The 1,029,303-nt window shown below is 38.4% G+C and overlaps 1 protein-coding gene and 3 long non-coding RNA genes across 5 annotated transcripts; 2 read left to right on the top strand and 2 right to left on the bottom strand.

The window, feature by feature from the left end:
- Positions 1 to 338,134: 338,134 nt before the first annotated feature.
- Positions 338,135 to 974,975, bottom strand: PLXNA4 (plexin A4). Of its 2 annotated transcripts, XM_003771610.3 has the most exons (32): positions 974,192 to 974,975; positions 888,597 to 889,865; positions 858,818 to 859,000; positions 582,438 to 582,569; positions 503,628 to 503,728; positions 479,990 to 480,113; positions 479,017 to 479,170; positions 477,025 to 477,124; positions 476,244 to 476,358; positions 456,889 to 457,089; positions 446,690 to 446,786; positions 445,368 to 445,558; positions 440,106 to 440,257; positions 438,648 to 438,765; positions 431,106 to 431,242; positions 429,101 to 429,268; positions 424,750 to 424,843; positions 424,142 to 424,381; positions 423,049 to 423,195; positions 421,906 to 422,140; positions 415,177 to 415,319; positions 404,301 to 404,569; positions 400,527 to 400,593; positions 399,267 to 399,413; positions 394,241 to 394,400; positions 371,153 to 371,256; positions 369,306 to 369,405; positions 367,511 to 367,701; positions 366,176 to 366,345; positions 359,297 to 359,509; positions 347,371 to 347,521; positions 338,135 to 342,846 (listed from the first exon to the last, which is right to left on the bottom strand). In XM_003771610.3, the coding sequence occupies exons 2-32, from the start codon at positions 889,779 to 889,781 to the stop codon at positions 342,751 to 342,753; spliced, it is 5,685 nt and encodes a 1,894-aa protein (XP_003771658.1). In that variant the 5' UTR covers positions 889,782 to 889,865; positions 974,192 to 974,975; the 3' UTR covers positions 338,135 to 342,750. The 2 variants fall into 2 exon arrangements, with proteins under 2 accessions (XP_003771658.1, XP_031794932.1); XM_031939072.1 differs by lacking the exons at positions 338,135 to 342,846; positions 347,371 to 347,521 and adding an exon at positions 356,755 to 357,024.
- LOC116419385 lies at positions 664,089 to 684,343 on the top strand. The gene is made up of 3 exons (XR_004229679.1): positions 664,089 to 664,313; positions 673,339 to 673,536; positions 683,518 to 684,343. It is a non-coding gene; the product is annotated as an uncharacterized LOC116419385 (long non-coding RNA).
- Positions 768,580 to 775,780, bottom strand: LOC116419386. The gene is made up of 3 exons (XR_004229681.1): positions 775,029 to 775,780; positions 769,188 to 769,311; positions 768,580 to 768,781 (listed from the first exon to the last, which is right to left on the bottom strand). It is a non-coding gene; the product is annotated as an uncharacterized LOC116419386 (long non-coding RNA).
- LOC116419387 lies at positions 954,423 to 957,011 on the top strand. Its single transcript, XR_004229682.1, has 3 exons — positions 954,423 to 954,521; positions 956,171 to 956,229; positions 956,954 to 957,011. It is a non-coding gene; the product is annotated as an uncharacterized LOC116419387 (long non-coding RNA).
- Positions 974,976 to 1,029,303: the final 54,328 nt, after the last annotated feature.

Here is a 1,029,303-nt window from a genome sequence, read left to right on the forward strand (position 1 = left end):
TCACGTAGAAGTTGAACAAGTACTTGTCTGTTGTATTACTGTGAGTATTCTTTTTTGGATCTGGGTTGATCTAGATGGCTGTGAGGTCCCTTTCAACTCTAAGAGTCTGTAATTCTGTGAAGTGTTTGAAGGACTGTCCTGTAGAGGAATTGTCACTTTAGTAATATCCACAGGATGGAAGTGAGTCTGACCCTGGAACACTGAAGCAGAGTGTAAGAGTTTGATGATCTAGAACCCTTTGAAGCTAGAGAGGAAAAAGAGATTGACTAGACAACAAGAGATCTGGGACAAGGACCAGAAGTCTACTGTGTGATGTCAATCTTAGGGCACTCAATTTTAATCTTGAGAGGGGGCAGTGGTATGTTGGGCTCTTCAGGAGTGAGCTAAATTACCTTGGAGGCCAATTCCCTTCCATGTTCCAGAAGATGCCAGCCTGACAGGTAGGTATGCCCTTTTGGTGTTACCTTCTACCTTGCTGCCATCTTATCTCTTCCTCTCTGGAAAGCATAGATATCCTCTATAGCAATAATTAAGGCCCTAACAAAGACAAAGAGCAGAATTTTTTTTGAATTGCAGGTGAAAAACACATCTCAGATAAAGGTCTGCTTTCACCAACTGAGAACCCATAATCTATCTTCCTAGAGAGCTGAAAAGAGGTAAGAATTATGTGGGAGAGATTTGGAGAGGGGAGACAGCCGAGGAATGGATGGTCCTAAACTTGTGATGGAAGAAAAGCATGTGAGTTTAATAGAGATTCTCAAGTGTGGCCTTAATCCATGAAGGGCTCGGAGGTTGGGCTGTAACGTTACCAGGACAGCTTCTGACAAAAGCCTGGCAGGATTGATGTGCCATGAAACTAAGACAGAAACAGCTTTAGCTGCTTCTGAGAGGTTAATGAAGGCAGAGAATGGTCTAAGAGTCACAGCCTAGAACTGAGAGCCTAAAGCACTAATTCTGACCAATGCTTAAGCCATCTTGTGACCTACTGGGTACCCCTGGGGTAAGCCTCCCCAACTCCCTTAACCAATTTAACCCTAATAAGGTTGACTATCTGATCTGATTGGCTCACTCAAGCCTTCTCCACGTGTGGCTCTCAGCCATTTCTTTTAGGAAGTCCTCTGCCTGAGCTGGGTTGGGTTTAGCCAGCATTCACTGGAGTGTGCCATGGAGCTCTTCCTGCCATGATGGAAGTGGATGAATGTTTTGAATGTATGTAAGCTCATGATCAGGTCAAGTGAAGATTAAAGTTTTATATTTCAAAATCAGCAGACTTCAAGTGAACTGAGAATTAATACAATAGACAAGAAAGGCAGCAAGTCAGTACTCCTTAATGAAACAGGCAAGTTAAGGGAGAGAGCTTTGTAACTGGAAACTCAGTTTGGTGGAATGATAGATAAATATGGGCCAGGTAGGGACTAGAGAAACAAAGAGGCTGAGTCAAGGTGAAAGCCAATAGTTGAATCAAATGTTCTCCTTCCCCTCCTCCCCTCAACTCTACTTTGGGTTGGCTCAGAATCTCCTAAGCACATCTGCTTTGGGACTAGTCTGTGGTCCATCCTTGCCACAGTGGGGTACAGGACTCTCTGAATCCTCTCCCAGAGCTTTAGTATCCTCTTCCTTGGAACAGACTTCCTATTAGGTTGAAGAAGGAGGTGGTCTGGAAACCAGATTGGTGACTATTTTGACGGGGATTTTCTTGAGTCTTCAGGGCTGTCAATGTCTAATTCTGGGAACCGGCTTAGGAGATTGCTTATAGTAGTGATTTTGCATGGGCTCCTGTCAGAGGCAGAAAGGGTTCAAAAAATCTTGCATGTTGGAATTGAAAATATCTTTCCATTAATTTTTGCTGCTATTCATTTTGGAGATCTTTGTAGTGATGGATTGTATATAAAGAAAATATCAACAGCCCATTTCTAGTGGACCTTGTCCTTTGACTCATTCTGCCCCCTCCACCCTGCCCTGAGATCTGTGATGGGTTTATATTTGGATGATTATTAAGTTGTTTATTCTACATCACACAACTAGTAAGTTATAGAGCTTGGACTAGAACTCAAGGTCTCCTGACTTCTAGTGCAATGATCATTCTAATTTCTTTGCTTTCTCCCTTCCTTTTCCCTTTCTCTTCTTCCTTTTCTCACTCATATATTCTCTCTCTTTCTCTCATTCTGTTTCTCTCTCAATCTCTGTCTCTCTTTGTTTCCTCTCTCTTCAGCTGTCAATCTCTTTCTCTCTGTCTCTTTATCTCTCTGTCTCTGTCTCTCTCATTCTCTATTTTGTTTCTCAATCTCTGTCTCTGTCTCTGTCTCTGACACACACACACACACACACACACACACACACACACAAGTCCCATGGCACCTCAGGCTAAGATCAGGCTTTGTTTCCCTAGAGAGGGTCCAGGCAATGAAGCCATAATGAGTTTGCAGTGCTATCTGTCTCTGGGTCCCCTGAGAGAGGAGCAGGGAGGGGCAGAATGAAGCTGTCATTACTATGTGACCAGAGAAGGTTTGTAGCATAACACACAATAACCTTCCCCCAAGCTGCTAGCATTTGGGGTTTAATTGTGTTTTGTTAATCAGGAAAACAATTAATTTGGCTGATGTCTTGTTGGTAGGGTGTTTTTTTTTCCCTTTTAAATACAAGCGATGCTGCTAAAATGATCCTGTCTGATGCCTCTAGATTCAATTTCGTTCCTCCCTGAGGCAAGGAAATTTCTTTCCACACCAGCTCCAACAAAACAGAGACATCAAGGCTGGGCTTTCATTTTATTCTTAGGAAAGGGCTTGTTTCTGAAACTTGCACATATCCATTCAAAATACTGTCTGAGCCTGGGCTACCTGTAAATCCTCATGCTAATACTATGGCTGAAATAAGGTAGAATTGGACTCGTCTTATACCCTCATGAAGTATACAATTTAGCTGGAAAGATGAACCATATGAACAAATGTGTCTAAGAAAAGGTAGCCTATGAAAAGGCTATGAAAAGAAACATCAATTACTTCTAGGAAGGAGGATCACAGAAGACTCCATGGAGTAGATCACATTTGGCCAGAGCTTTGAAGAAACTAGACAAATAGAGCAGAGTATGTTGGTGGAGGGAATGGAAATAACAAAGATTTGGAAGGAGAAAATTATGAAGCATGTTCCATGAACACTTAGGTTAATATATTTAGTTCACTGTACTGGGCCAACTGGGATACACAATGGATAGGGTGTTGAGCCTGGAGTCAGAAAAATTCATCTTTCTCAGTTCAAATCCAGCCTCGGACTTTGACTAGCTCTGGAATCCTGGGCAAGTCACTTAATCCTGTTTGCCTCAATTTCCTCATCTGTAAAAGAAGCTGGAGAAGGAACAGGCAAACCACTCCAGTATCTTTGCCAAGAAAACGAAAAATGGGGTTATAAAGAGATATGCTTGAAATGACTGAACAACAATAAAAATATACATGAAGGGAGAGAGAAAAGTATATTGGGGCCACACTGTAGAGGACCTTGAATGCAAGATGAAAGAATTTGAGTCTGCTGAATACTTAAAATGCACATTGTGGCTATGGTTTTAGTTTCCCTCTTACTTTTAGGGAATTGAGTTGCAATTCCTTCCATCGTGGGGAATGCGGGGCAGAGACACATCAGGAATCAGAGGGTATGCATTTAGAGCTGGAAGAGATCTTAGAGGTTATTTTATAACTCTTTTACTTAATGAGGCAACTGAGTCCCAGAGCTTAAGTGATTTTTACAAGGTCACTCACATGATAAACAATAGAATCAAGGTTTGAACCTAGATCTTTTAACTCTAGATCCAGTGTGCTTTCTATCCTAGCACAGTGCCCACAGCAGCAGAGCCAGAAATGAAAATAGGTTATTCTAAGGAGCTCCCCAGCCCCTTTGGGCACCATAGATGAATGATTTCTATGGCATTTAACATATGATTCCTTTTCCAAAAATTTAATTTATCATGAAAAGTTGTATGAATTCATGGAAACAGCTTGGGAATTAGAATCAGAAACCCAAATCTCCATGTTTCAAGTCACAGATTAATGTGTTGCTTTGGTTTACACTTAGCCCCCCTGGGTCTTTGTTACCATAGCTCTTCAATGAAGTAAGTTGGGCAATGCTCTCACAGGTTCTTTCCAGCTTGAAAATTCTGTTACAATGGTATATATTGGACTTTTATTCATATAACCAACATTTATTGGTCTCTTGCTGTGTGCTGTGTGAAATATGGAGTATAAGATAAGGTTCCTGTCCAAGAGGAGCTTATAATCTAATAAGATTGAATCATTCTTTTCCCTCTTTTAATTTAATATAAAAAGTCTGTGATCTAGATGCTCCCAATACCACCAGTCTAACAGGACCTCTGGTATTAATGATTAGAACAATAAGCCTTCAACTAAGTAGTTTTTTTTTCCTTACAAGGCAGACTTAATGTGGGTGAAATTACAGTTATTAAACTGAGTTGAAAATTCCCTTTTTAGTAAAGAGTTATTAAAGGTTGAGTTCTGTGTTCTGTTTTTAAGCTCCCCTTGTAAACTCTTTGTGAGAAAATAAATCCCTGAACTTGTAAGAGGACCTAAACATCATAGCCATCTGTTTATGAAAGATCAGAGAATTTTCTTCTATTTGGGCTCTCTCTGCCACCTAGAAGAAGGGATGAAAAGAAGAAACTGAGGTCCACAAAAAAGAAATAAATAGTCTCATTGACAACAAAAACTGATCATTCAGGCAGAAATCAAAAACTGTGAGAAGGAATGACAGCACTGAGAGTGGAAAAGGTATTTAGTCTTCCTGCTTCAACTTTCCATTAATTCATCTTGTACTAAATTGCCAAAGCTGTCTTCCTAAAGTACAGGTTTGTCTCCATATTCTCCTACTTGGTAAGCTTAAGTGAATTCCTATTTATTTTTAATTGCTGTTCAGTTGTGTCAGTCATGTCCAACTCTTTGTGATCTCCTTTTGGGATTTTCTTGGCAAGGATATTATAGTGATTTGCTATTTCCTTCTCAGTTCATTTTACATATGAGGAAACTGAGGCAAACAGGCTTAAATGACTTGTTCAGGGTCATACAAAAGTGTCTAAAAACAGATTGAATTCAGGAAGATGAATCTTTCTGACTTAACACCCAGTGCTCTATCTACTGAGCTATCTAGTAATGATCTTATCAGGACTATATATTAAATCTTCTCTTTACCTTTAAAAACCCTCCCACAGTCTATCCATTTCCTTCCTTTCTAATCTTCTTAAAATTTACTCCCTTCCCTCAATCCTATGATCTTTTGACACTAATCTTCTCATTGTTCCTTGTACACAACACTTGCATCTTTCTAAGACTTTTCAATAGTTGTCCTCCATGCCTGGAGGAGGTTTTTAAAAATTGCCTCTTGGTTTCTCTGGCTTCTTTTAAAATTCAGCTGGTCACTTTCACTACTGTCCCCTTTCCATCCTCACCTTCCCTCTTCCATTTTCTTTGAACATGTCTTGTATTTACATAATTTTTTGCATGTTGTCTTCCTCATTAGAATGTGAGCTCATTGATGACCAGGACAGGATTTGGCTTTTTTTGAATTCCCAATGCTCAGCACAGTTCCAGCCACAAAATAAATACCTAATAAATGGCATTTACTTTGTTGATTTATTGACTTTTGAGGTCCCATTGCCAGAGAAAATTCAGAGACTTTGTGCATATTGTAGAAGCTGGGAGCTATAGTGATTCTTTTAAAGCCTCCTCTACCTACTTGTTTTTATATTTTACTGGAGCTTAGAAACAGGACTAGAATGTGAACCAGGATGGACAAAATTCTCTGCAAGACATCCTAGACTTGTTTGGGCTGATGTCAAATTCTTAGTCTAAGGTTCCTCATTAGCCACATTATCCCATTTAGTCATATTAAAAGATGAATTCCTCATCTTTTATAGAAATCCAGATGTTGGTGGAACTATGTTTCCTGATGGCTATCACATCCACATGATTTCAGAGGGTACTAGCACAAGGGCATCCATGTGGCGTAGCAGATATTGTGGCTTGGGACCAACTAATGACCGTTAACTTCATCTCCCCAAATAAAGAGTAAGAAAGAAAACCAAATGTGCTTAAGTTCCCTTTGTCAGCTAGGTGATCCAGTGGATAGAATGCTGGGGCTGGAATCAAGAATTCCTGAGTTCAGCCATAGACACTAGTTAGCTGTGTGACCCCAGGTAAATAACTTAATCTCTATCTGCCTCAGTTTTTTTAGTCGTAAAATGGGGATAATAATGGCACGTACTTTCCATGGTTGTTGTGAGAATCAAACAGGGTAATATCTGTAAAACACTTCCACAATTCCTGGCACATGCAAACATTTAATAAATGTTTGTTTCCTTCCTTTCTTCTGTCATGGGATTCTTTTGAATTTAGCAACATAAATGAAGTCATTAAGTAAATCCTTCTTTCTATGAATGACATATGTTCCATTTGGAAAATGGGTATAATTCATGTGTGCATCGAATGTTCATGTTGGAAGATCATCTCATTAGAGATGAGGGTCAGAGAAAGGAAATTCTTTACATTAGACCATGAAGCATCTTGGAGAAAAGTTAAGTCTAGGAACAATGGATCACAGACTGATTGGTAGCTGTTATGTATTCTTTTTGGAAAACAGGGAATCATGCTGTTTCTTAGTTTGACTGCCTTCTTCTAACAAAATAATAACAGGGCAGCTAGCTATGAGTAGTCAAAGGTGAACTGAGTGAGACAGTGGCAGAAAAATATCTAAGTTATACAACTTAAAGTTTTATAACAAGGAAGTGGTTCTTTCCTAAGAATGTCCCATATGGTTATTCTATATTTATTGTCTGCTTAATGAACCCTAGAGAACTCAAACCCTGTTCTACTTATCCCTACTATCTTAGACAGAATCGCAGTCATCCCCAGTGGAAAGATCTAAATGAATATGCCTTATTCTGCATCCCTCTCTACTGAGAAAGGAAGGCATGTTTTCTCATTAGTCCTCAATGATCTTTTGTTAAATTCTAAAGCTTTTAAATACATTATATTTTATTTTAGTCATTTTTTTTTCTGTGTAATCATGGCATTGAAGGGTTCACAAAGTGCTTTTCTCATAGTGGTGTGTGAGTTTTATTTTAGCATCCAGATTTACAAATGAAGAAAGAGGCTGGAAGAGGTAAAGTGACTTGCCCATGAGCGCACAGCAAGCCAGGACTTGAACATAGGCCTACGGATGTTAAATCCATTGTTCTTTCCACTGGGACACTCTGGTTTTTCCTTCAAGTTTCTCTGTAAATGACCTTTACACATCTTGATCTCAATTCTCTGATTATCTCAAAAGATTTTAAGAAATAATCCAAGACATGGGTATGAAAAAATTACATAATCCCAAACACCAAACATTTTGTATAGGCTTTATTTTAAACTTTGTAATGCAGGATATTGTGGGAACTTCCCAGTCTGAGTTCCATGACCTTTGGGAAAAAAAAATATTTTCCCAAAACTCAACATGCTCAGTTTTTTCACCTCTACCGTAAGTGTATGATCCAACATTTCTCTCCCTGCTCTGTCCCAAAAAATACATTTTTTTTTAAAGGTTTACATTTAATTATTGTTTTACCTCATGGGTATATCAACTGAGGGTTGAGAAGTAGCTCAGAAGAATGCTGAGTAGCAGGAAGAATTAATGTTTTGCTGTGGATAATCCACAAAATTGATTTACATTTCTATTCTAAAAGCTAATTGTTTGCTTAATAGAGCTTCTGCCTTAATTATGGCTATTAGTAAATGAAACTGCTTTGGAATTCACAAGTGTGCCAGAATTTCACAAGTCTGATGTTAGACTCAAGAGTTTCCATTGGCCAATCCCTTCAAGACTGTGGTATAGTGGAAAGATTGCTGCTTTAGGAGTTAGCAGACATGGATTCAAATCCCAGGTCTAGCTCATATTGCATGTGTAATCAAGGTACTTTGATAGGTACTCTACAGGTCTCAGTTTCCTCATCTCTAAAATGAGGAAGTGGGTTTCTAACGTTACTTCTAGCTCTAAATCCTATTATCATATGTTGAAACTTCTGTTCTATGCCTAAACATTTATTTAAATTTTTGTTTCTATTAGCTTTAGGAATAAAAGTGGCAATAATGATTCCTTCCCACAGATTTTAACAGCACTCAGAATACACTGGAACTAGGGAAATTTTTGTCTTTCTCTCTCCTGCCCCTGCAATTAAGCACTCTACTCATACCTGTCCTCCCCAAATTATCTTCTTATCCCCCCAATACAAAAGTATCATTCCTTTCTTGGCAGGTTTCAGCTAGGAAAAAAAGAATTAAAATATCATTAAGGTGTGAATGATTGAAAGTTTCAATTCTCTATTCCCCACCTTTTTATATAATGATAGCTAGCATTTATATAACACTTTTAAGACTTGTAAAGTATTACATATATGTTGACTCAGTTAATCCCCACAATAACTCAGTGAAATAAAGGCTATTATTGCCACTATTTTACAGATGAGGAAACTGAGTCTGAGAAAAGTTAAGTCATTTATTTAGTCACACATCTAGGAATTATCTGAAACAGGATTTGAATTTAGGTCTTACTGACAGCAAGTCCAGGATTCTTTTCAATGGGAATTTAGCTATTTACTCTGGGGCATGCTACTTAACATCCAAATTCAATTCAAATCAAATGATCACAGACAAACATTTATTAAGCAGATACTAAGTGATAGTTATTATGCTGTGTTGATGATACAAAGGTAAAGATGAAACAATTGTTATCCCCAAGGAATTTACACTTTATAAGGGGAAATAACATGTATATAAGTGAATGTATAGAATACATGTAACATTAATACAAAGTAGTTTTAGGAGGGAAGATGATAGGACATGGTGGTAAGGTGATGAATCAGGCAAGGCTTCATGGAGAAGGTACCATCTGAGCTCAGTGTTAAAGGGAAGAAGAGATCGCAAGAGGTAGAGGTGAGGAGGGATACACAATTTGAGCATGGTAGAAATGGGATTCAAATGCAGTTCCTTGGACTCCAAATCCAGCTCTCTTCCCTTTGCATCATGCTCCATCAGGAAATGTCTAGGTCAGTGATAATTAGCCAGTGATGTGAGGAAAAAAAGTCTCTTTCATTCCAAAGCAGAGTATGAAGGGATACTTCAGCAGAGATAAGGAAGTAGGTAAAATATAAACTGTTTCTCTAAGGCAAAGAAATGGTTTTATTTTTGGCTGTAGTGATGTGGTAGGGGTGATGGGTTTGAGTTACTTTGTTGGATATAGACTCTGACCTGAATGGGACTAAGATGAGAGTGTGGGATAGTGACTGGGGGGAGGGGGGGAGGGATGGATCAATTAATCGATCAATCAACAAATATTTATTAGTCTCCCTTGTAGCAGACACAGTGTTAGGAACTCAGGATACAGATACAATAAATGATTCAATCCCTTCTCTAAGAAGTTGATATTTTAAAGGGAGGGAAGAAAGTTGGAATAAGTCAATAAAAGAACAATTCTAAAACCTGCATTTAAACACTAAAATAATAAAAATAGTATTTCCATATACTCAAAAAGTAAAAAGACATGCATTCATGCACCATTATTACATCTTATTCTTTTTATAAATTCACTATACAGTTTTCAAAGCTGTCCAGCTTGTATGTCTCCTTTTGAACTTGATTTTTTCTCCTTTTCTGTGCATTTTATTTCAAATGTTTCAGTAACCTTCTTTTCTTTATTTCTTTTTTTTGGAACAATATTATTGTTCTTCCTCCCACCCCATTCTCTCTCCCAGGAAGTTAAGGAGGGGAAAAGAGTTCTGCAGAATGGTGACCTAGAATGGGAGTCCAGGCACCTTGACAGTGTCACCTGAGGGCCAAGGGGAAAGAGTGGCTCCAATGTTAAGCACTTCCATCTGGAGTTCTTTGAGCTGAGTTTTAACTGAAGATTTGAAAACTGCCTAGAGATGTTTACTAGCTTGATGTACCAGCAAACAGTTAAATGCATTAGGGTTTCCTGGTATAATGTGAATTTTTTGTAGGGAAGGCTCATGTGGCTGGCACTGCAAGAGAACGTGCTCTGAGCACTAGCAAGGAACATAAGAGCAGGTGCAGCTCTCCAGAGGGGACATTTGTTGTCAGGTCCTGGAGTCAGCCATTGAGGAGTGGCGTGGCAAGGGCTCAGGGTGCTGGGAGTCAGTGAGGAAATAGGATGAGGGTTAGTGAGGAAATGGGGCTGCAAAAAGATGGTCTAACAGTCAACACTTATTAAATGCCTACTGTGTGTCCACCATTATACTGAGGACTGGGTTTACAAAGAAAGGTAAAAAACAATCCCTGCTCTCAAGGAGCTCATGGTTTAAAGGGGGGAGCAACATGCAAATATCTACTTACAAATAGGCTATATACAGGATCAATTGGAAAGGCTCCAGAATTAAAGGGGATCAGGAGATGTTTTCTGTAGGTCGTGGGGATTGAAAGATGGGAAATAAGGATTTGGAGATGGTGATGAAGATGAAGAAGACTAGCATTCAGGTATCAGGCACAGCCCGTAAAACACCCAGCCTCAAGAGCTAGTTTCATTGTCAGACCATAAAGTTTCTAAATTGGAGCCAAAAGAAATTTAAAAACCTCCAGTATGGCGATGGGGCAGAGAAGACCCAGACAGCTTGGTCAAGGTATCAAGCAGCAGAAGCAGTATTTGAATCCAGTCCTTTAACTTTATACTCATCCCTCTTTTCACAATACCAAATGTGAAACATTTGGACTTGGGTGGGGGGAGATAATAAGATAATAGGTTATTAGGGGGACAATTAAATGCTAGGAAGCTCTATGGACAGTGATGATAAGGGGCTCAGAGAAGCTCAGGAACTTTGGGGTCAGTGGAAAAATAGAATGGGGGGCAATGAAAAGACAGAGAGCTAGAACGGGTAGGTACAACTCATTGACTTAGAGAGTTTCTTAAAATACTGAGAACATCTAATAGGAGTCAGAGCTTTCTTGTATCTAAACCAGCTCTTTATTTACTCTCTTAGGGAAAAATGACACCTTTTGGAACCTAAGAACCCCATATTTCACTTGATATCCTTCTTGAGTAGACAACCATTTGGGTTCCAAAGTGGAGGGGAAAGAATTATTTCAGGTAAAGGTTTTCAACAGGTCTGATAGAAATTTAATAATTTATACATGAAGTAATGATTAATTATTCCATGTGAGTACAGAGTGCTCTCACCCCTTGGACATTATCTCAGCGTACCCAGTTTATGGGGTAAGAGGCCAAATACAGGGTGTTGTATTCCAGCAAGACTTTGAATATGTTCCACTCAGTGGTGTGCTCAACTCAATTGGGAAAGATTCTCAAAAAATAAGGGCCATTAGGATACTTTGTGGGCTTGATACCCCTCCTCCTGGGAGGTGTGGTCTTCTTGTGGGGCTGTGACCTTTTTAGGTCACTTCAACAAGACCTACCTGGTAAACCACAGTTTCAGGTAAGCATTGGCAATTTGGAGTTATACCAAGTTGGATTGGGGATATCATTGAGCATGTTTTCCTACTCTTTCCTCTTGGTTAGTTACCTCATGACTGAGAATAGTCTTGACTTAGAACTGCGAGTTGCATATAATTAATAATTAATTATTTAATTAATAATCTCAGTCTCTGTCTCAGTCTCTAAATCTGTCTCTATTTCTTTATTTCTCTGTCTCTGTCTCTGTCTCTCTGTCTCTGTCTTTGTATCTTTGACTCTCTCTCTCTGTCTCTGTCACTCAGTCTCTGTCTCTGTCTCTGTCTCTCTCTTTTTCATTTTTCAGAAACACATGGTAAATAATAAAAAGTGCATTAAGTGCTGTTAAAAGCCCTTGATTTAAATTACTGTTTTTTCCTTATACAATTGAGCAACCTAAAACTTTTTGAGCCTCAGTTTCCTTAGTTATAAAGGAGTAATAAGACTTATATTATGGACTTCCTAAGGTCTTTGTGAGGATCAGAGAACACATGTAATGTCCATGGCAAACCTGAGAATCTGACAAGCTACTAAGAGCTGGCATTTCTAGTGTTTTACAGTTTACAAAGCATTTTACAACTGGAGATTTATAGATTTGAGAAGGAGAATTATAGATTACAGGTAATCTAGTCCAACTTTTTCATTTTACAAAGGTTAAGTGACCAGTCTGGGGACATGTGGGGAACAGAGTGCAGAGCTAGGATTTAGTCTCACGTCTTTGGATCTCCAAATCCAGAGCTCTTTCTACCAAGTCATATGATTTCTTAATCTTCATCCTATTTGGTCCTCAGAAAAAAATCAGATAAATTGTGAAAATATTCTTTTGTCCGTTATGTAGATGAGGAAACTGAGGCACAGAGAAGATAAGGAATTGGCTGATTGAGGGTAATACAGCTGGTAGACAGAAATGGAGGCAGTTAGAACTTAGGTCTTCTGTCTCCAAATCTAGTGATATTTCCATTTTGGCTCAATAAGCAAAAATAAATATTTCTACCTTTTATCCCCATTTAGATCTCCATTATCCTAACCTTACATGCATGGGTTAATGCTAAGCATTTTTTATAACCTCTTCTAGTATGTCTCTGTGTCTGTCTCTGTGTCTGTTTCTGTGTCTGTCTCTGTCTTTGTCTGTCTCCATCTCTCTGTCTCTCTCTCTCTCTGTCTCTTTCTCTGTCTCTGTCTCTCTCTCTCTCTCTCTCTCTCTGTCTCTGTCTATCTCTCTTTCTCTGTCTCTTTCTCTCTCTCTGTCTGTCAGTCATTCATTTTTCAGAAACACATGGTAAGTCGGTCTCTGATTTTATTCTCAGGTTGCCAGGAAGTTCAAGCATCCTACTAATTCATGAAATTCATTTTAACAGGTGGTGCTTAGGGAAGGAAGAAAATACCCTATTAAGCACCTATTATGTGATAAGTACTTTTTGTTATCTCCTTTGATCTTTCTAAAAAAACACCCAAATCCCACTGCATTATACATTTATTTTTCTTAGAAGGTAGCCCTGTGATCAGACCCTTACTGAGGCTGGGCAGAGATAATATATTTATTCTGATTTAATTGATGAATAGGCTTGATGCTGAAATTTGGTAGAAAAGCAGACTTGATCCCTGGGAAAGCTGACCCTGCATGCCCAGATATCTTCAACAATGAAATCCAGGACTTGAACAGAAGGGAATAGGGAAGGAGGTCCACCAGCAACCTGCAGTTCTCAGTCAAGACTGTTCTCAGTCATGAGGTAACTAACCAAGAGGAAAGAGTAGGAAAACATGCTCAGTGATATCCCCAATCCAACTTGGTATAACTCCAAACTGCCAATGCTTGAGTGAAGCATATTCAAAGCCTTGCTAGAATACCGCACCTTGTATTTGGCCTCTTGGCCCATGAACTGGACTCTACAATACACTGAGATAATGTCCAAGGAGTGAGAGAGCACGCTGTACCCACACGGAATCACCATCTCATGGGGAGTCTTTTTCATTATTTTTTTCTCAGTGATTTCTCCAATCATTGTTGGTTACATGTTCTCCTTCCTTCCAAGGGAAGGGTTTTCATTTGCCCTGGGATGTGGTGGAGAGAGCACTAATCATAAGCCTTGGACTCAGACCTCAGAATAGACCCTTCTCATCCTCTTGCAATGTGTCTGCCCTCAGTGAAGAAATTGGACAAGTATGAGATCTTTCTCCCCAGGATCTTGGTCTCTAACAGGTAGAGACAATGGGCCATACCCAGATTGGATGAGTAGCTTCATATAGAAGAATAGATGGCTCGGCTCCATCATGTAGACCCTCAATGACAAGACAGACTCTTCATGACCACAGAGGTATCTTCAGTAACCAGGGCTACCAGGGCCACCAGGGGCTCCATCTCCACAACCGAAGAGGAGAGCTGAGGAGTTTCAGGGCAACAACCCCCAAGTCCTATGTCCAGCTGTAGCCTCCTTTGAGATTCAGAGGTTAAATAATAATAATAGCTAAGATCTATCCATCCATCTATTTATCTATCTATTTCTAATAACTAATATCTATAATGTCCCAGGTACATTATAATTATTATCCCATTTGATCCTCACAATAACACTTAGAGGTAAGTGCTATTATTAAAAATATGGAAATTTAGGCAGAGAGAGAGAGAGAGAGAGAGAGAGAGAGAGAGAGAGAGAGAGAGAGAGAGAGAGAGAGGCTCACACAGCTAGAGAGCATCTAATGTCAAGTTGAACTCAGGTGCTCCTGACTCCAGGTCAAGTACTCTCTCCCTTGCACCACCTAGCTGCCTTTAGTGGAAGGAGAGGGAACTATAGCTTTTCATTTCTCAGACAGTTGAATGAAGACCTGGCAATTGCCTCTGTACAAAAGAGGAGACTGGGGGTCCGATACTAGCTAATAATGTCTCCTCCAGAGATCCCCTTTAATGACAAAGACTGGTCCTGGGATGCAGCAGTTCATGGCCATCCTGCATTACCTCTTATTTTAGGGAGTGATGGAAGATTCATTGTCTCAACTCTCCACCCAATCTCATTTGGAGCCCTGGTCTAAAGGCATGTTACAGAGTTGATGTCAGATGGTGATTAACTGAAGGTAGAATACACAAGAACCAGCTCCAGGCTTGAGTTGGAGAGAAATGAGGACAGAGCTTTTTTCTTAACTTTAATTTCTCATCCCCATAGAAACTATCCCCAAGACTCAGAGTTAGAAACTATCCCCAAGACTCAGAGTTAGAAACTAGAAGCTCATTTATTCTTCTGGGCACCAGAGGGATTTTCCTTCAGTTACAAGAACCAGGGTTGGGGGAAAGAATTTCTGGGTTCTTTTTGTCTTTTAGGTGAGTTCACTGCCTGCTATGCCTGAATTTCCCTACATATAAAACAGGAATAACCAATGTAACCTATTTCTCTTAGATAGAAAAGGCATTTATTAAATCTTTACTGTGTGCTAGGAATACAAATAAAAAAAGTGAGACAATCCTTGTGCTCAAAGAGCTTGTGTTATAATTAGGAGAGACACCATACATGGGAGGGTTCAGCTGCAGAACAGATGGAAAGGCTTAATGGTCCTTAGGGTGCAGTAGCTCTGCAGATGGAAAGACCAAGGGTTAATCCTCTTGGGAAAGGGAAGTCCTGGTGGCATCTGGGGGGATAAGGTTTGGGCATGGGGTTACTGGGAGCAAAGATGGGAGAAGGATTCAATAAGGAGAATGTCCTTTGGAATTGAAAAAGTGAACTAGAATGTGATATACATTGTGGGATATATTGGCAAAGATCCCAACTCTGAAGTCAGGAGATGGCACTTAAATAGGGACCTAAAAGGGTCTCTGCTCTGAGACCACAGAGAGGCACTGTTGCTTCAGAAAACTCTTATGTACATTTTAGCATGCAGGGTGTGGCGCCTCCCCATGGACCCATGGTCAGCCCTTATAAGGGGACTTGCAGCATAAATCATTAATGAGAAGAGAGAAATATTTCCAGCAGTCTTTTTTCCTCCCTTTTTTCAGTCCTTTTTTTTACCCTTCCTCTTTCCTTCTAATTCTTTCCTCCTTCTCTTTTCCTGCCTCTAACTCCATTCCTCTCTCTCATCCTCTAGTCCCTTCCACCTCCCCATCCTTTCACAGCATTTTACAGACCCCTAAGATCTCACTCCTCCTTCGCCAAATCCCTCTCTTGGCAAGGATAACCTTCACCATCTTTTGAGGATCCCTAGGATCCCTAGGTTCAGCATGTCCTTTTAGTAACAGAGGGAAGGAAAATTCCTTCAATGGCTCCTGTGTGTTCCATAATGATCTTTCCCTCCTGTAGAAGTATACCCACCTTCTGTCCCCTTAACTTTTCCAAATAGCCGGTAAGAATACCTGGTGATGACTGTAGTGTTAACTCACATATACACAAAACACCTTTCCTCACAATAGCTCCTTGAGGGAGGTCACGAAAGTCTTAACCATTTTGATTTTCCAGATGTAGAAACTCTTGCTCTAATGGGCTAAGTGAAGTGCTACCTACCAGAATCAGAATTCACATTTAGGTCTGTGCTGAGGCTGGACATTCATTCTTGTGAATCTTCTGACTTCTGCAGGCTCAGGCTCTCTCTCTGGGAGCCCCACTTAAATACTGGGGCAGTGTTTAGAACATGAAAACTCACCTGGTCAGAGTAAGGCACTATTCATCCACACACTGAATCCTCTTCAGACCAGGGCAAAGATGATAGATCTAAGGCACAAAAATGCCAAATGGGAAATATTAAAAGATTGATTTAGTTCAATTAATATTTACTGAGAGGTAGAATGGAGCCAGTGCCAGGGGAGGGTCAGGATACTAGCTAGAATTCACATAGACATTAAGATCTGCAAAATGCTTTACATATGTTAGCTCATTTGGTCCTCATGACAGTGCAAGGGCACTTAAGTTTTAGCAACAGTGGGCCACCTGTGGGCTATGGGTATGGACAGATAGGTGGCAAAGTGCCACTGAGCTCTGCAACTTGGAGACAGGAAAAACCTGAGTTCAAATACTGCTCCAGTATAAATCATGTCACTTCTCTCAGCTTCAGGGTCTTCATCTGTCAAATGGGGATAATAAAAGCCCCTACCTCCCAGACTTGTGATGAGGATGAAATGAGATGACATTTGCACATAAATGATAGCTATTATAAGTGACTTAACCTTTCTGAGCCAGGGATAATTAGTGCCTTGCCAAGTTGATATTCCATGGTTATTCTGAGGCTCCTCAGCAAAGATGATCTATAAACTATAAAGAGGTATACACATATAAGAGATCATCATCATCATCATCATTACCAATAGTTAGAAATAATAGAATAAGAGCATTTATGTAGCTTTTAAAGGTTTATAAAAAAAATTTACAAATATTATTTAATTTGATCTTTACAATACTCCTGGAAGCAGGGACAATTATCCTCATTTTACAGATGAAGAAACTGAGATGTACAGAGAGTAAGTAAGTAAGTTGCCTTGGGTCACATGGCTAGTAAGTATCTGAGGCTGGATTTGAACTCAAGACTTCTTGCTTCCAGATCCAGAGTTCTATCTAGTGTATCACCTAGCTGCTTCTAATTATCCTTTTATTACTATTCTGTGCCCACTATTGTGTTATATGTTATAAGGGATACACATGAAGTCTATAGCATTGTTTTCATAATCTTATTTGAGAGGCAAAATATACCTATGTGAAACAATCAAAGCACAATATAGGGAAGCATGTAATTCGAATACATGAAGGATGATTTAAGAAAAAAAATTGAGATTCCATATAATTTATACCCATATTTCCTTGGACTGGTGCACTTTCATGTCTGTGCCTGCCCTTTTCCATATGGTGAATGGGGAGGATGAATGTCTGACCCTCTATTTTCCAAGAGATCAAGAGACATGGGACAACAAGGAGGGCAGGAGAGTGGAGAACACTGACAGTGTTGGATGGATGTGAGTTTGAGGGAAATTTGAGTCTCTGATAGAGCATAGGGTCAGCTCATGCCATGTGCTAGCTTCTGGACCCACAGGGGCAAAGTACCCACAGGGAGCTGGCCTTCTGGAGCCAGGAATGGCTCTCCGGCTTCCTGTCTCCAGCTCTGGCCAGCCAACTGGCAAGCTGTGTTCTGGCCATGCTGCACGGATGCTGGCAAAGGCAGTTAGGTGAGAGGTGCCCATTCTTTTATGTTGTAATTAGTGGAGGCCACTCATTAATCCAAAATAAGTTTGTCTTTTTGCCTTTGTCCAGAGATGGGCCAAATACATCAGAATAATTCTGGTTGGGCATCTAAAGGCTTATGGAAGTTGGCTTATTGTGGGGAACTGGGGGATCTGTTTTGGGGATCTGAGGAGGTTGAGTGGTTAGACTGGGAGTGGAAAAACTGAGAACAGAGAGCCTTCCCTCATGAAAACCTTGGTCAGAGGTGCCTGAGCATCCAGAGCTCCTTCACTTGGAGAATCATTTTGTTTACACTTATGAGTCTGTATTCTCCCACTAGTACTTGCAATGTAAATAACCCAAAGAGGAAAAGCCCATGGTATTCTCTCATGCAACCTGGTCTGAAAAATAGCCTCACCCTTGTATTTTGTTATGCAAAAATTCCTAAACCTGATATTGGGTAAAAGGATTATGGCTCCAGATCAGCCTTAAGCCCTAAGGACAGGGATCTTCACAAATCAGCTTCTTCACAATCAGGATCTTCACAAATCAGTCCCTTCTACCCTGTTCCTCATTCCCTGAAACCTATATAAATTTTGTGAACTGTTCATTCAAGAAGGCTTGCCTCTTTCACTGAGACTTACTTCCCTGATGGGGAACTCAATAAAACCTTATGTTATAGTTCTATCATTTTTCAGTCATGTCCAACTCTTTGTGGTCCCATTTGGGTTTTTTTTTTTTTTTTTTGGCAAAGTTATTAGACTGCTTTGCTATTTCTTTCTCCAGCTCATTTTGCAGATTAGGAAACCGAGGCAAACTGGGTGAAATGACTTGGTTAGTCACACAGATAGTAAATATTTCAGACCAAATTTAACCTCAGGAAGATGAATCATTCTAACTTTAGGCAAGATGTTCTATCCACTGAGCCACCTAGCTGCCCTTGGTAACTTATAAAAACTCCAGTTCTCAAGTCATCATACAAAAAGTATTTCACAGGGTCAAATGTGGTCCTAGCATAAAGAATGTCATAGGGTCAGGGGATCATAGATTTGTATCTGAAAGGGGTCTAGTCTAACCATCTTATTTTAAGGGTGAAAAAACTGAGCTCCAAAAAAGATCTTTTTGATACTGGGATTTCTTGAATTCTGATGGGGTCTCTCCTAGCCAAAGTCTTCTCTGAATCATTCATAATACATACTATTGCAGGGAGAAAAAAAAAATCCTCTCCTTATTCAACTGTTAGCTACAAAGTTCCTCTTGGAGAACCCACAAATCCCATAATGAATATTTTTCTTTTTTTTGGTACCTTTTCTTTCTTTCTTTTTCTTTTTCTTCTTTAATGGTAATTTTTAAATCAAATGCTTAAGTACAAGATTAATAACTAACTAGTATATTTTATCTGTGGGGTGGAAAAGTCTTGGAGGTTTTAGTGCAGAGTAAATTCAACTTAAATCAACAGAGTGATAAGGCAACCAGAAAAGTTAATGTAATCTTAGGCCATAATAGTAGAAGTAGAGTATCCAGAATGAGGGAGGTGGTAGTCTGACTATACTCCCCTGGTTAGACTCTAGTTGCAATAGTGTGCTCAATATGGAGTACTACATTTTAGGAAAAACATGATAAATGAGAACATCCAGAAAAAGGGGATGGACATGCTGAGGAGATTTAAAGCCAAGCAAATTGAGGATCTGTTGAAGGAACTGGAAATGTTAGACTAGGAAAGGAAAATGAATAAACATTTATTAAACACCAATTACGGGAGACTGTTAGGTTACTGGACCTGCAGTCAGGAAGACCAATCTCAGACACTTACTAGCTGTATGATCCTGGACAAGTCACTTAACCCTGTTTCCCTCAATTTTCCTCATTTGTAAATGAGCTGGAAAAGGAAATCACAAACTACTCCAGCATCTTGGCCAAGAAAACCTCCAAATGGGATCAAGAAGAGTTGGAAATGACTGAAACAACTGAACAACAGCAACAATAAAAGCACCTACTACTGAGAAATTGTGCTAAGTGCTTTACAAATAATACTTCATTTGATCCCCATCAGCACCAGGAAGTAGATTTTATTATGATCTCCATTTTACAGCTGAGGGAAATGGAAGTGGACAGAGATTAAGTGACTTGCTGGGGATCACACAGCTACTAAGTGTCAGAGGCTTGAAATCAGGCCTTCCTAATTCCAAGCTCAGCACTTTATGTGAGGCCCCATTTATCTCAGAATTAAGGTTGTAATCTAGGTAATAGATTACTAGGTAATCTAGGAATACATTAGGCGTATAGGACTAAGAAGTGATCCTAATTCCCATTTACAAAATGACTGTGTCCAACAGGTTGCTACATGAAAGAGATTAGACTTACTTTTCCTTTTGTCACCAGAGAAAAGAATTAAGGATAATGAATGAAAATTACAGAGAAATTAACATAATGAATGAAATTAAGATTTGAGGTTAGTAAGAAAATATTTCTCTTTCCTTTGAGGTCAAAGACAGATGAAATATGGTTGAGAGTAAAATAAAAGATTGAGAATGGATCTTTGATTTTATGTATAAACTTTGGTCTGTATCTTTTTTCCATCAGCCTTCTTCCTATGACACCATTCATCTTCATCCCTTTGGTTCTCAATGGAATTCTTTATTTACCCTCTAAAATTTTTGCCCTAGTCACTTCTCACCTTTGATATTTTTTCAACATCTTTTAAATAGATTTTTAGAGCTCTATGAAAAACTTTGAGAGGTTGGTTTTGTTCATTTTATACTCTTTTTCTTCTTATACCCAAACTCTTTTATTCTTTAAAAATGAATATTTTATTGATTTTTTTTATATCATTACATTTACTAATGTACTCTCTTCCCCTTCCTAAAGAGACATTCCTTATGGTAAAACATAAAAAGAAGAGATTAAAGTTCAGTAAAACTAATCAATATATCAAAAATGTTTATATATATATATATATATATATATATATATATATATATATACTTCCACAGCCATAATCCCTCACTTCTGCAAAGTAGAGAAACAGAACAGAGTAGGTATGAAAAACCAAAAAGCAATTGAGCATGGTAGCATAGTATTTGATAAATCTGAGACCTTCATCTGTTGGGGTAAGACTCATTTAGTTGACAAAAACTGTGGCAAAGGTAAAAAATGGTGTGGAAAAAAATAGAATTAGATTATCTTAATAGGTGCCAAATGAATATAAGACCTTGCCATAAAATATCATAACATAAACAAATTAAGGAGCAGGAAACAAGATACTTTTAACTACTATAGATATGGGGAGATTTTTTTGACCAGAGGCAGAGAGGATCATAGGAGATAAAATGAATGATTCTGATTACAGAAAATTGAAAGACTTTGCATAAATAAGATCAGTGTAATAAAAATTAGAAGAGAAATAATTAATTGGGGAAAATCTTTGTAACAAATGTGTTTAAGAACAATCTAGTTTCCAAAATATACAGAGAACTGATACAAATATAGAAGAATTAGAAACAATTCTTGATAGATAAATGAACAAAGGATATGAAGAAGTAGTTTTCAAAAGATAAAAGCAAGTTGTTAAGTCATATGAAAAAATATTCCTAATCACTACTAATAAGAGAAAAGAAACTCTAAGAAACTCTGAAGTTCTACCTCACATCCATAAATTTTATAAATACAAAAAGGGGAAAATGATAATTGTTGGATGGTTTGTGGGAAAATAGGCATATTATTGCACTTTGGTAGAGTTGTGAAGAGCCCCAACTATTCTAGAAAGTAATTGAGAACTATATCTCTCAAATAACTAAACTGTATATATCCTTTGATCCGATGATACTATTACAATGCTTATATTCCAAAGAGATTAGAGAAAAGAATGTCTGAAATTATTTATAGCAACAATTTTTTGTTGCAGAAAAAAATGGAAATAAAGTGGATACCCATCAATTCAGGAACAGCTAAGCAAATTATGGTATATAAATATAATGGAACACGATTATATTGTAAGAAATAATGAAAGTCGCAGATTCATAGAAATCTGGACTATATATATAAACTGAAGCAAAGTGATGAGGGGAGAAGTAGAACAAATAATACAATGATTAAAATGGTGAAAAAGTAAGAACTATGATTAATGCAATGATCAATCACCACTTCAGAAAACCGGTGAATAGATGTTTCTCACTTTCTGGCATGGAGATCATGGACTAGAATAGAAGTACCCAACATATACCCCAAAGATTGCATGTAGTCCAAAGTACTCCAAAGTGTAGAATGTAGTTCCTATCTGCTTTTAATATGCTGCTGTACTGATAAAAAGAAATAAATAAGCATGTAGTTTTTCAAACTTAAAATATAACTCAGGGGATCCTTATATATAGTTTAGTAGCCCCTGTTTTTATTTGAGTTTGATACCAGTAGACTAGAGCTCTGGGATAAGTTGTAAAGTTTCAAATATGGCCATAGTGTGCATTTATTTCGTATTACTATACTTATTTATTATAGGGAAGAACTTTACTAATGTTGTGTGTGTGTGTGTGTGTGTAGAACTAGGAAGAAGTTCAAGTAGTAATAGTGACGCTAAAAAATAAGAAAACAAAGAAAAGAATACTACTTAATCATTAAAAAAAAACAGAAGAAAAAGCAGAAGGGGATATAAGAAAGAAGAGAGAAGTATTGGAACTACCATGTTAAAAGTGAAATATACAAAACCCTTCCCCAAGCCCAGAAACAGTACATAGAGAAGGTACACAATTTTATATTCAGTTCTCTTTTCTGTTCTTTGAAAAGGAAAAAAAAAAATTGTGTTTATTGATGTTTGTGAAGTTCATAATAATCAAATAGAAAAATTAAATTAGAGAAGTAGAAAAAAAGTTCACCTTCTTGTTTCTCAATCAATCAATAAATATTTATAAAGTACCCTCTGTATGCCAGACATTGCGCCAACTGCTGAGAGTACAAAAAGACACAAAAGACAGTTCTTACCCTTAAGGACTGTATAATCCAATTGGGAAGATAACATATAAACAAATAGACACAAAGTAAACTCTACATAGGACATACAGGAAATAAGGAAGGCATTGAAATTAAGAAGGTTTAGGGCCAAGCTTAGTTATTGCAATCTCATAGCATTCAGTTTTGATTTTTGTTGTTATGTTATCATTCTTATCATTTGCTTTGTAGAAGTCAGTATGATCATCCATGTTCACTATCTATTTCAGTGCTGAACCATGGGCAGAGAATAGGATTTAAAATAAGGAAAAAGAGCTAGCTAAGGCACGCCAAGGTTATTAGATGGGGAGCAGGCAAACATCAGGAATCAGAACATGGAGCTTGCTGGGGATGGGCAAGGGATGGGCAGTCTGGGGCTGAGGTGGACACTGGTAGTGAATATCACAGCCAAGAATTGTTAGGAAGCAGAGATCAAGGACCTGGGCAAAGATCAAGAAACAAAGCATCAGAATCCAGACTAGAAAGACAAGCTACAGTTATGTGATACCAGCAGTGAGAAGGAAGATTGATACTGTGTCAGAAATTGATCCACAGCCTCCCTTGAATACTTTATGTAAAAGGGCAGAAAATCTGCTACATGGTGTAGGTGGGATACAGCTCCCTACTTACTGGCCATGAATGGATATAGCTGTCTATGGAATAGAAGCTTGGAATATCTCTATTTGCAGTGAGGTTCTGTTCTCTAGCTATGACCCACTCGCTCTTGGGAGCTTAGGCAAGGCTGAATCATCATCAAGGATCTTCTATTATGTGATGCTTTTATTCATCTTATTTTGTAATAAAAAACATCAGTGATGTCTCATCCAGCCCACAGTTCTGCCTTCTCTCAGCTGTACCAAGGGATGGTTTTAGAAGTTTATGTTTCATCTCCATGATTTTATTTTTAAAAAGTAGTGTTATCTGGACAGCCAAAGTCTCAGTCACCAGTTTGGGTTGCAAAGACTTAAACACTAAGGTCAAATTCAAGAGTGTGGTCGAGCAGATTGTTTTTGGTCACTGTGAAGCTAAGTACCAGGGCAGATTTTGATTGGGGACATGGAGAGATACAAATAAAGTCTCTGGAGGGGATCATTGGCTTTGCTAATGAGGGCAGTGATCAGGATAAAAAGCAGGGGATAGTCCTTACTCTGTGGGTCTTGAAAGTAGATTGAGAAGCATCAAGGTTCCTAACAGTAGAGTTCAATGAAAACTTCCAGAGTTGGAGCTTGACATGGGAGGCAGAGCAATGGATTCAGTCAGAAGACTTGTATTTGAATAAAGTCCGTGACACTTAATGACCTCTCTTAATTGAGCAAATTATAACCTGAGCTTCAGTTTCTTCAGCTGTAAAATGGTGATATTAAAAACATTATCCATTATCCATTCATAGAGTTGTAGCAAAGAAAGCATTTTATTATCCATAAAGCATTGTATAAATGAGAGTTATTATTAGTGACCAGAAAAGAACCATGATAGGGGTTGCTTTAACAGATTTTTTAGGGATTTTTCTATTTTTAAACTATTCAGACCCATTCTAGCTAGATGACCTCTTTAGATTAAAAAAATTTTATTGATATCTTTTTTCCATCACCTTCATTTCTTGAATGCATTCTTTCTCCATCTCTTTCCCAGTAAGTGATTCATATAAAGAAGAAGAAAAAAGAAAAAGAGAGAGCAAAGTTAATCTACATATTAACCATACTCACAGCACCTACCTCTGCAAATAAGAAGGTATATTTCTTCATCTCTTTTTTAGGTCCAAGTATTAGGTCCAAACTCTATCAAGAGTTATACAGTCCTCAATGTCATTTGGTCTTTCTGAATTCAATTAGCTTTTATTCTTCTCTGATCAGACACTTTTACTGTCTCCAAAGTTATCAGTCAATCTCTTAACTGGCAAATTTAATGGTCTTTAAATTTGATAAATATTGAATAAGCATTTACTCTGAGCCAGTCACTGTGTTAAGTGCTGGGTATTAAAATGAAAAGAAGAAAGATGGCTCCTGCCCTCAAGGAGCTTATAATGTAATGGAGGAAAGCAACATACAAAAGGAAGCTGAAAAGGGAGGATGTATGATGAAGAACCTGGTGCTGGAGCATGATATTCTATGGAGTTGAAAACACTCAGAGTCTTTTATTAATTTACATTTTTCCGGCAGCTCCTATGGATTCAATTATCATATCTATGTATGTGATTCTCAGATATATTTCTGTCCATGACCTCTTTCCTCATCTCCAGTCTTATATCTCCAACTATCTACTGGGAATTTCAAACTGGATATACCCTAGGTAATTTAAACATATCCAAAACGTAACTCAATATTTTTCTCCTTAAAGTCTTTCCCCTTCTGAACTTCCCTCTTATGGTTGAGAATCGTCTATTCCTTCCAGTCACTCAGACTTGAAATCTAGGTATAATTCTCAACTTGCTCATATCCAGTTTGTTGCTAGGTCCTGTCAATTGTATCTTAATACCATCTTTGTATTCACCATTCCCTCTCCTCACATTTTCATCCTAGTGCAGATCTTTATCTCTTTATATCTGGACAACAGCATTTTTGCTGTATTTTTTTTACTCAGTTATGAAAGGGATCATCTTAAAATTTAGTTCTGGCCATGTCAACTCTGTTATCTTTTCTGCTCAGTAAATTAGAGTGATTCCTGACCATTCCCAAGTTTTTGGTCTTCAAAGTCCTTTGTAACTTGGTTCCCATCTCCTATATTTTCAGTATTTAAAAAAAAAAACAAATTAGATTTTATTTTATTTTCATCTTTCCAGTCTTCTTAACACTTTATTCATCTCTATATACATGTCACATTCACTGACATTAGCCTCCTTGATGTTCCATCTTATGTAGTTTTTTCAGTCATGTTTGACTCTTTGTGACCTCATTTGGGGTTCTCTTGGCACAGATACTAGAATGATTTGCCCTTTTCTTCTTCAGCTCATTTTACAGATGTGGAAACTGAGGCAAAAGGATTAAATGACTTGCCTACAGTTGCACAATAAGTATCTGAGATCAGTTTTCAAGTTCAGTAAGTCCTCTTGACTCTGGCCTTTGCCACCTACCTGCCCTTTCATCTCTTTGTATCTGGGGTATTCTCATGTCTGGAATTCATTTTCTTCTCAGCCCCGCTTCCTGGCTTCTTTCAAGTTCCAGCTAAAATCCCATTCCTCTTCAATTCCTATAAATTACTAGTGCCTCCAATTCAGACACTAGTTGATTATCTCTGTCAATAATCTCCAATTTATCCTGTACATATCTTTTATGTACTTTATATAGTTTGCATATTATTTCCTCTAATTAGACTGTATTTTGAGAACAGAGACGATTTTGTTTTGCCTCTCTTTGAATATGAAGTACTTAGCACAGTGCCTGACTCATAGTAGGTACTTTCAAAATGCTTGCTGACTGTCAGAGGTAGCTTTTGTGAATGTATAAAGACATCTGTCCCTGTAAAAGGGAGCTTAGAAGACTCCCAATCTTCTGGTAGAGAGCTTCCAGGCTCCTTGTTATTGTTGTCAACTTTTAAGAGTTAAAGAAGAGTTCCTGTGACCCCTGTATATTACAAGATATCATTTGATTACCTTAATAATTCATTACGGATATAGGCAGCCTAATATAAAGTATATTAGCTGAAGAATCAAGAGATTTGGTTTTTAGTCCAATTCTGCCACTTATAATCTACATGATCTATGATAATTCATTAATTTCATTGGGCCTCATTAGCTGGGTCTCTAAAAGTCCTTTCTAATTCACCCTAAGATTCTGTGATTCTATTATCATTCCTTAGTTTTTATAAATGGGTGAACTTTTTCAACTTTTTCTACACTTTTATTTATCCATGTTATGATCCATGCTATAGTATGTAGTTGTATGGACAACTGTTACCTAACTTTTCAGTACATATATCTTGGACGGCACTAGAAGTGAATGAGTTAGATCAAGAAATAGAAAGATAAAATTTGGCTGCATTGTCTTTTGGAAGCTGATCTGTGCCCATTGGATGAATCTGAAATCCAGTTTTGAGAAATAATCCTATTCTTCTGCTCCAAACAAAGGCACACATTTTAAATCTGAGACCATATCCTCAGCTCAAAGCAATAGAGTTATGGACCCAGTTCTGACAGGTACCCATTGGATGAATCTGAAATCCAGTTCTGAGGTCAATATGACAAAGCTGCCAGACTACTCCTCTATGGTTTCTACCTACTTATTTTAGCTGGAAAATGGCTCAGTCATTACACAATCTGGTGCTTTTTCTAGCTCTTTGTTGGTATAATTGCAAGGGCAATTGTGTTGTATTGTTTCCTCCAAGTTCGCCATCTTTGTCAATTGTCTTCCAGACCCATCTGAACATTGATATATTCCTCTGGTGATTCTATATGACTAAGAGACATGAGACACCTATAGTTTCTGACAAATGACAACGGAGAGGCACATGGGGGAACATAAAAGGGCTATAATAGTTGATAAGAAAAGAATTATGTAAGAGAAGAATGATTACAAAAGGAAGTAGGTAGTCATATATCAAAAGTGAGCAACAACCAGTGGGTAGCATGAGCATTCCATTGGTATTTATTTAAGGTCAAGAGACTTAGAGGAAGGTACGCAGCATTTTAGGTGGATCTCCTCATGGAGGATTTTTGGGAGGACATGGAGAAGAGTTGCAAAGGATGAAAGGACATGAATCTGTTGTGATTTATACTTTTGGAGGGACTACCAGAATTGTCTCTTATCAGCAAGACTTCTGTTTCGGAGAGCCTTCCTTCACTCTTCCTCTCTTGGAAGAAGAATTTATTTTACTTTAGAGATAGCCTTAAGATTCAGGTAACCTGGTGATTGGCAGGTAAGTCTAAGTTACCAGACTCCAATTCCAAACCCATCTCTTCCTGCCAGATTATTGTTCCTTTTTTTTTAAACAACTAAACTTCTAGAAAAAGCTGTCTATACTAATTTATTTTCTGTTTTCACTTTCCATTCACTTCTCAAACCCTTCAATCTGGCTTCCATTCTGATCACTGAGCTGAAATTGTTCTTTCCAAGGTCACCAGTGATCTCTTTATTGCTAAATCCAAAGGACTTTTCTCAGTCTTCATTCTTTCTTGTCACTTTGGAACTTTTGATTAGCCTTTCCTTCAGGATGCTATCTTTTTTTGGGCTTTCATAACTGCTCTGACATAGTTTTTCCTCTATCTGTCTGAATAATCCTTCTTATGGCTAGATAGATTTCCTTTAAAAGAGAATGTTCTCTATCCTGCCTTCTACACCATGGATGTACCTTTGTGTTCTCTCTTGGATCCTCTCCTTTTTTCTCTTTATTCTCTCTACTAGGAAATTCATCAGTTCCTATGGGGTTCAATTATTGTCTCTATGCTGATTCCTCCCAAAGTTACATATCCAAATTTCATGTCTCTCTGGGTACAATTCTCACATCAAAACTATCTTCTATCTTCACTTTGATGTGCCATAGCTTCTCAAGCATGGCAAGTTTAGAAGAAAACTCTATTTCCTCCCTAAACCTATCCCTGTTCCTATCTTCTTTAATTGGTCTGAGGGTACCACTATCCTTCCATTTACCCTGGGTTGCAACAGTGGGGTGTTCCTCAATTCTTCTCATTTGTTCAATCCTTACATCCAATTAAATGTCAAATCTTTTCATTTTTAGTCGACAACATCTCTCACATCTATACACTTGATCAGGTCATTATTTTTTCTCTTCTCCAATATTACATTAGCTTGGTAATTATTTTCCCTGCATCCATACTCTCCTATTTCCTGTACATCTTCCAAACAATTGTCAAAATGATGTTCTTAAAACATAAGTCCCACCATGTAAATTGCTTGTATAAAAGCTCCAGGGGCTCCCTATTGTTTCAGTGATAAAATATACTCTTCTGTTGGCATTTAATGTTCTTTGTAATCTGATTCTGTTGTATGCTTCCATGATGATTACACATTATTCTCCTTTTGGGGTGTAAGATATCTTAAGGGAATACTAGCACCTTTGATATGAAGGCTATTGCGCCCTTTTCAGAACTTCTGACCCACTTTGGTGTCTACCTGTCATCCATGTGCCACGTGTGGTTCCCAGAAGCTGTAGTAGTGGCTCCATCCCTGGGAAAGCATCTTGGCAGATGTGCTCAGTCAGGATAAGGGTAATGGACAGACCTCAAAACCATAGGTGAGTTAGGGTAGGTCTACCCCAAACATGGGAGATTTCCCCTCAGGTTGCATTATTAGATGAGTACAAATTGCTTGAATGGCCTGAGGGCATCTGAAAAAGGCACTGGAGAGAACTTACAGCACTGAAGATGCTAAGGCCATCCACTGCCTCCCGGGATATGACCAATCATCCTGACTTTAGTCCAGCCACTGGTCTTTGATGACTTTGGAAAAGAGAGGGAGGGTGATGACTCTGTGCAACTCTGCCTCACTTAAATCCAACATAAGTCAGAACATCACCTCATGATGTGGTACCCTCACCTCTTCAAAAATAAAGGACAAACAGCATTCTCTTTATGTGTCAATCAGATCCTAACTTACCGTTCCCCATACCTGATATTCCATGTCCCACCTCTGTGGCTTTGTGTGGGATGTTGTCCCTGTACTATTGTTGTTCTTCCCTTCTACTACTTGGAACCCCTGGTTCCCTTCAAGGATCAGCATTAAGAGCCACCTCCTTCAAGGTATCTTTCCTGACACCTCCAAGTATTAATATCTCTTGAAATCATCTGGCTTTTGTTTGGTATATGTATGGTATCATCTTCTTTATGAGCATATTATATTCCTGCTAGTAGAATGTAAGTTCCCTGATGATAAGGACAATTTAATTTTGATCTTTTCAGTTCCAGAGACTAGCACAATGTCATACATACTAGAACTTCATACATATTTATTGATTATAAACTGAGATCACAGCTCCATTGATGAATGGAAGGACCACCTCTTGTGTTAAAGAGTTCCATATTTTTTGAAAGTTTAAAAAATTGCTACCATTACTTCACAACATCTTCTGACCCTCTCTATTTCTATTCTTCCAGCTCATTTTCCACTAGTGTTCCCTGCATCTGTAATGGTACAGTCATTATTTTCACTGGCCTTCCAGTCCATGACACCATTGTCATTCAGCCAATCCTTACCTCGAACATACGTCATTCTTGAAAAGTAGTCAGGTAGCTTCTTCATCTACTCCTGCACCAAGACTGGACCCTATTCTGTCAAACAGTCTCCTGGATCATCTTATTAATCCATACAGTCAGAACTGTAAGGGATCTTTCAGGATACCAAATGCATCCATCCCTCCCTCTAATTTTTATAGAAAAGGAGATTTTTAGAATTTCATGATTCTAAAGGAGAGATTTCTGAGCTTGCACAAAGTCACACAGGTAGTAAGTAGAAAAGCTGGGGCATTAACCTATGTCTCTGGCACTCTTTCTACTAGAGAACTTTGAACACTGAATATTCTCTCCTAGTCTCTAAGCTCTGGATCTATGGGATTACTTCCTATTAATTGTCATTTTCTATTTTTTTTCCAGTGAAAGGATCAAACCTTCTTAATTCAATTCAAATCCTGGGTTCAAATCTTAACTCTGCCATTTGCTAACTGTATGAACTGAGCTCTGTCCTTTCCCTCTCTGCACTTTAGTTTCCCCATAAACAGAGATAATGTTCTCTGTTACTAGGACACAAGGATGTTAGTAGGAAAGGATTCTGTAATCCCCAAAGTGCTATGAAATGTGAGCTCTCTCTCTCTCTCTCTCTCTCTCTCTCTTTCTCTCTCTCCCATACCACTTCAATTCAATTACACAGACATCATTATGCATCCATTATATGCAACTCCCTTTTCCTGCTAGAATATGCCTCTCACATTCACTGTTGCTCAAGAATCAAATCTCTATTCCTAGAAAAATCGCTTGGAATCCTATGTCCACCCCAGCTAAGGGGAAATGAGGTATAGATACACACCTTGCTTCAAGAATACTTGCTGTATCTTTGCTGAAAAGCACAATGAAGTTGATCTTATCACAATTCCCATTTAGATAATGTTTTAAGATTTGCAAAATCTTCGCCTTGTTAAGATGCTTATAACTATCTTGGAATTAGGTTTTATATATATATATATCTTTATTCCCATTTTACAGATGAGAAAACTGGGACTAAGTGATTTTCTCATAATAACACAGCTATCATCTCATAATAAATAGATAGACAGAGATAGATGATAGATGATAGATAAATAGATAGATAGATAGGTAGATAAGTAGATAAATAGAATACTTACTGTTTACTATGTGTCAGGCGTTGTCCTAAGTATTGGTAATACAAATAGAAGCACTGTCCTCAGAGAGCTTATATTTTAATGGGGGAAGAGACAACACATAAAGGGATAGTGGACAGGGGAAGGGAAAGAAAGAGAAGGGTAGCTGAGAAAAGGAGAGGAATCTGCAGGAAGTGTCCTGGAGGACTGCATCCTAGCAAGATAAAGCAAAAAGCTCATCTATCAGTTCTGGGGACCCAAATTTCTAGTGCGATAGAGATAATAGCTAGCATTGATATAAGGTTTGCAAAGTCTTAGAGATTAGGAACATTGGGAGCAGATGACAGGTCAGTAAAGTCAGAGCTGGGAAAACTCCTGGTGCCAAGTCCAACATTTCTAAATTGTGTTTCACATTATGTAGAAAGTTGATTCTAATGGGACAATAGAAATAGTCATAAGCATGTAAAAATGAAGGTAACTAGAGAAAATAATTTTCTTTGATGGTCTGAGAACTGTCCAAAAGTGGAATGACCTGTCTTGAGAGGTGATAGATTCCCCCTTTTCCTTGTCTGTCTTCAAGTAGGCACTGAATCGTGTGTGTGTGTGTGTGTGTGTGTGTGTGTGTATTCATATTCAACTAAATAGTTGCTGAGGACCCTTCCAAATTCTTAAGTGATATTAAATATTTTGAAATGAAGCCAAGTACCCCCCAGGTTATTAAGACAACAGCCAACACTAGATAATTTATAACCCTTCCCCTCACTCCCTTTGGCTATCATCTAGTCATCATGTTGATACAGCTTGGGAGAATCAGAAGTGACCTGGGAATTATGGGATGTGGGCCAATATTGTCCAAAGGCTAGATCAAGTATTATTCACCAATTACCTCCCTTTTCCTTTTATTCAAGGACCTAAAACTTGGGGGAAGGAGCCAGGAACTATCTAAACTTAAGAGCATTTGTAGAACAATTCTACTTGACTCAAAGAAACCACTAAACACCGTTGTCTGTATTATCTCATTTGAACCTTGTATAGGTCCTGCGAAGTAGCCAGGTAAGTGTAATGGCCTCATTTTACAGATGAGGAAACTATCGTATAGTTCAACAATAACAATGACAACAACATCAAATGTACTTGCTGAAGTGCTAGACAGAAGCTGAAGATCAGGCAGAATCATTCCCACTTTTTCACCTCTTGTCCTGGAGCATGTAAAGGGTCAGGGCTGGTTATGGCTCACCAATAGTTATCGCTTTACCAAAGCATCTCTTACATCAGCTTTGTGAACTCTAAAAAGCCTTTATACAGTCATGGACGGCAGTGGCCTGGTGTCAAGAGACCTTGCTTTGAGCCTCTGCTCTAATGGATTTTGAAGAGCAGCATAACAATGGAGGAAAGAAGCTCTGGGATCAAAAAGAGTAGTTGGTTTTGTGGAATAGTCCTTTTACCCTGGGAGTTTATTTTTTTTTAAACTAGATAGTGGAGTAAGAGTAATAATAATAATAATAATAATAACACTTTTATAATATTTTAAAGTTTGCAAAGCAATTTACATATAATATCTCATTTAATCCTTAAATTAAAGTAGGTACTATTATTACCCCATTTTACAGATGAGGGAAGTATGGCAAAGTTAAATAATTTTCCCATAGTCACACAGACAGTATTTTTTTAACTCCAGGTCCAGCAGCATTCTCTCTGCTAAGTCTTCTAGCTACAAGAGGCTCCATCCCCTCTTTTGAAGAATTCTGAAGAAGTGAGCCTTAATATTTTTTTGAAGGCAGTCTGGGTTAAGTGACTTAAACAGGGTCACAGAACTAGTAAGTGTCTGAGGCCAAATTTGAACGGAGATCCTCCTGATTTCAGGACCAGTGTTCTATCCACTGCATCACCTCACTACCTTGAGCCTGAGTATTCTTATCATTTAGAATTATAGATTGTCAGAGTAAGAGGGCTTTTTAGATTTCATCTGGTCCTACCCAATATTTTAACAGCAGTCTGGAAGAATAAGGCATTTTGTCCAAGGTAACAGCCAGCATTTGGCATAAATAGAATTCACAGATCTCCAATGTTCAAATTTAGGGCTTTCCCCATTAAACTAACCCTTAAAGGAGGAGGAAACATTTCTCCTCACTCTCTCTGGATCTTTATGGAAACATCTGTGGCTCTTCTATGAACCTTACTCTAAGTTCCTTGCCTTTCTAGGTCCTAATCAGGGCAGACTGAAAAGGAGAAATATTCAAGCAGTTAATATTGTTTTTCAAGCCATGGGGATTCTGGGGAACAGGCCAGCCAGGCCCCCAAAGCAGACCACAAGACCGTGGCCTTAAGGATCTGGCCAGCCTGTCATGAGCCTGCAGCTCTGGTTGTCCTGGAGTGTAGAAACCAGAATTTCCAGCGTATTTAAAGTGATCATTTTTGCTTTTCGCTCTGGATGTTTGTGGTCTATTTGGCTGTTCTTGCAACAGAGAGGAATTCATAGATGGGTGAACAGGAATACTAATAGCTACCATTTATGTAGCACATCAAGGTTTGCTAAGCACTTTGCATCCCCTTTGAAGCAGGTGCTGTTATTATTTCCAATTTACAGATGGAGAATTTAAGGCTGAGAGCACTTAAGTGACTTGCCCAGTTGCCCAAGGTCACACAGCTAGTGTCTGAAGTTTGATTTAGACTCCAGTCTTCTTAACTCCTATTCCCTTGCTTGATAAAGCAAGTATATAAACTTTGGTTATACAGTGAATACATTGTATAACCAAAGTTACCATATGATACCTACATGCATTTTGCCTTGATCCTATCCTGCCCCTTATCAGCTTTAACTCCTTTTAAACAAGGAAAAAAAACAAAAACAAAACACTGTCCATCTTCTACTTAATGGGGTCAGCAGAAATCCTGCTGGTCAGTTCAGAAGACTCTGTAGAGTTTGTCTATTATAATCCTTTCACTGTAAATATGAAGCAAATAGTAAAAATGAGATAAAAGATAAAATGTTGGGGAAGAGATCATGGACATGGGATGAAGTAGGATGACTTTGTGAGTAGGTAGAGGTGGAGATCACAGAGTAGTCATCATAATAAAAGTAACAATATATAGCCAACATTAATTTATGTCACCATGGCTCTGGAGTCCAGTAGACTTATTCATCCATAGGGGCTATCTGATTCTGAGCAAGTTATTTAACGTAGCAGCTAGATTAAATGAGGCAGTTGGTGGCTCAGTGAATAGTTCTGGAATCTGAAGTTCTGGTTCTGGAGTCAGGAAGATCCAAATTCAAATTTGCTCTCAGACACTAGCCATATGACTCTAAACAAGTCACTTAGTTTCTCTTTGCCTACATTTTCTCAATTATAAGGACAGGATGATGACAGCACCTTCCTCACAGAGTTGTTGAGGGGATCAAATGAGATGATTTTGTAGAGTGCTTTGCACATCAAGTGACACACAGTAGGTGTTTAACAAATACTGTTCCCTTCCCCTTTAACATCTTCATGCTCTAGGCAACTGTTTAAGAATAAATTGTAGGGCAGGTGCCTGCCTATGTGCATTGGAGCGAGGAGGATTCCTCACCAGGAGTTCCCTACATGGATGAAAGAATAGATCCTTTCCCATTCCATCATGACCCACCCCATTTGTACATTTTACTTGACAATGGAAAGAATATGAGACTATGTACTACAAGCCCTTTGTTCAGTACTAGTCACACATACAGCTAGAAAGGTAACATTAGCCAAGTTGATTTTCCTCTTCTATAATATGATACTTGATGGAATATTTGTGAGGATCAAAGGTAATGTTTATGATTAAAAAAAAACTTACAAAGCACTGCTTAAGTGTAAACTACTATCATAACGATTATTTCAGGATGTAGGGAAAATACCAAATATACTTCCTCCAGGGCTTTCAGGTGCATGAAATTCTACCATTAGATATTCATTCCTTTGTGTTAGGAATAGATAGGTTGTTAAAATGCAAATACACTCAAAAGAGGTAACACTTTAAAGGTTGTCAATCACTTATAGCCAAATACCAGTGAAATTATCAGACCCTTTCCAGAGAACATTTTTTGATTAGGGATGAGGGTGAACTCAGCTTGAGAGCATGGGGAGGGAATCTGAAGGGATGCCAGAAAGAAGAAATGGATGATGAGTTCTAGAGGAAGAACATAAAGCTGGTATGAAAGTACAATATAGCAGTGCTGGGGGATTTCACCTATCTGAAAAACTGCTGGGGAGTCATTCTCCCACCCCATTCCTCTATCCCTCCCTTTCTCTCTCCCTCCTTTTCTCTCTTCTTTCATCTCCCTTGATGTCTCTCACTTTCTCTCTGTCCCTCTGTCTCTCTAGCTCTTTCTTTCTCCCTTTCTTTTTCTATGTCTCTCTATCTCTGTCTCTCTCTGTGTCTATTTCTGTCTCTCTTTGTCTCTGTCTCTATCTCTGCTAAAAGCTAAGCCACTGGAAAAAAACATTTTTGATTTGTTAGTGATAATTTAATTTCATTTTTCAAAAGATGGTGGATGCAAAGAAGGCAACTGATATCCTACATGTAATTTAGACCAGGAAAGATGAATTGCTTGTTAAGGTAAAATGATTAGAAACTGGGTAGGAAGTAAGTGCTCCAATTTAAAGTTCATGATGAATAAGGAGAGAAAGCCTGGTCCTTAGACTTGGGAGAACTGATTTCAAAACATTTGGAGAAATGCTAGATAAGAGCCCATAGTTTAAAATTATTCAGGGCCAGTTGACTAAAAAATATCGGAAAGCCCTCATATACACAATTCTTACTATGCAAATAAAAATAATTTTGATGAAGAAGAAAAGGGGAATCTCTATTAGAAAGCCTGATGAGGCTGCCTGGTGGATTCGCTAACCAAGTCAGATATCACATAGACTGGTAACCAAGAAAATAGCCCCTTGACAGGTAGCTGAGAATGAATACAAGAGTACTAAGTCCTATAAGAATAATGTTATCAGGGCTAAATCAATCAATCAATCAATTAACAGACATTGATGAAACACCTACTATGTGCCAAGTACTGTGCCACTCTTTGAGCTTTCACAGAGAAATGTCTTCAAAATGTTTGCAATATTTTGAGGAGATAACATTTAAATAGATTCAAAATGCATATAAAATGAATAAAGGTAATTTAGGTAGGAAGGAGGGTTCTAAAATCTCGGGGGTGGGAATCAAAGGATGTTTTATGGAGGAGGTGGCACTCAGACAATGTATGTTGTCCCTTCATTGGGAAGCAGTCTATTCTAAGTTTGAGGGAGGGACAGCTTATGTAAGGCAAGGAGAAAGGCTGGAGTGTTGTGTGTAAAGAATAGTAATCAGGCCAATTTGGTTGGAACATAGAGTGTCTGGTGGGGAGTAATGGCTAAGTCCGGAAGATGTGCTGGAGCTGGATCATGAAGGGTTTAAAATGCCAAATAGAGTTAACTGAGATTTTTGTTGAATGTAAAAGAAAAAAGAGGCAGCAAAGCAGAGTGGATAGAAGGCTTGCTTCAAAGTCAGGAGGATATGTGTTTAATTTCTGTCTCTGAAAATCCAGTTATATATGTGACCTCTTAGTGCCCCAAATTACCCCATTAAGATGGAAAATTACTGATGAATTGCAGATCTGCGATATGGAAGGAGTTTCCATATAGGGAGTTTTTCAGAAGTGAAATTCCTTAGCACAGTCCCTGGCACAAAGTAGATGCTTAATATATATTTATTGACTGACTAATTGACATATCCCAAGTCCAGATCAAAAAAATGAGGGGTAGTGTTGCAATAAAATAGACAGAGAAGTTACTTGGAGGGCAAGAGAAGATGAGAGAAAGAATGTCCCATTGATTGGGATAAATTCAACAATGATAATGAATTATAAAGATAGGGCAGAATTATTTGGAAAACTATATTAGAAACATCTTTTCTTATTCTTTTTTTCTAATCCTCCTCATCAAATCATTTAAAAAAAAGTCTATGATTTGTACCATACAGAATTTCTTTCTCATCCAATGACATCTTAGCTAGTCAACTTATGCCGATGTAATTTAGTCTTTTGTCTTCTCTTGCTTGAGCTATTGTAGTGGTTTCTCAAGTGATCTCCCAGTTTCCAGTCTCTTTGGACTCTTCTCTATACCACTGACAAGCTAATAATACGAATCTGACAATATCATATATGTGCTAAAAATTTTGAGGGATTCTGGTAATTATGTCACCTAACTATTCTTTTTTTTTAAATTGATTCAATAGGGAAAAACCTAACTTTATAGGCATTCTGCAAAAAGGTATATCTTGGACATGATAAATCATACATGGTTTTTTGATAAATGTGTTCACAAAGATAGTTTAATTCATCAATTCTTTGATGATCACTATAAAGCAAAACAAACTAAGCATATATTTGCTGCTGTAATGAAGGATGCTTAAGATAGGGGTAAAGTGGAAGTCATTTCCAATAGATGGTAAGCATGTTTTGATGATAATATCAAGCTTATTTCATTAAGCCCCAGAAAGTTACAGAGCTACCCCAATCAGGTCTACAATCACTCAATGTCTTAATAATCTACACTAGAGAAAAAACCCCAACAACAGCAAATAAAGAGGAATGCCTCTTGTCTAGGCTAATGGCATTCAGCAAGTTGGGAAGCCCAGTGAGTTAATCCATCAGCTTATAAAATTTGGACAGGCACTTCAGATGAACAATGAGCAGGGCCCAGAAGTGAACAGGAGGAAGAGTAGGCTGGATTGCTCTTTTGGAAACTGTGCAGCAACTTTAAATGTTGCTAAGCTGCACCTGAACACAAAAATCCCATTTTTTCCCTTTCTATTCTTAATACTAGCATTCTGGCAACATTATATGGCTGAGATTTATGGAACAACACAATCTCACGTGAATTAAAGCCCTGTGGGACCCAAAGAGCAAAGGAGAAAAGTATTGTGTATTTCGGTTGGCTGTAGCATACTACCAATGATGACTTAGTATACAAGGACTATATAATTTTGTCCAGGAATGTATGATTGGAAAGGGAAATAGGATGGTCCTATATCAAGAGTGAAGTATAAAAGATGGATAATTAAAGTGCTCCCAGAATTTCTAAGGATTGCCCACAGCATGTTAAAAGGCCTTGAGCAAGTTTCTGGTAATTTGGGTAGATTTCCTATGGGAGATTTGTGAGAAGACATAAATGAGAATCACATAGAATGAGAAAGCATGAGTATTTTTTGATCTGAGGAGCCAACCTGCATTAATGAGATCAAGGGTCGATTGACAAATAATGGTATTCAAGAACTTGTCTCACAAGGTTGTTGTGAAAATTAAATGAGATAATGTATGCAAAGAGTTGAGAATAGAGAGCTGGCTTCAAAGTCAGGAACACCTGAGTTCAAATCTAGACCTGAGATCAAGTGCCATCTCTGACATTGTGTGATCCTGGTCATGTGTCAAGGCAACTCTATATCAGACTCTTAAGTGTACAAGTGTTGGGGTTCAGAGGGACCCCACAATATTAGTGTTCTGGACCAGTGACACAGGTGTCTCAAGAGAATTTGGAGGCTTAGATAATCTCGAAGTCAAGGGAGACTTTTATTATAATTGCCATGCCAATTAAAGTGGGCTAAATTTCAAGGGGGGAAAACAACAAACAGCAAGGAGCAAACAGGTAAATTTATAGGGATCTGGAAATATAGAACAAAGAACAGAGTTTGGCAAATGACATCATGGATTAGGGTTGACTTGATTGGTAGGAAGTTTGGTAATGGGGACTAACAATGACCCCCTTTCTTAAGCTAAAAAGTATTTCTTTTTAGGTCCAGTTGCAAGACAGTAGCTCATACTTTTGGATGACCTGATAGGACATACTTGAAGGAGGGCTTAACAGAATAAAGATATCAGCCCCAATTCCCTTTCTTTCACGAATTTTCCAAAGTTGTACACCACCACTCCTAAAACCTCCATTCCTAAAATGACTACATCATTCCCAAGGCCAGGAGATCTGGGTTTCTTGAAAAGTATAGGGGTTTTTCTACTATTGAAGTTTCCATGATATCATTCCCAAGAGCAGGAGGCCTGGGGATTATTACTACAATATTCCTAAGGGCTACACCATATCACAAGATGATGCTGACCTACATTGGTAGAAGGAGTTTCCTATAGCAATTAATGTCTTTAAAGCATTAAAATACTAAATAAATGCCAGCTAATATGATTATTTTTTGGATTTAATTACTCAGCTCCTATTTTACTTGTATTCTTCCTTCCAAGAGACTGATACTTACATTGGGAAGTATTGAACAAAAACATTAAACAAGGGGCTTGGATGGTACAATTATAGGGTCATAGAACTTAGATCTGGAAAAACATTGTTGTAGATTTTGTTGATTGTTCAATTGTTTCTGACTCTTTGTGACCCCATTTGGTGATTTCTTGGCAAAGATACGAGAGTGGTTTGCAATTTCCTTCTCTAGCTCATTTGATAGACGAGAAAATTGGGGCAAACAGAGTTAAATGTTCAGGGCCATGCAGTCAGTAAGTATCTAATTTGGATCTTTAAGACTTTAGGCCATCCTCTGCCCAAGAAGGGACATGAGGTCCATTCTACAGGAAGCTAAGTGGTGCCATGGTACATAGAGCACTGGGTCTGGAGTCAGGAAGATTCATCTTCCTGAGTTTAAATCCAGCCTCAGATTCTTACTAGCTACATGATCCTGGGCAAGTCACTTAACTCTATTTGTTTCAGTTTCCTCATTTGTAAGAAGAAAATGGCAAACTACTATAATATCTTCGCCAAGAAAATCCCAAATGGGCTCACAAAGAGTTATATACGACTGAAAACAATTGAATAATAATGATAACAAAAACAACAATAAAGGAGTAAAGGATGGTGGAGGAGGAGGGGGAAAGTTTGGATCTAAAATAAGATAACATCAAATTTAAAACCTGAAATATAAAAAAAATAAAATAAAAAAGAAGAGAGCCCTCAATTGCCTTTAATAATGAAAGTCATTCTGCCAGTACAAACCACATCATAATGTATTGGGGAAAAACATGAAATGTCATTTGTGAGCTGCTCCTGGTTATCTTTGAAATGTTATGCATAATTGGAGATATGTCACAGGACTGAAGATAGACAAATGTGCCTCCAATTTTTAAAAGGGGGAGAAGGTAGATTCTGTAAACCATGGACAAATAAGGTTGGCTTTAGCCCATGGTGAAACTTTAGATCATATTATTAAAGGTATGGCTCATAGGCTTTTAGAAAGGGAAAAGGAGATTGCTAAGCGTGAGTCAGCATAGCTTCATTAAGCTATTTCCCCCTTTTTGACAGGATCTTTAGACCAGTAGATCAGAGGAATGGTGTAGACCAGAAGTGTCAACACTTTCTTGTGTGTTCTTGATTAATTGAAATTAAAATGTAATTTGGGGAATATTTTGCAAAATAAATGAAATTGCAATAAACATAAATAATGCTAGATCTTAAAATTAAGTTAATATGTGGTTCACAAGAATACTTATGTATGACTTCCCATTTCTGTCTGAACTTGTTACCACTGATGTAGACATAATGTATCTGGATTTTAATAAGGCATTTGGCAAAGCCTTTCCTGCTATCTTTGTAGAAGAGATAGAGAAATGTGATATAGAAGATAGTATAATTATGTACATTTCAAAATGGATGAAGGATAGGACTCAAAGAGTGATGAGTAATAGATCAAAGTTAGGTAGAAGAAAGCCTGTGGATTGTTTCAGGACTACATCTTTGGTCCTATGCTATTCAAGTTTTTTAAAAAATCAGTGATTGAGGGAAGATATAGATGTCCTCCTTATCAAATTTGCGAATGATATCAAGATGAAAGGGATTCCTTTTGCACTGTGTGACAGAGTTGGAACCTCAGAAAGTCTTGATAAGTTGGAATAATAGACCAAATCTTAGAAGACAAAATTAAATAAGAATAAATGTAAAGTCCTAGGCTGATGTTAAAAATATATACCATAATTATTTCAGAATGGCCTGGAGAGACTTACATGAACTGATGCTGAGTGAAACGAGCAGGACCAGGAGATCATTATATACTTCAACAACAATACTGTATGATGATCAATTCTTATGGACGTGGCTCTCTTCAACAATGAAGATGAATCAAATCAGTTCCAATAAAACCGTAATGAACTGAACCAGCTACACCCAGGGAAAGAACTCTGGGAGATGATTATGAACCATTACATAGAATTCCCAATCCCTCTATTTTTGTCCTCCAGCATTTTTGATTTCCTTCACAGGCTGATTGTACACTATTTCAAAGTCTGATTCTTTTTGTACAGCAAAATAACTGTTTGGACATGTATACATATATTGTATTTAACTTATACTTTAACATATTTAATAAGTATTGGTCAACCTGCCATCTGGGGGAAAGAACAGGGGGAAGAAGGGAAAAAGTTGGAACAAAAGGATTTGCAACTCTCAATGCTGAAAAATTACCCAGGCATATATCTTGTAAATAAAAAGCTATAATAAAAAAAACCATACATAAGTAGAGGAAGGTAAGGAATGGTGAAGCAACAGTATATGAGTCAGCCAAAAAATATGGCAAGAGAAAAACATCTCCAACTGAGGGAAATCATCATAGAAAATTCAGTGTTTTTTTTAGTCTTATTGATAGGTAGCATGGTATGGTAAATAGAGAGCAAGCTTTGAGGCTAGGAGAACTTGGGGTCAAATCCCGCCTCAGATATGTTACTGACTGTTTTCTAAGGCTGTAAGCTGCACAGAAGGTGCTGTGTTCCTTTACCTGGGAGTATATCAATGAAATCATGGGTCTAGTCCTTATTCCTACCCAGACTTAGTACAACAGCGTTTCCTCTCCACTCCCCTTCCAACTGCTAGTGGTAAGATTAGGAACAAACCCATGTGGGTCCATGGTAAGATCAGGACCTAATCAGCTGTGGTTCAAAAGAACACAGCCAAGAAAATTGGCAAGGGATCCAGGATCAGTGTCTCCTTGTTCTGTTTCATGCTCATGTGAGGCAAGGGACAGCTTTAACAAAAACCCAGAGCAAAGGAGAAATTCAGTTCATTTCCAGAAATATTAAGTGCTTTCTATGGACAACTACCAAAATATCGTGTAACTACAATGCTTGGAAGTTTACAATGCCAAAAATGAAAATCCCTACCTTTAAGAAGCTTATATTCTACTAGGTAGGGGGAGAAGGAATGCAATGTGTACACAGAGAAGTATAGACAGATCATACAAAACTACTTCCTAGGAAGATACTAAAGCTAATACAAGTTCATGGAGAATATGTCACATCAAATTAATCATTTCTTTTTCCTGAAAGAATTGCTCTGTTGGTAGTGCAAAAGTAACGCCATAAGTATAGTGTATACATCTGGATTTTAAGAAAGTGGCTGACAGATTATTTCATAATAAATTAGTTATAAAACAGAGAAATATAAGCTGAATGACAAGGTTAAGTAGGTGGGCTTGTGGGTGGCTGAATTTGTAGAGTGTTGATTAATAGTTCAATAGAAATTCAAAGGGAGACTGCTAATAGCACAACATGGCACTCTTCCTTTTTTCCTCTCCTGCCTCACACTGTTCTCAATTACGTGGATGAAGGCATTGAGAGGACGTTTCTCTAATTTGCAGATGACAGAAAGCAAGAAGGGAGAGCTAATATGTTGGATGATAGAATTAGCATCCCTAGAGATCTCAATGAGCTGAAGTGATGGCCAAGATGAATGGGTTGGAATTCAACAGTGACAAATGTAAAGTCCCACACATCATTTCAAAATATCAATTGCATAGGTACAGGATGGGGAAGAACAGCAGCTCATATGACAAGGGTCTAGGGATTTTAGTTAATTGCAACCTCAATAAAAGCCAGCAGAATGATATAGCGGTCAGAAAAGTAATTGTTATATTGCATTATCAGAAATTTAAGGATCAGAAAAATAAATGAGGTAATACTCTGTCTATATTCTATATGGAGTATAGAGAGTTGGGTTCAGTTAGGATTCAACAGTTTAACAAGGATATAACTCATCCAGGCAAGGGTGTCTAGGATGGGGAGAACACTCGAAATCATGTCATACAAGGAGTGGTTGAGAAATATTTGTTTTGAGCAATACGACATAGGAAGACATGCTAGCTGAATTCAAATATTTAAGAGTCTACCAAGTGAAGGACTTAATTTCTTCCATAACTGCTTCAGACAAAAGAAATGGAACCCAAAGGGTAGAAGTCACAGGGAGGGAGATTTTATTTTACTATAAGGTAAAACTTCCCAATAGTTAGAAGTGTCTAACAATATATCAGTCTGCCTGGTAAGGCATTGTTTAGGAGATGACCACTGGATGGGAAAGCTACAGAAGATTCTGCATTAGATGAAAACAAATTGGGCCATACTTTTTTCCTATTAGATTCTTTGATTCTTTATTTTTTGCCAAACAGACAACAAATTAGGAGGCAGCGTATTTTGCTGTAATAGGAAATGATGGAAAACACTCAACTAGGCAGTTACTAAGAACCAATACACGTTCATGGAGAAGAAATCATTTCAATCTAATCATTATTTCTTTTTCTAAAAGAATTACTCTGCTAGTAATGCAAAAGTTATGCCACATGTATAGTATATATATCTGGATTTTTAACTATATGGCTGACAAATTATTTCATGATATATTAGATAGAAAATAGGGAAGTATAATCTGAATGACAGGAAAAAAGCTGGAAAACTTCTTTTACCTCAGAAACATATCAGTGAATTCTCTCTGTTGACTGGCTCCATCCATACAACCTGGGAATTATATTATCTTCAAGAAGACAATCACTCTTCACTCCAAAATAAGGCTTTTAACATCAGGTATAATGATCGTAGAGAAAAATGTCCCAATAGGATTGATCTACTTTAAGCTCTGCAAGGAAATTGTGGTTTTCTTGTTTGAATGAAGGAGATACTCCACAAGGAAAGACTGGTAGGAGATGGCAGAAGAGAAGCACTGTCTTATTTTGGTGCTTTCTTGTGATTCAGAAGGTCACAAAATCTCAGAGTTAGAAAATACTTTATATTTCATCCAGCTCAACCCATATCTGAACAGGAATTCCCTCTATAGCAGCATCTTTTCAAATTCTCAACCACCTTCTGTTTGGAGATCTCTAGTAAAGGGTGACTCTCAGCTAAGTATAGTTTGAAAAGATATCTCTGATTATGGAAGTATTCAAAAAAGTCTATCAGCTTCAGTTTCTGATTCTTTATCTATATGTGTATACATATATATTTGTGTGTAGATAGGTGAAAGGAGAGAGTTAGTACAGCAGACAAAGTGCTTGCTAGCTAGACCTGCAGTCAAGAAGATATGACGTCAAATCTAGCCTTAGACACTTGTTATGTGACCCAGGGAGAAACTTAGCCTCTGTTTGGCATAGTTTCCTCAACTTTTAAATGAGGAATAATAATAGCACCAGGGTTTTTAGGAGGATCAAATGAGATCTTATTGTTGTTCAGTCACATCTGACTCTTCATGACCCCATTTGAGGTTTTCTTGACAAAGATACTAGAGAGATTTGACATTTCCTTCTCTACCTCATTTTACAGGTGAAAAAGTGAAGCAAACAGGGTAAGTTGACTTGGCCAGTTAGAAAGTATCTGAGTTTAGATTTGAATTGAGGTCCTCCTGGCTACAGGATCAGTTCTCTATCCATTGTATCATCTAGCTGCTCCTTCAAATAAGATAGATAGGTATACTAGGAAAGAACCCCATGACATTTAGCATTTTTATCAATGACTTGCCTAAATAGTATTCTCATAAAATTTGCATTGACACCAAGCTGGGAAAGATAGCGAACACAGCAGATGACAGAGTCAGAATCTAGCAAAACCTTAACAGGCTCGAGCAATGGACTGCATCCAAAAAGAATGAAATTCAATGGACTTAAGATGTAAAGTCTTATAGTCAAATTTTAAAAAAAGTCAGCCTCACAGATACAGGATGGAGAGAAATGGTTAGACAGGAATTTATCTGGTATGGATAAACCATTGTCCTTCACATTAAAAAAAATAATTCCCTTTGGTTCTTCCAGATGAATTTTGTTATTTTTTTTCTAGCTCTACAAAATATTTTTGATAGTTTGATTAGTATGGCACTGAATAAGTAAGTTAATTTAAATTGAATAGGCAGGAATTTATTTGAAAATAATCTGGGTGGTTTTAGTGAACTGCAAGTTTAGTACAATCCAGTCCATCAAATTCATGGAGCCTCCAATGCTAATGGGATCTTGGGCTGTGTTAAGAGAGACTTTGCTTCCAGGAATAGAAGGCAATAGAACGTTGACTTAGTTAGTAGATTGCCTATGTCAGATCTCATCTGGAGTATCGGCTTTGTTTCTGGGCACCACAGTTTCAGAAGGACATTGATATGCTGGAAGGCTTTAAGAGGAAGGTAACTTGAACTGTGAAGAGTGTTGAGTCCATGTCAAATCAGGATTCAATGACGAACTTGGAATGATCAACTGGAGCAGAGAAGGCTCAGGAGAAATATCTTCAAGTAGTTGAAGGGCTGTCATGTAAAAGAAAGGTCAGTCTCCATAGGAGGATTGATTGAACATTTGGAAGGACCTCAGAGGCTGTTATAGTCCATCACCCTTATTTCATAGATGAGGAAACTTCAATGGCTTCCCAAGGTTACACAGGGAAGAAATGGAGGAGCTGGGTTGCCAGGATGCTATTTCAGCCCTCCAACTTTAGTGTTCTTTCCATCCAACTGACAAAACAGAGAATTGGCCAATCAAACACTGAAGGAATCAGAAAAGTATCAAAACACACTTATCCTTATGTACATATATATATATATATATACATATATATATATATATATATTATGTATCCTATATAAAAATACCATTATGTGCCACGAATGCAGATGATGAGTATACAAAAACAAAAGTGAGGCAATTCTTATAGTAATGAAGATCACATACTGCTGGATAAACTAGAATGTAGTATACTTTATTTTATTTTTTTATTGATTGAATAATATTTTATTTTTCCTAATTACATGTAAATTCAATTTTTAATATTTGTTTTAAAATTTTTTGAGTTCCAAATTCCCTCCCTTCCTCTCTCCCTTTGCCCCTCCCTGAGATAGCAATTTGTTATAGATTATATATGTGCCATCAAGCAAAACATTTCCATATTAATCATGGTGTGAAAGAAAACACAGATCAAAAAAAAGCCACCACGGAAAAAATAAAGTTAAAAAAAGTATGTTTCAATCTGCATTCAGAATCCATCAGTTTTTTTTCTCTGGATGTGGATAGCATTTGTAGTATACTTTAGAAGGTAAACAGATTGTTCAGACATAATAGGGACATTTTGGATGATAATACATATATTTTCCTCAAATAACCTTATCACTATCCCTGCTTTGGGAAAACATTAACTAGGACAATGGTCCCCAAATTATTGGATCATCCTCACCTCTAATGGTAAGAGCATCCCAATATAAGTATACTTATTTATTTTAAATTATATGCATGTACTGCCATAATAATGCTATGCAAAGTATGAAACATACCCAAAAATTTACAAGAATGAGTTAAGCATGAAATAAATAATGTTAAAATATTTTTATTTCATTATTTTCCTTCCACTGAAAGAACAATATTAGTCAGTCAATAAACATTTACTATGTGCCAGGATATGTGCTAAACACCTGGGGAGACAACGAATAGCCAAAGATGGTCCCTGCTCTTAAGAAGCTCCCAATCTAATGGAAGGGATTGCATTTTTTTAACCCCCCCCCCCACTCCCTGTGTTAGATTGGTCATTTCTCTATTTTGTCAGGCAAATTCAAATTTAATCTTGGTACTTTAATGTCAAACCATATATATATATATATATATATATATATATATATATATATATATATATATATATAATGGGGGAGAAGGAGGACTTGAAAATAATAATTGTTTGCCATTAACTAATTTATCTAGTTAATTTGATTAATGCAGCTAACTGAGTGGGTAAATTTAGAATTGGGGAGGGGACACTTTTTAATCAAAAGATTAAAAATACAGCAATCAAATTAAAGGGCTTAGGTCAGTGATTTTGATAACCATTCAGTAGGAGTCATGTTTCTCTCTGAATAAATATTCACCATTGTTGTTGTTGGATTGTTCCAGTTGTGTCTGACTCTTTATGATCCCATTTGGGATTTTCTTGGCAAAGACACTGAAGTACTTTGCCATTTCCTTCTCCTGCTCATTTTACAAATGAGAAAACTGAGGCAAACGGGGTTAAGTGACTTGCCTGGGATCCCACAGTGACTTAGGCCACATTCAAACTCATGATTCCAAGGCCGGTGCTCCATCCACTGTGCCATCTATCCATCCCAGGCGTTCACCTTACATCATATAAAAGCAATAGACAAAAAGCAGATTGTCTCTCATTTTAGTTAGAAAGTGTTCAAGATAAATCCATTCATCCTCTGTGTTGACATGCAGCATTCCTTAAAGTTATTATTTTGATGGGATGTTTTAGTTGTGCTTTTATAGACATGTGGGGAATAAGAAGGCTAGTTTGGCTGGGCTCTGAATACACAAAAGGGGGTAATGGACAACAATAGGACTGAGTCATGAAGGAGTTTGTGAGTTTGTATTTGGGTTAAGAGTCAGTAGGGAGCCATAGGCTTTTATTGAGTAGGCAATGACACAGTCGGACCTGAACTTAACAAAAATCACTTCTGTGATTTTTCTGTGATTTCCACCTGGAATGAGGAGAGACTTGAGACCAAGCTCCCAATCAGGAGGCCTAGTCCAAGTGATGAGGGCCTGAATTAGGTGATGTGTGTGTCTGTGTGAATGGAGACAGGGGCAGGATGCAGGACACATCTTGGAGACAAGATCTGTAAACTGTTTCAATAGGTGGGGCAGGTAAAAATGAGGTTTGCAGGATATATCAAAGTTGGGAACCTGGATGAGTGGAATGATGGTGAGGACCCGGATGAGAAGAATGATGATGAGGACCCGGATGAGAGGAATAATGGTGAGGACAAAGTAGTGTGGACTGCCTTAGAAAGAGTGGATTCTTTACCACTGGAGATTTTCTGGGAGAAGCCGGAAGGCCCCTTGTTGAACATATTACAGTGGGATTCCATTTGAGTACAGATTGGAGTAAATGGTTTTCTAATTGTCAAATTCTGTGATCTCTGAAATATATTTATAGATAAAATGTGTGTTTATTTATGCATATAGTATGTTCCTGTATACCTAGAGTATGCATATATTTTTATACATACATGTATATTTTATCTACATATAAACACACTACATATGTATATATAATAAAATGTATATTTATATTATTTAATATGTTACATATGTATATCTTTGCAATTTCTACCTTCTGTTCCAAATTCTGAGATTTTGTAAAATAGGTTTAATTCCTCTTCCATGTGACAGAAGAGAAGTCATTCAGATATGAGTTGAAGGTGTGTGTGTGTGTGTGTGTGTGTGTGTGTGTGTTGGGGGCAATGCCATCCAGGGATCCCATTGCCACTTTGGTAGTTCATAGATCCAGACCTGGAAGAGACCTTAGACATTCTTTAGCCCAATCTCATCACTTCACTAATGAGGGAATGGAATCCCAGGATGGCTAGACAATGAGCCCGGTATCACAGAGAACGTAATTGCCAGAAGTGGATATAAATCACAGTCATTTGACTATGTCTAGAGCTCTTTTTCCTCTCAGAATCATTGTTCTCTCCAGAGTTAAGTAAATTTTTGTTTTTTGTTCTAGCGGTTTCTCTCTATCTTTTTCTATCTGGGTTGAGCCAAACTCTAGGCAAGTAGGTGAATTGGTGAAGGGGACAGAGTTTCTGGGGGCCCCTTGCCTACTGGTTTTCCTCATTGTCCAATTTTATAATTTTGTCTCAAGTTTGTCTATCACCATCCCCTTTCTCCCCATCTCCTACACACATTTTGTGGCCTCCTGTCTGGTCTGTCTTCTCTCTTCTTTCTCCCAACAATCCTAACATTTTTAACTTCTGGAAAAATAGAGTCTTGGACAATTAGTATCTCATTCTCTCAGGTTCAGATTTCTAGGTACTTGCTAACCTGATAAAATAATATAGGATAAAGTGTTAATGGTCATCCCTTGGAGACAGTGCCTTAAATACAGGGAAATGAATCACTCTAATGATGGATCCCTGACACATTCTGGTAGTTCGGTGGATGAATGGGGTTTCTCAGAATTCCTCCCAACAAAACACATAGAAAAGAAACAAGCATTTATAAAGCACCTACAATGTGCAAATATTACATCATTTCCTCCTCACAATAATCCTGGATATCCCTGAGGAAAATGAGATATATTAAAAAGAATAACATTGTATATAATGATAGTAGAATAAGTAGGTATGTAGCATATACTATCAAGGAAACAAATTAAATGACTTACTCTGGATCACACAGCTATTAAGTGTCTGAATGTGGATTTGATTTCAGGGCTTGCTTACTCTTGTCCCAATTCTTTATGTATTGTACCACTGTTTTGTGACGGTCCTCTGCTATGAGGGACTCCTTAGTGTTCCACTATTGGCCTTTGCTTTCCACAGCTGGGCTCACAGTACCACCATAATTGTGGCTATCAGTAGACTGGGTCCTAGTCTAAGTACTAAGTTTTTGTCTAAAGGAATAAGGAAGGCATAGGCTTAATTAAGATTAATGACAACCACCCAGCAGCCTCCTACAATACTGGCTTGTGCAGAATCACAGAATCTGTTTCCTGCCTCTATGTCCCTGTGTCTCAGGCAACTCACTTCTTTCTAGGTGACTCAGTTTGCCCATATGTCCCACTGGTGAAAACACCTCTTTCGTGTCTTATAAGGAGATGCCATAAGTTAAGGTTTGACCCATGAAGAGGAGGTGGCCCTAAGGGTGTGTGATAATTCTGTGGCTATTAAATCACTCTTTTTCCCCTGATTTTTCTCTTTCCTGCTGGAATTCCCATTAGTTTCCTTTTGCTTCTCATTCCTCAATATAGTCATTTAGCCAGCTGCTTCTGTTTCCTCAGGAACTCAGAGAGAATGAACTCCCTGGTCATCGATAGCCCCATTTGGGGGAAAGGGCTGCCTAGTGATTGGTACCCCTCCTATGGTTGAGTCTAATCTCCTTAATGGATCCTAATTACCTCTGTCCCCACCCTCTAGGGTCCTTGGATTAGGATGATGGATGAGTCAAATGAAAGAAGGCAGCCACCTGAGGCAAGAAAAAGTTCCCTTGACAAGTAATACAAAGCTGGATTTAGGATCCTGGGACAAAAATCAAGATTCCTGAGGAAGAAAAAGAGCTGATAGATCAGAAGGTGCTCTTTTGTAATATATATACATGCACACACACACACATACACACATACACACACACACATATATAAAACAACATATTATATAGGAGATAGTAACAGCTCCTCAGTTTTTAATTTGATCAAGGTTGGGGATTCTTTATCCAGATCTATATTTTCCTTTGTCAGAGAAGAAGCCATTATTTGGTGCAATGAATAGAAAACTAGGTTTAGATTGTCAAAGCCTTAAGTTTGAATTCCACCTTAGACACTTACTAGCTGTGTGACTTTAAGCAAGTCACATAACTTTAATGATCCTCAATTTCCCCCTTTGTAAAAAAGGGAATAATAATAGCACTTATTTCACAGGATTTTTTCTCAGTCTCAATAAGCATGTAAAATTCTTTTCAAACCTTAGAGTACTCACACAAAGGAGGGAAGAAGAGTCAGAAAACTGAGATGAGTAAGGAAAGCAGTGTATTAAGTGGAGCAAAGTCAAATTAATCTTCCTCAAGTGCAAAACTGACCATGTTCCTTTCCTATGCAAGAAACTCCATTGATTCCTCCATTGTTTCCTTCAGGGTAAATATAACATGTTTGGTATTTAAAGACTTTTATAACACTGCGCTCTTATCCTCTCAGTCTTCTTACAATTTATACCCCCAAACATGCTCTGGCATCCATTGACGCTGACATTTTTGCTCCATCTCTCAGCTCTGGTTATTTTCTCCGGCTGTCCCCCATGCTTGGACACTCCCTCTTCCTCACCTTAAGCTTCCTTGGCTTCCTTTAAACTCTACATTAAAAATCCCACCTCCTACTGGAAGCCTTTCTTGATAGCCCTCCAAAGCTAATGCTTCCTCTCTGTCGATTATTTCCATTTTTTCCTGTATCTATCTCATTTGTAAATGGTTGTTTGCATGTAATCTGCTGCATTATGCCAAAAGCTATTGAGAACAGGGACTGTCTTTTTGCCTTTCTGTGTATTCCCAGTGCTTTTAGTACACACAGTAGGAGCTCAACAAATGTTTATTGGCTGCCTGGCTAATTAACACTATGTGGATAGACAGAAGAAGCCTTTGCTGTAGGGATCGTGTCTTGTGAGATCAGGGAGTCAGGAGGCATGGTGTCTGTGTCCAGAAGCAACAAGGTGGTAAGAGTCAGGCAGGAGAGTGCTGTTCAAAGGCCAGTTTACTATAGTTTGAAATGAGAGATTGTTGGTCAGTCTTTTCAGTTAAGTCTTACTCGTTCTGGCCTTATTTAGGGTTTTCTTGTCAGAGACCCTGGAGTGGTTTTTCCATTTCCTTCTCATTTTACAGATGAGAAAACTGAGGCAAACAGGATTAAGTGATTTACCCAAGGTCACACAATTAGTAAATGGCTGGATTTGAACTCATATCTTCCTAACTTTCAGAGGACGTTTCAAATTCAGTCTTGGTACTCATTGTGTGGATAACTTTGGGCAAGTCACTTAGGATCAATATTTTCATTTGTAAGATGGAGAGGGGTTGGGCTGGCTGGCCCCCGAGGTCCCTCCAGTCCCTGAATCTCACTACCAGATCGATAGCCAGGCCACATCTAGCTTGAAGAGCCCCAGCAGCAGTCAAGATAATTTGGAAGCTGTAAATTCCTTGAAAACAATGACTGTCTCATCTTGACTCAATCAATCAATCAATAAACATTTATTAAGTGTCTACTACATGGTGAGCATTGTGCTAAGCACTAGGACCGTAAAAAGAGGTAAAAGAGATATATATAAGTATATGTCCTAGCCCTCAAAGAACTTTTGCTCCATAACACCAGAAACTCCATTTGCTAATAAAAGGCCACACTGCAAAGACTACATAAAGCAAGTTAATCTCCCTTCAGGTCTGTCTAGGAGAGGGGCATCCTGCCAAGAGGGGTCAAGTATCATATTCAAAGGCAGCAAGATCTGAATTCAGATTTTATCCCTGATACTAGACAACCTCTCTGAGCCTCAGTTTGCTCACCTGTGGATTACAGACAATAATATCCCTAATATCTATCTCATAGAGGGAGATATGGGAGGTTAAAACGAATGAATAAAAAACATGCACATACATATTTGCCTCCCCAGCTCTCAGCACTCAACACAGATTAAGTATTTAATAAATACATCTTTATTCCTGAATGAATGAATTTGTATTTATGTGCACATACACATACATACACACCCTATGTATTTTTAAAAGAGTTTCTGCCCTTAAGAAGTTTACCTTGTAACAAGAGAAGACAACCCTTCTGGGGTGACCATAGAAGAGTGTTTTGTTTTGGGGTGTCCTGAAGAAAGCAAAAACTGGTGGAAATATGCAGAGGGTGAAGTGGTCTGGGGGCCATGGATGGGTGGGATGTGAAACTGGTCTCTAGGAAAGGCTAACCAGGAGACCTGATAAATTAAATACCTGGTTTACACATACTAAGTCACTAGTTACTGAATGGATTATCTTCCCCAGGAATTTAGGAGTCCAGGTTTTAGGTCCAGAGTGGAGAATACTGCTGGAGTAGGGGTGGCAACAGGCTGATGGTGAGGTGATCTAGGTAGGTGGTAGGTTGGATTCATAAATTTATATATATAGAGTGGGAGGTACAGTGGATCAGGAAGACCTGAATTTAAATCCAGCTTTAGACATTTACCAGCTTTGTCATTTAAGTCACTTAAATTTTTTAGCCTCATTTCTTTATCTGTAAAATGAGGCTCATAATAGCATTTACCTCCCAGGGATGTTATAAGGATCAAATTAGAAAATATTTGGAAAGTGCTTTATACAATACCTGGCCCATAATAGGCAATATATAAATGTTAGTCATTATTATGATGATTATTAAATGGGAAAAATTTTGGTTCAATTTAGCAAACCTTCATTAAAGCACATACTATGTGCAAAGGCACTGGCTGGCAGATTGTCCGGGATGTCATATGAAGAATGTCAGAGAATTCAGGGCTTAAAGCAATAGCAGCCAATGTTAATCTGAAAGTTAGCACACTGCCTTTCCCCCCCAGGGAAAACAGGATGGGGCTCATTAGGTTTTGCAGTCACATCTTTGCTCAATGTAAGGGATGGAGAATATGGAGAGAAATACAAATACTCATGCAGATCTACCACTCAGTCTAGCAGGGAAAGGCTAAGAGACCCAAGGTCATATGTATCAGTTAAAAAATGGGATGTAAAATGATGCTCGGTTCAAACCCTTCCTGCTTTAACCCAGAGATTACATGTCCTTCTCTGCTGCCTTGGGCTATTCAGGTAGGCGCTCCCTCAAGAGAGCCCATTTTCTGAAAATGGAAGCAATTGGATCTGAGTTTGGGGCCTTTGTAATTAGATTTTTGGGGGCCCATCCCATTTCTGCTTTGAAGTCAGTTGCCTTCTGTGAGGTCAGGCTCAGTCTGCAGAAGGGCATGTCTCCCCTGAGATGAGAGGGAGAGGGGGAATTTGCTTTCCTGCCTGCCTTTTTAGCTGAGAAGAAATAGCTAAGTGTTATTGATCTGAAGACCCAGGGGGAATATTTGCTAGTAGGGAGCTGGCACAAGCCCATCATTTAGCTAGTATTCATTATTCAGTGATGGAGAGGGAAGCAGAGAAGGGTTGGCAACATGCCCTTTGTGCCCGGCCTTGGCACAAGCTCATCGACCAGAGTCGGAGGACAGGGCTGGAAGGGGAAAGAGAAGGGTCAAGGGCAACCTGTTCTCTTCAGAGGAGAAAGGTTGTCTGGGACGATTGGATTGTTAGAAAGAAAACCGGGGACAGACCTGTACATTTACAGCTTGCCGGATGGCATGACCTTGGCACAGGAACATGGCAGATTAGAATGACTGGAGCACATCCTTGACTCTCTCTTTGACTAAATCCCTCCCCCCTCTCCATACCTCAGTTTCCTAATTATGTTTTTTTGCAAACAATAGGAAATATTTATTTTAAAAAGCTTGCTATTTGGTTTAAATGATTGTTGTTGTTTTTTCTTAATAAACAAAGAACTTCTAAACATGCTAGAATCTAAAAATATACCCCTATTTGGTCGACATTTTCCTGGTAACCCATTACAAACACATAGACATTTGAATAGTTAAATAGATTGATTTTCACAAGTTAGAAAAATCAGAGAATTAATAGCCTTACATGGTCACATGTGCATGGCATGTGGAATACAATATTTTCTACCAATAGGTGACCTTGTAGTCATGTCTTTAAGATGAAAAGCACCTAATTATATTTAAATGGAAAAAGTACCTCTGATCTATTTTTTAAAAAATGAGATGCTCTGATCAGGGTTTGGCAGTGATGGAAAGCCTACCTAATTGCTGAGGATCAGGGCTCAGCAAACATGTCTCTCTAAGCTCTGCCAGCAAGTCACTGGACCATGGGCAAGTCACTTTTTGAGTAGGGTCTCAGCTTCCTTCTCTCTCATATGATGGGGTCTGTGCACTAGCTAATTGCAAAAGTCCATTCCAGCTCAAACAATATCTAATTCTGTGATTTAACTCAATGTGATAAACAGAACCAAGGTGCCATGAATTTGATGGCTACCTTGCTCTGAGTTCTTGCCTGAATTTCTGATTTTCTCCTTGAAAAAATAATTGACTTTCTCTAGCCCTTGATTCCTTTCTTTGTAAAATAAGGGGGTTGGAGTAGTATTATCTGATACCCTCTAGTTCTTCATTCATTCAAAATTGCAGTATTAGCTACAAAGAGCACTTGATGTTGAGTGTTGAGAAGCAGTAAACAAAGGGCCTTCGTGGTTAAGAAAAATTTCCCCTTGTCCCCAATCTCCATATTTCTTTTATGATGCATTTTATGGTTGAATAAAATTAGGGGAATGATCATTATATAACAAAATCATGGAATGATAGATTTAAAGTTGGAAGGCTGGGGCGCGAATTTGGGAATCTAGCTCCTTGCATACACTTTGATCCTAGCAATGTCTCTACTGGGTCTGTATCCCAAAGAGATCATACAGGAGGAAAAGGGACCCCACATATGCAAAAAATGATTGTGGCAACCCTCTTTGCAGTGGCAAGAAACTGGAAACTGAGTGGATGCCCATCAGTTGGAGAATGGCTGACTAAGTTATGGTATATGAATGTTATGGAATATTATTGTTCTATAAGAAACAATCAGCAGGATGATTTTAGAGAAGCCTGGAGAGACTTACATGAACTGATGCTGAGTGAAGTGAGCAGAACCAGGAGATCATTATACCCGGCAACAAGATTATATGATGATCAATTCTGATGGGCATGGCTCTTTTAGGTAATGAGATATTCAGGCCAGTTCCAATGATATAGACATCTGCACCCAGAGAGAGAACTATGGGAACTGAGTGTGCATCAAACATAGTATTTTCACCTTTTTATTGTTGTTTGCTTGCATTTTATTTTCTTTCTCATTTTTTTTCCTTTCTGATCTTATTTTCCTTGTGCAGCAAGATAATTGTGGAAATATGTATAGAAGAATTGTACATGTTTAACATATATTAGATTACTTGCCATTTAAGGGAGGAAGTGGAGGGAAGGGAGGGAAAATTTTGGAACATAAGATTTTTCAAGAGTGAATATTGAAAATTATCTATGTGTATGTTTTGAAAATTAAAAAAAAGTTTATTAATAAAAATAAAAACCAAATCTAGCTTCTTTATTTTACAGATGAGGAAACTGAGGTACAGAGAGGTTAATGGATTTGTACTAGTCACACAACCAGTAAATATCACAGGAAGATTTGGAATCTAGGTCTTCTTGAATCCAAGACCAGTTTCCAAAAATTCTTATGATAAGCAGGTCATCTTTTATGATACCTCTGCAACTGGAGTCAGGAGGCCCTGAGTTCAAATATGTCCTTAGACACTTACTAGTTGTATAATGCTTTTTCCCCTCAATGTTGTCATTTATAAAATGAACTGAAGAAGAAAACAACAAACCACGAAAATCCCAAATGAGGTCATGAAGAATCAGACATGACTGAAAAATGGCTTAACAATAACAATGCATTTGCAAGGGCTCTGTGGTCAGTAGCTACACCTGGGACTGGGATTGTATTGGTCTCTGTGGGTGAGAGGCTAAGATGGAGCTCTGTGGAAATATGTTTTGCCGGGATGTAGGTGTTTGGCAGTGATGGAAAAGCTATGTGAGGTTCAGCAAGCCTGGATTTCAGCTTTGCTCACAGGGCAAATGTAGCTTTGAGCAAATCACTTTTCCTAGTGAGGTCTCAGTTTCCTTATCTCTCATATGTAGGCGACAATTGACTAGATGATCACAAAAGTCTCTAAACACTGTCCAACTTCCATATTTATTGGTTTTAATTCTTGGCGAAACCTCAAAGAGAATTTTAGCAACACAACTTCATCCAGTCTTAGTGGACCCCCCACTCTGCCCTCACTCTACTGGGGGGCACAGAGGAGAAGGGTCCAGTGCACCTAGCAGGAGGTGATCCTCAGAGCAAACAGTGGAATCAATCAGTCTTTCTAGGCCGTTGGTCCCAGATTCCCCTCGTGGCTTGTGTGGTGGTTGGGAATTAAGCAGAAATACTTACCTTCTAGAATTTTGGGGGATGATGTTGGGGCTTCTGAACCCCTAGCATTTTAAAAATTATCAGAAAAATCTTCAGGATGTGCAAGAACTGTTTCTCTCTCATTGTCTCAGCTGGAGACTCTCTGACCTCCAGCAGCTCGGAACTGTTTGCCCCTAGCCCTTGGGCCTCCCTTCCCCTCCTGACACCCAGTTATATTTCTACACATTGCTCGAGGCTCCAATTTTCATCTTGAACCACCAGCTTCTTAAGCCTGATTTTAGGTGATGGACTAATTGGTAATGTCCTCATTACTGACAGCTGTCAGATGTTCAAAGGACCTGACTTGTACTTGAAATGGTTGTGAGGGAGAGGTTGAGGAGGAGAGGAGAGGGAATGCATTTCTAGGGGGAAGTGTGGTCCAACTACCTTTCAGACCCCCTGAGGTCATCTCATTTAATATTCCTTTTGGCTTCTGACAGCTGTCTGTCAAACACCTTGCAAATCTCTCCAGTCAGGTTTTCGACTGGCTCTCCTTTGCTGCTTGAATTCAATTCAATAGACATTTATTAAACCCTTACTGTGTTCAGTGTACACGGTTCAGTGTACTTGATACTAAGTGGATATACAAAGCCAAAGTAAGACCACATGCTCTCGAAGATGTGTGCTGATAAATGTTTAACAACTAGCTCTCAAAATCTAAACAACATGCTTTAACATTTAATCTGCATTATTGTGAACACTTTCTTAAGTCTAAAAATCAACAAAACAATGAATCAAGTATTAATTTGTAGTGTCTGACTGATTTCTGAGACACAAAAATTCACACTGGAAAATTTAACAACAGGTTTTCACAGGACCATAAGAACTAGTTTCAGCAGAGGCTTCTGGTCTTCTGCCTAATGAAACTCAGCCTATTTGGAGATTCTTCAGTGATTGAATACTTGAGGCTCTGCCTTTGTTCACATCCCTCTAATATACCACTCAGTGAAAGCTTCCTAGCCCAATTCCCTATGTCTTCCATCTCTTTTCCTATACAATTTCATAACAAAATGAAATCAGTCAAACATGGAATCAATCAGCTGCCTGCAGGGGAGGAGTTCTGAATATTGAGTGAAAATCCCTTGTTCAAATCATGTCTCTGCTAGTTACTATCCTTGCATCTTTGGGAAGTATATTTAATCTCCATGGGGTTTTATTTCCTCATTTTTAAAATGAGGGTGTTGGATGACCTTGAAGTTTCCTTCATGCATAGGCTCCAAACTCCAAAATAGTATTGCCTCATTGACAGAACAAGCATTTCATAATAATTTATTGATCAATTGTTTTCTTTAAGAGTGATTGAGGGGGCAGGTAGTTAGTGCAGTGGATAGACCACCAGCCCTGAAGTCAGGAGGGCCTGACTTAATACTTCGAACACAGTTACCACAGTAACAGTCAAGTGGCGCTTTACACACCAGGCATAAGGCAATAGGGAGCCCCTGGAGTTTACTGAGAAAGGGGGTGGCAACACTTTTTGACACGACACAACAGAGGAAACATTTGGAAGCCATTTAAGGTTATTTTAAGAACTTATATACTAATATAACTAAATTCTAGTCCTCAAGAAAAAAAAAAAAAAAAAAAAAAAAAGAGTGATTGAAGTATTCTTTAGGCTCCTCCCGTTGAAAATGTTGAAATGGTGGTCTGTTATAAGCATACTTCTCTCATTTAGAGACTGAGGAAAACAGGTACCCTTCTGATCATCCAAGGGACTGATGTAGCACCAAGAGCACAGCACTGTCCAAGAGATGCCCTTCACCCACCCAGCAGAATAGTTGAAGTTTCTGAATTAATACGTCTGTCTGCTGCTCTCCTTTGCTGGGATTCCAATTCTTTCCCTGATGATTCTCATTCTCATTCACGTTAACCCTTTCCCCAAGGGCCCTGCTTTCCTTTGTCTGCTCCCTCTGTGCATCTTTCTGCTTTTTGAATTTGTGGCAGATGGCCCAGTTGAGGTGACCCAGGAAGGTAGAGGAGAAAGCATGAGCTTTATTTAACATGCGGGGAAGCAAGGAGAAGGATTACGTGGATTTAAGATTCAACAAAAGGTGAGGGTTAAATTGACATTTTGATTGACTTACAACAGAAGTTGTTAAAGACAGCTTAACTGCTCCAAGGACAGGCAAGGCTGGGGAGAGGTGTCTGCTATTCAAAGAGTCAGACTCCAAGGCCACTGCTATTCAGCACACACACAAACTCAGATGAGATGAAAGTGTGTCTATGTATGTGTTTAAGAGGCAACTTGGGATAAAGCAGTAGTATCAAACTCAGACTGAAATGGGATCACTAAAGTACACCCAAGAATCTTTTCCAAGGCATTATTGACTTAGAAAATCACACATTATTGTTTTTTTTATTCTATCATAATTTTATTTATTTTGCTAAATTTTTCCAATTAAAATTTTTAATTTTTAACTGAGTATTTTATTTTCCCCCAGTTATAATACACATTTTTAACATTCGTTTTTAAAACTTTGAGTTCCAATATTTCCTATTTACATTTTAATCTGGTTCAAGTCCCTCTGGAGTGTTGTGGACTGAGCCCCTCTGATGTAGAGGATGGAGCACTGGGTTTATATCTTGACTTAGACATTCCCTAGCTCTGTGATTTGGGAAAATTATTTAATTTCTCTGAGCATCTGTTTCCTCATCTATTAGAAAAACGAATTTGGACTTTATAGCCTCTGAGCTGCCTTCTAAATCCATGATCCCCTGTCTCCCTGATAAAATCTAATAATAAACTCCTTAAAGATTTGTTTCATTTATGCCCAGTGCTCAGCACGTAGTAGGTCTTACTAAATGTTCTTTGCTTAATTATCTTACATATCCTTCTGATGCCTCCCGTATTAGTGATTTGGGCCTAAATAGCAGAGGTCCACATAGTTTTCTTCAGTGGAAGGTCTATCCAGAATGCCCTTGGGGGACCAGTGCAAAGCCTGGGCTCACCTAGAGTTTCATGAGGTTCCCGGAGCATTAAGACGACCAGTTTCAAGAAATCATTCCTATTTGTACTTAATTCTTGTGTCAAAGGATTCCTCCTGAAGGTGCCAGATGTGCTATAGATTCTCTTCTTACTTTCTCTATGCAAAGAATTGTTATTTGCTATAGATTCTCTTCTTACTTTCTCTATGCAAATAATTGTTATTTGCTATAGATTCTCTTCTTACTTTCTCTACGCAAATAATTGTTATTTGGATAGTTCTTTAAAGATGGCCAAACACTTTACATTTAATGTAAAGGCATTTAAGCCTTATGATAACCCTGTGAGACAGGTGTCATTGTCCTCATTTTACTTGCCCATGTTTACATAGCTAGTTAAGCATCTGAGATGGGAAGTCAAGTCTTCCTGACTTTAAGTCCAGCCCTCTATCCATGCTTTCCAGGTCATGTAAGAATGTGCATTTACTTCCTCAGTGTATTTAGTAATTCTCTTTTTATAGATACGTAGGCTCATATGGAACTATGCCGAAAGGACTCTCAAACTTTGCATAGGTCTTTGATCCAGCAGTGTCCTTATTGGTTCCATATTCCAAAGAGATCATTAAAAAGAGAAAAGGACCCACAGGTACAAAAATGTTTGCAGCAGCCCTTTTTGTAATGGCAAAGAACTGGAAAGTGAGCAGATGCCCATCAGTTGGGGAATGGCTGAATAAGTTATGGTCTATGAGTGGTATGTAATATTATTGTTTTATAAGAAACGACCAACAGGATGATTTCAGAAAACCCTAGACAGACTTACATGAACAGATGCCAAGTGAAGTGAGTAGAACCGAGAGAACAGTGTATATGGCAACAACAAGATTATGTGCAGATCAATTCTGAGGGACATGTTTCTTTTCAGCAGAGAGGTGATTCAGGCCAGTTCCAATGGTCTTATGATGGACAGAGCCATCTGTACCCAGAGAGAGGACTGTGGGGACTGAGTGTGGATCATGACATAGCATTTTTTTGTTATTGTTGTTTGCTTGCAGTTTGTTTTCTTTTTCATTTTTCCCTTTTTGATCTGAATTTTCTTTTGCAGCATGGTGATTGTGGGAATATGTATAGAACAACAGCACATGTTTAACATATATTGGATTACTGGGGGAGGGGGTGGAGGGAAGAGAGGGAAAATTTGGAAGGCAAGGTTTTGCAAGGGTGAATGTTGAAAATTATCTATACCTATGTTTTGATAATAAAAAAGCTTTAATAAAAGAATTAGGAACCACCCTACCCCAATCAGGGTGTTTATCAATCTCTGCTTTCTGCTGTAGTTCTCACTCCTTACATTTTGTCTCTTTGTTACTAGATGGCATATATTCCCTTTTCCAAAGGACCAGCTCTCTATTTTGGCTACCAGCTAGGAGATAAAGATTTTCTTGTATAGCTATAAAACAATAACAATAAAAATTTAGTCACTCCTTCATTTTTCTTTTTAAAAATTTAATTATATTTCATTTTCAAACAAAGATTCCTCTTCTCTCCTTACCATATACTTTTTGTCTCTTCTATTTGGGAAAGCAAGAAAAAAACATTTTGATTAACATATTTAAAATATATATTTGTATCTATCTATCCATCTATCTATTTTTCTATCTTTCTATCTATGTATCTATCTAACTTAGGCTCTACCCTAAGTCTTTCAACTCTCTATCATGAAATTGGCAGAATGTTTCATCATGATTCCTCTAGAATTATTGGTTATTGTGTTGATAAGAGTTCCAAGTCTTTTATGAGTGTCTTTACAATATTATTTTTATTACATAAATAGTTTTTCTGGTTCTGTTCACCTCATTCTGTATCAGTTTGTATAGCCAAGTCTTTAGAGATAGCTCTGAAACTACCATTTCTTAAAGAATACTGGGACTGCGTTATATCCATATACCATAACTGGCTTAGCCCTTCTTAAATTGATGGAAATTCCTGTTTTCATTTCTTTGCCACCACAAAAAGAACTGCTATAGATATTTTTGCACATATGGATCCTTTGCCTCTTTTTTTGATCTCCTTCCCATTATTCATAATTTTTTGTACAGAATTTCCACAATCCCCATAGATCATTTATTGCTCTCTACAAACGGTTTGTTAGAATTTAAACTTTTAAGCCAAGTTCCAAAATACACCTCCCTACCAGGTTCCCTATTTCCCATATTCTCGCTACTCTCTCAGAGTCACAAACAACTAAAGAGGATGACATTAGTAGTAGAAGGGATGCTTGAGGTTCTCTGGTTCAGGGTTTATTAACCTAATTTGTGTCTTGGATCCCTTTGGAAGCCTGGTGAAGCCTATGGATCCCTTCTCAGAATGATGTCTATTGTTGTTTTTAATAATTGAAGGAAATATTAAATTGCATTTAGAATTTAGTGAAAATAAAGGTGTCATTTTTTTCTCCAACCAAGTTAGTGAACTCCATAAATCTCTTGCAGGTTTATGGACCTAGGTTAAAAAATTTCTTTTCCAAGTTGACCTGTCCACAAACAGGGATCCCTTCTCCAATAGTATAGACAAGGATTCAGCCTCCACCTGAAAATTTTTGCTTGATGGGGAATCTCACCACTTCATGAGGTTGTTCCTTCCATTTTTAGACAATTCTATCTTCTCCCCCCCCCCCCCAATCACGGTCTTTTATATAGTCTTTTTTTCCAAAGAGAAAGCAGAAATGAAGAGAAGAATGAATATTGTTCAGTCATTTCAGTCATGTCCGACTTTTTGTGACCTTATTTGGAATGTTTTTGGCAAAAATACAGGAGTGGTTTGCCATTTCTTTCTCCAATTAATTTTCAGGTTTTGTATTGTTTTGTTGTTGTTCTTGAAGCAAAGAAGTTACGTGATTTGCCCAGAGACATACATCTAGCATCCCTGGATTTGAATTGAGATCCTGACTCGAGCCAGTGATCTATCTAGCTGTTGAAGAGTTCATGGGAAGGGTGCAAAAAGGAGGAAAAAGGAGAATGAAAGAATCAGACTAGGGATCCTGAGAAAAACGCCACATCTACCATTCATCTCAGTGAAATTCTGTCCCTGCTTACTGCCTAGTAGTCTCCTTCCCCTGAGCTGAACCAGAGTCTCTGAGTTTCAGAGAGGGCTAACACCCTGTTTCAAGAAAGGTTCATTTTCCCTGCTGTCCCCTTGCTCCTTCCAGGATTACATCCCTTGCTTCCTTTTTCTGAAAGATGCAGGAGAAAGGGGGCAAGGATGCTCCACTATTTTGGGAAAAGGAAGGAGAAAGAATCCTGGAAGGAGCAATGGGACAGCAGGGTACAATGACCCCTGGGGAGGCTGGGGACAAGATGCCAATGCGCCTTTTGTAACTTAATAGCCCTCCCTTCATGGGCAGAGTTCTAATCACAGAGTTGACTCTGAACCCCAAGCCTTAGGGTGATTTATGGCCTCCTATCATAATCTTTCCCCTTCCTATTAACCTCTCTCTGGTAAGGTCCAAGGCAGATAGGGCCATTTTTATTTTAAAAGGTCTGCTCCTTGAGATTACTCCTAGACATTTATTAGTGGTGCTTTAGCCATCTCCCAAGCCAGTGATATCTTCCTCCCTTTCTATCTTGCAACTTGGTTCTCTTTCCAGCTCCCTCTCTCTCTCCTCCCTCCTCCCTTTCTTCTTCCTCCTTCCCTCCCCACCCCCTGGATCTCAGAAGTTCAATGTCTGTGGCTGAGCAAACAATCCTATGGTTTAGCAAGAGCTTTGAAGGTGCCCTTTGTCTGGGTCCAGAGAGAGATAACGATCTCCCTGCAATCAACAAGCCAGGCTCCTCTGGATACCAAAATAGCAATTGTTGAGTCAATCTACTCTCTCACCCCCACCTCATATCCCCTCTATTTTTCTGTAGTACAACACAAAGAAAGTCCAAGGGTGAATAGGGAAGTCAAAGACCTCAGCCCAGAAATTTGTATGAGGTTGTGCACCTAGGGCAACTTGTTAAGATCTGAGGCCTAAAACTGCTCGGTTCTCTCTCAAGCCACAGTGGGAAAAGTCCTGACTTTGAAGTCAAGATGACCTGGATCAAAATTTTATTTGCCACCTAAGCAGCTAGATGATCCTGAGCAAATCACCATAATGGTGATCCTCAATGGTCCTGAGTCCTTGCTTCCTCTTCAGTGATTGGATTAGCTGACTTTGCCAGCTACCAAACCTGCCATCTCTCTAGAAAATGCCTCCAAATTCCTCTTTTATCCTTACAACAGTGTTAAGTGGTAGGTAAAGGCCCGATATGATGGACCCCATCTAACAGAGGGAAAAACAAAGATTTGTGAGAAGAAATGACTTCCCAAGCACCCAGAAATTGAATGATCAGAGCTAGAAAGAACTGAATGATCCTAGCATAGTGGATAGAATGGTGAACTTGAAATTGCTGTTGTTTGTCCTTAATTTCAAAGAGGACCAAAAACAACAAGGGGTATTGTCTTGACTTGCACATGATTTGGAATTAAATGAGGTAAAATTGCACAAAGTCATCAACCTTATTTTCTCTTGCAGAGTCACTGAAATCTAGCAAGAGATCACAAGTTGGGATGACTAGAGATGGCCTGGGATGCAGCTGATGAACTTCAAGCTCTAAGCTTAGCCAATCGGAATAAATTGTCCTTAGCTGCCCGTTCCACTGGGGAAAGTCTTCACATGCTTGGGGTAAACACCCCTTTAACTTACTGATGGGTCAGGGCCTGCAGTTACCCTCAGTCTGCTCTCTGCCAGGACAGTTTTACCCAGGATGGCCACTGCACACATTATATTTTCTTAGAGCTACAGAAAGCTGGACGATCAATTGAACACCGAAAGTGGACAAACATCTGAAAAGGGTTCTTCAGGTCCTCATGGTGAAGCTGCTTGTCCCTCCTTAACATCCTATACAATCTGTTTGAAGTCACAAAGATGATCAGACTGTGCTTTAAGAGTCTCTGTTTGGCAGCCAAGTAAAGAATGGGCTGCTCAGGGACTGGATATAGGGAGAATAATTAAGAATTTATTACCATAGCTCAGGAGAAAGATGATAAGGACCTGAATTGGATGTTTTTCATTTGAGCAGAGAGTATTGAATAGAAGTGAGAGATGTCATAGACATAAAATGGACACAACTTAGCAATTCTTTAATCAACCGATTAATTAACAAGACTTTACCAAGCATTTAATGGGCATCAGGCAGTAAGTGTAAAAGGAATAATAATGATGATGATCAGGGTGATAATTCATTTGTTTGGTGCTTTATGGTTTATAAGCACTTTTCTCACAATCACTCTGGGGAGGTAGGTAGGGTAGACATTATCCTCATATTAGAAATTAGAAAGTTGAGCCTGGGGGTACACAGTTCATTTGTGTCAGAGCTGGTTCTTCTAACTCCAACTTTAGGAATGTTTCCACCATTTCATATAGATATTCAATATTATTCACAGTATTTTTCATCTTGAGACTAATTGTACTCACTGTGAAATTGGGAGATGGATCTCATCTCTAGACTTACCCACAGAGTAAACTATTTAGGGTGTTCAAAGAAAGATTGGTCTCATATTTCTTTATAGCATTATAGCTTAATACAGTGAGGGTCTGACAAGTAGTCATAACTTAACAAATGATTGAGTCTCTGTCCAAAAGCATGGAAAGAAGGAAATAAAAAGTACCCTGTAGTATGTTCTGGAGTTTACAAGGGGCTAGTGCTGCAAGGGATACCAGATATACACATTGAGCCATGGTGGACATCTTTTCATCTTCCACATGTGGACTTTCTCATCCCTATTGCAGCCCTCAGTTTCCAAGGAACCATAATCCCATCAATATTATCATTGCTACTACAAAAGGCATGACAAACTATTATTATATGACCCCTTTCACAATCCTCATAATTTCCTAGACAAAAATTCCATTTTTTGGCCACCACTTCCTGATATTAGAATGTAGGATCCTTGAGACCAAGGGTTGCATTACTTCTGTAATTCTATTTCGACTTTTAGCACAACTGTCCAGCACATAAAGATACTTAATAATTTGACTGAATCATAAAATCTCAGAGTTGAAAGTGACTGTACAGTACAGGTCATTTCAGCCTCTACAATATCCCTTCCAAACCTGTGATTGATGACCTTGAGTGAAAGGACCAACTTCCTTCTAAGGTAACGTCCCATTTTGGGATAGCTCTAATTCCTAAGATATTTTCCTTATATCACACCTAAATTTTTTCATTGTCACTTCATCCATTGCTCTTGGTTCTATCCTGGGGCGTCAAGAAGAACAAGTATTAGGCTTAGTCCACAAGCCAGCCCTTCAACTTGGACTCAGGAATCAAGTCCTTCCCTACTCTAGAATTCTCATTCTCCAGGGTACGCATCTTCAATGCCTTCAAAGGAACCTCCTATCTTGAGGTCCTTCACCAGCTAAATTGGCCCCTCTGAACAGTTCTAGCTCCTCTGAATAGTCTCTAGCTTATCAATATCTCTTCTAAAATATGTTATTCAGAACCAAAGACAGCATATTCCACTTGCAGAATGAGCCAAACAAATTAGGGCCTGACTTCCCTATTCTGACTCTCCTAATGCAACTCAGTAACGCATTCATTTGATTTGACTGCTGGATCAAACTGAGTTTTGAGTCCCTTAAAACTCTTATGTCTTTTTCAGACAAACTATTGTATGCCTCCTTGAGCATAGACATGTGAAGTTAATTTTTTAGCTTGAGTATAAGATTTTATATTCATCCCTCTTAAATACCATTTTATTCAATTTGGCCTGGCATGATCTTTTTTGAGCCCCAATTCTATCATCCAATGTGTTATCTCACCCTCTGAGCTTGTGTCACTTGAAAATTGGATAAGTATGTCATTTGTGCCTTTGTGCAAGTCATTGATAAAACTATTAAATAGCAGAAGGATTAGATCCTACCTATCCTTTCTCTGAATCCTTTGAAATTTACCTTTACAAGTTCTAAGATGCTTGCCAAAATAAGTCCAGCTTTCCTCTCCTTTCCTGTCAGAAATTCTAAGAAGAAATAGTCATTTCCCATAGGATTTCCATCCTTTTTACTTCTATAGCCAGTTCCCTATCCTTTTTGTGGACAATTGGGTCCAGAATGAAATTTGCCCTAATAAGTTCTTTTACTTCTCCAAGAAAGAAATTATCACATTTAGTAAGCACCTACTATGTGCACAAAACACTGCGGATAACAAAAAGAAGCATAAAATACTTTGTCTACAAGTAGCCTACAATCTAATGGGATGCATTATTGTCAGAGGACCTGCATTCAAACCATGGCTCTGTTTTTTTTACTATGTGACTAAGTCACATAACCTCTCTGAGATTCCTACAATTGCAAGATGCAGGAGCTGTTACTAATCCTTCCAACTTTAAGTCTATAGTCCCCAGTTATTGTAGGACGTCTGCCATTACCCTAATTTGTTCCTATGTCAAATTTGTGTTCTATCTCCTGAACTTTCATCTACTTCATCTTTCTGTCCTGGTGGTTTGTAGTTTATCTGAATGTCAATATCCCTTCTCATTGATTTTCACCCAAATGTTGTTCTTTGCAAGAGGGTATTTTCTTAAGTGGCACTATTCTTTGCCCCCACTCTCCTTTCTTTTACCTACCTTCAGGCCAGCTAAGCTCTTCTCTTCAGTTGTCTAGTGTGACTTTTCCAACACTGTTCCACTTCTACTAGTTCCAGTTAAAGCTTTTGTTGCTTATCAATTTCTAATTTTGAATTAAATGTTTTTAACAATGAATCACATGGAGGAATAAATAGAAGGTGCAGGGGTGTTCTAAAACAAGCTCAAACCAATTTTGAAGAGCTGGTTATTAAAATTTGTCTTAGAAATGATCAAATGATATAAATCAGGATTTACTTAATTGATTACTTTGCTGATTGTCTCTACTTAAGGAAGTAATGGAAAAAATGGTAATAATGCAGATTAAACTTAAAAGTTCCTCTATCCCCACTCTAGTGGTTGTTAAACTGTTCCCAGCACACTATTAGAAAAATATCATCTTTGATAAGGGCTGAGCCCTTGTCTGTGAACTAGAGATCTGTTTGGACAGAGAAATCTCTGTATAATTTGCCAATCTTTAATCCATTCCTCCCCCACTACACAACTTTCAAGACTCAGTTCAGGTCTCACTTCTTCCATGAAACTTTCTCTGGTGACTACGTTTAGAAATGATCTCTTTCTCTTCTGAGCTCCTATTGCTCCCATTGTCTTTACCATCCATTGAAAGCTTATAGGATGTAAAGCTGAAAGAGGTCATATATATCATCTTTTCTCATCTTTTCACTTTATAATTGAGTAAACTAATGGCCAGAGAGATTAAATGATCTACCCAGGAGCACACAGGCCCTCCAATGCCAAATCCATTGCTCATACAATTATAATAAAAGGGTCATTTTGTGCTGCAAGGAACCTTAAAGAACTGTCTAATCATTTTATAGATGTGGAAAGTGAAGACCAGTGAGATAGGTGCTCTCCATTATACTTCACATTTACGTTATTTGTATATTACTTTATACTGTTGTTATTGGTTTCTATTTCATGTTCTTTATTAGGCAGATCTATATTGTAAATTGTTGGAATAATTTTATTGTATATGGTATTATATACTGGTTAGAATATTTATTAACAGCACCTATAATAATTCCTTGAACCAAAGCAGACTCTAAAAGTGTATATTGATTTAATAAATAGATGGATGAATGACTGAGTGAATAAATACGTGCCTGAACAAATGGGTCATTACGGTAGAGAATATCTAAGAAAGAGGGCAGATGTACCCAGAGAGTGAGCTGAACATATATAAAGGTGAATGGATACAGAAAGACAGGAAATGTCTGTACACATGGGAGAATGAGTGTGCATATGTGTCTGTTTGGGTACCTTTTTGGTCATTCTGTGATAAGGGTTATGTGATAGATTGAGATTTTATAGGTTTAATATTCCCTACCAATGCTGGGTGCTTTACATCTGGATAAAAGGAGCTATAAATCTCTCCAGGCAGAATGTGGCTCTGCCCTGCCTTCCTCACCCCCTTTTACTGAGATCTTACTTGGAAATACAGCCAAGCAGCCAATGATGAATCATAGCATCTGTGGAACAGCCCAGATAAGGGACAATTTGCATTTTCATGTGATAATTCGCCACTCTTGGCGTTTTCAAATTACCTTTAGAACCACATTAATTCTGTCACTGTAAACTGCCACTCAGTGCCCGAGTCACCAGGAGAATGGGATTCAAGTGGCAGGTTTGTTCAGTTTTATGGGGTTCTGAAGGGCACCTCTCAGTACAACAGACTGGCAAAATGGAAACTGATTCTACTCCTGGGCTGAGGCAGGTGGGGGGGGGGAGTATCCCTCCCGGAGAATCCCTCTGAGGAAAGTCTTCAGCTCTAAATGAACCATCCCACATTTCCAATAGCCATTTTTTCTGTACAGCTGTGGACTTAGAAACAAATATAAACTCATTCCTTTATGGGATTATAGATCTAGGGTTGTATGGGGCTTTAGAGGTCATCCAGTCCAGTTGCCTGTTCACTCCCCTCAATTTAGGGAATAATTAGATTTTTAAAAAAGCATTTATTAAATGTGCTACCTGCAAGGATATAAATGCGAGCAAACAAGATGGGTTTTTAACCTGAAGAAGCTTATGGAGATTTTATGGAGAACTGAAAAGTAGGAGGTGGGAAGAGGGGTATCTGGTAGGAATAAGGTGACTGGTAAACAGGGAGAGAAGTCAGAGATTAAGTCAAATCAAGCATAAAGACATGGGTGAACCCTCTCCCAAAATTATGGTTTGGGCCCATTCAGTGTCCAATCAGAAGAGCAAGTCTCAGGGAAGAGGTTTCTCCAAGAGTTGAGGAGGCACCTGATGATGAGGTAGAGAAGTCCAGAGAGTAATTAATTTGGGAACTGACATCTGTTTATTGAGGAAACAACTGAAACTTTGGAGGTCAAATTTACACAGGAAATAAGTGGCCCATTTAGGATTTGAAATCAATTCTTCTTTTCTCACAGTTCCATGATCTAGTCTTCCATGTAGCCCTTGTAATTTCTATCTTATGCCAATGAAAGGCAATGTAGTTTCTTGAATGATAACTCAGAACAGTGGAGTGTCAAATTTGACATTGGAAGAATTAAAAATCTTAGCCCTGATGCTTCTCATAATAGCACTGCTAATGGGTAGGAAATATTCACCTTACAGATGAATAAGCTGAGGTTGAAATGATAAATGGCTTGTGCAAACTCATGAACATTCCAGGCAGACTTAGGATTTGAGACCTAATGCCCTAAATCAGTTCCCACTATGTCACATTGATCTTTTTCTCTGACAGTTTCCTTGTACAGTCAGAGTGTAAGAAATATTTTGGATGCTGAAGACCTGGATTCAAAATCCTAGTTCCATCACTTCTACTTGCATGATTTTGGGGAAATCACTTCATCTCTCCAGTTTACTCTTCTGAAAATTAGGTATTTGAGTTAGATGTTTTTTAAGGTTCCTTGTATCTCAATTCATGATTCTCATTTTTTGTTGGGTGCTTTAGTTGGGTTTTTTCTGGGAGGAAGACTTTTCTTAAGGATCTCCTCAAAAGTCTGTATTGAAATCCTTGAACCCTTCAGGAGATAGCATGGCAATTGTCTGACCTGAGCCCATGCTGCTTATCAATAAGCAGAAGAGCTTCAGAAATGCCCAAGTGCGGTTTACAAGAGGTCAGTTAATAACTCAGCTGTGGTAGACTTCATACTAGAAAGTGAATGTCAGCAACGATAACCTCCCTGCTTATGAACGGGACTCACATGACAGGGCAGCCTGGCAAGAGGTGAATGCTTATTTGTAAATTTACTTTAAAGATCTGAATAAAATCCATATATTGATAGATCATTTTAATATATCTTTACCTGTGTAGCAGTGATGTCAAACTTAGAAAGGTAAGGATCCCAGTGAGCCATAGATTAACTTAAAAAAACTACAAATTAATATTATTTCTATTTTATTATATTTTCATTTATTTTGTTAAATATTTGTTCTTACAATTTAAACAGCTCTGGCCTCTCTTAGGAGTGTTGCATATTTGCCTCCTCTGCTGTATAGTCAGGAAGTGCTTCATAAAATCCATCTGGAATCCCTCTTGCTGACATTTAAATCATTCTCTCCAGCAGAAATGGAGAACAGCCTTTTCTCTAACTTAACAAATCCAAAAGCCTTTGTATTCCTTGAAAAATTCATATAATGGCAAAATGCTATCAAATAAGTTAATGGAAAGTCTTTTTTTCCTGAATAAGAAAGATTTTTTTCTTTATCCTAATTTACACTTGTCTGTTTCCTAATGTTCCATTCTATTAACTTTCAATCTTCTCTATCCTCCTCTCACCCTCCTCATTCTAGTTCTAGGTAGGCAAATCAGCCTAGCTGAAAGCAGCAAAGTACCTTGAGGGAGACACAGGAGGCAGCATATAATAGGAGAGTCAAACTCTTACTACCACCTCAGTCACCACCTACCTTGTGATCCCAATGGAAACAGCCAGTGATTATTAAGGGTAGGAACCTCCAGACCACTAATTATATTTCCAGCCTAACTCTCACAGCTATCTTTGAGGGGAGCAACCCTGTGCAATAGGGTCCTATTTTCCACACCCCCCCCCCACTAAACACAGACCAGTTTCCACTAATTGGAATGCCAGTACCTTTAAAATCATTGGTCCTGCAGCTAATATCCATGGAAGCAACCCCTATGAGATGAGATGTTGTCTAGCAATTGCATTTGTAGCGATCTGATTCTTCAGCAACCAAAGTTACTCAAGACCCAGAAAATAATATTCTTTTGACTAACGTCTCTGGAACTGTCAAATGGCTCAAAACCAGAAACATTATTTTATCAGTGGAAACATTAGAGATGATGCATTACGATCTGTTTTGCTGGTGCACCTTGGGACCTCTCCATCTGACTTGCAGTTGAAACATACAATATATGTTGTCTTCCCCAAAGAAAAGGTACTTCTTGAGATCAGAAATGGTCTCTGCTTTTCTGCTTGTATCCACAGCACTTAGAACAGCGTTTTATATATATCAAATGTCAGAAATGTTTTTTCATCTATACCTTCATTTCAGAAATCTGTGGTTTCCCTCACAGAGCCATTATCTCTGAAGGAGAGATATCATGGTGTAGTGGATAAAAGTCTTGCCTTGGATTCTGCTTCTGATGCACAAGGTGCCTGATCAGGGCCAGACTTGAACAGAGCCTCATTTGAGTGATCACTTATTCACAGTTAATGGAGTTCAAATTAATGAGGTGCATCTGTGTTAATATTGAATCTGACTCTTTGATCCATGGGATGGAAACCTATGCAAACCTGGAATAAACTTAAGCATCTTAAAGAATGTAGGTGAAGATGGAAGATGTTGAGAGCCCATTGACAAATATGCATGTTGGAGATGTGACTACAAAATTATGAGACTAATTTGTTTATGCTCTTTGTGTATTGATTTGGAAGGCAATTCAAAAAATATTCAGAACAATGACAACTTTGTTGGGAAAAGTTTGTAGACTCCCCAGTTGGTTATACTTTGAGGGGGGCAATACACCTTTGTTGCCCAGCTCCCTTTGGTGAACTGACATGGAGGAGGTAAGCAGGTTAAGCCACTCTCCTTTACTACTTTTGTCTCCTCATAAATTTCAAAATATAGTACTTGTCCATATCGCCAAAGATGTGGGTAAAAAGATCACAGCTCAAGATAGCAATTCACAATGGATCAAGACAACTTTTTTTTTACCCCACAGAAAATTTATTTTCTGTGAGACTCACAACAAATTACATAATTAATAGGAAAGGAATAGTAATTGGATCCATAACTTCATTGATAAAGGGAATTCCCAGGTGAGAAATTTCCTTCAGATCCTTACCTTCTCTGTACCTTTTAATCTTAGAGCATTACCAAGAATCCTGAGAGTTTAAGGGACTTGTCCAGATAGATAGTTATGTGATAGCACATCTATAAATTCTGATATTGTTTTTTAAATAACCTCATCATTATCTATAATCAGCTTTGTTGCTTTACCTATATAACAGGATTCATCAAAAGCCTCTTTAAATAACAATAGTTCTGACCAAGCCTTTACATATTTATGGATCATTTATAACGATGCATAGAGAGAAATCAAGTTCACAGGATCCTAAATATACCGATGAGGAAACCGACAGACTGAATTGGTAGAGGGATTTTCTTACCTGGGAGATCATAATTAATTCATTCTCAGGTTCACTCCCTATTCCTATTATTACTACACTCCCACAAAGACTAATGTTGTTCTTCATAGTTAGGGATGGAAAATTGTAAGAAATTACTCAATCTTTGTCAGAGAGTAAGTTAGTGTCACAGTCCTAATTGAAACTCAGTCCTTTGATTTTTTTCTTTTTTTTATTTTCTTTCCATTCTAAGTGATTTTTGTGCCAGACTCTTCAAAACCCCATTTGAGGTTTTCTTGGCAAAGGTACTAGAGTAGTTTGCCATTTTCCAGTTCATTTTACAAATGAAGAAACTGAGACCAATAGAGTTAAGTGACTTGCCCAGGATCATATAGCTATTAAATGCCTGAGATTGGATTTGACTTCCTATCGCCAGGCCTGGACATTCTATCCTATTACCACCTAACTGCTTTTCCCCTATACATCTATCCTAAAATGATGAGAATCAAAGAAAGGAATCAAAGGAAGTATAAACCTTAGTTAGCTATGGTTAAGAATAAACAAAGGGATGCTAAAGCTTGCCTCGTTAGTGAAAGCTGATAGTTAAATGTTCATTGGGAGCATGTACACATTAGAAATTAGCAAATGTTACAAATCAAGACTTGATTTATTGTTTTGTTGTTTGCCTAGACTAAAAAGTATTAACAATGCAGATTAAACTTAAAAGTATTTCATGTGTTCATTGTCTCCCTCCACTTCACCATGGTTATTAAATATACTTATCATTACACCATCTGGGAGCACCTAAATCCTTATATATTTCCGTTAAAAGATAATCTGAAATAAAAAGACCCCCCCCTTGCTCCACCCTCCTATTGAAACTACAGTGATTAATGGAAAGAGTCTTTAGTGGATAATCGGAACCCCTAAGCTTCTCTCTGTCTGTCTGCCTCAGTCTCATCTCTTCTCTTTTCTCTCCTTCCTTCCTTCTCTCCCTCTCTCTTTTTCTCCCTCCCTCTCTCTTTCTATCTCTCTCTCTCTCTTTCTCTCTGTCTCTGTCTTTGTCCATCTGTCTCTGTGTCTGTCTCTCTCTCCCTCCCTCCCTCTCTTTCTGTCTGTCTCTGCCTCTCTCTCCCTCCGCCCTCTTTCTCTTTCTCTGTTTATGAATCTGTCTGTCTCTGCTCTGTCTGTCTCTCTCCTTTCTCTCTGTTTCTCTTTGTTTTTCTCTGACTCCATATCTTTCTCTCCCCTTTCTCTATCTCTGTCTCTGTTTGTCTGTCTTTCCCCCTTCTTCACCCCCACTATCTTCATGGAGTGAATATAAACTACTTTGGCCTATCTACTCCATTCTTATAGATCTCCAGGACAGCGAAAGCTATATATTCTTCTCTGCATACTTGTAACTGTAATACTATTCTCTGATTCTGTCCTCTGAAGAGAGGACATCCTTGCTATCAACCTTTCAAGCATTTAAAAATCATAACTGTACATAGAGAGACAGCATACATCATATGCATTTTAAGACATTTTGGTTTTTACTATTTGTTACAATTTTAATATGTGCTTTTATATCCTGTAGCATAACTTCTCTCCAAGGACGGATGAATGTCTGTCTCTTTCTTTTCCTTTCTCCCTCCCTTCCCTCTCTTTCTCTTCCCCTCTCTCTTTCTCATTCTCTCTCATTCTGATTCCTCCCTCCCTCCCCCCTCTCTCCTTTTCCAGTTCTTTGATCCATAAGATAGATGACATCATTTCCCATCCTCTTAGAAATCTCAGATGAGCATTTATTTGATAGCCCCCTACACAGGTAGGGGGAGGAGGAGTGGGTGAATTCCAGGATCTCAGCAACAGGCTTCTGTTTCCTCACAGCATCCCCATGGGCATGAACATATTAACGGTCACCATGGAAACGAGACTCTCCCTTTCTCTTCATGCTGGATACATCTCTGCTTTTGAGCAGCATTCTAGACCGGCCCCTTACTCCATGTCTGCCTCCCCCTAGTGTTTCTATACTTTAACACTAATATAATACTAATAATGGTCTGGGGCCTTGCAACATAAGGAATACTATTTCCTGAAGGCTCCTTTAGCATTATCAATGTACCTTACCAGATAAACAGAAGAGGGAATCTTGAGTTTCTAGGATCATAAATTTAGAACTGCAAGAGATCTCCAGGAGTATCTAATTCAACTCTCTTATTTTACAAATTATAAAATGATTGGTAAGCTTTTACCTTCAATTCCCTGGTCTTGTGTCCACTCTGTCACTAACTGATCATTTCTAAGCTATGATACCTGCCCACTGACTTCCTCCTCCAGTTCCTTTTATGAGAACTTAGGTGCTGGAATTTAATTAGTGAGCACTCACCTTATCTTACATATAGTTCTGATTCTACTATACAATTTTTTGGACCCTCCTGTATGCACCCTCTCAAAGGAAGCAGGGGCTTCCTTTCCAGCTCTCACTCCCTGTGTAAATTATCTTTTCCTATTAGAATGTCAGCTCCTGTTTGTATTGCCAGTGCTTGCAATGTCTGGTGCATTGTTGTTTTTGTTCACTCATTTGAATCGTGTCCAGCTCTTTGTGACCTCATTTGGGGTTTTCTTGGCAAAGACACTTGTGTGATTTGCCATTTCCTTTTCCAGTTCATTTTACAGATGAGGAAACTGTGGGGAAACAGGGTTAAATAATTTGCTTCGGATCATACAGCTAGTAAAGATTTGAGGCCAGATTTGAACTCAGGAAAATGAATCTTCCTGACTCCAGGCCTGGCACTCTATACAGCTGCCACATGGTACATAGTAAGTATTTAACAAATTTTAAAAATCCATTTATTCATAAAATTAATAGAATCTCATTTTTGTAAGTATATCATCAACACTCGGCACAGTGACTGGTGCATCAGTGATGTGTGCTTATTGATTATAGACAGGAGTGTACTGTGTATAAGAGCCAATTGTTAAAATTTCAGTATGAGTATTGACACCTCAAAAATAAAACACATAAGGGATCAATTTATTAGTTTTTTTTAATTTATGGATTTTATTTGATTTTTATGGATTTTAAAAAATGATAGAGAAAATGTTAATAATGCAGATTAAATATAAAAGTGTTGCATGCTTATCTTTTTTCTTTCCAGAAAGCTAGTTGTTAAACATTTAACATTTATCACTGATTACAAAAAAAGAAAGAGCTGCAAAAAAGATAAAATAACTTGCTCAAGATCATGTAATTATTGACAGAGTTGGGATCCAGATTTTAAACTATCCCTTCTTGCTACTATAACGCAAAGAATAGCCAACATACAGGGACAGATGAATAGTATTCTATAGTATAATTCCTCTCTAAGAATAGAATAGCCAACATACAGTGACCCTGTATGAGGTGAGTTCATTATTCAGTCAGTTGAGAACATGTATCAGTACAAATAGGCAAGGTGATGGTGTTAAAATAACATGATCTGGGAGTCAGAAGACTTCCATGATCTAGTATGGGAGCTTGTTGTTATTGAGTACTTTTTAATCATATCCAATTCTGCATGACAAATTTGGGAATTTTCTTGGTATAGAAACTGGAGTGTCTTGCTATTTCCCCCTCCAGCTCATTTTACAGATGAGGAAACTGAGGCAAAAAGGGTTAAGTGGCTTGCCCAGTAATTGAGGTCATTCACTTGAATTCAGGTCCTCTTGATTCCAGGGCCTTCATTCTACCCACTGTACCCTCTAACTGTGGAATAGGATTTTGAGTAAGTGCTTAAACTCTTTGGATTTTAATTTCCTCATCTGCACAATGAAGGATTTGGACAATATGATTCCTTCTCGTTCTAGATTTCTAAATTCATACATTATCCTTTTAATTTGCTCAACAATGATGATGAGAATCCTATATTCTAATTATATAGCACTCAGAACCATAACTAGCAATTTTTGCACCTGGGCCATATGAAGGTTAAAGGGAGGAGTGGGGGAAAAAACTCATCTGGACTGCATCCAGTGGGGTGGGAACAAGGGCACTGGAAAATATTGTACCATGAGCAGCAAAAGGAGAGAGAGCACCTTCAAAGAGGCTGCTGCTCCGACTAAACCATTCCAGAATTTTCCAACCTGGGACAAAGCCCTTTTGTGCCACCATAGTCTCGATTTTTAGGGCAGCTTGTTGACACAGTAAATACCTGCCTTTAGACATTTCCCAGGTGTATGACGCTGAGCAAATCATTTAACTCTTTTTGCCTCAGTTTCCTTATCTGCAAAATGAGCTGGAGAAAGACAAACCCCTCTAGGATCTTTGTCAAGAAAATCCTAAATGGGGACATGAACAGGACTGAAAATAATTGAACAATAACAAGTTTTGATTTTAGAATGATGTTCTGTAACTTCTAGAACATTTTAAAATGGATTCATAAGATTTAGAGAAGGGAGGAATTTTAAAATAATCTCATTAAATCCCCTCAATTTATAGATGAGGAAACTGAGCTGCAGAGAAGTGAAAGGACTTTGCTGAGATTAGTAAAATAAGCAGATGAGCTGGGATTCTAAGGCATATCCTTTGTCCCCAAGTACAGAGTTCTTGTTCCTGCATTATACTGCTTTTCAATCTTCAGCTGCTTTAATATTCATAACAAGCATCTGAAGCAAGAAGAACAAGAGTTTTGTTTAAAAAAATAATAATAGCTAGCATTTCCCAAGCATCTTTTCTAAGCAAGTTACTAGCACTTTGCAAATATAATCTTAGTTGATCCTCACAACAACTGTGAGAGATAGGGGCTGTTATTGTCCCCATTTTATAGTTGAAAAAACTGAAGTAAATGGACTTTAAAAAATGTGCCCAAGGTCATGCAGCTAATAAGTATTTGAGGTTGGATTTGAACTCAGATTTTTCTGATTTCGAGCCTAGAGCTCTATGCACTGTGCTACTGAGCTACCTTGTTATGCTATTAATCCCCATTTTGTTGATGAAACAGACACAGATAAGTTAAGTATGGTACTATGGAAAAAGGATAGATTTAAAATCAGAGAATTTGGATACAAATTCTACTTGCATGTTTGATTTTAGGTAACTTACTACATCTTTCAAGGTCTCAGTTTCTCAATTGTAAAATGAGAGAATTGTTTTACATCACCATCATCATCACTATCATCATCACCATCAACATCAGCATCATCATCATCACCATCACCATCATCATCATCATGATTATCATCATCTAACATTTATATACAGCTTACTATGTGCCAAGCACTGTGCTAAGTGCTTTACAAATATTATCTTATTTGATCCTGTAAGGATCACAATAACTGTAAGGAAGGTGCTATTATAATTCCCATTTGGAGAGAAACTGAGGCAAACAGGGGCTAAGTAGCTTGCCTGTATCAACTTCCAGTGTCCACAAATTACTCCAGGAATAAAAATAATAACAAATCCAATAGGACAATACAGAAGTCATTCAGAAGTTTACAGGCAATGGAATACCCAGTAAGTGTCTGATGCCAGATCTGAATTGTTTTTCCTAAATTTACCAACCAACTCCAAGATTTCTTCTTGCTTTAAATAAAAGATCCTGAGGATCCTAAGCAGCTTTGCATAGCAAGTTGGTGATTCTCAGGGCTAGGACAGAGACAGTCAGGAGGCATGATGGATAAAGCATTTGGGCTGAAGTCAGGAAGATCTGAAAACCAGCTTCAGATCCTCCCTTGCTGTGTGAGACTGGTCAATTCCCTTAACTTCTCTTTGGCTTTCCTCTACTTTAAATAATAATAGCATCCCCCTCACATGGTTGTTGGGAGAACCAAAAGAAATAATATTTGTAAATTGCTTAGTATGATGCCTGGCACATAGTAAGCATTTAATAAATGCTTGTTTTCCTTTCTCTTAGAACCAAGGATTTGTGATTTATTATACAGTACTTCTCCCTCCCACCATGTTTCTGTTTATAAGCTTCATATTGTTACTATGTGATAGAACTAGAACAGCAGTGAGCAGCAATGGATACAAAGTGACCCTAAAGTCAGCAAGACTAGGTTTCAAGTCCTTACTGTGTGTGACACATCCTTCCTCTATGTCCCTAGCCAAGCCACTTAACTTTTAGGTTAAGTTCTAGACTACACTCCAAATTCTAAGGTTTTTTTTTTTTTTAATCAGTGAGTCAAAAATCATTTATTAAAGCAACTTGTTTTTTTTTTTTTTAAATAGCCTTTTATTTACAGGATATATACATGGGTAACTTTACAGCATTAACAATTGCCAAACCTCTTGTTCCAATTTTTCACCTCTTACCCCCCACCCCTCCCTAAATGGCAGGATGACCAGTAGATGTTAAATATATTAAAATATAACTTAGATACACAATAAGTATACATGACAAAACATTATTTTGCTGTACAAAAAGAATCAGACTCTGAATTATTGTACAATTAGCTTGTGAAGGAAATAAAAATGCAGGTGTGCATAAATATAGGGATTGGAATTCAATGTAATGGTTTTTAGTCATCTCCCAGAGTTCTTTTTCTGGGTATAGCTAGTTCAGTTCATTACTGCTCCATTAGAAATGATTTGGTTGATCTCGTTGCTGAGGATGGCCTGATCCATCAGAACTGGTCATCATCTAGTATTGTTGTTGAAGTATATAATGATCTCCTGGTCCTGCTCATTTCACTCAGCATCAGTTCGTGTAAGTCTCTCCAGGCCTTTCTGAAATCATCCTGTTGGTCATTTCTTACAGAACAGTAATATTCCATAATTTTCATATACCACAATTTATTCAGCCATTCTCCAACTGATGGACATCCATTCAGTTTCCAGTTTCTAGCCACTACAAAAAGGGCTGCCACAAACATTCGTGCACATACAGGTCCCTTTCCCTTCTTTATAATCTCTTTGGGATATAAGCCCAGTAGTAACACTGCTGGATCAAAGGGTATGCAGAGTTTGATAACTTTTTGAGCATAGTTCCAAACTACTCTCCAAAATGGTTGGATTCGTTCACAACTCCACCAACAATGAATCAATGTCCCAGTTTTCCCACATCCCCTCCAACAATCATCATTATTTTTCCTGTCATCTTAGCCAATCTGACAGGTGTGTAGTGGTATCTTAGAGTTGTCTTAATTTGCATTTCTCTGATTAATAATGACTTGGAGCATCTTTTCATATGACTAGAAATAGTTTCAATTTCTTCATCTGAGAATTGTCTGTTCATATCCTTTGACCATTTTTCAATTGGAGAATGGCTTGATTTTTTATAAATTAGAGTTAATTCTCTATATATTTTGGAAATGAGGCCTTTATCAGAACCTTTGACTGTAAAAATATTTTCCCAGTTTATTGCTTCCTTCTAATCTTGTCTGCATTAGTTTTGTTTGTACAAAAACTTTTCAGTTTGGTATAATCAAAATTTTCTATTTTGTGATCAGTAATGATCTCTAGTTCTGCTTTGGTCATAAAGACCTTCCCCTTCCACAGGTCTGAGATGTAAACTATCCTATGTTCCTCTAATTTATTAATGATTTCATTCTTTATGCCTAGGTCATGAACCCATTTTGACCTTATCTTGGTGTACAGCATTAAGTATGGATCAATGCCTAGTTTCTGCCATATTAGTTTCCAATTTTCCCAGCAATTTTTATCAAACAGTAAGTTCTTATCCCAAAAGCTGGGATCTTTGGGTTTGTCAAAGACTAGGTTGCTATATTTGTTGACTGTTTTATCCCTTGAACCTAATCTATTCCACTGATCAACTAATCTATTCCTTAGCCAATACCAAATAGTTTTGGTAACTGCTGCTCTATAATATAATTTTAGATCTGGTACAGCTAAGCCACCATCATTTGATTTTTTTTCATTAATTCCTTGAAATTCTTGACCTTTTGTTTTCCATATGAACTTTGTTGTTATTTTTCTAGGTCATTAAAATAGTTTTTGGGAGTCTGATTGGTATAGCGCTAAATAAATAGATTAGTTTAGGTAATATTGTCATCTTTATTATATTTGCTCGCCCTATCCAAGAGCATTTAATATTTTTCCAATTGGTTAGATCAGACTTAATTTGTGTGAAAAGTGGTCTGTAATTTTGCTCATAAAGTTTCTGATTCAAATTCTAAGTTTTTGAGAAGGTATAATTACTCTTAACATTGGCAGAGGGGGTTTTTTATAGCAAAGAAGTCACACTTCTAGAATGAACAAAAGCTGTAAGATCAAGTTCCAGCACCCCCAAGTTGCACCAGAAATAATAATGAATAATAATAATAAATTCAATAAGACAGTGTAGAAGTCATTCAGAAGTTTACAGGCAATTACAGTAGAGGAGACAAACAGCAAAACCATCACAAACAAAAGCAAATGGACCAATAGCTACACAAAGAGACTAGAGATGGACCAGGGATATGTGTCTCCCACGGGTACTATGATTTGAGGACTACTGGGAAGTAGCCTCAGGGTGGTCAGAAAACCATTTGGAACCCAACAAGGGTGTCAAGAACTAGGATGGGCATGGTGGTGCTCAGACTAGACCACTCCAGGGATTTGGCAATTCTAGCATTTTTTTTCTGGGATGACATAGAAGAAGCCTGAAAATCTGGGGCTCTGAATCGGTGGTGGTAGTGAGGTTAAACAATGCAGGGATTCATTCAGGTAATCCAGGAGACATAGGTTGAATTTAAGAAGGATAGGTGAGGAAATATACACAGACATGGAAAAAGAGTTAGGGAGAGCAGGCAGCAGATAAATCTGACTCCTTTTAAAAACAGACAAGGAAGACTGAACACATATGAAGCTCAACAGTGAAACAAGTGGGAAAAAGGGAAATAATGTCAGGGAGGCAATAGTCATAATGAAAACAAATTTTCTGATTTTAAAGGAGAGATAAGAACAGAGTAGGGGGAAAAAAAGAAAACTTGGAATGGACAAAAGTTGCATATGTGGGTAATGAAATGTTTTTGTACTATAAAAAGTGATTATTTCAGAGAATTCTGGGAAATATAAAATAATGCACTGAAGTGAATAGAACCAGGAACATAATTTATACAATGACAACATTGTTGTAAAGAAAAACAACATTGACATACTTAAGAATTCTGATCAAAACAACTATCAGATTAAGTCCCCAGAAGACCGTGAGGAAACATGTTTACCCACTTCTTAAGGAGAGGTGACAGACTCAAGATACAGAAATAGCCCAGATTTTTGGATAGAGCTATTATGTGGATTCATTTTACTTGAATGCAATTGTTACTTTTTTCACTTCTGTTTTCACCTAGGCAGGGTGTAGAAGTGAAGCAAGGTGTGAAGGGTATGGTTAGCAATAGTGATATCAGTAAAAAGAGGACCCTGAAAACATTTTAAAAAAAAAACCTTTTATTTATTTATTTTTATTTTCCCCAATTATGTGTAAAACAATTTTTTCACATTTGTTTATAAAACCTTGAATTCCAGATTCTGTCCCTTCTTCCTACTCCCTCCCAACCCTGCTATTGAGAAGGTAGATGTGAAGTTATACAAAACATTTCCATAGAAGTCATGTTGTAAAAGAAAATATAGATTTCCCTCCAAAAAAACCTTCAAGAAAAATAAAATTTTAAAAAGTATGCTTCAATTTGTATTCAGACACAATCAGTTCTTTCTCAGGATATGGATAGCATTTTTCATCCTAAGTCCTTCAGAATAGTCTTGGATCATTGTATTGCTGAGAATAACAAAGTCATTCACAATTGATCATACCACAACATTGCTATTACTTTATACACAGTACATTTTATTTTGCTTGAATTGATGGAGGACTTTCCAGGTTTTCCTGAGAGTATATTGCTCATCATTTCTTATAGAACAGTAATAATGGTCAGCGGAGCCAAGATGGCAAAGTAAAGGCAGGAACATGTTCAACCTCTTCCCCAAACTGCTCTAAATTCCTTTAAATAATGACTCTAAACAAATTTTAGAGCATCAGAACTCCCCAAAAGATGGAGTAGAACATTTTCCAGCCAAAGGCAACTTAGAAGCTCAGCGGAAAAGCTCCACGACACCAGGGTCAGAGGCCCAACTTCTGAATCAGCAGCAGTACTTGTGGCTTCTAGACCTCTCGGCCCAGAGACCCCAAAGAAGGTCTGTGGAATGAGGGTAGGAGTCCCCAGTACAGCTCTGGCTCTAGTCCTACCCCAGCTGTGGCCCAGACCCTAGTGTCAGTGAGGTGGGACCTCTGAATCAGCAGCAGTGCTGGAGGCTTCTGGACCTCTCAGCCCAAGGACACCAGGGAGGACTTGAAAGGTCAGTGGAGAAGGTTTATAGCAACAGGTGGGAGTCTGGTGTGCAGTCCCACCACAACCCCAGTGAGCAGAGCCCTAACCCGGGCCAGCACACTAGATCTTATAGCTACAGTGGGGCAAGAAAATATCTAACAGCTCCAAAGAAAAAAAGAGTGTTTGTGGTCATATTCCTGGATTTCTGAAAACAGTTGCACAAAACCCCTTGAGCTTGTGCACCTGCACCCTGGAAACAAGAGTCCTACTTTAAGAGTTAAAAGCTGAATAATAGATTAGGAAAATGAGCAGATAACAAAAAAGTTTCTGACTATTTAAAGTTATTATGGTGACAAGGAAGATCAAAACACACACTCAGGAGATGATGAATAAAACTCCTACATCTAAGCCTTTGAGAAAAATAAGAATTAATCTCAGGTCATGGAAGAGCTCAAAAGGGACTTTGAAAATCAAGTAAAAGAGACAGAGAAAAGAAAGAATTGAGAGAAGTGCAAATGGAAACACAAAAAGCTAATGAGGAACAAGAATAGTCCCTTACTATCACATACCACAATTTGTTCAGTTATTCCTCACTTGATAGACATCCCCTCAATTTCTAATTCTTTTCCCTGAGAAAAGAGCTATTACAAATATTTTTTGTAAATATAGGACTTTTTCCTTTTTTAAATCTCTTTTGGAATTGATTTCCAGTTGTGGTATTGTTAGATAAAAGGATATGCATAATCCCATAGCTCTTTGGGCACAATTCATACATCTTGATCATTTATCAACTGGAGAAAGGCACTTATTTTTACAAATTTGACTCTGTTCCCCAGACATTTGAGAAATGAGGCCTTCATGAAAAAAACTTGCTTCAAAATTCTTTTCACACTTACTATTGCTAACTGTATTTCTCTCTGAGTATTCTATTCTTTCTTTCCTTTCACCATATCCCTCCTTAAAAGTGTTTTGCTTCGACCATCCTCTGACTCAGGATGCCCTCTCTTATATCACCCTCCTCCTTCTCAATTACTTTTCCACTCTTATTTTCATAAAAAGATTTTTTAAATACTATTTAATTTTTCCCAATTACATGTAAAGACAATTTTTAACATTCATTTAAATTGTTTTGAGTTCAAAAATTTCTTTCCCTCATCTCCTCTCTCCCTGAAACAAGAAATAATTTGATATAGTTTATACATGTACCATTATGCAAAATGCATTTCTGTATTAGTCACATTGTGAAAGAAGACACAGATCAAAGCAAAAATAAAGTGGAACAAAAGTATGCTTCAATCATTTAGACTCTATCTTCTTTCTCTGGAAGTGGATAGCATTTTTCATCAGGAGTCCTTCAGAATTGTCTTAGATCACTGTATAGCTGAGAATAGCTAAGTTATTCACAACTGATCATCATATAATATTGCTCTTACTCTGTATAATGTTCTTCTGCTTCTGTTCATTTCACTTTGTATTAGTTTGTGTAAGTCTTTCTAGCATCCTGCTCATCATTTCTTATAGCACAGTAATATTCCATCATAATCGTATACTACAACTTGTTCAACCATTCCATAATTGATGGGCATCCTCTCAGTTCTCAATTCTTTGCCACCACAAAAGGAACTGCTTTTTTTTGGGGGGGAAATGAATATTTTTGTCTAAATAGATCCTTTTCTCTCCCCCCCATCTCTTTGGGATAGAGACCTAGTAGTGCTACAGCAGTTATCAAAGGATATGCACAGTTTTATAGCCCTTTGGGCAGAGTCAAGGAAATATTTTAAAAGAATATTTATGAAAAAAAAATAAAAGGAAGTTCAGAAGGAAGGAAGCCCGTGCAGAAAGACAGTTTTGGAAATAATATATGGAATTTATTAGATTTTTAAAAAGCAAGTATTATGAAATGAAGCTTCATGGCACAATATTTTTATGCTCTGCTATACGAATGAAAATGTTAATTTTTGTGGGGGAATATTTTGGGTTTAGAATAAAAATTTAAAAAAGCCTAACACTTAGGGTTCAGGTCCAACCCTAGGATGGAACTGACAGTAATCATTGGTCTAAATGAGAAGCTACAAGTGTTTCTGGTCCTACAGGTCCTTCATTTCCCAGGCACTGAACACATGACTGGGAGCTGGTCTCTTCCATCTTTGTGTTTTATGGTTAGATAAACTCTGAGACACTAAAGCAAAGTTACTAACTAGATGTGACAGGAACAGATTGGTTATGTGGAAGTGATTCGTGCAAATAGGAATGGGGGGGATAAGTTTAATAATAAAAATGTCTAATAAATTTTTACATGCCTCCCTCTTAAAATCTGACTGGGAATATTGAGATGGGAGGGGTGGGTCACTGGAAATGTTTGGTATGGCATCCAAGCATCAAATTCAACAGGCATAATGCAACTTGGGAAATTGAAACATCAAATGTCAAATAAGATCTTGCTGCTCTAATTCTTTATACAGGCCCCTGGGGGATAATGTATCCAATGTGACAATCCAATAAGCTCTTGCATCTTCTCCATATGTTCCTGGAAAGTTCCCTCATCTGATCTTCTAAAAAATTTACTATGTCCTCCTTCCTAATAAATTTAATGGAAGCAATGAAGGCAGATGATATATACGTGCAATTGTACAATCCTACATTAAAATCTTTCTCTAATGTTTCCTTGTAGTATGGAGACAACTATGGAGATCCAGGACAGTGCCAGTGGAGCTCAAGGAGCCCTACCAAGTCAGAAGACCTTCAAGGACTGGTCTGGAAATGGATGTGTCTTTCTGATTTCCTGTCAAAGTCTGGAAAATCTCTTCACCAGAAGACTTGCCAACAAGTAATGATTTTATTTTTCAGATATGGAAAATCATAATGATCACTAATAAAAGTTTGTGGAGGTGGGATTGTGCTCTGCATGAATAGATGGATTATCCAAACCAATGAAATCCTAAATCTTTAATGTTTTGAAATAAGAATATGTATACCTTTATGTGCAAATATTTACACACACACATACAAACACCCCTACCCCCACCCCCACCCCACCCCCATATATATATATATATATATATGTTATCTTCCTTGATGTGAAGTCCCACACTCTATTCATTATACTATAAGGCCTTTCTCAAATAGATGATAATTATAGCTAATATTTATTGTTATATAATTGATAGAGGCCATATAGCATCATATAATGAATTTTATGTACTTGAGAGAGGCCTTGTGGGATAATATAATAATTTTCATCTATTTGAGAGAGACCTTATGGTATAATGAATAAAGACATGAAATCAGAAGTCTTGGGTTTGAATCCTTCATTGGATACTTCATGTGATTGTGGGGACCCTAAGCAAGGCATTTAATCCTTCTCAGTCTCGGTTTTCTTAGTTTTCTTCTGTAAAGTGGACATGATAGTTTTAGTACTTACTTCCTGGAGTAACTGTGAGACTCAAAAGAGAAAAGTTATATAAAGTATTTGGCAAACTTCAAAGTATTATATTTATGTCCGTTTTGATTTTATTTCCTTCAATACTCCAATTACTTGAGATTTTATTGGTGTACCCTCACCAATAAATCTCTCTATACACATACTAAATGGATGATTTCATTTATATGTAGGGTAAAGAAAACTCCTTTATCAATGTAGATTGATGTATTCTCTGCAAAGTCTGAGAGTTTCCTAGAACACTGAGATTAAAAGATTGGCCCAGCATTAACTAGTCAGTGGATGTTGGCAATTGGTGCTGAACTGAGGCATCATGTTTTATAGATGTGTGTAAAAAGGAAGGGAATCTAGAAGAAATCCCTCTTGTTGTTTCCTAAAAGACTGACAGCATATCCCCTCTGCTTTTTTTAATAATTTGTATAATATTTTACATATGTAAATGTGTATATTTATGTGTGTATCTATATAAACATTCCAATTTTTGTCGCTGTACCTTTGCATTGGGTTTCTCTCATGGCTGGAATGTATTCCTTCCTTAATTCTGGCTTTTCAGGATTCAAGCTGAACTCCAACATCAGTTCCTACAAGAAACTTTTTTCCCTACCTACCCCAGCTGCTAGTGTCCCCCTCTCCAAGCCACCTTGTTCTCATTTGTTTATTTTCTGTATATACTTATATATACATGTTATCTTCCTCATTAGAATGTAAGCTGCTTTTGGACAGTGATTATTTCATTTTTGTCTTGTATCCCCATTGTTTAATCCAATGTGCACAGAAAATGCTCAATAGACATTTTGTGGATTGGATGAAACATGTATATACATACATACACACAGACATATACATGCAAACATACATACATGCAGGCATATGGTGAGGTCTGAATCAAAATGACAAAATGATTTTAGAAGGTAAAACTGGAAGGGGTCTTAAAATATCATTAAGCCCACCCTACATCCCTCCTTTCAGAAAATAGGTGATGGGACATCATTGAACCAAAGAAGGTTTGAGGGAGATGGGATTGGAATCCAAGTCTGTGGGTTGGGGAGAAAAGAGAAAGACAGAAAGAGACAGAAACAGAGACAGACAGAAAGACAGGGGCAGAGACACAGAGACAGACAGACATATCTGAATACTTCACCTGCTGAAAACTTTCTCTTCCTTCAAGTATCTCAGAGAACTCATTTTTTCTTCACTGACCTATTGTGAGCTAGACAAGAAAGGAAAGGTTATTTATTCTCCTCTTCTCTGTTAAAAGCAGAGAAACTGAGTTCTTCCCCTTTAAGACAGGACATCCTGGTGTTGAATCCTGGTTTTGCTGTTTACTATCTGTGTGACCTTGGACAGACCATTTACATCCCTGAGTCTCAGCTCATTTGTCCTTTTCAGTTCAAAATTTTATGCTATTTAAGAGCTTCGCAATGAGTAGTAATGGAAGGATACTAGTGATAACTGGGACTTATTTTGTGCTCATCCTACCTTGTAAGGGTTAGACTGTCAGTCCATTTGGAGACAACAAGAGCAATTTCTCCTAGATTGTCTTTCTCTTTACTGGTGATTTCCTTCCTGTGATGGCTAATTTGGGAAGGATCTTAGCCATGGCTATCTCACTCTCAATTTATTCCTGTCTCTGGATCTCCTTTTGTCTGACACATTTTTTTCTTCCCTGTCATGTGCCTTCCTTAGCATGTAAGTTTCTTGAAGCCAGGAACCATCTTACTTGCTTGTAATTGTATCTCCAGTGCTGAGAACTATGACTACCACATAATAAGTTCTTTCTAAATATTTTATCCATCCATTCATCCATCCATCCATCCATCCATCCATCTATCTATCTATTTATCTATCTATCCATCCATCCATCCATCCTGGGTCTTTTGACCAAGGTGGGATTTTGTGCTAGGAACATAGCCATCATATCAACAGTCTTAGGGGAATCATGTCAGTGGGTTAAAAAGACACATTTATAATCTGTTGCAGCCCCTTCTCAGTTCTAGTCCTGTCCCTACTTTTCTGATCTTAGTCCTATTAATGCCACCATTATCCAGTTTAGGTGGTAGTGGGCATTAGGTAGAAGTGAGTATGTTCTTTAATAGGTTTCTTACAAATGTATACAGATATTTTTCATCCTTAAAAATAATCATTTCACAATTTCCTGTAAGATGAACTATGTCCCTTGTCCTTTTTATACTTAGATTTCTGAGGAGACCAAAACTGTCTACATGTTTTTAACTTTATACTCACTTCTCAACTCTCTGTAATTTGGTTTCCATTCCCATAATTCAACTGAAACTACTTTCTCCAGGGACACCAGTGGTGTCTTTAAAGCTAAATACCACATTCGTTTTCTTGATCATCCTTTTTGACCTCTGTGAAAGATTTGATACTATTGAGAATCTCAACTTTTAGGATACTTTCTTTTCAATGGGGAATCCTTTCTTAACAGTTTAACTAATTCTCTGTCTTTTTTTCAAGATCATTCTTTATATCCCATCTGCCACATATGACTGTACCCCGTGTTTTCTCCTGAGCTCTTCTCTTCTTTCTCTACATGTCCTCTCTTTGTGATCTCATTAGCTTCCATGGATTCAACTACCATCTCTCTGCAAGTTATTCCTAATTTTGAACTCCTCTATCTCCTGAGCTCCAGTATTACATCTCTAACTGCCAGCTGGACAGCTCCATCTGGATGTTCCCATAGGCATAGGAACTTAACACTTCCCAAAATGACCTCATTAACCTTCCCTCCCCAACATCCCTATTTTTGTAGATGGCACCACCATTCTGTCAGTCACCCAGCTTCACAGTCTAGGAATCATTCTCAACTTTTCATTCTCACTTAGCCCACATATTTAATCAGTTGTCAAATCACATTGATTCTTTGTCCACAGTGTCTCCCACATCTGTTACTTTCTTCAGATTCCCAAAACATGTGTTCTAGTTTAGACCTTCATCATCCCTCACATGGTCTAGAACAGTCATCTCCTATTTGGCCTTCTTGCATTCAGACTTGTCCAGCTCCAATTCATGGTCTATACAAGCTGCCATTTTAGCATTCTGAAAGCATGTCATTCTTCTGTTCAACAAGTTTTAATAGCTTCCTATTGCCTTCAGGATAGAATACCAACTCCTCTGTTTAGCACTTAAAATCCTCCACAATCTGGCTTCAGGCTATTTCTCCAGATGATTACACAATATCCTCTCTCATGCCATCTATATTCTAACTAACTTGTTGTCTTACTTTTGCTTGTCTTCAATAGCATGGAATAATGTAATAAAAAACTGATTTAGAGTTAGGACACTGGATTCAAACTTCCACTGTGCTTCCTACTCTTTGATCTTAGATTGATCATTTGTTTTAAAACTCTGGATCCCAGCTTCCTCATCTGTAAATTGAGGGTCATGGATGAGTGGCTAACTTCTGAATTCTCTATAATTATATGATCCCATGTCTTTGTACAGTGGGCTGTGTTTCTTACATGTGGAATACTCTTTATTCTCACCTTGAATGGTTGGCATATCCAGGTCCCATCAAGGATGAGCTAAAGCATGACTTCCTAGAAAAGGCATTTTTTTTTAATCTGGTTACTAGGGCTTCCATCTATTACTTTTGGGGATGTATTTTGTATTTATTTATGTTCAGCACTTCCTTACAATAGAATATGAGTTCTTTGAGGGCAGAAACTATTTAATTTTTGCCTTTGTACTTCCAGAACCCAGGGCAATATTTGGTCATTAGGTTTAGGGTTGGGAATAATCCTGTAACTTTATTGATATATAAAGTTTTCAAGTGGGGAAACGCTTTCTAACAATGCAAGTTGACATGTTTATGTTCACTTGTCCCAACAAGTTCCCTAGCACACTAAAAAGTTAAATGACTTGCTCAGTTTCATCCAACCAATATGTGTCAGAATTGAGACTTTAATCTAATTCTTTCTGGTTTCAAGACTTGCTTTTTATAGCACAATGCCTGACATGTAGTAATTGATTAATAGATATTTTGTTGATTCGCATATACATGTGCATGTACACGTGTACACAGATACACATACACACAGGAATCTCAGATAGGGGTATGCTGGAGACTACTACAACTGGCTTCAGAGAGTGATGGCTAAAATTTCAATATGAGCCTTTATAATTTAGAAGTTGCCAAAAACTTACTTGTTGTTGTTGTTGTTGTTGTTGTTATCGAGACTTAAGAAAGTGTTGAAGAAAAGTTAATCATGCAGATTGAACTTAAAAATGTGTCATATAGTACAGTTTTCCAGGAAAGCTACTTGTTGAACTTTTACTAACACACCACTATCTCAGCCAAAATAGTTACTTAAACCATTGTTGAGTTGAATTGAAATGAGTGACCAACCTTCCATAGACACAGAAAAAAATCAAAAAAATCAATTGTACCCAGCTTTGGCTCTGGTCTTCAGTTTCTTTTCTTCTTTGATTTAAATCTGGTATGAATTTAACATATAACTAGTACATGACCCCATTTATTAAATGTTGTTTTCTTCTTTAGTCTGCATATTCCTCTAAGACATGGACTGCTTTTTGTGTTTTTTGCTTTTTCTTTGTATTCTCAAAGGATTGGCCACATAATTAGTGCTAATAAATGTTTGTTGATTGATTGATCAGGTCAGTGGTGGTCAGGGTAAATTCATAGGTTAGGATGACATTAATTCATTCTGTATCTTTCAATCCCATCGGACTCTTGAAAGAGCATGTATCAAACCTGAGGGGATTGGAGTCTGGTCCAGATGATTCAGTACTACAAACCCTTCAACCGTCGGCTGGTGTCCTTGGTCTCCTTTCTCTCCTTCCCCCTCTCCCCGGCAATTGTAGTCTGAGCCTGGACTGTCCCCAAGCACAATGAAGCATTGATGTACAGCCATCCTCTCCTTAGCAGGATTGCCTGGGTGTTGGCACATGAAGACAAAAGTACAGTGGGTACTGTAGTTGCCTTTGGGAAAATGCAGATTATCCCATTCTCAGGCACATTATTGAAGTGCTAATTGTACTTTTTGAATGCAATTTAATGCCAGTTGCAGGAATAACTCTGGTACCAGCTTGGACTTTAGACTTGCAGATGAACAGAAGTGGAAAGAATTGCAAAACAGGGAATAATTTGTACTCTCATAAGTCACTTCAAGGCCAACTCATTTCTACAGTGGATTTCAGAGAAATGCAGTGCATTGCTTGTATGTGTGAATAGCTGCATCTCTGATGCTGTGGGTTCTAGTTAGCTGCTATTGATGAATTTCAGGGCAAATTACTTGTTTTTGCTTTTAAAAAATTTCTTCTTTTAGTCTGAACTTCTTAAAATGACCCGCTCCCTCCCAAACTCATCTACAACAAAAACAAACAACAAAAAAACAATCATTGCCATATTCAAAAATGAGAATTGGATATGAAATTGTGAATACCTATCCTATATTGACAAGTCACTTAAGTTCTTACTGTAGTTCCTCTTTTTTTTGAGGGACAAGACTTATTTTATCCACGTGATCAAAGAGTGCTCTACTAGTGATTTCTAGGAGACCTGAACTTGTATTCAAGGCAGAAGAAAAGGGAAATGACTAAATTCATGACTAAGTTCTTTTGTTAGTAATATCTGGTCTAGGGCAGCTTGGTGACACTGTGGATAGAGATCCAGGCCTGGAGTCAGAAGGACCTGAGTTCAAATTTGCCCTTAGATATTTATTATCTGTGTGAGCCTAATTAGGTCACTTAATTCTGTTCACCTCAGTTTCCTCATTTCCTCATCTGTAAAATGAGCTAGTGAAGGAAATAGTAAATCACTTCAGTATCTTTGCCAAGAAAACCCCATATGGGGTCACAGAGAATTAGGTACAACTGAATAACATCTTCCAGCTTTGCCACCTATATTAGTGGGCTGTTGGTAAATGTTTAACCTTGGCCCTCCCCTGCAAAAAAAAAGTTTGCATGAAACATCTTTAAGCTGAATCTGCAGGATTATTGTTTTTTCTATCACTTAAATCTAGACAATCAACAAAACAATAAAGTCCAGATTTGCAATATTTGCCATTTCTGAAATGTCACTATTTTGAAGTATAACTTTTAACAAGTAATTGGGGAGATATGTATATATGTATATACATGTGTATACACATATATACTATATATAAAGCTATATATACTTATATATATACACACTATGTATGTGTTTTATATATACATACATATATATATGTGTGTGTGTGTGTATAGTTTGCTGCAAAATGCTCCTGATTGACTGGACTCTAAGCAGATCTCAATAGTTACTGCAACTAAATCTGTATCTTTAGAAATTGAAGCTGCTATAGGATTTTCCTGGGCATTCTAATATATCCCTTTCCTTTTAATTTGATCTCTCCCAAGGCTTCCTTCCCATTCCTCTCCTTTGTGAGATCTTCTTATTATTGCTGAATTGATTAATCAATCCTAAAGTTATTGATAAATCAGTTGATTAGTTGAGTACCTATTTCATTCAAGGTTCTGTCATCAAGAAAAGAATGAGACAGTCCTTACTTTCTAAGTACTTCCATTCTATCAAAGGAGATATCCTGTTCCCAAAGCTCAAAGACCATGGAGACTATGTTCCCTCCCTCACCTCTCCTCCCACAAACACCAAAGGGCAAGAGGCTGTCTAACCTGTCCCACAAATACTTGTGAGAACTAGAGAGAAGAGCAGGACCACGAAGCTAAAAGCTACAGGATACAGAATATCTGGTGAATCCTTGCCTCATTTCCCCTCTAGTGGGACTTCAAGCTCTATCTTGGCTCAGAGCCAAGAGGAGAGATATTGTATCCCTGGCAGGCAGAGACCTGTTTATAGTCTAGCTTGGTAGCGATAGCATCATCATCATTTTCCAGGGTCAGATATGTGCAATATTAAAAAAGAAATCATGTGATTTGCTGTCAGCATTTAATGGGTAAGACAAGAGGTCTTATTATTTCTATACATCATGCCCAGCCTGTGACAGGCAGCAGGCTTTCAGGGACAGAGTGAGATTGTGTGTACTTTTCCTCACTTATGGGTGTGTGTGTGTGTGTGTGTGTGTGTGTGTTTATATTTAATTTTCTTCTTGAAGGGAAAGACAGGAACAAAAACCTCTCCCTGAGACTGAGATGTCTCAGGATCCCACAGGGTGGGATTAGAAGCACAGGGTGCTCTATTGTTTGGTCACATACTTTTGCACTTAATGAGCCTAAAGTCTCAAACTAGCTTTGTATGAGAAAATTAAAATGTTATTCTCCCATAAAAGACTGGTCTTTACACCATTAGTTGGTCATTTTGCAAATGAATGCCATTGGTTAAAGAGTGACAAGGTAGGAAGACAAAGTTTCGGGGGGGGGGGGGGGGGGGGGGGAATACAAGGACATGCTCTACAGATACTTATGGTTTGAAATAACATAGAAGTGGGCAGCTAGTGTGCTGCCCTGTTCAGAGCATCAGCCCTGAAATCAGAAGGACCCGAGTTCAAATATGGTCTCAGACACTTTAACACTTCCTAGCTGTGTGACCCTAGGCAAGTTACTTAACCCCAATTGCCTCCGCAAAAAAAAAAAAAAAAAAGAAAAAAAAAAGAAAAGAAAAGAAAAAGAAATAACATGGAAGCACATGATATAGCAGAGAGAGCAGTGAACTGAGTGAGGATAAGGAAGGAAGGAAGGAAGGAAGGAAGGAAGGAAGGAAGGAAGGAAGAAAGGAAGGAAGGAAGGAAGGAAGGAAGGAGCGGAAGGAAGGGAGGGAAGGAAGGGAGGGAAGAAGGGAGGGAGGGAAAGAGGAAGGAAGGGAGGAAGGAAGGAAGGAAAATAAGAAAGAAGGAAGGAAGGGAGGGAGATAGGGAAGAAGAGAAGATAAAGGAAGGAAGGAAAAAAAGAAGAAAGGAAGAAAATAAGTATTTATTAAGTGTCTACTATGAGCCAGATATTTTGCCAAGCATTTTACAAATATTATCCTCATAATAACTCTGGGAGGTAGGCTCATGTTACGGTTGAGGGAAATGAGGCAAACAGGGTAAGTTTGCCCAAAGTCACATATCTTAATATCTGAGGCTAGATTTGAACTAAACTCTTGAGGCTCAGCTGGCTCTCTTCCCACTTTGCCACCTACTCGCCTCAAGGGTCTGGTCTATTTCTGGCTCTTCCACTGACTTACCATATGCTGTCTTTGACAAATTGTTTTCCCTCTAAGGTTTTTTTTGACATTAATATGGAAAGCGATGTGTATGGTGCTCTACTAGTTCAGAAAGGATCAGGCAGATGAATGGTCCTGAGACTCAATCTTAAAAACCAACCAACCAATCAACCAAATCTGCCTAGGGCTGTCCCAGTGGACAAAAGGGGGCCTGGGAGCAAGTGTACTTTATGGAACTTTCCATTTTGACTGACCCTGTCTGGTCTGATGGCATCTTGTCAGATCCAATCTCATCACATCGTTCAGTTCAAAACAATCACCTTTGAAGGAGGATATTGACAAGCAGGAGCTGATCTAGTAGAGAGGGCAACCTGAATGGTGAGGAGGGGATCTTGAAACCATGGCAACAGAGTATTGGCTGAAGGAATTGGGAATGTTTAGTCTGAAAATGAGAAAATTTATCAGGGGACATGATAGCTGTCTTCAAGAATTTGAGGGATTGTCATATAGAAAAGATATTTGGTATATTCTGCTTATCTCAGGGGAAAAAACAACCAACCCAAGATCAAGGAATAGAAGCTATAAGGCAGCAGATCTCAGTTCAATGTGATACCAGTTGCCTAACAATTAGAGCCATTCCACACTAGAATGGATTGCCTTGGAAGCCAATAATTACACATCACTGGAGGTCTTTGAATTGTTGTTGTTTGTCCTTTATCCTTGAAGAAGATTAGTCTTTAAGTAGAGGTTGGATAAATATTATAAATACCTGTTGTATATCTTATTGTAGTTTCCTGTTCAAGCAGGGGCTTGACTAAATGAAATCTGAAATATTTTCCATATTTGAACCCAAGAATTGTCCTCACAACATTTTTAAACAAATGAAATTATGTTAAAAATGAACCCTACCTCTCTTAGAGTGGGGTTTAATATTGTTGGTGCAGTTTTAAAATGAGTTATTCAAAGAGGACAATAGAGGTCACAGAATGGATTAGTAAGGTTGCCTGCGTACTATCCAATATTTTCATCAGTTTCTCTTGAGACAGGTTTTTTTTTTTCATTTTTATTAAGACTTTTTATTTTCAAAATATATGCATGGATAATTTTCAACATTCATCCTTGCATACATAGTCTTGTGTTTCAGAATTTTCCCTCCCTTTCTTCCACCCTCTCCCTTAGATAGTAATTCAATATATGTTAAATATGTGCAATTCGTTTATACATATTTTTACAATGATCATGTTGCACAAGAAATATCAGATCAAAAAGGAAAAAAATGAGAAAGAAAGCAAAACAAAGTGAAAATACGATGTCGTGGTCCACACTCAGTTGCCACAATCTTCTCTCTGGATGAAGATAGTTCTCTCCACCACAAGACTATTGGGACTGGCCTGAATTATCTCACTGTTGAGAAGAGTCATATCCATCACAATTGATCATTGTATAATTTTGTTACCATGTACAATGTTTTCTTTAAAAGTTATTTATTAGTTTTTGACATTTACTTTTATAATATTTTGGTTTCCTTTTTTCTCCTCTTCCTTTAGATCTGCCCAAAGTGGCAGTGAGTCTGCTGTAGATTTTACATGTGCAGTCATATTAAATATATCTCCATATTAGTTATGTTATAAAAGAACAATCAGAACAAAAGGGAAAAATCACAAGAAAGAGAAAAAAAAAACAACAAAAAAGTGAAAATAGTAGGCTTTGATTTGCATTCAGCCTTCATACTTTTTTCTCTGGATGTGGAAAGCATTTTATATCCTGATTCTTTTAGAATTGTCTAAATTATTTTATTGCTGAGAAATCATCTGCATGATGTTGCTGTTACTGTATACAATGTTCTTCTGGTTCTGCTCACTTCACTCAACATGTATCACGTTGTCTTTCCAGGTTTTTTTCTTCAATTCTGCTTGTAGAGACAGGGTTTGAACCTAGCGTCTATGAACTTATAATTTTAAAAATACATTTAGTTTCTTTTATAATAATATATTTTATTTTATGCATTTTAAAACATTATTCTGCAAAGAGATCTATATGTTTCACCAGATTGCTCAAGAGGTCTATGCCACAAAAAAGGCTAAGAGTCTTTGCCTAAATGCAGCAGTATATCTCCCTGGAGAGCATTTCCTAGTGACACTGGGGATATAAAGACAAAAACAAAAACACTCCCTACTTTAAGATACTTCCATTCTATTGGGGGAAGACATTGTGTGTGTGTGTGTGTGTGTGTGTGTATGATACATATGTATAAGTACATATGTACATATAAAAGCATATACAGAATGCAAAGTAATTTTTGGAGAAAGGCAGTAATGTTGGGATGACTGGAAGAGGTTAAAATGGGTCCACTGTTGAGGGTGAGGGTCATGAATATCCTAAATAAAAAGAATTAGAGGCAACCACATGGGAAAGATTCAAGGCAGGCAGGAGGCAATATGATCCTGGTTTACTTATGGATGCCTAGTATGAGAATGTCTAGAAGGACAGCATTTGGTCAGCTGGAAAAAAGAGCAGAAGTTCATCAAAGATGCTATCAAGGGGACATTCCTTTTTTTAAAAAAAATAATTTATTTTAAAATACATTTTTGTTAATGCCTTTTATTTTTATATCATCATAGTTTTCTCTAGTATTCTTTCCCTTTCTCTGTCCCCTCTTCTTCCTGGAGAGCTAATGCTTATAACAAATAGTATTTTTTTAAACAAAAAATAAAGAAAAAGAGTGAAAAAACAGTGCAACTAATTCAGAGATTGAAAAAGTCTGAAAATGTGCAAAATGCAGGCACCTGTGGACCTTCTACATCTGAGGAGTCAGTTTGGAGTGTTCACTTACTGAACTATGTTCTTTATAATTTTGGAACACTCAATTTTGAATTTTTTTTTTGTGTGATCTCTTTTTCCATTCACGTAACTGTAGTCATGTATATTTTCTACTGGCTTACTGCTCTCTGTATCAGTTCATGTAGATCTGCCTATGCTTCTCTATACATGTCACATTCATAATTTGTTGAGCACAATAATATTCCATTATAGGCATGTATCATGATTTGTTTAGTAATTCTTCAATCAAGAGGTATTTATTTGGTTTCCAGTCTTTGCCGTCACAAATGTGTATATGGGGACTTTCTTATCAATGGTAGCTTTGGGATATGGTCTCATAAGGCGGTTTTTAGGCTAAAGTGTGTCAACATTTAAGTTATTTTATTTTCATATGTACAAATCAAGAAAAAAGTCTACCCCTTGGGCAGTCTGGTGAAACATATAGATCTCTTCACAGAATAATGTTTTTAAAATGTTACAGGTTTACTTACATGAGGTAGCTAGGTATCCTCATATGAAGGTTGAAGAAAACAGAAACTCAGAGAGATTAAGTAACTTGAATTATGTCACAGAAGAAGCAAGTAGATGGTACTACTACAATGGACAGAGTGCTGGACCTGAAGTCAAAAGATTCACTCATCTTCTTGAGTTCACACCTAGTCTCAGACACTTATTAGCTGTGTGATCCTGGGCAAGTCACTTAACTCAGTTTGCCTCAGTTTCCTCATTTATAAAATAAGCTAGAGGCAAGCTGTTCTAGTATCTCTGTTAAGAAAACTCCAAAAGAGTCATGCAATGATAGAACACGAAGAGTCAGCAATGATAGAACAATATTATGTCATAGAAATAGTAACAGCATTTGAACAGCATCAGTAACTCCAAGTCCAGTGTTCACCGTACCCTTCTTTGAGAACCAGGTCTTTTAAAAACTATCTGGGTTGTTTCCCTGAATCACCTAACTAGGTACCCGTAGAGCTTTGACTAGAACTCTGGTCTTTTAGTGTTTCATCTAATTTCCACTAAGACAGAAATAATTCCTCATCTGTTCTGGTGATCTTTCCATCATACCATATTTGTTACAATTTTCCCATTTGTACAATAGGATAATAATACCTGCCCTATCTACCTCACAGGAATATTGTGAGAATAAAGTGAGACAATAAATGTGAAAGTACTGTGAATTAGTAAAAAAGGGGTTATGCAAATGATAATTTCCATTACTATGATACTAATACTAATGATAATTCAGAAATGCACAGGTTTGAGTCTTGATTCACCAGGAGACTTTAAGCAAATTACAGGATTTACCTCCTTAACTATCCCATCAGTATTCCTTGTTGTGTTCAACACTGTGCTAAGTGGCCATTTGGTGGTGTAAAGCAGTATTAAGCATTGTGAGACACCTGAAAAGTTAATGAATAGTTCACTAGACAAGGGTTACTGAGAGAACACTCATTCCCTAAGGGCTGTTTTGCAACTAATGTTAGCATTAAACAAATTCAATGGAATAGGATGTTCATAAACAGCCTACTATGTGTAAGGCAGTGTGCCACATTGTGAGATCATCGATGTCCCATTCTTCCTCCCCATTCTATTGCATTAAAACTCCATGGGAAAGAGCCACTCTAACACAATTCAAATTTATTCAGTTCAACAAATATTATTAGTCACTTCCTATATGTATTATACTTGACTGAGTGCTGAGGATAGAAAGAAAAACCCAAACCAACAAAACCAAGTCTGTGCTTTCAGGGAGGTTATAACTTCTTGCTGGGGTGGGGGTGGAGTAGGGAAGGGATGATAAGGAAACAAACTCCTTTTAAGAATGTATTGTTAAAAGAACTCAGAGCCTCCAATATACTGGGCATAGAACCCCACCCTTCTCATAGTGAATTTTTGAGAACACATGGACAAGAATGACATTGGATTGGAAGGTATACAAATGGATTGTTGACAGGAATAACCACATGGATGAGATCACAGATTCTTTATTGTGCTAATTGAGGCAGGTCTTAATTAAACAAATTAGTCTTGAGAATAGAAGTGTAACTAGGAGCACAATTAATGACTATATTAACTGTTCTTTCCTGCTGTGGATATTAACTGGTAATTTGATCCTCAGATATTGGAAATATATCTATGTGTCTGACTAGCTATGGAGACTAGTGTGAATATTAGTGTATTTATCTCTTTTTAAAAATCTGTTTTGGAAGCAATTATTCTCGCTTATTGTTAGTTGTGTCCCCCACCTGCAGTAAGTGCTGACCTAGTAAGGTCAGTATGTCTGTGTGTTGGGGGAATACAGAAGGGGATTTAGGCATTATTAGTTGAAGAATAATCTCTAAGGGATGGAATCAGCTCAGAGATTCTTCCCTGTGTGTCACAGGCAGATAGATACATATAACAAAAATGCCCACGACAGAGAAATGCTGAAGAACAGTGATAGTGGTCCTTCAACAGAAGGACTCTCCTTGACTCTCCTTGTGCCATCTTGCCCAGCTCACTAGTCACTTCTTATCTTCCTATCCACAAAGGCCCTTCCAAATCCTCCCAGATACACCCTGCAACCAGGACAGTTCTCAGGATGGAACTTTTCATTGCTTGACAAAGTTTTATTCCCATCTCCCCCTTCGGCCCCCGTTGCTAAGCAATGGTTGTGTAGGGGGCTACACTAGACCCATGGCGGCTGCATCTCACCGTTCATTCCATCTGCAATTTAAATTCCCTGACAGGCAGGAGCAGCCAAGCTGTTCACTTGAGATTGCAAAAAGTTATATTGAAATACAAGGAATATCCAATGCCTGGAGCCCTTCATAAATTTTGCTTTGATAGTAACGGGGAGAGAGAAGGCAAGAGAGGGGGGAAAAAAGAGAGAGGAAAAAAATGTTGCAATTTAGACGTTTACGGTCCATTTACATTTGATCAATGTGTTGTCTCCTTCACTCTGCCATCCAGTGAACATGCCCCTTTTCTTCTTTCTCTTTCTTCCTTCTATTCTTTCTTTTTCATTCATTTCTTTTACTCTCTCTTTGTATATGACTGTGAGCAGTTTTTCAATTCTAAATGATTATCAGGGGAAGGGGGGCTAGAATAACAGGAGAAAACCACATGAGACACCAGGAAGAACTTCCTGACTACAGGGATTCTTGTTTATTCAAATTCTCCAGGCTTTTTCTCCACCAAGGTGACCCCTTTCGGGATGTTTAGAACTAGATTTCTAAACCATTTCATTCTTAGTTCCAGACCTCTGGTCCTACTGGAACCCTATTAGTCTAAGGAGATGGAGAGCTCTGGCAGCAATTTCTCCTGCATTGGTTAGCTCAGATGTGTGAGACATTGGATTAGTTGCAAAAAAAGAGCTTGTAGAATTTTCCTCTCAGGAGATTTGATTCTATGATTAGTTCTCTCCTTCAATCCATCTCCATTTCCACTTTTTTATTTCTCCCCTTTTAGTCTCAATTTCTTAGAGCTTTTGCTATTCCTTTTGTGTTTTCTTTTTATTCTCCCCATCAAAAGGGTTCGTCAAGTGCCCATTTGCATGAAGGCCTTTCTGGGTGCTGTAAGTTAAACAGATTAGGTCTCTATTCCCTCAGAATAGACAATCTTAAGCACAGAAAAACTAGTGAATACAAATATTGAACAAACACATCATATGATAAAATTGAAAGAGGATCAGTTTGGGTGTTGAGAATTCGGGTTCAAATTCCAGTTTTGTCACTGACTGTATGACAAATCTCTTTACCTTTTTGAGCCTTATTATCATCATATGTAAAATGAAAGGACAGATGATATCCACGTTTACTTCCAGTTCTAAACCCTATGATCATATATATATATTACTTGGATACAGAGCTATCATTTACCCAATCCTTTTATGTGGCAAAAAAGCCAAACAAGAATCTGTATGGTCAGGAAGTTCTTCCTAGTGTCTCATGTGGTTTTCTCCTGCTGTTCTAGCTCCCCCACTCCTTACTCTGGTAGTCATTTAAAACTGAATAACTGTTCACAGTCACACACAAAGAGAGAGTAGAAGAAATGAATGAAAAAGAAAAAAAGAAAGATAGACAAAAGAAAAAAAGGGGGGGCATGTTCACTGGATGGCAAAGTGAAGAAGACAATAAATACATTGATCAATGTTATCTGAAGGCTTTGGAAAGAGTGTTGGACATTCTTTTTTCATTCAAATCTTTGGGAAATCCCTTTCTTTAAATCTTTCTTTCTACAATGAAAATGGCACCTTTCCTACCTGTACCATGACACCATGCAGAACATGGATCTAAGAATTGTGTGATCTAATTCTCAGAAATAGTGTGTTATAGTGGAAAGATGAGTGGCTTTGGAATTAGAGTGGCTAGTGGAATTAAAAGGCCTCAGTTCCAATCTTAGCCCTTTCATTTATTTATGTGTGACTGGCAAATCTCTTCATCTCTTAGAACCTCAGTTTCCTTGTTTAAAAAATAAGTGGGTTAGACCACACAGGATTTAAGGTTCTTTCCATCTTTAAATTCTATGATTTACCAACATAGAATGTTCAAACAGTACTCAAAAGATGTTCCTGTCCTCCAAGCATTTATAATCTTTAAAAAATTCTAGATTAAATTATTTAATAAATTCAAATAATGATAGAAATGTTCTAGTATATTTCATATGGAATGGGATCAAGAATGAACTTCAAGAATTGAATACTCAGATATAAAGGATTGGCAGAAATAATTTCTGATCTATCAATGAAGGTTTTGTGGAGGAAGTGAGATTTTTTTTTTGGTAATTTGAATGATGGAAGAGAGACCTTAGTATGTATATGTTGGGTGAGGAAAGAAGGAGAATTTAAATATAAGGATAAAGACTGTCATTATGGTTAGAAAATTGGCTTCAGAGAAAAAGATAAAGGTTCAAGACCTACTTCAGATAAATAATTACTATGTGACCCTGAGCAAATCACTTAACTTATCAGTAGCCCAGGCAACTCTCCAAGATGACCTGCATTGACTATAGGAAGCTTCCTCATCAAAGGTTCTTACACCTATGAAATCACATATTTCAGGAGGAAAAAAGTGGAGGAAAAAAGGAGGCTTAGAGTTGAGACTGAAATGATTCAGTCATTCTCTAGCATTTATGAAACACCTACTATGTGCCAGGAAGTATACTAAGTGCTGGGGATAACAAAAAAAGGCAAAAAACAAAACAAAACAAAAAAATCTGAAAAAAATTCCCACTCCCTGCTCTCAAGTAGCTCACAGTATAATGCTAATAATTACATACAAACAAGATATACCCAGGATAAATCAAGGGTAATCTCAGAAAGACTGGGAAAGCTTCCTGCAGAAAGTGAGGTTTTAGTTGAAACTAGAAGGAAGCCAGGGAAGCTAAGAGATGAAGATGAAGAGGGAGGGTGCTCTAGGTAAGAAGACACAGCTAGGGAAAATGCTTGAAATCAGGAAATGGATGTGAAGCAACAGAAAGACAGCCAATGTGACTGGAAGAGCCAGGGGGGACTATCTGGAAATAAATTCCTGAAGAAGTTCTGGGGAAGAAAGAGTAGGAAAATGAGGTTAGGACCATTCCTAGCTTCAAAGGCTCAGGCCTGGAACAAACATTAGGTGTAAACTGCCCCACTCCCTAATATTTGTATCTTGTATAGCATATCTTGTATATGTATCTTGGTAGCATGAATTTCAGGAGCAGCCTCAAGGAGAAAAAGAAGAGGAGGAAATGCTGTGGAAGAGCAAAGTACAACCTGTAGGGTATATGTGGAAGGGGATGCTGTTGCCAGACAACCAGCCCTAGGTTCTAGCCTTGGCTACATATGTGTATATATGTACATATAGATGATGTATCAGTGTGAGCCTCAAGCTCTTCTAGGCTCAATTGATCACCTCATCATTACCTGGTGCCTCCTAGAACAGCTCAAGTTTTTTGGAACATGAAACACTACAGGGCTTCCCAAACTTCAAGGGTGGTCTCCCCTGAAAATAAATAAATAAAAGACAAATTTCAGGGCTATTAGCCTGATTAGGTCTATGTTAGGGGAAGCTATGGACCAGGAGAAAGAGTGAAGTAGATTGGGCTTGGCTGCTGAAAGCCTTGAAACAAAGAAAAAAGTCTTATCACTTATCCACAGGGTCATGGAAAACCAATAAAAGGAAGGAAGGGTATTAAAAAACATAAGTGCTATTAGAAACAACTCTCCCCTTTTCTTTCTCCCCAACCCTCTCCCTACCTCCTTTATTCTCTGACTCTCTACCCCTTCCTCCTCTTTCTACTTCTCCTCTCTCTTTCTCTTCCTCTTTCTTTCTTTCTTTTTTGTCTTTCTTTCTTTCTTTCTTTCCTCTCTTCCTCCTCCTCCTCTCTCACTTTGTCTCTCTCTGTCTCTGTCTCTGACTCTCTTGTCCCTGATTCTCTTTGTCTCTCTCTCCTCCCTTCCTCTCCTCCTCTTCCTCCGACTCTCTCTCTCTCTCTCTCTCTCTCTCTCTCTTGTATATTGCCATTATCTCCAAGGATATCTCTCTTTTTTTCTGCCACATCCCCTTTCTTTCTTGCTCTCAATCTTTTTTCCCCCAGCAGGAAGCTCCAGACAATAGTTTGAGAGTCATCTGGCCGTGGCACTAATTTCTGACTTGCTCAAAGGAAATAGATGTTTTTCTCAGGTAAGCTCAAATAAGCTTCTTACCACTGTTTGATCTTTATGCTGTTCATGTGTCTCTTAGTTATAGAGATCTCCAACTTCCCTGCCTGGGTTTGAACCCTAGGACATGACAGTCATGTGTCCAGTGAATGAATGCCGAGCCCTTTGTGGGGTTGCTTTTATCTGTAGAATTCTTAGCCTTTGACAATGGCTCTTTGTCTCCCTCCAGATGAAAACTTTATCCCTTGGGGAGCTTTATACATCTGACTTCATTCATCCTTACTATATTGTTAGGGCACAAAAAGGGTCAGGGATTTTTTTCTCTTCCATTATGTTGATGAAGAAACTGAAGTCTAAAAGAGGAAAGTGACTTTTCCCAGCACCACACAGCAAATTTGGGGTAAAGCTGAGTCGAGGATATTTTTCTCCTAGTTTTTCATTCCAGGGGACAATCTCAGCCGATTTCATTCACAGCAGAGAGATAGCTCCTGAAACATGTGATCCAATGGAAAGTGCAAGGGCTTTGGAAGCAAAAGATCACCTCTTTCACTTACTGTGTTACTCTGAGCTAGTTACTTAAATTCTTTCATCCTCACTTCCCTTAGTTACAAAACGAGGGGTTCAGATTAATAATAGTAGTAGTACTCACAAAACACTGTAGAAATTGTCTCATTTAAACCTCCCAACTGTAAGGTAGGTTCTATTACAATTCCTATTTTATAGATGAGGGAACTGTGGTTGAAAGAGGTTGTCCAAGGTCTTTTCCAAGGTCACCAGCTAGTAAGTGTCTGATGTAGGATTTGAATTCAGGTCTTCCAAGTTTATTTTCTATTCACTGACCACCTAACTGTCCCTAGAGGACTTTCTAGCTCTTAACTTTTATGTTCCTATGATTTAAGATTTTCTATACTTTCCTTTTATAACTTTCCATTTTATAAAAAGAAACCAAAGCAAAACCTCAGCTCTAACTGGGCAGGACAGAGATTTTGCTTAGAGTCAGCAGAGCTCATTAGTGTTTGAATTTCCCATTTCCCTTTCCTGAGGCTGGGGTGGGGGTGGGGTAAGTCTGGGAAGCTCTAGTTCCAAGGGACTTGTCAGATATACCTATTCAGAAGAGGAATTGGGTCACCCTAGCTACCAGTTGCCCTAAGCATCCTTTAGTGGCAGCAGCGAGAAGCTGGTCTATGGGCAGAGGGGGAGAAGGTCTGGGAGAGAGAATGGAAAAATATGGGGAATGATGAAAAAGGTATCTCAGCCCATCTTCTGCCTTTGGGAAATTAGTTAAGATCCAAGCTCTCTCAGGACAGACCCCTTTCCCAGCCCATCCCCCCACTCCATCATCCAGCTCCCTACTCAATTCTCTTGGGAATTAAGTCGATTACAGACATTCCCAAGGAAAAGAAAAACTTCCAGCTTTCCCCCCTCCCTGCTTTCCTCAGTTTTCCTGCAGCCCCTAGACCCAAGCACCAATGGGGATGTTCCTCATCCTGAAGGCATAAAAGGCTGAAGACCTGTGCAAATCCTCCTTCTAACAGCTGAGGGAGCTCCTGACCTCGTTTTCATTATGGAGAAGCCACATGTGCCAGCAGCTCAGGCATCTATCTGCCTCCTTATTCTGCCAAACTACACGCTTGGAACTGGGGAATGGCCCTGGCTGTTGAGGCAAATAAACACTGTGGGCTGTGGAGAAGAGGTACCCAGTGTCTGACTGACTGGGATTCTGCATAATTTTTTTTTTAAATTTCTTCTTCTTTAGCTTTCCTTGAATGTCAGAGAAGGGAATTTGAGAGGGCTCCTCCTAGCTCGAAATTCCACTGCTAATGATTATAGATGTACAGTAAAATGAAATGTTTGACGTCAGGAACCAGGAAGTCAGAATGTCCTTTACCATTCACCATCTGTGTGACCTTGGTCTGAAGGTCTGGAGACTTTAGGGAGTAACATCATCATCTGGGAAGTGAGGGGGTTGAACTCCAGCTCAGAATCTCCAATCCTGCAGTTTCTCATCCCTTGACTCTTGTCACTGATCCTCTACCCAGTAGTGATACAAAGAACATCTCTCACCTGGCTGTGGCCGTTCAGGTAAAACGCTGAATGCTACAAGGGGAAGGGACTGAGTTACTGTTTATTCCCTGCTCCCTCATTTGAGATCTTCTTAGACACCCTCACTTTCTTGCTCCTTCCCTGTTTGTCAGTCCTTAACAAGCAAATGGATGGGCAGCTAAGTGGTATAGTGTATATAGTGTCAGACCTGAATCAGGAAGATCTGAGTTCAAATCTAGACTCGAATATTTACTAGCTGTGTGACCCTGAGAAGATCGCTTAATCCTGTTTGCCTCAGTTTCCTCATCTGTAACATGAACTGGATACTCAAATATCTTTGTCAAGAAGACAGTATCAACATGATCACAAAATGATTGAAAAACAGCAAACATTCTCTGCTGTACTTATATTCTTTTTGCTTATTATGCCCATGAAGGGAAGAATTCTTTGTTTGGTTCACCCACTCAGCTGCACTCCTACCCACATTTCTCATTGCTTCCTGGAGGTGATCCTGGGCTCTCCAAAGTTATGCCAAATGGATTATGAGATCTGGCAGATTTAAGCTTTAAGGCTGAGCCCATCTTAGCAATGGGGCCAGTCTCTTGTCATTTTGAGAGACTCTTTACTAGAAAATTTTTTGGCCACTAGATTCATGTTGTTATTTTAGTTACAGCAATTCATGAAAATGATCTCTGAAGACATAGATGGATGGTTGTACTACTTTGGAAACTACTTTGGAAAAAGAAAGGATGAAGCGAGAATTGGCTAAAATGTACCTGGCGCTTTAAAAATATTTGATTTGATCCTCACAACAACCCTGGGAAGAAGGTGCTATCTATAGTACCATTTTGCAGTTGAGGAAATTAAAGCAAATGATTAAATGACTTGCTCATAGTCACACAGCTAGTAATTATCTGAAGCTGAATTTGAACTCAGACCTTCCTAAGTCCAGGCCCAGTGCTCTTTCTACTAAACTGCTTTGTTGCCTAAAGAAAATTCCCTCTAAAGTTTTATGGAAACTAGAAGGGAGAAATCCCCCTCTTTTCTGCATTTGGATGGACAAACTCACTTACTGTGATCATCAGGTAAAGGAAGCAAGGCCCTGGATAAGATAAAGTGCTTAAAATGCCAAAGGGAGGGGACACACACCTCCAGAAGCTGCTACCCTTTCAGAGATGAGACAGATGTAGAAAGGAATATGCCCTATGATATTATTGTTGGTTCTCTAAATCAGGGCTTCTTAAACTTAGGCATGACTCATTTTTGCCCAAGAAATTTGTATTACCTTGGATATATAGGTATATAAAATAGGTATGAAAATCAGACATTTAGTGATGATAAATCATAATTTCACAACTCCCACATTCAGTTTCATGACCTTGCCTGGAGTTACAAACCACAGTTTAAGAAGCTGGACTCTGAATTATCTATCTGGGACAAATTCAGGATGGCCCTTCCTCAGTTATGATTCTGTATAGGTTTGTTTTTGTTGTCATTCAGTCACTTTCCAGTTGTGTCTGACTCTCCCTGAATCCATTTGGGTTTCTCTTGGCAAAGATCCTGCCAGCTTATTTTTATAGATGAGGAAACTGAGATTTGCCCAGGGTCACACAACTAATGAATGTCTGAGCCCAGATCTGAATTCATAAAGATGAGTCTTCCTGACTCCAGGTCCCACCCCCACCCCTATGTATTCCACCATTTATCCATCCCTTATTGTAGGATATATCCCTTAAGATGTTTAGAAATCTTAAAAAGTGTCATGATTTCAAGGGGGAAATACAATCTTTTTTCCAAGCAAAACAATCTGTATAAGGATGCTACTTTCACAAATATATACTATTACATACACATGTAGAAACACACACATTGGAACATAATACAAATATATGTATATACACATGTATACACATATACATACATGCATATATATATATCTGTGTATAAACACACATATATGATGACCAACATTTATTAATTTGACATTGACATATAGACATGTGCATATCAGTACTTCCAGAGACTAAGTGATATTGACCCTAATGATAAAGATATATGTGCTTAGAGAGGTTTCTGCAAGGAATATTTATAAAATCTTTAGGCAAAATTAGACTTGAATAATTTTGGATGTGCACATGTGAATGGAAAACTGCAAAAATTGCCTGGGCTGATTGTAAACATCACACTCTCTACTTCTAGGCTCTGACACAGTTCCCATAACTTATGGTATATTGTTCAATCTGATTTTCCAACTCAATGAAAACATTCCCAGCTGTTGCTGAATGACTTAATACAGCATGTGCATGATACCCTTTTAAAAGAGGTTCCTGGAAAGTAACTATTTGGATATTGAAATTATTTTCCATTCAATAGATATTTATTAAGACTTATTATATGCACTTTCCCCAAAACTTCAAGGGTTATAAAGACAAATAAGGCAGGGTCCTTGACCTTATGAAGTTAATCATCAAGTTGGGAGATGAGAGACAACCATGTAGATAAATTACGTGACTTTAGGAAAGAGCTGGCATTTAAACTGGGCATAAATGAATGCAGAGAATTGTGACAGAGATGGATGGATAAGGGAGAGTGCATTCTTGATTGAGAATACAGAGTGAGTAAAGTTTTAGAGTTGAATGGTATGTTGGGAAAAGAGAGTAAATCATTTTTTTTAGAGTAGTAGGTTTCAAAGAGCTCATTAAAAGGGGAAAGAACCTACATGTGCAAAAATATTTATAGCAGCTCTTTTTGGTTTGGCAAAGAATTGGAACTTGAGGGATGCCCATCACTTGGAGAATGACTGAACAAGTTGTGACATATATATATATATATATATATATATATGTGTGTGTGTGTGTGTGTGTGTGTGTGTGTAATATATTGTCTGTTTTGGGAATCCAAAAGATTCATTATGGAAAAGGCTATTAACATCCAGAGAAAGAACTAATAGAGTTTGAATGCAGATTGAAGCATGCTATTTTCATTTTTTGGTATTTTTGTGTATTTTTCTTTGTTCTGTTTCTTATTTCAGAACATGACTTATTAGTCATGGAAATATTTCATCTTATTACATATATAAACCTATATCAGATTTCTCTATGCCTTGGGGAGGGGGAAGGGTAAGAAGGCAGAAAAAAATAGAACTCATAATCTTTCAAAAAATGAATGAAAATTATCTTTATGTGTAATTGGCAAAATACTAAAAATGAGGAGGGGGGTAGTATGTATGGTAGTAATGAAATGGAAAACACAATATGGAACAATTATGGAAAGCTTTGAATACATCTAAAATGGGAGTTACTTGATCAATACTGTATTTTTAAAACTTAAAAAAATTTTGAAGTTATGCTTTTAAAGAAATAATCTAGCAATAGTGTGAAGGATGGATGAAGGCAGAAAGAAGCTGAAGCTAGGGAATGAGGTTATGAAGTTATTGCAATAGTCTAGATGAGACATAATGAAGTTTTAAGCTAGGTTTTTAGCTGTGAGAATGGAAAAAAGAGGATGGATGAGATAGATATTTCAGAGGTAAATTTGACAGAACTTGGCAACTTATTGAATTTGGTGGTAGTGATGGGGAAAAAAGAGAAGGAGGAATGACTGATGAAGAAAACTGAGATTTCTAGCCTGGGTGTCTGGGGAAATAGTAGCATTAACAGAAATAGAGAAGTCAGCAGGAACTGGTTTTGAAAGGGAGATAATTAGTTTGATTTTTGGTATGTTGAGCTGGTCATGCTGGGGGGACCATATGAACTACCATATTCAATGATACTTAGGAATAGCTTCTGGAGCTCAAAAAAGTTGTGGTGGTTAAAAGCACAGATTTGAAATTCAGCTGCCTGAGATGATTATTAAAAATTATGAATGGATAAAAATAACAAGGGAGAGAATAAGTATATCTAAGAAACAGAAGAGTGCATGGCCAAAAACCAAACCTTTGGTGTTGCCAGCATTGGATGTGCGGGAGAAAAATGAAGAGGGAATAGAGAAGAAAGGGGACAGAGAATTAAGGGAAAAACTATGGGCATGCAATGCTATGGAAACCAAAACGGGGGAGACAAGATGAAGGGACTTAATGTCAAATTCTGTGGGAGTCAAAGAGGATGCAAAACGATCAATATCAACCAGGTTTGCACTCTCCTATCCACAAGATGAGTTAGACTAGTTTTTTCCTAAAAGGTGCAAAATTATTCCTGGAATTCAATTGGTGGGGATGAGGTCAGTTCTGTCCCAAAGAGAGAATAAGGATTAGGAATAGGTTAAAGGATTGAGTTGTTGATTGTTATTTGTTTGTCCTTCATTTCAAAAAATATTAAAGAGGTACCATTATGAATAACTTAATGACTGAACAACAATAATGGTGACATTTGAGAGAACAGTTCTGGCAGAATGGCAGAGCCTGAAACTAGTAGGAGATGAGAAGTGAATGAAACACAGAGTAGTGGAAGTATAAATGCAGACTATTCTTTCAAGAACTTTGGCAGTGAAAGGAAAGACAAGATGGGAATATTGAGGAGATGGGTTAGAAATGATTGTTAAGATGGAGAACTGAGAATGTTTGTAGTGGAACAAAAGGAAGTCAGAGAATAGGAGAAGACTGAAGTTATATTAGAGAGAGAAAATGATGAATAAAGCAAGATCCTAAAGGAGAATCAAGGCATAAGGACAAAGGGTATTTTTCAAACCTCTGGATTGGAGAAGATAGAGGGGGATGTTGTAGCGTAGCAGAAAACAGTTGAAGAGCTCATGCTAGATGGCTCCCCCAGCACATACAAGAGATAGTATCACTCTCCATTGAGATCTTTTCTCGACAATAAAGAGAGTTGAGAGATTGACTGACTATCCTCTCTTCTGAAAGATTCTCTCCTGCCTTGATTTTTTATAATATTGTGCTTTCCTAGCTCTTTGGGAACTTCTTCCTGGATTTCTCTTCTTTTTTCTCTCTTCTAAATGATGTCATTCCATCCTAGGGAGTTGATTAAACTAGTTAGTTGACTAGAAAAAAAGAGAAGAGGAGGATCCCCTCTTAGGGGATGGGGACAATGAACAATGAAAGTTTTGTTTGTGGAATATAAGATAGGTTAGGGCACTACTACTATGGGGCAGGCACTGGGTGAGGCAGTGAGATGTACTCTCATTTTTTTTTTTTTTTATTTAATAGCCTTTAATTTACAGGATATATATACATGGGTAACTTTACAGCATTAACAATTGCCAAACCTCTTGTTCCAATTTTTCACCTCTTACCCCACCCCCCCACCCCCTCCCCTAAATGGCAGGATGACCAGTAGATGTTAAATATATTAAAATATAACTTAGATACACAATAAGTATACATGACCACAACATTATTTTGCTGTACAAAAAGAATCAGACTCTGAATTATTGGATGTACTCTCATTTTAATGGATTTAAGAGTTACCTGCACCAATTACTCAATCAATATGTATAAATGGTGACAGATTCTGGGCTAGATATTGGACATACAAAAACAAAAATGAAAAAGTTCTGGCCCTCAAAGAGCTTACATTCAATTGGGGAGACAAAATGTAAATAAGTAAGCATGTACAAATTACTATAAGGGATGTGTGTGTGTGTGTGTGTGTGTGTGTGTATGTGTGTCTGTGGTATATAAAACAAAAACAAATAAAAGTAGAAAAGCCTTACAGATTTGAAGAAGAAAAAGTATTTTAAGAAGTGGGAGAAATGTGGGAATGTCTGGAAGACAAGTTCAAAGACACAGAAATAGAGAATGGAACATATGAGGAACACCAAGAAAGCCTGTTGACCCATATCATAGAATGAGGGTGGGGGAAGATGTATAATAAATTTAGAAAGTTAATTTGGGGCTAAGTTATGAAAGCATTTAAAAGCCTTTTGTGTTGTCAACATAGGGTGTACAGAGAAGAATGAAGAGGAATTAGAGAAGAAAGGGATAGAGAATCAGAGAAAATTAGGGGCATGCAATACCCATAGAAATCAGAGGATTTCTCTTAATCCTAAAGTAAATAGGGAGATGTTAGAGTTTATTGAGGAGGAGAGCAACATAGTCAAAACTGTAATAAATTCACTTGAGGGGCTATTTGGAGACCAGATTGGAGAGAGGAGACTCTTGAGGTAGGGAAAAAAATAAGGAGGAGCATAGTAATTCATGATAAGGAGATGAACTAACTTAGTGAGCATGTGAGTAAAAAGGAGATAATTCAGAGAGACATTGTAAAGGTAGAAATGGCATGATTTGGCATTTTTGTCTTTATAAGGTAAGGGAGAAGAGAGATCAGGGAAAATGTCCAGGGGCTAGGAGATGCAGGAAGAGAGAAGATGGAACTCTTGATGAAACATGAGGTGATAGAGGAAAGGGATAGAAAGAGGACATGACACAAATGGATAAAGCCCTGAGTGAGAGTCAGAAAGAGCTGAGTTTGGGTCCCTTCTCATTCCTAGCTGTGAGAGCCTGAATAAGTCAGTTAACTTTTTTGAACTTCAGTTTTCCTTATGTGAAAAGGAGGTGGTGGGATTTGATGGCCTCTGAGATTTTTTTTAATGTTTGAGAGCCATATATGATGGTGTGTATGTGGGGGGAACTTGAGAAAAGACAGCATTTTAAACAGCTTCTGTAGGAAGTGGGATAGATGATCCCATTTGAAAAGAAGAAAGGGATTGTCTTCCTGAAGTGAAGATCCAATAGACAGTAACTAACAAAAATTTGTAGTGGATTCAGGCATCCCTATTGTGACATCTAGTAGAAGTAGTCCAGTCTTGGAATTTGGTAAAGTGTGACCATTAATGGAGGTGATAGGGATCTGAGAGGAAGAGATAATAGAGGGATGACAACTAAACTGGATTTGAAAGGGAGAAAAGTGAGGTTAGAGCAAATGCCTGGGAGATGATTGAGAGAGAGCTGCTTTGGAGAACCTAGAGAGGATGACAAATAGATACAGGAGGGGTGAGGTTTAGGGATGTTATGATCTGGTAATACATCAAATTAGATTAAATGAGATAGTATTTGTAAAATGCTTAGCATGCTCCTTGGCACACAGTAGGCATTTAATAAATGCTAATTTCTTTCCCCCTTCCTTAATACAAGTAATGGCTGAAGTCCTGGATCTTGCATTTTTGTGACTATTTGAAATTCTATTTGATCTCTCTAAGCCTCTGTTTTTTCATTTGTGAAATAGGAATAATCATACTACTACTACCTTACATGGTCATTGTGAAGCTCAAATGAGTTAATGCATATAATACATTTTGTAAACCTTAAAGTACTAGAGAAATACTGGTTATCATTGCTATCCTATGAGATGTAAATAATCTCCCTTTGGAAAAACCTCTTTCCTCCCTAATGTATTTCTCTGGACGTTGAACTTGAAGTTGTACTGATAGACTATTTGAGTCTGGCTAGGAGCTCCAAACCTTTTATAGCTCCATAGGGATCCCATCATCTGAACTAATCTATATTAACCAGATTATGTGAATTGAGATTAACCAGCTGGAGTGGGGGATTCAGGACTCCCCTGTGAGAACCGCTGCTGTAATTAGGTGCAATCTTCCTTTGGCCATCTACACCAGGCTTCCAACCACTTGTCTTATCACTTTATCAATTTGTCTCTGGTGAGTCCCCATCAGGTAGGAGGCAGAAATGATTGATTTCCTTTCCTGGCTTGAGGTAGAGAAAGAATTTGGCCTGTGACTGCAGAAAGTCAGAGACAGCAGGAAGAAAAGAGGCCTGTGCCCCAGCTCCTAGGACTCCTAGGACTCTTTCAGGCTCAGTCTGTCTAGAAATGAGGAAGCCTGGCTGTTCTGTGGCAAATGTAACCACAATCTCATTATCTAATGACAATACCAATATCATCAATAAGAGCAGCCACTGAAATGATCAAAACACTTTTATAACCCACCTTCTCATTTGATTTCCCCTGAAAATCCTCTGAAGTTGTAGGAACAGTTTTATTACAAAGTTGTAGAAACAGCTTAACAAATGAAAAATATAGCGATCCGGGAAGGGGGTGTTACATGACTCAAACATGAGTTCATAGGATCATAGAAATCAGACTGAGAGGGGGGAAGGGACCTTGGAATTCATGTAGACCTACCTCTTCTTTTTGCAGTTGAGGAAGCTGAAGGCTAAAGAAGTAGATGATTTGACCAAGGTCATGCAGCCAGTAAGTGACCGATTGGGGTCCAAACTCATGTCCTGTGACTACAACTTCATTGCTTTTTCTACGCTATCATGAAGGTGGAAGTTGAGCTTGGGGTTTCTAACTCCAAACCCAATGCTCTTATCACTGAGAAAGTATGTTTAAAATTTACTTTGTTTAGGATTGTGCTTTGTTGCTGAGATTCTAACCCATGTCTTCTAATGCTGTAATTCTTTCTTCTCTGCTATAGCAGCTAGGTAGAGTGGTGTTTGAGTGCTGGGCCTGGAGACAGAAGATCTGGGTTCTGATTTGCCCTCAGAAACTTACTAGCTGTGTGACCCTGAACTAATAATCATTTTGCCTGTGTCTGTCTTAGTTTCCTCAACTCTAAAATGGGTATAATAATAGTACCTACCTAGGGTTGTTGTAAAGATCAAATGAAATCATATTTGTAAAGCAGTTACTCTAGTAGTAGGTACTTAATAAATGCTTCCTTTCTTTCTTCTCTGAATACATGAGATCCGCTCCCTTTGTTCATGTTCAATTGTTTTTCAGTTGTGCCTCACTGACCACATTTGAAGTTTTTCTTCTACAGCTCATTTTACAGATGGGGAAACTGAGGCAAACAGTTTTAAATGATCACATAGCTAGTCAGTTTCAGAGGCTGGATTTGAACTCAGAAAGATGAATCTTGCTGACTCTAGGCCTGGGATTCTATCCACTGCACATCTAGCTCTCTTTAGGTAATCTTTAATATCTGGCTCAAAACTCTAACATTAAATTCTAAAGTTAGAAAATGGAAGTCTATGAAATAGGCTAAAAAGTTAGAAGTTTTTTCATCAAGTTTTTACTTCTGTAAAAGCTGAAGAGACAGGTTTCAAGTGTACCCATCATCCTACATGTATTTATTCATTAGCTGATAAAAATAATACCTTACTCTATATAATTCCTTAGAGTTTATTCCCTCTGAGGTTTGCAACTCTCAGATATGCTGAACAATGTTGTTGTGATTTTTTAGATAGGTGAATTGAATCTGGATAAGTGACTTATTCAAGATCACATAGCTACTGGCAGCAATCATCACATCCCTGTTTTACCAAGTGGTGGAGCCCCTACCTAAATCGGAGTCTTCTGCTGTTAAGTACTTGGTGGGGATCTAGGCCAAGACTATTGCAACAAGAGGAATTTAGGTTCAATATTAGAACTAATTTCCCATCTGTCACAGTTATTGGGTTGAAAGGAGGCTGTAAATTCTCTTTTCCTAGCAATCTTTCACTGGATGGAAGTCCATCAATCTGGCCTGGGTTCAGTGCAGGGCATGCCATTTATAGGCAGGAGTGAGATTAGATCAGCTGGGCAGGTACATTTGTTTTCCAAGGTTTATAAACATAGGATTTCACTATTTTGTCCAATTTTCCTTTTGTTTTAAAAATAAGATTTCATCTTTGTTTTTTATATGTATTTGCTATATTTCTCATTGTGTACCTCTTTTTCCTACTCCCAGAGCTCAATTTCCTTTTTGGTTATTTAGTTGTTGTTTTTGTTTGTTTGTTTATTTGTTTGTTTTGTCTTTTTTTTTTATCGCATCCCTATTTGATTTGATTGCAACTCAATTTAGGGTTTTCTTAGCAAAGATAATGAAGGGCTTTGCTATTTTCTTCTCCAGCTCATTTAACAGGTGAGGAAACATGCAAAGTGACTTGCACAGGATCACATTTGAGTTTAGAAAAAAGAAATCTTTTTGACTCTAGGAGAGTCACTGTGTTCACTTTGCCATATAGTAGCTGTACTCTTCCCTTTATAGAGGAGAATTTTTTTTTAAAGATATAGTTTAGCAAAATTGACCAGGCAGTAAAAAAAAAAAAAAAAAAAAAAAAAAAAAATCTGTCATTATATGCAGTGGAAAGGGAATAAGCATTTTATAGAGCTTATTGTATTCCAGGAAATGTGCTGAACACTTTATAAATTTAGCTCATTTGATCCTCACAATTTTGGGAAGCAGGTGCTCTTATTATTTCTATTTTAAAGCTGAGTAAACTGAGGCAAATAAAGGTTACATTGTTTACAGTCATATTGCTGGTAAGTGTGCTAGGCCAAATTTGGACTCAGGGCTTCTGGACTCAACTTCCAATTCCTCCCTTCTTTATCTCCAAAACCTTCCCCCAAATAACCTTTACTCTCAAAGAGTTTAATTTGAACATAGGAGATAACATGTAAATGATAAAACAAAAGTAGGTCCTTCAATATAGGTGATATTTTTATCCAATTTCCTACTTGTTCCAAATTCTGATTTCTTTGGGTCTGGGACAAGAGGATCAGACAATTGCTCTCCTGTGAAGCAGCCCTTTCCACCTTCCCGTGACTGAGCTGACCTCTGGCTTGAACGGCTTTTTTGGCCAGTGCTATCCTCTATTAAGCCTGTCTCCCCTGTTCAGAGCCCTTTCCCTAGTTCAGCTGGTTTCTTGCTTGAGTAAAATTAGAGAAGGGATTGACCTGTTTCTCAGAATCTACAGGGTGACATAAGCCCAAGTTACAACTTCTGTAAGTGGGCGATAAACAGCATCTATTAGAAAAAAAAAAAAAAAATAACATCTCTGAAGGAGATTCAGTCTCCCTGAATCCTTCTCTCCTCTCAAAGAGACAGCTGTCTCCTAGAAGTGGGTGACTCATCTCTCACTAATAGGGCTCATGTTCGGTGAAGGGATCCAAAGCCCCTCTGCCCCCTCCTCAGCTTGTGCTCATGCTACAACACAGTACTGCAGGAGTTTCCAGATAGAAAGATCCCTTCTGTTTGAAGGATGGAGGGAAGAATTGATTTTTGATTCATCTCTTCCCCATATAAAGGTGCTAATTCCAGTCTCCACAGACTGGCTGACACAAGCATAAGGAAAAACTAAAATGGCAAACCATTCCAGTTTCTTTGCCAAGAAAACCCCAAATGGGGTCACCAAGAGTCAGACTTGATTGATACATGAATGAACAACAACAAAGGAACTAACAGTGTGCACACAGGAATCACTATTAAAAAAAAGTAGTCTTTTCTTCCCCTCCCTCTTCTGCAAGGCAGGGGCACAGTGAGGAGGGGTGGTGGGATTTTGCTATTTATTCTTTAGGAATCTTCTAGTTTTTGTGATGCGTAGAGTAGTGAGGTGGCACAGTGGTTACTAGCTATGTGACCCTAAACAAGGCACTTAACCCTATCTGCCTCAGTTTCCTCATCTGTAAAATGAGCTGGAGAAGGAAATGACAAAGTAATTTAATAATTTAGTATTTTTGCCAAGAAAATCCCAAATAGGATTATCAAGAGAGACACGATTGAAATGACTGAACAAGAAGTCCTGATTCTGACACCAGCTGTGAGATTTACTTTCCTTGTGCATTAACACCCTCTCAGGTGCCTCTGGGTCTTAGTTTCCTTACCTATAAATGGAAGTTAGCAATGGTGTTTACCCCCAAGGCATGGTTGTAATAATCCAATGAATGAAGTAGAAGACTTGGATCTGAGTCCTGATTCTTCTGATAGTTGTATGATCTTGGGCAGGTCACTGATTTTGAAGCCTTATTATCATTTGGCTATCTACCCTTACAGATCTGGAGAGTCTTAAATGAAATAATACATGAAAAAATGCTTTTGTTAACCTTAAGATCTTTAAAAATGTCAGCTATTAGTATTAAGTTATTTCTTTTAAGATGGGATGGCTATTTCCCTATTCTTACATCTCTACCTAATTGAAGGGAGTGATTATATTGCATTTTGTTATTATTGTTTAGTCATTTCAGTGCATCATCTCCAAGTCTGGTCTGCTGTAGCCTTAATCCAGCCCACTGACAGTCTCTTTGGATGTTATAGGGCCAGTGATGGACTCAGATCATCCTATTTGCCACCTTAAAAGAAACCAACTCAGCTAATGCTGAGGGATATGTACTTTGTCTCCTCTTGATAGAGGAGTGATGGACTTAGGGCACTAAATTAGTCATATCTTTTTGTACATAATTCTAGAATTCGTTTTGATTGACTATATATACTTATGACAACAGATTTCATTTGCTTTTTGGTGTTCCCTGCACTCACACCCCAGTTTGATTGGGGTGGAAGAAAGAGAAAAAAATTATTAATTAAATAAAATAAAAATTTAAAATATCCAATGTAAAAGAAGCAAAATCTTGAATATTATTATATATTATACCTGGGTATGTGTCATAGTTTCTATCAGCACAATGTAAGCTCCTTGAGGCAAGGATGATGCCATTTTATCTTTGTATTGACAGTACTTGTGCACTTATTAAATGTTTGATGAATAGATGGATGGATGTAGATATTGGGCTTTTTGGTTTTTCTTTGCCAGAATTTTTAACAGAATCAAAGAGATGGAACAACCTGAAGAGAATAAATATATTCTGGTAGACTGTAAGCACTTTGTGGTCAAGGACTGTTTAATATTTGTCTTTGTATTCCTATATTCTAGCAAGTAGGTACTTCACATAACTTCATTGATTGTTTGATTTGTTGCTTATATGGAATCAGATTAGGACTCAAAACTTTTGGGTTTTAGTACTAATTGTGTGACTGTGGGCAAACCTATATGAAATAGATCAGGATCCTGTCTTTGAATGGCCACATCAATCCTGCTCAGTTGAAGAAAAAAATGGAAAAGGATATTTCCTTCAATACCTATTGAAATTGTCAACATATTGTGTTTTGTTTCCATATTTATTCATAGGTTTTCTTTATGTTGCTGTCATATGTAAACACTACTTCCCATGTATCCTACCCTTGTAACAATGTAAAACATTTAAACAAAGCAAATATTTATTATGCCTGACTATGTATGTAGCCTTAAGTGTCCATCGTACTTCTGTACTGAGAGGAGGGAAACATTTTTCATTCTTAGTTTTTTGGATGCAAGTTGGCCATTACTCTAATCTAAATTCTGCGGTTAGTGTTGTTTTCTTTAGGTTACTGTAGTTATCGTGCATATTGCTCCTCTCTCTGGTCTACATTAGTTCTTCCCAGATTTTTCTGGACTTCCTTTTACCAATCTATTAGTACAGTAATATTTCATTGTTTTCATGTATTTCTAAAGATTTTTAGGGTATTTTTAAAGAGCTCTATTAGAGATCCAAATGTGAGCTTACTTTCACTTGTCATATGCCCAAATGATTGGATAATTAATAATAATTAATACCTACCAATTAGGGGGTATTCCTCAAAGATTCTGGCTTAGTTTATTTAGAAAGAGAAAAGAAGCTGAACCAAGTCCTATTGGGAATGGTGTTTGTTTACCCTTCTTTGATGTCAGAACCAAGGCTCCAGAGGAGTTGGAAGGATCAATGGATCCATCTGCATGCAGGCTGCACTAGGTACTTTTCCTATAGTTAGTGCTGGAAGGTGTGAACAGAGTTCCCTAGGGAGTTATAATGTGTCCCAACAAATTCGCAGTATTGAGAAGAGTTGGAAAACAACAGCCTATACATCCTTCCAAGGATCTTAAATCAGGTCAGCACTGTTCCCAGACTATTGTTTGAGCAGATTGCCCTACTACTGGTTTTCCTGTGTGTGCTTGATGGGGAGGAGGAAAGCATAGGGGAGAGGAGACCAAATAGTAAACTCTGCTTTTGAGGAGTTTACAGTCTCTAGCTGAGAACAAACACACACAAGGAAACACCTGAATGCTCTCACTACCCCATGCCAATCAGTGAAAAATAGCAGCTGAGGGTTCTTAACTATTTTGGGGGAGGACTGACAGGTGATGTAAAGGGAAGAAAACCTGTCTTGGAGTCAAGAAGATCTAAAGTGAAATCCAGACTCAGACACTGGCTATCTAACTGAAGGTAAGTTAGTAAGTAAACCTCTCTGTTTGTTTCCTTCTCTATTAAATGGAGGTAACAATAGCACCTACTTCCCAAGTGAGAATTTTGCTTTGAGGATAAAATGAGATAATAAAATAAATGAGATGAAATAAAATATATAAATAAAATAAAATAGAAAAGGCAAGTTAGTAAATAAATAATGAATAAAACATAAATGAATACATTTTAAAAATGAGAAATAAAAATAAATAAGATGAAATTAAAAAGATAATAAGATAAAATGAGACAAGGTTTTGTAAACCCTGAAGTGTTCCATAAATGCTATCCATAATCATCATCACTGTTGTTATTATTTTATGTTGCGAGTCTTTTGGCAGACTGGTGAAGCCTCCCTTCCTTAAAATAATATTTTCAAATGTGTAGGATAAGTTATTTAGGATTAGAAAGGAGATCAATTATATTTAAATAAATACATAGTTTTTCTCATTTATGTTCATGGACCCTCTGCATTCTGTTCATGGATTTCTTAAGTACTATACTATCCCTTATGAGATTAATATCCCGTAGGCTTTGTCAGAGCAGGTTTACTTTTTTGTGGGACTCTTGAAGAAAGTAGATTGGAACTGAGTTACAAAGGAAGAAATTCAATTCAGCTGAAATGTATCAAGTACCTAAATTTGCAAGGGAGAGAAAGGTCAGTTATATTGGGCTAGTTCTGGAAGATCTACCTTCAAGACCTATCTTTTATGTATATTAAGTCAATGGCGTCAAACTCCAATAGAAATGGGGCCATTGAGCCATTAATAAGGATCCCTGATGACCTATATTGACTTAGAAACCCATAAATTAATACTGTTCTACTGTGTTTTTATTTATTTTGTTACATATTTCCCAATTACATTTTAATCTGTATTAGGTCAGGCAACATGTTTGACATTCCTGACCTATGTGGCCACCAGGAAGTTCTACTCTCTAAGATTATAAACTAAGGAGGGTGGAATTAATTGCCACATCTGGAATTCCAAACATTGATGTAATAGATTTGGATTAAAAAAATTCTATCTATCTAATCTCTCTCTCAGGCACCATGTTAGGAACTGTGGATACAAACAAAACAGTCCCTGCCCTCAGTAAGCTTACATTCTGCTGGGAGGATACAACATGCACACAGTTTTAATTATTAGAGGTAACTGGAGACAAAGGACATAGATAACTGTGGCCAAGAGGGAAGGCTTGATAGAGAAGATGAGCCTTGATGTAAAGTAAGGAGGGAGAAGGGTCCAGGCCAGGAACTTAGAGCTGAAGGACACAAGAGCAGAGCTAGGTGAGAGAAGGAGCTTTCTGAATCTAGTCAGATCCTGCCTATCTCCGGCTGTCAGGAACCTCTTCCTTTAGAGCACATTCAGGCAGCACAGTTTTGCATTAATTTAGGGCTAATTGTCAGGTAATGAATTCGATTTGGCTCACCATATTGAAATCCCTTCTGCTCCCAGCTGAACACCAGTAAATCATTTGCATCACAAATCTCCTGTTCTCTGAATGCTCAGCTTGCCCAGGCTGTTGCTCAGTCCTTCTCTCACCACCCCTCCTGTTCTCCAATCTTTGAAAACAGTTGAAAAATCACGTTTCCCTTTGAAAGGGGCACAACGCAGAGGCACAGCAGAGAGAGAGAGCCAGGCTTGCAGAATTGGCTCCAAGTGCTCTAGAAAATCCAATTCAAATTATGCCCTGGACCCCTGTGGCCAAGCTGTTCTTTGGGAACTTTTCCCTTCTCTGTAGTTGGTAAGTGGACTTTTCCTGGACTCTTTTCCAAGTCAATTTCATTTTTGTAGTTTCCTCCACTTTGCTAGGGATTTGTCCCTTTGGACTCCCAGTTTCTGATGTTAGCATCAACGTTCTCAAGGTACCCAGCTCCTTCACTATCTGGTTCAAAGCTCACCTTGTCTGGGATGTGGCAGACCCTTACCCCAAATGACTACTCGGAGATCACTTAAAATAGAAAGCAGAAAGGTCGTTTATTATACCTCTGGAGGATGAGCTGGTCTATCACAAGATAAGGGAAAGAGAAAGCTTGTGGAAGGAGGGCTAAAGAAGTAGTAGAGCTACACAGCTTTTATACAAGAAATTACATCACAAGTAAGAGAACATTGAGAAGGGGAGGGGGAGGCATCTAATTGGTTGTTACTATCTGGAGAGATTGGAATGGAAGGTTTCTGTTTTCCCCAGATCACCTGATTTCTAGGAAACAAAATATCAGGCTTTCAGGCTTTTGAAAATCAAGCAGACAGTGGTAAATATGGACCTGCACATATTTCGTACTTACGCAGGTTATAGGGGAAACACAGAAATAATGAAAACAAAATAGAGGAAAAGAATTCACACATTCCTGTAAGTTCTTCACCTTATCTCTATTCCACACAATCTTCTTTAAGAAGTTTTCTTGGTCTAACTCAGGCCCTTGCCCATTCCTTTTTTCTCTCTTCTTCCTCAAGAGGCTTTGGAATTAGAATTATGGAAATTTAAAAATGGAAGGTACTCTTGCTCTTCATTTCAGTTGTGTCCAGAGCCTTTGTGACCTTAGAGATCACTTAATCCAAGTTCACTGACCTCCCTGTTCTCTTCTCCTCCACCCCTCTACTTGCCACTTCATTAATGTTACAGTGAATAATGTTTCCAGATAGGAAATCAGCTCTTCAGGCTCCTATTGTGACCTTGGGAAATTATTTCACCTCTATATCAGTTTCAAGCAAAAAAAAAAAATAGGGATCTGCCTTCCCCTTTAATATTAGCTTTTGGAGGGCTGATTTGTAAAGTTCTTTGCAAACCTTAGACGTAAATGCTAGATATTATTTTAATCATTACAATACTATTTACATACATCTGAAAATAGCAATATATACATATATATATGTAAGGCATTTTTTTCTTTCTATAGAAGATATATTTGCATTTAAAAATTTGTATATGGATTTTTGAACTTTGAACTCTGCAATAATTCTATTGTTTCCCCAGGAAAACCACAGTGCTGTCTGATCTCTCAGTTCCCTGTCAATCCCAATAGTTCTATGCTCTCTCTGCCATTAGTAACTCCCTTCTTAAATTCATCTTCTGCATCATTGACAAATTGATACTTTTAAAATACAGGTTTAAACAGTTGCTCTTTCACTAAAGTTCAAGAGTCCAGCTTACTCTTTCCAGCCTTGCTGAGCATTACTCTTTTGTGTCACTTCTTTGTTTAGACTTTCCCCCTACCTGAAATGGATTAATGCTTTATCACTTCCATCTCTCAGAATTCCTTGCTTCTTTTAGTGTTTAGTTTAAGTAATATCTTCCCTGAAAGGTGTAGATAGTACAGTGTTGTTGTTGTAATCAGTGGGTAGGGTTCAAATCTCTGCTTTTCTATTTATTAGCTGTTTTAAAAGATAGTTCTCAACTTTTGCAGGGGAAATGTTCCTCAGAAATATGTGTATATAAGAATGTTGGTACATTGGACCTATAAAACATAGGGGGTTGGGTCCCTTCAACCACCCAAAACTGTAATCTTTTACTAGAGATTGCTGAAAATTCTCTTTTCTGCATATATTTCTTTATAACAAAACATTAATTCTGATAATATACATTTTTTTTCTAACACAGTAACTGTGAAATAGCTCATAAAATGCAATACACAAAATAAAATTGGCAACCTACAAAACATTTTTTCTCACTAGTGATTCCCTAGAATTCCGTAACTTTTTGGATAATATCTCAAAGAATGTTGCTTTCAGGCAATATTAATTTTTCAGAACACATGAAATCTAGAGAACCATAAATACTATATAGCAAATAAAATTCTTAAAAACTAAAACTTTTTTTTTTATTCTGAATCTTACTTACCACTCTGTCACATGGTGATGTGAAAGCATTGTACTGTTTACCACTGCTGTAAATTTCCTTGCCTTGGCCACCCTCTGAAAATCAAAGGAGAGAGTGCTGGGATTTTAGTTGCTGCTGTGACAATATATTGAGATTGGTGGGATCCCAATATCACCTCTGACAATGTGCTTCATGGTAGGTAGAAGATTGTGGAGGATACACTAGTTTTAAATAATCCAGCAGTAATATTTGTTTGGTGCATTATTTGAGATCCTTAAGGATCCCAAAATATGGGAATAGCAGAACCAAGTTGATATTTAATCTTGAGGTCTCAAAGGATGATGGGATCCACAGCCTTGATATTTCTGGTTGCCTGGCCTATTAGGCCTAATATGATACCAGTCCTTCTACCCACTTGTACCCATTGCATTTCTTTTTCTTCTTCCTCTTCCTCTTCCTCTTCTTCCATGAATGTGCATGGTTGCCAGACAAAACTGAAATGAGATTCCTAATAAAATTGCTCCAATATTTGAAGTCATAAAACTTAAATATGCAAATGTTGAAGATAGACTGTACTTATCTGAGTCTTTGTTTCTTTGGCAAAATGAGAGAGATATTTCTTGTTTTCTAAGCTAACTTCCAGTTCTAAATCAATGAAATCCTATTCCCTAAAAAGTTATTTGGTATTTTATTAATCTTGGTATACATCTCTATACCAATCCATGATAAAATGTAAGCTGATGACAGCAACTGTTTTGATTTTGTCTTTATAGAAAGTGTTAATAGTGAATAAATCTTTGTGCCATTTTTAGTGACTTCTACCCACTGGCCTGGTTCTACGCCCCCACCCCCATTTTATAAAATATTATACACCAAAGGTGTTCATAAGCTGGAGTTTTGCTAATTGAATCATTTCCTTTTTTGGTTTACATTATAATTTCAGATAGTTTTTATAAGCCCACAATCATTTACTTAGTACTTACAATGTTCTAATTTAGGATGAATTTTGAAATTACTCTCTACCTGACTTCATGAGCCTCGAGACCCTTCAGGAAGGAAGGGATATGTGCAGTATTAGAAAGAAGACTGGATAAAGAGTTGTAGATTAATAGATTTTCAAACTGGAAGGGATCTTAGAGTTCATCTAAGCCAATAACCTCATTTTAAGGAAACTAAAGCAGAGAAAGATTAAGTAACTTGCTCAATATCACATAGGTCATAAGTGACAAAGCAAGACTGAACCCAAGTCTTTTATTCCACATCTAGTGCTCTATCTACTTTGAATCAGTAAATCATCAATCCATCAACAAATCTTTATTGAATACTTACTGTTTATCCCGGACTGTGCTAGGCATGTAATTATGATTAATACAGTAATCCCGACTGGCAAAGAGGCTTACATCCTAACTAAGGAGGCAATAAGAATAGACACAGGATAAATACAAAGTAATTGGGGTGGGGGGGAGAGGTAGAGACACCAGCAATTAGGAAAGGCTTCATGTAGAAAATGATGCTTGAGTTGAAGGTTAAAGGAAGAGATTCTAGCAGGTAGATGCAGGACTATGCTGGTAAATGTTTAAGAATTGAAACTCTGGGAAACACACACATGTAGTCTGCAATATTAGAAATTAACAGAAAAAACCAAGCCCTAATTTGTAATGTTTGCCTAATGTTCACACTGATTTTGGCAATTGGCTCTCTGGTTCCAGCATACAGAGGTGAGAAGAGAACCTCTTCTAGGTGTGGAGGATGTCCAAAGGCAGGGAGATAGAAGATAAAATGTTATGTATGAGAAATAGCGCAAAAGCTAATTTGTCTGGATCACAGAGTTGAGGAGAAGAAGTGACACATAATAAGGCTAAAAAGATAGGTTAGGGCAAGAGTGCAAAGGGCTTGAAAATCTGGACAGAGGAGTTTGTAGTAAATGCTAGGGGTAATAGGAAACCACTGGAGTTTGAGAAAGGGAGGATATGCTTACTACATCTGTGTTTAAAGAAAATTACTTTGGCAGCAGTGTAGAAAATGGACTGAAGCTGGGACAGACACGAAGCAGGCAGAACAAAGTGCCCACTGGGTCACCTACTCAGTAAATTCTGGTGGCTCCCAATTGCCTCCAGGCTTAAATACAAAGCCTGTTCCACTTTCAAAGCCTTTCACCACCTAGTCCTTCTCTCTTTCCAGTCTTTTTACAGCTCACTCTTGCCTTGTAAGATTCAATCCAGAGACCACTGGGCTCCTTGTTAGTCCAGGGATTGTGGCTCAGAGGACTTTCTTTGGTTATCTATTGGTCATTGTCCCTTGCATCTCAGTTTTTGCTTATTAGATTAACAGTTTCTTGAGAGGGGAAGGATAAAGAGGAAGAAACAAGCCTTTATTAATTGCCTAATATGTGCTAGGCTTTTCAAATACTTTTCTAAATTGCATTTCACAGATGAGCAAACTGAGGCAGACAGTGATTAAGCAGTTCATAAGAACTTAGATCTTCCTAATTCCAGGCCCAGAATTCCGTCCACTTTCCACCTAGCTGCCTCTAAAGCTAGGATTGTGCTTTGCATAAAATAGGTACCAACTTTAAGCATTCTTTAAAAGCCCAAATAGAATGAAACTTCCTCCAGAAAAGTTCCTTTGATCTCTTGTTAGTAAATGACCTGTTTTCAGATCTTACTTTTTTTTTTTTTAAATAATTCTTGACTACATGTAGCATCTATGTTATGGTCAATTCTGTGAGAGGATAGATCATGTTTTAATATCTTCTTCAGCTCTAAGAACACAGTGAGTACTTAATATAGTTTGTCATGTTGAATTGGAGCTTTTTTGTTTTATTTTTTCCTTGTTCTCCAAATTTATCTACTTTGTAAATTCAGCTAATTGGATTGTCTGTGTATAGAAAGTGGGATGGAGTAGGGTGAGGTGAGATAGGAAGAGTATGCATCTAAATCATAAGTAGGCACTCTGTCTTGGGAAGTGAAGGCACTGGAGAAAATTAAAGACTGGCAGAAAATTTTATAGACGAAGAAAAATGATTTATCCAGCATAATTCAACTTTTAAGAGTTAATTTTCTTTGTCTGGCTAGGTGGGATGTGTATCCCTTTCATCATTTTCCATCTTGTTAAAATGAGGCTGTTCTCAGCTCCCATATATTTAATCATTATGTCCATGATAATGATTCCCATTTCCATATACAATATTATGCAGAATACTGTGATTTTTAGAGATTCCAGAATGATACACAATCTCAAAAAAGGTTATTTAGAGCAACCTGGAAAATAGTTTTCAAAATTCTTCCAAATTTCCACCAGCCTATGTCAGAGGTTATTTTGTACTAAATCCCCAACTGTGTCTTACTTGGGAAGCTTACTTTCATAGTGTCTTGGTATACTGATTTTCAACTGGGAAGGAAAATACTTTGAAAACATTTTACAAATAGAAATTATTATTCCTTATTAATACTTTATTAAATCTATGAACTCATCAATATGAGTATATCTTTCAATAATCTCATCCCATGCCTTCTAATGCCAAGTCATTCATTCTTCCTCTTTTAAAACCTCCATAGAAAATAATCTTATGCACTCTAGGGCCTTTACAAGGTCTATTTCTTATATATCAGTAAAAAACAAAACAAAACACTATAGAAGGAACACTACCTCTACTCCTTCCTCCTTTTCTCCCCAAATATCACTACAGAAGATAAAGCTTCATTTAAATTGACATCAATTTTATCAGTTTTCTGAGTAAATATTTTCCATACTGGCCAAACTTTGACTTTGGCTAAGACGCAAAAATATCTTTAAAATAGTCAAGCTTGTCTGGAAGAATATCATATCGATTCAAGCAAAGCATGGATGATGATGATGTGTTAGGGATTTGGTTGCAGTGATTTTTGTTCAGGTCTAGTAGTTGGATTAAAATGGTGTCAAACTCACATAGACATGGCAGCCACTAAACTACACTGTATGTAAGGATCCCTGGACTATATATTGACTTAGAAAACCACATAGTACATTTTTTATGTTCTAGTTTATTTTTATTTTGTTTAGAAATTACATTTTAATCTGGTTCTAGCCTTATTTGGGAGTCATGTTTAACACCTCTGGACTAAATAACCTATGAAGTCTTTTCCTTTCAACTCTTGAGATTCTGTATTTCATATTGTTCTCACAGTTACCAGCACTGTGATCTCTCCTATCCTTTGACTATATAATTGAGTCTTGGAAAACTTTTCACTCCAAGAATCTCTCCAACCTGGATGCTCTTCCAGTTTCAAGCCTGAAAAGGTACCTAGAGTTGGTTTGAATGCTGATTTGCTTGAAAAAGCAAATTGACTCCATGGATATAGACCTGAGATGAGAACTTGGTCTTTATTTAGTATTGATCAACACATTCTATAACTTCATTTCAGAAAGGCAGTATGACATGGTAGAAAGACCACTGATCTGAGAGTTAGGATATCTGGATCTGAGATCTCATGCCATTACTGTCCTTTACTAGCAACTATTGTTCAGTTTTTTTTTTTTTTCAATTGTATCAAACTCTCTATGACCCCATTTGGGGTTTTCTTGGTAAAGATACTGGAGTGGTTTGCCAGTTCCTTCTCCTCATCTTATAAGTGAGGAAACTGAGGCAAATGAGGTTAAGTGACTTGCCTAAGGTCATACAACTAGTAAGGATGTCTAAGGCTGGATTCAAATTTGGATCCTCTTGACTCCCGGTCCAGTGCTCTATCTACTCTAGCTGTCTAACTTTGCACATGGGAACTTGATAAATGCTTGTTGAATAGAATAAAATTGAATCTAAAGTATCCCTTCTACTGAGGACAATCAGGATGCTTTATGATTCTCATTATTTTAGGAACCAAAATAAGCAGCCTATCTGAGCACTAGCTTCAATTCTTTGCCAGCTACCAGGGAGCAAAGAGAGTGACTTAAGGAAGATCTTGAGGAGAATTACTTAATTTAGAGCATTGGAAACCCAACAATTATTTGCTTAAAAATAGAATTTGCTGAAACAACTTCAAGCTTCTCATTCTTCTCACTGCATAATAAGGTAATTAGTAATTTGTGTCACTGGTAATTTTTCTACTTCTTCTAATCATCACTGGTGACACGGTTGCCATGTTGGCATTCTACACACATTCATGCTCACACACAAGTGCACAGACATACACAGGTGCCATCTAAACAGTGAAAAAATGGGATGTTGATAATTTTGTTTGTTTTAAAGTAAAGTAATTTGCCCCCTATAATTATATACAAGAAGCTTCATTGGTGGGGTATTGGGTTAGGGACAATAAATTATCAAATTATCAAATGAGAGAGGAATAGATTGAAGCTGTGATTTCATTTGTATTGAGAACTCCCCAGGTAAGGAAATTTCCTGTACCAGCATAGCTTTGTACCTTCTCTGCAGTATATTGTCTTAGTGAATTGCCTAGGACATTTTGAGGCAAAGTAATTGTGAAATACTTGGATCCTTTATTATCCTTTGTGGCCTGATAATTGGGCAAGTCGCTGAGAAATATTCAAGACACAAGTTTTGTGACACACAAAAAAGATGGTGGTGGAAATTCTCTGATTGAATTCATTCAGAGATTTTTAATGCTTATCACTTGGGGTAGAACATAATTTCTATATTCATATAGAATTCTATAAATTCATAATTCTTTGTCCTATTTTTCACATGAATATAAAAACATTTACAACAGGTGATAGACCAATTTATTGTTGTAGATAAAGTAATATGCAAATTGTGGCATTCATTATGAATTATGGGTATGGGGATAGTGTGGACAGTAAATGAAGAATATTAGATAAGTTTTGTATTAGACACTCAGATCCAATACTAATCAATCACTCAATTAGTATTTATTAAACCTCTACTATTTACTGCGCACTGTAGTAGATATTGGGAATATGGAGACAAAATGAAACATTCTTTGCCTTCAGAGAGTTTACATTCTAATGGAACTAACTTGCATTCTAACAACACATATATATTGCATTTTATATGCAAACCATATACAAGATAATCTCAGGTAGATAGTGGTGATAACATTAACCATTGCAAGGACTTTTCTGCCTTATATATAAAGTGGAACTTGAGATAAATCTGGAAGGAAACTAAATATTCTAAGAGCATATGTAAAGAAGGAATGCATTAGATGCTTTGGATATAGCCATGGAGGACATACAGTCTTGCACATAAATATTAATGGCAAGAAGATAGTTTTACTGGACCAGCAAATGAATGGAGCGAAGTAATGTATGATAGTTATGTAACTTTGGAACAGCAACTTAAGGTTTTATAAATTGGTACAGAGTGAAGAAACAGAATCTGGGGGAAAATTTGCATGATGATCACACTAATATATAGGAAGACAATACTGAAATTGTGACTTCAAGGAACTCGGGTCTTCCTGACACCAGTCTGGCACTCTGTTCACTGTGACTTTCTTGGGCTTATGCCAAATTACTGACAAACATCCTCACAACATCCCTAGGAGCTAAGTGCTATCATTATCTCCATTTTACATTTGAGGAAACTGAGACATACAGAGGCTAAGTGACTTGCCAGTTACATATCTAGGAAATGTCCTAGTTGCATTTGAACTCAGGAAGCCAGGAAGACTCCAGGTCAACACACAATTTGCTGTGTCACCAGCTGCATACTCTAGTGTATAGGTGATATTGGAAAATGACAGCCATGTAAAATAAGAAAAGAGGATTGAATAAACATTTTAAAAGGAAAAATAATGCCTTCATCTATCTGAATCTGTTTCCTTATCTTTCAATAGAAATTATAATTCTTGTACTACTTATCTCTCACAAGTTTGTTTCAAGGAGTAGGGCTTTATAAATAGTATATTGATGTCTAAATTCATTCATTCAACAAACATTTATTAAACATCTTGTACATTAGCTACTTTTAGGGGAAACAGGAGCAAAAATTAAATAAAACATTCTTAATTTGCAGTGCACAAATTTGTATTTGGAAATGGATACTTCAATAGAATTATTCCTATGTATTTGAAAATACTTCTTGGGTATGATCCCACTGCTATTTAGCATGGGGAAACTGACTTTTCTGTTTTCTTTTTTCAAAATCAAATTGTATAACTCATTTTAAATTCTTTTGTTTATTTGTTTTTGCTAAGGCAATTGGGGCTAAGTGACTTGCCTAGAATCATACAGCTAGGAAGTGTTAAATGTCTGAAATTAGATTTGAACTCAGGTCCTCCTGACCTCAGGGCTGGTACTCTATCCACTGCGCCACCCAGCTGTCCCTCATTTTAAATTATTTTAACATTTTGGCAGAAAATGATAATTTTTAAATTGAATATTTAACTATAAATAAAGGATTTGACATGATCTGATGATATCTTGGGACTAAGACTGTTCTCAGGGGAACCTAGCACCAATGTGATAATGAAAGTTGATGAGAAAAGAGGTGTGATTTTCAAATACATATTTTTAAAAAATTAATTATTTAATACATGAGTGTTTTTAAACACATGAAGTAAAATACACAGCAGTAGCTAGGAATAATTCTATTGAAGTTCAGTTATGAACATTTTTTTCAAATGCAAATTGTGTACTCCATGGGCTTACCTGTCTGTCAAGGTGAGTTTTATCTGTTCTCTAAAGGACTACTGTTCACTCCTTGTATGTGAAGCAGCTCCTTGGGGAAGCATCCAACCCCAGGGAAAGAGAAATTCACTAAGTAGAAATCCGAGTCCATGCAATGGTTAATTTTCTCATCACTAAGTAGTTTCTTGAGAAACAAGCAGAATTACTCTTCCTGGCTCACCACAGGACCAGCCCAATATCTCCTTTGCAACCTCTGAGCCATGGTGGAATCCCACAGCACATATGCACTAATGACCCAAACTGCTATTTCAGCAGCTGCTCTTACGACTTCTGGACTCGCCAGCCAGAGGGATTCTGACCTGGGAGAGGAACTTCTGCTAGCATAGACTATTCCTTACTGTGCCGCTCACCTCTCCTTCTCGTTCCTGGGAAGTCCATTTTTCCAAAGGTCTCCTTTAATGTATCTGGGTCACACGCACACACCACGTTCCAAATCAGAGAAAGCCGAGTCTTTTTTCCTGTTGCTTTTGGATTGTGTGCATGTGTGTAATGAGCTAGCCTTGCTGCAGCAGCTGATGTCCTCCTACCCCACTGGCCTTGTGCTGACCCTTGGTCACTTAGAGCTTTTCAATATAGCCGTCACCTGCTCCAATACTGGGATCATTCCTCTCCATTCTGGTAATAATAGCTAATATTTTTATAACATCTTATGGTGTGCAAGACTGCAGCCCTGTGAGGTCAGAAGTTCAAGGTTATTAACCCAATTTCACATCTGAGAAAATAGAGACTTTTTGTTATTTACTTTTAAAGGGATTTGGGATTAACCTGGACACAGAGCTCTTAAATTTTATGGTATTAATAATTTTTATCTTTGCAGAGGCTTTTCAATTTTTCCAAGAGCTGCCATGGAGTTGTTGTGGGTTAGTGACTATTGGAGTAAATGGGAGAATATATTTATAATTAGCCTTGGTACATCCTGATATTTCTTTATGCTGATGCAACTTTTTATTTAACATTATTTTGACAATATGCAATAGGACTAGTGAAAATATCACTTGTTTAACAGAGAACCTAGGTTAAAATCCTTCTTCTGATGATTACTACCTGTAGTTTATAGGGCAATTAACCCCCCCAGATTTTCAGTTTCCTCATCTGTAATTCAAAAAAGGTTGCACTAGGTGGTCTCAGGTCCCTTCCAGCTCTAGCTCTAAGAACTTCTGAACCTTCAGAAGCCAGGATCTTATATTTGAAATGAAGGAAGGATGTTCAATGCCCATGGGTCCTAGAATGAGTGGAGAAGCTAGGGCAGTGAAAAGAAGGGTTTCTGGGTCAGAATAAAAGAGAAATTTAGTCTGGGCAGAGAGGTCATGCTGAAATGATATAGAACCTCAGGATCTGGGAACCTGATAGAGGAGGCAATTTTACCATTAAATACTGAACTAGACAACACTATCTAGTGGTAGTTGTGTTAGAAGGACAAGCAGGGCATAGGAAAAAAGGAAAAAAATGCCTTCTGTGGGGCTGCTTTGCCCAATTTATTTAACCTTTCTGGGACCTCATCTACAAATTGTTTAGAGTGATTTCTAAGGTTCTTTCTCTTTCCAACATTTTATGATTCTGTAATTAAGTTCTCCAATTAAAGGGAGATAAAGATGCTAAGATCTTTGACCTGAAGGGAAATAAATTTTTGGTTTATTTAGTTTTTTTTTCCCTTATGTGGGGATATATGGAATAAGAGGGGAGAGGAGAACAGTTCATTCTAATGAATGACTAATCAGGGAGAAAGGTACTGATTTAGGCACTGACGAGCTACATCCATAGTTGAAGATCAGAAAAATATCACAAAGACTAGCACAAAGTAGATTGGTCCCTAATGAATTCAAGTTCTCTCTTCTTTCCCTTTCCCCATTTCTTCCAGTTTTGTCACCATGAACTGTGATCAAATCAACTTTGTAACTGTGTCGAATGAGGTGTGTCAATTTATTTCCCTACAGTTTCACTCATCCCAGCAACTTTCAGACCAAAAGGGCTCTCTCTGGCCACCACTAACCTTATATGAATTGTTTCCACTATTACGATGTGAGATCCTTTAGTGGCCAAGACTGTTTTTGTTTTTATATTTGTATCCCTAGTGTTTAGCATTTAGCAAGTACTTAATAGTAATTAATAAATGCTTTTTCTCCCATTCAATTATTTATTCCTCCCCCTCTCTCTTTTTATTGCTTCATTTTTTCTCTTTTTCCCTCCTCTACTCTTTTCTTCTATCTTCCTGCCTCAGAGAGCTTATATATTAAAGGAAGAAGGGAGAAGACACACACAGCATGTGCATAGATTAGTAAATGCAAGCTAATACTAAATAATTTTAAGAGGGAAAAAACATTAAGAAAAGAAGGATCAGAGAAGGCATCTGAGTTTACTCTTAAAGGTTTCTGGTGATTCTAAGAGGCAGAGAGGATGAAGGAGAGCCTTTTAGCTATGGAAATCCACTGGGCAAAGGCATGAAAATAGAAGGGTGAACAGGGGGAAATGACAGCTTGGATGTAAAGGAGAATAATAGGAAATTAGACAAGAAAGGAAGATGGACTAGGCTTAGTTTGCATTCAGATTTTCTCCAGTATATTCCCCCTTTTTTAGAAATGAGGACACCGAAACAATTTAGTTGATCTAAGTGGTAAGAACCCAACCCAGTGTTCCTTCCATTGGGACATTTGCTTAAACTATACCAGCAAGACAAAAACAGGAAAGTTATATCTGGATCAAAATTCCAGGATCCTATTTGAAGTCAAAATATTTAGTACACACATATAGTAGGATATTAGGGAGCTGATGGCATGGTAAAGAGTCTTTATCACCTCACCATCAGTTTTCACTGTGACTCAGGGAAGCTTGAGTAGGTCCTAGAATAAGGTCTTTATATTCTTCTGATTTCTCCCATGTTCATTCCATATGCTGTGTTTGAGTTTAGCACAGGACTTAGCACGTAGCAGGCACTTAATGTTTTTTTGATTGATTGATCGATCCTCAATATCCAAAGAAATTGGATCGTCTTAATAGGAAGAATATCCAGGAAAACCTTATCCTAGGTTGGAGGCAGGAAGGCTGTATTAATGGGCCACTCAAAAGCACATAAGTAATTTAGGAAAAGGCAAAGATGGGCTTCTAGCAGGGATCTGGGTGTTTCCAAAGTCCTTGTATAGTTATGACCCATTTTACTGTAACCAGAGACTCTGTGAGTCATCAGAACCATAGTTAGCACAAGAGAAGTGGGGCTTTCTCCCTTTGGCAAAGACCATCCTGCAGCTTGCTTTGAGGTCCTCTACTTAGCTCTACTTATATGATGCAAACCCAGGACATACCCTCAACCCTTCCAGGGCCTAGAAGAGGAGGGTTTGGGGTTTTTTGGACTTTCTTTGTATTTCTAGTACTTAATAACTTGCCATGGCAGAGAGAAGCTGGGGATGAACTGGTACAAGATGTCCAAAGGCATTCAAACCAAGTCCCAAAGGAATCCAGGGAGATCAAATGTGGAGATGAGGAGAGAGAACATTTCAGAAGTGGGGCTTACTTGCTAAAAAGCCTTGGAGTCAGGAGTTGGAGCATCATGTGTGAGAAACAGCAAGAAGGCAGGTGGTCCTAGATCATAAAGTATTTAGAAGGGAGTAAAGTTTGAGAAGATGAAGAGAATGGGGCTTTTACTGTCAAATGCTGGAATTTCATTCGATCCTTGAGGTACCAATGTGCCACTAGGAGTTGATTAGGTAAGTGATAGGGACTTGGCAGCAGAGTGGAAGGTGGATTAGAGTGAATCATCAGCATGAGACTCAACTTGATGAGATTTCAGGTCATGGAATCTGAGTCCATGCAACTGAGCCTCAGTCAGACAATCATCTGATGCTGCTTGTATCCTACCAGAAAAGTACCATTGGACATACTCACAAAGCATGGGGAGGTGCCTCTCAGATGCCCTGAATCAAAGTCCATTTTCAATAATCTTCTTAAGTTTATTGAGGAACTTATCAAGTTGGCCATTGACTTTCCTGATCAAATCTACCCTGGTCTTCTCCTCCCTGACCCAGCCTACTCTTCGTGAAATTTTCTCTCTAATGAAATTCTTTGGTCATTTTTTGTAAACAGCCAAATTCTGGAGAGGAGCCCAAAGAGGACAAACCTCATGAATTTTAGTCAGGGTGAGTTACAGTGCATTAGTTAACTCTGGATACAAACCTAGGAGTGGTGATTAAAAACAACAACAACCACCACCACCAAAAAACTCCATTTGTCTTCAGGCTAATTTAGGATTTTTTTTTTTCCTCTAGAGAAAGCAAGCATGAATCTTAGGCAACAAACAGTAATTAGAAATCATGGTTTTTTTCTTCCCCTGCTATTATTTCTTTACAGCTTGCTTTTGGAAATACCAGCCATGAATTGTTAAAGGATGTTCATTATTGTGTAGTGCCAAATATAAGTACTGAAGGAAAGTTGGGGGGGTGGAAATATAATCAGAAATATACAGCTTGTTAATTTGAAAAAAAATTGAAGACACTGACTTATAATTAGAGCATTTGTCTTTTGAAACCTAAAAATTAGAGAGTTGGCTTTTGTATTGGAAACTACAAGGCCTGTGTGTTTCTGACTCCCCCCTTTCTTCTGCTTAGCATAGCTTGGAGTATTTAGAGTTGAGTCTTAAGGTATGCTAGTGGGAAGAAACAGACCATAATTAGGAAGGGTATTAGCTACTTCTTGTATGTCCTGGACTCAGGTTGGCCTGAAGTCATTTTTTTTTTCTTTAAAAATTTTCTTGATGTTTATAGGCCAGTATTTCAAAGACATATAGATGTATATGTAGTGAAGGTTAGTAAATGACCTTATCTGTGTCTCTAGCCTGAACATAAATAAATACTACCCCATTAATTGAAAGGCATCTGAGATAAAAGTTGGCATTTTGAAAAGAATTTTAATAATAATAATGAGGATAAATATTATATAACTAGCATTTATATTAAGGTTGTCAAAGTGCTTTATGCATGCTATTTCATTTGATCTTCACAGCTGAATTGTGAAGCAAATGCTATTATTATGTCCATTTTACAGGGAAGGAAATTGAGGCTTAGAAAGCTTAAATGACACATCTAGACTCATAGACTAACTAGTCAAAATCTGAGGCAAAATTTAAATTCAAATGTTCCTGACTCCTAATTCTCATATGCTGTCCCATTTTACCAAGTAGCAGCTCAACAGAGATTCAGGTCAACTTAACCTAAGATGTCCATCACCCAAACATAAATGGGCATTTCAGTTTCCTGGGATAACTAACCTTATTCCCATTCCCTGTCAGTCTGGGTCTGCCAATAAAACCATTTTGTCTGCCAAGAAGAATTTATAAGAATGTTCTACTGGTTCATCTCTAATTCTACTCAATTCCTCTTCCACAATAAATTTAGCTTCTCCTACTTACATCAAGGGTTTTGGGGTTTCAAGCACAGCTAGCCCTGCCATGTTAGTGAGGTTTGATTTACCAACAGTAAGAAAATAATAGTAATCTAGTAGCATTGTTTCTAGGAAAAATTGCAAAATGGGGAAAGTATGGCTATGAAGGCTAGAGATAACTCCTCCCGGTTCTGTTTACTCCATTTGCCCCTTCCTGAGCTTTTTTTCTACCTGTCCCTTTAGTGTTCAGTGACCCGTAGGTTGCTTACTGACTGTTCCAAATCTTCCACTTGGCTAACTATATAAGATATACCTTCTGTTATACAATTACCTTATATTCGTCTCTCTCTCCAATCCTATTAAAATTCCCATTCCCTCAGAGGAGGGTATCAGGAGTGGTAAAATAAAAGCACTTGATTTAACTAACAATAAATTGAATATCCAGTTCAGTGTTTCTAAAGAGTATTTGAACATTTGGAAATAGTTTTCTTGTACAAAGAATAAACAACTAATAATAGAATTCCATTGGAAAGAATTTTTGGGCAAAGGGCTCTTTCTTATTTTTCTCAAATTATATACCATGAAGAACACCATTTATGCTGATGGTGAATAAAGTCAGACTTGGTTCTTATAAGACCACCAACAGGGGCTCAGCTAGCCTTGCCCAGGTAGCTGGCCTTGCTCAGGTAGTTGGCCTGGATCCCTGTTTCTGACTGCCTCAGTCTGTTATCTTGAATGAGCCCATTCTGTCTGGAATTATGCCCTTGGATTTTTACCTTCTCACTAAATTGGCTAGGACTTGATCTCTACCAATTTGACCACTCATTTTGTTCAAGTCCTATGTCAAACCAATCAAATGGGTGGCTAAGTAGCTCTTGGATCAAAGTTCCATGAGCCTCCTTGGAGATAAAAGATTCAGTCTACATTGCCTGTGGACTGGTGAAATGTTCATACCCTGCACCCATGGTCATCAGTAAGTATCAAAGGTGAGCCCTTGATACCTTGCTCATTTTGACAATTGGCTTCTGGGTGCTTTCCTGGAATTTTAGCCTGCCCTTTGAAAATGTAATAATTTTTTGTTGCTATCTCTTGTTTTTATATAGCCTAGATTTCCCCTATATTTCTTCTCTTTCCCCTCTTTAAGAACCATTCTATATAACAAAGAATTTAAAAAAAACTTAAAAAATATTTTAACTTCATTAAATATTTTATAATATGCATGTACTAATTTTTAACATTCATTTTTTGTTTTAAAAAATTGAGGTTCAAATGCATTCCCTCCTTACTTATTCCCCCACACCTTAAAAAGACAAATAATATGATATGGATAATACATGTAAGGTCACAGAAAACATATTTCCATATTAGCCATGTTGCAAAATATATACACGCAAAATAAAGTTAAAAAAAGTGTGATTTAATCTGCTCTTAGAATTCATCAATTTTCTCTCTGGATATCGATGGCATTTTTCATCATGAGTCCTTTAGAATTGTCTTGGATCATCATATTGCTGAGAATAGTTAAGTAATTCACAATTATTGCTGTTATTGTGTATACTGTTCTGGTTCTGCTTATTTAATTTTTTGTCACTTTATGAAGTTCTAGATTATTCTGAAATTTATCTTAAATACATGCAAATATAGTTTTCAACATTCACCTTTGCAAAACCTTTGTTCCAAATTTTTCTCCTTCCCTTCCTCTTTACCCCCTCTCCTAGCCAGCAAGCAATTTAATACAGGTTAAACATATGCAATTCTTCTAAACATATTTCCATATTCATCATGCTGAGCAAGAAAAATCAGCTCAAAAGGGAAGAAAAAAACACAAGAGAAAAAACAAGAACAACCTGTTTGTAATTTCTTATGGCACAATAGTATTTCATTATAATCCCATACCATTCAGCATACCCCAACTAATGGGCATCCCCTTTAATTTCCACTTTTTTGCCACCACTTTTTTTGTACATTTTTGCACAGCTTTATATGCCTTTGGGCACAGTTCCAAACTTTTCCAGGACGGTAGAATCAGGTTACAACTCCACCAACGGTGTATTAGTGTCCCAATTTTCCACATCCCCTCCACAATTTGTCCTTTTTCTTTTCTGTCATGTTTCTATAACCTAGGCCATGTAAAACAGATATTGACAAACATTTATTATAGTTTCCAAGTGTAGAACTTGATAGGGATGAGGTGGTACCAGTCTTAATTTGCATGTCTCCAATCAATAGTGGTTTAGAGCATTTTTTTCATGTGACTATTGATAGCTCTGATTCTTCTTCTGAATAATGCCTGCCCATATCATTTGGTTATTTATCGATTGGAGAATAGTTCATATTTTTATAAGTTTGGTTCAGTTCCTTATATATTTGAGAAATGAGGCTTTTATTTGGGAACATTTGCTACACATTTTCCCCCAGGGTTCCTATACCAAGAATTTTTTCAAAAAAGTCAGCAAAATTTAATCAACATGTTAAAATGATCTGAAAATATATGTGATATCGCTCATTGATGGTCTCCTGCTCCCTCTACCTCTGTAAAGGAATGGAAGGAGGTTCTTTTTCTTATCTCTTCTTTGGGGCTATGCTTCTCCTTTGTTATTTTTTTTAGCCTAGCCTTCTAGTTCTCTTTTTAAGATGCAATCTTTGTTCTATTAATCATAATCCACTTTTTATAGTCCCAGAACTTTGAGGTAGGTAGGGCTGAAACAGAAATGAGCCAGATGGCTTTTGGTGCCACTTATAGGCAAAAATGACTATTTTTCTGGCTTCTATTCACTAATCTTTGCCATAAAAGATGTGAAGGTGAAGCTTTTGAGATACACAATGGATGAAAAACTGGGAAAGGAGTCATAGGTGTTTTAAATTCTAAAAGCCAGGAGCAATGTATAAAACACCAGAGGTTTAGAAAGTAAAGTAGATAGGTGAGATCTTGTCAGAGAATCAAGATTTTTCAAATCCATGAAGGAGAAAGAGTGATGATATTAAAATTCTTGGCAATTAATGAATGTTTGCATTTAGGTGTTATTTTATTTATATTAAATTTATATTTATATTAGAGTTTTAATTATTTAAAAAGCATCCCATTATACTGAGACAAAAGCTGCATCTTCTGCACAGTGCTCCTACTCCTGTCCTTTTCATTTTTTCATTTTTTTTTATCAAAGCTTTTTATTTACAAAACATATGCATGGCAGCAAATATAATAAAGATGACAATACTATCTGAACTAATCTATTTATTTAGCTCTATACCAATCAGACTACCAAAAAACTATTTTAATGACCTAGAAAAAATAACAACAAAGTTCATATGGAAAAACAAAAAGGTCAAGAATTTCAAGGGAATTAATGAAAAAAAAATCAAATGAAGGTGGCCTAGTTGTACCAGATCTAAAATTATATTATAAAGCAGCAGTTACCAAAATCATCTGGTATTGGCTAAGAAATAGACTAGTTGATCAATGGAATAGGTTAGGTTCAAAGGACAAAACAGCCAATAACTTTAATAATATAGTGTTTGACAAACCCAAAGACCCCAGTTTTTGGGATAACTCACTATTTGACAAAAATTTCTGGGAAAATTGGAAATTAATGTGGCAGAAAACTAGGCATTGACCCACACTTAATACCGTACAGTAAGATAAGGTCAAAATGGGTTCATGACCTAGGTATAAAGAATGAGATTATAAATAAATTGGAAGAGCATAGGATAGTTTACCTCTCAGACCTGTGGAAGAGGAAGGAATTTATGACCAAAGAAGAACTAGAGATCATTACTGATCACAAAATAGAAAATTTTGATTATATCAAATTGAAAAGTTTTTGTACAAACAAAACATATGCATTGACCCTTGCAAAACCTTGTGTTCCAAAATTTCCCCTCTTTCCCCCCATCCCCTACCCTAGATGGCAGACAATCCAATTCATGTTAAATATATTAAAATATAAGAGAACAGAAAAACAAAACAATTTCTTTCAGATGACTACAAAGCCATAATCAAATCAATTCTAATCTACTTGTCAGCAGTTCGGTATAATTGTAGATGAAGAGCCTAGAAAGGAATACTGTGGGTATAGTTACTCTTTTAGGGTGAATTCTTAGCAATTAAATAGTGCTAAAGTTGTTCTGAGGCATTTATTTCACATTATTTTTATAATATGTATATGATAACTAAGTCAGCTGGTAGCACATAGCAATGGATTGAGTTCCAGGTCTGGAATCAAGAAGACCTAAGTTCAAATATGACCTGAAAAACAAACTAGCCATGTGATCCTAGGCAAGTCTTTTAACTTCTTTTGTTGGTTGCAATTTCTTCAACTGTAAAATGGGGATTAAAAATAGCATCTACTTCTCAGGGTTGTTGTAAGAATCAAATGCAATGAAACTTGTAAAGGACTTAGCACAATACTAAGTGTAATAGATGCATAATGAATACAAATTCTAGAATTCCTTGTACCTCTAAATCCTAAAATCATAGAAGAGAAAATGTCATTTAACAAAGAGAAATGATAAAATAGTTTTCTCTCTAATTTTCTTTTTTTCAGTTAAAAATTTTCTTTTACCTTTATTTTCTCTCATTTAGACCTTTGCCTTCTAGCCCTTTCTATTAAGAAGGAAAAAATAAAACTCACATTACAAATATTTTTAGTCAAACAAAACAAATGTCTACATCGGCTACATCCAAAAACATATCCTTTTCTGTATTTTGAATTTATCGGTTTTCTGTCAGGAGGGAGGTAGCATGTCTATTATTGTTCCTCTGGAATCATTGCATTGATCAAAATTCTTAAGTCTTTTGAAGTTATTTGTGTTGAGAATGTATTTTTTTTATTGTGTATATCACTCTCTTGGTTCTGTTCACTGCATAATTTTATATAAATCTTCCCAGATTTCTCTGAAACTGTCCAGTTCATCATTTCTTACAATGCAATAGTATTCTATTACATTTATGGACCATCATGTTTTCAGCCATTCACCACCTGATGGGTACTCCCTTAGTTTCCAGTTCTTTGCAAGCACAAAAAGTCACTATGAATATTTTTATACTTGTGGATTGCCCATGTTTTTCTGTGAATGGCAGAACCTTGGAATTGAGAGAGACCCTTGAGACCAGAAAATGCTTGATTTAAAAGTGTATCATACTAATGGCCAATGCACTCTTTTTCTTGAAAATTTCCATCGATAAGTCACTTCTGGAGGCAATCAGTCCCATTTTGGGGTGGCTCTAATTATTAAGTTATTTTTCCTTATATTAAGGCTCAATTTGTCTCTTTGCCCTTTGAGTCATTGGTCCTTTTCTACTTCAGTATAAGGCAAAATAATTCTAATTCTTTTACAAGCTATCTCTTTAAATTCTTGAAGACAATTATCATACTCCCTGTTTTCCTGCTTCTGCACCCCAAGTCTTCTCTTCACCAGATTAACCATAACAATTCCTTTAATAGATCATTATATAACATGAACTCAAAATTCTTTACTTGCCTGCTTAACCTTAGGATACTCTCCAGCTTCAAACTTCCTGTTTTCACCTGGACTTGTGGTTTCATTGTGTAGGGAGCTCTTGGGACAGGGACTTTCTGTCCCAAGGCAGATCGGCACTTTCTGCTTATTAATATCCTCCTAAAAATGTGTAATGCATAATGAAACATACTCTTTTAGATATTATCTGAATAGGCCAAAGTATGGAGGAATGATCATCTCCTTATTTGGGGGTGGAAGCTATACCTCTTATTGAGCAACAGTGGATAGAGCACCAGGGATTAAGTCATGAGGACTCATCTTCCTAAATCCAAATCCAGCCTCAGACACTTCCTAGCTGTGTGATCCTGGGCAAGACACTTAATCCTGTTTTCCTCAGTTTCCCCATCTGTCAAGTGAGCAGGAGAAGAAAATGGTAAACTATTCCAGTGTCTTTGCCAAGAAAACCCCAAACAGGATCACAAAGAGTTAGATGTGACTGAAAAAATCCCCAGTGAAGTAGTTTTTGAATTTGTCTAAGACTATATTTATCTCTATTAAATTTTTCCCTTATTCCATTTGGCCCATCATTCTACTCTGTCAACATGTTTTTGAGTCCTGACTGGCATCCAATAGATTAGCTCTCCATCCCGGGTTTTTCATTACCTTTTGGGTCTCCTGCAGCTGTGGTTCTTCAGTTGTGCTGTTCTGTGCATGTTGCCATATAATATCACTGGAAGAATATTGGTGTTTAAAGGATGGACTGTCATGGTAAGGAGCAGTATGGGAATATTGAAGGCACTGGACAATTTTCCTATGTGTCACATAGTAGGTGCATGATACATGCCAGTAGAATGAATGGGCACATTGCCATGAGGGTGATACAAAGAGAAGTCCTATAGGAGTTCAGAAAAAGATGGAATTACTTCCAGCTGATACTGCATGCAGAGGGTAGCATTGGATGATTATTTTTCTGCACACTTGGAGTCAAAAATGGTAATAGAGAAAAGAACACCCAAAAGATATGTTTGTGTGTGCACATATGACATAATCTAAATAATTACTAATCAAAACAGATCTTTTCTATCACTAATTGGATAAATTACCATTGTTCTCTGACAGCCAAAAAAACAGCTCTACCAGATGTCATCAAACCTATCCATTTTGTCCTGTAATCTTTAAATAATCTTTTCATAAAGTGCCGTCTGAGGGAAAGACCTAATCCTTCCTTCCCCAGTAGGTGGTGAATTATCTTTCTGATGGCATAAAATAATCCTTTTAGCCAACATGAAACCAACTCTCAGCCTAAATCCTTTCTTCTTTTTCCTCCCCCACAGGTAGCATCATTACAGCTAAGAATAGCATTTAAGAAATAAGCAGAAAGGATGGAAAGGGCTATTCTGAACCCAAAATAGCATTAAGCTGGTTCATGGCTCTCCTAAAATCCCAGCCTTGGCACCTCAATAGCAGGCTGAGGATTTCACTGCTCTCAGTAATGATGTTCCTTCCCCTCCTGGGTCCCCTATTATTATCCTGGAGAAAAGGACCTTTCTCCCTACTGTTGTACCATAATATTGCTCCTTACTTGTATGAGGTGAAAAGACAGTGTGTGTAAGAGATTAGGAGTATCATGGGAAGAAGACAACGACTCTCTTAAAATTCATTTAGAAAATCATCATTACTGTTATCATTAGAACATCACTGTTAATAAACCCTAGGCTCAGTGAGGACTGGTTAGCGTTGTTTAGGTTTGGTTTCTTTTTGGTCACATCCTATAATATTTCTTTAGTTACAAGAAGGATTGGATAAAAGTGTGAATGGCTCATTGCAAAGTCATCTTCCAGGTGAGGAAAAAATAGCTCCCAGTGTGTAGTCTACTGATAGTAGGTCTGAGGTATCATTTCTGTACCTTTGTAGATATGGTCAGAGGGAAATATAGAAAAACAAATGAATTCATAAGTGGGACTCCTAAATACTAAAAGGATTTTCCAACTTCTGCATTCATCCCTTTCCAGTTTATTCATGATTAGTGTCCCTGAAGTCTGCTTATTATAGATTAACGCATTTGAAAATGAACCATGGACTTGAAACTGATGTAATCATAGATATTTACTAGTAAAATTTATATTCCCATTTTATAGATGAGGAAATTGGGACCCAGGAACATTAAACAACTTCTTCAAATTTATACAGGTTATAAATGGCAGAACCGAGTCATTTGATGGTATAATGGATGGAGTGTTATACTTTAGATCAGGAAAACTAGAATTTCTGAGTTTAAATCCAATTTCACTTTCTAGTTTGGGCAAGTCACTTAATCCTATTTGCCTCAGTTTCCTCATCTGTCAAATGAGCTGGAAAAGGAAATGGCAAACTGCTCTAGTATCTTTGCCAAGAAAACCCTAAGTGGGATGATGAAGATGAGCATAAGTAAACATGGCAGAACCAGAATGTGAGTCCAGTGCTCTGTGCCAGCCACTGTAGTAGGCCCTGGAGATATAAAGAGCAAACAAAATTGTTCCTGTCTTTAAAGAGCTTACAATCAACTAGGAGTCAGTGGAGGGAGAACCTCAGCAAGGAGATAACTAGAATACACAAAAAGATTGAGGAGAGAAAGGATGCTCATTTTTGGGCCTGGATCCTCTTGGTCCTTTCTTTGTTTTTCTATATATAAAACCACTCAGGGCAGTCTTCAGTCATGGCAGAGCTGACTGCCTCCTGTCTCTTACCTTATTTGGGCTGTGGCTACATCATATGCTGCCACATGTTCTCACTGTATCTTTTATTTTAACATCAATAATTATAGCTAAGGAAGTTTCTTGGGACGAGCTGTCTCTCTCTTCAGCTCCAAATGGCCCATCATAAAAGTGCGTCTTTATTTCATGTAAAACGGTGCTAACTTTAACTGTGTCTCTGGTGGGAGTAGCAGGAATTCTGCAGCCCACTGACCAATTAGCAAGACTTAAATTTTGGTTAGAGCTCCCAAAAGAGAGAGATTAGAAGAAGCCATCAGGAAAGGAGAGGAACAGGAAGGAGCTGCACAATTAGCAAGGATGGTGAGCCAAGTCATTGGATAATGGGGTTGTAGATTTAGAGCTGGGAGGGACTTTAAAGGATATCAGATTAAACTCCTTTATTTTATGAGTGAATAAAGAGAGGTAACCATGAGGTTACATCAGGGTGATATGGTGAATAGAGTATTGGATTTAAGAATTAGGAAAGCCTGAGACTGAATCTTGCCTCACTCCTCAAATTTATCACACAGTGCCTTGCAAACAATAGGTACGCATTAAATATTTTCAAAACGAAAACCTAATATTTTTACTTTGGAAGAGTAAACCTCTGAGCCATTCTTCTTGTCCATTTTGACAGTGAGGAGAAGCCAACAGATGTCCAGGTCTGAGAGAGAATTCAACTGGAAATATTAAAAAAAAATTAAAAGGACATATAAGTATCTTACTTCACTATTTGAAATTTCTCCTTTTGCCATTGGCCATGTCCCCCTGTGGCTAACGGTTACAGAAATAGAGAGACCCAGCAGGGTTCCCTCAAGAGACAGAGAGTGTCTCAGGTCATTACCCATGGAGATGGCCAGGGAGAGCCCCCGCCTGTCAAATTGGCTGGAACACAGAAATATAAACTCCTGCTGAGTTCTACTGCAGTACCCAGGGGCTTTGGGGACATAGTTAATTAATCAAGACACCAGCGTCAAAATTAAAGTGAAGAGGAGAAAGTCAATTAGTGATTGAGCAGCTAGTGAGGGGACATCTTTTTAATGAGGTTCCCTCCAAGTTAAGTTATTCCTTCTTGCCTCCTCCTTCCCTTTGAATCCTCACTGATCTTTCTAAAGTACTTAGTTCAAGGAGGGAGAGGGAAAAGAGAGAAGGGAACCTCTCTCTCTAATTTTTACATGCACATACTCCTGTGCATACCACTAATATAGAGTCTTTTGCTGTCTGTAATGCGCCAGGGCACCATAAAGCTATTTATCACTACTCCGTATTCTTTTCAATAGGATGTTCATTTCAATTTGCAGTCACCTATTCAGCTTTCCTTCAGCGGGCTTGGCCAGATTCCTGAGAGAATAGATAATGCCAGGAGGGAGAGACACAGACAAGAGAGGAGAAGGATGGAGCTGGTGTCTCTAGGGATGGATCCCTTACCATATCACTCCCCACTGCTCCCTACTTTCATTCTTCCCATTTACCTCTGGAACACAACTGTGAGTTAATATTTCACAGGTGTTCCCAATACGTGTCATGACTAATAAAGGTCTAGCATAGATTAGTGGCAACTGAGCTTTGCAAGCCATTTGGTCCCAGAAGTATAGGTAGGAAATTTAGGTGGGATGATTCCCCAAGCATATATGTGAGGTCCTCTGGCTAGAAGGAGCTTTTAAGGTGAGCACATGTTCTAAGTATTTACTAATTCAGTAAGTAACTCAATTCAATTTATCAATTTGAAGGCATAAAATCTAGCCTCCTCATTTTATAGATAAGGGGACTTGAGGATCACAGAGGGCAAATCATGTGACTATGGTCATTTGACTATGATAGAGCTGAGATTCAAATGATCTGATTCTGAACCCAGACATCCAGTCCCACCCCTTTTCCATTTTTCTTTTTTGTAAAAAAAAAAAAATTAGTTCTTTTCAGTCTTGTCTAATTCTTTCCAAACTCATTTGGGATTTTCTTGACAAATATATTGGTGTGGTTTGTCATTTCCATATCCAGCTCATTTTACAGATGAGGAAACTGAGGCAAACAGAGTTAAATGATTTACCCAGGGTCATACAGCTAGTAAGTGTATGAGGCCACATTTGAACTCAGAAAGATGAGTTTTTCTGGCTCCAGACTTGGCACTCTAACCACTTTTTTCTGATCTTCTCCTATTAAACTATACATGCCTTACGAGTAGAAACTGTCTTGTTTTCTTGTTTTTCTATTCCTTTTACTTAGCACAGTGCCTGGCTCATAGTAAGTGCTTGATTATCCATCCATCTATCCATCCATCCACCCATCCACTCTTCCATCTCTCCCTTTTTTTTCATCTGTTTATCTTCCCTCTCTATCTCAGAATAGCAGCTCCTTTCATTTGTTCCACTATCATTTTAGACCCAAAATTATCATTAAGGCAAATTAATAAAGCATCAGCTGATCTGTTATTGGTAGAAAAAGACCTCTAGCATCTCTGGATAACTGAACTTACCCCTCATCACTGTATCATGCTTTCCTGTCTGGATTGTGACTTCTCTTTCTCACCTCCTTATTTCCTCTTTCTGCCTAGATGGTCTGTAGTATGCTATAATGACCAAATAATTTCTGATTTTACCTCCCTTCATCATCCAAATACTAATCCCTCTGGCTCCTAGGTAAATTGAAGTTCTTAATACATGATCTTATGTTGTCACCTTTTATTTTTTTCAGTTTCTTTTGAACAAGGATATCATGGGTTCTAGTGAATCAAAGATCAGTCATACATATAACGGTCAAATTCACCTCAGCAAAGTAAATAGAGTGCTGGGCCTAGAGTCAGGGAGACATATTTAACCTGATACTTGCTAGCTAGATAAGTCACCACGTGTTTAATTCAGCTTTCTCATATATGAAATGGTAATAATAATAGCATCTATCTCTCAGGATTGTTGTAAGGATAAAATAAAATAATATTTGGAAAGTGTTCTGTCAAACATAAAGCTCTATATAAATGCTAGTTATTATCATTACCCATCTATTTTCTTTCCTATGTATAGATAATTCACTTAAAGCCAAAAAAAATTTGTTAAAAGTCTATCCATATCACTACACTAAGTCTGAGAAAACAAAGATGAAAAGAAAAAGTTCCTGTCCTCAAGGAGCTTGTAATCTAATTTGGGGAAATGAGATGGCAACTTTTATAAACAATTTGTACAACTATTTCTTCTAAAAACCTTATAGGCAAAATACTACAAATATTATCATATCTGTTTTACAATTGAGAAAATTGAGACTTAGGAAGGATAAGTAATTTAGATACTCAGTTTGTTGTTGTTCAGTTGTTTCCAATTCCTCATGACCCCATGGATTATTCATGCCAATATTGTTCTTGGAGCTTTCTTGGCAAAGATGGTTTGCCATTTCCTTTTCTAGCTCATTTTACATATAAGGAAACGGAGGCAAACAGGGTTAAGTCATATAGTTAGGAAGAGTCTGAGGCCAGATTTGAATTCAGGTCTTCCTGGCTCCAGGCTGGCATGCTATCCACTGTGCCAAGGAGGTGAATTTCCTAAGCACCAGATGCATCATCTGTTGAGAGGTAATTCTCTTTGGTATTCTGGCTTGCATAAGGAGGATGTGAGACATTGGGGTGTAAGTCAGAGTTAGAACCAGGGAGATAGACCTTATCAGCCGCTTCCTTTCTTCTTCTCTTTAAATATAAACATAATAATTTCAAGTAGGATGTTATTATTTTATAAAGCAACGTGGGGATTACTTAAATCATTTGTGTCAATAGAGGTCTTTCCTGTTTTCACTCTTTATGGGTGGAAAAAACTTTACCTCATTGATCTTTCAAAGTTAGTGATATCAAAGTTTGTGGATCCACCATGCTGAGGTCTTCAAGAAATCTGAATCCAAGGGAATAGTCTATCAGAAGTGATATTTCTGTAAATTTCTTTTTTTCAGGACTAGATTGGGAGAAAGGGACAAACAATGTTTGATTGTGTTTGATTGGCTGCTGTGATTTTTGCATTTTTTGGAGTTAGTGCATGAGTTGATGTCACATGGGAAATGGGGGTTCAGGGAAACCAGGGCAAGTGGAGTGAGCAAGAATGAAGTCAGAGCAGGAAGTGGGGGCAAGAACTGTGGAGAGGTTGGATCAGGAATGCAGTTAGTCATGACTGAGGCAAAACTGTCTTGGAATTGAGGCTGAGGGATTTGTGGACTTCTTTTGACTGGTGAGTGGCAGGATAGTCACATGTCCTGGTAGCATCTCAAAGGGCCCTTGCTATGAGAGTCTCTCTGTGAGCACTGAGATCTTCAAAAGTTAAAGATACTTTGACATTGAAATACAAAGTTGAGAGAATTATCCTGATGATTCCTTTTATGGAAAGGAGTATATATAGCATCTCTTTTTGCTGGAAATGCACTTTAAGAATAGGATTGTGGATTTAAATCTTTACTGGAGCATAGAAGCCATCAAATGCTACCATCTCTTTTTACATATGAAGACTGAGAAGAAAGGAAGGAAAATTTTTATTTAGTGACCACTACTGGGTGGCATAATAGATAGAGTCATGGGTCTGGAGTCAGAAAGTCTCAATTTCCTGAGTTCAAATCTGTTCTCAAGATACTTACTAGCTGTGTGACTCTATCACTTAACTGTTTGCCTCAGTTTCCTCATCTGTAAAGTGAACTGGAAAGGAAATGGCAAACCATTCCGATATCTTTGCTCAGAAAACCCCAAATGGAGTCATAAAGAATCAGACAGGACTGAAATGATTGAACAAATGTTCCAGGCACTGTGCTAAGTATTTTCCAAATATTATCTCCTTTGTTCCTCAGTTCAATTCTGGGAATTTAGATGCTATTTTTTAATCTCCATTCTATAGTTGAGGAAACTGAGGCAGATAAAAATTTCATCCTGGGTCTGGCAAATTTCACTACATTTAGGAGCTCTCGAGATTTCTTTTACAAAAAGTTTTCTGGATGTCTAAGACTTTGTAAATCAAACAGATACCCATCTGGACTTTAAAAAAAGAGCCAAGCCATCTCCTCTATTATCAAGATCTAGAGATATGTTAAGGTTGAAAATTTGATCTGTGCCACAGGGCTAATCAGGGATCAAGTTTGCTGTCTCTAAAGTCAGAGGAGCAGTGTTTAAAACCCAGATCTTCCCCTGAACACTTGTTATTTGGGATGTGTTTTTTTTTTTTTTTTTGACTTCTCATTTCCATATACTTTGATATGATTGGAGTAGGTTTCGTTAGGCTTAAAGTCCTAGCAGTAGTTCTCATGTCCCCAGGGCTCAGCAAAGGGCTTGACTTGATTGATTAGTTAGATGATCTCTAAGATCTTTCCTAGCTCAATATTGCTTAAATAGTTAGGACTATGACACATCTGCCTAATTTCTAACTCAATGTACTACACAGCTTTTTGAAAGCTAGGAAACAAAACTTCTTTTTAAAAATTATTTATTTAAAACTAGATATAAAATAAGACAAAAACAAAATAGAAAAAGAAAGACAGGAAAAGGAAAGCACAAGAACAAAAACAAAAAAAGTATTGTCATCAGAAGGATTCAAAATATTTAACAATAAATTCCATTTCAAGAAAGCATGTATAATCTTTTCTTCCTTGTAGATTATTTTTTTTCTGCTGCACACTTTTTACTTTATTTTCCCCCTTTCAGCAAAATCTCTTTTTGATGCTATGTGAAAAGGGGAATATTATATTAAAGAGACATATTTGTTCGTTGTTTTGGAAGGTTGATTTTGGAGCCAATGTCCAAGTCTTCCTTTGACACATACTATTTGCATTACCCTGGTCAAATTATTTAAATTCTTATTGGTCTGAGCAACTTTCTTAATAGCAATTCTCAAGCTTTTTAGTCTCAGAAGCCCTTTTAAACTCTTGAAAACTTAATGAATACCCCCAAAAAGCTTTAATCAAAAAGTTTTGATATATATTGGTATCTACTGTATTAAAAATTGAAACAACTTGGTATTTTTATTTATTTTTTCAATAGTATTTTATTTTTCCAAATACATGTAAAGATAGTTTTCAACTTTTGATTTTCATAAGAATTTTTGTTCCAATTTTTTTCTCCCTCTTTCTCTTCTCTTCCCTATCCCAAGACAGCAAGCAATCTAATATTGGTTAAATATGTTTAAGTCTTTTAAACCTAATTCCACACGTTGTGTTGTGCAAGAAAAAATCAGACTAAAAGGGAAAAAAACATGAGAAAAAAAGAAAAAACAAATAAAAAAGTAAAAAAAATACTATGCTTTGATCCACATTGTCTCCATAATTTTCTCTTTGGATGTGACTGACATTTTCCATTCCAAGTCTATTGGAAACTATTTTGAATTGTTAAAAGAGGTAGCAACTTAGTATTATTGTGAAAGAAGTTTTGACCCCATATGGGACCCATCAAAGGATCTTGAGATCCTTAGACTATGAGAGAGCCACTATGACTGTTCTTAGCTTATAGGTTACAGAGGAGTTATGCTGGTTTCATAGATGGAGTTTCCTCATCTGGGAGATCCCTACTCCAGTGAAATCACGGGTCTAGTTCTTATCCTTGTTAAAGAGGAAAAAAGGCATCATTAATGATATTTATTGTAAGTTGTTCCTCATCTTGTTTTCTATGTATGTAGTATTTTGATTGAGTTCTTACATTTATCACAGGTTTTTTTTTTTTTTTTTTAAACAATGTGGTCAATCATTATGTAAGAGTGTGTGTGTGTGTGTGTGTATGTGTGTGTGTGTAGGATGTGACTTGTGGGTTGCATAGAGAGATATGATATAAAGTCTAGTTTACCAGTCAGGGAGTTAGAGGAAGGCAGTGTTTTCACTGTCAGCATGACAGTTTACAATTTTCTAGGACTAGTGGCCTCTCCTGTTCCAAGAAGTTTATCAGGTTAGAATTATTTTATCAGTCATACCTCCAGAATGGTCTAGAGATATGAGTCTAGATTCAGAGGGGGGAATGCTACTTTCCTCATAACTCATAGTGAAAAGTATAGTCCTTAGCTTATACTATATCCCCCCGCCAAATGCTATAAATAAGAAATATTAAATAAACCAATTTATGCAATCAAAATAGCTAATAGAAATTGGAGATGTTCTAGGGATTAGAATATGCCAGAAAATACATAGAACTAAAAGATTTAGGGGAGGTTTTAGCTTGAACTAGGAAAGGTATATCAGTCCCTACAAAGACAGGTCTTCTCTCAGCAGTCTCAGAATTTTAGACCTTGGAGAATGAAAGTCACATATGGGGACAGCTCTTATACATAATGGTAGCTTCGGAGGGGGGCTGCCCTCTGCCACTCAAAGTCTCTCTCCTCTGTCTCCCTGGAGCTCCTTTCTCCCCATGTTTTTCCAAAAATACCTATAAAAACTCAGACAACCAGAACTCATGGCTTCCTTGACCCATATGACACCATACAAAATAGTCCCAGATTTGGGGGGCATTCTATTTACTACAGTAATCTAATTTGTCTTCTATCTGCTTTATTCTGCATAAGCTCTCATTTCCCAGGATTCTCTGAAATAATTTCTTTCATTATTTAGTAGAGCTCAATAATATTACATTATATGCACAGTATAATAATACATTTTTAATAGAAGGGCAATTTTTAATTTTACCCGTAATCTATTTCATATATAAATTGTATTACATACCACCATTAACATTTTTTGAAAATTGCAATATTTTGTTTTTATATTACCCTCTTCTCCAAATAAAACTTTCTCTACTCAAGGAGGGAAAATAGTTCAGCAAAACTAACACATCAATTAATCTGATAATACATCCACTTTTCCATATCCATATCCCCCTCCTTTTATATATATATACACATACATACAAGCCACACTAATATACATATTTAGAGGAGAGAGGTATTTTCTTATTCCTTATTGATGATATGCTTGGTTTCCAACAAGTAATCATTAATGTATGTTCAAGGAAATAGAGATATAAAGACAAAAACAAAATAGTTTCTACTTTCAAGAATTTTACATGTTTTTTGAAAGGCAAGGCAGTGATTATTTATCAAGTACTTACTATATGTCAGGGATTGTGTTAAGCACCATGGCTACAGATACAAGTGTATCTCTCCGTGCATCAAACCAACTAACCAGCCACTGACTGTTTAGAGATTATTGTGGGAAGACAGGATGTCAAAAGGGAGCTGAAAAATGGTATTGGGGGAGAAGGGCTTGGGGACAAAGTCTAGAAAGTCACAAGCATTGTGTTCTAAGATGAGGAAGGGGGAAAACTACCCAGATATAGATAACTCATTATAGTATATGCAAAGTAAATACAAATTAATTTTTGAGGACAAAATTCACAAACAATTGAGGGATATGGGAAAAGGCCTTTTATAGGTAAGTAGGGTATCCAAGGGACTGAAATGAAAGAGAGCATGGTAGGCAAATGGATAATTGTTTTCACTCATCTTTAATCATTGTACATACTGACTAGGAATCCAATTCATTATAATGACAAGAAGAATGGAAATCCAGTCCCTTGTCTAGGGTACAAAGTTCCATTTCTAGCATAGGAGAAAAAACTAGGATACAGAAAGCTAAATTATGTATAGAATGCTAAATTATAGGTACATAGATTATTGTTCATTGAATCCACGTTGACTCAGCTTAACACAAAACCTGGGCTTTTATTGTTTTCACTGAAAGTAAGGAATTTAGCAAAATCTCATGTTCTCCTTGTGGACAAGATGGGGAAAAACAAAGGCTTGATGATAGAGGAGTTAAATAGATTCATAGCTGGTTAATCAGCTAGATTTGAAGAGTGTTGATTAATGGATCAATATCAACTCAGAGGGAGATCTCTCATACTTACAGCAGGGCTCTGTCCTTGGTCCTGTCCTGTTCAACACTTTTATCAATGATTTGGATGATCACATAAAAGATGAACTTATCAAGTTTGTGGATGGCACATATCTAGGCAAGAGAGCCGACAAGGTCAAGGACATGGCTCTGGGATGAGCTTTATTTTTAGATAAGATATGGGGCAGCATAAATTTATAAAATGCTTATGATTTTAAATATAATTGCTTGCACTGACATATTGGCTTAAGTTTTGCAAAATATTTTCTTTGCAACCATTCTATAAAGTGAGTATATGTATTATTATCTCCAGAGTACAGATGAGGAAACTGAGGTTCAGAGAAATTAAATTACTTTCATACATCTATTATAATAGCTTGTATACAGGAGTGGGATACAAACTAGTCTTTTGATTCCAAGATATACAGGGATATTTCCATTCCAAGTGCTTAGGACGATAGGATCATAGCTTTATAGCTATTAAAGGATCCCTTTGAGTGATTCCAATCCTCTTGGTTTACAGATGAGGAAACTTAGGCCTGTAAAGGTTGAAATATTTGCCAATTACACTGGTAATATTGTCTGAAGTAGGATTTTAACTCGGAGCTTCCTGACTCCAGGTTCAGCCTTCTTTTCAGTGGGCCACTTAGAAAACATGGAACAATCACGGGGAATATTTACATAATATCTGGAAGTTTGAAAAGTGCTTTACATATTTTATCTTTTTTGACTTCATAGTACCCCCACTAGAGGCTTTATTAAACTCATTTTACAGATAAAGAAACAGATTTGGAGAGGTCAAGTAATTTGTCCCTGCTAGCAAAAATCGGAGGTGAGACTTGACTCCAGGTCTTCCTGACTCCATGTTGAAGCCTCTAAAATAAGCAGACAATAGAACTTTTGTTATGAACAAATAGACATTGCACATTGTTACATATTGACTAAGAATCCAATCCATTATAATGACAAGAAGAATGGAAATCCTGTCCCTTGTTTTGTGTTCAAAGTTCTATTTCTCGGGAAGGAGGAAAAACTAGGGTGCAAAAAGCTAATTTATTCACAAAGAGTTAAATTATCGGTACTTAAAATAAAGTCTGGACTTGTATTATTTTCTCATGCTAAGTAAAGCATTTAATAAAATCTCTCATCTTTTCTTGTGGGCAAGGTAGGGTAAAGGATTTAGTTATGATAACATTGCCAGCAAATGTCAAAGCTGGGATTTGAACTCAGATCTTCTAACTCAAAGACTTCTTCTCTTGCCAATAATGTCAGATATAAAAGGACTCTGAAATGTGATGTATTGTTTAGCTTTGAGACATTGTTGTATTATCCAAGAGTCCCAAGATGAAAATCCTCTTTTATTCTTCTAGCATGGTTGTAGAATGGTGCAGTGAATATAGTTCCATGCTTGGAATCAGGAAGGCTCACCTCCCTGAGTTCAAATTCAGCTTTAGACATTTACTAGTTTTATGACTGGGCAAGTCCCTTAACACAGTTTGCCTCAGTTTCCCCATCTGTAAAATGAGCTGAAGAAGGAAATGGCAAATCATTTCAGTCCCTTTGCCAAGCAAAGTCTAAATGGGTTCATGGAAAATTGAACATGACTGAAATGACTGAACAACAATAGAGATGATCAGAAGCTAACTTGGGGAGTCCTCTAAAAATAATTGTCTGCATGTAGCCTAGGTGTTTCTGTTACATCTCAGGATCATAATAGGGAGGTGGAAGACAACCCAGAGATCATTGAGTCTAATCCCCTAATTTTACAGATAATGATACTGAGTCTCAGATCAGTTAAGTGATGCCCAAAGTAGTACAGGTGGCAAGCATTAAAGGAGAAATTTGAATTCATTTCTTCTAACTCCAGGCACAGCATTCTTTCCACTTTACTTCTTGGTTATCTTTTTAGTTCCCCTTTGGTTTTTCTCCCTTTTCTTTAATTTCCTTAGAGTCCCTTCCTGCATGCTCCATTCCCTCCTATTGGATTCCATGGGCTCATACAAAATATGGTCATTTTAACACAAATGCTTCTGTTTAAACTGGATTTGAAAGCCATGTTTTAATCTGAGGAATGAACAGGAGTCAGAGAAATGACTGGGTAGTGCCTTCCTCATTAGGCTAATGCATGCTCACTCCTACATTGAGGTGTCAATCCTTCTTTGAAAACCTTCTCAGGATGATATTGGACTCTTTCCAAGATGGAAGTTGGAGTGAGTGGGAAGAACTGATGGTCAGAGTAGTGATGAAAGACTAAATGTTAACTAGTAGAATTAATTCTAATTTCAGATCACAGCCAGCTGACTACAAAGCATGATAGTGTCTCCTTATTGGCTGACCTGAGGGCTTCAATTTAATGTCAATTGACCTTGAAATTCTTTGGAATTTGGAAGGGTGGGGGAGATAGTTTTGTGGTTCTTACTAATTTAGTCAGCCCTAACGCAGCTGAACTGATACCTTGCTCTTGTCAAGTGAACCACCAGACCCTCTCCAAGGGGAGATATATTGTAATAGGAAGAGGACCATATTTAGAATCAGAAGATCTAGGATTCATGTCTGTATGATGGGTATAGAAGTATTATCTACCTCAGCATTATTTGGGAGTGCAAACAATGTAAATGCTTTGGATTTCATCAATGCTTCTCCCTCTAATAATATAAATCATGACTAACCTATTCCTTATTGTCCCATGAGATTCTTATTTCCCATAAATCCTCCACCAGGGTTCACCCTACAGGTTTGGGGCTTCTTTCCTGTTATCTTCAAATTGCATGGGTGCCAAGTCCATCCTGTATCCCTCACTCTGGCTATAAAACTGGGCTACTTCCTCTTCTGGTCGTACATCTTTTGATGTACATCTTTTATGTCACTTCATGGGCATCATTCATCATCTGTAATATGCTGAAACTATTTACGCCCATCATGCATCTCTCTGTTGCCCTTTTATTGACCCACAATTTTGATTCCTCAGAGACTGTGGCACTGCATGATTTGTAGCCATGTTATATCCTGGATGAATGCTATTGTTAAAACGATACTATTTTATTTCAAGAAGGAGCCTAGAGTCATTGGAATCACTGCACAATTTCCCAAAGGCAATAGAGTATTTTCTTATTCAATTCTGGGCCCAATTCTTTGTCCATGTTCAATGGCTACCCAAGATATAGGTACTATCAGTTCAGCTTTATTGCCCACCCATCTAACTGCCTGTTAGGGAGTTATGGTAGGTCTACAAGTAAAGGCCAAATGACCACTAAATTGGGCAACTAGTTTTCTTTATTAGTTTTTTCCTTTGCAATTAGGGCTTTTGAATGTTGTTTTGTTGTTTGTCCTTTGTTCTTAATGAGGACCAATGACATTGTGGTGACTTGGATGTCATTTAGATGACTCTACCACTTTCTGGGGTTTGATTGAATCAGCCATGTCAAATGAACATATGGAGGACCTCAGGGAAGTACCTCTTCAATGTGGATGTTACTCTGTGTATTCTACATGATGGTGAAAAACATCCTTGGTGAGTCTACATTTTGTTTTATGCCTCAATTAATATTAGTAATAATTAGGTGTTTCTAAAAGTGATCTCTCTGTTAGTTGATCAGGGAATCTTAAAAGATTTAAACATTCACATGGAAGACACCTCATTGGAGAAGAGCTAACTCACTTGCTCTGTCAAATCAAATGCTTTTAAAAAATAACCAATCATCAATAAACAACAGGATCTTGTATTTTCTGCATCATTCATGTGATTATGTGATTGTACAAATGAGCTGTGAGTAAGATTCACTTTGAAAGAATGTCTTTAGTGGAGTGCCACAGGGATTTGTGCTTGGCTCTGTGAAGCTTGATAACATGGACAAAAGTGTATCTCGCATGTATATTAAATTTACAGATGACATTGAATGATAGAATCCAAAAAGAGCTTGACAGGCTGAATCTACTAAAATGGACTATAAAAGTAAATGCAAAAGTCTTATACTTAGCTTCAAAAATTAGCTACACAAGTACAAGATGAGGAAAGCATGCTTCAAAAATAAAATCCAAGCATTTATGTAGGCTGTAAGGCAATAAGGTGGAACATTGGGCTTAGAGTCAAGAAGACCCATCTTTAAATCCGGCCTGAGATATTTTCTAGCTATGTGACCTTGGAATAGTCTTCTGTCTGCCTCAATTTCCTCAACTATAAAATGGGGAAAATAATGCACTTCCCTCCCAGAGTTATTGTGAAGATCAAGTGAGAATATTTGTAAAGCACTTAGCACAGTGTGTATTGTATAGCAGGTACTTAATAAATACTTATTTCCTTCCTTTCTATAAGTCAACAATGTGATTTAGTAGTTGCAAAAGTCAATTCAATTTTAGGGTGCAATGGGAGAGGCACAATGTTAAAGAGATGACTTCCGATCCTAGTCAGGACATTTGGAGTATTGTGTTCATTTCTGGGAGCCCCAATCTGGGAAGTACCTTGCTATATTGTAGAAAACAATATTATATATAATACAATTATATTGTAGGAAAACAAGGGTCTAGGAAAGGTTTCAAGATCATATCAGATGTGGATTGCCTTAAGAAACTGGGAATGTTTAGCTTGGAGAAAAGAGACTTGGGAGATGATAGTTGTCCTTTGCTAAAGGAATTAGATTTATTCTTCTTGACTCAAGAGAGCAGAAGTGGGATCAACAAGCATTTATTAAGTCCCTGTTATAGGCCAGGAGCAAAAGTTATAGAGAGAGAGATTTAAGCTCATCAGCAAAGAAACACTTCCTAACTGGGCTGTCCCAATGTAGAGTGAACTCCTTTTGAGGGTGCAAATTTCTCCTCACTGGAGGTCTTCAAGCAAAGGCTAGATGTCCCCTTGCTGAGTGTTATGATGAGTATTATATTCAGGTCTAATGTAGGCTGGCTGGAATCTGGGGTCTTTTCTAACTTTGATTCTGTAGTTTTCTGATTTGATGTGGTCTGCTGTGGAATAATGATTTTTGGAAGCCTTTCTGATTCTTACTATCTCATATTTTCAACAAGAATGCCTTCTATACAGGGTAAATTATTCTTTTAATGATTTTTATAGTGATGGGAAAGTAGGCATATGGATCTGCAGTTATTGACAGCTTTTCAATTGCCTTGAAAAGAAGGATAAACATAATGTCTGTGATTTTTAACAATTGTTTGTTATTTTCCCCTCTTTCAGATATCTTGAGAATTGATCCCCCAGTGCCCTCAAAATTGTGTTGACTCCTGCACAGACAAATGAAAGAAAATAGTTCACATTTATGTAGTTTTTAAAGTTTGGAAAATGCCTTCTTCACAATGTCCTGTAGTAAAATGTCATATATAAACATAAGCTAATGCTGTTGTGAACTTATAGGAATGAGCAAAGTCCCATTAAAGGAATATAGTAGGTGTTGAGCCTGGGGTGTACTGGACTCTCAAGACTATAAATTGGGGTTTGATTTATTGTTTTTCTTTATTAGAAAAGTAATAACTTAGAAAAGTAATGAAGCAAATGTGAATAATACAGATGAAATTTAAAACTGTGTCCTGCAGCTTGTTCAATATTTACCAACACACCTCAATTGCTCCCAGGTTTGTTCTCCTTATACAAGCTTCTTCACCATGTTCTTGGAGTGCCTTGATAGTTCATCAAATCTGAAATTGGAAAATTGCCCTTGAATAGGATCAGAATTCTTTGGTATGAAGGTTTTATCTGGGAAAAGTGGGCAGTTAGCTGATTGGGATTTTGAACACCTCAGTTCCATTCTCAGTTTTGCTAATCTAAAGATGGGCAAGATATTCAGCAGGGCTGTGCCTTGGTTTCCCTGAGGTGATCAAATTAAAGAGGAGGAGCAAAAGTATGTCAACTTCGGAGGAGACAAAAATGACAGATTAAAAATGGGCACTGAGGGGGAAAAGCAAAGAAAGCAAAAAATTAGAGTTGGCGCATGAGGGAAAGAGATTAAAAAGAAAAAAAAAAACCCTAGCAGCTTTGAATTTACACAGCCAGAGTTTTTCTGCTGGGCAAGGGAAGCCTAAGTAATCCAAATTAATTTCTAGTTAAAGGCAGTCACTCAGAGAGCAATCAAACAGGTGACCACAGCTGGCACCAATTTCACTGGGAGATAAAATTCTAGAGCTAAAAATAAGCCATGGCCAAAAGTACTTGTCTTTGAGCTAAAAGAGGTGATGGCTAGGGATGAAATAGGCCTGAACCCAAATCAAGACAGTTTCCATTGTGGGGTGATGGAAAATAGGCAGGAACCTGAGTTTGAATCCTGCATCTGAGATTAACCATTTGCGGCAGTGGTTCTCAAAGTGTGGTCCAAGGAATCCTGGGTACCTCTGAAACTCTTTCAGAGCATCTACAAATTCAGAATTAATTTTTATTTCTAATATAATAAATATTTATAAATATAAATATTACCTTATGTATAAATATCCTTAATAAATAATCCTTAATACATAAATACCTTATGTATAAATAATGTAAAAAAGATATCGAAGACAAAAGTTTGAGGACCACTGATATGTGATCTTGGGCAAGTGGCTACCTGCCCTTCCTCTATAAAGTTGAGAGTAATCTTCAGAGTGAAATATGCAATTTTAAGCATAGGGGTGGCATACACACACCTTTGAAAATCAGCGTTGACCCTATATTCTCATAGGGAAAGTGGCACTCTTTAGGCAGAGTTATCTTAGCTTAGCTCTGCTGTAGATCAGAGAGGAGGTGAGAGGTCCCCAAAATGGGCAAGATATCTGGGAACCAAGGTTGTAAAATATGACAATTTGCAATTACTCTATATCAGGGAATTCTTAGACTTTTTTATATCATGAATCCTGTTGACAGTGTTGGTGTAGCCTATGGAACTCAGAATATTGTTTTTAAATGCATATAATAAATTTTTAGGATTACAATGAATATTAAATACTCTTATCAAAATAAAAATAAAACCAGTTCTAGGTCATGATAAGGAGGTAAAGAATTCTTAATTTATATTGATAAAATAATTGTATTTCCTATGTCTATTATGCTTTGAGATTTATGAAATCCTCTCTTGTTCTAGTCAGATGAATTATTTTACAAAGCAATATTTATTTCAAAGATATAATCACAAATATATAGACTGCCTTCAAATATGGGAGGCTTAAGTGGCTTCCTTCTTACACCTCAGTCTTTGGGGAGAGGGAGGGAATTAAGGCCATAGTTTAACTCAATTCCTATAGAGCACAGTCCCAGTTCCAAGTCCAACACCCTACTGTGTTTGAGCCCTAGGGCTTCCCTGGTGAGCTGGTTGGTCACATCATCCCAATTGGAATCCTTGCTCCAAAGGTACCAAGGCTCACATTCCCAGGTTTGATACAACCTACTGCTAGTATAACTGTACTGCTAGCACAAATGACATAGAAGAACAAGAAATATTCATCTTTTCTCCACCTCCAGGATCATTGATCAGAGATGGGATAAATGAAAGGCAGAGAAGGGAAAGGAAATCCAGAATTTACCAGTTCTGTTCATGGTACCTGTAGGGAAGGGGCATAAACTGTGATCTTCACACCCTGGAGGTAGAAGGAAGGGATATGAACAACAACAACAACAACAAAAAATGTTAGGAAATCTGTTATTTGTCCTTTGTTTTGGAAGAAAATCAGGATTTCAGGGAGGGGATGTTATGACATGCAAGTGAATTGAATTTCAGTGAGGGAGGGGCTTCATTTTCCTCCAGAGCCATCTGGGTCCAATGCCCAGAAATAGATGAGGGCCACTGGAGATGATCCTGGATGAAATGGGAGACCATGGCTTTTTAAGCTAAGGTCTTCTACAAGTGAAAGAAGCCATTCTTTACCTCTGTTGCTACTCAGTCTTAATGAATCTAAGCATGCTCCAAATGCTGGTCCTATAGATGTGTAATGGATCCTTCTGGCAATCTAGTGAAACCTTTCTCAGGATAATGTTCTTAAATACATAAAATTTTTAGGATAAAAAAGGGAACCAATGAAATTGAAATACAGTCATCAAATATTAATAGTAGCAACAACACTCAAGTTCAAAGGTCCCAGATTAGGAACCTTTAATAGACACAATTGAAGTTTGTCAGAGGTGCATACCAAGTTATTCCTGAGACTTATTTCAGGTTTAAAACTCTCAATAGAGTTTTGAGTTCTCCCTATTACCAGTCCCCTTTGTTTTTAAGGCCCCTTTTTCAAAAGGATGTAATTTTTTTTTTTGGGGGGGGGGGGGCGGTACAGCCAAGATGGCGGAGAGCAGACAAAACTCTCTGTAACCTCCTGTAACCTTCTCTCAAACCAATAGCAGATTAAACCTCTAAATTGGGTTTGAAGTCAAAGAATCCACAAAAATTTGGAGTATAACACATTTCTAGAAGTTACCTTGGAAGAACTTCAGAACAGGTCTGTTTCAATTGGGCAGGAGGACAGTCAGCTGAACCCAGACAGTAAGTAGCACAGGGAGACCCAGGCAAGAAGCTGGAGTGGAAAGTCAGAACGTTGTAGCTTCTGCGCACCTAGGAATCTTCTGTGAGCCTCTTAGTCTACTCTGTCTTGGTTGGAAGCAAGTGGTTTGGAAGATTTGCCTTTTGTAAAAGACAAATTGTAAACCACTGAGCCCCAGAAGAATGCCAGATGTAGCTGCCCTTACCCAGCACTGGAAATCAAGCAGCAAAACTGTCCCCAGGACAAATTAAAGCAGTTATGGCTACATTGCATTGAACAGACCTCAAGCCTTAAAAAATAGAATAAAAAATAAAAAAGAACTCTCACCATAGACAGCTTTTATGGAGAGAGAGAAGAATAGACCTCAAATCCCAAGGTTCCTAAGGGCAAAGAAACTCCAAAAGAAGCCTTAAAGAGAGACAAAAGTTGGTTCCCATTTTGCTTTCTTTGAAGATTGTATAAAGGATCTTAAAAGAGAGTTAGAAGAAAAATGGGTAAATGAAATGAGATCATTTCAAGAAGGAATGGAAAAAATGAAAAAAGAATGCAATGAACAAGAAAATTTTATTAGTCAATTGCAAAAGGAGCTAAAAAAGGTAACTGAAGAAAACAATACACTAAAAATTAGAATTGAACAAATGGAAGTGAGTGATTCAATAAGACTTTAAGAATCAGTCAAACTAAAACAAAAAAATGCAAAAGTAGAAGAAAATATGAAATATCTCCCAGGAAAAGCAATTGACCTGGAAAATAGATCTAGGAGAGACAATATAAGGATTATTGGACTTCCCAAAAGCCATGATGAAAAAAAGAATGGATGAATACTGTGTGAATCTTACTCTCATCAGATTTGGCTCTAAGAGAGAATATCAGACATATTTGGTATCATAAAGAAACTTGCCTCACCTTATAAGGAATTAGGAGGGAAAGGGGGAAAAGGAAATGAAAGACTAATAGAAGAGAAAACAGAAGAATTAGGGGAAAGGTGTAAAAAATGGATTCTTTGATAGAGGTGGTCATCAAAAGCAAACTACTAGGGAGGGCCTGGAATCTGATATTCCAAAAAGCAAAGGAACTGGGATTAACCCAAGAATAAGCTATCTAGATAAAATGAGCATTATCTTTCAAGGAAGAAGATGTACATTCAGTGATATAGGTGAATTTCACCTATTTCTAATGAAAAGACTGGAACTGAACAAAAGGATATAATTTTGTAAATATGCGAGATCCTAATTACAGGTGAACCTAGGAGCTTCCATTTGACCACTGGATTATGGTTCTAAAGTTCTGATATTTTCTTTCTCTGCTGACCATGTCCACAGACCTATTTAAAAACTGTTGGTTGACTGGTCTCTTTAATGTGTATCCTTGCTAATGTGTTTCCTGTCTTTGTCTCTTTCCTTTTTCCCATCCCTCTCTCCTTCCCGGTCTTTCCTTCTTTCTTTCTTGATAAAAAAAATTCTGAAATTAATAAGCACCAAAGAAAAACAACCATTTTTGTACACAAATTAGAACAGAATAATACATGAAACTGCAAATCTTTTACTTTCAAGCTGAGTTTTCCTTTTAAGTCCACAGTAGTCAACATGTAACTTTCAAAGCTGTTGTACATAATTGTCTGTGATTCTTTTTGGCTTTTTTTCTGTTCTCTTGAAATTGCTTCAGTAACCCTCTTTTATTTAATTTTCTTTCTTTTTTGGAGCAACTTTATAACTAGTGCTCTTCTCCTTCCTAAGTCCACTTCCCATGTTCAAGTAAAAGAATTTTCCACATTGGGGAAATTTGCATTTTGCTTTATTATTAGTGATCTAGAGCATTTTTCCATATGGTCTTTGGTAGCTTGAAACTCTTTTCTTAAGAGCTGTCTGTTCCTATCATTTGGGCTCTTGGAGAAGCAATATTTCTTTTACAAATCATTTCATCTATACTGCATATCCCCCAACTTCTCAAAAAATACTATTTAAGTCTTTTCAACTCTGGCCCAAGTTTTACTCTTTTCCTGTCCCCAGATTAGCTGATCATTCTTTAACCTTCCCATTTATTCTCTAAACTTCCTTTCTTTAATCACATAACTATTATAACTTTTCCATTTAGCAATCTGTAGTAAACATTTCTGTTTTGAAAGGGAGCCTCTTTTAGTTTCTAGAAAGATTTAAATACCTAAAACTCTGCATAGATACTTTATATTCTTATATCTTAGGTTTCAGTACTTGATGCTTGTGTGTGTGTGTGTGTGTGTGTGTGTGTGTGTGTGTGTGTAAATGTTGGAATTCTAAATCTCTTTAAGGGGAAGGGAATTTTGACCAAAGGTGGCATGTGTTTTGCTGTGAGTTTTGTAACTTCGCTAAGACCGCTTTCCAACCTTGGGGAGTGAGGAGAGTTTAGCTGAATCAAGAAAATAGTAAATGAGTAGTAACTCAGGGAAAACCATGGTACCTACAAAAACAAACACTTTCCAGGCTAAAGTTGACAGTAAATCAGAATACAATTAGTAGAACCCCTTTCCTCAACTCCATATAAGTTTATAGTTAAAGCATGGATTACAATCATGGAAGACTTCTTTCAGAGAAAGGCACTTGAAAATAGGATATTCTTTAAATTGTGGTATATGAATGTTATGGAATATTACTGTTCTGTAAGAAATGACCAACAGGATGATTTCAGAAAGGCCTGAAGAGACTTACATAAACTGATACTAAGTGAAATGAGCAGGAGCAGATGATCATTATATATGTCAACAACGACACTATTATGATGATCAATTCTGATGGACATGGTCTTCTTCAACAATGAGATAAAACAAATCAACTCCGATAGAGCTGTAATGAATTGAACTGGCTACACCCAGTGCAAGAACTCGGGGGAATGACTGTGAACCACTACATACAATTCCCAATCCCTCTATTTCTGTCTACCTGCAGTTTTGATTTCCTTCACAGGTTAATTGTACACTATTTCAGAGTCTCATTCTTTTTGTGCAGCAAAATAATTGTATGGACATGTATACATATATTGTATTTAACTTATACTTTAACATATATAACATATATTGGTCTACCTGCCATCTGGGGGAAGGGGTGGGGGAAAGGAGGGGAAAAATTGGAACAAAAGGTTTTACAACTATCAATGCTAAAAAATTACCCATGCATATATCCTGTAAATAAAAAGCTATAAAAATAGGATATTCTTCATTAATATCCATTTCTGTATCTCTGTTAGGATGCTAGTATGTGTAGGTTTGAGATCTTTTGATTGTGAGCAAAGATATGATACACATTCTTGTCCCTGAGAGCAACATGAGCCAACCATATCTGAATCTGCAAAAATTCAGAGCTCTTGAATAATTCAGTCCACATTGGTAAATACATGGAAGTATCCTTGGGAAATGATGATGATAATAATAATAATGTATTTATTTAGCATCTTAAGGTTTACAAAGCATATTTACAGTAATTTTGTGTGGCTATCATTATTATAGTTTTATAGATGTGGAATCTGAGACTTGGTGAGTTTGTGTTATTTGCTTAAAACAACATAAACATAGGTGTCTAAACTGGATTTTGAATCCAGGGCTCTCATTCCAGATCCAACAATTTATCTTGTATGTCATTATTTGGGTCTTAAATCAGGTCCTTCAGTATAGAAATTAAAAATGGAAATTCCTTAAATTTAAAAATGAGGGAAAGACTTGATATAAGTCACTTCTGTCCATTTTGATTCCTTCATTTGGCAGCAAATGCTTTTCCAAATGAATCATTACATAGGAATTCCTTCATCTATACTAGGTAACAGAAAAGGAAAGCCACACACAAAGCTTTCCTATCCAAAGGAAACTTCTTAAAGATTATTCTTTACAATCAGCTGAAGACAGGAGTGGAATACCGTGGAATATTTTGGAATATTTTTTAAAAATACATTCACAGTTTTCTCATTATGTACATGAAAATTCTTATCACTAACATGTTTTAGAAATAGTGTTCTTTTTGTGGGTGAGACGAGTGTGTAGAATGTTGATTGGTGGGGGTCCAAGTACCATCTGATACTTCTGCCTTAAGATTTATGCTGTAGTATTTTTTAGTTCAATAACTAGTTGAGGGAGAGTGTGAGTAGGACACTGAGATGTTTTTGACTTATTCAAGGTTAGTCAAAAAAAGGGAACCTGGAGGGTCTTATCTATGATGTCAGGTTCTATGGAGCCTTCTGAATTTTATCCATCAGAAATGTTATCATTAGGTAAAGAAGAGAACTTCTTAGTTGGTTTTTAGGGGTAAAAGCAAAGAAGCAAAGGACAATGAATGCTTAGGAGTTATATGCTAATTATCTGGAAAGTGCCACTAGATTGACCTTGTATTATTTTCTCAAGTGAGGAATCAAAAACCTCATAGAGATGCATATTTTCCACTCTTGCTCTACCCTCCCTTTACCCCCAGTCTACATGTAAAATGTGAATTCAGATTTCAGAGGGGAGTAGGAATAACTGTTCAATTTGCAAAATTTCTAGCAAGAGGATAAAGGCCTTACTTAATAATTAGCTAGACATAAATATGTATGGTATGAAGGGGATGCACATATATGATCTGTAACAAGCAGCATTTCATTCATTTACCTTCAGAAACAGGACAGATTGCAAAGCTCTGTGAAACAAAACCATATCCTTAGACATATTATTAATGTGTATATGTGCATGTATTATATGTGTTTATATGACATGTAATACCATGGGAGACACTGAAGTTTAGCTGCTCTTTCTGCAGATCCTTTATGTTCCTTAAGGATTGTGTTGATAGGGATAGTAAGAATAATTGTAATTTGCAAGAATGATGTTACATGATTTGATTTCCTGGTATCATAGAATTTTAGAGTTGAGTGAGTTCTTGGAAGACATCAAATATATGTCCTCATTTCCCTTTGGGAAGAAATGTAGCATTTATGTCTTGTCTCCATCACTTGCACAGTGTCTCAGACATGGTAAGCACTGAATTGCATTACATTTTCTTATAAGGAAATAGACACTCAGAAAGGTCAAGTTTATTATAATTCTCTGTGCTAGTGTCTTCTCCCACCACTACATTGGGAGTTCCATGATGGTGGGGCCGTGTCTTTCCTAAACTTTATCTCTACTTACCACCAAGCATAATGTCTGATATATCATAAACACTTAATAAATTCCTGTTCTGTTGCTCTGTGCCAAGAGATTTGTCCAAGGCTACCCAGAGAGTAAATGGCACACCTGGCATCTGGCTTTGGATGCCAGTTTTTCCAGTTCTTCTGGCATCTATGAAGTGGAGGAGGGGAATGAACTTTTGCAATAATCCTGTTGTGAGTACAAGGTAGATACTGTGGGAATAAAAGAAGATTTTTTTCAGATTGCATGCTGGAATTTTACTTTTTTACCCTGTGTTTACTAGTTAAGCCAACTCAGAAAAGCCCATGTCACAGCATGGTACTTATTTTATATCTTTAACCACAGGAAAAGTTGTTAGCCTGAACTGGATTTGTTATGTTATGTTATTTGACCATTACATGGTCCAAATCCACTTATCCTTACCTAGTGGAACAGACTACCTTGGAAGAATATGATTTCTTTCCGCCCCTGAAGGTTATTAAGAAAAGAGCAGACAACCATCTATCTGGAACAGTTTGTGCAGAAACTTTCTTAGAGGCGATGCATGAACTGGATGATATTTGGAGAGGCCTTTTAGCCTGAGGGTCCTATAAAATCAGTCCACCCCAAAGATTTCCATTAACAGCTCTTGGTAAGCTATTCTCATAGAGTGATTTTGGTGATGAAAATAGGAAGGAAGATCATTGGCACTGCTTGGCCCCCCAGAACAATGGGGATATTGATGATTAGATGGATGGAAAAGATTGACTGTGGTGCCATGTTCTTTCAGCCTTCTGAAGCCCTGCTGTTGGGTTGGCAGGCCAGTACTCCAGCACTGCCATGTTTCCCTCCTACATTGCATTGCTTTGTGAAAAGGCAGCATTTAATCTAGTGGTTGATAGACGCAGAGTAAGCTCCCACAAATAATTGCTTGAGAGGCTTACAGTTTAGGAGGAGAACTTGGAGAGTTTTTCTTATCTTTATCTATGATTGGCAGGACGATGTGGGGCACACGCGAGGGTTATTTTGTAAAGGAGGTGTGTAGGGAAGCAGTGGGCCCACTCCACAAAAATCTGTCTGTCAGAAACTTGAAGAGTAGGATAACGTATCTGATCTTCTTTCCCCTTAACCTTGTCAACTGTCTTCTAGCTCGGAAAGTGCCAGCAGTTGACAACAGAAAGGGAGGATGTTTAAGAAGAATCCTTTTCCTGGCAATAAGGAGCTTGTTGTGAGGGTCAGTGAAATTAATAGTATGGTCTCATGGAGGGTTTCCCAAATTTTTCTTATAATGTACCTGTGGACATCTGGGGGAAAATTAGTCCTTTTATTTCTGCCAGACTCATTCTTCTTTCAAACAGTCAGTTGTTTACTCTTCGATACTTCTTCCCCACACTGGTTACCCTTCCTCTGTCCCGCCCACCCATAATATTCATATCTACCATATCATTTATATTACACCAGCATCATATTTTCTAAAATGTTTCTTTTATTTGGTCTATTGATGTTTTTTATTCTGATATCACATTGATTTTCAAATATAACCCTCTTCTCTCCCTTACCCATTGTGCTTTTCCTTGTAATTAAAATTTAAAAAGAAAAAAAAAAGCAGTTCAATAAAACCAACTTCATGTCAAATGCATGTAAACATTACATTATATGTAGCCTTCCGTTTTTATAGTACCCTATCTCTCCAAAAAAATTGCAGAGAGATACATTTTCTCAAAAAAAATAGTTTTGGCGGGCAGGTTTAATTATATTTGTACAGTGTCAAATGTCTTTTCATCATTTTTTTCTATTCGTATTATTGTAATTATTATGCGTATTGAATGATAGCCTGACATGGCAGATTGCTGGACTTGGAGTCAGAAAAAATTAAGTTTGAATCGGGATTCAGACTATCTAGGTGAGCCTGGATTTAAACTCAAGTTTTTCTAATTTTAGGTTCAATGTTCTATATACTGTGTCACTTAGCTATTCCTTTGCTGTTGTCTAGTCTCTTTTCTTCCAAGTCCAACTTTTTAGGACCCTCTCTGGGGTTCTCTTGAAAAAGATACTGAAGTAGTTTGACATTTCTATTTTCAGCTTCATTTTATAGATGAGGAAACTGAGGTAAATAGGATTAAGTGATTTACCCAAGGTCACATAGCTAGTAAGATGAAGTTCAGTATAAATCCTGAACTCAATAAATGATCAAGGCCCTTCCTTGAAGTTGCCACTTTCTTCACTTTTCTCTTATTCTCTTGGATGGCTTATTTTTTAGGTTCTCGACTCTTATCATTATAGTTTCACAATACTAAATTAAACATTCAAAAAAAAAAAACCAACAAAAGCAAACTAACTAAATAATGTGTTCCTTCTATCAAGGGAAGGTGAGGCTACTGCCTCATAATTCAAAAAGCAAGGGCAGATTATGCTAGTTTCTGTTGACATTCAGCGGAAGAGAAAAGGACTGTTGACATTAGGTAAAGGCCTTCTGGATACCCTCACTGAAGATTCAAGTCTCTCCTCAATTTTTCCCATACTTCTAATGAAGCCAGAACCCATGGATCCAGTACTGGTAATTTCTCATATATTTTTTGTTCTGAAGAAAGACTGGTTTAGCCATTTCACTCCCCTGCTTAATAAATTCAGATGGCTTCCTATTACCTCACTTCCTATTGCACATAGGAACAAATAATAATTCGTTGGGTTGGCATCCTCTCTTGAGAAGAGGTGGGGGCAGCAGTAGATAGAGTACCTGCTTGAAGGCAAGAAGACATGAATTTATGCTGTGTGACCCTGGGTAAATTATTTAACCCTATTTGTCTTATCTGAGAAATCAGTTGGGAAAGGAAATAACAAAACACTCCATTATCTTTGCCAAGAAAGTCTCAAATAGAGTCGCAAAGAATTGAGCATCACTGAAAAATGACTAAACAACAACTGTTTGAGTAAATTATCCTCCCTAGCATACCTATTTTCTCACTAATCTCAGTTTTGCTTGGTCTACTGGCTTGTTCTTCATTGTTGTTGAACACATATATAGCTCTCCCATACTCAGAAAACCCTTCTGTGATCCATTCATCCTTTCTAGCTAATGCCCCCATATATCTCCTCTATAGAGAGAAGAGAATATCAAGGGGGAATGGGTGATTAACAATGTCAAATGAGCTATAGAAGTTAAAAAAAAAAGATTGTGGAAAGGCCACTGAAATTGGCAATTAAGAAATCCCTAGGAACTTTGGAAAGAGCAATTTCAGTTGAATGATGAGGTAAGAAGCCAGACTGCGGAGTGAATAAGAGAAAAAAAGAAGAGGAAGTGGAGGTACCAATTGGTACCTCCTTCTTAAGGTATTTAGATACAAAAGAGAGGAGAATAAAAGACAATTCCTACCAGTGATGGAATAGATCAAATGAGAGTATTTTAAAGATAGAGGAGGCATCGACATGTTAATAGGCAACTGGGAAGAAACCTATTGACAGAGGAAGATTGAAGATTAATGAGAGAATGGAAATAATAGAAGGGGCAATCTGTTGGAGAAGATAGAATGAAATGGGATAATTTGTGCACACAGAGGGAGTTGCTTTGAAAGAGAAGATCTACTTCTTCATGTGAGAGAGGGGGTAAAGAAGAAGATTGTGGGGGAAGGCATTTAAGTGATATGAGATGAGGAGAAGAGGAAAGGAAACTTTCAGCTAATGCCCTCAGATTTTTAGTGAAATATAAGGCAATGTTCTCTGCTGAGAGAAAATGAGAAGGCATGGGAGGTTGAAAGATGCCATGAAAATATTTAGAAAAACTGCTATGATAAATGTAAAAGTAAATCAACTAGGGAGGTATAAAAAGATTGCCATGCTGCAGTGAAGGCTCAGTTGAAATTGTATGACAAATTTTTAGCTGACCCAGTCAGTACAATTTCATGTTTTTTTCCAGCTTCATTCAGTAGTATATCAATAAGAGGGAAAGCAATGGGTGGTGGGAGTGATCCAAGGCTAAGGCTCGGAAGGACACATTTGGCAATAAAACAAGGTGACAAGGGACTTGGAAGAAGAGGACATATTAGAATTAAATTGGTTTGCCAACAGGTAAAAGTAAAAAAAGTGAAATATAGTCAATATAGGGGTGATTGAAAAGGAAATAAATGAGAACTAAAATGATAGAAGTGGATGAAAAGGATGAAGAACAGGATTAGGAGCTTGTAAGATAGGAGAAAGATAGAATTTAAAAGATTATAATCAGATAAAGGAATTTCAACGTTCATGAAACTAGAAGTAGAATTCTTGTGAGTGGCAAAATAAAAGGTGTAACTATCTCCTGTGTATAGCTGAGTTAAAGTGGAGGGAGTAACTCTTGGGAATTGAGTAAATTAATGAATTAGTCATTTAGTATGTTTGAGAATATCATTATATATGTTGAAGTCTCCTAGTATGAAGACAGGAGGTAAAGGGGAAAAGGTTACAAGCCAGATATTGTTGTTATTTATTCCTCATTCTTGAAGAGTCACAATGATATCAGGAGGATGATGTCTTAACTTGCAAATGAATTGGATTGACATGAAACAGAATTGTGCAAAGTTATCGGCCTCTTTCTTTCCTCCAGAGTGATTGAAGTTCAGCAACATAATATAGATTAAGACAATTGGCACTCACACCTGTCAGATTGGCTATGATGACAGGAAAAGATAATGATGAATGTTGGAGGGGATGTGGGAAAACTGATGCATTGTTTGGTGGAGTTGTGAACAAATCCAGTCATTCTGGAGAGCAATTTGGAACTATGCCCCAAAAGCTATCAGACTGTGCATACCCTTTGATACAGTAATGTAACTACCGGGCTTATACCCCAAAGAAATCTTAAAGGAGGGAAAGGGACCTGTATGTGCCAAAATGTTTGTGGCAGCCCTTTTCATAGTGACTAGAAACTGGAAATTGAATGGATGCCCATCAATTGGAGAATGGTTGGGTAAATTGTGGTATATGAATGTTATGGAATATTATTGTTCTGTAAAAAATGACCAGTAGGATGAATACAGAGAGGCTTGAAGAGACTTACAAGAACTTATGCTAAGTGAAATGAGCAGAACCAGGAGATCATTATATACTTCAACAACAATACTATGTGAGGATCAATTCTGATGGAAGTGACTATCTTCAGCAATGAGAAGATCCAATTCAGTTCCAATTGATCAGTGATAAACAGAACCAGCTACACCAAAAAAAGCACACTGGGAAATGAATGTGAACTGCTTGCATTTTTGTTTTTCTTCCCAGGTTATTTTTACCTTTCTAAATCCAATTTTTCTTGTACAACAAGAGAACTGTATAAATACGTATACATATATTGTATTTAAGATATACTTTAACATGTTTAACATGTATGAGACGACTTGCCATCTAGGGGATGGGATGGAGAGAAGGAAGGGAAAAGTTGGAACAGAAGTGTTTGCAAGGGTCAATGTTGGAAAATTATCCATGCATATGTTATGTCAATAAAAAGCTATAAAAAAAGACAATTGGCACTGATCCCATTGAGAAAAAAAGACAAGTTTCTCAAGAGTTACTAGATTAGTTACCAGAATCTTGATTGGGTGATAACTATGATTTGGATTAACTTCAAAGTTGGAAAGATTACTGAGTGATAGTGGAGAAGGTCTGGAAGCCAGGATGGTCTCACTTTCTTATAGTCCTAAATTCTCTCACACTCAATTGGGAGATAGGAATGTCCCAAAGAGTATTCATTTCCTGCCATGACCATTGAGTCCAAGGGAATGAGGGAAAGTGCAACCAAAACTGAAGAGGGTAGCCAGAGAAACTGAGTCATTAGGATGGAACCAGATTTCAGTGAGAACAGAAAAGAGTTTAAATTGAAACCAAGTTTCTTAACTGTGGAGCAGATATTCTAGGTATCATAGTAGAAGGGGGTATAGAATTAGAGTAGGACACTGTAAAGTTAGATGGAGGAAAATGGCATTAAGGGGTAGGGATATAAGGTTTATACAATGCCAAATCATTGGCAGAAGTAGTGTGTGTTGAGGCAAGAAAATGTTAAAATTAAGGAATGAGTTTGGGATATTATCAGGGACTGGAAAAAAGCCCACTGATGAAGGAAACGATTAGATAGTTCAAGGTTCTTTCTCAATGTCCAGCCTTGGGTAGGTGATAATGTTATGTTCTGTGAAGTCCAGAAGGCCCATGTCACAATACGTGGGAACTGGTGAAGGATGCAGTTCAGGAAAGTCCAAACAGATGTCAGAGTTGGTAAACATTTATTAAGCACCTCCTATGTTCTAGGCACTGTGCTAAGCTCTGGGGATAGAAAGAGAAGCATAAAACAGTTCCTGGATTCAAAGAGCTCACAATCTAATGCAACGAGAGTGGAAAGTTAGCCATAGAAATGTGACTAAGGGAGTTGTTTTAATTTTGCATGGGGATGAGTTTTCTTGGACACCAGAAAACAGAGAGGAGGGAGGAATTGCAATTTGAGGTGAGGCTGGTCTGGGAATGATCTCTAGAGCTCTGGAATAGGCTGTGGGAAGAAAAAAAATAGAAGCCAGAGAACCAAAACTTCATTGGGAACTTATGCAAAGCATCCTGGGAAGACTTGTGAATTTGGAGGCCTTAGAAAATAAAGTCTATTTTTAAATTTAAACAAACAAATAAACAACAACAAACAAACAAACAAACAAAGTTTGGAGGCTTGATTCTGGCTTATACAGAGGCAAAGGCAAAGGTCACAGGAAGAAAGGCATCCTCTTACACCATAACCCCCTTCTCATTCCTAAGTCATGCAGATATAGGAATTCACCTGTCTTCTTTCCCTATATTGAGTTTGCTCATTCTATCTTCCTCCATTCTCCTCCAAACAGGGAGCCCCCCTGAGTATAGTACAATATGGATTTCTAAGACTACATCTACATTAAATTTAACAAGCACTAATAAAATTCCTCCACTATACAATGTTCTGTCCGAGGTGCTGACGAAGATATAAAGTTTAGATAAAATAACCCCTATTGTTCCATGATCCCTAGGTACATTCTCACTAAAAAAAAAAATGCAAATAAAATTTGATAATTATATAGATGATCCTTATCTAGTCTTTTAAGGTTTTCATTATGCTTTACATACATTACTCATTGCACAATGCAGAAATGAAAAAACTTGCATGGGAATAGTTCATTATATTTGTGTAAAATATAAGAGGCAGTGTGCCATTGTGGATAGAGACAATATGGTATAGTAAGACTAGCAGACAATCACTGGCTAAAGCATTTTAAATTTCACATCTGATATTCTAAACCCTAGTGTCTTTGGGCAAATCATGTAATCTCCTGGACCTCAGTTTCCTCCTCTATAAAAAAGGTGATTGAACAGGATTGCCTCTGAAATCTCTTACATGCTAGATCTTTGGTCCTATGACCTTCATTGAATGTATTCAACAATACTGTTTGGTGGGTCTATGTGTCTTCTTATTCCTATTTTGTAGATGAAGAAAACTATGATTCGGGGACATAAATGATTTACTTGCCCATGGTCAGACAGCCAAGTGTAATGTACCTAGATCTCCCTCACTTCAAGTCTAACACTCGATTTACTACGCCATGTTTCCTATAGACAGTGTTCTCATCATCTTTAAAAAAATCAAAATAATTCCATCTGGCACACAAACCACTCCTAAAGTTCATAAAACCAATGATTCTTCATTAATAATTCTCATAAAAATACTTTCCTCCTCTGGAGTTTAAAAGTCTTTTATATATGTTCTGTGATTCTAAGTAATGGGAAAATATTGTATTTTATACACTGAAGATCCTGGAGGATGTTGGGGATGGGATGGGAAGGCAGCCCTTCAGTCCCCTCTCTGGGAGCAGCACAAAGAAGGGTCATTTAGATTCTTGTAGCTAAGGGTTAAAAATATTGAGAAACCTCTTCAAAAATCTGTCCCAAGTGATCGAAATGCCCAAGAGAAAACTGGAGAATAATTGCAGATAGCTGAAAAGTCACTGCAGTTCTACAAATACCTTTTAAATGTGATTGGAAGGCATTCTGCAGATATAGCCATGCAATATAAATGCTAAGTGGTGATGATAGATCCCATGGAAATGAACAAGGAGCTCGCTGCCCACCCACCAATTTCAGTTTTTTTTTTTTTAAAGTAAATCATGGATCTCTAGGTCATATCATAAAGCATGGGACTGGAAGCAACTGCTGCTTCTTTGTGTCATTTTAAAGCTGACTAGAATTGGAGAGGATTCATCCCATCTTATTTCATAGGGGCTGAGGTGGTAGAGTAGAAAGGGCACTGGCTTGGAAACAGGATCTTGTATTCAAATCCTTCTTTGAATGTTTATTATTTATGTAATCTTAGCTAAGTCAACTATAAAATAAAGGAACTGGCAGATTACCTCTAAGATCCTTTCCATCTCTAAATGGATGACATGGGAAAATAAGAAATATTCTGATATTTCTTTTGGGGATCTTTAATAAGGTAGTTTGGATCTTCAAGACCCAAAGAATTGTATTATATCCCTTTTCTTTTTGCCCTTTTCACCTAATATTAATTTCCTAGCTCTAACTTTGTCAGCCTGGGAGAGATGAGATGGAAGGGCCTATTTCTTCCTTACCTTCCCAGTAAGCTAATTTTCTGGGAGGAAACCACAGTATACTAGATTCATCGGCAGAAGAACTAAATTCAAATTCTGGATTTTCCAGTTATTGCTTATGTGACCTTGGGCACGACATAATCTTTAACATAAATTGAGGAGTCAAATTAGAAGCTGCCAAAGAATCATTTCAGCTCTGATGTAATATTCATTCAGGTCTTCTCCCCTTCCATTTCATTTAGTCCTCTGTGGGAAACACCCACCTAGGACTAAATGGGATGGCTTACTATCTATATGGTTTGATCTAAGTAAAATCCTATCTGAGGAGAGTTATTTCAGTAAAATGACCACTGTCAAGATTCCTGAAGAAGTCATGTATCCCGAAGATGAACTATCTGTTCCATTTTCCCTTCCTGTAGCTAAGGAGGTCATGAAAGACATTCATCTTCATCCAGCCCAGTCCTAATCTGTCTCCTTAGTGTTTGAAGCTGGTACTGTTCCAGGAGGTCCAGTTAGACAGGGCCAGCCTAAAGGCCATGCTCATAATCCCATGACTAATTCAGGCTTTCCCCTACATTTCCTGGTTGCTACTGGAAGGCTATTCTCAAAAGAATTCAGTCTGAATCCTGGGCTGACACCAGGATGGCAGTATGTAGACCTTTCTAGAGAAAGATGGAGAGCTCAGAATAGCCCAGCCCACCACACACTGGCAGACCTATTACTATGAGAAGAGGCAGACTGTAAAGTATCACCTTAGCACCTGTCAATCATCAGAAAATACCTTTTCTCCCCAGCCTCAATTTTTACCTCCTTAGGTGTTGAGAGATGTCGGTTGTTGATTATATGTCTCTAGCTCAGCATCTGTCTGGGCCTTGTTTGTTTTAGAAACTGCCCTTAATAGAAAACTAAGCACAGAGCTTGGAGCTAGGAAGGATTATTTTAAAATCATTCTGTTCATGAATGGACAGGGACCACCAATGGGGGCAATTGAATAGGGTTGGGAGACTCTTATCTTCCTTGTAATGCTGGACTGAGGAGGAAAATTAGGCAGAGGAAGGAATTTGTGTATTCCCTACCTATTCTACTTAAAGCTTCCTTTCAACACAGGAAACTGTGGGAAATGAACTATTTATTTATTTTCTTTCTTTTTTTTTTAATTAAAGCTTTTTATTTACAAAGTATATGCATGGGTAATTTTTCCAACATAGACCCTTGCAAAACCTTTTGTTCCAAATTTTCCCCTCCTTTCCCCAATCTCCTCCCCTAGTTGGCAGGTGTCCAATACATGTTAATATGCTAAAATACATGTTAAATCCAATATATGTATACATATTTATACAGTTATATTGCTGCACAAGAAAAATTAGATCAAGAAGGAAGAAAAAAACTGAGAAAGAAAACAATCTATATTTTGTAGGTCAATCATATCTAGTTTTTCTATGTTTTGATCTTATTTTTGTAAATGATGTATGATATTTTTCTAGGCCTAATTTCTGCCAGGCTATTTTACAATTTTCCCAGCAATTGTTTACCAAGTAATAAACACTTAACCATCCCAAACTTAAGTCTTTACATTTATCCAACACAAAGTTAAAAGTCATTCACTGTGTAAATTGTATGTCTACTGTGTTCCACTGATCTTTCTATTTCTTAGTTACTACCAGATAGTTTTGATAATTATATACTTTAATTATATGGTGCTGCTAAATCTCCTTTCTTTATATTACTTTCAGTAGTTTCTTTGATATTTTAACCTTTTGTTCTTCCAAATGAATTTAGTTATTTTTTCTAACTCAATAAAATAATTTTTGGTAATTTAATTCTGGTGGCATTGAATACATAAATTAGTTTAGATAAAATTGTCATTTTATTATGGTGATCCTTCCTAGCCCTTAACAATGAATGCTTCTCCAATTATTTAATTTGTATAAAAAGTTTTTTAAAAATAATTTTGTTCACGTATTTACTTTCTGGCTTTGCTTTGGCAGGTATACTACCAAGTACTTTATGCTATCTACAATTATTTTAAATAGGGCATTTTAAAACAATCTCTTCTTTTAGGATTTTGTTTGTAACATATAGGAATAATGATTTATGTGGATTTACTTTATATCCTGACACTTGGTTAAAGTCATTAATTGTATTAGATAACTTTTTAGTTGAATCTTTGGGATTTTCGAATATATTATCATATCATCTGCAAAAGAGGTGTTTTTATTATCTTATTTCTTATTGCCATTCATTCTATTTATTTTTTCTTCTCTTATTGGTATTACTAAGATTTCCAATAAAATATTGACTGATATTGATGACAGTAGGCATCCTTGCTTTACCTCTTATTGGGAAGACTTCTAAAATTATCCCCATTACAAATAATGCTTGCTGATGGTTTTAGGTAATTTTTTTTATCAATTTAAGGGGGGAAATCCACTTATACCTATACTGTCAAGTATTTTTAATAGAAATTTGTGCTGTATTTTACAAAAGCCTTTTCTATACCTATTGATATATGATTATTTGATTACTGATATGATCAATTATGTTATTTATTTTCCTTATGTTAAATCATTCTTGCATTCCTGATAGTTCTTCTTGGTCATAATAGATAAGTTTTGTAATCGATTGTTGTAATCTTTTAGCAAGTATTTTATTTAGGATTTTTGCATCCATATTCATTAATGAAATTGGTCTATAATTTTCTTTCTGTCTTTACTCTTGCTGATTTAGGTATCAGTGTCATACCTGTTTCATAAAAAATTTTAATTTGATATTATTTAAAATAATTTATTTAATATTGTGATTAGTTGGTCTTTAAATGTTTGATAGAGTTTCCTACATGGATGAAATAACAGGCATATCTGCCACCTCACCTTGTTCTTTATTATTAAGTTTCATGTTTTTAAATCTTCAGGACTGCAAAAGAGCCATTACTGTTTGTGCTCTGTCAGAGGAAATCAATTACAATCACTACAGTTCCATGATCCTATGCTCCTTCCATGCCTTAGTAGATAGTTTCATGGGGTTGCTATGGCAAAAAAAAAAAAATGCCACCTGGTGGCAAACTTCTGGTGATGAGCATTTCCAAGTTTAGCTTGGCTAGTTATCAAAAGATAGAATCCAACAATGGTACTGTTTTCCAGGGCTTTGCAGTTTGACAGAAATCTAACAGAGAATGTGCTTTGCTGGGGAGTAATTAAGAACCCAGGTTCATTTCTTTGCCATTTCTCTTCTAAGGGTCCCCAATCAGTTAATCATGGCCATCATTGGCTAATTTTTATCTTATGGTATAGATTGGTGCTATCAAAATCAAATGGAAATGGATCTGTTTCGCTGCATATTGATTTAGAATATTTCCTAATTACATTTTATTCTGTTTGGCATTTGGGATTTTTTGCAAGATGGACAGCCTTTGGGCCTTGAGTTTGACACTTTTGAAGATGATGTAGCATTTAATACTTACCAATAATAATAAAAATTGCTTTTTAAAAATATTTGTAATTAATGGAAGGTGTAAGGGATTATGAAAAATCTGTTCTTTTTAGCATTGGGACAATGGTGGTCAGTACTAGGAGGAAAAAACATGAAAGATTTGATCTTTTGATTAAAGGTTCATCATGATTGTGAAGTATGCCTTGCTTCAAACCATAAATTCATCAGGGAGATACAGGAATCCTTATTTCCACCAGCTCTGACCCAAAAGTAATAGCTAGCTTTTATAGAGTGATTTAAGGATTGCAAAATGCTTTATGAATATTATCTCAAATAATTCATTTGATGTCACAGAAACCCTGAGAAGGAAGTTGTATTATCTCCATTTTCCAGATGAAGAAACTGAGATTGAGAGAGGTGAAATAATTTGTTCAGTCACACACTGTGTAGACGCATTAAAGTGTCTAAGATAGGGTTTGAGCTATTTGCTATCTGTACTCCAAGTACAGAACTCTATCTAGTCATTGTACCATGAGCTAACTAAAATAAATCCTCAGAGAAGATGGCTCCTACAAGTTTAAATGCATCCTACATGAATGTCACTTTTTTTCCTTTGGGACCTGTTTAGCTCCTCATGGCATGAAGATTATTGCTATTTCCTTCCAAGATTCAGGCATTGATGGGAGACCTTGACTTTGCACATCCCTGCATCCCTTAATTCCAATTCATTTGCGTGTCAAGCCATTACCTTACCAATGTAATCTTGAGAACAAAGGACCACCACCACTACTACCCACAATAACAACAACATTATTTGCAGGGGTAATTTCCCTGCCCCATTAATAGAGACAAAACTGGGAATCTTCATAAACTGATAGCCCTTCTCTTTTTTAGGTTGTATATTCTGCTACCAAAATTCCCTGCAGCTTAGTCTTAACAACCACCCAGAGGGGTACTATTTGTTTTGGGGAAGGAGACCTGTGTTCCTTCAGCTGAAAGCTACCTGGCTCCCCAAGAGAAACTTCTCCCTGGGGGCTCCTTCAAAACTCCAGTCCTAATACTTATGAAGCATTAGCACCTTTCCTAGAGCCAGGAGATCAATACGACATAACGTTTCTTGGATTTAAATACTACTTCTCTCCTAGGGCTTCAGAATGCATTACAGGTTCATTGAAAAAAAAATTTTACTGCTATGTGGTGAGTGAGTGATGGAGAATCGAGTAGAAATTCTTTTACTTATCTTTTTTTGGGGGGAGGGGCAGAAAGACTAGTTTTTCCTATCTTATCCAAGCTGAAAGTGACCAGTGTGGAAACTTTGCCTTGCCCTATTTGTGACCTGATGTGGATTTTTCTTCCTCAGCCAATCTGGTAGCCCCTTGCAGCCTAGGGGGCTCAACCATATCGATGCTATTACTGAGAACACAAATAATCCTGCTTACTTCCCTTACTTAATAGCTCCACCAAAAACAGGAATGTTCCTCTATGCCCAGCTCTAGAGAAAGGGTTTACATCCTGTATTTGTATCATTGATAATCTCTTTGATGAAGAGTATGGACTTCATTTCAGAATGCTTCTAAATATATAGAATTAAAAAGGAAGACAACTATGTTGAAATAAAGTTGTGAAAATATTAAAACAAACAGGTTTGTGGGCTGTACCTTAAGAACTGCTGTATCTAGACCAGTGTAGCCACAAGATGAAGTAGACAAGAGCATATGAATTAGCGTTAGGTCCATCTTTTGAAGTTGCCATCTTAACACCTTATTTGGGGAAGGATAAATAATCATACCTCCCAAGAGTCTGAAAGATACTGGAGGGATTACTTTTTCCCCTCTGCCTTTCCTTAGGACTTATGCACAGACATGGATATATAACGATTAAGCTAATTAAAAAGGATCAATTCTCTAGCATTGATTTAGGTACCCACTATGTTTTAGGCAACATGCTAGATCCTGGAAATACAAAAGACAAAAATGAAAGATTAGTCTGTTGGACTGAGAAGCATAAACATACACACATATATACATAATATTTATATACATATCTATGTATTTGCAAGATAAGCAACTAGCAAATGAATAAAAAATAAGCTCAAGGTAATTGAAGAGGAAGGAAAGGCTTTATGTAGTTCTTCAAATTCAAAGGAATTAAATGAAATGGAAGTTAGGAGGGAGTGGTTTGCAAACATAGAGGTAGCTTACAAAAAGAAATACAGATGAGAGATGCAGTACCATGTGTGTGACAAGGTGAGAGGTCAGTTTCTTTGGATTGTAGAGTGAAAAGAAAAGAATATTGCATAATAAAGATGGATATATGAGATGGGGCATGGTTGAGAAGGGTTCAAATGCCAAGCAAGGTTTATGTGCATTCTTAATGACAATGGTGTGTAATCATTGCACATTATCATGAAGGGGGTAGTGCAACCTGGATTTTTTTGAGATAACCTTGTACTTGTGCTGTATATATCTTGTATATTTATGATAATTTACATATTATCTCTTATTTTAGAATATGAGTTCTCTGAGGGCAGAAACCATGCTTTTGGCTTCCTTTTTCTGTCCCCTTTGTTTAGTACAGTGTCTACCAATGCTAAACATTTAATAAATTTTTTTTGATTGACTAATTTGGGAAGGTTGAAGAACATTGTAATCCTTGCCAGAAATAAGAAAGTTTGATAAAGGATTGTTTTGAAGGGGAAAGAAAATGAGTTCTGGTTTACATATATTATATTTGATATATCCAGGGGATACCCAGTTTGGAGTGTTTCATGAAAAGTTGTTGATTTGGGGGCTACAGTTCAGGAGTAAATAGAGGAATAGAACTGGGAGACATTGACATAGAGGTGAAGCAAACATAATCACAGAAGGGAACTTGGTGATTTTATTTGGATTGGGTGCCATCTGAGGTCTATTCCAATTCTTATTTATAACCTTATGATCTTGATTGGTGGCACAGTGAATAGAGTACCAGACCTAGAGTCAGGAAAACTCATCTTCCTGAGTTCAAATCTGACCTCAGATATTTAATAGTTGTGTGACTTAACCCTTAGTTTTATAGTTTATAATTAACTATAAAAGTTAGTTTATAGCTTAAATAGCTATAAAATGAGCTGAAGAAGTAAATGGCAAACTATTCCAGAATCTTTGCCAAGAAAACTCCAAATGGGGTCATAAAGAGTGTCTATAACAACAGAATAATAAAAAATGATCTTGACTATTATATATATATATATTTTTTTTTTTGCCTCAGTGTTGACTATTATATTAATCTCATCATTGGTCTTCCTGATTTCAGTCTCTCCCCTTTCCAAACCGTATTCCACTTAGCTGCATAAATAATTAATAGGTCTCATTGTTTCATTTTTTCACCTTAAAATCATCAGTGATCCCCTATTTCTTTTACAATAAAGTATAGACATTTTAGCTTTGTTCCACTCTCTTTCCACTTTTATTTCATATTGCCATTTTTTGGGAGACCATTGGAGTCAAGTGACTAGCCTCAGGGTCACATAGCTAGGAACATATTGCCATTTTTGAAGATCTTTATTTCAGCTAAGTTGAATTGCTTACTGTTACATAAACTTAACATTTTATCATCTAACTCTATGGATTTCCACAAATCATTCCTGAGTCGCATAATTGGAATGCATGCCTCTCTAATTGGTATTTATTTCCCCAGCACCTAGTACAAAGCCTGGCACATTGTAGATACTTTAATAAATACTTGTTTATTGATTGATCTTGGATTCTATGAACCTAAAGGATTGGCTTAGATTTCACTTCTCTGTAGAGCCTTACCTGATCTCTTTAGTTGGTCATATTCTTTCTTTACTCAAATTCCTTGTATCAACTTTTTCATGTTTAGTTAGTAGCTTTTCATTTAATTATAAGCTTTCTGAGACCAGGGACCATTTCATTTTGGGGTCTGAGTTTCCAGTGTTGAATAATTCTTTGTACTTACTAGGTACTTCATAAATTTAAAATGAATTTTTAAGAGAAAGTTCTTTCAATGATAGGTCTAAGTAGGCTTCCTCTTAACTTCTTCCATCAGTCCTATTTCTATCCTCTGGGCTAACACAGAGCAAGTCTGATATGACAACCATATTCAAATGTTCAAGTCGCGCTGTTCTTTACCTCAGTTTCTTTAACTGTTCCATTTTTCAGACTTTGAGATGATGGAGTATCAAACCTCATCATCCATTATGGTCATTCTTTTGAGAATTTTTTTAGTTTATCAATGCCCTTTAAAAAATGTCCAGAAGTTAACATATTTTGATGCCTTATGTAAGAGTACCATGAGCTTATTATTACACACAAGATAAAAATGATGATTATTTCAATTTAGCCCATCATTTTGTTAATTTTTTCAGCACCAAACAGTCCAATATTGAAATTATTTTTAGACAAAGAATGTAGGTATTTTTTTATGTGAATTGGTGCTAGGGCAATCGTCTAACATCTTTCATTTGTGCATCTTATTTTCTTTTGAATCTAAATTGAGGACTTGACATTGCATCCCTGTGAAACTTAATCTCATTGGTTCTGACCAACTTTTAAAATTCTCCTTGGTACAATTTCTGATAACTAATATACTGATTAACTTCGAGAGATTTGTTCTGTCTACTTTACATTCTTTCCATAGCTTCATCCAAGACAATGATTAAAAAGTGAGGATGAGGAGTAAACCAAGGACTTGATCTTAGTTGTAAGTTATGTTATGGCAGTGAGTGGGAGGGAAGGTGAGGAAAAGGATTCATAGGATGGGAACTTTTCTGGAGAACACTGAGAACTTCAGTCTTGGGGCTTGAGAGTGAAAGAGTGACAGGGAATGAGAATTATTAAGATCTAGGACTTTGGACTTGTTTTTCCACTTGTATGACTGTGTGAAATGGATGATGATGATGATAAAACAAAACACAGTTATTGGGGGAAACAGACACTGATTAAAGAGACTAAGAACTAATAAAGTAAGAGAAAAAAACTAAAGATTTTGTTTGGTCATGTAAAAGTAATACTGATTACAGTCATTTGTGGGAGCTGCTTCCTATTTATGCCTAATTACCATGCAGCACAATAAAGATTACAACTATCATTAAATATATATCAGATTAACTTTATTGCCAGTTTTATTTTATTACAACAATAAATTATACACATATGGTCACTCTTTGTAGTTTGTTGCTCATGCAGCATGACTGCTTGTTCATAACTTGAAAAAATTTCGAGGGAATATTGGTTAATAGGCGCACTGAGTAGAAGATTTTAGTAAGCTAGATGCAGAGGTCTGCACTTTCTTGCAAGTTGTTCCTGGGACATTTGTCATTCTTTCCTTCAGCAACTTCCTTCCTGCACAAATATAAATATTCCTTCTCTCCTCATCCCTTAATTTTTCCCTTATCCCCACTGCACAACAAGGACTTAATGATGCCCAAGCCTGATATATAATAATGATAATAGCTAGCATTTTGGTAACATTTCAAGATTTGCTAAGCATTTTACAAAAAATTATCTTTACAATAATCCTAAGAGATAGGTGCTATTATTATTTCTATTTTACAGATGAGGAAACTGATACAAACAGAGATGAAGGAAATTGTCAAAGAGCAATCAGCTTGTAAGAGAGAGTTAGGATTTGAGTTAGGATCCAGGGTTAGCTACCTATCACTTCCATGCTAACTTGCTGACCACACTCCTCTGGGAACCTAGAAACTAAAGATCATTTAGTCCATTCTCCTCAGTTGACAGATAAGAAAACCAAAAGTTGGGAAGTTGAGGAGGGGGAGACAAAAACTAAATGATTTGCTTTAAGTTCCACACATACTAAAACTATCAGGGCTAGCTTCAAACTTAGTTCCTCTCTCAGTCTAGTTCTTTCTACTCTTATATGTATTTTGTTCTTTTCTTTTCTACTTTAAAAAAAAATTTTTTTTTAAATTATTTGTTTTAATTATACAAGTTCTACCTTCTCACTCTGCTCCTCACCTCCAATTGAGAACACAAGAAAAATAAAATCCATTTCAAACATGCAGAGTCAAAGCAAATTTTCACATTGGTCAAATCCTAAAAAGAAAAAAAATGGCCTCATTCTTCACTTTGAGTCTTTCACTTCTCTGTCGGAAGATGTTTCAGCACTAGTTTTCTGGAATCCTGGTCAGTCATGATTCTAACTAGAGTTCAGGACAATATTTCATCATATTTTAGACCATAACTTATTTATCCATTCTCACCTCTCTTCTTATACTAAATTGCCTCTCTAATACTATTAAATTTCAAATACTTGCTGTGAGGTCCCATGACTTCTCAAGTATTGATCTCTCTCTAACACCTCCCTGGTGTAAAACGCAGCTAGAGTTACCACCATCTAGTCTGAAATATCCCTTTTAATTTTAACCATTGACTAGTGAGGAAAGGCAGGCTATCTTTAACCCCACTTTTCCTTCTCTTCGCATACCTTTGAATCCTCATCTCAAATCCTTTTTTAAGTTTTCTTATGACATAAATGATTTGTAATCTTCTTGCACACACCTTTCTATTTCTTCTCTTTTTTTAAAAGTCTTAATGGCTTGCAATTATTGATTTATATATATATATATATATATATATTTATATATATATATATAAATATAAATTTTAAAGTGTGTGCGCACACACACACACACACACACACTTTAAAATTTACTTTCAATTTCCATAGTTTTTTTTTCTGGATGCATCTTGCATTTTCTGTCCAAAGTCTATTAGGATTGCCTTGGATCACTAAATCATTGAGAAGAGCCAAGTCTTTCATAGTTGATCATCACACATTCTTGCTCTTATGTACAAAGTATTCCTGATTATGCTTGTTTTGCTCATCTTTCCAGGTCTTTCTAAAATCAGCCTGTCCATCACTCTTTATAGGACAATAATAATCTATTACCTTCATATATCACAACTTGTTCAGTCATTCCCCAATTGAGGGGCATCTATTCCTTTTCCAATTCTTTGCTATCACAAAAAGAGCTGCTACAAAAAATTTTGCACCTACCATATTTGTGTCAAAGAAGGAATTTGACAGGACTCCTGCTTTACCTATTTTTCCAATTAGTTTGCATAGTATTGGAATTAATTGTTTTTTTTTAAGTATTTGGTAGAATTCACTTGTAAATCTGTCTGGCCCTGGAGATTTTCTCTTTGGGAGTTCATTGATGACTTGTTTAATTTCTTTTTGTAAAATATGGATATTTAAGTAATTTGTTTCCTCTTCTGTTAATGTGGGCAATTTATATTTTTGTAAATATCCATACATTTTGGTTAGAATGTCAGATTTGCTCTCATATAATTGGGCAAAATAGTTTTTAATTAATTTTAACTTTTTCATTGGTGGTAAGTTTACCCTTTTCATTTTTGATGCTCATGATTAGCTTTTTTCTTTTCTCTTTCTAATCAAATTAACCAAAGGTTTATCTATTTTGTTTATTTTTTTTCATAAAACCAACTCTTAGTTTTCTTAATGATTTCAATAGTTTACTTAGTTTCAATTTTATTAATCTCTCCTTTGAGTTTCAGAATTTCTAATTTTGTATTTAATTGGATTTAAAAATTTTTTTACTAGCTTTTTTAGTTACATACCTAATTCAGTGATCTTCCTCTTTCTCTCTTTTAATCATGTAGTTATTTAGAGATGTAAAATTTCCCTTAAGAACTGCTTTAACTGAGTCCCATAGGTTTTGGTATGTTGTCTCATTTTTGTCATTCTCTTGGATAAAATTATGGATTATTTCTTTGATTTGTTGTTTGACCCAGTCATTCTTTGGAATTAGATTACTTAATTTCCATTTTTAAGTCTATCTTTCCTTGGCTCTTTATTGAATATAATTTTATTGCATTGTGTCCTGAAAAGGAAGCACTTATTATTTCTGCCTTTCTGCATTTGATTGTGAGATTTTTATGTCCTGATACATGGTCAGTATTTTTGTGTAGTGCCATGTACTGTCAAGAAAAGGGAATATTCCTTTCTGTCTCTATTCAATTTTCTCCAGAGTTCTATCATATCTAGTACTTCTAGGATTCTCTTAACTTCCCTAGTTTCTTTCTTGTTTATTTTGTGGTTAGATTTGTGTGATTCTGAGAATCTGAGAAACTGAGAAAGTTGAGGTCCCTTACTAATATAGTTTTGCTGTGTGTTTCTTCATGTAACTGGCTTAATATCTTCTCCAGAAATTTGTATGCTCTACTACTTGGTGCATATACTTCCCTTACTACCTCATTGTTTATGGTATCTTTTATCAAGATATACTTTCCTTCCTTATCTCTTTTAATTAGATCTATTTTTGTTTTTGCTTTATCTGAGATCAGAATTACTACCCCTGCTTTTCTTTCTTTTCTTTTTTTTTTTTTTTTTTTTGCTTCAGCTGAAGCATAATAAATTCTGCTCCAGCTTTTCACCTTTACTCTATATGTGTCTCTCTGTCAAATGTGTTTCTTGTAAACAACATATTGTAGGATTCTGTTTTTTAATTTATTCTTATTCGCTTCTATTTTATGGGAGAGTTCATTCCATTCACAGTCACAAGTTATGATTACCAGCTCTGTATTTCCCTGCATCCTAGCTTCTCCTCTGTATACACTTGTTTTCTCTTTCCATCCTGTTCTTAGAAGTGTTTTTTTAACCCACCCCCACCCACTACCTTATTTTCTATTTCCTCCTTCTCTTATCTCCCTTACATATTTCTGCACTCTCTTCTATTCAGCCCCTTCCTTTTCTTTGTTTTTCCCCCTACTTCTTCATAAGATTAGATAAAATTCTATACCCAACTTAATGATTAAATTATTTCTTCTTTGAGCCAATGAGATCAAGCTTCAGACAATGCTCACATCCTGCCCTCCCTTCTTTCCCTTGATTGTAATAAGATTTTTATGTCTCTTCATGTGATCTAATTTGTCCCATTGCATCTTCCCCTTCCTCTTCTTCCATACAGACCTTTTTTCTACCTCTTAATATCTTTTTCTTTGATATCATTATATCAGAGTCCATTCACAACTACACTTTCTGTCCATGTAATACGCCCCCCTAACTGCCCCAATAACAAGAGTTATAATTTCCCATCTAGTGATGTAAACAGATTAATCTTTAAATAATAAATATTTTACCCAGTTTACCTTCCTATGCTTCTCTTGAGTCCTGTGTTTGAAGATTAAATTTTTTATTAAGTTCTGGTTTTTTTTTTTTTTTATAGAAAATGATTTAAAGTCTCTAATTTTATTAAAGATCCATCACCTCCCTTGAAAGATGAGGCTCAATCTTGTTGGGCAGCTAATTCTTGGTTGTAACCTAACCTTTCCCTTTTGGAATATGGTATTCCATGCCCTCTGATTCATTTTTGTAGAAGCTGCCAGATTTTAGGTAATCCTGTCTATTGCTTCTTGATGTTTGAATTGTTTTTGTCTGGTGTCTTGCAGTATTTTTTCCTTGATATTGTAGTTCTGGAGTTTTGCAACAATGTTCCTTGGAGTTTTCCTTGTAGGATCTCCTTCCAAATAGTCATTCTTTCAATGATTATTTCCCCCTCTGTTTCTAGAATAGCAGGATAGTTTTCCTTGATATCTTGAAGAATGCTATATAGACTCTTATTTTGGTTATAACCTTCAGGTAGACCAATAATTTTTAAATTGTCTTTTCCAGATTGGCTGTTTTTCCCATGAGATACTTTGTTTGCTTATTCTTTTTAGTTTGTCTGACTCTTGATGTTTCAGAGTCATCAGCTTCCATTTGCCCTGGTCTCGTTTTTAACATGTGATTTTCTTCACACTTTTGTATCTTTTTCTATTTGACTAATTCTACTTTTGAAGATATGGACTTTGTTGTTGTTGTTGTTGTTGTTGTTGTTGTTTTGCATTTCATAGATCATATTTTTTAAGGAATTGTCTTTCTAAGCTATTGACTCTCTCTTGTAAATCTCTCATTTCTTTTTTCATATTTTCTTTTACTTATTGTATTTGCCTTTTAAAATCTTTTATGAGCACTTCCAAAAAGCTTCTTAGACTTAAGACCAATTCATATCACTCTTTGAGATTTCCTTTGTGTATATTTTGTCCTTATCTGAGTTGGTGTTTTAGTCTACCCTGTCGCTATAGTAGCTTTCTATCATCAAAGTTCTTTTCTATTTCCTTGATCATTGTTTTCTCTTTTCTTTTGATATTTCTTCTTTCTTTTTTTAAACTTTTAAGGTCAAGCTCTTTTCCTGGGGTAAAGTGGGAGTACTGTCTCAAGCTTCCTGTGCGGCTTTGAGCCTTGGCTTGTGTTTGTAGGGGGTAGCTTTATCTACTCTTTCCAGGAAACATTCTGGTTTCCCAGACTTTGCCTTCTGAGCTGGAATTAGGGACTGCCCTACTGGTTTGTTTCCCTACTGAGCCCAGTTCTCAGTTGCTGATCTGCTGTGATTAAAACCTTCTCATTGGCTTTCCAATGTGACTCTGAGCCAAGTTGAATATTCTTTTCATCAAAGTGAGACTGACCTTTCTTGATGTTTTGCCAGTCTATTTTTTCTTTTTTTCTTCTTTTTTTGCTGAGGCAATTGGGGTTTAGTGATTTGCCCAGGGTCACATAGCTAGGACATGTTAAGTGTCTGAAGTCAAATTTGAACTCAGGTCCTCCTGACTTCAGACTGGTGCTCTATCTACTGCACCAATGAGGTACCCGTTTTCCAGACTATTTTGAGTTGTAAAGTGGTTTCATTTCATCAGACTCTGTTCAGAGGCTTGGTTTCATGTAGTTTTCTTTTCTTTTTTTTAAATAACTTTTTATTGACAGAACCCATGCCAGGCTAATTTTTTTTACAACATTATCCCTTGCACTCACTTCTGTTCTGATTTTCCCACTCCCTCCCTCCACCCCCCTCTCCCAGATGGCAAGTAGTGCTATACATGTTAAATAAGTTACAGTATATCCTAGATACAATATATGTGTGCAGAACCGAACAGTTCTCTTGTTGCACAGGGAGAATTGGATTCAGAAGGTATAAATAACCCTGGAAGGAAAACAAAAATGCAAACAGTTTACATTCATTTCCCAGTGTTCTTTCTTTGGGTGTAGCTGCTTTTGTCCCTCATTGATCAATTGAAACTGAGTTAGATCTTCTCTTTGTTGAAGAAATACACTTCCATCAGAATACATTCTCATACAGTATCATTGTTGAAGTATATAATGATCTCCTAGTTCTGTTACATGTAAGTCTCTCCAAGCCTCTCTGTATTCATCCTGCTGGTCATTTCTTACAGAATAATAATATTCCATAACATTCATATATCATGTAAGTCTCTCCAAGCCTCTCTGTATTCATCCTGCTGGTCATTTCTTACAGAATAATAATATTCCATAACATTCATATACCACAATTTACCCAACCATTCTTCAATTGATGGGCATCCACTCATTTTCCAGTTTCTGGCCACTACAAACAAGGCTGCCACAAACATTTTGGCAATACAGGTCCCTTTCCCTTCTTTAGTATCTCTTTGGGGTATAAGCCCAGTAATAGCACTGCTGGATCAAAGGGTATGCACAGTTTGATAACTTTTTGGGCATAATTCCAGATTGCTCACCAGAATGGTTGGATCCATTCACAACTCCACCAACAAAGCATCAGTGTCCCAGTTTTCCCACATCCCCTCCAACATTCATCATTATTTTTTCCTGTCATCTTAGCCAATCTGACAAGTGTGTAGTGGTATCTCAGAGTTGTCTTAATTTGCATTTCTCTGATTAATAGTGATTTGGAGCACTCTTTCGTATGAGTGAAAATAGTTTCAATTCATGTAGTTTTCTAGGGAAACTGGAAGAGCTGAAGCAGCTTCCTGGCTTTACTCCACCATCTTGGTTCCACCCCTAGAAGTGCTCTAATTGCATATTGTTTATAGTAATGATGCAACACTTAGACTTCTGTATTTGGAGTTCTGTGTTCTCATGGACCCTTCATTAGATGATATATATCATAAGCTTTCCATGTCTTCTAATATAATAGGAGTCTTGAAGACTTCAACTTTCTGAGTTCAAATCTGACTTCAATCACTTAGTAGCTATATGATCCTGGGCAAGTCATTTCACCCTGTTTGCCTCATTTTTCCCATCTATAAAATGAGGTAGAGAAGGAAATTGCAAACTACTCCACTATCTTTGCCAAGAAAACTCCAAATGGGATCATAATGAGTGGTATATGACTGACATGACTGAATAACAATAAATATTTGAATCAATGCAATAAGTGAATCTTCAACAAAATTAACACCCCATCTTGGGGCCAACTTGACCCTGGGTCCTTGAAGGATGTGCCAGTGAAGTAAAAGATTTGGGAACATTTGGGGAGTTCTGGCAAAAGACCATCTTCCTTCTGGGGACCAGCCTCGCTAAGTATAATCAGGTGAGGAATTTTTTGACTGTGGCAAGCCATAAAATGAATAAAAACACAAACCAGACCTTGGTTTTTTTGTAGCTCTTCTTAACAATGGGAAAATGGTAGGGGACTTGAGAAATTACAATTTTAGATCCTCTATAACATTATAAAAATAACTAAGTAATTGGGGATACAAAGGAAAGCAAAAGCAATCCCTGCCCTCAAAGAACTTTCAATCTAATGGAAGAGAAAACAGGCAAACTATGTACAAACTACACACATGCACATACATGAAACATTGTAGGTTATCTTGGAGGGAAAGCATTGAGGAGTAGTTGGAGAAAGGTGCTGCTTCTGCAAGAATTTTAGGATTTTATTTGAAACTTTAAGGAAGCCAGTAGGCAGAGATGAGAAAGGAGAGAATTACTAAAGATATTGTTTGAATTGATTTTAATAGGTATCCAAAGACAACAAAGAATATTATTTCATGGACTATTTGATCATTAAACATTGCAGTCCTCATGAAAGCAGAAACAAAAAGATTGTCACCTAGATAATTTCAGCTTATTTCAGAGGGTATAGAGATAGAGAAATTCTATAAGAAATTGAATAAGTAATGTATTTTGATATTGGCGGGATTAATACAAAGGTGTTTATAAGAGAAGATAAAGAAAAATTTTGGAAAATATGGTTTTTGTCAATAAAATGTGACTTTGTATCAAGAAATAAGATATAAAAGGTCTATAGATCATGTAGAAACTTTATGTTTATATATCATAAATATTTTCTTTAAGGAGAAAGTCAGGAAGTCTTTGACATGGTGAGCATCAAACAATTCAACAAAAAATGACATTTTTACAATCAGATGATCAAACGAGATAATATATGTAAAGTACTTTGAAAACCTTAAATTGTCAGATAAATGTTAGTCATTATTAATAGCATACACACAGGAACAACTTGTTATATATGGAGGAGTCATTTCTAGCTATCTGTGAACAAACTACTGATTTGTTAAAGATGAAAATCAATGCTAAATTAGAAAAGAGAATGAAAATGAAAAGAGATTGCAAGAATGAGCTAATCAGTTTACAAGCATTGATTAAACACTTGCTATGTACAAGACACTGTGCTAAACATAGGAGTGTTTACAAAGACAAAAATAAAATATTGCCCTCAAGGAACTTATATTTTATTACAATATATAAAGAACTATATATGAATAAGATATATGTCTATATAATTACATCCATCTATCTAATAAAATAGAAGTAATCAACAGAAGGAAGATATTAGCATTAAGTGGGGCTGGGAAAGGCTAGGATTTTAGCTGAGACTTGATTGAAGCCAGTGAGTCCAAGAGATGAGGGAGAACATTCTAGGAATGGATGACAACTCGTGGAAATACAGAGTCAGGAAGTGGGATATCCTGTGGGAGGAATAGCAATGAGGTTGGGGTCACTGAGTAAGTGAAGGGGGGGGGGGTAAAGAATAAACATATTGAAAAGGTGGAAAGGGGCCAGGTTGGAAGCCAAAGAAAAAGATTTTCTTTTTGATCTTAAAGTTCTAAGAACAGTTAGAGTTCATAATATAATTGACGTAAAGAAATTACAATGAGGAAGCCAGCATAGTTTAGAAACCACCTTATCCAGATTCTTGCTCTTCTTGTCAAACTGACAGATATGGCAGCCACAGGCAAAGTCAGGTTAGAATATAAACTCATTTGTAAAAGCTTTTGGAAGATGGGGAACATTGATAAGCAGTATTGCTTCATAAAACATCAAGAAATAGTGGAGACAAAAACTAGTTTACTGAAAGCTTGGCATTTTACCCAATTAAGTCAAATCATTCCAAGAACATTTGAGGATGAATGCATAAGGACAATAAAATGAAAAGAAAAAAAAAGGAAAAGATCTGTCAAGATTTCTACAAGATATTTTTCTTTACCAATAACAGCAAAGCCACTGCATTTGGAATCTACCATCACAATCTCCAATATTCTACATGAAAAAAAAAAAATAGAAATAACACTAAAGAAAACAAATATGGGAAGAGCAGCTGGACCCAAATAAATATGCACGGAAGAGGTCTGAGCTGACAGTGTCGTAATTTTGTGAGTGTTGAGGGATGGATTCTTGAGAAATCTGAAAGATGAGAAGGTACAAAACAATTTTTTGGGAAAAAATCACAGATGTTATTACTACTCAAAAAAGGCAATCTAGAATATATCAATCACTTTCAACCCCATGTGCCTACTTTTTCATCTGTCCAAAATCTTTATGAGAATAATTTATATACATATTGAGGGCATCATTGATGAAAATATGGAAAAAGAAACAAGCATGATACTGAAAATTATATTCTACAGCAGGCCATATCTTTACAGTCACACAATTGTCTGAATGGCACAGAGGATATAAGATCCTGCTGTGTTTATGTGACTATAAAAAAAAGGCATATTTTTTGTACAACAAAATAGAGCTTTAAAGATTATTTCAGTAAGGTGTTTCTCGTGTATATGTTAAAACCATAAGAGGTTGCTTAAAATGTACAATAGAGATAAGTTTATTCAATGCTCCTTTGATTATAAATATTAAATAAAACATAAAACTGGGAAAGATATGTTTCCCAAAGGCCTTTGTTGTTGTCATAGAGGACAACCAACAAGTTCAAATGGAGGAGGATTTCCACTGAAAAGCCTCTTAAATGAGATTCAAAATCACTCAAAAGAGTAATCCACACAGGAAAAAGTCAGTAAACATTTACTACACTCTCTACTATGTGCCAGACATTGGGTTATAATAGCACTAGAGATACAAAGAAAGGCAAAGGACAGATCTTGTCCTCCAGGAACTCACAAGCTTGACTGCATATAAACAATGATGTTGCCAACAAGATATAGATTCATGGTAAATAGGAAATAATCAATAAAAGGAAGCCACTGGAATTGAGAGATTGGGAAAAACTGCTTGTAGAAGATGGGATTTAAATCAGCCCCTGAAGGAAACCAGAGAGGGCAGGAGTCAAAAATGAGGAGGGAGAGTGTTCCATGAGTAAGGAAAAGCCTATGAAAATTCTGAAGGTCAGGTGAATGGAGTGTCTTGTTCAGGAATAGCAAGGAGTCCTATGTCCTATGTGGGGAGAAAGATGTGTGAAGACTGAAAAAGTATAGGGGGCAGTTGGGAAGGACTTTGACCTGAATGGACAGAGAATGTCGATTGTCCAGCTTTGACAGATAGTTAGAGGGACAGCCAGCTCATAAAACTGCCCTATCTGTAGTTGTATCTTGACAAACACTGTAAGAAGAGATCAAACTGGGGCCAGAATTGAATAGAAGGAAGAAACCAGGGTCAATTGCATTTTAGAAACTGTATAGCCTTTTCAATGACCTCAAGCTTCTCCCTGAAATAAAAACTCATCTTTTTAACATTGATATCCTTCTAGTGATCCTCTATAGTCATGAATCAATGAATTGTCATCATCTCTAAAGATTTAGAACTGCAGACTATTTAAATAACAACAGTAAGCTGCCTGGTGTGTGTAAATAGACTGCAGCATATGAATCAATGACAAAGGTTGTCCAAAAAGGGGATGTAAAAGAGACCAAGCCATGTTTCTTTATCTTTAAAATTAAAGGGTTGGAATTTAGATGATCTTTAAGTTCAAAAGCTCTAAAGCTTTCTAGTTTTGATCCTTTGTGATTGGGGTAGTTATGTCTGCCTGGAAAAGGAAAACAGACTAATAACATGGTGATGGCAATGGATCCCAGATGGACATCCCATGGGCTGTATTGCTATCCGTGTAATGTCAAAGGCCCCGAGGAATACTGCCAGTTGGATTGAACTCTGGTAGAAGGGTTTACATGAGAGCTTCCTAGCCTGGTGAGGCGTGGATGTCTTGTGATCACACTGTTTTGAAGGGAATATCCACATTAGTGACATCACAGGCCCTTTTAAAATTTTGAAATATGGAGTAACTAAGAGAACTAACACTTTGAGGTGAAGGTGTATTACTCAGAATGTAAATGATGAGATCAGATCCTTTTCTGTTTGATGGGGGCAGTATATCATAAAGCAGGGTTGTATTGGTACCTGAATGAGAAATTGGGGTGGGGGGAGAAGTAAAGGAGGCTGCTGAGGGTGCCAAGAGGAAATGAAAAAAAGTCTAAAGAACTTAGAAATAAGCAGATGACATTTTGCTTTTGACATTTCTATTTAACTTCATCCATAATAAATTTAAGCTGTGTATAAAGGTGTTTCTTTTTTTATATGGCCACCAACAGCAAAAGTCCTACAGGGAACCATCCTTCCAAATGCACAACTGCTTCAAACAATTCCTCGATTCCCAATTATTTTTGTATCTGTAGTAAATCAGGTATCTGCAACTTTTGGAGACTTAAATCTTCCTAGTTGGGAATAAAATCAATCACAAAGCAGGGGACCTTTGAGCCTACATTATGATTGGGGGTGGTGGGAGGTTCTTCTTGAAGCTTGAGTCCTTTTAGGAGATGAGATGATGGAGTTATGTTAAGGTCAGGGCTATGCTGAAGCCAGTTCTTACCAAATCCATTGTCACAGATTCATTGTGAGCGTTTACACTTGAAAATCATCAAAGACTACAGATCAAGGCTTGATTTATTGTTTTGTTGATTACTTAGACTTAAAGTGATGGGAAAATGTTAATAAAGCAGATTAAGTTTAAGAGCGTGGCTGTGTTTTGGGATAAGAATTCACTATTTGACAAAAATTGCTGGGAGAATTGGAAACTAGTATGGCAGAAACTAGGCATTGACCCACACCTTACACTGTGTGTACCAAGGTAAGTTTGAAATGGATTCACGATCTAGACATGAAGAATAATATTATAAACAAATTAGAACATAGGATAGTTTACCTCTCAGATCTGTGGAGGAAGAAGGAATTTGTGATCAGAGAAGAACTAGAGATTATTATTGATCACAAAATAGATAATTTTGATTACATTAAGTTAAAAAGCTTTTGTACAAACAAAATTAATGCAGACAAGATTAGAAGGGAAGCAATAAACTGGGAAAACATTTTTACATCTAAAGATTCTGATAAAGGTCTTATTTCTAAAATATATAGAAAATTGACTCAAATTTATAGTTGGTCTGATAAATGGTCAAAGGATATGAACAGATACTTTTGAGATGAAGAAATTGAAACTATTTGTTGTCATATGAAAAGGTGTTCCAAATCATTATCAATCAGAGAAATGAAAATTGAGACAATTCTGAGTTACCACTGCACACCTCTCAGATTGGCTAAGATGACAGGAAATGTTGGACGGGATGTGGTTAAACTGGGACACTGATACATTGTTGGTAGAACTGTGAATGGATCCAACAATTCTGGAGAGCAATTTGGAACTATGCTCAAAAAGTTATCAAACTATGTATACCCTTTGACCCAACAGTGTTACTACTGGACTTACATTCCAAAGAGATCGTAAAAGAGGGAAAGGGACCCACATGTGCAAAAATGTTTGTGGCAGCCCTTTTTGTAATGGCAAGGAACTGGGAACTAAATGGATGCCCATCAATTGGAGAATGGCTGAATAAGTTATGGTATATGAATGCTATGGAATATTATTGTTCTGTAAGAAATGACAAGAAGGATGATTTCAGAGAGGCATGGAGAGATTTAAATGAACTGATGCTAAGTGAAATGAGCAGAACCAGGAGATCATTATACACAGCAACAACAAGACTATATGAAGATCAATTCTGATGGACATGGGTCTTGTCAACAATGAGCTATTTCAAACCAGTTCCAATTGTTCAGTGATGAAGAGAACTGAGTGTGAGTTGTTATTTACTTACATTTTGTTTTCTTTCCCATTTTTTCTTCTTGATCCAATTTTTCTTTTGCAGCAAGATAACTGTATAAATATGTATACATATATTGGATTTAACATGTATTTTAACATATTTAACATGGATTGGACTAGCTAGGGGAGGTGCTGGAGGGAAGGAGGGATAATTTGGAACAGCAGGCTTTGCAAGGGTCAATATTGAAAAATTATCCATGCATGTGTTTTGTAAATAAAAAGCTTTAATGATTTTTTAAATAGTGTGGCTGTTCTCACATCTTCCCTCCTTTTTTCAAAACACACAGTGCCTAGTACAAAGTAATCACTTATTAAATGTTTATTGATTGACATTCATCAGAATACTTCTGATTAGATTCAAGAGAAGAGTTCCTTTGGGATAGATGGCTTAGGAGTTGAACCAGGTGGAAAGCTTCTTCCAGGTATTTACATATATCTGACCCTTTAAAAATAATTTTAAAATAATAAACTTTAATTATTCATTCAACAAATATGCATTGAAAGCATACATAACATTATACTAGGTATTAATGAGGAATACAAAGATGAATAAAAGCAATTCTTGTCTTGACAGAACTTAGAATCTAGGAGGGGAATAAAACTTATGTGGAAATGGCTACAGCACCATGTAGAAATGAAAGATCTTTAAGAAAGATACAAAGGCTTAGGAATGGGAAACCAAGGTCCCAGCCTCTTCTAGAGCTAGAGTTCTTAACTAGGGACAGATAAATGGTTCATGATTAGATTTTTGGAGATGGGATATTGTGAATTTGAATGGGGGAAACTGCATTTTTATTTTCACTAACCTTTGGTTTCCTTTACAATCCAAAGCACTTTATTTTATACATTTAAAAATATAATTCTGATTAGGGGGTCTATAACTTCTGGTTAACTGCCCCAAACCTCCATAAGAAGGGAAAAAAAAAAGATTAAGAAATTTTCCACCCCCTGCCCCAAACTGCTAATATCATTTCTCTGATTTAAATCCAGTTTTTGAATGAGAAGAAAAAGATAACTATCCACTCTAAAACAGAAATCATTGACAGAACCCAGGGAATGAAGTTTCTGTCACTCATGACAAAAACCAATGTGCTATGTGATAGCTTTTTCTAGGGTCAGACAAAAGGACAGGAACAGCTGGAGGGAGATGGAGGAAAGGTTGAACTGTGGGAGCCCCAAGGAGACAGGAGGGGAGATCACTCAGTGGATTTACCACAGACCTGTTTCTTCACCTCATTGTGTGAAGGAGCATGGGTCTCAGTAGGGATTAATCACTCAGTGTTCCCAATAAATAATGTATAGTCCAGCCTTTAAGGTAAGAAGTGAGGATATTGGGGTGCATACTATTTATTGGTTGGCCTTCAAAAAACCTGTTTCCCCATACCTAACTTTCCTTTCTTTACTGAGTGATCAACCTCAGCTCTCCTTCATGAGGTTGATAAGTATAAATTGATTTGAAATAAAATTTGTTCTTTTTCAGTTTAAAAATCAATATTCAGGTTTTAGACTGAATTTCCCCTAGAATTTTCTTTATTTTTTCTTAGAAAAGACTTTTAAAGCATTATAGAAATTGTGATGAGACAAAAAAACCTCATTTGGGAGAACCTAACAAGTTTACATTCTGAATTTTTTAAGGATCAAGGGATACAGTTATTGTGAGTCTTTCCAAGGTGATCAACAAATGCTGATTTCTGTTTATTTTTGCCAAATTTCTTGGTCATTCAAATTCTATATTATGTAGTTACATAGAACTCTGTTTCTCACCATTAGCCCTTCCAGCTTCCTATTGGATCACTTATATCCTCTCTCCCTTTTATAGATGGAAAAAAAAAAAAGAAGGGACTCGATGACTTTGAAATCACACTACAAACATGTCAAATTGGGCTTAGAATTTAGAAATCTGACTCTTTCCTGATCTTTCTAGGCTCTACTCAAATTTCTTATTCAGTATTGTATCTTAGGCATAGACAATTTTAAATTCTAAATCTTTTATGTTAGCACATTTTTTTAAAAAATTAATTTAAAAAATCACCACTTTTGATAATAACAAATATATTTTATGTTTTCTTCATCGGTCATGGGGTGGTCAGAGGCCTTGGGTTTGAATCCTGGGTCTACTATATCAGATCATTTTATCTCTCTAGTTCTCAGGTGTCTTATGTATACAATTAGATGATTGGATAACTGTGGGAAGTTGATTCTATTTGAAGTCACTGCAACATTTCAATGGCTAATTCTAAAATATGCTAGGTAGTATAGAAGATGAAGGTAATCCTTCCTCTTTAGCCTCCAGATATGCAGGGATTATCTATTTTTTTCTACATTTTTCTGATCTTTAGGCATTAAAGACACAAAGATCTGAGTAAAGTAGAGCTAAGGCCACAATGTCAGTGTTCATACTTCCTGGTAGGACTTTTACAACAATGGTTTGTGATGTTGACTTTTTCTTGTGTTTAGTGTTTTAGTATTTATTCTTTCTGGTTGACTTGTATTTTCAGAGTGATTGTAATACTCAGATGGGTGGCTCAGAGGGAGAATCTGGGACAAACCCATGGCAATAATGAGTGATTAACTTGCTTCTGGCTTCATCTGGGACACTTTTGGAAGAGATGTACAAAAGGAAATTGGGCTTTGTGGGCAATGTAGGGAGAGAAGAATTGTCCTGAGGACCCACACCTGAAAGATCATGTAGCATGTTTTTTTTCCCCCTGCCTTCCCAGTAGGTATGATGGTTCTCAGCAGTTATGCAATGAGATAAGGTAGAGTGAGCTTAGCCAGTTTTTTTTTTTCCCCTCTATCATGGAGTCTGAGATTGCTTTAGAATGCTTGTCTAAAAACACTTTTAGATTTGTCTATTTCTCTTTTCCCCTGAAAGAGCAAAGGGCATAATATGAGGTAATAAGAAGAGTTGAAAATTCAACTTTTTCAGAAGTTGTGATCTATTATTTCAGAAGGTAAGCATTATAGTTTATTTTCATTTAGACCATATGCTGAAAGAGTAAATTCTTTTGTGAGAGGAAGATAAAAATTCAAATATATGGAGAACATAAGATAAAAGGGAATTAGGAGTTATTGAAATTATTCCATATCCTTAGATAGGAATGTAGAATCTAGCACTAGAAGAGAAAGATTGGGGAATGAGTGAATGGAAGAGTATAAAAGCATTTACTAAGCCCTTACTCTGTAAGTATCAGAAGCTGCTAAAGTGTTGGTCATACAAATTAAAAGAGCAAGGAGTTTATGTTCTAACAGAGCACAACAATATGTAAGGGAATTGTGGCCAAGGAGGGCTGTTTTGATCAAGAATGTCACAGGAATAGTGTGTGGAGGCATTAATTGCTATATCCTTATCAGAAATGGAAAGGCTGATTTGATTATTGTTACAAGAGTTGGAAGTGGAAATTGGGTAGGGTGTAGGTGGTGGCTAGGGAGCAGGAGCATAATGGGCAGCAGTTGGACTAAAGACACAAAGAAGATCAGACTAAAGTAGACCTAAGGCCACAATGTCAGTGTTCATACTTTTTGGTAGGACTTTTACAACAATGGTTTTGGTTTTCTTCCATTTCCAATTTCTGATGAAATGAACAATGGTTCAGAAGTCCAGAAATTCAGAGTAGCAGATGAAATGGCAAATTGGATATGGAGATTAGTGTGCAGAATCATGGCTTAAAGATGACTAAGGAAGAGCAAAATGGTGGATCTTTGACAGACTAAAAATAGTGGTCTTACCAGTTAGTAAAATGGGACTCAAGAGGGCAGCTGAAGCGATGAGTTGCAGGTGAAGTCTGAAAAGCAGGAACATGGTTTGAAGCTGGCCAGAGAGATACTAGATTGGCTCAATACTTTCTGGATATGTAATGCTGAAACCAATTGGCTTAGCAGCAATCAGTTATCCTTGTCCCATTCAGCCATTGTTCTGGTTATCTATCTTCTCATTATCCATTCTGCTGCTGTTCCTAAAGGCATTCATGGAAGAAGGAGCCCTCTGATCATTACCGGCATACATTTAGGCAAGTCAATCTTGTGAGCCCAGTTTCCACACTTGAGAATGAGGAGGTTAAAGTAGATGGCCTCTGAAATTTCTTTTTAGCTCCATTTCTTTGATATTTTAGTCTGAGAGCAGCATTTCAGGGATGTAGAAAGCATGTTAAGGAGGGATGAAGAACTGAGCAAAAGTACAATTGATTCTGATTCTTGTGATGGGACCTTAGTATTTCCTACTAGAAAACAAAAGTATTTCCTATGTAGGAAATTATAGCTGCAATAGGGAGTTATCCACAGTAGAAGTTCATTAGAAGATCAAGGGAGTCAGAGTTAGCAACCTCACTAAGGCTTAAAAAGATATGGGCGTGCTCATTTCTAAAATATATAGAGAATCAACTCATTTTTAAGAATACAAGTCATTTTCCAATTGATAAATGGTCAAACATGAACAATTTTCAGATGAAGAAATTAAAACCATTTATAGTCATGAAAAAAATGCTCTAGATTACTATTGATTAGAGAAATGTAAATTAAAAGAATGCTGAGGTACCATTACACACCTCTCTGATTGGCTAAAATGACAGGAAAAGAGAATGACGAATGCTGGAGGGGATGTGGGAAACCTGGGACACTGATATATTGTTGGTAGAACTGTGAATGGATCCAATCATTCTGGAGAGTGATTTGTAACGATGTCCAAAGGCTATCAAACTGTGTGTTCCTTTTAATCTAGCAGTATCTCTACTGGACCTGTATCCTAAAGAGATCATAAAAAAGGGAAAAGGACCCACATGTGCAAAAATGTTTGTAGCAGCTCTTTTTGTAGTGGCAAGGAACTGGAAACTGAGTGGATGCCCATCAGTTGGAGTATGGTTGAATAAATTATGGTATGTGAATGTTATGGAATATTATTGTTCTGTAAGAAAGGATGAGCAGGATGATTTTAGAGAAGCCTGAGGAGTCTTACATGAACTGATACTGAATGAAGTGATTAGAACCAAGAGAATATCGTACACGGCAACAGCAAGATTATATGATGATCAACTCTGATGGACATGGCTTTTTTCAACAATGTGGTGATTCAGACCAATTCCAATAGACTTGTGATAGAGAGAGCCATCTGCACCCAGAGAAAGGACTATGGGGACTGAATATGAATCACAAGATAGTATTTTCACCTTTTTTATTGTTTTCTTTCTCATTTTTTCCCCTTTTCAATCTGATTTTTCTTGTGCAGCATGATGTGTGAAAATAATATAGAGGAATTGCACATGTTTAACATGTATTGAATTGCTTGCTGTCTGGGAGAGAGGGCAGGGGGAAGGGAGGGAGAAAAATTTTGGAATACAAGGTTTTGCAAGGGTGAATGTTGAAGGCTGTCTGCATTTGTTTTGAAGATGAAAAGCTATTATTAAAAAAAAAGATATGGGCATAGTCATTGTGTTGAATTAAGTATTTTGAGGTGGGGGAGAAGCACCTCTGAAAGTAGCTCCAACTTGTTTGGACATCCTGTTTCTTACCTTCTTCCTACACCTTAGATCACACTTTCCTACACCACTTTTTTTTTTTTTTAACCTTATAATCTAATTATGGCTCTTGGGCATGCCTCCTGACTCTGCCCCTGACTGAATGTTACCTCGTGATAACTGAATCTTTTGCCTTGAATAACCCACCCCTTAACTCTGACAATTTCTCTACTGGAATCATCAGCACTGAAGATTACCTCACTCAGACCAAGCTGGCCTGCCAGCATCACAACCTGCTCCATGCAGAGAGGAGCCAGACACAAAATGACCGGACATAAGGCAGAACATCCAGCTTGATTATGCTCTAAAGTGAGCCAGAGTGAAACAGCAAAAACAGGTATCAGCCACAGAAAAAGAAACATGCATGGAGAATTTTGTTTTAGGGAACATGGCCTAGATCCTCTGGCAGAGGCATCCACCCACTCAAGGATAGCCACCTGTTTACTCATCCCTTAGGCCAAGAAAAACACCCACACCAGACAAGATGCCCGGGTCTACCTCCACAAATTTAATTGGTTGGTTGGTTAAACATATTTCCAATAGTTTTTTATTGAAGACTCTTCAGAACCTGACCTTTTCCTATGCTTCTGATACATACTACTTACTTACACGTTCCTTTCCTTACCATGCTCTATTTTATAGCCCCACTGGTCTTACCAGCTGTTCAGAGTAATGAAAGCTTCATCTCCTATCTCTGCAACTTTGTAAGCCATCCCTGTTCCCTCCCCTCCCCTCCCCCCCCCCCATACTTGGGAAGCACTTCTTTCTCACCTCTGTTTTTTTTGGAATCCCTGATTTCCTTCAAGACATGTTTCTAATTGAAGCCTTTATTGTCCCTTCAGTTATTACTACTGTACCCTAAATACTTTATATTCATTATACACACACACATATATATTATATATATAGAGACAGACACACACACACATATATATATATATATATACATATATATATATATATATATATACATACATATATATATATATATATATATATATATATATATGTGACAGACAGACAGACAGACACACACACACCATTTTGGTACACTGCCCAGGTTTCGCAGGCATACAACAATGAGATCAGCACAATGGCTCTGTAGATCTTCAGTTTGGTGGTCAATCTAATACTTTTTCTCTCCCACACTTTCCTCCATAGTCTCCCAAACACTGAGCTAGCTCTGGCAATGTGTTTTAACCTCATTATCAGTGTAAACATCCCCACAAAGTATGTAGCCACATAGCATTGGACAAGTTTCTTCTGCTCTCTAAGTCTCAGTGCCTTTATCATCAAGATGGAAATAATAAAGACAATAACTTTCATCGCCTGTATTATAGAGTTGTTTTGAGGAGAGGATTTGGGAAGCTCTAAAGTGAAAGATGAGGTCCTGTTGTTATTATCATATTAAAGCTCAAGGGATTCCTGAGAAGACATCTTAAAATTCTCTCCAGTGTCAGGATTTTGATTCACCAGATTATACCTGAGATCATACAAATGCAAGTCCGTTTTCCTTCAGTGTTTGTTGGAGATGGGAGGAGACACTTCAGCCTTATAAAGAGTGTATTTGTGCATGTGTGAACACACACACTCATGTGCATTTCTGTGTGTGGAGATGTGAATGTGTCATATGGCATATGTGTATATCAGAGAGAAGTAGAAGTAAACTTTCTTCCAAACTTTCCAGCTGCTATGATTTATCAGGCATTTATATATTTCTGGTTAAAGGAAATTAAAAGCCTTCTATATCTAGAAAATTTGACACAACACACAATGGTGCCATCATGGAAGGAGAACTAGATGAGAATATAGAGTTCTACTATCAGCTTTGTCATAATGTCAATGCAATTTGGGACAAGTAATTTCCTGTCTCTAGGCCTCAGTCTCCCTATATGTAAATCAAGCAGACTGTGCTAAATACCTTCTAAGGTCAATTCCTGCTCATTCAAAGATTCATGGCTATGTATAAGCATAAAGCAAGAGTGATACAATAGCATAGTTCCACTGGGGCTCCCAGCAGGTAGAGGAGTTGGTAGAAAAAACATTTCAAGCAGAAGGGGAAAAAGTCTTCATGCCCCTGCTTTTAATTTTTCTCTTTCCAATCTATCTGCCACGCAGCTGCCAAATGAAAAAAAATATATTTAGTCCATTAATAAAGAACCATTTGATAATAGCTTACTCTGTATCAGATGTTGATGATACATTTACCAATAAGGAAACTCAAGGAACTTACATTCTAACAGAAAAGATGTTACTAAAACACTGGTTCGACCATAATCAAAAATCTTCAGTGGTTCTCTGTTGCCTCAATGATAAATTACAAAATCCTTTGTGTGACATTTAAGGTCCTTTCTTTATAATATGGTTCTTACTTACCTTTGTAGTCATTTTGTATTACTCCTAAACCCTAACCTTAACCCTAATCTAACTCAAACCCTAACTATATACATATATATGTATGTGTATATAAATATATATGTATATATACACACATATACATATATGTACACACACATACACATTAACACACACACATATTATATAATATACACCATCCCCATTCAAAGAAAACAGATCTGCTAGAGATTTCCTGTAAAAAGCATTTAATTTCCTACCTCCAAACCTTTCAACGGTTAGTCTGCCATGTCTGAAATGTACTTATTCATCACCTTTATTGCTTAGAATACTTACTAACCTGTAGAATACTACTTGAGCGCCACCTTCCTCGTGAGACCCTCTACAATTCCTCCTCCTCATCCCCCTTCCGCATTTGTTTTCTTCTTGAAATGAAGTTATATAACTTTATATTTCCTTATCTGTGTATATATGATATTCTCTATTCCCTCCTGTAATGTAAGGCAGGGGAGGGGAGGGGAGTGTCTAGCACAGTGCCTTTGACATGTCAAAGACCTTTGACTTCTATCTTCTCTTAGATTGGATTATCCACAGTTACTCAATTAAGTGGCAGAGACAGAATGTGAATCAAAGTTTTCTTAATTCCAAGTTAAATGGAATCCCAGCTCCAAAGGATCCTGTCTCTAGCTTTGCATTTATAGATACTAATAAAAGTTTAAGTTTATCATAGGCACTTCTGCTAATAATACATGAAATTAATATATAACTGATGGGTGATTTAAAGTAATGGTGTCCATGGCTATTCCTTTCCCTTCTTTTCTTGACCTGCTGACTGCTACATGAGTGAGTTGGGGTGGCCAACACCCTTCCATCTTTTGCCACATTTTATTGCTGTGTTGCATTAGTGGTTGAGAAGAAAACACAGTCTTGTTTATTACCATAGATATAAAATTTTAGTGATAATTAGGTATAAGAATAGTTGATTGTTAGTGATAATTAGGTATGTAGATATTTAACATACTTCGCTAAGACTGGACATGCCCATGTCAGTTTAAGTCACATATTTAGGGTCCTCTTCCTTCTTAGAACAATTTCTAAAAAAAATAAATCTTTCTGGTTTGAAGCAGAATAGTATGATTGAGAGAATATGGGTCTTGGAATCAAAAGATATGAGTTAAACATTTTAGCTTTAACAAGCCCTTCAGAAAATCATTCTGTGTCTGTTTCTCATAAGAAAGAAATGGAGGGAAAAAAATACTTGTGCCACCTATTTCACCGTGCTGTCGTGAGGAAAGTGTGTTTTAAACCTTAAAGTAGTGTAAAATGTGAACTTTATTACTATTCCTGCCCTTGATCTATGGGCACAGTATGTGGCCACTTTGGATTGACTTGACATAGCAATTCTCTGCCTCCAGGGGTTGAAAATGAGGGTTCTGAGGATAGGAAGGGATGGCAGGTAGTATGCAACAGGCTCCTGGATTCTATTCTTGGCAACTAATTCATTCCTTCTGCTGAATGTGAAAGTGTGACCAGCCCCAGGGGCCTCTAAAGCTCAGCTGTAGCCAAATTGCATTCTTGGGAATAAACAATAAGGAAATAACCAGACTGTTTGATGTTCATCATCATGACTCTTATGCCTGGCCAGAGATTGACTGACTGGCCTTGGCATTCATTGTAAAACTGAACATCAGAGAGACTTAAATACTATCAAAGTGTAAGAGAGAGGAAAGAAAGGTGAGAAGAAATAGGGGAGGGGAAAAGGATGACTGGTAGCAGAGGGAAAAAAATGAGAGGGAGTAGAATAAAGAAAGGGAAGAAGTGAGTGAAAGTGGGGGCCAAAATGTGCATGAGGTGAATTGGAAAGAGGAAGGGGGAAGGAAATACTGGGAGGGGAAGAGCTGGGAGAAGACATGGAAGAGTTAGGAGGAAAAAGAGAAAATCTAATGGTGAAAACATAAGTAAAATGAAATGGAAGAAGCTAAATGGAGAAAAGAAGAAACAGAAGATGAAAAGAGAATAAGATATAAGTTGGAAGAGCAGAACTAAAGATCTAAAAATAAAAGCTTAGAGTGGTAAAGAGGGAAATCATGAATGAGAGAAAGGGATATTACATTTCTCTTTATTAAAGATTTACTACTACTTGTTCTTTAAATTCAGCTCTGGAGGAGGTCTGTGAAGCTCAGTATTTTATGAAGGAGAAACCCATGTTTAGAAATAGTCAAGGCTATCCAACAGAATAGTTTTTAATATAACAATCTTATTCAGTTAACACATTGGCTTCTCATAAGTCTTTGATACCACCATATATACATTATTCCAAAACAGGATTTAATATTAATGGAAAGTGTATTCCTTGGCTATAATTCAACAAGATGGTATAGAGGCAGCTGTTCTGTATTTAGTTGGTTAATATTGACACAAGGTATTTGGATAATGTTCACATTATTTGGCTAAAATTCAGAAAAAGATTTTACTTTGAGTCTTCATGAGTTGAATATTAACCAAAGACTTTATCCATGTGTATGTGTATCTATTCATGTATAGATACACACACACACACACATACACACACTCTCAAATGGTTATCATTTCATTAAACTCACTGTTATTTGTGTAGATTTAAAACTTTCACTCTATTTCTTATGTATATATCCTATGTACAAACAAAGCTTCCAGTGAACACCACAATGTGAAAGTTTATTGGAGTTGTTTTTGAGGGTAGGGGGCTTTTCTCTATTCTTGTTTGCTCCCTGCAAGATGAGTAGAGACAAAAGCTCTTGAAATAGAATGGCTTTTTAGATTTTGGAAGCAAATAAACTCAATATTATGCAGAGATAGGAGTCAGTGTCTGCACCTCCCCCCTCGCCCATTCCCCTCTGGCTGCCTTCCCTTATTCCTTATCAATGCAAAGTTCCCTGGCTAGAATTGCAAGTCCTGTTGCTTAGCAGTTCAGCTGCTTCTGCCTATTCCCCTCCTGTCCCCCAGAACACAGGGCCATGTGTTCCCTTGGCCCACACGCTGACAAACAACTTACTACCCAACCTGCCACCAGCCTCGGCACCAGCCAGGGCCACCTGCTCAGTTGCCTGTCCTTCTCTGCCTTCCAGAGGCAAGGGCAAGAGGTGGATGTTCGTGAAGGAAATGAGAGATGAAAAGGTTACCCAACAGAAGTTCAGGGCTCCTTGGGCTAAAACATTTGCCCAAGTACTTTCAAAACTGATCTCTGGACCAAGGGAGACTTTGGGTAGGCAAAGGAGCCAGAATGGCTGAATGGAAAATGGAGAAACAAAGGCAGTGCCATAGATAGCATCTGTACTACTAATTTCAACAGTCAGCCAGTTTTACATGGAGTAGAATGGTGATGATATTTGAGTTCATGGGCCAGAGGACAGACAGAAGCAAAGAATATGGTGGCATGTTGTGTCCCTTAGCATGGTGGGTTTCAAATTATTTCTTCTGTCTTGCCTGTGATGAAGACACGACCAAATAAATTAGTCAATCGGACATCCAATTTTCCTGAACATTGTATGAGGCAGTGAAAAGAGGGGTGAACTCAGAGACACAGGACCATTTACCACCTGTGTGACAGTCATTTGAAGCTTTCTGAACCTCACTTTGCTCCTCTGTAAAATGAAGGGGTTGACATAGATGATGTCTGAGGTTTCTTTCTTCTCTAAATCTATCGTCTTCTAATCTTATGAACAAACACATCCAGGGAATTGTACTCATTTCTGTTGTGCCTCATTTACTTCCCTGAGAAAATATATTAGATAATTAAATACTAAATGAATCCTTAAAATCATAGAATGCCAGAGATGGCAAAGAGAAGAAGAGGTCTTTGTGGTTTAGGATGTGGTTTAGGATCCCCTCACTTAGGGAAGTGAGGCACCACTTTGGGTAGAAGTAATATGAAAATGATCAATGAGATGCATCATAAAGAAATTATCATTAGATGTCATATCCCCAGCAATGTATTGGAGCCAGCTCAAACCAACTCCTGAGAACCAGTTATACATTTTCAGTGTGAGCATTTATAACTTGGAGTTTGGCAAATGCTATAAGCCAGAGATTGAGTTATTACTTTGTTGATTTCTAGGTTTAAGAAAATGATGGAAAAAATAATAGTAATACAGATTAAATTTAAAAGTGTGCATGCAGTTCAGAGATGGTTATTTAAAAAATTTCTAAAACATCCTTGCATAAGCAATGCTAATAATAATATCATTTATGTAGTTTCTTTAAGATTTGCCAAGTGCTTCACAAATATTATTTCATCTTCACAACAACTCTGGCAGGTAGATATTGTTATTAACCACATTTTACAATTGAGGAAACTGAGGCAAGCAGAGATTATGTGATTTTTTTCAACGTCACAAATTGGCAAGCATCTGAGTCCAGATTTGAACTAGGTCTCTGAGCCTCTGTTTGCTCATTTAAATCAGATACGATTAAGCTGCCTCTATAAAGTTTAAAATTTTTTTTAAAGTATTATCACACATAAGCTTTATTCTCATCATTCAGTATCACAGAAGGGATGAATGCTCCATGTCCCCACAGCTGGTAGCTATGGGTCTGAATTATTATCAATGAGATAATATGATTCCATTATTAATGGGATCAGTGTTCCCTTTTCTTGGAGTCAGCATGAAGGGCGATGCTGAGTGAATAGCAGGTTAACCGGCTCCTACTCTAGTTGCCTGACTGGGAAAGTGTAGCCCTTGGTATGCTCATTACTTGCCACCTCCCTCCCAACTTCTAACTGTGGTAGCTGAATTCAGAGCACATCTATTTGGACTAAACACTGGAATGAAGAATAGAGAGGGGCCAACCACGAACCGTAGAAACTGGCTTTATTCTGGATCTCTAATTGCAGGCAGTTGCACAGCTGTCAGCTGGAGCTGAGAACTGGGGAATCATGATCTACAACTGGATACTTTCAATAGATTTGCCTTCTGTGATATTTAATGATGCTGCTGCTGTGGAAGGATATTAGTTAGGCTATCTGCACTTGCCAATAGATCTGGAGTTTACTTTTAAGCAGATCCATAAATAGGAATTTTCGTGCCTGGGGCAAGAACCACAAAGAACATCTGGAACAATAGGCATTTTGTAGGGAAGAAAGGACTCTGACCTGGAAGAGGGAGGAACAGTCTGGTGTTTATCTATTTTCACTAATTATTCTTGTTAACCAGATGCTAAGCTCTGTTGTTTCTATGATGCTTCTATGATAGATTCAGTCCTTCCTATGAAGGACTGAAAATATTGTCTAACAGTCTTGAAATTCACTATCCTGTAGCAGAGTGCTGATTGTCCCACCCTAGTTAGGCTCTATTTTTAAGATTTGACTATACCTCTCTAGGATCTTCCAAAGCTGTGCACACAAATACAGTACACATTTGTATATGTGTGCATGTATATGTGTGTGCATATATGGCTGGATGAAGAGTAGGGTAGGGGAATGTAAGATTAAGTTATAGATAAACTTCACATTAATACAGTGACATAGCTAACACAAGTTAGCTCAGTTTACAGATTGGGAGAAAAAAAGCTTGGAGGCAAGTTTTGAACCCAGACTCCAAGACTAGTATTCTATTATGTCATGGTATATATTATATATGCCAATAAATTTAGTTTCAATTTCTAGCCAGAGACAATAATCTACTTCCCAACTTTTGGGGGTTCATACCTGTGATTTCAAGTTTGATTCTAGAGCTTAGCACAGTACCTAGCACATAGTAGGTACTTAATAAATGCTAGTTATTTGATTGACTTCATGATAAAGGAAAGGTGCCCAGTTAAGGTAAAGAAATTCCCATTATCAATATCGACAAACAACTTTTTTTTACAACATATCACCTTCAACTTGTCTGGAACACTAAGGTTGAGGTACTTGCCCAGAGTGACACAGTCAGTAGGTATCAGAGCAAGGATTTGAACTTATATCAACCCAACTCCCAAGCTAGACCTCTGTCTATTAAGTAACACTGCCCTTAATCCCTAAAAATGACCATGCTCAGATAGGGTTGGGTTTGAAGGTAGACATTTATTTATTATGCATATATTTACATTACATTACATTATATTGTAATATACATTCTTACATTATATACACACAACACACATATGGATGTCTATGATGAGGGCAATATTTGGCATATAGTAGTTTTGATTGGAATGCATAAATTAAAATTTAAAACTTTCCCTTAGGGAAAACCAGACTCTCCATTCCATTCTGGATCTACCACTTAGCACCTACATGACTTTGATTAAGTCTGTATATAACTCCAGCCTCCTCAACTTACAAAATGGGGAATTGGGCTGAATGACTTCTAAGGTTCCTTTTAAGTACAAATCTGGGGAATATCTAGGGCAGCAAGAATGCTGAATGTCTTACAAGGGCGGGGCAGGGGTTTAATTAATTAGGGGAGGGAGAGGAAGAGGGAGAAAAAGGAGGAGAGAGACAGAGAGAGACACATGCACACAGGAACACACCCACAGAGACACAGAGAGAGAAAGACAGAGAGGTGGGGGGAAATTCCTATTTATGGATCTGAGGTGGGGGGAGGGGGGGAGGGAAGGGAGAGGGACAGAGATAGAGACACAGAGAGAGACACACAGACAGAGAGACAGAGACACACAGAGAGAGGCAGAAACAGAGACAGACAGAGAGGCAGAGACAAAGAGACAGAGACATATGGATCACTGAGCTAGGAGACATGGAGAGAGAAAGAAAGAGACAGAGGGAGAGAGACAGACAGACATGAGACAGACAGAGAGAATAAATAGAGAAAACAGAAGAGAGAAAAGGGAGGGAAAGAGAAAGAAGGGAGAAGAGAGAAATGGCAGCTTCTCTATCAAAGCTAGAGTTCAGAGATGGAAGGGAAGGCCCAAAGTCCTACTATCCTTCCAGCTTGTAGGTTGCCCAAGCAGTTTGGCATATCCTGTCTTGACAGATTGCCTGCTGTCTGTGTGACGGTATATATGGGCTTTTTTTTTTTTGGGGGGGGGGAGGGCTGATTTTCCTTCCCCTCCCCCCTTCTTCCTCATCCTTTGTCAAAACGATTCACACCTCTGTAAAACAGATGGGAAGAGAAGAGGAGGGTGGGGGAGGAAAATGGAGACCTTTGGATAAAGCCCTGGCTGGCTAGACCTGGGAGACTACTGACCATGTAACAGTGACCACCTGAGAGGCTCCTGAGCACCTGCCCTGGCCCAGATGTGAGGCTGTATCCTGAGAAGGTATCCTTCCTTGGGGACCAGGGAAGGGCACAGCAACATCTTGTGAGCCCAGTGCCTCCCCATTCACTAAAGCCATGTGCTAACAAGCTGTTGGCAGAGTCTGGGATAAAGGCATTTTGAAAACAAAAACAACAATAATCAAAAAAATTGCAAGCCACTTGTCAGGGCTGTGGCCCCTCAATGCATCTCATTTGCACCTGGGGGCGGAGGAGAGGGGGCTGCCAGCTATTGCCAATGCCCATGTGTCCCACAAATCCAGATTACTGGAGGTTCGTGAGATCTGGCCCAGCTTTCAAAAGGCTAGCGTGTCCTGTGTTGTTTGTGTTTGTTCCTTTCTGTGTATATGCACGCACATGGGGGAATGAGTGTGTGTTTACAAAAGCAGTTTCCATGGTACAATAACAAGACAATTGGGCAGGAAAGCAAGAGTTTTGGATTCTGACTCTGGCTGTGTGACTAACTTGTTCTATGACCTGGAGAAAGTAGTTTACTATCTCAGTTCTAACTCGAACTCCTCATTTATAGCAACAGTGGGGAGACAGCCATGGTTCGAGAGCAATGGGGTTGGGATTAGGAGATTTAAGGGTAAAATTTCCTCTTTTGATTATTCACTGTGTGAGTTAGACTAAATTATTCTAACATCTTCAAATCTGTTCCCCTATCTATAAGATGGGAATGTTAAAGTAGATGATTTTTATGGTTCAGTCATAGATATATAATCCTACGAGCATCAATGATTATAACTGTTCCTTATGTGCCACTTGAAGGTTTCCAAAACTTGACAAAGGTTAACTCATCTGATAACAGAATCAGCCTGTGAGGGAAATACTTTAACTGTAATTATCCTTATATATCTAGGTCCTGATTAATGCAAATAATGAATCCCCTGAAATGGTTGCAGGTATTTGAATTCACACTATTTGGAGTTTGGAGTAAGATATGGTCATTGGTTTCAGGCTAATGGAAATATGCAATATGAATTCAAATAATAAGATCTCTGGAGGGAGATGTCATTGTTCTCACAAAACTATATGGCAGAATAAGGAAACTGAGGTGAGGGCTCATAACATAGATCTATCTGTATCTGAAATGGATCTCAGTGGCCATTGAGTCTTCATAGATGAGGAATCCAAGACCCAGGAAAGTTAAGACTGACACAAAGTCCCATAGATGAGCTTTGCAGATGTGCTTCTGGTCATACAGCTAGCCAGCGTGAGAGTTGGGATTCTCTTTCTGACTCTAAGGATAGCATGCTTTCCTTTATAGCACATTTTTAAAAAAATCTGTAAAATGAGATGCATTTGTATCAAATGCTCTTAGATCTCTCCTTGCTGTGAAATTCTCTTTTTGTTTCTAAGATATTGAGTTCTTAGTCCTCTGTGAAAGCTGTATCTCCCATCTCATCTACTACATTGTTGTTCAGTCATTCAGTACTATCTAACTCTTTGTGACCCCCTTTGGGGGGTTTTCTTGGCAAAGACGCTGGAGTGATTTCTTGAGTTCACTTTACAGATGAGGAAAGTGAGGCAAATAGGGTTAAGTGATCTTTCTTAAGTTCTCACATCTAGTAAATGTGTGAGGCCATATGGCCCAGGGCTTTATCCACTGTGCTACCTAGTTGTCCCAAGACTAAGAACATAGTGCAATAAACTCCTTTTTTATCTGTTAAGAGGTTGTCTTCTGATGCTTTATCCTGGCTTAGAGGGTACTTGAAATTCTCAGAATTTACTGTGGTAGAATATGAGCTCTGGCAGGTCCTCCCAAGAACCTGGAGATCATGTCCATATTTTTTATCTGAGGATCAGCCTAGCTAAGTTCAGAGAAACTGATCATCCACTTCACCCCATGATGACAAATGTTTTGGCCACTGCAACTCTACCGAAGTATGAGGATTTTATTCTCTGTATCTATCGAAGGAGGTCTTACAGCCACAAAATCCTAGATGATTAAACAAAGCTTCTATAAATCTTTTGTTTTTCCATCATCTTCATTTTCAAATCACTCTTCTCCCCTATCCAGAAAGCTCCCTCTTGTAACAAAGAATGATTTACAAGTAGTCCAGCACCAGCTATTTGGAGAATATAAGCAACGTTCTCCACTTCTGAAAATAAGTGGAGACATGTATTTTCTTAGCTCTTTGTTAGGGACAAGCTTGGCCATGGTAATTGCATAGCACCAAAGGATTAAGTATTGAAGAATGACCTCCCCTAGCAAAACTTTAATAAGGGAAAGTTCTTGGTGATATAGATGGTCATCAGTCTTTAGGCCTCTGATGACTCCCACAGGCTGGTGACATTCTACTTTATTAGCTGGCACCAAGCCAAACCAGCCCCCGTGGATCTCATTGCACTAAATGACCTTCAAATTGCATTCTGATCATACCTATCCACTACCAGAGTTTTGACCAGCCTATTTAAGCACTTCCCTGAGAATAAATTTTGGGGGCATGGGGAGATGGAAGGACTACCAGTGGACGCCTATATTTTTTTCCCTCCTAATCCTTCAGAAAACACACATACAAGTTATAAGATCATGGACTTAGAGTAAGAAGTGACTCTACAGATAATTTAATAGAATATCCTTATTGACAAAACAGATGAAGAGTTGAGACTTAGAGACATTCAACATTGAATGATTTATCCAAAGAAGAACAAAGATTCGAATTAAATTGCCTGACTCTAAATCTAGTGCTGTTTCACGTAAAAGACAATAAAAATCCTCTCCTTGCCCATTTTCCTATACTACCGGAGTATTCACTGCATGGGGTGCATGAGCAGTAAGGGTTTTTATCCTGGAATAACAAGTTATTATAGGAACTCTCCCCCTTGCCCCATATTCAGCCAAGTCAGCCATTGCTATGGAATCATTCCTGGGTGGATTCAGTCTTTCCTGATTACTCCAGGATTTCCTATTAAGAATGTGTTACCATTAGCTGAAATGAATGTAAGCTGAGCTCCAAAGGGATACTTCTCAAAAGAACCATAACTGGGCAGGACAACTGGGACTTTATTCAAGAGTACTAAAATTTAGAATATGCTGACAGCACTTATACCTCTTCAGCAGCACAAAAACAATTTAGTCTAGCAGGTAGTTAGCAAGATAATTAGTTAAAGTAGGAGGCTGCCACATGGCCCATTTCTTCTCCTGATAGCCACTCCCCTTACATGTTCTATTTTGGTCTGGCCCCTTTTTCCCTTGGAGTGTTAGCTTTCCAACACTGGCTCCCTGCAGAATTCTGGGGCTTCTAACTTTGGGGCCAGTGGTCTGTGGCATGTCTCCCTTCCCCCCAAATAAATTTATCTCAAAAATTGTTTTAAGGATTTCTTTCTTGCTGCTTGCCTTAAGCATAGATAATGTTGTTAGTGGTGATTAGTTATTTTTCAGTCATATCTGACTATTTGGGGCTTTCTTGGCAAAGATTCTGCAATATCTTTTCTCCAGTTCATTTTATAGATGAGGAAACTGAGGCAAACAGGATTAAATGACCAGGTGATCAGGGTCACCCAACTAGTAGTCTTTTACATCTTCCTGATTTCAGGACCAGGGCTCTATTCACTTCACCACCTAGCTGTGCTACAAATATAATGAAAGTAGCACAAATTGTTAGTTATGGCTTTGCTTCCCAAAATGCTTCTTGAAGAATTTCTCACTTTTTAATTGAGGGAGGGAATTACTTAAGCTAGCTATATGAGCTAGTGGGGAAGGGGAAGGAAGGAGGGAGAGAAAGGGGGAAGTGGGAAACAGTGTTACAGGGGATGACTTTTACCAGAGTATAAGAAACAGAAAAATTCTATCTTTAACTCTCTGACTCATTAAACTCTGCATAGTCTGGGAGTGACCTCAAGCATCTATTCTTGGATAATGGTTCCTAAATGTATTCTAGCTTGGAAAAGATATTCTATTGTGATAACCAGACAATTTAGTTGTTGGAGGGACAGAGTGGTAGAATAACTGTAGAGCCAACTTCAGTTAGGGAAGGCCTGAGTTAAAGTCCATTCTCTGATACCTACTGACTGCATGATTGTGGTCTTGAGATCTCAGCTTCAGGAAATGCTATGAGACTCCTAAGTTGCTGAGTAGTGCAATTTGTTGGTAAAGGGTTTTCTCTCGTTGGGAATTCCTTATAACAAGGAAACCAGAGAAGTAGATGTGCATCTAGGAAATGATCTCTGTGAATCACTATTGTTCATCTCATGATGATTTCCAAATTTTTCCTTGTTGCTTTGAAAGTGCCATTCTTTTGCAAAGACTTGTCAAGGCTTTAAGAACCATCTAAGCCAGGATTCCTTAGCATACTCCTATCTCTACAGGTGGGGGAATCCTTTTGGGTATTGTACTCCAGTTTTAATTGATGAGTTGGAAATGTAAGTACTCATATTTTTATGAAAAAACACTTGTTAAACACATCATATGTCAGTCAATGGGTGCTTATAAAATGCTTACCATGTACCAGGCACTAAATGTTTAGAATATGAATACAAAATTGAAACAATCTTTTTCTCCAGAGAGCTTATATTCTACAAGGGGGAGAGAACACAATCTGTATAAGTTTATTTGCTTCCTAAAAATAGATACAAGTTAAGGGTTCAGAAAACTTCCTAGTTTCTTGAGTAGATATTACACTGTAACCATTTCCCAGTAGAATATAAGTTTCTAGAAAACAGAGACAATCTTTTACCTTTCTTTGTATCCTCAGCATTTAGTATGGTATCCAGAACATAGTAGATGCTTAATACATGCTTGTTGACTGAGGCACAGTGAGCTTTGAAAAAGCAATACTTTCTTTAGAGCTACCTTGATATTTAATTTTATTGGGATTGGAATGGCTTTGAAAAAAAAGAGCTGAACCTTCATCCTGCATTATAGTAATATAAAAACAAAGCAAATTTTCTGCAGTTGAGGATATCCTTCCTTCCCTGGAACCCTAAAATTTCAGTGCCTTATTTATCTGTCAAAATCATCAGAATTTTCCAAAGCTAGAAGGAACGTTAATGATCATCATATGAATTATCCCCTTCACTTTCTCACCAATCAGAAGCTAATTCTCTCAGGAATCTTTGAATAGAATTTGGATTCCATCTCCCAAATAAGCACCACGTTCTGGATTATTTGAGAAGCAAAAAACAAGGATGGGGAGAGGACTGAAAAAGAGGAAAACAAGACTTAGAAGAAAGTTGAAAATTGAAAATGGTCTTTGCATGTATTTGGAAAAATAAAATACTATAAAAAAAGAAAGTGCCAGTCTTTTGCAGCACTGTCTTTTGTCATGTAAAATAGGGATTTCTTATTTTTCTGCTTGACCTCAGATGGCAGATTTAGGAGCAATGGGTAGTGTTTGTCAAAAGAGATTTCTGTAGCTTCTCACTGTTATTCTAATCATTCTGTCCTACTAACATTAAGTAATTGAAAACCAAACGAAGTCTGTTTCTCTCTTCTCTCCTTGAGGATGCCAGCTTTTTGAGTCCAGGATCTATTTACTGTAGGTTCCACATGTCTTCCACAAGTTTTGAGCCTTCAGTAAACAGGGACAAATGGATGGGGTTCAGCACTTTGAAGATGAGAAGCATATTTGAAGTAGCTCCAGCTCTATTTAGCAAAGCACTGGTAACAAATGAAAAGAAGCAAAGATGAGTTTTCCTTGCTACTGACAAACAGCCAACTCAGATGTACCACCTCCTGCAGAAGCCACTGTAATGTATGGAATTTGGAGAGCGTGGTCTCTTGGCTTCTAGAGCTGAAGCCTCCGTTATGCTTATTCTATTTCCCCTTTCCCCATTCAGACAGCTCAGGCTTGGATGTTGCTTTTCAAATGAAAGCAACCCTAGAAGGTCGTTGGGAACAGTGAATTGTGATTACACTGGTACATTTTTAATTTTGTCTCATTACAGCTGCTGTTAAGGCTGCATTATAATAATTGCTTTAGTTCTGCTATGGTATGTTTCAGGCTTCTTTAATGTAGCTGTAATCTGTGTGTGTATATTAAATAAATACAGCCAAAGAGTAGGGGTAGCTTTATTTAGGGAATAGAAATGGAGGTAGAGGGACTATATAGTCAACATGGCAGAAATGTGCCAGTGGGATACCAGAATAACAGTGAGAGTGATTAGAAGCACAAGTTGTTGGCTCTTGAATCTCTAATATATTCAAGTAGAATGATGCAGTGTTTTATCCTTTGGTGTATTTTGTTCAACATTTTAAAATAATTTTTATTTCTTGGGTAAAACATAGATTTTTTTTTAAAAAATGTTTCAGATTTAATGATGCTGGCCCAAAGTTGGGAGAGAGAATTAATATTTTCGATGCCTAGATTTATATCCAAAAATATATCAATAGATTGAAATGGTGGTCCAAAGTTAATAAGATAAAACTTAATCAGCTTAAATGTAAAGTTCTGCACTTGGGTTCAAAAAGTCAATTGATGTTAAAATCAATATAATGGTCATTTTGATCAAGTAGAAGCAGCCAGGCTTAGTTTCTCTATCAACAAAATGGACACTAAAGTTCTTTTCTTGAAGTGTTCAAAACTCTTAGGAAATACACAGATGTCCTAATTCCACTTTGCCCTGGGAGAGTAGTCTCTGGCCAAGTCTTTCTATGGGTTTTTCTGCTTTCCATAATGACAAGGACAAAGAGCATGTTTGTTATTTCCTCCCCCTCACATTCATTTCTTTTCTATTATTCCCAAAATTAATTCAGTACTTTTTGTTGCTCATTAAAGGCAAATTGGCTTTTTGATCTTAAGTGGATACAAACAGGGATGTCTTTAAAGTAGATAATTTAGGATATTCTTATCTTCTTACTACTCCTTTGACCCCTAAGGAGAATGTGTGTGGACTTTAATTAAATATGATGCTGCTGAATCACTCCATCAACCTCTCTTCTCCAAACTCCATTCCTGCTGGTGATTAATTTTTTAGCCTTCCCTTCTGAGCTCTCAACTCTGTTCATGTATAGTCAATAAGATTCATATTAGAGAAGGTGTATATGTTTATATGTGTGTATGTGTGTGGGGGAGTTGATGATAGCTAATTTGAATTACCGATTTGCATTGACGTATAGGACTTCTTACCCCATATAATATTTTAATCTGCATAATGTGAAGGAAGGAAGGATATTTTTGGATATAAATCCAATCATCAAAAATATTAACTCTCTCTTCCAGCTTTGGGCCAGCATCACTAAATTTGATAACTTTAATAAATCTATGTTTTTCTTCAACTGAAAAATGTGGAGGCAGCCAGAGGATATAAGACTTGCACAGGGTGATGCAATTAGTAAGGTTTTGAAGACAAATTTAAACTCGGGTTTTCCCGACTCCATGCTCATCCCTCTATCCGCTGTAGTACTTGGCTGTCTCATCCTCCTGGAGACTTTGTATACCCCTGCAGAAGAGAAATAGGACAAATGTGTAAAAATAACAGACACTCAATTGATCACCAAGCACTTAAATGCCTGCTATTTGCCAATACTGTGTTCCTCACAGGAAATATAAAGACAAAAAGTGAAAAATATCTATTCTCAAGGAACTTATATTCTTTTTTTAAAAAAAGTAATGGCTTTTTACTTTTCCAATTACTTGCAAAAATAGTTTTCAATATTCTCCTTTGTAAATCCTTGTGTTCCAAATTTTTCTCCCTTCCTTCACCTCTCCCCTCTCCCCCCTCCCCTAAGAGCAAACAATCTAGTACACATTAAATATATGCAATTCTTCTAAACATGTTCCCAAATTTGTCTTTCTTTGAAAGCAAAATCAGATTAAAAGGGAAAAAACATGAGAAGAAAATCCAAGCAAACAAACAATAACAAAAAAGGATGAAATTACTATGCTTTGATCCACATTTAATATCTATAGTTCTCTCTCTGGATGGGGATGGAACTTTCTATTACAAGTCTATTGGAATTGCCTTAAATCACCTCATTGTTGAAGAGAGCCAAGTCCATCACAGGTGGTCATCATATAATGTTGTTGTTGCTGTGTACAATGTTTTCTTGGTTCTATTCACTTCCCTTAGCATCAGTTCATGTAAGTCTTTCCAGGCTTTTCTGAAATCAGCCTTCTCATCATTTCTTATAGAACATATTATTCCATTACATTCATATACCATAACTTATTCAGCCATTCCCCAACTTGTAGGCATCCACCTAATTTCCAGTTCCTTTTTACTAAAAAAAAGGGCTGCCACAAACATTTTTGCACATGTGAGTCTCTTTCCCCTTTTTATGATCTTTTTGGGATGCAGACCCAGTAGAGACACTGCTGGATCAAAGGGTATGCACACTTTTATAGTCCTTTGGGCACAATAAGGAACTTACGTTCTGTCTGGGAAGGCAATATTTACATATGTAATATACATATACACATATAGATATGTATATATACACACATTGGTATATATATTCTAAAAAGGCATATAGGCATATGTATATATAATACCAAATAAATACAAAATAATTATATAAAGAATAGTTAAGGTAGGGCAGTAATATTTGAGGAAGGGGATCAATAAATACATGTAACAGAGAGTATAATTTGAGCTGTGTCTTAATAGATTAATTAATAATTAATTAGAAACAAGTGCATTCTAGACATGATGGACTGTTACTGCAAAGGCATGGAAATGAGAGATTGAATGTTATGAAGAAGATGAAAGAAGGCTAGTTTGACTGGATCATAAAATAAAAAAGATTTATATACAATGAATCCAAAAAGAGAGGTTGGGGATCAGGAGGTGAAGTACTTTAAAAACCAAGCAGAAGAATGTATGCTTTATCCTAGAGGCAATAAGAGAACTGGAATTTGAGGAAGCAGCATAGTCAGATCTATATTTAAGAGAAGTCAGGTTTGGTATCTGTGTGAAGTATGGCTTAGGGTGGGGAGAGTTTTGAGGAAGGAAGACAAATTAGGAGTTGATTGAAATAGTTCAAATGAGAGGTGATAAAAGCCTGAATTAAGTGGCAGTTGTAGATTAGAGAGAAAGGGTTGCATGTGAGAAAATATTATGGAAGTAAAATCAGCAAGATTTGACAAGTGATTGGATATATTGGGTGAGGAATAATAAGGAGCTGAAGACAATACTTACATTATGAATCTGTGAATTTGGAAGAATGATGGTATCCTTGAAAGAAATAGAGAAATATAGTTAGTAGTAGTAGTGGTGGTAGTAGTGATAGTTGTTGCTAATATAGTTGTTCAGTCATTTCATTTATGTCTGATTCTTCATGACCGTGTTTGAGGTTTTCTTGGCAAGGATACTGGATTGGTTTGCTATTTACCTCTTCAAGAGAAGTGTAGCAGAAGGTGTAGTTTTTGTTTTGTTGTTTTAGGGAAAGAAGAGTTTTGGTTTGAACACATTGAGTTTGAGATTCCTTTTGACATATAGTTTGAAAAGTACATTTTTAAGCAATAACCTTTGGTGGTTTGGGACTGAAACTTGAGAGAGAAACTTGGTCTGGGTATATAATCTTGGCGTTATTTATACAGAAATGATATTTAATTCCATGGGAGCAGATGAAGTTGCCAAGAGAAGGTAGAATTTTAAAATTAAGCAAGGACTCTGAAAAATGGAATGGATTGCTTTGAGTGGTAGTGAGCTCCTAATTGCTAGAATGGACTAAATTAAGCTGGAATGGTGACTTTAAGGAATGCTGTGAGAACAATGTGGGGTGGACTAAATGTTTTTTGTGGATCTTTTCAAGTCTGAAATTCAATAGATCTAAGTTTTCAGAATATTGCAGTGGAACTTTCTACCTGAGCTCCTTAGCCCTTAGTATGAAAATTCTTTAGACCAAGTACCAAATGTAGTGGTTAGTCACCTTTCTCTCCCAACATACCTGGCTTTAGAGTTGTCCTGGACCCCACACATTTAGATTCTTATTTCTCTGGGATTAGGGAGGTGAACCAATAAACTGAGATGGTGTGTGTGTGTGTGTGGGGGGGGGGGGGTGGGGGGGGGGGGGGGGTCCTTTTCCACTAGTCCATGAAATATTTGTCACAGGATTCCTATGCAACCACTAGTTCACCAAACCTAAGAGAATGCCCACCTCAGGAGGTTGATCTGTAATAATATCTGTTCAAACCTCAGCTTATAATCAGGGAATAGAGGTGATCATCTGGAGCCCTAGAAATGATAATATCCCTTAGGGAGAGATTTAATGTTCCATTACAGAATAAATTCTAATCCTGTCATTACCATCATACCTAGTGGTCAGAAAAGACACCTTGAATTGGTTCATCCTAGCAATTTTCCCTTCTCTGAGTCACATAGTGCCTAAAATACTCCAGATAAATGAATATTTCTCTTATTTCTTTTAAAGTTTCTTTTGCATGATGATTTTAAAGCCTCTTTCACTCTCATGTTCTATGACCTTCCAAGGCAAGAACTTATTCATTGTATTCAATTTAAATCTTATTTGTTGTAATGCAAAGTCTTAGATACTGACCTATCACCCAGGGTCATAATCCCCTTGACAACATTCCTGACAGATGCTCATCCAAATAAGGATTGAATATTTCCAGAGGGGGGTGGGGGGGGAGGAGAGAGTGAGCTCTCATTATTACCCAGGTAGCCTATTACATGATAAGGCAGGATTTTTGTTTTGTTTTGTTTTGTTTTGTTCTCATATAAAACTAAAATCGTTTTGTCATCTGGAGCTATATATTATGAGTCTCATAAACATCTTTCATGATTTAAGCACTATTATTATTTGAAGAAAACTATTACAGCTTCTTTAATTTAAACACAGAAATTAATTCATATATAATAGGATTATAGATTTGAAGCTAAAAGCAGCATTATAGGCCATTGAGGCTTATTCCCCCAATTAAAGAGGAAGAAACTGAGACACAAGAAGTTTTGATTTACCCAGAATTTCAGGGGTAGTGAAAGTCTGAGATAGAGCCAGTTGTTCTATTTTAAGAAATAATTTTCTTCAGTGAGCTTTCGAATCTCCTTTTCCATTTGGCCAATTCAACTTTTTAAGGAGTTTTTTTTATATCAGTGAATTTTTGTTTCTCTTTTTCTATTTGGCCAATTCTGCTTTTAAAAAGCATTTTTCTCCTTATTGACTTTTTGTGCTTCCTTTACTATTTGGCCTAGTCTGTTTTCTAAGGTGTCATTTTCTATATAGTATTTTGTGTGTGTGTCTCCTTTACTAAGCCATTGTCTCATTTTTCATATTTTCTTATATCATTCTCATTTCTCTTTCCAATTTTTCTTCTATCTTTCTTACTTGATTTTCAAAATCCTTTTTGAGCTCTTCCATGGCTTGATATCAGTTCATATTTTTCTTGGATATTTTAGCTGTAAGAACTCTATCATCTTCTACTGTGTATGTGCTGTGATCTTCCTTGTCACTATAGTAATTTTCTATAGTTTCTGTTGTTTGCTTGTTTCCCTAGCCAATTACTTGACATAACTTTATGTTAAAAAAGAACTCTGTTCCACCCTGGGTTGGAGGATGCACTGTCCCAAGCTTCAGGAGTTTTGTGCAGCTGTTTTCAGAGATACTTCTAGGGACCTTTAAGTTTTCAGTTCTTCTGAAGTGATATGATCTAAAGGGAGGCATGTTTTCTAATCTTCTGACCTGTGCTATGATTCGTGAATGACCACAAGAACTTTTTTCTGCCCTGTTACTGTGAGGAGTGATCCTGCTCCTCTGTGGCTGTAAGTTCTGGTGTTCTAGTGCTCTTCCTTACCCTGGGATTGCCTCCCCGGATTGTGTCAGGTCTGAGAATGGTCAAAGCAACAGCTCTGCCTCAGTGCTAGCAAAGAGACCTTTGTAATCTCCTTCTAACCAATTTGACCCCTTCTTTTTACTATCTGCTGCTGCTGATTCAGTGGCTCCCAAGGTCCACTTCTCTTTGCCAGAGACACTGGTATAGCCTATCCTGCTCTACTCTCATCAATAGACCTTTTCTTCTGACTTTCTAAGTTGTCCTAGGCTAGAAAATTTTTTCACTCCATCTTTTTATGTTCTGCTGCTCTAGAATGTTTTTATACTCATCATTTAAAGGTATTTGGAGGACAGTTTGGGCAACTCTCTGCTTTTGCTCCGCCATTTTGGCTCTACCTTGGAGACTGTCTTTATGGCTCTAAGTCCATTTTTCTTGGGGCTTTAAGGATTATTTAATACTTTTCTCATAACTCTGGGAATTACATAATATGAATATTATTGGAAACTACTGCTCAGAAAAATTTACTAATTTGCCTATACACATATGTTTTGGAACTGGGATTTGAATGAAAGGCTTCTGGCTCTGGGACCAACTTTCTATTACATCATGTTGTCCAAAGATAGTCTTACTTCCTTCAATTGATCAGAAGAAAATATTGTTATTAGTAAAAATCACATGAACCAGAGAGTACCCACTCTTGCCTCCTCCTTCCTGTGAATTTTGCAGGCAATTGAGCCACAGCAATAGAAAAATATGTGCCAACAGTGCTCTCTGTTGCCTCTAATAAGTACTACAACAGAAACTGCCACAAGTCTGCCATCCATTCAAGCTAAAACCATGCTGTTCTTTCACCAGCTGGTGTGGTACACTAGGGTTCCCCCTGTTGGAGGTTCTTGCCTCCATCTGTGACTTTGCTTACTCATCTCATTCTAGAGTGACCTCCCAATTCTCCACTATCCTCTCCAGTAGGAACTCTGTATTTTCCTCAGAGAATTCCCTTCAATTAGTTAACAAAAATTCCTATCATGCGACCAGCTGAGTTCTCCCAGAAAAACCAGTGACAGATCTGAGCACCATTTGGTCTAATTAGTTCTGATATTTCACACAACATATTTGTGAGTTTTCTTTGGAGGGATGGGGGAAAAAGGCAAGGGAGAAGACATCTATAAAAAGAACAGCAGGAGGCTTAAGTAAAAGAAAGGGACAGGGATTGGGGTCCATATTTTTTTGTGGAACTGCAATTAGAACATTTGTATAATCTTTGCTGCTCCTAATCTTTATTTACATACATTTGGCTTTTGCCATTTAATAATAATAATAACTAGCATTTATATAGTGCTTACTATGTGCCAGGTGCTTTATATTTACATATAAATATATATTTATATTTATGTATAAGTATATATTCATATATGTATATATTTATATATAAAGCACAAAGTACTTTATAAATATCTCACTTGATCCTCATAATAACCCAAAGTGGTACGTGATAATTATTATCCTCATTTCCTAATTGAGGAAACTTGGGCAAACATGTGAAGTGTCTTGCTCAGGGTCATAGTTGGTAAGTATCAAAGGCTACATTTGAACTCAATTCTTCCTGAGTCTGGGTCCAACACTTCCTCCACTGTGAAGAAGAAGCTATAGCCAACCAGAAAAGCCCACCATTTACCCCATGCCTCTTAATGCACCGTACTCTTAGAAAATATTTTCTAAATTATGATTTAGGGAAGCTCATAGAATCATGGAAAGAAGACAAGATTAGGAATTAATGATTAAATTCCAGATTTATCACTTCATACCTTTACAAGTCTTGTTTTCCTTTGCTACAAAGTGCAGGAGTAGATAAAGTGTACAGCCTCTATGGATCCTGTGACCTTAGTGATCTTGGGCCTCTAAATCACTTAGGATCATAGGTTGGGAGCTGAGAAGGGAATCTATTTTGATTTTTTAATTTTTGTGTGTCATGGGTTCCTAAGCAATCTGGTGAAGCTTGGATCTGAGATAGAATAATATTTTAAAGTTTATATATATATATATATATATATATATATATATATATAACTACTAAGGAAACAATTATATTCAATATACTTATCAACTTGCCTTATTGCTATTATATATCATAGTATAGTATATATTGTCCAAAGATATTCCCAGTTCCTTCAATTGATCAGGAGAAATATTGTTATTAGTAAAAATCCCATCAACCATAGAGTACCAACTCGTCACTTAATTATAGTATAGTATGTAATAATTATGTCATATTGCATTATATTGGTATTATATATTATATTGATATATCAATTATGTTATATTGATATTACATATTAAATATCTTTAATACAGTTAATAAAATCCTTTAAAACAAATTCATGCTAATGTGGAGATATTTTTAATATGATTGTACATGTATACTCCATATCAGATTGCTTGCCATTATGATGAAAGGGAAGGGAAGGGAGGAAAGAAGAAAAAAAATAGAAAACAAAATGTTATAAAAGTAAATGTTGAAAATTATCTTTTAAAAAATTATTCATTCACTCAAAATTCAAAGATTTGAACTTAAGAAATCCTTGATGAGGTGAGGAAAATGAAGCCTTAAGAGGGGTAGTGAGTTGTCCAAGCTTTCTGGGTAGGAAGCTATAGGGCTTTAACTCAGCTCCCTTCACTCTAAATTCAATTTTCTCTCCCCTTTCCTTTCTTCTGGGCTTCAGTTCTCTCATTTGCAAAACAGTAGTGTTAGATTAGATTATCTTTAACATCCTCTCAGCTTCATCTTTACTTTATTCTCCAAAAGGGGTAGCTTTAGTTTTTGCATTTTCCATCTCCAGCACATAGCACGGTGCCAGGCATAGAACAATCAGTTGATAAATGCTTACTGATTGATACAAGTCAGTAACTGTCCAAGAGCATCTTATCTGGGTAACCTGGTCATCTCAGTCTGTGGAAGCTTTTCAGAGGAAGGGAATGTGACTAGAAGGGCAGCTTGGGCTTTGGGGAAATCAAGAATCTTGAGGGTTGATCGCTTCTCCACCCCAACTAGCTCTGTGACCTGAGAGCAAGGTGGTTCCTACTTTGTGCCATTTTCTAATTTGATGGGGAGCAGAGGGGTTAGGGATTGCAAGTTGCGAGATATCTGGCAGAAGTTGAAGTCATCCTTTTATGCTCCTGGGACCTAGCTATCTTTCATTTTGTGGCAGCTCAATAGATGGAATTCTCACTGTTACAGAATTTACAAGTTAGGAATAACCTTTGGTACCTGGAAATTTAACACTTACATTCCTCTGTGATATTTGCTGTCCTTGCTCTGTAACTTGAGGTTATAAATCCAAGTTTCAAAAGTTTTATTCATTAATGAAAACTGAAGCTTGGATATGATATCATCAGGTAGCTTTAGGTGCCTTTATTTCCATGGTTTTAAAGACAACCAGGAATTTCCTGCTGCAAGTTTTAAAAACAACATATGTATAGATCCAGGAATATAAACATGTAGGAATAATAATAACAGTTAACAGCTATATAGTGCTTAATTAATTGTCTAATCTCATAACAACTCTAGGAGACAGATGTTATTATCTTCCCCATTTTACAGTTGAGGAACTAAGGCAAACAGATGAAGCTGGTAAGTTCTGAAGCTAGCTTTGAATGCAGGTCTTGCTACCTCTAGGTTCAGTGCTTGGTCCACTATGCCACCCAACCACCAACATTCAATATTTAGAAATAAATTAAGTTTTAGACTTGTTATGCTTTGTTACTCACGTTGAGTGGAATCAATGGATGGAAGTTTAAGAGGAATAAATTTTAAGGAAAACCTTCCTTAAAAAGTGGTCCCAAAATGGGCTGGTCTGCTTTTTAGGAGCTGAGTGAGCATCCTATCTCTTGAGCTCTTCCATCAGAATCTGGGGAATTTCTCAGTGGGGATATCATTAAAGGATTTCATGGTTCAAGCAGGCATTTTACCAGTTAACCTCGGAGGTCTCCTTTGGCCCCCAAATTCAAATTATATATTATATTGATATATCAATTATGTTATATAGAGCCAAAATAATCAAATTAGTTTTTCAGGGGATAATATTATATATTATTTAACTCCCTGATACTTAATTGCTATCCATTTATTCCAACCCATTTTATACATGGGCATGCCCTTTTCTTATTTGCCCCAAGTCCTGAGTGTACTTGGGGGCATATGCATAGGGCTTTGGGCCCATCTTCACTCCCTTTTCCCTGCCTATCTCATTCACAGGCAGTTTATCCAGCCTGTCTAATCTATTAGAACTAATTAAACAGATGGCCATGATTTGCCTTTCTAAATTTTTAGGAGTTGATGCAGTCATAGAAGATTCAAAGGAATGAAATGTACAACAAAGAAAATGATTACTCTGAGGAAGCAGAGCTGTCAAAACTACTGAAAGGGCAACAGTAGTCATCTTTATTTTTATTTTTTTACTGATAACAAATGATAGATTTATTTTAACAGAAGTCCTTGGAAGGAATAAAGAAACATGCTTTTTTCCTCTTATCAAATGAGTGAGGGTCTGAAGGGCAATAATGAACCTAGAATGTTGTATATATTGTCACTTGTGGTCATTGTGCTTAGTAGGTTTTGCTTGGCTATTTGTCCTTGTTACAAGATGATAGTGGACAGGAACAAGAATTAAGAGTCTACTATGTGCAGCTGTAGAAGAAAGAGGGAAGGGTCTGGAGTCAGGAAGACCTTAGTTAAAATCTGGATTGAGACTATTAACTGTGTGAATCTGGACAAGTGACTTAACCCAGTTTCCTCATCTGTAAAATGACCTGGAGAAGAAAATGGAAAACCATTCCACTTTCTTTGCCAATAGAACCCCAGATGGGTTACAAAGAGTCAAACATGACTAAAAAATGACTGAACACTGTACTAAATACTTTACTTAAGTATTATTTCATTTAATCCTTACAACAAACCTCAGAGGTAGATGCTATTATTGTTCCACTTTTACAGTTGAAGAAATTGAGGCAGTCTGAGATGCAGAGTCACACAAATAGCAAGAGCAGGTCTTCTGAGTCTAGACTAGTACCCACCAAATGTAATTACCAATTGCTTCTCATTTTGGCCAGAAACTAGGAGTGTCTTCCACTCCTAGATACACGTGTTTTGTGTGTGTGTGTGTGTGTTTGGTTAGGTAAAAGAGGTCATTCTTTGCCTCATTTCTTACCTAGTCTTAATCACTGAATGGGTGTTAACCTCAGTCAAACTAAGACCTGGGAAATACCTTAACTTAAAATAGTCTCCCACTACATCCTGGGCCATCTCCAGCCATCTTGATCTATATCTTGCCACTGGATCCAGATGGCTCTGGAGGAGAAAATGAGGCTCGTTCACAGCCCTTCAATTAAATCCAATTTATTTACATGATAACAGCATCACCATCCTGATGTCATGGTCCTATTTAAGAATATTGGACAAATAACCATCACTACCACCACAACAGACTGCTCTTATCATTTCATGGAGAGAAAAGAAGTATATCTCCAGAAATTATTCTGATGTGAAATCATAAAGTACTAATATAATTTCTTTTCGAAAAAGAAAGGGAAAAATGTCTTTCCAGCACTCTAGAGGTAGAAGGTACATAATGCTCTCTTTGACTTCCCAACTTGTCAGTGTCCCTGGGGCAGGATGGAGATACTGTTTCAGCCCCTGTACCTGATCCAAGAAAAATAGATCTGTAGAGAATGAATAAGATCTGTAGTCTTTGAGTCTCCTTTCTCCAAGCACTTCCAATAACCAGTCTTTGGACTCTATTTTCTGATATAGAGGCTAAAAGCTTTTGAGGGAATGAGGTAGAGTCCCAAGTCTCAATTCTTAACTTAGCAAAAAAGGAGCATGACCCATTTAATAACTAGAAGGCTTCCAAGGGAAGGTGGAACCATTGGAGAGAGCCAGAGGCTTTGAGGGCAAGAGCTCTTCAACCTACTCTAGCTACTGTCGGAGCAGCTTCCTTTCCTTACAGCTGTGAGACAGCTTCTGCCTTCTTTTCTCTCTGACCTAGCAGATCATGAACTTCTTTGTTCCTAACTAGTTGTATTGTGTTTCTGACTATCTAGCTTTGGACCAGGTTTGAAGCTGTATCTGTCCTGATTTATATATCCCTTCCTTGATTAAACCTTAGTGCCACTTGTCCTGACCCCTTCACTGGTGAATTCCCCAATGACTTAGACCCTCTGCTTGTCCCAGCTGCACCCAGATCTAGCAGCTTGTTTCTTTGGCTGAGTTCCTGACACCAATGTCTTCCCTGCCATGCAGCAAAAGTAGAAAGAATTATTTTGGCCCTGTTTATAGTTTCTCTACATTTGGGAGCCTGGTTTTCCCCAATCAGATTTCTCTGCCAGTATGTTTCTTCATCTTTAGGAGGATTGGGATAATACTTGGATTTGTGAAGGCAATTTCTAGGTGAGAAAATCCAGTTTACTAACACATTAAGTCTGCTTTTCTGTCTGTCTCTGTTTTCTTCTCCCTCTCTCTTCTTCCCTTTCCCTCCCTTCCTTCCTCTGTCTCTTTGTCTCTCTGTCTTTGTCTCTCTCTCTCTCTCATATTCTCTCTCTTCTCTTTCTCAGGCTCCTTTTCTATTTCCTCTCAAATATCCTTCTCTCTTCATCTGTTTGCCTCTCCCTTTCTCTCTGTCTCCCTCCCCTTCTTTCTGTCTCTCTTTCAAACTTCCTATGTCTCTCCCCTTTTCTTGTCTATCTCTTTCTTGGTACATGCATGTATACATACACATATATACATATACTTATTCTCTCTCTCTCTATATATATATATGTATGTGTACATGTATGTATATACATATATATATATATATATATATATACACAAACACACAACTGGGTTTGTTGTATATGTATGTGTATTTCAAAATAACTGCTTTCTTTGTAATCCTCTATATTTCATTTTATTCATTTAAAAACATTATTCTGAGAAGGGGTCCATAGACATCCCCAGATTGCTAAAGGGGGGCACAATATACCCAAAAGGTTTAAGAATTTTTGTCCTAGAGTATTGCCTCAAACCTTGAGAGTTTAAGTGATTTATTTATCCAAGGTCTGACAGACCATATGTGTATGAGGTGGCATTTGAAGCAGTCATGCTGGTGTTGTGGATAGCTCTTTCTTTACTAAGTGAAGCTGCCTCTTCTCTTAATTATCTCTGCCTGATTTTCTTTTATTTTCATGGGATTATATATTGTGAACTGAAAAGAGACCACCTAGTCCAAACTCATTTTTACAGATAAGGAAACAGAAGCACAGAGAGGTAAGTTATGCAGGGTCAGAGAACTAGTAAATAGAGGTGAGACTCTTGCTTACTCCAAGTCCAATCCCCTATCTACATAGTCTACCTTGTTGCCTTTTATTTTATTGAGTAGCCCCAGTCCTCCTCTCTTCCTAACAGAGGATTGAGGGCGGAAAGGTTCTTAAATATAATCTCATCCAATCTTACCCCTTCCCATTTTACAGATAAGGAAACTAAGGCTTTAAGAGTAGAAGTGCATCTGTGTGACATTTACCTGCAAATTTTACAGTTTGCTTCTAAACCAATTCTATTTTGGGAAATTATTTTTAAAGGTTGTGAATCTTCCCATAGGTAATTTAAACACATCATTTGAACAATGTTTGGAGTGTCTATTTTAATTACATTCACCTCATTCTCATCATGTCTTTAATACCAGATACAAAATTTTTCTTGGTTCCACTGTTATGTGTTAGAAGAAATGAATTTCCTTATGGGTTTACAGTCAACCTGAGTGTGTCCTAGATCGTACAGGTTGTGTTGCCATTCTTTTCTAACATAGCTGGGTTCCTGTGCGTCCTCCCCACTTAAGTCTAGTCTAGAGACTTCAATGTGAAAAGTCTGCAGTGCTCAGAGTTTTTGACAAAAGAAAAAAACAACATACCATCTTGTCTTTGTTCTACATTAGACCTTTTAACTGTTCTGTCAAACACTGAGAGTCTAGCTCATGTTTCACAAAATGATTTAACATTATTGACTCAAGTTTGCAACCTTGAAACTAACATAAACTCTCCCTCTTCCTCATACTCCACTCCTAAATGCAGTCAACTGATAAGTGTTGTGGATTCTGGGCCTAACCCTTTCTCTCTATCCACATAGTGATCATCCCAGTTTAGTCCTTTGCTATCTTTTGCCAGGACTGTTGACATCTCAGGAATGATCCTTTCCTGATCCTCTTGAGTTGTTAGTGATTCCCATACAAAAATTTATTTTACATTTCCATGTAGAACGAGCATGGTCATAAACTCACCCATGGACAGTGTAAGCTGTAGGAATGGCATCTAGCATATTTATATTCCTTTTCTCTTTTCTTCTGCACTGACTTACTTACCCCATCTGTCCTTATGTCATATACTGGGGTTTCTTTAGAGTGGGTGGATTAGATATGATTCCCCCATTACCACACAATTTATACTCTTTCTTAGGACATTAGAAGTAGCCCTGGAATGGACCTGGTTTCAAATTAGCATTGTTTATTGTAACTCCTGATCCTTCACTGATGTGCTTTTCTTTTAGACAAAATTAATCGCATTGACACCATGAACTCTGATTAAAAATTTGCTAAATGATAAGGCAAAGGTAATAATAATCACGCCTCAATAGATGGCAAAATGGGTATAAGCATGAATTTTATTCAAAATAAAGTAAAAGCAGAAAAAATGAGAACATCATAGCCTATTCATATATCTTGGTTACACTATCCCACCAGGGCATGCAGCGTGCCTGAGAGAGAGTGATGTGGGGGAAAAATAGAAACCAAAATTATTTCAAAACATCTTGATGGGCTTAATCCCCTTACTACCTGATGTTTCAATATTAGAAAGTCCCCAACTCCTATCAAAGGAGAGATAAAAGATAAACAGCACAAGGACATGGTAAGGTAAAGAGTCCCATGCTTGACTGTAACAGCTACTTTTTGTCCATGGATAAGAGACTCTGCAATTTTGTCTAAAAGGACTTTTTTCAACTGCAAAAATATTTACCTCCCCTTTTCTCTTGCCTTTGAATAGGGAAAGTTTTCTTATAATAAGTATTTTTAGCTGCATTCCAAATACTCTTTTTTTTTTTATCTCCCTTTGCTGATCCTTTTTTTCCTTTGTCCCTTCTTCTCCAGTGAAATGGTTTTCTTGTCTATTCTAAATTGTAGTAAGATGATGCTGATTGGCTGTATACTCTTAGTGAACCTGAAAAGTTATAAAAAACACATCTGTAGCTTCCCTGAGTGCCTAGGGAAGTTGTGTGGAGTCCACAAATAACGGTACTAGAAAACTAGTTTTAGGGATATTCTAGAACCTTGAGAGTACTAGCCCATCACCTTCAGGGTTCCCCTGTGAGAAGTGGGAGTTGGAAAGAGAAAGCCCAGAGCTGATGCTAACTTTATCAAATTTGTATAATTCATATGATTTGTATTTAGTAATTCATGTATATTTTGTTTCTTCATAATAAATGTAGAGCTTTCTGAGGGCAAGGATTATTCTTTGCATCCCTAGATCTAACACAGTGTCTTGTATTCATTGGGTATTTAATAAATGCTTACTGGATATCCAGAAAGTTATTGAGGCCTTTGAAAAATGTAGCTTTAAAAGATTTTCAGTACTGAATATAAGCTTTTTACATTTTCAAGACCTCCTCCTCCATAATCACAATGAACTACAACCTTCGTTTTATCGTGGAAGTCAATGGAAAAATAGGATACATTTTAAGGAAATTTGCTTTATAGGCAACTTCCTTGAAGCGTGAAGGATACCTGTACAAATATAGAACGCCATCTTTTTTTTGTAGTCTGCATTTCAAGACCCCCTTCTGAGAAGACTTTTATAAACCCTTTTACAAAAGAGAATTTGTTGTTGGTAGGAGCATTTTTTGCAGCTTGAATCAGGGCTCAGGTTTCCTGGATCATGTTAGATGGAGAAATCTTTCTTTTGCTCATGCATATTTGCCATCCTCTGCTAGTGCTAGCTGTTTCTGAAGCCCCCAGGCGGGTATTATGGGACACCATGGGAGACTAAACACCCCTACTCTCACTCCACAGATCCTGACTCTTTGACTTTTTTCCCATTCCATTTTCTTTACCTTTTAGAAAGAATTGAATTTAACAGAACTAGAGTTTATGTACATATCAAACAGTTTGTCTTCATTTAACTCTCCATGAATGCAAATCAGTGTTCTACCCCCTTCCATTCACAGAATCTCAGGATTTAAAGGGAACTCAGAGGTCACTTACTACATTGAATATCTGAACCAAGAATGCCTTCTACTCCCCATCAATGGACCTATTCTTTCACCTGAATATCTCCAGTGGGGAAAGTACTTGCTTCTGAGAAAGTGCATCCATTTTTGGACAGCAAAAAGCACTGGATTTTTTCCTTACAACTAATCTGTATCTGCTCAGCATCTACCCATTACTCCTAATTATACTTTATGGTATCAAGTAGAACATAACTGATTCCTCTTCATCTTTCAGATAATTAGAAATTACAATAATTCTCTCCTTAAGTTTTTCTTCTTTGGGCTAAATGCCCCCAGTTCCTTCAACTAATGTTCATAGGACATGTTATCTTCTTCTCTTGGGATTTTGGTTACCCTACCTAGACTTCCAACTTAGTTAATTCCTTCCTAAAATGTGGCATGCAGAACTGGGCACAGTAATTCATATGTGGTCCTGTCAAGGAAGAAAACAGTTCAACTATCACTTATCTTATTCTGGGCATTAGATCTTCCAATTCAGCTTAAGAAAGAGTTAGCTTTTTTGGGACCACCATTGCTCACTTTTGCTTTATATTGAATTTTCAACCCATTAAAACAAATTTCTAGATTTTTTTTTCATGGGAACCTTTGACTAATTATAACTCCTCTGTCTTGTACTTGTGAAGTTGCTTTTTGGAACCCAGACCCAGAAATAAATCAACCTCATACATTCTATCACATGTCTTTAAAAAATCCTTGTCAAAGAATTTTGTCATTGGAGCTCTGTCCACCTTGTCCTTTGTCTATCTGGCAGCTGTTTCTGGGAGTCCAGATGGTAATCCTCATAGTTCTTCTATGATCTTGACATTGGAATCAATTGGACATTGGATGTCTGCCCCATTCTTTATTGTCATTTTAAATTGCCTATGTGACATCAGTTAAATCCATTTGGTGTCTGGTCACCTAAGGAGATTGTATATTACATAAATGCAAATCTTGTTGCTATAGCTAGGGCAATGAAAGGCAAGCTGAGGATCTGGACCATTTGACTTTTAGAAATTAGAGAATTCTGTGCAGACAAATGGAAAGTCATTACTAAGTCCCTTGTCTAGGTTGCATTTAATTAAAGTTTGACTAATACAGGAATTGTTTTTTTTCCTAGTGAGTTCCAGGGAATATAAGGACCAATATATGGAAGGCATGGAAAAGAATATTTGGGATCGCTATAAGGACAGACCTCTTAATAGAGTTGTCTAATAGTGGAATAGGTTGCCTAAATAGATAGTAGTAGCTCCTCTCTCAGGAGGTCTTCAGACAGAAGCTTCATGATCTTATGATCCAGCAAAGCACACCAATTTTAGATTCATAAACTCTTTCTGTTTCTGGGATTCTCTGATTTTTGTTTTCATCTCTCTAGACTTCAGTTTCTTCATCTATTACGTGAGAGAATTGCATTACAAATTTTATAAAATTCCTTTCTCCTCTAAGAGTCTAAGAGACTGGAAAATGTCACTTGGGTTGGGGGGAACATGCTAGAGAACCCCATCTCATTGAATGGGGCCAGTTAGTTTACCGAAGCTTGACCAAAGACTGTCAGGGTCCTCTCTTTGCTTAGGAGTACAGTGAAAGATAATAGTAGGCAATTAAAATTGAAGCTGACATTTCAGGTGGCAGGCTTTTGCATTCATTATCAGAGGTCTTGATTAATAATGTCTACTCAGATGACTTTCTACATTTCCCTTCTGCTGCATCCTCCCTCCCCCAAATTTTTGAGTTGACATTGGGCAATGTCTGGCCCATCTCCTGTTGGCATTGTAAATTACCTCTATGACATCAGTCACTGACTGATTTCCTGGCTTATTCCTTCATTTGGCACTTCTCTCTTCAGAAGACTGTGGAATGTGTCAATGGAAATCTTGTTGAAGTAGCTAGAGTAAATAAGGACAAGGTCGTGCTTTTCTTCTACCACAGCTGCGACTTATTAAGCTAGGGCATGACCATTTCTCCAAGGGAGGTAGCAAAGGGTTCTGACAGGTAATTGGGGTAGGGACTGATGTACTCCTTAGAGTAAAACAAAACAAAACAAAACAAAAAGTGGAGAGATTCTGGAAGAAGGCCACTAGGCAGAAAGGCAAGCCAAAGTCCCAAAGAGGCAATATTGTGCTACCTTCCTTGGAAATGTTCATGGTCCTTGGTCATGGGGTAGAACATCTAGAAGACAGACAATGAATATAGAATCAAATAATAATAAAATTAAATCTGAAGGGGACCTTAAAGGTTATCGAATTGAAACTCTTAATCTTACAGGTGAGGTCAATCTATTGCCTAAAGCAATACTAAAATAATATTTGGAGTCCAATATAATCTCTTAATGGTGGACTGTAATAGGGAATATCATATCATTTGTAGACTTGAAGCAATCTTAGATGTTATCCAGCAGAATGTAAACTCCTTGAGGGCAGAAACGGTCCCACTTCTGTCTTTGTAGCTTGATTCCTGGCACACAGTTAGCATTTAATAATTTTTTTGATTGATTTATAAATAGATATGGTCTAACCCCCTGTGTAGTGCATGAAGCCACTTCACAATATCCCTGACAGGGGTGATCAAGTTACCTTCTGCTTGAACTCCTCCAGTAAGAGGGAAAATAATTTCCTGTTCCTCTTCTCCCTTGCCCTTCCCCATCCCCAACCACTGTCACTGCTTTCTGGTCATGATGGATTTTTCAGGCCTCATTTAGTGACATAACCATCCCAGTAAAACATACAAATGGCCCAGCCACGGAGCCTAACGTGCAATAAACGGTTTTTCACCTCATATCATTTTTTATGAGAAGAAATTGGCTTGGTGCTTCCCCCTTCAGCCCCCCTTTCCTCAGGCCTCCCCCTTCACAGGTGGACTCTGGAAGGGGGAGCGAATTGGCTCTACTCCTTCATCTGCCCGCCTGTCAGCTCTCTTCCAAGCACCGCTCACTCACCATGGGGTGGGGGGGAGGGCGGTTCAGCTTTGATTAACTGTCCCGTGTGATATTAATTTCCAACGTAAGGCTTGTGCTGTTGTCTTGACTGGAGAGAGAAGGAGGAGGGGAAGAGCAAGACTGCAGGATTCCTGATTAAATTTAGTTATTTATTTATTTGTCTATTTGTTTTCAGAACTAGCTTCCTTGGCAGCAGTAACCCTTTCTCGTCTTCATTAATGCTGCCCATTCCTTCAAAAGATGCTTCGGTATTAGAATTCTGCTTGGTCTCACAGAGCGTAACTGGGTAACTGGGATCATTGGGTAAAAGGTACAGGAAAGCATATTTTAGATCAATATAAGGAAGAACATCCATGACAGTTGTTCAACAAGGGAATAAGCTCTCTTTGAAAATCATAGGATAATAACATTGATATTGGAAAGTACCACAGATGACTGAGGTAGTATGGTACAGTAGAAGAACAGTCTCTGCAGTTAGAAGATCTGGGATAAAAATCTGATCTCTGATGCTTATTGCCCATATGATATTAAACCTTCCTGGGTTCCATTTCTACATCTGTAAAATGAGATAGACTAGATGGTCCTATCCACTTTGAGTCTTTGGTCCTGCAATTCTAGAATAGGTGCTCAAAAGGAAGGTCAATGTCCATGTGAATGGGATGTTGTTGTAGAAAAGATTCATGCTTTATTTGTGGATTAGAATAAATAACTTGTTGACCTTTGCTCTCTATGATTCTCAGCCTACTCAGGTATATTGGCATCTTGAGATCCCAACTATTGTCTTACTAGCTGTCACCTTGCTATATCTTCATTTGCTGCCCTGTGAAATGGAGAAAATTAAATAGGTAGGGAGGATGAGGAAAGTCATACCACCAGGATGATCTGATACTAAAAAGGCCATCCCTTCTGTTCAAACTATCCAAACACTATGCTTAATGTGCCTGTGTGCTTCCCACCACTTCTCAAGATTATCTCCATCTTCTCTTTGCTACTAAAATTCTAGAAAGAGAAAAGCAGTGTAATTTCACTGACTCTACTTCCTTGCTTCCCCCTTCTCTTGTGAACCTCCTGTAATCTGGCTTCTGTTCCCATAACTATTTTGAAACTAGGTCTGTACAATTACTAATAACCATCATGTTGTTAGATCCAATGGCCTTTTCCTTATTTCATCATTGGTTCCCATGATATTGTCCTCTAGGTATTTTCTTTGCCTCTTCCCTAGATTACCATCTTACTCCTCCTACCTGATAAACGTAGGGATTCCCCAAAGCTGTTTTCTTATTCTCTATCTCTCTCTCTATTTTGCTCCAACCTTTCTCTAGAACTCTGGCCTTCTATTTCTGAAAGTCTACAAGATAATTTTATTTAGATGGTTGAATATACATATCAAATTCAATAGCCTAAAACTGAACCCATCATCTTACTTCCCAACAGTTTTCCTCTTAACTTCTTAATTTCTATCAATGGTATTGCAATCTTTCTTGGCCTTTTGACTCTAAATCATTTACTACCACTTAAAGATGATCATTGTGACAAAATTTGTCTTGAAAGAATAAATGAGATAATGTACTTCATTACTTTTGTTCCAAAGATGAGAGTCTGTGAATGTGCTCTCAGACTTGAGTTTTTGTGTTACTTAGCTTTGCTAAACTTAGTTGTTTTAAAACAAAATTAATTTTTTATATTTTTATTTTTTAAAAATAATTATAAATTTTTATTGACAGAACCTGGGTAATTTTTTTTACAACATTATCCCTTGCACTCACTTCTGTTCTGACTTTCCCCCTCCCTCCCTTAACGCCCTCCCCCAGATGGCAAGCAGTCCTATAAATGTTAAATATGTCACAGTATATCCTAAATACAATATATGTGTGCAGAACCGAACAGTTCTCATGTTGCACAGGAACAATTGGATTCAGAAGGTAAAAATAACCCGGGAAGAAAACCAAAAATGCAAACAGTTTACATTCATTTCCCAGTGTTCTTCCTTTGGGTGTAGCTGTTTCTGTCCATCATTGATCAACTGAAACTAAGTTAGATCTTCTCTTTGTCAAAGAAATCCACTTCCATAAGAATACATCCTCATACAGTATCATTGTTGAAGTATATAATGACCTCCTGGTTCTGCTCATTTCACTTAGCATCAGTTCCTGTAAGTCTCTCCAAGCCTCTCTGTATTCATCCTTCTGGTCATTTCTTATAGAACAATATTCCATAACGTTCACATGCCACAATTTATCCAACCATTCTCCAATTGATGGGCATCCATTCATTTTCCAGTTGCTAGCCACTACAGACAGGGCTGCCACAAACATTTTGGCACATACAGGTCCCTTTCCCTTCTTTAGTATCTCTTTGGGGTATAAGCCCAGTAGTAACACTGCTAGATCAAAGGGTATACACAGTTTTATAACTTTTGGGGCATAATTCAAGATTGCTCTCCAGAATGGTTGGATTCATTCACAACTCCACCAACAATGCATCAGTGTTCCAGTTTTCCCACATCCCCTCCAACATTCATCATTATTTTTTCCTGTCATCATAGCCAATCTGACGTGTGTAATGGTATCTCAGAGTTGTCTTAATTTGTATTTCTCTGATCAATAGTGATTTGGAACACTCTTTCATATGAGTGGTAATAGTTTCAATTTCATCATCTGAAAATTGTCTGTTCATATCCTTTGACCATGTATCAATTGAAGAATGGTTTGGTTTCTTATAAATTAGAGTCAATTCTCTATATATTTTGGAAATGAGACCTTTATCAGAACCTTTAACTGTGAAAATGTTTTCTCAGTTTGTTGTTTCCCTTCTAATCTTGTCTGCATTAGTTTTGTTTGTACAAAGGCCTTTTAATTTGATATAATCAAAATTTTCTATTTTGTGATCAATAATGATCTCTAGTTCATCTTTGGTCACAAATTTCTTCCTCCTCCACAAGTCTGAGAGATAAACTAATTTATTTATAATCTCGTTCTTTATGCCTAAATCATGGACCCATTTTGATCTTATCTTGGTATATGGTATTAAGTGTGGGTCCAAGCATCTAAATTCCTAAAGAAGAAGTTAAGAGAGCTGCAAAATTAACATCAAAACTATAATAGTGGGAGATCTCAACCTTGTACTCTCAGAATTAGATAAATCAAACCACAAAATAAATAAGAAAGAAGTTAAAGAGGTAAACAGAACACAAGAAAAGTTAGGTATGATAGATCTTTGGAGAATACTGAATGGAGACGGAAAGGAATACATCTTTTTCTCAGCAGTTCATGCAACCTATACAAAAACTGACCATATATTAGGACACAAAGCAGAGGGACAGAAATAGTAAATGCATTCTTCTCAGATTACAATGCAATAAAAATTACATTCAATAAAAAGCCAGGGGAAAATAGGCCAAAAAGTAATTGGAAACTAAATAATCTCATCCTAAAGAATGATTTGGTGAACAGCAAATCATAGACACAATTAATAATTTCACCCAAGCGAATGACAATAATGAGACATCATACCAAAATGTGTGGGATGCAGTGAAGGCAGTAATAAGGGGAAATTTTATATCTCTAGAGGCTTACTTGCATATAATAGAGAAAAAGAAAATCAATGAATTAGGCTTACAACTAAAAAAGCTAGAAAAAGAGCAAATTAAAAAACCCCCATACACTAAAACTTGAAATTCTAAAAATGAAAGGAGAGATCAATAAAATTGAAAGTAAAAAAAAAAAAACTATTGAATTAATAAATAAAACTGAGAGTTGGTTTTATGAAAAAACCAACAAAATAGATAAACCCTTGGCAACATTGATTAGAAAAAGGAAAGAGGAAAATCAAATTGTTAGTCTTAAGAATGAAAAGGGAGAAATTTTCCCTAATGAAGAGGAAATTAGAATAATAATTAGGAGTTACTTTGCCCAACTTTATGCCAATAAATTTGATAACTTAAATGAAATGAATGAATTCCTTCAAAAATATAAGTTGCCCAGGTTTACAGAGGAGGAAGTAAATTGCCTAAATAGTCCCATTTTAGAAAAAGAAATAGAACAAGCTATTAAGCAACTCCCTAAAAAAAATCCCTAGGACCAGATGGATTTACATGCTAATTCTACCAAACATTTAAAGAACAATTAACTCCAATGCTATATAAACTATTTGAAAAATAGGGAATGAAGGAGTCCTACCAAATTCCTTTTATGACACAGATATGGTACTGGTACTTAAACCAGGCAGAACAAAAACAGAGAAAGAAAATTATAGACCAATCTCCCTAATGAACATTGATGCAAAAATCTTAAATAAAATCTTAGCAAAAAGGTTACAGAAAATTATCTCCAGGATAATATACCATGACCAAGTAGGATTTATACCAGGAATGAAGCACTGGTTCAATATTAGGAAAACTGTTGGCATAATTGACTGTATCAATAACCAAATTAACAAAAACCATATGATCATCTCAATAGATGCAGAAAAAGCATTTTATAAAATCCAATACCCATTCCTATTAAAAACACTAGAGAGTATGGGAATAAAGGGACTTTTCCTTAAAGTAGTCAATAGTATCTATGTAAGACCATCAGTAAGCATCATATGTAATGGTAATAAACTGGAACCATTCCCAGTAAAATCAGGAGTGAAACAAGGTTGCCCACTTTCACCATTACTATTGTATTAGAAATGCTAGCTTTGTCAATAAGAGATGAAAAAGAAATGAAAGGAATTAGAATAGGTAATGAGGAAACCAAATTATCACTCTTTGCAGATGATATGATGGTATACTTAGAGAACCCCAGAGATTCTACTAAAAAGCTATTACAAATAATCCACAACTTTACTAAAGTTGCAGGATCAACATTTTTACACATCACCAACAAAATCCAACAGCAAGAGATACAAAGAGTAATTCCATTTAAAATGACTGTCGATAGCATAAATATTTGGGAATCTATCTGCCACGAGAAAGTCCGGAACTATATGAGCAAAACTACAAAACACTTTCCATACAAATAAAGTCAGATCTAAACAATTGGAAAAATATTAAGTGTTCTTGGAAAGGTTGAGCTAATATAATAAAGATGATAATACCACCTAAACTAATCTATTTATTTAGTGCTATACCAATCTGAGTCCCAAGAAACTATTTTAATGACCTAGAAAAAAACTAAAGATCAAGGCTTTCAAGGGAACTAATGAAAAAAAAAATCAAATGAAGGTGGCCTAGCTGTACCTGATCTAAACGTATATTATAAAGCAGCAGTCACCAAAACCATTTGGTATTGGCTAAGAAATAGACTAGGTGATCAGTGGAATGGGTTAGGTTCACAGGACAAAATAGTCAATGACTATAGCAATCTAGTGTTTGAAAAACCCCAAGACCCCAGCTTCTGGTTATAAGAATTCATTATTTGACAAAAATTGCTGGGAAAATTGAAAATTAGTATGACAGAAACTAGACACTGACCCACACTTAACAATGTATACCAAGATAAGATCAAAATAGGTTCATGATCTAGGCATAAAGAATGAGATTATAAATAAATTAGAAGAATATTGGATTATTTACCTCCCAGACCTGTGGAGGAGGAAGGAATTTGTGACCAAAGAAGAACTAGAGGTTATTATTGATCACAAAATAGAAAATTTTGATTATATTATGTTATGTTAAAAAGCTTTCATACAAATAAAACTAATGCATACAGGATTAGAAGGAAAGCAATAAACTGGAAAAACATTTTTATAGCTAAAGGGTTTGATAAAGGCCTCATCTCCAAAATATATTGAGAATTGACTCTAATTTATAAAAAATCAAGCCATTCTCTAATTGATAAATGGTCAAAGGATATGAACAGACAACTTTTGGATGATGAAAGTAAAACTATTTCTAGTCATATGAAAAAGTGTTCCAAATCATTGTTGATCAGAGAAATGCAAATTAAGACAACTCTGAGATACCACTACACACCTGTCAGATTGGCTAAAATGACAGGAAAAGATAATGATGAATGTTGGAGGGGATGTGGGAAAACTGGAACACTGATGCATTGTTGGTGGAGTTGTGAATGGATCCAACCATTCTGGAGACCAATTTGGAACTATACTCAAAAAGTTATCAAACTGTGCGCACCCTTTGATCCAGCAGTGTTTCTACCAGGCTTATATCCCAAAGAGATCTTAAAAGAAGGGAAAGGGACCCATATGTGCAAAAATGGTTGTGGCAGCCCTTTTTATAGTGGCTAGAAACTGGAAATTGAAGGGATCCCCACCAATTGGAGAATGGTTGAATAAATTGTGGTATATGAATGTTATGAAATATTATTGTTCTGTAAGAAATGACCATCAGGATGAAAACAGAGGCTTGGAGAGACATACATGACCTGATGCTAAGTGAAATGAGCAGAGCCGGGAGATCATTCATTATACACTTCAACAACAATACTAGATGATGATCAGTTCTGATTGATATGGCTCTCTTCAACAATGAGAGGATCCAAATCAGTTCCAATTGATCTGTAATGAACAGAACCAACTACACCCAGAGAAAGAACATTGGGAAATAAGTATGGATCACAATATAACATTTCCACTCTTTCTGTTATCGTTTACTTGCATTTTTGGTTTTTTTTTCCTTCTCAGGTTATTTTTATCTTTCAAAATCTGATATTTCTTGTACAGCAAGATGACTGTATAAATATGCACACATATACTGTATTTAACATATACTTCAACATATTTAACATGTATGGGACTACCTGCCATCTAGGGAAGGGGGTAGAGGGAAGGAGAGGAAAAGTTGAAACAGAAGTTTTTCCAAGGGTCAATGTTGAAAAATTACCCATGCATATGCTTTGTATATAAAAAGCTATAATAAAAAATATATATAAATGCAAAAATAAAACAAAAGAAGAATGGTTTATAAATTAGGAGAGGGAGTAGGGGTCTATTCACAAACAAAGGTGATCTAAAAGACATTAATAAAAATAAACAAGAAAAGAAAATGAAGATGATCATTGCATGAATAGTAATTGAAATGACAGATGAAATGAATTCAGAGGGTGTTTAGTCTTGTATAGAAAGAGATTGGAGTATAGGAAACTGAAAAAAAAAAACATTGAACTTGTACCCCTGCTATGTATTTCAGGGTCAAACCCTGCAGCCTCTTCATGGATTATCATTTTTTGTTTAGTCTTTGGACTCTGTTCTTGATATTGATATTCATTTTTTCTGATGAATTCAAATGTGGCTTCAGACACTAGATGCAAGTCACTTAACCCTGTTTACTTCATTTTCCTCATTTGAAAAATCAACAGAAAAAGCAGTGGCAGGCCACTCCAGTATCTTTACCAAGAGACTCCCAAATACAGTCACAAAGAATTAATTACAACTGAAACAATTGGAAAGCAACAACCAAAGTAGTAAAAGTACAGAATTTCAGAATTGTAAAAGACTTTTAAAAAATGTGCTCTAACTCCAAATGTCACTTCCTATGTTTTGCTCAATGCAATAACACTAATGGACTGACTTTTCACAATATATTGCTTCCCCCAACAACATACGACTTTGGGCATAGATTTTCATTATTTTAATCTAGCTACATCAAGGTTCCTGTCCAGATACCTCTTATGGCAGGCTCTGTCAATGGTTCTTTCAAGCAATGGAGCTGGAAGGACAGTACAGATACACCAGTCATCTTTGACATTCCTTTCTCTCTCATCCTCCATGTCTAATGTGCTGCCAAATATTATTGGTTCCACCTCTGCCATAACTCTTATATCTAAGATATGTGACACAGTGGCCAAAACGATGAGCTTGGTGTTTGGAAGAACTGAATCCAAATTCTGCACCAGCTATTGACTATCTGTGTGAACTTAGGCAAATCATGTTATTTCTCTCTGCTTTCATTTTCTCACCTGTAAATGAAGAGCTTATACTAGATGGCTTTCAAGTACTCTTTTTTGGTTCTCAATCTATTACACAAAATCAGTTATTTTTCTCTATACTCACTGAAACCCCCTCTATTCTAATTTAGATTCTTTTATAACATCAAAAATGCTTTTTCCTTCCTCCAGTTTCTCCGATCTCCAATCTGGTCTTAAAACAATTGTCCAGATAATCTTAATAAGTTACTGATCATGGTCCAAATCTTTAGTGATCCTTGAGTAGTTATGAAATAAAAACTGAACTCCTGATCTTCATGTTTAAGGCCCTCCAAAATATGAATTCTATCTATTGTTGCAGCCTTATCTAATGCTAATTCTTTTTTTTTTTACATTCTCTATGCCATTTAAACTGGAATACCCCTGATACCTGTTCTTGTCCTCTCCTCTCTCATCCCTGTGCCTTTACTAATATTGCTATCTAAAGCTTCTTGTTGAACTACCTCAAGTTCCAATTCAAGTTTTTCCTCTTCTTTGAAGCTTTCCCTCACCCACTCCTAAATTGAAAATCATTTCTCTCTGTCTCTATTTCCCCCTTATCTTCCTCCCTCCCTCCCTTTTCCTGTCTTTTCCTCTCCCCTTCTCTCTCTCTATCTTGCTCTCCTTCTCCCTTATCTCCCCCCTTCCTCCTGCCCACTCTCACTTTCTCTCTTCCCCCATCTCTTTCTCCTTTTCTCTCCCTTCTTTTCTCACGTCTGCCCTCTCTCTTTGTTATGCTCTTTGCCTGAATCTCCCCATTTTACTTACCTTATATCATAACTATTGGTGTACATCTTCATATCACCCTATTAGATTATAATTTCTTTGAAGGGACTTTGTCCTAGCTCTCTGTGTATTCTTGTTTTGTACATATAATAAACACTTGAGCAAACAAATTACATTATTTTATTAATTTTCTGCCTCTGATTTTATGTGACCCTAGGGAAATTAGGTAGCTAATATTTCTGGACTACCCACTTTCAAAATACTTTCCTCACTGGCTTCAGTGACGATAAACTTTCTTAGTTAACCTTCTACCACTCTGACTGCTTCTTTTCAACTTTCTTAGCTAATTACTCATCTTCTACATGGTTCTCTTTCAGCTGTGGATGTCCCCAAGGCTCTGATCTTGAGTTTCTCTCTTTTCTCTGGGCACTTTAACTATAAATGTTTTCAAATAGAAAATTTTTGGTAGGATCCGATTTGGCTATTAGCCCAAAGAGTATGGTCAGTATTATTAAGAAGGTTGATATCAATTTCCTTAATTTCCTAAATTAGGTAATCTCTGAAGTCCCTTCTTATGCTAAAGTTATTCTATAATTCTATTATATATTCTTAAATAAAGACTAAATCTTATTCTCTTGGGCAACTGTTTCTTATCTTCCCCTACTTCCTCCATCTAACAGCGCGGAAGAAAGAAGCATCCATGCTAGTTGCTTCCTGCACAACAGTTGGAGACAAAAATCATCTGCTGTAGTGGAGGATGTGAGATAAAGGTAGTATCGAAGAACAGTGGAAAGTGGGAGCTACTGAGGAAAAATATCTGCTGTGGACAGCCCTACCTTCTCTCTGGATCTCTAGTTTTGCATCTCCATAATGCAGCTGGCCTTACCTCATCTCTACTAATAGGTCCTATCAATATCTCAAACTAAATGTGGCCAAAACCAAGCTCATTATCAATCCCTCCAAATACCTTTCCTGCCTCTCCCCCTCCAGAAAACAAAACTAGTTCTACCATCCTCTTAGATATAAGTGGGTACATAACCCACATATCCTGGACTCTTCCTTCTCCCTCATTTCCTATATCCAATCATTTGTCAAGTGTATCTCTGGCATCTGTCCCCTTCTCTCTCTTTATACTTCTATTAGACTGGCTTAGGCCCATATAACCTTCTTATAATATAAACCATTATAATAACTTTTAAATAGTTCTTCAAGATTCCAGTTACTTCACTCTGTAATCCCTCTTTTATACAGCTGCCAAAATAATCTTTCTAAGTAATGGGTCTGACCATATCACCCCTTTCCTTGAGGATCTTCAGGAGCTTTTTATTGTCTATATAATCAAATAAAAACTCATTAGTTTGACATTTAAGAATTTCAATAGTCTGGCCCCAGCCTATGTTTCCAACCTTATTTCATATTATCCTCTTTTACATACCCTATTTTCCCTGGAATGTGTTTCCTCCCAATTTAGGCTTCTCATCTTCCTTCAAAATTCAATTCAGATGCTATTTCATTTACAAAGCCTTCCCAAATCTACTTTCTCTCATTCCCAGTTATTCTTGTTTTTTCCCCCTTTCAAAATTACCTTGAATTGACATCTATGTTGTAATCTCCTAGTAGAATTTAAGCTTGAAAGTAATCAATGAATCAATAAGCATGTATTAAGCCCATATTATACTCCAAGCACTGTACTAAGACATCAAAGAAGCAAGGACAAAAGCAATTCAGTTTCTTCCCTCAAAGAGCCTATATTTTAATGAAGGAGACAATATTTACTTAAATAGGTAGATATTAGATATATGTAAAACATGTAGTTCTAGCACCTTGTACAATGCTTTGCACCTAGTTAACTGTTGACTTGAAATCTGATGAGGAATTGTCTGCAGACTGGATAAAAAAAGGTAACTGAGCATCAATAAGGACCTACAGTGTGTAGCAAACACAGATTTCTAGTGATAGAGCCAAAGGTCCTGCTCTCCTGATTCTCCAATAAAGTTCAGCAAGCCTAGAATTGGGAGTGACAAGAATGAAGAATGGAGTTTATTTAGGACGGGGAACTAATAAGAATACAGTGAAAGAACATGGAGCAAAGGATCCTAGAGCCTTACCAATGATATCCATTAAAACCCAGAGTATATATGAAATCTGAAGCATGGAAAGACATCGAACCTAAGAGTAAAAGGTCCTCCAAACATTTTGTGTTAGGAAAAGTTAGGGTGAGCAACAGCTTGGCACTGAGAAGAGAGATCTGGGTTCAAATTCCTCCTCTGGCATAGGCTGGCATCTTGACAAGTCAATGAACATCTCGGAGAGAATCCCAGGAAACTAAGATTATGTTACCAAGTAGATACTGTTCTACATTCTTAGAGGGAATTTTCTTACTAGGAGTTCTTCATACCAATGAAATCACAGGTCTTGTCCAAATAGAATCTTTTGGTGTCTTTTTTGCTTTTTCCTCACCTAGCTCAATCAAGAGTTTACATTGTCCTTCCAGCAGCTGCTTCTGCCTGAGACCTGGCCACCACCCTTCCTCTCACCCCAGGTGAAGAAGTCAACAGGCAGATGAGATACAAAGAGGGAAATGACTAAGTCTGTGATTTAGGAGACAAAAAGCATGGCAGTGAAAACAAATCTATTTAGGAGCCTCCAGCAGATTTCAGACACCTTGATTAATCATAACTTGCTACACATTATTTCCCTATAAACAAACTACAACGTTACTCATATAAACAGCTTTATCTTGACAGCTGCAAAATGTCAGGATTTAATGTAGAAGGAGCAGAGATACACCATATGTTAGCACTCCAGGCCTGGAACAAGCTCATTCACAGCACATCGCTTACCCGAAGAGGTGATTATCAAAGAGGGGCTTGGTCCTGGCCTTGTTTTAATTGCCTGCATCCTTTCCAACTTTCCTTTTTTCCTTTGCCTTGGGTTATAATGACTCAATGCAATCAGGGAAGTGCTCACAGGATTGTATGGTAAGTGAGCAAAATCCAAGCCAAAAAGAGAGGATGCATTTTCCTTAAATTAAGACTCCAAGGTGCATTCAGAAAGGGAGACTCATTTGCAAAAATCTTCATATTTAGAAGGAATAAAAAGATCAATTCAGCATAGTCTTTGAACTCTTCATCTCCTGCTCAGGAGGACTGCTATGTCTTTCCTACATAAAAGACCAGATAAATGGAAAGAACTCATCAAATAAATAATCAAGAAACAACTATTTGCCAGAGAAAGTGGTCCGTGGTCTGTCACTTTTAAGGGGAGGGAACCTGTGTTTAATAAGGGACTACTTACTTGAGGACAGTTTTATTCTGATGAGAGGGAAGAAGTGTATCTTTCTCCTTGTACATTATATTCTGTATTGGCAGAGATCATGGAGTGGGGCAGTTTTTCATCATTGACACAATATTCTATTCTAACTTAACTTAAGTAGTTGAATGCATCATAAAAAAGAACTCTACCTTCAAAAAAATGTTCCTTTAGAATATGTGACTTTGAGAGCTGTAACACATTTAGGCTCAGGTTAAGTTCCCTACTCAAAAGGCTGCTAACATCCTTTTAGGCATTTGACTTGCAATGAGATTAAACTGCCACCAGGTGGTGGTAATGATTCAGTCATGTGGTATGAATTTCAAATGACAGGTACTTGCATAAAAATGAATCTGATCAGAACCATGAATTTTCCCTTAATTCTCCTTTTATAAGCCAAAAAAAGCCCACACCTTATTAAAATAGATAATACGGTCCCTTTAAACAAAGAGAGCAGACACTATATTTAAAAGATAATAAGAAGTCTCTATGGTGGACTTACACAAAGATATGAAAGTGGTACATTTTGTAGCTGTCAAGATAAAGCTGTTAATACTAATACATTGTATCTGTAGTATCAGTAGATGTACTCACAGAACCTTACTGATCTCTATTTGTTAAAAAAAAATCATAGTCATGAGCCACTATATATGTTTACTTTTGCTTATCCACCAGATGATACAATTACTTTAGTCAAGACATTTGGTAAGATCACACTCTGCTACTAGGTAGCTAGTGCATAGAGCCCCGGGCTTTCCTCAGAGAGGAAAACTCATCTTTCTGATTTCAAATCTGGCTTCAGACTTGCTAGCTGTGTACCCCTGGACACGCCATTTAACCCTATTTGCCTTCGTTTCCTTATCTGTAAAATGAGCTAGAGAAGGAAATGGCAAACCCTCCAATATCTTTGCCAAAAACTCCACATGGGATCACTAAGAATAGGAGACATCTGTACCTACTGAATAATAACTCTGGCTCTTAGGTTATATCCCTGTGTATCCTTCCTCCATTTCCTATGCTTTTTATTTTTTCTAAACTTTTTGTAATCTAGCTTAAAGTTTCATCATTCAACTAAAGTTGCTCTTTCCAAACTGCCAGTCCTCTTTTAACTGCCGTATCTAATGGCCTTACTTCAAACACCATCCTTTTTTTACCTCTCTGCAATGGTGTATCTCTGCTCTTTCTGTACCACTATCAAGATGCATTCTTCTCTAGTTATTTTATGCTGCTATTCTCCCTTGGTTCTCTTCCTTTTGTTTGACCTCTAATTCTTTTGCCAGATAGTCATTCACGTCATGTCCATTTACTGTGTATATCTTCCAGTAATTTGTTTTGGACCCTTTATTTTTTCTCACTTGGTCATCATCTGCTTTTGTGGATTCAGTTACCAAGCTAATGATTCTGAGCTCCAATCTCACATTACCAACTATCTGTTTAACATTTTGCACTGATGTTCTCTAGACACCTTAGAATTCAGTAAGTCCAAAGCATCATCTTAATCACATCCTCAAATCCATTCTTTTCCAAACTTATCTATAACTGTGGAGGACACCACTATCCTTTTAGTTACCTCAGTTTGCAACCTTGGTATCATCATCCTTGACTCCTTAGTGTTACTAATTTACATTTACAAATATTGTTCAAATCTTGTCATATCATTTTCTCTCTCTCCAGCCTTTTTTATATTTCTCTCTCTCTCTCCTCCCAAATCCACTGCCTTAGTTTAGGCCCTCTTCTCCTGAATTATCTGAGTACCCTTACAATTGGTATTCTTGTCTTGTCTCTTCTTACTCCAAACTTTCCTTCACATATCTACCAAGTGGCTTTCTAATATAATACGTTTGACCATATCTTCCTCCCCATTCCAACCATTTGAAAACTCCAGTGGCTGCTTATAACTTCACGGATCAGTTATAAACTTCTTTGGCATTTAAAGATCTTAGCCGTCTGACTCCTTTCTACTTTCCAGTCTTCTTACACATTGATTCCCATTGTGGACTTTAAAAGGCAGCCACATTGGCCTACTTACTGTATTTTACACACAATATTTTATCTTCCTTCCTCTTGTCTTTGGGAAAACTAGTTCCTATAAAGTGTTCTCTTTCCTTATCTCTGCCTTTTTTGATTGCCAACTTTCTTAAAGATTCAATTGATTCTCACAGCATCTAGGGTTCTTCTGGTTCAACATCATGGACTAGGAATTCAGGAACATTCCAAATTCTTTTTCTTTGGATCAAGAACTAGTTGGAATGCCTGTGATTTGATGGCAAGTCTTCCAACAATCCAGTTTATATAGTAAAATATATAAGTTCAGCTGCCTGGTCAATTTGGATAAGTCTAAAGGTTCTAATCAGATTTCTATATGAAAGCAGAAAAGACCTGGATGTGGGAAGTTTCTTAGAACTTCTATAAGGGATTTCTACAAAGGAGTAATTAACATGACAAGTTTTATTCAATGAACACCTTGTCTATGAATATTATTACTGATATTTTTCAAATATTTTCAGTGAAGACAACATATAAATTATTGGACCACAATGGAAAAAAAGACTCTGTGGAAAGAACAGCTTCTGTAGTAGGTACTTCTTTCCTCCCCTAGATGTCTTCTCTTCTCAGAAGTACTATTCTGTATGTATCTTATATGGGCTCATTAATATTCATTTCATCTTCCCCTGTAACATATAAGCTCCTTGAGGGCAGAAACTATTTTTGCTTTTTCTTTGTATTACCAGAGCTTAGTGTAGTGCAGGAAATAGAGTAAGCAATGTTAATTAATTGACAAACCTAGAGCACACCTTCCCACAAAAACACATAATAGTGGTGGAAAGAGTAGCTGTATGTTGAGAACATGGGTGGAGAAGTACATAAAAGGATCATATGTACTAGAGTGTATTCATGGAGGAAACCCAGAAATAAGGAGCATGTGTGGAAATGTGGAACATCTACAGCCAGGCTGCCAGATAAGTGGTTGCCCTTTTCTTCCACTGTACCTGTTAAGCTTTTGGCTTATTGCTCTTCTGTATCAAGCAGTCTCTACTAGGCTTATGGAGATGATAACGTAGCATCTGTGGGATACTGCCTTCTCTCAAGACAACTCTTCAACATAACTCTACTGGTCCTGTGGCTCCTACTGGCTGCTGCCAGGTGTGACCTCTATTGGGCACTAGGTTATGAAATATCCTTGCTTTCAGTTTCTGGTTTCAGCTAAATTCTTCACATGGGGAGTTTTTTTTTTCTCCCTTATTTGAGGAAGAGTGGGTTCTGTTATCATTCTCCTAACTTAAATCCCAAAGGCTTTTTGCTAAAGCTCTTTTGGAAAAGCAAAACTCTAATACAGTTATTGGAATAAGGAGGAAAAAAACCTCTTAATTATTTTCATGGTGATAGTAAAAGTGGAATCGGAGGGAGGAGAGGTTGTCTATTTATTTGAGTCTTGGATGAAATGTGCACTTCTCCAGAAGCCAAGGCAAGTTGAGACACATTTATTAAGTACCTACTATTTGTCAGATAATGTGCTAAGCACTTAGGATATAAATATAAGCAAAAAAAATTCAATTTCTGCTCTCAAGGAACAATTCTAGAAGACAATACAAAAAGGGAAACTGAAAAGTAGGATGGGGGAGTGGAGAATAAAAGATGGCTTATTCTTCCTCAGTATGAGGGTTCTTGGAAGTACTTCTCTGCAGAGGTGAAGGGAGAAGGTAGCTGAAAAGGATATTCTTTTCTTTTGTAAAGATTGTTTCTACAGATTTGTTTGGTGTAGAAATACTTATAACTTCTTTCCTAACTATAGCGAATGACTGATGTCAGTTCACTAAGGATGATTTTGGCATGGTGTTAGAAAATGAAGAGGTAGAAGAAAAAGATCTAGCATTATTTTTACACTAGTCATCTTAATAAAGCTGATCTCTTTCTTTTCTTACATTTGGAAGGATAGAGGAGGAGAGGGGAGAGGCAGGGATGGGGAGTAAAGGGAAAGAGGGAAATAGGAGAGGAGAGTGGATTTTTTTTATGTTACAACACAATCCTGCAAGACTATCTTTCCATCATTCTATTTTGGTGAGAGTTTATCTTTTTGAAAGAGGAATGAGACAAAGAACCTGGCCTTCTCCATATTCTCTATCCCCTTAGGTTACTTCCTTCCTTCTGTTAGCTAGAGGTTATGTAAACTGAAACTTAAATAGGAAATTAAATTTAAACATTAAACACTTCTTAGTTGGTCCCTTTGCAGAAGCTCTGTTTTAACAAAGCTGGTTCAATAAAAATGCTTTCTTTTACAGGGCTTTTAATTACAAATCCAAACTTGTGCCAAAATGTAATGTCTTTTAAAAGTAGATGGAAACTAGGATTTGAAACATTTTAAAGTGGTTTCACTATGGTCAAAGTCTTAAGTTTATTATAGGCGAAAAAAGATTTTCCCCCTGAACACATCTCTAATGTTTAATGGAAATCAATAAGAAAATAGGATTCAATTAATAGAAACCTGATTTATACACATTTTTCCCTGAGAAACTCTCAAGCCTGTAAATTGAGCTACATATGTAGTCAGATAAATAAAAGGTTTCATCAGAAGTTTATTCTATTACTTTGCCTTCAGAAAGAACTTTGGTTCATTTCACCTAAAAGAATACCAAAATTTCCTTCTATCTCATTTCTTATAGATTAGGTTTCTACAAAGTCTAACTTATCAATGATCCCCCAGTTAGAAATCCTTAGTCTCTCTGTTTCTGTATTTTAAGTACATTTTGTAAGGATTTTTGTCAATTACTTGAAGGTGTTAGTATTACCATTGGAAACAAGAAGCCATACCAGTTGTATTCCGTACAAGGCCCAGTGAAGGTGAAATTTCTTCCATAAAGAACATCTCACACCCTGTAACATCGTTCCCACTGCTAAAATACAATCAGTTTTAAGAAACTCCAAGTAAGCTCAAGTTTCCTAACCTTATTGCAGAGAGGACCAGAATACACATGTAGATATTCTCTTTTTCTTTATAATCGACTGAATTCATCTTCTGGGAGGTATTGGTAGGGGGCTGAGACTATTCATACTTGCTCATAGAATGTTAACTGATTGATTATATGAAAGAAAAAGGAGGTAAAGAAGAATCATGAGGAGGACAGCCAGAATATCTCTAGATCTAAAAGTTGAGAGAATATACTGGAGGGAAGGGCCATCAACAGGGTCAAAACCTTCAGGAAGTTCAAGCAAGAAGATAACTGGAAAAAATCCCTTTGTTTTTGGCGATTAGGAGACTATTAGGGACATTTAGGAAAACTGATTCAATAAAAGAGTGTTAATAGGATGCCAAATTTTCAGATCAAGGTAGTTAAATATTGAGGAAGTGTAATCACCCATGGTAAACAGCTTTAAATAAATGTGTGTGTGTGTGTGTGTGTGTGCGTGTGTGTGTGTATGCATGCACACATATAAATATATTTTGATAGAATGTAAATAATTTAAACATTTTTTTTTAATTTTGAGAAGCAAATTTTCCCTCTTCCCTTCCTAAAGAAGGCAACCAATTTGACATATGTCTTCCATGACTACAAATGCATAGATTTTTCATATTGTGAAAGAAAATACAGACCAGAAACACAAACAAAAAAGAGAAATGGAGAAAGTTAAAAACAGCATGCTTTGATTTGTGTTCAGACTCCATCAATTCATTTTCTAGACATGTATAATAAGTTTCATCATAAATCCTTCAGGATTGTCTTAAATCATTATATGTTTGAGAATAGCAAGGTCATTTATAGTTGATCATCATACAACACAGTATGTTCTTGCATACAATATTCTCCTGGTTCTGTTTGCTTTAAGTTACATCAGGTCATATGAGTCTTTCCAGGTTTTCTGAAAGTGTCCTTGTCATTCTTATAGCAGAGTAGTATTCCATCACAATCATAAGCTACAGTTTATATAGTCACTCCCCATTTAATGAACATTCCCCTCAACTTCCAATTTTTTGTCACAGAAAAAGCTTCTATAAATATTTTTGTATACATAGATCCTTTTCCTTTTTTTTTTTTTTTTTTTTAAATTCTTTGTTATACAGACCTAGTAGTACTGTTGCTGGATTAAAAAGAATGCCCAGTTTTATACCCTTTTGGGAATATTTTCAAATTACTCTCCAAAATACTTGGATCTGTCCACAGCTCCACCAACAGTGTATTAGTGTCCCAATTTTCCCATATCTCATCCAACATTTGTCATTTTCCTTTTGTCATATTAGACAATCTGATAGGTGTGAGGTGGTTCCACAGAGTTATTTTAATTTGCATTCCTCTAATCAGTAGTGATTTAGATCATATTAAAAATATGGCTAGAGATAGCTTTGATTTCTTCATCTGAAAACTGCTTGTTCATTTCCTTTGACCAATTTCCTTTGATCAATTGGGGAATGACTTGTATTATATAACTTTGATTCAATTCTCTATATATTTAAGAAATGACTTCTTTATCAGAGATACTTGCTGTAATTTTTCCCCCTCAGTATTTTGCTTCCCTTCTAATCTTGACTGCTTTGGTTTTATTTATGCAAATCCTTTTAAATTTAGCATAATAGAAATTATCCATTTTACATACCATAATGCTCTTTATCTCTTGTTTGTATATAAATTCTCCCCTTATCCATCGATCTGAAAGATAAATTATTCCATGATTCCCTAATTTTCTTATGTTATCATCTTTTATGTTTAAATCATGTAGCCATTTTGACCTTAACTTAGGATATCATGTGAAATGATGATCTATAACGACTTTCTGCCAAACCGATTTCAAGTTTTCCCAGTAGTTTTTGTCATATAGTGAGTTTTTGTCTCCAAAGATCCAAACACTAGATTACTATGACAATTTATTATATTTATTAGTGTAACTAATTTATTCCATTAATGGTAAATAAATTTTTTTCAAAAAGTTTTGCAGTAAAAATCATGAGAAAGGTGGAAAAATACTTGAATGAGGAGGGAAAACTTTTTTTATTAATAGAACAATGAAAAAATAATATAAGTACCTTAGGAGAAGATAATGGATCTTAAAATCTTCAAACATAATCTTGATGTCTAATTGTCAGTATGTTATAATAGAAATGTTTTTTTTAGGTGTGGGTTGGAATGAGGAGTGTGATGATAAATGTTTAACAATTTAAAAGTTGTCCTTCTTTGAGGCATAAAGAGGTAATACACCTCTTTATGCCTCAAAGAAGGACAAGTTTTAAATTTAATCTGCATAATTAATACTTTTTTTAGTCCCAATAACCAACAAAAGAATCAAGCTCTGATTTGTAATGTTTGCTGATTTCTAATTGAATTTGGTTTTTGCATACATATTATATGCATAGACTAAATGAATACTTAGGTCACTTCTAACTCTGAAATTCTATTACTCTGTTTCTGGAAAGTCAAGGGAATGCTTTTATTAAGAAAACATGCTTCATGAAAGTTTCAATTGTAAGTTTTTCATGGGGATGATGGTTGGATTTCCTTGATAAGATGAAGCCAGAGAAAAGTAAGGGATCAAAGATTCATTAGAAGGAATGATTCTTAGTACTACTCTTTGGAGGGATTTTTTTTTCCCATTTTGCATGTGGGCAAATGTAGATCCTTGAGGAACAGATTGCCTGATGCAATACAATGATCAACCTATATCAAATTACTTTTTTTCAAAGCAAAATAAATGTATTAAAATCATAATAAAATAAACAATAAGGAAAATACACATACAAACACTAGCTACATAAGGGTATATAAAAGTTACTGAACCACTGATAGGAGAGGGAACATGTGCAAAAAGAAATATATTGGGAACATGTATAGCCAAGACAGTCTATATCAAATTTCTTATTGAATTAGGGAGGGTGAAGGTGAAGGAAGGAGAGGTAATTTGGAACTCCAAAATTTTTTAAAATGAATATTAACAGTTGTCTCTAAATGTACCTGGGAAAAATAAGATTTTTACAAACAGTGTTTGCTTCTTTAGTAGGTTTTATACCAATGAAGTAGGGTTAGAAGGTTCCTCAAAAGTATATTATTAGACATATGGGAAACCAGCCTACTCTAATGCGAATTCTTATCAGTGATGACCACCTCCTAATCAGAATAATGGAAAGCAGCTTTCCAAGTCTCTCAGGCACAAAAAAGATGTAGGCATCAGGTCTGGATCACAGAGTCTCTTGAAAAACATGGCAAAATTTCTTTGGATTTCTTGGATTTATATATGAATAGGCAGGTTCTACAGGAACCAGATTGATTCATGCATGTATAATATGAGCAATTTAGGGGAATGACTCCCTGCACTGCAGGAGCAGAGATTTCTGATGTTTTTGAAAGTGTTCTTGAGAAGTTCTATTTGTTCTTTATTAATAACTTGCCTTTTGTAAGTGAGAATAAGTCTCTGAGCCTTAGAGGTCATTGGTTTCTGTAGGCTACTAGGTCAAAGTTAAGAAGGATATCAACAACAAGGATAGACTCAGTTGTCATAATATAGAATCAAATGCTCTGAGCCCAGACTCATGAAAACCAGGTTCTGATCTCTGTTCTTCTATTGCCTTGCTGTACCAAAATGAATTTTAAACAAGCCTTTTCCTCCAGCTCAAATTCAGTTATCTCATTTCTCAAAATTAAGGTCATGGAACTAGGTTCCTTTAGTTAGTACTTTCCTTCTATAAATCATATCCAATTTATTCCACATATATCTTGTCTGTTCATAATTGTCTTTATATTGTCTTCCTGATTAGACTATAAGGTCTTTGAAAACAGAGGCTATCTTTTAACTTTCTTTGGATTTCCAGAACTTAATATTGTGGATACCACACAATAGGAGCTTATTGTCTCACTGACTATTAGTTTGTGATTCCATGAAAAGAATAATTTTTAGCTCTATGGCTCTCACTTTTCCCCCTCCCATCTTTATTGGCACATTTATAATTTCTGTCTAATTTTCATAGCTCTGTCCACTGTTTGCCCTTTTGTGTGGGTGTATGGCTTTAACTTCCAGCACCCTGATTATCAAACGCTGGAGCATCTGTCTGAGTGATGCATCATTAGTCATCTGGCCTTAGTTACTTTCTCCTACTTCCCTTGGCTTCCAGTATTGCTCAGATCTCTTTGTCTCTCCTTTTCATTCTACTGTAAAATGTGATGGGGAAAAGATGGAAAATTTGGCCAATGGGTCAGTCCTGATGTAAGCAAAAAGAACCTTTTCTTTCTAGGTCAGGGATTCTTACCCTTATAATGTCATGACTCCTGTATAAGTCTGGTGAAGTCTATGGACCTCTTCTCAGAATAATGTTTTTAAATGCATAAACTAAAATACATAGAATTACAAAGGAAATTATATTAAAACAGAATTCAGAAATTATATGAGATATGATATATTTTCCCCTTACAAGTCTAGTTTGTCTATGGTCCCCTTAGATACCAGTTTAAGAAGCCCTTTTTCCTAGATCTAAGCCCTAGGACCCCAACAAGAAATAGCATTCCTTCTCACGGATTACTATATTGGTCACTGTCTTTTTCTTTCTGTTTCCTCTGGGGGAATTGACTATGGAAAACAACTAGTTTCCTAGTGGTTTTGGAGTGAAGGAAATGGAAGAAATAGAAAAGTGGTGCTTCTCTGATCTAAAGCAATTTATTGTCATAGATCTGGAACCAATCTCTATGTATGGGTTTTTTGTTGTTGTTTTTCAGATGGCTAGGTTTAGAGTCAGGAAGAACTAAGTTCAGATCTAATCTCAACCACTTACAAGTTGTGTGACTTTGGTCAAGTCACTTAATCTCAGTTTTTTCATCTATAAAATGGATATAATAATATCACTTATTCCCAAGAGTTGTTATAAGGATCAAATGTGATAATACTTATCAAGCACTTAGCAATAATACCTGGCACACAGTAGACACCATATAAGTCTTGTTCTTGATTAGGGAGAATAAATGAGCCATTAGTTCCAGTACTAACCAAATAGATCACTTTGGATTGTAAGAAACTTGGGTGATTATGTGTGAGTGAATTCATGTGTGCATGAAATGTGGGCACTTGGAAACTCTAAAGAAGGATTTGGCTGGGCTGATTTTTTCCCCCATTATTCATATCATTTTTCTCCTTTGTTTGTAGGAATCCTATGCTAATGTCCTGATCTCATGCTTTATTGTAGTGTGCAAAGGAACCTGGGTTCTCAAATGCTGGAACCACAGAGAGTACTAGCTCAGGTTCTACCTAACTAGAAAGACTTAGAATATAGGCTGAAATAATAGAAAATGGGTATCCATTCCAAGAACTAATTGATCAAATTTTGGACAGGCTCATCATCATGAGCTGGATCACTGGAAATTATATATATATATATATATATATATATATATGTATATATATATATACATACATACACACACATACATATATGTGTGTGTATGTGTGTGTGTATGCAGAGCAATTGATAAAGTCTGCCTAGTAAAGCACAGAATCATAAATTCAAAGCTGTAAGAGGCCTCTAATTCCCTCATTTTTCAAGTGAGCAAACTGAGGCATTGGGAGATTAAATAATTAGCCAATGGTTAGCTAATAAGAGTCTGAGATAGAATTTGAGCCTAGATCTCTAAATTCCAATACTCTATCCATTATGTTATATTGCTTCTTTATTGCTGTGATCTATTTTGGTGGAGGAATTACCTACCCTCATCTGTAAAATGAGGTGTCCTTAAAATAGTGGCTGAGACATGGAATCTTAACTAGAAAGTCTGGTGCTCAGGGGAAAATTCATTTGGAGTGGAGGTGGGGATTATAGTTCAAAGTCTTCAGGTTTTACTGTACCATCCCTCTGCCTTTTCTGACTGTGCTTTAGAGAAGTCTATAAACTATCTTGAAGTAGCCTGGCACACTATCTTAATATGCTCCCTCTCCCCAAAAACTTCTATGTATAGACAAGCATTTCGCCTTCCCTGGAGAAGTCTAACCCTTATTCTAAAAAAAAATAAAACTAATTCCCAGCCTGTGCTACTAAAGTGCGACAGTTGCCCCTCTGACCAAAATTACATGCTTTGGAAATGAAACTTTTTTTCCTGGTAGACTTTGAAATTGTCTGTTCCTTATCCTAAAATAGATCCATTGAGAACTTGGAATTTCTCTTCCCTTGCTACCTCTGGACTTCTAGAGAACCATCCAGGAGGAAGAAGTAAGCAACTCTCTGGTAAGCTAAGAATTTGATTAAGCTAGTTATGTCAAGTTGAGTCAACCGACATTTATTAAGTACTTACTGGATGCCAGGCAGTGTCTTAGTTGTTGGGGTTACAAGCAGAAAGAAAGCTCCCTGGCCACAAGGAGCTTACAATTTAATGAGAAAAACTATAATAAAAGGGAGCTAAAAAAAGGTAGGGGGTGGGGAGGAAAGGAAGGAGGGTATGTTGGCAAGCTAGATAATAAAAAAAAAATGATTTATCTGAACTTTCCCTTGTAAAAAGAATTCATAATGGAAAAAAGTAGGACTATAGGGGCACAGACAAAGCAATATGGAATTCCCCCTTCCCCCAGGTGAACATACCTTGGTAGTCCTTCAATAGGAGAAGACTCCTGAGGAGTATATATAGTAAGGGATAATTAATATTTTTATGAGGCTTAGCAGAACACAAACTTCTCTGAAGGCCACTTTTATCTGATCATCTCTTGGCTTATTTTGGTAGTAAAATAGAATAGGGGAAGCTACAATAGTGATATATCCTTACACTACTGCTTATAAATTATATGGTGCTCAAGAAAGCAACTATTTCCTCATATTTTAGGTTGCAAGTGAGTGCTTTTATGTCATCAGAATCCTGCTTAGACTTGCTACCATGTTAATATACCCTGGGACAAAACTGAGATTACCCTGCCTTACTTAAGTCTTAGTTCAAAAAACAAAAAAGTAACTATGAATTACAGAGTCTAGTTTAACGTCATTCCCTTGAAGATTTGTATTTTTAATTTGACAACTTTAGACAACTTTTATTGGGTTCTTTTGAATAAATAGGCAATTGAAAGTTGGCTGTACTAGTGAAGGCCAGCAGGGGTAAGTTGTTTCTACAAGTAGTGGATAATCCTCAAATTATCTGCATTTAGCTTTATAATGATACCCCCCATTCCCTCACCCCATGGTAGCCAGTTTACCTTTCTAACCACCATTTTGATTAGGCGAATGATAAAATTATTTTGAATCCTCTTTAGTGAAAAATGACACAAACTTTTGACATCAATAAAATTTATGGTATTCTTGATAAATTTGCCCAGAGTACTTTCCAAGAAAGTCGCTCACTCTATTTTATATGTCTAATTATTTTTACCTCTACCAGCCATGGGACTAAGGGGACAGGTACTTTTATATATGAACTTTGTGACCAATTTCTTGCCCTATCCTTTTTTATCTATAACCCAATTCCCTATATGAGGTAATAAAATTGTAGAGCTAGAGCTCACACAGACATTTTGAGCACTAAACCTACTTTGCTGTTGACCTATCTTTTTTTTTTAGGTGTAATAACCTCTCAATATCACTTTATTTTTTATTTTCCCCAGTTATATGTAAATTTTTTTGTATTTGTTTTTAAAATTTTGAGTTCTAGATTCTCTCCCTTCCTCCCCCCATCCCCCTGTAAGAAGGCATATGTGAAGTTATGCAAAATAGCTCTATAAGTCAAGTTGTGAAAGAAAACACAGATCTTCCCCCTCCCCCCAAAAAAAACTAATCTCAAAAAATATAAAGTTTTAAAAAAGTATACTTCAATATGAATTAATACACAATCAGTTCTTTCTCTAGATATGGATAATATTTTTCATCATAAGTCCTTTGGAGTAGTTTTGGATCATTGTTATTGCTGAGAATAGCAAAATGATTCACAGCTGATCATCCCACAACATTGCTATTACTCTCTACACAGTATATTTCACCTTGCTTGAGTTCATGGAAGACTTTCCACTGATCTATCTTTTGAGGAATTTGGGGGTACAAACTGGGTACTAATGACAGCAACAACTTCAATTTTATGGAACTTAAAGCATTTTCTTTGTAACAAAACTTAGAGGTAACCAGCATAGTCATTGAATACAGCTTGCCTCATAAATCTAGTTTTGACAGTTCCAACCAGTTTTTCCCAGGGACCAGCAAGCTCATTATTACCCTTGGTCCTTGGAGACAGTTAGTTTATTATAGTTGAGTTCCTCAGTTTCAGTTTGAAACTGCCTTCTCCGTAACATCTGAACTTTGGTCTAGCTGCTTGTTCCCTGAGAATCCACCATATGTATTTTTAATGGATCTCTCTTCCCTAGGCCTTCTTTGCCCAATGCACAGGTCATCTCTGTTCTCTTTCCTCTCATGATTCAATTCCTTCTTCCTTTAGTTTCTTCATGAATACTCAATTTCCCAATGGCTTTTTCTCAGTCCTTGTAGTCCTGGATCACCCTGTAATTATATGGCAAAGTTGATATATTTCTTTCCTCTTGAAATCATCTCTCTTGGATTCTGTGACACTATAATATGATAGTATATTCTTTTGCTATGTCCCTTTTCTGCCTTTTTTTTTTTTTTTTGGTCATTCTCCCATTCTTTCCTAGGTGAATGCTACTTGCTAAATGTGCACATTTCTATATTCTGTCACAAGTCATTTCTTTTGCTTTCTCAGGGGATCACATTTGCCTTCATTTGTTATGTCTATGTAGATGTTTTCTGTTATCTGTACTACTAATCTAAACATTTCTCTTACACTGCAATCCCACCTTTCTCACCAATCTTAGACATTCATTTCCTTTGGTTGTTTGGAACTTACTTCAAATTTGAATTGTTGATTTTTCTTTCAAAATCTTTTTTGGGTTTCAACTCTTTTGGCCACTGTGCTGAGATTTTTATTGCCTCACATGTGTATTTTTAAACTTGCTTCTTAACTGATCTTTCTGTCCTCAAATGTAGAAGATATCTCCTTGGATGGGCTTCATTTTCTAAAATGTTCTGGGACTGAGGTAACAATACTCAGAGAAAAATTCTGTGGATTGTACTTCTCAGAAGACTGTGCATGAACCTACTACATTTCTTTCATTAAGTCCCCTTCTAAAGCCCAAGAATTTTGGGAGATGTCTTTCTGAGCACATCACCTATTCACATCCATCTTGTGGTCCCACCCAAACTATGCTAGAAGAATCCTTTTTTAATGAACTGATGCTGAGTGAAATGAGCAGAACTAGGAGATCATTATACACTTTAACAACAATACTATATGAGGATGTATTCTGATGGAAGTGGATATCTTCGACAAAGAGAAGCTCTAATTCAGTTCCAATTGAGCTATGATGGACAGAATCAGCTACATCCAGAGAAGGAACACTGAAAAATGAATGTGGACTACTTGCATTTTTGTTTTTCTTCCCAGTTTATTTTTACCTTCTGAATCCAATTCTTCCTGTGCAGCAAGAGAACTGTTCAATTCTGCACACATATATTGTATCTAAGATATACTATAACATATTTAACATGTATAAGACTGCCTGCCATCTAGGGGAGGGGGTGGAGGGAGGGAAGGAAGGGAAAAGTTGGAACAGAAGTGAGTGCAAGGGACAATGTTGTAAAAAATTACCCATGCATATGTTCTGTCAATAAAAAGCTATAATTAAAAAAAGAATCATTTTTTAAAAATCCATTTCTTTGCTTATGGTCCTTCTCTTTTAAAAGTTCAATTATTCTTCATGTCTTATTGAAGTTTTGGCCTAGCATTTCAGAGCCCCAATAATCTGATGTTTAGTTATTTTTCCATGTAAATCTCTCATTATTCCTCTAGAGTAGGCAGTGTTGTGTAGTAGAGAAAGGTTCAAGTCAGACTATGATAAAGCTAATAGCATGACCCTGGTCATTAACTCTTATTTTCAGTTGTTATTCAGTCATTTCAGTCATTTGGGAACTTCTTGTGAAAGATACTGGAGTAGTTTGCTATTTCCTTCTCCAGTTCATTTTATAGATGAGGAAACTGGGAAATAGGGTTGAATGACTTGCCTAAGGTCACACAGCTACTAAGTGTCTGAAATTGGATTAGAACTCAGGAAAGTGAGTCTTCCTGATTCCAGGTCCAGCTCGTCAGCTAGTGCTTCCTTATTGTCCCATTAAACTCTGTGCCCCTATGAATTACATATCTGCATTGGTGGAAACAGATTTTACAGTATGGGCCCCAATCCCATTATATAAATATCCACACCTCTTTCTTCTCCCTTGCCAGAATTCCTCCCCAATTCTCTTATGTGAACTTTCAATTCACCATCCTAACTTGCTGTGTTCTTTCTCTCCTTTCCTCCCAATTTCTACCTGTTAAAAACTCTTTCCATCAATGAAGCCTATGTTTAAGCCTTCCCTGGTCTGGTCAGAAAAGTTCCTAGACTGCTCTTAAAGTTCTTAGCACAACCTACATTTTTGTGGTTTTTTTTTTTTTTTTTAAAGTTTCTGACTAGATGAAAGACTGAGAGACCAAGGACCTTGACTTGGCTATCTGCATATTCCCTGCAGTGTCTTGTCTCAAATGTGTGTTCAGTAGATATTGATTGAAAGAAAGAAAAGAAAAGAAAATTCTTCCTCTATCTCCAACTATTTTTCCACACTTCCATTGAAGCTTAGCCCCTTTAGTTTGCCTTCTCCCAATGGAATTCTTTCTCTTTTAAGCAGATTCTTTACTTTCAAACCCTTTCCTCTTTCAACTCATCCCTGTATTGCTTCCTTCATTTTGCATACTTTCTTACCTCTTCCAATCCTATTTTTTTCTATTATTCTATAGCTTGACAATCAATTTCTTCCCTATCATAAAATTAGCATGTCTAAAGCTCATTTGCCATTCTAGGTACAGCCTGTCTATAGAAAAAAAAGGGGGGGGGGCAATCAGGTGATAATTACAGTACATATAAAACTAAAGGGAAAAATACTGTATCATGTCCTGTAAAGAAAAATGTTGTAAACTGGTATGAATGAATGGGGGGAAAAAACCTTATCTATTCAGTGCTTACTATATGCAAAGTAATGAGGATATAAATAGAAAAGGAAGATGCCCCCTTCAGGGATACTTCATAGTCTAATAAATGGGGAAGAAAACACATTTGCAAGTTTTGGTTGCAAGTTGAATAGCAAGATGCTGTGGTATTTAGGGTATAGTGGCAAAATAGCATCTTATTTAATGTTATTTCCATTGATAAAACCATATCCATTTCTGACACTGAATTACTTAACAGTGCTAAAGTCTTTCATTTCTAAGTCTTCAGTAGGGAGGATGCCTGAAATGTTTGGGTGGGGGATGGAGGATAGGGGGAAGAGGTGTCCAGCACAGGCTGAAGCAGTAGCTGGGTCTAATTCATTCCCTCAAGGATGACTTTGGGAGCTGAACTTGAGGCAGGACCAGAGGTTTGGGAGATGTTCAGAGTTCTTTGGCTCAGGATACTATGCTGTCTCCATTGAGATCTGAGAGAAGGTTTGACCAAGGTGGTCCTGGTTACTTGAACTGCCTGATAGATGCTAACTCCTGTTTGTCTTTCAAGGTAACCGACCTCCTCAGCTAGGATTTGTGAAGAAGCTGGTCAATAGCTAGCAGCAATAACGGACCCTTTCTTCATACAGATTATTTCCCTCAATGGAATTGAGCTGAGCTGGAAGCAGAGCTGGTGGTCTGTAGTAAGGTGTTTCTGATAGTCTCCTAGTTGAGATCATGGTCCTGGAGTGTTTCTACTGTGGTCTTTATGGGAGGTGGTGGCAGTGGTTTGACTTCCCTGGCATGTGCCACTTTTTCTCTTTCCCTCAGGGTGACTTCTGCCAGCCATTTGAAGATAGCACAATAAATCCTTATTTCAATACTTTTAAAGACCCATGATTTTAGTGTGGTGCTTAGTCTAGCTACATATCTAGGCTTCATTTTTTATGCCTTAATAGATGGTTTTGCGAGTTCCTGTGGCAGAGGTGCAACTAAGGCAAAATAACTTGAACTTTTCTCACGAGGTGAATTTTGAGGGTGCTAAGAGTACTTACTCAGCTTTTCTGCAGCATAGAAATAAAAGCAAGGATTTGTTAATATAGCAAACTATCAGATAGTGAGCTAGGGGAAGCTCCTTACTCACTCTATGTAGTGACCTTCCTAGGGAGCTCACACATGTCTCAGGGGTATCTGGCTCCCTCCAATTGGCCAGGGTCCCTTACATAGCAACCATAAGTATGCATCTTGCCTCTTACCCCAGGTGTAATTTATGTTATTTCCTCTGGGTGCAAAATTCCTATTTATGACTCTGCTGTGGCCAAAAAGATTTATCATTTTCGACTCAGTTTTGAGGTTGAAGAACCTCTCTGAATTTAGCAAAGTTGATCTTCAAAATGACAGCCTATTTCTCTGTCATACTTGGAACCTTTATAAGACTCTAAAACTTGCCTGATCTTGTTTTCCCGTCATGGCTTTAGGGAAACCAAGGTTACTTTTACGTCATGATAAAGTTTTGGAACTAGATTTTAGAGGAGGAAGTTAAGATTTATTTCTTTATTACTAGATAAATAAGTTGCTCAAGGGATAAGTTCTTTATGAGATTTTAGGAACTAAAAGAGAGAATGATCATTTTTTTAACAGAACAGGGAAGTTGATAAGAGCTATACTTTATTTAGAGATAAAGATGGACTTCAGTGACCCTGTCTTTCTCACAGATATTACTATTATTTCATTTAGCAAATATTTATTGAAAATCCTCAGCCAAAATTTGCACGTAGAGACACTTTTCCCCAACACTTTTTAATTTGGTGTTAACGTTCTTGTTAACATTCTTGGTGAAAAATAAAACTAAGTACTTTGCATTTAAAATAAAAGTATTATTTCAAATGTCTACTGGAGTTATATTCTAATAAGAAAAGTTCTGGATAACTATTAATTGTGAGAGGTCTGTTTCTTCCCTCATAAATTCTTTAGAAGCAAATCTTCATAATTTTAATGATGAAGAAAAGCAACCCCAAATAGACTAGGACCCACCAAAATTTTTCATGAAAATGTCAGAAATGAACCCATCCCAATCTGTTGTCCAAATTTAGGGAACTGAGCAATTTCACCATATCATTGAAATCTCAACTTAGGAACTTGAAACCTTGGAATGACTTTTTCTAATTTGTTTGACTTTCCACTGAATCATTCTTCAGCTTTTTACTGTCATGAATTTTATTAATATTAATGGTTGATCATAAATCAACAATATCATCTTCTGGAACAGACCATGTATATGGGAGGTGGGGTGAGGTGTTGAGAGTGAGTTACTAGCCATCAGAGAAAATGAGAGAATTGATAGGAAAAGAGGAAATTTTTTTTTATTATTGTTTCAATGATATTATTATTTAATTGACTGGGCCTAGTATGGCCTCATTTAACTATTATATTCATAATGATACTGTTTTTCCTCTAGATAACAATGGGGTAGCTCATTACAAAATGATCACAACAACTATCCATAATCCTACAGTTTCAAATTTTAGCTTATTCTTTTTCCATTTGAGTCCCATTTCTTGGACTTGTCTGCTAGACTATTGAGAATTTCTTGTTGAAGGTGTCTTTCTGTTCCGATCCATTTCACACTCAGCTGCCAGAGTGATTTTCCTAGATCTCAATTCTTACCAGGCCATTTCCCTATCTATTAAATTCCAGTGGTTACCTAAAATCTTAGCAGCAAGTACAAACACCTCTGTTTGGCTTTTAAAGCTTTTCATAATCAGATCTAAAACTATCTACCAAGATAGCTAGATAGCACAGGGAATAGAGTGCTAGATTTGGAATCAAAAGGACCTGAGTTCAAATACTGACCCAAGCACTAATATGTTGTGTGATCCTAGTTGAGTTATTCAATCTCTGAATGAGAATGAAATGAAATATATGTAAAGGGCCTTACAAATCTTAAATATTAATGCTAGTATCTTTCCAAACTTAATATGTATTATTCATCTTTCATTCTACAGTCCGACCAAACTGACTTTCTAGTCATTGCTCCCACAAAACACATTTAAAGATAGTTTTGAAATTTTATTTTCATAAGATTTTGTATTCCAAATGTCTTCTTGTTCTCTCCCACACATCCCCTCAACCCAAGACAGCAAGCAATTGGATATGAGTTATACATGTGACAATGCTTTTAAAAATAATTCCATATTTGTCATGTTACTCAAGGAAAATCAGACCAAAAGGGGAAAAATCATAATAAATAAAAAGAAAGAAAATAAACAAAATTAAAAATGCTACGATTCAATCAACATTCAGTTTCCATAGTTCTCTTTTCATATGTAGATGGCATTTTTCATCTATTGGAATTGAACTGGATCACTGCATTGCTGAGAAGAGCTAAGTTTATTATAGTTGATCATCACATAATATTGCTGTTGCTGTTTATAATGCTCTCCTGATTCTGCTCACTTCACTCAGCATCAGATCATGTAAGTCTTTCCAGGCTTTTCTGAAATAAGCCTGCTCATCATTTCTTCAAAAAATAGTATTCCATTACATTTATATGCCATAATTTATTCAATCATTCCCCAATTGATGGGCATCCACTAAGTTTTCAGTTTCTTACTACCACAAAAAAGTTATTATAAACAGTGTTTCACATATGGATTCTTTTCCTTCTTATGATCTCTTTGGGAGACACTACTTTGTAGAGACATTACTGGGTTAGTGTATGCACAGTTTGATAGCCCTTTGGGCATAGTTCCAAATTGCTCTCCACAATGTTTGGATGTGGTATTTTTCTTCTTTAAAATATAATGGTTCTCTGGGAGCAGGTTTCTTGGGGAGGTAGCCCTAGTATCAGTTCAGGTCAATAATCACCCCAAATGCAGCCAGGGATTAAAGTACAGTCTTTTATTGTCTCTTCCAAAATCTTATCTCCTTCACTTGGGGCTTGGCTAGTTTTCTGGAGGCCTTTTCTCTCCTTGGTTTCAAGAGCTCTTGCTGTTAGTCCTTTGCCTCTGCTCCCTTCAGCCTCCAGCCAGCACAAAGGTGGAAGATGGAATGAATCTGTCTTGCCTCCGAGAGAAGGCTTCTGCTGAACTGACTGACGCTCCCCTCTCAATCTTTTCAACTCTGCTGACTGAGCTCAGCTGTTTTTATGCTATCTCAAAGGGTGACTCCTCTGAGAGTGGGATTGTGGGTTTCTGAATACTGACTTGTGAATCTCCCAAAAGTGTGAACTCCAATGAGTACTTAAATACATTAGTGAGCTAGAGAATTTGCTAAGTACCATGCTAAATTAGACAGCTGATGTATCACTTTGTAAGGATTCGCTCTAAGGTATGAACCAATAAACATTGTATCAATTCCATTGAGTTAACACTAGGATTCTAACATCTCCCTTGAGTTATCACCTTGTTTCAAGTTGAGTTAACACTAGGATTCTAACAGTTGGATCATTTTATAACTCCACCAACAATGCATTAGTATCTCAGTTTTTCCACATCCTTTCCAAGATTTTTCATTAACTTTTCCTGTCATCTTAACCAATTAAATAGATGTGAAGTGGTACCTCCACTGTCTTTTTTCTACATTGCCTTCTCATTACATCTCCTCCATGTACTCTTTCCTTATCTTTACCTCTCCCATTTGATTGTTTTGTTCAAAACTCCATTCATTTACCACATCCTACCTGAAGCCTTTTCTGACCCTTTCCTTCCCCATTCTTGCTGCTTAGAGTACACTTCCAGCTATGTTGTCTTTATGTTTATGTATTTTGTAGTGACAATCTATGGTTATTATCTCCCCTGAAAGAAATTGCTGTGGGCCAGCACCTTTTCAATTTTGTCTTTGCATTAACAATATTTCACATGGTGTCTGGCATTTAGTGGGTGCTTAATAAATTCTTATTGATCAATTTGCCATAGAATTTGACTCATATAACATTAGAACACTAATATACCTTAGATATTGTGTCATTCAATCTCTACATTTTATAGATGAGGGAGCCAAGATCCAGATTAATGAGAGGAGTTACTTATTGGTACCCTGTACTATATTATCCTTCCTTGTATTACTTTGAATACAGACTAGTGATGTCTGACCAGGTGATCTAAGGCACTAATTTTTTTTAATGTGAGAATATCTAAAGGCTGGAAGTGAAGTGGTTGTTCATAGACACAATCCTACTGTTTGGAATAGGAACTTTATTAATATTATTATTAATAGTATTAATATTAATATTTCATTATATAATATATAATGTATTCTATTAATATTAATATTTTAATTAATATTATTATTAATATATTATATTATAGGAACTTTATTCCTATTATTACTTAAATTTACTATATTATCTTAAACTTAATCTGTTCTTTTTTCCCCCCAACCTTGGCTAATGAGCTTTTCTAAGCAATCTGATTCCCTCTGGCCTTGAAGACTCATAATATTGTGGACCCCTGATCCACTTAGCCTACTGTAGCTCAAAATTCCAGAGTTCAGGATATATGTTGGAATTACACATATATTCATCACTCTTGATTCTGAGGTGCTATTGACATGATGAAAAACAATTGTTAGTGGTCCCCTTTTCTTTCAAATACCTTTCTATTTTCCCCATCCTTTTCCTTCTCTCACTCCTTTTTCCTTTCTTCCTTGTTGATACCTTGGGTTATCCAGTGATCCAATGACAGTGCTCTGTTCTGCTGGTGTCACTATGTTTGGACCATGGGTTGACTCTATGAAGTCAGAAGCCTAGCATATTAAGCCTCTGACTTATACCTCCAGCAGAATACATAAAAATATAGGAGAGCTTTGGTAGCAGAGTAAAAAGGAAGAATGAAAGAGAGAGTTGACCATTCTTGACAACATTTGCGTCTTGATACTGGCTCTGTGAATGTAGTAATGTTTGGACTTGCTCCACGTCATGGGATGTTTAGAGGAACCCAAAGACAAAGAACCAACATTTAGCGATTTGTTCATCTGTAACCCACTGCACAGACCCCTTTGAGAGTTATCTGTTCCTATCCTGCAGTGCCATCTGCTTTTATGCTCAGGAAACTTGGGAAAAAGATCACAGCTGGTCAGACTTGTTGGCCACAAACCTAGCACTCCTGTTGCTTCCTGTGAACACAGAGTCAGTTTTGGTGTGGACTAAGTGATGCTATGAGAGATGGAGAGGACAATCTTTCTGCCTCAGAAGCAGAAAGATCTGGGAGCCTCTCTTGGTATACTCTGGTCATTGCTATGTTTTCTATTTGAAATGGGATGAAGTAGTAGAATCGCATTCCACTTATAATAATAGAAGCTAGCATGTATGTATATATACATATGTATGTGTATACACACAGGTGTGTGTACATATAAACACATAAATATACATAGATTTATGAAGCATTTTAATGGTTATCTCATTTGATTATCATGACAATCCTGTAAAATAGGTGGTATTAGCAATCCCATTTTACAGATAAATAAACAGAAGCTGAGTTGCTCTAGGCTCACAGAGCTATTAAATATTTAAGAAAGGATTAGACCCTGGTTTTCCTAAATCTGGCCTTCTATCTCCTGAGTTGAAGGCTTTTCCTTTTATCTTAGTACTCCTGAATAGGTGAAAACTGCTCTGTTTGCTTAAACAGTTTGTCTCCTGTTGTTACCCTTTATGGGGAATATGATTGTGAGTTAATGGAATCTTCAATTGGGTGGGCAGCATGGAAAGAGAAATCTCATTCTAGTCCCATTCCTTGACCTATCATTAGTCTGTTTAAACTTGTTTGATATATCAAGTTCTTAATCTGGCAACTGTGAACTAGTTTAAAAAATAAAGGAGTCCATGATACAAAAAAAGTCAGGTACATCAATAGTTTAACCTTATTAAATCTCTTATGATTTCCCTTTCCTGTTTGTTTCTCTTGAATTGTATATTTGAAAAGCAGATTTTCTATTCAGCTCTGATCTTTTTATCAGGAGTTATAGAAAGTCCTCTATTCAATTGAATATTCATTTTTTCTGTGAAGGATTATACACAATTTTGCTTTGTAGAGAATTCTTGATAGTAATCCTCCTTTCTTTGTCCTCAAGAATATTGTATGGCAAGCCCTCAGATCCTTTAATGTAGCAACTGCTAGATCTGTGGTTCCATGATACTTGAATTGTTTTTTCCTAGCTGCTGGCAAGATTGCAATTGACCTGAGAGCTCTGAAATTTAGTTATAATAATCTTGGGAGTTTTCATTTGGGGATCTTTTTCAGGAGGTGATTGTAGATTTTTCAATGATTATTTTATCCTTTGGCTATAGGAAATCAGGGCAATGTTACTTGATACTTTCCTTCATAGACAATGTCTAAGTTCTTTTTTTTGATCATGGTTTTCAGGTAATTCAAAAATTTAAATTCTCTCTCCTGGATTTATTTTCCAAGATAATTGTTTTTCCAATGAGATATTTTACTTTACTTTTTATTTGTCCATTTTTTTGGTTTCATGTTTCTGTTCTTTTTCTTTTTTTTTTTAAATTCTTTTTTTTAAAAATTTATTTAATAGCCTTTTATTTACAGGTTATATGCATAGGTAACTTTACAGCAGTAACAATTGCCAAACCTCTTGTTCCAATTTTTCACCTCTTACCCCCACCCTCCCCAGATGGCAGGATGACCAGTAGATGTTAAATATATTAAAATACAAATTAGATACACAATAAGTATACATGACCAAACCGTTATTTTGCTGTACAAAAAGAATCAGACTCTGAAATATTGTACAATTAGCTTGTGAAGGAAATCCAAAATGCAGGTGGGCATAAATATAGGGATTGGGAGTTCAATGTAATGGTTTTTAGTCATCTCCCAGAGTTCTTTCTCTGGGCATAGCTGGTTCAGTTCATTGCTGCTCCATTGGAAATGATTTGGTTGATCTCATTGCTGAGGATGGCCAGGTCCATCAGAACTGGTCATCATATAGTATTGTTGTTGAAGTATATAATGATCTCCTGGATGTTTCCGTTTCTTGATTTCTCATAAAGTCATTAGTTTCTATTTGCTCAATTCTAATTTCTAAGGCATATTTTTCTTCATTTCTTTTTACAATATCATCTCAATTTGAACAATATTGCTTTTTAAGACAATCTTCTTCTCATTGGCTATTTGTATTTCTTTTACCATTAGGTTTAGTGTGTTTATTAAGGTGTTATTTTCTTCTCTCTGTGTGTGTTCTTTACCAAGTTGTTGACTCATTTTTCATCATTTTACTGTATCACTCTCATTTCTCTTCCCATTTTTCCTCTCTCTTACTTTATTTTCAAAATACTTTTTGAGCTCTTACATGGCCTGAAACCAATTCTTATTTTTTTTTCTTGGAGGCTTTGGATATAGGAGCATTGGCAATATTATATTGAGCATATGACTTTTGAGCCTCCTCGTCACCTCAGCAAGTTTCTATGGTCAGAATTTTTTCTGTGGTTTGCTTGTTTTTCCAGTTTATTTCTTGACTTTTAATTATTTGCTGAAGTAAAGCTTTGCTTCCATGGTAGAAGGTGCATTGTTCCAAGCTTCAGGGGTTTTGTGACATTATTGTCAGATATATTTTAGGGATCTATAAGTTTTCAGTTCTTCCAAGGTTGTGAGACCTAAGGAGAGGTGTGTTAACTACTCTTTTGGTCTATACTACAGTCTCTGAGTGACCACAGCACAATTTTTTACCCTGGAATTGTGAGAAGGATCCCTGATTCACTATGGCTACAAGTTTTGGTATGCTAGTTCTCCTTCTTGCCAAGGGACTGTCATCCAGGATTATGACCTGGACCTGAGTATGGGCAAAGTATTTGAGTCCTACCTCAGTGCAAGCAAAAAAAAAAAAAAAAGCCCTACAAAGGCTTCTTATCAGTTGTTCAACCCTTTTACCATCAGCAGACTGACAACTCTGGAAGCAGTTGCTGCTATTGGTTCTGTGGCTCCTGAAGCTTGCTCCTAGTTTGCTAGGACTGGGTGGCACAGCCTGCACTGGACAGCCATCCCCTCCTATTCAGGTATACCTGATCTTTCCTGCTGACTTCCAAGTTGTCTCTGGCTGGAAAATTATTTCACCCTGTTCTTTTGTGTATTCTGCCACTTCAGGCATTGTTTTATGTCATTATTTAAAGGTGTTCAGAATAATTTTGAGAAGAGCTCAGAGAAATCACTATCTTTTCTTCACCATTTTTTCTGTGCCAAAGTAAATACTGTTGTACAAATAAATTCTTTTCCTGATTAAAAAAAATTCTTTGGGCGCTATTAAACTTAGTATACCTTTTGATGCAGCAATGTCTCTACTGGGCCTATATCCCAAAGAAATCATAAAAAAGGGAAAAAGACCCACGAGTGCAAAAATTTTTGTAGCAGCCCTTTTTGTAGAGTTAAGGAATTGGAAACTGAGTGGATGCCCATCAGCTGAAGAATGGCTGAATAAATTATGGTATAGCAATGTTATGGAATATCATTGTTCTATAAGAAATAATCAGCAGGATGATTTCAGAAAGGCCTGGAGAGACTTACATGAATTGATGCTAAGTGAAGCAAATAGAACCAAGAGAACATTGTACATAACAACAGCAAGATTATATAATGATCAACTGATGGATGTGGGTCTTTTCAATAGTGTGGTGAACCAGTTCCAATGATCTTGTGATGGAGAAAGCCATCTGCACCCAGAGAGAGAATTGTGAGGATTGAGTATAAATCACAACATAGTATTTTTACTTTTTTGTTGTTGTTTGCTTGCACTTTGTTTTCTTTTTATCTGATTTTTCTTGTGCCACATGATAATTGTGGAAATAAGTATATTACACATGTTTAACATATATTGGATTACTTGCTGCCTGGGGAGAAGGTAGGGGCAAAGAAGGGAGAAAAAAAAATTGGAATACAAGGTTTTGCATGGGTGAATATTGAAAACTATCTAGGAATATGTTTTTTTTTTTAATTATAGCTTTTTATATACAAAACACGTGTATGGGTAATTTTTCAACATTAATCCTTGCAAAAACTTCTGTTTCAACTTTTCCCCTCCTTCCCTCCATTCCTTCCCCTAGATGGCAGGTAATCCCATACATATTAAATATGTTAATGTATATGTTAAATACAATATATGTATACATATTTATACAATTATCTTCTTGCACAAGAAAGATCGGATTTAGAAAGAAGGTAAAAATAATCTGAGAATAAAAAACAAAAATGCAAGCAAACTAGGAATATGTTTTGAAAATAAAAAGCTTTTAATATGAAAAGAAATCTTTTTGGCATACAGATCTGGTAATGATATGTTGGATCAAAAGGTATGCAATTTTATAGCCCTTTGGTTTCCAAATTGATTGATTAGATCAATTCACAAATCCACCAACAATGCATTAGTGTCCCAATTTTTCCACATCCCCTCCAACATTTATTATTTTTCTTTTCTTTAATTTTAGCCAATATGATAGGTGTGAGGTGATAGGTATCTCAAAATTGTTTTATTTCCTTCAGCCAACTTATCAATTGGGGAATGATTTGTATTCTTATAAATTTGACTGAGTTCTCTATGTATTTGAAAAAATGAGGCTTTTATTGGGGACACTTCTAAAATCTCCCCACCCCCAACTTTCTTCTTTCCTCCTAACTTTGGTTGCATTGGTTTTGTTAGTGCAAAACACTTTGAATTTCATGTAATCAAAATTATCTGTTTTGTATCTCATAATGCTCTTTATTTTTTCTTTGATCCTAAATTCTTCCCTTATCCATAAATCTGACAGGTAAGCTATCCTGGCTTCCTTAATTTGTTTATAGCACCAACCTTTATGTCTAAATCATATGTCCAATTTTGACCTTATCTTGGTATATGATGTGATATGTTGATCTATAGCTAGTTTCTGCCATACTGTTTTCCAAGCAGTTTTTGTCAGATAGTAAATTCTTGTCCCAAAAGTTCTGATTTATTAAATACTATATCCCTTTGCCATTTACTACTGTGTCTTGTGTACCTAATCTATTTCACTGGTTCACCACTCTATTCTTAGCCTATACCAGATTATTTTGATGAATACCACTCTATGATATGGTTTGAGATCTGATATTATAGCTAAGCTATCTTCCTTTATATTTTTCCCTTGATTCCTTTGATATTCTTGATCTTTTGTTTTTCCCATTGAATTTATTATTATTTTTTCCTAGCTTTAAAAGATAATTTTTGATACTATTATATATATATGCAATATATATATAATATAAAAATAATAGTTTATATTAACTTAAATAAAGTTGTCATTTTTATTTTATTGGCTTAGCCTACTCATGAGCATTTAATGTTTTTTAGTTGTTTAGTTTTTACTTTATTTATGGGAAGCGTGTTTTGTAATTTTGTTATATAGTTCCTGTATTTATTTTGGCAAGTTGACTTTCAAGTATTTTATATTATTAAATATTATTTTAAATGAAATTTCTCTTTTTTATCTCTGCCTGCTGGGCTTTGTTGTGAATATCTAGAAATGCTAATGATTTATTTAGGTTTATTAAGTTACACCAGTTTGTTAGTTGATTTTATAGGTTCCTGTAAGTATACCATTATATAATCTGAAAAGAGTGATAATTTTGTTTCCTTGCCCTTCTAATTCTATTTCTTTCTCTTTTCTTATTGCTATAACTAATGATGCTAACACAAAATTGAATAATAGTGATAATAATGGGCATTCTTGCTTTACCCATGATCTTCTTCTTGGAAGGCTTCTAGTTTATTCTCATTATACCTGGCAGTGGCTTTAGATAGATACTATTTATCAATTTAAAAAAATCAATTTATTACTGTGCCTATGCTTTTATAGGAATGAGTGTTGTATTTTGTCAAAAAATTTTTTTCTGCAGCTGTACAGGTAATCCTATGATTTTTGTTGATTTTATTATTGATGTGGTCCATTATTTTGATAGCTTTCCCAATATTGAACTAGCTCTGCCTTCTTGGTATAAGTCACACCTGGTCATAGTGTAAAATCCTTGTGACATATTACTATAATCTCTTTACTAGCATTTTATTTTAAATATTTTCATTAATATTTATTAGAGAAATTGGTCACTAGTTTTTTCCCTCTAGTTTTGTTCTTCCTGATTTTGGTATCAGGACCATATTTGTGTCATAAGACAAATTTGGTAGGCCTCTATTTTAGCTTTCCCCCTCCCCCCCAGAGAGTTTATATATTATTAGGATTAATTGTTCTTTACATGATTGGTAAAATTCATTTGTGAATCCATCTGGCCCTGGGGATTTTTTCTGAGGAAGTTAATTGATGGCTTGTTCAATTTCTTTTTCTAAGATAGGGTTATTTAAGTATTCTATTTCCTCTGTTAATCTGAGCAATTTATATTTTTGTAAACATTCATCCATTTTGCTTAGAGTGTCAGTTTTATTGGCATATAATTGGGCAAAATAGCTCCTAATAATTGCTTTAGTTTCTTCTTCTTTGGTGGTGAATTCAACATTTTCATTTTTGATCTGGGTAATTTGGTTTCTTCTTTTTTTCTCCCAATCAAATTAACCAATGCTTTATCTATATTATTGGCTTTCCCCCACAAAATCAGATGCTAGTTTATTAGTTCAGTGATTTTATATTCAATTTTATTAATTTCTATATTTAAGTGGGGATTTTTAATTTATTCTTTTTCTAGTTTGTTTTAGTTGCATGCTCAATTCAGTGTGTTGCTGTCTCTCTATTTTACTCATATGCATGTTTAGACATAAAATTTTCCCCAAGTACTACTTTGGCTGCATCCCATCAGTTTGGATATGTTATCTCATTTTTTTTTTCATTTTCTTTAATGAAATTATTTACTGTTTCTGTGAATTGTTCCTTGACCACCTTTTTTTAGAAATGGATTTAGTTTCTCACAGTTTTGAAAAAATGTCCTCTGCTGTTTGTTAAATATCATTTTTATTGAAATGTGATCTGAAAAAATATTCATTTCATATTTCTGCATTTGGTTGTGAGTTCAGTTTTTATGTAAGTGCCATACACCACTAAGAAAAAGGTATATTCCTTTCTATTTTTATTCAGCTCTCTCCAGAGAGTAACATATCTATCTTTTCTAAATTCTGTTGAACTCCTTAACTTTTTTTCTAGTTTATTTTTTGGTTAGAATTAGCTAATTCTCAGAGGAGAAAGTTGAGGCCCTCTACTTGTACAACTTTACTATTTCTTCCTGTAACTCATTTAACTTTAAAAATCTACCATTTGGTGGATAGTTTAGTATTAATATTACTTCATTGTTTATGGTACTTATTAACAAAATATAATTTCCTTTCTTAACTTTGAATTAGATCTGTTTTTGCTTTTGCTTTGTCTCAGACCACAATTGCTATCCCTGCTTTTTTTTTTTTTTAAACTTCAGCTGAGCATAATAGATTCAGTTACCATTATTCTGTATATGTGTGTGTCTTTGCTTCAAAATGTGTTTATTGTAAACAACATATTGGAGGATTCTCATTTTTAATCTATTCTGATATTCACTTCTGTATTATTGGTGAGTTTATCCCATTGATATTAAGTTATGATAGCTACGTACTTCTCTCCATTCTAGTTCGTCTCTCTCTTTCCATCTCTCATCCATACATTTTTGGTTTGTTTTGGATCAAAGTCAACTTATGACCATGCTTTCTAGCTATGTATTCTCCTCCTAGCTGTCCTAACAGGGGAAGTTCTAGATGAGTAAAGCCTATCCCTTCCACAACAAACACTTAGTAAATGCTTTTTGATTTTTTTTTTCTGAGGCAATTGGGGTTAAGTGACTTGCCCAGGGTTACACAGCTAGGAAATATTAAGTGTCTGAGGCCATATTTAAACTCACATCCTCCTGACTTCAGAGCCAGTACTCTATCCACTGTGTCATCTAGTTGAACCCTTTTTGAATTGTTTTGAATAACTATTGTCTTCAGAGACATTTGTTTAATAGATTAGAGGGTTGTTAATGAGAGGAACCCATCATTAGCCATTCCTATTCAATATTTTTATCAGCAACTTTGGTGAATAATAAGAAAAATTGATGAAAGTTTCAATAAATCTAATAGCATTTATTAAGTACCAGTTATGTGCCTGATATTCTTGTAGGCACTAATAACAGAGAAAAGTAGTCTTTGTACCTAAGCAACTTACATTCTAATTAGAGGAAATAGCAACAAGGTCATGTAAGTATACACAAATATATATATGTGTATATATATATATATATATATATATATTCATTTTTCCTCCATTAATCCATGCATTTATTTATTGATTTACTTATTCATTCCTTTGTTTATGAAATCAGGTCTTCCTATTTTGGCCAGGTTGGTTCCCATTACTGATTAGCATGGGAGCTTTGACTTGCTTTATTTCTGAAGTTTGCCCCTTTTTAGTAACTTTGGTAGCTCACTAAATTATTTCTGAAATTAGTGTGTTCACCCAACTACTTTAATCGACTGCAGCTCAGAACTCTCCAACTCAAGTGATTCACTAGTTACAACTTCTTGGTAATAGGGATTACAAGACACCCTAGAGGAGGTGGCATTTTGAATAGAGATAAGGAGAAAGTGGTTGTATTCCATTTATGAAGGACAACTTATGCAAAAGTAGGAAGATGTGAAACAGACCTCATGAGTGAAAACAATAACATGAACAGTTGTATAGAGATTTAGAGTTAGAAGGGGACTCTCAAGTTAATTTGGTCCAGTTCCTTTATTTTACAGATTGGGAAACTGAGAGCCCAGAGATTTCTCAATATCACATGGGCTCTAAGTAGCAGAATCAGGATTCAAATCCAGATGCTGTGATTCCAAATTCTGAGTCTTGTAGTCCAATAAAACACCACCCTCACAACAATGCTGTGAGATACGGAAGGTAAGTACTGTGATCCTTACTTGGCAAATGTTAGAACTTAGAAGGAGAGAAGTGAAGTGATTTGCTTAGGCTCCTCCAGTGATTGGGTGTCAGTGTCAGGACTTTGACTCAAGTCTACTTACTTTTAGTGAGCTTTTTGATTCACTATACTGAAGACAAAGAAAGCAAACTCATCGAATTAGTGGAGAATAAATCCAGAAAAGGCAGCTCAAAGGGCAGATGACAAAATCAGGGCTCAAAAATATCTTGGCAGAATGGAATAATGAGCCAACTTAATAAGAATATGTGTCAAGTCCTTTTTTTAGTTTATTTTTTGGTTAGAATTAGCTAATTCTCAGAGGGGAAAGTTGAGGCCCCTCAAGTCATGTATTTATTGGTCTTCAGGAGAATACCTTACCTTTCTGATTGTCCCAGATAAGCAGAAATGGAAGTGCTGATCACTTAGTGTGTATTACTACATACGAGAGGCATAGCTCTGTACAGTATGTCAGAGTTCATATAGAAAGGCATACAGTATGTGCAGAAAGAAAAGGCAATAGCTGTAGCTATTAGTAGTATATTATAAAGTGGCAACATATATGTAGTATATTATAAAGTGACAATCATTAAAACTATTTGATACTGGCTAAAAATAGAGTGATAGATCAGTGATTAGGTATATAACAGAGTAGTAAATGACTATAGTAATATACAGTTTGATACACCCAAAGATTCCAACTTCTGGGATAAGAACAAACTATTTGGCAAATTTTGCCAACCAACTGCGCAAGTGCAGGATGGGAGAGACTTTCCTTAACTGCACTATGCGCACACACACACACACGCACACACACACACACATTTGAGACTTCAGTAGACTTCAAACTTTACATGAGTCATCACTGTGGCATGGCAACCATAAAAGCTAATGGATTCTATTCTCTGTTAATAGAGCTATAGTGTATAGAACAAGGGAAGCAATTATGCTTGCCATTGGTTACATCCAAAGTATTGTGTTGGATAACACATTTTAAGAATTGGAGCGCATCCAGAGCAAGGCAAACAGGATGGAGAAGGCGCGCTCTCTCTCCTCTCTCCTCTCTCCTTCCCCTCTCCCTCTCCCTCTCCCTCTCTCTCTCTCTCTCTCTCTCTCTCTCTCTCTCTCTCTCTCTCTCTCTCTCTCTCTCTCTCTCTCGCAATTGAAGGAACTGGGGGTGTTTAACTTGGAGAAGGGAAGCCTTATTGGGGGGGGGGCATGTGGTAGCTGTGTTCAGATATCTGAAGGGTTGTCACGTGGACGAGGGATTAGACTTACTGTGGCTCTGGAGGGCAAAACTTGGACCAAAGGTTGGAAGTTACAAGGAAAGAGAATTAGGCTTAATGAAAAAAAGAACTTTCTAACCATTATAGCTGTCAAAAAATGGAATAGGTTTTCTTGTGAGGTAGTGAATTCAGCATAACTACAAGTCCTCCAGCAAAAAGCTGGATGGATAATCACCTGTCACTGATAATGTAAACGGAGTTCTTTGCATGGGGTTACATTAGATGATCTTTAAAGTCTTTTCCCATAATGAGATTTTATCCTGTTACACTCTATCCTATTCTGTGTGACATGGGTATTAGTGTGTTAACTGTTACATTTTACAACTCAGTAAGCCTCTCTACACACAAACAAAATGCTTCTCGCCCACGGGCAAGTGGAGCAATCTTTCTTGGACTTGTTGCCCTATAGCTACTTGAAAATCTGACCCACTTTTGTCTGCTAGCATATTAGCAAGCTTAGTGTACAATTTTGGGTTGCTTCCCCCATCACGTAGTGGTTGTGTGTTCTGGTAATGGAGACTCATTTTAATTTTGGATAGATGTGATGCAAAAAAAATGCAGAGGAAAATGACTTTTGGCCTATTTGAATGATCTCTGCCACTCCAGTGCTCCATTAGCATGGATAATTGAGACTTGGCTCTAGAATTTATTAAGTACCCTGTCAAATACATTGCCATGTCAGAGATGGTCCCTTTCTCTTTAAGAGTTCACAAAATGATAAGATGACATTGATTTGGCTGTGCAAATAGACATGTACAAGGTAACACAGATGATTATACATGGTGCAGAATTAAGAATAATAAATTGCTCAATGCATATTTACAAGATGAGCTAGCTTTGCTATGAGTGGCACCTCAGAATGGGAAGTATCAGAGCTAATTCCTGGAGATCCAGGATGTCTCCTGGGAGGAGAGGCTGGGTAGGGGAGGAAGCCGAGATCCGAATGCCTTGGAAGGAAGGATCTTTCATGCATTGGCTGGTACATTTGAGAAAGCATAGAAGGCACTAGTTTTCTGAGCAAGCTGACTTTGGAGCTGAGGGTTGGACATTTCCTGCTAGGAATGTAAAAGACTGAGGCTCTGAACGTACAGATAGGAAGCAGCACATCCTGATGATTTAATTGGAAATACTTCACTGAACACATAAACCTGAAATATGACAGTCCCTGCTCCCTTAATTGTCAGGCAAGCCAACTCTGGTCGCCAAGAGGACGGGGGACCACCCTCAATCTAGATACTCACCCTTGGCACCATTAATGTCCAAGCAACATGAAATAGTAAAAGAAAGACAAATTGGGAGGTGGAGTGGGGTCACCCATTGTAAGCTCAATAGGCCATTTTATAGACAAGCCTTAAGTATCTGTGGAGAGGAAAACCTGGCTGAGGCTGAGGGGGCCACAAATGGATGATCTGGAAGAGCTAGGCTTGCTTGTCAGTCAAAAAGCATTTATTAAGCAAAGACAGTGTGCTAGGCACTGTGCTAAGTGCTAAGGTACAATGAAGAAGCTCACATTTTAATGGGAGAAACAACATATAAAAATGATGTATCAAAAAATCTGCAGGATAAATTGGAGATGATCCAATATGGTACCAAGGTCCAATGCCTTTACAGTTGAATTGTGACTAGATACTAAGTATCTCTGTCTCTTAGGAGCTGAGGCTGGGCAGTATAACAATGGTATTGGATTGGGTGTCGGTATTCATGCTGGAGATGCTTATAGAGAAGGGATGGCTGTTTGTCAGGAGTGGGAGGGAGGGTACAGAACAGAACTGCAAAGGATTATTTGAGTATAGAAGGGGACAAGTTCTGCCTCTGAGTGTCTCAGAGAGACCACTCTGGGAACGTAGATTAGACATGATGATAGGATTAGGGAGATGATCTTATGTATGTATGGACATGTGGAAATGGTAGAACAGAGACAGAATCAAGAGTAGAAAGTCAGGTATGCCTTATAGAAGAGTGGGGAGAAAGGGTTAGGTACAGTTAGGAATAAGGATTGGACCAGATAAGAATATCCCCTCTACTGATTTAGGCTAGCACCCTTTATGAACCTTAGTCTTAGAAAGCTACTTAGAGCAACTAAGAAGTAACGTGACTTATCCATGGTTATTAGCCAGGAGACATCAGAGGCTTTCTGAATCCGAGGTCTTCTCGATTCACTATATCATGCTGGGAGAGAAAATATAGTAGAAGTGATGGTGATCTCCTTTCCCATTCTTTTCTTGAGGGAACAGAATTTAAAATTAATTGGCCAGTAGTATGATTCTAGTTTCTGATTCTGTGAAAGTAGAGAAGCTGACTTCTAAAACACTTTCATCTAATTTATGTGATTCTTTGACCTGCACCAAGCCCTGGGTCATTACATCATTGGAATGTTCACTATGTCTTTTAACTTCTCTATCTGAAAAATCAAATCTTTTTTTATGACTTGAAGTCGGTTTTTCAGAGTCCTGTGTTGATGCCTGTAAGGTTCTTGAAAGCAATACCACTACTGGAACATAAATGTCAGCAGTTTTAACCAAATTACCAAAACTCCAAGCAGGGTTCTAGTGATTGTGGCTGCTGGGTGAGCACCAGTCAAATTAAGTGTGGATGGTCTCTTCTTTAGAAACTAGATGATGGCTCAAGGCAACTTGTGAAGCAGGCAAAAAAACTATGGAGGGACCTGAGTCCTAGGTGGTTTCCTTTCAATTTGGGTGTGATGGCGGAAGTAGAAAGATGGGGAGAGAATACTAAAAATAATGCAGTTTTAGCCTTTTCTTTAACTACATTAACTTAATTGTTGATATTCTAGCTAGCTATTTATAAATAGCTAGCTATTTATCAATTAAACATATTGGGCATACAGTAAATAGATGAAGTGTTAAGTATTTACTATATGTCAAGCACTATGATGTAGCATGATGATTGGCCTTGGAAGGAGGCAGATTTGGGAACGATCTGGCCTCAGACATTTAATAACTTAGTAATCCTGAATAAGTCCAGTTTTCTCATTTGTAAAGTCCAACATATAGATACTGTGATAGGATCAATATCTACCAGCTCTCTCCAGCTCCCTTAAGAAACAGGTGAGAAAACTAGGACTTGATTGATCTAGGGGTGGGGAAAGGCTCAAGCTGTGTTTCCCTTGGCAACAGCTTCCTGGTCACCAAGGGTCACAAACGGTCCTACCGACTTAGGAGTTGGTTCTCTTTGATTTGCCAGAGGTCTGAAAACCATACAAGTCCCAAACCCTTCCCTGATCAAGAGACATTTTTTCACATGGAGATAAAAGGAAGGGACATGTCTATAGAAGCTAAGTCTCATGGTATCTTGGTAGTATACAGGTAGTATATAGGGTTAAGTAAAACTCCTTTTGTTAGATTTTCAATGACTTAGAGTTATTTCATCCTAACATTTAACTTGAAGTAACAGGATACTGGCATCTGGCTTCTCACTAATAGAAACTATATCATATCTATTGAGCATTCTCACAGTGAATGAAAGTAGGAAACATTAAAAAGTTATATCTCAATAGAAGAGTAGATCAAAAGTTCTCTTTGGACAGGTGAATAAGGAGGAATTGTGTGCTTAAAGGCATACTTGGACAGTTGGTGGTCTTCTCAGTGCTCATACTAAGTGCCAGCAGACTGCCATGAAAATAATTACAGTCTAATCATCAAAAAAGTTAGAGAAATTCTACTCCTCGAGTCCCTCAAAGCTTTTGGCCAAGCACAACATGAGTTCAATTAAATGGATAAAAATTCATATTATTCAGGTTATGATATATGCTTGGATAGAAAACTCATTGATAAAAAGTCATTATTTCATCTGTCTTGGATAGGTCATGAGCTAGATCAAGAACTGAATGAGAGATAAGACTCGAACTCATTTGGAAAAATTCACAGTGCCTTTGCTGTTCCTAAGAGGCTTCCTAATGCAAAAGCTCAATGTTTTTTAATGCTAGAATTCTCTCAGGGATGCCATGTGATCACAAATCATAAAATGTTATGCTCTCAGAAGATTCAAAATTGCAGATAACCAAAGTACAATGGAAAAACACATAATGGGAATGGTAGGTGACAGCCAATTGCTTATGATGCTTTGGACAAGAAAAATGATATGGTTACCAAATGTATATGACCTAAAAAGGAGGAGGGCAGTGACAGGATAGGATAAAGAGAGTGGACAGTTGGAGTTCTGCATTAGTCAGTTTGAAATATTAAAGGAACTAAAGAAATTCTACCTCTTCATTGAGTAGGTGATGTAGGGAAGCTATGATTAGGAAAGTTGATTCTGTAGTGGGAATAAGAGTTAACAGATGTCAGCCTTCAAGACAAATTAAAAGACCTAGAAGATGACTTCCTACACACTAGGTAGATATTCTATTGAGACTAGATGGTATGACTCAGTCAATAATTATGCCAAGAAGAAAGAATATTTTTGGAGGAATGCTGACATTTATGAGATCATAGATGAAATAAGGTACTGAAAGATAGGGATAAGAACGATACAACATGAACAATGAACATTTTATATCTCTGTTCCCACAAAGAACTCTTCACAAGGATAGACATTTTGCTTTCTTATCTTCTTTTTTTATTTAATAGTATTTTGGATTGTTTCTAATTTACATATCAAGATAGTTTTCAACATTCATCTTAATGAAAGTTTGAGCTTCTAATCTTGGTTGCATTGGTTTTATTTTTCCAGAATCTTTTAAAATTAACAATCAAAAATCATCTATTTTGCATTTCACAGATTGTTCCCTACTCCATAGATCTCATAGGTAAACTATTCCTTGCTCTCCTAATTTGCTTATTGTAGATCCCTTTATGTCTAAATCATGTACCCATTTAAACTTTATCTTGTGACAGGGTGTCAGATGTTGGTCTATTCCTAGTTTCTGCCATACTGCCTTCCAGTTTTCCCAGCAATTTGCCAAATAGTTTGTTCTTATCCCAGAAGTTGGAATCTTTGGGTGTATCAAACTGTATATTACTATAGTCATTTACTACTCTGTTATATACCTAATCACTGATCTATCACTCTATTTTTAGCCAGTATCAAATAGTTTTAATGATTGCCACTTTATAATATACTACATATATATTGCCACTTTAAAATATACTACTAATAGCTACAGCTATTGCCTTTTCCTTCTGCACATACTGTATGCCTTTCTATATGAACTCTAACATACTGTACAGAGCTGTGCCTCTTGTATGTAGTAATACACACTAAGTGATCAGCACTTCCATTTCTGCTTATCTGGGACAATCAGAAAGGTAAGGTATTCTCCTGAAGTCCAAACAAGTCTGAGCCTTCACTTCATAATTGGCAAACATAGAAATAGTTAATGCAAGAAAGGCTGTGAGAAAACAGGCATTATGTATTAGTATACATTGTTGGTGGAGTTGTGAATTGGGCCAAATATCCTGGAAAATAATTTGGAATTATCCAAGATAAGTTACTGTTCATATAAATGAATACAAGTCTAAAAAGAAGTTTAGTCCAGTGGTCCTGATTGACTCAACTTACAAGTAAGCAGTCATTTCTACTTTTGCCAGAAACTCTGAGGGCCTTTCCCTCTCAGATACATTCTTTAATTTAGTTGTTTTTCTTTGATGACTAGCTGAAAAAAAGAGATACTTAGCCATTAAGTGATAAAGACTAGGTAGCAATTGAGGCAGAAGTCTGGGTCAAACTGAAATCTATTGAAGATCTTAGCTTAAAAAGATCAAAGTCTCCCACTGCATAGGGGGTATCTCCAGTCCTCCTGATTTATGTCTGGCCACTGGACCCATATGGCTCTGGAGGGAAAGGGAGGCAGATGACTTTACACAGCCTTCCCTCACTTAAATCTAATTTACTTACATGTTATGGCATCATCTCCCTGATAACATGATCCTCTTCAAGAACAAAGGACAAACAATCAGGTGAGGAGCAGAATAGGTTTCAGAAGGTAATGAAACACAACATGCTTTTGGAAGCATGGAGCAACTCCTAGTGTGGAATGTTGGAAATGGTGTTAGAAACTGTTGTGTCCTTGTGTTCTGCTTATGTTTTTCTCTGTTAAAAAGATGTTTCTATAGGAGGGGGGATGTTAAGAAATCTTGATGGTACTTTTTAAAAAGAATCAAAAATTAAAATAAGTATATCAACAGAGATGGCAAGTGAAAATTGGGATCCCAAAGAGACAATGTCTCATTTATTTCTTTTGCATAGATGAACATTTTTCCTCCTACCTTCCATAAATATACCCCAAACTCTGTATTTCTGCTATATCTCAATTGGAATCCTTCTCTAGGCTCAATTTCTCTTTCCTGACCTTGTAGAGAAGGCAGATCTCACAGCTTACTGTAGTTTTTTGCTCTCTGTTTAAGACACAAGATTCATGATATAATACCTGCTTACCCATGGCATTCCTCTATTCATCCTTGATAATCAATTGGTCTCTAATTGCCTCCATTAACATTCTTGTTAACTCCAAATCAGTGGATTTGGATTCTGAACTTGTGGACTTCCCCTCAGCCATCTTTATATCTGTGGTTCCTATCAGAATGATATTTGAGCTTCATATTGTCTAAAATTAAGTTAATTTCAATTGGTCACTTGATAGAGGACAGAGATTTTCTTCCTGCTATCTTCCACAAGTTACTGTGAGTGTTTCACAGTTTAATGGCCAGTGTTTTCCCTCTAATGATTAGCTCTGGAGATATCCCTACGAAGTTTCCAGAGGGAGAAAGAGATAGATAGATAATTGAATGGATGGATGGATGCTGCCATATTAAGCATCTGAACTCATAAGTTTAGAGTTTGAAGAGATGTTAGACATCATCTAGTTCATTTTCCTCACCTTACAAATGAAGGAACTAAAATCTGGAGAGATTTAGGGACTTCCTCAAAGTCACTTAAGTAGGATTACAACCATGATCCTTTGACCTCACAAGCTCAGTAATAATAGGTGATTAAGGCTTATCAACAAACACTTTGCCCTTTAAGGTTTAATCACTTTCCTCTCCCTAACCCTGAAAAAGTAGATGGTACAAATTATTGCTATTCCTATTTCCCAGGATCACACATTTAGTAAATATCAGAACTAGAACTGAAGGTTACTTCTGGCTCCAGGTCTAATGCTCTTCCCAGTATATTATTTAGCCTATATTTGATGATCATCTTTCTTTATAGATGAAAAATAAAAGGGCAGCTGGAGTTACACTGGCTAGTAATCAAGGATTGGAAGTATACCACTGCTGAGAAACGCTCCACCCTCCATCATCACATCTACCACTATTCATTCCCTTTTTTTGCTATACAGGGCGTCACCCAGAACATATGGCAACCTCAGTTTCAGAGATGGAGGACAGTCTTGGGGAAGAAGAAAAATGCCTCATTGCTCCAGAGTTGATGACATTGTCAAAATGTTGTGGAAGACTATTTCTCTGATGCATTTGTGAGTATATCTAACTATATAATCTTGATAAGTTCTCTCCATGTAAGACTGTCAACAAGGCTGATTACTTCCTCTGTTTCTTTCCTTCCTTCCTCTCCTCTTCTCCTTCTCTCCCCTCCCCCAGTTTTGCAGAAACATTTGAGGACAGATTGCCTTGATGAACGCATTTCAGATTTCTGTCTGTTTTCTTTCTTCTGCTTCCTGCTCTATGCTAGCAGGAGGTCTTTTGCTGTAGGCAGGGCAAACCAGTCTTCCTTTGACTAAAGCAGAAATAAAAACACCCGAAAAATTAAACGGTCCTCCTTTGTGCTGCCAGTGCTGCTGGGCAGCAATTTATTAACCTTGATTTCAAGGCCAAGGGGCAGTGAGTGAATGGAGAGTCTTGTGTATGTCAGGAAAAGAAACCAGGACCATGTACTGCTATTCTGTGTTTCAGCGGATCACGGGTCTGGATCCCATGTGTGGCAGGTGCTGCTTGATGCACCTTCGTACAACTAGCTCACAAGTCACAGGGGCCATTCTGGGGGAAGTTCTTCTCTTTATGTTAGTGTTTTTCCTAGTGTTATCAGACTTCTGAGGTTCCTTCCAATACTTCTTTGAATATACTACCTAAACCCTTTCAACTACTTGAAGATCATATTCTCAAGTCAAGCTAAATCAATACAATGAAATCCAATCACTCCTATCTAAACCAAACAAATACACTGTATTCAGTAAATCCCACCCAATGCCATCCAAACTAATATGCTAATTAGCATTGTTTTATATATTTATATATAACAATTTATATATACATATGATTATATATAAAGCTATATATATATAGTTATGTATCTATATTATATATATAGTTATAGTTATATATATGTAGTAACTTATGTATATAATTATATATATTGTTTTAGTTGTGTATATATAGTTACATAAATATATATATATATATATAATATATAGTTTTATATATATGTTAATAACATACTAATCGGCATTGCAGATATGAAGACAAAAAAAGAAAGGGCCTGATGCTCAAGAAAGGTACATACTCTTTGCTGGAGGGGAGTAAGGGTTCACTGACAACTAAGTGGATGAGGAAAAACTTCCTGTAGAAGATTATTCAGAAACCTAGTCTTTTAGGAAATGAAGGTGTCCAGTAATGGGACTGTTAGCAGGCACAATCAGTCAAAGGCTCAACTAGAATTTATTTGGTACCTAAGATGTGCCAGGAACTGTGCTAAAAGCTAAAGTGGTAAAGTAGATAGTTCACGAAACAGTGAATAGTTCTGTTTGGCTGCAAGGGAGAGTGTGTGAACAGGAGCAAGAAGCTTGAAAGGGCAGTAAAGTGGAGCGAGATAGCTTAGGCTTTAAATGTCAAGCAGAGGAGTCTGTATTTTAGCCTACAGGGAACAGGGAGCCAGCACAGTTTCTCAAAAAGGGTAATCACTCATGGGGCTCTTATTTTACATTTGGAATATTCAAAAGTCATCTTCCTTCTCTCTTCTTAGAAATAAGAAAATGCTGCCAAGTAGCCTCTGCACAGCAGGAAGGCTGGCAATCAGATATTTCAAATACCAAAGAGTATGTGGGAAGGAGGCTTTTGTGGGGAAAATGTAGCAATAACTGATTTCTATGATTTGTGAAGCACTTTGTACCTTATCTCTCTTGAGTCCTCCACACAATCAGATGAATTAGAGTGTCCAAACATTATTATGCCAATTTAACAAATGAGGAAACTGAAGGTCAGAGAAACCAGTTCACTTGTCCAAGGTCACACAACTTCTAAGTGGCAGAACGGAGACTCGAACCCAGGTTTTTTGAATATAAATTAAATGCTTTTTGTACTACATTACAGTCAGCCCAAGGCCTATGGGTATAAGCATCCCACTTGAACCCCATATTTGCCTGCTTTTCACACTAAGTATCTGAGCTACTTTAATACCATGACTGCTAAGACAAAACTTCTAGATCTCTGCCCTCTCCACACACAGATACACACATGGCATTTGGATGTGTTTTAATTCTCACTGATGGTTTTTCACCTGGATATGGACAAATCCATTTTTTTTTTCTGTTGACAGATTGAGATGTATTGGATAGAAACTGCAAACAGATTATGAGCTGGACCCAAAACTTCCCACAATGGGGATAACTGGCTAAATTGCCTCTAGAAAATGGTGATGGTGATCTTCTGCTTCTCCCTGCAACATTTTTGTCATCTTGTGTGACTTTGAGATATGTAATAAAGTCTCTAAAGGATGGAAGTTGTGGATTACCCAAAGGGCAATGGAGAGTTACAGGATGCTGTGACAGAATGCAATCTATTTCAAATGAATTACATGGGAGAAACAACATAAGGCATATCATTAGAGAAATTTAGTACCATAAAAAAAGATAAACAATGTAGTGAGAATGTATGAGAATCAGTGGAGAGCTCATGTACTGCAGGGTATTTATCCATCACAAGAGAGCCCAAGTATGTGAGAAGGGCTCCTGATGGAAGGAAATAGGCAGAAGACACACAGGGTGGGGAAGGTCACAGTCTTCATTTTGGAGTTACCAATATTAGTTGAGTACATAGATACATCTAAGTATGGAAAACTACTATCAAAGACAAGTGGGTAGTACTGAGGTTTGAACCCCTGAGTATATTTTATTGTGGTTATTACAGGCTTTTCTTTCAGCTTTGGGTGGAGCTACAAATGAGATTGTTGTTTCATGAGGATAATCTATTTGTAATTCTATATGATTTGGCTCTGTGCCCTGAATTTACTCCTATGTCAGAGATCATGTATTTAGAAATTAAGGGAATTTAGAGGTCATCTATTCTAACCTACTCATTTTTACAGATGAGTAAAGTGAGGTACAGGGAGTTGAAATGATTTGCTCTGGATAATAAGTGTCAAAATTGGGATTATCTCTAACTAATGAGAACATTTGGCTATATCTCAGTGCTACAGAGGCAAAGGTAATAGTTGTGGAAAAAACTTAGCTCCTTGAAATCATATAGAGAATAATCCCACTAGCTAGAACTAGTATAATCAAAATGTAATTGGATTTTAGACTTGTTTATATTTACATTATTGCTAGAATAGGAAAGATGATAAGATAAACAAACCTTGAATCACTAAGTAGTCTGATGACATAGGTGAACATAGAAGGGAAGAAACTCATGGTATTTCAAAAGTCTGGGTTCAAATAGCAAGAAAATGAGTGAGCCATGGAGAGCAGTAGAGTTTGTTTTAGGATTTTTGTTCTGAATTGGGTATAGGTAAAGGACAGTTCAAAGCCCTGACTGGATGATTCCTCCCAGAGTTTCCATTTTAAGAGGACTCCTTAGGCTAGTCATAAGATTATTTCCCACTTAGGCAACACTCAGAACTTGTGCTCAAGTATGGGGTACCTCCTTTCTGAAACTCCTTCCCTCTATGTACTATCTTCCCTCATTTGAATATAAACTCCTTAAATATAGGGAATTTCACAGGGGGAGATAGTGGTCAGAAGTAAAATACTTAAAGAAGAAAGGGGTGTAGAGAGAGAAAGAAACAGAAGCAGGGGAAAATAGGATTGAGAGAAATATATAGTTATCATAACAGTAAATGTGAATTGGAAAAAAAAAAAAAAAACAACAGGAGACACCAGAATGGAATAAAAACCAAAATACTACAATGTACTATTTAAAACAAACACATTTGAAATGCCTCTCCCCCATACTAAAAGTAAGAGGCTAGAGCAGACTCTATTGTGCTTCAGGTGAAGTTAAAGAAAAAAATAGGGTAGCAGTCATGATCTAAGGCAAAGCAATAATAATAATAATAATAATAATAATTAGACTTAAGGAAAGAAACTATATCTTGTTAACAGGTACCATAGACAATGAAATAATATCAGTACTAAACATGCACCAAATAGTATAGCATCAAAAGAGAAAATTATATTAGTTGGGGACCTTCAACTTTCCCCTTTAAGAACTAGAAACAAAAAAAGAAATAAATAGAACTTTTAGAAAAGATAGATATGATAAGTCTCTGGGGGAAATTGAATAGGGATAGAAAGGAATATACAGTTTTTCAGTGATACATGGCATCTACACAAAAACTAATATATTAGTATATAACTTCACAACCACATACAGAAAAGCAGAAATATGAAATCATCTTTTCAGGACATAAAAGCAATAGACATTACAATTAATAAAGGGCAGAGGAAAGATAGATTAAAAAGTGGGTCAAAGAACAAAGAATAACAGCAATGAGACAACACATCCAAATTGATGGAATATACCCAAAGCAATACTTAGAGAGCAGATGAATGAATTGGGCATGCAACTAAAAAAGACAGAAAAAGAACTAATTTAAAATCTCCAATTAAATATCAAATTGGAAATCCCAGAAATCAAATGAGAGATAAATAAATTTTAAAGAAAAACATTGAACTAATAAATACAATTTGATGATGGTTTTTGGGGTGGGGGGGATGACAATAAAATAAACCATTAATTAATTTAAATTAAAAAAGAAAAAAATTAGAGTGGTAGGCCCGTGGAATAGATTAGGCACACAATATATACATAACCATAGAAATTTAGTATTTGATAAACTCAAAGGGTCTAAGCTTTTGAGACAAGAATTCACTATTTTATAAAACCTGCTAGAAAACTGTATGGTAGAAAGTAATTATAGACTAAGATCTCACAATAAATACCAAAATAAAGATCAAAATGGATACATGATTTAGAGAAACCATAAGCAAATTAGGGGAGCATGAAATAATTTATCAGATCTATGTACAGATCTTACTATATAAGAATTTAGGACCAAACAAGATAGAAGACATCACAAAATGTATAATGGTTAATTCTGATTACACTTAAAAGTTTTTGTACCCCAAACCCCAGTACAACCACAATTAAAAGAAAAACAGAAAACTGGGAAACGTTTTTCACAGAAAAGTGTCTCTGATAGAGGCCTCATTTCTCAAATATATAGAGAACTGAGTCAAATTTATGAAAATACAAATCATTCCCCAACAGATAAATAGTTAAAGAATATTAACAGGCACTTTTTGGAACGAGAAGTCAAAACTATAATCATATGAAAAATGTTCTAAATCACTATGAGAGAAATGCAAGATAAAACAACTCCTCAATCTAGCAAATTGGCTAATGTGATAGAACAGAAATGTGCTAAATATTGGAGTGGATGAGAAAAAATTTGGACATTAATGCATGGTTGGTAGAGTTGTGATATGATCCAACTTTTCTGAAGAGCAATTTAGAACTATATGCACTGCACATTTTTGATCCAGTAATACTACTACTAGGTCTGTTATCTGGAAGATATTTTAAAAAGGGGAAGGACCTTATTTGTACAAGAATATTTACAGCAGTATATTTTTTGTGGTGACAAAGAATCGAAAATTGAAGGGATGTTTGTCGATTGAACAGCTGAGCAAATTGTAGTATATGATTCTGATGGAATACTGTTGTGCAATAAGAAATGAATGCAGGATGAATATTGTAGAAATCCGGAAAAGCTTACATGAACTGATGCAAAGTCAAGTGAGCAAAATCAGGAGACTGTTATAAACTAATAACAATATTGAACAATGAACAAGTGTGAATGTCAGTTATTACCTCTACAATGATCCAAAATAATCCCAAAGGACACTTGATGAAAAATGATTTCTACCTCCAGAGAAAGTACTAATGAAATATAGGTACAGACTGGAACATGCTATTTTTCACTTTCTTGATTCAAATTTTCTTCCACAAAATAACTAGGAAAATGTTTTATATGATTTTACAAATATTATTCATATCAGATTGCTTACCATCTCAGGAAAGGGGAGAAAAGAGAGAGGAAGAAAGTAAATTAGTAATTAATTTTTTTAAATGAATATTAAGAATTGTTTTTACATGTAATTGGGAAAAACTAAATTATTACATAAGAAATGAGAATTAATTACACAGAGAGGTTTTTTTTATTAGTATATATACCCCCATTATTTAGCACAGTGCTGTGCACTGAAGTTTACTAACTAAATTTAGGAAAATTATGTGAACATAAACCAGAACTCTTGAACAGGAGGACAGTTTTAGTCTAGGCTGGGGGAAAGGCTGGGTCCCATGCAGTAAGGAACTTATTTAGTGACCTATAGAATTTTAGAGAAGAAGAATTCTAAATCTAAAGGTGGCAGTAAAATGTAGACTAGGAAAGAAAATTGAAGGCAGTAGTAAAAATCTGCTGAATGGTCTCCAAGACCAGCTTTATTTGAAAAATAGGATTAGATTTGTCAGTACTCATTGATAGCATCTTTACATCAAGACTTTCACTAGAATAGACAGACTATGCAAATGTTATTAGATACAGGATCCTGAGGATAAGGATCTAATACATGGGTTCCATCACTGACCTGTAGGTGACAATTGTCAAAATTTATCCTATACGTTGGTAAAACTGACCAGAGAGATTTTCTGATGAGCTCAGCTGTGGTATTATCCTCAATCCTAGTGCATTTTCCTTGATCAGTCATAGTCCACACCTTTCCTTAACTCACCATTCTGCAAATCACGTTATAACTTTGGCCACAAAAAAACAAAAGGGGACCTCAAAAGAATGACTCAATGCTATTCTTTAGCACCAATTCTCAGGGAGTCTGGAGTATTCATCCACCATATCTCTATATGTTACCCTTATGATAGTCCATCTCTGGCTTTGTCTTTAAACATATGGTGCATCCTATCTGGATGGAATACATTCTATTTTCACCTTTTCCTTGAATAAATTCTAGCTTCTCAGTTCAGGTGCTTTTCCTATCCTGCCAATTAATAGTGCTTTCATTTCCTTGAATCCACTCTCTAGGATGTTATAAATGTTTTGCATTTATTCTGTTTTGTCTGGACCTGTGATTTCATTAGCAAAAGAGTACCCTGGAGAGAGGACTCCCTCCTCCTTTTCAGAGTGACCATTATTCCATAAGTTGGAGTCTTAGAGCAGTCTGAGGTGATGAGAGGTTAAGTATTTTACCCTGAGTCACACACTAGTATAAGTTAAAGATAGGATTTCAGTCTAGATCTTTTCTGATTCTCAGGCCAGCCTTCTATCCATGTCTCCCTACCTTGCATTTATGTAGTATTTCAATTCATGGTTATTTTTAAAGATATTTTTAAAAAATTGAACTGAACTAAATTCATAAATAAGATAAAATAGGATAGAGTGGGATTGGATTGGATGGGATATACAGTAGAATAGCAAAGACCAATCAGGGCAGGTACTCCCCTATGCATGTTGTTTATACCTTTCTGTGACTATCTTGTGATCACAGGCTTGGATTTTAGTAACTTCCTTTCACATGACCCATAGAAATCTCCTGGTCTGCCCTTCTCTGTTCTCCCTTTAGGGAACAGACTCCTTCCTAGCTTTTCGCTTCTTCCTAGGAGATGCCCCCATTCTGGGGCCTGGGAACATGTCTTTTTCCAGGGCCTTCTGCATTTTTTGGAAATCTCTCTTTCGGCAAAGAGCCAGCTGTCCATTCTACTGGGGGCAGAATTCTCACCCTTGTCCCATTCACTGATCTGCCTGTTGTAGCCCCGATAATCCATCTACTATACAATCCTCTTTCTCTGCCTTAGAAGAGAAGGGTTCCCTCTCCCTTTTCCATCCTCTAGGGAGGGGTTGCTCTGGGAGACGGGGAAGGGGGGGAGTCAAACAGCCACCAGACAATGGTACTTTTCTGAGCTTGGCGGAGCATGTCTCTTCAATATTTATAAGTAAGAACTCTAATAGAGTGAAGGGAGGGAGTATTAAGCATCAATTTTCTTTTTCTTTTTTTTCCCCCTATTTTTTCTTCCTGGAAATAAGGGGACATTAGAAGAAAAGAAAAGCTATAGATACTGCATGCATCACTCAGCTATTGAGAATGGGGGTAGAGAATGTGGGTTTACTGGGAAGGAGTGACTAAGTCAGAAGGAGGAGGTTATTAGCACAAGGAGGTGTGCTCATTTTAATTCATTCAGGTCTCTCCCCATCCTGACCTTATATTCTCCAGACAGTTGGTAGTATCTTCTAAGCTTCTGCTCTGGTGAGCTAGGGCAGGGACTGAATGGAGATATGCAGAGGAGAGCAAAATGGAAAGTCCTAATAGTTCAAGTCCCAGATGGAGCGTGAGAAGTTTTAATCCTAAATCAGCCATTTGTGTGCTATGTGACTTTTGACAAGTCCCTCACAATTCTTACAGAGCCTCCAAACAGCAAGGAAGTCTCTTTCTGGTTGTATGACCTCCAGAGAGGGCAAAGAGGGTCTCTGTGTTCTAAATGGCACTTGAAATTCTCTGAAGTAGCTGAGTTACTAGAAGCATATTGGGGATTCTTTCTCATCCATATCTATGCAAAGATCCCACTCTACACATCTCACTTCTTTCAGAAAGCCTGTCCTGATGATCCCTGAATCCAATGGCTTCCATCTCTTCCTCTCTCCCTTCCTCCATAAATTATCTGTACAACTCATCGTGTCCTGCCTAATGGTTATTTCTTCTGTTATCTTGAACTATTACTTAAATCAATTATGTAACCTTTCATATTCATATTGTTTTACTCCCAATTAGATTTTAAGCTCTTTGAGAACTAGGACCATCTTTTACATTTCTTTGCATGTTGTACAGTGCCGTCCTTATACAGAATAGATGATCGATAAATAATTTATTGAAACGATTTCTCCTTCCTGCTTTCTCCCTTCTCATGAAGTAATGTGATATTATGAAAGAGGATTGAGCTTTGTTCCCTACTACTGAAGTGAATTTGGGCAAATCACTTCCCTGGGTCTCAGTTTTCTCTTCTGGAAAAAATGAGGGGGTTGAATTAAATCATTAGATGGTTCTTTCTAGTGTTTACTTTGGCAATGCTTATACTCTAAGGTCCCTTTGCTTTCTAATTCTGTGATCCTCTGGCCTAAATGGTAATGATAGTGGTGTGTCATTTGGAGGGGAGATGAATAGAGTTACATCATGTTGTTAAAAATGTTTTGTAGCATCCAACTTTTTGTGATCCTATTTGGGGTTCTCTTGGTAAAGATAGTGGAATAGTGTGCTATTTCCTCATCCAGCCCATTTTACAGATGAGGAAACTGAAGCACAAATATGAAGTAACTGAATAAACAGGCTTTTCACTTCCAAGTTAAATAGAGATGCCTCTATTTAAAATAAGTTCAGAGTCCACATTCCCTAAGAGGGCTACACAGGTCCTTGGTGCATATTTGATGGAGACAAGATTAATAAGATTGCTCTAAAAAGCCCTACTTGGGCTGCCAATCACAAATGGAAGAAATGGACCATCAGGATAAAAATTCAGGAAAAACTTGCACATTTTCCTTGAGTGTTTCAGTAATTCATAGCTGGGCTGGTTAATTGAAGGTTAGCCTTGTATATTCATTCATATTAGCAGGCAGATGGACTGGCACAAACCTTCATATTCTCTCACAAGCATGCAGCTTTCTACATATACACACAAATTTTAGGTCATCAGGACCAGAATGAGGATGAGATGGGAGGGCAATGAGAAATGAGTTTTATGTGTCCTGTGAACCATGACCTTGTGCTCCTTCTATCAGGGACAGATCTCTTGGCCCCCTGCAGATATTGGTGGCTTTTCCAGTGAGCCCACAGCCCAAGAAATTGCTCACACTCTAGTCAAGGGAGGCAGGCCAGTGTTATAAAAAGGTCTAAACTGGGAGTGAGGGAACTACATGACAAGTCTCAGATGAGGCTAGAACACAGGTCTCCCGACTCAGTGATTTTTCATTGTAACCACATTACCCATATCCTTTTTCCCCTTCCATTTCCTTTTTTAAGTAATTTTTTTTCAATTATCAAAATATTCTCCACACTACTGAAAAACAAAGAAAGAGGGAAGAGGGAAATAAAGGGAGGAAAAGAAAGGAAAAAATGAGAGTGAGGAAGGGAAGAGATATAGAGGGAGGGGAAGGGAGAGAGGGAAAATGAGAAGCAGGGAAGTCAGAAGAGAGGGAGATAATAAGGAGAGAAAATGTGAATGAGGGAAGCTAAGGAGAGAAGAAGAAAGAAAAATAACTATAAGATTATAGTTAAATGAAACAAATTCTCATGTTGTCCATGTCCAAAAATGTGATTCTTATTCTACATCATCTCTCTGTCATGATGTGAGCATCATTCTTTTGGAATCATGGTTGGTCATAGACTAGATGATAGCTCTTAAGTTATTAAGAGTTAGTTTTGATACAGCAGAAATTATTTTACTGGTTGTGCTCGCCTCACTCTGTGACTTTTCACAAGTTTTCCTAGCTTTCTCAAACTGTCTCTTTCTCCATTTCTTATAGCACAGCAGTGTTCTGTCTTGTTTACAATGTAGAATTCATTCAGTCATTTCCCAATTGATGGAACCTCTTTAGTTTCTAGTTCTTTGCCACTATAAAAAAGGCTGCTATAAATATTTTTGTAAATAGAGGATATCTTTTTTCTTTTCTTTGAAATATAAACCTAGTAGTGATATTGTTGACTCAAATCACATGCACAGTTTAGTAACTTTTGGGTTTTATTAATTTGGTGAGACTTGGGCTGTTGATGGGGATGAGTATACATGCTGTGTATCTCACAGAGAGGAGGTAAATATCTTGCAAAGGACAGAAGGGGAGAAGGTTCTCATAAAGATCATGTTAGAATAAGAATAGGAGCTACTAAGTGATACCATAGTGCATCAGACCTGGAGTTAGGAAGACTCAATTTCATGAGTTCAAATCTGGCCTCAGATTCTTGCTGTCTGTGTGATCCTGGGCACTTAATCTTGCTTGCTTTATTTTCCAGTCGTGTAAAATGAGCTGGAGAAAGAAAAGGCAAACCAATCAGGTATTGTTGCCAAAAAAAGAAAACAAAACAAAACAAAAAAACAAGCAAACGACCCCAAATGGGGTCACAAAGAGTTGGACATGGTTGAAACAACTGAACAAAGAATAAACACTTGGAAAGCAGGAAACAGAGCTGAATTGCTCTGATTTGGTGTCTACCTTTTACAAAAAATGTCACTGAAAAGCAACAAATTGAAACTCTTCTTTTTCCACATCCTCGGTGATCAATAGACTTGAGAATAGATCCTCATTTCTCAGCATGGTATTGAGATCATGACCTCTATGAAGGAGAGTTCCTTCATCCTAAAGCAAATACAACATCTGGAAAGCATATTTTCTATGCTTCTTAGTCTCTTCCTACCACCCCAACTTTCCTAATTCCTGAAAGATATAACCTATCCCAGAAAAATAGTCTAATATATAAATTCAACTTACCCTCTTAAGATTAACTATCAACAGAAAAATAGTGTGGCAGAAACTAGGCATCGACCAATATTTAACCCCTTAAACCAAGATAAGGTTGAAATGGATTCATGATTTAGACATAAAGGGTGATATAAGCAAATTAGGAGAATAAGAGAGTCTATTTCTCAGATCTATGGAGAAGGAAGGAAGTTATAGCCACCGAAGAACTAGAGAACATTATGAAATGCAAAATGAATAATTTTGATCATTAAATTAAAAAAGCTTCTGTACAAACAAAACCAATGCAGCCAAGATTAGAAGGAAAATAAAAAATTGGAGAAAAAATTACATTCAATGTTTTTGATAAAGACCTCTTTTCTAAACTATATAGAGAATTGACTCAAATTTATAAGTATATGAGCCATTCCCCAATTGATAAGTGGTCAAAGGATATGAACTATTTTTAGATGAAAAAATTAATGTCATTTCTAGACATATGAAAAAAAAGTTCTAAATCGCTATTGATTAGAGAAATGCAAATTAAAACAACACTGAGGTACCACTTCACATTTCTCAAATTGGTTAAGATGACAAGAAAAGATATTGATAAATGTTGGGGATGTGGGAAAATTGGGACACTAGTATATTTTTGGTGGTGGTGTGAACTGATCCATTCTGAAGAGTAATTTGTAACTATGCCCAAAGGACTATCAAACTGTACATACTTTTTGCTCCAGCAGTGTTTCTACTTGGTCTGTCTCTCAAAGAGATCATAAAAAAGGGAAAAGGACACACATGGGCAAAAATATTTGTAGCATCCTTTTTTTGTGGTGGCAAGGAACTGGAAACTGAGTGGATGCTCATTAGTTAAGGAATTGATGGCTAAATAAGTTATGGTATAAGAATGTAATGAAATATTATTGTTCCATAAGAAATGATGAGCAGACTAATTTCAGAAAATACTTATATGAACTGATGCTAAGTTAAGTTAATGGAACCAAGAGAACAACTTACACAGTAATAATGAGATTATGTGCTGATCAATGGTGATGGACTTGACTTTTTTCAGCATTGAGATAATTCAAGGCAATTCCCAAAGACATGTGATGAAAAGAACCAATTGCATGCAGAGAGAGAACTATGGAGACTGAATGTGGATCACAGCATAGTATTTTTTTGTGGTTTGCTTGTTTTTCTTTTCTTCTTTTTCCTTTTTTGATCTGATTTTTTTGTGCAGCATGATAAATGTGGAAATGTGTAAAGAACTGCATATGTTTAACCCATATTGAATTACTTGCTGTCCAGAGAACTGGAGGGAGGGAAGGAGAAAAAATTGCAACACAAGGTTTTGCAAGGGTGAATGTTGAAAATTATCTTTGCATATATTTTGAAAAATAAAATGCTATTATTAAAAAAATAAAATTGATTACCTCTATCTACCTTACTTTAAAATGCCATTGACTAGAAAATCTTCTAGCTATAACCCTCTCTCACAAAAGCGTCCCCAAAACATCTCGAAAGCATAATATTGATTAAAAGTTTTTTCTTTTGAAACAGGGCAGAGTCAAGATGTTGGAGAACAGATGCATATCTATGTGACCTCCTCTGAGCTTCCCTCAAATTACTAGCAGATTAAGCATCTGAACTGGTTTTGGAGTGACAGAACCCACAAATATTTGGAGTACAACAAATTTCCAGAAAAATATATTTTGGAAGAACTTCCAAAAAGGTCTTTTAATCAGCAGAGGGAGAGGTTGTGTAGGCCAGACCACAATGCAGGAAACCTGAAGCAAGGAGCTGGAGTGGGGAACCAAGGTATTGCAGCATCTCTGCACAGGGAGATCTACTGTGAGGGTCTTAGACTACTCTGTCTTGGTTGAAAGCCAGTATTTCAGCAGATTTGCTGTAAGATGCCCAAAGCAAATACAAAAGGCAAATTGTGAATCCCTGAATCCCAGAACAAGGAACTTGGCCACACTTACCCTGCACCAGAAGTCAGTCAGAAACACTGGCCCCAGGACAGACTAACGTGGCCATCATCCCTTTGGCTTAAGAGCAAATCTCAACTCTTTTAAAAAGAAAAAAATAGCATTAATGTAAAAAAGAACTTTGACCATAGACAACTTATTTGGAGAGAAAGAGGGAAGAACACACTTCAAACCCTGAGGTTCCTAAAGGCAAATTAGCTCTAGATGAAGCCTCAAAGGGTGATATGAGTTGGTCCTCATTTTGCAAGGCTTTCTTGGAAGAATTCAAAAAGGATCTCAAAAGAATTAGGAAAAATGGGGAAAGGAGCAAGAGGATGTGGAGAAGGAAAAACAGAAATTATCAGAAGAAACTCCCTTAAAAACAGATATGATAAAATGGGGGAAAGCATTATAATACCCCACAAAATACATTTGATGAAATGGAAAAGGCAAATAACTCCTTACAAAATAGATGTTAAAAAAAAGATGTTGAAAAACAGAATTTGTAACAACTCATTTAAAAATTCAATTGGCCAAATGCAAAAGAATCTAAAAAAGGTAACTGAAAAAAAATAGTTCGCTAAAAATTAGAAATGAACAAATGGGAAAGAATGATTCAATGAGACATCAAGAATCCATCAAACAAAACAAAAAAAAAAGAAAAAAATAGAAGAAAATGGAAAATAATTCATTGGAAAAACATCTGACTGGAAAAATAGACTTAGGAGAGACAAGGAGAGATAAGGATTATTGGACTTCCTGAAAATCATGATGAAAACAGTCTTTTAAACATCTTTCAGGAAATCATCAGGGAAAACTGCCCTGATGTCCTAGAACCAGAAGGTAAAATAGCCATTGAAAAAATTCACTGATAACCTCCTGAAAGAGACCCCCAAAATGAAAACTCCAAGGAATATTGTAGCTAATTTTGAGAATTATCAGAAGAAAAAATATTGCAAGCAGCCCGAAAGAAACAATTCAAATATCAAGGAGCCATAATCAGCTTCCACCTAAAGGACCTGAAATCTGATATTCTGAAAGGCAAAGGACCTTGAATTGCAGCCAAGAATCAACTATCCAATTAAAGTGAGCATTATCTTTCAGGGAAGAAGATGGACATTCAAACAACAAATGAATTTTATTTATTTCTGATGAAAAGACCAGAGCTGAATAAAAAAATTGATCTCCAAACACAGAACTCAAGAGAAGCATAGAAAGGTAAAAAGTAAAGAACTCTTGAGAACTATATCTCTGTTATGGGTATAATTAGAGACTACAGGTATAATTTGACTTTATTGTGATAATATGAAAAAGAAACTAGAGGTGGAAAGGGGATTGTACTGGAAAAAAGAGGAAAATGGAGATAAAATGGGGGAAATTACATCTCATGAAGAGGCAAAGAAGACCTATTATAATTGAGGGAAAAAAGGGAGAGGAGTGAACATTGTTTGAATTTCACTCTGATAAGATTTGGCTCAAAGAGAGAATATCAGACATACTTGGTTTCACACAGAAACTTCTTTCATCTTGTAGGGAAGTGGGAGGGGAAAGGGGAAGGGAAAGGGAAGGCTAATAGAAGGGAAAACAGAAATATTAGGGGAAAGGTATAAGAAAGGGGGAGGGGCTATAAAGGGGGAGGGCTGTTTGAGGGAGGTGATTGGCAGAAGCAAAACAACAAGGAGAAAGGAAAGAGGGAAAGGAAAGAAAAAAGCACGACTTGGGGTAAATAATATAGCAAGAAATACATAATTATTCATTTTAACTGTGAATGTGAATGGGATGAACTCTCCCATAAAACAGAAGCAGATAGAAGGCTGGATTAAAAGTCAGAATTCTACAATACATTATTTACAAGAAACACATTTAAAACAGAGTGATACATACAGAGTAAAGGTAAAAGTCTGGAGCAGAATCTATTATGCTTCAGGTAAAGTTTTAAAAAGCAGGGATAGTGATCCTGATCTCAGATCAAGTGAAAGCAAAAATAGATTTAATTAAAAGAGATAAGGAAGGAAACTATATCTTGCTAAAGAGTACCATATGTCAATACTAAACATAAATGCATCAAATGGCATAACATCCAAATCCCTAGTAGAGAAGTTAAGAGAGCTTCAAGAAGAAATGGACAGCAAAACTATACTAGTGGGGGATTTCAACCTTGCTCTCTCAGAACCAGAAATATCAAACCACAAAATAAATAAGAAAGAAGTTAAAAATGTAAATAGAATTTTAGAAAACTTAGACATGATAGATCTTTGGAGAAAATTCAGTGAGACAGAAAGGAGTATACTTTTTTTCTCGGTGATTCATGGAACCTATACAAAAATTGACCATGTATTAGGACATGAAAACCTCATAATCAAATGCAGAAAGGCAGAAATAATTAAATCATTTTTTTCAGATCATGATGCAATAAAATTACATGCAATAAAAGGCCAAGGGAAAATAGACCAACAAATAATTGTAAACTAAATAATCTAATCCTAAAAAATGAGTGGGTGAAACAACAAATCATAGACACAATCCATAATTTCATCCAAGAGAATGATAATAATGTGCAACATACCAAAATTTGTGGGATGCAGCCAAAGTGGTTATGAGGAGAAATTTATATCTCTAGATGCTTACTTGGATAACATAGAAAAAGAGAAGATCAATGAATGGGGCTTAAAATGAAAAAGCTAAAAAAGAACAAATTAAAACCCCCCAATTAAATAACAAATTTGAAATTCTGAAAATAAAAGGGGAGATTAATAAAATTAAAAGGAAGAAAACTATTGAATTAATAAATAAAACTAAGAATTAATTTTATGAAAAAACCAATCAACTAGATAAACCTGTAGTTAATTTGATTAGAAAAATAAAAGAAAAAAATCAAATTGTTAGTCTCAGAAATGAAAAGGGAAACCTTTCCACTAATGAAGAGGAAATCAGAGCAATAATTAGGAGTTATTTTGCTCCAATTTATATCAATAAATTGGATAATCTAAGTGAAATAGAGGAATACATACAAAAAATATAGATTGCCCAGATTAACAGAAGAGGAAATAAATTACTTAAACAGTACCATTTTAGAAAAAACAATAGAACAAGCTATTAACTTCTTAAGAAAAAAATTTCCAGAGTCAGATGGATTTACATGTGAATTTAAACATTTAAAGAACAATTAATTCCAATATTATGCAAACAGTTTGGAAAAAATAGGGAAAGAAGGAATCCTGCCAAATTCCATTTATGACACAGATATTGTGTTGATTTCTAAGCCAGGTAGAGTGAAAAACAAAAAAAAATTATAGAGCAATTTCCCTAATGAATATTGATGCAAAAATCTTAAATAAAATATTAGCAAAGAGATTACAGAAAGTCATCCCCAGGATAATGTACTATGACCAAGTAGAATTTATACCAGGGATACAGGGCTGGTTCACTATTAGGAAAACTATTAGCATAATTGACTATATCAATAACCAAAATAACAAAAATCATATGATTATCTCAATAGATGCAGAAAAAGCATTTGACAAAGTCTAACATCCATTCCTATTAAAAAAAATGATCAGTAGAATCTATTTAAAACCATCAGCAAGCATCATATGTAATGGAGACAAACTAGAACCATCCCCAGTAAGATCAGAGGTGAAACAAGGTTTCCCACTATCACCACTACCATTTAATATTGTGTTAGAAATATTAGCTTTGGGAATAAAAGAAGAAAAAAGAGATTAAAGGAATTAGAGTAGGTGATGAGGAAACCAAATTATTACTCTTTGCAGATGATGTAATGTATACTTAGAGAACTCTAGAGAATCAACTAAAAAATTACTAGAAATATTTCACAACTTTAGCAAAGTTGCAGGATACAAAATAAATCCACATAAAGAATCAGCATTTTAATATATTATCAACAAAGTCCAGCTGCAAGAGAGACAAAAAGAAATTCCATTGAAAATAATTGTTGATAGTATAAAATACTTCGGAATCTATCTGCCAAAGGAAAGTCAGGAACTATATAAGCAAAACTATTTATGTGGAAAGTGTTTTGTAAAGTCAGAACTAAACAATTGGAAAAATATCAAGTGCTCTTGGATAGGTCGAGCAAATAAATAAAAATGGCAATACTACCTAAACTAATCTATTTATTTAGTGCTATACTAATCAAACTTCCAAGAAACTATTTTGCTGACCTAGAAAAAAAAATTCTTCTGGAAGAACAAAAGGTCAATAATTTCAAGGGAATTAAAAAAAAAAAAAAAAGCAAATTAAGGTGGCCTAGATATACCAGATTTCAAACTATATTACAAAGCAGCGGTCATCAAAATCATTTGGTACTAGCTAAGAAATAGAGAACTTGATCAGTGGCATAGGTTAGACTCACGGGACAAAATAATCAATAATTATAGCAATCTAGTGTTTCACAAACCCAAAGACCCTAGATTTTGGGATAAGAATTTACTATTTGACAAAATCTGCTGGGAAAAATTGGAAACTAGTGTGAAAGAAATTAGGCATTTACCCATACCTAACACCACATGCCAAGATAAAGTAAAATACTTTCATGATTTAGACATAAAGAGTGATACTGTAAGCAAATTAGAATTATATAGGATACTTTACCTCTCTGATCTTTGGAGAAGGAAGGAATTTTTGTCCAAAGAAGACCCGGAACTCATAATTGAACACCAAATGGATAATTGATTTTATTAAGTTAAAAAGTTTTTGTACAAACAAAACTAATGTAAACAAGATTAGAAGGGAAGCAATAAATTGGAGAAAAGACTTTTACATTTAAGGGTTCTGATAAAGGCCTCATTTCTAAAACAGAGAGAGACCCAAATTTATAAGAATTCAAGCCATTCTTCAGTTGATAAATGGCCAAAGGATATGAACATATGATTTTCAGATGAAGAAACTGAAACCATTTCCAATCATATGAAAAGATGCTTTAAATCACTATTAATCAGAGAAATGCAAATTAAGACAACTCTGAGATCCCACTACACACCTGTCAGATTGGCTAAGATGACAGGGAAAAATAATGCAGAATGTTGGAGGGAATGTGGGAAAAATGGGACACTGATATATTGCTGTTGGAATTGTGAATACATCCAGCCATTCTGGAGAGCAATTTGGAACTATGCTCAAAAAGTTATTAAACTGTGCATACCCTTTGATCCAGCAGTGTTTCTACTGGGCTTATATCCCAAAGAGATTTTAAAGAAGGGAAAGAGACCTGTATGTGCAAGAATGTTTGTGGCAGCCCTTTTTGTAGTGGCAAGAAACTGGAAACTTAGTAGATGCCCATCAGTTGGAAAATGGCTGAATAAATTATGGTGTATGAATGTTATGGAATATTATTTTCCTGTAAGAAATGACCAGCAGGACAAGTGAAATGAGCAGAACCAGGAGATCATTATACATGGCAACAATAATATTACACAATGATCAATTCTGATGGATGTGACTCTTTCCAATAATGACATGATTCAGGCCAGTGCCAATGATCTTATGATGAAGAGAGCCATCTACACCCAGAGAGAAAAGACTGTGAGAACTGAATGTGGATCATAAAATAACATTCTTACTCCTTTTGTTATTGTTTACTTGCATTTTGTTTTATTACTCACTTTCTTTCCTTTTTGATCTGACTTTTCTTGTACAGCAAGAGAATTGCATAAATATGTTTACACATATTGGATTTAACATATTTTAACATGTATAACATATATTGGATTGCTTGCCATCTCAGGGAGGTAGTGGGGGGAAGGAGGAGAAAATCTGAAACACAAGGCTATGAAAGGGTCAATGTTGAAAAATTATCCATGCACATTTTTTGAAAATAAAAAGCTTTAAAAATAAATAAAAAGAAAAAAGAAAAGACAAAAGAGAAAACAGAAAAAATTGAAAAATTATCCTTGCATATATTTTGCAAATAAAAAACTTTAATAAAAAAGAATAGAAGAGAAACAAATCATATATTTTTACACTAAAAGGTTGTGATAAATTCTTAACCAAAAGATAAATAAAATTAGAAAACATAAAATAGACAAATTTGTTTATATGAAATTGAAAAGCTTTTGCTTGACATCTTCTTTGATTAATAAAATTAAGACACATAAGATAGCATAAGAAAAAAAAAGTTTTTCTTTTTCAGTAGAAACACTTAGCAAATTTCCTTTGCCCATCACTGGCACTGCCTGAATCTGAGAGATTTGAAATTAAGCATTTTTTACATAGGATAATTTTTATTTTTTTAAATGAGAATAGGAAAGTTTAGATGACAATCTGATAGTAGATACAGATAGGCCAGGAGAGAAGGTATTGTCTCCCCCAGTCCTCACCTTCTCAAGTTCTAGGAAAGTGGAAAGAGAGCCATGGTTATAGAACCCTGAGAATGACTATTCCAGGAGTAGGCAATGCTTCCTCAACATCTACCGTGTCCGTAATAAGCTTTACACTTTCTCTCAATATTGGCCTACCCAATGTAGAAACAGAGCAGAGAACAGAATTTTTCATCCTAGAATTTTGCTCTGGGAAGCAGAATTAGATAATTAATTTGTTTCTTTTTCTGTCCATATGGAACAGTCATTCTCATTTCTCCCTGTCACTAATGTCTCCATTCTTTAATAGCATCTCTCTTAATTTAATTCAACAAACATTTGATGTGCAAAGCACTGGGCAAGTAATTAGCCAAGGGGATGATGGGAGAGTAAGAACACACTGGAAAGTAGGAAGGAAAGCTGAATTGTCCTGCTCTAGGGTCTACCTCTTGCAAAAATGCTCACAGAAAAGTGACAAAAAGAAAGATTCCCTCCCCCCCCATCTTTGGTTGTCAGTAGGCTTGGAAAGAGGTGAAAAAAGAATGTATAATCTCTGCCTACATGAGATTCTCATCCTCTAAATATCTTATATCTAATGTTAATAGGAACAACAAGAAGATACAGAGTTGACTTGGATAATTAAAAAGAATTATTAAACAAATTGCACCAGAATTTCTTGTCCCTTTAAAAATTATTTTATTTTAAGAAATCAAATAAGCATTTCTATAACGCAGAATGGGAAAAAATGCACGACTATAAAATTTGCTACATATAACTTTCTATACCTTTTAAATATATAATAAACTTATGTAACTTTCTTTTTTACCCTTTTTCTTAGTTTTTTTCTTTTTTATTTCTTTTTTTCCTTCCCCCCTTTCTTTTTGTTCTCCTCCTTACCTAGAGAAAGTTATCATTAGATGCATATATGAATTGTCTTTTAATACTCAAAATTAAGAAGTTCTATTCTCCAAATTTGTCTGGCGTATGCCTCTGTAATCTGCCAAGTAAATAGCAAACCTTCTTTTGAATGTTCTACCCACCCACTATTTGCTTCCTAGAATTCATGTCTCAATCCAACCCTCTCCCTCTTGAGGATTTAAGAGGAACTGCATAAGGGACTTGAGATCTAGGGAGGTAAAATGACTAACCCAGCAAGAATTTAGGGTTAAGGTTTTACAGCTAGAAAATTCCTGGGGCAGGAAAGGTAGGACTTGGTGCTGTATCCACTATGCTACTTGCCTGCTTCAAAAAGTAAGGCACCTAACACAAAAATAAATAGCCTGGCCCATGATTGGAAAAGAAGGTTTCAGGACCTCAGACGCCTTTGGTGATTTGCAAACTTTCTACTAACTGCCAATCCACTGGTTAAATAGTACAAGAAGCACAGAAGAAAAGACAGTCCTGTCCAGATCTCTAATACTTATTATTCTGTGATTGTGATCCATTTAATTTCTTTGAATCTAAAATTTCCTTATCTGCAAAATGAAGAGGCAAGACTAGAAATCTCTGAGGTTCTTTTAGCTTTGGATTTGTGATTCTATGTCCCCTCATGCCAATTCCCCCTCACCCCTGGGAGCTCAAGCCTCCACAAGCCCTAATCTGTGGCATTTGTTTCATTTGCTTGTTTTATTTTTTATAGATTTATGTATTCTGCCTTCATATTAATATCTCCCCCCTTCCCTTCCCAATTTCTTCTTTATCCTATCCTGGGCATGATAATAAAAACAATATTGCCATAGTTTCTGGAAACAATGTCTACTCTATGGATACTTTTACCATCCTTATAACTCCCCAGACCAAAACTTCCTTTCTGGTCCCCTCTCCCACAATTAGCATGGAAAAGCATGTTTTAAGGACTTGCTGTGTGTGAAACACTGTGCAAAGATCTATCTGGTGGCACAAATACAAGTAGCAAGGAGGTTCCTGTGCTCAAGGAGCTTATATTCTAAGAGGGGAAGATAATATATCTGGGGGGTAGTGGGCAGAGGGCAGTGCTTTGGTAATATTGTTTTTATTACTTGATACACCCGTCTTCCCAAAGCCTCCAAAGCATTACAGTTTCCATTTAAAGGGTTTTGTTTTTCACCAAGGACACCAAGTAAATTTCCTTTGCCCACCAATGCTACTACTTGAATCTGAAGGGAGCCACTTGCTTTCACAGGATTTATAATTAAACTTTTTTCACTAGTTTTTTGAACTCTAGTGAGAGAGCAGAGATGAGGAGGCAGCTACATGGTATGATGGTTGCTTGGATTTAGGCCCCACCTGGGAAATAGTCCTCCATCAGAAGCTCAGGATCCTGGAAAGGGAATTGGATTGCTGAGTTGAAATGGAGATTGGATGTCAGGGTCATGGCAGGATGAAGATGGCTTTGGAGTATCATCGAGTACAGGGACTGTCTGACTTTTGTGCTTGTATCCTCAGTGCCTAGAAGAGTGCCTGGCACATAAGTGCTTAATTAATACTTTTTCATTCATTCACCCTATTTCCTGAGAGAGCCTCAGATAATAAATGAAACAACATATTACCAGTGAAATAAGAAAAACCATCAGCAATAATTGATCATCTTCAGAAATGGAAGAAAAGGGGGCAAAAAAGAGCCTCATGTTTGATATAATTTCTCTTGGCTTGTCTCATATCTTCCTTTCTTCTTTTTTATCCTTTATTCTCTTTGTCCAGATCTCCATTTTAGCACGTCTGTATTATTGTCATAGGAAGGACACTCCAGGAGGCTGAAATTCACATTTTTTACAGCTCTCTAAACCTTCTTTAGCACATGACAAATACTATTTGACAAGGATATCAAAATTGAGTAACTTCTAGAACTCATGAGGGTGGGACAGAATAAAAAACATGGCAAGAAAACATTAGAAAACAGAAAATGGAGCCAAAGTGTCAAATTGGTGCTTTGGAAGTTCCCATGGAGGGACAATTATTCTCCCCAGTGAAGCAAGACCTAGTCTTCACCCAAGAAGCTCCTGTGGACTTTGCCTTGTCCTCCCTGGCCTGGGGCAGGGGCATGTTTCTGAAGATACCATACTGAAAACAGGGACGTTCTTGGGAAAGTTTAGCTGGGAGCATGAAGTATAATCTCTGCCCAGAGCACTGGAATCAGATTATTTGGGCAACAATTTGATAAAGTAGATGACAATAACTAAGAATGAGGTACCCTGCACTCAGTAATTGGTCATGTTATATGGGTGATATTTCTTTTTTTAAATATCATTTAAATTTTTGAAATTAATTTTTAACATTCATTAAAATTTTTTTGAGTTCCAGATTTTCTCTCTCTTGCCAGTCCCTCCACCATCCCTTGAGAAGGCAAATAATGTAATACTATGGATGCTATTTCCATAATTATTTCTCACAGACTTTCCTTTCTTTCTTTCTTTCCCATTTAGTGACTGCTCTTCCCCTGTGTATTATAATAGCATCCTCACTGGGTTCCCTTCTCTTAGGATTAGGAATTCATAGAATTATTAAGAATTAATAGCTAGAATTAACCTTAGTGATCATCTAGGTCAATAGTCGTCAAATATTTTAGATCCCATGTCACTGTTAATGAGAACATTTTGAATACATGTTCCCAAATACGTGTATTTGATTATTCATTATGCAAGTTCCAGTGTTCTCTGATATTAATGTACATTTTAAAACACACATACACGCAGATTTAACAGAGAGAAACAAAGCTGGAGCCAATAGGGAGCCAGTGGAGTTTATTGAGTGGGGAGCAGTGACATGATCATACTCACACTTTGGAAAAGTCATTTTGGCAGCTGTGTGAAGAAAGATTGGAATAGAGTGAGATTTGAAGCAGTGAGACCAATTAGGAGGCCATTTCAGATGGCCAGGTGAGAGATGATAAGGGCCTAAACTAAGTCAGTGACTTAGAAGGGGACAGACGTGAGAGATGCTGTGGAAGCAGAACCAGCAAGATTTGACACCTGATGTATGAGTGAGAGTGAGGGGTCAAAGATACAGACCTGAATGACAAGAAGAATGATTTTTTGTCTTCGATTGAGTGAGAGAGGTCAATGGGTTAGACTTGAAGGACAAAAAGAATAATTTTTGTCCTTGATTGTTATAAGACAGTATGGGAAAAGGGTGATTTTTAAAAATTTTTTGGTGGGGAGAGAAGATAACATAATGAGAAATGCAATGCTGATTGAAACTCTCCCTATTTGTTTAACTGTTCAACTTGCTGTTCCCACCAAAAAAGAAAAAGTAGGGAAGAGAACCACCATTCTGGAGTGGAAAGCCTGAAGTGTGGTGGATGCAACCAGGTGATCTGGGGTCAGGGTGTGGGTACAATTTGGAAGATAGGAGAATTTTGCTTTTGTAGCTACAGATACAGATATTTGAGTTAATTTGTAGTAGATAGGTATAATGGTTAAAATACAAAGCTTGGAGTCTGGAAGACCTGGTTTGAATCCTTTTTCAAACACTAATACTAGCTGTCACTCTGTTGTGCCTCAGTTTCCTTACCTGTCAAACAAAGGAGTTGGACTAAGTGGCATCTAAGTTCTCTTCAACTTCTAAAATTTATGATTTGTAACTTTTCTGAACATTGACACCCAGAAAAAAAATTGGAAACTTTTGACCACAAGGGGTGGAAGAGGGGAAATGTCCATCCATAATGGTGAAGAAAGGTATGGTCATGTAAAAGGCAAGACCAAAGAATTGAGGAAAGATGCAATCATCTCCCCATTTTCTGAGAGGTTCTTCATGAATCCCTTAGGCTTAAGCCATGACTCCTTGGAACATGAATCTCCACTTTGGAAGTTACTCATTTAGTCCAACTCCTTGACTTTACAGATAAGGAAATGAAATGCTGAAGGAAAGGTCACACTGATAGTGTTAGATTGATGCTGTTTTCATATGTTAAAATATCCCCTCCATCTCTAACCTCAAGGCTTAGCTTAAGTGCAGCTCCTTCCAGGAAACTTTTCTGGATCTCATCTAATTGGTTTCCTTCTTCTCTAAATCACTTAGGGACCTTTGTGGAGATGTTTCTTTGCTTAGCCATAGTCATTGATTGAGCATTGCTTTAGTCAAACAGACTGGTTAAAGATCTTAGCTTAAAAAGACCAAGATCTCTCGTGTATCCAGGTCCATCTCCTGTTGTCCTGATGTAAATCTGGCCAAAGGAGAAGAGGCTAATGGCTTTGCATATTGCTTCCTCACTTAAATTCTACTCACTTGCATTCAGGGAATCACTTTTCTTATGTTCTTTGAGAATGAAGGACAAATAACAACATTTCTTCTATCTATACTTAATTGGGTCTGTCATATGATCTCAATAGATTGTAAGCTTTTTGAGGGAATGGTTGGTGTCATTATCTTTGCTTTACAAATGCTTTGTACATAGTAGACACAATCATATTTTCAGAGTAAAAATAAGGGATTAGAGCAGAATCTATTATACTTTAGCTGGAGGAAAAAAAAAAGCAGAAGTAGCAATCATGATATCAAAGCAAAAGCAAAAAATAGATCTAATTAAAAGAGACAAAGAAGGAAACTACATCCTGCTAAAAGGTACTATAGACAATGGAGTAATATTAACACTAAATATATATGCACCAAATGTTATAACATCCAAATTCTTAAAGGAAAAATTAGATGAATTATAGGAAGAAATAGATAGTAAAACCATACTAGTAGGAGAGCGCAATTTTCTTCTCTCAGAATTAGATGAATTAACAACAACAAAACCAAGAAAGCAGTCAAGAAAATTAAGAGAATTTCAGAAGTTAGTTATATAGACTTTTGGAGAAGATAGAATAGAATATACTTTTTCTTTCTCTGGCACCTCCACAAAATTGCTGTGTATGAGGACATAAAAAACCTCACAATCAAATATTTCTATATTTGACAGAAGTATTAAATGCGTTGTTTCTAGATCATAACCCAATAAAAATTACATTTAATAAAGGGCAGCAGAAAGATATATTAAAAATTAATTGGAAACTAAATAATTTAATCCTAAAAAATAAGTGGGTCAGAAACAACTAATAATTTCATTAAAGAGAATAACAATGAGAAAATATACTCAGGCTTATGAGTGGCAGGCAAAGCAGTATTTAAGAAAAAATTTATATCTCTAAACTCTTACATCAGTAAGAGAGAGAGAGAGAGACAGAGAGAGAGAGAGAGAGAGAGAGAGAACAAACAGATCAATGTTTGTAACTAAAAATACCCTAGAAAAGGGAAAAATAAAAATCTTCAATTAAGCATCAAATCAGAAATTCTGAAAATTAAAGGAGATTAATAAAATTGAAAGAAAATTATTAAACTAATAAAATTAGAAGCTTGTTTTATGGGGGGCTAATAAAATAGGTAAACCGTTAGTTAATGTGAATTGAAAAAAAAAAAAGAAGAAAATCAAATTACCAGCATCAAAAATGAACAGGGTGAATTCACTATCAATGAAATGGAAATTAAAGCAATTATTAGGAAGTATTTTGGCCAGTTATATGCTAATAGAGCTGATAAGTTAAGTGAAATGGATAATAATTACAAAAATTTAAAACTGCCAAGTTTAACAGAAGAGGGAACAGAATACTTAAATAGCCCCATTTTATTTTATTTTATTTTATTATTATAGCTTTTTATTTACAAGTTATATGCATGGTTAATTTTACAGCATTGACAATTGCCAAACCTTTTGTTGCAATTTTTCCCCTCCTTCCCCCACCCCCTCCGCCCAGATGGAAGGTTGACCAATACATGTTAAGTATAAATTAAATACAATATTAGTATACATGTCCAAACAGTTATTTTGCTGTACAAAAAGAATCGAACTTTGATAGTGTACAATTAGCCTGTGAAGGAAATTAAAAATGCAGGTGGACAAAAATAGAGGGATTGGGAATTCTATGTAGTGGTTCATAGTCCTCTCCCAGAGTTCTTTCGCTGGGTGTAGCTGGTTCAATTCATTACGGCTCTATTGGAACTGAGTTGGTTCATCTCATTGCTGGAGAGGGCCATGTCCATCAAAATTGATCATCATATAGTATTGTTGTTGAAGCATATAATGTCTTCTGGTCCTGCTCATTTCACTCAGCATCAGTTCGTGTAAGTCTCTCCAGGCTTTCTGAAATCATCCTGTTGGTCATTTCTTACTGAACAATAATATTCCATAATATTCATATACCACAATTTATTCAGCCATTCTCCAAATGATGGGCATCCACTCAGTTTCCAGTTTCTGGCCACTACAAAGAGGGCTGCCACAAACATTCTTGCACAGACAGGTTTCTTTCCCTTCTTTAAAATCTCTTTGGGATATAAACCCAGTAGAAACAATGCTGGGTCAAAGGGTATGCACAGTTTGATAACTTTTTGAGCATAGTTCCAAATTGCTCTCCAGAATGGCTGGATGTATTCACAATTCCAACAACAATATATCAGTGTCCCAGTTTTCCCACATTCCCTCCAACATTCTGCATTATCTTTCCCTGTCATCTTAGCCAATCTGACAGGTGTGTAGTGGGATCTCAGAGTTGTCTTAATTTGCATTTCTCTGATTAATAATGACTTGAAGCATCTTTTCATATGAATAGCCCCATTTTAGAAAAAGGAACTGAAAAAGCCATCAATAAATTCCCCAAGAAAAAAATCCCCAGGGCCAGATGGATTCACAGATGAATTCTGCCAAACATTTAAAGAACAATTCATTCTAATATGTATAAACTATTAGGAAAAATAGGTAAAGGAGTCTTATCAAATTTCTTTTATGACACAAAAATGGTGCTGATTCCTAAACCAGGAAGAGTGCAAACAGAGAAAGAAAACTATAGACCAATGTCCCTGAGGAATATTGATGGAAAATTTTTAAAGAAAATAGTAGGATTATGCTTATATCCCAAAGAAATGGAAAAGGGACCTGTATGTGCCAAAATGTTTGTGGCAGGTCTCTTTGTAGTGGCAAGAAACTGGAAAATGAATGGATGCCCATCAATTGGAGAATGGTTGGGTAAATTATGGTATATAAATGTTATGAAATAACCAGCAAGATGAATACAGAGAGGCCTGGAAAGATTTACATGAACTGATGCTGAGTGAAATGAGCAGAACCAGGAGATCATTATACACTTCAACAACAACACTGTATGAGGATGTATTCTTTTTTTTTAATTTTTTAAAATTTTAATAGCCTTTATTTACAGGCTATATGTATAGGTAACTTTACAGCTTTGATAATTGCCAAACCTCTTGTTCCAATTTTTCCCCTCCTTCCTCCCACCCTCCCCCCCAGATGGCAGGATGATCAGTAGATGTTAAATATATTAAAATATAAATTGGATACACAATAAGTATACCTGACCAAACCGTTATTTTGCTGTACAAAAATAATCGGACTCTGAAATATTGTACAATTAGCCTGTGAAGGAAATCAAAAATGCAGGTAGGCAAAAATATAGGGATTGGGAATTCAATGTAATGGTACTTAGTCATCTCCCAGAGTTCTTTCGCTGGGCGTAGCTGGTTCAGATCATTACTGCTCCATTGGAACTGATTTGGTTCATCTCATTGGTGAGGATGGCCAGGTCCATCAGAATTGGTCATCATAAAGTGTTGTTGTTGAAGTATATAATGATCTCGTGGCCCTGCTCTTTTCACTCAGCATCAGTTCATGTAAGTCTCTCCAGGCCTTTCTGAAATCATCCTGTTGGTCATTTCTTACTGAACAATAATATTCCATAATATTTATATACCACAATTTATTCAGCCATTCTCCAATTGATGGGCATCCACTCAGTTTCCAGTTTCTGGACACTACAAAGAGGGCTGCCAAAAACATTCGTGCACATACAGATCCCTTTCCCTTCTTTATGATCTCTTTGGGATATAAGCCCAGTAGTAACACTGCTGGATCAAAGAGTATGGACAGTTTGATAACTTTTTGAGCATAGTTCCAAATTGCTCTATGAGGATGTATTCTGATGGAAATGGCTATTTTCGACAAAGAGAAGATCTAACTCAGTTCCAATTGATCAATGATGGACAGAATCAGCTACCCAGAAAAGGAACACTGGGAAATGAGTGTGAACTGTTTGCATTTTTGCTTTTCTTCCCAGGTTATTTTTACCTTCTGAATCCAGTTCTTCCTGTGCAACAAGAGAAATGTTCAATTCTGCACACATATACTGTATTTAAGATATACTATAACATATTTAACATGCATAAGACTGCCTGCCATCTAGGGGAGGGGGTGGAGGGAGGGAAGGGAAAAGTTGGAACAGAAGTGAGTGCAAGGGACAATGTTGTAAAAAATTACCCATGCATATGTTCTGTCAATAAAAAGCTATAATTAAAAAAAAAGAATCATTTTTTAAAAATCCATTTCTTTGCTTATATCTTAGGATATATTATAACATATTTAACATGTATAGGACTGCCTGCTATCTAGGGGAGAGGGTGGAGGGAGGGAAGGGAAAAGTTGGAATAGAAGTGAGTGCAAAGGATAATGTTGTAAAAAATTACCCATGCATATGTACTGTCAAAAGGTATTATAAAGAAGTATTTTTATGATGAAACAAACAAACAAAAAGAAAATAGTAGCAAGGAAATTATAGCAATATGTCAGAAGGATCATATACTATGTCTGAGTGGGATTCATACCAGAAATACAGGGTTGGTTCAACATTAGGGAAGCTATCCACATAATTATCCATATCAATAACAAAAACACCATAAATAATATGTTTATCTTTATGGATGCAGAAAAAAACTTTGTGACAAAATATAGCCTCCATTCCTAGTAAAAAAGACCAGAGAAAATAGGAAGAAATGGAACTTTCCTTAAAATGGTAAGTAGTAACTATCTAAAACCATGAATAAGCATTATCTATAATGAGGATAAGATAGATGACTTCCCCAAGAAGATCCTGAGTAAAGCAAGAATGCCCATTATTACTATTATTATTCAATATTGTGTTAGAAATGTTAGTTATAACACTAAGAGGGAAAAAGATATTGAAAGAATTAAAATAGGCAACAAAGAAACAAAACGATCACTCTTTACATTTATGATGGTATACTTAGAGAATCCTGGAGAATCAACTAAAAACTAGTTTAATTAATTTCACTAATTAATTAAATTTATTATTATATGTAATTACTAATTATTTGGTTAATTTTTAATGTAAATCAAGTTGAAATAATAATAAACAATTTTAGCAATTGCAAGATAAACCCACAGAAAGCATCAGCATTTCTATATATTATAAACAAAGCCCAGCAGTAAGAGATAGAATAAATTTCATTTAAAATAACTATAGAAGATATAAAATACTTGGGAGTCAACCTGGCAAAACAAACTCAGGAAACATATAAACACAACTACAGAACACTTTTTACACAAATAAAGTGAGATCTAAATAACAGGAAAAATAATAATTGGTTAGAGGTTAAGTCAAGTCCATATAATAAAAATGACAATTCTACCTAAATTACTTGTTCAGTTCCATATCAAACTGTCAGAAACTATTTTACAGAGATAGAAAAAAATAAAAAAAATTCATCTGGAAGAACAAAAAGTCAAGAATGTCAAGGGAATCAAGGGGAAAAATGTGAAAGAAGATGGCCCAGCCTTACCAGAGCTCAAATTGTATTATAAAATAGCAATCACCAAAACAGGTTGGTACTAGAGGAAATAGAGTGGTAGACAGGGGAATAGATTAGGTACACAATATATTATAGTAAGTTACCATAATAATCTAGTGTTTCATAAACTCCATATCCCTAGCTTTTGGGCCCCAAACTCACTATTAGATAAAAACTACTCAAAAATCCAAAAAACAGAATGGCAGAAACTAGTTGTAGACTAACTTTTATACCATATACCAAGATAAATGGTTAAAGCATATGAACGGACAGTTTTTGAGATTAAAAAAAAGTCAAATTTATCCAAGTCACTATTGATTAGAGAAATATAAATTAAAATAACTGAATTATTCAGATTGACCAACATAACACAAAAAGAAAATGATAAATAGTGGATAAATAGTGAACAGTTGGAGTTGTGAACTAATCCAACCATTCTGGAGAGCAATTTAGAACTATTCCCAAAGGCAATCAGACCATTTACTCTTTGATCCAATAATATCCTTACTAGATTTATATCCCAAAGAGATGTTAAAAAAAGGGAAAGTATTTGTATAAAATTTTTTGTAACAGCTCTTTTTTGTGGTGGCAAAGAATTGGAAATTGAGGGGATGTCCTTGTCTTGGGGAATGACTAAACAAATTTGGGGTATATGATTGTAATGGCTGCAAGAAATGACTAGCAGGATGATTATTTCAGAAAAACCTGGAAAGACTAGTATGAACTGTTACAAAGTGAAGAGAGTAGAACAGGAGAATATTGCATGCAGAAACAGAAATATTGTATTGTATATCAAGCTTTGCACCAAGATAATTCTAAAAGACTCATAATGAAAACTGCCATCCACATCCAGAAAAAGAACTGATAAAGTCTGAATACACATCAAAGCATACTATTTTTCACTTTCTCTATTTCTTTTGTGTGTTTTTTTTTTTGGTCTCTTCTTTCATATGACTAATATGGAATTATGTTTTATATGACTGCACATATATTGCCTATTTCAAGTTGCTTACTGTCTTAGTGAGACAAACTATGAGGGAAGGAAGGGAAAAAATTGGAATTCAAAATAAAAGAATGTTAAAAATTGCCTCCAAATGTAATTGGGAAAAATAAACTACTACTAAGAATTAATCATCTGTTTCTAGTTCAAGAGCTTGAAGGAATCTTACAGACCATTGAGTTCAATTGCCTCTTCCTACTAACTTTTTACATAAAGATATGAAAGATTATATCTTTATCTTCACTATAATTGGTTTCCTTATAATTCTATATTTTATTTTACTTATTTAAAATGGTTATTTTGGAAAGAGGATAATAGGCTTTATCAAGTTGCCAAAGGGATCTATGACACAGAAAATTCCCATTTTAACCTAACACCTCTACTTTATAACTAAGAAAACAGGCCCAAACATATGACTTGCCTAAAGTCAAAAAAATAGTGGAAGAGATGGTATTCAAAACCAGGCTGAATTTCTCCTAAATGTTTGTTGAATGGAATTAACTTAGAATTCTGCTCAATCATTCAAATGCTTGTTTTATGGGAAGCACTTCGAGGTGCCATTTTATTTTTCTTAGATTTAGGACATAAAAACAGTAAAGGGCTTGTAGTAGACCCCAATGTAGACATAGAGTAGGATGGACATGTACCTTGATGCCTACTGGTATTTATGATGGCAAGTCTCTATAGACCGACTTGTTCTTTGCTCCCATTTCCAGCCAAATACAGTAAGCCATAGGCCACTGGAGAATTTGCAGTTATGCACCCTGTGTATGAATGACTGGCTAGAGAGATCTCTGGGGAATCAAGGTCTCCAGGTCCCTCACTAAGGCTTCTGTTTCTCCCAAGAGTATGTTTTGGGAAGGATATTTGGGCCATTTCTACTCTGGGTCCCACAAAAGTCAGAGGGCTGATATCTGCACTTGACAATTTTCAGTGATATCGAGCAAAACAACCTAATTGTAGTTTCCATAGTTACCAGCCATCACCAAGGAGGACAAGAACAGATCTTAAAGAGAAAACCCAGAGGTATTGAGAAGTCAAAGAGGCAGGGAGGTCGGTACAATATTCCCTTAGAACTGAGTCCTGGGATGGAAGCCAGGCTGGGAGATTGGCCAGTCCCTCCAATATAGCTGTGGTCAGCATGCACCACGTTTAGAGTCTATTTACATTGTTTAGAATCTCAGAGCCAATTTTGAATCCAAGAAAATAAAATTCTCTTTTCAAAAGAAATATTCTTCTATTAGACCAGATGTTTCAATTCTGTATTCTAAAAATGTGGTTGTCGTAGACCCCTTCAGGACACCTCATGAGAACAATTTGATTTCAAAAGTATAGATAGCTACTTTAACATGTCTTGGAGGAAGACTGAGATCCTTTCATAAGAAAGACTTCTAGCTGTTTAGTCAATGGGGATCAGACACTTGTTAACTCTATGACCCTAGAAAAGTCATTTAATGTCTGGGCCTCAGGTTCCTTAATTGGAATTAGTCCCCTTGAGGTCACTTTCCAGCTTGAAATCTAGATCTCTAACTCACTCCAGCACTATCTCCCTGTTGCTAATTCTTTGCTTCAGTGGGACCCTTTGGTACAAAAATTGAGCCCTTTCACATTTCTCCCTCATCCTTAACGTTCCTTTGCCAACAGAGAAAATATGCCAGATATTCTTTCCTTCTAGATCCACTGCTAATACCCTCTTGGGCTGTCTGCTGTCATGGTATAGACTATAAGGGAAGGAAGGGGTATAAGCATTTATATAGCAGTTATTGTGAACCAAGCACTGTTAAATGCTATATAAATATTTTCTCACTTGATCCTCACAACAATCCTAGGAGGCAGATGCTATTATTATCCTGAGAAATAATGAGGATTTTCGAGACACTGAAGTAAACAGGGATTAAATGACTTGTCTGGGGTCTCACAGCTAGTAAGTATCTGAGACTAGATGTCAACTCAGGTCTTCAGGATTCCAGGAGCAGTACTGGAATCCCCAGTGCACCACCCAGATACTTAAAGTACATTCTTAAATTTGCAGAGGATTTTGCATATCTTATCTCATTTCATCCTGGCAAAGATGTGTCAGGTATTTTCAGGGGATCCTGTTAGACTTGGAGCCAGGAAAAGTGTGAATCCCCTCTGGCTTAGACACTTATTAGTCATGTGGCACTAGGGAGGTCATTTAAATTTTCAGCTTTTCCTTCCTGCTGCCTGTGTAATGGAGAAACAATAGCACCTATCTCAATCAATAAACATTTATTAAGCACTTATTATGGCACTGTGCTAAGTGCTGGGGATATGAAAAGAGGCAAAAGATCATAAGCTCCTTGAGGGCAGGGTCTGTAATGGGAGAGGCAACAAATATGAACAAACCAGGTATATGCAGAATATACAGAGCCCTTGGTGAGGGATGTGGAGACAACTTAAATTCCCCAGAGATCTCTCTAGCCAGTCACAAATACACAGGATACATAACTAAGATTCACTTTTCTAATTTATGTGAATAAGTGCAAATCACTTAATATCTTAGCGCCTCTCTTTACAAATCTCTCACTTGTAAAATGGAGATTATATTTGCACAATCTATTTCATAGGTTTGTCATGTACTTTAGATTACTATAGAAATATAAGAACAGTTAGATGGCACAAAGGTTAGAGCTGCTGTTTTGGAGTAAGAAGATCCGAGTTCAAGCCCAGCCTTGTACACTAGCTGTGTAATTCTGGGCAAGTCATTTAAACTCAGGTCACTTCAGTTTCTTCCTCTATAAAAGTGGGGGTGATAATAATAGTACTGATAACCCAGGGTTGTTGTGAGGCTCAAATGAGATAATAACTGTAAAACACTCAGCATATATGCCTGTCATATACTAAGCATTTCATAAATGTTAGATGGTGGAATAAAGGATTGGACTGTCTCCCTGAATTTAAATCTGGCCTTCGACACTGACTAGCTATGTGACCCTGTTTGCCTCAGTTTCCTCATTTGTCAAATGAGTTGGAGAAGGAAATGGCAAATCATTCTCTTACCATGAAAATCCCAAATGGGATCACAAAGATAAAGGTGATTGAAATGATACAACAACAATACTTACAGTATTTGTAGAGGTCTCTTTATATAGTAGAAACCTGAAGAATGTAGGTTGAGTGATTTGCCTGTAAGACAAGGCTAAAATATTGCTACTGCTGCTCAAACGTCCATTCTGAAGCTGAGCTGTTTAGATTGGCAAGAATTTGCTACATCTAGCCAGTCATCCTTGAACCTTGACCATCTTCTTCCTATGGCACTTACAATCATATCTTTCCCCGTGTTCAACAATAATCAAATTGATATTGCCATCATTTCTGAAAAGATTCTTGTGCTAACATCTTTTAAAAACTATAGTATATTGTAGAAATTTTCATTTTATTCTATAAATTAAAAGAAAAATAAATGAAAAATTTATTACAGGAAGGGTATACTGGTATTTACTGGTTGCCACTCCCCTATACATATTATCTCTCTGAGCTATAATATAAGCTTTTTGAGAACAAGTTTGTGATTTGCATTTGAGTCACTGACATGTCACACACAGTGCCTTGTACATAGTACATGCTTAAATAAGTTTTATTTATTAACATGTCTATGTTGGACCTTATTCTGTATCTTACAACCATTCCCAGGAAGTTTCTTCAGAAAATAATCTATTTCTCTGACAAGAATAAAACAATTTATTTTCTTATATATTTTTCTGGAATATGATATGATATGATAATAATAACGAGGAAGGTACTGAATCTAGAGTCAGAAAACTTTAGTAAATTTCCATTCTACCATTTGGTGGCTGTGTGGCCTTGGATTAGTCATTTTGCTTCTTGGTTTTAATTTTATCCTTTGTATATACACTGATAGAGTTTGTCTAGATGATGTCCATCATTCACCCCTCAAGGCTCTAAATAAGATATTGTTATGACCACTATGTAGATGAAGAAGGCAAAGTTTAAGGAAGGTAGCTGGATTACTACCCTAGAACTACAACCAGTCAATGGCAAGGCTGGGTCTTGATGGGTTTCTGAAATCCAAACCCAGCACTCCCTTTTTTTGTTGTTGTTCTAAATTTTACAAAGGAAAAGAGTAAAGAAATGTAGGAACTGTCATTATAAGGCAAGTTGGTGGTGGAAAATGGAACCCAACAGTCCTGGGCTGCAGCCAGGGACATTTGCCACTTAGACGGAGCTGTTCTTCTTCCAGTTCTGAGCACGGGCACCAAAGAAAAAGAATGATGTTTCTTTATGAAAATATTTGGATTATGTGGAATAAAAAGCAGACCTGCCTTAGAATTATAGGCTTATAAATCAGTCTGGGGGTAAAGGGGACGAAGGAGATGGGTAGGGGGAGCTTCAGCTGGGAGTTTACTACCTCACCAGAAGCCCTTGAAGGAATTATGGCCTCATAACTCACTGGATTCTCTTCCTTATTCCTTCCTGCCTAGTTTATCTGAATCTTTACTCAAGGCCCTAAAGAGAGGCCCTCCCAGGATGCTGGGCAGTTGCCTGAGACTGGTCTTTTTTTCCCTACAGAATTCTTTCAGAAGAAAAGAGAAGGAGAAGGCTGTTTGTGACCTGAGCGAGAAGGGAGCAAAAACTTGAGTCCCAGGACTGGCTGGGCTACTGCTCAGAGTTCCTGGGCCAGAGACATCAAAGGTTTTAATCTGGGGCCCACAGAGCCCTCTAAGGTCCATGAATATATTTCAAGGAGTTTGCAAACTTGGATGAAAAAAAATCATCTTTATTTTCACTACAATTGGTTTCCTTTATAATCCTATATATTTGATGAATTTTAAAAGGTTATTCTGGGAAGGGATCTGTGGGCTTTCCTGGCTGTTGAAAGTCCATGATATAAAAAGGTTAAAAATCTCTGATTGAGTCCTACACCCTTCATTTTGCAGATAATGGCATTGAAGCCTGGAGAGGTGAAGTCAGTTGCCTATCATCACTTAGGGAGTAAATTGCTGAGCCTGAATCTAATCCCAGACCCCTTGAGTCTAAATCCATTGATTATTTTAGAGACTGTTTTCCAACTTTGTATGTCCCAGTGACTAAGGAAGGAAATAAGCATTTATTAAGCACCTACTTTGTCAGGCACTATGCTAAATACATTACATCTAGTATTTCATTTGATCCTTACACCAACTTTGGGACATAGGTAATGTTATCATCCCCATTTTATAATTGTAGAAATTGAGACAGAGGTTAAGTGACTTGCCCAGCATCACACAGCAAGTAGGTGTCCGAAGGCATTTCATAAATATATTAAGTCTTGAATTAAATTGAAGATTTAGCATTTATAGAGGAAAGATCACTGGATTGAGAGTCAGGGGACCTGGGTTCAAATCTCAACTCTTCTATCTAATAATTATTTGATCAAATAGATTTGTAATTTGTGAATGTACATAAAAAAATAAAGGTCTTTTTAGATCTCTTCTAGCTATGGATCTAGGGCAGCTAGATTGGAGTCCTTGTCCTTCCTGGAGTCAGGAAGCCCCATCTCCCTGAATTATTATAATTATTTTTGCTGAGGCAATTGGGGTTAAGTGACTTGCCCAGAGTCACAGAGCTAGGAAGTGTTAAGTATCTGAGATCAGATTTGAACTCAGGTCTTTCTGTCTTCAGGACTGGTACATCTCCCTGAGTTTAAATCTAACTTCAGATACTTACTAGCTGTAAGACCTTGAGCAAGTCACTTAATCCTGTTTGACTCAGTTTTCTCATACATAAAATGGGTTGGAGAAGGAATTGGCCAACTACTCCAGTATCTTTGCCAAGAAAACCCCAAATGGGGTCACAAAGTATTGGACATGTCTGAAATAACCAAACAACAATAAGTTATGAATTTATGTTCCTCAAGGAGCTTTCTGACAACTTAGAGCTGAAAATGTAATTTTTGATAGTGTTACTCATTCTTAAAATAACAAAGATACACATTTACATAATACTTTAACATTATCTCACTTGATCTGGGTCTTCAAGCAAAGGCTGCAGAGTACTTATCAGAGATACTGTGGAGGGGACTCAGATTTGAGGTAAGAAATGGACTGGCTGACCTTGGAAGTACCTTCCAGCACTAGCATTTCAGCATTCTGGATAAAGAAATAGCTATTTCTCCCATTGACCTTACTTCATTGACTCAAAAAATGTCCCCATCTGGTTCATTTACAGAAGGAAGAGTGTCTAATCAGGGCCCAACACATCCCAAGTCCAAGGCCCCAAATTCAGCTCCATTTTCCAGAAAAGAAATGTGATTTTTATATCCCTCCATCTAGGAAGATTATGGCCTGGGGATGCAGTGTCTATAAGTTTCTAAAGTGATGCATGGGAGATATGGAGGAAAACAGAACACAAAGTTGGACCTCAAAGGTGGATCTAACACTATTCTATTTTCCTCAGTCTCTGCAAATGTGACTCCCTTTACCACTGGAGTGTCCATAAAGGTCACTAAAGGTAGACATCTAACAATAGGGATTCTAATCACCAATGGGTTCTTTACCAGAGAATTCCCCTCAGGGCTGACCTGCTCGATTCCATTAAATAAAACTTTAGAGGTGAGATTTATGCTGGAGTCAGCTTGGGCTGACTCTTGGAGCTGATGATTAAAATTTCAGTATATCATTTACATCCTGGAAATCATTAAACATGACAAATCGGGGCTTGGCTTATTTTGTAAATTGTCTAGATATTGCAAAATGATAGAGAAAATGTTCATCCTGGAGATTAAATGGTATACTTTTTTTAAATTGAAGAGCTGGTTGTTAAACATTTATCAGCACATGCATGACAAATTTAGGTTCTGTGACTACCATACTGTCTCTCTCTTCAGTATTCAAAAAAGGCACTAATATAGACACTTATTCACTTATTAGGTAATGAGTTTGACTAGATCCATTGGCCTGTAGGAAATTCTGCAAATGTTGTTTATAACCTTCTAAATGTTCTCTATCTTTATCAATGATACCCACCCCTCATATAATCAGGCTCAAAACCTTTCTTCTGTTTTCTTGTACTATCCAAATTCAGAGTATCACCAACTCTGGTGTTTATCTCGGCAATATTTTTTGGATCTATTATTTTCTTCCTTTAAAAATATCTGATTTTAACAAGTACTAAATAAAATGGATATTAAGGGGATTGTATAAAGAACTGCAGGTCTCTACAATGTACAACTTAATTCAACCTGTAGTTTTCAAATTTTTCCTCTTTCTTTTTGGCCTTTCTTCTGCTCCCTTTTGTACAGCCAAAAAAAAAAAAAAAGCCTTAACTTTTTTTTTTCTTTTCTTTCTTCTTTCCTTTCCTTTCTTCCCCTCCATCCTTTCTTGTTCTTGGCTAATTTTTTCCCTATTTTCCCTCATCTACCCCCTCACATAACTGGAAAAAGAAAAGAAAAATAAAAAAAACAGAAAGAAAAATAAAATCATTAAAACAAACAAACAGAGCAGCTAAGTAATATAGTGGATAAAATGCGAGTCTGAAGTCAGGAAGACATCTCCTTGAGTTCAAATCCAATCTCAGACCCTTATTGTGAGCGTCTGGGCAAGTCACTTATGCCTCAGTTTCCTCATCTGTAAAATGAGTCGGAGAAGGAAATGGCAAACCACTCCAATATCTTTGCCAAGAAAATACCAAATGGGGTCACAGAATCAGACATGACTGAAATAATTAAACAACAATAAGAAATATTCTAGCCAAGCAAAACAAATTCTGACGTTAGCTGTGTTTGAAAATGTATTATTACTTTGCATCTTGAGTCCATCACCTCTTTATCAAGGCAGGCAGCCAACAAGCATTTATGAAGGACAAAGTAGGTAAAGGGTTGCCTTTGCTAATTCTCAGAAATAGAATTCCACACTTCCTTTTGAAGCACAGTCTCTGAGAATACAAATTCCCCTCTAAATTTTTCTCCTCCTAAAAGTTTAAGGATAATCTGGAGGGATTGGGGGTCTCTTTGTTATGCAGTTACTGCTCATTTTGCTATACCAATGCTGTACTTTAGGGTTAGCAGCTGATATCAGTTAACCAGATGGAATTAATTAGTTTTTAGTCAAGGGCATAAACTACCCTATTCCCCCAAATTCTGGGACATATCCTCCCACCAGTATAAGCAGATACCAGGCAAAGTGAACTCAAACTTAGAGAGCTCGTGTGGCAAACGGATAAAATCACAATTCTGATTAATTGGAAATCCTTTCTCCCATCATTCAGTCTTCATACATTCATTCCCCTTAGGTGTGGTGTAGGCTCCTTGGAGAATCCTGAAATTGTTTTTTCTCAGTGTCTCTTTTGTTCTTAATTTTTGATGCAGGTGGATGCAGGTGAGAAGTCTAATTTTTCCAACCTTTCAAAAAGTTCACAAGATCATCCTCTGGCCAAGAAGCCAGGAAAGAAGAGATGGATCTGTCTCCTGCACCCCAAGGGATTTCCTCGCAAGGTTTTTTGGCTGGAATCACCTTCACTATTAGTCTGGCTTGCCACTGGAATACCCACTGACCCACGGGGTGTTAGTGAGACTGAGTCTCTTTAGCCAATCCCAATGGACTTCCTGTGAAGTTTTATCTCATTTCACCCATTGGTTTTCCTTTCTTCCAAACTGATCAAGGACTTTTTGTACCTGGTTCAAAGCCTTTGACTAATTGGTTGCTTCTTTGGCTGTGTGCAACTGAAGGTTAAGTAATGTTCAGAAGGGCTGAAGGACTGACTGATTGATTCAGGTGTTTGCCTACCAATCCTTGGCCTTCTCCTTGCTTGGCTCCTGCTCCCCTTGGCTAATATCCCTACTCCCCCCCCATGCTTTCCCGTGTTCTTCCAGTCCTTACACATGCTGCTTGCACTCTATCCTTTTGCCAGGAGTATGATATCAATGGGCTATGGTTTTATAAGTGCTTTATTGTCCTTTTTATTCACACTTGCTCTCTATTAGGCTCATTGTAGCCTTCTCAAGGGCAGGTACTTCTCTCATGTTTTCCACAATGTCTGTTGAACACCTGATGGTTCTGTGAATGTTCAGATTTTGTCTCAATTACACCTGGACTAAGTTAAAGTCACAAACAACATATGTGGAGAATGACAGTATGAAAGATGAAGGGTTCACCGTTGATGAGGATATTCCAGGACATGGAAGGAATAACTACTCATTTATTTAAATGGAAAATAGATGGTTTTGGAATAATTGCCTAATTGCAGGTGGGAGGGAGAACAGAGAGAGACAGAGACAGGAAAAGACAGGGACCGAGAGATGGACAGACAGAGAAGGAGACACAGAGACAGATATACCAGAAAGGGAGAGGTCATGAGGAGAGTGTGAAGGGGGCCGGTTTGCCTCTCTTCTGTCCTCCATCACCTGAGTGAGATGCTGCTCAGACAGAAGGGATGATTTGTAGCTATCTGAGAAGCAGGGTAATGTCATGTCCTGGTCCCACACAGCTGGTGTGGGGCAGAGGTAGGGAAGGGGAGCCATGGCTGGGGGGAAGAATGAATTCTTCCTGTACCTGAGAGAGGCCATCTGGCCTTAATTAGACACAAGCTGGTGACTGGGACTGCTGTCAGAAAGCCAGGATGCAGGTTGAGACTTGGGGGCTAAGGCAAACTATCTCCACTGCTGGAAAAATACTTAGAGTTTCAGAAAAACTGGCCTTCTGAACAGGGGTCTTCTCTGGGAAAAGAGCTGTAAGCTTCTGAAGGAGGCTTAGGGGATCTCTCCTTCCCTGGGACCGGCTGTCTAAAGCTCAGCACCAGTGAAAGGGCCTTAATCAGCAGAGGCTAGTGAATTCACCAAACAGATAAATATGGATGAATTAGAAATCAACACACAGTCTTTCAGCCAGCGACCTCAACAGTGCTGTGAAAAACTCTTCCTTAAAGTGTCCTGGCTGGAATTAGTGGAGTTGGGAACTATTGGCAGAGAGGATTCTAAAGCAATTATTGCTAGTTCATCTTCCCCCACCATACATACTTTTCTCTCTCTTTTCCTCCTCCTTTCTCTTTTCCTACTCCCTTTATTCCTTTTCCCTTCTTCACCTCTTCTTTATAGCATGAGGTACTTGTGTGCAGAATCTGTGAGAATTCTGGGTGAAGGACCCTAACAAATGAACAAAGAGAGTTAAAAGGCACCAGTCCAAAGATGCAGGCACTCTCCAAAAACTGTCACAGCAGTAATAATTTGAGCCTTGGAACCCAATACTTTGCCATATCTGGTGACTGGTCCAGTAGGCAGCTAGTACAATGGCATAGAGCACTGGACCTGGAGTGAGGAAGCTCTGAGTTCAGATTCAGTCTTAGACACTTACTAGGTATATGATTTAGGATAATCATTTAACTTGTGTTCATCTCAATTTCTTCAATTCTAAAATTGGGGAAAATAACCTCCCAGGGTTATTGTGAAGATCAAATGAAATAATAATGACATTATAAATTATTGTAAAACATTGATACCATTTGTAGCACACAAGTACTATATGTTAATTATTGTTATTATTATAGCATTTAGCACAATGCCTGAAATAATGTTATATGTTAGTTATTCTTATTCTTATAGTACTTAGCATCATACCTGGCACATAGCAAGTGCTATGTTAATTATTAGTATTAGTAATAATACTATCATTATAGCACTTAGCACAATGCCTTGCACACATTAAGTACTAAATGTGCCCTTTTCTTTTTTCTTATTATTTTTTTCCTTTTCCTTATTATTATAGCACTTAGCACAGAGTAGTTGCTTAATTAATCAATATATCTTTGTCACATGCCTACTCTAAGCTAAGCACTGGTGATAGGAAAAGAAGCAAAAGACAGTTCCTGCCCTCAAGGTGTTTTCAATCTAAACAAAGATAGACAAAGGAACCTACATAGAGGAGAAATAGGAAATATATTCCTTTCCTCCTTCCTGTAGTTATTAGGAATATTTTTCTGCCATAAAATCTTAATTTATCCATCTGTTAATTGATTTTCTACCTATTGTTACTAATTCTGAACTTTGATGTTGAGCAGAGCAAGTTTAACCTTTTTCTTACATGCCTTTCAAATACCTGCACAACTATTGTGTTTTCCCCTAAGGTTTTCCGTGTCCAGCCTAAACATCCCTTTTTTCTTCAATCAATTCTCATATGGCACCATCTAGATTCACTATAATGCTCGCTATCTCTCTCATTTGTCAATGTCATTCCTACAATAGGACATTCAGAACTAAACACAATACTCAGATATGGTCTGTCCAGGGTTGAGAATAGTGGGACAATCACCTCTCTTGTTCTGGATACGCTGACTCTCTTAATGTTAAATAAGATTGAATTAATGTTCTTGGCTGCCTTAATGAAGGCACAATCTCCTTGGACCTCCAGAACTGTTTCAGATGAAAAGTCTAACAATGGCTCACCAGTCTTATACTTAGGCAGCTGATTCTTTGAATGCTTTAGATTTATTCTCTATTTCATCATCCAATGTTTTAACCCGTTTATGCATTCTTGAATCCCAGCTCAGGTGTCCAACCCATTATCTATCCTGCACTTTTGTCTTCTGAAAATATGAAAATCGTGATATCTCTGGCTTTATCCAAAGCTGGCCCAGATCAGACAAATATATTGATGGGATACATACTAGAAAATTGCTTTAAAAAATACTAATGATTGCTCCGGATCCAGCCATCCAAACAATTGTGACTAGTTCATAACTCTTTATCTTTATTGCAAAAATAGCATGATTTTATCAAATGTTTTCCTAAAATCTCAGTAAATTATAATGTCCTTCTTTCCTTTTTCCCCTTATTCTATTTTCTTCTCTTATCTCCTCACTATTTTAAATCGCAAGATGAACTAGAAGAAATTTGGAGTGTCATCTAATCAAATATTCTCATTTTACAAATAAGGAAATAAAGGCCTAGAGCCATGAATATAATTGACCATAGTTATTTAGCATATGTATTATATATTGAATATTATATATAAAATTATATGAGTATGTATGTGTAGATATACATATCTTTGTGTATTCATATACATATATGTTTGTATGTATATGTATGTACATTTCCCAGTGTTTTGGCTCTCAATTCAACTTTCATTGCATCATTTTCACTTCAGAGGAGAACCTAAGTAAAATTAAGCTGTGACAAAGTTTGTTTTGTCCCCCTACCTTCCCTGTCTTTTCTTTTCTGAAAGAAAGACTTTTCTGAGTCTTTACCACCTTCTTTCCTCATCTCCCCCTATTTCTATTCAAACTCTCCTTTATCATTTCCCTTAAGAAAAGATCTGCTCTTCATTCACATTGAGGTATAAAACTTATACTGATGTAAGATACAAAACTTGATTGATAAAACTTAATGTTTCAACTTTAAGGAATATTTGCAATTTTCCATGACAAGTCTTAAAGGGGCAAATTTCCTAATGATGAAATTTGGAGTATCATTTAGCTAAAAGGCAATTATGTGTGTCTGGGTCTGCCTTTCTAAGTTATACCATATAGGTACTAGAACAGAAGTCCCATTTCCTCTCAGAGAATTTTGATTTCATTAAAAGAAGTATTGTAGAAACAAAACATTGGAGTTTTGAGCATAAAGAGAAAGCCTAATACTTATCTGAGTTTATGAAGCCTCTAGTTTAAGTTATTAGCTATTGACCAATTCTCCAGAACTAAAATGCATGTTAATACACACAATGAGTTATCAGACAAGACTATTTTCATCATGAGCTTGCTTTCGTATTTTGCTATTATTTTCCTCTTTATTTTATTCTGGAACCCTTGATAAAATGCATGTTGTTTAGTCATTCATTCACATATGACTTTTTGTGACTCCATGGATCATAGGATGCCAGGTCATTCTATCTTTTATTAGCTCCCAAAGTTGATCCAAGCAGATGTTCGTTGCTTCCATGACATGATCTATCCATCTTATCCTCTGTTGTTGCCTTTTCCTTTTGTCTTCAATCTTTGCCAACATCAGGGTATTTTCCAATGAGTTCTGTCCTCATTATATATGCGAAACATATATATATATAATATGTATATATACTTATATCTCATTATATATGTTAAATATAAATGCCAAAGCATTTATTTTTATTTTATTATTATTTAATTAAAATTAATAATTTTATTTAATAATTTATTATAAATTATATAATAAAATTATTATTAATGATAAATTTATTATTTATTTTATTTAATTTTCAATTTCAGCATTTTCCTTCAATATTGCTAATAAATCTTTAACTTGCCTTTAAACACATTTTTGTTTAATAAACAGGCTACCACCCTCAGTGTCATCTTCAGAGTAACTCCTTACTTTCAATCACCCCTTCCATATTTAGTAAATTCCCAAATCCTTTCATTTCTACTTTCACCACATCTCTTCCCCATGTTTCCCTTGTTTCTCCTGGCACTGCCACCACCTTGGGCCAAGCCCTTACCATATCCTGCCTGGACTATTGCAACAGCCAATTGATTTCCTTCCCTTCCTCATCTCTTCCCCCTTTTATCTCTACTGAACTGATTAAAAAGGGATTTTTTCTAAAGCACTCTTCTGCAAGTTTCAGTGATTTCCTATTACCCCCAAATCACATCCTCTGTTTGGCTTTGAAAGCCCTTTACAACTTATCCCCTTACTCCCTTTCAAGTTTTCTCTCACCTCACATCTCTGTGTTCTTGATGATCCAGGGATTCTTGCTACGTTTGCTCACCACCTTCCCCTGCATTTGCTCGTTTTTGCCGGCTGCCCTCCATCCCTGGAATGCTCTCTCTCCTCACCTCTGTCTTAGCTTCTCTGGTTTCCCTCCAGTCTTGGCTCAATAATTCTGGAGTAATTTGCCCTCTCGATATATCTTCTGTGTGCATACTAGTTTGTGTGTTATCTACCACAAAGAATGTGAACTCCTAGAGGTACTGAGACTGTTCTGGCCTTTGAAACTCCAGAGAGCTTAGCACAATTCCTGGCACATAGGAATTCCTGGCTCGCAATGTTGTTCTTGATTAATAGGATGAGGACATTTCTTGGATTTACTGGAATTCTTTCCACAAGAGTAGCTAAACACCGAGGCTTTTGTATCTCAGAGAACAATGGGTTGATAAAGGAAGCTTCTTTGAATTGATGTTCAATGTAATAAATACAATATCATAAAAATGTACTCGTAAATGTTCACTAAATTCAATGCTAAGTGATTCCCTTTCTTTTAGTGATGAACTGACTGGTAAATAGAACAGGCGCTGATTTTAGAATTGGAGGACTCAACTGGTTAAGAGTATCTGTGATATGAGCTAGCTTTGTGATTTAGGTAGATCATCTAACTTTTCCTGAGTCTCAGCTTTTTCATGTGTAAAGTAAAGATAATAATACATGCAATGTTAGCTTCATTGGATTGTTGTGAGATATGATATAAATGTAAATTATCACAAAAAAAGAGTTTTTATGAACATGACTTTGGAAAAGGTACTTGACCTTGAAAATGGTCCTACTATGCATTTTTTTTTTAATTTGGAAAATATGCCACATGGATAGCATCAGTCCTCTTTCCTTCCATTCCACTCCTACTCCGACTCCTTTTTTAACCATTACAATCCTGATTCAGGAGCACAAAGGAATATTTTCAATAACAATTTTAATTATTTTTTTAATAAACTTTATTCTATATTACAAATAGGTTTTTTTTTTGTTCTGGACTGCAAAATAGGAATGCCTTATATTTACATACACAGGTATACAATTAATTATAACAAAGGTACAGAAGCTTACCTTTACCAAGTAACAACTGGGCTCCAATTTAAATAGCATAAGTTTACTTTTTTTTAAATTTATTTTTAATCATTTTATCTCACTAGGATAGTTTTTTTTTTCTCTTAAAAAACAAAAACGAAACCCAAACCTCCTTTCTAACAGATTTCATTCACATGTCTTTGAGGCTCATGTTAACACTGTTGTCTAAGGATGTGTTTTTACAAAGGGTCAGTGTTTAAGGTGGAAGCTTTATTGAAACAAATTGGGGCTGGGAGATGATGGGGCAGACATGACCCACCTCCCTACCGAGTCTCTGAGAGTCCCACAGCAAGCATGTGGCTCAGCTTGTTCCTTAAACCACCCATTTGCCTGTTCCTTATCCATGCCATGTACTTATTTCTTCCTTTTCCAGGCTTGGGATTTGAGCTGTGGGAGAATCTATCAGGATGGAATTTTGTTCCAGTTCTCCCATACCCCAGCTCATTTGCTGATGATCTTTACTTAATGACAAGGCCTGGGAGTCCTGTTGGTTGCTATAGCTACCGAGTATCAAAAGAAGGGCTGGTCCAGCTTAAACCCTGATAGAGAAAGGGAGGGCTGGAGTCCAACATTTTATTCCCATCCTGTAGTGTACCCAGCATGTCCAACCACCAGAGTAACCAACGATTAGTCTAGACTCTCTGGTCCCAAGTTCTTGAAGCACAAATCCCACATTCTTCCCTTCCTTCCCCCAACCTCTACTAGTAATGGGGGATGGAGGGCAATGCTTACAAAACTTGAAGTAATTGGTTTCCAAATGGAAACGGATTCTCTGAGGTAAACTAGCTTTTCTTGCTAAAGAACGGAAGGTTTAACAAGCCAACAGACTAACAACAGTAACCAGAGGGAGAAAATAAAAAATATATATTATATCTATGTTTGTGTGCGTATTGAACTGCTGACTGGTCTGTCAATGTGAGCAGCTTTCTGTGTTCCCTTTGTTATTTTTGGTCAGGTAGTCTGTTTTTTTTAAAGTTTCCTTTGCATTGTTCAATAATTTTATTCTTTGCTTTGCCCTCCTGGGGGAAAGACACCCTCAAGATAATAATAATAATAGTAATAACAATAATAATTTTGAGAAACCACATCAACCAATATTGACCAAGATGCCCTTATTCTGGAAAAAGAAATAGATGTATATGGCAGAGGTGTGTTAGGTTAGGCTGAAGCCAGATAACTGATTTTCTATGTGTATCAATTTAGGGTCAACTACTTACTGTGGGACTCAGTTTCTAAGGAGTCGCACCTGCTACCTTCAAAGCTTCAGGGTGTCTTAAAATTTTAATAAAGATTTTACCATAAGAAATCCAAAGTTATCTGGTCTACAGAAGCAAGGCTACTATAAGCAAGGGCTGGTCCTAGAAATGAGACACAAGTCCTAAGGGGATGATCAAATGAGAGTTATTCAATGATGGTCTTCTGTTTCCTGTATTACTCAGTCACAATTCTAGGCTCACTAAACAATTGTTTTTATTTTCTAATGTGATTTTTAAAATGTTTCGATTGGTCATTCACCTGCCTGGAGAAAAGAAAATCTGGGGCAGCAAGACCCAAGAACATTTTTTCAAGCATTTAAAAAATACTCATCTGGAAATGGGATGAAATTAAGAGATCTGTGACTTAGAAATGATGAAATCTAATCCCTCCATTTTGCACATGGTAAAACCGACAGGGCCAGAGGTGATTCAAGCTGTTGAGGATGACATGAGAGCAGAGTCAGAACTCAAAACCAGGACCCAGAGAGCAAACTAAGAGTGATGGATGGAAGTTAAAGAGGCTGGTTTTAGCTTGCTTAGGGAAGATCTTCCCAACAAATAAAGCTCCCCTCAAAGAGAACTGAACTGGGTGACTCAGGAGGAGGTAGTGAGCTCCCCATTACTGGAGGAAGTGGAAGCTGGATGACTACTTGTCAGGGATGGATTGGCCAAAAGATCTGTTGTAGCATCTCCAGCTCTGAGAGTCTGGTTTTCATAAACTTGCCCTGGAAGACAATGACTTCCTTGGTGGCTATGGTCTTACCAGAATCCAAGGCCAGCCCTTCTAAAATGTGACAAACATTTTTTCCAACAATAGCTGGATGTTGGGGGCTTGTTGGTTTCATCTACCACCTGTCCCTGACCTTTCCTGTCTCAACTATTAGCCTTCTAGATGTCCTAGACCTATCTCTTGTCCTAGGGTGAGAGAAAGATGGAAAAGGGTGTGTTGAAAAGCCATAATCTCTTGGATCCAAAGACACATTGTAAGTACCAAGACAATGGGATCCATTCATTCTCTAGGGATTTTCCTGACCATTTTTATTATTTTGGTTCATTTAAAAATGTTTCCCAGCAAAGGCTTCCACCACAACCCCTGAGACGGTCCTCAGCTCTCTAATCCACCTAATTATCATGACCTTCCATGTAAGCTTCCCTTCCTCTTCTTCCTCAGACTTAGATCATGGATAAGAAAGAAAAAAAACTAAACTATTTTGTTCTGAATCAGACCCAAGGTTATCAGTCATCTTCCATCTGATGCAGAAAATGAGAGGATGAGGGTAGTGGGAGCAGGCTATTGTCCTCTGGAAAGGAACTGGACTGAGAGCAAGAGAGGATGACTCAGGACAGACACAAATGAGTTTCCCTATGGCCTGTGTTGGTTAAGAGAATGCCCACAATGAGGAGATCAAAAATTGCTTTTTTGAGGTCAAATGTAGAGGACATTTTTGTTCTTGTGCATGAGCATCTCACAGGGGCTTAGCCCAACTGTGGACCTACTTTGTGAAGCTGAGCAGAACAAGGAGAAATTATTGTGGCTGTAACTCCTGGGACCACAGGCCTGCCTGGACTGGCTTCCAGGCTTATTAGGAGAGAGAGAGAGAGAGAGAGAGAGAGAGAGAGAGAGAGAGAGAGAGAGAGGCAGAGAGAGACATACAGAGACATACAGAGAGAGACAGAGAGACAAAGAGGGGGGGAGAGGGAAGGAGAAGAGAGGAAGGAAGGGGAGAGGGAGGCAGATGGGCAGATCTGATGGAGGGAAGGAAGGTAAGAGACTAGTTCTGTGGGGAAAAGCAGAGACAAGAGCATGCATCCTAGAGATTCCACAAACATCCAAGCAGAAGCTGCCTCTCGTGCATGGGGCTGAAGAAGGAGAGGGACCTTGGAGACATGCATGGCCATGAAGGGGGCAGAGAAGAAGCTGCCAGGCACTGAGCCACGCATGCAGCTGGTCTCAGGCACAGCAGGACATGGCTTCCTCTGGCTCACTTAGAGGAAGTTTGGCATCCAGAGCTGCAGGCAGAGGGGGTGGCCGACCTAAGGGACAGGGAAGGAGTGAGGAGTAAGGGGGGATTCCAGCCAGCATCTCCTTCCCCTGCCTGGGAACAGACTGACTGAAACTGCTCCCCACTCCCGCCTGTAGGAGATTCTTCCTAAATTATTTTCTTTGGCATTGAATCAATTCAGGCCCCTGTATTTCTCCTCATTTCCTTGTTCTAAGCTGTCTCTTTTGGGGGCTGGGACAGTGGCTCCCAACTACCCCCTTGGCTATAGGGTACAGAGAGTGGGCTTTCAGTATAGTCTGGGTGGGTGTTTGGGGATTAATTTTAATCCCAGTCTGGGCACAGGTACATTCCCCCTTTCCCATGTGACTCTAGGAAGGTATACACGAAATCACTTTTGAGGGAAAGGGAAGCAAAGAAACCTTTTTTCCTTTGGGAAGGCCATAGAGACTAACACAAAAGCATGTCAGGTATTTGAACGACCCCCACATGGAGGTCGGGTGCAGATTGAATCTCTGTGGACATCAGCTCTGGTAACCTTTCAGTCCCTGGACAGAAATAGCTAACAGTGGCTCCCTTCCTTCCTTAAGGATTCATCTTTACCTTTATGTTCAATTCCCCCAAAAGGGAAGAGGTGGGAGAGCAGGCAATCACCCCTCAGAGGGACGAGGTCACCCTCTGAACGACCAGAGCTCAAAAGTCATAGGGAGGAAAAGCATAAAGTAGGGACAGGGGGAGGAAAGAATCACAGTTCCTCTGTTCTATGAGCTCTTTGAGAACAGGAACTAAATCTACTGTGTCCTACTGGCCCACAGTAAGTGCTTATTAAATGCTTGTTGATTGATTAGGATAACATTGAAGAAGGGAAGGAGAAGAGATCAACTCTTCCCCCCTATTCTCTGATCAGAGATTTTAGGGTTGAAGTTTCTACCTTATGGTATAGCTATGACCATGAGAGTCAACTCTGAAACAGAGGTTTTCCTAGCCTCCAATAAAGAACCCCTCATAATTCAAGGGGAGAGGATTGCCCCTTCAGTCTAATTTTTCTCTTTCCCCAGTGGCGTAGCCCTAAATGCTGCAAATTTCCATTGACCCTTTGGATGCTTATAAGGAATGTGAGGAAGACCGAGCTTCTCAGCTGAAAAGATGGAATGGGTCCTTTTTATCTCTCACTCTCAGCCTTTTACCTTAGTTTTCTACTATATCACATGAGCACCGAGAATCCAAATGAAACAAATAGAAAGAAAAAGTGACAAAAAACATAAGACGGACTCTGGCCATGGAGATTCCCATGATTCCAGGTCTCAAGGCTGTCTGGACAAAGGGAAAAACTGGATGTTCAGAGGACCAGAAAGAAACAAATAACAACTACAATAATTCTAAAAATTCCTTCTTTACAAATTAAAATACCATCTCCCAAGAGAAATAAGGAGGCTGTGATATGGTGATCTTTTTTTCTCCCTTTTCTTTTTTAAAGACCATATATTTCTCTCAGGCAATTGTAAATTTTTTTCAACAACAAAAATAGGGAGAAAAAATCCTGTACCAGCAAAATATCAATATCAACAATAATAACATTTCTTTAAAAAATAAAAGTTTCAACAGAACCATGACAACAGTATTCTTTGCTGCTTTTTTTTCATTCTAGTTGTGCAAAAAAAAAAATCAAAGCCTATTCACACATACATATTTGCACCCACGCAGACAGTTTCCATTCGGCAAACTTGTGTTAAATAGATCTGTGTCTCCCTCATTTCCTCCCCAACCCCATCATATGTGCAAAAGAATTTCAGTGGCCAGGTTCTTCCTTGACCAGCCCCCTGCTTACTTTGTTCAGCCTGCCTGGTCCTATAAGTTGTTGAGAGGAAAGAGAAGTAACCAGCTAAAAAGTAATTTCTAAGTCTCTCCACCTAGCAATTCATTCACCAAAGCATTTGGTTTTTCTTTTTTTCTCTCTCTTAAAATGAATCTTTTCACATTCTCCTACTTCTGTTTGCCACGTACCTAATATGTCCTTTCTTTTCCTGTCAAATTCTCTGCTGTTCCCAGGATGTCCATTATTTCTTGCTTCCTCACCCTCCCCACCCCAGCCCCCAAACCATCAAAATCTGAAACTTGTCAGGCAACTAAACAGGCTTCTTTTAGGTGGGTGAAGCTTTCCCCATCACCATTTCCTCTCCTCTCCTCTTCCTTCTAACTATGAGTACGTGAATCATTTAGCAAATGTTGAAATAAATGTCCTTAAGTTGCAGGATGAGTTGATTATGAGGTGATCCCTCACAGAAGTCTCAGATACACATACAAGAGCTCCAGACTTGAAGCTCTGTCCCAGCCACACATGCATACACATGCATGTTCATATATAGACACTTTCTAAGATAGCCCCATCCTTCCCTCCAATCTCCCCCAAAGGGCTGGGAAAAGCTATAACTTTCATCCTCTCCCTACTAGACTGTATTAAAAATAAGTAACAAAGGTATTTGATGGTAAGGAGTGTAATAGGGAAGTAGAGCTGACCTCCCCTACCAGCACATCCCCTAGAAGGTGCTTCTCTTCTGCTTCTTTGTCTCCTCAGTGGGCCATCACATGGGGCTCGAGCTGCTTGAAGGGACAACTCGTGTTGGGTGGAGAATTGGACTGGGTGGCTTCTAAGGTCTCTCTTGATTCTAACCTTAATGCTCCATCATGCATTGTGAAGCCCCAATCTGTCTATCTGCCTGCCCGCCTGTCTATCTGTGTGTTTGTTGCCCGCTCAGGATTAAACTTTGGATTTAATCAAGCAAGGATTTGGACAGATGACAGAGTTAGAGTGATTCTTCCTTCAGTTTTGTCCTTAGGCTAAGGTCCACTATTCATCCTTGTTAAGGCCAGCCAGGACTTTGCTTTGGCCATTTTAAGGCTGCTCAGGAGCACCAATCATAGGTGATGTCCAGAAGGGTAATGAGGGAGAGAGTTACAGGTGAGACAGCTTGGATGCTGATGGAACCATGAAGGGGAAAGTGTGTGAGCTGAGTATCAGCCCCAGTAGTGGGGAGCTGCTGAGAAAGTAAAGAAGGCTGTGGAGACTTCCTTTCTTAGAACTGGGGAAAAGCATCTCCCAGACACAATCTGTGTTTCAGAGGGACCCCTGATGAGTGATTATGATGGGGAATAGAAAGACAGTTACTGGAGCAGCAATTGCTTTCTGTCGTTCAGTGTGAGGCCCTGGGAAGAGATGAATCAATGGATTAGACCTGGGGAGATGGTTGCGATTCAATTAAATGGGAAGGTAGATGAAAAATAAGAAATCTTGTTCTAAGACAGGACAATCCCCCTGCCATCCCATCCCACCACTTCTCTTCTCCAATACACTGCATTTTTTGTGCTATTGGAGTCAGATCACAGTTTTTCATGGAACCATTGACTTAAACCTATAAGGGACTATTATAGACCATCTAGTACATCTCCTTCATTTTTCAGATGAGGAAACTGAAGGTCCCACAGGTAGTAAATAGTGAAGAAAGGATTTGAACCCAGGTGTCTTTCCATTGTAACATTTTCTTTCCGAATGACTTTCTCCAGAGAGAAAGAACCAAGAGAGGGGCTTGGTCTCTATAGGGATTAGAGGGAGGGCAGCCTGAGGAATTCCAGCAATAAAGAAGCAGAAGAAGGGGTGAGTTCTCTGGGCGTCTCTTCCTTGAAACCTTGACTTTACCCAGGAAGGCGAGGCTTTCCTTCTCAAGGCCGCTGAGTGAAGGGACCATTGGCTAGAGCTCGAGTTGGATGTCAGGCAAAAGGAGAAAACTGTGTCCTTGTCTTCCCAGCCAACATAATACTGAGTTCCTCTGTCCATTCCCTAGGCCATGGGTCCATCCAAAGAAGGAACTATGGGGAAACAAAAGCAGCACAGAGATGACCCCTGTCCATCTGGAGATATCATCATCCATTCATCATTGAGGGTGGGCTGCAGCTGGAAAAGAGATCTCAGCTCTTGTGTCCTTCTGTCTGCTCCTACTCCATGTTTTTTCTGTCTTGCCAGGATGGCTGGGGACTGGGTGGCTTGGTCCCACCAAGAATGTGGCAGAGCAAAAAAAAAAGGAAAGAGAGAGAGAGAGAGAGAGAGAGAGAGAGAAGAAAAGGAGAGAGAGCGAGAGCGTGAGAGCGAGAGCAAGAGCGAGAGAGAGGGAGAGCGCTGCTCAGGTGATGCTTGTAGCCAGTCGGAACTTGCACTTGGTAAAGATGATGATTTAGTCTGAGGCACGGCTTGGTATGTCCCCCCTCCAAGGGAGTCTCGGAAGGACAGTTCTCAGCTGTCTATGCTCATGAGGGTTATGACTTGTTCTAGTTTGTAGGCTAGTTTCTGCTTCCCACACTGGTCGTCGTGGTCCAGGGGTCCGAGGATCTGCAGAGAAGGGACCAAGGGCACAGATTACCGAAGGCACGCACCTCGGGGTGTGGGCAGGGTGCAGTGCACAGGCTCCCGGCCAGGGTGCAGGTGAGCGCAGGCCGAGGCACGGGAGCTACATGTCCCTGAGTGTGTGTCCGTGTGTACACGCCCATGCGGCGTGTAAGGCTGTGAGCAAACTCCTGCAGGGCCGGTGGGGGGTGAGTTTGCAAAAGGGGGGGGGACACATTCTGGTACATGGAGATGTCAGAATACCATGCAGGTATGTGTGTACACGTGTGGGAACACGGGATGCAAAGGCGGAAGCTCACACTGGGCCACAGAGAGAGTGGGGAGCGGTTCGAGTGTCTGCAGGAGACAGGAACAAACAGTAGGAAACATTATACTAAAATGGTACAAATACACTGGTGAAGGGTGGCATCGGTAGCTTTGGCAACGGACCAGCCCACTTCCCTGGGACCATTTCTGAAGGAAGTTCAGCCATTTCCTGGGATGCCCGCCTTCTGCTTTGTTCCTCTGCTGATAGAAGCTATGGGGAGGAGCCCTCACAGGCCAAATGACTGATAGAGAGGAGCCCTTATAGGCCAAATGACTCTCGGGCACCTCATCTGTGTAATATGGGAAGGATACTTGCACAGTCCCCATGGAGCTCCGTGCCGTAGCAGGCAAGGCACCGGGCTGGGGTCGGGAGAGCCCGAGTTCAGATCCTACCTCAGATGCTCACAAGATGCCTGAATACAGGGGTTACAAATGAGACGTCCAGTCTCGGTGGATCTCTGACGTCCCTTCCAGTTCTAACTCCCTGAGCTAGTCCAAGTTCAGAGGCCCGCTGTGGGCGATCTCAGGTGGTCTGGGGGATACTAGAGCAGTCCCCGAGCCTCCTCAATAAATGCCTCCCTAACTTGTCGGCCTGAGAGTCACAGTCTGAGCTCTGACAGTGCTGCTGCAAAGGGACTGCTCTGGGTGGGGGAGCGGGGCCAGTTTTCTGTGCCACAGGTGGCTCAGCTGATCAGTTCTCTGCCTGAGAGCAGGGGAGGCTGGAAAGAGCCTGAGGCTTCCCCAAAGAACTGAGGCGGGAGAGGTTGTTCCTAGGGGTGGGAAGGGGAAGCCAGAAAGGCTGTGAAGGACAGCGAGGGCTGACGTCATCATCCTGCTGGACGGTTTCCGCCAGGACTCTCTGTTTTTTGTCAAACCTAAGCTTGATCCGTGAGGACGCTGGACCGAGAAACAGTGACCCAGACATCTCCATCACTGTCCCTCAGGATCAACGTTCCTACAATGTCAGAATGAGAGGGAGCTTCGGGCTTGTTCACAAACTGAGCCCCAGAGAGGGATTAACTTGCCCACAGTCTCACTGAAAATGAATATTTTTTGAGTCTTTACTTGACTGGCCATGGGGTCCAGGATGGAACTTGAAAGCTAGAGAAGACAGCATCTATCCCACAACAAATCCTGGTCATCATGTCTAGAAATTTCAAGAATAGAAAAGACTCTTCACAAATGGGAATCCTTGAGAACTGGGAAGGGAAGTGGGAGAAGAAAAATGTATGTGTATGTCATGTTGGACTGTTTTCTGTGGTTTCCTCACAATCACATCTGCAGTGACAATACTATACCCATTTCACAGGTGCAAAAAATAAATAACTTGCCCAAGTTCATACTGTTAGTACGTAGTAGAGCTGAGACTCAATCTGAGATCTTCTGGTTGGAATTCCAGTACTTTTCTCTATACTGGGGGGCCCAATGAAGGGAAATTGAAAATAAGTCAGTTAGTTGGAAGACAGAAAAATAATCAAGAGCTGGAAAGGGGAACAAGCGTAAGATATTTTGGTCTAGTGTCTCTTGTTTTGTAAAACTAATCTGATTCTAATTGGTCACCAATAGGTCCTGGACCAAGCCCCATTTGGTCATTGTTTGGGTTCAGATTGAGTCAGGTTGGATGTAAATAGCAATCATTTCTGCTTTGGCCAGAAACCAAGAGGATCTTCCCTTTCCAGATTCATTTATTTATTCATCTATATTTTTTCTGGACTAGATGAAAAAGGAGATTCTTTGCTTCAATTGCTACTTAGACTTAATTACTGAGTGAGTGCTGCCTTGGTCAAATTGAGACCTGTTGAAGACTTTAGTTTTAAAATGCCAGTTTCCCGCTGCATCCAGAGCCACGTGATTGATCTATATCTGGCCAGGGAACCTAGATGGCTCAGGAGGGGGAAGTGAGGCAGGTGACTTTGCACAACCTCCCTCATTTAAATCTTATTCACTTGCATGTCATGGCGTCCCCTCCCCAAAGTCATGGTCCTCTTCAAGAACAAAGAACAAATAATAACAATCTTCAGTGCCTAGAACAGTGTCTAGCACATAGGTGCTTACAAATGCTTGGCCATCTGAAGTGTCTAAGAAAGGGCAGGTTTTGAAACAAATGGAAATTTAATGGAAAACCTCCTGGCTGACTCCAGCTGATCCAGGGCTCTTCCCCTGGGAAGAGACTAAAAATGAATTTTTTTTTAAATAGGAAGAAATATACTTTCACTTTCTATATCTTTCTCCTCGTGTCCCACTCATTCACTCAGACACTGAGAAGATAATGGGACCCAGGTTAGGGCATAGGGCATTGGACTTGAAGTCAAGAAAACCTGAATTCAAATCCTGTTTTGGACACGTTAGCCATGTAGTCCTGGGCTAGTCATCCTTTTTCAGCCCATCTGTAAAATGGGGATAATAAGAGCACTTGTTTCACATGGTTGTTGGGAGGATCTAGTGAGATAGCAGATGAAAAGCTGTACCTTGCAAACTGTAAAGTACTATATAAGCTTTCATATAATTTACATAAATATAACTATTTCTAAAGCTATTATCATTGGGTTTTAATTTTCATTAGGGTGGCAGATTTATGTTTTCTTTCACAACTTGTATGGAAATGTTTTGCATAATTTCACAAGTTGTTTCTTAATTGTGTGTAGGGATCAGAAAGAGAACCTAGAAGTCAAAAAATTTAAAAACAAATGTAGAAAGATAAAATAAAATAATAAATAAAAACAAAAAAATTTTAAAGTAAAAAAAATAAAGCTCTTATCATTAATTGAGATGGGCTTGATGAAGAAGAGCTAGGTTAGGATTGGGGGGGCAGGGAAAAGTCTCAGCATCTCCTTCACATGGCCACTCACCTGAGTCCCTTCTGTGGACAGTGGAAAGGTTGGAAGTAAAAGACAAGATTCAATGCTCTACCTAATTCTACCGAAGTCTTTGCCTTCTGATTATAGATAAATTAAGAATCATCCTAGCCTCACTGGAGCTATATTAATTGAAATATGATAGGGATTTAGCTATGTCAAGGCTTGTGCATCTGTTGATTTATAAGACTATCTGACCAAGAAAGACGAATGTGAAGTCCATGATGTTTAGATGGGCTGGTGCCCCTGGGAGCCAGAATTATGAAAAAATTTGAGATTCCAGAAAAACTGAGTTTAGGAGATAGTACACAGAATCCTTCTGGGCTGAGGGCCAGGAAAAAGGGGAGATTCGGTCAGTGAAACTTGTGGGCAGAATTCAAGGGAGCTGCCTTGTTGGCGTCCTTGGAACTTAAAAGAGACTAGAATTAACGTGGAATAAGAGTTGGGAGGTGGGAGGGGAAGAGATATTTTGGAGATTAGAAAGAAGGAGTCTGACTTCATTTAGTGCTCAGAAAAACTATGAGGATATGGTTTCCCAGGACTGCCGTTAGAAGTCAAGGAGAATTAGGAAGGACAAGTGGATATGATCATAAAAACCTGATTTATTTGTTAACTGGGGTTGAGCCAAAAATGAGTAATGAGACAGGATTACTGTTCTGGGTATGGTTTGTATCCTGAGATTGCCATATATGGGAGCAAAGACAGATTACATGTGTGCTATGCTTTGGAAAGCACTGAGGGGCATTCTTTAGGGGGTAGCACTTGAGAAATCCTGAATTTTGGGACCATGATATTTGGGGCAGAAACCCCCAAATTTGGGGGGTGATAGAAGCACTTCAGCAGCAGGACTGATTACACGTGTGATTTGAAAGACATTGAGGGGGATTCTTTAGGGGTAGTGCTTGAGAAAGCCTGAATTTAGAGACCATGATATTTGGGGCAGAAACCCCCATATTTTGGGGGTGATAGAAGCACTTAAGCAATGGGACTGATTACAATGGGCTTTGGAAGGCATTGAGGGGGATTCTTTAGGGAGTAGTGCTTGGGAAAGCCTGAATGTTGGGACCATGATATTTGGGGCAGAAACCCCCATATTTTGGGGGTGATAGAAGCACTTAAGCAGTGGGACTGATTACAATGGGCTTTGGAAGGCATTGAAGGGGATTCTTTAGGGAGTAGTGCTTGAGAAAACCTGAATCTTGGGGCCAGGATATTTGGGGCAGAAACCCCCAGATTTCTTGGAGTGGTAGAAGCAGTGACAAGAATCTGTTGGGAGAATATTCTGGTTGGGAGAAGCCTGAGAGGCCATTTACCAGCCCGCTGTCCCCTCTCTGAGGTCCAGACTTACCTCCTCACTGTATTTGCCCACATAGGAGAAGATCTCGGAGAGGGCACTCATTGTGTTGAATTCATTCATGTGCATGCGGGATTGCTCAGCTAAGTAGGCGTTCATGTCCTGGTCACTGATGGCTGGCATCTTCCCGATGTCTGAGTAATATCTGCCAGAATGGGATGTGAGAAGGAGAAAAGGCAAAGTCAAAAATGGAGAAAGACAGTGGGGGGGCCATGGACACGTGATGGAAACCTCTTGGGGCCGGTACTGCTCCTCGACAGCTGCTCACCATGGACACACCCTCAGGTTCTTCCACCTGTCTCTGACTGGGTCATCCCAGAATCTTTGGTGTACCATGGAGGCCCAGGTCTCTATTCACTGGCCGCCATTCTTTTCCAGACTGAACTTCTGACTCAGTTCCACAGGACTTTCTCTACCAACCCTTCCCCTCCTTCTCAGCTCCTCAGCCAGGATTATTTATTTATTTTTATTTTTCTGCTTATATTTGTATTGCCAGCCCTTATATTTTGCCTAAGACAAGAGTCTTTTTTCTTTTGTTAGGCAGCTAGATCAAGTAGGAAATAAGGTAGAACTGGGGAGCCAGGGAGGACGTTCAGAACACCTCTTCCTCTCTTCATTTCTTTTCCCTCCCATCAGCTCTGCAACCAAAATAGTCTCAGTGTCCCGTGGTATATACAGGATACGGAGCCTACAGATGATCTTTTCTAGATGTTAGCTGTGTGCTACACACAAGTCAAAGACTTTCATTAGAGTTGGAAGGGATTTTGGAGATGAGTTTACGTAGGAGGAAACTGAGACCCAGAGGAATGAATGTCACTTGCCCATGGTCACGTAGATGGCAAGTGGTGGAGCTAGGATTTGACTCCAAGTTTTTCAGCCCAGGGTCAGCAGCTATAGAGCTCTCTCCCATTGGTTGCTTCCACCCAGGAACCACAATCTCTCTTTAATATAGCCACTTTTTCCTGATGTCCTCTTCCTTTCCAAGGGATGGAAGGGGAAAGGGTGGGGACGGGGGTAGGAGGCTGGCAAAAGGCAATCAGTCACTGTCACTTGCAGCTGTGCACTGCTGTCAACTGGTTAATTGGATGCCAGCATTTACATTTTTAATTTCTGCAATTTGACATTTTGTGCACCAAAACCCAACTCCCCCCACCTCTGCCAGAGAAAAGCTGCCCAGTTTCCTAATGAGGAGCTATAAGGCTCCAGTGCCCCAAAGACATCCAGTCCCCACTCTTCCACCTGTCCCCCTCCTCTCCAACTCCAAGGACCTCTGGCTTGCCCAGCTCAAGGAGATCAAAGTTAATGATGAACATGGCAGAAAAATGGAAGGAGCTCCTTGGGGAATTATGAACAGAAGTAGGAATCCCTGCTTCCAACCCAGGGATCACACACAGCTGGAGGTAACCATAAAGGCATGATTTATAGGTTATGAATATAGAGCATCTGATCACTATCTTTTAGTGGCTTCAGGGATGAGGAGAAGGGCTGGGCTTGTAATCTTCAGTTAGTTCTCTTCATCGTTTCATTATCAGGAGTATATTGATATTAATTATTGATAATATTATTATTAATACATGATAATAATTATTCCAACTTCCCTGAGGCTATGCCATCAGAATTCTAGCTCTAACAAATATTAGCAGATTGAGGAGGCTTTGAGTATGGACTTGGAATTAACTCTCCCTCCCATCCCTAATAACATCAATATAATTCTAGATTGCCTTTCCCCTTAACAGTGAGATGGAAGAGGAGAGTTCACATTGAGTGTTAAATTCCAGTTCAACTAAGAATTCTCAGGTTATTCTGAACCTCCCAGAGAAGAGGGATCTTACACAATAAATGACCCGGAAAGACTCTTTCTCCCTCAAATTAAAGAAAGAAAACCAATTTCTTTTCTGGGCTTTTCTGTTCTAAACAAGTCCCTGTATTTATGAGATGGAGATGATCTGGTACATAGGACATCTGGGATCACCACCTTACCTTTGCTTACATCTCAATCAAACGCTTAGTACCCTTAAAAGATGAGAATATTGACCTAGAAACTAGGGGGATGCTTGAGATTGTGTATGTAGGGTCCTGGGAGTTCCGTGAATGGATAATGATCTCTGGAGGTCTGGACATACTTCCTTGCTCTTGAATCAGGTGCTAGATCTGTCTCTTTCCCCCCAGCCCTGACCTTGGAGCCATGCAGTAGGAGACTGTGCTTTTCCCTTCTCTTTCCTATCAGTGCCCTGGGGCTGGAAGACAGGCTGACAAGGGGAGCCACTTCAGTGGTACACCAGTTATCAGGCTCAAGTGCTTTGGTGAAATGACAGTTCAATTTACTGCTGGAGAACTCTCATTGAAGGCGAGGACTGGGGAGCTTCACAGCACTGAGATGTGGTTTCCAGGGTTCTGAGACTGAGAACTCATCACTGAAACTAGAACAGGGAGCAAGGATACAGAGAATGATGGAGAGGGGGATACTAAAGATGCCTCCCAGAGCAAGGGGTACAAGTCATGAGCAGACACTGGGGGAGAGAGATAAATCCCCCCAATTGCCTTCCCCCAACACACAACACATTTTACACGTATATGAATATTAGCTCTTCATGACCCCTTTCTTTATAAGGATAGTTAGATGATGTAGCAGAGAGAGTATTGGACCTGGAATCAGGAAGATCTGAATTCAAACTTCCTAGTTTGTGACCCTGGCCAAGTTATTTAAATCTATTTGCCTCAGTTTCCTGATCTGTAAAATGAGTCAGAGAAGGAAATGACAAACCATGCCAGTATATTTTGCCAAGAAAACCCTGAATGGGCTCATGAAGAGTTGCACACAACTAAACAATGACATTCCTCATTTTTTATGATCTAGCATCTAGAGTTTGTAGGGAAATTAATCTATTCAGGTCATTTCTCCCCTTGTTTTTTCAGATGGGGAAACTAAGGCCCAAAGAGAATAAGTGATTTGTCCATTATCACTATCACATCCAAAGCAAAATTTGAATTCATATCATCTGACTCTGATCCTCATGCTGTTTCTATCAATCAATTAATTAATAAACATTTCTTAAGTACCTTTCATGCTGCTTGTTTTCCCCACTTGGAAAGGATCTCCTTGAAAGAAGATACTAAAAAGGATGTATGGTCCTTGATGAGAAAAGATGGCTGGATTTAGAACCAGGAAAGGAACTTGAGAGATCGATTGGTTGATAAACCTGGGATTTAAAGGCAGCTCCCTTCTGCTTGTGTCACTGCTTCCTAAGCCCATTACTACTCTTGTGGCACAATCTACAAGGTCATGGAGCAAATATGGCTCCCTGCGGCCTGATTTGAAGTCCAATCTGTTTAAATCAATCAATCAACTACCAAAAATTTATTCAGAACCTACTATGGGCCAGGTACTTTGTTTGATGCAAGCACAATGATAGAAATTCAAAGAAATGCAAGAAATTTGAAAAAAAACCATTATTTCTTTCTGAAAGAATGAATCCCTGCCCCGAAAGTATTATATTTCTTAGATAATATGATTGATTGATGATGTTTGGCCTTCATTCTTACACATTAGGCCTTATACTACATATCTTTAAAAATCCATTAATTTATCTTTATGTCATAACTGAGGAGCCACAAATTTCCTTCTTTTCTGTTGTATTGAAGAGTAGAATGAGGCACTATGATACATTTTCTTATAAAAAATGAAACAAAAATTATTGGATAGCCTCTCTAATCTATTGTAACAAACCTTATCTATCGTCATGATTAAAATCCCTAATTTTTTTTTAAAAGGAAACTTTTTTATGAGTAGTGGTGGGGTAAAAGAGGTTTGTTCTGTCCCTTATTTAAGAATGTGTTTTTCTCAGGTGGGAAGGGTCTGCATGAGATTATCCATAATCTCTCATATGTCTTCCATTGTTAGTGAGCGAGCCCCCAATGAGGATTTAGAGTTTGGCCTGTTACTTAAGCTATCTGTTCCACATGGCAATAAAATCTATGACCTTGGTCTTCTAGGGGCCGAGGTGAATTTGGGGTGAAAAGACATGGGTTTGAATCTCGGTGCTGCTTTTTTATGACCTTTGTGATCTTCGTAAAGTCTCTTGATTTATTTATTTCTTCATTTGTGAAATGAAGGTTCTGGACAGGTTGATCTTCAAGGTTCATTCCGGCTTTAAATTTGGTGATCTTATGGTTTTTATCATTATCTCACAAATCAAACCTCCCTGGGCAGCAGTTGGATGGATGACTGTAAGGGATGGGAGAGGGGCTGAGTCTCTGGCATCTCTGACCCCAGTTCTGGGGTTCTTGCCTCTCAGGTGCCTCTGCTGGGCCCTGCAGGGCGGAGCTGGTGCAACCTTGATCCTTTGTCCCCTTCCTGCAGCGTGCCCCTTATCTCCCACACCCTCGCCTGCACCACTCGAGCCTGGTAAAGGGACCCCACTGTGAAGCTCTCGTCGCTCTGTGCACAATTGCCTCCTTTTCAGCGCTTGCTGTGGTGGCCTTTGTGCTTGGCTCCTGTACAGAGACAGCTTATTGATTGTGAAGAATGCAATTAAGCCCTGTTAATGAACTTCAAACAAGTGTTCTCAGTCAGCTGGCTATGCAGCTAGGAAGGGAAAGGTCAGACCCAGCCCCTCTACTCCGATTTCCTCCTGTGAGATCCCTGCATGTCAATGAGTTGTTTCCCAGAAAGGCTGCTTCTTGGGGATTTAACTGGATGTATCATGGCCCGAAGAGGGAAGAACGGGATAAGGTGGCAGTCCTTCCCAGATTTCTCCCCACAGACTCTAGGAGACAGGAAGATCAGAGAAGACTGTACTTTTTTGTACAACATAGTGTGGCCTACTTGGATGGTTTTGCTGGGATCTGGACTGTCTTTTTTAACCATTTCTGTACAACACCTGTTTAAACTTTTTTGGGTGTGAGCTCCCCTCCTTTCCCTGATCACTGCCCCTACTCCCACCTCTTAAACTCCCAACATCGGCCTTGGGAAAACAGTGTTGCATGGTGGGAAGAAATCAAAGGATATGAATTTAAATCCCCCCACTGACCCTCACTGTCTATGTAATGTTGGGCAAGTCACAACTTCCCTGGGCTTGCTTTCTCATCCGTAAAATTAGGAGGTGTGAATTTTGGGATTCCTTCAAGTTCTATGGAGAGCTAGAAGAAACTACCAGTCTAATGGAAGATGAGGAAACTGAGGTACAGGTTAAAAGAATCAGTAAGGTTAAGGGGTAGGATTGATCCTAGGTCCTCACCTCTAGGTCTAGAGCTCTTTCCACATGTTCATTCTGGACATTTGTAGACTCTCTAGGGGACGGTTACTGTGAGTCCTTGAGTTTATGGTAACTCTGGGGACTCTTCCTGGGTCCTATTCACTTTCTGTGTGAAGTAGAGAGGAGAACTCCTCTATTAGAGAGTAGGAAATAGGGGTGATACCTGTGTTTTCATTGTGAAAGAAAATTCCTGGGGGAGGAAACTTCCTTCTTCCATGTAAGGTAGCCCTGCAATCTAAAGTCTTGGGGAATTGCCTTAGAACTGAGGGATCAGGTGACTTGTCCAGAGTCACACGCCAGAAGATGTCAAAGGGGGGTCTTGGTTTTCATGGTTCCCAAATCAGCTCCCTATCCACTACCCTAAGCCTGCTTCTCTCTTTCTCTCAAAGCCCCTGTGAAATGAATGAAGTTGGACATGAAGCAACCTGAGCTTTCTCCCTGTAAGGTGGTATTCTCACTGCTTCATGCCTGGGAGACATTAATCTTATAGAGAGAATCCCTGGTTGTTAGAGCTGTAGTGGACCTATGTTTCTGAGTGTTGTTGCTATTGTTTAACTTCAGTATCATGTAACCTTTATAACCCCATTTGGTCTTTTCTTAGCAAAGACCCTGCAATGGTTGGCCATTTCCTTCTCCTGCTCATTTTACAGATGAGGAAATTGAGGCAAACTGGGTTAAGTGATTGTTCTGGGGTCCCCAACTGAGACTGGATTTAACTCGAGTCCTCCTGACCCCAGTGCCAGCACTCCATCCACTATGCCATGTATGTTCCCTCAATTTTATTTTTAGTAGAAGTCAGAGAAAAAAGGCATTGTTTTCAAAGTCAGACTTTACCATGTGGGCTGGTACCTGGGTTGCTAGGTGAGTATTTGCTAGTTAAGACTGGGACAGGGTGGCAGAGATGACCAGACCAAGGAAAATCACCATCAACTTTCTTTGAACTTTTGTTCTTATGCTTGCCTCTCCCCATGGAGTTTGGGATCACATTTATTCTCATCATCTATAGAAAGAGAATTTATGGTACTAAGTGAATCTGGCCGAAGAGTGTTATTGCTATTGTGATAACTTGCTATGAAGAAGACAATATAGTAATGGGGGTAAGGAGCATTGATTTGGGAGTTGGGGTCCCTGACTGCAAATCTCCCTCTGACACCTTGGAAATATCATCTCATCTCCATTTGCTTCAAGTTCTCAAGCTAAAAATGCAAAGGTTGGAATAGATGGCCTCAGAGGTCTCTTCTGGCTCTCTCTCTCTATAATAATTTACAATTACATAGCAATCTCATATTTACATATGCAATCTCAATTAATCTTCTCAGAGAGAAGTGGGTTTTCAGGCATTTAGGGATTTATTTAAGATTTGAAAAGTACCTTACAGATAATGAGATATCATTTGACCCTTATTATAAGCCTGGGAATTTGGCACTAGTATTATCCCCATTTACAAGTGAAGAATCCAATAGTTAATCATTGTCTGAAGCAGTATTTAAACTAAAGTCTTCTTGACCCCAACTTCAATGTTCTATCCATCATAGTACCTAGATGCCTTAAAATCTGTCGTACATCCTATTTCAAGAAATCATCAAGGAACATGGCCTGATATCCTAGGCCAGAGGGTAAAACAGAAATGGAAAGAATCCACTGATTGCCTCCTGAAAGAGATCTCAAAATGAAAACTCCTAGGAATATTATAGCTAAATCCCAGAGCCCTGACTCAAGTGGAAAATATTGCAAATAGAAAGAAATAATTTAAACATCGTGGAGCCACAGTCAGGATAACACAAAATTTAGCATCTCCTGCATTAAAGGACCAGAAGAGTTGGAATATGATACTCTGGAGGGCAAAGGACTCGGGATTATAGTGAAGAATCACCAACCCAGCAAAACTAACTATAATTATTTGGGGGGGGATGAACATTCAATAAGATAGAAGACTTTCAAACATTGCTGATGAAAAGATCATAGCTAAATAGAAATTTTGACTTTCAAATATTAGATTCAAAAGAAGCATGAAAAGGTAAACAGGAAAGAGAAATCCTAAGGGATTCACAATAAGCTTAAATACTTTGCCACATAAATTCAGAATTCTAAATAGTACTTCTAGAAGGGGAATAAGAATTGGGAATAGAAAGATGGAGAAAGGACTGGATTTGGTGAAATTCTTAAGACTGGACATAAGGAAAAACCCAAAGCCCACCATCAGCAGTGTTGGTGAAGAGTCTGTGGGGCTACACAGAGCGGCTACCAAAAAGACTTTGAACCAGGCATAGGACATATAGGTAGATGAAGACCCGCTAGAACTCAGCTTCTTAAACTGTGATGTGTGATCCCATATGGGTCTCATAATTGAATGAGGGTATGAAATTAGGATTTGTTATCAGTGTTTGATTTTTATAACTATATTGTGTATTTGTTATATTATATACTGTATAGTTACTGTATGTGTGAATGTATGTATATATATATATATATATATATATATATATATATATATATATGTAACTATTTGTATAACTATACCTGGGGACACGTACAAATTCCTTGGGTACAAAGTTTATGAAGTCCTACTGTAGAATGCTAAATTCATTGTGTGTGAGTAGAATCAGCTGCCTCAGTGCATGAAGGTCTGATCTAAAAGATGAGATGTTAGTTAAGCCCATTTATTTCCTACCTAATTTGAAGAGAGTAAGACTGCATAAGATCTGGTGAGTTTATTTTTTGGCTGGCATAGACTCAGGGGAAATGAGTAACACTCAGTTACTGAAAGAACTGCATAACATAAATTATAACTCTCTCTCTCTCTCTCTCTCTCTCTCTCTCTCTCTCTCTGTTTCTCTCTCTGTCTCTGTCTCTGACTCTCTGTCTCTGTCTCTCTGTGTCTCCCCCTCTCTGTTTCTTTGATTCTCCCTGTCTCTCTCCTCTATCTTTCTTTCTCTATCTCTCTCATCTTCTCTCTGTCTCTCCCTCTGGGTCTCTCCTCTGTCTCTGTCTCTCTGTCACTCAAATATTGTGGAATCAGCTCAAAAGTTTTAAGGGATCTCAGGGCTCAAACAAGTCCAACCCTCTCATTTTATAGATGGGAAAACGGAGTCCAGGAAGAAGTGACCATCCCAAGGTCACATGCTGAGGAGCTGACATTCCAGGGTCAGTTATGTTTTAGATTCAGTTTCTGACAGGGCACCTGCCAGGGGCTCAGGGGCGTGGCCAGCACATGAGATGCTGAGAAGCTGGTAATTAGAGCCTCAGGCTTGATCTGAACTTGCTGTGGGCGTCTAAACCAATCCTGGCTTCCCGTGCCTCAGTTTCCCCCAAATACTAACCAGCCAGCCAGCGAGTTTCAGGGGCTGAATCATTCCTGAATAGGCCAGGGATGCGTCTGGGGAATGAATCACCATTCTCCCCTCTCTGGTCTTCAGTCCCCTCTCCATTCCCCATCCCAGAAGTGCCCAGAGGAGACAAGGAAAGGATTGGGGGCCTCAAGCAAGGGAAGAGGTGGCATTCCGGCGAGTCCCATTGGTTGCTAAGAAACCAGTGGTGTAAGAAATGGAAACCGTCAAACCACTCCTAAAAATAACCAAGTGGACCAGGGCTGCTCGTGACCTGCAGCAGCTGCGTGAGAGAAATCTCATTTAACACCAAGCAGAAGGGAGGCCATTAGCCTGGTGTGGGCACATGTGATGGCGACAACTCTGACAAACTGGTTGTGTAGGGGGGAAGGGTCCTCTGTGCAGATGTTTCCTCAATGTTTGTGCCCTCTAGTAGATCACTGGAGGGGAAGGAAAGGGATGAGACAGAGGAAGAGGCAGGGGAGGAGAGAAAGAAAGAGAGAGAGAGACAGAGAGGAAAAGAGAGGGGGGGGAGAGAGAGAAAGGGAGAGGGAGAGAAGACAGGAAAATGGAAGGGAGGAAGGAAGGGAGGGAGGAAGAGAAGGAGGAAGGGACAGAGGGAGGGAAGAAGGATGAAGGAAGGAAGGAAGGAGGGAGGGAAGGTGGGAGGGAAGAAGGAAGGAAGGAGAGAGGGAAGATGAGAGGGAGGTAGGAAGGAGGGAGGGAAATAGGAAGGGAGGAAGAGAAGGAGGGAGGGAGGAAAAGAGGGAGGAAGGAGGGAGGGAAGTAGGAAGGAAGGGAGGGAGGGAAGAAACACAACCAACAAAATCCCATTGATTTCACTCTTTTGATTCATCTCTCTTCTTCTGGAAGCTCTGCTGCCATGATAAATATGTGTGGCTCCCCAGTACTTCCCACCTCTACTGCCCCATCCTTTTTACCAGCAAAGGAACATATCATGATGCAGAGCCCATTCTCAGAAGAATGAGTCCACTGTCTGGGTGAGGGCGTTTGAGAGCTTTGAGGGTGTCTCAGACACAATTGGACACGAGAGACAAAAGAAGCAGCTGCAAAAAAAAAAAAAAAAAAAAAAAAAGCTTTTTCCCAGAGAGACATGACTTAATGCTTACCACACACATATCAGAGTGGAGGGAGTGGTGTGAAGATAGCAAGAGATGGAGAAGAATGGGGTGGGGCGGGGAAATCACAACTCTTTCTGCAGAACTGCACCCCTCAGGCGTGGGGAGCAGGACCAGGACCCTGCAGGACCAGTTGTGCTCCTGGCCTTTGGGGTAACCCTAGGAAAGCTTTGCTCTTTGCCCATATCTTTTATTCTTCCCTTTGTGAAAATGGGAGCTGCTTCCCAGGAATATGTAAAGAGAAAGGAGTGTGACTTCTTTAGAGAAAAAACAGAACATCCTTCTTTTCCATTTTATCACACAGTTTATAGACTTAGAGACTTTCAAGCTCACCTGGTCTTCTCATTTTGAGACAACTGAGGTCCAAGGAAGTCAAAATGACATTGAGGTCACCAGATAATAAATGTCTGAATAAAAATTGGAACTTGGGTTTTTTTGTTGCTACTTTCTACTCTATCATCCTAATCTCTATATTTCCCATTCTACATATCTACTTTTGGGGGAAAAGCATTAGATTTGAGATTCCCCATCATGATTTCCACTTGTGCTCTGTGATCCCTAGGGAGAAAGAAAGGATCCAAAATTCAAAGAAAAGGGGGGGGGAAAGCTATGACCAACAACACTGGATTGGGATTTGGGAGAACCTGAATCTGGGGTCTGACCTTTGCCTCTCTGGGCAAGTCCCTTGGCCTCTCCATTCACTAATTCCCTTCATTGTAAAATTCAATTTTTCAATTTCAATTGTTCAAATCAGAAGAAAATAAGGACAGGGTCTGATCAGAGGTTTCCTAATAGGGTTTGATGTCAAAATATAAAGGACCTTGACATCATTTAGATACCCTCAAAAGGAAGAAGTAGCTGCCCTTAGTATGTTAGTAAGAAGGACTAGTTAACTAGGAAGCTGCCAGATATTCCCTCTCCTTGGCTATGACATCTCAGGTTCTCCTTTCTCCTACCCTCTTATTTTTTATATCAGTTTCTTTATTATCTCAGGGTCGATCTCGGCCCTCCAACCTGCAATGGGACTTATCTACAGAAGCCGATTTGAAGGCACATTTTATAAAGTTTACTCAAAGTACCAAAAATGATAGTTATAGCTCTGACCCACAGGATTTCATGGGTTGTTGGAAAGAGTAAATTAATGAGGACCGATTTTATGAGACATTTGGCAAGTGGTACTCTTAAATCTAAGGTTAAGGACTCAGTTCTCATATAAATTTTGAACTTTTGCTAAGCAAAGTCTTGTTCCTTAAGCCCATGGAGATGGGAACGGTGGGTTAAAGGCAGCTGTTTCACAGATGTCCCAACATGGGGCTAAGCGTTACAGAGTGTGCATGGATCACTACAAAGCACTGTTGAGAAATGACCCACAGTGGATGTCAGAGCTTTGGTGGTCAATATATTGTTATTGTCATGATGTGACCCGAGGATTGGTTCAAAGTGGTTCAGAAAACCAGCCCAAATTCTATTGAAACTGGAGAATAAAACAACTGGAAAGTTTGTGGACCTCTCAATGATCTGGGGGAGGGGGCTTCAGATATTTACGGGAAAGGCTCCTCGCCTGAAGCCTCGCAATTCACAGAACAGAGTAGAATGGTGGAGGAGGAGGTGCTTGATGATAATATATGAATTTTTGCTGAGACAAATGGGGTTAAGTGACCTACCCACGTCACAATACTAGGAAGTGTTAAGTGTCTGAGGCCAGATTTGAACTCGGGTCCTCCTGACTTCAGGGCTGGTGCTCTATCCACCGCGCCACCCACCTGCCCCCTTATTTTCTCTCTTTTTGTCCCTCACACAAGCATTTCAATTATTGAACTTGGGGAAGGGTCCCCATTTGGTTTCTAAGTACTTTTCCCTCCTCTTAACTCAGCTTGAAATTCTAGAGAGCCTCTGGGACTGCCCAGTAAATAAAGCGCTGGACCTGGGGTTGGGGAGACCTTATTTCAAATTTTGCCTCTGACACTTATTAGCTGTGTGAGCCTGAAAAAGTCACTTAACAACCCTAAGCCTCAGTTTCCTCATCTGTAAAATGGGGAAAACGATAGCACCTATTCCCCCAGAGTTATTGACAGGATTAAATGAGATATTATAGTTTACCAGTTTGTGACACATCTCCTGGGATTCCCTGACCTGGCGAAATGAAGTGTTCCTCTTAAGGAGGTCCCCTGGCTTTGCTCCCTCCCCTCCCAGCACTCACCTCTCTACCCAGTTCTTGTAGCTGGGGATGTCCTTGGCGTAGAGCAGTTTGTTGGACGGGGAGTCCTTGCCTAGGCGGTGCTCCGACGTGGAACAGGAATCCATGAATGTCTGAGCCACCACGGACAGGCAGGCGTCAGTGATGCTGTTCTTGTGGATGTCGAACACAAACTGGGGGTTCTTGATCATGTTGACCCAGAACCTTAGAGGTAAGCTGCGAGGGGAGAAGAAGGAAGGGGATGAGGATGACTGTTAGCAGGCCAGATGGTGAGGGTGGGAAGGGGGCAGATTCTCTGCATTCCCTCCCTCCATTGATAATTTCTAAGACATTTTCCCTTCCTACCAAAGGGTAGGCAGGTGTCCCATCACTTCCATCAGATACCTTTTTCCTGACCCTCATCTTTAATAAAGTCCAGTAGACAGAGAAGGTGGTAGCCACAGCATGCTCTAGGAGCAGCCCTTTTTGCAATGTGTATGTGGGGGTATATGTAGATGTGGCCAGAGACTGGAGTATTTAAGAGTCTTTTGTGAGGGTTCATCTTATAATCAACTCATCCTGCACCTTAAGGACATTTCAACATTTGATAAATGGGCCGAGTATGGTGGGGTGAGAAGGTTCGTGGACATGACGGAAATGATAAATCAACCTATAACTTGGACTACGAGTAGAATAATCAGAAGGCAAGTTCCTCCAGAGTGATGTAAATGGCTTGCTTCTCTGTATTTGTGCCTCCCACGCCTAGCACAGTGTCTGACACATAGAAGGCTCTTAATGGATGCTTGTTGGATGATTGAACATTACTGTATGTTCTGGCCACCATCTGTGATCCCCTCATAGCTAATTTTTCTTTTCTTTGCACTCTTAGACAATCACAACTGGAAAAGATCTAAGAAGCAATATTGTCCAAATTCTACCTGACCAAAAATATCTTACCCACATCCCGATAACAAGTCCTCCGGCCTTTGTCTGAAGGTCTCAAGTTCAAGGATAACCCACTCCCTTTCTAGCAATCCATTTCTTTAGAACCAGGATGTGAACCAAAACCCTCTGACTTCAAACCTACTATTCAACATCAGATGACCTCTGTTATTTTACATGTTTATGAGCACATATTACACAAGCACATATGATGTGTCTGATGTATGTGTATACTGTTTCTTCCAGTAGACCATGAGCCTGCCATGGACTTCATCTTATATTTCTCCTGTCTTCATGTCTTTGTCCAGGTTGCTCCCCATGCTCTCCTCACTCCCATTTTGTAAAATCCCATTTGTGGTCTCCTTCAAGATTCAGTTCATAAACCTACAAGAGGCCTTTTTAGTTTTTCCAGTTCCTATGTATTTGATAATGACCAATAGGGATGTAAGTTGTTTGCCTAATAGAATGTAAGCTCATTGAAGGCAGGGACTGGTTCCTCTTTATCCCCATGCTCAGGACTAGTGCCTGACATGTAATCAGTGTTTAATAAATGCTCACTGAATGAGTGGTGGATAAACCCCCCAAAGGGGCTAGCACGATGCTGCAGAATGACTGAATTCCCATGAATGACGGAAGACCGTCGAGGCAGTTTGTGGCTACTCAAAAAGGCACCCTGAGAAATCTCTCTCTATTATTGCTGAATGTTTGTCCCTTTTTTATGTGACTGCTGGCCTTCTGAGGCCCAGGGAGAGAGCTAGGAAGGTGCCATATGTAACTCTCCACCCGCTTTCCTCTTCCCTTCTCCCTTTGCCGTAGTAAAATTACTTCCTTTAGTACTGTTGGGCAGCCATTGATAGATGATAAAAGTACTGAAGCCTCAGGGCTAGAAAAATTCACTGTATCCACAGCAGGACTCTATACTGGTTTTGGATTTTTTTTCTTTTTCCTTGACGAGGTTGTTATTCTCACTGCTGGTAATAGCCCCACTCTTTTTATGTGTTTGATCTTAGGACTTAAACTCTGTGAATTCAATTCAACTCAACAAGCGTAATGTGTCTCTATTCTTTTGTATCTCTTAGCAGCCGGTACAACACTTGGTATACATACAACAAATGCTATAAATGCAGTGAAATACGATAAAAAACAACACTGATATGGGATTATCAATCAATCAACAAGCTTCTCTGAGGTCCCTTCCAACTGGAAAATTTTACCTCTATGGTCCTAAACCTGAATGCCTAGTATCTGCTCTGAGCATTGTGACATTCCAATAAACACTTTCTGAGCAGCCATCCTGCTGTGAGAAGAAAGTCCAGGAGTGAAAGTGATGGTGGCCCTGGTGGGCCATGAAAATTTTTGTGAAGTATGGAAAATAACTAGGAGCTTTTATAATTGGGTGCCAGACAGATTAGGAACTTTTCCCTTGTCACTTGTCACTAAGACATCACGGCTTTCTTCATCTAGTCAAATCAACAAGTATTTATTAAATAAGCCCACCATGGGTCAGACACCGTGTTAATCCTATCGTGAAAGAGACAATTGTTGGGTTGGTAAATGAGAATGGCTCTGGATTCCTGATGCATAAAATTTCCTTTGTCTCCATTTCTCCTATCAGGCAAATATAAGAGAAGGCTGAGGGGTTCTGGTTTGGGGCCATTTGCTGTACTGATGTTTATGGCCAGGGAATGGTGGTAGTATTTCCTGCCTCCCATTTTTTTAAACCAGTTTTGTTGATAGACAAATCAAACAAGTTAGACACCAGCACCAGAGGCTCCTGCCTAATGAAACATTAGCATATTATTAACATTAGTGGAGGCACTAATCTCTGGCTGATTGCAGCCACTCAGACTAAATGAACAGGAGGTTTATTTAAAAGAAAAAAGGAAGGGGTGTGTGAAAAGGGGAGTAGGGTGAGGAGGTGAGTTGTAGGATTGGGGGAGGAATGAAAAAAAGATCTCTTTTCAATCAGAGGAAATTAATTCTGTCAATACACAGACATCATAATTCCCAGATGGTTCTGCCCTCCCCACACGCCTCTCCGCCACCCCTCAACCCGGGACAATGAGTAATCTGAAACAGAGACAAGGGCCTTTTGAATAGATAACCCAAACATTCTCACCCTGGATAGGGAGGAGGTCACCTTGGGTACTCTCTGGGGCTTCATCTGGAGTATGGACATTCTTTGTGGGAAGTTCCCTTTTCCCCAAAGGCTGGGCTGTTAATAGAAACTCCCCTTGTCATCTATGAAAGTGCGCCTAAAATTGAGCTTTTCCTAACAACAGATATAGGATGAAAATATGAATAGCTTTCAAAAAGCTTAGATGAAGCCATGAATGACAGATTCATTGTTTTGGTCCAGACCTACAACCTGATAAGTATGGTGAGTTCCTGAGGGGGAAACTACCCCATACACAAGAAGCTCTGCCAATGTTTTGCTATTGATTATCTTAAAGGATTTGCCTATTTTAAAAGAGGTAAGTCTCTAGCCCAAGGTCACCCTGATTATTTGCATCAGAGTTTGAATTTGAATCTCGGTTTTTCTGAATACAGGCTTTGCTGATTCAGTACAAGTTGAATTTTAGAAGGAATCCATTCTGGGCTCTCTCAATCTCAATGGGATAGCCCTTACGTCTGATGTTGGTGGTTAGAAGAGGCAACTATATTCTCCCCTCACTATGTCCCTTGCTGCCTCTGTCAGAGGCAAAATAGAATCCTAGTAGAATGCTTTTGAGAGCAAGATTTTGTTTTGTTTTGTTTTGTTTTTCTATTCCTAGCTCCTAGCATAGTGTTAGGCACACAGTAGGCTTGTTTTATTGAATTGAATACTGATTTACATTGATCTTGGTCTTAGTGAGACATTTTGACATGTATCATTTAAATGGATTTTAGCAGGAAGGTCCAGAAGGCTCCCAAGAACAGAGATAAAAAAAAAAGGTGATATAATAAGAAAAAAAATCACATTTGTTCTATGCCATTTGGGTTAAAAAAACACTTTCCTTATAGATCTAGAACTCAGAATGTAGAATATAGAACGTAGAACACAGGCTCATACCGGTTGGCATTGGGACTAAGCTTGGCATTTCACTGCTACAGAGAATTTCCAATGGAAGAAACTCACTTATATTTTTCATGCAAATTGGGTACTTTCTCTGCATTTGATAGTCTTAGAGAGCTGCATGGGGACAGTTGGAGGTTAAGTGATTTTTCTTGGGTCAAGATGAATCAGAAAAAGAACTCGAAGCCAGGTTTTCCTGACTGCAAGAGCAGCTCTCCCTCTGCTGTGGTCCATTGCATCTCAGATCTCTAAGAAGGGCCATGGGCTGGAAGGGAAGACAACGTCCTAGGATGAATCAGCCCAGCTATGCCAAAGGCAGGGCTAGGGAAACAGCAGATCTGTAAAAGGCTTCCAGCAAGGAGATAAACAATAAATCCAATTCTCAAAAGGCTATCAATGTCTTTAAGGGGTTCTATAAGGATCGTGCCAACTGTTACAAAACTACATGGGTAGAAGGAAAAGAAGGTGTATGGATTTATGTGCAGCCAGATGGGGTAGTAGGTAGATCACAGCTCCTGGAGTCAGGGGGATCTGAGTTCAAATCAAACCTCAGATACTCATTAGCGGTGTGAACTTGGGGAAGTTACTTAATCCTGTTGCCTCAGTTTCCTTTTCTGTAAAATCAGCTGGAGAGGGAAATGGCAAGCTACTTCATTGTATTTACTGAAAAAAGCCCAAGTAGGGTCTTAAAAAGTTGGAATAACAAGAAGCAGTAGCACGAGAGAGAGAGAGAGACAGAGAGACATAGAGAGAGAGAGAGAGAGAGATGAGAGAGAGAGAGAGAAAGAGAAAGAGAGAGAGAGAGAAACAGAGAGACATAGAGAGACAGACACACAGAGAGAGAGAGACAGACAGAAATAGAGAAAGAGAGAGAGACAGACACACACACACACACAGAGAGAGAGAGAGAGAGAGAGAGAGAGAGAGACAGACAGACAGATAGGCTTCTACCTACTCTGACTTGAGCATCTGGCTCAGGAATTTCTTTGCTATCCCATTTCCTGCTCTCCTTAAAACTCAAAAAAGAAATGAAGTTGATGGCCCACTGCACAATGTGACCTCCGGGTCCTTAACCTTTCTTCAGGCAGCAGACCTCTTCCTTTATGATACTACATATGGCTGGACCTGAACCTTGTTACTCACCATCGGCACTTCCTCACTACTGAGATATTGAACTAGGTATTCCCTGTCCACAACCCCCTTACATCAGCTTTTTCATGTCTGAGTACCATCTAGGCCTGTTCTTTGCACTCATTTTCAGCCACAAAAAAAAAAAAAAATCACCAACTGATTTTTTTTTTCTTTACTCAATGTCCCAGGTGTCAGAGCATTACTGGAAAAAATCAGGGAATTGTGACAGAACTGTACCACTACAAACTCATGATACATAACCTCAATGGAACCTTGTTGTTGCGTAGCAATTCTTTTCTCATTTCTTATTGATTCCCATAGCCGTCACATCCAATATTCTCCACTTTTCTCATGCCCCAATTTCAGTACTCTTTTCTTATACTCACTTTTACCTTTACTTTTGAGTGGGCTGTGAGGTTTGGGGAACAAACTGATCGATTTACCTTTGATCTCATAGGGAATATTAAATTTATCCTACTCATTTATCCTTCTTTCCTTTGTACTTTTCCTTTGTTTTTCACCTCAAAATATTTTTCTCTACCTGCATCCTCTCATCCTTTCTCTCATAGGAAGAGGTGTTCCTCCTTTCTAATGTTTATTCCTATCACCTCTATTCTTTTCTTTTTTTTTTAATATCTTTTGTTTTTATATCACCTTCAGTTCAGGATATATTTCTCCCCTTCACCTTACCCAGTGAGCCACCTATATTTTCAGTCCCATCTTTTCCTACCTCTTCTGGGTTCTTGGACCCTTAATCATTTCTTTTTTCTCTAGCATCATTCATTTATTTAACAAACATTTAGACTTCAATCATTCTTTTACCACTTGGATCCTTTCCCTCTGTCTATAAACATGAACTGAGTTTCCTTACAGTCAAAAGTGCTTAGCTTGATCCTGATACTTTATTTCTCTCATCTTTCCTTTCACTACTCAACTTCTTAAAAATAGTGTGCCTCCATTTTCTCATTGGCTGTACTGCCATCCCACCACTTTAGTAAAAGGGCACCCTTGAAGAAAACCAATGGCCTTCTAAGTTTTCTATCTAATGACTTTTCCTCAGTTCTCCTTGATCTCTCTAAACATTTTGGACTTCTATCATCTGCTTCGAATTTACTCCTCTCATGGTCTTTACGATATAAAGCCGTGAAGTCATCTTCCAGGGAAGGTCTGGCGGAACTGACCAAAGAAATACTCCTTGAAGTAGAAGCTAGAGCCCTAAGAGTAGATTGTACAATTTTTGCTTGAGTTAGTTTCAAATATCCACCATCTCTGTTCTTGATCTTAAATGTTTCCTGACTTATAGGAGCCTTATGGCAAGAGCTGTATGGTATGCATTATACACTCAGGCACATGCTCTCTGACTCTGGATACAAGGATATAACACAGACCCAAAGAGAGGTGGACATCCTTTCAAAGGAAAGAAAGGTCAGAGCAATGGAGAGATACAGAGCGCCTCTTAGGTCTCAGTCTGGTAACTAGCAAACTGCTCTTTGAAGGCAGGATTTGAGGGAAGGGAAGAAAGCAGATTCTTGGATGGACAGCCAAAGATTATTACTGGTAGGCATTTAGGGAGTAAGGAAATAGATAAATGATTGACAACATGAGAGCAAAGAGCAGAAAAAGGTAATAGAGAGACACACACACACTATAAGTGACCTTCTTAAAAGTAGACTTGCTCATGAAGATGAAAACAGAATAACTGGCCCTCTGGTGCCCTGGGGGGCTCGGATTCACAATTAATTGAGCAATTGTCCCAGGCTCTCCTGTGCACTCACCAATTGCTCTTCCAGGTGTGCCGGACATGGGGATCATGAATGCCATGCTTGTCTGCCTGTTCATCCAGGAAGTCAAACATGTACTTGATTGCAAGGGGCAGGGCGGATCCCCTGTGGGCAGTGCTGAAGATGGTCTCAAAGAGGTCATCCACAAACTTCTGCAGAGTGCCCTGTTGGGAAGGGATGGGAGAGGGAGAAGGGAAGAGAGGAGAAACAAGCGTCAACATGACCAGGGAGCTCTGAGGAAGAACCACCCCCAAGACTGCTCAGACAGATGGAAGTAGGGAGCAGGTATGGTAGCATCAGTCCTAGGGTACTGGGGCAAAATTGGACAGACACTTATGGAGAATGGCTTGGACCCCCTTCTGATGTCTCTTCTCACCCACCCCTTTGTCGGATTCAGGACATCTTATCCCAGGGGCCTGTCTCCACAGGCTGCATCTGGACTGGTTCTAGAACACTAGTGTTTGGACATAAATGCATCTCCCTGGACCCACAACGGAATTGATTTAGCACCCTTTGGCGGGTGTTATTCAAGCATTTCTCAAAAAATGCTAATGAACTTGGTCAGAACAGACAATCTGCTGGTTTAATTTGGGCATTATTCACACTTGCTAATGAATAGCTGGATTTTTTGTTGTTGTGTGTTTTTTTTTTTTTTTCATTCCATAATGTAACCAGCCAGTCTGTTGAACAAGGAGATGCAGAGTCAGTCTCAGGAGAGAGGGCGTGAAGAATGAATGTAGGCTGGGAGAACCTGGATTAATTTGATTCAGTCCAATAGGAAAGCTGGGCCAAGGTCAGTAATATTAACAACTCACATTTCCAATCGTGCTTCAGAGGTTTACTATACTTTACTTACAACAATGGAGTGCAAATTGTGTCAAGGGATCATAGATTTAGAGCTGAAATGAACCTCAGAAATAATCTAACCAACCTCTTCATTTTAAAAATTATCAAAGTGAGGACTGGGGAACTTAAGTGATTTGCCGAAAGTCCCACAGGTAGTAAGTAGAAGGGCAGGGATCTGAATGCTGGCCTTCTAACCCAAATCCAGGGCTCTTGCCACTGAACTTCGGCCCCTCAGATATTATTATCCCTCTTTTAGAGATGGGCAAAGTGGGGCTCAAAGCCATGAGATGACTTGTTTGTGGTCAAAGGAAGCAGGTGAGAGAAAAAAAATTCCCCCGCAGAGACATCCAAGCTGGCTGCTGTTTGATTTTCAAGAGCAAACTGAAGGATTTGTAGGAGACACAAGGGGGTGGGGCGCAGAAATCTCATTATTGTGAGAACACACTCTCTCCGGGTCACTCCAGCCCCACCCCAGCCCCATACCTTGGTGGCCAGTAGCCGGGTTAGGTAGATTTCAGACACCATCTTGCTTCCCCGGTCACCCTCCTTCTGATCCCCGTGCTCATGATTCTTCACGAGATGCCACATCTTGACCCCACTTTCCAGGTCAGGTGTGATCATGGGAGTGCGGGAACGGAGGCTATCGGGGCTCCCCGTGTACCGGATCATGTTTTCTGCCAACGAAACCACTTCAGATTCATAAGACTTCTCATTTTCCCCTCTCTTTTTCATCCTTTGTTACCCTCTGCTAACTCTGCTGTTGTGGATAATCTGACAGAAATCCTGGGGGTACAGCCCCACTGTAACTTTTATAGCCCCGGGTACTGCATCTCAACAATGTTCCTTATTCTTTTTCTTTGTTATTTTTGGCTTATTTTATTGCCCCTTTGTTGTAATAATTTCATTTCAATGTAATTTCAATCCTGCCTGACTCTTCCTGACGCCATTTGGGGTTCTCTTGGTGGAGATACTAGGGCGCTTGGCCATTTCCTTTTCCAGCTCATTTTACAGATGAGGAAACTGAGGCAAACAGGCTTAAGTGACTTTCCCCAAAATCACACAGCTAGTAGGTGTCTGAGGCTAAAGCTCAACTCAAGTTTTCTTGATTCCGGGCCCAGCGGGGTTGCCACTGTCCCAAGTTCTTGGAGGCCAAGGACCATATCCTTCTTGTCTCTGTAGTGTTTCCCACCATGGTACCCAGCACAGAGCTTTAAACATAGTGAGCATTTAAAAAAATGTCTTGAATGTACCTCTGTGTTTGTTCATGACCTTCCCTCCATCTTTCTCTTTATCATTTCTTGTGCTTCACCTACTTCAAGGCCTAATTTAAAATTCACTCCCAAATACAATTTGGTCATATTCATTCTACTTCTTTTTTCAATGCTCCCTTTGCACTTAACAACAACAGAAGCAGCAACAGCAATAACAATTACATTTAATCATGCTTTTAAAAAAATACTTTTATATATATCAGTGCATAAAGATTATTGCATTGATGGAGCCTCATGACTCGAGGTAGGAAGCTTCTGGCATTAATACCCTATTTTACAGATGAGAAGGTTGTGTTCCATATACATATAAAATCACTGTGTATTCTATGCATATATATGTGTATATAATTATATATACATAGTTATTTTCATATTATGTTGTCTATTTTTGTATCTCCATTGCTTACCACAATGCTTTCTTGGCACAGAGTAAGAGCTTACTAAATGCTGACTGATTGACTGACTTACTTAACATCACATAGCCAAGCTGAGGGGCTGAGCCAGGATTCAGACTCACATCTTTTTCCTGTGCCATGCTTATGCAGGTTATGTATTTTTCTTACTTTTTGCTTCATAAGACTTCTCAAGCTTAATTTCTCTATGCTCAGAATCTTGGATTAGCTCATGAAAGCTTCAAGAGCAATTGCTGGTCTCTCTGAACAAAAAGTGGAAGGCTCTAATCTTCTCCCAAACTCACCATTGTCTTTTCTTCTCATCCCTCCTCCCTTGGCCCTCTATAACATTTCCCCTCTTTGTCCGGCTCCACCCATAATTACTCTTGATTCTCTGGGATGGAAGTCTCTGCTAGGTCTCCCGCTTCCCATCAGGGTTAGGAGCTGAACCCAGTAATTATGCTCCTGTTCCTCGGTAGCCAGACTGAATGGCTCAGCTTGAGCCCTCTGGTCCTGGGGGCCTTGGATCTGCCAGTCATGTCGCAGGCATGCTGTCTTCATGACAACCCCTGCTTGGGGCAGCAGCCTTGTCTCCCCGGGAGGATGAGCCCTTACCGTATTTGCTTGCTGACGTCCTGGAGACGGTGGAGTTATTCACTGCATTATAAGCTGTAACTTGCTTGGAGACTAAAGCCACTACTGAGCCATCTGGTACCTAGAGTAGAAAGGTGTCTGATGAAGTAGGCATGAAAATGTCAGCCACACCATGAAACCAGGTTGAATGGGATCATAGACAACAGAACGAAAAGGGACTTATTTTCCTTATTCACTATATTGTGGAGGATCAGGGTCACAGTTCTGAAGTAACCCCCCCTTCATTTTGTTCCGTCATTTCCCTCATTCTGTGATACCTTTGGGGTTTTCTTGGCAAAGACATAGGAGGGGTTTCAGCTCCAGCTCATTTTACAGATAGAAAATTGAGTCAAAAAGGATTAACTGATCTGTCCAGGGTTACATAGCTAAGTGTCTGAGGCCCTATTTATAGTTTCTTTTTTTTTAATTAAAGTTTTTTTATTTACAAAACATATGCATGGATAATTTCTCAACATTGACCCTTGCAAAAGCTTGGGTTTCAAATTTTCCTCTCCTTCCCCCCACCCCATCCCCTAGATGGCAAGTAATCTGATATATGTTAAACATGTTAAACTATATGTTAAATCCAATATATTTTTACATATTTATATAATTCTCTTCCTGAACAAGAAAAATCAGATCAAAAAGGAAAAAATTAGTAAGAAAACAAAATGCAAGCCAACAACAACAGAAAGAATAAGAAACCACTTCTCTTTCGACTGTATCTTCCTGCCTCTCACAAATTAAGATGAAGAAGCCCTTGGAGCAAGGGACAACCATGTCTTTTGGAAGCAGTGTGGAATAACGGAAAGAGCACTGGACTTCGGACTCAGAAGATCTGGTCTGGGAACTAGCTCTCCTACTTACTCTCTGTATTACCTCAGTCAGTGGTTGCCTCGGTAAAATTCAGTCACTGGTTGCCTCGGTTAGGCTAGGTGAACTCAAAAGTCATCACATCTCTGTCACACTGAATGATGTGCCGGATTTGGAGAAAGAGGATCTGAGTTTAAATCTTGGCTCTTCTACTCACTATGATCTTAGGCAAGCCATTTAAGTCTTTCTGGGGGGACTGGAATAGATAGAGGGTCTCTAATGTTCCTTTTGCCTTTAAGCGTATGTCCAGTGAAATCAGAATCCTTGATTCATAGCTCAGGTGTTTTAGGAAGGGCAGAGATTTACCTTTTCTAAGAGAGAACCTAGATTTCAAGAGACACAGAGAGAGATGCTTAGTGCAAACTCTTCTATTTGCCATTCACTGCTCATACCACCTAAGGCTGGCACCTTGCTGTAGTATCTTTTGTTACTTTTGTTGTTTGTCTTTTGTTCTTGAAGAGACATCAGGGAGATGATGTGGGAGGGCAGTGCAAGGTCACCAGCCTCAGGTCCTCCTCCAGAGCCCGGTCTAGCAGCCAGGTAAAGATCAGGACAATGAGGGATGCTTTTAGCAGAGGGAGACTTGTCCTTTCTAAGCTAAGGTCTCAGTTTGACTGAGGCAGCACCCCATTGAGTGATGAAGGCTAGGTAAGAAAGAACCTTCTGTTACTGTACTCCAATGCAGATAACCACTTCTGCCTAAAAATCACCAGATCAGGTTAGTTGAGTCCTACCTTTAGTCTCTTGTCCGGGCTCCATCTTTGCCCTGCAGAGAGGTTGAGTGCCTCAACCTTGGGGTACAGGGCTTCTATGGGGGCACTCCCACTGGCAGCAAATGGAATTAAGGGTCCACTTCTCAAGACCAGAAGAGCTGTATAATGCTGGAGCTGTACTGGACATCTGGAGGGATTCCAGCATGGAGCTTCTCGGCTCACCTGACCTTTCCTCCTCCTTACCTGGTAATGGGCCAATGTGTTGAGTCTCTTCCAATCATTCTCGATCTTTGTGGTGATATCTTCATCTTGTAGGATCATCCGAGCCCCACTCCCTTGTCGCCACTCTGTTGGGGAAAGAGATGGTGTTTCAGGGGGTTCTAAGGTACATAACCAAAGTGGGATTTCAGTAGGTTCTGAGGTACATAACGAAAGTCTGGGGACCCTCATGTACCCACCAGCCCTAGGATATTACTCATATATACAGATAATTATGGATGCGAATAGCAGCGAGTGATGGCATAAGCAGCCATATGCTCTAATCCCTCACACTTCACAGTTCCCTTCATAGCCCGGGGACAGGATGGAAAGGATACTGTTGATGAGTTGGGAGAAGTGAGTTTGATTCTTGGCCCTGACACCAATTAATAGTCTGACTTCAGACACAATTATTTTTAAATAATGAATATTTATCAAAATCATTTGTTTTTACATCCTCTAGATGCTTCCTGTATCCTTCCCCATCTTGCTTCTCAGGCAGCCATAACTTATGACAAAGGATATTTTTAAAAGAGAGAAAAAGTATTTGACATCACATGCAACGTTCTACATCTCTGGATCTCTACCTGTGTAAAGGATTGGGGGGGGGAAGGGCAATGTCTTCTTATGTCTATTCTCTGGGACCAAGTTTGTTCCTTATACTTTACATTCTGCTTTGAATATTTTATTTTAGAAAGATATTTTATATATTCATCCATTTATTTATCCATTCATCCATCCATTTATTTATCTCTACCTGACAGCTATTTAGACACTCATCAACTCTAAGCTTCTTGAGGAGAGGGACCATTCACTTTTGTCTTTGTATTCCCAAAACCTAGGACGGTATGTTGTCCTATGAGAGGTGTTTACTAAATGCTTACTGCTCAATCCTTTCTCTTTTTTGTAGTTCACCAAGTACGCTTATAGGCTCATACACACTAGTCTTTCTGATGTTCCTCATGCAAAACTCTCTTTTGCTATATATATTTGTACATAATCATAATGCAATCCCAGCTCACAGAATCTACAGTTACTTTCAAGGCTTGGGTCAAGCACATTCTCCAACACAGATCCTTTCCTGATCTTCCCAGCTTTTAGTACCTCTTCCCTGCCTTTCTCCTCCATCAGCTTTATTCTATTTTGTATCTATTTATGAACCTGTTATCTTTTCTGTCTAAACTGTAATCTCTGGAAGATCAGGAAAACAAAATTGCTTTTCTTTGTATCCTCAGAAAATAACAAACTAACACCTGGCATATAGTAGGTATTTAATTAATGCTTATTGATTTATCTCATATAATAGGAAAATAAACTTGGAACTGGAAAGCATCTTAGAGACCACCTAGTAACTCAGGGGTCCTCAAACTTTTTAAATAGGGGGCCAGTTCAGTGTCCCTCAGACTGTTGGAGGGCTGGACTATAGTAAAAACAAAAACTTTGTTACGTGGGCCTTTAAATAAAGAAACTTCATAGCCCTGGGTGAGGGGGATAAACGTCCTCAGCTGCCGCATCTGGCCCGTGGGCTGTAGTTTGAGGACCCCTAAGTTTATCTTCCTCATTTTTTCCAGTCATTCTAGTCTTGTCTGATTCTTTATGACCCCATTTGGGATTTTCTTAGCAAAGGTCCTGGAATGGTTTGCCATTTCCTCAGCTCATTTTACAAATGAGGATTAAGTGACTTGCCCAGGGTCACATAGCTAGGAAGTGCTTGAATTGAATTTGAACTCAGGAAGGTCCAGGTTCAGCTCCCTATCCCCTGTGTCCCCTAGCTGCCCACACTCACTTTGTGTGTAAGAAAACAGGCCAGAGAATTAAAGATCTTTGCTTTGAGATAATAGATATAGTAAGTGGAAGAACTATGGAGCCTCTTCATTCAATTGGGTGGCAAGGGCATAGAACTAATAGGGCAAGTTAGACTGTAACTGCTCCATTCCTCAGCCTCAGACTAAGCAGTGGGAATGGACCAAAGTAAAAGAGACCGTGGCCTGACTAGCCCTGGCAGGGATGCCATGGGCCACAATGACACTGGCAAGGGCAGTGATGTGACATCCCTGGGACTCACTCTCCCTTTTGGGAAGAAAGCTCTGTCTGTATGTGTTATTGGCCGTGAGTCAGAATAGTTACTTTTAGGTATAAAACCCTGCATCTGATTATGAGATGAAGCCAGCATCTGTACCCCCAGTCACATTGTCTGCTCCATCACCTATCCTGATGAGTCGCACGTGGAACGCCACTAGCATGTCAATGAGCCACATGCAGAGACAGCTATAAGTTCACAAGGTACAGTCCTTTTGGAGGCATAGATATGGGCATTCCAGGCCCTGATGGAAAGCACGTGGAAGTTTTTGTGTTACCCAGATGGATCCAAACCCCAGGAGAACCCACTCACACACACACATGCACTGGAATAGCCCCTTAAACCCAGCACAATACACATTCCAGTCAAATGGCCAGAGAAATATCACTTCCAGATCTATCCCATTCCTAAGCAGATTCAGGCACTTTCATACTTTGGAAGAAGCAAGGTGCTTTCAGAGTGCATTATGGTAATGGAAATAATGACTGAGGTGATTAATCCTGGTGCTGTTATGGATTCAGCCCACGGCCCCGAGGGGTCCATTTCCTGATTCACAGCCTCATTTTCCCTATTGTCAGAGCAGGGATGTGGATATTCTACTTTGCCCTGCCGTGGGCTACGGTTGTCACATTTGGGGTATTTATAGGGGTCCTGTTCCACTGCCTCCCTGCCTTCTATTACCTCTATGTTGACAACGCCTAAGATCCACTACCTGGCCCCAAGCTCCAGACTTGTATTTTAAACTGGCGACCAAACATCTCCGCCTTCCCTGTTTCTGATAATGAAACTATTATTCTCTTAGTCACTCAGGCTCAAAATCTCAGAGTCTAAGGATTTATAGCTGGAAGGGACCTCAGAGGCCATTTAGACCAATGGCCAAGGAGAGCCAAGAAGTGAGGTGACTTGTTTGGAGATCCTTAAGCAGCTAATGAAGATCTGGGATTCAAATCCAGCTCTTGGGAGTCCAAATCCCACCAACAGTCTTCCTATTGTGCCATTGGTAGAATCCCTCATTTTAGAGTCATAGCAAGTAGAAGGGCTTTGCTCAATGTCACCATGCCCACTCGGCGTCCCAGGCTGGGTATCCGGATTCTAAGACAGGGCACGTGCTGCATAGAAATGCCAAAAGTACAATTACATTAGTCAAACAACTACTGAATGCCCTCAATGGATTCAGCGCCAGCCAACTTTTGGGAAAATTTATCTCTTTCCAATCTCTACTGGGACTCAAGATGCTATTAAAAACAATCCCTCACACGAGTCTTTCCCCCCCTCATGTCAGTAAATTTAGTCAGTCACTGGGTCAATATACTTTCCATAAAGCACCTGTTCCTTATTTTCCCTCATAAAATTCTTCCCGAATTAGCATTGAAGAGAGGCAACATGGTTACAGCAGAGATGTCAAAGTCATGAGGATGGGCTGTGATGGGCCACCTTTCTGAGTATGACAGAACCCGAGTAAAATGTGACTGGAAAATGTTTAACAAAACAAATACAAGAGCATATCTAGTCAGTAGTTTTTCAGCCACGTCTGATTCTTCAAGATCCCATTTGGTGTTTTCTTGGCAGACTTTACTGCAACGGCTCGCCGTTTCCTTTTCCAAGTTCAATAGACAGATGAGGAAACTGAGGCAAACAGAGTTAAGTGACTTGCTCAGGGTCACACAGTAAGTGTCTGAGGCTGATTTGAACCTATGAATAGAAGTTTGACACTATCCATTGTGCCACCTCGTGGCCAAGCATAGATAATGTTAATAAGTATTTTTCTAATGCAACATGTAACTTCTCAGTCAAGTTTGATCCTATTTAACTCAAAACATACATAAGGAGCCTTGTGGATCATATATTGACAGAGACAACCACATATGCATATATGCATAAACATATGTGTTTATATATGCATATATATATTTATTTTCCCCTTTCCTTTTTTTTTTAAAACTAATACATCAACACATTAGAATCAGATAGAAACAACATTTTAATCTGGTTTGGGTCACACTCAAAAGTGTTGTTGGTCCGAGGTGGTCCCCAGGCCTTCTGTTTGGCAGTTCTATTAAACAGGACACTGAAATGGCCTCTGAATTAAAAGGCCTTGGGTTCAAGCTAGCCTCTGACACTTTGGCTGGTGACCCTGATGAAATCACTTAAATAAATTCTCACTAATCCAGACAAAATAGCTAGAAAGTAGATCAGAATCTGATTCTAGAGGATCTTGAATTTAAGGAATTCCAGAATCAAAACTTGAATCAATAGTGTAGACTTTACTTAGTACAGGCAAAGGATGGCCATTGAAGCCTTTAGGAATGAAATTATCAAATTACTGTAGAACATTGTTAATGAATGATCAGTTGGAGAGAAGGTATTGATTGATAAAGGAAGTTCTTTGCTAGGAACTCCCAACATGGATAAAATCATAGCTGTGTTAAAAAAAATCTTATGATCATATATTTAGAGGTATTAAGGAGCTCTGAAGTCGTTTGGTCTAGCCAGGAAGCTGAGGTACAAAAAATTAAGTAACTTGCTGAAGATCACACAAGAAGCATTTACTTTGTACTTTGTCTCATGGCATCCTGTATAAATGGAACCAGATAGAAGTAATGTGTTATTATGAAAAGGTCACTAGACTCACAATTTGAAAACCTGGCTTTAAACTCTTGGAGCTTTCATATACTCACCATAAACTTGAGAAAATCACAAAACTTTCCTAAATCCCAGGTTCTTCATTTTCAAACTGAACATAACACTGAATATAAACTTGTAAAGAAAGTACTTTCTAAGCTTGAAAGGAAGGTATAAATATATATTCTATTATATGCAATTCAAAATAGTAATTTATTTTTATTTCTAGCATTTATTGAAAAATATAAATATATAAGAATAAAGAAGTTAAATAAACACACAAACACATATATACATATACATATGTATTTATATTTTTTTGTATGCATATATATGTGTATATGTATATCTATCTATATAGGAAAGAAGGGGAATGGTAGCATCATGGATAAAATACTGGACTTGGAATAAGGAAGATGTGAGTTCAGGCACTTAGTGATGTGATTCTGAGCAAATAATTTAAAATCACAGCCTCAGTTGCTTCATTTTTTTCTCTGAAGCAACTGGGGTTAAATGACTTGCCCAGGGTCACACACAGCTAGGAAGTATTAAGTATCTGAGGTCAAATTTGAACTCAGGTCTTCCTGACTTCAGGGCTCGTATTTTATCTACTGCACCACTCAGCTGCCCCTAGTTATCTCATCTTTAAAATGGATATAATAAATAATAGCACTTACTTCCCAGGGTGGTTGTGAGGATCAAATGAGATTTTAAAGTGTTTCATAAATGCTAAACACAATATAAATGCTAGATATATTATATCATCATCATCATCATCATTAGAAGTAGTAATAATGCAGTACTAGGAAGAAGAGGAGAAGGACAAAGAGGAGGAAAAGGAGGAGGAGGAGGAAGAGGGGAAGAAGGAGAAGGAGAAGAAGGAGGAGGAAGAGGAGGAGGAGGAAGAGGGGAAGAAGGAGAAGGAAGAGGAGGAGGAGGAGGAGGAAGAGGGGAAGAAGGAGAAGGAAGAGGAAGAGGAGGAGGAGGGATGAAGAAGGAAGAAGAAAATCACATTCTCCCTATTGGATTACAAACAGTGATGGCAGAGATTTCATCTAATTTATTTGTTTCTCAAAAATGTCTATCACAAATCTTTCATATGGTGAATACAATGCATATTTACTGAATTAAATTTAATTGAATTCTCATTCTATTACTATGTTTTCCCTACCTCTTAGCTAGGCTATTGCGATAGTTTCCTTATTGGTCTCCCCATCTTGTCTCATTTTCCTTTCCATCCTATGCTATTTGCCAGATTAATTTTCCTAATGGACAGATCTGAAAATTTCATTCCAGTGCTTGAAAGTCTTGACTACTTAGTAAAGTCCAAACATTGAATAAAATCTCAATTCTGGACAGCCTTGCATTCAAAGTCCTCTATGGTCAGATCGCAACCTACCTTTCCTTCTCACTATTTTGATCCTAAAATACCTACTTTCCAGTGTCTTTACTCATACCTCTCATTACACCGGAACCTTTCCCCCTTCCCTACCCATCAGCTCAGATTCTAAGGCCTCCATGAAGTCTTCTCTTGTCATCTAAGTGAAAAATCATTCCTCTCTCTTCTTGGCACATTCACAACCTTCTTTCCTGCACCTCCCCTATTCTCTTTTGTATTGGGGTTATTTGTGTATCTCTATCAATGCAGTGCAAATTCCTTCAGGGCTGAGATCACATTTTGTTCATCTTCATATCTAACAAGGCCTTATACGTCATTGGGACTTAATACATATTTGTTGGCTTGTCTGTGAGAAGTTTAAAACCCATTCTGAATTTGATGGCGAGTGGCCAGGACTGCCATGTCCATAGCACACACTGGCTAAGGAAGGAACGCAACTTCCTCAGGATCCCCATGGTGTGCAGTACGAACCTGCATGCCTTCCCCCAAACCCCGCTCTGTGGGCATTCACGTTTGATATCGGCCATGGCTATAATAATGAAAATGTAAAGATGACACCTGTGTTCAATGGACCAGACAGGAAGCCCCAATAGGCCTTTAGGGACCGCTCATCACTTAGCCTTGCATATAGCAAAGCTGTTGGAATTGATAGCGGTTATTAGGGCTTCAGGTCAGTTGGTGTGATAGGGAAAAGGAGAACTGGCTACACTGAGGCAGCTGATTACCAGTGCCTTTAAAAAATCCAATGATAGAAAAGGACTAGCTAGCTCAAGGTCGCTATGAATGCTACAGCAAGGGCAGCTGTGGCTATGGTGGGGATGCTGGTCTTACTCCCCAGAACCCCTCATCTGCTTTTGGTGAATCACTACAGATGACATTGTATGATAAAAAAGAAAAGTCTACTCTCTTAATTTTCCCTGAAAAGATATGAATGTGTCAAGAGTCTGAAGGAGTACCATGGTATAGAGCACAGGAAATATGAACCCTAGTCCTAATTATGCCCCTTACTCATATATGAATCATGTCACTTCTCTGTATCTTTCTTTTCTCATCTATAAGATGAAGGGATAGAATAGATGGCCTCTAAATCTGTGACCTCTAAGAACAGTAGTGAACCACGCAAATAGAAATGGATCCCTGTGGCCACAAATTGTTTGACACATAAATTAACATGATCCACATTTTATTTATTTTGTTAAATATTTCCCACTTACATTTTAATCTGGTTCCTGGAGTTTGAGTTTGATACCTTTGTCTGAGATGCTTCCTGGCTCTAACGCATCACAATTTTTTGATTTGATAATTTTTAATTTTTTAAATTTGATAATGTTTGATAATTTTTAAATTTAATTTGATAATAAAGCAGAGGAAAGTTCCAGAGTGGAAAGGGTTCCTGCTGGTACTGGTGAAAACCCAGAGGATTCTGGAACATATGCCCGGGGGTCTGGGAAGTGACCTTGGCACTTGTCCATGGAGGAATCATGACCGGAGTCTCTGATATTCTACTCAGTGGCCTGAGATGATGAGAGCATGGAAGTGCTGTTAGATGGCTGGTGCCCAACGCTGCTGGAAGCTCATTACCTTCCATTAAAATGGTAACGGGGCTGGCTGTAGTTAGATAGGGAAAGTGCCAGGCAAGAGGGGACTCCCTTTAGGTGGGCAGCTGCCCTTTCTCTGCCTGATCAGTGTAATGACAGCAAATCTCAGCAGGACCTGGGGGAGTCCATATGGTTTGGTGGACTAAGCAGTCTTATCTGGTGATTTTGGGGCACTGAATTCTAATCCTGACTGTCCTGTAAAGATGGTAAGGGAGTAAATAGGAGTCATTCAAGTGAGTCCAATTCCTCTGCTGAAAAAAATTTAAATAAGTCTACTATATGGAGTTGTTCTTCCAAGGGTTATAATGAAATAATGAGATAACCTTTGTATACTAAAATAGTCTGTAGACCAAGGACATGTGACTTGATTTTGTTGTCTCCAGTTTTGGGGGTAGATTTACGCAGGAATTGCCCACCTTTCTAGTCCGTGTGACCCAAGGCAGACAGACAGATGGGTAGAATTAGAGGCGCAGCCTGTGGAACGGAGCCAACCTAAATTACTTGGTAGGTGAATCAAACCAATAACCTTGGTCTATGAGGTATTCTAACCAGTGAGACTAACCAATCACAGACTCACACACGGGACAATTATCCGAAGTGCTCAATAACACCACCTGGTATTTGTTTCCTAAGTAGGTCAGAGCTCTCTCTTTGACTCTTTCTGGTGTGGAATTTTCTCTTTCCATAAAAAGGAACGAGTCTTTCCTTTTTTACCACTTAGGAATGCAAACTGTGGGGAAGGTGGAGTCATTGAATGTTCACAATGCAAGGGGCCTTAGAGTTCTTCCGATTCAATCCCTTCATTTTCACAGGGAGGAAACTGAGGCAGTGAAATGACTGACCCAAAGCCACACAGCAACTTAGTGGATGAATCATCTACAGCCGAATTTTCCTTTTTTTTTCTGAGGCAATTGGGGTTAAGTGACATGCCCAGGATCACACAGCTGGGAAAGTGGTAAGGGTCTGAGGTCAGATTTGAACTCTGGTCCTCCTGACTTCAGGGCTGGGGCTCTATCTGCTGCACCACCCACCTGCCTCCTTCCTTTTTCTTTAGAGTCAGGACTGTTCATTCTCCTAAACATTACTTCCTCCTGTCCCCACACTTATGCCATGCGGGACTGTGTTCTGAAGCACAGGACCAAATCCAACCTGGAGCACTGGCTGCAACTGTTCCTCAAGTATGGGGAATATGAATCTCTAGGGTTTAGTATTTGGTACTTTGAAAAAAAAAATCCTGTTGATGAAATAGCAGCTAATTTTTAAGCAGGAGATGTTCAGACGCAGTAAGCAAGATGAGTAAAAAATGAGTCTCCGGGACAGTCAGATGAGTCAGTGCTCAGCTGAGGTCACAGACAGTAGTCGTGAGATGAGTCAACCTAGATCAGCCTCATGATCCCTCCTGAACTGTATTGTTTCCAACAGGGAACTTAGTGGGGAAGGCTTGGAGAGGATAGAAATAATTCTAGATTTGACAAAGTTCTTGGTTTCCTCCAATATTAATTAAGCTACATGACTCTAAGTAAGTCATTTAATCTCTTAGTGCCTCAGTTCCTTCATCTGTTAAATGTGTGAAGGATCTCGTGTGATTTTAGCATAGCAATCAAAACTTGGCATTTTGGACCTGAGAAGCAACATGATCTAATGGAGACAAGATTGTCCTTGAACTTAAAGAAAAACTGAGTTCAAGTTCTTGCCTTGATAATGGAATCACTGGTGAGTCGGTCCCTTTGGGTAGCTTCTGGAATATCACAGAGGAGTTATGGAAGTTTATAAGTGTGGGGAGAGTTTCCCTACAAATATCTAGAATAGCTAGATCAATTATTTCATTGGTATAGAGAACTCCCAAATGGGGAAACTCACTCCAAAAGTGCAGGTAGACACTTTCTCTGTAACGTATAGCCTTAGATTGCTGGGCTGGACTTTAGAAGACCTGAATTCAAATGTGACCTCATTACTTATTAGCTGTGGGATCCTGGACAAATCATGTAGCCTATTTTGCCTCATCTGCAAAATGGGGACAATAATAGCACTTCCCTCCCAAGGTCGTTGTAAAGATAAAATGAAATAATATTTATAAAGTATTTTGCAACCTTTAAAGTGCTATGTAAGTGCTTGCTCTTGTTATTATTACTATTATTGAGTTGGCTAGAGCACTTGCTGAGGTTAACACAGCCATCATGTGGGGCAGGCAGGAATTGTGCCCAGGGGTTGTTGGCTTAGAGGGGGACTCTCTATCCATGATACCACACTCTTGTATCTTTGCCAAGGAAAAGACAGGTCATAAGGGGATAGACTAGAATTGGAAGGGCCTCCGAGACCAGCTAGTCCAACAGAGGAGGAAAGCAGGAGCACTTGCCCATAGCCACACAGGTAAGCATCTCCTTTACAGTAAGGTTTATTTGGTATCAAGGATCAAGTACTTAATTGTTGTTCAGTCATTTTTCAGTTTTGCCCAACTCTTTGTGGCCCCATTTGGCATTTCCTTGGCAGAGATACTGGAGTGGTTTTCCATTTCCTTCTCCAGCTTATCCTGTCCCCTTTGACAAATGAGGAAACTGAGGCAAACAGGGTTAAGTGACTTATCCAAGGTCACCTAGCTAGTAAGTGTCTGAGGCTACATTTGAACAAATTTGACTCCAGGCTCATCCTAATACCTATTTTTGTTAAGTTATTCAGGGGATTTGAGCCCACACACTTGGCCATCACTTGCTCTGCTTCCCTGGTATTATATGAGAGAGCTTGTATTTTAAGCCATGTTATCTGACTCCAAATGCTAGATTTCCCTACTGCTCCTCTTAGCTTTCCATAAATCTTCCCTAAAAGATCTACCCAAAACACAATCGGTCCCTGATTCTTTTAATACTTTGTGAATATTAGTATATGCTTGGGGAGCTGTCCATCTGCCTTCTCTCATTCTAGGTATCAGACTAATCCACCTCCTTTTTACTAATATCCCACTCTTAATGATGCTTTCTGGCCAATCTGTGGCCAAATCATCATAGGTATTATGTCTAGACTGTATATACCCTGACAGAGCATAGATACAAATTTGCTGCTACTCCCCTTAACCAGGGCTGACAAATTTGGGGCCATATGGCTACAGAAGAAAGGTCAAGGGCATCCCTGGACATGTGTTGCAGAGGTATATGGGAGGTAGGAAGGTGCAAACTGGAAAAGTGACTGGCAGAGTGAGGAGAGATCAGCAGAATTGTCTTCAGTTCTGAAGGACAGCACATCCTTTCATCTCTCTCTCTCTCTCTCTCTCTCTCTCTCTCTCTCTCTCTCTCTCCATGTGTGTAGTTTGTTTAATTAGCCTTATGGGGCCCTTAGGCAAGGACTGTGTCTAATTTTATGCTCCGTGTGTTGTTGGTGTTCAACATATGCTTAATTATCATAACAGTAATGATAAAAAATAGAACCCAGGTCTCCCAATTCCCAGTCCAGTGATCCTTTTACCAAATGAGCTCCCTCTAAATCTGTGGCTCACACTAAAATAGAAACCCCTCCTCTGGCTCTGCAATGGGAGCTAAGGGAGAAAGCCCTGGTCCATTTGCTCAGGGGCAGAGAGGCAGCTTGGCCAATGTCACCCAGGAAAGTGTCATTCCTCAAGGGCTTTGTCTGAGGCCTTGGGGATGCTGTTGTGATAGCCTGGCAGATATTGCCAGGGCACAGATGGGAGGAAGGCAATCAGCTCAGAGATGACCCAAGGCATCAATTATTAGGAAATCAGGGTGACCTCCCCTGAAGCTCTCTTTGCAGGTTATTTGAGAAAGCTTGCTCTTATTAGGTGTGGGAATCTCTACCACAGTAGAGTAGACAGTGGAGAAAGAGCTAAAGACTTGGAGTCTACCTCCGGGTCCCCAGCCTGAGTTTTTGCCTTCTTTTCCTGAGGTCCAGCCCCCCATGACACTTCACTTTTCTCCTCACCATGAACAGTTCTTCCCCCTTCCTGCATCATCCTTTACCATTCAAATCAAAGCTCCTCGAGAGCAGGCACTCTTTTGCTTATTGTATTTGTATTTCCTAAACTTTGATCAGTGCTTGACACATGTTCTTTCTCTCAATCTAGCCATAAGGTTTAAATTTGACTTGGACTTCCATCAGCTCCATGACCTTTAGCAAGACATTTTTCTTCTCTGAGGTAAAAAAAAAAAGGATATTGGCCCATTACCCATTTTATATAATTCTTGCCAAGAAACTACTTTGTAAACTCTAAAGCACTTCTAGATGGGAATCATTATTGCTGCTATTTTGATGAGGAGGAGGATGATGATGGCAGTCATGCCATCCAAAACAGATGAAAGGGGACAAAGGATTATAGAAAGAACACTGGATTTGGAGTCAGACAGCTGAGTTCTGACCCAAGATTCTGGATCTTGATACACACCACCTGTCTATGGTGGGATCTAGCTCTGGACCTCACTTTTCTCATTGATAGAGTGAAGGGCTTTGATGAGCTGATTCATATAGTTTCTTTTTGCTCTATATCTTTATTCTCTGAAAATCACTGAAAAATTCTGGGTCTGTTAAGATCTCATGCTCACCTATACCCATCTCTGACCCTCACTCTAGAGGGGACAACCTGGGAACAATGGCCCAATTGCTTTATAGTGTCCACTCCAGTAGCTGCTAAAGTGTTAGACAAACCATCCTCTGTGTCGTGCCCAACCACCTTCCTAGGTCTGCAGGCCATGTCCATCCCTATTTTCATTGGGGGAACCTTTTCTTGGCTTCCTTCCTTCCCTAAGTAACCTTCTTCCTCATTTCTTTAGGATCTCCTGCTCAAATCCTCTTTTATTCTAAGAAATATTCTTTAATTATGAGCAACGAGAGTCCATTCTGACTTTTGCAAGAGACCATTTTTTTAAAAAGAAAGGTAATGGGAAGTCATAAAATACACCCCTTATAAGAAGGTGCAATTGACTGGATGACCTCTAAGTTTCCTTCAGTTTTATGATTCTACAAGACATAAAAGAAATGGGGTTCCTGGCCTCTTCAGAGTTACCCCCTCAGAAAATACTCCATCCAATCAATTATCCCTTCTTATAAAGAGTCTAACTTACAAAAAGCAAGCTATTAGAGTTAAGCAGAAAAAGCCTGTATCTGTTTTTCCTCACTGTCATTTCATTAATTTAGGAACTTTTGTCTGTCTGTCCCTCTAACAGCCTGGTCCTTTCATTTTACCAGTGTAAAATTTTCATTTTCATTTTACTAGTGTGTGGAATTAACTGAGTGAAGACACTTTCATGGGAATATAGTCTTAAACTATACTTTAATTGTGATTTTAAACTTTATAATAACAAATAGAACTATAGCTTAAAAAGTTTCAGATGTTTGTCCCCTCCGCTTTCTCACCAACTCTTAATTAGCATTTAAGTATCTCTTTTAAAGGCAATTTATTCTTTTATTTCTGCGTTAGAATTCCATGGTTAGAATGGAAGCCTGGACTCTTCTAAACAATGGCTGGGGAGTAGGGATTTCTGTGTTCAGGCTATTTAATCTTGTGTTTTGCTTTTTACTCCTTTTTATTGACAAACACCTTGTCAGATGGGAGATGCCCTTCCTCGTGAGATCATAATAAACCCCTTTTTGCTTTTTATTACTGTAAGTTTCTGATTGTTTTTGTGGTCGATACTGTCTCACACACTAGTATAGAGTACTGTATCTATCTATCTATATCTGTCTATTTATCTATCTGTCCATCCGTCTGTCTGTCTGTCTATCTATCTATGTAAGCTAAGAAAATTGCTTGGAGTTGCTAAGAACTTAATGACTTGTCTAAAGTCATACAGTGCAGGTCAGAGGCAGCACTTGAGTCTAGTTATCCTGATTTCTGACCGATTTATTCATTAACCTATGAGGTGAGATGAGATTAGTCAATTTATTTTGGATGATGAAAAATAGAAATCACAAATCTGAGAGTCTAAAGAAAGCTTTCAACTAAACATTAAAATTTATTTGAAAACAAAATCAGATATTCAATTATGAAACTGAGTTCCCCTCAGTTTATGTTATTATTTTTAAAATATATTTATTTAAAAAAAAAAACGTTTTAACGGGAGATAACTCCTGCTGGAGAAATTGTCTCTTCAAATGTGCATCTGAATCTGTCGTGTAATTTAGCTGCTTGGAGGCTAATTTTAGGCACCAATTTAAGTGACTTACCTAAGGTCACACAACCATTTTGCTTCAGAAGCTAGGTGAATAAAAAAGTCTTCCTGATTCTGAAGCTGGTTTTCTATTCAATACACCATGTTACCTTCCCCAGAAGGATAATCATCTAAATTGGGACTTTAAGAAACTTTTTAAACTGGGTAACCCAAACTCTGTTTTAAATTCTGTTTTAAAAATAACATTTCCTCGCAATTATATGTAAAAACAATTTTTAACATTTTTAAAAAGTCTTGAATTCCGAATTTTATCCTTCCTTTCCTCCCCTCCCACCTCCGAGCTGGTCCGCAATCTGGTCCTCCCCAACCTCTGGCTAGGGTCCCAGACCTCGACGTGTTAGGTCAGGGAAGAGTTAAAAGGGAAAGCGGTGGGCTGCTGTGGGAAAGGAGGGAAGGTGACCCCGGCATTCATATGCATGGCACTAAATGAAAATTGCTAGCTTTGGCCTCCGCCGCTACTGGCTGCCCAGCCTCCCGGCGCCCTGCTCCCGGCTCCAAGCACAAAGGACAGACATACTCACAATCCAATTTGTTACACTTCCACCTTCCAGGGAGAGAGAGAGGTGAAATTAAAAAAAAAAAAATCCCATTATCTTTATCTGTTCTTCCCATCAGGAGCAGTGGTAAATGCAAACTGGGGAGACAGCTGCTGTGAACTCTTTATATTTCACTCCGAAGATAGTGTATCTTTTTATTGCATACAAGAATTACTTATTTAAAAAAATATATCCTTTCAGTACGACTTCTGCGGCAAGACAGAGAGAAGGAACTTCCCGAGGCTATTGATAAAGCATTTGCATTGAATTTGAGGAGTCTCTGGAGGTCACTGCCACAAAAACAGCAGAGAAAAAAAAATAGGCTGAAAAATATTTTTTTAAGGTGTAATTATGCTGATGTGGCTGAGGTGGGGGGGAGGATGCAGCAGGGCCCGCATCACTACTGTTTGCCCCATTTGCCTTAGTGGTTTGGTCCACCCTTTCTCTAAGAACTGCGGGCTCCTCCATTAATCTAGAAAGAAGGCTTCAAGTGCATCTTTCTATGAGGAGAGATGATCACTGGAGCAGAGATCCAGAATTCAAAAGGATTCACAAGCTGGAGAGTCCAAACCTTTCATTTTACAGATGAGGGAATCGAGGCACTGAGGTTAAATGGCTTGGTGATGTTCGCATAGCTAATAAGTGTCTGTGGAAGGATTTGAATCCAGGTCCTCTTACTCCACAGCTAATGATCTTTCCATAGTAACTCAATGCCCTGGTTTTTGGCTGGTGACACAAACGAGGTGTAGAAATGAGAAACGCTGACTACCAGCATTCAGGAGCCAAACATGGAGGTTTGAAGTGGGCCTTCTGGCGGCCTCTACACACAAACGTAATAAAGAAGCTGCCAGGACCTGTGCTCTCCAAACTTTTAAAATCACCCATCAGTCAGCAAAATAACTTTGAGCCCATCATCATATGTATATGTTTTACTTATTTATAAATTACATACACAAATAATAATTGTGCCCTTTGTAAAATGCACAAAAATAGGAATTTAAAAGGATGAAATAAAGGTGAAACCATAGTCATGGTTCAGTTATTTCAGGCATGTCTTTCTCTTCAGGACTCTATTTGGGATTTTCTTTTCTGGAGTGGTTTGCCATTTCCTTCTCCAGTTCATTTTACAGATGAGGAAACTGAGGCAAACAAGATTAAATGACTTGTCAAGGGTCACATAGCTAGGAAGTGTCTGAGGCTAGATTTGAACTCAGAAGGTGAGTCTTGACCCCCAAGATCTAACTGTCCTTAAAGGTGATGTCATATTTGATCCTAAAATCAACAGATCTATTGAGTTGGGCAGGGTGGGGTGGAGTGGGGTGTGTGTGTGACGGGTCAGACCTGTGCTTTTTAAAAAATGACTTCTACTTGAGTGAATTCACCAGTTTAAAGAAAAAAGGCTTGAGGAAATGGAACCAGTTATAATGTTATTACAATTATCCAGGTTAGAGGCAGTGTGGTCCAGAATTAGGACAGTAGCTGCATGCTGATGTACATAATATCGAAATGAAAAAGTAGATGAGAGATGAGGTGGATGAGAAACATTCAGATTTGGCAATACGTGGGGTGAGAGAGATTGGGGAGAGGAGGCTAACAATGAGGTTGGGAATCAGGGAACCAGAGGGCTGACGGCAACTCCACAGTAATAGGGAGGTTTGGAAGAGGGTTAGATTTGGGGACAAAAGGGATGAAATGATATTTGCAATACAGGTCACAATCTGCCTTTGCCTGATAGTCTTGTGATCTACTCTTCCCTACCCAAACCGAAAAAACAGAAAATAAATCTCAAGATCATTGTCCTCAAGTGCAGAACCTGCCTTTAAAAGCATCTGAGGGACAGGAGTTAAGGGAGCATTGTTCCAATGTTACTCAAGCAGTTTTTGGGTGGCTGAGAGTCCTGAGGGGCAGAAATGCAAATCAGAAGGGAAAAGTTTGAGAGATTGCACAATAGAGGAAGGGGCAAGAGGTAAGGGGTGTTGGGTATAATGGGATATGCAGCTGTGTCAGAGACAAGCCCTGTCTTGGGCTCTCAAAGCAAGTGGGACGTTTCTTCCTACTTTGTTCCTTTTTCATCTCCTTATTAGCAGAAAATTCACCTGTGTGAGCCATTTACATTCTGAGCCTCAGTTTCCTTCTCTGAATAATGAGGTTAATAATACTTACATCACCTGTTTCAAATAGTGATTGCGAAAAACCCATAAGGGGCAATACAAATGGGAGCTATTAATATGGCAATTTTTCATGGTTGGCAGGGAGAGGACCAGTTTTTTTTTTTTTTTTTTTTTGAGCCTGAGCTTCAACAGAGAGATGGGAAATTACTCTCAGCAAGACACACTCATGATTAAGGAGTTGGCCAATCAATTAAGGAATCTTTTTATCAGAGGGGATATAAGAAATGTAGCCAGTGTATCTCCTGCCAAGTGGTCAGCCAGTTTTCGCTTGATGTCCTTCAGGAACGGGAGGCTCATTTCCTCTAGAGGCGACCCATTCCACTTTTGGACAACCTTAATTACGGTTAGCATGCCTTCCTAGGAAGGTATTTTTGAGTATTCCAAAAGTTTAGGGCAGTTTTAAGCTATTAAAACCTAAAGGCTTAAAAACTGAAAGAACTAAGACTTTTGGAGCATTCTGTATGTGTCAGCAGTGGAGGAGGGTGAGATTTCAGGAGGCCTATCTGGATTTTAATTACACTTCCAACAATCTTTTCTCCTACCTCCCTCAGTCCTCCTTCTTGGTACACATATTATTGGGCTCTGATATTTCCAAGTTTATTCATTCACCATTTATTAAGTACCTACTATATATGACTAATCGATAAACATTTATTAAGCACCTACTATGTGCCAGACTTACTGATGGGTTTTGGTCCAGTAACATATATGATTGTGTCACTGTACTTTTCCCTTTGGACCAATAAAGTACAGCTTCTTATGGGGACATCTGGGTCATATGATTAAATCTCAACATTGCCAAGCAAGCCTAGGAGGGAGGACATGGCTTTCTCCCCAAAGGAGAGGCCCCACCCGAATAAATCAACAGGACCCCAAGAGCAGTGTATCCACCAATGATTCTTATGGCTTTCAAGCCTGCCTGGCCCACTCTGGGTTGGTATCAGGAGGCAGCTTCTCACCCTAAGGATGCTGCTTTATCCTTTCTGAATAGTTTAAGAGAGAATACCTTACAACTATCTATTAACAATCTATTTGGTTAGGTTGTACCCAGAGGCTTTTCAATCGGGAAGGACTTTCCAAAGCTAAACAAATAAATAAATGAAACAGCCCTCTCCCTGAGTCTGTCTCTCTGCTGTCTCTGTCTCTGTCTCTGTCTGTCTCTCTCTCTCTCTCTCTCTCTCTCTCTCTCTCTCTCTCTCTCTCTCTCTATCTTTCTGTGCGTGTGTGTGTGTGTCTCTCTCTCCCACCCTCCCTCCTCATCCCCTGGGTATTTCTGGGTGGGGTTGGGTGAAAGCCCAGTTTACAAAAAGAATCTCAGCTGGGCTGTGGAGAAACAATTCCTGCTAATGACAAAATGATCTCTCTTGAGAGGACCAAGTACATTTTTGTTCTCTTGTGACAAGCTTGGACCAAATGTCCAGGAAACATTCCCCCCTGTGCTATTCCCAGATAGGTTTGTATGTTAAGCATACACTGATGTGACTCCATAGCTCTTGCATCCTTACAAGTCTAAGGTTGGGCAGCTATTGAATTATCTGAGAGATCCACCACTTTCTTAGCTACCCTTTGTCATATAATCAGAGAATTCAGAGCTGGGAGAGATCTTTAAAGGAGCCTAATCCAATTTTCTTATTTTATACATGAAGTTAGTATCAGAGCTGGGAGTTCAATCTAGGTGACAGGATCCTATCACAGATTTAAAGTTAAAAGGGACCATAAGGCGCACCAGAGAAATTAAGTGGCTTATATATGAAGCTTTTGGATGAAATGGAAAGAGCTGTAGAGGAGGAAGAGCTGAGTTTGAATCCTGCCTCTGATTCAACATATTGTGTGACCTTGAGCAGATCATTTATCTTCTGGGCCTCAGTTTCCTAATTTGTAAAGTGAAGGAAGTTGACAAATGGTCTTTGAAGTCTCATTCTAGATTAGAAAGCTATGACTTAATGGTTTGTCCAATATCAGAGATAATCAGTAAGAAAAGTGGGATTATGCAGTCCTCTGAGTACAAAGTGTTGTTTCCATTGTTCTTCACTATTAGGGCCTTTTCTAGGAAGAAAAGGAAAGTATTTCAACAAAAAACTCAGGGATTTCCCTATACAAAAATTCTCTTTCACACCACCCCCCAAAGTTATCGTCTTCTTAAAAAGCCCTTTTCCTTAACATTCTGATCTGATATAGATGTTTAATGGAAGATGGGGAATTAGGAGATCTGGGTTCTGGGCCTACCTCTGCCCCAATCTTTGCACAGTAGACATGATTGACCTTGACCTAAGGATGTTATTTCTCAAAATGCTTGGGAGAAAGAGTTTCACTTATTAGGAGAAATTATCTGGAATGTTTCCTACAATGCTTGGGTTATATGTGATCCCTTACCATGATGGTATATGGAAGAAGGAGGTTTAAAAAACAGAGCTAAGTAGAACCAGGATTGGCAGCATTATTTATATTCCTTGTGATTTATGTTGTTTTGTTTGCTAATTAAATGCTTTTACTAATGAATTTATGTGTTGTTGTTATCATTTAACAGTTGAGTAATCCTTTCTGAGAGGACCAGGGTTTAGAATTGCATCAATGACTACTAACACAGCTATACCAAACCTTGATGTGGCAACAAATGCTCCTGGTTTGAATCTAGGCAAGTCACTTTTCTGTCTGGGTTTGGGTTTCTTCATTTGCAAAATAAGAAAAGTTGCTTTCTGAGAGAAAAGTGAGGAACAAAGAACGAAACATACATTTTTGGACATGGTCAGTGTGGGAAGCTGGCTGGGGCATCGGAGAGAGCTCCCAGGTATGGTGTCATGAAAACAGTTTGAATCTGGCTTCGGACACTACTCATGTGACCCTGGGCAAGTCATTTAACCATTTGCCTTAATTTCCTCATCTGTAAAACGAGCTGGAGAATGAATAACCTGAGTATCTTTGCCAAGAAAACCCTAAATGGGGTCAAGAAGAGCCAAACACCAGTAAATAACAGCAAAAACATGGAAAATTGTTCTACTTGCCTATGCCTATTTGTTACAAGAACTAAGCTTTTCTTCTTCCTATCAAGGGGAAATGGGAAGGAGAGAAAAATCAATGCTTGTTAATTGAAATAAAATGAACCTAAGTTATGGAGACTTCCCTTTCTTAAATTATATTATCCTTTGATCTAGGGACACTACCATCTATCTCTTTCAGATGAGAAAATCAGGGCTCAAATAGAAGCTTTTCCACTTTTCACAGAAAATTCTTGATTTTTGTATGGTTGCTAGTCATGTACTTGATTCTGCTTCCTATGGCCTTCCTAAGAAACAAGTGTGAGGGAGAAGGAAGACTGGGGCTAAGCTCAGTCGGCACAATTCAAATGGGCAGCTCTGGCTGGATCTGACCATGGCTTTCTCATCGATGTCTTCATTTTGGGTGCATACACTATGTTGATCCTAGAGCAGCAGGAGCTTGGGCCAGTATAGACACCTGTGAACATATCAACTCACCCCAATGAGAGCATGATGGGAGGGAACTGACATTACACTGAATTTGACACTAACACTGTCATCAATCCTTCCATCCCATCTTTTACTCTCCACTGTTCTCTAAGGCACTTGCTCTGTTGCCTTTAAAATTTAGGCATAATAATAGTACCTACCCATGAAGTTGTTATGAGGATCAAATGAGATAACATATTTAAAACACTTTGAAAAATTAAAGTGTATATAAATACTAATTATTGTTATTATAAAACATACCAGATATGATCCAAGATAAGTCATTTTACTTCTCAGAGATTCCAAGCAGGTCTCTAAGATTACAGAGAAAGTCTATTTACATGGGTTGAGAGAGTTTCTTTACCTGGGAGTTCCATGTATCAAGGAAATCATAAGTCAGGTTCAAAAAAGAGTGAATCACAGGGAAGGGAGATCTATAGTATCTATGTGCCAGGAACATGCTAAGTAAGCTCCTTACAAATATAAAATTGGGTTTTTTGACTAGACTTGGGTTTTCTCAAAGAAAAAACTATGGAGACAATGTGGATTGAAACATATTTTCACCTTGTTTGTTTGTTTGTTTTTCTTTTTCATGTCGTTTTTCCCTTTTGGTCTGATTTTTCTCATACAACATGACAAATATGGAAATAGGTTTAAAAGGCCTGCATATATTTACCTATGGCAGATTGCATGCTGTCTTGGCGGGGGGGAGGTAAGAGAAGGAGTGAGAAAAATTTGGAACTCAAAGTCTTAAAAAAATAAATGTTGAAAATTATCTTTATATATATTTGGAAAAATAAAAATATTATTGAGAGGGAAAAAAAGAATAGGTTATTGGCAAGGTGGCCCAAACTCCTTCCTTGAATTTTTGGGGCAGGATGATAAAGTGAAAAGAACAATGGGATTGAAAGCCTGATTTCTTCATTATTACATGAGAGAGTAAGGAAGAAGAGAAGGGAATAAGAATTTATTAAGCATCTACTATGTGTTAGGCATTGTCCTAAGGCTTTTTACAAATATTATTGCACTTAATATTTAGAAAATTCTGGGAGATAGGTCTGTTATTATCCTTGTTTTCTGATTGAGGAGACTTGGCCAGATTTAAATTCAAGTCTTCCTGACTCCAGGTTCAATGCTGCCTTGTAAGTAACACTTCATATAATCTCAAAGGTTCCCTTTACTGAAAAACTTACCATGAATATATGATCTTAGAAAACAATAGCAGTAACATATTTCATTTGTACAGAGTTCTGCAGCTCCCCTAAAACACTTTTGTATTTATTACCTGGTTTGCTGTCCTATAACTCCTCCACAAAGTAGGCAGAGCAAAGTAGTGTTTATTCCCATGTGGCAGATGAAGAAACCGGCCCTCAGCAAGGTGACATGATTTACTCAAGACTGCTCAACTACTTAACACCGAAGGCAAGATTTGAAACCAGGTCTTCTGACTCCCAGAGCCTAATTATTCATTTGAACTGGATAGTTTAGTTGAAGCATACTTGAAGGTCAGAGGGATGTCCTTTGGGGATCTGTCTTACTATTTGTTTCTTTGATTTCTTTGCCAACAGCAATCTCTTTCCCCCCCATGTCTCCCACCTAAGACAGACATGAAGGCTGATGTTCACCTTCACCAGGAATCTGACTAGTATTTCCCTCGGGAACACTCCATCACGCTGCACAAAACACTCTGGAGCACCAGATTTTTACAATATTTGCACATAAAGTATCCATGCTTATGTAGGCTATGCAATCTATTCATAGACACAGTTCAAGTCAAATCTCAGCATCTCTCCCCTGAATGTTGCCATCTCTCATTTTTTCTCTTGTCCATTCTCATTGACCCAGATCCTTCAGGTATTCAGCGGTGTTGGTAGAGATAAAACTAAGGGGAGGTAAAAGAGGGGGAGTGTGGACAGGAACAATGGTGAGGACCACAGATTGGCCCAGATCCATCCTTTGGAAAACATCAATCTAATAATAACTGGCATTTATAGAAGGTTTTAAAGTTTATATAGCACTTTCCATAAATTATTTCACTGGAGCCTCTTAACAACTCCATGAAGTAGTTACTACAGCACATACCCCATTTTACAGAGGAGGAAACTGACTTTTCCAGAGGGTAAGTGATTTGCTCATGGTCCCACAGTGCCAGAGAAAGAATTTGAGCTCAATTTTCATAATTTTAACTCTAGCACATTATCTATTCTGTCATGTTACCTAGGCTCCTATAGCTCTCTTCCTGCTTTCCATCACTCTTTGTCTCTTTTAATTCTACTGATGAGGATGCTCAATAAATGATGAAAGATAATTAAAATGATGGAGATAATTAAAACTTGTATCAAGCAAGGCTGTCACACAACATCTGCTGTTTTCCTCTTGTCCACCACCACTCACCAGCTCTGATACTTCTGGGAAAAGCAGGTTATCACATGAGAATACTCCTCTTGGTTCACAACTCCTTATGGCAGAGATTCTGAACCTGTGATCCCCAGACTGGGTCCATAGATAGATTACAGAGAGTTTGGGAAGTTTATTTCCCCTTAAAATAAGGATTTGAGTAATTTATTTTAACATAATTAGTTTCCTTTGCATCCTATATGTATTATTTTATGTATTTAAAACCATTATTCTGAGAATAATTCTATAGGCTTCATGACACAAAGAAGGTTAATAATCCCTGATCTGAAGCAGGAACTAATTGATTTCTAGTATTTCTAGTCTTGCTTCCATCACTATCCAATAAAATGAGAGGATTAGATCGGAGATTTCTAAAGATCCTTCAGTTCTAAGCTTCTATAATGTGGATATCAGCATTTCATCTCCCACCATGCACTGAAATCATACAAGATTGTTGTTGGAAATGGCTATATGATCCAAATTCCTAACCAAGCTAGGACTCCTATCTACAGCCTCCCTGAGAAGTGATCATATACCTCTGATTTAAATACTTCTGTCAAGGACAACAGAAAGAAGGCATTTTTATAATATTTTCTCTCCTGGAGCCTGCCCTGAGCAGACCCATTGCTCACTCACCCAGATCCATGTCAGCAGCTTTAGGCCTGTGGGAACAGGGTACATTCTTAAAGATGGCATCAAGGATCTTCTCTTTGACCTGGGTAATGGTGTCACAGTTGAGGATCTTCACTGGAATTTCAGGGCTGTTGACATTGTCTGGATTTACACAGCTCAAGACCTGGGGTGAAAAGAAGTATAAAGAAAATATGGAATAGAGTTTCTCAGAGAGGAAAGAAACCATGGTACCTACCCATGTCTCCTTCTGTGGGTTCTCCTTTTTCGCACAAGAATCTTTCTTTCTTATTCTTTCCTCAGAGGGTTTGGAGACATAGAGAAGTAGAAAGTGAGGGACAAACTTCACCTTGGTTTTTTTTTTTTTTTTTTTTGGCCCTTCTTCTTATCCCTATTGAGCCCACCACTCATCTCTCCTTGGTATGATAAGAATATATGACTTCTCAGGAAAGTTTTTTCTTTCCTTTTATTCTTTTTTTTCTCCTTTATCTCCTCCTTTCCACCTTTATTCCTCTTCCCCTTTTTTTCTCTTTCCTCCCTCCCTCTTACTCCTCCCTCCCTCTCTCCTTACTTCCTTCCTTCTTTCCTTCCTTCCTCCCTCCCTCCCTTCCTTCCTTCCTTATTCCCTTCTTCCCTTCCTCCTTCCTTCCCTCATACTCTTTTCTTTCCTCTCTTCTCTCATTCTTCTTTCCTCCCTCCTTCCCTCCTTTCTTTCTTTCCTTCCTTCTTTCCTCCCTCCTTCCCTCTTTCTTTCCTTCCTTCCTTCCCTTTCTTTTATTCCTTCCTTCTCTTTCTCCCTCCACGATTCTCTTTATTTCTGCTTCCATTTCTCTGAATCCATCTTTTACATTTTATCGGTCTTCCTTTCTTTCAGAAAATTCAATTACTGAGCAGGCCGCCCATTTTCCTGCCAGGACAACCCTCATTAAAATCCTTATTTTTCCATTTAAGATAAAATCCAAATTTGTGGAATGTGGAGAGGGAGCACCAGATGCCAACATATAATATATACTCAAACCCATACTTGAGAATGCATACATTCATTCACCACCCCTAACTAAGCCACTTTTTGATTTGGTAACGACAGCCACAACAACAACACATAAGTAGGACCTCACACAAATTAGGAAATTTTACTCTTTGTTCAAATGATTCCTCAAGCTTTAGCTTTTGTTAGAGCTGTTTGACTTTTTTTTTTGTTTGTTTGATCAGCATGTGAACAATCTATAAAGTACTTAGCATGCTCTTTAAAAATAAAAGATGCCCTTTAAAAATGCAGGATCAGGCTATCTGAGCTCTATTCCTGGATCTGTCTGTGACTAGTTTTGTGTATAGATACAGGTCATTATCTGACTCAACTACTCTCTTTAGAATCAATCTATGAGTACATGAAAAAAGACCACTAATGGCCAAAGCTTCAGGTTGTTTTCTGCTTAGTTGCCAGGGTGCTCCTGTCCTGCTTCTAGCTTTTACCCTCTTAATGCTTGGAAATTCAGAAATAATTTTAGTGTTGGCAACCTATTTGTGGCACAGAAGACTGAGGTTGAGCTCCTTAGAGCCAATGCTTCTCTAAAAACGGGCTGGACCGCGGTGAATGCCAGAGAAGGCCCAGGAGGCTGCTTCTCATTTGGCATTGGCTACCTGAGATTTCTTCCCCTCTCCTTAGCTTCTCTGAACTTTCACTCGCTCCAATATCTATTTCCCAAGTGCCACATCTGGGTTTTAGAGCCAGACAATAGCAACGGTGCTGCATGTGGTGGCAATTAAGATCTCAATCCCTTGATGTCTGCTTTCATTAGTAACCAGACTGTTGCACTGAGCTCATGTGGTAACATGCTTATTATATTAAGAAAGGGGAAAACACGCATACACACACACACACACACACACAGAGAGAGAGAGAGAGAGAGAGAGAGAGAGAGAGAGAGAGAGAGAGAAACACTTAAAAATTATAAACCTAAATTCTTTTCCCAAAAATGATGAGGAAAAGAACTCAGGATCTTGTATTCCTTTTACAAGACTTAATGGCTAGATCATGGGCTCCTTGAGCCCTAAGAAGATGCCTCCTCTGTGGTACCTACGCCCTTCCCAAATTTCCAGGTTCCTTTCTCAAACTTGAAGCCCTGAGGTACAAGACTGGCTTTGGAAGAAGAGGATCTGGGCTCTGTCTCTGACTACATGGATGCCCTCAGCATTGGTTTTCTCCTTTGCAAAGTTGGGAAGCTGGATTAGTTAGGCCCTACTAAGCGCTCTTCCAGCTCTGACTCTATGATGATGGTTACTGAAATTTGATTCTGTATTGCCTTGCTTATCTTCTGGGCACACTGGCTGTCAGTCACAAGTCTGGATTAGAGAATGTAGTTTTTGTAGACTTCAGCAGGATTATGCTGAAGATTTCAACTGAAGGGAGAGGATGGAAACCTAGAAACAGGAGCCCAGCCTCTCTTCTGTCCTATATAAAACCATATGGATGGTAGGCAGAAAGTCTACTATCCCAAAGGGATATTTAGCAACTCATCTACTCACAGTCAGTGCTCTTGACTTCATCAAGGCTGATAGTCCTGCTACAGTGGCCAGCAGACAGGTGTCTCTCTCTAAAAACAGTCCATCAGGGGCTAGATGATATTCCTAATTTATAAAATTCTTGAAATTATGGGACTTGCACTTACCAGAGATTCATTCACTCAACCAGCAAATATTTAAGGTGTGTGATCTATAAGTAATGATCTTGATAGAAGAATATGACTTGCATTCTCCTAATGTAGTCCTGCATCATGCCTTAGGCAAATCTATCTTCAAACCAATTCAGGGTGCCTGACCAAGTACCAGTGGCTTCTAGATTCTGTCTTCCTTAGACTAAAATCTTCATTCTGGTTGCTTTTTCTCAATCCATTCTAATACCATCTAAGGGCATTTTTCTCTCTCTTCAGTGGAGATGGAGGTGTACCCCAGAGTTAATATTCTTTCACCAATTTAAATTGCCCTCCCATATCTTTCTAGTTAAATTAATTCCATCCTTCTTCATAGTTAGTTGAGAGAAGGCTGAATTTGAAGTCAGAGAGTCCAGTGGCTGTTGTCACTGTCACTTATCTTAGATGAGGCTCTGGGTTCTCAATTTCCCCATCTGTAGAAATTTGAACTAGATGACTTCTAGGTCCCTTCCAGACCGAAATATCTGCTCCTATGACCCTTTCTTCATTGTGCTTCCCTGACATACTTTCAAGGACTTTTTATGTGACAGAGTGTGACATTAGACTTGATATTCTAACGATGGTCTTTTTCCAGAAATAAAATGTATCACCATTTAGGAACAAAACATTAATATAACTCATTTCAATGGGGAAAAGGGAAAGAGGGAAGAGAGAGAGGGGGGGAGGGAGGAGGGGGGAGAACAGAAGAGAACAGACAGGAGACACACTTGAACAGTAGTTCTATCTCATTAAGAAATCTATTCAGGTTTCTATTTTTGGAAGATTTCCCCCACCCCTTTTTAAATAGGAGCTTCTAAAGTCTCTTCTTTAGTAGACAGTGACTGCGAGGAAGCAGTGGCCTTATTCACATGCTGCTGCTTTGAATCCTCATCAGCCAAGCCAATCCCTGTAAATCTGTTAAGATGCCTATCGGGATTCATGGGGCTCTCTGAAGATGGGGGTGGGAAAAGCTGATTAGCATCAAATCATTCCCATCGAGAAGAGAGGGGCTTTGTTTGGGTCTAGCTGTTAGTGTCTCCCCAGCCCACCTTGGGAACTGTGAACTTTCACTTTGGGGATTGGTTGGCAGGATCTCCTGAGAATCAGAGAATTGGAATGAACCTTAAAGTGGGGGTAAGAGGGTTTCTGTTAGACTGAACCTCTGATTTCTGCTTTTCTATCCTTCCCTTTCTTTTTTATTTAACAGTATCCCTGTCTCTCTCTTTTTGTTTCTCTGCCTCTGCCTCTGCCTCTGTCTTTGTCTCTATTTCTGTCTGTTGTCTGTCTCTTCCTCTGTCTCTGCCTCTATTTCTTCCTTCTTTTTCTTCCTATACACAAAAATGGTGATGACCTGGTCTGTGAATAGATAGAAGCAGAAGATAAACTATAGTCAGCCTCTTTCTGAAGAAGGTCCTAGGTGTAAATGACTGGAACTTGATCCAAAAAGGGAAAAGAGAGAGAGAGAGACAGAGAGAGACACACAGAAAGAGGGAGAGAGAGGGAAAGAGAAACAGAGACAGAGACAGAGACAGAGGAGAGGGAAGTGAGAGGGAGGAGGGGGAGAGGGAGAGAGAGAGAGACAGAGAGGGAGAAAAAGAGAGAAATAGATAGATAGACTGACATTTAGGGAAACAGAGGCAGAGACAGACAGAGATAGATTCAAGTACATACAGAGACAGAGACAGAGAGAGCATTTCATGTCTATAGCCTTAGTCACTTCTGTGTCTGACACATGGAATCAGGGACTTATGAACAGAAATGTAAGACTGCCCATCACAAGACCACAGTTCTTGTCTCAGACTTCCCTTTCATGACCCTCGCTCCAGCTCTCACACCATCCACTCCCACTTCTCTTATGGGCTGCATGTTTAGGTAAAAAGACCTGCCTCCAGGTGCTTGCCTGCTGTGGCACATTGAGCAGGTGGTTACTTCCCTTGTCCCAGCTCCTCATCTGTAGAATAAGACAGTTGGGCTACGTAACCTCTGAGCTCCTTCTACTTCAGGATTACCTCTAAAGCTATGACACTATGAGGCTCCTCTCCAAACATTCAGTGGGTCTGGGGATGTAGTGGGCTTTTTTCTTATTTACTTCTCTGAGTTCTCCATCTATAATTTGCCTCTTGGATCTGGGTTCAAATTCTAGCTCTGCATTTTAATACTTATATAGCTTTGGGGAGTCATTGTAGCTCATTTGGTCTCAGTTTCTTTATCTGGAAATTGCCGATCACTTCCAGCTCTAAATCCATGGTCCTTTGACTGAGATCCTGCTTGACCCACCGCACTCTGCCTGGCAGTACCAAATGGAGACCATCGTTAGATAGTTGGGGTCGGGAGGTACTCACCAGGGTCTTGTAGTCAATCTGCTGTCTGATGAGCTTGTCTTCACTCAAGGAATACCGGGCTTCCCCCGTGATGGCATCGATGGGACCCTTCTCCATCTGCTGCTTGATGGCACAGAATAAGGAGAAGAGGGGCTCCCCTGCACATTCCTGTGAAATAGAGGGTTATTGGGATAATTGGAGCTGCTGGACTTTAGGCAATGTGTGCATGACCCAGAATCCTGTATCTGCTGTGTATCCCCACTTATAGCCAAACAGATGTTGCTACTGGGATTCTCTCTCCTATTCCTACTTCTTTCCTTTCTTCTAATTCCCTCTCTTCCCAGTCCTCATCTGTTCTGATTTATATCTATATTATCCATCTCTGCCCCCTGCCCCATTCTTGTTCTTAATGTTCTTTCTCTTCCTTATTCCTCTCTCCTCTTCCCTTATCCCCTCCCTCTCTACCCCTTTTCTGGGTCCCGCATCCCCGAGGCTTTCGCTGTATTGCAACTTCCCTTAGGAAACAAGTTAATAATTGGCAGCCAAGTGGTTCTCAACCTTCCTGCCACATCATTAGCTTATCTGCTGCCAACATATTGCCTCTTTGTACCTGCTTGGGGCCCTTATCAGCCCCATGTTAGGGCTGAGGTGGGAGAGAAGGAGTAGAGGGGGCTGGGGAGGGAAGAGGAGGAGGAGGGGAAAGGGAAAGGGAATATTAGAAGTGCTGCTCTTAACTGAAAATGGGAATGTGGTCCTAGGGATTCACCATCATGACTTTTCAGGGACTTCCTTTATCTCCTTCTCTTCAATATGAAAGTAGTCAGGAGGGAATAAATGTTTTTTATCTTCCGTGTTTTCTCTTTTCCTTCCCTTTTTTTCCTCTTCTGTCTTCTATCTTTAGAAAAGTTTTACAACTTCCCCCGCCCCAAATCAGCACACTAAGGGAATCACTCATGTGCTTGACATTGCAACCTAAGTTCTATATAATTTGGGGAAACTCAGGGCACACTAAGAGGCTACAACACCCTTTATGAAGCATCATTATGAGATGCTAAAGGCTTTCTTCTCTGGGATATTCAGGAATATATTCCCTTTGTGTCAGGAAGAGGTCTGGCCCTTTCCTGGTGAAAACTGGGCCATAGAATAAAATAGGAAATGGGCTAGAAGGAGAGGGGCAGTGACTCAGTGATTAGAGAGAATGTACAGGACATTGCATAAAGGCAGAAAATAATAGGGAAGGGTATCGGTCACCTGTGAAATACTGATGCCGGTCCCTCTTACCTTCAGGAACTTGTAGAGGAGGAAAGTGAACCAGTTGGTTAACATCTTCTCAGCCACTGACTCCGTCCTATCCCAGTCCAGGGGAACAAAATAGAGCAAGAAAAGAGGAAAAGGTATTTGGTTAGTCTCACTGGGACCAAAGAGAAAAAGAGTGACTGGTTTATGGCTTGCGTCAGATCATAGATTTAGAGCTAGCAGGGGATCTTAGAGAGCATAAGTGTAATTTTCCTCTCCCTATTTTGCAAAGGATGAATTTGAAAGAAATCAAGTGATTGATATTATTAAAGAGGAAACATTGGTATGTGGGTCCTCCTGGTTCTGAGGCCATTGCCCTACCTATTGTGGCAGAAATATCAAATAGAAGTGGGGACCACTAATCCATAAAGATCTCTGATGGCTGCACACCAACTTACATTCAAAATGTATTATATTTTTCTTTATTTTGCTCAATATTTTCCAATTACATTTTAACCATGTTTGGGCTGCAACTCTGCATGTGGCCCATTGATTACATGTTTGACAACTCTGTTATGCAACCTGTAATGTATGTACAAGTTCCAAGATGCTCCATTTTCACACATCCAATGTCTTCCCACAAGACAGGGACAGAGCAGTGTTCCATAGTGGAGCATTGATGCAGAATAAGATATATTCTTCTTTGGGGGAAAGAAAGAAAATTGGGAGGAAGACTGATGCGACAGAGCATTACTAACCTTTCTATTTCCTTTTTCCGGCACAAAGGAAAGTATAAAATAACAGTGTGATCTTTGACCACCTGTAGAATAGCAGGAACAGTAGTAAAGACAGCAGAATAGCTGGACCAATCACAGTAGGCCCTAATAGCCAATTTATAGCCTCACTTCAAAGATTCCCAGGTTGTGGAGAGATACTAAAAGATCATTCAATTTTACACAAGACAATGACAAATCTGAACTATTCCTAGACATAGAAAAATATTGAGGGCTTCCATGAATGGCTATACTAGAACATTTCTTGGGAAACCCATTTCTGAGTTGAACCATCTTCGTGATCAGAAAATTCTCTTCTAAGGCTAAGTCAAATCTCTGTGCTTTAGGTTAAACTCATTAACTATTTTTTCAGACTCCCAAAAACAAAAGATGCAACACTGATTTCATTTTTATAAGATCATAGGCTCATGGATATAGTTCTGGAAGAAGTCTTAGGAGGCATTTAGCTTCCTTGTTTTACAGTGAGGGAAATTGAGGCTCAGAGAAGTGAAGTGACTAGCTCAAGTGAAAAAAATCACTAAACCAGGACTTGAATACTTGAGTCTCTTGACTCTAAGTATGGTGTTCATATTTGTCTAAATCCTAGAGGGCTCCACTTCTGTTGATTCCCTTTGGGGTGGACAGAATTCAGTCCTCGGATGTGCTCATGGGAAGCACTAGGGGAGGGGTGACCAAGTCTACATGGGGCCATGGGCATTTTAAAGGTGCACTGGCCAAGGAAAATGCCAAGATACTAGAATAAAGGAAGGAATTTGGAAACAGAGATGGAGAAAAAAGCAGGGAAGTATTTAAAAAGTGGGACTGGAGAAGAGGCCAGGAAAAAGAAAGTAAACAGGAGAGTCACCAAAGTTAAAAGCAGAGAAGATGTTGGAGGAAAGCAAGATGTCAGGGACAGTGGAAGATACACAGATTCAGAGAGAAACATGAGAAAATTGACAGGGGGAGCTAGGCTAGGCAGTGACAACCCTAGAATTATGGCAGTGGGTGGCCATTTGGTGAAAGTAAAACAAAAATCAAAATGATCTCTTGCACAAACTCTTTTTTCTGTTTCTACTCCCAAATTAGTATGATTGACCCAATTCATGCCTGCTTCTTGATGCTATGTAAGGTTTTGCTCAGAGGAGCAAGATCTTAAAGTGAATCTTTTATGAAATCCCAACTTGTTTGTTAAATCAAGACAAAAGCCTGGAGGTATTGATAGAGGAGCAGAGATACAAGGGCATTGATTAAATGGATTGACAAAGGTAAAACAAAAGCATCCTGGTGACCTGGTAATGAGAATGATGGATTTAGAATCAGGAAGACCTGAATTTGAATCTTGTCCCAAACACTAGTGTGGTGATTTCACTTAACCTCCCTGTGCCTCGTGTTCCTCATTTGTAAAATGAGGATAATAATAGCACCTACCTGGTAGATTTGTTTGTGGGGAATCAAGTGAAAATATATATGCAGAGGTCTTTGCCAACCTTGAAGTCTCATCATATAAATGTCAGCTATTGTTGTAAAATATGAGATCAATAGTTTCTTGTTGGCTGATTTGAAGTAGAAATTAAGGAAGGGGAGAAATGAAAGGATTATGGATGATTTGATCTGGTAAGAAGGAGGCAGAATGAAAAATTTTAACAGTATCTTCAAGTGTGTCAAGGGTCAAGGCAAAGGGAGACTAGTGGTCAAATGATGTTCATTTCAGATGAGATGTAGAAAACGAGCACAAGTTTTCTCCTATGACCTTGCCCAATTTCACTTTTACCCCTGTGTGGAGTTTCCAAGTAGATGGAAAAGTGAAGGCTAATTCAATTTAACAAACATTTATTAATGTATCTACTGTGTGTAAGGACCTGTCTTATGGGCTCAATTTAAAAAAAAAGACAGAAAATGACATAGTTCCTTCCCTCAAGGAGATTACATTCAGAACTGCATTGAACAAGTTATACTGGAAAGAGTTTAAATCCAATCTAAACTAGACCGTCTTGGCTATGAGAAAGGGGTGTGTGTGATGAAGGGTTAATGTGGTATCTCCTTCAATAGAATGTTTAAAAATACTATAGATTTTTAACTAAGAAGAACATTGGATGTATTTAAACATTGGACCTGTATTTAAATACTGACCCTACAACTTATTTGCTGTTTGATTTTTGGTTTATTTTCTTTGGGCTTCAGTTTCCTAACTTGTAAGATGAAATAATTGTACTAGATAAACTTTAAATGGAGCACCTAGGGAAAGGGCAGAGGCCCTAAAGTTAGGTGGACTGAGTTTAAATTCAGCCTCAGATACTAGCTGTGTGCCCAGGGACAAGTCACTTTAACCCTGTTTGTCTCAGTTTCCTCATGTGTAAAATGAGCTAGAGAAAGAATTGGTAAAGTACTCCACCATCTTTGCCCCCCCCCCAAAAAAAATAAAAAACCCAAATAGAGACATAGTTGAAATAATGAAAAATAACAATCCCTTTGTACTCCAACTCATGATTATATGAAAAGACATGTATTATTCTTGAGTGAAGAGGAAAGGTCTCTAGATGACTACCGAAGGTCCTCTGAGGATCTGAAATGTTAAGGTTCTACCAAAAAAAAGAAAAATTTGAGAGGAAAAGCTCAATGGTGTTCCCTTTAGCCAGAGGGGACCTAGATGAAATGGAAAACAGATGAACAAAAATAAAAGAGAGGAAAGAATATTACATTCATAGCATATTTTAAGGTTGCCAAGGACTTTTTTTTTTTAAGTATTCTTATACCCATTTTACATATGAGGCTCAGTAATTGACTTGTTCAAGGTCACACAGGAAATAAATTAACAACTGTTGGACCATGGACTTGAGTCCAGCTCTTCTGTCTACAGCTACAGAGCTTTCTCAACAAGCATGCTTAAGAATGAGATACAAGTCCCATATTGAGGGAAGACTGCAGGAGTCTTCCGCCCCTAGGCAAATACAAGATTAAATCCTCCCAGATGGTTTGGGGGGTCTCGGTTGGGGAGAAACCCTCCTGCCGCCCCTGGTTTGGCCGTTTCCCTCCCCACACCCTTCACCTTCGGAGCAGCAGCTTGGGGTGGTTTTTGCTCTCCAGGTTCTTGTCGATGAGATCGGCCAGCAGCTGCTTGAGCACGTCCGTCGCGTACTCCAGCTTGCTCTGCAGGACCGTCATGATGAGGGAAGCCACGTTGCCCCGGTCCCGCATGGAGAAGCTCCGCTGGGACTCCAGCGTGCGGATGAAGGACAGCAGAAACACTTTGTTGTTGATGAGCTGAGCAAAGAGCTTCAGGCCCTTCTCCACGCGCTCCTGTCGGTAGCCCGGCACCTAGGGAGGGAGGAGAAGGATGCCCTGTGAGACACCTCACTCACCTGTTGTGGGGACCACTGGCGGGCTCAGTGTGATCACCGGTAGTGGGAACAACAGGCTGTGTTAGGTGGACATTGCGTAGTTCTGGAAAGATGCCATTGCCGTCATCTGGATGCTCCCGTGATTAGTCCTTCTTACATTCAAATTATTTTGTGCTATTTTATATATTATTACCGCTGATTGGGTCATATCGGACCCTTCACGACCCATATGGAGTTTTCTTGGTAGTCACTGGAGTGACTTGCTATTTCCTTTTCCAGCTCATTTTACAGATGAGGAAACTGAGGCAAAGAGGCTTAACCTGATGCCGGTTCTGGTACTCTATCCACTGAACCACCTACTCTACACTTATTTTTATAGGTGTTTTATCTTCCCAATAGCAGACAAGCTTTATTAGGGAAGAAGCTGTTTGCTTCCACTGTTCCTATCCCTGGCAATAAGCAGAGTAGCTAGCAGATAGATAATAGAGTTGATGATAGCTAGCATTTATATAGCACTTACTATGTGTCAGACACTAAACTAATTGCTTTATAGATATTATCTCAATTGAGTCTTACAACAACCCTGTGAGGCAGATGCTATTATTAGTCCCATTTTATAGGTTCAGAAACTGAGGCAGAGTGAAAGGATTTGCACATAGTTATAAAGCTAGGACTAGATTTGAACTCAGGTGTTCCTGACTCCAGATTTAGCACTCTCCTCACTGTTCCACCCAGATGCCCCAGATGCTATGTATCTTGAATTGAAATGTCATGGGGTCCCCTTCAACACTCAAGCCAGAATTATTCCAGAAAGGATCCCAATATATAATAGATTGCCATGGCTTCCTCTGGGCAAGCTTTGGTCTCCTAGGGGCTAGATGCTAGATAAGCATCTTCAGTTTTTTTTATTATAGCTTTTTGTTGACAGAACATATGTATGGGTAATTTTTCAGTATTGTCCCTTGCACTCACTTCTGTTCCAACTTTTCCCTTCCCTCCCTCCACCCCCTCCCCTAGATGGCAGGCAGTCTCAAACATGTTAAACAAATTAAAGTCTATCTTAAATACAGTATATATGTATGTATTTATACAGTTCTCTTGATGCACAAGAAAAATCAGATTTAGAAATAAGGTAAAACTAAATCAGGAAGAAAAACAAAAAGGGCATTTTCAGTTTCACAATCGGCTGACTACGACAAAACATTGGGTTTGGTATCAAGATAAGGGGTTCTGGTCCCACCTGTGCCTTTAAATAGCTGTGTGACATTAGGCAAATCATGTGACCTCTCTGTGCTTTAGTTACTTCATCTGTCAAATGAGGGGATTAGAACAGAATGCTTAAATAGCCCTCTCTTAGAAAAAGAAATTGAATAAGACAACAAATAACCCACTTTAAAAAAAATCTTCATGACCAGATGGGTTTACAACTGAATTTTACCAAACATTTAAAGAGCAACTAATTCTAATATTACATAAATTACTTGGACAAAGAGGGAAAGAAGTACTATCAAATAACTTTTATGACAGAAATATGATGCTGATACATAAACCAGGAAGAGCAAAAACCAAGAAAGCAAACTATAAATCTATTTTCGTAATTAATATTGTTGCAAAAATTTTAAATAAATTGCTAGCAAAGAGATTACAGTAATTTATCATAAAGATGATAGGTCGGATTTATATCATGAATGCAAGGCAGGTTCAATATTAGGAAAACTATCAGTATAACTGACCATAGCAACAACAAAACCAACAAAAATCATATGATTATCTTTATGGATGCAGAAAAAGCTTTCAACAAAAATGTAACCCATTCAAATTAAATATACTAGAGTGTATAAAAATAAGGAGAGCTTTCTTTAAAATAATAAGTCATATCTATCTAAAACCATCAACAAGCATTATCTGTACTGTGAAAAAGCTAGATGCCTTTCCAGTAAGATCAGGGATGAAGCAAGGATGCCCATTATCATTATTACAATATCACTATTACAATTTTATACTAGAAATGTAGCTATTGCAAAAAGAGAGAAAAAATTGAAGGAATTAGAATAGGTAGTGAGGAACCCAATTTTTCAGTATTTGCAGATGACATGATGGTATGCTTATAGAATCAGCTAAACAACTAGTTGAAATAAGTAACAACTTTAGTAAGTTGCAAAATGTAAAAATAATTCCCACAAATTGTCACCATTTCTATATACTACCAAAAAAAGCCAGCAAAAAAGAGAAATTCCATTTAAAATGACTGCAGACAATATTAAATATTTGAGAGCCTATCTGCCAACACAAACTCAAGAATTATGTGAACCCAATTATAAAACACTTTTCTCACAAATAAAGCCAGATCTAAGCATTTGAGAAAATATTAATTGCTCATGAGTAGACTGAGCCAATATAATAAAAATGACAATTCTACCTAAATTAATTTACTTATTCAGTGTCATACCAATAAAACTATCAACATTTATTTTATCGAGCTAGAAAAATAATAAAATTCATCTGGAAAAAAACCAAAAGGTCAAGAATCAATTAAAATTGCTTAGAAGTATCAGATCTCAAACTGTATTATAATGTAGTAATCATCAAAACAACCTAATACTAGATAAGAAATAGAGTTGGCTAAGAAACAGGTCAATCAGTGGAATAGATTAGGTCATAGTAGTAAATGACCATAATAATCTAGTATTTGATAAGCCTAAAAATCCAAGCTTTGGGAGCAAGAGCTCACTATTTGACAAAAAATTCTGAGAAAACTAGATCTCAGTTCCCACATCTTTAAGAGGAAGGTTGGACCAGGTGATCTCTATGGTTCCTTTTTACTTCCGAGCTAAAGTACCCTTCTAGACTAAACATTGATCATCACTAAAATGAAGAGAAAAAAGACCAAGTTTGACCTTTTCCCATGTCATAGAAGATGACAACCGTGGCCTTGAGATGAGAGGGGTCTTAGTAAAAGAGTGAGCACTGGACCTGGAGTCAGGAAAATGAGGATTCAGAGCCACGTTCGACACTCAATAGCTATATGTTCTTGTGCCTCAGTTTCTTCCTCTATAAAAACAAGGGGAGGGGCAGCTAGGTGAACAGAGCACCTAAGTAAGTTAGGAGAACATGAGTTCAAATCTGGCTTCAGATACTTAACACTTCCTAGCTGTGTGATCCTGGGCAAGTCACTTAACCCCATTTGCCTCAGCAAAAGAAAAAAAGAAAGAAAGAAAAAAAGAAGGGGGTTGGACTAGAGAGTTCCCCACAGGTCTGGCACCTAAGAGTATCCAGGATAGTAATCCTCTCCATGTCAACTTCTCTGTACCTGTTCAGCTTTTGTTTCCTTTGCTGCTTGAAAAGCAAAAAGTAAAGTAAGCCCTGGAAGGAGGCAGTGGAAGAGATCAGAAATAAGGTGGATAGTGACCAATTGTGCTGGCCTTCCCTGTTCCTATAGCTCCAGCAACACCGTTTGGTTCTGGTACATAGCCTTCCCTTCCCAAAGCTTTGCCTCCATCCTGTTTTCTCCAGTTCCCTCCCTACTCCCAGACTCTAGAGGCCAGCCAGCCTCAAGGTATCTCTCAGAGTTCCAGAAAAGGAGTCTACGTCCAGCATCTGCTTCCCTTGTGCTTAGTCTTCAATGGCACCCCCTTCTACCACAGGAACTGATGCTATTAACTTTCGATAGCTAGAGAAAACAAGAGTACAGATAGTAGTGACTTTGATGTATCCTCCACCCCTAAGCTTAAACTTAACCATCTATTTACCTCTTTTTTCTTTTTATCTACCTGGCTTCCCCCCTAAATCACTCACACCAAATTTCCCAAAGCTCTTACTATTGATTGACCATGAGAATAGGCTCAAACTGAATCTTGACTTCCTTCTTCTGGAATAGTTCCTCCCAGATCCAACTCATAGCATGGGGGATTCAGAAAAATCTGTTTTTCAAATTCCTGGCTTTGCTATTTATTATCTCTGTGACTGTGGACAAGTCACCTGAATTTCCGAAGTTCACTTTCTTTATCTATAAAATGAAGTCTTTCCTCTAAGGTCCTAAAACGTATGGTATTCTATTCCCTAAAGAAAAGGTTGGTTTTCAAATGAAGAAGATATATCATTGAAATCCTCACATCTGAAGTGATAGAGAAAAGAGATTACATTAAGTTACAGGTACTGAACCATTGACATGACTATAGTTGAATGATTCAAACCATTGAATGGATCAGTGCTGACCCACAGGGGGGTTTCCAGTGTTTGACACCAGAGATATATCCATAGCTCTTCTCTGTTAAACACTTTTACCAGACACTTGTGTGAAGACATGATCTGGTATGCTTATTAAATCTAAGTACGAAAGAAAGCAGAAATTGATATGTTGCATGACAGAATTTGGATACTAAAAGATCTCATCATGGTGATGTAATGCATACAGGTTAACGAGAGGATGTTTAATGGGGATAAATGTCAAATCCTCCATTTGGGTTCAAAAAATAAACTGCACAAATAGAGGAAATAAAAGACCAAGCAAGAAAATTATGTGTGAAAAACCCACAAAATCTCTAGGTTTTTGTGTATGTGTGTGTGTATGTGTGAACGGTAAGATGCCTTGAGCATAATAAGTGTTTAATAATGTTGTTTGAATTGAATAATGTAACATGGCAACTGAATAAACAGGTAATATGATCTTGGGCTGAATTAATAGAAGAACAATATCTAGAAAATGCAAGGTCATGATCCTGCTATATTTTGCCTTTATCAGACCACATCTGCAGCATTATTTAGTTCTAGGCACCACATTTTGGCAGGAACACTGAAAAAACTAGAGTAGGGTGAACAGGATGGAGAGGACACTTAAGATCATATCATATAAGAATTATTATCAAGGATATTCAGCCTAGGGAAGAGAAGATTCAAAAAGAACATGGAGAACAAGTATTTGAAGGGCTGTCACTTTGAAGAGAGATTAAACATTCTGTTTGCCCCTGAAGATCAAATCTAGGAACAATAATAAAAGGCATATTTGCACTCAATATAGAAAAAAAAATCTCAACAATCTAAGTTATACAAAAAGAGAAATCAGGAGGTATTGAATGCATGAAAACAAATTTATTAAGTGTATACTATATATCAGTTACTGTAAAAATCAACACAAAATGAGGCATTTCCTGACTTTAAGGAGTTATATTCTAATACGGGGAGAAAAGACATAAATAGGAGTGGTGCTCAGAGATGGGAGTTTGAAGCCGGGGAGTCACAGGGATGGTGAATAAAGTCAACAGAGAGAAGACTATCATATCCTTTTCAGAACTAATGGTGACTTTTATTAGAGTAAGAAGTAGAAAGTGGTAGGAGCCAGAAAATGTGTTTTGGGGGAATTAGAGATGCCTATCATAGGCACCTGGATAAAATGTGTAACACGGTCAGGGAGAGTGGGGCTAAAAATGGTGAACTAAATGTATTTTGTTCACTCATCTAATCCAGGACAAGAGTGGGTTTCTGGTCACTGGAGAAGAAAAGATGAAGGCATTTTACTTTTATTATAAACTCAGGTGTTGGACTTTATACTTATTTGCATAAATTTTCATCTTATTAGATTCTGACCAACCCTTCTAACTCAATGCTCTTGACCCAGGTCTCATGAATTTTGATATATATATATATATATATATATATATATATATATACACACCTATATGTTGATAATTGTATATTTCAATATAATTGATTTCCTTTGTAATCCTATATATTTTATTTTATGGATTTAAAAATATGATTATGAGAAAGAAGCCATAGATTTCAGAACCTGCCAAAGGGCTCCATAACCCCTAAAGGGGAAAGAACCTCAATTCTAATTTGTGAAAGGATGTTGTGGAGGGAATTTGTACTCAGAGATAAGTTAGACCAGCTGACCTCTGAGATATCTCTTCCAGTTTTCTGAGACTCTGAGAGACTTGATAAGCCTGAGCATAATGGTGTAGATGAACACATAAACAGACCAGTAGATAAATAAGTATTGAAGAAGGAAACACAGCACACAAATGGGTAGGCTCCACTCTAGTCCTCTAAGTGTTCCTCTTAAGCCCAAGGTATGCACATTAGTGAGTTCATGGGTTTTTATTATGAATGAGAGAAGGTTGAGCTTCAGATTACTCTGCAACCCTTTTGGAATATTTTTGTTTCCAGAAAGTCAACAGGGTGGAACTAAGGAGGCATGTGGGGGAAAAAATTCAAGCAAGGAAAGTGTGATTCAAAGCTCCCTAGCTAGAATGCTGAATCTCACATCACCTCAGGCTAATGTGCAGCAGCAAAAGTTTATTTCTGCTCATGTCTGCAAGCAATTAATTAGCAAGTTTATTGGAAACTAGAAGGCCACATAACCTGCTCCAGACAGAGCCTTTTCTTGACAATTAGCCATCTTGTGGGCTCCTTACTATGGGAAATAGGAGCTGAATAGGAATAGATTCTATTTTAACTCCTTCATGGTCAAAGACTTAGTAGACAGACTCTCAGGGAAAGGTTGAGAGAGAAAAGTAAATTAAGTAATCAGCAAACAAACAAACAAATTAAAATAAAATTTCCTGATTAAGACAGTCAGCAAGTCTTTATTGAAGTGCTTAGTATATATCAGGCATTTTGTTTGGGGCAAAGAGTTCACAATCTAATGGGAGAAGCAACATGCAAACAACTATGTGCATAGAAGATATATAAAGGCTAAATTAGATATATTCAACAGAGAGAAGGACTAACATTAAGGGGATTTGGGAAAGGTTTCTTGTAGTACGTTGTATTTTATCTGAGACTGAAAGGAAATCAGGGAAGAAGCCAGAAGGCAGAAATGAGGAGGGAGAAATTTGTGGGTTTGGGGCACAGTCACTGAAAAAATATCCACAATCAAGAGATGGGGTATTTTATCCAAGACACATTTAAGAGTCCAGTATCATCGAATCAAAGGCAAGTGAGGGTTAGTGATGTATAAGAAGATAGGAAATGTAAGTGGGGGATAGGTTATGAAGGGCTTTGAATGCCAAACAGAGGGTTTATATTGATCCCAAATATGATGGAAAGCCACTAAAGTTTATTGAATGGGGGGCTGACAGGATCACAACTTTGTTTTAGAAATATCAATTTGACAGGTGAGTAGAGGATAAACTGGAGGTAGGGGAGAAATTTATGGCAAGGAGATCTCCATCCAAATCATCCAGCTGTTTCCATTAGGTGGATGAGGGTCTGCTCCAGGCAGAGTGGTGAGGGGAAAAAGGGGGCATATAAGAGAAATATTTCAAAGGTAAAAATTTCAAGATTTGGCCACAGATTCTATATGGGGCGTGAGAGTGAGGAATCAAAGATTATACCTCGGTTGAGAACCTGGCTTACTGGGAAGATGGAGGTACCCTCAACAGTTAATAGGGAAGTTAGGAAGACGATAAGGTTTTGGGGAATGATAATTGGTTCAGTGTTGGCTGTGTTGAATTTAAGATGTCTAATAGGCAGTTGAAGATTCCCAGGGAGGGGAAGATATAGGTCATGTAGGGAATGAAGGTGATACAGATTTGTAAGGACTAAGGTATGTGGTCTGGTTGGGGAGGATGGGTAGGGGGTCTTTGTATGTGTAAATGTGTTAGCATTTTACAATTATGATGTGCAGATTGTATCTCTGTCAGCTTGCTATAGGTTGGCAAAACCATTATTACAATTCCAACATAAGAATTCTCAATATAATCACCTCAGTCTTCCAGGTTCCTCTAAGGATCCCAGTGTATCAAGTGAGTTTATAAGGATGATACTAAGGGTGATCCAAACATTGCAAATATATTTTAGATTTTTTCTTGTAGAAGTATAGAAGGGTCAAACAATAATAATTTGTTTGTTACTCACATCTGATTGAATGGGAAAATTGAAAAGGTAGTCCTTTGGATTTGTTTTCAAGTTGGTGTCTCCAGGACAACATCCTGGAGATCAGTGTTTGGCCTTGGGCTGACAGTTTTATTAGTGGTTTGGGTATACTTCTTATAAATTTCCCCTTCTTTTTGGAGACAATTGTAGTGTAACAGAGCAGTCAAGGTGAAGTTTAAGGCCTGGGATTTCTGTAGGAAGGTCATCCTTGAGAAGAGATCTTTAGTGACTACCTAGGTTAACTGTGAATTGTAAAATTATTATGCCTTTTTCACAGATTAAGGAATTGACAGCCATGGAGATGATGTGCATTGCCAAAGATTGCATAACTAATAAGTAGGAGACTAGGGACTCTCAAACCCAGGCTTTTGACTCCAAATTAAGTTTTCTGCCAACTCTATCAGGCGCTTTCTTCTACTATGGCTAGATTTCATTTTCTACTAGGCTAGCCTTCTACTATGGCTAGATTTCATTTTATACCAGCAACAACTTCTTGGACCACAAATGAGAACAAATAATTTTATTCAATAAACATTTGTGAAGTACCTACTGTGTGCAAGGGATTGTGCTTGGTATGAAGGTAACAGAGGCAAAAATGAAATAGACTTTCCACTTATGGAACTTGTATTCACTGATATATATGGACCATTAAAATGAGAATTGGAAAAAATGAAAAAGGGGAAAAATAAGCTACAAAATGAAAAGGAAGGAGGGAAAGGAAGTGGAAGAGAAAAAAGCATTTATATAATACCTACTATGTGCATGCCAGGTATTGTGAAGGAAGAGGAGAAGAAGACAAAAAGAAGGAAAGAAAAAGGTACGCTCACCGAGAAGTGGTAGACATATTTGTCTCAGGTACCTCTGAGTGATGTCCCTGGAAGCCCAGTTCCATTTCCTTGTCTAGACACATACACTACCAAATCCAGACAGTTCAAATCTATAACAGCCTAATGTTTGTGGCTACATATCTATTTTACATTTCTATCTAATTCAGTCCCTCCATTCATTTAATATAGAGCGAGCACCTAGCATGGGATGGGCAGCATCTGGAACATAGAGGTATACAAAATATCATCCTCGCTTGCAATAATAACAATTCAGATTTATAGAGTGCTTTCAGCAAAGCAGTTTGTTCACAATGAGTATGGAGGTAATTCAACTATACCCAGTTTACAGATGAGACTTTTCAGGCAAGTGATTTTTCCATGATCACTTAACTAACTGTTGGCTCTGGGATGCAAACCCAGTTCATCTAATCTTCTGAGCTTTAAAGCTGCTTCCTCATTTATTTGGATTCTCCACAGTTTTCCTCCATTTCCTAGCATAAACAAATAATAAGCATGCAATTCTTTCCACAACCCTCTGTTTCTTATTTAATCTCTGTGCTTGGAAATATCCACATTTGGTCTGCGCTTCTTTGGTTCAAGCCTATCATCTGGCCAAGATGTCTTATGGCATTTATACTAAACACAGAACTTTAAGTAAATAGATGCTGGACCTAGAATTAGGAAGAGTACCATCATCTTCCATGTTACCCAGGTTTACATCCTCAAACTTACCCACATAGCTAACTAAGGAAGACCCCAGTTCAAATCCAACTTCAGACACTTACTAGCTACAAGACCCTCGGCAAGTTACTTAAGTTTGCCTCAGTCTTTTTATCTGTAAAATGATAGTAATAATAATATCTATTATACAGGTTTGTTGTTAGAATAAAATGAGATAATATTTGTAAAGTGCTTACAAACTTTAAAATGCTATATAACATGCAGTTATTATTGTTCTTGTTATTTAACAGATTTAGATTAGGAAGGAATGAGCAACCCTTTATTCTCTTCCTCCCCCATTTTATTTTTAAAAAATGTTTTTCAATTTTATTATTTATTTTTAATATTCTTTTCTTTTTAAATTTTGAGTTCCAAATTCCCTCTCTCCTAACTTTTCCTACTCAAGAAGGCAAGAAATATGATGTCAATTATACTCATGAAATCATGCAAAACATATTAGTCATATTTCAAAAAAAGCAAGAAAAATAAAGTGAGAAAATTATGTTTCAATTTGCATTCACAGTTCATCAGGTGTCTTTCCAGAGATGAATGACATTTTTTTCCTATCATCAGTCCTTTGGAATTGTCTAGAGTCATTGTATTAATCAGAGGAGCAAAGTCATTACATTACTATTATAACATTGCAGTTACCATGTACAGTGATCTCCTGGTTCTTCTTACTTCATTTCATCAGTTCATAAAGGTCTTGCCATGTTTTTCTGAAACCTCTTCCCTTGCCATTTCCTACCCTCTTATTTTTACAAAGGAGAAAATAGTACCACCTAATAGCTTCATTGACTTGTTCAAGGTCACATAGGTAAAAAATAGCAGAGTTAAGATTTAAATTTAGATCCTAAGACTTAAATCTTCTTCATGTGCTATGGTGAAAAGAATGCTAATAATGGAATCAAAAGCTCCAGGTTCAAATCCCATCTCTGTCCCTTATTACCTACATGAGTTTGGGCAATTTCTTTGGATCTCAATTTCTTCCTCTGTAAAATGAGAGATTTGGGCTAGTTGGATGAGATCCTTTATAACTTCAATCCACCTCCCTCTAGACTTCATCTCTTCATCTATAATAAGGAAGATTCTGGAAAACCAATTTTAGGGGAAACATTCAATAAATCTATGACAAGGGGAGTACAGACATATTGTAGCTCACCTCCAGGTCTCGGAGTACAGGATGATCTTCTATACCAGGAAATAACACTCGCATGGTATATGTTCGATAGTCCAAGAAGGGGATTCCAGCTCCATCCAGGTCACTTGTCAGTTCATGGATGTCTGTCTGTAGCTCAGCAAAAGCTAGGATAAAGGAAAACCACAAGGAGATTGCTAGGGCTGGAGGGAAGAACTTGGAATTAGAACTTTAATGACAATGGTGTGATCCCAACTGTTTGGAAGTACCATGAGAAGAGTTAAAACTTACAGATCTCTAAACAAGAGTTCTTAACCTTTTTTGCATATTACAGTTCCCTTGAGCAGTCTGATCAAATCAATGGATCCCTTCCCAGAAAGACTATCTTCTACAGTTATCAAATGTCATTTACATATATGATTTCATTTTATTCATTTAATTCTAATAAATAATTCTAAAATTATTTATTTTATTCTAAAATTAGAATTTTATTCTAATTAAAATTTATAAGGCAAATGTAATTATTACTAACATTTTACAGTTATGAAAACTGAGGCAGAAGAATGCCTAGCACAGAGTAGTTGCTTAATAAATACTTATTGACTAACTCTCTGAGGGATTGCAGTGAGGAATATGAGGAAGGAGAATTAGATTACAGAAAAGTTTTCCTCATGACATAAAACAATTCAAGAGATTGGGTAGGCAAGGTCACTAAAATGAAAATGTTAACAAGTCACATTTATATAGTCGTTTAAGGTTTGTAAAGTGCATGGCCCATAAGAACCCTGTGAGATAAGTAATGCAAATATCATTATCTTTCTTTTATAGATGAGGAAACTGAAATTGGATGTGTGAGATGAATTTGAGGTAGGTGTTGATGATGATAACAATGTTATGAGGTGAGGTGACTGGGAGGATCGTGGTGCTCTTGCCAGTAATAGGGAAATTCAGAAGAAGGAAGAGTTTCCGGAAAAGATATTGAATTTTGTTTTAAACATGTCAAATTTAAGATGCCTATGGGACATCCAATTCAACATGCCTAGGAGGCAGCTAGTAATGTGGGAGATTAGGGCTGGATCTATCCATCTATCTATCTATCTATCTATCTATCTATAGATAGATAAGATATACATACACATGTATTATATATGGGGAGAGATAGATAAAGAGAGAGACAGAGACAGAAGGACAGAGAGATGGAGACAGGAAGGAATCATCTGCTTAAAGATCATAATTAAACCTCTTGGGAGCTCACGAGATCATTAACCAAAGTAGTAGATGTAAAAAAAAGAGAAAAGGGCCCTTGGCAAAGTCTCAGGAGACATCCACAATTAGTGGGTATGACCTGGATGAAGACCAAACAAAAAAGACTGAAAGGTGGTCAGACAAGGTAGGAGAAAAACCATATCAGAAAAACTCGAGGGGCAATTGTATCCAGGAGAAGAGGATAGTCTATATTGTTTGTCAACGGCTGCAAAGTCATGGATAAAGGCTGAGAAAAGGCCTGTGGGGAGAGAAGTTTCAGTTGAAATAATGAGGTCAGAAGATGGAGGGCAGAAGGGTAGGAAGTGAGAATATAAGAAGTGAAAACCTCAGCATAGATAGCTTTTTCAAGGTATTTAATGTACAGTGGTAGAAGTAAGCTAAGTGGTTGCCATAGTGCATAAGATGTAGGGTTTGGAGTCAGGAAAAACCGAGTCCTAATGGGACCTAAGACACGTACTAGCTGTGTGACCCTGGACAAATCACGTAATTTTGTGTGCCTCAATTTCCCCATCTGTAAAATGAGAAAGAAATGGCAAATCACTGGAGTAGCTTTGCCAAGAAAACCTCAAATCGGGCTTATAAAGGGTCAGATACAACTTAAAAATGACTGAATGTTGTACAGCGGTGGGAAAAAGATATAGGTCAATATCTACCAGGGGTTGCAAGATCAAATGAGAATTTATTAAGGATGGAGGGGATGCAGGTATGTTTGTGGGCAGCAGGGAAGCAGCCCAAGTAGGGGTGCTCTGACAGAGGAGGCTGGAGAGGATGACGTGAAGGTTCCTGCAGAGGGGTCAGGTTGGGCACTTTGCCCTTGTTGCATGTCATGGAAAAGGGGAGGGTGGCGATGATCATGATGAGATTGTCACAGATGCTGCCTAGGAGCAGGGAGTGAATGAATGCTATCCTAAAGGGTGTGAAGCTCTATCCTTTAGAGCAGATGTGTCTCACCCACAGCAGCTGCAACACTCCTGAGCGCAGCTGAACCAAAATAAATAAACAACAAAATAAATAAAAAATACAAAGGAACATAGATAATATTAATATGCCATCTTCTAAGTCAATATGTGCCCACAGGGATGCTGTGGTTTAATGGTCTCCTCTTTCTCTCTGAGTCTGACACAACTGATTTAGAGGAACTGATATATATATATATATATATATATATATATATATATATATATATAATATATGTGTAAATATATATTTAAATAAAATATATTACATAATAAAAGATAAATGAGACACAGTGTAGTGCTATGGCTAGAAATGACTTAGGAGCCAGGATGACCTGATTCCCTGGCTGGACAAATCACTTAACTTCCCAACAGCCCTAGACAACTCTCTAAGGCTATAGATTTCAGAGTATGAGAGGACTTGAGGTTTCTTCTGGTAGTTCCTCAGACCAGTGAAATCACAAACCCAATCTCTGTCTTCCATGAGAGCTAATGGGACCTAATGGCAGTGGCCTTTTTTGAATCACACAGATCTGGGCTCATCTCATGCTGACTCAAGTCTTAAAGCACATGCAACCAGGAAAACACGGTGGAACAATTGCTGATTTGCACTGATTCCCACTCCCAGAACTAAACTGGAAATTAGGATGTGCTTGTGTATCTGTGTGTGTAAAACACACACAGACATACACACACAGTACTCCTAATGAGGAAAATTCCTCTTCCAATGAAAATCAGCAATTGCCTTGCAGTTTACAGTCTTAGCAGGTTGCTTGGGGTGTTGTGTATACATTCAGGAATTATACTGAAAAGTTAAGTGTCTTTGCATCAGAGATAGGATTTGAAGGGTCCCAATGAGCTCCTAGGCTGACCCTTTTCACTACACCGTGCTTCCTCTATATTTAGACTATATATACTTCCGTAGCAAGATGTAGAGCATGAAGTGCCTGACGAACACAGGAAGATCAAGATCAAATTTTGCCTGAACACAAACTAATCTCTCTGAACCTCCGTTTCCTCATCTGTAAAATGAGAGGATGGGCCGTATGACACTAAGATTCCTCCCAACTTTAGATCCAGTATTTTTCATGAGATGGATACATTCTCTAATAGTAGAGATTGCAAACTCTTCCGTACTTTTTCATCCTATGTAATTACTGTCTGTATTCTCCCATGAATCGTTCCAGAGGCTCTATCAAATGTACTGGAGGACTCCCCCATGTCTTTGCACATTATATGGGTCCCAGTACAGAAAGTTCTTGTCTATAGTCAATGTTTAATCACAATCTCTTAGATGATATTTTATGCTGTTGAAATAACATAGTAACATAGACTACATGGAAATAACATGAAGTAACAGATTATCAATAGACAAGTGTTTAAGATACATATATATGAATATATATTATGTGTATATACACATATATAATATATATACATAAAATGAATACATATATAAATTGATATATACCTGTGTGTAGACATACATATATGTATATATAATAATAGATGTACAGTCTTTATTTTTACCTGACTTTTGATTCTCATCATGGAAGTAACAGGGTTCTCACAGACTATGCCAGTAAAAGCATTAACGGGTTTTTAACAGGTTCTTTCAACTTGGGAAATTTTCGATAAAGGCCTGATGCAAGACTGCACATTGCTTTAGGTCCAATCTAGCTAAGTTTGGAGATTGACTACAGAGGGATGAACTTTTTTTTCAGATATGACATCTCACAACTTCTCTCCCTTTCTACACACACACACACAACACACACAGAGCATATAGAGCAGTTTCAACCTGCATTGATAGAGTCATGGCTAATGCTGATGAAAATCACAAATATTTGCAATATTGATGTATATGGGAACAGATACACATATATCAAATATTTAAAGATTTTGAGAACTCAGTATTACCTTTATACTGTGATGAGTCATTAAAGTAAGACTCAAATGCAACCTATCCATATCTCCATATATACCTTTCCATAAATACTTATTTATATATGTGCATATATACAGCATATATGTATATTGTCTTATATGTACATTATAGATGTTTATGTTGTATTGCGTGTATGTGTATATCTGTATGTATATATAAAATCTTAGCCACTTCTTACATCCTGTCACACACACACACACACACACACACACACACACACACACACACATACCAGCTTTCCTTGATCCTAAAAGGAACTCAGCTTCCTCTGCCAGGTCATCTCTATTGACAAACTGTCAGAAATGTGACTCCCTATCTGACTGCTAATTTCTCCTTCCCTCTGAAACTTCTCAAAGGGAATCTTCCCTCGCTTGGCGCCCCAGCTCTGCTGCCCCCTCCCAGTTGGGTCACTCAGCTGGTGGGGAGAAAGGAAAGAGGGTGGGGGTAAGAGAAGCTTTCTTTTTATCAGGCTGCAGCTTTCCTTTAAGTCACCAAACGCCTTCAACATTCAAAGCACTGTGCCAGCGACACATGAAAGAGATTCTAATCACTACACCTAATTAGAGGGAAGAGTACATTGCGGAGAAAAAAATTAAGCGGCGTAAATATAATAAAAGGCAGTAATTAACAGTCCCACAAGGCGGATGCTGTGTTGACAGCTGAAGGATGCAGAGAGGGGAAGGAAGGAATCCGTTTCCCCATCAAAAAGTAGGCACATTTCCCAAAAGGGAATTGTTGAGACCTAAATTCCCCAGGTACGGAACCCAGCCTATTCCAGAGAAGAACCAGAATAAATTCTCTCTCAGGGTCACTCATGAAATAATTCCCCATTGGTTATAAGAAACTGACTCCTACATTTTCTTCTTCTTGAATTGCTGATCTAGTCTTATCTTATCTATCTTATTCTATTATATTCTCTTTAATACATATGTGTTTAATATATGTGTGTATGTACATATGCTTATGTTTCACACATATACATTATGTGTATATACAAGCACTCATCTATTACACATACACATGTAGAAAGGAAGGAAAAATTAAATTGGGAAACACCTTCTTCCAACACAGCAACTTACAGTCTTAGAGAGGTAGCTGGGGAACTGAGGTTTCAGTAACATCCTAAGAATCATGCATCCATGTATACACGAGAGGCAACACTTGGTCCTAGGTTTTTTGGACTCTAGGTTGGTTTTCTCTCCATTCCAACAAGCTGCCTCTGATATTTGCAGACTGGGCAAGCCCTGGAAAGTCATTTATTATCTCATCTCCCCCCATTATGTACTTCCTTGGAGGTACATAACTGGAATATTTACCATTAGGTCAGTCTGAAGCTAGTGGACAATTTGACTTTGGGAGTTTTGAGCTATAGTCAAACTAAAGCCAATCTGGTGCTTGAAAAAAGGCCACTACCTATAGAATAAGGCCCCAGGGAAAGACAGATCATATAAGGAGCAGTGATCTGGCCCAGATCAAAGCTTCTGTGCCATTAAGCACTGAGATTGGGCCCAAGAGAAGCTGCAGTACTTCCAGCCTGAGTGAGATAGAAAAGTCAGTCTCAAAAAAAAATCTCATCGTCTCAAGCAATTCTCTAAAATTATATGGTGCAGTGCAGGTATAGATCTGCATTGGTAGGAGTTTCCTCGTTGGGAATTGCTTGCAACAATAAAATCACAAGTTCAGTCTTAAAAAAAAAAAGATTAAAGATAGATGGATATATGGACAGACAGATAGACAGACAGACATAGATAGAAAGAATAGGTAGATGAATAGACAGATGGATGAACAGATGGAGAGAGAGAGAGAGAGAGAGGGAGAGGGAGAGAGAGGGGGGCAGGGAGGGAGGGAGAGGGAAAGAAAGGAAGGGAGAGGGAGAGAGAGAAATAGAGAACAGAGATAGGATAAATGAATGGATGGATGGATAGACAGACAGACAGATAGACAGACAGATGGACAGACGGATGGATGGATGGCTGGATTATGATAGATGATGCAGCAAGGCCTAAAGCCTTTGGTCAAATTTTTCACCAATGTGGGCCTGGGGCAGTGGTGCTAGGGAGAATGATTCAGTACCCAGCTGCCAAAAGAAGGGGCGGGTATCTGAGAGTGGCCTATGTACAACTCCAGAGCCTTTCTCTGGCTTTATCTTGCTGCTCCTAACCCCTGACCTCCTGAGTGAGTAGTAAAAAGAACAGTGGTCTAGGAATTGGGAGATTTATGCAGAAATCTTGAAATCTGCCACTATCTAACTTGTAATAACTTGGAGTAATTTAGTTTCTCAGCCTCAGTTTCTTCATTTGCAAAATAGGACGATTGGGTTAGATTAGGCTCAATTAAATTTTCCACAAATTTATGATTTCACACTACGTGCCAAAGAAATAAAGGCCAAACAACAACAGCCACCAAACTGTCTTTTTCTTGGAGAAGCCTACATCCGTTCCTTCCAGCTTTGTTTTTTCCCTCAGACCTTAAGAGCCCCGCGGCAGTGACCGCGTCTTGCCTTTGGGGCATCCCGCTGCTCAGGCTCCGAGCAGGCCGGTACCTCGTGCGCCCTGACTCAGAGTCACCTGCCCCGACAGGTACCTTCTTTGCACTCCAGGGCTACGCGGGACTCCAGGTTGTCCATCTGCATCTGCAGCCTCTTCAGGGTGAGGTCGCTCTCACGGGACTTGCGCTTGTAGGCGATGAGCACCGCCACGATGAAGATGATGAGGAGCCCGCCGGCCACGGCGATGCTGACGATGGCGGGCAGGCTGAGGGGGCTGTCTGGGGAGATGTACACCATGCCCGGGGAGTACTCCATGCCCCCTACGCGGGCCTGTGGGACGCAGTCGGAGGCGGGTGGGCGTGGGGTTGGAGGAGGACCGGGAGAGAGACAGGAGGGCAACAAAAGGAGACGAATTACAGTCTGTCCCGATTTGAAAGAGTCCTGATCTACTGTTAACTGAGACTGAGGGGAGGAGAGACAACATCAGCAGTACCATGCATTTGTGCTTCCCAATTTTGCCATTAGTTACAAGAGAACAGGTCATAGCCCCCTATCCCTCTCCCTGAAAAACAAACAAGCAAACAAAAAACATCCAAAGGCATGGAAATAAGTACTTTCAGTTTTCATATGGAATGGCCTACAGATAATTAGGGCTCCTGGAAGAGGTAGAAAACTGAATTAGTGCCTGGTGAACTTGTATGTATTCCAGTTTGGGATGGGGAAACTGAGCTTGCAGTACCTTCCGGCTTCCTCTCTTGGTTCCTCTCTCACTCAGTATGGCAGCCTAGTCTGCACCCCACTGTCTGGGGCTTCCTTCTGCCTTCAATGCGTGGACCTTTCTCTCATTCAACTTTCAGTCTTTTTTTTTAACTGCCTAGTACAGTACTAAGTATATTGTAGATGTTTAAAATAAATGTTTAGTGACGGGAAGTGATGATGGATTTTCCACACCTTGCCCTACACTTTCAGTTGGCAAAGGAAGCGTTCTGTCAGAGACTTGTCTGGGGGAGTATGTACCAAGCACAGGGAGTAAAAGTGGGAGGGACCAACAGGAGAGGATCTGTGTCAGCAGGAATGATGAGGTGACCCGTCAAAGTCTCTGAATGAGCCAGGGGGTAGAAAGCTTGATGGGTGTGAGGCTTGGCCCCTGACCCCAAGGTTGCAGAGAACCCTCAGTTCTCCCTCTTGCCTCATGTTCTGCCCATCCCATTGCCTTGTCCCAATCATGTCAGGCTCACCATCACTTTGTGCCGTCCAATGAGATTGGGAGATTCACAGAGCAGCTGGACATCCGACACTGTCACAGCACATGGCTTCTCTCCCACCAACACGGTGTAGTTCAGTTTCATGTTTCCCCCGGCCACCGGTGGGATCAAGTTCTTGCCCTGGATGGACAGAAAAGCCCCATTCCCCAGCCTGAAACTACTATCACACATATATAGGGGTGTGTGTGTGTGTGTGTGTGTGTATGTGTATATATTTATATGTATATACATACACACCTATATGTATTTATACACATGTCACATATAAGTATATATAGATCTTATATATATATATATATATACATGTATATATGTACATATCTACACTATACACATTTACACGGATCTCCTCCCAGCCTGAGCTCACATTTCATAGGTTCATTGAATCCTTAGTAGAGCTAATAAAGACTTTAAAGGTCATCTGGGTCAATCCCCTGATTTCACACACAGGGAAACTGAGGCACATAGAAGTTAATTGGCTTGTTTAGAATCATAGAGCTGGTAGGAATCTGAAGCAGAATTTAGCACTCTCCCCACTGTATCATCCTGGGAGCTTCCTAAGGGAGTATAGTAACTACTAACAGTTTGTATGATTAGGGGAGGGCATCCCAACACTTCCTGGAAGCTCCCAGAGAAATGACCTGGAATAGGATGTGGAAAAAGAAGAAGCACTATGAATGGGCCTCTAGTTTCTCATTCTCCAAACCCTAAAAGATAGACCCCAAATTTGGGTATCAAATCGCAAAAAAGCTGCTGAGAGCCGTTCCTCTGCCCTCCACCATATGGACTATAAATGGACCATATGAGCTATATATAGACTATATCAGACTATATGTGGACTATATTTTACTATATGGCACTACGTGCCCTCCACTATATGAACTGAGGCTTTTGCTTGCTGGGAATCAGCTTGGGATTGGACTAGATTTCTTCTCCAAGAGGAGAGGTGCAGTGTGCTGAGAGAAGAAGAACCCTGCCATGGCAATAGGCAGGGGCAAGGCCTTCCTAACTTTGAGTCAGAAAGTCTTTCCCTTCCCTTCCATCTTCCTCCCAACTTCCCCTGTACCTTCAGAATGATGGGGGTGCCAGGCTTAAGCTCCAGGATGCCTGAAGGGCTAAAGGCCTCAAATACGGGGTTAGGGTAGTAGGTGAAGTTGGTCTTGTTAAGGATCAGCAGGGACTGGACGTTGTCCAGAATGAAACCAAACTCCTCAGGCCTCTCGGTCAGGTCGGATTGGTGGTCAGGATCCACAGCCAGGGCCGGGGCCTGGCAGGTCATCTCAGTAGAATTCTGGACTTCACAGACCTGCGCACAAAGAATTCTGGGCTGATTACTGCAGCATCTCATTATACAAACACAGAGCGTGTATTCTCACACACACACACACACACACACACACACACATATATATATATATATATATATATATATATATACACACACACATATATATGCTTCCAAGTGTGTATATGTACACACACACACACACACACACACACACACACACACACATATATATATATATATATGTATATATAGTATACACATATACATATACATACATACTTTCAAGGATATTCCAAGCTAGGAGGGTGGCCATATATACAGAAACAGCATGGCCTAGGACCCGGCGACTCCCATCCCCACCCAAACTGCCCAGTCCTCCAACGCACATTGATGTGTTCTTTCCCTCCGTGCTTGGCTCGGATTTGGGGATTCTGGATGAGGTCCAGGTGTGTCCCCCAGACAATAATGGGGGTGTTTCCACTGAAAGGAAAAAGAATAAGGCATATGAGTGATTGGGTTCCAAGAAGAGGCTGATGAATGATCATATTTATGGTGAAAAATAATGGTGAACACAATGCTCTTCAAACTGAATAATGATGATGACGACAATAAGTAAATTGAATAATAATGATGTATTTAACATGTATTGGATTACTTGCCATCGAGGGGAGTAGGTGGTGGGAAGGAGGGGAAAATATGGAACAAAAGGTTTAGCAAGGGTGAATGTTGAAAAATTACCTACGTATACATTTTGTAAATAAAAAGCTTTAATAAAAAAAGAGAGAAGAAAAAAATTATAATAATGATGATGCTCAGAATCAGCAATAATGAGGATGATGGTAATGGTAGCCAAATGAATAATAAACAGGATGAAGATGCTACTGATTCCTATCTGAGTAACCTCGGATACTTGGACACTTAACCTCCCTGAGCATCGATAATTTGGAAAGTCCTTGACAACAAAGTTATTTATAACCCCATGACCATGCTACCATCTGTATAATTACTCTTTCTTCCCATCCTCTCTCCTTTGTTTTAAAGCAAGTAGGAAGACTGAATCTGGGATTTCCTCAATTTCACAATCCTGGAATCTGTGCTGGTCTTTTTCCAATCTTCCAGTCCAAAAGATGAATCGACATCATAGTAGGACAAAAGACAAATCTTAGAACAAGAGAGGAAGGTGAATTTCTCATCTGAGATCTCAGGACTGCCTCTACCCACTCCCATCTAAGTTATCAATGAATCTTGAAAGAGATCAGAAAGCATGATTCTTGAAGGTTTCCCAGACTCTAACCTGTCTGTGGCCCAAGAGATCACAACATTGCCAGATGCAGGGCCAAGGAAAGTGAACTAATAAGGAATCGAAAGGAAATTCTTATTTCTGCCTGTGTGGTGTGTGTGTTCTCGTTCTCTCTCTCTCTCTTTCTCTCTCTCTCTCTCTCTCATAATTAAAAAAATATTTTTTCCCAATTAAGCATTTTTCAAAAGAACCTAGAGCTAATTATTTCTCACCTAAGCAGACCAGGAGGAAGTTCCATTGACTTTCAATTTCCAATATAATTGGTGATAATAACTTTGTCCAAATGTGACTGGACATCTCTAAGGAATGCCCTGATGCCTAGAACAGCATTTCCTGACCATTTTCATCATCTTGTCTAAGACTTTTCTGAGTTTTGTAGGAGAGTGGGAAAGTACCCTCTTCTTTTCAGTGTTGTGTTATGGATTTTGGAAGTCAGAGGATCTGAATTCAAATCCCAGCCCAATCACTTATTACTTATGTGACACTATGCAAGTCACCTAATATCTCTGTGGCTCAGTTTCCTTTATCTAAGAAAGAAAGAGCCAGGCTAGGTGATCTCTAAGGTCCCAGATCTGATTTTGTATCCCCTCTTCTACACCCATTCTCCCATTTAACCATTTGTCCACCTGTATCTCATACTCCTAAATACATCACACACACACACACACACACACACACACACACACACCCCTCAGCCAGCCAGCTCCCCTGATATGACTACAGACAATTCCCCTTTGTGTATCATGGATGCCTTAGGCATTCTAATGAAACCTAAAGAGATAATGTTTTTAGATGTGTGAAATAAAATACATGGGATTACAAAAGAAAACAATTATACTGAAACATGGTTATCAAAATATATAGCAAAAAAATTCCTAAGTTTATGTATCTTAGCCTAAGAACCCTGCTGCCCACCTTTTCCTTCATCTTTCCTAAAATAAATGAACAAACAAATAAAACATTGAGGAGTCTTCTAGGCAATGAAGGTCTTCCCTATGATCTGGCCTTTCTTTCCTCCTCTTCTTCCTCCTTTTCTGTCAGCACCATCATTACCATTATCACCAACAGCAGAATGATCAATACTTATCAGCCATCTCCTTAACTCAAGCTGTTTTCTTCTAATACCAACCACATGCATAATGCAAACCGTATCGCTCTCAGATTTTGTTTCCTTAAGCAAAAAAAAAAAAATTGTTTGGCTTAGCTGGTGAATTTAGAACTTGTCAGAAACCTTTCTCTTGATGAGCACATTACTCAAGGTTGGCTGCATAGAACCAGAAGGTACAGTACTATTATTTATGTGACTAATAGGCAGGGGAAAGCTGTGAATTAAACCAAGAAGTGAATTCAGTGGAGAACTTTCCTGCTCATAGCACAGAAATGGAGATGGAAATTTCTTGGGTGAGAGAGGTGAAAGGAGAGTACAAAGCAAACATCTTTGATATTCAAGGTACTGGGTTCAAATCCGCTAATGTGTGATGTGATTTTTTGTTCCTTTATCTTCTGAAACAAGGTGATCACCAAACCTATAAGGCTTTGTAGAATAGCTACAAACCTGCTAAAAACAAATGAGTTTCAATATGTATAGGAAAAGACTATATTTTAATTAGGTTTAAAATATCCTTGACCCAAAATAGCCCTTAAGATTTCAGATCCACTGGCTAACTTCGTTAGCTGAGGATAACCCTCAGCCCACAGAATCTGCCTTGATGGCTCTCTGGCATGACATTGTTGGGATGGGAAGAAGGGTTAGTGTGAGGAATGAGCACCTAATGACTTTAGACGAATTGCCTAGAGGCTTGTTGTGAGAGTTAGGAACAAAGGGTCTAAATTATTTTTTCTTTTTTAATTAAATTTAATTAATTAATTTATTTGCTGAGGCAATTGGGGTTAAGTGACTTGCCCAGGGTCATACAGCTAGGAAGTGTTAAGTGTCTGAGGTGAGATTTGAACTCAGGTCCTCCTGATTTCAGGGATGGTGCTTTATCCACTGTGTCACCTAACTGCCCTAAGGTCTAAGTTTTTGATAGAATAGCTTTTCCACCATCATTCTATCCCAATAATGCTCTCTCTAATCCATAATCATTAACATGTCTCTGAAAATTACAATCTCCTCCAATGTCTGATTGAGGAACCAGAATGGTTTTGAGCCAAAATCCTCTGCTGAGTTAGAAAGTAGAATACCAGAATATTAGAGCTAAAAGAACTCATTTTCATCAAGAATTATGGAACAGTGGGAAGAGCCTTGGGCTTAGAATCAGGAGATTTGGGTTTGAGAATTTATTAGCTCAGTGACCTTGGGCAAACTTTGCTATCTCTCTGGATCTCAATTTCTTCTATAAAAGATGGAGGTTGAATTAGATAATCTTTATTGGCTCTTTCTGACTCTGAAAGACTAAGAATGCATAATGGAGGTATTAGAGAGTCCAGAGCACTTTGGTGGACTTGCCAAGATCAAAGAACTGGTTATTGATGCAGTGAGAACTTAAACCAGACCCCACACTCCCAGCACACAGCCTGGCTCTTTTCTTTAGGAAATACACCTGTTATCTGTCTTATACCCATTCCCAAGAATAGATGGAGGACATGGGTTAGTCCATCCATTTCTGGGAGCTCAAAATTCAAGCTTAGATTTTGGGTCATGAAACCAATCAGTCATGGATCTAAAAAGGGGACCTTGGGCCCACCCCAAATCTAAACCTTAGGGATAGTGAGTGCTTCAAACTTCTGTTTTTATCAGTCTTTAGACATCAAGGAACTTAAGAGAGCTCTTACTCAAAACAAGGTTTGTAGTGAGTCTTTATAGAGATAGCTTGCCTCCAAAAAGAAGGAAAAAAAGGGAGGAAGGAGGGACGAAAAAAGAGAGGACAAAAGGGAGGGGGAGGAAAGTTAGCAAACAAGTATTTGTTAAGTGCCTACTATGTGTCAGATACCAAGCTTGTGTTTTGTAATATTATCCTCACAATAACCCTGGCTGTAATTATTATCCCTATTTTATGGATGAGGAAACAGAGGCAGGGAACAGTTAACTGACTTGTACAGGAACACGCAGATAATAAGTGTTGTTACCTAGATTTAAATTCAAGTCTTTCTGACTCAAAGCCCTTTGAGAACCGAAAAAAGCAGAAGTATGAAAGGTCTGGTAATTTGGGGAACAACCTTGCTAACTCTCAGATCACCCACAAAAAGCAGAGGTGATGTAGAACCCTCTGGGGTTTGGAGGGTAGAAAGCAAAGAATAGTAGCAGAAGAAGATGCCTTCCCAGGGACAATCATCCCACAGGACTAGAGCTGGGAGGGATCTTAGAAGTGATCCGGTTCAGCTCTCTCATGGTGGGGACGAGCAAAGACTCACAGATCTTCTCAGGGGCTCCCCAGGCAGTGCTGGAGGATGGACTGGAAGCCGAGGCCCCCTGACTCCAGCGAGGTGCGCCTTACCTGATGATGCTCCACTCGGGCTCGATCCTCAGGATGGTGGGGTCTTCCACGTACTGGAAGTAGAGATCTGCGTGGATCTTCGCCTTGTCCACCTGGACTAGCACCTTGGACTTTTCAGCCACCTCCTCTGAGGAAGTGGTATTGCAGATGATGTGGGATGTGGATCGCCTTGGGAGAGAGGGGGAGCACAAGGCTGAGGGACTGGGCACAGAGAGGGGATGGTGACTCTGACCCCACTGCCCCCCAACTTCATCCCACCATAACAGCGTGACCAGTGGGTCACACGTCCCTAGGGATACAGCCCACAGAACCCTCAGAACTGCTCCTGAGCAGCCTCACTTTCAAGTTAGCGCAGTACAAGCATGAAGAACTCTGTTTCTGATTCTCTGTCTCTGTCTGTCTCTCCCGCTTCTATCTCTCTGTCTCTCTTTCTTACACACACACACATTCTGTCTCTGTGTGTGTCTCTGTATCTTTGTTTCTGTCTCTATCTCTCTCTCATATATCTCTTTCTGTCTCTGTTTCTTAGATTTTTGATCTCTCACTGTTTCTTTCTCCCATTCTATCTCTTTCTTCTCTTTGATCTCTCTGTCTCTTCCCTGCTCCCTGCTCTCTCTCCCCGTGCCTACCCAGGGCTTCCCGTGTTCCATAAAAGCATCTCTTTCTCCTCTCCCTCCCCCTTCTCTCAGTGTTCTCTATGTTCCAGAAAGGGAATCCATATGCACCCCTTGTCTTCTTCTGTTATAGCTGCCCAGATCACACAATGGATTTCCATCATGGCCCCTTGTCTTTATCCCTTGAGTACTCTTGCTTTATTTTTCCAAGCATGACTTGGGGGGTGGGAGATGGGCTAGGGGTTGCTGCTGTAGAAATTTCTGTCCCTGTGTGACAGGAGAATTGGGGATTGCAGAGCCAGAGCTCGGGGGAGTCAGCTCCAAACTAATCCTAGAAACAGACTATTTCTGGGAACGTACTCTAGAATGAATCTAGCTGAGTTTCTCTAGGAGGTAGGTGGGATAGGCAGAAAGGAGAAAGCTAGGAGAGAAGAATGAGGGTAGGGGGAGGGATTAACAAGCCCTTGTCTTTATACTATATATAATATATATATATATATACATATATACACACACATATATATATACTTCTATATATACTTTATATGTATACATACTTCTCTCTATATTTTATATATATACTTCTATGTATACTTTTTATATATACTTCTATGTATACTTTATATATATATATACTTCTATATGTACTTTATATATATACCTCTATGTATATTTTATATATATTTCTAGATATACTTTATATCTATCTATAAATACTTTATACTTTCATGTATACTTTATATATATTTCTAGATATAGTTTATATATATATAAATATATATACTTCTCTATATACTTTATATCTAACTATCTATACATACTTCATACTTTCATACTTTCCTGAGTTTGCCTGGGACCTGTAGCTGATAATTTCACTTTTGCTGATAGCATTTTTCAATGTTTTCATACTATTTATTCCCTCTATATCCCAGAATACCAGCCTTCAATAAAAATAAATATTTGTTCAACTTGTTGGTTAGATTTGGACTGGAGCAATGGTTGTTCAGCATTTTCACTTTTGTGGGACTATTCATGAGCCCATTTGGTATTTTCTTGGGCACAGATACTGGAGTGGTTTACCATTTCTCTAGCTCATTTTACAGATGAGGAAACTGAGGCAAACCGGGTTAAGTGGCTTTCCTAGGATCATATAGCTACTCAGCAACTGAGGGCAAATTTGAACTCAGGCTTTCCTGACTCCAGATTAATACTGACTGCTACAGTGCAGAGGGCACCTACTGAGGGTCACACAATTAAGAAGAAGTACTACCTAAGCCGTGATCAGAAATGGCTGTGCTTCTATAGCTCATCTTGCCTTCCTCCCCATGTGGTGACTTAGCATCTCTACCTGAAGCTCTCTCAAAGGAAGATGTCACAGGGAAGACTGTTACCTGTAGAAGAGGCAGGGCTGGCTTCCAAATGTCACTGCCACGTTGCTGCCTGCATTCAAGTTGGTGCCGGTGATGGTCACTTGAGTGCCCCCAGACACGGGCCCTCGAATGGGCTTCAGGTCAGACAGGGTCAGTGTCTGAGTAGAGAAACAATCAGTTAGGAACGTGTAGAGGGAAAAGCTCTGGATTTGGTCTGAGTTTCCAATCTTTCACTTACTACCTATTTTTTCTCTGGTCCTCAAATTTCTAAAGGTTGGACTAAATCATGAGTTTTTAATTTAATGCCCGTGCTTATGCAGCACAATAATTGTATTAAAATGTATGCATATATTGGATTTAACATATATTTCTACCATGTTTAACATATATTGGACTACTTGCCATCTCGGGGAGGGGGTGGGGAAAGGGGGAGGATTGCAACACAAGGTTTTACAAAGGCTAATGTTAAAGAATTGTCCACGCATATGTTTTCAAAAATAAAAAGCTTTAATTAAAAATATCAAAAACTAAAAAAAAAATTGGCACCTGTAAATTTCATTTTAAAAAAAGAATATATCTGTATCATTGTTTTCCTTTGTAATCCTATGTGTTTTATTTAAGTATTTACAAAATACTTAGTATGAAGGAAAATACTTAGAATGAAGGAACTCATAGTCTTCACTAGGCTGTCAAATGGATGTGTGACCTAACAGATTAAGAATCTCTAGATTAAATGATTTTTAAGGTCTCTTTTAGTTCTAGATCTTCTGACTTTCTTTCTCTGGGACTCAGTTAAGGCATTTGTAAAACGTTCTAGTTTAAAACCCAGTAGGGAGCAGAGCAGAGACTTAAAGAGTAGGGTGACCACTCCTTCCCTTTGGTGACCATCATATGTTTCCTTGGTAGTATCTTCTGGACACCACCTGGAAAGAGGGAGCATCATTCAACATAAGGTAACCCAAGATCAAGACTGCTGAAATCCCGGGCTGACACTGCCATGAGGCCGTAAGCCCTTCAATGGTTTGCTGTCCATCTCCTCCAGTCACTGGGGCAGCGGGTGGGCCATGGGCCAGGGGAGGGAATCAGGCTATTCCAGAGGCCCCCACTGCCCTTCTGCAGGAACGGGGTGGGGGTGGGGGCCGAGAGAAAAATGTCTGTTTGTTGGAGGATTTGGAGTTGCAGTTTGTTCCTTCATTAGCATTTTAATGGAAAAACTTTCCACTCAGTCCCAAGTGAGAAGCCAGTATCTGCATTTAAATGAGGATCCCCCCCCCTTTTTTTAAGAATTATGGCCCCAAAGCTTGGAACTCGCCTCAGCTCCTCACAGCAGGCGGGTACCTGACTGACACAATGACTTTACCTAGAGCTGGGGATCAATAACACCATTAGAGGAGAAAAGAAAGCCAGATGGCATCTGCACACCAATGGGGTGGTCTTGGCTGCCCTGTCACGAGTCTCACCTGGCAATGCGTGCTCATGCACCTGCCCTAGAAAGGGCTGGGCCCGCCCTTACCTGTGGGGTGGGCAGTGTGTGTCACTGCAGCAAGGTGACTAGGTGCTCCTGGGGGGGATGGTGGCTTGGACCACCCAGTTCTGCCTTTTCTCTCCCACATTCTCCACCCAACCAGCCCTCCTTCCCCTTCCCTGGGGTCTTCTCAGAACTGGGTCTCAAGTCTTCCCCTTTAACCCAGGATGCCTGACTGCTCCCTGGGCTTGGATGAGATGGGAATCAATAATTCCAACGTTTCCAAAAAAATGATTGCCATCTGTCCTCCCCCACTCCCTAGGGTGCTTTGGACCTCACTTTCTGACCTGCCTTTATCTTTTATTGTTGTTCATGTGTTTCAGCCACTTCTGACTCTCCATAACTCCATTTTGCAGAGATCCTGGAGTGATTGGACTTTTCCTCCTCCAGTTCATTTTACAGATGAGGAAACTGAGGCAGACAGGGTTAAGTGACTTGCCCCCAAACCAAAGCTAATGTCTGAGGCTAGACTTGAACTCAGTCCTGGTGCTCTTTCTCCACGCCCCATCTACATACCTTGCAATGCTCCAGTGTACCTAAGGTCCCCTGCATTGCAGCAGCTTCATCCCCTCCAATTAGAGTGTGAGCTTCTTGAGAGAAAGAATTTCTTGCTTTTTTGATTTGCATCCCTGTCACTCGGCACAGGGGAAGGGCTTAACAATGCTTTTTCACTCATTGATTCATTCATTCACTGGCTCACTCAAAGAATCATGGCTTTGCAGGAGGTATTTCATGTTTCTGCCCTCGGTTTCTTCATCTGTAGAATGAAGGAATTGGGCTAGAGGGCCTCTAAAATCCCCAAATCTCTTACAGATCTAACATTTGGTGATTCTTTTCTTCCAAGTTTGCTCTCTACATCTTTATAAAGGCAAAGGGGGGCTGACCTCATTCCTTAGTGACCTATTCCAGGGAGAGAGAGAACAGCAAAACTATTATTAGAAACCTATGGGGTTTTGGGTAGAGGACATACTGCCAGTATCTGAGGTGCTTCAAAGCAACCTCCTTTTACAAAAAAAGTCCAATTTGATTTAACATCTAATTTAACATATTTAACATCCATTGGACTCCATGCCATCTAGAAAGAGGGTGGAGGGAACGGGAGAAAAATTTGGAACAGAAGGTTTTGCAAGGGTCAGTGTTGAAAAATTACCCATGCATATGTTTTGTAAATAAAAAGCTTTAATAAAAATTTTAAAATGTCCCATTTGGCTAAAGGGAATTTCAACATCAGAAGAAGCTTTAAACTAGTGCTGCCTGCACATAAGAGTTTAGGGAAGTAAATAATCTAGGCTGCCTTTACCTTTCAGAATTGTGGTATAATCAGAGCCTGGATTGAAGGAGTTATTCAGAGGGGGGAGGATGTGATGGAGAAATATTTGAAAGTTGCAAGAAAAGTATTAATTATTCAAGCAATGCTTCATAAATATTTCACTGTGGGTTTGTATGGAAAATCAGATTTGGGATTATTTACTCTCTCTTCACTCTGCTCAGTGGCTGGAGCAAGAGAGACAAGGAAGAAACAATGATGACTAGCTCCAGAGAGACTGCTCTTGGAAAGGGCTGGCCGTTTGAACCCTTTTTTTCCTCAACTACACGGAGCTGCATTCAGGGGGTGGAACCAACACCATGAGGTGGACAATTATTGAGGGGTTCTGTAACTCCCCCTCCTTATCTCCCTCATTCTATGGAGTGACTGCAGAAATGCACCAACCCAGCAGCTCCAAATTCTGCCTGAGAATTTAACCTTTGGTTCCTGAATAAAGTGGTATGTGGCTAAGGTGGACTGAGGAGGGAAAAGAGAAGAAATGTATAACTCCGTGAGGCTGGAAAGGGGGGCAGGGGAATTCAAACTCCCTCTTCCATTCTGAAATGGTAAGAATCTATTGACCTCACCCCATCCCTCTGGGGGTCTGTGTGTGTTCGGGCCAAGTAGTACAACTCTCAAATGCAACTTGGGATAATGAGAACAGTCTCATAGCATCATTGATCTAGAATTGGAAAGCATCCCCAAGGCCACCTAATTCAGTCTTTTCTTTTTCATAGATGGAAACTGAATTCTAAGCTAAAGTAATTTGTGCACAACACATGGGTACTAAGCAGAAGAGATGAGATTTGAACCCAAGTCCCACATTTCAGAATTAGTTCTCTTACAATGTTATGGTGTACCCTTATCCTGTACCTCTTCTAACCTTCTGTAAAGCTTTCCTACATAGACATGCTCTATCATTTAAGGATACATTTGAAGCAGGAAGAAAGGAGTGGAATCCTCCCTGGGTAATTATGTGGTCAACATGGATCTCTTCCTCAGAGATGGGACTGCCATCACCCCCCAAAAGAGCCCTCAGGTAACTTAGGAACCTCTATTCACAACAATATCAAGGGGATAATGGATGGAGGTATCAGAATGGGAAGTGAACGATCATTATTGTTGTTGTTTACCCTTCATTCTCAAAAAGGACTGATGACATTACAAGGGCAATATCTTGACTTGGATACAAGTGGGACAGAGCTCTGCTAAGTCATCAGTCTCAGTCTGTCCTCCAGAAGTATCAAAATCCAATAGCAAGACAAAAGTCATGACGACTGGTGATGGCCCAGGATCCAACTAGTCAATTGTACTCCAAGTTAGTGGAAAGGGAATCAGAAAGATGTAGAATTAAAAGACCTGGATTAAATTCTCAGCTCCTCTTCTTGCTACCTATGTAATGTGGAATAAGTTCTTCAACTCTCTAGACATCAATGTAAAAAGAGGGGGCTTGAATGAGATCACCCAGCTATATAACTAGAAGGGATGCTTTTATTGCACATATGAATAAACTGAGGCCCAGAGATGTTAAGTGTTTTGTCCAAAATTACCCAAGTAGAAAGTAGAAAGGTTTGGGTTTGAACCCAGGTCCTGTCTATTGTACCCCTCTGCCTTTCTAAAAAGGACAGTTAATAGTTTTTCTCCTTAAAATTCTATGATTCTGCATAAAAATGCTAAATAACAATGTAAGGGGAAAGGGAATCTGTGCTAAGTCTAGGACAGGGACACAGACAACAGATAGTCTGTGAGTTCAAGAAAGGAGATCAGTGTGATCAGAGATCCTTGAAGATGATCCTTGAAGGATGACTTGGATTAGAATAGTCTGAAAGGAGAATGATTGATTTTCTGAGTGATGCAACATGGGGAGATATGTAGGGGTCTTGCATGGTCTTGTATGCAGTAGTTATTGCCCATGGCCAGATAGAGGGGGAAATGAGGTTGGACAGGATGGATAGAGGCAGCGAGGGGGTCCCATAGGGCAGAGAGCACCAGGCCTGGAGTCAAGGAGACTCAGCTTCCTGAGTTCAAATATGGCCTCAAAGACTTGCTAAATATGTGATCCCGGGAAAGTTACTTAACCCTGTTTGACTCAGTTTCTTCATCTGTCAAATGAGCTGGAGAAAAAATGACAAACCCCTCAGTATCTTTGCCAAGAAAACTCCAAATGGGGTCATGAAGAGTTGGATACGAAGGGAGGGAAACGAGTGAAGAAGAACAAAGGATGAGCAGGGTCAGATTATCGGAGACCATAAATGCCAGGCTGAAGAATTGGAAATTGAGCCTAGGGACCACTGAAGGTTTTTTGGGTAGGTAATGACATAATGCAGGACAGATTGAGGGATGGATGAATTGGAGAAAGGGAAAACATTTAAAAAGTTTGGGAATGAGATGATACAAACTGGACTGGATTAAAGAATTATAGAGCTAAAAAGGATGTTAGTGTCATACCAAGGAAAAGAAGATTGATTTAAAAAAAAAAAAGAACCTGGTCCTCATTCTGGTATCTCAGAATGTGTGAAGCCATTGGTGTGGCTGCCTGATTTCTCTGATGATTAAACTGTCAAAAATAAAAAAAAAAAAAAAAACAAAAGGAGAGAGAATTGATCCTGCAATCTGTATATCTGGATTTTGGTTCTGAGGTCTGTACATTTGGGTCCTACCCAAACACTAATTGTGTGACTTTGGTCACATCACTTAACCTTGATTACAGATGGAGGAAAAACACGTATATTTTACTGACTTGTGAGAAAAGCCCTTTATAGACCCAGAAGAATCATCTATCTGTGAGCTTTCTTATATAGTCTGATCCCAAACTTCAGAAATAAGGCTGAGTGAAAGGACTTTGCTATGCTCACACAGTCAGTCTACAAGCTTTTATGAATTGAGCCACTATATGCAGGCACTAGAGAGACAAGGACAACCACGGGGAGCTTACAATTTATCAGAAAACCACAGGCAGAAATTCTATCTACAGACCTCAAGTGTTCGAGTTGAGTTTCAGTCCCATGCTTCCTGACTAATTCATACTATCATAGATTTAGAACTGGAATGGACATCAATGGTGAGATGATTTCTGTGCTTTAAAAAAAAATCTATATTATATTTAAATTGTAAGTTATCTCAAATTCTTTTGGGAAAACTGAGGTCCGAGTCCCAACCATACACACAAAGACAGACTGCTATATTTGTTTGTCTGTCCCATGGAGGTCATTGCTTGGGAGTCACCTATAATTTATTTTGAAATCTGATTGATGTCTATTTTGGGTGGGAGCAATGAACAGAGAAGGAAGGGACAAAAGACAAAGGAGATGAATGGAGGAAGGAGGAAGCCAGAGTGAGAGCTGCTCTCTGGTATAACATATTTCAGGGCATTTGATGCCCACTGTAAAATCCATCATACTCATTTTCAGCTTTCAACATCAGCAGAAAATCATGAGGAAATTATGTCATCACAGCTGTCATTAACCTGGGAAGTTAACTAGCTGGTAAAATATATTTATTTTTAATATGCCTTTCTTGTGATTAGGGGACACTGCAGGAAATGTGCTTACATCCCTATAATCACAAGGCTGAATAGCAAAGAAAGACCCCTGGAAGGCAAAACACTCTGCCCCCCATTTCCCAGGGAGGCTGGTAGGCTCTCCTGAGGAGCAGAACCTGAGCGGGGGGCTTCCTGCTGAGAGGGTAAGAGTGGGGGACAGGGAAAAGGAAAGAACAAAAAGACATGGGGAAAATGAGATGGATGAAGGAGGAAATGGGAGCATGGGGAGGCAGGGACAGCGAAGAGGTACTGAGCGGAATGGGAAAGATGAGGGGAGAATGTGACATGATAGGATGCAAAATGTACCTGATATGTCAACATGGGCAAATTAATTAAGCTCTCACAAATTAATTAAATTAATTGAGGTTTCCTCACCTGAGACAACATGATGTTGTAAAAAGAAGACTGATTTTGGAGTCAGATCTTAGGTTTAAGTCCTGACTCTGACACTTAATGACTTAGAGCATGTCATTAAAATTCTGAGTCTCAGTTTCCTCATCTGTGAAATAGGAATGATAATTAACACTTACACTGCCTAACTTCATAGAATCATGCGATAACAAGATCAGGGAGCTGAGGGATTATCCAATTGGGGCTCAGAGAGGTCAAATGGTTTTTGCCAAGGTCACATAGGTAGTAAGAACCAGAGCTGAGATTTCATACCCAGGCCTCCCAGATCCAAGGACAGTGCTTTCCATTTTTTTCTTTTTCGGTTTTTAAAATTCTCTTTATTTAAACCATGAATTTAACTAACATCAACATACAAATTCTGCCATATAAAAAGAAAAGAAAGGGAGGATTATAGAAAAACACCATGAATCTCTATTGTGTATATATTACACACTGACACAAAAGAGTCAACACAGCTCTGCTTCTGAACTTCCTTCTGCTCTTTTCTGTGAACTTTTAAATGTTTCATCAATGCTCTTTCTTTCCTTTTTTTGTTGCATCCCTATCACCATCCTCCCCAACAATACCGTTCTTTTGTGACAGAAAAGTAGCGTTCAGTCGGTGTTTTCTCACTGTATCATCCTGCCTCTCTGCAATGGGAGCTGTTATTACTATTATTCTGATGGGGAAGGACGGCTCCTGCCTCTTGGATCTGGGTGGGAGGCTCTGACTGCATCTCCAGCACCACAGCCCGCATCCCGTCCTGGGCATGAGGCAGCTGCTCTGACTACTACAACTCACCATGAAATAGTAGAGCTTGGAGGAGCGGGCCATGAACTCGGGCTTGCACTCGGCCACGCAGATTTCCACAAAACCCGCATGCTGGCTGGGCTTGGCTTCCCCCATCTCACACACAATCCTGAAGGAAAAGAAAGGAAACCCGAGTTGGATGAGAGGGCCAACTACCCTCCCCACAGCTGCCCTGCCATGCCCCAGGGAGAACAGGACATCCACTGGATCCTCTTTTCTTTTCATTCACATACAGAGAAAAGAGTCTTGGATTTGGAGGCAGAGGCTCTAGATTCAAATCCAGATTCTCCAGTTGATTGAACATGTGACCTTGAACCCCAGTTTTTCCTTCTATAAAATGGGGATAATAATGGTACATCCTTCCCAGGGTAGTTGTTAGAATCAAATACAAGCACTTAGCACAGTGTCTGGTACATAGTAAGTGATATCTAAATGTTAGCTATGATTGTTATTATTATCCTCAAAAGGAAGTGGCTGGATTATGGATTGCTTTTCAGGCTGCTTGAAGGCCTAAGTTTCTGGTCCTATGAATGAAGGGTCATTTGTGTGGGAAGGTGATAGGGTAAGGACTGTGGTCCCAAGATGCAGAATCTAACCCTTTCCAGCCAGTAAGAAAGCCATGGGGAGACAGGAAGATCTGGAGAAATCTTTGGCGGTGGTGATGCAGCTGTTGGGAAGTGGTTAGCACCCAACTGAGCCGCCTGGGTTGTTTAGGAATCATAGCCTCATGGAGCTGGAGCAGACCTTGGGGCAGAGGCTCTCCTGGAGCCCACCCTCTCATCTCACAGAGGAGGATGCTGAAAACCAGGGAAACTGTTTGACTCCCCTAAAGGAGCAAACCCTGAGGTGTGGTTTGGACTCAGGACTTCTGCGATGCTCTTGCCACTACCATTTACAGGAAAGGGCCATGGAAAAGAGAAGTGACAGTAGAAAACAGTAGTTTCCCTTGGAACACTATTCGGAAGGCTGGAAATTTTCAGGGATTTATTTCAAGGATATCAAAGGTAAGGGACTAACCTCTGCAGAATACATCATACTCATGGGAATGTTGTGGTCTGAGCTACTGCTTACTTGCTCAGGTCAGTAGATTTTGCAAAGAGAGAAGTCATTCAAAGCACTAGAAAATGGCTTGGGGGCATCATTTTCATATTCAAATTATGAGTCCTGGGTCCTCCAGGGCAAGGGTGAGCTAAGGAAGAGGTTGCACTGAGTGCTGGGGATGGGCTGGACAATTCGAGCTCAGACTTTGATGATGGCTTCCATTCTGTTTCACTCTTCCACCTTTGATCATGACCCACTATCTTTTGCTCTGTCCTGCCCCCTAACATCCTATTCTTCTCTCCTTATCCCTCTGCTTTGCCCTTAAGTGATTATTGCAGTTACTTTTCTCTAGCATGACTTTACTTCCCCTTCCCCTCCCTTTCTCTGCACCGCATGGATGCCACTTACTGTTCCGCAGGGATGTATCCGTCCACTAGTGGGCTGCATTCCACCCCCGCCACCTTGACATGGGAGGCAATATCTCGGAATTCTAGACCCAGGTTCTCGCCTCGGATAGTCACCTTGGTGCCTCCTTCCCGGGGACCTGTGGATGGGCTGATCTAGGGGGAGGGAGGAAAAGAAAAGAAAAGCAAAATAAAAAAGTCATAAAATGACATCGTTAGGTGACATTTTGTTAGAAACTCCCATGATTCACCATTGTTATGTCAATCATCAATCAATAAACATTGATAAAGTACCTACTACAGGCCTCCCACCCCTGTCGATTCCCATCCATTCTGGCACACGTTTCCAATGGTACGTCCCCAATATTATTTTTGGTCATTGATCCCTACCAGCAATTGGCTTCTAAGATAACATGCTTGCTCAATCAATCAAATACTGGCTGGTTGGCAACTCTAGATGGAAACAACACTGCCTAACTGATTGGGGAAAGGGAAAACAATGCTTTCTCAAGAGGGGAGCCTGGGTCCTGTAACTATCAATTAACAGTTGCTTTTGGCAAAGCACTTTCGAACCATGTTATCTTAATGAGCCAATATTCAAAGCTCCTGGTAGGACACATAACCACTAAAAATCATGAGAGAAAGGAGGAGGGAAGGTTACCACCCCAATGCCTCCTAGGCTGTTAGAAGCAGAATCATGAGGAAAGGTCCAGGGCGCTCTGAGCCCATTCCCAGGGCTATAAAAGCACTTCATTACAATCCATCCAACTTCACAGTTGGGCTTGATTCAAATCAGCAAATAGATTTAAGTGGGAGTTTACCCCTGTGCATTGGTCACAGTGGCTGAGCTCACCGTCCCAAGGGATGCCATGTGCATTAAGATCCCAAATTGGAAATTTTAGAAACTGAGGTTCAGAAGACTGTGCTCAAGGTAGGATCAGAATATAAATAAATACAGTTAAGTCTTCACACTCTTAAGGGTAACAGCACATTCAGTGCCAGGATTCTCTGTCATTTTATGGGCCAAGATGGTGGCAAATATCAGGATTCCACCGCCAGCATCCCTGATACCTGGATCCTGACCAAGGTTAGGGAGTGAACTGGTGCCAGAGCAGAGAGAGGAACCCGGGAGACCTGCCTCTTCATTTTTATCCCTTCTATTTGACTATAAGCAATACGACATGGTGAATGGAGAATGAGAAACCCTGGGTTAAAGTCCTGCCTCGGTCACAAACTGACTATTTGACCCCAGATTTAACCTCAGTGCTCCGGGCAATGCACTATCATTCCAAATTGCAGAGAAGTTGGTGACCAGCACAGAGAGAGGGTTTTTTCACTTGTGAGCTTTTTACACCAATATTCTCCCATATCCAACCCCTTCCTCATTCTCCTTGTACCTCTCTTGGGTCAGCGATGTGACTCTATCTCTTAAGTTGGGTACAAAGAAGAAAACAGGCTGGGTTTATACTACCAAGAGAGAACCAGCCAGTCCTTGGGCCAGGGGAGGAAAGGGAGCTTTCCTGCTCCTCAGAGAGGGCAAGGTTGGGGAGAAGCTTAGGCTTTAACATAATCCCCTCAGCCAGTCCCTACAGCACATCGGGTGCCAGGGCTGCCAATGCTGACATGGTATTCCAACCCCTAGCTTCTCATACTGAAAAAGAGGCATTTTTATCTCTCAGACCATCCTCTTTTGCATTCCCCTGAGTGCCAGTGCCAGTACAGGAGCTGGTAAATAGCCTTGGGTTCTGGGGAGGTTTGTTTAATTTGCTATCTCCTCCCAGTGATTTCTTTGGACATGGGCCAGGAAGTAAGACGTTCCCTCCATTCATGGCAGCCGAGCAATTGGCAAGGATGTACACTTGGCCCAGGGAGATTCCTTTCCTGTTAATGGTTCTGGGAACAGCCTTGCCACTGAAGTTGAAGGGTGGCCAGTCCTCCAGAAGCCCTGAAAGGGTGGGTTAATTGGTCTGGCTGCATGGAGGGAGAGACTTGGGTCTAGGGTAGGGTCTTGGGGCTCCTCTGCACCAGGGGCAGAGGGAAATAAAATGTGGACCAGGAGTTATGGGAACAGGGATTCCCCAAACTTTTTAGAGAGTAGGATTGATTTTGAGCCTCTAGTCCTTGGGAGAGGAAGCTCCCAGTGCCCGGGACAGAAGGGGAGAGAATCAAAGAATCCATGGGCAAGTTCTGGTTGCTGACCTTAGGAAACCTGACATCCTCTCATTTTCTCTTCAATCTTAATTGAAAGAAAAGGTTTAAGAAAAGGTGGAAGAAAAAGAGAGAAGGGAAAAGGCTAAAACTTTCAGTGTCCACAGCACGTCCAAGGCAAAGGGCCAAGATAAAACAGAGCCACGTCCAGAGCACATCAGGCTGTAGCTTGGACCTTCAGCCAAGGAAGAGGGTGTGGAGCTGGCGGAGTGTGGCTCTGCTTTATTAGGGCCTTCAGCAGGCCTTGTTACTTAGGTAAAAAATCCAAGATTCTACCACTTTTTCTACATTTAATTTGAGAAACACACAGAATCCTAACTGGAGAGCTGAAAGGAAACTCAGAGACCCTGTAGCCCAACCAAGGAACTGAAGTCCATGAGCATTAAGTGCGGTATCTAAGACAGCACAAGTAAGTAATCAGAGATGAGATTTGAATCTCCTGTCTCTAAATCCAGAGTCAGAGAGGACTCTTTCCATTCAGCCACTCTCACTTTATTGTTTTCTGAACACTTTATTGTTACTGAATTTCTTTAGTTCTAGAGGACTTCTGATGAAGAACTCGCTCAATGAATACACATTGGCGCCTGCTGTTTGATATATAATCTTAGAGAATTTCCTGGAGTTTTGAGACATTAAATGACTTATCTAGAGTCATAAAGTATGAGTCAGGATTTGAACCCAGTTTTAGGCTAGATTTCTATATCACACTCCTATTGAAATAATATCTTAATTATTTCTACTTAATAGTGTAATTATAATAATTTTTAACCTGGAATTCATGAGCTTATTTGTGAAATATATTGATAACAGTCTTTTGGCATCCTTGACCTCCTTTGTAATCATTTTATTTCATTCATATTTAAAAACATGATTCTGAGGACTTCATAAGCTCTTCTAGACTATCTAAGGGGTCTATCACAAACACACACACACAGATATACGTGTTAAGAATTCCAACCGGAATTACTTGTTATCTAAGGGAAGAGGTGGAGAGAAAGGAGGGGGAGATTGGAACACAAGACTTTGCAAGAGTTAATGTTAAAAAATTATTCATGCATATCTTTTAAAAATTAAAAAAAACTTTAATCAAAAATAATAATAAAAAGAATTCCAACCTGACATCATTATTAACTAATAATTACAATCAAACTTTTATAGATGGATAATATTTGGAGTTTGCAAAACACTTTCTTCCCAAAATGTCCATGTAGTAGGTAATAGAAATATTGCAGCTCATTTTAATAGATGAGGGAACTGAGACCCAGAAAGGTTAAATGGTTTGCTCAGTGTCACACACACTCAGTGTTACTCTGGAAAGCCAGGGATGGCATTCCAGCTGGTTTTCAAACTCTGTTTTTCTTTCTACTTATACTTTGGATGTCTTTCTAATGTATTAAGTATCTTCTATGTTTCAGAGCATTATTCTCAGGAATAAACAATTTCTACAATCCTCATTCTCCTCCCTTATCACCTTCAGAAGGCTACAGGAATATATATGGATATAGACATATATATGTATGTACTCAGGATACACATATGTGGACATACACATGTACATGTATACACACATTTACACATACATATGTATATGCATAATATATATATACTCATATGTGTATACACATACAAACATATGCATCATTCAGTCATGTCTGACTCTTTATGATCCCATTGGGGTTTTCTTGGCAAAGATAATGGAGGGGTTTGTTATTTCCTTCTCTGGTTCATTTTACAGATGGGGAAACTGAGGCAAACAAGATGAAATGATTTTCCCAGGCTTAGACAGCTGGAGGAAATTTCCTTATTTAAGATTTCACTATATCATTGACATTAAAGATCTTGTTCCCATTCCATGTCCCTCCACATGTATCCATGTTTGTGTTTAAGGACATGTGCATTTCTCAGACATTTGATTTCTTTAATATATGGGACTGCATAAGGAGGAAACCCCTCTCTATTTAGGCTCACACTTCTACAGCTTGGGGTTCTGGGCCATTGAGAAGTTAAGCCACTTTTCCAGGGTCTTATAAAAGTAGGACCAAGGAGAGGACTCCCTCCTAGACTGCCCTGGATCTGAGACCTGTCTCTTTTGCCCTTTATGACGTCCTGCAGCATCTGCCATGACAATTAATGATAATCGGAGTCAGCATCCACATGGTACTTTACAGTTTACAAAATGCTTCATACCTGATATCTCATTTAATCCTTGCAATATTCATGGGGCAGATAGTACAAATATCATTATCTCTACATAAAAATGAACATTTGCAGGACTGCTTTGAGGATCTAATCAAATAATGTCTACTAAAGTGCTTATACGGTATATATGAAGCACGTCATAAATGTCATCACCATGTGCTAAAAGCACCTAGTATAGTGTCTGCACATAGTAGGAGCTTCATGTGTTACTGATTGAATGATTAAAAGAATCAACAGAGTAGGTGCTCAGTAAGGGTTTTTGACTATTTGCAGTTAAAGGGCCTTTTCTTCCCTTTTTACTGTTTATATAACTTTGGGCTATTCTAGACCTCAGCTGTCTCATCTATAAAATGAGGAGGCAGGACTAAATGACTTCCAAAGTAGACAGTGGTCATATGATCCCATGAACAGGAGTCAAGAGTTTTTGGCCTCCAAGCAGAAAGACCCAAATTTGGATTAAGGCACTTACTAGTTGTGTGACTCGTAACCTTCCCCGGTTTCACTTATCTCCAGCTATAAAATGGGGACAATAACAGCATCCATTTTTGGCATAAAATGAAATATTTGTTAAGTGCTTTGCAAATAGTAAAATGCTAGTTATCATAGTTATTTTTAATGCTATTTGTTTTTCTGCTATTATGTTTAATGCTATTTGTTTAACTCGCTCTTGTTATTTTTAATTGTTATCATTGTTATTTATCATAATAGAGAGAAAGACTTTTCAGATTACGGAGCACCCCCAAGGCTGACCAGAGCCCTGAGAGTGCCCCACCTGGTGGGATACCCTGCTCTGGCCCCGGGGCTGTTTCTTAGAGGTCCACTCTGAATGCAGGACCAGAGAGGAGGATGCCTCACTCACCTCATTGATGCGGGGGTTGGTACACTTGCCATTAGTACTCGACAGCTCCAGCCATTTGTTCTCCTGGGTGGGACAGTGTTGGCGGAGAGTGCATTGCCCCAGCCCCTGGCACCAGCCACACTCGAAGTCTGGGTCAGCCTTGAGGCACAGGCCGCAGCTTTCCCGCATGGCCCCGCATTTGTAGAGATGGACTGTGGGCAGAACACAAGAGAGACCTGAGCCTGGGCGGGGGCCTCGCGGGGTCTGGGAGATAAGGGGGCCTTTGTCACACTGACTGAGCCCTGGGAAGCCCGCTGACCCCGGCTAGAGAGAGGCCGGTTTCACAGAGAAATAAGCGCCCCTCCCTCCTTCAGCAGTTTTTCCCTTTCCTTTGCCAAAAGCGGCCTGTCAAAATCTAAGGTGCCCCTGGGATGCTGCGAGACTGGGGATGCTGTGAGAGTGGGAAGGCTGCAGGAAGTGCCGGGATTTAGGCCTGGGGAGTTAGACCAGGGAAGGCCGAGTTTGCTGGGAAATCCGTGTACCTGCTCACACGGATGGGTGAGCCCTCCCTTACACACTGAGAACACAAGTATACGGACGCCCCCCCTGAGTAGGGTGCCATCCCCCCATAATGTTATAGCGGATACATGGAGATGTCCTAAGGACCTGTGAATGGGTTCATAGGCACAGAGGGCAAGGGCCACTTGCTATTCAATTGGTTCAGTCATGTCCGATGGCCCCTCTGGGGCTTTCTTGGCAGGGATCCTGAAATGGTTGCCATTTCCTTCTCTGGCTCATTTTAAAATGAGGAACTGAGACGAACGGGGTTAATGTCTTACCCAGGACCAGATAACCAGTGTGTATGGAAGCTGGGCTTGGTCTTCCTGAAGAGGAGGGATATTAGCTTTTTCATGGGGCAGTCATGGCCGATCACTGGGGTTGTCAATAAGGGGAGAACAAGGAAACCTGGGTTTTAATTAATTAACGTCAGGACCTTGAATTTCTCTGGGATACTTTTGGAAAATGAGAGAAAATGACTAGAGTAACTTGGAAGTTCCTTCCTGTTTAAATAGTCTAAGTCTATGAGAGAATAGAGAAGAATCCTATCATAGTTTCTTGCCCACAAATCCATTTTCCACTGTTTACACCATCTGTTGGCTGCTTTGGGCATCGAGGAAGTGGAGAATAAAGAAAGGGAGGAGAGACACAGAGAGGGATAAAGGGGGAGTTGGAGACAAAGGCAGGGGGGGCACTGGTGACTAGCAGCTGGGTAGGAATAGGGGGCTCTGCTCTATTTTCACTTTGTCCTTCCCCTCCTGGGTCCCCAGGCCCTGAGCTCATACCTTTGTTCTGGGCTGGGTTGTCAATGTTGAAGTCCCCATTCCACACAACAGTCAGCTCCACAGGTAGGCTGTTGATCTCCATTCCCTCATAGGAATACTGCAACCAAAAGGAGAAAGGAAAGAAAAGATTTCATTGGGGATTTCTGGGGAAAATCAGGGTGCTCAGCCTGAAGCCTCGGGGGGCTTCCATAAGGATGGAGACAGGAATGGATTTGGACTGTGTGCAGCCATGTCTTCTTCTTACACAATACTACCAAAGTTTGGTGTGTTCAATTGTTTTCAGTCATGTCTGAGTCTTCAGGACCCTAATTTGGGTTTTCTTGAAAAAGATATTAGAGTGGTTTTGCCATTTCCTTTTCTAGAACATTTTACAGATGAGGAAACTGAGGCAGACAGGGTGAAGTGACTTGCCCACACAGTCATGGAGTGTCTGAGGCCAGATTTGCACTCATTTTTCCTGATGTCAGGCCAGGTATTCTTAGCTACAGATCTAACCATTACTCTACTCAAATGTCTTTCATGGACTCCACATTACCTCCAGGATAACAGTCCTCTATTTAGCTTTTAAAGCCCTACCCAAGAAAGGGATCCACTTGTGCAAAAATATTTGTTAACATATATTGGACTACTTGCCATATAGGGGAGGGGATGGAGGAAAGGAGGGAAAAATTGGAACACAAGGGTTAATGTTGCAGAATTAACCATGCCTATGTTTTGAAAATAAAAAGCTTTAATAAAAAATAAAGTAAAAAAGAGAATTAAAGAAACTGTTTTGGATATAAAAAATAAACAAAACCCTACCCAACTTAGCCCTAATCTACCTTTTTGAATCTCATTAGACATTTCTCTTCCTCCTCTTTTTCTGGTGGATATCAGGTCCCGCATGAACTGTTCAATCCAGCTAAACTTGCCTTTTCTCTGTTCTTTAGATATGTAACTTTATCTCCCATTTCTCTCTGCCTTTGCTTTGGCCATGTCTCATGCCTGGAATTCACTCCCTCCTTATGCCCACCTAAAAAGTCTCTCTTTCTTTAAGAAGAAGCTCAGATACCATTTTCTGTGAGAAGCTTTCCTCTCAACCACTCCTTTTTATCCCTACCTGCTGGTATCCTCCCTCCTAAGCTACTTTATATTTAACTACTTTGTAAATATTTACAATTACTCTCTTTGTATTTATGCAATACAGATTTTTATATGTTCTTGTTGTTTCCCCCATTAGAATCTAAGCTTCTTATGAGAAAGGATTGTTTCATCCTTTATACTTATATTCCCAGCACAGTGCCTAGCACAGAGTAAATATTCCTTAATTAACTAGGAACAGAAAGATAAAGCAATGGAAACACTGGTGGGGAAACAGCACTTTCTGAGTTAGATGCCCCTTTCCAATATTGATTTAAGGTGTGGAAGTAAGCAAATTATTTGCCTTCTCTGGGTCTGTTTATTCCCCCTGGAAGTGAGAAGAAATCCCTGTCCAGGTTCAACTCTTCATGCTTCTCCTGGAATGTTAAAAACACATAGCTGAATCTCCCAGCTTGATTTAGACCATTACTTATCCCTGGAATTGACCTTTTTACCTTGGAATAGCATGGCCTGGATAGGGCTGAGGGAATCTGGGGCTCCTGAATGACCCTCAGAACTTCTTCCATTTGTGGTCCATGAGCATACATTTGTGTTATAGACGTGACAGAGTCCAATCCCATACCAATGAATTCCACATCTGGAGGTCTGTTTCCATTTTCCCAAATACTCTACCTCCTCATCTCTAGATCCAGATTTCCCTGGTTTCCTTCATGTATCACCTGAAATCTCATTGTCTGTGAAAAGGCTTTCTTGATCTCCTTTTACACTTAGTGTCTTCCCTCCATCAACAATGCCCAATTTATCATGTTTATATCTTTATACAGTTATTTTCATCTTGTTTCCTCATTAGACTTGTAAGAAGGGACAATCTTTTATTTATTTTTTGTAACTGCCAGAGCTTAGCACAGTGTCAGGCACCTAGCAGGTTCTTAATAAATGCATATAAATTGGTTGACTGATGGATGCTTTTGGGCCGTATTGCTAAACTTTTCTCGAAGCCCCTGGAAGGAAGATCTTACTTGAAATATGAATCCCAGGCCCCTGGATGGGGCCAAAAGTGGCAGGCCCCAAACGGGTTGTTTTCAGGATGCCCAAAGTGTTTGTGAATGGAATATGTATTTTCCCGGTCTAGCCTGACATTTCACGAGCTCACTTGCCTCTTCTCTGCTCAGCACAGAACACACAGCCTTTTCTATGGCCTCGGGACTCTTTCCCCTCTCCTGCCTCTGACCATCCACCCCAGCTAGAACTAGGTCCTATTCTTATGCTCCTGAAAGGAAAGAGATTACTTCCTGTGGGAGGTTACCCAGTGACAGGAGAGGAGTATCAGGACCCTGGGTCACTGTGACCATCCATTAAGCCTCTGATTAGAATTCTGAGGACCCTTTCCAATGCCCTAGAGAACATGAGGAGGGGGGAATCCAGGAATCTGCCCCAGGCAGCAACTCCAATGCCTACCTGGTGATTTTCTCATTATTCAGACACTCTCCACCATAGGCGGCTGAGATGAGACAAAGGGAAAGGAGGATGGATGGTTACATAGCACAGCCCAGTCCTCAGACTGGGGGACAAATGAGTCCATGGCCCTTCCTCTGAGTAAGAGGAGTCCCTCAATCACAGATGGACATCTCTAACCCTGGTCAAGCATCTTGGAAATGAGCACCATCAGTTATGAGGCAGACTCTGCTCCAACACGTGGGATGGCTTAACAGAAACCTCTCACTCCTGGGAAAACAGCCCAGGGGTCAGGTTTTGTTGGCCTCCTGTAGAACAGCATCCTCTTCGTCTACAGCATGATGGAAATTAGGGAAGGGTGGCCAGCAGCAGAGATTTTCTGGATCTGAATGTAAGAAAATAGAAATCTCTGAAAATAATTATAAAATTTCCTTTCCCAACATATCTAAGGGTAGGGTTTGCAACTGTCCAGGCTGACGCAGGCTTGACGGATGGTCACAGGAGCCTGTCTTTGCACTGGCCATGTCCTCTGCCTGGAACTCATTCTCTCCTCACTCTTTTCTTCCCTCAAAAATTGAGTCATGAATCACTTTCTACATGAAGCCTTTCCTTTTTCACCCACTATCACCTCACCCATTAGTACACTGCCTTTCAGCTAGTACCCTTGCCCTGCCTTGTGTTGAATTGCCTTTAATTGAATTGAATTTATTCTCTTTTTACTTCATAAAGCTACCTAAAATATGAATTATTTAATTCTTTTTATTTTTATCACCAGCACCTCCTATGTAGCATGTGACACATAGTTTGTAATTAATAAAGGTTTGTTTACTGATTGATGGGTTGTTAGGGATGCCATTGTTTTAGCTTCATCTGTGCTATTTCATTCAGAAAACATTTATTGAGCACCTACTATTTGCAAGATGATATGTACTAGGATCTAACCTACAGAGCTCATCAGCTCCAGATGTTTTACAGCACAATTAGTAATACCCTTCACATGATAGAATACCAGGGATCAGAAAATAGTTATTAAATTCTTGCTCTCATTCTTAAGATCATAAGAGGAGGTGGGCTATGGAGGAGTAATTTTCTTCTGTCTCAAATTCTGATAGCACATACAGGTTACTTATTCCTGCTATTCCAGCTCAGTGGTTAGCTGGGGTGGACTGGCCGAGCTCTGGTTCAAATTGAATCTGCTCGGGTATGACTTGAAAGACTGCCCTGATTATGGGAAGTGTCTAGGACAGAAACATTCAGCTCCCAAGTGTACCTGAAGCAGATTAAAATGTTAATGGGAAGCATTTAACAAAATAAGTAAAAATACAACAGAACATTGATAATGTTAAAATGCAGTTTTCTAAGTCATTATAGATCCCGCTGGGATTTTTAGATACCATTTAGTGGCTCCAATTTCTATTGATTCTGACACACTTCGCTAGGGCGTTTACTACATTCATGGCCAAGTCAGGCTTGGAAACCCGTTGCTAATTCTGGGTCATGAACCTGACAAAGTGGAAGCTTGCTAAAGCCAAGAGCAAAATGGGCATCGAGGCACAGAGATTCTTTGTCAATTGGTACATACAATAAGGGAGGCAGAAGGGGATAGGAGTGTGTTGGCAGGCAAGCTCACGGACACTAATGTACAAGCAAAAATAACATACAAAAGCATGGTATGGGGCAGGAGGGGGGGATGCAGGATTTTGAATCAAGACATATGGATTTCAATATTAACTCTGATATTTACTACTGTGTGACCCTGGACAAGTAATTTAAGTCTCTGGGACTTAGCTTTTTCAACTGTAAAATGGGATACAAATTTTTTATTGCAGAAAGTTGCTATGAGGCAAATATCCATATAAACATGAATACTATATATAAAACTATTATATGGTCATATATAATATATACAGATATGCCTACATGTATATGTGTGTATATATGTAATATATATCAATACATTTGTATCTATATCTTTCATCATATATGTGCATATATATACTGTACGTATGCATGAGCATAGGTTTCTAGGAGCAGCTAGGTGACACAAGGCATAGATCTGAAATTAGGAAGATTCATCTTCCTGAGTTAAAAATTCATCCTCAGACACTTACTAGCTGTGTGATTTAACCCTATTTGCCTTAATATGTTTGCTAAGAAAACCTCAAATACATTTTGGGGTTTGGATTGGATTGGACATGATTAAAAAAAAGACAGAACAACAAGAAAAATGCATATGTATATATATACATATATATTCATATATACACACATTTACACACATATGCATAAACATATATACATACACACACACACACACACACACACACACACACACATTCTTTTCAAGGAACAAGAAGAGAAGGCTTCCCCTCCCCACCTCATTCAGGAGCAATGGCTGTAAAATACATTTAGATAAGCTAATTAACCCCCCCCCCCCTCCCATGCACCATCTCATTCTCCAGTAAAGTTCTTTTCCGGGAACATTTTCTTTCTTCTATGGATGTCCCGGTGCCATTGCTGTCTCCCCTACTCAGGGTTCGGGATCTCTTTGACAGCTGGGAGGCCCCTCACCTTCTCACCCTGCCTCCAACCCCCCCTCCCTGCATCCTTTACAGACCACTTAGCATTTATATAGCTCTTTGCAATCATTGGACAGTTAATTGAACAACCTCCCTCCCCAAGCTAAGGAGGCTGTTACAGCTCCTTTGAGACCTCAGGAACTAGGGGGTTAAGCATCTCAATCAAGGTCAGGTGCGCCAGGATCCGGCCTCTGGATGGCTTAATCTATGTATGACCTTGGATGGGAAAACCTCCACCAGAATTTCCTGCTTTGAGTCCCTCCCCACCTTTCCTCCTTTGATTTCTCCCCTCAGACTCTTCACTTTTTTACCTTCCAGTTCCCAACCCCTCAAAAAAAAATCTCTAAACTCTTGATAAAATAAAATCAGGAGAGTAAATTCTAAAATCTGAGAAATAGTAGCCTCACAGAACGTGTAGCAGAAGTACCATTCCTGGTACTGTGTCCCCAAAGGATAGGGAAGCGACCAGGTTATCTGTGACCTTTACCTGTGGGTAAGCAGAGGTTCTGAGAAAAAAAAATTGGTTTTAGCTATATCATATATCAGTATAATATAGTAAGGGTAGGAGTGCAAGACCTAGATACTGGATACATACAGATTGGCCTCGTGAGTTAACTCTATTTGCCATAACATCATTGCTGAATCCATAATTTAGGGGGACAGATTTTGTATGTTTTCTCCTCTATTTTCCTTTCTTTGCATCTGGAGAGCCTAGGACAGTTCCTGGACATAATAGGCATTTCATAAATGCTACCTGACTGGATCAACTTCTTGACTAATTCTCCGTCTATGAACAGGAGAAGGATTTTGTATTGTCTTATAGCATCCATCCCCAGATAAAAAGTTCCTCCATGTGGGACTTTTCATTACTCACAGCTCTTAGATCTCCGGAAATGAAAATGGCCATTGTTGTACCCATGTGAGCCACAGCTGTCTCCTTTCTAAGCCTGGGGATAACATACCTGCAGCACCTGTGCACACCTGAGTAGACCCAAGCCCACAGAGGAAATCATAGCAAACGAGGAGTCTTAACTCTTGTATGGCTTATTATTACTGTTGTTGTTATTACATTCTTTCATTATCATATTATGATAATTTCCTTAGTGATAACCGGAAGGCTCATTCAAAGAATTCTGAGGTGAAAGAAACTTAGTGATTACCCCAGCAAATATCTTCATTTTATAGATGAACGGGGCAGAAATCCAGAGAAATGAAGTGATTTGTCCAAGATCACACAGCTAGCTGGGGGCTGAACTGGGATTAGACTTGAGCCAGAATCCTTTCCATTATTTCATTTATCTGCGGGAAATACCTCGGGCATTTGGGAAATGCATGCCCTTGGTATTAAAAAGCCTGCACAAAAGTTGAAGCTTCACAGAAATAGTAGATTCAACATGACTTCTCTTGCAGGATATGCTGTGCTTGGCTTATATCAGGTTATTGCTGATGGTTAAATTTAAGTGTGAACATTTACATCTTGGAAATCATCAAGACTACACATCAGGGGTTGATTTATTGTTTTCTTAATTGTCTAGACTTAAGAAAATGATGGATAAAACATTAGTAACAGATTAAATTTAAAAGTGTAACCTATGTATATTTTTCCCCTGGAAAGCTGATTGTAAGCCACACCACTGTTATTAGTTTTCTTACAAGATGCAAATAATCTAAGCCTTTGGGACTAAGTGATTTAACAAGAATCATACTAGTAGCACCTGGAATGGTTAATGTAATATGAAGAACATGGCATTTACAAATCCTGCCTCAGTCACTCATGATCCATGGGACTCATTTTATCTTAGTTTCTTCAGCTATAAAATGGGAATAATAATACCTTAAAGGGCTGGTACAATGATCAAATAAAATTGCCTAAATGATCTATAAATGTTTTCAGAAGCTTAGTCATTATTGTTATTTCTAATAGTGGTTCAGGAGAGATCTGTTCGTGTCTGAAGAACACTTGATAGAGGAGTTGACTTAAGAAGACAGACCTTCTACTCTCACCATAGCTTCAGCCTTGAACCTTTGAGAAGTGTTTAGAGAGATTAACCTTAAAGTATTTAGATCCCTAAGAAAATAAGGATCCATGTACCAGGCAACAAAGAAGATTTTACAGTGACCAATTCTGATGGGCTTGGCTCTTTTTAACAATGAGATGATTGAGGCCATTTCCAATGAACTTGTGATAAAGAGAGCCATCTGTATCCAGAGAGGAGTGTGGAAACTGAGTGTGGAACATAACATAGCACTTTTACTTTGTTGTTGTTGACTTGCATTTTGTTTTCTTTCTCATTTTTTTCCTTTTTGATCTGATTTTTTTGTGCAGCACAATAATTGTATAAATATGTATACATATATTGGATTTATCATAAAAAAGAAAATAAGGATCTGTGCTTAACAGTCTTGAAGGCTAAATGCTCTCTAGGCTTTTCTCTCCCCACATGGGATTTTATGGCTGGGGAGGTAGTTATTAGGCAAATCTCTTCCACAGGCCTCAGGGTTTATCAGGGAAATGGAGAGTGTTTAACATTTTCTGTTTTCAAGATTTTTGCAGGGCTATATATTTAGCCAGAAAGCACTCTGGTAGCTAGGGGAGGAAAGAAAGAGAGAACAGAGAACCATAGAAATTTGTTCATTGGTTTGTGTAGTGTTAAAAGTTTCTAAGATCATTTCTTGGCTCAGAACCCTACATGCTGCATGATCCAGTGTCAGTTTCCCTAGTTGTGCCTCAGTTTCTTTCTTTGCTTCTCATCAATAACTCTGTGACATTTATATTATCGCTATCATCTAACAAATCTCCATTCTTCTTAACATCCCCAAACCTAGTCGCTGTGATCCTTCCTATCAGATAGCCAGTGACAGATGGGGGAATGGCTATGTGTCGAATATCTTTCTTTTCTTGAGCACTTGGTGTTACATGATGGAAGGAAACACATGAGGAGAAATGGAGAGATTGTGAGGTTTGTTGGCAGATAAGAAGGTCAAAAGCTAGACGTGAAGGAACCAAGATAGACTGGAGTGAGGATACATAAATAACTAGGAAGGGGTGCCTGATGTAGTCAGTGGACAGAAGTCTAGGTGATTATCACGTAGAAAAGCAGGTGGATAATTTGGTTCCTTCTGTATACCACCATGATAACCATACTAATAGTAATTAAATAGATCTGTATAACTCTGGAAGGTTTAAAAAGTGCTTTTCTACAAAGCAATGATCCTGTGATTCACACAGAAGGAGTACCTCAGATTGAGCTAAAATGGATGGTGTGGTCATTTTGTTCATCCCCCTTCTCCCTCAGTTCACAAATAAGAGATATGTGTCTAAAAGAAGTCATTAGGAGCACTGATTTCAAACTTGGATTGACTTTTAAGACCTAATCCAATATCCCCATTTTATTATATTTTTAAAATTTAATATTATTTTTGCCAATTAATAAGTATTTATCTTTCTCTTCCTCAAATTGAGTTTTAAAAAATAACAAAATTCTGTAACAGAACAGATGTAACAAATATACATAAATAAGAAAAAATCATTTTTGCATTGATCAAGTCCCAAAAATGTATGTTTCATTATGAATCTTGAAGGCTACCAATTCTTTGGCAGGACTCCAGAACTGGTCCTCTAACCCTTTCATTTTACAAATGATGAAACTGAGGCCTGGGAAGCTCATGTTTACAAAGATGGACACCAGGATGTAAATTCAGATCCTCCAAACCCAAATGACGTGTTCTGGTATGATTATCTCAATCTATCTTACTTTATGTGTGATCCTGGGTAAGTTACTTCCCAGGGTTCTGGTTTTCTCATCTGGGAAATGAGGAGATGGAACCAGATGATCTGAAAAGACTCTTCAAGTTCTAAATAAGAGCTAGCATATATGTAGTACTTTGAGGATTGAAAAGAATTTTGAAGATATTCTCTCTTTTTCATCCTTTTAAGAACCAGGAGGTAAGTCTTATTACCCCCTTTTACAGATGAAAAAAAAAAAAAAAAACGGAGGTGAACAGAAATTAAGTGACTTACTTAAGGTGAGACAACCAGGAAGTGTCTGGTGTTCAAACTAAACTTGAGTCACTCTGACTCTGGATAGAGCATTGGGCCTGCAATCAGGCAGGATCATCTTCATGAGTTCAAATCTGTCTTCAGACACTTACTAGTTATGTGAACCTGAGCAAGTTATTTAACCCTGTTTGCCTCAGTTTCCTTATCCATCAAATGAGCAACTGAAGGAAATGGCAAACTGCTCTGGTATCTTTGCCAAGAAAACCCCAAATGGGACCATGGAGATCTGGACATGAGTAAATCACCAGAGCTCTATCCACTGCCCACCTCCTTGCCTCTTTGCCTGTGGTCCATCCTATGGTTAATTTGACTTCTGAGAAGGTTCATCCTCCTCAGGGGGTTTTTCATCTGGTGCTCCTTGTGGTGAAGGGAGGGCTGATCCAACCTGGGGATGTAGTCTATGGCTTTGGGTAAATGTTCTTTTTGATCTGTGTGCGGCTCTTGTAAGCTGTCTTGCAAAGGACTGCAGCTCTCAACCCTGGCTTCCTTAAAAGCATCTGCTAACCCATGCAGGTGAGTGGGTATGAGAAATGATGAGCTTCAGGAAGGTGCAAGCAATGGCCTCCATATGCTTGGTACTGGAGGACAACGATAATGGCTCTCCTGGGAGTCCAGTCACAGTTAGAGTAAAATCATTTGTACATTTATAGGGCTCTGTGGCCCTGGCGATAAATTCTAGGGCTTTCTTCCTTCCTCCTTCTGCCTCCTCGCCTCAGCCCCTACCTCACTTAGAATATTCTTGTCATAACAACAGATATTATTTTGAATGAAGCCATCTTCTCCCTCCCTCCCTCACTGTCTGTCTGTGTCTCTCTCTCTCCTTTTTTTCTCTCTGTGTTTCTCTCTCTCTCTTTCTCTCTCTCTCTTTCTTTCACTCTCTGTTTCTTTTTCTGTCTTGTGTGTGTATGTGAATGGAGCCACAGAGAAGAGGGGAGTTGCATTAAATCCTTCCAGAAAAGGGGGACAATAGAAAGGTGACTCTGGGCCCGAGGTGGGGGAAGGACAGAAGCCTGTGTAGCACTCACAGAGGTGTTCTGGCACTGCACGCTGGAGCTGTTGAAGCGCAGGGCAGGGACTCTCTGCTCGGTGCCCTGGATGTTGAGGATGCACTCGTAGCCCCGCTGACCCGACTGTGGTTGGGGCAGGTTCTTGGCTTTCAGGGTAATCGGTTTGATCACTTCCACTGGCACCAGGATCTTGTCCACTTGCAGCAGCTGAGGGCAATCCTGAGAGCAGAAAGAAAGGAGATCAGGTGGGGAACCAATGTTAACCATGAAAGAAAGCTCCTTCTCTCCCTGCCCCCATAGTCCCTGTCCCTGATATGTTTCTCCTAGAGACTGGACATCTAGAGACAAGGGGATCATCTTGTTCCCGTTATTTAACACGTGAAGAAATGGGATCCAGATAAATATCCATTCAGTTGCTTGACCATTAATCTAGTCACAGAGAAAAAAAAAGACACAAAAACTGAAGCACAGAGAAAGAGACAGGGACACACAAAGATAGAGACAGAGAGACAGACACTGAAAGACAAAGAAAGAGACAGAAATACAAGAAAAACAACAGGAGAGAGAGAAAAACAGAAAAAGAAAGAGCAAAAAAGAGCAAGAGTGAGAGCGAGCACCAGAGCAAGAGAAAGATGGAAGAGGAAATACATATATTAAGATCAGAGGATCATAGCTTTAGATATCAAAGATTGCAGTGGGTTCGACTCCCTCATTTCAGATAAGCAAGTGAAGCCCAAAGAAATGATTAACTGACATGGCTCGGTCATCGAGATAATAATCAGTAGAGTTAAGGTTTGAACCCAGGTTCTCTGATTCCAGAGAAAGTATTCATTCTACCATATCTTATGCCTTTCTGGATATACATGTCTCTCTGTCTGTCTGTCTGTCTCTCTCATATATATATATATATATATATATATATATATATATATACATATATATACATACATTCATATGTATAGATATATTCATACACACATATCTCCTCACATACTTGGTGGGAACAAGATGAGATTGCAGGGATGAATGGAGTAAGACTGTGTGTGGTATTCCATGCTTTATAAAGCCCTGGCCAAGGATATAAAGGGTGAACCATATGGGGACTTCAGGATATAGTGTGAAGGGTTGATATGAGTGGCCAAAAAGACTCCATTTCCTGTATTTCAGAGTCCTTTTTGGAAAAATAGATGAGTATTCCTGGGGCTCTGCTGAGCATGCGTATGTGCCTCACATTCTTTTCTCAGGGGAGGTAAAGGTGCTTTGGAAGGAGAGAGGATTTTAATAACTTTGCTGGAATAACATCTGAGGGGCATAAATCACACCATGCCATTTTGTCCTGTCCCCTAGACTACCACCCTCCAGGGCTCTCTGCTAGGCACACCAAGAATGATGGCTCCTGGCCATATTAGCAATCAAAATCCTAAGAGACTTAGAATTATTTACATTGGGTCTTATCCCTAAGGATGCTCAGACACTTGACAGGTATGTAGGCCAGGGGGAAGAATTACCATTTCCCCATAGACCCACCACTAGTTCCTGGTTGTTCTCTGCTTCCCCTCAAAAGGGTAGGTCAGGAAGAAAGTCAATTGTGAGAGGCTGGCAGAGGTAAAAGGTATAGAAGGGTGTCTGGAACAGTCCCAGAATGTGCTATTTTTCCTCATTTCTTGTAAGGTGAACCCAAACTAGGAGTTTTTAATCATTTTTGTGGCTTGGACCCCTTTGACAGTATGGATTCTTTCTCAGAATCATATTTTTAAGATATAAAATAAAAGAGAATTTCTACAAATACCAGCTCCACTTTTGCCTTCCACAATTCTAGTGCACTCCCTCTTTAGATTATTGCTAATTTACCCTGCCCATGGCTTGTTTGTAGTTATTAACATGTCCTCCTCTCCATTCGATTGTGAGCTTTGCTGGAACAGGAGCTCCCTGTTATCTTGTTTTGTATCTATCAGTAGCTCTTGGCACTGGACTCAGCACACAGTAGGTACTTAAAATATCATTATTGATTTCCTGATAAAGGAAACCCAATTGTATTCAGATATAACTATCAAAATATAAAAACAAACAAAACATTTTATAGACTTCAAGTTAAAAACCCCCAAGGACAAATGCTGGGCTATCCTTCAGCTCTCATTCTTCTCTGGCTTTTCTAAGCATAGAAGAAGTAAGGAGGAAAAGTAGATTTGGTGGAAAGAAGGAGATGGAAAAAAAGAGGGAGGGGAAGAGAGGGGAAAAGAAGGGAAGGAGAAAAAAGAGGAGAGGAGAGGAAAAGAGAAAGGAGAGGAGGAGAGGAAAGGAGTAGATAGAGAAAGAGAGACCGGGAAAGGGAGAGAGAGAGAGAGAGAGAGAGAGATAAAGAAGGGGGGGAGGAGAAGAGGGGTGGCAGAAAGAACATGAACATACATAGGAACAAGTGCACCAACTGAGAGATCTATCTGCAAGCCACCAAGCAGAGCAAGCTTGCTGAAGGGGGAGATCCACAGTTCCATTAAACTAATCTCCCCTCTGAGACGTCTGATCCCTCCAGGCTGCACATGCCATTATCCGAGGATGAGATAAAGAGGAGCCCCAGGAGCTGGAAAGACCAGCAGGAAAAGAAAGGGGGGAGGGGTGATTACATACAAGGCTTCAGCCCCAACATTCCAGTTGTAAAGCCAGCCTCTCTGTCTCTGTCTGTCTGTCGGTCTTGAATTCTAACAGCCCCTCCATGGCACCTGAGCTATTGAAAAACACAGAGGTGTGTCCATTCTGTGCAATATTTTTTCTGAAGTATTTAGCCCCTGTGTAATGTAATGCCCATTGTCCATGCCCGTCTTCCCCCTCATTCCCACTCCATCACTAGTCACCATGTTTACTATAATGGTTTGTGGGAACAGGGAATTACTTTGCTAGAGACATGGACAAGGGACCATGGACAGCTTCTTGGAAGAGGCGATATCTGAGCTGAGTCTTGAAGGGCAGGTAGGATTTCAATCGATGGAAGATAATAGGGAGAGAGGGCACAGAGGACAGCTGGTAGACAGACAGAAAAGAGTGGATTCCAATTTGGCTTCAGAATAAAGTACCTGAAGGAGAAAGAGGACTTGAATAGGAGTTTGGGGCCACTTTGTGGGATGCTTTGGCTGCCAGTCTCTTTCACTGACTTTAGTAGGCAATGGAGAGTCATTGAAGGGTTGTGAGCCATGGAGTATGATGATCATAGCTGTGTATTAAGAAGAAGGTTAATCTTTCTGTAATGTGGAGGATGATGTTGGAGGTGCAAGGGAAGCCTGGGGCTGGCAAAGACAGGTAGGAGGCTGTTTCAGCCCAGGGAAAGCTAATGAGGGCCTGAATTAGAGAAAGGGCAATGAAAACGCAAAAGGAAAAAACTAAAAGAATTTGGCATTTGATTGCTGTGTATGTGGGGACGGGAAGTTAGAAAAACGAAGGAATCAACAACGAATATTAGTTTTGAGCATGGCTGACCAAGAAAGTAATGGGAATACTAGCAGAAATGAAGGAATCAGGTCATAAAGCAAATATTGTGTAGGAAAGATGATGCAAATTGAACATATTGAATTTGAAATAGCAAGAGAGGGAAATGGAAGAATAGAAGGAAGGAAGGCAAGAAAGGAAAGAAAGAGAAGAGAGAAGGCAGGAAAGAATGAAAGGAGATAGTAAAGGAAGGAAGAGAAGAAGGAAGGAAAGAGAGAGAGGAAGGAAGGAAGGAAGGAAGGAAGGAAGGAAGGAAGGAAGGAAGGAAGGAAGGAAGGAAAAGAGAAAAGGAATGAGGGAGGAAGGAGGGAAGCATCAAATATGTGGAGCTGTTTTCTAAGAGTCCATTGGCAGGCCCATTGGATTCTTTTTTTTTTTTTTAATTTATTTTTATTTATTTATTTTTTAATAGCCTTTTATTTTCAGGTTATATGTATGGGTAACTTTACAGCATTAACAATTGCCAAGCCTCTTGTTCCAATTTTTCACCTCTTTACCCCCCACCCCCTCCCACAGATGGCAGGATGACTAGTAGATGTTAAATATATTAAAATATAAATTAGATACACAATAAATATACATGACCAAACTGTTATTTTGCTGTACAAAAAGAATCAGACTCTGAAATATTGTACAATTAGCTTGTGAAGGAAATCAAAAATGCAGGTGGGCATAAATATAGGGATTGGGAATTCAATGTAATGGTTTTTAGTCATCACCCAGAGTTCTTTCTCTGAGGCCCATTGGATTCTACCATGTTTCACAGAAGAGAAACTGAAGTATATAGTTCAAGGTCATCAGGAATTCTGACTCTAACTTTGGAGAATTAGGCAATACCATTACTATATAATGCTCTTTGACCTAGGAAGCACATTTCCAGAGGGTGGCAAATCTTCAACAAAGTGAGGTAAGGGTGGACTTTTCTCACCCGAGGGAAGAACTTGCTGAGTCTGGGAAGCTGTTAAGCTCATGGTGGGCTGGCCCCTGAGCCCCGGGGGGCTTAGCTGGATACAATCCAGAAGAGGTGGAGAAGCAAACCCTCAGGAGAGATATGTAAGCCTCCATTTCTCCTCTCACCTTCCATTACATCCTTCCATGACTTAAGATGAGTCCATTAATGAGCCCTGATTGCCACTGGCCCCATAAAGGCTTAGTTTGCATATAAAAAGGTTGGCTGCTCTGAGAGGAAGTTCATTAATAATAATTGATGTGGTAGAGGCTGGACTGGGTAGATTCTCTTCTGCTGGTGCTGTAGATTGACCCCTGTGCACCTCTTAATTGAAATGTAAAATGGCAACCTCTTCTAAGGCAATAAGGCACGAAGAGGCCGTTTCCATCACCCAGCCACCCCATCTTCCCAGATTCTGAACCTGTCCCACTCTGAATCTTCAGGATCAAAGCCATGTACAAGCAAGCCTGATGGGCTTCCACAGGAACTGATCTTTTGTCATCCACTTCTGCAGGGCAGTTAGCTGGCTGAGTGGATAGAACTCTGCTGAGTTTAAATCTGGTCTCAGATGCTTATTAGTTGTGTGACCCTGGACAAGCCACTTAATCCTCTTTGCCTCAGTTTCCTCATCTGTAAAATAAGCCCTTCAGCTTCCACTTTTCCATTCTCTTAATGTTTCAGGTTGTCCATTTTCTTTCAGAATGTTTTCCTCCCCTGCCTTGCTTTCACCAAACATTGTTTCTGAGCCTTGACATTTTGTCTCAGCCTCCCATATCCTGTCTTTATAGTCTTTCCTATCATTTTTTATGTCCCTCTTGCTGAGGATTAGTTTGGAATTAGAACAAAGACATGGGTTTCAATTCTACCTTTCACATTTACTTTCTATATGACCTGCTGTGAGTCCTAGAAGACTAAGAGTGTGTGTGTGTGTGTATATATATGTGTGTGTGTGTGTGTGTGTGTGTGTGTATATAACTAATATTTATATACTATAAATGTATTATATTTATAAAATGGAGGAATTGGATTAATTGACCTTTGAAGTGCCATCCAGCTGTAAATTTGTGATCCTAACATCTCCCTCAGTCTACCTTGAGTTCTCCAAATCCAAATGGAACAGGGTCATTAAACTCAAGTTCCATTCTGTCCCTCTTCCTCTAAAAAAATGCTCTTATTTTGTCTTAAAGTTTTTGCACTGATTTCTGGCTTTCAGTCATGAAGAATTTAGGCAGCTATCATATCAGATGCTATTGTAATAATAATGATATTTATTATTCCCTCCATCCACTCCATTGATTTTTCACAATATCCTTTCTCTCCCCACTAAGTATAAGCTGGTTAGATCCAGGAAAACACCAGCTTCCTTCCCATTTTCTGGCTTTTTAAAATACATTGGTAAAAGTTCAAGCTGCTACTTAAATCGACTATTTTCTGCAGCCCAGTGGTTTGGAGCCATCCCAAAGGAATCTCGCCATATTTTAATATACTTTTATTCAAAGGCAAAATAATACATAGATAGAATATTGAACCAGGAGTTGAGACCCAGGTTCTAGTCTTTGAACAAATTATTCAACCTCTCTTACCAGTTTCCTCATTTGTAAACTGTGAAGGAAAATGCCTACCCTGCCCACTTTTTTATATTACTGTGGGGATCAGGGAATATGGGTAGAAAAGGGTTTTAAGAAGTACAACAAACTTTGGGAATCCAAAGGATTATTATTATTTTTATAGCATAATACTGGGGCTCAGTCTATGTACCAATGATAATAAGCACAGAAATAAGACTTCTTTGTCATCAGAATACATCTCTCTGAATTGTCCCCTTAGAAGCTTCCAAGCATTCAGCTAAGACTTATGTTCCTCCCACTCTGGAGAAGTTTAGGTTATCTAAGCTATTCTTTAGGACACGGGTTCCTTCAGGGCAGAGAATAGAGTTATCTTAAAAGGGACTTTGGCAAGAACTGGGTGCTGTGGGAGTGAGACTTGGAGGGGAAGTGGACTGTCCAATCCCACACATTTCAGAATTGATTTAAACCCACAAATGCCCATCCAGATAGAAACTTCAGAGAGATCATCCTTACAGAAAAAGATTTATATTTGGAAAAGATATTGGAAGTCATGTAGGCCAGAGATTTTTTAACTGGCAATCTTTGGAATTTGTAGATAGATTTCAGGGGAATTAAGACTTTGGATCAGAAAAAAAAAAATATTTTCACTAAATGCTGAGATGTCGCATTTCCTTCAGAGATAAACAACCAACCATTGTTTGCTTTGAAAAAGGCTCCCCAAGGGCAATTAGATGGTACCATACATAGATAGAGCACTGGCCTTGGAGTCAGAAGGATCTGAGTTCAAATTCAGACTCAGACTTTTAACACTGTGTGATCACAGCAAATCACTAAATCCCCATTACCTCACACACAAAAACAAAGGATGGAAAGGGCTCCATATATATGGGCTTCATCAAACTACCAAAGGGATCCATGACAAAAAAGGTAAAGATTCCCTGAACTAGACTGTTCTTGTTTTACAAATATGGAAACTGAGGTCCAGAGAAGGATCATAGATTCATGGGCCTCTAAAATTAGTATAACAGGTAGCACTTGTATAGACTTTAAGGGTTAGGAAGTGTTCTCCATGTATTATTTCATCTGATCCTTACAACAGCTATCTCCCTTGAGAGGCTACTGTTATGGTCATTTTATAGAAGAGGAAACAAGGCAGAGGGAGTGCCCAGAGCCACACAGCTATAAAGAGACTGAGACAAGATTTGAACCTGGCTCCAGGACTCCAATCACTGCATAACCCTGTGTCACTCCGCAAACAGCTGCCAAATGCTTTCTATGTAGTCAGGGTGCTAAATATTAGGGCTACAAGGAGGCTTCATTTTATAAAGGGAGCGACTTGAAAATGATTATGCACCTATAAGATATAAAATTTAGAGCTGTTGAAAATTAATTTTAGAGGTGTATTTGTCTATGTATGTATGTACAAGGATGGGGAGGCACATTGTAAGATAAATGGGATATTCCACAAGGTACTGAAGAAAGGGAGGATGCTGTCCACTTAAATAGTTGAAATAAAAAAAAGATGAGCGGATTGTGATGAACTGCAACTCCAAGAGCGTGTACTAGCATGAGACGGAGGGGCAGGGACAGGGATGGGGAGCAGGCTGGCTTATTGAGCTCCAGAGCCTCCTGATTTACAGCCTCTGACGTGGTGACCTGACCACTGCTCTAATTTTCCTCCTTGTAACATCAAAGTTAACTTCAAATGCACAGGCCTTGGAGGGATCTATGAAAGGGAGGGGAGAGGCATGTTGCTCTAGCGGGGGACTGAGGAAATGAGTGAGAGAGGGGTTCCTTCCAAAAGACATCTTGGGCTCCATCAATCTCCCAAGATGTGTCAGTTCTTCTGGGAGACACCTCCTCCCAAATTTACACCTGCCTCCCCAGTCCCATCATGCCTCGAGACAAAAAAATTTAATACCCCATATATTTCCTCCACATTCCCCAAGTTTATAATGCCATTAGTGTGATCTATGATCTGCCTGTTTATAGAGAGAGCACAAGTAATAATACAGAGGGGAAATGCCTATAACCTTATAGGGGCGTGATGGGAAGAAGGCTCAAGAGATTGATGGGGATAGAGGAAGCTTGGAGAGACCAGAGAGAATAACGGGATACCTGAAGAGAATAATAGATTGTCCTTCACCCCTTAAGAGGGGGTGAGGGACCAAGGTTAGAGATAGGGCTTCTGGAGCAGCCAAATCCTAGATTTCTGGTGTTCCCTCTGAGAAATTCTAAGGGACTCCATTAACTGCTGGGCATTCTTATACTCTTCTCTTGTATCCATCTTTTTCTTCTCGTTATTTTGCCACTAACATTTTTCTGTCCCTCCTTAACTCTTGTCTGGATTGTCAACTTCCAGTTTCTACTTTTTCTGATTCTCCTACAAATCACGATCAGATTAATTTTCATAAACATTGAAAGACATCTCTTCTGTTTATAAGCAATCAATGGCTCCCCTACTACTCTCCAAATAAAGTTGAAACTCCTTATATTGGCATCTGAGGCTTTCCTTAATCTGGATCAAATCTACTTAGCCAGCCCTGTCTCATATAATGCTTCCTTCTATCTCCTACACTCTTTCTAATTTGTACCACTGAAACCCTTTAAGATGTCTTCTGCAAGAAATCCTTCTTCGGGATAGTTAGATGGTGCAATGGATAGAACACTGCCCTAGAGTCCAGAGGACCTACATTAGAAGCACTTATAAGCTGTAAGTCACTTAACCCCAATTGTCTTGGGAAAAAAAAAGAAAGAAAAAGAAACTCTGTCTTAATCTTTTAGCTATTAATTCCTTGCCTCCCAAACAAGCTTGTATTGAATTCTTTTGTCTTTATTTGTGTTTATTCTCTTTATATTCCCTCTGTATGTGGCCATAGTCATGCTCTGTTAGAGCAAAAAGCTCTTTGAGAGTAGGGACTGTTTCATTCTTTGTATTTTTATTTCTAGTATTTAGCACAGTGCCTGGAACACAGAAGGTGTTTAATAAATGCGTGTCGGTTGAACAACTGGACCCTGTTCATTCTGTCTTCTGCTTCCAGAATGCAAACTATGATTCCTTCCAATTCTCAGACAAGCTTTGCCTCATGAGCTCCTTTTCATATTTTACATCTAACTCAGAATGTCACAGCCTTTCAGTCTCTTTCCCTGAACCTGCAGATATTCATCTCCTATTCCTAGATAATTTCTCCTTCCTGGGAAACACTTTAGTATGCTGTGCCATCTTGTGGAACAAGGGAAGGAGTCTTGGTTCTGGAGTGAAAGGGCCAGGGCTCTATCAGCTCCTGAAGTCACTCCCTCAGACTCTAACATGAGGAGGGTTTGCTATAATGGCTTGTAGAGCTTCTTCCAACTCTATCCAGATCCTCTCTGGGCATTTATGATGTTCTAACTACTACTTGTTTGTGTGCCTCTCTTATTTCCTCTGCTAGATTTGAAGCTACCCTAGGACAGGGGTTATATTTGACTTATCTTTCTGTCTCTTGAAGCATAGTAAAGTTTGTAGAATTTGTCCAGGTTGCAGGAAGGGGAACTTTTAGAGTTTATGTAATTAAATTAGAACTTTATTTTTCCCGCTTCTGATCTTCACGATTAGCTGGGGGGTCCTGATCTGAGACAGTTGATTGACTAGAATTCAGAGAGAAGAGGGTCACTGACTAGCAGACTCCTGGCCAAGCCAGCATGGACTCAGGCTAATTATACTTCTCGCTCTCTTAATAAAGCAAAACAAACACACACACACACACACACACACACACACACACACACACAAAAAAAAAAAACCAAGTCACTTGTACTAGAGATAACACTGGAGCCAAAATAAATCCCACAAAATCAGTGAGGGGAAGGAAAAGGAAAGGGGATCTGGAAAGAACAAGGAAGCTTGGGGACCTGCAAAGAAAAAGGGAGACAGAAGTTGCTAAAGCAATACTTGGAAGAATTTGGGGCACCCGTTTGACTTGACACAGGGCTCCTTGAAGCCTCCAGCCCTTTAGCCTTGAATACATGAAGCCTGAAGAAGGAATGGGTCAAGGTATGGCTTGTACCCCAGTTCCAGGGAACCAGCTTATCTGCCTTCTATCCGTGGATCTGTCATTGGCTATGTAGGTCTGACCAAGTCACTAGCTTGTTTTCTCTGATAAATGGCCAGGACAATCTTTCTCCTTTTTCCTTCTCTCATTCTTAGGGATGTTATGAAAATGAATATGAACATATCTAAAAAAAGGTCTGTACTTCGTAGAAAAGACAAAGAAATATGCTATATTTAGTCCAGGGAAGGAAAAACTGGAGGAGGGCTCAAAAATAACCTACCAGTGTAAAAATGATTACCATAGAGCTGTGCTTCATTTCTATTCAGAAGGAAATAAGAGGAAAGGGGTTTAGGGTACAATTTTTGGGATTCTAGTTAGATAAAAGGATGGACTTTCAGACAAGGATGTTTGTTCCACATCATAATGGATTAAAGAGGTCACTTGTAGAATATTTGTTGAAAATTTTTATGAAAAACACTAATCTCTGATATTTTTAAAGGACCCTTTAAATGCTCTTCCTACTCCCCAGCCCAAAAGAATATTCTGGCTGTTCTTTCTCTAGGGAAGTTTCTCTAGGAATAGTGTCAAAAAACATGGATTTACAAGTAGAGTCCAACACTAACTAGCTAAGGAACTGTGGGCAAATCACTTATTCTGTCTGCCTCAGTTTCCTCACTTAGAAAAGGGAAATAATAATATCTGACTCCTATGGTTGTTGTGACAATCAAATGAGATATTTGTAAAGCACTTTATAAGCCCTAAAGGGCTATATAAATGCTAGAAATCACCATTATAATTATTACATAACATTGCTTAAAATTCATTAACATAGGATACTCCTAATATAGGGTAGATGGATGGCACAGTGGATAGGGCACCAGACCTCGAGTCAGGAAGACTCATTTTCCTGAATTCAAATCTGATCTCAGACAATTACTAGCTGTGTGACACTGGGCAAGTCATCTAACTCTGTTTGCCTTAGTTTCCCATCTATAAAAATGAACTGGAGAAAAAAATGGCAAATAACTCTAGTCTCTCACAAGAAAACCCTAAATGAGGTCATGAAGAGGCAGAAACCACTGAAACAACTGAACAATAACAAGCTCCTAGTACAGAACTTCCTCCAACAAACATGACCAGATCTCCTTTAGTTTCAGAGTTATGAGTCCATGACTATTCCAACCCCATAAACCACATTTGTAGACTATGGTCAAGAAGATATAAATTTAAATCTTCGGGAACCATTTCTATTATCCTGGGTGAATCCTTAATCCCTATGTATCTCAAGTTCCCCAGGACTTTTCTATTCAACATAGATAGGATAGATGTTCAGCAGAGGAGGTTACCATACCAGGAGCTGTCTATGCTGATTTAATCACAGTTCTTTTCAGGACTCCAATACTATTATTATTATTATTATTCTGAGTTCCAGGGAAGCTCTCCATCACTGACTTGTGTTATGAGAGACAAATCTGAATAGACCAAAGCCCTTTGAAGTTTGGACTTCACCCCTAAGATGTTGTTCTGTGGGAAGTGGGTCAAAGGAGGGGGATCCTAGATGGCACAGAGGGAGAAGTTGACCAAGAGCTGTAATAACAGCAACAATTCATATTTCTATAGTGCATTAAGGCTAAAAAATTATTTTTCTAACAGTAAAAGCAAGGAGTAAGTAGTATAACTATAATACTCATTCTATAGATGAAGAAATTAAAAGTCAAAGAGAATCCATGATTTACTCATGATCCCAGTGCTAGTCAATGTCAGAATCAGGATTCTGAATTGAGCACATTTACATGTTTCCTACCATATTATGCTTCTTCTCAAAGAAAGAAGATTATTCTTGTTTCTGCCTTTTATCCTGAGTTTGGATTTCCCTTACTGATAAAATTGGGAGAACATCTTGATCATGGCTTGTCACCACTGGATCATGGTCTCTCTGCTTTTTCTCTCTCCTCTATTTCTTTCCCACAAGTGTGTGTGACATTTCTGTCAATCTGGTCAATCTAGATTGGTATACCACTCCCCAGCCTTGAGTAAAGATCTTTTCTAACTTTATCCATTTTCCTCTACCTCAGAGCTTCTGGTGCTGAAGTCAAATTACTTCTTATTACAATTTCATCATCAGTCATAACAAAATCACTTGTAATTTGGAATACAGTTACGATAACCGGCATATGTTATTGAACATTCTATTTATAATAAGCATAATTATGCCAGAATAATTATCATTAATATAGTAACAACAATGATCAAGCAGTCCTCTGTTCTGGACCAATAACTCCACCTGAATGTATTCTTTATGCAGGGGGAAAAAAAGAGATAATTTCACGTCTCTTGTGGCTGTCAACAAAGCCAGTGTTGAAAGTGGAAGACACAAAGATGAAAACCTTGCAGGGGCTGCAAGAAAGCACGGTCCAGATGAAAGGACACCTGACAGCAATATTTATGGCTAATAAAAGGTTTCTGTCTGGATCCCTTTCCCTTGGAATTAGAAGGAAATTAAAACCTATAGACCATTCATATAACTGATGAGCCACGAGCCTCTTCTGATGTCTAGCAGGGTTGGTCTAAACTCTGTCCAGGGTGCTATGTATGCCCCATGCCCAGAGAGCAGCTTCCCCTGGGGATGGGAAATGGAGGAAATCAGCCAGAACAATTCAGATGGGTGGCTATGGACTGGATCTGGAATATGGCTTCATTATATTTACTTCTCCTTTTTTGGGAAACCCATTGGATATAACTCTAGACAAAAGTGGTAACACTTCAAGATACCCCATGATGAAAGAAGGGATCAAAAGATCCTAAGTTCAGAGCTGGAAGAAAGGAGAGTAAGCAGATCATCCTACCTCTTCATTTTAAAGATAATGAAACTGAAGCCTACAGAGATAATATAACTTGTTCAAGGACACAAAAGCACCAGGATTCAAATTCTAGTCTTTTGACTCAAAATCCAACACTTTTATTTATTATCATTCTGCCTTCCATATGCCTGCAATGTCCCTCAATCTCAATGGTCCCTTCTTTGTATTCGCTCATCACATTTCTATCTCCCCCAAGTGTAGACTGATCTAGTCCAAGAATATAACAGTAATCCTGTCACTTTACACCCTGCTCAGCTGAAGGGGATTGGATCTTGCTAATAAGAACTATAACAAATAGCAACAGCAACTGACATTTATACAGCGTGTCCCAAGAAACTGAGTAGAATTTTTACCATTGATGGAATGGTGAGCTGGTCCAACCATTCTGGAGGACAATTTGGAACTATCTCCAAAAGTCTATAAAACATCCCCTTTAGTACAGCAATATCAGTACTAAATCTATATCCCAAGGAGCACAAAGAAAAGGGAAAAGGATATAATACATACATCTATATATGTATGTATATACCCATACTTTTGTAGAAGGAAAGAATTGGAAATTGAAAGGACATACTCATCAATTGGGAAATGGCTGAACAAGTTATAGTACATGATTATTTATGTAGAAGTGGTCAGCTGAGAACAGTGGGATACACTGACTCTTAATTCAAATCCTTGGGCAAGTCATTTAATGTCTCTGAGTCTTCATTGCCTCATCTGTAAAATGAGGGGCTTGAACTGAATGGCTTCTGATAACCCCTTCCACCCCTACATCTAGAATTTTAAATGTTTCCTGTGCCAGATACCCTACCCCATCTAACATGTACACAACAAATTGTTTTCCTGTTTTACAAAACCAGAGCAAAGCATCCTGGTGTGAAATAGAACACAAGGTAGACTTACAATGTACAAATCCCTTCCAGGAAACGCACCACAAAATCGTAATTCTTTGGATAAACTAATATTCTAGAAGAAAAGGAATCAAAACTAGCTAAAGCCAGGAGTGATAATGAAGGTATTGATATGACTCCCAGTTATTCTGGAACCTCTTACTGCACTGTGAGCTCTGAGACTTGACAATAAGAACACAAGACCAGCTGGAAAGATTTAGAGGGAAAAATGGGCTCTTCTCTCATATCATTTTCTCCTGTCTAGGTTTTTTCTCCTGTTTTCCCCCAATATCCTTCTGGGGGTTTCTAATAGCCAGTCTTCTCTAAGACACAGAGAATTTCTAGCAGCTACTCCCTGTCAGATACTGACACAGATTTCATGCTCCTTTCTCTCTAAGCCTTAGAAGATGCTACTATTCCAGAGGAATCCCTGGTGTATCTGCCCAAAGTTTAAGAAGCAGAAGTAGATTCTTTTCCCTTTTCTCTCTCTCCTCTCCTCTGACCTTAAATTATCAGGTGCAAACCTCCCACTTTCCTTTGTGTTATCCTTATATGTGTACATGTATCTGCAGCCAGATCTTCAAAAAGGTTGCATATACATATGTGAGAATTTCTATATATGCACACTCTACTATATGTATATATGCATGTTATATACACATGTGTATAGATCTATATGTGTACTATATATATGCTGTTAGCACAGTACCTAGCATGTAGTAGGTGTTTAATATTTGTTGAAATATATACACACATTTATTTATTTTCCCCTAATTTTAAAAACATGCAATAGAAATAGGTGCACATTTTATATGCACACATATGCAGAATGCCTGATGTATAGTAGGTGTATAATAAATGCTTGACACACATATATATACATATATATACTTAGCACAGTGCCGGGCACTTGGTAGGTGTTGACATACACACATATCAACATATATATGTGTGTATATACACACATTCCACCCCCTACAATTATGTATTTTCTCTTATTTTTTTAAAACACACACAAATACATCTTTAACAACTAGAAAAAAGAGGAAAAAACAAGGAGATAAAAGCAGAAAGATGAAAATCTCTTTCAAGATAATTAAATACTCGGGGAGTCTTTGAAATCCTGTAGATAATTCAATTATTTCTCTCTCATCTTCTCCATTTATTATTCCCTCCATTTTGTTACTTGAATATTCTGTTCTATGTACAATACCTTCTGTTAGATATATTCTTTTTTAAGTGTCCCTTTATCTCTGTTCTAGCAATGTTTTTCTCTTTGGGGAACTAAACAGTCTCAAAGCCTAGTCAAGTATTCATGTCTGGAGTGCTAATACCAGAGAGGACCTTCACAAGCCACTTAGCTTATTCTCCAGTCCCTATCACAATATAGCACCTAAGCAATATTAAAAAGATGTTAGGTACTGGACTACAAGAGATTCTGTGACCTCTTGTTAACCAGACTCATTTTGAATCCCTACCACCCAGCAATCAAGAATCTAATGTGTTATCCAACCAGAGTTTTCCTACAGAGTTTAAGTTCATTTTTGATGGTTTTTTTTTGTTTTGTTTTTTGTTTCCTCTTTGAATCCAATGGAATCTTAGAATAGACTTTTACATATAAGAATTCATATTTAGTTTTCTACAGGCCTCCCACCTACTCCCACCCTATCCCTATCCCTACATACTCGGATTTTAAAAGGCAATCTCTTTACTCCTTCCTTTAAAAAAAAGGGGGGCGGGCAAGATGCCTTAAAAACACTTATTTTTCTAATTTTTTTGTTTCTATAACAGACTTTCTCTTTCCATCTCCACTCCCTGGGATCTTCAGAATGATTACTGAGAAAGCAAAAAGTGCATTTCTCATTGTAATCCGGCTTTAACAGATTTGGTGGAAAAGGAAACAATGGTGCAAGGTGTTGTGTTCCTAAATACATACTGGACCGATCGACATTGAACAAATCTAGCCTTTTCCTGACTCAATACTTTCGCTCAGCTATATCCTCTACCTGAAATGATTCCCTCTCTGCCTATCTGCTTATCATCCCTTTCTCTACTACAAAACACATCCTCCATTTCTATTTATTGAAATCTTCTATTTCTTCAAGTTCCAGCTGGAAAGGCAGAAATGAGCATTCACCTTTGAACTCCTACAATGCTGATTTTATCACTCTTTCAGCACTTGCCACATACTATCCATGGTTATTTATGTCTGTTTTATCTCCTTTGATATATTATAAGCTTAACATCAAAGTACGGCATCATCTGTCTTTGTGACCTCCTTGGTTCCTAGCATGGTGGCTGACAGAGAGAGAAACATCTTGTTATAATTAAAAGAGGTCTGGAATGAGGAGGTAGAAGAATTGGGTTCAAGACCCAACTTTTCCCCCTTGGTGACTTTTGGCAAATCGCGCACTCTCTCAGAGCTTCAGTTTACCCATCTACAAGACTGGGCAATAATACTTGCTCTATTTACCTGGACATAAGCATTTAGGGAGCCCTACAGTCCCATAGAAATGCAGCTCATTATCATCTCAGCCAATATTGCTTGACTACATAAATGTCACCTATTAATAACAGGTATTCAATAAATGTTGGTTCGTTGCTGAATGAATGAATCACCAATCATCCTTTGAAATTCCCTACTTTCTTTGAATGAACTTCGATTCTAACCCTCCACTTCTTTGCCTGAGTAGAGCCTGATGGGGAATCATAATTAAAGTACCCATCCCTCCCCTGTCCCATCCAGGGCTAAGACAAAGGAACAAGCCTCTGGCTTTCCTCACTGTCTGGCTGCAGCAAACTCTTATAGATGCTCCTGTAGTATAGCAGGTTCAGAGCGGGGAAAGGATATGTTTCACTCCAGCTGGCTTTTCAGGGATGTTCACTGGCTCCTTCTCTCTCTCAGCTTCTTTCCTTCTAGTATCGGGATAGGGCGGTCATTCCCAGGGATGGTTGTGTTTGGGATGATGGACTAGCCTACACCCCCTCCATAGGAGGGTATAATCTGAATCCTGCCTGGAAAGTGAAGGGAAGGAGTCTAGCTTTGTTAATGGGCTCTGACTTCAGGGATGTTTTTAGAGCATCGCCATACTATTTCACACAGTGAATTCAGCTGGGATTAATTAAAAAAAATGATTTGTTTTCAGCAGGCTATTTTTGAATAAGCAGCTATACTAGGCAAAGTACTTTACCAGATGCTCTGAGTGGTATAGACCACTATAATAAATAAATAATAGTGCTTTATATTTATAAAACAACTTCAACATTTTTGAAGAGCTTTCAAAGGAAGAGCTCTGGCTCTTAGGTCTCTGTTTCAAATTTCTGTTCCAGTACTTAGTCCTTGTGACTGGAAGCAAATCAACTCACCCCCTGGACTTCGTATCCTCTCTCTTGAAATGAGGGAGTTGACCTATGTGAGTTTGAAGGTCCTTTCCAGCTCTACATCTGTGATACTTTGATTTGATTTTATCTCACTCTGAGTCTTTACCTTGTAGGAACATTTAGACTAAGCAGAAAACAATGTATAGAATTTTTCAGTACTACCATTGAAAATCCATCAAAGGTTACTGCCTGAAATCTGGTTTGAAAAAAAGTAAAATGGGAAGAAATAGGGAGACTTAGAAATGGCTATACAACTCTCATCAAATCTCTTTTCTCTCACCTGTTTCAGCTTCTTCCTCTTCTATCACATTCTTTCTTTCCCTTCTCTCTTTATTTTTTATTTATAAGTCTCTCTCTTTCTCTCTCTTCCTCCCTCCCTCCTCTCTTTATCTCTGTATATATATATATATATATACATATATATATATATATATAAACACAGAATATAGTATATAATATGTAATAGCATATATATATGATATATGAACATATATTTATATACATACATATAAATATATACACACATATATACATACATACACACACATATATATATAAACACACACATATAAAAGTGTATAGTATATGCCTGCTTCATCTTAATTCTGAAATATACCCTCCTTTAGGGAGCCTTCCTTGACCACTCCCCCACCCCCATCAGATAAAAGTATTCTCATCTTTCTCAAATCTTCCTTAGAGATAATTCTTTGGATCTCTCCTTTGCCCCATCACATAGAACTGTTCTGGTTAGTGCTTTTAAAATGAGGTTGTCAGTAGAAATGGATACCTGTTGTTATAGGGCAGACGTCTCTCAGTCACCTCCTTGCCTTACTCATCCCTAGGGAAATTTTGCCCTGCCTTTGATTCCAGCAGAATCACCATTCCCATCCTTTGAATTTGTGGAAGAGAAGCCCTGAGAGCTTCACCTCCATGGGAACTTTGAAGGGACTGCAGGATGAAGACTCCTGTGTGGGAGGCTCCAACCTCTCAGCTTCCTTTATGGTACCTAGACCTCCTTGGGGCAGAAGAGGTTACCCTCTATGTCAGTCATTTGGCCAGTCCCTAGGAGCAGGGAGGGGGTGTCTGAAGAAGAGGAGGAGGCTGGAAGAGCTCTTTCCACCCCAGGCAGCATCCCCTGCGAATCGGGGGTTGTCCTTGGCTATGCCGAGGATGTCAGCATCATCAATACAACCACCCATTTCCTTGTGTGCATGGATCTCCACCCATCCCCTCTAAAAGAGAAGGTAAGCTCTTGGAAAATCAGGGACTATCATTCTTTATCTCTGAATCACCAGAGCTTAGTACAGTGCTATCAAGTGCTCAATAAATCCTAGATGGATGGATGGATGAATAACATAAGACAAATTACAGCTAGGAGAGATATTTGCCACAGAGAGATCATGTTTCACTCCCCACTCCCTTAAAAATAGTTAGATTTGACTTTTATCTTATGGTAGTTCCAGAGCAAACTGGGCTAGGTCCAGCTGCTTCCTTGCTATATGTCCTAGGAAGCTCAGGCTTCCCTCCAGTTGAGTCCACAACTGTTGGGGCTGCTAGAGAAAATACAGAACTTGTACACATGGCACTTATCCCTTCCCCTTGTTCCTGTCACCTCTGATCATAATCATGGCAGCCTGGAGAAGCAGTGGGGAGGTTGTTGAAGGGTGATGGGGACAGTAACCACCAGCCCCATTGTTCTTCTTTTCAATTCAATTTAGGCTGGCGCCTAAAGATTAAATTATAAACTTTGTTGGACTATGTACATAGTTACAGCCTTCATAATTGTACTTTGTACTTCTTGTTCCTTTCCTCCCCCCCGAACTTTGTAGAGAATGAACACAGTTCTCTGGAGTGATTCTGAAGCTCACTGGTGCCCCAGGAGGGCCATAATGTTGGGACTCAATCTATCAGTTTTGTTCTAAGCTAGAGTGGAAATGGAACCTCCCCAAACTGGAAGAAGAACCAGACTGGCTGTAGAGCAGAACAGTGTGTGTTTGGTTTTTTTGATTCTTCTGCACCCGCTCATGGGGAATCATCATCTCAGAAGTGATTGGTCATTGATGCTCAGGGAGAACCAGGTCATGGGGAATCATCATCTCAGAACTGATTGGTCATTGATGCTCGGGAAGAGGCAAAGCCCTGAAGACTTTGTTTTGCTTGCTTCCTCTTGCTTTCCTGTGATACCCTACTCCTAGTGGTACCTGGAGGAGCCCTACCTCAGGAAGCTTCACTCGACCCTCCTGGAAGGAGCAGGTCTGGGGGTCATGGGTACAGACATGGCGGTATTTGCACCAGTGACAACGATAGGGACTCTCCACACAGGACAGGCACCTGGACGTGGATACAAAAGAGAAAAAAAGAAGAGAAGGACATCAGTAGGACCCTTTAAACCCAAAAGAAAGCTTCTTACATTCTAGCTAATGCTATTGTTTGGGTTTTATAAGAACAGAAAGCTCCCCTTACCAGGTCTATCACCTATTCACCACTGCACTCTGAGAGTAATAGATATGAAGAAGAAATATATCAATGCTGTCCACTCTAACTCCCTCATCTTACAAAAGAGGAATTTCTTCTCCTTCAAGGCTAACTGACTTGCCTAGGGTCACATAGTCAGAGATAGAGTAGAGATTCAAACCTGTGGCCGTAGACACCCATTTTCCACTGAACTAGGATGCCTTCCACATCTATATCTGAAGAGCAAGTAGGAAGGTCATGCTAGGCAAGCCCTGACCTCCTATGGTCCTACTTCTTAGAGATTCTCATTCAATTACTTCTCGTTTTCTATGTTTCTATCTTGGGACTTGTGCAAGCCAGTTGATGGGGACCTCTCTTAACTCAATATTTCCCAGAAGTCTCTGATTTAGAACACCATTCTTATCTTCTCCCATAATAGGGGATGGATCTTTTTGCTTGGTCCTCTCTCTTTCCTCCTTTCCCCTCTTCAATCCCCACAAAAGGAAGAGAAAATGAAGTCGGAAGTAATGAGGAATAACTTACGAATTGTGGACACTACAGTTGTAGAAGACAAAACTGGTGCTGGCAAAGGTCATGCCTGTCTCCTTAGACTTGAGCTGCAGCTGGACAATATGATGATCCCCTGGGAAAGAAAGAGTCAGCCAGGATTAAGACAGGAAGGCTGGGGATCTTTAAACCAACCTTGGTCCAAAAATATAGGTTTATTCTGAAGCTAGGTTCTATCATGATTGATAGAGGTCCCAGGGAATATACCCTATAAAGGTTGGATCATTATTGGGCCATTTATACAACATATTCTTTCATTCATTCTGGAGGTAATGATCTTCCTGTGGACAGTTTCAAAACTCCATTTCTATTTTTATTTAATCATTTTCTGTGATTCTACATGAGCTAAATCTCTTGTTTTCCCCTTCTGTGGGTACAAAGAAATACAACCACACACACAAGTCTATCTATATATTGTTGCATTATAAATACATACACAATAACTATAGATGTACAAAAGATTTCACACACACACACACACACACACACACACACACACACACACGGATACATCTAATTCACTTAGACATAGATCCCGAGGATTAAGCTGCACAATCTCACAGCAGCCATGACAAACTTCAAAATACCCTAATATGTCAATATTTGGTGGTTTTGTCAGTATGATCACTCCCTTCACTAAAGCAAATGTTCCTTCCTCTATAATAAAGGGTTCTTAACATAGGGTCCACAGATCCCCATTGGGTCCAGGAATAGATTTCAGGGGGTATATTAATTAGATATAATGTAATGTATATTTTATATAATATAGTAATAATACATTTTTATTAACTCCCAACTAAAATTGAGCATTTCCATTAATTATTTAATTACTTTGAAAATGGGTCTATAAGGTAAGCCTTGTCTAAGGTCATACAGTTATTAAATAGCATTAATGGAATTTGAACCCAGGTCCTCTGACTGGAGAGCCAAAGTTCTCTTCGCTATCCCACAGTATAAAATCCATGGTACGTATTATAGTCATAGCTTTTTGAGAAATCTGTCTCATGATGAAGCATCAGAATAGAACTTTAGTAGGTATACTCTACTAAAAGTAAGAAAAAAGTATTTTTTATACTTGCTTGACTTCATAGCCACATATATATATATATACACAAAACAGACCTATAAATATAGATCCTTTCCCACCATCTCCTCCTAACATTACCAGATTGAGGGTTCTGTCTGGAACAGGAATCATAGGAAAACATCATCTGGTGTCATTGTCAGAGGTGGAACCTATGTTTAATTCACAGAAGTGACCCTTGGGCCCTGCCACCCCCTCAACCCCTGAATTCTCTTCCTTTCCTGAGAGCCTCATTAATCAATCAGCATAAAGGAAATTTGACAAGCCTAAATGGGAGGGACAACATGGAATTAATTTTCCCAAAGCCAGTTCTGTCCATTGCCAGCTCTGAGAGATGCTCTCTTTACGGCCTTCTCTTCCCCCTTTTCAGCTCCATTGCTAGGGCAGTTGGTATCAGTGACAGAGCTCTGGAAAGGAATGGAGTGGCAGGGGCGGGGGGGGGGGAATCCTGAGAGCAGATGCCCACTGGTGCAGAGAGAAAGTGAAAAAAGCTAATACCAGGACCAAGCCCCAAAGTCTTAGCCCTATCTTCAGGCTGCCATTTGCCATGACTTTTCCAGCTCTTGATTCTGCTCTTTACTCCAGATTATATCCTAGAGTCATTTCCCAGCTTGTTTCCCCCTTCTAACTCTACTCCCTCAGCCACAAGCTCTGTTCCTGGCTATAAAAGAAAGGCCAAAGGTAGAGAGGGGCTCAGACTCAGATTCAAAATGACAGAAGGACATCTTTTTCTCTCTTACTACAACTATCATCTCAGGCTCCCTTTACTGGCTTCCATTTCCATCTAACTTGGGAAAGAAAAAGAAGGACCCCAGGTTCTCCTGTTAGCCCTTGATGGGAAGGAATAGCACACATAGATGGAAACCCTATTAGAGGTCACTTACCATTCTCAGTGATGATCTGAGGCACTTCCTTAGCTGCAGGGGAGTAGCACTGAATCTGGTTGCCCACCACTAGGCCATCCATTTCAGATAGGTCTTCAAAGGTACAATTGACACCAGCTGACAGTTCTGGGACATTATAGGTCTCCAAGACCAGCTGTAAATTCAGAGGGGATAGGAAGAGATAAGAAAAGAGCAAAATAAAATAAAGAGAGGAGAGGTAAAAAGAGAAAGGGGGGAATAGAAAACAGAAATTAAAAAAATAGAAGGTAAAAAGGAAAGTGGAAAACACATAGGGGGAAAAGAAGAGAAGAAAGATAAAAATGGATGAAAGGAAGGAAGGAAACAAGAGAAAAAAGAAAAGAGAGAAGAAGAAGAAAAAAGATGGAATGGGGGAAAAATCAATGAATGAAGTATAAATAGGGCAAAAAGGGATAAAGCAGCTGTGTTAAGAATCTAGAACCTATAGAATAGGATTTAATCTTTGGCAATTGGAACCCCAATAAAGAATCCCAATTTTCAAAAAAATGAGCAAAGAATGGATGAAGTAATTTTGACTTTCCCATCCTTCCCCATCCCTATTAAATCACTACCTTCTCCTCCATCTCCTATTACTGTATTCATTAAATGGGCGACTACTCTTCCAGGTTTAATGAGAATTTTGGTGACTCCCTTAGTACAGCATGGTCATTCATTCTTCAGTTTTCCCCTGAAGACTCTAGACCATATTCTAGATAACTGCTTCTATTCAACATTCATCCATTCAGTCGGTCAACAAAGGTGTTTTTTTTTTTAACAAATTATTCAACACATTGGGAAAGAACAGTTTGGCTAAGAGCAGGTCTTGTTGCTTGGTGGTCATATTCAGTATTAAGCCTTTCAGAAGTCACTATGTGCCCTGGTTTCTCTTGGAAGACAGAGATCTTGAGAAAAGCTCTTGAGATTCCCTCCTGCAAGCTCCTCAGTCCTTCCTTACCAGGACATTATACTGTGAAACAGAGATGTTATTGGGATGCACTGTCAGACGGACACACTGTTTCATCTCTGAGGCAAATCTGCGAGGCTCCCTGGATCTCTCGCATCGCTCCTTCCTGGTACACCTGGAGAGAGATACAAAAGCAGCATGTAACTCAAGATGACAGAAGGAAAGGAGTTCAATTTTTTAGTAGATTGGAGATTTGCAGAGGGTATGACAAATGGGGGCTGTTGAAGTGCAAAGATAAATTAAAATCTATGTAGTGTTTATAATATAATTATAACACTCACTAAAGTACATGTTTGATGCCCATCTGCATGTGGTAGCGTACAAGGTATCGTCCAACGCAAGTTAAACAGATGACGATCCATCCCTTCGAGACAGATAACAGCGATGAAGTCATATTAAGGCTCCACAGAAAAATGAATGAGCATTGCACAAATGAATAAATAATACATGGGGGAGCTGTTTATTATGTTGGTGCTGTAAACAAGGCTCTCAGCATTTTAGAGTCTGTATTATATTAGGCTAATATGACCAGGGATTTACTGGATTTTAGGAGAGGTGATTTGATCTCAGAATATATTAAAAATGATATTAGTTTACATGTAAATAGTGTTTTTGTTGTTGATGAAGTCCTTTTAACATCTTTATTATATCCATACAACAATCTTTTGATGTAGATAATGTATTATTTTGCCCATCTTACAGAGATATTCTTGCTACAGCTCATATGCTAATGTAGTAATCATATATTAATAGGAAAGAACAAAACCAGAAGTAAAACTTAGGTCTTCTGACTCCTTCAAGCATTTTTTAATACATATGATTCTGTCACTCCTATTCAAATGCATTTAAAGTGGGGTTCTGCCATATTTTTATTGAGTATAAACAACATAGGGCATCTAGGGAGCACAATAGAGTTCAAAGGTAACATCGAACATTTCCTCGCTGTGTGATTCTGGGCAAATCTCTTCATCTCTGTTTGCCTCCGTTTCCTTATTTGCAAAAGGAACTGCAGAAGGAGGCAGTCAACCACTCTAAGCAAGAAAACAACAAATGGGGTCACAAAGGGCCAGATATAACTGATGCATCGAAAAAGGAGTTTTTGGAATTGTACAAGTAGAGGGAAGGGACTGGGAGGAAACATCTACTCTCTTTTAATTAGCTGGGGAAAGCTGTAAGAAGAGGTAGGATTTCAGGAGTTGTTGAATGACAGGAGAGAATCTAAGAGAGATGCTTTCAGTGTGTAGCCTGAGAGAATGGTTCACATTAAAATAATGATCCAATATCTATGGTAGGATAAATGAATGAATGCTTCTTCCCAAAAGGACAGAAAAAAACAAGTCAATCATAGGATTTTAAAGTGGTAAAAGGACTCTAGAGCTCAACATGTGCAAATTTCTCATTAATGGGGAAACTGAGGCTAAGAAATGTTAAGTAACTTGCCTAAAATCACATAGGTAGTGACAGGACTGGGATTTGAAAACAGATCCTCTCGCTGAAAATTTGGTGTTTATTTTATATATTTTTCACTATGACACTTTGGAACCTGGATTTGAAACAATGACAATCTCAACCCTGATCTTGGGTGGTTCAGGAATTATCCATTTAAAATATCTGGGAGACAGATTGAAGGCAATTCTGGTCTCAACGTGAAGATCCATGGAGAAGCAGACATTAAAAGCATTGAAGAGAAGTAACATATTCAGGATAGGATATGAAGGTCAGAGCAAGAACACTCGACAACAAACCGGATGTGTAGAAAGGACAATGAAGAGGTAAAAATCACCCAGAAGTTTCTTGATTGGAAGGTTGGTGGCAAATCCCCTTGTTGTAATTTCAGTCCCTTTTCCTCTGCTCCGTCCTACATATATTAGCCCTTCCTGCTCCCAAACCCTGCTTTTATATCTTCTCTTTTCCAGCCTAAATTGTTCCAATTACTTTTCCTCCCAAAGACTGTTTTGCAGTCTTCTGAGGATCACTGTGGCTTTTTGAGGGAGGTGTCTTCCAACTTATACCTAAGCCTCTCCTAGGCCTCCCTGCCCAGAAGATGAAAGGTTGGATCTTAACACTGACACCTCAAGTACATTTTCTAGCAGATTGATGGAAGCAACACTGACTGCCTAAAAGTCTGTGGAGTTAATTTAACAGGCCAGCTCCTGTACAGAGAACTCCATTACCTTTAGCCATTAAGCTAATATTATGGACTTTTCCAGGGTGTCTGCAACCAACGTCGCTATTAATAGTGTTATTATGCCCATTAACAGTGAGCCCAAGAGAGTCAGTAAGGCTTTAAATTATTCACTGACTCCCCAACTTTGAAGTTTCCATTTCCAAGAGCAATAAACTGGCCTGCAAAGTGTCTCTGATTAAATTGTAGAAAGAAAATGGAGCTACTCCTAGACCTAACATCACCCCAAATACTAAATTAAGATCAAAAGAGAGAAACCATCGGTATCCTCTTTTTTACTCTCTCAGGAGGTTCACGGGCATTCTCTTAGTAGGTCCTAGTGCTACTCCATTCTTTACTAGCTCAATGATGTTCAAGGGGATTTAGGGGGTGGGGGAGAAATTTATTTAGTCCTGCTTCTTCTCCACAAAATAAATTACCCAAGAACCTTCTGAGCTTCTCTTGGAAGTTCCTCCCACCATTAAGGTCCTCTACCCTTTTAAATGGTTCAACAACAGAAATAAATATGGTTTTATTAATGGAAATTACATTACAAAAGATGCATTACTATATGCTTTGCTTCTGTAACTGGAGGACCTAAGGGACTTGTTTAACCTAAATGCATCTCAATTCTCCTGCATCCCTTATTTGCCCTCTGTTAGAATGGGAGCTTCTTGTGAGCAGGGACTGTCTCGCCTTTTTTTGTGTGTCCCCAGAACTTACACAGTACTTTGCACATAGTAAGCACTTAACAAAAGCTTTTTGTCCATCCATCCATCCATCCATCCATCCATTCATCCCTACAGCCTTAAACATTAGTCAATTTCCTGCCTTCCTCAATTCCAATCTAAAGAGGGGAGGTAGGGAAGAACTAGCCAGGGTTCTCTTCTTTTTGTCCAGAAAGGTGGTCAAGTCCAGGACAGATAGGAAAGGAAAGAACAAGAGGAAGAAGAGAGGCATTAATAGTGTCTATGAATAGACTTTCCAGTTCCTTATTAAGAGTCCAAGAGAGATGCAAGCTACCCAAAGAAAAGAATATCAGGCTTAAGGTCAGTTCCAGGCATGTTTTGACATTTCTGCTCTCTCTCAGGAGTCCATAAAAGGGGAAACCAGAAGTGTTGAGAAGTACAGACAATTGACCTTAAGTGTGATATGATAATGAAGTGAGAAGAATGGATCCTTTCTGATGTCTTGTGGGGTCTGTCAAGGAACTACACACATTGGCTTACCAAGGAAAATTAATTCTGAATCTCTTGAGTGGGAGCTAGGAAATATAGAAAGGGTTAACATAATTTTGAGATGTTTAAAAAGAAATCCTTTCTTCTTGTGGAGCTCCAGCTGCTTCCCTGAAGTAATTTTCTCTACTGCAGAGAGCCAGGTGGGGGCAAGGGAAGCGATTAATCTACCCATTTTCTATGCAGGGGAAGCAAGGCTCTGAGAGACTCCAAAGAGCACGCCCAAAGAACATCAAATCTACACATGTACATCCCCACCACACTAGCTAATAGTAATTGAGAAAGCAGACACCAGAGAAAAGCCCTTCAGGGCCTCAGAGAGAGAGGCAACAATACTTAGACTTGCTACTCACTGTGATCCCCTTTCTCTCCTCCGCCTTGCTCTGCCTCCCCTGCCTCTCAGCTCTTCCTAGCCTCACAGTGCAAGGTGCTTAAAAACCTCTAGGAAACCAGGCTCCTGGGCCCTACTAAAGGTGTTATTATTCAAGTCAGTGGTTCCAATGAGATTATCCTCTCTAATGAAGCAGCTCCCTTGGCCCTCCCCTAAGTCTGAACTTTCACTGCAGGAAAATTCCCAGCCAAGTGGAAAATTAGAAGGGAGAGGAAGGGAGAAGGGAAAGGGGTGAGAGAAGGAGAGAGGTGGTGATTAAGTTCTCTCAAAATTAATTCCTAAACACAGTGATGGAAATATTAACTCCCAGTGCCAATGGCTGGGCAAGCAAATTCATATTTAGAAAGGGGGTGGAGCTGGGCTCTTGCTCAGGTCCCAGGTAAGTATATGCAATCACTGCTGACCCCTGTGTCACAGGCTGCCCCTTAGCTCCTTGGGCATTGGATGTTGGGATAGCCAGCCATCTTCTGCAACCAAAGATTACCCCAAATTCGTTTTGTTTGATGTTGGTCAGAACCTTGGCTCAGAATGCTCTAGTCAGATTGGAGATATGTGTTATGGGGAGAAAATGTATGGCAAGCAGGGAATGAAGAGCAGACAAGATAATGAAAAGATTCTAAAGGTAACCTTGAGAGAAAAAAGTGGAAAAGAACTAGTAGAGCCCTTTTACCCAGAGAAGAGAAAACACGAAGGTTTAACAATATATAATCTTCAAATCTTGGGGAGCTAATGATAAGAAAGACAATGATCAGCTGTTTTTGCAGTTCTGCTGAAGTTTAAATTAGAAGAAAATGGTGTATTCCAGAAAGAGACAGGTTTGATGCAGTGGATAAAGTATTCAATTTAGAGTCAGAAGGAACTGGATTCAAATCCTGCCTCTGACACTTCTTAACTGTGGAACAGCAAATACATAGTCTTTGAGAGCTTCAGTATGCCCACCTATGCAATGGAGGAACTAATGATTTTCCTCAATTAAACAAGCATTACCAAATATTGTATGCAAGATTGTGTTGGGAATACACAGATGAGCAGAATTACCCATCCTCAAAAAACTTACCACTCAACCTTACAAGGTTGTTGGAAGGCTCATATGAGATTTCTATTATGCAAAGTGCTTGGTCAATTTGCTAGAACTAAGAGATAAATCTGAGTTCTAGCAGTCTGGCCATGGTAGATAGCTTGCCTAGAAGCTAGGAAGACCAGGGTTCAAGTATTGCCTTGACTATTTCACCCTAGATAAGTCATTTAACAAACTCAGGACTTTCTGGACAATGATCTAATATTATCTAATACTAATACTATCAAGCTGGGTGATCTACTGGGCTTGAAATTAGGAAGATTCATCTTTATGAGTTCAAATTTAGTCTCAGACATTTACTAGCTATATCAACCTGGACAAGTCATCTAATCTTGCCTCCATTTCCTCATTTGTAAAAGGAGCTGGTGAAGGAAATGGCAAATCCCTCCAGTATGTCTGCCAAGGAAACCCAAATGGAGTCAGAGTTAAACGCAACTAAAAATGATTCAACAACAGAAACAAATACATTTCAGACAAATTAATGAACTATATTGGGAGAATGAGGTTCTACCAGCTAGCAATTTATCAGCTAGGCAGAAACAACTGAGTTCAAATCCAGCCTCAGGCAGTTACTAGGCAATGATCTCAACTCTGTCTCAATTTCCTCAAATGTAAAATGGAAATAATAATAGTACCATGTACTTCCTAAGACTGTTGTGACGCTCAAATGAGATAATATTTTTAAACTCTTCATGGTATAAATAACATGAGCCTATAACCTTGACCTCTCAGAAGCAGGAAGATACCCCAAGAGAGAGATAAGAGGTAGCATATTTCCAAAAGGCCACAGTATTACCATCACCTTGATTACCATCTCCCCTCAAGTCAGGGTGAAGGGAGTCCAAAATTCTGTCACTAAGAATCTTCAAAATGGAAGCACCCCTCCTTCCCCAATCATTATCCCTGATTCCAGTTTGCCATCTCCCAGGGAAACAAACCCAGTGATCTGGACACAATTACCTGTAGGTGTTATAGGGAGAGAAGGGAACAAGCATTTTTAGGTACTTAATGTGTGCCAGGCACTGTGCTGAGTGCTTTCCCAATATTTCTTGCAGTCTCTGACTCCTTGGCAGCCACAGAAAAAGTTATTGCCACCCAAGTCTTCAGCAATACAAATGTCCCAACATCAGAGACAGATTTGGTTTTTAGCGGTAGAAATGGCACTAAAGATGATGCATTATCTCCCATCTGCCTCAAGACCATCTGACCTGAAGCTGAACCTTTGATATATGATTGTTTCCTTCTATTAGATTGGGAACTCCTTGATAGTAACCAATCAATGATTAAACATTTAAGTGCCTATTATGTGTCAGGTACTGTGTTTGGTGCTGGGAACAGATATTAAAAAAACCCAAATAATGGAACAACCCATATTCTTAAAATGCTTATAGTCTAATGAGCAGGATCTGTCTTACTTTCCTATTTGTATTTCTAAGTCTTTGCCCATAGTAAGCTCTTAATAAATGTTTCATTCATTCATCTAGCTTCCTCCTATAAAATAGGGATAATAACATCACCTTGCCTATCATTATGAATCATTATGAAGATCAAGAAAAATATCACACTATAAACTAATCTCTCTGCCCTCACCAATACTTGAAGACAAATGTGTCTCCTAGCTTCTACTGCCCATTAAATACTGCTTCTTTTCTCAAAGCAAAATTCTCAGGTTCTTCCATTAATTTTTATATGGTGTGGGTTTGAGCCTCCTTGACATAAAAACTATGGAAAGGGATTATGTCTAGGGGCAATGATGAAGATTGCTGTAACTGTCACCATTACTGGAATGCAGGGACTGTGTGCAACTGGGAGAATGAATATAGGTGAGAGAATGTTGCTTCCAACAACGTGGTATAGTAGAAAGGAGGCTGAATTTCAATCCTGATTTTGCCATTTTCTACCTGGGTAAGCAAGCACAGTGATTAGCCCATAATTGGTACTTAATAAATGCTTATTGCTTGAATGTGTGACCTCAGACAATTATGTGATATTATGTGACCTCATAAACCCAGTGGGTATCATCTGTGAGAAGAGGGCTTTGGATTAGTTAACTGGTAAATTTTCTTCCAGTTCAAATCAATGATCGAGTTATGGAATTGTTTGGCAGATCTGATTGTGAAAAGAGACTCAGATCCAGGTAAGCTTATGGAACTCAGGAAGAATGCAACTGCATTGTTTGGGATCCTGGGGAGACTCCCCTGTCATAGATATGTGCCTATGTATTTCTCCCATCACAGGAGATGGAAGTCAACTCCACTTTTTCTTTTTCTGGGGTTCCTTCTGATTGTGCCTAATACCTCCTGTGTAGGAAGAAGGGGAGGGAACAGGATCAGTTTTCTGGTACAGATGAGGCTGTGATAATAAAGCCTCTCCTAGTCTAGGATGCATCTCTGATAACACAACTGTCTGAGATTTGGACCCAATCAACCTTGGGCATGAATTTCAGAAACATAATAGTAATTCCCCTCTAAGGCTGTTTGTGAGAGTGGTGGTGGGAAGGATGGAGAGGCACCTGCTCCAGAGTCAGTATTCTCTGATTTGAGTTCTCTTCTAGTCACAGAATTGTAGAGACTCAGATTTAAGTTTCTATTACTAGGAACTGGAACTCCCCACCATGAATGGGAAATGCCTCTACAGCATCTCTGACAAGCTGATCATTCTTCATTTGAAGCTTTCTGGTGAAGAGAATCCACTGTCTCCAGAAGGCATCCCTTTCTATTCTAGGGCAGCTCTAATTGTAAGGAAATTTTCCTTCACACTGAGCCTCAAAACTATTTCTTCCATCCACTGCTCCTAGCTCTGTCCTTTGGGGCCAAGCGGAATAAGCAGAATCTCACTGTTATGTAATGTTCTTTCATGTATTTGAAGATGGCTATTATGCAGCAACCTCCTCTCTCCTGCATCCGATGGAAAAAAGAAAAGAAAGAAAAGATCTCTCATTTCTAGGGCACTTTAAGGTCAACTAACCATTTTTCTGACAATATATCTGCACAACTATGTTAGAACTATAGATTTAGACCTGAAGGGATTCTCAGATACCATCATGTACAACCCCTTAATTTTATAGATGAGGAAAAAGGCATAATGAGTTTCAATGATGTTCTCAAAGTCAAATGAATGGTAGAAATCAATTTCCTCAACTGTAAAATGGGGATCATAATAACTTCCTAGGGTTGTCATGAGTATCGAATGAGGTAATTATCTATAAAGTACGTGTACCTGACACATAAGAGAGGTGATACCAATGCAAGTTATTATCATTATTGTTGTTAGATAGGTTTCTTTGGGGTGGCTAGATGGTGCAATAGATAGAGTGCTGGGCCTGGCATCAGGGAAATCTGGGTTCAAATCCAGCCTCAGACACTAGCTGTATGATCCTGGGCAAGTCACTTAACCCTGTTTGCCTCAGTTTCCTCATCTGTAAAATAAGCTGGAGAAGGAAATGGTAAACAACTCCAGTATTTCTGCCAAGAAAATCCCAAATGGCATCACCAAGAGTCAGATACAATTGAAATGACTAAATAATAACTAGCTCTTTCTACCATGTCACATGTATCTCAAAAACCAATGAAGAAATGAAGTCTCAAAGACAAGAATTTATGTGCCTGGTATACAAGAGCTAGAACAGATTTTAGAAGCTTTTCTTCAAACTGTGAATTTTATGCCTTAATGAAAAATCCATTGAACTTGGCCCTTTTCAACAATGAGGTGATTCAGGACACTTCCAATGGTTTAGAGAGCCATCTGTATCCAGAGAGAGGACTGTGGGAACTGAGTGTGGATCACTCAGATCACATAGTATTTTCATCTTTTTTGTTGCTGTTTGCTTGCATTTTGCTTTCTTTCTCATTTTTTTCTTTTTGATCTGATTTTTCTTATGCAGCATGATATTTGTGGAAATATGTATAGAAGTGTACATTTTAACATATATTGTATTATGCCATCTAGGAGAAGGGGTGGAGGGAAGGAAGAGAAAAAAATTGGAACACAGGGTTTTGCAAGAGTGAATGTTGAAAATTATCCATGCATGTGTTTTGAAAATAAAACACTTTAATAAAAAAGAAAGTATTTTACAGCTTCCCCCCCCCAAATCCACTGGATTAAAGAATGGAAGTGGGAAGGGGGATGAATTTTAATTCTTCTCCACTTTGGGGAAGAGCAGCATGTTATGGAGCAAGAGCTCTTTTCCATATGAATGGGAAGAACAATTCAAGTCTCTGGGATGCCTATTATACATATATGCAATTATTATTCCCATTTTATAGATAGAGAAACATCCCTGGATTTGGAGACAAGGATAAAAGATCAACTAACTCTCTTCTAGGGTTGTAGTTTACTCATCTCTAGGAATGAGATCATCTCTAAGAATCATTAGGACTCTACCCCTCTGTAGGTTTAATTAAGGATGCTAGAAAGAAAAATTGGAGTGTGTTTCCTCTTTTTACTTGGACCCACTGATGGATTTTCTGAATGCTGAAAGAGGCAATGAAGAAGGAGCAATATGGGGGAGGGCTGATAGGAGGAACTTGGAAGCCATCTGATTTTCCAAAGAGAAAACTGAGATCTAAAGGGGGTAATTGTCCAAGGTCACAAGGGAAGAAAATGGCAGGAATGAGTATCCAACCCATGTCTTCTGACTTCAAATCTGTGTCTTGCCACTGTGCTAGGAAGGCAGCAGCTACAGCATGTCAATTCATTTGGTACAGAAACGAGTCTGTAACAAGCAGGAGATTCCCAATTACTTGCTGTGCATCTTCACAATTACCCCAATTGATTCCAATCAGCCTTTACACCACAGACAGTTTATCTAGCAGCAAAGCATTTCAGGGACAGTTCATATGGACAGTCTTTATCCCAGCCTGTGAAAGCTGCACAGGCTCTGTCACTAATAGTGGATTAATGCCCTATACTGTGTGTGTGTGTGTGTGTGTGTGTGTGTGTGTGTGTGTATTAGTGTGCAGGTCCATGTGCAGGTGTTCATGAGTATGGATTGTGGTCTCCCCTTCAAATGGAGAACTGTATGTGCTCTCCTCCTCCCCCCAAGATCATCAGGACCATTAGTGTAGAAGAGACATTTAGAGGTCATCTGCACTACTGAGCTCTTCTACATATATGAAACTGGTATCATTTAACTGCCATCATTTGGACAAGCAGACTAAGTTGTTTAGCCAGAAATGGCGATAGATATGTCCAATTAGTGACATTGTCTTTTTCCCCTGACTCTAGTTAGGACTTGTACTCAAGTTATCCCAGAAAAATAAGTAAACTCAATATCCTTCCGTGTATTTCAGATACTGGAAGATTACAATTGTTCTTCCCTTGGGAAGAGCAATACTTTATTTTTGCATTTCTCTTATTTACCTCAAGGAGTCTAAGAGGTAAAATCTTATCACTCTAATGATACAGAGGGAAAAATACCAATAACAATGGCAGCAGCTTTATGTAGTGCTTACTATGCGCCAGGCTATGTGCTAAGTAAACACTTTGCAATTTATTTTCTTGTTTGATCCTCACAACAACCCTGAAGGATAGTTGCAATTATTATTCCCATTTTATAGATGGGGAAAGAAGCCTGGATTTGGAGACACAGGACAAAAGATCAAGGCCTATCTCTTCCCATACCCCAGTTGTCTGCCTTCTCTGTGCCTTCGTATTTTTGCTTGTAAAATTGGGGAACAAGATGATATATGTCATCTCCCAAACTACTGTAACACTTCCACATGTGTTAAACTTTCAAAATGCTTTCTGTCTATTATCAGACAAGAATGAAAAATGACTGAACCACAACAAGGCAATTATTAGATGATAGGCCACAAAGATTGAGGGATTGCATGGCTAGTGGATAGGGGACAAGAATTGGAGTCAGGTGGACTTGGGTTCAAATTCTGATTTGTACACTTGCTAGTTGTGTAATCCTGAGCAAATCACTTAACTCTTCTGTGCTAGTTTCCCTCTTCTGCAAAAAAGGAGTGAGTGGGTAGGTCCCTTTCCAGTTCTAAACCTATGATCCTACAATTTTGCCCTTTCTCTTTGGAGATATTTCAGGACCTACACAATGGGACTGTATCTTTAGAACTTGTAGTCTGATCCTTGTAAAGCAATCCTAGACCATCTAGGTATCTTTGAAAAGAAAGGAAGGATGGGGGCGGGGGCTGTAAATAAAAACAACCAGGAAGTTCTTCTTCCCCAGAGGATCTCTTCAACAAAATATACCCTCAGCCATCCAGCCAATTAATTTGCGAAGCTACTTCAGGGTTTAGAGAGCACAGGGTACAGGCTATAAAGTTTGAGTAGACAAGTTACAGGTATATGGTGTCAAATTCATAAAGACACAGAATTTTAATGCTGGAAGGGACATTAAATCATTTAATTCAGTCCCTTCATCACTACAGAGAAATACAAGTGAATCACCTAAGTTTTCACTCCTAAGTTGACTAGTTCCTTCATCTTCCTTCATCAAGCTTCTCTTCTTCCATTCTCTCATGTTGTCCTGACTAGACACCCCCTGTATTATTCACACAATTCCTCCTGCCATCTGACCTAGGCCTTCTAAAACAGGTCTGTCACAAAGCTGTCACCTCCATGCCTTTCAATTAGGAACTTCAGCACTTTTTCTTACTCTTCAATTGGCTTGTAGTCTTGAAGATTAACCTGGTGGGTAACCAACCCCAAGGCTTCTTTGTAGGAGATATGAAGACAAAAGGCCCTGCCTGGGACAAATTGACTTCATGGTTATCTGGCTGCAAGATTCACTTAGGATTTTCCTTAAAAAGTGATCCCAGATTTCTAGGTATATCTAATTTTTAGTGTTCCCTAACAAAAAGTATCATGGACACTTGTAACCAGTAGGATTCAATCATGAATAGAAAGCCAGTGTTTTTTTCTGATGTACAAGAACATACTTCAAAAGCTTTCTGAGTCACCAATTAAGCACTGAAATCTACCCAAATTATCCTTTTCCAAAAAAGAAAAAAAACACAATGTCAAGCAAGATAAACATTATACACATGTATTCTGGGAAAAAATCCTTGATTTTACTAAGAACTGGAGATGACTCAGGTACCAATGATCAAAACATCTCAAGAACTGGACAGAGTATTCGGAAAGGGTGGTCTAGTTTTACTGTTTTCCCTAGTTTGGGAGCTAAGGAATCATCTTTAACTCTTGCCTCCCTGGCAGCCCCCTTGTCCAATTATACATTCTGAGCCTTGCAGAATCTATCACTTCCTTTCCATTCACACCAGTTCCACCTGTCCTGTTCTCATCCCTTGTCACCTGAACTGTTACCAGAGGCTAATTGGTGTCTCTCCTCCCCAATCTATTCTGTCAAATCCATGTCTGACCATGTTACTTCTGTGATTAAGAACTTTCAGTGGTTCCCTATTGCTTCTGGGATAAAATACAACCCTTTCTGTCCTTTGCCATGGAGTTTCAGCTTATGTTTTCAGGAGGAATACACATTATTCCCACTCACGTGCTCCCCACTACAAACTAACCCATTTGTTGTTCCCCATACGTTACATTCCACCTCCTGCCCTATGCCTTCCAATAAGCCCTATTAGGATTCTCTAGTAGAATAATTCCCTATTAGGATTCTCTAATAGAATGAGTGAAACTGAAATTTCTTGGTGTGGGGGACGGGTTATAGACCCCCTTCCCCAAATTAACTAATCAGAGACATCTTCATGTACAAAGAGAAAGCATTTACTAAGTCCCTGCCTGTACCTTGGGAATGACATAGAGGCAAATAAAAACGTCTATGTCCTCCCCGGGAAATGGGAATATAAATATGCCCAAGGATAAAGCGGGAATACTCAGAGAAACAGGTATTTAGAGGTCAAGCCTTCCCGAGAAACGGACCTGGGGAGTCTGGGGATGGAGCACCGTTCCTGCCACACAGCTCTCTGAGATTTACTAGGTTACCGCTCCTCACCTCAGGGCGTGGGGGGGAATCATTAATGGAGGAGCGGGAGGCGGCTTTAATATAATTAACTCTTGATTTTCTACCCATGAATTATTTACTTTGTGTATTAACTGAGCACATTTTTAGTCTCAGTTTGTCTTCTGAACATATGGAAACACCTGGCTCCCCTCCCATTATTGGTTAGTTTATACTTTGAGAATGGGAACTCATTTTTGTCTAAGTCCAAGTGGAATCCAATCAGGAAGGCAAATAGTCCGCAGAACAATATGCGGGTGTTTGTCTTTAATAAAGCTTCTTAACCTGGGGCCAGGAAATCGATTTCAGGGGATCTGCAAATTTTTAGACATATGTTGATTGCTGTATTTCAGTATAATTGGTTTCTTTCGAAATTCTGTGCATTTAATTTTACTCATTTAGAAACATTATTGAGAAGGGGTTCATGGGCTTCAACTGACTGCTAAGGGGGTATCCATATCACAAAGAAGGTAAAGAACTTCTAGTCTATAACATATATATTATATATATCTATATATATATATATAGAGAGAGAGAGAGAGAGAGAGAAACCGAGAGAGAGAAAGAGAGAAAGAGAGAAAGAAAGAGAGAAAGAGAGAGAGAAAGACAGAGAGAGAGAAAGAAAGAGAGAGAAAGAGAAAGAGAGAAACAGAGAGAAAGAGAGAGAGTGAAAGAAAGAGAGAAAGAGAAAGAGAAAGAGAGAGAAAGAGAGAGAAGAGAGAGAGAGAGAGAGTGAGAGAGAGAGAGTGAGTGTTGTATATCAGATTCAGACCCTGAAGGAACCTCCCAAGTTCCTCTTAGAGATAAGTAAGTGGAGACCCCAAAATGTTAAGTGATACATACTTAGGTTTACATACTCAGTAAATACAATTTGAAGTCAGGTCCTCTGACTCCAGAATCAGTATTCTTTCCACTGCCCCGTGGAATTCATGCCTTTGCAAACCCAGATTGTAGATAAGGCCTCAGAATGGCATTTTAGGGCATGTGTATGCATGTTTATAAAACCCTCTCCTAAAGGCCACTTTGGATGCCTGACCATTCCAGATGAGTGACAGTAGTTCTTGGAAGCTTTACCAATATTGATAAACCTCTGGCAGGCAATAACACCCCCATAAAGGCCTTGGAGATGCAACTGGCAATGAACTGTCTCTCTTTTATCCAAAACCAAGTCTGTCTTTAAAGACTTTCATCAACCTAAAGGGTTGGATTTTTTTTCAGTCATGAGAATTTTTGAAACTCTCAATTGAGACATAGAAGGGTTCTGATCTACTCTGGTGGATGATGTACCCATATCCAAAAAAAGTCATAGATTCTGGAAGTATTAAAGGAATGGATGCAAAATAATACTCCCAAGCCAAGTAGGAGTGACTTTTTGGATTAACTGTTAGGCAACACTAGATTTGGATTATCTGGCTATTTGGAATCTCTGCACCATTGTATTTATTGTATGGCATAAATAACCCAGGGATGGACTCTGATTTAAATCAGTGATGGAAAGAGAATCAGGGTTTTCATAGTAGTCCGATTTATACGGTGCTTAAAGTTTGCAAAGTGCTTTCCTCACAATAACCCTTCAGAAGTGTTTATGAGTTATTTTTATCCCTGTTTTAGAGATTGTAAAATGAAATGAATGAAACTCAAAGGGCAAGTGACTGTCTGGGACCCTACCACAGGCACTAGAACCCAGTTTCCATCTACCTCAGACTACTTGGATCCAGAACTCTATTCACCAAACTCTATTAACTTCTGCTTAGTTCCAGCTCTGCCGCATGGGTGACCTTGGAGCTGTCACAATTTCTCTGGGCCTTAGCTTCCTCATGCATGGGAATGGTGGTATGAACTCCATGTCTCTAAAGTCTATTTCAGTTATAACATTCCATGATTTTCCTTTTCAGGGCCCTTGTCTCCCAAGACAGGAGAAAGTTATATTCAGCCCTTTCCTTCCTCTCCATTTCCCTGAAACAAGGGAATGGATCTGAGGACCTCTCCAACACTGATTGATTAGCCCTAGGGCAAGCCAATTTCCTGAAAGTTAAGTGAGCTGACTTCAGGCAGCAATAACTTCCAAGCTATCAAAGTGAAGTCAAATTCGGCTTCCTGTACACTATGACTCATGGGAATATTTTAGTGAAATTAAATCCCAAAGAGGTTAGAGATAGCTCAGAATAAGAGACCAGGAGGGAGAGTAGGGAGTCACAAGTGCTTTCCCATTCCCTAAGTATTTTAAAAGTATTTTACCATATGTATAGCAGACATTTTATTTTAAAGGCAAAGCCTGTTTTGGCAACTTTTCCAACACCTTTTTCAGGCCCCATACAGACCCCCATCCTTGGTGCATAGTTTGACTATTTATCTATATGGTATCTTTTTAGGGTGCTAGAAAGATCCTCTCTGAATATCTTCCCTATAACCAATATTGGGAATCTCTTTAACGAAAGATAAAAGGCTTAATTCACAGAAAAATTATAGCACAGTCAGGTAACACTGACTTGAATATATTTTAAGGTTTAAGTTACTAATTTCAAATCATTTCTAGAAAAGCAGATGAAGGGAGCACTGAATCTTGCAGTTAGAAGTTTGGGGATGTCTACTATGAAGCTAACAAGAGGACAATTTAGATAATGACCACAAAAACAACTGTGAAAAACCTCAGTTCTATAATTAGTTCAATGGCCAATCCTGTTTCCAGAATACTGATGAAGAAGCAAGCTTCCCACATCTTAGAGAGAGGTTAGATTACAGGTGCAGAATGAGACATATACTTCCAAACACATTTAATGTGTGAATTTGACGGACTTGACTATACTAAAAGGTTGTTGTTACAAGCAAAAGCTTCTATTTTGGGTGAGAAGAGTTGTGTGGAAGGAGATGGTGGTGGGGACATCAAATAAAGAATGAAAAATTTTAAAAAGAGCACCAATGATATATTTTAAAACTATACAGAGAATTGAAGGAGGAAGTTCAGAATGGGACTCAGATAGGTAGGGCAGTTTTATTCCTATCATATTCAACTTAATTAAAAAGCTGAACACATTAGAAGTCCAGTTTCATATAAAACACACACATTATTTCAATTTCCATTGATCAAACCTTGGGTATCCTTTCTGTTTTTAGATTTAAGAATCTATATTAAGAGCCTGTTGTATGCAGATCATTGTACCAGGCATTGGGAATAATACAGAGGGATGTGCCGTATACCTAGAGAAGTATGATATACTATCAACAACTTTATAGTCAAAGAACTGCTAGCTAAAGTCTAGGAGGAAGTCCATAAGAGGTTCAAAGAAGACAGTTCCTGGAGGAGGAAACACGAGTTGGGATTTAACAACTTTTATCAACACATAATAATGACAATTTATATATTTATATAATAAATATCTACTATGTGGTAAACAACTTACACATATCATCTAATTTTATATCAAATTGAATATAGCCAACACAATAGATGGCAGCAGGGCCACGGTACAAAAAGATCTTGACAACCCACAGCAATGGATCCAATCTAACAAGATGAAATTTAAGAGAGGTAAGTATAAGGTCCAATAGGTAGGTTTAAAAAATCAACTGCAGAAGCACAGAATAGCAAGTTCCAGGGTATTTCGTGTTTTGTATTAGCAATGTAATATGGGGGTCAAAAAATTATTTTGTCTTAGACTACGTCTGATTAAGATGCATGATTTCCAGAACTGGGAAACCGATAGTTCCACTTAACTGTGCTTCAATCAGCCAACATTCACAACATTCTTTACTACCTGGGTATCTTCAGTCAGGATATTGAACATTCTTAGACCTCAGTTTTCCCATCTATAAAATGAGATATTGCATCAAATTACCTTTTAGCCTCTCTACTCTGTATCTATGATGATGAATCTCAGGTTTGAATGTCACATATTAAGAAAGGCATGGACAAACCCCCTCTCTTTTCTTTCTTCTTTCTTTCCTTTCCTTTCTTTTCCCCTCTTCCTTCCTGCAGCCCATAATTTCCCCTTGCTCTAGTCTAGGTGAGTCTGATGACTGATTTAAATTAGTGACTTGTAGACGAATGCTGACTAGACACCTCACACTCCCAAGAGCCCAAAGGCAAGAGGTTGCTATGTTTATTCCTCCCTGTAAAAGTTCATTAGTTTTTTCTTCCACCTCAATTACCTCTGCCCTTTTTCTTTCCTATGGGGAACACGAGTAATTCAAGAGTGAGGTTAATTATAAAAATGTAATGTCTACAAAGGAGGGAGTGTCCCATATAGGGAAATTCATCCTTTAAACCTGTCTTCAGTAAGCCATATATGATGATGAACCTACTATATCTCTTCAATTTAGGACTGGACTCACCCAGGGTGCCATCAGGCAAGTGGGATGAAATGTGTATGATTGGTACTCAAACATTTGTTGAATGAATGATGAACAAGTAAATGAATCGTAGCATGACAATTGGATGTTTTTCCAACATATTTTGTAGAGCTTGCCTAGACTTCTTTCTTCCTTCATCCCATAAAAATAACTTGTCATTCATTCATTTAGTAGTTCATTCAACAAACATGAAATGCCTACTTTGTGCAAATATTTGTGCTAGGTGTTAGGAGAAAATACAAAGTTCAGATAATAGATAGTTTATGATATGGAACTTATATAGTAAAATGGGGAAGGGACTGTACAAAACATACACAAACAAGTGAAATTCAAAATCATGAAATCTAAGGGGGGAAAGTCATTAAACATCAGGAGGAATCAGAAATAGCTTAATGGAAGAGGCAGGGAAGCTTGTAACAACCATGATGGCCAGCACAACCATATTTAACAACACATAAAATAGACTGCTTCTTTTTCCAGTAGAAAGTTGACTGGTGTATTTTCCTTTCCAAAGTCACATAAGCCACTTGTCTGAATTGGTACTTGCTATTAGAGCCTGAAATCCATAGAAAGTTATAGTTGTAAGAGACCTCAGATCTCATCTAATTCAGGTGTTTTTTTTTTAACATTTTCTATTACATCATAGATTATTTTGACCATCTGGTGAAGTCTATGGACCCATTTTCAGAATGTTTTTTTTATTTGCTTAGGCAACTGGGGTTAAGTGACTTGCCCAGGGTCACACAGGTAGGAAGTATTAAGTGTTTGAGGTCAGAATTGAACTCAGGTTCTCCTGATTTCAGGGCTGATGCTCTATTCACTGTGCCCCCAGAATATTTTTAAATGCATAAAATATGTAGGATTAATAAAGAAACCAATTATATCAAAATAAAGATGTAATTTTCTTCCATACAAGTTCACAGACTTCCTAATATATATATATATATACACACACACACACATACATATTTATTTATTTATTTATTTGTGGGCCCCAGGTTAAGAACCCCGATTTAATCCTATTAATTTATTTTATAGGTGATGATACAGAAGTTCATATTAGTTGTGACTTGTCCAGGACCATGCAACTATTGGGCAGCAGGCTAGAGCAGAGTAGAGACTAGAACTCAATCCTATGTGTTGCCCTTATTCTGGGACACTGCTACCTTTTATTTTACTTTCTCCTCCTTTGCAAAAACTTTAAATAAAAGCAAAAAGAATTCTTAGAACTTCTCGTGCCAGCAGGGTAAAGGCATCCTTCCAGGAGAAGAAATCTGGAAGGGGGGCAGTAAGAGGGTCAGGGCAAGAGACTACAGGAGAGACTTTATAAAAGCTGATTTTATCTTTCCTCCTGTAAATGTCTTGGGTTACATGAGCTTTCCATGAGTGACGCTGAAGACTTGTCTTAAGAAAGGTAATGTCTGGGTTAATCAATGAGGCTGGGCCAATGGAGGGAGATACTGTTACCTGCTAGGACTGAGATAGAATTCTTTGAGCTGGGAATAGGGCCATGGGGGTGAAAGCAGCAAGGGGGACAAGGATCCACTGAGCTTGGGTTGTTTGGGGGACACATTTTTGGCCATGGACAAGAAAAGACTGGGAGGGAGTGAGGAGGACTGAATTATTATCATCAAGCCTCTCAGACTGCTGATTGGCTTTTCTCCATCTTTGTCCAGGCCGGGGCAAGGAGAGTCAGTTTTAGTGGCAGGATAGAGTGATTTAAGGACAAAGCTGGTCAAACATTCCAGCACTCACTCATCATCTCAGCAAATGAATCGGGTTACCACTTATATAGACCATGTAGTCCCAGTGGCAAAGGCAGAGGCAAAGGGACAGATGGGGAACCTCTGCCCTACTTGGATTTTTGAGTGCTTTGTGACAACTGGGAACAAATAGCAGTAGGTAGGATTTGAGTTACATTGGTATTTCCTGATCTTTTTTTAGTTTGTAGCACATTTGTGAACTGGTTAGAATGTTTTTTTCCTACTCTGCTTTAGCTCCTACTCTGTTTAATAATGTCCCTAATCATGATTTCAAGCATATTACATATATAAACACACATACTTCCTAGCAATCCATCCCCTTTCCATCTTCCTCTCCATTATTTCGTGGTCATTGCTACTCAATATGCTTTACCTGTGATCAAAAATTGATAGAGTAGAGTAGAAACAAGAATGCTGTAACTTATCAAGGGCAATCTCACAATAACAATAATTTTCATGGCATATATATATATATGTATAATATTTTCAGCTTTTTAAAGTATTTTCCTCAAAAATTACTTTCCATGAGATAAGAAATAAAAGCAGCAATAAATCCCATTTTGCAGTAACAAAACTGAGGTTTGAAAGATTTCAGTGATTTGTTTGTGATCATAGTTAGACTCAGGTAAGTGTCAGAAACAAGATTGCAGCCTCTTTCTTTTGACTACACCATGGTTTCCTGATAGATACTGAATCTGGATTGGTGATTTCCTCTGTATGGGTCACCTACATAAATATGGAGGTTTAGGATATCTGAAAACTAAAAAGATACTGTACTTTAAGATGAACAGTAAAGATTGACTGGGGGTTGAATGATGGAGACTGACATTATTTATTTTATATATATATGTATAAATATGTAATATGCATTATATAATATATTTATTACCCAGAGTCCCTTCCTCTAATTGCTAGGAAAGTCATATCTATCATATTGTCCCATCTGAAGCTCATCCATCAATTATGGAATGGTTAATTAAGTTGTGATATATGAATATAATAGCATACTATTATTTTATAAAAATGATGGATAGACTGTATTAGAAAATCCTGGAAAAGCTTAGATGAGCTGATTTGGTGTGAAGTGAGCAGAACCAGGAAAACATTGCATACAGCAGCAACAATACTGCAGATTGAAGCATCCTATGTTTACTTTTTTATTATTTTTGTTTTTTTCTTTCTCATCATTTTTCCTTTCTGTTCTAATTCTTTCACATTACTAATATGGAAATATGTTTAAGCCTTTACCAGATTGCTAGCTGTCTTGGGAAGAGGGAAGGAGAGAAATTTGGAACACAAAATCCATAACACAGAAAACATAAAATAAATGTTTAAAACTATCTTTACAGGTAATTAGAAAACAATAAAATACTATTAAATGCAAAAAAATAATGCTCCATCACTAGAAATAGTGTCTGGATTTCTTTTCAGCAGCAGGAGGTAAGGACAATCATATTGATAATGAGAAGCTTGTTTAAAAAAATAACTAGATGAGAATGTTTCATCAAGCTGCTTTTCTCCACCTTCACTCTATAATTAGTGGACTCCATGAGAGGGTTGGACTAGGTCCCTAAGTCTAAGGGATTTAGATCTAAGGTCTCTTCAGCTTTAACATTCTGACTCCTTCAATCCATTACCTGACCAGGTATGTCTTTCCCAGAATTTCTTTCTGTTGAAAGATTTGGGCAGTGAACTCTTTCCTACCAGCTTGTTTTCTCCAACTGTCTTATTTACTGTGATGAATATGAAGAATTCAGAGAATCATGGGAAGATTTATATGAACAAAGGCAGAATAAAATAATCAAAATCAGGAAAACTACACACACACAAACACACACACACACACACACACACACACACACACACACATATCACATCCCTTCTATGTGGAGATGAGAGACTATGATTGTAGCTTATTGCACATACTCTTATACGAGGTTAATGTCTTGGTTTTGTGAAACCGGTTTTTCTTCTTTCTTCATCTCTTTTATTTTTTGTTACAAGGCATTGGCCCTAGGGGTGGATATATTTGAAAATTGAGATGATATAAAAACAAAAGATAGTCATAAAAATTTTTAAAGGAAAAGTAATCAAGGAATAATAATGTTCTAGCAGAAAAATACTTAAGACATTTAACCCAATGCCGTGGTTGTATAAATGAAGAAACTGAAGTCCAGGGAGATTTCAACTCAAAGGCTCAAAACCAGTAATATCTTACATTGACAAAGTATTTTAACTTTTCCACAGCGGTTTTTACATCCTCATACCAATTTATCTTCACAAAATTCTAATAAAATATAATCTATTATTCCAGATGAGGAGACTAGCACCAGGGCAAGGTAGTAGCAAACCCAGGACTAATTACTAATTCCATTCCCCTAAGTAACCACCAGTTGATCATTAGTGGGGATTATTTATAATCCTGATTGTATGGATGGAGAAACTGAGTGTCCACTGGAAACCCTTCACTTACTAATAAAGAATTATTTAAATAGCAAGATCTTGACTTTCAGGAAAGAATACCAGACTAATCATCAAAAAACCCAGGTTCAAGTGATGATTTGCCACTATAAAGAGTATTTGAACAGAAGTTGTATGACAACTTATTAGGAATATGGTAGTGGGGGTTCAAGAGTATTTATTTAAGTAAATTATTTAAGAGTAGGATGAGATGACCTATGAACTTGAAGATTTGGTGATTCTACTATTCTATTTTCACATCTACTAAACTGTCTGGAACCTAATTTCTTCATTATTAAGATGGGAGTAACAACATCTCCTCTGTCAAGCATATAAGATTGTCAATTTGGATCAAATTAGACAATGTGTATAAAGTATTTTGAAAACTCTTGAAGTGCCAAGATATTATTTATTCATTTTTTAATTAGAAGTGTATTTTTTTTAATTAACAAGCATTTAGTCTAGGTTGGCTATCTCCATTCCCTAGGGGTAGATCTTCTCTCTGCCTTCCTAGAGCTGCCATGTCCCTATTGCTCACAAGAGCTCAGTGTTCTCTGGGGATGATGGGAGAACCACCTGGCAGGGATCAAAGCTGACATGGAACCCCCCTCCTGGATCCCACAGGCATCAGGTGACAGTGTGTGGACAGACCTACTGATTGCCTATGAATGGTGGCAGGTGTGTGAGCCTGCAGCAATGTGGAGCTGAGCTTTCCTTATTCTGTAGGCTCAAAAACTCAGAAAACCTAGGTTTCCCCCAGGTTGGCCATTAGCCAGAAGACCCTTGTCCAAAGCACTGCCCACCTATTGCAGAAAGCTTTTCCTACCTCCCCTCTCTGTTCCCCCCCACCCATGAGAGCTAGTGTTTTCTGTCTAAGAATACTTTCCACTTACCCTGGAAATATTTTATGTGCATAATTGTTTGCATCTTGTCTCCATTAAAGTGTGAGCTTCTTAAGGGGAAAGACCACATTTTGGCTCTTGTCTGCATTCCCAGTGCTCACCACAATCCCTGGCAGAAGGTAAGCACTAAAAAATGTGGACTGGCTGCTGGGAATGTCCTATAACCCTTGTGGAAGCTCCATAGCTGGGAGAAAGGTTAACTCCCTGATTCACCTGAAATATTCCCTCAGACCTCTTCCTCTGTGAAACTTTCTCGGATTAAACAGAGCTGATTTCCATTCATTACTCCTCTTTTTTTTGATGAGCACCCCTGCTCCCCACTGTCCTCATCAGGCATATATTTACATGCATTAACATATATTTCCACTTGCCTTTTTTCTGGGGTACCATCATTCAGGTGTCTATTATCTGTAAGTGACACTTTAAATTCCACAAAGGCAGGTGTGGGACCATGGGGCCATCTTCTTAATTTGTAACTCTGCCATAACTTAATGCATTGTACACAGTGGTTGCCTTTTACATCAAGCCCAAATCTACCTCTTCACATTTCTCCCATATCTCCTATTTGGAGCCAATCAAATCCAGCCTGATCTCACCATCTCCTCACCCCCTGTTCCAATAATAATAGGGATGATTCCCTGATGATAATCATGATAAATGTTTATAAAGCACTTCTTTACAAATATGGTCTCCCTTTATCCTCCCAACAATTCAGGGAAGGAGGTGCGATTATTACACCTCCATTCATAGATAAGGAAACTGAGGCAGGATCACACAGGCAGTAAATGTCTAAGGCTAGATTTGAACCAAGCCTTCCTTTACTCCAAGTCCACCACACTGTCTACTGAACTGCCTATAGCTTCCTCCAGCTACCAAAGTTCTCTTCTCCAAACAGCCCCGTTTCTTCACTTGCTGCTCAAATGTTGCTTGAAGTAAATAGAATTAAGTAAGGTGAGCCAGACCCACTTTCAGAACCACATTTTTCCCAACATGTCACTATTCTGCCATTCTATTCAGTGCTTCACATTTTGTGTGTTCTGTATGAGAACCTGTAGCTCCAGCTCTTAAGTGGAGGTAAAAAAGGCAAAGGAAGGGGGAAAACAGGGACGAAATTATATATACATACATAAATATATATATGTATATATATGCATACATACATATATATGTGTGTGTGTATATATATAGAGAGAGAGACAGACAGAAAGAAAGAAACAGAGAAAGAGAGGAGAGGAGAGGAAAAAGTGAGGAAGGAGGGAAGAATGGCAGGAATGATGAGAAGACGAGAAGGATGAGAAATTGTGGAGGAAAGCAGGAAGCAGGATGTAGCTGACCAGTAATACTCACGTGTTATGAAGCACACACCAGCCACAATGGGGGTCTCCTGAGCCAAGACACTCACTGCAGCTTCGATACTGACTACACGACTCAACAGGAACTCTGGTGAGCTATGAGGACAAAAACAGATGGTTAATAATCTTGAAAGAGACCCAATGTTTCATTCTCTGAAATATTTGGTACAACACGAATCTTTTATCATAGAAATGGGACTTTTTGATTTTCAATTTGCTTTTTCCAAAAAAAATGAGCTAAGAATATTTGCAATTCCCATGTCCTAAGATTTTTGTATGGGAAATACTCTAAACTTTTAAGCAACATAGAAATCTGAGTTGTTATTACTATTATTAGTAGGAATAGGAGGATTCTTTCATCCATTAAATTGTGAGCTCTTTGAGAATAGGGACTGCATTCTTCCTTTCTTTTTTAATCTCTAGTGCTTAATACAGCTGGCACACAGTAGGAACTTTACAAGTATTTGTTGACTAAGGAGTATTATTAGGCTTTGAAAGGGGTGTGAGGAATTGTAGGATCCAGTTTCCTGCCTTGTTGAATTGAACTGAACTGATAACATTTCTTGAGTCCTGCCCTATTTTCTCTAACATGGTTGTGTCAGAAGTCAGAGGATCTTAGGTTATCCTATTTTTAAACTATTTTTTTCAAGGAACATGCTTATATTTTCTCTTCCTCTCACCTGTCCTCCAGGAATAAAAAGAAGATAAAAACAAAACTTTTGTAACAAATATTCATGGTCTTAAAATCCTGACATTTTTCACAAAGCATGAATTTTCTCCAGATAATAACTCAAATATGGTCAACAAGAGTAGGAAATTTAAGGGGTACTAATAGCACTGCCAAGTCAACATACAAACAACTTCTTTCTTAGTCATTCTTGAAGCTCTCTGAAGATTTTAAAAAATTATTTGTATTATTCACATAAATATACATACATATGTATCTATCTATATGTATATATATTATTTTCCCCACTTCCAAACTAGAAGTACACCCACAAACAATTCATTTCTTAGACAAAGCACTTGAACTTTCCTTTTCTCCCCTTTCTTTTCCAGTGTACACTTTACTCTCGTAGCTAATTCCGCTATTGGTACCTTTCACCTGTGATCATCTTTCTGCTTTTCTAGAGAGATGGTTCTTTGTTCATTCATTCTGATTTTCTTTTATCTTAAAAGGTCATTTGGAGCTTATAGTTTGGAGTTTATTTGCTTTTTTTTTTTTTTTAATATAACCCTTTACATTCTTTAGCCGGCAAGTCTTTCCTTGTCACAAAAAGTTAGACAAAAGACAAGATAAGAAAAAAGAAAGCAAGAAAGAGGAAAAAATGTTTAGGAAGATCCATGAAGATGTCAATCATGTCTGACAGTATGTGAAATATTCCATTCCCATAGTCCCCTACCTCTTCAAAGAAGAGAAGAAGATTCTAATTTCTTTTAGTAAGGAGCCATAAACTCGTTCTTAGTGGCCTTAGCTCACTCATTTTTAGGGTACTGGGTCTAAGGGTTTCCTTCTGGAGATCAATCAGTCTTTGCTGTCTTTCCTGTGCACTTCCCTTGGGTTAGTAGGGATTGCCTCTCTGACAGACAATTTGATACTATCTTTCACCAGGAGCTTGTTACATAAAACATCCCACTGACTTTCTCTGTTTGAATCTCACTCCCCAATTTCCTCTAAAGATTATAGGGAGACAGATTTTGGCTTTACCTAACGAAAAACTGCTTCAAAACTAGAGCCATCCAGATATGAAAAGAGTTACCTCAGCAGAAAGTCCACGCCCCATCCCTGGAGGTTGTTAAAGTCAAGTTGGGGGACTATTTTCAAGGGATATTGTGGAGAGAATGAGAGCTGAAACTAGTTATTTTTGTACCTGGAGCAAATATCAATGGCTCACCTGGGGCACAGCTTTGGAAGAAGGAGGGGGAGGAAGAAGTGTCCCAGCTGGGGAAGGGGAGACAGTGACCCCGGGATGAATCCTCAACCATCATCGTGGCCGGTCTAGGAAGGGCAGGGGAGGAAGTGCCTTAGGAGGGGATTTTTACCAGCCAATTTCTCACCATGACCCCCTCCCCTTGTTATAGCTTGAGCAAAGGTTCATGCTTTGTGATAGGGGTCAGGGTTTTAAGACTTTGGATTACCAGAGAACCCTAACCTATGACACAGACATGACAGAGCAAATAGGAAAGGGCTCAGGAAGTGTTGTCAATTCAATTCAATTAAACAAAGATTTACCTAGGATTCAGCTATTGTTAACCTCATGACACAGAGTCATCATTGATCAACCCTTTGATGCGGTTTGTGTCTGAGACCCGGAACAGCATAGAGCACAGCCCAATGCACAGGACTTTCCTTGGGGATACATCCAAGGCAGGGGAACAAAACAATAGACAGACAGGGAAAATCAGGCGAGTAACAAGACTCTCCAAAGCTGCACGGCTCTGCCCCAATGAGGTCTCATCTGTCTTTCTCAATTTCTCTCCCTCCAAAACACACAACTCTAATAAGCCAGGTTAAAGACAAACCCCGAAGCCTGGACACGTTCCCTACTTTTATCCAGCATAGCAAAAAGGCCTCTGACTTTAGAATCAGGGATCAGGATTCAGGTTGACTTCTACCTATGGGACTTGGGGGCAGGTCGCAAAGTTCCTGGACTTTGAGTTTCCTCATCTATAAAATGATAAAGTCACCTCAGCTGACAATAATCCTTGATCCTGTGATCTATAGTTTAGAAACAATTTCAGAATGGGAAAGAAGCTGAAGTCATCATTAGGGCTACTGACCATAGCTGTTACTTCCCTGCCCTGACCCCATTGTGCTCATGGTGATGTTTGAACAGACAACCTTCCAGCTCTGGAATTTGAGGATATTTTTAGCATTCTCATCCTGGAATTAATCCATATCCAATTTTTGAATAGATTTTTTTGATATTTCTTTGTTTTGATGATCACTTCTGATGGATGTGGCTCTTCTCAACAATGAGATGATTCAGACCAGTTCCAATGCTCTTATGATGATGAGAGCCCTCTATATCCGGAGAGAGAATTGTAGGAATTGAATGTGGATCACAACATAGTATTTTCATTTTTTGTTGTTGTTTGCTTGCATTTTATTTTCTTTCTCATTTTTCTTCCTTTTTGATCATATTTTTCTTGTACAGCAAGATAATTGTATAAATATGTATACTTATATTTGATTTACACATTTTTGCCATGTTTAACATATATTGGATTACTTGTCATCTAAGAAAGGGGATGAGGGGAAGGGAGGGAAAAACTGGAGCACAAGGTTTTGCAAGGGTCAGTGTTGACAAATTATCTTTGCATGTGTTTTGGAAATAAAAAGCTTCAATAAAAATGATATTTCTTTGTTGTTTGTTTTTCCTGGTATTTCATGACCCTCTATCTTTATGTCTTTCAAAAAAAGTTGTTGAGTTGTTGCAGTCATGTCCAACTCTTCATGACCCCATTTGGGGTTTTCCTGGAAAAGATACTGAACTAAGTTGCCATTTCTTCTTCTCATTTTCTTCAGCTCATTTAAAGACGAGGAAATGGAAGCAACAGGATTGTGACTTGTTCTAGGTTATATAGTTAGTAAGTGTCTGAGGCCAGATTTGAACTCATTTTCTCTTGACTCCAGGCCTAGCACTCTATCCTGGTGCTACCTAGCTACCGTTTAAAAAAGGATTTTCTTTCCATTTCTTTGGTACACCTTTGTTTTTTAAAAACTCTTTAAAATCCCTAAATAATTCCTTTTTTTCCTCTCTTCTTTTATTTTAGTGTTCCTATTGCTTTTTGCACCTGTTTTCTCTCCAAAACATGTACTGAGAATTCTCACCAGTCAATCCTCCACTTTTCTGCCCCTTCTTGCCATCATTATAGAATTGCACAGCGTTAGATTGGCTCTCTCTCTATCTCCTCCTGGTACACCGTTTGATACTTGAAGTATTTCCTTCCTTTTTCCTTGTGTTATTGCCCCTTCTCAGCAGGCACTGTGATGAAGCTGGGGCTGTCTATCATTAGCCATTTTTTTCTTTCTAATTTTGATTTGCATCTTAAGATTGAAAGCATGATATAGTGGGAAAGGGCTCTGGATTTAGTATGGTAGATTGGAAATAATGGTGGACTTTGATTCAGACTAAGGCTCTTGTCCTTTAACACTTCTGTGACTCAGGCAAGGTATTTCATCTCTCTGGACCTCAGTTTCCTCATTTGTAAAATCATAAAGTAGGATTAGATGGCCTTTAGGATTCTTTTAACACTCTAGACAGGTAGGTAGTACAATGGATAAAGCACTAGGCTTGAAGTCAGGAAGATGGGTTCAAACCTAGCCTTAGGCCCTTACTAGCTGAATGATCTTTGGTTAGTAAAGATTGCTATTTGCTATTTGCTTCAGTTTCTGCAATTATAAAATTGAGATAGTAATAGCATCCACATCTTCAGATAGTCAGATCAAAACAGATTATATCTGTAAAACACTGATTTAAAGTGTCTCATACACAGTAGGCATTTAATAAATCATTGTTTTCTACCTTCCTACAATTCTATAACCTTGGGTAAATTACAGGGTAAGAAACAGACTGAGACCTGTTTAATCTGTCAAATGATGGGGTTGTACTAGCTAACCAACAGAGATATCTAAACCTAAAGTTCTTTTTGTTAAATAGTACTTTTTAAAAAAAAATTGTCTAAGACAATTTTTAATATTCATTTAAAAAAATTTGAGTTCCAAATTTTATCTTTCCCTCTTTCCCTTCCCCTTCTCTAAGATGGTAAGCAATTTGACATGTTTTTTATGCACAATCATGTAAAACATTTTCATATTAGTCATGTTGTGGAAGAAGAAATGCATCAAAAGAAAAAACCACAAAAAACTGAAAATAGTATGCATCTTAAATCTAAAGTTCTTCTAAATTCAAATCCTATGATCCTATGAATTAAAAAGATCTAGATTTAGGTTTGATTCTGAACTCTGCCACTAAATAGTTTTATAACTTTGGGTGAGATACTTAATTCCCCTGGACCTCAGTTTCATCATCCTTAAAATGGAGGTAATAATCCTTTTAATGCTCACCTCACAAGGCTGTTGTAAGGAAACATCTTTGTAAAGTATAAAACCTCATGATGCAGAGTCATCACTAATCAACCCTTGGCTATAGTTTGGGGTTGAGACTTTCTATGAGAGCTTTTCCAACATGTGGATGATCCCAGCATACTAATTATAGGGGATGACCTGGGTCACCTTTGCCAAACTTCCCTAATCATTTCTACTTCTTCCTCATTCAGAGTATGGAGATGCTGTATACATTAGTGTTGCAGCAGGGACACCGGACTAGGAATCAGATTATCTAACTTATGATTTTGTTTTTGCAACTCATTTGCAATGATACTTTGGGAACTTAGTTTTCTCACATATAAAAATGATGGTAATAGATTAGACAATCTAGCAGCTTATTTTCTTTCTTTTTTTTTATTTAATAGCCTTTTATTTACAGGTTATATGCATGGGTAACTTTACAGCATTAACAATTGCCAAACCTCTTGTTCCAATTTTTCACCTCTTACCCCCTACCCCCTCCCCCAGATGGCAGGATGACCAGTAGATGTTAAATATATTAAAATATAAATTAGATACACAATAAGTATACATGACCAAACCATTATTTTGCTGTACAAAAAGAATCAGATTCTGAAATATTGTACAATTAGCTTGTGAAGGAAATCAAAAATGCAGGTGGGCATAAATATAGGGATTGGGAGTTCAATGTAATGGTTTTTAGTCATCACCCAGAGTTCTTTCTCTGGGCGTAGCTAGCAGCTTATTTTCAGCTAAAATTCTTCATACAATAGAAAAACTCTCCTTGTTCCCAATGATCTTGAAGAAAACTAATGATTTGTCTCAAAAAAGTCTTTTTTTTTTCTCTTTTTATATATAATACTGATGAATAGTACTATAATAGGTGCTCTGTCTTTCCCTTCCTCTTTTCTGGAAGGGAGGAAACAGCTGAATCTCACCTAGATCCCGCCTGTTTCCACCCTGCTTCTTTTTTTCTTTCTCACATCTGGGATTATTGACAATTTACTCATTTATTAACATTCTGAGACTTGTAATTCAGAAGAATAAGCACTCCCTCAAAGTTCTGAGAATGACCTGGACTTTTATTGTCTTTGAGCTGGAAGGAAGCCTTGAGACATACCTATTCCTTTACAAAGTAGCCCTCAATGGGGCCAGGGATTTTGCCTGAAAATATTCCTAGAGTGGTCTTATCTTTGCTGTCTATAACAGTGTTTTCAGTTTATGAACTATCTCCAGGGAACATTTCTCTCTGCCTCTCAGAGGAATTATCCTCCATGTGGTGAGATATCTCTATCCACCATAGTGAAGCTATTTTAGACTCTCTCCCTAAAGTCATGCTACTATTTGAGTTGGGGAAGCTTGCTTTCCATCTAGGTACTAATCAATCAGTAAACATTGATTAAGGACCTACTATGTGGCAGGCATTGTACTAAGCACTCTCCTAAGAGTTAGAGAAAGCATTTCTGGCCCCTAGAGCATGTACTCAGCACAATCAATACAAGTTTCTGCCAAGATATATCATTTGTATAAGTGAGACGCAAAAAGCATTTTCATATATGAACCTCAATTGTTGTGTTGAATCATCACTTCCATTCATTGATTCCAGAAGCTTGTGTTATGACCCTTGCCCCCAAGATGAAGGACTGTGAACCAATTTTCAGGTAATATCCCCTACCTGAATTTCCTCAACTATCTGTGAATAGTCAATCGAGGATTATATTTTGCATATCATGTCCTTATTGAATTCTCTTGCTCTTATTCCCAAGTATACTTTTATAGTCCCCCAACTCTCTTATTCTTATCTTCAAGAATGCCATGCCATTTCTCTCTCTCTTTCCACTCCTTCTCTCCTCCTCATCTCTCTCTCTATCTGTCTTGTCTCTCTCTGTTTTTCTCTCTATCTCCTCTTTCTCTATTCTCTGTGTCTCTGTGCATCTCTCTCTCTCTCTCTCTCTCTCTCTCTCTCTCTCTCTCTCTCTCCTATATAAACATGTGTGTATAACTAAATAGTCCATTATGAGTACTAACATATAAAAGTTTTAATTTTTTTTAATTAACAGAAATCACTTTTCTCTGTCTCAAATATCCCGTTCCCCCTACTCTAATCCATTAAGGGGAAAATTCCTTGTAACAAATATATATGGTTAAGGAAAACAAACTCTCTCATCGACTGTGTTCAAAAACATTACATTCTGTACTCTGAATCTATCACCTCTCTTTTCAGGAGGTGGATAATGTGCTAAATCATCAGTCCTCTGGAATTATGGATGGTCATTAAGTTAATCATAGTTCTTACAGCTTTCAAATTTATTTTTCTTTACGGTCTCATAAATGAAAACATTTTTCAATTACCACAATCATATTTTCACAAATACCTATATTTATCTAGTCACCAAGGAACAATACCTTAACTGATCAAACAATTTGATCAATTCCAACAATGGAAATTAAAAAGTATAATATTAGTATCAGTCACAGTTATGAGCAGATCGAGTCTATTATAAAAGAGTTGGATTTTTAAGGCATGGATCAGAATAAGATGTCTACAAAGCTATTAAAAATAAATATTCAAGGAATTCCAACAGTCAAGCTTTCATAACTTCCAGTCTCTAGAACACCTAGAAAAGGCAGACAGGCCTTTGTGCCTACATCAGAGGGCAATGTGGGTAAGGAGAGATTTGGAACATAGAGCCAGGGGGACAGATTTGAAGCAGCAACCTGTCAAACTTTCCCAACATTTCCATCTGAATAACTTTACAATAATACCTCACATAAAATTTGGGGAGACAAAAATGTCAGAGAGGGACAATTTTGCAGCCTAAGACAACTCAGAAGGTGCTTTGGAGGCACCCATGACAGCAGCAGAGCAATTTTGGGAGCTCTCAGTCCAGAAAGAGTAAGCGGGTTGAATAGCTCATCAGAAAGGTGTATCAGGGACCCTTTGTTGGTCTTGGGTATAGGTGCTGCTAACAGGCAACTTTCTTGCTCACATGTAGGTCTGGGTCACAGTTAAGTGATGAAGAGGGCTTATGGTCAGTCATAAGGGAGCAGGGGCCCTGCTCAGAGTTCTAAGAAAGAGAAAAATGCTAGATTTTGAGGCTGCAGGGTCCTTCCTGGCTAAAGACCATAGAAAAGACCAGGAAAGCAGTGACCACACTTCTCCCTAGATCACACCACCTTGGAAATTACAAAAACTTGAAAATGTTTGAAAACAGATGCTCAAAAAAGCTTGGAGCTTGGGACAGTTCTTTCCCACCATGAGGAAAGCAAAGCACAACTTTAATTTAAATTTCAAAGACAAAAAAATAGGCTAAAAAATAAGTATATAACAATAACAATAAAAAATTTGACAAAAAACTAATATTGTGGTAGAGAAGACCAAGACACAAGCTCAGAAGAAGATAATAATGAGAAAACTTAGAGTCAAAACCCAACAATAAAGAATTTGACAATAAAAAAACTAATATTGTGGTAGAGAAGACCAAGACACAAGCTCAGAAGAAGATAATAATGAGAAAACTCAGAGTCAAAACCTCAAAGAAAAATGATAATTGGACACAAACTTAACAAGATTTAAAGAAAGAGATGAGTAATAAAGGAAAAAGTTGGAAAAGAAAAAAAATGATGCAAGAAAATTTTTGAATTAATAGCTTGATAAAAGAGGTACAAAAATACTGGAAAAATAACATCTTAAACAGAATTATCCTGATTGTAAAATAGGCACAAATAATCCACTGAAGAAAAGAACTCCGTAGAATGCAAATTTGGCCAAATGGAAAAATTGCTACAAAGGCTCACTGAATAAAATAATTCCTTAACAAGTAGAATTTAGAAGCTAATGACTCCATGACACATGAAGAAACAATAAAAGAGAGTCAAAAGAATTTTCAGAAAAGAAAAAAAATTGTGAAGTACTTCATAGGAAAATAACTGATCTGGAAAATAAATTGAGGAGAGATATCTTAAGAATTATTGGATTACCTAAAAGCAATGATCAAAAATGAATGTAGACATCATATTTCAAGAAATTATCCAGGGAAAACTGCCCTTATATCTTAGATTCAGAAAACAAAATAGAAATTGAAAAAGTATACTGGTCAACTCCTGAAAGAAATATCAAAGCAAAGTCTTCCAAGAAAATTGTAGCCCAATTCCAGAGCTCCCGTGTGAAAGAGAAAATATTCAACAGTATAAAATCACAGGTAGGATCACACAGGATTCAGCAGCTTCCATGTTTTGGAGCAAAGGGCTTAGAATATTATATTCCAGAAGGCAGAGGAGCTAGGATGATAAGTAAGAAATACCAACTCATCAAAATTGAGTATAATCTTTCAGGGGAAAATAGATATTTAATGAAATAGAAGACTTTTAACCATGAGCAATAATGCAAAAAATTATGTTTAAAATGAAACAAAACAATTAATTTTTGCATTTTTGCAACCCAAGAGTTGTCTTAGGTGATGACACTCAATTTGTAATTCTGCTGAAGAAGGCTATATTCCTTTCCACTTTCTCTTTTTTTTCTGGAAGAGGGGAGGTTTTGATGAATCATTGAGGTCTTGCCTGTTTCTATGCTGTCCCTTTTCCTTTTTCTGCTTAATTTGGAGATATAATTAACCACACTGTGTTACACCAGCTAGCTCACATTTAGCCTAGATGCAATATAATGGCCTAAGATCTACATGATCTCATTCTCTGCAGTTTTTAGAGCCTTGGATCAGATGAAATTCTCAATGCAATCACAATAGTTCAGAACCTCAGTGAAGAAAATTCCTAACATTCAGATAAAGGCTTTATCTTTGCCCTAATTTAAAGTTTTGTTTATTTATAGCTATTCCCTGGCCTCTTAATGTTGGAGGCAAAATTGGGATTCAGAAAACATTTAGGAAGAATAAGCAAGCAGAGTATGTTACAGAGTCGATAAATGGATAAGAAAAGGAAAGGCAGTTAAAGAAGGAGCTGATCCTTTGTGAGATCTTCCCCTAATCCTTGAGGAGGTAAGTAAAACTGACAGTTCCAGTCAGCCTTCTGTTGTGAGATGCTCGCAGAGCCCAATGGTACACTTCCATCTTTTCCATCTCTGCTATAACCATAGGTCAACTATCTTTTCTAGGTTCCCTTTCTACCTGTTGTCTCTATGATTCTTTTGATGTTATATCATTAAATCCTAGGTGAGACAGAAGAGTCTTCCCAGGGTAGCTGGTCCCTCAGTTCTTGTAGTCCCTATTCCTTTCACTTAGTCTACTATCTCAAAGGCTGTGTCTATATCTTCTTAAAAATTCTGGATAAAACAAAAGTACTCCCTGTTGGCTCGAGACCCACACAAGTCCAAATTGCTTTCATTGCTATGAGAGAATGCACATCCCTGGGAACTACAAATCCCACAATGCCCCTCAGTTCTCAACCTGTATTTTCTGTATTAAAAAGTCGGTTTCTACCATCATCAATTTGTTCATTAAAGAAAGTCTGTATTAAATTAAGTACAATCAACCAGCACCGATCTGCTTCTCTGTATCACCTTCTGAACCTCCTTTTTCTTTCTTCCATGAATTTTTAAAGGTTCTCTTTGATACTCTTTTCTTTCTTTCCTTTTTTCTTTTTGGCATTACTATCGCTACTTGTCAATTGCTTTCCCTTTCTCCTTAGAAATAAGCCTTCCCTAGCAATGAATTTAAACATAGTCAAGAAAAAGAAACTCACATATTGGTTGCATCTCTTAAGTGTGGGCTCATTTTGTACCTCCGATCCATTATCTCCCTTTCGGAAGATGGTAAACATGTAAAAAGCCTTTTCTTCATCTTGCCTCATTAAATATCCTTCCCAACCTCCTCCTCTATTGCATTCTGTGATTCTTCTTCAGTTTATCAAATAATTTTTCTCTTTTCCATTCCCTAATGATGCAGTGTTGCCCCTTGTGTATTATCCCATCTGCTGTTCTCACCAGCCTTTGTGTTAAGATCGTTGAATATATCCTGTGATTAGTGCTCGGTACCAATGGCCTCCACTGCTTAATGCTCTCCACATCTCCACTGTCACATATAACCATTGATACTTTTTATTATATTGGCTTTTTCATATTCTGCCTTATGGGCCATGGAAAAGGAAGGTGGAAGGTGGAGCAATCAAGCAGCTTTCCAAGTTTTTTAGAACACGCTCCCAAGTTTATCAGACCCAGGACCAACATCACCCTTAGTAGCCTATTTCTCGAGCTGTGTTGTCTACTTCTAAATCACTCACTTCCACTTCCCCCTCCTCTGACTGGGGCTCCTGCTCTCCCATAATATTAGCCCGTTCTTTGGTATCATTCTTGCCCTCTGAAGTGATTTCTTCTCATTGATCTTTTTCTTCTCATTGATCACCAATTCCAGTTGTGTTGTTTTTTTTTTTTTATCATCCCGATGATCAAATTTTTCTTTCTTATGTCTAACCCAACACTTTCCACAGTTAATGAAAGCTTGTTTCCTCTGTGAACAGGAATAACAATTGCTCAGCACTTCCCTTATTAAAAAAAAATACAATAAATATTTATAAAGGCAGCTTGCTGGATAGAGTACTCGGTCTGGAGTCAGGAAGTTCAAATCTATCTTTGGTCACTTCCTAGCTATGTGATCCTCGATAAGTCACTAAACTTCCATTTGCCTTAGTTTACTCAACTGTAAAATGAGGGTAATAACTGCAACTACCTCTCAGGGTTATTGTGAAGATCAAATGAGATAATATTTGTAAAACACTTAGCCCAGCATCCTGCACATCGTGGGCTCTCTGTAAATGCTTATTCCCATTCTTCTTCAAAAGGCACAAAGCAATGAGGCAGTAGAAAGAATATTGGAACTGGAGTCACAGGATATGGGTTCAAGTCTTGGTTCTGTGGCTCATTACCTCCATTATTTCCCTTCAATGGGACTCTGCAATATGGCAGGATTTGACTTCATGATCTCATTTCTCCTTTCAGCTTTAAAGCCCGTGTCTTCATTCTCCTTTCAGATTAACCCATCTAAATTCCTTTTAGTTTTCATCTTAGGTCCTGCTGCATCTATCAATCACTTTAATTCAAGGATTTGTAATCTTTTTGTGTGTGTCATGAATCCCCTTGCTGAGGATTTTTTTTAGAATAATGTTTTCAACTGCATAAAATAAAATACATAAAACTGCAAAGAAAACCAAGTACAAGGAAGGGAGGAGAAAGCATTTGTTATATACCTATTGTGTATCAGATATTATGATAACCGCTTTACAAATATTATCTTACTTGATCCTCCTAACAACCCTGGGAGGTAGGTGCTATTTTTATCCCCATTTTACAGATGGGGAAACTGAGACCAACAGGAGTTGGAGCTTGTCCAGAGTGGCCAAAATTGTACTTAGGGACGGAAAGGGTCTGAGAACATTATCAGTGTTTGAGTCAGCTGCGTGAGACCAAGGAGTCTTGAAAGGAAGGGGCTTGAAACCAGGCTCATAGAAATCTCCTGGCCTGTTTAGCAGGCTGTGTACCCCCTCGCCTGCTCCTCCCAGAGCTGACTTTCACATGCCCCCCACCCATTCCACAGAAGCTCTTTCTCTTACCTCTCCCGTCCCATCCCTAATCCTGTGAAGAATGAGAAGTTTGCCTGCTGCTTTAATTAGGTTTTTTGTAAACAGTGGGCCCAGAAAAGCCTCTCATGACACTGGGGGCCAATCTTTTTTAAGGTCCTCCATCTCAACCTCTTTGGGCTTTATTGCTGATGGTCTGGGGGACCGTTGGAGGGCACCAGAAGCGTTCTAGCCCCTTCCCCAAATCACCCAGTAAATGGACTCTCCGTGGGCAAATATTTACGTCTTGATTCTGTCTCCAGGGCTGCCCACTCCCATCCCCCAGCTCCTGTGCCTCAGGATCCCGTTCCAGGAGCCACTATGGATGCAAAGCCGCACAATTAATTAAAGCCTCCCCCACACTCTTTGAATTCTTAAGCCAGAGTGCCAGGCCTGCTAATTAGTCAAGTGAGGGAATTCAGAACATTGGAAGAAGCAGGGTATCAATTTATAAAACAAATCAGACGGTACCGTAGCCAGAGCCACCCTCACCAAGTCCAGAGCTGTCCTCCGGTTACTGATCATTAATTCTCCAAAAAGCAACCTGGGATTGAAAGCTTAAGGGACTGTGGAATTCACTTAACCCATTTCTTTCCATTTTACAGATGAGGAAACTGAGGATCACAGACATAACACATAAACCCAAGGTCACAGGGGGATTAAATAGAACAGATTCAAACACTTGGTTCTTTGGCTTTAAAGTCAGTGTTCTTTCCCCAAACCACAGCTGAATTCATATTCTATACATAGGAAAAAACTATTACCAATGAAAGACATGTTCACTCAATGGTTAGCACTGGATTCAGTTAAATTGTGGTTCAGTTATTTCAATAATTTTCATCTCTTTGTGATCTCATTTGGGGTTTTCTTGGCAGTGAAATTTTACATTTCCTTCTCCAGGTGATTTTACAGATGAGGAAACTGAGATAAGCACAGGTAAGTGACTTGCCCAGATCACACAGCTAGTAATTAAGTGTCTGAAGCAGAATTATAACCCATGAATCTGCGTCTTCCTGGCTCCAGCCTTGGAACTCTACCCTCTAGCTTCCCTCTCTGTCTTTGTACGCACATCCTTGGCTATTTGCTGAACTTAAGGAAAGGCCATCTTGGAGACAAACGTGATTCTGCTGGTGCACCATCAGTTGGATGTACATTCTGAGTCACTTCTCTAATATCAAGGATGGTTTTATAGGCTGATCTCTTGCATGTACTTGTATCAGGTAGCAAAGCTTGTTCCTTTGAAACAGAACTGATCAGGATGCAGGGAGGGAGAGGAATGGAAGGGAGAAAAGTGACCTAGCTGACAGAGTGAGGAACAGATTATTATAGGGGAAAGCATGATCCCTCCTCCCGGGCCAAGAATTCATGTTCCCTTTATCACTAAGGAGCACAGCAACCTCGATCTAGTAATAACCTGCATTTTCCTCGTTTGTAAAATGAGACAGCCTGAAGAGAAACCTAAGGCCTGAGTAATTCTACTAGGTAGGTCACAACCTCTCAGGCTCAGTTTTCTCCTTTGTATATATGTGTGTATATGTATATAGTATATGTATATGTACATATACACGTATATTTATATACACATATATGTATGTGTGTATGTATATATACATATATGGGTGTGTGTATATATATGTACAAACACCTAAGATTCCAAACACTTATACCAGTGGTCCTCAAAGTGTAGTCCAAAGAATTGTTGGGGTCTCTTCAGGGTAGACCCTTTCAGAGGGTCTACAAATTCAAAATCATTTTTATTTCTAATATAGTAAATAGCTATAAATATAACCCATGTGAACAAAAACTCTTTGAAAAGATGCTTGATAGTTTTTTTTAACAACATGAAGATACTGAGAACAAAGGTTTGAGAACTACTGGCTTATACCATCTACCTAGCAGATTCATGGGGAGTAAAATGCTTCCTCAACTTGAAGGAACTATGGAGGTGTGAGGTTTTATCTAAGCCTTTTTTCCAAGGCTAAAATTTTGTGATTAAAATAACTGAATTTATGATCTCCAATGTGTCAACACTCTGAAGTCATATGGCCCAAGTTCAAATCCTGCTTCAGATTCTTATTCTCTTTGTGGCACCAAAATCTTAAGCTATTCTTCTACAATGGAGAGATGGATCCGTTCATTAGGAAATTATACATAACGGACTTAGATTTACAATAAAACATAACTCATTTTGTGTCCCTGCTGGAAATGATCTCTCCAGTCTATACACATCATAATGGGCCTTTATGCCCACTGGGAGATTTAGCCCCTAGAAAGATAGATGGAGATGTTTTCTGAAATGAGAATATAATTCTGTGGAATTGGCTGTCTGAGATGGAGCATGGCTGCCCCACAAGAGTCATTGTGCTGATTTTTTGGTTGTCCAAGTTACTAAACTGCCTCAGTTTACTCATAAGTAAAATTGGGTATTAGATTGGGTGGTCCCTGAAATTCCATCCAACCCTGGTTCTATGACACTAGGAACATCTTGAATTACAACGAAATAAGGGCATTAGTTGAAGAAGTACCTGGGGTCCCATACCCTAGACTTCAATGCTATTTTTGCCGAGTTTCAGAGATACTTCTCTCTGAGGACTGGAATAAAGTCCTGCTCTATCTGTGGCTGTCAGAATCTCAGAAGATGTCTGCTGGTCTGCTGATTGCATTCAGTAGAGTTTTATAGATATAGTGTACAATTTATGTGTGTGTGTCTAATTTGTTTAAGCATTTGACATTCTGGTTGAAATGTGAATTATTACTCCATCTCTACTCTCATAATTGGATGCTAATGCTACAGTGGATGCATAGAATCTGATGATGGGAGTTAATTTAAATGTCCAAAAGGCTTCTTAAGTATCCAATTTCCCTCAAAATTGTCAAGATAAAAATAAAAAGGAAGAAGATCCTTCAAGAAATTCCAAGAAGCTGGTGGGGACACTGCCAAGCTGGGTGGCAACTATAATGGGAAGATTCTCTCTTCCATCCCCCAAAGCAGGAAAAAAAAGACATTTCTGTCCTCAGCCTTCTCACCTGATTTTAGCTGGAAATAGTAGAGATTGTAGCACAATTCCCAGAGATCCATTGCAAGTGTGTTTATGTGTATGTGTGTGTGTTTATGTGATGCTAGGGAAAGGGTAGGGAGAGAAATTGGAGACTCCCTGGCAGGATACACTAACAAATGTTTAACGACTAGCTTTCCAAGAAAAAAAAAATGTATGTACAAAACACTCTTAAGTTTAATTAGCATTAACATTTTCTCCATCACTTTCTTAGTCTAAACAATCAATAAGGCAATAAAGCAAGCCCCGATTTGTACCATTGGCTGATTTTTGAGATGCAAATATTCACACTGAAAATTTAGCCAACATGGCTCCGGCACACCACTGTTCCCTTGCAAATTCTGTAATGAAATAAGACCCCAGAACTTCAATGGGCCGACTAGCCTGCTAAGCTTCTCTAGAGCATTCCTTCGATGTACTTCTGTCTGCTTATTCCAAGCTTGATCCTAGCTGGCTGTAAACCTCAAGCTCCATCAAATGGCTTGTTGCCAAGGGAGAGCCATGCAGAGCCCCTCGCTGCCGGGCAATGGGCTTGGAACTGGCTCCCTGGCAGCTCTTGAATTCACAGGCTGGCAGCTGTTCCATCAGGTTCTCAAACTTATTTCAGGTCACACTAGGCAGCCAAAAGACATTCATTTTAGAGCCTATTTCCTAGAAGTAGGGAGTACCTTTGATTGAATGGGATGGGGGGGAACGGTCTCAGAAATGGCCCAGAGAATTTGAACAGAGGGCAATAGAGTCAGAAATCACCCAAGCATGCGTAAGATTTGCAGTGGAGTCTCCACGGGGGTAGAGAGATGCAGAACTGTAGGTGGGGGATACAGGGGATTTAAAAATAGGGGTGAGGGGGCAGTTTAGTTCAGTTGCTTTGTTTGTTTTGCTCAGACACCAAAATCTTAAGCTATCCTTTTACAATGGGTGTAGATGGAGCCATTCATTAGGAAATTATACATATGGACTTAGGTTTACAATTAAAACATAACTCTTTCCATGTCTCTGCTGAAAATGATCTCTCCATTCTATACATATAACAATGGGCCTTATGCCCACTGGGAGATTTAGCCCCTAGAAAAATACATAGAGATGTTTTCTGAAATGAGAATACAATTCTGCAGACTTGGCTGCCTGAGATGGAGCATGACTGCCCCACAGGAACCATTGTGCTGACTTCTTGGTTGCCCAAGTGTCAGTAAATGATTTCATCCGAACGTCGGCAATAAGAGATCATTAGGAATCTTCCACTTCTGGGATTTTGCGTTTCCTCTTGTTCTCTCCCTGGCGCTTGGGTTTGGGCCATCGGGCAGATAGAATAGAGGCTGAGTCCAGAAATGGAGGTTGCTGAGGAAGTCAAGGAAAGCTTGAATTCAGCAGCCTTGCACTCACCTCCCTCACCTGATTCTGGGTGAAGGCTTCCAGGACCTTGGGATGTGATAGATGAGAAGGACTCTGGCCCCTAGCAGAGGGAGCCCTAGATTAGCAGTCAGCAAGACTTGGAGTTCATATCCCACCTCAGACATTCTCCCTGCAACCTGGAATCATTTAACTTAAAGTCATTTAACTTTCCTCAGTTTCCTCCTCTGTAAAATAAATAGAATCTCAGTCTCCTCAACTGTAAAATAAATATAATCTCATTTTCTTCATTGGTAAAGTAGCAATAGCTTACATTTATATAGCACTTTTAGGTTTGCAAAACACTTTACAAATATCATATTTTATCCTATACATATCATATTTTATCATCACTTTACAAATATCATATTTTATCCTCACAATAACCCTAAGAGATAGATGCTATTGTTATCCTCATTTAACTATTAGGACTCTGAGTTAAATGACTTGCCCAGGATCACACAGCTAACATTTGTCTGAGGCTGGATTGGAACTCAATTTTTCCTTACTCCAGGTCCAGTGTTCTATCCACTATGTCACGAAGCTGGGAATTGAGAGACCAGAGGCTTTCTATGAGGCTCACATGGGAGAGTGAGATGTAAAAAAAGGCAAACCTGTAAGTGCTAAATAAATGCTGGCTGTTATTAAAATGCAATTCAGATGTGGACTACAACATGGCATTTTCACTCTTTTTGTTGTTGTTTGATTGCATTTTATTTTCTTTCTCATTTTTATTTTCCTTTTTGATCTGTTTTCTTGTGCAGCAAGATAATTGTATACATATGTATACCTATATTGGATTTAACATATATTTTAACATGTTTAACATATATTGGATTACTTGCCATCTAGGGGAGGGGAAGGGGGAAGGGGGAGGAAATTTGGAACACAAGGTTTTGCAAGGGTCAATGCTGAAAAATTACCTATGCATGTGTTTTGAAAATAAAAAAAAAAAAACTTTCATTTAAAAAAGACGCTATTCCGACAGGGAACCTCTGATGCAACACGGATCAAGGAGCTAAGGAGACAGAGTAGAGATGCAGAGACCCTAAGTTCTAACCCTGACATGGAATCTACTCAATGTTAAGGAGGTCACTCCCTCTTCCTATGCCTTAGTTGGCTCATCTGGAGAGAAAGGAGAAACACCATATTCCTTGGCTGGCCTCTAAATATTACTAATAAAAATGGACTACAGAACACAGAAGACTTTGCAAATGGAAAATAACAGATGCTGTGGAGTGCTGCAATTTGCTGCTATTACTAAGTATAAATGCCTAATAGGAAGCCAGTTTACTCTGGGAACTCGGACAGCCAAAGAGTAAGCGTCAAAGCCGGAATTATCAACATATGTTCCTCCTCATTAGGCAAACTACAGTACAGCTCGGATGCTGGGCAAGGAGCTCTCGCTGGTTTTCTCCAGGGTCTTCAGAAATCCTCCTTTCCTACATGGCGCAGCATAGAACCTGTCTTGCAGATGCACTCATTTTTATTGCCATATCCCTTCAAGGTATATTAGGCCATTGCACAGACAGAAAAACTGAAACTTTGATCTCGCCAATGATCCACAGCCCCACTGTAGTAAATGGATTTAGGAATGGAAACTGGTGCTCAGTCAGCCATGTTCCTTTCCTCTACCTTTGTCTCCTTTTGTGGATTCAGTCTCTTTCCAGTTTCACAGTGTTCCTGTGTATGCTATAAAAATTTTAAAAAAAATCTTAAGTTCTACCTCATCCTCCCTGGATCAGACTGAGTCTTATATAGTATGCATGTATTTGTGGTTTTTAATTAATTAATTTTTTTTTTTTTTTTTTTTTTTTGCAAAACATATGCGTGGGTAATTTTTCAACACTAACCCCTGCAAAACCTTCTGTTCCAAATTTTTCCCTCCTTCCTCCCATCTCCTCCCCTAGATGGCAGGTAGCCCAATACATGTTAAATATGTTAAAATATATGTCAGATCTAATATATATATATATATATATATATATATATATATATATACACATATTTATACAATTATCTTGCTGCACAAGAAAAATCAGATCTAGAAAGAAAAAACCTGAGAAGGGAAACAAAATATGCTTGTATTTGTTGCAGACCTTAATACTTCTTGTTTTTGAGTCATTTCAGTCATTGTCTAACTTTCCATGTCTAACCCCATTTGGGGTTTTCTTGGCAAAAGCACTAGAGTGGGTTTATCATTTCCTTCACCAGCTCGCTTTACAGATGATGAAACTGAGGCAACCAGGGTTAAGTGACTTGTCCAGCTAGTGATTCTCTGAGGTTGGGTTTGAACTTAGAAACATGAATGTTCACCATTTCAGGGCTGAAGCTCTATCCACTATTCCATCTAGCTACCTTAATACAGAACATAGTTTTTTACCTGATAGCCCTCCTAATATTTCTGAGCTAAATGCCATCCCAAAGTAACATCATCTCTTGTTTTCTAGCCTCATTCCCACAGCAAAGAGAAAAGCAGTAAATCTCAAGTGAAAGAAGGGACTTTATATGGATCTTGTTCAGTCCTTGTACATTCCGAACCCCAAAATAGAAGTTCCCTCTTTTGGGATATCCAGATCTGGGATCTAATAAAAATTCTACTGCCCTGAGGTTTAGCATTACTATGATTTTTAGTACTTACTGATTTTTTTTATTGTAGTAATTTTATTTATTTTAATACACATTTTTTTAATGAATCATGTTGGGAGAGAAAAATCAGAGCAAAAGGGAAAAACCATGGGAGACATTAAAAAAAAAAACAGCAAAAAAAGTGAACATGTCAGTCTCCTTAGATCTTTTTTGGTATGCAGATGGCATTTTCTATCCAAAATCTATTGGGATTGCTTTGGATCACTGAACCACTGAGAAGAGCCAAGTCCTTCATAGTTAATCATTACACATTCTTGGGGTACCCTGTATTCCTGGTTTTGCTGGTTTGCTCAGCATCAATTCATGCAACTCTTTCCAGGCATTTCTAAAATCAGTTTGTTCTTTATTTTTTTGTAGCAAAACTATGATATATTCTTCCACTACAGAAGCAAAAGACCTTCCCCTCAGTCTTCCTATCCATAGAATGGATTTAATAGTTTTGTTGTTTCCTGACCTCCCTGGGCTATGTTGAATTAGGATAGATGAGATTATGTCTTATAAACAACTTTCACCCCTTTACCATATGGTGTCTGCCATATTATGTCATGTCCTAGCAGTGTGGGTAGTGGACAGAAAGATGACCTCTGGGTCAGGAAGATTTGGGAACAGTCTTGCCTCTGATACATACTAACTCTGGACAAGAAACTCTCTAAGACTATTATTTGCAGATTCTGTTTTGTCTTAGAGGAGAGATTTTCTATACTGGGAGTTCCCCCACACTGATGAATTGAGAGGGAAATGTTGTGTTATGCTATATTGTGCTGTGTTATTAGCAGATGTCATGAAGAAAATTTTTACTGTAGTTTTTTTTTGTTGTTTTTTTTTGATGGCAGTCAGGGTTAATTGACTTGGTCATATAGCTAGTAAGTATCTATGGCCAGATTTTAATTCAGATTTTCTTGACCCCAGAGCCAGTGTCTCTAGTCTCATTTTTAACAGACCTCTGCAAAGAGTTTGGAAAGTCAGGAAGCTTATCCTGATTTAAGCCACACTTTTTCCTAGGCTTTTCCCTTCAAGAAGAGGTTGTGCATTCCAGTAAATAGAGAAAGAAAGGTTCATTTTCTGCCTTTGATACTGTGTGAGCATGGAGAAGTCATTTAGTATCTTAGTGATCCGGGGGAACTCTCTTAAGACTCAAGTGGTTGATATGCAACACAGAAGTTTTTTGTACTCTATGAATTCCTAGAATTGATGAAGTCACAGATCTGAACAACAGAGTACCTTATTGATAAAGAAGAAAAAATGGCAGCCACATCCCCTTCTGATCTAAAAAATGGTGCTAGACATGCTGACTGAAGGGAACAGCATGTGAAAGGGGATTCAACTTATCCTGCATGGCCAAGGATGGCCGAACTAGGGAAAACCAATGAGCAGAAATGTGTGAGTTAATTAATAACAATAATGGCACATTGAATTAATAATAGTAATGAGTTAATTATTGGCACATTAATTAATAATGGCACATTGAGTACTAGGTATGGAGATTGCGAGATCTGAGTTAAATTTGAGCCCCAAACTCTTATTGGCAATAATAGCCTTGCTTAAACCTCTGCCTACCTAAGTTTCCTCAACTATAAAATAGGAAGAATAATAGCACCTATTTTTCAGGGTTGTTGTGAGGGTCGAGGGAAATAACATTTGTGAAGTGCTTACAACAGTATTTCTCACCTACTTTCCATATCTATATTCTACCTCTATAAGGAAATATGCACCAATATAAATATGCATAACCCCGAACCTGTCTGCCCTTGAGGATACAAGTGAAAAAATAAGTCTAGAGAGGCTGTGGTTTGTCCAAGGTCACATGGCAGGTGAGTGGAAAAGAGGACTCTCTCCCTGCCAAGGGAACCTGAACCTGGGCCGCCTCTGTGGGCCTTCGCTCTCTCACCTGTAAGAAGGGAGTGTGGGACTAAGTCTCCTTCCGTTTCTAGATCTAGGGGCCTTCTCTGTGCAGTGATGCTCATGCCAAAAGCCAGGACTCAGAATCCAGGAAACCAGAACCCAGAAACTCCCTGGACAGCTGCTCTGTTCCAAGTGCCCATTCTGATCTTTCCCGCTTGGAGGACTAAAGGTAGCGGTGGAGCATCTGGAGAGCGTCAGTGAGAAGGGGACTCAACACCTGCCTCCCTCCTTGCCAGCACGTCCCCGGGCCCAAGGGGCCGGCAGCGAGGCTTTTCAAGTCGTGGATCAAAGGGGAGTCCCCATTCCCACCAGCCCTCGCCCCACTGTCCCTGACAAAGCCCGCGGCCCATGTGAGCTGGGACCGGGAGACCCGCAGCCGGCCTGGGGCTGGGGGTTCCCAAGCCCGGCCTTCTGAACGGCGGCCTTTGTTCCCGGAACCAAGAAAGGGGGAGGCGGGGGAGGGGGGAAAGGAGGGGGACTTGGCACAGTGACATCCAGAGCCGGGCCACGGCAAATGAGCTGAGCTGGTCCCATGGCATATGCTGAGGCCCTCTGGCACGCTGGCACAGCCTTGGCGAACAGCGCGCCGGGCCAGGCGAAACCTCCACCCAGGAAGAACCCTCTCTGCCCCCAAACCGGCCTCCGCCCCAGTCCCGGAACCAGCCCCTGCCCCAGTCTCCTCGTGGGGTGGGGCTTTCCCTTTTCTGCTGAGAGCTGCCCTTGTCTTCCCTGATCCAGCTAGAGTCCTGATCCAGAAGTGGCCCTGCCCCGAAGGTCCGAATGGGTGACCCCCAATATCCACTTGCACACACCAGTGTGGTGTATAGGAATACAGGGGTGTATGTATATACACATATGTGTATATATTCACACACACATATATACACATGTATTTATGCATATGTGTATATATATATATATATATATGTTTGTGTATAGCCTCATGCATGAGTGTATATAGGATTGTGTTTGTATACATGCATATACACACACATACATATATTTCCCTAATTAAGTATAGACCTATATTATGTATACAGGTATGTGCATAAAATATGTATTATGAATATGCATAATGTGTATAATATATAAGCAATCACATACTTTATCTAAGTATTCATATATATACATTATATATGTGTGAATGTATACATATATACTTTATCTGTAAAACATGTATATGCACACACAGTTTACACACACACATACACTTATGCACATGTGGGTAGTCTACTTGTTGATAGGTACATCATGCTCACATAGGCTTCTGTGCATATATTCTATATATGTTTACGCGCACACACAGAAAATCCACATTGTGGTCTTTAATATGTATGTATGCACCTGTGTGTATGTGGACACAAATATGCATCTATATACAGAACCTATAGTTTGCCTATCCCATACCCAGGCACGTACACGTATGCATGAATAGCTTTTGTGCCCGCACATACAATATATATGTACACACACAGCCCACAGTGCAGACAAGTCCACATTTCCCCTGAAGTGTCTCTCTGTTCCTGAGTTATGCACAGACTTTGGATACCAGACAAGTCTCTTCCTTCTAAGATAATTGGTTGGGGAATTTGACTCTGGGAAAAACCACACAGCCCTGAATAAAAAGACACAAGCATCATTCCCTGCTCCAGTTTTCTAGGTTCTGTCAGTGTTGGCTCCTTCCGAGACAGTCAGGTGCTCAGGAGGGGAGGAGAAGGGCAGGGAGGACGGCAGAGAGCCTCTGAGGCCGTAGCCACCTGCTTATTTCCCCCAGCCCCTTCCTGGCCACGGAGCCAGGCTCCAACTCCCTGAAGCTCAGGAGAGCTATGGGTCATTCCGGGGTGGGATGTGGACAGAGTCGGGGTTGGGGGGGGGGGTTGGATGAGGTGACATCAGGCTCCTGAGCCCTAGAAAAAAAGGCCCAAGAATGGGAACCAAGACTCATGAGAGCAATTTCTCATTCTATCCCAATTTCTCATTTCCCAGGATCCCTCAGTCTCAGGATTGTTCTGTCCCCTTTCCAGCTCTCAGGAACTTTTTTCTTTATGAAAGAGGAGAAGGAAAGGTAATTTCAGCCTGAAAGACTATTTGAACATCTCGAAAGAAATAGAGCAGGTACTAAGTTATAACATCCTCATGATTATGTGCTGCTTTCATTGTCATTACAGTGAACAACAGCTGGTTGGGGGAATAACTAATGTTTAGAATAGGGGTCCTCAAACTTTTTAAATAGGGGGCCAGTTCACTGTCCCTCAGACTGTTGGAGGGTCCGACTATAGTAAAAACAAAAACTTTGTTTTGTGGGCCTTTAAATAAAGAAACTTCATAGTCCTGGGTGAGGGGGATAATCGTCCTCAGCTGCTGCATCTGGCCTGCGGGCCTTCGTTTGAGGACCCCTGATTTAGAAGATCAATTTGGGGTCAAAATTACTTCCCCAGAGAGAGAGTTAAGCCAGAATGAACTTCTGAGCATGTCTGGAAGGAAGCTCCCAGGTGAAGATGGGGCTAACTGTGGAACCCCACCGGGAGCACTCTAGATGGAGTGCTGAGTTGGAAAGGACAGCTCTGGGGCAGTGAAGGCCGAAGCTCAGGGTTCCCTTCAGCCAAAGAGCTAGAGAACAGAGCCAGGCCTCCATGCACTGGCACTTGGGGGTCGGTTGGTTTCTATTAGGAAACTCATTTTCTGGGGTCTGAGAGTGTTGTAACTCATCCATTCTATGTTACATTCAGCTGGGCAACCTGATTTCTGCCAGACCAGGGCTCAGAAAAGATTTCCCTTTTCTCAAATGAGGAGCAAATGGTAAGGGCTAAATTTAGATCTGGGAGGAGAAGGGGTCAAAAATAATTTCCAATCGGGCCAGGGCTGCCTGTTTCAGGTTGTTTTGCCCCCATTCTCAGGGAAAATATCATTGTAATGTATCAGGGAGTATATCAGGAGAATTGAATAGCTCCTCAAGGGTTCAAAGTGACTCCCTTGAAGGTTCCCATTATGAATGGCCCCTTAAATAACATGAAATAATACCCAATACAAATGTGCCAGAATACAATTATATCTGTGAGAAATATACAAAATGTGCTTGGGGGTAGAAGTGGACCTATGAAAAGGACATCTTAAATCTCGGCTGTGACTTTAGCAAACTGTCTTTTATTTGCTCTTCCTTTACAATGTCCAAGATCTCCCAAAGTCTTTGCTTTTATAGCTTAAAACCACACTCAAACACCATGTATGATACATACATACATGCACACATGTGATATGGATATATATATATATATATATATAACACATGCATATGTTTGTATAATAATTATATATCCACAATCCCAACTGACTCCAAGGTAAAACATACACACTCCCATTTCACTTTAAAGCCCTTCTTTACATTTTGACTCCAACCCATATTTCCAATCTTATTATATCTTTTCTCTCATTTTAAGGTCCAGCCAAGCTGGGTTTCTTTGAGTTACACAGACACATACACAGATACAGATACACACACACACACACACACACACACACACACACACACACCCCTATCTCTTGTTTCTGTACCTCTGTTGTGATTATCCTCCATTTGTGGAATCGTTTTCCTTTTGATTGTCACCTAACAGAATTCCCCATTTTATGGCACGTTCCATACAAAGCTTTTCCTGACCCTCCTCCCTTAAATACCTTGTGAATATATGTATATATTTATTCTATATATACTTATAAAAATATACACACTTTCCCTACTAGAATGTAAGCCCTTTGAGAGCAGAGATTCAGTTCCTGACCTATAGTAGGCACTTAATAAATGCTTATTGATTAATTAATGTTTAGATTTCTTATTTCATTAGTATGGATGACTCCCAGGAATGGCAACTTCCTCCACTGATGCAGTCTGGGACTTTGATTTAGCCTAGAATTTTAGAGAATTGCCACTTAGATAAGGTCTCCCAGATAATAGATAGCCAGGACTTTCTGACTTCAAAGCTGGTTCTCTATCTACTAAGATACTTCACAGCAATAATTTACTTTTCCTACATCAAGAACTTAAGCAGTTTCCAAACACTTCAATAATGTCTCTGAATATGCTAAAAAAATCTCGGAAGAATCTAAGGAAAGATAATGCAGAAGGATCTTACAGCATTGATCTTGAATGCACTTATTTATGTACATGTCTTATCTAAAGAGATAACAGGTTACTTGAAAATAGGGGTTGTTTTATTTTTATCTTTTTATCTTTGTATAATACTTTTTACAGAGTAGGACTTAGTAATTGTTAGCCTGGATGTGTGCCATAAATTCTTGACCTTATTTCTGCCTTGGGTAATCCCATTCAGTTTCTTTTCTTTTTTTTTTTTTAATAGCTTTTTATTTACAAATATATGCATAGGCAATTTTTCAGCATTGACAGTTGCAAATCCTTTTGTTCCAACTTTTTCCCTCCTTTTCCCCACTCCTTCCCCCAGATGGTAGGCCAATTAATACATGTTAAATATGTTAAAGTATAAGTTAAATACAATATATATATATATATACATGTCCAGTTATTTTGCTGTATAAAAAGAGTTGGACTTTGAAATAGTGAACAATCCCATTCAGTTTCCAAGCCTTCGAGATCCTTCTACCTGCAAATGGGAAGGGACACTGAAAGTTAGTTAAGGAGCTGGTCATCCAGTTTGGGAATTATGGAGCTGCTCTTCTTCCTCACTCTTCCTGCTTACCTGTTAACCTGAATACTGTCAAGAAAATAAGCTCCCATTAGCTGCTTGGCTGCCAGCAGTTTTCCCAGAAAGTTAGGTGGGGGAGGAAGTTCCTCACGATGAGGAAAAATGAGATTTGGGGATCAGACTTCTTCATTTATGCGTTCTAATTCTGTAATCATTCTTCATTTGTGTTCATCTGATCTAGGGAAAGAGAAGGACTAGGGAGCAAGAAGTCGAACACTACATTCTCCCTTTCTTCTCTGGCTTTTTAGAGCAGATATTCAAAGGAATTATCACAAGTTGGCTGTAGGTCTAAGGCAGGAGAAGCATTGGAACTCGGCCAAATACAAGAGCGAAGCAGTTTGTTGGGCTGGCTTTGTGAATCCATCGGTTGACGTGGCTTTGCCTGGCAGACTGGGCTCGGAGAAGCATGGCCCAGGGTGGCGAAGCTGGCACTTGATAACTATAGAATCGGCTGCTCCAGTGCCCCTGGGGTCCGGCCTCTAAACACCCATGAAGGCTGAGCATTTGCTGAGTTGGCAAGCACTCCTGCAGGGCACAGGACAGGCACAGCATCCCAGAGACAAATGTGACCATTTAAGGCAGACAATGGGTCATAAACGAAATCCATTTTAAAATGTTTTTCTCCCCCATTAAACATGCTTACGATGCTAAGAATACAGATTGACCTCAGCCCACCTTCGGAAATTTTTGGAGCTCACTCTAATGACGCAACAATCCTGTGCCATCCCTCGTTAGGGCAGACAAGCAGCCCCTTGGGGCTCCATTTAACCCAGGTGGCTAATTGGAAGGGAGAAAGGAAGGAAAGGAATAGCTGGTGATCCTAGGGCAATACACGAGCTGCAGTAAAGAACTTGTTAGTCTCAGAAAGATGGATCTCTGATCCCCCTAGAATGGCATCTGTGATATGCTAAAGGCTAGATCCTCAAAAGCTAAAAAAGAGCGGAGAGTGAGGGGGGTCAGAGTCCTCTTCTAGTGCTTCTCTCTCTCAGAAATCAGATGAGGATGAATGAAAAATGATCTCAGAATTAGACTTAGTATTAGAAATTACCTCATTCTGAGTGAGTACCCATTCAAAGTCTCTCTAATTCTGCGATCATTTTTCATTCATCCTCATCTGAATTATGAATGAATGCATGAAAAAGCACTTCCTATGTACCAGGCACATAGTGGGAAATCCAAATATAGAAGAGATACAGTCCCTACTCTCAAGCAGAATACAGTTTAATAATGAAAGAAAGACAATACATAAAAGGAGGGGTTTTTTTTTGGGGGGGGGGTAGGAAGTTGGTCTGGAGAGACACAGAGACAGAATTAGAAGAATTCCAAAGCTGAAAGGATTAACTTCTCTGAAGGACATAGAGGCTGAAGTTCTCTTAAAGAGGATGTTGTGCCTTTAGATCAGCAGAAAATGTTGTCTATTACATGGCCAAATAATCGCTTATTTACCTTTCCTTAAAAGACTTATAGTTTGGGTGAACTCACTATCTTTTGAGGCAGCCTGTTCCCCTTTAGATAGTTCCAATTACTAGGAAAAAAATCCATCTCTGCAACTTCTGCCATTTACTATATAAATCACGCCCCCAAGATTCCCTCGAAGTATAGAGAAAAAAATTAGTTATGTTTCAGAATAAATTATCCATAGGCCACACCATGGTGAATGTTAAAGAGATGGGACATCATTGAAGAAGAGAAAGAAAGAGAAATTTCAATGACAACTTATTGCTTCTAAGATAAAATACAGGAGTTCTTGTATGGCTTATAAAGTTCTTCCCAATAAAGCTTCATCCTATCTTTCCAGAATGATTTTATTTGACTCCCCCATATGCACTCTACATTTCAGACAAAATGGTATCTTTTCTGTCCCTTGGAAATGCCTTTCTGTCTCATAGCTCAAGATATTTATTTGTCCAAGCTGTTCCTCAACGTTAGAATGCAATCTCTCCACACCTCTCTCGGCATTACTAGCTGCTTTCAGGTCCTCCAAGAGGTCTTTCATGGTGACTCTGGTGACTTCCTAACTTCAGACCTCCTAAGATTTGCTCCTTCAAATCCTTCAGCTTTAAGGTCTCCCAGAACCTTCAAGAGTTTTAGGGAGCAAATTGTCAGGGTAGCCACCAAGACTAAAGAGCCAGTCCCAACATAGCCGTTCACACAGTATAAAATAATCAGGGGTCCTCAAACTTTTTAAATAGGGGGCCAGTTCACTGTCCCTCAGACTGTTGGAGGGCCAGATTATAGTAAAAACAAAACTTTGTTTTGTGGGCCTTTAAATAAAGAAACTTCATAGCCCTGGGTGAGGGGGCTAATTGTCCTCAGCTGTCACATCTGGCCTGCCGGGCCGTAGTTTGAGGACCCCTGTATAGCCATTCACATAGTATAGATACACACACCTCCCTGTCCTGCCTCCAAACCCTAACCCTTCCAAGGTTAAACTGCATAGCCCTGCTGGATACTGGTGGTTGCTTCCTATTGTTCTAGGATAAAATATGAGCTCCTGTCTGGCATTTAAAGAACTTCACCATCTGGCTCCAACCTACATTTCCTGACTTTTTGCATATTACTCACTTTCATTTGCTCCATGTTCCAACTAAACTTGCTATTGTCTATACACGACATTCCACCTGCTGAAAACTCTGCACAGGCTGTCTGCCAGGCCTGCAGTGTACTTCTCTTCTTGCTTTCTTCAATGCTCGATTGCTTCTTTCCTTCCTTCTTTTCTTCCTTCCTTCCCTCCTTCCCTCTTTCCTGCCTTTTCTCCCCCCTGCCTTCCTTCTTGTTTTCCTTTTCTCTTTCCCTCTTGCTTTCTTCCATCCTTTTCTCTTTCCCTCTTGCTTTCTTCCTTCCCTCCTTCTTTCCCTCCCTCCTTCCTTCTTTTCTTTCCTTCTGTTTTCCTTCCTTTCTTCCTTCCTTCTTTCCTTTCTTTTTTTCTTCCTTGTTGTCTTCTCTTTCCTACCTTCCTTCCTTCCTTTTCTCTTTCCTTCTTCCTTCCTTTCTATCTTCCTTCTTTCTTTCCTACCTTCCTTCTTTCCTTCCTTCCTTTCTTCTCTTCCTCTTGTTTTCTTTCTTCCTTTCTTCCTTTCTCCCTCCCTCTGATCCTATTATCCTACTTTATATTTAGTTTGCATATACTTTGTATTTAATTTCTGTGGATATCCCTTATCCTGATACAATATACATTCTTTGGAGGAATGTCTTTGTCTTTGCATCCTCACTCCCTTAGCATAGTGACTAGTATACAGCAGGCATTTAATAGATGTTTGTTAAATGTATGTGTGCTTTCATAAGGTACTATCCTCTTTGTGATATAACTTCGTCTATTCTCTTCATGAACTGAGAATCTGGATATCAGCTGAGATACTCTATAACCTCTTGATCTCTCATGGACAGGAATCCATAATTTTTCAATATAGGTGATGAATAGAACATTGAACTAAGGAGGACTGGAACAGATTTCAGCTGGTTCAAATATAGCGTCCCTCAATCTACCTCCATGTTACCATATACCACTTACATCTTGCCAATCTCCCTTGCTCTCCCCTTTCCATTGCTTTCTTCTTCTTAGGATCTTCTGGCCCTTCTAGTCCAGCCCAGCCTACATTCACCAAGCTAAAACTGGAAATAAATTTTAATTATAAAAATCCGTTTACTGTATCGATAAATCATCCTTGGCCCTGGCTAAGTTGCAGGGGAAGGTTACACCTGGAGTCCAGGCTAATAAGTCACTCTCCCCCAGCTGCAGCATTCTGCTAAGACCTGCCCCTCTGCTTTCCTGCTACAATATTCATCTTCGTCATTATTCTGTGGATTATTAATGATGCCATGAGGTGATGGATGGGAGCTGAGATGCTCTGAAACAAATCGTACCGGTTGTAACTTGATTTCCAGCCGACCCCTTGACAAGAGACCCTGATGTTTTTTCCCCTCTTGGTGATGGTGGTGAGAAGGGAAAGGGTGGATAGTGGGGAAATGGAAAATCCTTCACAGTTGTCCTTGTTTCTGGGTGGGGGTGAGAGCTCTAACTGTACTGCAGATAGCAGGGCAAAAAGGCAGGCTTTTTCCCAGTCAGCTTTAAAAAAGCCTGGCATTCTGCATAGGGTTCCCATGGCAATGGAGTCTCTGAAATTAATTAACCAATCAATTAATATTGCTATTAGAATCTCACTATTCCAAGGAGGGAAGGAATGAGAACAGGGATACATTATGTTCCATTTAGGTGGCTAGTTTGGGTCATAAGATTCTCATAGGGCTGAGGACCTACAAAAACTATAATTGACCCATTGGGGAAGTATAATGCTGTTGTCTATGGGAGCAGGGTATAGCACCTCTCATCCCTGGTCCCCTCATCCCCTCATCACCACTATGCAATCTGGCTCATGCTGAGGGTTCTTCTAATGAACTGCTTACTTCTGCACAGAGAAACACTTGGAGTGACTTCAGTTACAGCCTAACCCCCCCTACCCCAATCCTGGAGAATCACACTGACAGCGTAGGATACTGCCATATAATCATGCAGAAACTCTGTGGATGCCTCCTTGCAGCACTGCTCTACCACTGGGGAAGGAGGAGGGAAACTCAAAACAGACCTGATAGCAAAAGGAAAAGCAATCAGGTGGAGGGGAGGGGAGGGAAAGGAACCAGCAATTTCCCCTTTAAGCCAGAGACTCTCAAACCTTTTGGGTTCAAACCCTTTACATTTGTAAAACTTATTGAGAGTCTCTCTCCAAGCACTTTTGATGATGTGGGATATAACAATTAATATTCATATTTATTACATTAGAAATTCAAACATCAGAACTATTGTGAAAATAGTATTGACCTTATAGCTTTCTTGAAGGGATCTCACTCAGGGTCCACAAGAGGTCCCCAGCCCACACTTTCAGAACTGTTGCTGTAAGCCATGAGGAACACTTTGTAGGGCTGGTAACAACTCAATCCCTAGAATGGTTTTAAATTTACAAATTCCTTTCCTCACAACAATGCTTTTGGGGAGTTAATTCAGGGGCATCTAGGTAGCCTAACTGAGAGAGTCCTACACTTGAAGTTAGGGAAATCTATCCCTAACATCTATCTATCAAATTTATGAAATCACCTAATATTGGCTTGCCTCAGTTTACTCCTTAACAAAATCTTAATTATATTAATTGCATCTACATCTCAGGGCTGTTGTAAGAAAAAATATTATGTGTAAAAGTGTTTCACAAACATTAATATTATTTTAAAATGTTAAAAGTTAATTTTCATATAACACAAAAATATTGGCTATTGGTACCAAAATCATCAACCCAAATTTTACAGATGGAGAAAATCAAGATCCTTAATAGGCTAAATAATCTGGTAACACAAGTAATGTCAATGTTGGAGCTTGGATTCAAACATTTTAAATTCAGTGAATGTCCCATTCTGCCACACCATCCTGTAATAGTTTAAGAAAGGTAGAGAAGGGCTTATATCCCAAAGAGATGATAAAGGAGAGAAAGGGACCCACATGTACAAAAATATTTGTGGCAGCCCTCTTTGTAAATGGCCAGAAACTGGAAACTGAGTGGATGCCTATCAGTTGGAGAATGGCTGAATAAGTTATGGTAGATGAATGCTATAGAATATTATTGTTCTGTAAGAAAAGAGCAGCAGGATAATTTCAGAGAAGCCTGCAGAAACTTACATGAACTGATGCTAAGTAATATGAGCAGAACCAGGAGATCCTTGTGCATGGTAACAGCAAGATTATACAATGATCAATTCTAATGGACATGACTCCTTTCAATACTGAGATGATTCAGGCCAGTTCCAATGATCTTGTGATGAAGAGAGCCATCTACACCCAGAGAGAAGGCTGAGTATGGATCACAACATAGTAGGTTCATTCTTTTTGTTGTTTGCTTGCATTTTGTTTTCTTTCTCGTTTTTTCTTTTTGATCTGATTTTGTGTGCAACAGATAATTGTATAAATATGTATGCCTTTATTGGATATAACATACATTTTAACATGTTTAACATATTTTGGATTACTTGCCATCTAGGGGAAGAGGTGAGGAGAAGGAAGGGGAAAAATTTGGAACACAAGGTTTTGTTGTGTTGCAAGGACCAGTGTTGAAAAATTATCCACACATATGTTTTGAAAATAAAAAGCTGTAATTAAAAAAAATAAAACTAAAAAGAAAGAAAGAAAGAAAGAAAGGCAGTGAGGAGTGGAGTAAAATGAAGGGGTTTGGTCTGTCTTCTCAGCACATTCTCTTTTAAAGCAATACTAATTAAAAACACTCTTTTGTTGGTATATCACCTTCATTTCTTGATATTCCCCCATCTCCCCAGAGAGCCACCTTTTACTCTAAAGAACTGAAAAGGGAAAAAATTGAGTCTACTCTTTTTGCAAAGAAATGAGGGATAGGGCATTTCCCTTCTATCTATGTCTGTGCAGTCTGTGGATCAATTGTCTGAATTAATTGGAAGCTTATCCCAACTCCATGTCAGCCTAATTCAATAATCATAGTTTTTGCAGCTTTAAAAAAATTATTCATTTATTTTAATACACATTACCTTATGAGTCAGAACAAAAGGGAAAAACCAATGGTATTTTCTGTCTAAAGTCTATTGGGATTCTTTTCGATCACTAAACCAGTGAAAAAAACCAAGTTGTTGTATACAATGTATTCCTGGTTCTCCTTGTTTTGCTCAGCATCAGTTCATATAAAAATTTCCAGGCCTAAAATCATCTTGTTCATCATTTTTTATAAACAATAATATTCTATTACCTTCATATATCCCAGCTTGTTCAGCCATTCCCCAATTGATGGGCATCTACTCATTCTCCACTTCTTTGCTACCACAGAAAGAGCTGCTACAAATATTTGCACACAAGAAAGTCCTTTTCCCTCCTTTATGATCCAACTGGGATATAGATTCAGTAGAGACACTGCTGGATTAAAGGGGATGCATAGGTTTATAACCCTTTGGGCATAGTTCCAGATTGCTCTCCAGAATGGTTGGTTCATTTTACTACTCCACCAACAATGCATTAGTGTCCCAGTTTTCCCACATCCCCTCCAACATTTCATGATCTTTCCCTATCATCTTAGCCAATCTGAGATGTCAGATGGTAGCTCAGAGTTGTTTTAAATTTCATTTTTCTAATCAATACATTTAGAGCATTTTTAATATGACTATATGTAACTTCCTCTGATAATAGAGAACATGAATACATTTATTCCAAAGTCTTATTTTAGCTAATAATTTTAACTTTCTTCTCTCTCCTTCAGTATGTGCTACAAATAATTAATGATATTTGACCTTTGGGAATTGCATTTCCAGTCTCTTTCTCTTGACTGCTGTAGTAAAGATGCTTAGAAGTATTGAAAATAAACCAAAGAAAGACATCAAGGAGATGATGGAGTACTAGATGATTATATAATCCCAAACCTGGATAATAGAAAATAAATTGCATCCAAATTAATCCTGGTTAGCTTTATTGCATTGAGCTGAGATGCGAATGAATGATTCTATCCCTGTAATGTTTAAACTGTATACCAGAGGAACAGTCATTGTTTCCAGGTGTTTGGGTTTAAACACCTGGCTTAGATTGAGACTGTGTTTCCTTTTTCAAGGTATGGGGAGGAAATGAGCCTTTGTCATAAATGTTACTTTAAACAAAACACTTTGTGGGACATGGAGGTAACTGGAAATTAGGGGAAGTAGGCTTAAATCCCAGCTTTGCTAGTGCATTGCAGAAAAGGACTTGGATGGTCCTTTCTCTTATGGGTGTTTGACTTTACCCACTGGGTGAGGGAGACCATATCCTGGCCTTTCTCTGCCTTTCCGAGTTGTTCTCAGGATGAATATGACTGCTTTCATATTGCTTAAGCACTTTTGATTCCTTAGAGAAAGGTAGCAGTAAAAGACCAAATGTGGATTTTGTCATTTGGAGGCAAACTCATTTTTTTCAAGGTTCTGGAGCAAATTGTCCATTTCATGGGTCCTTCTTTCCAGAGTCATATGCTATAATAAAGGGCATCCTTGATTGCCACCAGTTAAACACCTCATTGCTTTCATGAGTAGCCTGAGACAAAGAGATGAGGGCTTCTGGGGCAGATTTTAATGACTAAAGTCTGAGAATTCTAATCTCAGCTCTATCCTGCTGCTTTGACATGGCCTTGGACACACCCCCATGGCATCTCTGGAGCCTACATAAAATAAAGATGTAAATACTAATTGGAGAAGCCTGTTGGGAGGGATCAGTAATGAACATGATAATGAAATGAAAATGCAGTTCACCAGATAAATGATAATTCCTGATAATTTAAGAGGATCCATTCAATCTAGCCCATAGCTTCCCACTAAGGTGAGTTCTGAGGAAGGTGCAAAGAGAATGCTCTCCCCCATGGAACGGCATTGTCCCTGCTCCTTCATCATCAGCCCAGGAGAGGAAGAACAAAATAAAACCTGTACAGATCTCAAATGTGAATAATCAAGCTCACATGTCCTTATGTGTGAGTGAATTTGATATTTTCCCTTGAGAAACAAGGATTTCCTGTCCTTCCCCCGGATATCTCTGCTCAACTGAAAGTATGGGCTGCAAAAATGAAATGAGGAACCTATCAGGAGAGGTGACCTCTGTGTAGAAAGAATCCTGAATCACAAAACCTGAGATGAAGTCTTGATCCTGCTACTATTCCATTTGGAACTTGGAACAGTCATTTAAGGCTTCTAAGCTTCAACATCCTCATCTAGCAAAGGAGAAAAATGAACCAGGTGATTTCTGAGGGTCTTTTCTGCTTAAAACTCAATGATTTTTCTCTTACCCCTTCCAGAGAATCTAACTTGGCTTATGATTGACTGATTTTTGCTTTCTTTGGCCCTTGTGCTATTAAAGGGAGATGTCAAGGAGATGAGTCTGTAGAGAAAACAGACTTCTTAGAATCATAGATCCATAAGACAGATACAGAGAGTTTATAAAAAATGGGAAACCCTTAGCCATATAAATGAATGTTCCACATTACTAATAATAAGAGAAATGCAAATCAAAATAAACCTAAAATTTTACCTCACACTTGAGAAATTGGCAAAAATGATAAAACCTGGGAAAAGTTTATGCAGAAAGGATTGTGGGAAGTTAAGCACACTAGTGCATTGTTGGTGGAGCTATGAATCAGTACAACTATTTTGGAAGGCAATTTGGAATTATACAAATAATGTAACTGAATTGTTCATATTCTTTGACCCAGAGATTCCATTACTACATTTATATGCCAAAGAAGTCATTATTTTCTCATAAATAAGATGATCTGGAAAAGGAAATGGCAAATCATTCCAGTATCTTTGCAAAAAACAAAACAAAATCCTAAGTGGCTTCATCTATATTTGGACACAGATGATTGAACAACAACTATCACCAAATTATGATAAATGAATGTGATGAAATATTATCTGATGTAAGAAACAATGAATATGATGAAAACATAGAATCATAGAAAAATTTACATGATATAGAGAGAAGCAGATAAAACTAAGAAAACTGTGTATGTGTATGTAACTACAATATAAATGAAAAAACAATTTAAAAAATTCAAATTACAAAGAACAAGCATGACATGAAAGCAGAGATTCGAGAAGATATCCCCTCGACCTCTTTTCAGAGTTGGAACATCTACAGTTGCGGCATATTGCAAACATTTTAAGAATTTTTTCAATGTATCAATCAGTTTTGCTGATTTTTTCCTCTTTTTAAAAATAATATTTATTAATCTATATCAAATGCTTTACTGCCTTAGAGATGGAGGAAGTATGTGAAGGAGGGGGAAAAGGTGAAACTTGAATTTTTAAAAAAAATATGTTAAATTCAAGGGTTCTGATAAAGGCCTCATTTCAGAGACCTTTCTAAAATATATAGAGAATTAACTCAAATTTAAAGAATTCAAGCCATTCTCCAAATTATAAATGGTCAAAGGATGAACAGACAATTTTCAGATGAAGAAACTGAAACCATTTCTAGTCGTATGACAAGGTGCTCTAAATCACTATTGATGAGAGAAATGCAAATTAACACAACTTTGAAATACCACTACACACCTCTCAGATTGGCTAAAATGACAAAAAAATAATAATAATGCAGAATGTTGGAGGGGATGTGGGAAAACTGGGACACTGATACATTGTTGGTGGAGTTGTAAACAGATCCAACCATTCTGGAGAGCAATTTGGAACTATGTCCAAAGAGTTATCAAACTGTGCATACCCTTTGACCCAACAGTGTCTCTACTGGGCTTATATCTCAAAGAGATCTTAAAGGATGAAAAGGAACGAAATTTGAACCCTTCTCTTTTGACTTTGGAGTCCCAATCCTATTTTACTGACACACAAATCATTTCTCAGAAACCATTTGGGGTGTTTGAAAGAGAGCTATATGAAGGTGTGCAGATGACTGAAAATGAGATTTTGATTTTATTCATGCTTTTGGCTCTCTCTTCCTTCTCTCTACTACAGCCTTTCTTTTGGCTACTTTGGCTCTTTTAGCACATTCATCAAAGTACTTGTAAAGATAGGATAGTGAGGTAAAATGCTCAAATGAACTATTTTTTTTTTTTTTTTTTTTTTTTTACTATAGAGGATTTTGGAGAATCCCAGAGCTTGAAAGGAATTCAAAAATTATCTTCTCCAATCTAGACCTTAAAAAGAATAACTATAGAAAACATTCCTTACAAGCAGGCATCTGGACTTTAGTAGATCTCCTGAGAAGGGAAACTTGCTAACTACCTGGGCGGCCCACTCTACTTCTGGATACCTCAGGAAGTTTTTCCTCACAACTTGCCAAAATTTCCCATTCTATGATTTCAACCCATTGTTTCTCTAATCCTAAAAATGTCTAATGCTTCTTCTTCCACATGCCAGCTCTTTAAATAGTTGAAGGCATCACCAGAAAAAACATTTCACAGGCTTTAAAAAATATATATAAATATATATTTAATATATAATATTTATAATTTATTATAAATTTTTATTTATATTAAATATATAATATTAAAAGAATATAATTTATAATGATATAATAGTTAATATAATAAATAAATATATATGTTTATATAACATCCTATTCATTCTCTTTTTTTGTGGTTGTTGTTCAATCATTTTAGTTATGTCTGACTCTTTGTAACCCCACTTGTGGTTTTCTTGCTGGAGACACTGGAGTGATTGGTCATTTCTTTCTTCAACTCATTTTACGACTGAGGAAATTGAGACAAACAGAATTTAGTGACTTGCCCAGGATCAAATTAGTGTCAGAGGTCAGATTTGAACTCAGGAATATGAGCCTTCTTGACTTCAGATCTTGAATTCTATCCATTGCACCACCTAGCTGCCCTAGTTTGCCAATATACTTCCCAAAGTAATGCCTTCAACTGAACACTATTCTAAATGAAGTCCGATGAAGGCAGAGTACAATTTAAGAGGCAGTATAGTTTATTGGAAGGATCATAGATTTGAAGCTGAAATAAACATTAGCCATCTAGTACAACCATCCATTTTACAGATGTGGAAACTGAGGCCTCCATGGTTTAAATAACAGCCCAAAGTGGCAGAGATGGAATGGTCTTCATGAATTGCTACAGCTGAAAAAAGCAACATGTAACTGGGTAGCCATCCTTTTAGTGATAACCATCTATGAACAGTTTTTAGGAAATTGTGCCTATTCTTGGTCAAGCTAACCAAAGCTGATATTTCTCTGAGAATCTGAGGTCATCTTCCTGCCACAACGAGGCATCCAAAGTCATCCTTTAGTAAAATAAAACATTCAAAACAAATAATTTTTTAAAAATCCTATAAACCCAGAATTGAGCCCAGTGGTGAAGAACTGTCTTAATTACATTGAAAGCACCTGTGAGGGGCTCTGGCAATAGTGTTAATAGTTATTAAGGAATCCATATCCCCATCCAAAGGATCTTTCCATATCCCATCTGAAATATTTCCCCTGGTATCACTTTATCCATTTGCTCTGCAGCAAAAAAAAAAAAAAAAAAAATGCAATCATTGCTTTTCTTGGGATGCCAGTTTTTGCAGATGAGTGTAGGGGGTTGTCAGGTCTGAGCCCTGAGAAGGCAACTCTGGTTGGACCTGTCAGGGAGTCCTCAAACTCTCCAGAAGGGAGAATGGGGCCCCTAAAAAGGGCTGATTCTATGTGAAATCTTAGGATCTCTCCCCTCTTCTTTTTGATAGCATTTTTCCCTTCCTTAGGCTCCCAACACCTCAAAGGCCTCATGGATGGCTCATTGGCAGAATTCATATCAAGTATGGGGGTGTTTCAGAGGAGACCCAAGGCAGCTACGGGCTCACCCTATTTCCAACCTAATTCCTGGGATCCAGGGCATGGACAGGCCATAAACCCATCCCTGGCAATGTAAACATGGCTTTGGGTGCCTCTTGGGGGACAATTACCAGTTATTCACCTGGGCCCCTTGACCCTGTCCACTCTCTGCTAGGAGTACTAATGAGCTGTGAAATGGTCTAAAAGCAGGCAGCGGGAGGGCAGAGAAAAAGAAGCAAAGGCCTAGGAAAATGTGCAGATTAGATAATCATCCTTTGAATAGTGAATAGTGGGTTGGATAAGAAAGAGAAGGTAATCTTGGCTATTGAATGGAAGGTGGGGGGTGATGGGGAATGAAGGGTAAAGAGTGAGAAAGGGGATGTCCTGGAGCAGGGGATCTGAATCTTTATGTGTGTGTGTCATGGGCCCCTTTGACAGTCTGGCGAAGTCTATGGATTCCTTCTCAGAAGAATGCTTTTATTTTTATTTATTTATTCATTCATTCATTCATTTATTTTTGCGGAGTTAATTGGGGTTAAGTGACTTGCCTAGAGTCACACAATTAGGAAATGTTAAGTGTCTGAGGTCAGATCTGAACTCAGGTCCTCCTGACTTCAGGGCAGACCCTCTATCCATTGCACCATCTAGCTGCCTCCAGAAGAATGCTTTAAAATGGATAACTAAAATATGCAGAATCACAAAGGAAATCAATGATATCAAAATAGAATTATTAGGATATCTTTAAGAAGACCAGTTCATGGACCTCAATTTAGGAGCTCCTAACCTAGAGGTTGATGAGAAAGCTAGAGCTCAATAAGTGAGAAAACTTTTCCTTTAGTGAAAACTCTACAAATGAAATCTATAGTAAGCCCAGCTCTAAGGGATGAAAAAAGGTGTTTTTTCCCTTTTTAATTCCATCACAGCCACTTACAGGAACTCTATCTGTTTTTGCAGCCTGCCAGACCACAGTCAGAAATTGTATTCATTGGAAACCTCCAATCTTTTTTTTTTTTTTAAATTACCACAAAGTCAAAAGTCCTGGTGTCTTCTGATTAAACACTGTGCTGGGTAATGACTGCCTTACTTTCCATTCTTCTTCTCCCCCTTGAAATTACTGATTGTTGTCTTAAATTAGGGCCCCATTCGCTCTTATTAAATTAACAAGCCTGCAAAACACTTAATGAATTGAAACTCATCAAATGTTTGGAAACTGAATAACGGTCTTGAGGTCTCTCTCTCCCCCTCTTAATATATCTCCATGTGAAATGTCTTGATTCTCCATACAATCACTTAGGTTCAGATGTCCTCACCTCATGAAAGATTTAGTGTGTGTGTTTGACTGATTCAGTACCAGCCCGAAGCAATAAGGAGTCAGCTGCCTACAGATATCTAAAAGAATGGAACAATTGGGTGGCCCCTCTTCAACCCCCAATGAGTCAAGGCAAATGTTCATGTGGCAGCATGGTATGCTGGAAAGAACATAAGATGAAGAGCCAGAGAGTCTGAGTTCAAATGTTGACTTTGTTATCTTCTGCTTGTGTGACTTTAAGTAAGTCAAAGGATCTTTCTAAATTTTTTTTTTGCCTTGTTTATCATACAAGGAGGGATCAACTAAATAATTTTAAGGAGTCTTCTATTTTTACATTTTTATGACATTTCTGGGTAACTAAATCACTTCAAGTAGTTTGATAATTCTCCAATGGTCTAGCCTTGTGCTTTTATACTTAATGAAATGCTTTTGAAAGGTAGATAGGTGAATTTGGGGGCCTGGACATGTATTAGGACATTTAGATGCCATGGTAGATGGAGTGTTGGGCCTGGAGTCAGGAAGACAACTTCCTGAGTTCAAATCTGGCCTCACACACTTAGTAGTTGTGTGACCCTGGGAAAAATACTTAATGTTGTTTACCTCAGTTTCCTCTTTTGTAAAATGAGCTGGAGGAGGAAATGTCAAATCACTCCAATATTTTCACCAAGAAAACTGCAAATGGAGTCATGACAACTGAAAATGCTTAACAACTACAAGTCTATGACCAAAGACAACAGGATCTTTCTTGCTTGTCAAGCTCATTGGATTCTATGAAGATTGAACCTGTTGTGAAAAGCATAGACTGGTTGGATGAAATATTCTGCCATCAAACCCCTAATATCAAATACATATATAACCTAGCTACAAACCAATGCCAATTTTTGAGAATCCCATTGGGACCAAACAAAGAAGAGGTCCTCTAAGTCATAGCTCAAGCATGGTAGTTCTCATCTTGAACTGGATCTGAAGATTTCGTTAGGATGGATGGTTCTGATTCAAACTTAAGGCTCTTAACTGATCAGGACTCGTAGTGGATCAGATCCTCAAAATTTTCAAGTACTTGATGAAGTGCTCTATACACAGTATCAATATTTACTGAATGAATGAATGCTGAGCAAGAGTTCAATGATGAATGTTGTTTCTGAAAGCTGCATTCCAGGTTAGTCTGTCTGCTGTTTTGATTTGTTAGTAGAGTAACTACTTAGAATTCCCCAGGGACAAATACAGGCAAGGAACAGCCATTCCACATTGCCTTTCCAGGATCATGTCTGTTCAATTTTTCTATTTTATCCTAGAGGGCTCTATCAATACTTGGCTATGTGATCTAGGGTCTTCAATTGTTCTACCTACAAAGTGGTAGAGCAATTACCAGCAGCTATTTATCCACAAAAACAATTAGGAGAACAAATGAGACTTTATGGCATAGGAAATGATGTTTGACTTCAGATTTTTACACAATGACATCTAAAGACTTCTTTTTCCTCAAAATCAGGACCCCATTTTCCCAACTTCTATCATACACCCCACATAAGAACTTTTTCTGCATATCCCCAAATCAATAGCCAAACAATGTGATTCTAGTTAAGAAAGGTTAACCCCACCTGAGTCTAACACACATCCAATCTGTCATCAAGACCAGGGAACTAGGGCAATGAAGGGCCATGCTACAACCAGCATTGATCGGCTTGCTTGATTAGTTGGTTAATTGAATATCACTGCTTTCTAATATAATTAAAACAAGATAAATACTTTGGGCTCAGTCCCATAAGCATGTGCCATTAATGATCACAGCACACACCCTGATTAAAAATGCAATAGACTCTGAGGATAATTTATGAACTAACCCGTCTCTAGCACTACATTATGGTTCAGAAGCCCTGAGAGTCAGTGAGACTAGCAAATAAATAAGAAAGTCCCTAACTTGTGGTTCTATGATTGCAATACTGACCAGAGCTGGTAGATGTGTATGTGTGTGTGTGTGTGTGTGTGTAGTGTGTGTAGGTGTGTGTGTGTGCCCATGAATACAATTGAATAAATTAGCACAATGCCTTGAACCTAACAAGTACTTATAAATGTTCACTCATTCATTAAATCACTCCTATTTCATAGAATGACACATCTCCAATTCCATGCCAAAGGTAACCTGTCTGCCTGTGCTCATGGTTCCCTACTGTTCTGCCTGTTTGGAGACTTAGCTCTGTCATTATTGCTTCCCCCACCCCAAGCACTGCAATCTCAGCTTCTCTATAGGGTTCTTTTCACCTGCCTACAATCATGCTCAGATCTTTTCAGATTAAGAAATCCTTCTTTTGATTCTTCTCCTATCTCAAGCTACCAACCCATCTTTCTCCTCCTTTTTATGACTAACCTTGAAAAAAGTAATCTATACTTGACCTATTTCCTCTCTACCCATACTGTCCATTGCTATTGGAAATACTTAATAAATGCTTCTAGAAGTGATTATTGTTGTTCAAGTGGTTGTATTTCCTTGCAGGTAAAACTGCTTTGTATTTGTAACTCACTTTTCACCAAGGGATATAAAGGGGACATAATAGCATTGTAGTATAATAACGAATCTCTTCCTTCATCCACTTTCTCTGAGAAAGTGATAGAATTTTTTGAGTGTAAAGTTGAATCAAAGATAAAGAGCTGAGTTTCCTAGTCTCTAGATTTCTTCCTGTTAGGTATTACTTCTACTCTCTTTTTTCAATTGTTTACCTACATTCCTCATATATTAGTCTCAATAGTTAGGTTTCCAATTCAGTAATAATATTTGCTTAGGAAACATTGCAGGAATATTGTAGGGAAATTTTGGCTAATGAAAGGGGACATCAAAATAAGTCTTAAGTAGATCTCATCAGTGGGCACTAGGAGATGCTATCTCTTGCTTTGACTTATTTCTTTGCAAATAACAAATAAAAGTGTTTCAAAAATATTTTCTTTCTCTTCTTGTTTGTTTTCCTTCCTTCCTTCCATATGCCATATGACCACGGTAAAATGACTTCTCACTGATCCTCAGTTTCTTCATCTATAAAATATTGTGAGGATCAAATGAAATTGTATAAGTGAAAACACTTTGTAAACTAAAAAATGTAAACTCTCATCATTATTACTGAAATAAAGCTGGTGAAGAGAAGAACCATCGGTGCCAGGAACAAAGAGTCCTGGGATCTTTCTAAATGTCTTACCATATTGTTTGTTGTAATTTGTTTTCCCTCTTGATACCTTGGTTTTCCCTGCTGGATACAGAACTTAATCTTTGTCTTTGGAAAATTGGGTAAAAGTAAATAAGATAATGGGAAAGCATTCTGAATATTTCAAAGGAAAGTACTATAAAATTCAGGATATTATTATTCCATTAACTAGATCTTTAATTTTTGGACACACATCCAGATGAGTACTTGTTAGCCAACCTCATTGATCTAGGGGGAGCTACATGGTTCTGCAGGTGGCCTGGATCAGAATGGCATGTCAAATGAGCTTTTCCAGAACTGAGGTAGGTCCTAAAGAATGAATTGGGATGGTGGAAAGTAAAGTGTATCTGAAAAAGTCAGTAAGAATAGAAGGCACAAGTGTTGTAGAGAGCATTTTTAAAAGCTGGCGTAGGAGTTTCCATTCTGACAAAGATGTTCCCATTTAACTGTTGTGCTTCCAAACTCCTGTCTCTCTGCTGGTTTTATTTCTTTCTGAGTGAGTGGTTTCATATCTCTGTCCTTTTCCCTGAGTGGATGTTTGGTCTGAATGAGCTGGGAAACACTGCTGGGTAGCCTGATATTTCGATCAATGTTAAGGAGAGGGAAAAGTGAGGTAAATAGACAGCTTTGCAGAGGTCAGCAAATGCTGCCCCTCGCACATTAAGAGAAGTCGGTGTCTAGGCTCCACCTTTAATGGAAATCTCAAAGAAACGTGCTTAAGGGGATGGCAGAAATAATTGGGAACACCAGCATGCTAGAAACACATTCAGTTCACTCCTTATGTTTCCCAAGTGCTAAACTCATCTCCCTAAACGCTTATTTGTAGAGAAAACAGTGCACATGGAGAGATATGTACACAGAGAGGCATGGATACATTCCCCAATGTGACTCTGTTTTACCTTCCTAAAAAATACACACATATTCATTCCCATACTACATGCTGGGAGCTGCCAGATGTGTTTCTTTCACAAATAATTGCTGTGCTTTTCAATCCTTGAGCTATATGCACTGTAGACGTGGGTACCAAATAAGAATCTAGAGATATGGACAAACTTATAGATGATACACTTTCTAAAAAATCTAGAAAGTATACGTAGAGAGAGGTCAGTAAGGAGTTTGTTATTCACTATATCCCCTGGGGGCCAGAGCCAGCCTCTTTCCCAGAAGACCAAATTGCTCACCAGTTTCATTAGGGTGAAAGACAGAACAACATCATAAATCCAGTCATTGGATGCTGTCATTTAAAATTCAGATGTATGTGTCTGCCAATCACTTAGAGAGGCTGGCATTTTGACTGTCTGCCCAGCTCATCTCCTGAAATAAGAGGAGTGAAGGAAGTTACTCACATCTGTGAGACAGAAGAATGGGAGAAGAGAATTTCTTCTACTTCTTCCATATGTACTTGTTATTTGCACACAAGACTATTTCTTTCTGAAAGTCCAGGAACCCAGAATTGGTACCAAGCCCCATGCAGTATTTTTCAAGGCAGAGGAGCTGTCCTCTGGTTATAGTTCTGAAACCCAGAATCACAGAATTTTCTGACTGGAAGAAACTTTTAGTGGAAAGATCATTAGTCTTCAAATTAGGATGTAGGATTTGAAGGGAATTTATAAAAATGAGAGACTCCATTTTACAGATGAAGAAACTGAGATCCAAGAGTTATGTATGGTCATATATGTAAAATAGCAAAGTTAGCCATAATAGTAATAAGATAGCATTTATATAGTGTTTCAAGGTTTAGAAATTATTTTACATACTTTATCTCATTTTATCCTCACAACAATCCTAGTAAATAAGGGTTATTATCATCCCCATTTTTCAATTTAAATTTCAATTTAATTTCAAAATAATATTTTTCAAATAAGGAAACTGAAACAGACAGGGCTATGTGATTTGCCCAAAATCACACAAATAGAGTCTCAGGAAGGCTACTATTTCCTATCTCTCTGACTCTGATTCCAGTGTTTTATACACTGCACAACATACTTCCGTATTCAAACTCAGATGATCCAAAGTCCAATTAAATGTCCTCTCCATTAATTCATACTGGTTTAAACCGAAAATTCAACACTTACTAGTGAGGTGACCCAATATAAAAAAGAAAAAAAAAACTGTTTTCCCACCTGCATCATAGATGTTGTGCAAGCCTACATCACATACCTGAAAATGCCACATAAATGTTAACTATTAATAATATGATCAGGAACTAGAAGAAAACTTAGAAATTACTTAGTCAATCACTTCCCTCCTCCATTATACAGATGAGGAAACTGAGATCCAAAAATCCTGTTTTCAAAATCAAATTTTCTTAATAGAAAACTAGTGCTATTTTCATAACTATATTGAATCTTTGCAAGATAACTATTAAATTAATGTAAACTAGTAAGGGGAAAGAAAAGCATTGTTTCTCTCATATTAGAGACAGCTGTGGAAGGACTTTTTAAAATCTCTCTCTTGTTTGCACATTTCAGCAGATAACCATAAGGACCAATATAGCATCATTATATGGAACTGTCCTAATTAAATGTAATTAAACATTTAAAATGACAAGGATGCCCATTCACTTTTTATCAATAATGGAACTAGAATTGAACCTATGCTGATTTGTCCTATGGAACAGCATGAACAATTAGCAAGAGCTGAGGATTTCATATATTTTGTTATGTGTTAAAATTTTTTCAAGAATTGACCTGCTTTCTTTTAAAGCGAAAAAATAGTATTACTGATGCTGAATCAGTCTTTCTTATCACATACAAGGACAGCCTTCTACCAGTCTTACTCTGGTAGAATATATGAAATAATAGAGGTTGCCTATCTGTGAACCATAGAGCATGCAGCCTGAGAAAAAGTCATTGGATTTCTCAGCTTAAAGACAATTTTTGAATGGAGCTCAGCTTAAAGATTTTTTTTTTTCAGTGAAGCTACCACCTTAGGAACCAGAAAAGGACTAGATGGGTAGCAAATGGAGACAGCAGAAATGGACAATTTATGTGAAAATTTTTATCAGAAAAAGATGGTTAAATTAATTTAAAAAATAATAAAATGGATGATACTGAAGTGAGAGAAAGAAGCAAAATTAATGGAGAAATTGAGAGAGTTAGAAAGAAAAAGTGAACAAGATAAGAAATTAGGTCTAGAGTACAAGGGGAAGTAGATCTGGAAAAGAAAAACATCTGAGATAAAAGAAATGGTAAGAGGATAGATGAAATGGTAGGAAAATATTGAGGTGGAGTGAAAGGTAAATGGGTAAAGCTCACAGTCACTATTTTCCTGGGGAAATATCTAATTTCTGTGAAGTATTGGGATGAATAGGAAAGTTAGAATGGAAACATTGGCAATGTAAGAGAAAAGTAGGTGTGTAATCTTCAGTATGACACTATAGTGTTGTTTTTTTCCATACATAGGAGTTGTTACATATCCTTAGTAGGCAGTATGGGTAACTCCCCATAGCTCTATCCACTTTTATTCTTTCTGTATACTCTTATTGTGATCTCATCTAATTCTGTGGTCACTGATCACCTCAATGAAGGAAAACTATTGCCATAATCGACCTTATCAATAACAAAATCAACAGAAATCATGTGATAATCTCAATAGATGCAGAAAAAGCTTTTGACAAAACACAGTACCCATTCCTATTAAGAACACTAGAGAGCATAGGACTAGAGGGAGTTTTCCTTAAAATAATAAGCAGCAACTATCGAAAACCATCAGCAAGCATTTTTTTTCAAATGTAGAGAAACAGGTTGCATTCCCAATAAGATCAAGGCTGAAACAAAGATGCCTATTATCACCACTAAATTTTCACTATTGTATTAGAAATGTTGGCTTTATCAATAAGAAAAAAAAGAAATTAAAGGAATTAGAATAGGCAATGAGGAAATAAAACTACTACTCTATGCAGATGATATAATGATATACTTAGAGAATCCTAGAAAATTATCCAAAAACCTATTTGAAAGCAAAGCAAACCTACTTTGAACTTGCAAAGTTGTAGGATATAAAATAAACCCATACAAATCATCCATATTTTTATATATCATGAGAAAGCCCAGCAGCAAGAGATAAAAAGAGAAATTTCATTTAAAATAACTACAGACAAAATAAAATGTTTAGGTGTTGACTTGCCAAGACAAACTCAGGAATTATATGAACACAACTACAGAACACTTCTCTCACAAATAAAGTCAGATCTAAACAAACGGAAAAATATCAATTGCTCATGGGTTGGCCAAGCTAATATAATAAAATGACAATTCTACCTAAATTGGTTACTTATTCAGTGCCATACCAATCAAAATGCCAAAAATTATTTTATAGAGCTAGAAAAAATAATAATAACAAAATTCATCTGGAAGAAAAAGAGTCAACAATATCAAGGGAATTAATGAAAAAATATATAAAGGTTGATGGCCTAGAGGTACCAGACCAAAAACTCTATTATAAAGCAACAGTCATCAAAACTATTTGGTACTGGTTAAGAAATAGAGTGGTGGATCAGTGGGATAGGTTAGATACACATGACATGATAATCAATGTCTAATTAGTAATCTAGTATTTGATAAGCCCTCAAACTCCAAACTTTTGGAATAAGAACTCATTATTTCACAAAAAAAAATGTTGGGAAAATGGGGAAATAATATGTCAGAAGCTTAGCATAGACCTATATCTCACACCTCATACCAAAATAAGGTCAAAATGGGTACATGATTTGTGTAAGGGGTGATATCATGAACAAATTAAGAAGGCAAGGGATAATTTCTTATCAGATCTTTGGAGAAGGGAGGAATTCATGATCAAAGAAGAACTAGAGAACATTATTAATGCAAAATGGGCACGTTTGATTACATTAAATTAAAAAGACTTTGCACAAATACAACCAACATAAAAAAGATTAAAAGGGAAGTGCAAAGCTGGAAAAAAATTTTTTACAGTCAGTGTTTTGATAAAGGACTCATTTCTATAATATATACAGAACTATGTCAAATTTATAAGAATTTAAGTTATAAAAAGCTATAATAAAAAAGGAATGGTAGAACCCCCCCCAAAAAAGAATACAAGTCATCCCCCAGTTGAGAAATGGTCAAAGGATATGAACAAATAAATTTCAGATGATGAAATTAAAACCATCTATAGTCATATAAAAATGCTCTAAGTCACTTTTGATTAGACAAACGCAAATTAAACATCTGCATTTCTGAGATACCACCTCACATCTCTAAGTTTGGCTAAGATGGCAGAAAAAGATAATGATAAATGTTGGAGGGGATATGGGAAAACTGGGACACTGATGCATTGTTGGTGAAGTTGTAAAATGATCCAAGCATTTTGGAGAGCAATTTGGAACTGTGCCCAAAAGACTATCAGACTGTGCATACGCTTTGACCCAGCAGGGCCACTACTGGGTCTGTATCTCAAGGAAATCACAAAAGAGGGAAAAGGACCCACATGTGCAAAAAATGTTTGCAGCAGCTCTTTTTGTGGTAGCAAAGATTTGGAAAATGAGTAGATGCCCATCAATTGGGGAGTGAGTAAATTGTGGTATAGGAAGGTGATACAATATTACTGTTCTATAAAAATTGAAAACAAGATGATTTTAGAAAGGCCTGGAAAGATTTACATGTACTGATGTCAAACAAAACAAGCAGAACCAGGAATACATTGTACATAGTCACAAGCTTGTGTGATGATCAACGACTTGGTTCTTCTCAGTGGTTCAGAGATCTAAGGCAATAATAATAAACTTTGGGTAGAAAAGGCCATCTGCATGCAGAAAGAATACTCTAAAGATAGAATGTAAATCAACACATGCCATGCTCACTTCTTTTTTCTCTTATTTTTTTCTATCTCATAGTTTTTTCCCTTTTGTACTAATTTTTCTCTCCCAACATGATTCATTAAAAATGTGTATTTAAAAAGTTAATATGCATGTATAATCATAAAAATAAAACAAATAATAAAAATTATTCTTAGAAGCTCAAAACATTCAAATAGGTCTGTAATCTCATTCATGTGAATGTAACCTCATTAATATACATCATGTCTATGCTGTCTATTCTGTATAACTACTGTTTATATTCTCTCACAAATCAATCAGAAGAAATCTATTCAATTTTATGAGGATTTTAAAATTTCTCTTGATATCCACATATTAGTGGAGCCTATCCATCAGCTATCTTTTGCTTTTTCCATGTGGCCAGACTATACTGCATTTTAAAATATTTCTTTGATGACATCCTTTACCCCAGTTCTTCCTGGTTCTCTATTTATTACGTGGATATCACTATGTCTCATTAGTTCCAGACATCTTTTCTCTGAGAATAGTAATCAAAACATTACAATTGCTTCTGAAAAGAGCACATCACTGAGTTCACTGGCCTTTCCTGTGATTTTTCTAGACAAAAGACCCTTTAATGTGCACTATTTTCCTATATTTATTGTATTCTCCTATTGGAATATAAGTTTGTGGGTGAGAACTATATGTCAATTTTATTTGTTTCCCTAGCAGATGACATATAGCAAATGTTAATAAGTGCTTTTTCATTCATTCATATGTGTTTTAGACTACTCAAGTCCACCATATACCACTTCATCACTTTGAGAAACATTGCTTTTTATGGAAAATATTACCCTTTGTTTTAAAGAGGAATTTGGGTCATTAAAAAATCTATTCAATTTCCCAATTTCTTCCTTCTAATCCAATACCCAAGTCATTTATTTGCAGTATCTGTCAAGGATATAGATATCGACAGAAAAGCTATATAGATTGTCTATCTATCTACAACTCGTAATCTAAACATTAGTCAATCTTCACCCCCATTTTCAACCCATCTGCATTGGGTTCCCCTGTGTGAACTCTTTTCAAATGGTTATAGATTTCAACTAGGAAGCTCTGAATTAGAAGGGACTTTAGCAGTCATTTAGGAAAAGATCCCAGTGATCAATTAGCGGGTCAACAAAAATCTTTAGTGGCTCCCTGACACCACATCTAGATCAAACACATCTAGATGCCTCAATTTAGCACTTAAGGCTCTCCACAATCTGGTTCCTACCAGTCTTTCCAGAATTATTTCATATCACTCCCCAACAGGAACTCTATGTATCAACCAAATTGGACTACTAACTTTCCTCAAACTCAGCAATCTATATCTTGCTTTTATGTGCTCACAAATAGGTGCTGCCAAAAATGCACTCCATTAACATAACCTTTTTGAATTTTCTTCTTTCCAAAATGACTTAGCTACTACCTCCTTTCTGAAGCCTTTCTAGTCCTCCTTGTTGCGAGTCCTCTCACCTTCACCAAACTATCCTATATTTCCTTTGGAGGTTCAATTTTATATTTATACCCAGTTGAGGGCTTTTTGCATCCCCAGTACCTATGATGTGCTGATTTCAGTACATCATACATGAAGTAGGATGCAATGTTTGTTGAATGGAATTGAATAAATAGTATTTTCTGCCAGTGTATTCTTTCACAGAATTGTGATAATATGAATAGTTCCTAACTTGAAACTTATACAAAGCCATGTGAGTGGACACTGAGGATGGATGCGTCTAAGCCTAAACTGATTTTTGGCTACTGGCAATTCTGGAGAAGCATATTATGGATAGAATGGCTACAGCACAAAAATTCTATTACCAGCTGGAGCTTTGGATGCGAGAACATTGGATTGGCTTATTAGCTCATCAAATAGATTCAGTGAAAAGAAAGCTGAATGGAAATAGAGGAGGGCTCAAATCCTAGTTCGCCATTTATTATTTGAGCTAAGTTACTTAATCTGCCTGAATCTCAGTTTCCTTGTCTATAAAATGAAATGATTGTATCAACATTAGAATTTAGGAACCTTTTTCAGGGTTTAGATTTTTTGAAAAGGAAAAGCAAGGAAGTTTCATAGCTAAAGCAGAGGGTAGAGATTCAAGACTCCTTGATTCTACTCCCAGATTCATTCACAATTTGCCAAATGGCTTGTGTTGATTTGCTCAACTCAGCATTCTGGCATTGATGGGGAAGAGAAACTGCTGCTTAGTTCTCATATAAAAGCCAAAGAGATGGGAAGATTAAGGGAAGGAGTAGAGAAAGAAGACATCTAACTTGCATAGGATAGAGTTCCATAACAGGAAGTATAGCCAAAATCATGCATAAGGAATTTCATGTTGCTAGAGAACTCTCCTATGATTTACTGAACACAAATGGGCAACAGAAAGTACTAAAAGTATTCCCAATTATTCTTGTCATTTAAGGCTCTAGGAATTAGATGGCTGGGGTTAAATTCACTCTAGGAAATATGCTAATGGGTATTGATTAGAAAATAGTTTCCCTTTTTCCTTTGAAGAAGTGACTATGATGTAGAGCTAAAGGGTTTTAATTAATGAGAAAGCTTTTTTTATGGAATCCAGGTGGTTGGCAAGTCATAACCCCCATTTATGGGCAGACGTGTCATAACAAGGTCCTGCATGTAAAAACATTACTCCTTCTAGCTGGCTACTGATTAAATTCCTAATAGTTTCAGAGTACCCTGCCTAATTGGGAGTTAGGTTTTCTCTTTGTATAGGTGGCAATTATTACTTTGGGAACAGGCTTAGTCTGAGACATTTTCCTCTTACCAATGCACCTGATCATCTTTCCACATCCTCACTTATCCATGGATCTTCTATGTAGTACCTATCACCACAATACTACATGAAGGAATTTAGAGAAGAGTCCATTACATGACACAGCTCTTCTCTGGTTTTAAAGTCCGAGTTATTTCTACCTGCTCCTGTAGTACATGAAGAATCAGGAGTAGGCTGCTGAGCCTAGCACTTACCCTAACACAGAGTGGAACATTTAAAGTTACCACAATCTCCAAAAATTTACCATCTCATGTGTCCTTCAGAGTTTAGCCCAAGAAAAGCTTTTCTGAGCTTCCCAGATGTTATACTTGTCCTCTTCCCACCAAAAAACAAACAAAAAACCATGAACTCATAGCAATTTTGCATATATGTCATATGTACATATATACATACACACTCTCAGTATATATATAAATACACACATGTACATATGTGTGTGTTGTTCTCCCCTCCCCACTTTGAGAATAGGAATTATTTCATTTCCATCTTTGTATTCCTGGTGCATAGCATTGTTTTCAAAGAAATTTCTGTTGAACTTTGCAGGATTTAAGAACTTTGAATAATGAAATCATCACCCACAATTTCAGGAGACCAATAATGAAACATATAAACCTGATAGAGGGGAGGCTGAAATTGAAACTTACATTATTTGAAGATGGCCAATGAAAGAATTTGTTTGCTAGATTATGTATGTTTTTACAACTTTTTTGGTTGTTTTAATATGGGAGGAAAGTAAGAGGGATAAAACATAAATTTTTGTCAATTGAAAAAAATTACTAAAAGAAATGCTTGTTGATAATCTGTCCCTTTGTCTTCCTGGGTATCTTCTCTCATTTACCTTAACCTCTGGACAGTATGTCTTCATCACCAGAAAATATATTTCATCCCTCCTCCAAAACATTCTTTTTCTCCTTCCTTCCTTCCTATTATTTCTTCCCTTCCTCCACCTAATTCTAACACTAAGCTACCTAACCCACATCCATACAGAGTAAAAGTTTCTTCATTTTATTGTAAAACCAAGAGATTCACCATGAATCCTCTGTCACTAGACTGGCTTTGCCAGTTTGAAGAGCTCTCTGGTGATTCTTCCTCTTACATTCCCTGAATCTGCCCCTATTCCCCCTTGTAAAAAGGTATTTGACTGTATTGCATTAGAATTAACCCAGCAAGAATAATGAATAAACCCTAGAGGAATCCAGAGAATATTCAAGAACTGTATATATTTTAACCTGCCATTATTTCTCTTCCTTTCTCTAATTCCCCATTCTAGTTAGTTAGTACTGTCTTTATTCCTTAAGAATAGGGTCTACCCAGTTATTCTATTCCTTTAAGGTGAGGATGGCAGAGGTGATGTTGGTGGTAATGGTAGTGGTGGTGGTCATGGTGTATGTTGGGGAAAGAGAATAAAAGGAATTTCCCCCTCCTTAGACAAGTGAGTGAACATCCTGAACTCATTTCTACCTTGGAAATGTGGCAGCTATTTCTGAAATGACTTCTCTGTGTTGGGGGTTGACTATTTTTATGGTCAGTGGGTAATAGCATTTCCTGATTTATGTATTGGCATCTGTGGGAGGTGCTGAGCCCTTGTATGAATTCATCATGGAGAGAGCTGTTATATAAATACTCGTGTCACATAAAATTATTGTCCTCATCTGGATTTTTTTTAAAGTTTTCTTTTCATGGTAGTTGGGTTTTTTTTTCCTATTTTATTTTAGAGGGAGGGGGGAGAAATTCCAGGTCTTTTCCTGGAATGGAGGGCACTGGTATTCACTGCCAACAATGGCATGCTTATTTGGCAATCTACATGTTGGTTTAATTCTTCTGCACAGACTTAGAATTTTGCTTAGGATATGGACTTTCTGATTAGGACAAGAGAGCAAGGACCCAGGTCTCTTGGATTCTGTTCTGTGAAGTACTTTGGCATCTTGAAAGTACTAAACATACAACATTATTATTTAATTTTTCTTTCCTTTAATTTCTTTTTTATTAAAGGTTTTTAATTTTCGAAACATATGCAAGAATAATTTTTTCAACATTGACCCTTGAAAAACCTTATGTTCCAATTTTTCTCTCCCTTTTCCTTATCCCCTTTCCTAGATGGCATGTAATCCTACATATGTTAAACATGTTAAAATATATGTTAAATCCAATATAGGCATAGATATTTATACAATTATCTTGCTGTACAAGAAAAATCAGCTCAAACAAGAAAAAATGAGAAAGAAAATGAAATGCAAGCAAACAACAACAAAAAAGTGAAAATGCTATGCTGTGAATCACACTCAGTTCCCACAGTCCTCTCTCTGGATATAGATGGCTCTCTTCATCACAAGATCATTAGAACTGGCCTGAATCATCTCATTGTTGAAGAGAGCCATGTCCATCAGAATTGATCATAGTATAATCTTGTTGTTGCTGTGTATAATTATCTCCTGGTTCTGCTCATTTTACTTAGAATCAGTTCATGTAAGTCTCTCCAGTTCTCTCTGAAATCATCCTGTTGATCTTTTCTTATAGAACATTAATATACCACAACATTCATATACCATAACTTATTTAGCCGTTCTCCAACTGATGGGCATTCGGTTTCCAGTTTCTTGCCACTACAAAAAGGGCTACCACAAACATTTTTGCACATGTGGGTCCCTTTCCCTTCTTTGATATTTCTTTGGGATATAGACCCAGTAGAAACACTACTGGATCACAGGGTATGCACAGTTTGTTAATCCTTTGGACACAGTTCCAAATTGTTCTCCAGAATAGTTGGTTCCCTTCACAATTCCACCAACAATGTATTAGTGTTCCAGTCTTTGCTTTGATTTCAAAGAAACTTATGATTTCCTCTTTCTAACTTCATCAGATCAGTGAAGGACCCTGTCAAATACTACCATTATAGTTCTTTCCATCCCTCACATACAGGCTCTGGCTTTACATTCTAGCATGTTGCTAGATAGAAAAGAAGTGATCAGTAAATACTTTTCAGCTTTAAGTAGAAATCACACTTCTTGGCAGATCTGGGAAGATTAAATAAGATTTTGTACTTTAAACACATTGCCAGAAAGCATTCTATAAAAGGGCTATTGTAGCAGACCACCATCATCATCATTTTTATCACAAGAAGCTGCTTGTTGTACTGGATGAAAAACTGATTGTAGAATCAAATTCTTCCACTGATATATATTTAACTGTGTGGTCTTAGGCAAGACAATTCCTGATCAGCATTGGTAGAAAATTCCAGAAATTTACTGTGCCAATCAAAACATATCTGGGGGAAAAAAGTCTATTTTGTATCTATGTTATAGATACAGTTATCCTGTAAAAGTAAGATGGAGATCTAGACTGAGAGGCAAGAAGATTTGACTTGACACACACAATCCAAATGACTATGAGCAAATCAAACAAATTTTAGTGACCCAGAACTCTCTAAGACAAGTGTCTATCTGCTCAGGTGCAGGGAGTCTTACACTGAAAGTCACCTATACCAATGATGACATCACAAGTGTGGACCAAAAAAATATCTGGGAGTATGTCCCAAAAGTCTTAGTGTAATAAGATTTGGGGGACCTCTACCTCTGTGTAATAATGGTGATAGTATGATGTAGTCATACTAGTAGTGATTTTGAGTTATCTAGAGAGAGGATGCAAGTGGAAATAAATGTTGGACCCTATGAGCTCCTGATAGATACCTCTATGACAATGAAATGATTGTCTTCAGGGCCAAACTCTGGTGCAAGGATGAGGAAACTCCTTCTACCTCTGCCAATTAGAGATAATTCAAGTCATATTATTCTGAGGCAACTATGTCTTGCAATACACACGTATGTACTCCCTGCTATAAGAAAACCCAGGACACCAAAATCCCAAGCAGGAGAACATAAACTGGGAGTGACTGGTCACCGTGAAAAAGGATTCTTTCCCTTATGAATGGAATGGCCACGCCGTTCTTTTGCAGTAGTGAGCGCCCCTGATACGTACAAACCATGATTCAATTCTACCACGATTCAATTTGCAAACAACTTTTTTAGCCCCGTATTTATGAGATGTCTTCCTGGGCAGCAACAACAACAACAAAATGCTTTATAGCCGTGATCTCCTTCATTATGGCCCAACTCCCACGAGGAGGGGAAGGGGCAGGGATCACTCCCCTCATTTCACAGATGGGGAATTGGAAGCGTGGAGGGGGGCCGCGCCTGCCATAGATCACTCGGTGAGTCGGGGGCAAAGTCCGGGGCACAAGCTTCCGAAGCCCAGATCTCGGACTTGGTCTCCTGGGAGAGAAGGCGACGCCTCCCAGCTCTCCTCGGTGGCTGCTGAGCTGTCTCCGGAGCTAGGGTTCTAGCTGCTTCGGAGCGGGCGCCTCTGTGCATCGCGCTAATTTATTTCTTTGTTTTCATGGCAGAATAAACTCCAAATTCCAAAGGTCAACGAGACTCCTGCCAGCAACCCATGCGCAGCCAAAAAAAGCGTGGTGCCATCAGTCAATGCCAACTAGTTAATAATGACCGGGCTCTTTGCTAATGGCCCGAGGCAAAAGGCTCAAGGGCGGCTAATGCTCCTAGAGAGAACCTTTCAAACTGCCAGGCAGAGAGTGGTCTGGGAGGAGGCAAGCACCCTGGCTACTTTTGAGGGTGTATCCAGCCATGCTCAACTCTTTAGAAAGGTGGTAATTAGGTTTTCCTCCCTCAGTGCACACTCTAAATGCAGAAGGATTTGGCATTTGGAGAGCCACTGGAGGTTGTCTCTTGTCCCTTGATTCCTCCTGGGTTTTTGTCTGTGATTCAGCCTTGAGTCCTCGCTGGAAAAATCTATCCTCATGCAGGGTTCAGATCCCGCCTGGGGAAAATAAAGCGATTGATTCCAGGGCCAAGAGGGTAGAATATAGGATTATTATCCATAGACTCATAGAATATTAAAGCTAGAAGGGACCAAAGACATCAGGCAGTCTAATATCCTCATTTTGATTAATAAGGAAGATGAAAAGTTCTGATCAAATATGGTACAAGTGCCATTCTAGTTCCACTCCTGTCTCCTATTCTGGCTAAACCCTCCTTAAAAAGTTATTAACAGTGAGAGCTAGAGCTAGAATTTTTTACCTAGAGGCAATACTGAAAACCACACTTGGGTCAAAGAGTATGAAATTTGACCTCAGTTGGGCAGGAAGGGAAAGTGTGTGTGTGTGTGTGTGTGTGTGTGTGTGTGTGTGTGTAAGAGAGATAGTCAAGAAGAAACACAAAAACAGACACACAGAGAGACTGAGAGGTAAAGAAAGACAGAAAAAGAGAGACAGAGAAAGAGATAGAGAAGAGAGACAGACAGAGATAGAGCTAGACAGAGAGAGAGGGGTAGAGAAGAGAGACAGAGAAAGAGAGACAGATAGAGAAGAAAGACAGAGATAGAAGAGACAGAGAAACAGAGACAGAGAGATAGAGAGACAGAAAAAGAGACAGGGTCACACACAGAGACAGAGACAAGTGGGAGTGAGTCAATAAGAAGGTAGAAGATTTGACAAAATCACACTATGTGGACACAAGTAAGCATCTATTTCAACTAATTATTCTGGCTAACTAGAAGCTAATCTCTATGTGATCATTTGGTATATGGGTCTGTCTCACTTTATTCCCCTCTAGTCATGGATGATTATAATATTAATGACAACCACATTGCTATGAATTTTATGAATTTGCATAGTTAGGGCTTTGCCAATGCACAAAGCTCTTTAAATATAATTTTTCATTTGTTTCTCGCAGCTACCTATGAGGTAGATAATGCAAGTATTATTATTTCTATTTTATAGATGAGGAAATTGAGGTTTAAAGAGATTAAGACTTGACTTCCCATTATAAAAACATCATGATTATAGGCATCCCAGCCTTTCCCTCAAGAGGACTCTAAGGCCAGTTCCAGCTCTAAATCTATGAATTTACAAGCCTATGATTCTGGATACAAATATGGAAACCCAAATCTTTATATTTCCTTAGCAAGGAGATAGTGGGAAGGGAGAGACAAAGGAAAAAATGAAATGGGGAAGGAGAAAAAAGAGAAAATGAATCAGAGAAAAGTATTTCTTCTATACTTTAAAAGGACCAAATGTGGAAGAATAGGAAAAAATAAAAAGAGATAGGGAAGAAAATGAAGGAGAAAAGCAGGAGGAATGATAGAAACTGATTCTAGCAATACTAGCCAAATATGAACAAGAAAGTTTGCCTCTACTGTTTAGTGAGGAGAATACTGTCTCCTTGGCTTGCTATGTCCTCATCTGTAAGAGAGTTCTTAGATTCCTCCTCTTTGGAGTTCCCAGGAGGGTACTTTCACTAGAAAAAGGTGAAGGGCACTTTAATAAGCTGGGCACCAGATTCTTCCACTAACTTACTCAAGGATCAAGAGATTGAATACAAACTTTCTCCCTTTCCACCAAGCAGACCCATCACCAGCTGACCTTTTAGCTAGGTCCCAATGGGAGAGCTCTTAGCCCCACAGGGCACATGTTTAGAAGGTTAGAGGCAAGCAAAAATCAGAGGATCTAATGGAAACATGTCGGCAGCCAGTTCCCTTAACCTTTATATCCAGTATGTTCAATAGACTGTTCAATAAAGACAGCCCTCTGAGCACCTCTGCATACCACCAACATTATTTGGCTACAGTAGAAAGCAAGACCCTAGGTGGACACAAATAAGATTCAATGGAGGCAGCTAGATTGTATAGTGGTTAGAGCACTGGACTTGAAGTCTGAAAGATGAGTTCAAATCTTGCCTCTCTCATATATAAAATGAAAACAATAATTAATATATAATAATTATAATATATCTAATAAAATTATATATAAGTATGAAATAAAAATATAAAAAATAACAAATAGTAGCACTTAAAGAGTTGTGGATCAAATGAGATAGCATGTGCATAAATCACTTTGCAAATCTTAGAATGCCATGTGTGAGTCTGTGTATATGTGATATATAATATCATATTACATATTATATATCTGTACATATCAACATGTTTGTATATAACAGAATTATATTTTATCAGAATTATATTTTATATCTATTCTTGTATACATCAATATTGATAGCTATATATCAAAATTCATGTCTATATCTTCATCTATGTTATCACAAGAGGATTAACTAGTCTCTTATATGTGCTCTAGTTATCTGAGTAGTTGGCAAGATGGACATAAGATCCATCTTTCCCCAAATCATTTTGAACTTCAGGGTTATGTCTAATCCATTTGAGATGAGAGGGACTGAACTGGAGAAGCAGCCCTGACTCAATTCATTTCACATTTTACATTATTACCATTATTACATTATAACTAAAGCTCATTGCTAAATCATGAAAACCTCTATTATGTTGTTCCTTCAATCAGATATTTGCATCAATGCTCCTATGGAGCTAAGTGACTTGTAAACTATTTCAGGAGGACTTGGTCATCAAGGGAAACTGTAGCTGTGGTGTGCCCACACTTAAGTTATAGGTATGTAGGTAGGTGAATAACCTCAGATGTAAAAGTTTAGAGGTGTAATTTCCTGCTTGTGGAGGAAAAGGAAAGGAGTGTGGGGGAGATATATAACCCTAGTTAATGAAGTAGACTTCAGTGGTTACACTGGGAATAGAGTTAACAAGTTGTTCAAGATCACAAAAACAGGGCCAAATGCATTAGGGGGGAGGGGGGAGATAATGTGGTACAATATGTTCCATTTACAGTCAGAAGACTTCAGTTCAAATCTCATCTCTATTATTTAGTGCCCATATGATCCTTGGTAAAAAGGATGGATTTGGGTTAGATGGTCTCTAAAAGTCCCGTTCCAGGTCTAAGATGAGCTGAGAAGGTTGTCCATTGTCTCCAACAGAGCAGAGAATGTCTATTGGCAACATACAAGGGACTGTGGACAGCACCCCAGATACTCTGAGGAGAGATTCTATGTTTGGTCTTGTGTCATCAGCACCCCTGTTAGTGCCTGGCATACAAAAGGTGCTTAAAAATTCTTGTTGGGCAGAAAAAAAAAAAAAAGCTTTCACCTGAAAATGAATAGGGAAGAGGATGGAGACAGACAGAAAAAAAAATTCTTCTTCTCCAGAGACTGAGAAAACTGAGGCAGAAAGTTCAATAAGTGGAAAAGAAATGTCAGTAGTTCTTAACCTTTTTATGTCATTGACTCATTTGACAATAAACTGAAACCTATGCCCCTCTTCTTAGAAGTCAGTACTTAAAGTATATAAAATTAAATACCTTGGATTATAAGAAAAACTGATCATACTGAAATATTTTCCAATTTTTTTTTAAGTTCATAGATCCCTGCTTAAGAATTCTTGAAATAAACCAGTATAATAAATAAATTGAACAATGACCCCAGAGACAGGTCTAAGAAAGGAAAAACATGAAAGAAAGAAAAAGAATGAAAGAGGGATCGTCTAGAAGAGAGTAATTAATTCTTTAAACATGTACCAAGGTAGTCAATTAATAGGAGGCTATAGATCTGTAATTTACCTAAACTACATTTGGTTTATAATCTGAGCTTTCCTTGTCCAGAGGAATAGATCTGAAGTTTAGAAAAAAAAAGATTCTGAATGCTGTTACAAGAGGAGAAGAGCATCTCGAAAGGTGTAGAATGAATGAAAAAAGCATTGAACAACACTTCCTATATGCCAAGTATTTTGCAAAGTGCTTGGGAAGTAATAATAGTAACTAGCATTTGTATAGTTCTCCTTTAAGCTTAGCAAAGTACTTCATACACACACACACACACACACACACACACACATATATATATATATATATATATTTTTTTTTTCCCTCTTTGGAGACTCACAACAACCCTATAAGTAGATATCCCCATTTTAGAGATGAAGGAAAATAAGTTTGAGAGAGGTTAAAAGCTTGTCACACTTTGCAATACTCCTACAGCATATCTTTAATTGTGCTGTAGGAGAGGAAATCAGATCTTTTTGGTTTCAAATCCAGATCTCTAACTAGGGATTTCAATAGCAAAGAAAATATAGTTCCTGCCTTTAAGGAACTTATGTTCTTATAGGAGACAACATGCATGGGAACTGGTGGTCAGGAAAGGATATTTTAGTTTTGAAAGTGAAAGAGAGATCCTTCCAAGAGCAATGACAGAATGGATTTGACTATGATTCCTCAACTAGAAAAGGGGCACCATATTGGAAGTGGAAGTTTGTGATGTGGCTGGGGCTCTCCTGAAATATCAGCTCAGTTAACAAAGGGGGAAAAGGGCAGGGCAAAATCTCTTGAAATGAAAGAGTTAATTATGTGGATGATAGGACCATAAATAGAAGAAGCCACTGAGACTGATCTCCTCACTGTAGATATTAGGAAACTGAAGCCCAGAGAGGTTAAGTAACTCAGGATCCTAGATCAAAGTATTTGGAGGAAAAATTCGAGGTATGGCAATGGCAAGTTACCCAAGAGAAAAAAAGGTAGATGGAGTTCATGATGGAAGCCTCCTGTTTGAGACCTGTTCTGGAGATACCAGTTTCATCAAAATGGCATATTTGGGTTGTAATCTAGGCCAGTGACTCACATCTGGACCACTGCAATGATTTCTTGGACCTGGCTACATAATAGAATTGTAATTTTGCTTTTTTCTATTTTAGAAGTTAATCAATGGCCCAAATAGCAGCATCAAAATGAGGACAGGCTGTCTTTCACTTAGAAAGACAATGCTTTTAGTTGTATAAGAAATGCATATTCTCTTTCATGGATTTTCTAATAGGATGAGTCTGGGCTGAGCATCTAAATTCTATCATCTACTTTTCTTTGTGACCAATATTTGCAGATATTTTTGATGGCAAAAAAAAAAAAAGGTAAAATCTGTAGCCAAGAATAGATTCTTCTTTTTTTCTTGTAAAGCTGCCTTTTCCATAAATAAGAGAGTACACGACCTTGACCATTTGCTTCAAGACAACCTGGGACTTTAACGTTTTTAATGTATATCCTTAAGTTAAACTCAGAAAATATTAACCAGGCTTGCTGGATCCATCTACATCTATGAGGTCAGGTCTAATGAATTTTGACAAGTTCCATTTGGTTCTGTATTCTGCCACCAAACCTGTGATATAATTGGTACCATTTCTTGGTGAAGAAAGTCTTATTGTCAAACAAATTTATACCTGCTCTGAAATTTAGAGTAGTTAGAGAGTTGCCTGGAGGTATTGAGAGTTCAAGTAACTTACCTGGACTCACAGAGCAAAGGTGTGTCAGAGACAAGATCTGAATTAACATCTTCCTGACTCTGAGAGGATTTTCTCTAGACAATGACAAGCCTTAGCATTTCTGATTCATTTTATTTTGTGCTGGAAATGACTTCTCCAATAGAGACTAGAAGGGTGTTTTAAGTAACAAAACTTGGCCATACTTTGGAACAGAGAAACTAAAGATAGTATACATTCCATTGCTAATCAGCATCTTCCCTAACAGTTAAAGAACAGTCTATGGTATTCTTTGCAAAAACCCATTTAATAGCCATCTTAAAGTGAGCTTATTTGCATTTTCATATTATTTAGTTTAAGCTAGGATTCTGGCAAGGTAGAGATTTCCCCTGCTGTATTCTCTTTATTGAAATGATTATTGTCCTTAAATTTGACAGTTTTCCTTACACATCATTAAGCTAATCCAAGACTTTAGGCTAAAAATTCAACTTCACTTATTGATGTGACTTTCAGGAATAAAAAGCAGAGGAAAGATTTTCAGTTCAACAAACAAGCATTGTTTTATGTTGGATTTTTGGATTTCAGATGGTAATCTTTGGGATACTTGGGGAAATTGAAATAATGCCTTTAGGCATTGTTACCAAAATTTGTTGAGTTCATACAGTTCTACAATTCAAGAAATGTTTATTTTAATATGATTATTGATATCTCTTTTTAGATAATTTTTATTACTGAATATATCTCTTCCCTCTCTGTTATCCAGAAAAACCATCAATATAGAACAAAGAATTTTTAAAAAGATGGATGCAAAAAAGAGTAGTTCTAAAACACTCATCAGTGTAGAAGATTAGCTTCATAGTAAAGCAATATTCCAAACCTACCCTACTATTCCTACCAAGAAATGAGGGAGTGCATTTTCTCAACTCTTCTTTGGTAAAGTTTCAATATCCATTTTCTACTTCTGCATATTTTTACTACTAGGATTCCCTGTATAAATGCCTATATATATAGGCATTCATATATATGTATATATATAATGTATATATGTACATTTGTGTGTATATAAAATATGTGTGTATATAAAATATATATGCATTCTATAAGTAGAATGCACAGTCACTCCTGTAAAACTTACCAAGTCATTGTAATAAATGACAGAGAAATAGGAAGAGAAATGAAATTAGTAGAACAGAGAGATTCCCAGAGATCCTGAGTTTCCAGGGCATAGGTCAATGGACATCTCAACAACTTTCTGGTTCAGATAATGAAGAAAAATACTACAGTTTATTTAGAGAAAGATGATAATAATAATGACAATTGACATTTAATCAGTGGCTTCAATGATTGTTTCCATTTTACAGGTGATAAAACTAAGGCTCACTTTTAGTGAAAAATTTTACTCAGGGCCTCTTAATTAGGAAGTGCAGAATTTGAATTTAGCTCTTCCTGATTTCAATCTTCCTTAATCATTCTATCTATAACACCATATTCAGATAACCTGGCAAATTTAACATATGATTGTTGCATGAACTTGTAGCAATCCTTGGCCCTTACACAGTCTCAATGGAGACAATGAATCTCTAAATCTAATAGACATTAATGGGATAAAATAAATCAAAGGTGAAAAAAAAGAACTTTTCACATATATTAATGTAATATAATGTGTTTTTTTAAGTTTTACATAGTATATCTTAGTAACACATTAAGTATAACCAAATTATATTATAGAAATATTGTAGCTCATAGCAAATAAATACACGCACACACACATATATATGTATACATATATGTATATATATATATATACATAAGCATCAGCTTACATATATATTTGAGATTTATTACTAGCTAATATGTATCTGAATGCTTCCACCTATCACTGTTCCAGCTATGTTCCACCTAAGTGAGTTTCCTGATAATCTCTACCTCAAAGTAATATGTAACCTTGAAGCTACTGTGCTATTCAATCTGAATTTATATCTCTAACATCTTTGTCTCTCACTAATGCTTTCTATTTTCTAACAATAGTTTTAAAACTGCTTCTAATCCCTCAATTGCAACATGATTCTACCACTTTGAACTTCTACTTTGGTTCCCATATTGCAATTTATAAAATCACGAATTAATAGAAACTTTTTTTTCTTCTCTTCTTCCACTCTCCTGAATGGTGATAAGACAGGAGAATGGTGGTGAGGAATAGACCCAAATAATTTGAAAAACCCTTGGGGCTAGAAATCTTATCTGGAAAGATCTTTATGATTAAAAGTTAATGGGGAGAAAGTGGGATGACCTGTCAAGTTTTAGGCTCAAAAGAGATGTTGATATAAGTAGGAAACCCATTCCCCAAGAGCTGAGGAAAGAAGATGGGGTACAAAGTTATCATGTCTCTACCCAGTGTTGGTGAGAAAGAAAAATATGGGAATTGTTCTATGAGTTTGAAATGACAAAATGACACTTGGGAGACTTTTTAAAGGCAGAAACCACATGGTGGGAGCTCCTTTGAGATACTGAGGAGAAATTATGTTTTGCCATTATGAGGATATTCTAAAATAATTCCTTCTCCATTATAGAGTTGAGATAACATAAAGGCTATAGTATTGGCTTGGATTTATGGACTACTGATGAGTGGTCCATATGATGAGCAAACTAGAAGGAGCTTGAGAATTGAAAAAAAGATTGACATTGTCTTCAGAGAGTTTCAAGTTGAACAACAAAAATGAGACCAAGGAATGGAAAAGCCCTAGTGGTGATTACAGGGGAGTTATAGAAGGAATGACAAGTGAAAACCAGTTCTTGGGAGGAGGATAACATAGTGAAGTCCTAGCTGGCAGAGGTAACTAGGCAGAAAATTGGAAAATGTCCCAAATACACTTTTGTCCTTGATGTCAAATAAGAATCATCTATACAAGAGTTACAATGACATGCTATAATGCCAAGCATTCTCAGAGTCCAAACCATATCTGAAATAGGAAATCTGCTCCGTAACCTCCTTAAGAAACGACTCTCCAAACTCTACCTGAATAGTATGTATTTCCACATTTCTAAATAATTCTCAAATGTTTGGTTTACTGAAGGAGGGTCACAGAAAGCTTTTGTTCTTCAAGCATCCTTTAAGGATGTTTCCTTAAGAGTACAGTTTCCTATACTATAGAATAAAGGAACTTTTCAAACTTTCTACTATTATAACTACTAGAATAAGAATCATCTTTTACATTTTCTGTATCTTTCACAATGAATGGTTAATCAGGAATAAAGAAGGGGTAATAGAAAGGAAAAAGAAAAAGGGGAAATAAAGGGGAAGGAAGAAAGGAAAATATAAAAAAGGAAGAAAGGGGAAATGAGAAGGAAGGAAGGAAGGAAGGAAGGATGGATGGAAGGAAGGAAGGAAGGAAGAAAGGAAGGAAGGAAGGAAGGAAGGAAGGAAGGAAGGAAGGAAGGAAGGAAGGAAGGAAGGAAGGAAGGAAGGAAGGGGAAATGATAGCAATAGCTGGAGCCACCTCTTTTCCTATACTCCAGAATTTCCTCATCTGGAGGTAAGTGGAATATTACAGGTGGTTTGCTTTAAAATAGCACTTTAGATTGACCTAAAAAACTATTAGGTCTTTGCCAACAAGTTAAAAGGAGACATGACTATCAGAGCAATTGCTAGAGACAGATGCTCAATGGAGTTCAGGATTAGAGAGCTGCCAAAACTTCTCTTCTAATGATTGGCTGATTGGATTCCTTTTCCTTTTCTCTTCCACATACTCACTGCTCTCCTCCTCCCTCTTTATATCAGCTTTTCTCTTTTTCTCATTGGAGTACTTTGGTTTCTGACAAGACAGAATATAAAATAAAGGAGAGAAGAGGTGGGGATAAAAGATAAGGAAATCAGTGATTTGTTTTGTTTCTCTCCCCATGGCCTTCATGGCTCCATGGCTCTGGCAACCTTATATGATCAATCTAGCTTAATTAAGATCTATTTCAAATTCATTCCAAGAGGAAAGGAAGACCATAAACTCTTAAGATCATATATTTGAAGCTAAAAGTGGCCTTAGACATAATTTAAACATAATCTCACTTTATAATCAAGGAAACTAACCACCAGAAAGGTAAAATGAATTGCCTCTGGTAGTAGAAAGAAACAGATTCAGGATTTAAATGCAAGAGGGCTAATAAAGCTAGACCTACTTTTGGATCGTTTCTGGTACAACCAGAAGCCCTTGATTGGTCCTTTGATCCATGTGTTGGGGATAAGAAATGGTAATATTGTGGGCAGAAAAGAATTGTCCAATCAGTAGACTTAAAAAGGAGAAATAATTTTGGTTATTGTTCTTTCTTCTCTCATTGAGGGAGTTTTTTTGGGATTAACAGTTCTCTCTTGAAGTTCATAGCAAGGTGGTAGAGGGTGGGAAGGTATTTCACATAATTGTAAAATCTCAGAGCTAGAAGGAACCTAAGTGGCCATCTACTACAATCCTTACCTTAAAAAAAATCCTCACTACAACAGCAATCTCTGCTTAAAAACCACGTTAACATATAATGGTTTGTTATTGTTTTTAAATCAATCACCAATAATATTTTATCAATTTTAATTTCTAACATAGTAAGCTTCCATAGATAAAAAACCCATATAAACAAAAACTCTTTAGGATCTTTGATTATTTTTTGAAATGTATTGAAGTTATTAGAACAAAAAACTTGAAAACTTTAATGTAAAAGAAACCCACTACCTTTTGAGGAAACTCATTCCAATTTTGGACAGCTCTAATGAAGAGGAAGTTTTTCCTGACATCCAGTTCAAATTAGCTTGTTTTTAACTTTTATACACTGTTCCTTATTTGGTCCTCTATGACCAAACAAAAGAAGTCTATTTCTTCCCCTCCTTGAAATTCCCCCTCCTTCAATACTTGAACACAACCATCATATACTCCCTTCCCTACTAGTCTTTTATCCAGGCTAAATAGATCCAGTTCTTTCATCCAGTCTTTATAGAATGAACTCATGGTCCATCATTATCCTGACTGCATTCCTGAAGACACTCCCCAGCTTGTCAATGTCTTTCTTAAAACATGGTGCCTAGAACTGAACATGATATCGTACATGAGGCTCGACAACAGTGAAGTACAATGAGATCATCACTTGTCTGTCCCTGGAAGTTATGTTCCTCTTAATGTATCTCAGCTTTGCATCCACTTTTTGGCTGTCATATCACACCTCTGATTTATATTGAGTTTATATGATCCATTAAAATCTTTGAATCTTTTTCAAAATAACTGCCTCCCCATGTTATATTTATGGAGGTCTTATGTCTTTTTGTACTTCAGTACTAACAAAACAAAACACAATCCTTTATATTCACCCTTATTGTATTATATCATATTAGAGTCATCCTAATCATTTAACTAGAGTGTTCACAAACTCTGGAGGTGCCCAAGATCTTTTTGAGGAGTCCACAAGGTCAAAGCTATGTTTAAAATAATATTACCATGTTATTTGTCTATTAAAATACTCTTCCTTGTTCAACTAAATGTCTGTGTGAGACTAGATTTTTGTCATAGACCAGTCAAAAAAACACATCACAACAGATTGAATGAAGAAGCAAGTATAAGAATCATTAAACCAGACATTAAAGTGATCTGCAAAAAATATATTAAATTGTCAGCCTTCTCAATGAATTTTTTGAAAAATAGTTATTTTCCCTTTTTAAAAAATCATGTTAATGATGAACAGAATCAGTTACACCCAAAGAAGGAACACTGGGAAATGAATGTGGACTACTTGCATTTTTGTTTTTCTTCCCAGGTTATTTTTACCTTCTGAATCCAATTTTTCTTGTGCAACAAGAGAACTGTATGGATCTGCATAGATATATTGTATCTAAGATATACTTTAACATGTTTAACAGGTATGAGACTGCCTGTTATCTAGAGGAGGGAGTGGAGGGAAGGAAGGGAAAAGTTGGAACAGAAGTGAGTTCAAGGGACAATGTTGCAAAAATTACCCATGCATATGTTCTGTCAATAAAAAGCTATAATAAATTTTTTTAAAAAATCATGTTAACATGCAATTATTTGTTATTGTTTTGAAATGAATTACTAATTATATTTTATTAATTTTAATTTCTAACATGATAAACTTCCAAAGATATAGCCCATATAAATAAAAGCTCTTTGGGGTCCTTGCTTATTTTTTGTAATGTGTTGGGGTCCTTAAACCAAGAGCTTTGAGAATTGCTGAATTAATCCATCAAGGTTTTTTTTTGGATTCTGAACTGTTAGCTTTCCTTCCCAGTTTTGTGTCATCTTCAGATTTATAGCACATACTCCTCTATACCTTTATCCATGTTATTGACAAAAAATGTTAAACAGTTGATGGCCAAGTACAGATCTCTGGGGTATTCACTCCACTGGCAATGTCCTGTCATATTAACATTGAACCATTAATAGCTGTTCTTTGAGTTCATTCAAACAATTCTGTATCTATTGGATATGTCTCCATCTTCTCCACAAGCATGAGGTACTTTTATCAAAAGCTGAGTGCATGTTCAGCCCTATCAATCCTTTAACATAAACAAAAAAGAAAAAGCAACAAATGTTCTCACTCTTCCTTGAAATTCCTTCAAGAGAAATCATGAGATATTCTTGAAAAGATTTGTTTTGAAAGCAAAGTATGGCCAGCATGACCAGGAGGAACAGGCCTTTCTTTTGGAAGATGATGCTAATGCAAGAAATCTTTATTCCCTAAATAAATTGCAATTAAACTCCAGAGGAGTGAAAAGTGAGTCAAATTTACCTTTGGTGCCCTATACTTCCCACATCTATAACTTTCTCCTTTCCAATAACCTTCTGCCCCCACAAAGCTCCAGAATTTTCAAATTCTTCCAGCATCTCCTGGTAGTTAGTTACACTTCAGCTCAGATGGTCTCTAAGGTACCTAACAAAGTTGAAAGTATATGAAAAGTTGTTTTCTTAACACATTTATCCTGCCCCACCCTTGCATTTTATAACAGGTTAGAGGAAGAAGACCATCATTCCCTCAAAAGAATGAATCAGTAAAGACAGATTCTAAGATATCAGTGAGAGGAATCTGGAAGTAGATAAGTCTTCCTCATTACCCTTCAAATAACATACTCAGGGGGAGTCATGACCACTGTGCTTACCTGAAAGACCAGCCCTGCCCTGAAGAATGAGAATAAAAGATGCTAACAAGAGCAGGTTAAAACTAAGCCCCATATGAGCAATAATTGAAGGAAGAGGGGATGTTTAGCCTAAAGAAGACCTGGAGGAGATAAGATACCTGTCTTCAAGTAATTCAATGGAAGTCACGTGAAAGAAGGCTCAACTCAAAGAAATCCAGGGATAGGAACTCACCAGGCACAAATCAATTTTTGAGCAAATTCAATTATTATGTGGTCTCTAGTTGTAATAAGGCAGCTAGATGGTACACTGGATAGAGTGAAGGACCTGGACTTGGATGACTCATTTTCCTGACTTGAAATCCAGCCTCAGATTTTTGCTAGCTGTGTGCCCCGAGGCAAGTCACTAAACCCTATTTACTTTAGTTTCCCCATTTATAAAATGAGCTGGAGAAGGAAATGGCAAACCACTCTAGTATCTTTGACGAGAAAACCTCAAATGGTGTCACAAAGAGTCAGACATTGCTGATGCAAATGAAAAATAACAACAAAGTTATATTGAAATGAAGTCTTACTCTGCAATTTCTATCTACTATTTCTGATCCAGACCTCTGAGGCCAAACAAAAAAAAAGTTGAATACTTTTTCCTCCTAGGTCCTTCCAACTCATAGTCTGTGACTCTCAGTAATCTCTTTTTTGTTCTTCTCAGTAACTATAGATATTCTGAGCAGTCCTCAACATAGGTAGTATGCATCAGGGACAACCACTTTGGCTGTGGTATATAGGGAAAGTCATGTCTGAGAGCTACAGTAGAACTGTAGGACTCAGGAGCCCTGAATTTTTACTTCCAGATCTGAATTTCATACTCTATACTAACTGAGCAAAGGCTGTCCCAGTTCCATGACTTTATTTCCATTTTGGAGAGATGAGGGGATGTAACTTTCCCTTCAGCTCCTTCATACTCCATAGACAGAATTGTGAAATCATGTTTTGCATATAAACTACTGTAGGCTCTTCATCTAGAAAGGTTTGCAAATGAAAAAAAAGGAACGAGAAAGGTAATAAGCATTTGTTGAGCATCTACTGTATACCAGACACTGTGTTAAGGGCTTTACAAATATCTCATTTGATATTCATAACAACCCTGAAGAAAAAGTGTTATGATTATCTTTTTAAAAACATTAAGGAGACTGAGTTATTTAATGTTAAAGTTAGTTAAATGACTTCATCAGAATCATTCCATTCATAAGGGTCTCAAGAATGTAGTCAGAAGGGTAAGTGATAGAAAAATTACTCAGGTCTTCCTCACACCAGACCCAGCTAACAGCACGGTGAGTAGATAGAGCCCTAGACTGAGAGTTTTACTCTTAAATTCAAATTATTCAAGAAATATTAAGAAGCTGCTACATTAAAGGCAACAACAAACACATTATAATGGAGCTAGAAAGCCCATTATGACACATTAACTGAGTGATCATGGGCAAATTCCTCTAAGGCTTCATTATGAAGTCATTTAGTCTGTATACATGGTATGATTTTCCACACTGATGAAATCACAACTTCTTGATCTATTGACAACTGATTAGAAATTATACTAACTAATGGAATATGTCACTAAGTAGCTATTGAATAAGTTATTTCATCTTTCTTGACCTCAGTTTACTTTTTTCCTGAGGTTGGACTTGAGGACTTCTGTTGTCTATTTTAACTGACATTCTGAGACTATGACTAATTCAGACACCAAATTTCTCCCCAATATGGGACAAACTTCCTTCTTTTGATACCCATATCCTGCTCTGCAATCACAAAATGGAGATCCATTCTTTCTCATCGATAAAACAAAAACAAGACAAGCGCACATCCTAATAAATGCATGTTAAAATCCAGTGGATCAGTTCCAGACAAATGTAGGTTTCCTCCACCATCACCACCACCAGCTGAATGAACCAGGTAGAATGTGACCGAGGCTTTTGTCTTTGTTTGAATGCCTTAGGTAGCTCTGCTTTCTGTCACTCACTGCCCAAGACCTTTCACTTATGGTTCTGCTTTCCCAAGAGTGATCAGAGATAGCCCAGAAGAAGTGCCAGAAGCAGCCATCCAAATGGGGTTGTCATGGTGTCAGCCATTCCACTGCAAACTGGAACCAACAGCTTAGTCCCCTTTGGGGGCAGATAAGTGTGATGGAGAGTCAGCTATGTCACCATCAAATGTACATCACACTGGGAGGGTGCCTGGGGACCCACTGACTAGCTGAGAATCAGAAGCACTTTCTAGGACTCGTTTATTGGAGTCAGACACCTTTAGTGGCAGAAACTATCACTACAGCAGTCCTTTATATGAATCTGGTCTCCAGGGAACTCCAAGAACTTTAGACTCATCTCTAATCACTGACTCCCAGAACATCACTGACATCTGTGCTTTATAGACATGAAGGATACTGAGAAATCCAGAAGGGAAGAACTTTTTCAAAGATCATGGAAATACACAAATAAAAATTTAATATAGGGATCCTGAATCCCAATGCAGGATAAGTCTTCTCTGGGACATAATATAGCCTTCTATTTGTCCTTTTGTTAGCACAGCAGGGAAAGCAGTGCATTAGGTCCATGGAGGCAAGAAAGAAGCAGGTGGAGTCATTTCATTGGATGATAATGCTGGCATTTTCAACCTCACGGCAGCTGCTTTCAGCCAGAGTATTTAGGGAAAGAAAGCAATGCTAGAATTTGCTAGTATATGAAATTAGCTCACAGAACCCTGCTGTTGCTATGCTTTTAAGTGAGGGAGGAAGAGTTAGAGGGTACTCTGGCACATAGTGAAGAGATTATACTGTAATAATCTAAGTCACAGTGGTTCTCAAACTTTTGTTCTCGGTTTCATCATATTCTTGAAAATTGTTGAGGATCTGTCCAAAGAGTTTTTTATTTGGGTTATATTTAAAGATATTTACTATATTAAAAATAAAAACTAATTTTGAATGTGGAGACCCTCTGAAACCCTTGGGGATTTTAGAGACCGTCAAGGTTCTCTGGATCATACTTTGAGAACCAGTGGTTTAAGATATTTGGAACATTTGTGTTTTGCTGTTTGCATGCCTGTTGGTCAGTTGGTCATCTCAAGAATGTAGTCAGAAGGGTAAGTGATAGAAAAATTACTCTGGTCACACTATTCTAGCATAAGGAAGAGTTTTTAATAAATCAGACGCAGTGGAAATTATGTTCCTAAAAAGACTATTGACTTTTATGGGGTGCCTGATCAATCAGTTCTATGGCCATAGAAATTTTTTTTTTACTTTTTAAAATTTTATTTGTAATTTTATTTTATATAGAATACTATTAATACTCTGTTCCCTCCATGCATGGAAACCCATTTATACTTGCCTATCCTAAGCTCAATTTCCCAAGATTTTCCATATGCTCACCACATAGCATCTGATCAACGATCTCTGGATGACTTGTTTATTTCCTTCTGACATTGGATCACCGGAGTTTTCCACTATTATTCCTCACTTCTTCCATTTGGAAATCTCCTTCTTTGAAACATATATTTCCCTGATTAAATCCATAACTCCAATTCATCTCTGAAGTTCCTTACTTATTAAACATTGCAGTCTTCTGAAATTCTTTTTTTTTCTTTTTTTTTTTTAATTTTTATTTAATAGCCTTTTATTTACAGGGTATATGCATGGGTAACTTTACAGCATTAACAATTGCCAAACCTCTTCTTCCAATTTTTTACCTCTTACCCCCCCATCCCCTCCCCCAGATGACAGGATGACCAGTAGATGTTAAATACATTAAAATATAAATTAGATACACAATAAGTATACATGACCAAAACGTTATTTTGCGGTACAAAAAGAATCAGACTCTGAAATATTGTACAATTAGCTTGTGAAGGAAATCAAAAATGCAGGTGTGCATAAATATGGGGATTGGGAATTCAATGTAATGGTTTTTAGTCATCTCCCAGAGTTCTTTTTCTGGGTATAGCTAGTTCAGTTCATTACTGCTCCATTGGAAATGATTTGGTTGATCTCGTTGCTGAGGATGGCCTGGTCCATCAGAACTGGTCATCATATCATATTGTTGTTGAAGTATATAATGATCTCCTGGTCCTGCTCATTTCACTCAGCATCAGTTCGTGTAAGTCTCTCCAGGCTTTTCTGAAATCATCCTGTTGGTCATTTCTTACAGAACAGTAATATTAGTCTTCTGAAATTCAACAAATACTTTGGCGTTGTCTTCACAGAGGTACCCATTTTTAATTCCCCAGAAGCTGGAATGGTCTGTCATGACCAGTCATATAACAATACTGGCATAATACTGGGATTAGAAATATGGGCTTTTGTTTTTTGGAGAAGTTTGGAATAATTAGAGAGGCTTCAAGGTTTTCTAAAAGCAAGCTGTTCTCTTCCTGTTCAATTCAATATTATTTACAAAGATACCACAGTGTTCTGTCATTTCTCTCTCCAGCTCATTTCACAGATAAGGAAACTGAGGCAAACAGTGTTAAGTGACTTGCCCAGAATCACACAATCTGTAACTAGTAACAATCTGAGACTGGATTTGAACTCAGAACTTTCTGACTCAAGGCTCAACCCTCTATGCGCTGGCACCATTTATCTGTCCATATAAATGCTATCGTCATCCTCATCCTCATTCTTAGGCACTGAGGATATCACTAAGGATTTTTGATCAGAGAAGTAACACAGTTAAAGCTTTCCAAATACCCTAGCTATTTATTATTCCCAAAGATTTGGTTTCCTCATCTATAAAATGAGCATCTTAGGCTAATTGGCTCCTGAGACTCCTTTTCCCTTTAGTCTCTGACTTTCTCCTCAATGGATGCTGAAACCTCCAACAACATAAACTCCTTTTGATTATTTGTCCTTTTTTTGTATCTCTGGTGGCAGTGCTATGTACACAGGGGGTGCTTAATCAGTGCTTACTTATTGAACTTAAAGCAGGTTGTCATAAAACTATGCAATAGAATCCTCACAGAGAACTATTTCTTCCCATGGGTACATTCACACACTTATTCCTGATTCTTTTCTGCAATGTCATTTTTTCTCCTTGTTCCCCACTATCATCCTACTCTAATCCCCAAATCCTACAGTCATAGAACTGGCATCTTCCAGACTTTGGAGCTTGGGAGTTTGAGCCCCAAGATATGCTCAAATCAAATAGAAAGAAAATAATATCATGAGAAAACTTTCCTGAGCCCCATTCTGGAAAGCCTTTGGGGCCCAGAATCCATTTGGCCTGAGGCAAAAGATGAGGTCCAAAACATTTCATCTCTTTGCCAAGGTCTTCTAGATGAATCCCAGGCTATACAGAGGGCAGTAACTAGTCAGGCAATGCAATGGTTTAGCAGAGCTCAGAGTCAGGAGAGACAAGCTTCCAGTTTGTTAAAGAGAAAGGGTAGAAGATGACCAGTGGCCTTGACTTTCTGGGGCTAACTAGTCAGTCATGAGGAAAGTTTCCTAGCCTCAGAGGCAACAAAGCGTAGTTGGGTGAGCTGCTGACTCTCTCAAAATAATCTCTGTCTCAGCATAATGTATAGACATGCTATCTCAATTTAACTCCTTTGGTACCAGCAGCCAAAAATCCTGCCTAGGAAATCTAAGTTTTACCTCGAAGACAAATCATTTGATGGTGAAGGCCAGAGAAGGGAATTTAAGAGATAAGAGGACAAATGAATTGTATAGAGGTATAGGTATGTACATGTGTGCACTTTCACACAAAAGTGCATACAGGCACACAGGTGACTATAACCTTTTGGGATCAAAGATTAAGAGCTGGAAAAGGCCTTTAAGCAGATGAGGACAAGGAGGCCAACAGACATTAAGGTTTTGCCCAGGATTATATAGTAAGTTTCAAAACAAAATTATCTCTGATCTTCTTGATGGGAAAGAATAAAAAAAGGCAGGAAAGGAGAAAAAAAGAAAGAAAAAAAGAGGGAGGGAGGGAAGGAAGGAAGGAAGGAAGGAAGGAAGGAAGGAAGGAAGGAAGGAAGGAAGGAAGGAAGGAAGGGAAGGAAGGAGGGAGAGAGGGAGGGAGGGAGGAAGGAAGAAAGGAAGGAAGGAAGGAAGAAAAGAAGGAAGGAAGGAAGGATGAGAGGGAGGGAAGAAGGATGGGACAGAGAGGAGAGGAAGGAGGGAGACAGAAAGGAATTAATTCAACATGCTTATGCTTCACTTAAGGAGTCTATAGTGACTTTGTTTCATCTCAAATATTTCAGTGGACACCAAGCTCTTCTTTAATCTTTCATCATCTACTTATCTCATTTATGATGGGAAATAAGAGTCAGTGGTAGTCAAAAGCAGCTAATGTTCATTGGCCCAGGTTTATAAGAAAGGGCCCCTCAGTCCTTGAGGGAAATAATTTCTTCTCCATTGCTCTTGCTCAGCCTTAACTCTGCTTTCACTGTATAACACGTGGTTCCTAGTCTGGTTAATTGGATGGCATTCCTGCTCTGTGTCCCTTGGTGTGTTCTGGTAAAGAACCTTGCTTGACCTTGGTAGGACTCCACTATTTGCCCTCTTTGTTTCCTTAGTTACACTTCCCACACCCTGATCTTGACAGGACCTGAGCTTGAGCTAGTTTCCACCAGTGGTCAGCTGAATTGGTGGAGATAAGGCACTAAGAGGGAAGGCGGATGGGCAACGGGCAAAGGCAAAATTGAGGTTGAGTGCCCTTCTTATAGGACGGGCAAACTCTCATTGGCAATTGTCATTACCCTGTGGGGGACTGCGGAGCTTCTTTGGGAGAAAACCGTGTTGAGACCTTTATAAAGACCACCAACTGCCACCTAAAGAGGCCCTTAAAGAGTGCCATTGCCTGCTTCTGACACACTGACCCACAGGGCAGACCTCAAAAGAACCTGAGGTCCCTGATGATCGGTATTCTTCTCAAGTGAGTTCATAACACTAAAAAGATCCATTCCCATCGTCTGAATAAACATTTATCAGAGCGGGGCAGAGAACAGACAGCAGCTAGAGGGCAGGAAACTGTTGTCCTGAGACATATGCCAGGCTGAAGGCTCAATCCCGAAGACCCTGATTCCTAGAGCAGAAATCTCCCCTCTGGACCCAGCTCCAGGTCACTCCCAAGGCACAAGGGTCTCAGCTGGGTGGTCACAATGGGTCCCAGTGTGACTGGGAGGAGGGGGCCTGAAGAGCCTCACACCAGCCGAAGATGTCATCGGAGACTCCCGGGAGGGTGGGGCCGGCATCAACTTCCCAGGAATAATGCACAAGCCCTGTGGGTGGCATAATGTGGCATTCATCCCCCCCACTGTGGAGAGGGGCAACCAGGCTGGAACAATTCGGACTCTTGTCACAGAGTTCAGGCTCTCAGCCTCCCTAATGAAGATGAATGAGAGGGGAGGGGTTGCCCCCTTGCTTCTGCTGCCAATGCCACAGATACTCTCTGGAGTCTATGTATAAATATTCATGGCCTGGAGACAGTGCCCTGGGAAGACACACTACTTTGAACTCGGTCACAGGTCTGAAAACGGACCTTGGACATCATCAAGGTCAACCCCCTTGTCTTAGAGATGAGTTCCGGGAAAGAGTCCTAACTTTGCTCAAGTTCATATAGCTAGTTATTAGGAAAGACAGGATGAGGATTCACATCAATTCAGGATTATTTTGACACCATCACATCCATAGAATGATCTAATTTAGAGCTGGGAAAAACCATAGGGATGCTCTAGTCCAAGAGGAGTAAAAATTTCATAGAGGAGAAAACAATAATGTTGTAGACAAACAATGGAATCGAAATCAGGGAAACCTGGATTCGCTTTTTGGCTGTATGACCATGGATACTCATTAATCCTTTTCTGTCTCAGTTTCCTCATCTGTAAGATGAAAGGTTTTACTTGATGACTTCCAAGGTCCTTTCAGTTCTAAATCAACAATCTTGTGAATGCCTACAAAGATTAAGTTAAATGTTCAAGGTTACAAAACTAGGAAGTCTCAGAGACAAAATTCAAAATCAAATCCTAAAACCTTAACATAAAGATTTTTCCTTTATACCAAGCTGAGAGCAGGGGAATAATGGTGGCCACATCCCATTTCATTGAAGACCAAGTATTCTGAGCAGGAAGGGAAGGAGGAGGAAAGATGGAGTCCATATTGCTTTCTCTTTTGCAATTACTATCCTTTTTCCATTCTAGCACTTGGATACATCAGTTTTTGGACAAACTAGTTTCTCTGTGGCCAATTCTTATTTTTTGACTAAGCCTGAACTCAGGGCGACATACAATTCATCTAAAAATTCAATTGAGTTCCAGGTTCTGGTAAAACTTTGAGACATATTCCTTTTTGGTGACTTTAAAGGGCATGACCACAGCTGCTTCAAGTTGAGCATCATGGACTTGCTTGGTGGGAAGCTGGGAAGCTATCTTCTAAAGTCACTGACCAATTAAAAAGGCCACAGGAGGCTCCCCCATCTGATGGCATGTTCATTGGCCCAGTCTTCTGGATGTTCTCTTCAATGAGCTCCCTCTCAGCACTTACCATTTGATCACCCTGGATGCATCCTGTGTTATGGGAAATAACCTTGATGCTAATGGTGCTTATAGACCAGAAATAGAGTCCAATATTATAGCCAGCAGCATTTTAGAGTCAGCTCTCAAGGCTCTAATTTTCAGTACCAGTATTCATACCTCAGAAATCAGCAAACATTATGCATTAGGATTTGATTTATTCTCCTGTTGATTATCTTAACTTAAGAACATGATTAAGAAAATCTTGATAATGAAGATTAAAGTTAAAAGTGTTTCTTAAGTCTTTTTTGGGAGGTGGGGGGGTGGTTAGAGATCTGGATGTTAAACATTTATCCGCATACCTCTGAACAAGGATCTTGCTTTCCTTGAAATGGAAATTTAGAGGATAAAAGGAGAGGACTGAATCCACAATGCTCTTATTTTATTATTTATTTATTTTCCTTTTTTTATGCCAACTTTTTATCAATTTTATTTTTATCGAATGATTATTTTTGATACCTTTTGTTATCATTTCCTCATGATCCTTGCCCCTACTGAAGCTTCATTGTAACAAGGAAAGTGTTAAGCAAATCAACAGAGACCAAATATACAACATTCCACATCCAGAATCCCTCAGCTTTTACTGTGTTTCACCTGATTTCCAAGACATACATTCATGTCATCACTGTTACTGATTCCTTTTGTTTTTAACTTCACTTTTATTTCCAAATATATCTCTCAATCTCCTCCCCCACTCCTTACTCAGCAAGCCTTCCTTTATAGATTAATGGAATTGTTCCCTTGTAACAAAGTTTTTAAAAAGAAAAGAGATAACAGGAATTCACAAAGGCCAACACTACTGACCACATTTGATAGTATATGCTGTATTCTATACGCTAATCCCCCATTTCTGCAATGAAGGGAGTAACTTCATTATTATTTTTAAATTAAAGGGTGATTTCTAGACTTGCCTATCAGGTGACCATTATTCAGCATTGAGTTCTTCCTCTCCCTTTTATCCCACCTACTTCTCCATAAGTTATGCAATATGAACTGTGGACAAAGAATGAAATAATAAAATCTATTCTGTTTTCAACTAGTTCTTCATGAATTGACCTTAACCAGAAAGCAAGAACTTATCTACAAGTTATTTTCTTCTCTTTCCCCTCATTCCATGTCAATAGCAAGAAGTTTGGAAGTGAACCTAAAAGGAGCCAAATCTCTTATAAAGAATCAGCACCATCAGTGGTGGCTTTTGGTTTGCCTTACCTGTCTCTCTGACATGATGTAAAGATGTTCATGGTCCATGGAGAAAGCCATATCCCTGAGCACCGGGCCAGGATCCACCACCTGCACGGTCTCATACTGCAGGGCATTTCCTCGGGGCCCATCCACACGGATCTGAAGAGAGAGGGAGATATGTCAGAATGCCTCAGCTCAGCCAGGAAGAGAGATATCTTAGAGCACTGCAGATCACCTAGAAGATCAGCTTACCAAAACAATAGCAGGGTCAGAGTGAGTTCTATATCTAACGTGCCCAGAATATTGTTAACAGTAATGTTGATGACAGATGATGATGATGGATATGGATGATGATGATGTCATTTATGTAGTATTTTACATAGCCAAATGGTTAGAGCACTGGTTATGGAATGAGGAAGTCCTGAGTTTGGATTTTGACTCAAATGCCAACTAGATATGGGATTCCAGGCAATCTTACTTAGCCTCAGTTTCCTTGTCTCTGAAATGGGGACTATAAGAATGAACATCTATTTCACAAGGTTGTTGTATAGAACAAACAATGTATATACATAAAGCATTTTTGCAAGCTTTAAAGTCTTATATAAATAGTCTTCAAGGCTGCTGTTATCATATTTCATCCTTACAATCCCATGAAGTTGCATAATGTTGATAGTTCAGATATTTTTATATCTATTTTACAAATAAAGAAACTAATAAATGGATTTGCCCAGGGTTAACCCAGGGTTAACTGGTGAGAAGCAGAACTGGGATTCAAAATCAGGTCTTTGGGCTATAAACTCAGCTATCACAACTGACACTCCAAGTGAATTATGAACAAAAACTGAAGCAAAGAACTCACTCCCCTTCTCCCTCCTCTTACCTAAACCATAGGAAGGGAACTGACCAATGTGGTCAGTGCTACTGATATCTCTATTGGTAACCTTGATCCCAATTCCCTTCAGAAGATTTTTTATTCAAGTTTCTATCTGATGGTTTCTTCTTGGCTGCCTACAAACATTCCTGCCTCTCTCATACTTAAAACAAATAAAAATCAAAATTCTCCTTAAGTCCCATCATGTCTATTAACTGTCTTTCTCTTTCTCTTCTCTCTTTTATAATCAAGCTCCTTGAAAAAAGCTACATGTTCTCAGTACCCCTACAACTCACTCTTTTCTTAAATCCCTGCAATTTGCCTTCTGCTCCCAATACTCAAATAAAACTGTTCCCTTCAAAGTTATCTTAATTGCCAGTTTTAATGATTATTTCTTCATCTTCATCCTTCTTGACCTCTTTGCAATATCTGATACTTTCAACTTTGCTCTGCTCCTGCATGCTTGCAATCTGGAAATTTTCTCCTTGCTAGGTTTTTGGGATGCTGCTTTTTTTTAGTTCTTAGCTTACCTATCTGACTAATTTTCATTCTGCTGATGTATCTCACACTCCAAGTCTCTCTTTTGAGTCTTGGACTCTCTTTTCCATTTTTTTCTCAATTACCCTCTCTAAGAAGATGTCAGTTGGTCAGTTCCCTGCTCATCAGACCCCTAAGTTCTAGTAGGGCATCACCAATTGCTACTTGGACAGTTCAAACTGTATATCCAGTAGACTTCTGGACAAAGTTTATTATTTTCCTCCCAAATCTGCTCCTCCTCTAAACATCCCTATTAGAATCTAGGGCACTACTACTTCATCAACCTGGTTTGAAACTTCAGTATCATTCTTGATTCCTTCTCATTCAGTCTACTAATCCAATTAAATCCTAATTAAGACCTTTATTACCTCTCTCCTGGACTACTGTGATAACATCCTATTTGTTCTCCTGATCTTAAGCTTCTCCCCACTTCCAACCTTTCTCCACACAGTTATCAATTTGGTTTTATTTAAGTGCAGGTCTAATCATTTCACTCCTTTCTCCCCATTCAATAAACTCCTGTGTTTCTTGGGGATAGGAGCATAAAAATTCAGATAACTGAAGTCTGACATAAATCCAAAATGACATCCTTAAATTATATTCAATGGATTTGCTACCAGAATAATTTCAATTGCATGGTTGGAAACCATCCATTACATAAGTTTCTTCACTGAAGTGATTCAGCATAGAAAACTACTTTTTTGACTAATAAAAGTAGTGCCATAAAACACAGATTTTGATGTGGGTTCAAGTGTCTCAGGAACAGATAAGAGGGATGTTAAATGGGATGTGATAGAATTTGCCCAATGCCCAGAGAAGATGGAGAGGGAAAACTATGGCAGAAAGTCAAATCTAGGTTTAATTCTTCAAGTTTCAGAGGGAAAGAGGGGAAAACAGAATTAGTTTCAAGTTACCCTCAAGAGGAGTCTTGTTTAGAAGAGCTAAGATACTTTGGGGACATTAGAACTGATCTACTTAGCTTCTCTGGTTTGGGAATTATTTCTTTTTTGTGGATTAAAGATTTTTATTTTCAAAACACATACATTTTCAACATTCAACTTTGCAAAACCTTGTGTTCCAAATTCTTTTCCTTCTTTCCCCCAGCTCCTCCCCTAAACAGCAAGTAATCCAATATGTTAAACATGTGCAGTTTTTCTATACATATTTCCACAATTATCATGCTGTACAAGAAAAATCAGATCAAAAAGGGAAAAATGAGAAAGAAGACAAAATGCAAGCGAACAACAACAAAAAAGGTGAAAATACAATGTTGTGAACTACACAGTTCTCTCTTGAGTGCAGATGACTCTCTCCATCACAAGTGTATTGGAAATGGTCTGAATCACCTCATTGTTGAAAAGAGCTACATCCATCATAGTTGATCATCATATAACCTTGTTGTTTCCGTGTACAATGTTCTCTTGGTTCTACTCATTTCACTCAACATCAGTTCATATAAGTCTCTCCAGGCTCTCTAAAATCTTCCTGCTGATCATTTCTTATAGAACAATAATATTCCGTAACATTCATAGACCATAACTTATTCAGCCATTCTCCAACTGATGGGCATTCACTCACTTTCCAGTTCCTGGCCACTACATAAAGGGCTGTCACAAACATTTTTGCACATGTGGGTCGCTTTCCCTCCTTTATGATTTCTTTGGGATATAATCTCAATAGAAACACTGCTGGATCAAAGGGTATGCACAGTTTGATAGCTCTTTGGGCATAGTTCCAAGTTGCTCTCCAGAATGGCTGGCTCAGTTACAACTCCACCAACAATATATTAGTGCCAGTTTGGGAATTATTTCGTACCAACTATGGTCTTCCCAGGCTCAACCTTTACTCACAGATGTTCTAATCTTTCCCATAAAGAACTTCCTTAACTCAAACATTTATCAAGTGCCCTAAATGTTATTGGTTAGAAATGATGCTAGTTAGAGAATCACAGATATAAAGGATCCTAGAGGTCAGCACGTCTAACTTTTATTTTAATGTTGAGGAAACTGAGGCCCCTAAAGATTAAATGGAATGCCTCAAACCTGTTCTGGCAAAGACATTCCACCCCTGAATAAAGAGGAAGGAAAAGAGACCCACATTGAATTCTAAACCTGGGGGTCATCAATGTATCACATGCTTGCATTCAATAAATGGAAGTAACTGTAATGCTTCACTTAATATCATGCTATCTCAGAACCAATTAAGATGTTAGATGGGGTATGTTTGTATCTGGTTCTGTCCAATTCTTACTTACTGCTATCTTGCCTCAAGAATCTGATTTCAGCCCATGAGCATCAGTGGGGAAGCTGTGCAGGAGCATGGCTCTCTTCATTTCTCATAAAAAATAAACAGAGAATAAAAGGAAGAGAGACACATTCAGCCTTGCCATCAGAGCTCCTGATGACCTCCTTCTTCAACACAGTTCCCCATTCCACAAGGAACCCAACTTGGCCAGAGCCTTTCTTCATCTGAATGAAAATGAGAGTTTGTGCAAAACCAATTGGGATTACCACCCACGTCTGACCGAGCACTGATGGCCTTGGCCTCTGGCCCAGCCAGGCTGCATCCCCAGATTGGAGGCCTGGAGCCACAAAGTCAGAATGATACCAAGAGGTCTGGCCTACCTCCAGCCATCCCCAGGCCTTCAGGCAAAATCTTCCTTCCCCAGGGAACTCTTCTGGAACTAAGTCCCATCAGATGTCCCTTACTCTGATCCCTAAGGTAAATTGGATTTCATGCCCAAACATTGCTATTTAACTTTTGGTCCTAATTCCCCTCCTCCATAGGGGTGAGGTCAATCCTCTTGAAAAAGATGGACTCCTAAAAGCACAGGGCAACAGGAACCAAATTTTCACAGAAGTGCCTTGAGAAACTAGATTGGGCAAGTCAGTACTACTCGGGTACATGGGGGGATACAATTAGGTTTTTCCTAAACATATGCCCCCAGAACTGGGTAAGGGCCCATTTTCTGTTAGCATGGTCACCAGGAGAACCTAACAGAACCAAAGAAAGAAACAAGAACAGATGCTACTGTGATTTAGGAAATGTGCCACTGTTTACAACATAAGAAGGCATTCAGCAAGAATATATGTGGAGTGGCCAAAACACTGTTGCTTTTGAGCATTACTGGATTAGCAGTAGGGAAGAGCTAATGCTGACTGTGGTATCTGGGGAAGAGCAAGACTAAAATTATATTGAGTGTGGGTAATTTGGGAAAGAATAAGACTAAAGTAGGGTATAAGTAATCCTGTATTTTCCCTCCAGTGAATGTTGTGTATAGTCCCACTAACCCGGACAATAGCAGAGGAGTGGGAGCAGTGAAGTGGAAACTTTGATCTGTCTCTGTTTCTGTAGGTTTTGCATCCACTCAGAGCTATTGGGGTTTGAGAGAACCAGGAGATTTTCTCAGTTCCTTGAAAAGGTGTTGTTATGATGCTGGAGCTGTCCAGCCAAGGCTGGATATCTGAGTAAGTGAGGTGAGATCCTCCCTATTTGTCTAGAGATTTGTCTCAGACAGACTTCAGCTGTTGCATAGTCCTTTTGATTTGAAGAATTTCTACTTCCTGAAATAGAAGGTATTCCAAATGGGAGCCTGGAAGGTCATACTGAGCCATCTGTGACAGCCAAGTGATGGTTTAGCCATGAGAAGATAAGGTTATAAGATGGATTTTGAACTGTATCCTCAGGAGAGTAGACTCATGGACACATATTGTGGTATTACTCCTTGGAGATCAACATAACTGATGCCAGACAAATGCAGCCTTTCGGGTGGGGGGAGTGAAGAACAACATGGTTCAAGTAAGATGAAATCATGTCTTTAATCTCATAATGTCCAAGTGGATAAAAGGGAATCAATCCATTGGCTGGTCTATACTAATCATGATAAATCCTCATGCTTACATCATGCTTTGTATATTTCAAAGCTATTTCACCTATCTGATCTCATTTATTCTTTAATATCACAATACTATGAAATTTGTAGGAGTCCTGTTATTCCAGCTTTATAGATAAGAAAATAGCCTCAGAACAATTAAATCTCTTGCCCAAGGACATGCAGTAAATCAATAGCAGAGTCACATTAGAACCCCTAATTATCTGGAAGGAGGGAGAAGAAAGAAGGAAGGAAGGAAGGAAGGAAGGAAGGAAGGAAGGAAGGAAGGAAGGAAGGAAGGAAGGAAGGAAGAAGGAAGGAAGGAAGGGGTGAGAGAGAGAGAAAGACAGACAGAGACAGAGAGACAGAGAGAGAGAAAGAGAGGAATGGAAAGAAGGAAAGAATGGAAAGAAAGGAAAAGAGGGAAGAAAGAAATAAACATTTATTAAGTACCTACTATGTTCTGAGACCTATGCTGAGCACTTTACATATAGAATTTTGATTTGACCTTCAAAAACCTTGAGAGATATTTGTTATGATTATACCATTTGAAAGTTGAAGAAACTGAGGCAAACAGAGGTCAAAGGTTTTCCCAGATTCATGCAACTACTATGTCTCAAAGGCTTTATTTGAACTTGGGTCTTCTTCACTGCAAGCCCTGCCCTCTATTCACTGCACCAACTAGCTGCCTTCCTTCTCCTGAGCCTTTCTAAAGATCTTTGACAAAGTTCCAGGCCAAATAAGAAGCTGTCAGCATGTAGTATAGAAATGTGCCGTCCTGCACAGGGATGTCATTTATAGACAGGAAAGGGTAAAGAGAAACAGCTACTTTGTGACTCTACATGAATTCTCTGAATAGAGAAGTAAGCACAGTAGATTCCCAAATAATCAGTGAGGGGTTTACATAGCATCTTTATAATGATCTGAGGGATGAATGTCTAGTGAGGACTTTTAAGTTCACAGATAGCTTTAAGCTCTTTAGGGTAGTAGAAAGTCAAGCCAATTAATAAAAGGTGAGATCCTTTGAGGCTAGATGAGGAACTAAAAAGGTGGAAAATGAGTGTGTGGCTAAGTTCAGCTGGGGTGGGAGGACCCTAAACTATACCAAGCTCTGAACCCTGAGTTATGACTAAAGAAAAGCATTAGTGCTGATTGTTCCTTGAAGATACCCATCCCTCAAAGGGCCAGGCCAGTGAAGCACAAGACAGGTTCAAGAAGAAATTGGTTCCCCATGACCAGAGTGCCCTTCTTCATCACCGCTACCTCATAGAATCCCCAGCTTCCCCTAATGCATAGCTCAGGTGCTGACTCCTATTCAGTGTATTTCCTGATTCGTTGGCCCTTCATCACTACTCCCAACCCTCCTAATTGCCTACTTCTGCTATTAATTGTACTCTCTCCCTATTGAAATCACTTTATAATTCCTTGTTTATAATTTGAATGTACTTACTTGTGTACACAAGATCATAAGATTAGGAACTGGAGGGGACCTTAGAGATCAGTTTAGATCTCTAAAATCTAGAGATTTTAGATTTAGAAATTTTTATTAATTAGATTAGATTAATTTAATGTCTTCATTTTATGAATGAGGAAACTGAGTCTTGGAGAGATGGAATAACTTGCCCCAGGAGAACTGATGCCATGTCTAGAGCCACTGCTGCTTCCCTATTGATCATCCAGAAGCAGGCTCCTTTGAGGGCTGAGACTATAACAGTTTAGTCCCTAGATTGGATATTCCCAGTGTCTAGTACAGCATTGGAACAGAGGAGAAACTTAATACCTGTTGAATTTAATTGAATTTTAACACTCTGTATGGCTCTGGTTGCCCTCAAGAAATATAAAATGAAATGAAGGAAAGGCAACTCGAGTAGTCACAGATATGGATCTTCAGCTTGGAGGGATGAAGGCAAAGAGAGGATAAGATCAATGTCTGTGAAACCATGAATGGAAGAAAACATCAGTCATCATGAGGGAAGGGAGCTTGCCTCCCTGAAATTTAACACAGACCTCAATTAAGCTGTCAGGTGGAAAGCACACAGTAGGTGTTTAACAAATGTTTAAATTGAATGCTAGGACAAGAGAGAATCCCTTGAACTTTGAAAGATAGTACATTAATGGAACTCAAGAACTGAGGTAAAGAAGACATAGGAGCTGGCCCCACAACTAGAGAAAAGGTTCTACATTAGTAAGAAGATTTTGATTTGTTTGAGGGTTTCCTCTAAGAGTGAAATATTAGCTCTAGTCCTTAGTCATATAGTACAAAGAGGTGGGCCAAGGTGAAAATATAAAAAATAGGCATATTCATGGATGACAAAACCATAATGGGTTGCTAAGAGTAAGTTCTATAAGGATATGGATTGTTTCATTGTTGATTTTGTATCTCTTAGGATCCAGTAAAATGCCTGACATAGGAAACACTTAAATCCTTATTGTTTGCTCTATTTGTTGATGAGAAACAAAATGTGGGTCTCGAATGTTTGAGAATAAAGGAAAACTATGCTTTTCTACAACTGATAATTTTTCAGCATCTAAACATTTATCCACTCATTCACTTACTCATTTTCATTCAATAAACATTTATTGAGCATCACCATGTGTGTAGGGATATATGAGGAATTCTTGACTCCTATTCTCATGGATTGTAAAATCTAGTTGGAGGGAGTGGGTTAGAGCTGGGAATGTTAGGATGTATGATTAGACTTTGGGATAGTGGGTCATTTAATTTCTTTCCTTTATAATCCATATCTATATTCATCCCATGTATATATTCTGTACACATACACCTTACAGGCATATATGCCCTCCATACCATTCAATCATGAAGCCAGCCAGTAATCAATATCCATATTCCCCTCTAATACACGTCTCCTTGTCGCCTGACCTTAGGCCATTTCATCTCTGCCCTTTATCTAGATGGCATATATACATACCGTCAGAGTAAACACACATACCCATACACATCACCATATGCATCCTCCTTCCATAACCATTCAGGATACACATTTTCCAGCCTTAGACAGCAGAGCCCTAGTTACCTCGAGGCCTTCTGGCTCCCAGCCCATCCACCAGACAGCACTGCCACCTATCTCCATCCCTGGCACGGTGAGTGTCGGGGCTGCCAGGCAGCCTGCTATTAAAAACATCAGCAAGATGGCCCCCACAAAGGTCAGCCATCCAGGGAGCTCCTGGCAGCTGCTTGTTTGTTTATTTGAACATTATCTGGGCCGGGCTGTTTATTTACATCCATTGAAGTATTGAACAATAAATATCATCTCCCAGTAGCAAACAGATGCTTGCACTCAAGCGTTCTGGCTACCATTAGGCTTGGAATGATCTCCTTAATGAGCAAACAATACTATTAATCTTTAAAGATGCAGACTCCTCTCTGCCCCCCTGCTCCTCTTTTTTAACTTCCTCCTTTTCCTTTTACTCCCACTCTCTGTGCAGTTCTGTTAATGTCTAGCCGGCAAGATTTCTGGCTCCAGCCCACAGAATGAAGCAAAGACCTGTCTCATGAGTTCATTGACTTAGACAACGATAATGGTTAATGGTAATGAAGAAGAGTGCGTGAAGCTGAGAACTGGAAAGTGATTGGGGGGAAGATGGAGAGCCAGTGATTTAGCGACAATTTCAACTTCTCCCCCAAACTCTGAAAACCCCAAACCCAAAGACAGCCTTGGCAGTTCATCTTCTCTACCCTTCTCCTACACAAATTTTCTTATCTTCTACCAATCCACTTGTGTCTACATACAACACACATGGCAAGACCAGTTCTAGTGGGAAGTGGGAAAGAGCATAGAACAACTCATTATAGAATCTGGTTCCTGAATTGCATAGAACATCCAAGAAACTTTGAAGTCTAGTCTTCAGGTCTTTCCTTCTTATGGAAGGACTTAATTGGAACAAGGTTGTGCCTTAGTAGTTGGACTGCACAAGTAGGTAGAGTATCAGGCCTAAAGTCAAGAGGAAGACTCATTTTCCTGAACATAAATCTGATCAGTTAGTAATTATATGACCCTGGGCAAGTCACTTAATCTTGATGCCTCGGTTTCCTCATCTGTCAAATGAACTGGAAAAATAAATGGCAAACCACTCCAAGAAAATCCCAAATGGGATCATGAAGAGTGGAGCAATGACTGAAAATGACTATACGACAATGATAGGACTTAGTAGATTACTAAAAAGTAACTAGAAGTAAAAGTTCTATAAAGATTATTAAAAAAAGCAACTAAAAACAAAAGTATTAAAAAGTACTTTAGCTCTGTGGCCATGAAAGAGGGCCCATGAATGAATGATGATGGCTAAAGCATTGATAAAGTACTTACTGTACACTAGGAACTGTGCTTAGCAGGGCATGCAAATATTAACAAGCAAGCAAGGCACTGCCTTCAAAAAGCTCAGACTCTATTGGGGAACACAAAAGGGGGAGCTAAAAATGGGAAAGATGGTATCACAGGGATATGGTTTGGAAATGACCAGGAAGGGACATGATGGTCTGAGAAAGAGAAAACTTGCCTATCAGTGTCAGGAGACCCAGAAGCAGAGCTCACCAATTGGAATCCATGTTTATAATTCAATTTTGAAGAAAAGGGGTAAGATGGAAACCAAAGTGTATGAATAGGTCTAGATGCTATTTCTCAGCATTCTCGTTGGAATTTCATGAATAAGTAGGTTACTTCAACTCTCTCTGCCTTAACTTCTCTAGGTGAAGAGCCCATCCCTGACTAGCCAGGTTGACCTTAATTTTGCTACTACTGATCGATCCTCTGCTAAGCCATCAGCATGAGTGACTGATACTTTGTGAAAGGGAAAAGCCAAAATCACTTCCCTTGCAGGAGATACTATTTATACTGTTCTGTACCAATGTATTATATCATGGGACTGGGGCACAGGAAGCCTTGCTTCCCCCTTATTTAAAAGGCAGAACTTTACAATAAGGTAAAACTTATAGGGTTTATAGATTCAACCATCACAAAAATAGTAGTAGAAGCAATTCTTCTTTCAGGGCACAAGGTCTAACCTCTATAGCAGGACAGTGGTTCCAGATAAAAAATTGAAATTCACAGCCTGTGGGATATTAAAAAACATAGCTAGCAAGCGAGGACCCTAAGAGATAGGACTAAGGCAGCTAGGACCAAAGGACTACTACTTTGGCTTATCTGAAGTATGGGCCTATTATAGAGTAAGGAGAACCTTATTGAAGTTGGTCTAGTGCTGTCTCACATCCTCCTTCCATCCAAGAGTTTTTCCCTAATGATGCTTTTGCAGAGATGGTATCCTATCCCTCATCCTGAAGTCAGAAGCAGTCATTAGCAGGTATCTAAGAAATAAGGTCAATGGACCAAGGACAGGATGCTTGAAATAAGGTCAAAATTATACAAGGTCATTAACAGGAAAGTGAAAAGCAGTTAAGCCAAGCTGAAATTAAAGTTTGAGGGAGCAAATCAGAATCAAAACTAGAAGCTATTCTTCCTTCATCAAGGAGCAAATAGAAAAAAGAGATTCTCGTTCAGGGTCAAGCAGCAATTAGAAGTCCACAGGGAATCCTGCTGGGGTTAGATCAAGGAACAAGGAGTTTGCCTTATAGACTTGCTCTATAGGCAGCCAAGACCTTAGCCTCTCTCTTTCAACTGTTCCTCATTTGAACTCTCAGGTTCCAGGCAAGGACAGCCCTAAGCAACATTATGAATTAAATAAAATTTGCCTTTGGCAAATTCCTCCCCTTCAGTTTCTCACATATTGGTTAAGGCCTTCCTATTGCCCCTGCCTAGATTTGGAACTGTCAAATTCTCTCCCCACTGAAAGAGCCAGCAAATCTCATTCCCTCAGGACCCAAGATAATCAACTACCTAATCTGACCAACTAATTGATGCAAATGAAAGAGGACCTAAGGGGCTCTCAGGTAAATATTTGCATTTTGAATGTAGACACTGGCCCAGGCTTCATTGTGTAATTTGTAGGTGATCCTAATGGTGGTAGATTTCTAGCTGAAAAGCTTCTTTGGGTATTGGTAGGGATGGTAGTTTTTTTTCCTCCTCACATCCTTAAAATGACCTACCTTATCTACATATAAAATCATCTCAGTTTCAGGGACCATGGAGACAGTTTTGTTCAGGGTGTCCTGTGCTCTCTTTAAATCTCTTTAAATCAAAGGACTACTGTTCCTTTGCCATTTTTTTTTCTTCCACAGAGAACATGCAAATTTTGGAAGAAAATTCTCTACAATTATGGAATATTACAATCAGTTGGAAAGTATCTTAAATATTATTAGTTAATCAAACAATAAACCCTACTATAAAGTAGGGTTTCATATTCTTGAGATTTGAGCTGTCTCTCCTTCCTGGTTACCTAAGAGTAATGAAAAAGTCCTATCCATTCAAAGCCAGGTCCTTCCAACATGGTAAACTGCTGAAGACCACTTGAGTCATCATATCCCACCTTACTAATCATATGAAGATAAGGAAAGACCATTGACCAGAGAAGTCTTGTGGAATATCCTTACTGTGTTAGGGCAAAGCTTCAGTTAGCTGTCCAATGACTTGCTGAGGAGGGGGAGGAAAGGGAAACAAGAATTTATTAAACACCCACTATGTACTAGACACTGTGTTAAACACTTTACAATATTATCTCATAAAAATCCCAGGAACTAGGTGCTATCATTATTATCACCATTTTGTGGTCAAGGTTAAGAAACTTACCCAGTGTGACATAGTGTTTGAGATCATGAGTACATCATTTTGTCCCAGCACTGAAGCTGAACTAATTGGTGGTGGAGGTGGTACTTTGAATAAGTCTCAGTCCTGATATTGTTCATGTTACAGATTAGAAAACTAAGGACTATAGAGTAGCTAGGTAATGCACTGAATAGAGAGCCAGGTCTGAAGTTAGGAAGATTTGAGTTCAAATCCAGTCTTAGACACTAATTTGAGTTGCCCTAGTCAAGTCATTTAACCCTGTTTGCCTCATTTTACAGATAAGTGATTGTCAAGATGTGAGATCTAAATCTAGACCCTTTCAACTGCATGAGGTTATGCTGCTGTGTACTATCTGAGGATCTATGGAGCTGTTATATCTTTCTGGAGAAATTACTTCTTTTTTATACACATATTTCTAAAGTGTCTTTAAACTAAAACATGTATGTCCCTTTATAATAGATTTGTCCCTCATAACACAAAGAAAAATATCTTTCTATATCGTTCTCCCTACATTTTATTATTGTTTTTTACTTCATTTGGAGTTTTCTTGGCAAAGATATTGTACTGGACAGATGAGGAAACTGGGGCAATAGGGTTAAGTGATTTGCACAACTGTTAAGTGTCTGTCTGAATTTTAACTTAGATTTTCCTCATTTTACTCTCTCAACTGCTTCCTTCTCCCTATATATACATGTACATATCTGCTTTATTTTTTCTTTCTGAAAATAGAATTGTGTCATAGCCAAAGATTATTTCCCTACCCTTCAAGTATATAATACTTACCCTTTAGGGCAAGAATTCAAAGAGATGGATAGGCTGAGATATCTATCCCCCAGTAGAGATGTAAAAGGGTACTAAGTATAGTCTGATAATATTCTACAAAGGATGCTTGCATACACACACACACACACACACACACACACACACATACACACACACACACACACAGTGCCTGTCTGATTAATTATTGTTTACCCTTTTGCCTTTCCTACTCCACAGTGTTACTAAACACTGTCATCGAAATCGGTCCCTCTGTGTTTCCTACTCCTGTATTACTGCTCATATAAAACCCAAAGTTGGAACAACCCCTTAATAATTATCTTTAAGCTTCTCTAGGGTTATACTATCCTCTGCACTTCATATTCCCTTCTGTTAATTAAGGAAAATGGTCTGTCCCTTTGCCCTCCCACCTTGCTCTTTTACTGACTAAGAAATGAAGTAGATGAAATTGATAAAATATGTAAAGTGCTTTGAGCTCCAAAAGGAAAAAAAAAAAGGAGATAGAAAGGAAGGAAGAGCTTGGATATTATAATGATAAGTACAAAGGAGGTTGTAGAAAACGTCAAAAACATCCAGGTCACTTATGTCAAATTCAATTGATTATACAACCACTTTTCTATTTCCCTACTTCTTATCATACCTATCATCAATATATTTAGTTAGATAAAAGGGCTAATGAGACCAGAGTTTTGAATTTAATTTTGAGATGGGTCTGACCTGATACATTGGAGGGAGAACACAGAAGCCGTCAACCTACAAACTGTGTGTTTTTGAGCAAATTGCTTAATCCTTTTGATATCAGTTTTACCATCTGTTAAAAAAATGAAGCCGAAGCTTGTATTGTCACATCATAGCTTGAGCCCACAATGGACAAGGGAACTGCTAAGGACAATATAATAGAGAACATGATTGAGACAATTAAAAAGCAGAACTGGAATGTTATTCATGGTGGTGGTGGTGTTTGGGATGAGGATTCAGTCTGTAAAATTGGAAAGGAAATAGGGATGCAATATTCAGAAGAATAGATCAGGAAGATCACTCGATTTGCCAGGAACCATGGGAGAAATGACAGAGTTAAGAGAAAGTCTGTAGAGAGGCAGCAGGGTGAAATATATGCCTATTTAACCAAGGAGTTCTGGGAGCTATGTGCTTTTCAAGACTCTGCCATCCATATTGAGCTGATGGGCCTCAGCTGGCCCTGACATGCACCATCTACCCCACAGAGTTGTAAGGACTGGATGGGATAATGTATGTCAAATAGCCGTGTTTACATTTCTAGGTATGGTTCAAATGAAAGGAGGTATTATTAAGGACTGGTCCCCCAACTCTAACCCAGAGTAATCATGTTCTACCATTGAACATAATAAAAGATGGAAGGTGGATGGCTTGTTATAGCCCAGTGTTGCTGGTCTTATATGACATTTATAATAGTTTAGTGGAGTTATTTTCAAAGGTAAGAAGGATCATTTAATAGAGAATTTGAATTCTCTGGCTCTTAAGGTCAAAACATGGCATTAGAGATTTTTTTCTATTTATAAAAAAGAACTATCTCCCTACTACCATAAAATTCCAATGGAAAAAACAATGGCCTTCATTTATGAAAGGAGTTTACTCAATGGAGAGTGCTTGGTAGGATCAAAAGCTAAAAATATGAAAGAATACTATCCAGTCCCAGTTTACATAGGGTCAAATAGCTAAGAAAGAAATTGAAGAGGAGGCAGAATCCCCATGAAGAGGTGACAGGGCACAGAAAACTAGAGTTCTATAGTTCCCTTGTGCAGTAGGACATGTACTGGAAACCTCTGGAAGGAAAGATCTCAGTTCCTATCTTGTGTGAGAATGAACACTAGATTGAGAATTAGGAGAAAACTGGGTTTACATACTACCTCTAATATTTTTGGATTGTGTTTAAACTCACATCCTATGAGTCACTTAACATCTAAATCTTAATTTTCTTCATCTATAAAATGGGAATACTGTTACCTACAGCACTTTATTCCTTGGGTTGTGTGAGGCTCAAATGAGATAATGTATGTAAAATGTAAAGTATTTTGGAAATCTTAAAACACTATCTCAATATTAGTAATTATCATCATTGTCATTGCTATCATTTACAAATGTGCTGTCTGACCCCCTACCCCCTTCTAGCAACAGAGATTCTCTGAGATCTCAAAATTGATTTTTCCAATCAAAAAGAACACAGTCTAGGAAAACCTGAGGTTGATTTAACCTGGGAGTGATTCATAGGGTCATATATTATATGGAGAAAGAAGAAAACAATTTGGCTCATATGGTTTGACTGAGAAACAAATGGGGAAGTGGAATTAGCTGCAATTTAGTTTTAGGTGACCCAGAGGGGAGGGAAATATTTGAGGGCCTATTGGCATTCATGGGCTAACAGGAAACAGAAGCAAAATCAGAGAGATTTTCCTTAAAAAGATCCACTACAATCTAAGAGAGGGAGGGAGGGAGAGAAGAAGAGAGGAAGGTATAAAAGGAGAGAAGGGAGGGAGCAAAGGAGGAGGGAGAAAGAGAAAGGGGAGGGGTGGGGAAACAGAGAGACAGACACACACACACACACACAGAGAGAGAGAGAGAGAGAGAGAGAGAGAGAGAGAGAGAGAGAGAACACGAACGTGTATGTGTGTCCTCATCTAGGAAGGCAGACAATTTCTCATCCCACCTATTTACCCTACAGCTTTGACTAACCACAGTTCCCCCCTCCACTCACTATTCAACACACAGACTCTGCATCAGTTTGCTCATCTCACAACAGGGAGAGAATATTACAGTTCCCCTCTCTAATTCACAAGGCTATTGCCATGATGAATGAGTTAATATCCTAAAAAGCACTTTGAGTTCCTTAGACAAATGTGCCATGTGAATATTAGGTGCTGCTATCTAGTCAGCATTTCTCTTGTGCTGGAAATGAAGCCCCCTCTGGAGTGGGACTCAGCATCTGTGTAACAGCTGTATCAGAAGGAAGGAAGTAGCAACTAGTTGAAACTATAAGTTGAGTAGGGAGATGAAGGAAATGAAATGTAGTAACTCAAATTAAGTGAAGGCTGAAACGAAGAGAGTCTTGCAATATGTGTCGGCACATTTTCACATTTAGCGATTTAGGTGGATGATCAGTGTTGACTTAAAACCAGAAACCTTCACCAACAAAGCTGTCCCAGACATTAAGCTCAAATGTTCTTGGAGCCAGGAGACTGAGAGTAAGTGTTATTCCCCTTTCTTGTCCATCAGCTTCCAATGCTTGACAATTCTTTCTGGGATGTTTTATATTTGTCTCCCTTTTTATTTTCTATAATAGCTGCATGACTCTTCCATTTCTCAGTGATCTTCACTGTCTCCAGTTTGTTTTCAGACACTATTTTCATGTAGTGGCTTTCTACTGCCTCATTCATCGAGTCTTCTGCTCAGATGGTGTTTAAGGGCGTCCATTATCTGTCCCTCTTCTACTTCACTGACAATCCTCAACATGGCTCTTTCCTTTCTTATGCAGCAATGCTTCTTACTGTCACTGCACAACATAGTCTTGTTGACTTATATCTGTTAGTCTTTGCTCATGCCGTTTCCTCTGTCTGAAAATCTCCCTGTCCACTGCTTCCTTTCAACCAATCCATGACCACCATTTTCTCTCTTGCTTTAAGATACCTCTTCCAAAAAGTATTTTCCTATTAAAGTACCGTATGACTAGATGATATAGTGGATAGAGTGCTGGACTTACAGTGAGGGACTCACAAACTTAGCAATGTGACCTTGATCAAGTCAGTGAACCCCTGTTTGTCTCTGTTTCCTTAACTGTGAAATGGGGATAATAATAGCACTTAGCTCCCGGTTTTGTTATAAGAATCAAATGAATTAAAATATGTGAAATATTTCACAAAGCTCAAAGCATTATATAAATGTTACATTTTTATTATTACTACTCTAGCCACCCCCTTATTTCGCATCCACTCAATATTTTGTACACTCTTTAACCATGCAGCTATTTTCTAATATATATATATAGACCTGTGATTTTTCTTTTCTGTGTTTCAAGCATGCTTTTTCTTCACAACCAAGACCTGGAGGGAAGAGGGATCTTTTGCATCCTCCACAGTGTCTTGAAACATATTATTCATATCAGATATGATTAATAAATGCATGATAAGATAATGAATGGACATCTGGATGTCAATAGAAAAAGGAACCCATCAACTCTGGATTCCAATAGCCAGATTAGCCTTTGGAAACACCAAAAAATAGAACAGATAAACCACAATGGAATGAATCCCTTGTCTTTAGAGATACACAGCCAAAAATACCTGTTGGCTGTAGATAGCTTGGTTGTAAATAACTTTTTCCAACCCTACTTTCAACTTAGCTAACTACCCTTTAATCTTAATACTTTGGATTTCTCTTGAGTTTCCATGTGTTTTAGCTTCACACCTGTTCTGCACAGGACTATGATTTCCTACTTTCTTTCTTTAACCACTGCAGGTACTGACATTAGCCAGAGCAGTAGGGTTCCTAATCAGATGCCTTCTCCCAGGATACTTCTCCAGGCACTCTACTCAGTACCCGGCTCAGCTCCATAGAATTTCAGAGCAGCCGTTCACCCCCTTGGCACTGCTTGGACAATTTTTCTGATGAGTAAATAAACCAGGGAGCATAAGGCAAGTGTACATTATATTGACATCTGCTCCTGATGAGCTGTGTTCTGGTCTCCTGCAGCCCCAATCAAACTGCTCATGCATCAGCCCTTTAATGGAGGGTGGGAAGCAGTATCTAGAGCAACTGTGAGTGTGTGTGTAAAAGAAAAGCCTATATTTACTTAAAGAACTCTGGAATGGGCTTCAAAGAAGGGGAAAAATTGAGGCTCCAAAATTAGGGAGGAGAGCGTTCTCTTATCCTTATGGTCTTCTGCACGATCTCAGGTTTGCTCATATTGCTTTCTTCTTCAGATGGTCATTAGAAAAGGTAGTAATGTTTAGAGCTAAACTGATGGTTATCTTTAGGTCACACTAAGAATCAAATTCTCCCAGTAAGCCACCATGCTGCTCATATGGGCATAGGATTATGGCATTTTAGAGAATCATTTAGTCACCCTGTATCCATTCTACTGATGAGAAAGCTGAGGTCCAGAGAGATGAATGATTTATTCAAGGTCATCGAAGTGTGAATGCCACAGTCAGGATTTCAGCCTAGTCTTTGCTTCTTGACAGAGCAGGCTCAGTTAGAGTTTTTAAATATTCTAGATCACCGGTATTTATTTATTTTGGAAACTATGATCCTCAATAAACTAAAATCAAAAAATGAGGGTGGAACAAGGGTAGCAACTTTAATCATACCTGACATAACCAGAACAATACAGTAAGCATCTCCCACTTTGACATAATGAGTCATTTAGGCTTCATCAAGTAGAACAAAGGAAGCTACCTCTGTGTCAGTGTCCAAAGAACAGCTCATATAGAGAGTCACAGGAGTCTTAGGATCTTAAATAAAGATTATAGATAGGTAGGGAAAGGGGGAGGGAGGGAGAGAGAAAGAGAGAAAGAGAGAGAGAGAGAGAACACATTTAATCTTTTAAACTACTACATCATGCTCTCAAGACACCCAATTATGACCTAAATCCTGTTACTTTCATTTGATAGGAAGTTGTGATTAAAGACTTCAATCAAGAAGCCTTTAAAGCAGTTAGTTATTGTGAGCACAATACTAACAGAGCTATGACTAGGGTAGGGTAGCTGAGGCTTTTCCTTACATACTGACAGAGACAGACAGACAGATAGACAGAAATAACAGTTTTAAGTGTTTACTATTTGCCAGACAGTGTGCCAAGTGCTGGGGGTACAAAAATAAGCAAGCAAGACAGTCCCTGACCTCTAAGAGCTTACAATGTATGGAAGAAGAGATAATATACAGGAGTGGTAGGGATGCAGGGGAGGGGAGGGCTAGGAGGTAAGTATGCAGCTGGAAGAGACCTGAAAGACCATACAATCCAATTTCCTCCTTGTATACATGAGGAAACAATGGCTCAGGGAGGTAAAGGGAGTTAGATCAAGGTCCCATAGATTATTAATTAATTTACACATGAATAAAACTTTGGACACAGGTTTTTTGACTCCAGATATTATTAGTAATAAATCACTTCAATTTAACAAACATTTATTGATCAATAATGACAAGGAAAGCATTGTATTAGATGCACTAAGAAATCTGGAAAAAATGGAAATGCATGTTCCTTACTTTGACAGAGCTTACAGTTTAGATAGGAAAGATAAGATACACACATGATTACAATGGAAAGTAGAATGTATAAATGTTAATAAGAGAATGACAAAGTGCTATTAGAGCTTAGAAATCATCATTAAGGAAGGAATCAAGTAGGCAATGGAATTTTAGATTGAATTTGAAGGATGGATTGAATCAGAAATGATAATATTGACAATTATCTAATAGAAGTATAAAATAAAGTTTCAGACAACAGTAAGCCTCACAGTTTCAAGTACATATGCTTGTAGTGAAATTAAATGAAAAACTTCCTCCTATCCCCTTTTTCTACTCTTTACAGACAGTATGTTTCATAGAAGAGCTTTAGAAAAGAGAAGTAATTTTGGCCAGCACTGCCCAGCCAACACAGAAGAATTAGAATCTTGGAGTTCAAAAACCACAGGGTGAGGAGTGTAAAAGGGACGGCTAGAGAGCCTGCTCCCAAGGGCCATGGGAAAGCCACTCTCTCCAGATAGAAGGGAGAAGAGAGCTCCTGTGCTGGGATGACATCATTGGCCCAGGGTGGAATGCAGAGATGCAGAAAGCTAAGGGGCCCCCAAGCCAAGGAGGGAGTTTGGCTGTGACATCACAAAGGGCCTTTTGACCACCCTACAGTCCCCAGGAAAACCACACAGACTGGGCTTTAAGCCGCCCCCGTTGTGTGCATGCCTGAAGACGATGCTCCCTCCGAATGCAGACAGGTGACCTTTGATCCCAAAGAGAGACAGCTTGGAAAAGAAGGAGAGGCACCAGAACTGAAGTGCTATAAAGAGGAAAAAAAATTTAGCAAGAGCCTATATAGAACACTCATTCTGCCAGAAGCACGTGGAGTTAATTGTAGAGAAATGCATTTTAAAATAAGATATTGGAAAACCATCTTCTCCGTCACTGACCACAGTTATTACGATTATTTATATGGCACCACTGAGGCTCACAGTGTTTCACAGCAATTAAACTATTGATCTCGGTATCACTGGGGCTCTGAGCAATGGAGTGCATGGTCATTCCCTGCCCTTCTGCAACTTTTATCTCCCCAAGTTTTAGATAGCGAAACTGAGGCTACAAGTCAATCAATAAGCATGTATTCTTCTTGTACTATGTGCCAGGTACCGGATGGATGGCTAGAAAATGAGGAAGTGACATGATGAAGATGTGGCAGAGGAAGACAAGAAAAAGACTGAAATATTCATCAATATATTCCTTCAGCCTTTGTATATACATTGTATATCAAATATATACATTGTATAGCTCTCGGAGAAGGGTGCAAAGAAGTGCATGGTTCCTGCACACAAACAGTTCATGATTTTACTGAGAAAGCCTACATGTGAAACAATTAAGAAATAATACCAGGAAATATGGGATGCAATTTCAGAATGAATGGAGGGGTTAAATCATTGTAGTGGTTGTTGAAGACCCACTCCAGGAGACAGAATTCCTGGACAGCTGGATTTCATCTTGTAGGCAGTGGGGATCTGAAGATTTTTGAGCTGTATGTGACCTTTTCCTTTGTTTCTATGACAGCAAACTCTCAGTTCTCCTTCCTTTTTGACCATTCCTTTTCTATCTTTTTCCTAACTCCTTAAGGAAAGTGTTCCTCAAAGTTTTGATTTCTATTCTTTTCTTTTCTGTTCTTTGCAAATCTCATTCACTTCCATCACCTCTAAATAGATGATTGGATGATTTCTAATCCTTTATTTCCAATCTTTTCCTTTGTTTTGAGTTTCAGATACATCTGCATTTCCAATTTCCTATATGGTATCTCCACCTTAATGCCTTGGCATTATCTCAAATTCAGTATCATCCCACATTGGGCTTATCTTCGCCCCGAGCCTGATTTCCCTTTTGGTTGCATTATTTGTCAGCAGCAAAACTATCACCATTCCCCCAATCTCCTCTTATATTTGAAAATAAAACTATCACCATTCACCCAATCTCTCATATTTGAAAACCCACTATTAACTCTGACTCTTGTGTTGCTTTCATCTTTCACATCCAATCACTTACCCAAGTCCAGTTAATTCTTTGCAATATGGCTCACCTCCATTCTCTTCTTTCTGTTTCTACCACCAAAATCCTGGTACCAAAATCCTCATTATGATCCATCTGGGTGATGGGAAGGCTTTCTAATAGAATTTATCATCTTTAATCTCTCCCCATCCAAGTCATCCTTCAGATCTCTTCCATATTTTTATTTCTTATCCATAGATCTGCCATGTTTTTTTTAATGCCTAAAATTTTCCATTGGCTTACTAGTGCTTATGAGAGTAGAGTTCAGAGTCATTTACCTGTCATTCAAATTCCTCTGCAATCTGGTCTCAGATTGCAGATTCCTGCAACATACTCTCTTACCAGTCATCTCTCTACTTCATGCCTCCTGCACTCCAGCCATCATCTTCTTTACCTTGTCCCAGATCCTTATCCCTACCTCTATCTTGGCTCTGTTAGATAAGCATTTGCTTTATCTTATATTCTACACCAAGTCTCCAAGGTACTTTTTCTGCCCATGTGTTTTCTCTTCCCCATTTTTCTAGTTCCCCTTCATGAGTTGTCTAATAATAAATAAATTCCTCAAGGAAAAGGACTATCTATGCTTCTTTCTACAAGATGTCTCAAAAATCTTAGTGCAGTTTTATTAAAGCTTAAACCTTCAGGAAGACCTCTGAGATACTCACCATGTGTATTCTCCGAGCTTAGCACAGTGCTTGGCACCAAGTTGGCATTTGACAAATGTTCTTATCTATCTATATCTGTCTTTGTTTCAACTAACCTGGACTATTTTCTCTCCTTGAAACATCCCTTTTGCTTTTCTGACTTTGGATCTTTGTTCAAGTTATCTCCTGTGCCTCCTCATCTTTTAAAGTTAAATTCAAATTTTATACCCTCCATAAAGTTTTACATAATTTTAACTGCCAGTTATAGCAGCCTCTCCTCTCTTTTTCCCTCCAAACCTCACATAGTATTTTGTTTTCTATTCCTTCCACACATTTTCATATTATTATTTATTATGTTTTTGTGTTTTTCCATCTACTAAATTGGAAATTCTATAAAAGTAGGAATTAAACTTTGTGCCCAGAACACAGCAGGCACTTAATAAATGCTTGATTGATGTTGACAATGTTTAGTACATTATTAATAAATGTGTGTTAAGTTTTGCTAAATGGAACGAGGGCAGTAATTACAGAAATGGAGAGAAGAGGAACAATTCAAGAAATGTTACCAAAGATGACTTAATAAAAACTTGTGATTCTGTTGGGTCAAGATTAAAACATGATGGTGAGACTTTGAACTTGGGTGAGTTCGAGAGTAAAGTTTCCACTAATACAAAAAATAAGATTGGCAAAGGGAGCCATGTTTGAATTTCATACATGACTTCCAATTGAAGATATTCTGTTTGTAGGTATGAAACTGAAGCTAAGCTGAAAATATATAATATAGCTATAGGTGTCATCAACCTAAGAGGAGACATAATTGAAGTGATGAGACAAGATATACAAAAAAAAAGGGTTTATAAAAAGGGCCAAGAATTTAGTCTTGGAAAATACCTGAATTTAGGTAATAACAATAAGAAAGGGGACAGGGAAAAGAACAATTTGAAAAATAGGAAGAAAACCAGGAAATTACAGAATCATGATAGCTGAGGTGATTTTTTTAAGGAGGGAGTTGCCTAATAATGTCAAATGCTTTAGAGTTTTTGACAGGAAAATAAGGACTAAGGAAAAAAAAAAAACATTGAATTTGGCAGGTAAGAGATCACTGGAGACCATCAATTGTAGTTTAGGTGGAGTTGTGGGGGTAGAAGCCAGATGTTCCAATTCTCAGTGCCCAATTCAAGTCACTAAACTAGGCTGCCACCTCAATTTACTCTCAAAAGACCCAATTTGACAGACTGTTTAGGTGGAAGCTAGACAGACATGAGAGAAATGAAAGAAAGTGATATAGCTTCTTCAGCTATTCCTCTCCTTGTTCCTAAAGGCCCCCAAAGGGCTCACTCAATTTCAAGTATAGGACAGTTCTCCCACTGATACACCAAGCAGCCAAAACAACAAGCAAAATAAAACAACAAGCAATGTTTTTGCATAGAGGCAGAGTAGAGTTGCCTTCATTGTGTAGTTTGAAGGGTTATAGGAAGACTCGTCTACCACCCAAATGTTCTTCCCAACCAGATGCCTTTGTGAATTAAAATGATTTTTGGGCAGTAGGAGAAATTCAACCATTCCTTTTGTGTTCATTCATTCATTCTTTTTTGTTCAATGTTTGTTCAATATTTAAATACTTTCCATATATAGAATAACTGCTAAGAAAGATGCAAAGTTTAGATAACATCTTGATTGTCCTTGTCTATATAGACAGTAGTGTCTAGGAGGATAGGATACAAATACAAATCATGATAATACAATATTTCAAGATAAATCACCTGTTTCAAAACAAAGTTCAGTATGATTTCTGGGGTAGAAGGTTTTTGAACAATTGGAGCAAACAGACTTTGCATCAAAAAGATTGAAGACTAAATAGTCATATAGAGCTGAGGGACTGTAGAGATAGGAAGGCCTATTAGAGGGCTTTGTGTAGTCTAGGTGAATAGGTGATAATGCTCTGCTTGATACAGATAAGCAAGGGATTAAGATACCTCTCCTCTTGCTACTTCTAGAAATGATACATTGATATTAAAATTTAAGTGTGAATTATCATAATTCTTTCTTGCCAAGAGGCTTGCCCACCAAAAAAATATGCCCATTATATGTTTCAAAGGAAACCAATTACAATGAAGTATAGTTATAAAATAGGTGTTTTGGGTGTTTTTTTTAAGTTTGTGGACCCAATGTTAATAACATTAATAGTGGATAGTGTACCCTTTGATTCAGCAGTGTTTCTACTGGGCTTATATCCCAAAGAGATACTAAAGAAGGGAAAGGGACCTATATGTCCCAAAATGTTTGTGGCAGCCCTGTTTGTAGTGGCTAGAAACTGGAAAATGGATGGATGCCCATCAATTGGAGAATGGTTGGGTAAACTGTGGTATATGAATGTTATGAAATATTATTGTTCTGTAAGAAATGACCAGCAGGATGAATACAGAGAAAATTGGCGAGACTTACATGAACTGATGCTAAGTGAAATGAGCAGAACCAGGAGATCATTATATACCTCAACAATGATACTGTATGAGGATGTATTCTGATGGAAGTGGATTTCTTCGACAAAGAGATCTAACTCAGTTTCAATTGATCAAGGATGGACAGAAGCAGCTACACCCAAAGAAAGAACACTGGGAAATGAATGTAAACTGTTGGCATTTTTGTTTTTCTTCCCAGGTTATTTTTTACCTTCTGAGTCCAATTCTTTCTGTGCAACAAGAGAACTGTTCGGTTCTGCACACATATATTGTATCAAGGCTATATGGTGACATATTCAACATGAATAGTACTGCTTGCCATCTGGGGGAGGGGGTGAAGGGAGGGAGAGGAGAAATCGGAACAGAAGTGAGTGCAAGGGATAATGTTGTAAAAATAATTACCCAGGCATGGGTTCTGTCAATAAAAAAGTTATAATAAAAAAAAATAGTGGATAGTGCCCAAAACATGAAGATTTAATAAGAGATTTAACATGTGATAGGTGATATATGTGTGTGTGTGTGTGTGTGTGTGTGTGTGTGTGTGTGGTGTGTGTGTTTTATATATATATATATATATATATATATATATATATATACATACACTTTAATAAGTGAAGAGACAGTCAATGTCAGGGGCCAGAATTCATCTAAAACCAGATGTTCCTCACTCTAAACACTTTACTATGCACATAATGTTAATTGAAATTATTGAGGAAAAGTGTGCAAAGGAGGGTGAGGATAGCAAAAAATATATTGAAAGGAAACAAAGACTGAAGAAAGAGGTGGTGAAGATTGTTGAATAAGCTTTGCCTATTTGACACTTTTGCCCAAGAATAACCTTGATTCTATGTTGCTTTTAAATGAAAATGCTCTCCAAAATTTGTCTTTTTTAAAATGTATATATATATATATATATATATATATATATATATATATATATCTACAATTCAACTTTCCTCCCATCATTCTTAAATCAAAACTTATAGGATTTGGTTTCCTTACCAATAAAATGGGATCTGACCAGGAGAATATTTTATAATAGCAAAATGACATGGATTTGTATCCTGGCTCTCACTATTCCAGTTTTCTCATCTGTAAAAGGCAGGTTATGGAATTAAGCTAAAGGTATTCTAAAATTTAAATGAGTTCTAATCCATGACCCTCATGACTTTAAAAAGAAAAAAGATTTTGTGAATTCCTTCAAACTCTAATATTTCATTATTCTAGGAAATATCCCTCTACATCAAGGGTCCTTAACCTGGGCTCCCTGAACGTTTTTTTGCTAACAGAATTTCAAGATAACGATTTTTTCCTTTGTAATTTTAGGCATTGTACATGATTCTGAGAAGGGGTCCATAGACTCTCCCAGACCACCAGTCCATAACACACGCAAAAAGATGAACTATCCCTACCTCAGAGCCTTGAGATCCTAGTTTCTTAAACTATGGATCATCACCCCATATGGAGTCTTATAACTGAATATGAAGGTCTTGAAATTGATTTATTATCAGTAAATATTTGATTTTTATACATAGATATATAAATTATATATGTATATATATATATGTATGTATATATGTATATATACTCATATAACTGAGGTCACATAAAATTTCTCTGGTGAAAAGGGGTTGCAAGTAGAAAAAGTTTAAGAAGCCTTGCTCTAGATGACAACATAATCTGTTTACAATCTGCTCTGTCCCTGAGCTACTGAAAAATCATAGAATTCAAGCTCTGCCTACGAGACAGAACTGCTTATTTCCAAAGCTTTCAAGGTGGGCCACAGAAAACTGTTAAAGGAAAACAACTCTTTGTTCCAGCCTTGCCCAGCAGGACACCGAACATATATATATATATATATATATATATATATATATATATATATATATATATATATATATATATGTTGGTTGTATTTAACCAAAGAAAGGAAGAGAAAGAGAGAAAATCCTGGAACAGAATTGTCTTGTATCACTTAATTTCCTCCTAGGTTTCTAAGGAAGTAATTATTTCTGTAGCCTCCAATGGATAGCAAAGACTTTGGAGCATTTTTATTACAGACAGTACATAAATAAAGACGTTGGATAATTAGGAATAATCTTGTCCTTCACTCTCCTAAGCATTTTTTCCATTCACTAGAAAACATTGTTTCTTCTTCCTTTTATATACTCTTTCCCTTGGCACTGAAACCAAAACTTGTGTGAGGCTCTGAGAGGAGTCGCTCCTATTGGGATCAGGAAAATGGAGTTGTGGGAGAGTATCAGAAGATCTACACAATTAAAAGAACATTTTATTGATGCTCCTTTTTTTTTACATTGCTGTTAATTCTCAATTTCTACCTCTTCCCCCTTCCTCAAAAGAATTCTCTGAATAGAATTATGGGAACCATGGGAGGAAGTAACTACTCAATTTAGATTTCAGGATAGAGGAAAGGAAAATAACAAGAGACATATAATTAAACAAAATAAATTGACACACTGGCAAACTGAAACACTGAATGCCTCATTCTGTACCTATAGTCCATCACCTTTCCATAAGGAAATTGGGGTATGTTCATTGTCAATCAATTGCAAATATCTAATAGCAACATTACTCCGAGTTGAATGTTTTACAATGTCATTTTCCTTATTTTCATGTAATCATGGTGAAAATTGTCCTAATGGTTCTGGTCACACTTTGCCTACAACAGTTCAAACAAGAGAGCTTTGAATTTTTTTGAGACTTTGTCTCATTATGTGACTTATATAGGGAGTGTTCCGATAATTGTTTAACAACTAGTTCTCTAGAAAAAAATGTACTCACCCTTCACTTTTAAGTTTCATTAGTATATTTAATATTTTCCTCATCACTTTCTTTAGTCTAGAAATCAACAAATCACTAAATCACACCCTGATCTGTAGCATTTGCTGATTTCCCAGCTCTTAGGAACCAGATGGAGCTGATACCAACACATTCTGGGCTTATGGCAAATTACTTGGCCTTTGTTTGCCTTTTGTTCCCTCTTTGTAAAATGGGAATAGGAACAGGATTCATGACAAAGTGGAAGAGCCAGCAAGAGGAACTTCCATTCCAGACCATAACCTGACTAATGAGGCAGTGATTCCTGACAGGAATTATGGGAACTATGGGAGGAAGTGACCACTCAGTTTTAGATTTCAGAATAGAGGAGATGGAAAATAAACTGTAGTCTGAAGATTACATTAGACTTGGAGCATGTACATTTCTAAGAAAGAATAGGTAAGAATATTAGCTTAAATTAACATTCTAAGAAGATGAGAGATAGGAACCTCTAAGAAATGAAATTCTGAAGATAACTCCAATGAGGAAGAAAAGGGAGAGCTCCGCATGTGTATATTATTTATGCCTTTTGCCATTGTATGAAAATTGCTTCTGAAACAAAACAAAGCAAAAAACTACAGCATTTTCCCCAAATTTAACTCTCAAAAGGAGAACTTTAAGGAACAGCTAGGTGGCTCAGTGGATAGAGCACCAGCCCTGGAGTCAAAAGGACCTGAAAATGCTGACCATATCTAGAGAAAGAACAATGGAAACTGAATGAAGATCAAAGCATAGTATTTCCATTTTTTTGTTTTTTCTTACTTGTAGTTTTTCCCTTTTGTTCTAAATCTTCTTTTAAAATATGAGTAATGTGGAAATATATTTAACATGATTGTACATTTATAACCTACCTCAGATTTCTTGCTATCTTTGGTAGATAGAAGGGAAGGGAAGGGAAGGAGGGAGAAAATTTTGGAGCTCAAAATCTTACAAAGATGAATGTTGAATACTATCTTGATATGTAATTGGAAAAAAAAATACTATTAAGTAAAAAAAAAAGTACTAAAATTCAGAGTGAGTTGAGGCTGGTGGTTATGATAAAAGCCAAAAAAGGATCTTTAAAATTATGATGTAAATAGAAGGAAGATCACAGAAGAGATAAAGAGTTGATGCTAAGGGTACATGAGATAATGTTAAAAAGGCAACTAAAAAGAAGGCAGAAACTTGCAACTTTTATTTTGCCTCTGCTTTCTCTAACAAGGAAAATGATCATCAGATTGGAAAGGAAAAAGACAAAATGTTTATCAATTTTGAAATTACAAAATGATGGTTAAAGAGTATGGAGTTATCCTAAATGAATTCAAGTCACTAAATCCAAATTACCTAGTGAATTACTAAAAGACCTGACATATAATTATCATACAGACATCAAGTATCTTTGGAAGATCATGAAGAATTAGAGTTACCCCAGAAATAAAGACAGGAAAGGATGATTCTCCAAACTATATACTAGTGAAAATTTTATTTTTGGCAAATTTCTAAAATACATTATTAAAGGGCCAGTCTAGAAGCACTTGGTTAGAATGAGAAATCATACTATCAACAGAAGCAAGCATGGTTTGATCAAAAATAAACCATCTTCATAAGAGGGAAAAGGCCAACATGAACAAAAATGTTTGTGGCAACCCTTCTTGTAGTGGCAAGCAACTGGAAAGTGAATGGATGTCCATCATGAGGAATGGCTGAATAAGTTATGGTATATGAATGTTCTGGAATATTATTATTCTATAAGAAACAATCAGCAAAATGATTTCAGAAAGGCCTGGAGAAACTTACATGAACTGGTGCTGAGTGAAGTGAGCAGAACCAAGAGAACATTGTACATAGAAACAACAAGATCATGTGATATTTAACTGTGATGGACTCTGCTCTTCTCAACAATGTGTTAATTCAAGACAATTCCAACAGACTTAGGATGAAAAATGCCATCCACATAGAGAGAGCTACAGAGATTGAACATAGATTAAAGCATAGGAGTTTCACCTATTTTTTTATAGTTCTTTTTTTTTTCTTTCCTTCTTTTTCTTTCTTTATTGCCCTCTTTCTTTTTTCTCATAGTTTTTCCCTTTTGGTCTGATTTTTCTTGCACATGACAAATATGGAAACACATTTAAAAGAATTTCACATAGTTAACCTATATCAGATTGTTTGCTCTGATGAGTGGGGGGAAGGTAAGGGAGAAAAATCTGCAACACAAAATTGTACAAAATGAATGTTGAAAACTATCTTTATCTATATTTAGAAAAAATACAATACTACTGAAAATAAAAAAAGAATAAACTATCTCATATTAACTCTATTTTCTTTTTTGACCAGATTATTAAACTCATAGGTCATGGAAATGGCATAATTGCTATATCCTTGAATTTTAGCAAAGTGTTTAACAAGGTCTCTCTTATCACCTTGTAGACAGGAATAATAATTGTAAAACAAGCAAGAATAGAGAAGGCAGAAAAACTGGTTAAATGATTAGACTCAAAAAATAGGCCTTAACAATCATTAGATTGTGAGCTCCTTGAAGGCAAGAACTATATTTGCCATTTTTTGTATCTCCAGTATTTAGCAGTGCCTAGAACATAGTAAGCACTTAATAAATGCTTATTGACTAATAGATTGACAATTTCTTTACTGTGGAAGGAAGTCTCTAGTGGAATATCCCAGGAAACTATCTTTGCCCAAACTATTCAATATATTTATCAATGATTTATATAAAGGCATAGGCGGCAGAAATTAAATTTTCAGACAACACAAAGCAAGATGGAAGGGATGTTCAATATGTTGGATAACAGAACTGAAAACTAAGGAGGTCTTAACAAGGTAGAATTATGCAACAAATTTAACATTAGTGATAGAAGTCAGTAGGAATAAAGTCTTAAAAATAAAATAAAATTCATTAGGGATAAAGTTCTAAAAATACAGTATATGCAGGCTTGGAATTCTGAGAGGGGTGGGAGGAGTGAAAGAGAGAGACTCAGATTTCCACTGACATATTCATACTGAAAATCCATTTATTCACAATTCTGCTTATTTGGATTAACTTCCTAATCACTCTTTCTGTTAACATACTCTTTCCATTCTCTGAGCACTCAAACTCCACTCACAATATACTTCATTACAAACACCTAGGGACCAACTTCCATATCTACTCCACCAATTACCAGCATCAGGAAAATGTCCTGGTTCTCTCTTACAGCCCAGGGAGGGATTCACTACCATGAGCAGGTATAATCCCGCTTCACTTTGGTATATAGCTGTCTCTCTTTCAAGTTGTACATCCCTAGAGTCTCACAGACATTTGATAAAAATGGAGTTCACTCAAAGCAGGATGGTAGAGCATAGGATACCATATCATAAGAGAGGTCTGATAAAGGAACTGGGGATGTTTACTTTGGAAAGGAGAAGATTTAAGGTTTTTTGTTGGTTTTATTTTGTTTTTCAGGAAGAGGGGGATAATCAGCATTTCACATTTTTAAAGGGCTGTCATGTGGAAGAGGAATCAGTCTTATTCTCCTTGACTCCAGAAGTCTGGACTTAGGATAATGGGATGGAAATTGCACAGGCATATTTTGGCTAGATAAAAATTTTTTTTGATAATTTGGTTTGTCTAGAATGGACTATCCAAACAAGTAGTGGGCTCTTCATGAGAGAAATCTTCAAAAGGATGTTAGACAAATGCTTGACCTAGTATATCACTCAATAATACTACCTCCTACCTTCCCATACCATTTTTATCCAGATATGGATTATATTAGTCAAATTATCACAAGTCCCTTCCAACTAATTTTTTTACAACCTAATCATCTCCAATATCCATTTCAGTTTTCAGATTTTACTGGAAACATTACTTTGAGATACCTCTAATATTTAGCATTATTCTTAATATGTGATTCTCCTTTGTTTATAAGGATGATCCTAAAGGCTTAACATCATTCAGATCTGTTTTTCAAGGGGCAGAGATGGACTGTACTGTGCCATCTATGTTTTCCCAATTTCCTTGAATAAGAGAAATATACAGTATCTTGCTAGCATGAAGGAAGCTTTCTATGGAACCTGCTATTTCTTTTCATCTCCGCAGACTGCATGGAAACACATTGAGAAAAGGTGGTATCAGGACCCTAGAAAGATCCTTCAATGCTACATCATACCTAAGGGAAATTTCTCACCTACAAAGGTGAGAAAAGAACTTGTTCCTTTGGCCAGAGGTACATCCATTTTCTCTTGGATTTTGCTTGTGGGAAAATGTACCCCAGGTTTTTTGGCCAAGGAGATGTTTTTTTATACCACCTTCCCCTACCATTAGTAAACACCCATTTTTAAAAGTTAATTAAGTCTGGACGCCTAACTGAAATCATTTGAAAAATCACATAGTTGGAGCTAGGGTAGCAGCACAGTAATTAGAGCATGATCCCTAGAGACAAGAGGACCTGAGTTCAAATTAGACTGAGATACTTGACACTTATTAGTTGTATGACCCTGGGCAAGTAACTTAATCCTGATTGCCTCCAAAAAAATAATAAAGAAGCAATGTGATATAATGGATGGAGAGCTGACCTGGATAATGGACAGGTAATAATGCTCCACAGGGAAATCTCAAGACTATAAGTTGGGGAATAGATGCTAATTTGCATCAGTAAAGAGAATTTTCAAACCTCATATTCCTTATAACTACTAAAACACATTTTAAAATATAAATTAATAATGAAAGATAGTTTTATATGGGGGCCAGATAACTAGTCTTGGACTCCAGAAGACCAAGATTAAAGTTAAAGACATCTGGGTGACCTTTTCAGTGTTCTAAGCCAGGAGTTCTTAAATTTTTTAATTTGAGACTCCCTTTTTTTGCCCAAGAAATTTTTATGTGACCCTAGACATATAAAATAGGTATACAAATCAAACATTTACTAATGATAAATCATAATTTCATGATTCCAACATTCAGTTTTGAAACCCCATATAAGGTTGTGAGCCACAGTTTAAGAAGTTGGATTCTAGGTGACTGAAGGTGTCAATATACATTAGTTAAGGGAATTTCTACATCTGGGAGTTCCTCATGCTGATAAAATTCTAGCTTCACTCTCTATCCCTATAAAATAGCAACAAATAAAATAATAATAATAATGAACAAAAAATTCAAAATCTTTAAGGAAACATTTGCCTCCATCACTCCCTCAGTAATTTGAGGTTCCCATTTCAAGCTGGCAGATGTTGAACAAAGCTAACTGAACTGGTGCTTCTCCTCCAGGCTGAGACTCTTAGCTAAGGACAGAGAGGAGAATGGGAGAGAATGAGCAGAGTGGGAGGAGAACAAGAGGAAGGTGAGGGTAGGGAAAACAAGCAGAGTAAGAGCTGTCCCAGTAAGACCCAGGAACCTGCCACTCCTGGGAAATGCTGCTATCATTTTCCTGAGGTAACTGGGTCAATGAAACTCAATCCAAAGTGGTTTTGACATAAGGTCACAGTCAGAGACAAGGCAAGGTGAGCAGTTCATTACCTATACAAGTGGCTGCCTGGCGCAAGCCAGACTGGTGACTCCCAGGGCTGTTTCCTGCCATCCCCACTCATCAGCCCCTCCTCTCCCCTCTCTTATATTCTAAAGGTGCCTCAGATGATCTTTTCTCCTGTCTCTGGAGCTTTTGTAATGGCTGGGAAAAGTCTTCACTGGTCCATTAGTAGATTCACACCACTATTTCTCAGCTCATGAGTGAAAGACAATGCTGTCACTCAGTAATGGAATCAGGGACTCTCAGGTGTGTGACGCCCATCCAAGTTCTAGACTCCTCATCCAAAACAGAAGGAAGGGGCAGGATGTCCCATAACAACGTTCACATTGTGGGTATAAGATTCATGACAAGCAGGTTTTTTTTTCCTTTATCTTTCTTTTCTTTCTTCCTTTTTTCCTTTGGGATCATGAACCAAGGGGGCAGTGTGGTCCTATTGAAAGATCCCTGAGTTTTAATCCAAGGCTTTCCTTTGGAGTTGTGAGCCAAGGGGGCAGTATGGTCCTATGGAAAGATCCCTGGGTTTTAATTCAATGCATCTGAGTTCAATGCTTGGCTCTCCTGCTTAGGATTTATGTGCCCTTTGTAAGTCATTTAATTCCTCCTTTCTCATCTGTTTAAAAACAAGAAGATTGCACTAGGTGACCTGGAGCTCCCTTCCAGTCCTAAATCTATGAAAATCTCATCTGCTCTAGTTGCCTTCCCTTCCGTAATGTGAGTGTTTGCACAACCCTGACCCACACATCTGTCCCTTCTGCATTCCCCACCAGAAGACAGGAAGGAAGAGGAAGTCTTTTCAGATACTCTGGTTTCCATCACACATCCTGGTTATTTCTCTCAGACATTTAGATTTACCCTATGAGAATGCATCTGAACCTGCTCTAACATGAGAGGCTGGGAAGGGCTAGCCAACGCAGGGAGCTTTTAGGATATGGAGAAGATTATTTCAGGGCTGGTTTATTTTTCTAAATCATTTCTGTAATGGTTCATTCGGTGATACCTGCATCTCTTTGGCTATCCAGCAGGTGGCAGGGCAGCAATAGGCCACTGATTCCAGTCTAACCCACCTCAGAAGGATGCTGGCAACTCCCGGAGCCCAGTGGTATTCGAAGGGAAGCTGGTACCTGAATGCATCTTTAGCCTGAACTCCTGGGGGATTCTGAATCTGATTTTTTTAGACTACAGAACCTCCATCCATTGTCCTCTCTCTCCCCATTTTTTCCATTTGCTCCCAAGTCTTTGACCATAGGCTTTCTCCCCTTTCTGGTTTGAAATTTCAGCATCTCCATTAGTTGATCAAATCTTACCCCTTCTCATTCAGGGGAGAATTCATTCTATCTTCATCCTCCCCCGAAAAAAAGCTTATCTCTCCCTTACTCCAACATACTTTTCAACTTCTTTCAAGTATTTCTGATTTTTTTTCCCTCTAAGAAACATTATTTTCTTAGCCTCTAGCTGCCATTCTCCCTCAATCATTCTCCCCTCCTGACAAACCCTCAAAATAGTTGGCACATTCTCCTTGTCCTGGATCTCTCTCCTAAAAGTCGTCTCCATTCAATTTCCTTCCTCCTTACTTGAATGAAATTGCTTCATGAAGCCATCAGATCCTAGAATTGCTAGTTATAGGAGCTGGAAGGGAATGATTGCTCAGAATTGTCTCAGCCTCTGGCATTTAGGAAACATAGCACTGATTTGCTATGCGATTCATTAGATCTGGTCCCTTTTCTTTGTCCTAGCCTAGAAAACAAGGTCAATGGTACTATACCTTTCCATGGGATTAGACTGACAGGATGTCAGCAATAGCATTAGACTGTTGTAGCTGTAGAAACAAAAGTTTCCCACTTCTGGATGAGCTTCTAGAATCTGCTATGAGTCTTTAAGTAAGTTACTTCACTTATTAATAGCCATCTCTGTTAAAAGAGAATATTAGGTTCACTGATCTCTAGGTCCCTTTCAGTTACAGCATTCTATAATACTGTGACTTGACAGATTGAACTATAATTCAGTTGAGTTAATTCACTTCTCCTGATGGGCACAGGGGTCAAATCCAGGAAAATGGCTTTCATGGGTTGCCTGGTTTAAAGTAGTTCAACCAAGTAAATGAATGACTGTTTCCCTTAAAGAAGTGATGGTGGGGCAGAGTATTCTATATTACACTTTTTGTGTCTAAAAATCTCCCCAGGAGACAATCTAGTGAGCTGGTACAAGGGCAGAGGCTATCCCAGAACATACTACCCTTCATCATTCCTATGCTTTGGATGCCTGGAGGCAGCTGCCACATCCTTCCTCCCCACCCCCAACCACCATTATTTCTCTAAACTCTTCTCCTCTTTCCCTACCCACTCCCCTTTTCCATAACTTACATTTGTCTAACCCCTGCAACCATACATTTTGACAAAGAGAAGGATTTGGTAGGGGGTGGTTAAGTTTAATCTGCTCACACACTAGACAAACTGTTATTTTTCTACCTGCTGAGCTGCTGAAGGGAAGGTTGTCAAACCTAGGGCCTGAGTAATAGAAGCACTGTAGCTCCTGGTACATTCATGTGCTTAGGGAATTTGTTGATAGTTGTTTGTTGGTTTGTCTTACTGTGGTCAAATTGCCAAGGGGGAGCCGTTGACATTTGGATTGTGGCTGCCCTTGGTCATGACAGGACCCCTTTACTCATTCTAAGGCATAGAAAGCAGACACCATAAACACCAGACAGTGGGTTACCTCCTGACATCTGCTCTGCACATTTCCAGTCCCCTGGAAGGGGCTGTTCAAAGAAGCCCTGAACTGGGAAGATGGTACATCATGTTTGTGTTCTAAGTCAGTCCATGTTACCAGGCTGATTGATGTGGGAATGGGGCGGGGGATAGGGTACATGTTTGGAAGGGGAAAGGAGAATACTAAGTCTGAATCCCTCTTGAATGTTCCAGATAGGAAGGAAAAGAAATTCATTTCTGGAGGTCCTTGGATGGATACTAAGATATTGGCTATATATTCTGTGGTGATCTATGACTAGCTCTTAGTACCCATTATTTAGAATGCTGGATTAAAGAATCATAGATCATGAACTGGAAGAAATCAGAGAGGTCAATTGGATCAAGCCGTACTTGAAAAGGACATTGCTCTATAATATCCCAATAGGTGGATCTATAACTCCTTCCCTGAACAGTTCATTCTGCTTTTGAACAGCTAAAAACTAAGACAGTTCATCCTTATACCTGCTAAAGTTCATCTCTCAGACACCTAGATTGTTGGATTATAGAATCATACCTCCTAAGGCAGAAGAAACCTCAGAGGGTATCTGGACCCTTCCCTTCACTTTAAATATGAGGAAATTGTTGCCTGGGGTGCATAGGAGGGAGAGGTCATAAGACTTGTCCTAAGTCACGCAGTAGCAGACGATCCCAAATCTAGCTCTCTTTCTATTTTGCTATTCTGCTCCCTCCATATCATCTTTTTTATTGTTCAATCATTTCAGTCATGACCACATTTGGGGGTTTTTGGCCAAGGTACTAGAGTGGTTGGCCATTTCTTTCTCGAGCTCATTTTATAGATGAGGAAACTGAGGCAAATAGGGTTAAGTGATTTACCCAAGGTCACACAACAACTAAAAATCTATGGCTGAATTTGAATGCAAGGCTTTCTGATTTCAGGCCTGACATTCTACCCACTGCACCATCTAGTGGCATTATAGCCCCTTGGACAAAGCAATAATACAGTTAATTGTCTAAACATCTTCAGTAATGGAAAACTCAACTATCTTATAAGATAGCTTATTTTATTTGAGGATGATTCTAATTATTAGTAAGGGTTTTTTTTCGTAGCTAAAGTCCTTATAACTTTAGGTCCTTACATTTTATGGCCTCCTATCCTTTTGCTAGCTTTTCAGAAGAGATAACCTTCCTCTCAACATCTTCTAAATTATCATACACCCTAAAATGTTACCTAAAACTGAACACCATATTCTGTATGATCTAGCCAAGATAAAGCAAAAATGGAATGGGATTGTTTTCCCCTTCATAAATCTTCCAATAGAGCATTTCTGACCATGTCTCTTTGCTATTATACTTTTTTTTTTTAATACTATAGTTTCTGTAAAGTGTCATTAAGATCAAATTAGCCTTTTGGTATCATGACACACTTATTACAACTAACTGATTCTACCCCACAAAGAATTCTATCCTTTTAAAAAATAAACCAGACTCAGTCATCCATTTATGCAAAATATTTCTTTGAACCCCAGGGTAGGACTTGAGACTTATTTCTATTAAGTTTCATCTTAGTAGAGTCGGCCCACCATTGTAGCCTGTTGAGAACTCGTTGGAATCTGATTCTGTCATCCATAAATTTTATGTGAGTGCCATTATGCTTTCATCCTAGTCACTGATAGAAATAGGGAACCGAACAGGGCCAGACAGGGATACCTGGGGCATTCCACTAGAGGTCTCCCTCCAGGTTTATGTAGATCCACCAAACATAGAAATCACAAAAATTTGTTTTAAATTTAAAAGCTAGAAGGGTTAGGAAGAATAATTTGAAAATTGGGAGGGGGGAAGAAGAGGCAGGATTATATAGCTGCTTCCCCTCAGATTATTTCCCATCTATACTGTATGTATCTTAAATCTGCCTAGATTGACACTTTTATTAGAATGTAAATTTTTTGAGGGCAGGAACTATTTTCATCTCTCTTTTTATCCCAAGGGCTTAGCATGGTAACCAGCACATAGTAAGCTTTTAATAGGTCCTTGTTCACTGATTAATTTTAAGCCTGAACTACATTAGTAAAAACAAATCAGTGTACAGTGAGAAAATTATGCAACAATCTCCTGCTTTTTCAACAGTTAATTTTATCTAACCAATAAGCTGGGTGAATTTGAGCCAGTTATCCAGTTTTTGTGCCTGTTTTCTCAAATGTGAGTAAATATGAAAAAGCAATAGGATAACAGTTAGAATAAACTGCCAAACCTTGCCACTTCCACCAAAAACAAAACTTTCTTCCTATGGAACAGGTCTGATCATGTCACTCTCCTATTCAAAAAACTTTTCATGACTCCTTATTGCCTTTAAGATAAAATGCAAAATATGGATCTCTTAGCCTAGCAGTTAGAAACCCTCCCCCCCACACACAATTTTTTTCTAACCTACTTGCCTAATGTTGTGTGCACCACTGCCCTACATGGATTCTATGTTCCAGCCAAACTGTACAATTGTTCTATACATTGTATTATTCTATAAACCTTACCTTCCATCTTCTGAAACTGAACCTTTCCCTAAGGGTAAAGTCCATTTTCCTAAATCTTTATCTTTCCTCCATTAACACTTCCTTGATTCTTCTCAATTATTAAGGCTCACTATCTCCTGAATTTAACTTCATGCCTGCTTTTTGCTCTATATGTTTTATCCCCATAGAAAAACTGAAGGTCCTTGAGAATAAGAATTGCTTTCCTTTGTCTTTATCTCTTTAGGGTCTGGCTTGGTGCTTTTCAAGTAAGAGGCACTTGATAACAATTCTATCTTTCTATTTATCCATTCATCCATCCATCTTCTTTCTTTCTATCTATCTACTATCTACCTGTATATCCATCTTTCATCTCTCTATCCATTCATCTTCTATCTGTCCAGCTATATAATCTCTCTTTCTCTCTATCCATCCATCTACTATCTTTCTACCTACCTATTTTTTTCTGTATCCATGCTTCCATCTCTTTTCTGTCCATCTGTCTTCCTTTTATATGTCTACCTGTGTGTATCTGTCTACTTATCTATATATCTTAAACCTTAGGTCTCCCTGTCTTGCCCAAACCAGAAGTAAAGGAACCACTCTCAGCTTGATCCTACTCTGTTTAGCCCAGAGTTTTGATCTAAGGTTTTCAACTTGGGGTAGTTTGCTCCTCATCAATCAAACTGGAACCCTCCCTCTCTACTCTGTGGATTCACCATACTGCTGACAAACAACAGGTATACTCTTTTGGCTTAGCCCACTACAACTTAGTACTCATGATCTTGAGATATCCCCAGCCTCAGGCACTCCACTAGCAGGGATCACAAGCATGCATCCATCACCATGCTTGGCTTAATAAATATTTATTGAAGTTGATTTGAGTTGGGAAGGATAGTTACCATATCAGATGGAGTGCTGGACTTTACTTCCTAAAAACCCATGTTTGAATCTTGTCTCCAATATCTATTAGCTGTATGATTCTAGGTAGTTCACTTAAGCACTATCTGTCTTAGTTTTCTCATCCGTAAAAGGGGAATAATAAGTGCATCTACCTTCCAGTGCTGTTCAGAAGTTTAAATGAGATAATATATGCAAATCCCTTTGCAGACTTTAAAGCACTATCTAAATGTTAGGTATTATTACTCTAGAATCAGAATTCAAAAAGACTGACAAACTAAAACATAGGAATAAATCTGACAAGATGAAATTTTATGTTTAAATATAAGCCTGTTATTTGGGTTCAAAAAAATCAGTTATTAAGGCAGGAGATACAAATCTATTTGCATAAGATCTGAGGGTCATAATGAGCTACAGGTTTAATATGAATCAATATAGTATGGCAGGCAAAAAGGTCAATCTAATCTTAGGCTACAGTAGAATTAGAATAGTGCCCAGAATGCAGAAATTGATAGTCCTGCCCTATTCAGGTCTAGAATTTTGTGTTCAGTTCCAGGTGCCACATTTAGGAAAGGCATTGATAAACTAAAGAGTACTTAGGGTAGGGGCTGGGAGCTTGAATTAGTTCCGTGGACAGAGAACCAACCTTAGAATTAGGAAGATTCATCTTCCTACATTCAAACCAGATTTCAGATACTTACTATGTGACCCTGGGCAAGTTGTTAACCCCCGTGTATGTATATGTATATGTATATATACATACATACATATCTATATATACATTTATATCTATTTATATCTATATATAATACACATATATATGGAAAAACCTTTATCACAATTAAAACTATCCAGAAGAGGAGTAAACTTGAGGTTGTAATTTCCCCCTTGTCAATTCTGGAAGCAAATAATGAATGAACTGTTTATTGGGGTATGTCATAAAGAGCATCCTTATTCAGGTACAGGTTGAACCTGATGTCCACCGAGGTTCCTTCCAACTACAGGATTTGGTGATTCTTTGAATTAATCAAAGTGATTGTAGTAATGAAAGGTTTTGTTAGGGGAAAGTGTTAGAGAAAGATTTGCTGATGGAAATCTAATAAATGTTTGTTGGATTATTGAACTGAATGCAGGGTACCTTGACATAGTAGATTAGATCAGATACCCACTGAATACAAAATTAGAGATGTCTCAACTTTAACTTGAAATTCTCATTAAACTACATATAAGAGCCAGAATCTTTAACGTTAGTTTCCCTTTGAATCAAGGACTGTGAGAGACAGTGTGTTTGACTCAGGGGATGCTTGACTAAAAGGGCAAGGCAGATAGTTATATACGGAAGGCTAAAGAGACGCACAGTAGTACATGATGGCCCAAAGTGTTCACTAGTCCCAAGGCTACACAAAGGAATTGAGATGTTCTTTTGACCCTGACGATCACTGTTTGACAGGGAGGGAGGAAAGGTAGACACCGTGTGTTTGTGACTGTGTGTCAAGAAGGGAGTATAACATGTGCAGAAAATGGAGCACAGTGATTGGAGTTGGAAGTTTGATCTGTAGTCATTATAATAATTGTAGCTAACATTTATATGATGGTTAACTTTCCATATATTATCTCATTGATCCTTTTAGCAGCCTTGTGAGGTAGATGCTATTATTATCTCCACTTTATATATGAGGAAATTGAGAGTTATAGAGCATAATTTGGGGACCAGTTAAGGTGCAATGGATAAAGTGCTATGCCTGAAGTCAGAAAGATTCATCTTCCTGGGTTCAAATCTAGTCTCAGACACTTACTTAGCTGTGTGACTCTGGGCAAGAAACTTAACCCTATCTGCCTCAGTTTCCTCATTTGTAAAAGGAGCCAGAGAAGGAAATGGCCATTCTAGTATCTTTACCAAGAAAACTCCAAATGGGATCATGGAAAATTGGACATGACTGAAAATGACTAAACAACAACAACAAGGGTGATTTGGTCAGCATCTCAGGGATAGGAAGTGACTCAGTCAAGTCTTCTTGACCCCAGGCTCAGTGCTCTATCCATTATGCTATCTAACTGCTACTCCCACTGTGGTCAGAGTGATTGAGCTGATTCAGAAAGTAGTCTATGGTGTGAGCCAGGGGGTGACTGAAAGCTTGGCTTTGTCCCTAGGAGGAGCTTTAATTTATGAGAATGTGAAGAGACTGCTTTCGAGGACTAAGTGGAAGTTTAAACACTGGATTGATGCTTGAGACAATGTGCAGCAGGCCCCATTAGTGTTGCAATTACTGACATCAACATTTGGGAAGTGGTAAAGGAAGCATTCTAATACAGGATATAACTGCAGGCATACTGAGCCCCCAATAATCTCTGTACAGGAAAAGGGATCTCCTTGGGTATACAGGGGGAAGGAGCGTGCATGCCCACAAAGCCTAGAGCTTAGAGAGTGAAAGAGAGCAGGGAGCACATAATATGTGTCACAAAATGATTTCTTGGGATCACCTGGGAAGTCAGCAACATCCCCAAGAGTCCCAAACCTTACAATAGTCCAGATGTTCTTCTTCCTCTGTAAGTCTAATCGTAAAGCATGAACCTGCAGCCCTCTCTCCCCAGGCTCAAATCCCAAGCTGGGGATTCCCAGGCTTTTGGGAGTTGGTCTTCCCTGTCACTGTTGTGTATGTATATTAATATTTTTAATTGCATGATACCTACCTACTTCTAAAAATACTGTGTGTGCTGTGCTTTTTATTTTTACTTAAAGCAAGTGAAACGTGAGAATTTCAGATTAGATATGCATAATAGTAAACTAATAACTAGCAAAGATACTCAACAACTTGTTGACTTGAATTTCTAATTGTAAAGAACTCCAGATTCTGACAGACCTTGACTACATAAGTCTCTAATTCAAGCTTTTACTGTCCCCAGGCAATGCTCTTAAACCATAAAGTGCAGAATAGGTTTAAATCTACAATGGTACAAAGTGTTTCCTCAACAGAAGTTCCCCTATATCAATGAAATCACAGGTCCAGACTAGTCCCTCTTCCCCCAGCAAAAAAATAAATAAATAAAATAAAATAAAATTGTAGGTCAATGTAAATAGTCATTTGAAAAATTAGTATCTCTATAATGTTGATTTGGGTCCTCTGGAATGAATTGTGTGACATTTGAAATTATATTTTATTAATGTATTATGTCTTGATATCACAGTCACTTTCTACCCCATCTCCAGACTGAACTCCTTTGTGACAAAGGAGAAAAATATGTAATCAAATATACCTAATGAAGACTCTCTGACAATATAGTATAACACACTAGTAGTTTCTCACTTCCCTGCTATGAGTCAATATTTGTCGTTTCTCTTCTCTGATATTTGTTAGTAATTCCATTATTTAGAGTCCAACTTGCTTTTAGTGACTCTTGTAAGTGATTTATGACATGTTGGTGAAGTCATTTTGCATATTGTTTTCTTGATCCTGCTTATTTCATTTTGTATCAGTTAATACAAATCTTCCCACCTTTTATGAATTATTCTTATTTTCAATTGTTCACTATATTCATAGGCCATAGTTAATTTCAGCCATTTCCTTTTGTGAAAGTTTTGAGATAATTAAAGATCCCTTGGGTAGCAGACATCAGGGATGAGGGATGCAAAGATAGGATCCTTAACTATGCTATCAAAAGGTCAGTTCCTCTCTCTCAACATATCTCTGGACAGTATGAACCTGGAAAATTGTTACACAAGAAGCACAAATTGGGGAAAGGGGACAGAACACATTTATATTGGTACGTTCTCCTATGGCATTAATGAAATACACCAGGGGGCATAATGAAAATTCATGGAGGTAGGAGATGAATGGAAGGAGCACCTCATAACTCAGGTAGCCACTGAGCTGTGATCCCAGGAGTTCACCTTGTCTATCCCTTCCCTCCCCGCTTCACTGTAAATGCCTCCTCGTGTTTGCTGCTGGGAGCCGGTGGCGGATGTTTCATAAAATATGACAAATGCCTCTGGGAGAAATGTGATACCAAATGGTGACCATGTGTGGTGAGTTGTCCCAGGATTCCTACACCACTAATCCTGGCATTAGTTTCAAGACTTGAAATTTGTACTGCTCCCATGTTCTCTTAATTTCCCAAATCCTAAACTTTTTATCCTGTGGTCCTGATTTCCACTGACCATAAACTGCCAATTCTCTATAATGACACTGAAGTAGACTGAGATTAGAAAATTACCTAGAAAGGCATGGAAGATGGCAGAATATAGTGCCAAGAAAACAGAACATGAAGCCCTGAGTTCAAAGTCCCGACTCTGATCCTTCCTTAGTTGTGTAATCTTGAGCACGTTGCCTAAACCTTCTTGGCTTTAATTTAAAATTAAAAAGTTGAGTAAGATGATCTCTAGAGTCTCAGCTTTATATCTATGAGCTTATGATCATAAATGAATGATAGAAGTGCCTTTTTCTTCCTCACATTTTACTTATAATCCTCTACCTCTCATCTGGTATCCTAAGCTCTCTTTGGTTGCCACCATGGTTTAATCATCTGAAGAAAAACAGAAGTATAGTTAGGAGAAGCACTGAACCCTGTGGTCAGAAGACTTCCATAGCATTTACCATTTGATAACTAGGACACCTGAGAAAAGTTGCAGCCTCAGCTTCCAAACATAAGGGAAGTAACATTTCCACTGCCCACCTCAGGATGTTGTGGTGAGGATCAAATGAGGTGATATATGTAAAAGCACTTTTTAATTACACAATCACAGAGTGTTCAGAGTTGGAAGAGACCACAGTGGCTATCCAGTCCAACTCTTTCCTACTAGAACATAAGTAACAAGTTGGCATCCAGCCTTTTCTTGGTACCCTCAAATGACAGTGTCTAATGACATTTTTCCAAGGCAGGACATTTATTATTAGGAAATCTTTCTGACATCAAGCCTAAATTTGCCTTTTTGCTACTTTTACCCTCTAAATTTATGATCCTTTAATCTGGTTTTGCCATTTGGGTTCAAACAAATCTAATTCATAATTGAAAAGTACTACACAAAAGGCAACAATTAATAATATCTGCCAATTTCCCCTACTTGGTCCTTCCTTTGGAGTGCAGATAGGAATTTATGTTAAGGTAATGACAAGAGAAAAATCTTGAACTGGAAAAATCCTAGCTCAGGTGTGCAACATTTGGGCTTAAGTTAAATGCCTGCTGAGATTTCTCCATATCACCCTGTCTGCAGACCAAATCCTCCTCCTCATACCTAATTAAAAGTTTACAGAATCACCCAAAAGATGTGATCAGTACAATGGTATTTGGGCCACAATTTTGATGCCATAAGATAAGAACACTACACATTAAATGATCACTGGTTGGATGCCCAATGATTGCATATTACTAGGTCTATGGGGGCATTCAAAAGAACTAAAATAGCTCTGCTTTAATTTTCATTTTGACTTAGAAGACCAGATCATTTCCATCGATAGATTTATAATTTAAAGGGTTAGTGATGATGATGAGACAGCAAATGAGTAGAACAGAGCAGCCATAGATGAAAAAAGATTTTAAAACATACAGAAAAATAATAACTCACATTTATATAATAATACTTTGAGGTTTGCAAAGCACTTTCTTCAAGCAAACTCTGTGAATCTAGCAGTGCTAATATTACTATTTCCATTTTACACAGGAGGAAAATTGAGGTTTCCTAAGTTTAAGTCTAATTATTAAGTGTTAGAGATGTGATTCTAATTGAGATTCTTTCCATACATGGAACTGCATTCTCAGAAGAATGACCTGCTTATAGTCAAGAAGAACTGCGTTCAGATCCCACTTTTCTCTTTTGTGTATGACCTAGGCAAGTCACATAAACTCTCAAGCTATTTTTTGAAATAACACTTGGAATTCCTATATTTCAAGATTATTTTGAGGCTTCTGTGATATAATGTATTAAACCCTTTGCCAACTTTAAAATACTGCATCAGTGGTTGTATTTGTTATTATTACTGTAGTAAATTTTTTTTGCCTTGAGTTTGGAGAGAATACTGAAATGATTGACTAAGATGGCAAAGTCACAGGAGTCTGAACAAAGGATAGATACGTAGATTAGGAGACCAATGTTTAGGAAGGAGAAGCAGCTAATACCCTGTTCTATAGTCAAAGAATCCACAGAGAACTCTAACATTTTAGCATTGGAAGGGACTTTATAATTTATTTGTTCAATTACTTTATTTTAAATAAATAAATATTTAAATTTTTAAAATTGAACCAAAAATACTTATTTTAAATTTTAAAAAATTAAATTAAATAAATAAATAAAATTTAAATATTTTAAATTCCCACTCAGAAAGTGGGAAGTAACTTGCCCAAAATCACATGGCTCATTAGTAACATAGCATTTAAACCAGGCGTTTTCATTTCTAAATCCAGTGCTCTTTACCATAAACCTGCAATTTCCAAAGTCCTTATTGAAACAATCAGAAAGAGAAAGCAGATAATGGGAAGACCTGAAGCAGATGGTGGAGAAGTGCAGAAAGAGAAAGAGGAAGCAGAAAGGACTGTGGGACTGAGGCTCCCATGAAAATGTCCTAGCAGATTTGCGTTTCCTAGTAACAATCATTTCTATTTTTATTTATTCTGGCAGGGTTTCTATGTCATGTAATCACGGTTTTAGTTCATTTCCCCCCAATGATAGATGGTGATAAGTCAACTTGGTTGTTAATAACATTACAATTTACCTAACAAATTTCAGGCTTGTAGTACAGCTTCATTAATATGTTTAATTTATCGTTACAATTTCTTCAGGTTAATGGTTTGAGAGTATGCTGGAGTTTAATCTGAACAGTTATTATAAAGTGCTTGTTTCTCGTTAAGATGTAAAACCCAGACATACACGATTTACTTATGATAAACCAGCCTCCAAAAAAAATCATTCTCCTCTTTACAGCAAGAAAAAGATGAGAACTGCCCAATAAAAATGCCTTTTAAAAAGATAGAGAGTCCCTCAAGATAGTCTACAAGTCATGTTGGAGATTAAACTGCTGTTCTTGAAAACTAATAGGGAGATAGCTGAGTGAAGGGCCCTTTTTGCAAGGATTTGTGTTCGCTTTTCATTGCCTTCCATTTTCCACGGACAGGCACCTTAGAGGAAACAGAATTTAACCAAAGTTCATTTGTTCCAACATCTGTCTGCCTAGGAAGGGTTTTAGTGATAGCCAAATGCTGAGTAGCCTTTACATGCCTCTCAACTTCAGACCACAAAATTAAGTTAAACTAATTATTCAAATAACTATAGCACAGCAAACCATGAATCTGAGAAAAATCTTTCTACCTTCAAATTAAAGATAATGGGATTTTTCTTTCTTTTAAATATAAGAATAGCTGAGATACTTGCCAGAAATATCCAGAGATTTTCAAACCAACATCCTAAGAACAGGCTTTTTGTCTTTAAGGATTGACCTGGGCCTAGAACGAAATCCTTTGTCTTAATAGGAAAGTCCAGTCCTCTTCTGACTTTTCTGTATTCTGTGGTAGAAGAAACTCCAACAATAGTTCCAGAGACCTCAAAAACTTCCCTTGGATATGAGGGATGGACTGGGGACATTGATTTAAAACTAACTCCCTGAGGGAGTGGAAACTTTTCTTGGATTTAAGGTATGGATAAGGGACACAAGGGTTTAAAAGCAATACTTTGAATGGGAAAGAAGATTTTTTATTTATTTTTTACATTTTGATAACTGTATTTCAATTTAATTTGTTTTCTCTGTATTTTATTCCATACGTTAAAAACATGACTTTGAGAAGAGTTTGACCAGATTGCTTAGAGGTTCCACGCTACAATGAAGACCAAGAATCTTGGCTATCATGGAAAGAGCACCAGAGATTCCAATCCTAGCTGTACCATGTTGGATAGTTAGCCTAAATTATCTGTATTTCAGATTCCTCACTTGTAGAATAAGAGGTTCAGGCTGTAATGTCTGGGATCTTTTTCATCTCTTCTCTCTATGGATCTGAGTCTGTAAGTTTTATCTGTACTCTCCCAAAACATTAGTTTTCATTCTTGGTTGTGTTCAGTGGGATTTTGTCAGAAAGATTAGCTTCTTTTAAGGCATAACTCGGGTGTCCCTGTGGGGCTGTTTCCCTTGATTATTTATGGTTTCTTACGATTCAATTCTGGTATTGTATTAATTTGTTTATCAAAAAGCATTGCAACATAATGCCTAGAACTGGCTTCAGAACCAGGAAGATCTGGATTAATGTCTAGCTTTTGACACAGACTAGCTATATAATTCTGAGCAAGTTACTTTAAAGACCTTTCTGTGCTCTAGGCAACTCTTGAAGACTAGAAGTTGCAAATGCTGATCCAAATATCTATCTCCTAAATGATGGATCCCTAGAGTAGAATGTGGGGGCTCTTCCAGAACAGAAGGCTATTGTCTTCTTCTGCTTTTGAAGCTATGGCGCCTAGCATGATGCCTCATATTCAATAAATGCTTAATAAGTGTATGTGGAATGAATGAATTGAGAGAATAAATGAATTTAGGATGATAGATTGTGCTCTAAAATACTGCCTTTGTCTAAGAATATTTATCTTAGTAAGAAATATAAAGGACAGGTAGGTAAACACAGTGGATAGAGCACCTATCTTGAAGTCTGGAAGACTTATCTCCCTGAGTTCAAATCTGGCCTGAGACACTTACTAGCAGTTTGTCCTGGGCAATTCACTTAATCCTGTTGGCCTCAGTTCCCTCATCGGTAAAATGATCTGGAGAAGGAAACGGAAAAACCACTCCAGTTCTTTGCCAAGAATACTCTAAATGGGGTCACAAAGAGTTAACAATGAATAGGAAATATAAAACATGCTATTTCTTTTTCTGTCTGATTTCAGATAATTTAATAAAACAACCTCAAAATACTTTTATCAAAGGCTTCCATAGGTGTAGTGTGAAGTTCTAAGGCAAGAAGGTGTATAATAACAGAATCCAAATTTTGATGAATCCCTATGGGACCCTGGACCGGGAAGTTCATGTAATAATTCCTGCATACCTCTTCTGGGAACCTTATATATAAGACATGACTCAACGTCAGGGTAGATGTGAACATGAATATTTATGGATATTGGACAGAGTTCAATATTCTTTATAAGATTAGACTTGGCTGAAAAAGTATCTGTAGTCACTCTAAAAAAAAAAAAACACAACATCATTTCTTACCAACCCATTTGCATAAGCCATGATTGCTGGTAAGTGTTGTTACCTGCTGACTTCAGCATTGTTCAATATTCTCATTCCCTCCATCTATCAGATCTTTCACTGATATTGACAAAAGGACTTCATGTTTTCCTTTGTCTAGTTCAATCACAGCCATAGATTCGTGGGCTAATATTGCCAGAAACATCAAGGACATGTTAAGAAATGACATATGCACAAATGAGAAGAGGTCCGTCTTTGAGAAAGAAAATACATTTTCAGCTGAGGACTCTGCTTAGTGTGGGAAAAGCTACTGTCTCTTCTCTGTGCTCTATGGCCTCCCAACTCTTGCTTTGAGGGCCAAATGCTCCTCTAAAACAATCTCCTTGTGTTCTGTTTGTTTAAAGTGCCAGTGCTATTGTGTGTCTGCTGATTCTCTCCCCACCCTGATCCCTTATCTTTTTAATACTTCTATTTGAAAAAAGGGTAGACAATAGATAATAATTCTTCAATCTATAAGAATGAAGAGGGGAACAGTATTTATTTAGTACAGCACCTGGCATTTAATAAATGTTTATTGACTATCTGATAGATAAGAGAAGACAGGAAGGCAGCAGAAGTGAACACGTAGGATAAGGATATGAAGAAGGAGAAAAAGGATGAACTGACGGAGGTAGCATATAGGATGTCCTTTTGGGATAGAAGATCAGGAATTCTTGTAATATTCAGTGTAACTGGCACATGGAAGGCAGCTAGATACCATAGTGGATAGAACAACAGGTTTGGATTCAGAAGATCAGAGTCCAAATCCAACCCCAGACATTTACTAGCTGTTTCCCTTTAAGCTAGTCATTTAAACCCTGTTTGCCTTAATTTATAAAATGGAAATTATAATTTCCATTATATTATTTATAAAATGGAAATAATAATAGCACCTACCTCCCAGGGTTGTGATGAGTTTTAAATGAGATAATTGTAAAGTGATTGGCACATTGTAAGCACATTATAAATATCTACTATTATTATTATTATTATTATTATTACTGTTACCTGGAAGCCTTACTATGTGACTAAACCTTCAGGTATCCTAGGACATTAAATTTTAGAGGTATTGGATAAGTAACAGGATGCTTTACAAAAGTATCTTGATTGAAACAGTGGATGGAGGCATATAATACAACCTAGAAAACAGTATCTATTAGTCCATTGTAAAAGTAGTAGAGAAAGAAACAAAATAATAATAACAGCTAATATGTATATGCCACTTAAAGGCTTGCAAAGCACTACATATATATGTATAGGTGTGTGGAATCATATTGATCCTCATGACTACCAAATAATGTCATTCTTATTATTCCCATTGTACATATTCAGAAACTGAGACCCAGAGATAGTAAATGATAAAAAGATGCAGCTAATAAGAATCTTGGGCAGGGTTCAATTCGGTTTTCCTAGCCCCAATATTCTATCCACCAGGCCAGCTAAAAAGCTAAAAAGCTAAAAGCTAAAAAGCTAAAAAGAAGTAAGAAGATGCCGACTTCCCTTAATTTCATTTATAATGCCTTCTATAATGTGTAGAAGTCCTCCAGGGTTCCCCAAGGCTGTGTCAGTGAAGAATAAGCTCCAGCAATTTTTACCAAACTTCTAGGGAGTTAGAGAGGGAAAATATTTAATGTTTTTAAAAAAATGGTTTCCAAAAATATTTTTAATACTTAAAAGTATGAACCTAGTGCCCATGTACGCCATACATGTCATGTATATTTTCTATTTGAAGACCAATCCTAACCACGTCTGGAAAGCCTCAGGACCATGTTGGCCACAAAGTGATTGATGACTTCTTCAGGGACAATAACTCTTGAGGACCATCTACTTCAGCATAAAGAGGTTGTGATTTGCCATTGGTAGCAGAAATATCATCCCTGAAAATTCACAGATCTTTAAAGCATAAAAATAAAAAATATTAATAACTCTGGTTGACACGGATTTACAAAGCTCCTTCCTCACAACCACCATGGGAGCTCCTGCCCTAAAAGTGGCTATTCCAAGAAATATGGGGTCAGAGAATGGTAGTAGAGTTCTCACCAATGTCAGATTTCCTGAGGTCCAGCTTCATCTTCTCTTCACCAGACTGTGGTTCAGCCATCATACCCCGCAGAGGGAGAAATTGGAAAGAGAGCCCCCATCCTTCTGGTTCTGTATAAGGAGACAGGTCGGCTCTCTTTGCATCCCCTAATTGGGTCCTTTCTTAACTTACAGCCTCCAGGTCTCTTATGAAGGGAAGGGTAAATGCTGCCTCATATGCTGAAATCCCGACTCCAGAAGCCTTTCCTTTTCAGCATCTGGTCTGGCTGTACATTGGGGTTTCCCTTTCCTGATGCAGTGTTAATCAGAGGGTCACTAGGGTGAAGCAGGTCCTAGCTCTGGTTCCTTCACACAGATTTTCCATTAGAAGAAGACAGAGCATTCAAAGAAGAGAATTTTGCTCTAGGCACATCCTCGTCAATGTGTCAAGCAGAGGACTGTTCTCCAACATTCAAACCAAGGGCTATTTTGGGGCACCTTCTGAACGGCCTTTATGGTCTTCGTGGTCTGCGTCACAAGTCCCATTCTTTCTCCACTTAGGGAGGGCTTGAACAAGACTGGGGCTTTCAGAGAGCTGCCTGAGGGCAATCTGCCGAGTGTATCCCATCTCTAATCCAGTTTAGTCAGGGAGTGGTTTAGAACCCCTCCCATCTGCATCCAGGAAGACCATCATATGCCTTCTGGTCCTGCTTTGTAGACCACCATGCATTTTCCTAGTGGGGATTAACATTGTATCATTCCCTTGATGGATGTTTCAGTGATAGAGAGGACTTAACAAAAGCCCTTGGTTTTCTCAGCCCATAGTGCTCAGGGTGAGGAAGGCTAAGCTTAATAACAATATCCATTGGGACCACCAGACACACACAGCTGATGGCTCCCACTTGGTATATACCGGCTTCACTGGTTATTAGAGAACCCAAGAAAACCTGCTACCGTTGGTAAATCTTAAGAAGAGCAGAGAAACACTTCCAAGTGACTGTAGAAAAGCTCATTTAAATGAACTCAAAGGAGGAAGAGAATGGAAATAAAACTGAGGGTCTTCTAAATGTTCCTCAGTACAGAGGATGGGACAGTGAAGCGGATGAAGTATTGACCTGACTCTATTTGAGATTTTTGAATTATTTTCTTCTATGAAAACATATTTCTATAGCTTTGCGTGGAACAGTAGCAACCACAAAAACAATCAGAAACTTTCAGAGTAAGAAAAAGCAAAAAGGGGTTTATTACAATCTTAGAAGAAAGGGCATCTACCATCTGACAAGATGTTTGTCAGTAAAAGGAATGAAAAGTAAAAACTGCAAAACACAAGATTAAATAGCCTGAACCAGAAGCCTCCACTCCTCAGCCTTGTCTTTTCTCCCATTGTTTGGGGGAGTCCAGGCTTCCATTCTAATCATGGGAATCTATACCAGAAATAAAAGAACAAATTGTCATTAAAAGAGGTACTTAAGTGCTAATTAAGAGGTGTTGGGAAGTAGGTCTTTTTAGCTATAGCTCTACTTGTTATTATAAAGTCTCAAGTAACAATTAAGGTATAGTTTTAAGACTATATTCCCATGAGAGTATCTTCACTCAGTTTATCCTATACAGCTTGTTCCCTCATAGACATAATAAAGACTGGTTCAATGAAAAAAGAACCATAGATTCAATATTTAGGGATAAGAAGGAGCTTGGAGGGCACTGAGTCCACTCTGCTTTATTTTTAAAAATGGGGAAACTGAGGCCCAGAGAGATTAAGTAATCTGACCAACTAAAAAGTGTCTGAAGAATTTCTGGGTCTCAGTTCTCATCTGTAAGTGAGGAAGTTGGGTTAATGGCTTCTTTCTTCCTCCAATCTCCTTCCTCCAATCCCCCTTTCAGAAGAGCTATGCCTTTCCTACTGAGACCCTATCTAGCTCTCCTAGAAGAACTGACCCTTACATTCCCTCTGTGACCCTCTAATAGTATTTCTATGAAATGGGGGCTATGCTAATGTGGAGTTGGGAACATATGGAATGGGGAGCAGGCTGCATGAAAGAGAGGCAGGGAAGGGAAGAGAAATCTCAAACACAGAGATGTTAAAAAGGGATTGCTGGTTACCGAACTGCAAGGACACTGTCACTGTGCTTCAGCCACACTCTGGGTGTCAGGCTTCTTTGCCTGACACGTGACATAAATAAAGCAATTGCACTTCCTGACTCTTACTGGCAGCACTTAATATACTGTACGGGACTGATAGCCTCATTTTACTGTTCAAGCTAATAAAACCCAACACTTTGTTGTATTCATCTGACAGGGAGAAGTAGTCTTCAAGTAGGAAAGAAAGAGGGAGAGAGAGGGAGGGATGAAGGAAAGAAAGAAGGGAGGAAGGAAGGAAAGAAGGAAGGAAGGAAGAGAAGGGAAAGAGAAAGAAGGGGAAGAGGAAGGAAGAAAGGAAGAAAGAAAGAAAATGGAAAATAACATGCTTCAGCCTATATTCAATCAATATCATTTTTTTCCTCTGGAAGCAAAGAGCATGCTTCATCATTAGTCTTTTAGGATGGTCTTAGATCATTGTATTGATGGTAATAGCTAAGTCTTTCACAATTCTTCACCGTACATTATTGCTGTTACTATGTACAACATTCTCCTGGTTCTGTTCTTTTGACTATCTTTCCAGGTTTTTCTGAAATCATCTTGTTTGTTACTTCAAATAGCAGAGTAATATTCAATAACAATCATATATCACAACTTGCTTAGCCATTCTCCAATAGATGGGCATCCCCTCAAATGCCAATTCTTAGCCCCTACAAAAAGACCTGCTATAAATATTTTTGTACAAATATGTCATTTTCCCTTTTGAGGAGGATGTCTTTGGAATACAGACCTAGATCAAAGAATACACAGTTTTATAGCCCATGGGGGTCAAGGCTTTGCTTGTGGCTGGTGCTGGGGTGAGTCCCTGCTGAGATCCATAGGATGCTACTTGCTGGGGGAGCTACTAGCTTGCGGAAGGGTGGAGCCTCACTGGTAGATTATCCCCAGGCTTGGAGCCCTGCTGAAGTCCCCTTGCTATGAAGCTGGCTGTTGCTGCTGCTCTTGTACCTTGCTCCCTTCTCACTCCAGTGAGACAGATCTTTCCTGTTAGGTTGCTTCTCTGCTCCTAAATCAATTCTCAGGTAGTTTTCTAATTGTTTGGAGGGGAATTTAGGAGGATTTCAGAAGTTCCTTCCTCATTCCACCCTGAAGTCAGGAAATAAGCTTCTAATGCTTTGTCCAAAGTATTTTCATATAGACTTAGTTTCTCAGCAATAGGGATGAACTGAATTGAGCCACCATCTACTTTTTATTCCATCAGCAGCAGCAGCATTCTTTTAAAAGTTGGCTGCACTGCTGAATGACTTTGAACAGGGGCTCAAATAATTAAAAATAAGATCAATCACTTTTTAGAATTGGAAAGGGTATTAAAATTGCCTAATCTGGATGTTTCATCTTGGAAAATAATGATCAGGGACAAGTGAATAAATAAAAATATAGAGAAAGTCAGAGCTAGTAAACTGTCATAAAATTCAAGTATGCTAGGCTATGAGGTAAATTGAACATTCAGTCTCTCCACTCTGACTCTTGTTCTTCCTAGGTTCACCCCAAACTAATAGTAACGTATATTCTCTCCAGAAACAACTTCTCCCATTTTCTTTACCTTGATCAATTTAGAAATTCAATTAAATGGGTATTTTAGGTACCTATCCTGTGCCAGACAAGGACAACAAATGACAGAGACCTGGCCCTGACCGAGAAGAAAAATCTCACATATGGAGAGATACACAAACAAAATGCATGCAACGTAAATTCAAAATAATTTTGAGAAGTACTGTCCACTGGGGTTGGAATGGAAGAGGACCAAGATCAGGATAGACATCCTGTAAAGATCTGGGTCTTTAAAGAAGTCAGGAATTCTACAAGAGGGCAGTAAGAAGAAAGTAGATTCCTGGCATGGGGAAGAGCTTATATAAGTATGAAAATGAGATATAATGTATGTATGGGGAATAAAAAAATTATACATATTTAACTGAAACAGAGAATGTGTAAAGGGGAATAATAAGCAATAAGCCTGAAAAAGTAGAGTAGAATCAGATTGTAAAGGGCTTTCAGTGCCAAAAAAGAGTTTGTATTTGATCCTAGAGAAAATGGGGAGCTATTAGAGCATCTGGAGCAGGGGAGTTATACATGTGTTTCAAGAATATGATTTGATAATTGGGTGGAGGATAAAACTAAGTACAAGGAGATCAATTTGAAAGCTAAGGCCATGGTTCAGGCAAGAAGTGATGAATTCTTGAACCAGCATGATGATGTTATTAATAGGAAAAAAGGGATAGATACAAGAGATATTAGAGGAGTTGAATCAGTAAGATTTTGTATTTGATTAGATAAAAAGGGTGAAAGAGAAGGAATGTGGAATATGATTCCAAGGTTGTAAATCTGAATGATTAGAATGACTATGATCCAAAGAGAAACATGTAATAGACAATTAATGAATGCTTGTTGAATTAAATAACACATATTACCAATGAATTTTATGCCCAGAGCAAGAAGTTAGGTAGAAAGGAGGGATTTGGGAGACAGAGGAGAAAGGAAAGTGATCATTTTGTCTTAGAAATGTCGGGTTTGATATTATTCGACAAAACACCCAGATGGCCAAATGGAGGTAAAGGTGTCTAATAGGTAATTCATTATATGGTATTGGAGTTCATGAATGTGGTCAAAAAGGGATGGATCAATAGATCTTCTAATCATCTATATAGAGATGATAATTGAGCTGATGCAAACTAATGAGAAAATTAAGCTAGAGGGAGGGAAGCAGGAGAAAAAAGAATCCAGGACAGAGAGTCTTGGGATCTAATCATGAAAAACAGTAAGAAATGACCAGCAGGATAATTTCAGACAGTCCTGGAGAGATTTACATGAACTGATGCTAAGTGAAATAAGCAGAACCAGGAGATCATTATACACAGCAACAAGACTATTATATGACAATCAATTCTAATGGACGCAGCTCTCTTCAACAATGAGATGATTCAAACCAATTCCAATTGTTTAGTGATGAAGAGAGCTATCTACACTCAGAGAGAGAATCATGAGAGCTGAGTATGGACCACAACATAGCATTTTCAATCTTTCTGTTGATATTAGCTTGTATTTTTGTTTTCTTTTCCAGTTTTTTTCCCTTCTTGATCTGATTTTTGTTGTGCAGCAAGATAACTATATAAATATGTATGTGTATGTATGTATATATATATATATATATATATATATATATATATATATATAGGATTTAACATATATTTAACATGTATTGGACTACCTGCCATCTAGGGGAGGGAGTAGGGGGAAGGAGGGAATAATTTAAACAGAAGGCTTTGCAAGGGTCAATGTTGAAAAATTACCCATGTATATGTTTTGTAAATAAAAAGCTTTAATAAAAACAAAGGTAGAACAAAATGAAAATAATAATAGTGGCTAATAATCTATATAGCACTTTTAGGTTTGCAAAGCACTTGTAATGTATTATGTTGTATATTTTTACCATGTTTAACATATATTAGATTGCTTACCATCTAGGTAAGTAAGACATCTAGGGGAGAGAGTGAGGAGGAGGGTGAAAATTGGAACACAAAGTTTTGCAAGGGTTAATGCTGAAAAATTGCCCATGCATATATATATATATATATATATATATATATATATATATATATATATTATGTTGGTTGAATTCAAAATTACCTTATGAGCCAACTGCTATCATTGTCTCATTTTGTAAATGATGAAATTGAGGTGAGGAGAAATTAAATGTCTTGCTTGGGGTAATACAATTATTAGTAAATGTCTGATGCAGAATTAAAAATAGGTTTTTCAGATGTCAAGTCCAGCATACTATTCTATCAGGTTGTCTGTGGAGAAGAAGAACTGTTTGGGTTTTGTCTTGGTAAGCTCAGCTTCTAGCACAGGACTTGCTATGAAGAAAGTGTTTAATAAGTGCTTGTTCATTCATTGATTGATTCTAGGATCAACCAATCATAGTCGAAAGTGTTTCCCATATCCCCAGTTCTTCTGGTTCAATTCTGCCATGGTTACCTGGTAATAATCAGCTATGATTAAGTTAGACATACTCATCAGCAATGAGAATATAACCCGTAAGAGTAAGCAATTCTGCTTTTAAGAAATCATCACTTAAGAATAAAACATTTACCATCAAATATCTCTGAAGATAAAAGAACCATTCAGGAATTTAAAGTAGCTCTTAGACATCTGGAAGGGGAACAGAGCCTTTACAAATGTTTGTAGCTTCACCTCTGCCCTTTTAAAGAGACATGTTCCTGCTATAAATGAGTTTGAATGTTGCTTTCTATTCTATTTTAAAATTCATGGTAGTCTATGAAACCCTAATCACATTGGCTCCGGTCCAATGACCCTTGATTTCTCAGTGGCAAGGATAAAATAGGTTCCCTTACCTTGCAGGAGATTAAAAGGAACTTTGGTATATGACAGGGTTACCTGGGAGTGGATCATTAAGTCTTCCTTGGTTTTCTATTGTCTAGCCTTAGCACACTGGCCAATTTTAACGGTGACTGGTTCCCCTTGCTTTTTAGTAGTGATTTTGGCTCTGGGTATCTGGCCACTACAAGACTGCTATGAGGTTCTTTATGGTCCAATGGCTACCAAAATGCTTTGCATATGGTAGACAATTAATGAATGTTTGTTGGATTGAATGGCAATACAGGTTGCCTGTGAATTTTATGTCCAGAACAAAAACTCTACCCAACATATACTCCTTACTTTCTATCTCTTCTTCAGTTCCCTTGCCTGAACCTGCAGACTTTTTGTACAACTCAGAGAAGGTGAAATGTCATTCATTATGCTCTTAGATGGGGGGAAAGCTAACCCTCTCTATCCTGTAGCTGTTTTGAGTGCCACATCCATTTTTTAACTGTGCTTTTTATAAAACAGGATGAGAATGATGGTGGAGAAATATATGGATCAGTAGATGAGTTGTGAGTAGTGAGAAAGAAAAATGTGATTATAACTAGGAGAAAAGAAGCATCAGGGGACAAAAGAGTAGGGGAGATAGAAAGAGAGATAGAACGAAAAAGAGAAACAGATAGACAAAACCAGAGAAAAAGAAAAAAAGGGGACTGGAAAGGGAGAAAGGAAGGGAAATTGAGGGAAAGAAGAGAAGAAGAGAAGAGAAGGGGGGAAGAGAAGGAGGAAAGGAGGGAGGGAGAGGAAGAGGAAGGGGAAAAGCGAGAGAAAGTGAACCTTTAAACTTTTAGACTACTATGTCATGCTCCCAAGATACCCAGTTATGACCTGAATCCTGTTACTTTCATTTGATAAAAAATTGCTGTTAAAGATTTCAATATAAAAACCTTTAAAGCAGGTATCTGTTGTGAGCACAGTACTAATAGATCTAGAACTAGGGTAGGGTGGCTGAGGTTTTTCCTCACATACTGACATAATGGATACAGTTGAATAACAACAGTAGAATAAAAACTGCTATCCCCATACATAATAGCCTTTCCCTCACAAACATCTCCAAGGTCACTGGAGAATTAGGGGATGTCAAGGAGATGAGTCCCCAGAAGAAGGAGACCACTGGAAACTAGAAGAAGACAGACAAGAGAGGGGACAATCTGCACCTTTCATGCAGTTGGACTGCCTGCCCTCTGTATTTCTCTCTCCTCTACCGCTTGCAAAAATTCCCTGTTATGCTTCTGAATCCTAGTGATGCTGGATCATGGGTTTCTTTCCTGTATATGCTTTTTAGTATCACACAGAGGAAAAAGTTACATGGTGTCTAGACAGAATCGCTAACCTCATAAGGTCAGTTCTCAGGTGTGTGCCATGGCTAATCCTAGAGTGTCCCCATGAATAAAACGCAGCCTCAAAGTCATGAAAACATATCTATACAGAACTTTATGGTTAGTTAAAATGCTTTCTTGTGTCATTATTTTTTCTGATCATCACGACCTTTTGAAGTACACAAGAAAGGCATTTTTATTCCCATTTTATAGATTAGAAAAGTGAGATGTGAAGATTGACCCAAGTGACAAGTAGAGCTGGAACTGAATCCAAAGCTGTTGACTTTGAGTCTAACAAAACATCATGATTGATGATGAAGATGATTATGATGATCATGATGAACCAACACATTATATTATGAAGCCTGTACTGTACTGCTGATATGTTTACCCTCTTCATTTTTCATAAGGAAACTGATGTGCAAAGAATTTAAGTGACTTGTCAAGGTTCCATACCTAATAAATGCTGGGGGGAGAAGATTTTGAAGTCTTCCTGACAGTAAGTCAAGTATCCTATTCACTATAATATTCCAGCAGCCACATGAATCATTCTCCTCCAGGATACTTTCTCTTCTCTGGGTTTTTGTGACACTGCTATCTCTTCTTGTTCTTCTTCCTATGAAACAGTTTCCTTTTTCATTCATATCATGCCCACTAATTGTGGGTGTGCTTCCAGGACTTTGCCCTGAACCCTTAACTCTTTTTCCTCTATATTCTCTCACCTAAGGATCTCATCAGTTTCCATAGGTTCAGTTATTATCTCCATACAGTACTCCCATACAATACTTCCAGATTATCCAGCTGTAAACTCTCTCTTGAGCTCTGGTGCTATCTCTCAAACTGCTCACTGGACACTTCAGATTAGATGACCTATAGGCATTTCAAACTCAGCATATTTGAAATTGAACTCATTATCTCTTGCTTCTCAAGCTCACTTCTTTCCCCAGCTTTCCCATTACTAGTGACAGCACCACCACCCTTCCAATCACCAAGGGTCAAAAACTCACTGTTGTCCTAAAGTTCACCTCTTACTCTCTCCACACAGTCAATTACTTATCAAAGGTTTTGTTTTTTGGTTTGCTTCTAATTCCACTGCATGTCTCATGCATGCCTCCTTCTCTCTATTCACATAGCCACCACTCTAGTGAGGCTCTTCTCACCTTTCACCAAACTGTTTCAAAAGTATCCTAATTATTCCCTCTGTCTTTCCCTCTCTCCTAAATCTCTGTCTCTGTGTGTATGTGTGTGTGTGTGTGTATGTGTGTATACATATATTATATTATGAAGCCTGTACTGCACTGGCTTTTTTATAAAATTCAAACTCACCTCTTTTGACTTTAAATCCAGTACCTGCCCTATCAGGCTAGGCTGTCTCACACACCTTTCTGAAGGATGAGAAATTTTCTAATTTACAATTTCGAAGACAACATAGACCAAATAAAGGAAAAGGCCAATAAAGAGGAGAAAAGATAGACAAAAGAGTTTTTTATGTCCCTGGAAACATCCTGACCACCTTTGGTAGCTCCAAATTTGTCTCTGTTTCATGGCCCATTGGTCATATTCAAAGGATCAAGGAGCAATTCATGTCAGGAAAGGGTAGAGGTTGTAGGGATGTGAGGGGGGGATGGGGAAGGGAGGAGGGTTAAAAAAAATCAACCCAGGCAGTAGCAATAACTCCTTTGCCATGTTAATGAGAAGCTTTGTTCTGCATCACCTAGCTGTATAATAGCAGCAGGAATTAATACGACCACAAATTAATAGCGTAGAAGAGCAATCAGTGCAAAGAGAGAGATACATTCCTAATGGGCTTACTGGTGAGCAGAAAGAAGATGGATATTGGGACCATCTCCCCCACCCTGGCCCCTGCACCCTGCCAATTGGGCCACGAAGAGAGTGCTTACCTTTGCCAAGGGTAACTTGGACCCTTACAAGGTTCCCTTGCTCTCTTGCCCTCGGCCCCACTTGCTCTGAGCCAAGGGCTGGAGAGAGGGAACAAGCTGCATCGCTCTGCTGCTTTGGGAACCAGACTAGTATAAGTCTCTCCATGTGTCATTCCCTGGTGAAGTTAAAAAACATTTCTCTCAATTGCTTTGCCTGGGATCCTGTGGTTACGGCGAGTTGTCAGGAGCAATTTTCTATTAGGGCCAAGTGAACTGCTCACTCAGCCATTACAGCTAATAATAACAATAATAAAAGTAATAACCTCACGTTTACAGAACTCTTCACATAGTAATAATTTGTGACAATTCTTCTCCCTTTGCATCCCCCCCACCTCCTCTTCCCCTCCAGGCTTCTCATTTAGGGATCTCAAAGCACTGATTTGATCACATTTCCCCTGCTCTGATTCTGTTAGTGGAGTAGGTGCCAGGATGTATAATAGCATGCTCCTCAAGCTATGGGTCTCACCAGCTCAAGTGCAGGAACGTGGGGATTGGGCAGATGGGACACATAAAGCATGAGTTCTTTCCTCCACTCTTTCCATAGGTGAATAAAGAAAAGTACAGGGAGAGTCCCTCTTCTCTATCTTTTTAACCTAGCTCTTCCAAGAACTCCTCTGGAGACTTCCTAGGCTGTCACTTTGTCCATTTCTGGTCTAGAAATAACAGCTGCATGGCAGAGACCAACAGAGTGCTTTAGATATTATACTGTAATCTTTCAATGGGTAGTTCATCTCATCAACGTGAGCATCCCCTCTGCTGGTACAGATGAAAACCCATTCGTGTTGGCTCATCCTGAGTAGTTCTCATTTGGATCTTTCCATAAACACCCCACAGAGTATTTATACAGAAGATCTACACTGTATGCTGGAATCTCTTTTCTAGATATTTTAATAGTTTCTTGTCAGTGCTGGTATATCATTCATTCATCTGCTCCTTCTATTAGCCTTCCTCCTAGGGAGCATGGGGTATTCTAGGAGGACTAGCACATCTGGTACAAGGGCTTGCTGAGCCTTTTTCAGGGCTGCTCATCCACCTTTGGTACTCAGCTCTTGTCCAGTTCTCACCTATGGATCCAAGAAGCCACACTCTGGAAAAATTGAGGTACTATGTGGCAGGGATTTTGAATACAGATCCTCTGGCTCCACATTTTCTTTCTACTGCTTCTCCTTGTATTCCACATGTCACTTCCACATAATCAATCAATCCACAAACACTTATTATGCACCTACTGTGCCATGTACTGTGCTAAGTGCTGGAGGGTCCCTGCCCTCAAAGACCTTAAAATGCAATGGATATAGGATCACCAGGTGAACGGTGACAGTAATGTGCCTGTGAGTGTCTGTATGTATATATGTATGTATGCATTTGCTTTATTGAGACAGAATAGCTTGGAATCATTGAAAAGACTGGATAATTGTCCAAAGGCAAATCAGCTTACTCCCCTATTGAATTCTGAACTCAGATAATTTTCTATTTTTGGTCCTTCTTCAAAGTGTATGAATGAACTCATTCATCCAAAGGGGTTATCCATAGAAAATCCCATCAACCTTCATTGAAATCATGGAAGGTATGTTTCATTGAGAGACTACAAGCCCTATCAAAGTGGGATTCAGTCTACTTCTAATATTTACTCTTAGTCACATCATCACAAAATTCTGATAATTTCAACTCAAGGTCAAGATTTCTAAATTGCTTATTGGAAGATAGGAAGTAAAGATGAATTTTTTCCATGTCTACAAAGAACATAAATGTAAGAAAATATATCAAGATATCTTCAGTTTCAGGCGAGTGGGTAGAACTCCTGAACAATGATAGTTGTTAAATACTTAGGGAGTCAATTAAGAGTGGTGTGGAATCTCTTCTAGAAGTCTTTTTTAAAATTTATTTCTCATTGGCTTAGATTTAGTCTTGCCTGAAAGCTAAATGAGGACAGACAGAAGGATAGACACATAAATGTTCACTTCTTGCCATAGCCACCCTAGAATTCAAAACCAGGATTGTTACTTATTATCATCTAAATATACATTTCCCTCAACAATTGGTCACTTGTAAGTGGAGGGTAGGGTAGGGCATAAAAAGGGATTCTCAGAACTATACCTTGTTTCTCTGGGCTTCATTCACTGTGACATTAATTTGACAATTAACATGTAGGTTGATAATGGGCTCTCCCTATCTCTTCCCAAGTCCTGCACCTGCTCCCAGCCTTAAACTGGTACCAGGAGGAACAGAAAGAAGAGGGAAATAGGGACGGGAACAAGGTGACAACAAGCACCAGGCAACCAGGGGTAACTTAAGCATGGAAAAATACCTGGGGAAATTGCTGCCACAGTTTCTGAATGGGGGAACTGCTGAGCTTCCCCTGCTGGTTTCTGAAGCTGTTAAGGGGCTCACTTGAGAGAGCAGGCGGCTGCCGTATAGAACAGCAGTATACCTTTTAATTGTGTCTGGTGCACAGCTGTTAGGAGGACGTTACCACTAGGGGCTCTTTGCAAGAGAGACATTGGGGGTAGTTTAGGGAGACAGGAAATGGAACTTGGGTCAACTTGCAGATAAGGGAAAATAGTAATCAAAGTAGAAGGCGGCATCTTGTAGAAAAGCCCCTTAGCACCCTTCAACAATGTGATGTTCCCTCTGAGATCACAGTCTCTTCAGTGACATGATGAATCATCCTGATGCCCCACTTCCCAAAGATCCAGTCAGGGAAAGCTGGTGAGAAGCTGTCAAAAGGCTTTGTCAGTGTCTTGTCCTATCAATATCCATGAAGGCACTTTAAGACAAGGCTAGTGATTAGTATAGAGGGAAATCCTATTCTTCCAATTCTAGCTTCCACCATGTCAGTCTCTCCCTGCTTTCCCTTCTTTTCTTCTACATGTCCAGAATTTAACTTCCTCTCTGGGGGGTATTTCAAAGACTAATTTCTCCATGTTTATAAGATACTTCAAATACTACAACACTTAGCAAGACACGTTAAAGTACTTCTGTTGTACCAATTACATTTATTTAATAATTGAACTTTTTATTGCAATAAAAAAAAACATTGTGATTAAATTCTCAATCTCATTAGCATTTCTGTGGCCCAGTTTTCAACCCTTCCTGGGCTATGGGGAGAGAAGGATGAAGAATAGATACTTTTCACCCAATGAATAGAGTAGTAGAAGGCATATGTAAAGAAAAGTTGTAGACTCTTCTATGATTATCTTTCTAAGGAGACTGATGACATCTGACTTATCCAAACAGCACTAATCTTTTTTTAGCCTTCCCTTCCACTATTGCCCCCATTTTCTATCCCCTACACCTTTTTTGGCGGGGGAGGACAGAGATAAAAGACTTAAAATGAACACAATACACTAGAGTCTGAGTCAGATTTTGACTTTTATAGATTCCCAGACTTTCAGAGCTGAAATGGACTTTAAAGCTTGTTCAGATCAACCTCCTTAACAGATAGATAATGCTTCTTCCAGTGATGGCATATCAACAGTTGACATTTATAGTGTTTCAAAGTGTTCAAATTCACAAAAAAACCTTACAAAATGTATGTGAATATCCTCCCCATTTTATAGGAAGAAAAACAAGAGCAGCTAGGTGGTGCAGTGAATAGAGAACCAGCCCTGAAGTCAGGAGGACCTGAGTTCAAATCTCACATCAGACACTTAATACTTCCTACCTCTGTGTGACTCTGGGCAAGTCACTTAACCCCAGTTTCCTCAGAAAAAAAAAAAAAAGAGGAAGAGGAGGAAAAAGAAAAAAAATTACAAATTGACTTGACTAGTGCTGCTTATCATCTATTTATTATCTCCATTTTAGAGATAAAAAAACTGATACCCAGAAAGCTTGCCCAAAGTCCCATATGTAGTAAGTGAAGAACATGAAGAAAGTCTTGGGTTCCCTGAATCTGAATCTAGTATTCTCTCAAATGTTATACTTAGAATAATTAGATTAAATTCTTAAATGACATGAAAAACTGAGAAGATGCTAAACTTTTTTACTTGCTTCTCACAAATCCTTAGAGGATTTAAATCTCACAAAGTCTCCGTTGGATGAGGGGAGAGAAGAGTACCATTAGCAAACAACCCAGGTATCTTAGCATGCAGCTCAGAATCAGATCCCAGAGAAATAAAAGTATCCTATTCTTTCCACTTGTAGGAAACTTCAAGTCCTCTGCTTTTTGGCTTTCTTTGTGTTGTTTTATTCTTTCATTAGACTGTAAGCTCCTTAAGGGCAGGAATATCTTTTTTTGGCTTCTATTTACATCCCCAGAGCTTAACATAATCCTTGGCACACAATAAATGCTTAATAAATACATGTTGTTTTATCTAGGGTTAAGTGCCTTGCGCAAGGTTTCACAGCTACTAAGTGTCTGAGATCAGATTTGAACTCATAAAGAGTTCCTGACTTCAACCTTAGCATTGTATCCACTGGACTTTTGCTGGTCCAACAATTACCCTCTATCACTTTCAATTTCCCCATTTGTGAAGAGGAGATAATAATAATTACTTCACAGGACTGTTATGAGGATCAATGAGAAGATATATGGAACGGGCTTTGCAAGTTAACCACAAAAAATGTTAACTATAATTATTTTAATGAGAATATTGTGATCAAAGCCCAAACTCTAACCACTGTGCTCCACTGTTCTGTACATGCTTTACTCCCTTCTTGACACTGTCACAAATGTTCAATAGCTGTATTACCAGTAAAGAATTACAAAATAGTGGGAATATAAAGTATAATATATCTACCTCTCTATATCTATATAACCTATCTATAACTATCTTAGTGTATGTTTGTAGCTATATCTATATCTATCTGTAAGTATGTATATTTATCTATATCTGTATTTATATAAGGATAAAATAGGTATGTCAGATAGCAAGGATAAGGGATCACGCATTTACTCTACTGGTGTTCATGAAAATGTCAAAAGATCTAGATGACTGTCCCCAGCACATTGGCCCGTCCTCATGGGAAGGATTGACTAGTAGTCATGAGGTTGAAGAAGTTAGAATAAAAGTTATGGATGGGTTGGTATCTCCACTATTAAAGAGCATCGTAACTGCAGTGTGATTCCAGAAGCATCAAGGTATTCTGCAGTATCTCTATATGTTTACTCCTTAATGTCTGTACATGGCATAAAGAACTTAGTTGGAGAAATTAAAAAGAAAACAGAAAGACATTCTGCTGGAGCTACATTTCTCCTTCTTGAATATTCTAGTCCAGACAGAGAGATGTTTCTGGTTATAAGATTTAATTAGCTTCATTAGTAGTATAAATAAGAATGCTAATCGCTTTGCTTTGTTCAGAGGCAGTGATGGGCTGCCTCCTGATGTGCTAATAGGTTTGTTCTCACTTCCAGATTCAAGGTGCTGAAAATCTAAGCTGACCAACATTGCCCGTCTTGTATTCATCCCACTCCCTTAACCACCTTCCCTTCTTGGCATCTGACATCAGTCTAATACCTCAAATGTTTCAAGTTTCCCTAGATCCCAGGACAAATATATTAAAGGGGCCACTTATACAAATAACCTTGTTGATTTTTAGTCATTGCAGTTTTGTCGAACCCTTCTAGGACTCAGTTTGAGGTTGTTGTGGCAGAGATACTGGAGCGGATTGCCATTTTCTTTTCCAGCTTATTTTACAGATATGGAAACTGAGGCAAACAGGGCTAAGTGATTTGCTCAAAATCACATAGTTAACTCAAATTTGATGAGACTTTCTGACTCAAGACCTGGAGCTCTGTGCACGATGGTGCCACCTAGCTGCCCACAAATACCCCTTAGCCTGGATTCTACTATGTGGATAACAAGATTAGTCTTTATTCCCCAAGTGGATTGCAGGTTCTTTGAAGGTAGAGAATGAATATATCTTTTGCATTCTTCTTAGAGCCTGGGCTCCAGGAGAGACTCAATAAAATTTTGCTGATTAACTGATGATTCTTGTACTTGAATAGATCTTTTAAAAATTGGACCAACCAAGTTATCTCTGAAAGGACTTTGCTTCTAACCCCTGGCAGCTTCCTACTCTTGCCTGTTCCCGCCACTCCCAGAAAGCACTACCTTTCAGCCAACAAAAGCTGCCTCCCCTTATCCACTCTGCTGTTGTAATAACAAACCATAAAATTAACTAAATTTTACCACAGTGTAATGTGCAGCATAAAAGCAGTAGCAATGTGTCTGCAGGGTGAGGAGCATTACTGCTGAAATCAGTGTCTCTTTATTATATTGCCAACCCTTAATTCCCACTCTCCACATTGGGGCAAGGGAAGATAGGAGCAGTATACGAATAGAAGGGACCTCTGTGAAGACCAATGTGCTGTGCATGCTCAAAAATATATGTGCTCTCATGTGAAAAACATACATGTATATCCCTAGGAGCCATACCTTCATGTATTTCTTGGTTTGCAGAAGCCCACATAAAGTCTCCATATACAGATATGCACCTGTGTGTATAAATCCATGCACATGATGCAATATACTCATCTGCTGTATTTCTATGCTTAGACACACCCAATATGCACACAGACATACACACATGTTCTCTTGTGTGCATTCGCACAGAGATGAATGCAATTTTCATCTCTGTTTTAAATCAGCATCACTAGGTAACCACCATGAGGGCTTCCAGCAATCTGCCTCATCACTGGAAAAACCGAACCCCCACCAGCATACTCTTAGCAGGGCCACTCATTCCACTGTACCTTAATTGCTCTCACTCGGTGCTGAGCAGGAATTATCTAACAAAAAAGAGAAAGCGGCTCAACTCCTGGCCGTTGCTCAGAGAAAACAGCCAAGGAAGCTCCGGTACGCTGTTATGGACTTGGCTTTTGCCAGAAGGATGCAATTGGTCAACCAAGAAGAAAAGAATGGGCACTCGGGATGGGAGAAGATGCTTGTCCTAGCCCGTGTCCAGGCTGAGCACGTGTTATCCTGTCCTTTGGAAAGCATTTCCTCTATTAGTGTTGAAAGACATGGAGTAGGAGAAATAAAGAAGTCACTTTCAGGGAATGAGTTTAGGATGCTAAGACCCAGAATCCTTTTATTCCTCCAAATCAGTAAGCTCCCTTTGAGGTCTGACTTAAATCTTCCCACAGACAAAAATCTTTTCATCTTATTTTGTCCACAGTGGAACTGGAGAATAGCTGTCTATCATTCTCTTTATGAAAATATTCTAAAAGCGTGTTAAGTTACTTTTCAAATTATACAGCTCCATCTTGAATTTACCACAGCCTTCTTGCTCTGAGCACCTGGTATTTCTTTCGACAAGAGTTTGGGTGGCACTTAAAATTATAAAATCATGGAAAGATTGAAGGAGTTTTTTGAGGATATCTGGACAAGAGAAATTGTCATTCTTAGTTTTGCAACAACAACAACAAAAGAAAAGGCAGAAGAGATACTGCTATGGTGCTGTCAAAGCTGGTTGCTTGTATTTCTGTATTGAGTAGCTCCATAAATGCTCTTGAATGAATGAAAGCTGCCTTAATTCAATAAGTTTTAGATGATCTAGGGCATGTTAAATCTTTTAATTTATAATAAAAATGATTTAGGCTCTTGGTGATTGGAGAATGAAATTAAAATTTGAAGGATGACTTTCATGAAAGGCAACATGATGGTACCATATTCATGCTACACTTGAAAAAAGCTAGAATGGTTGAAATGAGACTTGGACCTAGAATGGGATTTGTCTAATACTTCCAACAGAATCACCTCAGAAATCTTGGTCCTTCTTACTGAAATTCCTGTCTAAACACCATGAGAATATTGGTTAGATATGTTCTTCCTGATAGACTTGAGACTTCTTAGGAGAAAGATGTATTACTAAGTATGGAAACTACAGTGACTTGCCACTGACTTTATACCTCCTTGGTACTTGACTTTTTCTTCTTACTAGTAGGAAATATCCTTTTTCTTCAGGGAGGAGATAAATTTCTGGGCCCCAACAGCTTCCAAGAGTGTCATCAGCAGCTTTGATTGTCCCTTTGCCAATAGGGAGAAGCAAGAAGCAAGATGGCCCAAGTCACTGCCAAAAAGACGGCACTGTAAACTTACAACTGTCTTCCATGCCATGGAAGGAGGCCCAGAAGATGGTCCCTTTTCAGGAGGCTGATATAGCTGGCGAGGAAGAAGGGAAGTCCATGGATCCCCTAATTATATGAGGCATCTTCCAGAATACTGAGAAGCCCAAGAAAGAGAGAGAGAAAACACAAGCTTTGTTCTGGCTCAAGTTGTATTGATTACTCAATTACTGGATTTAAGGAAAGTAGTACTTTTTGTCTTTACATAGATGGGGAAACTGAGGCACAGTAATGATCCTTAACCCTTAAGAAATGATCTAGTCCAGCTAAAATATAAATAAGCCTAGCTAGGCAGGTAAGTGCTAGTATGGATAAAGCAGGGCTTCTTAAACTTTTTCCACTAGTGACCTCTTTTCACCTCAGAAATTTTTATATGATCTTGGGTACACAGGTATATAAAATAGATATATAAAGAAAACATTTACTGATAATAAATCATAAAGAAATTTATTTTAGAAGAATTCTTTGATATATACATATATATATATTTATATATATAATTTTACCATTTAAAGATGAAAGCAAATTTACATACTAATGAGATGGATGTATTTGTTTGTTTTTACATAAAGAATTAAATCTTGGCAGAATATTTGATACTTTTTATTGTTGCCAAGTTTTTCATGACCCCCACATTCAGTTATGTGACCCCATATGTGGTTGCGACCCACAATATAAGAAGCTTTGGGATAGAACACTCAGGAAAATCTGGTTTCAAATCTAGCCTCAGAGCTTCACCTACGTTTGCCTCAGTTTCCTCCACTGTAAAATAGAGAATATAATAGCATCTATCTCCCATATTGTTTTAAGGATCAAATGAGATAAGATTTGTAAAGTGCTTAGCACAGTGCAACTGTAGGTGCTTAATAAATGTTTGTTCCCTTTCAGTGATTCTAAAGTTTTCCTCAGTGTTATAATGGATAGATAGCCAAGCTTAAAGTCAGAAAAACTCATCTTCCTGAGCTCAAATATGACCTCAGACAGTAATTAGCTCTGTGATCCTGTTTGCCTCAGTTTCCTCAGCTGTAAAATGAACTGGAGAAGAAAATGACAAATCCCTCCAATATCTTTGCCAAGAAAACCCCCAAACGGGTCACAAATAGTCAGACATGACGGAAATGACTGATTAACAAGAACCCTTCAGTTTAAACAAAATGTTAGCGTAACTCCAGTAGTAGTAAAAACCCTCCATGATTATTATTTTTAATTCCCACCAACAACATAAGACTCATTAAAAAACAATTAGCATTTATATAGTTTCTTAAAGTTGAAAGCACTCTACAAATAATAGCTCAATTGATCCTCAAAATAATTCTGAGAGGAAGGTGCTATTATTATTCTCCCTTTTTACAGAGGGGCAAACTGAGGCAGATAGAGGTTAAATGTCTTGCCCGAGGTCATACAGCTAGTTAAGTGTCTGAGACTGGATTTGAATTTGGGTTTCTCTGATTCCAAGTCCTGTGCTCTATTCACTGTGCTAGCTTATAGTTTCTAACAAACCTCAGGTGTTTCAGGATTCTATGAAGGACAATTTGGGAAATCTGGCCTTAGCTTGATTCCCTCATTTTAGAGATGAGACGCCTAAGCACCCGAGAAGTGACTTGAGGACAATTACACAGCAAGAGAGTGGCAGAGCTGAGCTTAGAACCCAGGCCTTTAAATTCCCCATCCAATATATATATTTTTCTATCCAATCATTTTTCAAATGCAACTTACCAAGAGGGACATTATCATGTTGCTACTCATGACAATAATCCTTCAACTAGTATTTCAATTTCATTTTCGAGTCATCAAGAGCCCAAGTCATTTTTAAAATAAATTAAAAATTAAGCATGTACTCGTCAAACTAAGGTCACCTTAATTTCTTTATTCAAGAGCATTTCTTAAGTTACTCAATATAGAAACACCAGAAAAACCTTTCTGTAGAGAATGGGAAGGAATTTGAAAAGACCATTTAAATCAACAAACATTTATTAAATACTCACTATACCCAAGGCATAGTGCTAGTCACTAAGGAAATCAAGAAAAAATTCAATTGAAGGGATGAACCATATGCATAAATAAGTAGATACAAATAATATTCAAAATAAATACTGATTAATTTCAGAAGAGGGAGAGCACTAATTGGGGGGGGGGGGGAGACACACACAGGAAGAGCTAAAAAGATGGCAGGCCTCTGATTTTTTTCAGTAACTCCCAAGATAGTCCATCCTACTCTTGGACAGTTCTAATCATTAGAAAGTTTTCCCTTACCATTAAACCCAAATTTTTGCTCTTTGAAACTTCAATCCATCATTTAGTTTTTAATTTTTAAGGCCAAACAGACAACTCAAACCCTTTTCTACATGACAAGTCTTCTAACATTTAAAGATAGCTTTCACGGTTGCCCCCAAATCTCTTCTCTTGGTATCTAAATATCCTCATTTGCTGATCCCCACATGTTGTGACCATAAAGCACTTCACCATCCAGATAGCTCCCCAGATAATTTTCTGCTTGATCATCATTTAACATGAAACCTAAAACTAAAGAAGGCTCCAGAAAGATATTGTGTTACTGGAGCTGAGTAGAGCAATGAAAGTATCACCTCCTTATTTCTGGACTGTAAGCCTTTAAATACAACTCAAGATTGCATTTGAGTTTTCGCTTATCCCATCTATCACCCTTGATTCATATTTTGCTTGAAGTTGACTAAGATCCTCAGATTTTTTTTCAGGCAAATGGAACATCTCGGCTTGCCTTCTCTATCTCACAATTGTAAAATAAATAAATTATAATTCACTGTGAACAGGGATTGTTTTATTCTTTATCCTTGTCTCCCAATGCCTGATCCATAGTCAGTGCTTAATAAAAACTCATGGATTGATTCAGTTTGGATTTGCCTAGTAGTGTACCTGAGAAACTCTCTAATGATTTTTGATTAAGAAAACAGAGGCTGAGCAATATAATCAGAAGAAAAATCTTTTAATACTTCAAATCATCTTAAGGTATTATAATATAACACATTTAATAGACATCCTAGTTAATGATGGCCAGAGTCAAGGATGAAATCATTTATCAACAGCATCAACTGTCAAAGTCCCACATCCATGCCTCTTTGGGTCACAGAGGTGATTTCAAGTTCTCAAAGACTATGGCAGTAAAGCTCTGGCAACTTCTACCCAATTGGGAAAACTCTGAATATGGGCCTAATGATGGGCAGTACATCTGTCATCCAAAGACTTGGTTAGCTAACATTAGAGAGGTTCAGGACTAGAGACTTATCCCTCAGATACTAACTGCTTTGAGCCATAACAAGTCTTTAAACCAATGATTGTTAACTACGTGTGTGTGGGGTGGTTCCTATGGATTTTTAAAAACAAATATTTTGATAACTGTATTTCAACATAATTGGTTTTCTTTTTAATCTTAGGTATTTTACTTTATGTATTTAAAAATGTTCTTCAGAGAAGAAGATCATGGGCTTCCTCAGGCTACCAAAGGATTCCATGATACAAAAAAGCTTAAGAAGACCTGTTTTATATATCAAATTGTAATTGTTATTTATATAATTAATAGGAGCCCCATACACCAATAAAATCCCTATGTTACTGGCATAATCCCCTATATAGTCAAATAGCAATCAATAGAATTTTGGGCAGAACAAACCTATGGTTTATTATACTCACTAGTCCTTGATTTAAATCCTTCCTTGCCTTTGGCCATACAAAGAGTCCCTGCTGAGAATAAGTTTGAAGTGCATTCTATCTCTGTAGCCCTTACAATCAGAACTATCCAAAATACACTGCATGCTCATTTTTCCCTAGCTCCTTTGTTTAAGGGGAATTTAAGGGGAGATAGCTAGGTGGCACAGTGGGTAGAGCACTGGGCTTGGAATCAAATCTGATCACAGAAACTAGCTGTGTTATCCTGATCTAGTCACTTAACCCTGACTGCCTTAAACTTTTTTGAATAAAATAAAGTAAAGGGGGGGAGGCACTTCTGATTAGATGAGATACAATTTGGTACTGTCAACAGAGAGAACAGGCATCAGAGTCAGAAAGCCTTGGATTCCAGTCCTCTCTCTGAAGCTGTGGCTGTGTAACTCCAGACAAATCACTCATCCCTTCATCCAACCAGACAACTCTCTAAAACTATGAGCTGCTGGTGGCTCCTGATGAGCTCCTGATATGCTACTGATCTGCACTAGTAGGGGGTTTCCTCAGTAGCAGTTCTCTCTACCAATGAAGTCCCTAGTCAAAAAATAAAAATAAAAATTCTGAATCAAATAACCATTGATGTAACTTTGAAAGGAACCAAAAGGGAAGGTGAAGTAGCAAAGCTGCATGATGTAGCTAGTCAGGGAGCAGGGTAGGAGAGGAGGAAGACTTTGTTCCTAGGCAATCATTCAATCATTCTTCAATCTGCAAGAGAATCAGCATGGCTCAGTGAAAAGAATGTAGAACATTGAGTCAAAAGATCTGCATTCAAGATATGGGCTCATATAGAACTGGAAGGGACCTCAGAGGCAATTCCAACTTTCTCATTTTATAACCGAGGAAACCAAATTACAGAGAGTTAAAATAACTTGTCTGAAGGTCATCTTACTAGTGAGTGAAGGGCAGGACTTGAACTCATGTCTTTTCTGACTGCAAGTTTGTTATTCCTTTCTCTTTGTCCTGATACTGACCTATCCATGTGACCTTGGGCATTTAATCACAAACAACAGAGATAATGAGTAATAATCACTTAATTTCTTAAAATCTCATATGCAAAATGGGAATAGAAATACCTGTACTATTTTCCTTTATAATTCTTAAGGCATCATAGGAAAGTTTTTGGAAAGATAGGTAGGAATTCTGTCCTAACTGTGTGCATGGGAGTCCCAGGCTGTCTTTGATCACCAGGCTTTGATAGCCACCTGATAGCTACCCCCAAAGCTCAATTCTGAGAGCAACAATCCAGATTTGTCATATTGCAAGTTCAGTTTTGTCTAGTGGAAAGAGACAAAGAAAAGGAAGTGGAAACATAAGGGAGGTGATTGGAGAAGATAGAAACCACTCAACAGTAAAAAGGGAAAGAATAAAAATATGAATGAGAAAGGAGACAATGAATGTACCAAGGGAGCTTTTGCAAAGGAAACACAATTTCCAATAAATTGCAGAGCAGTTCAGGGGCCTGCAGAGTCCTTGAGGAAGGAAGCAGAGATTGCATTTGAGGCTTCAGTTGGGGAATTTTCCTTGTCCCTATCTGTACCTTCTTTGATCACCTTTGCTCCTTGGCTTAGCTGCTTCATTACCCAGGTGTGGTCTCCTAAATAAAGAGGCAGTGGGATAGCAAGGGTAGCATGCTGGGAGCATGAAAACTATCCTGAAATCTGAGTGTGGTTCAGTTTCCAGAGTTTAACCATATCAGGACATAAATAAGAATTTATCTCTGTGGTACTGTGGAAGAAAGACTATTTGGAACCAGAGGGCCTTGGGTCTAGTTCTAACTCTATTAGTTTTATGACCATGTACAAATTACTGGATGGCTCTGGGCCTCAGTTTTCCCATCTGTAAACTGAAGGACTTAGAGTAGAATACACTTGAACTTACAGCTCTATATTCATTATTATATGACTTGCTTTTTTGTTGCTGTTGTATTCTTTTTCTGGGATGATGAGAGAGCAGCAGTGGTCCAACATTCCTTCTCCCACCCCCCATCCTGCTTTCAAGGGTTTTTTCCTGGTCTATTCCCCCACAGCCACTCTTGTTTTTCCCATCTTTAGCATTGGAAAACTTACTCTAAGACTTCTCTCCCACTTAGGAGATTTGTGAGCTAAAATTAACGAATACTTTTAAGAAGGCACTAAAAATTCTGAAAAGGAAAGCCAGTAGATAATGATAATAACATTTGACAAAGTTAAGAACAGCGACAATAATAGCAACAATAATTATTAATAATAACACTGTCCTTGGCCAATAAAGACTCTACTATTATAATGAGTTAAGAGCAGATTTCTCTGGGCTATAAACACAAGTTATTATTGTTGCTCCTACAAATTAGGTTGGCTCAAAAGAAATCAAGCTACAGTCAAGTATGGACACACACAGCTCCTAGCTCAAGGACTGCATTTCTTCAGCTAAGTTATACTCAGTGGTATGTGAGGGAAAACTGGTCAGCACTTTTTGCCAGCTAAGAGATTGCAGGCTCTTTTACAGGATGAAACACAATACCATCTTTGGGTGAACTTGGATACCCTGCCTGTCAACTTGGGGTAAAACAACTAAATAAAAAGTAACCTTCTGGTTTCTTGGCTTGCCAGGATTGATTAGCAGAATAAACATTTCCCCTCCTAAAAAATTTCCATGTGATATACTAAAGGAAGGAATGTGATATGTTAACAGGAAGGTCCACTTCTGAGTGAGAGGTCCTAGAAAGAAATGGCAAAAAGTGATACTTGGAAGTTCAGAATGGATGAGAACCAGATTTATTTGTTTGTTTGTTTTTTTTGGGGAGGGTTGTTTGTTCTTTTGGGTGGGTTGTTTTGTCTTGTTTTTTGCTAAAACAATTAGGGTTAAGTGACTTGCCCAGGATCATAAAAGCTAGAAAGTGTTAAGTGTCTGAGATCAGATTTGAACTCAAGTCCTCCTGACTTCAGGACTGGTACTTTATCCACTGCATCAGCTAGCTGCCCCCTATTTGTTTTTAAAGACAGAAAAAAACACAGACACAATGGCCCATTACAAAAAGGACAGAAGGCTTAGGTAAAGTTTTAACATAGAGTATAGCCAACATTCATCCTAAGGAAATAATGCCTTTGATGGAACAGTTTGTGTTTTTGTTACATGCTGTTCCTCCTGAGACTGAAAATATTTTTCTCTATATATATATTTTTAATCTTGTTTTTTCTCACAATACTCCCTTAAGATAAAGGAGCTCCTAAGTACAGCTCCTCCCTTTTCTCCAGCTGGAATGCAAGGCCCAGAAAGGGAGAGAAAGAGATTTGCCTTGAATCCCATAAGGAGTAGGCTCAGAATATCATCTCACCCTTATCTGTTACTTTCACTGTACAACATTCATTAGCAACTTCAACTACCTTCCTCTCTTTATAGGATAATTTCATTGCTGGCTAAATAGCGCAATGAACACAGCAACTGGCTTTGGAATCAGGATCTTCATGAGTTCGGACTCAACCTCAGACACTTAGCTGTGTGACCGTGGGCAAGTCACTTAATTCTGATTGCCTCAGTTTTCTCACCTATATGATTTGGAGATGAAAACAGCATCTTTGTCAAGAAAATGCTCCCAAATGGAACACTGAGAGGTTGGACACAACCAAAAAATGAATTACTTAACAACAATTTAGAAGTAGGGGAAAGAATCAAATGGCCTCTCAAAAACCTTCCAGGTCTTATAATACAGAGCAAGATATCTTCAAAGTAATAAATAATTGCAAGACATTATTGCTAAGGACAATACATAGGCCAAAGTTAAGTCATCCTATCTTTTGGCAAATTGTTAGTTAATTTCTATATGATTCATACTAATGTCTGCCACCTAATAGAGCACTATTGGGAAAGGCATACCTTTCCAAAAGAGCATAGCACTAGGCACTTGGGAGGAGAAGAGAGTTCTAAAATTCTGATGGGACAACTACATCTGCAAAACACTGAGGTAATCTGAGCTAAAAGCACACTATAAAGCCTTTAAGGAGGAACCAAGATCTATTGATGCCTTCTTTTGTAACCTTATATGTCTTGGACTCATTTTTCTCAACAACATATACATGAAAATACATTTCCACTATTTAAATATTAAATTTAGTACAATCTGAAAAATGGCACCTAATAAATAGGAATTAAAAGATGAAAAAAAAATTTTAACAGTGAAATCCAAAATGGCTCATGTAAAGGTCAACCACTTAATCTCAATCATCTTAATACTACTACTTAGAGCTTACGTTTTATAAATTTTTCATAAGAATGATGTCATTTTTTCCTCACAAACACCCTGTGAGGTGGATAATAGAAGTATTATTATCCTCATTTTAGAGATGAGGAAATGGAGATGTGAAGTAACTTGTCCAAGATCATACAGATAATGTATGAAAGAGCTAGGTCCAGTAATCAATTCCTTAGGCTCCAAATTCATCACTTTTCCTATTACAAGACATTGCCTTTCTCAATGCCAGCTACTGTTAAATATTCCTCACTCCCCTTCCAAAAAGACTGCATACTAAATATTTAAAAGTCACCACATCTTATTATTTCAAAATGTAAGACTTCAAATCTATTCAATGGAAAAAGATATTTTTTTCCTTGAAAGATTATACAAATAATGCCCAAATTAGGAATTTTAATATGTAGGCATATTATTTTGTAATATATATATGTATGTATGTATATATACACACATACACATATGTATTGCTGTTGATCATTTACTTCTGATGGACATATTTTTCCAGAATATTTTACCACTGGGGAGAAAAGGGATGATCTTTACACACCAAAAGTTTTTCTAGGAATGTACATTGCAAAAAGCCTGGGTAAAATATCCAAAGTTTCAGGAAAGCAGAAGGGAGGTAATTAACGATTCATGGCCACTACCACTTCACTAAAAGTTCATGTCATTTGGTTACTCAGGGAACTCCAAAGAGTTGAACCCCATACAACCTTCTGGCCCCTGCCAGCCAACACAAAGAGGGAACTTCCCTCAAACAACCACAACTAAATTCTTTTCCTGGCAGGGCCCCAGCCTCTCACCCAAGAGTAACTGAACAGTGCCATTAGAACAACCTTTGCTTCTTAAAAGGACCCAGCTGGACCATAAATTGTCCACAGATAAAGACACACATTTCCTTTTGGCTCAAAGAACATAGGCATAGTAGATTACTCTATCCTCTCCCAGGCCAGCACAGAACTTCAGATAGCTTCTCCTCTCTCCCACACACCCCCCCCTTTTTTTCCTTCTCTCTCTGTCTCTCTTAGTCAGCTTTATTTCAACCCATCTGCTATATGATCTATAAGGGTTTCTATAATATATGGTCACTGGAGCCACATATCACTCCAGAAACACACAGCATACCATCTGTTGGGATGAACCAGAGGTCACCCTCGTTTTAGGACAGAGACACAGCAAACATTTGGCCTTAATTTGAATATTCTCCTTGATGGCTTCATTTCTTGTTTCTGCATGGAATGACATGCATAGTTTGGGGACACTCTTGTTAAACCACCAGAAAAAGCTTGGGACTAAGAGGGAGGAAAGGCAATAGAGTCAAAAGAGCATTGAATTTGTTGGAGGGCCTGGATTCAAATCCCATTTCTGTCCATTCCTATATATAATCTTGGACAGTTTATAACCTCTCTGAGTTCCTTGTATGTAAATGGTGGGTTTGAAAGAGATCATCATTTTTGCAAAATGAGGGAGATGAAATAAAGTATCTTCAAAATTCCTTTTACAGTTTCAAATCTTGGATTTTTTTATCTTATAGGCGAATGATTTAATGACACCATATAAATATGGATTTTGCAATTTGCAATTATAAGTTGTATTATAAAATATGATGGGTAATTTTCAATAATACCCACCCAGTCTTACTCCAATGCCTCACTGAGGCATGGAGTTGATCCTGGCTTTTTCAAAGTTATTCCAAGCTCTTTGTTGTTTGACTATTCTAGACAATATTCAAATAAAATCCTAACAAACCGAGGTAGCTTCCTGAGAACCTGATTCCTCATGTATGGAAAGATTCATCACCAGGAGACTGGCCATTTGGTGGTGAATCTTTTTTTTTTTTCACAGTTTTTATGGATTTCTGCAAATCTTGTTTTCTCTAACTAAGATTTCTTTTTTTACTTGGTTTTCATTGTCCAAGAACTTTCAGCTCATAGGCCTCAGGGCAAATTTTCTTACCTTTTTTAAAATGCCTCAGTTACTTCTTCCCCACTTACAGACTATAGGAATATTGCCAACTTCCTCCATATTCTTATTGAACATAGTGAGAATAAAAAAGGGAAAAGCATTGTCTGAAGCCCCCCAAGTTCCTTGGAGTTCAATATTGTATAGATACCTGAAATATTAACAGATTCTAAGAGTCCTAGAGAGATCATCACTGTGAACTCTTAAGTAAATATTATGGATGAGATGTCTACTCCAAGAACAGTCATAAAAGATGAGAAATTTTGTCATTGAGGTAATAAAAAGGGTTTGTGTAGGGGAGGAATAAGAGGGGAAGAAAGAAATGGTTAAAGAAGGAGGGAGGATGATGTTTCCTTTGCTGGGCTAAGCAAAGGTTATAAAAGATAAATAATATTGACATTACCCCTTTCTCTTTAATTCATTCTTCTCTTGTCCCCCCTTGGGAAAATTAACCAATACAACAGGTTAGAGAGAAAAATGGGCTGGGTATACTTGTTACCTTCTTCCTCATTCCCCACTCTCCCCTCAGCAAAACAACTTGCATTGGTAATATTGAGCTACTTACAGGTGATAGAAAGGGTGTATGGGGGGGGTGGGGGAGGGTAAGAGCTAAATAAGAGGCTGAGGACAAATCTAAACCTTTCTTTCCTTTCTAGTCCAGAGAGGTTGCTGCAGAGTAGCTCAAGAGCCTGTGTGGAGTGAGGCTGGGATATGTTGCCATGGTAACCACCCAGGCCCAAGGCCAGCTTCATCACCTGGAAACTAAGCAAGATACAAGGGAGGGGTAATGTGCATTAGGAAGTTTGGTTTAGCTCGTGTGTGTGTGTGTGTGTGAGAGAGAGAGAGAGAGAGAGAGAGAGAGAGAGAGAGAGAATAAGATAGGCAGACAGCAGACAGACACATGGGCACACAGATAGAAGACAGAAGAAGACAGTGGAAGAGGAAAAAGATAAGCCCTTAGCCCTTACTATTTTTCTAGGCAAGGTCTCTGGCTGGCACAGGAAAGGATTTCTGCAGGGTGCTTTAGAAGGGAGGTATCTTATTCCTCATAATGTGTCCATCATTTCTTCTTTTCTATTCCTTGCCCCCAGCTCTCTCAAGCTTACTTCAAAACCACTCTGTCATTAGAAATATAATAGAATATTATTACACTGCACAAAGTGACAAAGGGCATAGATTTGGAGAAAGCTGAGAAGATTTGGGTGAATTGATGTAAAGCAGAGGGAGCAAAACCAGAAGAACAATTTGATGCTGATTGTAGCATTGTAAAAGAAAATGCAGAAAAACTTAAGAACTCTGATCATTCAGAAAAATGATGAAATATGCTTTCCAGTTTATTCATGACAAAAAAAATAATGCTCCAGAATTAGAATAAAGTACACACTTGAACATACACCCAATATAACACATATTTGTTTTGTTTGTTTTTGTTTATTATTATTATGTTTACTATGTTACAAGGAAGATTTTTTATTGGAGGAGAGGGTGTGTTGTGGAGGAAGTGAGGGGCAGTGATAGTGATACAAAAAACGAAGAAAAAAATTACAATGAAACCTGCCAAACACAAAGAAGAGAACAGAAAGAATCAAAAGGGAATCATGAGCACAGTGTTATTGTTATTGTTACCAGGTTAAACCTGATATATACTTTGTTAAAAAGCTGTACATGGTAGTTTCACAATTTCATGCGCAAGCCTCTTTTCCTATCTTTTGTATACGAAGTGTTCATGATTGTTAATAACTGTTAAGTTCATAATACGAAAAACAAGAAAAAAATAAAGAAAACAAGCCAGTTCCTAAGAATGACATGTTCTGGGAAACCAAGGAAGAAATGTAGTAGTAGCCATCAGCTTTGGCTTCTATATGATATTTTAAGATAAATGATTCTTGAATGTTTGATTCCTTTATAAGATCACAGGCTTGGAGATAAAAGGGATCTTAGGGGCCACATAGTTTAACTCCTTCACTTTCCAAATGAAGAAACTGAAGCCTAGAGAAGTTAAGTATGTTTTTACCCAAAGTAAAACAGCTAGATGATTCAGTGGAGTGTTGAGCTAGGAAACTGGAAGACTTGAGTTCAAAATCAGCCTCAGACATTTACTAGTTCTTGGATAAGTCATTTAAACTGTCTGCCTCAGTTTTTTCATTTGTAAAGTAGAAAAAATAATGCCTATCTCCTGTGATTGCTATGTGGATCAAAGAGCAAAGATAGCAATGCATTTTGTACTATAATAATCTAATGTTTGATAAACCCAAAGATCTAGCTTCTGGTATAAGAACTAATTATTTGATAAAAATTGTTGGGAAAATTGGAAATTAGTGTGCCAGAAATGAGACATTGATCCACCTAATACCCTAAGATAAAGTCAAAGTGGGTTCATGATTTAGACATAAAGAGTGATATCATAAGCAAATCAGAAGAATAGAGAATAGTCTACTTCTCAGATCTATGGAGAAGGAAGGAATTTGTGGCCAAAGAAGTACAAGAATACATTATGTAATGCAAAATGGATAATTTTGATTATGCTAAGTTAAAAAGTTTTTATACAAATAAAACCACTGCATACAAGATTATAAGGGAAGCAATAAACTGGGGGAAATTTTTACATCTAAGGGTCTGATAAAGGCCTCATTTCTAAAATATATAGAGAATTGATTCAAATTCATAAGAATTCAAACCATTGTCCAATTGATAAACAGCCAAAGGATACAAACAATTTTCAGATGAAGAAATTAAAAGCATTTATAGTCATATGAAAAATGCTCTAAATCATTACTGATCAGAGAAATGAAAACTAAGAAAACTCTGAGGTACCACAACACACCTCTCAGATTGGCTAAAATGACAGGAAAAGATAATGATAAATATTAGAGGAGATGTGGGAAAACTGAGACACTAATATATTGTTGGTTGTGAACTGATCCAACTATTCTGTAGAGCAATTTGGAATTATGTCCAAAGGGCTATCAAACTGTGTGTACCCTTTGATCCAAATATGTCTCTACTTAGCCTGTATCTCAAAGAGATCATTAAAAAACTGAAAAGGACCTTTGTGTGCAAAAATGTTTGTGATGGCCCTTTTTGTAATGCCAAAGAACTGGAAACTGAGTAGATGCCCATCAGCTGGAGAATGGCTGAATAAGTTATGGTGCATGAAGGTTATGGAATATTATTGTTCTATCAACAGGATGATTTCATAGATGCTTGGAGAGACTTACAGGAACTGATGCTAAGTGAAATGAGTAGATCCAAGAGAACATTATACACAACAACAATAAATTTATACAATAATCAATTCTGATGGATGTGGCTCTTTTCAGCAGCAAAGTGATTCTGGCCATTTCCAATGGTCTTGTGATGAGGGCCATCTGTACCCAGAGAGAGGACAGTGGGGACAGAGTGTGGATCACAACATTGTATTTTTTACCTTTTTGTTGTTGTTTGTTTGCTTTTTGTTTTCTTATTTTTTTCCTTTTTGAATCTAATTTTTCTTGTACAGCATGATGATTGTGGAAATATATACAGAGGAATTGAACATGTTTAAAACATTGAATTATTTGAAGTCTAGAGGAAGGGTTGGGGGGAAGAGAGGAAGAAAAAAATTGGAACACAGGGTTTTACAAGAATGAATGTTGAAAATTACCTATGTATGCCTTGAAAATAAAAGGCTTTAATCCAAAAAAAGAGATAGTCCTCATTATTTGACAAAGCTGGAGGGTGAGAGATGCTAACAGAGATGGGAGCCAACTTAGTTGTCACAGAAAAGATGCTTTACCAATCCCATCCCCACCTCCCCTAGTCCAACATCTACAGTTCTTGCCTTGAGCTAGCCAAGAAGGATAATCCAGAAATTTTCACTACACTCGATTGTCTTCCCCCCACCCCCAGCATCCCAGGATCCTTCTTGTTAACCACTTGTTACAAGGAAATCTAGAATAACCCAGGAAGTCAAGGGGTCCCGTATGTGGGACACATAACGTAATACTTGGGGCTCTTCAAGCTTGCCAGGGGAAGAGACAGGCCATCTCTCACTAGACACAATTTCTTGGATCATACTTGGGCACTTTGCATTCCTAAAGTCAATGGGGGCAAGACAACTCCCTTTCCTATCTCCCAGTCTAACTTGTAGTTCCATTCCTATTTACTCCTCCATCCACTGTTAGCAAATAACCTTCGCCGATTGTCCTCTGGTTCCAGAATCTTCTCCTAAGATACAGTGTAAAAAGCAGGTAAATCAATCAGATTCAGGACATTAGTAGCCATGGCTGAGGGAGAAAGGCAGCATCCACCTCATCCATCTCCAGCACATGATGGGATTAGAGCCTCCAACTAAGCATCCTTAAATCTCTCAGAGTGCTGTGGACCAAGAAAAGGCTGTGGAGGAGGTAGAACCAGGGAAGGGGAGTGACTAGGAGACACTGCCTGAGAAATGACTGTTCTCTGGGAAGGATGCCCTCTGTGTGACTGAACAAATTCTCCTCAGATCTAGGCCAGGCAGGGTAACAAGAGAATGTCTCTGTTCTGGTTCAGCCCCATTTCCAAAGTGAGAGAAAATAAGACCTGACCCAAACACTGAATCAGCCTTATCCAGTGATCTCCATCTTATTACTTGGAATGTCATGGGAAATCCCCTACTAGCTGAATATCCATCCTTACATATTTTTTAAAAAATTATTTTCCCTTCTGAGGGACAAACACTTAAATCTTTAAGTGCCTTAACATATTAGTATAGATTAGTTTATTAGCTTCATATCCTAAGAGATAGATTATGGGAATCATATTGAGATAGGAAAGTGAACTAGAGAGTGAAGACCTAAGCAAAGGTCCCTCTTCTTTCACCATTGTCTAGCTCCTAGTACTGAGACAGGTGGAGGTAAGCTGGGGATGGGGAATGAACCACTTGTTCCATAGATAACTTCAACTTTTTTTAGTTGATGATATAGTCCTGGCCCCATCCCACAGGGGCTGTAAGGGGAAAAATAAAAGATGGTTTGGGGGCTCATGGGACCATAGATCAAAGTGAGCATAAAATGAAAGTCAGAACATTGCTTGATATAAATTAGAACCTCTCTTGTCCTTAGGCAAAAGTGAGAATTCAAATCCTGCCTCAGACACTGGTGTTTCTTCATCTCCAAAATGGGGCTAACAATAATAGCACCTGACTCCCAGAATGGTCGTGAAAATAAAAAGAGAAGTTGCAAAGCACTTTGCAAATCTTATGGCACTATGTAAATGCTTGTTATTATTGTTTCTGTTCAGTGCCAAGAGATCTGCTAAAGGCAAATAGCAGTAATATGGTACTATGAGATAAAAGAATCAAGCATCAGCATTATTCTCAAAGGAAGGTTTTATTTTGATTTGTTTTTGAAGAAAACATCATTTAGTTGTGATTTGTCCTGTTTTGCTCTTCTCTCTCTCCCTCTCCCTTCCCCCCTCTCTTTTTTTCTTCTCTCTCTCTCCTTCTTTCTCCCCTTTTCTCTCCTCCTCTCTCTCATCCCTCTTTCAACCCAGGAACGGCCAAAGAACTTATAAACTGAGGCTATCTATAGCAACCACATCATTCACTATTAAAATAGAGCAGTAAAAAACACCCCCACATGATGAGGGTGAGAAGTGAGAGGTACTGCAATCAGCCAAAACAGCAAGGTGGGGTGAGGGGGCCAGGGTGGAGGGCAGTGAGAGGCCACTGGGATGTATTACATAATCATGGAGTTATCTAAGAATGAGATATCATATGCAGCATGTTAGGTATATTCCTGGGGAATAGTTAGTATTCTACAAAGTATTAACACATAGAAGGTTGCATTTTTTTTTCAACAGGAGGATCTCTGTTTCAGGTAGTCTCATTCATCCCTCTGTGTGCAACCTAAACTATTTGGAAAAAAAAAGTATCCAGAGATGGAAATATCTCTACATACTCTAACCAATGTCTTTCAGGCCTTATAGAAAAAAATCAAAGTACTTTAATAAGGAATTTAATTTCCTTTCTCCTGTATTTTAAATGCATTTCTTCTTGTGATGTCCTTAACAGAGATAGAAAACAGCTGGTCACCATCTTCTATATAATAACTCCTCTTGTTTTTGAAGATGCTTATTATGTAAGTCCTCATCCTTTTCCTTTTTGTATTAATTATCTCTAATTCCTTTAACATGGATTCAATGAGATCAGCAAATTTTAAGTATTTCTATCATCTCAATCCTATTGACACAAATATGTACTTGGGGAATATGAGAAAGACTTTTCCTACATCACTTACTCAGGAAGTGAGTACCAGGTTTACTCTTTATTGACCTACTATTGTTTTCCCTAGAGTATCTTAATCCCCAATCTTTTCTCTTAAAAATCTAAGAATCTTTACATTCTCACAACATGCCACCAAGCATTTTATAATATGGAGCTTCATATGACACTTAAACATACGATAAGAGTTTATGCACCCCAGCAGTTCTCACTTCCCAATGTCTTTTGATCTCTCCACAAAATCTGAAGAGGAGGTAGATGTCAAATATCAAATACGTTTAAGGTTTAGGGAGGTTAGTTAGGATAGAAGTAACAGCACTGGATTCTAATGTTCCTCTGCTCCTAATTTGTTCAGCACTGGATTCTAATGTTCCTCTGCTCCTAATTTGTTCTGTAGCCTTAGATAAAGTGATTTTCTGAGCCTTAGTTTCTTCATCTGTAAACATGGAGTTGGATCAGATTAGGAGTTTTTAAGCATTTTGAGTGTCTTTTTTTGGCAAGCTGGTGAAGTCTGTGGATACTTTCTCAGAATAACATTTTTAAATGATTAAAGGAAATTCTAAATTTCAGTTTGAGGTTATTGAAAATAAGGAATCTTTTCCCATCCAACTTCACAAATACCCTGAAATTCATCCTCAGAACTTCTGGACTAAATGATCCCTACCAGCCTTTAACTTGAGGAGATCTGTTGAGAGAGAGAGAGAGAGAGAGAGAGAGAGAGAGAGAGAGAGAGAGAGAATAAGGAGGATGAGGCACAAAAAGGAGGCAGTAATGGGTGCTTTGCATCTCCAGAATCAGGGATCGATATTTCTACTTGTCTTAGTATGGAAGTGATGGCATACAGAAGGTTGTCCACAGTTCTAATGTGAACCCACTGTCGGGCTGAGCAGATTATCCAGGAATCCTCATTCTCTGCCAGTTACATTGCCTTAGGCTGAAAAAGAGCCAATGGGAGCTCAGCTGGGAGCTTGGAAGGCAAAGGAAAGCCCGCCTCCCTCCTACTCCAGCTTCACGTTGTGTCCACTCAACTCCACTAAGGAGAGAAAGAAAGGGGCGAGAAAAAGAAAGACAGACAGAAAGAAAAGAGCATGCAGAGACCAGTTGGAAAATAAAAGGGGGCCAATTCCCTCTTATTAAGCCTGTTATTAGGCTGAGAATCAAATTAAACCACAGGGCTTTCCACTTGCAGAGTGCTATTTTAAGGCTTATTAGACTATATTAGGATTGGCATACATTTCCACTGACATAATATGGGCCTTTAATTGGATTTAAGGGCGAGGAGGCTGTATTCAGCTAGAATCGGCCCTTGCAGGGAGAAACTTGGTATTCTCCTCACAGCTCCGACACTTCCCCTGCTGGCATCCATCCTGAGCGGTAGAGCGGACCCTGTAACCCATTCAAATCCAAGACACAGCTGCCCTCTTCCTCCTCTTCCTCCTCTATTGATAAACTGCCTTGCCTCCAAAGGAAGCTAGCTCCCAAGCGTGCTCACACACACACGCGTGTCTATCATGGCTTATTAGCAAGTGTGGCGCCCCACAGATCAGCCAGACTTTCTGTGTCCAGACAGCTCCTTAGAGACACACAGGGACACTGGGACACAAGGGCTCTGTGCAGCCTTTGAGTGGGGATGGTCGATTTCCGGATTTTTTGTTCAGGATACCAGAGGATAGAAGCTAGTCTCACCTTTCTCACACTCGTGAGTTAGAAGTAGGCCAATGACAAAGGAAGATGCTGGAACTCTGTACCAGAGCAGGGGTATGTTTGTCTCGGATCATTAGAATTGTCCAATATTGGGCAGCTAGATGGTGCAGTGGGTAGAAAACCAGCCCTGAAGTCAGGAGGACCTGAGTTTAAATCTGGCCTCAGACACTTAACACCTCCTGGCTGTGTGACCCTGGGCAAGTCACTTAACCCCAATTGCCTCAGCAAAAAAAAAAAAAAAAAAAGAATCATACTCTATCTCCGTTCTTACTATCCCAATGGCCAGTTCTTGAACACTCAGAAAAGATTTATAGAAGCAAGTACATAGGCTATTAACCACAGAAGGTAGGGACCAAATAATACAAGATGTCCCAAAAGTCTCCATGTCATTTAAGCTTTAATAGCATAAAAATCATTTATGCTTTAATTTAGAATTCGGTGGATTAAGAATATACTAAGATGTTTGAGACACCTTGTGTCCTTCTTTGTATCCTCTATAGTCCTATTTCACTGCTTTCCACATGGTGTATGAGCAATAACTACTTGTTAGATTAAATTTGGCACCTGATCCATATCATCATCATCATCCCAACAAATGACAATTTTATAGCACTTTTTGGCTTTAAAATCACTTTACATTATCCAATTAGAACCTTTCAATTACCTTGTGAGTTGCTACAGATGCGATTGTCCTCATGTTACAGATAAAAAGAAACTGAAGCTCAGAAAATTTAAGTAAGTTCTACCGGTGATCATAAAGGAAATATCAGAAGTAGAATTAGAAGTCAGGTCTTCCTTTTGTCAGATCCAGAATACTATTCCCTGCGGGATGAGTTCAGGATTTTTATAGCAGATAGTTGGATTTGAAAGGAATAAGAAAGGAAGGTAAAGGTCTCCCCAAAAGATACTCCAGTCTCCGGCTCCAGTGTCATGGGATTTATCATCCCGTACAAGGAATTGAAACATCTTTTCTTCTGTTTAGCCCTACATCCATAGTACTTCTCTTTAATTCCCTATTTTCTCTCCAGACACATACTTTTGGGGTACACAGGAAGGGCAAATAGTTTTTAGAGAAGAGAAACTGTGTTCACTCATGACCTATGACTGATTTTTTCAATTATTTTTATTCACATATATTTTTATATATACGTTATATGTATTTTATATATTTTACATGTATTTCATATATTTTATATATTCAATAAATTGATTGAATGAAAGAGCTTTTATTAAGCTTCAACTATGTGCCAAGCACTGGGTAAAGAGCTGTGGATACAAACAGTAAAACTGAGGCAGTCCCATGACTATGGAGTCTCCAAAAGGTCATACTCTAATTGGACAACACATAAAAGAAAGTTTGGCTGTAAGACATGAAAAGTACCAGAACTCCAAGGCTGCAGATGAGGAGCAGATGGCGAGGCCCAGGGGTGCTTAGACTACTTCAGTAGGCCAGATGACAGTGTTGGGATCTTCAGGGTCCCTTGGGTTAAGCTGATTCATGTTATTTTGCCCCAGTTTGCAGTCCCAGTTCTCATGGTACCACACTATTTGTCTTAAATGTCCCATTTGAGAGCTATCTAGTCCCCCTATCTAGCTCCTGGTTAATTTATTAATGCTATTATACTTCTTGGAGTGAATCATATAGTTAACATGTATCCCTGATACATGTAGCTTTACCTCAATTTTATTTTTTTCATATTTTTTGGTTTTGCTTTATTGCATCTTGTTTTTTCATAGTCATTAAGCTTCCGTTTACTCAATTCTATTTTTTTTAAGGAATTATTTTCCTCAGTGAGCTTTTGTACCTCCTTTCCCAATTGGCCTATTTTGCTTTTTTAAGGCATTCTTCTCCTCATTAGCTGTTTGTAGTTCCTTTGGCATCTCTCTCAATTCTTTTTCTATTTTTTCCTCTATCTCTCTATTTGATTTTCAAAATGCCTTTTGAGTTCATCCATGGCTTGAGCCCAATTCTTATTTTATCTTGGAAACTTTGGGTGTAGGAGCTCTGATTTTGTTATCACTTTGTGACCATGTGTTTTGATCTTCCTTTTCACCATAATAACTTGCAATGATCTGAAATTTTGTTTTTGTTTTCTGCTCATTTTCCTAGCCTATTAATCTGCCTTTAACTCTTTGTTAGAGTAGGGCTCTGTTTCCAGGATAAAGGATGCACTGTCCCAAGCTCCAGGGGTTTTATACAGCCTGTTTTCAGAAATCCTTCTAGGAATCTGACCACAAGCACTCTTTTCTGCCCTGGAGCTGTTTAGGCGTGACTTCATCCCACAGTGGCTGTAAGATCTAGTGTGCTGACTGGGGTTGAGGCTGCATTAACCTACACTGGGATTTCACACCAGACTCCCATCCCATAGCCACAGACCCCCTCCATTGACCTTCTGAGTCCTCCCTTGTGTTTCTAGACAGAGAGGTCTCCAATACTGCAGCTGATTCAGAGATCCCATCTGGCTAACACTGAGGCTGGAATGGGCCTGCACTTCTCAGCCGGATTGGGCACTGGGCTTCCACTCTGGTTCCACAGACCTTTTCTGCTGACCTTCCAGGTTCTTCTTGGGAGTTGAGGGATCTGAAAGCCACCAGGATCTCTGGGGCTGGGTAGGATGCTGTGCTGGGGCACCCTGAACTGGGATTAAATGCTGGATTCTCACCCTGGTGTCACAGAACTTTTCTGCTGAGCTTCTAAATTGCCTTTGGAAAATGTTCTACCCCATATTTTTTAATGTTCTGATGCTCTAAAATTTGTTTAGAGTCATTATTTAAAGAAATTTGGATCAATTTCAGGGAGAGGTTGGGCAAGTTCCTGTCTTTACTATGTCATCTTATCTCTGTCCCCTTGTACCTCACTTTTAAACAATATATCTATTCCTGAAAAGTTATGTGTAATCCAGTTTTATGTAAATCAGATCCCATTTAAATACAGAGTTCCTATTAGTAAAGTGAATTATGATTCTTCACACATATCCATGTAGAAAGCCTAAGTTTTTATACACCGCGTATATGGAGACAGCATCTACATTGTAAGTAAATGGGAAAATAGCTACAACCATCCACGCCCAGTACTCTGGCATGAGGGGGCTACAAGAGACGGAGAAAGAAGGGTCATTCCTTACTTCAGAATTCCCTTTGTCACTCAGACTCAGACTGGATAATCTGTCTGGAAGAGATGAAGGAGCAAGACTCCTTCTCCCAATATGACAAGTGAAGAAATGGTGGAACAGAGAATGCTTTGCTATCTGAAGGGTTTTGAAACCTCTATGGAAACCTGGGCCCCTTTTAAATTTTTCTTCCAGAGACCAGGTCCAGGATTCTATCTCTTCTATGCCCAGCACATGTCTCCTAGGATAGTTCACTCCCATTGCGTGTCAAAGTAGGAAGAGAGACCTCACAGGATGTTCTCCTGTGGGAAAATCAAAGGGGTACCCATGAATTTAGTACAGATAATATTCATGCATATACATGTATGTACAACATATATTTGTGAGCAAACATATATGCTGACACATTTTCTGCTGAATGCCTTTAGTGTTCTTAATTCATTTCAAAGAAGTTTTTTCTTTTTCAAAAGCATGTTTTGCTTCTTTCAATTCAGTTCGTAATTCTTAGAAAACAGGGACCATGTTTTAGTTCCTCCCTTTTCTGTAGCCCTTGCTCTTTAGCCTAGTACTATGCACACAATAGGCATGTTATAAATCTTTTTTAATGGATTGAATATATATGTAAATATCTGTATTATATGTAATTACATATGCATATATATTATACATACACATACACACACAAATCACAAATGTCAGGTGTTAGCTATTTAGTAGAAGGTCATTTTTTATCTCTAAAGTAGATGCATTCTTTTTCCCTGCTTTTTTCTTGGTTAATGTGTTTCCTGTAAAATGTAAAATTTTCCAGTGTAATTACATTCAACTGGAATTTAAGAAGCTGAACATAAAGTATTCAGCTGGGCACTGAGGACAGAAATATTAAAAAAAAAATTCTCTGTCCTCAAGGACTTTACATTCGTTCTACTGTCAGAAAGAACATAATATGTAAACTGGTAAGCATAACACAAGATAGGAAGTAATGGAAACAAAAGCAAAACCCTAACAAAATTCACTAGTAAATCTTGTGTAGGAAGACAGTGTTTTTGCCTGGAGAGATCATGAAAGGTTTTCATGGAAGAGTTTGCATCTGCCGAGCTTTGAAGGAAGAGAAAGATTTTAAAGACAGATATATAGAGGGAGTGTACAACAGATATAGAGACAGAAATTGGCATGTTGAGTTGGTGGATGTGCTAACAGTTCAGTTATCAAATGAAACAAAAATGGGAGACTAGAGCAAGGTTATAAAGGTCCTTAAATGTCTAGTTTAGGAGTTCATATTTTATCATAATGTGCCGGGACTCACTCATCCATTTTGACATTGTACTGATGATGTAGAAGGCTAGTTTTTTTTTTTAAACATAATACTAGGGCTCATAAGCCCCCACCAGTATTCTATCTCCAAAGATTATCAATTGATATCAATTATCCAGTCTGACTTAATTAGCTTTTAGAAGTTATTATTTACTAAGGTAGTATAGAAAGAACAGTTGCTATGAAAGCATTGCTGCCCCACTCATTCCCAACCCAAATGTAGGTCATATTTTCCCACAAGCACATTTAGAGTCCAAGAGAAAGTGGTCTCAAACTTAAAGTAAGGTGTTAAACTTAAACTGCAAAGGTGTTGCTGAAAGTTTGTTTCTCCTTTTGTGGAATCATTATGCAGTTTCCTTTAGGTAGAGAATAGCTTTCTGCTGGGTTCTGCAAAGGCTCCCTTTTCTCAGTTGATCTAATTTGTTCTCATTTCCCAAAGTCAATGGAGCTGTCCTGTGGACACTGCTAGGCTGCCGGTGGGAAGTCCAAATCTTCTGACCTTTTGAAGTATATAAGGTTTTCTTCTGTTCAAGAAAGATAGGGGATAGAGATTCTTTTTCTTATTCCCTGCTCCCATCTCATCTCAACCAAATAATTCCTTCTTTGGGATTGACTGGAATAGCTTCCAGAATTGCCCTGGACAACCACTGGAGTTTTGAGGTCCACATTGGCTTGCCAATTTATATAAGACCCTGAGGGTGTGATTGAATATCTTTTGACAACCCCAATGCATTTCCTGTATGGTTTCATTTTCTTTCATCCAATGGACTTGAATCACTCTGTTATTCCCAACTTTAAGAGAAGGCGATAATGGATTTATTCCATTTATACCCTCTTGACAATAAGATCAAAGATTTAGACCTAGAAGGGATATCAGAAGTTATCTAATTCAATCCCATCATTTCATGTGTTAGGAAATTGAAATCAAGGAACGTTAAATCACTTGCCTAAGACCACAAAAGTAGTAATTGTAAGAACTGGAATTTTAACCAAAATTTCTCTGACTCAAGAACCTCTTTCTTCATTTGCTTCATTTCCCTACAGACAATAGTGAATGACTGAAGATTTGGAACAAGAAAGTGACTAGTATGACCCAGGCATCAAAGATCAGTCCATTCATAATAAAACCCAAAAAACCCAAGGATCTCTTATGAATCAAGTAGTATGCTAGAAGCTGAGGATTCACATAAAAAATAAATAGTCTCAACCATCAGAGGGCTTAAGGATGGAGTAAGTTCCCAGGTAAGTAAATATAGGATACAAAATAAACATAAAGGGATTTTGGTAGGTCATATTGCAGTATATGAAAGAAAAAATGGGTTGGAAAAGAGGTGATGTTGGAAGCAGGGGGATTAAATAATTAGATGGCTATGACAAAGTCCTGAGAAGATATGGTAAAAACCTCAATTAGGATAGTGGCTATGTGAGTGAAGAGAGAGGAAGAGAACTGTGACACTATGGAGTTATTATATAGAAGGCAAACTGAATGAATTTGGGTAGAAATGAAATGGAAGAATCCTAGATGACTAGAAACATTTAAACCTAGATGAGAGAAAGAGTAGAAGTGGCACATAGGATAGACCACTGACCCTAAAGTCAATAAGTCATGAATTCAAAGCCAGTCTGAGACATTTACTAGCTATGTGATCCTGGACAAATCATTTCAACCTCGGTCTGCCTCAGTTTCCTTTCCAAAGTAGGTGCTAGAATAATAACACCTACTTTGCAAGAGTTGTGGGATTCAATAAGGTAATATTCATAAAGTGCTTAGCATGATACCTAGTACATAGTAGGTACTATTTAAATTCATATTCCCTTTCCTCTCCCATTCCCTACCATTAACAAAAACAGAAGAAAATAAGGGAACCTGCCTTATTTGTGTTTTTTCCACATTTAGATTTGAATTTAGGTGACAGGGAGAATAGTGGTGGTTAGGTCTAAAGTCAAGAAGTCGATTTCAAATCTAGTCTCAGACTTTTAGTAGCTGTGTGATATCGGGCAAACCATTTAAAGCCCTGTCTGCCTCAATTTCCTCAACTGTAAAATAAACCTCAGGTAATGCTGGTTTACATTGCTTCTTTTATGTTTAGGGAGGGTGCAAAATATAAATGAATTCAGATGCACTGAAACTTGACTCAAAATTGGGCTTTCCTAAAGCAGCTGCTTTAGGAAGAAACATCTTACTTAGGGCAAGCAAAGATATTTCGATCTTGATCTCCAAAGGGTGTTCGAGTAGGTGGATTTCCACTGATCTTTTCCAATTCCACTCACTATTCCCAGAGCCTGAGCTGTGGGCCTGATGATGCCTAAATGTCGTGGCTGTTTGTGTAAATGGTAAAGTGGGGTTGATAGCAATTTAATCATCAGCATTAATAATGTCACCAAAGCTTAATGATACCAATTATAACCATGGCAAACATTGCTGAGCAGCTTACAAACAGCAGTATTTGAGCTGAACTTCTTGCGTGCGGTCAATGATGTTTTTAAAAAACAAAAATAGATAGGTTCATGTTTTGAACGAGCTCATAGTCTCAATCCTGCTCTGAGGGGGAGAATCCTTTAAAAGGGTACATAGTTGCTGAGACTGGGTCTCTTTCTCCTCCTTGTCACGGAGAACTGCACTTAGTTTTTCTAGCGGCTAGATATATATCCAGAAGCATAGGAGGCATAGAAAGGAGGGAAAATCTAGTGATTCCCAAATGGCTCTGGCAACACAGGGATCCAGGAAGGGAGGCATTCAGGTCAGCAATTTAGACTTTAACCTAAGCAATTCTTCTCACACAATTCCTCAGTGATAACTTAATACAGTCTACTGATATTCACCATGCATCTTTCCATTGTTTTTTGTGTTGTCTGTCATTTTAATGCATATGAGACCATGATGTTCTAGCCATCTAGCATCACTGAGAGAATATTTAGGCAAAAGAGGTAAACGTTTGGCAAATTGTTTGAAATTATTGAAAGTACCACTTAAGTAATTTAGCAAAGATCCTGGAGGATATGAATGAAAAGAAAAAGAAATAAGCTCAATTTATATAAGAATAAGACTCAAGATATTAATAACTCAAGTAGCACATTGACATAGCAGAGATACCAAAAGAATGAGAGGCCTTTTATGGAAAAACATAGACCCAAACTGTCCAGAAAAAAAAGGCAAAGGGGGAGGGGAAGAACTCACACTGATGAATTATGGATCTTTCAAAATATCTAAATAAAGGCAGAAGCAGAGTCCACTGTATTCAGAAAAAGTAATGGGATGTTCAAATATTACTGTTTTGAAGTGAAAAGAGTCCTGATCCCAGAGAAAGAGAATCTGCATCCAAATTTGATGCTTACAAGCTACCTCTTGGGTTAGGTACATAACTTCCCTGGGCCTCCATTTCCCCATGTATATTTTGAGGGGCTTGGTCTAGATTAGAGGTTCATAATCTATGGTCCACTAAGTTCTTGGACCCCATGAATTTCAGGAGATCTATGAACTTTAATTGCAAAAATGCACCTTTATTTTCACTAATTTCTAAGAATCTATAATTTGCTAACCTCTAAAGGAATACCCTGTATTTTACCACTATATTTATTTACATGCATTAACCTCTAAGACTCAGCTTCTTAAACTGTGAGTTACAACCCCATATAGGGTCACTTAACTGAATGTGGGAGTCACAAAATTATGATTCATTATTAATAAATGTTTAATTTCTCTGTATTCTGGCATCATGTAAAAATTTCTGGGGCAAAAAGGGGTTGTAAGTGAAAAAAGTTTAAGAAGTCCTGCACTAAGGAAATTTAGCATTTTCTTCCATTTTAACTTAAAAATTATTCTAAGAATGGATCCATACGTTTTACCAAACTATCCATTGGTATCTAGGACCCAAAAATGTTTAGGATCCCTAGTCTGGATGTCTTCTGGGGTCTCCCCTATCAGTAAAGCAGTGATTCTTTAACTCAGAGGTTAGAGGAATCTTGGAGATTACCTCATTCACCATTCTTTCTTCCTATTAAAGAGAAGAAAATTCAAGTCCAAACATATGAAATACTTACCCAAAGTCACATAAGTTTTAATTCATAAAACCACTCAGATTTAAGTCTTTGGGCCTTCACAAATCCAAATGGGACCCATTCAACCTCAGAGGAAGAAAACTGAGAAAGAATATGACAAATGACTGAATCTCAAGGGGATTTTGGTAAGGAGGCGACTAACTCTCTCTTCTTCATCTTCAGTGAAAGCTGACCAAGTGGCAATTGGCCCAGAAATTTTTCAAGCTAGACAGAATGGAGGCAGTAAAACATGTGAAAGAATTCCTAAGGGAGGTCTTGGAACCACTATTTGTGGAGGTGTTTAAAGTTATATACCTTTAAAGGTACCTACCTAATAAAGGTAGATATACCTTTATTAGTGATATGCTCCAGCTCAATGGCAGAAGAGTATACTAAGTGGGCTGTAAAAATAGTTTTCAGCATGAACATTCTATGAAAATGAACTTAAATTCTGAGGCAACCCAATCTCCTAAATCATTATGCTTCCTCTTCTCTTCTTGTCTCTCTTTCCGTATTTCAGTTTCATTTATCGTGTCAAATAGTCCTTAGATACCAGCTCCCTAAGTTTATAGGTTCCTTTGTAATCTGCTAGGTCTTTTGCTTGACCTCATCCTGCATATTCAGTTAGTTGTCGAATCATTTTTCTATCTCCATCCTTCCTTTCCCTCACATAAGGAAGAGAAATCATCCCTTGCCTAGCTATATTGCAAAGGCCCTTTTGCCTTAAGGATCTCACAGCTCCAGGTTATCCTACACAGTACTACCAAAGTGATTTTTTAAGGAACTGACCACGTTACACCCCTATTTAATCAAGTCCAGTAGCTGGTTCCCTTGACTTTAGGATAAAATGTACTCTTTGGTTCAGCTTTTAATATTGGTCCCAACTTACCATTCCAGATTTATGGGATATTCTCCTCCTCTTGCAAGATGTGATCTAGATAAACTGGCTTTTTCTCTGTTCTTCACACACAATAATCTCCAACTTCTATCTGGGTGCTTTTGTGTTGTGGCTAAAATGTACTCCCCTCCTCAACTCTGCCTCCCAGAATACCCCTTCTTTCAAGATGTAGCTCAATCATCTTATTATACATGAATACTTTTGGGGGTTCTCTAACTGCTAGTGCCTGCCCTTTTGCACCTTATATAAAGAACACTCTCTATTTAGCCACTATGTATTTGCATTGCTATGCATTCTTTTTATATTTATCTAGTAAATGTTTATTTATATCCTTGATCTCCATTTAAATGGAAGCTTCTTACTTGAAGGAATTGTTCCATTCTTTGCATTTGTATCCTCAGTGCCTTGGTCAGTGCTTGGTACATTTTAGGTACTTAATAAATGTATCATCATCATCATCATCACTAGCATTTATATAATATTTTTTGGTTCACAAAGCACTTATTATTTAATTATTTAATATTATAACATAATATCATATATATTATAGGATATCCTATAATATATATGATATTATGTTATATATTATAATATTATTTCATTTTATCCAATCAATCCTTGGAACTAATAGATAAGGATATTGAAACAAATAGAAGTTAAGTGACTTGCCCAGTAACAAAGCTATTTAAGTGATTGAGGCTGGATTTGAATTCAAATATTCTTAACTCCAAGTCCAGCACTCAATCCATCTCACTAGCCTGCTGTCTCTGCCTACCCAATGGTTGATTTCCAATTCTGTGGCTTCCTAGTTGTGTAAATGGATTGATCAGTCACAACCTCTCTGAATCTCAATTTGTCCGTATGTTAACAGGAGAGAATTCTCATCCTACTCTATAGGGTTGTTGTGTGGAAAGAAATTATTTACCTGAAATCACTATAGAAATTTGAGCTGTTGTTGTTATTAACGTTATTGGCTTCCTCTCAGGTCTCTTATAACACTTTGTTTTATATCTCTGTGATGCATGTCAGTAACATTATATATGATAGCTCCTGTGTTTGTGTCATATTCCCATAAAATTCCAAGACAGGAAAGGAAAACATTTTATTTTTCCCAAGAACCTAATACAATGCTTTACATATAGTAGACTCTTAATAAATGCTTTTTAAATTTTATTGACACTTTTTTAAACCACTTTTATTTCCAAGCATATCTGGTATCTGGTCCCTAACCAGTAAACTTTCCTTTGTAACAAAAAATTTAAAAGAAAGATTTTTTAAAACCTAAAAAAAAAACCTTTAGAAGACTAACCAGAAACATATAAACAGTATCTGTTAGTATACATAATGTTCTAAATTCCAAGTTCTCCACCTCTGGAGGAAAGGAAGGAGGTGAATTTTTATTTTCAAAGCTGAACTTATAATTTACACAGCATGTTAGATTCATTCCTAATAAACATTTGTTTAATGAATGTGTGAATAAATTACTTTTTTCGAAAGATAAAAAATATAGAAAGAAAGCAAAATCAGGGAACATGATTGCCATCAGCTTCCTTAAATGAAATAATTTTGTACTGACAGGTAACCTACAAGAAAACTGGAAACTGAGTATCCTGTCTCCTACTCGGTAGACTCCGTAGTTTCGGTCAGCCAGAGCTCTCGTACATGACATCACAGGCAGAGTACTCAGAATATTTTCCAAGGAGAATGGCACCTTCTGGTTCCATCTCCTCCTGCTCACAGGCTGCTAGCTTACTCCTCTTTGGAGCTCAGTGTGAGACTTCTTTTCTGTCTGCTCTCCCCCAACTACACACAGCCTTGCTGACAGCTGACTCTTCCTGGGGACTTCTCAGTTGTGTTTGGAAATTGCATTGTGTATTTTTTTATAGGTCTGTGCGTATGCCCAGTGGTCTCAGAACTCTGCAGGCAAATCTAATAAATAAATAACAGCATTGGGTTGAGCCTGAGTTACGGCAAAGGATTTTGTTAGGCTAAAGTCAGAGAAAGGAATTTATAGAGGATATCCACACTAGAAGGAAGGAGACTCCTGGATACAAAGTACTCCATTAGGAGAAAATAGCATTTTCTCCTAGACAAGGCGTTGCAGTGAAAAAAAGGTTTTGGAAGCTTCCACTGCTAACTAGTTCCCTGGGCTTAAAACTTCACCTTTTTGTGACTGAATCTTTATGATATCAAGGTTCTGGATCATAACTGAAAATGAAGCAATTATCTGGATATTTCCAAATGCATAAATGCTCTCCATCTCCCTCTAGTTTTCAGCCAGATGTTTGACATCTGTTAACAGAGTCTGTGACTCAGATCTAACATGTGAAAAACTGGAAAATTAAAACTCAGCTACCTCAAAGGGAACCCGTATAGATTAACAAGAGACTGTTATATCTTTCACCTTTATCTTAAAGCAAACATTCAAGGCCCAGGATCATTGGTATAAGCAGATTGTAGCAAGATCTTTGGACATAGCAGGAACAGAAGCCTGAGTAAACAGGTTTCTGTAAGAAGGAATCATTTTGTTCTACTAAAATAGTAGGTACCTAGCCTTTTTTGACCTCTATCTTAGCTGCCTTGTCACTCAGGAATATTTCTGTACCCGGTGGTTCCCTTCTCCTCATTGGTGAGTCCCTCTTTGATCACCTCCCCACCCCCCATCTTGAGGAAATGGAACCAGCCACTCCTCATTACCCTTTCAGGTCTGCTTTTGACTCTCTAGATTTCACCCCAATGCTCTTGTATGAGTGTCTCCCTCCCCAGCTCATGTTTCAGTTCTTTTTTTGTATGTTACCTTTCCCCATTAAAAGACACAATCCTAGACAATAAAGGATTTGGACTTAAAAAAAAAAGAAAAAAAACATTCTTTTTGGACAAGTGTTTTCTTTTTTTGTTCTTTTTCTTTTCTTTTTGCTTGTGTTTTTATTTACAATGTTTAGCACAGTTCCTGGTATATAACAAGGGACTTGCCTCCTCTTCTCTAGGTAGTGCTCACTTTAGAACCAAACCACTTTTGAGGCAATAGGAAGAATACAAAGTTACATCAATAGTACAATGGAAATTTGAACCTAGGTCCCAAGGGATAGAGGCCATTGCTATATATCTAAGAGATCATCTTGTCCAACTCCTTCATTTTAGAGAGGAGGCAAACAGAGTAAAGTGACTTGCCCAGATCACACAGCTGTTAAATGTCTGAAGATAGATTTGTCACCACATTTTACTGGCTCCAGGGTCAATGTTCTATCCACTGTATGACTTAGCAATCTCTTTTATTTGCTACTTTGTTAAGTTTGGCTTGGATAGGTCATTTCAGTGGAAAGAACACTAGGTTTGGAAGCCAGAGGATTTGGACATGAATCTAAACTCTGTCACTTAGTACCTCTGGGACCTCACGAGTCACTCAAGTGCCTCTATGCCTTAGTTTTCTCCTTATAAGAGAGAAAGTTAGATTGGATCATCTTATCAGTTCCCTCCCAGCTCCAGATTTTGGATTTACAATCTCCTTATCTGAAAAATGGAGCTAATGATGATTGCCTTATCTGCTCAGCAGGATTGTCTTAAAGAAAAAGTCAGATTGTTTGTGCATGTGGAAAGAATGCCACAAACAAAACCTCACACAATTGCATTTTTATTTGTATTGTATGATCTTGAAGGGGCAGTTACATGGAGTTGTGGATAGAGCCCTGAATTTGGCAACAGGAGGACTCATTTTCCCAAGTTCAAATCTGGCTTCCGACTCTTGTTCACTGTGTAACCCTGGGAAAGTCACTTGACTCTAAATGACCTGTAGAAGGAAATGGCAAGCCACTCCAGTATCTTTTGCCAAGAGAATCCCAAATGGGTTCATGAAGAGTCAGACGTACTAAAATAACTGAACAACTGAATTCCAAAAGAATCACAGTCTGAACAACTGAATTCCAAAAGAATCACAGTCACAGAATGTTGGAGCTAGAAAAGTCCTTACAGATGCAACCATAAGAATTTAGACCTCTTATTAGAAGACCTCTATTAGACCTCTAATTAGAAGAAATTTCAAAGGCCAATTAGAACAATTTATCTCCTCATTTTTCAGATGAGGAAACTGAAGTCCAAGTGAGTTAAATGGCTTTCCCAAGGTTATACAGATAGGAAGCATCAAAGATAGAGCCTGTACTCAGATCCTTTAACTCCAAAGAAAGGGCTTTTCCCTACCAGTCATCCAGTCCACCTCCTTCCTCCAATTTAATAGATGAAGTTAAGGGACTTAATCTAGAAGTAGGATTGGTACTGTCTTCTGGGTCTTCAGACTCTCAGACCAACATTGCTCTTCTCATGGTTATATTTATCTGGTGAATAATTCATATTTTAAGCAATCCCTATCAACCTTGACTACATGTATTTTTATAGAAAAAAAGAACCAGACAAAAGAGAAACAAACAGATTTTTAGAGAAATGGAGAGGGATTTGGTACTCTAGCTGCAAGTCTATAACATCATTTACAAGGAGGGGGCTACTCAGATAAATAACTTATCCTCCCCTGGGAAGGGTGACCTAATCAAGATGTATAATTGCCTGCCTTATCTAAATGAAAGCATCATTTGAGAAATGGTAATGGTTCTCACCGTGGATTCAATTGCTATAGAGTTTTCAATTGCTATGGAGTTTTCAATTGCTATAGAGTTCAGCCACTGAAGGGTAATTATAATGTTTAACAAATATATTCCCTTTAGGGACCTGCTGTTAAAGATCTGACATCCCTTTTTCTCATCCCACCAAATTACATAGTTTGCAAGACCAACAGGGAAAAAGCTTTACCTTTTCTGTCTGCCCCCTTCCCACTTGCCCAACACAATTATTGATAGGATGGAGCTTCTTAAGGCAATTCAGTTATTCCCCAGATCATCCAGAGATGGTTGCTTTTAAACCTAATGCAGGTAAAGTTAGGAAAATCATTCTGAAGTCAAGAGGACCTCTAGGCTGGGCTGTTCCTAATCCATCTCATACAATCATGTTGACTGACTCAAAGACCCAAGCAATGAATTCATTATTACATATGCATTATGTATAATTATCAGATCTGTCTACCATAGAAGTTCAATAATTCTTGCCAGTTTCTAGTCATTACTACCACTTCTCAGGCCTCTCAGCATTGCCAAGAATATGGCCTTCAAAATCAAGAAAAAGACAAATGAGGAAGTTCTAAGCAAAGAGGGCATAGGAAGGGGCCTTGTGGATCTAGTTCCATGCCCTTAATTTAAAGATAAGCTCAAAGAAGTGAAATTATTTCCCCAAGTTCCATGGCAGAGCTAGGATTGAACCCCTGATTCAGATTCAGCATTCTCTCCATTGTACCATAAACTCTCCACCTATAGTTGCCTCAGAGTAATTTGAGAGCTGTGGTCATCCAGGTTACATCCAAAATGAAGTCAATTATTTCATTCTCCAGAGCCTAAATGACCTAGGAGCGTATCAGGCAGAAGTACTCACTAGTGATGATGTCCAAAGCTATTGCCCCACATAGAAAAGTGACAAAGATAGGGGCTAGACTTGTAATGTCATTGTTCTAGAAAAAGAACTCCTGGTAATCCTACTTTCCCATGAATGATGTTAGCAACTTCCCTGAAATTTAGTCTTAGAGATTTATTAACTTAGAGAGTTAACAGAGGGATCAGACTGCTAGTGTGCAGTGAAGCCTGTAAAACTCCTAAATATGACCAAACTAAATTAAAATATAATTGAACAATGTTTAACAAAATAAAGGAAAATACAATATTACTTAATCTTAATTTGTGATTCTCTAAGTCAATATTCAGGGCAATTAGGTGTGCTAGTAGAGTTCTAGGACTAAAGTCAAGAAGACCTGAATTCAAATTTGGCCTCACACATTTACTAGCTGTGTGAAACTGAGCAAATCACTTAATTCTATTTGCCTCAGTTTTCTCATCTGACAAATGAGTTGGAGAAGGAAGTGGCAAATCACTCCAGTATCTCTCCCAATAAAACCCCAAATGGGGACACGAAGAGTTGGACTTGATTGAAATGACCAAACAAGTCAATATTTATGGATCCTTTGTTATCTGAGTTTGACCCCACTGGTCACTGTGTGACCCTACTCAGGATGTGGGATGTGGATCTTGAACTCAGACGCTCCTGGCTTCTCTCCACTACATGACATTGCATCTTCCTCCAAAAGGCAAAGAATAGAAATGAATTCAGTTGGAATTAAAAATTCAAATTCCTTCACTGGTTGTTTCAGAAAATTCTCCCCTCTCTGGAGGAATCATATGATCCCAATCTCCCAACAGGGTCTCCGTCTGCTTACAGAGGTCCTCGGTGTACTTTAAGGATGACTGCTTGTTCCAAGGTGCTGATTTTAATCTACAAAGGCCTGGCTACTCCCCTTCTCCCCCAGACACCCAGACCACAATTAGCATCAGCATGAGAGTTGCTGCTGCTGCTGCTGCACTCCAGATGTGAATTCCTTAGGCATCTTTGAGGAGAGATGGAAAGGAACTAGCAGAGACAGAAGCTTCCCCAGGTGCTGGTTTGCACCCAGCATGAAGCTCTTTACATATGGATTCAGTAAACCTTTGCCTATCTGGTGACAGGGTTCCAGTGATTCAAAGCATATTTCTGGGAGCTAAGAGAAGCTCACCTTCCTGATGGTGATGAGAACAGAAATCAGCTCCTATCACTACTGAGAGCCATATCTCATCAGCTCATGGAAAGGATGGGTTTATTTCTTTATCCATTTGGGGATCTCACTAAGAATGAAGGGTGAATTTCATAAGATGGGAGGGGAAGAAGGGCACAATCTATTCTGGGGATTTGTCAGAACTATAGTAGCAGAGCCAGTATCCAGCTATTTGTTCAGAAAGCAAACTTAACTTACAAGTCTTCCCTTATCCCATAATTCAGAGAATACTTTTTTCCAACCCACATTAATAAGAAAAAATAATAAAAAAATGTGGAGGGAGGAGGAAAGAAAGAAGGGTTAGGGTGGGAAGAGAGTGAGCAAGGAAAGGAATTTGCTTAACAGAATCATTTCTGTGCCTCCTCGAACACTTTGATTAAAGCCATGGGACCTAAATCAAAGCCACTGAAAGGAGAAATAAAAAGACTTCTGAGAACAATTTCGTTTGCTGGAATTTTTCCTCCTGCATTCTATTATGGGAAGGAGAGGGAAGGAGGAGGGAGAAGAGGAAGAAAGAGTTCTCTTTGGCCCTCCTTTTGATCTTTCAAAGTAAAGAATTAAAAAGAGAGAGAGAAGAGAAATTGACACCAATCTTGTTTCCTTTCTTTTCTTCACTTGCATCAATAACTCAACTAGATTTGAAATGAAGCATGAGCAGCAGTGGAGCCAGGGAAGCTGAAAAATGGAAAGTAGGAGCTGAGCCTGCTAAAAAGAAGTTTTATAAGGAACGTGGAAAACCCATAGGGCCACCTGATTATACGTCTCTACTCATTTACCTTTTGAGGCAAGAGACTTTTGTTCACGTGACCAAACAAGACAAAGCTGGTCAGATGTCAAGGTTTTACATGGTGACCTGATGAACTAGCCATGGAGCCCAAAAACCAGTGTCATCCCTCTCTTTGCATTACAAAGTTATGATGCTTAATTTTAAAAAAAAAAAAAAAAAGGCTTAATTTAAAAAAAATAAGAAAGCGATGGGGCATCAAAACTTTAGGCAGTCTATGCAGCACACAGGTGATCAGTCACTAAAACGAGTATTTTTATACTTCCTTTGTTCCAGAGTTCAAAGAGCTAGAGTCACATGGGCAAGCTCTTCTCAATAAATGTTTATTGAATTCAATTGAATTCAAATGAAGGTAGAAAGAACCACACAAAACTATTTGTCTTCTTTCTCTCTCTTTTTTTTCCATTGAGGATAATGCTTTCCCCACTGAAAAGATCCTATGGAAATGAAGCTAGTGTTTAGAACAAGATAGTTCTGTTGAGTTCATTCACCTCAGAACACAACTGGATGCACTCAATGAGTCTGCTACCTTGGTCTATTTACTGCTCTTGACAAACAGCATTCCCTATGCCTGGAATGCTCTTCCTCCTTCTGTTTTAGTTCCCCCTGGCTGCCTCCAAGACTCGGCTCAAATCTTCCTTTCTGAAGGAAGACTTCCCCAGTACCCTTAGTCATTAATGCTTTCCTTTCTTAGACTGCCTTCCATTTATTCTTTCTGTCTCTGTTTTTGTTTCTCTCCTTCCCTCCCCTTTCCCTTCTATCTGCCCTTCTCTTTCTCCCTTCCTCTTGACCTCTCCTTTTCCATTCCTTCCTCTTCCTGTTAGAAAAGGTAGATGTCTATGTGTATACCTGTAAATAATTATATACATAAGATATTGTTATATATGTAAATATTATTATACACATATCTTCTATGTGCATAGTTATATACATGTTGTTTCCCTCATTAGGATGTAGGTTCCTGAGGGAAAAGACTGGGTAGGGTTTTTTCCCCTTCATATTTCTAGTGTCTAGAATAGTATCTGGTAAAGTGAATGCTTAATAAATGCTTGTTGACTAAGCGGGCACCACATTTTAGGAAGGAAGTCAATAAGTAGGAGCTCAGAAGCTCATCTGGAAGTGAATGAACAGGATGATAAATGAACTTGAAATCCTGCCATATAAGGATGAGTTGAAAGAATTATATCTATTTAGTCTGGAGTGAGTCTTTGGGAAGGGGAGGGACAGAGCACCTGTCTTCTTCAGGTGTTAATAGGAGGATTTCTTAACCTGGGATCCTGTGTATATATTTCAGGAGGTCCTTAAACTTGAGTGAATGGAATTCGTCCTTCCTTCCCCCGTCCTGACTAACATATAATTGAAATTTAGCATTTTCTTCAATTATAAATGTAGTCCACAATCCATTAACCATTATTCTGGGAAGGAGTCCACAGACTTTATTAAACTGCCAAAGGAGTTTCTTTCTCTCTTTCTCCCTCTCTCTGTCTCTCTTTCTCTCTGTCACACACACACACACACACACACACACACACACACACACACACACAAACACACACTCTAATTAATGAAAAAAGTGAATTTGATTAGTTTTCCTTGGCTTAAGAAAGTAGACCTAGGCTCAATGGGTGGAAGTTGCAGTGAGGTGATATTGGATCAAATATAAGAAAAGGCTTCCTAATAAATGGAGCTGTTCCAAAGATAAATAGGCAGCACTGAGCTCATATGTTCTAGAGCTGGAAGAGATCCTGGAATTCATCAAGACTCCCTCATGTTACAGATGAGAATATCAAGGCTCAAAGAAATGAAATGACTTAACCAAAGTCACATAGGTAGTAACTGAGAAGTGGACCTAAATTTTATGACTGTAAACCCTTGACTACGTCATGATCTATCCATCAACCAAAAAGCACTTATTAAACACTTATGTCTCTCCAGATTCCCCTCACTGGAAGTCTTCTGGTACAGGCTAGATAAGAAAAGATTGTTGATCAGACATGGGTTAGACTAAATGACCCCTGCACTGAAGCCAGAGTATAATACTAGAGCCTTAAAATAGAAGATAATAAGGGAACAAGGTCTGTTTTCATCATAATGCAGAGAAAAGAAGACAGACATATGTCTAAGGTCACACAGAAAGCTACCAGAGGACCCAGAAATGGGTATTCACTCTCAAACTAAATACATTGTCCATTGATTCACTCTGCCAGTCTTGCTTCCTATAAAGTGAGGATAAAAATAACTTGACCTCACAAGATTGTTGGAAGGCTCAAAGGAGCTAATTTATGTAAAACACTCCACCAAACTAAAAGTGCTACATAAATGTGAGGCTGTTGTTGGTTTGTTGTTGTTATTGTTGTTGTTGTTATCCCTGTGAGAAGCTAAAAATGTTCAGCAAGAGCGAGCCATCTTGGGCTGATTTAGGGATACCAGGGAACGCATGGAGACCTCCTTTGGGAAACCAATGAGCCATGGTTTTCCCCTTCTTTTTGCCTTACTTTTGCTCAGGACCTGGTCTTCCTTGGCCTAATCTTGCCCTTGCATCATGCATGGCAGACTAAAGGCCCTACAGCTTGTGAACAGCAAGCCCGCCGCCTGCCTTGTGTTGATGGAGCATGTGTTCCCTGGGCCAGGACCCAAGAGCACTGGCTTGAAAGAACATACCCACTTATTGGCAGCTATATTTCCCTTGGCAGTGGGGGAATCTGTTCTGATGCTGCTTGGACTGGATATCTGTGTGTGGGAGGGGAGAGAAGGACGAGGGCCTAGGAAGGCGGCAGAGGGAAGAATCCATTAGCATGGGAGTTGTCATGTATTTATACCCAGGACAAACAAAAGATATCTTCAGGGACATTAGGCTTGCAAATACTACATAGAAATGCCTCCTGTTCCCAAACATACACAAACACACATACACAAATACACCACCGCTCAAAGGCACACAACTAGCTTTCTTGGTCCATTACAGGTAAGCTGCTCGTGAGATCAAGCTCTACTGTTGAGAGTCCAATATCGAAAGTCCCCATTTTTCCTGAAGGTCAGAGAAAAGGGAGCCACAGAAAATGGCAGGACTAGAAGAGAAGTGGGAGTTCATTTAGTCTGATTCCTTTATATTGGAATATGGAAACCAAGGTGAAACCAGGGACCACGTTATGACTTTCTCCAAATCACCTAACATAGTAGTGGAGGCAATTAGATCAGTAAGTCTTCTGATTCTCAGTTTAGAGATTTCCCACTATACACTATTATACAACCTCCTTAATCCCAGCTTGGTGGACACTCATCTAAGGTATCGTTTTCTTATTTCTCATTGAAACAGGATAGGAATCTTTGCACCAAAATGGACAAGTAGCTGTTCCTAGCCCATTCTGATGATTCCCAGTGGGATGGCACCTAAAACAACCCGGACAAATGAACATTTATCTTTTGATAATAAATATCCATTTCACAGATTTGCTGGGAATATTTGAGTGATTGAGCTGGGAATAAAGCCCAGAAGTTTTGATCCAGCTTTCCACCACCATCATCCCATTGTTTATCATCTTCATAAGAATCATGTTTGTTGTTATGAATATTGACTGAACCTGGGGATAATGTTGGGGGAGAAGGGACTCAGACTCTTACCCAGGATGATTACATTGAAGATTCAAAGATGATATTTCTGAACATCTGGCCTCCCTCATCTGCTGCTAACCTATCCCATGGTTTTTGGAGATGGGCAATCTCAAGGTGACAATGTCTTTCCTTCAAGTTTGATGGTACAGAAATTCAGCCCAGATGACTTGCCTCATGGAAAGATGAGTCTGGAGTCATTTAACAGCTCCATCAATAATGTGGCAGAGAAACTTAATAGGGAGTTAATGAAAAACACTGGCTAATAATAAGCCTTTGAATCTGTATGGCAGTTCTTTCTCTAAATGTCTTTATACATATATATATATATATATATACACTGAACTATGAGAGTAAATATGGTATCATGAGGAAAGAACATTAGATTTTAAAATAGAAAAGACCTTGGACAGATTCCTGCCTCTGATGCCTACTGTGTGACAACATGGGTGAGTCACAAACTCTCAAATCTAGTTTTCCTCTTCTATAAAATAGATGCAATCTTAACCATAATACCTTTGTGATCAAAGAGGATAATGTATGTAAAGCAATTTGCAAACTTGAGTGTTTTGTAAATGTAAGTTTTACTGATATTGTTCCCTCAGAAAGCCAAAGGAAGGTGGTAAAAGATATGGTAAATATATAGTTTAGTGAGGGGGGAGTGAGATAGGAAAGCAGGTGGCTGATAAAAGAACATTGGTGAATAAAGTTTCTATGCTCTAATTTCCAGTTCCACAAAGGAATGAATAGAAACACAAAGAGTGGGAATTTAGGTTGGACATAAGGGGAAAATATATATATATATATATATATATATATATATATATATATATACATTTAGGTATATATATGTATATATGATACATTTTTATAGTTCCAGTCTCAGAACAATCTTAGCACTCAAGAAACGTTAGAAACTCAATTCTTTAAAACCTGAACTAAAAAAGCTACCTTTTTCCTATATGACCTTAGACAAATCACCTCCCTGGCTCTCAGTTCCTTATGTGTAAAATGAATAGATTGGATTAGTTGGCCTCCAAACTCTCTCTCTGACTGCTAGCTATAATAATAATTCTTCTGATTATAAGGGTGAGTCGACTGATGCAGAGCAAGAAACAGGGTTAATGATGCTGGAAAAAACACAAACAAACCTGGATCTGTCATCAGGTAGAATCTATGAGAGTTAATACAAATTTGTTATTTCAGCTAGTTTAAAAGTTTGTTTCCTCCCTAGTGCTGGAATTTTTCCTTTCCTGGAGAAATAGGCGGCTTCCAGAGAAGATGACAAAGGAATTAGTGAGGAGTAAGGTGTGTATGTGGTAGAGAGCAGATAGAGGAAATTCTACAAGTCAATAAAGGGACAACATGGATGATGAAGAGAGTATAAAAAGAATAGGAAGGGGGGGTGACAAAAACATGTTTCTTAATGTGTTTCCTTTACCAACCTGGAGTTTCTTATTACTAGACAGCAATACTGCATCAGGGTAATGCCTTTTGGACACACTTGCTGCTGCAGAAGCTCACATCTTTGCAGCTGGGGATACCAAAACCCATCTGGGCCGTTTGCCTACAGGGCTTGAATAAAATGAGAATTACCAGTTTCATTTCTTCCAGTGCAACAGAAAGCTACCAAGCTTTGCCATTTGCCAGGGCTTCATCTATCCTGCCTTTATGACTCTCTCTACCACCACCCCTAACTGCCAGCTAACCTAATGAAGGAATTGAAGGCGTCCCAGATCTTGACATTGCTTTAATAATAAGCCATGAATACTTCTGGGCTTTTTTTTTTTTTTTTTAGGAATCCTCATATTTAATGTGGTTGAGTTGTTCTGTTGGTAAAAGAATGTCTCAGGATACTGCTAATGGCATGATACTCTTAACAGTTTTTAACTGAGAAATTATATTGGTTGAGAGAACTTTGTCTTCAGTAGGTTGATAATTTTGATCTTGGTCACTTGAAATTCATAAGCATTTAGGAATTCTCATGTCTCAAATGTAGATTGTCCCTACTGAAGTTATTAGAGTAAACAAGATTGCAAAGATGGAATTTAGAAGAGGTAGGTGTTTTGTGAGGAAGATTGTTTAGTTGATCTGGAAAAGCAAAATATTTGCTTCCTAGTAATGCAGATAAGCAAGTTTCTAATTAGTCTTAAAGACTAAGGTTAGGTGACTTGTTTAGGATCACACACGGGCTTTTCTAAGTACCTTGCAATTGAATAGTCTTTTAGTTGTTGTCACCTTCAATTAGAGGGTTAGCTCTTGAGAGCAGGAAATATCTTGCTATTTGTATTTGTATCATCAATGTCGAACCCAATGATTAGCATGCATTAACTTCTTGATAAATTTTTCCTTCCTTCCCTTCTTGTTTTCTTTCTTCCTTTCTCATCTTTTTTATAATCGCACACACAGAGCCACACAGATACAGACACAATCTACCTCAAAGGGGGAGGCTCTTAAGGGGAAAAAAAAGAAATAGACTACAACTGTGAGAAAAAGGAAAGGCACACGATAAGAGGGCAACAACAAAAACTGCAGGGGCCGTTTATGATTTATTCTGGAAGATTTGTTTGGAGAAAGAATTGACATCTCCTGGTTGGACACTAGTAATAATGTTAAACAAGCTGAGGATGAAGGTAAAATTTATATTATTTGTAAATGAAATGTTCGTTAGAGACAGCACAGTTATGTTTAGTGAGATTGTGCGAGAGCACGAGTCTTCAAAGCAACTAAAAGACTGGATGGACTGGGGGTATATGTGTAAGGGGGGATTTGACATGAGCAATTGGAAGTGGGAGCAATTGGATTAGGGACCCTGCATGAAATCTTTTGTTTGGGAGCAGAGAAAGCCAGCTCAGATGCATTGAACCCCTATGCACTTGTTAGAAATGTGGATCAGGGGAGCATCTCGGTGTGGGGTGTCTCATGCTCCGCTGCTTCAGGTGTGGAGAACAGGCGCAAAAGAGAATGCCATGTACCAATGATAGATACACTATATAATGTGTGTGGCAAAAGGAGACATATTGGCTCCAACTGCCTACTGTTAAAAAAGAACACACAAACCAGGAAGAAAGGGGAGGCAGCAGGTGCAAAAATCATGAACCTCACTGGGGCACGGGTGAAGAGAGCCCAAAGGCCCACAGATAAGGGGAGAAAGGAGGTGATCAGCAAAGAATGGATAGGTGAATAGAGGGAACCACAGGAGGTGGAAGAGGGACGATGTGGGGGAAGGGGAGGGAAAAGAAACATAAAGAAGACAGAGAATCAGAAACCATTGAATGAAAATCAGCAAGACTGACCCTCTGTCTGTGAAAGGCACAGCAGCAGCAAAAGCCTGTCCAGATGAAGGCCCAAGCTGGCAAAGGCTGGTTTGTCAAAGGATAGAGGCAGGAGAGAAGGCTAGAAGAAAGACTCTGGAGATAAACATCATGGGATTGACCAGGAATTTCCTCTGAATTATGAGACCAAAGGAAAAAGTAGAAGACACAGAGATATAACAGAATAGAAAAGGATGTAATTGGAGGATGGAGGGTGTTAAATAATGTGAAAAGGACAATTGAGAGTAGGGGTGATCCAGATTAACATCATTATGAAGGGGGGATCAAGATAGCCAAGAAAAGGCAGCAGCAGCAGCAGCATAAGTCTTTCCAAATCCCCTTTTATTTTAACGATAATAAAAGTAAACAAGAAACAAAGAATAATTGCAATAATAGAGGAAAAAAAGAAAACAGTTAATAAACTGATAATATGGGAAGGAATGAGGAAGGAGCTAGGAAGATGCAATGAAGAAGCAAAAGACCGGTCCTGTGCATCCTGACCACATCTCTCACTTTCACCCCCCAGCCCTGCTCTCCCATCCCAGCAGTTCTCACTCAGCTCTGCCTTTCAGGTGACAAGTGGAGCAGATGTCTAAACCACACTGAACCAGACTCATATTTAGGTTACAGTCATGGCTACTTCCCCCACCTATCCTGGGATCACCATCATGCAGCTGCTGTTACTGAGGCAGACTCTGGAGCCCCGTCATGTCTTACCCTCCTTTCCCTGACATCTGGACCAGGATGGGATGTGAGCTAGCCTTCCAAGAGGGTGAGTGAGACATGTCAATAAACAGCCACCCCGAATTCCCATACCTCACCTGGGCCCTGAACCACCTGACAGACAGGTGAAAGCTGTCCTAACATGCTCAAGGACACCAGGCTCCTGTTCTGGGCACAGTGCCCACATCAGTCAGCAACTGCTGACAGGCTTGAAGACTGAACTGAAGGGAATTTGCATGCAAGCATCTGCTGGGATGTCTGGCACAACTGTCAAGGAATGGGACTTAACTCTCAAAATCAGAAGCTCTTGACCTTTTTTTGAGTCATGGATTCCTTGGGTGCCTTGCTAAAACCTATAAACCATCATCAGAATAATATTTATAAATTGCATCAAATAAAATCTTTAGAATTCCTATGTTTTGAAATTCAGTGTCCCCAAAGTCTTAACAGAGTTTTAAACTATCTTAAAACTGCAATAATTTTGGAATGCTCTGTGTAATTTACAAAATATCTTTAAAGAACAAAACTAATTCATGGACCCCCTGAAATCTATGCAGGGGCCTTATGTTAAAAAAACAAAAACAAAAAAAAACAACCTTATTCTAAACAGTATAGTGGCGAGCATGGGATCTGTAATAGCCAAAGACCAGGGAGGACCTTCAAATTCTAGATTTTGACCTTGGGAAAATCCGGCTCTTTGTCAGGTTTTCATTTTCATTCCTGTTACAGATGCTGTTTCTGAACTACTTCTACCTATTGGCATATACCAGGTGGGCTTTCTCTCCCTTCTCTCTCCCTACCCTCAACTTTATGTAGCAACAGCAGCATCAGTCCTGGCTGCTGCCTGCACTCCTAAAGTCTCTGCCTGTTTTTCATTTGGACTTGGAGTTCTAGGTTCTGTCCAGCCTGATAAGGCCTGCAGACCCAAGACCAGACTCCTTCCTTATAAAGAGATGAGGGATTGTGAGGAGCCTCTTTCGTTTGACCAGTGCAGCTCCTTTCAACTCTCATCTTCCCCCCAGGCAAAATCAACTGCAGAGGCATCTCTAAGCTGAGCATCCTAAGTCTCCTGTTTGATTTTTAGTCCCTATAAATCACTAAGGGTCCAGCAACCTGCTAAGATGCAGCATTAGACTATGCTGATATCGTAAGCAAGCTTTCCTCCGCTCCACAGACTTGCCAGAACATGGCACCCCAGAGAGGAATTGAACAGAGAACTTCCCTTGAGCAGAGTAGGAAGGGAGGACAGTATGGGTCAATGTCTCTAGTATTAGGCCCATGATCATAAGGACATTTCCAAGGGGTAATCTGGTTAATTGCTCTGGAGATTCAATTCATCAAAGAAGCTAGAGGCTGAACTGAAAAATGAGCAGGGGGGCAAAGAAGAGTGGGGAGAAAGAGAGAAAAAGAGAGAAAAAGAGAGAGAGAGAGAGAGAGAGAGAGAGAGAGAGAGAGAGAGAGAGAACGAACCTATTATTAGTATTGACAAGAGGAAAAAAATTCCACTCTAGCATCAGCTGGGGAGCAGGCATGTCATTTCTGCCCTGAAACCATAACTTTGAAAGAAACATTCATCAAAGCAATGGAATGTTTCATAGGCTCTACATAAAGGAATTATTTTGATGCCCAATCTGCCCATTATGGCCTCCTAAGAAGTATGCACACAAGGGTGACATATGTCATGGCACCATAATAATAATAAGAGGGTGTGACTTCTCTACCTGAATTACTGTATCTTATACTAAATATAAAAAGAGCAACTTCCTGCTTTGTAGATCCCAAATCCTTTGTATTATATGGTAGGTGAGTTAACATTTCTCTCAGAGTAACTATCTGATAGTGAGTCCATGCAAGGAAAGTGCCCATCATTATTTCACCAAAGATATAAAATATAGGAGAAATAAAAGGAAAAAAGAGAAAAGTAAAGGACACAGTAGCCTGGAAGGGATTTACTAGCGAACTTATTAGTTTTCTATGGCACAGTTTTTGGAATTTCTTTATTCCTGCCCAAGAGATTTCTGCCTTATCTTCCTATATTCTATTCTAAGACAACATAATATAATCTCAACTTTATAGGTTAACATATGAATATGTGGGAGAAAGGAGCATCAAAGCTTTGTTTGCAAATAGCTTTCAAAAATCTTCAGATTGTAGAAATAATAATTAATCAACATAAAATGCATTGTCCCTCCTGATCAACCTCCTGGTTAGCAGTCTTCCTGGCCAACATCCCTTTAATCTTCTCTCTCTCTCTCTCTCTCTCTCTCTCTCTCTCTCTCTCTCTCTCTCTCTCTCTCCCTCCCTCCCTCTCTCTGTATACATAGATATATATGTGTGTATCTATATATAATATATATAGTTAAATAGATAACACTATGTTTGCAATTATCTCATTTGTTCCCTATAGTACCCAAAGAGGTAAATGCTAATTTTATCTTCATTTTATAGATGAGGAAGCTGAGGCAAAAAAAAAAAAAAAAAAAAAAAATTGAACCATAACTGGTCAATACTTGAGGCCAAATTTGAATTCAGGTCTTCTAGACTCCAGTCCCCAAACATGATTATCTGGCAGTTGCTGGGTATACAAATACTGGCAAGAAAGGCAGGCCCTACCCTCAGAGAATTTAAATTCTATTGGGAGAAAACAGCATATAAAGTGATCACCAGCAGCATGGAGCGGAAATGTTTAATGCCAATGTCTTGGAGATCAGGCAAGATAAGGCAGAAAATGGCTTATTGGAGCTAGGGAACTGAGGGATGGAATCCAGGGCTCCAGTGGGAGGGAGATGATAATGCTGGCTGGGGAGCAGAAGGTATGGCTGGGGAATGTGGGGAATTACTGCCCATCAGTGACCACCCCAAAGCCATAGTTACTAACCTCTGGCATGTCTACAGAATAAGGTCAGTCAGTCTAGAAAAGGGAATAATCCCAAAGGTATAAACCTGGTAAAAAAAACTGCCAAATCTAAAATCTTTCCTGATGTCCTCCTTTTTATTCTAAGGCTATATTTTCAAGAATCTAAGGCATCTTGTATGAAGTAGGCATTTCACATTTGTCAGGCTGAATGGAATTGATGCAAAGTCCACTGTAACATGAGATTTAGTTTGCTAATAGTGTTTTAGAATGAATGGTTAGTCCTATTCTGGGAAGAGGAAACTGAGGCATTAGAGAAAGGAACAATAAGTCATCCAAGGGCCACTGTAGATCGAAAGGAAAGTAGAAACCCGAAGAGAGACTTTGAGCTTCCTGTTCAAATCTTGAATCAACAGTTAAGGGAGAGGGAAACTGTGTGACTTTTTCAAAGGGTGTGGGGAATAATTGTTAATTTTGTCTCAAAGGAAAACTGTTTAGTGAAACATGGTAATGTTTATTCATGTTGGACTCAGTAGTGAAGTGGTTTGCCATGTCCTTCTCCAGCTCATTTTACAGATGAGGAAACTGAGGCAAACAGGATGATGTAAGTTGGCCAGAGTCACACAAACAATGTCTGAGGCAGGATAAATCTTCCTGACTCTAGACCTGGCACTATGCCCCCTAACCTGCATAATGCCATAATCCCAATTAATTCACAGTTCCCTTCCAGTTCACTAAAACAGGCACTTTCCACAAGTGCAGAGGAACAGAGACAATAAGCTTGAACCTGAATGGATGAGTTTCTTTTCTTCAAACAGTTCCCTTTTACCATTTTCAGCTTTTAAACTTACACAATGTGACTTTTCTTCCTACTTATACCAACCATTATTTCAAAGGCCTAGATAAAGGTCAGGCCAGGCCTTGTATTCTATTTTACCTTCTTAAGTTTCTGAGTCTCTGGAAAATGATTGTTTGCAAAAGGCTTAAGAAATTTGATCAATGCTGTGACCAGCCAGACACATTTTGAGGGGACTGCCAAGGAAGCAAGCTAACCACCTCCTGAGGGAGAGGTGATGAGCTCAGGGCACACAATGAGACTCATGTTTTTGGACATGACCTTTGCCCTGGCCATGGAATTTGAGGAGGGGGTGAGAAAAGGTGAAATCATCAATGTCTATCATTTCATAGGATGTGATAATGCATGGCAATGAAAGAAATCCCCAAGAACAAGCAGCTCCCCCGCCCCCGCCATTTTTTTTTGATTCTTCTACATCCTTCTTTCCCCTTAGAGGTTTTGGGATCAGAGATTTAGAGACTTGAAGGGCTGTTGGAGACAATGGCGTTCAATGCCCTCATTTTTAGGCTGGGACAGATCATGCTGCATACCCTTATTAAGTCTATTAGACTCTTGCCAATCTTTCATTCCAAAGCATTGTGGGATACTGGCAGATTTCTGGAGGGGTCTATTACATAAGAACAAATTTGTTTGATAGTCATCCTATATTAGACTCTGACCTGGATACTATTAGAAACAGAAAAAAAAAACTCAAGAAAAGGTCTTTTTAATGTTGTCCATATTTAATATCCTTTTAAAATCAGTTTCTCTAAAAAAGAATCTAAACTGAAATTTCACTCTAGTAAAAAGTGAGTATGAAAATAAAGTAGCATTTATTTCCACACCACACTTTCTCTGCCCAAAGGATCATCCACCTGAAAGGAACAGGATCACGGTTAGGATACAAAGTGATTTTTCCAATGCCCTTCCAGGATTCTACCCATTTGATTCCATGAAGGTTATAGCAATTGGTATTATCAGAAAAATTTAAATTCTACAGTAACTTCAAGGTGAATTATCTAACAAGCAGAGTTTTCTAGAAGTGGAATGAGTCACTTTGGAAATTTTCAATCATTGTTGTTATTCAGTCATTTCAGTCATGTCTGACTGAATGCCCATGTGGCATTTTCTTGGCAAAGATACTGGAATGATTTCCTATTTCCTTTTTCAGCTCATTTTGTGGATAAGGAAACTGAGGCAGACAGGATGAACTGTCTTGCCCAGGATCACACAGCTAGTAAATGTCTTAAATTGGATTTGAACTTAGGTATTTCCAATTCTAGACCAGGCACTTTATCCATTGTGCCACCTAGAGGTCCTTCCCATCATTAGAGGTCTTCAAGAAGCAATTGGACACCCATTTGTCAGAACTGAACTAGAATAGATGGTCTCTGAGGTCTCTTACAATTCTGAGATTCTCTGATTAGGTTGTGGATTATCCAGGGTCAATATTCAAATACTTTTAAGTTGTTGCATTATGGTTGTTTTTGGTTTGGGTTTTTTCTTTTTTTTGGCGGGGGTGGGGTGGGTGGGTGGGGGGAGTTAGCTTCTCCATCACTAGTCAATACACACTCAAGCCCCTTTCTTTCTCTGCAGAAAGAGTCTGTATTTTGAGGAATGCAAATTGATGGGTAATAGCAACAAAAGAAAAAAAGACTGTCTTGGGATATCTAGGACATTTCTTTACTCTCTTGGGAAAGAGTCATATTTGAATAGATACTAATATTAATGATGACCTTGGGTTAGTCACTTCCCCTAATTGACACCTATTTCCTTATAGGTAAAATGAAGGAGTTAGACTATAGGATCTTTGAGTTTTCTTTCAACTTTAGACTTAGGCCCTTTCCAGGACCCTCAGATTTCTCCCCTTTCAGGTTATTTTCCACTTACTCTGTATATATGTCTTTTTCCTCCATTAAAATATATGTTACTTGAATGCAGAGATAGTTGGTGCAGGGGATGGATTTCTTTCTTTGTGTCCCCCCTTGGCTCAGCGCCTGGCACACAGTAAGCACTTAACAAATGTTTGTTGAGTGACTGGCTGGATGGAGGCAGGGGCTTCCACTATTGGGACTGTTGGGCTTCCACTCCAGGCTCTTATGAGCAGGACCAAGTCATGGTCATTCCAGATGTTCCCCTTTTGTGGAACAGAAGGCTGCTCAGGGCAGAGGTTCGAGAAATCACATAGGCAGCTGCAGAGGGCAGATCCAGCATGCAATGGTCATCAAAACCTTCTGGAGCAGCAGAAACACACGCATACTCCTTTTTTCTTTCTTTCTTTTTTTTCCTATTGAAACCCAGATCATATTAGCCCTCAGAAGCCTGGAAACCTTTTGAAGTCATTGTGTGCTTTCACTTTAAAAACAGGCACACAAAAACTGCCGGGTCTTCATTAACAAAGAAAAGCTGTTGGATGGTTGGGGCTATTAATTGCTTTTTGGCTTTTTTTTTTTTTCAGTGGTTTTAAATAATGAGGCCGCCCACGGAAATGGAGGGGTGGAGAGGGGGAAATACAGTGGCAACAAAAGAGAGGAAACTGGGAAAATGGCAAACTTTCATCTGAGATAAGAAACCCTTGCGGCTCCCATTAGAGTTTCAGCTCAGGCAGGGAGGTCCCCTGGCTTTAATAAAATTTCATTTTCCCTTAAACTCTCCCATGTGGTAAAAGCCAGAGTTTAATGGAGGGGGGAGGAGATGATTCAAACCTTAGACTCAGGTGGTTTAAGGCATTTTCCTACCCTCCCGACCAAGCAAATATTGGGGATACTCCCCAACTTCTCCAGGAACAAGAAAGGAGAGAATGAAAATGAGTGTAAGCTACTTAATTCAAACCTTGTCCCCCCCAAAATGGTGGCCAAGCCTCCCATTCACCACTTTCAGGGAAAACCAATTCACTCTGGCCTTGGTTCAACATGGACCAGAGAAGTAGAGTATATCCCCCAAGCTTCACAACATGTGGTTTATTTAGGGGGCATCTGCATTTGAAAGCCTCTGTGGCTGGAATCCATGCAGAACTTCCTTAAGGTTCTGATTAGCACTGGGAGATTGTGTTCATTAGGAAACACGGATCCTGATGAATTCATCTCTTTTGTCACATGCAATTCTGCATGGGGGTCTCACTCATAGTTCCGAGAGGATGGTCTGGTTAATATCGGATGGCACACTGCTTCATAAAAATAAGCAAACAAATAAATAATCTGAATGTTAAATGCAGAGATATGAGATATCAAGCCCAAAACTGGGATGGCCTCCTTTTCAGGGAGGGTTTTTTTAATTAAAAGTCACTGGTGGGTATTAAGATGCATCCATCAGAAACCCACAGAAATAGGGTTTCTGCATTAAGCCCCCCCAAATCCAGAGTTTCAAGGACTTGAGTGAACTTCTAGACTTCCATTCCTCAAGCACCAGCTTAAAATACAGATTTTTGACATTAACCCTCTCTCTAATCTTTCTTCACCCCTGATTTCGGTGACCTTAACAATACAAAGAACAGCACTTTTTTCCTTTAGTAGTAATTTCTCTGGTTTTCATTTCTCAACAAACCTACATGAAAAGTACCCATAGAGGATACAATTAATTAGGCAAGGATGCTCAAACAACAGAATCTTAAAACTAAGTGAGAGCTCAGAGTTCATTGAATCCAGGAACCTGTGCCAGAATGACCTAACAAATAAAAATTTGTCAATAATTTAAAGATATGTAACCCCCATACAAAATCCCTTCACATTTGGGTGGAGGAGAGTTAAGGCTTCAGATGGTAATTCATGTCACCCCATGCACCCATTTGTTAATGACTGATTCCCAACTATGGGCAAGACTTCCTGTGACATTGAATCTGTGTAATTATGAAGGGGTTATAGAAATTACACCTACACTAAGTTTTAGGACTTTATCTTATGTCCCAGCAAATATGGATTTATTTTAAGAATAATAACAGCTCATATTTCTCTTATGGTTTTAAATAACATTCTTCATACCCATTATTTTATTTGAGCTTATAAACAACGTTTTATGCCTGACAAAGAATAGATATTGAATGATCTTATGTCAGTCACTTCACTTCTCTAATAGGAACTCTCAAAAAGCATTGTATTATAATTGCCAACCTGTTTCCTCACACCCTATGTATAATAGAATATTTTATGTCCCTTTATATTATAGGATATTATATATCCCAGCCCATTATGAAACCACAAAACAAACAAAAAAAATCAGGTTGACAGCACAAATATTCCCATTTTGCAGAGCTTAAAAGTGAAGCCTTCTGAGGTTGTGACTTTCAGAAAGTCATTGTAAGAATTAGGAGCCAATGAGTTTCTACTGTGCCATTACTTCTGGAAACCAGTGGTCTTTAAGACATAATAATAATAATAATAGCTAACATTTCTATAGCACTCACTATCTGGATATATAAATACCACGTGTTAGCAACTGTGCTGAGCACTTTATAATTAATATCCCATTTTCTCTTCACAACAGCCCTAGGAAGTAAGTGCTATTATTATCCCCATTTTGCAGATAAAGAAACTGAGGCAAATAGAGGTTAAATACCCAGGGTCACACAGCAAGTAAGTATCTGAGATTAGATTTGAAGTCAGGTCTTCCTGACTTCTGGCCCACCTTCTCTGTACCACCAAACTACCCATAATGCACCTACCTATGCTATCTCATTTGAGGAGACAGAACTCTCTGTAGAGTTAAACCTTCTCCTGGTACTTCCTGCCTGTTTTCATTTTGTGCCTCACTTCCCATTCTGAGATAGCAAAGACAATTCTTATAAGATTTTCGAAAGATCAGCTCATGAAACCCTATAGATCTTTCTTTGAAGATAGAGAAGATCTACCTGCTCTGAATGAAGAGTACAGGAGTCAAGAGCAATATCTGACCAAAAGTGGGAATCCTCCCATCTGCATCTCACAGTGCAAGGCTGAGCATTCTCTCTCCCATGACACCAATGGAAAGCCTTGGTTTTCTCATCTGTAAAATGAGGGGGTGGTCCGAGGTGGTTTTAAAGTTCCTTCCCAGCTCTAAGACTTAGGAAAGGAAACAATAAGGAAGCTAAGGCAAAGCCAAGAAAGAATAAAGGGTGGGGGGAGATGAATCTTTAGCAAACACAAGAGTAGGGAGTCCTCCATACATGTACCATTCCAATGAAGGGGATTCTTTCTTTATCCCCATTTTCACTTAGTTCCAGTTCTCTCTCTGTGTGTCTGTCTTTTAAAGGGTGGCTACACACACACACACACACACACACACACACAAAATATTGTTTTTAAGATACTGTGTAAGCATACATTGCAATTGCTGGTGACAGAATTGCAGTTGGCCAGTCATAGGATCCCCTATTGGGGGCTGGAAGAGTCCTTGTAAGCTTTGGAGTCCAATCCCCTCATTTCACTGATGATAAAACTGAGGCTGAGAGAGGTGACAGGACTTGTTTAGGGCAACTAAACTGATAAATATCTGAGGCAAAATTTGAACCCAGGACTTCCTGGTTCCAGCTATCAGGAAGGGATTTCTTCTCTGATAACTATTTCCCCAGGAACTCTGATGCCAGGGAACTAAGGCAGGAAGGGAAGGTCTCTTGGGACAACCTAATCTCTAGTGTGGGCTAATATCCTTTACAAGTTGTTAAGTCTTGGGACACACCTACCCACTTGGATCCAAATTTGAAAACATTCATTCCCAACTATCCTTATAAGGGAAGGCAACTATCTGGAGAGAGAGCCCAGGGTAACAGACCCTCCACTGCCTCTCCCCACTTTTCCTTGCCTCTAGCTTTCCAATCTACCCAGACCCCTGTCTCTGTTGTTTTGCTCCTGCTTTCCTGGCCAGCCTCACACTCTAGTAGGAGAGGTAGAGAGTTAATCACTTAGCTTGCTTTCAGTGTGAAGTGCAGAATCCTGCCTTGGGCAATGTTTGCTTATGGAGTAACTTTTCTCGCCTGCATTGCTCTCCTTCATCAAACATGAATGCAAGCAAAAAACTCTTTCTCCCAAAGAGAGAAACAGAGAAATAGAGGGAGAGGGAGAGAGGGGGGAGGAAAAGAGAGAGAAGAAGAAGGAGGGAGAAAGAGAGAGAGACAGAGACAGAGAGACAGAAACAGAAAGACAGAGACAGAAAAAGAGAAAGACAAAAAGACAAAGAGACACAGAGAGAAAGAGAGTCAGAGACACAGAGAGAGAGAAAAGAGGGAGAAAGAAGAGAGAAAGAGAGAGAGAAAAGAAGGAAACATTAGAGAAAAATTTTTTTTTAGTTTTGTTGTGGGTTTTTTCTGGAGAGAATTTTTTTTCAGATAGAGCCGGTAAAGTAGTTATACTTTAGAATTTCTTGAGAAATAATAAAGGATAAAGGATTATCTTATTTTTAGAATATCAGAGTAATTACAGCTGGAAAAGTGTACATGGGAGCATCTAAACCCATTCCTAATTTAACTGATAAGAAAAGTGAAGCTCAGAAAAAAAACGACCTGTCCAAGGTCACACAGAGAGTATGAAGCAGAGCCTTTCAACTGCAAGATTTTTGACTCCAAATCCAAAGCTCTTCACCATACCATGTTTTGAAATTTTTCAGCACAGTACGGCTTCTCTATAGGGACCCAGCTGGCAGAGAACCAGAAGCTAGAAACCAAGTTTCTTTCTCTTTCCAACAAAATTCTCTCAAAGGATGACAAGCTAATTTTTTTAACCTAAATGCACTCTAGCTAATTTTCATAGAATCTTGAAGGGTGTCATTCATGGAATGTCATTATTTGATAAGTGCAAAGATTTCCAAGCAAGCATAATTTTAGTTGTGTTTACATTATCCCCACTAAATCAGAAGGGAACAATTTATCTTTACTTTTCCAAAGGGAAAATTGAAGCAAACATGCTCCCTCTGCACTATCATTTAATGCATTTTAGTGTGTGGCAGCCCTAGGAATCGATATTATATCTTCTGTCTTCTAGACAGGTCTCTAAGTCCAAGTCTAGACCTCCTTCTACCTTACTTTGAATTTTCTCCCATGTGTCCAGAGTAGTAGTTTCAACACAAGATGATTCATCCTTCTTTTATTTGGTAGAACACTAGCTTTCTTCCTAATGTGGTGGCAAGGTACCTGAATTTGAACTCAGAGGCTACATGTTCAAATCCCAACTCATCTATTTACTATCTATGATTCCTAGGCTAGTCATGGAACCTACCTCTCTAGGAATACTAGACTAGCAATCTCCAAGTACTCTTCCAGGTATAACGGCTCCTCAGGAACACCTACAATAACTACTCCTTCACCTTCATCTTCTTACTGAGAAAAAAAAAGAAAAAAAACACTTCTAATAAATAAACATAACTAAAAAAACAAATTCTCATAGCCATATCCTAAAATGTGTCTCATTCTGGATATTAGTCCAGCACCTCTCCATCATGAGGTGGACAATATTCTTTATCACTGATCCTCTGGAATTACAATTTATCATAGTGATGATCACAGTTAAGTCTTTCTGTATTTATTTTACAATGTCAAGTGACATGTATTACAGTGAGGGTTCAAAGCTGCTGCTTCCAATAACTGACAAGGGATAATTTTTAAAAGTTGAGCTTGGAAATGCCCTGTCCATGCTCTACTAAAAGGAATAAGAAGGGGTTATAGTGGAGAATTCCTCCCAGGACAGATTTCTGCATAGTAGCTTGTCCCTTTTACCCAGATGACTGTTTGATTTACCTTCCTGATGACTTGGAATTAGTGGAGAGTGATTCAGGATGACAAAAGAATTGTTCCCACCACTTGCCCACTCCTTGCAAAAGTCATCAGGAGACATTTCTGGGTGCTGCAGCCAGCTATTGAAAAGTCAGGAATAGAACAGTTAATTGCCTGCGTGACCTTGGGCAAACTGACTTCAGCTCTCTGGGTGTCAGTTCTTTCATGTGTAAAATAAAGTGTTGGTTTGATGATATCCAAGGCCCAAGACAGGTTGGATTCTCTGAAAAATGATATTTAGAATGAGACATGCATTTTCAGATATGGCCACAGGGGAAACTATTTTGTTTGCCTGTGTGTGTGTGTATGTATATATATATATATATATATATATATATATATATATATATATATATATGTGTGTGTGTGTGTGTGTGTGTGTGTGTGTGTGTGTGTGTATTTTAAGGGTTGTTTTTCTTCTTTTGGGGATAGAAGAGGTGGGAGAGAATAAAAAAATAATGCTTGTGACAAAATTTTAAAAAGTTAGGGATTTTTTTAAAAAATATAATACAAAAAAAATAGAGCTCTATGTTCAGCCCATAATGTTGAAACAAAATGTTAATTGTAGATATCTAAAGTTTTGAAATGATTTAACTTCTGTAACTTATGGCAAATTTCAAAGATAGTTAGTATCTGAGTAGAAGCTTTAGGCTAACATTATTGAATTGAATAATATCTGACATTCCCAGAAAGAATAACAGATGGAGCCTATCAGTTGAGAAGAGGTTAAACACTGCCCAAGGTCACATAATGAGAGTCAAGAGTAAAAAGTTTCCTGACCCTTAACCAAGAATCTTAATCATCCTATAAATGAAGTTAGAAAAGTACATAATATAATATAATATATATAGCATATATAATAAATATTATAATATAGTATATAATAAATGAAGTTGAAAAAGTATATAATATTCAACTAAACCCTTCTCTCAATACGTCATTGGAATTATAGAGGAAAGGGAACTTAAAAATGATTTCTACTTCAACTCCCTAGAAAATAAAGTGATTTTTACAAGAATACATGGGCTATCAGTGCTCTTTCTAATAGCATCTCTGATTGTTTTCTAGTCACAATCACTGGTTATGAGCAGTTTAATGCATTTATCAGGTATTCAGCTACACACACACACACACGCACACACACGCACACACATACACACACACAATTGTATTGACTTACTAACTGGCAAGTAAGCTAAAAGTTAGAGTGAATTTAGCCCCATGTGGGGATTCCAAGAGTAGACACTGGCCCTTCCCTCGAGGCTTCCATGGACTGCTGACAACTTTTTAATGAACCAATATGCTAAAGAAATAGTCCCTCTTCCTTCCCCTCCCCTTGGACAGTTATTATCTCTTGCCCAATCTGTCCCCCAAGGACAAGCCTCTGGAATTTGCTCCACTTTGGTCTTGTGCAAAGGGCAGTACCAGGTCCCACAGTGCTAACAACATGGCATATTTATCCTAAGCTTCATGTCTCAAGAGGTTATTATGCTTTTGTTACGATTCTGATCAATACTCAGGTGTCCCTGGCCAAGCATTGGGAGCTAGTGCCATGCATTGAAATGAACACGGTATTTAAGATGAACCATATGTTGGAAGTAAAAATATCTGGGTTCAAACCTTGATTCTGCCATTATTATTAGTGAGAATAGGAAATCTTGGGCAAAACATTTCATTCCCATGACCTTATCTGTGAAATGAAGGGATAGTTCTAGCATTTAGGGATTCTTAACCTAGTGTCCATGGATTATTTTTTAAAACTGTAATTCAATATAGTCTGCTTTGTAATTCTATGTATTTTATTTTATGCATTTAAAGACTTTATTCTGAGAACAGATGCAGAGGATTCATGGGACTTCCAAGGGGCTCCATGCAAAAAAAAGAAAGAAAGAAAGAAAATTAGTAACTCCTGAACTAAATCAATTTCCAGGCTTCTTTCAGTCCTAAAATTCTAAGGTTCTTATGATAAGAAACTCAAGTGATTTTTCAGGAAAAAGTGAGCAAGTGAGGGCTATCAAACATGGCTGCCCAGCCATGAGATTTGTGTTCTCTGAAGGTGTCTCAAAGTACTGAATTGACATGTTCTCATAAAAAAAACTGCTAACTTATTTAGCACCTTAACAATGAAACAGAAGTTTAAATATATTAATCTACTTGCAACTCTTGCAAAATACTTATTCTGAGGCCATACCTCTGAAAAGTTCCAGGGCCAGGATTCAAATCCAAATTTTTCTCCCCATTCTTCATTACCACTTCCATCTTTGTTATTTTGGGGTGAGGATGAAAAGCACAAGAAGGGAGAGTATAGATTGCAGATTTAAAATATCATTAAAATGCCATGGTCTAGTTCTTCACAGCAAACAACCCTGTAGAAATAAAGAGTTTAAACCCTAAAGGAAAAGATCTTGGTTAGACTTCAGAGAGAATAACTTGTTTATAATAATAGCTCACACATTGCTGTAGGTTGTAACTTTGTAAAATACTTTGCTCACTTTAGTTTCTTCTGAGTAGAAAAATCATATATGAGCAACATGGATCAGATTAAGTTGGAGGGACTTCCTTGACCAGAGATCACAAATGGTAGGATCACACAGAATCATAAAGGATCACACATCAGGCCTGGACTGGAAAGAGTGTCATCTAATTGTAAACTGAGAAGAGATTACTTATCCTATTCCAGGATCTCATGAGCTCCACATGTCCTTTTACAGCAGGGTCAAAAAATAATAATAGAGTAGATATGAGTAAACCCAGGAATTACAACAAATACTTCCATACACCAGAATTTTTCACCCTTTGGGGCAAAAAAGTTAAGCCAAGTTTAATGAGATCCAAACTAAACTGGAGCAAAAAAAAAAAAAGATTTTTCCAACTCATGACACCACCTGCTCACAGCAGAGGCCAGCTTCTCTTGGGGGAGACTAGAATTTTAACTGAGAGCTAAAATGGGCAGCAGCCAGAGATGACCACGTGAGCATATCCTCCTCGGGCTTTGGGCTACCTCCCGCAATATCCCATCCTAGTGAAGGAGCTGTAGGAGCTGTGGGATGCTGGTCAGAATTCTGATCACCTCCCCCCTGCTGCCTTCCCAAGCTGCCTGATGCATCCCACTGATTTTAAATGGAGTTGTTCTTAATCAGTTATTCACATTATATCTGTTGGCTTGCTTGGAGGGAGGAGAAAGAAGGGGAAAGGGTGGAAAGGGGGAGGAAGATGGACATGGGGGAAAGAGAAACAGAAAAGAGAAAGGGAGGGAGGAAGGGATTAGGGAAAAGGGGAGAGAGAGAAAAAAGAGAGAGAAAGAGGGAGAGAGGGAGAGAAAGGGAGAGAAAAAAGAGAGAAAGAGAGGGAGGGAGAGAAAACAGAGAGAGAAAGAAAGAAAAAGAAAGAGGGAAAGAGGGAGAAGGGAGGGAAAGGGAAAGAGGAGAGGGGAGGGAGGGAGAAAGATGGAAGGAGGAAGGGAAAGAAAAAGAGAGTGCAATAGGTTTATTCACAGGAGACATAAATGGGAGAGAGGAGAAAAAAAAAAACAAGAACAAGAAGACTTTGCCTCGCTTCTGTATTTAAGATTAGTGCTACAGATGCTTTCAAATAAGTCCCCTGAGTTTGTCCACTTAGACAAAGAAAGAGGCAAGAAAAGATTTCCTTCTCAACCAGAAGCCTTACAAAGAATACTATGGAGGCAAGAAACAAATAGAGGCTTAATCACAAGCATTAGCACCCTCCAACCCAGGCCTATCCACTGCCTTAGAAATTTTGCCCTAGATAGAAAAGTAACTGACAACACTGACTAGAATGCAATGAGGATGGAAGGAATGTCAGTTCTAATCCTAGCTCTGCCATGAGCTCAATCTATGATTTTGATCCTCCAGTATTCTCTCTGCCTTAGTTCTAAAGATGTAACTAGGATAAGGTGAATGGGATTTTGACCAGAGGGTGACAAATTTACAAGGTGTTGACAACACTTGCAATGTTTCAACAATGTATAAACAGCAAAGCTTACCACTGATTTAGCATGAATAATCAACTATAATCGAAGGGCCCTATCCCTCCTCCAAAAGAGCCCTTTCTAGCATGAGTAGTGTCCTAGTTTCTCAGTCTCACCAACTGAAAAGGTGTTTCTTTCACATATACATACACATACACATTCTTCACCTGAGGGTTTTGCTGTTACTGTTGTTTTTCAGTTGCTTTCAGTCATACCTGAACCTTTTTGACCCTTTTGGGGGTTTTCTTGGCAAAAATACCAGAATGGCTTGCCATTTTCTCCCCCAGCTCATGAGGAAATTGAGGGTTTTCACTTGTCAAGGATCACACAGCTTAGTATGCATCTAAAGCTGGATCTCAATTCAGTTCTTCCTTGATTTAGGCTGGGCACCCCATCTACTGTGCCACTTAGCTACCCTGAGGCTACCTCAGTATAAAATCATTCCTCTTTGAAATAAGGAGGACAATCTCAGTACACTTTCTAGGATCAAAGCAAGGCTGAAATCCAAGTTCTTTTCAGAAAGGAATATACAAATATTTATTGGAATCTTCCTCAAGGGTTGATGATAAGTTTGGGTGACAAGGATGACTTTTTTTATTTCCTTATTTTTTAAATCAAAATCTAGACAGAGTGACATTTTATTGCTTCCATGATCCAAACTCTGTAGGGCAGTTTGGCATGGTAGGGGAGTATTCCTATGGTATGAGTTTGATATGTATAGTGAGACTGCCATATTTTAGATACTAAGATGCTACTCTAGGCATAAGTTCATAAAATGACCTGGGAGGTGCATTGGCCTTAGGCCAGCTAACAATATTCACTGTTAGAGCAGTAATGGACAGGAAGGATGATTGTATTTTCTCAGGGAAAGGGGATGGGAAAAGTATTATATCCTCATTTTTCCCTAACTCTGAAATAGATTTAATCTAACCAAAGCAAACAAACCAAACAAGTAGCTCTGTAAACTCACCCCTTAGTCCCTCATGACAGAAGACTAGTAAACACTGATGTGTAATCATAAAAAATAATAATAATAACAGGTGCTATTCAATGCGTCCAGTGGGTGTTCCTCAGAGTTCAGAGTGGAGAGCTTTTAAGAGTAGAGGATGAACCCAGAGCACATTCGCCTCTATTATAGCCACCAGATTACTGTATTCCATAGCTAACTTGTCTCCTCACCCTCATTCATCTTTTATTATATTTCATGTCCTATTGAGCCAGGTCCACTTTAGCAACAGTGAAAGGAACCAAGGGGCATAGGAGGAACAGTGGGAAGCAGGGTTGTCCAAGTCTTTTTGGAAAGGTTCAGTGACCCTCTTAACCTCTTACTTTCTTCTCCCTCCTCCCCACTAACTATTGCTATTGATGAATGGAAAACAGGGCTGAGTCTATAGCTGATAGGAGACACTGTCCTTGCCCTTTAGAAGTTCACATTCTGGGAGACAAGACCAGCCATCCCAGACTGAGCTTTTATGATAACTGACATTTATATGGTACTTTAATGCTTTCAAAACACTTGAGCCTCAAAAAAAGCAGTGAATAAGTAATAATAGTTATAACAATAATAGCAGTAATAATAAACATAGCTAATAATAATGACTGCATTTATGTAGTGATTTAATGGACTTTTTCTGCATTAGCTCATTGGAAACCCCAAACAGCCCCCTGAAGGAGACATCACAAGTATCATGACATTCATTAGAAGAGAAAACTAAGGCTCAGTTAGGGTAGGTGGCTTGTGTACTCACTCAGCTCTTAAGTATTAGAATCACCATTTGAATCCAAGGTCTTCCTGGCTCCAAGTCCAACTATTTTGCTTCCCCATCTTTCCCTCCTTTAATCCTTATAATAATTTCTGCCTAGAATCTTTATAAATATCAATTGCAAGTGGTTCTTTCTCATCTCTATTATGAGTGTAGTTTTGATGGTCTCTAAGGTGCCTTCCACCTCTAAGAATCAATGAATACAATAGTATTTTTTAAACTTGTAATAACTGCTTCTTCCCTGTCTTCTGAATTGAAATTTGACACAGTTCTAAGGAAGCAGAAGTGAATGGAAAACATCAGTTTGATGCCAGTGGTGAGACGTGATTTCACCATTCTGTCCATATATCCATGCAAACACACATACACACACACACACACACACACATACACACACACACTCACTCACTCCCAGAGTCCATATATCTGTGGGATTTTTAAAGGTATGAATGGGTTTCTGTTTTGTTTTTGTTTGTTTGTTTGTTTGTTTGTCCTTCCTTTTTAAAGGACCAATGACATGAGGGGATGATGGATAGGTAAACCATTATAAAACTAGCTCATCCAAACTAGTTAAGGCCATAGACAAATCTTTAGTAGCCAGTGAAATCTATGTCCTCATGACTTTATCAAGTTTTCTCAAGGCAAGTTTTCTACCTTCTAGTGTCTGAAAGGAAATTAAGGTAACCAAAAATGGTTTGATAAAAGTAGAGGGAAAAAAAACAATAGATTTAGAGTAAAAGAACCCACTTTGGAAACCTGGCTGATGGTACTTGGGTAACTTTCCACAATTCACTTAATTTTGGAAGGATTCAGTTTCATAAAATGTAAAATATGAAACTATAGGAAGGCCCTCTGATGTCTCCAGTATAGGCAAGTCCCTGTACACATAGTAGAACCCAACTATAATTCAGTAGATTGCCTTATGGAGCTGCTTGAAACATAAAGACATAACAGCCTAAATCACAAAACTAGTGAGAATTTAAACCCCCAAGCCCAAGGCTTTCTCTAACACCCTTTCTCTATCATTACTTATAAGATAAGTAAATTGAGATAGAAGATCTCTAAAGTCCACTTAGGGTGGATTAGGTGATTCAGGGGATAGAGTGCTGGGACTAGAGTCTGGAAGATTCATCACTCTCTTATATTCACATCTGGTCTTAGATATTTTCTGGCTATGTGACCCTGGGTAAGTCACTTTATGCTGTTTTTCTCAGTTTCCTAATCTGTAAAACGAGCTGAAGAAGGAAATGGCAAAGCAGTCCACTAATTTTGCCCAGAAAACTCCAAATGGGGTCATCATGAGTCATGAATCAGTCATGACTAAAAAACAATTGATCTGAATGTCTACTCTGGTTCTAAACCTGTGATAGAAGAATGGTGATAAAAAGGCCAGTTTGCTGATTGAAATGAAGTATCCAATAGTAGTCTTTTGTCCACAAAGTGAAAGCTTAAGGGGTTAGAGATACTGTTGGGGTCAAATTCTGGATGAATATTGGTAACTGTTATCTTAATACACTTTTACAAGTCTGCATTATTCACAAGGTTTTCACAGTTTAGTTCATAGCTAGGGAGCAGGCCTGCCAGATTTATTGTCATTTTGGATGGAATCTAGGGACCCATATGGTCCTAACATACTGAACACAGCCTTCAATGAGGAAGGAGTTGGTAAGAAAGATGGCGGGTTAAATGAGGTCAATCAGCAGCACTTTGTAGCATTTTAACAGAGCTGGGCCACAATACCCACAATTTTGTCGACAGACTACAATCTCCTTCAGTTTTGCCCTGATATTCTCAGCAAACACAAGACAAGAAATTTTCATTTTCCAAACATTTTAAGTTGGTTATGTAGTCAATGAGTATTTATTAATCATCTGCTGTGTTCAAGGCATTGTTCTAAGCCTTGAGTATACAAGAAAAGGCAAAAACTAGTCCCCTATCCTCAAGGAGATTATGGTCTAATGGAGGAGACAACATATAGACAAGCAAGTACAAACAAGTTATTGACAGGAAAAATGTAAATAATAACCAAATTGATTAAGTAAGGACAATATGGCACTGATGAGGATGTGTCTTGTATTCTGTAGAGTAGAAAGAATGATGACTCATTGGGTTAAAATTCCTGCCTCTGGTGCTACCTCTGTGACTTTGCTCAAGTCACTGAATCCCCATGTGCCTCAGTTTTCTCATCTGTAAAATGAACAAGTTATATTGGATGGCCTCTGAAGCTTTTTCCAGCTCCAGATCTCTGATCCACAGAGACATGCTCAATAATCGATATCATCCCAAAACTTCTTCTATGTTCCCTGACCATATGCTGCCTGCATACATCTCAACTCACAGGATTTGGAGTTTTAACAGACCTTAGAAATCATCTTTCCTAATTAAGGAAACTGAAATTCTGCTACCTGGCAGAACCAGGTTCAAACTTGCTTTTCTGACTTCAAATCTAATGGTCTTTCTAACATATCATAAGACTTTTCCAAAACAATAGAAGATAAAAAATTTCTTTTGATAGTTCACCAGGGGAATGGCAGCAAGAGGACACACATGATTTAGTACAATCACTCCTAAAAATTCAAAAAGGATCCATGATTTTGTCATCATGGGAAACTCCAACTGGGGAAACTCCCTCTATTTAAAGCTCAAATTGCTACCCAACTCACACCTAAAGAGGAAGTCCTTGGGGAAGCACCCAGAGGCTAAGGAACTTGCTCACTGTTGAGTCAATTCAATTCAAGTCAAGTCAACAAGCATGTATTAATCATGTGCTACATTCAAGGTATTGTGCTAAGTCCTGGGAATGTAAAGACCATACCCTGTCTTCAAATAATTCATCATTTAATAGAAGAGACAACAAAAGCAACAAAAGATAGATGGGAAAATTGGAAATAACAGAGGGAAGTTACTAGCATTAAGGGCACTTGAGAAAGACTTCTTGTAGGGTGGGAGATTTTAAGTGGAACTTAAAGAGAGCCAGGAGACAGTAATGAAGAAAAGAGTTCCAGGCATGAGGGAAAGACAGAAAATTGCCTTGAGTCAGGAAACAGAGCATCTCATGTGAGGAATACCAAGGAAACCAATATCATTGGATCCAAGAGTTTGAGGAAGGGGATAAGGCTTAAGAAGACTGAAAAGGGAAGATAAAACCAAGTTATATAGGGCTTTAAAAAGCCAGGATCAGGGCAGCGAGGTGGCACTGAACACTAGCCTTTGAGTCAAGAGGACCTGAGTTCAAATGTGACCTCAAACACCAGTTATGTGACACTGGACAAGTCACTTCACCCTATTGCCTACAAGCAGACAAATAAAACATAACAAAAACAAAACCAGTGTCTTATAACTATAGGCAGGATTCACATTTATATATTCCTGATTCTGATCCCAGTATTCTATCCATTGTATTATAATGCCTCATAAGCTATCCTTACTGATAAAAAATGCAATCAAAAGTCATATTTTATAAAGGCATCACCCTTATATGCAAAAGTGAACATGCACACACACACACACAATTCTAGAGCTTTCACTGACTCTAGTAATGAGAATGCTGCAGTGATTACAAAATCTCAAACTTATCTATGCCTCTTCCCCCCCATGAAGACCTTGAGACATGCTTAATCCAGATCTATTCACAGAATCCTAGACTATCTTTATTTTCATAAATGGAAGAGGGAAGTAACTTGTTCAAAGTCATCCAGCAACCCAGAGTTAAATTTCAGATCAATAGGCAAGATCCCCATATCTATTCAAGGACTAGTTTCTATCATATATTTTCAAAGAACAGAATGTAGTATATAATAAATTTGCAGTTTCGTGTATAATCATTTTTCCCTGTTCTACTATGTTATGAAAATGACTTTTATTTCTTAGGCTCAGAATAAAATAAATAAAAATAAATATATGCTTTACCCCCCCAAAAAAAGATTCAAGATGATCATTGAGAGAACAGCTTCTAACAGATTTTGCTAAGATTCATGAGGTCTTTGTTCAGTATTTCTCACTCTAAACTAAATTTTGTTATAGCTGATAAGATGATACCAATTTATGTTAGGGAGGGAGGGAGGGAGAGGAAGGAGGAGAGTTATGATTTCATTTATGTAAGTATCTAGCAGTGAACAAACTCCTTCACTTTCCTGACTAAAGCAAGTTGGCACCTGCTGTGAAACTTATAGTTGTACATTTATTTGGCAAATTATGGGCGCCTTGCCTATAACAGATCTATGAGAGAGGCATTGAGAATATTATCATCACTACTTTATGAATTAGGATACTTGAACTTAGAGTGGTTAAATGATTTGTTATGTAGATAGTAAATATTAGAGCCAGAATTTGAATCCAAAACTGATTCTGGGATTGGTGAGCTTTCCTTTATACTAAGATGTTAAACATATTCACTATACAGATGGGAACCCAGAAAAGAGAAACCTCTAAGTTTAGATTGAAGAACATGTAGAATTAATCTATTTATTATCAGAAAGTATTTGCTGAGCAAAGATTGTGACTTAAGGATTTAGAATAAAGCACCATCTCCCTGGTAACATTTTAGACTAAGCTATTTCTCTCAGACCATTCCTAAGGTGGAATGGAACACCAAGAGAGGCAAGAAGCTGAAAGGCAAGTTGAGATTTCACTACTGAGAAAACTGGATTGCCCTTTCCTGTCTGACCACTCCCATAGACATCTGGGATCTGGCCAAGTGACGGCAGGTCAAACGCCATGTTGACTGAAGCTGGCCCCTTTCCTGTTATGACTGTGCAAGGTCTCACTAACACAAAATCCTCATGTGCACGCCAAGGGAGTATCTAGTCACATTATACTATTTTCAAAATTTTAGTCTTAGTTCTTTTCAGAAAATGGTTAATATACAAGTGAATATTATCTATGAAAAAAATTATGTCTGTGTACAAACACAGTATGTGTCTTTGGCCACTGTCTCCAATACTTTGGGCTCTGTGATCACAACTGCTCTCTCTCCCTTGTTTGCTAAATGGACATTTCATGACTCCAGAGAGGGAAAGAATCTCATTTATTCAATCCCACCCCTAAAATAGCTACAATTCTGAAGGAGAAATAAAGCAATAGTTTTAATCTAATCAAAGCAAAAACTTTTTAGCCTAAAAAGTCAGTTGAATTTAGAAAAATAATTTGATCTGGTTGACTTTTAAGCAGAGCCATAAAATATCCCTCAGAGCCAAGCTTTGTCCTATACATGAGACAGAATATATCTGGATTCAGAAGGTCTGGAGTCAAATTCTAACTCTGAAAATTACTAGGTTTTTTAATTTGGTAAGTCATTTACACAAACATGACATAGAAAAACATTACAAAACAAAACAAAACAAAAAAAGAGGTTACTCTTTTAAGTTTCAATTTCCCTATCTGAAAAAAGGTCATTTCAGGGAATGTATTTTGTTAACTTGAAGTATTCTGCTTGTTATTACTATCGTTATCTCATTATCTCTAACAAATTTTACTGAGGTAAGAAATTATCTGAAGAAAGAGTCTATGATTCTTGACAAGAATCATATATATGTAAATGATTGATATATTTATCATATACGCACACATATGCATATAGACACATGGTATATATAATATATACACATATATATCATATATATACTTGACAAAATATATGATATATATAATATATGTATGTGTGTATATTATATATATATCATGTCTATATACATATATGTGTGTATATGATAAATATATCAATCACCTATCAATTATATTATATATAATGTATGGATATATGGATATATGCTAGACAGAACAACAGGGATCATCTTAGGTACCTTGGGAACTGGCCATTCCATTTTAAAACAAAAGGTAAATTATTGGAGTCCTAGAAAACACAAGTTCAAAACAGAGGCAGGACTCTGAATTTCTAGATGACTAAACATGTCACCTAATGCCTCAATTCTGCCCATTATTTTTCTTTGAGAGGCATCTGGGCTTGTGATTTTCCCAGAGTCACAAAGCTAGGAAAGGTCAAGTGTCTAAAGCCAGATTTGAACTCAGGTTCTCTTCACTCCTGAGTCTTTATCCACTGTACCAAGTAGCTGCCCTATGCCCATTATTTATAAAGATATGGATGATCTGGAGGGATTCTGTAAGGAGGAGAACTACGGTAGATTTGTTCTGAGCTCTTAATAGGATTAACAGAGCTCTTAATCAGATAGATCTGAGATTTTGCCATCATAGCTACAACTTCAATATTTTGTGTTTACCTGTGGTCCTTGGAATAGGAAGATGATGTTTTATAAGAGATGAACTTTGCATCTGGTTCTGATATTCACTAACTATGCGATCTTGGGCAAGTCAGTTAACCTAAATCTCATTTTTCTCATCTGTAAAATAGGGCTAAATACTTTAACCATCTTCCTCCCAAAATAGTTGTGATGGTCAAAAACATCAATAATATATGCAAAAACATTTTGCAACCACAATACCTTCTACAAGTGCAAGCTCTATTATATCAATCAAATCTAAAGTCTTTGAAGGCAGGGACTGTTTCTGTGTTTACATCACCAATACCTTGGCCAATTTAAAGGAAAATTGGTCTTATCAGACCAAAGGATCACAAAATTATACATTTAGAAATAGAACTCTAGTCTAATTTCCTCCATTTTACAGAAAAGAAATTGAGGTAAATTCCTTGCTTTAGGTTTTTGTTATTGTTATTGTTGAATCATTTTAGTCCAACTCTCCGTGACCCCATTTTTATTTTTTCTTGGCAATGAAATTTTACCATTTCCAGCTCATTTTACAGATGACAAAACTGAGACAAATAGAATTAAATGACTTAACCAGAATGATACAGCTAGTAAATAAATATCTGAATCCAGATTTGAACTCATGAAAATAAGTCTTTCTGATTCCCAGCCTAGTGGTCTATCAGTTACACCAACCAGCTGCCTAAGGTTACACATATAATTAGTAACATAGCCTTTACAAGGTAGGTTACCACAGCACTTTTCAAAACTCAGATATTTTCTCTATAATCCCGTTCAAGGGTATGCTGGCAAATGCTTAACCACAGAATCTCTAAAAATATAAGATATATTTCTGTTTACTCTGATTGGAAATTTTTTCAACATCACTTTCTTAAATCTAGGCAATCAACAAAATAATCGAGTCTTGAGTTATAATGTTTGCTTACCAATTTCTGACAAAAATACTCACAATGAAAATTTAACAATCCTGCTCTACAGAACCAGTAGGGTTCTGGATCTATAGCACATATTTTATTCCTATATCAACGTAAAAAAGAAATACTGAGAGTGGATGTAACTTGGAGAATGAGGGAGAGAAGAGAGAAAGTATATCCCAAGGCTCAATATAAAGATATTCCATGAAATTCAGGTAACTGGTTATCTGAAGGAAAGGAGAAGAGAAAATGAACCATCTCCTTTACCATGTTTTGTTATTACAATCAGATTGACTCTTTGGGTCTAGGAAGTTCTGTAGCTTGGGATCAGGTGGCTCAGCTTCCAGAGTATTCATTCATCAGAGTTCAAATCTAGATAGTTTAAACTAGGTACCTAGCTTTTAAAAAACTCTCTGAGCTTCAGTTTCCTCATTTGTAAAATGGGGATAATCATAATACCTACTTCATAGGATTATTGTGTGGATCAATTCAGATTTTATATATATATATATATATGTATGTATGTATATATCATGCTTTAAAAATCTTAAAGCATTATATAAATGGTATTTGTCATCATCATCATCATCATCATCATCATTATAAATAGTGCCCTGAGGAGGAATAGCCAACCAGAGTTACAACATCCTAGTCATTTTAAGAAGCAACCCTGTTGCGACCTCTTTGCCTTGAGATTAAAATCAAAAAAGAATGGAGAAGTCCAGTTAAGCCAATAGTAGTGAGAGAATCCAGCCATATGGGAGACAGGTAGACTGTTTATTTAGATCATGTCTGCTTAACTGGTCGACTGGCTGCTCGGCATTTGATTATCATTCACCAAAGCTTGACGCCACTCAGCCGGAACCATGTTCCTAATCTGCTTAACCTAGGCCATTAGGCGCTGGCTCAGCTTTGTCTCTGCCATACTATCAGAGAGCCTGAACCCTCTTCTGAGTCGGCTTTCTTCCATTTCTCAACACTGGTCTATTTTGAACTTTAGTTTGGGTTTCACAGGGTAAGGCAGCTTTAATCAGCTTTAATCATTTTCCATGGAGGTATTCAAAATCAGCAAAACTCCTTAGTTAAAATGTTGCATCTGTAGGCTAATGAGGGATGATGAAGAATTTATATATATATATATATATATATATATATATATATATATATATATATATATATAAATATATATATATATATATATACACAAAATATATATACACACATAATATATATATATATATACACACACATATATATATGGCATTAATTTATATATATACATATATATGTATATATACCCACATATCACATATACAATCTGTGCATGTGTAGTTGTATATATATATATATATATATATATGCATATATATTTACTTACATATATGTATGCATAAAATATATACATGGATATAAGTATGTATATGTGTGTGTATATATAAATATCTATTGATGCACATAGATTTATATACAATTATTTAAGGTTGGCAAAGTTCTTTATGGTTTTTGTTCATTAGTTTTTAACCTATCTGATCCTCGCAGCAATTCTGTGAATTGTGGGAGTCAGGAAAACTTGGCTTTAAGTCCTTGTTGGGATACAATCTGGTTGGGTGACCCTGGATCAGTTAACATCTCAATGCCTCAAGAAACTCTTTAATACTATAAATTACACAACAAAAGACAATTGCATAGATGAAGGGCATTTTTTTATCTGACTTTCCCTATCCAGATGAAATCATAGATCCATTAAAAAAAAAAAGTTACTGACTAAACACAGAATTAAAAGACCTTGTTTTTAATACTTATTTGCAATCAGACCTTGAATAAATCATTTAATTTCTCTGAACCTTAACTTTATCATGTGCAAAATGGGTACAACAAAACTTTCTTCATGAATGTATATCTTCTCTTTATGTGCATCATCTTAAAGATCAAATGAGGAAATGCCTGTAAAGTATTCTGCAAATCTCAAAGTCTGATATATGTATGAATCATTATCATTCCCATTTTACAGATGAAGAAATTAAGACTCAGAGAGTTTAAGTCATAGAGGAAGAGAATACTAGAAGGATATAATAGCCCCTTTATTTTGCCCTTAACATAAAGTTAAAATCAACTTTTAATCTCTATGAGCTGACTAGCAGACAATTCTTGGGTTCACTTATAGAAAACATCCAGGGCTTCTAAAAACAATTGGCCATATTTGGACAGTTCTTTTAAATTTTGCACAATGTTTGCAAAAACACATATTACTTTGTTTGGTTCATATTGCAAGTTATGAAATAAGCATTGTTAACAGCATGATGCTCATCTTTTAGGGACAAAAAAAAAGGTAGTAGGGGAAAGGAATAAGCTTTTCCATAGTACCTACTATGTGCAAGGCACTGTACTAAGTGCTTTTTTGCAAGCATTATCTTATTTGAAACTCATAAAACTCCTGCAAGGTAGGTGCTATTATTATGATATTCATTTTGCAAAAAAAAAAAAAAAAAAAAAAAAAAGGAAATTGAGGAAGAAGCTAAATGATTTACTCACCCAGAGTCTGGGTACCAGGAAGTCCATCAGCAGCAAGGTTCAGACTCAGATTTTCCTGATTTCAGTTCTATGCACTGCTCTAAATGACTTGCTCAAAGTCATACAACTAATGAGTCTGAGAGACAGAACTCAAAACATCTTTGGACCCAGTGCCCATTGTACAATGCCATTCATGTCAGTAAGAAATAAAGCTTCATATTCTTGGTGCTCATCACGATGTCTTTCACACAGTGGGTCCTTCAGAAATCCTTAGGGATGGACTGGTTCATCAATCTAGATGCCACTCTGACCTAATTATGGATAGATAAAACATGTCCAGTAGCCTTCCTGCTGCTATCAACATAATCTCATTCCCCAAAATCTAATGTCAATAACTCTGCTTTGAAATGAGATTAAGGCTTCCTCATTCCAACATATCTAAGATGCAATTAAAAAAAGATGATCTTATTCAGTCACATATCCCTTCTGGTCCCAGTCATACTCTTTTCATGTACATGGCTAAGAAATCTTAACTTTGTACCACTCAAATCCTCTTTCAAAGCATCTGGCTGGAGATAGAAGTTAACTGGGCTCCCAAACCCCAAGGAAGAGTTCCAGAGTACTAAGATCAAAGACTTCCCACATTGAGGATGGGATTTCTTGGGGCTCTAGGCTGTAGACTGTGGGAGCTGAGGTTTATCCATCCCATCTCAAAGACAAGAGACTTAAACGATCTGCCTCATCATTAAAACACATACACATTCTCATTCTCTTTCTCTCTCTCTCTCTCTCTCTCTCTCTCTCTCTCTCTCTCTCTCTCTCTTTATTTCTCTCTACTTCTCTCTCTCTCTCTCTCTCATTCTCAGCTAGGAGGTCTCAGTTTGACTGAGGTTACACTCATTATGTGTTTAAGACTAAATAGCAATTGAGGCAAAGAATCTGGTCTTTCCCCTAGTCAAAAAATAAAACAAAACACTAGGCATTCAGTAATACCTAACACCCTATACCAAGATAAGGTCAAAATGGGTTCATGATTGAGACATAAAGGGTGATATTATAAGCACATTAGGAGAACAAGGGATAGTCTACCTTTCAGATTTGTGGAGAAGGAAGAAATTTGTGACTAAAGAACTAGGGAATATTATGAAATGCAAAGTAAATAATTTTGATTATATTAAATTAAAAAGGATTTGTACAAACAAAATCAGTGCAGCCAAGATTAAAAGGGAAGCAGAAAACTGAGGGAAGGGAGATTTTTACATTCAATGTTTCTGATGATGGCATCATTTCTGAAATATATAAATAATTGACTCAAATTTATAAGAATGCAAACCGTTCCCCAATTGACAATTGGTTAAAGGATATGAACAGACAATTTTCAGATGAAGAAATTAAAACCACTTTTATTCATATGAAAAAATTGCTCTAAATCATTATTGATTAGAGAAATTTACATTTTAAAAACTCTGAGGTATCACTCAACATCTCTCAGACTGGTTAAAATAACAGGAAAAAATAATGATGAATATTGGAGATGTGTACACTAATACATTGTTGGTGGAGTCGTGAAATAATCCAACTATTCTGGAGTTCATTTGGGGACTATGCCCAAAAGGCTATCAAACTATGCATACCCTTTGATCCAACACTCTCTGGTCTAGGTCTGTATTCCAAAGAAATCATAAAAAGGGAAAACCACATGTGCAAAATGTTTGCAACAGCCTTTTTTATAGTGGCAAAGAACTGGAAACTAGTATATGAAAGTAATAGAATAATATGTGTTCTATAAGAAATTATGAGCAGGCTTATTTCAGAAAAGTCTGGAAAGACTTACATGAACTGATGCAGCAACAAGATTATGTGATGATCAATTGTGATGGACTTGGCTCTTTTCTACAATGAGGAAATTCAAGGCTATTCAAATAAACTTGTCATGGAAAGAGCCATCTGCATCCAGAGAGAGGACTATGGATACTAAATGTGGATCACAGCATGATATTTTTGCCTTTGTTATTGTTTATTTGCTTTTTTTCCTTTCTTATTTTTCTCCTTTTGATGTGATTTTTCTTCGCAGCATGATAAATATGCTTAGAAGAATTGCACATGTTTAAATATACTTACTGTTTTGGGGAAGGGGGAGGTGAGCGGGGAGGGAGAAAATTTGGAACACAAGCTTTTGCAAGGGTAAATGTTGAAAAGTATCTACATGTATTTTGAAAAATAATAAGCTATTATTATAAAAATAGAAACAAAGAAAATCCCATTAAAAAGATATGGGCGTGTTGGATAAGAATAAGGGGTCCTCAAACTTTTTAAATAGGGGGCCAGTTCACTGTCCCTTGGAATGTTGGAGGGCTGGACTATAGTAAAAACAAAAACTTTGTTTTGTGGGCCTTTAAATAAAGAAACTTCATAGCCCTGGGTGAGGGGGATAATCGTCCTTAGCTGCTGCATCTGACCCGCAAGCCGTAGTTTGAGGACCCCTGGAAGATCAACTCAAAAGTTTCTTCATGCTAAGAGATGGAACACCAAGCAGCTCTTTTGACCTACAAGTGACTGCTCTTTAAGATAGTTACTCAAAATATGGGTTGGGAAAACAAATGAAAATCACTGGATTATAGACAAAGCCTGAAGAGATCCTCAGAGCTTCCAACTCACACTTTCCATTCTCCAGGTCCATTTAATAGATGAAGATGCTCAGAGATCACACAGTTAGTAAATATTTGGTACAGTATATAAACATAGGTTTCCCTGACTCTCAGTTCATCTGCTCTGGTTGACAAGTTGTAGAAAGCCTGGATTTGAATCCTGGCTCTGTTTTCTCACTGTATATCCACCAATAAATCATTTTCCCTCAGTTTGCTCATGTACAAAATGAGAAAAAGAGAATAAAAATCCTTATCCTAATTATTTTTATGGGTTCTTGGGGAGGAAGTTTTTTGTAAGGCTTTAAAAATGTATGCAAATATGGGCTGCTGTTGTTATCTTTGTCATAAATTAGACTCTTTCTCTGACTTATAGTGGGACCTTTTGAATTCTAGGAACAGAACTATTCAGATTTGATCCCCCACAATTTCTCTTTAACTCCCCTTTGTATCCAAGGACCATACACATACAAACACACATACACACATATACACATATACATACATACATACATATACATATACACATACATACATGAAGTCTTTCTTTCATATATTCAGCCAGCCCTGTCTGACTTCTCCCAGTCCTCTGGCAACTTGTCTAGCAGCAATCCAGACATTTTTCCCTCCAAGATCTGGTCAAGCCCCTCAAAATGCCAAGGGCGCAGAGAGGAGAGCACTTGGATCTATGGAAGAATAGCTCAGGCTTACTTGAAGCCTCTTTGTTCCATGAAGCCTGGTCTGTCCCGATGAAACTGGCTTGCCAATCCCCTAGAGACACCCAGTCTGAGCTCTGTATAGATGGTACCAAGAAATGCAGTCATTAGGAAGACCACTTCCTCCCCAGAGAAATTGGGGAATAGGTAAAAGAGACAGAGAAAGTGAAAATGCATTGATCTGGAAAGAAAAAAACTAGAATTTCCAGGCGCACTCCATCACTGGAGTGCTTTGAGGAACCTGAGCTACCTTAGATCAATGTTGCCAAACTCAAATAAAAATAGGGTCAATAAATCATATTTAAGGATTTCTGGGATATATGTTGACTTAGAAAACCACAAATTCACATTATCTATGTTTTATTGTATATTTATTTTGTTAAGTATGTCCCAATTACATTTTAATCAGATTTGGACAGAGTGGTAAGTCACTTACTGAGTTTTCTGTCTTAGATCATGGATAGAGGCCTAATATTCAAGTCCTGTCTATCCCACCTCCCTCATTTTACAGATGAGAAAATTATGGAGAAGTGAAAAGTTACAAAAGCGGCAGTCATTTTTGAGCAAAAACTATTGACTATTGGAAGATTACTGAAAGCAGATATGAAAGGGAGACAGAAAAATCAGTAAGAGAACCCCAAAATGCTCACTCCAAAATTTAAAATACTGAGGATGTCACGTAAGATCTTCTACATTTGTCCTTTATCTCCTGCACTACTTAATAAAGCAGCAACTTTTACTTGAAATATATATCATAAATCTGGAACTGGATGGGACCTTCGAGGTCATCTGGTTCAAATTCTTTATTTTATAGATAGGGAAACTGAGGCTCACAGAGAAATCCTGAGGCATACCCAAGTAGCAGAGCCAGAACTTGAACCCAGTCTTTTGAGTCCAAATTCAATTGTATTTTTATTGCCTGGTACTCCCCTAATAAATATCTCAAATTCTGCATGTTAAAGTTATAAAATGACTTGTAGATAGATTTAAACCTCCTGTCCCATCTCCTCTACAAGTTTCCCCCATCTCATTCTATACCAATTGGTTTCCAGAGAACCAATAGCCTAGGACCTCAGATAGTCAGCTTGCAAAGTCCATGCAGCCAAGGTCACCAACATTCCTCATCACATAAACACTGGGGGTTTTTTTGTCAGCAGTTGGGCTGGAAGCTAAGTTAGGCTCAAGCTACGGTATTTATAACCTGCCTTTTCTCCATCTCCACAATAAATAGGTAACAACCACTACAGGTGATTATCAGTCACTAGGGCTATTGATCAGATAACCACCCCATTTTTCACACTTACAAATAAAAACACTGATCAAGACTTGAAGAACATTTGGCTTCAGCAGCTGTTCCCTTGGTTCTTTGAAACAGGAATGATCTTTGCCCCAAACTGGATTACATGGCAGGGAGATTTGCAGAGGCTTAAGCCAGAAGGACTAAGGAAAAGGGGAGGTAAGAGAGAATGTTTTATCCAAAGAGAAAGAAATGTTGACAAGACAAACAAAAATGCCAGGTTTCTTTCTGCCCAGTGGTCCAGAGGGAAAACACTGGATTTGGAATCAGAAAAACTGCATTCAAACCCACTGCTGGAATTCACTGCCTCTAGGCTTTAGGGGGAAAGGGTTGAACTTCTGATATTCCTTCCAGTTCTAAATTTATGATCATATAATCTCAAAAGTGAGAAAAATAAACAAAATTACTGGGATAGGTGCTTTAAGATGGCAAAACCAGATCAATCACATAGAGAAGAAAGTCATAGAACATACTACCACCTGAACTGAAGCTGAAGAGTAGAAATCTAAATTTGCAAGAAATAAGAAGAGTAAGAGAAAGGGAAGAGGGGAAGAAAGTGAAAAGGAAGAGGAAGAATGGAGAAGGAGAAAAGGGGAAAAGAGGAGGAGGGGGAGAAAGAGGAAAGGAAGAAGAGAAGGAAAAGAAGAAAAGAGGAGGAAGAAGGGGGAAAGAAGAAGATGATGATGATGATGATGATGTTGAAAGAGGAGGAAAAAGAGAAGGAAGAGGAGGAGGAAGGGAAAGAGGAAAAGAATTCTCATAAGAAAAGAATTGTCCTTTCTGATCCTTTAATTGTTTCTAAGATGCTAGCCTAGGGAAAATGACTTTATAGCCTAATACTTTTATTCATTTACTAAAAGCACTCATTTCAATGACCTGTGCAATAGTCTACCTAATATTAAACATAAAAAGCAAGAGTAGGATAATGAACTGTCTCAGGAAAGCTTTTATCTGAAACCCATTGACTAAAAGAATTGTTATTATTAGTGGTAATAATGTAATTATTAATTAATAATTAATTACTAGAATAAGACCTATGATTTCATTGGCCTAGGGAACACTTCTTGAGGAAAGTTCCTTGATCTCAACAGATCTGCACCTTCTCTACAATCTATAGCCTTTAAGAATTGTGTTGCCACTGGAAGGTCTTAGTTGAATTGTAAATTTCTCTTGTGACAGTCCCAGAACCAGTAGTCTGCCTTGAGCAAGAGACAACTTAGACCAAGAATGGGCCTTCTATGATGATGTCCAGTTTCCCCAAAGGTTTGGGGTAGATTTGTAGCCCTTGGGCTTTTACCAAGAATATGGAAAGTAGGAAAAAGGCATCCCTCGATTGGGGCCTGCTTCTATAGACACCTTCTGGTCCAACATCTGGACTGGACATCTGGGCACTCCCCTGGGGAATAACCAATCATTTTTTTTTCTGCATTAAGCTTCCCTCCCCATGGATCCCACCTTAAATTTTACAAATGCTGGAAGATAAAAGTGCTGGAGCCTAGATGAATGGAGGAGGTTTTTAAGAGACAGTGTTTAATATCAAGATCCCTCTGATGTGAGTAATTTGGATTCTGATGCATTTCTGGATTGTTTGTTGAATTATGCATTAGCAGCTTCTGTTGCTGCAAAAAGCAGCCACTATCAATGAGGACTGATGGGAAACCTGCAGGAACAGAGACAGTTGGGTTCACAGTTTGGAAACTGAGATTTGTCTTTGATGACAGTGAACCAGACAAAAAGGAAGAAGAAAGCTTGGGGTAGTGGGGAGAAAGGGAAAGTGGGAAGCACAGGAGAGAGAAAGTCAGGTTGCCCTCTTTGCTCAATGCACACAAAAGCAACTGTGTCTAGAAAGAGGAAACACTAGCAAGGGGTGAAAATATAAATTGCTTTGTTTCTTCATGTGGAAAGAGAGTTTGGATGGCTTCTGAGGTCTGCTCAGCTCTCTAGATCTTTTGTCCCTTCCTCAACCCTGAGAGTTCTAACATATCTTTCAGCATTGAGCCCAGGGTCTAACCACATGGACACTTACACAGTACTTATGCATTTAACACTCTGCTCAGAATCCTGGGATGCTAGGAATGAAAAGGAAATATTACAAATTTCAAGAACACATAATGAAGAATTATAAAGTAGTATTTACCCAACCTATTTCCTCTATTTCAAGCACACCCAAACACACCTAGACCCTGTGTCATCCCCTATTATTTCATTGCCACTGACTAATAATTCAATGTGAAACCCCAGGGTATAGGGAGTAGGAATCTGGCCCCGGAGTCATGAGGACCTGAGTTCAAGTCTTAACTGAGACTCAGACCAGGTATATATGTCACTCAATCTCTCAATGACCCCAGGCAACCCTCTAAAACTGTAAATTGAATAATGGTTGACAATCTCCATTGAGAGAGGTAGTAACTTCACTGGGAGGTTAAGATTCTGATGAAATAACAGATTTGGAAATCCCAGCTCTAAAACAATAAGATCATAATTACTACTAATTACTACTAGTAATAATATTTACTATTACCAATATAATTATTAGCAGTGACAATAATTATTGCTACTAAAGATATTACTGATAACAATTATTAATAACAATAATTATTCTGATTAATAATTATTTCTAATAATATATAATATATTATCTATATTTATATATCTATGTATATAGATATATTATCTATATTTATATATAATATATATGTAATATATTAATACTTATTGCTAGTAATATAAAATTAGGAATATAAACATATTCCTAATTATTTGTAATATAATAAACAATATTATATATGATATAAATATAATTATAATCATCACCACCAGTAATAATTATTACTGTAATTGATTTTATTGATAATAATTATTACCATCAATAATTACAACTAATTATTGCTAATATTAATTACCATTACTATTGATTATTAATGCTAATTTGTGTTAGTAATAATTATTAATACAAGTATCATCACTAGTTATTATTAAAATTATTACTACTATTTATGCTTATTACTATTATTGACATTACTGATGATAATTATTACTACTAATAATATTCACTAACCATAAATTATATAGTGCATTAAGAATTGAAAAGTGTTTTTTATATATTGTCTCATTCAATCCTTACAACATTGCAAAGTAAGTACTATTATTATCCCCATTTTTCACATAAGAAAACTTTGTTACAGAGAGGTTAAATGACTTGTCCAGTGTCACATAGTTAACAACAACTGATATTTAAGATTTCAAAAGCCATTTCATATTTAACAACTAATTTTCTTCATGCCAAACACAAGCAGGCATATGTCTTTCATGCACATTTTCACAGATGAGAGAACTGAACAACTGAGGGAATAATCTATCAGCACAAATTGCTGGTAAATGGCAGAGTTGGGAGTCAAAGGCAGGTCTGACTCCTGACCCCACACTTTTCTGCAGATCATGCTTCACAGAGTCACACTCGGAACTGGAAAGACATCTGGAGTCATGGAGTCCAATCTCTCCATTTTGTAGGAAACTGAAGTATATTCCCTCTCCTCCTTGGTGCTTTGAGATCCTTTGATCTAGCAGCAAAACTGTTGCTGACATTATTAATGAAGAGATCACACACCCTGAATTAGGTCACTTCGGGCATCATTTCTGACCCCAAATTCAGCCAATAAAGGGAAAAGACATTTGCCATTTCCTCTGCTGCTAGACTATCTCCTTTGCAAAGTAGGGAGAGTCCTGGCTGGACAGCAGCCAGGAAGCATAACCAAGAGCAATCTTTAATCTCTTTGAAAATAAAGAAGAGAAAAAAGAAGTGACCAGAAGCAGGAAAGGCTATGACAAGACTGTTTCAAATTGTTCTCCTAAAATTCTTGTGAAATAAATGCAAGTATTAGCTCCCTTGTTTTATGACCAAGGACGCTGAGATTCAGACAAGTTACGTTATTTGTCCATTGTCACACAATCAGTATGAGTAAGGGCTGGAATTTAAACCGAGGTCTTCTTCAGTCTTCTTCTCATTTTCTCTTAGGATCCATTGAGTCAAAGAGGCTTTAATAGGAAATCTTTTGCAAATGAGCATCCACACCGCAATTAATCAGTTCAATCCAACTCCAAACGCAGCCTTCATTGGCAGGAAGCTCATGCTCTCCGTTTTGTTCATTCTAGGGCAACTGTGAGTCAAAGACATTTTTCCTAGGCTAAGCATTGATTTTATAGTTAGGACCCCAGGGAAGGAGGAGAGACCCTTAACTCAATTATAATTCACTTTAGCACCATAAAAGGGGATCATTATCATCACCATCATTATCATTGGCCTCCAGATGCCACCTTCTTACACGCTGCCAGAGTCAGGGCTTGAAAGCAGTAACTAGCAGCAGGTGCTAGGAAGATGCTAAAGACAAATGCAAACCTAATGAACACGGATGGCCAGGCCCACAAGAGCAGGAGTCAGGAAGGAATGGTAAGGAGTTTTCCATGCCATTCATCACAATACCAGGTAAAGAACTGCAGCCTCCAAGAGACTCCTTTATGGGATCAAAGTGAACAAATTTGAGATCTTCTCCCTAGTTAGGCCCCAGGCCACAGTTTTCTCCAAGTCCTTCAAACTAGCACTAACTGAGATTCTCTCTACCCAAAGTATCACACCACAGTTACTGAGAGGCAAGGGAAGCAGATTAAAACATAATTTAGAAGTATTCAACAAAATAAATAAAAATATAATAGTGTTTCTATGTGGTTTTCTAAGTTAATACGCTGCAGGCAGGGAATCTTTCCTAGTGCTTAGTGGTACCTGGTTTGATATCAAAGTTCTGTTTCATAGTTTCATAACCTGGGGGCCTTGAACTTATTTGTTGTTGTTTTAAATACTTTGATAATTGTACTTCAGTATAATTGGTTTCCTTTGTATTTTTTTAATGTTGCCTTCAATTATTTCTAGTTTTTATTGCAGTTCATCCAATTCCTTTTTTGTAATCCTAAATATTTTAATTTTTGCATTTAAAAACCTGATTCCTAAGAAAGGGTCATTAGGCTTTGCTGGACTGCCAACAGGGTCCATCACCCACACAAACACCTCTTTAAGAACTGATAATAGAATTCCAGCCACAGGCTGTATACATCACCCTGTTTCCCAAACAGTACTTCATCACAACCAATCTTCCCAGCTATGATTACCCTAAAGAATGTTTCTAGGAGGAAGAATATAATGGTGTGTGGTTTGTTGTAGACTACTATGTCTCCATGGTCCTTGGTTCAATCCTGTGCCTAGATGTCACTGGAAACAATATGGGGGTACTGAGGGAAAAGATCTGGTTTTGGAGGCAGTGGACCGAGGGTCAGACCCCTGTCTGCTACTACCCCTGAGACCTTAGACAAGTTTCTTATACTTTTAGTTTATTCATCTATAAAATGAGAAGGGGGACAAGATATTCCTGTGAGGTCCCTACCGGTCTAAATCTAAGAGCTGGTCCAACCATCCTCTCTAAAGCCAATAGTAGATAAACAAAAAGAAGCAGCTGACACAATCTCTGTGGTCAAGTAGTTCACAATCCAAAGGTCATAGATTTACAGCTGGAAGGGACTTGTAGGGAACTTAAACTGGAAAGGGACTTAGAAACTGCCTAATTCGGTTTTATTACTTTATTGATGTAGAAGCTTCAGAGAGGTTGGGATTTAGTTCACATCCTGCTTCTAATGCTTAATACCTATGTTACTATGGATTTGTCATATATTCTCCCTGGTCCTCAGTTTCCTCATCTGTAAACTAAGTGTTGGACAAGATGGTCTTTAGGCATCTTTCTATATTCAATGATTTATATGAGCCCATGAAGCAAACTTCATTTCCCTGGTATTCAAGTCCATTGATCTCTTTCTCTCTACTAAAGGATACTGTCTCTTTTCTCTCCCGAGATTAGAGTCCTCCTAGCAACATAAACACAAAATACCTCTTGCTTCCACACTGGACTTTACGACTCTTTCTGCAGCCAGCCCATCAGGGTCCCCATGGACACCCTCGAGGTCTGCCCCAGGGCACCTTAAGGAATCACTCTGATGTCTCAGGGCATGCTTTTCTTAACTACAAGATGTAGAAGGGACAAAGTCTCAAACAAAATGTGCCTCCTTTATCCTAGTTACATGAGATCTTTCAAAAGCCCTTTTCTTTTGGAAAAAAGGTAGTTTTATTTCATAAGATTGAGTGCTGGAAAAAAAAAACCTTGGAGATATTATAGACTTACCATGTACATTTTATGTGAGGAAATTTATAAATGAGGACTATACAGTGGCTTGCTCAAAGAAATAAGTGACAGAATCCCTTGACCACATAGCCTAATCATTTGTACATGGGCCAATTCAGAACTTTACTAGCCAGAGGTCACAGAAAAGCTTTTGGGGCAAAGAACAGAACAATGAAGTCAGCTGTTAAGTCATTAAGCTCCTGCCCGGATCTGGGGAGCAGCTCCCCAATACTACTTTCCCCCTCAAAGTTGTTACACTTCTTAGGGAAGCCAGCCCCCTATACCACTTTACAGAATATCAAGCTTGCAAACAGCATCAGCCAACATTGGATCGGATTATTTCTCACTTGCAGTATTGCACAAAGGGGAAAAAATAATGCTGAACATTCTGTTCATGGAAGAAAAAATAGCAGCAGAAAACTGTCACATTGTTTAGTCTATTTTCAATTTCATTCTCGAGCCCTGGAAATATGTCTGCACAGGCAGGCCAGGGGAGGATTCTGGTTCCTGACGGATCAGCTGGGTACCAAGTTTCTTAGTGCTGGCATAAGGGAGGGGTACCATTCCCTGAGTTCACTTATAGAAAGACAAAGGATAGCTTAATGGTTAGAGCACCAAATGGGTTCCCCAGCTCTGATACTGTATCATGCTACAAAAGCACTGCATGCTCATAGAGATGGAAAAGGAATATCAACAGATATTGATTTGATATCCTACTATGTCTGAGGTTAGATTTGAATTCAGTTCCTTCTGACTTCAGGACTGGTGCTCTATCTATTGGGCCACCTAGCTACCCTTATAATATTATTATAATAAAAATAATATGATATTATGACTAATATACAATAGTGGATATTTATGCACTATATATAGAAATATAGCTCAAATATGTATCTATATTTCTACATATGATTGGGGAGACTATATATTATGTGTAAAATTATATTATATATTATATGTAACTATATATACCTAAATGTGTCATGTATACACACATACATATATATATCTGCAGAAGAGAGAGAGAAAGACAAAAAGAGAGAGAAAGAGATTGAGAGACGGAAGGAGACAGAGAGGGACAGAGAGAATCTCTCCAGACAGATTATAATCTGAAGTCAAGAAGCATATTTTATAGCCCCTCTTGCAAATTAAATGGTTCCTTCAAAAATTTTCCATGTTAATTTGGTAGATGAGTTATATATACAAAAGCGAAGCAGCAAAACATGTACTGAATTTGTACAAAGAACTTAGATTCAGATCTCAACTTCTCTACTAACTACTTAATTGACCTTTGGACAGGTCCTCTCTGGGTCTCAGTTCCCTCAATCTGTAAAAATTAGAACATTTGACTAAATGATTTTTAAAGTCCTTCCTAGATTTGAATTTGTAATCCCATGGGAAACTACATAAAATTTGTGATTAAGTCTATGTTATTTTTTTGGATGGATGGATGGTAGAATTCTCAAGTTTTAAGAGATCTTAGAAATGATCTGGTACAAAGAAATCATACATACATTCACAACACTCCCTAATGCTCCTGAACTAGAATAAAATGTAATTGGGGAATATGTAACAAAAAAAAAAATATACAGTAGAACATAAATAATACGAACACTTGGTTTTCTAAGGCAACAATGGGCCACAGGGATCTGTGTGTCCATTTAAGTGGACAGCTTTCTATTTGAGTTTGGCAGCAATGCTCTCTCTCTGAATGCAATAATAATTTCTTCTACAACATCCCTGATAAGTGTTCATCTATGCCTGGACATTACACTGATTGTGATACCCAATGACCTTGGGTAAACGTCTCAAACTCTTTATACTCAGTTTTCTCTTCTATGAACCTATGACCTTCAATTACAGGGAACTTATTATCATGTCAATGAGCATGAATATTCATCACATGAATATTCCATTTCTGTACTATTTTATTGCTAGAAAATCCTTCTTTTATTGAACTGAATGATTACATAATGAATAGAATAGTCACAGGCTAGGGAGCTCAAAGAAATCTAGAGTGGTCAGGGGAAGGTTCACAGGGGAATGGAACTTAATGAATGAACAGTTAAGATTCAGATGGGAAAGAGATAGGAATTCTAGAGTGGGGGGAAGACAATGAGCAGAGATTCAGGACTGGGATTAATGATAATATGTACAGAACACAAAGAGAAGAAGGAGATTAGACAGATTGAAGAGAAGGGTAGACAGCACAGAGTAGAATTGGAAATAAACTGGGAACAAAAAGGTTCCCTTCAACTAGGAAATGTCTGAGCAAATTATGTAATATAATATTATTGTGCCGTGAGAAATGATGAAAGAGATAGTTTCAGAGAAACCTGGGAAGACTTATATGAACTGATGCAGAGGCAAGTAAGGAGAATATGGAGAATAATGTAGACTATAAGAACAACAATGTGAAGACAAACAACTTTGAATGACTTAGGAACACTGAGCAGTGCTGTGACCAACCAGGATTCCAGAAGACCATATATGAAACATGATGCTCACTTCCTGACAGAGAGAGAATGTAGAATCTTTATCTTTTTCTTCCTCTTCTTCCTCCTCCTCCTTTTTCTTCCTCTTTCTCCTCTTCCATGTTTTTCAATTGGAGGAGGGGGAGGAAATAAAAGATAAAATACATGTTTAATAATTGAAAAAAAATTAAATACAAAAGATATGATTGGATAGAACTTTGTACTAAAACTTACTAGAGAGAGGCTGACTGGGGTTCCTGCATTCTGAAAAAACTTTAGACAGTTTTTAGTGTTTGTCTCTCATTATTCAGTTCAAGTTTCCACTTTAGAGACTAAAGAACAGTAGCAAATAGCAGAGTGGCTCTATTAGAACCCTTAGACTTTCTCAGGTCCCCCAAACACTAAGATTCTTGAGAGGATCCAGAAGATGGCAACTGCAGTGATAAGCAGATCAAAGGACTTAAAGCTAGAAAAAGCTTTAAAGACTCTGCGACTCCTCATTTTATAGATGAAAAAATAGGGATGTTATATGATGTACCATAGAGCACAATATAGTAAGTTGGAACCCAACTTTTCTAACTTTGATTGCTGTAGGCTTTCCACTACACCATGAGGTTTAGAAAAATATAGTGTCTCGACAGCTTTATAGCAATCCCTTTCCTTCCTGAGTTCAACTATTAAGCAAATTCTTCCTTCCAGTCAAAAACTGGGAGATAAGAAAAATGGTCTTCAAACAAAGTAGATATGAATTCCATTTACTAAAATTAATACATTTTACTCGCTGAGCTTCACTCAGGCCTATTTACTCTTCATTTTCACACAATTCAAACAACCTTTTGCACCTGGTTTAAAAGTCATGTATTATAGTAGCAAATCAAAGTCAGAGTTAAGAAATAGCTGGGGGAAGGGAGAGGGGCATATCATTTAGCAATTTGATTAAGCATTTTACCATTTCAGACTCTCTCTCTCTCTCTCTCTGTATATATATATGTATATACATATACATATATATATACACACATACACACACATATATATATGTATGTGTTATGTTATATATATGTGTGTGTGTGTATATATATACATACATATAAACTATATATATATGCGTGTATATATATATACACATATATAAAAATATATATATATACATATATATAAAACAATACAGGATAAATACAGAACATAAGGGTCAAATGACAGAACATGTAAAAGACTTCACAATTTTAGAACACTGTGAATGTCAGCTATTGTTATTATTCTGTGCATATTAAAAATTAGAAAAAATAAATGAGAATTGGGGAGAGGGGCTGCTAGAAGCAGGCATGCTGACAGCAGTGAGAAGTGACAGCTGACAACCTGACAGCAAGGAAGGAGACAGAGAAACTATAAAAAGTAACTTGGAAAATATACCTAACACCAGGAGGGCATCTTTAGAGGGACTGAGAGGCTTCAATGGAAATTTTTCAGATGTTCATCTACAAGTTTTCAAAGTGTGAAGAATTTCTTCTCCTTTCCCTTCTCTCTAATTCACTTGCAAACTACAAACAGCTGGGTGGCCCAGTGTTTAGGTCCTAGACTCTGGGTCTAGAGTCTAGAAGACCTAAATTCAAATGTAGTCTTAGACACTAGCTGTATAACCCTGGGCAAGTCACTTAACCTGTCTGCCTCAGTTTCCTCATCTATAAAATCAGCATAATAATAGCATCTACCCCCCAGGGCTTTTGTGAGAATCAAATAAGATAATAATTATAAAGTGCTTTACATGGTGCTGGCGCATAGCAAGAGCTATAGAAATGTTAGCTATTATTAATTATTATTATTATTACAAGTACTTTATATGTAACAACACATGTTCTAATATACAAGGATGAAGGTCAGTGGATAGAATTTTTTGACTTTCATAATATTTTAAAGATTTTACTGTTAGCATCATGTAAACCTTTTTCTGGTTTCCTGTACACTTTCCAGTATCTATTATGGGATATATAAAACCTCTTTCAGCCTGGTTAATGACAAACTAAGAAAACTGATCAGTGAGGGAAAATATTTCAATGACTCTCCAGAGCTCACAAACAATTGGAGAAAAAGAATCAGTTCATATATGGTTCCTAATTCCTTTGGGTTCTTTCCCATAAAATTATCTTGGGTTAATCATCCACTCATGATTACTCCTTAAGCCCCTGCAAAGCTCAGGTTGGTGAATATGTAGTTTGACTGTTCAAGAGAACGTTGACAGTAAGAACTTATGTACTGTAATAGTAGGTTCCTGGACCCACAGGGTAACCTTGAAATTGAGGGCAAGTACTCCCTGGAAATTTGATCTGCAAAATAGTAAGTGCCAATTTAGGGAGGTATCCTATAGGGGATAAATAAATCACAAAATAAATAAATAAAACAGATAAGCAATTAAAATAATTTGAGGGGATAAGAACATTAGCAACCATAGGCATGAGCATGCAAATGCCTATAGCATTATCGCTGTGGCAACAACAATCCCAATGCAGTGTGACCATAGTCCAAGAACACACTTCAAAAGCTAAAACCACTTAAATTGCTATGGGAAATTCCAAGTGGTATCTTAAATGCATTTATTAGCCATGCTGAATCAAAAGAGTATGGCGGGCAACACCTGGCACATCCAGAGGCTAATGAGTGCGGAATGGCTGACTATTACGGAAAGAAAGAAAGAAAGAAAGAAAGAAAGAAAGAAAGAAAGAAAGAAAGAAAGAAAGAAAGAAAGAAAGAAAGAAAGAAAGAAAGAAAGAAAGAAAGAAAGAAAGAAAGAAAGAAAGAAAGAAAGAAAGAAAGAAAGAAAGAAAGAAAAGAAAGAAAGAAAGAAAGAAAGAAAGAAAGAAAGAAAGAAAGAAAGAAAGAAAGAAGAAAGAAGGAAGGAAGGAAGGAAGAAAGAAAGAAAGGAAGGAAGAAAGAAAGAAAGGAAGAAAGGAAGAAAGGAAGAAAGGAAGAAAGGAAGAAAGGAAGAAAGGAAGAAAGGAAGAAAGGAAGAAAGGAAGAAAGGAAGAAAGGAAGAAAGGAAGAAAAGGAAGAAAGGAAGAAAGGAAGAAAGGAAGAAAGAAAGGAAGGAAGGAAGGAAGGAAGGAAGGAAGGAAGGAAGGAAGGAAGGAAGGAAAGAAAGAGAGAGAGAGAGAGAGAGAGAGAGAGAGGAAGGAAGGAAGGAAGGAAGGAAGGAAGGAAGGAAGGAAGGAAGGAAGGAAGGAAGGGAGGAGGGAGGGAGGGAAGGAGATATGAAGGAAAAAGAAAGAAAGGAATGGAGGGAGGGAGGGAGAGAAGGAGTTATGAAGGAAAGAAGAAAGGAATGGAGGGAGGAAGGGAGGGAGGAAGGAGGATTTTTTCATTTATTCATGCATGATATACTAGTGACTTAGAATAACAGGATCACTGAATTAGAAGTGAAGGGACTTTAAAAGCCATCTAGTTTAACCACATAATTTTATAAATGAGGAAACCAAGGTATCCAGAAAGTTGTGAATTAACTATCACACTGTGGTAGAACTGGAATTATAAACCAGCTTTCTTTCTCTCTAAATCTAGTGTATCCCATGCCTACTGCTTTCAATGAGATCACTACCTTTTGTCCTTCAATATTTTAATGCCTCTGAGATTTTACCAGTGTAGGTGAACACTCCACAGGTATCAACTTCCCATCCTGCTCAATTCTTACCTTATGGTTTTCATTTATCTAAATATTTCAATACATGAATAATGCCATCAAAATAAATTTGTTTTTATATATTTCTCCCTAATAATTATTATGCACTGACATGTTCACACTTCTAAAAAATAGTGGCTCTGTGTAGAAATAGTTATAGATTACTTAGCAGCAACCAGCTTCTGTGACAAAATACCAGCTGAGCCTAATATTAACTGCCAGCAACCCAACCCACAGCTGGTCCTGGCTCTTTGCAAGCAATGAGGGGAAGTATGTCTCTTATCTCACCCCATCTCTACTAGTTTTTTGATTCGCTCATACCATCTTTTTGGTGATCCCTTGAGAAAATGCAGGTATAGAATAGCCTATAAACATAGCTAAAAACAAACACACGTAACCCTTAGCTGGGGCAGAATGCCACTGGAAATGCCCTGAGCCCACTCTTGAAGCTGGCTACATTTTCACTTGGACCCTGGCTGCTAAGGTCTTGATACCTGACTATATGTCTGCAAAGGCATGAACTGAAGTTGCACTGACAGCCTCCAGACAGCCTCCACTGGGCAACCTTCTATACATATTATCATCCTACTTGGCAACAGGGCTAAGTCTTTACCACTGTTCTTAACCTTCACTTCCCTATTGTTAAAAATATTCTAGGATGCCTTGAAGTTTCTGTGCCGCTGAAGGGGTGTCTGCTACTACAAATAAGGAAGGTGGGCTGTGAGGATAGCTACTAGGGAGAAGAATTTCATCTCAGAGAAGCCCAGAATCTGTATATTGAGGATGGGGGTGGCAGCCAGGCAAGAGAGAGGAATTAGGATATGGTAATATTTGGAAATTTGGGTGCTGTGTTTCACAATTACAGAAGGGAGAAAATGTGTTCCAAGTCAAGGACAGTAACCTGACCAGGAAAGGTTGAGCTTGGAAGAAGAAGAGCATGGACCCTCCATTGTACTGTCCGTATTACCTAAATTTTTTGCTCTGAGTAAAGGCTCTATGGCCCTATCCTGGTTACACCTTTAGAAGGGAGTATTTTCATTTTCTCTTAACTTATCTTGGGTTTCAACACCATTGATCATTTTTGTTTTCTTTTCCTCTTCATTGTAAAGTCAATCTATACTGAATAATGGTCCTATCTCCTCTGGGAACCTATGCTTTTTTATTCAATCTAGAAATGAATAAAAAAATAAAAATCCTTTTTAAAAAGTAAAAATAACCTTTCTACTAAACTCTACTAATGATATCTTTTCCAAGCTGCCAAGATCATCTTCACCCCAAAGAACAAAGTAGGAAAGGAAAAGTAAAGTGGGCAAGGGAGGTATAAAGAAAAAAGGGGGCATGGAGAATCTTATACTAAAGCTGAAGAAATATTTGGGGGAGGGGAGAAGATGGGGGACAGGGGCTTTGGAATGGTAGCTTTTGGGTATCATCAAACTTTAATTTCTAGTTAGGAGTATGATCCAGGTCAGGTGACACATTAAAATCTTATGTGGTTTTTCAGACACAAAACATAAATCATCTTCCCTCTCACTTATTACTAATCTCTTTTTTTCCTTGCCATGTCAGCTGAATTCCAGAATTGGCTTGAGTTTAAATGGGGACTTACTTTTATTCTTCTCTGGCTTTATCTACTCTCTCTCTTCTCAGGACCTTCTCTTTCTCTTCAAGGAAACTGTGGCTTCAACACTGGCCAGCAGGCTCTGAGATGCTGGCTTACTGTTTGATAACCAGGCACCCAGCCAAGTCTGTGTATGTTGGGTTGGGAGTGTGTAGAGGGGGAAGGTTGGGAAAGAGCTAGGTTTCTGGTTTACCAAAAGGAGGAAAGGGAACAGTCAGATCCCAAGCAAGGCCCCTTTGGGCATTCCCATTCTCAGAAAACTGCCTCCCTATTTCAGAAGTAGTCACGGGAGTCTGCCACAGATCCTCACTTTTCTCCCAGAGGGGACCAACTCATCAAGCAGGACCATCTGGGGAGGATTAATTAGAGCCATACATAGGGTGAGGATGAGTGTCAGGGCAAGAGACAGCTGCCAAAGGGACTGATCAGTGGCAGCTGTGGTTTGGTTGAAGAGATCATTGGAGTGGGAGATCAAGAGACCTATATGCCAGTCTCAGCTCTGCCATTGAGTCATTAGCTATGCAAGCCTATGATTCTCTGAAACTTTTTTATTGATATCTTTTGTTTTTACATTTAAATCACATTTTTCTGTACATACCCTTTTCCTGCCCTTCACTTACTAAGCCTGAATCCTTCTTAGCAAAACAAAACAGTTAAGTGAAAATAACCAATAATAAGTTGACAATGTTTCCAACATTCTGTTCCCATTAGTCACCTACCTCTCTACCAAAAAGAGAAAGGCCTATATCTCTTTTCCTGATCTTGTTAAATTTTTTGTGTGAGCATTTATACTTCTGAAACCCACAAAGGATTACCAGTCAGTTCCTGGTTTATTATTTTGTTGATTTCTAAACTTAATAAAGTGATGGGAGAAATGTTAACAACATAGGCAAAACTTAAGAGTATGTCATACATTTTCAGGGAGCCAATTGTTAAAGTTATCAAGACATCCCTGATTATCAGTATCCTATGAAAGAGCTAAAGCATGAGAATCTATAGTCATAAGGAATGAGAGTTGAAACTGGAAGAAACTTTAAAGGTTAATTATTATACACACACACACACCATTTGAAGAACAAAAAAAACGAAGGTCCAGAGAAGAGGATTGACTTGTTACACAATAAGTTAGTGGAAAATTAAAATTAGAACCCAGACCTTCTTATTCTCCCAATTAATTCATTGTTCTTCCTCCATCATTTCTCCCCCTCCTTTTGTTTCCACAGGTCCCTTAGCACCACAGTGACGCAGTATAGTTGAAATTCCCACCGGGAATCTTACTGGAGGCTCTGACCCCAAGTTACTTCTGGGGCTCTCATCTTATGTAATTCTATAGAAGGCTGACATTATATATCTGTGGAATCAAACATCATTTATAACTCAATGGAAATAGTCCTGGATTTAGTCATCAGATCCCAAGCTGAGTGTATTAAGGATCAAGTCAGCATTTGGAACTAGGTTCCCTAAAGAAATATGTTATTATTTGCCCTATGCTGTAGCTGACACTGATCAGTCTATTCAGGCTCAAATTTTGAGGCTATCATGCATAAAGAAGGTCCTAAAAGGATACCCATCAATGGGGAAATGACTGAACAAGTAGTGGCATATGATTATAATGGAATATCATTGTGCTATAAGAAATGACGAGCAGAAAGATTCAAAAGTACCTGGGAAGACTTACATGAACTGATGCAAAGTGAAGTGAGCAAAACCAGAAGAACATTATACACAGTTACAGCAATGTTATATGATGAAGAACTTTGAATGACTTAACTATTTTAAGCAATACAATGATCTAACACAATCCCAAAGGACACATGCTAAAAAAATTTTTATCTACCTCTAGAGAAAGAATTGATGAAATCTGAATACAGATTGAAGAATGCTATTTTTGACTTTATTTTTTTCATGTTTTAGGGGGTCTGCCTCTTATTTTACAATATAAGTGATATGAAAGTATGTTTTCCATGATTACACATATATAACCTGTATCAAGTTGGTCATATCTTAGGGAGAAAGTAATGAATATAGGGAGGGAAAGAAATTGGAGCTTGAATTTTAAAAATGAATGTTAAAAATGATCTTTACGTGTAATTGTTAAAAAAATATTTTTAAAAAGAATGTTTTGAGAGTGTCCTAAGTACCACAATCCAACCCTTCTTTTTGCATCAAATTCCCTCAAACATAAAGGTAATATAGAACTTTGGGGAAATGATTAATGGTTCAAGAAAATGGCAAAACTTTCCAATATTAGAATAGAATGCTTCTCATTTTGCAGTTGAATAGATTGACACAGAAATAGCTTATCTAACCCTAGAGTTAAATTACAAAGCAGAAAAAAGAGAGGGTGTTGATACTTTGATCGTGATAGACTATTTAACTCTAATGATAACTGAATAATAATTTCTCCTTGGATGCTACATTCTTCAAATTAGAAGAGGCTCTGATCTTGAGAGCCAGAGATTTGTCTGCCTTGCTGCCTATAGCACCCCTTAGAGGAGCAGGAACCATCCTAAAATATAATTGGAAAATATTTAATAAAATAAATAAAAATAGAACAGAACACAAATTGTGATAATGTGTGGATTTCTAAGTCAATATGTGGCCCTCTGGGATCTTTAGGTACACGTTAGTGGCCTTTGATTCTATTTGAGTTTGATATCATTGATCTAAGACAGTTCCTCATCCACAGAAGTTGATCCCCCAGAGTGAGCATTCTTGTAGGGTGTCTCACCTAACAAAGTTTTTTGGTATATTTCTCCCAATAGTGGTATTTCCTTTGCTGACACTATGATGTAATTGGTATTTGTAAGGGCCTCTCAGCTACTTCTCCCCCAGACACTTTGGAACTCTTTAGAATTGAAAGAAACTGCTCAGTCAATTCAATTAAACAAAGTCGACCAATCTAGGTTCTCTCATCATTCCTGAAATGTTTCAGGATATAATAGGTGGAATGCTAAGTTTGGAATAAGGAAAGACTTAGACTCAATTACTATTTCTTTCACTGACCAGGTATAAACCTAAAACATCCACCCATTGCAAGTCTCAGTTTATCACCGAAATGTAAATGATAAAATCCATAATAGTTATCTCATGGAGTTTTTCTTATTATTTTATTAGTATATTTTATACACTAATTTTATTTATACAGAATATATTAGTAGAGTGATTTTATTAGTATCCGGAACCTTGAATAAGGAAATTCCTTCTAGCAAAATGTGTTTGTACCTACTTTGCAACTTAAAAAAAAAACATTTTGACAAGTGCATTTCAATATAATTGGCTTCCTTTTAATCTTGTATGTTTAATTTTATTCATCTAAAGACATTATTCTGAGAAGAGGGTCATAGGTTTCACCAGACTGTCAAAGGGGCCCATGATGCAGAAGACATTCAAAACCCTTGCCTTAGAGGGTTTCCTGAGACACTGAGAAATCAGGGCATTTGCCCAGGGTCACAGAGCTAATATGTGTCAGAGATGGGACCTGAATCCAGGGCTTCTTGACTTGAGCTTGACTCTCTCTCCCCTACTGTTAACCTGCTTCTACCCTCAGTGATTTTGTGAAGATCAAATGAGATAATTCATATAAAATTCTTTATAAATCTTAGAGTATTCTACTATCTATTACTATTAGTATTCACTTAATTTTCATTTTATTTTTTCAGCTGTGGTTGCCATTTGATAGTAAAGAAAACCTTAAGATTCTTAATTAGCATCCAGATCTCTGGGGAACCCTAGCCTCTTTTCCAAAAGTGAGGGAGAAAAAAGGGTAGCTTAATATTTAAGGCAAAAAGGTCAGAGATCAGAATTCTTTAAAGTCCTTCTGTCTACTTCTTGCCCATGTGTGGATAACACAGTCCTATTAAACCTTCATTTACTGAACTATGCAATATCATGGAAAAAGGAATATGTTCTGGGGAAGTAAAGAATAGAGACAATGATTTGGGTGGTAGATGGCACTTCAATTCAATAAAACCATTTAAGAAATATTTAATAAATACTTACTTTATTCAAGGCACTTTGCTAAAGACTAGGGTTATGAAGACAAAAACGTGAAATCTATCCTCTCTGTGCATTCTACTTGGAGACATAAATATGGGAGAGTTGGACTCCAACCAATTTTGAATCAGGACAGTTGGTCAAGAAAACCCAGGGTGTAAACATAGAAAGTAAGAGACAGAATTATGTACTTGTAAAGAATCATTTGCTTCCTTTATGGCCTTATAAAGTGTGATGGGATAAAAAGAATGTTGAGGCCTTTCAATATTGGAAATGTGAGTTGCCTTGGCTACATGCGACCTCTCATGTATGTCTTCCAGCCATAGTACTCTTTCTTTTTTTAAACAAACGTTCATTTTTTTAAACATTTTAGTCCCAAAATCTCTCCCTCGTTCTAGGTCCTCCCCACACACCAAGAGGACAAGTAATATAATAGCTATTATACACAAGAAGTTGTACAAAACATTTTCATATTAGCCATGTTGCAAAAGAAATATAAAGTGAAAAAAATTCTTCAACTACATTGAAGAGTTCATCAGTTTTCTGCCTGGAAGTGTAAATAATTTTTCATCAGGAATCCATTGGAATTTTTATGGTTCATTTTATCATCAAACTCTTTCCATGGGCGTATTTGTGGGAAAGAGTACTTCAAATATACTTTTGGCTATTGTTATTACTATGTCATTTAAATAAATGCTATTGCTCTGAGCTAACTAAATAGTCTCCTGGCTGGTTATTAAAGAGAAGTTCAACAGTGGGGGCTTATGTACCATAATAATAGGTTCCTGGACCCACAGGGTACCCTTGAGCTTGAGGGTAAGTGCTCCCTGGGAACTCAAATTGCAAAATAGTAAGTGCCAATTTAAGGAGGTGCCCTGTAGGGGATAAATATATCACCAAAATAGTAAATAAAACAAGTAAATAAAAATAATTTGAGGGGGATAATAAGATTAGCAATCATAGGGCATAGGGAGGCACTCCCATCTCTGTATTTCCTCCCTCAAGTCATCTCCCAACAGGTGAGCACAATAATCATGAGCTCTTTAAGTGCTCATCACACGGCTGGGTTCCGATCTGCCTTTTTTAACCACCGATAGCAGATGACCACTGCGTCTATGCTGCCACAAATAGGCCTGGATTGACAGATCTAGAGAGACATATATTGACAATTTTGTTTATCCCCTGTGTCCTCTCATTGCAAATGTGCCCCTGTGATGAGAGAGAAGCTCATTACCTCTGCCCTCCCTGACCCTTCCCAGAACACAGGGCTAGAGGGACCTGGTCCTTCCTAAGCACTTCCCAGGCTGGGTGATCCACTGATCAGTAGGGACATAGATGGAATAGACATGAATTGTCAGGGCAACTGCATGTATCGCCATGGTGATTAGTGCAAGATGGCCCATCAATCCCATTTTCTGTTGCAAAGCATGTGTTTATATGGCCATTGATCCAGCACAGTGCATTCCCTCCAGGGCAAGCAATGAGTTATCCACATAGATCCAAGCTCTGAACAGGTCCTGCATTCCTGTGTGCCTCCGGGAGCAAATCTATCTTGCTTTATTTGTATTTCTGGGCATGTATCTATCCATATACAGCTCCTTGTCTGGGCTGCCAGAATCAGTCTGAAGAACTAAGGGGAGGTGAATCCCATGTTTTTCCCAGAGTTGTCTTTCTGGATCAGTATCAGCATTTCACAAACGTGTAACGATAATACTAGCAACATTGTGATCCCTATGGAATCACAGCCATGCTGGGACAAAGATCAGAAACCTGGAGTTTTTCCATGAGATGTACAACTTGCCATTACACGTGCTCTTGAGAAAATCTTATTCTAACTAGCTTTACACAGCATAAACATGAAACAAGTAAGTGCTTTAAACATCCTAACAAATGCTGGCTTCTGTAGGCTTTTCTTAGCAATGTATAGCTGTTCTCTAGGGTCACTGCTGAAATATGCTTCTGGTGGCCTTGGATTTGGACAGCTGCAGTTGAATAAGCAAATTAAGTAATTAAGTCACTCTATAAAACGAGAAATACTTTAAAAGGACAGGAAGTGGAAGAAGAATGTCAGAGTTCTTCTCTCAAAGAGTTCTGCTTATGGCAGTCATTTCATCAAGTCAGAAACAAATCTCCAGCAGTAATGAATGTCCTTTTAGAAGGCAGCATCTGAAATCCTACTTCTTGTATTATTTCAAATTGCTTTCCTGTTTCATTTAATGTTTGTCACGGCATTTTTATCATTTTTATCTTTATATGCCTGAAGACTTGCATTGTTCATGCATATAGTAGGTATTTTTAAAATGTTGTCGAGTCATTTTTCAATCCTAACACTTTGTGACCCCATCTGGGGTTTTCTTGGCAAAGATAATGAAGTGGTTTGCCATTTCCTTCTCTAGATCATTTTGCAGATGAGGAAACTGAGGCACACAGGATTAAGTGCCCATGGTCACAGAGACAGTAAGTGTCTGAGGCCAGATTTGACCTCATGAAGATGAGTCTTCTCAATTTAGGTCCAGTGCTCTATCTACAATGCCACCTAAACTGTCTTCCTTTAAAATAAATGCATTTCAGAAGGTGGTCTAGCCATACAGACCTAAAACTATATTATAAAGCAGTGATTGTCAAAACCATTTGATACTAGCTAAGAAACAGAGTAGTTCATCCACGTAATAGATTAGATTTACAAACCACAATCATCGTTGACTATAGTAATATGGTGTTTGATAAACCCAAAGATTCCAGCTTTTGGGACAAGAACTCACTATTTGACTAAAATTTCTGGGAAAACTGGACAATAATATGGCACAAATTAGGCATTGACCAACATCTAACACCCTATAAGACTGAAATGGGCTCATGATTTAGACACAAAGTGTGATGCTATAAGCACATTAGGAGAACAAGGGATAGTCTTTCTCTCAGATCTGTGGAAAAAGGAGGAATTTATGGCCAAAGAGGAACTAAAGAACATTGTGAAATTTAAAATGGAGAATTTTGGTTACATTAAATTAAAAGGTTTTGTGCAAACAAAGCCAATGCAGGCTAAGATTAGAAGGAAAGCAGAAAGCTGGGGGAAATTTTTACATTCAATGTCTCTAAAATATAGAGAGAATTAACTCAAATTTATAAGAATGCAAGTCATTCCTCAATTGATAAATAGTCAAAGGACATGAACAGATAATTTTCAGATGAAAAATTAAAGCCATTTCTAGTCATGTGAAAAGTATTCTAAGTCACTATTGATTAGAGAAATGCAAATTAAGAGAACTCTGAGGTACCACTTCAGACCTCTCAAATGGAAAATGACAGGAAAAGGTAATGATGAATATTGGAGGGAATGTGGGAACACTGGGACACTAACGTATTGTTGGTGGAGTTGTGAAATGATCTAATCATTTTGGAGCTCATTTGGAACTATGCCCAAAGGACTATAAAACTGTGCATCCCTTTTGATCCAGTAATGTCTCTACTGGGTCTGCATCTCAAAGAAATCATAAAAAAGGAGAAAAAACCCACACGTACAAAAATGTTTATAGTAGCTCTTTTTGTAGTGGCAAGGAACTGGATATTCAGTGGATGCCTATCAGTTGGAGAATAGATGAATAAGTCGCAGTGCATGAATGTAATGGAATATTATTGTTCTATAAAAAATGATGAACAAACTACTTTCAAAAAAGCCTAGAAAGACTTGTATGAACTGATGCTAAGTGAAGTGAGCATAATCAAGAGAACATTGTACATAGCAATAATAAGATTACATGATGATCAGCTGTAATGGACTTGGCTGAATGTGGATCAAAACATAGTATTTTCACCTTTTTGTTGTTGTTTGTTTGCTTGTTTGTTTTTACTTTCTTATGTTTTTTCCCTATTGATCTGATTTTTCTTGTGCATCATGAAAGATGTGGAAATATGTTTAGAAGAATTGCAGGTGTTTAACTTATATTGGATTGCTTGCTGTATTGGGGAAGGGGGAGAGGAGGAAGAAAAAGGAGAAAAACTTGGAACACAAGGTTATGCAAAGGTGAAGGCTGAGAACTATCTTTACACTTATTTGGAAAAAAAATATTATTTAAAAACAAAAAAATTTAAATGAAAAAAATGCACGCATATCAATTGATTTAGAAACTCTCACTTCCAAACAAATTGGCCTACTAGAAGCTGTATCTCTCATCTTTTCATCTTTGTATAAGTTGTCCCTATCACTGAAAAGCATTCCTTCCTTAGTTCTATTTAGAAGCCTTAGCTTCTCCAAGGTTACCTCCATTCTACACTTTTCTTAATCTTCACCCCACAACTGCTTCCCCTTACCACTACTCAATCACCCTCACATAGACATACTTTGTTACTATTCTTTCTACCCCTCCAAATTTTATATATCCATAACCAGTTTTTATTTACCTATATATCTTAACCATTATTAAAATATAAACATCTTGAAGGCAAGTGCTATTTAATTGTTAATTTTGTATCTACAGTCTGTATCTTCATTCTTTGTATCTATATTCTTTGTATCTACATTCAAAATGAATATTGGTCAAGTTGAATTATATTGGTCTATTATTATGTGCCCTAATCATTTCATGAAAACTTCCTTGACTACCTCTTTCCCTTTGCATTTCCTATCATTGTTAATTACTGTTAGAAAAGACATTATGGGTCATTTAGTGGGACAACAGGATCTTTGTCATGGGAGTACAAACATGTAAACACGCTGAGGATTATTCTCCCAAGATTATTCTCCCAAGCAGAGGCAGTTCCCCACTCCAACTCCAATTGCCCAACTGCAATCAATCCTTTAGCAGCATGGAAACCTCACAGGACATATTTTCTTTCCTTCAAAGCAACACCTCAGTTAAGGTCCCTCCAGCCCTACTCACCTTCACCTACAAAATTAGTTAATCATGTTTCTAGGAAATACCAATAGTGTTTTAAATCCAGGTTAAAAGTCTCCTTTTAATTGTCCAAGAATATTTTCTTAAGATCCCATATTTATGTAACATTTTAGGGCTTATAAAATCTTCTCTTTATAGTAACCCTAAAAGATATTATTATAACCATTTTACAGATAAGGAACTGAGGCATAGAGAGGTTATCAATCTCACAAGTGGTGTCAGAGCCAGGATCCAGATGAGATATCCTGCCTCCAAATCCAAAATTCTTTCTACTACATCCCTCTGATATCTCTCTTCATCGTACAATCTTTGAGGAATTTACGTTCTTTGTGGAAATATAGCAATGAGAGGTCACCATGTATTAGTGTTTGCATGCAGTCCCATAACTATGGTGGAGCATCAGAGGCTTTTTCCCAGGGTGACCCTACAAGCACTTATATCCCTTCAGAGAAATGGAAACAAGTGAACCTAGTGAGCCAGAAAAAAAAGTTAAATTAATCACCTATCTGATGGCACATTGGACTGAGTTCCTTCTCTAGCCTGGTCTGCTCTCTACTGAACACTGACTCAAAGTCTTGAAATATGAAGTGACTTGCTCTGGGTCATCCAGTTGACTCCCAGCACAGTAGGGAACAAGACCCCAAACTAGTGCTTCCCCCCACCCAGGCTATCAGCCTTTTCATTCACAGGGATAATTGCTGTGGTTGTCGTTCTTATTCCAACCATTACCCAATAACTTTGACAGTAAGAGCTGGTCTATAATCTTTGAGAGGCCCAAGGTAATTTGAAAGAGGAACAGATAGAAGGGCTTGCTTTTCCTAGAAAAGTCTTTCCTACTCCTGTTACTTTCCCCAAAGGAGAACCAACAGCATCAATGAACTCATACCCCCAGCATCTCCAACAGAGATACCAGGAATCGTTCCTTTCCCCAGACGTCTAAGCAGGAGACTGGAGGACTGGAAACCTCCTCCTTCTGCCTCCTCCGCGCCAGCATCAAGGCATCAGGCCCCAAACCCCCTGACAGTTCCATTGCTGGGGACAAATCCTGTCCCCCGCAGCGCCTCTCGGAAACAATTGCGGCTCCTCCGTTATTATCATCCCATTTGTGTTTGTCCCCGGTACGGTGTCGCTGTCGTGGATTAAAGACGCACAAAGGGTGTTAATGCAATGAGGAGTTTAGAAACACGGAATTAGAAAGAGAGAGCTCTTGCACTCCGGGCGCAAGCTTAATATATTCAAATCTGGCTCAGAAAAGGGGACGTTTAACTTCTAATTAACAAATCTCTCTGTTTGTCCAAACAGCTCCACCAGCTTTTCCTTGCAAATGAAAATACACGTTTTCCTCCAGCCCGGGGATCCAACCACCCCGTTACCTCTTTCTGTCGGGCCCAGCATCACCCCCCGAGGGCCAAATGGAGAACAAGCTTCAGCTGCCACCTGCCCATAGTCTGCTGGTCCACTTGGGAACCTTTGCAGTGGCACCGGAGGGGATTTCAATGTTTACTCTTAGAGACTCAAAGAGCCTGACTTCAGACTATCATTACTTCTTGCCCGGACTACTGCAACAGCTCATAATTGATCTCCCTGCCCCGAGTCTTTCCCCCTTTCAATCTATCTGCCACGCAGCTGACAAAATGATTTTCCTAAAGTATAGTCTAAACATGTTAGTTGCCCACGCAATAAATCCCCCAATGACTCCCTACTGTGTCTAAGGTCAAACATATGATCTTCTGTTTATCTTTTAAATGCCTCCAGTCTTGACCCCAACCTACCTTTCCCACCTAATTAGACACCACTTCCCTTCTTGCATTAAGCAATCCAAAAAAAAAAAAAATCTACCCTTGTCATTTCTCACGTGTAATATTTCATCTCTCATTATCACACCTTTGCATAGACTGTACCTGAAATGCCCTCCCCACCTCACCTTGGCTTCTTAGAATCCCTTCTTTCCTTCAAATCTCTGCTCAACCAATATCTTCTACCCTGAGACTTTGGGGATTCCCCCAAGCTATTAATATCCCTCCTCCCCACAATGGTTTTACCTTGTATTTATTCTGGTTTTATCTAGATGTAGTCATTTATGTACGTGTTGGACTAACATTGTTTTATTTTTGGTACACCTATCACAGCAACTTGTAAACCCTTCCTTAATAAACACCAGTTGAATGATTGTTTGATAATGAAGATTTTTATGGATCCTGTTCTCACTCTAGCCTATCCTAAATAACCTGCAGAGGTAGCAAAGTATAGGGGAAGGAATACTGAGTTGGGAACCAGAAGATCTGAATTCTTTTATTGGTTTTTAACACTTATTAAACACATCAACTTAGGTAAGGCATTTTACTTCCCTCTCAACCTCAGTTTCTTCATGTGAAAGGAAGTAGAGTGATGGGGATAGCTTCTACAATTTTGGGTTAGCCCAGTTTTCAGTGAGAGCTTTCACAATTTGGAAATCATCAAATGCTACAACTGGGATGGAAAAAAATGTTGATTAATGCAAATGAAACTTGAATGTGTTATGTGTGCAGTTTCTCTCCTTTAGAAAGCTAGTTATCCAGCATTTACCAACCCTGATCATGGGGATCAGATTTAAAATGTTATAGGTAAAAAAAAATAGGTAAAATTACTAAAAATATTTTATAAACCTTAATGGGCTAGTATTATTACTGTCACTATAATTGTTTTAAATTAAAACTAGTCATGAGATAGACATCACAGGACTCAATGATGAGCTGAACTTAATTTTTTCCCCAATTTTTTTCCTGATGTCCTTTTCTTTATATCACTTTCATTGCCAAATATATTCTTTCCCTTCAAGTATTCCAATGAATCCTCCCTAATCAAGTTTCGGATCTTTTTTATTATTATTCAGCAAAACCAATGGCCATATTTACCTAGCAATACACACAATATTCTATACCCATAATTCCCTTACTTCTTTAACAAAGGAAAGGAAGTTCCCCTCCAGTGATTAGTTTGATCATTATAATTAGAGTCTTCCAATTAGTGTTATTCTTCTTTCTATTTACAATGTTTTAGTAATTGTGCATTGTTTTGTTAGTTCTGTTTAGTTCACTATATATCTTCCCTATAGTCTTCATATTCATTATTTCTTATAGCCTGTACTACCACAAAAAATACTCATATGAATATTTGAGCATTTTCCCCTGAAAAGAGAGGGGTATATTGGGCTTTTGTTATTAGTGATGCTAATGCTTTCAAATGTTTGTGAGGTTTACTAAGGCTTCATGTTAAAATTGTACCACCTTATGGCTCTTGGCATTAATAATGTCATTTACATCTTATGAGATTACTTTCATTTCATTATTTTTCAAATATACTCATAAATAATTTAACCCCCAAAATGCTTCCAAATACCAAAAGAGAAAAGTACCTCTTTGCAAACATCTTATTGCAAAAGACAGCCTCCAAAAATTTTGGTTAGACATGTATAATGAAAAAGAAGACTGTCTTATCTTTGCCAGAATGGAACTAACATTAACCATTGTATTTGATAATCATTTTGTGGTTTCCCAAGTTGACTTTGTTTATATTGTTAGAATTATTGTGTGTATCGTTCTTTTGGCTCTGTTTTCTTTTCTTTGTATCACTTCATATAAGTCTCTCCACGTTTCTCTGAATTCTTGATGTTTGACATTCCTTATACACTGTAAGGAATTCATATACCACAATTTGTTCAGCTATTTCACAACTGTTGGGTATGTATTTTATTTCTAGCTTTTTGTTATCATAAATAATGATAACATTGAACTATGAACTTTCTGGACATAAGGGTCTTTATTGTTGCTGCCAATAAACCAAGCAGTGGAATCTCTGGGTCAAAGAGTATAAACAATTTAGTAACTTTTCTTGCACAATTCCAAATTGCTTTCCAAAATAGCCGAATTATTTCATGACCTTAATGTACCAGTGAATTAGCCCATAGCTTCATTTTAGACAAAAGAAAATGGAGGGACAAAGGAAACAAGTAGAACCAGGTCAAAGTGATGTTGGTTTTGAAGCCAAAACTCTAAAATCTTGGTTGTGGTCCAGTATTCAGTCAACTAACTAATTCATGCCAGACCTTATTCAGCTTATACTCTCAGGATGCCATCTTCTGCTTTCTCACACCAAAGACTTTACAGAAAACTCTTTTTCTGAGTCACATTATCTCTGCTGTTCCCAGCAGGAAAGATTCCGTGCTCCTCTGTCTCCTGCACACAAGCATTCACCATCCCACAATTTATGAAGCTCAGAACCATCTAAGCCATCATACCCATACTAGAAAGAGGTGGAAACTGGGCAGCCCCCTCTTTCTCTCCTGCTCAGAAGGATCCAGAGATACATCGGTATCCAGGTGGCAAGTTTTAGTACAGCAGACATTAGTACTTATGATTAAGTCCTTATACATTTTTTATTGAAACCCCCCCCGGGGTCCCAGTGAGGGCAAATGAGATTTTTTTAAGCCTAAACCTTTGAGAATGAAGAAGTGAATCTGGGTCAATAGCAGCTTAAGTTTGGGAAACAGAGGTTTGATCTGCAGCCTACATGATGTATACATGTGGCACATATGGAAGCATACATGGGATCACTGCCAGCAACTCATAGGACTCCAAGACACTTTTCATCTCTGTTTAGCACACACACACACACACACACACACACACACATACACACACACATCCGCCCACAACCCTCAAGGTGCAGGCAGCCAAAACGAACTCAAGGCTTCCTTCAGACCAACTGCAGTCCCATTCAAATCACTTGCTTTGGCAGATATTTATTAAATTTCTACTCTGCCTAAGATACAAATGCTACCCACAAGGAGCTGATCTAGGAGAAGGATTATGGCATGTTCATACATCATGCTGATACAGAATAAAAGATAACAATACATAATGTGCTATAACAATTAACAAAGTATTACATGAGATGTGAAGAAGCTCTTTCTCCTGGGTGAATGAGTGGAGGGGCAGGGAGAAGCTAGAGACCTGCAAGGAGGACAGGATATTTGAATTGGATTTCTTCTCTCTCTCACTTCCTTCTTACTGTAGAAGATATTACCATCCAGGTCCTCAGCCTTCTGGCTTATAATCTTCGGTGTCATCCTTGATTCTCCACTTTGGCCCCTCATATTCAACCATGTGTCCTGTGTTTTTTCACCTTCCTAATATCCCTTTCTCTCCTCTGACACTGCCATCACTCTGCTGTGGGTCCTCATCACCACATCCTAGAGTACTGCCATAGCCTGATAGGGGGTCTGCCTGCCCCAAGTCTGTCTCCATTTCACTCTTCCCTTTACTCTCTGTCAAAATGATTTTCCTAACGTCATATCCGGTAAACTCCAATGACTCCCTATTGCCTCAAATGTAAAACCCTCTGTTTGGCTTTTAAAACCCTTCATAGTCTGACCCTTTCCTACCTTTCCAATCTTCTTACACCTTCCACCCCTTCACATTCCCCACACATGCAGTGAAAAGGGCCCCCCTTGCTGTTCCCCAAACATAACAATCTATCTCCTGATGCCGTGGCTTTTCACTGACCGTCTCTAAGGCCTGGAATTTTCCTTCTCCTCCTTCTAAGCTCCAATTTCCTTGATTCTTTAAGGTCCCAAGTAATATCCAATTTACTCAAAAATCCCTTTTTAAGCCTCCTTGGCTACTGCCTTCCCACTGTTGATTATCTCCAATTTTTTCCTGCCTAAAACCTGTTTATTCATAATTGTTTCCGTGTTGTCTCCCCCATTAGACTGAGCTCCTTGAGAACAGGGCCTGGGTTGTTGTTTGTTTGGGGTTTTGTTTTTTTAATTTTATTTTACATCCCCAGAACTTGGCACAGTGCCTGGCACATGGTAGGTTCTTAATAAATGCTTGTTAGCTTGATTTGGGGAACAAGGGAAAGGGCAAAGGGAGAGAGATAGGAAGGACGTTCCAGGATGGGGTAGTGCAGAAACAAAGGCTTACGGATGGCTCAGCCTTCCAGAACCTCCCATGTTCCTCTGTTGCAAGTCTGAGGCATCCAAGGTCACATCCTACCCAGAGAGAACCAAACTCAAGCTTGAGCATCAGACTAGCTGTTTGGCATAAGGCCCAGAGGAAAAAAAGAACATGCATCTTGGGAAAGCAGTGGGGTGGGGATGGTGAGGCGGGGTACCCAGCAAGGGCTTCCGTAGTTTCTCTTCCCCAATAATATCCAGTGGGCACCATCCTGAACCATCTCTGACATTCCCTGCGGGAACTGCAAAGAAATCTGAAATTACCGGGCAGAGAGGAAGGGAGGCAGGGAGGGAGCAGTATCTATCTCATGCTCAGACATACAAAATCCTATATAAATAGCATACACAGCCTATTAGTGCTACCAGCACACAGGGCAATTTCTTTTTAATATAATAAGATCTTCCTTGGAGGAGATTATATGGCACCGATAACTATCAGGTGACATGTTGAGGTTTAGCAGATGGATTAATTTCTGTTTATATTAGGTTGCTTACAGCATGGGGGAGTTCTGGGTTGGAGGGAGCAAGATAGGGGAGAGGTGTGCTGGGGAGAGCAGCCTAGGTAATATCCTTTCAGGTATTATCCTAAGGAGCTTGTTTCCTGCTGTTCACACCAAGGTGATAACAGACAAAAATCAGCCCCAGGGGAATCCTGGGGAGAGACCCGGCTGTCAGAAGCCTTCACCTTTCCTTCCCTCTCAAGCCTCTGGATCAGGAAAACTGAACTTTTCGCTGTACCATAATTGCGGAAGGGTAGGGGGACTGAATCCTGAACTTGTGCCTTTGAGATCTTCAAAAATAAGGTCACTTAGTTTTTCTATATCGATGTGTGTGTTTGTGCATCTACAGGACGAGCACAGTGTATGTTTATATTGCGCTGAGTGAATGCAGGTATGTGTCTGTGTGAGAATGCATATGAATACAAAGGGCAAAGTGTAACCATGTAAGTAGAGGTTTTTCTCCCCTCTAAAGAGCTGGGAATCTGCTACAAACATTGATTTCACTTTCCATTCAACATACATTTTCATTAAGTATTTATTAAAGAATATGGTATTGGGCACTGGAAAAGATACCGAGATTGAATGAACCAAAGTACAAAAATCTTTGCCTCAGAGAATTTTAAAAATCTAGTAACCCTCTTTGTACTTCTGGGTGACAAATTCTAGTGTTTCTGATTTACAAAGGGCCAAGGACTAGAGAAAACAAAGGCCACGGGTCCCCAATCAAACTGCTTTAGATCCAGGGACAAAACTCAGGGATCCACCTTTCTAGACTCTGTACACTTAGAGCAAAGGATTCCTCTCCCAAACCAAAGATGTAGGTTCTCCAGAACAGTGTCTCCCAACTTGTGGATAGATGGATGGATCCAGAGAGCCAAAAACAGCTCTCTGAACATGTGGTCCCAATTTTTTGCAGGTTTGTGGAGCCTAAATGAAAGTCCTTGGTTTCCAAAGGACAGAGCTATATCCTGCACCTGCACAGACAATAAACCAGAGGTTCTTAACTTTTTTGTGTGTCACAGATGCCTTAGGTTGTCTGGTGGAGTTTATGGAATCATGGTTTTTAATGAACATATAAAATATATGCGATTACAAAGGGAATCAATTACATTGAAATATAGCAATTTCTCTCTCTCTCACACACACACACACACACACACACACACACACACACACACACACACACACACTTTACAATATTCAAGTGAAAAATCCCTGCTCCAGAGCACTGGAGATGGGAAAAGATTTATTAACCCATTTTTCCCAGTGTGAGGTCTGGGATAGAGCTGTTCTCAGTCATTAGTTTGTGCTGTTAAAACTTATAAACATTTACTTAATGTCTATGTGCTAACACTCCCAGGTACACCTGGCATCAACATGCTCTCTGGTATTTTCACCAAACACAGGTATAAACACATCCAAAAACTTTGCTAGTTGTTAAAATAAAACATCATCTCTCCAGGTGGAAGTGATGTCTATCTCACCTGTTCTTAAAGCACTTCATTCTTCTCTTCTGTACTTATATTCTAATTTGTTTTATATTAATCTGTTTACATGTCTTATCTCTTTCCAACTGACTAACTTCTATGAGGTCAGGGACCGTGTTTTATTTTTCATATCATCGTTATCTCCCCCATTGAATAGCACAGTGTATTGCATATAAGAGGAGCTTGATATTTAATGGGTGGATGAATGAAGATGAGATGAATGGAGAATGAAGAAGGATGAAATGAAGAAAGAATGTAATCCAAACCTAAGAGGTGATGCTATTTTCCATAGATAAGCTCACATATACTAGATGCAGAGTGGTATGGAGGTTATAGTACTTTCTTGGCTTGGAGTCTGAATGACCTGTGTTCATCTGTTTGTTCAACTAAGTAGCTGTAGGATGCTGAGTCTGTCATTTAACCTCTTTTGTGCTTTTATTGACACCCCAGGTCTTCCTTACACAACCCTTGGCAAAGGCAATTCTGATAGACTTGTGATGGAAAGAACCATCTGCATCCAGAGAACTATGGAAACTAATGTAGATCAAAGCATAGTATTTTTACCCTTTTATTATTGTTGTCATTGTTGTTGCTTGTTTTTTTCTCTTTCTTGTGGTTTTTTTTTCTTTTTGATCTGATTTTTCTGGCATAGCATGACGAATATGGAAAAATGTTTAAGAGAATTGTACATAATTAACTATATACTGGATTGCTTGCTCTCCAGGGAAGGAAAGTGGAGAGGAGAAGAGAGAAAAATTTGGAACACAAGGTTTTGCAAAGGTAAATGTTGAAAACTATCTTTGCATGTATATGGAAAAACAAAAAGTTATTTTTTAGAAATCTAAAATAAAAAAATATGAAATTCTTGGCAATTTGGGATCTATAGTAGTTAACATAGTCTTCTACCCTGATTCAATCATTATAGTATATTACCATTTCCCATGGTCACCATTTACATATTACACATCATTTACACTATCACCACCAACTCTCTCATATACATATATATCTTTTATAAATGCTATCTATTCTTACCTTTTTCCCCAAAAGCAATAATCATGGAATCACTAATATTCTTTACATACATCCCTTGCCTATACAGGAGCACAATACTAACTACTATTACAGAATTCCAAGTTCAATCAGACCTGAGTAACTTCCTGCTCTAATCTATCTTACATGCTTCTCTAGAATGGCCAGAAGACCATTGTTACTATCCCACTCCAGATATGACTTACACACACTTACTCTGTCTCTCTGTCTCTGTCTCTGTCTTTCTCTCTCTCTCTCTCTCTCTGTCTCTCTCTTTGTCTCTGTCTCTGTCTGTCTGTCTCTCACTCTGTGTCTCTTTGTCTCTGTATGCATGTATGTATGTGTGTATATGTATGTACATATGTATATGTACATGTACATGTATATGTATATGTATATTGTGTATATGTATATACACATATACACAATAACTGTTGTTCAGTCACTTTTCAGGCACATCTGAGTCTTCATGACCCATTTGGGGGATTTCTTAGCAAAGATATTGGAGTGCTTTGCCAATTCCTTTTCCAGCTTATTTTATAGATTAGGAAACTGAAGCAAATAAAGTTAAATAGAGCTTTCTAACTTGCCTAGAGTCATACAACTAGTAAATGTCTGAGGTCACATTTGAACTCACAAAGATGAATCTTCCTGACTCTAGGTCAGGCTTTCTGTCCACTGAGCCACCTAGCTGCCCCATAAACACACACACACACACATATACATACTCTAGCCAGAAGTCCACTGTCATCCTGCCATCCCAGATATAACAAATTAAACACACATGTATATATACATATTTATATATACACAGATATATATAAACACATATAAATATGTACATAGGTATGTATGTATATATAAGGGTAGGGTATATACACAAATGGGTATATACATATATATATATATATATACAAACATTGTGTATATGTGTGCATGTGCGTATATATATACGCACATACATACATATACACACATATTTTAATCATGTAGACAAAAGTATCTATCTTGCTTATCTATTGCAGTCAACTTGGTCTTCAGGGATTCAAAGCCCAGTAACTATGATGGTTACACCTTGTAAAGATGTGAGATGAAGTTCATTAAGTAGTTCAGCACAGATGAACCCTGTTGCCATTGTGATTAATAATTATAATAGATAGTGAGCTGGAGAAACTCCCAGCTGTGGCTACTAGGGCCCAGATCTGGGATCCCTCTCCATCTTCAAATGAGTAATGGTTTGGTTTATTGGAAATTCTCTTTTCATTTTTTATGGCTTCAATTAAGTGACTGGGGGAATCCATCATGTAACCTTCTCACTCCACTACTAAAAATTTCCAGAGGGGAAAATATTTATCAAATCCAAAATGATCAGTATTGATGCTGTGGTAAAACCTTTCCAGAGGCAAGGGGATGGGAGATTACCCAATACAGATTCCTTGTAGGGACATAGTCTACACTAAACCTAAAATAGCTTTCCAACTGCATAACTCCACAGAGTATATCTCATTCATATATCTCATTCACCTTAAATCTAGCTTCTTCCAAGGAAGAGAGGTAGGGAGAAGTGATTTACCCATCTTTATATCTGTGGAGGACTTGTTTATAATGCAAAGAACCCTTCACTTGAAATCAGGAGATCTGAGTTCTGGAGTCCATTTCTACCACAAACTTGCTGTGGGACATCTAACAGATCTCTTCATCTCTCTGAGACTCAAATTCCTCGGCTGTAAGATGAGGGGATTTAAATAGACTACAATTAAAGTGGAAAAAGTAAAGATGTGACTACTGAGAGGGAGATCTCATTGGCTACTATCTTACTCCAGAACCACCATCTTTGTACAGACATGTTGCCACAGAGGCTGAGGTATCCTTAGCAACAGGTGCCTTTGCTGAAGTAGAGATTTCAATTCTTTGTAAAAATTCAGGCTTTCCAAACTCCACAGTCATTATACTGAGTGACAGAGCAGTGCAATCTCCCTGCCTTGTTATCATTTTCCCCAAAATTGTGTGTGAGACACAGGAAGAGATGCTCAAAGCAACCCATTCCAAATTCATTCCTTAACCTTCTACCCCTGACCCTTAATCGTCCCTTCCCCTTATCCTGACCTCTGTCCAGACACCCCTATCAGTAAGCAGAGTTGGCTCTTGCCCTGCCCTCTGAATTATTCACACCCCAACTCCAGCCACTAGCATTAATCTTTCATTTGCCATTTAGACACCTGATCACTGAGGCTGGATTGAAAGATGCCGCTTGGGAGCTCAAGCCTGCTAGAGGTGAAGCCCAAAGGCAGCTTGAGATGTGCAAAGCAGCCAGAGCCTGGGAAGGATTAATGGGGTCAGCCCCCTGTCTCTTATAGCTGTTGGGAGGAGGGAAAGGGACAATGTAAAGAAGACACAAGATACATGTGGAGGAGGAACAACCCTTAGCTCAGATTGTTTGGCAAGGAGAAAGGGAAATTCCATCAGCTCAGGTCAGGATTTGAAAGCCCAGATAGAGGCTGCAATTGATTGGACCAGCTGTGACTTGGGACTGAAATGACAGGGAAGTGAGCAAGGGCAGGAAGGGGGGGAAAAAGTGGGGGAGACAAAGACAGAGACAGATTGAAGAGACAGAGAGGGAGAGGAGACAGAGTCACACACAGAGAGAGAAATGGAGAGACAGAGAAAAAAGGGAGAGATGGAGAGAGACAGAGAAAAACAGAGGGAGAAATGGAGAGACAGACAGAAACAGAGAAAAAAGGGAGAGATGGAGACAGAGGGACAGACACAGACTGAAGAGTAAGAGAGGGAGAGGAGACAGAGACAGAAAGGTGGAGAGAGAGACAGAGACAGAGAAAGAGAATCAAAGAGAGATGGACAGAAAAACAGAGAGACACACACAGAGAGAGGGAGAGGAGACAGAGTCAGAGAGAGGCAGAGACAGAGAGAGATTTTTGAATTCTATTCGTATTTGTATTTTTAATACTATTTGTATACTCTATGGTTTTGTACTAAACTGTATTGTAACTAGGGTAGCGGCTTTGCTCCAGGGTACCCAATTCCATGGATGCTGACAAACTTTGCAGGTCCTCAGCAGTAACAGAGTTTAATACTTACTTAGCAACAATAATTCGCTAAAATAAGAAGCTACCAGATGGTGGGCTGGGGTGAACTCTCTTTCCTTCTTCATAATGCAGTGGCCTCCCCAGCACTGATTTGGTGCTGAGTGCCCTGGGGTTCATTACTCCTTTCTTGGTGTGGTGTCCCCTCCCCCAAATGAGGAGGGTAATTTGTACTGATTACCCTAGGCTCGGTTCATGATACTTATTTCTAGCATAAAAAATCCCTAGTTATGACTCTGATGGGGAATTAGCTCAGGCTACTTCAATTGGCCCCTTCATTTGTCACAACTAATCAAGTATGTGTTTTGGAACACTTGTAAAAATAAGCATTGGAAATCTCAATAATAAACATGGTGCTTGGACAAGGGTTTTTAACTTGGGGTTTATGAACTTCTTGTTAATTTCTTTTTAAAAACTGATTACTGGATTTCAAAATAATTGGCTTCCTTTATTACCCTATATATTTGATCTCATACATTTAAAAACATGACTCAAAGAAGAGATCCACAGACTTCCACAAGACTGCCAAGGGGTCTATGGTGAAGGACTCCTGCTCTAGGACAACAAGAGAGCAGGAGCCCTCTATAAAAGACCCTAACCATCCTCTAAGGCTAAGGAATGCCTGTCCTTGACATCCCTCTCCAAATGTGGAGAGATACCCTCATCAGCATTTTTCCACCTGCCACTGAAGAAAAAACATCCTCAGGATGCAAAACAAGTCCAGTTTGGCCCTAAGCTTTGAAAAAGAAATGAGGCTCAACTAGCTGAAGCTACAGGAATAAGGGAGAGCTTCATGATCTCAAAGTCTCCCTGAAGAAATGTGGCTGGAATTCCCCCTTGCTTCTACCCCAAACCCTAAGGAATCATTAGACCTATTTCTATTTGAAAATTCAAGCCCATTCAGAAAGGGTGCCATTTTCCCACTGGCTTTAATAAAAACCTGTCAGGTATCTCACAGTCAATGCTCGATGATATATCCTCCTTCTGATAGCCCCCTTAGGGCAAAGTACCCCTGGGGAGCCCTTGACAGTCAATGATGAAATGGGCTCAGGGCACCCTGAAACAGAAGTTTCTCCCTTGGTGTTCCTGCTCATGCTTGGCTTCCCACCACTCCATCATGCTGCTGTCTGTTGTGGTTTCTTGAATCCAGGTCCTATTACTCTTTTCATATTTCTGCTTCTCATTTTCCTGACACTCTAAAAAGAGATTTTTTTCATTTCCAATCTTTGTTAGCCTTTCACATTCACCCTGATTGCTGTAATCTGCCTTTGGCAACCTCCTCTCTTGCTTAAGACTTCTCTCCTAAGATTCAGAGGTCTCTTCCACTTGAGACTACATGTTTCGGTCTTTACTACCAAATCTTTGCTTTCGATTCCTTTCTGTTCCTTCAGGAATCAGGATCTCTTCAGTCTACATTCCTTCCTGCTCCCCAAATCCTCTCACACACACTAGTAGCACATAACTCCTTTACTTCAAGTCTCAAGATCTTGGTATACAAACATTCAGGGAGTTCAGTTGCTGAAAAAGCCTCATTACTAACATCAGCTTAGTCCAGCTTAATTCAGGATTTTGATTCCTAACAAGCTTTTTCAGTATCATTCAGATGTTAGCCTAGCTCCCAGTCCTTTTTGGCTGGATCCTGGCTCCACCTTCTCATATCCATGTTGAAACTAGGTTGTTTCTCTAATTCTTTCTTTGTCTACCTGAACAAAATCATCAAGTGCTGTCTCTGATATTTGCTCTGTCCTAGATGATTACAGACTCTACACTCTATGACATATCAAATTACAGTGTGTTGTAAGAGAAAGGGTAATAAATACGGAACCCAACCATCTGAATTCTGATACAGCATCAAAATTCATACTGGCTCTGTTACTTATCATTCATGTGAGTCAATTTACTTTTATTGTTCTCAATTTCCCCATCTGTAAAATGAGGGTATTGGACCCTAAGGTCCCTTCTAGCTCTAAATGAGACTTTGATCCTCTGCTGATACTGGCGGCCATTTCTCTTAGATATGATTATTCTTCATATTCTCTCATTTACCAGCCATTCTAATTTGTTTCCCCCACTTGTTCATCTCTGCTTCCCACGATTCCTATCACCTGTCCCTGAGGTTCTCTTTCTGATTCCGAGAGGTCCTTTTCCTTTATGACTTTAACATTTTCAAACATCATATTTACATTTTTGTTAACCCCGCCTTATAGAAAACAGAAAAAAAAACAGACAAAGAATGACAATAATTTTCAAATGGGAACAGAAGGAAGGAGGATGCCACGGAGCCCCACACCCCTAGTTCATTATTGACCTGGAAGTAAGATCATCTTGGACTGCATCCACCATACCAGCTTTCTTAAAATCTCTCATCCAAACTGGATTTGACCCAGGTTAAATCTAGAGTTCTGTCATGGTCAGGCTCCCTCAAAGAATCTCTGAATTTCACATTAGCATTGCAGTCACTATTGTTGCTAACATGGTATTCTCAGCATTTACCAAGTCAACAATGCGGTAGGTGTCTTAGGGAACAGAGTTTGTCTCAGTCCCTTGCCCCCGGGCTCATAATTGAAAATTCAAGGGACATACAGGTCACCATGGTGAAAGAATAGAAGAGAACGTGTCATTGTTTCTTCTATTCCTGCCTCGAAGACCACGGCTAATTTGTTTTTGTGTACAAGTTATTAATTTTCCCTTGAACATTAGCAGGAGAAAAGAAGCAGAGCGGCAGTGATGGGGTGGGGGAGGACGAATGGAAGGTGAAGGGACAAGGACAAAGAAGAGAGAAAAGGAGGAGAAAGGGAAGGAGAGGGAGAGAAGAGTTCAGAGAATAAATCACAATGTTTCTATTCTTTATAGATTCTTATCCTTCACTTCCTCCCAACATGATTTTTTCCCCCTGGCTAGGGCCAGTGATTTGCTCCCATTGATCCCTATTGATGTTTTTCAATTATATTCGTGACACTTTTGGCAATATATTTGTATACACAAAGCCCTCTTAGATACTGCTTCTCCTCATCCAGCCCATGAACTCTATCTCTGTCTCTCTGGATCTCTCTTTGGCTCTGTCAGTCTGCGTGTCTCTATCCTCTTTCTGTCTCTATCCCTCCCTCTCTCCATCTCTGTCTATCTCTTGTTATTTCTACATTAGCTCAGTTGATCTAGGAGGTCAAGAAGGGGAATTTAGATGTCCTTGGGCCCCAGGATATTTGTGACTTTTGGCTCTTTGCATAAATATGAATGTTTGTCTTTCTTTTTTTTTTTTCATTAAGAGTGAAACATTCTCTCTCTTCTCATCTCAAGAAACCTAAACAAAGAAAAGGGCAGCGATCTAGCCGAGAGCATAGGTATCAGGGTCAGGATCGCCAACTTTACTCAAGTAGATTGACAAGAAACCAGCACAGTCCTTTTAAACAAAGTCATCCTCTCTGTTGCTTCTGCCATTATTCTAGTAAGATCCTCATTACCATCTATTTGGATTAATACAATATCCTCCCGCTTCCATTCTCTCCTTCCTCCAATACATTCTTCACAGTGCTGCCAGAATAATTTATCTTAGACAAAGATCGTGTTACTCCTCTACCCCAGAATTTTCACTGCCTCCTTATGCCATTCAAATACTATCCAAAGGAGTTTGCCTACAATCTCAGGTCCTCTACAGTGTGGTACCAGTCTGCCTCTCCAGTCCTATGTTACTCTCTCATATGTACTTTTCTGCTTTAGTCCAACTAGTCAATTCTCAATTCCCTGCATTTGCATTTCACTCTACTCCCTTTGTGCTTTTTCCTCTACTTGGAATGCTCTCCCTGCTCCTCTTAACTTATTAAATTCCTATTCATCTTTTAAAGCCCAATTCAAATACACCCCCCTTTTACAGGAAATCTTTCAGATGCCTCACGGCTCCTCCACCCTCATTCCATGACAGCTTTCCCCCTCAAATCTCACATAGCATTCTCCTTTCAAGTTCTTTAATGAAGCTGGCCTATAATATTGTGTATTACTGTTAAGTATATTTACATGTTTTATCGCCTTGCTGGACTGTAAACTTCAGAAGGGCAGGGATTATTTCTAATCTAAGCTTTATATTCCCATTCCCACACACACCCCCACCTGCAATGCCTGGTACAATTCTCCTCAAACATTAGCCTCTCAGTAAGTGTTTAATGAACAAATGAATTAATTAATGCCCTGTCTAAAACACTGGAGCAAAGCAAATTCAAACTCCCATCCCAGTTTCCTGAATTAAGCATCATGCAATGTCTCAGGTTCAACCTGTTTTGCTAAATTTTGATCTATGACATCCAAAAAGGGTGACTGAATTTGCAGTTTTCTACTAATACAGGTATGTTGGACAGATAATATATCAGACCTATTGTGGCTATAGTCTCTTGTTATCAAAACCAGGTTAGGTAAAGTTTTCTCTCTCTCTTTCTGCAAGATTTCCTATTCTAAAACCTCCCAAGACAATGAGCCCTTTTCTCCTGACATCCTTATTGGGTGGAAGCAGAAGCTATAATTCTTGGTCCATTCTGGGTCCTTGCTCTGCTATATGAATCTGCTATATTAAGTCCCCTGGACTTCTAGTCAGTTCCCTTTTACTGCTTCGCCACCTACTTCCAAAACATGACAGATATCACAGCAGAAGTAGTTGAGTCTAGTAAAAAGGGGAAATTCAAATTCAATTCATATTGTCATTCACTTGTTTTTTTCATCATGAACAATTCTTTATGAACCCATTTGGGGTTTTCTTGGCAAAAAATAGCGGAGTGGTTTCCTTCTCTATCTCAAATTGGGACCAAGAAAGTAACATGACTTAACCAATGCCACATGCCTAGTAACTTTCTGAGATCACATTTGAACTTAGGTCTTCTTGGTTCCAGGCCCAGTACTTTATCAACTGAGTCACCCAATTTTCCTCAGTGGTTCCATAATAGATTGCGATGGAGTTACATTTATTTATTCAAGACTCATGGGTGATGGTTACTTTTCAAATCCCTTTTATCTATATAGTGCCAATGAACCTCAGCCAGTGTTGCCAGTACCATTGGTTCTATGGGTCCCTGGGAAATTACTATTTATTTCTGCCTCTGTCTCTTCATAAAGCAAAGAATACAATGACTTAAAATAAACATAACCAACATTTTCAAAGTCATCTAGGAAAACTTCTCAGGGAAAGGGCATTACAGCATTTCTGTGTATTTTTTATCTATCTGTTTGTCTGTCTGTCAAGCTTCTGATCTAAACAGTACAGGCAGCACATCATTAAAGCTGGCCCATTCCCACATCTAAATTTATTGTTGAAATCCTAAGATTCTGACTCATAGGCTTTTATGCTCCAGCCAGCACCAAGTGGAACTAGCCTCTCTTAACCCAGTCTCCTTCATAAAAAGTTCTTCCTAAATGCCTGACAGAAACCCAGTAAGAGATGAAATACTAGGTGCTTAAATCTTTCCCTCCCCTCATCCATCTCTTCCCTTCCTATTTTCTCCTTTCTTTGTCACATTTATTGCTTGGAGGCTAATTGCCAATGTTATAATTGAAATGATCAATAGATAGACTATTGGCTTATCATTGGTTCCAGGTAGTCTTCTAGACCACCAAGCCTGTAGGGAAATCTCTGACAGTGACATCTAGCCTCTCCATCCCCTTACACCATGCACAGAGCTTAGCCTTCCATCACAAAAAGTGACAGTGATTCTCCTGTTTAAAATCAACCTAGGAAGGTAAAATAGGGGGATGTGGGTGTTGGTGATCATGGTCCTATTAACAATTCCAAAGAAACTATCTTCGGTAGCTTTCTCGTTGTCCACCATTGCTATCTTCCCTCCAACTAGAAGTTCTTTTACATTTTTGTGTGATTTCTTTTCAGATTTCTCATAGCACTTTGTCATGGACCTCTTATTTAGGTTTTTATTCTTTCCTATTAGACTTTAAGCTCTTTCAGAGAAAGGCCTCTATCTTTACACTAGTCACCAGATTTTCGTTGAATGCAACACGAATTCTCTCCAAGATGGGGTTGATGCTATTTAGCTGCCTATTCAAAATAATTCATGAAAGGGAATAAGAATTGTTTTCTCCTCTCTCATTTTCTAGAAGAGGAAATTGAGTGATGAGAAGAGAGTACACAGAACTTGCCTGCTCTCCTCTCTTGCTCCCAATTACCCTAAGAGAAGAGGTGGAAAGTTCTGTTTGCCTTTAGGAAGATTTCTACATCACTCCCTTATTTTCAAATTTTTAAGATGCAGGAAGTAAATTTCCATTTGTGGAAATAGCAATAATCTTGGAATGAAATGAACCCAGTTCAAGTTCTTGCTGGGTAACCCTGATTAATTCTTTTAATCCCCCCCCAAAAAAGGAGAATTTAATAAGTCCGTTGTTGTTGTTCAGTCATTTCAGACTATCTGTGACTATTTGAGGCTTCCTTGGCAAAGATACTGGAATGTTTTGCCATTTCTTTTCCAGCTCCTTTGACAGATGAGGAAATTGAAGTAAGCAGGGTTAAGTGACTGGCCCAGCATCACACTGCTAGGAAGCGTCTGAGGTGGGAGTTGAACTCCGGAAGATGAATCTTCCTGATTCCAGGTCCAGTGCTTTATAACTGAACCACCTCACTGTCTCTAATTCCTTTAATCTCCTTTGTCCTCAGTTTCTTCATCTATAAAACATGGATAATAAATAATCCTTGTTCTATGTATCTTAACATGGTAGTTGGGAGGAATGTACTTTGGAAACTTAAAAAAACTAGATAAATACGAATTATCTTTATAATTAATCTTACTACTACCCCAATAATGATGATGAATCATTGACACAACCCAGATCTCATCTCTTGATGAGTCCAGAGCTTGATTTAGGAAGTGATAGTCTTCCTTAACTTGGTTACCTTTACTGAGAATTTTCATAGAACCAAGGAAGGGGGATAGACTGTTACAAGCCCTAGATAAAAGCTGCTACAGCCAAAAGAAACTGGCTCATTTGCACATTTTTAATGGTTCATCCCCCACCCTTCCCACAAAAACATAAGGCTTTAAACTGACCTGGAATTTCCTTCTCACATGCCTTTACTTTCGAGAAATGACTCAATAACAAAATATCAGACTGCAACTGGGCTCCTTCTCCCATCCCATCCCCCTACCATACAATATTTTCTGCTTTTTCCAAGTCCTGTGTCATCCTAATTGTGTTATTCACATAGCAACGGATGGTGATAGCAGGGACTGGAGCCACTCAAATGTCTGGCTGAGGGAAGGAGCATGACAACTGCTGAGGTATCCACATTGCATCTACTTCATCCTGTCCCCTTCTACCACAAGCTGTGACAGTGCTCAGGACAGCCAAAGCCACAAGTCCTGCCTTCACAATACCACCCCACCCCCACCCGCTGCATCCATCTCTTTTATTTATTTTTAAACATTTGTTATTTAAAGTTCTAAATTCTGTTCTTCTCTTTACCTTCTTCCCCTGCCCCCTCCCTGAGACAGTAAGCAATCAGATATCTGCTTTCCTTTTAGATATGAAAAGTGCTCCTGAACCATCCCATCATGAACAGTCAAGGGAAAGAGCAGAATTGGACAAGTTTCTCAACCTGGTCACCTTCAAGCATTCCTCTCTCCTTTCCTACACCAATTAGGGTGGAGAACAGAACTCCCCAGCTGATGCTCTCACTCACTGTATAAACCAGTTTCTCATTGTTGTTCATTCATTTCAGGAGTGTCTGACTCTTTGTGACCCTATTTGGGGTTTTCTTGGCAGAGAAACTGGAGTGGTTCACCATTTCCTTTTCCAGCTCATTTTGCAGATGAGGAAAGTGAGGCAAACAGGGTTAAGTGACTTGCCTGGAGTCATACATATAATGCCTGAGGTTGGATTTGAATTCAGGTCTTCCTGATTCTAAGTCTGGTGCACTGTATACTGTGTCACCTAACTGCTTATAAATCAGCTTAGCATCTTTGAAAGACATAAATTGAAAAGGCATACTTTAGTATTATTAGCCCTGGTTTGAAGCGAGTAGGAGTAGCAGAGGAAAAAATGTTGGACTTGGAGATCAGGAAGACCTGAATTCAAATTTTGTCTCAGATACTTACTAAAAATATGACCCAGGAAAAGTAACTTAATTTTGCTCTACCCCAGTTTGCTCATCTGTAAAATAAGATTAATAAGAAAACCAACCTCATTAGGTTATTATGGGGATCAAATGAGAGAACATGTAAGGCACTTTGCAAACTTTAATGCACAAGATAAATATTAGCAAGTAATAATAAATATTATTAATAACAACTGATAATATTAGTATTAATCAGGCGCCTTGAAACTTAGTCCCAACTCTACCCCTCACTGACATTTAACACTTCCCCTCAACATTCTGATTTTAAATTCTTCATCTATAAAATAAGGTAGAGAGGAAGAGAGGAACTTGGGAATCTGTGGTTTACTAACCCTGAACAAGTCTACTTCTCTGAGTCCAGGATTCCTCATTTATAAATTGATGGATTAGATTAGTGGCTTTTAATGTCTCTTCCAACTTTTAGTCCATCATACTATGATTGATAGAGAACCTTCCAAATCCAAGATTCTATGACTTCCTGGTTTCTTGCAGATACCTCATCTCCTCCTGGGATATAGAACAAGCCAAGGAGAATCAAAAGTTTTGGGAGATGATATGAGAGGCATAGAAATAGAGTTGAGAAGCAGGACAAGGATAAATTAAGAACACAGAGTTGCTATCTTTTCTCCTTAACAGTTTGCATCTACTCACAAGGTTTTAGGGAAAGGAGATACTAATGCTCCTAATTCTTTCCCCTTTTTCATTCATTCAGTGACCCCATTCTCATGGCCAATGTCATTTTGGGTCATTCCTTGGGACCAAGTCAATGGAAGAAAAGGATCTCTGGCTCCTACTCTTAAGAGGCTTTGCTCATCATACGACTTGTATATGATTCTCCAGTATCCTCAATGCCAGGATACAACAAAAAGAAAAGTATTACTTCATAAGCTAGAGGTGAAGATGCAAGAGATCATAAAGGCAGATAGTTTAGTGCTGTAATTTTATCTCTGAGATAAAATTAACCTGGCCATATACCATGCTCTAATCCAGTGAGTAGGCAACAGAAGGGCTAAACAACTCTATAGATGAACTAGTCAAGATGAAGAAAGGTAAAAAGCATTGAATGAATTCATGCTAGTTTTGGTAATAATATTAACTCAGATTTTCTGACTCCAGAACCAGTAGTCTTTCTACTCTACCAAATGATTCTTCTCCTTTCTCTCCAGGACACAGATTAATTAATATGTTTAATGGCTATCAGCAAAATATGCCTAATTAAGTACTTTTTTAAAAAATTGTTTTTTTTGGAAGAAATAGATTTTCTACTGGCCACAGATTGCAGACACTTTAAAGCTAATTGTGTGTTTCTGGCATTAACAAGGGAATTGGAAGAAATTAAAACCTGGCAGTTTTATGACCTTTCATGGTGAAGGGAGGGAAGAGAAAAATGACTGACATCCCTCTCTCCCTGGGGGCACCTCTGGAGAGGTTAACATCTATAGATCAGTGTGTCCTCCAGGGTTATATATGTACTATCTTTTTGGGCTTTGATTCCTCTCCCTGTTGCTTCTTAGGTATGGATGCAAAAAAATGAGAAACATAAAGAAAGACCTAGAAAGTAGATGGTAAAAAGAACTTGAAAGAAAAAGAACAAAAGGAGAAAAATGGAAAGAGAAAGCAGGAGAGAAAAAAGGGAAAACAGAAACAAAAGTCAGATTCCTGGAGTCTGTTTCTCATTTATTTTTCTCATTAAAAAAAATCTATCAGTGAGCCTGAGGTGTAACCTGATTCAGTTCCTAAGCGTCTGTGACCATGCTCAGCCTGTTTCCAAAGCAGAATGAGACAGAGCCTTCAAAGCCCTCTGGCTCCCTTTCCTAGTTCCACTGACCCTCCACTGCAGGCTTCATGTTCTCTGGCCCTGAAATTGAGAAAACACGTCATAAAACCCCAGTCTAGAGGTTTCATTGCATTGACTTAAAAGGAAAGAAACATGCCATTGCCTCTGGCTCCTTCTAGCCTCCTAAGCTGCCCCAAGCATTGCCTCTGCTTTGTCAAGGAAAGCAGTAGACAAGTGTAAAAGAGAGGCTAACTACTGACATGAATGGGAGTGGAGGTGGGCAATAGGTAGTAAGGTAGGCTGGATGGATGAGGGGATTATTCCAATCATGAAACTGCTCTCATTCATTTCTCACCCCAACCACCAACCATGGTTAGATGAGCATCTTTCTAACCAACTCCACCCTTTGTGTCTAGGAGAGACAAGGTTGTTTTGTCTCAGAGGAGATGCATAATGATTAGGAAGAATGTGCTGTTGTCATACCTACCTTATCTACCAGGGTTATAGTGGATACATATGATGGACTTATAGTGAAGAAGAGCTGAGCTGGAATCCTACTACTGGCACTTACTGTAAAAAAGGGATACTTCTCTGAGTTTCAATGTCCCCAACTGCAAAGGAAAGAAAATAATATCTCTTCTGCCTAATTCACAGGGTGCTTGGGAGGTAATAATAATAATAACAGCATTTATATAGAATTATATAGAATCTACTATGTGCTAGGCATTTTATAAATATTATCTCATTGCATCCTCACAAAAACCCTCAGAGGTAGATATATTATCCTCATTTTACAAATGAGCAAACTGAAGCAAAAATAAGTTAAGTGATTTGTCCAGGATAACTTGGCTAGTTATTCAAATGACCACATTTGAATTCATTGTTGTTGTTGTTTTTATCACCTGTGGGGGCAAGGGGAAATAAATTGAATTTAATGTCAAAAGACACAAATACAAATCCTGATACGTAACACTTAACATTTATTTACCACTTGTGTAACCTTAGACAAGTCATGTAACTTTTTTGGGCCTCAGTTTCCCTTCTGTAAAATAGGATAATGGATCTAAATGATGTCTGAGGTCCCTTCCAGCTGTATATCTATGATCTTATTATCTGAGGGCAATATGATACTATGATTTTATTCCCCACATGACAATCATAATTGTTATTCCTGACCTGTCCAAGGTGCTGAATAGCTCTCCAGATGAGCTAGATAAGACCCAGGGAGAAGAGCTCCCAAAGAACAACAGGCTTTGAAAGAAGAATGATCCACAGTTACAGAATGTATTGCTTTAAGGCTTAAACTTTCCTCAGAAGTTTTCCTTATGTAGAACATAGTTCAAATATAATTATCCCTGTTTTACAGATGAGAAAATTGAGGTTCAAAATGATGATGACATTAGTAGCTCTAATACTAGAGTTAGCAAGTAATTAGCCAGGAATTCAAACTTGGTTTTTTTTTTTTTTAATTCCAAGTCTAATGGGACTGTACTGCCTGCCTGAACCTTGGTTCCTCCTTTTCCTTTTCAGGTGTATACTAGAGAGTGGAAAACAGACTGTTTAAGAAACAGAGAAAATAACAGGAGGAAAAAATAGAAACTAAAGAGGAGGGTGGGCTTGAGGGGATAGAATTTTCAGAGAGAGAAGAGGAAATAGAAAGCAAAAAGAATGGATGCCAAATTCTAGTAAGCTGCTTCCCATTTATTCTTCCTATTAAAAAAATTATCCATACTGGAGTGTAACCTCATCAGTGTAGCACACTAGGAAGGGAAGAAAGGAAGGAAGAGAAGGAAGAAGGGAAGGATGTCAAGAGAAAGGAAAGGAGGGAAGAATGAAAAGAATGAAAGAAGAAAGGGAGAGAGGGGGAGAGGAAGGAAAGAAGGAAAAGGAAGGAAGCAAGGAAGGAAAAAGAAAGCATGAAAAGAGGGAAGGAGGGAGGGAGGGATAGAGGGAGAAAGAAACCTCTGGTCTGAAGAATTTTTACATTGGTGGGGGAGGGTTGCAGGAGAGCCCTAAATTCTAGCCCAGCAGACAAACTTGAAAGCAGGATCTGGAGACTGGAGATTCTCAATACAAGAATGGGCAATGGATGGGAAGACTTAGACATCCTTCTGAAAGCCATACCATCTTCAAAGACTAGTCTGTCTCTCCAATATGGTGTTTTTGTTCTTCCATTACTAGTACAGAGCTCTGCACACAGTAGTTATTTAAGAACTATAAGATTGTTAAAGGATAAAAATTATATCGTTTCTGTTTCAACAACCCTAGCATCTAGCACAATGCCATTAAGCTTCTGTTTTATCTTTTCTTTGGGGGTTGGGGGTGAGGACCCAGACCCTTAGTGAAGAAGCACCCCCTATCATTGCAATTTGTTCTTAGAGAGTCACCTGGGAGGCACTGAGCATTTAAATCATAGGAGCATAGATCTGGAATTGCCAGGGATCTTTGTGGTCATCCAGGTCAATCAGTCCCTTCATTTTACCCATGAAGAATTGGGACCAAGAGAGTAAGTCACACAATGTCACACAACCATTGAACACCTGAATTGAAATTTGAATGCAGGTCTCCCTTCCATCATTCTCTCCACTATACTATGTTACTTTTCATAAGTGATTAGCCCAGAGCCATAAAATGTGTGGCAAATTAGTTCCAGGACTTCTACTATTAAAATGTGTAGTATTCTTAATATTTGTTGTATTTTTTCAAATAGTTACCTGACAGTTGACTTTCTTTCACTGACTTAGGCTGGAAAGCAATAGGAAATCTCCAAGGCTCTACTTCTTTCAAGAAATTTTCCCCCTTCTCCTTCCTTTGCTTCTTGGGCTGGGGGCATCCCAAACTTTCCCATTTTCTTGGCAAGAATACACAAACAACTCAGTGCCAAAAGGAAAGGGCTTTGGTCCTATTGACCTTGGGGAGTAATCCCTAGGGAGTTCTACCCACGTCACTGAAGCTCTGGAGAAAAGGGAAACAACCAGACCTAGGGAGGGTTTGAGGAAAGGAGGGAGCAGGGAGGGTGACTGCTCTCTAAACACCTGAGTGAGTCAATGGATACTTCTTCCTTCCTCCTTCTTTAGTTCAGAGACTCCAAACCCTGGGCACCAAACTGGGTACCAACATTCTTTTTAAAAATATTTTTCTTAAAACCCTACCCCCACCATCATTTCATGTGTGTTTGTGTATGTTTGTGTATCTGTGAGTGACTTGGGAAGGCTGCTGGAGGGAGCCCTGGCTGTCTGCCATGTCCTGATGTACCTCCCACTTCATTCCCTGCCTGCAATTGTTTCCAATCAGTTTAGGAAATAGCGCTGAGAACAATTAAAAAAGATAACAAGAAAGAATTACATAAAGTCTGCTTGGATCTCAGGCATTTTGGAAAAGGCTTGGCAAATCCCCATGGGGTGAAAAAAGAGGGGTAAAAGATGGGGGGAGGGCAAATTCAGGGACTACTGGTGGTTTAAGCTTCAAGGCCAAAGGAAAGGTCAGTGTCCAGTGGCCCCTGTTTCCCACTGCTCTATTTCCCTTAAATTAATGCCTTTCACAGTCTTGGGCTCATAAGACCTTTGAGGGGCCTAGCATTTTCACTTTTTTATAGAATCAAAGGAACTTAGAGCTAAAAATTTAAAGTTGGAGATGGTATAAAGTGGAAATAGTGTAAAGTGGTACAGTAGGAAGAATACTCCAGAAATCAAAAGAATTGGGATTAAATCCTATCTATGATACTAATCTGTAAGGAAGATAGTTAATCTCAGTTTATCTCATCTCTAAAATGAGGCAGTTGGACTAATTGGTCTTTTAACTCCCTTTTAGCTTAGAATCTATGATGTTATGGCATAAATGGAAGCAGTTAATTAGAGGAAAAATCTTTACATTAAATATCTCTCATAAGAGTCTGATATTCAATATGTAGAGACAACACTAATTCAAATATTTGACTAAGAGTTATTTCCTAATGGATAAGAGGTTAAAGGATATGAATAAACAATTCTCAAAAGAACTGCAAACTGTTAACAACTATATGAAATAATACTCTGAAACACCAATAATAAGAGAAATCAAAACAACATTAAGATTTCACCTCATACCTAGTAAAGCAGCAGAGGTGACACAAGACAGGAATTATGAATGTTGGAGAAAAAAATGAAAAACATGCAGATTGATGATTAGTAGACTGTTTTGAAAAGGATTCGTAAATATGCACAGAGACTAGCTAAAATATCCATATTCTTTACTCTCAGGCCCAAGGAGGTCAGAGACATAGAAATCTCACAAACGCCAAAATATTTATAGCAGCATGCCTGGAAATAAAATAGATAGTAAGAAACAAAATAGTGCACACTTATTAGGGACTGACTAAACAAATTGTGGTCAAAAGAAAAAGTGATGAAATATTATTGCCTCATAAGAAATCATGACTGTGGATTTGGAAGGCAGGTAGTTAGTGCAGAGTCTAGAATGCTGAGTCTGTAGTCAAGAAGGTCTGAATTCCCATTTTACCTCAGATATTTGCTATCTATGTGACCACAGTCAAGTTGCTAAAATGCTATTTGCCTAATTCCTTAACTATAGGGAAAAAAATATCTCAAGGGACAATGAGTATGGAACATTATATAGACTATGTTGACTAGTTTTGATGAAATGTATTTGAATTATTTTTTTTCTGAAGCAATTGTGGTTAAGGGACTTGCCCAGGATCACACAGCTAGAAGTGTTAAATATTTGAGTCCAGATTTGAACTCAGATCCCCCTGACTTCAGGGCTGGCATTCTATCCACTATAACAACTAGTTGTCCCCAATGTATTTGTTTTTTTTTTTTTTAATTCTTGGTTATAAGGAATGATTTATTGAATGAGGCAGGGGAAAGGGTACAAAAAGAGTAATTAATATTTTTAAATGAATTAGAAGGGATTTTAGAAGAAATCTAGCTTATTCTCTGCTATTATACAAATGAAAATGGAGGCCCCCAGGAATCTTAGATGATTTTTCCAACGGGACTTAGTGTAGAGGGCCAAGTCCTCTGACTGCCAGTCCAGTGTTCTTTTGATTACTACTGGTTCTGGTGAATCAGTCAAGAAATAGGCAAAGAGATGAATGGTCTCAAAGAGATCCGAGTCACCTTGGGTTTGCAGTGGATGCGATTCAGTCACATGGTATAAATGATAACCTAACTTCCCTTGCCATATAGTGTTGGGACTCCATCTTTGGACATTTCTAAAATGCTTTGAAATTCCCCAAATTCTTCCAAACTTGAATTGTTGTCCCTTCCTGCCTTCTGACCCTGGAGTTACAATTGGAGGAAGTTTCTTTCTAGGACATATTAGCATACCAAGCCAGGCTACCGTCAATCAAGCAGCACCTAAGATCTCCCCAGCAACCCTTGCTCAAGACATCCTGCCTGACTCTGATATCCCACGAGCCAGCTGGAGTTGGAAGACCTGGATGGCTTGGAAAGAGATTTCCCTAACTTGAAGAGTGATCTTTTCTTTCCTGATGTGTGCTCAGTAGGAAAAAATAGAAAAAAAGGATTCTATCCATTCATTTTTTGCTCCTAGCTGTCTCATTAAGTTTTCTCCCCTGAGTCTCAGGTAGGAAAAGGCTGACAATCCTCCTCCTCCCCTCCCTCCTCTTCAATCTCCACCCAAATCAGGAGAGGGTTTTTTGGTACAGCAATTCTCTGTTCCTGTTGCTTCTCCTGGGAGCAGGAAAGAAGCTTTAGGAAATGGTTTGTAAATGCAACTTATCCTTTTTTATTATTGAGGGAAGGAGGGGTAGAGATGGGGTGAGGATTGGCTTTGTGATCAAAGTAACATCTTCTTCATATCATGTTTTCTTCAAGAATGAAGGATAAACAATAACAATAAAGCCCTGAATTCAAAGGGGAAAAAATAATTGTGTGACCCTGTGCAAGTCACTTAACTTTCTTTGCCTCAGTTTCCTCATGTATAAATTCAGTTGGAGAAGGAAATAGCAAACCATTCCAATTATCTTTGCCAAGAAAATCCCAAATGGGATCATAAAGAGTTGGACACAATGAAGCTACCTCCAACAACATAGAATTAAAAGGGAAATTTTTTTATTCTGTTCTCTGATATGTCACAGATTTAGGATGAAAAGTTATTTGTGCCATGAAAGATCTGTGACCTCTCTGGCACAGTCCCTTTTCTTCTACTACTGCTGCTTTCCTACGTGTGTGAAGGAAGAGAGCTGAAAATGGAATAACTGAACCTAAGCTCAAATCCCACCCTATCTCTTTGTGCTCCTAGGCAAGTCACACTCACTGAGTCTCAGTTTCCTCATCTGTAAAGCTAAAGAGGTTAGCATACATACTTCTAAGTTTCCTTCTTTCCTGAAGTCTAGGATCTTATGATGCACACATGCTAGCAGCTGGGTGTCCCAACTCAGAAATGAGAAGCTGAAGTAACTGGTAGAAGAAAAGTAAGGTCATAATTCCCCCATGGGAGAAAGCTTTGCATCTCAAGGGTTAGCAACGTGCTGTGCTTTGGGAGGAAACAGCTTTGTCTGGAAGAGAAGGCAAGCACGGTGTGAATGTTGCAATCTGCACCCAAATTACAGCAGAACACATAGCAGAGAGAGGTCACCAATGGCAAACTTGCCTCCTTTGCTAACCAGGAACAGAACAATGGGGAAAGCAGTTGGGTGGGAGGGTGAGAGCATACTAGCTCTCCACCAACAGCTCACCCTCACCCTCCTGTGAGAAGGGCATAAATACCATACCCTCCTCAAGTGTGCTCAGCTGGTTGCCAATGGAAACCAGGCAATCACATTTTTCTGGTCCCAGATAAAAGTACCATAATCAATAAAGAGTATTTATCCCACTCCTCAGTTGTGAGAAGTTGATTTTTTAAAAATATCTATTACTTTACTGCCATTATACCAGTGGTAGTATTATTATAGGGAGAGAGGGGACAGAGGGGACAATCCAATAAATATTTATTTCAATCTATTCCATTAAGTATTTGTTTAAGCATTTCCAGTGTGCAAAGCTAGATAGAATACAGAACTCTGGAGTCAGGGGGATCTGAGTTAAATCTGGCCTCAGACACTCACTAATTGTGTGACCCTGGGCAAGTCACTTAACTTTCTTTGCCTCAGTTTCCTCATCTATAAATTCTGCTGGAGAAGGAAATAGTAAACCATTCCAATTATCTTTGCCAAGAAAATCCCAAATGGGGTCATAAAGAGTTGGACACAATGAAGCTACCTCTAACAACAATAATGTACAAAGCAGTTTTCAAGATCTAGTAAAATAAATAAAATGAAAAATAGGTCTTATCTTCAAGGACACTGCATTCTCAGCCTCCTCTATTTTATAGATGGGGAAACTGAGGTTCTGGGTAAGTACAAATTAGGGCAAATTAAATAATTATTAAGTGCTTAATGTGACTTAGAGGAGTCATAGATGAATAAAAGCCCAGCACACAGTTAAACACCATTTTTATGTTTATTACATTCATATTTATATTACTAAGAAATATAGTAGCAAATTATACTAAAATATGGTAGTAAATTATAATTTATTACCATGTACAGTATCTGATACATAGATATGCTAAGGAAGAATCAGGGATTAAAACAATTATTTCTACTAAAGGACTTGACACAGGAATGCCAATAAAAGTTTTTACAAGAGATATATTTGGTAAAAGAATAATGTTATGAAAATACTGCATTTAAAGTCTGAAGGCTTGGATTTCTATCTCTATCGTTTATTCATTGTATAACCTGAGTATGTAATTTAATCATTATGGACCTCAGTTTTTTTCAACTGCAAAAAATACATATATACATATATGCATAAAGTGACTAGATGAAATGATCATCTATGTACTTTCCAGTTGGAAATCCCATGAATTCTACATACTTTATCATCCTACCAGAAAGTCTACTAATAGAATCACTAAAAATAGATGTTTTGTGTCCATTAATTAATTTGTGACCATTAACTAAACATCTCTACGTGCAGGATCTAAGTTAAGCACTGGAAATACAAAATACAAAAGAAATACAATCCCTGTCCTCATGGATGTTTACAATATGTTCAGATATAGATAACTGCAAGTTATGTATGAAACAAAGGAATTTCAGCCAAGACATTAACAATTGGGGAATTCAAGAAAAGCTTTTTAGGTAAGATAGCACCTGGATTGAGTTTTGTTGAAAGCTAGGAATTCTATGAGGCAGCAATAAGGAGAGAAAACATTCCAGGTACAAAAAATAAATATTCTGCACAAAGGTACAACTTCCAAGAGATAAAATGTCACACATAGATAAAGTAGGCTAGTTTGATGGAAATATACTGGGCTTCAGGGGTATAATGGCTTGGAAAGATTGGAGCTAGACTATGATGGACTTTAAATGACAAAGATGGAAGTTTCAATTTTATTTGAGAGGCAATAGGGAGCCACTGATATTTCTTGAGCTCTTGGGAGAGCCAGGGCTATGCCTTAGCAATATTCATTTGGTAGCTGTATGGTAAATAGATTGAGGCTACACACAAGAGTATGCAGGAAGACCAGTTAGGAGGCAATCACTATTGTCCAAGTGACAAGTGATGATAGCCTCACCTAGGGTGCTTGTGGGGTTTGGGTAGAAGAAAGAAGTAATATGTCAGAGATCTTGTGGAAATAGAATCAACAAGACTGTTTCCTGTAGATAAGCTATTGTGGGAGGTTTTACACTGCTTTGGGAATGGGAGTATGATATAATTAAAAAATGATGGGATTTGGATCCAAAAGACTTTGAAACCTGGCTCATGTCACTTAGTATTTACTTCTCTAGAAGTTTCCTCACCTATAAATGAGGGTATTGTTATTTTGGTCATTTTTTCCAGTGGGACATATTAATAAGTGGGTTTATTAATAATAATAGCATTTATACAATTAGCAAAGATTTACAAATCCCTTTTATTTTGTTTAATCTTCACACTAATCCAGTAAGGTAGATGCTATTATGCCCATTTTATAGAAGAAGAAATAAGCTTACCCAAGCACATAATTATCAAGCAAACTGTAGAGTCTCTTAATATTTTACACTCTATAAATGACTTCACAATGCCTTTTCTGTGTGTTCCTCCTCCCCTTACCCCGTTTCTATCTCTATATTTCCTGTCTTTTTGTCTATCTCTTCCTCTCTCCCCTTCCCTCTACTTATATATCTCTCTATTCATTCCTCCCTACCTCCATTTCTCCCTTTCCATCAGTCTATCTCCATGTCTTGTCTGTCTGTCTGTGTGTGTTTCTGTGTCTGCCTTTCTCCCTCTCTATTTCTAATGGTGTTTACAACTTCCCTCTAAGGCAAAAATAAATAAATAAAGTCTTCTGATTATGATGTCACCCATCCCTGACTTGTGTAATGTCTCCTGTTACTACAGCAACTGGTTGTATGTCACCCCTTCATTATAGAAGCCAAAAAAGCCTGTCAAGAAAACAGTTGCTTGGGAGTTACAGTAGTGAAACAGAAATAGGATAGGAAATCTTAAATCCTAACAGGAACAAAGTGGCCAAAGAAACCATTCCCCCAAGAAACCAGAGATAATAATACCCCCAAAACAAAAACAAAAACCCATCCCCCACAAATTTTTAAACAAGACAAAAGAGAAAGTGTCTAGCATATAGGAAGAATTGTTCCTAAAGAGGATGAGTCACAGAGCTTTAGCTGAGTTGTTAGCTTTTCTTTCTGATGAGAATGGCTCAGATTCACTGTTATAAAAAGCCATCAAACTAGCCTCAAATTCTGCATTTGAGGCAAGTCAGAGAGGGCTTTCAGGCTTACTATCTTTCTGCTTTAAGATGATCCTGCAATTACTCTTAGCATTGGCTCAGTCAGACTTTATTTCACCCCTGACCTCCAGTACCACTTTCCTTCCAGCAACACACAAAGCACTGGGAATCAATGTGACAAACATTTATGGACTGCCCATTGTAGGCAGGAGATGATGCTAGATGGTGAAATACATACAAAGATAAACAAGACACAAAAGATAAATGGTCTCTGCCCTCAAAAAACTTACTGTCTTTTATTGGAGATATGTGATGGATACAAAGAAGTTTATAAAAAAGACTTGCTTAGCTCTGAGAGGTTAGAACTGGCATGGCTTGGAAACTTGGACTCTGGAAGATCCGGATTCATCTTATATTAGCTTTATCTCAGAGGACACAAAGTCATGGTTTGATTGTGGTCATTGTTATTAGAGAGAGTTCCCAGTAAACCTTGATCAAAATGACCAAATAGGGAGGTACTGTAGGATTTTGGAAGAGAGACCAAATATAGCTAGAAACACGCATTTATGGAATACTACAAGGAGATGTGTTTAGCTGGTATTTGAAGAATGATATCCTAAATCAATAGGTCTAAAATATCAGAAAGGGGAGGATATTCTAGACAAGAGCAAAAAAGGAATGCAAAGTAGTAAGACAAACCTGAGGATCTGATTGTAAAATCCACAGAATCACAATATATGAGTTTCTCTTAGTCCAAACCATTCCTGAAATAACTTCTTATATATATAAACCCTAACCAACTTTGCGAAAGATAGACTTTATGAAAAGGTATCCTGAAGGAAGAACTACTACTTGTCAAGGTAGCCCATTCTACAATGGCATTGCTTTACTTGGTAGGAAGACTTCTGCCACCTCAGGATTACAGGTTCCCAGCTTAGAGCAGGGGAAAGACCAGAATGTGATGCTGAGGACCAATCATGTGATCAGAAATTTATAGCTAAATAAGACCTTTGGGGTCCATTGATAGATCAGGGGCTCTTCTCTTTTTTGACATTCTGATGAAGACTAAGGAGTCCTTTATGAAATCACATTTGTTGCCTACTTTCATAGAGGAAGAAATATGGAATTTCAGTTATAGTTTAGTGGCAATACAGATGTGGCATTTTTCCCTATCCAAGTTCACAGACTCCCTTGAAATGTATCCACAGATCTCTAGGGGAAGAATGATTCATCTAGACTAACCTCTTCATTTTACAGATTAAATCCCAAAGATACCCAAGTTCATAAGTGACGGATTCAAGATTTGAACATGTATCCTAGGAAAATTCAGGGATTTTTCCAGTTTACCACACTGTCTTGCTGGCAACTCCTATCTTTGAAAGACAGAGAAAGAGAAAGGAAGAGGCAGAGAGGAAGAGAGATAGACAGACACAGAGACAGACAGAGAGATAAAAACAGTGACAGAGAGAGAGGCGGAAGGAGAGGGAGAAGGAAGGAAGGAAGGAAGGAAGGAAGGAAGGAAGGAAGGAAGGGAGAGAGGGAGGGAAGGAGGGAGGGAGGGAGGGAGGGAGAGAGGGAGGAAGGAAGGAAGGAAGGAAGGAAGGAAGGAAGGAAGGAAGGAAGGGAAACAATGGGTGAAAAATCTGCTCAAAGGCATTTTGAAAAGTAAATGCAGGCAGCATCCAGACATCTAATCATTACTACCTCTGGACCAATCCTTATCAAGCAGTTCTCATATTCATTGAGTTTCTGGTGTAGTTTAGAACTAGGTATCACAAGGGTAACTAGTCGGTAAGTTATCTCATCCAGATGATCATCCAGACATTTACCAGAAGTCATACTGGTAAGACACTGAAAAGATAAAACCGTTTGAACCTAGACCAGGTCCTATAAAGCTACACTGAATATACTCTGCCAGCAATCAGGTTCCAACATTAATAATACTGTCACTCATTTTTATCATTTCCAAAGTACTTTTCCCTCATAACCACCATCTGTAGTAGATAGTACAAATATTATTATCCCCATCGTAGACATGAGAGAAAATGGGACATAAAGTACTTTATGATAAGATTTAAGAAGTACTCCCTTTGTGTGTGTGTGTGTGTGTGTGTGTGTGTGTGTGTGTATGTGTGTGTGTAGCTATATGAGTATTGCCTCATGATCCCAATTTACAGAGGAAAAAAGCAGAGACTCAGATAAGTTAAATGACTTCCTCAGGATTGCATATGTCCCAGAAGTAGAGCTAAGACTGAACTCAGATCTTCTGGCTCCAAGCCTAGCCTCTGAGGTCCTTTCCAACTCTGTGATTCTACATGTTTATGTATTTTCCATAAATCATGCTGCATTCATACAACAGCTTCTTCTTTTCCAAGAGTTTTCTATCATCTTATTTTGGATTTCCCGACATCCTTATAAATCAGTCATGGCAGGCAGCTTCGACACCGTATTACATAGAGGGAAATGGAGGCACAGAGTGGACAGTAGTAACTTCAAATAAAGCATGGGATTGTTATAGTCATCCAGAAACAGGGCTGACCCCTTTCCTGCCTCCTTCCCAGCCACGGGTCCTCTCCATGCGAGGTTGGATGTAGGAGAGTTACAGAAGTCCTTTCTGGTTGCTGTTGGGGATGTCTCCTGGTGATGACCAAAATTCAAACTTGACTACTCTGTACGATCAGAGAACAAAGCATAACAAGCTGTCCACACAACTGTTTGATTCAGGACTCTCTGCATTGTCTGTGATCCAGATGCCTGGTTCTTTTCTCATCGTCCACTACCTTCGGTGCCACATCGGACATTCAGGTCTTCAGTTTATTCCCCTGGAAATTGGGCACAATAGCAGCAGCTCCAAGAGGCCTGGAGAAAGGTAGTCTTTCTTCCTTTCTCACCCCCAAGGAAGAAAGGTTGCCTTTCTCCAGGCTCCTTGGTTTCTCAAGGAACATGCCCTCATTTAGCAGGAGGTATCCTCATCATGGGAACCTTTCAAGGTTCTCCTCCCAAATGAACAAAGACGGACTCGGGCTAAGCCTGGAGGACTCTGTGGGCTGCTTGTTCTTTGTAGTTTGTCCCCAAACTCCTGCTCGCCATGTACCAATGCCCCAGGCTGGGGTGGCAGGGAAGGAAGAGAAGACAAGATAGTTAAGGTGGGGGGAGTTTGTGAGAGGGGTGGGTAAGAAAGGTTCTGAAATCTGGACAACATCAAGAGCTTGTTTCCATGACAACCCTTCCTTATTACAGTTGCTCTAACTGCAGCCTGTTCTGCTCAGACGAAGCATTGCCTAGGAAGCCTTTCATTCATTCTGCAGCAGTGGCCTAATGGGCCCTTCCTGCCTTGATCCCCAGTGGGGCAAAGAGAATGAGATGGGGTCTCCAGGAGGCCACATCAGGAGCCTGGAAGCAGGAGGAATGGGGACCTAGAAGGTGAGGTTAGAGGTGAGAGATGAGGGGAGAGGGAAAGGGAATGAGAGCTGTAGAGACTGACAGAAGACACGGGGGTGTCATCTCTAACTGCATATCAGTACAATTTGCGTCTGTGGATGCTTATCTGTGTCCCAGCTCTGCTGTCTGTCAGTATGAGTCTGTGTGTGTCTACCTGTCTGTGTCTGTGTGTGTCTGCCTGCCCTGCTTCCCTTTCCTTCTCTTTTCTACTGCTGGCTTATTCCTTCAAATCCTTCCATTTGGCTTTTTCAATTTTTCATTATCTGGTCCCTTCCTGCCTTTCCAGCCCCCTTATACTTCATTTCCTTCAATACAATCTTCCTCTCTCCTGTTTTCTGAAAGCTTTTTCCTTATCTGTCTCCCCTTCCCTCCCTTCTCCCCTCTGGACTTCCCTCCCCCCTCCTTTCCCCCCCTTCCTTCAAGACTCAACTCAAACCCCACTTGCTGCAGGAAACCTTTCCCTCTCTTTCCCCACCAACCACTTCTCCCTCCTCCTCAACCCATTAGTTCTTTTCTCAAGAGCTTACTTCCAATTTACAAGTTGTCAAAAGTCTTAAGTACATCTTTAAGCTATTAAAGCTTAAAATGACATTAAGCCTTTGGGGACATCCTATATATCCCATATGAACGTATTTTATCTCTATCTACTCTCCTGTATTAGAATATGAGCTTCCTGAAGGTAGGGACCACCTCTTTGCCTATTTTTGTACCCCTCACACTCAAAATAGTGTCTGGCTTATTATAACTACTCTAAAATGCGTGCTTACATGATAACTTCCTCCCAGTCCCCTAAGAATCTAGACATCCTAAATCCTAGTCCAAGATGAACTATGCAACTGGAGGCCAAGCCCACAGACTAAGTGTCTTATAGAAAACCATTGTGCAAATATAGGCAAATTAGAGGGCTGGACATATTCTATGTTCTATTTTTTTCTTGGTATCCTTTGTACCAACAGACAGTCCAAATAGGCTGGGTCCAGAATTAAAAGAAGAAAGAAGACTATATTGCTTTCCAGAAAAACACAACACCCCTTTAGTGACCCTAAACCTGCCATAAATAAAGGCTCAACTTTTTAAATGATAGTAGTCCACTAACAAACTAGAATTGTCATATAGTCACAAGGCATAGAATAGCATGGCATCCAAACAATTAAAAATAAGTACTGGACAGTGGAAAGATACATGGTGAGTGATCAGGCTGCAATGGAAAACAAACTTCCAAAGAGTAGCAGAGGGGACAAAGATGTCATTGTGAATAAATGCATGATGGGGGTAGGAAGAAGGGGCAGGACAGAGGGACTGGTCCAGTGCCAAAAGTAGAGTAACAGCTCGAATGTTCCATTGGTGTCCCCTCAATGACAGGAAGAAACTCAAAGAAACAAACTGTTGGGAGGACGAAGATAATAATTACATAGCAAGGGGAGGAACAGATGAGTTGTGATATGTATCTACATTGAGAAGATCCAAGGTTATTTGGAGTATTTGAATATCCCCCCAGTTCCTGGCGCATAGTATGCACTCAGTAAGTTAATTGTTGAATGAAAGATGTCATCTTCATCTTTTTGGTGGTTTTCAGAGGCAGAGAAGACAGTGGGTGCCCTATTTTAGGAAATTGATATTATATTGAAAAGATGATAGATTAAAGGCTTCCCGTTATTGTCTGTGACCAACCAGTCTGGGAGTCAGGATTATCAGATGAGGAACATCTTCTAGTTAAAATTTCCCCCCAATATATGGGGGGAAAGGGTGCAGAGTGAGTCAAAGAATCCATTTGGTGGCAGGGGTTCTGATGAAGTTTAAGTCTTTAGAAGCAAATAAGCCTCCTAGATAGAGTGCTGGGCCTAGAGCCTGGAAAACTTGAATTCAACTCTATCTTGGACACTCAGATAAACTAGCTGTGTGATCCTGGGCAAGGTCATTTACCATCAATTTCCTCAATTATAGAAAGGAGGTAACAATGCCATATCATTATGATTGTTATATGAAATGGGATTCTATGAAGCAAGTACTTAATAAGTGCTTGTTTTCTTTTTCCTTTCTTCCTTCCTTCCTTTTTTCCTTCTTTCCCTCTTCATTTCCTCCTTCCTTCCTATCCTTATCTTCCTTCCTTCCTTCCTTTTCCTTCCTTCTTTTCTATCTTCTTTCCTCCCTTCCTTCCTGCCTTCACTTTCCTTAGCAATCTTAGGGCTGCCCTTTTCTTTTGTGCTAAGTAGTTAAATGGAAGAAATGTGACAATGGCACATACTCCATTTCCAGCTGACAGAAAAAAAAAGAGACCTACAAAAAAAGAGATATGTTTTATATTTTTGGCAGTTGGGCCAAAAAAAGAAGGTAAACTCTGGTGAGGTAAGGACTTAGGCAATGAAGCCTAGGCAGCTGCTCAGAGTAATTAATTCTCCCATCCACCTGGGGCCCTGGGCTCACCTCATAGAACAGTAGAGCCAGGAGTCATTCTTCCCTAAGACTTAAAGCTTCCCACCTGCCTTTTCTCTAAATATTCTTGGAGACAAAACAACAGAAGCCAGAGCCAAGGGTCCTGATTTCTCATCCTTGGAAGGGTTCTTTTCTGTTAGTTATAAACTTTTATCTCCAAGCTGCCAGGGCTGGAGGGTTGGGTTTGCATGAAATGAACACTAAGGTCTCTTTTGGCCCTAAATCCATGATCCCACCTTCCTTACAATCTTTAAAAATTATTGAACTATCTAGAATCACAAGAGCCAAAATATCATTTAAAAAATCTGTGGAGAAGAATAAAGAGAAAACGGGATGGGTATGAAGGATCTGAGAAGACTCATTTTCCCTCCGTAAAATTCAATATTTCTCTATGGTTGAGAAGGGCTCTAAGTTTGATGTGTTGCTCAGCCACTGAGCAATTACTAAGCACTTGCTAACTGCCAAGCACTGTTACGAGTTTAAGATAAAAATATTAAACTAAAAGGAGTTTACCTTCAAGGAGCTTACATTCTATTGATGTATTCCTGCTGATCCAGCTAGCTTTGTTTCTCGTTGAGAAAGTCATTTACAACATATTCCTAATGTCCTGGGGCAAAAAAAGATCAGGAAGGTGCTTGTCCATCTCATCCCTTGCCCTTAAGGAAGACTGTATTCAATCCAGAAAACCAAAAATGCACATTAGTATTGACTGGTATATAGAACGCCAAGCTAGGTAATATTAGACAATCCCTATTACCTTTATAAATATCCCTTTTAGGAAAGAGATTATCCTGGTGCTAAGGAAGTTGTGCTAAATCTTCCCAGCTCAGGTGTCCAAAGGATTTCTCACTAATATCTCTTCTCTTCCCCCGGAGGATGCAGAGCTGAGCCTCAAGGTGGCCAAAGTTACCTGGAGAGGAGCCACTCCCTCTCAGTCAGACTCCTGATAAGGAGGGAAGGTACCGCTGTGTGCACGTGCTTGCGCACTTGCGTAGACACACACGTGCCCACAAACACACACGAGCATCCACACACACAAACCAGCTCGCATTAATTGGCAGCGTGTAGGTGTATGTGTGAGAGTGCGTGGGGAGCCGTACATGTGACTGTGTGCGATTCAGGATCACAAGTGTAAGTAAGGGCGGCATCTGTAGCAGAGAGGGAGCCAAATCGGGAACGGCCGCACGGAGAAATCCTTAACGCTTTGTGCCCAGCTCTCCTCCTGCCCTACCCCGCCGAGTCTCTGCGAAAGCTGTTTCCTTTCTGAGTGTTTGCATTCAGACACCGACCCTGAGCCTTGAAGCACGACGCGCAAGAGACAGCCCCATCCACCTGGGCAACATATGCACTTGCAGAAGTTAGGTTTATACACTTTTAGAGCTTTTTCTATGTTTTTCTTTGTTGTCACCGAGTAGGAAAAAAAACCACCAAAACTTAGGACATCAGACTCCCGGGCATTAAAGAGAATTTAATGTCCTCCCTTCAGAGTTAAATGTAAATGAATCCTGGAGATAGCATTAGGTAAGAAGGGAATCTAGTTTAAGGAGCCCAGGCTCAGAGGGAAGGCTGGGATCAAAGCCAGGGGAAGTGGTGGCAGCTATATTCAGTGCGTATTTGCGGATGTGGGAGGGTACAGCCTGCTTAGTTATAAGTAGGCAATCCTGATATATGGGGCCTGCGATGAGAGGGTTTGATTACAATTGGTATGTAACCATGATCTTGTCAATAGGTAACCACAGGTAAATGTGTGGGCTTGCACACCATAGCATCTTGGCAAACATGTGTAGCCCATGGCCAAAGTTCAAAGTTAATATTAGATGCTACTCAGCTGGCACCTGAAATTAAATGGGTAACAAATGGGGACAAGAGTCAGATATTAATATTAACTGATGAACCGAAATCAGTATTAATCAGCATGGCAATATTATTTCTGCTCTTAACAGATTTACCTCCTAGTCCCAACACATGTGCTGTGCATGCAAATATCTGTGTGCTGTTGGAATAAGTGATCCCTTCAATATATTACAGGAGTCTATCAGTGCTGATCACAGCTCATCTACATCCTCTCATCCCTTGTGATTCTTCATCATATCTTTCCATCAGTCCTCCATCTGCAAGCCTCAGCTTGTCCAGCTCTTTCCCTTACTGTTGTTATGACCAACATACTTTTGTGTGATGTCTGATGGCATTTTCCCTATGAAGCAACTAGGTGGTACAGAGGGTCACAATGGGGGTCTTAGAATCAGGAAGGACTGAGTTCAAATCCCACCTCATACACTTACTAGGTGTGTGACTCTGGGCCATTCATTGAACCTAACTGATTTCAGCTTTATCACCTGCAAATTGGGGATAACAGTACCTACCTCACAGGATTGTTATAAGGATCAAATGAGACAGCATGCATGCAGAACTTGACAAACTTTAAAATGTCATGTAAACGCTAGCGGCTATTAATGTTATTATTAGCAATTATTATTGCCCTTGTGATTTATTTACTAAATTATCTTGGTATCCTATGGTATGGTAAAATGTTGTACTCATGGTACAGCTTTCCATTTATCTTTGGTTATATATATATAGAGAGAAATAATGGGCTATAATGAAAAGAATAGGGAACTTGGAGTCAGATCTGAATATCAGCTCCACTACTTATTATATAGTTTTATACAAGTTCTATAACTATTCAGTCTTTTGATCTGTAAAATAGAGATAATTCTTCCTCTGGAAAAGCAGGTGGAGGGGAGGTGGAGAAAGACTATTAAATGGAGTCAAACTAAAATAGAAAGGAACTCTGTAACCACATATTGACTTAGAAAACCACACTTTAAAAATACGTATTGTATTTTATTACATTATCTGTTGTAATTTATTGTTATTTATTTTGTTAAATACTTCCCAATTACATTTTAATCTGCTTCTACCTGCACTCAGGAGTTCTGGAGCCAGCTTTGGACTTTGAATTTGACATTTTAGGATTAGATGATCCCTGAACACCTTTTGATTATAAACATGAATTTATGAATCTAGAATTGTAATGAGTAAAACACTTTGTAGATTGTAAAGCCTTCTATAAAAATGAGATAAAATATTACGTGCGTATATCCTTGTGTAATGTTGCCAATAAGGATACAATCCTCAGAGCATACACTTTATACTTTGCTTGGCTGGCACTAATCCGTGTAAAAACTTGATGAAACGGCTTCTAAGCATGTAACATGGAGGGTCCCTGCCCTCTGATTTAAAGCACAAACAAATATCATTTGATTATTTTCTATTGGTTTATAGTCTAATGAGAATATACAGAAAAGTTCCAAGCAGACAAAGTCATTCCCTTTCCTCTCCTCCTCCTCCCTCTCACCTTCCTCACCTTCTCTCCATGACTTACTAATGAGGAGGAAGAAATGCGGCCAGGGGTCCTCAAACTTTTTAAATAGGGGGCCAGTTCACTGTCCCTCAGACTGTTGGAGGGCCAGACTGTAGTAAAAACAAAAACTTTGTTTTGTGGGTCTTTAAATAAAGAAACTTCATAGCTCTGGGTGAGGGGGATAATCGTCCTCAGCTGCCGCATCTGGCCCGTGGGCCATAATTTGAGGACCCCTGCAAGACCCTTGATTAAAAGTAGAGGTTGTAGTAGCAATAGTAGCAAAGCAGCCTCCTGCCACCAGCTGCCTTATCTCCCTACTTGGCTGTCATGGTCATGAAGGCATATTTCTTTTGTTTCTTTATGTTTATCCTTTCCTGGTCTTAGGTGAACAGACCGTGGGAGCTTCGAAAGACCAGAAGGTTTTCAAAATTTCCCATAGTAACCAAACTTGTAGCCTCAATAACAGAGATGAGCCCTAAACAATAACATATTTGACCCGATTCAGCAATGAAGACATGATACCCAACAAACAAGGGTGCAGCTTACCCATTGGCTATACCATACCCCAAAGTGAAATTGGTGAGGATGCCACAAGTGGAAAATAGGATTCCCAGAGCTAGGAAGGAAGGGAATGTTTTATAAACAATACTTTAAACTTGAGCTCAATCTCCTGGGGACCAAATTCATGTGTAGAAGGAAATATTTGGCTTGGTTAAAGTGGGTTTGTAACAACCTCTCTGAGTTTGAGTTCATTCTGCACAGGGCCAAGGAGGTTGTACAAAGGATAGAATGGTTCCAGGGGATGTTTTTCTGTGTTTGCTATATTTTGATAGTCACATTCTTGATTTAATAATAGTTCAACTGTCTTTCTAAAGGCTATCAACATGATAAAGTGATGTTTTCAAAATTAAACCAAACAATAAAGGCAAATGTAGTTTATCACTTGCCCAGAAATAGTTAAGAGTATTCTGATGTATTAACAATTTTTAATGAGAAGTGTCCATCTGTTGAGTTGAGATTGAGATTGAGAAGAGAACTGTCAACACAGGCACCAGGACTAATTTGCTGATCATTGATGGACATTGGCTGATTGATGAACTTTTACAATAACAACAACAACAAGAGAAATACATCTACACTGTTTTATATTAAACTGCTCCACCTACGAGCTTTAAATCATTTCTAATCTCCTATTTCAGATACCATACACTTAGTAGTAAAATAACTCAACAGTGAACTGTTATCTATGGTCTTGGAAGAATCTGAGAACAAAAGAAGTACCTGAAGATTGACGACAAACAAATTACCTAATTTTCAAAAAGAGGAAGGCCACACACTGAAGACTGATGAACTTAAGAGAAATTCTTAGAAAATTAGGATAACTAAATGGATAACTTTTGAGCACTCAGAAAAGAAATCAGTGATCACTAGGAGTCAGCTAGAATAGGTTCACCAAGGACAAATCATAAGAGACTAATATCTTTCCTTTTCCCCTCCAGGGTTATTAGACTAGTAGATAATGGGATTAATGTAGACAAAACTATATTTAGAATCAGTAAGACATTTGACAAGCCTTTCATGATATTTTTGTGAACAGAATAAATTGCAATGTGAATAACAATGGGATGTATTTGAAAAAGGTTTAGAGACCAGAAACAAAATATGTTGATTTATGAAAATTCATGTTAACCTGAAGGAAGATCTTTAATAGCATGTAGAAGAGATCTGCCTTTATCTGTGATTTCTTTACAATTTGTATCAATGACTAGGATGAGGACAAAGCAGGCATGTTTATCAAATTTTTGAATAAAGAAAACTAGTAATAATAGTTAATTTATTAAGGGGAACAATTGGGATCCCAAAATATCGTAATATTTAAATGATGGGCCAAATATAATTAAATGAAATTTAATTGGAATTAATGTAAAGCTCTTTACTAAATTAAATCAGCTGCAGAAATTCAGGATGGTTAGGGTTTCAACTAAAAGTGAACTGAGATTTAGATAGATTATGAATCAGTCTGGTGGGGCATCCAAAATGCTAATTAAAGTTTAGTTTGTATTATCAAAAGCAAGATGTTCAAGATAAGAAAATAATAATCATATTGTATTCTTCCCTATGTTTATAAGTATTATATTCAATTCTAAGCACTACATTTTAGAAGCACATTTACAAACATGGGATATGAATAAAGAAGGATGCTTGGGATAGTGAGGGCTCTTGAATCTACATCATATGAAGTTAATTTGAAAGAAATTGCAATGTTTAGCCTGGAGAAAATGAGATTTAATAGAAACAAAATTGCAGGCTTCAAATATCCGAACACTTGTCATGTAAAAAAGGATTTCTACTAACTCCACTTGCCTCTAAAGAGGAGACCTGGGACCAGAGGTTGGGAGCTTTGAGGAAGATGATCTGAAATTAGCAAAAGAATCTCAAAGAATTAGAACTGTCCAAAAATGAACTGTATTCTTCGTGAGATAGTATATTTCTCCTCACTAGAGCCTTGCTGAAGATGTTGTAGAGAGAATTCATGGATTGGGGAGGAGATAAAGATATTCTTTACGGTCCTTTTCAACTGTAAGATTTTATGATTATTAAAATATATAACAGATATAAAACTGATCTTCTCCCTATCTCTTTTAAACTGTTCATCACGAGTAGCAATAACAATAATGCCTCCAATCATTACTATATAAAAGTGCTAAGAACTTTAACACTCATTCATTCAGAAGTCCTGACAAAAGCAGTTTTCATTTTATTCCTGTCCTGAAGGGAAGCAAGTTGACACAAGAAATGGCCTAAGTGAGAGCCAACTGCTATAACATTCATAGCCTCAGTTGATAGACACCAAAGTTTTAATTGTGCATTCCACCTACATTGCATGCTCATCTAACTCCCATATAGGAACTCTTCTGAGATAATACCCGTCATTATGAGAACTTTTTTGCTTTCACCCAGGCCAAGTATGTCGTTCAGGGATAAATGATGCATCTCTTGGGATCCCCTAAAATGCCCAAAGACTTGTTTCTCAATTATTTATGCATAGTGTGTACTAGTGAGATTCCATGAATTAATGAGTAGTATTTCTAATATGTAAAGTAAAAATTATAGAAACTTTAGAGGAAAGTGACTGTCTAAAAATTTATGAGAAAGAAGGAAAGTCGAGAATATTCTGACATGCTCCCTAGATTTTCAAAGGTCAGTCAGTAAGGATAACGAGGTGGTGCCACAGTGCATAAAATGCCAGCCTTGGAGTCAAGAAGATTCATCTTCCTTCAAAGCTGGTATGACCCTGGACAAGTCACTTAACCTTGTTTGCCTCAGTTCCTCATCTGTAAAATGAACTGGAGAAGGAAATAGCAAAGTATCTTTTCCAAGAAATCTCTTTAGTGGGATTGCTAAGAGTCAAACACAACTGAAAACGATTGAACTACAACTATAACTAAAGCATATACTAAGTGCTGGGGATACAAAAATAAGAAAGATAGTCCCTGCCCTTCAGGGAGTTCACAACCTGATGAGGAAGACAAGATGGGAAAGGAAGCTGAAAGGGAGGAGGAAGGTACAGGGAATGATTGGGGCAAGAAGTCCAAAGGAATGCAGTTTAGTGGAAAATTAGATAGATGGCTGTCTTGAGTACCCACCTTAAATGGAAGCTTTGGGAAGAGCTCTTTGCTTCCCACTCATTTAAGATTAGAGTCAATTTCAAAGATTTCAGAGAAAAAAAAGATAGGAGCCTGCAAATTACAATTAATATGGAGAAGCTATACCAGATGGATGTTCAGTGTCAGTTACTTATGTGATATGGCTGCCCAAAAGTATGATATTTAGGAGGTGATGGTACTGTCATTCCATGCCCTAATAAGATTGCTTTTAGAGTATTGTGTGAAGTTCTGAGTACTATATTTTAGAAAAATATTGATCATTTGGTATATAGTCAAAGGAAAGCAAATAGCAAGTCAAAGGGCTTAAAGATCATACTACTCTATGATCCATTGGAGGAACCAGTAATGTTTAATGTGGAGAATAGAAGACTTAGGGATGGAATGATAGCTATTTTCAAGTGTTTGAAGAAGTATTTTGTGGAACAGGGATTTGACTTGTTCCTCTCAATTGCAGAACGATGGATACAAGAAAAGGTCCAAATTGAAAGTTAGTGGATAGAGTCAATATCAGTATCAAGAAGACCTGGATCAAGTCACTTGACTTCTGAGTGCCGCAGCAATTATTATCCAGCAAGTGCCAAAATGCATTGGTACCTTAATAAGAGCTGCCAACCTTAATGGCATCACTAGTCCAAAAAGCAAACAAATTAATATCATTTGCCTTTTTGTCATTGACATGCAACTGATAAGAAATGTGGCACAATGGAAAAAGTTCTAGCTATGTATCTTAATTATTTGTTGGATGAATTTAGGCAAGGCATTTGACCACTGTCTGCCTCAATTTCCTGATCTATAAAATGAGAATAAAAATAGCATCTTCTTCCCTGGGTTGTTTGAGGAGAAAATAAGATAATACTTATAAAGTGCTTTGTAAACCTTAAAGATAGATAATTAATCTTCTACTTTTATCATTATTATCATTATTATTAATTCTGGAAGACCTAGGATCAAATCCCATCTCAGATACCCATTATCTATATGACTTTGGTCAAGTCACTTTGCTGTCTAAAAAATCTGTTTTTTTTCTCTATAAAATGAGAGGATTCCTGGCATTTTGAGTCAGAATGTTACATAAGATTGCACAGGAAACTAATTCTATAGAAATAGTTATCAAATATATTTTTAAAAGCTTATGCACCTCAGGTTAAGAAGTCCTGGATTAGGATTATCTCTGAGAGTCTCACTAGCTCTGGATCCATGATGCTATGATACCTGAGCATGTTTTTTTTTTCTGCTAAGGCAAATGGGGTTAAGTGACTTGTCCAGGGTCACACAGCTAAGAAGTGTTAAATGTCTGGGATCACATTTGAACTCAGGTCCTCCTGAATTCAGGGCTGATGTTCTATCCACTGCACCAACTATCTGCCCTGAGCATGTTTTCTTATCTCTAAAATGGGAGTATCAATATCATAGGGTTGTTGTGAGGGTCACCTGGTATGATATACACAAAACTCTCTGTAAACCTTAAACTGTCTATGAATATTAGTCTGCCTACCAATATTCCCTCCCATCTTCAAACAAAAACACACAATACAGACACACACATAAACACAAACATATCCATATACACAAATCTAGATTAAACAAACAAATCAAACTTCTAACTAGAATAATGTCACTGGGAATTGTGAAAAAACTGTCTTCCTTTACCATTCTTAGAACCTCATTCAGATTTCTGAGGGTTTTCCCCTGGAAATTTTTTCGGTTCTTTGGGGTTATTTCCTTTCCCTTCCAGTTGTCAAATCTCTCCAGATCACTATGACATAGCATGAAAAACATGATGACACAGAACCAACAAGTTCTGAAACCCTACTTCCCCACTCTCCCCAAACCTGACTACCTAGGTATTCCTTCTCCTGTTGCTGTCTTGGAGCTAACCATCCTGAAACTGCTTAAAAGAGCCTGACAGGTAATTTATTCTGCGGCAGAGGATAGCAATTTCACTGTCCAGAGGCGAGAGACCCAAAGGCATCGGCAAAATCTTCACCCTCGTGGAACACAGCTTTAATATGATAACAATTCCAAGAGTGCACAGGATTAATTCTTTCTGTCTTTGTCTCACTTTCTCCCAAACAGTTTTCAAATGTTTTTACAGTTTCCTTTTTTAACTTCCTTCCCATGAATCTCTATACAATAAATTAAATATTTCACCCATGAAGGGTGACTATCAGGCATTTGTGGAAATGACCAACAGTACTCTGGGACTGAGTCTCCCAAGTTGAGTTATGAATAACTTTATGTGGAATGAATTTTTAAAAATTTGTATCTGTTTTTTCTAAAGCCCCAAGTGGTTGACTACATGATTTTACTTGGAGAGTTGAGCAAAAAGGTCTCTCTCCCAACTCATCTTTGCCTTTAAAATCCTTCAAAGCCCAGCTCAAAAGCTTGCATGAAGCCTCCATCACAGTATGGTCAAAAGAATATCATGGACAGGATCAGATCCTGCCTCTGCCATTTTCTACTTAATTGACCTTGAACAAATCATCCAACCTTTGGGGAGTCTCAGATTCCTCATCTGGGAAATGAAGGAGTTGGATGAGATGACATCTAAGTCTCTTTTCAGCTTGAAATCTAGAAAGCCCTTCCTCAGCTGAATGTAACCTTTCCCTTGAGCCTTTTTACTTTCCTTATATGCTTACTATATTACTGACTCTGTGATCCTGGTTAAGTCACTTAACCTCTCTCAAAGAGTTTCCTCAAGTGCAAAATGGAGATTATAACATGAGGATAACATGTAAAGTGTTTTGAAAATTCTTGTAACATATCTATCTATATATATGTGTGTGTGTGTATGTATATATATATATAATTTCCCCTACTAGCCTTTGAACTCCTTGAGAGAAGTCACATTTATTTTTAAGCTTCTTGAGAGTAGGGAATATTTCATTATTTCTATTTTTGTCCATGAATAGAGTATCAGATCTGGCGTGAGGAAGGCTCATCTTGCTGAGTTCAAATCTAACCTCAGACACTTACAAGTTGTAGGATTCTGGACAAATCATTTAATCCTGCATTTCCTCATCTGTAAAATGAGCTAGAGAAAGAAATGGAAAAGTACTCCAGTATCTCTGCCACGAAAACCCAAAATGGGGTTGCATTTATAACCCTTCTACAATGACTGTTATATAGTAGGCACTTAATAATCTCAAGTGATTTTTGGAACCTAGCATTTATATTGCTGAGGAAGTATTTAGTAAGTGCTTGTTGAATGTCCCATGTTAACCAGGAGAGATGCATATCTCATCCTTGCTCTATAGCTCTTCTTGATAATTCTTCATCATTTGAAGAGCCATCTCTATGACTTGTCATCTGGTTATGTCCCTTTTCTCCCTCCAAGAATTCTAACTTCCCTGTTTTGTTTATAGAGAAACCAAAGTACAATTTAAACTTTGTTTTCTCACCTGGAGAGACAAAGTAGTCAGAGACAGAGAGACAAAAAACAGAATAGGTGAGTCCTACAATTCCACTAAAGCCAAAGAATTCATTATTTACCAGGAAGCCAGTGTCTGAAAATTGGCATTCTAGAACCGACTTTCCATATTTCTGTGAGACTTATGGAAAGGACCTTCACTTTTCTGAGATCTTATTTTGCTCATTTTTTAAATGTGGAGATTAGACTTGGTGATCTCTATGATCTAGATCTGACATTCTTTGGCAGATTTTGTGGCTCCAAGGGTGAGGTTTTTTCACTTCTTTGGTCCCAGGAGATAGCATGAAAAATCGTCTAAGATGAGAAGATCAAGATCCATGGGCTCTGGGTTCTAATTCTGACTTCTTCTGTTTTTGTTGGGTGACCTCAGGAAACTTGACATAGGGAGAAAACAAGATTTGGAACCAAAGGACCTGGGTTTAAATACCAGTTGGACAAATCAGTCAACTCTCACTTCCTGATTCATAAATTGAAAAGATCTGACTAGATCAGGGGTTCAAAAGACCCAAATTCAGAAGGCCCATGAACTCAGATGGCTTGAAAAAAAAGCTTGTATTTCTCTATATTCATGTCTTATCTCCATCTTTATTATTATGAATCTCTAAGTGAAATTTAGCATTTACTTCAATTATTTAAAATAACATGATTCCCAGAAGTCTTTAAATTCTAACCTTTCTTGACTTATCTGTAAGTTAAGGAGAATAAGACAGTTCTAACTAATGGTTCCATTTTTAGTTATGAGGAACTTCTTTGCCCTAAAGGAAGGGGCATTTGTCAGAGGGTCCAAGTCCAATGTCAAGTGCAGATACCACTCATACTTTTCACACAGTAATACATGAGAATTTTTTGTTAGCTCTAATGTTTGAACTCACTTGATACTTTTTACATTTTGTTGGAAGAAAATGTCCTTGATTCTCCAAGGAATTTCTGGGGGATGGAGGTCAGGAGACTGACCACATCTAAAAACTATTATCAGTAAATAGTTAGTCTTTTCTCACTTTTTTCCCACCGGAAGTCAGGGAAATCATAAAATTGTCAAGTGTCAGGCTTGGTAAGGATCTTAAGATATTATCTAGTTCAAACTCTTCATTGTACAACTAAATAAACTGAGTCGGAGAAATTAAGTGTCTTATCTGCCAAGATCACCACAAGGGTACCACTGAGATATAGGATTGATTGTACTTGCATTAATAACTTCATAACTTGTTATAAGGAAAATATTTTGTAAACCTTTCAGAACCACATAAATATGAATGATTTTCAAGATTCCTTCATCATTTCCTTCCACCCTACCTTTTCAATGTCATTTCCTATTACTTCTCTTCAGAGGCACTATGATTCAGTCCTTAACCAAGCATTGCATCTTCTCATCCTTTCCCATCATTCCCTATCTGAAAAACATTCCCTCCTCCTTTTTACCTCTCAGAATCTTTATCTTCAATATCCTATTCAGGTATCATCTCCTCCACTTATTAATGCTCTCTCCCTCCACAAACTGCCTTGTCTTTGCTTGTCTGTGACCTTGTTGTTGTCAGCCAAGAGAATGTAAACCCCTTGAGGGTGGGGCATTTTATTTTTAAATTTGTATCATTACCTATCGTCCCTCCCCTCTCCTCTTTCCTTCCTCTTCTCCCCTGTCACTTCTCCCTAAAATTAGGGCCTGTCTATTTAATGCCAACATTCCAGCAGATGGGCTGCATGTCTTTGAGTTTTGGAAAGCTATAATCTTCAAAGAAATAAAATTGAGTAACACCCAGAGAGCCTTGTGGAGGTGGGTATGTGATGGCTAGGAGAAGCTTGGACAATGAGAGTAAAGAGTGTGTAATCAGGAAATGTAAGATGAAAAATGAAAAAGGGCTGGTCGTGGCAAGTGAATAAGGATGAGCATTGGAAAGACCCTTAGTATCATCAGAATGTCAAGAGAAATAGAGGAAGATTGCGGTATATTGTGAGGAATCCTTGTGATAAATATATGGGAGGAACTGAACAGTGTCCCAAAGTGGAACAGGTATGGATGGCTTAACATTCATATCATTCTAAAGAACACACATTTATGTAATCGGAGCTCTCTTATGAGATAGCAGTTTTATTTGTCAGGAAAGGATGTCCTTGGAAAAAGTTTAAACCTGATAAATAAATTTCCAGGCCCTTCTTAGTAAGACCTCCAATTACTTTTTAAAGAGAATTTTCCCCCTGTCTCCCCATCTCCTAGCAAGAGTGTGAAGAGAGAAATATTATCTCCATTGTTAGAAACATTTGGTCTTGAGTTGAGCAATCCATCTGAGCCAGAGTCAGAGGTGAGAGGAGACTTTAAGTCTCCTGAGTGCAGTTTGTTGATTGCCTTGTCCATCAGACTGAGTTTGTGTTTCCAGATCAAATTGTGAAATTCAAAATCAAGCAGAAGTGGGGGCGGGAGGGAAGACCAGGTTTAGGAGAGCAGAGAAAGCAGTCAATCACAGTCATCTGTATGAAAGAAGGAGTAGAGACAGAGATACTTTGGGTGCTTTGGACACAATGGGAGTTTTTTTTTTAATTGCTTATAGAGAATTACCAAGCAGAAGATTTATGGAGCTATCATTCGTCCAAAATTCAAGACCAAGGCCAAAAGGTCAGAGAAGCCCCCGAACTAGCAAAGCATGAGACAACATTCAGACAGCCAGGGGAACCAAGGGAGGCAAACACCTGCAGAAAGAAGGGTGTGGGGGATATCCTCTAGGATGCTCCTCATGTTTAATAAGGTGGCTTTTCCACCTTCTTTACTCTAGAGAATGTCTCAAAATTCTTACTGTTCATTAAGCATGTATTCTGAATTTCCTTCCTGAATTACAATCAACTCTTCTTCAGTACAATCCTGCAAGTGATCCTTCTCACTTCTTGTCTCCTTGTTACTCTAATCCCAGCTGCCATGATGGTGTCACTCACCTAAGCTCCCCATACAAAGTCTAGGATAAAGTTGCCTTCATGGACTTTTCCTTCTGTTGCCTGATTTTTTGTCTTCGAAGGGATTAAAATCAACCTCATTATAGGACTGTGGAAAGAGCATTCATTGGCTTTGGAGTCAGAGGACTAGGGTTAAATTTTACCTCTGGAACTTATTACCTATATGACCTTGAGAAAGTTTTCTAATCTGTAAATTATGTGTTAAAAAAAAAAGTCATCTGTAAAAATAAATCGTCTCTGAGGAAATGCAAGTTAAAATAACTCTGATTACCACTTCATACCAATCAGCTTGGCTAATGTGACAAAAAGGAAAATGCTGATTGCTGGAGGGAATGAGGGAAAACTAGAACACTAAGGCACTGTTGGTGAAATTGTGAACTGATCCAACCATCCTGGAGAGCAATTTGAAACTATGCCCAAAGGATCATAAAACTGTACATACACTTTGATCTATCAATACCACTGCTAGATTTATATCCCAAAAAATATCCCTAAAAAAGGGAAAGGACTCATTTGTTCAAATATATTTGTAGCAGCTCTTCTTATGGTGGCTAAGAATTAGAATTCAAGAAATACCCATCAAATGGGGAATGGCTAAACAAGCTATGGTATATGATTGTAATGGAATATTTTTGCACTATAAAAAATAACAATCAGGATGATTTCAGAAAAACAAGGAAAGGCTTACATGAACTGATGCAAATTGAAATGAACAGAATTGGAGGAACGTGGTACACAGTAACAGCAATATTGTACAATGAAGAACTGAATGACTGAGCTATTCTCAGCAATACAATGATCTAAGAAAATCCCAAAGGATTAATAATGAAGCATACTATCCACCTCCTGATATCAAGAACTGATATATTTTTAATTTTTTAAAAATTTTAAAAAATTTTAATTTTATTCAAATCTTCTTGTACAAAATGACTAATATGGAAATGTTTTGCATAATTGTACAAGCATAACCTGCGTCTGATTGCTTGCCCTTTCAGGGAGGAGAAGAGGAGAGAGAAAGGGAGTGATAGAATTTGGAACTCAAAACTTTAAATAATTTTTTTAATTGGGAAAAATATAAATAGCCTCCAAGGGCTTTGCTAGGTTTCTATAAGCATGATTTTGTGATCATATCATCCAACCCTCTCCTTTTAAAGATTAAGCCAACCAAGGCAAAAACAAGTGAAATGTATTTCCCAAAGTTATAGAGCAATACAATGGAAGTTCAAGCCTCTGGACTCCTCAGACCCATCCTTCATTTGAAAGGCAACCCATAAAGGCTATTTAGTTGGGGCAGTCTGGAGAAGGGTCAGAAAATTCTACCTCATAATAAGGATCTTTGGTTTCAATAGGATAAAGAACTGCTGTTGTGCAACCAACCAAGAGTATGTCCCATCTATAACTTTGTAGATAAGCACTGGGGAGCTGTCTGAAGCATGTAGAAGTAGAGTGATTTGTTCAAAATCACATAGTTCATAAATATCAGGGGAGGGATTTGAACCCAGGACTTACTGACTCCAAGCTCAGCCTTCCAGTTTCTATACCACTTTGCTTCTATACAAAAAAAAAAAAAAAAGGAGGGTGATAAATTTAATAGCAAAACAAAAACAAAAACAACCTAAGTCCAAATCCCATCTTGGACACTACCTTGTGACCCTGAGCAAGTCACTTCACTCTGGGACTCATTTTACTCACTTGTAAAATGGGGATCTGAAATAGATGGCTCCTGAGATCTACTTGCAGCTCTAGATTCGTAAGCCTATGAACAATTCTCATTGATATAGCATTTTAATATTTATCAAACCTCTCGGCAAGATCTATCTTGGCACTTAATCCAAAATAGACAGATTCTTATTTCAATACTGTATTCCATTACACATCAGATTCAACAGACTGTTGAGGACTTACACCTGGTTTTCTTTTAGCCTTCATGCTTTCTAGGTTTCTGTTGACCAGAAAAATCTCTAGGTTTGCAGATCCTGCTACTTCAGGTAAAACAGTTGTCTTTCCTAGAATTAAATCATTTGGTAATTTCTTGGAATCAAATTTTTTCTTGCTAGTTATTTTCCTTCTTTCTTTTCTTCTTTCCTCCCCTCCTTCCTTCCTCTTCCCTTCCCCCCTTCTTCCTTCTCTCTTCCCTTCCTCTCCTCCTTTCTTCCTCTTTCCTTCCTTCCCTTCATCCTTCCTTTTTTCCTTTCCTTTACTCCTTTCTTCTTCCCTTCCTTTCCTTCCTTCCTCCTTTTCTCCTTCTCTCCCTCCTTCCCTCTCTTTCTCCCTTCTCTCCTTCCTTCTTTTCTTTCTTTCTCCTTTCTACACTCCCTTCCTTCTTTCCCTCCTTTCTTCCCTTCACTACTTCCTCCTTCTTTCACTCCTTCCTTCCTTCTTTCACTCCTTCCTTCCCTCTTTTTTCCTTCTCCCTCTCTCTCCCTCTTTCACTCCTCCCTTTCTTCTTCTTTCCCTCCCCTTCTTCTTCCTCCCTCCCTTCCCTTCTTCTTCCTCCCTCCCTCCTTCTCTCCCTTTCTTCCTTCCTCCCTCCCTCCCTCTTTCCCATCCTTCTTCCCTCCCTCTCTCTCTCTTCCTTCCTTCCTTTCTTCCTTCCTTCCTTCCCTCTCTCCTTCCCTCCCTCCTTCCCTTCTCCCCTTTACAGCAGTTTCACAAATAAAGCCTCTTATACCCTCTCATCAGTTAAATTTCAGCAGTCAGTATGTAAGATCTGTATTTTCTATAGCTCTTCAGGAGCCTGGTCAAAATGAATCAAGACCGATGAAGATGACAAGAAAGCTGGTGGCTAGGGCTATGTTTTCCCCTGGAATCCTCAGTACATCATCCTTCCTTTAGATCTGTCCCTCTTAATTAACCTTGTGCCTGCTGCCTCCTCTTATTACACAGAAAGGGATAACCTCATCTGCGAATTTCGGCAAAGAAAATGCAAATGCCCAGAGGGCACACCATCTCTCCAGGCTCCCCTTGATTTCCTAAATTGGCACTTCTTTTCGAATTAAATCGTTTTCGGCATAACTTGTTATTTTTAAAAAAAGAACTTGTACTTCCAGGAAGCTCAGAAATAGACCTGCTCCTACCCTACTGGGGAATAGGAAGACAGATGAAGTTTCTCAGTCCTCTGGATAGTCTTTAGTGCCTTGAAACAACCATTTGGTAAGTGTGTCCTAGGGAGATGAATATATGTCTCCTGGGTGAGCAGGGTAACCCATCTACTTGACTTTATATCCCCTGTAGCTCCCATTCATAAACTGAGATGAACTTCATACACTTATATATTATAGTTTTTGCCCTTAGTTTAGCTTGTTTTAGTAAGCATGAACCGTGGGGAATGGCCATGAATATCTCGGAGCAGTTACCCTTCTTGTTTTGATGATAGAGACCACACTCTTCTCCTCCATTCATTTCTCTAGGAATGAAGAACAAACAAAACAAAATAAAAACAAACATTCAGCTAATCAGTGGCAGAGTTTCCCTACTCATGAGCTGTAAGTTTCCAAATTGATTCCCTTGCATTTGGAAGGACTTATTTTCTTAGCAGTTACTCCCTTTCCATGTTAAGTACACAAAAGTTCTTTGCTTTTCATCAGCTCTATTCATTCCCAGACTTTCTTGCTTTCTCCCTGCTCCAAAGTTTACCAGATATAAGAGATTGTTTTAATTCTGAGCTCTCTTCCCTTTTCTTGGGGCATGTCATAAGACAATATTGTCTGATAATTGGAACCCTAGGCTTGAGGAGTATCAAAGAGTTAATTTTTTCTGACATTAACTCACTGTATTCCTGAACTATTTATTTCTTCTTGGTGCCTTGATTTCTCTATCTGTAAAATGAAGTACAAATGTCTTCCAAGACTCACAATAAAATGTTTGGGAGAAATCTGAAAAGCACTTTGAATATCTGTAAAAGTTGTGTTAAAAATTAAAAACATATGGAATGGGATTCAAATTCCAGATTTTGCTATATGATAAATTGATTGATTAATAATAATCACATTTACATGTCATTTTAAAGTTTATAAAGTACTTGCCTCACAATAGCCTTGTGAGGTGGATAGTTAAGTTTTTTCATTCCAAATTTATAGGTGGAGAGACTAGACAGCAATCAAATGACCTGAGCAGGGTCACACAGCTAGTCAACATCATAGAATTAAAGCATTTGAGAGTTGTAAGGAATCTCGCTGGCCACCTAGTCCAGCAAATCCAAAAATAATCCTTCATTGTGACATTATTGACAAATGGTCATTCAGCTTCTACTGGAAGTCCTCTAAGGAGTCCCCTCCACATTTGGTCAGCTCTAATAGATAGGGTTTTTTGACCATTAATGCTAAATCATCTTCTTTCCAACTTCTATCCATTGCTCCTCTTTCTGCCTTCCAGGGCTATATGGAACAAAGTTAATTTAAAGCCTTTAAATATGTGAACACAGTAATTAGGTTACCCTAGGATTTTTTCTGTAGAAAATGCCCACTTTCCTCAACTGATCCTTATATGCCAAGGCTTTTGACTATCCTGCCTGCTGTCATAGGGATACTTTTTGGCTCATCAGTGTCCTTGAACTAGGATGCTAGGAACTAAACATCATTGCATTGTTTTTTTTTTTTGGCTGCCACATCAAATGCTGGCTTGCAAACCAAAACCCCAAGATCTTTTCCAAAATACTCCCCATGCTTCCTTATTTTACACTTGTGGAATTGATTTTTTGGTACCAAAGTTTTAAGGCTCTACATTTGTCTCTATTGAACTGTACCTTATTAGTTTTTGTCAAATGCTCTCACCTGCCAAAAGCCTTTTGTATCTTGACGCTTTCATATGTGTTTCAATAGTGTTAGTTATTCCCCTTCTTCACCATTTTGTTTCATCCACAAATTTGATGAGCATGTTATCTATGTCTTTATCCAAATTATTGCGAGCATAGGGCCAAGTAGAGAATCTTGGGGCATTGCACTGAAGATCTCCCATCATACTGATGTCAAACCATTAACAACTACTTTTTAAATCCCGCCATCTATCCAACTAGTTCTGAATCCATCTGCTATATTATTGTCTAATCCAGCAGTCCTCAAATTGTGTGGTCTGAAGATCTTTTAAATAGTCTGTGAGGGAAAAAGACTATTTCATATCATGAGGACCAAAATATCATAATCTAACAGATTAAAGGCAAAATTTGTTATGCAAATCCAGTTGTCTTCTATTAAGCCAGATATTAAAGAGATTTGCAAAAATATGTAAAACAATATTTTTCTTCTTACGATTAGTTTTTATTTTGGAAAATAGGTTTTTTCACATGCAATAAGTTTATTATCATTTTAAATGAAGTAATAAATTAGTATTTTGAAAATTTTTCAGTTTTGATTTCTAATATGATTATATCAACAAATATAGCTCCAAAAACATAAACACTTTAGGGCCCTCAATTTTTAAGAATGTAAAGGGGTCCTGAGTCCCCAAAGTTTGAAAACTGGTTTAATCCATCTCTCCAAAAGTAATATAAGACATTTTATCAGAAGCTTTGCTAAATTCTAGGTAAACCATATTCACAGCATTCCCTACTAATTTAGTTTGCTAAATCTACTAATTTACTAAACCTAAAAAAAAAAAGGAAATGAGGTTATCCTGGTATGACTTGTTCTTGATGAAACCATCCTAGCTTTTTGTAATCACTGCTTCTCTTTCTAGATATTTTGCCAACCATCTCTTTGACTTTCCAAGTATTTTTTCTGGAATCAAACTCAAGCTCATTTCCCTTCATTTACAAGAGCTTGCTCCCCTCCAATTTTTATACATTAGAATAATCTTTGCCCTTCTCCAGTTTTTTGAGGGGGGCTTCCTGTTTTCCATGATCTTTCAAGTATCACTGACAATGGATCTATAAACATATCCTCCAGTTCTTTCAGGATCCAAGAATGCAGTACCTTTGACGTTGAATTGAATTCATCAGGGAACTTCTATTATCTTCTCACTATCAATTCCCTGTTATTTTTTTTTTTTTGTCATTTCCAATATAAAGATCATTCTCTTTTGTAGACAAAACAGACACAAATTAACAACTGAATTATTCTGTCTTCTCTTTCTTACTTTTCATTAGGCCACTCAACCCAAGTTAAAATCCTATTTCTTCCTTGGTGCTCCTTTTTCTCCAAAAAATACAAAGGACCTGTTTGTTGTCCTTAACTTCCCCAATCAGCTTTGACTTATTCTGAGATTTATCATTCCTGACACATTTTTACAAGTTCATATCAGCTACTCACATTCATCTTTTATTCACTGATCTTGTTTCTATCTTCTGTATATCTCTTTCTAAAATCTAAGTTAGTTAGAGAGTCTCCTATGCATCCCTATAGACCTTCTTCAGACAAATGATTAGTTTTTGTCCAATGCTCTCATCTGCCAAGAGCCTTTTGTATCTTGACATTTTTATCCACTGTGTTAGCTATTTCCCTTCCTCCTCATTTTTTCCTTCTCATTGTAATTGTTTCTCTTTGTATCTTCAAAATTTTATTCTTTGCTACTCACATTCCTCCTAAGTTGATTATAATCTCCACTTTAATCATCAGTTTTTCTACCTTTTGGAAGATTTAATTATTACCAAGTCAAGTCAGGAGTTAATTAACTAATGACCAGCAGTGTTACCACTACCTCAATTGGGGTAGTATTTTTACTTATTCTACTTATTTTGGATAAAGTATATCACTTCAAATCCATAGTCCTATTACAAATTACATTCTACCTAGTCTCAATAACACCTATGAAGTCAATTTTACCCTTTTATTAGGACCATTAGTTCCTCTTATTGTTGTCTGAACTTTGAATGTTTTTCTACTGGCTCCTTTCTGGGGTTTTGCCTCCTATAAATTTTGAGGCATTTCAGCAGCTATTTTCCTTCCTTCTTTAAGGCTTATTCCCTATGGTATATAACACTGGAGATGGAAAAAGGCAAACTTTTTCCCTTTTAGTTGGAAGCCCTTTTGATTAGATTTGGAAGACACATGTCCAATACATAATTACTAGTTTTTGTTAGATATACTTCATCTTTGGCCGCAAATCTATTAACCCATACTGTAGTAAGCCATGATAAAGTCATCCACAGCTCATCCTCAGACACCATTTTATTAACTACCTGTCAACGTCCAAGAAATTTTTTCTTCTTAATCCCTTAGCTTCAAAAACCAATGAAAAGAAAAGCAGCCTGTTCCCCTATGATCTTATTTTCTTTTCCAAGACTTCAGAATCATTGATAATATTTTTGTCAGAGCCAGAAAACCAATCTCAAGTCATCTGGCACTAAATTCACACTGTCTACCTATAAAAAGATGGATGGAGAAATACTTAGAATGCACTGTATTGTTTATAGAAGAATGATCTACTGACAGACACAATGATCAGTAAACTTTTTGCCTTAAAAAGTTTTCCAGTAAACAGGATTTACCTGATTTCAGATGTGACCAACAGCCCACACTTTTCTGAAATCTGCCATTTTAGCTTCATTAGTTCCATGCTCTAACCCACTTGCCTTAGCAAACTCCAAGGGACACCTCTTGTCCATTTTTAGCTGTTTGGGCTGAAACCTCTATATTATTTTCAGTGCAAAACCAGAGAGTTGTGTGTGGGACTTCTCTCTTCTTGAACTACTTTACTTCCCTGCTTCAAGTCCCCAAGTCCCCTCTTTAATAGCAAATTGGCAATATACCTGCAATTGTACCCACTAATTAAGTTTCAATTCCCCTTGATTATCACAAATGCCTCCTGAAGAATCAGGTCCTAATTGCCTGGTATCAAAGGGGAACAGCAGGGCATGCTATTTATCTCCAGGGTGCTAACCAGAAATTATCCCCATTTACCCAAGTCAATATTATATAACTCTTACACTTGAATTTTGGAAATGAAAGTTAGGTTTGGGTAATTTTTATTTTTGCTTCCAAAATGCCTTGAAATTTTGCTATGATCTGGTTTGGAGCTTGAAATATTAGGGGTAAAGAAAACAAATATAATAGGAATAAATGTGCAAAATCTCCTATTATAGAAGCAAGATAAGTTCTAATTTCCTACTTTGTGTTAGAGAAATAAAAGATTGTCTAGCATAGTTGAATCTCTATCCAATCCAAACTGGTCCTGCTTAAAGGGGCACTTCTTTCAGAGGGCCCTTAAAATGATCTTTTAGATTTTATTGGGAGGTCAATCGACAAGGAGTACTTGAAAGATTCTAAGAAGCTATTTTTCTACTTAGAAACTCTGAACTATCCAGGGAATCTCCATTATATTAGGAGATCTCAAAAGTCCACTCAAGTTCAAAATCTATGATCCCATGATCACATGGTGTATTCTTTCAATCTTATGTAATATGAGAAAGAAATCATAGTGGGGGGAAGGGGAAAAAGAGAAGAAAGTGGAAAAGGGGAAAGGAAAACAATCAAGAATTTTTCTTTTTTGCTTTGCTGTATGATCATTTTTCATCCTAAATCACTCTCTGATTTGACATTTGCGTTATCACTATTATTTTGTATGGAAGAAACCAAAAGTCACTGAAATAGATCATACATTAGCAACACAAATGAAAAAGATCACTTTTAAGTCAATTTAGGAAAGGTTGAGCCTCACCATTCTGTCTTTAGCATTTATTGAATCCATGACCTTGAAAAAGTTGCTTGTTCTTTCTGAACCACAATTTCTTTTATTATTATTATTATTACAGCTTTTTATTGACAGAACATATGCATGGGTAATTTTTCAACATTGACGCTTGCAATCACTTCTGTTCCAATTTTCCCTTTCTTCCCCCCACCTCCTCCCCTAGATGGCAGACAGCCTCATATATGTTAAACATGTTAAAATATATCTTAAATGCAATATATGTGTACATATTTATACAGTTCTCTTGTTGCACAAGAAAAATCAGATTTAGAAAGGTAAAAATAAGCTGGGAAGAAAAACACAACTGCAAGCAGTCCACACTCATTTCCCAGTTGAACCACAATTTCTTAACAGGAATAATACCTTAACTACCAGAAATCTTAAAGGTCTATATGTAAGTACAAACCATCGTCATCCCCATCATAACAGCAAAGGAAATTCAGGTACAAGTCTTCTTCAGAGAAACCTGTACTTTGTCAATGACAAAAAAAATGGGTGAAATTTAGATCTCTAGGTTCCCAGGATAACTGGTTCTCCTCTTACTCTAGCACTGTCTATAGCAGAGGCATGAAAAACAGAAGCATTCCAGGTGAAATAGAAGAATTTAGTTCTATTTCTAAGCTACTTAGTTGTCATTGACTTTTGAAGCTGCCCCTCTTGCCATTTATCTACCTATCTACCTATCTCTATATCCATCCATCCATCATCTATCTATCTATTGATCGATCGATGCTTTCCTCCATCTGTCTACATTCTAAGGCAAATGAAGACTTTGGAATTTATTTACTCTTGCATTTGACTCTATCCATTTCCTCTCTGTCTCTGTCTATCTCTCTGTCTCTGTGCATCTCTCTGTGTGTCTCTTTCTTTTTCTCTCTCTCTTTGTCTCTATTTTTCTCTCTGTCTCTCTGAATCTCTGTATCTCTCTCTCTGTCTCTGTCTGTCTCTATGTCTCTGTCTCTCTCTCTCTCTTTCTGTCTCTCTGTGTGTCTCTCTCTCCATTTGACCACATCCTTTATACGCATTTCTATTAGACATGTTTTGCCCATGATCTGTTGATTCATTATATTAGAATTGCAAACAAATGCTCTCATTTTACTCCACCAACAACCCCCCTTTTTCCCACATGCCTCTCATCTGGAATTCAACATTGATTTTCCTAGTACCGCTCCACTGCCTGATTGACATTTCTGGTTGATTTCTTCCCTTGGCGATTCCCTTTCCTTCCTCACCAGTCTCCTGCTGGGGCCCAGGCACAGAGGTAGCACAACACCTGTATTAGCTAATCCTTCCTTCCCGGGGTTCAGCCTTCAAATCTGAACACACCCTGGAATGAGTCAGACTTCTGGGTTCACTCACTCCTCTTCCAAGGGCCCTCCAGGAAAAGCTCCAAAATTTGTTATGGGGATGGATGTATAAAGGAATTGGGTAGGCAAATGCAAAAGGTAAAAGCTGGTTTGTTTTAACCCCTAAATGGTCCCAGTTGCTATGTCACCAACCAATTAACACGCTTGGGCCACAATCATGGCTCTGACTACTAAGGAAAGGTTACTGTGAAATAAAATTAGATTCACACTGTTCAGTAAAGGATTAAGCTGAGGCAGAGGGTATTTAATGAAGGATGTGAAAAGATGAATAGAACATTATTTGTAAAAGAAGAGAACTAACCCAAAGAAAAAGTTTCATTTTGGTTTTGCTTTATAAGTTCAATTTGTTCTCAATACCAGAACATACTTAAAAGGGGCCAACAGACAATATACTTTATTCATAACCTCTCTGTACCACAAATCATTCCTTCTTTTCTCTTCAATTCCTTCTTTATTGTAAGAATAGATACTATGGGGGAGTGGAAGAACATAGAACATACAAGGCTAGAGATAGAAAATATCTTAGATATTATAGCGCCAGAGATCTAAGACTACAAGTTACTAGGTCAACCTCCTTGTTTTATCAATGAGGAAAGAAACCCCAAAGGGAAACTGGATTAAGCGACTATGAAATTTGAACACAGGTCCTGCAATGCCAGGGTTATTTCATGGCCTCCCTTTAAGCAGCACAGAAGTGGATAGAGTGATAGCCTGGAATTTGGAAGCCCTGAATTCAAATTTAACCTCAAATTTTTGCTACCTGTGTGCCAAGTCACTTAACACCTGCTTGCTTCAGTTTCCTGAACTATAAAATGGGGATAATAATAGTATCCACATCACAGAGTTGCTGTAAGGGTCCAGTGAGATGACATTTGTTAAGTACTTATCAGCATGATACTCAGTACATTATATAAATGATTATTCTCTTCCTTTCGTGGAGTCTTGTTTTGAAGAAGAGACATAAAGAGGTAATAGAACTTATTCAAGGCCAGAAATCTGCTTTCTAGCTAAACTGGAAACAGAACTTCCTTCCCACGACTAATGGCTTTTCCACTGGACCCTAATGTCATCCTGAATTCAGTTAAAGGCACTTCAATAATAACCACTCAATACCAGGAGCACACCCCCATCTCAGTCATTTGCAAGATCCCTCTAGGCTTCCACTTCTGAGAAGTCTCAGAAAGGTTGAGGGCGAGGGGAGGGGCTCCTGGGAGATTGATTGAGTTTTCAATTTTTCCCACAGAGGTAGGGAAATGCAAGCAGGCAGATATTGGTGTATGTCCCTAGCTGACATCTGGAGAACCAATATTGTAAATGCCCCTGACATACTGACTCCATTGTTAATGGTAGAGCTTTAAGAGCCCATTAATTTCATTACTATTCTATCAGGAGCAAGTGATGGTGATCTTTCCTACTCCCCCAACCCCTGTCTCCTTCTGCTGCTGCTGCTACTGTTGAACATTAGTCACAGCCAGGAAAGGCAAAAGCCACCATAATCCTCATGGACCTGTGGACATCCCAACATTCCCAGAGAACTCAGACTCCTCAGTGTAAGCAAAGCACCCTGAGAGTCACCAACAGCCAAAGCCTTCATAATAATCAGGGATCCACAGCCTTGAGGCATCCCCATTCCTCCCTGTAAGACCCCAGGGCAATTCCTGCATATAGCTATTAAAAGACTAACATATAAGTTCAGAGATCCAGCCTTGAAGGAAAATAGATTTAGAGCTTCACTGAATTTTTGAAACCATTTAGTTCAAACCCTACATTTTATAGATAAAGAAACTGAGGCCGAGAGGCTAAAAGGTCACCCAAGTAGCAAATGATAGATGTTGGATCCAACACATTTCTATTTCCTTTCAATCCAATAATTATAAGGGATGACTCAGGATAAGTCCTGTGGTACCCAGAACTTCCCCAAATCAAAAGACTATGGAAGACACTCTCTGAGTTTGAGATGTTATTACTTCTTTTTTCCCCTCATTTTTTTTATTTGAAAAAATATCTTTGTTGTATGGGATGTCTCTTTGAATGAGAAAGGAGGAAGAGTGCAAAGAAAATGTAGGTGACATAAAAAACAATGTTATCAATGAACAATTTTTAAAAGTATATTTTATTCAAACTCTAATAGAGAAGCTTCAACAAATATCCATCAAACCTTTTTTTTTAAAAGGCTTCCAATGAATGAGGGCAGCTAGAGTCATCTTCCTGAGTTCAGATTCAGCCTCAGACACACAACAGCTGTGTGATTCTAAGCAAGTCATTTAATCCTACTTTACTCAGTTTCTTCATCTGTCAAATAATCTGAATAAGGATATGATGAGAAAACCCAGATGGGGTTGTGAAGAAGTAACTATGACTGCCCAACAACAGCATCAATAAATGAGAAAAAGAAGAAGGGGAAACAAATTGCTGTGTTTCTCATAGAGGAACTCTCCCATCCAAGAGTATAAGAGATGACAATATAGGATTGTCATCATGCACAGTTTTTTTTTTTATTATATTCGGTAGTGGTCTCCAAGTTGTTACCCACCCAGGTCACTACCATCAATATCTATGTTATAGTGGAAAAATCACAAGTGTTAGAGTCAGAAGTTATGAGTTAGGTCCTGACTTTGACAATTTAATAGCTGGGTGACTGTGGATAAGCCACTTTTCCATTTTTTTTTCACTTGGATAAGATAGGGAACAGAGCATCATACTTGGAGTCAGAAAGACCTGAGTTCAGCCTAAGAATATTATCTGAATATGTGACTCTGGACAAGTCAATGAAAATATACTTGACCCAGTTTCCTCCTCTGTAAAATGGGGATTATAATAGCACTTATGTTCTAGCGTTTAGCACAGATCAGACATAAAGCAGGTGTTCAATAAATACCTATTGATCTGACTTGTTAGGAGGAACAAATGATATATGTATAGGGCTTTGCAAATCTCAAAGGAATATATAAATATTGTTATTGTTCATCCATGAAATGGACATAATACTACCTATTTTACAGAGTTGTTGTGAGGAAAGTTATCCAGAAAATCTGACATTATTATAGGAAATAAAAACAATTATGGTTTGAATGCCTACCCATAGGGGGTTAATCTCCTGGTGGATACTGAAAGAAGGAAATCATACGATGCTAGTCCTGGTCCTCAGTGAGCTAGTTGAGATCAACAATGAACATAAATAGACAGAAACTTATTTATACAGTAATATACAAGTGAATGCAGAATGACATTTATAATACAGTTAATATTAGTTGCTGAATTTCTAAATTTCTGGTCCTAGGATAAGAAGGTATGCTAGATTTGATATCAAAGGAGAAAGGTTCTAATTCCAATTCTTTTCTTTTCTATCTGTGTGTCCCTTAACTTTTTCAAATTTCAATTTTTTCATCTACAAAATGGACAGTTTGAAGTAGATGATCTAAGATCTTTTTCAGCTCCAAATCTATGATTCTGTGACTCCACTTATCAATAAACAAATTTCCCAAGAGAAAATATTATATGTAATGTTGTGTGTGTGTGTGTGTGTGTGTGTGTGTGTGTGTGTGTCAAAAGGAAATGTAACCTGGGCCATCAGCCTGCAGAAGAATCCTATGAGTGTCTAACAGTGCAAGAATACATGAGGAACACACTAGCAACCAGAGTTCCTTGGGGTTGGGGGGAGAGCATCTCACCTCCAGCCCAGCACATGGCTAATAGGACCAAGGGGGCCACCAGTAAGAGAGTTAATGATGGAGTTTCATGAAGCAGAAAGGAAGGCAGAGAACATACTCTGTGAATCCTAAGCAGTCTCAGTGGTCCAACCGAAAAGGAGGTGGAATGGAAAGAGAGGACTGGGGTCAGCACAGGCACAATTAGGAGGAATCCCAAAGGTGGGAACACAAGTTTAAAGACAGGAATGACCTTCTCTGAGGTGAAAGCCCAGTGAAGAACAGAGTTCTATTTTTCTTGACACAAAACTGAGTTTTCTACAAGCATCCAGCAGGCTTGATTTGAGGTGTGCCTCCTCTCACACAGTAATATTCCAGGAAATATATATATACACACATACACATACATATGTATATATACATATATATGAATGTATACACACATATATATTTGGATCTGGAACTATCAAATATAATAATAATAATATTAATGACAATTTTAAAAATATTTCTATAGAGGGGGGCTTTCTCTCCACCTCCATTCATTCATTTTGAAGACTTTAGCCAGGTCCTTCCTCAGAAGCAGTAGTAAAGTGAATGGGACTTTTCTCTACCCCTATTCTACTAAAAGAAAATTTCTCACAAAAACCCAACATGTTTTTTCTTGTTGCCAGTAGTCTTTGCCTTTAAATGTTCTTATCACTGGTCTCAGGACAAGAAGGACCTTCAATTCCCAGCTCTGCTCCTTCCTGCCTGTGTATCCCTTAAGTTCTCCAAATCTCAGTTTTCTCATCTGTAAAATGGAGGATTTAGAGTAGATATTCTAAGATCCTTTTCAACTCCAAGTCAATGATTCTGTGACTTCCTTTGTCAAATAAACAGATCTCCCACAGGAAAAAAAATATTTCAAAAGAATTCGTGTCATCAGCCTAACATCAGCCATAACAGGGTGTCTGGGACCTGTTTACCTCTATCTGAGAAACAGACAGAGAGAGAGACAGATAGAGAAAGAGGAAAAGGGGAGGTGAGAAAGAGAGAGAGAGAGAGAGAGAGAGAGAGAGAGAGAGAGAGAGAGAGAGAGAGAGAGAAAGAGAAGAGAAGAGAAGAGAAGAGAAGAGAAGAGAAGAGAAGAGAAGAGAAGAGAAGAGAAGAGAAGAGAAGAGAAGAGAAGAGAAGAGAAGAGAAGAGAAGAGAAGAGAAGAGAAAGAGATGGGAGGAGGTGGGGCATTTGACATAGCATTTCATTTGGAAAATTAAGGTTTTATCCACAAACACAGATTGGGTTGGGGTAGCAGTGAAGATATTTTCAGAAGCTTGTGAAAAATGGTTTGGCATAGCATCATTGATTCATTCCCTCCTACCTCCTATTCAAAACTTTAGAGGGCTCACACCCTAGTATGAGATGCAAAACATGCAAGCATTTTCAGTTCTCTGTGAGGTCACAAAAACAAAAACTCATGAAAGGGACCTTAGGGCTACCTAGCCCAACTCACCTGAAAAAGAACTTAATTCAAGACAATTCATAATTTAAAAATCTAGAGTAAAAATCTGATCTCAGACTCTGGACAAATCATTAACCCTGTTTTGTCTCAGTTCCTTATCTATACAATAAGTTAGAGAAGGAAATGGCAAATAATTCCAGTATTTCTGTCAAGAAAACCCAAATGAGGTAGTTAGACATGACTGAGATAACTAGTTCAAATATGCCCTACATAAAGCTAATAGGTGTCTAAGGGCAAATTTGAACTCAGGTCTTTCTGACTTCAGACACTAGAATGACTTAGCTGTCCTAAATAGCAAAGGCAGAATTTGGACCCAAGGTCTTTGACTCCAAAGTCAGAGATAGACTCCAGAATATTCTTTCTACTATATCATGCAATGTCTTGAACATTGCTTTTTTGGCCAGGTAAGTACTGTGGATAGAAAAAAAATCAAACAGCCCTTGCTCTCACAGAGATTACATTCTCATGTCATATTTCAAATGAGATTCTTCAAAAGTATCTATCCAGATGCCATTCAAAGATCTCCATATCATTCCATGGATGGCCAATTCTTTCATTTTTATGGCAAAATGAAAAAGAAACCATGTTAACATTTCCATCCTCCTTCCCTGTCTATTTAGGCAACAAAAACATTGGCTTAAAATCTCCATAGTCTGGGAATGGCTGAGGCTTCGTATGAGAGGGCAGAGGAATGAGTATCAGCTGTAAGGCCTCTCCCTAGATGGTCAAAAAAAGAAGGTCCTAATTACATTTCTCCATTGGCCATGACCCTGGGTCACCACACACCAGTAATTATTTACTCTGGCAAAGTGATGAGGGATTTAGATGTGGGGAAGGCTGGAAGAGCCATGTTGGAAAGACATATGAGTTTAGAACAGGAGTTCTTAACCTGGGGTTTGTGAATTTCTTTTTTAAAAAATATTTTGATAACTGCATTTCCATATAATTGGTTTCCTTTGTAATCCTATGTATTTTTATATCAAAACATTGTTCTTAGAAAGGGTCTATGAGCCCCTTCAACAAAGGAACCCATAACACAATAAAGGTTAAGAACCTCTGTTTAGAAAATTGTGATGGCAATTGAGAAAGTGCCCTTTCTGTGTGTGCCCCCTCCTAATGAGGGTCCCAGAAGGCTAAAGCTTGGCAGCTCAGAGTTGTTTTTCTTCCTTAACAGCCAGTCAAAATATTTTCATGATGAAATATAGGAAGAAGGAAGGAGACAGAATGAGGAGGAGGAAAATGGGGAGGAACATGGAAGAAACAGTCACCTTCTAAACCTTCTCTTTTTGGAACTCCCCTTTTCCATAACTGCTAATGCTCCTCAAAATTCTGGCTTCCCTCCTAGATTGGGAGTAGAGAAATTAAAAGTAAGAAAATAGCTAAGTCCAAAGAGATGGGAAGTTAAGGAAGATGGGATGGACTAAGGATAGTTTATTTAAGACCAAAAGGAATTTTGAAAATTATTTTCTTTACAAATGATAAAGAGCACAATGAATGTCCCTATGACACCCTGTTGGTAGCTAGATGGATCAATGGATAGTTTGGAGTCCAAAAGATATGATTTCAACTCTGGCTTCAGACTCATATTAGCTAAATGAACTAGAACAAGTCGTTTAATCTCTGTCTGGCTCAATTTGCTCAATCATAAAATGGGGACCATAATAGCATCTACCTCAAAGGGATATTTTGTAAAGCACTTCTAAGTACAATGCCTAGCATAGACTGGTAGTGAATAAAGACTTGTTTCTTTTTTTCCTCTCTTCCCTCCCTTAAACCTGTAAGGCAAAAAGAGCAATGAACTTGGAACCAAAATACATAGGTTCAAATCCAATCTCCTTCAAAAATTAGTGATGGTGGTGTTGAACAAATTCTCAAGCCATTCTGGACCTCAGCTGCTTCAGCAGAATACACATAGTAAGTGTTTAATAAATGCTTTTTTCATATCCATACATATATCTTGTAAATAAAAAGCTATAATAAAAAAAAGATAAATGCTTTTTCATTGATGTATTTATTCATGTATGTGCTAGACAAGTCAGACTGTTGCCGATATCTTCCCCCAGACTCCTATGAAGATGGTCTAGGAACTCTGAACCTAAGAACCTTGAAAATAGCAATATCCCCATACCACTAGATTTTCTTCTAGCATGATCCTTGCAGCCACCTTTAATGAGAAAAACCCATGGAGGAGAAGGTCACAAAATCCCTTCTAACATCTATACCAACTGTTCTTCAACTGCCATTGATCTATGATAAATTAAATCCAAGAATCTTGGGAATAGCAACACCTCCAAGAAAATTGATTGATCCTGCCTCCATATGAATCTCAGCAGCCATCATCCTATGAAGATACATCCTGGTGCTACAACCATAGCTAGTGAAGACCTAGAAAATAGTTCTTGTCCCCAAAGTGGTATGTTGCTGTCAAATGGTTTAACATTAGAAACAGATGTGATATTAGTTGAAATGATATTAATGAAGATGCCTCATCATTTGCTTTGCCTTTGCACCCTAAGAACAATAGATTCTTTCCATCTGACTTACAACTAATACTTCCAGTATATGTTGTCTGCCACATTAGAATGAGAGTTCCTTCCTTGAATGAAGGACTGTTCTACTTTTCTATTTGCCACAATATTTTGTGTGCTGTAAGCACTTTTTTCTATTCATCTGTAAAATAGATATAATAGCTAATATTTATATAATGTTAAGGTTTATAAAATGCTTTACATATGTAGGAAAGGGAACCACCTTACATACACTGTTTCTCATGTTTGAATTTAACAGTGACCTTGTGAACTACAGGGATTATCATCCCCATTTCACAGATAAAGAAACTAGCAAGCTTTGAATTGAGGTATCTTCTGACTCCAAGTCCAGCAATTTTCCTACTACAATTCAAGGTTAGTGAAGGATATAATGTTAAAGTGATGATGTTTATACTACCTGCCTCACATTGTTGTTGTGTGATGAATGCCTTGTCAAATTTAAAGGATTTTACAAATAAATGTGGATTGTTGTTTTATTTTCAAAGGAGTTCACTTTATATTAAAACATTTGGCGCTACCTCAAAAGAATGTACCATTCCAACATGCAGACAGAATTATGAACTTAAGAGTCAGAAAGAGCTAAATCTTGCTTCAGAATTTACTTATGTGACCCTAGAAAGATTATTTAACTTTTGTTTGCCTCAGTTTCCTCATCTGTGAAATAAGGATTTTTGTGAGTCTAAAATGAAGTAACAGATGAAAAATGTTTTGCAAACCTTAAAATGTTATATAAATGCTTTTATTTTACTGTTAGCATTATCAGTGAAAACTCTAATAATTGTTGTTAAGTTGTGCCTTCTAAGTGTTCCCCCAACAGTAATGATGAAATTACATGGAACCATTCCAATCCCCCATCTGAACTATTTTTCCCCTTCTTGACCAAAGATACTTATATGTTAAAAATGTCTAAGGAGGCTTAGAGATGCAGTTGGTAACCATGAAATAAATTTCATGAATAACCATGAAATACAATAAAATTAATTATCCCAAACAAGAATCAAGTCTTTGTCCTGATTAGCTCTAGGGTCACTCATTGAACCAACAATTGGTCAAGATGAATTTGCAAGACTCATCTCCCTAAAATTCTTAGCCTGAGATTTGTGATCTTTAAAAAGAATTTATAACTATATTTAAGTCTAATTGTTTTCTTTGTTTTATGATGCATTTTATTTTATAGATTTAAAAACATTCTTCTAGAAAGGGATCCATAAGGTTCTCCAGACTGCCTAAGGGTCTATGACACACAAAAAAAAAATTAAGAAAATTTGCCCTAAAGACTCAGTGCTTTCTGATGCCCATGAATGTGATCTCTATCTGTCTCTTTCCCCATCATCAGAAGCAGGATTCCTATTGATTGATTCTGGAGATTTCATAAGCTCAAGTCCCAGCTCCTTGAACAGTTGTCACATCACAATGTGACTGATAATACTATATCACCCTCTCATTCTCTGTTCTAATAAAAAAAACTATCACTGCCCACTTGGCCATTATGTATACACACACACAGAGACATACAGACACACACACGTACTTCATATTCCTACTTAAACAGAAACATTTAAGTTACCCATACAATATACAGCCTACCTATGAACCATTCATCGTATATAACTCTTCCCTAAGCTGTAATAAATAGACTAGTTCACAACATCTACATATTCTCCCAGGTATTCATAGCACCAGCACATCTGTCCTTATTTTTACTGTCCTTCCTGATCCTCCCACCCCAAAATGATTTACAAATCTCTTTCTTCCATAAATGAGGAAAGTGTAAAAGGCTCCTCCGAGTTTCTTTGAATTAAGCTTGTTATTCATTCCAATCAAATTGCCTTCATAATTCAGCCATATAGAATCTGACAATTTAAGAGTTTAGAAGGGACATCAAAAGGCATTTGATTTTTCCCTTCCCCGGCAAGGGGTCATCCAGGTCTGCTTGAAGATCTCCAAAGAGGAGGATCCCAAGACAACTCATTCCAATTTTATAAAACTGTGACTGTTGATTGAGCTATTGGGTGCATGTACACACACACACACACACACACACACACACACACATCCCAAAATTAACTCCTTCACTTCTATTCATTGCCCCAGTTTTGCCATCTAGGATCAAATAGAACAAATCTAATCCCTTGGCTACATGAAAATTATCATGGGTCCTAAGTCTCTCCTCCAGGCAAATCCCCAGCACCTTCAACTACTCTTCAAATAGCATGTTATAATTCCCTTAACATCCTTTTCTTGCTCTGCTCTCTGGAATCACTCCAATTTGTCAGTGGCTTTCCTAAAATGAAACTCTTGCCCCATACTAAACATAGAGCACTCAAAATGTGAAGGGTCATGTCACTGGCAAATTTGGCAAAGATACTATCTATGTCTCCATTTAAGATGAGGCAACATGATGTAGCAGAAAGAGAGCTGGGCTTATAATCAGTACACCTGTGGTTAAATCCTAGTCCCAAAACTCCTACCCCATAGTAAAAACTGTAACAAGATGATAGATAGATAGATATAGATGGATAGCTAAATATATATAGAGAGACTGATAGATAGATTGATATGGTCAAAGACAAATTATTGAGGCTTTGCACTAGAGGCTTCCATTGAAATTGACATCCTCTCATTAATGACTCCTCAATTGTTTGGATCATTCAGCCAGGGAATTTAATCCACCTAATTCTTCTATTATTTGGCATTTCATCTACATTTTATCCACAAATGTAGCATGAGACACTTTGCCTACAGCAGTCCCTTAATCTAGTAGTCTGATAACATTATCAGGAAAAGAAAATGAGGTTATCATGTCATGAGTTGCCTTTGATGAAGTTACATTAACTTTTCACTCTTCACAAGCTAGTCCTTTGATAATATATATTCTAGGATTTTGCATGCTGTCAAACTCACTACTGTATAGTTTGTAAACTCTTCCTGTTTTCATTTTTCTAGAAAATGAAGACATGGGTTCTTCTTCAATCTTGGGGAACATCTCCAAGATCTTTAAAAGATCGCTGGCAGAATCTCTGCCATCTCAATTGTCCATTATTTCAGCACTATTGAAATGGTGTTCGCTAGAACTTGCTTACATAAAATAATTGAAGTGAACTAAATGCTGCCCAACCATTTCATTATTTATCCTGGACTTGCACTCCTTGTTGACAATTTTTTATTCTATTACAGTTCATAGATTTCTCTACTTGAAAAAGAAAACAAAAGCAAACTTAAAAGTTGAGTAACTTAGGCTTTTCACCATTATTTTTCATTTAATCTCTTTTAAACTTTATTTCATTTTCAATGAATAAAAACATTTTCTTTCTGCTTCTTACAGATTAAATAAATAAAAATAAAACCCTTGTAACAACTAAACATAGTTAAATAAAACAAATTCCCATAATGGCCATGTACAAAAATACATATCTCATTCTGCATCGTGAGTCCCTCACCTCCTTGTCAAGTGGTGGGTGACATGCTTTACTTCAGTCCTCTGGAATCATTCTTGGTCACCGCATTTGTCAATCTTTCAAAATTGTTTGGCTACTTATCTTTACAATGTTGTTGCTATTTTGTCAATTGTTCTGGTTTGGCTCCCTTAGCTCTGAGTCAGTTCATAGAATTCTTCCTAGGATTCTCATAAAAATAACTCTTTCATTATTTCTTTTTTCCCCCACCATCATTCTAATAACCTCAATAATCTAATTTCTTCATTGATCTTTTACTTATCCCCAGCATAATCCAAACAAACTTCTAATTTAGTATCATTCATCACTATGCTCAGCTCAACTCATCTTTTGATATAATTCCAACAAGACCAGATTTCTCTTTTGTTTTCATTCTCAGTTATTGATGAGTTCCCTATGAATTCATGTGAGTTTCATCTCTGCTTCTTCAGAATTTCATTGTCAAAGGTTTCTCATCTCTCATTGGCCTTCTTCCACCATAAAATACTAGAGTATTATGTGCTATCCACTCTTTATTTAGATTCTTTGAAATACATTCTTATACTACCTAATACCATAATATATCAGGCAATGTTTGCTTTTCCTGCCTTTCTTTATCATGAACTTTATGACGGACAGATCCCTTGCTCCCAAACTTCTTCATATTCCAAACTTTTTCACAAATTTCAGCAACCAGTTTCCTCCTCAGTCAGAATCATGTCCAGAATGGCAGCTTCTATAATTACCTCCCTCAATTTCTAAAGAATGAAATTGTTATTAAGATAATCTATAAATATGTTAACTTTTCTTATTTTGGAAGAGAGAGCAGACTTGACATACTTGGGGTCTAAAGTATTATACATCTGTGCACAATCTGATCAGTCTCCCAAATACCTCATTTCATTCTTCCTTCTGTCTAGGTGATCTATATAAGTGTCTCTGTGTATATTCTCACTGATCTTCCTTCACCTTTCAATCATGTTTTTCCTCCCCAGTTTTTAATTTCCTCATTTGAGTTTATCTCCTAGGACTAGAGGCTCATAAATTTAAACCTAAAAGGGACTTCAGAGGTCATTTAGTCTAATCCCTTCTTCACTTTATAGAAGGTAAGTCTTAACCACTTTAAGAAGTTTTCCCAGGTAGTAAAGTAACAGAGATGGGATTTGAACTAAGGTCCAGTATTCTTTCTACTAAACCAGACTACCTCTTCTTGATATTTATAATATCAATCTACCACACGTTTTAGTGTAATCTGATTTTTTTTTTAAACAAGGCACATTATTGCAAAGCCAAATTCTAGGCACAAGTCTCATCCAACCAAGTCATACCAACGATACCGATGAAGTCAAACTGACTCCATTAAAATCTCTGATTTACCCTGTGTTACTTGTGATGACCGCGTTAGCACCCTGGATACCTTAAAATCGGCCAGAGTCAGGATAAGCAAAAGTCCTTAGTCTTTATTCTTGGTCTTTAGGGGTAGGATTGAATTGGATGGAAGCAGAATCTCGGCAACCTTCCTTCTTCCTCGTCTACTGCCAAAGTGACTCTGGCTCATCTTACTCCACCCCCTAGTCCCTCCTACAATTCTCTGTATACACCAATCATCGAGCCAGCACAGGATAGTAGGAAGGGCCATTCCCCAAGCACATGCCCATAGAGTATTGTCCAATCAAGTGCTCGGCTGTTCTGACCTCAGTGAGTTAACTCAAGAGTCCCTACAGTTACCTATGTTTTACCCATGTGTATATGCACAACTAAGGCCATGGGTTTTATTGGTTGGATATTGGCTCTTTCTAAATTACTAGCTTTACTTCTGCTAGATAGTAGTAATAGTAGTAGTAAAGTAGTAGTAACAATAACAATTTATATAGCACTTAAGGTTTCAAGTACTTCATTTTAATCCTCATAAAATTCTCAAAGATAGGTGCTATTATTATCCTAATTTTACAGATAAGAAAATTGACAAAGGTTTAAATGACTTGTTTAGGGTCACATAGCTAACAGGTTCACTGCTTTATCCATTGTGTAGTTGCCTGTAGTAGTACTAGAGTTGGCAGTTTCCTATTCTCATTTCTTCCCTTTTCAACTTGATGACTTTTTTATTGAATTTCTCAAACTCCAAGTAAATATTTTCTTCCTGGCTCTTTTTAGATTTACTTTAAGTCTGACCAAAAGCCTGACATGTCTGTTTTTAAGCTATCATGAAGAAATCTTCTTAGTCAACTTTTTGCTTCTCTCATCACCCTTTCTCTTCTGAATCCCTTCAAATGGCAATCAAGACAAATACCATCCATGTCCCTTAGCAAATCCTCAACAATGTTTTCTATTTCTTCTGATAGCATCATTTGTCCTCATGGGAATTATTAGAGTTGGGAAATGATTGTCAAGTTGGACAATTCTTGGTACCTAGGTTTTCTATAGTAAAATAGAACAATCCATTTTCATTACAAAATAGCAGAAAGAATACTGGACTTGAAGACATAACTCATATTGTGAGTTTGGAAATACTGTTTGGGAAACTTCTATTCATTTTGATCCTCGGTTTCCCCAACTTTTAGATTATTATAATCTCCGCCATCTACTTCACAATTGCTGGGACTGAATAAGACATTAAATGTGAAAATATTTTATAAACTGTACAATACAAATATAAGATAAAATAATAATGCTGCCATGGCCACCAATTAGAAAACAAAACTGGGATCTTGTGAGAATCTTTCCATCCACTCTAAACAGGATCAGGATGGGTAGTGTATTCGCTAATACAGATAAAGTGAGGTCATAAGTGGAAGGAGAAGCCCCTTCTTCTCATATCTGGATCCTACTTACCTTCCCCCAACAACAGGAACTTTAGGACTTGGTTCTTCCCGAAAGTGAAGGTTGAATCTATCTCCTCTAAGCAAGTGAATGCAGGTGAATGTGGAGAAGCCACCTGCTAGAAACAGAAACTGAAGCACCTCTCTGAAAATGGGCAGATCTGGAAATAAAGGAAGTCTCCCTGCCTGTTAACTATCACCATTTTCTCTCAGAATTTGTCTCCATAGTCATCCACTGCCAGAGCCTCTTAAGCAGCTTCAATGTCTCTCTGTATCATGACAGGTGCATGAGGAGAAGATACAGCGAAATGTGTATTTACAGAAGGAAGAAAGCTTTATTTCCTGAGAATGGAAAAGGATGGTAAGGGCAGGGGGGAGGAAGGGGAAGCACCCTGAACATAGAACTATGTAGAGAGGAAGTGAGAGAGACAGGTAACAGCTGTGCAGCGACACAGAACAGGAAAAAAGGAAGGGGGAAATGGCAGCCTACTAAAACACAGATACTGAAAACGTGCCCATATGGATCTGTGTATTTTAAAATCATTCATGATCATATGCTGGAACTACATGCACACACACACACACACACACATACCAATGAGCAGAAAGCACAGCACACTGACAGGAAGCTCCCACAGATAAGTCCCTGGATAGAAATATAATTCATTTATTTTGCCACCCATGTTCTTTCAAGAACTTAAAAATGGTAAGGAGTATAGTTGTTATGGGACTAAATGTATTCAATCAGCAGAAGCCCAAACCATAAAGTCGATTCAGTCTGTAACTGGGCCATTGGCCCTGATGTATCACTCTTGGTTCTTGGAGTTAGGGTACCAGGACATATTTCCCAGCATATGAGGATTTTGAGAAATAAACTTTGAGCCTTTAGCCTTCATCTCCCCCCTCTATCGGGCTTGTCTATCTCCTCTCTCCAGAATTAAGAAGGTCTGTAGGGGATAAGAGAAACTGGGAATTTAGCTTGTAAATGGAATAGAGAAGAAATAACCCTTTAGCAATGAGCTATTCTCTGAGAAGATGAAAGTGAAGGTGTTTCACTCTCCTACTTCTGATCCTGATAAGTATAGAAACTGCCAGGAAGAAGGCAGAATAGAAACTACAGCTATCTTTATTTGTTGGGGGAGGATGTTTCTTGTTGTAGCAAGGTCTCTCTTTTTTGGTTTTGTCATTATTTGGTTTCAGAGTTCCTTCTGAACTCCCTTCCCCATTCATTTCCACAGAAGGGGCTGGGACAGAGAAAGCAAAGCCAAAAAGGACCAGAGGGGCTAATCAGCTGGGTCTGGACAGTGATAGGATTAAAGCCAGTGACAAATTTTATTACGGAGCTTTAACTGTGCACAGATAAGTGTGTGGCGGGCTGATAACAACTCAGCTGTGAGCTGGGTAGGCCACTTGGGAGATGTTAACAGAATCATCCTGGCTATGGAGAAGGAAAAGCAGCTACAGAAGGAGCCTGATGAGTCAATCAGAGGGGCTGAGAGTAGGACAATGGGAAGAAGGCCATCCCCTTCCCAGATACACCTCTCCCACCTGGGCCATGTATCCAGCCCTCTCTAGAGCCTCCACCAAAGTCTTAAGATAAAAATGCTCTTGGTACACAGGTCCTACAGAAGTAACCATCTTATTTATTTCCACATCCCCCAATCTTAATCTTTAGTATTGATAGCTAAAACAGATAAGCAGGCAAAACTTGTCAGCACTTTTCAGATCCTCTGCTGCCTCTGGGCTCTGCCTTCTGCCATTCCATTAACAGATGGGGCTTGACACTTTAATCAGGACCCCCATGTAGCTACATTTAAGAGTATTGGGTCCAATCTATCTTGGGGACTCCTTTCTCCCTGAAGGTGACAAATGCAGAGAGAGGAGGAGGTGAAGATAACTTGGGTGGTATTATTTGAAGGTAGGTTCCATAAATTAGTAGATTAGAGTAGGGAATGACTGTACCAAGGGAAAATGTTCAGGGAGGGTCTCAGGTTACTATGACCAAAGAATATTCTGACCCCAACAATGTGACTAGATAGGAGAAAAGAGAAAGCACATGTTTATCTTAGGATACACAAAGAACTCTGGACTTTCTCCTTATTCATATAAGCCCCCTCTGAGCCACTGGGATGGAGGACTCCTATTATTAGATAACATCTACCCACAAATACATCAGGGAGTTGTTATGAACATCAAGTGAAGATAATCCTTGTGAACCATTACAGAAGCACCATTTGTAAGGAGTTATTACTTCTAGCCAAAATATTGGCCACTTCCAGGAAGACTCAAAGGGTATTATTCCCAAAACACATTTCTTGGACAATACATGATTTAGAAATTAATTGAGTGCCCAGAGATTATGAGCAAGAAGAGACCTCAAGGGTTTTCTCTTTCAAATTCATTTTGCAGACAAGAGAATTGAAGATGACAAAGGTTAGTTTACTCAGGTAGGAAATAACTGAACCAAAACCCAGAGTCTCTAACTCCAATTAAACTATAACCAGTGCACAACACTATGTAAGGTGGTCAAATCCAGCCTTAGGCTCTTTCTAACTGTATGCTCCTACACAAGTCACTTAACTTGTATCTATCTCTGTTTTCTCAATTGTAAAATGGGAATAATAATAATAATAATAATAATAATAATAATAATAATAATAGCACCTATTGCCCAAGGTTGTTGTGAGATTCAACATGAGATAATAGTTAGTGCTTAGCTCAATGTCTGACATAAAGAATGATGAATTCTGATTTTATATTTATAAATGATCATTCCCATGATCTTCTCTGTTTGTTTTACACATTTTAACACACACATAAAAAATGTTGTCTAACTAGCAGATACATTGTAAATTTTTGAGTACTATATAAATGTGAGTTGTTACTTATTATCATTACAGAATGAAAGTTCCCCAAGGACAGATTCACAGAATCATAGAGAATTAGGAGGAACCTCAGAAGCCATCTAGTCTGACCATTCATGTACAGATGAAGGATGTGAAAGCCAGGCAGATTACAAGTGACTGGCCCAGGTCCCCCAAATAGTAAGTGCCAGAGATGGGGACTGAAACAGATCTTCTGACTCAATATTCACCTCCCACAGGAGCTCCTAGCACAAGGCTGAGCACCCAGTGGGGATTTAATAATACTTGTTAACTTCCCCTGACTCAGAACATTCTCCCAGGATGAATGACAATCCAAGACTCCCCCTCCCACTGTATACTTGGAGGAAGAAGTAAATCAGCCCCAAGGAATCAAAACAGCCCTTGAGAAAGGGATGCGTTTAGAATGGGTTCCCCTGCCTGAGCCCATCCTTACCCAGGGCTGTCCTCAGCAGAGCACACTGCCGAATGCCTGATGGGACCAGCAGCACAAACGCCATCTATGCATTACCATAATTATATCTCTGGGAACATGTAAAGCACTCATTTTCCCTTCATGTCTGTAATATTGCAAGAATGCGGGATGCAATTACAACCGTGAAATATACAGCTTGGCAGACATAAATACATACATACACGCGGGTCTAGGGGCAGCCTGTATGTTTAAATGGCATGCCTTGTCAGAGATGGCCCTATGTTGCCAAATCTACCTACCACTATTGAATAATGAAGGATGCTAGATGTAGAGACCTTTGGGCACATCACCTGGACACAGCCCATTAACAAGACTACACTGGGCAAATTTCCCCTAATTGCCAAATGGCAGGACAAAAACTCAATGAGATAGGGGATAGACAGCTGATCTTGGAGTCAGGAATACCTGGGTTCAATTCCTGCATATTAGCTCTAGTCCTCTCTCCAGGGGCTAGTCATTTCTTTTGGTACCCTCAAGCAACGTTTGTTAGTGCCCCAGATAAGTCTCTAAGACTATAAATTATAGACCAATTGCTATATGACAAAATGAAAGGAATTTCCACACCAGGAATTTCCAGAATCAATGAAATGACAGGTCCATTTCCCCTCTTTCCTCAAATAAAAAGAAAAATGAGGAGTTCAAGCCTTTTCTACAAGTGTTTTTTTTTTTTTTTATTTCATAGGGAAATGTTTTTGGAAAGAGATTTTTTTTTCCTTTTTCCACTTGAAATTAAATCTCCTTGGTCATTATCTGTCATTCAAAAGCAAGATTGAGTGGGAACAAAGGTGAAATGGAGCAATCTGCTTTCTCTGGCAGTGCAGAAAGAAATGCAGGGCAGGAATCAAGGAGCAGTAAGATTTTGTAAAAATTTTCTCACTGTGAGGAATTTCAGGGGCTTGGTGACACCCCAGGAAGAAAACAAACATAGGCAATTCTCACTTCAGAGGCACTGGATTATCTAGGACAAAGGTTTTTAAGTCCAGATTCTGTTTCCTGCCCTCAAGTTCCCAAGGTGGCTGCACTCCTGAGCAGCCTCCACCCTAGGTTAGCCTGTGTGGGGTAAGAGAATCTAGGACTATGTGAACATCAATCTGAGCAAACTGTAATCATGAAGGCAAATCTGAAGGTGGGAAAAAACAATCTCACCAAACAATAGGATGCACTCCAAAGCAAAGTACAAATGATTCTGGAATTATTGGATAGTTCCAATGATCTGTGTCATTGCTTCTTTCTATACATTTGGAGATTTGGAACTGGCCATATGCACCTCCTCCTTCCAAATGTCCAATTTTGAAAATTATATGTTCTCAAACGCCTCTCTCTTCCTCCCCCCCAACACACATATAATCACCCCAGCCAACCTTGCTTAGCAACAAGCATGGAGTGGAGTTCAGTTGGTGCAGTACATCCCTTGGAGATGAGTATCAGGGCCTCTTCCCAGATCCAACAAGTACTGAAGCCAACTCTGTTCCATTTTCAGTGTTTGTGATCCCTGGTCAGAGTGATTTCAGGACAGTATATGAAAAAATAGGGTAGAATGAATATCAAGGATGGCTCAGGAAGCTTGCAACCAATATGGTACCCTCCAAACTTTTTTTGGTAGGTCACAAAATCACAGAATTTTAGAGTTGAAATTTTCTTGAACAGAACGGTTTTTTGAAGTTCAAGATGCTATCCCTTTAGGAAGGAAGTGAATCAGGAGCTTGTGGGCAGTGCAAGTATTTTCCTGAGTGATCTGGTATAGCTAATATGTGGTCAGTCAATAAGTATTTATTAAACACTTACTATGTGCTAAGTGCTGAGGATATAAAGAAAAATAAAAGGCATTCCCTGCCCCTTGATATCTAATAATTGCTAGCATTTATATGGCACTTTTAAAGTACCAAATGTATGGTGGGTGGATAAGTAGGTATTACCTTATACATGTAAGGTGCACTTTACATATGAAAACTTATTAGATCCTCCCAATAATCCTTTGAGTATGACTAGATTTTGGAGTCTCAGGATTTGGATTCAAAATTCAGCTTTGCTACCAGTTGTGTGACTGTGGGGAAAATCACTTAACTTCTGTATAACTATCAGTTTGTTCACCTGTAAAATGAAGGGATTGGATTAAGTGATTCTCAGAATCTCTTCTAACTCTAGTTCTATGATGACTATGATTATTCATTACCTGAGTGACAGGATACTGAGTGAGTATATACCAGAGCAGATCTCAGTAATGATGGTATAAGGTACAGATTCAACCTCAGAGTCACATGCCCCATTCCTTTCTAACCTTCATTCTCCAATAGTGGGGGAGATTAACCCACTGGAGAAGGGGCCTTCACATGCAACAACACATCTATAGATATAGATATAGAGAGAGAGAGAAAGAGAGAGATACATGCACATGTAAATACATCTACATATATACAAACATCTGTGTGTATATATATATATATATATATACATAATCCTTGCTGTCATCCTATCAGTCCTGTGACAGTTATGAAAAAAATTCCACTCTCCCAAAGCATCTAGCTTTATTATTCAAAAGTTTCAAGTTCAGATTGGGGACATCCCAAGTATATTTTTTTAAAGATATTTTGGATATGGAAATTCTCACTCTAGCCTTCTGAAATATGCAACATTCAAATATAAAATCCAAGATCATTTTTTGGCCAGAGAAATCCAAACTATAAATTCTCCTAAGTGCCTGAAAAAATAGCTTCCACGTGCCTTTCTTCCCTGGGCCCACAATGTTAGCACCATGAATGATAGATGAGCAACACTCTAACCCTCTCTAGCAGTCAGAAAATTCCTGTGGTCTTTTGCTAGGATGGATCTGAACCTCGGCATGCCAGCTTTTCCCAAGCAATGAAGATTCCTAAACTTCTGCTTGCAGCTTGCTGTGTGACCTGGGATAAGATACTTCAGTTATCTGGACCTCTGTAAAATGAGAGGCTTGGACAGACAAAATAATCCCTCTAATCCTGACTTCCTTCCATTGTAAAAAATTCAAATGATGATTTTTTCCTATTATATAAACAGTGAGGGGGAAAGAGATAACAGAAAGTAAGAAAGAGGGGAGAAGGGTGGGAAGTTGAGAAGGGAAGAGAGAAATTGCAAAGGAAGAGAGGGAGGGAGAGAAAATGGAATGAATGACCTTCATAGGTTACCCAGGGACTTGGTGTGAGGAAGTCCTAAATTCGTGTTTCAGTCCAAATACTTACTAGATAGAGATGGGGTACTGGACGTGTCATTTACTTAAATTTGGTGGTCCTCAATTTCCTAACCTGTAAAATGAGGGGAATCACACTTGGTGACTTTGAAGGTCCCTTCTGTCTCTAAATCTATGATCCTATAATCCAGCTCACATGATTTCCTCAGTCCTTCTTTCCAAGGTCTTATCTGAATACCTCTAAAAACTAAAGAAGATTTTTTTTCATCTTCTGGGAAATTAATCACAATTTATTGAATTGGATCAGAATCATTATTATTATTTTTAAAAATCTATTCACATTTTCACTGTGGCTCGAAGGCCCTCAGCTGTGAGGACTGCTATCTCTAACTTCAACCCAGACCATGAATGAAAATCCCTAAAATCCAAAGACAAAAACCTTCCCAGCAGTATCCCAGCCTAAGCTAAAGCAAACTGTGAGAACCTCCAGATCAGACTTACTTCCCTCCAGCCTAATTCCTGTGGGTGGAACAGAGCTAAATTCACCACTTTTCGATCCACCCCCTCACCTCTTCCTTTGTGCACTGAGTCACAAGGAGAGAGGGAATCCAAAAGTCTGCCTGGTGGATAATGGAACCAAGAATATTTCTCTCCACAATACCTTTCCCCCTTCTTCCCCACCAGAAAAGGCTCCTGTGACTGAAACCAGGGCTAGCCATCAATGGCAAGTATAAGATATCTACCAGACTTGGAATAGCAAGGAAGGAACTTAGAAACTTACATCTGAATTTCAGTGTTACTAGGACACAGTTTGCCCTAATGATACCAATTAATATCTCTCCCCATTTAACAATTTCCAATACATGATGAAAATAGCAGGGCCTGTGGGGTGATGCTAAAATATGTAAAATAATAATGGGAATAAATGCCAGCCAGGCTATGTATGCTCACTCTCCCCTTGGAAGGCTGGTAGGCTAAGGGAGACAGTAACAGTAGCTTGACAGACTGATGTTCCAGTGGAGAAACCACTTCTGTTCCAGAACCTAACAATACTTTGATCTGGGCCCTAGATAGCATCGATTTTTCAGGCCAGAACAAAGACAAGAAGATGAAGTGATTCAGTTGGCTCACACCAGAATTTCATGAATTGTTCCTTTAAGGAATTTAAGCCAACAGCTAGAAATCACAGAGTTACCTGTGAGAATCAAAAGAAATGAGTGCACATAAACCATGATACCAGAAGATTAAATATAAGCTCCTTGAAGGCAGGGATAGTTTCATTTTTTTCTTTGTATTTCCAGTGGTTAGCACTAGTCCTGGAATATAATAGAGTTTTAATATATGCTTACTGAGAACAAGTAAAAATTAAAGGACAAAAAAAATTCTTGTGAGGACTTAAAGGACCTAGGACCCATGAAGTTGGTCTTTAAAAAGTAATGACTGAATCTCAATTCAATTGAATTACAAATTATACAAATTTGGGTATATATGTGTGTGTGTGTATATATACAAATATAATTTTATAATCCTGAGTATTTTGTTTTATACATTTAAAAACATGGTTCTGAAAAGGTCACAAGCTTCATCAGATTGCCTAAGGAGTCCATGACATATAAACCTTTGATTTAGAGAGAATGATTAAAAATTTATGATAATGATCCAGGCATTGAAATTAACTTATTGATAAATAGTTATTAAGAAAGTTTAGTTGTTTGTTTTCATGTTCGATATTATGTCTTTAATAAAGCATATAATTTTAAAAGAATCATCTAGTTTATATTTCTCCATCAATTTTGTTGTTGTTTATTGTTGTCAGCCATGACCAACTTTTTGTGGACTCATTTGGGGTTTTATTGGCAAAGATACTAGAGTAGTTTGTCATTTCCTTCTCCAGCTCATTTGACAGATGAGGAAACTGAGGCAAATAGGTGTATGTGGATTACCTAGGGTCATACAGCTAATAAATGTCTGATGCATCAGGAAGTTGAGTCTTCTTACCCCAAGTCCAATGTACCACCCAGCTGAGCAAGTCCTCCATCATGCTAGAGTAATAATAGACAAAGATCTATATGGACAATAATAGACAACATTGACCCCATTCACTATCAGAAATACAACACGTCCTATACATTCCTCTTTCACTTAGCAACCTCAAAACAGCACACAAATATAGACCCACATACATATACTGAAACCAAATGTAATGTGATACAAGGGACAGGAATGGCAAATACTATAAACTCCAGAGCAGAGGTATGAAATTTAAATAAGAATGGCTAGTCCCTACATTGTTAATGAAAATCTCTGCTGGCTGCACATATACCTCGAAAACCACTTATTAACATTATCTTCTATTGTATTTTTATTTATTTTAACTATGTGCAGATTATATTTTAATCTAGTTCATACTGTCCTTGGGAATATTTCTGACTGATTCAGACCGTTAGACCAGTGTTTGACATCTCTGCTGTAGTATGTGCCAGATGTATAGGGTCAAAAAAACAAAACAAAACAAAAAAAGAAACATGGGTCCCCTGGAACAGAGGGGAATCATTTAGGTCACAGAGATGATTACACAGAAGTTTTTAGTTCCTGAAGGAATCCTTCTCTCCCTAGGCAATTTGAAAACTAGAGTATATGAGGATCGGTTAACAAATAATTCCTGAATAATTCAAAGATATTACCACAGCTCGAAAGGATACATGGTTTAGTGAAATGTAGAAGCTGGAGGTAGGTGAAAGGAAAAAAGAATACACAGAAAAAAAAACTCTTAAAATGACTGAGATCAACTCTAGAAAAGTCCTTCATTTACTCTTCAACAAGCATTTATTAAAGCCCTACAATATGCCAGGTATAATTATAGGCAAAAGGGACATAATAAAAAGGAAACAATTAATCAACAAGCATTTATTAAGTGTCTACTATGTGCTAGGTTATGAGAATATAAAACCAATAACAAAATAGATGCTGCCCTCAAGGAGCTTACATTCTCCTAAGAGAAATGAGCAGATCTATAAGGGACAAAGCTAGGCAAAGGGGATATAACCACAAAAAGAAAACAATCCTTCCACAAGAATTTATTAAGTACCTACTATACGCCAGGCACTGTACTGGAAATACAAGACAGTAATGAAAGAGGTGCTGCCCTGGAAATGAGTAGATCTATGAGTACATACAAACTAGATTTTGTAGTATATACTAGGTAATAGGAGGAGGAAGAAGCACTAACAATTTGGTAAAGAAGAAGGAAAGGGCTCGTGTCTGATGTAGTATTTGTACTGACTTCAAAGGATTTAGAGAGAGTACATTTCAGACATGGAGGTACAGACTATAATAAGACATAAACAGCAGAGAAGGAATATCTTGCGTGGAAAAGAAAAACAAATCTTGGCTTCAAGGAGCTGAATGTGTTGAGTACATTTCAAGCTAGTAAAGTATCACATGTTATATGTAAGACCCTGAAACGTAAAGTGATTTGCCCAAAATGCAAAACTAGTAAAAAGTTTGCTGTGGAGACTAAAGGAGAAAGGAAAAGAAGAGACAATGTGAATTTTATCTCCTGTGTCTCCATTTTACTAATATAAGTTCTGGGAGAAAAGGGAAAAGAATAAGGGAAAAAATTCCAGTTTATGTGAGATAAAGATGCTCAGCTAAAAATAGTCACCATGATGGAGTCATAAGGTTGAAGAATGATTCTCTCCCAAGTGTTTAGCATAGAATGTGGGCTGGGGTTTGTTTTTTTTTTTTTTTGTTTGTTTGTTTGATCATTACCAAGCAAGAAATTAGATAATACCTCATCCACAATAGATCTGGATACTTTGAAGTCATTAAGTTCAAGAAGAAACTTTTACCAGAAGCATCACAATACAGTTCAATTCATAGGGAGTCCAAGAATTTCAGAGTTGAAAGAGACCTGGTACTATAATATATATATATATATATATATATATATATATATATATATATATATACATACATATACATATAGTGTGTGTGTGTGTGTGTGTGTGTGTGTGTGTGATTTAATCAGAGAAAGACAGAGAGAGAGAGATGGGAGGAATCTTCAAAAAGGGGAGTTGAGAAAAAGATTCCAAGCATTCTTCCCCCTGAGTTACGGAAATGAGTTAATCCACAGTTCAAAATGAAAGAAATAAAGGTCTTTGGTCTCTCTTGGCCTTTCAATGTGTCAGTGGTGGGGACTGAATGGCAGTTTGGAACAGCCAAATATCATGGCCATGAACTAAAACTGAAGCTATGTCTATCAACACAAAGCAAAAGAAAGTCAGAAAAGAGGGTGGGAAGTAAAAAGATGAGGTAAATGTCCATAGCTGAGACCTAGGATTAAGACTAAGAGCATTTGTAAACTGTGGGACTGTTAACCTTTTCATGTTTCTTTTAAACACCACATAATGTGTCTTTTGCTGCTTCCTGATAAATCCCCTTTAAATTACCGAAGAGGTCAGCATGTTTTTATAGGGATCTAGGAGTAAAGTAAAGCAAATCCCTTGGTCTTTGCAGATTGGGCATAAAGTTTAGTAACCAAAAGAAAGGGGGTAACTAAAACCAATGAGTCTAAGCTTTTTGAGAATTTAAAGACTGAAGTTGGAGGGGATAGAAGGGTGATCTGGCAGGCAGGATCATAGCTAGGAAACCTTTTGCTTTGGTGAAAAGCAGTTGAGCAGATTTACAGAGTGGAATTGGAAGCCTCCCCAAACAGAGTCTAATCCTTGGTGCTGAAAGATGAGGATCATCCCCAAGATAGTCTAGCTAATAACTTCAATTGGGTTGGAGGGAAGACAATATAGAAGATGGATGACTAAGAGATATGACTTTGGAACAGGCAACCTGACATGAAGCAAGAGAACAGGGTTATGTCATGTAATACAAACTGGCTTAAGAACACAAGGCAGAAAATATAGGGGACCAGGGTGTGTAGGCTGCAGGAAGAAAAATGTCCTCTGGGATGTGAGCACCTTGGGACAAAACCTTGCTCGCCTCCATTCTGAACTTCCAAACTTCACCCAAGTGATGATGCTTCATTTCAAACTGATAAAGTCCAAAATTTCATATCATCACCACTTTCCACTGATTACCCTCTCCAAACCTGACTTATCATTAGGAAGGAGTCACAGAGCCTGTTCTTGACCATAATCAAAATCTTTCCTGATAAAAATAGAGCTTGCTATAGCTTGTAATCTGCTGGTCATCAATCAACAAGCACTTATGAAATGACTACTATGTCCCAGGAACTGTACCAGGGGTTGAGGATGCAAAAAATGAGAAGATAAATAGTCCTTGCTCCCTAGGAGCTTGCATGGTATTGGAAAGGACTATGTGTATGTGTGTGTGCATATATAATAGACCCAAGGTAATTGGGAAGGCAACTAGTAGCTGGGGATAATCAAGAAAAGACTCACATAGGAGATGATATTTCAGCTAAGTATGTAAAGGATATGAGACTATGATGGGAAACCAAAGGAATATTCTGCAAAGGAATATCCACCAAATTCCTAGAAAGACTAAGTATACATTCCCTGAAAACCCTCCTCCATTGCCTCATTGTGATGTGGAGGTGACCCTAACAAGCTTAGACTATTTCTAGTACAAACTTGGCAAGGCAAAGTGTGTCTGTCATCTGAGGACTAGTTTAGCTTAGTTTGAAGAGTCTCATCACCAGAAGGTTGGCCATGTGGTGATGAATTGTTTTTGCTATAACAACTCGGGAAGAAAATCTCCTAAGTCATGAAAGAATTGGGAGCTTTGTTGAGGAAGGGAGTTCTCCATTCTGATGAAATCGTCTTTTTCTAAGCTATCTCAAAGAGGAGTGCCAGAGCTTCTCATCTGAGAGTCATAGTTCTCTCCCCCACAGTGTACACTATTACTTTTTGAGAGATAGTACGGGAGAGTAGACAAAATAATAGAATTAAAGTCAGAAAAGTTTGGGTTTAAACCCTACTTCAGTTACTTAACTGTGTGATCATAGATAAGCCACTTTAAGTTTCCTGGACCTGATTTTTTCAGCTTTAAAATGAAATGGGTTTGGATTAGATGGCCTCTGAGTTGAGATCGTTTGCCTGGCTAGCTCTCTTCACAGAGCATGGAAAAGACCTTCGGGTCCAACCCTCTTTTAAAAGTGAGCAAAATGAGACCCAGGAAACTTTAATGAATCTGCCAATGTCAAAATTGAAGAGACATGTGTATGTGTATGTATGTATGTATGTACATATATATACATAATATTTTAAAATGCAAAAATAATCAGCACTAATAATGTATTTGTTTTATTGGTGTGCACAGGACTTTATTAGTCCCTGGGCACCATAAAGAATAAACAGACTGCTATCCTGACAAGCCAGTAAAGTAAAGCCAGGCAGGGAAGTTTTGTACTCTCTGATTAAAAGTGGCAGAGTCCATCAGGAGCTCAATCAATGCCTCCCCTGCCCCAGCAGGAGTGAGCTGCCTCTCATTCTGCCTCCTGTATTGCATGTCCTCTGCTACACTCCCTCCAAGAGAGAGAGATGGGAAGAGAGGAGGAGGAAAATATGGGAATGGATGTTTTCTACCAGTAAGTCATCAAATGACAAACAGGCCCTCTCTGAGAATTTCGAGGAATACCCAGGATATGTACACACTGCATAGACAGAGCAGTACATTTACATTCAGAGAGGAAAAAAAATACGTAACAAGCCGGCTGTTCGTTTTAGCAACCCCAAATAAAACTGAAATCAATACTTTAAATAGGGCATGATACTATGCAAATTTCAGTAGTCGATAAGGACAAAGACATGCTCTTTGAGGCTCAGTTGCTCTTTTTCTCACATCAACCCTATGGGATGGATCAAGCAAGCATAAGAAACCCACTTTAGGGGTGGGGAAACTGAGGGTCTTTCACACTGTAACATAGTGGGTAGGGCTGGGATAACCCAGAAATTTTTGCACCAAGTTTAGGATCCTTTTTACTATATCATCTTTCCTTGTTTGTGGGCCTAGAAATGATATGGAACTGCATGGGAGAGGATTAAAAGCCTCCAGCCCATTACCTTTCTTGGAAGAGAATAGGCAAGTCCATCTCTCCATATTCTCCCTGATAAGCAGGTTAAATTTGGGGAGGAGAGAAGGCAGGGAAGAGTATGAGGTTTGAGCTGAGTATATAAGAAGTTCTATATGCAGAAAGTACAAGACTTTCCCCTGTTCACTCATATTAGCTAAGGATCTTCCAGAATTTAGGGAGTTTCACAGAGCAATTTCAAACTCATCTGTAAAACGGGAAAAATAATAGTATCTACTACCCAGGGTTGTTGGGAAGATCAAATGAGATAGTTATAAAATGCCTGGCATATAATAGACATATAATAAATGCTCATTTTTTCCTTCTTTCTTTCTTTTTTTCCTTCCTTCCTTCTTCCCACAGGCATTCGTTGTTCAGATGTATTTACCAGGACACAGCAAACAATACATCCATAACACAAATGGGGGATCACGGTTATGTTATAGACAAAATCTGTAATTTTTGTGATCTATAGAAATTCCAATGAGGAAACCCCTTTGCCAACTTACATCAAACCTATTCTACAACCTGGGGCAATGTAAGGTTAAATCTCATGCCCAGGGTCACCCCGTCTGCACAAGAAGGAGGTAGGGCTTTCATCCATGTATTCCTTACTTCAAAACAGCTTTTTATCCACTCCACCACAAGCTGCCGTTTGTGTTTTGTTTAGGGCTGTAGTTTTTCTTATGGATAGCCTTGCGTTACTTGATTTTATCTTGTTCTATTAACCTGAAATCTCCTAGAGAGCTGACACCAAGTATTTTACTTATTCAGGAGCTGCCACAAGTGTCTAAAAATAATAATCACTTAGATTTATGTAGCCCTATAGACTTTCAAAATATTCCTCATCTATTATTCAATGCAGTGCAACAAATATTGATTCAGGCCTACCTTATGCAACACATTTATTTCAGCCCCCACAATGACCATTAAATACAGGTAAACCAATTGTTATTTCAAAGATGAAGAAATTGAGGAAGATTAAGTGATAGTCTAAGGTGACTCAAAAAATAAGTAGTGAAGCTGGGCTTCCAACCTAAGCTTTACAAATTCAAATCCAGAGATCTTTCCAGTACAACACGTAGTCTGGAACAATATGACATATTACAGCACGTGGAAGATATTAAGATAAGGATAATTTGGGTTGAATCACTCCCTGAATTTCTGCTGTTTTTCTAATATCCTACCTCCATGCTTTTAAATTTTATTTCTTACTTATGGAATAAAATAAGAATTTCCATGATGTAGTATAATAAAATTAAATATAATTAAATTTCATACTTTTAACTAGGCTATCCTGCTATCTATCCAGAGTGCTCTTTACCTGCATTTCTTATTATCCCAAACTTCCTTCAAGACTCAGTTCAAGAGCCAACTCCAATGAGGGATATCTTGATATCCTTAATGGCTAGTACTCCCTCCCCTAATTACTTTGAATTTGCTTGGTATATATTTGAATTTTCTTCTCTATATACATGATTATATTCCCCCAGGAGAATGTAAGCTTCTTGAGATCAGGGACTACTAGTCAGAGATATTTTGTCTTTGTGTCTCCAGCACTGAACAAATGCCAGGCCCATAATAAGTATTTAATGAATGTTGAGTGAATGAATGAATAAATGAATGGATTGTTTGGAACCAGATGTAAGAAGCAGAGAATGACTCAGAGGCAAAGAAAAGAGGTCTAGCAAATAAGAAAGAATGGACTAAAGCAGGGGGAAGCCTATAGTCAAGAGTAGAAGGAGCTGGAAAGTCAAGGAGAGAAAACCCCAATCCACTCATATACCAAGACTGCCAGAAAGCCTTTCAACATTGTCCTGGATTGCCATGGGGGCTAGATAAATTTAGCTCCAGTGAGGTCATTTTGCATACCAGTCCTTGGTCTGCCAAGATACAAAGGAAAATAATATCACTTCCCTAAGGTAGAAATTGAACCAGATTCCTGGCTCCACGATTGTGAGGTGAAAGTTAACAAGCCTCCTTATGGAGGAAGGGCCCAAAGAAAGAAGGAACAAACAGTTTTTCCTGATCTTTCTCAGCTAAAAGCAATCCCTCTCCATTGGAACCTTTCTTAGGCCTTTGTTTCCTCACAACCAATTATATCACAAATTCTAAGTCTGTGTACACTCACTGTATGGCCCACTTCACTAGAATGTAAGATCTTTGGGAGCATGGATGGACATTTTTCATCATTGTATCCCCATTACTAAATACAATGCCCTGCACATTAAAGGTATCCATTAAAAGTTTGTAGAATTGAATGATTGCATTTAGTAAATTCACAAAAATCATAAAATTTGAGAGTTGGAAGGGTTTTGAGAATAAACATTTATATAATGCTTATTATATGCCAGGTTAAAAGCTTTATAAATATTTTCATTTGATCCTTGCAGCACCCAAAGTATGTGCAGGTCGCCCAAGAGAGAGACTGTACCATTTGGCTTTTCTCCTGGCTCCTCGGATCCCCATGGACTCTTTGTAAGGACTGGGGAAACCATTCTTTAAAACTAGCTCACAGGTGGCAGTTCTTCTAGGTCACAGTTAAGCAGGAAAAAGTCACCAACAGCTCAGTTGTGGTTCTAAGTTTACATCCTAGTAAATATAATAGTGTCAAGAAATGGAAAGTGGGCTAGATTTGAAAACAGAATCTTAGTTTAAATCTGGATGAACTTGGGCAAATCACTTAATAAGAAGAGAATTTTTTTGCATCAATGTATTCTCCAGGTCTTTCTAGTATTCTAACTCTAGATAGTCCTCTAGTCTTCAGTTCCTTATCTATAAAAATGGAGGTGGGATTTTGTATTTTATTATCTTATGCTCCTCCCTTGATTTAGGTTCAACTGCTGTTTGTCCTTGCTGCCCCAATGCCAGTCTGGAAAATTATCAAAGCTCCACCATGATTTTGGTTTGTAGGTAACTATCCTAGAGTATCTTAAATGCCCCACTGCTAGTGTAGACAGATGGTACAATAGAAAGGGCACATGAATTTGAAAGCTGAGGACCTAAATTCAAATATCGGCACAGTTATTACCTAGGTGACATTGGGCAAATTACTTCTCTGGACCTCAGTTTCTTCATCTGTAAAGTGAAGGAATTGAACTAGATTGCTTCTGAGGCTTTCCCAAGTCCTAAATCTAAAATCCCAAAGTTCCTTCTAACTCTAAAAGTCCATATTTTCACATTCTATGTCATATGGTTCTTTCCAGCTCTGAATTTATGATCAATGAACAATTGTCTATCGAAGAGCAATGCGTGATAGGATACGTGGTAAACAGTGGGAATAAAGTCCTCATTCTTAATATTATAAAAAGTAAAATTGATGCACAATAAAAGAAGGTCATTATCCCTAACTCTTGAATCAATGGCAAAGAAGGAATGAGAGTTTGCCATTCTCTGAGCCCAGATGGACACATCAAACTAGCAAACAGATCAAATTGCTTCTCTATTGGTTTTGCATTTCATTTGAGTTGTTGGAACTCTGTTGGCCTATTTCCCTGGGGTTGGGGATGGGGGTGAGTCTGCTTCATGAACAATCTCTCCACTCTTTTTTTTGCTTTTGGTTCTTGGATACACAGGCTTTCCTTGACCCTATACTTTGTTGCCAATAAGTAAGGAGCTGATTTTTCTCTCCTCTGGGACTCGGGGTACCAGCCTCCCACACACGGATTCCCATCACAGGACTCTGGCTCCTGAATGATAAGAACAAGCTACTGAGATCCTATAAGAGAAGATGGCATAAAAATAATGATAACTCGAGAAAGCAATCATGTGACATCACAAATATAAATTGATCAAGTCATCTTGCCCCAAGTCTTTTTATCTTGCCCAGGATGGAAATCCAGTGGTTACAGGTATAAGTCCACTGTAACTTGGATGAGAATTGTGACCAGTTCCATTTCCATCTGGCCTGGCTCACCCTTCCTTAAGCAACTTGGTAGCTCTGACATTAGTGCAGACATTAATGAGCTGAGAACTCACCAGCAAGGGATTACAGGAGTACACCGAAAGGCTTGGCAGTTTCCTTATTTCCAAGTTGGATTTGATTATTTTAGAATGCCTTCTTAGCAGACCAATCCAACCATTTTACAGATGAGGAAACTGAGGTTAACAGAGATTAAATGTCCTACCTAAGATTGTATAAAGAATAAGTAGCACAATAGAGACTTCCTCATTCAACTCCCTAAGATCCTTTTTTGTTCTAAACACCTTTGATTCCACACAACAAAAGTGTATGTGAGAATGATAAGCTATCCTAGCCATATTTGATAGGGCTTATAGAAAACAAGAGCTATATAGCTCCCTCCCTGCCAGAACTATTTGTCAGCACAGGTGCACAAATATTATGGCTTAAGGATGGCAAGGTTAAATCTGAACATGCTATATTGTTCATGCCCATGTCAGCTCCAGTCATATCATAGAAGATCAGCTCCCAGAAAGCAAGGATCGTGTGACTGATGAATTCCGCAGGGCACCTGATATGTGAAGAGAAGTGTCAATGGAAGGTGATGGGTGACAGGGAAGGGAGACTTACTAAGGAGAGGATTAGGGAACCATGGAGGGAAAAAAAAGTCATTTTTGTTGCTGGTGGTGTAAACATTGCCATACTTAAAGAGGCCATGAAAAACTGCTCCAGACTACCAGGAATGGAACTGGCAGTGTCCCTTTAAATATACTGTTTAGAGGAAGCTGCAAAAATAAATTGCAAGGTATAGGGGAGGAACTGCCACCAAGAAAGCAGGTTGATAGAGCTGCTTAGGAGCAGCCCTAGGGCAGAGATGCAGCCAGCAGCAGTGGAAAGAAGCTCTCACTAGGATAGCAATCGTAATGTCATGCAAACTTACACACACACACACACACACACACACACACATACCATTGGGGCATTTGGGGGAGAAGCTAAATTAGTTCAGATTGGGAGCCATTCATCCTGTAAAGGCAAGACAAGATTTTTCTTTTTTTTCCCACCGTTCTTTTAATTAAAAGTTAGCTCATAAATCAAAGACCTTGTTTTCTAGGTTGCAGGAGTAGGCAAAGGGATGCTATGTTTTCCATCGCCCGCCATGCACTGCTTGCCCACTATTCCCACACTCGCCTAGGTTACTCATCCCAATTATAGTACCTTACATGTAGTAAATATCCACTGATTGATTAGTTGAATTACCTCCCTTCATCTCTCTTCCCCCCCCCCCACTTCTTCTTTATACTCCCTGCTGTTCATTCAAAAGGAAAGCTTGATCACAAAAAATTAAATTCCACAGAGGTGAGTTCCTCTACTGGGGCTTTTGATGTTTCCATCTGGAGAATTCTAATTCAGTTTCCATCTTCTACTCTTCAAATGTCTGGATATTTTGTACCCTTTGAATGTCAGAATTCTGCTTATGGATCTATTATGAGATGGATAAAGCCCAGGAGTTCACATCATCTTAAGTTTCTCTTTTCTAGATAGTCCAAAAGGTCTCCTACAAAACTGAACTCCCAGAATCCTCTGGTTTCCTGTGTCTTTTGTTGTTTCATGAGTCTAGTAAAGAAGGAAGCGCTCATAGTGCCCATTTTCCATTTTATGGAGAGGGAAGATGAGGAAGTGATTTAGGAAGAGAGGTGAGAAATCCCAGGTACAAATTTAGAACTTCTTATACCTTCAAATAGCATCACCTCGTAGAGAACGAGAAAGGAGAAATAAGCATTTACTAAGTGCCTACTATGTGCCAGGCACTATGTTAAGCTCTTTACAAATATTATTACATTTGATTTTCATAATAATTCTGAGGGGTAGATGTTATTGTCTCTCGCATTTTGTGGATAAGAAAACCAGATTAGCAAACAGCAAAAACAGTCTTCAAAGCTAGGCCCTTTGATTCCACATCTAAGGTTCCAGCCACTTCACCAAATTTACTTCTACACAGAACAGACATGAAGACTTCCCAGAATAGATGAGGTCAGATACAAATAGATACAGAAAGACACAGCTGGGTTCAAGTTCAAAGTCACCAAATCATATAAATAAGATAGGAGGGGGAGGGGAGAAGCCCATTAGAAAAGGACTCCCTTTCCTCCATCTTTCCCATATTGGCTTTAAAGAGGAAACTAACCTGCCAGAAGTACTGAAAGAAAAAATTAAAATGTGCATTTCTGATCACCCACCACTTAAGGCTCTTAGAGCACTGTGTAAGACCCACATTCACCTATCTACCTCCAGAAAAACTGAGTCACTTGTTGGAAGAAAGCGATTCACTGGGAAGAAGCAGTAACTTCAAGGTATCCTAGAAGTTAATGACAGAGACTGAAACAGGACTCAATCTTAGCTACCAGCTGGGACTACCATCTATTAGGCAAGACACCTCTCTGTCACTGTCCACCACTCTGTAACCCCATCGCTTCCCTCCTATGCTAACCCTATGTTTAACAAAGAAAAGGTCAACAAAGGCAAAGGTTGTGGAAAAAGCAAAGGTCTCCTTTACCCTGGCCCTGGCCCTGATCCCCTCAAAAACAATCAAATCCAAAGAAAAAGATTAAATTATCACTAAGCTAATTATGGGAATCGCACTTAGGCTGGCTGCCGGGAAGAAAGGTCAGCAGGCAAGAGGCATTAAAATTAAAGGCAGATGTGAGGGGCACTTTAAAAAGCAACTGGAAGACTCATTACTCCGGCACAGGGAGGGGGAGAAGAAGCCTCTCTGAGGTTTCCAAGGTGCAGTCCATCTGGGCAATAAGCTGAGCGTTTGACAGCTGAATAGCTCCACTCTGTCATCATCACGAAGCCAAAGTGGTGGAGTCAGAGTCAGATTAGATGATGTGGGGCTAATTTCCCGGAGGAGGAGGGAGGGAGAGGCTGGAGCTATCCACAAGAGCAAGGGCAGCTCAGGAGACAGAGTGCAAGAGGAAAGCCATGGCTGCAAAGGGAGTGGGACACACACATGTGCATTAACATACATGTGCACACGTGCCCATTTACACATACAAATGTACATGCATACACAAGCCTGTGGGTTGTGCACATGTCTGTGTGTACATGTATGCAGAGAATGGCAAGGGCTACAAAGGAAATGGGCTCTATGTATTGGTAAGAGCATATACGTGTGTACGAATGCCAAAAGAAGCAGACTGTGTTTCTGAGTGCATAGATAAGCATGAATATGTAACTGTACACATGAAAGTGTGCAACATGACTAACAGACATATGTTTTGCATGATTGTACATGTAGAACCTTTATCAAATTTGCTTGCCTTCTCAATGGTGAGGGGGAGACAGACATATGTTTTGCATGACTGTACATGCATAACCTATAACAAATTGCTTGCCTTCTCAATGGCAAAGGGGAAGACAGCGAGGGAAAGAGAATTTTGAACTTAAAAAATTGTAAAGCATGTTTAAAAATTGTTTTTACATGTAAGTGGGGGGAAAAATATTAAATCATCCCTCCTCTCCAAAAAAATGTGCATGGATGCAAATATGTACATATTCAGGGATGAGTAGTTTGTGCACATGGATACAGGTCAAGGGTTGAGAAGGCTCTGTTGGATTGCAGGACGATTGCGATCAGAGTTTCAGCTATACACATTCATTGGGAGAGTTAGGGACATTTTCTGCTTTCTCCAGCAGCCTCACAGTGGTACAAATTTGGGGAACGCTGGTGAAAGTTTGACAGGCTGCAAAATTTGTTGGAATTGCAACCATGTGTTTTGAAACCAATCTGTAGGGCAGATTCCCCTGGCCATATTCAGAGTTCTCCTTCAGAAAGAAAGTTGAAATTTGAGTATTAAACCAACCCCCTCACCCCTTCACCTCCCCAGTACCCTCCTCCTCCCGTAGTTGTTACCCTACCTACAGACTTAATAAGTGCCTGCCATATGCAAAGAATGGACATTCACAGAGTTGTTCTATGTCGGCAAATGTGATAGACTTTACCATTTGTGTCTCATCACTTTTCTCTGAGGTAAATTGGCAAAATTTCTCAAGGGTTTTTCAATCCAATAGTAAAGATAGGACAGGTAACAAAATAAACAAAAGTACCAAAACAAAATAAACAAAACAGAATAAGGGTATGTAAGTAAAAAAAAAAAAATACACAAGTGGTGATGAGAGTTCAGAGGAGGGAGAAATAAGGGCCACTCTGAGGGAACTACTCTCCATTGATCTATAGTCAATAGGCAAACATTTATTTATTTGCCTGGAACTGTTCCAAGCATTAAGGATATACCCAGAGATGGTTCTTGTCTCCAAAGAGTTTCAATCTGATGCTCTAGCTCTCAAGTCTAACCATCATTTCAAGAGAATTTTTTTTCCTTTACAGACCCTCTCTCTTACCACCACCATTTTCTATAACTGGGATCTCTCCCTTATCAATACTCCAGCCTTGGGTTTTTTTTATTATTATTTCTCATGAGAAAGATGGGTTAAAAAGACTATTAAGATCTCTTCCAGTTAGCTTATGATTTTTCAGGGATTCTGCCTTTCTGGAAAAATACTAAATGATGACCAAATCTGTCCAGGAAGTATGGGTAAAAAGCTGGAGAGAAGATTGAAAATAGATAATAGGATCAAATCCTGCTCCTCCATTTCACAAATGACAGAATTCTGGCACAAGCTGGTTGGGCGTCCAGTCAGTCCAACGGTCAGTGTGTGTCAATGCCATATGTTCCCAACCCCGAGACCTGCTTTCTATCCACTCCCATCACAATGAGCAACAAAAAAAACTAATGAACAAAAAATTCAGTTGTCCACAATAGGAAAATGAAACCTTGGTTTTTATGTGACCAGACAAGGTCACATAGACTGCAAGCAATTCAGGATAAAAATAGAGGTAAAGAAATTACTGGGAATTTCGACAGGTAGATAATGGTTGAATAGGAGAGCTAGGCTTCCTTCCCTTCCCCCAATTATAACCCTCTCTGTTCCCCTCTGTCATCATACCTTTCCCACCCCCATCCCCATCACCTTCCGAGCTGGATGCAATGCTTCAGCATAATTGCTCATAAAGAGGGGAAATTGCCCATAGAGGCAGTTTGGTGATTTGAGAGCTGCAGTGTGGGTGGGAATCTCATTGTTTCTCAGGTGGGAACCTCTTCCCAGGTATTTAAATTTAGACAAAGCCCTCCAGAAAGGAGGGAACCTGGGCTGAGCTGCTAGATTAGGGGGGCAAATGGGGGCCTCTGAGGGACAGTGGCCAAGGGGACGGCCCCAGGAGCAAAGAACATTTTAACTCATTCTGATTTTTGCAATGTCCCAATATTGCAACCAACAGTTCTAAAGAGAACTTTCTATTGTCCAAGGCAAGTCCTTTTTTTAAAATAAAGGTAGTGAAACTCAGTTCAAGGAAAGGGGAAGTAATTTTCCAGTTATTAAAAGATCACAACAGGGAAGAGAATCCCTGACTACTGTTACTTCTTAACTTAAAGGACCCATCTATTAACTTCCTTTTTAGTAAAGACCATATGGGGGGCCGGGAGCAACTTTAGTCAACAAGTATTTAACAAACACTCCATGAGCATTCACTATGGAGTTTGGCTCTGTGAAAGATGAGAAAACACATTCCCTCCTCACTTCCCACCTCTGACCCCCGAAAAGCAGTTTAGATTCTCTTTAGGGAGACAAGATAAACCCATGGGAGAAATACATAGGATTTATGTAAACAGAGAAAAACAGTAAAGTCGCACTAGAAGAATGTTGGCTCTGAGTAAAGGATCCAAGGGTGAAATGAGCATCTTGGTATGCTCAGGGTACATTAAACCAGAGGGAAGAAGACAGAGGGCAAGCTCCCATCTGGGGCACCAGGTGGGGGTAATGGAGTGAGAAAATCACTGACACAGCCCAAGATCAGCACTTGGGTACGTGAGAAGGCTCTGTGGCCAGCCCAGGTCGTCTAAAAAACTCTCCCAAGCCAAGCTGGGGTAAGGAGAACTAAGGCAACAGGCAACATGCTTCCCTGAGGCAGAAATCAAACCCCATTTCCAATCATTTCAATACACAAAACTCAAAGCACCTGAGAGGAAAGCATCCCAACCCAGTGCCCAATTCCTGAAATGAACAGGGGGCCTCTTGGGACCCCCTCCCAGCACTCTGGGACCCTTCTGATGCCTTCTCACATAGTCTGTCACTTCCACTTGGACTATGGTGGGACGTTTCTTTTTACTCCTGTCTCATGTGTTCCCTAACACATCTGCCCAATTAAATTAGAGCAGCACTGCCAACCCCAGATTCAGCAACAGGCGCATCCTCAGGGTTTCCATCAGAGATGTCAGCTATCACGCCTGGCAAAAAAAAAAAAAAAAACAGCCTGCCTCATAAACACAGGCCACTGCACTTTGCGTCCCCTAGGAACACCAAGCACTTTGTAAGCATCATCTCATTCGCTGTCTTGTCAAGGGGCTGGCAAGAATCATAGTAACCCAGAGCTGGAAGAGATCTTAAGGAATCATCTCATCAATCCCTTTGCCTCCAGAACGACTACAACTCTATGTTTTCCAAGAGAAAAAAAATCAATGTCCACAGAAAGCTCACTATAAACTGAGCAAACCATGAGTGGAGTGGGCTGCCTTACACATTAGTGATTTTCTCATCAGTAGAAGGTTTCAAGTGGATAAATGAATGAATGATGAATAGGCATTTATTAAGCACTTACTGTATTCCAGTCCCTATGACAGACACAGCACAATGAGGATACAAAAATGCGAGGGATCTAAAGATAAAAGTGAGACAGTCCCTGCTCTCAAAGAGCTTATATTCCAACAGGACAAGATAACAGATTTAGAAGATTGGTGGTTAGGGAAAGCTTTTTTTTCCTAAGGAAGCCACAAGAACAGTGAGAGGATCTATAGGACAGGCTATTGTTGTGTCTCTTCCAGAAGCAATGTAAGTATTAATTTGGATTTTATCACTATCCTCGGAGCAAAAGATAGAAGAGTAAATACAAGATTAAAGAGCTGCTCTCAGGGATATTATAAATGACCTCCAAGCTTCCTTTTATCTCCAAGATTCATTAATATAGTCCCTGTTCCCCAATAATGCACTTTTAAAATTATTTATATTTTTAAAATTCACTTTAAAAGTTTCTTTTACCTTTCTAGAAAGGGAGGGAGGGAGAGGAGATGGAAGGAAGGAAGGAAGGAAGGAAGAAAGGAAGGAAGGAAGGAAGGAAGGAAGGAAGGAAGGAAGGAAGGAAGGAAGAGAGGGAAGGAAGGAAGGAGGGAGGGAGGAAAACAGACATCTAGATAATAAACAATAGATAATTTAAAAGAATTTTAAGCATAGGACTAGTGATGGTTTAAAAGCCTACTTTATGACTAAAATGGCTAAAATCAGAGAATCTTTTCATCAGAGGGATGATCATTCCATAGCTAAGTGATGATTTTGTCCAGCTCCAGAAACTCAAGAAGACTGTCTTCTAAGACAGAGATGTTAGGATATATATCAGTGAAAGAAGTCACCATACCAATATCTCAGATTATTCATCTCTACTGAATGCTTTTATGTGTAAAATTGGCTTCAATTTCTTTGTTTCTATCCTCTAACTCCATCTTTCCCTCTTTTCATAGTCATGGGGCAAGAAAAGAACATGTAGCCTACAGTCAAAGTTAGTGAGCACTCAACCTACCTCCTAGACTTCCATGAGAACATAGCTTTCCTGGAAAGCTGATGTTGGTTGAGAGAGAGAGAAAGGAAATGGCATGGGGAGAATTACTAAATAAATGTTCTATTTCTAATAGCTCTTTGGAGAATAACAAATTGACTATTTTTCCTTGAAATAAAGATAGGAACAGAATAAATTTATATACCTAAGTACCCTATGTCCTGCCTCTTATGTATATTGTATGTAGGGCCATGGACAAATTACCTTACTTGTCAATGATCCAGGAAAAAGTCCAAAACTACAAATCACAGACAAGAGATCATATAGTGTTGGGTGAGAGAGGATTATACACCAGAAGTCCTTTATACTTGGAATATCTGGATATCAATACATGCAGATATACTATGGTTATATACAAAGTGGTTTTATATGTGTGTGTGTATATGTGTGTGTATATATATATATATGTACACACATATACACACATACACACACACACAGGTGTGCATAAATCGTTTTCACATTTCTAGGCTTCATGTTGTATTGTTGACAGCAAAAAAATTGGTTTCATATCTTCAAATTTTTAAAGAGTTGACTGTGTACCAATTCAATGAACACTTATTCTGTAATCAGGGCATCTTATGCTTACTTTTAGCAAGTCACTTATCTTCCTTAGGCCTCAGTTTCCCCATCTGTAAAAGGAGGTGGTTAAATTAGGTGGCCTCGGAGATCCTTTCTAGCTTTCTATGATACCTATCACAGGGCTGAACGCATATAACTGGAACATCAGATGTAGCCATTTCTTGCTAATGCTTGAGGAGAGGTGGGTTAGCAATTGGTTTTGTAAGTGCTGTAGCACCTCCTCCCCACCCTACTCATATTCACAACTATTAAAGATGCAGGGAAAAAAAGTTTTTTGCCAGTGAAGTCCTTGGCACAGTAAAGTGGATGAGTATCATAAAGAGATTTGGGTTTTATCAATGGAATAAAATCAAAGAAGATATATTATTCTCTGGGTTAGTCCTTGCAACCTCAGGATCACTGAGTCTATCTGATTTGCAACTGAAATTTTAATGATAATAATATAATAATAACTAACATTTATAGTGCTTTAATGTTTGTAAAACACTTTACAAATATCTCATTTTATCTCACACCAAACCCAGAAAGAAGATGCTATTATTATATCCACTTTATGGATGAGAAAACATGCAAACAGAGGACAAGTGATTTGTCCATAGTTACATAAAGAAATGACTGAGAATGGATTTGAACTCAGGTCTTCCTCATTACAGTTCTAACACTCTGCTCATCCAACCATCTAATTATTCATTTGTGTTTCGTCATATTTGATAGCTATAGACTACCTTATTTTCTTATTTGTATATTTTGTAGAGTACTTAATAATGTTTTTTTAAATTCATTCATTCATTCTTTGCATGAAAAGAAGGGGGAAGAGCAAAAGGGGAAACAAAAGCAGAATATCTCTGCTTTTCAATGATGTGGCCAGAGTCTAGATAAGGCTCCAAATCACCACAGCTAGTAGAGTGGAGTAGCCATGCCAAGGAAAACTGCAAACCTGAAGTTGGGAGTTCCAGCCAAATTTGCAGAAGTTAGAAGAGAGTAGTTTCTGGGATGAGACTATAGTGTCAAGTTAAACCAAAGAAATTCAGGAAAGGGGGAAGAAGCTTTCAAGCTAGAAAGCTTGGAATAGGAAAGACCTAGGATGAAAAATCTACCTCTGACACATTAGGTATGTGACCTTCAGTGAGTCACTGTATTTCTGTTTCCTCATCTGTAAATGAGTGAGTTGGACTAGATAGCCTCTAAGATCTCTTTCAGCTCCAAATCTATGACCCTATGATCTTGAATGGGCTATATACTCCCTCATGTTTCTCAAAGGTGAAATCACATATGCTAGCTATTACTATTATCTTCCTCATCCTCATTTTCCCCCTCATCATTATCTCTACTTAAAGAACACAACCTGAGAGATGCTAGGACCTTGAACAGCAGAAAGTTGGGGGTGGAGAAGTTGACAAGATACCTGGAACATTTTAAATGGCTTTTCATATTGGGACAGGAAATGTCAATGTAATAAACCAAACTTTAGTAATCTCAGGGAAGGAAGGAAACCTCAAAGTGAAATCCATCCAGGGAAACCACTCACAGAGAAGGAGGCTCAATGGCCAAGACTCAATAAATCCCAAAGGGCCCAGGGAGGCCAGTGATTTGAGGTAGTTCAGGCTTCTCCAAATTCTCCATTTCAAGAGGCATTATTGACAATAGCCAATAGATTAAAAAAATAAAATAAAATTCCAAAGCCATATTCAAATCTACCCTAGCACAATAGTAAATGTGGCAGGAGACCCTTTCCATCTCAGGTCCATCCTCATCTTGCTTTCCTTCTCCTTCTTTCCCTTGCTTATCATGTCTCTCCTCCTACCCCTTTTATTCTTCTTTGTTGTCTTGGTTACATGGCCAGACTCCTGATATGCTGCTAGTTTTCATTTTAATGATATGTTCTTGTAAAGCACAATATTTTACTTCAATTGCATGTGTCACTGGATAAATTCCTCCAGCACGTCTGACATTTGTGAATCAGCTGACGGAGTATGCCGTATGAGTTGGGGTATTTCCACAGCACTTTCCTCAATTTTAATGTCTTTGCATCTTAATTTATGATCTGAATCTTTCTATGCAAAAAAATTATGTATACACATATGATTTTAAAAAGTGGTTCATGTATCAATAAATTTTAAACTGGCAAAGCTTCTTTAAAACCATTTTGCTTGATTTACGTATGCTAGTGATGATCATTTGGGGAATAGTCAGGTTGTTTGATACTGTTTCAGGGGTTCTTTTTCTCTCTCTTCAAAATCTCTAATAGGATTCCAATATTTAAAAAATATTTATTCTTTACCCTCATCTTTAAGACATAAGTGAAACACAGATGTCCCAAAAGTCTTAGTACAGTATTAAGATAAAAACATCTTTTTTTAAGAGAATAGCATGGTATAGTGGAAGTGAAGGGAAATAGAAAGAAAGAACAAGAATAATTTTGGATTCAAAGTCAAAAAGCCTCAGTTTGAGTCCTGGCTGTGACATTTCAAACTTACCAGCCATATGATCACAAATAAGTTAGCCATTTTGAGATTCTCTTCTGTACAAAATGAAATGTCTGATCCATCTACTTTGCAAGGTTGTTATTAGGAAAGAGTTTTGAAAAGTTAGAATAGCATCTGAGCTTCTATAATTATATTAACAGTAAAATCAGGAATGGTCCAGGATTCAGGAATGTTTCTACCTGAACCCCACTGAAAAAGATAAGAATGTTAATAGGGAGAGGAAATTCTTGATACCAATACAAGTCAGCACCTTACCTTAAGAGAGGTTAATTAGCCTTTGACAAGGCTAGCATGTGTTCTAGTAGCACTTGAACTCAAGACTATCTTGGCTATAAGATCAGTTCTCTATATTAAGTCATTTCTGATCTCTAATGAACATGAGCAGTATGACCATGGACCATTCATTTCACCTCTTCATATCAATTTCCTCATGTATTGTAATAATCTCTAATAACATTGAAGGAAGAATAACAGATACCATGAAAAAACGCTTTCCATATTTCTATTGGTCTCATTATTATTAGAAAACTGCATTCAGAATAGGGCACAATTTGAAAGATATGCAATAAATCAAAAGGGTCAAGGCTAAAGTAATGAAAAGGAGTAAAATCAGGTAAAAATGGGATAGAAGAAGAAAAGTTAAAAATAAAACTATTATTTAACTGCAAGAAGGGAAATTAAGTGAGAACTTTAAAGTGGTTTTCAAGAATATAAATGCCTATAAAAAAGAATAGTGATCAGCTGTTTCCTATTTCATCTAAGAACAAAATGGGTAAACAAAATGAATTTTCAGCAGAAAGCACTGAGATCAAGAATGAGGAAGAACTTTGTCAATAAATAGATTATATGATAGAAGTGTCTGCCAGAGACTCTCTAAAATCTTCCAGGTTGGGGAATTTAGTAACAGATTCTCTCTAGAGAGAATATGGGTAGGTGGATTATTACATTATTATTATTACTACTACAGTTATCCCTTCATATGGCCAGGATTAGGGGTACGGCACCCTATGATCTGGAAAATCTCTGTAAAATTCTTTGTGCCTCTCTTTATACTAGAGAAGAAGTCTGAATTTCCCCTTTTTTTCTTTTTATGGCATTACAATACATTATTGTCATAAAATTTGGGTTGATAGTATACAATACTATACATATATTTTATGCATTTTTGAGTTTCTAAACTTTTTCTGTGTCATTCATTGGTCTTCATGTGTCATCTATAGCTTCTGCAAAAATTCCCATTAAATTTCTTATGCCAATGGGGAAAGTCATGATGTGGAAGGAAAAACTGCTCTCTAGGCACACAAGAATCAGCCCTTCCTGAATACTCTGCCCAATACCTGTTTGCATTCCACAAGTTTAACCTCAAGCTGGACCTGATCCTTCCGACTTGGGGGAAAATGCAAGACTGACTTTTAGTTGCTTTTTTCCTCCAATAGTGAGGAGGTTTTGCACCCAATGTCCCAATTGTCATCAGGGCTAAGACTATTTAATGAATGCCAAGGTGAAGCGTAATCTGTGAATATGAGATAGAGCAGGGCTCACTGCTTCACATGGGGATCAAACATTGGCCCCATGCTCCAATTCAACAATTCTTGCTCTTTGGAATTTGGACACCCCGCCAACGGTTTGACTTTATGGCACTCACCTGCTTCCTTCCCTGATAGCAAAACAAACAAAAAAGAAACCTTCAATGACAATGTTGTTCTGTCATTTCAGCTGTGTTTGACTCTTTGTTACCCCCTCTGGGGTTTTCTTGGCAAAGTTACTGGAGTGGTTTGGCCATGTCCTTCTCCAGCTCATTTTACAGATAAGGAAACTGAGGCAAATAGGATTTAAGTGACTTGTCCAGCTAGGAAGTATCTGAGGCTAGATTTAAACTCAAGTCTGGCCAAGTCTGGCACTTTATCCAATATGCAACCTAGCTGCACTCAATGACACATTTTTATTTTTAATTAATATACAATAAAGCTAGAGATTTTAGCAATAATTCCAAAGTGTATCTTGAGATAACCAGGAATGTTTGGGGTGTTCCATGACTGGAAGTGGTCACATATGAGTTATAATCATATGAAAACACTTATAAAGAATATATTTTGGAAATAAATTTTAGTTTTCTGGTTATCTCCCCTCTGTTTCCCAAGATTCTTGTGGTGCTAAGTAGTGTGAGTTCAAGAAATGCATACAAACTGATTTTTAATAAGAAAAAAAATATGAAGGTCAAATCTGCTGAAAGTATATTATATAATAGAAATAATCTCTAAGACATAGAAAACTTTTAGTTTTGCAAAGCACTTTGCATATATTATCACATTTTATTCTCACAGACTGGGGAAGTATATGCCACAGTGTCCCTATTTTATGGATGAGGAAACTGAGGCAAGCACCAAATAAATGATTTGTCTAGGATCAGTTTCTTAGGCAGGATTCAAACTCAGGTCTTCCTTACTCCAAATCCAATATTCCAATGATTTCTCCTGAATCCAAATATATTTTTGTATTATCAAATGTTTTTTTTTATTTCATGCTAACGTTTTCCTCCAATCATAAAGATGCTCTATACCTATATTATATATCATAAGTAACATGTGACACATTGTATCATCAGTCTAGTATTTGGAAAAATGACTAAGAGCTGAGAGAAGTACTGGAGGGTACAAGGGCGAGTGTCTGCTCACTAGTATCCAAAACCATGAGTTCCTCAGTTCCTTGAGATGCAATTTATCAAATCAAATAAAAAAATACAAACCTCTTCTAATGGCATTTATTTTATGATCACACAGCATATTAATTGCCTCCCTTCTGGTGCTAATATGTAATAACAACTCTGGGTTCTCCAAGACTATGGCAAGTGGGATCTAAGCCCCCAAAATCCTTCTAAACCGGATCTAGCACTGACCTATGTCAGCAGTCTGATGACCAGTCTAGTTATTCTCAGAGAGGTGTATGACTAGCCCTGGCCATGGGACAATATTATATTCTGAAAAGATCATAGTCACCCATCATGTCTCCTTTAAAGCTTGAAAGGGCTGTAATTAATATAGGTCTAGGATTATTGAGAGGCTAGTGAGACTTAGGGACCCCGTCTCAGGATCATATTTTTAAATGAACAAAATAAAATTCACGGGATAACAAAAGAAATCTAGTTATTCGGGTATTTAAAAGGTAAATTCGTGGACCCCAGATTAAGGACCTCTGATGTAGAGGGGAAAAAACTCACATAAATAAAAACAAGAATATGTGAAGTATTAGAGATAAGCAGAGAGCGGAGCCAAGAGGTAAATAAACAGAAAGATGCACAGACAGATTGTTTGAGAAGAAAGATTTAAAGGGTATAGGGGAAAGAGAGAGTCTCTTCTGAAACAGGAAAGAACGAGTGACTCCCCATTCAATATGCCAAGGGCTTTCAGATAAGCTCTGCAGACACACCTGCAGCCAATCAAAATAGCACTTTTCCTGAAGATTTTTTCTTTTAAACCAGAGGGCGAAATCTTAATAGGTCGTGCCTTCTGGCTAAGGACCCCACAAAAGCTGACATCTGTCGCATTGATATAGCATATCTCTAGTACGCACAAGCATATAAAACTTACCTTTTGAAATAGAATGCCAATATCTTCTACAGCATACACAATGTAAAACAAGACCAAAAAAGGTAGGGAGGGGACGTTTAAACTGGTATTTCCCCGACTTTCTCCCCCTACTCTCCCTATGTAATGTGCTCACAGTCTGCAAGAAATTATGGTAATCAGAAACAAGGCTGAAATGATTAGGATGTACACCTTTCAAACATAATCAACAGTCAGCAATTTGAGGGCTGTCCTCAGAGTGAACCTGGATCCGGCACAGCTTCTGGACCCCTGAAAACATCTCAAAACCTCCTTCCCCTCAGACCCACACACATGCCCACTTACGCCCACACCCGCCACTCCAAGTCCCCTGTCATACCGCAGAGAGCTCTGAAAGGCACTGGATAAGCACAGGGGTTATTACAGGGTTCAGGAAAGCCAACTCTGTAATTATGGCTGCAGTGTGATTTCCATTATTCTAACCCCCTGGTTTTCAGCAGCTCACAAAACTTCCTGCAAAATCGTCTTCAGCATGAAAGCTTTTCACGCCTGGTCTTTTGCCCAAAGGTGATTTTGGTCCCGATAACCTCTGGGAAAAGCAGGCCTGAGTTATTACAAGGAAAGGGAGTAGGGGTGGGAATGGAGGCTGGGGGAGAGGCGGAGGGACATTCTATTGTTAAGGGGAAAAATAAATAAATAAACTTGCTACTTTCGTTTTTTATTATTTCAAACAACAAACCCCAAGGCCTAGTTTTCCGTTCCCAACTCAGACGGTCCCTCAGGGGCTTCTCTGCTGACTGGGCACTTGCACTGTAGCTGAGATTTGGCAAAATTATTAAAAAGTGCCACCATTCCAAAATTGTGTGGCTCAGTAGGCTTTGCTTTCTTCTCCAGGGTACTATTGCTCATTTCCCTTCAGTTCTGTCCCTTTAGATATGTATTACTTCATTCCTATCATCCTGGAAATTAAATGTTGCAACATTGAAAGACTGTAGAACTCTGATAAATACAATGACAAACCATGAAATACAAAAGACTGAACATGAATCACACACTACACTGCCTGACAGAGAAGCAATAGACTTAAAATTTTGAATTTTATATATATGTATATTTATATTTTATTATATTTATACATATATTTATTTTATATTCATTAAATTAAATATTTATTATATATTTATATAACCAAATGCATATTTGTATATAGGTGATGTGGAGATTGGTTTTGTACTTAGCGTGAGGGTCTGGGGTTTTTGCTTTATTGTATGTAATCATTGTCAAAATAAATTTTACAATTAAAAATACCTTTAAAATATTATCTTTTCTTCCCTTCCTCAACCACACCTCAAAAAGAAACTTAGAATTGAGTTTTTACACACTACTGAAGCAGTTACATTTACCTACATAAGATCTCCTGTTAGAAATGCCAAGACCCCAACTAACGACTCTGTGTGAATATCATCATTCATGGCAAAATTTATTGACCCTAAGATAAGTTTTATGAACCCCAGCCTTTCCCCTAGCTTTTTCTAGAAGGCCTTCTTCTCTTCAAAATCCTGGAGCTTTGGTCACAGGCTCTTCTAATGATTTGCATGCACAATCACATCAAAAAACAGAATCAATTAGATCTTTCCAGCAAGTCCAGAGTGGCAAAGGTCTTTCGGTCTACCTGAATTAGTTTGTGCTCTATAAGGATTTGGGCACTTGCCTCATGATATCCTTGAGTTAAAGCACTTTGTAGACTGTCATTCTCACTGTTCAGATTGCTTATAGATCAACTGGACCTGGCCAAATGTGTCTAATTGTACATTATATATAATGTTTTAAAAAGCATATGTAGTATGGTTCACTTATCCAACTATCTAAAACGTATCCAAGAATAAGACAGTTAAGTAAAAAAAAATTATTAGGAGTTGAAATACTGTTTTACAAGTTCATTTAATAAAACTCAATGCTTTTTACTCAGTGGCAAGTCCAGAGATGCTCGTTTAATTTAAATTCCATTCACTTTTGCTTTACACACAATTCTAACAAGCTTGATAGTCTGGTTTCCCAGAGCAAGGTTAAGGACTAGACCTGACAGGTATACTCATTGTGTATCTAATTTATATTTTAATATATTTAACATCTACTGGTCATCCTGCCATCTAGGGGAGGGGGTGGGGGGGTAAGAGGTGAAAAATTGGAACAAGAGGTATGGCAATTGTTAATGCTGTAAAGTTACCCATGTATATATCCTGTAAATAAAAGGCTATTAAATAAATTAATTAATTAATTTAAAAAAAAAAAAAAAAAAAAAAAAGGGACTAGACCTGAGATTTTGTTGTTATAGGGAAATCCAGGGTGTGGAAACTCCTTTATTAATGGAGGTCATCAACTTGTCTGTAACTTGAGAGTAGCCTGGGGTGAGGGATTGCCCACTGTTACACGGCCAAGATGTAACAGAAGAAGCAGATTGAAAGCAATTTTTAAAAGCTTGAGGGAGAAAGGTGTAGCTAAAAGTAAGTATATGGGTCCACTGGAAGAAGATCCCTAACAGTGGAGGAGAAAGGAAATTAGAGTCCTCAAATCCAAGAAATAGAATATAATAATCTGGAGCTATTTAATGTAGGGACAAACAGCCTCAGACACTTCTGATGGAACCACTGCTTTTCAACACAGCATAATAATTCATGTTTGTAACAATCAACAATCAAACCAAATAGATAAATTATATTTGTCATAGTATGTAGAAAAGACATAGAACTGTACCGTGATAAGTGGAAAGACTTTCATCCAAAAAATTTGCTTTTGAGCGTTAAGGATATATACATATATTTTAGCTGTCTGGGAAAAAAGGATCTATAAGAAAGACCTCCTTACTCCTTAATTCTGGGTAAATGAAGCCTTTTTGCACATCGTCTTTTCCTAGAGTAAACAGGAAATGACAGACTTACATTTGTATCCACCTACATTTTTATTTCCAGGAACCAACCATGAAAAAGAGGAACATCGACTCTGGTCGTCTCCTCAATTTTCTATAAGCTATATTGCCAAAAACAGAAGGTCTAAAATAAAACAACCTTGACCTGGCTACTCCAGAATGGAATGTTCTGTCATGCTATATGATATATCATATACTATCCCTGAGAATTTGTAGCGAGTGTTTCTCCTCTGGAGATCTATGGTCACAGCCCAGGTGTACAACAGAGAAAAAGGAAGGAACACAGAGCATCTGCTTCATGTCAGAGAGCATTGCTTCACTCTCGCCTGATTTCCCCTAATTTCTAGCCTCTCTCACTTCTCCAATTGTCTTGCTGAGGCAGGGAGGTGACTCTCAGCTTCCAAAGCCTGTGCCAGCAAAACCCTGGCAGGCCCCACCAACCTGGGAAGGTTTTAAGGACAGACCTGGGAGCAGATAGACTGTGCGTCTGTTATCTAAAAAACAACCTTTCTGTGTGGGGAGAGGCTCATTACCAGGTCATGGGTTTCTTTGAGTTACTGCCACTCATGAAACCCGGAGGCCGTGTAATTTCTGCTGGAGTATGGGGAACACACCAACAAAATGACAGGTTTTTCAAAGAATCACAATTGTAGCCTATGCAAAATAAGCATTTCTTGAGCTCCACATGCAGTCAAAATTTTCCTTGGCAAAGACCGTGGTTCAATTTTAAGCCAACAAAAGGGATGCACATTATATACAGTCACAAAAAGGCTTCAAAGTCTACATGTCATACAACATGTATAATGTGGTACGGCTCATTCAGTCTCGGGCTGCTAACAACCCACCACAGAACCGTGTTGGTTGATTTGGAAACATTTCGTGCTGTCTCACCAGAGGTCTTCACTATTATAACATCACCCACATCCAGCAAGCCTCAATGGTATTACAATAAAAAGTTGAATATAGTCTATCCCTGGAAAAATCACAAATCCCTTATAAAACATTCCAGTTTTGATGGCACTCACTGCCACCATCCCCATATCAAGTCTACGTATCCCTGCCCTCATTCACAGTTATAGTCCAGAGAGAACCCTGACTCTCCATTAGCAACTCCAGTGTTTTGTTTTCTTTCTTCACCTTGCCCTAATGGAAGTCTTGGTATTTCCAAATGCATCTGCTAACTCAAGTCACTAGTCACAGGCACCCCACCAAAGCACTGTACTCACAGAGCTGCCCCATTCAGTTAGCTTCTGATGCCACATTGCCTGTAGCTGAATCTGGGGAGTATGTTCTGAGCCCAAGGAAGAAAAGATAAGGCAGTAATGGTTGTTGTGTGCCTTCTGGGTGATGTTTACTTCTAACTCAAAGACTGATAAAGTTAGGATTACTTGCTCGCATCAGTCCTCAAGCAGGAAGCATCAGTTTTATCTCCAGACAATTTTACCTGATCATTATTATATCATTAACTCATTTCCATAACTCAGACCAACCAGGCTCAAGATAGTAAAAAAAAAATCATACTCTATAATTTAGTAGTCCTAGGTTCCTGAAACTATTCCTTCCCAGGCTTGAGTTTCATTGGGCTTGCCCCAATTCCATTTTTCAGAGGTTTTCCCCAAACCAAGATTACCATAAGTTTTTCCTTGAATCTTGTTGGGTAAAAAAACAACTACTTCTCCCTGTATCCCAAATGTCCTACATGAGTTATGAAAGATCAATGGAACATTTTAAGATTCAAAAATTAGGTACATGTAAAATAATTCTACACTTTTACAGAATCTTCATCAATGGGCTATTCCACCCACTGATGCAGATCAAAACCACCTGTCCCAACTTATCACATTTTAGCAGATGTTCTTTCTGAAGTACTAGGGCCAAAAAAAAAATTCAACACCTGGTGGCCAACCTTTTTCTATTCATATAAAAGAGGAAACAGAAATAAAGACAGCAAAATAAGGTATTCAGGGCTTAGCTATGTTAGCAATGATATCAGAGTACTCTTCTATCTCTTCCATGTTTTCTAGTGGTTTGTTTTTTTTTTCTTCATCCAACTTTCTAACCACCTGGTTCCAAGCAACACTTCTCTCTGAGACTGACAACACTCCTTTCAATCATTCTTCTTCTTGAGCAATATGCTAGATCATCAAGTTTTGCTCCCCTACCTCTCCATACCCATTGATACACTCTCCTACCCATCCCAGACACTTTAGGATCAATTTCTTGTCTCAAGGTATCTATAAAACACAAAGCAAGATAACTTTAAGACAGATGTCTTTCTCTAGGAAATAGGAAACATGCACAGACTGGCCAATGGGCTTTCCGAAGGTCTCACTGCAGTTCAGTTGCAGGACTAGGAATGATCTGGTCCAAAACCACAGAAATGCCCCTTGGCAAAAAGTTCCTACCTTTTTCAGCTTGCCACTCTTGGTGCCCACGAAAGCCAATGAGTGCTCCTTGTAAACATAGGCAATGACTGAGGTCATTCGGTCCCTGTCCTCTGTGAAAATGGGCATACCACGGACCATCTCTGAAACACCAAGGGGAGCATTCATATCCAGGCCACAGAAGTTGTCATCAATGGTTAGGAGCTGAGGATGGCAAAAGAGAAAAATTAGGGGAAAACAGAGCAATAGAAAGAACACAACATTCCTCCCTTCCTTTTCCCAGCCTCAATAAACACATTTCAATGGCCTAGCGTAGCTGTCAATCATCATCACCATCCTCATCTTCTTCTTCCTCCTCATCCAAAGCAACTGTAAGTCATGGAGAGATTCCCATCTTCACAGGTGGTGGAAATTCACACATATTTGAAATCATAGATCTTTCTCTAATGTTAAAGTAAGTACTTTAATGGAGTGCATATCCTTCTCATCCAAGGTGGGAGGGCAACATAAAAAGATGAGCCCTCTGTCATACATAGGTGGCACTCAGTTAAGTACATTTCAAAAGTGGAGAACAAGGATCAGGACCTGAGAGCGAGAAGCAGAGAGCATAAAGAGGAAAGTTATACGAGTTACGTGTCCAAATTGGATGGATGTGGCAGGCAGTAGGGAAGACTTACTGCCCCAGTCTTCTGTTTTCATTTAGTTTTTGTTGTTCAGTTGTTTGAGTTGTGTCCCATTCTTTTCACAATCTGAATTAGGGCTTTCTTAGTGATTTGCCATTTCCTTCTTCAGCTCATTTTACAGATGAGGAAACTGAGGCAAACAGGGTGAAGTGATTTCTCCAGGGTCACACAACTAATAAGTGTCTGAGGCCAGATTTGAACTCACATCAACTTGACCAGAGGCCTGGTCATTGTGCCAACTAGCTGCCCCTTCATTCAGTCTTAGCTTATGGATAAGAGAAGATACCCAATTGCTATTAATCTAGGAAGTATTTATCTTTGGGAGTCTAAAAATTTTATTGCTGCCCCTGTCACTGAGGTGCTATGTAATCTCAGGAAAGTTAGTTAGTCTTTCTGTACATCTGATTTCTACTTTATAAAAACAAAGAGAAGTATCTAAACCTTCCAATGGAGCTCCCATAAAGATTACTGAGATTGTGTGGGTAAAAGTCTTTGAGTTCCTCAGGGAGAGGTGTGAGATAAAATACAAGTTGTCATTTTTCAAAAGACTTCAGTTGAGCCAAACGAAAAGGCATCTGGAGAACAGCGGGAGGGATCCTGCCAACAGAGCAGCGTGACATTAGACAACTTGACGCTTTCCAAATTCCCAAGCAAGGTTCCTCCTTCACACACACACACACGCAGATACACACACACACACACACACACACACACACACACATACACACACAGCTGAGTGACCAGGCTCCCAGAAGATTTTGTATGTTGAGAAGGCATGAAAATAGGGGGGAGAATTTCCTACCAATCTCCTTTCTATGACCTCCCATTTGTCAATCTAATGGAGACAGAGCCTCTTATCAAAACTTGGAAAATTGTTTCAAGACTCCAAAGAAACATATTTAACTCTCCCAACCACTTCCCCCAAAATGAAATGTTGGAGACTAGGGAATTTTCCAAGAGACACCATGGATCTTTCTTTTCAAAATAAGGAAGCGGAAAGAGAGGAAGAAGACAAGAGTAGAATGAGAAAACGGGTGGCAGGGAGAGTGATTGAAGATGTCATGGAAAGAGCCCTGGCTTAGGAGGCAGAGGAACTGACTGGGAATCTGGGTTCTTCTTCTAACTACCCATGTGACTTTGGGCAATCAGTTAACCTCAGTAAGCCTGTTTCTTCATAAGAAAAATGAGAGGGCTGACCAAAATGAAATATAGCATTGGTCCCTTGTGGCTCTAGATCTAATGTGAAAAAAAGACGTGGCTGTCAAAGTAGCCAAGTCAACAATGAGAGAAAGACCTAAAAGTCTCTGGATGGAAATTTTTTTCATTTCCCCTTCTGCAAAGTTAGGCTAGTACCTCAACTCCAATAATCTTGACCTTAATTTTTTCTTTATAGAGGGCTTTTAGGTCATGTTCTTTTGATCTCTGCAATCCATAGTGGGGATTGGAATGGTTTTTCACATTGCACATAAGGGAAACTGAGGAATAAGAAAAGACAGATCACTGTCCATATCCTGAAACTGGCCTTCCCAGGAATTCCATTTCCAAGTGGATAAATGGACTCACCTTCCCTCAGCTTGGAAACAAACACACTAATAAATACAGTGCTTCTAAAAAGAGAATGGTACATTTAAGCACATCACTTTAAACTGTCAGTTCCTCAAGGTCGGGGCCTCAAGGACTGGTGAGTCCTATATGGTACTCAGCTCTGTATTCCATGGGCATCCTGTACCGCATTCATTGCATCAAAGGGAAGCCATCTATCAAAGCTTGGGGCTGGCAGCTTGAAGTTGTTATATATAAATTCCTTTCCCAATGTCCTCAGCGATTCCTTCCCCATAAGATCCTCTGTAACTTGTGGGACTTATCTGTGCCTCAGACTTGCTGAATGCCGCGATAGACAGGATAGCCCTAGGTACCGCCGGTCAGGTATGGGGAAGGAATGAACCATGTATGGTGAGTAAGGACATATGGATGGATGTAGGAACCCCTGAACTTTTTGAGAAAGGGAAAGACCAAGTTGAACATATAGAAGTTTGGGTTTTTGTTCATTTTTTTTAACAATAAAATCCCTGAATAGATTAGGGAGATGAAAGCTCTCAGATGGCACATTATTCTCCTCAGGGGGAATCCTATTACTACAGTAAAAGGGACACCAGAGAAATAACTGGCATAAAGTAATAGGGAGAGTGGTGGCTACATGATGTAGTGCACAGTGCCAGACCTGTAGTCAAGAGAACCTGAATTCAAATCTAACCTCAGATGCTTACAAGTTGTGTGACCCAAAGCAAGTCACAAATTTTCCCGGAGAAGGAAATGGCAAATCGTTCCAGTATCTCTGCCAAGAAAACCCCTAATAAAGTCATGAAAAGTTGGACATGAATGAAAGAAAATGACTGAACGACAACAATAGGAAAATTGTTCTGGAGTCGGGGAGACCTGGGTTCAAATGCTGCCTCCAACAATTACTTGCTATATAACCAAAGGCCAATCCCTTTACCTCTCAGTCTCATTTAGCTCATCTTTAAAATGATGGTAATAATACACTCTTTCTCACACCAGATTGTTGTAAGGCAGTGCTATGCCATCTTTAACGTGCTATATGAATGTATTGTTGACATTATGAGGCTAACAGGTAATATATCACCTAAACTATCCCTTAGGAAGAAGAGAATAGAGCTGCTCTTAAGTCAAAAAGATCTGGTTCAAGTCTTTCCTCTCATATATATAGACTGTGTGATCCTGGGCAAGTTACTTAACTTTATCCCCAACCTCCCAGCAACTCTCTAAGACTCACAAATTCAGAACACATACCATTCTACCTCAGTAGAGAAAATGTCCTCTGAGGGTTCTCTCTACTAATAAAATCAAAAGTTAAGTGCTGCCAAAACAAAATCTTTCAAACAAATAAACAAAATCATTCTGTAATTTAGTTTTCTCATCTGTGAATGGAATAATTGAGTGAGATCCAGTGGCTTTCAAATGTTTTGCAAAGTTAAAACCCTTAGAGGAAACAAAACTTTGGAGGAATTCTCTGATGATTTAACATTTTATTTTATTAAGCTATATTCATGCAGTAGTCATGATCCAGTCATGGGTTTCAGCCCTTCAAGCCTCAGTATTTCCTAGGGTATCAAATTTGATTCCTACCTTAGGGGTAGGAATGGGCAACTTTGTTTAGACAGTTAAATCCAAAGGTTTTTTAATTAATTCCTTTCTTGTGGGAAAGAGAGAGAGAAGACAAATAGCCAGAGAGAGAAGACAAACAGATGTGGGGGAGGAGAGGGCGATATGAGGAAAGAAGGGACAAAGGAGAAAGAGAGAGAATAAGAGAAAGAGACAGAGAAAATAAGAGACAGAGAGAGAATCAGTGAAACAGAGAAAGGAAGAATGAGAGAGAGAAAGAAAGAGAGAATAAGAGAGAGAGAAAGGAAGAAAGAGAATAAAAGAGAGAAAGAAGAGAGAATAAGAAAGCCAGAGAATAAGAGAGACAGAGGGAGAATAAGAGAGACAAAGAAAATAAGAAATAGAATAAGAGAGACACAGAGAGAGACAAAGAAAAACAGAGAGAGAGAATAAGAAAGAGAAAATAAGAAAGAGAGAGAATGAGAAGTATAAGAGACAGAAACAGGGAGAGAGAAAGAATGAGAGAATATAATAGAAAGAAAAAGAGAGAGAATGAGAGAGGGAGGGAGGGAGGAAGGGAGAGAGAGAGAGAGAGAGAGAGAGAGAGAGAGAGAGAGAGAGAGAGAGACAGACAGACAATAACTTTCTGCCTAGGGAAAGCAGAAGGAAGGCAGCATTGAATCTTTTCAATGTGACCTTTAATTCCCATAGATCTTTCCCACTAAAGTAGGTGCGTAACTAAGTCTGGGTCTGTAGCTGTAGGGGTTTAAAGAGTCAAGTTATAAACTGGCCATAGGTTTATAGTTGATAGAATTGAGAATTTAAATGGACTTGAGAGCATCCAGAGGTGCCTCCGAGATCATTTGGTATGACCCCCTCACTTTATGGATAGGGAAATAAAATTACTCACTCCACATCACATAGATCATAAATACAATTTTAGGGAAATCTTTCTAGACCATAGAGACCATTTAATTCCTCATTTTACAGATGTGAAAACTGAGACCTGAAGAGGTAGAGTGATTTACCCAATGTCACACAGGGAGTAAGCATCAAGGGTGGGGTTCAAAGCCAGGTTCTCTGATACAAAACTCGCATTCTGGTCACTGAATCATGATAGAGATAGGATTTAAATTCGGGTCTTCTAAATCAAAGTCCAGTGCTCTTAACCATGAGAAAGGGTGAAAGTGGAAAAGTTAGCAAAACTGCTGTAAATCAGTTTTGGGAGGTCCAGCTTTATAACCACCTGGGTTTTCAATTTGCTAAGAAACAGATTAATCAGTGAAGTCATTCTACATGTTGGAGCTGCTGATAACTGCAAAGAGAGAGGGACAGTGTAGGGTTACTGGCCCTAGTGCAGCCCCATCTCAAGACCCCTAGTAGTAACAAGATGAGGTCAGCAGCATGTTCAGCCAAGAACTCAAACTCTAACTGCAAGGCCAGTGAGGGGGCAGAGAACAAAGGCATTCACATCTCCCTAGTGTAGCCCACTAGACTGTACACAGAGCAACTCCAGCTAAAGTTTCCTGCTCTGCCACATATGTCCCTTAGCAAGGAAAATGTCATTCCAGGATAATGTGGCCACGAAAGCCATGAGGCCATATTCAATACTCTAATGCTTAATTATCAAGGGAAACATCTATTGCAAAAGAGATAACAAATGAGCATAAGATTCCACGTGTTCATTTTGGCCCCATTCCATGAAGCCAATGACACCTCTGATACAGATGACCTTAACACAGATGTGTTAGGCAACAACACTGAAATGTAAATCGTGCTGGACTTGTAGTTAGCAGTCAGTGAGACAGAGGGAGAGACAGACAGACAGACAGACAGAGACAGACAGAGAAATAGAGACAGAGAGAGGAAACAGAGAAAAAGAGGGGAATAGAAACAGAGACACAGAGAGAAAGAGAAACAGACAGACAGAGACAGAGAGAGAAGGAGGGAGGGAGAGAAAGAAGACAGACAGAGAAACAGAAACAGAGAGACAGACAGACAGAGAGGAGAAAGTAAGAGAAAGAGGGAGAGAGAGAGAGACAAAGACAATGAGATACAGAGACAGAGAGAGACAGGCAGAGAGAGAGAGAGAAAGACAGAGATAGACAGAGACAAAGACAGACAGAGACAGAGAGAGAAGGCGGGAGGGAGGGAAAGAAGACAGATGAGAAACAGAAACAGAGAGAGAGACAAACAGACAGAGAGGAGAAAGTAAGAGAGAGGGAGAGAGAGACAAAGACAGAAAGAGACAGGCAGAGAGAGAGAGAAAGACAGAGACAGACAGAGACAAAGACAGAGACAGAGAGACAGAAAGAGAGAGAGACAGAGACAGACAGAGAGAGAGACAGGCAGAGAGAGAAAGAAAGACAGAGACAGACAGAGACAAAGACAGAGACAGAGAGACAGAGAGAGAGACAGAGACATACAGAGAGAGAGACAGGCAGAGAGATAGAAAGACAGAAACAGACAGAGACAAAAACAGAGACAGAGATAGACAGAGACAGAAAGAGAGTGAGAGAAAGAGAGACAGAGACAGACAGAGACAAAGACAGACAGACAGACAATGTCTGGCATTTACTAAATGCCAGACACTGTGCTAAGCTCTGCCAGTACAAAGACAGAGAGATGGTTCTGCTCTTAAGGATCTCAGACTCCAATAGGAGAAACAACATTCAAACAACTATGTACAAACAAGATACATACAGGATGGATAAGAGATAATCCCCAGAGAGGAAGGCACTAGCATTAAGGAAGAGTCAGGATTTGAATTCCAGCTCTGATACTTTAATCAATCAATAAACATTTATTAAGTGCCTACTATGAAGTTCCAGAAACTGCACTAAGTTCCTAACTGCTAAGGATACAAAAAAAAAGGGAAAAGTCAGATCCTGCCTTTAAGTAGCTTACAATTTAATGGGGGAGAAAACAAACAAACAAAAATGTACAAACAAACTACATACAAGAAAAATGAAAATGATTACAAAGAGAAGCCATTAGAATGAGAGATGTTAGGAAAGACGTTGGGGTATTTAGTTGGAGCTTCTGTTATTGCAGTTATTTGTCCTTTCTCAAAGAGAACATGACATCAGGGAGGGGATGTTGGGACATGCAAATGAATTGGATTTAAGTGAGGGAGGGCTGGACAAGGTCTCCTGCCTCACTCTCCCCTCCAGAGCCATCTGGGTCCAGTGGCCAGGATGACTGGGGATGGCCCTGGATGTAGTGGAAGACCGTGGCCTTTTTAAGCTAAGGTCTTTAAGAGGTCTCAGTTTGAGGCAATGCCCATTCAGTGATTCAGTCCAAGTAGCCAGTGAGGCAAAGATTAGCTTCTTTCACATAGACAACAGACAAACAAATCTGAGAGGGTCAGACCCTCAGAGTTTCTGTCCGAAACAGAAATTACAGCCATTTGCATTCACTCTGAGTTAATCAGAACCCAAATAATGATCAGCTGGGCTGATCCTGGACTTAAGGGAAGTCCAGGCAGGGTTAAGGAGTGAGAGCATCCCAGACACCAGAGAACATGTGAGAAAGTTGCCTAGGGCCTTATCAACTAGAGATTAATTTACAAATTATTAAACTTTTTTTGAGCCTCAGTTTCCTCATCTAAAAACTATAACATAATAACAACTCACATTTCTTCATGTAGAAAAGAATCATTTGGAATGAGCATTAGACCTTGAGTAAAGTCTATTTTGAATCCCATGTTTGATTAGCTGAGTGATCCTAGGCAAGACATATTTCCTTATCTTTAATATAAAGGACACAGACTAAATGACCTCTGAAATAACTCCTACTTCTAAATCAAAGATCCTATAATTCCCCCAGACCCTCAGTTTTCTGAGGGGGAATTTTTCTTTCTTTCTATAAAGAAGATTCAGTTTTCTTTCTATAAAGGGGGAATAATAATACCTATCTCAGGAAGTGACAATATATCTAAAAGTGCTTGAAAAGCCTTAAAATTCTTATATCCCAAAGAGATCATAAAGAAGGGAAAGGGACCTGTATGTGCACGAATGTTTGTGGCAGCCCTCTTTATAGTGGCTAGAAACTGGAAACTGAGTGGATGCCCATCAGTTGGAGAATGGCTGAATAAATTGTGGTATATGAATATTATGGAATATTATTGTTCTGTGAGAAATGACCAACAGGATGATTTCAGAAAGGCCTGGAGAGACTTACACGGACTGATGCTGATGAAATGAGCAGGACCAGGAGATCATTATATACTTCAACAACAATACTATATGATAACCAGTTCTGATGGACCTGGCCATCCTCAGCAATGGGATGAACCAAATCATTTCCAATGGAGCAGTAATGAACTGAACCAGCTACACCCAGAGAAAGAACTCTGGGAGATAACTAAAAACCATTACATTGAACTCCCAATCCCTATATTTATGCCCACCTGCATTTTTTATTTCCTTCACAAGCTAATTGTACAATATTTCAGAGTCTGATTCTTTTTCTACAGCAAAATAACGGTTTGGTCATGTATACTTATTGTGTATCTAATTTATATTTTAATATATTTAACATCTATTGGTCATCCTGCCATCTGGGGGAGGGGATGGGGGAAAGAGGGGAAAAATTGGAACAAGAGGTTTGGCAATTGTTAAGGCTGTAAAGTTACCCATGCATATAAAAGGCTATTAAAGAAGAAAAAAAAAAGCCTTCAAATTCTATGTCAAACTTTTTTAAATTTTTTGAGCTTTCTTCACAAGAACCATGTGAGACAGGCAACACTAGTATCATGATCTCACAGGTTGTAGGCAAGGGAAATAAACTCAGAAATGTTAAGTAATTTGCACTTGGGAAAATGCATAATGCATTTAATAATCCTAAATTACTGGAGCAAAGACTCATTTCTTTAAACACAAATGTTTTCCCAGTCATGCTCTGTATTCCAAGTCTTGAACTATCAACAATCTCTGAAGAATGAAAGTTCTAGAAACCTCTCCAAGGACAATGGAGAGATGTATGGTAGAAGACTAAATTACGGCCTTTTTTCAGGGATGATCTATGTACAAAAATTAGTTTAAGTTTCATCACTGAAGAAATGTGCCATCAGAAAAGAGTGAGTGGCAACAGACAGATGACATGGGTGTTTTACTGGTACAAATGAACATCGATATTGAATAAATAATTATTAATAATTTGATTTTAAAAAAACACTAAAGCAAAGATTCTTAATCTTTTTGTGTATGTCATGGACCCCTTTGGCAGTCTGAAGAAGCCTAGGAACCCTTTCTCAGAATCATGTTTTTAAATGTACAAAAAATACATAGAGTTACAAAGGAAGCCAATTATATTGAAATATTGAAAAGTTGAATTGAAATATTGATTTTTTTCAAAAGTCTAAACACTCAAAGTTAAGAACCCCTGACATAGATGAAAGCTTTTAATAGATTAGTTCCTGTATGGAAAACAAGAAATTTGTTGTTATTTAATACATTTAGTTGTATCTGAGTCTTCTTGACCCCATTTGGTATTTTCATGGCAAAGATTCTGGAGTGATCTGCCATTTCCTTCTCTAGCTTTTACATAAAAGGAAACTGAGGCAAACAGGATTAAGTGACTTGCCCAGGGTCACACAGCTAGTAAGTGTCTGAGGCCAGATTTGAACTCAGGAAAACCTGAGGTCAGGTCAGCTCTCTATCCACTTTACCACCCATAGAAAACCATAGAATAAGTGAACCCTCATAGCACGTGGGGAGGCCCAAGTTGATAAGATCTCAAACCAAATACTGAATTACTATTTTAAAAATAATATACTTGATGACAGATTGAGGGTAGAGCAATATTCACTAACTTGTACTTCCTACATTCACTGAGTTTTGAGGAAAGTGCTTTGTGAACTTAAATTCCATTGAATTGGGAGTTGCTGTGATGACTACTAAGACTCAGCGATCCCTTCTGTGATTCCCACCTACGTGAGGAATCTCTTTGACTAAAGATTTTTAAAAATAGGCTTGAATGAGAGACGGTAAGACATGCTAGCAAAAGGGCCAGTCTACTAGTCAGAAACATTTACTTTTTCTTTTTCTTTAGCACACATGGACCAGATGACCTTTAAGATCCCCTTTTACTGGGGATTCTGTGGAACAGTCTGGACAAGAGCTAGCACTCTGGACATCAGGCAGATCCTGCCCCGTTTTTGTCCCAGAGGGTCTCCCACTCACTGGAGAATCTTTCCACAGGGGCCCACTAAGCCAAGGTAGCTGCGGCTCAGGGAAGCCAGAGCTGCCCCTCAGAATTACAATCTAATAGCCTACCTCACTTCATTCCTGCCTCAACAGCAAAGGTTACTGTGCAATTACGTGTCGATACATACAAATGACAGAGTCGTTACGGTTACTTTACCAATTACAGGGAAATTGCTCCCACTCTGCTGAGAGACTCACACTCCAAAAATCTCCACCATCGAAGAGAGCCGGATTTAAAAGGCAGACAATGCTACTCCCCAGCGGTAGCCACGTAGGGTTCTAGGGGAGAGCTGGGAAACGGTTCCAGGAGCAATGCCAAGATTTTAAGGGGTGAGCGGCTACATCCCCATGCAGTGTGTACTTGTTATTCTCCTCAGGAGGGCGGACAGAGAGAGTGTATTTGGGGCATTCACGCTGGGGGTAAGCAGAGCCTTCTCTAAAGTATGGGAAGCGTTAATCTAAGGTTTTTAACCTGAAATCCAGAATCTTGCAAGGGGATACTTCAGGAGTCTGTGACTTTGGATGGGGGAAAAAAATCTTATTTTCACTGATTTCTAATTGAAATTTGGCATTTCTTTCTATTTTAAAAAATCATTTTTTCCTAAGAAAGGTTTTACCAGACCATGCAAGGGGTCCATGACACAAACAGAACTAAGAGGGCCCTGCTCAAGTTGTAATCAAAGAGCTAATGTGCATCTCTCCCCACCCCCTCAACTTGTACTGCATCTTAGAGGGTGAGGAGGGAGGGGAAGCAGGCTGCCCTCCTTTGTTCAGTCTTCTCCCTCCCTCCCCACTGGTCCATTTCCCAGGTCTGCTGACTTACCTCCTTATCCTAAAACCCAGGAGTTCCTTAGACCTCAGTAGATCTTATAACACCCTAATTCACTGGCTTTGGCAGCACAATCATAGCATTTCAGATTTGGAAGGGAACTGAGAGATCCAACCCATTCCTAAACTGGTTTTACAAAGACCGGTTATCTGAGCTATTAATGGCTAGACTTAATGAGAGAGACCAAGGACATGAACAGCATCCTTGGAGTCTAGTTACCTTTCCCTCCAGGCATATTCATAGCCACAGGCAATATTCCTAACTCCCAAGTTGTCTTGGAAAAATGCACATCAAAAGGCAGATGGGAGATGAGAAAGTATGGGTCACAAGGGATCACAAATTTAGACCCACAAGGTCATGGGCAGCATCCATGGAGTCTAGTTACCTTTTTTTCCAGGTATATTCATAGTCACAGACAACATTCCTACCTCCCAAGTTGTCTTGGAAAAATGTGCATCAAAAGGCAGATGGGAGATGAGAAAGTATGGGTCACAGGGGATCACAGATATAGACCCAAATTCTACCGATGAGGAAAATGAGCCCAGAGAGATTAAACAACTAGCCCGAATCATGAGAGTAGCGAGTGACAGAGGCAAGTAAAAGACTAAGACAGGTGGACCTGGAGTCAGGAGTTTAAATCAGCCTCAGACATTTACTAACTGATATAGTAAATGTGATCGTGGATAGGTCACTTAACTTCTGTCTGCCTTAGCTTCCTCAACTGTAAATGCAGATAATAATGGCATCTACCTCCCAGAGTTTGGGGGAGAATCAAAAGAGATAATAATTGTAAAACAGTTAGCATAGTGTCTGACACATACTAAGTGTTATATAAATATTATTTACTATTATTAACATTACTGGTGCTGAGTGAATAACATATCTTCTCACCCCCAAGGGAAGCATATATAAGGGGAGGATTTATTGCAGCTTGGATTATTCCTGGCTGCCCAGTGTAATGAAGAGACAACTCTTCTGAGTAAACTTCACTCATCTTGCCCTCTCCCATAATGGGATTAATAATGCTCAGCTTTGTCCTGAGGACTTGGAAGCTGAAAGCACTCCATCAACATAAAAACCAGAGCACCTTTCCTGAGCCCCGGGAGCCTGGGAGTAATTGTCTCCTTCCCATTTTATAGGAGGAAAGGGAATTGGGACTTGTCCAACCTCTGCTGGTAAAGGAGTCCTAGTTCCTGGCTCCTAGCCCCTGGCCAGGACAATAAAAGGCTGAGGTTGAGAGGACAATGAAAGATGAACAGCTCAGTGGTTCTCCAGTGGGAAAGTTAACAGAAACCTGGTCTTATTCTGTGTAGAGATTCATCTTGCTGGGTTACATGACCATGGCTCACAAACAGAGACACTGCATTCCCTAAGGCTATGTAGACAAAAAAACATGGGGGACAGAGATAAGATAAGGCATCTGTGCACTCTAAGGGTAAGCCTTGGGAGCAAAAAAAAGCTGGGTTCCACTCCTGCCTCTTACACATGCTACTCATCTTAGTGGTCAAGTAACTAAATCTCCTAGTCTCCAAAACCACTATATGATAGCAGTTTTTCACCTGGGTCCATGAACTCCTAAGAGATCTGTGGAAAGATTTTAGGGGATTTGTGAAAGGGGAAAAATTACATTTTTTCAATATATTTGCTTTCTTTTGTAACTCTACTTTTCCCTTTTCTTTTATGCATTTAAAAGCCTAATTCTGAAACAGAGTCTATATGCTTTATCAGACTTCTAAAGGGATCCATGACACACAAAAAAGGTGAAGAACTTACACTTTAAGATGGCAATGTGTTACAAAGGAGTTGCCCATCCGTCTCCCTGGAGGGAATTTCGCCCTATATTTATAGATCACAGATCCTAGATCAAAAAAAAAGAAAAGGTAGAAAATAGAGCCTACTCTATGTTGTAGTCCACATGGTTGTTATCAGAGTCTGGACAAGAATACCATACTTACAGGATCACAGCTTTATAGTAGGAAGAAGGGACCCCAGAAACAAAAGTTGAATGGGATGAATCCCCCAAAATGTTCTTTTTCGGTCTCAGGATAATGCTTAGTGCCCAAGGCCATGTTACCCTGAGGCAATTAGGGAATATAGAAGTAGGAGACCATGAAAGAGAAATAGAAAGGAAGATGAGAGGAGAATAAGATTTATTGAGTTCCCAGAGGATGGATGAGGGAAGGAGTAGGATCTTCAGGCCCTGCCTACTTTGTTGCCTCAAATTCCTCATCATTATTTCACATGCACTCATATATATAACACTCACAGCTCACCACAGTAAACCTGCCTAGTAAGTGGCTAATCAGGGAAGTGCGCATGTGGGGATTTCTTTTTAAAAGGGAGGTATTGATCAGATAAGCTGTAACCTTTCTTGTCTAAGTGCAGATTCCAATTGTAAAGCTCTCTGTGGTGGGGAATGATAATGATCCTCCATTTATGGGAAATCATATCTCCTGTGCCTCCACTGACCCCAGTGGATTCTACAAATATACCTGGCAGCAGAGGCAGCCGCCCAAAATGCAGCCCCCCTCTTGGGACGCTAACATAGAACAGTTGCCAAGCACCAAACCTCATAGGGAAAGCAGAAGATGCTGAGCCCCTTTGAAGAAAAAGGGTCTTATAGAAAACAGATGTGTATTTATCAGAAGACATCATACTCATAAAGTGCTCTGCGAACCTGGACTATATAGTTATTATTCAGTTCAAGAATAATTTATTAATTTTCCACTATAGTATAGATGCTGGATGTCAGAGATTGAAGCAAAAAATAAAACTTGCCTTAGAGACACTTGCATTCTACTTAGTGGGAAACAATATGTATAAAAATAAGTAGTTAAACAAAATAATAAGGGGGAATATTAACAAGAGAGGGGTGGGAACTTCATGTAGGAAGTAACAAAAACAAGTAATTAAAAGTAAACACAAAATAATAAGGGGGAGTATCAACAATGGTAGGGTGAAGACTAGTTAAGGGCTTCACATAGGAGGTAACCTTGAAAGTAGCTAGAGAGTGAAGGAGGTAGAGGAAGAGTGGACAAGGCATGGGGAGTTACTTATACCAACATGTGAAGGTAGGAGATGAACTGGGCTATGCTGTGATATACAGAGCGGAGCAAATTGACTAATTTGGCTGAAATGTAAATGAATGTCACTTATAGTAGCACGGAGCCTTAGGGACAAGAGGACTTGAGTTCAACTCTTCCCTCTGACTCCTAATTAGCTATGTGATTCAGGGAAAGTCACTCAGATCTGCTGACTCCCCTAATCTAAGAATTTAAGTCACAATGAAAACTGTTGTTCAGTCATGACTCCATCTGGAGTTTTCCTTGGCAGAGATACTGGAGTGATTTGCCATTTCCTTCTTCAGTCCATTTTACAACTAAGAAAACTGAGGAAAAAATAACTTGCCAGGATTACACGGCTAATATGCATCTGAGGACAGATTTGATCTTGACTCCATCCCCAGAACTCTATCCACTGGATCACCTTAGCTGCCCTTTGCAACCATAAAATGAGTTTCCTTTTCTAGAAGTTTTTTAGATCAATGAAATCACCTATTCAGTCTCTATATTATCATCACATTACCATAAATAACATTAATGTAATTATTATTGTTGTTTATTATTATTATTTCTGAAACTCAACTGAGGTTAGTTTTCTAGCTTATCAGAATGATCCTTTCTCTCTTGGGGAATAAGAGAAAATTCAAGTTCTTATGACACGGATACAAAACTCTAAATAAAGGGGGGGCACCCCTTGGCCATATTATTCTGGATGTGACACAACTTCCTTATTTTAACCTCCCTTTGTCCCTATAAAAGCTGTAGAGCCGACTTCTCTCTGAGTCACACACACAACAGCTGCCTGCCAGGATGGGGACGACTCAAGCTCTTCTGGCTGTGTGTGCACCTTCCAGAAAAAATGGGACTTATGAATAAAAAGCCCATCCACTTACTTACTAATGCATTATCTCAGGATGGTTCTTCACTGTGTCTTTCTCAATGAGATTGTGGAGGAAATGAATGTGTATGGAAAGAGCCAGCCCGCCACAGCCACAGTAACTTGCTTAGACAAATGGGCTATTGAGACAATGTAGCCAAAAGTGTCTTGGGGATTGTGTGCTACACACACACACACACACACACACACACACACACACACGCTACTAATCACCTTACATCCTAGTGGAGTGTAAGCTGCCTGAAGGAAGACATTGCACACCTACTGCCTAGAGCAAAGTCAGACACATAGTAGGTGTTTATTCCGTGCTTGGCAATTGGTTAACCTATCCAAGCTCTCCAAAGGCCTCAATATTCTCTCCCTTTTTTTCCCCAACTCTGGGAAATGACAGTTAAATCGACAGCCATTGCTTTTTCAGAATATTTTGGATCTGACATTTGCTAAATTATTAATCAGTCGTGTCCAACTCTTCTCTATTTATTTTTCTTGGCAGAGATACTGGAGTGGTTGGTCATTCCTTCCTACAGCTCATTTGACAGATGAGTAAACTGAGGCAAGCAGGATTAGTGACTTCCCCAGAGTTACACAGTTAGTTAGTGTCTGAAGTCAGAACTGAGGAAGATTGCAGAACCAGTATGCTATCCACTGAGCCATCAAACGTGGATGCATAAATACATGCACCCAGCTCCCTGGAACCCACCCAGAGTTCAAATAAATACAGATACAGGCATCTCTATCTGTATATACATAAAGATAGACAGCTATCTATCTAGTGTGTGTGTGTATGTTATATATATATATATATATATATATATATATATATATACACACACATATATATGTGTGTGTGTGTGTGTGTGTATATATATATATATGTATGCATTGTGTATATACACATATACATAGAAGCATAAATAAATGCACCTAGCTGTCTGAAACCTACCAAAAGCTCAAATAGTAGCTGGATAGATATAAATATATTTGTCTACATGTATCCATAGATATTCATAGATATCTATATTCATGTATCCATAAATATAGACATATATCCATATATTTATATATCTATATATTTGTGCATATATATGTGTATATTTATTTATATATATATATATATATATATATATATATATATATATATATACGGATGCATAAATACTTAACTACCTGGAACCCAAGAAAAGTTCAAATAGTAGCTATATAGATATTGATATGGGCATCTCTATCTATATATACATATATATAATACACATATGCATATATCCATAAATAGAGATACATCATATATAATACACATACGTGTGTATAACTATATATATTATATATAATACATGTGTGTATATATCTGTATATATAGATATTTTTATACATATAATACACCTATGTGTGTATCTATATATATAGATATATTTTATATACATAATACACATATGTGTATATATCTATATATAGATATATTTTATATAATACACATATGTGTGTATATCTGTATATATAGATATATTATATATATAATATACATATGTGTGTATGTCTTTTGATGTTGTCTTCCAGATCATCTGTGAGTCAACCGCACACCTACCAGAATGGTATTTCAGTAATAATGATAACATCCTGTTCTTCCCTCATGAAATCAATGTTATTGACTCACCCTAAGTAGGCCATGAGCAATATCTGTCTCTCTCCTGGGGCATCTCTTTTTTTCTCTCTCACACAATGGTTATTTATGCCCCCATCTCTTCTACAAGACCACAAACTTCTTGAAAGCAAGTATCCTGTCTTTGTATCCCCAGGAAGGACTTTGCCCAGAGTGGGGGTTCAATATCTGAATGAAAAAGCATCAGATAGCGGGGATGGCTTGCACTGAGCCAGTCACATTCTTCCATCCCTGTTGTGGTCCGCAGCCTGTATTCATGAATGACTGGCTGGAAGAGGGGTACAATCTGTCCTTGGCTGGGAACACAGAGCAAAACTAATTGGCTCCTGTGGTAGTTGAACCTGTAACCTTGACCTCATTAGCACCACACTTTAACCTGCTGAGCTAACTGGCCCAGACAAGCAGGGTCCTAGGAAGGGTCTGATTTTCTGAACATTCTGCAGGACTGAGCCAGCAAGAACAGGATTCAAACACACCAGTCAAATAGGATTTCTAGTTTGTTTTTCCTTCAATTAACCAAAGACAGACTTTTAAAAAAATAGGGAAATAGTATCACAAAAGAAAGATACTGACCAAAAAGTCCCCAACATCTGCCTCTCTTTATTGGTGCATCCATTAGTATTGCTCCTCTGTCAAGGGAAGATAAATCCCCCACAGCCCATTAATCCCTCAGTTCCAACTCTCTCTCCCAGAGTTCATAGCATAAAACCTCAGCCACCACCAGGACTGTAATTGAAGCTGGGGAACGCCACGATGATTAAGTTTGTGTGTTCTAGCCGGAGCTGGGAGGCAGTGGCCCAGCTCCTCAGGTTGAGTTATGGCATAGGTCATTCCCTCGTTAGCAGGGATAAATTTTATTAGCCCCACTCTTGCCGCCATGTGTCTTCTTCTCTTGCTCCATGGGTTTGTGTGTGGCAAGGTAATGTCTCTAGCTTGCTGGATAAATCAGCAGAACATATACCATTATGTCTTAGAACACTGACAGAGACATGATAATGACTCTGAAATCGGGGAAAGATGTGAACTTGTTTTCAGTCCTGCCTCATCTACATAGGTAGCCCATTGGACCAGATTTGCTAGAGGGGAAATGATCTTTTAAACTAGAGAATAAATAGAAAAGGGATTTCTTGGTAGTTCCCTTTTATCAGCCCAATAATGACAGTAATGAGAAAAAAAACATGCTTGTTATACTAGTGTTCTGTCATTACATTCTACCTCACTTTAAGTGCTAGCCTAAGTTAAAAGCAAGTAAGTTCTGATTTGAATGGGGTAAATGGCCTCCCATTCAAAATACCATAATTTAACATCCATAACATGTGCATTATGCAAAGAGAGAAAACAAAAGGATCACAGGCCCATAGATTGAGAGATAGAAGGGACCTTAGAAACTAACTCCTCTTTTTCTGTAGATCAGGAAATTGAAGCCCAACAGGGGAAAATTATTTGCCTGAGGTCCCATAGGGAGTCATTTAAACCCACAATCCCTGATTCCAAATCCAATAATTCTCCAAAGTTTAGGACGTTATACATGGGTCTACTTTAAGCATAATGAAGATCTTTTAGAAGCAGATGTGGTTGGAGGATGGGAGTTATAAATCAGGGCATGTTACAAGTGTGAATTTATAGTGACTTTACTAATATTAATAATCTTCCACTTATTTCACAGAATTGAAAATTAATTGAGACAGTTTATGTGACAGTGCATTAAAAACTGTGAAGTATTCACATGAATGTAACATTAGAGTAATAATGATTTATTGATTTTACTTCCAAAGGAATAGTTCCACTCCCATATCCAAACTCCCTTATTTCCAAGGATGTTACCATCCTTCCAGTCATCCAGGTTCAAGACTTTAGTGGGAGCTTTGACTCCTTACTCTTCCCCACCAATCAGTTACCAGTCATCACTGTTTCTATCTCCACAATAATTCTTGGATCTTATCCCTTATCTATACTCACCCAAGTACTATTTCTAGTTCACTTCCTAATAAACTCTCACCAATCAGCTCTCCTCATCAACTCTCACCAGCACAATTACTGTAGTCTCTTAATTGGTTTTCCTGCCTCAAAACTTTCTCTGATACGTCTACCATATGACTTCCTAAAGTCCAGGTCTGACGATATCAATCCCCTATTCAATAATCTCTAATGATTCCCTTTTTCTCTAAGACCAAATTTAAGCTCTTTTCTTTAGCTTTTAAACCCTCACAACCTGCCTCCATTCCAACCTTATTATATATTATTCCACTTCCCACACTCTATAGTCTGGCCAAACTAGTCTCTTTGGTGTTCATCATTATCATTATCATCATCATCATGACATTTATATGGCACTTTAATGTCTGAAAAACACTTTACAAATATTAACTCATTTTGATGCCCATAATAATCCTAGGAAGTCGGCAGTACCATTATCCCACTTTGCAAATGAAGAAACTGAAGCAATTGTAAGGTAAATGATTTGCCCATAATCTAAGGCTGAATTTGAACTCGTTTTCTTCACACATGACACTACATTTTCTATGTTCATGCCTTTGCAAAAGCTGCCTTCAAGCCAATCTCACATCTACAACTTAGAATTTCTCATTACGTTCAACACCCTGCTTATCAAACACCAGTTTCTGGTAGGTGCTGTTATTCTTATTCTTTTTTTGCAGATAAGGAAACTGAGGTAGACAAAGAGATTGACTTGTTCAAGATCACACAGCTAATCAATATTTGAAATCAAGTATAAGTAACACTAATTTAACATATTTTCTGACTTCTCACCAGCTTTTAGTGCTCTCTCTCCAAAAATTTACCTTTTATTTATTTCATGTATGCTTCTTTATGAACATGCCATCTTCCCTGAGAGAATGTAAGTTTATTGAGGGCAAGGACTGTTTCATTTTTGTCTTTGTATCTTCTTTGAATAGCATAATGTCTGACACTAAAAGATGATTAATAAATACTGGTTCATGCATTGATTGATTGATTTTTCAATCAAACCATTTTACCAAGATGGTCTATTATTCCGAAAGACTTTATCACTCCAGTTTAACAGAGAGAGAATCTGAGGTTCATTTGTAAAATGAATGGGCTGGATTATATAATTAGATAATAATCAGAGCAATTCAAAAGTGGAATGAGCTGCATCTGTTATTGGAGGTTTTCATGCAAAGGCTTAATAATTAATTACTTCTTGTGTAGGTTGTAGAAGAATTCTTCTTACATGTATCCTTTCCAGATCTTGGGGATTAGGGATATGGTACCCCCATGATCTAGAAGATCCGTGTAAACTTGTTTTGACTTTTCCGTCATACCAGAGAAGTAAGAATTTTTTCCTAAACTTTTATGGACTATGTACAGTACCCTATTGTAAATTTGGTCAAAGGCTCAAGGGTTGCTTATAGTTTCCACAAAGGTCCCTCCAAATTCTCATTAATTCTTTATATGACTCAATGATATATCAGAACCATGATGTGGAAAGTCGAGTTGTGGAAGGGATGACTGTACTATTATTGCGGATGTTGTTCTGGTATCTTCTAACCTGGGACTGAGTAATTCTGTAGCTACAATTCTTCTTTTCATCTTTCCAAATCAAAATTAGTCTCTGTTCATGTCTGGGTTGAAGTAGATGTCTCTGGAGGCCCCTTCCAAATTCTATGCTGCTGTGAGCTAATCTTTTCCAGCTCTGACAATCTATTATTCTAAAAATTCCCTGCTTACATTTCCCCAGCAGTTGGTGATGAGAATGAGACCCAATGGTCTAGGTTGAAGGCTCAAGTACCTCCCCAAAAGAATCTCTGGGGCTAAAAAGGAGATGAAAATTGAGGATACAAGAAACTAATTATCCTATAATTTGGCTTCCTATTTTTCTTGGGCTATTCACTTGGGTATGTGGTACTTTACCTCATCTTTGTAGCTTTTATATATCACTTCAAACCTTGTACAGTACTTTACAAATATCTAATTTAATGCTATTATTATCCCCATTTTATTTTGTGAAGTAGTTGGGGTTGAGGCTAAATTTGAACTCAGGCCCTCCTAACTTGGGGTTCAATGTTCTCTCCACTGCACCAACTAGCTGCCCCTATTATCCTCATTTTAGAAAGAGAGATGCTCAATTAGTATCTGAAGCCAATGCAAAATCAGGTCTTTCTGATTCCTGGTCCAGTGCCTTATCTATCATGCCAGTGTGTGTGTGTGTGTGTGTGTGTGTGTGTGTGTATGATTGTGTCTGAGAGAGAGACAGACAGACAGAGAGAGAGGGAGAAACAGAGACAGAGACAGAGACAGACAGACAGAGGGAGAAACAGAGAGAGAGACAGCGAGAGGCAGAGACAGAGAGAGAGACAGAGAGACAGAAGGAGAGAGACCGAGACAGAAACAGAGAGACAGAGAGAGAGAGAGAGAATGAAACAGAAAACATCGATGGTGATGAATGTCTATGGATACTAGTATGTGGGAATGTCACCATGAGGTGAGAACCACAAAGCACTCATATACAGTCTCGTGTGTGATGCCCTGCTATGACTATCCATCCCTATTTAACTTACCTGTTAGACAAGCAGCTTAGCAGTACAGTGGGTAGAGCGCCAGCCCTAGAATCAGGAGGACCTCAGTTCAAACCTAGCCTCAGACACTCAGCTGTGTGACTCTGAGCAAGTCACTTAATCCTCTTTGTCTCAGATTTCTCATCTGTAAGAAGGAAATGGCATGAACCGTTCCAATATTTTTGCCAAGAAAAAATAGGGCCACAAAGGCAGGAAACAACTGGACAACAGCAAGAGAATGTATGTCATTGGGGTAGGGACATCTGTTGCGCTCCTGCATTCGTAACGCGCAAGGACTTCTTCTAGTACCTTATATATGCTAGGAGTTTAATAAATACTCACAGAATTGAATTGAAAGTACTATCACTCCCATTTTACAAGTGGAAAAACTGAAGCTTAAGACTTGAAGTGACTTGCCCCAGCTCAAAAATATAATAAACCCTACGGCTAGCACTATTTCCATCTGCTAAGGATAAAGCATCTTCTAAAGAAAAGCTTCTTAAATTATGGGTCGCCACCTCATATGGGGTCATGTAACTGAAAGTAGGACTCGCAAAAAGTTTGGCAACAATAAAAGGCATCAAATAGCCAGCCAAGATTTAATTCTTTATGTAAAAATAAATAAGTACATCCATCTCATTAGTATGCAAATTTGCTTTTGTCTTTAAGAAATGGCAAAATTATATATACATGAAAAAGTTGTTTTAAAAATAAATTTCCTTGTGATTTATTATCAATAAATGTCTGGTTTGTATGCCTATTTTGTAAACCTACATATGCCCGGTGCTGGGTAAAAATTTCTTGGCCGAAAAGGGGTCTCAAGTGGAAGAAGTTTGAGAAAGCCTGATCTAGAGTGTCAGGTTTCTGAGAAACCCAGAAAATGGAAACGAATTTGAGAACATAAGCCCCTGGAAGAAAGGGAGTTTGTTAATGATAGAGCAGAATTTGCAAAGGGTGGAGGGCACTGGAGTCTCGGGACCGTGTTGGGGGAGGACTGAGCTGAACTAGGATTAAAGTTCGGGAAAAGGTTGAAAGGGAAAGGAGTTTACCCTGAGGCAGATAAACAACTGTGAATCATGGGGATTAGGGGAGCAGGAGGCAGCGGTTAGCTAGCCGTAGGACAAGAGAAATACCAGTTGCTAATTGGAGAAGGCAACAGGAGGATCCGTGCTCCTAGAGAGCAAAAAGATCCTGTGGTGTGGTACCCACCCATCATGGGCAATCACGCCACGCCCATCATCTTCCATCATAATGCTCTTTTTTCCTTCATGATTCGGTGCTCGGGATGCCAGGGTCCAAATCAGTAGCATCCATGGAGCACAAAGGCCTCGCCAGGACTTTGTGAGAATAGAGAAAAAATGTGCAAAAATATCTTAGGAACCCCAAAATGTCATATAAATGCTGGCTATTGTTATATTACTAAACTCAATCACAACAGCAAACAGTTCCCAATTAGTTAGGATTTAGCTTTCGAGAGAAAGGATCCCTCTAGGATATAAGATAAAGTAAGAAAAGTCTTTGACCTTAGGTGGCTTTTTGCTCATTCTAAATTTTCATGTTTTCAGTGATGCTACTAGTAGTAGAGGATGGAGTGCGTATGGAGAACGGGGCAAATATGACACCAATAATATCCAATCATATGCCAGGCTTTGTTCTAGGTTCCGGGGGTGGTGGCTAGGTGGGGCCTAAGGTCGGGAAGTCCTGAGTTCAAATGTAGCCTCAATTATATTCTAACTGTATACCCTAGGCAATTCATTTAATCTCAGTTTGCTCAACTGTAATGTAGAGTTAATAACAGCACCCATCTCCCAGGATTGTTGTGAAAATGAAATGAGTGAAATGAGATATTTGTAAAGTCTTTAGCACCTTGTCTGTGCTATGTAGTAGGTGCTAAATAAATGCTTATTCCCTTTCTCCCTCTCTCCCTTGTCCTTTTCTCCCGATAGATTGTAAGTTTTTGCAGGGAAGGTCTGCTTCATTTTTTCCCCTGTATCCTCAGTTCCTGGTGAAGTGGACAGAGAGTTGATCTCAGAGCCAGGAAGACCAGTGCACAAGCCAGCTTTTTACACAGGCTGCCTTGTGACCCTGGGCTGGGCCACTTTTCAAGCACTGAAGGCAACTCACTGAGCAGAAAGGGATCTCAAGGCCTTTGGATGGCACCCCAGAAAGGGTACCGATCTGCACTCGTGGAAACAATGTCCTCATCCAGGAGTTCTGAGAAATAACAGAGCCTGGCATATCATAGGTGTGTAGGCTTGTTAAATTAATTGAATTGAATAAGAAGACTGAGATGATTGATGAAAAAGTGTGACAGGTGATGTAGCTCCGGAAAGCAGAATTGGAAAAATGGGCCCGGGAGAGATCTTGGTCTCCTGACAATTTTTCCAGTGCAGAAGAACATCTAAGGTCACTCCCAGCCTTGATGAGGAAACAGGGTAGCTACATGAGAGTGACAGATTGGGCGTGTTAAGACCCATTATCCGGGTCTGCTGAGGGCTCCAGAATCTTCCAGGAGTCAGGAACTTTGAGGCTTTCAGGTGTCAGGATGCTGCCCCCTCATCTCAGGGGTCCCAGTCATGATCTGAATTCTCTGCAGCCCATTTAGAGCAGCAGCATCACTAACCCAAGAGGCATCTTGGGATGTGCAGCTGAGGAAAGAGCAGACGGTCCAGATGGGGCTGGGGGGCAGGGGAGGCAGATATCATAAGAGCGCAAGGATCACAGACTTAGACCTGAAGGGGCACAACCAAAAGCCCCTCTCAGGTATAGAAATTAAATAATTATATCATTAAGCATCCCGAATTATCATTAGTGAAATCAGCTTGGGATGTTGTGTTGGTATTATTTGTTTTTTCCTCAGGTGCCCTGGTTCCCAAGACAAACGGTTTAGATGACAAGCTCCAGTGCTATAAAAGTACACCTTTCTACTCCTCTCCTTCTGAGAGAATAGGAATAATTTACAGGCACTAATCTGTTGGGGGTTTTCTGGGATATCTCTCCTCACTTGCTAAATGTGGGGGCAGGGTATCAGAAAATGTATGAATGGAATAGGGACATTAAAAACTGTCTCCACCCCCACACCTGATCCCCAAAAATGACTTCCTCCCTCTTTCTCTTCCTCTCCCCTCTCTCCTTCTCTTTCTCTCTTTGTCTGTCTGTCTGTCTGTCTGTCTCTCTCTCTCTCTGTGTCTCTGTCTCTCTCTCTGTCTCTGTCTCTCTCATCTATGTCTCTGTGCATCTGTCTCTGTCTCTGTGTCTCTCTGTGTGTGTCTCTCTGTCTCTGTCTCTATCTCTGTGTCTGTCTCTCTCATCTATGTCTCTGTGCATTTGTCTCTGTGTCTCTATGTGTGTGTGTGTCTCTCTCTGTCTCTATCTCTCTGTCTCCCTGTCTCTCTCTTTCTCCCTCTCCCCCTTTGTCTCTCTGTGTGTCTCTGTTTCTCCTTCTCTCTCTTCCTCCCTTTCTCCCTCTCCCTCTCTCTTTCTTTCTCTCTCTCACTCTCTCTCCCTTCCCCCTTTTCTTTCTCTCCCTTCCTTCTCTTCCTCTCCCTCTTTCTCCCTCCACCTCTCTCAATTTCAATCTCTTTGGAACTCTACTTCTGTCCCAAGACAAGTGGTTCTGATGCCTGAATCCACAGTTATTTAATACTGCCTCTCTCCTACTTCTCCTGGTCCTCTCAAAAAAAATTTACAAACACTGACCTGCTTATTCTGGGGTGCCTCCCTTTCTTTGGTGAGATGGTGGGGAGGGCATCAGAAAAGGAATGCACAGGACGATGAAATCAATAGCTTCCTCTTCCCCTCATGTTCTTCCCCAGGCACTAGACCCTATATCCATCCTGGGATTGACGTTTGCAAGATCCATTTTTATAGCAGCAGAAATATAGCACACAGTCCCAGGAGATGGTCTCTCCTTGCTGGCTAGCTAGCCCTTATCTCTGAAGGGAGCAGAGCTAACCTACCTACCACAATTCATTTAGGATTTTTTAAAAAGACCATTAATGCCCTCTGGGGTCCCCCAGGATGGCAAGCTCCACCTCCTCCCTCTTCTACTTGAACTTCTACTTGAACAGACCTTTAACTGTACTGGGGGAAACCCCAAGGGTATTTTAGACTAGCCCTGTCTTCCTGCTAGATAGAACCAGAGGTGATAACAAGACCTATTCAGCAGCCTACAGCTCACAACCATCTTCCCACTGCCAACCAGCATTAATGGGCAGCTTATCCACTCTCCTGGTTTTAAGGTGAGATGAATTTAGAGCAGGAAAAGGGCAGGGTGTGGTCAAGCAAAATTCTTTCTTGAAAGTGTATCATGGTATGAAATGTCAAGCTAACTCAAAGCAGGAAGAGTCAAGATAGATAGATAGATAGATAGATGAACAAATGAATGAATGAATAGATAAATAAGTAAATGATGGCTAATTTTATCTTCTTAGTAAACACCTCTAGACAAACCTACAGCATTAAATGCAGAGATGAACCTTGTCTCACTGAAATATTGAAGGTAAATGTCCTAGTCTTTTATCTGCCTTCCTCTTGCTTTCTTTAGGAGACAGCAGTTTCAGGACAGAGTTCCTTCCACACCTCAGCCCTTTTGGAAATTATGGAAGTCTAAGAGTTCCATTCCCCCTGACTTGAAATAGGAAAGGAAGGAAAGTTTTATCCTCAATACACCTCAATCGTGTGATCCTATTAAGCTTATTTGGTACCTATGTGGTCTGAACTGAGCACAGGTAAATTACAGCCAGAACATCTAATGAAAGTAAACTGGGTATCAATCAAATCAAAGGGAACTGATACCATGCATCTAAGCCTGGCAGAAGAGACAGCTCCAGCCCTGTGTGAGGTTTCCACTGGCTTCCTTCTTGCCTTAGCCCCAAACTTGTCTCAAACTTGAAAGGGCTAATTAAGGGCAAAAGAAAAATCAAAACCTTCTTATCTGGCTCCAATAAGGCCAGTCCTGACATCACTCAGTCCTGTTTCCCTGATTATTTTATGAAAATTTCCAGCATGCTGAAAGGAAGGGAAGAGAAATGGGAAGAAGGAAGGAAGGAAGGAAGGAAGGAAGGAAGGAAGGAAGGAAGGAAGGAAGGAAGGAAGGAAGGAAGGAAGGAAAGAAGGAAGGAAGGAATTCTTTATAAATATACCTCATCTAATCCTCACAACAATCCTGTAAAGCAGGTACTAATTTTATCCCTATTTTATAATTGAGGAAACTAAGACAAACAGATTTATGCCCGTAGTATATAGATAATAAGTATCTGAGGTCAGATTTGAACTTGAAAATTCCTGTCTCCAGGTTCAACATTATTCATTATACAACACAGATACCCTCAATAATTCTGAGTTCACTTTTTCTATGACAGAAAGGACATCGCAATACCTTTCCCCTCTGTCCCCAGCACACAAGGAGTTCACCTGTGTGACCCAGGAAGCTTCTCTTCCTTCTATTGCTCATTATTTTAAAAGGCAGGCCTCTCCTACCAAATTTTTGATGGAAAGCAGTCTCCAAAAGCCCTTTGGCACTTCTATTTCCTCAAGATCTCACAAAAACCTGGTGTTACCAAAGAAACTGCAAGGCACAAATGTCAATTCCTAGACAGTTATTTACGTAGAGATTGAGAATGCACTGGCAGATATGTACACACATTCTATAAACCTATTTATTCATAAATACATAGTCAACAATTGGAGCTGGGAATACAAACCAAGAGTCTAAACTCCTTGTCCGGGACCATGGTCAGCTGGCCATCTAAGAAAATCCTTCAGATTAAGAAACACTCACAGCCTGGTTCCAATCTATCATTATAACCTTTTAAAACACATTACTCCCTTTCATGCATTCTTCAGTCCAACCAAAATACTATTCTTGATGTTTCTCACACATATTACATCTCCCATTTCCACACTTTTGCATAGACAGATTCTCATCCTAAGCCTGGAATGCCTTCCCTCTTTGCCCCTGTCTCTTAAAGTCTTTAATTTCCTTCACCTCAAGTTCAGTCTGAGTTAAGCTCAAACACCATCTTTACCAGGAGGCATTTTCTAATCCTTCGAGCTGTACCCAACCTTCCTAAAATAACCTTGTGTTCATTTTGTATGTACTTTTACATAGACATAATATCTCCCCTTACAGAACTTAACGTTGTTGAAGCAGGTATTCTGTTATCTGATGCAGTCAACATGCATTTATTAGGTGCTTACAAAGTACCAGGCATGCACTAAGTACCAAGACACAAAGAAAACCAAAAGACACACAAAAAAGATCTCTGCCTTCAAGGAGAATATATCCTAATGGGGAAACAAGCAAATAGATACATATAACATCCATATGATAAATATGTACTACAAGATAGAAGGTAATTTTAGAGAGAGAAGACTCAAGTGACTGGATGAGGGCCAGGGAAAATCCCCTGAAGAAGGGCAATGTTTCAGTAGAGTCCACAATAGTAGTATAATAAAAGCTTGTTGAATGACTACAACCTGAATTAACCATCATCACCATCTAACCTCTGCTCTCCTTCTTCTCTAAATCCTGCTTCTATCTCTACATCCCCCAACGTATTATTGTGTGGATAAGGAAGCGGGGTAGGGTCAGAGCATCAGCCTCAATAATTAGGTGAGAGGATCATCACCATATCCAATGATAGGTTATTTTAACCCCAGCAACTCATGAAAACAATGATTAAAGATATGGAGGGATTTACAATCTTTATAAATCGAGTATCACACCTATGAAATCACATATCTTTTAAGTATTAAATTAAATATATTTATGACAATGTGCTATTCTGAGCACCTAGAGTTTACTGCATCCATCTGGGAATAAAGCTTACAGAGTCATTCCTAGAGCAAGATAACTGCCCCTTTTCCCTAAGGCATCAAAATTTAGAGGAGGCCAAAAATGTTAAATGATCTTATAAAAATATATTATACAATATTACATTCTATTGTATTTATATTTTGACAACATTTTTATGTCTTCAGGCATATACAAATGTTGGAAGATATGAAAACTTAGGAAGAATTGGTTAAATTAAGGATCTTCAAGATTTATCTTCCTTTACCCTGTAATCACATCCCAGGAAAGTATTTTGCTGGTCCTGTCCAACACAGCTCCTTCCTAGAAAGGCAGCCTGCCTTGTAATAACCTTAAGGTATCCAGCAGTTTCTGGGTCAACCCCATCAAGGGCCAGTGCCTAAAGTCTCACTCAAAAGAGGTCAGTATCCTGAGATATCCACTACCTACCATTCAAATCAATTTGTCTTAATTTCTTTCCTGTATCTTTTTAAACATTATGAGTTACAGGGCTGATCTGAGGTCATGTTTTTGCTGTTTTCCCCAAGCACCAAAACTATGCTCAAGCCACAGTCTCCTCAAATCTGAAAAAAAAAAAAAACCTATCTCACAGACTGTCTTCTCTGAAGCTGGAATTCAATCAGCAGAGCCAAAGAAGAAAAGAAAGGAACCAAGATAAGTATCCCAAAATTCCAGATTTAAGATTTAATGTACTCATTCACCCATTGAATCCTTCACGCTAAATTTCTAGAAAAATGCATCTTATTGGATTTATATTTTGACAACATTTTCATATTTTCAGGCATATACAAACAACTAAGCCTAAAAAAAATTAAATCTAGAAAGTCCTTAGAGTTTCATGGAGTCCAACCCCTTTATTTTACAGATGAGAAAAGTGAGCTCAAGAGAGTGCATGTAATTTGTCCAGACTCATATAGTATCTCAGGTTGGATTGTAACTCAAGCCTTCCTGATTCCAAGTCTGCTGCTTTATTTACTACACCATACCACCTTACTCACCAACTAAGACCATAAACTAGACGAGTATGTCTTTCTATTACTGCAAGTAATACAGCTTAGCATATTATCTACTCTCTCTCTGTAGTGTCTGGCATGGAACCAAATGTGGACATTTCTTCAATAAGATTCTCCCCTCTTAGCAGCAATTTCTAATATTTAATCATTCAAATCAACAATCAGTCATCAAGCACCTACTATGTGCCACTGTACCAGGTACTGGGGATATAAAGAAAAAATGGGAACTATTTCTTGCCCACAAAGAGCTTTATTTCTATTAGGGGAAGAGGAAACAATACATAACTAGGTGGTAGAGTGAATAGAGCATTAGACCTGGAGTCAGGACCTGAATTTGAATCCAGACTTAGATACTTACAAGCTGTGTGACTCTTGACAAGTCATTTAATTTCTCATCTATAAAATGGGGATTCATGACTCTTCCAAGGCTGTTGTAATTATCAAATGAGATAATATTTGTAAGGTACTTTGTAAAAGCTATATAAATGCTGTATTTTTACTATTGTACATAAGTAATTAAAAATAAAATATAATCAAAATCTGTTGCTTTAGGGATGAAAGGAAGTATAAATACTGAGATAGTGTAATGTAGTGGAAAAAACACAACATTGGGGTTTCCATTCTGTATGATGTGGGATAAGTCATTTTACTTTTCTTAGAATCCTGTTCTTGATACCACAAAAAGGGAAACTGGAGCTTGGAGAAATGCAATCACTCATTCTTGGTTCCCTGAAGTTATAAATTGAGAATAGTAATATTGCCCTATCTACTTCACAAAGTAGTTTGTGAAAATAATAGAAAGAGAAAATTATCAATAAATATTTTATCAATTCAAAGAAGAATAGGAAAAAAAAAAGGATTTCTGGGCAACAGGAAATTTGAAAGCCACTAGAGAAATGATTATTAGGACTCCCCCCTGCTATGGTGTCCCACTGGTCTCCAGTCAGATTTTCTGAAGGCCGGCCCTGACTCACCGCACTGCTACAGGGGATATCCTTCACTTTGAGCCAGGCGAGGTCCAGAGTGCCCTCCCCCCTGTAACAGGATTGCAGCCTCTCCTTGATGCGATCATTGATCTGCTTCAGGACAAAGATGCACAGGGCCGATTCATCCAGGGACTTCATTTTCCGCTTCTGACCCTTGGAGAACACAGTAAAAAGGATGTCGTCATCAGAGCGAACCCCCAGGGTCCGGGCCAGGAAGGCTCCGGCCTTGGACAGGTAGGCAGCCTGCAGCAGGCGATACTCCACCCCGTTTCGCTCGCAGCCGATAGGCACCTCCACGTAGGAGTTGAAGGCCGTGTCCTCCTTACACAGCCTCACCAGCTTGGAGGTATAAACTTGTTCCTTGGTGGTGGAACCTGGAGGAGACATCATTTCTGGCTGGAGGGTCAGAAAATAAACAAAGTTGCCGCTGCTGAATCCATAGACATAATAGATGTCAAAGTCAGGGATGATAGTGAAGGTGTCGGAAGGTATCTTAATCATGGAGGCCACAAATTCATCGTGGAAGACGTAAGCGAACATCCCGTCGGCTTCAGAATTCTTGGTCAATTTACGGCTGGAGATGGTAGGGAAGTACTCTGGCTTCCCATCCACGGCGGTGGCGATGAACAGCTTGTCGTCCAGGTTGTTGTAAGAGACAATGACCCCAAAGACGGAGCCGCTCTCGTTTACCCCGGACAGGTAGTGTTCCTTCTTGTGAAAGGGCTCTCCCAGCTTGAAGAGGTCCTCCAGCCTGAGAAGCTTACAGATACCCTGGTAGAGACTCCCACAAGCAATCAGCCGGTTCTCCTTGTAGTCGATGAGCAGCATCTTATTGACATTATTGGTGGTGGTGAGGGGTTCGTTGCAGGTCTGGACAATTCGGGGCGGGTAACACTTGGGGTTATCCTCATCGGGCCCGGTCTGATGGGTCACCAGGACCTTCAAGTCACTGGACAACTTATAGATACGATTGACAGCCCCTAGGTAGATGTGCCCTGTTCTCTCATCCACCACGAGGTGGTTGAAGCCCTCAGTGGGCTCTGCAGTAAAAGTGAGAAAAGATCGCTTCTGGGCTGAGGATGGGGGCTGTCGGGAAAGAAGGGCTGCAGACCCCATCCCCAGCAGCAGGAGGTGGGAGAGCAGACAAGTCCACTTCCAAGGCATGGCCTTCATCTCAGAAACAGGTCCTCTTGGCCACCGGAATAGTCACGCACCAAGAGGCACTTCAAAGGAGCGGGACCCAGGATGAGTCTTCCCCTATAAGGTGGAGGGAAAAAACAACAAATGAGGATGGGGAACAACCAGAGTTTGAATCTACTCTAGGGCCTATTATTAAGGGTTCTCAAAGTATTTAGCACACATGAAAGCAGAACCTTTTAGATGAGTATGTTAATAATGAGACAACTGGGTGAAAGAAACCTTCCACTTACCTCAGAAAGACCCGAATTCAAATCTGGCCTCAGACACTTAATAACTAGGTAGCTGAGCTAGTCACTTAAACTCTTTTTTTCTTCTATTTCCTCAACTATAAAAATGGGTATAATAGCACCTCCCTCCCAGAATTGTCCTGGGGATCAAATGAGTTCATATTTATAGTGTTTTGCAAAGCTTACTATTATCCTTGCTAGCTGTTATCATTATCATCAACAGACACATCTTGCACTTATATGGCATTTTATGATAACAAAATACCCTCTCTCATGCATTACTTTATTTGATATCTCACAATGACTTTTGTAGTCAAGCTGAACTATATCCATTTTCCAGAAAAGGAAACTCGATTTGAAAAAAATGCAGTGACTTGCCTAAGACCGCACATCTAATGAGGGTCATGAGGAGGATAGAACCCAATTCTTTGGACTGTGAAACCCAGTGTTTTTTTTTCTATTATGCCCTCTCTAACTAGAATCTGGCTGACTCAACTCCTACCACTGGTGACTAGAACAGCCACAACTGGCTAGCCACATCAACAGGGACCCAGGGTTGAAATGCTATTGGAGATCCACAAGAAACTGAATCTAGAGCAATAGAGAGAAGAAATTTGCAGCAAAAACTAGAAATTCAGACTCTGTTTCTTGGCTCCCAGACTATCATGTTATTGATGGAAGAATTCAGTTCAACTAACATGTGTTAACCTGTATTAATATATGCTTACAATATGCATTAAGCATCTTCTGTATGGTGGTCCTTAGAGGATGCTTCCTCTCTCCAGACATTGCTGTGGGTGAGCTAGTTTCTATGTGCATCTTCCATATAGATACATGGAGTACCATATAGGTACATGGAGAATTTGTTATTTTTTCAAGATAGGAAAGAGACAGGGAGAGGAAGCCACAAAGAAATGGAGATACAGAGACAGAGAGAAAGAGATACATATCTTTGTCTCTATCATAAAGAGAGAGAAGGGGAAAAAGGACAGGGAGGGGAGAGGCAGAGAAAGGGTCCATGCCCTCAAACTACAACTTGATAGTGAGATCTCTTTGAGCAAATTGGAATATATAAAAGTTAAATGATTTTGCCCAGCCTCTCACAACCAGAAAGTATCAGAAATATACTGAGTCCAGCTCCCTCTGCAAGCCCAATTTGATATCCCCTAGACCATGGTTGTATATGGCACATCCAAAATACCTTTCTATCTCTCCCAATGCCGACCATGGGGCTCTATTGCTCACCCTCAATGAACCATCAGGTTTCATTGCCTTTGGACCTGTGGTTTCTGCAAGCCTTGGAGGACTCTTCCCTCTTCTTCCAATTCTTAAATCCCCAACTTCAAATATAGCTCAAATGCCAACTTCTGCAGAAGGTATTTCTGTTCATTTTCCCAATTAACCTTGATACTAGTTCTGTTCCTTCGAAGATTTTTCCTTCTATCCACTTTTAGGAAGTTAATTACTTAGGGCAGCTCAGAGACACCATAATGCATAGAAAACCAGGAATCTGGAAGAATCATATTCCTGAATTCAAATCCAGCCTTAGATACTAGTTGTATAAGGCTGGGCAAGTCATTTAACCTCATTTGCCTCAGTTTCCTCATCTGTAAATAAGTCAGAGAAGGAAATGGCAAACTATTCCAATGTCTTTGATAAGAAAATTTCAAATGGGTTCACAAAGAGTCAGATATGACTGAAAATGACTAAACAACAAGAGCTGGTCATTTATATGTTAGAAGCAAGAATTATTTTTGCTTTTTCTTAGCTTGGTACACAGAAAGTGTAAAATAACTGACTATGGATTGGTGGACAGAAGGCATTTAATTGCTGCAAGAATGAATACATTTTCATTCATATCCACACACATATAGCCTTCTCTAGCATCCTTTTTTCCCCCTCTCCACCCTCCTTTGACCAGCCAATAAGAGCCAAATTAGAAATCCAAATCCCCAAACCCTCTCAACTATAGAAGCAAGCAAACAAAATCCTCTGGGTAAGCTGCCCAGCTTCGAGCCCTAATGTCATCATAACAAGGCAGTTCTTGGCTGTGTCCCATTGTAGGGCCTCCTCAGAGAGGTTTTCATTAAAAGGGGGTGGGGGGGAAATGCCTTAAGAAGTAGTGGAGTAAATAAATAAATAACACCCTCTGCAGGAAAACTTTCAGTTCTAATGACCCAATTCATGTCCTTTCAAGATGCTTTCTGCCAGTTTCCAGGAGGATCTGTTTCTCTAGCTTCCAATTTATGTAAATTCAGGGCAGAAACTGCTAAGGGATGGGGGGAATCAGAGAAATATCCCAATTCTGTGGAATTTCCCCTAAAACTGGATGGGGGGAAGGGGAGCCTCAGGCACCAGGAGGAAATGCTAATAAGAGGCAGTGCAGACAGCTGGACTGCTGCAATTACAAATGAACAGAAGCTGAAAGGGTTTAAAATAAAAAGATAATATCATCCAGAAGCGACAACCTCAGCCAAAGTCAGAATTGTGCAGATCTTGTTACACAAATGAATAGGACTTCAGGATTTGTAAATAGCAGTGTTTCCTTCCTCCTCCAGTTTCATCAATAAATATGAGTTCACAGCACTAGAGGCAATATAGCATGGGAGAAATAATCTTAGATTTGAAATCAGGGATCCTGAGTTCAAATGTTGGCTCCTTCACTTACTATATAAGCAATGTCAGCTCTTCTCACTCTGAAACCAGAAACTTTTCTACTGTATGATGAATTCTATAAATCCTGAAAGGCCACTTTCCTTCTAAAGGGAAACCAGAGGCAGTCAGGTTGGCACAGTGGAGAGAGACTAGAGTCAAGAAGATCTGAATTCAGATCTAGCCTCAGATACTTAGTAACTGTGTGACCCCTGCCAAGTCACTTTACTTTAGTCAACTATAAAATGGTTATAAAATAGGAATAGCACCTACCTCCCAGGCATATCATAATTTCGGCATATCAGTCTACCTGCCTCAGTTTCCTCATGTATAAAAGGGAGGAATTGGAAGAGAAAGCCACTAAAGTTCTCCCCATTTCTAAATTCATGATCCTACAATCATCCTCCCACTGGATATGAAGGAGATGTTGCTGCTATCTTGGAACCTGGAAATCATAACTTAATTCCTGGGATAAGAGAGAATGGAAAGCCCTCTTCTGATTAATAAAAACCCAAAAGACACATGACCAGAAACATAAATTTTACTAGTGCCTGGAAGGTCTGTAGGAAAGGTAAACCTGTTGGGGAACATAACTGCCCAGAAATATTATCATGAAGGCACTTCAGGGGAGAGAGGGACAAAACAGCTTCTAATAAAGGGAAGAGACTTCTGCCATCAGTACCATTTCAGCATTGCCTGAGTGAGGCTTCTGCAGTTTTGAACTTTCTTCATAGATTCCCCAGCCTTCACACATAAACTCAATATTACTGACCCACTATGAGGATATTACCTAGGTTGAAAGAAATAAACAATCAAAATCTAAGCTTCCCCACAGGATCTTAATGGAAGAAAAGGAAGGAAAGGAATGATCAGAAATGCTCTATTACCTTGCTATTTTCTCACTAGAATCAGATAATGAGGAACTGAGATTTACTTCTTGAAACAATGAGAAAAAGAATGAGACAGAGAGACAGCAGAGACACACACAGAGAGAGACAGAGACAGAGAGAGACAGAGAGAGGAAAAGAGAGGGAGACAGAGAGACAGCAGAGACACACACAGAGACAGAGAGACAGAGACAGAGAGAGACAGAGAGAGGAAAAGAGAGGGAGACAGAGAGACAGAGAGAGAATCATTCTATTACTCAGGGCACAAATCCAAAGGAAGAAGTCCCTATGAATATATATAAACCAAAATTGCTTCTCCTCAGTGCCTAAGCTCCTAAAACCTTCATTCCTGTTTACACTTAAGTGGTATTGTGGTATTGGTTATGTTTACTGTAGAAAAGAGAAAGATTTGGGGCATATATTTATTCATTGAGTGACAAAAAGAAGAAACCACTGGACTGTCTTAACTCCTTCCTCGAATGTCCCACTCTCTTACTCAGATCCCATCAAGCTCTAACCTTCTGAGAGTTATTGACTTAGAACCCCTCAAGATACTGGTTTCAAGGCATACTTGGCCACTTATACCAATTGCCATATATCCTGTTGCTACACCCTAAGGATTCCTGGACCTTACCATCAGCCTTACGGCAGAATCGATTTCTATTTGTTATATTCCCAAATTAGAATGGTAGCTCTTTGAGAGAAGATATTTTCTCCCTTTTCTTTTTGTATTTCCAACACTCAAGCCCAATACCTGGTATATAGTAACCAATTAATAAATGCTTTTCCATTCCAAGGATCCTTCAAAGCACAGAATTACAGAGTTATCACTACAAATGAAATACTCTAACCTTCTCTTACCTGCAATCTCAACTAGATATATGGGATCATAGATCTCTCACTGGAATGGAGGAGGGAATCTTGGAAGCCATTTTCTCCAACTCCATCATTTTACACTTGAGGAGACAATCAGAGAAGTTAAGATTCTTGCCCAAAGTCATATAAATAGGAAAGCTCATGGGTGGGAATTAAACCCAGGTCTTCCTGACTGAGTCCAATATTCTAACCACCATGTCATCCTGCCTTTCATGGACATGATTGAAGTGAGAGGAAAAGAAAAGATTGGGAAGCCCAAAAGATCTGTTTAGTTGAAGAAATAAAGGTATTAAGATGGTCTGTTCACATTCACTCAATGCGAGTATAAAGGTTTTCAGTTCATTTCTAAAATTTTTTTAGAGCTGGAAGAGACCTTTAGCATGTTCTTACTCAGTCTCCTTTTTATTATATGGATCAGGTAGCTGAAGTCCTGAACTATAACATGATTTTCCACTGCCACACAATTAAGTAAAGGCAGAGACAGGATTAGGACCTAGTTTTCCTAACTCTTCATCCAGGTCTTTTTTTTCCCCTCAGTTGGGCCATTCTTTAATCATCTCCCTTCCTACCTGACTCTAGCCCCTCATCAAACCTCTGATTACCATAGGAACATATACAAAATGCTGAAAGGTCCCTCAGAGGGCCATCCAGACCAATCCCTTCATTTTTACAGGTAAGAAAACTGAAGTCAAGACAATTATAAGATAGTTAAGTAGCTTATAAGATCATAGATTTAGAGTTTTGAGGATATAAAATCCTGCCCCATTCTCTTCATTTTATAAATAGTTCAGAGATGGGAAGTGAATTGCTGAGGGTCACACAATAAGTAAGATTAAATTTAAACACAGTTCTTTATGCCTCCCAGTCCAATGTCCTATCCACTGTCATACTTTATAAGGAAAAAATATATTCATTGGGACATCCTTTTGTATTCAGACCAAATCAGCCATCAGAATATCTCCACCATCAAGAAAGATTACGATTGGACTGAATTCAAAACACAGTACTGATCTATACAATGTCAGGACCTGGTTCATCTATCCTTCTAGATGTGAAAACTCTATAAGCCATGACACAATCTGTCGCTGTTCTTCTGGAAAGATGCTTTCCCCACTCCCCACTCTCACTGCAAACACACAAAACCTCAACAAACCAATCTACATTTCTCTAGTTGCCGAAGAGGCGAGACGAGAAAGCCTGTAATTACAAATTTACTGAGCAGAAAGGTGCCTCAGCTCATTCTCCATCTTCTATTAGGCACTGAAACGAGACACAGTTATGCATCTCAAACACTTATCACCCTCATCTGGGGATGGGGAAATTACAGAGATGGGAGGGGAAGAAAAAAATCCACAGAAACAATAATGTGTGATAGGAATATCTAGTCTCTCATTTCTCACAACATGAAAGAGACTGATTAAAAAACAAATAATGGGGAAAACCAGAGAAAAACAAGACAGAGAAAAACAAAACAAACCCCTCGAACCCCAACAACAACAAGAACATGGATTCTGGCTCTCCTCATTACAGAGACTTCCAAGTAGATCCCCCTTAATCCTATGAGTGGATCCTGTTTTCTGGAGTCTGAAGAAGGTCATGTCTGATGATCTAATTGTCCCTAGTAGTTATAATAAATATGAGGGCTAGTTCAGAATCAGGCACTATTAACAAGGTTATACAGGTGATTCAGTGGATAGAGCATCAAGAAGATCTGAGTTCAAATATGACCTCAGACACTTAGTAGCTGTGTGAAATTGGGCAAGTTATTTAACCTCTGTTTCAATTTCCTCAACTATAAAATGGGGATGATAATAGAACCTACCTTGAAGGATTGTTGTAAGGATTAAATGAGATAATATCTTTAAAGCTTGACACATAGTAACATGGCTTAGTAGATGCTTATCCCTTTCTGCTTCCTTTCCCCGCCTTAATAGAAGTAGAGGAGCTAATGTACGGAAGTGATAATCCCAATATACTCTGCCTTGGTCAGAGCACATTTGGATGTTATATTTGGTTATGGATGTCATATTTTTGGAGAGAATCTGACAGGATAGAAAGTACAGAGGAAAACAAACGAGATCATGAGGAAACATATCTAAGCCACAGAAAGTCTTAACAAGTAATTCCATCACCTGGAGAAAATTCAGTTTGTCTATTTATCACTTGGAAGCTGGCAGAGGACCAAGAGATGCAGAGCTCCCTGTCATGGTTCTTATGCCACGTGAGGATTGACTAAGAGACTTAGGAATAGTTAATACAGAGAAGAGAAAGATGAAGTGGAACACAATAGCTGCCTTCACATATCTGAAGGACCATCATGTGGAAGAGAGATTATGCAGGGGGTAAAGGCTTTAGTAAGCTATTAAAGCAGTATGTGTATGAAGGATCCTAGCAAGTCTTAGTATCATTTAAAACTATGAAAGCTTAAAACTACATTAAGACTTTTGAGACTTGCTATACAAGTATAAGTTCCTTGAGGACAGGAATTATCTTATCTCCATAACTTAAAATGATGTCTTAAACATATATGAATATTTGAAGCATCTGTCTATCAGGAGAATTCCCAGTGCAGTAACTCTATAACAAGTTCTATGATTTTGTAGATCATTTCAAAGGAGTTGACTAAGATACACAGAGGTTAAGTGACTTGAGTAGAGTCACACAATGACAGAGGCAGAATTACCTGAATCTTCTGATTCTAAGCTTAACACTCTAGCCATAGGATCACATTTCTGTATATGATTTACACATGGTAGTTGTTCAATAAATATTGAATGAATCAAAAGCAAAGCTGGCTTGGGGAATGACTGAACATTGTAGCATATGATTATAATGGAGTATTATTATGCTTTAAGGAATGATGAACAGGATGAACAAAAAAAGCCTATATGGACTTACATGAACTGATTCAGAGTGAAGTGAGCAGAACCAAAAGAACATTATCCACAGTAACAGCAATATTATATGATGATCAGCTATGAATGATTTAGTTATTCTCATTGATACAATGATGTAAGAAAATTCTAAAGGACTCAAGATGAAAAAATACTATCCATCTCCTGAGAAAGAACTGGTAGTATCTGAATACAAACCAAAGCATACTATTTTTCACTTACTTTCTTTTTTTAGTTCAAATTTTCTTCCACAAAATGACTAATGTGGAAATACATTTTACATAATTGCCCATGTATAATCTATGTCAGATTACTTGCTATCTCAGGGAAAGGAAAGGAAAGAGAAGAAGAGATAGAATTTGGAATTCAAGATTTTTTTTAAATGAATATTAAATATCACTTTTACATGTATTTGTAGAAAAAACATTTTTTAAAAATTATGAGAGGACTACTAAGCTGATGATTTTAATAAGTATATTTTTAGAAAGAAAATTAGGACTTTTCCTTGTTGTCACAACTGTGATTATTCAAGCAAATGCATCACAGTGTTTGTGGATATTATCGTGAGAAAGATCGTGGTCACTGCTTCTGGGCTTCTTAGGCAGCATGCAATATAGGCATAGTTAGCTTATACATGGCTAAATACATATATAATGTGAGAGGCATTCATGAATAATCCCCCTAACAGCTGCAGACTTGGTATTTCCTAGCCTGCAGGGCAGGTCTCTTCTTCCATGCCCCTTGCTAAAGGATAGTAGAAACTCCAGCACACACACATACACACACACACACACACACACACACACACACACACACACACACACTGTCTGAGTCCTAAGGTTAAGTTTGTTACATTCACTGTTTTAGAATTTTCTTTTCTAGGAAAAAAATGTCTCAAGCATGAAAAAGTCAAAGACCTTTTCCTTACCCCAGTGAGGATACCATAAACCTTAAATATTTAAAGTTCTACTACTGATAGAAAAACTTTTAAAATAATCCTACCTTTTATATACAAAGATGATATTGTTGACCCATTGTGAGAATATGAACCAACTAGAAGAGAAAAATAAAGCACTTAAATTTTCTAGGGGAAGGGAATCTTAGGCAGAAAGGTGGGGAATGGAACTAGAAATATCCTATCATGAAGCTGTTATCTTACTACTGGATAAATGTCTTTCTCACTAGATAATTATAAACCCTAAGTGGCCCAAAGCTACACCTGGTTATTAGTTCCATCCTTTCAAATCAGGGTCACTAGGGTCTCTAAACCTAATATCAACTTCATCATTTATCCTATATAAGTCAGAGTCCAAGTGAGGCTTACAACAGTTTATTCAAAAGTGAAGATTTAATTCATCCAAAATGCAAAATATATTAAAAATCTGATTTCCTTTCTAAAGACATTCATAACCACCCACAAGCTCTTCCACATTCAGTCTGTTAGAAATAAAAAGGAGTCTTTAGAAGTCAGTTAGCCCATCCTTTGCTCCTTGCTCCATCGCATGTATCATGGTTTATATAAAGTTTTCACATCTAGATAGATGGATGAACTAGGGCCTGACCCTGCATAGATCAGTATTGAGTTTTGAATTCAGTCCAATTGTAATCTTCCTTAATGTTGGAGATATTCTTATAGCTGATATTTAGTCTAAATACAAAAGGATGTCCCAAGGATTATACTTTTCCTTACAAAGTATGACATAGTGGATAGAACATTGGACTTCAAGTCATAAAGAATCTGTATTTGGTTCAGATCTAACCACAGACATTTAACTATGTGATCCTGAGTAAATTATTTACCACCTTTGGGCCTCTGTTTTCCTATCTATAAAACAAGGGTGTTGGGGTTGTCTGAGGTACAAAAATAGTCACAATTTCTATCAGTAGTTCTCCCTAGAGTTTTAGGAGATAAAGATTATGCTTTTATACCACAGGAAGCAAGTTTAGGAGAAATCCCTTTTTTAAAATGTCCCCACTACCATTTGCTACATATTGGTTCTCTTTCCAGGTAATTTAAGAAACAAAATTTAAATTGCCCTCCAGAGAACAAAATGGGTAAAAACATTTTGTAGCTTCCCTCCACAATCCATCACTGTTAAAATCCTGTTAAAACCCTGTTCCTTTAGAAAGCAATTCTACAGCCAGGGACCATCTCCATTGTCTTTGCTCCTTAATAAATGTGTGACTTTGAGCAAGACAGTTTCCTCAATTTCATCATCTACAAAATGGTGAAGTTAGACTCAATGGATATGAATTCCCTTCTAACACTAAGCCTAAAATAAACAAACTAGAGAGAGATAGAAGCAAATAGACATTCATCAAAGTAAAGGATAAGCCCTCAAAAAAACTTGAATGCTACAAATTATGTGAATTCTATGCAAAACACATACCCTCTCTTCATGGTCCTAAGCTTTTAGGAACTCAAAAATCTAAAGTAGCAGGTACAAATGGAAAGGAAACCCTTCTGTGCTGAGGCCATCATTCCCAATATTTGGGATCAGGCAATGGGATGATACTTTTGGATCTTTTGTAGAATTAAAGTCTCTTGTTTGGGAGAGTGATGGGAAAATGGTTGGAAGTACCTACTTAGAAAAGTAGCAAAAACACAAGTTGGTCCTATTGAGCCTGTATGTTTGGTACAGGTTACTGAGCCAAGGGACCACAGGAAGAAGTGGTATGTAGTTTAGAAGTAGGGGATTGATATTATTTTGTGTTGTTGCAGCAATAATGGGGTCAAGTTCAATCCCAGGGACTGCCCCATTAGCTTTGGTCTGCTTTATACTTATAGATCACCTTGTAAATAAATACACTGACCATCTTAGCCAGATACCTAAAAAGCTGGATAATAATTTATTGGAGGTATTCTATATAGCATAGATTCCCATTCAAGTAAGGGTTTGGCTGGATCTCTAACAACTCTGAGATTCTGTAAAGTATGTCCCACTCATCATGATAGAGACTGGATTAGGGAGTGTAGTTTATCAAAATAGGCCATCCACACCAGAGATCAGAGCCTAGCTAGACCTTTCACATTCTATCTGCAAAAATCAAGAAAAGTCTTCCTGAGAGTAGGTAGGCATCATTACTTTTGTAATATAAAAGTGGAACTTTTAAGATGAGCACTTCTCAACACTGCCTCTTGAAAAAGTAGCAGCTTTGTAACTATTCTTCAAAGGACCATAAGACTGAGAAGTGGAAGGAAATGAGAGATCATGTAGTCCAAAACTTCCAGCCCTACCCCTAACCACTTTAAAGGTGAAGATATTAAGGCCCTAGAAAATTAAGTTTGACTTGTCAGGTCAGAATCAGAACATAGGAAAAATTCAAAATGTCACTAGTCCAAACAGTAGAATTAATCAATATAGGAGGCAATTACACTCTTCCTCCCTCATCTACTTTCCCCCTTTTACTTCTGTTCCAGTGTTCTCAACAATAAGGAACCAGGAGATGGGAGAGGAGGAGGGGAAGAGGCCAGCCAAGAGGGGAGGATGAAGTGAAAAGAGGGAAGCCAGAGCCAGTCACAGATGCTGAGTCCCACTGCCTCCCAGCAACCAGTCATCTCCCAGAGAAATTCAGCACCAAGCTCAGCTACTTAATCTCCCTTCTCTGTTAGTCCTGGCTCTTTTTAATAAATCGTGATTACCATGGACAGAGTTTTGTTTTTTTTTTTTTTTGGTTTTTTTTTTGGACTGTGGAAAGGAAGGAGTCTCCATGGGGTACTCTGTCAGCAGATCAGACAGAGATCAGAGCCTAGTTAGACCTCTCAAGCTCTATCCACAGTTTCCTCTCCTCTCCCTGCTCATTTCCCATCCCCCTCCATCCATCTTCAGCTTCTCTTTTTTTGGACTTAAGGAAGCTCCCCTATGGAGTCAGGCTACCTTCCTCTAGCCAAGCCCTCAGTCCCCAACAGAGCAGAGTAGAAACTACAGCACTATTCCAGGGAGCCAAGGATGAAACTTTTTATTATTGCATCGATACAGCCCTTTATATTCCAGGGACTTTTTGTCTCTGGGTAGTAGAGTCGCTAAGCAATGGCTTTTTTTTTTTTTTTTTTACTCCAGGACTGGCTGTGAAGGTTTTAAAGCACAACACTCTCAATGGAGTCCCAGGGTCAGAGTTCAAAATCAGAGATTTCTCTCCAGCTTCTCTTAAAGATTTGAGGTCAGACACCTTGATTACATTAGGAGTTGGACCTGTCCTCTAAATTTACATTCGTAGCAAGGGGTAAAATGGGCTCCAACAGATATGTCCCAGGTCTTTCTGTACTTTCTGTTCAGTACTTTCTGTATGGAGGTTGGAAGATGAAAAAGAGAGGCCTTGGTAGTGATAAATGCCTTTGTCAAGTATGACGCTGTGTCTTCAGCGGATTAAAAGTTCATAGATAAAGATGGAGGATTCTTAAAGGCCATGGGGTATGAACAACCTCATTTTATAGATGAGAAAACTGAGATTTTACTGACTTTCCCAGGGTCAAGCAGACAGTATCAGAAATAGGACTCAAACCCAGGACTTATTGGCTGAGATCAGCTCTCTATCTGCTATACTTATCTGGCTATAAAACACCAGATATCTCCTTTTTTGTGATGCTTTAACTTCCCCACTGGTAAAATGAGAAGAGCAGAGAGTATCACTCTCCTTCCCAGGATGGATAGAAGAAAATAACAGAGAAACACTTGGCCTTCAAGGAATACTGAGCAATAACAATGTTGCAGAATTACAGAGTGAAGTTTACAAAAGGTGCTGGGCTGATACTCATAATTGTGATGATTACAACACCCAGGGGTGATAATCCCTAGAAAACAAACAAAAAAATCCCTTGACAGAAGCTTATCTCCAGGGACTTTTTCTTTCTCCACTTAATTGGCTTTTAAGCCTAAATTGTTGGGAACCTGGCAGTGGGAGAGGCTACCATGAGTGGATTCCAAAGCCTGCTTCTGGTTCTTCAGCCCAGTCATCCATAAAATGACCCCAGCACATTCTTCTTGGGATTCAGTTTTTCTACTTGTAAATGGGACAAGGGCACAGGAAGAACTTTGTAATGCAAGAATTGATACTTTGGTATCAATTCTACTCAAGAAACATTCATTGGGTGCTTACCGCATGGAGGCACTGGAGAAAAACACAATTTGAGGAAAGATTCCTATCAACTAGCAGGGGGACATGAAAACACAAATAATTATAGTTTTAAAAAAATATGGAAGTGTATGATAGCATGCAAGCAAACTATCCTTCAATGACCCAGACTCTATCTTAAGTATCCCTTGACTTGTGACTCACATATTTTAACTCTTGTCAACTCCTGTCCTTTCTATCTTCTCCATATCTTTTTCTTATTTGAGTTCCTTCTCTCCTTTGACATAGCTGCCACCCTGGTACAAACTCTAATAAAAAAAAAATCTGGGAAATTACAGTACCCTTTTGGTTGACCTCCTTTACTCAAGTTTTCTCCCTTTTCTAATCTATTCTCCTTTCAGTTTCAGAAGTGACTTCCTAAAACACAAATCTGACCATGTCATCCAATTCCTCCTCAATAAACTCCAGTGGCTTTCTATTATCCCCAGGATACAATATAAAATCCTCAGTTCTTCACATTTCCAATCTTCTTACACTTTACTCTGCTCCAAGTTATCCTAAGTTCCATCAGAGAGACCCTGGATTTCTTTCTTTTCTTCTAACATGGCACTCAATCTCCCAACCTTTTCCCTTTGCACTAGTTGTTCCCCATGCCTGAAATTACCTTTCAACTTGGATTTACTTCTTAGCTTTTCTGGTTTCCTTTCTGATTTAGCCTTAATCCCAAGCCTTGTGCAAAAGACTTTCCTAGTCCTCCAGATACTAGTGCCTTGCCAATGAGATCAGTTTCAATTTACTACACATACCTTGTTCATGTACTTAGTCATTGACATGTCTCCTCCATGAGAACCTGGAGGACAAAGACCATATCTTTGCCTTTCTTTGTTTCTGGCACATATTAAGAACTTAAAAATGTTTGTTGACTTGACTTAAATATGGGAGGGTCAATATATGGAAGTGTTACTGTGGTAGATCAAGGAAGGCTTCATGGAATAGAAAACATTTTGAATTGGGCTTTGAAAGATGTATAGAATACATTATAATGGAATGCAAAATGGATAATTTTGATTATATTAAATTAAAAGGTTTTGTACAAATAAAACCAATGCAGACAAGATTAGAAGGGAAGCAATAACCTGGGGGGCGGAGGGGAGGGCGAGAAATTTACATCCAAGAGTTCTGATGAGGAATCTCATTTCTAAAATATAAAGAGAATTGACTCAAATTTTTAAGAATACAAGGAATTCTCCAACTGACAAATGGTCAAAGGATATGAACAATCTTCAGATGAAGAAATTTGAACCATTTAGAGTCATATAAAAATGTTCTAAATCACTATTAATCAGAGAAATGAAGACTAAGACAGCTCTGAAGTACCACTACACAGCTCTCAGATTGACTATGATGACAGTTAATGATGAATGTTGGAGAGGATATGGAAAAACTGGGATTCTAATACATTGCTTGTGGAGTTGTGAACTGATCCAACCATTCTGGAGAATAATATGGAACTATGTCCAAAGAGCAAACAAACTATGCATACTCTTTCATCCAGCAATGTCTCTACTGGACCTGTATCTCAAAGAGATCATTAAAAAAAGGAAAATGACTCACATGCAAAAAAGTTTGTAGCATTTTTGTAGTGGCAAGGAACTGGAAACTTGAGTGGATGCCCATCACTCAGGGAATAGCTAAATAAATTATGGTATATGTATGTTCTAGAATATTATTATTCTATAGAAATGATGAGCAGGCTGATTTCAGAAAGGTCTGGAGAGACTTACATGAAATGATGCTAAGTGAAGTGTTCTCTTAGAACCAAAAGAACATTGTATACAGCAACAACAAGATTATACAATGATAATTATACCATAAAATTCTCACTCTTTTCAACAGTGAGATGATTCAGGCCAGTTCCTGAAGGAGAGAAGCAATGTGCACCCCAAGAGAGAACTATGAGAACTGAATGTGGATCACAGCACAGTATTTTCACATTTTTGGTGTTGTTTGCTTGAATTTTGTTTTCTTTCTCATTTTTTTTTCATTTTTGATCTGATTTTTCTTGTACAGCATGATAATTGTGGAAATATGTATAGAAGAATTGTACATGTTTAATATATGTTAGATTACTTGCTGTCTAGGGGCAGGGGGGGGAAGAAGGGAGGGAAAAAATCTGGAACACAAAGTTTTACAAGGATGGATATTGAAAACTCTATGCATTTATTTTGAAAATAAGAAGCTTTAATGATAAATATATACATAGATAGATAGATAGATAGATAGATAGAAAGTTGATGAGGTCATCTAGTTTTCCGGGGTTTCCGGTCAGGGAATCAAAAATATGATGAGGTTCCCTTTCAGGGAACTGAATGATGAGGTCTAGATTTAAGGATTTTATAATAGAAGTTTGAGCTACAAGGTGGGTTTCAGCTTGAGCTGAATTTGAATAAAATTGAATGAGTATTTTTAATTGAATAGTGTTAGGGACTAAACCAATCCCACCTAAATAACAGAATGAAGCTATTTATCTTGTTATCTTGTTTCCCTCAGGCAGGATCCCTCACTGAGGCAGAGTCCAAGGAGAATTTCTCCTTCAAGGAGTTTTAGAGTTTCAGGGTCCCTTCTTCAAAAGTCAGTAGATAGAAAATGGAATTGGGGGCACATTAACAATTTGAGCCAGATCTTGGTTTGGTGATGTAAGCCTTCTATGAAACAGGATCATAGTTCTAGAACTGAAGAGGAACTCAAAGACCAACAAGTAAAACTCTCATTTTAACAGATGAGAAAATTAATTCAGAGAGATGAAGATTCTTGTCTAATCACAAAGGTAATAAGTGGCAGAGGTGGGATTTTAAACCAAGATCTTTCTGGTTCCAAGTTGAATACTCTTATCAGTTTCCTCTATGAAACGGGAATAATAATAGCAGCTATCTTACAGAGTTGTTATAAGGATCATATAAGATATTTGGAAAGTACTTTGCAAACCTCAAAGTGCTATGTAAATGCCACCCATTATTATATTATGCCACACTGCCTCTCCTAGATATGCTGAAGAAATAAAGGGTTGTAGATAAACTATTCAAAATTACTACATACAATGCAAAAGTTAAAGTTTCAGCCTACCTCAAAAATGACAATAGAATTTTTAAAGCCCATCTCTTAGCCCTATTCTCTTTTATGTACATCAAGAACCTGGGGCCCAGAGAGGTGAAGGGACTTTTTCACAATCATAGAGCTACTTAACTGCAGACAGGCCCAATATCCAGGTTTTGTATTCTAACTATTAATCTAGGGCTTTTTTCCTACTCTGGCTCTCTCTTCCAGATTCTCTAGGGCACCCCTGCACCCTTGAGCATATTGAAGATTCAGCTTACTAAGTGATCAGCAAGAGACCTCCCTCAAAAAGGATCCTGTCTTCTACCACTAAAAAGGGCCTAATTTAAACCCAAGAGGGATTCTTCACCCCTAGTAGGATCTGGCCTATTTGCTCTCTGGCATTGGAACATACCCCTTGGGCTGGGGTGAAGTTCTACATTTCTATTACTAACAGCAACAAAAGAAAAAGAAAAAAGAAAGAAAAGAAAATCAGTAGGTTTGGACATAAAGCTAAATGCAGAATGTGTAGAAGCAAACTGGGAGCTCAGTCTAAAAGCCAAAGCCAGCTTCCTGGGTTCTGGATACCCCTACCCAAATTATAAAGCCTCCCCAGATTTTGCCACTGCTGCCCTGCATCCCAGGGATCATCCTCAAGCTTCCAGTCTTCTAGTCCCAGGGGGGATTTAAGCTAGAAGGAACCTATCATTCCACCAAACAGTAGCACCGTGAGGGAGCAGGCTATTTTGGTATTTGTTCAGACCAAATGACAGGGTTTCTGTTGCCATCTAATGTCTAGTGGGTAAGCTTTTGCACCAACCCCCACTACTTTTCTCCTCCCCCCCCCCCTCCCTTTTTAATTCTAGGGAAAATCAGGAAGTGAACAGTTGTCTCCCTCACTGGTCTATATTCATGTAATTAGTGCTATTTAATTCCAAGATGAGCCAAGGCTCATAAGATACAAAACATATTTCAGCTGCATGCCTCCAATCTTGGCAGGAGCCTCTGCTCCAGCCGGAAGAAGAAACCAGTTATATTCGCTCCTTAATTTAAAAAAAATTTAAGCTGTATAAAGTTTCATGGTAGGCAGGCATTTCTTCCTGAAAAGATCCAGGAAAGAAAGTCTAAGAACTAAGAAACTGACATATTTGTGGTCCTTAGAGAGAATTCCTCACTCCAATGGAAGTTTTTTCAAAGAATTCACTACCAAGTAAGAGACAGCCTGTATAGCCTAGCTTGGGGGAGAAAAGACTGGTTTTGAAGTCAAGAAGAGCTAGATTTAAATCCTGCCTCTGATTCATATTAGTAATGTAAAACTGGGCAAGTCTGTTAACCACTCAGTTAACTCCTGGACAACTCCCAAAGGCATTAAGTTATAAATCAATTAGCAACCCTGAGGGGAGGGAGGCAGCCATCTACATGGCAATTGCCCTGTACCCAGGAAATTAAAATATATATATGTTAAGTACCCATGAGGGTAATATGGAGAGGTAGAATATTTGTCTCAATCAGGAAGACTTGAATTCAAATATTACCTCTGACAGATACTGGCTGTGTAACCCTGGGCAAGCCATTTAATTTTTCAATGCCCCAAATAACATTTTAAGATGAAAAGTAGAAAAGTAGGTGGCCAAGTACCCATCTGCATTGGTAAAAGGAGCTTCTTCTCAATGAAATCACAGGTCAGTTCCCAAAAAAATAACCTGTCATACTCTGTAAATTGAATCCTCCTGATTTCGCTCTTCCTACTGCCACATGCAAGGTATTCACTGTGGTCTGTATTTCCAGGAATAGAGAAAAGTTGAAGTCAAATAAATATATTCTCTCCTTTTTCTCTTTATTGCCTCCAGGACACAAGAAATTTGAGAGACTAACCAAGATAAAAGGTCCAATGTAAGATCATATTTCAACTTATCCAATATTTCTCTCTTCTTCTTCCCACCCCAAGTGTCTTCACAATGTCCTTAAAAAATCAAAAAGACTTGAATTAATGTTCTCTCCTCATTTTAAAAAAGAGCAAACTGAGACCAACAGGCTGAGAAAATAAAACTATAGTGAAAAAGGAGCAGGTCTCCACTCTCAAATTTATGTTTCTTTCTATCAAGCCTGGTGCTCTTTGAAGCCTGGTTCATCAGGCTGGCTAAAAAGCACTCACCCAAAGTATCAAATACTGTTCTCTTTCCCAGACCTCCCCAGATCACTAGTTCATTCCTACAACATCCCAGCGAGATGAACAAGTAGGATCCTTGGTTTTTGTTTGTGTTTTTTTTTTAACAGAATACCAGGAGGAAGAGGGAAAGTGACTTAATTTGGCTCCCAGGGTGAGACAAGGTCAGAGATTAGATTAAAGCTAGAGACCTAGTGGTATCTTTGGCCTTGACTCTCAGAGGGCAGGACTTCACTTCTGCCTGCTCAAGCATTGCGTAAATGAAGACAGAAGAAGGTAAATAACTGCCCAAGTCAGGTCATTAGATTAAATATCCTGAGAAAAACTCTAGAGGATTTTGTGTAAACTTGTGGATTCAAGACAATTAATTCCTTCTTTGCTCTATCTCTCAACTTTTCCCTGAATTGCTTTGCTCATGACTCAGTAGTTGGAAGAAGAGCAAGCTGCTTCCACAGTGGGGCATAAGGACCTGTCTATGTGGTCCCACTTGCCCACTCTGACAACCCTTTCAGCTCCATTTACTCTGAAATTCACAACACTGGAATCATTTCTTGGGAGTATAAAATATCCCACATTCCTATGATACTTTATGATTTAATATTTTCTTTCTAACTCCTGATGAGGTGGGTTATGTAATAGCCCCATTTTACAGAAGATAATTGAGGTTCAAGATCATTAAATCACTAATTATGATCCAGTGTCAATTAGGATCAGAGCTAAAATTTAAATGCAGGTATGCCTTGACTCTAAGGTTAACATTCTCTTCATTATAAAAATTTGAACAATAAGAGTACCGCATCCCAAAGGCCACTGAAAATAGAGATTTATTATTTGAGAGGAGAATGAAGTCCTCTCATCAGCATTTTAGTCCATCTGCTAAACTAATCAGGCTAATTATCACCATGTGAAAAGCTGAGATACAGAATTGGTGGTGGTCTTTGTAATTAGCAGCAGCATCATTGTACATTTGTCCAGCAGCATCTACAAATTTCAAGGTGAATTCATATCCATCCTTTTGTTTATTCTCACAAAGGATCATGTGCAATTGTCAGAGAAGATATTACTATCCTAAATTTACAAATGAGGAAATGAAAGTCCAGAAAGCAACTGTTCTTTACCCAAGAGCACAGAGTTAATAAGTGGCAGCATGGGATCTCCTGATGCCCGTTCTCTTACAGAACAAATAAGTTTCCATGAAGAAATTGCTTATTCTCCTTTTTAGATGAAGAATTTGATGCTCAGAGAGGTTCTTCAATTTCCCCATAATTACACAGCCAGTAACTATCTGACTGGGATTCACATCCAAATCCCAAGTCTAACATTCTGTTCATTCTCCGAAATTTCCTCTCTTGGGACAAGTAAGGAAAGCTCACGAATGACAGATTTTGTCTCTATTATGACTTTGCACCAGACTGACCATGAGCTAAAGACCATGACAATGTAGACACAGCTGCCAAATTAACACTCCTCAAACACAAGACAGACTGCATCCCTTCAGTGAAGGTAAAATATGTTCTCCTTTGTTTGACATTTAAAGCCTTTGCAATCCCACTACAATCTACCTTTCCAGAAGTATTGTGCAATATTCACCTTCACATTCTGTATTGTGCCTCCTCACTGTTTCCCCTATACGATTCCATCTCCTGTCCATGTGCTTTTTCCTAAGTTCATAACTTGAACTTACTCCCACCTTATTCTTGGAATCTCAAGCTTCCCTCAAAGTTTAACTCAACCATCACCTTTCCTGACCCCCCTTTTTCCATTGTTATCCTTCCTTTCTTCCCAATATCACTTGGTATATAGTTCATATTTATATATCTATGTGAAGATGTTTCTATCCATCAGAACAGAAGCAGAGATGGTTTTCTTGTTTTGTCTTTGTATCTTCAACACTTAGCACAATGCTTGGGATTTTGTTGTTCAGTTGTGTCCAACTCTTCATGACCCCATTTTGGGATGTTCTTGGCAAAGATACTACAGTAGTTTATCATTTTCCTCTCCAGCTCATTTTACAGATAAGTGATTTGCTCAGGGTCACACAGGTAGTAAGTGTCTGAGGCCAGATTAGAATTCAAGAAGATGAGTCTTCCTGACTCTAGACCCCATGCTCTATCCACTTAGATATCTGGCCTGGGATTACCAAATCCTTAAAAATGTTTATTGAATGAATGAATGTTTTAGAATGTCAAGTGCATGATTTCCAGGCTTCATTCTCTAAGTGCTGAGGGAACCAGATTAAAATGTAATTGGAAAATTTCCAACAAAATAAAAATCGAATACAACATAGATACTGTTAATTTGTGATATTCTAAACCAATATCAATCCTTAGAGATTTTGTTTTAGTTTGACATCATTGTCTTAAATCCCAGCTTCTTAAACTGTGGATCACAACTCCACATGGGATCTCATATCTGAATGTAAGAGAATCACAAATTTGTGATTTATTATCGGTAAAGGTTATTTATATATCTATCTTATATTTATTATTATTATTTATATAGCTATAATATCCAGGGTCATGTAAAAATTCTTAGGCAAAAAGGGGGCAAAAAGGGGGTACAAGAGGAAAAAGTTTTAAGAAGCTCTTAGATTACTGCTTAGGTTCTCTCAAAGATGTGAATCGATCAGTAAGCATTTATTAATTACCTACTAAGTGTCAGAGATTATGCTGGGTGCCAGAAATACAGATATTAAAAAGAGAAGCAATTCTTTAAATCAAAGAGCTTACATTGTACTGAGGGTATCACATATAAATATTCAAAATAAATATAAGAAGTTAAATACAAAGTAATTTAGAAGGGATGTGTTGAAGCAATTGAAAAGCTTCAAACAGAACAGAGATTCTTAATCTGAGATCTGTGAACTTTAATTTTTTAAAATTTATATTTCAAAATAATTGATTTCATTTATAATTCTACATATTTTATTTTATTTGTTTAAAAACATTATTTTATGACAGGATTCCATAGATTTCACCAGACTGCCAAAACACAACAAAGATGAAGAATCCCATATGTAAAATATAGTGTTTGATTCAATCAATAAAAATTTAAGTGTCTACTGTGTGTCAGGTACTGGGGAATCACAGAATTTCAGAGTTGGAAGACTCTAGATTGGATCAGTTAATGCAATCATATCAGAGCAGGGGGCACTTCCAACAACATCTTTGGGACCAATCATTCATCTTCTCCTTAAACATCTCCTATGGAGAATACTCTCTTCCACTTTGGACCATTCTGGACTATTAAGAAGTTATTTATTTTTAGTGGTGGTAGCAGGAAGAAGGAACAGGAAACAGGGAGTGGGAGAAATAAGGAAGGAAGGAAGAAAATAATCTCCCTGAGTGCTTGGAGATTCAAGAAAGGGTGATACCTCCTATGGTGAATGACTAGAGCCTAGGGGTAGTTGGCAGAAAGCTCTCTTTATAATTCTTTGCTTGAGGGCTTGGGAGTTTGAAATGTCTGCCCCAGGGGAGGAGAATTATTAAGGAACATCTGCTTTATTGAGAAGAAAATTGTATATACTTAGGAAACACACTGTTCTGGGTGCCACATTTTAGAAGGGACGTTGACAAGCTGGATGGTGTCCAAAGAGAGACAACTAAGATGATGAGACCACTCGAAATCATGCCAGGAGAACAGTTCAAGGAGTGGGGATGTTTAGCCTGGAGAAGAAAACAGGCTTCAAATATTTGAAGACTATTTAAACCTGAAGAAGATGAACCAGAAATGTTATTTACGGGTGATTGACTCAGTACATAAAGGGACCATATGGAAGAAGGATACCTTGGTATCCAGAAGTGAGCCATGGAAGGCAAGTGGAAAGAGCCTTGTGTGTTCATCCATCCTAGTTCTGTCACTTTCTATTTGGAAAGCTATCCCATCTCTCTAAGCTCCAGTTTTCTCATGTGTATATGGAGAGGTTGAACAAAATGACTTTCAAAATCATTTCTCAGCCCTTCATCTCCTAATGATGCATGGGCTTCCAAAACATTTTCTCATCTACTATCTCAATTAATCCCAATAACAGCCCAATTAAATAGATAGTTTAGACATTATCTCCATTTCCAGATGTGAAAAATGAGTTTTAGAAGAGTGACTTGGAAGAGGAAGGGTGCAAGTATTTGGAAGAAATCAAAGGTTGGAGATCCTGATGAGCAGTCACACACTCATGCTACAAAGTACCAGAAGGAATGAAATGGAACAAAAAGGAATTTAAACAAAATGAAACAATCTCTAAATTGTTCAGACCCAGTTTTTTAACTGGGTTAACCAGGAGCACTCAGCAAGGAATCAGAGACAAAAATGGCTGGCCTGTGAAAACCTGCCTCCATGACTATTTGGAAATACTTTTCTGGGGTACCCAAGCAAGGGAGTGCAACAAGGTCCCAGGAAAGTATTAGCATCAGGGAAGGATCTGGGTGAAGACAAACGTGGCTCTGACTTAGTCACAAATCCAAGAGGAAGTACAATCCAACATGACTGAACTACAACAACAACAAAACAAACAAAACAAACAAAAAACAGAGAAGTGGTTGAAAGAATGTTATTCTTTTTGAAGTCACCAAAAAAGTTTCTGTTCTGTCCACCACCACTTTTAAAGGGCAAGGAAGAAATTGGAAGACAAGACAATATAAAGATGCTATGGAGCAGAGGCAAGTTGAGGGCTTTTGTTCTTGTTTGTTTAATCATGTCCAGCTCTTTGTGGCCCCATTTGGGGTTTCTTGGAAGAAATACTAGAATCATTCACCATTTCTTTCTCTAGTTCATTTCACAGATGAGGAAACTGAGATACACAGGATTAAGTGACTTGCTCAGGATCATATATTAAGTGTCTGAGGTCAAATTTGAACTCAGGGCCTCCTGACTCTAAGCCTGGTGCTCTATATACTGTGTCACCTAATTGCTTGTAAATTAGCTTAGCATCTTAAAAAGATGTAAGTTGAAAATGCATACTTCAGTATTTTTAGCCCTAGTTTGAGACAGCTAAGGATGGTAGAGGAAAAATTGCTGGACTAGGAAATCAGGAAGACCTGAATCTGGAGCTCTATCCACTTTGTCATTTAGATACCCCCACCCACCCAGAGGTAAGGGCAGAGCTGAAAAAAGGTCAATCTGGAACCCTGGAGTGGTTTTAAAAGTCACATGGGCAAGGACCTCCAGGAATCTAAGAGCATCAATTTAAAGCCAGAAGAACCCTTTGAGATCATTTAGGCCAAATATTTTATCAAGAAAATAGGATGTTGATCATGACAGGACCATTTTACAATAGACCTAGAGAAAAATCAAAAATCATGGATATAGAAATAGAAGAAAACACAGAGGTCATCTAGTCGAATCTCATTTATATTAAGGACCAGGGAAATTAAATATCTTGTCCAAGTCACACAAGAAGATTTGAACCCAGGTATGGCTGCCTCAGAATCAGTGTGACCCAACTGCAGAAAACTTCCATACTCAGGCTGATACCCTATAGTTCCATTGTTTGAAGGGATCCTTTGAATAGGGCAGGGGCTGGCTCCCCCATCTCTATTACCCTCCCTTTGAATGGTATAGATTTAGAGTAGGGTCTCTACTCTAAAGTCCCTTCCAGCTGGAACACTTAGAGGCAATGAGCTCCCAGCCATTCAAAAGTCCTTTTCTCTATCAGCATTCCCAGGGGTTTGTTTAAAGAAAAAAGCCCTGGCTTTCAGACAAAACTATTTTCTCTCATTTAGGTTTCTGCTTTTCTGACTAAGGTTCTGCAGTGGCTCTTCCTACCTCAGGCAGTGATAGCACAGTGCTCCTTCTTTCCAGGAGTATGCAAACACATCCATCCAGACGGGTTTTCCAGGACTTTTGGGTCCTTTTCTGATGATTTTCTCATTCCTCTCATCCTTCTTTTTTTCCCACCTCTAGGACTCAGCCTGGGTGTCCTGTTTTTCCCAAGCCAGCTCACTTCTCTTCCTGGAAAGATTAGCCCACATTTCTTTCACTCTTTCTAGGAAAAGTGTGGACTTTAGCGTCTCAGAAAAACTGCCAACCAGTTAGGTCTCCATCTCATGCAGTTTCAGCTACTTTGCTAGAAGTAGAGTAGGGAAGGTATCTTATAGTGAGTTCTTTGGGTTTGCTTTCTGGGGTAGCCAGATTAGGCAAAAGAAATAGTTTCTCTTACACATAGTATAGAGAGCAATGGAATAAGACAGAGAGAACTGGTTTCAGATGCCATCTTGCAAATAACTTACTGATTGACTTTAAGCAACTCCCATTCCTTCTCTGGACCTTAGTATCCTCCCTAAAGAGATGAGAAAAAAACAGAGCAAGCTAGAAAATATCTACATTTCCTTCCAATTCCAGAGCTCAGGATTCTCTCAGAAGGGAGGTTAGAGGGAGGCCCCTTGAGGGCAGGAACTATCCTTTGTTTCTTTATATACTTCCAGAACTTAGCACAATGTCTGACATATAGCAAAGCTTTTCAAACTTTTCATAACTCAATATAGAAGTCACAGAAAATTTGGTAACAGTAAAATATATCAAATATTCCACCAAGATTTGATCTTTAGGTAAAAATAAACAAGCACATCCATTTCATTGGTGTGCAAATTTGGTTTCTTCTTTAATAAATGGTAAACTTTTATGTATACCCAAGAATTGTTTTTTATTCTTTATGGTTTATTATCAGTAAACATTTGACTTGTATACCTATTTTATATACCTATATACCTGAGATTATGTAAAAAAGTCTCAGCAAAAAGAGATTAGGAGTGGGGAAAGTTTAAAAAGTCATGACATACAGTATGTGCTTAATAAATTTTATTGAGTCTATAGCAGCCCTTTTTGCAGTGGCAAGGAACTGGAGACTCAGTGAATGCCCATCAGTTGGGGAATGGATGAATAAGTTATGGTATATGAATGTCATGGAATATCATTGTTCTATAAGAAATGATCAACAGAGGGGAAGTTAGAAGGCACATTGGATAGAGCACAAGGAAGGAAGGAAGGAAGGAAAGAAAGAAGATAGAAAGAAAAGAAAGAAAGAAAGAAAGAAAGAAAGAAAGAAAGAAAGAAAGAAAGAAAGAAAGAAAGAAAGAAAGAAAGAAAGAGAGAGAGAGAGAGAGAGAGAAAGAAAGAAAGAAAGAAAGAAAGAAAGAAAGAAAGAAAGAAAAAGAAAATCAACAGGATTATCTTATTTGAACTTATATGAACTGATACTAAGTGAAGTGAGTAGAACCAAGAGATCATTGTACATATCAACAAGATTATGTGATGATCATCTCTAGTGGATGTGGCTCTTTTCAACAATGAGGTGATTCAGGCTAATTCCAACAGAATTGTGATGGAGAGGGCCATCTGCATCCAAAGGACTGTGGAGACTGAATGTGGATCACAACATAGTATTTTCATGTTTTTGTTGTTGTTGTTTGCTTGCTTGTTTTTATCTCTCATTTTTTTTCTTTTTGAGCTGATTTTTCTGATACAGCATGATAAATGTGGAAATATCTTTAGAAGGATTACATATGCTTAATTTATATTGGATTACTTGCTTTTTGGGGGAGGGGGAAGGTAAGAGGGGAGGGAGAAAAACATGGAACACAAGTTTTGCAAGAGTGAATGCTGAAATTATCTGTATATATATTTTGAAAAATAAAAAGCTATTATTAAAAAATTAAAAATAATTTTTTTATTGATTGATTGTTCTTATTAAATACTTTTAGATGTTTGGTGAAAATAGGTGCTAAATAATTACTTCTTGACCTGTCCTGGACATAGGACAAATTTAGCCTCTTAGGGCCTCAGTTTCCTTATCTGGAAAATGAAGATGATATACCCCAGGATTATTGTGAGACTCAAATGAGATAATATACATAAAACTCTTTACAAACCTCAAACAAGCAACAAACTTTAATTGACTCCTTTGTATCAGGCACTGTGCTATGAGCTGAATAAAAATACCAGAAATTATTACTCAATTCAGGACAGTAGGAAGAGAGTACCAAGACACTGGGGGGGAAAAAAGGCGGGCTAAGAAGCAGGCATCCCAGAGAGTGGGAAAGTTTCCTGGGCCCAGCCTTATTTAGAAGAAAAGCTGTTAGGAACACAAAGCTATTAAGAACCACAGAATGGAGCACTTGTTGAAGAGAAGGAAAGGGTCACCCAAAGTGAACGAGGAAGTAAATAAATGCCTTTCCTCTGGGTGGTTTCTCTGCAGAAGTGGAACCCCCAGGTATTATTTAAGCAGCAAAAATCTTTCCCTACCCGTATATATCAGGGCTAAGAATCTATCCAGTGCTGGTTCACTATCCCCCCTCTTTCTTCCCCCCCTCCCCTGCTTCCTAGGCTGAAATTGCCATCAGTATAAGATAACTTTTTTTTAAATCTTAAAAAAATTATATTGGGTTTTAGACAGCTTTTTTTTTTGGACTCTTAGGTACATGAATGGCCCAAGATGAAAAGGCTATAGGGTGAAAGTGAGGTAGAATCCCCATACTTATGATCCATTAAAATATTGGGGGGAGGAGAAAATTAACATTCTGGCTTAGCTAAATTGTTCTTTAACAGGTGCTGGGCTATCATCTTGAAAGACTCACTGCTTCCTTATGGCAGAAGACTTTTGTGCTTCATTCACACAAGTCAGTCCTTTGGGAAGTTTAAATTCCCTTCCATATATAGGATAACTCTTAAAAGTAGGGATTTTAGAAATTATGTAGTAATACTAGCTCATATAGTGCTTTTGAATTATACAGATTTTTCCTCACAATGACCCTGCAAGGTAGGTGGGTATTATAAATAGAATTTCCTCTATCATACAAATGAAGAAACTGAGACTCAGGGAACTTTGCTAAGGTCACATAAAATAGTAAACATTATAGATGGATCTTAAATCCATGTTTTTTTACTCCTTTTGATCTTGCACATAGTTTGTTTAAACATATTTCTTTTCACCTTGTCTCTTTGCCTTTTGCCTTTGTATTCCCATCACTTAGCATAGGGACTGGCACATAGTAAGCATTTAATAAATGCTTATTAACTGAGTCATTTTCCAGTGTCATCACTGTTACCATTTGGAGGAGCTATGATATAATCCCATAGAATACAATTTTTTTCATGAGGCCCATGAAATTTTTAAAATATATATTTCAATAATAATAATAAATGAGAGCTAACATTATTTAGAACTTACTATGTGCCAAGCACTAATTATTATTATTATCTCATTTGATTCTTACAATAATCCCACGAGGTGAGTGCTATTATTATCTCAATTTTAAAGATGAGAAAACTGAGGTGAACAGAGTTTGAGATACTTGCCCTCTTGGCTCTACACATAGGAATGATACAAGTCAGAGTAGTACAAATACATATGGAAAGGAAGATCATTTCTAACTTGGATGAAAGCTGTCCCTAAGAAAGTAAAGGAAGGATTTCAGGAGGCAAAGACATTGTGGGCAATCAGTTTCAGGCGTGGAGGAAAGACCATGTGTAAATATAAAGAAAAAACATGGGCAAGTTTGGCTGGAAGACCAAAAGCAGAATGGGAGAAGTATGAGATAAAGCTACAGTGGCTGAAACCTGATTATGAACAGCCTTGAATGTAAGGCTAGGGAAAGGAGATTATATTTCATTTGGCTAGTAATGGGGAAATAGTTGATGAATGGGATTTCATATTTTTAAGCAGAGAAGCTTGATAGCCTGCAAATTGGGGAAGTTATTTTGGAAGAGGTATGAAGGATATATTAGAGCAAAAAGAGTCTAGAATCAGGGATATTAGTTGAAAGGCTGTTGGAATAGTTTTAGATGTGAGATAATGATATCTTAAGCTAGAGTGGTGGAAGTAGAGGTGGAAAAGAGATATATTGGAGGCCAAATCAATAGGACTTAGCATTTGGTTGGATGTCAAGGTGGTAAGAGGAACAGAAGTCAACGATGTCTAGCCTGAGTGATGGGAGGATGATGGCTCCATCAACAGAAAAAGGAGAAGGTTGTCAGGGGAAATGATGAGTTCACTTTGGGATATGCTGGGTATGCGTCAAATGTCCCACAGGCATTGCAACTATAGATTTGGATCTTATCTGCACAGAGGTGATAATTGAAGCCATGGGAGTGGATGGGATTGGTTAGGGAAAGAATCATTGAAAAGCAATAATGTGGTGACAGAGACGGGGGGGGGGGGAGAGGAGAAAAAAGAGAGAAAGGTGAAGAGAGACAGACAGAAATAGAACTGGAACTAGAATCAGGGAACCCGAGTTCAAATTATGCCTCTATCACTTACTACCTTGTTACCATGGTGACAATCCCTTAAACTCTCTGGGCTGCCTTTTCCAAGTATGTAAAATAAAAATTTTAAAATTTAAAAGGACCTCTAAGGTCCTTTTAAATTCTAAATTTCTGATCCCATGAGACAAAAAGAAATATTTGGCAAAGCTTCCCTATTCTCCTTTGTGGAAGAAAGAGATTTGAAGAAAAGTGATCAAAGGGAAGAGATCCAGGAAAGAGCTATGCCTCTAAGAAAGGGAGAAAACGGTCAATCTTCTCATTAAGGGGAGGAGAAGAGATCAACTGGGGTCACAAAGAGTCAGACATGAGTAAAATGACTCAACAACAACTCCTCAATATTGTTGTAAGGATCAAATGAGGTAATATTTGTAAAGTACTCTGCAAACTTTTAAGCATCCTGCAAGTGCTACTTATTATTAGGAAAGTTCACTGCTGGCTGAATGTAACATCAAGGCAATCAAAGGAGGAAAGTGTTCTTGATAAAGGGATGTACTTGGAAAACAAGGAGAAAGTAGGAGATCCTAAAGAGAAGGTTTAGGATGAAGAACTACTCATCCTATTTCGGGTTTGCCTTTAATTAGCCACAGGTAGATAAAATAGCCTAGAATGTGGATTGCAATAAGAAAAGTTTTCCTCAAATCTCATAATTACCAGGAAAAGGCACCCAGAATCTTAGAAGCTCAGAAGCTAATATATCCCCCAAGATGAACTATAAATTCCCTCTACAAATAATATCCCCAACTAGTAGTTATCCAACCTCTGCTTGAAACTCACTACTTCCTAAGGTAACCAATTCTACTCTTGGACAGCTCTAATTATTAGATGTCCTTTCACATATATCCAGTTAAGTGGCCTTACTTCTGCCTTCTAATGCCAGGCAGAACAAGCCTAATTTCATTCAAAAAGAAAGTATTTGAAGATAATGATCATGTCCTTCCTAAGTTTTCTGTTTTTTAGGCTAACAATCTCCAGTTACATTGTAGTATAATTTGATATTTCTTCCAGTATCTTTGTCATCCTGTCCATTCTTCTCTTGTCTGTTTCTGCTTGTCATTATCCTTTCTAAAAAATGGAGATATAATAATCTCATTGTATTCTTCCCAGTAAAGATAATAGTAGCTTCCTTATTTTGAAACAACAATCCCTATCAATACAGCCTAAGATTAAATTTCTTTTAGAGGCTGCCATATCATTCTATTGTTGCATGTTGAACTAACAGTCCACTATTAGTCACTATTAGTGAAGCTGATCTTTTTCTCCCCCAAAACCAAAGAGTTTTGCATTTTTCCCTCTTCAATTTCATCTTTTAAGAGTCAAATCATTGTTTCACTCTGTTACTTTTCATATTCTAGTTCTATCATCCAGCATATCAACTAAATCTCTCAGCTTCATATCATCCAAAAATATACTCACCATTCCTTTTATGCCTACATTTAAGTCACGCAAGTTACTTGACCATGATAAATAGTCACCTAATCGTCAGAAACTGACAATTTAGTCTCCATTCAAGAGCAGCATTGTCAAAAGTTGATTGTACATTCCATTTGGTCTCCCCACTTGTTGAATGGGCACCCTGTCTCATTCACCCCAGAAAAGGTATTCCAGAGCACTGGGCTTGGTATGAAAAAACATAGGAGGAGAATTAAGGGAAGGCAAGAATAGAAAGTTTAGAAGATCTAGAATTCTCTCTTTAATCTTGACAGTGGTCATTTTCCCATTCTCCTACCTTCTGAGGACAAGGACCATTTCCTTTTGTCTTTATATCTTGCACTTTGGATAGTACCTGGCATCTAGTAAGCATTTAATAAATGTTGTATTGATTTATTCTTCCATGACCAAGACCCTTAAGTTGAGTAATGTCTTCTCCTTTGCTGTTCTCCTGGCTTTTCACCATAATGATTAGCACTCAAGTTTAAACCATAAGGGAAAAGAACATAGTGCTGGAAGGTTTTTATTTTCTTTTGAGGATTGTCTTAATTATGCTACCACGATGTTGTTTACCTCCAAGGAGACAAATTTGCTCTGTAGACTTTTGCTATTCATGTTCTCATGAAAGATTCACAGAGAGTTGTCCCATTTTACTGAGATAGAAGATGCACTGGGAAATGATGAAATGGCTAGCAGAGGGCCCATTCCTCTAGATTCCAAGACTCGTGCTTGTTTCATTCTTTTTTTAATCTCAGTACCTATAATTTCATCAATATGAGGAATTCCAAGATTCCCCCCAATTATGTGCTATGAGGTTCATATGTCACTTTTAGTTTAAGAGAACTGACTGGGACACTGAGAAGTTAAGTGATTTGTCCAAGATCACACTGTCAGTATGTGTGAAAGCCATGACTTGAACCCAGTCTTCCTGACCCTGAAGCCAGTTCTCTATTTGCTACTTTATACGGTCTCTCCTTGGTAGTATCAGGATCCCCATGCTGAGATCACCCTTCTTGTTTTATTCCTCTTTTTACTGTTAGGAGATACTCTGTTTCCAGAGCTAAGATCCATCAAGGAAACTGTATCCTGAGTTTAGCAATAATAGCAATCTTTTGCAACATCTCAGTCACAGCACTATCCCACCAGCATCCAGTGATCTCTGAACTTGGACAAGCACCTTTAGTATCCATGTTCTGGTCATAAAGTCCTGCTTTTAATCAAACTTTTGTCATTGTTGCTTTTATCCCTCCATTGTCAGGACTACAGCTCACTGTGTAGCCACTAGAATATGTATTAAGATTTGTCCACACTAATGTAGGTCTCTACTGGGAGTGTGAAGGGGAAAAGGAGGCAGTACATATGTGTCAAGTTTCCCTCCTCCAAAGAAAGCTTTTTGTTTATAACCACTGTCAGTTCTTTAGTTTTCTTTAGTTTTCTTTTTCAAGTTAACTGTGGTTTTGAACACCTCTCTTTTTTTGTTTGTTTGTTTGTTTGTTTTAGAGAGTGTGTCTCCGGTCATTTGGTCAGGACTGACTGTAGTTAGAGATTTCCAAATAGATTTTGCTCTGAATCTCTTCTAGTATGTGTTTTCAGAACTTTCTGCATGTTTGCCTTTTTTATATTGTTCCCACCTCCAAGATCCCCCTTCCCTCCAAACACACACACAAAATAAAAAGGAAGATGTCTCCAACACAAGTCTTAAAACATCATTCTCCTCCAGCCTCTAGTCTTTTTCCCTTCCACTTAGTCCTGTTCTTTACATTTTTTTCATCTTTGAGGAATTGCCCACAATTTACAGGGAAAAAAAATCCAATTCTTAGTCCCACTCCCCCTACCTCCACCTCACCTCCTCCTTCCCTCTCTCCCTCTCCTTCTCCTTCTCCCTCTCCTTCTCTCTCTCTCTTCTCTCTCTCTCTCTCTCTCTCTCTCTCTCTCTCTCTCTCTCTCTCTCTCTCTCTCTCTCTCTCTCTCTCTCTCTCTCTCTCTCTCTCTCTTTCCAACTCAAGTTCAGGATGATGAAACCAGCATTTGGAAATTGCACAAAATAAATAGTCCAAAAGGGAGGCAAGGAGTTTGGGGATGAACTTCCTCTGAAACACTCAGGCAGAGCCACCAGAAACCCTTTCCAGTCACAGTAAACATGCCAGATATAGGCAGCTCTAGTGGGGCTCCAAGACACCTAGAGATTAATTAGGAAACCAGTCCGTTAATGAAGCATCCTAGAGTAACCAACCAGGAAGCAGTTGTTGAGAGAAACTGGAAGGTTTTAGAATCAAGGGAACCTCAAGGAAAACAATGCAATATAGTGGAAATTAAACTGGAACTGGAGCTGTGAGCTCTGGATTTAAATCCCGGCCCTAATGTTGGCCAACTACATGCCCTCAGATGAGTTGTTTCATTTTATAAAATGATTTAGAATTATGCGTCTAGGAATAGCAGGAACCTCAAAGTTTATCCAAACCAACCTAACATTTATAAAATTGAGACAGGGTAAGTAATTTGCCAAAGGTGGCCAAGGTATTAAGCATTAAAGGTAAGATTTGAACCCAGCTTCTCTGATTCCAGAGGCATTGCTTTTCCCACTGTACTACAAAAGTACAGCTGCCTAGCTCAACAAATGCCCCATTCTTCCACTACTCATGATGAAACCTTAGACCACTTTCTTTTCTTTTCTTTACTTTTATTATTATAGCTTTTTATTGACAGAACATATGTATGGGTAATTTTTCAATATTGACCCTTGCAATCATTTCTGTTCCAACTTTTCCCTTCCTTCCCTCCACTCCCTCCCCTAGATGGCAGGCAGTCTCATACATGTTAAACATGTTAAAGTATATTTAGACCACTTTCAATAAGGATGTTTGCATGGTCTAAAATATCTATACCTTAGATATTATGGGATTGCAATTCCTCAGTTTCCATCATCTCCACTCCATCTGAGGTACTCCAATAGCCTCAGTCTTCCAAATATAAACAAGAAATTAAAACACTTTTCCTTAATCTGACTGAGATTTGTGCATCATGTGCAAAGCACTCTATTAGATTCTAGGGGAGAGATACAACTCATAAATAAATCATAGGATGGAAGAATTAAAAGGGACTTCAGAGAACATCTAGACCAGTCCCCTCCCGACATATATTCCTGCCCTCCTAGAGTTTACAACCTTGCAGACCAGAGCTGCTTAAATTTTTTCTACTCGTGGCTCCTTTTCACCTGAGAAATTTTTATGGGACCCCCAATATATAGGCATACAAATCAAACATCTACTGATAATAAATCATAACTTCACAATCCCACACTCAGTTATGTGACTCACAATTTAAGAAGCTTTTTTTGTAGAGGAGTATGAATCATGTTCAAGTAACTGAAATACAAAATAATACACTATTAGGGTCCTGAAGAAATGCAGTGTTATTAAGTGACCTGGGGGCAAAAAGTCTTTCTGGAGTGGAGAATGAGAACAAGGAAAATTCTACTCACTGTGTGATTAATTAAAGAGAAAAGTAACAACAAATAAAAAATGGACTAAGATTTAGCAGTTTGGAATTATTCTTTTCCTCTCTCTGTCTCTGTCTCTGTCTCCCTCTGTGTGTGTGTGTGTGTGTGTGTGTGTGTCTGTTTCTCTTTACATATCTATCATCTACTTCTCTATCAATCTAGGACTCTAAAGAGATTAATCTTTTTATCAGAGCTGTTAAAAAGATGGTTTAAAAATTAATAATTACCCCCCCAAAAAAACCTACTGGAAGTGAATATCAAACAAAATATCAGTCTATTGATAAAATAATAGAGCTCATCTTTTGAAGGTAGCCCTTAACTCTTTCTATTCAAGGAAGATTGCTAATTTTGCTAAATGTTACCTTAGGCCTAGGCAAAATTAAAAAAACTTTAAGAAAACATTTCAGAATTTATAAGTGATTAAAATGTCTATTTCCTTGGACCCAGATTTCCCACTGTAAAGTATGCATCCCAAAGGTAGCTAGCTAAAGATAATCAGAAAGTCCCCATATGTACCACAATACTCATAGCAGCATTTTATAGTAATAAAAGCCTGGCAGCAGAAACAAAATAGATAGATGCCTATTCATTGTTTAATGGCTAAACAAATTTTGGTGCAAAAATATAAATGAATATCACTATACCATGACAAAAAATAAATGAGAAGATTTCAGAAGAGCATGGGAAGATTTGTAAAAAAAAAAAAAAAAAAAAAAAAAAAAAAAAGTAAATAGAACCAGGAAAACAATATACACAATGACATCAGTAAAGTAAATACAATAGTTATCAATTTTAAAAATATGAAACAGTGTTCCATAATTATAATAACAAAGAAGCTTGGTCCTGGGAATAGTTTAAAAAATGTTTCTCTTCTTTACAGGAGTGGGAGACTAAGGATCTGGAATACGATATACACTACCAAGTTCAAATAATGTTTTGGTTTTGTTAAATTGCTCTCCACCCCCTTTAAACTTAGAGAGAGAAAAAACCTTTATCACAAGGAATGGCCTACTAGATAGAGGGGAAAGATTGGATATATGGGAAATTAAGGTGATTTTTAAAAAAGATACCAATTAAAGTATTTTAAGAGGTTCATCCATTCTTCAAAATGTGGAGCTGTATAGAACAGAGCTTCTTAAACTTTTCCCACTCACTACCACTTTTCACAAGAAATTTTTACATGACCCTGGGTATATAGGTATATAAACAGGTATACAAATCAAACATTTATTGATAAAAAGTTATAATTTCATAACCTCAACATTCAGTTATGAGACCTGTGGGTTGTAACCCACAGTTTAAGAAGCTTTGGTATAGAAGAATTTGAAGACTTTATCTAATCCAATATCCTTATTTTATAGATGTGGGGGCTGAGTAAGGTCTAGAGAATAAAGGGGCTGGTCCAAAGTCATTCAGCAAATAAGTGCTGAAGCTAGTTAGTGATTAAGAATTCAAATACTGGTTTCCTGACTCCCTATTCTGCTACCCTGACCCTAGTTTTCTAAAAGCTGGCTTACAGAGCCAATAACCAGAGACCCCAAGATGTTCATGACCTGGACCTATCCTCTTAGCCAAGAATGGAACTAAGAGGAAAGGCTTATTTGGTTTAGAAAGGGGATGGAGATAGAGAAGGGAAAAAGAGAAACCAGGAAACAGAATAGCAACAGATATGTGAAAATCATAAAGCTCCCTGAAAACAGTATTCCGGGATTATATCTTTAAAGCAGGAAGCAAACAATCTAGACCATTTTATATGCTCCCTGATTTTACCAGTGAGAAAACTCAGTCCCAGAGATATTGTGACTTTTCCAACATCACAAAATGGCAGCGGGGGCATTTTTGTCCAACATTTTTGATTCTAGATCCAGAACTTTTTCATCTGTATCATAGATGATGAGGAGGAGGATGAGGATGAGGATGATGATTGAGATGATGACAATAATAGCTAGCATTGATGCAGCACTTTAAGATTTACAAAACATTTCCCAAATATTACCTCATTTGATCCTCATAATATTGTGCTATTATTACTTATTATATAACTATTAGGACATTGAGGTGGCTCAGTGGACAGAGCACTGGACCTGGAGTCAGGAAACCTGAGCTCAAATCTGGCCTCAAATACTTTTAAGCTGTGTGACTGTGGGCAAGTCACTTAATCCTATTTGCCTCAGTTGCCTCACCTGTAAAATGAGCTGGAAGAAAAAAAGCCCATGAAAACCTCATGAACAATATGTTTTACAGATACATTGTTTACATTATTTAATATTATCTATGTTATATACCTATTGTGATCTATTTCCAGCTATTATGATCTATTATGCTACTATTACTATTTTAATAATATTACTATTATTATAATTATGTTATTATTACTATTATTATATTATCTATTTTATGTTCTATTATATTATTACCTATTATGACAACAGCATCTATTATTAACAAAATAATACCTCCCATTATTAATAGGAGAGAATAATAGCACCTCTTAAGATAAGTACTATTATCAGTTTCGTTTTACAGATGAGGAAAGTAAGCTAAATGAGATTAAGTGACTTGTCCAGGATCACACAGCTAGTATAAATTTCTATTTCAGATCTTCCTGATTTCCAGCATATTGATCATACCAGCTAGATGCAAATCGAGGAAGAAGGGAAAATTCAGGAATGAATGAAAGATATGAGGAGACATATTTCCTTTTGGATCAAGCCATTTTCTAAGCCTGGAGACCACCCATTATCAATTTCATGGAGCCACTGCCACAGTGGAATATATTCTGACCCATGGCCCCTGTAGCATTTCAGTTCTACCTAGAAAAGATATCAAGGGGTCAGTCATCTTCCTCTCCAATTGATCCATGACTGCCTCCCACACATGCGGAAAGAAAACTGTGTGTCTGGGGTTTGGGATTGCTGCTGGCAGCTGCAGCTTTTATCTTTCTATTAATGTTCTACTGTCAGCTTTCTAGGTAGGTGGAAAACACCATTACTTGGTATTTATAGAGTTACTTCCCTCCAGGGAGCCCTAAGAACTTCAACAATGAGATTGCAGCCTTCCTCACATTTTCAGAACAAGAAAGGGAAGGAGTTTGTGTTCTTTCTTGTCTCTCAGAGAAACTGGAGTAGTTTCTGCAAAGCTGGTTTGTTCAAGTTTTCAAGACATATTATCTCCAAAGACCTGGGATGTAATTTAATTCTCCAAGGAAAGACTGGGTTGACCACTCTTGTTGGGAAGAGGCAAAGAATTATAGAAAGGAACATTATTTAAGTTTGGATTGGACTCTGCGTTTCCATCTAGCTCTGAAGTTTTGTGATATCCCAGTTGAGGGCTGTGTTCTCATCTAGTGCTAGTATCTTTAGACATTCAAGATACCTCTCCGTTTAACTGGGGAGAAATACCAGCAGATGCTCAGAACATTTGTTCATACACTCTTCTCATTCCCCAAGAATCAGAGAGGATTGGCCAAGAGAGCTCAACCAGCCAGTGAATCTTGGCTGATGGAAGCAGGCAGTGATCTGAACCAATCACCCACATTCAAAAGCTGAACCAGCAAATTTTAGAAAGATTTCAGTACTTATAGATACATGTATATATATACAGATATAGAGATGGATGGATATATATACATACATACACCTATATGTACATATGTGAGACTAAGTTTTTCTATCAAGAGAATAATGGATTTGGCAAGACTTCCATATTTATAGGTCTACAAAAGTTTTCCTTGGGACACCAAGTATAGCATGCTGGAAGTCTAGGGGAGTTTTCCTTTCTTGATTTGGGGGAAGGCTGTGATATAATGGATAGGGTGTTGGCAAGTCAACAACCTCTGTGAGCCTTAGTTTCCCCATTTGTGAACTGAGGAAATTGGTCTCTAAATATGACTCCCTTAAATGTCAGTGCTCATTCCCTCCCCTATTTATCCTTGGTATAGCTATCTGTTTAGAAGTTGTATCCTTTTCGGGCAGGGGCTTTTTCTGAGCTAACCTCCACAGTATCTTATACAGAGTAGGTACTCAATAAATACTTGTTGGGTTGCACTTCCATGAGCTCCCCAGGCCACTATTTCTGTTACCCAGATGTACATAAGGCACACATTCACCTTCTTGGGTATCAATCAAGATTTCATATTACTATAGTTTAGGAGACTACCCATGAGTTAACTCATACAGGGATCATGGCCTAGGCAGAGTGATTAGGCACTGCAGTAAGTATCCTAATAAAAAGACACAAAAGAAAAATGTTATTGCAGAGAATTTAGGGTTTTTTTAAGTGGAAGGCAGTGAAGAGAGCAGAAAGTTGGGGATATTAAGAAGCTAAAAGAAGTCATGACTGGGGAAGAGATTTTAGGGCAGAAAGAGCCAATATATAGGTTTATGGACCTCGTGGTATACCTAGAAAAAAGAATGGACAAAATAAGAAAGCAATAATAACCCTAAAAGGAAAAATCACTATTTTCTCAAAGCACCTGCACTGACCTCCCATTTACTACTTTCCAAAACTGCCTATTTTCCCTACCTTAAAACTTGCTCTCCTTTACATCTCCCCCCACTCCAGTCTAGAGACTCAGCCCTCCCCTTCCCTCCCCCTCACTCCAGTCCCTCCTCCCATAAGAGGCAACTACAAGCCTGTTAAAATGTTCTTTCTCCCACAAACCATTAAGCTGTCAAACTGAGGTGGAGAACAAACCCAGCGAGAGCTCAGGGCTGGAATGCTAATGGCAAATATGGCAATTACTCTTTCCGTTCTGGACAATTCCTACATCAACTTTATTGGCCCCAAGTCATATTTTGTGATCTTTGGATGCTGATGGAAAAGACATAGCTTGATGTGGGAAATAACCAGGAAGATTAAGTCTTGAGAGAGAGTTAGAGGGAGATAACAGAAAAGTGTTTTTTTTTTCCTTTTTCTTAAACATCCACACAGGTGACAAGTAATGGTTTCTAGGGATAACCACCACTACCTCCCATCCAAAAGGTAAGAAAAAACTTTCCATAAATACCTTGCCCATGTCAGGAGAATAGCTAGCTGTATTACACACTTGAGTACCATTTTCGAGGACACTTTAAATAGAGCACTGGTAGCTGCTTTCAATTTAACGTATGAACAGGAGTTGCTGAAGCAGGTGGGGGTGACAAGGTGCTGGGCCAGGCTCACGGTATAGATGTGCAGGCCCGCTCAGACTTTTTAACTGACCCCTGGCATCTCTAGCAATTTGGAGCCAAGACATAAATAGGATTGCTTTCAGCGTTCGCTCCTCTCTCTCTCTTTCTTTTTTTCATCCAGCAGCAAAAATGAGTTCTTTCCCTACCTCCTCCATGAGACCAAAAGCACATGAGTCAGGTGCATGGGGATGCAACTATAAATGGGAAGGCTGGCTTTGCCTTTTTAGGCAACCTTGCTCCCACTAAATAAATAAATAAGTAGATAGATAAGTAGGTAGATAGACAGGTAGGTAGAGACATAGAGAGAGACAGACAGACACAGGCAGACAAGAGGTAAGTAGGTAGATAGATAATTAGAGATAGACAGGCAGTCAGACAGATAGATAGATAGATAAGCCAGGTGGATAGACAGACAGAGACAGACAGGTAAGTAGATAGGCAAGTGGGTAGAGACAGAAAGACAGACACAGAAAATTAGATAGATAGATAGGTAGATAAGCAACTTAATTTGCTTCCCTACTGAATCTGGCCCTTAAGTTTCCCCATGTGTCTCATCAAGTCATAGAAACATAGATCTAGTACTAGAAAGAATCTTAGAGGCCATCTATTATAATTCACTCATTTAAAGATGAGTAAACTGAGGTCCCTGAAAGTGAAATGGTCTATACATGATCAGAGGTGCAATTTGAACCTGGGTCCTCTGGCAGGACCTTTTCTACTTAATTTTTTTATAGTTTAGGATATTGGGAATCTGACTATCCTCTGTCCCCTAATTTAGGATTTTTGACTCTCAATTTTCAGACCTTTAATGGAACGGATTAGACCTTGGAATTGCTGAGATAGAAGAACATCTGTCCTGAATGTCATAACTGCTAGACCCAACCCTTTCTGATGGTCTCTGATATTCAGATCTTACAATCACCAAGAATTTGGAAGGTTAAAATTAAGAGAGGATTAATATACTTTCTCCCTTTTATATTGGCTCATGTCCAAATCATTCCTAAACACTTAAATATCATCACCATAATTTTAAAAATGATTCACATTTATATAACTCTTTCATGTCCATTTTCTCATTTGATCCTCTAAACCCCTGATTTTTAAACTGTGGGTCAGGGGGTCACAAAATTATCATTTATTATCAATAAATGCTTGATTCATATACCTATTTATATATCTATGTATCCCAGAGTCATGTAAAAATTTCTCAAGTGAAAAAGGGTCACAAATAGAAAAAGTTTAAGAAGCCCTGCTCTGAACAACTCTGGGAAGTTGACAGTACAAGTATCTTTCCCATTTTACATATAAGAAAACTGAAGATGAAAGAAATGAAATTCATTTCCACTTATTCAAAAATATTTCTTTTAGAAAAATGCATTTAATCATATCAGATTGCTTGCTGTCTTGGGGAGGAGGGAGAGAAGGAGAAAAATTTGGAACACAAGGTTTTGCAAAGGCAGAAAATATGTAAAACAAACAAAAAATAAACAAAAACAATAAGAACAATAAGAATTGTAGGGAAATAATAATGATGGGAGGCAGTTTAGTAGATGAAAAACCAATCTCAAAGTCAGAAAATCTTGAGTTTGAATCCCACTGACTATGTGAAGATAGGTCTCCCTAAAGGCTCTGTCCTGGTCATTCTTCTCTTTTTACTCTGTATTGACTCCCTTGGTGAGCTCATCAGCTCCCAATGAGTTCAATTATGCTGATGAGTCCCAGATCTATATAGTTTCTCTTCTGAAGATAATCCCACATCACCAAATATCTTTAGGAAATTTCAAACTAAGTGTCACATAGACATCTCTTCCAAGAGAGCTCCTTGTCTTACTTCCCTAATCAGTCCCTGTTCCAAACCTCCCTACTGCTGTCAAGAGGATCATTGTCCTTCTAGTGACCCAGGCCCTCAAACTCTAGTGTGATCTCTGACTCCTTACTCTCATTCATATCCAATCTGATTTCTATCACCAACACATCTCTCATATAGATCCCTTTATCTCCATTCACACAGATCTTATTACCTGGACAATTGCCATAGCTTCGTAATTAATCTCCCTGTCTCAACTCTCTTCTCACTTCACTTTTTCTAAAGTATGTATTTGATAAATGTCACTCTGCTCAGTGGATTCCAGATCTCCCTTTCTCAATAAGCAAAGCGCTCAGGACACCGTATCAGAAACCAAAGGATTCTCAATGTAGAGAATGACAGAATAATAGGAAGGGATCACTGACAACAAAAAGTAACAAGTAGGTTATTTAACAATAGTTGTGCAAAGCCCCTTTATGCATGTCTCATTTGATCTCTGCAACAGTCCTATGACGTAAATACTAGAGCTATTATTGTCTCCCATTTTGTAGTTGAAAGACTGAGGCTTCATGAACTGATTTGTCTAAGATCACTCAACTGCTATCAAAAGCAGGATTCGAAACCAGTACTCCCTGTTTTCAAATCCCGTTGCCTTCCAAAGTCTCTCCTTGGATGCAACCAAATGAGATCCAACAGCCTTTGTGAAAAGAATGACCTTAAATGATTTGCAAACAAGTTTGTGCTTGAAAAGAAATAATCATCTCAAAACAGTGACATGGAAAGGTAAGCTTGGATGACCTTTTAGGGAGTGACTTTTGCTATCATTTTCTCTGTTTTCAAAAGCTTTTGCTCAGGTATGTTGTGATGGATAGGTTTAAGTGGGGAGGTGCTATCTTTTATAGTTAATTTTCCCAGGTCCTTCATGGGGATCTGTTATATAAGTATACTCTCGTGAAAGATGACCTTCTCTACCATGCCATATGTATCTTACCCAGTAATTGCATGTACATGTGAGTTTGTTTGTCCATAGATCAAAGGATAGATACTCTTGAAAAATTTCAAAAGATTACAGATTTTACTGGGGTGAGTACCGCTAGTATAATAATGTAGACTTGTCACGTTTTTATAGTGCCTATAAATTATTATGGGGAAAAAATGATTACCTAGTGGTCAGACCCTTGGCTAGGTTGATCCTTAAATAACACATAAAGTCTGTTGCCAAAATCTTTCCAGAACAAAAGGACTTTGTTGCCCTGATGTAATCAGCCTTATCACATTATCAAACAATGCTTTGCACAAAATAAGCACTTAATAAATGCTTCATTCCTTCATATTATCTCCTTTATGGGCTTGGACTTGCATATAAATGGGATTTAAGTGAGATACTGAGAACAAATACACAAATATGGTGTGTGTATATACATATGTACACTGAAGAAAAATGTTGGGTTTTTTTCAAAATAGATGTCTCTCCACCAGCACAGATTCCCCATTCATTTATCACTTAGTAAATAAGTCTTAGAGAATTTTCTAAGGTAAGGAGATATTAAATGACTTGTCCAGGGCCACATAGCTAATAAATGTCAGGATTTGTGCACATATCTTGCCTCTAAGTCAGATATTCTTTGATGCAGCCTCTCTGTATGATTTACACACAGAAATATATTTCTTCTCCTCCATTCCATTAATATCTGTGTCAAAAGTTAGCTACCTGTGAAAACATCACTTTTGCTTTCATTATCGAGAGCTTGAGATGAGTAAAATGGCCCTCCAGGAGGATAATTCCATCAATAAATGATGGGGTCTGACATCTACCTGATCTATAACTCATATTCCATTGTGAGTGGTAACAACAACCCAGCCATACCTGTAAAATCAGGGACTGCGCATAATTTATTCTTAATTGTACGTGGCAAATCAGGCAGCAAACACATACCTCCCTCAAACTACCTCGTCGTCCTCAGCACTAAGACTCAGGAGTACTATCCCTACCTGCCTGTCTCCATCCTTCAGGTCATTTGAAAATCTCAGTATAAATCACCTACTTCAAAACGATCCCTATGGATCAGGGGATCTTGATCTGGGGTCTGTGAAGTTGTTTTCTTAAATATTTTGTTGTCTATTTTGATATTAACTGCATTCATTTGTAATTTTGTGAAAGGCAGTTCTACTAAAACTCAACATATGTGTTCCCCAAAAGCCCTGGGCTATTCAAAACAGGGCAATAAAAACTACCCAGCTTATGAGGGGAAACAGGATTGGTGCACAAAACTAAAAAACTTTTTCAGTAACACGTTTTTTAAAAAGGATAGGAACCTAATTTTGAAAACAGGGTATAGCAATTTAATACACATTCAACGTTGTTGTTTTTTTAAACTACAAAAATATAAATAGTGGCTAAATTCTGGGGCCTCCAGCTACTACAGTCCCCTGCATCTCAGCCTGCAGAAGCAGGTTGCATAGGCCCACAATCTGAGTCAGGGACCAAGGGGGAAGGCTAAAGGTGACGGTAGCGAAGGCCAGCTTTTCTCTGACCACATCAGAAAATATATGATGAATATGATTCTTTATCTTGACAAAGACCTGAAGTTTGCTTGTAAGAACAGAATTGGAAGGATTGTAGCTGGTGAGTTATTATGAAGTAGTACAACTTTCTGAGTTCTCTCGCTGTTTTATGCCCAAAATGTCCCTAATATATCAATCAAATTGGGGAAAATTCCCATTTTCAAAACACACGTGATAGCAGATCTGTGTTTTATTTTATACATGTAACTCCTTGGAGGCAGTGACTCCTTTGGTCTCCTTCTGTGTCTCTAATGTCTGGCACATGAATGAATTATTGTTGACTTGACTTAAAACAGTTATTCTATGGAAGGGCCCAGATTAAGGGGTCCAGGATATGGAGAAATTCAACTTCAAATGGTTCCAGAAAGATAACTTGTCCACTTAGAACCAGCTATTGGTTAGTTGAAGCAGGCAACTGACAACCTGCTACAGATTCAGGGGCCTCAGTTAACCTCAGGGAAATGGAAGATCTCATATATCAGAGGAAATTATGAATTGTAGTGGTAAGAGACCTTGTTCCCTGTCACTGTTTGCATGACCTTAGATTAGTCAGGATAAGTCATCTCCCTTTGAAAGGAGGAGATGGAGGAGGGAGCCAGGTTTCTTATCTACAAAAAATGAGGAAGTTCAACTAGATGAACTCTTAAGTTCCCTTTCAGTTCTGTCCCACCATGACTTGAACTTAAGCATCCAAAGGAAAAAATAGTGGCAGTCATTGTAGATCTATAAGCCTATCCACAGCATTCTTGAGCACTAGGGGGCCTACAAGCAAAGGAATGAATTAAAATTATCAATATATTCAATTAATAAACAAATATATCCATTAGGAACTCACTATGTGTAAGACAAAAAGCCCTAGTGGATAGAGAGATGGGATGGTAATCAGAAAAAACTTGGGTTTAAACACATACCCACTGTGAATCCCCAGGCAAAAACACTTAACTCCTCAGTACCTTGGAAAACGCTCTGATTCTAAGTTACAGAGGAGCTAATGATGCGAATTAGTGGAAAAGGTTCCCAATACAATGAAATAGAACAAGTCTCAAAAAAATGTATAAGGTACTATGGTTACCTATTGGCTATATCTTTTTTTTTAATGACTATATCTTAAAGGAATTCTGATTCTACTAGGATCATAGGACAGATGATATAGATATAGATACACACACACACATATATATAGACATTATATATATATATGGATATGTATCCATAGCTACACACACATATATATATATATATATGTTTTATAGCAAAATTTCTCTCCTTTATATATATATATCTATGTATATAAATATGTATCTATAAATATTATATAAACATATAAAATATAAATATTATATAAAGCATAACAATTTTTATGCATGTCCAATGGTAATGAACTACAAAAATATCTGAATTTATATCTAAGGTCATATGTGTATATCTGTATATGTGTAAATCTAATCATACAATATTTGGTATATAATAAACAAGAATTTTTTCCATTCATTAATTAATTTTAGTAAGAGGAAGTGAGACAAAGTTAAAAGAAAAATCCAGACAAAATATGCTTTACTTTTTTTGAATAAGAAAACACTTTCAGCTGGGAAGGGATCAATCAGTTTAATAATTAGGCAACAACTATATGCTAGGCACTAATATATATCAAGGGCTCTTACCCTCAAGGAATTTATATTCTATTTGGAGGAAATGGCATATAAGTAATATGTATATATAAAATAAATAATAGGTGGTTTAGAGATGGGGGAATAAATATTTATTTTCTATCTACCATGAGCCAGGAACTGTTCTAAGTACTTTATCTTATTTGATTTTACAATAACCCTGAGAGATAGGTGCTATCATTATTCCCTTTTTACAGTTGAAGAAACCAAGGCAAACCTACTTGCCCAGAGACATACAGCTATTAAGTATCTGAGGTCACCTTCAAACTCAGGTCTTCCTAATTCCAAAGCCCTAGCTACTACACCACTTAACTGTCTTAACAGAAAGAGGAAGGAGGACAGAAAAGGTTTCTTGAAGAAGATACTTAAGTTGAATCTTAAGGAAAGTAAAGGATTCTAACAGGAGGCAATGAGAAGCATGAATATTCCAAGCATGAATAGCAGATAAAATATGTTATATTGTATTTGAGGACTGATAAGAAGGCCAGTTTAGCTGGACTTTAGAGTTCATGAAGAGGAATCACATATCTCAAAGCTGGAAAGATAGGCTGGACCTATATGATGGAAGACCTTACAAACCAAATAGGACTTGTTCCTTTGGGTAATAGGGGCCCACTGAGGTTAATTGAGCAGCAGAGTTATATGATCAAGCCTGCACTTGAGCAAAACTCACTTTGCCAGTTGTGTGAAGGACAAATTAGAGAGGGAAAAGATTTCTAGCAAGGAGACCAATTTGGAGGCTATCACAATAATTCATGCAAGAGACAATGAGATCCTGAAGTAGGATAATGGTTGTGTGAGTAGAGAGAAAGGGATATACATGAGAAATGTTATGGGGGTATGAAGGAGAGACTTTAGAGGTTGATTGGGTATGTTGGAGGAGGGAGAGGAATCAAGGGCAATTCCAAAGCTACGAGGCTGGCAGAGTAGTTTGGAAGAAGAATGAATTAAAGATAATGTGTTGAGTTTGGGATTTCTAGTTTGAATTATTTAATAGACAATTGGTGATAACTGGACTGGCAAAGTCAGAGAAGTGGCAGTTGAGTTGCCTGGAGAGGAAAAGGGAAAAGCATTCATTTAGTGCCTACCGTGTGCCTACCAAGTACTTTATAAATATCTCATGGTAAGATCTATGACCATTGGAAAAAAGAGAAAGATAATAAAAGTCATGAGGAAGGAATTCATTTCAAGCATCAAGGGTGAACATATGGCAGATGTAGAATACAGGTCAAATGTAAGGAACTTAGAGTCTCATTTAGAGGGAACATATAGTGAAAGAAAGGGAATAATGTCAAATAAGGATAGGAAGGTAGATTGGATCCAGGTCATGGAGCACTATAAATGACAGATGAATGAGTTGTGCTTGATTCTAGAGGCAATAGGGATCCTGCAAAGAAGTGACAAGGTCAGACCTATGCCTTAGGATGCTTATTCTGACAGTCGTGTTAAGGGTGTGTTAGAGAGAGGAGAGACTGGAGGCAGAGAAACCAATTAGGAGGTAATTGAAATACCCCAGGAGTGAGGGGATGAGGGCCTCAACTAAGGGAGTGAACGATGAGTAAGTAGAGAGAAAAGGAATAGATGCTAGAGGTTTTGTAGAAGGAGAATAAATAGGACTTGAAAACTAATTGACTGGGGGGGGGAAGTAGAAGAGAGGAGCAGTCAGAGATGAGTGAAATCACATTTTTCTGACTTCAGCATGCTAAACCCTCTGAATATTTCCACTTAGGTGCTCTGCTATTCTCGTTGTACAGATCCATCACTGTATACAAAAAATATGACTGGATTTCTATGCCTTTGAGAAAGGGAGATCAATAGTAGCACCTTTTGCTTTGTTTTCTCCAGAGGAAAAGTGAGAACAGGCAGGACGTAGAAGGGAGTGATAATGGTGACCAAGGTGATAAAAAGAATTATTAGTGTGGGAAAGCAGCCGCAGCAGTAATAGACTGGGGAAAGGTTGCCTTACTTGAGGCTATGGTTTAAACATAACAAAATAGCTGTGCAGAAGTCTGTACTGCTAGATACACGATCCCAGGAGGTAGCTGGGTGTTTGCCTAGTAGCTGATGGAGCCACCTTAGACTTTTAGAGTTGAGATGATGCTGTGGGGCAGTTGGAAGCACTCACAACCTGTCAACCCTGAGAGCTGGGCTCAGTGGCCTGTGATCTCAGGCTTTGACAACCTGTATGAAGAGAATATTTGCATTGGCTGAACCCATATCAGGTCCTGATTTCTCAGGGGACCTCTGTGATATCAAAATCAGGTTCTGGTGCTCTGCTGCTGCCATCACCCCAGATTCTGGGATTCTTCCTGTGGCTAAGACCCCTAGACTGTGGCTCTTCTCTATATGTCTTTATGGTAATGAGGATATTAAAAATCTCCTAGAAAGGCTCTGACAGCAACCTAGAATAAGGGAATCTTAGAATCTCCAGACCATAATCTCTCTGCCACAAGGTAACCGGCTTCTATCTACATCTTAAGTTTAAAACCACAAACTACAAACATGAAAATTTGAAAAGGAGCAGCCTGGCACAGTGGATAACAAGCTGGTTTCAGGGTCAGGGAGACCCGAGTTCAAACCTTGCCTCTGAAACATCTGGCACATACTGGCTGGCCCCAGGGCAAATCACATAATTAGTCAGTATCCCCAGACAATTTATATAACTCATCTTCTTGAATTTAAATCTGGCCTCAGACATTTACTAGCTGAGCAAGTCACTTAGTCCAACTTCCTCAGTTTCCTCATCTGTAAAAATGATTATAAGCCGCAGAATGGTTTATGAGCTGAAACATCAGAGGAAGCTTTCTCACCAGTAGCTCTTTTATCCCAGTGAAATCTTATATCATCACCCGCCCCATAAAAAAATAAGACTTGAAAGTTAAGCTAATAGATTTATAAGCAGATATCAGGTCCAATATTTGGGAACATACCAGACTTAGAAGCTAAAGCTTTGAATTTGAATTCTGATTCTACTATTTACTTTCTACTACAATTTCTTTTCTATGACCTTTTTTTCTTTTTTAAGACATCATTGATAACTGTATTTCATTATAATTGATTTCCTTTATAATCTGATATATTTTCTTATATTTTATGTATTTAAAAACATAGCCCCAAGAAAGAGTCCATGACATAAAAGATCATATACAGGAATAATTTGAGATAAGTCATTTCCTCTTTCTGACCTTTATCTTCTTGTCACTGTCAATGAGGGCATTGACTTCTAGATCCCTTTGGGATCTTGTAGATCTTAGACTCACAAGGTTACTTTCCCAAAAATCTCTTGATTTGAGGTGTTTCTGCCTCATGTGTAAGTCTCCTCAAGAAGGTTTTGGTATCTTTTCTAGTTTTACAGGGCTCCTTTTTCCTATCCAGAATCATCCTTCCTATGGATCTCTTAGCCACTCGAAGAAAAACTAGAATGCTGAATATGATGTAGACCAGAACCAGTGACCCTCCCAACCTCACTTGCCTGACCCTACAAACTGTATTTTCCAAACTCTATCTTTTCTATTTCTTCTCATTATCTGACAGTCTAGCTGTGCTACTCTGGAAGACTGAATTCTTTTTTTTGAGATATAAGAGGATTAGACCCGAAATTTCACTCTCTGAGATGGTCCAGAGAAACACTCAGTTCTCGTTCCTCAGAATCTCAGCTCTGAAATGGGCCCAAAAGGCCATATAGATCAACCCATTCAAGAACAAGAAACCCTCCACAACACCCAAGCCAACAAGCCTTCTAATGAGAAGGAACCAGCCAAATTCCAAAATAGCTTTTCTCTTAGTACCCTTATCATATCATTTTAAATACTTTTTAGAAACGCATCAGCGTAATTATTACCCAGCTCTCAATAAGAAATAACTTTATCCTTATTTCTCATTGTTTTGACTTTTTTTTTTTTTATCAGTGTGGGGAACTTCCTGCACTATCCCATATTGTGACACATCTGTACCTCCAGCAAAACAGATCACAACCTCTCTATAATTAATAACCTTAGAGAACGGGTGGAGGTTCGTGGAAATTAGGCAATTTGCCCACAGCCTTCAGCTATAAATGTCAGAAAGAGAATTTGAACTGAGATCTTTGGAGGTGGCTCAGAATGGGCAGCTAGGTGACGCAATGGGCTGGGATCAAGAAGACTCATTTTCCTGAGTTCAAATCAAGCCTCACACATTTACTAACTATGTGACCCTGGGTAGGTCATTTGCCTCAGTTTCCCCATCAATAAAAATAAGTTGGAGAAGGAAACAGCTAATTAGTGTCTTTGTCAAGAAAACTCCAAATGAGGTCACGAAGATTCTGACATGACTGAAAAACAACTGAACTTCCTCATCCAAATCCATCACCCTATCTGTTATACCATGCTATCCTGGGGCTAATAGCTATAAATAGTCATTTAGCATATACACATAGAATGCAAATTCATGAACACACTAGGACATTGTAATACATAGGCACAGCCTGTGTGGAGCTTTTAACCACATCCTCTCATCCCCCTAACAGGAAATTTCAGGCTGGGAGCTGGAGAGAAAGCAGGCGAGATAGTTTCTTCTATCTTCTTCACACTGTACGTTGACTAGTCAGAAATGCTGGTTACCTTACTCATGGGATTTGCCCAGCCTATTTTGGGATGAGGACCTGCCCTTAACTAAGGAACTTCTAGAGTGGAGATTCTTAATATGGGATCCATGAACTTATTTCTTTAAAAAATATTTTTATAATTGTATTTTAATAAAATTGGTTTCCTTAGGTAATCCTATGTGTTTTGTTTTATGCATTTTAAAAACATTATTCTGAGAAAGGGTCCATAAGATTTCCTCAGAGTAAGAAAGAGATTCATAATATTTAAAAAATAAAAAGGTTAAGAACCTTGGCTTTAGAGTCCCTTTCCAGCTCCAGAAGACAAAGGAACTATCTTTTCATCCCAGCTTCCAAGGGATAGATTGAGGAAGCTATAAAGGAGAAGTAGTTTGGTACAGTCAAGACATTAGCTTTAGAGTCAGAGGAACTGGATTTAACTCCTTCCCTCCTCTGTAACTTACAGCTTGCATGACCTTAGCAATGTTTTCTCATCTCTCTCCTCATCTGCAAAAAGAGGAGGAAATGCTAGACTAGATGACTTTTAACCAATACCCTAGGAGTTCAAAAAATGTAAACAAAAAAAATTGGCAAAAAAATTGAAATTGTAGTGGCAATAATAGCAGAGCCATATAGTATTTTAAGGTTTATAAAGCATCATATATATAATTATATATATATATATATATATAATTTATTACAAACAAGGATATAATAGAAATATATACAATCAAGTTTTTATATATATTTTATATTTATATATAGACACACAAACATACACACACACACACACACATTAGTTCTCCCAATGACCTTGTGAAATATGCTATTAATATTCTCATTTTCTGAATAAGGAAATTGAGGCTGAAAAGTCAAGTGCCTTGCTTAAAGATTATACACCTAGGAAGAGTTTAAAGTAAGGATTTAAACTCAGACCTTCCCAACTCCAAGAGGAGCACTATCCACTCCTCCCAGACAATTCTATGATCTTCTTGTATCTATTCACATTTAGCATTCTGTTTCCTTAAACAAGAGGGAGAAGAAAACCAATTTGTATTTATTATGAAGCATGAATCAGTCTTATCTTTCTATTCACTCCTGAGGAGTTAGGACAGCAGGAGTTTTTACACACACACACCCCCAGTGTCTTCCCCAGGTCCCACCCCACCCCTCAATTTCCTCACCTTTCTATGGCAGGCAGAATGTGGGCTGAGGAAAGCCCTTAAAGTTTTTCAGGCACTGCCAAATATTAAAAAGCTTCAGAGGACTCGGAGATCCCCGAGGTTACTCGAGGTAAGGTTTTCACACAAGTTTAGGGTGTGAATCATTGACACATGTCTAAACTCTGTCCTTGAAAAGTAACAGAAGGGGGGAAAAAATCTATGTTTTTGTAGTTCTTTCAAACTCCACTCTCCCTGCTGGGGCTCTAGCAAACATCAAGGTAGTCCTTGAGCAGAATTTCCTTGGAAGAATCGGTACAGAAGAGAGGATGCTCCCGAGTCTGCTGGAGCCTATAAACACCACAGCCCAAGTGTTACTATTTTTCACCCTGGCAAAAGGGAAGGGGGAAGAAAGGAGGAGGAGGAAGGGAGAGGGAGGCTAGGGGAGAAGCTGCGGGTAAGCATAGAGCACACAATCACATGAGATCCTTCCTCTTTCCCCTCACACTCTATCCATTTTCCCTGTGCTACAGCCCCAGAGAGAGACCTTTTAAGGAGGAAAAAGCAGAGGGACCTGAGCCTGCGTGCCCTGAATTTTCTTGGCACTTCCTTGATGTGGCTCTCCTCCTTTGCCAGGCCTATGAGTTCCACATGTTTCACAGCTGGAGTCTGCCAGACAAAAGAAAAGGGAAGGAAATGTAACAGAAGAAAAGACTTAAATGAGAGCAGTGGAAGCTCTCAGGTGGAAGCCATTTACAGGGGTATCTGTGAGAACAGCTCTCCAGATAAGAGAGCCTATGGTGTCCGAGACTATTAACTCAGGGCCAGACATTTAGGATCAGGAATAAAAGGGGCCAATAGTGAGCTCACCATAGGGATAGAATTTGCTCAGATATACTGGGAAATGGATGGGACTGACCATTAATGAATAGAAGGCTTTAAGAGGATTTTTAGGGAAAAAAAATATATATATATATATATATATTTATATTTCCTGATGAGTATACAAAAAGTCCAATCACACTAATCCAGCCTAGGAGATCAACAAAATGAATTTTTAAAAAATGCTATGCAACTGACTCACTTGGTTTTACTGCTCAGAGAAAATGAAACTCAGCCCCAAGGAAATAATAGATGGGCTGATGGAGCTTATTTTAATAGCTGGGTTATACAGTGAACAAAGTGTCTAACTCAGGAAAACCCAAGCTCAAATCCCGCCTTAGCTGTTTACCAGCTCAATGATACTGGGCAAGTATCTGGGTCCCTGCTAGCTCACCTGCTGACTCTTCTTGACTGTATTTGAGATTTCCTTGGCAGAGATACTGGTTTGCCATTTCCTTCTCCAGCCCATTTCATGCCTGAGGAAACTGAGGCAGCCAGGGTTAAGTGAATTTTGCCCACAGCTGAGAAGTATCTGAGGCCAGATTTGAACTGAGTCCCTGACTCTCCTCCCTCATCTATTAAATGTGGCTAATAATAGCATCTACCTCACAAAGTTGTTGTCAGGATCAAGTGGGAGTATATAGGTAAAGCACTTTGAAAACTTTAAAATGCTTTATGTTAGCTATTTTTATTCTGCTATTATTCCTCTTAGTAAATAAATAGAAGTGTGGCTGATGATCCATTTTGACTATATGATAAAAAGCAAATTAACAGTCATTTACTTGAGGCCTAAAATTTCTACAACCCTTCAGTAAGTGATACAGATGGATCCAAAAGGAACAGTCTTAGTCCTCAAAGAGTTAGCAATTAAACTGGGGAAGATTTTAAAAATATATATACATATGCATATGAAACAACTTGAGAAGTCACATGTAAAAGTGGGCAATCCATCCTCCCACCCACCTCCCAAATTAAACACAGAAGGTCAGATTTGATTGAATTAATCACCAACACCTTAATTAATGCAACTAATAAGAGCTGGGTGTTCTGCTACCTTTATCAGGAGAGAATGGCTCTTTGATTGAGACCTGCCCCCCATCCTTACACATATAAATACAAAAATTATGACTATATATATATAAACACATACATATATATGTACACACATATACCTATATACACATATATGTATAAAGATGTATATGTACATATGTATAGCCACATATGATTTACAGAAGACACCAGAACTTTGTCAGGACTAAATGGGGTAGACTCCCTGAAGAAGGTGGGTTTTAATCAAATACATGAAGATGATTGTTTTTCACAGGAGATAGGTGACATTCCAGAGAGGAGAAATGAATGTAAATGAGCTAAAACAGTAAAGATGGAGAAAAGAATATGCCACAGAGAGATGGGTTCTATTCTCTTAGGCAACTAGATACTACTGGTCTTGGAATTGGGGAGACCTGAACTTGTATCCCATCTCAGACACTTACTAGCTATAAAACCCTTCACAAATCATTCAACCTCTATTTTCCTCAGTTTCCTCATCTGCAAAATGGGAATAGTAAGATCTCCTCCCTCACAGGTTTGTTGTGAGACTATTAGAATATTAGAGAAGATTTTCAAGCTTCAAAGTGATATGTATTTATTATATTTACATACCTAATAGAGGAAACATTAGAAATGTAGCTGCTGAAGGGAGGGTTGAGGGTACATAGTTATGTACCTACAATTTATCTTATAGTATCCTACAATTATCATGTAGTATCAAAACAACAAATTCATCAAGTCGCTCCCTTGGGCAAGAGTCTTTAATGAGTCCCCACTGACTCCTTAGCAGGATCTCCCAGGAACCTCAAGAAATTCTGCTCTTGTGTCAGTCAGGTACAGAATTCTTCTGGAGAATTTTTTGTCTCCCCTTCACACAAAATGCAGTCTAGACAATCAAGTTTTCTTACTGTTCCTCACGTACTACACTCCCATCTCCCATTCTCATGCTTTTGGACTGGCTGTGCTTGGCTTCTCAGTGCTTAGAAAAACTCTCTCCTCACTTCCATCTCTTAAAGTGCCCAGGTTCCTTCAAGGATCAGCTCAAAGACCAGATTATAGAGGAAATTTCTCCTAATGCTTTCCCATCCTCCACAGCTGTAAGAGTGTCAAAACACCATCACGAAAAATAACTCGAATCTATTTTGTGGATGTCTAAAGCTGTCCATATCTGCTTGGACTTGACTGAAACTTCCTTGAAAGGTAGGACTTATGTCTTCTTATCTTCCTTGCACTTAGTACAATATTGTTGTTCAGCTGTTTTTCGGTCATGTCCAACTCTCTGTGACCCCATTTGGGATTTTCCTGGCAGAGATACTGGGGTGCTTTGCCATTTCCTTCTCCAGCTCGTTTTACAGGTGAGGGAACTGAGACAGACAGGGTTAAATGACTTGCCCAGGATCACAAATCCAATAAGTGTCTGAGACCATATTTGAACTCCTGACTCCAGGCCTGGTACTTTATCCCCCGTATCACCTAGTTGTCCCTAATTTAGCAAAATATCCAGTATATAAATTAATTGATTGAATCAATATTTAAGGGCCAAGAGTCACCCATACCCAGCAAGGCAAGTCATTAGCCTCTGCCCCAGGATCAAGGTCATCTTAGGTGCCCCGTTGTTCTCATCAGATGATCTTCTAGTTAGCCTGTCTAGAGAGGACCTTCCTGTTTCTTCCAGACTTCTTTGGACTTAACCTCCTTCCAATCCATCCTGTATAGGTGTGCCTGATTATTTCAGTCCTATTTTTTGACCCGTTTCCTTCCAGATCAATGGCATCTGCTGGATCACATCAGGTCACCTAGACTTTTGGTCCTTGACCCCTCCTGACCAGTCTAGTCTCATTTGCCGCCTGCCTATGCCCAGTTCCACAAAGACATACATCATATTTTAATCAAAAGATTTATTTCTCCCAGAGCTAGGTCTAATTTTCTGTACCCAGGAAATATCTAAGTATTGAACGAATGAGTCAAAATTGTTTTGCCTGGTTTAACGTCACCCCACTGCCCCCACCCAGCCTCATCTCCTAAGGACCAACCAAAATGAATTTTCTAAGAGAGGCGAGAAGGTTACCTCACTGTCCCTTCCCCCTGGCCCCACACTAATTTGTTCAAGCTGCTCTCCTGCTCTGGAAGGCCTTCCACCTCCCCACTGCCTGTCTACATCCTCATTAGCACCTCTCTGCAGAGGAAGCAGAGCTCAAGCAGGTCTAATGTCTTACTTCTTAGTCACTCATGGAGGCGGACGGGGAGGCTTATGCTTCTGAACTATCTGTGAATTTTTATTATCTGCCTTTTTCCTGATTCAACTTTTCCATATTCTCCTCCTGAATATTTCTAAAGAGTATTATCACAGCTCCTTCTGTGTACTTTGATCAGACCGCATTTACCATTAACCAAAGTAAAGGAACATAGTAGGCATTAAATGCTTATTGTCATTGTTGACCCTGACTTTGGCCCCTCAGTCCACTGGAGCAGGGGTTCCTGATTTGGAGGTCTGGGGGGTAAATTTCTACAAATTAAAATGGGGGGGTTACATCTTTATTTTCACTAATTTATTACTGAAATTTAACATTGGCTTCTATTGATTAAAATATTATTCTAAAGGGGTTAGGGGCTTCATCAGACTGACAAAGGGGTCCATATGGCACAAAAGAACGGCAACCTTGGAGCCTTTGTTTCCAGGGCTATTCCTGAGGGCAGGTAGTGCTGAGTGTCAGATAAATAGAGTAGGTGGAGACCAGGGCTTGGGAGCTGTAGCTAAGCTCCATCTCATCCCGAGGCCTCCAAGAAAGCGCCAGGACCATAAATCAGATCCTCGACTCATTTACCAGCTGGTGCAGGAGGCCAAGAATCGGGATGCTATTAGCCCAGGACAAATAGGACCCCAGAAAGGGGAACAGAAAATGAGGGGGGGGACTGTCTCTGACCTGTCCTAAAAAGAACTGCTTTGACACTGGGCCAAAAACAACTATGAGAATCAGTGAAATCCCGCCCAAGGGTTACCACACAGCCTCATCAGAGCTACCTTCTCTCAAAACTTCGGGTCATCAAGGCTATTTTATTCAATATTTTTTCAAAATTTTTTTCAAAATTTTATTCAAGTATTCGAATTTGAGGGATGAGGAAGAAGGGGAGTTACATACAAACTTGGGCACTGACTCTCTGCTTCGGCTCGGATGCAGCCTCCTAATTTAGTCAAAAGAACATTGGATGTGAATTCAAAGAGTGGATTCTGGATGCTTGGCTCAGCCATTTACTGGCTGCGTTAGGTCTCAGTTTCTAAATTTGTACTATTAGCTAAACTAAAAAAAAATAACAATACTCAGTTTTTACCAATGCTGAAGCTTAAGATCTCCTAAATCACTGGGCCCTGCGGGATCTCAATTCATTTTGAGTACATTGTTCCCTTCTTTGTTCTTGTCTCCCCGTCACTCAGCACGGTGACTGGCACATGGGAGAGGCTTCCTAAGTACTTGTTACTTGATCAGATCTGTAAATCGAGGAATGGCGTGGCTTGGTTATTTTTGTTTTGACTAGCTGATCTCTATCTGCGCTCTGACTTTCTCCATTCCGTGTTCTGAGCCCTCCTCACAAATTCAGCCACAGGCAGTAACTTTACAAAACGAGCCTCCAGGGGACGGCAGGCTGGGCTTGGCACCGAAGCCCAGAGAAGCCGGGTTGCTGGGGGGAAGAGCCGCCTCCTCCCTTTGTAGTGATAACAACAGGACCGGAGCAAAGACAGATCACCATGACCGAAATAGGCCAGAAATCCCATCCCTGACGCACACGCAGACCCAGGGGAGTCTGGGCAGGGGCCGATCTGATGCTGTCCAAGGAAAAGAAGGGGAGAATGTGAAAGCCACGGCACCACCTTGCGAGGCTGCAGCCTTGGGCTGAGCTCCCAGGGGCCGGCTGAAGGGTTGGGTTCAGAGAGCCTGGCTCAGGGAAGGTCCCTTCGCAAAGTTTGTTAACTAAAGAGTTTCTAGGAATGCCATTTCCCAAATCAGAGCCGAAATCAGGTGGGGTTTGGTTTCGTGGAGGGCCCTGGTTGGGAAATAGCTCTCAATTAATATACTGGGTTAGAGGAATTCTATACCTCTGTCTTCTTTTTAAATCAAATTAAGGGCAAATTAACTCTAGGGTTGGTAAGGTCCTTCCCCTGCCCCTACTGCCAGGACCACTAAGTAGCATTTTTTATATAATCTCCTTAGAAGCAACAATCAAGGACACTTGGATTTTTTTGTTGTTGGGGTTTTTTTGTGGGTTGGTTGGTTCATAGAGTTTTGTGAGGAGAAAAGGCACAAGAAGGGCACCATGATGGTCATCAAGCCTCAAGGTGATATGGTTGGACGTAGTACTAGACTTGGAAAGAGGAAGACCTGAATTCAATTCCTCCCTCAGACTCTAAATGAACAAGTCACTCTATCTCTCTGGACTAGTTTCCTAAACTATAAAATTGGGATAGGACCTATTTCCCAGGGTTGTTGTCAGGATCAAATGAGATAACAAATGTAAAGCATTTGGTCGATCTTAAAGCAATATATAAATACTGGCGGTTACTATTATTACTATTTTGCTATAATTCTAAGCTCAAAAGATATATTTATGAAATACATGAAGAAATAGCTAACTTGTGTATGTTTCTTTTCTATCTTATCTCCCTCGCCTCCTACTTTCATAGCCTTCTGACCCGGGAGCTCAAGGTTGGCACTAGTTACGTCCCAGATCACCCCCACATTACTACTTCTTGTGATCAACAGACATTCCTTTTTCCAAGACAACAGGTTGGGAGCAAAAAACCACAATCTGCTCTTTTCTTATTTGTATGAACAGAGAGTTTCCCCATCCCCTGCTACTGAAAAAGAAGGGTCCTCCCAATTATTGTGTATCCCTGAATTGCAAGATTTCTCCTGCTTCCTATCTTGATCTAAATTATCCTATTCCACTCTTTCCTCTCAACTACAAACTGTTTGTTTCATTCGGGTCTTCAGTTGTCACTATTTAAAAATTTTTATTATAATTCAATGACCATCAACAATAATATTCAACTAAGCAATAATAAAACCTGCTTTTAAACCCATAGTCTTTAATGAAGCAGATAATTAACAACAACAACAAAACAAAGAGAAACAAAGAAACTATTTTTGTTCCAATATTTTTGGAAATCCCTCCTCCTTTGGGCTCTCTTCATTCTCTCTCCTATTTCCCCCACTTTTTCTCCTCCTTCTCTCCCTTATCTCTTTCCTTCTCTCCTTTTTTTCCTTATACCCCCTCTTTATCTCTTTCTTCTTTCTCTTTCCTCTCATCCTCCCTTTCTCCCTTCTCTTATTTCATCTCCTTTCTCCCTCCAGGTAACAATGTCAGATGATCGACTGAAAATCTAGGACTAAACTGGGGCAGAATGTGTAGATTTGGGAATCAGTTGCATAGAGATGATAGTTGAAGTCATGGCAAGAAATAGTATCAGCCAAGCACAATGGATACCAGAGCCTTGAGGTACATGTGGTATCTTCCCCCAAAACTACCTCATATTCATTTTTACATATTAACCATGTAAATAGAGATGTATATATCATTTCCTCAAATAGAATAAAGGGGATTGTTTCATTTTTATCTTTATAACACTAACACTTAACACACTGCTTAGTATATAATAGTTGTTTAATATATCTGGTTTTAAGGTGGAAAAGTGAACACACTACTGGACTAAAAAGTCAGACTCTAGTTCAAATTTTATTTCACATAATTATTACTTGTGTGATCTTGGGTAAATCATATGATCCCCCTCAGTTTAAAGCATTGTGTAAATAGTAGCTACTAGCATTAATAAATATTTTAATTGATTGAATGAGTGATCATGGAAAGAAAGTTGGAATTAGGATCACAGGCTCTCAGTTCAAATCTCAGCTCTATCAAGAACTATCTGTGCAACTTTAGACAAGACCCTTCATTCCTCCTTCTCTCCAGATCCATCTCCAGTCATCCTGATCTATATCTTGCCACTGATCCCAGATGGAGTCAGAGGAGAAAGGGAAGCTGGTGAGTGCCCAGCTTTCCCTCATTTAAATCCAGTTCACTGCCATCACCTCCTCGAGGACAGACTACAACAACAAAACAAGACAATTGGCCCCTTTCAACTCCAGTCTTGGATGCTACATACACAGCCCAAGAGGCTGGGATGCAGGAGGAGGGAAGAGGAAGATGCCTTAGAATCACTGCTCTCCAAGGAAGCTGCTCTCCTGTCAAAGTTTACTTGAAAACCACCAGTGAAATTTGCCTCTGAGTAAGATTCCTGACAACTTCCTATTAATCTTTTGTCCTGAGGAAGGGAAAGAAGCAGAGAGGAGAAAGCTCAGGTGACTCCGATCATTGTTAATGCTAGATTCCCAATAAGTCCAAACTCGCATGTCCCAGTCTAATTCCATCTGAAGGCTAAAGTCCAGAGCACAGAAAACCGGTGTCTGGGCCATTTTCTTCATAGCTGACAGACTAGAGTACAGCCATTCAGCCTGTCATATGCTGAAGGTGAGGTGAAGGGAGCATTGAGTAGACTACAAATCTAGGACCTTTTCCATGGCACCATCTCACTTGCCTTATATTAAATATATTTGTTAAAAAGACTCTCAGTGGAAAGGAAAGGACCTCATCAGAAGGCAACCAATCCATACTACTAGATTATAATCTCCACTAGGGGAGAGACTGTGATTATCTAAGTCTTGCATTTAATCACCATTTGATGAATGAATGATAGAATGAATGAAAGAAACCTCCATAAATGTATTCTACTTTGAGAATCTCACCCCAACCTTTCTTCTAGTTGCTGATTTCCTTAAGTGACCATGACTTCAAGGAAAAGCTTAACACATAACTTCATATACTTTAATGGAATTGAAAATAAAATAAAATAAAACTTTTTTGGTTTTGTTTCTTTGTAGGTTCCTATGTCCTTTGTGGTGATAATCTAGTAGACAAAGCGCCATGGAGAGATCCAAGGTCTCCTGGATTCAATTCTCAGGCCCACTGCCTGCCAGTGGGCTCAATTAATTCCATTATTCTGACCCATATATAGACAGTTCTTCAATATATAACTGATCCATCTACTTTTTTGCCCCTCATGGTCAACTTAATAATGAATAGAGCAGAAGGAACCAGCAAGCATCCATACAAGAACTCACCAAGCAGTAAACTTGTCAATGGTACTTTAGTACAAAGGCAGTAAGAAGCTCTACATATTAATAATATTCATAATAATAACGGGGGCCTGCAAATTTGTTCTTGGATAACAATATTCACCAAGCTCACCCATTCCACCGTACTGTACTGGAGAAGGCTATGAAAGACTGTTTGTGGATAGCCCCCAGCCATTTGACCATTAGTTTCTTCAAAGAAACAAAAATATATCTCTACGGCATAAAGGGAAATGTAATAAGAATGTAGAATTTACCTTTCTAAGATGTTAGGAACTGTCAACCAAAGAGATTTAAGTCCTGGGAAAAAACCCTGGCTGTGTCCTTTTAACATCCAAAACTAATCCTCTTCACACCCGACACCGATGTTATATAAACAGAAATTTCCATTAACCTGCACCTCTATACACTTTGGAAGGAAAAAAAAGCTCAGTGTCACTCCTTTAAATGAATATACTAATTAGTACATTAATAAATAGCTGAATGGAATCAATGAGACATGCAATCAAAGCCTGACCAAGAGTCTAGGCCAAGTTGAAAGGGGGAGGGGAGAGAAAGGAAAGAGAGAAATAAAAAAAGAATCTTATTAGCAAGTTTGTTGAGGAAGGAAATATAAAATCAATGCCCCAAACACAGCTGCGACACAACCAGAGTGACAATATATGTAAAGAGAAGTGTTTTCTACCTTTTCTCCTTGGCTGGGGAAGTTTATACAGGGAGGAAGGTGACTCAGGTGGAAAGAAAATGGTTAATTGGGAATGGAAAAGCCACACTCAAATGTGCAAAGGGTGTCAGGACCTCAGCTGGGGAGGTTGGCCAGGACCTAGATGCTTGAAAACTGGCTCCCAGGCCTGTCTTTAAAATGTCAGAAGAGAAGAGGCTGCTGGTGCTGATTTATTCCCCAAGAAACATCTGCTTTAAAAATGAAACTACAGTGAGAGTTATTCTTTTCTCCACATTAGCTCAAACGCCTGACTCTTGTTCCCCCACAAAAGCTCTGGCAAACGGGGCAGCTGCTGGGAGCAGCTCAGCTCCATGAGGCAGGTCAATGGAAATCTGAGGACCAGAGAGACCGGAGGATTCCCCTGCGGAATCCCTTCCAGGTTCTGATTTTGAAGAGCACACCTCCACAATGGCAAAGGATGGGAGAGGAGGCAAAGAAGGGGAAATCCTTTGTAGCTCTCGACAAATTAGTTGGTAAATTAGTTTCCAGGCTGTGATGTGTGGTCAGATTACCTTCATTTCAAAGTTGGCAATTCTACCCAGAGGATGTATTTCATAGGATAAAAGAAAAAAATCTCAGAGGGCTTTTAGTCTTATTCTCTACTCCTATCTTGTACAGAAATCCCACAAAATATATTTCTGGTTGTTCAGTCATTTCAGTTATTTCTGACTCTATGTGACTTCATGTTTTGGCTAAGATACTGGAGTGGTCTGCCATTTCCTTCTTTGAGACAATGAGGATTAAATGACTTGCCTAGTTAGAATTAAAATCTCCCTGCCTCCAGACCTGATACTCTACCCACTGCACTATGTAGCTGCTCTCAGTCTTAAACTAGGTACTATTAGTAAGTTCATTTTACAGATGAGGAAACTAAGCTTTGGAGATCAAATTGCTTGCCCCAAATTTCATAGCTAATATGTGCTGAAGATAGAATTCAAACTCAGATCCTTCGTGATTCTGACCCCAGAATTCCAACTACTTTGCCACCTACAACTGCTAAACATTAGGTCTGGTTCTACCCTATAAAGCTAGACAGAATAAGTTTATTCCTTTTTCCATATGACAGCTTTTGAAACACTTGACTACCATCGGACAAACATTTGAAGACAGCTCTCATGTCTCCTTTCTCCCCCTCCATTCCAAGCATTCACTTCTCTAAAGTGAAAATCTTCAGTTCCTTTAACCATCCTTTGCGTGATAGTGGTTTCCAGACATTTCATCATCCTAGCCACACTCTTTTGGAAGAAGTCTAGTTTATTGATTGATTTCCATCTTAAAAATGTGCTGCAGGTGTGATATGACCAGAAAAGAATAAAGTAATTTCCCATCTCTTACCTCTTTTGACCTGGACATTTCTATTGACCTAGAATACTTCTATTAATGCAGCTTAAGATGGTATGGGTTTTTTTTTAGCAGCTACTTCATATTAGAAGCAGGAATGCCAGTTAGCAGAATTTTGCAATTGTCTAAGTTTACATATAAATTGCTGTTGAACCATCCTGCACTTGTGCAATTAATTTTTTTAACTTAAGTCCAGGACTTCGTCCCTCTTAAGCTGCATCAGGCCACAATTCCAACCTAAGAGAATCTTTTTGAATTTTGTCTCCACTTTCTGGAGATAGATACCTTTGGGATATAAAACTCCAGAGAAGATTGAAAAAAGTCCACAGAATGTTTTCCTCTCAGAGATCTGGCAGGGTATAAAAGACACCCATCTTTACAATTAGGTTTACTTGCCTTGACAGGATTTGGCCAGAATATACCCAATCAATTCGTTTAAATAAAAATTTATTGAATTTCTACTATATTTTAGGCACTATCTCATGATGAAGTGGAGGAAGGGAAGGGAGAGAATGTGCTCACTTAAGAGTGGGAAATAAGAAGGTAAGGGAAATACTCCTTCATAATCCTCCTGTAGGGTCAAGGATGTCTAGACTCAGCCCTGAGGTGTAGATCTGCCTAGAGGACAAAATGGCTTATGGAAAAACTTACTGCCTCGGGATTCTATGATGTTATAAGATGCCACATATATGTGTCTTACCTCCGATTTGAAGAACTTTGCTCACATGTGTATTGTACCCAAAGATGTCCTAGAAGCCAAATCCTCCTGGTTGTCCGAGTTCCTCTTTTTACCCCATTCAACCTCAGATCCTATTATCAAAAGCCAAATCAGAGCCCTAGAATTTGGAGGAAAGGGTAGATTTCAAGTTTGGATGAATGCTTTAGAAGGGAGTCAGCTGCAAAGTACCATGCTCCTAGCCTCCTTCTTCACCTTTCACCACATTAGTGTTAATGTTCTTCCACCCCAGGGGACTCATAGCTGTGATGGATGGAACCTCTGGGTTCCCCAGACCTTAATCGATCTAGGGGGAAGTTGGAGGATAGCAGAGCAGTCACCTGATCTGTAAATGCATCACTTTCACATCAGCCTCAGCATGAAGGAAGTTGGGGATTAAGAGTGGAGGGGTGCTGGTGGTGGGAAGGCTGAGTCAAGTCTTCCAATCAGGAGGAGCTGAGAGAAGCAACGAGGGATAGTGGGAAAACCATTGGTTTTAAAGTTAGAAAAAAATAATTTTAATTAATTAATTATAGCAACAACATTTTCTAGTTATATGGCCTTAACATGAAAAGTCTGAGCCTCAGCTTCCTCAAACATGTGCTACCCTAAAAGGCAGCTAAGATGATGAAAAAGATGGAACTGCAGGCTTGGAATCAGGAAGACCTGGGTCACTTCATCCTGTTTCCCTCAGTTTCCTTATCTATAAAATGAGCTAGAGAAGGAAAGGGCAAAACTACTCCAGTATCTCTGCCTCACCCAAAAAAAACCCAAATGGGATCATGAAGAGTGACTGAAAAGACTAAACAATAATATCCAGCTGCCCCACAGGACTGTTGGAAATAAAATACTTTGTAAATCTTTAAGTGCTGTATATATTTGTATCTCCTTTTTTCCTCTTCCACTCCATGCCTATTCTTCTCCATCCCATTTAAATTCCACCATAATTATAGATTTGGTTCTTTGCAATAAACAATGCTTTCTCTTGAAGGGTTTATAAACACAGAGTTCTAGTCCTGAAATCAGGGGACCCAGGTTCTAATTACTGCTATCTACCTTTGTGATTTTGGGAAAATCATGTATACTCCCTAAGTCGGATTTTCTTCATCTGTAAAATGAGTTAGACCAGATGACTTCTGTACTGTGGCTTGTTTCCTATTCCTCTCCCAGGTAGCATGAGGCAAAGGTCTACAAATAAAGTTTTATCCGTGGAAATGGTACTGAAAGATGGCTTACCATCTACCTTGCCATAGCATCCTAAAGACTTTGGGACATTGACATCATCTTAAATGAATACTCCTCTAGATGGGATCTCTCCCTATTAGAATGTGAGCTCCTTAAATCAGGGATTTTCTTGTTTTTCTATTTATATAACCAAAGCTCAACATAGTGCTTTGTATACATTAGGTGCCTGATAAATACTTTTTTTTCAGGCATTGAATCACAATTCTTATTTGACTTTTTGACAACAGTTTGAAGTCAATTGACAACAGTTAAAACTGTTGCTCAATTTCGTGCATATCAGGGCTGAAGTACCCAGAAAACTGAGCATGTTCAGAAATCCCAGGTGTTTTAAGTAAAGAATTCCACTTAGGGACTGGCCACATAGCAAGAAAACCACAAGGGGTACATAAGGCTGGTTAGAAGGCCAGCAACCAGAGACCTGGGGTTGAGAACTGCAGAGATAGGTTGTTGTTTGGGGCTTTTTTCATCCAACAAGCATCTTTGCCACATACCCATGAATATCTCCGGACACAATTGTGTAACGCAACATTGGATCCATCACCCTAAGTCCCTGTTTGATTGGTTTAGTTCCACGGCTTGGTTGCTGGTAAATTAGCAGATGCTCTGGACCTGCAATGCTGTGGGTAATTAGCAGGTAGGCTCCGGGCAATAATTACCTACTAATAGTTAGCAGCAGCCACTGCATTGAGTCAGAGCCAAGATTCCCCATCCACCTCCATGCAAAGCCAAGAGAAGGTCTTGGGTCTAGATGGTGAACTTGAAATGACTGGTAGTAACAGCATCAGTCACTGCCACCACCTGGCGAGAGTAATGTGTTTGCCAAGCGACAACTGCTACAGACCCTACGAAAACCGAAAGTATACTCATATGTGGGTATATATAAATATATATATATATACACTTATGTGGCCCCCAAAATAATCAAAACAATGTCGTAAAATTACTAGAGAACCAGTCTTGCAGTCAGGAAAACATGGATTTAACTCCTCCCTCTGACAGAAACTCAGCTGTGTGACCCTGGAAGGATCATTTAATTTCTCAGTTAGCTCTTTTAGACTCTAAGTTGCTAACTGAACTGGTTGAAGGAGTTTTCTATATCAATGAAAGCACAGGATCTAGGCAAAAATAATAATGATGGTTAATGTAGTGATGGCAATCATCAGCAAGGACCAATAGTTAAGGTTCAGAGCAGGGGTCCTCAAACTTTTTAAATAGGGGGCCAGTTCACTGTCCCTCAGATTGTTGGAAGGCCGGACTATAGTAAAAACAAAAACTTTGTTTTGTGGGCCTTTAAATAAAGAAACTTCATTGCCCTGGGTGAGGGGGATAATCGTCCTCAGCTGCCGAATCTGGCCCATGGGCCGTAGTTTGAAAACCTCTGGTTCAGTGGATCAAAGTGATTGAATTATCAGCTAACTCCACCTTCTCCACTTCCCCAGAACCTTCCAACTCTGGACTGTAACTTCCCCAGTCTCCTTCCAGTCTGAATTCTCCTGGCTATACAGGGGGTATGGTCTGGTGGCCATCTCTGAGACCAGGGCCATAACTAGAGAGGAGCAGCGTTTGTCGAGTAAGTAACTATTTATTACATGCCTACTTTTTTCCAGGCATTGTGAGGGTTTTATCTGTCAACGCTGAAATTTAGAAAGTGATAAATACAGTCATACTTCTTCAGAAGGAAGAAACAAATAAGATTAGCACCTGGTTAGCAAGAATAATTAGTTAAAAGAAGAAATTTCCAGATGGTAATTTCCCTTCTTCATCCCATCAGCTGCACCTCTCTAGAGCTTCTCCCTCCCTAGTGACAGCCTCTGTTATCTGTTTCCTCAACCACAAAACAGTGTCTCAGGATCCTCCCTTACATGAGACCTTGAGTTTTAATCTAGGAAATGTCTCCTCAACTGAGGAATTTTTTTTTCATGCTCTCCTCGGGTACTAGAATTGACAGTTATGGCTCTGCCTAAAGCTAAAAGTTGTATTTCCAGAAGTAAAAATCAACAAGGATTTATTAAGTGCCTACTATGTACCAAGGGCTTATCTGGGCACTGAGGTTCCTTTGCCCTCAAGGAGCTTATATTCTACCAGAGAGACAACATGAGGGAAAGAGGGAGAAAGGGAGAGGGGAGAGAGAAAGAGAATATATACAAAATGATAAATGCAAAATAATTTGGAGTGAATTTATTAACAACTGGGAGAAATCAAAAAAGACATCATGTAGAAGATGGTGAGCTGAATTTAAAATATAAATGTAGCTTCTAAGAAGTGCAACTGAGGAGGGCACAGTTTCCTCCTCATAGTAAGTACTGAATGTTTCCTTCCTTCCTTCCTCCATTCCTACCTTCTTCCTTCCCTCCCTCCATTTTCCCCTCTTTTCCTTCCTCCCTTTCTTCTTGTCTCATTTCCTCTCTTCCTTCCTTCTCCCTCCCTCCCTCTCTTCCTTCTTCCCTTCTTCCCTTTTTCCCTTCTTCCTTCTTTTCCTCCTTCCTTCCTTTTCTTCCTCCTCCCTTCCCTCCCTCTCTCCTTCCTTCCTTTCTTCTTTCCTCCCTCCCTCCTTTTTTCCTTCTTACTTCCTCCTTCCTTTTTCCTTCCTTCCTTCCTTCTCCTCTGCTTCTTAGTTTCCCCAGCTTTCTTCAAGACAGCTCAAACCTCATCTTTTACAGGAATCCTTTCCTACCTTTTCCCCTCTTCCCCTGCTCTTTACATATCTTATACATACCTAACTATTTACATGTGGTCTAGATTGTGTGCTCCTTGAGGGTAGGAACATTTTTGCCTTCCTTTGGATCCCCAAAACTTAACCCAGTGCCTTGACACATGATAAATTCTTAATACATGTTACTTAACTGACTATTGTTAAGAATTAGTTAATGGACCTCTTTCTCCAAGAGGTCTTTTCTCATGCTGTTCCCATCCCAAACTGCTAGCATCATCCCTTCTAAAGTTACCTCCTCTTTCCTCTGTTCTGATTCCTTTGTTCTGAATTTCATATGTTGTCTCCCCATTTGAATGTAGGCTTCTTGAGGGCAGAAACTATTTTTGCTTTTTTCTCTGTTGTCTCAGCACATCACAGTATCTGGCAAACAGTGGGCACTTAATAAAAGAATGTTTATTGATTGAGCTATTGGCAAACATCCTCAAGATGGTCCCATCTCACTATGGATGCAAGTCTTTGTATTGAAACTTAAATTGTTTTCTTTTTCTTTCGATATACCTTTATAGAGACCAACCTTTTGAAAAACAATGGAACCAAAAGCCACAAGCTGCCCAAAAGCTTGCAGGTAACTGATATCCCAATGAGAGGATGAAGACAAGGCTCTATTTTTAGGCTGGACTGTAACCACACCAGGACATTTGGTAGTATTGTTTCATTTGCAGCCATCCAAACTCAGCTAGATACCCTTCTCCTGCCAGCTGCTTACACTGTCCTGTGTTTCCAGATACAGCATGGTATAATGTTTTTATATATATATATATATATATATATATATAAGGTTTTATATATATAACATTATATATATATAATATAGCATAATATCGCTAGATTAAAGGTTGATGGGTTTTAATCCTGGCTCAAGAAGTGATTTTAAATAAATCAAGTTTCTTTTAATAAATCACTTCACTTCTCTGGGCCTCAAATGTAAAATAACAGGGTTGGACTGACTGACATCTAAGATCTCTTCCAGCTTAAAATCCATGCTGTGTCACGTGCATCCATGTTTAGACACATCTGCTTTTATGTAACCTTTCCACACTTCTGAGAATTTTTCCGTACCATCCACTCCCTGTAAATAGGATCGTGCTAGTAAATATTTAAAAATTAGCTCTCTGGGGAAAAATGTATTCACAACACACTTTTAAGTTTAATCTGCATTGTTAACATTTTCCTCATCACTTTCTTAAGTCCAGAAAATCAACAAAACAGTAAATCAAGCCCTGATTTGCAGCATTTGCTGATTTCTGAGTTATAAATGCTCATATTGAAAATTTCACAATTGGTTCCAGGCCCTTTTGGAGCTGGCTCCAGCACACCCCTGCCTTGACAAACCATAGCCTCTTCAGGATACTGAGCAGCCATCCACTGACCCACTCCTGCCCTTGGGCTATGTTGCTGTCACCTTGCACAAAGAATATTCCTTGTCTCCTCCCTGTCTCCATCTCATTGAGACATAGAGTCAGCCCTGTCTGTACTCTGAACAGCAATGAGCTCTCAATCAATGTTAAAAGTAATTACTACAGAAACAGCCCTCCATCATCTCCAGGCAAGATTGAGCTGTTACCTCTCCCTCGAAAGGTCCCCAAATCAGCAGCCGAGCCACAGACACTCAGCTCAAAGGAAATCGGCAGAAGGGCACCTTCTTCTACCTGATGTCACCCTGAGAATTAAAACTGTCTTCATGGGGATTGGGGAGGCAGAAAGAAAGGGAAGATGAGTAAAGGCCTGCAGAGCCCACTGCTGAATGTCAATCATTCATTCTCATCTCATCCCTTTGTTTTTTTGCCTCATTCATATTCTCCTTCATCTTTTCCTCTGGTCAATGGCAATGGGGGAGGGGTGCTGTCAAGGGGGACAAGTTCTTACAATTTTGTTATGGTAGAAAAATATTGACAGCTCTTGTTTGACTATCAGACTATACTGTAAGTCTAGCAGTCAAGGTCCCTGGCTGATTATGTGTTCACACACCACGTCTGTTGTTACTACGGGAAAGTTAAATATAGAATAGAAAATAACCTTTGCTGCTGAGGAATTTAGTTGCCTTGTTCCTCCTCTGTCAAATGAAGGGACCGGACTAGGGATGTCTAGGGCCATCCCAGCTCTAGCATTCTATGGTCTATGATCAAAAAAATATAACTGCTACATATAGACTTTAAAAGGAATTGTTGTTCAGTGGTTTCCAACTCTTTGTGACCCCGTTTGGGGTTTTCTTGGCAAAGATATTGGAATGGTTTACCATTTTCTTCTTCAGCTCATTTTACAGAGGAGGAAACTGAGGCAGTTGGGCAAAAAAGTGACTTCCTCAGACTCCAATAACTAGGATCTAAGGACATTTTGAAAGTTAGTGTTCCTCACTCCAAACCTGATACTCTATCCACTTAGCCACCTAGCTGCCTTCCTTAAAAGAGAGCCTTTTTCTAATACCTGTGGGCTTAGATTTCACTCAATTCCATTCAACCAATCTTTATTAAATGCCTCATGTTCCAGGAACAATGCTCATACTTTTCCTTCTTCTTTCCCTTTCCTTCCTTCTGTCCACATAGAAATGTCATATCTTTACCTGCAGGCACTCTGCCCAAAAGAATGTAAATTTTGATTGCTGAAACCTCCCGAGATATCTTGGGGTTTATGGGCTAGATTTTTTTCTTAAGGACCCAAATCATTCAGGCTCTCATTGATTGACCAACAATTGGTCCCTAGTTGATAACTATTTGGGCCCTGATTGGCTCAGAGTGAATGTAAATAGCAATTGTTTCTGCTTTGGCCAAATCTGTAGATCTTCCACTAACAGATTGATTTTTTTTTAACAAGGTAAAAGAGGCTATTTTCAGACTCATTTTTTATCTGGTCTTAATCACTGAGTTGCATTGCCTCAATCACACTGAGACCTGTTAAAGACCTTAACTTAAAAACACCAAGGCCTCCCTCTGCATTCAGGGCCATCTCCAGTCATCCTGATCTATAGCTTGCCACTGGACCAGAATGGCTATAGAGGAGAAAATGAGGTTGGTGACTTTACACAACCCTCCCTCACTTAAATCCAATTTACTTGTGTGTCAGGACATCATCTCCCCCATGTCACGTTCTTCCTTGTGAATAAAGAACAAATAAAAACAAAGCCCAAAAATACAACCCCTGCCTTCAAGGAGCTTACATTCTGCTGAGAGGAAATATATGTATACAAAAAAATTAAATATGAAATGTACACAAAATAAATTGGGAGAGAACTAAAAACTGGAACACGAGGAAAGATATCATGCAGGAAATGACATTTGAATTGATCCTTTAAAGGAAGGAAAAAGCAAGAGTAATGAGGGCGAGTATCCCTCTCCATGGAAAGACATGGAGGTAAGAAATAGATTATATTGTTTAGGGAATAGTGAATAGACCAGTCTGAATCATACTCTCTATTACCTAAAAATATAAAATATTTAAGTGTTAAACCCAGTGTTTAAGCTGGAGGACAAGTGAGGAACCATGAAGCATAAAGCACTCTCTCTAAAAAATCAGAAAAGGAACAGAAAAGGGCATGTCAGAGACAATTAGTCAACTGTACCATAAGCGGTTAGCCAAGTCTCTTAGACTTTCCAAGTTGAACTTCAAACTGAACCTGAGACTTTTTAAACACTTCAAATAGCAAAAAGCCAACATGAGTTTCATTTCCTCATCTGTAAAATGAGACGGTTAAACTCCAAGACCTTGGACATCCCTACCTCAAAATTTACCAACTTTTAATTCTATGAGGGATATGACTAGAGATTCTCAAATATAAAAGTCAAGTAAATGAAGGGAAAATTATGGGAGATGAGGATAGATTATCAACAGCTGGAAATCCTCCTCCTGAAAAGGATAAATTGACTCCATCCTTATTCACCAATCCCAGAACTTCTAGCTTCTGAGGGAGAGGAAGTTTAGGACTCATAACAGTTCAACCAACACAGCCTTGCTCTATTCCTAGCCCTGCCACTGATTCAACACAGTTGTCACTTTCCTTCTGTGAAACCCCATCCCCTAGAAGGAATATATTTTGCCATCGGATAACACACACAGAAAATTCACTGATCTCCCCTTGGACAACAAACAAACATATTATGTTCTTGAAAGTAGTTTGTTAACACTGATGGGGGCTGAGAGAGAGCAGGTGCGGTGGAAGAACAAAAATCCTATCATCTCTGGGGGGCTCTTGAAAAGCTGGATCTCAAAAATACAAAGCCTGCCCCTGCTCCCATTCAACCAGAGAGCCGTCGGTATAAGCCATTTATATTAGCAGCACCAAGGTACTGAAGAACAATATAGGGAGGACAGCAGCGCTGTTGTTTCACTCCAAATCTCGTTTCAATTCTATAACTAAAGACACTCTTTGGGGCTGCCGAGAGAGCTGAACGTTTCAGAACAATGGCCAGATAGTGGCCCTTCTGCTACACATACAGCGCTGTCCAATGATCTCTGGGCATTTCACAGGAGTTGGACGTAGGTCTGCAGCTAACAAGTGACTGAACAGAAGGCTCATAGGGAAGTTATATGGTGATAATGATGGCACTGCTATAGAACCCTAAGGTCTGCAAGGCATTTTAGACAAGATCTTCAAGACAACCCTGAGAAGTAAGTGGATTAGAATTCCCATTTTACAGGTAGGGAAACTGCGCCTGAGACTTTCCCAGGATCACATAGCTTGGGATCACAAAGTCAGTTTGTATCTGAGACAGAATTCAGACTCAGGTCCTTAACACTAAGTCCAATGCCCAATCCATCGCACTATCTAGCTGTCCCAGTATAGTTCAGAGGAAAAAAGGCAATTTTTAGAATCTCATGTCTTATGGTTGATGATTAATGTCATGTGGATAAGTTGCAAAACCTTCTGGGTCTCAGTTTCCTCATCTGTCAAAGGAGGGGTTTGCTCAGAAGCATGTAGTCCAAAGCCCTCATTTGAGAGATTTATGGGTGGAATTCCTGGTGTGGAAACTCCCTTCAGGAGGTATATTGATAATAACTCATCTGTCACTTGTCAACTCAGGGATATTATCTGGTGGCACTAAGAGATTAGTTAAGTGGCTTAATCACCTATGGTCACATGACTCCAGGGCTAGCCCCTTCTCCATTATTCAGTGCTAATTTTCAAGGACAAATACATGGAACAAATTCATGGGGCTAGGCAGGGAGGGGGGAAGGGAACTTAGTGAGCCATCCCACTCCTCCATTCTAATATGGATATACCTCAGGCTCCAGAGAGCTACAGTTAATATACTTTTAACTCAATGTCTAGTGGCCTGACCCATCTGCACCTGCCACCCCCCCACTTTCTGGCTTTTTCTCTTTATGGCCTCTGGATTCTGGCTCAGAAAATCTATGGAAACTGACCAGGGAATAATCATGAAAAAACCAAACCACTATTTTTTCTCTTTCTCCCTCTCTCCTTCCCCCCTCCTTCTCTTTCTCTCCCTCCCCCCTTTCTCTCTCTCTCTCTCCTTCCTGACTGTGGCCTTAAATGACATTTTTCATCTAAAGTGCACCAGGCCCTTTATTTAATGACCACATCCATTCTCACCACATGCCCAGGGTTCAGTCCTTAAAGGCTTCAAGGAACAATGGGTCCTCCCTCCACTCATTCAGAATGCAATCCCTCTGAAGCTTAGGGACAGCTTCCCATCACTTGTTCTATTTGTCATTGAGGTCACCTATTCCACCCCATCATTTTACCAGCATGACCCAGAGACTTTAAAGCAACTTGCCCAGTATATCCAGCTGGCAAGCATCCAAAGCAGGACTCAAATACAGGTCTTTCTGTCTAAAGGCCAGTAGTCTATCTATGATATTGTGTTCACTAATGGATCCAATCCAGTCCCTACAACTCAATAGAACCTCCCAGAGCTCATGCTCTGCCAGCATGACCCGTGAGAATCAAGGACCCCCATCATGTCACAATAAGGTATTAGAGTGAGACTCTGTTTAAGGACCATTGGCCCATGATTCAGAAAAGCAAGAATGATTTCTCCCAATTTACACAGAGAAAAACTGAGGCTTAGGCCAGGGAGAAGCCCAAATAATAACCCAGGATTCCTTATTTCCTAGCCATTGGGGGGTGGGAGGGAGGGAAGGGGGAAACAGCTCAAGCTCATTCTGCAGGAGGGAAATGGGACTAGAGAGACTGTAGATATAAATCCAAGAAACTCCATTCACAGGGCATGATTACTTATATAAATTCTTTCCCATTACTCTGCAATTGTTACTGGCAACATGACAGCCTTGTAGCCTTCCAAAAGTATTCTCCTTGTAGTTTTTTCCTACCCATTGAAGAATCAAATATGATTCAAACAGAAAAATAAACTGCATGCCCAGTGCCCACAGACTCAAGTTTCCCCCCTAGGAAGTCTAGGAGTCCTTGTTGCCATTCCCCTATTACCCATCCTGTTCCTACCTGCCCTGTTCCTGCAGTAAGGGTGTTTTATTGTTAGTTTGTTGGTTTTTTGTTGTTTTGTTTTTTAATGAAAACCAACCATTTGTGGCAGAAATGAAGTGGCAATTTCCTTGCATGGCAAGGAATCAATACAGGCTGTTGTCAGGGTTTTTCCTTTCAAAAGGACGGCTGCGACTTCTCCAAAGTCAAGAATGACAGAGCTCCCATACTTGACTTACAACTGCTTCATCTTGGCGCAATATTTTTAATTTAAAACCCGCAGCAGTTGGGTTCAAACTCAGCTGGGACTTGATTTACTGCTAATTCATTTCTCCGATTCCTATAATTCTAAACTCAGTCACCAAACAGTTTAATGCTGATAGAATCACCAGTGCAATGCTTTATGAATGGGCACCAGGGGAATTTTGTTATAAGTGCGTGTTAGCAACTGTTATTCACTCTGGAAAGGAGTAACATTCTCTGGTGCAGCCAGGCAGCCAGATCCGTATTTGGGACTAGTGCACTAACAGACGGTGTCTCTAGGTGATCACAACCCAAATAACTCCAGGCTTGAAGCCTCCCCCTACCCACAATTCTCTCACATTCATCACCTAAACAGAATGAATATTCAAAGACAAAAAATGCTTCCTGTGGGAAATTTGAAACTTCAATCTCCAGTTTGCCACCGGATCAGGGACACCATGGGTCTTCCAGTCAATGAAAACAACTAATAGAATATTTAAGTCCCAATCCAGGTTGGCAGATGCTCCCTCAGTAAAACATTGATTGTGGTGAACCAGGATTTAAAGGGATGCATCTAAACAGTTGAAGCTTTCTTTCTTCAAGTCCAAACATTTATTTTACCATTTAGTTTGATGCCTCTGATTCAATAACTTCAACTCAAACAAATGTTGCGAGGAAATGTCATTATACTCAACATTCCACAAACATCCATCTTCATTCATTACTTCCATTGGAAAAATGAAACATTTGCAAGAAACCGTTTGGGTTGATAACTGCCAATTCACTTTCTGAAGATAGTTCCACAAGAAAATCATGGCAGCTCCAAGCAATATTTCACATCAACTCTGAGTGAAGCAAGCTAAGGTCTTACAACCAACACTATGGCATTCATAAGCAAATTTCAAGGAAACGTGTTTCTGGAATTAAGCATGGGGAGGGGAGTGGTAAGAAAATCAGGCCAAAAATATGATTCTTTGGGAGATTTTTTTTAATTCTTCCCATCCTAAATTTAAACTAAATCAAAATCCAGATATTTATCCTGTCTGGAATCAAGAGGACTCATTTTCCTGAGTTCAGACTCATAATTGTGTGATCCTAGGCAAGCCATTGAACCCTGTTTGTCTCCATTTTCTCATCTGTAAAATAAACTGGAGAAAGAAATGGCAAATTACTCAGATGTCTTTGCCAAGAAAACTCCAAATGATGTCACCAAGAGTGGAACATGACTGAAAAACGAATAAGCCACATCCATCTTCGGCCTTACCTGTACCTGAGTGTACAACTGCTACTTACAAATGTTCTCAGAAAACTCAATTTCAGAAGCCACTATGTTAATGGACTGCCACAGCCAAGCCAGCCTGGAAATCATCATCATCAAATTATATTGATAGTGTGCTCATTTGTGCACAGGACTATAATTTACTTGGCTCAAACCAATGCCTCAAAACCAGCCAGGACTATATGGTATGATACAGCTCAGACCATTGCCTCTATCAGAAATAATCTTCTGTAAATCTATTATAACCGCCACAGGTTTTTAGAGATTTGGAAACAGAAGTCATGAATTGTCCAAAATCAAAGCTAGAACTCAAGTCATCTAAGTATTAATCAGGTGCTGCTCCCATCACCCTGTGATGTTTGTGTTGTCTTGGGTGTAAAGGGAATATAACTTAATTTTAGTTTTATTGTTATTGTGGACCTGTGGTGTCATTGTGTGGAAATACTGATATAGGAATTCTTTTTCTCAGCTTTTCTGTGACAATGAGTTGCCTTGGAACATCCAGAGACTCAGCTACCAGCTGTTATATGTCAAAAGACAGGACATGATCCCAAGTTTTTCTGACTCCAAAACTAGGTCTTTTTCCATTTATACCACACCGTTTCTCATTTTTTGTGGGGAGAGGCACTTGGGTTTAAATGACCTGCCTAGGATAACTGTCTAACGTCACATTTGAACTCAGGTCCTCTTGACTCTTGGCAGGTGTTCTATCTTACTGAGCTACCTAGCTTTTCCTGCTTCTCAATTTTAAAAATAAAGAATGGTAAATAAATATGCATTAAATAAAACAACAAATACATAAAAATATCAAATTTCATATTATAATCATTTAAGGGTGAAGAGCTAAATAAATAGAAAGAAAGGAAAAGAGGGGACAGTGACCTTGACATGAATGAGGAAGAAACCAAATCAAAAGACTGCATTCCCAGAGCTCACACATTGGCTATGTGACATTGAGCAAGTCACCTTACTTCTCTCTGGGACTCATTCTTATTATTGACAAAATTAGGATAATAAGTAAACCTATCTCATAAGGTCATTGTGAAAAAAGCATTTTTTTTTAAAAAGCACTATATAGGATCTAGTCACAATGGACACAGCCAATAAGAAGACTCTGAAGAGAATGAGACCCATTAAATATAACAAATGTTGTTATTGTTTGCCCTTCATTCATGAAGAAGACCATGACATCAGAGGTGCTGCCATAACATGCAAGTGAATTAGATTTAAGGGCAAGGCTGTACAAAGTCACCTGCCTCACTTTCTCCTTTGAAGCCAATGGAAAGTTATAGATCAGAATGACTGAACATGGCCCTGGATGCAGCTAAGGTCTCAGTCTGACTGAAGCAAATTCAACAAATATGCTTGTTTTTCCTCCTTTCAATCAGATTTTTTTTGCACAGCATGACAAATATTTTTATATGTTTAGAAGAATTGCAAATATCTAACCTATATGGGGTTGCTTGCTGTCTTAGGGAAAGGGGAGGGAGAAGAAAAGGAAAAAAAATTTGAAACACAACATTTTGCAAAGGTGAATGCTGAAAACTGCCTTTGCATGTATTTGGAAAAATAAAATACCATTAAAAATTTTACCTAAGTTCTAAGAAATTAAGTGACTCACCCTGAATTGCAAAGTATTATTTAGCCCTATTATTTAGGGCTTGAGGCAGCTTACTTACCCAATGGAGAAAAATATTTTAGTCATTCACCATATCCCCTCTCTACCTCCTTATCTTAGAATCCCTAGGTGGCATCAAGAATAAAGTGCTGGATCTGGCAACTGGAAAACCTGAATTCTAATCCTGCTTCAGACACCTACTAGCTGTGTAACTGGACAATTCACTTAACCCCTCTTAGTCTCAATTTCTTCATGTATAAAATGGGGATAATAATAGCATCTGCCTCCCAGGGTTGTGATATTTCTGTAGGCAAAGAAATTGGAGAGAAGTCCCTTGGAAAAATTTCACTTGGAAATCTAGAGTTTTAAAAATATTTTTATTACATCATTTACACAAGTAGTCTTTTCTTAGATCCAGGAAAGCTCAGCTACTATCCTCAGTACTGAAGCCATTCATTCAAAACCCTGAACTGGACTACCTGGAAAGAGGGGAGGAAGAAAGAAACAGAGAGACAGAGACAAAGAGAGAGGAGAAAAAAGAGTGAAAGAGAAAAGTGAGGAGAGAGAGAAAAGAGGGGAAATAGAAAGAGGAGAGAGAGAAAGAGGAAGAGAGAAGAGAAAGAGAGAAGAGAAAGAGAGAAGCAAGGGGAGATTGAAAAAGGAGAGAGAGGAGGAAAGAAAGAGAGAGACAAAGATAGAGAGACAGAGAAAGGAGAGAAAGGAGGAAAAAGGAGAGAGAGAGAGAGAAACAGAGAGACAGAGATAGAGACAGACAGAGAGACAGAGAGAAACTGCATCTTTGTAAGATGGGATGGATTCTACTCCATCCCTGTTCTGAAGTATAAGTTCAGTTACATGTCCTACTCATCCACACCTGCCTCCCAAAAAGAAGGAAAAAGCCAGCCCCCCAATATTCTGTTTCCAGTCGCTGCTCTCAACTTCTGGACCACAGCCCCAAAATGCCTCATTTCCCTTCTACTTACAGATACCAAATGACCCCACAGACATCTCTCTCTTCCAGTCTGAAAGGAAGCAAGTGAGTGTACTAAAAGAGATAGGAACGGCATACAGAATTCACAGAAGCCTTTACACGGCTGGCTTCTTTTCCTAGATTTCTAAAGGATACTTTCACTCTAACTTTCAGAGGGACAGCTTCTTTCCTACAGGAGCATAGGATTGATTCCGCTAAGGCTGTTCCATACACTGTCTGCCGGAGAATATCTTCTTAGCAAGTGATCTGTTTTGTGTCAGAGGGGACAAAACATCCCCAAATCCAATTTGCTGTATCCAAGGACAAGGCTCCATAGAGAGGGTGGGGGAAGTTTCCCAGAGTCCAGAGGGCATACAGGAAAGTGCCTGCAAGCTTGCAAACACCTGTTAACGGTTAGTCTTCTCAAGCCCTCTCTTCTGTGGGGATTTAATCCCAGCCTGCCTTTCATCCTGCCAGCAGCTGCTGGGCCAATGACAGGATGATGAAGAAACTCCAAGGATACCAAACGATTCCCTTTCCATAAAAATAACAGTTGGAATATTGGTCAAGCAAGGAAAGTCTCATCCATCTAAAAGAGCTAGGAGAAAGTTCAGAAACTATCTAGCCTCAGGTTGACAAACTATGGCCAAATCCAGTCTGCTATCTGTTTTTATGTATTCCTGAATTAAAAATATTTTTTAACCTTTGTAATGCCACAAAATTTTATTTAAAAATCTAAAAGTCATTCTCAGCTCAATGACCACACAAAAGTTTCAGCTGTAGTTGGCTGACCCTTGATCTAAGTTGACCTCTTTATAATTAAGGAAAGATTAAATGATTTGCTCAGGTCACACAGGTTTGTAAGAAATAAACTTGACTCTATAGCCCATATCTTTCCAATATTTCACACTCCCTGGAGGATGCCAGTACTTTCTTATATCTTTTTAATGTACAATATGTTACATTATAATGCACATGTCAGATAGTTCCATTGGATTACATTGATTAGATGCACCAAACTTTCTCTCTCTCTTGGTGCAGCATACAGTGCTCTGCACACAGCTGGTACTAAATAAATATTCATTGATTTAATTTAAATACATATGTGAGCTGAATGTCTTTTGGAAGGAAAAAAAATAACAGAAATCCAGAGATAGCTATCCAGGGCTATTTGCTAGGATAATTGGGTCAGAGAGACATGAGATCATCTAGTTCATCTGCCTGCCTCTGGGCAAGACTAGACATAACCAATATCAAACACTTAACTATATATTCTCAAGATCCTAAGGAAAGGATAGTCGTCTGCAGTACTTCTCCCACCATCCTCATGGTCCTCAAAATCACCAATCCAGTCCATTCAATCCTAGTTCATGATCATTACCTCTGCAGAATAACCCATCCTAGACCCAATGTAGATGCAAAGGCTAGCTCACTAGAGTTGTTCCCACAACTCTAAATTAGTAAAAGGCAAGAGATCAACATCTAAAGGGGGTGGGGGAGGGAATCGCAACTTTGCTCCCTAAATATGTCTTCCCTACCCCAAGCCACTCCCCCGGATTTCAGAATCAGAAGCCTTAGAACAAAGTCAGAAAACAGTATTCAAACAGCTTCTGGAAGAAGCAAGAAACATAAACCTTGGGGATTTCAAAGCAGAAGCAGACCCTTCATCCAAAATCTTCCTCCCTGCCCCAACAAAGGGACTGACAAATAAGTGATAGTTGATATGAAATATCTCTATGCAATATAGTAGCTACAAGCAAACTATGGGCCTGGTCTTGTGTGACTTTACATTCAAGAAAAAATGGATTATATTTAAACCAAGACTCAAGTTATCTTTGCCCGCACTGGGCTCTTTCCCATTGTGATAGTTCTGCTTAGTTTCCCATTATCCTTTTCAATCAATCAAAGGGCACTTTACACAGCATACAACAACCTCGGCTCTGTCCCTTACTATCTGTATAGTCTCATCTTCATCCTCAGTAAATTGAAAGTATTAGACTAAATGACCACTACTTTTTCTAAGTGAATAAGGTTCCTTCCAACTTTAAAAATCCTATGATTCTATGCATTTTTTCTACTTCACATACAAGAAAATTGAGTCTCAGTGGAATATATTGATTTCCCCCCCAAGGTCATAAAGTTAGCCAGTGACAAACAAAGCAAAACCAAACAAAACAGGGCCAGAGTCTCTAAATTCATAAATTCATTGAAAGTTAGAACAGGAAGAAACCAGAGATATCATCTAAGTCAATTTCATTAATTTTCTAAAAGAATTCACAGAAGTTACGACTCATCCATGTCCCTTAAGTAAGGATTCAAATTACGAGACAACCCAATTCTCTTTCCCCTAAACCATTCAGTATCCTCTGGAGTGGCCCATAACATCCTTCCTGAATGGATCTTCCTGTTTGTATGAAAGGTATGTTACAGAATTTTCACATGGATCAAAACCAGTGAAAAGATCTATACAGTGTTCTCACTTTGGATATACACTGCTCATCTTTCTACAAGGGGAATCCAAGATTAACATCCCACAAGTAATGGACACTTTTCATCCTGAAGATACAGATGACTTTCATTTATTCACTCAATAAGTATTTATTTACAGCCTACCTACTCTGTTCCAAGGACTTAGCTAGGCTGTGAATTCATAGACAACAACAGAATAACCTGTGCCCTCAAGAAACGCAGTCTACTGAGTGGAAACAACAGGCACACAAATAAAAATAAATGTGAAATAAATGCAGAGTAAATGCAAAGGAAATGTGGAAAAACACTTAAGGGAGAAGGGACAGGTGGGAAAACAAGGAGTGTCTCATACAGGAATCATCACTTGATTTGAGATTTGGAGGAATATAAGGATTCTAAAAAGCAGAAAGAATCCACCCTACACAGGGGACAGAAGGCATAGAGATGGGGTGATGGAACCTGTATAGAGAGTGAATAGTAAATAGGACTCTTTGAAGGAACAGAAAGTATTTGAAAGGAAATCATGTGCAATAAACTTATAAAGGTAGGCTAGAGTCTGAGTGTTAAAGGTCTTTAAAAGCCAAGGTGAGTGTTATAGTGAATAGAGAATCAGAGATGGAGTCAGAAAGACCTAGCTTCAAACTTAGTCTCAATCACTAGCTGTGTAATTTTGAGAAAGTCACTTAACCACTGCCTGTTTCCTCAACCATAAAATAAGAATAATAATTGAACCTCCTTCCCAGGATTGTTGTGAAAATAAAATGAGATAGTGTTTGTAATGTGCTTAGCCCAGTGTCCAGGTGTTTAGTAAATGCTTTTTTTTAGTAAATGCTTTTTCCCTTCCCTTCCAAGGCTTCAGTCTTGAACCTAATTTGATACCCAGAAAATCTTGATTCCTAGTTATACAAATATCATTAGTAGAATGGGTGGAGAAGGGGGAAGGGGCAGGAAGAAGAGGATGGGTTGTTTGGGCTTTTGTCATTATATTCCCAGCACCTAGACCTGTGGCTGAGGACAGAGTAGACATTTTAAACTGCTTGTCGGATTGAATTGAATTTAATATCTACCAAGCAGAGGGGCCAAGCCTCAGGGCCACAGAAGGAGGTCATGTCTCTGCTCTCTGATATGTTGCCCGCCTTGTTTTTTTGTGGGTTTTTTTAAAGCCCCATCTATTATTGCCTAGCTGCCTGTGTTTACTTCAGGCTCACTGCTGACTCTAGCTTTATGCTCCAACTTTAATGTTATAGATTTGGCAGAGGGGAGGGGAAAGTAGAGAGAGAGGGAAGGAGAAGAAAAAAGAAGAGATGGGGAAGCTATGGGAGTAGAGGTGGTATTTCACTCCTTATTAATAGCCAATGTCTGCATGGCTCTGAATGGACTAAGCAGTGCTCATCAGAGCCTATAGGGCAATTACCCTAATCATGTGGATCTCCTAAACAGCCACTTGATTTATTAGCCAGACGTCTCTTTAAAATGCCGCTCTTAAATATAAATAACACTTAATCATCCAGCTGTCGTTAAGTTCATGTTATATTGATTTCTTGGAGTGCCACAAATTTGAGGGCCAATGGGCAGGCGGATGTGTGCAAAAAGCCAGGAGGTGGATTAATCAAAGGTGGAAGTTAGGCAGGTGCTTATGTAGAAGGTATCTCTTACAAGAGCCTTGGAATCTGGTCCCATTTCACATCAGAGGGTGCCTTGCACGATGGTACATTTATTTCCTTGTGCTGACACAGCCCATGTTTATAAACTGTGCAGAACTTTTCCTAAATCATCACAACCATCACCATCCTCCTCCTCTTCTTCCTCCTCACATTTTATACTTTCTAAAGCTGTCATATACATTGTTTTTTAAATCCTTACTTCAAATCTATGAGATTAGCAGGACTGGTATTATTATTCATTTGACATATGGGGAAACTGAGGCCCAGAAGGGAAAAATATTTGTCCTATTTCAGAAGATCAATAAATGACAGAGCTGGGGCCCAAACCCAGGTCTTCTAGCTCCTACGTCATTAATCTTTTTTATAATATAAAAAATGCTACATTAGAGTGTGGCCTCCTTGAAGACAGGGACTGTCTTTGGTCTCTTTTTGTATCCTCAGCACTTAGCAGTACCTGGCACATAGTAGGCAAGTAATAAATGTTTACTAACTGACTGACACAATTTTATCAAGCAATTTCTAATAATACTTCTGCTCCACGGTCACTTATATGCCTTATTTAAATGACCATGGAAGAATAAGATATGCATTTTTCATAACCTCTTTCTTCCCCAGTCACACAGTGGTTATAACTATAAATCCAAGTTATTTACTCTCCTTGCCTCAGACAGCTCACTGACACCCCAAAAATCGCAGTTCCCAAAAGGTTCTCACTTTAATCCCAAACAGCACTCATTGTGATTAAAATAATAGAGGAGACAGAGTATAGGCAATCCATAGGCTCTGCTATTCAGATTTCACTGTCTGCAGAAAGGAGCAGCAGTGAGCAGCAGGAGGAGGGGGAGATGGAGGGAAGAAAAAAGGAAGTAAGTTAACTGTCTCCTAGTCTTTCAAAAAATATTTGCCAAACATCAATATGCATCTGAGATAAGTCCTCTGAAAGTGGAAAAAAGCCTCCAAGAAAGAGGATGGATATTGTGGTTGGAAGCCCAAGGCCAGCTAGCTTTCCAGCACCAACCCAAGAAAGCTTGTAGCACATAAGGCATCCTCGATCTGCCATACATAATCAATTCTTTCATGGCTGGAATTTTTTCCAATACAGTTACCTGCAAAACAATTAAGATCCCTGAGAAATTAAAGAGAAAGAAAGAAGAAACAGGGATGGATAAGGAGTGGGACATGATCCTAGTCTGAGCAAGAAAACCAGGAAAATTAGGTTCATTACACGTAGGTTTTGCACAGATGCTAATCAATGCTTGATTTGTACTAGAAACCAATTTTATGTCTGTTGCTTAGTGGGGAAATGTAGGGATTTTTGAACCCACAAGCTTAGCATAACCACTCCTTGCTTTGAATGAAAATGACATGGAAAGCAATCTAAATTCTCCTTTTGTGCAAACACTTGAAAGCAGACGAGATTGAGGAGGGGGGGGTTTGGCATATTGAAGGAAAACTGGGCTACAGGGAAGCTAAGACTGGAGCAGGAATGTGGGGATTACAAACATTTGAGAATCCTGTCCCTAAAACCTTTTACCCCCAAATAAGGTCTTATGAGGGAATATTTGTTTACTTGGGAAGCAGCCCACTGTTGCCATAGTACAATATTTCTATAAAAATCCAAGTGCTGCTGAACGTTTGGATCAGTTGTCCTTATCTACATAATTTGAGGGCATAAATTCAGGTTCCTTTTGCAGCACAGAAAAGAGACTTGTTCGGGGCACTATTGTGAGGCAAGGTTGTATAAGCGGACGTTTACAGCCAGGCTCTGAGAGTATGTGTCCAGGAGGAAGTGGGAGGGGGTTGGATGTGTTCAAATTCACAACATTCAGAAGAAGAAAATCATCTTTCCCCCCACTGAGCTCTTTCCACTGTGGTAGCTTTTCTTTATTTCCTTCCATCCTTTTCAATCAATCAAAGAGCAACCTATACAGCACACAAGAATACAATCCTCCTCCCAGGGTATGAGCTCTGCCTCTCCCTATTCTAGCCAGAGACCTGAAAGCTGAAAAAGTTTGGAAATGCCAGAAAAAGGAGAATGGCTGAGAAAGATCACCATTTCCCCCCCCCCCAAAGATTTGCAGACACTATCCTTTGGGAATTCTACCCAACCTAGACCTTCTTTAGTGTGGAGATTTCTTTTTTTTTTTTTTTAGCTTGGAGACATACATCAGACTTTTCCCCACTAGTTCAGAAAGCTTCCATTCTTCCCCCCACAAGCAAGATCTTATAACTGAGGGTGCACATTTATTTTCTTCATTACCAGTTTTCCCAGTGCACTAACTTACTAAGGGATAGATCCCGCTCTCAATCTATATCTACAACTAGATTTATACTTATATTGATATCTATCTGCACTATATTGTCAGGCAACCTAGATTAAATCACTTTGGTTCTAGATCAGTCGTCCTTTCGGCTCCAACTTTTCATTCCCAGTCTGAGATGCTCTTTGAATGGGGAACTGGTGAAGAATCTTCTGGAGCATTCAGTCTAGGAAAAGTTTAGAAAATTAGAAGCATATGCTTGACCAACGGAGGAAGCTAGGAAGAACTTTGGGAAGAATGAGGCAGCCACTGGAAAGGTTTGTAGGGATTCTAGTGCCTTTTATGGATTTCCCAATGGTAAGATCAGCTAAGCTGTGAGAGATTGTATCTAAATCAAGAAAGCCTCTCTCTTAAAAGACAGTTACCATCTGGATGGTGATGAGACGCAAGTGTCTCCACCACTCCATCCCCATACCACCTCCCCCAAGAAATATTCCCACCAGCCCCCATTCCTCTTCTTCAACTTACACACCTTTCAAAGAAAGTGATAGGTTCAAACAGGTTCAAATTGGTGAGAAAAGAGGACTCGTGAAATCCGTTTGTCCCATACTACACAGCAAAAAGGGAAGGAAGAGGGAAAACCCAATCAGGTATCCCTTACTCAGTTTTCCCCAATCCTGTCTGAGCTTCCTCCAGTCACTACGGCTGTGAGTTGGTGGATCCCACAGGGCCCACACGGTCCCTGGACAAGTCAATATAATAGTCCCTCGAGGGAAGTATTCCTTAAGCACCCCCCTCCCCCAAAAAAGCTTGAACTCCTTTTCATTTCTAGAGAGACATCGCTCTGCTTTGGCTCAGAGTGGCATCCGCGTTGCCTTTTCCTGGGGAAAACACGTTCTGGCTTCCAGAGCATACCCATTTACTTCCTCAAAATTATAATTAAAATCCCATGCTCCAAAGGACAGCCGATCATTCGGCACAGGGCGGATCTCAAATCTCTGATCGGGTTTCCACCCCCACCTCCATCCCCAACCCCTCACCCCAGTCTTCCCCAATCGTCTCCCCTTTTGGGAAAAAAAAAAAAAGCAGGTACACTTAAAAAGGCTAGGAACTCAGGAATACTCCCTCAGTTGCTACGGGGAGGAGGGAAATGTATTTTTAAAAGAAAAAAATTTTAATAAGGAAAGAAAAATAAAAACCCCATGAAAGTGGTGCTGTGGAGAAGTCGGAACGTAGGGAGAGTCAGAAAATAGAGAAAAGAGGAGAAATACCTATTCTCGTGGCTCTGCACCTAAACCGGTCTCCAGGTGGAAAGTGTGTGTGTGTGTGTGTGTGTGTATGTGTGTGTGTGTGTGTGTGTGTATGTGTGTGCTTGGTGTGCGCACGATTGGTTGGACCCGGGCTGGTCTGAGGGGTGAGTGGGGGAATCACCAGGACCTGGGGACGTTTCCGCCCAGACACCTCCCTTCACCCACTTCCTCTCCATCTCTACACTAGCCTCCCGGAGCCCAAGGATGTGGCCGGCCCGACAGACAGACGTCCAGGGAAGGAGTCCCCCCGGCCTGGCCGCCGCTCTGAGCTCACGTCCTCCTTCCCCGGCAGGGACCCGCACGCAGTTCAGCTCCTTACCTGGGATTGCCGCTTTTCCCTCCTTCAGCGGGAGCGCCGCATTGACACTGCAGATGGTGTCTCTCTGCCTCTCTCTCTCTCTTTCTCTCTCTCTCTCCCTCTGTCTCTCCCTCTGTATGTGCGTGTGTGTATGATTCTCTGTATGCCTCTTCAATCCCAAATCCCAAACAAAAATACTCCACAGATGAAAAGGAAAGAGGTTTAAAAAGGAAAAAAAAAACCCAAGAATAATGTCAAGCCTTTGGCTCTGAATAGATCCTCTTCCAACGTCCGAGGAGGAGAGATGTCCAAAAAATTGATAAGCGGTTCCAAGCACCCCTCTGTCGTCCGGTTACCCCCCAAAGCCGGCCAACAGTGGAGGCTCTCCGAGACTGCAATGACGATTGGGGGCTGCCCCCTGCACCCCCACCCCACCCCCCCGGAGGGCTCGATGTCCTTGATGCCAAGCGGGCAACGGCGGCGTCACTGAGCGCCGCCCATCGCCCAAGTCCGGCGGCTCCCCAGCCCCGGGTGCCCGGGCGGCCGGGCTGGGAGCGCTCTCCCCTGGCACTGCAGCTCTCCCCTACCAGTCGGGGCTCCTGCCTCCACCGTGGGCACCCTCCCCGCCCCCCCACGCGGCCACCAGCTCCGGAGGCAGGCGTCAGCTGGCCAGGCACCCCTCGCGTCCCTCCCGGAGGGCTCGGGGGGTAGTGCCAAGGGACTTGGGGTTCGGCAGCTGCTCCCCAGGGAGACTGGGTGCTGCTTCTGCCGCTGCCGCCGCCGCTGCTGCTGCTACTACTGCCGCCGCTGCTACTGCTACTGCTAGTGCTGCCGCCGCCGCTGGAGCTGCTAGAGCTGCTGCTGCCGCGGCTGCTGCTGCTGCTGCTGCTGGGGCTGCTGGGGTTGCGGCGGCGGCGGCGGCGGCGGCGGCGGCTCCAGGGGCTGCTACTGGTGCGGGTCCTCTGGGCTGGCCCCCTGGCCCCTCGGACGAGCTGGTAGGAAAGTTTGCAGGGGGCAGCGAGCTGAGCTGCCGCTGGCTCGGCCGCCGCCGCCGGAGCTCACAGGCTGCCTTCTGCCGCCGCGGCTCGCCGCTGCTGTGCATTGAAGCCCGGCCAAGCGCTGCAAAAACTCCAGCTGCCTGGCGCTCTCCGGGTCCTCCTCTCCTCCCCCCTCCCTCCTTGCTTTCCTCTCTCCCTCCCTCCCTCCCTTCCTTCTTCCCTCTCTCCCTCTCCTCCCCTCCCCGCAGCCTGCTCTCCCTTTCCCTCTCTGGAGCTCTCAGGCTCCGAGCCTGCTACTGACATCGAGACTGAGAGAGAGCTGCCGGCAGAGGGGGCCGGGGGCCGTGGGCTCCCCCAGGACTCACCACGGATTCTCGCTCCCACACACACACACACACGGATATACGTGGATACAGGCTGGAGCATGTACTGACCCCCACCCCGAAACCCGCCCGGAGACGCAGACACAGATGGAGGCAGAGCTGGGCACGGAGAATGATGGAGGCACACAGATGCCAAAGCAAACCTAGGCACACGAGGACTTGGAAACTGGGCCACAGACCCGGGCAGTCTGAGAACCACAGAGCCACCCAATCCAGGGAGCTACTCAGACATGCACTGCGTGCTTCTGCCCGTGCCCACCATCCAGCCAAGCTAGAGCCCTCCGAGAGGAAGTGGGATGCACCGGTTTGGGGCTCATCTGGGCTCAAATACAGGAGATACACTATTTTTAGCTTTATTGCTTGGGCCAAGTTCTCTTGGCCTCAGTTTCCCCATCGATTCAATGCATGAAATGAACTAAGGAATCAAATGATCTCTTTTTGATGTCCCATTAGCAAACCGAGGCAGTGCCCCACACATACACCCTGAGCCAGACTTCCTGGAGTATATGTGTATGGATGTGCACCTTTATGTTGAGATGGCAGAAAGGAAGGTGAGAGGGAAACCCTTGTCCTGCTGAGTAACTTGACTTTTCTAGCAAGTTATTATTGTGGGAAAAGGGTGGAGGTGAACCAATAATGGATTCCTAGCTCTAGAATTTCTTTCTCCTCAGGAATTCACATACATACACACTCACTGCCCTAAAGTTCCCAATATACTAGTACCCAAGTTGAAACACTTTCAGTCTCCACCCATCCCTCAAGAAAGAAAAAAATCCTGCTGTGGCTTAAAGTATAATCTTTCCTAGAGATATGAATAGCTTCACAGTGATCAAAACTTTAACAGTGAGGTGGGATTTCTGGCAAGGGCAAGGGCAAAAAGGGAAAATAACACAGAAATAAAAATATAAATATTCCATGTGAGTTTTGCTGGACTTGCATATAAGGGCAAAATGAGGTCAATGAACTATCTGCTAAATCTTTAGATATACTTTTTACTCAGTGTGTATAGACTAAATGTTGATAACCAGAAAAGGAAGAAGAAAAAGATAACTGGCTTTGGGTGAAAGATAATACAAGAATGATCATAAAAACCCTTCTAGTCTCTAGCCTTCCTTTCAACATATCCCTCCTCAGAAAGCACTGAAGAGTTATCTTATTAGTTTACATTAATAAGCCTGGTCTGGCTCCTCTCTTCTCAGAAATCCTGTATCCCAGACTCAAGATAAAACAGACAAGACTGATAGCAGGTTAAGTTCCTGAAGCCCTTTCATCGGCACCATGCCCATATGATTAAACCATATGAGAACAAATAAAGCTGTGTGTCTCCTCTAAAGGCAACAATCTGTGGCTGAGGAACCCCCAGAACTGAGGTTTTCACAAGACAACATCTCCCTAAGTATCTTCTTCCCAACAGAAACTGAAGAAACTATCATAGGCCCATTCCCAGAGGTGACATCCCATGAAGACCTATTGAAAACCCTAATGGATTACTTAAGGGATGTGGTTCAATAAAAGGGGAGGGAAAAATAACCCTTAAAATGTCTGTTTGCCACTCAGCTTTCAGTGTCTGCCATAAAAATTCAGGGTTGGGGGTTGAGGAGAGATGAGAAAACAACTCTGTTCATTCTCAGTCACAACAGTACATATTTTTTTAATAGAACAAGATTGTTGTTTTTTTCTTCCAGAAAGTGTGAGTGTGTGTGTATGTGTGTAGATGGTGAGTCCCAGATTTACATTTTCTGATGGATGGAGGATTCAAAGACTTGGATTTTTTTTCGAGGTGGTGCATAAAATGTATTTATTATTCTTTATCTCCTGCCTGTTTTTCAGTGTCGTTTGTTTTCATTCAGAGAAATGAATGCCATGTGGTGCCTGAAGAGTAATAACAGAGCCAAATGACAAGGAAAGAATGAGGCAGAAATCTGAGAGATACAATGGGCAGGTGAGTAACCCTAGAAGATTACTCCTGTTGTTAATGGTGTGGTATCAGTGAATGTCTTTTCCTGACTTCCTCCCAGTTAATAACTCCTATAAGAGACTTCTAGATTTGGACTTATAAATGGGACAGGGTGATGTCATTATTAAGATACAGAAAGATCTGAATTCACAGCAGGAGTGATTGCTTTAAAAAAAAACATTTTTGCTAAAATCCTTGGAATTACTTAATGCCATTAGGGGTCATCTAGTCTGATTCTTTTGGTTAAAGATGAGGAAACTGAAGTCCAGTGACTTGCCAAAGATTGAAAAAATAGGGTTGTCCATATCTGAAGATGATGGAGGTGTGTCAAAATAACACTGATAGTTTGTGCTGGGGACGATACTGGTTATGATGTAGATGATTCTAGTATATCTTTAAGAAAGAAAGATAACTTGAGGGTAGTTAAACCCATTGCTTAACCTGCTCCTTTATGAGACAGCATATGAATAGAAGTATTTGGGGGGGGGGATAAGGGAGTTTAAGTCCCAATAGCATCACATGAGCAATTTAAGAATTATTTCTCCTCTGGAGGGTGACTTCTTTTTCCATCCTTTAAAGACTGGAAGAGAGAGAGAGGCTCAGTGAGAAAAATAAACATTCTTTACCTTCCTAATCAAGATCAAAGATCTAGTCTAATGGTCGATGGAACAACACTACAGGTTAATAATATTCCCTTCTAGAGGGAGGTTCCCCTAAATCATCTGTTTTTCCTGGGTGATTATTTCTGTGGGATTTTATCTCCCACCTAACCAGAGATTTTGGAGATGATCTTTAATTGCTCATTGACCGACTCACTTCTAAAGGAAATAGTGTGAGGGCTAGAATCCCCAACTTTTCTTATACTAAGTAAAATTTAAGTTAATAAAAAGTTTATTTAAGTTAATAAAAAGCCGGATTCGCTTGTTCAATAAATCACCAGTTGCTTTTCCGATCCCTCTCCTGCCACATTGCCCCTGTCCACAAACATAACCCCTTCTTAGATGGGGTTTTGTAACCTTTAGGGAGGAAAAAAAAATAAAAAAAAAAAAAAATTCGACCTGCAGTAAAGTCTCTGGAAAACCGAAATTGTGGCGCCACCTGCAGGAGACCAGAAATATCAGCATCTCTTGAAGACACCAGCCGAACGGGGACCGAGAGGGGAGAGGAGGCAGACGTCTTCCGCAGTGTGCGACTGCAGCCCCAAGCTTCGGGTCACGAGGATGCTGAAATAAAACATTTCTCAGCTCCCCTTGGCCCCTGTTTTCCTAGTTGTCTCCGTGGCTTCCCCCAGGCAGGGCTTATCCTGACATGACACACTCCAGCATCCTTCAACCTGCATCCTCCTTTGAAACGAGCTAATTCAATTTTCCATCCACTCTACGCTAGCAAGATGCCGAGATGTTAATAATTCAGTCAGCTAAACGGAGCCTGTCTTTCCTCCATTTATTTAAGAGTTAAATCCGTCTCCAGCACATCTATGCTTGTTTCCAGACTCAAAACGGGACCTGAAAGAGGGCAGAACTGAGAGAAAGGGAGAAAGAAGAAGGAGCCGATCTTTGTCTCCTCATGTCTGACGCTGAAAAATAAAGCTCAATTTATCATACTGATAGTACCAAAATGTATAAGGCTCAACTATGACCATTCTCAGGTGTTACATCGCAAAGGGATATTGGATATCTGGTGGGAAGTGACCCAGAAAGTCTAGTGTGAACAGATGCACAGGAGAAAATCTAAAAAAGAAAAAAAAACAGAATCAAGAAATCAATAATATACAATGACAACAGATATGCAGATGATGACGGCACTAAAGTACACAAAAATTCAGATTAAATGCATTAAGCACTCTTGGTTCCAGAAGGCTGCGACTGACACATGCTTCCCTCTGCTCAGGTATAGAGTGCTATATACAAAATCAATCTAACATCTCTGAGATAATCTAGACTTGGAGTTTCTTAAACTTTTTCCACTTGTGACCCCCTTTCACCCAAGAAATTGTTACACAACCCCCAGTATATGGATATATAAAATAGGTAGACAAATCAAACATTTCCTATAATAAATCAAAATTTCACAATTCCCAAATTCAGTTACAAGACCCCATATGGGGTCCACAGTTTAAGAAGCTGGAATCTAAATACAGGAGACTGTATAAGTATAAGTAAATCACTTTGTTTATTTTTGGTAAATCACTTTTTAAAAAATCTCTATTTGTCTCAACTGTAAAGTGGTAGTAATAATAGCCCCTACTTCTGAGGGTTGTTGTGAGGAACAAAGAAGAGAATATCTGTAAATTGCTAAATTTGTAAAATGTAATTGTAAAATTGTAAAAAATTGTTTAAAAAAATTGTAAACGTTAAAGGATTATAACTGCCAGTTAGTTAAACAGGGACATTAAATAGCAGCCTTAAGAATTTGTAGCATCAACCGTTATTCTGACATTTCCAGACCATTAATGGATGCTTGTCATCTGCTGACTGCTGCTGGATCTTCTCCTGAGTTGAATCAGCAGAGAAATAGTGAAGAAGAAAGATGACTACCCTAGCAGCCTCTAGAAATAAAACAAGATTTATAAAGCACCTTGCTTTACTTACATTATCTCATCTGAGACTCAAAACAACCCCGGGTTACATTATTATCCCCATTTTATGCTGAAGGAAACAGGCAAATCGAGTTTGTGGGTGCCCAGATCACACAGCTAGTGTGTGATGTGAGATGTGAACTCAGGTCTTCCTGATTTATCCACTGGATCACCTAGGGATTACTAGGATGAAGTTCCAGAATGGAATCCACAAAATCTCATTATTATGGAATGGTGGGCTTAAGCTAACAAGATGAAATTGAATAGGAATGAATGGAAAGTCTTGCATATGGGTTAGAACTCTTTGGTGTATGACTTCAGGATAGAGATGTGACTAAAAATGTTATTTGTCAAAGATACCTGGAGTTTCTAAGGGACTGCAAGTTGAATAAAAGTAGGCTTGTGCTATTGTATCCCAAAAGGCTAATTTAATTTAAGACCTAGAGTAGTCAGATCAAAAGAAGGGGTAGAGCCATTATCACTTTCTATGGTCAGATTATATCTAGAATTTGGTGACCAGTTCTGGATGATATATTTAAAAAAAAAACATATTTCCAAAATACTTTCAGAGGGTGGTCAGACTGGTATCTGCCACAAGGCAGATAATGGCCAATAGCCAGGAGAAGAAAAGGACAGGAAAGAACAAAATTGCTGTTTCCAAATATCCAAAAGATTATCATATAAAAGAAGAATTAGCTTTGGTCATAACTAGGTCCAATGAGTGCAGTTCAAATTTTGTTTATAAATGTGGAAAAACATTTTTCCTTGATTATACCCATACAAAAATACAATAGGAGCCCCAGGATGGTAGTGAATTTCACATAACTGGAGTATTCCAGCTTCAGAATGGTAGTGAGTTCTTCTTTCTTGGGAGTATTCAAATAGGATCTGAATATTCAATAGCTGGAATGATTCTGCTTGCTATTAAAAATGCTATCCAGGGTTAGATTAGATGACTGAGGTTTTTTCTAAATCTGAGCTCATGGTTCCATTATTCTGATATCTAAATCTCCCGCCACTGGTTTGCTGAGCTGTCTGTCCACAAGCCAGTCGGACACGATAAAATATAGCTGGACAGGTTGATGTTGACTTATTAGTCAATGAGCCAGTGACATCAGTAGAAACAGAGGGAGGAGAGGAGTAGGGCTTTTCTCTAGTTTAATGTCACAGAACTATTTCTGGGTCATTGCTGGTATAACATTTCTGCCTAGTTTTGCCCCAGACTACTTGACAAGCCATGTGAATAAACCACCGATGGCTTGAAACTCACTTTCTCTTTCAGACTTAGATATATTAGGAGACTTAACAAAGCTATAAGTAGCCACATTTGTACATGGGGCAAATCTGGAGTAAAGGATGGGAGAAATGTGTGACGTGTGGAAATCCCACACGATTTTAATATTGCTAAAGGACTAGATGCCACCTGGGGAAGAAGGTAATTGCCAAAGAAAAGAAGGTCAAGGCTAATGCTCTAGATGAGGTTGAGCCAAAACTATTAATAAAATAAATAATAATAATAAATAATATATGAAAATATAATACAGTATTCTATATTAACACAATAAATAATGTGATATCTTATATCAATATTATATAACACATAAAATGAGGATTTATTTTACAGATACTAAAATTGTGCTCCTTAGATAACTGATTTATTTAAGGTCATAAGGTACTTGAGTAATCAGAAACTGAATTCAGCCCCTCTTCTTCCAGATTCAGCATACTTACTTGTTGTTCTGCCTTATTTTACAAAGAGTTCAGGATGACATTACAAATGCACCATGTAAAGGACTTCAAGCTCTTTTGGAGGGTCAGCCAAACTGAGGGAAATTGTTATGAGTATTATTTTCCCAGATTCTTCCTAATTCTTCCTAAACAAGTTCAGTCACTCTTCTAAATTTTAATACTCTTTTTACTGTAGTCAGAAAACCTCATTGCATTTCACATAACATTTTGACATGGAGCAGCAGCATTCAAATGCTTAAAGAATTTCATATTCTTTTAGCACTGACTAGAAGAAGCTAGGCGATGAACACAAAATCCGATTTCCATGACCATCCATGGGTGGCTCTGGGGTTTCTGCATCAGATTATGTTTTCACTCAAAGGGACACCATTGATTCAGCATATGAATTCCTATAACATTCTCAAAGGAAGAAAGGAAGAACAACATTTCTTGACCAAGGATATTATACAATTCATTCAGAACTGATATTGGATAGTGTGCTATCCTTTTGTAAATACAAAAGTAATGCTTGTGACCCATTGTCCAGAGAACATGTGCTTTAGTTGATTTTCCCCCCAGAAGTAGGATTGGATGAATTATCTGCTTTCTAGGTCTTGGATCCCCTTGAGACTAATGATATACATTTGCAAGATGACTGACTAGGGTTAGGTATACACTCTGGCCACAGAACAAAGTTAACTGACCCACAAGGGAATTAAAACCCATGACCTTGGTCTCATTAGCCCCTTGCCATTAGCCACCTGTGATAACTGGTCACAGGCAGACAAAGGCATGAGGAGAGATGCCGTAGTGTGACTTTTTCCTTACTGGACCTCAGTGGGTGTTGAAACATATGCTTTGAGGAAATCCTGTCAGAGCCCAAGTGTGGAACCTCTTAGCACATTTCCATCAGCAGTGAAAATGAGAAAACCCAACCGGGTGTCTGGAAAGCATCAAGAATAAAAATGTTAAGTTGCTTCTAGGATGTAGTTGGCCCCATGGTGTCTAAAGTCAAAGGGGCCTGATAATGAATAGAAATAGGGTGCTATAAGTCTGCTGATTTTCACAAACTTTATTGTTATCACTTGCTACTCCCTATCAGCCTTTCCATCATGCTTAAACTCAAAGATCTAGAATTCAAAAATACCAGTGACATCTGGCACCTACAGAGCACTATTTTAAGCATTTGAAGGTGCTCTGCATACCTGACCTCAAAGGCCATAGAAATCACACAAATGATAAATCCTAGAAGGATCTTAGAGACTTGTGGTTTCCAGATTTTATGTAGCAACGCTCTTTTTTCAACCAAAAAAATTGTTATACTCACCATTTTGTTCATATATGATACAAGTAAAGTCTCATTAACTGGCATTTTATTCAAGACATATTTTATATATATACAAAATTTGAAACATACAACAAAATTATGCACAACAAATAAAAATATATAAAATAATGTAAAACATTTATTTTACTGCATTTGCTGTCATAAAACCATAGATTTTGGAGAAAGAGGGATCTCAGTAACCAACTAATCAAATTTCCTCATTTTAGACTTGAGGAAACTGGAGCCCAGAGAAGTTCCATGATTTCCCAAGGTCACACAGGTGACTAAGGAGCAGAGTCAGAACTTAAAATTAGATTCTCTGGTTGCAAATCTAGCACCCTTTCTATGGTATCCCATTGCCTCCAAAGGACAAAAAGGAGAAAGTAGCTATCCCAAAGCCTACCTTTTCAAAGTACTAGGTTTCTAAGACCAAGATTAGGATCAAGAGTAGATTTGTCTCTTCAGCACTTAAAGGTAAGCTCAGATGGGCCCTTGGTTATTCAAAATCCCTGCATGGTGCGATCCCTGCCTGGTCCCTTGCTCAAGGAACCTCTTATTGTTATAGAGGGATAGGAGGTTCCAGGTAAACCAGAATGAAAAACCCCTGAAAGTCCTCTATCCACAAGGAGTAGATGCTCTGGTCTCTCCTATTCTAGGGTAAGCTGCAATCACTACAAACATTTACCTCCTTCTGCTGCAAGAAGTCCCCCTTTCTCCTCACCTGCCATCCTGAAGAAATCTACATCTGGAAGCACTTGCTCTACTGATTAATGACTCCATCACCAGAAACCACACTTTAAGACAGGACCCCAATCTTGCTTTATTCACTTCACTCACTCCTGGACTTTCTCTCAATTTATTCCTCCTTCTCCTTAACCACTACCTTACTTTTTTTTTTTTACCATCCCAACATATCCCTTAGAATATGAGCTTCTTGAGGGTAAAAATTGTTTCTGTTTCCCAGCGTCTATAATTGTTTGAAGTATACTCTCTGTCTCAATCAATCAATCAATATTTGCAAATGTTTAGTAGATTCCAAGCACTGTGCTAAGCACTAGAGATACAAAAAGAAGTAAAAGACAGCCCTGGACCCTAAAGAACTTACAGTCTAATGGGGGGAATAACATGCAAGCAAAGATATACAAAGCAAGGTACATACAGGATAAATGGGAAATAACAGAGGGAAGGCAGTGGAATTAAGAAGAGTTGAGGAAGACTTCCTGTGGAAGGTACAATATTAGTTGGGACTTAAAAGATACTAAGGAGATTAATACTTGGAGTGGAGGAAGGAAAGTGTTCTAGATATAGGAGTTAGCCAGAGAACTGGAACAGATACATACTCTCTGTTTCTGCCTCTTTCTTTCTGTGTCTCTCTTTTTCAGTCTTTCTTTCTCTCTCTAGTCATTTGTGTTGACTCATTTCCATTTTGCCTTCACTGTAAAAAGTGGATATGCTTTTCAGAATTTTTCTAAAAATAAAAAGCCAATAAAAAAGCCAGTAACTATTTTATGCCCGTGAAAAGATCCTACAACCCCCAAGAGGAATGTATTCCACAATTTGGAAAACCTTCACCTAGCCTAACCATCCCCATTTGACAGTTACAAACACAAATCCCAGAAATGGCATGTTCCTTTCACAGAACCCAGAGGGAAGCCCATGAGAAAGAAAGAAAAGGAGGGAAAGAAAGTAGGATATAATGAATCCAGAAAAGGAGTGACTTGGGAATGTGTTAGAGGTCCACCTACTGAGGGAATAGCTACTCCTAAGCCTTAGGGGAACTTCCTCAGCATCCTGGGCTCCCAGGAGGACTACACAGTTTTTGTGGGAGTCACCAACAGGATAGAAGCAAAGAAGAACTTTATTCGTCAAAGAAGAAGAAGCAAAGGGCAAAGTTTAACTCACATCTGCTCTGGAAATGCATCTCACTAGAGAGACTTCATGGAGAATCCTTTTTTGTTGTTATTGTTCATCCCTCATTCTGGAAAAGGACAAATGACATCACAAAAGTGATGTCTTGACTTGCACATGAATTGGATTTAAGTTAAATTAGTCAGACCTATACCTTTTGTCAGCCTCACTCTCTCCTCCAAAGTCAACAATAGCAAGAGACATAGAAGTGGAAAAGAGAAAAGGAATAAATAGGGGGCAAGGAAGAAAGGAAAGGGGGTGAAAGATGCACCAATGGTATAGAACACCAATCAGTTGCAATGTGGCCTCTATGACTCCCAAGACCATGGGTCAGCTCCCTACCTGCCTATTGGAGTTCCTGCTAGGGACTCCTAGAGAACTCTCTCCTGGGGCCATGTTTCTTCTTTGCTTGCCTCTGCACGAGCATCTATCTTACAGGTGTATTAGGAATTTGAGAAGTGACTGGCAACCCAGGGTTTGGAATTCAGAGAGACAAGTTCTCTTCCAGCCTAAGGATAATTTGGAACTTGTGATCTTTAAGCAAGAAGGTGAACCTGAGTCATGTCCAGGGCCAAACATAGTTCGAACTAAACAAATTAAGAAGAAAAAGTGGAGAGATTTCAAGAGTTTAGCAGTAGCAATAGTGAGGAGACCTCCTTTGCCAGCCCTGAGCAGGATGTTCCAAGTGCTAAGTCAAGCAGAATGGATGCAAGATGGGGCAAGAGTCAAAAGGAGACATTGGAAGGAGATAATGAAAGAAGGAAGTGAAAAGAGGGTTGACCTTCATCAGAAAAAAGAGAGGGAGGAAAGTCATCTTTCCCACATATATCTCAGAGCAGAAGATTTTGATTAGATACCAATTGTACCCACCTCTTTAAGAACTGGGGGAAATTCCCAATCAAGTTTGATCTTTTCCCCAACTTCCCCTCTCCATGCTTGTCCAATCAAGGACACTGTAATATATGCATTCTGTTCCCTTCCATTGCCTAGATATTTCTTTTATCCTAATTTTTGCATCCAACATGAAGGGACCAGGGTTAAGCTAGAGCTAAACATAAATTTAAATTAGGACAGTCAGACCTCTGCCTGGATGTTAGGAATTTTCCTAAGTGGGAGCTCTGTTATTGTGATTATACTGCTAACTTTTCATCAGATATAAACTCTATAAAATAGCAGAGGAGGAGATCAAGTAGACCTCGGGGGCCATTATATTGCCCTAGTCTAAAAAGTGAGCTAATTGTTATAACAACATGGAGCTGATTAAATCTCCAGAGAAAAAGAGTAGGGAAGAGAGGGCAGTGACCCAGAGAAAATATTGCATACTAAAACTCCCCATGACAATCCACCCCCATCCTAGAAAGAGATAGGCACCCCCTGGGAAAGATTCCATTTTGCTTCTATCAAGAAGAAAGGAGAGAGCAGAAAAAATTGAGTATTGACTAATCAAATCAGCCCTCCACAGTGACATTCACCCCACCCTTTTCAGTGTTAAACAGGCAGTCTCAGAAGGAATAAAGGATGCCGAGGGCTTTTAAAACAGTTATGTGCTGTGTACCTAGGAGAAGGTGCTGGTCTCTCAGCCTAGTGAGTCAGAGTTTTCAAAGCAAGGAGACAGAACAGGCCACTGGACTCCTGCTTGCTTCAACTAGTGAGCTGTTTGCTGCACTGTTGCTAGATACCAAATGTGACCTAAATGGATAATTCATTATAGATACAGCCAGAGTGAAGCTTTCTTGCTGCCTCCTCCTCACATTTAGGATGTGAGAAAATACTGTCTTTTCTGTCTTTGGCATTCCTTCGACAACGTACAGTATCCTTCAGTGGAACACTTCCGACACCAGAATCAGGAGCTACATTAGTTTTATTGTCCCCATTTAACTAAGTGGGTAAACTGAGGCACATGGCACTTTCTTAACTTATTCTCCAATTAATTAACTTATTGGTAGCTCCCAATTCCAATAATTAATTAACTCAAAGGCTCATAGAATCAGAACTGGAAAGGACCTTAGAAGTCATCCGGTACAACTTTCTCATGTTTTAGAGATGAAAAACTTGAAGGTCCAGAGAGTTGTAATTACTTATCCAATATCACACATATAGTAAGGGACAGAGCTGGGATTTGAATCCAGATCATCTGACTAAAAAACCAGCATGCTTTCCACTGTGTGATATTGCCTTAGCCATATTATATTGCCTATAACTCATTCTTTACAAGCTATCTCAAATCCAGTCCAATTTGACAATGTTTATCAAGCATCCATTATATGTAATACTCGACACTGATCCTGCCCTCATGAGCTTCCACTCTGTAACTAGAGCAGAAACCTCATGAGGGCAGGATCCGTGTGTAGTTTTTCAGGACCCTGGGGTGTGACACTACCTGAAATTCATGGGGGAGAAATTCAATGATTATGCTAACCCCAAAATAATAGTCACAATGGTTGAGTTAGTATCTTACTTATTTCTCTTTAAGCAGTTGCAAGGTCTTGTCTTATCCCCTGTTTTACTGGAACCTCACAACAACTTCAGGAAGAAGGGAACAGGTTGTAGTTCTCATGGGGTTTTAAAATGGGGAGATGTTAGAGATAATAACTCATAATCTATAGCAATTTGAGGCTCACTTTCCATTTAACAATCCTGTGACATTAATGCACATATTATATCCCCCACTTGACAGAGAGCAGCTATAGCCTTGGAGTCAGGAGGATCTGTGTAACCTTGGATAAGTCATTTAACTCCATTTACCTCAGATTCCTCATCTATAAAATGACTTGGGAAGGAAATGATATCTCAGTCAAAAAATAGGATCAGGAAGAATTTGGTGGGACTGAAAAACTACTGAACAACAACAATAATCATTTGACAGAGGAGAGAAATGAGTTCGAGAGATAAGGAGAGTACTAGATCATCCAAGCAGTTAGTGACAAAAGATTGGTACTCTTTTTAACATGGCTTTCTTCCCTGCTCATGAGGTGGGCAGATCTTCTCTTGCCCACTAGAACTTTTCTCAGTTTCTTTTTTCTCAGAATATTGCTGCTAAAGATATACATATATGTATATGAATATATATATATACCCCATCCCTCAATCTCCATTGTTCCTTCTCTTCAAATTGGCCCAGCTACTCCACCCTGACTCTTCTATAAAATTCAAGTTTAACTATCCAGCCCATCTGTCTTTCCTCTAATTTCCTCCTACTCACCATCTTCCTCCTTTTTCTTGGCTCAGCTGGGACATCCTCCCCAGCAATGAGAATGCCATGGGGTGAAGGGATAAATGCCCCAGAGAATGATGTCTCCAGTCCTACCCCCAAAGGCAGGTCTGTTTCCTGTTTGGCTTTAGAACTTTCCATCTGTACCTAGGTTATTCCAAAACAATTCTTGGGAGCATTCCTTGAAAATAGAAGTAATAAAAATCAGAGTAAGTGAAGAGGAAATACTGTCCATATCTCACATTTCTATAAGATTTTTATGTATATGTATATACACACACTCATGAATACACATATATTTATAGACATATCTGTGCATGTATACAGGACTTCCCAGAAGTCTTAGTGCAATTTAAGCCTTAATTGCTTAAAACCATAGCTTAACTCTATTTGAAATATGTTTTATACATGTAGATGGATGAATAGATAGATGGATGAATGGATAGGTGGCTATGTAGATGGGTAGATGGATAGACATCTTAAACCAGTCATGATTTCATTAGTGTAAGAAACTCCAACTAATAAAATTTCCTCAACAAATATAGATATGGATATATATTGTTTCTAGAACTTAGAGACTTGACTGGGGATACTGAGAGGTTTATTGAATTGTCCTGGGCCACACAGCCAATATGCAAAGACCTGAACTTGGGTCTTTCTAACTTAAGATCATGTCTCTTCTCACTATATCACAATGTCTTTTTCTAAAGGACTTTAGAATTTACAGGACACTTTCTTCACAAAGGTCCTGGGAGGCAGACAATTCATTTTACAAATGAGGAAACTGAGAATGGGTCAGAAAAGTTAAATGACTTTCCCACATGAGCCACATGGTTACTAAACATGAGCAACTGAAGCCTTGGTCTTCTAAATCTAAGACCAGACCACTTTCCACTGCCCCAAACTGTCTCCCAACCATGCAAGTAGTGAATTTTGGCTATCTTTTTACCCTAGAAGTCATATAGTCAGAAACTGGGTCAATTAATGAGTGACAATCCAAATTAGTTAGAGAATCAAGGAGTCACTAATCTTAATTAAACAACCCTAACCTTTAGAGTTTGGATTGAAGCTCAAATTGACCGTTTGTGAGATTGTCAGAAAAAGAATCTTGAGCTGGATTAAAATAGGTATGGTCCAGTAGGGCTTAGCTTAGCTTCCCATTTGGATATCTAATCTCACTCTGCGGCAATTTGTTCTAAACCTTGATTAAACCTCCCAATAGGTTTGAGTGGAGTACTCTATGTGGGAAAACAAACCAAAGAAGTTATGAGATCTCTCCCTTCTTATACCTTTCCAGACCTGGATCCTGACAAGAATTATTTCTTTTACAGATTCTCCAAGCCCTGACCCTGGGGCTAGTTTAGTTTAACTTGAAGGGTTCAAGAAACATGTTTTCCTGATCATTTAGATGCTCTGTTAGGCATTCATAAATCCAAACGTGGTTTCCCAGCATCTTCATTTTTACCGTCCTCCATCTCACTACATTAGCTAATCTCACCTATTGTTCTTTTCTCCCCCAGACGCAACAGTCGTTCCTCACTTCTGATCCAGCCTGCTTCATTTAGCGGTCCCTCCACAGCCAGAATGGTCATAGGTTCCAGTTCTTCACTGAGCTGAAGATTTTCAGTATCAGGGGCAGCTTCCTGAAAATCAAACCAGGAAACTTAGAACTCCAGAGACCTCCTAGTCTGGTATTTAATGGCTAAATAGTATGGTCCAAGTACCACAGACTTCAAGCTCAGAGGTCCAGGACAGTCACTTAATCTGTGTTTTGTTCTGCATCTGCCAAGCTGTGGGGATATAACCAATATCTAATAATAATGCCTACTTTCTAGTCTAGCTTAATTTTAAATGACCTGAATAATAGAAACCCCTTTCTCCCTGTCTTTGTGAAGGGATTGTTTTGTTTGTTTTGCTGTGGTTCCAGGTACTCTGTATAAGCCTTTCTTTGCCATTACTTAGTAGATTTCTTCCTATACCATCAAAACAGCTATTATAATAATAGTTAATGTTTATATATCACTTTAAGGTTTGCAAATCACTATAAATAGAGTTCTGGGCCTGGAGACAGGACGACATATTTTCATGAGTTCTATAGACAGGACGACACGTTTTCATAAGTTCTATAGACAGGACGACACGTTTTCATGAGTTCTAGCCATGTGATTCTGGATAAGTAACTTAACACTGTTTGACTCAGTTTCTTCATCTTTAAAATGAGTTGGAGAAGGAAATGACAAAACATTCTAATATCTTGTCATGAAAATCCCAAATAAGGTCATGAGGTGTCAGGCTGATCGAAAAATGACTGAACAATACATTTCTTATTTAATCTTCACAAGAACTCTGTAAGGTAAGCATGGTTTTTATTCCTATTTTACATATGAGGAAACTGAGGTTGGAAGCACTTAATAGACTTGCTCAGGGTCACACAGCTAAGAATCATCACTCAGGTCTTGCTAAGTCTAAGCCCAATGCCCTATCTGCTACCCCACCTTGCTCCCTCTTGGGCTTCATCTGTCTTCTCAAATGTTGACAAATCAAACTTTTACATTTTACTCTTTCACTTCAGGGACTATGCCAACATTTTTTCAAAGCATGATTAGAGTTTTCTTCTCTTCCCTTCCATGATGATATCATCATGTATTTCACCAAGAAAAGCACTAGATGAAAAAGGAAAAGGAAGAAGATTGAAATAGGGATGTTGATAAGGACAAGATGACCATGATTTAACTGTCACATAGTAGGTACTTAATAAATATTTGTCTATTTATTTATTGACTGATTAGTGCAGTTGGGGATAATGATGATTTCATTTTCATAGGAAAGAAATAACATAAGCTATCAGAAGACTATAAAGATTCTAGTTAATTAAGCAACCAAAAGTATGAAATCTGACTGTGAGTTGATTGTATTACACAGGATCTTAGAATCACTGAATGAAGGTTAGGAAGGAATTTTAAAGGCCCTCTAGTCCTTCATTTTATAGATCAGAAACTGAGACCCAGAAAAACTAAGTGAGTCATTATTCTACTTTATAACTTAACCTCAAGTCAGGGAAATATTTGCATTACTAGAAAATTTCTATAATAACAGTATATTATTGTAATCTATTTCAACAATGACACCTTTATTCTTATAATATATTAAGACCAGATTTGACTATGCTAATTTAGAAAATAACAATAATAATAATAATAAAAGTCACCCCAGTTTGATGTTTTAAAATTATGAGGGCTATAAAGATGATGCAATTATTTACCCAGCACCTTAATCTGAAAGAGCTCAGATTGCTTTGCAGACATTTACTCATCCATCCTTATAATATCCCCATTTCACAGATGGGGAAATGTTTCCTCGGGGAGCAGACCAAACAAAGACACAGATGAGCCAGTAGCATCATATCCATAGGAAGACATATGAGGACCAGAGGAAAACATTTGATACCACAGAAGGCAATCATTACGAGCTGGGAGATAGAGCCAGAGTAGGTGGGACTGTACAAGAGTAAAAGATGGAGCAGACCGACTTTTTAGTGTTTTTATTCACAGTAATCCAAGTGGGAAAGACCATTCAGCTGTTCAGCAGAGGGATTGGGAAATCAGGATGGGAATATAGAGTCGTTTTGCTGTGGCACAAAAGATTGAAGAAATCATAAGACTGATTTCTGTGTAAGATGGGCAAAACTGAGGAGGGTGAGAATTAAGATGTGGCAATCACAAAGGCATGCAGAATGGAGAGCCAAAGAAAACTAATGTGACAAACTGAGAAGGAGAGATAATGATTTGAAATAGAGGCACAAATAAGGAACTATAGATAAGAATACTTAAGAGGTTAGAAGATGAAGCAATGGGATAAGGCAGAGAGAACCGGTTAACATAATAAAATCCTGTCTGGAGAGAGGTAGGGAGCATCGGAAAATTGATCTGAAAGGAGACAAGACAAATACAGGGATGTAAAGCCCAAATGTGATCAACAGGGAGAGCATAGGGATGGGCAAAGAAAAGGAAAGTATAACGGGGCTCTAAAATATGGAAAAGTAGGTGAGGTAGGACTTTAAGGGAAAAGGTAAAAAGTTAAGGGGGAAAAAATGTAGAGATAGTCCTAGAATCTTAGAGTAATAATGTACATTGGAAGTCATCCTTTCCAGCCAATTCATTTTTAGAGGAGAAAAATCAAGGCCTATTAAGTCTGTAATTTGTCCAAGGTCACATGGCTAATTTGTGACAGGGCCAGGGCTAGAACTCAATTCTCAGCTCCATTATATCATAGAGCAAAGGGATCCATTTAGCTGAACCAAAACCAGTTTTCCTTAAAACTACACACAGCACTTTGTACTTTTGTTATACATTGATTGTATCCCATTGCATACTAAATAACCAGGTCCCAATTAATGTGCATATTGAATGCCCCCAAGTAGTAGCATTATTTGAATTCATACTGCATGTTTCCATTGGATTGTAACCAATTATCTTATTTTATATAATTATAACTTCAAACAGCATGAATTTTAATACATACTACCATGTCAGGGGATTTGTTATTCAAACTGGATCTGGTTGTGATTATTTCTTTGTATATGGATCGTCCCCTTTATTAAACTGTACTGTCATTGAGGGGACTGCCATTCATATTAGTATGTATTCCCAACTCTTAAAGCAATGATAAACTGCACATAGTAGGGACTTAGTTCGATGACTTAAATTGAATGAAGGAATACATATATGAATGAAAAAGTATTTGTTAAGCATTGTGCTAAGTGTTGAGGACACAATTACAAAGATAAAGGCAGTCCATTGCCTCAGAAAGGTTATATTCTAATATATAAAGGGAATGTTGCCTGGGGAGCAGTCCTTTAGTTCAGAATATGGAGAATGGGACCATAGAGAAATAAATGGATATAGTCCATTCAGAAACAATGACAGTTATTTTGATCTTGATTGAAAAAATGGGGAAAGGGCAGTGGAGAAAAGGTAGGAAAAGGGGTATATCTCAGAAAGCAGAAGATGGCTGGAGAATAGAAAGTAAAGTGAAATATGATGAGTAAAGGCATTCCTGAAGTAGCAGCCTAGAAGAGATCATCACTAGTCAGGCTGGCATGACTCCAAGGGAAAAGTTCTCCAGAACAGCAAGGAGGTTAGTGAGAAGGAAATGGTTAAACAACCAAGAAAATTGAAATGAAATTAATTGAATATGCAATACTGCTCTCTTTCCCCATCCTTTGCCTCACCTATCCAAGCATCATGTACAATGGAAAGAGCATTAGGTTCAGAATCAGAGACCTGGATTTGAATTCAACGTCTAATATTATCTTTGGGACTTTGACACAAAACTCTGTCAGCCTCAGTTTCCCCATCTGTAAAATATGGGGAGTAGATAGGATGGTCTCTAATGTTCCTTCTGGTTCTCATCTCTGATATTATTCCTATCAAGTTACAGTAAGCATTAAAATGCAGTCTTCTGTTCCACAGAGGAACATCTGAACAAGGCCAAAATAGCTAATTCACTGCTTCTAAATTCTAATCACATAAGAACTGTTGTGAAGATGAGTCATAGCCAAAGAGGTCAACTACAACTTATGTCCCTAGTCCAGTACACAGCCCACTTTAGATTTTTTAAAAGTGATCTCACAGTCAAGATGCTTCCTATCTTCTTCCCAGAATAATAATTTTGTATAGAGTAGGATGCTACTGACCAGCCGCTAAAAGGGCATGTGCTCTCACAGTGGTGGGGATGGCAGAGCTGAGTCAGTTTAACCACAGGCCAAGTGATATCAGGTCAAGGTCATGGGCTCAGTCCCATGATTGAAACAATTAGCTGCGTTCTGTTTTGTGGCCACAGACTTCCTTAATCACAGACAGTTATTTCATACATCCTTGCTATAGGTCACAAGATAAATCCTGGAGGAGAATGGGAGTATATCTGTACTTAGCAAGACCACTGAGTTAATGATCAGGAGGAGGCTGAGGCATCTAATCCCAATTCTAAATTCAACTATTGCACGATAGCTGGGTTGCCTCAGTCTGCTGTCTGACTTCCTTAAATAATCATCCCTCATCTGTAAAATTAGAGTTTTGGTCCCCAGAACTGATGAGATAGAAGATAATTTGGGGATCATCTCATCCAACCTACATCTGACTGAAAACTACTTTTCCATCATCACTAGCTAATTGTTGTCTGACTTTAAGTGGTCCAGTGGGAAAGGAACCTTACCACATCTTAAGGTGGTCTCTTCCACCTTCAAATAATTCTAATTGTTAGGAAGTTTTTCTTTACAACAAATCTAAATCCTGTCAGCAACTTCTACCCATAGTTCCTTTGGGACCAAGCAAAGCAATTCTAGTCTATCTTTCATGTGGCAGCCCTTTAAACACTGGAAACAGCTGTCATGATCCAACTAAGACTTACTTATCTTCTCCAAGTTCAGTTTCTCTGACTGATCTTGAGGCCCTTCTGGATCTACTAATCTAGCTATCTTTAAAAAATTAATTTGACATGATCTATTCCCAGTGAAGCCATTCTTTTTTCTCATAACAAAACTCTATTTTCTAAGTGTCTGAGAAATCAAATTTAGATGCTGATGGTTTGTGGACCATTTTTTCTTCTCCTTTTTGAAAATCAAAACATTTGCCCTTCTTTTATTACTATGACATCTCACCTAAACTCCCATGATCTTTGGAAGATTCCAAGCACTGACTCAGCAGTCACATCTGTCAGTTCTCTCAGTGCTCTCAGTGGTTGTGATGTTGTTCAAGCTTTGAAATGGTGACTTGAAATCATTGAGAGCAACTAGGTGCATCCTAAATACATCTTTTTATTTATCTTAAATCTTAAGTCCTAGTACCATTCCTTCCAGTCAGTAGCCATTATGACCTTTCCAAGAGAAACCAAAGGCAAAGTAAGAGAGTAGTACTTCAACCTTCTCATCCATTACATAGCCCCATTCAAACTCAACTGTTTTCCTATTCCTTTTTTGACATTGCTTTTGCTCCTAACATAGTTTTTGCGCTGTCTATCCTTAGTGTTAATCTGAAGTCTGAATTCATTTGGGGTTTTAACATTAATGACATTAGTTCTTGCTTTTGATATTTTGTATATATCATTGTTAAATCTGTCTCCTGAATAACTATGTATGTAGCTGGATAGATGATAGATAGATAGATAAAAAGATATACACATTAACAACATATGTATATATTTCTGTATACATTATATATATACAACTATTTTATATATAGTTATATACATATATTCACATATAGTCATTTTCATCTCACAAGAACAATCTTATATTTATGTCTTGAGAATTTGATTTTCAAGAGCTTTTTAGGCCTCTTGAATTAATATTAAGCCATGAGATCATATCTATCCTCTTATAACCTTTGAAATCTACTCTTCTAAAATATAGGGAGAATGTTGGAATATGACTGGCTTTCTTCTCCATCATGAGTTCAATATCAAATGGCCATTCAGTCCAAGGTCCCTGTCATTTGTACTTTAACAATCAGGTTCTTCTTGTTAGTCTAAATCAGGTAAAAAATAATAGTACCCTCTATTTTTCATCCAATCTCTTTGAAAGATGATATATCATTACTAAATCACGAATTTCTAATTCCAGATAGCGAAAATCCCCTTGTATGATAATATATTATGTTAAAAACTATCACCTCCATGGACTTTTATCCAAATATTTTTCATCATGTTTCTCCTGCATAACTATCTAAATACATAAGACTGTCCTGCCTCCCCTTTTATCTATTCTGTTCCCTTGATATGAGGTTTAATCCTGACTCATCTAAGATGTTATTTCTAAGAAGCCAAATTTACCACCTTGCATTAGTACCTGTAGCTTTATTATTCACATGTTGTACATTTGTGAATTAATATTTTAGACTGTAGGTTTTATTCCTGGCTGTCTTACTGGAGATCATTTCCCATGAATTAATAGTTCTCTCCTCTACTGTTCTTGTGGAGTACCTGCTGTTCTACAGACTACCAGGATTGGCAAGTCTATGTGGATAATTTTCTCCTTCCTTCTTTTTTTTTCGATTGAAAAGTCTTTTAACCAGATTCACAAGACTCCAAATAAATGTATTTTTATTGTCCCTTGTTAGCTCTATACTGTATTTGACCGAGAGTTCCCATTATGGTCCAGAAATCCAATTCTCAGACACTATCTTTTTGGCCATATTTTCACTTTTCAAGTCTGCTTTTCTTTTCTGAATCCACTAGCTTCCTCTGGCAGAAATGACTTAAAAAACAAAAACAAAAATAGCCTGCCCTTCTGTGTTCCTGAGGTCTTCCTTCAGGTTTCCCCATGACTTATAGCTCTTAGCAATTCTTTCTCTTCCTCCAGGATGGAGTACAACATGTACATTGCCAACATAAAGGTAATACTTAGTACCAGAAAAAAACATAAACATAACATGCTTTTTCTCTGAAAAATTCTACCTGCCCTTCATACTTTCTTGAAATGAGAGCCTTGTTTTTTGTCTTTTTATAGGGACTATCTTCTGTGACATTTGTCAGTAACCACTATGGAAATCTTTCTATTTGCTGTGCTGCAGAGATCAGTCACTAGGACTCTGGAGAGAGACCTTATTTATCTAATACAGGCTTCCCACCATTCCTCACCATGGCATAATACAACCTACTCAGCTTCTTTTAATGGCAGATAGCACATTTCTGCTATGCTCTGCTGCATACAGAACCAATAGAAGCAATAAAAGTGATTTCCTTATTACCTGTACCTACCTCTTGGCTCTCCACTTACTATGAGTTAATCTCTAGAGACCCATAGACCCTTCCAGTTCTACCCATCTTTAAATCATCCAGTGGGGTATCCATGACCACTATTTTCAAAAGTTTGAAAGGCTACCTTGTAGAAGAGGGATTAGTATGGCTGGACTGCTGAATGGCAGAGCTAAGAGACCTTGGAAGCTCCAGAAAGGAAGATCTCAGTGTAACATGATGGAAAACTTCCTGATAATAAGGGCTATTCAAAAGTGAAATGAATTGCTTCAATATGTAATAAATTCCCCATTTATAGAAGTTTTCTTTTTTAAATTTTTACTTTTTGAATGTTTTTTTTTTAATTTTCAAAGCATGCATTGTTTCCAACATTCACCCTTGCAAAACCTCGTGTTCCAAATTGTTTTCCTTCCTCTCCCCCACCCCCTCCCCTAGATGGCAAGTAATCTATGTTAAACATGTGCAATTCTTCTAGAAGTTTTCAAGCAGAAATTAGTAATCTACTTATTGGGAATGTTATTAAAGGGGTTATAATTGTACGTGTGGATAAAAATAGACCCTTTGAGGTTCTTAAACTCAGCAAGTCTGCAATTTTATGAACTTTATTGTTTGGTTGTTTTACTTGTGCTCTACTTTTTTTGGCCCCATTTGGGGTTTCCATAGCAAAGATACGGAAACAGTTTGCCATTTCCTTCCAGCTCATTTTACAGATGGGGAAAGTGGGGAAAATAGGGTTAAGTGACTTGCCCAGACTCACACAGTTTATAAGTGTCTGAGATTTGAACTCAAGAAGAGGAATCTTTATGACTCCAGACCCAGTACTCCATTCAGAAAACTGCCCCCAAAGGCCAGAGAATGTTTGCTGTTTTTTAGTCATTCAAAATTTTAGCATTCAAAAATTTTTAGTCATTTATCAGTAATGTTTGGCTCTTCATGATACTAGATTCTAGAGTTATCTGCTATTTCCTTCTCCTGATCAGCTGACAAATGAGGAATAAATGAGATAAACAGTGAAGAGTAACTTGCCCAGGTTCACACATCTAGTAAGTGTCTGAGGCCATATTTGAACTCAGGAAGATGAGTCTTCCAGACTCCAGACCCTGTGCCACCTAGCTGCCTATTTACCAAGGACAGATCTATATTATTGCCCCTCATTAATCCAATACCTACACCGTGTGGCTTGCTTTAAGGAAAATTTCAACTCATTCTAGTTCTGCTCAAGCAATAGAACCATAGAATTTTAGAAGTAGAAGCTTCTCCATAACCAAAAAAACTGATTTCCTGATGACAGGTACTTACCCTTAAACTTTCCATTTAGCACAAGTGGATCTCTATGGCCCCTCCTAGCTACTAATCTTTAAATCATTGTCTTAGAGGACACATAAGTGTCTTCAAAAACAGCTGAACTCACCATCTTTCTAAAGTCACTCATGTCACCACCATCCTCCAAGTCATTCAGCCTAGAAACCTCTATGTTATTGAAATCTTGTCAGGTCAGTAAGTCTTATTTTTTCCAGCACAACATTCATAACTTCAGAACTTTCCTGAGCTACAGATCTTCTCAGTAATATCCCTAAGAATTGGCTATCTATCCAGTTTGAAGACTTTGAGTTGCAGATAACATAGTATCACAAAAGGCAGAGCTCTCGACTTTAGGACAATTCTAATTTTAGCACTCATAGACTACAAGCAATGGAAGGAACTTTAGAAAGCATTTAATGCAATACTTTCATTTTCCATGGGAGAAAACTAAGGTCCAGACTAAGTTAATTTCCACAAAGACACAGGCTGGGTAAGTGGCAGAACAAGGCCTCCAATCCAGTTTTTTCTGAACCCAGATGCAACGTTCTTTTTACTATGCCAACTTTCATGTCAGGAAGTTCTGGCTTATACTGGGTTGAAATCTGCCTCCCAGGAGCTACTACCCATTGGTCTTGATTCTATCCCTATAGAGCCAAGGCAAAACACACCTAATCCCTTGTCCATATGACAACCCTTTAATTATTTGAAAGCAGCAATCATATTACACATCTAGTCTTGTCTCCAGGCTAAACTTAAATGTTCATCCTAAGGCAAGAGACCTTTTCTGTGTATGTCATGGGCCCTTTGGCCATCTGATGAAGCCCATGGATCTCTTTTCAGAGTAATGTTTTTAAATGCAGAAATTAAATGCTTAGGATTGCAAAGTACAGTAATCATAACAAAGATGTATTTTTCCAACTGAGTTCATAGACTCCCTGAACTATATCAATGTGCTCCTTGGATCCCTGGTTAAGAAGACCTGCCACAGGACATGATTTGGAATTTCTTTTTAATTCCAAGAATAGACTGGCTCATCCACTTCCTTTTCAAAATGTAGAGCCTCAAAATGAACACCATTCTCTGAACAGTGCTGAGAACAGTCCTACAGGACTCTCATGTTTCTTCTATCTAGTTATTTGCATATGTGGCTTATTTCTCTTCCTGTTCTATAAGCTCTATGACAGAGACAGAATAAAATTTTAAATTCTAAAATCTCATATTTATAGAGTGTTTTAATGTTTATAAAGATTTTCTTCATGAAAACCTCATGAAGTAGATACTACAATGACTGGACTACACTCATCTTCCTGAATTCAAATCTGGCATCAGGCACTCACTAGGGGTCTGATTCTAGATTTAATCCTGTCTGCCTCTGTTTCCTCACCTGTAAAATGACATAGAGCAGGAAATGACAAAGGACTCCAGTATCTTTGCCAAGAAAACTCCAAGTGGGGTCATGAAGAGTTGGACACGACTGAAACAAATGAACAACAACATAGTGAGAAAGGGAAGGGACCTTAGAAGCTATCTTATCTACCTGTCTAACCTACAGATAAGGAAACTGAGTCCCAGACAGTTTAATTGACTCGCTAAAATAAAATGTTATAGAGGCAAGTTTTGAACTCCATTCTTCATGACTCCAATACACTTTTCCAACACACACACACACACACACACACACACTACAAATTTGTTTCTCTATTTTCCCACTGTTTTACATTATAATGTAGAGGTAGATTGTCAACCCTCTGACACCAAAATCAGCTTCCTATGCACTATTTCATATTGCCTCTCTGATGGAGATACAAGTATCATTATCTCCATTTTACAGATGAGTAAACTGAAGCTCAGAGAGTTGTAATGACTTGTCCAGAGACACATAGTAAATATGATAATAATGATGATGACATAATAATAACAAACATTTATATAGCTCTTACTGTATGCTAGACACTGTATTGAAATGTTTTGAAGCTACCCTGATTTCCAGAACTGAGAGGTAGCAAGCAGGCTGTGTCCTGGAATAACAGTAATCCCTTGCACTTTGGAATGATATATCACCCTTTGGCAGAGTATTCTGTTTGGACTAGCAGCAGGTGTTCACTGAGGCTTTAGCTCCCCCTATTTCCCAGGGCCGTTCATCACATATTCACAATCTCTGTTCCTTGTCACTGACAGATACTACACTCCTGTTCCGGTCACAGAACTCTGGTTCTGTGCTCCTCAAGGTGGGCATAAAATTCAAGACTTGAGACAATACTGTTCCCACAAGGCCCATGGGAACAGTAACTCAAGACCTAAAAATTATTATGTCATAATCCAACCTCCTTGTGGTATATAAGACCTACATATGGCCTAGCATGTTAAGCTCTCCCTCCTAGAAGAGGGGACTTCCATATGTAAACATCATTTTTCTCATTCTGAAATTATTTAAACTTCTGCTTGATTGTCTCTGGTCTGTTTTGTGTGGCTTTGGGCCTCACAGGTTAGAGGCTGGTTCCGGTCCAGCTGACAAGTGTTTTATAATTATTATCTTATGTGATCTTCACAACAATCCAATGAGATAGGAGTTGTTATTATTCCCATTTTACAGATGAGGAAACTGATCCAGGCCATATCTTTGTATGGGGCTTAATAAGGATTTATTTCATAAATGAATAAATAAAATCTATAACTTCATTTTTACCATACATATTCAACTCTCAGGGGCTGATTATCAAGTATATAGATATCCCAGACCCATAATACTCACACACACACACACACACACACACACACACACTCCCCTCCTTCTGCTGCTATTGCCCATCTTTTGGCCATTTCTCTGCTGTAGAACACTCTCTTGAGGGGTTGAATGGGGGAAGCAAGAGGAGGAAACATAAATTCAGCAAGTATAGTGACTTGTCAGCAGCTGTGGTGAAGGGTCCGTCTGGGGAGGGAAAGGTTAAGACTCAAATGAGGTTTGGGGATTATCTGTGCAATTCATTTCTCCCGGTGATCTCTGCCTCCTATTAGCATGGACAAATGAGACCAGCCGGTATCTATTTTCCATCTACCCTCATCTTTCTTTTGAGGCACTCAAGGCACTTTAGAGAGATCATCTCATTCTTCCTCACAGCAATGGCTCTGTGGTGGGCCGGAGGTGAGATTAATTTTCCCCGTTGCACAGGGAGGGAAACAGAGGCAAAGACAGAGACAGAGAAAGAGCAAGGAACCAGCTCCTGATCACAAAGCTAGTCATCAGCTGAGCTGGGAATAAAAACCAGTAGTCCCGGCTCCCCGTCTGGATCACCTGCCTCATTAAAGTCCCAAAGGAAAAAAAAAACCTCCATTATAAACACTGGGCCCTTAAAATAGCATCCTTTGTGGCCTGCCGGGGCCCAGCAAGGAAACATTGTTCAGTTATTTAATATTTTTTTTCAGAAAGCTTTTGAGTCGGCTTTTAAAAACCTGTGTTAAATTTCTCGCCTAACGATTTGACTGCCTCTCCTTTAGCTCCCTTTAAACGAGCTGCCGATAAAGGAATAAACCTATGGAAGAAATAAGAAATAAGCCGCCTGAACATTGTAGCCCTTTATGCCTCCGCTGTCCGTGCTGAAGCCCCTCTCAAATGAATTGAGAGATAATGCTAATGGAATTACACATTGTGACTGGATCAGGGGGCTGCCATTGGAAGATAAATGCCAAAGCAAAGCCAAGGCATTTAATCAAAAATAAACCCCCTTGCAGGTTTTTCTTCTTCATCTTCTTTTCCTTTCCAAAGGAGCAGAAGCCTTGGGTCCATCATTGCCCAGGATTTCACTGGATCTGCTGCTTCTGTCACCAATGTTGTTTTTAAAATCAATTAATTTAGCAGAAAGCCCCACCTGTCCTCCTCTGCCCCCCCAAAAAAATTAAAAATAAAAATTGGAGGCAAATTCAGTGAATGAGATTGATCCTGAAAACTTATATTTGAAAGGGGAGATTTGACACTGTGGCAAACCCCGCAGAGGATAAACTGCATCTGAATTAATTGGAGGAGATAATATAGTACTTATCAATTTTGTCTACGCTCGATTTTAATAGGATACAATCAGTGGGAGCTGTGGTCTGCCAATCTTACTGCAGTTTACTCTCACAGGTGACATTAAGTCTCCCCAGGCTGATATTGAGTAGAAATTAGCAAATGACTGCTTGCCCTTCTTTCCCATCATCCCCATACTACCCCTCCTGTTCCCAGAGGCTGAGATGCTTCTAACCCAGCCTTGGAAATGGCTAATCCAGAAGCCCTGATTCAAGCCAGTCTATGAGAATCATGGATCATCCCTTAACTAAAAATGACACTGCCTACCACCGGTATGCAGATTTTAAAGAGGCTTCCCAGCAATAGTGATGGATTATAGTAATCCAACCACACACTCTTACCCTGTTATGCATGGGTCCCTCGTGATCAATGGCAGGCGTTTTCTGAGATGAATGACCTGAGTCTGTGTGTGTTCAGTCATGTCCCACGCTTCATGACCCCATATGGAGTTTTCTTGGCAGAGAGATGAAGTAATTTGCCATTTGCTTCTCCAGCTCTTTTTACAGAAGAAAAACTGAGGAAAGCAGGGTTAAGTGACTTGTTTAGGGTCACACAAGTAAGTTCCTGAGGCCAAATTTGAACTCGGGAAGACTCATCTTCCTGACTGCAGGGCCACCTGGACAGAACTCTAGGTTCTTGTGAAAAAAAGAAAATTAAATAACTCATACTGGAACCAAACTTCTAACCTTATGTGGACATTATGAATTAATAGGTTAAATAAGCTAGCCATTTATAGACTAGAAAATCCAATGATCTTAAACCCAATCAAGAGTTTGAATTGGGTTTTCTCAAGAATTTAGAGTGAAGAAAAATAAGCAATATTAATGAAATGTTTTGAGCACTGCAGAAGACCCTGAAAGTGAGCTATAAAGAATGGTCCATTCTTAAATGACTGCAAATGGGAGACAAAGAAAACATGAAGAAGGAAAACATGCAATCTAGCTCCAAATCTATAGTTGAGCTAATAAGTTTAGATACCTTACCATGTTTATTATTTTGTACTACAATCTGGGGCTGAGGTCCACAATTAAATAAGTCTTTCAAAGTCTTCTGGTCTACAAAAGATTTGAAGCTAGACCAAATACTGTACAGGTACCAGCTCTCTTGTGTTATTCATCTCCCCTTTCTGTATTAAGATTAGACCCACACTATTGGCTCTGTAATGGAGCTCTAGGCAAACTTCTATTATCTGACTAAAATGATACCTAGAAGCCATGGTGTATAGAGTACTAGATGTGGGGCCAAGAAGACCCCAATTTAAATCCTATTTTAGGCACTTATTAGATGTAAAATCTTCCTTAAATTCTCTTTAGTTTCCTCATCTAAAAATGGGAATAATAATATTGCCTACCTTGTGGGGTCGTTGCAATAACTTATACAAAGTGTCCCAAAAGTCTTAGCCCAGTTTTTAGACTTTTGGGACATACAATAGTAAGTGCTTTGCAAACCTTAAGGTGCCTTATAAATGCTAGCTTTTATTTTTGCTAAATAACATTCTATTGTAGACTACTTCTGTTTCTACAATGATGTGACAGTGATAGCATTATGATGTGCTCAGATGATATATTGCCCCTGTCTTTCACCCAATCATAAATCAGATGTCCTTTGTCTTCCAAGTCATTAGTGAAGATACATGACATGAGGTTTGCCATATGACTCGTCCTCCGCTATGCTTCTGCTGGCTGGGGGTGGGGGGTGGTCCCCTCCTCAATTATGGACCTTCATTTATGATCTTGCAGCTTTTGTCCTGTCCCTGTGGCATGACTCTGAACTGACAAATACAGTTTTAGACAATATTTTGCCTCCATGGACTGAGCTGTTAGAGAAAATCTGAGCTACCTAGATCACAGAGGCCCAAGATTGGATACCTTCAGTACAATGGTCAAATTGTACTATATTCTAAGTCCGGTTAAATACTGCACTTGGAGTCAAAAAGATTGGGGTTCAGGCTGATATTTGTAAATTTAATTTATCATGACAGCTTTCTTATCCTATATCTTCATCTATAGCAAAGCTTCTTAAACTGTGAGTTGTGACCTTGTCCCAGGTCAGGTAATTGAATGTAGTGATCACAAAATTATGATTTATTATTAGTAAATGTTCAGTTTGTATACCTATTTTATATACTTATATACCCAGGATTGCATAAAAATTTCTCAGGCAAAAAGGGGACATGAATGGAAAAAAGTTCTAGAAGCCCCAATCTATACTAGGAGGATAATAATACCTGTGAAACCTACCTAACAGGATTGTTGTAAGGTCCAAATGAAACAATGTATGTAAAAAAATTTGCCACATAAATTTCTCCAAAGACAGATATTCAAATAAGCTGCTCTAGAAAGATGAGTATGCATTCTGTGCTGAAATTTTATAAACTAAGAAGAATCTGTTTTCTCCTTTCAAAACTTCTAACAATTTTCACAAATGGAAAAACGTGTCTTTCTGCCTCCCCACAAATTCCCACCGCTCCAATGAAGGTCCATATCCTGTTGTTTGTCCTTATTGAGGATGGAGAGTAACTGATCACCATCTTCTCATAGGAATCCTCCACAATCACAAAGGATAGTAATGATTGATTACTCTTATTCAATCATTACACTCATTACCGTCATTATTACAGCCTTTTCTTTCCCAGACAAAGAGACCCGGTCCCTTTTAGATTCACTCACTCACTTCTCTGGCTGCCAACCTTTTGATCACTCTAGTGAGTGTCTTGAGAACTTCCTCTCACCAAAGAGAAAAAGGTCCCTGATGAACCGGGGATAGCATTGATAACTGCTGACTGGTCAGTCCTCACATGTGACAATTTAACAAAAAAGTTATTTTTACTGTTTCCATCTGTTGTCAAGACAAAGAATTATGCTGCATTACATATAAAAATGTATGTGTATATATGTGTGTGTGTGTAAACATACACATATGCATATGTATATTGTATGTATGTATAAATGCAATCTAGGTATGTGTATATTCATGCATACATGTATACATGTATGTATATGTAGTGCATATACTGCCTATATGATCTTGAATAAATCACTTAATAGCTTAAGACCTCAGTTTCCCCCACTGTAAAATGAAGGAATTGGATTGATGACCTCTAAGAACATTTCAGCTCTAAACCAATGAACTTGGATTGGCTTCCTTTCTTGAAGATATTAAAGCTTTGAGGTAGGCAGTGCTTATTTTGTTTGACTTTTCATATCTAACAAAATAGCAGTACTTTTTGCCCTTTTACATGCAGACTCAAGTGAGATTATACTTGTAAATCACTTTGTAAACCTTAAAGTACTAAATACATAATGTCAGCTATTATATTATTATTTATTATCGTTATTATTACCATTCAACATGACATCCTTTTGTCATTTACAGAAGCAGGGAAAGTAGACCCAATGAGACAAAGATCTTGCAATGATCAATAATAAAGAATGGGATAAAAATTCCTTTGTCTCTGGACTTCTGTAAATCACTTTGCTTTCCTTAGTTGTCCACTCCCCAAGCAAATACTTCCTTTCTTGTTTCTCACCTCCCTGCATTACTTAGGGTTTTCTTTGACTTCTTTATCATACCCCAAGAAGATCATTATTGGAAAAAGTTATCTTTCAAGATCCCATTATCCTGTATAATCCAGTCATCACCACTTTCTGTCCCTCTGAGTACAGGGTAGAGCAGTGCCCTCCAAAACTTCCCTTTAAAGAAGGATCTCAACTCAGAAAACCTCTTCATTTCTCATTTGACTGCACTATCTAGGGAGATCTCTAGTTTTTCTACCATGCACCTGTGCAGGGTATCTTCCCCATCTCACCCTCCTTCCAGCTTCCTTTTGTGTATTGTCGTCCCCTAATAAATTGTAAGCTATTTGAGGGCAAAGAATGTCTTTCATTTTTCATATTTGTATTTTCAGCATTTAGGACAGTGCCTGACATGATGTTTATACTTAATAAATGTTTACTGACTGCTTAATTTACACAACCACAGTTTATCATCATGTGGTGGGCATGATAATAATAAAATGAAATTTTAAAAAATCTCACAATTAAAACAGTTTTGTGGATCCAAATTAGTAAGCTGGAAGGACTCAAAAAGAAGATCAGGAAATGACCCCATGAAATTGTGCCTGGGAAATAACAAACCAGTTGCTGCAGTATGACCATTAAGTGGGTGTAAGAATCTTAAGGAGCAAGACTGATAACATCAGATCTTAAGTGGGATGGTATACTTCAAATCAGAGAAGTAACTAGTAATTTTGGTGTCTAGGGATGGCAGCACAAACTGTGCCTTCAAATAAACTTTGTAATTTATCAAAAGAACATAAGAAGAAATAAAGACAAACTCAGTTGAGTAGGAAGAAAGACCCTGGGAGAAACAATGAGAAAAAACCCCAGGACACTGTTCCTTTGAGGGGGAATCCCAGAAGACCATGACATCCTATCAGCAAAAAAGGAGCAGGAGAAGAAAAGGCTGAGAAAGGGAAAAAGAACTCATGAATGTATGGCTATGGGTAGGGGAGAATTTAAGAGGAGAATTTGCATCTGATAGCTTCCTATTTTTGTGAATAATTCTCATTACGTGCTAAACTTAATTGTTTCTAAGCTACTGAAATGTAAGTATTCTCGAAATGGAAATGTGCCAAAATTTTAAATTGCAGAATATTTGTATTATTATTATCATTTTTTAAATTTTCACCCTGTAAATTTTAGTGCCCTGGGTCCCCTATAGAATTCTGCTTCAGATGAACCTGTATCAGGACTGAGAATACCGTGGTTGGATTTGAAGTGGACTAAGTCAAGTTTATTTGCCACCGAGTAAAAGAGGAAGGAAAAAGGAGTTAGTCCATTTAATTTGATTCTATTATTAGATTTGGAATTAGAACTGAAAATTGGCAGGATTGGTTTCATGACTTACATGGCATTAAAATTAATCCTCAATGAATCAAACTGACCAAAGTTGTATTTGCCACATTATAGGCATGGCCTAAGAGAGAGAACATAGAAATCAAAAGTGCCCAATAACTTAAAACTTTGGGTAAATGGAGAAATGACTGACCACATATTTTTATAGATTTCAGAGCAGTGCTCCTCATTTTACAAAGGAAATCGAAGCCTAGAGAACTCTATGGGCATGACAAAAATACTATAAAACATAGATAATGTTAATATGTGGTTTTCTAGTTCAACATGCAGTCCACAAAGACCCTTATGTGTGGTTTAGTAGCCCCTGTTTCTTTTTGAGTTTGACACCACTGATGTCAATCTTTTTGATTTCCAAGTATTTTCTTTCAAAATACACGAATTACCCAGAGGAGCAATATATGAAGTCCCTGTGTACATTAGCATCAAGAAACATTTACTGAATGGGACTACCTGCCATCTAGGGGAGGGGGTAGGGAGAAGGAGGGGAAAAGTTGGAACTGAAGGTTTTGCAAGGGTCAATGTTGAAAAATTACCATGCATATGTTTTGTTAATAAAAAGCTGTAATAAAAAAAGAAACATTTATTGAGTGCTTACTATGTGCCCAACACTTATTAACAGCTACATGTGTTTGTGTTCATGAAATGATAAGTTACACTACAAAAAGAGACCATAATAAAAATAATTAGGAACACTCAGATTTATATGTCACTTTAAAATCTGCAAAGCATTTTTCTGACAGTATTTCTGTTATTAGGGTTTATTTTGGTTGCTGTTTAGTCACATCTGATTCTTAGAGATCCCTTAGTGGGGTTTTCTTGACAAAGATACAAAAGTGATTTGTCATTTCTTTCTCCAGCTCATTTTACAGATGAGGAAATTAAGGCTATCAGGTGGTTGGCTCAGTCACACAGGCTAGTAAATGGCTGAGGTCAGATATGAACTCAAAATAAACTTTAGCTCTAGAGTCACTTGATATAGGTAGCACAAATATTATGCAAATGAGAAAATTGGAGCTGAGTGTTATAGTAATAAGGCCATCAAATGTGAGAACAAGGACTTGAACCCATCTCCTCTGATGAGAAAGCTGGTTACATTTTTTATTAGATCTCTTATTTCATTTCTGTATGTAACTGACTTTATATCAAGAAATTATGAGAGACTATTCTAATAAGGAAATTTTCACTGGCCTCCGTTTGAGAAAATCACATGAATAGTGAATCAGAGAAGAAAGATGGCAAGTCAATCCCAAAGACTGACAATGGAAGAAAGATCAAATGAACTAAGTATTCAGAGGTATATCTAAATATTAGCTAATATAGAATTTCAAAATTTCACAGGTCTAATTTAATCTGTGCCTCAGGAAAAAATACCTTTTATAGTATTTTAAAGATCCCTCCCTTCCTTCTCCCCACCCTACCCTTTCTTCCATGCATATTTATTAATTGACTACTATATGCATACCACTGTTCTATATGCCAGGAAAGGAACAAAATCTAGATAGAATAAATTACCCACTGTTATTTTACTTATCACATGGGAGCAATACACAAATATAGGTAACTATAATTCACAATATTGCATGATGAATACATTACAAAACTGAACACAAAGTGCTCTTTGGGGTCTGAAAGGAAAGGTCTACTTTATTTGCTTGCTGGGACAAAGCCACACTTGTCTAATTTCTTTCATTTATTTGGTACTTGGAAGTTTCATAAAAATCACAGAGGTGAGTGAAAGATCCTTGGTGTTCAGCTGCCTCCTGTCTTCCCTTCAACAAGACCATCTTTTTAAAAACAATTTTATTTAGTTTTTTTTTATTTTTCTCCAGGTACATGTAAAAGCCATTTTTAAAACCTTGAGTTCTAAATTCTCTCCTTTCCTCCCCCTGCCCCCCACCACTGAGAAAGCAAGCAATTCAATATATACTATACATGTGTAGTCATGCAAAACATTTCCATAATAATCATGTTATTAAAAAAACCATAAATTAATAATCATTCCTTAAGAAAAATAACTTTCTAGACATATGAAAAGTTGCTCTAAATCACTATTGATCAGAGAAATGTAAATTAAGACAACTCTGAGATACCACTACACACCTGTCAGATTGGCTAAGATGACAGGAAAAAATAATGATGAATGTTGGAGGGCATGTGGGAAAACTGGGACACTGATACGTTGTTGGTGGAGTTGTGAACAGATCCTACCATTCTGGAGATCAGTTTGGAACTATGCTCAAAAAGTCATCAAACTGCGCATACCCTTTGACCCAGCAGTGTTTCTACTGGGCTGATATCCCACAGAGATCTTAAAGGAGGGAAAGGGACCCAAATGTGCAAAAATGATTGTGGCAGCCCTTTTTGTAGTGGCCAGAAACTGGAAACCGAGTGGATGCCCATCAGTTGGAGAATGGCTAAATAAATTGTGGTGTATGAATGTTATAGAATACTATTGTTCTATAAGAACCGACCAACAGGATTATTTCAGAGAGGCCTGAAGAGACCTACATGAATTGATGCTAAGTGAAATGAGTAGAACCAGGAGATCATTGTACACAGTAACAAGAAGACTATACAATGATCAATTCTGATGGACATGGCTCTCTTCAAGAAAGAGATGATTCAAAACAGTTCCACTTGTTCAGTGATGAAGAAGCCATTTACAACCAGAGAGAGGACTGTGGGAACAAAGTGTGGAACACAAAATAGCATTCTTATTCTTTGTTGTTGTTTGCTTGCATTTTAGTTTTCTTTCTCAGTTTTTTTTTCCTTTTTAATCTGATTTTTCTTGTGCAGCAAGATAATAGTATAAATATGTATACTTAAATTTTTAACATATTTAACATATATTAGACTACCTGCCATCTAGAGAAGGGAATGGGGGGAAGAAGGGGAAAATTTGAAACAGAAGGTTTTGTAAGGGTCAGTATTGAAGAATTGCCCATGCATATGTTTTGAAAATAAAATAAAAATTAATTAATTAATAAAAAATTTAAATATTAATTAATTAATTTTTTAAAAAGAAAAAAGACAATTTAAAAAGTATGCTCCAATCTATATTCAGCTATCACCCATTCTTTCTCTGAGAAAGGATAGCATTTTTCATCAAAAATCCTTCAGAGCTGTCTTGGTATCGTTGAGAATAGTTATGTCATTTATAGCTGATTATCTTAAAATATTGCTGTTTCTTTGTACACTACATTTCACTTTGTATCAGCTCATGGAAATCCTTCCAGGTCTTTCTGAATGCATCCTGCTCATCATTTCTGATAGCACACTAGTATTCTCTAATACTCACATACCACAATTTGTTCAACCATTCCCAACAGAGCCATCTTAGGTTTAACTATGAGTTATCTAAGTCTCTCTAACGTCTGCTCTTTCCTGTCACTTTCTAGTTGTCTGATCTTGGTGTCTCTAGGTTTCAATTCCTAGGGCCATAACAGCAAACAAATGCTGAAAAAGTGAAAAACCTGAGGAGAATAAAGAATTATTTGGTTCAAGCCAAAGATTTAAGTTTTTAGACCAACCACAATTTCCAGGCTTTCAGGGCAGTGCCATTCATTTAATGACCTATTCTGAAGATTAAGTTAGTTTGTTTTGGGGACATACCAACTCTCCCTCCCCAGTCCTGACAATACAGACACAAAAACGTAGTTTATTTCTTGGCGTGTGATTTTTACAATTAAACTTAATATTTATGAGATTTTTTTTATCACTTTCCAAATAATTAGCGATAGCCCAGAAAATTATTCACCAATTCAGACCAAGCATTAAAGAAAAGATGGCAAAGAAAGAAGGAAAATTGATTCTGATCTCATTTCTGCCATTAACTCACTGTCTGGCCTGGGCCTTAATACAATAAGGGGTTTAGTACAGTGAGTCTGTGTTAAATAATGGAAAGAGTCCTGACTTTGGACATTTAAATCCCATTTCTCATACTATGTAACTTTTGACAAGTCACTTGAAATGGGCCTCAGTTTCCCCATCTGTAAACATTAGGATAGTTGTACTTGGTAGCCTCTGATGCCTCTTATAGGCTTTAAGGCACCATCTTTAAGATTTCCTTCCTTATTCTCTAAGGTTCCTTCCAGTTCCAAATCCTACATTTCTAAGTGAGTTTCCCATCACTACATTCTTCCCAATATTTAAAACTTTTTTTTGGAAGGAAGGAGAAGGGGATAAGCATTTATATAGCATCTACTATGTGCAAGGTACTTTTTAAAAAATAAAATTCATCTCATTTTATCCTCCCAACAATCCTGGGAAGCAAGTGTTGTTATTATCCCTATTTTACAGATGAGGAAACTAAAGCAAACAAAAGTTAAATGACTTGTCCTGAATCATCCGGTTAATATGTATCTGAAGCTGGTTTGATCTCTGGTCTTCCTGAAGCCTCATCTCTCTATCTATTGTCTACCTATATGTCATAAGTTCAACACAAGGACCATTCACCATGGAGGGTTCCATGCTTGCTTTCTCTTGATCTCATTGGGAAACCAATATGCCACAAAGGCTGTCTGTCAATTTATTTTTTTCATATAACACATGTCCAATTTGCCTTTTTTTTTTTGCTCTTATGTTTCTTTGATTGATGTTCTTTACTCCATTTTTCCTTCTTATGTGTTACAGACTTTTTATAATCATCTTTCCATGGTACCTTTCCATTGCCTTCTGGGTGAAAATAACTACCAATTCCTTGGGGATAATAACATTCCATTTTCCAGAGCTATATAACAGGACTGGAACAATATTGGTATTAAAAATATCAATTGTAATTTGGTCTTAAAGAGATGCTAGGGAACTTTGTGGCTTCCCAAAGATAATCCATCCCACTGTTTATTTACATTCAGTTCTGGATTCAATTCATTGTCTACATCCAGTTCAAGATATCTAACCTGGAAAAAAAAATGTATGTATAGGAAAAAATACAAAGTTTACATAAAATAAAGTTTCTGCTTTTATGTCAAAAGTCAAGAATTTTGAATGTAGATAGAGAGCTTCTCCCTGGCCTATGGAACCAAATAATTTTCCTTAAGTTGAAAACAAGTGATTCACTTTTGCAATACCAGCAGCAAAAAAGACAGCCCAAGTGGTCACTGAATTCCTCACACAAGCATTTATGGGTATGCCACAAGCCATAAAAACAAATAATGGATCTGCATATACTTCTAAACATTTTGCACACTTTTGTACACAGTATAAGATTTTACATACCACTGGCATACCTTTTAGTCCTCAAGGAGAAGCAATAGTAGAAAGGAGAAACAGAGACATCAGGATACTCTTCCAAAAACAAAAGGAAGGGGGAGCCACAGGTAACCCTAGAGAACTTCTAAATCTATCCCTTTATACTATTAACTTCTTGATTTTTGACAAAGATGTACTAGCTCCGGCAGACAGGTTTTACAACCCACCGGAAGGGCAGTGTCCAGGGCAAGCAGCTCCACTATCTTTAGATAATTGCCAGGTGATGTGGTGAGACCCAGAAAGTGGTGAATGGAAAGGATCAGATAGGCTAACTGCTTGGGGGAGAGGGTTTGCTTGTATCTCTACAGGTGAAGGAATCAGATGGGTGCCAACGAACCATATTTGCCTTGTCCATCAGAGAAAGACTGAGCAGAGCCTTGAAACGACGAAGAAGACCCAAGAAACACCGGGTGGTTCCGTTGATGATTGTGCTTACCACTGAATGAACATGGCAGTTATGGAGTTTGAATCATGGACATCGAAAATTGTTGGACTTCAAAACCCTCAAGAATCACTGGATTCTCTGAGACATAAGACTGTTGTAGGACTTGAAAACCCTCAGGAATCATAGGATTCCCTGAGACATAAGACTGTTATAGGACTTGAAAACCCTCAGGAATCATTGGATTTTCTGAGACATGATAAGACTGTTGCAGGACTGCAAAATCTGCTGGAATCACTGGATTCCCTAACACATAAAAAGACTGTTGCAGGACTTCAAAAACTTGAGGGGATCATTGGATTCCCTGACATGTGAAGCAATGGACAAAAAATTGGTTTTGGACTATCTCTTGGCTGCCAAAGGTATGTGTGACTGTTGTTTACATACCCTCCTTCTAGGATTTCTGGAAATCTTTTACAACACCATGTTGATTTATGTTGTTTGTTATATCACTACTTGCATGTACAATTCATGTTTGTTGCACCACATCGAGCCTTCACTGACTGTGGGGAGAGTCATCCCTAATAGCCTCTGCGTTATTGCTATGTGCTTGTGTGATACCTCCCATGCTGATGGGTTTGTGCATAATAAGACCCTTCAGCCCAGAAATCTGCTAGAAATCCCCACTTCCCTTTGGTGCTTTTCATCTCCCTTCCTGAGATGTCAGGGAGGGCGTGATCATCTCCTTTTTAGTGCCTTCACCTCCCTTCCTGAGAAGTTGGAGGGAGAGGGGGGATCACCTCCTTTTCGGTGTTTTCACCTCCTTTTCTGAGAAGTCAGGGAGGGTGTGATCACCTCCCCTTGGGGGTTCTGACCTCCATGAGAGGCCAGGGAGGCGTGACCACCTGTGTTCTAAAACAAAAGAAAGCAGGAGATATAATGGGCTGAAGCTCTTGAGTCGTTGCACTGAGGTCCCGAGCACTTGAGGCTAATTAGCAATTGGACAATAATTAATATATGCTTGGAGAAAGAATGGCCCCGCCTACTCTCTGTGCAAATTTGATGTGTTGTATAGGAGATTGCCTAGAGAATTTGGTGGGTGGAGTGTGAGAGCCAGAGGCACTGCTGGCCTGACTCTGTGTTTCCCCTTCACCTCTGCAGAGAATGAAGATCAAGGATTTCCCCTTATCCTAACTTCCTGACTCCAGCTATTTTAAAATACGTGGTCATCACAGATGATGATGGTGATAATGATAATAACTGACATTTACATAATTTCTTTAACATTTACAAAGTACTTTAGCTGTACTATCTTACTGGACTCTCAAAGCAAGTCTTGAGATACAAAATACAGGTATTAAAATCATTCCAGTTTTACAGATAAAGAATTAGAAATTGAGAAATGTGACTTGATTTATATATGACCACATGGCTAGTGAGTGTTTGAGGTGAGATTTAAAGCCAACCTCTCCTGATTCCAGGCCAGCAAGCTATCCACTATCTCTAACTAGGCCCTAACTCTTACTTCTTCATCAACAGGAAATTCAAGAGTTGGAACCAAAAGTGGAATGCAGTAGCAGGCTTGACTGTCCAGATGTAAATCCATCCATCCTAATGACTGGGTACACAGGTATCCCTATGCCATCATCTTACCCTAACAGAAAGAGGAAGAAGCCAAGTGGGCATTTACAAATCTCCCAGCATTGATAATTCCCCATCTTCATTGCTGCTGAGGTCAATACAAACACGATTGGGTATCACATACCCAATGCCATGGAAGATTATGAAGATTTAAAGGTCTCTCCATGATTTATGTCTCTTTAATTAAGGGCTTTTAAGCCTTAATTAAAAAGTTACAGGAGTTGTCTTTATTTCTGAAAAATGTCTTTATGGTTGACTGCTTGAGTGAATTAAATAGGATCAGGCCTCTTGGATGACACCACAGCAGACAGAGAGCTCCCCCTTTTTTGGACGGGGAACAGGAAGGCAGCAAGAAACACCATTAAGAATGCAATCAAAAACAACCTGTATTATTTTTTCATGGTTTTTCAAATTTTTTGGCAATCAGTCGACTAAGGGCTAATATAAAAGTAAGTGAGTACTGAAAGGAAGGTATAGGGCTAAGGTTTTAATAGCAATATAACATAAGGCTGTGAGAACGGGGGCAATGTTTTTCTCTATTTGATTCATTCTAAATTTAAGCCAATAAGTTTATATTTGTTAGAAGTAAAATGATGAGAAAAGGGAAAAATCATTTATTAAGAGACAATTATATACCAGATACCTTGCTAAGTTTTTTGACAAATTTATCTCATTTGATTCTCACAATAACTCTGGGAGATAAATGCTATTATAATCCCCATTTTACAGCTTAGGAAACTAAGGCAAATAGAGGTTAAAATGACTCACACAGCCAGTATGATGTTTCATTTATAGATAGACAGAGAGGTGGAGATATATACATACATATATATATATATATATATATATATATATATATATATAATGCCTCAATACTCTGAAGATTCATGTGGATGTAGAGCAAGATCCCAACATATGTCAATGTGTGGTATCATGGATTTCTATAGCTGAACACATTTTTTGCAAGGAAGAAAGGAAGGAAGAGAAGAAGGAAGAAGGGAAGGAGGGAAAGAAGAAAGGAAGGAAGGAAGGAAGGAAGGAAGGAAGGAAGGAAGGAAGGAAGGAAGGAAGGAAGGAAGGAAGGAAGGAAGGAAAAGGAGGGAGGGAAGGAAGCAGGAAAAGCATCTTTTAAGCACTTGCTATGTTCTAGGCATTGTGCATAACTCTTTACAGATATTATTCTCATCTAATCTTTAGAACAAGTGAATGCTATTATTTCCTCATTTTACAGTTGAGGAAACTAAGGAAAACAGTGATTAAATAATTTTTCCAGGGTCACTCAGTTTAAAGTGTCTAAGGCTGGATTTGAACTCAAATCTTCCTGATTCCAGATCGTTCCCATACTTCACTTGTACCACCTAGCTTGCAGAAGTGAAATTTGAATCCAGGTCTCTGACTAAAAATGCAGCATTCTTTGCCTTGTACCAGGCAATAACAGTTCCCACTTCCATGGAACTTTCCAAAGTACTTTACTTAAAACAGGCAAGGCAGGTATTATTAAATCACTGTTTTTATAGATGAGAAAACTATGGATCAACCCAATGCAGGGAGATATGGTTAGATTAGATGTTATCTAAGGTCCTTTCCATCTCTCACTCTCTTATTCTAATATAATGTCTGTTTCAAATGATATTCTGATAAATGTTTAGCCTAAATTATTAACATTATCTTCATCACAATTAGCAAAACAACAAGTCAAGTCTTAATTTGTATAATTTCCAATTTCCAACATGTAAACTCTCACACTAAAAATTTAACAATAATTTAACTATTTAATTAGTCATATCAGACTGGTTCCAACTCACTCCTTCCTGTTTGACTGGACTTTCCTCAAAGATTATGGATATCTTTAAAAGACAAATGGAATGTTGTTTAAAGTGCAATTTGGGTTGTCAAATTTCTAATTGATTTTTGTAGCTGTCATGCTTTGTTTAAGGTCCTTCTAAAGAGAGGACAGAAAAAGAAAGTGAAGAGAAACTTCTTTCTTGTTAGAACTGTCAACTGTTATTTTATGAAGAAATATTATCAAGAGAATTGTCAACTGTTATTTTATGAAGAAATATTATCAAGAGAATTATATGAAGAGTCTGTGAGTGAACTAGCAGTTTACAGCACAGTTCTGGAGAAACTGTTACCTGCTAAAGAAAGAAGAAATGAAAAGAACTAAAATAACATTTCTGAAATGCTGAAACTAATTCTTATCTTGAGGAGAAACATAGAATATTTTTGAGAGACTTCAATTGATATCTTGAGTGAACTGAATAGAAAAGCATTTTTTCACAAGGAAAGGAATAATTTGCTATTATAGTGAAGATTTGAGGTAACTATGATTTTTCTTATAGTTAAAATAATATAAGTATTTTGTCTTTGTTTTATTATTGATTTCATTTATTAATAAGTTAAATATTCAGTGATTTTAGTATTTATTTTAACATGGGAAATTATGGTATTTAATATAAAGAAATGTATAAATAATGACCAGTGAGAAAGAGGGGCTCTCTTTCAATAAATATTTAATAAAATGGGATAGGTAGAGCCAGATGATTAAGAAATGAGAAGAAAATTGCAAATTTATTCATTAATAAGAAAATATCCAAAATATTCCATGGAGTATCATAGTTCTTGAGAGAGCAAAATTAAATACAGAATTAGTCAATAAATTGAAAGATGCCTTTAAGGTATTAAGGGTAGACCTGTATAACCCTGTACCATTGGAAGCAGTTCTCCTAACTGGCCTATTGCATAAATAAAGGATGAAACTTGGAGGTTCTTTCCTGAGAAGAATACAAGTACATTTTGGATTATCCTTCACTGAGTCATTCACCCAGATAATCTGAGTACTTTTCTAACACCATATGAAAGTAAACATTTATTATATACCTACTATGTCACAAGCTAAGCACTGGGTATACAAAAAAATACAAAAGAAAGCCCAGCCCCTGACCTCAAGGAACTTACAGTCTAATCAGACAACCAACAAAGGGAAACTAAAGAAATAGGATGGAAGGTGGGAACAAGTACATGGTTCAAAAAAATGACAGAAAAATCCAGAGAAGCACAGCTGGGTAAGAAATGAAGAGAGGGTTGACCTAGGCTCCCTCCTTAAATAGAATTTCCAAGAGAATAAGTCTCCCTTTCCAATCAAAGAGAGGAAAAGGCCTCAAGGGCAGAGGGTATTAATGAGAAATGAATTCTAGGGCTGAAGTGATCTTACTTGATGATGAGATTCCTGGAGCATGTTGGAGAGGCCCAGAGAAGTACAACTGATAGGCTGTCAACAACTCCCCTTGTCAATACAGGCAGCACAAGGCTTAAAGAATGAACAAGCTTATTTACAGGTCAAAGAAAACAAATAGATCACACATCAGAGTCTGAGGAAAATAACAGTTCCTGCCAATGATCACATGCTTCCCCTAGGGGCCCGTACAGTATTGGCTAGTTATAGTCATGGCTGTCATGAGAGATGTCAGTGCTCTACCTCTAAGAATAACTGACATTTATAGAATACTTTAAAGTTTGCAAAGAGCTTTACATATATTATCCCAGTTGAATCTCAAAATAACATTGGGAAGGAGGTAGTACAGATTTTATCATACCCATTTTATGTATATTTAGTCTCAAAGGTTAAGTACCTTGTTCATGATCACACAGCTAATAAGTATAGAGAGTTGAATTAGGTCTTCCTTATTTCAAGCCCAGCACTCTCTATTCTTCATTAGGTTGCCTTTCTTAAGTGTCTCCTCCATGCATGAATGTTACGGATACATTTCACCTGATATTTCCCTCCATGGTTTCCCTGACTGGCTTTACAGCATCATTCTGGCACTATTTTCTGAGAAGATGGTGCCAGTCCCATTTGGCTGCTCAATGGAGCTTTGCTGAAGTCTTGGTTAATTTTTCACAGTTCCTGGTGGTCAAGGTCCCGGTTAAAAATTCAGGAGGCTCCTTGTTTCTCTCCCACAGAGTACCCAACAAAGGACTTTGAAATGGATGTTCACACTCGAAGGCAACACAAGTCTCAAAGCACCAGCACATACCCAGAATATTTTTCTTACAGTCCTTTAATATTTACATCTTAGTAAATTTAGAACTTCTACCTCAATCTCCGAAGTCCCCCACACACAGTATGACATTATGTGTACCTACTCTACACAAGGCACTGTGCACTGAGGAGAACAAGACAAAAATGAAACCAGCCTACCCTCAAAAACTTTAATTCTATCGGGCTACAATGTATGCACAGGGAACTAGATAACTGTATTTTGAGTAAGGGGATAACAGTATCATCTAGGAACAGTGGGGAAAGTGGAACTTCCCATAGAAGTAGTATACAAACTAAACCTTAAAGGAAGACTAAGACTGAGAGGTAGAGATGAGGAGGTCATCCATACCAAACATTGGACTGATCCAGAACAGGTACGAAGAGTCAGGATGATACCCCATGGACAACCAGAAGTCAATGTCAAGTGACCAAAGTAGGTGCTAACAGTTGAGAAATGGATAATCCATTTGTGGCACATGAATGTAATAGAATATCACTGTGTCATAAGAAGTAAGGAATATGTAGAATTCAGAGAAGCATGGGAAAATTGGTATGAGTGGAGGCAGAGTAAAGTAAGTGAAATCAGGAAAACAATAGGCACAATTACAGAAATAACATAAAAGGGTACAGCAATAAAACCAATAAAACCCTTGAAGTTGAATATTGTGGAATTATAATGTGTTACCAAGCTTGGTCCCCAAAGAATAGATGAGAAAATATGCTTCCTTCTGGATTCCATTTCTCTAAAGAGGCAAAGTAACAGATGTGAAGCATCATCTGGCTATCAATGATTTAGTTAATGTATTGTCATGAGTGTTAAAACATTGGTTTTGCTAAAAAATGCTTTTTTTTTTCTTTTTCTTTTTCATTCTCTGTTGCAAAGTCTGGTTCTCTGGGAAAGATTAAGGGAGAGAAGAAATATATTTGGAAACGATTATGTAAAAACAGAAGATAGCAATAAAATATTTTTTCAGTCTAAAGAAAATAGCTTTTTGCTGTATTTTTAATGTTTTTAACAGAACACCTTTGAAAGACCTAGGATGACCCCCATCCTGTTTATTCAAATGGCAGACCTGTAGAAGATGGCAGATGAGTTAGGAACCTTGTAACTGTGGAGTCTGGGAAAATTCTGGATCCAACAAATGCACTGTGTCTTCTGAAGTCCAGGCAATGGGATACTAACAAGTGCACACCTTTATAAAGTTCTAAAAGCATAGATGAACCCTGTCTTTCTGCTTCTTAACCAATATAAGGAGCTTAAGATACCTTTCTAGCATAATAATATAGCAAAGTAAAATCAGTGTAGAGTTAGAAGAGATCTCAGAGATCACCTAGACTAATCCTCTCATTTTACAAATGAGGAACTGAGGATCAAAAAGGCTAATTGGATTGTCTAGAACAGTGGACAAGTTAGGGGTTTGAAATAGGGTCTCCTGATTCTAAATCCAGTATTCCATGGGAATTCCACTACTTTCTTCAATCAAACTGATTGACACCAGAGTGCCTATTTGTCTATAACCTTATCCAGCTCCTGACCCTTGAAAGTAGTCTTGCATCTGGTCAGCCTAGAGGGAGACTACAATGGAGAGAGAAGCCACAGACTTCTATGGGATCTATACTCTAGTATAACCCTCTAAGATCAATGTGGGTTGATCTGTGAAGTTCCCATCATTTAGATCTTTGGCCTTGTGGGAAAAGTCATTTGCTATCAGAGAAATTTCTTCACTTGGCATCCAAACTATGAAGACTCATTAAATATTTAATATATGCAAAGTGTTGCAGTAAATATTGGGGAGCTTCAGAGGTGTTTAAGACAATGATTCCTTATTCATTTCCTCATGGAACTTATCATTGCTCCTTGCAGGGGACAATATTTCACATATGTGAGCAACAACTAATAATTATGTAACAGGCATATTGCAGGATAAACTAGAATAAGAGTACAAGATAGATTTAACATGGACATCATGAGGCCACAGGAAGCAAAGATCATTTCTTAATGGAAGGACCAGAGAAGACTATTTCAAAGAGATAACATTGAACTGGATTTCAAAAAATGGAGATGAAGAGGAGGGCATTTCACATACAGGAAATAGTGAGGGCAAAGTATAGAATGGGCAAGCATTCTACAAGAAGACTTAAGGCTATTTAAATCAGCTAGAGGCACTGGGGAAACAAAGGCAAGAAAAACAAACAATTTCTGACAACAATGAGCTTGAATTACTCAACAATGAAGAGAAAGCAACATATACACAATAAGTAAATACAAAATAATAACAAATAAATACAGGATAATTTGAGAAGGAAGGCACTAGCAGGAAAGCAATTAGGAGCAATCAGGGAAGATTTCATGTAAAAAGTGTAAGGAGCTGAGATTTGAAGGCATTAGTGATTCTAAGAGGTAGAGATGAGGAAGTATGGTAGGATGTATGTGGAGATAGAGAAAATTTAAAATATATCTTAAAGGGCATCTCATTTTATAGATGAGGAAACTGAAATCGTGGGAGAAGTGAACATAAGAAAAAAAATCTGGTATATGTGCAAAAGAGATCCTAAGACTATATGATAAGGAGCCAGAGCCTGGAGCTGAAAGGATGTGATTTTTCCTCCTTCTACACTCCTTTTAATACCCAGTCTGTCCAACAGCTAGTTTCCTAATTCCAAATCTTTCTTCATCCAACTACCATACTAATGAGGTTGTAGTTTAAATGCCTCTAAGAAACAGCATGGGATCCTGGGATTAGTATATTATCTTTTTAAAAAAAAATACCAAATGATCTACAGAGATTTAGGTGGAATTAATACCATCCTGGAAAGAGAGAAGTCAGGCTGCTATAGTTTCTTAGTTTATAAGGTCACTAGAATCCCTTGCTGGGAATTATTTCTCTGTAAATCACTTCAGTTCAGCCATTCTGCTGCCCTCCCCTCCAGAAGAGCCAAGCAATGACTGTTATTGGGCCCTGGGCAAAAGCTCCACTGACCTTCCCCAAGGGGAGATGAGTATCAACTTTGGCAGAAGAAATAGATGTGAGAGAAGCCAGCCCCATACTTAAGCATCCTCTTTGGCTACTATGGGCCCTGCCCTCAGTCAATCGAACCATCAGGGATTAGAAAAGTAGCAGCCAAAAAGAGCTGGGAAAGGAGTCAGGAGACATGCATTAGCCAAATTGAGTCAACAAGAAAAGTATATGGCTCTTTGAAGCTATGTTGTTTACATCTCATCTTCCCAAATGTCTTGGGGGAAGGAGAGGTGTCTGGTCATGGTTCTGCCACAAAGTTTTCTCTCTGAGTCTCAGTTTCCCCATTGGACTGGATCTCAGTAACCACCTTAGAATCTCTTGGTAGATTGAACTTTCATTTTTTCTTACTTAGGATCAAGCTTTCACCTCACTTCTTGATTGCCAACTATTCCCCCCTTTCAGGCTCCCTTTTGCATTATATTCCCCTACTAAAATATAAGCTTCTTGAGGGCTGTTTGCTTATATTTCTATTCCCAGCCCTTAATCAAGTAATCTCACACATAGTAAATTCTAAATAAATCTATTTTAGATGTATTTTGCATATAAATATAGTTTGATTTTATACATATATTTAATGTTTTCTAATATACTATGATTCTAAGTATTTACTAAGTTCCTATCTATCCATTGTTGCTTTAGTTGAGAGCTCCAGTCCCTGCTCAACTCTCTCCTTGAACAATGATTAAGAATTTGGTATATCATTTTCCATCCTCATATTTGGACGCTGAGTCACATTCTGCCTTTACATGCTATTTCAATATTTCACATGTGAACTCCCTGAGTTCAAATTCAGCCCCAGACATTTACTAGTGGTGTGACCCTGGGCAAGTCATTTAACACCATTTGCCACTGGAGAAAGAAAGGCCAAGCCATTCCAGTATCTTTGTCAAAAAATGCTTCATGGACATTATAGGTCTACAAGATCACAAAGAACTGAATACATCTGAATGACTGAGAAACAACAACAGATCTGTCTCATTACAGTGCTGTTGGTATAGCTGGCATTCTAAATTCTGTACTATCATGTCTTCCCAACCCTTAAAAAGTCCAGTATCCTTCTTTAAATTATTACCATTTCTCCTTGTCTTTAGACTCCCCATAACCCATGTCCTCATCAGAGAGAAGACCACAAGGATCTTCTTAGCTCCCATAGCCAAAGGACTAACACCAGCCAACAGAGAAACAACCCTTCCTGTTGTTTCCTGATAACAGCACACCAATTTAAAGAGCACATCCCCTTATAGGGAAACATATCATGAAGAGAGGGAGATATAGTAAGAATATTTAAAAGTTTGTAGTTTCCCATTTCACAAGGTCTCTTTTAATTTAATATTGATCCTCCACTAGCCTCAGGCTAATTTTCCACCCTTCTTAAAAAAAAAAAAAAAAAAACCTTACCTAAAACATTTTTTTTCAGTCTGGTCTTTAATATCAATGCAGTTCCCTGGCCACAGAGTTGGCTGCTTCTTGGAGTACTCCAGATTCTGCTACCATAGCCTTTTAAATGGTATGTAGAGGTCTAATTCAGGTGGGGATTTTACTATGAATCTTCTGGGTTTGGTCCAGTTATCACTGGATCCATATTCCTAACCCATTAACATGCACTTGGAAAGCCTATTTTGCTCCCTGTCCTTAATCTAAAATTTCCAAGGGAAAAATCAACAATTCTTTTCTATCTAGATACCAAAGTCATCACCTCTGAATTCTAGGATATCTAGGGGTTTCAATGCCCCCAGCAAAAGCTGTTTGTCTTTCAACCTTCCATTTTGTTTTGAATAGTCCCATAAAACAGATTTTACAAGCTAGATCTTTTGACTGATTCAAGCCTTCAGTTCTCATGAACAAAATTGTCTCTTCTGCTTGGTCCTTGTAGACCCCAGTATGGTGGACTGGGTCTGAACCTCTTTCATTGATTATTTATGAATCTTTTGTTAAATTGTACTCTTGGGTGAATCTTTTCCCAGCTTTCCTCTGTTGGTAGGTCATCTGACAGATATAATTGTACTTCTGTTGCCTTCTTTTTACCCCTCCTCTAATGGGGGGCCATTTGGATCACATCAGAGCACCTAGGTAGAAAGATTGACATATTTAGATAAGATAAAAGTTACCAACTACTAACCTTATAATGAGTTGGAGGACCATTAGGCCTTTCCATCCACCCTGCAACTATATTCTGAAGTCATCTCTCTTACCATCATGTTCTCTAGACTAGGTCAGTGAAACTTTTTCCATTTGTAACTCCCTTTTGCCTGAGAAAATTTTATGTGACACCAGGTATATAAGTATATAAAATAAGTATGCAAATCAAACCCCCACAGTCAATCACACAACCCCATATGGGGCCATGACCTACAATTTAAGAAGTTTTGCTCTAGACTTCTGGGCGCTGCTGACTTGTCGGTGTAGCCTAAATTTCCTGCCATCTGAGCAAATGTTTCACCTTTAAGAAATCTGAGCTTTTTCATGCTCCCTGCAGCTGATATTCTTTATATGTTGCCAATAATTAGAATGTGAGCTACTTCAGACTTTCATTTTTTCTTTGTATCCCCAAAGCTTAGCATAACATTTGGCACATAAAGCTTCATAAATGCTTTTAATTCATTCTTTTCAACCAAGAATTTATATAAATTATACACATTTTCCTTATCCCATCTAGAAATCCAGTAGTTTTTTTCCCACATGAGGCACTGACTTTATTCATTCATTCCCTATTGAGACTGATTCCAATAGGGTATATATTATTTTTAACCATAATTACCAATACTAATTCATGAATCTATCAAAATTTAGATATACCAAAATTAAGTAGTGTCATCTCACATCACTTTCCAACTATATTGTGAGTAGCTTGGGACATAGCCATTTCTTACTCTAAATTTATGGCCACACAATGCATAACTAGGGCTACACATGGATTAAATTGAATTTAATTGGATGCTTATTGCTTATCGTGGCCACCTTTATAGATAGAAACAGCAATCATCATATTGTAGTTGAGCGGTGCTAAGAAAATCCTATCATCTCCCAAATATCCCATCTCAGATGGTCTGCCTAAGTCCCTGAAATTTCACTATTAGAAAATTATTCTTTTAGCATAAAAGTTCTTTTTAGTCTTCAAGAATCCCTATTAACATGCAGATGTCATATTTAAAGGGTTCATATTTGAAGCTCTCAGCTAAGATATAAAAGCTATCTGCAAATATTTTATGATCAGATTATTAAATTTCCACTTTTGATGGTTAGTAGAAAGCATAGAAAGAATGGGGTATAAGATAAATATCAAAGAGAAGGTAAAGTGGCCAGGCAGTATTAGAAAGGAATGTGAAAAGGTACCAAAGATAATTATGCTGTCTTTAAAAATGGAGGGGGGGGGATTACTGGGGTTCTTCAATGAAATTAGTCACTTAGCTCATTTAGAGCATTTAAAATATGATTTAACTTATACATTGTTTTTTAAACTTCTGGGATAGCAAGGGTAAAAGCATAAATGCTATGGGAATTCAGAGAAGGGATTGGAGAAGTTAAGAAAGATTTTGTAGAGAGATCTTGGCCTTAAAAAATAGATAGGATAGGAATAGAGAAGAAAGGGACCAGAAGGTGAATTCTGTGTTGGTGGTGGGGAACAGATACAAAAATGGGAATGAGTATGATGTGTGGTAGGTGGTAGGATGAGGAAGGACCTATTAGAGATTATTGGAAGGATCAATTGGTTAGGATGAGTGAGAAAAGATTAAGGTCTTTGAAAGCAAATTAAGTAGTCTATATTAGATCTGAGAGGAAGCACCACAATTGCTTATTGAAAACTGTTCTGAAAGATAGTTACAGTTACAGTTTACTTTCTCCTTCACAATGTATTCATGTGGATGACTGAGAGAAAATGAATTCTATACTTTACAGCTACGTTTAAGTCTTGTTTTAAGATGCATTTTTTCTCCTGGAAGAGATACTGGCAGTCCTTTTATAAAACAGTTTCTGCTATAAACTAAGATTTGTATAACTCTGAGCTATATATCAGAAGAAAATTGGAAAAGTTGCCTGTTGCTAAGAGGATTGCATCCTGGTTATAAATTTCTGTTTCTCCAAGCTAAAGCAGCCAAAAAGTTAAGGGAGGGAGTACATTTCAGTCTTAGTCTGAAAAGTACTTAACTGGTAAGGAAACCTCATTGGGGGAAAACTGTTACTTCTGCTCTTCATGAATGCAATCTCCTTTATGCTATTGCCCCCAGGAACTGATGAGGAGAAAAGCATGAAGCTGAGAAATGAAAGGGAGATGTTTTCTTTATCTTTCCCTCTGGACGTTTCTTCCTTGTGCTAGATAAGACAAAGAAAGACCTTGAGCTCAGAAAGAAGGCATGTTAGCCAATTCTGAGTAAATAAGCCCTTCACAGTCAGAAGATTCTCATAAGGCACAGTTACTAGCTGATAGAAACAGCCAGCGTTTTCTTTATTATAATGTTCCTCAGGGCATGACTTGGGTTGAAGATTCCACAAGTTAGAAAATAGTAAGTAAAGTCCAGCACCAGTTTTGATGTGGTCTAGATGTTCTGGAGAACAATTTGAAATTATTTATAAATTTTATCTAATTGTTTCTATCCTTCAACCAAGTGGTCCCCTATTGGTCAGCTACACCAAAGGAAGCCCAAAGCAGACAAAAAAGTCCCACATTTAGCAAAATATTTAAAACAACATTTTTCTATGTGTGGTAACAAAGAACTGGTAATAAAGTTATTCCTCAATTAAGGAATAGCTGAACAAAGAGTGGTTTAATAGTTATATTATATATATATATATATATATATGTATATATATATATATAAAACATATTATAGAGTATTATTGTAGCACAAAAAATCATGGGGGCAGCTAGGTGGTACAATGGAGAGAGCTCCAGGACTGGACCCAGGAAGACAAATTTTCCTGAATTCAAATCTAGCATCAGACCCTAAGTAGTTGTGTGACCCTGAGCAAGTCACTTAATCCTATTTGTTTCAGTTTTCTCATCTGTAAGATGAGCTGGAGAAGGAAATGGCCAACCACTCCAAAATCTTTGCCAAGAAAACTCCAAAAGGGTCATGAATAGTCAGACATGACTAAAAAATTACTAAACAGCAACAAATAAGAAATAATAGATATAAAAAATTCTGATAAATATAGGAAGACCTGAATGAATTGATATAAGGTGAAGGAATCAGAATTAGCACACACATACAAACAAACATACACGCACACGCAAACACACACACACACTATATTTTATGTATGTAATTACAATAATGTTCATTGAGACAAAGAAATTAAAGCAATAATTAGGAGCTCTTTTGCCCAACTGTATGGCATCAAGTCTGACAATCTAATTAAAATGGATGAATATTTAACAAAAAAATATATAAATTGCCTGGATTAACAAATGAGGAAATAAATTACTTATGTAGTCCCATTTTAGAAAAAAAAAAATTGAACAAGCCATCAATGAACTCCCTAACTAAAAATCTTCAGGGCCAGATGGATTCACAAGTGAATTCTACCAAACATTTAAAGAACAATTAATTCCAATATTATGCAAACTATTTGCAAAAATAGATAAAGGAGTACTGCCAAATTCCTTCGATGACGCAAATATGGTACTGATACCTAAACCAGAAAGAGCCAAAACAGAGAAAGAAAATTACAGATCGATCTCCCTAATGAATATTGATGCAAAAGTATTAAATAAAATATTAGCAAAGAGATTACAGCAACTTATCAGCAGGATAATACATTATGATCAAGTAGGATTTATACCAGGAATGCAGAGCTGGTTCAATATCAGGAGAATTATTACCATAATTGGCCATATCAATAACAAAATCAAGAGAAATCATATGATAGTCTCAATAGATGTAGAAAAAGCTTTTGAAAAAATACAGCACCCATTTCTTATTAAAATACACTAGAAAGCATAAAGATAAAGGAATCCTTCCTTAAAATAATAAGCAGTACCTATCTAAAACTAACACTAAGCATTATTTGTAATGGAGAAAAGCTGGACATATTCCCAATGAGATAAGGGTGAAACAAGGATGCCCATTATCGCCACTAGTATTCAACATTGTACTAGAAATGTTGGTTTTAGCAATAAGAAAAAAAATGAAAGGAACTAGAATAGGCAATGAAGAAATAAAACTATCATTCTTTGCAGATGATATGATATATTTACAGAATTCTAAAAAAAAAATCATCCAAAAACCTACTGGAAACAATTAACAGCTTTAGCAAAGTTATAAGATATAAAATAAACCCACAGAAATTTTCAACATTTCTATATATTACTTGCAAAGTCCATCAGCAAGAAGAAAAAAAAGAGAAATTCTATTTAAAATAAGGTATACCTGCCAAGACAAACCCAAGAACTATATGAACACAATTACAAAACACTTCTCACACAAATAAAGTCAAATCTAAACAATTGGAAAAATATCAATTGCTCTTCAGTAGACTGAGCTAATATAATAAAAATGACAATTCTGCCTAAATTGTTCTAGTTTTTCTTTTTTCTTTTTTTTTTTTATTTAATAGCCTTTTACTTATAGGATATATGCATGGGTAACTTTACAGCATTAACAATTGCCAAACCTCTTGTTCCAATTTTTCACCTCTACCCCCACCCTCCCTAGATGGGGATGACCAGTAGATTTAAAATATTAAATATAAATTAGATACACAATAAGTATAATGACTAAAGGTTATTTTGCTGTACAAAAGAATCAGACCTGAAATATTGTACAATTAGCTTGTGAAGGAAATCAAAATGCAGGTGTACATAAATATAGGGATTGGGAATTCAATGTAATGATTTTTAGTCATCTCCCAGAGTTCTTTCTGGGCATAGCTGGTTAGTTCATTACTCCTCCATTGGAAATGATTTGCTGATCTCGTTGCTGAGGGATGGCCTGGTCCATCAGAACTGGTCATCATATAGTATTGTTGTTGAAGTATATAATGATCTCCTGGTCCTGCTCATTTCACTCAGCATCAGTTCATGTAAGTCTCTCCAGGCCTGTTCATATCCTTTTGACCATTTTTCAATTGGAGAATGGCTTGATTTTTATAAAATTAGAGTTAATTCTATATATTTTGGAAATGAGGCTCTTATCAGAACCTTTGACTGTAAAAATATTTTCCCAGTTTATTGCTTCCCTTCTAATCTTGTCTGCATTAGTTTTGTTGGTCCAAAACTTTTCAGTTTGGTAAATCGAAATTTTCTATTTTGTGATCAGTAATGATCTCTAGTTCTGCTTTGTCATAAAGACCTTCCCTTCCACATGTCTGAAAGGTAAACTATCCTGTGTTCCTCTAATTTATTAATAATTTTCCCTTATGCCTAGGTCATGAACCCATTTTGACCTTATCTTGGTGTAAGCGTAAGTATGGATCAATGCCTGTTTCTGCCATATTAGTTTCCAATTTTCCCAAATTTTTATCAAACAGTAAGTTCTTATCTCAAAAGCTGGGATCTTTGGGTTGTCAAAGACTAGGTGTATATTTGTTGACTGTTTTATCCTTGAACCTAATCTATTCCACTGATCAACTAATCTATTCCTTATAATACCAAATAGTTTTGGTCTGTGCTCTATAATATAATTTTAGATTCTGGTAAGCTGCCACCTTCATTTGATTTTTTTTTTCATTAATTCCCT

This window comes from Sarcophilus harrisii, chromosome 5 (assembly GCF_902635505.1).
Source record: "Sarcophilus harrisii chromosome 5, mSarHar1.11, whole genome shotgun sequence".
NCBI lineage: Eukaryota > Metazoa > Chordata > Mammalia > Dasyuromorphia > Dasyuridae > Sarcophilus > Sarcophilus harrisii.

Coding starts and splice junctions, on each gene's coding strand:
- PLXNA4 (XM_003771610.3), bottom strand. CDS start 889,781: ATGAAGGCCATGCCTTGGAAGTGGACTTGTCTGCTCTCCCACCTCCTG. Junction 429,269..431,105: donor CAGCCCTGCCTCTTCTACAG/GTAACAGTCTTC, acceptor CTCTCTCCCAAG/GCGATCCACATCCCACATCA. Junction 400,594..404,300: donor CCCAAGCTGCTGCTCCGAAG/GTGAAGGGTGTG, acceptor GGACTGGGATAG/GACGGAGTCAGTGGCTGAGA.